General features: G+C 39.4%; 17 protein-coding genes, 1 long non-coding RNA gene and 2 pseudogenes across 25 annotated transcripts; 10 read left to right on the top strand and 10 right to left on the bottom strand.

Moving 5' to 3' along the window:
* Positions 1-6,031: 6,031 nt before the first annotated feature.
* On the top strand, positions 6,032-7,859 carry LOC135709954 (UDP-glycosyltransferase UGT5-like). Its single transcript, XM_065232405.1, has 2 exons — positions 6,032-6,373; positions 6,440-7,859. The coding sequence occupies exons 1-2, from the start codon at positions 6,133-6,135 to the stop codon at positions 7,756-7,758; spliced, it is 1,560 nt and encodes a 519-aa protein (XP_065088477.1). The 5' UTR covers positions 6,032-6,132; the 3' UTR covers positions 7,759-7,859.
* Positions 7,860-24,174: 16,315 nt separating this feature from the next.
* On the bottom strand, positions 24,175-53,839 carry LOC135710216 (thioester-containing protein 1 allele R1-like). The gene is made up of 14 exons (XM_065232741.1): positions 53,673-53,839; positions 42,374-42,548; positions 41,952-42,314; positions 41,561-41,888; positions 41,202-41,497; positions 40,985-41,088; positions 40,662-40,917; positions 40,386-40,598; positions 40,266-40,308; positions 39,774-40,199; positions 26,041-26,337; positions 24,715-25,979; positions 24,499-24,652; positions 24,175-24,442 (listed from the first exon to the last, which is right to left on the bottom strand). The coding sequence occupies exons 1-14, from the start codon at positions 53,744-53,746 to the stop codon at positions 24,354-24,356; spliced, it is 4,083 nt and encodes a 1,360-aa protein (XP_065088813.1). The 5' UTR covers positions 53,747-53,839; the 3' UTR covers positions 24,175-24,353.
* Positions 53,840-63,330: 9,491 nt separating this feature from the next.
* LOC135710228 (thioester-containing protein 1 allele S3-like) lies at positions 63,331-111,037 on the bottom strand. 3 transcript variants are annotated; one of them, XM_065232755.1, is made up of 14 exons: positions 110,642-111,037; positions 87,424-87,607; positions 86,984-87,346; positions 86,591-86,918; positions 86,240-86,532; positions 80,621-80,724; positions 80,030-80,285; positions 79,753-79,965; positions 79,648-79,690; positions 79,145-79,567; positions 78,776-79,069; positions 77,441-78,714; positions 64,078-64,231; positions 63,331-63,995 (listed from the first exon to the last, which is right to left on the bottom strand). In XM_065232755.1, the coding sequence occupies exons 1-14, from the start codon at positions 110,728-110,730 to the stop codon at positions 63,895-63,897; spliced, it is 4,119 nt and encodes a 1,372-aa protein (XP_065088827.1). In that variant the 5' UTR covers positions 110,731-111,037; the 3' UTR covers positions 63,331-63,894. The 3 variants fall into 3 exon arrangements, with proteins under 3 accessions (XP_065088827.1, XP_065088819.1, XP_065088835.1); XM_065232747.1 differs by lacking the exon at positions 110,642-111,037 and adding an exon at positions 101,176-101,373; XM_065232763.1 differs by lacking the exons at positions 63,331-63,995; positions 64,078-64,231; positions 110,642-111,037 and adding exons at positions 77,220-77,302; positions 101,176-101,373 and having other exon boundaries at positions 77,373-78,714.
* Positions 96,702-110,648, bottom strand: LOC135710560 (uncharacterized protein K02A2.6-like). Its single transcript, XM_065233176.1, has 2 exons — positions 108,044-110,648; positions 96,702-98,563 (listed from the first exon to the last, which is right to left on the bottom strand). Exon 2 carries the CDS (start codon positions 97,920-97,922, stop codon positions 96,702-96,704), a length of 1,221 nt encoding a protein of 406 aa, XP_065089248.1. The 5' UTR covers positions 97,923-98,563; positions 108,044-110,648.
* A 16,372-nt stretch (positions 111,038-127,409) lies between the features above and the next one.
* On the bottom strand, positions 127,410-129,405 carry betaggt-I (geranylgeranyl transferase type-1 subunit beta). The gene is made up of 4 exons (XM_065232395.1): positions 128,901-129,405; positions 128,692-128,842; positions 128,317-128,634; positions 127,410-128,245 (listed from the first exon to the last, which is right to left on the bottom strand). Exons 1-4 carry the CDS (start codon positions 129,011-129,013, stop codon positions 127,724-127,726), a joined length of 1,104 nt encoding a protein of 367 aa, XP_065088467.1. The 5' UTR covers positions 129,014-129,405; the 3' UTR covers positions 127,410-127,723.
* An 18,010-nt stretch (positions 129,406-147,415) lies between these two features.
* LOC135710422 (transmembrane protein 65) lies at positions 147,416-768,278 on the top strand. Of its 2 annotated transcripts, XM_065232997.1 has the most exons (7): positions 147,416-148,244; positions 194,934-195,062; positions 238,482-238,523; positions 283,354-283,421; positions 297,151-297,354; positions 297,533-299,272; positions 768,225-768,278. In XM_065232997.1, exons 1-6 carry the CDS (start codon positions 147,803-147,805, stop codon positions 297,692-297,694), a joined length of 1,047 nt encoding a protein of 348 aa, XP_065089069.1. In that variant the 5' UTR covers positions 147,416-147,802; the 3' UTR covers positions 297,695-299,272; positions 768,225-768,278. The 2 variants fall into 2 exon arrangements, with proteins under 2 accessions (XP_065089069.1, XP_065089077.1); XM_065233005.1 differs by lacking the exons at positions 194,934-195,062; positions 768,225-768,278 and having other exon boundaries at positions 297,533-299,109.
* Positions 329,288-332,051, bottom strand: LOC135709934 (protein CNPPD1). The gene is made up of 4 exons (XM_065232384.1): positions 331,853-332,051; positions 331,415-331,705; positions 330,616-330,738; positions 329,288-330,547 (listed from the first exon to the last, which is right to left on the bottom strand). Exons 1-4 carry the CDS (start codon positions 331,895-331,897, stop codon positions 329,696-329,698), a joined length of 1,311 nt encoding a protein of 436 aa, XP_065088456.1. The 5' UTR covers positions 331,898-332,051; the 3' UTR covers positions 329,288-329,695.
* On the top strand, positions 336,695-337,630 carry ClpP (Caseinolytic protease proteolytic subunit). The gene is made up of 2 exons (XM_065233075.1): positions 336,695-336,841; positions 336,897-337,630. The coding sequence occupies exons 1-2, from the start codon at positions 336,800-336,802 to the stop codon at positions 337,530-337,532; spliced, it is 678 nt and encodes a 225-aa protein (XP_065089147.1). The 5' UTR covers positions 336,695-336,799; the 3' UTR covers positions 337,533-337,630.
* On the bottom strand, positions 337,680-338,533 carry LOC135709772 (uncharacterized). The gene is made up of 4 exons (XM_065232159.1): positions 338,525-338,533; positions 338,328-338,435; positions 338,092-338,256; positions 337,680-338,022 (listed from the first exon to the last, which is right to left on the bottom strand). The coding sequence occupies exons 1-4, from the start codon at positions 338,531-338,533 to the stop codon at positions 337,690-337,692; spliced, it is 615 nt and encodes a 204-aa protein (XP_065088231.1). The 3' UTR covers positions 337,680-337,689.
* Positions 346,044-351,575, bottom strand: LOC135709761 (uncharacterized). The gene is made up of 3 exons (XM_065232149.1): positions 351,501-351,575; positions 346,461-346,625; positions 346,044-346,397 (listed from the first exon to the last, which is right to left on the bottom strand). Exons 1-3 carry the CDS (start codon positions 351,573-351,575, stop codon positions 346,065-346,067), a joined length of 573 nt encoding a protein of 190 aa, XP_065088221.1. The 3' UTR covers positions 346,044-346,064.
* Positions 386,705-387,607, top strand: LOC135709751 (transmembrane reductase CYB561D2-like). The gene is made up of 4 exons (XM_065232138.1): positions 386,705-386,887; positions 386,950-387,154; positions 387,252-387,392; positions 387,453-387,607. Exons 1-4 carry the CDS (start codon positions 386,705-386,707, stop codon positions 387,605-387,607), a joined length of 684 nt encoding a protein of 227 aa, XP_065088210.1.
* LOC135709922 (transmembrane reductase CYB561D2-like) lies at positions 405,851-407,084 on the top strand. The gene is made up of 4 exons (XM_065232375.1): positions 405,851-406,033; positions 406,409-406,613; positions 406,727-406,867; positions 406,930-407,084. Exons 1-4 carry the CDS (start codon positions 405,851-405,853, stop codon positions 407,082-407,084), a joined length of 684 nt encoding a protein of 227 aa, XP_065088447.1.
* lft (lowfat) lies at positions 417,514-632,849 on the bottom strand. 2 transcript variants are annotated; one of them, XM_065232949.1, is made up of 5 exons: positions 632,159-632,849; positions 550,859-551,580; positions 420,921-421,084; positions 419,339-419,529; positions 417,514-419,271 (listed from the first exon to the last, which is right to left on the bottom strand). In XM_065232949.1, exons 2-5 carry the CDS (start codon positions 551,274-551,276, stop codon positions 418,905-418,907), a joined length of 1,140 nt encoding a protein of 379 aa, XP_065089021.1. In that variant the 5' UTR covers positions 551,277-551,580; positions 632,159-632,849; the 3' UTR covers positions 417,514-418,904. The 2 variants fall into 2 exon arrangements, with proteins under 2 accessions (XP_065089021.1, XP_065089028.1); XM_065232956.1 differs by lacking the exons at positions 550,859-551,580; positions 632,159-632,849 and adding an exon at positions 434,549-434,916.
* Positions 434,956-464,287, bottom strand: LOC135710549 (uncharacterized). 4 transcript variants are annotated; one of them, XR_010518423.1, is made up of 3 exons: positions 464,242-464,287; positions 435,432-435,628; positions 434,956-435,400 (listed from the first exon to the last, which is right to left on the bottom strand). It is a non-coding gene; the product is annotated as an uncharacterized LOC135710549 (long non-coding RNA). The 4 variants fall into 4 exon arrangements; XR_010518427.1 differs by having other exon boundaries at positions 435,432-435,601; positions 464,242-464,284; XR_010518426.1 differs by having other exon boundaries at positions 464,212-464,254.
* Ir31a (Ionotropic receptor 31a) lies at positions 721,491-723,595 on the bottom strand. Its single transcript, XM_065232126.1, has 9 exons — positions 723,374-723,595; positions 723,165-723,298; positions 722,939-723,109; positions 722,435-722,879; positions 722,320-722,361; positions 722,010-722,177; positions 721,861-721,943; positions 721,655-721,794; positions 721,491-721,582 (listed from the first exon to the last, which is right to left on the bottom strand). The coding sequence occupies exons 1-9, from the start codon at positions 723,593-723,595 to the stop codon at positions 721,491-721,493; spliced, it is 1,497 nt and encodes a 498-aa protein (XP_065088198.1).
* On the top strand, positions 733,220-755,941 carry LOC135709735 (ionotropic receptor 75a-like). The gene is made up of 8 exons (XM_065232117.1): positions 733,220-733,338; positions 740,149-740,319; positions 740,378-740,822; positions 741,190-741,231; positions 755,273-755,440; positions 755,501-755,583; positions 755,639-755,778; positions 755,841-755,941. The coding sequence occupies exons 1-8, from the start codon at positions 733,220-733,222 to the stop codon at positions 755,939-755,941; spliced, it is 1,269 nt and encodes a 422-aa protein (XP_065088189.1).
* Positions 768,279-769,751: 1,473 nt separating the features above from the next.
* LOC135709914 (methionine aminopeptidase 1D, mitochondrial) lies at positions 769,752-771,002 on the top strand. Its single transcript, XM_065232364.1, has 4 exons — positions 769,752-769,865; positions 769,936-770,155; positions 770,213-770,666; positions 770,726-771,002. The coding sequence occupies exons 1-4, from the start codon at positions 769,795-769,797 to the stop codon at positions 770,920-770,922; spliced, it is 942 nt and encodes a 313-aa protein (XP_065088436.1). The 5' UTR covers positions 769,752-769,794; the 3' UTR covers positions 770,923-771,002.
* Positions 771,003-786,076: 15,074 nt separating this feature from the next.
* Positions 786,077-801,385, top strand: Bug22 (cilia- and flagella-associated protein 20). Its single transcript, XM_065233109.1, has 2 exons — positions 786,077-786,474; positions 800,342-801,385. Exons 1-2 carry the CDS (start codon positions 786,199-786,201, stop codon positions 800,666-800,668), a joined length of 603 nt encoding a protein of 200 aa, XP_065089181.1. The 5' UTR covers positions 786,077-786,198; the 3' UTR covers positions 800,669-801,385.
* On the top strand, positions 795,812-796,645 carry LOC135710464 (zinc finger BED domain-containing protein 4-like; annotated as a pseudogene).
* An 11,974-nt stretch (positions 801,386-813,359) lies between the features above and the next one.
* On the top strand, positions 813,360-814,267 carry LOC135709729 (protein quick-to-court-like; annotated as a pseudogene).
* Positions 814,268-847,500: the final 33,233 nt, after the last annotated feature.

The following is an 847,500-nucleotide window of genomic DNA, read 5'->3' as shown; positions in this document are numbered from 1 at the left end:
GAATCAACTTGGCCAAACTTTGCAGCGAAAATTGACGGAGCAATCATGGAACGATGATGCTCAGGGATTCCGCGAATCTCTTGCGTCATTGATAAATCAAAATGAACAGAACTGTCGAAGTCGGAGAAGCAAACACGATAGGGATTATGCTGCGAAGGGCTGACATCCTGTGTTATGTACACGTAGTACAATGACATAAAACGAGTTTGAGGGTTTAGCTCAAGAAGCTTCTCAAAGTTTGCAATCACCAGTGGGTTCATAATTTCACAACGGGTGAGGAGCCTGAGGGATAATTCCGAAAACCGATCAGAGAGTGGCAACATGCCCGCTAACACTTCGAGACTCATCGTATGAGTCGAGTGCATGCATCCTAACGCGATACGAAGACAGCGATACTGGATCCGTTCCAGTTTGATGATGTGAGTTTTAGCCGCCGACTGGAAACAAAAACTACCGTATTCTAAAACCGATAAAATCGTTGTCCGGTACAACGTTAGAAGATCTTGCGGATGGGCTCCCCACCACGTTCCGGTAATTGTTCGGAGAAAATTGATCCTTTGTTGGCATTTCCGCTTCAGATACTCAATGTGGGATCTCCAGGTGCATTTTGAATCGAACCAGACCCCAAGATATTTGAAGGACATAGAATGAGTGATCGGTTTACCCAAAAGTTGAAGCTTTGGTTGTGCTGGGCTATGCTTCCTAGAAAAAACGACCAACTCAGTTTTCTCCGTGGAGAATTCGATACCTAGCTGGATAGCCCAAGTAGACAAATTGTCTAAGGTATCCTGTAAGGGTCCTTGCAGGTCGGCCTCTCTGGGTCCTGTCATAGACACTACTCCGTCATCTGCAAGTTGTCTCAACGTGCAGTTGTCCCTTAGACAATTGTCAATTTCTCTGACGTAGAAATTATACAGCAGGGAGCTTAAACATGAGCCCTGGGGGAGACCCATGTAGCTAAATCGTGAAGCTGTAGAGTTTCCATGAGAAAAGCTCATATGTTTCTCTGACAGCAAATTGTACAAAAAGTTATTAATTAATGGAGAAAGGCCACAAGCGTGGAGTTTGTCTGAAAGGACTTCAACCGATACTGAATCAAAAGCCCCCTTAATATCCAAGAAGACAGAAGCCATTTGCTCTTTATTAGCAAAAGCCAACTGAATTTCAGTGGAAAGCAACGCGAGACAGTCGTTCGTTCCCTTGCCCCTACGGAAACCAAATTGAGTATCTGAGAGTAGGTGGTTCAACTCAACCCATTTGTCCAGGCGAAAAAGGATCATTTTCTCCAACAATTTTCGAATACACGATAACATCGCAATGGGACGATACGAATTGTGATCTGACGCGGGTTTTCCAGGCTTTTTAATGGCTATAACTCTCACCCGCCTCCAATCATCCGGAACAATATTAAGCTCCAGGAACTGACCAAACAAGTTCAACATGCGCCTCTTAGCGACGTCTGGGAGGTTCTTCAACAAGTCGAACTTGATCCTATCAGCCCCCGGAGCCGAATTGCCACACGAAAGGAGCGCGAGTGAGAGCTCCAGCATTGAAAAAGGCTGGCTGATCTCGTCTACCGAATTCGTCGTTTCGCGAGGAATCATCTGTGCCGGCACAGAATCAGGACATACTTTTCGCGCGAACTTGAGAATCCAACTATCGGAGTACTCCTCGCTCTCGTTGTTTGAAGACCGGTTACGCATCCTTCGCGCCGCATTCCAAAGCGTATTCATCGACGTTTCGCGCGATAATCCGTCCACGAATTGCCGCCAGTATCCGCGTTTCTTGGCTTTGATGAGGCTCTTGAGTTCGCGTTCAAGAGCCGAGTACGCTTCGAAATGTACGGGTGTTCCACGTTTCCGGAAAAGCTTAAACGCGTCGGACTTTTTACGATAAACCTCAGTGCATTGCTGGTCCCACCAAGGGGAAGGAGGTTTCCTACGGAAAGACGTTCCTGGAACCGGCCGAGTTTGAGCTTGGAGCGCGCTGTCCAAGATCAGATTGGAGAGGAAGTTATATTCCTCCAACGGTGGAAGCCCTTCTACCGACGTTAGGGCATCTTCTATTACATTCTTGAACTTTGTCCAATCGATATTACGGGTAAGATCGTACGCGACGTTAACGGGTTCCGACGGATTGAACCCACTGGCAACTGGAACTTTGATCGGCAAGTGATCACTACCGTGGGGATCTTGGATCACATTCCACGTGCAATCCAACGATAATGAGTTAGAGCAAAGTGTGAGGTCTAATCTACTTCCATTCGAGGATGGGCCAGCCAAACGTGTTACTTCTCCATTGTTAAGAATTGTCATATTAAAGTTGTCGCAGAGGTCATATATCAAAGTAGAACGGTTGTCATCATGCAGTTCCCCCCAGCCTGTACCGTGGGAATTCAAATCTCCCATAATCAACCGTGGAGCAGGAAGTACCGAACAGATATCTGAAAGTTGTTTGCGATTAACAACGGCTCTAGGAGGAATATAAACAGAAGCAATACAAAGGCTCTTACCTTTAATAATAGCCTGACATGCAACAACTTCAATACCTGGAAATTGTGGAAGATTCACTCTATAGAAGGAATGGCACTTTTTCATCCCCAAAAGTACCCCTCCTCCACGCGAATCCTCACGATCCAGTCGAATAATGTTAAAATCATAAAAAGGAAGATCGATATCTGAAGAGAGCCAAGTTTCACAAACAGCAAATGCATCTCAATCATTATTGTGAATTAAAAACTTAAAAGAATCTAATTTAGGAATGAGACTTCGACAATTCCACTGTAGAACAGTGATCAAATCCCCGACCTCGTTTGGAAAATTATCCATCGAAGGAAATGATTGCTGCAATGAGGGGCCACTTCAATGTCAATTGCTTCAAGAGGGTCTTCACAGAAGGAAGCATTGCCAGAACAATGCTTTTGAGAGGATCAGAAATATTGAGGTACTTGAGAATATCGTCCACAATTTTATCAAATGAGAACAACCCGGATGAAGAAGGGGCTTCTGTTCTTAAAAATGGGCCATCAGGGGTTTTTGATGTCCCCGGGAGAGATGGAAAGTTCTGGTTATAGTCAGTTCTGCGGAAACCAGGAGGAGTTGAAACTTCCTTTTTTCCATCACTCCTTGATTTGGGCAAGCTGATTTGGGGTTCCTTATCTGCAACTTTCCGCGAACGGATGCGTTTTCGTTTCCGTGCAGAACCTTCCGGAAAACTGAAAGAAACTCCCTCCTCAGCCAAGTCAGAGTCAGACTCGTCATCAGACAAAACAGCAAAGGGATTTTTGTCGTTGGTTGATGGTGTGGCTGTTTTTAGCATTGCTGCAAAAGACTGCCTGGAACGCTCCTTAAGAGAGCGTTCTAGTTTCTCCCCGCGTTGTTTGTACGCCGGGCACGATGAGAGACCATGAGGAGTTCCCTTACAGTACACGCATTTTGGTGCAGTGACTGTGCAGGCGCCATCCTCGTGCTTCTCCCCGCATTTAGAACAGCGTGCCTTGCTGCCACAGTGAGAGGCCGTATGTCCCAACTGTTTGCAGTTTTGGCAGTTCATGACCCGAGGAACAAACAAACGCACAGGTAGCCGAAGTTTTCCCAACTCGATGTAGTGAGGAAGGGCTGAACCAGAAAAGGTCACTCGAAACGAGTCTGTGGGGGTAAAGCTCTTTTTACCCTCGCTGAAAGATACTGAGTTCAGCTTCTGGACTTCCAGTATCTCAACCGTGGGAAGCAAGGGGTTTTTGAAACGGCCAACCGCTTGCTTCGCCAAGATCTCGGGGGTCAGACTCGCTTCGGTGACCACACCTTCGATCTCCACATTACGAGCTGGGATGTACACTCTATACTCGAGTGTAAAGAGCTGGGAGGCAGCAATCTCGTTAGCTTGTTTCAGGTTAGAGACGACAACGCGAAGTTTATTGTACCTCACCTTCGAGATTTCGGTCACGGCCGAGAACCGCTTCGTCAGATCATTAGTAATTTGCATTACATTCAAAGGTTTCTTTTTGGGCTGAAAGTAAACAACCCATGGGCCAGTCGAGTCTTCTGGGTAGGCTCGCGATCGGGGGCTTATCTGTCCCTGCCCATTACCAGACTGAGATGACGAACCAGGGATGACATCATCTGATTTCTGGGATGACAGACGTTTTCGACCCTTCTTGCTATCGCGTGGCAAAGTGGTGTCATCTTCCGACAAAACGTCCATTTCGTCTTCCGACAAAATGTCCATTTTGCCGTACTAGTGGGAGCGAAAAACGCTCTACCACTGCAACGATAATCAAAATTACTCGGACACAATACACGAGAAAAAAAAATACAAACACAGAAACACAAACTTAAAATTTAACTGATGGGAGAGAGAAAGAAACAAGAACAAAAACTTATCTGATAATCCTATACTACTACCACCGAGCGTTAACCAGTTCCAACCTGTGCGAACCCGAGCTCCAACCCAGTGCGAAATCGAACTCTTTGCCAATGCGAACCTCAACCCGAGCCAGGTTACAAAAACAAACGTTTACACTGATGTTTGACATCTAACGAGCAGACCCAATCTTGATACCCGATCCAGGTTGGAACTGAATCTAAAACAAATTCGCTATAATCTTGAGCTATACCCCCCTATTCTGCGAGTCACGTGACTCTCTCTCACCGGTGAGGTGACAATAGTCACCTCGTGTGAGGTGACTCTCCATTTGATTTACATGGAGAGTCACCTCACACGAGGTGACAATTGTCACCTCACCGGTGACAGAGAGTCACGTGACTCGCAGAATAAGGGGGATAGTCTCGCTTGAGCGCTCAACGCTCCCTCGTGATTCGCCCGGCTGGTTGCTTTCTTGGAGTGCCAGATTGCGTACCTAATTGTAGAGCTCTACCATAGAGGTAACTCTAAGACCACTGGGTCCCGAAGAAAATCATTATTATTTTTGGCTCACTCAGTACCAAAACAACGGTCCCAAGCAGTCCCAAGCTATTTTACTCACCCCTGCATGTTCTGCATGAATCCACACACCCCTGATGTTATCTGTCAAACTTTCATAGCGAATCAAAACAAACATAGTGTAGTAATAGAATTTCAACTAGAATGTGGTACGCCATAGAAGTACTTGGGACCAATAGGCTACTCAAGCAGTGAATCAATTTAAAATCATTAGTTTCCACCCCCGGCTCTACTAAACACAATTGAATGCTTTTGCTTTTGAACAATGGAATATCTGGAAGTCGATGCAGAAGAGCAGAAACTGTCCAATTTCGTGAATGTTTCTGCAAAACTTGGTTTAATATTTCGCTGAGTTTTAGTCATTTCCCCTAAAACTGTTATTTTACGGTCAATTCAGTACTTACTATTACCGCATTCAGTAGTTTCTCGCAAAAACTACTGAACATCAGTAGTTTTATTGAGAATAGCTGAATGTTCGGTAGTTTTTGAGATTTACTGTTTGAAAACTGTAAAAAAAAAACCGAATAAGGAAACCGTGATTAAGTGTGCAAAATAGCATGAAAAAGTTCAAATGGCATAGACTTTCCTAACTGGCTTTCAAATGCCATACGCCTAAATATTTAAGAAAATAGGATCCCAGTAAAAGGTTTAAATTAGAAAAATTAGTATAACCAAGGTTGTTATTGTAGTTCATTTAGGATAATCCCATAAAAAAAATTGAATTCTCATAAATTTTGCACGAATTTTTTAAAACATGACCACCGACCAACCGCAACCCGTCTATTGAGAAACACTGGATTAGATGCCGTTACTCTGAGAACATTAAGTACGTCACGCGATATTCAGAAAAATAAAATCAACCCCCCATGAATCCCCTGCTATTGACAAACCTTTCTAATCATATGTTTACAATCCTCTCAACAGGTAGCAATCACAACATTAGAAGCAGTTTTGCAATCAAGGGCGCTTTCTGTCAATGATGAACATTAGAGATGACCGGCACATTTCTCTCCATCCAGACATTATCTCTCTCGCTGCTTTATCACCCACTTGAAGCATGATTCTTTTGTTTAATTCCACTATCGGTAGTCAAGCCCAGCTGATAACGCCGCATCATTCACAGTTTGAATTCGTGTGTAGAATTTTTGGGTTCAGTTCTAAGTCGGTCGTTGGAGATAGTAGTCATCCAGCATGCATACAATCCGTTTGCTCATTTCAGTGGCGTTGCTAGTGACGGCGGTGCACAGCTACAAGGTACTCTTTCTGGTTCCATTCACTGGACCTAGCCACTGGTTAATGCTGAAACACTTTATCCGGGAGCTGACGGAACGGGGCAATGAGGTAACGTGCTTGACGAGTTTCAAATTCGGTGAACCACTGGGTAACTATACGGAAGTGCTGATTGATCCGGCCTATCCCATTCGGGAAAAATGTGAGTTCAGAGTTCATTTTGATTCCGAATTCGACATTTTCACCACATCAAATTTCCAACTTTCAGTTCCTCTTTCGACGATATTTGAAACGAAAAGTTACAACAATGACTTCAACAATCTGTTTCTGTACTGGAGGATGGGACTGGAAACGAGTCGTCACGGTTTGGAGAACGATCACGTGCAGGCATTTCTGAAGCGCGATGACTTGCAATTTGACCTGGTAGTGTCCGAGCAATTCTTCCAGGAAAGTTGGCTCATGTTCGCCTACAAGTATAACGCACCGATCGTCACCATCAGTACCTACGGATATTCGGACTTTATGGACCGAGCTATGGGAATTCTGACTCCGTGGTCTTATGTACCGCACATGATACTGGATTACGAAGATCAGATGAACTTTTTCCAGCGGGCCTACAACGTGTTTCTATCTACGCTGGACTATGTCATCCGCGAGTATCACTACCTTCCGGAGCAAAACAAACTGGCGAAAGAGTTCTTCGGTGAGCTCGAACAACAGCGAGGACCGTTACCTTCCGTTCAAGCCTTGGAGAAGTCCATTTCTGTAATTCTCATTAACAGTCATCCAACACTGGCCAAACCACGCCCGTCCATGCCCGGGCTCGTGGACGTCGCTGGTGCCCATATTCGGCCCAACAAGCCTCTTCCGGATGACCTACAACGTTTCATGGATGAAGCCGAACATGGAGTGATCTACTTTTCGCTCGGAGCGTACCTGCAGAGTTCGGAGATGCCTGTCGAGAAGCGGACAAGTTTGCTCAATGTCTTTTCAAAGCTCAAACAACGGGTGGTGTGGAAGTTTGAAACCGACAATCTCAAAAATGTGCCGAAGAACGTCATGATTCGCAAATGGGCTCCACAGAATGACATCCTGGCGCACAAGAACGTAATTCTGTTCATTTCGCACGGCGGTCAATTTGGAACCTTTGAGTCCATGTACAACGGCGTTCCGACTCTTTTCATGCCATTCTTCGGAGACCAACACCGGAATGCACTTAGAGCCGTCCGTAGTGGGTATGCGCGGAAGATACTGTTTGTGGATATAACCGAGGAGCTGCTGTCGAACGAGATTATGGAAATGATCGAAAACCGGAGCTACTTCAAACGGGCCAAAGAGATTGCCACATTGTTCCGGGACACAATAGTGGATCCGATGGGTGAATCGATGTTCTGGATGGACTACGTGGTTCGGCATAAGGGAGCACCACATTTGAAGTCCAATGCGGTTAACCTTTCGATCGTGCAATATTTGCTGCTGGATGTGCTGGGTGTCGTGTTACTTACGGTGGTAATTTTGCTATGTATGGTTAAGGCATGCTGCTGCCGAAAGACCAGGAAAATCAGTGCTAAGCAGAAAAAGCAGTAGATTTTACTGGGAAGATGGCGATGATGGCAATATAAGCAACAGATGGATAAGGAATTGCGTTTTTTTAATATCCACAAAGTAACCAATAAATAACTACAACTGTCGATCAGATCGGTTGTAGTTACGTTTTGATCTGTTGTCCAACCAGGATTATCTGAGATATATATTTTTTAAGAGGCAACTAACCATCACTCGATTTGCTTTTGCTTCTTCTTCTTGTAATCCTAAATCATCACTTTCTAAAAGTATGGTAAAATTCGTTGGTAGCGTGCGTCGCCGTGCCAAAACAGTCAATGAATCGGATATATCAACTGGTATGGTGAGCAAAATCTGCCGTCTCTTTTATTCTTTTACTTTTCAATACAACAGCAAATGTGACGTTACACATGCACGTGTATAAGAATGTCGTAGACAAAACATTCACACTGCCAGACTACGGTGTATGACATTTCGTTTACACCCCTGAGCGGGAAAGCAAATAACATGCTACATGCAATGCTGCCATCTCCCCTGTTTCTGTTTATTTCAATCTTTGATTACCTTTGTAATTGGAACGTTTAAGTTCCAAAAAAGGACCTTTTATTTTTATTCATTAATTTTTTTGATATTTATTCGCCATTAAAAACATCCACTCATCATGCGTTTTTTTAATATCCACAAAGCAACCAATAAATAACTACAACTGTCGATCAGATCGGTTGTAGTTACGTTTTGATCTGTTGTCCAACCAGGATTATCAGATATATATATATTTTAAAGAAAGGAAATCAGGATAGGCATTTTATATTAATAGCGAATTCGTTTATTATTCAGTTCCAAACTGGATCGGGTATCAAGATTGGATCTGCTTGTTTTCTGACAAACGTCAGTTTGCTCGTTTGCTTTTAAACCCCAGCTCAGCTTGAAGTTCGCACTGACAAAAAGTTCGGCAGTGTATTCACCAGCCAAGTAGACTGGGACACCCGTAACAATAAGCTCGGCGCAGTTCCCCTTCATGAGCACACGATGGATGCGACCGACGGGGAACTGCACTGCTCATAAAAGCATACCAGTCTCATCTGGAAAACATCAAGCAAAAGTTCGCGTCATTTTGTGTAAAATATCAAAAGGAATCGAATAGTGCGAGCTTTTTGCAATCTGAAATAATGCGTCGGAAAAAAACTGCTTTTGCAATTTTCCAAAAAGCATCAAAGTAAATTGAACCTTAATAATGTATTATAATGAGTATGTCCCAAGTAACATTTTAAGTTTTATGAAATACTACAAAACTACTAAAAAACAACATTCATAAAACCCTGGTTAAGACTGCTTTGCCATTGATGCATCCACCAAAACCTCATTGATGCTAGAATCTGTCTGTTGGCCCACTCTGGAAAAGGTTCTGAAGGGTACATTTTCGAAGCTCATCAAGATTGATTTACTGCAAAATGGTTGTACGATAAACGCATTGAGACCCTTTTCAAAACCGTATTACAATAAAAGCTATTTGGCAACAATTAAAACCATTATCCGAGCCATTTACCCTAGCTGCTTGCTAAGTTCACTAGAAAAACAACAATCAAGATAAAAAAGATTCATAAATGCCATCCGATGTTATCAAAATAATTCAAATAAAAACTAATCGTATAAAAATCCTGCCGAATTTCAATTTTTTTAAATAGTTCTCATGAAGAGGTCTAGTTTTAGGTGCCATATTAAATTTGATGTGAAATGTACGTGAAAACATCGAAAAACTTGAGTCCGCCCACGGAAAACATCGATTTTACTAATTATTTTACATTTAGAAAAAAAATATATATTCTTCAGATCGATCGTTTAGCTAAGCCGAGATTTTAATTTCTCATGATTTTTGCATTCTAAATATTTTCTCATTGCTAAATTAACTAAAATAAAGTTATATCCAAGGAAATATCGATTGAAATCGAAGATTGTAAAAAACAAACAAAATAATTGTAATATGGCGGAGGCATAAGAGTTGTTTTTCATGGGCCATTTGTTAAAAAGTTATTTTGCTTTCAAGAAATCCTTAACAAATTCATAAGGTTTTGAAATAGCTTTTATGAAGAAAACTTGCAGACTGAATTGTATTTATATAAAGCCATTTTGCTTGATCCTTACCCGTTCAGATTTATGGCAGCATTTATGGCGACAATGTTGCGTACAACATGCTAAACGTCAAAGTTTGTTTATTTTTCGATAGTTGCGCTGTGCGATTCAGCGTTCTTCCAGGCGATTCTCTCCCGATGGCTTGTAAGCACTTACTCAGAAAGTGTTCACAACATTTCACATTTCGCACAGTTGTAATTTTGATCATTCCCGAAAAGATCCCCTTTCATCCGGATGGTTCTGGAAGTGCACCATTAAACGATGCAGGAATGTACGGTTGAATGATTTTTTTCCAAGTGATGACCCTTTCATCGAATAAAATCGCAGCTATGGATCGGAAACTAACTAGTGTCCGCTAACTGACAGTTTCAGTGACTTGCTGTCGGTACTGAGTTATTCCGAACTTCATCTATCCGTAAGGTCTGGAGAAGGCTGGTCTGTTTTCAGACTGTTTTGACATTTTTTATGAATTTGAGGACCACGCTCACTTCACTCTTCTCCACCAGATGCTCAGTCGTTGATGGTACCCGTTCCGCCGGAACTAAATTTTACTGAAATCGACTTTCGACTATTTATTCACTATGAGGATCCATCCTTAAAGTTCAATTTGTAAACAGAGGAGATTTTATGATACACTTTTGAAAGCCTAAAAGGCAACAATATATGCCTTTTACTCTCATTTAAAACCTAATTGTAGAGTTGATAAACGTAAATATGGCAACCATTCTCCACCCCCGGAAGAGACCTAGGATACGGCCAGGGTAGACGCGATTCGCGACGCGACGCGACCAATTCAAAAGAATCTTATTATTTATTATTATTCCTTGCGTGAGTCGCATCGCGTCGCGTCGCGTGTCGCGTCCACCCTGGCCGCGGCCCTACACTGAACCAACGAGAAACGTAAATTTCACCTGAAAATTCAGGTAACTTCCTAAAGATAGTAATACCACAGACAAACAGACATAACACACGCAAGTTGTTCATCGCACAAGCATTTAACGGTCAATTAAAAAGTATCGTAGTTGGTAGTACCGCCACCTGTGGCGCGCATAATTATTTTCCTTGCGTTTGACATTTACACACTACCGCCATCTATTCAGCGTACTACCCACCACAGTGTATTCAACAGATGGCGGTAATGTTTTAGCGACGATGTTTTACAGTGCGACATATTCAATGTGTTATGTCTGTTTGTCTGTGGTAATACAGTACGAATTACTTGCTACACTTAATATTCAATGGCATGCTAATGAATTCAACTGGATTGACTGGTCGAGTTGAAGTGTCATACTGGTGAAAGTTATGTGAAATTCACGTAGGTTTTACGAATGAGATTTCTTTTTAGTGCTCTTTGCTTATTCATAAGTTCAATATGGCGACAATGGCAAATATGTGAACAATCCCTAGATCGTCTACTTGAAGTTTTCTAAGCGTGAGTTTAATATTAATAATTTAATCCTTATTTATTAAATCCTAAATTAAATTGCAGAATGCGGAATCGGATTGATTGAGCTCCTCACAATCTCAATCGATATGATTCAAGATTTATTTCGACAAACGGAAGTCAAATGGAGGTTAAAAAAAAGAAACGTTTGTAATCGAAATTTGAAGATGTCAATACACCAATACTTAATTTCCTGTTTCTACTATTTCATACAGAAAATGATTAATGAAAATGAAAATCTATGAGATAGAGTTGAATTGTAATCTAATAAAAAAATAAATTAAATTTAGGGACTTTATCTGAAATTGAACAACATCGCAAATCAGTGAATTGTGTTTTTTTTTGCTGTTTGAACTAGAATGCATTGTTTATGATAAATTCAATAAAATAATAAACCGAAATTAAAATTAAATCTACCACCTTTGCACTTGAATATTACTATAAAATCCAGTTACATTTACTTTAAAATTCACGTAGCTATAAAGTGAAACCTATGTGTAGATCATCAGAACGTTTGATAAAATTTACATGAAAATCACTTGATTTCTATATGAATCACATGGAACAGATTTTCATTCGCAAAACACGTAATTTTCACCTGAAGAGTACGATGGAAAATATCTACGTACTTTTTCAGGTGAATATTAAGTGAACTTTTATTGCAGTGTATGTATATCGAGCGGGAGAATCAAAGAGAGTGAGAGAGAACGGACGACGACAAACGAGCGCCTCGGTGTAAGGGAGATTTATTGAGGCAGAAGCCGATGAACGATTGTTGCGACTGGTAGTGAATAAAACGGTCTGTTAAAGTTAAAGTGGTTAAACGAGTTTTATTGGCGAGTTCCGAAAGTGTTCCTTCTGGTGAATTCGATTGTTGCCTCCTGGAGGGACTCTACAATTTGGCGCAGCCGAACGGATTAATCAAAGTAAGTAGGATTTAATGAATAAAATGGATGGAGATTTTTTATGTATTTGACATGGTTAAGTTGACACGACACAGTTTCGGACGTAGGGAAGAGCAGCAGCTATTTTGTTGTCGTATGAAAACGGAGTGTATGAGTACTGGGGTTAAGTTGTGTCAATTTTCTTAAATTGAGTGATGGTAGAATTGTTTTTGTCGTTTCAAAGTGCAATTTGAAAAGCCGTGAAGGTATGAAGTGAGTGGGTAAAGGTAAAATGGCAGAATCACTAGTGCATAAGGCGCATACACACACAAATACAAGATGATGCGAGTCCGGTGGTAAACCGTAGCGCACACGAACACAAAAGATGCGAGCCTGGCTGAAGACCGAAGCGCACACCAACACAAAAAGATGCGAGCCCGGCTGAAGACCGAAGCGCACACCAACAAAAAAAGATGCGAGCCCGGCTGAAGACCGAAGCGCACACAAACACAAAAAGATGCGAGCGCGGCTGAAGACCGAAACGGTCAGTATGTGTTGCCTAGTATTGCCCTGATGATGCGAGCCTAGTGGAAGACCGAAGCACACTCTGATGTGGGAAAAAAGATGCCTGATTAGGTGCAGGATGAAGTGTACGTGATGAAGAGCAGACTGTGTGATATCGTGCGGATGGGGAAGACAGAGCAAAACAAAGATTGTTCTACAACATCCTACGCAAATCAGTAGGGAGACGAATTGTGGATATTATCAAGAAGTAAGAAATTTTAGGTAGTTATTTCAGTGTGAAAATTTATTCCAAATCGATCATAGGGTAGAGCGCTACTTCGTCGTAATCGCCCATTTCCGTTCTATCGATCAGAAAACATCAATCATATCAATGATTTCACCGTGCACAAATCAATAATAAGTTTGTTTCGATGCGGTAGTTCATTAGCTATAACATAGATCCTGTTAGAGTGCATTGCATGAATATTTACGTTCATTGTTCTCAAAACAAAAGAAGCGCTCCTAGCAAATCCCCTTTTTCTACGTTTATCCGTAGGACGAAGAAAATCTAATGGCGTTTCAATGCATTAGGACGGAATTGAAACTCGTAGAACGAATTTAGAATCAAGAAGCAGTATTAGATTTTAAACAATATCTAAACAATTTGTGACTCTTTTTCGAATCTAACGGTACGTATGGAAAGGTGCATAAATTTAGAAGTCATCTTTGACAGAAATATTCCATTTTTTGTTTAAACTCGTTCATAAAAGAGAGGCAAAGCGCGGGTTGTGCTTAATGCGACGGAAATTAGATCAAAAACCCTATCATTTGCACTTCACGGAAACAGTACCTTGTAAAACATGATCCATTAATGGGACAACGTTTATGGTTATTTCAGATGGACTTTGACAAGCATTGTTCATTGGAACCATTCAACGATGCCGTTGACGCTTCGGATCTTCGACGAGAATGGGAAGAGTGGCTGAGAGCGTTTGAGCTCTTTCTGGAACTAAAACAAGTAAGCAGTCAACATGAACGACTGGTCCTCATGCTTGCTCGAGGTGGCCGAGGCCTTCAGCGTATTTATTATAACCTGCGGCCAGTGTCCGGTGAGATTCATCCGGAGCCAGCAAAAGTTCCGTTTGCTCCACAAGAAACTCCCGAATACGATAACGCCGTCAAACGTTTGAACAACTTTTTCGTTGGTAAGCGTAATGAGAGAGTCGAGCTCGAAGTCTTTCGTTCGCTGAAGCAATCCCCCGATGAGTCGTTCAATCAATTCATCCTCAAGCTTCGCATGCAGGCCACCCGATGTGACTTCCGGGATCGTGAGGAGAAAGAGATTTTACAGCAAGTAACGATGGGTGCTCGGGATGATAGAGTCAAGGACAAAGGTCTCGAGGACGTTATGGGCCTAGATGAGCTGACGAACTACGCAATCAATAGAGAAATCTTGATGAAGCAAAAAGAGAAAATACATCGGTTCAAGCTTGATCCCGAGGCTCCCAGTGTTTCCGCAGTAAAGCAGATGTGGGATCGAAAACCTCAATCCAAACAAGGATCGTTTGGATCACCGACGTTTAAACGTGAGAAGCCTTGGAATACAGGTAATCGCTCTCGAGTGGAATGTGATCGTTGTGGTTCTTGGAAACATGACAGGGATTCACAAGGTTGTGTTGCCCGAAGTTCACGATGCAACAATTGTGGAGTTAAGGGACATTTCGCCAGAAAATGCACAAGAGGACGGAAGACGCAGTTCAAATCCCGTAGTACCTGGAAACGTGCCGATATCGAAACGAATGCCTTGCGAGAAGGATATTGTAGCGATAAGGAGCCATCACGTCGTCACCCGATGTCGGAAGGATCATTAAAGGTAGAATGATTTCATCTGTTTTCCTTTGTTTTTTGGTCTCTTGTAATGAAAATGTACACCTTTTAATTTGTATTACCTATCCTATTTGCTATCTACTCACATGACTGAATTAATAAACTTATTTTGTGGAATTGAACCGTCTCTCACGACGATGAGGTGAAAAAAAAATTAAACTAAAATGAAATTAAAGCAGGTTTGAAACTTCTTTCTCATTTCCTTAGATAAGCCCGAAAAATGAAGGAAATATTACATGCAAAATCGATCAACATCCAGTCGAATTCTTAATAGATTCAGGGGCAGCTATCAATACCGTCACTGAGCAAGTATGTAACGAACTTGTTAATGCCAATGCGACCCTTTTTAAGAAAAGGTTTCAATGTGACCGCAAATTTCTGGCATATGCAAGCCAAGAGCCATTACGCGTTGTTGCAATATTTGAGGCGTGGATTTCGGTAAATGAATCCAAACCAAAAAATTATGCTGAATTTTTTGTCATCGAGAAGTCTGAAAAATCACTCCTAAGTAGAAGAACGGCGGAGGACCTTAAAGTCTTGAAATTAGGCCTTAAGGTTCAAAACATTGAGTTTAAAAATGAAGCCTTTCCGAAGTTCCCGAATGTTGAAGTAAAATTATCAATCGACAGTCGTATCCCCCCGAGAAAAATTGCGTACTTGAGAATCCCTGTCGCAATGGAAGAGAAGGTAGATGAAAAGATATTGCAAATGTTGCGCAGTGATGTGATAGAACCAGTTGTGGGACCTCCGGAATGGATATCGCCCTTGGTTGTGGTCCCGAAAGGAAAGGATGATATCAGGTTGTGTATCAACATGAAGTATCCCAAATGAAGCGATACAGCGTGAACACTATCCGCTTCCGATGATCGATACTTTCCTAAATAAACTCCGAGGATCAACTGTCTTTTCGAAACTTGACATAACATCTGCATTCCACCATATTGAGTTGCACCCAGAATCTCGCGGAATCACTACCTTTATGACAAGCAGAGGATTAATGAGATTTAAACGATTGATGTTCGGTATCAATTGTGCGCCGGAGATTTTCCAGCGAGTGATGTCAGAGATGTTAGCTGGCATTGAAGGTGTCATAGTTTATATAGATGATGTAGTCGTATCGGGACGAACTAAGGAAGAGCATGACGGACGGCTTCAGGAGGTGTTGAGCGTTCTGAAAGAGAATAATGCAATGTTAAATGAAGCTAAATGTTTGATTGGAGTAGCCGAGCTTGAGATCTTGGGATTTAAAGTAAGCGCAGCAGGAATCAGCCCGTCGGACGAGAAGATCTCCGCTATCCAAAATTTCCGAAAACCGGAAACTAAGGAAGAAGTTCGTAGTTTTCTCGGGCTAATCAACTTTGTCGGCCAATTTATCCCGCATTTGTCGACACGAACTGAGGCGTTGCATCAATTTATCAGAGGTGACGTTGGCATCTTTGGCGAGGATCAACTTTGTCGGCCAATTTATCCCGCATTTGTCGACACGAACTGAGGCGTTGCGTCAATTTATCAGATGTGACGTTGGCATCTTTGGCGAGGATCAGCAGAAGGCTTTTGACGATCTGAGAAATGAGTTATCGAACACGGTCCGCAGATTAGGATTTTTCGATCCGAAGGATCAGACGGAGCTGTACGTAGATGCCTCCCCGGTGGGTCTAGGGGCAGTTCTCACCCAGCGGAGTAATGGAAAGGCACCGAGAATCATAAGTTTTGCTTCAAAAGGTTTAACCAAAACGGAGAGAGTGTACCCACAAACGCAGCGCGAAGCGTTAGCCGTTGTGTGGGCTGTCGAAAAATTCTATCCATATTTGTTTGGTACCCGTTTTACAATATTTACTGACCACAAAACATTGGAATACATCTTTGAAGGAAAGCATCAGCAAGGCAAGCGTGCTTGTTCAAGGGCTGAAGGATGGGCGTTGCGTCTCCAGCCGTACGATTTTTGTGTGAAGCACATTCCAGGATCTACCAACATTTCAGACATCCTTTCGAGATTATGCGAACAATCAGAGCCACCCTTCAACGAAAGCTCTGAGCATTATCTGTGTGCACTAGGAGAGGGTTCAACAGCCATCGGTTTGCAGGAAATTAGAAGCGGAACGAGTCGGGATGAGGTCCTGTGTGCAGTAATAAAGGCAATCCATAGCCAGGACTGGCCATCGGATCTTTTCCGCTACCAAGCTTTTTCAAAAGAATTGGGTATCATTGACGGCATCGTAGTGAGAGACGATAGGATTGTCCTTCCTTCAAACCTACGGAGGAAAGCATTGGCAATAGCTCATCGTGGACACCCAGGAGTAGTCACCATGCGGCGGATTCTTAGGGAAAAAGTGTGGTGGCCGTACATGGACCGATATGTCGCGGACTACATTCAAGAGCAAGCATGGGAAAATTCATTCACTCGCGCGAGCACCACAGAATCAAAATAGCCATCCTCGCCTACAAACAGATTGCCGAACGAGTGTAAATTCTTCCTACCAAGTGACTCTGCAGCTCGACTCAGAACTGACAGCAGTAGAAGGAAATAAGGATAAACTGAAATCAGTCCGCATCGTGCTCTCTTGCCGTGCGGATCTATTTGCTTTTTGCTGAAGGAAGTGTTACTACTACCTAAAGCTACAACAAATTTAAACAGCACTTTTCAGTGCTCAACCTGTAAAAAATTTTCTACCTTGTTCAACTCTTATTCCTCTTCGATCCTTGTTTGGACCCTACCCGAGGTAATCCTTCTTGGATATCGATTTGGAAAATTCCTCTTCGATCCTTCAGATTCTTATAGTAATCTGCTTGGAAGTCGATTTGGATAAAAATTTACTGCCGCCATGGCGCCTAAACGCAAAAGAAAGGGGCAAACTCTTGACCCCCCTTCTGATGAAATTAATTTGAGTAATCAATTTGATTTGCTCACGGATGATGAGAATGATCCATCATCCAAGAAAAATTCTAGTAAACTTTCCCGGCTTAATGCCAAGAAGGAAAAGATTCCCCCTATTGTGATAACCACTACCGATTTCCATGCTCTTCGCATGGAACTTTTGAATTTCGTGAAAGTTAAGTTTTCACTACAAATTGGACGTCGGGGTGAATGCCGTGTATTGGCTGAAACCTTGGACGGATTTAAATGTCTTCTCAAGTATCTTACTGAGAAGAAGCACAAATTTTTTACTTACGACACCAAAACTGAACGTGTGTTCAAGGTTGTCATGAAAGGACTGCCCAGTGGTGAATCCCTGGATCAGATCAAAGATGAACTGGCAAAATTACTTGGAGTTGTGCCACTCCAAGTAATCAAAATGAAAATGAAATCCCGTCCTGGCGATTCACGCAACGGGATTTCTAATGATTTTTATTTAGTTCACTTCAAGTCTAGTGAACTAAACAACCTTAAGGCCTTAGAAAAAGCTAGCCTTATGCTCCATGTCCGAGTGAAGTGGGAACACTTCAGGAAGACTGGAGGAAATTTCCAAAACCTCACCCAGTGCCGTAAGTGCCAGGGATGGGGTCACGGAACTAAAAATTGCTACATGCCAGCTAAATGCATGAATTGTGGTGATTCCTCTCACGCAAAGGACGACTGTCCTGTGAAGGAAGATCCTAAGAAATTTAAATGTTCAAATTGTGGTGAAAACCACAAATCCAATTTTTGGGAATGTAAGACTCGCAAAGCGATCCTACAATCTCGTTCTAACCGTCAGGTAGGAAACGCTCCACGTTTCCGACCAGGTACAAATTCCTCTGCTGTTAACAACGGTCAGCGAGGAACAAATTCTACATTCGTACCCGTAGGTACAAATATCTCCCCTGCTTCAAATGTTTCATCTGTACCTACTCCCCTCGCTGCTAACAATGTTCAGCGAGTTAATGGAGCTACCTATGCTGCTATTGCAGCGGGTAGAAATCAAAATACTAACCAACGTTCTAACGGAAATTTTGACAATTTTGACTTAGGAAGCATTACTGCCCCCAAAATGGAATTTTTACAGAATTCATTAATTGACATGATTTCTGATATGCTTAAATCTAACTCCATGTTTGATGCTATTCAAACTGGAGTAAAATTTGCAAATAATATTGTCATGACTTTAAAATTCAGTAATGGATTTTAAAGCATTAAATATTGTAAATTGGAATGCTCGATCTCTTAAAGATAATGAAGACGAGCTATTTAACTTTTTGAGAGTTCATAACGTGCATATTGCCGTTATAACTGAAACGTTCCTTAAACCTGGCCATAAGGTTAAGAAGGACGCAAATTACTTGATTTATAGAAATGATCGTCTTGATGGACCCTGTGGTGGCGTTGCCATCATTATTCATAAACGAATCAAACATAAAATTCTTTCTTCATTTTAAACCAAAGTTTTTGAAACTTTGGGGGTTTCTGTTGAAACAAAATTTGGACAACTTACGTTTATAGCTGCCTATTTGCCATTCCAATGCGTAGGCCAGCAAAAGAATTTTCTCAAGGGTGACCTCCAGAAACTTACCCGTCATAGGTCTAAATTCTTCATTATTGGTGATTTTAATGCAAAACACCGCTCATGGAATAATGCTCAAAGCAATTCCAATGGTAATATTCTGTTTGATGATTGTTCTGCAGGTTATTACACTATTCAATATCCAAACAGCCCAACATGCTTTTCTTCTGCAAGAAATCCCTCCACTATTGATTTGGTCTTAACTGATTCATGTCAACTTTGTAGCCAATTGGTTACCCATGCTGACTTCGGTTCTGATCACCTTCCAGTAACTTTTGAAATATCCCAAGAAATAATTTCTAATCCCAACAGCTCTACTTTCAATTACCATAGAGCTAATTGGGAGCGGTATCGAACATTTATGGAATATAACTTCGATCCAAACATTCCTTTGCAAACCAAAGATGAAATTAATTATGCTCTTGAATCTCTGACTACTTCTATAGTTGAAGCAAGAGCTGCCTCAGTACCAAAATGCGAGGTTAAATTCGATTCAATTATAATAGACGATGATCTTCAGCTCTTGATCCGTCTTAAAAATGTCCGTAGGAGACAATATCAAAGAACACGCGATCCTGCCATGAAAGTTATCTGGCGGGATTTGCAAAAACAAATTAAAAAGCGACTCTCTGCCCTGAGGAACAAAACTTTTGAAAATAATATTTCTAAATTAGACCCGAGTTCCAAACCCTTTTGGAAACTCACAAAAAATTTGAAAAAACCTCAAAAGCCTATTCCAGCGCTTAAAGAAGGTGGTAAAATTTTGATCACAAATTTGGAAAAAGCTCAGAAACTTGCTAAGCAATTCGAGAGTTCCCATAATTTCAGTTTGGGTCTTACTAGTCCTATTGAGAATCAGGTTGCTCCTGGTTATCTGAATATTTTCTCTCGGGAAAATATTTTTGATGATTCCTGGGGGACTGATGTGGACGAAGTAAGGTCTATAACTAAAAAGTTTCAAAATATGAAAGCTCCAGGTGATGATGGAATTTTCTATATCGTCATCAAAAAACTCCCAGAGAGTACCTTGCCTTTCTTGGTAAAATTATTTAACAGATGTTTCCATTTGGCATACTTTCCTGATAAATGTTGTTCCAATTTTGAAGCTGGATAAAAATCCAGCTGAAGCTTCTAGCTACCGTCCAATAAGTTTGCTTTCTTCAATAAGTAAACTTTTTGAAAAGATAATTTTGAATAGAATGATGCTTCACATCAATACGAACTCAATTTTTGCAGATGAGCAGTTTGGATTTCGCCATGGGCATTCAACTACTCATCAACTCTTAAGAGTTAACAATTTAATTTGTTCAAACAAATCTGAAGGCCACTCAACTGGAGTTGCTCTTCTAGACATAGAAAAAGCATTCGACAGTGTTTGGCATGAAGGTTTGATTGCTAAATTGAAAAAGTTTAATTTTCCACTTTATATTATGAAATTAGTTCAAAATTATTTAACTGACAGAACTCTTCAAGTAAATTATCAAAATTCCAAATCTAATCGACTACCTGTTAGAGCAGGAGTTCCTCAGGGTAGCATTCTTGGGCCTATATTGTATAACATTTTCACTTCGGACCTCCCTGATTTGCCTCAGGGTTGCCACAAATCTTTGTTCGCTGATGACACAGGCATTTCCGCTAAAGGAAGAAGTCTTCGTGTTTTTTGCAGCAGACTGCAGAAAAGTTTAGATATTTTCTCTTCTTATTTACAAAAATGGAAGATTTCTCCCAACGCTTCCAAAACTCAACTTATAATATTTCCACATAAGCCTAGAGCTTCGTTTTTGAAACCTAGTAGTAGTCACATAGTCACTATGAACGGAGTTCCAATTTCCTGGTCAAACCAAGTGAAATATCTTGGATTAATACTTGACCAAAAATTAACTTTTAAAGATCACATTGAGGGCATTCAAGCCAAATGTAACAAATATATAAAATGTTTGTATCCTCTTATAAACAGGAAATCCGTTGCTGTGCCAATATGGTCTAGTTGCTGCACTACTAGGAAAAAAGCACTTCAAAGGATTCAGAACAAAATTCTGAAAATGATTTTGAAGTTGCCTCCCTGGTACAGTACAACCGAAGAATACATAGAATTTCGAATGTTGAGACTTTAGCACAAATGTCCAACAAAATAATTAATAATTTCAGGCAAAAATCGTTGCAATCCTCAATTGCAACGATTAATTCCCTTTATATTATATAAGATTTAGTTTTAGTTTTTAGTTTTAAGATATCAATTGTTATACTGACATGCAGATTAAAAAACCTGTTTAAAATACTGAATTGCCAAGACATGAACAATGTAAAAACACTTAGATATATATCATAACAATTAAGGCTGGTACGTTACTGCAGTAACTGGAGCACCTAGGTTAAAATGAAATGTAATTTATTTTGAATTTGGAACAAATAAAGAGTTAAAAAAAAAGGATAAACTGAAAGGCAGCCGAACAATTTTCTCTAGCGAAGGAGAACCAGATTGAATGCGTAAAATCCGAATGCTAACGATTTAAATAGCCGAGTCAGATAGTTTTTGGCTCACTGATTTAAATCAGTTGAATTGGCCACAGCAGTTTTAAGCTATTTGCGTGACGCTTATGTTTATGTGTTGCTGTATAACAGTTTTCTCGATATTAATAGCGATTTAAATGTGTCAATGTATGTTTAAAGCTAGAAAATAAAAAAGTGATTCTTTCTGCAAAATTCTCATTCAGCTCACTCAGCAGAATGCAATCGTAAAAGGCTCAGCATGGAAAAAATAATAAGAGAGGAGTCATCCACACCACTACACTCAGAATCATTCATGTTACGCTCAGCTGTCTGTTTTGCTCAATTCTGTATTCATCGAAGAAAATAGAAGCAATGCGAATACGAACGAAATCAGTGCGGCTCGCACAAGCTGCTGTTCGTTTCTGATGTTGTATACGTGTGAGTGAGTTGAGAATGCAAAATGGAACGATTTTTCCCATGCTTGTTCAAGAGTGTGCTGGATGCGCAGCAGTTAGCTCACAGGCCCACCGGAACCCATGTTGCGAAAGGAAATGCCAGATCGAGCATGGCAAGAAATTGCAATTGATTTCTTCACGGCCAAAGAGTGTGCAACGTTCCTTGTAACCGTCGACTACTACAGCCGCTTCCTTAAGGTTATTGAGATGAAGGGCACTAACGCAGTTAAGACAATCGATGTCCTTGAAGCCATTTTCCTAGAGCAGACATACCCGAAGACAATTCGAAGCGATAATGGGCCACCTTTTTCCAGCGAAGAGTTCTCTAATTACTGCGCAAGGAAAAATATCCGGCTAATACGTACGATCCCATATTAGCCACAAATGAATGGCCTAGTGGAAAGGCAGAATCAAGGCATTTTGCGAACCTTGCGCATTGCTAAAGCAATTAATGCAGATTGGCGCAAAGCGATCCGGGACTATGTATATGCATACAACACAACATCTCATTCGGTAACGGGTAAAGCACCAATGGAACTGATGACCGGTAGACCGGTTAAAGATCTTCTTCCATCTCTGAGAACCGAGCCATATTGGAGTCGGGATGAAGAAGCTCGGGATTATGACGCGATCAAGAAGATGAAGGGAAAGCTGTACACGGACCATCGAAGACACGCAAAACCGTCAGAGATCGACGTTGGAGATGATGTTATGTTGAAAAATTATGAAACCGGAAAACTCGAATCTAAGTTCAAACTAGACAAGTTTACGGTGGTCAAAAAGAGTGGAAATGATGCGATTGTCACAAACAAAGAAGAAGTTTTGTACAGCCGCCCTGTTTCTCATCTAAAAAAGTGGCCATCGGTGATTGACACTGAACTCGATAAGTTCACTTCAAAAAAATTCCAGTCTAGTGACCATTCGAATACACCAAAGATGGGATCACCTGTAGCGATGAGCGATTCGACCACGGGAACAAAGCACACTGAGGATCCTCCTGAAGCGTCACCAGCGTTGAGGAAAACTCGACACCGAACAAGCGATTGCACGATGAAGTTGAAGAACGTGACATTTTAAGTCATCCAAAGCGCGAGAAGAAGTTGCCGGCACGATATATTAATAATACAGCATAAACAAGCAGTAGAGGAGGAAGCTCGGTTTTTTTTTTATGTTAGGGTAGAAAAGGGATGTAGAGTTGATAAACGTAAATATGGCAACCATTCTCCACCCTCGGAAGAGACCTATGTATATCGAGCGGGAGAATCAAAGAGAGTGAGAGAGAACGGACGACGACAAACGAGCGCCTCGGTGTAAGGGAGATTTATTGAGGCAGAAGCCGATTAACGATTGTTGCGACTGGTAGTGAATAAAACGGTCTGTTAAAGTTAAAGTGGTTAAACGAGTTTTATTGGCGAGTTCCGAAAGTGTTCCTTCTGGTGAATTCGATTGTTGCCTCCTGGAGGGACTCTACACTAATGGTTTTATGATTGCTTTTATAATGATAGAACAGGTTTATAGAGTATTTTATCAAGACATTAATAAAAAATTGCTAATGAAGTTTATGATTGATTTATAGAACAGTTTTATGGTGGGATTGAGAACTACTTTAAATTTAATTTTAAAACAAAACAGTTTTTGACTTCTCTCCAGATTGTAAAAGGTTTTTAAAACAGCGAAAAGGTGAACTACTAAGCAGGAACGGTTTACACTGTGAAATGCTGTATTTAAACTAAATGGATTATTCATTGCCATTATAAACCCATCATAAATCAGAGTGGATGCCAAATGATTGCATAATTGTTACTTGGGATATATAGCTCATTGAAAGCGTAGTTATCATTTGATGGACCACCCACAACTGTTTACATTGGAAATTTGCAAAACATCAGGTCGTATGTACAGTTTTTATGTTACTGCCAAATGTGCTACATACGACGATTGATACCCCTATAGAATTTTGGCATCGTATGTAAACTATGTTTTGATTCGTTGACGCATACGAAAAGTACTTTTTTATGAGAATATAAAACAGAAATGAGGTAGTGGGCCCGTTTGTATCATATGACCTATTCAAAAAGGACTCCAGAATTGAGCGAAGTTTCATGAAATTCTCAGAGGTAAAATCTAAAATTTGTTTATTGTTTTTTTATTTAGTGCTTTCTGTACCGTTTTTCATAAAATACAATGCATCTCAAATCCCTAAAGGATTATCTAGCAAATTCGCAAAAAGACTATGAATGTTCTAGAAAGCAAAACAGACAAAAATCAAAGTGATCGCTTCGCGTAATAAGAGACATTCGACATCATTACACCATTAGGAACACTCTTTGGGGTAGTCAACGGAACACTAGCATAACAATATTTCACAGTCTTCGTCTTCGCAAATGTCACAAAGCTGTAGTACCTTCCCTTCGTACTTTTGGATGGCAAAACGATCTGTAATCGGCCGAGATTGAAACATCAGCTTATAGCTAAATTAAAGCAAAATTTACCATCATGATAGTAGTCATACACCACAACGTACGCCGGCAAATGCAGGGCAACTTTGAACCGACGATAGGCAGCCACTTGGAAGCACTCCTCCTCTGAGCCCAAGCTTTCATAGTAGACAACAACCGAGGTGTCTGAGAAGCGCCGTTCCGTTTTCTGAAATGGGAGAAATTGAACGGACCTGTTCCAGGAAAAAGTAACTCAAATACAAAATATACCTTGACTCCCCCGGTTATGTCCTTTACAGCTTCAACTTCAGCTAACATTCCACTGGGAAAGAATGTCTCCACAAGGGCCATGTTTGACCGATCATAAGCCTCTTTAGGTTTGTATTTCACACATACCTTCAAATGTTGCACGTTATAGGTAGTTGTGTTGAGCAGCTTGACTTCCAGATCGAAACTGGGCTTTGCCACTTGGATATTGTGGTAATATTGATACGCTACTTGGAAATAACCATTTCCAATGCCATCCACTTCAATCTTGAGCTTCCGAATGTGGTTTGGAATGTCCATCTCTTGAATGGTCATTGATTGTGCTTTTTGGATATGGTATGACTTGAGCTCCAGCTGTCCGTGGTATATTCTAACTCGATAATCGTTTCTAGTGCCGGACATTTTCGCTGCAAATTTGGCCAATGCTTTGAGCCCAACAAACGTATCCTGTGTCCCGGCGTAGCCGCCAAGACCGTATCTTTGCCTGTTGAGCCAATGCATTATCGGTGTGGCATCGTAAAACATGTCATTGGCGATGTACGACAGTAGAGCGTATCCAGCCACTTCCACACCAACAGGGTCCCTGTTCCAGTATCGCTCAGTAGCATTGTCTGCGAAAATGGAATTCTCAATAAGCTTGTTGAGAAAATTCATCCGCTTTGAATGCTTAATTAGAGACAATCCATAAGCTGCCAATGACAGATCGTACACATCGTTGATGTTTTCAAAGTTCGTCACTAGGTATTGCGCAGTTTTCTGAACAACTGACTTATACATTTCGGCCACTTCCTCGTTTTCTCCAAATGCAATCAATACATACGATGTGAGAGCGTAGCTGGTCGATTTCAAGCCTCCTTGCATACTCACAGAGAATACCCTGCCCACTTCTGGGAATTGCCCATCTGAACTCTGCTTAGACGCCAGCCATTCGAATGCTTTATTTACAACACCCCTGTCCACGTTGATGTACTTATCGGCTATCTTGAGGGATTTGGCCACAAATGCAGTTAAAAACGTACTGCCGGCAGAAGATTGGCCCCAGATGCTGAATGCACCATCCGATCGTTTGTATCGGAGTTGATTCTGATAGCCACTGCTGAGAAAGTTGATTGCTTTGGATCTGATGTGATCCGCTACAGTACCAGTTTCAGAGAGATAATCCAGCACGACGATGTTCGGTACAAAGTTGATCATATTCTGCTCACCGCATCCACTTGGTTTCCGTATCAATCCGTCTAGGTTTTCAATAGTTTTTCCCAGAATATCGGCTAGAATTGAAAGATAAATAGCTTCTATCCGGATTCAATCCAATCCTGTGAATTAACTTACGATCCAGCGAAAATTTGATCTTAGCAGAGCCTTCGTCGATGGTCCGAGGGATGTCCAAAATAAAGTCAAAGGCGTTTCTTCCAAAATTTTCTGTCAGCTCAATAAATCGGGGTTCGTTTCTATCGGTCCGTTGGCTCTCGGGAGTCACGCGTAACATGTGCTCTAAGGAGTCCGTGTCTAGCGAGCTGTTTGCTTGAAACTTGATAGCAATTTTTCCAAGGACTTTGGCTTTGATCATGAACGAAACGGGCCTTCCATTGTTGTTCGGGACGGTCACAGTTTTCGTCCGTACGTTAGCTGAAAAATAAGGACAATTTTGAAAAGCTAACAGCTATTGATTTCACTGCGATTAAGTGTTATTGCCTAAAATTAAAGGAACTGCAATGATTTTCCCTGAAGATCCCGAAGTACTTGCAACTGCCCTGAAGTTTACAAAACTTCAATTGAAATGTTTTTGGTCATTCTGATGATCATTGAAGCTAGATTTTCTTAATTTCAGTGGAGTTATAACCCTGTAGTAAAAACGAAACGACTTATGCAGTTTCAAGATTTACACAGAAAATTTGTAATTGTTTTCTAAGTTCATGTAACTGCACTTAATTTATCTTACTAATTATAATACTAATTCTTCGAGATCTTTAACCATCAGCGATAGTCTATTACAAAATTCAGGACTTTCCTGGAATTCTCGGAATATCTCTGAAGCTATTGGAACTACCCTTAAGACCTGTGAGATCCATGAAGATCTCAAAACCTAGCTTACCTGAGCTTCTTGGAACTTCTTAAAGCGTTAACAATTTTCCTCAAATTCTCTGAACATCATGTCATGATGTCACTACATGGCGCCAGTGTGCATGTTTAATTGATTCCAAACTTTCCAAAATGATTAAAACTTTTCTGAAGTAATTCCAAGCCTTACCGAATGAATTCAGAACTTGCGGAAGTGATTTTAAACATTTATTAATTGAATCGGTACTTTCCGGAGCAGTTCCGAAGTTAACGGAAGTGATCAGGGATTGATTGATTGATTTATCTTTATTAGGGAGGCTTTCAGCCTGGGGCTGGTTCGCCTCCAAAGTGATCAGGGAATCAAAAATATCTCCAAATGACAAAATGACAAGCAATCAACGAACCGAATGAGAACGCTATGTCAGAAGTGGAAAGTAATAATGATATAATATTCTTCTTTTTTTTCATGACAAGCAGCCCTTGCGACACAGCTCACTCGGGGCGGTAGAAGGAAACGAGCAAATTGTTGGCCAGTTGCTTCACGAAGTAAAGCCGAAGATGATGCACATGTGTTAATGGGATTTTTTTTGTGATGTCTTTTCTCGATTCAGATCAAGCTATGTCCTCATCCGTGTACATTGCAACAAGGCAGGCAAGCAATATAACATTATCCTTCTACCGCTCTGATCGAGCTATGTTACAATGCGAGTTAGTCATGGTAGTCGTAGCAACCGTTTTGTCTGTATCGTTGGTTGCTTTATGTGTTTGGATTCGCAGGAAGTGATTAAGTACTTTTCGAAGTGATTCCGAACTTTTCTGAAACTAGTCAGTACTATCTGAGGTGATTCAAAACTTGTCTTAAATGATTCAGTTCTTTCCGACTTGATTCAGTACTTGCGGAAGTGACAACACGCTTTTTTGAATGATTCAGTTAGTGTTGAATAAATAATGAGTTAGTGTTGAATAAATAATGAGTAGAATCAAGTGAGCGTGAAGCGTGATAGTTCGTATGTAAACAGAATCTCATTGGTTAGAGAATTTTGATAGGTTAGCAGGTATAAATATAAAGCACCTAAGCTCGTTGAAGTCATTCTTGTATGGGATGGTAGAAAGAATTACCATGACCTGATGAATGGTAGATAGAATTACCATGACCTGATGGATGGTAGAAAGAATTACCATGACCTGATGGATGGTAGAAAGAATTACCATGACCTGATGGATGGTAGATAGAATTACCATGACCTGATGGATGGTAGAAAGAATTACCATGACCTGATGAATGGTAGATAGAATTACCATGACCTGATGGATGGTAGAAAGAATTACCATGACCTGATGGATGGTAGAAAGAATTACCATGACCTGATGGATGGTAGATAGAATTACCATGACCTGATGGATGGTAGATAGAATTACCATGACCTGATGGATGGTAGATAGAATTACCATGACCTGATGGATGGTAGAAAGAATTACCATGAACTGATGGATGGTAGATAGAATTACCATGACCCGATGGATGGTAGATAGAATTACTATGACCTGGTAATTCTGTATGGGATGGTAGATGAGAATTTCTATTATCTGATGGATGGCCTGAAGAAATTTAGAAATAGTTGGAATTGCCATAACTTGATGGATGGACTGAGGAAATTTTTAAATAGTTGGAATTGCCATGACCTCATGGATGAAATATCTCTGAGATGGTAGATGAAAGTCCCCCGAGAGGGTAGATAAAATTCCACCAAATATGTGGATATAATGCCCCCCTTCCTCAATTAAGGAGAGTAGAAGAAGGGAAGAATGTAGAAGATAGAGTTAGTGTTGAATAAATAATGAGTAGAATCAAGTGAGCGTGAAGCGTGATAGTTCGTATGTAAACAGAATCTCATTGGTTAGAGAATTTTGATAGGTTAGCAGGTATAAATATGAAGCACCTAAGCTCGTTGAAGTCATGAGCTCGACATTCGCTGCCAGACTGTTGAGCAGTTCAGTCGATTTGAATTCTCTCTAGTTTCGTTCGTTCGTTCGCAAGTCGAATTAGCTCCGCGTTGTGTAGTGACGCTCTCGCTGACCCAGCCATGGGTAAGAAATCGCGCGGTAACGCGAGTGCCGGTTTACCGGGAAAACAGACTCTCCCAGGAGACGGCGCGACCACCGAGCCAGCCCAGAAGAAGCAGAAGAAAACCCCATTGCCCATCCCGACAGGCGTTGCGGACCCGCAGCCGGGGCCTCCCGGAACTAAACGACCCAGACCTGAAGACAGCAGCGCCACCGTATCAGCAGCAAAAAAGCTGCTGAGCAACAATCCGTTCTCCGCCCTGCAGAACGGAGCCCAGCCGCAGTCGGACCCTGAGACGGTGCCGAAAAAAGTTAAGTTGCCACCCTTCTATGTGAAGGGCTTCCCTCCCGGGCTATGGGAGCAGCTGGATTTCTACATTAAGCAGGGCCTTCGCTGCACCATTCAACGGTGCACGGAAGGCTACAAACTGATGGTCCCGGCCGAAAAACACTTCAACGCAGTTCAGGCCCTCTTGGACAGAATGAAGCTGGAGTACTTCTCCCACGACATCGAGGCCACCAAGCCACTGAAAGTGGTGCTGCGCGGGCTCCACGACATGGACACCACCACCTTAATGGACGAGATTAAGGCGAACGGCCTCAAGCCGGTCGAAGTCCACAAGATGACCCGCAGCAAGGCCATCAAGTATCGTGACCAGCTCTACCTGGTCCATCTGGAGAAGAACTCCACAACCGTGAAGGATCTCCAGACGACACGCACACTGTTCCACATCGTAGTGAAGTGGGAGCGGTATAAACCCACCCACCGTGGCGTCACTCAGTGCTCGAACTGCCTATTGTTCGGGCACGGCACCAGGAATTGCCGCATGGCCAGCCGCTGCATCAAATGCGGCAAAAACCACAAGATCGACAACTGCGACAGCATCGAGGAAGCCACTCCCACATGCGCCAACTGCGGTGCCGCCCACAAGGCCACGAGTAAGGCCTGTCCGAAGCGGGCCGAATACGCCGAGATCCGGAAGAAGGCCTCGTCCAACAGCCAGCCCGGTCGCAAGAAGGTTCCAGAAAACAACGCGCAGAACTTTCCTCCGTTATCACCGGTCCAATCACGGCCAATTCCAGTGTTGCCGCCGCTCCCGCTCAACCAACAGTTGGCTGCCGCTGCAGTACCCGGTCAAGCCTCCGGGCCATCGACGGATCCCCCTGCTCCGGGATTGGCCGGTACAACCGGTGAAGCTACAGACGATTCTCCGCTGTCAACGGATGAGATCGTCACACTGTTGGCCCAGGCCATCATCATCAAGCGCACCTGCGCAACAAGAACACAACAGCTCCAAGCTATCATCTCCTTTGTCGCTAATTATGGACCGTGAACCCATAAAGATCACCAACTGGAACGCTCGCTCCGTAGGGGCGAAAAACATTGAGCTTGCAGACTTCCTCCGCAAGCACGACATCGACGTGGGCCTTCTCACCGAGACCTACCTCAAGACCGGTGACAGCTTCTGGCTGCCCGACCACAGCATTGTCCGGCTTGATCGCACCAGCTCCAGGGGGGGCGGTGTCGCGGTCATCATCAAGAAAGGCATCAAGTACTGCACCCTACCCCACTACCGCACTTCCATCATCGAGGCCGTCGGCGTAGAGGTGGAAACATCGACCGGAAACATCCGGTTCATCGCCGCCTACTGTCCCCGGCAATGTACCGTTAGCAATGGTACAGCACAGCAGTTCAAGAACGACCTTGCCATCATAACCCGCACCAATGCCCGCTTCGTAATCGGAGGGGACCTGAACGCCCGGCACGAGGCCTGGCGGAACTACCAGCAGAACCAGAACGGCCGCCTGCTATTCGACCATTCCCAGCATGGTCTCTATTCCGTCTGGTTTCCGGACGAACCAACCTTCACATCACCGACGGGCAACCCATCGACGCTGGACCTGTTCTTGGCAAACACCAGATTAGCCAAGCCGGTTGCCGTCAACGACCTGAGTTCGGACCACCAACCGGTGCTGACCGAGCTGGGCTACAACGTGGCCCCTGCACCGTGCCAGCGGAAGGACTACCATCGAGTCAACTGGGTCCAGTTTCGACGCGTGGTCGACCGCCATATCGACGTCAACCCACCGCTCGACACAGTGGAGGACATCGACCGGGCCCTGGAGGGTCTCCATCAAGCCATATCCGTGGCTGACGAAGAGTGCGTTCGACGAGTTCCTGTGAGGGGTAAGTTTCAAGCAATTGATTCCCACACCAAACTCTTGATTCGGCTCAGAAATGTTCGTAGACGCCAGTTTCAGCGGACTGGGGATCTGCAGTGTAAATGCGAAATGGTCGATCTGAATCGGCAGATCGCTTCCAGAATGGTCTCAATTCGGAACGAGAGTTTCGGGCGGCTCGTTCATAACCTGGACGACCGTTCCAGACCATTCTGGAAGGTTGCCAAGGTGTTGAAGTCTCACCCCAAGCCCATTCCACCACTTAGAGTCAATGACGAACGGCTTATCACCAACGAAGAGAAGGCCAATGCAATTGGGGAGCACATTGCCCAGTCGCATTTGCTTGGCTCTACAATCCCAAGTCCACTCGAGAACCAGGTTGTGCAGTGCGTCCAGACGTTAGATGCCTCCCCTTGTGCCGTCCCTCCAGAAGAACGGATTACAGAGGAACAAATTTGCTCAGCGCTGAAACACAGTACGAACATGAAGGCTCCCGGGTTTGACGGAATATTCAACCTAGAGTTGAAAAATCTCAGCGCGAGGGTGCACTCGCTGCTGGCTGCCATCCTCAACAGATGCTTGGAGCTGCACTACTTTCCAAGCATCTGGAAGGTGGCAAAAATCATCCCGATCCGCAAACCTGGGAAAGACCCTTCACTACCGTCAAGCTACAGACCGATTAGCCTGCTCTCAGCGCTGAGCAAGCTGTTCGAAAAATTGATCCTCAGCCGACTAAACAAGTTTGTGGAGGAACATGACATTCTTCTTCCGGAACAGTTCGGGTTCCGCAAGGGGCATTCCACCAATCATCAGCTAGTGCGGGTGATGAATAACATCCGAAGTAACAAAGCTGTATCCAAGTCCACAGCCATGGCCTTGTTAGACGTCGAAAAGGCGTTTGACAATGTCTGGCACGACGGACTTATATACAAGCTTTGTAACTCCAACTTTCCACCATACCTTGTGAAAATCACCCGTAACTATCTCCAGCAAAGGTCGTTCAGGGTGTCGTTGAATAGTTCCCTTTCGGGACAATTTCCGATCCCAGCAGGTGTTCCGCAAGGGAGTCTGCTGGGACCACTGCTTTACAGCATCTACACGTCGGACATCCCTCCTCTAGGAGACGGTTGCGTGTTCTTTCTGTTTGCAGATGACACCGCGATAGCCGTCAAGGGTAGGATGCCTCGTGAAATTACGAACAAGCTCCAACGATGCCTTGACACCTTTACTGATTATGCCACCACGTGGAAAATCAAAATCAACGCCTCGAAAACCCAAGCGATCATGTTCCTTCACAGACAATCATTAAAACTTAAACCGTCTCCCTCCTGTACCGTAATAATGGATGGTACAAGGGTCGAGTGGTCCACTGATGTTACTTATCTCGGGATGTTGTTCGATGAGAAGCTCCTGTTCCGCTCGCACATAGAGAAAACCCTAGTTAAGTGCTCCGCCTTGGTTAGGTGTTTGTATCCGCTCATTTGCCGCAGATCCCGCCTCTCAAGGCAAAACAAACTGGCTGTCTACAAACAGATCATAGCCCCCGCGATCTTCTATGCCGCCCGGTGTGGGAATCGTGCGCTCAGACCCACAGGAACAAAATCCAGGTTGCACAGAATAGAGTGTTGAGGATGATCCTAGATCGTCCATTCGACACAAGAATAGCAGACCTCCATCAAGAGGCAGAAATTCCCAAAGTAGATTCCAAAATTGATGATATGACAACTAAATTTATTCAAAAATGCAATCTTTCTGAACATGCTTTAATAAGCAATTTGTACATAGTAGGTTAAGTGTATATAGTAGAGTAGGTTAGTTTTAAGCTGTAAATAGTAGTATTAAGTAGTTTCTCTTCAAATTCTAAAAACAAAACAAACCAATCCCACCAAGGTGGTCGACCGTGTACTAAGTCTAGAACTAATTCTGTAAAACAAATTTTGTATTTTGTTTAAGTATGGGCAAAAAATGAAGAAAGCAATTAAATCACTTAGTAAAAATTTATATGGTAATCGTCCAAGTTAAACTAAAATAAAGATCATTTAAACTAAACTAAACTCGTTGAAGTCATTCTTGTAACGAATTTTGGAGATGACGGACCACCACCTGCAGCAGAAACAGCAGCAACAGAAACCTCAGCAGCAGAAACAGCAGCAGCAGCAGCAGCAGCAATAGAAGCAGCCGCACCCGTTGGAGCTGCATCGCTAATTCGTGTTGCCGTGGCGGAGGCTGGAAACCTCGGTCCGGTCACGACACTTTTCAAATTGAATCCAAAATTGCTCAAGTAATTTAGTGCTTTTCGAAGTGATTCCAACTTTTCTGATCTGATTCAGTACTTTCTTAAATGACTTCAAACTTCTAAAAGTTTCAGAATTTTCTGAAGATATTCAGGACTTTCTGAAATGATTCTAAACTTTTATGAAGTGATTCAGTACTTGTAGAAGTGTTTTCGAAAATTTATGAATTTATTAAGTACTTTCCGGAGTAATTCATTAAATTTTATTGAGTAATTCAGTAACTTCCAAAGTCATCCGAACTTGTCTAAAGTTATTCAATTTTTTTCTGAAATAATTCCAAACTCTTCTTAAATGCTTCTGTTTTTTCCAAACTGATACTGGTACTTACGAAAAACTTTTTTTTTTGTAATAATGTAATACTTTTCAAATTGATTCCAAAATTTCAAAAGAAATTCTGCATTTTCCGTAGTGATTCCGAACATTTCTGAAGTGGTTCAGAACCTTCTGAAGTGATTCCAAAATTTTCTCAAGCGATTCATTTCTATTCGAAGTGAATCAATACTTGCGGAGGTGATTTCAAACTCTTCCGTAAATTCTGAAATAATTAAAATAGTTTCCAAAGTGGTTCAGTACTTTCCGAAAAGACTCGGAACATTTTTATAGAGATTCAGTACTTTCCGAAGCGATTCTAAACTTTTCAGAATCGATTCAACACTTTTCGAAGTGATTCAAAATTCTTATGAAGTGAATCGGTGCTTTCCGAAACGATTGAAATCATTTGTAACGTGATTCAGTACTTTATTAAGATATTCAGTTCTTTCTAAAGTGATGCAGTACTTTCTGAAGTAGTTTCGAAGTTTTCCGAAGTAATTCAGTACTTTCCTGCAGTTATTCAGTATTTTCTTATATTATCTCGAACACTTCCTAAGTGATTCAGTACTTTCCGAAGTGATACAGTACTTTCCGAAGTGATTCAGTACTTTCCATAGTGGTTTTGAACATTGTCGAATTGGGTAACGCTAATCTTTTCGAGATGATTCAACTAACATTCGTTCCTTCCTTTCACATTTTTAGGCAGATATTTTTCAAGCATTTGTTTTCTAAAATTTGTAGTACAGTGCTTTCTCGATTTTGTCAGCTCCCGATTTTGTCTACCCCCAATTTTGTCAGCCTGCTGATTTTGCTGAATTCTTTTTGGTTTTGAAGCATGAATTCTCAATCATTTCGCTCCAAGTTACACTTAGTTTTCTTGTCACAACAGTAACGGAGGTAGCCCAAATAAACCTCAATCATTGCGACACTGCACGTGCACAGCTGTTGTGGCAGTCGATAATGGAAACAAAGTGCGACGTTGCAATCCTTTCGGAACCGTATCGAGTCCCTCCCGATAACGGTAATGGTTTCAATACAAATTATGGGCAGATACCCCATTCAAGAAGAAGGTTTCGTGATCGCCTCAATTAACGGAATCTTCATATGCAGTTGCTACGCACCCCCCTGATGGACGATGGAGCAATTCCACGAGATGCTGATGGGCTTACCGAAGAGCTGATCGGACGAAGACCGGTAGTCATCGAAGGAGAGTTCAATGCTTGGGCAGTGGAGTGGAGAAGCAGATGTACAAACGCAAGAGGGCACATTCTGCAGGAAGCTCTGGCGAAGCTGGAAATTAGGCTGTCCAATGAAGGCACCACCAGCACTTTTCGCAGAGATGGCCGAGAATCAACGTCACTTTCTGTAGTCCGCCGCTGATGGTAAACATGAATTGGAGAGAGTGCGAAGGATATACCCATAGTTACCATCAGGCAATCCGATATAACATCTGGCAACGGAATCATGTGGAGGACGTGAACTTGCGACCTTAAGTGGAACGAGGCAATTAGCACCCTCCACGCTAGTTGTCTCAGTGCCAGAAGACGTGTTCAGAGAGCAAAAACAGAAGCAGACAGAGAGGAACGTAGAAGTATGTTCCGAGCGGTCAGGGCCACACATAAACGAGAGATAAAGCAGAGCAAGTCAAACCGTTTCAAGGAGCTGTGTCGAGACGCTGCTGCCAACCTCTGGGACGAGGCACACCATGTCGTGATCAGGGCCCCACAAAGTCACTTTCAATCAAAAATCGTCAATTGGCGATGAAGCTGTCAACCATCACTTTCAATTGACCACTTTGTCAAGCAGTTTTGGCGTGACTTTCTACCAGCGTTTTCACAAAACTGGAGCAACTAATTTCTATTTTTTTATGAAACGCACAAATGTTGGCAACTTTTCTAGGAGGCGAACCAGCCCAAGGCTGAAAGCCTCCCTAATAAAGATAAATAATAATAATACTTTTCTAGAGGTTCTAGAAGAAAAAATCTCAAAATAATGTTTCATTTCAAAGTTCGACTGGTAGTAAACGTCATTTTATCTGCTCGAATGAAGTGGTTAATTGAAAGTCATTCTGTCTTCTCTTCGAGCAGATCCCTGTCAACACCAACAGAACCACTTTCGATCAGTTTTCATGCTGTTTGTTTTGGCTTGACTAGTGTTGATTTCTTCTTTCATTGTCAAATGAACTTACTTTTGCATTGAAATGAAGCTGTTCGATCCAAATTCGCGCAGTTTTTATTACATTTGTTGATTGTTCACTCGGTTCATTTAAGCGTGTGCGCATAGATCTGTGCAATTGATCATATTGTCGAGCAGTTTTGGGACGACCTTCTACCAGCGATTTTAGGGAAATGAAACAATACATTCCAGATTTTTCAAGCATATAACAAATAAGACCCTATTTTCTCGAGGTTCTAGAAGAAAACATATCAAAATATTGTTCCACGTTAAAGTTCGAGTGGTAGGAAACGTCATTTTAAACTGCTCGAATGATGTGATCCATTGCTTGTTAAATTTATTATTGTTGGGTGGTTTGTTTACCCATCAATATGGGTATTTTTTAAATCGGGGTGACGTCTAGAAATCGAAAATTGATATGCGACGCCATTTTTAAATCCAAGATGGCGGCTTCCAGTTTAAGAAAAAGTAGGAAATGCTGTCAAATGCTTATCAATAAAGGTATTTTTGGAATCAGGATGATGCCTAGAGGATGAAAATCGATATCCGACGGCATTTTGAAATCGAAGATGGTTGCTTCCGCTTTACGAAAAAGTGGAAATACAGTCAAATACACATCAATATTGGTATATTTGTATTCGGTATGAAATCTACAGATCGAAAATTGATATGCGACCCCAATTCGAAATATAAGATGGTGGCTTCCGATTTCAGAACAAGTGGGAAATATTGCCAAATACCCAGTCTAGAGGCCGAAAATCGATATCCGACGCCATTTTTAAAACCATATATGGTGGCTTCTTATTTTAGAACAAAATGCGAAATTCTGATGCTGTCCCATCAATATGGATATTTTTGGAATCAAGGTGACGTCTGGAGATTGGAAATCAATATCCGACGCTATTTTGAAATCCATGATGGCTGCTTCCGGTTTAAGAAAGAGTTGTAAATTCTATCAAATACCCATATACACGGTTTTTTAAGAATCAGGGTAACGTCTAGAAGCCGGAAATCGATATCCGACGCCGAAAATTGATGTCACTTTAAATCCAAGAAGGTGGTTTTGGTTCAGAAAAACTGTGAAATACTGTCCAATACCGATCAATGGTTTTTTTTTTTTAATCGGGCTGACATCTAGAAGCCAGAAATAGATGTGTGACGCCATCGCGAAATTCGAGATGGTAGCTTCCAATTTCAGAAGAAGTGCCAAATAGCATACAAATGGCATCATATATCGATTTTCAGCATCTACGCGTGGTCTCCGTTCCGAAAATACCCAGATCTTAGGGTATTTGACACTTTCTGTGAAACGCGATGGCCGCCATATTGGATTTAAAAAAAGGCATCGAATATCGATTTTGGCATCTACACGTTGTCCCCATTCCTAAAATACCCTAATTGTAGGGTATTTGAAACTTTCTGAACCCTGATGGCCGCCATATTGGATTCCAAAGTGGTATCTGATATCGATTTTCGGCATCTACGCGTTGTCCCTGTTCTGAAAATAACCATATTGTAGGGTATTTGACACCTTTTTTGAAACCCTATGGCCGCCATATTAGAGTGCAACATAGCATCGAATATCGATTTTCGGCAGCCACGCGTTGTCTCCGTGCCAAAAATACCCATATCTTATGATATTTGACACGTTTTAGGAAACTTGATGGCCACCATCTGGGAGGCCATCGCCGAAGCGCTGCATAGAATGAGGGTTCCTGACTACCTGTGTAGGATTCTAAGGAGCTACTTCCAGAACCGGGTTCTGGTCTACGAAACAGACATGGGACAGAGATCGGTTAGGATCACGGTGGAAATTCCACAAGGCTCCATCCTTGGTCCAACGCTCTGGAACGGGATGTACAACGACGTGCTTACGCTGAAGCTGTCCAAACGAGTTGAGAACGTTAGCTTTGTGGACGACGTCTTCTTGCGGTAACATGCAAGACGCTGGAATAGATGGAAATGTTGGCCACCGAGGCGATCAACATGATTAGATACTGGATGCATGGAGCGAAGCTGCAGATAGCTCTCAACAAAAGCAAAGAGGTATTGGTCAGTAACTTTAAAGCGGTGCAGCGGACAGAAATCACCGTTGGGGAGCACGCCATAGCCTCGAAGCGCGTGTTGAAATACCTGGGAGTGATGATCGACGACCGCCTGGGTTCTATAGCCACGTCGAATACGCCTGCGAGAAGGCTGCGAAGGCCATTAATACGGTAGCCAGAATCATGCCGAACATCTCGGGACCAAGCAGTAGTAAGAGACGGCTCCTGGTTAGTGTATCTATGATGATACTGAGTTATGAAGGTCCTGTCTGGGTTTCGGCGCTGGAATCCAAGCAGAAATGAAGGATACTGAACAGTACGTACCGGCTCAGCAAACCGTAGGCAAACAGTTTTGTCTTTTCAAAACGTTTGGTGTACCTTTTGTTGTAAGAATAGTAAACACTTATCAGTTAGTCCATTAATAGTGAATAAATAATGGTTAATTTTAAAATCATTTTGATTTGGTTTGCATTCCAATTTAGGAGGCAGATTAAATGTGGATGAAGACAGAATTTTATGTTGTGTTTTTGACGTAGGACTACGTCTGTGATTTCTATATGGGGGTACACTTTGTGAAAACCGAAAATGGAGCATGTGACAAAATTATGAAAGATTTTGAACGTTAATAACTCAGCTGCCAATGCACCATTTTCAATAATTTTATCATCAATCGATCAGAAATATTTCTACGCATCTGTTAAATTTAAAACATTATCATTTTTCAAAGTGTCACTATTGAAAATTGCACGAATGTGCAACTGTTGCTATGATAATTAAAATTATCACCGATTGCCTGCACAAAAAGATATCCCTAACACAGATTTCAAAGTTGAATTACATCCGATCTCACCAAACGGTGTTTGTTCAATCACCGCGTGGTGAGTGGGGGGTGTTCTCCAGTACACAACGAAATGCTGCCTGCAAGCAGTGAGCTGTAGCTACAAAGAGTATAAACAGAGAGAACTCCGCTCAAATTCCTATTCCTACAAAACACAAGCTCCTGCTGCAGTTAACAAATAAGATTTATTAAATAAGACCACGTAGTCCTACGTCACCATTGCATACAACCCCATAGGGCTGTCCCTTGTTGTTTTTTTTTGCAATGCAATTTTGCTCATATGCGCAGCTTCGTACGCAGGTTTGATAAGAGGAGCTCATGTAGATCAAAATTTCAAGGCTCACTAAGTTTTGAAAAAAAAAATCGTTTTTGGAGCTGGCTACTAATGAAGTAGCCATGTTCTGGGACTGTCGGCAAACAGGCTTGCTGAAACTCCTCACTCACTGGAGGTTTTAAAACACTCTTGTCCTGCGAGTTTAGCCAGCCCTTACCTCGAGTGAGTGGTGGCCGGAATATGGAAGAAGTAAACAAAAACTCCTCAAGAGATAGGAAGAGTGAACTTCACCGAGAGGATGATTTGACGTGAGGTGCACTTTTCGAGACTCCGGTGTCTTTTTTGTTCGACGCAAGAAGCTCAGAGTTCACCCAGAGTGAGAGCAAGAGCGTGTGATAGAAAACATGTACATTAATGGCAGCAAACCTCACTCTCATTTTATCCCCCTTCGCTCACAAGCTCTGAAGCTCAGTGGAATCATTTGGCAGTAGGCATTCTTCTCCTCAGAGAAATGCTACGCTCGGATCATTTCAAACTCGCGAGCGAGGCTCTATCAAACCTATCGGCAAATGCAAGCTAGAACGTTTCTTCTTCTGTGCTTTTACAGCACAAAAGGAAAAAAATCACATCGGATGATTGTTATGAAAAAATGTCAACATTTACCAGCACTGGGCCTGCTAGTAAAGCACATACATGCCGATCGCAAAGCCAAACTTGAGACGAAATTTATAGAATTTACCAAATTTACTAAATCAACCAAATAGTTTCCAAAATTTGATTATGATTACGACGAATGCGTACTCAAAGTAAAACAAACTTACGATTGCCTGAAGTGTTTTCAACGAAATCGAAATGTTGATGTCTGTTGTATAAAGTCACATCGGTGGTGACGCTTTGCCCGAGGAAGTTGAAAACTGTCACCTGAATCAGTGCCACCTCACCGCGCTTGATCGAGTACGGTAGATTTGCAATCATGTAGAACGGTTTCCGCACAATGAACTTCTCCGGTTGTTTGACTACCCCGAGCCCCAAGGTGGGACTCAGCGCAAATCCTGAGACGTAGTACGTGGTGATCGTATCCGGAACATATTCAGTTATCTGCATGTGAGTGCTTTTATTCTCCATGGTGTAGTTACCCCACAAGCAGGACTCGTCGAACACAGTGCGTATGTGGATTGCCTCTACCGCAGACTTTCCAATCCCGAGTAGCGATCCGCCAAAGCGATACAATTCATTAGGAGCTTGAACTATTGAAAAAGAGAGAAACAAATTATGACATTTGGTACATCCATCAATGTGTTTTTGCAACTTACTCGAGTCTATCTGAGAAGTAGATCTCAGAAACAATCCCCATTTCTGTAAAGAATCAAAAAATTCCACAATCAAAGTAACTTTCCCACTTCAACTGATGCTAAAACAAAGCTTTCCCTTACATGGAATAAATCGAACTCATCGTCATTCGTGTTTCCGTAAAGTGAGAGTTCCTTCAGCACATCTTCTTCGTTGAAATTGTGACGCTCCTGTCCCACTAGCAGCACACTCTGGTCAATTCCACTGAACGCTACGTACGAGTCACCAGCAGCATACACGTCGATTCGGATGTCTTCCCCTGGAGTGTATTGGTGCTTATCCAATGTGAATTTGAACTACAGAAAATCAACGCAATGATAACATTCTACAATCCCAGTAATGTACCAAGAAAAACCTACATCATTGTTGAAGGTTTCAAACTTCAGTTCACAGTCATCGAAAATCAGGAAATCCTCATTGGTGTAGTACACAATAATCCGAGCCTCCGGTGCCATCTCCGGTAACAGTTTAAGCTTAAACGTGTATTTCCTTTTATTCGCCACTGGCACATTCGACGACGCAACGATTTTTCCACGGGCAACCACGACGTAGGAGAAGTGCGTCATAGTTTTCGTACAGGAGACATCAAATGAAACGACTTTGTTTGCTCGGACCCTACGGTAGATGCACAGTTGAAATTAATCGGAACTGATATCCGAATGACAATCAGAATGTTACCAACCTGTACTTTGGATTCCGGTTAATCTTAATGTACTGCTTGCTTTGAGATTGAACTCCACTTATCCTCTCTTGGCTCGTTTCGTACTCAATGGAGTCGTATGTGGCCTGAAAGGAGATCACCCCGGCTATAGTTCAGACAGTTACTGTTCTTGTGAATAATGTAGAAACTCGACATGTGGTGACAGCTTTGATCATTTATATGAACAGTAGACGCTCACCGTAATTGACAGTTGTAAGGCATTCGGGCGAGGATCTAGAACGACCACTGCCTCTCCATGCTTGTTGAGTGCTGCTTCCATCTCCTGGATGTCGCTGTCTTCAGGTAAATCAAATTCCGCTCTCACTTGAACCGTTCCAGGTTTTCCTTCACTCGGAGGCCGACCAAAGTGGTCTTTCACAACCAACTGCACTGGATATGCAACCCCTGGCCGAAACGCAGCTGATGACGGCACGGCCGTAACTACGTATGGTTTTTGATAAAGCGGAATCGACTGGGTAATGTTCATCGTTCGATCTGTAAGCAATTTTTCACACATTATCGATAACAGTTTTTAATTGATTAAGACAAAAATCGCACTGGAAAAAGCTTCCGTTACAGTAATCTTCGCGGTAACATCTGTACGGGTATCAACTTCACCAATATCAGCTTCATCTCCAAGATTAAATTCAACGATTGTTTGGCCAGTGATTCGAGTAGTGGTGGAAAATTGTGGATCAGGGGATGTTTCATCTATATACAGATCCACTTGGACAGTTCCGTCGACGGGTTCACCAAACGTGTAAGCTGTTTCCACCATTATGGAGATCTTTTTATCTTCCACCAAAAGCACCTTGGAAGGAAAAGCTCGAACGAAAAACTTCGGCAATACAAACTCTTTCAGTTCGATCTGCTTGGTGACTATAACCTGTTACAAGAGTACGTGTTTCAGCTTTAAATCACACATTTCTAAGACAACCAGTCAACTTACATCGTCGGAAGCCTTAACAGTGATTGTCCAGTTTCCCAATACCGGTGAAGAGGCTATTTGCACCGCTGATTCGAATACGCCATTGTACAGTCGAGCAAATGGCCATTTCCTAATAGACGTTTCCTCTGAATCATCCAATGCAATGTTTACCGTTTGTATGCTCTTGACCGGTCTTGTGTCTTCATCAATCACCACTATCCGGAATCGTAACAGCTCGCCGGGTTTGTACACAGGTTTGTCGGTTTGGATCAATACGGACATTGACTTCGGCTCGAAATCCAGCTCAACGCGTTGATATAAGCTTATTCTTTGATCTAAACCTTCCATGGCCAGTGTGTATTGGCCTCGCTCTATGCTCCCCAGCTGCAATGTAAGATAAACTATACGCATTGAAAGTTTGAAAAAAACTTAACGAATCTTACGGCGAAATCGATTGATTGTACTGATCGACGCTGCACTACGATGGGTTTCACCATCTTCAGATCGTCTTCATTTTCTAGCGATAGCTGTACTCGAGCGTGATAGTTCAGGGAATTGCTCAACACTACCGTATAGTTGGTATTCGGTCGTATCTTCTTAGGACCAATTATTGATAACCTGCAATGAGTGAGGTTTGGTAGTGAAATGTGTGGTTAATCTGGTTGATTGTCAGAATTTAAACCGCATGATTTAAATTTATAAGAATATATTGAGCTCTTCTTTTTCGGTTATAATGGAAACTGAAACAAATTGGAATGATTCAATTAAACGTGAGGAAATTTTAGGTGGTGATTATAATGTTTTCATAGATGACCGCGATTCAGTTTTAACTCAAAGAATGTCAGGTGGTGAAGTTCTTATCGCAATATCATCAAATTTTAATTTGAAAGTGAATTGTCTCTTCGAAATCTAAAGAACTTGAGCATGTGTGGGTGAATATAAATATAGCTGGTAAAACGGCAGCCCTAAGAATGCACCTTTGGAATAAATTCTGGAACGGGCAAAAATTGGTCAACTTCAAATTGGTGTATTTCTGTGCTTAAATGCTGTTTTTCGAAGTTGAGTGTATATACAATGGTTGCTATGATGAGTTTTCACCGCTTGCTCTTCAAATTTCAAAATGATGTCCAAGCAAGAGGAGCAGCGTGTCAAAATTTTGCTCGCGCAGCAAGAGAATCCGATGTTCTCACACGCCAAGTTGGCAAAATTGTTGCTGGATGTGGCCAAATCGACCATGACAAACGATTTAAAATTGTTCGGGGACCTTCTGTCCACCACCAGGAAGCCTGGAAGCGGCGGTATTCGTAATCCGGACGTGGCAGCGACGACGAAAAAGGTGGCGGTGAAATATAAGCGGAATCCTAACTTCTCCATCCGGGACGTCGCTGGCAAGCTCAATGTCTCCCATGCTACTGTGCAGCGGGCCAAAAAACGAGCCGGGTTGTCAACTTTTAAGAAGGTGAAGGTGACGAACCGAGATTACACACAAAACACGTCGGCAAAGCAGCGGTCCCGAAAGCTGTATTCGAATCTGCTCACAAAGTTCGACTGTGTCGTCCGTTATAGACGACGAAACTTATGTCAAGGTGGATTTCAAGCAGCTTCCGGGACAGGAGTTTTATACCGCTGAAATTTTCAAAACCATCAAACTATCGAAGTTCCCGGAAAAATATATCTTGTCTAGCAGGCCATATGCATGTGTGGTCTAAAAAGCGGCATTTTCATTACTACGGGAACCATCAATCAAGAGATCTACGTCCAGTAGTGCCTGGAAAAGCGACTGCTACAATTTCTAAAGCAACATGATACAGCTGTGCTGTTCTGGATGGACTTGGCGAGCTGGCACTATGCGAAAAAGGCAATCGAGTGGTAAGATGTGAACAACGTGGTTGTGGTACCCGAAGACCACAACCCTCCCAACAGCCCAGAACACTACCCTATCGAACGGTATTGGGCCTTGGTCAAACAGAATCTCAAAAAAAAATCCATGAATTGGCGTTCGGCGGAGAATAAGGTCGATGAGACCACTGTGCAAAATTTAATGGAAGGGGTTAAGCGGAAGGCACGGCAGCTCGGATTTGGCAAACCAAAAGAATAAACGAACATTTTTTCCTTTAAATATATGAATTGAACTACCAAAAGAAAAATAAGAATTTTTGCACGTTCCAGTCTTTAGATGAAACGACCCATTAATAATTGAAAAATATTCCTTGAGAAACACCCAAATGATCTTTTAAAACGCCGGTGCAAATCCCTAAAAAATCAATATGTTAAGTAAAATTTAACAACACAATTGTGAGTGCAATTTTGAACCCCTTTGGATACGGCTGTGTTTAAAGTTTTCCTAGCAGCATACTTGACACTGAAAAATTGTGGTTACTTGTGTGCAACCCATTCCAGTCACAATCAAGTTGCAGCAACTTATTTCGATGGAAGTGTGCTGTTTGTGTTGCTCTCTGTTTTGTGCGTGCGTTCGCTTTCATAGTTTTCGGCTGCATTTGACGGATTAGCACTGGCACTTTACCTCCCGGATGGTTATACGTGTGTGATTTGGTGGTTTTCTCGCTTTCCGAGAAGTTTTAGAATCGAGAAAGAAAACATGATTCATCATGTTTGCAAGCATCAGAAGATTTGGCGCTATCTGCGTTGTTTGATTTTTTCTCCCGGACCAGAAATTTGTGGCATCGCGAGTGATAATATTAATTTCAGTTGATGATATTGTTTCGCTCGCAACTATTTTTGAAAAAAAAAAGTATTTTTGATCAAGTGTACCAAAAGTGCTTCTAAACGTGATTCGCAGTTGAGTGTGGTGAAATTCGTGCATTCCCGATTGATTTTCAGTGGAAATTCCGTATCAAAAAATTGCTCACCGATTCATTTTTTTTTTTTGCCGTTTGACGACAACAGGTGTGCTTTCGCGAGAGTGACGTTTATTGGATCCGTTTCTTTGCACGAGTGTGTTTTTTTTTTTGGTAACCAGCACACTTACACACCAAGTGTGCATGCGATTTGCATTGCCTCCCGGGAGGCGAGTTAAACACGGTCCGGTTGGAAAATTAGCCGGGGAAAGTGCTGATAATGTGTCCGTCGCGAGTTTTGGTGGTGATTCGGTGGCCGACGTTGCCGTGAATCAGTGAGTTCACGGCTTACAAAAATTCTCGTCAGCTGGTCTTTCACCAGTGTCGGACCTTGTGAGCAAGCTGAAGGATGCCTCGCTGGATACCACTGGACGGGTGGTAGCTGGTGGCCGTGAACGGTTATTGACTAGACGCGAACCTCCTCTTAGGTGACTATGGCCATGCAAGAAAAATTGTTTTCGTTGAAGGAAGTACTACAACAAAGATAATTGCTGTTAGATATTTTTGCCAACAGTGCCAGATAGCAGATATGATGCTCAGGTGGAGGTGCCGGGCATAGGTGTTATATCCTAGACAAATGGTAAGTTACAAATTCGCTATTGTCGTCGTCGTAGTCGCTGTCGTAATCGCCGTTGTAGTCGGCGTAGGCAGTACCGTTAGTATATTTAAAATTAACGATCGGCCGCTGAAACTACATGAATTATCGCGTGTTTCTTTTTTTTTTCATTACATACCAAGTGGAAACTTCATCATATTTTGCCGTGGAGTGTGTGGTTTTGAGATGCTCGAGAACCCTAGAGGGATCACTTTTGCTTAAAGAGCAGAACATCATGGGTTTAATCCCAAGCTCTCCCACAACATTATTAACCACCATCGTTGGGTTCCGAGAGCATAAAGAGCAGTTAATAACCATTAGTTTGAATTGTTTAAACCATGAGTTTCGGAAAGGGTGTATGCGTGAGCTAGTTTGGAAGACATTGTTGGCTGCTTTCAGAGACGATAGTTTTTGTTTAACTGCAGAAGGATATAAATCGTGGCGAGTGTGAATTAATCTCCCCGACTATCGACTGTCGTTGAAGTAGGCCTCAGAACTGGCTAAGTGGCCTCCCAAAGTGCATCAGTGGTTTTATCACATATGCCTGGAGAAAATTGGATCATTCGGGTAAGACGGTTCCTTTTTGTTTGCTTAATTTTATTTTAAACAGGATTGGAATTTAAATTTAGGAGCTCGGCTAGCTTGGTAGCTGCCGCTTTTGCTTACTGAGTAGTAGATCGTGGGTTTATTCCCAAGCTCCTCCAAAAGAAAACATGGACGTGTCACCTGCTTAAGCTAATCCTGATCCATCTCCTACCAAACTATCAAACTTCGCAGCATCTATGGGGGGCATCGTTGAGTCGCTGGCCTCCCGTTAAGTAGATGTTACATCAACAATATCCTTCCTTTCCCCGTGATGGAGAAGATGGGCGTGGCCGGCAATGGTAATTGTCATGCTTTTCCTGTTCTGAACTTTGGAGAACTATTCAGTCCCAAATAGTTTTCCTTAAGCAATCAGAACCAGGGCGTCTCAATATCAGCTTCAATCGACTAAATCGATGCGACGAAGAGACTGCTGGCTTTCTTTTTCTGTTAAAGTCGAACAGCTTCGCAGCATTCTAGAACCTCAGTCTGCGTGCACAAACAAATGTTCAATCGCTTGTCTCTCTTTCTCCCGTCGCTCCATTGGTCTTCCTTTCAAGCTTCGGTGAAACGGATGAGCGAAAGAGCGCTCGACTTTGATAGTTTTCTCTTTCATGAAACACATCAACAGAGGTTTCATGACGTATATGACGGAAAATGAAATTACGTATTTAAAGCATTTCTCACGTGAAAACACTTGAAGATTACATGTAATATGTTTAATTTATCTTCCATCCACACATTTATCTAAAAAAAAAGTAGAAGGGTCTGTGCCTAGGGGGACGAACGGAAGCTTGACGTAGGACCGCTAGTGGACGGAATAAATGTGAAGAGCATTTAGTTCTTTTAATTGAATTGTAGGCGTACCAAATGTGTAGTTTTTTTCAACGAATCAATCAAAATCACTTGCACCCCTGCTTCCAAGTTTGGCTACAAGATAACAACTCTGGAGAGCATTTTGTGTGGTCGTTGGAGGCTTGTGGTTCTGAATATGGACAAACAAGCACAGATAAATTCTTTTACAACTCTTTACTGATGTAAGCTTGATGGCCCTGACCCTGGCCCTGACGACCCAAATTTGAGTTTAGTTCACTCATAATCGCCAAAATTGCAGGAAGTCAGCGATGAGTAAATTTGTCTCATGGTTTGAAAATGAGGAAATTGACGAAAATTTTATTCAGTCTCGGGGTAGTACCAATAGACTGAGTGAATCCAATCTTTACTTTTCTCAAATTCGGGGCTTTTTTTCTGGAAAATCCTGGAAAAACCTGGGAAAACATGAGGCAAATTTACTCATCGCTGAGTTCCTGCAATTTTATTTCTTATATCTGAGATAACTAAACTCAAATTTGGGTCGTTATCATTCGCCGTGCTACCTTGAAATATATCGGCGGTGGTGGTTAGCGTGATCACCTCTCATCCTAACAGGCCTAGGTCCAATCTCAGCCGGCGCCACCGGCATGTTCTAAGGCATAACATCTCTGATCACGCCTTCCTTTGGGAAGTAAAGCCATTGGTCCCCGGTTGAGTTGATGGGTCGATTGGTAGGGTCCAGGTGTGGGAGCTGCCTCCCTGGCTTCGGTAGCATTGGAGCTCAGTACGGAAAACAAATCTTGCGTCTCTTTTCAATAGGTCCTATCTACATTGATCGATTCTCTTCATCGACACTCTCTTTCGTCAATAACTCGGCTTCACAAATGTTTCCTGCCGTCTTCGTCGAATTAGATGATAGATTGTTGCTTCTTCCATCGAAAATATCCAGCCGTAGCGATTCTAAGTTGATCAAGGTTGATCAAAATAATTTGTATCCCTGCTTCCAGTTTGATTACATGAGCATTTTGTGTGGTCGTTGGTTCTGAATATGTACAAACAGGCAGATGAATTCTATTCCCGCTATTTACTGTAATAAGCTTGATGGCCCTGAAAAGAGCCGTTTTGTTGCCAAAGCTGGTGATGATTAAACCTCCGAAACCAAACAGAGTGCGTCTCTGTCACTTCAAAACGTAGATGACATCCATGGCCGCTTACGCTTGGCGTGTTTAGTGTAGGTGACAACATCACGGATCTCATTTTTCAGGAACACCTTCAGCACACCTTGTAAATCAGACCGGAGATACGTCAGACACCGCCACGGCGAGCCAGACGACGGATGGTAGTTATCTCGAAGAATTTGCGTTTGGTTCTGAATATGGCGATGAGTGTGCAAAATATTACGCAATTCCATCCTCCCTATTCGCACACGCCCGAGGATCGGAGGCGAATGCCACTTCGACTTGTTTCGTCTACTTACTACTCTCTGACGACTGTGCTGGGGAAGCAGCATATGCATGTAGGTAATTGGTGGATTTGTTAGTTAATTCGACGCTTTTGGACAATGCTGGATATTTACCAGTTTTTCAATAGTTTCTTGTTGAAAATCAATATTCGGAATCATTTTTATCGATGCGTAGCCATATTTCTGATCGATTGGTGATAAAATTATTGAAATTGGACCAGGGGCAGCTTAGTTATTAACGTTCAAAATCTTTCTTAATTTGTTACATGTTCTATTTTAGGTTTTCACAAAGTGTACCCCCATATAGAAATCAAAGACGTAGTCCTACGTCAAAATTAACGAAAACGGGACGTAACGCATTTTAAACAAATTGAAAGAGCGGCGATAGAGTGTTCGTGAAAGGGGATTGAAAGCCATAATGAGGTTTCGTTTAACTAGAAAATCGACGTTACTTACATTGAAAGCGATCAGCAAAGCAACGACGAGAATATCCACAGCCAGCGTTTCCTTCTAATCGTGCTTCTTTTTCATTATCATTTCTTGCTGATAGTCTAGCTAGGCGTTATAGAAATGAAGCGTTGAATACGTTTGTATGAGAGAAACAAAACTCGAGTTCATTTTAGAGCTTCGAAAATGTAGAGCCCTGATCAGAACATGAACGTTAAAGTTGATACATGACAGTTGCCTTTATGCAATGTACGAATTACTCCGTTACACACGTAACGCACGCAACGCAACGCAACATGGACTAACCAATGCTGAACTTCAAGTATAATCATAATAATCCATCCATAAAAAAAACCAGAACGACTTGAAATATTGAATTTATCGATATCAATTTTTCTTGTAAATAAAAATACTATTTTAATTGCAAAATATCAGTTTTTTAAGTATCCATATAAATATATTTTCATTATTTCGTATTTTAATGTTCTGATATATTTAATTTCTCCATTACATACATTATATAAATAAATACTGGGTTGGGAGTTAGCATCAGGGTATCATTTGACCTGGAACTGGACGATTAGAGTAGTATGACAACCGGAGTCTAGGAGGGAAAAAACACTATCATTTTCTTTATCCTACCGATTCGATTGTGATGGTGTGAATTCTAATCCAACAGTTTCAGGGAGATTGACGCGCCCTTCTTAACAAACCATCCTGTAGGAAGCTTAATAAGTATTGCGAATTGCGTTATTCGATTCGTGGATCGTATCGTTGAAAGGAGATTCTTAAATTCCCGTGGATTTCACGTAACCAGCCCCCGGTTTAGGCCCTTCATATAGCGATATTGTGAATTCAGATCGGTAGCTCAAATTGAACTTGCTATTACAAGACAAGATCTTCGAAGGGATGGTGGCTACCTTCCATACATGCATACATACAATTTAGCTACACAATTCCGGAGAACTTCGAAATTAGGGCGTAATTGCTTTTGTAAACAAACACGTCATTTGCCGATTTCTCTCGAATTAAAGCTCAATCTCAAAAACAGGTTAATTGCTCTATCATTTGGTATAGTTTGTTCGCGAGATTGTGTTTTTATTCGCGAGAAATCAGCGATGGATATGTTTGTATACAAAATCAATTACGCCCAAATCTCATAGTTCTCCGGAATTGTTAAAAGTACCGCTAAATGTCTAAGGAATGAGCATTGAAATTGTACGAATTACCCATAAACATTTTAAAAATGATCCATAAATCGTTCAACAATAAACCAGATACTAACGAAATTAATCCGAAGAAAATCAAGTTTGCGCTCTAAAAAATATAGGAATGGTCCACAAGACATATATTTTTCATGGCTTAGGACATTAATAAACCTTAGGAAAGTATTTTTCATAAGAAGAGCGGAACGATGGGCCAAAGTCTAGAATAAGCTTCTAAAATAAACTTCTAGAATAAGCTTCTTAAAGGGTTACGCTTACCTGCAAACTTTCAAAAAATCGATTTTTTTTTATTGTCCTAATCGAAAGTATATAAAGTCAAGAATATTTCCTTCCTAAAGATCAAGTTGATCCGATGAAAATTGTGAAAGTTATGCGACGTACAAAAATATTCACTTATAGTGGGCTAAACCCAACTTGAAACTTTAAACGCGATTATCTCGGAATCATATTTTCAAAACCGGTGCCAAAAATTTCTCGAAATGTATACATTCGATTCGTCCAATTCGTTTTGATTTCTGTTCAGTACTATTTTGTGCAGTCCACGATCGTTCGGATTTCGTCTATCATTTAATTTCGATTTTTTGCAGCCGATCAAAGACAAATTTTAAGGATCAAAAATCGGCACTTCAACTTTGCAAGGCCGCCATTTTGTCAAAAAAATTTAAAAAAAAAACTGAACGATCAAGGACTAGTTTAACACATGCTTAACGATTTGGCATGTTTTTTTTTTTTATTTCAGATGATTACATCACAAACCGCAGTTGGCACCGCAAAAAGCGTTTTTTAGAACATCGTCCACGGGGAGCAGCCGTGCGGGGCACCAGGACCATGTTTTTACAGCATCGACTGATAAATGTACCATTTAATGTTGAACACATAAACGGCAGAAAACCAATTTTCAATATGTTGCGTCGTTTTCGAGAAAAAAAAATCCAAACTATCGCTTTTTTTCGGTCTTGCAGGTAGGCGTAACCCCTTAAAGATGCTTCTAACGATTCTAAAAGAAGCATCCAGAAGAAGCAACACTTTCGTCGATCTCCAACGAAACAGTATAGGCAAACTTCCCGTTCCCGATGAAAAGATTCTGATGATTGTCAACAATCTCCTGTGTAGTTGAAGATGCTAATTTCAAATAACAGACTAAAGTGGTAATTTTTATACGATAGATGAGGAGGAGATGAAAGGTACAGTAGCAGCTCCTACCCCACCCGTGTCCCCTCGAGATCGTTAAGTCGACGATGACAGGAGCACATACCGTGGTAGGGATAACAATAGCTGCAATTTCCAAACCTACGACTGGATGCCTTCCTTCAAATAACAACTTAAGTGCGGTAAAATCGATAGAACTGTTTCAAACACACCGTTGGTACTTGAGCGGTCGGCGTTCATCTCTTTTTGCCAGTGGCGGCGGTGGGGGGCAGACACCCCTCACCATCCCTCTCCAAAAGGGGAGTTTGGTAAAGAGAGATGATAAAACCGATTTGTACCTTCCTAAAAGTGGTCCTTAGCTCGCTGTCTACTCTCTATATGCAATTTTCACACTGCCGTACTCAAAACGGAACTATCAATTCTATACTTTCATCTCCTCCTCATCTATCGTAAAAAAAATTACCGCTTTAGTCTATTATTTGAAATTAGCATCTTCAACTATGTAAATCGTTGACTTCACGCAGAAGTAATACTAAACATATAGTCAAAAAAAACCTCCTGTGCTTTGATCCGGTAAATGTTGAGTAGCTTCTCTGGTGTTCTCCGTTGAATTCGGTCTGCTGGACACAAGTTCCTTGCAAAACTTTACCAAACCAAGCACTCGAGAAGCTTTTGCAGAAAACAGCGGACGGTGATCGACATCCACTGACTGCAGAACCAACCTTTGCGTCGACATGGAACCTTGACCTATCCTATTTATAAACACTTTGAGAGCTGGGTTGAGAATCCAATCAGACTCGTATTAGCACCAGTGTCAACTTCGCAAGTGATGGACTTCCAAACGTTCGCAAACTTCAGGCCTTTTTCAGCCAGGACACTTCCGCAGAATTAGACAAAATTATCAAAAATCTTCCCGATCTCGTACTCCCCTTCCGATAAAAGAACGCTCTCGCTGGATCCATCCTTCACCTCCTTCACTCTTCGAGATCTTCGATGCTTCGATTTGCTGTTAGCCTTGCCTTAGATGTTCTTTAGGTGTCCACAGAGGTCGTCTTCATTCCACTCGATCCATCCCAAGTAAAAAATTTGATATTATGAGGGTTCTGTAGACCATGATTTAGACTTGTAGAATGCTTTAAACTGCTTGCAGCCATCCCAAGTAAAACTTGTAATGTTACTTGGAATGGCTGCAAGATCCATGACCACCGATCCACCTTGCCCCCCCTGCGAACCTTTTCGTCCCGTTCAAGTAGGATCGTTATCAAGAACCATTTTCATCGGGCTGCCGTCCAATATTCTTACGACGTGCCCAGCCCATGGTAGCTAGACTGATGCAAATTTTGACATTTTCGCTCCACAGTGCTCAAACGGTTCCAAATCGGGTCCTGATTAGTCTCTCAAAATTTGAACTCATTTGATAAGAAACTGACTTGGCACAAACCTTTTGAAGTTTATATGGAAATTACTATACACAGCTAAAAAAAAGTAGTGTAAATTTCCGTTACTATGATGCACATAAATGGAGCGTCATATATCATACAAATTTAGATCACAGATCGTGTAAATTTATGAGACATGTCATGCAATATCCCATATATTGTATGCAACTGTCCACTTTTGTTTGCAAAATTTCTTGCAAGTTGCTAATTTACGTGAAAAGGAAGTTTACATGTATGAATGTTTGCATGCATGGATGTTTACATCGCCAGTAAAATTCAGAATTTTTAGGTGTGTAGGAAATCCAAACTTTTTGTTCATTGTCTTCTTACCTTTTTCCATATTGCACTGTTCAAAAATTCAAAAGCTATAATTATGGAAAATTTTCTCAGCTTCAACTTAGCAGAATATAGTTGTTGAGCCAAACGTCAAATAAAATAGTTATTAATTGTTTAAGAGATTGATAATCTTCTGGCATGATCAAGCAGCTGTTTTGTGAGCAACACTGTATCTTGCAGTGTGACATAGTAGCCATGAATTTTGTGCTCTATTCCAAGCGCCAGAAACACCAATGTTGCCTGCTGAACAGTTGATTGAGCATAATCATAAGACATTAGTGGCTTGATTTATTGATAACTTTTGATGCTTACATTATATTGAAAAGTGGGTTTGCACAAAGTTGTAGCTGAGAAAATTCGCTACGAGCTAAGTTATCATTTTTTAAAGTAGAACGATATGGTAAATTGTTAGATAAATATGAACGAAACATTTGGTTTTCCTATAGTAATTTCCATATAAACATCAAATGGTTTGTGCCAAGTCAGTTTCTTATCGAATGAGTTCAAACTTTGGGAGACTAATCAGGACCCGATTTGGAACCGTTTGAGCATTGTGGAGCGAAAATGTCATAATTTGCATCAGTCTAATGGTAGCCCATGGTAGCTTCTTCCAACAGCTGGTGCAATTTGCGTTTCATCCGCCTCCTTCACATTCCGTCTTCCATGTGCACTCCACAGAAGATGGTAAGTACCCAACACCGTCAGTTCAAAAACATCAATGCGCGTTGGTCCTCCACAAGCAAGTCCATGTCTCGTGGCTATAGAGGAGTACCGGTCTAATCAGCACTTTGTAGACAGTCAACTTCGACATCCTAGAGAAACAAGCATAACCTACCCTTGACTCTTACAAAATGGTATCAATGCACCAAAAACAAGCACAAGAAACCATCTGTCACTCGAAAACCACATCTTGGGTCGCACCACTTCTGAGATCACTTTCGCTAAGCAGCACTTTATATTCCTCACAACCACCACGAGTGAAAGCCTTAGCCAACTGAACGGTGCTCCATCATGCATTATCGTTTTGTTAAGTATGAAACGTTATCTGCTCAAATTCAAAGCTTATTCTTATTGATAGAGTCGATGCACAAAAATGTGCTGATCTTTGCGACATTGTTTGTTTATTTAATTTACAAAACTGTTGCATGTTCCAAAAGGATAGATTTAATGGGAAAAAAAATTGTGACAGTTTGCTTACATTTAGCATTTCAGTTCTTATAGGACATTGGAGTCTAACCAGAATACCATAAATACCTAAAATGCGTTAAATCCAATTTATATTATTTATTAAAAGATACCATACTAATTAACATAAACTTCAAATCAGCACCCCCAAATCAAATGATTCATTCTATGAAAAATCATGTCCATGGCAGGCCCCTTTACCCTGACCTTGCAGCTTGCTCACAAATCCATAGATAATCATGTTGCACAGCTCCACTAGGTATACGGTTCACCGGGGAACCCCGTCTGTGAAATGTACTGAGATAAGCACGCCGATTTCCGTTTGAAAGAAGGTTCGTAATACCGAGGCACTTTCCCAAAGGCGGTAATTCCGGAATTCATAATAGTAAAAAAATGGTTAAACCGGTAGAAGCTTTATAATAATCCTTGAACACACAAATAGCATTAACCGTTTCTTCCAATGGCGTAGTGTGACTGACTGACACCCGGGGCGGGTTATGCGGATGTCACCCCTTATTAATCGAACTATTTTCAATTTTTGCAACACACAGTTATAGAAGAAAACTTGATTTAAAAAAATCTTGCGAGGGGTGAAGGTGGAATCTTTTTCAATATGTCGTGTGACAATTTGCATAAACCAGCATGAAATTTACAAAACCCATACACACCCAATGTCAAAATAGCCAAGTTCGAAATATTATAGCTTTTTATTGTAGCATACACACTTAGAAAAATTTATGTAAATTTAGTCGCTCTCAGACTGACATATACGAGCGTTAATTTTGACCAGTTTATCAAAAAAGGATCCTAATCGACCCAGGTCTTTTGCAATACTACAAAATAGGTTTGTTTGTTGCTAACACCGGTTTTCTCCGCACAGTTATCGAGGATAGCTAAAATATTTTCGATTTGGTTCAAATCAGGGCTATGAAGTGGCCATTCCATGGACTTTATACGACACCCAAGTAACATTTTATGTTTTATGAAATACTATAAAGCAACTATAAAACAACATTCATAAAACGCTGATCAAGGCTATTTTGTCATTAATGCATCCACCATAACCTAATTAAGACTAGAATATGTCTAGTTGGCCCACCCTGGAGAAGGTTCTGAAGGGTGTATTCTCGAAGCTCTTCAAGATTGATTTACTGCAAAAGGTTGTATACGAACGCATTGAGAACCATTTGAAAGCTACAATAAAAGCTATTTAGCAACAATAAAAACCCTTTCCGAGCCATTTCCCCTAGCCGCATGCTGAATCCACTAGGAAAGCATCAATCAAGATAGAAATGGATTTATGAATCCAATCTTATCGAAATAATTAAAATAGAAACTGATGGTATAAAAATCTTATTGAATATCCAAATTTATTACAATAGTTCTCATTAAGTGGCCTAGTTTTAAGTGCCATATTAAATTGTATGTGAAATGTACGTGAAAACATCGAAAAAATTAAGTCCACCCTCGTAAAACGTCGATTTGACCAAGTATTTAACATTGTAAAAAAAATATATTCTTCAGATCGAGCTTGGTCGAGATTTTTTTTATTATTTTCGCATATAAATGTTTGCTCATTGCTAAATTTACCAAAATATAGTTATATCTAAGGAAATATTGATTGAAAATCGAAGATTGTAAAAAACAAGCAAACTTATTGTAACATGGCGGTGGCAAAAAAGTTGATTTTCATGGGTCATTTGTGAAAAAGTTGTTTTGCTTTCAAGAATTCCTTAACAAATTAATAAGGTTTTAAAATGGCTTTTATGAAGAAAACTTGCAGGCTGAATTGTATTTATCTAAAGCCATTTTGCTTGATCCTAACCCGTTCAGATTTATGGCAGCATTTATGGAAGCAAAGTTGCCTGCAAAAAGTTAAACGTCAAAGTTTTTTTATCTTTCGATAGTTGCGCTGTGAGATCCAGGATACTTCCAGGCAGTTTTCTCCCGATGGATTGGGAGCAATTACTCAGATAAATTGCGATACTGTTTCACAACATTTCGCTTTTCGAACAGCTGGAAGCGTAATCGTTCCCGAAAAAGATCCCCTTCTTCTGGATGGTTACAGAAGTGCACCATCCAATGATGCAGAAATGTACGGTTGAATGAAATTTTCGAAGAGTCTTTCGCCGAATAAAATCGCTGCGTTGGATCGGAAACCAGCTGATCTCCGCTAACGAACAGTTTCGGTGGTTTGCTTTCGGTTGTTATTTCGATTGTCATCGCAATCTGGAGAAGGCTGGTATGTTTTTCAACTTTAGACAATGATTTATGAGTTCGAGAGCCCCGCTCACTTTACTCTTCTCCGACAGATGGTCAGTCGTTGGTGGTGTGCTGGTTCTTCTAAAGAAGTAAATTTATCTGAAATTGACTTGATTTTTTCATCCTACTTCGTCTATCCTTTGAGATTTCCTTGTCATAAATTTGGCATTTATTAACTATGAGGAATTATCTTTTAAGCTCAATTTGTAAACAAAGTAACTGGGGAGTTAATGATGCTTTTTAAAAAGGCTAAAAAGCAACAATAAATGCTTTTTTCTCTAATGCAAAACCTAATTGTTTTATGGTTGCTTTTATAATGATAGAACACGTTTATAAAGTATTTTATCATGACATTAATAAACAATTGCTAATAACGTTTATGCTTGAATTACAGAACAGTTTTAAGGAGGGATTGATAACCGTTTTAAATTTATCTTTAAAATAAGGCAGTTTTTGACTTTCTTGGCAGACTATGAAAGGTTTTTGAAACAGCAAAAAGCTGAATTTCTAAGCTGGAATGTTTTACACTTTAAAATGCTATATTTAAACTAAATGGATTGTTCATTGCCGTTATAAAACCATCATAAATCATAGTGGATGCTAAATGGTTACTGAATTGTTACTTGGGCAGTAACGGAAAAAAATACAAGGGACAGCCATATGGGGTTGTACGCAATGGTGACGTAGGAATACGTGGTCTTATATAATAAATCTTATTTGTTAACTGCTGCAGGACCTTGTGTTTTGTGTAGGAATAGGAATTTGAGCGGGGTTTTTTTCTGTTTACACTCTTTAGTATGACGCACTTGACATAGATGGATCACAGCGACTCACGAAGAGCTACTGATTCCGATCAATAGCTGTGCGGCTTCTTCCTCCTTCTATCGATCGTCATGTGGGCTGCAGCTCGCATCTTGCAGGTAGCCTTTAGTTGTGTATTTGAGAACACCACCACTCATCACGTGGTGATTGAATAAACACCGTTTGGTGAGACCGGATAAAATTCAACTTTGAAATCTGTGTTAGGGAAATTGCTTTTCGCAGGCAATCAGTGATAATTTTCAAAGCAACAGTTTCACATTCGTGTAATTTTCAATAGTGACATTTAAAAAAAATTATAAAGTCTTAAATTTTACAGATGTGTAGAAATTTATCTGATCGATTGGAACATCCCAAGTAACATTGTAAGCTTTATAGAGGTTTTATAGTATTCTACAAGTCCAAATCATGGTCTACAGAACCCTCATAAAACCAAAATTGTTGCTTGGGATGTTATTTGGGACAGATTCCCTACAACAACCCACGCCGTGTTCCAAGGTTGGTTGGAGATGTCTGTCCTGTAGCGCCTCGTCACTTTTCCGCCACACTCTTAGACGTCGTTGCTTGTTGAACAGCTCAAACTTTGATTCATCCTACCAGACAACACGTTTCCAGAACTACAGCGGCTTGTTAATGTGATTACGTACTTAATCGGAGTGGTCCGGTTCCAAGTGCTGAACATACCGAAAACAATAGTTTGTCGAGTGCTCTAAACCTACAAGGATCCCTGAGTGTGGAATAGAATCAGCGGACCTACGAAAAAACTGGAAATCGTCTACTGCACAGCAAGGTGTTGATGTGCGTTAAAGCCAACCCCAGTCTTTCGATCCGAGATGTGGCCACAAGGTACAACGCCAACTTTCAAACGGTGCGGAACATCCTTGTCAGGGAAGGATACAAGTCGTACAAAGCCAGTAAACATCCGAACCAGCACATGAACCAGAATTCCGTGGCCAAAAAGCGTGCAAGGCTCTTGTACGACCGTGTTTTGACGAAACACAAGGGCTGCACTTTGATCGATGACGAAATATACGTCCAACTCGGTTTTAAGCAGCTTAACGGTCAAAAGTATTACATAGCGACTGGACGTGGGGATGTACCGCTAAGATTCAAGTTCGTGTTTGAATGAAAACGGAACAATTCGTCACATCCTCGACGATGACATCCCAAGTATCGAAGAATGCCTGAAAAAGTGTGTATTGCCGTTCATCTGCAAGCATAAGGGGCAAAGACATGGTAAGCGTGTTTACCTCTCACCCCATCCCAGAAGGTTGAGTAATGCTGAGCTATTAGGGTGTTCAACACGGATGAGACTGGCGAGCTGTATGTTGTTTGGAACGAAGATGCCGCGCTTGGCATAGATGGCCCACAGCGGCTCACGACGAGCAACTGAATCCAATCAGTATCGGTGCAGCGTCTTCCTCCTCCTTCGGTAAATCGAGGGCTCTTGAGGGCAGCCTTGATAGCTAGCTACTTGCGGTAGCCTTTAGTTGTGTACTGGAGAAAAATGTATGAAATGATGACGACCGGACACCACCACACACGGTGATTGAATAAGCGCCGCTCGGCGAGACCGCATGGAATTCGATTTTGAACTTTGTGTTAGGGAATGCACTTTTTGAGAGCAATCTGTGATAATTTTGAACACAGCTGGGCATTTGTGAATTTTCAATAGTGACCTATTGAAAATTGATAAAGTGTTCATGGTTGCAGATTTGTAGAAAAAATTCCAATTGATTGGCTTTTTTAGAATAAAACTCCATCCACTATTGATAGAGTTATAAGTGGTCAAAACCAGACCACTTTTCGTAACGCGGTCGATTTTGGCTTTTTAAAATTGCACGCCCAATATGTTACTGAAAGACGTAATTCCCATTAGCTTACTCCCTGTCAAAAACCAACTTTTACTATAATTGTACATTAATTCCGAGGAACAGCAGCTCAATTAGATGGCAACATTACAAAGCCAACGAATATTAGAGCTTTGAAAAAAACATAATACATATTGTATTTTTATTTTTTATTATTGATTATTTATAGCGCATTCTGTACCCTTGCCTTTGCGGTATAACTACTGATCAGATGCAGAAGTAGTAGGACGATTCTTTGCTCGACTGTCGAGCTGTTCAGTCCGTATTTTCGCTCGAGTTCTCGATTCGATTTTGTTTCGTTTTGTGCTGTCGCGTTGCGCCATGGAAGTGTCACCACCTTCTCGCGTTCTGGCAAGTTTACTTGAACTTGCAAACACGAAACAAATGGTGCGTAAACGTGCCAATGAGCCAGCAGCGGGCCCTTCAAAGAAGGTGCTAATCCAGGGTTGCTTCCACTCATTTGCTATAAAAATGTGTTTTTCTGGATTATGAAATTATTAGATGATGTAACAATTTGTTGTACTTGTAGTAACAAGAAGAGGGTGTTAATGTTTGTGTTTGACTCATAAAACCTGTCAATTTCGCTTGCATAGCGTCACAATCAGCGATCGTATGATTCGTGAGCGTTCACTCAGAGTGAGCGCTCACGAATCATAAAATCGCCGATTGCGACGCACTGAAAGCAATATTGACAGGTTTTATGTGTCAAACACATACTTAACAACCTTTTCTTGTAGCTTACAAGTACTAATTATCATTATAACATCTATTGATTTCATAATTCTGAAAAACAATTTTTTATAGCAAGTGAGTGGAAGTAACCCTGTGCTAATCAAGCCAAGCGCGTCGCAGGATGACGCCGGAAAACGAGTACTGCAAGCCAACCAGTATGCAGTACTCCCGGAAGAAAATGGCGATGGTGACGCCGTTCCCATTGCAAGACGAGAGCGGATTCCCCCGCTTTTCACGCCGATGAAGAATGTTGCCAAGCTGGGTGCCGAACTGGCAAAACACAAGCTGCTGCCTCGCTTCAAGCTTTGCAGCATCGGTACCAAAATCATGTGCTCCAGCCTGGAGGAGTACAAACAAATAAGAAGTTTCCTGAAGAACAACAACGTGGACTTCTTTACGCATGATCTGCCATCGAGCAAGCCACTGGAGGTGGTTTTGCGTGGATTACCGTCGTTCGAGGCTGCTGCGGTGAAGTCCGAGCTGGAGCGGCTTGGGCTCCAACCTGAGGCCGTGTTCCAGATGAACAGGCGTCCCAACCAAAACACCAGCTTCCGTGATCAGTTGTTCCTGGTGCATTTCACGAAGGGATCCATCAGTCTTGCGGCTCTGAGATCCAAAATCTGGGACCTGTTTCAGGTCATCATCAGTTGGGAGCATTACAAACCCCAACATCGTCATGTAACGCAGTGTATGAACTGCCTCTCATATGGCCATGGCACCAAAAACTGCCACATGAAGACAAACTGCGGCAAGTGTGCTGGAACTCACTCAACTGCGTCCTGTGAGCAAGTCGATGACATCGAGCCAACGTGTGTCAACTGCGGTGGAAACCACCAAGCCTCCAATCGCGGATGTTCCAAGCGAGTGGAGTTCATTAATATCCGTCGGAAGGCCACAATCAACAACCAGCTCGGTCGCCTTCGTAATCATCGTTCACCTCCTGTACTAACGGAAGTCCAGTACCCAGCTCTCCAGCCCCGTCGACATGTTCCGAACCTAGCCCCGCTTCCGCTCAACAACCAACAAGCCAATCCCGCGAGTATCCAAATGATTCCCAACAGTCGGACAGTTCAGCATCGTCTCGCTGTTGCTGCGGCCCAGCCAATTCCAGGTTCATCCACCGCCCCTGGTTTATCATACGCTGGTGCTGTCTCAGGTGAATCTGTCGACGATTCTCCGTTCACCTCGGAGGAACTTGTGACGCTCGTGGCCGAGGTCATCATCATCATGCGTACCTGCAAGACTCGATCTGAACAGCTTCATGCTGCCTTGTAAATCGTCACCAAGTATGGACCGTGAAGCTATAAAAATTGCAAATTGGAACGCTTGCTCACTGACGAACAAGCATAGTGAGCTACTCGATTTCCTCAACACCAAGGAGGTCGACATTGCTATCATCACCGAGACGCATCTGAAGCCCGAACTGAACGTATTCCTTCCCGACTTCCGGCTCGTCAGACTTGATCGCACCTGCTCTGGAGGTGGAGGAGTGGCCATCGCTGCAAGACGGAACATCAGTTGCCGGCTGCTACCAAACTTCCAGCTGAAAACAATTGAAGCCATCGGAGTGGAGGTGAGCACATCACTTGGCCCAATCACCATCATCGCGGCCTACTGCCCCAAGCAAACCAACATCAGGGACGGGTCGTCAGTGGCCCTCCGCAAAGACATCATCAAACTCACCCGGAGGAGCGGGAACTTTATCATCGCTGGCGATCTGAACGCAAAACATCAAGCTTGGGGCAACGGTCGGAGCAATAGAAACGGCATCATCCTCAATGAAGACCTGCAAGAGGGCCACTATACCATCTTGGCCCCGGACTCTCCCAATCGGTTGAGTCGGTCTGGGGTCCATGCGACCATCGACATCTTCGTAAGCAACATGGGACACAACGTCTCGCAACCTGTGGCATTCCAGGAGCTGAGCTCGGACCACTACCCGGTGATGGCCGAAGTTGGATCCTCGGTAAACCGATTCGAAGCTTCCCGGCGCAACTACCATCGAGTCAACTGGGGGCAATATCAACACTGCGTCGACACAACCATCGACTACGATGTCCAACCGGGGACGTCGGAAGATGTTGACCGGTGTCTACAAACCATCGAGGAGGCGATTTCCCGGGCCAGGGAACAACACGTGCCAGTATCCAGACAGGTGAGTAACACTCTGAACCTTGACAGCCCTACCAAAGATCTCATTAGACTCCGTAACACCATTCGTAGGCAGTACCAGCGTACTGGCCTGCCTAACTTGAAGACCAATTGTAATCGATTAACAAAGATCATTCAGGCCAGGATGGTGGATCTCAAAAATAACGATTTTGCTAGTAAGATCCGCTCTCTCCCAGATTGTCCCTTCTGGAAACTTACAAAAATTCTTAAAAACAAGCCTAGGCCCATTCCCTCACTGACCCCACTGGATCGTCCCGGCGACCCAGTGGTTCATCTGATAACTCCTGAAGAGAAGGCTGCGGCGATAGGTCAACACTTCGTCAGCTCCCATAATTTCGGACAAAACATCGTTAGCCCTCATGAATCTGAGGTTGCTGAAAATGCAACCAATCTTCATCAGATTCCTAACATTTTTCCAGATGAATCCGAGATTACGGCTGACGAACTGTTGGCCTATATCAAATCATCTAAAAACATGAAGGCCCCAGGTTTCGACAACATCCTGAATCTGGACTCAAACACTTGAGTTCCAGATTCTACAACCATCAGGCATCGATTTTTAATCAGTGCCTCAGATTTGGCTACTTCCCCTCGTGTTGGAAGTCAGCTAAAGTCATACCCATCCGGAAACCTGGGAAGAATCCGTCCTTTCCTTCAAGTTATCGACCAATCAGCCTACTCTCAGGGTTATCAAAACTATTCGAAGGAGCATTGTATCACCGGCTCAGTGGTGGTACAGTGGTGGAATGGTCCAAAGAGGTCGTGTACCTCGGGCTAACACTAGACAGCAAGCTTCTTTTCAGGGAGCACGTTGACAAAACAAAAACCAAGTGCAACATCTTGATAAGATCGTTGTATCCACTTATCAACACGAAGTAAACCCTGTCCCTGAAAAATAAGCTTGCTGTCTACAAACAAATCATCCTTCCTGTAATCGAGTACGGTATGCCAATCTGGGAGAGTTGCGCAAAATGCCATCACCTTAAACTCCAAAGGATCCAGAACAAGATACTTAGGGTGGTCCTAAACAGTCCCCCGCGGACTAGAAATTCTGAGATCCACTTCCTGGCTGGAATTCAAACATTAGAAGAAAGGAGATTATTCATCCTGGAAAGGTTCAGAGACACCTGTCTGAGATCAAATCATCAGATCATACGTGATCTAGCACGTTAGGTTAAGTTATACTCGTAGTTAGGTAGGTTATCACTTTTTTCAATTCAAATAAAACACATCCACAAAGGGATATTCTGTAAACTAGTTGAAACACGCAAATATTAAATTAGAATATCAAATTAAACAAAGATGAAGAGCCAAGTAGGCTAATCAATTAAAATGATAAATCAATGTACTACCATAATCAACAGAAATAAACATAATTTTACTGCTACGAAGTAGTAGGACGCAGCGGATTTGATGGTGATAGTGTGAATTCTACTCAAACAGTTTCAGTGAGATTGATGGGTCCTTCTTAACAAACCATCCTGTAAGGAAGCTTAGTGCGTATTGCGAATTGCGTTATTTGAGTTGTGGATCGTATCGTTGGAAGGAGACCTGTTGTTTAAACACTGAATAAAGTGGGAGTTTGTTGTTGTGTCTTAAACACTCCCACTTTACTGAAGCTCCTAAACTACGTAGACACTTAAGTAAGGGGGGGGGGTAGAAAAGTGACTACGGTTCACACAAATTTAAAACATCTCAAAATCGGTCTTCCTTATTTGTAAAGTGCCCGTGAGGCAGTGTAGAGGGGGTCTCATTAATGCTGAGCAGGGCGTACCCCAACTGTTACTACGTAGAGTGTTCAACCATCGGATGACATTGAATCTACCTTGGTATATTTAGGAATACTTCACACAAGGAACACACGCAGAAGATATTATGTATATTTTTCTGCTATGCAAACTGAGATTGAAAAAATGAAATCTTCATGTACAAGCTAGGGATCATCATGGATTTAATCTTTTAACGTGAAAGAAATTACATGACTTCATTTCTTAACATTTTATTTCGCATCATATTCTAGGGTGTCGATCCGCATGACAATGTCTCACAGTCTTCGTCTTCGCAAATGTCACACAGCTGCAGTACCTTTCCATCGTACTTCTGAATCGCAAAACGATCTGAAAAAAAGATACACAAGAGAAAAAAAAAATAATAGTGAGTCTTCTTCTGTATTGATACGCAACTGTTCCGTCAATTTACCTCTATGATAGTAATCGTACACAGTGATGTACGATGGCAAATGTAATGCAATTTTGAACCGACGAACAGCAGTTACACGGAAGCACTCGCTGTTTGAGCCCAAATTTTCGTAGTAGACAACAACCGAAGTATCTGCGTATCGCCGTTCGATTTTCTGTAATGAGAGTAATGAAAATTTTATAAGCAGCACCGAACTCAGCTGGTGGCGATATCCGCCAACCATTCATGAAGGACAAACATATTTCTTTGGACGACTTTCCGATTCGTAAATTAACTAAATATTTATTAGGCAAGTATGGAAACGTAACATAAAACGATTAAATGTTTCTTAAACCTTGGAAGAATGCTCAATTACTGCGTCCCGTGTCTTTTTAGGCTGTGAACCATTTGCCGAGTTAAATTTAACTCGTGGTTAAAATTGACATTTCGAAAGTTATTCTGTATGTTCGAAAATCCCTGTGCTGTCGATCGACTGGTTTTCGAAGAGAACTCAGCCACAGTTGTCAAAATTTAACTTCTTGTCTGTCAGAAATAACCACGCTCGGATAGCATGGTTAATCGATAACATTTCCATCTGTCAAATTTTAACCAAAAGTTAAAAATCCATCAAATGGTTCAGAGCCTTAGGCTTTGAACCATTTGCCGAGTTAAATTTAACTCGTGGTTAAAAGTGACATTTCGAAGTTATTTTCTATGTTCGAAAATCCCTGTGCTGTCGCTCGACCGGTTTTCGAGCCACGGTTGTCAAAAATTAACTTCTTGTCTGTCAGAAATAACCATGCTCGGATAGCAGGGTTAATCGATAACTTTCCATCTGTCAAATTTTAACCAAAAGTTAAAATAATCCACCAAATGGTTCAGAGCCTTAGTCAGAGGAGTGAAGCGACGGGCAAGCGTCTAGAATGAGCTTCCAGAGGAAGGTTCTTTACAATTGTGTTTTTTTATAATCTTCTTTGGAAGCTTCTTTTAGAAGCTTGCTCTTCACAATCTTCTTTTAAAAGCTTATTCTAGACGGTTGCCTGACACTCCTTTCCTCTAACTATAAAAACACGGGTAGGACAGTACCGTATGCGTGATAATGTATGCACCAATCCTGAAAGGGATAAAGTGAATACAAAGGTGTATATCGGCATTCTTAGTAAGTATGTACTTCCGTGGATTACAGAGCAATATGTACCGGAGCTGAATATGGTCTTTCAGTTAGACGGGGCACCACCTCGAACCGCACGCAGAATTGGCTGAAGGAACATCTGTCGTTCTGGCCGAAAGATATGTGGCCGCCATCTAGCCCCGATCTTAACCCCTTAGATTATTCAGCGCGTCATGAAGGGTAAGGCCTGTGCCAAACGCTACTCCAGTAAAGCAAGGCTCAGACAAACATTGACCCGCGCCTGGAGAGATATGGATCCGGATTATATTATCCGATCATGAGGAGCATTTTAGAAGTGTGTTGAAGCCGCATTTGTTCAAGGTTTAAGGAGCATTCCATCGTTTTAATATTTGAAAAAAACATTTTTCTATGAATTTTTCGGGTTGGAATTCTTCGGGTTGGTCTCGACTTGATGATTAGACTTGTCACACAAATAAACCAATAAAAAAAATGGTAAAGGCATCGAAAGCTCTCATTAATAGCTGTGGAAGTGCATCTACACTAAGTTGAGAGCACGTAATAAGCTGAAATGCGATATCTATGCAATAAGCTTGAAATGCGAACAAGAAGAAGAAGAAAATGCATATCGTCCCTGCCCTTTGGTTAGTGAGGGTTAGAGTGCGTTCTGACAGGTTGGTCAAGGCAGATTTCATGTGTTAGTAACTGATGACACTGGACATTCACTTTAAAAGGTGCGTTTCATATGTCAACACATGTAGTTCCAAAGAGCCTGAATGAAATGTGGAACGTAACTACAAATTAATACGACAATATTTTAATAAAATAAAACCATCTTGAATAGGATTAGCACTATAGCTTAGTGTATTGTAAAGAGATTAATTAGAACATATGAAAATAAACTAGCGTCATCGTTGACATATCATCAGTAGCGTTTGACCTAAAACTTCAATTCTTACCAATAACAACAATACACAACGAAAGCGGTAAGCAGCGTTGTCAGGTCGTTTTCAAAAAAAAACTGGACCAGGTAAAATATAAAATCAGGAAAAATCTGGAATGCTCCAGAAAATCCTCTTTTTAACATAATGCTATTGAAATCAAAGTGATGTGTGTGTGTAAAAATAGGTCAGTATGATCATCTGGAATTTATTTAGAGTACAAGAATGGCTATAAATTACATGTTTAAATAAATTATATCAAGCAAATAACATGTAAGCATTGCTAAAATCATCCAAAAATTGAAAAGTATTGATACGGTGTGCCCAAAAAGTTCAAATCTCTATTACACAGCATTTCAAAAATTGAGTTAAATGGGTAAAAACAGCAAAAAATATTATTAGAATTGTTTTTTTAACTGCAACTTTTTTAAAACGAATAAGAAGCAAAGAATCAAGGAAATTTGATAAGATGAATTTTTCGAACTAATAGTCGATGTAGTCCTTACTTTTTGATGCAGTACCAGAATTTAAAGATTTTATTAGTTCTAAATAAGTCTAATATTACTCTGAGGTTGATCAGATTTACAGCTTAATTCTTGACATCATACAACACACAACACTCAGCAGGCCAGTAGGCAATTAAAATTAAATTTAAAATTAATCTCCATAGAAACATTAGACAGAATTCCTTTGAAATTATTCTCACGATTCGTATCAGCATACTCCTTAAGTTTCATCATAAGAATTTTCTATGATTACTCTTCCGGATTGTATTTCCTTTATTGACAAAATCTCTATGCAATTGTCATCAGAGTTGACAAGACAATTGACACCGTCTTCAACCAGAGGTTGCACAGACTGAATAGTTAACGCTAGACAACGGACAACACACCACACCCATTAGACCAGTAGGGGAATTTTCAGGTTGCCAAAAAAAATTTTTTTTTTTTTTTTATGAGGCCCGCCAACACACCCCCACACCAAAGAGCTCACACTGAGAGCCCCCTGGTAGTGGACTCCTCGATAATATTTTTTTTAACGTTACAAAAGAAAACATATAGACATATAAATATAACATTACTAATTTTAAAGGTGTGTGATGCAAAATAACAATCATTAACAAGGTTAGGATGTACCCAGTGCAACAAAGTTCCTTTGAAGGGATCCTAACTCTTAAACAATTCAATTAATTAATATATACAATTTAATATTTGCACCGGCTGGAGCGGGAATCGAACCCTCACTTCGTGGCACTCACAATACGCCGGAAGCCAACAAAGATGGATGTAATTCTACTCAGAAGTAGCTTGAAATTCTCCTTTGATTTCACAAGGAATTCACCTCACACTTAACTGTGATCTATTTTCAGAATTACCTTAAAATTCTAATGCCGGTAAGTCGTGCAAGGTGTGGACAACGCTTAGGGTTGCTAGTTCGTGTGAAAAAATATCGTCATGTTGCCAGTTATTTTATTTGGCTTCGCGTGTCTCTCTCTCTCTCTCTCTTTTTTAGGGCTCATGGAATTAAGTTTGCTATTTGTTCTTATGTGAAAATTTATCAGACAACTTTGCTGAAGACCACTTTTTTATTAGACTTCAAAGTAATTAGTTATTAACCTTAATTAATCCACCTATGTTGATATCTGACCCTTCTCTAATAGAAATTCCGACAAAGATGAGGTGATAAATGAATTCTCCTGTGATTTAGGGTATCGCATGTTGGATTTTGACCCTGGGCAGAAAATGGCCACTTGCCCGGAATATGCCTAGATGTGGCCAGTGTGATCCTGGGCACACTGAATTGCTACCAAAGAAATGGTTTTTTAATCCTCATGACATTGGATTACATGTCACATGATAGGTTTTATTCATTTCAGGTCGGTTTTAGTATCACGATTTATACAAACCTGAACAAATTTCGACCATATCTCCGGAACCAGTTGATCGATTCCAAAAATATTCAAAGCATTCTACACTGAATTTCTATTGAGAATGCAAATAATATTTTTCAAAGAACGAAATTAATGATGTTCATCAGAATTAACATAACATAAAACAGTATGTGTGAGTAACCATAAGGTTCATGTGATTTGGAAGTGCAATTTTCAATTATGAGATCACATGAAAGTCATGTGAAATTCACATGGATATTTTCGACCGGTTATGTGATTTATTTTATGAGTGTATGAGATCATAGTACCTTGTCTTACACACATCTTATAAAAACAGTAAGAATGATCGATAGACAGAACCAGAAATTGATGAAAATGCCATTAGACACCACACAGCAAAAAATAAATTTTAATATTACATCCAAGAGGATGCACTTCAATTGCTTTAATCATGTCGAAAATCTCATGTAATTTTTATGGTCACAAAAATAAACAAATGCAGTTAAAGCAGCGTAATGTCAGTTCATGCACTGTATTAATGATAATTTTGACCTTTTTGGCTAGTAATATTACACCATATTTTTGACACGATTGAAGTCCATCCACTTTGATGTGATATCAAAATTAATTTTTTGCTGTGCATGCTAATTGACTAGAGTGATGATGCAAAATTTGAAATTTTCGCTCCACAGTGTTCAAACGGTTTCAAATCGGGTCCTGATTAGCCTCCAAAAGTTTAAACTCATTTAATAAAAAACTGACCTGGCACAAACCATTTGAAGTTTATATGTAAATTACTATGGGAAAACCAAACTTTTTGTTCATTGTCTTCTAGCCTTTTTCCATATTGTACTGTTAACAACTTTGCAGAAAATTGTTTTTCAGATTGATAATCTTATGGAAAGATTAAGCAACTGTATTGAGGACAACACTGTAAACTGCAGTGTAACATAGTACACGGCGAATGAGAACGACTCAAATTTGAGTTTAGTTCACTCATAATCGCCAAAAGTGCAGGCACTCAGCGATGAGTAAAATTTGTCTCATGGTTTCCTGTGGAAAACCTGTGGTGGCGGGGGGGGGACACCCCTCACCATCTCTCTCCAAAGGGGGAGTTTGGTAAAGATAGATGAAAAAACCGATTTGTACCTTCCTTAAAAGTTGTCCTAGCTCGCTATTCTAATATCTATATGCAATCTTCACACTGCCGTACTCTAACGGAACTATCAACTCTATGCTTTCATCTACTCCATCTATCGTATAAAAATTACCACTACAGTCTGTTATTTGAAATAAGCATCTTCAACTATGTAAATCGTTGACTTCACATTGAAGTAATACTAAAACATATAGTCAGTCAAAGTACTATGAAGTCTGCTGGAAAATGAGGAAATTGACGAAAATTTTATTCAGTCTCGGAGTAGTACCAATAGACTGAGTGAATCCAATCTTTACTTTTCTCAAATTCGGGAATTTTTCCCTGGAAAATCCTGGAAAAACCTGGGAAAACATGAGGCAAATTTACTCATCGCTGAGTTCCTGCACTTTTGGCGATTATGAGTGAACTAAACTCAAATTTGAGTCGTTCTCATTCGCCGTGTAGCCATGATTATTGTCCTCTATACTACTCGCCATAAACACCAATAGTGCTCGATAGAAAACACCAAACGCAGCGAACAAGGCACCGGTACCGATGCCCGTGCATAATTTTTTTTTTTTTATTATAGTCACTTTAACACACTTGGGTCATTCGTGACTTGTCCGGGGGTGAGGATTTGAACTCGTAACTTTGGCGTGAGAGGTATGGATGTTAACCACTACGCCGGGGTCGCCCCCCCCCCCGTGCATAATTGTTTGCACCGGTGTATGGATCTTTGGCAAGCACCAAAGCCGAGTGTTTCTGACTTCGGGAAACACCACAGCCGAGTGTTTTCGATTTCGGAAAACACGCTTGCTGCTCGTAGGAATTTTCTTTGGGTGACTTCAAAAAGATTATCGTAGCTCCTATACGCCTTTAGCATCTACTGCCTCGACTAAAGCTGATAGACAAGTGGTCAAAGCAACACTTCCATGATGCCAATGTCGATGGTTCGATTCCTGTCTGTGTCCCTTCCAGTCTTATTTTATTTTCATGAGGTAAATCTATGAAATTCATTTCGATTTCTTTTGGTTAAAAAGCATAACGCAATATTATAAAGCTTATGAGCTCAAGGCATCAACTACCAGGATTATTAGGAATACACAAATCACCCACTTCGGAAGCGCGTGTTGCTGTTGCCGTCCACCCACTGGTATTTCTTGGCTTTATATTAAATAATTTAGCTGATTGATTTAATTTGATTAGAGTCAATATAATAATCATAACTTATCTCCAACCAAACCAAACAGCTCAACTGATTGAATAATAGTAGAGATATATTAGGCGTTTACATAATATGTAATATATTATATGCTGGATCACTATTAGATAATAAATAATATATTATATGCTGGTTAACTAGCTCAACCAACTCAACTAACTAGCACGAATTTCAGAGGCTCCTGAAATCTCATGCTGGTAGATGCTGACGTCCTGTTTACATTATGCTGACTATTTATAAGTACAGCTTTAGTTCACTAGTTCAGCATACCAGCACAGATGTAAACACCCAAATAGCGGTGGGTGAACAGAACTACTCACCGTTCATGTAGGATAGAACAGCCCGAAATGCACCCCGGGCCAAACGCCCGTTTTGATTTTTCATAGCTATTCCACTCTTAATTTTGCCCAAATGCTAGGTAAAGTACTAAACTAGCACTGTAACTTGTCCAATTTATGCATTAAAAACGGGAATGCTATGAAAAATCGCATCGAGCATTTTGGGCTGTTTACCCCTAAATAAAAACACGCTCAAGAAGGATCGCATTCTACCTTCTACTAGCTCCATATCAGCCATGGTAGCAGTTTTGTTGTTGTTGGATATAAGTTATCATTATTAGATTGACTCAAATCGTGCGAAAACAATCAGCTCAATTAGTTAACATAAAGCCAAGAAATACCAGTGGGTGGACGGCAACAGAAACACGCTCTTGCGAAGTGGGTGATTTGCGTATTTTTAATAATCCTTGTAGATGATCCTTTGAGTTCATAATATTCATAAGATTGCGTAATGCTTTTTAGCCAAAAAAGAAATCAAAATGAATTTCATAGATTATCTTTTGAAAATAATGTTGACAGAAAAAACTAGACAGTGACATATCGGAATCGATCCAAGGACATTGGTATTATGAGACCAGTGTTTCGATCACTTGTCTATCAGCTCTAGACGCGTTTAAAAGCTACCTTGTGTAACAAGATAATCTTTCATAAGTCCCCCAAAGAAAATTCCTGCGAGTAGCAAGCGTGTTTTCCGAAATCGAAAACACTCGGCTGCGGTGTTTCCCGAAGTCAGAAACACTCGGCTTTGGTGCTTGCCGAAGATCCATACACCGGTGCAAACAACTATGCACGGGCACCGGTACCAGTGCCTTGTTTGCTGATTTTGGTGTTTTCTATCGATCACTGGTATGGAGCGTACAACTCAATGCTCTTGGTGGTGTGTAAAAAAGGCAGTACGCAGTGTAGTGTTGGGTTTAGACATGCCTGGTTTTGAGATAGCTATGAACCGAAATTATGGTTTCTCCATAGTAGTTCTCATATAAACTTCAAATAGTTTGTGCCAAGTCAGTTTCTCACTAAATGAGTTCAAATTTTGGGAGGCTAATCAGGGCCTAGTTTGGAACCGTTTGAGCACTGTGGAGCAAAAATTTCAAATTTTGAATCAGTCTAATGGCCACCCTATGTCCCTGGAACAGGTTCCGGAGGCCCCTGAGGAAAGTTATGCGGTATATTAAAATTTTCAGAATTTTATGGTCATCTCATTATATACCATGCCAATAAAGATTTTAGCGTCTGATTGTATTGGTGCGATATGTGAGAGCGTTTTTGTGAAGATCCGAGGAAAATACATAACAAATCGCTGTCAAACTCATTTTGACCGATCTAATTTCATACATTTTGTTGGTTAGCCAGAGGAAAATAATAAACAACTTTACACGGTGATGCACCCGCTAGTGTGCGTTCGTTAAACGTCACCAATCTCTATTGACTGGACCAAGGTTTCCAGCCTAGGTCACGGGTCCACAAATCCGCCGCTCAGCTGGTGGTCCGATGTAGGAACCGGACCAAAGTTTCCAGCCTCAGTCACGGTTCCACAAATCTGCTGCTCCCTCTGTTGGTCCGCTAGTGCCATTATCCCTTCTGCTGGTGGTCCTTTGCTGGTCGTCCGCTCTTTCCGCAGTCCGTCATAAGAATGCCGTCAACGAGTTTTTTTTTTGTGACTACTAAAATGTTTGTTTATTTATTTATTGTCTTGTGGTTTACAATTATTGTACATTTTAATTGATTTAGCCCGAAAGCTCTTCATCTTTAGTGATTATGTCTGTAACAAGTTACTGTTTGATTTAAGTTTTACATTGTAAGAGTTTGCATTTTGCTTTTAAGGAATGCATATTTGTTGATTTTAATTAGAAAATTTGATATTCTACCTACTTAACCTAACCTAGCCTAACTTAACGTGCCAGATCCCTAATGATCTGTTGATCGGATCGCATGCAGCGGTAGCAGTTCTCCGTAACGCCAAGGTCTGAAGACCAGCCTGGTGGTGGACCTCAGAATTTCAAGTACGCGGTGGATTGTTGAGGATCATCCTCAGGATCTTGCTCTGGATCCTTTGTAGTTTGAGGTGATGAGAATGTGCGCAACTCTCCCAGATTGTAGACAGCAAGTTTGTTTTTCAGGGATAGGGTGGATCTCCTATTGATTAGCGGGTATAACGACCTTATCAAGATGTTGCATTTTGTTTTTGTTTTGTCAACATGCTCCCTGAAAATCAGTTTGCTGTCGAGTGTTAGTCCGACGTAGACTACCTCTTTGGACCACTTCACCACTGTGCCGTTTAGGCAGATTTTGTTATTCTCAGACGGAACAAGTCTGGGAGATTTTGAGTGTGGAAAAATTATGACCTGGGTCTTCACCACGTTGATACGGATCTTCCAGCTGTTGAAATACTCAGACAGGACATCCAAGCCTCTCTGGAGTTTGGTAGTCAGAGCTCCGATGACCCTACCCTTGTAGACGATGGATGTGTCGTCTGCGAACAGAGACAACGATCCACCATCAGGGAAAGCCGAAATATCGGAGGTGAATAGATTGAACAGGATGTGGATACTACCTTGGGGCAAAATTGATGCAAAATTTGACTTTTTCGCTCAACAGTGCTTAAATGGTTTCAAATCGGGTCCTGATTAGCCTTCCAAAATTACAACTCATTTGGTTAGAAACAGACTTCGCACAAGCCATTTGAAGTTTACATGTAAATTACTATGGGAAATCTCAATTTTTTGTTCATTGCCTTCTAGTCTTTTTCCATATTGAGCTACGAAACAGTTCGATAGCCATTCTTATAAACAATTTTCTCAGCTACAACTTTGCTGAAAATCGTTTCTATGTAAAACGAGACAGGAAAAAGTTATTAATTATTTAAGAGGTTGGTAAACTTATGACATGATCAAGCAGCTGCTCTGTAGGCAACACTGTATTTTGCAGTGTGACATAGTAGCCATGCTTTATGTGTCCTATTCAACGCCCCAGAACAATGTTGCCTGCTGAGCAGTTGATTGAGCATGATCATAAGACATCAGTGCATTGAACCATTGATAACTTTCGATCCTTGCATTTAATCAAAAAGTGGTCTTCAGAAAAGTTGTAGCTGGGAAAATTTTCTACAAGTACAGTTGAAAGTTTTTGAAGCAGACCGATATGGTGAATTATTAGATTGAAATGAACAAAAATCTTGGTTTTACCATAGTAATTCCCACACAAACCTCAAATGGTTTGTGCCATCTCAGTTTCTCACCAAATGGGTTCAAATTTTGAGAGGTTACTCAGGATCCGATTTGGAATCGTTTAAGTATTGTGGAGCGAAAATTTCAAAATTTGCATCACTCTATTGGGGCACACCTGCACCGATGTCAAAGGCATCCAAAGTGATGCCATTCAGAGAGACCTGGAAAGTCCTGTCCGATAGATAATTTTGTATGATTTTGCAGTAGCCAAGTCGTAGGCACTGATTGAAAATCAGTGCCAGATGGTTGTAGAATCTGGAACTCAAGTGCTTGAGCTCCAGATTCAGGATGTTGTCGAAACCTGGGGCCTTCATGTTTTTGGAAGTTTTTATATAAGCCAACAGTTCGTCAGCTGTGATCTCGGATTCCTCGGGAAAGACGTTAGGAATCTGGTGGAGATTAGTTACATTTTCAGCTACCTTAGCTTCGTGAGGGCTGGTGATGTTTTGTCCGAGATTGTGGGAGCTGACGAAATCTCTTCAGGTGTTATCAGGTGAACCACTGAACCGTCGGGACAACTCAGTGGAACCAGCGGTGGAATAGCTCTCGGTTTAGTTTTGAGGACCTTTGTTAGTTTCCAAAACGGTATTGCGCAATCTGGGAGGGAACGGATGTTATTGGAAAAATTCTCATTTCTGAGGTCCACCATTTTGGCTTTGATAAGTTTGGTTAGACGGTTGGAATGCGTCTTCAAGGTAGGCAGTCCAGTTCTCTGGTACTGCCTACGCATGACGCTACGGAGTCTGATTAGGCTTTTAGTATTCTGATCAAGGTTCAGAGAATTACTCGCCCGTCTGGAAGTTGGCACGTGTTGTTCGCGGGCTCGGGATACCGCCTCCTCGACGGCGCACAGAGATCTATCGATGTCATCAGTCGTCTCCAGTAGGGCGCCGAAATCGATGGCTTCGTCGACGACTTGTTGTAACCGATCCCAGCTTACCCGATGGTAATTACGACGAGAAGCATGGAATCGATTAACGGAGGAGCCCACCTCGGCCACCACCGGAAAGTGGTCCGAGCTTAAGTTTTGGTGGGCTACCGGTTGGGAGATGTTTTCCATGTTGCTGACAAAGATATCGATGATGGAGCGTACGCCGAACCAGCTCAGCCGGGTGGGAGCGTCCGGCGCCAGGATGGTGTACTGGGCCACTTGCAGGTCGTCATTTAGAATGGTGCCGTTCTGATTCTGCCTATGGTTGCCCCAAGCTTGATGTTTGGCATTCAGGTCGCCAGCGATGATGAACTTTCCGCGGCATCGTGTTATCTTGATAATATCCCTCCGCAGGTCTGCCACGGATTCATCCCTGGCGATGGCTTGTTTCGGGCAATAGGCTGCAATGATGGTGACGGGGCCGACAGGTGTGGAGACTTCCACTCCCAATGCTTCAATCATTTTCAGCTGAAAACTGGGTAGCAGCCGGCAGCAGATGTTGTTCCTTGTAGCGATGGCCACTCCACCACACCGGTCCAACCTCACGAGCCGGAATCCAGGAAGAAAAACGTTCATCTCCGGTTTCAGGTGAATTTCGGTGATGATGGCGATGTCGATGAGGAAGTTACCGAACTCGATAATTTTGCTCTTGAGCGAGCAAGCGTCCCAGTTTGCGATTTTGATGAGTTCACGGTTAATAACTGAGCATGAAGGTAGCCACATCTTGGAGCTTGTCGGATTTGTTCTTGATGGTGTTGGCAATGTCGTGCATCTTGAGGAAGATGATCATTAGTTCCGCTGCGGTGAACCACGAACCATCGTTGATTTCTGACTGCGGTAGGGGCGGTCTATGCTGACGCCAGATTAGCCCAGGGGCTGTGGGGAGATCCTGCGGCTGTGGAGCAGCAGTCGTCTCTTGAGCTGAGTTTGCAGGGACTCTGGCAGTTTGAACTTGAGCTGTGGTGGCCACCGCAGCAGTAGCAGTGGCACGAGCTGCAGCCAATCGTTGATTGAGTGGCAGCAGTGGCAGCACTTTAATCGGTCGTCGTGATATTAGTTGGAAGTTCTGGTCATTAATTTCTGGCACTTTCTTGCGGCCAAGCTGGTTTCTCGTTGATGCTTTCTTCCGGATATCGTGACTTTCCCACCGTATTTTGCCGTTCGTCACGATTTGAAACATTCTACACTTTGTACGTATGCAGTCCCTCCCGGTCCTTGGCTCTCTGAACGAAAGACTTGGACAGATTCAACTTTATGGCCACACACTTAGAAAAAATCATGTAAACTTAGGTGTTCTGCGACTGACATATACGAGCGTCAATTTTGACATAACATTATGTCATAATAGACGTGAAATTCAGTTCAATCAAACGTACTTTTCTTCGAGTAACGAACTTTTCAGTCTTGGAGCACTTAATTTTACACGACATGTTTGTTTACGTCTCATCCTTTATGTCAAAGATGGATTCCGTCACGCGTAAAATTAGGTAGGGTTAACTACCCCATTTCCGGCCTATTAAGCACAACCCGCACTTAGTATTTCTTAATCTAGCGCATTTTAGCACTAAACGGAATGTTATTATTACTGATGGCTTCCAAATTTATTTACCTTTCCGTATGTACCGTAGGGTTTGATAAAGAGAAACCAATCGTTGAGATATTGTCAAAAGTCTAACACTGCTTCTTGACGCCAAACTCGGCCTACGGATTCTAAACTCGGCCTAACGCATTGAAACGCCATTGAAACGCCAATGAATTCACTTCGTCCTATCGGATGAAGATAAAAATTGATTCGGTCGGAGCGCTTCTTTTGTGTTTGAGAATAATGGGTGCAAACCTTCATATCCTGCGTTCTCATTGACTTCGTTCCGTAGCTTATTAACTAAACTATCGTACCAAACGCATAATTGACTTGTTAATTCTGAAATCATGGATTTATTTGAAGTTTTCTGCTCGATAGGCCCAAGATGGGCGATTAGGCCGAAGTAGTTCCCTACCCTATTTCTAAGTGTGCACATCCCTGACCGATGCACTGGGATCCGCTTAAACGCTTTCACGATACGCTTATGATCCTGATCACTAATAGAACATCCATTCTGACCGCATTTCTCCTTCCGCTCGATGCTCAGAGTTTCGTAGTAACGTTTAATCACACGACTCACCGTTGACTGCACGATTCCGTGTTGTTTTCCGATGTCCCGATGAGAGAGTTGAGGATTTTCCAGGTGCTTGCGCAAAATCAATTCGCGACGTTGCTTTTCGGGTGACGCCATTTTTATCAACTTTCGAAAAACTGACAGCGATTAAAATACAGTGTAGATAATACATTCTAAACTATTTCTACCCAAATTTTCAAGAGAAAATTCCCAATGGGTAATTTTCTACAGCGTTTTTTTCCGTGATGCAATTTGATGTGGGACACCCTTTAGCTAAATCCGTTATAATCTTTGAATTGAATGAATATTAAATTTCCCGGAAAATTCGGGAATCCCGGGAAACGTAAATTATGTTCCCGGGAATCGGGAAATCGTTCGCGGGAATGCAAACACTAGACGCAATGTTCCTACCTTGATTCCTCCGGTTGTGTCCTTTACAGCATCCGCTTCGACTATGAGCCCACTGGGTAAAAATATCTCCACCAGAGCCATATTTGATAGCTGATGAGCCTCCTTCGGTTTGTATTTCACACAGATGTTCAAATGCTGCACGTTGTACGTAGTTGTGTTGAGCATCTCTACTGCCAGTTCAAAGCTGGGCTTTGCCACCTGAATGTTTAGATAATATTGATACGCTATTTGGAAAACACCGTTTCCAATACCATCCACTTCCACGTGCAATTTTCGGATATCACTCGCAATGTCCACCTCTTGGATGGTCATGGCCATTCGATTATCGATGTCGAATTTTTTGAGAATTTTTCTCCTATTGTCGTATAACGTCACTCGATAATCGTTCCTACTGCCTGACATTTTCGCCGCAAATTTTCCTAACGCTTTGAGTCCGACAAATGTATCTTGCGTCCCAGGGAAGCCACCACGACCATATCGCTGCTTGTTAAGCCAACGCATTATCGGAGTGGCATCGAGGAACATGTCATTTTCAATGTAAGATAATAAAGCGTACCCAGCGACTTCGACATTAACAGGTATCCTGTTCCAATATCTTTCGGTAGTATTCTTATCGAAAATTGAATTCTCTATAAGTTTATCGAGAAATTCTTGCCGGTTCGGGTGCTTGATTAGGGACATAGCGTATGTTGCCAGTGACAGATCATACACATCGACCATATTGGCAAGGTTGTCCATTAAGTACTGCGCTGTTTTTTGAGCAACTGCTCGATACCTTGCGTACACTTCTTGATTTTCTCCAAATGCAATCAATACATACGATGTGAGAGCGTAGCTTGTTGTTGTTTTCCACAATCCTCCTTGCATATCGGCATGAAATACGGTCCCCACTTCCGGGAACCGTCCATCGGGACTCTGTTTACTCGCTAGCCACGCAAATGCGCTATTCACGACACTATTGTCTACGTTGATATACTTAGCGGCTATCTTGAGTGATTTGGCCACAAATGCCGTTAAAAATGTACTACCTGCATGTGATTGACCCCAGACGCTAAACGCACCATCCGAACGTTTGTATTTGAGTTGATTCTGATAACCACTGCTGAGGTAGTTGATCGCTTTGGTTTTAACAGCTTCTGCCGCAGTCCTAGTTTCAGATAGATAGTCCAGCACGACGATGTTCGGCACAAAGTGCAACATATTCTGCTCACCGCATCCGGTTGGCAATCGGATCAATTCGTCCAAATTTGCAATAGCTGTCCCCAGAATGTCGGCTAGAATTGAAGGCCATATTTTCAGCAGAGACAACTCAACAAATCAAATGTATAAACTTACGATCCAACGAAAACTTGATTCTAGCTGAACCTTCATCAATCTCTCGAGGTATATTCAAAAGGAAATCAAAGGATTTCTTCGCAAAATTCGTATTTTCGATAAACCGGGGATCGTTTACTTCATATAGGCGACTTTCTGGAGTAACACGTAACATATGTTCAATGGCATCCGAAGCAAGCAAGCTTGTTGCCTCGAACTTGATTGCGATTTGTCCTAGCTGTTTGGCTCTGACCATAAACGATACGGGTTTTCCATTGTTGGTCGGAACGATTACGGCCTTCGATCGACGGTCAGCTACAGAAAAAAAAATATATCATACTTTATAAAGGGAATATGCTTCTGATGAAGAACATCTATGATAATACATACGGTCTTTTGAAGACTGTTCAACGAACTCGATCTCGTCATTCTTGTTGAACAGCGTCACATCAGTCGTTACAGTATTTCCGAGGAAGTTGAAGACGGTTACCTGAATCAAAGCCACCTCACCGCGCTTGATCGAATATGGCAGATTTGCGACCAGATAGAACGGTTGTCTCACCATGAATTCTATTGGTTTCTTGATTACTCCGAGGCCTAAGGTAGGGCTCAGTGCAAATCCTGAAACTTGGTAGGTAGTAATTGAATCCGGAGCATATTCTTTTAGTTCTTTTTCAGCGTGTCTTCCGTTCATGGAAACGTTTATCCACAACCAGGATTCTTGGAACATAGTGCGAATGTGGATCGGATTCCGGATTTGTTTGTTGCTTGATCCGATACCACCAAAACGAATCATATTGCCACGGGCCACAGCTGTTTAAAATGAGATGATTTAATCAATAAGTAGCTCAACTAAAAGTTTCAGCTTTTAATGAATCCATAAGCATACTTACGTGCGTCGACTGTGGCAGTAGATCTCAAAAATAGACCCCTTTTCTGTAAAGAAATAAAACATTATTAAACACATACGCATAATGCTTGCAATCGTCAGTACAAACATGGAACCAATCAAACTCGGAATCATCTGTAGCCCCGTATAGGGCAAGTTCCCTCAGCACATCGTCTCTGTTGAAATCATAGCGATTATTGTCAACCAGCAGCACACTCTGGTCAATCGAACTGAACGCAACGTACGAATCCTTGGCAGCGTATACTCCGATGTATATGTCTTTTCCAGGAGTGTATTCCTCCTCGTCCAGCGTAAATCTAAACTGCAATGAAAAACAGCTGAACCGTAAATTCGGAACTTTAAGCCCATTTTTATCGAAAACTTACATCGTTGTTGAACGCTTCAAATTTCAGTTCGCAGTCATCAAATATCACATACTCCTTGTTGGTGTAGAACACAATGAGCGTGGCCTCCGGCGACATCACCGGCAGCATTTTGATTCTCAATTTGTAGCTCCTTTTATTAATATTTGGCACATGCGATGACGAAACAACGTTTCCTCGTGATTCTACCATGTACGAGAGGTGGTTCATTGTTTCCGTGCAAGAAATATCAAATTCAACAATTTTATTCACTGCAACCCTAAGTAGAAGAGTAAAACATGAGGCATTTGGAATATTTTAAACAGCAAACTAACGAACTACCACAGACAAACAGACATAACACTCACAAGTTGTTCATCGAACAAGCATTTAACGGTCAATTTAAAAATAACGTAGTTGGTAGTACCGCCACCTGTGACGCGTATAGTCAATTCCCTTGCGTTTGACGTTTACACACTACTGCCATCTCTTCAACGTACTGCCCACCACAATGTACTCAACATATGGCGGTAATGTTTTAGCGACGATGTTTTAAAGTGAGAAATATTCAATGCGTTAAGTCTGTTTGTCTGTGCAAATACTATCGCCACTTACTTGTACTTTGGGTTGATATTGACTTTAAGGTACTGCTGGCTCTGGGACTGGTAGCTATGTATAAAGTCAATGTGTGTATCGTACTCTTCGGAGTCATATATAGCCTGTAAGAACACAGTAACAGGTTTCATTATAGGGGATGGTAGGTTAGCAAGATCATTTTCGTTAAACACTGTTCAAGTGTTCACTGGTGATGTAAAGAGGAGAACGAGCCCAAAGCAGTCACACAAAATTAGTCGTAGTTTATCCAACGAGGCTTGCCGACTTGGATAATTACAATGCAGAGTTTTGCAACGAGTTGCATTCAACAATTTTTTGCTGTTCGGGCACTTTTCGACACTGTTTTGAATAACATAATGGCCTACCCAACTAACAACTTTCGCAATGTAAACGCTTCACTCATTTCATGTATACAGCCTCAAGCTGTATTCAAATGTTATACGATATGAGGAAACCTTTTCTCAACCTCTATACAAGCAAATCTGGCGAACTTAGTCAGCTACTTATGGCTGTTGTGACGGTTGGGAAAAGCTTTTATTGCTTATCTATTTACACTTCTATACAGCTTTTATCCAGCTGTTTAGTTGTGTGTGCACTTGAAAGGCGCTTACCCAAGCTTTACTCGATTATCCAATAATCACTACACAGTTTCCTCTTGACGCCAGGTTAAATATTGTTTACGATTTTTTTTTATTTTTGTGTTGGAGGAATTTATCAAGTTTATTTTACTGAGAATCAAATTAATCGAAATTAGTTATAAACACACCACCAAATCATTTACACTGTACCGGAACCAGGAATTGAACTCGAGATGACCGCATTGGCAAACTTTGATACTACACAGCAAAAAAAAGTTGTTGAATATTACATCAAAACTGCTGCAATCAGGTCAATCCATCGGTTGTGTAATATCACATTGTACGATGTACAACGATTTTGGGAACAAAATTACATCCATTGATGTAATATTGTATCTGCCTTTTGCTATTACATCATTATTTCATACATCAGCTTGAATTACGTTGATCGATATTACATTTTTTTTTTTTGCTGTGTACCAGCTTCACTACGCCAACACTTTGAACTGACTGAAATAGATGCCCTTCTACACCAAGATCGCTGAGTAGTGGCTTTAAAATAGTGCACATGAATCACTTTTCTCGAATGGTTAATCCAGAGTAAAAGCTGTAAAACTGCACAAGTCTAAAAATAAACCTAGTTGACTGTAAATTAGCTTCGAAAGTAATGCTGGTGCAGGTTGTTTAGTTGTTGAAAAGGCACTTTTGATGTTTATGTTATTCAGCAAGAGTGGTTGGTTTAGCAGAAGCCACCTAATAAGTAATATATTTGCTTTATTAGCTTTGTTCTGCAGCTAAAAGTTGAAAGTTGATTAATAGTCGCATAGAAGCGTCATTAACGTTTATTGGCTGATATTATTAAGTGCGACTTACAAATTGAATAATGGATGTGAAAAAGTTGAGTAAATGCTCTCCAAAACTATTTTGCTAGCTTCTGCTTGTAGCTGCTTCTGCAGCTTTGCTTCAGCTACTTTACAGCACAACGCTGGGAAAGTTTGCTTATAAAACTGACAATGTTAGTTGGGTATTTCTACTAACGAAAAATACTACTTTTCTGTACCCAGTACCGAACAGTTCTACTTTTCGCAAGGGTCATCAACTCTGCACACTGTGCCGAAACATATCATGGCACACTGATAGCCACGTCATGGCACATGATGACAAGTATTACACAACATATAATTAAAACGGCATCACTGTTTTACATTGACATTTTACTTAAGGTTTACTAATTTGCTTACTTCAAAGAAAGGGGGAAAAGGAAATTTGATTGTCAGTTCCTATTTTATTTTTTCTTCGATTTTGCAGCGAAATGGTCCCCAAAGAGATTGTATAATTGACAGGACTCTCCGTGTCCTTATGCCTTTTGCGGGATGAACCGCTACAGAAAGTCCACACGGGTTTTGAGAGACTTCGAATGAATTTTTGTTTTTGGGGAAGTCCAAACAAATTAGTCACAGTCATCACACCAGGAATAGTAGTCCTGAATACGTGTTACCCTCAGATGCCCATATGATCCAGTAAAAACAAGGTATAAATGTTATGAAAAGTCCACCATACCACCCTGAAAGTAATGGGCAGGCAGAACGGATGGTGCGCCGGGTCAAAGATGTTTTCAAAAAGTTTTTAAGGGATCCTGAATCGAGGAGATTAGACACTGAGGAACAAATTGCATATTTTCTCATCAACTACAGAAATATCTGTTTTGGAACTGACGATAAATTTCCATCGGAGAGGCTTCTCTCCTACAAACTAAAATTTTTATTAGATTTGATCCATCCAAGGAGTAATTTTGAAAATAACTTAACGAAATCAAATGATGAGTATCAAAATAGTAATCCTGTAGTTACAGCATCAGATGTTTTTCATGGAGAGAGCTTTATTCAACCGCCTGTGCAGGCAGTCAACGACGACATTGCAACGCATGAAATTAATGAGAGCATGGTCACCGAAAATAGAGCTCAGAAAAGGAAGAGAGAGGATGATGATTTAATTCCTGTCAGTATAACAACTAACGGAAGAAGTCAACCAAGAAATGAATGAGGAAAAGACCAGCAAGTACGTGGACCTGCATCGCTAAACGAGGAAGCGGTTGAGGCCCTGGAAGTAGAATTGGTGGTGATAGATGTAACGTCCCCGGACGCCCATAAGAACAGTGGAAAGGAAGCAAGCGCTGCTGAGAAACAGCAGCCACCTGTTTTCATGTTCCAAAAAGATGCGTATTACTATTACGAATTCGGGCTAGTGGATTATACCGAGAAGAAGCGGATAAAGGACGAAGAGGAGGCCAAGCGGTGGGCACTGCTGCAATTAAAACAATTTGCAGAAGCAAGGGAGTTGAGGGCACGGTTGAAAGAGGAAACTAAACTGAAGCCGCCCCCAAGGAATAGTATGAACACAGACAAACAGACATACACTGATAGGCAAAATAAAGTGCCCACCCCATCATTTTTGAAATTTCTCTCATTTATTTGGTTCAAATTCAAATAAACACACCGTAGTCTGTTTCGATGTCTTACCTTTATTATTCTTTTAAAGTTACACCTATGGAATACTGAAAATATAAAGTTTTACTTGAAGTAAAAGAAAATCAATTTGGATTGAAAAAGAAAACAGTGACAAAAAAAAGTGCCCACTTCAAAAATCGGTATGTTTTCGATAAGTTTCCATCGGAAAACCCCTCGATTGTTTTTGTTTTGAAAGTTTGACATGTATTGAAGCAAACGGGTGGAACTGGTGCATTTGTACACGTGATCGCATTTGAATCAGTTGAAAAAAATGGAGGACGTAGTGATTTCGAAAGCAATTCCCGTGTGTATCCGAAAATTGGTTGTTCGTGATGTGCAAAACGGTGAATCGCACCGGTCTGTCGCTAGGAAGTACAATATCAGCAAAACAGCGGTCGGGAAAATTCTGCAGAAAATGAAATCGTTCGGATCAGTGGTGGATCGCCCTGGCAGAGGCAGGATGCGCAAAACGGATGCGAGAACGGACACCAAGATCATGCGTGAAGTGAAGAAGAACCCGAAGGTAACTGTCCGCGAGATCCAGGAGGCTCTTCAGCTAACAGTTTCCAGTCGAACTGTTCGTCGCCGTCTCGTAGCACAGGGGTTGAACAGCAAAGTTGCTCGGAAGCGCCCATTTATCAGCAAGGCAAACAAAGTCAAACGGCTTAAGTTTGCTAAGGAGCATGCTGATAAGCCCCTAGAGTTCTGGAAAACGGTTCTCTGGACGGACGAATCAAAATTCGAACTGTTCAACCGGAAGCGACGGGTTCGTGTGTGGTGTAGATCGGGTGAGGAGCTTCAGGAGCGCCACATACAAGGCACGGTGAAGCATGGAGGAGGAAATGTGATGGTCTGGGGGTGCTTTTCGTGGGGTGGAGTGGGAAGCCTGGTGAAAATCGACGGGATAATGACGGCAGATTCCTACATCGACATCCTGCGGGAAAATCTGGAAGTTTCGCTGATCCAGACGGGCCTTGAGGAGAAATTCGTATTCCAGCAGGACAACGATCCGAAGCATACTGCCAAGAAGACTAAGTCTTTCTTCCGGTCATGTCGAATTAAACCACTGGAATGGCCTCCACAAAGCCCGGACCTCAACCCCATCGAGAATTTGTGGGCGATTCTCGATGCCAGGGTTGACAAAACTGGTGTTACCAATAAAAATAACTATTTTGAAGCCCTGGAGCGCGCCTGGGAAGAACTAGATCCACAGCACCTGAAGAATCTAGTGGAGAGCATGCCGAAGCGCCTGCAGCTGGTCCTGAAGGCCAAAGGAGGACACATTAACTATTAGGCTGGTATTCTTTTACTTTATTTTATGTTTTCTGGAGTTAAAATGCAGTGGGCACTTTTTTTTGTCACTGTTCTTTTTTACACCCATTTTGATTTTTTTTTCTTCGAGTCAGTCTCTTCTTTTTATCTGGTATTCTATAAGTGAAACTTAAAAAGAATATAAAGAATAAGATATAAAAAATACTACAGTGTATTTACTTTAATTTGAACCAAATAAATGAGAGAAATTCAAAAAATGATGGGGTGGGCACTTTATTTTGCCTATCAGTGTAACACTCGCAAGATGTTCATCGAACAAGCATTTATCGGTCAATTTAAAAGTATCGTAGTTGGTAGTACCGCCACCTGTGGCGCACATAGTCAATTCCCTTGCGTTTGACGTTTTCACACTACCGCCATCTTTTCAGCGTACTACCCACCACAGTGTACTCAACAGATGACGGTAATGTTTTAGCGACGATGTTTTACAGTGAGAAATACTCAATGTGTTATGTCTGTTTGTCTGTGGTATGAATGTCCGTCCCATAGCGAAAATCGGCAAGCCGAGTAAATCGCCTTTTAAGTTTGCTTCGTACCATTGCTTCTTGTGTGATGGGACAACCAATGTGAAGGCCGGCGCACAATAGATACGTTTTCAGGTTTTTTGACAGTTAATGCAAGGGCTAACAGTCAAAAAACCCGAAAACGTATGCATTGCCTTAACTGTCTTTCCCAACTTTTTCAGAACAAAAGTTGATGAGTTCATCCAGTATTATGAAAATATGGGTAATTAGCTACCATTTGCATTGAAAAACTCAGTTTTGACAAAAACGACATTTTCAGTTCCGTTAATTACATGTTGCGTATTTTAATTACATTAAGTACGGCAAAATTATGTTCAATATTTTCATTACAACATTAAAATGCAAGTACTTTTGATTGAATTTTATCTCTTTACTTTAACTAATATACCTTTTTTATGTATGAATTATTGACCATATGCAAAGTTTCGCGCAAATCGGAGAAGGTCACGTTAGATCGTTTCGTCATTTGGCGTGGATCTGCTCAACTGCCAAAGTATAAGGCAGTGAAGGCCACGCACATTAGATCAGGATCGGACGCGTTGCGGCAAAGTGACAGCTAAATCTATTGTCTAACTGTCAAATTTACGTCAACGCAACGCAAACGGATCTAATGTGGGTGACCCTTGAGTGCGATGCTCTTAATTTTAAATAAAACCTCGTTCAGTAATTATTACTTACGGTTATTTTCAGTAGCTGAGCATTCGAAGGTGCTTCTAGAACGAAGTTAGCTACCCCCTCTTCAAGCTCGACATCCAAATTTTGAAACTCACTGTCGACAGGTAACTCAAACTCTGCTTTCACCTCAATCGTCGATGGTTTATCCATGCTTGGAGGTTTACCAAGGTGGTCTTTCACAACCAACGACACTGGATATGGGACCCCAGGACGGAACGCCGGTGATGACAGCAGAGTGGTTACGGTATATGGCAATCGATAGATAGGAATTTTCTCCGTAATATTTATTGAGCGATCTGAAAATAATTCCAACAATGATCAATTGAGCTTTGCATTGAATGGTAAAATACTCACTAGTAAATGTTTCCATAACTGAAACTTTCGCGGTAATGTATTTGAAATACTCCTCACCATCAACATCTACTTCACTAGCAAGATCGAAATCTAGGGTGGTTTGCCCCGTTATGCTGGCAACTCTGGTAAAGTCCGGTTTGCGTATAGTATCGTCCAAAAAGAGTTCTAGACTGACACTTCCATCAACCGGTTTACCAAATGTGTAAGCCGTTTCCACCGTGATAGACACCTTTTGCTCGGCTGCTAGCAGAACTCTGGAAGGGTAGGCTTTCACGAAGAATTTTGGCAACACATATTCCTTCACGTTTATAATATTGGTAACACTGGTCTGTAATAAAAGAAGGAACGATACAGCTTCGAATCGTAACGCTTTCCAAATCAGGGCATACTTACATCATTCGTAGCCTTCACTGTCAACTTCCATTTTCCCAACGGCGGTGAGGAGGATAACTGTACAGCTGATTCAAACACGCCATTGTACAATCTAGCAAAAGGCCACTTTCTAATGGAAATTCCTTCGAAATCATCCAATGATATAGCAACTGTTTTAATACTCGTCACAGGCCTAGTGTCGGCGTCAACTACCACGACCCGAAATTTCAACATATCTCCCGGGTTGTACACCGGTTTGTCAGTTTGAAGAAAAACGGACATCGTTTTAGGCTCATATTCAAGTTCCACACGCTGCTCGAAACTAAAGCTATTCTCCATGCTCTTAATGATCACCTCGTAGTCACCTTTCGAGATGCTTCCAACCTGTAAAACGTAAGAAGAGAGAAGTAACGATATTAAATCAGTTAACCGGACCTGATGAAAGTCGGACAGAATCTTACATTAAATTCGACTTGTTTAACAGTTCGTCTGCTGAGTGTCAAGGGTTTGTTTGAGCGTAATTCTTTGGGTTCTCCGACTTTCTCGAGAACTGCTTGCAGCCGTACATTCCGGTTGAGAGTGTTGCTTAATACTATCGTGTAGTTACTGTTCGGCCGAATTTTCTTTGGACCGATTATGGACAATCTGTAATGAGCATTGTTATTTGATTCATGAATGTGATTAAACAGTGTGCACAAATAAGGGGTGGTCCAGATACCACGTACCTGACGTTTTGCGACCTAAAAAGTTAAAATGGCTATCATATCGCCAGTTCTCAACGGATATTCATGAAACAAGTTTCAATCCATTTAGGAATTTGTTCTATCTAGGCGGGTGCCACTCACCGACGGACATCGATTGCCATGCATTGACGGCAATCGAATGTGCAGGATGGCAGCTTCCACACCAGCGTAGGATATCGCACCCATTCAACGACACATGGGCCGGGACCAACGGATTTACTTCCCTTCCGAAGGAAGACGTGACCAGAGATGTTTATGCCTCAGAATGAGCTCGGCTGGAATTGAACCTAGACCCATTGGGGTGAGGAAGCAGTCACGCTTTCCACTACGCCACCGGCGCTGGCATTTTATGTATGTGTGAGGGCAAATTTTGATTTCATTTTGAATATATCAAAATGTAGGGGGGTAAGTACCCACTTTTTGTACCCTACCCACTACATTCTTAAATGGGGGGAGAGGTAGCTCATCGATTCTTCCGGTTCGCCTCCTAGCACCGTGCTATAAGGTACCAGGCGATAACCAGGGTAGTTGATCGATAGCTCGATGACGTCATTTCGTTGGCGTCTGCAATGGGAAATTCTCATAGCAGGCGTTGACGATGGGACGTTGTCGAGTTGTTGAATAGCAACTATCGTGGTAACTCACCGATTACCTGTCGATCTGCCAAATTTGGAAAGACGTCTGCATTGAATTGTCTCATATAATAATATTCCGCCCACTATATCACAAGAAATTGCGAGTAGCTGAGTGGAATGGAGATAAGTTAAGCATTGGGTACAGGACCAAGTCTCCCCTGGTTGGTGCCAAAAGATGAGCGCAATAGAATCATCAAGTTGCTTTAAGGCACGGAATGAGACTATTGCATGGCTGGGTAGTCAAAGTCTTCCATTCGTTAGTCATTTCAGGTGGATTAGAACAGGTTTAGGTTTAGGGTGGGCGTTGGCCAGATTTGGATTTTTCAGATGTAATCCTGGATAGGACCCTGTCATTGAACGTCGCGTGAAAGTGGAACTTAATGAAGGCCTAAGTACTTTTTCGTAGTTTTTAGTTTTCGGATTTGAAAGATCGTCGGTTACAGTCCCTCCCCATGGACATGGAGGTTGACGATACTGAAGCAAAGGGTTATGTTTAATTTCTTTATATTTGCAACGATGATGATTTCCTATAGTGACACATATCACCTTCTTAATGCTTCAGTATGCCTCAAACGATTAATTCTTGGTTGTTAATAGAACTTCCTTGATGAAATGAGCTGCTTCATGCAGACTGAGCAATTCTGATTATAGTATCAGATTTGTTCTGTATACGGAGGAACTGGGAGGGCTTATTAGAAACTTCTCACCAATAAAGTAATGATTTTCTAGTAAATTTTGCATTTAATTATATTAATACTTTATTTTTAGCATACGATACAAAAGTGCTCGTTTTTGTGTAAAATAATCAATATTTATTTTGTAATTACGTTTAAAAGTTTTTTTTTGTGATCTGAAAATTTTCCTAGTTTGGTTAGAAGTTTCGAAGCTAACGCATGTCCGCAGGCCTAATAGAAAGATAGGCAGAAAAAGTGATTTTCGGAGTTTTATTCGTTAGGTGTTGTAGTGGAGATTTGTGTTGTTGGATGCAGGAGGAGATTGGAGGGCGGGAGTTTGACGCATAGAGCCTGCCAATTTCGCTTTCAGAATGTCGCAGTCAGCGGTTTTATGATTCGTGAGCGCTCGCGATTCGTAGAACCGTTGATTGTGACTGCAAGTGGATTTGACAGGTGAGTCGGACGTTTGCTTTTTGGCCTATTCTTGTGTCTAACATGTGCAGAGTATCATTATAGGGTCTAATGGTTTTGAGATTCCTGGTTGCATGAAATATATTTGTGAGAATATCTTTTTGAGATTTTAGTAGTCACGTTTTGTTTGTAGTTTATATTTTATTTCTTTCATGTAATTATCGTAAATAATAGTTATTCAATAATAGATAGTTCATCCATATATTCGGACTTTGACGCGAAGCGCTGTGGATTATGAGATGCTTGATGACCCTGGAGGGATCGATTTTGCTTACTGAGCAAAAAATCATGGATTTAATGTCAAGCTCTTCCACAGCACAATAAATCGCCACCATCATTTGTATATTTGATATTGAACATTAATCTTGGAAACTATTTGCATATCAAGCGAAAACGTAGTCCTGTATTGTCGCGAAGCGTTATGGTTCTGAGATGCTCGATGACCCTGGAGGGATCGTTTTTGCTTACTGAGCAGAAAATCATGGGTTTAATCCCAAGCTCTCCGTCATGACTCTTAAAATTCATGATCACTAAACAAAATGAATATGTTCTTTCGATAGCCGGCTATCGATAGATTAAATAAACAACAAATAAACAATACATACTTTTGGTTGCATCGCCAACTTGAGGTGAATCCTAACCGAATACCCTACCCAACCCTCCAACTCCGTAGCACTTATGAGGGTGTCGCTAAGTCGGTGGCCTCTCGTTAAGTAAGTACTACATCAACATTTCCTTCCCTATCCCTAGTTATGGTAAAGATGGGCGTGGCCGGGAATAGCGACAGTCATGCTTCTGTTACTCTTGTTTTGATTGGAACCAATGTTTACTCCCCAGCATTATTCCTGAAAGTAGTCTTACTGAGAATTTCAGAAGAGACGTGAGTGTCGCTAGTATCCAATCTACGAAGTATATCATAACAACGCTAACGCTAACGCTAACCCACTACATTCTTAAATGTAAAAACTAGAACCACAGACAAACAGACTTAACTCTTTGAAAAAGTTTATCTTGATAACATAGTATCTCAAAACATAGGACAATTTTTCAATCTCATAGGCATATTAAGAGATGACGGGGGGGGGGGGGGTCGCCCCCCTCACTCATATTAATGGAAGTATTGAAGCTTTAGTAACTTCGGTGTTTCTGATCTTGTCAAGTTGGAATGTTCAGATGTATTCAAAAACATGTGCACCATTTAATAGGCGTAGATAGATATGGGGGGCTTACTGTATGCTTTCCGGCCCTCACTTATATCAATGAAAGTAAAGATAAAGACTAAAATAACTTCGGAGTTCCCATCTCTCGATTTGTTCGGATGGGTTATTCAAAAACATTTGCTCAATCTCATAAGAGCAGAGCTGTAAGCTCTGTAAAGTGAGTACTCCCATTCTCTTCCCTACTCTTTTGGTGCAATATACAATGTGAGATATATTCACACAAATTTCATTGAATTGTAATGATTATATTTCATTTTAATATATTCTACGATTTCTCAGGGTACTCTTTTCGATGCTGTTTTTATCCCTTGAAGCAAATATTGCTGTTGAACTAGGTCTCGGGTGGATTTCTTGATAAGTCAGAAATTAGCTTCACCCCTCATTCAGCCATATCGTTGACAACCATCAAGAAAGCAACTCGTTGTATCGCATTGAAATAAGCTGTATCATTACTCCACTCGTTCGCCGGTTTTTGCATGAAGCCGGTCGAAATTTCAAAAAGGAATCAGCACTGTTAGAAGCAGGGTTGCTTCCACTCACTTGCTATGAAAAAATGTTTTTCCGAATTATAAAATCGATAGATGCTATTATGATATTTTGTACTTGTAAGTTAAAAGGGGAGGTTAAAAAGTATGTATTTGACACATGAAACCTGTCAATTTTGCTTTCCGAGTGTTACAATCAGCGAATTTATGATTCGTGAGCGTTCAGCGCTCGCGAGTCGTAAAATCGCTGATTGTGACTATCTGAAAGCGAATTTGACAGGTTTTATGTGTCAAATACTAGCCTTTCAACCTCTTCCTGTATCTAAAACGCTGTCCAGACTGGAGAGTTATAACATGTTATAACGGTTGTCAAATAATTGCAACACAGAAACCACCATCAAGATAGCGCTATAACATGTTATAACTCTGTAGTCTGAACGTACTATAACAAGTAGAAAATATAATTACAACATCTAATGATGCCAAAATTCTGAAAATCATTTTTTTTTTATAGCAAGTGAGAGGAAGCAAGCCTGGTTAGAAGTGACGTTTGTCTTGGGAGCCCAACTGAAACTTAGCCCACTTAAAGTTAGCCCAACACGCGGAATCCGACTGTACCTGTGTCTTGGACGAAACTGGTGAAGACAGTTTTCGTTTTCTCTAGTTGTTGGTTCTTGAAGTACGACTACTTCTGTGTTTTCTATATGCAGGTGACCCGAAAGGCAGTTTAATATTTCAAATAAAACTTTTGTAGAGAAATTTAAAATTTTCCAACTGCTAATAATTCATACAACATCTCCTCACTAACAAATGGACGGACAAGTGGATATTAAATATTTACACTACCACAATTTTCGTTTTAAAAACTGCATATGGTAAGCACTCCCCCCCCTCCCCCGCTCTCTAACAACGCTTATGAGATTGAGCAAATGCCTTTGAATAATTCATCCTGAACATACCAAATCGATAAGATAAGAAACTCCGAAGTTATTTCATTTTGAAACTATTGGTATGAGTAAGGGGGATGGGGTATAACCCCCCCCCCCCCCTCTCCAACTACACATTTGAGATAAAGCAATTATTTTTGAATGAATGATTCATCTGAACATACCAAATCGGTAAGATAAGCAACTCCAATATTATTTCAGTTTGGAATCTGACTCCCACTGGTACACCGCCGTACACCACAGAAACAGGGATTTTAACTTTTTTTTAGATACATTCTAGCACCGTACTTCATTTGGAAAAGTTGTTAGGCACTTCCTGGACTATACTTGTACATACTTAGTTCATGCAAAGTTGTGGTCTATAGCGATAAAAATGCAAAAAAGTTGGTTTTCCCATACTAATTTCCATACAAATTTCAAACGCAATGCGGAAAACCGAGTTACAACCAATCGTTCCCAAATTTTGCACAGTTGTTTGGGACTCCAAATGGAACCAAAAAAGGGTTGTTCTCGATTGGTGAGGTAAAGTTTACGTTTTTCCATATAACGATGACCCACTCTAATGTATATGTAGAATGTACATAAACGTCAAAGCGATCCGATGACAGCGCTGTGGAACAATGAAGAGTTACGTCTGTTTGTCTGTGCTAGTAACATTTTCCGAGTAGTACACTTTTGTGACGAAAAGTTATAGCAACTTGTTTGTGACAGAAATAAGTTGTGTAGATGTTTTTATTGACAGTTGTTTCATCAAAAGCCGCTGAAGAAATGGTAGCAATTTTACCTTATTTAGTAACTTAGGTCGAAAAACGTCAGGCTTTCAAGCGATTCTATGAAAATGTGTCTGAGAAAATCTACATTGTAAACCACCCAACAACTTGCAGCTTAATTTCGCGTTCAAACTTAAAACATGCCCAACAAATATTCTTTCTGAAATGATTCGCAACTCTTCAACGAGATGGTACTTGGATTTCTTCCAAAACAGATCAAATCACTTTTCATTTTATTTGCTTAAACTCGTATCTACACAGATAAAAATCCTGAATTTAAATTGTGATGTAAACATTCATTCACGTAGACTTGTATTTCATTTCACGCAACCGAACAACATGCAAACAATGTTGTTTACAAAGATGGGCTTTTGTATACAATATTTGCTACATTGCATGAAATGTGTCAGAACTTTACATGATATATAATGTAAACGTATATGATATGTGACGCTCCATTTATGTGCATCATATTGAACAGAAATTAACACTACTTGTTCGAACTGTGCAGATAACCATAAGTCGTGAACAAACTCTACAAGGAACGATATTAAGTTTCCGTTCACCCACACAGTAAAAATAATTGAAAATTAAAGACGACGTAATTTGTAATGTATCGTAATAAATAGTTACGTAATGCTTAATCTAATACAACTTTCCATTTAAACAAACTTAAATAACAATATTATTAATAATATCTTAAAAATCTGTCCATTATCGTTTAATTTTACAGTTGCAATTTAAATTTCATTCTTACGACACATAATTTTACGCTACACATTAAGTTTTCAGTTATACACGCTATAAATTTACATGCATTCAACGTAAAAATACATCACCGTGCTGTGCTCGGCGTTACCTGAAAAGTATCGCGGCAGCCATTATCATTGATGCGTGTTGAGCGTAAGTGTCAAAAAAATATGAAAAGTGAAAATGCAGTGTATTTTTCTTTTTTTAAATCAGCTGTGTGAGAACATTTCAAGCTTCTCGGAACATATTCGGGTACACCGAAAGATAAAATGTTTGGTCGAAAATAGTGAAGCAGTGTTTAAGTGTTTATAAACCTTTCCGAAAACATCTGAGACAGCGACATTAAGGCTGTGAACCATTTGCCGAGTTAAATTTAACTCGTGGTTAAAAGTGACATTTCGAAAGTTATTTCTTATGTTCGAAAATCCCCGTGCTGTCGATCGACCGGTTTTCGAGCCATGGTCGTCAAAATTTAACTTCTTGTCTGTCAGAAATAACCATGCTCGGATAGCAGGGTTAATCGATAACTTTTCATCTGTCAAATTTTAACCAAAAGTTAAAAAAATTCGCCAAATGGTTCAGAGCCTAAGAAGCAACGCACGCCCCTCTGCGAAAGTGTCCATTTGTTACATTTAATTAAACGGAAATTTACAGGTTTTGTTTGAACTGTGCAGGGAAAAAGTGCCGTGCGCAAAGTTGAGTATTACAAACTACGCACCCAAGCAACACATAAGTTGTATGACAGTTTATATACCCTTTGAATGACTGGTTTTGGTTGTAAAGATATTTCCATGAATATGTGCTACTTGCGCAACAGTATATTGGAAGAGGTGAGTGTTGAGACAACTTGTTACCCTTTGTTGAGGAAGCGTAATTATGAAATTTTATGAAACGTCGTAAGAGGCAAAAAACTGAAGAAGTGTAGGAAAAGAAAAACTATGAAAATGCCGATCTGACCCTTACGGAAGGTGTAGTATGTATGTGTATTAGACTGATGCAAAATTTGAAATATTCGCTCCACAGTGCAGGTCCTGATTAGCCTCCCAAAATTTAAACTCATTTGGTTAGAAACTGACTTGGCACAAACTATTCGAAGTTTATATGGAAATTACTATGATTGAACGATCGCACTTCGGAAACATTGGTGGGTGCCGGAATAGAGGTGATGGCTTGAAGCTTCTCTGGATCCGGACGGATGCCGTTTCGATCGACAATATGCCCCAAATATCTAATTTCGATTTGGATGAAATGGCACTTTTCCAGCTTGACATGGAACCCATTTTCCCCTAGACGTTGTACACACTTAGATTTTTTCGCCGAGATGGGCACCACCGAGCAGCTCGGCATTTTGTTTTGCTGAATCTCAGTGAAAAACTTGCCGATATTCAGCTAACAAACGGGAATTTTGCCGAGATCTCAGCTAACAAACATATTTTTTGCTGAATTTCCAGCAAAATAAAATGCCGAGCGGCTCGGTGGTGCCCATCTCGGCAAAAAAATCTAAGTGTGTAGTAGCTTGTCTAGTGACGCCTTGTGTTCCTCCCAGGTTCTTCCGAAGATGATAGCGTCGTCGAGAAACGACCGAACACCAGGAATGTCGGCTATCATGCTTTCAACCAGTCTTTGGAATGTTCCAGGCGCTGACTTCACCCCTGGAGCGAGCCGGTTGAATTGGAAGAGGCCTCGATGCGTGTTTATGGTGAGGAGCTTCTTCGATTCTTCATCTACTTCCACTTGCAGGTATGCATCGGAAAGGTCGATGATGCTGAATATGGTGCTTTCGTTGAGCTGTGCGAAGATCTCCTCCGGGTAAGTAGAGGATAGTGGTTTGCTTCAAGCGCTTCATTGAGTCCCGTGGAGTAGTCCGCACAGATGCGAACTTTACCATTCGGCTTGCGTACTGCTACAATCGGAGCGGCCCACTCTGAGAAATCGATCGGCGTGATGATTCCCAGAGACTGAAGACGTGTTAATTCTGCATCCACCAGCGGAATCGTGTTGAACGGAACTGGTCACTTCGAACAGAAAACTGGTTTGGCGTTAGGTTTGAGGAATAACTTTACCTTGGTTTTCTTGCAGTGGCCCAGCGAGTCGTCGAAAACCGCCCGATGCTCGGCTTGCAGCTGTGCTCTAGCTTCGGCGAAACATGGTCTAGATACAGCAGAAACTTGATAGCAGAGAGTATCGAACGGAACCGACCACAGGTTGAACATGTCGATCCAATCAATACCCATTACGTTGAGATCTGGTGATGACGTTACGAAACACTGACCACTAGAGTGATGCAAAATTTGAAATTTTCGCTCCACAAACTTAAACGATTCCAAATCGGATCCTGACTAACCTCTCAAAATTTGAACCCATTTGGTGAGAAACTGAGATGGCACAAACCATTTGAAGTTTGTATGGGAATTACTATGGTAAAACCAAGATTTTTGTTCATGTCTATCTAATAATTCACCATATCAGTCTGCTTCAAGAGCTTTCAATTTTACTAGTAGGAAATTTTCCCAGCTACAACTTTGCTGAAGACTACTTTTTGATTAAATGCAAGGATCGAAAGTTATTAATGGTTCAATGCACTGATGTCTTATGATCATGCTCAATCAACTGCTCAGCAGGCAACATTGATGTTTCTGGGGCGTTGAATAGAACACAAAAATTATGGTTACTATGTCACACTGCAAAATACAGTGTTGCCTACAGAGCAGCTGCTTGATCATGTCATAAGTTTACCAATCTCTTAAATAATTAATAACTATTTCCTGTCTCATTTTACAAACAAACGAACTTCAGCAAAGTTGTAGCTGAGAAATTTTCTATAAGAATAGCTATCGAGCTGTTTTGCAGCTCAATATGGAAAAAGACTAGAGGGCAATGAACAAAAAGTTGAGATTTCCCATAGTAATATACATGTAAACTTCAAATGGTTTGTGCGAAGTCTGTTTCTAACCAAATGAGTTGTAACTTTTGGAGCGTGATTAGCCTCCCGATTTGAAACCATTTAAGCACTGTGGAGCTTAAAAGTAAAATTTTGCATCAGTCTACTGACCACGCTTGACCATGTCATTGAGGACTGCTTCACAATGGAATTCTCCGATGAGAGCGAGTGGTCCACCAGATGCGTTGGAGGCTTCGATCGAAGATGGAGTTAGCTTTGATCGTCTCAGTTGCTGCCAAGTTTTCTTGGAAATCACCGTGATATCACTTGCAGAATCCAGTTGTAGCGAAGTCATAACACCATTGATGTTAAGGGCCACATACTTGCGTTTCCGGTTGCTGTTTGCGATGTGCTTCACGAAAATTCCCTTGGCTTGAGATCTGGAACCTGCCTTCTTCTGGAACTGCTTCTTCTCTCGAGGTTGAGTTGAAGAGTCGCTTGAAGACTTCTTGATGCAGCTACAGTAGCCTTCTTTATGACCGATGCGGTTACATACCTTGCAGAGATGATCAGAAAATGGACAGTCACGGACGTAGAGCATCTGACCACACTGCCAGCATGGAGTACGAGGAGTGGACTTGCTTTCCGTTTTCAGTGGACGATGCTGGTTTCCGGGTTTCTTCTCCGAAATGCTATTGACCGAATTCTTCGAACTTGGTGGATGTTCGATCATCGTAGTGTCCGACTTGATGTTGACGAGCCGCTGAAACTCATCGATCAGAGTTTGAATTGTCACCGGAGCATCAGCCGTTTCACCTTCAATCCGGGATAGAAGCCTTGCTCGAATGTTCGCGTAGCGTGGTGCTTTGAGAACACAGACGAAAATCAAGCACTTGAAGTGATCAATCTTCAAATTCTGGAACTCGAACTCTTCACATGCCCTGTTAACTTTTCCGCCATAGGTGATTATGTCGTCGGTCTCGGACTTGAGTAGCTGCATGCACTGGTAGCGTTTGTGGAATACGGAGGTCTGTCTGCCGAAGATCTTTGTGAGTGTCTTGACGGTATCGGCAAACGTGACGTCCTTTGGTAGTTTCGGAAGGATGTAGTTGACGTAGCGACTGTGAGAGGACGTGTCCAACTTCCGGAGCAGAAGCCTAACTTTTGCTGCGTCGTCCAGACTTCGTGCGTTGCTTTCAAACAAATCCGAGTAACGGGCAAACCATTTAACGAATGTGGTGCCGTTCTCCGGATCGAAGCAGAACTCGCTGATGTTCGTCGACAAGGATTCCAAAACTTGCTCTGGGTTCGTTGCTTGTGAAACGGCCAACCGCTGGAGAAGCTGCAAAATTGCTGCTTGGAGTTCTTCGTTTGTCGCCGCCATCCTTCCTCGGTTCGATTCTGGAATTTCTTGAACTTGTGAGCCTCCAGAAAAATCCTCGTCGCCAACTGAAGTGTTCTTCTCAAAGAATAAAGAAAGTTTGAGTGCTTCTAACTATACGTTTATTCGGGTTGACATCTACACTTTGAATCACTAATTTTTCCATCTCGGTCGCAGCTGTGGGTTGCTGCGATTACTTGAATGGAACATCGTGATTACTTGGATGGAACAGTAACATTAGGTCGTTCGCAATGCTGTTGTATTTTATATGGACTGTTTCAATTTGAAACTAGAACAGAAACGCACCTCTCGCAATGCTGAGTTGCAGTTTCATTATTCGAGCACTATTTTGCACCAGATTTGCAACTGCTCGACTATTCTGTTTTATTTCTGAGCGAGTTTGAAACACGAATGGAACTCTGTTTCAAATTTCTTTGGATGTGTTGAAGATGTTTCGAAGAGCTCCACAAAAAAAAACGGAGAACTTCATAGAGAACAGTAAAGTTTATGGAACTTGATGATTACAAACATGTTTTAGAACTGTGCGTTGCGCTGATCGTGTTGCAGTTTTATTTTTGACAGTTTCAAATTATAGAATTGACGAGTAGTTTAAAACAATTTTGAAACTCAGCATTGCGAACGGCCTTAGTACTCAGTACGAAAACAAGATCGACGGTAAAAAAAAAAACTTGATGAACCAATACACGAAAAATCAGTACGTATTGTGAATATTTAAGATGAGTTGATTGTATACAAGTTTAACCCGGGCCCTAATTTAATTACACACAATTAGTGGTTCCTTGAAGGGAGCGTAAGGATTTGAGGTGGGCGGAGCACACATAGTAAACAGCACTAAATCTAATATGACAGCACTGCATGAGATGCCATCCATTCTTCATTTAAATGTTGGTACCAGTGCGTAGATTTATCATTGAAATATTTCTCGCGACATTATTGTTGTTACAAAATTATTGTTGACATCGTCACTGGATGTTGTTTGTTTGTGATCGTCACTGGATGAATTGATCCTCACATAATCCTTCGTAAAAACTCATTTACTCATTTTTCGTCAATGACAAAGATTCGCCTGGTTAAGTGTAATTTCGTGCATTCCGTGTCTTATTATTGTAATCCAGTTAAGGATGTAGATGCTTGTTCACGTTAACGGCTCTTTGGATTTATTTTGCTCAATTAATCACATTTTCGAGTAGTTTTGAGACGACCTTCTACTAACGATTTGAAGAAAATGGAACAACAAATTCCAGATTTTTCCAGCTTAGCATAAATAAGACCCTATTTTCTAGTGGTTCTAAAAGATTAATTCAAAATATTGTTCCACGGCAAAGTTCGAGTGCTAGGAAACGTAATTTTAAACTGCTCGAATTATGTGATGCATTCATATAATTTCGTTACGAACCTAATAACAAAAACTGCACATGTTTGTCACTGAAAATTGACAAATAAATCCTTTATCAATATCGCCGTGTCGAGATTATGCAGCACTGGTTGGTTCTCATTTCAATCCAGAAAGCACTGAATCTTCGAATACACATACTCTGTCTTTATAACAAATCCATCAATCATGATGTTTCACACTCATCCACCAGGATCAGCCCGGCATTTTCAGAGTTTTCCTTTTCCTACGCATCACATGTTTACAAAATTTCTTAAAGTTGCATTTGTACGCGTAACACTACCAAGCACCCACTCACTCCTCCTCATCAAAGTGTAGCAAACTGTAACACTTGTCTTTATTCCCCCCTCCCGCTTTTGCGTTACGTATTTTTTTAACAGACATAAGAGCTATTGGTTTTTTCTTTAGATCGACAAAATGTCCTTTTGCAATTTTTCCTGATAACCACTATAAAATATGACCATTAGGGTGGTTCAAAATATCTATTTTGCTCCACCACCAAGCTCAACCGATGTCAAATCAGGTCCTGATAATTCTCCTAAAAATTTAGCTCATTTGAATGCGAACTCATATTACACTGGCCCTTTAAAAGTTGTATGGAAAAAAAGAGAACTTCTTGTTATCATTGTTCTAGCCCTTCGCTGTAATGAGCTACGGAAAAGTGAGCTAACTGTACGAATGTAAAATTTTCCCAACTGAACTCCCCTTTTTGATGGAACGTCAGGATAATTAGATATTAATTTATTAAGAAGATGATATTTTTCTGACATGCACCATCAACTGCTCAGCAAGCAACAATAGTGTACTTGGCGCAAATCATAGGACAAATAATCCAGACTACTATGTCATAAGTGTAAGATGCATTGTTGCCCTGAGAGCAGTCGATTAATCATATCAGAAAGTTATCGGCTTCGAAATTAATTAATAACTTATTACCTTGAAGTCTAATCAAAAAGTGGTCTAGTAGCTGATAAATTTCCCATAAGAACAAATAGCGAACTTTTCCCATAATACTTCTCATATAAACTTCAAACGACCAGTGCAGTATGGGTTCGCATCCATATGAACTAAAATTTTGAGGAAATTATCGGAACCTGGCTTCGAATCGATTGAGCATGTTGGAGCAAAATCGGTAGTTTGAACCACCCTAATGACCATTGACTGGCCAGTTCCCATAGGAGGTTCGCACACAGTCTTATCTGAAAATGGCCTTGTTTGCGGAGGCCATCGTTTAAATGCCGTTAATGTTCGGTGAAATAATCTCAAATATAGCAATTGTAATTATCATGCGGATTATGATAGTAATTACGTTCTAAACTTTGATTCAATTCCTCCCGAAAACTGATCCACACTGGTTCAACAGTTAATGTACCGTTTCATCTTATCAGTCCATTTAAATAATTATCAGTTAATCGATGTCATATAGTCCAGAATGCTATTCACAGCTTCTTCCTTCCATCAAACAGCTAATGTCTTCGTTTTTAACACATTAAATTGCAACCGGTTCAACGAGAATACCTTAACCTTAATCATTATTTTCAGCCTAAACACGACATTTCATAGACATTGGTTTAATTAATCTTTCAACAGCGAACACCCGGTTTCATTTTCTGAATCACAGCTCTTTGTGTTATTGCAAGTATCATTTCTTCATTCATAATCAATGCGCACTTTTTTTTAAATATTTTCAAAAGCAAAAATCCCATTTCTCTTTCCGCGCACCATCTTCAAGCTCGCTTCTTCAGTTCATATAGCATTATCACCTACTCGGGGATTCTCTGAAGCAGGGAATCCCCGAGCAGTGCATCTTAACGTGGGCCATATCAAAACACACTAACTGACCCTTGACTCTGGGTAAGCTCGATTAGCAATCCACAGCACAGTACGAACTGAAAGATCCACATGCTGCTCCTCGCTGGCTGCATCATCATGCTGCCTTCTTCCGAACGCGCACTCTTTCTTCTTCTTCAAGACACAAACTGACACTGCTGAATCGCTTTCAGGGGGTTTGCTGATTTGCGTCCGCTCTGCGCGATGATCACCACCGAACTGATCGGTCCGTGTTTCTGCGGAAAGCTATTTTATTCTGGAGTCTTATCAACGTTCAGTTTCTTTGCAGATTCTTCCCGTATTTATACACTCTGTGTATTGGCAAGCAAAAATGTATTTCATAAGTCGAACCAGTTAAAAATGCATTTAAAGTGCGACAATGTACATATTACTTTTTTAAACATTTCGACAATTTTGACAGGTTGTTTTAGTTAATGGTCTTTCATTTAGTGAGCGTTTAGCGTACAGCATTCCCTCATAGTTGAACTGATTTTCTGTAATAGCTAGTTTATGGTTGACACTAAACCTAGAAATATCGGTGGGTAGACGGTACCACCCACCACAAATATGGAGAGAATGCTGTATTTGTTCTCCGTAAGGTGCGGAAGACAGAAACTTTCTAGATGGCCAGGATCTCAAGATTTAGCATAAGCAGGAAATACACATGCACACTAGCACCGCGTAGTGAAGAACTTTGCCAAAGACCGTGGCCAAGATCTCAAATATATAGCTTATACACAAATTCACTAGTACACCAACGCCACGTAGTGAATGAAGTTTCTACTAATCTGCCCACCATCCGAAAAGTCTTGTTTACCTTAACAACTTTACCGAAGACAAAAACTTCTATATAGCCAGGATCTCAAGGGGTTACATAGAATATGTAAAATCAACCAAAAAATCGATATTTCAAACATGGTCGGATTTGATTCGTTTTAGAAAACACGTGTTAGAATTAGTATTAGTAAACACGTATTTGCATGAGTAAACACGTGTTGGAACCAATTAAGCCAAATCTCATATTCTAAGTCGACTCCGAGGTCGACTCCATGCAGGGCCCAACAAAGTCGCTTTCAATCGAAAATCGTTAAGCGATGACGAAGCTGTCAACCATCACTTTCAATTGAAAGTCATTCTGTCTTCTCCTCGAGCAGATCCCCTTCAACATCAACAAAACCACTTTCGATCAGTTTTTGACGTAGGACTACGTCTTTGATTTCTATATGGGGGTACACTTTGTGAAAACCGAAAATGGAACATGTAACAAATTAAGAAAGATTTTGAACGTTAATAACTCAGCTGTCCCTGGTTCAATTTCAATAATTTTATCACCAATCGATCAGAAATATGGCTACGCATCGATAACAATGCTTTCGAATGTTGATTTTCAACAAGAAATTATTGAAAAACTGGTAAATGTCCACCATTGTCCAAAAGCGTCGAATTAACTAACAAATCCACCAATTGCCTACATGCATATGCTGCTTCCCCAGCACAGTCGTCAGAGAGTAGTAAGTAGACGAAACAAGTCGAAGTGGCATTCGCCTCCGATCCTCGGGCGCGTGCGAATAGGGAGGATGGAATTGCGTAATATTTTGCACACTCATCGCCATATTCAGAACCAAACGATAATTCTTCGAGATAACCACCATCCGTCGTCTAGCTCGCCGTGGCGGTGTCTGACGTATCTCCGGTCTGATCTACGAGGCGTGCTGAAGGTGTTCCTAAAAAATGAGATCTGTGATGGTGTCACCTACACTAAACACGCCAAGCGTAAGCGGCCATGGATGTCATCTACGTTCTGAAGTGACAGAGACGCACTCTGTTTGGTTTCGGAGGTTGAATCATCACCAACTTTGGCAACAAAACGGCTCTTTTCAGGGCCACCAAACTTATTACAGTAAAGAGTAGGAATAGAATTCATCTGCCTGTTTGTCCATATTCAGAACCAACGACCACACAAAATGCTCATGTAATCAAACTGGAAGCAGGGGTACAAATTATTTTGATCAACCTTGATCAACTTTGAATCGCCACGGCCGGATATTTTCGATGGAAGAAGCAACAATGTAGCATCTTATTCGATGAAGACGACAGGAAACATTTGTGAAGCCGAGTTATTTACGAAAGAGAGTGTCGATGAAGAGAATCGATCAATCTAGATAGGACCTATTGAAAAAAGACGCGAGATTTGTTTTCCGTACTGAGATTGGACCCAGGCCTGCTGGGGTGAGAGGTTATCACTCTAACCACCGGCGCCGATATCTTTCAAGGTGATATCACGGCGAATGAGATCGTCCCAAATTTGAGTTTAGTTATCTCAGAAATAAGAAATAAAGTGCAGGAACTCAGCGATGAGTAAATTTGCCTCATGTTTTCCCAGGTTTTTCCAGGATTTTCCAGGGAAAAATTCCCGAATTTGAGAAAAGTAAAGATTGGATTCACTCAGTCTATTGGTACTACTCCGAGACTGAATATAATTTTCGTCAATTTCCTCATTTTCTGGCAGATTTTTTAGGTTTTCCACAGGAAACCATGAGACAAATTTACTCATCGCTGAGTTCCTGCACTTTTGGCGATTATGAGTTAACTAAACTCAAATTTGGGTCGTTCTCATTCGCCGTGTATGCAAAAGGAAAAGAGCCAGTCTCGCTACTTGATAGCAAACTACTCATAATGGGAGGAGTCTTTGTAGCCTTTATACCACTTGGTTGCACATCATTCTGCTTTAACCTGAAAAGATATAAAAGAGCGCTGCTGTATGGCATTAGCTCAACGACCAGTGGATTCTCTGCTTGATCGTCAAGCAGTTCAGTTCGGTGTTAGCTCGCTCTCTCGAGTTGTTTGAAAAGTTCGTGGCGATAGTGTTCGCGCTCTCTTTCGCGGTTTGTCGTGCGTGTGTGTGTGCCCCGAAATGGGGAAGCATCGGTTGCGAAGCCCGGCGAAGGTCCAGAACCCCGGTGACAGCAAACCTGTCCTACCTCGAACAGGTTTGCTGTTCTCCCCATGGATGGGAATATCCAGCCAGCTGTGTTGGAAAAACGCAGCAAGAAGAGAAAGAAGAATCGAGGCCAGTCCGATGTCACTGCGACGAACGCCAGCGACATCGGTGATTCCGGCGACGCCATCGGCAACGAAAATTCTGCCGGCCCGAGTGCGGCAAAAGTGAAGCTACCTCCATTGGTAGTGAAAAATGCCCATCTTAATGAGCTCATCGCAGATCTAGCGACGCTGGGCGTTAAAGCCGAATACAAGTTGGGCAGAGTCGGCTCCAAGGTGGTGCTCCGTACCAAAGCGGAGTATGACTTGGTCGTCGCCCACCTGAGGACTTCCAAGGTGGAATTCTTCACCCACGACATTCCCGGTGAGAAGCCATTCAAGGTCGTCATTAGGGGCCTACCAAACTTCGACCCGAAATTTATCGAAGCTGAAATCAGAGACCGGTACAAGCTGGCCCCAAGTGCCGTCTATCGGATGACAAGGAAGGACGAAAATGTGAAGGCGTATCCGGATAGTCTTTTCCTGGTACACTTCCAGAAGGGAACGGTGACGCTCAACGCGCTGAAGGCCATCCGCTCCATCAATTCCATCATCGTCCGCTGGGAGCCATACCGTGGCGGCCATCGTGATGTGACTCAGTGCCAACGGTGTCTGAACTTTGGTCACGGCACCCGCAACTGCAACATTAAACCACGCTGTGGCAATTGCGCTCAAGACCACGCCACTTCCGACTGCCCTGCGGATGGAGCCGTGGCGTTAAAATGCGCTAACTGTGGTGGTGCTCACCAAGATTCCGACATACAGTGCTCCAAACGCGAGGACTTCAAACGCATACGAAAACAGGCGGCAACTAACAACCAATCAGGACGCAAGAAGGACAAAGTCCCGGCATTTCGGACGGAGGATTTCCCGCCTCTTCGTGCTCCTCAGCAAAGGCAAGAGAATTCGCGGGTGCATTCCGCTCAAGCAACTTCTGGTGATTCTGCTGGCCAAAGCTCTCCATCCCCCCTGGATTCTGGAGACAACCACCAGCGCAAAACAACAACCCCGATCTGTTCTCAGCGGATGAACTGATGGAAATTTTCGTCAACATGTCCGGTGCTCTTCGTAAGTGCCGCAATAAATCCGAACAGATCCAAGTGCTCGGTAAGTTCATCATCCAGTATGGTGTCTAAACCGCTAACCATCGCTACCTGGAACGCTTGCTCTGTAAAAGCAAAACAGATTGAGCTTGCCGACTTCCTCCGTAAGCACAGCATCGACGTGGGCCTTCTAACCGAGACCCATCTAAAGTCCGGCGACAGCTTCTGGTTGCCTGACAACAACATTATCCGGCTTGATCGCACCAGCTCCATGGGGGGGGGGGGGGGGGGTTGATGATTCCCAGAGACTGAAGACGTGTTAATTCTGCATCCACCAGCGGAATCGTGTTGAACGGAACTGGTCACTTCGAACAGAAAACTGGTTTGGCGTTAGGTTTGAGGAATAACTTTACCTTGGTTTTCTTGCAGTGGCCCAGCGAGTCGTCGAAAACCGCCCGATGCTCGGCTTGCAGCTGTGCTCTAGCTTCGGCGAAACATGGTCTAGATACAGCAGAAACTTGATTGCAGAGAGTATCGAACGGAACCGACCACAGGTTGAACATGTCGATCCAATCAATACCCATTACGTTGAGATCTGGTGATGACGTTACGAAACACTGACCACTAGAGTGATGCAAAATTTGAAATTTTCGCTCCACAAACTTAAACGATTCCAAATCGGATCCTGACTAACCTCTCAAAATTTGAACCCATTTGGTGAGAAACTGAGATGGCACAAACCATTTGAAGTTTGTATGGGAATTACTATGGTAAAACCAAGATTTTTGTTCATGTCTATCTAATAATTCACCATATCAGTCTGCTTCAAGAGCTTTCAATTTTACTAGTAGGAAATTTTCCCAGCTACAACTTTGCTGAAGACTACTTTTTGATTAAATACAAGGATCGAAAGTTATTAATGGTTCAATGCACTGATGTCTTATGATCATGCTCAATCAACTGCTCAGTAGGCAACATTGGTGTTTCTGGGGCGTTGAATAGGACACAAAAATTATGGTTACTATGTCACACTACAAAATACAGTGTTGCCTACAGAGCAGCTGCTTGATCATGTCATAAGTTTACCAATCTCTTAAATAATTAATAACTATTTCCTGTCTCGTTTTACAAACAAACGAACTTCAGCAAAGTTGTAGCTGAGAAAGTTTTCTATAAGAATAGCTATCGAGCTGTTTTGCAGCTCAATATGGAAAAAGACTAGAAGGCAATGAACAAAAAGTTGAGATTTCCCATAGTAATATACATGTAAACTTCAAATGGTTTGTGCGAAGTCTGTTTCTAACCAAATGAATTGTAACCTTTGGAGGCTAATCACGACCCGATTTGAAACCATTTAAGCACTGTGGAGCGAAAAAGTCAAATTTTGCATCAGTCTACTGACCACGCTTGACCATGTCATTGAGGACTGCTTCACAATGGAATTCTCCGATGAGAGCGAGTGGTCCACCAGATGCGTTGGAGGCTTCGATCGAAAATGGAGTTAGCTTTGATCGTCTCAGTTGCTGCCAAGTTTTCTTGGAAATCACCGTGATATCACTTGCAGAATCCAGTTGTAGCGAAGTCATAACACCATTGATGTTAAGGGCCACATACTTGCGTTTCCGGTTGCTGTTTGCGATGTGCTTCACGAAAATTCCCTTGGCTTGAGATCTGGGACCGGCCTTCTTCTGGAACTGCTTCTTCTCTCGAGGTTGAGTTGAAGAGTCGCTTGAAGACTTCTTGATGCAGCTACAGTAGCCTTCTTTATGACCGATGCGGTTACATACCTTGCAGAGATGATCAGAAAATGGACAGTCACGGACGTAGAGCATCTGACCACACTGCCAGCATGGAGTACGAGGAGTGGACTTGCTTTCCGTTTTCAGTGGACGATGCTGGTTTCCGGGTTTCTTCTCCGAAATGCTATTGACCGAATTCTTCGAACTTGGTGGATGTTCGATCATCGTAGTGTCCGACTTGATGTTGACGAGCCGCTGAAACTCATCGATCAGAGTTTGAATTGTCACCGGAGCATCAGCCGTTTCACCTTCAATCCGGGATAGAAGCCTTGCTCGAATGTTCGCGTAGCGTGGTGCTTTGAGAACACAGACGAAAATCAAGCACTTGAAGTGATCAATCTTCAAATTCTGGAACTCGAACTCTTCACATGCCCTGTTGACTTTTCCGCCATAGGTGATTATGTCGTCGGTCTCGGACTTGAGTAGCTGCATGCACTGGTAGCGTTTGTGGAATACGGAGGTCTGTCTGCCGAAGATCTTTGTGAGTGTCTTGATGGTATCGGCAAACGTGACGTCCTTTGGTAGTTTCGGAAGGATGTAGTTGACGTAGCGACTGTGAGAGGACGTGTCCAACTTCCGGAGCAGAAGCCTAACTTTTGCTGCGTCGTCCAGACTTCGTGCGTTGCTTTCAAACAAATCCGAGTAACGGGCAAACCATTTAACGAATGTGGTGCCGTTCTCCGGATCGAAGCAGAACTCGCTGATGTTCGTCGACAAGGATTCCAAAACTTGCTCTGGGTTCGCTGCTTGTGGAACGGCCAACCGCTGGAGAAGCTGCAAAATTCGATTCTGGAATTTCTTGTGAGCCTCCAGAAAAATCCTCGTCGCCAACTGAAGTGTTCTTCTCAAAGAATAAAGAAAGTTTGAGTGCTTCTAACTATACGTTTATTCAGGTTGACATCTACACTTTGAATCACTAATTTTTCCATCTCGGTCGCAGCTGTAGGTTGCTGCGATTACTTGAATGGAACATCGTGATTACTTGGATGGAACAGTAACATTAGTACTCAGTACGAAAACAAGATCGACGGTAAAAAAAACTTGATGAACCAATACACGAAAAATCAGTAGGTATTGTGAATATTTAAGATGAGTTGATTGTATACAAGTTTAACCCGGGCCCTAATTTAATTACACACAATTAGTGGTTCCTTGAAGGGAGCGTAAGGATTTGAGGTGGGCGGAGCACACATAGTAAACAGCACTAAATCTAATATGACAGCACTGCATGAGATGCCATCCATTCTTCATTTAAATGTTGGTACCAGTGCGTAGATTTATCATTGAAATATTTCTCGCGACATTATTGTTGTTACAAAATTATTGTTGACATCGTCACTGGATGTTGTTTGTTTGTGATCGTCACTGGATGAATTGATCCTCACATAATCCTTCGTAAAAACTCATTTACTCATTTTTCGTCAATGACAAAGATTCGCCTGGTTAAGTGTAATTTCGTGCATTCCGTGTCTTATTATTGTAATCCAGTTAAGGATGTAGATGCTTGTTCACGTTAACGGCTCCTTCGATTTATTTTGCTCAATTAATCATATTTTCGAGTAGTTTTGAGACGACCTTCTACTAGCGATTTGAAGAAAATGGAACAACAAATTCCAGATTTTTCCAGCTTAGCATAAACAAGACCCTATTTTCTAGTGGTTCTAAAAGATTAATTCAAAATATTGTTCCACGGCAAAGTTCGAGTGCTAGGAAACGTAATTTTAAACTGCTCGAATTATGTGATGCATTCATATAATTTCGTTACGAACCTAATAACAAAAACTGCACATGTTTGTCACTGAAAATTGACAAATAAATCCTTTATCAATATCGCCGTGTCGAGATTATGCAGCACTGGTTGGTTCTCAGTTCAATCCAGAAAGCACTGAATCTTCGAATACACATACTTTGTCTTTATAACAAATCCATCAATGATGATGTTTCACACTCATCCACCATTTTCAGAGTTTTCCTTTTCCTACGCATCATATGTTTACAAAATTTCTTAAAGTTGCATTTGTACGCGTAACACCACCAAGCACCCACTCACTCCTCCTCATCAAAGTGTTGCAAACTGTAACACTTTTCTATATTCCCCCCTCCCGCTTTTGCGTTACGTATTTTTTTAACAGACATAAGAGCTATTGGTTTTTTCTTTAGATCGACAAAATGTCCTTTTGCAATTTTTCCTGATAACCGCTATAGAAGATGACCATTAGGGTGGTTCAAAATATCTATTTTGCTCCACCACCAAGCTCAATCGATTTCAAATCAGGTCCTGATAATTCTCCTAAAAAATTAGCTCATTTGAATGCGAACTCATACTACACTGGCCCTTTAAAGGTTGTATGGAAAAAGAGAAGTTCTTGTTATCATTGTTCTAGCCCTTCGCTGTAATGAGCTACGGAAAAGTAAGCTAACTGTACTAATGTGAAATTTTCCCAACTACAACTCCCCTTTTTGATGGAACGTCAGGATAATTAGATATTAATTTATTAAGAAGATGATATTTTTCTGACATGCACCATCAACTGCTCAGCAAGCAACATTAGTGTACTTGGCGCAAATCATAGGACAAATAATCCAGACTACTATGTCATAAGTGTAAGATGCATTGTTGCCCTGAGAGCAGTCGATTAATCATATCAGAAAGTTATCGGCTTCGAAATTATTTAATAACTTATTACCTTGAAGTCTAATCAAAAAGTGGTCTAGTAGCTGATACATTCCCCATAAGAAAAAATAGCAAACTTTTCCCATAATACTTCTCAAATAAACTTCAAACGATCAGTTCAGTATGGGTTCGCATCCATATGAACTAAAATTTTGAGGAAATTATCGGAATCTGGCTTCGAATCGATTGAGCATGTTGGAGCAAAATCGGTAGTTTGAACCACCCTAATGACCATTGACTGGCCAATTCCCATAGGAGGTTCGCACACAGTCTTATCTGAAAATGGCCTGAACCTTGTTTGCGGAGGCCATCGTTTAAACGCCGTTAATGTTCGGTGAAATAATCTCAAATATTGCAATTGTAATTATCATGCGGATTATGATAGTAATTACGTTGTAAACTTTGATTCAATTCCTCCCGAAAACTGCTCCACACTGTTTCAACAGTTAATGTACCGTTTCATCTTATCAGTCCATTTAAATAATTATCAGTTAATCGATGTCACATAGTCCAGAATGCTATTCACAGCTTCTTCCTTTCATCAAACAACTAATTTCTTTGTTTTTAACACATTAAATTGCAACCGGTTCAACGAGAATACCTTAACCTTAATCATTATTCTCACGCTAAACACGACATTTCATAGACATTTGTTTAATTAATCTTTCAACAGCGAACACCCGGTTTCATTTTCTGGATCACAGCTCTTTGTGTTATTGCAAGTATCATTTCTTCATTCATAATCAATGCGCACTTTTTTAAATATTTTCAAAAGCAAAAATCCCATTTCTCTTTCCGCGCACCATCTTCAAGCTCGCTTCTTCAGTTCATATAGCATTATCACCTACTCGGGGATTCTCTGAAGCAGGGAATCCCCGAGCAGTGCATCTTAACGTGGGCCATATCAAAACACACTAACTGACCCTTGACTCTGGGTAAGCTCGATTAGCAATCCACAGCACAGTAGGAACGGAAAGATCCACATGCTGCTCCTCGCTGGCGGCATCATCATGCTGCCTTCTTCCGAACGCGCACTCTTTCTTTCTTCTTCAAGACACAAACTGACACTGCTGAATCGCTTTCAGGGGGTTTGCTGATTTACGTCCGCTCTGCGCGATGATCACCACCGAACTGATCGGTCCGAGTTTCTGCGGAAAGCTATTTTATTCTGGAGTCTTATCAACGTTCAGTTTCTTTGCAGATTCTTCCCGTATTTATACACTCTGTGTATTGGCAAGCAAAAATGTATTTCATAAGTCGAACCAGTTAAAAATGCATTTTAAGTGCGACAATGTGCATGTTACTTTTTTATACATTTCGACAATTTTGACAGGTTGTTTTAGTTAACGGACATTCAGGTAATGGTCTTTCGATTAGCGAGCTTTTAGTTTATGGTTGACACTAAACCTAGAAACATCGGTATTATCGACCACAAATATGGAGAGAATGCTGTATTTGTTGTCCGTAAGGTGCCGAAGACAGAAACTTTCTAGATGGCCAGGATCTCAAGATTTAGCATAAACAGGAAATACACATGCACACTAGCACCGCGTAGTGAAGAACTTTGCCGAAGACTGATATTTCATATGTGGCCAAGATCTCAAATATATAGCTTATAAACAAATTCACTAGTACACTAACGCCACGTAGTGAATGAAGTTTCTACTAACCCACCATCCGAAAAGTCTTGTTTACCTGAACAACTTTACCGAAGACAAAAACTTTCTATATAGCCAGGATCTCAAGGGGTCACTTAGAATATGTAAAATAAACCAAAAAATCGATTTTTCAAAAATGGTCAGATTTGATTCGTATTAGAAAACACGTGTTAGAATTAGTATTAGTAAACACGTATTAGCATGAGTAAACACGTGTTGAGGCACGTCATTTTACCGAACGCCATTTCACTGAAAGCCTTTATTTTTCTGAGTTAAGGGGGCAGTTGCCCCCTCTGCCCCCTCTGGCTACATCTATGTGTTGAGGTGAAATGTTGCGGTTTGTAAATAATTGTGGTCTAAAGATGGATTTTCTCGATATCTCAGAACTGGATGGACCAAAATGGCTCAAATTTAGGGTGTAGACTCACAAGATTTATCCCGTGTGCATGACCAAGCCAGATTTTAAAATTTACTTATTTTTAATGACAAAAAATAAAAAACTGAGATTTTTTATATGAAAAAAACATAAAAGTAATTTTATCTTTTGTAAAATCCACTTTTCAAAAATCGGCCTTTGTCAAGCACACGGGACCTGATTAACGAGTCTTCACCTGAAAAATGAGCTGATTTGGTCAACGCAGTGATGAGATATCGTGGGACCCATTTTTTCAAACCACTAACTTCAAATAAAAATATCTTAAAAATTTTGTTACCAACCCTAATAAAAATGTTTTGGTTAATTTATGCTTAACGGCGTGTTCAGGGGATCATCCAAACCATTTGTGGAATAGTTCAATCATTTGGGTTATCGTTCGTTTATGGTAATGGCCCTGAAAACAAATTAAAAAAAATAAGATGTGTTCTTATACCAACCAACGATTTTTTTACCGACTAACTTATATGCATCCCCTTAGTATATGGTTTAAGCAGAAAATACACTAGCGCCGCTAGGTGAGAAAATTATGAACTGCTGTCCATCAACCATAAGGCCTTGATGCACTTAACTACCTTGCAGAAGACAGGAACCTTCTATTTGTCCAGGATCGCGAGATATTCCATGTTGGAACCAATTAAGCCAAATCTCATATTCTACGTCGACTCCATGCAGGGCCCAACAAAGTCGCTTTCAATCGAAAATCGTCAAGCGACGACGAAGCTGTCAACCATCACTTTCAATTGAAAGTCATTCTGTCTTCTCTAGTAGATCCCCTTCAACATCAACAGAACCACTTTCGATCAGTTTTTTTTTTCAGGGAGGCAGCTCCCACACCTGGACCCTACATATCAACCCATCAACTCATGAACCGGGGACCAACGGCTTTACTTCCCTTGGCTTGAACCCAGACCTGCTGGGGTGAGAGGTAATCACGCTTACCACTACACAACCGGCGTCGCTTAGTTTCCATCAGTTTTAATCCTGCTTGCTTTAGCTTGACTCGTGTTCATTCTAAGTTATCATCTTTCATTGTCAAATGAACTTACTTTCGCATTGACGCGAAGTTGTTCGATCCAAATTCGCGCAGTTTTTCCGACTTATGTTGATTGTTCACACGGTTAGTTTAAGCTAACCGTGCGTAAAAATTGATGAAAATCTGGGTATAACTAGTTTGGAGTGAATTGTTTACATGTGCAAAATTTCATAACAATCGATTCAGTGGTTATTGAGATGTCATCGAAACAAGAAGAAAATCGCCGGAGAATTTTGCGCGCCGTCATGGAAAATCCGACTGAGACCATGAGATGGATCGGAAGACAACCCAAGTAACAATCTAAATGCTTGGAAGATTTATTCTTATTTTATCATTGTTTTATCATAGCATCCCTTCCAGCCTGTGGTTGTATTACGGTTTTATGTGCTTGTCATAAAATCAGGCCGTCAAGTCGTCTATAAAACTGTTTTATGACTACTAAATTAAAACTCAGACTTCATAGTTATAACGGTAGCTGTAAGGTGGTTCTGCATCACTACTTATAACTGAAGAAAAAACCAAAACAAAACATACAATTATGTTTTATGGTACACTTTTTATGACCGATATAAAACTTGAAGCAGTCTTAGACCTTCATTAAAGCTTCATTACAACTATCATCTTTATCAGAGGCCTAAGATTCACAGATAAGAAATATACTGCTACAACAAAAAATACTCTGAAATTTTTTGTCATTATAAAAAACAAATCTATTCAGATATATGAAATGAAAACCCCTTCAGTGCTTCTGAACACGATGAAGATGAGACGATCGACAATATGAAACTCCTGGAGGAACTACAGTTATACGATCCCTACATAAGGCACCGTGCGGTGAAGGAGCTCTTAAAAATATTAAACAAGCGGCTTTCCGATACACTTCCGAAAGATCCACGAACCCTTCTTAAAGCAACGCCGACAGTTTCACTAAATCCGTTTGGAGATGGCCAGTATTGACATCACGGCTTTAAACCTTGTATTGAAAAAGCTTTTAGTGGATCCAATAAGCATTTCTTACATCTTGATTACAAGCGAAAATAGGAGGATCGCTTGGAATGTTGACTTTTTGACAGGTGGTCATGGTTTTTGTTTTGTTTTGATTCGCTGTACCTAATAAAACCAGCAAGCTAATTATAGAGCTTAAATATAGCTTAACGCTCTTAATTTGGACTACGAAATACAACCATTAGGTTTATGTTATGCTATAGAATTCCAATCTAGGAGAATATGTTATATTGAGGTATTTTTAAGGAGTAGCAAGTTATAACGAAAAAAAAATGTTGCCGTATGAACAAATTTCACACAGTATGAATAATTACGCTTTAATTGATAGGCAATAAAGCACTTTCATACATCTATGTATAATTAAATAATATGTGACTGGTTATTGCTCAACAGTAGTAACAGTTTTGTACTAAATAGATAATATTTGAATGACTCTTTAATGCATGGTGCTAATGCAGACAAATTAAAAATATCCCTATATTTTAGTATTCATATGGCGCACTAAATTTATGCTCCTATTTGGTATAATAATCACCATAAATATTGCACGGCATACTGTGAAGCATATACAGATTGGTTTAAAATTATAATAAAGTCGTCTTATTTTCAATGTACAATAATATCAGCCATTATTACCAACTGACAAGGATCATGATTTCACATCAAACATCGAAAGAATAAAACCACAATAAAATATTTCTCAATATTAACTATCATCCAAAAACCCCAACTTAAAACCTTCAAAGTTGTCAAAATGTTTTGCGTATCATGTTTTATCAACTTCTTCAGGAGCGATTTATGCGGTTGTAATATAGTTTTATGGTAGTCATTAGAAAGCTGTTAAAACTTTCTGACCTGGAGGAGGTTTTATGTTTTCATTTTTAACAATCACGTCTAAAGTGTGATAAAACTGACATAAATCCTATGCTCCTAAAGTAGTTCGCATATCAAGTTTTAATGACTGCATTAAAACTGGGCCAATTGGCCATGACATGGCTGTATTGCGGTTCTCAGGAGATTCTTAAAGCAATGTGGTCGTCAGTTAAGGTTTTATAATTTGGTTATATCAACTGCTATAAAACTTAAATAAAACAAAAATTGTTGCTTGGGAACTGTTTCTCGGGTGGTAAAATCGTTTAAGGAGCCCCAGACGTCCGAGCGGCGGGCTGGAAGTGGAAGAAAATCGAAGACAGCTGACCCTGTGAAGGCCCGGAAGGTGTTGGATTATTTCAAGCGTAATCCGAACCTTTCGATTCGCGACGCGGCTCTGAAGGCAAAGTGTTCCGCCTGGTTCGTTCAGCAAACCATGAAACGAGCTGGGCTTCGTGTATTCAAGGTCCGGAAGGAACACGGTGGCCAAATCCCGCGCAAGGAAGCTGTATCGAGAGTGGTTATCGAAACCGATGTGTGTGGTTATGGATGACGAAATCTACATCAAGGCAGACGCAAAGCAGATACCGGGGCTGGAGTTCTACGTTGCCAAATCACTGTTTGATGTTCCGGAAGACATAAGGAAGAAGAAAGTGGACAAATTCGCCAAAAAATACTTGCTCTGGCAGGCCATATCCCAAAGCGGTAAACTGAGTAAACCGTACATTACAATGGGTACCATCAACAGCGAAGTTTACCGCCCCGAGTGCCTCCAGAAGCGTCTGTTGCCCTTCCTGCAGTCCCACGGAGGCGAAACATTATTTTGGCCGGACCTGGCATCATGCCATTACGCGCGATCGACGTTGGATTGGTACAGTGACAATAACGTTGTTTTTGTACTAAAAACCGCCAACCCCCAAATTCACCAGTGATTCGTCCGGTGGAAAGATTTTGGGCCATAATGAAGGCCAAAGTTCGAAAATCGTCCAAGATGTTTAAGAACGAGCTAGAGTTGAAGAAAGAATGGATGAAAGTGACCAAAAAGGTCAGCTCCACCATTGCACAAAATGTAATGAAGGGTCTTAAGGGAAAGGTGCGGGCTTTCAGCGATGGAAAGGAAATTGAATAAAGTAATTATGCCAAAACATAATCCATATGTATTAGTTTATTCCCTGAAAGTTTCAAGAAAATCCGACTTAAAACAAATTTTTGGCGAACACTTTTGTCTGGTGCATTTTTTTCGGGTACAGGCCTTAGATCTGTGCACGTGGATGTCAAATTTATCATTGTCGGGTGGCTTGTTTACCCATCAAAATGAGTATTCGGGGTGACCTCTTGAGGCCGGAAACACTAGTTTACAAAACAACATAAAAAGTGTGAACTTTAGTGGTTGACCAACGTTTCTAATGAAAAATCCTACGCTGAATTCAATGCCGTGGTCAGAAAAAATTAAAGTAGAGCCATTTTTGAGATATACAAAAATTTTGATTTTTTGAATTTTGGACAAAAGTACGATTACTAAAATGTCAATATCTTTGGAACTAGTGCACCAATTTTAAATCTTTTTTTATGAAAATGAAGCTAAATTGCTATCGTTCACTAGAATATTATGTCTTAATTAAAAATTTAATTTTGAAGACATTTAAAAATTTACAGCATTTTTTTTAGTTTTCCTGCGAATTTTCCATAAAAATCTTGTTTTAATCAACATTTTTAATGGGATAAAAAGATTCAAAAAATCATTCCATAATTTATTCTTAAAGTCCATTAAAAACTGGAGAAAATGAGCCTTTAATGGATGAAATCGGTTGGAAATTGTCGAAGTTATGAAATTTTTTGTAAAATCATGGAAATTGAATGTTCCAAGATTGGCCGTTGTCCCGCTCCTAGGTTCATGCACCACTTCCAGTAAGCCTTTCTGCGGACGTGTACGCATACGGTGCATTTCACTAACACTACCAGCTGTCACGCAAAATTAAATGGGATATTTTCAACAATATAATTTAAGCTAGTGTTTGTGAGACCGCTCGGCGAGAACCTAACGCAACCAACTCAATTTGACAGCTTTCTTTCTTTAACATTGCTTAACGATGTATACGACAAAACGTGAATTCAAGTGTAAAAATGATCCTCAAAAGTTTTGTTACGCGTGTGGCAACTATATATTTACAAAATCGGTCTACATACAGGCTTTATTTTAAAATTGATCCTGGAGACTTTGACGAACCGTGGATTCCAAAAGTATTATGTAGTTCGTGCAAAACGTGCTTGGCTAGGTGGATGTCAGGCGCAAGGTAAATTGATTTTTTGAATAACTTTCATATAAACAATTTATGTACAGCATGGTAGTGCTTTGTTCTTTCCTGATCGACATTATCTTACTTCATCTATTTTTGATAAGTGTTAATGTCTTACTTACTAACTCACTTATTTGTTATCTGTCAGTCGCTATTTGTCCTTTGACATGCCCACCATATGGTGTCGACCGTTTTGTCATGCAACGGATTGTTATTTCTGCTTGACAAAAGTTAAGCAACAAGGACGTCACAAAACAGTTGAGTATCCACAAGTGGCTTCTATGACAAAACCTGTTCCACATTCAAGTTCGGTCCCGTATCCTGTTTATCCAAAGCGGAAACGAGCGCCCTCTGTTGAATCGACCGTTACAAAAAGTGAGGAGGAATTCAAGGAGGAATGCGAGGAAGACTTCGAGGTGGAATTGGAAGAAACCCAAAACTGTTTACACAATCCAAATTTAATGATTTGGTGCGAGATCTCGACTTATCGAAGGAGAAATCCGAATTGCTGGCATCACGCTTCAAAGAACACAACATGCTGAGCAAGGAGGTCAAAATTTCTTGTCACAGGAATCGTCACAAGAAATTTGACAAATATTATTCTACAAAGGACAAGGCATGTTTTTGAAGAGTTTGGTGAGCCATATGATCCAGCTGAATGGCGTTTATTCATCGATAGCAGCAAGTTGAGCTTGAAAGCCGTTTTACTGCATCAAGGGAATGAGAAACCTTCTATTCCATTAGCTCATGCCGTTAATATGAAGGAAACGTATGAATCAATGGCTCTATTGCTAAATTTGATAAATTACAATTGGAAAATTTGTTCCGATCTTAAAGTGGTTGCCATGTTGACTGGATTGCAACAGGGATACACAAAATATATGTGTTTTTTGTGTAAATGGGACAGTCGGGCTCGTAAGGAACACTACGTCCGAAAAGATTGGCCAAAACGGGATAATTTCACAATTGGTAAAGACAACGTTAAAAATGATCCTCTTGTGGTAAAAGAACGCATAATACTTCCACCACTACATATAAAACTTGGGCTATTCAAAAATTTCGTCAAAGCGTTGCAAAAAGAAGGGCCGGCATTCCAGTACTTGAAATCAGTATTTCCAAATTTATCTGACGCAAAGATAAAGGAAGGTGTATTTGTTGGCCCACAGTCACAGATCAAAAAACTGCTCAATGATTCCGCATTCAATACAGTTTTGACACCAGATGAGGAAGAAGCGTGGAAATCGTTCCAGCGTGTTGTCACAACCTTTTTAGGAAATTTCAGAAGCCCAGATTATGAGGAAGCCGTCGATGAATTGCTCAAAAATTATGAGAAAATAGGTATAAATGAAAAATATTGTGTTTGTTACATATAATTAATTTCAAATCCTTTTATTTCACTGAACACAGGTGTGAATATGTCTTTGAAGATACATTTCCTACATTCTCACATGGATTTTTTCCCGGAAAATCTTGGTGACGAGAGTGATGAGCACGGCGAACGTTTTCACCAACAAATGAAGATGATGGAACGTCGTTACCAAGGGTTTTGGGATGAAGCAATGATGGGTGACTATTGTTGGTTTCTGATTCGAGAAACAAGTTCAAAACATCGAAGACAAAGTCATTCGATTCTCAATCATTTTTAATAAAACCTAAATAAATTTCTTTTGTATCAACTCGGTTTTAAATCCTGATATGCCTTAATCAAATTGATATGTAGAGAAAAGAATCTCCCATGAAAACTTTACATGCGATTTGGATGCTTACAACGACACCTAGAAAAGGAACTCTAAAGCTGTTGTATTTCAGCAACATTTTTAAGTGTTTTACAAAAATCCTCATAACTTCGACAATTTCCAACCGATTTCATCTATTAAAGGCTCATTTTCTTCGGTTTTGAATGGACTTTAAGAATAACTTATGGAATGATTTTTTGAATCTTTTTATCCCAATAAAAAATGTTGATTAAAACAAGATTTTTATGGCAAATTCGCAGGAAAAATAAAAAAAATGCTGTAAATTTTTAAATGACTTCAAAATTTAATTTTTAATTAAGACATAATATTCTAGTGAACGATAGCAAATTTATTTAGCTTCATTTTCATAAAAAAAGATTTAAAATTGATGCCATAGTTTCAAAGATATTGACATTTTAGTAATCGTACTTTTGTCCAAAATTCAAAAAATCAAAATTTTTGTATATCTCAAAAATGGCTCTACTTTAATTTTTTCTGACCACGGCAGTGAATTTAGCGTAGGATTTTGCATTGGAAATGATCATCACCTTACCAAGTTCAAAAATGCTGTAAACTAGTGAAATCGATATCCGACGACATTTTGAAATCCATGATGGCGGCTTCCAATTTCCGAGAAAAGTGGGAAATACTGATGTCAACCCATCAATATGGGTATATTTGGATTTGGGGTGACGTCTAGAGATTGGAAATAGATATTCGACGCCATTCTTAAATCCAAGATGGTGGTATCCAGTTCAAGAAAATGTAGGAAATATTGTCAAATACCCATCAATATGTTTTTTTTTTAGGAATCGGGATGACGTCTAGTGAGTTGAAATCCATGATGGTGGGCCACCATTGGTGGCTTTTAGTTGAAGAAAAAGTGGGAAATTCTATCACTTACCCATGAATACGGTTATTATTTTAGAATCAATGGTGAATATGGCATGTGGAATCAATGAGGGTATTTTCAAAATCCCAGTAACGTCTACAGGCCAGAAACCGATGTTTGACGTTATTTTAAATTCTAAGATGGCGGCTTTGGCTAAAGTGCAAATCAACAAAAAATGTGTGAAGAAACAGTGTCAGTTCCTATTGTAGTCGATGTCGGATTTAGTGCACATTGATCACAGCAAAATAGAACAACATTGATCAACCCTATGTAGTTATGTAAGGAAAATTCTCTCGGCGCCGCCGGGATGTTCTGAGGCATAACATCTCTGATCACGCCTTCCTTCGGATGGGGAGTAAAGCCGTTGGTCCCCGGTTCATGAGTTGATGGGTCGATAGGTAGGGTCCAGGTGTGGGAGCTGCCTTCCTGGCACGTCGGTAGCATTGGTGCTCAGCACGGAAAACAAGATCGACGGAAAAAACAAACCAAAGGAAAAAAAAAGGAAAATTCTGTCAATTCTTACCCATTACATTACATTTAAATAATTATCTCATGCGTAAGTTGAACGGTGGTCTGATTATGCTAACATGAATTATCGTGAGCTGTGTACCATAACGGAAACATTGAAATACTTGAAAAATATAAGATAATATAGTCGAAAATGCCTGACATACATCAATTTGGCGTAGATCTACGTCATACTGTGGTCGTGTCTAGGATACAACCCTTTATTTATTTATTTATTTATTTTACAAAATGACGTATTTAACATTTTTAATAAATCGTAGCATTATAACGTCACTTCTAATCGAAATGACGTCTGAGACAAAGCTGAAGAGAAGAATAATGTTTTTCATGGAAAAATATACATGATGCGAGTTTTCAAAGCCTGTACCGCCCTGTACCATTTCTGCATTCGAAAAGAACACACCAGGAAAGTCGAGAAGTTTTCCAACACCTCCTACGTTAAGGAATCCAAATGAATGAATGTTCAGGGGGCAACAATGACAACAAAAAAGGAACCACAAGCAAAACTGAGGATGAAACATTGAATCCTGATGAAGACGGGGGTTTTTCTGAATTAAGCTTTGTTGATAGCGTCGTGCATCAGCTGGAACGCATCATACAATGCCGTTAACGTAGCGAGAATGGCAAAAGTAAATCACACGCGAATTGAGTTGATAATGGCAAGACTGACACGGTTGATACACTACACTGTACCAGGGAAGATTAAAATGGAGCAAATATTGGAGATTTATATTTAAACTAAAATGCCCCAGCAAATCCCTATCAGGTAACCTTGAACTTTTGATAGCTTAGAGGCATATTGTTACCATAGGTTTGTTGGGCTTACCAGATGGAAGTTTAATATGACAATAGGATAATCAACTAAAAAAGTTATCAACGGTTTGGAAACATGTCTTGGCATTGGTCTTGTTCATTTGAACAACTCTGCAGCTCGGAAGTAATGCCGTTGGTACTAGGGCCATCCGTCAATGGATGGCAATTGATGTTAGTCACTGATTGGCACTAAAGCCCTCTATAGTAAAAGTATGGACGGCTGTCACCATAAAACTGAAAAAAATTGTTGCAATCGAGCAAACCAGTGCATTTTGACGGTTCGACTAGAACTAACTAGTTTTGACAGACGTCCATACTTTTACTTAGAGGACTTTAATTGGCACTAGATTGCGGAACAGAGACCGACGTTAAGTACATGAAAAGAAGAAGAGATAGGTCTTTGGAAGGGGTAAGCGGTGTCGAACCATAAAAGTAAAAGCACAGACAAACAGACATAACTCTTACAATCACATTCATCGCAAATAATATTTTAGTTGGGAATGTGCTTGCATTTGTCATGGTGGCGCAACTGAAGCATTGAGCAAGCCACCACATTTCGAACTTATCAGTGATGCCAGTTCTTTTTCACGTCTAGTGATAAGTGGTCAAGGCACTGGAGACACATACTACATCTGACGAATACAGAAAAAAAAGTTGTTGAATATTACATCAAAACTGCTGCAAATTAGTCATTCCGTTCCTAATATTCGAGAACAAATCATGTTGATGACTGTAATATTCTATCAATTTTTACCAGTTATGGATGTTCAATACTTCACCATGAATATCATTGATTGATACATATTATTTTTTCTTCTGTGTACACATTGAAGTAATGAGCGGTGGTAGAAAGGGCACTAATAAAGCTGGGTTTAGACAGGGCAAGTCAATTGATCAAGTCAGTTGAATTCAACTGACTTTAACGCGAATTGAACGTGTAAACCATGCCTCTAAACTGACTTGATCAATTCACTTGAATAGAAAAAAGTTGAACCAGGCTCAACTTTTCAAACCAATTGAACTCAACTGACTTGATTAATTGACTTGTCCTATCTAAACCCAGCTTAAGTGTTGCATGTGATGCATGATGAAAGTTGGTGCACAGGCAAAAAGAGAGGATGTATATATACACACAGCCATAACCCGGATGGTACAGCCACATCCCACAGGAACAAAACTACCTATTTTTACCAAATACTGAAAACCACTAGGTAGGGGAAATGGCTCTAATGTTAGCCTATGGATCTAAGATTGGGCTCATCGCCATAAATCTGATATTTATCAATTTTATCTAGATGAACGCGTCATTGGGACGGTATTAATGGATATTTTTGGTCGATATTGAAAATTTAGCCGATTGTTAAATTAATACACGAAACAAAAATCATTTTTTTTTTTTAATTTGTTTCACTTATACATTTTTGCCAAAACATCAGCCTTATACATTCCATAAGACAAACCACATAGGTCCTATAAGAATGCATGAAAGGTATGTGTGACTGCATATACATTTCATTTGACACATGATTTTCATTAACTTTTTGCAAGGGGTCTGCTTATTAGTTGACTTGTACATTTTATGAATAATCAGTCATAGAAATTTGCCAAAAGGTATAATGAGATTGCACGGCAATCACGGCTCTTATTCTGAGTATCACTTCTAGAGTAACATTTGAAATGGGTCTATGTCCAAAACGTAAACAAATCGGGTTTTTATACCATTCTTTAGCACTGCTTGATAGCTACTAATCGTGTAGGAAAGTTCCGCATAATCGAGAAAAATCATTAAAAATAACTCGATTTTCGAAAAAAAATTTCGATTCATTAATAGGCCCGCACGCTAAAACGGCCAACCATTCATTTATTTTATTTCATTGATAAGCCTATAGTGACATAGAAGGGCCGATGATTGAAAAATTTCAAACCAAAGCTAGGCCCTACTGCTTGAGGCAGGGCCGATGATTTGTTTTGAATTTATTTGACGTTGCGAAAAGGCTTAGCAAAGAGCCTACACGGTAAGAAAAAAGTACCCAAAATTGAGTTCCTTTCACTCATCACGTGGCTTCCGTGGGGCTAGGTAAAATTAAGTTAAAGAAGAAAACTCAATTTTGAGTAATCCTGGCGTTGACCAAGTTGACAAAAAAATAATAAAACGGAGCAGACTGGAACCGAACCATGGACGTTGAGATTACGCGGCCCGTGTGTTGATCACTCGTCTATCAACGCTTGTGAAAATGAAATGGTTAAAGGCGCATAAAAGCAACCTCAATGAAAATAAACTTATATTTGAGTTCATTTATTATTACTCAATAGTTGAGTAAATTTTAACCAACGCCGCTTTTCTGATTCACTCAACGGCGGACCTCAAATGATAGAACCCAACGTTGAGTTTTTTTTAAACTTAATTTTGAGTATTTTTTCTTACCGTGTACCATTTCTGATGACAAGCACAACGGCTTAACAAAAAGGGCCTATCCATTGAAAGATTCATAAAAAAGGCTTATTAATTTAAGAAATTATATTGTCATCGATTTTCATATAATTTTGAAAGCTTTTCGCATATTTTGGATGTTGTATACTGAGATACAGTTACTATTGTTATTTTGAACAATATAAATGCCTAAAATACTTCAATTTTCTTAAATATGAATTGAATAATGACGGTCAAAATTTAAAATTCATTTTCTGGTTTGTTTACGTTTTGGACATAGGCCTATTTCAAATGTTACTCTAGACTTCCTTATCACCGTGTAGTGAAACCCGCAATAAGGCCCTGTATATTTGCAAGAAAATCAAATTTGCATGAGCATCCAGGTTTCTTTCAGTTTTTATTTTTTGAACAATTATTCCCAAGTAGCATTTTTTTTTGTTTTATTGCACTCTATTAGTGGTTTTTGAGATCAATTTTATAAAACCGTCAATAAAATTAATAGCTCCAGCACAACCTTTTGATAACCGCTATAAGATCGTCTTCCAGCTTAGTGGACCACTCTTGATAAGGTTTATAAAGCATGCTTGAGAATCACAATAAAGCTGTCTTAAAACTTTTGTAAGAAAGCCTTATACTCTACAAAAGGTTCTCATAGCCTCTTTAAGAGTAATATTGTATTCGAGCAGTTTTATTACGCTTTGGAGAAAATCAGTTATAAATCCAATTTAATTTTTATTTGCTTCAAAGCAACCGCCATAAATTAGCTTGTTGTTGTTCTGTTCTGCTGATTTTTTTTTTTCAATATGGAAATCTTTAGCGGTAAAAATAGGTTTGAGTGTTGGTGTCAAGATCACCGTGCAATCAATTTTGTTTCATGGCGACATTAGTGAAAATCTTAAAGAAAATATATGACTTTTTAGAAGTTCCAAAACATATGCGCTTGAAATTTTATCGTATACCTATATTGGTATAATATGAGCGTTAAATAAATGCGCCTCCAAAATAATTTAAGTTAACAAAAAAGATTGTTTCAAAAATCAAATGAATTTGATGGAATCATCTTAATTTTACAGAAAATAGATCTTAATAAATAAATTCATACCAATGCACACGACTGGAAATCATTTCGGATCTCTAATTTAGCCATTATTTTATTGGAATTTCTTGGATTTTATTCCAAGGCTAAAGGCATTTTCATAATGACAATATGGCGACAGAGGATTTGAAAGCAGGCAAGAAAAACACCAAGTGCAATTTCTTAAAATGTCTAATGCTTACATTGCACACTGGGTCAGGAATGCAACATAGCGGAGCAAAATTAATAACTCCGAAACGAAGCATTTCCGCGACTTGGTGTCTCAGGCAAAGTTTCTCAACATAATAAGGACCATCTATTGACATAAACAAATGGTTCAATACTCTTCCGCAAAGATGGCCCCGCAAACTTCTTTTTCTGACGTCTTGGAGACTTGATGTCTTCGGCAAAGTTGTTTTTTTCTTTCTGTTTGGGTTTGGCAGCCCTGATTACACCAATATTTACACGTCAACATGAATTACGTTGATACATATGAGGATTTTTTTTTTCGCTGCGCAGAACTACTTAATTTTGTGTTAAAAACGTAGATACATTTCTAATCTAATTTAACACGCAGAAAAAAAACATAGTTTAACCAAACAAAATTCGTATCATTTTTAACAAAATTTTGAATGCAATATGGATCAATAAAATTGATGGAGTAATTTAACAAAAACATATGTTCATTGAATGGAACATCGGTTTTTATTGATTCGAAAAAATGTTTGCTTGCATCAACTTGAAGCATTATTTAAAGTAATCAACGTGTTTTTTTAACGTTGTCTTGAAACGTATTTTTTATTGTTTCAGAATCATTTTTTTGTATATCGCCAGGTTAGGTTAGCTTATTTTTATTGAAAAATGAACCAATATTTTTCAATTCTGCTTACAAACAAGTTGCTTACTGAGCCACTGTTTATTTATTTATTTATTTATTTATTTATTCATCAATTAGCCTATTGCGTTGCACCATTTGCTGCGTGAATGAGTTGTAGAACGTGTTGTCCTTGAGTGCCTTGATGTGCACCAGGATGTCGATTTGTTATTGTTGGTGGTAATTTTGAAGCGACTCTGCTGCTACCTCGGCTGCCACTGAGCTGCTGATGGTGACGATGCTTCTTCAATATTGAATCTCCGCAACCAGACGTAGGTTGAAGTTGGCTAGATTTTGTTCCTCGAAGTTCGGTGAGACACAGGGGTACTGCATATGCAGTGCCAAAGAACGAATTCGTCGATGATCAACAGTGTAGCCTTATTTTGCCCGATCGCAAGTCAGCGCTGAAATTTGAAATGCAAGTTAATAGATTGCTTGTCGAGAAACTATATAATCGACATAATTTTTAAAACTAAAATTTACTTTTGGAGATCAAAGTTTGAAGGCAGCTTTTCCATAAGGAGGAACTTTTTAACTATAAATAGCAGCGATGTCGATACAGGCTGACAGTTGGAAACATGCACTTAAAAATTATTTAGTTAAAACAATTTTATTTATTTGATTTAAATGAACTTCTGCATTCATTTGAATCTTTTTAGTGAACAAATAGAGATTTCGTATTAAATAATAACAAAATATTTTGTTAATTTACGCCTCAGTGTTTTTTTCTGCGTGAATCTAACACCAACACAGCCAATTCTGGAAAGCCTTCTTGGAAATGGTGGATATACCTCCATCATTTTTCTTGTCTATTTGATATATGTTTCACATCGAAGATGCGTCACACATATCAAAACGGCCAGCCTACTGTGCAACATTTAAGGGGCAAGATGATTCAGAAAACATCGGGCCTGTTTAAATCGAAGATTTAAACACGATGCTTCAGAATCCAATAAATGAATGAAACGTGGACATCTCGTACCGTACGTTCCGATTTTAGTAATTATATGATTGGTTGGTCGTTGGAAGCATCAAAGCTAGAAAGGTTAAGTGATGCTCCGTTTTCTTCTGACGGTTGGGGCATGAGCACTAACTTTTGTCCTAGCCCTTTATGACTTATGGCTATAGCGCCATTACTCGATTTCTGAAAAGAGAAGAGGGAAAAGAAAAGGAGAAGGACAAAGGGAAAAGGATTATGTGAAATCTGTGAACATAAACAATATTTTTGATTTGAAATATACAATTCAGTTCCAACCTGGATCGGGTATCACGATTGGGTCTGCTTGTTTTCTGACAAACGTCAGTTTGCTCGTTTGGTTTTAAAACCTAGCTCAGGTTGAGGTTCACACTGACAAAAAGTTCGGTTTCGCACTGGGTTGGAACTGGTGTTAACCCCGATAATAAACGAATTCGCTATAAGTTTAGCCAATTGAACCTGAAGGCTGCTTGACATGTGTTGATGTAGAAGTCCAAATTGTAGACGAAGCTTGACGAAGTTAAACATGAATTAATTCGGTTTATGGTAGTTGCGCGGAATGTCTTCCGTCGATTTGAGATAAACAAATGTTCGGATGTATGTAGTCGATTTTTGATGTGCTTTGACAAGCCTTTTCGTGGCCAATAGTCAGGTTCAACGCTGCGACTCAACGAATGATGGAACTAATGATAGGACGAATAATTGGACGCCTCGTGGAGGTTCTACTTGGCTACGGAACAGCTTCTCAGCGGCAAATAATAGGGACCTAGAATGAAAAACTAGAAATTGTCTCTTGTGCCTGGTTTTGGCCAGATCAGCAACCGATTATAGATTAAAAAAACTCCACGACAAAAAAAAAACAAACAAATGTCATATTCGATCACAGGCACAGCCTACTCCTTCGTGTTGAAAATGTAGATATGTACAATTAAAAATAAATTTCCAATATAATGCAAAAGCTCGGCAAAAAACCGCATAATATTAGGCGCTTCGCAAAATAATGGCACTTCACGGTACCTCCTCCAGCAAAATGAGTTCTTCCATCAACACAATCAAAGCTCAGCTGCTGTTGCTTATACTAAAATCAATATATTTCTGCATTCCACAGTAGTTGCTTAACATACACTTTACACGATCGTCTTACTTTATTAGTTTATGCTAGTTTGATCCTTACTTTTCCAAATGTTTCACGGCGCAGGTGCGGGCATTCTCCAGTTTGTTATGTAATAGCGCCTAGCCAATAAGTTTGTTTGCTAAATAAATACGGAACTAAAGAGAAAATCACTATCTGGTAACACAGAACATCTAATTTCCGGCGGCATGTTCCCTACGTGGGTGTGCGCGATAGCAAACTGCTTGTCCTTTCCCTATTAGACTTTGCTTATTCAATGTTAACTCTCACGTCGCATTTGCTTCTAATATTCGCTTCCAACTCCCAAACCGAGTGCAATTGTTTCAGTCTTTGAAAGGCGCGCTGCGATATGTTCAAACTTGGTACCACCTCGAGCAGTCCTGGCTCCTGGAGGAAGCTCAGCCCACAAATGCCAAAGTACGTATGAAATGGATCCGTATGCGAACCGGGCCACTTGGAGAACCCACCGACGGCTTTGTCCTGCGTCGATAGGACGTAGTCGCGGTTGTCCTTGTAATTGCTCAGTTCAAAGGCGTTGAGGATCTTGAGAGTCGCTCCAATCCAGAAGGAATAGCACGTGTCCACTGGCTTGTTCGGGCGACCCTGGAAACCGTCCTGCTGCCTGAACATCAACCATCGGATTATTTTCTCCTTTACGTCCGGTGTGATAATATCCAGCTGGCCGCTCAGCTCCAACGCGGCTATTGCACAGAAAGTGGTTCCACCGTGCGATTCCATCTCGTAGTGCTGACTGATGCCATAGTCGTACCGCTAGAAAGGCAGACAGATCCACTCGAATTTTCAACTTTTCTGCTCCCTCACCACAGTCAATCAATACTCACAATACTCTTCTGGATGTACTCTGCCATTTTCCTTTTGTTTACCTTGCCCCAATCGTTCAGCATGGCACAGATGGCTGCCGCGCAGTACACGAACCGCATGTCGTGCTCACTTCCGTCGATCGTGGCACTGAAACTACCATCCTCCCGTTGAACTGCCGCCACACCGTCGACTATTGCTCTCCGGTCCAGTCGCGAGAGGTCGTCTCCCAGAGCCACCAGCACGGCTATACCGGTGTACGTTATGGCCAAATGACCCCACCGGTACGCATCCAAACCGCAGCATTCTGGCGCGTCCACAATGTTCAACGTGCTCGATCCCTGTAGAGAAAATATGCTATACCATATTTGAACACAATCTTGGACAAGTTAACTCACCTGAATTCCACCGCACGGCCTTCCGCCCGGCTTCGGCACGACCTGTAGGTTATAGATCCAATTGATGATGTCTGTTTTGAACGAGTCCGACAGCAGATGCAACGAGTCCAGCACGTCCAGTCCGCTCACGGCGAAGAAAGCAATCGTTACTCTGCCAAAGAACGTTCCAGTAAATAGATGAATCCAACCACACCGTCCATTCCACTCACCTGGTCGAATCGTGCGAGGCCAATCGTGCCGGAAGAATGTTCAGAAATCGCACAAAATACTTGGCGTGCTTTAGGAACAGAATTTCCTCTCCCTCGGTGGCACTGTCCATCATGAGACTTGCTAGCGCACCCAGGATTACCGATTGACTGACGATCTCCGCTCGATCAGAAGATAACAGGTAGCGCTGTACTGATGTGGAAGCTTTGTTTGCTTTTGCCCTATCGTCTGGGATGATGACGATAAGGATTGCTCTGCGACACTCTTTCCAACACTCCTGCCCAGAAGCAGCTAACACCAACCAGCAGCGCACGAATTACAACTTCACAACATGCCTAATTGCACCCATTTGTGGAGCAGAGGAACGATAAACACAGAATTACTGGTATTTGCACAGGTAGTACGTGATAAATGTAGGGTAGTGGATAAGTGATGCGCACCAAAACAGTAAAAATTAACACGAGACGTGATTGATAAAAAAAATTGATTCACTTTTTGTGACGATAGCAGAACGAAGACGAAGACGATACGAGTTTATTTACAAGTTGCAAGCCTGCTGTCAAATATTGACCAAGGGGAAAGCGGATGCTTGGGAGTTAATATATTTTTCCGGAGTGAATCGCGATGAGGGCGTAATTCGATTCATTAATTTTGAAAAAAAAATGGTTTTTTTTTAGAAATACTCAGAGGGAGATCCCGCATAAACGCGAACCATAAATTGACCTTACCTAAAATGGTTAAAAATTGTTTATAATCCCTGCTAAACTTTAACTGAAATGGTTATGGAACTTTACATAAACGTTTAATGATAAAGTTTCAACCTTATGTATTATGGTTTTTTGGAACTGGACCCGAGACTGGACCTTACAAATAATGGGTTGTTAAGAACCATTACCATTCAAAATTCTTGTTTTCTCCATACATTTTCAGAAAGAGAACTATATAAGAACGTTTTTACTTATGATTTGAGAACATTAATTGTAATGGTTATGGTAGTCAGTAAGGTCCATTAATGGTTTTGTATTATCGCTCAACTTTATACCACAGACAGACATACAAATTAGTACCGTTGTACTCCTTTAATCAAGTACCTCAAAACGTACAATTTGTGGTACTAGCTTAAAGCAGTACAACGGTAGTACAACAGTGAACTTTGTATGTCTGTACAAGGTATTACGTGGAATATATCGTGAATTGGTAATCAGTAAATTACAGGCAACCAATTCGCGATATATTCCACATAAAGTTGATCGATGTTACAAAACCATTCGTGGACCTTACTGACTACCATAACCATTACCATTAAAGTTCTAAAACCATAAGTTAAAAGGTTCTAATATAGTTCTCTTTCCGAAAATGTATGGAGAAAACAAGAATTTGAAAGGTAATGGTTCTTAACAACCCATTATTTGTAAGGTCCAGTTCCAAAAAACCATAATACATAAGGTTGAAACTTTATCATTAAACGTTCATGTAATGTTCCATAACCATTTCAGTTAAAGTTTAGCAGGAATTATTAACAATTTTTAACCATTTTAGGTAAGGTCAATTTATGGTTCGCGTTTATGCGGGGAGATAGGCGGAGAAAACAAAATACAATTCAGCATTTCACATGACTCTTCACACATGATCAATTAATCAATAGAGTTAGAATATTGTTTGTGATTCCAAAACTAGTTGAATTTGAGAAGCACACGAAACATAAAGGTGATTGAATTTATGTTCGATTGCAAAATACTCTTAAATTTAATCTAATAAGAATGATAAATAATCGATCAAAATCTAATGGGAATGTTCGATTGGCTCAAATTTTGGCAGTTAATTTGGCTCAAAACATTCTCGCCACCCATCTTATTTTTTTTACGATATTTTTTTTTCGAACCTTAAACTTTCATCTCGATTTTTAAATTAAGATTTACACTAGAATATAAAGCAAAATATTAATTTCACTGTTTGACACTAAACTAACAAATAAACAGCTCCCGGCGCTAAGATGGTGATTTTTACTAATGTAATCGCACAATTATGTCACGCAAATTTGGCCCATTTTCAACCCCCCTCCGCCCTTTGTCACATTTTTTGTATGAACCTTAATTATTTTTTGTACGGCTCGTCACAGTTTTCAAAACCCTCCCCCCTAAATATGTGACATAATTAATGGACGACCCCTTATTTAAAATAATTCCAGTGTACCAATATTGATGAAATTCTGGATTTCGGTTCCATTTTTGATGCAGCTTTTGAATATGCAACCTCGAGAATAAAAGCGAACCGAAATTACGACCGCAGTCTGGAGCACCGGCTCAGAGTAAGACATAAAAAGGACCGCCAGCTATAGGTTCTTTTAAGGGCCACCCACATTAGATTCGTTTGCGTTGCGTTGACATACTTTTGACAGTTAGACAATATTTAGCTGTCACATTACCGCAACGCATCTGATCCGCATCTAATGTGGGTGACCATCAATTAAGACTGCGCTAGGAGATTTTGAGAGGAAATTTCATCTAATCCGTTTGTTTACATCATATTGACAATTTTCAAAACTCTAAATAATGTATATTTTATTGCACATCTTACAAATTTCCATCGGGAGAAGGCATGGCAAATCATTTACATTCATTTCGTACATTCATTTACTTTCATTTGCCTCTAACTTTTTTCATCAACAGAATTCCGTGAAATTATGTATAAAACTTTTGTAGGTTTTAATATTAGCAACAACTTTTGTGAATTACTCAAATCTGTATCTCTTATGTATGATGAACCAGAGCGAACAGAACACACTCTTGTTTTTCAGTGAATGTAAATTAGTATTAACATAGAGGTAACTCTAAGACCACTGGGTCCCGAATAAAATCATTATTATTTTTGGCTCACTCAGTACCAGAACAACGGTCCCAAGCAGTCCCAAGCTATTTCACTCACCCCTGCATGTTCTGCATGAATCCACACACCCCTGATGTTATCTGTCAAACTTTCATAGCGAATCAAAACAAACATAGTGTAGTAATAGAATTTCAACTAGAATAGGGTACGTTAATCGTTTGCTTGGGACCAATAGGCTACTAAAGTGGTGAGCCAATTTAAAATCGTTAGTTTCGTATTGATTGTTGGTATTAATCAGGATATTTGGGAGAATTATGGATCGAGTGTTTCTATACCACTTCAAGCTGGGTGTTTCCTTTTGTTTATGTTTTAGTTGACAGCAGCTTTTCCGCTTCGCATATCAAAATGATGCTGTGATGCGAAAACCTCGACAAAAACTGAGAAAGCTAATGATAGTGGTCTTGCTCACTGAGCAATGTGAGTTACTCGAGGTGCCTCAAAAGCAACTCTGAAATTACTCATGATTAGGAGCTGTCTTGTCCCTTGACCTATGGTTACTTGGGTACTCTCGACATAATTAAAATTTGCTCTTGATGTGGAATATATTGCGAATTGGTTGCCTGTAAATTAAAGATTACCAATTCGCGATATATTCCACGTAAAGTTGACCAATACGTTATCACACAAACGTTCATGTAAAGTTGTGTGTAAAGTTCCATAACTATTTCAGTTAAAATTTAGCAGGGATTATAAACAATGTTTAACCATTTTCGTTAAGAGGAAGAGGTGACAATTGGCTTCTTCCTCTTTTATTTCTATCTCTATCTCTATCTTTATCTATCTCTATCTCTATCTTACGCACATGAAATCGGCCAATCAGGAGTCCCCGTATTGTCACCTCTTCTCTTAGCATTTTCGGAAAGATCAAGTTATGGTTCGCGTTTATGCGGGTGTTTTGATATTGTAAACAAAGTCCACTTTTCTTCGTATATATACGTATACGTATTGGCAAATCATAGTTTGCACTCGTGGAGAATAGAAGAACTATTAGTGTGATGATGGTTTCAAAATTTTACACGGTGAGGTATACGAGTGCAATCTTAAAATGCTTTAATTTGCAAATGGAGCCTTTTTTCGAAGACAACAAATCAAGAAGACTGGCAACTTTGCCAAAATTCAAGCGACAGATACAGTAGCGCTGCACTTGAGTGAAGGTGGAAGCAACGCATAGAAAATGAGCAAATACACAAACACTTCGTCTGAGGATGTAATCTTTGCTATCAAATTCGTTCGAAACATTTACCTTTGAGCGGCAGATGACGTTATTGTACCTGTCTCATAGCGTTCGTATGAGAAAATGGAAGAATTGCCAGTCTTTTTGATTTGTTGTCTTCGATTTTATTTAAATCTGGTTAATGCTACGTTAGTGCACACAAAAAATTATCGTTAGTAAAACTGAAAAAAACCATTGGAAGAATTAAAAGTTTTCGTTGGTTCTTTTTGGTAGAAAGTCTTTAGCTTTCAAAACAAAAGTCAGCTAACTGTCGATTCAAAAGTTGCGCGCATGCTACTTTTAAAAATTGAAACTTTCAAAACAAATTGTAGTTCTGTCAAATGAAAAGCACGATAGTGTTATAATTAAAAGTGGATTATTTTTGTATCGAATCAAATTTTTGTCATGAAATTTTGGTATAGTTAAAATAACATGTTTTGAATCTATATAACATGCATATTTTCAATTTAAATTCAAGCATTTTCAACATTACAATATCAGTTTTTATTTCAAATTATTATAAATATTAATTCAATCAATTCTTTTTTTATGAATTTAAAAAATAACCTCATATATTTATTAATATCCACAAGAATAGACGTATTGTAAAATATAACAAATATATTAATTACGCCCGGTTTCGGTAGACATTATCCATATGCTCTCAGCGAGTATAAAATCGTTTCCATTGTACTGCGATATCACAAAAGTTGGATGGAATCCAGAACCCGGATGGATTTTTCCGCCGATTGTTGATTGAAACCTATTGATGACAACGGTAGATTTCATCGTCTGGAAATAAAATCAAGTTGACTTCACGCAATAATATTGATAGTTAAATACTTACAATTTTAACTGTTGATGCCACCGCGCACGAACTACATATCCGGCAAAACCGGCAATCCGGCAAGAAAGAATATTGCCTTAAATATCTAACGAATTTAATTTCTGCTTCGAGTTTTGTTCCACACAAAGAACATGAATTGCAAATTTTGACGTCAAGGTTAAAATTAGCGGCAAATCTATGTCTAGTGCTGCCAAAAACGTTGCTATGACAAGGTGTTTTTGACAGTTAAACAGTTTTCATTTTGAAAATATGCACTTTTAAAAATGCAAGTTAAAAACGAAAAATACACTTTCAAAACAAACCAAATACTTTTATTTTGAGAATTTTCGTGCTTAAAATTATCAAAGCTGAGAAACTTTTATTTTGAAAATGCATGGTTTTTATTGATACAATTGTTGTTTTTTGTGTGTAGAGCCGCATAACAGACTGAGACAAGTGCAAGATCATTTGGATTAGATGTGATAACTTTTTACCGTGTATGCACGTTACTCCAAATTCGCACAGTCGTATTTTTCCTTATATGAAACTTAATAAAATCAAAACAAACAAAATGATTCTGCGCAAATTTAGAGTAAAAATAAATGAACGCGTGGAGTTTCCCCATTTTTTGGTAATAATTGGAGAAAAAACAATACGTTTCGGTATCAAAATTTGGCTGTAAATAGTTGGCTGGCAGGTCATCGCATAAAAAATCGGAAAATAATGTTTACTTTTTTAATGCAATCGCAAGTGCAATCGTTAATATTTGCTTTGTGAAGCAAGGTGATAATTTTGTTAAAGCTGGCTTTATAATAATAAATAAATTACGTAAATGGTTATAGAAATACTAAAACATGAGTTCAGGAGAACTTAAGAAGACATATCATAATAAACCACGGTAGAATTATTTTAAAAAAATTGACTACCCCCGATCCCCTTACTCATTTTACAGCTGGTATAATCATTTTGACAGATTGATTTCCTTCTATACCACTTGAAATCACTGAAATGGGGTCGATTTTTGATGATATGTTATGTGCGTTTTCATCAAAATTTTAAACACTTTTCTGCATATATACGCCTTTTTAATGCACCACCAACGTAGAGTGCGCCACGCGAGTTCGAGAAGAAACGTCAACCAAACCATTTGTTTAACTATTTTTCACAACGCAAATTAAAGTATTTATTCATTCAACATCTTACCAATTTCTATCGGTAATTGTCTTATTGTACGATTTTCCACAGATCTGAACTGATTTTTACCTTAACTATCCACACACAGGAAATCCGGAAGATCATAACCACTAAGGCACTTTTCTAATTTTCCATTTTTCGCAACAAAAATATTCCTGTACATCAGCAGGATGTTTGCAAAAACGTTACAGAATTTAATTTTTTAACTGTAGATTAAGTTTTGGAGCATCTCAGATAAATCAATTTATCCGGAAAAGTAAAAAAGTGTTCCGCTTCCTATGTCTCACGGCAAACATTTCTGCTCACAACACTCTTTTTGACGTTCTCCTATTCACCACCAGAGGTTGAATCGATCGTTTAGTTCCCATTAAAAAGGCCTATTGTCGCTATAGACTTGAAAACCGAAATGACCAACTCGCGACAATCGATTTTACTCTCGTTATGCACGTTAAACATAACGTCGCATCTAGTGCGCTGTATTCGTCAAATGATACACTATCCAGCTTTCCATGCTCGGTAATGGCGGCCTGTTTGTATGAAAAAATGTATCCTTCACTGTACTATCTGGAGGATCGGATTTTGATCCCTCCCTTTCTCTCTCCCAGGAACAGAAGAAAATGGAACAACATACGCCCTCCAGTTAGTGTCAAAAAGTACAGTATAGGATACATATATTCATACAAACAGGCCGCCATTACCAAGCATGGAAAGCTGGATAGTTCGCACCTAGGGGCAAGACAGCTTTTGATCATGAGTAATGTTTGAGTTAATTTTGAGTAACTTGGAGTAACTCTAGTTGCTCAATATGCGATGCACGGTAACACAGCAAGCTGTTTTTTTGTGATTATTGCCGCGGATACATTTGTTTGACAAACTATGAACATGAGCATTATTTGTATAATAAATTATGAGCACATCCATGCCCGCATAAACGCGAACCATAAATTGACCTTACCTAAAATGGTTAAAAATTGTTTATAATCCCTGCTAAACTTTAACTGAAATGGTTATGGAACTTTACATGAACGATCATTATCGCATCACAAAATGAGGTTGAACAAGTTCAGGCAGAAATAAACAGCTCAGCAAATATTAGAAATCAAAATCATTTGAACAACCAAGAGGGCAGACCAATCTCTTCGAATGCTCTAGATCGCATGACATTTCGTTACGATCCAACGAAAGATTACTCTGCTGTTTCATCAGTGGACATAGGATCTATGACAGTGGTTTGCCAATACTGCAAAGCTCTAAAATATCCAAAGGAAACAAATGGATTTTGTTGCGCAAGTGGAAAAATTAAATTGCCAGTCCTGAATCCACCTCCAGAGCCATTGCACAAATTGTTATCTGGGGCAGATACTGAATCGAAGCATTTCCTTAAAAATATTACGTTGTACAACAATTGCTTCCAGATGACATCATTTGGAGCAACAAATATTGTGAGGGATAATTTCATGCCGACATTCAAGGTGAATTAAAAAAATTAAAACTCAATAATTAAAACAGTACATTTAACCGATTCGGTCAAAATTATTTTTCAAAAAAATAACTCTAACATTAAAATTTTGCGCCTCAAACTGTGTTTACGGAATCACTTAGAAGTTTTTTCCCAAAGCAACAAAATAATTAAATGAAACTGAGCTCTGGAATTTGGAGATACCGAACCAAAAAAAAAAGAATAATCAAGTATTTAAAAAAAAATTTACATACAAAGTTCTATTCAATTTCACTCTAAGCCCCGTGAGATCAAATCGGTTAAAAAAAATTCTATTACAATGTACAACCAATAAATTGACAAAATGATATGATAACCTTGGTAAGAAAAGATTTATTATAATTCAAAATTATAGATTCAAGGCCAAATCTATCATAGAGTTGGTTCATTGTTGCCACAGCCCGATGCAGAACATAAATTTCTTCAAATATATTTTATGGGAAATTCTGGTGAAGAAGTAGATCAGCGATGTGTAAACAATCCATCGGTCAGAAGAGACATTGTGGAGCAACTGCAAAACTTCTTACACCTGAATAATGAACTGGTTAGAATGTTTAAAAATGCACTTGACCGCATGCCAACCGACGACCTCAGAATAGTAATAAGAGCTGATAAAACTCCAGCAGGACAACACGTGAGAAGATATAATGCCCCAACGATCGATGAAGTTGCCGTAGTTGTTGTTGGAGACAATTTGGAGTCACGCGATATTGTGTTACATCTGCGAAATGAACAACTACAGCGAGTGAAGGAGACACATCGATCATATGATGCATTGCAATATCCATTAATATTTTGGCAAGGGGAAGAGGGATACCATTTTTCAATCAAGATGATCAATCCCATAACAGGTAAATCTATTTATTAAATAGTTTGATAGAGATCCAAAGTGTTCAATATCACAAATATAAAACATCTATCTATATATAAAACTTAAAATGAATATACAGGCAATGAAACAACCAAGAAAGTCAGTTGCATGAACTTTTATGCGTACCGGATGATGGTACGAGAAAACGAAGAGAACCATATACTAAAGTATCGTAAACTATTTCACCAATATGCAGTTGACATGTACGTCAAAGTAGAAACAGAGAGATTAACATATATACGTCTGAATCAGAAAAAACTGCGGTCAGAAGAGTACATACATCTACGAGATGCCATCAATATAGATGGAAATGCAAACAATGTTGGCCGGTTAACGATTCTCCCAGCAACTTACGTTGGTAGTCCGCGACATATGCACGAATATGCACAAGATGCAATGACATACGTACGCCACTACGGAAGACCAGATTTATTCATTACGTTCACATGCAATCCACAGTGGACCGAAATAAAACAAAACTTATTTCCTGGTCAATTACCCGTCGACCGACATGACATAACAGCAAGAGTCTTTAAGCAAAAATTAAAATCACTCATCGTTTTTATAGTGAAGCATCATGTATTTGGAGAAACACGCTGTTGGATGTATTCGGTGGAGTGGCAGAAAAGAGGTTTGCCACATGCTCATATTCTCATTTGGTTAATTGATAAAATAAGGTGATCAAATAATTTTGAGAATTCAAATTTTTTCGTTTATCGAAATGATATTTTTTGCTATTCCCAGGCCAAATGAAATAGATGACATAATTTCTGCAGAGATTCCTGATCCATCAATTGATCCCGAATTGTACGATGTAGTCACGAAAAACATGATTCACGGTCCGTGTGGAATTCTCCATGCATGATTGATGGAAAATGTAGCAAACGATACCCCAGAGCTTTAATAGCCGAGACGATCACTGGCGATGACGGATATCCACAGTATCGGCGTAGATCTACCGAGGAAAATGGACAAACAACAACAGTTAAAATAAACCAACAAGAAACAGAGGTACAAAAAACTATTTAAACTGAGTTCTGCAATTTAACAAAAAATTAAATAATTCAAAACAGATTGATAACCGTTGGGTTGTCCCATACTCCCCTCTGCTGTCGAAAACTTTCAAAGCTCACATCAACATTGAGTACTGCAATTCAGTAAAGTCTATAAAGTACATATGCAAGTATGTAACTAAAGGAAGTGACATGGCTGTGTTCGGTGTTGATTCTGATAGATGCAATGATGAAGTCTCGCAATATCAAATGGGTCGTTATGTGAGCACTAATGAAGCAATTTGGCGAATATTTTCTTTCGCAATACACGAGAGGTATCCAACCGTTATTCATTTGGCGGTACATTTAGAAAATGGCCAAAGAGTGTACTTCACAACCGAAAATGCATTGCAACGTGCTGAACGACCACCATCAACAACATTAACCAGCTTCTTCGAAACGTGCCAAAATGATGAATTTGCCCGAACTCTATTGTACGCCGAAATGCCAAAATACTATACTTGGAATCAGTCGACGAAAAAGTTTCAGCGTAGGAAGCAAGGAAAGCGAATATCCAGATATCCGGAAGTTTATTCAACGGATGCATTGGGACGTATTTATACTGTTCATCCCAGCAACGTTGAATGTTTTTATTTGCGTTTGCTGTTAATCAATGTTCGCGGTCCAACATCATTCGAAAATATAAGAACTGTCGATGGTGTGGTGTGTACAACGTATAGAGAAGCATGCCAGCGGATGCATTTGCTAGAAAATGACACACAATGGGAAAACACTCTTAGCGATGCAACAATATCGGCTCACCCACACCAAATTCGAACATTATTTTCAATCATCATTGCAACATGTTTTCCATCAAGACCCATCGATTTGTGGACCAAATACAAAGATGAGATGTCCAATGATATTCTACATAGGATGCGAATTAGAACATCGCAACAAGACTTGCAAATGGACGAAACCATATATAACGAGGCACTGATCTTGATTGAGGACATGTGTTTGAAGATGTCGATCAAACCGTTAGTTCAATTGGGTATGATTGCACCAAATCGTTCAATACATGCAGCAATTAATCAAGAATTAGAACGCGAACAATATTACGATCGTGTAGCTTTGAGTAATGTAGTTCGCATGAATGTCCCTCAGTTGAACCAACAACAAAACTATGTCTATGAAACGCTGATGAAAGTCGTGAAGGAAGAAACCGGTGGTATATATTTTTTAGACGCTCCCGCAGGTATGATTGTTTATATTACATTTTTTTTTAACATTTAACATTAATTAATTCATCGAACAATAATACGAGAACTCTACCCACAGGTACTGGAAAAACATTTTTGATGTCGTTAATCATGGCAACTATCCGCTCTGAAAACCAAATTGTATTGGCACTCGCTTCATCTGGTATTGCTGCAACTTTACTGGAAGGCGGTCGAACGGCACATTCCGCCCTTAAATTACCACTGAATTTGGCAGTCAATGAGCATCCAATGTGCAATATTTCCAGAAATAGTGCAATGGCGAAAGTATTACAGAAGTGTAAGCTTATCATTTGGGATGAATGTACTATGGCTCACAAAAAGTGTTTAGAGGCGTTAAATAGAACGTTACAGGACTTGCGCAACAATGGAAACCTTTTCGGTGGAGCCATGATTTTGTTAGCCGGAGATTTTCGCCAAACCAGTAATACCACGATCGACTGCAGCGGATGAATTAAACGCGTGCTTGAAGTCGTCAAGCATATGGGCACATGTGCAAACATTAAAATTAACTACGAACATGCGGGTTGCTTTGCAGAATGACCGCTCAGCTGAGGTTTTCTCAAAGCAATTGCTAGAAATTGGGAATGGGAGAATCCCTGTAGATGTGACTTCCGGTCAAATTCCATTTCCTGCGGATTTTTGTCATTTTACTGAATCAAAAATAGAACTCATTGACAAGGTATAATATTCATTTACAAATTGGTGGTACATAAATGTTAAAAATGCTTACTTAGTATGTGTGTTAATACTTTAGCAAAAAAAAACGCAATTACTTTATCGCCAGTTCTAAGAAAAACAAATATTTCACAGGTATTCCCGAACATCGTACAGAATCACAAGAATTATGACTGGTTAAGCGAACGAGCGATACTGGCTGCTAAAAATAAGGATGTAGACGAGTTAAACATCATTATTCAAAGTGAAATTGCTGGAGATATACAATCTTACAAATCGGTCGACTCAGTGACGAGTCAAGACGATATCGTCAACTATCCCACCGAATTTTTGAACTCTTTGGACTTGCCCGGATTGCCCCCTCATAATTTGCAAATGAAAGTGGGCACAGTAATCATAATGCTGCGTAATATCAATCCCCCTCGACTATGCAATGGCACCAGGCTGGCAGTTACAAAGCTGATGAACAACGTCATTGAGGCATTAATTTTAAAAGGAAAGTACAAAGGTGAAGTCGTTCTAATTCCGCGCATCCCGATGATTCCTACAGATTTGCCATTTGATTTCAAAAGATTGCAGCTTCCGGTGCGGCTTGCATTCGCCATGACCATCAACAAAGCCCAAGGACAGTCATTGGAAATTTGCGGAATAAATCTAGAATATCCTTGCTTTTCGCATGGCCAACTATACGTAGCATGCTCACGTGCCGGAAAACCATCGGCATTGTATGTATATGCTCCAAACGGCAAAACAAAAAATGTCGTGTATCATAAAGCATTGCAATGAAATTTGCATATAATAGTTATTCCACTGTTGTTAATAATTAAGATTTAGCATTTGAAAAATATAATAGAACTGAAATGAAAACTAAGCCTAACCTCAACAAAATTTATGAAAGGAAAAGTTTGAAAAATTGGAGAAAAAAATGTGATTCAAAACAGTTCAATGTTATTAACAGGCAGTACGAAGTTTGCCGGGTCAGCTAGTTTTATATAAACTTGTGACCCATCTTGTGTACCATCATATGGCTTGATGAAACTTATTCCGCCCGGAAACATGTTTTTTCGGAATTATGAAGTCATTATACGTTATGATGACATTTTGTATTTTTAAGTTACAAGAGGACGTTGCAAAAGGATGAGTGTGACGTATGAAACCTGTGCATTTAGTTTTCAGAGAGTCGCAATCAGCGAATTCATTTTTTTTTACAGGATTCGACTCATGAACCTTGCAATCGTTAAATCTGTGCTTTATCCATTGCTCCATCTGTGCTATTATTAAATCACTTATGGCTGTAAGCTCCAATCGGTATTATCCTCGGATTAAATCCCGATCAAGAATGTCTGGCTGTTTTGATGTCGACATCAGAGTTATTCAACACGATGCTATGCAAACAATTCACAGATCATCCAAACAGGGACGGTATTAAAGGTTAATCCGAGTTGAAGCTTACCGCCATTATTGCGGAATCCCCATCGGGATCCGTATTCGTTTTCCCCATCGGGATCCGTCTACGGAATCCCCATCGGGATACGTATTCGGTTTCCCTATTGGGACCCGTATTCGGTTTTATCATCGGGATCCGTATTCGGTTTCCCCATCGGGATACGTATTCGGTTTTCCCATCGGGATCCGTATTCGGTTTCCCCATCGGGATCCGTATTCGGTTTCCCATCGGGATCCGTCTACGGAATCCCCATCGGGATACGTATTCGGTTTCCCCATCGGGATCCGTATTCAGTTTCCCCATCGGGATCCGTCTACGGAATCCCCATCGGGATACGTATTCGGTTTCCCCATCGGGATCCGTATTCGGTTTCCCCATCGGGATCCGTCTACGGAATCCCCATCGGGATACGTATTCGGTTTCCCCATCGGGATCCGTATTCGGTTTCCCCATCGGGATCCGTATTCGGTTTCCCCATCGGGATCCGTCTACGGAATCCCCATCGGGATACGTATTCGGTTTTCCCATTGGGATCCGTATTCGGTTTCCCCATCGGGATCCGTATTCGGTTTCCCCATCGGGATCCGTCTACGGAATCCCCATCGGGATACGTATTCGATTTTGCCATCGGGATCCGTATTCGGTTTCCCCATCGGGATCCGTATTCGGAATCCCCATCGGGATATGTATTCGGTTTTCCCATCGGGATACGTATTCGGTTTCCCCATCGGGATCCGTATTCGGTTTCCCCATCAGGATACGTATTCGGTTTCCCCATCGGGATCCGTATTCGGTTTTCCCATCGGGATACGTATTCGGTTTCCCCATCGGGATCCGTATTCGGTTTCCCCATCAGGATACGTATTCGGTTTCCCCATCGGGATCCGTATTCGGTTTTCCCATCGGGATTCGTATTCGGTTTCCCCATCTGGATCCGTCTACGGAATCCCCATCGGGATACGTATTCGGTTTCCCTATTGGGACCCGTATTCGGTTTTATCATCGGGATCCGTATTCGGTTTCCCCATCGGGATACGTATTCGGTTTCCCCATCAGGATACGTATTCGGTTTCCCCATCGGGATCCGTCTACGGAATTCCCATCGGGATCCGTATTCGGTTTCCCCATTGGGACCCGTATTCGGTTTTCTTATCGGGATCCGTATTCGGTTTCCCCATCGGGATCCGTATTCGGAATCCCCATCGGGATACGTATTCGGTTTTCTTATCGGGATCCGTATTCGGTTTCCCCATCGTGATCCGTATTCGGAATCCCCATCGGGATACGTATTCGGTTTTCTTATCGGGACCCGTATTCGGTTTTCCCATCGGGATCCGTATTCGGTTACCCCATCGGGATCCGTCTACGGAATTCCCATCGGGATCCGTATTCGGTTTCCCCATTGGGACCCGTATTCGGTTTTCTTATCGGGATCCGTATTCGGTTTTCCCATCGGGATCCGTATTCGGAATCCCCATCGGGATACGTATTCGGTTTCCCCATCGGGATCCGTCTACGGAATCCCCATCGGGATACGTATTCGGTTTCCCTATTGGGATCCGTATTCGGTTTCCCCATCGGGATCCCTTTACGGAATCCCGTCATCAGGATCCGTCTACGGAACCCGTCATCGGGATCCGTCTACGGAACCCGTCATCGGGATCCGTTTACGGAACCCGTCATCGGGCTCCGTCTATGGAATCCGTCATCGGATTTCCATAGGGGTCCACTTCTACTTTATTGTAGCTTTAAGTAAACACACTCACTAACCTGCAAAGAGATCCGGCTGCAAACTCCCCGCCGGGATCCAGCTTCGGACTCCCTGCCGGGATTCGGCTTGGGAGTGGTACACTTTCCTAAAAAAAAACATAATTACATCACTACATTACATTAATAAATTAACATTTACTTACCAGAAAAACATTAAATCGCCACCAAAACTCGCGACGGACACATTATCGGCACCATGGTGTGTATATAAATGGTTATACAGCTTTGTTCACTATATAGGCGAGGAGGTCGCGGGGGGAAAAGTGCGGTTTTAGAGCAAATTGCTTCATTGACCTGATTTATGGTTCTGTAACTGACAGGTTTTCGTTATGCTATCAATAAATTACGAATTACAAAATTACAAACTCGGTCGCTGTCCCATACAAAAATTCAACATAGCTGAATCGTGAATTTGACACATTAGAACACCTATATGTAGTCACCTTGATCAGCACTTTCCCGGGCTAATTCGTCAAAAAACCAAACTTCTGGATCAACAATAGAAAAGGGCCCATCAGCCTTTGTAAACAAATCGTTCTAAAGCCCTTTCCTCAGAAAACGAAGGCCGCCCACGCAAACCAACACCATCATTGGATAGGGGAAAGTTTCCCCTACACGATGATGGTGTTGGTGTGCGTGGGTGGCGTTTGATTTGTCAGTAAAGCGCTTTAGAACTGTTTGTTTACAAATGCTGATGGGCCCTTTTCTATTGTTAATCCAGACTTTTCCCACTGCGAAAAAAACTGTACACGGCTAATGAGATCAACGCAAATTTGAGTACAGTGTACTCAATATCGAAAAAAGTGCAGGATGAGTAAATTTGCCGCATGTTTTCCTGTGGAAAACCTCAAAAATCTGCCCTAAAATTAGGAAAATTGACGAGAATCCAGAGAATCCAATCTTTGCTTTTCTCATATTCGGAAAAATTTTCCTGGAAAAACCTGGAAAACATGAGGGAAATTAATTCAAAACTGAGTTCCTGCACTTTTTGCGATTTATGAGTGAACTAAACTCAAATTTGGGTCGTTCTCATTCGCCGTGTAGTGCTGACTCAGGACAAAACAAAGTTTGCATGCGGCGAGGGACCGAGGGACAACAATTTACATCGTGATGAACTTTGATTCTAATGTAACGTTTGGTTCTGTTGTCATTGGATGTATTCTGATGCTTTATGTCTGCAACAAATTACATCGTGATGAAGTTTGATTCTAATGTAACGTTAGGTTCTGTTGTCATTGGATGTATTCTGATGTCAAATTTTACATCGTCAAGACGTTTGATTCTAATGTAACGTTTGAGGCTAATGTATTTTTATGTACTTGGATGTCACACTGAAGTCTGAATACATTATGGGTACAGCAATACACGTTAAAATTTAATGTATTGAAGATGTCTGCTGATGTTTCCTACATTACAATTTCTATTCGGGCAGGGTAATTCATGATGTAATTCAATTGATTTACTAATGATTTGTAACATGAATATAATAAAATAATAAGAAACTATCACTATGTCACATTATATTTAATCACACTGTATTTAGTTTGTATTTGTTGATGAATGACTACTTTGATCATTGTTGAGTAATTATGAGTTGATCAAATTTACTCGGTGCTAAAATATTAACTCTGAGTACAGCTGGCTTGCCCTTACGTTTTCAGGTTTTTTGACAGTTAGCCCATGCATTACCTGTCAAAAACCCTAAAACGTACCTATTGTGCGCCGGCCTTTAGGTTCGCACTAGATGCGACGTTATCTCTACACGCTAACTTGAAAGTACTCATTAATGAGTAAAAAAAGACCCATTTTGAAGAAAAGTGGCTTAACTCATTAATGATTAAACAATTTTACCCATTAATGAGTATCTGTTACCCATTAATGATTAACAATTACTCATTAATGGGTAACAGATACTCATTAATGGGTAAAAAATTTACTCATTTAATGAGTTAAGCCACTTTTCTTCAAAATGGGTATTTTTCAACCATTAATGGGTACTTTCAAGTTAGCGTGTACACTGTAACATGCAAGTACCCATTAATGGGTATAAAAGTACCCATTATAAGTAAGTATATGAAGCTGTCAAATAATGGGTAATTGAATATTTTTGAAAATGGGTTCTTTTGTACCCATCTTTTTGACCTCTTCGGGGAAGAAAAATGAGTATTATTTTACCCATTATTGGGTGAAAATTATCTTAATCAATAGTGAATATTGTCTAACACAAAGCATATTACGAGGGCTTAAAAATTGATTTTCTATGCCATCTATGCCTAGTAAAATGAGTATTGAAATGTAAGTATTTATTTGAAATATATCTAGGTGGTGTACATTATGAAATTCAGATAAAATTTAATGATTTTTATTGTTAATTTCAGATCCACATGGAAGTGGCCGTGAACAAAGTGTTCCAGGAAGGGATGACATGAAGAAACGTCCGACAAAAGCAACACATTGCACAGCAGACAGTGGATGCCAAGTTATTATTATCGAAATAAATAAAAAACAAGTTATTAATGCTAATGTTTCCGCCATTTCAATGAAATATGCGAAAAATCAAATTAAAATTAATTTCTAAATAGCTCAATTATCGAAAATGTATACTTTTTACCCATTTTCTAAATCTTTTCATTTCTGAAAATGGGTAAAAAATACCCGATGAATTGCCGTACAAGCTCTTTACCCATTATTGGGTAAAGACGTTTTACCCATTTTATGAGTTTACCTAGTTTACTTCGAAATGGGTACTTTTTCACCCATTAATGGGTGCTTGCCAGTCACAGTGTAACGTACACAACAAGAGTGAAATCGATTGGCAAATCAAAGTTGGCGCTCGTGGAGAATAGAAGAACTATAAAAGTGATGATGGTTTCAAAATTTTCCACGGGGAAGTATACGAGTGCAATCTTAAAATGCTTTTATTTTGCAAATGGAACATTTTATTTAAATCTGGTTGCTGCTACAGTGGTAGAAAAGCTCAAATCTATGTGTACAGCTAAAAATCTGAAAAGAAATGAATTTTTCTATATTATTTGTCTATTGAGTAGTCCTTAAGTTTTCTACTAACATAGCACCAACCAGATTTAAATAAAATGTTCCATTTGCAAAATAAAAGCATTTTAAGATTCCACTCGTATACTTCCCCGTGGAAAATTTTGAAACCATCATCACTTTTATAGTTCTTCTATTCTCCACGAGTACCAACTTTGATTTGCCAATTGTCGCGAGTTGGTCATTTCGGTTTTCAAGTCTACACGGTAAGAAAAAATACTCAAAAGTAAGTTTAAAAAAACTCAACGTTAGGTTCTATCATTTGAGGTCCACCGTTGAGTGAATCAGAAAAGCGGCGTTGGTTAAAATTTACTCAACTATTGAGTAATAATAAATGAACTCAAATATAAGTTTATTTTCATTAAGGTTGCTTTTATGCGCCTTTAACCATTTCATTTTCACAAGCGTTGATAGACGAGTGGTCAACACACGGGCCCCGTAATCTCAACGTCCATGGTTCGGTTCCAGTCTGCTCTGTTTTATTATTTTTTTGTCAACTTGGTCAACGCCAGGATTACTCAAAATTGAGTTTTCTTCTTTAACTTAATTTTACCTAGCCCCACGGAAGCCACGTGATGAGTGAAAGGAACTCAATTTTGGGTACTTTTTTCTTACCGTGTAGCGACAATACTTCTTTATGCTATTTGCCACTAGATGGCGCCATGCAAAACAAAAAATCTTTTGGTATAATCATTTTTTTGGTGGGCGTATGTTTTGCGTCAACGCTGATGACGGTCCGATGTTTTGAATGTCATGTTTTTGTCAGAACAACAACAAACAAACAAAAATCCATTCCAACGATTCCAACAGCAAAGCAACTGACTTGGTGCGAGGAAAATCCGAGAGGAAAACTCGAACCCACCGTTTAGTAGTGTTCTTGTTCTCGTGGCGTGGAGTCGGTTCTCTCTTTCCCTTCCGGGCGTCCTGTGTCAGTGTTGTCGTTTTCGGTCCCGAACGGAGCCTTGTGTGTTATCAGCTCTACCTTGCCTAGTGAAGTGATAAGAAAATTCCTGGTGCTGCTGCTGCTGTGGGTTGTGTGTTGAATCGGAGGCCCGAAGAGTGTTTTGCTTGAGCCGAGAGCGACTTTTCCTCCGTCGAAAGGGTTGCGTGTGAGAAGGTTACTTCCGAGAATTCAGTGAAACGAATAGAAGGAAAATTGTGGCCTGGAAATAATTGTGTTTTCTCAAACGGAAGAAAAATGAGTGCCAGTGTTTCTTCATTAACCCGAGTATCCAACTCAGTGCTTCAGCAGTATACGCGATATGCCGCGGGGACTATGGTTCCTGCAGTATCAGCTGGATTGTCCTGTACGGAAAGGGCAAGGGAAGTGTTCCTGTGTGGTTCTGTGCCACCGCAGAGGAGAGGTTTCAGCAGTATGAGCAGTAGCAAAAGTAGCAGCAGCCTGAAGAAGAACACCTGTAGGAACGGTTCGAGCAGGCTTGGCAGTATTAACGGTCACAGGTCCATCCTGCTTTTATCGGTGGGTGTTGATAATAGCCGGGATTACACGCAAGCAGCATCCACACTGACACGCGAACAGCTCCACGACCTGGTGTACCGCCTCAACGAAGACGAAAGGGATTTACTGATGAACACGCTGAAGCAGTTCGAATCCAACAAACAAAAGGCCCAATTTGAAGGTGAAATTTTTGCTATTTTGCTTGCTGCCAATTAGAGATCTTTACACACTGTATCACTTACATACTCTTGTTGTTGGATGCTAGAGATTATGCTATCATCCGAATCTATCTGTAAAATAAGTCTTCCACTCGATTAGAGCAGCACACACAGGCAGTCGGATAAAATGTACCCAGCAGATTATGTTGCGATGTTTCGATTTTCTGGATGGTTTTAATTTTCTGCGACATTGCAAACAGCGTGCAATAAGGGCGGACGTCTATATTGGAACGAAACCGAAACGCGTTGGCTATAAATAGAATCAGCAATTGGCTGCTGCCAATGTTTGGATACGTAGCACATTGGTAATAAGATTTCGTTTGCATTGTTAGCAGCGACTGATGGCGGTGGAACGTAATAGTACGGAAATGTTTACCACCGCAAGCGGATGCGGTTACCATTGATTGCATGTGGCGTCTTCCGAAGGATGCTAATCCGTGAGAAGCTTGCTAGCAGGTGGAATTCACGCTTCGATGACATCATTGTTGCATCATAGGCTTCGTAGTTGAGGAATTCTTCATCGACATATCAAAAGCGCGAAATTGCTTTTGTATGCAATGGTTTTAGCCGTCGAATAATGTAATAACAATGTAACGGCACCATCAGGTAGGGGAATGTTTTCTCTGCCAGCTGGCGTCGCTAGTTTGCAGGACTGAACTGGACTTTGCGAGAAATCGGCGATTGAAATCATTGTTTACAAAAGTAGTTTCGACCTGAAGAAATGGTGGCACCGAATTATTCTATCGTTACCTTGGTGAATTTGCACGTGTGGGTGGTAAACACATACTGAACCTTGCAATTCCAGCCACGATAGTTGTTCCACAATGGATGAGAAAGCATGAATCATCGATCTGATCTCATGGTATGTTTTGCCATGTTGTGATGGAGAAGCAAATATTCGTTTATCCTAGATCAGGAGAATATGCCGGTTACTGCATATGTAGGTATTAAGATTTGTTAAAACTCTTCGCTATCCTCTATCAAAAAATATCGCTGCTATGTTCTCGACCAACTATCAGCTTTTGTTAGCAAAACTTGTAATGCTCTTTTCGAGCAAACCGAACCTCGCCTACGCAAAGCAACCACCCTGTCGGGAAAGGGAGAATTGTTTTGTTGTTCCTCAGAGGGATTTCTAGTTTGAAATTCATTTGTACCGTGCCGATTCAAATTTCGGACACTTAAACTCGAATTTCGGACACTTTTAAAAGTTGATTATCTCGGTCGAATATGATCCACATGTCTTGTAAATTTTAAATTTTTTTGACTAGTGCCCTCCACGATCATCTAACATTATTACTTTGTTTCTAACTGGATGTAATATTTAATTAAAAATGAAAGTGTCCGAAATTTGAATCGTCCGAAATTTGAATCGGAACGGTAATATTCTTCAGAAATCTCTAGGTTTGCCCTTAGAAACTATTCTCCCAGAATTTACCTCAGAATTGTAAGGGAACTTTCTTGAGCATTCCTTCCGAATTCTGCTCAAAATTCCCTTAAAAAGAATCTATTGGAATTCATTTGAAACTCTTCTTTGAATTCCCTTTGAAATTTCTTAAGAATATCCTGGTAAGCTACTCCAAATATATTTGGAAAAATGCTCAAAATTCCCTGTGATTTCAAATATTTGAAAATCTATCGGAAATTATCCCTAACATTTTATGAATTCTATTATAAATTTCCTTGAAACTTGCTTTAAATTACCATATTCAGAATAAGATTCCTTTTAAATTATTACCGAAGTTGGAACTCTCCTCTCAGAATTCTTCTCTTTGGAATCTTTTATTGATCGATTGATTGAATAATCTATCTATATATATAAATGAATTTCTGTCTGTCTGTCTGTCTGACCCTTATAGACTCGGACACTACTGAACCGATCGGCGTGAAAATTTGTATGGAGAGGTTTCTGGGGCCGGGAAAGGTTCTTATGATGGTTTGAGACCCCTCCCCTTTCTGTAAGGGGGCTCCCATACAAATGAATCAGAAATTTCTGCATAACTCGAAAACTAATCAAGCAAATGGAACCAAATTTGGCATGTGGAGGTATAAGGAGATGATAATAGGAGGTAGCCCCTTAGATAAGAGGGGGGATACGTACAATATAGTATGCTTTTTTTTTAATCGCCGCATAAACTCAAGCTAATTGTTTTTAGCTTGGTATCAATATTGTGTTCATATCATTATTAAGTTGGTCGTAGGTTTAATTTACTTAGAATTTCGAATGCCCTTAGAATGCTGAAATTCATTCTCATTTGCTTTCGAATTCCCTGGATTTAGAACAACTTTGGAATTCTGAATTTCGCCTTAAGTTCTACTTAAAATATACTTGAAATACTTCTCAAAATTACCAGGAACTTTTGGTCGAATGCCTTTGGAATTGTCCTCAGAATCCTTTAAGAATCATTTCTCTACAATTCTCCTTAAACCTCATTTGACATTCTCAACTAAATTCTCCAGACAATACTTCAATACTAGTGGTAAAATCCTAAAATATTGTCCAAATCCAAGAGTAAAGAGTTTTGTTATAACAGAGATCCTAAAAATTACGCCGTATTTAAAATTGAAAATTTTTACTATTTTTTAAATCTGTGATTTTTCCAATGTTCCACGTTTTGAGTATTTTTCTAAATCCCATATTTAAAAAAAATCCAGTTCCAAGTGTTTTATAAATCTAAGACCTTACTTTTTTTTATAAATATTTAACAAATTAAAAAACGAAGTCTAACGCTCTTAACAAATCTCAAAGCTTCAGAATTTTTTAGGATTTCTGTCTACAAGATGTTAGAAAGATGTTAAAAAGTGAGCGCTCGTGTGTCGTAAAATCGTTGATTGTGACTATCTGAAAGCTATCTGGTCACTGTTTTCAAGCCAGTCACTAAAAAGTCTCTTTTGTTAAGGCCAAGTCACTAAAGTCACTTTTTCTTGTAATAAGTCACTATTTCAAACTTTTTTAAACGTGAATTTATTTCAAGATTGATCATTCTTCTGAATAGGCCTACATTTTGTTCTATTTTTTGAACAATTCGAAGTTTGTATAGAGTTTTTTTTTTACGTTTGATGGTTTTTCTCAATACCCTGTAGATTGAGAAAAACGATTAAACGTAAAAAAAAAACTCCACTCATTTGGCTTAATAAAGTTCCCTGAGTTTTCCTGGTTTTTCCATAACAGTAGCGGATAGTTTCCACGTTTATAATAAGAATGCTATTAATGAAATGCGTTAAAAATATGTTTTTACGCAAACGTTTTTAAGACATGACAATCAGTTTTAAAGAAACAGCTTTACTATCAAATCCATTAAATGTTGAAGTTAATAAGTCTAAGATCACAAATTATGTAATGTCTTGACCTTTCGTACTAACAAAAATGGGTAAACTTTAATGAAGTTCTATTGCTGTCAGAAAAGCTAGATCTAAAGATCTTTGGGGAATCCCAGAGATCTTAATGGGAAGTTCCCGAAACTTTAGCCCAGACTATTGAATTGGTTTAAACATCTATAAGCGTGAGTTTAGACAAATTCAGGATAGTTCCATGATGTGCTGAAATAAAATCTATAACCCATAAGATGTTCCGAAAGATTAAGTACAGAGACCTTCAGAAAATTAATGAAAACTTCAGAAATATTTTAGGAACTTCAAAGAAATTCAGATAATTCCAGGGAAGTTTAAAGGTGTTTACAAGAATTCCATTTATTTCAAAGCAAACCCGAGATATTAGTTGAGAGTTTTAAGGAAGCTCCGAGAACATCAAGACAGATCAGAGAATTAAAGGGCAGTTCAAAAAAAAAAATCAAGGAAATTGCTGAAACCGGAATTTCCCGAAACTTCGGTTTGCTCAAAGAAAATTTATGGAACGCAATAAAAATTATATGAACATCCGGAAAATGTGAGAGTATTTCAAGAGTGTTATATCATGGAAATTTCAAGATCTACATAAATTTGAAAATTTAGCTAAGTTGATTAGAGAATATCAAAGAAGTTCTATTATTAAAAAAAAGGCGAGAACTATTAGCAAGCACCGATATTTTCAAGAAATCCCAGAGAACTTCTAAGAAATTTAGATATTTTTAGAAAGTTTCATTATATTCAGTCAAGTTCCGAGTACTTCGAGGACGATTGGGTAACATCAGAAAAGCACATTAACTAACGCAAATTTGCAGCGACTTACAAGGATATAAAACTTAAGGAAAATTGTAGAACTTAAAGGCAATTAAATCAATTCCAGTAAAATGGTGGGTTCTTTTGAAAAAAAAAATACTAAGATATTCAGGGCAGACTAGAGAGTTTTAAGTAAATTGAGAAATATTTTGGGCAGTTTTAAAAACATCAGGAAACTCCAAACTATTGAAGAAGTTATGAATTAGTTTCGATGATTTGAACTTCAGACAAATCTTGAGAACTTCAGTGAATATCAAATAACTATATTAATTATTTCGCTGTGGAACCTTAAAGAAGTTCCTGAAATTTCAAAGTAACTTCGAAAACTTCACACAAGTACAGAGATCTTCAGAAACATTTCGAGAACTTCATAAAAGTCTATGGAACTTAAGGGAAGATGCGAAAACTTAAAAACTTTTATGGACTCCCCCCCCCCCTCAAACATGTTTAGTTAAGCTCCAAAAACAAAGGGAATTTCAGGGGAGTTCAGTTCCATTAGTTTCACTAAATTAGCGGGAAAATTCAAGAAGTTCCCAGATTTTCAGAGAACTTTAGAGATGTTAAGAAAATTATTGAGGTTTTCACATTAGTCCAAAAGTTCACGCAAGCTTAAACATTTTTAGAACAGTTCAATTAAATTCATGGAAGTACAAAAAGCTTCATGAGAACTGCAAACACTTTAGAGAAGTTTCGAGAACTTCGAGAAAGATATCGATCTCGCTAATAAAGCTAAAAAAAAAAAAACTTCAATAAAGAACAGATATCTTCAGAGCAGAGATATTCCAGAGCAGGAAACTTACATACATTTTAAAAAAGTTTCGAAAAAATCAGTGATTTGTTAACACTTTAGAGAAGATTCATGATTGACAGGAAAATTGTGGAAACTTTATGAAGTCCGAAAAAGTTTAGATAAGTTAAAAAATATGATGAGGTATTGCGAGCATCAGGCTAGTTTCTCAAACTACAAACGATTAATTAACTTCAGGAATATTTTGGAAAATTTCAATTGGTTCTGAAGACCTCAGAATAGTCCATTCCATATTCAACGGAGATTTCTCGTGAAAATTCACTTGGAGCTTACTATCTTAGGCTTAGGCTTCACATGAAGTCTAAAATTCCTCAAAACTGTTGAACAGATTGCAGTTGATGTTTTTCTCAAAGATTTTTTTCCCAGAACTCCCGTGGAATGAGGTACTTAGAAATTATGATAAAATTCCATGAGCCTTAAAACTGTGCATGGAATTTGACTCCACATTCTTGAAAATTTCTTGAAGTATTATAACTTTTCAGTTCAGAATTTATAAAATTTGTGGGAAATATGCATATTCTAGAACCAAAAAAAAAAAACAAAAACATTTTAAGCCTCTGAATTTAAAAAAATGTATTTGTTACTGAAGATTAATCCATTCTGGATCTATAAAGTTCAATGTGTGAATGAAAATAACTACAGGGCTGTTAGAATAGGCGCGGATATCGCAAATTTCGCTGAGTTCGCGATTTTCGCGGATTTGAACTTTCAGTCGCGAAAATCGCGGAAACATTAAATGATGTCGCGTAAATCGCGAAGGGGCTGATTTGCTGTCACAAAAATTGTGGAATTCTAATGTAACCTTTAACCTTTCCGTCCCGGATTATTTTGCTGTCATCAATTTTGTTGTTCATTTGGTTCTCAATTTTTTACCGGTTCAAACCAAACACCGTGCAAATAATCGAGAAATGATCTCAATTCCATAAGTCACACCGGATTTACATGGAAATTCCCTGGGGTCTGTCCAGGGATGGAAAATCATTTACATTCATTTCGTGCATTCATTTACATTCATTTGCCTCTAACTTTTTTCATCAACAGAATACCGTTAAATAATGTATGCAGCTTTTGTAGCTTTTGATATTAACTACAACTTCTGTTAATAATTAATATGTGAATCTCTTGTGCATGATGAAATAGAGCTGGCAGGACATGTTATTGTTTTTCAGTGAATGCAATTTACATTCACTGAAAAACAATGGTGGATTCTAATCGCTCTGATTCATCATGCATAAGAGATACAGATTTTAATTGTTTACAAAAGATGTAGCTAACATAAAAGTCTACAAAAAATTCAAATAATATTTAACGGAATTTTGTTAATGAAAAAAGTTAGAGGCAAATGAATGTAAATGAATGCACGAAATGAATATAAATGATTTTCCATCCCTGGGTCTGTCCAATGTGACACATTTTCATGGTTTTTTATTTCCAATATGAACATAACATTTTTCGTTATCAAATCATAAACAAATCGTATATATGCGAGTTATTGCCATGTATACCGGATATTCTAGGTTCTCTAAATCGTCCTAGAGTTCAGTTGATTTGTTCTACTATATCAACCAGGACTGCAATAATGACTGTAGTATCGAAATATGTCCAAACAGATTCAAAGTGTCTATATGGATCGTGTCCGACCTATTGCTACGTATACAAGATGTTATAGGTTCTGAAATCATTCTAGAGATCAGATTATTTTTTTACTCTATCAACCAAGACTAATTCAAAATCTGTAGAATCGTAATATGCCCAAACAAATTTGCAGTGGCTATGTGGATCATGCAAACCTATTTCCGTGTATGCCAAATGTTCTAGGATTTCCAAATCGATATTTCGATACTACCAATATTATCCCAGTCTTTGTTGATCTAGTAAAACAGATCATCTGAACTGCAGCACGATTTGGAGAACCTAGATCGTCTGGTATATGTGGCCATAGGCTAGTTCATCTCTTAGGAGCCGTAAGTGAAAAAGTAAGATACTTGAGAAGACGGTTGAATCCGTCCTAGGTTTCAGCAAATACACGGCATTCACCCAGACGGCCAATTTGAAGTGAAAACTTGAATTTAACGAAGTTCAAAAGATCCGTGCGAAGAGCATGGAAATCGTAAGTGGCTATCACAATAGAGGGGACCTTTTTTTTCTTTGCATTAATCCGGGAATGTTTAATAGAATTTTGCCTAAATGGATCATTCTCAACATCCGTGAGCATATCAAATAGATTGATCAAGCGATTGCCCTTTTCTTTTGCGTTTAGGTGCAATGGCGGCAGTCGTTTCTCCAAATCGAATTCCAAGCATATTACTATAAGAATCCGAAGGATCGAAGAGGAATTTTCCAAATTGTTTTCCAAGCAGGATTACCTCGGGTAGGGTTCAAACAAGGATCGAAGAGGAATAAGGTAGAATATTTGCAGGTAAAATTTAGTACTGAAAAGTGCTGTTTAAATGTGTTGTAGCAGTAACACTTCCTTAAGCAAGAGAGCACGATGCAGACTGATTGTAACATTCCCGAATTCCATGAAACTATGCCCGAGAGTTCGCAAGAGACATTGAAACAAATTTGTGCTGATGAGCGTTTTAGTAGAATAATTGTATATCTGTTACGTTGTTTTTCCTTTTAATTCTACTACTATTGTACCACTTTCACTTTCACTATTTACTTTCATTATCAGTTTAAACTATAACAGATACGTGTTTCGTTAACTACTTGCAATCTTCTTCAGTGTCTAGTCATAAAGAGTCCTGACTAGACACTGAAGAAGTTTGCAAGTAGTAAACGAAATACGTATATGTTATAGTTTAAAGTGATAGTGAAAGTGAAAGTGATACAATAGTAGTAGCAGGATGGCCTGCAAACCGGAAAAAGCGGGGAGTCTGGGAAATCACCGGAAATTCTAAAAATAACTGGGTAAAACCGGGAAAAACTGGGAATTCGACGAAAATAACCGGAAAAATCTATAAACCTTAATATATGATCAACAAGTTTATAAAGTTTGTGAATAATAAATTTCAGAAATTACCATGATCTCTCAGTCATGCAGACATCTGGGTTACTTTTCCAAATAGTTTAATATTATCCTATTTAAAATCAATATCCAACATTGTTTTTTCCGTAATTATCTTGGAATCCGGGTTAGAACAATCATGAGATTCTCCTAAAAACTCACCAGAAAATACCCTCAGAACTCTTCTCGTACCTTGGAATTCGCTTTGAAATTCCTTTGAATAACTTTCTATTAGAATTATTTATAAAACTCGCTTGCTAATTTCACTAATCTCCTCATGAGCCTCATGAAGTAACGTAGGAATTCTCCTTGATGTTTTTTTTTTTCACAACTTCAATGGAATTATTTTTACAATTATCTAGGAATTCAATTCAGAAATTTCATTCTTCTCCCCATAAATTCAATGGACATTCTTTCAGAATCATTTTGGTATTCCGGTCAGAACTACATTAGGATGTTTATCAGAATTTTGTAGTTATTCTGCTGAGCATTTCTCTTGGATTAACACTTTAATGTCTTTTAAATTCTCTTAGAAAATCCAAAGGAATTATCCTTCGAATTCTATGACGTTTTTTTTTAATTATTGGAGCCCTGAACCTTCTTCCAATTTGCAAAGCCTTGAAAACTTTACAGGACCGAACTATTTTTTTAAATCTGCGATTTTTCCAATCTTCCACATTTTGAGTATTTTTCTCAATCCCATATTAAAAAACCCAATTCTTTTTGTTTTATAAAGCTAAGACCTTACTGTTTTTTTTTATAAATACTTAACAAATTAAAAAAAAAACGAAGTCTAATGCTTTTAACAGTTATATAATTTAAAAATCAGCTAGGAAACTATCTTCAAAGTGAAGCATTTTAGTCACTTGAATGTGACACCTGGGTCGAACTTATATATAATAAATATAGGTCAAAGGCAAAAACAACTTGATACACGTTAAATTTTAGATTACATACACAAGTGCAGGTACTCAATAAAGCATGGGTTATAATTGATTAGGTAGATTAAAGATTTCAATTATTTATTAAATTAGGCTAATGAGATATCCTAATCATCAAACGAACTTAAATAAGAAAATTTAGACAGCCTAATAACATTAAGTAGATTAACAAAAGAGTTAGGATGCGGGGCGTCCGCTTAGGAAGGCAACTAGCCTTTAAAGCAACTGGCAACTAGCCTTTTCATATATTGTCTGTTTATTTTGATGGTTGCTTTAAAATATCAATTTGGTATATATGTGAAAGGATGAATCAGTGAGAGATGGATTTTCGGTTTCTTTACATTTTGCATCACAAATCTAGTACTATGTGTCATTTCCTCAAAACCCCCCAATAACCGACCTCTACAATCCCTTCCTTTTCCCATGGCGTTCAAGTGGTCCGCATAGACTATTCAGCCATTACCCTTCCTTTATCTTCGGCTTTGGATTGACTTGCCGCTCCCATTGCCCCACCAAACGCTGCAAAATGAAAATTAAATGAAAATACTTCCAGTTCTATTATTGTGTTCTTAACAGCTTGATTAGCTCAGAGAACTAACTAAATGAAAATTTAGGATAATGGTCTTGCTTGGGAGATTTTTTTTGATTGCTTGGAGTAGCACTTTGATGATTGCTTTGACCGCATAGAGTGGCTGTATTAAGTATTCTAGGTCTTCATTGTAAACCTGGTTAGCTCGTAAAATCAGCTTTACAGTAATGTTTTAGTATGGTAATGTTGCTGCTATTGCAATTTAGGTGGAATTAACTTACATAATGTTGGAGATGAAAGCGTTGTTTTACTATTTCCCACCGGAGGAATCCGTCCGTGAATTAGCTTTTGGTTAAGCATATTATCCGAAATAATTTTCTTACGGAGTTGGGTCACCGGGAAAATCCCATGAATTTATTTAACAAATTTGGAAAAATATACCTCGTCCTCTCTCCGAAAACAATAAGATTTCGAGGCCCTTGGACTGTTCTAGATTTTTAGGATAACTACAATCACACTTTGAAGAACTATTAAGAGAATTTTAGAATTTTTTTCCAAAGCAAATTTGAGCAGATTTTAGAATGAATTCTAGCGATAACACCAAGGTATTTCAGATAATATTTTCTAGGTAGCTTTAGGAAAACCTCTAGGAGAGCTTTTACTAGATCTCCCAAGAGTGAAGAGGATTCCAGGATTCTTGAAAAATACCAATGAACGCAAATTTTGAGGGTACAATTCCAACATAATTATACGAAGTGATAAGGATAGTCCGAGTATAATTCCAAGCGCATTTCGAAAAGAATTTCTAAAGAATGTTAATGAGAATTTCATGCAATTTTCAGAAGAATTTAGAGGAGAACTCCGAGATAACTTTGAGCAAAATTTGAAGACAATTCTCGGCGGGAGAATTTCCCCTGCCAGATGGTGGATTACAAGTTTTGCTCACAAAAGCTATTAGGCCCTTTTCAATTGTTGGTCTGAGGTGAATTCTACGGAAAATTTCACGTAAATTGAAAAAAATTGAAGCAAAAGTGAATTCTTAGAAAGAGTTTAAAATTCGAAGAAAGGATGAATTTTGGGATTTTTTGTTTTGAGTTTTCTACAGAGAATTTCTGTACTATTATAAAAACAATTTCGATGGACCGTGTGTCTGGTCTCCTTCCTTGCACTCCCGCAGCATCCACGTGTGTCAAGGCTGGAATCCTCCCCTTTCGATAAATATTCGCAAAAGCCGTATGTTCCAAAGCCACTAGTTTCCTGGAGAAAACGACCCTCGTCATCACCGGTCGTCGTTCCTCCTCAACGAGGCAAACAAGCTCCTTCAAGGGTTCACCCACCAGAACCTCCCCCCAGTGTCCAGGGTCCACTGAGTTGGAGACGAAGCGTGGGACCACTCTCCACCTAAGATCATATGGGCATTAAATAAACCAACCAAAGAAAATCTGAACCCCCACACTGTGGTCCCGTGCTTCAACGAGCTCATCAGAACAACGCTGAATGGATACGAGCTCATTTATACGGATGGTTCAAAAACAGCGAGCGAAGTCGGCTATGGCGTATTCGGCCCCAACCTAGATACCAGCAGAGGCCTTCCTAAGCCTACATCGATCTTCTCGGCTGAGGCAGCTGCCATCTTCTCAGCCGTTACGGAGTCCAGTTTTTCCTAGAAGGCCATCATTACCGATTCGGCCAGTGTGCTGAAGGCCCTTGAGAGTCCGAAGAACCCGTTGGTGCAAGCAATCAGAATGGCTTCCAACAGCAACACCGTATATGTCTGGGTTCCCAGCCACTGCAATATCAGTGGAAACGAGGCTGCAGACAAGCTGGTAGCGATCGGCAGATCGAAAACCCCAGTGTAACCGGAAGTCCCTGCAGTGGATTTAAAAATCTGGATCAAAACGATCATCGGTTCGGCATGGGACAAGGAATGGGCTAATACCCGAGACCCTTTCTTACGCAAAATAAAAGGAGATACGAAATGCTGGTCCGACACCAAAAACTGGAAGGACCAGAGAGTACTGTCCAGATTACGCTGCGGATACACCAGATTCTCACACGATATCGCATCCCGTGATGGATGCCACGAACAATGTATGGGGTGCTCAACCAAAATGTCAGTTGAGCATCTCATAATAGTCTCAATAATAGTCTCAGCATCAGAGACGCACTATCCAATGACCCAGACAGGGCAAGATCACTTCTCGACTTCCTTAAAGACACAGGCTATTATCAATATACGTAGAACCCCGCAACGAACAATGACACGACAACGGACGAACGACGGCACTTGGACAACACCCCGCAGGCTACGGACATTGACTCTCTCTCTCGGAAATTAACCATAACTTCGTTCACCTTCCTTACTGTTAAAACAATCGACACAGAACTCTGAGATACTTAAACTGTGTAACAAACACTATGTAATTTATTTATTTTCTCTATCCGGGACCCCCTCAGGAGCCCCAATCCTTCAAAGAGACAAACCACCTACAGGCTGAAAGTCTCTATAATAAAGCAAAAAAAATCAAGGAATTTCCAGACAGAATTTCAAAGTTATTTTAGAAGAATTCTGGAGAGATCTGTGAACGGAAATTAATCTGAAGGGAAGGCTTGAGAACAATCACATAAAAGTCTTAACGTTTTGAGCTTCATTTTCATACACAAATTGTGAAAACTTCGGTGCTGTCTTAGAAATTATCCATTTAATTTTTGGTCATCGCTTTCAGTTTTGTGCTTAATTAAAACGCTTAAACCGCGATAATTTCTAAAATTCCGGGAGAAAAGCGGGAAAATTGCTAATTGAGGTTTGCTGGTCACCATGAAGATAATTTGGAGATTTGGATGAATTTAAGGGTAGAATGGGTAGAATGCGGAATTTTGTTTTTTTCATGAGTCGACACCCTGACCTGGTTTTTGCTTTAAGTGGAGGTGAGGTTCTAAAACTGACACATACAAGCGTCCTTTTTTTGATTATTGTTTAAATTATTAAATACGCAAAATTTAGCTTCCAAACAATTTTGTGAATAATTCCAATACAATTGAGTGAAGCGCTCCATGTGCACTTTAACGAGAGTTCCGAGAAGAATTCTACGTTGATTGGATGAAGATTTTAGGTCCAATTCTAATAAGAATCCAAAATTAGTTATGAATTTTTGTTTGAAAGAGCTCTGATGAGAATTCCATGGAAATCCCGTGAACTTCAAAGATGATCTCTGCGGATAGTTCTAAAAGAATTCTGGGGTGATTTCTGAGTATACTTCCAAGAGAACTCCAAAGAGTTCAAAAATAGTTTCGGGAAGAATTACAATGGAATCAATTTTTGACGGTTCAATCTCAAAGGAATCCTGAGAAGAGTTTCAAGGGTATTTTGAAATGGATTTTTGTTTTAAGAATTCTGAGGAAATACCATGGAAATTCTGGGGAGAATACGAATTGAACTTCTTGCAGAATTCAGGAGAAAAATTCAAAATCATTATAAGCAGAAATTTATGACATTTCTGAGGTTAACTGCTTGGGAATTCTAAGGAGAATTAAATATAATTTAAAATGGATTTATGTAAGAACCTTCCGGGAATTCCTTGAAGAATTAATTAAAAATCGAAAATAATCTACTTTAGCTAACTGACAAAGAGCAATTTTGGGCCACCGTAATGCTCAGTGTCGATTTGTAGAATACAGAGGAATTTGTGCAATTTAAAAACATTCTTTCACGTTAAGCATTGTCGCCGTCCGAGCATCCAGAAACATCGCAAACCGTCTGACCTGTGTGTGTGTGTTGTCTCCCGCGCAAAATTCGCATCTCTTCTTCAATAAGAGCTATACACCAATCTTTCCCTCTATCTAGAGCTGCTCGTTGTGTAATATCATCTGCAGTGTACAGTGTTGTTGCCTTGGAACAAACCGATGCGATGTTGGTTGCCGCTACACGTGCTACCTACAGTCATCATAAGTCACACACTGACTGTGCGGCACGCTCTTCAACTGCAATCATTACTGTCGTCAACATTTGTTATCTCTGTCTATCTCTCTTTTGTATGTACCTCTTATCTAGTCGTATACTAAAATACCATTTTCGCTAAGCTGCCGCATGTCCTCTTCGATGTTATCAACCGGTAATCCTGCAGCACGTACAATAGGACAATTAAATTGCTGTTATCTTTCAATGTTGGTGTGCCAAAATTCGGACGCACGGAAATCCATTGTTGATCGATATTTCAATTCTTCCCCTTCCTAGCCCTATCTATCGAAATCATCCGCCTTAGCGAGTCTTTGGTACCCTTTCTTCTGATTTATTGCCTAAACTTATTTCTATTACGATGCCATGCAGAAGCTTTTAGCGTGTATCTTTCTTCACCAAATACTAGAACCAGGACAATCACTCTTGATTACCACCAGAACCCGACCTCAGCGCGATATATCCAATTATGTGGTGATTCCGTCCGATTCGATGTTAGCAGCGTAATAAACGAGTTTCCAGCAAATATAATTCCTTTTTTATCTGCGCCCAATGGCGGATTCCAGGCAAAATCGGCATTTGCCTTGTTCGATTTTGAATCTCAGGATATCTGAACCGAAGCACAAGCATCATGCTGTTCGTGTCGCTTTGGGCTGGAAACTAGCACCGAATTCAGCCTTTGACTTCGGAAAAAGTTGTCGGAATTTCTTTGGGCAACAGCATCTACGTGCATACCTAGTGTTACTAAATATTAATGCGATTTTGCCAGGGCTTCCAGTAGTGGCACGGAGAAACGGGGAGAGTCGACAGCTGGTGAGTTTCCGTCGTTGGTGTGGATTTAATGTTTTTCTTTTCCTTTCCTTCATTTGACTGCCCGTGTAGATAAGAGGCTCATTCGTAGGCACCAGTACTAGTGGTTTCTTCCACTTGATGCTGTGCTACGGTAGCTTATGAACGGTAGTAAGTCGTTTGCCTTTCATACTGCTCGAAAGGATCCGGAAACTGGTGCCGGTGCAGATTGCTTCTACTGCGGGAAGTTTTGTTTGTTCAATAAATAATAGAGCGGCTCCGGTAAAATGCGTGAACGATGATGATGATGAAGACACACCCGGATAAATCGTCGATGACTTTAAAGGCTCTCGCTTTGTTTAACAGATTTATACAGCCGGAGATGCTTAACGTCAAATATCAGACTTTAAGTGGTCACTTTATACGATAGATGAGGAGATGAAAGTATAGAGTTGATAGTTCCGTTAGAGTACGTCAGGCACGAATCGCGTTGATCATCTACTTTACCAAACTCCCATGTTGGGGAGGGATGGTAAGGGGTATCTCCCCCGCCAAAAGAGATATTTGACGTTAAGCATCTCCAACTCTGTAAATAGTTAACTTCACGCATGGAGTAATACAAACATGATTACTTAAACATTTATACAGATGAACTGTATAGCACTACCGTAACGTAGGTATTAAAATCGAGCTTTGAGTGGGTTGGTTTATTTCCTTTAAATTTCGTTATAATTGCTTATCTTTTGACAGATACGCGTATTTCGTCTACTACTTGCAGACTTCATCAGTGCCAAGTACTCAACACCACTTGGCACTGATGAAGTCTGCAAGTAGTAGACGAAATACGCGTATCTGTCAAAAGATAAGCAATTATAACGGAATTTAAAGGAAATAAACCAACCCACTCAAAGCTCTTCATAAAGGGATTCCGTTAAGAGGTTCGACAAATTTAAAGGATTATTAAAATCGGATTTCACACGTCCTGCCGTCTGTGATCGATAGCCATCCACACAAGCTATCTCACCTGTATAAAACATTCGCAATCGTTAGATCCCTGCTCGATCTGGCTGACAGTTTGATTACGACATCGTAGAATCAAGTTGAATATGAAAAATCGACCCGGCAAGATGAAATTTACTAATGTCTGTAAGTTCGTTTGTGGACGCGTTTAATATAGGCAAGCATTTTTTTCGAGATGGCTTATCCGATCAATATGGTTGATACGTGCGTGTCGTATAACCCCGTTTTTAGTCAGGGAAGGCTTAATGTTTTGCTGGAGCGTTAATATCTGAAGAAGAAATCGTACGTAATTGTATTGTGTTGATGTCAAGAGTTTTCATACTTTACATTGTATTCCAATAAGACCAGTTGGATTTTGTCCCTGTAAATTTGTGCACGGCCGATGAGATCAACCCAAATTATAGTTCAGTTTATTCCTAATCGCTAAAAGTACAGGAACTCAGCGATGAGTAAATTATCCCCATGTTTTAAAACCTCAATAATCTGCTAGAAAATTAAGAAAATTTTACTCAGTCTAGTAGTAGTACCAGTAGAGCGAGAATATCCAATCGTTACTATTATCATATTCTGGAACTTTTTCCTTGAAAAAGCGCGTAAAAGCTGGAAAATCATGAAGCAAATTGACTGTGCATGACTGCGTTTTGCGATTTATGAGTAAAGTAAAATCAAATTTGGGTTGATCTCGTTAGCCGTGTGCAGTGAGTTTTTTTCACTTTCTGCACACGTTATTTCCAAACAATCCAAATTTAAGTAAGATCTACTCATTTTCATTAGTAGGGCTACCCAATATTGATCAAACAAGCTTGTAATTGACAAGATAACAAATTAACATTAGGATTCAGTGCGATGTTGTTCATTCTTCATTTTGTCAGTCCTAACTTTGTTTACTCAATTGTGGCGGCTATGAGTAGATCCTAGTCATATTTGGGTTGTTTCTAAATAGCGTGCATCCTGCATCTAAACATCTATACATCTAAAGCGGACGTTACATATTTTAATATATTCACAAGGAGGATAGTGTAACTGGCGCTTTAAATCTTGGTCTATACATCACCCTCATTCTTACAATCGCTATTAGAACTGGTACAACGTGAAATACATCTGGAAACTGTCTGATCGATCAGCCCCGTAGCTAATGGGGGTGCCAAACGAACTCATATTTTAAAAAAAATCTTCAATTGGGTTACACTGAGGCAAAAGCTTGTTGAATTAGGATTTTTTGGTACATACGGGATATTTTGATTTCCAAGGTTAGTGTTTTCTTAGCATAATGCGATGATGCTTTATCCGGCCAAAACACGTAGTTTAAACACGTTTGGTTTTGGTACGCTTCTTGGTTGATAACCATACCGCTAGGCTTCTCTCTCCGATATGGCGATACAGAGCATCACTTTCTGTTCAAACTTGTGTTTGAACTTGAATCTTACATTTGGAGATGTTGTACAACTATTATCTGAATAACATCGATCATTTCCAGGAAAGTGAGATTTTGAGAGAGGAAAGTAACTTTGATCAATTAATTTCTTGGGTTTTAACGTTCGAAATTTGTTGATCGGTATATTCTGCAGCTCTTGATTTCTTTCGATAAACTATTCCTATCCTTTTCAACGTGGGGTAGGGGTGCTTTCACTTTATTTTTTTCGGGGCGTGCCGCGGACTTATCGAATCTCCTAAATAAAAAAAAATAAAAAAATAAAGATTGCAGGGCTGGTAGCGAGCCACTTTTTTTCAAGCCAGTCACTAAAAAGTCTCCTATTTAAAGGCCAAGTCACTAAAGTCACTTTTTCTTGTACTCAGTCACTATTTTCAACTTTTTAAGCGTGAATTTATTTCAAGATTGATCCTTCTTTGCTTTGTGGCGTTTAATCGTCTTTCTCTATCTACAAGGTGTCTACTCATTTTAGTAAATATAACTACCTGAGTTTTCCAGGTTTTTCCAGTACTTTAACGGATAAATTTCAGGTTTATAATAAGAAAGCTATTTTTTAAATGCGTTAAAAATGTGCTTTTTTTAGTTGATCAAAAGCAACAGCAATTTACCCAAGCTTTTTTAAGATATGGCAATCAGTTTTAAAGAAACAGATTTACAATCAAATCCATTGAATGTTGAAGTTTAACACTTTCTTAATTTCTCACTTTATAAAGTAAAAAAAAAACTTAAATCTAAAATTTATCAATATCTTGAAGTTTTGTAGTCCATATTCAAGATATTGAAAATTTTGAAAGTGCCATAATCAAGGAGAAAGATAAATGATTTATTTTAAGTTCGTAATTGTAGGAACTTTGGAGAAGTTCTGAGTAATGAAATTAAATGCTGAGAATTTCAGTGAAGCTTCATAAACAAACTGCGGGAATATAAGGGAAGGTAATCCGCTGAAAATTTGGGTAACTTACTGGAAGCTTTAAGAACCTCAAAGCGGTTCTTTTAGCATCCGAAAATTTTCAGGAACTTTTATGAAGTTCCTAGAATGTCAGAGAACTTCACAGGTATCAAGCGAACTTGAGAAATATAGAAAACATGAGGGGTATTGTGTAAATTTTGAAGAAGTTCTAAGTACCTCAGAAAAGCTAGATCCAGCGATCTTCGGGGAATTTCAGATCTTAAGAGCAGTTTCCGTAGCTTTAGTCCAGACTTTTGGAGCAGTTTAAAGATCTTTAATAGTAAATTTAGAAAAATTCGGGATAGTTCCATGATGTGCTGAAAAAAAACGAGAACCCTTAGGATGTTCCGAGAATTTCAGGGAAGTACAGAGACCTTCAGAAAATTTATGAAAACTTCCGAAATATTTCAGGAAGTTCACAGAACTCCAGAGAATTTCAGGGAAATTTGAAAGTTCTTATGGGAATTCCAATATTTCCGAGCAGCGGATCCGATATCTTCAATATAATTGAGAGCTTAAGGGAAGCTTCGAGAACATCAAGACAGATCCGAGAATCAAAAGGCAGTACAAAAAAAAAAAAAAAATCAAGGAAATTGTAGAAACCTTAAAGAAGTCGCGAGACACTCAGGGAATTTCCAGAAACTTCAGCAAAGCTCCGAGAGAATTTCTGGAACGTGATAAAAATAATATGAACATCCGGAAAACGTGAGAGTATTTGAAGCGTGTTATATCATGGGGATTTCAAGAACTTAAAACAAATGCGAAAATTTAGCTTAATTGATTAGAGAACATCAACGAAGTTCCATTAATTAAAAAAAAATGCGTGATCTTCTAGCAAGTAGTGATATCTTCAAGATATTCCAGAGAACTTCTAATAAATTTAGACATTTTTAGATAGTTTCATTATATTCAGTGAAGTTCCGAGTACTTCGAGGACGATCAAATAGCTTCAGAATCATCCCATTGACTTAAGCAAATTTGCAGCGGCTTACAAGAAGTTCCGTGGAATTATGGGGTATTCCAAGAATACTATGATTGATACGAAAACGTCAGAAGCAGCAGGGAATTATGAATATATATCAGAAAATTTGCCGGATTATTAAACAAATTTAGAGAACTTCAGGTAAGCTTAGATAAGATCAGGGAGAATTAATGAGCGTTTATAATGGTTATAATACATAAGGAAAATTGTCGAAACAAATCAAGGCAAATAAAACAGCAAAAGGGTTTATCTTCCATTTAATTCCACTTAATTAATTTTTGTATCCATGACAGATACGTATTTCGACTACAATGTGCAGCCTTCATCAGTGTCATTCCCACTAAAGAACTTATCAAAATCTAACCCCCTTAAGTACTCATTCCCTAGGTAAAAAAGTCAAGATCATAGGTATAAAAATGAAACTACAATGTGTTGAATCGGAACCTACCTAACTAATAAAAACCAAAGATTTAAGTAAGCTAAAGGAGAAAAATCTATACAAATCTCTAATAAGGAAAATCCCCGCTAACAACCCAATTTCATTACTTCATTATGATGACTACCAAGCCTTTGGGGATTTTCCTTATTAGAGATTTGTATAGATTTTTCTCCTTTAGCTTACTTAAATCTTTGGTTTTTATTAGTTAGGTAGGTTCCGATTCAACACATTGTAGTTTCATTTTTATACCTATGATCTTGACTTTTTTACCTAGGGGATGAGTACTTAAGGGGGTTAGATTTTGATAAGTTCTTTAGTGGGAATGACACTGATGAAGGCTGCACATTGTAGTCGAAATACGTATCTGTCATGGATACAAAAATTAATTAAGTGGAATTAAATGGAAGATAAACCCTTTTGCTGTTTTATTTAGCATTCCGCTAACAGCCCAATTTCATTACTTCAAAATCAAGGCAAACCATTTAATTTCAGTAAAGTTGCAGGTTCTTAAAAATATACTTATCAATTCAGTGCAGTCTAGAGAACTTAAGGAAATTCAATAATCGTTTAGGCAGTTTTAATACCCCTACACGCTAAGATCAGTTTACCTAGACGGTACAAAGAGATTACCGAGATTGGCCGTAAATTGCACAAACTCACATATGGGTAAATTTTTTTAACCCAAATATGGGTTCTTGTGAACCATAAATGATTTATTTTTGTGCAAATTTGATTTGAATTTACCCATATTTGGGTTGAAAAATTTACCTATATCTGAGTTCGTGCAGTTTACGCCTGATTTGGGTAAAGTAAACCTACATTTGGGTTATCTGATCTTAGCGTGTAGGAAAGTCTAGACTATTGAAGAAGTTTTAAATTAGTGTCGATAATTTAAGGGAAGTTTCATGAACTTCAAAGAAGTCTTGAGAACTTCAGTGAAAATCACAGAAGAATTTCAGGGGGAGGCCAGTTCCATTAGTTTCAGAAAATTTGTGGGCAATTTAAAGCAGTTCCCAGAAGTTTAATTGAGGTCTTCGCATAAGTTCAGAATTTCACTGAAGCTTCAACATTTTTAGGACGGTTCAATTAAATTCAGCGCGGTACAACAAGTTTCATGAGAACTGCAAAAACCTTAGAGAAGTTTAGAAAATTTCAGAATAGAACAGAAAACCTTAGAGCAGTTCCGTTAACATTAGAGAAGTCACATAAATTTCAAAGAAGTTTAGGGAACTTCAGCGAATTGTTAAACGTTTAGAGGAGATCCATGGTGGTTATAAACATTGAGGAAACTTTAGGAAACCCTATAAAGTTCAGGGAAGTTTAAGAATTTGATGAGAAGTATTGTGATCATCAGGCTAGTTTATCAAACTACAAAAGAACTTCAAGGCAGCTTCATTAACATCAGGAAAAAAATTGGGAACCTTCAAGTAGTTCTGAAGACATAAGAATAGTCCATTCTGATTTGCATTGAAATATTCCTCAACATTTCAATAAAGCTATCCTCCGAATTCAATTTTCTTTTCGTTTCCTCTGAATTACCTTGAAATTCTCCACAATAAGAATCCCTTTGGAAAAATTCTCCGAATATTAATTGAATTCATTTTTGACTCTCACTCCTTCCCTTAGAATTCTACTAACAATAAAAACCTCCTAAGAATTCATTGGAATTTCTCCTCACAAATTCCTTAGATTTATTCTCATAATTTGTTTGGCAAACTCTCCTGAATTTAATTTCAGAATTTCTTTGAACATGTTCTGGAGTTATTCTCAGATATAATTGTAATGCTCCTTTAAGTATTTTCAAAAAGATTCCAAGGACTTCTGCTCCGGATTCGTTTTCTCCCACAAACTTTATAAAATTAACCTCAGAATACCCTTGGAATTTTCCTCTGAAGGAGTTGTGCTCCTGAGTTTTTCTGAAAGATTTTTTTCCCAGAACTTCCTTGGACCTCATTTCAATTAATATAAATAAATTATAATTCAATTTCACAAGCTTTTAAAACTGTGTGCGGAATTTGACTCCAGATTCTTGAAACTTTCTTGAAGCATTATAGCAGTCCAGAATTAGTTTAAATTTAAAATTTCTAGGAACTATGCATGTTCCAAACAAAAAAAAAAGAAACATTTCCAGCCTCTGTTTTTTGTTTATTTATTTGTTACCAAGCCGGAGGCGGTGGGTTCGATTCCCGGTCTGGTCGAGGGAATCTTTCGGCTTAGAAATGTTCTCGACTTCCCTGGGCATAGAATATCATTGTGCTTGCCACACAATATACAAATTCATGCATTGGGATTGGCATCGAAAGCTCTTAATTAATAACTGTGGAAGTGCATTCAGAACACTAAATTGAGAGCACGCAATAAGCTAATATGCACTGAGCAATAAGCTTGAAATGCGAATAAGAAGAAGAAGAAGGATCGATAAAGTTCAAAGTGTGAATGGAAATAACGAGTAAAATTAAATACTTGTATTTTAAAAATCATTCTTTCTTTAAAATATCCTTAATAAGAAAATTATTAAGTTCTCTAGCCTTCCAGGTATTTTAATGAAAAATAAAATTTTCTGATGATTCCCGGTTTTCCAGGTTTTTGCAGTTAGTATACACCCTGATTAATACCGTGGGTTTGGCCATAAACTTTCTAATGAATCTTTCGCTTTAAAGGTTCATATCGTTTATAAGTTTTTATGAGATACTTATTGAATAAGTCTAAAACATCAAACATTTATTTGGTGAGCCATCATAACGACTACTTTTCTTCTCTTAGGTCACTTTTTAGTCACTTTTTTTACAACTATAAGTCACTATTTGGTCATTTATTTGTTCAAAATGGTCACTAAAATCACTATTTTTGACAGCAGTGATCGCTACCAGCCCTGGGTTTGATATATTTCTTCTAAATTCTTGCGTTTGATCATTTAGCAAAGATGATCTCATTTAAAAAAAAAAAAACGTATTCATCCTCCTATGGTAAGATCTAACCCTTCTTACAAACGACGCATTTCGCGCCAAATTTTATTCGGAGCTGGCAGCACCCTCTCAGATTTCAATGAAACTTTCTGGATGTGTGGATCTTGACTAAATAAGCCATTTTGCTTATAATCAGTTTTTTCCAAATTTATCAAGACTACCCTTTGAGAAGGGCCAAACTTCTTTTGCCGATTTTTTTCAAAAAAATATTATGGAAAAATGACAACTCCTACAAAATTGTGTTTTATGGATGACTTTTAAGGAATTGTCCAAATTATCGAAAACAAAATACTAATAAAAATTCCACAAGAGATCTACATTGAAAAAAAAATCGATTTTTAAAATTTGAAGTCGATTTAAAAAAAAATGGCCATATTTGGTTTGGATGAAACTTTGTCTCAAGATAGGTAATTATGTTTACTACAAACCGTTCATGCATCGCACTTTTAAGGAGAAAATAAATTCTAACAAAAACTTTTTCATGTCTGAACTGATTTTTTTTTAATTTGCCATTTTCACACAAAACTAAACCAGTGAATCCTGATGAATGTGGGCGTCTTAGTGGAATACCTGTATAATGAGAGAGAGAAGGATTAGTATTTTCCATTTAATTCCACTACTTTATTTGCTTATCCTTGACAGATACGCGTATTTCGTCTACAATGTGCAGACTTCTTCAGTGTCTTGTACTAATAGTCGAGTATTAGTACAAGACACTGAAGAAGTCTGCACATTGTAGACGAAATACGCGTATCTGTCAAGGATAAGCAAATAAAGTAGTGGAATTAAATGGAACATACTAATCCTTCTCTCTCTCATTATAAACCAGTGAAGCTCAAAATCATCTCAGAATCCAATGAAGCTGAATTTGCGATTCAATTTTGTCTAATCAGCACTTAAGTTCACTTTGATTAATCGAGAATTTCATATGAAAAGGGCTCATAATGCATTTCTCGTCAAATCGTATTCGGAATTGGCAGCACCCTCTCAGAGTTCAATAAAACTATTTGGACATGTAGACCTTGTCAAAAATATCATTCCCTTATTCTGTTGTCTACTACTGAGGCAAAATCTGATAATATGTGAGAGAAAAAATACAAGATTTTTCATATATCATTTATTTGTATATTTTCAATTTTTTAAACCTATATATTTTTGTTGGGTGTGCTTAGAATACCCTGCTCATTAACAAGGCTCTTCGCCTGCCTTACCATGTACGTTGTTGCGTTGAATTCTGCTACGACTTTATTCGCGGATATTGGCAATACTAATAATACTGTTATCTGATCTTTTCTGTCAGCTGTAGGGAAATTGAACTTCTCCTTTAGCTGCCCAAGCCTCTACTTTGCAAATGTCTGCTGTATCTAGTCCAAATATATTTTTTCGCATTGCATGTGTAATTTCTAGAGATTTTTTTGAACGCTAATCCATGCTCCTCATGTTCCTCGATGAAATTTTGAGATAAATTCAACGTTTCCACAAAGCCATTAAACTTCTCAACATTGTATGGGCGTTGCAGATCATCTGCTGATGAAACTGACTCCAATAATGGAACCGATGGTGCCGTATCTTAAGGAAAGAAGAAAATTAAAAAAATTATAATAAGTGCAATTAAGAGGTTTGCAGTTAAAAGTTGATAGAATCATCAGGATGACTGTTGTTACCTAGCTCATCTACGGATTGATGGCCACTCGTTGATGAACCTGGATCATCCCTATGCTGCTGCCCACTAGTTGACGGTTGGATATTTACTTCATTTCCAACCGATTGGCGTTTTTTTTTCATAACTGGACTTCTATTATGAGATATCACGCTAAGGCATAACTTACAAATGCTCATCGTTTCATCAATTTTGTGGTTATATCCCATGGAATGTATTTTTTCTACCATCGTTGACGATATGGCCCGTAACTTATTTCGGTTGCATCTCGCACAACATTTCAATCCTTTGAGCCTTAATTTACTACTTTGGTCCATGATTTCGTCATCAGATTGACTGCTGCTTGTATAAAATCAACCTTAGTTTTATAGTGCTCATAGGTAGAATGAAGTGGTAGGTATACAATGTTAATGGTTTAGGTATAAATAACAGAAGGGCATGTAGAATTATGATGCGGTTGACTTCCCAAATCGTTGTTGATACGAAAGAAGATCTCAATTTAAATTTTATTCATACCTAATTATGAAGAGCTTTGAGTGGGTTGGTTTATTTTCTTTAAATTCCGTTATAATTGCTTATCTTTTGACAGATACTACTGGCAGATTTCGTCAGTGCCAAGTACTCAACACCACTGAAGAATCGATCTTTTGTCTACGAGCTAAAACATGTGGATAAAACGTTGAAAGAGTGCAAGGCGTTTATTGGCAACAATACGAATCAATTGAAAGTTTCAAACCCTATTCTACCTAGGATCAAAGGTTTAGCAAAGATTCACAAACCAGGAAACGAAATGAGGGAGATTATCTCGGCTGAAGGATCCCCCACTCATAAGCTTGCCAAATGGCTAGTAAAGGAATTTCAAAATATGCCTAAACCCTTTTCCACTCGCTCAGTTAACAGCACACAGGAATTCGCAAATCAACTTCAGGCATCAGGAGAGATTCGGGAAGATGAAGTCATGGTTTTATTTGAAGTCACAGCACTTTTTTCGAGTGTACCAGTAAAGGAAGCCATCTTCTGAAGCAACGTGAGGATTCTACTTGGAAAAACAAAGTTCGGTCATATCTCAAGCTTACTCGTCTTTGTATGAAGGAAAATTATTTCATTTTCAGAGAAATTTTTTATAAACAAACTAAAGGCGCTCCTAAGGGCAATCCGCTTTCTCCATTTTTATGTGAATTTTTCATGGCTAACCTAGAAAATACTCTGGAGGATAGGAATTTGTTGCCCAAATGTTGGTATAGGTACGTGGATGACATCTTTAGCATTGTCAAAAGGGAAGATTTATCAAAAAACTTTGGGGCCATAAGCAACGTTCACAAGGACATCAAATTTACTCACGAAGAAGAGAGAGACGGCAAACTCTCAAAACTTCATTCAATTTTGAAATCTATAGGAAACCAACAAACACAAAGAGAGTAATACTAAGCACTTCAAACCATTCCCATCAACAAAAAAATGGCCGCTTTTCACCACATGGTTCACAGGATGCAATCTCTTCCTCAAAGGATATAGCTCACATGTTTGAAATCGCTAGACTTAATGGGTATCAAGAAAAAATAATACGAGCAGTAATCGATAAAAGAACAAGGGATCATTTTAGTCGTATTTCGACAACTCTTACACCAGTAACTGAGGGTTTAAAACAGGTAGCGGTGAATTTCGACAAAAACATTACCAAACCATTGATTTCGAAGTTTAGAAGTTTTGGCCTAGATTTAGTATTCAGCAGCAAGACAAATCAGCTGAAGTCACTGTTAGGATCAACAAAAAATCAATAAATGTCTTAGGGAAAGCCGGAGTCTACAAAATCTCTTGTCCAGATTGCAATAAAATCTACATTGGTCAGAAAAGGACTTTGGAAACAAGGAACACATCTCAGAGGTAAAAAAGACTAACAAAGAGATGGATTAAGGACTTCATTATGAATTGAAATCCAAGGTTACAGAATATATCGTTACAAAGGGGCACAATTTGACAAATGATAACATTAATATCCTGCGGAGTGTAAAGTTTAGAAATATTTAAACATAATCCATCAGCATTGGTTAATAGAGATCAAGGAAACGGATACTCGAGACTCTTTAGCATGCTACCTAAAACCACACATCGTAACATGCATCTACCTGTTGGAGAGTAAATTTAGGTACCTGGTTAGGTAAATTGTGACATTGCAGTGGATACCTGTTGATTTTTAGTACCTATTGATTAGTATTTAACTCGTACACTCAAAATAATTTTCACGTCAATGCTACGTGAAAACATACATAGATTTTTTCCATCGCACTTTTCACGTAAGAGTTACGTGATTCATGCATGGAAGCACTCATTTCAGTGAGCGAGATGGTTACTGGATTATCACGTAGAAGCTACGTGATTCTGTCGATGGAATTTATAATCGTCTCCAATGATTTTAATTTCGTTGTAAATAAAATGTATCATTGATTTCGCATTACAAATGATTCTATAGTATACATTGATTCAAATATATCTTTATTATCAATATATACACAGGGGGAACATACCATTCGAACGGGACAAGTAACGGAAACTTGGTTAAAACCATATGATGTAAGGGAGTTTAACTCGCATTCATGTTCATGGTACTTCTTGCCAGTATACTGAAACTAAAAAACAAACTTTAAAGTTATTCTATACATAATTTGTTTAGTTATCATACTTACAACACGAAATTGTTCCACGCAAATAAATAGGTAACAACATTATCTAGATTTTCACTGGTATGTAAACATGCACATTGCAATACCACCATGTTGTGTACCATTATGAGTGAGTCACTCATTATTTTTTTTTCATATATGAAATGCACATAGAATTTGTGTATGTGCAAATCACGTACGTTTCATTAAAAAATCTACCGACTTCGAAGGAAATTTCCGTTGATGCATATGTGGTATCACGTAGACTCTACTTGTGTCACGTAAAATTGACAGAAGCGGAAATAGAGCGACTCTATGTTATTTTTCACGTAACAATAACGTGTGAATTATTTTGAGTGTAGACAAAAGATGGATTCTTCAGTGGTGTTGAGTACTTGGTACTGATGAAGTCTGCAAGTAGTAGACGAAATACGCGTATCTGTCAAAAGATAAGCAATTATAACGGAATTTAAAGGAAATAAACGAACCCACTCAAAGCTCCTCATAAAGGGATTCCGTTAAGAGGTTCGACAAGGATTCATACCTAATTCTTTAGGGATAATTTTAGCTCAGACTGCTAAGTTGCTATAGAAGTATCGGATTTTGCCTCAGTAGTAGACAATATAATCAATTATATTATTTTCTAATGATATAAGCCCTTTTCATATGGAATTCTCGATTAATCCAAGTGATTAGTTGCTGATTAGAAAAAAAAACACTTTTTTTCTTTAAAGGTACCCATCTCGCGATGTATGGACGGATTGTAGTAAACATAATTACTTATCTTGAGGCAAAGTTTCATTCAAATCAAACATGGCAATTTTTTTAATCGACTTTAAATTTTAAAAATCATTTTTTTTCAGTGTAGGTCTCCAAGGATTTTTTTTTTCGAAAACTTGGACAATTTCCTAAATGTCATCCATACAGCACATGTTTGTAGGAGTTGTCGTTTTTCTATAATATTTTTTTGAAAAAAAAAATCGGCAGAAAAAGTTTGCCCTTCTCAAATGTTAGTCTAGATAAATTTTGGAAAAACTGAGTATGCAAAAGTGCTTATTTAGTCAAAGTTTACACATCCAGAAAATTTCATTGAAATCTTAGAGGGTGTTGCCAGCTTCGATTCGATTTGGCGCGAAATGCGTCAAATAGGGGAAATGGCTCTTATGTCGGCGTATGGATCAAAGATTGGGCCCATCGTTAAAAATCTGCTATTTATCAGTTTTATCTAGATGAACGCGTCATTGGGACTGTACTTATTGATATTTTTGGTCGGTATTAAAAATTTAGTCGTTTGCTGAATTTATGTATTGGCCCAAATTAGGAGCATTTAGGCCGACATTACATCCAATTCCCCTATAAAATTAATTTTGTTTAGAAATTTTCGCATAATTAATGTTGGCCCTATTTAGAAACTGGCTACTTGTATTTGAATTCTCATGTAATTTAAGGTGTCTTATGACGGGTTACCCGGAACATGTCTGGATGTACTCAATGTGGTCCTGGACACTTGATATGACTACTTTTGGAATAAATGTTGAATTCTCGTCTGATTTGAGGTGTAGCATGATGGGTTTGGGTGCAAGTCAGAAACTGGCCACTTCCCCGGATCTACGAAAATGCTTGCCAGATGATTGTTGTGCCGTTGTGAGTCTTGCGTTCAACTGAAATGTTTGAACAACAAAGTGCTGATTAATTATGCATGAGCATTCTGTTTTCCTTTTGAAGCATGTACAAATCTTATAAAATTGCAAATTTGAGGAAAGTAATCTTGAAATATTTAGCAAACAAGAAATCCTTCAAACTACTCTTTATATTGAACGACCAGAAAGCGAATTCAGCAGAGCAGATCCCTTCGTTTCCACCAAAGTGCGAAAAGCAAGAAAACGACGACTACAACGAAAAATTTAATGTATCGCGTTTCGTTTTCATTTCCCGCGTTTTATTTTTCCCAGCCGCTTCGTTTTTAATTTAACTCTTGTCCTTGTCGTCTGCGTTGTAAGTGGGTAGGTCGTCGTCGTCACGAGCTACATCTTATCATCGACACTTTGCCTTGTATTTACTTCTGGCATCATCTTCAACAACTCCCCCTTTACCAGAAACCGGAGTGTCCTCGGGTAGAAGGAAAAGGACACCGGAAAGAGAAAAATCGCAAAAATTTCATCCGCCAATTCCAGAACACAGAACCGTCAGCAAAGCATGGCAGCAGTTTAGTAGGAAACAGAAGTTAAAATAAACAGCAATACTTGGGGCTTCCCAGTAGCGCAGTCGGTAAAGCCGTTGATAATTTGTTCGTGTTGGGACTCGATTACTCGACTTTCTTGGACATAGCGTATCGAAGCTCTCCAGTTGGGGCGCAATTGCCAAGAAGGATGCGATTTTGCTGGTGGTCCGTTAGAGGACAAACTTTTCCCAGCAGGAAAAGCTAATCCAAGAGGAGTAAGATTATAGTCCTAAAGTTCAAGCCGAAGGAGGGCGCTCGGAAAATCAATACGATTCACGGTATCCGTATCGTGAACTTTTGCAGCTTCGATAAAAACAGCAATCATTGTGTATTTTGCTGTTATGATGAGCGGTACCAGCGTGGATGGCGTTTTGCATCCGAGAGAGGATGATAAGAGTTTATAATTTTCGTTCATTGTGTTTTTGGTTGGATTCAAGTGAAAAGGGATCAACAGAAGTTTTCACGGCCGGAGCAACTTTGATCCTTTGTGGGAGGAATTTATCATTATGGTGGTGAACTTTGTGCTTAAATTAAAAGTGGGGATGGAAATAACTTTATGCAGGGGAAGTGGCTCTAAAGATTCGGCCCATCGATAAAAATCTGCTGTTCTTCAATTTTTCTTAGAACAGCTAGTTGTCGAATAATGCTTTCCTTCTAAATTTATGTATGGGTTCAATATTACGGATACTAACCCTATGTTTAGGTTAAAAAACTCTTCAAATTTTAAGTTTACCAAAAATCTTTTTATGGGGGCTAAGTTATGACGGTTGAAAGTTATTCTAAAAGATACTCCTGCTTCAGAGACATCACCAATCTCTTCGTTCTCTACAGGGTGAGAAAAAATGTTTTAGTCATTGTTCACCCAACAGCGCCCAGTTCGTTAAAATTCTGAATGCGGAGCGGTTTGTTGGGAAGTATCCACAAGCAGTCGACGCCATCATCAAATGGCACTACGTAGATGACATGCTGGTGAGCGTAAGCACGGAAAAGAAAGCTGTGCATTTAGCTAACCAAGTCAAGTACGTCCACTCCCAAGGCAGATTCGAGATCCGCAACTGGATAAGTAATTCCCCAGCGGTTCTGAAGTCACTGGGAAAAGATGACGCGAAGGTAAAGAATCTCCCTTAGCTCAGTCGGTAAAGGCGCAGCTACAAAGCAAGACCATGCTGGAGGTGGCTGCGTTCAATTCCCGGTCCGGTCTAGGAATTTTTCGGGTTGGAAAATTTCTCGACTTCCTTGCTTAAGTAACAAATCTAGAGCTGCTTGGCTATATTCCAAATTTATAAAGGCTTTATTGCAGCTGCAACCATTACCTACAGCTTTATGACGGTCATATACAATGCAAGTAATGAAACATTCTTATAGCTATCTACAAAACCCCTATAAAGCTAATTAAAAAACCAACTGATGCTTATGCTATTTTCACTTATGAAAGGTTTTATGATTGCTTTGAAGTATACAAAAAAGTAATATAAATTGCCCTTATAAAACCAAAAAAATAATCCTTTCGTTGCTTTATAAATAAGCGCAATAAAACTAGTTGGCCATGAAACAGTTATTTTAAAACAATTATAAGCATTCAGTTGCGACTTGTCAGAAATGTAAATAGGTGGTTTATTTTTACAACATAGAAAAGAATCAAAACTTTCCGGTACTTCCAAGCGGAGCGCAAAGAAAATCAACAAAATTGTTAGCATGAGCATGAAAACATTTCGTGTATACGTCTCGCTCGCATATACATAGGGTGAGACGGTCGAATCTTGGTCGAAATGGTGACATTCCTTGGGCAAAAAGGTTGAAATCACGCATAACTTTTCATAAAGGTTAATGTACCATTCAAAACTTTTTTAAATGTTTGTAAAATTCATCGGTTGCACCCGTAGAATAGGAATATACATTTGCCCTCAAATAAAAAAATGAATTCAAGCTGAACATTGCATTAGGTTCTAAGCAATATTGACAGATTCGCTTCGTCAACTTTCTCTTTGCATTCCCACGGTCATGTAAAGACATTCCCAGGTATTTTCAGCACATAAATCGATAAAAGAAGCTTTTATCTAGCATCCAATACGACAAACACATCAAGAAACGGTTCTGTGAATAAGTTATCAACGAAAGAGAAAGTCGACGAAGAGAATCGATCAATGTTACTTAGGACCTAATGCAAAGTTCAGCTTGAATTTCTCTTGTAAAAAGAAAATAGTTCTCGTAATACAGTCAGGAATCTTTATTGCCGGATTCCTTATTGCCGGTATCTCTTATTGCCGGATCCTTATTGCCGGGCTATCCGCGAATAAGGATACCCACAGCTTATGGGATTTTCACTAATGGGGGCTGTAGTGGATTATCTCATTTGTTTCAATACATAAAGCTATACTGTCTTCGACAAAGTTGCTGTACTGGGTTAGACCAACAAGCCTGTGCCATTGAATTCAGGTTAAATTGGGAACTACGCCGCTAGAGGCGCTTCACTTTTATGTTACTTATGACGGGCGCTATAATATATGGATCATATTTCCAACATTGAATATTTCGTGATCCTGACCATATAGAAAGTTACTGTCTTCAGCAAAGTTGCTCAGGTGACCAAGTCCTTTCGGATGGTGGCCATATTAGTTCAGAACTCTCTCACTACGCAGCGCTAGTGTGCATGTGCAATTCCTATATAAACTGTATCTCGAGAGCCTGGCCATATAGAAAGTTGCTGTTTTCAGCAAAGTTAGGCAGGTGATCAAGTCCTTTTGGATGGTGGCCATATTAGTTCAGAACTCTCTCACTACGCAGCGCTAGTGTGCAAGTAAATTTCCTGTATAAGCTGTATCTCGAGAACCTGGCCATATAGAAGGCTACTGTCTTCAGCAAAGTTGTTCAGGTGACTAAGTCCTTCTGGATGATCGTCATATTATTTCAGAACTCTCACACTACGCGGCGCTAGTGTACACATGAACTTCCTTAATATGTAATGTCTCCAAAGCTTGTCCATATAAGATGTTGCTGTGTAATGTTAGAACAGGAACCGGATAAGGGATGACGTGTAGAGGCCGGAAATCGATGTCAGATGCCATTTTGGAATCCAAGATGGCGGCCATCGGTTCAAGAAAAACTGTCAAATACCCAACAACATGGGTATTTTCGGATAGGAGATGGCGTGTAGAGACCGGAAATCGATGTCAGATGCCATTTTGTAATCCAAGATGGCGACCATAGGTTCAAGAAAAACTGTCAAATACCCTAAAATATGGATATTTTTGGAAGGAGACGACGTGTAGAGGCCGGAAATAGATGCCAGACGACATTTTGGGATCCAAGATGGTGGCCATCGGATCAAGAAAAACTGTCAAATACTCTACAATATGAGTATTTCCGGGAAGGAAACGACGTGTAGAGGCCGGAAATCGATGCCAGATGCCATTTTGAAATCCAAGATGGCGGCCATCGGTTTTAAGAAAAACTGTCAAATATACTACAATGTGGGAATTTCCGAAAATGGACGACGTGTAAAGGCCAGATATAGATTCCAGACGCTATTTTGGAATCCAATATGGCGGCAACATGTTTTCCATGGTCATTATAGCCGATCGAACTCCAGACGAAACTAGAACCGCACTACCGTTCATACTGGTGACAAATCTCTGATGAGACAACGAAACCTTGCCCCCAAGCTCCTCCCCTGATCCTATCCTTCGACAATGTACCTCTCTTACCTCGAGTAAGCCACGAGTATTCGGCGCAACTCCTACTAGACATAGAATTAAGTGAATGTTGTTACAAACAAAGAACAATGAACTATCGGCTCCGTAAAGCTAACGTGATTGAGCCTTCCAAATATACGAACTAGTTAAAAAAAAACATGTTTTCCATATATAAGGCTTACCAAGAATATTGCGTATAATTTATTGTGTATAGCGTATCACTGAGCAAGATCGCAACATAACGTGGAAAATTCCTCAAAACAATAAAACGCTTTTTATTGTTTTGTTTTTTTCTATCGTAAACTACAGATTTATTCCTGGACCCCTCTACAGTGAATATGGTTGATATTTTCATCCACCACCTGGTGCGCAGAAATCGAGTTAAAACTAAATCAACTATCCGAGGTCGAAAGTTTCTGCACATTGGACAGCAATGTTGAACGGAGTGCAAAAATGCACGATTTGCCAAAGGAAGTCGAGACCCATCTCACGGTGTGAAAGACCGAGAGTGAGTAGAATGCATAAAACATGACAGCGCTGGTTGGTTCTTTGTTATCGAAAGAGAAAATAAAATGTGGAATAAATCTGTAGCTTACGATAGAAAAAACAAAACAAATCAAAGCATTTTATTGTTTTGCGGAATTTTCCACGTTATGTTGCGATCTTGCTCAATGATACGCTATACACAATAAATTATACGCAATATGCTTGGTAAGCCTTATTTATGGAAAACATGTTGCCGCCATATTGGATTCCAAAATAGCGTCTGGAATGTATATCTGACCTTTACACGTCGTTTCTTTTCGGAAATTCCCACATTGTAGGATATTTGACAGTTTTTCTTAAAACCGATGGCCGCCATCTTGGTTTTTAAAATGGCGTCTGGTATCGGTTTCCGGCCTCTACACGTCCGGAAATACCCATATTGTAGGGTATTTGACAGTTTTTCTTGACCCGATGGTAGCCATCTTGGATTCCAAAATGACGTCTGGCATCGATTTCTGGCCTCTACACGTCGTTCCCTCTCTGGAAATACCCGTATTATAGGGTATTTGACAGTTTTTCTTGACCCGATGGCCGCCATCTTGGATTCCAAAATGACGTCTGGCAACGATTTCCGGCCTCTACACGTCTTCCCCTTTCCAAAAATATCCATATTGTACGGTATTTGACAGTTTTTCTTGAACCGATGGCCGCCATCTTGGATTCCAAAATGTCATCTGACATCGATTTCCGGTTCCTGTTCTCACATTGCACAGCAACATCTTATATGGACAAGTTTTGGAGTCATAACATATTAAGGAAGTTCATGTGCACACTAGCGCCGCGTAGTGTGAGAGTTCTGAAATAATATGACCATCATCCGAAAGGACTTAGTCACCTGAACAACTTTGCTCAAAACAGTAACCTTCTATAGGGCCAGGTGCTCGAGATACAGCTTATACAGGAAATTCACTTGCACACTAGCGCTGCGTAGTGAGAGAGTTCTGAACTAATAAGGCCACCATTCAAAAGGACTTGATCACCTGCACAACTTTGCTGAAAACAGCAACTTTCTATATGGCCAGGCTCTCGAGATACAGTTTATATAGGAATTGCACATGCACACTAGCGCTGCGTAGTGAGAGAGTTCTGAACTAATAAGGCCACTATTCAAAAGAACTTGATCACCTGCACAACTTTGCTGAAAACAGCAACTTTCTATATGGCCAGGCTCTCGAGATACAGTTTATATAGGAATTGCACATGCACACTAGCGCTGCGTAGTGAGAGAGTTCTGAACTTATATGGCCACCATCCAAAAGGACTTGATCACCTGCACAACTTTGCTGAAAACAGCAACTTTCTATATGGCCAGGCTCTCGAGATACAGTTTATATAGGAATTTCACATGCACACTAGCGCTGCGTAGTGAGAGAAATCAGAACTAATATGGCCACCATCCGAAAGGATTTGGTCACCTAAACAACTTTGCTGAAGACAGTAACTTTCTATATTGTCAGGATCACGAAATATTCTATGTTGGAAATATGATCCATATATTATAGCGCCCGTCATAAGTAACATAAAAGTGAAGCGCCTCTAGCGGCGTAGTTCCCAATTTAACCTGAATCCAATGGCACAGGCTTGTTGGTCTAACCCAGTACAGCAACTTTGTCGAAGACAGTATAGCTTTATGTATTGAAACAAATGAGATAATCCACTACAGCCCCCATTAGTGAAAATCCCATAAGCTGTGGGTATCCTTATTCGCGGTTCCTTATTCACGCCCCCGTTACCCCGGCAATAAGGATTCCTGACTGTAAAATCATGCATTATGCTTTTCTGTTCTGCTTTCATCCTATGCACACTGGGCCAGGAATGTAACCTAGCGGATCAAAATTAATAACTCCGAAACGAAGCATTTCCGCGACTTGGTGTCTTGGGAAAAATTTCTCGTCATAATAAGGACTATCTATTGACATAAACAAATAGTTCAAAACTCTTCCGCAAAGATGGTGTTACAATCTAACTTCTTTCTCTGACGTTTTGGAAACTTGATGGCTTCCGCAAAGTTGTTTATCTTGACAAAATGAACAGCTCTTTCAAAGACGTAAAATTTCCACTGTCTACTGGTTCCAAGTTATATGGAGTTAAAGAAAAAAATGTCGAAAATATGTTTTTTTTCTGTTTCGGTTTTTTTTTGCTTACAGTTTTATAATGTTATATTTTTCTCTTATGCAAATACATTAAATAAATAGCTTTTGTGAAGAAACATACTGGATTAAGCTTCAAATTTCAAAGACATTGTTGAAAAAAAGAGAAAAAAACACAATTTTTGAACATTAATATCTCCTAAAGCGCAGAAAATCGCAACCTGACATTTTCAGCAAAAAATAAGCAATACTCGATAAACAAAATATCAAAATTTGAGAGAGGTATATTTTGGTGTTTTGTAGATATCTTCATTTTAATGGAACATTATTTTTTTTCTATAACTTTTTTAATAAATTGAAATGGCGTTTTGAAGACTTGACGACTTTGGCAAAATTGTTTATCTTGATAAAATAAACAACTCTTCTTAAGACGTTAAAACTTCACAGCCTACTGTTTTCGAGGTATATTCATTTAAACAATATATTTAAAATTAAAACACTCATATTCACATTTTTTCTGTAATTTCACATAACTCGAAAACAGTAGGCTGTGAAGTTTTAACGTATTTAGAAAAGTTGTTTATTTTATCAAGATAACTAACTTTGACAAAGTCGTGAAGTCTTCGAAACACAAATTCAATGCATTAAAAAAAGCTATTTCTTAAGCTCTCAAATTTGGATATTTTGTTTATCGAGTATTGCTTAATTTTTGCTGAAAATGTCAGGTTGCGATTTTTTGCGCTTTGGGAGATATTAATGTTCAAAAATTGTGTTTTTTTCTCGTTTTTTCAACAATATCTTTGAAATATGAAGCTTAATCCAGTATGTTTCTTCACAAAAGCTATTTATTTAATGTATTTGCATAAGAGAATAATAAAACATTATAAAGCTGTAAGCAAAAAAACCGAAACAGAAAAAAAAACCATATATTTATTCAACATTTTTTTCTTTAACTCCATAAAACTTGGAACCAGTAGACAGTGGAAATTTACGTCTTTGAAATAGCTGTTTATTTTGTCAAGATAAACAACTTTGCCCAAAACATCAAGTCTCCAAAACGTCAGAGAAAGAAGTTAGATTGTGGCACCATCTTTGCGGAAGAGTTTTGAACTATTTGTTTATGTCAATAGATGGTCCTTATTATGACGAGAAATTTTGCCGAAGACACCAAGTCGCGGAAATGCTTCGTTTCGGAGTTATTAATTTTGATCCGCTATGTTGAATTCCTGACCCAGTGTGCAATGTAAGCATTAGACATTTTAAGAAATTGCGCTTGGTGTTTTTCTTGCCTGCTGTCCTCTGTCGCCATATTGTCATTATGAAAATGCCATTAGCCTTGGAATAAAATCCAAGAAATTTCAATAAAATAATGGCTAAATAAGAGATCCGAAATGATTTCCAGTGTGCATTGGTATGAATTTATGTATTGAGATCAATTTTCTGTAAAATTAAGGTAATTCCATCAAATTCATTTGATTTCCGAAACAATCTTTTTTGTTAACTTGAATTATTTTGGAGGCGCATTTATTTAACGCTCATATTATCTCATATACACGATAACATTTCAAGCGCATATGTTTTGGAACTTATAAAAAGTCATATATTTTCTTTAAAATTTTCACTAATGTCGCCATGAAACAAAATTGATGACATGGTGATCTTGACACCAACACTCAAACCTATTTTTACCGCTAAAGATTTCCATTTGGAAAAAAAGTTTCAGCAGAACAGAACAACAACAAGCTAATTTATGGCGGTTGCTTTGAAGCCAATATAAAATTAAATTGGCTTTATAACTGATTTTCACCAAAGCGTAATAAAACTGCTTGGATACAATATTACTCTTATAGAGGCAATGAGAACCTTTTGTAGAGTATGAGGCTTCCTGACAAAAGGTTTTAAGACAGCTTTATTGTGATTCTCAAACATGCTTTATAAACCTTATCAAGAGTGGTCCACTAAGCTGTATGACGATCTTATAGCGGTTATCAAAAGGTTGTGCTGGAGCTATTAATTTTATTGGCGGTTTTATGAAATTGATCTCAATAACCACTAATAGAGTGCAATAAAACAAGAAATGCTACTTGGGTGGGCATAGAAATATGATTGGACTTGCTACACAATTATACCAATGCAAAAATGGTACAGGCATCGAAAGCTCTCAATTAATAACTGTGGAAGTGCATCTAGAACACTAAGTTGAGAGCACGCAATAAGCTAATATGCCATACGCAATAAGCTTGAAATGCGAGGAAGAAGAAGAAGAAGGTAAAGAATCTGGACCTGACGGCAGAAGTGGCAACGGAAAAAGTGCTAGCATTGTAGTGGTGCACTGATAAGGATACGTTCACGTTCAAGGTAGGATGAACTCGCTACGACGAAGCGGTGCTGGAAAGGCAACGACGTCCCACGAAGCGCGAAGTACTGAGGGTGCTCATGTCAATATTCGATCCTCTTGGTTTGATTGACCACTTTCTCATCTATCTGAAGGTCATACTGCAGGAAATATGGCGCTCAGGAGCCCAATGGGATGAGGAGATTAACGACGAATTGTTTTCGAAGTGGCAAACCTGGTTGCGTGTGGTACCTGAAGTCGAAAGCGTACAAATACCTCGATGTTATCACGTTCAGGAGTTCCCCGACCGCGTAACAGAGCTGCACACTTTTGTCGACGCCAGTGAAAATGGGTTCGCTGCCGTTTCGTATCTTCGATTCTCCGACGGCAAAGAGGTGGAATGTACTCTCGTGGCAGCAAAATCCCGAGTCGCTCCTTTGAAATTTCAGTCGATCCCCAGGCTGGCGCTGCAAACCACAAACCATCGCAGAATCCTTGACCATCAGAGTAACACGACGCTGCTGGTGGACCGATTCCCGAGATGTACTGTGTTGGATTAACTCGGACCACCGTAGGCTCACACCGTTCGTTGCGCACCGAGTTAGTGAGCTCCTCGATACTACGGAAGCAACTGAGTGGCGCTGGCCGCTGGGTACCAACGAAGGAAAATGTTGCAGACGACGCCACAAAGTGGCAGGGGCGACCGGACTTGAGTGTTGGTAGCAGGTGGTAGCAGCAAACGAAAGTGAACAAGTCAACGCAAGAAGAACTGCGATCCCATCTAGTCGCACACGTCTTGACAGCGTTGCAGGTGCTATGCGTTACCGATTATTCCAGCTGGAAACGTCTAAGGCTTGTACTCGAAAAAATGCACCATTTTTATCCGTGTGTAACTTTTTTATGCGTGGGTAAAAATTGATGAAAATCTGGGTATAACTAGTTTGGAGTGAATTGTTTACATGTGCAAAATTTCATAACAATCGGTTCAGTGGTTATTGAGATGTCATCGAAACAAGAAGAAAATCGCCGGAGAATTTTGCGCGCCGTCATGGAAAATCCGACTGCGACCATGAGATGGATCGGAAGACAACTGGGAATCACCCATACAACTGTGTCTCGGGTGGTAAAATCCTTTAAGGAGTCCCAGACGACCGAGCGGCCGAGAGTGGTTAACGAAACCGATGTGTGTGGTTATGGATGACGAAATCTACATCAAGGCAGACGCAAAGCAGATACCGGGGCTGGAGTTCTACGTTGCCAAATCACGGTTTGATGTTCCGGAAGACATAAGGAAGAAGAAAGTGGACAAATTCGCCAAAAAATACTTGCTCTGGCAGGCCATATGCCAATGCGGTAAACCGAGTAAACCGTACATCACAATGAGTACCATCAACAGCGAAATTTACCGCACAGAGTGCCTCCAGAAGCGTCTGTTGCCCTTCCTGCGGTCCCACGGAGGCGTGACATTATGTTGGCTGGACCTGGCATCATGCCATTACGCGCGATCGACGTTGGATTGGTACAGAGGCAATAACGTTGTTTTTGTACCAAAAACCGGCAACCCCCCAAATTCACCAGAGATTCGTCCGGTGGAAAGATTTTGGGCCATAATGAAGGCCAAAGTTCGAAAATTGTTCAAGGTGTTTGAGAACGAGCTGGAGTTGAAGAAAGAATGGATGAAAGTGACCAAAAAGGTCGGCTCCACCATTGCACAAAATGGGAAAGGTGCAGGCTTTCAGCGATGGAAAGGAAATTGTATAAAGTTATTATGCCGAAACATAATCCATATGTATTAGTTCATTCCCTGAAAGTTTCAAGAAAATCCGACTTAAAATAAATTTTTGGCGAACACTTTTGTCTGGTGCATTTTTTTCGAGTACAGGCCTTAGTCAACGTAGTCGGACTCCTCTTCCGTTTCCTGACCAACTGTCGCCGTAGGATCATGCATCAATCTAGTCGCACTGGTCCACTGTATATTAAGGAGATACGTGCAGCCGAAGAGAGTGTTATACGCCAAGCCCAACGGAATTCTTTCGCTGAGGAGATTGCTACCATATTTCAAGGAAAGCCGTTACCACGAAGCAGCCCGCTGTTCAAATCGTCTCCGTTTATCGACGATAGCGGGATCTTGCGTATGTGCGGACGGACATCTTGCTGCCGCTTCATCACCGACGAAGCGAAGAACCCGTTAATTTTACCCCGTGACCACCACGTGACCACATTGATCATTACCCACTATCATGTTAAATACCACCACCGCAACCAAGAAACCGTAGTCCACGAGCTGCCAGCGTTGTAAAAACGATCGAGCTGTGCCGAGTTCTCCGATTATGGCTGACCTTCCTGAGGCAAGATTAGCAGCGCATTCTAGACCATTCACCCACGTAGGAAACGACTACTTCGGTCCCATGGAGGTCACTGTTGGCAGAAAGGTTGAAAAACACTTGCATGATCACGCGAGCAATGTACGTACATTGAAGTCGCACACTCTCTCAGTACGGATTCATGCGTAATGGCCATCCGCAATCTGATTGCCCACCGCGGAGTTCCACGCTACATATACTGCGACTGCGGAACCAACTTTGTAGGCACAAACAATGAACTAGGTCGGGTGGTACGAGAGTTCGATCATGAAGCGATCATGAAGGAGTTCGCCAACTCCGAAACTACCGGTTCCTTTAATCCACCGCCCATGGGTGGGAGCTGGGAGCGCCTGATCTGCAGTGTGAAGACCAGCCTCAAGTCTCTAAGCTTGCCTCGACGTCCGTCGGACGAAGTATTGCGCACCGCATTAGCCGAGATCGAGAACACACTGAACTCGAGACCACTTACGCATGTTCCGATCGAAGACAACGCCCCTAATTACATTCTTCTGGGAAGCTCAAACGGAGCCAAACCGCTCACCACACTTGATGACAGCGGCGCCGTAGTGCGTCAGTGTTGGCGTGCTTCGCAAATCATCGCCCAAGTGGAGACGTTGGGTAGCTGAGTACCTACCGGAGATTACGCTTAGGACTAAATGCAGGGCTGTTACAACAGGCGTGGATTTCGCATTTTTTGCGGATTTGTCGCGGATATGAACTTTCAGTCGCGAAAACCGGGGAACCAATGATGTCGCGAAAATCGCAAAGGAACTGATCTGTTGTCATCAATTTTGTTGTTCATTTGGCTCTCATTTTTTTAAAGGTTCAAACCAAACACCCTGCAAATAATCGAGAAATGATCTCAATTCCATATGTCACACCGGATTTACACGGAAATTCCTTGAGGTCTGTCCAATGTGAAACATTTTCCCTTTTTTCAATATGAACATAGCATTTTTCGTTGTTAAATCATAAACGTATATATGTGAGTAATTGCCATGTATACCGGATATTCTAGGTTCTCCAAATCGTCCTGGAGTTCAGTTGATTTATTCTACTATATCAACCAAGACTGCAATAATGTACATATCAAGAGCAAATTTTCATTTTGCCGTAAGTAACATTCGCACCAATCCGAGAAAAATAAAGTTTTGTTTTGATGACCGAAAAGTTATTCCTATTTTCTATTAAACTCGTATAATCTCATAGTGATAGCAGTGTTTAACATATATAGCAGGGTTCTAATCATACAAATGCAATTCGCTAGCTTTCATGTTAAAAAATACTGGTTTTTAAGTCAAAAGCTATTATACATCGTTTGGTGGCCCCTATTGTTACTTAAGTCAAAGTGTATTTACCAGGATATTCGGGAGAATTATCAATTACGTCTCCTCCTTCATCATTTTAGGACCACCGAAATCATCTTAGCAACAAACAGTTCGATTTATTCACTTTAATAATGAGAAAGCGAAACGACGAACGTACACTTTTCACGGGTTTCTCAGCGCTGTTACTTAAGTCAAACGGCATCTCCATAGAAATCGGGTGACTTAAGTAACATCGAAAACTATTTTGATCGGAAGGTGATTACGTCAAAAAGTAATTTGACTGGTAGATAAATTTAAAAATGGGATGTGATCCTATATTCGGACAGAATATAGTGTAATAGCAGGAGCATCGATTGACACTGATAGCTCGACTTTGTTTACCTTTGTTACTTTCGACGTAATGAAAATTTGCTCTTGATATGTAGTATCGATATACAGTGATGTCCCGATTTTGTCAGCCCCATGTTGCATTTAGGGCGGACAAAATCGGGACACTGACAAAATCGGTACATTTTTTGGCAATTTTTTTTTAGCTTTTTCCATTTTATTCAAAGTGTTGTCAGAATGAATTTGGAGTTGTGACAGAACATGGACCCTGGGGGCTGCAGGGTGACCCTCTGAAAATTCCGGATAGTCGTAAAAGAGGTCAATTCATGAAGCCGGTCCTAGAGTTTCACAATATTTTTTTCGATAGCACTTCTTGATGTGTTGTAATAATTAATTTTAAGTGGTGGACATCGAGGGTCAAAGTGTGATCCTCCAAAAGAACCGGAACAACCGTTAAAGTGGTCAATTCATGAGGGTGATCTTAGTTTTTTTTTAATGCGAATGTAGATGCGTTGTAAGAATGATTTTAGAGTCGTCCGGAGGTGAATCAGCCTCAGACTGAAAGCCCCCCATTATAAAAGAAAACCTAACCATTTAGAGTCGTGACCCGAACAAGGATCCTGGGGCCACAGTGTGACCCTTCGGAAGATCTAGAACGACCGTAAAAGTGGCCAATTCATAAAACTGGGATTAGAGCTTCGCAGTTTTTTCGAAAGCAATTATTGATGTATTATCAGAGTGAATTTCAAATTGTGGCTGGGAAATAGACCTTGACGACTACAGTATGTTCTTCCGGGATATTTGGAACGAACGTAGAAATGGTTTGTTCATAAAACCGGTCCGAGAGCTTCACAGAACCCCCCCCCCCTCCCCCGCATATTGCATATTGCATTCATATCTCCGAATTAATTCTGAAAATACATCAACAAGTGCTTTCGAAAAAATCTTGGGCTTTCAGACCAGCTCTACGGTTTTTCCGGATCTCGTGACCTCAAGGGTTCATATTCCAGTCACAATTTCGAATGTTTTCCGGTAACACATCCGAGATCAACCAGTCATCGGCTAAAAATCTCGTAAATAAAGATTTTTTAGAAATCTGGTAACACTTTAAAAGGTGTTTAAAAAACCGTAAAGCACTTGGATCAAATTTGTGGGTTGACCTTTTTACGCTTGATTTGGACCTTAAGGGGAAGCTTACCACCGCCTGCGAAAAAATTACATTTTTTTAAGAAAATGTTTCATCATTTAAATAAATGGGTGAAATACGTAAAAACAGACCTAACGTTTTTATTTTTTTATCTATTTTTTTAAATGATGAAAAAGAAAAAAAAATTTTGTACTTAAGAATCATAGGAAAAAAAAACTGATTTTCTTGGATTTTTGATATCTTTTTCCAATATTTGTAGAAAAATGAAAACGTGCCAAAACAAACATTGTATTTTCGCGGTGGTTAGCTTCGTGCTAAGGAAGAAAACCTTGAGGTCTCAACTTGCCATATTCCTGTTACAACTTGATTGAAATTCATTCTCACAACACATCAACAAGTGATTTTGAAATAAAACCGCGAAGCTCTGAGACCAATTTAATGAATTGACCACTTTTACGGTTGTTTCGGATCTTCCAGAGAGTCACCCTGTGGTGTTCAGAGTTAAAATTCCGAAAATAATTCTCGAACAGTGTCACTATTGAGTCTAGAAATCAATAAAATACCATCACCGAGTGTAGAAAACAGTTCACCTCAAACGAAACTAATTGAATCCGGCAGGCTGACAAAATCGGGTCAAAAAGCTGACAAAATCCGGGGTAGATAAAATCGGAGGTGGACAAAATTGGGGGCTGACAAAATCGGGTCACCACTGTATGTCCAAACGGATTCAAAGTATCTATGTGGATTGTACCCGACGTATTGCTACGTATACAAGATGTTATAGGTTCTGAAATCATTCTGGAGATCAGATTTTTTTTCTTATAGATCACCCAAGACTAATTCAATATCTGCATTTTGTAGTGTCTATGCGGATCATGCCAACCTATTTCCGTGTATGCCAAATTTTCTAGGATTTCAAAATCGATATTTCGATACTACAGATATTATCCTAGTCTTTGTTGATCTAGTAAAACAAATCATCTGAACTGCAGGACGATATGGAGAACCTAGATCATCTGGTGTACGTGGAAATAATTAAACATTATCCATATACACACTATAAATCTGTTTGGACATATTTCGATACTACAGACTTTATCCCAGTCATGGTTGATCTAGTAAGATAAATCATCTGAACTCCAGAACGATTTTGAGAACTTAAAACATCTGGTATACATGATAATAGTCCATGCATGATCCACATAGACACTGTGCATCTGTCTGGAAATATTTCGATACTAAAGACTTTGTCCTAATCTAGGTTGATCTAGTAGATCAAATTAACTGAACTCCAAGACGATGTTAACAACCATATATACAATTCGATTATGATTTGACAACGAAAAGTGCTAGGTTCATATTAGAAATAAATAAAAAAATATCGTGAAATTGTCTCACCATTAGACAGACGTGTGGGAATATTCGTGTAAATACACAACCGCAACGTGACCAACAAGTGTGACTTATAAAACTCTGATAATTTCTCGATTATGTGCAGGGTGTTTGGTTTGAATCGGTTAAAAAAAAAAGAAAACTATAACCAAATTTACTAAATTTAGGACAGCAAAATAAGTCCGAGACGCAAAGGTTAATTTTTAAGAAAATTTGCATTTCAAATGAAAATAATGCTTCATCAAATCTAGGCCGGTATTATTCAATAGAATCTCATAATGTAAAGGTGTTTTGTTATGTTCACTAATTACTCAGAATTTATACTATACATGAATAACTGAAGATGGTACAATGTTATTTAAAAAATCATAGAGTACAAACGATACTCATTTAGCTCAGTCGGTAAAGACGCAGCTACAAAGCAAGTCCAAGCTGGAGGCGACTGAGTTCGATTCCCGCCCGGTCTATTCATTTTTCGGGTTGGAAAATTTCTCTACTTCCTTGCACATAGGATGGTACAGTCATAGAAAGCTCTCAATTAAAATGTGAAAGTACTTCAAAGAACACTAAGTTGAGAGCAGGCAAAAATCTAATATGCTATAAGCAATAAACTTGAAATGCCATGAAGTAGTATACAAATGCTATTTTAGCCAATGAAAACAGTTTTTGTCGCGGATTAGTGTTTGAAGTCGCGGCTTTCTTTTGAGAAATCGCGGATTTCGCGGATCAAATTTAGGAAATCTTGTAACTGCCCTGCAAAAGGTACGCTTCCAGTACGCTACCGGTTAAAATCGGCGACGTAGTCGTCATAGTGGACCCGAACCACCCTCGCAACTGTTGACCCAAAGGAGGTGGGTACCGTAAAACGGGGTATCTTTGATAATGCGGGTAACTTTGATAGTATAATATAAAGATTAAATTTTCTCACTGCGCTTTTTCCAAATTAGAAAAATTGGTTCCATATTGTAGCTTAGGGTATTTCCGTTGATATCGTATATAGTTTTTATATAGTAGGGGAAATGACGGCTTCGGCATGACAGACTATTTTCGGCAACCCAAATTGAAACACTATTTTCACTGGATTTTCTTACGAAAACACTTCGCTGAATGCATGCAAACGATTCTTTATGCTTTCAGCTTCAATTTGACTATATTTTTACCACTGAGAAAAAGCAATCTAGCTAGGTTTTCTTGAAATGCAACACACGCACTACAAATTGTAGCTGATTTCGAGGTGCCGATAATAGAACAGCAGATTTATATGCAGTTCAAATGGAACGGTTGCCGAAGAAAAACTGGTTGCCGACAATACTCGCTCTCACTAGAGAAGATTGAAGCTTTGTAAAAGCGTTTCAAAACAGTTTTTGACTATTCTTTCGACTGAAATTGTTAGAGCAGCTGGCAGCAAAAGATTGTCAACAAACCAATACTGCATATGTGTGCGTTCCATAGAGAAAAAGGCTATAGATAGACGCTGCTTAGGTTGCCGAGAATACGTAAATTCCCCTATGTGTAACATATTTTACAAACATACTAAAAAAAACAACTTTCGTGTTTTCGCCTGTTTGAAAAAGCACTCAAACCATCACTTATGAAATGTATTTCTGATAGAGCCATAACAAATTCAATGTTGTATTCTTATTACTTGTGAGGTTTTCTGATTATATACTCATTCAAAGTTTTATATTTTAAGAACTAAATTTTTTGAGTTTCACCCCTTTTTTTCTACATTCATCGAGCATTATCAAAGTAACTTCAAATCAAAATACTGAAGTTCGGTCAACAAAACTAAAAAAATGGTGTAAATGCTTTAATTTCCGTTGAATATAACTCTTGGATACTCAGTACTTGTTTTAAAAATATAAAATTTGAAAAACATTAATTCCTGTAAAAAATATTTAGAATATACTTTAAAAAACTATCAATGTTACCCCGTTTTACGGTACACGAACGTTCTTCGTAAAATTTAAATGGATGTCTTCATTTGGCTTCCACACATGCCTTTATCCCTTTAGGTATATTGATCGACGATCGATGTTCGTTTTTCTACAGACATCTGCAGATAATTTTCAAATGATTCAAGAATGTTTGTATACTACAAATTGTAGTAAATTTTGAAGCTCAACATACCATATGATTGTACCTCGAACAGTTCGGATTAACATTTTCAACATCCTAGCGATACATACCGCACAATTTTCAATCTTGTAAAACTTGATTACTGCACTACGATATGGGCTTGGCTTCATTGTGGCATTACTCACCAACAGATTCGCACTTTGCACGTTTCTTAACAATGAACCAAGTCCCAAAATGACACATGTGTACTGAATTTATCATCGGACAAATACGAGTGGTACACTGAGACAAAAGAGGTGGGTATTTTTCCCCACCCTGTAGGAAGCTCTCATGTTTTTTTAAATAATTATTTCGTTTGGTAATCTTCTTCAAAGCGAAAGATATAAAACCTTTTTTAATCTAGCTACGGAAACTCTCCACGCTGCTCTGCAAGATCGGAAGAAAGGAAAGACTGTGCTAAACTTTAAACGGTTAGCCCAAATCGACATCAACCAGGTATCAGATTTCCAAATTACCCAATTAGTTAACGTTTCGATCCTTCTTGGTAAACCCTAAATTACACCCCCACCTCCCCCCGCTAATCTCTTTGAAATCTCCTCCACTGCGTCCCACTGCGAATAGGTTGTTCCAACGGCGACGGGCATTTTCAGATACATTACATGTAACATTTAAGGATAGTGTGTAAACTTGCTCTCTTTAAGTTAATGGCATTTGCAATTCTTTCTGACATTTCCTATTTTCTGCTCGCATGATTCCCGCACCAACCTGCACCGTCGTGACACACAAACACACCATACACAACCACCACACCACTACAAATGCTTCATCAACGTTCAGGACAGTTGGCGGCAACAGTGTGGCGAAGTAGATTCGGACGGCCGGCGAAGCTGAAGCCGGTTCTCGGGGACGTTGATCCGACCGGTTCCTACTGTGCGGTACCGGAAGATTGGCTGCAGAAAAAGTTCGGTAGGGAGCGGTCTGTACTTAGTTTTATTAGGTTTTATTAGTTTCCCGTTTGTTGGTTGAGTTTTTGACACGCTCTTCATTTCTGGTGATTGCGATAAGGTTCACGGTGCTGGGTGCTTATTGACGCGTACTAACTTTAGCCTAATTAACCATTTAATTTGTTTTGTGTTGTTTATATGTTAAGCCGATTTTATTCGACCGGAATAATCCAGTAGCATTGACTAACTCGACTTATCATACATTTGCATATATATAAAGCATGATTAATCCGAAAAATGAATCAAAGTGTAGATAGGATTATTAGTATGCAGCCTGCACTGAGCTGTGTGATTGCCGTCAATATCTATCGTTTAATAATCGCACACTTGCTGCTGTCTGGAACATAGGAAATGCAATTACGTCATGACATATGCAGAAAATATCACATCGGTTCCGTATGGAGTTGGCAAACGGTTCGTAAGTTTCAGTATACGTGTGAATGATTTGGCTGTGAATATGGTTATTTTTGGTGATAGAACTGAGTGCAATATTTTTGACGCGCATTTGATGACAACTTCTTCATCCATTCTACCAGTAGGTACGTGACCTAAATATTTCGTACAATTTCATATAGGCAGCCACAGTAACAACAGTAATTATCCTAGCGTATACCACAATTAATCACAATAATTGATGTATCACAGAAGGTCGAAAGAACAAAAGGTCGAAGACATAATGTCGAAAGGTCAAAAAACAAATTGGGATCCTTGCTATATGGGAGGGTTTTGTCTTGGACAAATAGTCAAGAACCTTTGGTTGGTGCACAGAAGTTCCGAATTTTCTATGTGTGCATGTGAATTTCCTGAATATGCTATACAGTAATGACCCGATTTGATCAGCCCCTCCACGTATCATACTTTTATCGTTAAATAATTTCAAATAACCGTAATTCCAAATCTTTCTAATTCATCGCCAATGCTTAAGGAATACTTTGATGCAATAAGACTACTGAAAAATCGCATGAGTTTTTTTTTAAATATTATTTATTTGTCTTCGGCAAATTTGTCCAGTAAGTCTAAGTCTTTTGATTGGTGGACAGAAGTTCGGAATTTTCTCGCTACGTGGTGCTAGTGTGCAAGTGAATTTCCTAAATATGCTATATCTTGAGATCTAATCCATATAGAAGGGAGCTAGTGTTCAAGTGAATTTCCCGAATATGCTATATCTTGGGATCAAGGCCATGTTGAAGGTTATAGTCTTCGGAAAATTTGTTCAGTACGTGAAGGACTTTTAGTTGGTTGACATATGTTCACATTTTTTTCAAAAACGTGGTGCTAGTGTGCAAGTGATTTTCCTGAATGTGCTATATCTTGGGATTCAGGTCATATAAAGGGCGAACACGAAATTATTGCGACACATTCAACAGGGCATAACTTTTTTACCATTGGGTAAAAATCAACCAAATTTTGCACACTTTCTTATTGATGTGTATTGTGTACATGCTGGCAAACTCGAAGTCGTGTTTTTCGATTCAACGAAAATGGAGGTGAACCAACGCGAGTTGAGAGAACAAATTCTTTCCAAACACCTGGAATTTCCTGACCTGTCGCACCGGCAGTTGGGAAAAATGTTGAACATTCACCATGCAACCGTCTCCAGAGTGTTGAAGCGGTTCCAGGAGCGGTTGACGTTGGACCACGGCAAAGGAGCTGGAAGAAAACCGGGACCGGAGAACAAAAAGACGGAGGGAAAGGTGAAGCGGATGATTAAAGCAAATCCCAACGTCTCAAGCCGTGATTTGGCTAAAAAGATCGGCATGTCGCAGAGCTACGTCCAGAATACAAAGAAGAGAGCTGGACTACATACATACTAGGTACAGAACTTCCCAAACCGCGATGAGCGGCAACAATCGACGGCTAAATCTCGGGCACGGAAGCTCTACGAGAAGATGCTGACAAAATATGGCTGCTGTGTGATGGACGACGAAACGTATATAAAAGCCGATTTTAAGCAAATTCCGGGGTTGGAGTTTTTCACCGGCAAGAGCAAGTTCGATGTGGACGACAAATTTAAGAAGAAGAAAATGTCGAAGTTCGCCTCCAAATATCTCATTTGGCAGGCCATCTGCTCTTGCGGACTGAGGAGTGAGCCTTTCGTGACAAAGGGCACAGTAAATGGCGAGATCTACAAATCTGAGTGCCTAGAGAAGCGCCTTTTGCCGTTCTTGCAGCAGCACGACGAAGCTCCGCTATTTTGGCCAGATTTGGCATCATGCCACTATTCTAAAAGTGTCCTGGAGTGGTATGAGGCCAATTCTGTCCATTTTGTTCCAAAGGACATGAATCCGCCAAACTGTCCGGAGCTGCGCCCGGTGGAGCAGTACTGGGCAATAATGAAGCGGGAACTTCGGAAGAGCAAGAACACAGTCAAAGACGAGAAGGACATGTTAAGAAAATGGAAAAAATTGAGAAACTGGTACCGGATGACACTGTAAAGACTTTGATGGAGGGCATCAAGCGAAAATGCGTTCAATTTTACACTCAAGGCTCCATCGATTAACTTTTCTTTTGATTTTTGAAGTAAATATATGTATAAAACTACCCTAAAATTTTGTTTTGATTCTAAACATTATAAGAAAATTGGCATGACATTTTCGGTGTCGCAATAATTTCGTGTTCGCCCTTTAGAAGGTTACAGTCTTGAACAAATGTGTTCAAGATAGTCAAGAACTTTTGGTTCGTGGACAGAAGTTCCTAATTTTCGTGCTACGCGGCGCTAGTGTGTAAGTGAAACTTTTTAATGTGCTATATCTTGGGATCTTTGCCATATAGAAGGTTACAGTCTTCGACAAAGTTGTTCGGTTGGTCAAGGCCTTTTCGATTGGTTGATGGAAGTTATGATTTTATGCACTGTACGGCGAAAGTGTGCAAGTCAATTTCCTGAATATGCTATATCTTAGAATCCAGGCCATATAGAAGATTTCTGTCTTAAACAAATTTGATCAGTAGGTCAAGAACCTTCTATATGCCAAAGATCATCCTGTGGAAGCAAGTGCAGTTCGAAGGTTTCCCAGATGAGATGAGCATTCTCACCAAGAATCTGGAACAACAACCAGATGCAGTAATGGAAACGGTGAAGAAGAGCAGCTGTCTGTACAAATTGACTCCGATTCTGGACAAAGAAGGTGTGCTGCGGTTGGGTGGTAGAATGGAGATGTCCGTCGGACATGCCTTTCGACAAAAGGTGCCCGATCATTCAGAGGCTTACGGACCAAAATTGTTCAGCTACTTTCAAGCTTACGGACCAAAATTGTTCAGCTACGCTTACTATTATCTGGCTGTGATTATGACGTGCTAGTTTTCAAACAGACTTGGCTACGAGAAGACATCGGCAGCGCTGAAATCTCTTCGGATTACACCTTATTCAGATGTGACCGCAGTGAATTGACCAGTCAGTACTCGCGTGGAGGAGGAGTGCTCGTCGCGGTCAAAAACAACATCGTTTGTGAACCTGTCACTTTGCCGAACTGCGACCAACTGGAACAAGTGGCAGTTTGCGTAGGACTGGGGCATTAGAGTGATGCAAAATTTAAAATTTTCGCTCCACAATACTTAAACGATTCCAAATCAGATCCTGACTAACCTCTCAAAATTTGAACCCATTTGGTGAGAAACTGAGATGGCACAAACCATTTGAAGTTTGTATGGGAATTACTATGGTAAAACCTAGATTTTTGTTCATGTCTATCTAATAATTCACCATATCGGTTTGCTTCAAAAACTTTTAACTGTACTTGTAGGAAATTTTTCCAGCTACAACTTTGCTGAAGATCACTTTTTTATTAAATGCAAGAATCGAAAGTTATCAATGGTTCAATGCGCTGATGTCTTATGATCATGCTCAATCAACTGCTCAGCAGGCAACATTGGTGTTTCTGGGCGTTGAATAGGACACAAAAGTCATGGCTACTATGTCACACTGCAAAATACAGTGTTGCCTACAGAGCAGCTGCTGGATCATGTCATAAGTTTACCAATCTCTTAAATAATTAATAACTTTTTCCTGTTTCGTTTTACATAGAAACAATTTTCAGCAAAGTTGTAGCTAAGAAAATTTTCTAAAGAATGGTTATCGAACTGTTTCGCAGCTCAGTATGGAAAAAGACTAGAAGGCAATGAACAAAAAGTTGAGATTTCCCATAGTAATTTACATATAAACTTCAAATGGCTTGTGCGAAGTCTGTTTCTAACCAAATGAGTTGTAACTTTGGGAGACTAATCAGGACCCGATTTGGAACCATTTAAGCACTGTGGAGCGAAAAAGTCAAATTTTGCATCAGTCTACTAGGGCATCGTTCGCTTTACATCGTCACCATTTACCTTCCGCCGAATTCATGCTCCGACTTATATTCAGCTCATGCAAAAGCAGTTCAGCATATGTCAATCCGTTCTTCAGAAGGTGACATTATTCTATCACTGAGTGACTTTAACCTGTCGAATTTGCGCTGGCATTTGGATGGTGATATAAATGGTTACATTCCCTCAAACGTTTCTTCGGAACACGAACAATTCGTCATCGAAAATATGTTTGTTAACGGCTTCCAGCAGATAAACAGTTTCGTCAACATGAACGGTAGACTTCTCGATCTCGTGTTCGTCAACCTACCTGAGCTCTAGACGTCATCGCACACTGTACTCCACTGTTACCCGTTGACAATCATCACGGGCCATTCATTTTACTACTCGACGAGAGCTGCGACGATCTGGCTGCAATGGACGACCAAGACGAGAGTTTCAACTTCGATTTTAAAGCATGCGACTACGATCTCCTAAACAACGCGTTTGCTGGTATCGACTGGGATCTTCTATTGCAGAACAGAACAGTGGACGAAACACTTGCAGTTTTTTTATGAAAAGCTGTACGAAGTTTTTATCGAGCATGTACCTCGGAAAAGGCGACCCATTACCTCAGTTTTCAGCAAACCATGGTGGACTACCGAGCTGAGACATCTCCGGAATAATCTCAGGAAATCACGCAAACGTTTCTTCTTAACAAGGACTGATAGCGACAAAGTTAACCTCCGCGAAGTGGAAACGTCGTACAAGGAACTTCTTTTCTCGTCATATAGAAACTATGTATCGGGAATTGAATCTTGTGTGAAACAAAACCCTGCATCTTTCTGGGATTTTGTTAGGAAACAGAAATCTTCCACCCGGATTCCATGTAGCGTTCATTACGACGGAACTCATGCTTGCACCAACGCTGAAGCTGCTGACCTGTTTGCGACGTTCTTCGAGAGTGAGTTCACTAATGTGTCACCTGTACTTCGACATGACAGCTTTGCCCATATTACTACGCATAACATCACGCTTCCTGTTCTGAGGAAATTCAAAAATCTCTTGAAGATGTAGAAACGAACAAAGGGCCTGGAACAGACGGCATTCCTCCACTATTATTGAAAAAATGTTCGTCCACACTAACATCTCCAATCGCTCGATTGTTCAACCGTTCGCTGCAGGACAGGACTTTTCCAACTGCGTGGAAAACGGCATCGATAGTACCAATCCATAAATCTGGCAGCTGTAATCGCGTGGATAATTATCGTGGGATTTCTAAACTTCGCTGCCTAAGCAAGGTTTTGGAAAAGTAGGTCCACAAGGTCTTGTATAATGCCTCTTCCTTGATTATCTCGGAGAGCCAGCACGGGTTCATGAAACATCGGTCTACAACAACAAATCTGATGTGTTATGTCACCACACTGTCTCGTGAAATTGAACAAAGAAGGCAAGTAGACGCGGTGTATATTGATTTTGCTAAAGCGTTCGATACTGTACCGCACATTCTAGTCACTGGTAAAATGAGGCACAGAGGATTCCCCGATTGGATAACAGAGTGGCTTTTGTCGTACTTATCGAATCGAAATGCTTATGTGGTTGTTAACTCTGCACGATCCCATTCATTCAACATCATGTCTGGTGTACCGCAAGGTAGCGTTCTCGGTCCTCTAATCTTCAACATTTTTATTAACGACCTGTGCATACTACTTTCATCATTCAAACTTTCCTTTGCCGATGATCTCAAAGTGTATCGCATCATTGCCTCGTCTTTAGACTGTGACGCTTTGCAGGAGGATATAAACGTCATGCTTATCTGGAGCGGTGACAACGGCATGCGCGTTAACAGCATGCGCTGTATCGGTCAAACTCACCATCAGTACTATATGGACGCAGAGACACTCGAAAGGGTAAATTCGATCTGCGATCTGGGAGTCACCATTGATTCAAAGCTGAGGTTTAACGATCATGTAGGGATTATATCAGCCAAAGCTTTTTCGGCATTAGGATTCATCCGTCGACACGCTTCTGACTTTACCGATGTATATGCTCTAAAAACACTCTACTGTTCGTTGGTGCGCAGTATCCTGGAGTACGCTGCACCAGTTTGGTCACCGTATTACGTAACACAAGGTTCATAAGATTCGCTCTTCGTCAACTTCCTTGGAACGATCCAGAAAATCTTCCTCCCTATGTCGATCGATGCCAGCTGATTAAACTCGAACCTCTTTCTGCCAGGCGAGTCAACATGCAACGCTTGTATGTCTTTGACCTCATCAAAGGATCCATCGATTGTCCTGCACTTCTCGAACAGATTCCACTGAATGATCCACCCAGACGCTTCCGCCACTCGCCACTCCTAGCGGTTCCTTATAATAGGACAAACTACGGCCATAATAATCCATTCGACTCGTGTCTTCGAGCATTCAATGACGTTAGCGATGAGTTCGATTTGAATTTGTCTAAAAATATGTTTAGTAATAGGATGAAAGATAAGGTTTATGTTTAATTATAAGTTATTCAGCCTGTATGACTAAGTCGAAGATGGTGTAATAAATAAATAAATAAATTATGCCAAGAAAGCACGTGACGACGGAGAAGCTGATCCAGTTCTACCACGAGAAGTACGGACACGCCATTCGAGAGACGATGATGAACGAGCTTCGCCAAAGGTTCTGGATTCCGAACACCCGAGCTGCAATCCGTCAAGTGATGAGCTATTGCGTGTGGTGTAAATTCCATCGCTGTCAGCTGCATGTTCCCAAGATGGCGCCGCTTCCGGTACAGCGCGTCACACCGTATCTGCGACAGTTCAACTCAGTAGGTCCGATAGAAGTGACTTTGGGACGAAGAAAGGAGAAACGATGGGTCGCGGTGTTCACTTGCTTGGCTGTACGAGCGGTACACCTAGAACTGAAGTGGTGCGTAGTCTCTCAACGCAATCCTGCTTGATGGCCATTCGAAGGTTCAGTTGTAAGCGAGGTGTACCATAGGAAAATTTCTCGGACAACGCGACGTGTTTCGTAGGTATTCGTAGGTAGATCAATAGAGACTGTGCGACCAGCGATAATACAGCGTGGCACTTCAATCCGCACATGGGCGGCATATGGAAGCGGATGTTGAGGTCCGTAAGCGCTGGACGATGGGCGAACATTGTCCGACGAGGTTCTGCACACAACACTAGCGGAAGCAGAGGACATGATTAACGCCCGGCCGCTAACGTACGTGCCGCAGGAATCAGCTAAGGAAGTAGCGATTACCCCGAACCATTTCCTTCGTGGGTCGGTGACAAGTGCGGACTTGGTGGTCCATCCAGTGGACATTGCGGAGGCCCTACGAGACACTTACGAGCGTTATCAATACCTGGCGAACCGAATTTGGGAAAGATGGTGCAAGGAATACTTGCCGACAATCAACAGACGGACGAAGTGGTTCGAGTAGCAGAAGCCGCTACAGGTGAACGACCTGGTCTTCATCGTGTATGGAAAAGCTGGACCCGAGAGATCTTGGAAGAGGTACTCCGAGGACTAGACTGAGGCTGAGGAGGTCGGAAAGTAAATCCGGGACTTTCCGGAGGAACTACCGGATGCTACTGGCTGAGGTATGTCAACACCACAGGGCAGCAAACCCAACACAACGGTGTGCGTAGCAGCGGTTGGCGTACTTAATGTTATTGCCGTTTCGTACCGTTGTCAAAAGTGAAGAAAGGGAAGAGAAAAACAAAACCAAAACAAATCAAATAGAATTAACAAATGGATATTGTTAGCAGATTTCAATAGGGTGAATTTATAGAGGAATTTATAGAAAACCTCCAAAAAAGTGTTGAAACGTGAGCAATTTATTTCGGATCATCAAGTTCGTCTATACTGTGCATCTGGTTTCCAGTCGGCTACCTGAAAATAGAAGGAAAAGAAATTATTTCTTTTGCTGATGCTGATTAAATTTGGAACAGGTGTATAGGAAAGCTAGCGACGATTTGAACAGGAGAATTCGTGGTAACTAGAAGGAAGAGATAGAACGAGGAAACGGTTGTGTAGCGCACAAGAGCAGAATTAGACCACTTCTTTTTGAGCTGCCACAAAAAAGAGGCGGCTTCGGTTTGGTATCCGAACACCTACATATAGAAGCGTAGTGAGATAATTCTGAACTTCTTGAGCTTGAGCTTGATTGACCGCCCACGGTTGCTACTCTGTTATTGCCAGATCAGCTGTAATTACACAGAGAACCAATAAACGATGCTTGGGACTAGCGATCATCCTCAATGTGTAAAAACTGGTGATCTTAAATTAGGCAATACCAGCGCCGGCCGCGCCCGAACACAGGTCAAGAAAGGAATGGGAAGGATTGTGTTGACATGACACTCGCTTTGATGGAAGTCGAGAACACCTCTGCACTTCCACGAGGAATCACTGGGATGTTGGATAAGGGGTTGGGTTTGCAGCAGGGTTCGTTTTGGTAAACGATAAGCTGAATTGATGTCCTAACGATCATATAACGCGAAGGAGCTTGGGACTAAACCCACGGTCTTCTGCTCAGTAAGCAAAAACGTTTGCCACTAGGCAGACGAGCACCTTTTTAATCACCGAGTTGCTGTTATTACCATGTAGTCATATTAACAAATAAAACGATTGATGAATCTTGAATGTGGAGATTACGAGATTACGGCCTGAGATTAGACTCATGATGTTCTGCTCAGTAAGCAAAAACGGTTGCTCTAAGGCCACCGAGCCCCTCATATCACATAATACCGTTGCTCAAATTTGTGTATCCATTCAAACCCGGAACCAACGACAACAACAAGTTTCGCAAAATACACGATACACAAGCGATTTTACCATAAATCTCTTTGATATGTAAGGACCTGGGACCGCATTTTTCTGCTCAGTAAGCAGGCCACTGTAACCGACGATCTTTCAAATCCGAAAACTAAAAACTACGAAAAAGTACTTAGGCCTTCATTAAGTTCCACTTTCACGCGACGTTCAATGACAGGGTCCTATCCAGGATTACATCTGAAAAATCCAAATCTGGCCAACGCCCACCCTAAACCTAAACCTGCTCTAATCCACCTGAAATGACTAACGAATGGAAGACTTTGACTACCCAGCCATGCAATAGTCTCATTCCGTGCCTTATGGCAACTTGATGATTCTATTGCGCTCATCTTTTGGCACCACCCAGGGGAGACTTGGTCCTGTACCCAATGCATAACTTATCTCCATTCCACTCAGCTACTCGCAATTTCTTGTGATATAGTGGGCGGAATATTATTATATGAGACAATTCAATGCAGACGTCTTTCTAAATTTGGCAGATCGACAGGTAATCGGTGAGGTACCACGATAGTTGCTATTCAACAACTCGACAACGTCCCATCGTCAACGCCTGCTATGAGAATTTCCTATTGCAGACGCCAGCGAAATGACGTCATCGAGCTATCGATCAACTACCCTGGTTATCGCCTGGTACCTTATAGCACGATGCTAGGAGGCGAACCGGAAGAATCGATGAGCTACCTCTCCCCCCGTAGTGAGATAATTCTGAACTTCTGTTCATAAACAGAAAGTCATTGGGCTACTAAACAATTTTTCCAATTCACATGTACACTAGCGCCGCGTAGTCAGAAAATTCTGGACTTATGTCCACCACCCAAAGGTCTTTGACTTGCTGAACAAATTTCCCTATTGCACTCTATTTATTTATTTGGAGGGAAAAGTCCAGTACCAACAGATAACATGGAATCCTACAAATTCTTAAGGCTAACACGGGAGATATCAAAACCAAAGCAGTACATAAAATTTGTTGAACATCTTGCACATGCTAGTTAACGGCTCATTAGCGCCGTGGTGTGTGCGAGAAGCCGGGATGTTGAAAAAATAATAGGAACGTAAATTTACTCGTCTAATATTGATATTCAACTGCTGCAGAAGTGAGCCGCAATTAATGTCCGATCGTCCGAGATCAGCGATGAAGGTAGCCTTAGAGACGCCACAGCAAACACTAAGTAATTGACATCAAATTACAGCGACTTTCATAACTAGGGAGGTTGGAAGGATCACTCCAGGGTAGCCAACGGAGGGCGAAACGTACACATCTTCAATACGATTCCTGTTGCTTTAAAAAGGAGCCCATACTACGGAACATTACTCTAATGTGGAGCGGACTAGCGAGCAATAGAGTGTATTTAAACAGAAAATGTCCCTAAAGTCCTTGGCGTAACGAAAAATGAAACCAAGTTGAGAAGGGGCCTTAGCGGAAACATAAGCCACATGGCTCGTAAAGGTGAGTTGTGAATTAAGTATGACGCCTAAGACTTTTATGGTAGACTCACGGCTTAATATTTGCTCCTGCAGGCTGTAAGCAACGTTATAATGGCACATTTAGAAGTATTTAATATCATCCTGTTCTTGTCACACCAAACAGCAAAAACATCCAGCTGCTGCTGCAGAAACAATGCATCACTTTGATCTTTCATGACAAAGTAAAGTTTGAAATCGTCAGCATAAGACAGCTTCAGGCAACGGATAGAAAAGTGAACGTCATTCAGATACAATAAAAATATGAACGGTCCCCGGTGACTGCCTTGAAGTACACCAGAATAAACAGCGAACGGTTGAGAAATATGATCTCCTATCTTCACTGACATATGTCGATCGGTGAGGTATGAGCGAAGCCAATCAAGAAGGGTAGTGTTTGGAAATCTGTCAACATGCCATTGAACTACCGTGTGTCAGGTTCGTAGCTGTTCATGAATAGATATTCACAAATGAGTGAAGTGTCAGACACCTTTGCCAAATAAGAGTATTCAGTTTTGTAGCACCAAATGAATAAACGAAACGAAGAACGATGGTTGAATACAAAAAAGATCTCAACAGGTCACCGAATAACGCGTTCAATGATTGTATACATCCTTTGAATTGCACAAATCTTCTCTTCGTATCTACCGCACATCATTGCCGCACAGATAAATACAAAGCAGTGGATGATACATAAGGAATCGCAGTGGCGTCCCGTAATTTCACTTTTTACTTGTGCACCAACTTTCAAAACCAGATTTAATGCCATATTCATACTCGAATCGGTTGAAAAATACACGTAATCTTCTAGTTTACTCGATATCTATACATTGCAAGTAATATTTTCATAATTGTTTATGTTTTGAGAGTTGGTGCACAGGTAGATTGAGGTTAAGGAAACGCCACTGAGGAATCGCAAACGTCATCTCTCTACCGCACCAATTCTGGCAGTAGCAAAGCGCAACTAGGTACATAAGAAACATTCCTTCGTCCTGCGGTACCTTACGAGCGAATAAGGGAAGAAATAATCGAAGAAATTGAACGCGGATAAGTTAGTTAGTATAGATTTATTATTTATTTAGGTCACTAGTTGGGCTACACGCAATGGTCGGTTTAAAATGAATGAAACTAAATTTAAATACAGTCAATAAAACTCTGATAAACTCTGATTTAAAGTTATATGAAGAGATAACTTCCTGGTGTCTTCGGGGAAGTTGTTAATTGTCCTCCTTTTGGAACAATTTGTCTTCCAACGGGACACAGAATGGTCCTCTGTACAATCCGGAACATCCGTAAAAGTGGTAAATTTATGACATTGGAGTTAGAGCTGCGCAGTTTTTACCAGAAGCACTTATTGGTGAGTTTTAAGAAAAAAAAAGTGGGGTTTTGGCCCAAAAATGTACCCTGGAAGGCTAAGGTTGGTCCTGGAAGGCCAAGGCTGGTCCATTGAAAGATCCGGAACATGAGTAAATGTGGTCAATTTATTAAACTGGTCCTAGAGCTCCATGTTTTTTTGCGAACACACTTGTTGATGTATTTTTAGAATTAATTGCAAATTGTGGCCAGAATATGAACCCTGGAGATCACAGACTAGTCCTTCGGAAGATTCGGAACATCCGTAAAAGAAGTAAATTAATTAAACAGGTCCTATAGCTGAATGATTTTTTGCGAATTCTTTTGTGGCCAGATTCCGAACATCCGTAAATGTGGTCAATTCATGAAACTAGTCCTAGAGCACCATGTTTTTTTTTTGCGCAACCACTTGTTGATGTGTTTTCTGATTGAATTTGGCATTAAGGCCAAATTATGCACCCTGGAGGCCACAAACATCCTGGAGGCCGGATTATCCATAAAAATGGTCCATCACGCTTGCGGCAACATATGAAAAATCCGTGAATGGGTGTTTTCGGGAAAGTTTTCATATGTTCTGGACAACTTTGCAGTGAACATTTATTTCCCAGAATGCCAAAGTCTTGAGATGTATCGTGACATATGTATGGAGACAAGCTCTTACGTACACTTGCGCCGTGTAGTGAGTAGGTTCCAAACTTATTGTCCATCATTTGAAATGACTTGGTTAGCTTACCAACTATGTAGAAGACTGTATTTTCTTAGTGAGTCAGGATCTTGTGATAAAGCACATATATATCATATCATATATGCAATAGAGCCGCGTAACGAGAGCATTCGCAACTAACCTGTTCTTCATGTGAAAGGTCTTGTGTTGTATTTTCCATGAAAGTCATGTTCATCAAATATAAATAGCACCTAGTAAATCTCATATATACACTTACGCCGCCTAGTGACTGAACTCTGAACTTATATGTCCACCATCCGAAAGACCTTAGTCACCTGAAAATGTTTGCCGAATACAGTAACATCCTATATTGCCGCTATCACGGGGTATTCCATTTTGGAACCAATTAAATCAAATCCCACATGCTACGCGTATTCCATTTACGCGATTCGCTCGTATAATCGGAATAACTCTAGAACAACGTACTTCGGACACGAGACGAGGCGTTCACTGTTGTGGCGACGGTGCGGCATCATACAACATGCCAAAAGATCATGTGGATGTAATGTGGCATAAGGTGAACCTCGATAAGCTTTTTTACCATGCTAGCAGATGCCACTCAGCCGCCATATCAGAAAATACCTTGACTAACATCATGTTGACGTTCGCCACATGCAATGTTTCAGCATAATGTTTTGACATGCCACATCGCCGCCACAGTAGTGGGTGTCTGACATTAATCGAGGTGCGGAGTGAGAAAATTCTGCTGATGACAGAAACGTTCTATATGGTCATGATACCAAGATATAGCATATTCAGGAAATTCACCTGCACACTAGCGCCGTGTAGTGAGAAAATTATGAACTTGTGGGCACTTACCAAAAGTCCTTGACCCACTGAACAACTTTTCTGAAGATACATGTGGAACCAATTATGTCAAACTCCGCATACTATGTGTTCCAATTATGGGGATTCGATTCACAATGTTCTATTTTACCGCGCTATTGAGGGTATTACTGTAAAAAAAAAATTATGCTATTTTGTTCAAAACAAGTTTCTTGAGGAATGCATGTTGGTTTGACATCGATAGGTAATTTTGAAATAAAATTATAACGGAAAATCTACATGTGTTGTTCAAAGTGCAACAGCGCGAGTGCTCAAAGGTTAAAAAAGTCCAAAGCAAATTCCGAGAAGAATACCAATGAAATCGAATTTTGTGCCCTTAATTCCGAAGCAATTCTGAGAAAAGACTCAAGGGAATTCCAAGAGCATTCCGAAAAACATGTTTTTTATTCTGATGAAAATTCCACATATTTTTTAAAATATTTCATAGCTCCAAGATAATTTGGTTCTGAATTTCAGAATTACACTGAAATTCATGTGAGTTTTAAATAGAATTACGGAAGGCTTCAAAGAACTTCAAAGAATTCTTGAGAGAAACATAAAGAATTCGATAAGAATCTTAAGGTGAATTCCGAGAAATCATAAAATCAGTGCCGCGTGATCTGTGGATTTTCTTAACTAATGAATGATTATTCATTGATTAGTTTATGTCCAATGATTATGATTAATACCTTTCTCACCCCAATGGGTCTTCGTTCAATCCCAGCCGAGGTCGGTGGGATTTTTCTGAGCCATAAAAATCTCTGGTCACGTCTTCCTTCGGAAGGGAAGTAAAGCCGTTGGTCCCGGCCCATGTGTGTTTGAATGGGTGCGTTATCCTACGCAAGTGTGGAAGCTGCCTTCCTGCACATTCGATTGCCGTCAATGGATGGCAATCGATGTCCGTCGGTGATTGGCACTAGATTGCAGAACAGAGACCGACGTTAAATAAAGGAAAGAAGAATCATGTTTGTGCAAACGTCCACTACCTGTGTTCCTACCCTACCAGCTGTGTGTTGTATTGTATTGTACCTATACACTATTAATAAATAGAGTAGTATCTAGAATACCTCCGCCATGGCAGGACGGTCAAGCAAACTGTGTCTTTTATGCATACATCCGTAAACACAACGTAGGAAAAGTTCTGCCCGTGCGGGATCAATTCATTATTCTAAAATCCAAGGTAACCGCTGAACTGGTAGAATAAGATAAGACATGTGCGACCTTAAAATTTTCACTCGAATGCAGCATTTCTTCAATTCAATATTTAACGTCTAGGGAATAATCCAAGTTTTTGATCTCATAAAATGAAATATAGTCTATGAATTTGGATCTGAGACTTCTGAGTTTGAGATGAGAAAGTTTTAGTGTTTGAATTGATTAGATTATTTCTAGAATTATCGAAGATAACTTACCACAGGGAATTATCCAAAAAACTTCCGTATCATCCCATGATGTATTCAGAATTTCTTTTAGGATGCCTGTAAATAATCTAATGATTCTCTATGGTTGGGTGCGGCATTTCTTGCTCATACTTTACTTCGGCACACCCCATAGATTTAATTTTACATCAGTCTTAATTTAATTCGTGGGCAAAGAATTTGATGCATAAATCAGCATTTTTTCTGAGGCATATGACGGAAATGTGTCCCGTATGACGAAGTAGTGCTCAACCCTATTCTCTTGAAATTTCCTTTAGGATTTCAAGAAACTCTTGTTATTCGCAATACAGTTATCTTCGTATTCCCTTTAATTTATCTCCATAATTTTCGCGTGACATTTGAAAAGGGCCTATCAGTTTTTGTAAACTGAATTTCTCGTTTCTTTAAACTAATTCTTATGTCAGAAGGGTCGCTTGCATGTGTCGGTCTCAGGGCACAGAAATTTACATGATTTTTTGGAGTTTGTGCATGTTACTAGAATACATTTCAATATTCTGAGACTTCAAAAACCTTTTCAAATTTTGGACTTCAAAAAATAACCTAAATTATGGAGCATAATTTGACAATTTATTGTAATCTACCTTATTAGATAGTCGACTCTTTATCATTGGTCGAAACCAGTGGCGTCCCGTAATCTCACTTTTTACCTGTGCACTAATTTTCAAAACCAGATTTAATGCCATATTCACACTCGTATCGGTCTTCTAGTTTACTCGATATCCATCCATTGCAAGTAATATTTTGATAATCGTTTATGTTTTGAGAGTTGGTGCACAGGTAGATTGAGGTTAAGGAAACGCCACTGGTCGAAACGTCATCAATTCGAGTCTGGCAGTGATGGAGTTACACTACTCGCTACGGTTTTCATCTTTCAATAAAAACAATGCCTCCAAACCCATCAAACGCCTCGAAGTTAAAAAACATTAAACTATTTGCTTTTCATTAAAACGGTTTCATCAGCTACAAATTTGTACAGGTTGGTAAAGCGCTGCTCTGATGCCTTTAGCCCGTACATGTACCCCCGTACCCATTAAATCAGAACATTCTAAATCGATTGCCTCCATCACGGAAAGGGTAGATACTCTTTCACCCAAGCTGCTCGAAGCTTATCCGAGTCTGATGAGAAGAGGCAGGCTGAAACGACCGGTATACTATGGCAGATGGTGTGCCAGTAATTCTCCAATGTAAAATCAATATTTACACAGTGTACGGGGACCCAGTCCTCGGTGTGTCTATATGTGTGTGTGTGTGTATGTGCACTGTTAAAATCATCATCACACCATCGACTAGGGAACCTATGCAGATATAGACCCTAGAATGCGCTGCCACGCGCGTTATCGTATCCAGGACGAGGAGGATTGTTGTAGAACCGTAAAGAGCATTCAGGCGAGCATCCTTCCTCGTATTACTTCGTCTAAGGAACGTCAATTTCCTCGTTTTCTTTTGCCTGCAGATGAGCGTTAGGAATAAGGGTGTGGTGTGTGGACTCGAGTGTGAGGACTTGAGAAGATAGCCACGGTGTCTCTGAAAGTAAATTTTACTATAAATATATCAGTACCGTTGAAACACCCACCAAACAAAAGCTTAGGTTCGCCCTTTCACATGAGGCTAGTATCGAAATGTTCTATTAGTGTGTTTAGATTTTAGATCAATTTTTATTTATTTATTATTTTTTTTAGTCTAATATAAGTCTTTAGGAAAAACTACTCCCGATAGAACATTTTGAAACTTGTCTTAAATGAAAGAGGAGCACCTAAAATTTCGTGTGGTTGGCGTTTTTTTTTTTATATTCATGATGTTCTGCCAGAGACACCGTGGGCGTATGATGAAGCAATAAAACCCCGTCGTATGCCGAAAGAGCAAGTTCCGTTCCGAGCTACTCTTGGTATTGTTGAAGCTAATGTTGTTGCTGATGTTACATCCGGAGAGGAATGTAACAGGGGAAATTAAAACAGGCTGGCAGTTTGGCACAACACAACATCTATCTACCTGTTGTATTTGTGTACGTGGGGCAAAGTTTCTATTAGCCAGTATGCAATTAGTACGTTTCGCAAAATTTAAGGAAAATCAACAGCCTCCCTGTCCCCTTCCTTTCGTCACGTTTTTCCTATAACTAGTGCATTGCTTGTCACACATTTATAAACCCCGCCGTAGAGCGTGACGTACGTAATGGATGCTCCCTTAGAAATTAGAATTCCCTTTACGAGCGTAAATTGTTGTCGGATTGAATCCCGTACTGCAATACTCGGAGAGGAAATTACAAACAATTTGTTAACCTGATGTACCTAGTTTATGGGTACCGGGTTTGGCTTGCAAATTTGTGCCACAATTTGTACAGGTGCCAAGTCAACGGTTGAAGCCACCCACCCGTGATGGTAATAAAATATTCATTTCTTTCTATCAATCAAGCACCCCTGGGGAACGAAAGCAATACTGCGAACAGGATGGACTACAATTGGATGTCAGCTTATAACAGGTGTGCGAAACGAAATGTGCATAAAAGAGGTCGTTTTTCAATTTAAACAATCATGAATCATAAAATCAACTTCATTCAGGCGTAGAAAGCAAAGGGACACCATCGCGTTTTACAAGGATTTGCGTCCTCCGTTGTGACCGGGTAGGAGGTTTCAAAGGATACGCACGTGGCAAAGTGAAAATGACACGTAAAAACAGGTACATTTTTCATCCAATACTACCGAAAGTGTATCATGCGTAGAGTTGAGAGATTATTGATAAATATGATTAACTTCCGAAATTGAAATATATCCAGCTATTTTGGGCTATGCATTATATACAACTTGATTGAAGGTTATAGGATGCTTCAGGAAAACCCCAGTTTTATTCTTATTTTAGAAAAAAAAAAAATATTTAAAAATTGAAAATATACTTCAAAGATTGATGAAGACTTGGAGGTCACGCAAAATGTGTGAAGTTTGCTCAGATAGTTTACTCTTTAAAAAAAAATGTTGAATTCGATCATCGCCGACGGTTCGGTACTGTTTAGTGATCTTCCTCCGGACTCAATTTGACAATCAACAAACAGTCGGGTTCAAAAGGGTTAGATTTCACACATCTGCGTCAGATCTGAACTGAATCATCAGTTCGTAGGATTTCTATTTCTGTTCACTTCGAAATCCACTCTTCCTGATATCAGTCGCTTCTATTCTATTACATCTTTGCGAATAAACTGGGATACAATCTGATAATCGCAAATGTGTGAAATAGAAGCCTTTTCAACCCGACTGTTTTATGTTTTACAAATATAGCTTAAGGCCGTTCACAATGCTGTTGTATTTTATATGGACTGTTTCAATTTGAAACGAACCCCTCGCACTGCTGAGTTGCAGTTTCATTATTCGAGCACTAATTTGCACCATATTAGCAACTGCTCGACTATTCTGGTTTATTTATGAGCGGGAATGGAACTCTATTTCAAATTTCAATGGATGTTTTGATGGAGCTTCAAATCTGACAGATGGCAGACGGACATGGGAAAACGAGGTGGCGAAACGAAATCTCATTCTGTTATTGTTCGGAGTCGGCAAATTGATCGAGCAAATAAATTTGCTTTACATCGTAGACATCTCTCAAGAAACCAGATGACTCCTAATTTTTCCAAAGGTCTTCAGGAGATTAGAGGCCTCCTCCCCTATTTTGTCAATAAATTATTCTGAAGATCATCTACTGTACAATAATTCAAATCGCGTCTCTTAGATATTCTTTTATGATACCAGGTTGCTCAGAAGCTATTTTAAAGGCCATCAGATAATCAGAGATCTACATTAAATCCTCAGGATATTTCTGAAGGTATCCAACGATTCAAATTGCGTCTCTCAGATCAGTGTTGGGAAAATATCAAAAAATTAAATCTCATCAACGCCCAAGATCACGCTTGATTTTCGTAGACAAAAATCAACAAGCAAACAACTGCGGTTGATTTTGCAAGCTGTGATATCGCAGCTCGGAATATCAAGATAACAGAACTCACCAACTGAAAATCTCACCAAACTGTGGTGAGATTGAGTTTAATGATTTTTGCTTTACACCCGAATGCAACCGAAACTTCCATAACGGCTTGCAGCAGTCCCTTCGCGTCTGCCATCGGTGAAGATTAAAAAGAGATAGCAAACTATGCTTTCTCTTTCTAAAAAAACGATGTGCAATGAAATCATTTTTGTGTCGAGTCAACTCTCAGCTTGATTTTTGCACGTTGTGAATAGTCTCGCTATTTCAAAAGAGTTTGTAAAATCAATATCAAGCATGATATTTTGTGCCAATATCACGCGTGACATTGCGAGCGCATGAGAGCGGAAAAATATCAATTGATTTCTGATTTTGCCAACACTGTCTCAGATATTCTCTTATGATGCCACGTGACTCAGAAATTATTTCAAAGACCTTCATGTTATCAGATCTGATGAGATCAGATCTCCAACAAATTCTTTGAATATTTTTTCAATACTTCTGGATGATCAACTATTATTCTGAAGCTCTTTATCTGTCTCAGAGATTCTCTCATGATACCAGGTGTCTCAGAAATTATTGCAAAGACCTTCGGGTGCTCATAGGTTTTCAAAAACGTCTCAGAATTTTTTCTCAATACTTCAGGATGATCAAATATCAGAGATTCTCTAGGTGTCTCGTGTCTCAGAAAATATTCTAAACCCCTCAGGTGCTCATAGGTCTCCAATAATTTCACATGATATTTTTTCAATACTTCAGGATGATCTAGTTTTATTCTGAAGATATTCAACTGTTCAAACATTGAAATAAAGTCTCTCAGAGTTTCACTCTAAGGTGTCTCAGTAATTATTACAAAGACCTTCAATTGCTCATAGGTCTCCAAACACATCTCTAAATATGTTTTTCAAGACTTCCTGGTTCAGTGACAACCCTGCATGTTTCGACAGCAGAATCGTTTGGAACCTGCTACTGGAACAGGGCTGGCAAATGTCATTTTCAATAAAATATCCCACGCGATATTTACAGAGATACTTCTGTCACTATCATTGGACGATGATAGAGATTTTATTCAAAATCTCATCGAATTTTTCGTCATGACAGAACGTGACAGTGTTGTGACCATCGTAATTAAAGGGTGATACGGTCAAAATTTGGTCAAGGGAAAACGCGTGTAAATCGGTGAAATCGTTTATTTAAAAAAATCAAATTAAATTTCTTTTTCAAGTTCAATTAGTATAAAATTCAGGAAAAATATTCAGTTAGGCTTCCGCTTTTCCAAATCCGAATTGCCGGGCCTTACGCTTGACCCCTGCCATCAGATTTTGTACAGCCAACTTGTCCACCTTCTTCGCCGCAGAAAGCCAGTTTGCCTTGAACTGCTGCTCGCCCTTAGCAGTTTTTTTGGTCTTCTTTAGGTTCCGCTTGACAATAGCCCAGTATTTCTCAATTGGGCGGAGCTCTGGCGTGTTGGGATGGTTCTTGTCCTTGGGAACCACCTGCACGTTGTTGGCGGCGTACCACTCCATGGCCTTTTTACCGTAATGGCAAGATGCCAAATCCGGCCAAAACAGTACGGACAACCGTGTTTCTTCAGGAAAGGCAGCAGACGTTTATTCAAACACTCTTTCACGTAAATTTCTTGGTTGACAGTCCCGGAAGCTATGAAAATGCTGCTTTTCAAGCCACAGGTACAGATGGCTTGCCAAACCAGATATTTCTTTGCGAACTTTGACAGTTTCATGTGCTTGAAAACATCTGCTACCTTTCCCCGTAGCTGTATAAAACTCCTGTCCCGTATGCCGTATAAAACTCCTGTCCCGGAAGCTGCTTGTAGTCGGCTTTGACGTAGGTTTCGTCGTCCATTACCACGCAGTCAAACTTCGTCAGCATCGTCGTGTACAGCCTCCGGGATCGCGCTTTGGCCGTCGTATTTTGTTTATCATCGCGATTTGGAGTCACTACCTTCTTGTAAGTCGATAGTCCGGCTCGTTTTTTGGCTCGATGCACGGTTGTAGACGATACACCCAGCTTATTTGCGGCATCTCGGAGAGAGAGGTTAGGGTTTCGCTTGAAACTACCGGCAACTCTCTTTGTCGTCTCAGCGGCTTCCGGTTTTCGATTTCCCCCCGATCCAGACTTCCTGGCTGTCGACAAACGTTCCCCAAACACTTTAAGTACATTTGTAACGGTTGATTTGGCAACTTTTAGCGATTTTGCCAACTTTGCGTGCGAGTAGCTCGGATTTTCGCGATGCGCGAGCAAAATTTTGATACGCTGCTCTTCTTGCTTGGACGGCATTTTGACAACTGAAGAGTGAATTCCAAATTCAAAATAGGAGCAACATTCTACACACACACCTTCAAAATGAAGGGTGTTCAGGTTTTTTAAATGCAAAATTGAAAGAAATACGTCAAGTTGATATTGACCAAATTTTGACCGTATCACCCTTTAGGTACTAGCTCATTTAATACTATTAAAGTTACTTGTACCAAGGAAATCTTAATAATATATTCACTCTACTGATTACATTCGGTCGTTTGCTTAAATTCATCTAAATCAGTTAGAAATGATTTTTTTTTTATTTTCTTTATTTAGGAGATTTTCAAAGTTAGAAATGTTGATGTCAAAACCGCATAAGAATTATTCTCATGGGTGCTTGATTATTGAAAAATGACATGAAAGCTAATGATAGGTAGTTTCGTCTCGTGATAGTGAGAGGACCTGTTTTCTTATCGTCACATGACGGTCGTGATATTTACCAGCTCTGCACTGGACATTGGCGTAGCTAGAAAATTTATATGGAGGGGGCCTAGGCATGTTGCATTTATTTTATTAAGCTACACTACGGTTAAATAAAAACTCGCGTAGAATGTTATTGAATCAAATTGCGTCAAGGCAACTTTTTGTTGGGTGTGACAATTGACATTGATCCTTACTATTAATTTAATGGTGAAACAATAAACAACGATTGGGACCTCGATTGGGAGAGCCTTAAAAGCTTACTGATTTTGAACAAGCAATGGTCGTTTGTTCATGCTTTTTGTAGTGAAATCACATAGCGTCCGTATGTCATAAAATTAAGCATCTCAAACTTAATAAAATTCTCAGAGTTAGGTAATTCCATGAATTTTGTTATTAGGTTTTTATTTAGGTTTTGAATATTTCATTATCAGTTAAGTCTCAGACATAGGAACCAGAATTAAATTCAAAGAGTTTGTGTTTCAAGGTAAAGTACACAAAATAAATTTCTTAGGACTTTGGAAAATGTTTAAGATATATGATAACTTTCTGAATATTAAAATAAAAATAGTTTTTAGATATGATAATGTTAATATGATATGACAACCCATATGATTTCATGATTTTGCAACGAAAAAAAAATCATATAATATTAAAATTTATAATATAAGCATAAATTCTTCAACTATAAATGTTAATAAAAGCCAACAGAATAAGATCAATTATCATAATTCTAAGACTACGATAAACTTGAGATCCTTACTAGACAGTCATTTCCTTAAAATTCTAGTACATGAATATTAAAAACAAAAGAAATAATAATTTCTATGTTTAACCTAATCAAAAGTTTCATAAAAACTCCACAAAATAAATATCCCTGAAATTTTGTTCAAAATAAATTTTAGGTATTAAAAAAAGGTTTTGATATCATAGGCTTCGACAAGCTTTGAATTTCCTGGACTTCAAAATTCGTAATTCAAGATCTTGCGAAACTTACCTAGATTCTGAAACCTGCAGCATTTTGCGAGGGAAAAATTCTTAAAAATAAGAAATAAAAAAAAATTAAAATGCAAAAATTTCGAAAAATCTAGACATTTAACAAAAAAAAATGAAAAATCAGGGTATAATTTCATTTTATCAGGTTTTTAAGATACCAGATTTCGAATGTCATTAGCATTAGATTCAATTAGCTGGAAAACTTTTGAATACTTCCTGAACAATTTACAGTCTTGAAAGAATATTTTAATGCTTAAACAGTTGGAGATCCTCAGAACATGATCAACCTGAAGTCTTGGAAAAAAAATCCCGAGAACTTTATTAATATCTTCGTCTATATGGAGATCTCTTGAATATTTGAATATTTCCTGCTGTCTGGGAAAAATATCGAAGAATATCCTGTAACTTATACAACGTTTCCTGGACATCTACAAAACTACATTAAGTTTTACAAAATTTCCTCAATTTCTATGAAGTTCACTGAATTTATTCCAAATTCCGTATTTTCTTTACATTTCGCGTAATTCTACGAAGATCTCTGAACATATTTGCACTTCTGGAAAGACACGCATCATCTACAAATATTTTTGAAGTTCCTTGAAATTTAATTTATGTTCCCATAACCTCCAGAAAGTTCATGGAGAATTTTTGAAGTAAAATCTCTGACAAACTGCAACGAAGTTCCCTAAACTGAAGCGAGGATCCCTGAAGTTCTTAGAAGTTTATTGAACTATTTTTAGATCTTCTACAAAATTCCCTGAACTTTTTCAAAATTGCTTCTTCATCGTTTGCTGCAGTTCAACTTTTCTCGTGAAGTTACACGAACGCAATTTCTTTAATTTGTACATAATTTCCACAACTATTCCAAGTCAATGAGGCTTCAAAAAAGAGCCCTGAAATTATATAGAGATTCCCGAAACGACTTTGAAAAAAAATCGTTATTTGAGGTGCAGTTTTATTAATCGCTGTTAAATAGTTACATCGAATTTGACAAGCTTGACAAAATACCGGTGGGTCAAAAATTCTGGGGGGTGCCTGGATAATTCTGGAGGGGGCCTGGCCCCCTTGGCATCCCCATTAGCTAGGTCAGTGACACTGCATTACGTTGTTTTAACCATCTTGTTCCAGGAAACATTCTTGAATCAGTGCTAAAATCACCGCAACAAAGAAAATTTGCGCACGCACACATATGTAGGGGTGAATACCAAACACCTTTTAAAACTGTGCGTTGCGCGAATCGCGTTGCAGTTTCATTTTTTACCGTTTCAAACTTTAGAACTGTCGAGTAGTTTGAAACTATTTTGAAACTCAGCATGTCGAACGGCTTAAGTTGTCGATCAAGAAAAAGTTCTGGAGATAAAAGGATCGAATCGTTGGCGATAATGAATCTTCCAAGAAAAGTCGGAAAAATCTTCTGAAGATAGCCATAAGGAATTTCTGGAGGACAGAAATTTTTTTTAATTTTTTGGGAAATCGGAAAATATTTTCTGGGGAAGGCTTATGAGGGAAGTCCAAAAAAACTACCAGGAAATGTTTGAAGAAATTGGAAGAATCCTCTGGGAAAAGTTGTACAGCCTTAGGGGAAAATTTGATGAACTTTTCGACGAAAAAGGAACAAAATTCTGAGAGGATCCCTAAAAAATCTTCTAGGTCTTAAGAAACTTCCGAAGGTTGGCGCACAAAAATATTCCGGCGCAGGTTGGAAGAAGCTTCCAATGAATGCCAACATATTTAAGTTAAGTGGTTAACACCATTTATTAGATCGTTCTATCGTTGATGAATAACTGCTTTATTTGAATAATTTATTTCTCGATTCCTGGAAAATGCCTTCAGCTATTTCCCGATTCCCGGGTAATCCAAAATGGTCGGGAAATGAAAAAAAAACTAGTTGACGTTGAACAATAAGTAATTCAACACAATATTTGAAATTGAATGCCGATAATCCTACGTGTCTTAAATATTGTTTTCTTTGCAAAATTTACCCACACACAAAAAAGTCCTAACATTTTTCCAAACGTTATTGTTCAACGATTTTTGTCAATTTTTATGTGTCCAAGGTTTTCAATATTTCAAAAGTTTGCATTTTTCATAAGCTTATTAAGACTGTGGTAAATTTTCACTTACATTTGACACTTCGATAATAAATTATAATGTTCAAAAATCCCTCTGTTGTTGATCATCCAATTTTCGAGATGGTTTGTCAAAATTGATTCCTGGTCTGTCAAAAATAAGACTGGTACAAAAGCAGGTTTTCCATCTATCAAATGTAAATGAAAGTTCACCAAATGGAATACAGCCTAAATGAAAATCATAAATATTGAATAACGACGTTTTTTTGTTACCTAAATTTCGAACCCTATTTTGGATTTTTTTTTCAAAATTAATGAAATAAATCTTACTGTGTATATTTTTCGTAAAAAATCTTTATCTTTTCCTTCAACTTTATCTCAGACGTTATTTCGATTGAAAGGGACGTTTTTATGCTACATTTTATATTAGAAAAAAAAAATGATTTTTGATCTATGTTTTCAATATTTTTATTAAAATCAAAACGTAATTATTTTTGTCGGAACTTCTACCTAATTTTACTGCTAAAAAACGGTACTTACCTTAGTGTGAAATGATGTGTCGCATGTCCATGTTCTGGCGGGAAGTAGTCCTTGGAATCGAATTTTGGAATATCCGGATGCTGACCACCGTGGTCACATTATGTCCATGAGGAATCTCTGGTGCTCCATTACACTTGCCTATTAATTTAGCGTAAATTTATGTGCCGCATGCCCAAGATTATTTTACCGAAATCTGTGAAATTTTACAGCTGAACGTTCGCTAAGTAGTTCGGTGATTTTCGGAATCGTATTTTGGATTTCGCCTAGGTGGGATCTCTGATACTCCATCTTTCTCGCCATTAAAAGTTAGCGTAAATTTATGTGTCGCATGCAACTGAACAGGGAGTCAGAAGGAAAAGTGATCCTCGAAAACGGATTTAAGATGATCCGGAAACTGGTCACTGTAGCCAGATTACATCTAGGTGTGTTCTCTGGTATTCCATCGTGCTCTTCTTTGCAAATCAACCTAAAATGATGTGTCACATGTCCTTGTTCGGTCAGAGCGAAAAGTTGTCCTCGAAACCGCGTTTAGGAAGATCCAGATATTGGCCACTGTGGCCAGATTACATCTGGGAGAGTTTTCTGGTACCCCGTCGTACTAGTCTTTGAAAATTAGGGTAAATTGATGTGTCACATGCCCATGTCGGAGCGAAAAGTGGTCCTCGGAACCGGATTTTGGAAGATTCGGATACTGACCACTGTGACCAGATTGTGTCTAGAAGGGATCTCTGATTCCCCATCGCACTCGTCTTTCAGGATTAGCGTAAATTGATGTGTTGCATACCCATTTTCAATCAAAGTGGAAAGTGGTCCTGCACAGTTCGAAAAGCAGTGTAAATTTCTGTTCAATATGATGCACATAAATGTCATATATCATATAAGTTTACATTTTATATCATGTAAAGTTCTGGCTCAGTTCATGCAATGTAGCAAATATTGTATACAAAAGCCCATCTTTGTAAACAACATTGTTTACAAGTTGCTCGGTTGCGTGAAATTAAATTTAAGTTTACATGAATGAATGTTTACATCACAATTAAAATTCAGAATTTTTATCTGTGTAGCATAGAATAAGCGATTGCACAAATCGTGGGGGCTATATAATTGTCAACCAATACATTTTGTAGAAAATATCGTGTGTTGCCGTGAAAAAAACACTTGGCACCAGCGTTTTTTCCCACACATGAAAATCTACAAATCAAGCATCGCATTATACACCTGGCCACATCCATACAATCGCAAGTGATAGGAAGGAAAATTAGTTCAACATCTACTTAAGAAGGTGCAGGGAATACATGCTACCTTCATAGATGCCACGGGAGGGAACATTTGTGTTAGTAGGAAATGGAATATATTTAGGAATCTCTATTCGGCAAAACAAATTTAAATTAATACATAAAGAAAGATCTCACCAAAATTATCTGCTATAAGCCTGTCTTTCCATGTTTTCGAAGCTGTTTCATGCATCATCCTTGCCAATACTCTCCAGCAAGCGTTTTCTTTTCACACCGTAGCATTGAGACCATTCATCACTCTTTCGCCTGCGCTACTGTATTGGAAGCAAACCGCAGGATTCACAACAAAATGCGCAGACCCTTCAGTGTTTGGAGTACTTCTGATCACCAACACCATCATAGAACGATTAGAAAACCCAACACCTCCGACGCAGGCATCTTTCGCTTCACTATGCCACACATTTCTAGTCCGGGAGCACACGTGAAGAAAATAAAACAAGTTTGCAGATAGCGACATCTCTTCTGATTCTTGCAAACACGATGAATCACGTTTCCTTCTCGAATCGAAAACTTCCCAGAAAGCGAGAAAACCACCACAATCACACACGCATAACCGTCCGGGAGGTAGAGTGCCAGCGCTAATCAGCCAAATGCAACCGAAAACAATCAAAACGAACGCACGCACAAAACAGATAGCAAACTTAAAACAGAACCGTATCCGACGGGTTTCGAAACACGAATCTTCGTTCGGGCACCATAACTACTACAGGGTGCGTGACGAATTTTTGCAGTAAATGGCATATTTGAGAAAAAATACACCAGTCAGTTATTCTAGCAATGAATTTTGTGCGATTTATTTTCTTTCGCAACATATGGAAGTTGTAAGTAAATTTATTCAAAAAAATTGCCTTCCCTTTCGACGACTGTAGTTAGACGCTTCCGGAAACTTCAGTATGCACGTTTTAAAATGTTTCGATCCATAGATGTCATCACTGCCTTGATTTTAGCTTTTAGCGACTCAAGTGTGGTGTGAGGGGTTCTATTGGTATCGCGTTGGACGACGCCCTATACAAAATAATCCAACGGATTGATATCGGGACTGCTTGGAGGCCAAATTTCTTCTTCCCAAATTTACGAAATATTTTCCGTAAGCCATTTATGTGCTTTATTAGAAGTATGAGCAGGTGCTCCGTCTTATCACTTTCCCAAGCCTTTTTTAATATTATACACTGTTCTTTCAGACACATTTACCGACCGAATTATTTCTTTCATGCATAAAGGGTGTCCACGATGAAATTGCCACACACAAAATTGATTCGCAAAATTCGAGTTTTCATCCGATTGCCATCAAATTTTCAGGGATTGAGAAATAACTATTAAACTTCATTTTACCATTTTACTCGTATTTTATTTACAGTCCATACGCAAATGCCCGCACCTTGGCCTTAACCCCGGCCATAAGATTCTGCACAACCTGTGAATCAACCGTTTTTTGCATGTAAACCCATACTTTCTTCAGTTCCTCGACTGTCTTCACTACCTTAGGTCGTTTAAGAAGGTGCTGCTTCATAATCGCCCAGTACTTCTCGATGGGGCGGAGCTCCGGAGTGTTGGGAGGGTTGAACATTTTCGGCACGAAATTGACCTTATTGTCCGCATACCACTTCAGCACGTCCTTGGAGTAGTGGCATGAGGCCAGATCCGGCCAGAAGATTGTTGGGACGTTGTGGGCCTTCAGGAGAGGAAGCAGCCGCTTCTGGAGGCACTCTTTTATGTACACCTGTCCGTTCATCGTGTCCTGGGTCACGAAAGGTGCACTTCGCTTCCCGCACGTGCAGATGGCTTGCCAAACGAGGAATTTCTTCGTAAATTTGGACATCTTCTGAGTGCGGACATGCTCTGGAACGCTGAACTTATCCTTGGCCGTGAAAAACAGGTTGCCGGGGATCTGTTTGAAGTCGGCCTTCACATATGTTTCGTCGTCCATGATGCAGCATTCAACTTTCGTCAGCATGTTGAGGTACAACTTCCTGGCACGGGTTTTGGCGGACTTGTTCTGCTTCTCGTCGCGATTAGGGGCCTTTTGTACCTTGAACGTTCGAAGCCCAGCCTTAGTTTTGACCTTCTGGACAAAACTTCGGCTTAGGTGCAGCTTCTTAGCCACATCCCTAACGGAGGCGTTCGGATTTCAGTTGAAGGCCCCAACTACGCGGTTGTGATTTTTGGTGTTGTACGGAATACTTTTTCCTTCACTTCTGGGCTTCCGATCGGTGGTCAACCGTTCCTCGTACCGCTTAATCACTCGCGACACCGTGGAATTCGCGATTCCCAACGTTTTAGCGATGGAACGATGCGAGAGATCCTTATTCTCGTGATGAATGCGCAAGATTTTATCACGCACGAGCTGTTCTTTCGACTCCATTTCCGCGAGTTTTGATCACAGGACTTTAAAACTTGCAGGATGTAAATAATGCACTATGAACTAAATCCACCCAAATTTTCATTAAATTCTACCCAACGGTTAAAAAGTTAGAGCAATTTCATAGTGTGGCAATTTCATCGTGGACACCCTTTACTCCGGCGCGCAACAAATTGACAACGGCTGACAGATTGCTCTCTTGTTTCGACATCTTTACGTTTACTCAACATTGTTTGTTTAAATCTTACACCTAACGGCGCCGGTGGTGTAGTGGTAAGCGTGATTACCTCTCACCCCAGCAGGCCTGGGTTCAATACCAGTCGGCGCCGCCGGGATGTTCTGAGGCATAACATCGCTGATCACGCCTTCCTTCGGATGGGAAGTAAAGCCGTTGGTCCCCGGTTCATGAGTTGATGGGTCGATAGGTAGGGTCCAGGTGTGGGAGCTGCCTTCCTGGCACGTCGGTAGCATTGGTGCTCAGCACGGAAAACAAGATCGACGGAAAAAACAAACCAAAGGAAAAAAAAAAAAATCTTACGCCTAACAGTATAAGCTATCCAGTGCTGCCAAATATATCTAAATCATGATGCACAAGCATGAGAAATTACTATTTGAAATTTACTGCAAAAATTCGTCACGCACCCTGTACACCAAAATCCAAGATAGATTGCACTATTAGAGAACAGTATAGAGCTGTCAGGCAGATGAGATCCCGAAACTCATCAGAGATCATAAAGATGAACCCGAGTTGCCTGTTAGCTTTGGCTATGATATCCGTGTATTGTACAGTACTTGTTTGCTAACTGGGCGATCTATAACTGGGCTGCTTTTTAACTGGGCGTTCGTTAACTGGGCTGTAGCCCAGTTAAAAAGCAGTTATACGTCAAAAATCATCGTACTCATCTTTGAAAATCAGCATAAATTGATGTGTCGCATACCCTTGTTCGGTCAGAGCGAAAAGTTGTCGTCGAAACCGGCGGTCGAAAATCTGAAAGAGATGTTATTTTGTCATTTTAATAAAAAATAATACGACAAGTTTCATTTGTACGCATTTATTTTTGATAAATCATTGTGATCCACCACAAAATATTTACCCCATTTATATCCGGAATAACACCGGAACAAGGTGGCCAATTCCAGTTCTTCTGGGACATATCATGGCATTTACCGATTCATAATCGAATCGGTAAAACCAGTGGCGTTTCCTTAACCTCAATCTACCTGTGCACTAACTCTCAAAACACAAACAATTATCAAAATATTGCTTGCAATGGATAGATATGGAGTAAACTAGAAGATTAAGTGTATTTTTCAACCGATTCGAGAATGAATATGGCATTAAATGTAGTTTTGAAAGTTGGTGCACAGTTTAAAAGTGAGGTTACGGGACGCCACTGGGTAAAACAAACCTGTACACAGTTGGTTTATATGTGTCCAACCGTATTTTTTTTTTGGAAATTACATAAAGTTCAATAAACATAATAAATACATAATCGCCTTTACTAGTTCAGATTCGAATAGGTAAAATGAACCCTTACAAAAAATGGTTTACATGTGTCCAATCATATTTATTTGGGAAATTCCATGAAGGCTATCAGTGTTCGGAAAATCATTCTCAAATCTCATTCATTGAGCCTCACTTTCACGCACTCACACTCACAACGCCAAAAAATCATTCCAGCTTGAAACTAATAAAAACCACTCAAACGTCAATTGACAGCATGCTCATGTATGTTGTGTTAGTTTTTCATCCACTGATGCAAAAACAACAGTAATAACAATGAAAGACGCCAAAATATAAAGCAATTCATTTTTAAACCTGAAAACAATCGGTGATTTTTGCGCACTTGCATATTGCAAAGCAAAACTCATAGGTGAATAAACTCACGCATGAGATTTGAGTTTTGGAGTTTTTCCTGAATACATTTCATATATAATGACCTTCACCGTTTCAGACTTAAATCGGTAAAATAAACCGGTAAATGAAAACTGACTGTATTATTTTTGGAAATTCCATAAAGTTAAATAAGCATAATGAACACATACCATATGGGTCATTCCAGCTCAAGTGGGTACCGAATTTAAACAAGGTTGTGGTCGATGTCACCGATTTGAGCTAAACTTGGCCAAAACGCTTATTTTGGTATTCTGAACAAACGCCTCTTTTGATTTTACTGTAAACTGCCTAGATCCTTCTGGGCTACAACCCTGGATTTTCAAGAGGTTTAAAAAGTTAAACTTTCAGAAGAGATTACTCCACAACCAAATAAGCTTTTCGTGATATTAGAACGTCAATTTAAAGGTTTTTAAATGTTAATTCACATAGGTGTGTATATACATTGTTTTTGTTATAGCTACTACAGTAAACAGACTGATTACTGGCAGGTATCAAAATTGTCAAAAATAACCTATTTTCATCATGGTTGGGATTTTTTTTCCTAATATTTTGGGCTCAAATTATCACCACACTTTGGAAAACTCTTCTACTAGATGTGTTTGCAAGGGCAAAAGATTTGGACAAATAGTTTTTGAAATATGATCAGTTGAGTGAGAGGTTGTTTTGAGCTGTTATGGTGAAAAATAAAAGCTATTATATATATATTTTTTATTTTTCCTTGAATTCCTTCACGTCGATGGCACAATAATATTTTCATATTATTTTTAACATGTTCTGGGCAGGATTCTCAATATGTATATGAAATCATAACTAGCTCATTTATTTACTTCTGTCCATAATTTAATTGTTGTCCTAAACGTGAAAAATACGTTCCTTTGGGATACAGCCAAAACATTGTACTTTATAGAAGTACGATGAAATCAGATAGATTATCACGTACATATATAAAATTTCAGTTGTGGATGACTGCTGCTAAAAATATTAAATAGCATTGATTTCCCACCAGAAAAGCTCAAAACTACCACTCACTCATCTGGTCATATCTCAAAAACTATTTGTCCAAATCATTTGCCCTTGAAAATACATCTAGTGGAAGAGTTTTCCAAAGTGTGGTAAAAATTTGAGCCCAAAATATTGAGAAATAAAAAAATCCCGCCCATGGTGAAAATAGACATTTTTTACAATGTGGATACCTGCCAGTAATCAGCCTGTTCACTGTAGTTACTAAAACTAAAACAAAATTTGAGTACATCTCTAAAGCTCGATTCAAAGTAAATCTGGACGCACGGTTTAATACACCACCGCGCCCCTGGCGGTTGGAACAAAAAACGTTTGACAGGCATTTGTTGATGTTTCATTGACGAAGAAATTGGTGAAAAGTTTTTCTCGATTGATCGACGCATCCCGAAATTACGGATCATGGAACTTGAGAAAAGAAAATTAATTGTGCACAAACATCTAGAGAACCCTTCGTGGTCTGCCTCAAAAATAGCAAAAGTGTTAAAATTTCAAAGTCAACGGTGAGTCTTGTAATCAAACGGTACAAGGATACTGTGAGTGTGGATAGAGCACAGCGCATCTATCATAAAAGTGGCACTAGGGACAAAGAGCTGAGGAGAAAGGTGTTGAGGTACGTGAAAAGCAACCCAGGTGTCTCCATACGTAATTTGGCAAAGAAATACGATTCCTTCTTTTCCACCGTGCGTAACATCCTTTCAAGAGAAGGATATAAGTCTTTTTGTGCCAGTAAACATCCGAATCGCTCCCTGAAACAAAATTTAGTGACCAAAAAGCGAGCACGATTACTATACGAACGAGTTTTGACGAAATTTGATGGCTGTATTTTAATGGATGACGAAACATATGTCAAAATGGATTAAAAACAAATCCCCGGACGAAAATTTTACCTGGCAACTGGTCGTGGGGATGTCCCTTGCAGGTATAAATTTGTTTTTGCTGATAATTTTGCTCGGAAACTAATGATTTGGCACGGAATCTGCAGTTGTGGCCTTAAAACCAAGGTTTTCATCACATCTCACACTGAGTGTCTGGAAAAGTGGATTTTACCCTTCATTCGGCAACACAAGACCAACGTTATATTTTGGCCGGATCTAGCCAGCTGCCACTACTCTAAGGAGGTACTAGAATGGTATGCTGTAAACAATGGTAATTTCGTCACCAAAGAGATTAATCCTCCGAATGGCCCTGCGTTCAGACCGATCGAAAAATATTGGGCAATTGTCAAGCGAAAACTTCGAGGATGCGGTAAAGAAGCGACAAATGCACACCAAATGCGTTTAAAGTGGTATAAGTTCGCCGGTACAGTGTGACCAGCGACTGTGCAGATCATGATTGCATCGATCACAAGTAAAGTGCGACAATTCGTTCGAAACGGTGAAATGTAATAACTTGTTATATATCGTTTGAAAGCTGAACAAACACCCTTTTGTTTGACGTTTTGATCAACCGTGTTTGTTGTTTAATTCTTGAGTTATGATCACTTGAATGCGTCCAAATTTACTTTGAATCGGGCTTTACATTAAAAAAACCTTCAAATTGGCGTTCTAAGATAACGAATAGCTTATTTGGTTGTGGAGTAATCTCTTCTGAAAGATGAAAATCCATGATTGTAGTCGAGAAGGATCTACGTACTTCAGAGCAAAATCAAAAAAAGCGTTTGTTCAGAATGCCAAAATAAGCGTTTTGGCCAAGTTGGGCTCAAATCGGTGACATCGACCACAGGTGGTGTACCCACTTGAGCTGGAATGACCCATATAGAATAGATTTTATGGTCCATAATTGAATTGGTAATATGAACCGGTTCACCAAAATAACGGTTCCTTTATGGGCACAGGAGGGTTGAATTTGTGTTCTTAGTCTTCAAAGTTATCAAGAATTATCCTCACAGTCCTCGGATTGTGAGTTCAAAGTTCAATTGATTTACCTAATAAGCGAGACCAGACTCCAATCATCATAAGCTGATTGAGATGAGTCGTGAGAAGGTGAAAAGGTGAGTCGCATCTTCAGAAAGTTCGGGAAATGCTTTCAATTATCAATTGTAGAAGACATCAAAGAACACCTAGTTCCAGATGACATATTATGGCCCAACCATGATGCCATTCGATTCATTTATTTTTGTCCAGGCATAACTCCTCAAACAACCATCGTTTTTAAGTCCTTATTATCCGCACCCATATCGAAATCGTCCTACCCTGCTCTATACAGCCTATTCTGTTTGTCATATTCTAGTGATTAATATTGGTGGGCGCAAACAATCCGATGATCCGCCCAATTTCGCACGTTTAACCAATTTCTAAAAGGCTGACTCCTTGATAAGGATTAAAATTACAGCCGCGTGCCACCGTCGTCTCATCGCGGTCGGGGTCGATGGCAAAACGATATCACTACATTTCGAACCGAGCTTATACGACTTCGGCGAATGATGTTACGCGCCAAAAGTTTTCCTGTGTTAGAAGAAAAGAGTAAATATATTAAGGTACCATGTTAGATGGCTTTAGACGATATGCCTGTCTAATGTCGTCTGTGTTGTTCCACCTACGACGAGCCCTCTTTGAACCGCAGCAACACGATTTTTGTACGGGAGTGTGATTTATGAGAAGCACGTATAAGGTGAGAGGAGACACATTAGCACGTTTGGCTCGCCTCTTATGTTGGAGCTACTAGGAAGCTATTTCGGTTCTTTGCCGGGTGTCGCTCGTTGCTTTGATGTGGTATTAATTAACGCAAATTATGGCTTAATATACATGACGGTGCGGGTTTGCATGCGAAGAGTAGGACATTTTGATCCTTTAGATAAATGATATGTAGTATAAATATTCATCATTCATTGATCTTGACTCGGTGATAGTTTAATTACCAAACTATATCCCATTTTCAGTACTATATTAAAATTGCTGTTAATACTAATATGCCACACATATTTCCGTTGATGGAAAAATCGTTGTGGATTATGAGCAGAATTGGAAAATTACGTACATCTATGTTTATCTTTCAACCGATGCAGAGCAAAATTTCCACACCAATATCAAACGGCGGCAGCAAACAAACCTCATAAAAAATGCAAATGAATTTTCCTATACCCAGAATATTCCATCGAATCAGCTTTACAGCATGATAAAGTAATTGACCCAGCACTAATACGTGCCTGCTAGTAGAGAGTAGAGTTCAATTTCCGCCATTCCTTGCGTGCGTTTGATGCGGCCTTCCAAATTTCGATCATCATTATTTACCCAAATGCCATAGAACGTGAATAAATAAATAACACCACGATGGCGAACCGCAAATCCGCAATGTTCAACGAGCGCAATTTTCCCGTTTTCATAAACCGTGAAATGTGAGGAAATGTCATAAATTTGCGACCATTCCCAACCGCTTCCACCATGTTTTCATTTTTATTTTTTTTTCAATTGGTTGTCCGTATAAACTTTGAAACACAAACAACTTCTGCCTTCCGGCGGACACATTCTGAGGCAATGAGAATTTCTTGCCTGTCGGTAATTTTGGCTACCGTATCGACTAAATTACCTTTTCCAGTCACGTACCAGTCGTACCATCGTGTAACAAAGTGGGTGTTTTACAAAATTCATCCTTCGGTAGGTCTGGGTAGCCGTCAGTAGATCGATTTCTGAGGTCTCATAAAATGAGTTGATAAAAAAAAACAATGTATCTGTTTCATTTTAAGGATAGAGAGGGAAGTGTCATCGATGACGTTCCGGTAATATAAATTGGATTACCGTTCTTTACCACCGTGTCGATGTTTTGTTTTAAGCACGCAGGCGAATACACTGGGGAACTCTACCGAAATGCCAGCTCTCCATCATTCCTTAGCATGACCTTTGTTTCATTCTTCGTGGAACAGAAAAAAGGCTGCAAAAGTGATTGGCTCTGGGAAGTCCATCCTCCGGATGTATCCATTTTTGGAGAACAAACAACCTGTGAGATTGTTTACGCAGTTATCCCTCCGGACAGAGAAAACTGCTTGGAATTTAATTAGGTTCAAGAACGTAACCGGAAAACAGAAGGGAACATGGTTTTCAATTTTGTTTTCCCTCTTTTTGGATAGCTCAGTTTGTATTAGAATTTCGTAATGATGATTGATGGTGTGTATGGTCATTAGGCGCGTAGGAGCCGTAGAAGTATCAAAAGTACTTTACCGCGGTAGCTACAGAGCTTGCCTAAGCGTCCAATTTCAATGGGTGTGCTATAAAAACGATAAGTAACGTACTTTGGTTAAAGGCTCATTTTTTAAAGAATGCATCTCGATTTTTTGCAAATAAAATGAAATCAGTTGCATTTAAACCGCTCGTAACTAAGTGAATGAGAAACACAGTTTGATTGTAGAATATAACTTTTTTGGTCATATCTCCGGAACCTAATGTCCAATCACGATATTAATTCAATTCATTGAGCCGATGCGATTGGTATATGAAAATCGACAGTCCGGGCTACCTAGGTGTACGAGAAAAACAACAATAGATGCCACGATCACCAATCACCATCGAACAATAGGTTTGGCTCTTAGTTAATTGGATTTTGTTGTGTTTGTAACAGTTGACTAATCCTACACAGCAAAAAATTATTTTTTTATATCACATCAAAGTGGATGCACTTCAATCGTGTAAAAAATATGGTGTAATATTACTTGCCAAAAAGGACACTACATATTATCATAAATTCAGTGCATAAACTGACATTACACTGCTTTCAAATATATTATATTAACAATATGATCCACTCTTTCACTCAGCTGGCGAACCAAATGTTTAGTGATGAAAACACCTCTGTGGCCAAAAAGGCTAGCAATGTATTTTTTAATCGTCACGAGGGGTAAACCAAATGAAAAATTGTTTAATATTTAAAATTAATATATTTCAGCATTTTATTTGTGACATGTCAGACATATTTTAAAGTAACATACACAATGTAATTAATGAAAATAATTTGACTCTTACTTTTGTAATAAGTGCTATATTCGCACCCCCCGATTGTAATTGAATGATTGTTGCTGACCTTTTTAACGCTAGATGGTGCGTGAAGCAATATTTTGCGGGTCACCATTGCAACATTTGGAAAAGGCATGAATGGATCATATTGTTAATATGATATATTTGCTGCTTTTACTGCATTTGTTTATTTTTGTGGCCATAAAAATTACATGAGATTTTCGACATGATTGAAGTGCATCCTCTTGGATGTAATATTAAAATTAATGTTTTGCTGTGTAAGTTCTTTTTCGTGGCTCCTGTAAAATATATTGGTTGATCTCCATACAAACGCCCACGATCGCATATTTGCTACGCTGTGCTTTAGGTGTATTAAGGTTTATACGGATGTTACTATGAAATGGCTTATAGTATTGTATATCGTACACTATCGCTATTGAATGTTCGAGAACTTGGTCCGAAGGGTGTAACATCAGTCTCAACATTCGAAATTCTATTTACTTCAGTAGTACTGTACCAGGGAGGCAACTTTAAAATCATCTTCAGAAGTTTGTTCTGAATCTTTTGAAGTGCTTTTTTCCTGGTAGTGCAACAACTAGACCATATTGGTACAGCGTAATGCATGGCCGGTCTAAAAACTTGTTTAAATATTAGAAGTTTATTCGTCAGACAAAGCTTGTATTTCCTGTTTATAAAAGGAAACAAACATTTTATATAGTTGTTACATTTGGCTTGAATGCCCTCAATGTGATCTTTAAAAGTTAATTTTTGGTCAAGTTCTAATCCAAGATATTTCACTTGGTTTGACCAGGAAATTGGAACTCCGTTCATAGTGACTATGTGACTACTACTAGGTTTCAAAAAGGAAGCTCTAGGCTTATGTGGAAATATTATAAGTTGAGTTTTGGAAGCGTTGGGAGAAATCTTTCATTTTTGTAAATAAGTAGAGAAAATATCTAAACTTTTCTGCAGTCTGCTGCAAATAACACGAAGACTTCTTCCTTTAGCGGAAATGCCTGTGTCATCAGCGAACAAAGATTTGTGGCAACCCAGAGGCAAATCAGGGAGGTCCGAAGTGAAAATGTTATACAACATAGGCCCAAGAATGCTACCCTGAGGAACTCCTGCTCTAACAGGTAGTCGATTAGATTTGGAATTTTGATAATTTACCTGCAGAGTTCTGTCAGTTAAATAATTTTGAACTAATTTCATTATATAAAGTGGAAAATTAAACATTTTCAATTTAGCAATCAAACCTTCTTGCCAAACACTGTCGAATGCTTTTTCTATGTCTAGAAGAGCAACTCCAGTTGAGTGGCCTTCAAATTTGTTTGAACGAATTAAATTGGTAACTCTCAAGAGTTGATGAGTAGTTGAATTCCCATGGCGAAATCCAAACTGCTCATCTGCAAAAATTGAGTTTGTATTGATGTGAAGCATCATTCTATTTAAAATTATTTTTTTTTCAAAAAGTTTACTTATTGAAGAAAGCAAACTTATTGGACGTTAGCTAGAAGCTTCAGCTGGATCTTTATCCGGCTTCAAAATTGGGATAACTTTTGCATTTTTCCATTCTCTGCGAGGATGCTGATTGCGATACATATATCAATATGTAAGCGTAAGTCCATATGCGGGAAAATCGCTATGCCATATATCTCGAGAACGAGCGAAGATATCGTAAAATGGACAACATTTTCGTTCTTCACGGTCACAAAATCACGTATTTACTGAAAAAGTTCATCATTCAACGTGTGATATGTAACTTAATTAGTTTTAATATTCATTGGGCACATTGAAAAACATGTTCCCGAGCGATATTCAAAAATAAGCTCCGCCCTAGTGTAACACGATAAATAGGTGATTTTCTCGGTTAAAGATGACTTGGGCTCAAAAACATCTGATTTCTCCCGGAGACAATATTCCATTTGAATAGCTAAAAGTCCCCGGGCTTGAGCGACCATTTGTCACAGTGGTATTTTGTGCTCGGTGGCATAGCAGCGGCCGATTTTGCATACTAAGCATTAGATATTGGGATCATTCTCAGACTCCTTTTACTATAGAAGTATGTATAAGCTTTATAGGGTTCGTTTTTTTTTCTGGAAGGTAAAAAGCGCTACCGACAGAACCCAATTTTAACAGTATGAGGCAGGCAAATTTTCAGAGGTTTCGAAAAAAGTTCTAAACGCAATATTCTGGCTATTTTACATTGAGATATTTAAAGTTTTCCAACGAAAAGCTACCATAATTCACCTGAAAAGACACGTTGATATTTTCCATCATACTATTCAGGTGAATATTACGTGTTTTGGGGGAGAGATTACATTTAAGTGATTCACTAGTGTCCGATGATCTTCAAATTCGCATCACTTAAAAGTTTAGGGAATTATCAAGTAAATGTTACTGGGTTTTGTAATAAGTGAATTGGTGATAGACCAGATACATATTTCGACTTATTTGAGTCATAAAATGAATAATAGAGCTGCATTCTAGGAAAATTCACTTTTTTTTTCGAATTTTCGAAAATGAATGGCATCCCTTTTTGGGCGAAAGTGGAACAGCAGCGGCAAGGTTTGACAGTTGTCACAAATGACGCCAAGATGTCTAACCAGAGTCAATTTGGTTTTAACTACTTTTCTATCCTACAAGCAGGCTTACTCAGATCAGCGCTGCCATTGTCGTTGAGCTTTCCCTACCATTGCGTTGGGACCTTTACTCTCAATATTAATCGTAAAAAGGTGACTATTGTGACTAAATTTTATGAAATAGTTACTTTAGTGACTTTTTGGTGACTGACTGGAAAAAGTGACCAAGTCACTAAAAAATGACCTGCTACCAGTCATGCATTATTTAAAATTTTGGTTCTAATAGCTTGGTTAACTTGACATCTCGACTAGATAGAAGGGTGCTGTATTCAGTAAAGTTGTTCAGATGAACAAGACCCATTGTATCAGTTCAAGACAGCTCAGTTCAGAACTCGAGTCTCACATCAGGCAGTGCGAGTGACTTCTAACTTGTCAACTAAATAGAAGGCAGGGGCGGGACATCATGGTTGAATATATCAAAATATTTTTTGGAATTCTCATTTTCTTCACTAAGACCTAAAAATAAAAGTATCCGTAGAACAAACATTGTTCAACACCAAAAGCTCTATCTTTTACATATATTAGTTTTTGAAAATACAGTCAACTCTCCATACATCGATATTGAACGATCCATGGAGCTATGGGGAAATCAATAACATGAATAGCTTACAAGACCGTTTGAAGGGACCGGGATTACCATCGACATATAGAAAAAAATAGTCTCATATCGAGACACAGAACATCGAGATATGGAGAGTTGACTGTACTTAAATATTTTCGTTGATATTTAGGATTATTTGATAATACTTTCAATTACATCAAAGCAGGGTTACTTCCACTCACTTCGCTATAAAAAAATGTTTTTCGTAATTATGGAATCATTGGATGCTCTTATGAAAGTTTGTACTTGTCAGAAACAAGAAGAGGTTGAAAACTATGTATTTGACACATAAAACATGTCATTTTCGCTTTCAGTGCGTCACAATCAGCGAATTTATGATTCGTGAGCGTTCACTCAGAGTGACCGCTCACGAATCGTAAAATCGCTGATTGTGACGCACTGAAAGCAATAATGACAGGTGTTATGTGTCAAACACCTAGTTTACAACCTTATCTTGTGACTTACAACTACTAACTATCATTATAATATCTAATGATTTCATAATTCCGAAAAACATTTTTTTATAGCAAGTGAGTGGAAGCAAGCCTGCATCAAAGTTGTCTTTCCCATTGATAGAAGGTTGCTAATTTTGTCAAAGTTATTCAGATGCAATGTCCGGGCCAACAGGCTTATTGGTGTTAGTGAAATGTGCAAATGTGATATGGTTCCAATCTTCCATTGATTTCGATTGCCACCCATCATGCGCATTTTTCATGCATTTTAAAAATAAAACATGATCCTAGGATCCCATAAATTTGTGCAAGAGCAGCCAGGTAATTGGCGTTTATACCGAAATGCTACTCGATATTTTGCCATTTTTCTCCAAACAAGTGGCCGGCAAAATTTTGACACAGAGCTTGAGCTTGATATTCGGCCGAATTCTGTGGTGGCCAAATATTCGGTGCATCACTAGTTGTGAGTTTATACAATTTCTCGAAGAGGGTCGCAATAAACGAAAGATTGAATTGATCAATAAATGTCATTGTTGGTCACTTTTTTTATTGATTTAAAGTCACTATTTGGTCACTATTGTTGTTATTTTAGTCTCAAAAGTCACTACTTTTATATCACATAGAGGAGGACGGGATAAGACGGCTACCCTAAGCTTGATCCAAAATTTAACCAAAACTGTATAAAATTTCTGCGATGAATTTAGTGATTATTGATCTTTAGAGTACTTTCCCTAATAACATTTATGTTTTGAAAATTTCATTTTCATTTGATGATGTTTTATCACGAATCATATATATATGATAGCTCTAGAATGCAGGCCGCCGTCATGCGGAATGTTTGTTTTTGTTGTTTGACTTATTATCAAGCTAGAATGTGTTTTACAACACAAGCTATATTATAGCAAAGAACTCTGCATCATTTCTTTTTTTTCAAGAGTTGATTGTTTCAATAATCTAAAGGGTAGCTGTCTTACCCCGTCGTCTCCTACCTACTACCAGCCCTGATAATGGCACTAGGTTAAGTGAGCCAGTTTTTCACCCTAGTGGTCCTCTAATTGATCCTACCCTTATTTTCTATGTTATTAATTATTTACCAAACGTATTTCGATACCAGGTTAGAGCAAAGATTTTGCCATATAGGGGAATTTACGTATTCTCGTCAATCTAAGCAGCGTCTGCACTTCTACTAGCATTTTCTCAGCGTCACGCACATATATGATGTGTCTGTTTGTTTACATTCATCTGCTGCTTGCTTCTCTATCCATTCCAATCGACAGGATTTTTCAAAACGTTTTGAAAGCGTTTTTACAACGCTCCAAACTTCTCAGGGGAGTGTGACTATTGTCGGCAGTCTCTTTTTCTTCGGCAACCTTCCCATTAGAACTGCGTGTTAACCAGCTGTTCTATTATCGGCAACTCGAAATCAACCTCATTTTGTAGTGCGTATGCTTTATTTGAAGAAAAATGTAGCATTACTGGATTGCTCGATCGTTCAAATATAATCAGATTGAAGTTGAAAGGCTAAACAATCGTTTGGACACATTCAGGGAAGTGCGTTGATGGGAAAACATAGTGAAATTAACGTTTAAATTTTGGTTGCCGAAAACAGTCAATGGGTGCCGAAGCCAACATTTACCCTATGTATGCAAATAAAATAATGGCAAATTATTTTAAATTCAATTTAGGCCCTAGGGCCAAAATCTGGGGCAAGTGGTGAATCAAATTTTTAACTGAGATGTCCACCACACTATAGTTCTTGTCATTCAAAACAACTTTACTGAGGACAGCAATCTTCCATCTTTTCCCCATCCAATAGATCTTATCCATCTGAACAGCTTTGTCTAAGACCGCTACCTTCTATTTAGTCGAAGTCGCAAGATAAAGCAAGCAAGTTGGCACCACCTCGTGAGAGAATTTTTAACTGTTATGTTCGCCATCTTATGCGCTTGAACAACTTTGCCGAAGACAGAAACCTTCTAATTGGTCAAGATGTCATGCTAAGCAAATCATTTGAAAACATATGGCACATTAGTTCCATACGAGTTGTTCTCCCTCTAATAGGCCTTATCCATCGGAACAATTTCACTGAAGACCGCAACATTTCACTCAAAATCGTAGAAAGTGCTCGGGTTAACCTCCTATTTAGAACATCATAAATCGTTTAACCATGAAATTGAGTTTAACCACAAAGTCCGTTCTGCCTTCCAGTATCTATTGTGCTGTTTTGCTATAGAAATTTTATGCATATGCGTCTGTTTTTCCGACTACGATTGTTAAGCTACATGCTTACCAACCATAAGAGCCGAACAATGACTATCAAAACCCCCAGAAGAAAAATATAAGAAGCAAACAATTCGCTTCGTTTCGTGCTTTGTGTTGATGCTGATTATCTTTTACGCCGAATTCCCTAATTATTCCGTGTCCTGTTTTATTGTGAATTAAATTTGCGCTTCCGTTTTCAATGTGGTTGCCCACTGGGGCTTCGTGCTTTCTTGCAGTTATGCTCCGTCTCATGGGTTGCTTCTCGTACTTAGCTGTATGCTGAGAATGGCTACCGTACACTCCGTAGGTATAGACGACAATCACTTATTATTAAATTAGACTAATTGAAGATTGTGTCTTGGTGGTAGCTGTGGCTTTGTTCGCTTTGGTTATTTAAGTTTTTCAAAGTAAGCTGGATAAATCTCACATTAAATTGAAATGCTTTTGTCATCTATGCAGGTAACTATGTTTCAATGCTTCTTTTTTTTTATTGCATGAGTCGATACTAAACTTTACTAACACACGTTCACGTTCGGAAGCTGTCCACGTTTGATTGCATGTTTATTTTTTGTTGTGTACTCTAACAATACTCACTTGGCTGAAAGGTTCAGCTGTGAAAACTCAAAATAAGCAACGTCACTAATTAAGCTTTCATTGTCTTTTCTTTTCCTTTTCCTAATGCGTCTTCCAGCGGAAACAGTTCCAGTTCCAGCGACGAGGGATTTGATGAAATGTGAGTACATACCTTACAGGAAAATAACCAACTGAAAAACGAAACATTACATAACATGTAATATTCTGTGATTTTCTCGAAGGCATTTATCATCCGGTACGCTGGTTCAATTTACCTCGAGTGCTTTTGAAGTGATCTACTTAGATTAAAATTGCATCCATGCTGCGGAGGAAGGAGAGAAAAATGGATGCAATATTTTGTGAGATTAAAATCCATATTCCAGGCCATTCGTCGTCGAGGGTAATGCTTGTACGGAAAGTTTTAAAGCGAACGCTATATAAAAACGCTCACTAATGCATCAGGCTAGGTGAGAGCAGACAGGATAATGCAGTTTTCTAGTTCGCATCGTTTGCATATCTGATGCAATATATATGCAATTTCCTACCACGGCGATGCTTGCCGTGCTAGGTGCTTACCTTCAAACGATGATTGCTCTGATTGTGTACCCAAGTCATCATCCACACTATAAGTATTCATCTTCGATGCAGAGCATGTCGATCCGTGTCAGGATTCCACGGGGAGGAACAGAATCCACGCTTACTCACATAGAACACTTTTATGAGCAATGAAAGAGTTCCATCCCAACGATAATGCTCGTGTGTCAGGACCAGTGACGGAGCAACTAACAGCGAGTGAAGTTCATGGTACTTGTTGTGTTTGTTGTTGAACCTGGCTGAGAGGGTTGTTTCGCATTCCGCACTTGTGTAGGAGTTTACTGCTGTGGGGAAATATGAATGTTTTAGGATCAGAAACAGAAAGCGCGCGGAACTGGTTTGTTTGTGATGTGAAATGGTTTTGCGTAAACGAGGTTTTTGCTTCAATTTTCGCCGAGGTTTATTGTGTTCCAATATGACAAGCGGGGTTGGGAATAGTCTTTCAAATGCCAGTTTTTTCAAGATATTTAAAGATAGCAAAATCGATTCTATGGCTATTTTACCTTTTCATTGTGGAATTTCAGCAGCGGCCAATATGAATCCTTTTTGCTTCCAAAATTCTCGGATGGTGGTTGTGCTGAGTTTTTCTAAATCTTCTTGGGAGGCGCAGGCGGTACACCATTTTGTTCCTTTCTTCCTTTCTTTCTTTTTTGGTTTTTTTTTCGACGGTCAGCTATGTTAACCATCCAGTTTTGTGTACTGTAAAATGGGGTAACATTGATAGTTTTTTAAAGTATATTCTAAATATTTATTGCAGCTTTGAATACTTTTCAAATTTTATATTTTTAAAACAAGTACTGATGATCCAAGAGTTAATTCGTTAGTAAACTGTTGAACAAAAATTAAAGCATTTGCACTATTTTTTTTAGTTTTGTGACCAAACATCAGTATTTTGATTTTGGGTTACTTTGATAATGCTCGATGAATGTAGAAAAAAATGAGTGAAGCTCAAACAATTTAGTTCTTTAAATATGAAACTTTGAATGAGTATATAATCAGAAAACATCATAGGCAATAAGAATACAACATTGAATTTGTTATGCCTATATCAGAAATACATTTCATAAGTGATGGTTTCAGTGCTTTTTCAAACAGGCGAAAAATACGAAAATTGTTTTTTAATATGTTTGTAAAATATGTAATAAAAACTATACACGATATCAACGGAAACACCCTAAGCTACAATATGGAACCAATACTTCTAATTTATAAAAAGCACAGCGAGTAAATTTAATCTTTGTTTTATACTATCAAAGTAACCCGCATTATCAAAGATACCCCGTTTTACGGTACACGAAAAAAGTTGGGATCCCCTTGTTTATTTTGATACGGTAAGGTACTTGTTAAAGAACCTTAACGTTAGCTTAAAACCAGATTGAGCACCCACGGTTGCTACTCTGTTATTGCAAGATCAACTGTAATTACACAGTGAACCAATAGACGATGCTTGGGACCAGCATTCATCCTCAATGTGTATAAACTGGTGATCTCAAACTAGGCAATAACAACGTAGGTCAAGAAATGTCAATATGTTGACGTGACATTCACTTTGATGGAAGCCGAGGAGTCTCTGCACTTCCACGATGAATCACTTCACAGTGGTCCAGAATGCAGATTTAGGTGGAATGATATGTTTTGAGCCTGAAATTGAAACTTTAGACTAAAAGTCTCTTCTACAAAGTTGTTCCTTATAGTTATGCCCTCATTTTTATGACTTTGAATTCTAGGGTGGTTCCTATTATCATTAAAATCAAAAATCTAACTTATTTGTTTGAATAAATTAAGGTATACATTCTTCGGCAAAGTTATAGCTGAGCAACTTTGAAGAAAACAACTTTTTTGTATCTCTTAAATTGGCCGATTTAGAGCTATTTTCTTGAATTGCGTTAGGGTGGTTCTAAAAAAACAGTTGTTTTGCTCTAGTTTTCCTATTCCGAATTTCTCAGCAAAGGTGTCTTCAAATAATTTTTAGATCTTAAGAAGGCGCAAATTTTTGCCCCACAAAGCTTGTCAATATCTTTCGTCGATCAAGAGTTATTGACTTTTTTATACTGAAAATATGCACTATGTTATTATCAATAAAATGAAAAAAAAAATTGAGGTATGTTATTTTCTAAACTCATATAAAATCAATTTGAATTTATTCATGTTTTTTTTTACTATGTTCGGGTATATCTTTTTTATTAGAAGAGATACAGGCAACATATTTCGCTGTAAAACATTCGTCTTAAAGAGTTTTAAAAGTCTCTAGAAGATGACTTTCATGAGAAATTTCAAATTTCACTCTGGACCACTGTGCACTGGGATGGGAGGTAAGAGGGTTGGGATTGCAGCAGGGTTCATTTGGTAAACGATAAGCTGAATTGATGTCCTAACGATCATATAACAGCTTGGGATTGAACCCATGGTCTTCTGTTTAGTAAGCAAAAACGTTTGCCACTAGGCAAACGAGCTCCTTTTCAGTCATCGAGTTGTTGTTATTACCATGTAGCTTGCTTGAGCTTGAGCTTGATTGACCGCCCACGGTTGCTACTCTGTTATTGCCAGATCAGCTGTAATTACACAGAGAACCAATAGACGATGCTTGGGACTAGCAATCATCCTCAATGTGTAAAAACTGGTGATCTTGAATTAGGCAATACCAGCGCCGGCCGCGCCCGAACACAGGTCAAGAAAGGAATGGGAAGGATTGTGTTGACATGACACTCGCTTTGATGGAAGCCGAGAACACCTCTGCACTTCCACGAGGAATCACTGGGATGTTGGATAAGAGGGTTGGGTTTGCAGCAGGGTTCGTTTTGGTAAACGATAAGCTGAATTAATGTCCTAACGATCATATAACGCGAAGGAGCTTGGGACTAAACCCACGGTCTTCTGCTCAGTAAGCAAAAACGTTTGCCACTAGGCAGACGAGCACCTTTTTAATCACCGAGTTGCTGTTATTACCATGTAGTCATATTAACAAATAAAACGATTGACGAATCTTGATTGTGGATGGGCCTGAGATTAGACTCATGATGTTCTGCTCAGTAAGCAAAAACGGTTGCTCTAAGGCCACCGAGCCCCTCATATCACATAATACCGTTGCTCAAATTTTTGTATCCATTCAAACCCGGAACCAACGACAACAACGAGTTTCGCAAAATACACGATACACAAGCGATTTTACTATAAATCTCTTTGATATGTAAGGACCTGGGACCGCGTTTTTCTGCTCAGTAAGCAGGCCACTGTAACCGACGATCTTTCAAATCCGAAAACTAAAAACTACGAAAAAGTACTTAGGCCTTCATTAAGTTCCACATTCACGCGACGTACAATGTTTCAATTTGCTCTTTACGTATTGTTCAGGCTAGGCCCTTTTCAAAATTTACGCGAGAAATACGCACAATCGTCACCTACCTCGCAAAACTGGTTCCAAACGACAACAAAGGCATAAGCAACGATGGATTGTTGAACTTTGCTGGCTCCGGTGGTGTAGTGCACAGCAAAAAAAAATGTAATATCGATCAACGTAATTCAAGCTGATGTATGGAATAATGATGTAGGGTAGATGTACCAGTCATGGCTATACGCTCCTATTATGATGTGTTCCAATCATGGCATATAGGATTTCCATAGGCCATGATTGGAACACACCACAACAGGAACGCACAGCCACAACTGGTACATCTACCCTAATTGTAATTTTGTAATTTATCCGCACACACCCTGGTCGACCACTGTAAACCAATCTGCCGTTCAGCGTTTTCGGTTTTTGTTTCTGGATCTTTAGTTGCCTCTGTGATATACTTACTTGCGGCATACTATTTTGGGAGTGTATATGAGCGTGTACCATGTACGGTAGCTCATCTCTCATCGTGATGGTGGGACATAGCAGACAAATTAGAGAGAAAACAAGGAGGTATTAGTATTAGTTATATGTAAACAAACAAAACAAAAGTTAGATAATGCGGCACTGTAACTACTACTATTTTAGAGGTATGATTCGTCATGTTTAACTCAATGTTTCAATTGAGGCAAACTATCTATCTTACAATTACAAAAGCAAACCTAAACTTACAATTATATGCAAATGCAAAATGAAACTTGACAAATCATCGTCAATTCCCTTATTCCAGGGCAGGGCCTGACGATTTGAATCTAATTTTGATCAGTGAACGGGCACCATATGGTATATTTTCTCACCATGAACCTATCATTTCCAGCCTATCTGAACTATTTAATAAATGGAAGCCATAACATGGGTTACGCTCCCCTTAAGCGGGCCCTCCGCATCCTGTCTCTGTCTTATCTCAAATACAAAATGCCAATGGTATGAATGTATCTATATATAACTTGGAAATGACGTACAATCAAATAAACCCGTAACCCACTCACTTGGTCAGGCTTCAGAATCGTCCAGTGGGCAGTGCACTCTACTCTCCAAGTTCCCTTTTTTTCAAATTTACCACAAATTTGATATTTTACTCATTGAGTGTTGATTAGTCACAATGAAACATTGTGACAGAAGTTGAGGTTACTAGTGTATTAAATAATCTAGGTCCTATTTAGGATTATATCTGAAAAATCCAAATCTGGCCAACGCCCACCCTAAACCTAAACCTGTTCTAATCCACCTGAAATGACTAACGAATGGAAGACTTTGACTACCCAGCCATGCAATAGTCTCATTCCGTGCCTTATGGCAACTTGATGATTCTATTGCGCTCATCTTCTGGCACCACCCAGGGGAGACTTGGTCCTGTACCCAATGCTTAACTTATCTCCATTCCACTCAACTACTCGCAATTTCGTGTGATATAGTGGGCGGAATATTATTATATGAGACAATTCAATGCAGACGTCTTTCCAAATTTGGCAGATCGACAGGTAATCGGTGAGTTACCACGATAGTTGCTAAATATTCAACAACTCGACAACGTCCCATCGTCAACGCATGCTATGAGAATTTCCCATTGCAGACGCCAACGAAATGACGTCATCGAGCTATCGATCAACTACCCTGGTTATCGCCTGGTACCTTATAGCACGATGCTAGGAGGCGAACCGGAAGAATCGATGAGCTACCTCCCCCTGAGTTGTTGTTATTACCATGTAGGCATATTAACAAATAGCGCGATTGACGATCCTTGCCTTGGATGGGCCTGTGATAAGACTCATGATCAGTGTTAGCTAAAATCAAGATCAGAAATTAAAAATCAGTAATCTTTTAAGATCAAGATCACCTAAAATCACAAGCTATCATCACCACGAAAATCAAGCGTGATTTTCGACCAATATCAGCCGTGATTTTCGATTCCCAAAATCAACCAGCATCAATATCAACCAAGATCAAAATCATCGAAAATCATAGGATTAGAAGATATGTGAAATTCTAGAGTTTGGGCAGTTCCGAAATTCAGGTCAACATTCCGGATGAAATTAAAATGGTGGATTTCAACCCTAGATGGCTCCCACAAATCCAAGATGGCTTGCCAAAATCCAATATGGGAAGTGAAAAATTGACATCCGCCGCCATTTTGGAATCCAAGATGGCGGACCAAAATCCAATATGGCGGCCCCCGGACAGGGAATATTCATCTAAGCCCATGCAATATGGATATCACCGGAATGGGATCGATGAGGGGAAGTCTTGAATTCCAAAATGGCGGCGGATGTCAATTTTCTACTTCCACTCATCGAGCCCATTTCGCAGATACCCATATTGCATGGGTTTAAATGCATATTCCTAGTCCGGGGGCCGCCATATTGGATTTTGTTCCGCCATATTGGATTTTGATCCGCTATATTGGATTCCAAAATGGCGGTGGATGTCAATTTTCCACTACCCTTCATCGAGCTCATTCCGTAGATACCCATATTGCATTGGTTAAATGCATATTCCTAGTCCGGGGGCCGCCATATTGGATTTTGGTCCGCCATATTGGATTCCAAAATAGCAGCGGATGTCAATTTTTCGCTTCCCCTCATCGCGCCCATTCCGTAGACCCATTTTGCATGGGTTTAGATGAATATTCCCTGTCCGGGGCGGCCATATTGGATTTTGGTCCGCCATCTTGAATTCCAAAATTGCGGTGGATGTTGGACTGTAATTCCAATCTATTGATTTTCCGTTTGGTTTTTGTGACCGCAAAATCAGCTAAGGTTAAAATCAGCCTTGATTTTCTGCTGTGTGATTTTGCTACTCTCAATATCAGCTAAGATTAAAGCCGCCGTGATTTTATGTTTGTGATTTTGCTGATCTTAAGATCAGCAGTGATTTTCGACCGTTCATGATTTTGGATTTTCTTGATTTTTTCCATCACTGCTCATGATGTTCTGTTCAGTGAACAAAATAGGTCGCTCTAAGTCGCACCGAAACCCTCATATCACATCATACCGTTACCCGAATTGTTGTAACCATTCGAACCCGGTACGGACGACGACGACAGGTTTCGCAAAATACACAATAAACAAGCGATTTCACAACTAACCTCGTTAATTTGAAAAGGCCTAGGCGTTTTTCTGCTCAGAAAACAATCCACTGCAACCGACGATCTTTTAAATCCGAAGACTAAAAACTACGGAAAGCACTTAGGCCTTCATTCTATAACTAGAAAATCTCTTCAAAATCGAGTTATGGAGAGTTGACTGCTTGATTTGTTTTCCGTCGATCTTGTTTTCCGTGCTGAGCACCAATGCTACCGACGTCAGGGAGGCAGCTCCCACACCTAGACCCTACCTATCGACCCATCAACTCATGAACCGGGGGCCAACGGTTTTACTTCCCTTCCGAAGGAAGGCGTGAGCAGAGATGTTATACCCCAAAACATTCCGGCGGCGCCGACTGGGATTGAACCCAGGCCTGCTGGGGTGAGAGGTTATCATGCTTACCACTATATCACCGGCACCGCTGGAGAGTTGACCCCCTGTGGTCGATGTCTTCGATTTGAGCCAAACTTGGCCAAAACGTTTATTTTGGCATTCTGAACAATGCCTTTTTGGATTTTGCTCTAAAGTGCCTAGATCCTTCTGGGCTACAACCCTGCATTTTCAAGATTAAAAAAAAAATTACTTTCAGTACAGATTACTCCTAAACCAATTTGAAGGTTTTTCAATGTTAATTCTTATAAGTGAACCCACATTTTATTTTTGTTATAATAACTACAGTAGACAGGCTGATTACCGGCAGGTATTAAAATTATCAAAAAATAGCCTATTTTCACCATGGATGGAATGGATTTTTTTATTTCTTAATATTTTGGGTCCAATGTGTTTCTAAGGGCAAATTATTTAGACAAATAGTTTTTGAGGTAAGACCAAATGAGTGAGAGGTAGTTTTGAGCTTTTCAGGTGAAAAATCAATGCTATTTAATATATTTTTATTTTTTCTTGAATTCCTTCACGCTGATGGCACAATAATATGTTTATGTTATTTTTCACATGTTCTGGGCTAGATTCTCATTATATGAAATCATAACTACCTCATTTATTTACTTCTGTCCATAATTTAACAACATTTTTTTTTTAATTCTGTACCACTTGAGCTGGAATGACCCATTTGTGAATGTATTTCTCGGTATTTTTGGATTCCCGATTAATTCCCGGGTTTCCCGGTTCAGTGGCCACCATTGATTACTGAAAAATCCTGTTCCACTAGTTAGAAGTAGTCAGGGCTCCGCGTTACGTGAGAAACTCAACTCAGTAAACAATATGTTTTTAAAAAAATCGAAATCGAGAAACGAGTGCTGTGTGAGGAAAAAGAGATGGAAAATGAACCGTGTTCTTGCTTATTCAATTTATTTGATTTTTTGAGATCAACTTATTGGACCCTTCAACCATTTATTTAATTTAAAAGAAGCTTGAAAAATGATCATTGGGGATTGTGTGTTCACAATATTTCTCAAAGCAGGTAGCAATCAACGAAAGATTGGATCCATGTCTTTCATATCTTTTCGATCAATAAATGTCACCATTGGTCACTTTTGTATTGTTTTAAGTCACTATTTGGTTACTATTTTCGTTATTTAGTTACAATAGAACAGGAAATTCAATAAGTAATTATAGGATGAGGCTGGACAGGAATTCGTTGAATGTATTAGTGGGAGTTCGGATTGTTATGCAATTGTCTGTATCTGGTAGGGGGATATTGTAGCTTCTTACTGGTATTAGCTTATTAATCATCAACCCGAGCATCAACCGCAGAAGCTATATGAATTTTCGCGTATCTCTGTTGTTCATTACATACCAAACGAAAACTTAATCATATTTTGTCGTGGAGTGTTGTGGTTTTAAGATGCTCTACGACCCTGGGGGAACCATTTTTGCTTACTGAGCAGAAAATCATGGATTCAATCCCAAGTTCTCCCACAACAGAATAAATCACAATCACCGGGTTTCGAGATCATAAAGCGCCGTAATAACCAAAAGTTGAAATGTTTAAATCGTTATAGCATTGGAACTATTCCTTACCTCTCAATAAACCATAAACTTTAAAATGCAATTAACGAAGTATATTGTAACAACGCTAACGATATGAAAACATCATTATATAATTCTCAAATTTGATTCGAAGCAGAGCAGAACTCACAATAATGAATTTATATATAATTAAATAACTCATTGCAACTTTCAAAATAATTTCCAGCTTACACATTCCATATCATTTTGTAGCATCGTGGCAAACTCAATCCAAAAAATTTCCAACCACCCACTTCATCATCATGGCGATCATGTAGTCTGCATGTGGCGAGTCAGCCATTACCCCTCCTTTACTATTATTGGCCATACTAAAGCATCATAACTCGATTTACAAATTATGTCTGGCTGCAGAGCACTTTAGCTCTCTCATCCTAGATGCTCATATTACGACATTGAAGCACGCTCTTAATATCTGGTCATTTGAACACAGCGACGTAGTGAGAGATTTTATATTTCATGCTATCCTACTTATATCTGAAGGGACCCTTTGAACACATAACTTCAAGGGGATATGGGGAATACGAATTAAAAAAAAACTAGAGCATTTTCATAGACAGTCAATAAGAAATTGTGACAGCTTAAAATATGGAACAACGTCAGGTAAAACAAAACTAAAGCATTTTCATAGAAAGTCAATGAGATATTGTGGCAGCTTAAAACAATGATAGAACTTCAGGTAAAAGTTCAATATATTTCAAGAGGAATTTAACATGATGATGATTGACCGCCCATCGCACATAGGGGTATTTGATCGATCTAATTTCTAGCTGGCCAAAACTTATTTTTGAGTTTTAACTGCTTCAGAAGTCGATTTTATACCCGTATGAGCGATTTAAGTGATGCATTTTCAGAATTAACCCCAATTACTAGTATTTTATGTCGGTGTCTATTTAGACACACGAAAGGATAAATTTGCATAATTTTTTTTCCTTATGGTTGAATTCAATCATTGTTCAGGTGGACTTGCCCTTAAGAATTGGATATATGTATGCGAATGTAGAGCATAGGGTGTCCACAGCTAAATCGCATCATTTAGAAGCACTCGCCAAAAATAAGTCTCTCTACCGATTTTCATGACATTTTCAGGGAAACAGTGAAACAGGGACCATAACCTAGGAACGTCTTTGTTCTGATTTAAAATAGAGGCTCATAGAAACCAAATTTACAAATAAAAGGGGTCCAGTGTAGAGTTTTAACCACTGTGATCACCACAAAAAAAAATGAATTTCAAAGTTCAACAATTCTGATGTTTTTTTAAGTGTGAAATTTTAAAAACAACGCCATGTTCAGAATTGCCAGTCGGAAATTTTGAATTGAATTTTGTAAAACTGTCCTTGCCTCATGCATCCAAAAAGATCTCCAATAACCTCTATACATTCAACTTTCTACAACTCAATGTTCTACAAATGTAAGTCAATGTAGAGTTATAAATGGAGTCAGAAGATCACGGCTTATCTAGATTTAACCCAATCGTTTTATGGTAAGTTTATGGTGCAACTTTTTTTTATACATTCACATATGTTTTAAAGGGTGATACGGTCAAAATTTGGTCAAGGGAAAACGCGTGTAAATCGGTGAAATCGTTTATTTAAAAAATCAAATTAAATTTCTTTTTCAAGTTCAATTAGTATAAAATTCAGGAAAAATATTCAGTTAGGCTTCCGCTTTTCCAAATCCGAATTGCCGGGGCTTACGCTTGACCCCTGCCATCAGATTTTGTACAGCCACCTTGTCCACCTTCTTCGCCGCAGAAAGCCAGTTTGCCTTGAACTGCTGCTCGCCCTTAGCAGTTTTTTTGGTCTTCTTTAGGTTCCGCTTGACAATAGCCCAGTATTTCTCAATTGGGCGGAGCTCTGGCGTGTTGGGAGGGTTCTTGTCCTTGGGAACCACCTGCACGTTGTTGGCGGCGTACCACTCCATGGCCTTTTTACCGTAATGGCAAGATGCCAAATCCGGCCAAAACAGTACGGAACAACCGTGTTTCTTCAGGAAAGGCAGCAGACGTTTATTCAAACACTCTTTCACGTAAATTTCTTGGTTGACAGTCCCGGAAGCTATGAAAATGCTGCTTTTCAAGCCACAGGTACAGATGGCTTGCCAAACCAGATATTTCTTTGCGAACTTTGACAGTTTCATGTGCTTGAAAACATCTGCTACCTTTCCCCTTCCTTTTGCCGTATAAAACTCCTGTCCCAGAAGCTGCTTGTAGTCGGCTTTGACGTAGGTTTCGTCGTCCATTACCACGCAGTCAAACTTCGTCAGCATCGTCGTGTACAGCCTCCGGGATCGCGCTTTGGCCGTCGTATTTTGTTTATCATCGCGAATTGGAGTCACTACCTTCTTGTAAGTCGATAGTCCGGCTCGTTTTTTGGCTCGATGCACGGTTGTAGACGATACACCCAACTTATTTGCGGCATCTCGGAGAGAGAGGTTAGGGTTTCGCTTGAAACTACCGGCAACTCTCTTTGTCGTCTCAGCGGCTTCCGGTTTTCGATTTCCCCCCGATCCAGACTTCCTGGCTGTCGACAAACGTTCCCCAAACACTTTAATTACATTTGTAACGGTTGATTTGGCAACTTTTAGCGATTTTGCCAACTTTGCGTGCGAGTAGCTCGGATTTTCGTGATGCGCGAGCAAAATTTTGATACGCTGCTCTTCTTGCTTGGACGGCATTTTGACAACTGAAGAGTGAATTCCAAAATCAAAATAGGAGCAACATTCTACACACACACACCTTCAAAATGAGGGGTGTTCAGGTTTTTTAAATGCAAAATTGAAAGAAATACGTCAAGTTGATATTGACCAAATTTTGACCGTATCACCCTTTAGTCAAAGATGCGTTAAGGAAGCGAGTTATCCGAAGCATCCTATCCCAAAGCGCACTCATGAAAATCATCCTCTCACCTCATGCGTGCGCTATTCTTCTGTCTCACTGATTTTTTTTTCTGATTTATGTACTTTTTCCATATTATGTCACCACTGATTCAGCGCTGCCTTAACTCGCATTGCAACTCCTGTGAGGTATGAATTTATTGCTAATTTGCAAAAGGCAGTCATATCGTTTTCCAACCAAGCCTCTACAAATTACTAAAACCCAATTGAATCTTGCTAATATGCAATAAAATCAAGCCATTTCTTTCAGCGTGCACCGAAGCTTAAATTCGTACACTGCCGTGATAAGAACAATGCAAACCCAACCATAGCAACACTACAGCTGTATAAATATTCCTGTCGATTTTTCCCGTGGACAAAAGTTTAACTCAATTTTCCCTGGATAGTGAAATTTTTTTCGGGCCGCACGCGCTCAAAAATGCATGACGAAGCATCACTGACACATGGAATCTGTCTGACGGGTTCGTAAGTCAAACAATTCATGGAAATATGTATAACAACAACAACAACAACAACAAAAAGTACGCAATGAAGATAATACCTCATCGGAATGCTACCGCATGGTCGTAACATTATCGAGCATTTTACAAACAGGGAAAATTTCTACATTTTTCCTTCTTTCCTTTCGCTCTGTTCTGGTAGCCGAAAAAAACCTGGAGATTTTTTTTCCAATGATGGAACTTCTAAATATTCATAATTTAATCGTACCTGAGAGGAAGCACAAACGCAAACCCTTTCCTAGTTGGTGGCACTTGACATTCAAACAAATGAGAATGGTAATGGCATCCAATGAATGGCGCGTGAAAGAGAAGGCACCGGTGATGATATTGCTGATGATGACGACTAGGACGATGGGACTTTATTGTGTATATAATGCAATTGAGTTTCAAGCATGCATAACCACTTCGCCCAGTCTCACGCTCTCACTCTGGGAAGTCTGGGAAGGCTCGTGAACGACCACTTGTCGACTCCAAGCGCGGAAGACTTCACACGGTGAAAAATATAAACGGTGCCGCTTAGTGCCTGGAGGGTGGTCTCAGTCTACCGAGTATGGGCGAAACGAACCAACAGGCCATGCATTAATTACGTCACGCTGAATTAAGGGAAAATTTATCCTCCTCCCCCTTTTTGACACAATTTTCCTATACCTAATGCACTGCTTACACCCCCTCCCCTCCCCCCACAAGACCGTGACATAATATATGCATCACCCCACCATAGGAGCCTATTTTGTTTAACTATGCATGAGAATGGCTAACATTGTGGTCCATTCGAGTGTGCTCTTGGTCCGACCTCGTGTGGTAAAAGGGATAGTGTACATACTTTCAATGAGTTTGCTTTTTTTTTTTTGATTCCATCCCTGGGCTGGCTGCTGCTGGTTTTGTTGTAGCTGTCAGCCAAAGGACATCTCGTTGCGAGCTATTCCTGAGTACATATTTATTTAGGTGCCTCCACTTTTTCTCCGTACTCGCTTTGATCGTCCACCTAGTCACGTTCGTGTCAGAAAGTCATAAATGCAGGGGCTGACTGTTGAGAAACATTCATATGGTATGCTAGAGCGAAGTGAAGCTATCCTGGGTCACATTTTTACCCTTGCTTTTAATTACACAGTCTCTTGCTGCGAACTCCTTGGAAGTGACTTGCAAATGTATTGTTTTTCAAATATAATGGTTGGATAATCCCTTCAACGACCATACGAATCGATTCTGGGAATGATGTGTTGCAACAATTTCTGCTACTAGAAGTTGCACACTTGTGAATACAGTTTAATTTGTGTTCAAAAACTGATATTGATACAATGACACTCATTTGCAGGAATCAGAGGAATTATTCGCATAATCGAATGTTTACAAAAGTGCTTTATGAATTTTTGACTATTTATCCGATTAGGAAGGTCCGAGAATTAACCATGAATCGAAACAAACCGGGAAAACTCGGGAATTGCATTCTCAAAATATATACAAAAAAATTCTCGACTTTCTTGGCCATAGAGACATTACAGGCAAAGAAAGCTCTAAATTAAAATGTGGAATTGCTTCAAAGAAAACTAAGTTGAGAACAGGCAAAAAGCTAATATGCTATAAGCAATACCCTTGAAATGCAAATAGGATTTTTAAGCTATGAAAACCCCTCACCATCCCTCTTCAGCAGGGGAGTTTGGTAAAGAGAGATGATCAAACCGATTTGTACCTTCCTAAAAAGTTGTCCTTGCTCGTTAGAGAGTAGAATATACAATTTTCACACTGCCGTACTCTAACGGAACTATCAACTCTATACTTTCATCTCCTCATCTATCTTATAAAAAAAATACCTTTTTAGTCTGTTATTTGAAATTAGCATCTTCAACTATGTAAATCGTTGACTTCACGCAGAAGTAATACAAAACATATAGTCAAAGTACATAACTCTGGATGGTAGCATACCATCAACTACTGTCGTTGGTCGAGCACCTACCCTATCCGTGTCTCCTCGATATCGTCAAGTCGACGATGACAGGAGCACATACAGTGGTAGAGGTAACAATAGCTGTAATTTCCAAACCTACGACTGGATGCCTTCCTTCAGATAACCACTTGAGTGCGGTAAAAATCGATAGAACTGTTTCAAACACATCGTCGGTACATAAGAGAGTCGGCGATCGTATATTTTTGCCAGTGGTGGCGGGGGGAATACCCCTCACCATCCCTCTCCAACGGGGGAGTTTGGTAAAGAGAGATGATCAAACCGATTTGTACCTTCCTAAAAAGTTGTCCTTGCTCGTTTTCTACTCTCTATATACAATTTTCACACTGTCGTACTCTAACGGAACTATCAGCTCTATACTTTCATCTCCTCATCTATCGTATAAAAAAATTACCACTCCGTGTTATTTGAAATAAGCATCTTCAACTATATGAAAACAGTTTTTTATTTGTCGTGGATTAGTATTTGAGTATTAAGTACTCTTTCGAGAAATCTCGGATTTCACGGTTCAAATTTTGAACATCTTGTAACAGCCGTGAACTGCCAACGTGGTATATTGGCAGCCCATTTTCAGAGATTAATTAATTAATTTATCTTTATTAGGGAGGTTTTCAGCCTTGGGCTGGTTCGCCTCCAATACATTTTCAGAGATGAAAAACTTAACTTCACAACTTAAGTTTCCTCTGTCTGGGATTGAGAAACATAAAAAATCATAAAATTTCACGAACTTTGGAGTATCAAACATTTTCAATGTCCTGAGGTGATTTTACCGTCTCGTGTCGTGCAACTTGTTCGTTAAAGTTTTCTCAACCCGGAATCATCATTTATTTTTATAAGTATGAAATCTTAAAATTTGTCAAAAGAGCCACAGAATTTGAAACATTTTACCAAACTTGAATCTTAAATTTCTGTTTCCGGGATCTTGACATATTTTCAATGGCTGATTTGCAAATTTCTAGAAAATAGCTCTTCATAAGAATAAAAGATAGCTCTTAGAATTTAGAAAATTCTATACATTCATCCTTAGAACCATCCCAAGATGTCATCAGAATCATCCAAAGAGTTTTTCATGATATCCCTTATTAATATTATGATTGTCTATGGCATTTGCTTGACATTTTGCCAGCCTTCGTAATTTCGGAAGTCTCCTTTACACAGCAAAAAATAATTTTTAATAATACAGCCAAGAGGATGCACTTCAATCATGTCGAAAATCTCATGTAATGTTTATGGCCACAAAAATAAACAAATGCAGAAAAAGTAGCGTAATGTCAGTTCATGCGCTGTTTAATTAATTAATAAATAATAATGATTAATAATTAACATTAATGTTAGTTTTGTCCAGTTTGGCAAGTAATATTACACCATATTTTCGACACGACTGTAGTGCATCCATTTTGCTGTGATATCAAAATTAATTGTTTTGCTGTGTCGACAATTGTTTTAGTTTTCTCAATAATTCTCGCGAAAATTTGCTTAATGTTCTCTCCTTAATTCGCTCCAAAAAGTTACTTCTTTGGAAATTTAATATTGTTATATTACTATGAATTCCCTCGGAGTTCATCTTGGAAATCGAAACAGAATTTTAATGGAATTCTTGTCAGGAAATTTCCTTAAAATTCAGCACAACATCCCCAAAGCATCCTCCCAAAATTTAATTTAAATTCTCATCAGAAATCCTTTTAATAGGATAGACACATAGATTCTTCTCAAAATTTGTCAAGAATCCTCCTGCAATTCTCTTCTAATTTCCCTTGCAAACTTCATATTTTGAAGCGCAAGTAAGTAATAGTCTATGTATCAAGTAGTTATTTTATTATGCTATTATTGCAGGGTGGCGAAATCATGAAAACTGGAAATAGCCCGGGAGTTTCGATGATAAATCTGGAAATAATATAATTAGATACTGGTGCTTGGAATGTTTTCAAAGCTCCTTGGACTGGATTGGATTTTCAGGATTTGGTCACTTTGAAGAATTAGGATCATTATGAAGAAATTCCAGGGACAACACCAAGGCATTTCAGTATTAGTGACAAGGGAGTTTTGAATAGAACTCCTAGGTAATCGTGAAAAAAAAATACCAAAGTTATTCTTAGAAAAGTAGTTCTGAGTAGAATTTTCAGGTGGTTCTAATGAGAGTTTCACGACGACTGTGAGGAATGGGGCAAATTATAAGCAATATAGTTTATAGTTATAAGTTAATATAAGCTAATAAGTTCTAAGAAAACATTCGAGAGAGTTCTGATGAGCAGGGCGTCACAATATCAGCTTCAATCGTCAACATCGATACGACGAAGAGACTGTTGCGTACTTTTTCTGTTGAAGTCGAACAGTTTCGCAGCATTATAGCAACTCAGTCGTCGGCTACAAACAAATGTTCACTCGTTTGTCTATCTTTCTCCCGTCTCTTCATCGGTCTTTCTTTCAAGCTTCGGTAAAGCAAACGAGAAAAAGTGCGCTCGACTTTGATAGTTTCGTCTTTCATGAAACACATCAACCGAGGTTTCATGAGGTAGGGGAAATTGATGTAATGTCGGCCTAAATATCTCTAATTTGGGCCCATACAAAAATTCAAAAGTTAACTAAATTTTCAATAGTTACCAAAAATATCCATTAGTACCGTCCCAATGACGCGTTCATCTAGATAAAATTGATAAATAGCAGATTTTTAGCGATGGACTCAATCTTAGATCCAAAGGCCAACATTAGAGGCATTTCCCATATATGATGGAAAATCAAAGTAGGGGAATTTACGTATTCTCGGTAACCTAAGCAGCGACCTTCTTTCTATAGCCTTTTTCTACATGGAACGCACACATATGCAGTATTGGTTTGTTTACAATCTTTTGCTGCCAGCTGCTCTAACAATTTCAATCGAAAGAATTGTCAAAAACTGTTTTGAAATGCTTTTACAAAGCTCCAATCTTCTCTAGTGAGAGCGAGTATTGTTGGCAACCAGTTTTTCTTCGGCAACCGTTCCATTTGAACTGCATGTAAATCTGCTGTTCTATTATCGGCAACTCGAAATCAGCTACAATTTGTAGTGCGTGTGTTTCATTTCAAGAAAACCCTGCTAGATTTCTTTTTCTCAGTGGTAAAAATATAGTCAAATGGAAGCTGAAAGCATAAAGAATCGTTTGCATGCATTCAGCGAAGTGTTTTCGTAAGAAAATCCAGTGAAAATAGTGTTTCAATTTGGGTTGCCGAAAACAGTCTGTTATGCCGAAGCCGTCAGTTCCCCTATATATTAAAATCATTTCTCACGTGAAAACACTTTATCTTCCATTCAAATAATTATCTTAAATAAAGTAACGAAAACGAAACATAACGCATATTAAACCAATTCAAATAGCAGTGACAAAGTATCGGTGAAAGGGATTGAAAGCCATAATGAGGTTCCGTTTCACCTCGAAAGTCGACGTTACTTTCATTGAAAGCGGTGAGCAAAGCAATCAACGGCGAGAAAATCCACAGCCATCCTTTCGTCATAAGCGTACTACTTTTTTATTTTAGTTTCGTTCTGATAGTCTAGCTACGCATTGTAGAAATGATGCGTTGAACACTTGAATGAAACAAACAAAACATGAGTTCATTTTAGAGCTTCGAAAATGTAGAGCCCTGCTCATGAGGGTTCATAGAAAATTTCGATGATTACTTTAAGGCTATTGAATTTAGAGAATGGAATTCTAAAGAGCATTCCAAGGAAATTCCGAGAAGAATATTAAATTTAACATCACAATTTACAAGAAATTCTGAGACAATTTTCAATGAATTATACAACCAAAGACATATGGAAATGAATTTCTATTGAATTCTGAATTTCAAGTTAATTTTTAGAACAATTCAGACATTCACTAGAAGATAAATCTGAGCAGATTTTCAAGATATATCAAAGGTGAATTGCATGGGAATTCTAAGGACAATCATTTTTTTAGTGCTTTCTTGGAAGTCTTAGACTTTATGCCAAGAATTTTTTGAAGATCTCTGTAGAGAATTTTGGGACTGTTAGAAAGAATATTACAACAGAATGTCGGAGAAAACCTTATGTTTATTTGAGGGGAGTTCTTAAAGGACCTCTGTAAAGAGGAATGATTCTAAAGCCAAACCTGAAAACATTAGCACATAGAACTCATGTAAAGAGTTCTGAGTGAATTATCGAGGCAGTTAAAACCTAACGAACGTAGATAATACAATCCAGGAAAACTGATTTTTTTTAGATACATTTTATGTCATTTGTGACATGTCTAGGATAAGGTTTGAACTCTTAACCTTCAGCGTGAGAGGCATGGATGCTAATCCCTAACCCAGGAAAAATGTTGTTGTCGTAGTCATGATCCATTTGAAACAGTAACTTCTTTGATTTAAACCTGGAAAATTGCCAAAAATCCAGGAAAAAAATCCTAAAATTGATAATATGAATTTCTTGGTCACCATACTTAAGGTTGAACACAAAAAAATCCGGACACGCAAATCTTGTAGGAGTTTAAAAATGCGTTAATTTTGATAGTTCAATGTAACAGCTATGCATTAGTAGGTGTTATGCTTATTGTAAGACCATTGTTTCAGTCTTCTTACCATATCCCATTGCTCGAATTTTTCTTCGTACACGGCCCATCATCTTTTGCACAAGCTCTGTTCCCACTTGTTTGGCTGCCAAATTCCATTTCCGCTTGAAATCCTATAGGTAAATTGTAGTTCCACCTTTCCTCAATTGGCTTTAGTTCAGGAGTATTGGCCGGGTTCATCTCCTTGAGAACCACTGTGACGCCATTGTCACTGTTTTTTTTTTCCTCGGTTCGGGACATAACACCACTGCGACCAGTAATTTGATCTATTGTAGTATATCCCGTGTCCTTAGTTTAGTGCATGTCGTATTACTCCATCACTATTGAGAAATGATGAAGTATTCGGTTTTGATACAGTTGTTATTCTTGCCTTCATCGCAAGGAATCGATTCTAATAGAAAGGTCCCGCTATTTATACCCTTCGGATTGTTGAAACACCCTAAAAAAGGCGCGCCCCTTTGTCAGTCAAAATTGGATTCCTTAGCAACAAAAATAAGCAATGACACCGATAATGGCCATGCATCAGAACCCTAGTCTTAACCACTTCAAACTAGGGAACAACGAATAGAAGATTAGGAATCACATAGGTGAAGACTAACTAACCCATTTTCCCTTGTTTCAAGATCATCCTCGGTTCAGGCAACCCGAGGACTTATCACTATCAACAAGGACTAAGATGTGTTCCTTTGATTACTGAAAAATCCTGTTCCCCTAGTTTGAAGTAGTCAAGACTAGGAATCGGTGGCAGATGATCTACCCACGTTACGGGGTTGTACCACTGTTTGTTGGAATTTGAGTAGTGACAGCTTGCCAAGTTCGGCCAGAATAGGCAATACACCACAAACTGCTCCAGAAAAAGCAGTAGTCTCTTCCGTAGGCAATCCTCCTGGTAAATTTACTGGTTCATGGTCCCAGAAGTAATGAAAGTTTCGTTTTCCAGCCCACAAATGTAGATTGCTTGCCAGACAAGGAGCTTTTAGGGGAATTTCAACTTCTTTTTGATTTTACATTCATCCGGATTACTCTTCCGGTTAACCGAGGTGTAAAATTCCTGCCCAAGAGTTTGATCGAAAACTGTCAGGAGCGGATAGATCGGGATTTTCGTTTCGAGTGTGCAGGATTGAATCGCAACGTGATTGCTCCAGTGAAGCCATGATGTAAACAAATGAACTTATCCTGACAATTGTTATTGTAGACCTCGCTCTTTTAGAGCATCTATAACACTTGCAATGTTGCTTAAGGCATTTTCACCATATTAAGCTGTTTCCATATAATCGGGAAAACAATGTAAGACAACCGGGAAAACAGGGAATTCAAATTCTTAAATCAAGTGGTCAACCTGGATAAGTGTTCTTTAAAGCTCTTTCACAGATATCAATTGAGAGCAGATGTGGTAACGAAACTTTTTTTTTGTAAATGTCCCTATGAAAACGTATGGGGGGAAAATGTCGTGATGCATAAATGACGCAGCCCTTAAAATGTAAAAAAATTCACTGCACGTTTAACGTTTGTTTACGCTTCATAAAGGGCCAACTTTGGTCCCCTCCCCCTTGTAGCGTATTTTTCTACATGGCTGCCGCCCTAAAATGCTACGCCATTTATTCACCTTTCCATTTCATTTCTATAGGGGAAACGACGGCTTCGGCATGACAGACTATTTTCGACAACCCAAATTGAAACGCTAATTTCACTGGATTTTCTTACGAGAACACTTTAGGCTTTCAGCTTCAATTTGATTATATTTTTACCACTGAGAAAAGGCAATCTAGCAGGGTTTTCTTGTAATGAAACACATGCACTACAAAATGCTGCTGATTTCGAGATGCCGAAAAAAATTAATAGAAGCTCAAATAGAAAGATTGCCGAATAAAAAGATGTTGCCCACAATAGTCGCTCTCACTAGGGATGATTGGAGCTTTGTAGAAGCGTTTCAAAACAGTTTTTGACAATTCTTTCGACTGAAATTGTTAGTGCAGCTAGCAGCAAAAGATTGTAAACCAACCAATACTGCATATTAGACTGATGCAAAATTTGACTTTTTCGCTCCACAGTGCTTAAATGGTTTCAAATCTGGTCCTGATTAGTCTCCCAAAGTTACAACTTATTTGGTTAGAAACAGACTTCGCACAAGCCATTTGAAGTTTACATGTAAATTACTATGGTAAATCTCAACTTGTTGTTCATTGCCTTCTAGTCTTTTTCCATATTGAGCTGCGAAACAGTTCGATAGCCATTCTTATAGAAAATTTTCTCAGCTACAACTTTGCTCAAGATCGTTTCTATCTAAAACGAGACAGGAAAAAGTTATTAATTATTTAAGAGATTGGTAAACTTATGACATGATCAAGCAGCTGCTCTGTAGGCAACACTGTATTTTGCAGTGTGACATAGTAGCCATGATTTTTGTGTCCTATTTAACGCCCCAGAAACACCAATGTTGCCTAGTGAGCAGTTGATTGAACATGATCATAAGACATCAGCGCATTGAACCATTGATAACTTTCGATCCTTGCATTTAATCAAAAAGTGGTCTTGAGCAAAGTTGTAGCTGGGAAAATTTCCTACAAGTAAAAATGACGTGAACAAAAATCTTGCTTTTACCATAGTAATTCCCATACAAACTTCAAATGCTTTGTGCCATCTCAGTTTCTCACCAAATGGGTTAAAATTTTGAGAGGTTAGTCAGGATCCGATTTGGAATCGTTTAAGTATTGTGGAGCGAAAATTTCAAATTTTGCATCACTCTACTGCATATGTGTGCATTCCTTAGAGAAACAGGCTATAGAAAGATGGTTACTGCTTAGTAGACTGATGCAAAATTTGAAATTTTCGCTCCACAGTGCTCAAACGGGTTCAAATTGGGCCCTGATTAGCCTCCTGGAATTTGAACTCATTTAGTGAGAATCTGATTTGGCACAAACCATTTGAAGTTTATATGGGAATTACTATGGAGAAATCATAATTTCGGTTCATATCTATCTCAAAATTCACCTGTTCACTCTACTTTAGAAAATAATAGCTGAGCTTGTTGACAATTTTCTCAGCTACAACTTTGTTAAAAATCACCTTTTGATCAAATGTAAGGACCAACAATTATTAATGATTCAAGTCATTGATGTCTTATGATTATGCTCAATCAACTGTTCAGCAGGCAACATTGGTGTTTATGGCGCGTAGTATAGAGGAAAAAAAATCATGGCTACTATGTCACACTGCAAAATACAGTGTTGCCTACAATTCAGTTGCTTAATCTTGCCATAAGATTATTAATCTCTTAAACAATTAATAACTATTTAATTTGACGTTTGGCTGAAAAACGATTTTCTGCAAAGTTGTAGCTGATAAAAATTCCCATAAGAATAGCAATAGAATTTGTTAACAGTACAATATGTAAAAAGGCTAGAATACAATGAACAAAAAGTTTTGTTTTCCCATAGTAATTTCCATATAAACTTCAAACGGTTTGTGCCAAGTCAGTTTCTCACTAAATGAGTTCAAGTTTTGGAAGGCTAATCAGGGCCCAATTTGGAACCGTTTGAGCACTGTGGAGCGAAAATTTCAAATTTTGCATCAGTCTACTGCTCTGGCACATGACCTTTCCAGACACTTAATATTGCTTCTTTTCCGTATGCTGTAAGCTGTGTAAGCAAAACAAGAAAAAGAAAAAACAAACAACAACTGCCGCTGGATCGAACAGCGTCCAGAATGGATGAAAAAACATGCGACAGCATCTTGAGAGTGATAAAAAGTGTTTGCTGTTTCCATAGTACTGAATGGAAGCAAAAGCAGCTGGCAACGCTGCCTTTAGGGTACACGGAGAAATGAAACAACTCAAAATTAAGTCTTTTGTACTCATCTTGGCACCTAAGTGAAACCAGTCAAAATTGAGTTCTTTGCGAAGAATCCAAATTTGAGTATTTTATAATGTTTTGATTATGGAAAATTCTGTTGAAAGGGGGATTTTGCAGTTGTTTTCACTAGTTGTGATGAGTACTAAAAACAGTTTTATGTTCGACTTTCTTTATCCTTATTACAATTAAATCTACCCATACATTGTCCCTGATGAAACAATAAATCACAAACTACTAGATGCATCGTGTTAAGTTTAGTATCTACCGGTCGACCGGGTAAACATCCATTTTCGCTGGATTCGCCGATTCCAGCTGGTGCACTCGAGGAAAACGTAGCAGACCCTACCTGATTGCTCTGTATTTGTGGAAACCATGAAAAAGAAGAAACAAACAATCATCCTGAAAACTGGATTGAGAAACGAAAATGCCATTACCTTTATTGATCCGCTGCCTTCGGATGCTGGGTGATGGTTATCTCACTGACAGTGGAGTCATCGGTGGCTGGCGGAGGAAATTTCGTCCGCAAAATACGCACCGAGACCTAAGAAGGAATTATGTTTAATTAATGCCATAAATAAATCAATCGCGTATTGTTTAGTACACCCAACCGGGGATGTAAGATTCGCTTACATTTATGTGGGATTCATCATCAGAGGATGTTAGTGGAGACCGCATGAACCGAGGATGCGAATTTTGGAAAATTGGAGACCGAAAATGTGGAGTGTATAAGTGAGTGAAATTAATTATGTCGAAAAAAAAATAGGAATATAGATAGCAAACTAGAAGGGCTCATTTCCTCTAATACTAGACTTGTTATGCTTTTTCTGCTGGATAGATTCGAGGCAAGTGTGTGCGTCGTTCTACAATGTTAGAAATAAAAAGCTTACTGGTGTAGTCGAAAGCGTAGATAGAAAGCGAAATAAAAAAGCCAAAATACCATTACATCGCCTGCAAGCTCAACTTCCAACATTCGCTGCGATGTTCATGAACAGAGGATGATAGGAAATGGAACTAACATTCATTGTAATAAATTTTTGGTTTGCGTGTAGAATCATGTAGAATTTACCTTTTTCCTCTCCATTGTTATTATAAAAAACTGCCCATCTCAATTCAGGCGCACCGTTACTTTGTTTTGGGTCCCCAACGCACACCTTCTCGAAACAGTACACAAACACACTTCAAAAATACAATGTTAATTTCATTGCCTATTTTAATACGATTCCCATCACTTTCCTACCTTATACACTGCTTTACAAGCTTGTTCTATATCCCAACTATCAATTAAACGCGAAAAAATACGCGGCGGCAAGCTCAAAATCGCGAAAACTACGCAAACGAGCAACGTGAAAATACGGAAACGTCAATCGTTTCCCCCCGGCGCCGTACTATCACTTTCCTGTTGTGGTATTCTCAGTGCATTGGCCTGGCAATGCTAGGCTAGTTGTCTCTTTTATTCTCACACTCTTGAACGATGCAAAACGTATGACGTCATAATCATTGTCAAACAACGGTTATAATGGTGGAAGGAGACAAAAAAACACACTACCAGTCCTGTTTTGCTGGTACAGTCTCAGCCAGTGTGCGTGTTTACTTTCAATTGGGCTGATTAACAAGGTTGCTAGCATTATTTCAAATTATTCATAATAAAACATCATTACAAAAATAAATGTGGCATGAGAACTTTGTCAAAATTGCAATAAATATTAATTTCGAAGGTTTATAATACATAATAATGCATTCCTACTGCATACATGATTATATCGAGTAATAAGAGAAATAATGTCTCAATACTAAATTAACTTTTGGCAGCACTGACAGCTGACTAATGTATACAAAAATTGTGTTCAATTTGTGCGTGATTTCTGCGTATCCTGAGCACGGCTTATCAAGCTTTTCAGCCAGAGATAAAAATTCCGAATTTTTCGAAGGCAAAAAAGCAGCTTTAAAACGTAAAAATACAAATTCAGTATGAGAAAGCGTGGCGATTTGTAATTCAAAACCGGAAAGCGATGACGATTTTGAAGAGATCTTGGATTTCCTAACGGTGATTTAGAATCAGATTCAGAACATTCGGTCAATAATGATGATAGTGATTATGAGTTCCATTATAAGCTCATAGATGCAAATGAAGTCCGGAGGCTCGGAATCGACAATCAGACATACTTGGTTCCGGAAGTGTATAGAAGACTTTTAATGCTTGCCCAGGCAGTGAACTGCAGAGCTTCTCACTCGGGTAAATTGAAAATATGGATTTATTTAAGAATATGGAAATGGAAGGAAGCATTTTTGATTGTGATAAAATGACCGAGGAAACTGAAGAAATGATTCAGCACAGACAAACAGACATAACACATTCAATATTTCTCATTGTAAAACATCGTCGCTAAAACATTACTGCCATCTGTTGAGTACACTGTGGTGGGTAGTACGCTGAACAGATGGCGGTAATGTGTAAACGTCAAACGCAAGGAAATTGACTATGCGCGCCACAGGTGGCAGTACTACCAACTGAGATACTTTTAAATTGACTGTTAAATGCTTGTTCGATCAACAACTTGTGAGTGTTATGTCTGTTTGTCTGTGGATTCAGCATGTGCATGATGATGCCAAAAATGAAAAGGATGAAAGTATGTTATAAAAAATTCTCAATTATTGTTTTATTGAAGCTGATTTCCCTGTATAGCAAAATTTTAATTAAGGAAGAAACCATAACGAATGCCGTTTTCCAAAATAGTCTGTTTTCCTAAAAAAATGTTCCTGCCAAAACCCAAAATGAGAAAAAAAAATCAGGAGTGTTGCTCTTCAAAATAAATTTATATTTTTTTTCCTCCATATTGTTCCGAAAGAATAAAGGTTTCACATATTCGTAGGTGGTACAAGTCTTAGACCATTGTTTGGGAATATTGCAACCTCCGTAAACATGCTTATTTCTATTATTTAGGGGCCGTCCATTAATTACGTAAGACTATTTCAGTATTTTTCAACCCCCCTGATTTTTTCCTAACAAATCCGAGAAATAACAAAACAAATCCTAAAAATAAGAAAATCCTAGACTCCCCTCCCCCTATAAACCCTTACATAATAAGTGAACGACCTCTGACATTAATCAGTTTGTTTTGAATCTGAACTTAACGCATGCCATTACATTCTCAGATAATCTTATAGTTAAATTTAAATCTGCGAGATTACAATACCTCCCACCTTTTAGAAAATAAACACGAGTTTAGTATATTTATTAGTATCCTTGCACCATAACCAATACATAAGCTCAAATCGCTAAAGCATACTAATATATACAAAGGGTGAATCCATTTTGATTTCCACCTTAACGTCTTCTATGCATGTTCCCTCAATTCCCAAAAATTACCCGTTCCAGGTTAAACATGCGAACTATTTAGCCATATTTAATGGGTGTGCAATAATGCAAATGAGGCGGGCAACAGTTGGGCTTTGAGGCACATTCCAAATACCGTGACCGCCCCTAATTGTGCGCATTTCAAGCATTCTTTCTGCATTTTACGAACATTACTCATTGTTATCACCACAATATTATTTTTCTTTGAAGCATTCTTGAATAAAATATCTGAATTCACAATACTATTTGCATTTTACAGAAATTAAGTGAACAAAATTTAAAAAAAAAACAATCCAAAACACTGAAAACGTCAAAAAATCAGCTCCGTTAGCTTGAACGGTTGCACCGCGTTCGAAGTGTTTCTTTTAAATTTCGAAGTGAAACCCAGTAAAAGAATTGGAATATTTACCGCAGTTGGTAAGATATATTTGCATTAATCGTATCCTACTCAAAAACTAGCGGTTACATACATATTTTTTGTGCAAAATTACGATTTACTATTGCGCAGAATTAGGCACCATTGTTTTTATTTATGTTCCTAATAATGCGCAGAGTGTTCCAAGATTAATCGTGGCCGGAAGAATGTGCAGTACAACCAAAATCACATGGTTCTAGCCATGGATATGGTCAGAAGAGGATTTTCGGTTCGTCGAGCCGCACAAGTCCATGGAATCCCGGAGAGCACTCTTCGTAAAAAAAATTGCCCTTGGCACTTCGGAAGTAACGCGTCCAGGAAGACCAACCGTTTTAAATAAGCAATAGGAAGACCGCATCATCCAGTGGATAATCGAGATGGCTAGGGCTGGCTTCCCGGTGGATTCCCAACGTCTGAAAACGTCGGTCGCATATTACCTTAAATCCACAGGAAAATCAAGTTTCCATAAAACGCATGCTCCTGGTCGAAAATGGTTAACATTATTTTTGAAACTGCATCCCAACATTTCCCGAAGAATCCCAAGTGCTCTTTCAAAACAGCGGACGTATGTCACTGAAGGTAAAATTAGGAGCTGGTTTGAAGAAGTCGACCGGCATATTGAACAAGCTAGCTTGAAAGATGCCATGAAGCATCCGACCCGAATTTTCAATATGGATGAAACATCAATTCGACATGTGCCCATAAAAGAATCCGTTTTTGCGGAAACCGGTGAAAAGTATGTGCACACCCTCCCCATGGACATGGAGGTTGACGGTACTGAAGCAAAGGGTTATGTTTAATTTCTTTATATTTGCAACGATGATGATTTTCTATAGTGACACATATCACCTTCTTAATGCTTCAGCATGCCTCAAACGATTAATTCTTGGTTGTTAATAGAACTTCCTTTATGAAATCGGCTGCTTCATGCAGACTGAGCAATTCTGATTATAGTATCAGATTTGTTCTGTATACAGAGGAACTGGGAGGGCTTATTAGAAACTTCTCACCAATAAAGTAATGATATTCTAGTTAATTTTGCATATAATGTTATTAATATTTTATTTTATTTAAGCATATTATTTTTGTTACAGTCTATTAGCATTAGCATATGATACAAGAGATTTAATATTACTTGCTCGTTTTTGCGTAAAATAATCAATATTTATTTTACCTTTAAAAGTTTTTTTTTCGTGATTTGAAAAATTTCCCAATTTGGTTAGAAGTTTCGAAGCTAACGCATGTCCACAGGCTTAATAGAAAGATAGACAGAAAAAGTGTATCATGACGAATGGTTGCATACAAGGTTGCTTCCACTCTCTAGCTATAGATGAGTGATTTTCGGATTTTTGAATTCGTTAGATGTTGTAATGGAGATTTGTGTTGTTGGATGCGGGAGGAGATTGGGTGGCGGGTGTTTGACGCATAGAGCCTGTCAATTTCGCTTTCAGAGTGTCGCAGTCAGCGATTTTATGATTCGTGAGCGCTCGCGATTCGTAGAATCGTTGATTGTGACTGCAAGTGGATCTGGCGGGTTTTGTGTGTCGGACGCTTGCTTTTTGGCCTCTTCTTGTGTCTAACATGTGCAGAGTATCATTATAGCGTCTAATTGTTTTGAGATTCTTAGTTGCGTGAAATATATTTGTGAGAATATCTTTTTGAGATTTTAGTTGTCACGTTTTGTTTGTGGTTTATGTTTTATTTCTTTCATGTAATTATATATATAATAGTTATTCAATAATAGATAGTTCATCCATATATTCGTACTTTGACGCGAAGCGCTGTGGATTATGAGATGCTCGATGACCCTGGAGGGATCGATTTTGCTTACTGAGCAGAAAATCATGGACTTAACTCCAAACTCTTCCACAGCACAATAAATCGCCACCATCATTTGTATATTTGATATTGAACATTAACCTCGGAAACTATTTGCATATCAAGCGAAAACGTAGTCCTGTATTGTCGTGAAGCGTTATGGTTCTGAGATGCTCGATGACCCTGGAGGGATCGTTTTTGCTTACTGAGCAGAAAATCATGGGTTTAATCCCAAGCTCTCCGTCATGACTCTTAAAATTCATGATCACTAAACAAAATGAATATGTTCTTTCGATAGCCGGCTATCGAGAGATTAAATAAACAACAAATAAACAATACATACTTTTGGTTGCATCGCCAACTTGAGGTGAATCCTAACCGAATACCCTACCCAACCCTCCAACTCCGTAGCACTTATGAGGGTGTCGCTAAGTCGGTGGCCTCTCGTTAAGTAAGTACTACATCAACATTTCCTTCCCTATCCCTAGTTATGGTAAAGATGGGCGTGGCCGGGAATAGCGGCAGTCATGCTTCTGTTACTCTTGTTTAGATTGGAACCAATGTTTACTCCCCAGCATTATTCCTGAAAGTAGTCTAACTGAGAATTTCAGAAGAGACGTGAGTGTCGCTAGTATCCAATCTACGAAGTACATCATAACAACGCTAACGCTAACGCTAAACCGGCGAAAAGTATGTGCACACTTCGAATGCTAATTCGGAAAAAGAGTGCTACACAGTTCTATATTCTGCTAGCGCGGTAGGTGTACTTGCTCCACCGATGATATTGTTTCCGTACAAACAACATCTTCCAGCAGAAATTGCCCTCAGCGCTCAGCGCCCTCAGGTCCATTGGGAAGAATGCCTCCGGGTGGATGACACAGGAGACATTTTTTGAGTATCTAAAAATGTTTTTCACCCATGGCTACTACGATCAAAGGTTACGTTGCCCGTTATAGTTTTCGTAGACGGTCATAAGTCTCACGTTTCTCTCCAGACCACGGAGCTTTGCCGGGAAAATCGAATCGTATTAATATCTCTTTTTCCCCAAAATCACCGCACGTTCTGCAGCCTCTGGACGTCACATTTTTCAGAGGACTGAAATTAAAATGGAATAAGCGTCTTATTGATTGGCGTACTTATCATGCTGGCGATTCTTTGAAAAGGCATGAATTTGCACCATTATTGAAGCGAGCTGTTTATGATATGGGCAATATATGTACAACGTTGACCAACGGATTCCGGAAGTGTGGTTTTTATCCGTGGAATCCTAATGCAGTAAACTATGCAATGCTGTTAACAAAAGAGAATCAGGAAAAATCAACCTCAGCGGATATGGAAAGCAGTCCAATGGAACCGGCAACCAATTCAAATAGAAATATTGAAGCCGACGAAGCCAATACTTGCATGGATTAGAATCCTACCTTAAGGTTGCACAATTGAAAAGATTTGAGGATAATTACTCAAATGCTTTTTTGTCCGGACCCTTAAGTGATACGAACTTATTTTATGTGTGGCGCGCAATAAAACGAGATGCTTGTGCAAGCCAAATCGAGCATGAACCAGAAGATACATTTCACGGATTTGAAGAGTCGGATATGAATGGTAATGTATGATATATATCAATTATGTTCCAGATGATTCTCGTAATATTGATTCGAGATATGCATCAGTCGAGCAACAGTTCAGCCCGGGTCTTGGAAAATCAATGCAACAGCCGGAAACTATCATGCATGATGCGCCAAGTGATATCTTACAGCAATCCAAAGAGTCTACCGAAGATTCTTTTGAAAGGGCTTTTTTCAAACCGTCGGTGTCAGTTCCACCAACAAAACCAGTGCAGTTATGTGCTCTTCAAATGCTTCATGAATCGCATTCAAATGTTTCTTGAGGAATTCCTACTTTAAAAACATGTTGAAACTCGTGAGCAAAATAACGAAAAGCGCGTGCTTAGCTGAGCAACAATTGGTAAATTATCCTACAAGATAAAAATATAGAGTGCATATGTATCAATCCAATCCTGACAGGCAAAAACACAACTGTATCAACTCAATTTGCTCAACTCCATTAGCTACATTATACTCAATTACGTGCGAAATAATTCAGTAGATGCGATTTCGGTTTTGGGTAATTTCGCAGCTTTTACCTATACCACCACGTTCAGCTTTCTATTAGCAACCATCTTGCAAAACTTCTTTCCAATTTAGCATCGGGGGGAAAAAGTTTTCCCACACGTTTGCTAAACAAGCACTACGTGCACTAGCGTCAGCAACTGCTCCTCGATAGCGAAGAGTGTCGCATATGTTTTACCCGGTATGTAATCATCAGTAACAATCGTCAATGTCAATATGCGAATTCAAACTTCCAACCCAAGCATCCATGTGAAGTATTCGCATATAAAATTCAAGAGTATTCACCCATCCTATGTACGGAAAAACTGAGTGATAATCGAAAATAAACATCACTGTTCTTGGTAGCCGAGATTTTTCTCCCCAACGGTTCTATCGTGGCTTCGTTTCAGCTTCTAATCTGAAGCATGCGAATCCTTGATGCCAAGCACATGCCCTTGGGAGAAGCGAGCAACCACGCAGCAACATGATGGCTACACTAAAAGCAGCTTAGTTTCCCCCACTGCTATACTTCGTGAGTGTGAGCTTTGGGATGAATCTCTTGGCAGCGATGATGAGGGTTTTCGCCAGTAAATAATAGCAGAAGCTTTAACTTTGGGGGATGCAGCGAAATAGTCTTGGTTAAAGGCATAATTTAGATAGGGTATTTTTTCAATGCGGTTCATACAGTAGATAGCCAAATTGTCTTTTCACAGTGGAGCAGTTCCACGCCATCTGACGCCCTCTCCGAATTCCATGAAACTTGGCATAATTGTTGAACCAAGTTTGTGCCGGATTTTGGGCTTTTTTTACCCTCACCTATTTTTTTTTTTTCAAAATGGCATGTTCGATAATTTTCAATAAACCATAGCACGAAAACCGCAGATCTACATAATCAAAATGAAACTTCGTGGTACAGTTGGTAATACCGAGGCACTTTCACAAAACCGGTTTTTTCGGTAATGGAAATTTAAAAAAACGATAAAACTTTTTTTTACGTAGACCTACGTCTTTGTGGACTATCCTGGGGTGTAAATCCAAACATTCTGTGACGAAATAGTGTCAGGTTTTAAACGCTTGTAACTTGGTCATTAATCGATGGATTCAATTCTTTTCACACCTTTTGATTCAAATTTGACGTAAGATTTGTTTGATAAAAAGATAATAGTAATTTAATATTAGTAAACTATTGAAAATTGATAAAACTTTTTGGCTGCAATCAACCAAACACGTGCTTGCTTGGTATGACTATCGAAAAAACAGCCGATTGTGATTGTACGTTTTGTTTCAGTTCGTCTGTGGATATGGTGGTTTTCACATCGTTAGACGCATTACACGGCTGATCTCAACTCAAAATTGAGTAGGATTTCTCTCAAAATAATGGAAAATTTGGTTACTAAGTGAGTGATTCAAATTTTCCTCGATTTTCCTCAAAATTCTGCTTGATTAGGTATAAGCAATTTTTTACGTTTTTTAAGTCTATGAGAATACTAGTACACGGCCAATGAGAGTAACTCAAAATTGAGTCGAATCTGACTCAACAATGCAAAAAACGGTGTTACTCAGTGAATGAGTAAATTTTTCCTCGATTTTCCGGGAAAAACTTCTTCAGGTTGAACATATCTTTTGCCCGGCGGTGAAAATGGGGTCCATCCAATATCCTGCCCTTCCTGGTGTCTTACGGGAATATTTCGGCCACGGTTGCACAAAACACGTGTTTTACATTAAACTCATACTTCACAATAAAACTACTTTATTTAACGCACAACGTATTTACATTTATACATAAAACATTTGATATTGACGCCCAAGTACGGCCCTAGAATCCGTTTCCCATATCAGCCAGATTGCAACTATTTATCTCATTTCCTGCATCTACCCGATCACCCCGTAATCATGAATCCATGACGCCACCGATTGTATCCTTGGATGGGTGGTATTAATGCTACTCCCGAACAATGATTCACGCGTGTTTTTCTACATTCATTGGCTCTAGGATCCAAAATTTAAAAATATGTATTGCTTAAAATGGGTAGATATTGAGACAACTAGAAGATTATGTCCATGTGGATACCGATTCATTTAATCTGGCTTTGAAAGTTAGAGCACTGGTAAGAAGTGAGGTTACGCGTCGCCACTGGAAATTTACAAGATTCTGGAACATAAGAAGCTTTGATGATTCAAAACTAACACCAATATGCGAAATTCCGTATTTCGAAATGTTTAATATTGCCCAACCAGGCTGTCGCTTGGAAGTACAGTATCAGCAAGGCAGCGGTTGGGAACATTCTTTCGAAACTAAAAACGTTCGGATCAGCAATTATCTTCAAAATTCCTTTAAACATTATTGGAAATATTCTGAAAATAAGATTCCAAAACTCTCTTCAGGATCCTCATAGTGTCATTGCGAATTCCTTTAGAAATATCATCAGGTAGGTAGAATTCTCTAGGGGCTCAGGAGCGCAGAATTGTACGCAGAAAGTTTAAATTTTCTGTATGTAAAATAAAGGACTGAAACCATTTGTATACTAGCGACATCTAGTGCTGAAGTTAACCATGCAGGTATTCCATTTTATAAGTAAATCGGGAACTGGCAACTGTGAAAAAAAAACGTGAATTCAAATCTATAAATCGAGTGGCCACCCTGCATATTTGCAGGTTTGCATTGCAAAAATTAACAACTTATTATTTTTTTCCCATAAATATCCGGAATTGCCCGTTTTTTTTTTGTCCATATTCAACCAGTAATTTGGACCGATTACACCGGTTTTAGATAACGGCAAATTCGGTACTCCAAACCCTACTACAGAGATAGGTTCAGGAAAGTGGAAGCTGGTTGGCGACTGTTATGGGCAGCCTCTTACCGCGTTATATAAAGTCTGGTCCACTTAGAATCCACGTGTTTCTCGGGACTGATTTGACGTAAGAAAAATGTAATTTAGTCAAAATTAAGTTGTAGTTGTAGTTTCATTAAAAAAAAAATGCAAAATTGCTTCGACGGCTTTCGGATGAACTCTCGAACTTTGGAAGACTCTTTGGAATTCCCGGCCTCATCGGCCGCACTCTGGACTGGTCAACCTCGGCGGCCATTTATTTTTTCCCAACATCGAGCCATCTGGGTAGCGTCCGGAGTCGTATTTCCAGTTTTCTTTAACTTCCGCTTAAGGTGAAAGTTAATGCTTTTCCGTTGATATTGACTCCACGTCCTTTCGAACCACACCCAAATTCGAAATGCACCATTACCAACAAACATTGCAAATTAGCAAAATGGAAGTATTGACGTTTTGACCATATTCGTTAATCCAATATTGTTGAATAATTATGATAATTCTACTACTAAAATTATAACTTCAATTCCAAGATTCCAAATTCAGAGAAGGCCTGCCAAAGGACAGAGATGTCCTACTAAAGCTCAGGGAAGTCTTACCGAAACTCAGGGAAGTTCTGCCGAAGTTCAGGGAAGGCCTGCCAAAGGATAGGGACGGCCTGCCGAAGTTCAGGGAAGGCCTGCTGAAGTTCAACGAAGTCCTGTTGAAGCTCAGCGAAGTCCTGCCGAAGTTTAGGGAAGGCATACTGAAGTTCAGGAAAGTGCTGCCATTTCCATTCTTGAAAATCAAGGAAGTCCTGCTGAAGTTCAGGGAAGTCCACCTGAAGTTCAGGGAAGTCCTGCCGAAGTTCAGGGTAGTTTTACCGAAGTTCAGGAAAGTGCTGCCATTTCCATTAGTAGAAATCAAGGAAGGCCTGCTGAAGTTCATGGAAGTCCTGTTGAAGCTCAGCGAAGTCGTGCCGAAGTTCAGGGAAGGCCTGCCGACGTTCAGGGAAGTTCTGCCGAAGTTCAGGAAAGTGCTGCCATTTCCATTCTTGGAAATCAAGGAAGTCCTGCTGAAGTTCAGAGAAGTCCTGCTGAAGTTCAGGGAAGTCCTGCTGAAGTTCAGGGAAGTCCTGCCGAAGTTCAGGGTAGTTTTGCCGAAGTTCAGGAAAGTGCTGCCATTTCCATTCTTGGAAATCAAGGAAGGCCTGCTGAAGTTCATGGAAGTCCTGTTGAAGCTCAGCAAAGTCCTGCCGAAGTTCAGGGAAGGCCTGCCGACGTTCAGGGAAGTTCTGCCGAAGTTCAGGAAAGTGCTGACATTTCCATTCTTGGAAATCAAGGAAGTGCTGCTGAAGTTCAGGGAAGTTTTGCCGAAGTTCAGGGTAGTTTTGCCGAAGTTCAGAGAAGTTCTGCCGAATTTCAGGGAATTATCAAGATATATCAGAATTGATGACGGTGATGATGAGATTGAAATTTTCACAGAATACCTTCAAATGCTTGTGAAAATCGAGGATCAATTTGATTTAAACAATATTTAATTTAACAAGGCAAATTGTGCGTGATTTCTAAAATAACTGAAGATATTCTTCAACTTATCTATTTATCTTTAAGAATACCATGATATATAAGAAAACGTGCATCAAATAGACTGAAACTTTCACAGAATATCCTCAAATACTTGTGAAACAACTTGCAGGGTGGCAAGTGAACCAGGAAAACCAGGAAAACCGGGAAAAAGTCGGGAATTTATTTTCACCAGGAAAACCGAGAAAAAACCAGGAATTTCATAAGTCCACCAGGAAATTATCCTGTTTGTATAATTTAAATAGGTTTTAAATTTTATGTATGTCAATTTTTTTTTTATAATCAGGTCAAAACTAACCATTTTGTTCAAGCTAAATCTTTCACACAACTAAACATTGATGAACAAAATTTACACTGAAAATTTAGTAAATATATTTTGTATTTATTTTTAATTTATTTTTTTCCTCGAATCAATTGCATGTATGAATTGTGCTTAGTTGACAGACTTAAGCAGTGCCGACGCGTAACTACTTTGAAGTACCTGTTCAACATGTTCAATAAAAAAGTTCTATTTCTAAAAAACTTCAGATAAGGCCTTCGAACTTCATGCAAGTTCTACAAAATTCGGGAAAGTCTTACAAGTTTCAGGAAAATCCTATGAACTACTGTGATGACCTACGATGGTCAGGAAATCTCTCCGAATCTTCAGAGAAGTTCTACAAATTTCAGAGAAGTCTTACGAACTTCAGGGAAGTCCTTTAACCTTTGGGGAATAACTACGAATTTTACAGAATTTTCTACAGATTTAATGTAACTTCTACGACACTTAGGCATTGCTTAAAACTTAAGGATAATCCTATGACACTTATGGTTTTTTTCCCGAGCTTCAGAGAAGTCTTCAATACTCTTGGGAAGTCCTCTGAACTTAACATAGTTCTCCAATATCAAACCGAGAAGTCGATTGAACTACAGGTAGTCCTGCGAAATTCATGGGAGCTCTCCAAACTTCAGAGAATTTCCAAGAAATTAAGGAAAGACCCACAAGTTTTTGGAAAACCCTTCGATATTTAAAGCCTTATGAACTTCAGAGAAGCTCTTCTAAATGTAGGGTCCTCATATATTCAGTTAAGTCCGTCAAACTTCAGGGAAGTCTCGAGATCTCCGAGAAAGTTCTTCGAACTTGAAGGAAGTCTTACGAACTTCTGAGAATTTCTACGAACTTCGTGGTACTTCTACGATATTTAAGAAATTCCCATGAATTAAAAAAAAACTCCGAACTTCAGGGAAGTCCTAAGATCTTAAAAAAATTCCTTCGAACTTCGGGGAAGTCCCATGAAATTCAGGCAATATAAACTTCAATGAACCCTTCAGGAAAGACCTTAACGCTTCAGGGAGTTTCTACGAACTTAAGGGAGTTTCTATGAACTTCAGCAGTCAGTCTTTTTAATAAAAAGAGTTATTAAACCAGCGTTGTTTATGAAATCTTTTTGAAATCATGTTGTAATCAAAATTCCGTTAAATAAGATCCTTAATCGTTGACAATTTGCGAAAAATTTAAACAAACTGGAAATCCGTAAAATTGTTAGAAGCAAAGGTTTGTTTAAAGAGTCCTCATTCATATAACATTTTGCAATTTCACCTTGAGATGAACTAGCCCGTTGGCTAAATATCTCAATAATAAAGTTAAAATAATCGCAGTTTCAAAAACAGAAATTTTAAGATTTAGGAGCTTATAGATCTCTCAATTTCAGACATTAGATAGGGCTCCGCGCTAGTTCGTCGTATCTCAGCTTTTCTTCGTCAGACACCCCTAAAATCGCTCATTTTACGGGTTATCGCAAATGTTTCAGTGTCAATCGTAATTAATCTTGTAATCAAAGATGTTTTTGTAAAAACATGAGTGAAAACGCTTTGCTATTATAGTTTTAGCACATTGAACGGAAATAGGCGCCATGATACGGCGAAGTAGCGCGGCTCCCCACTAGCTTCTTTACAGCAAACAATCAGATAAAGATTTCACGGGCATTCACAAGAACCTTAATACCTATTTTGGTTTGTGAAATTCCGCAATGCGCGAAGAATGATGGTACAAGGATTCACATATTTTTTTTTTTATTAAAAATTGTTTTGGTTTTTAAAACCAGGAAATTTTTAAATCATTGACCAGGAAAACCAGGAAAAAACCAGGAATTTCAAAATGGAAATCCACTTGCCACCCTGAACTTGTGAAAATTTAGGATCATTTTTTTATAAAAATATTTCCTTTAGTAATGGTAAAGGTGGATGGTTTCTAAAATAGTTCAATTCATCTAATTATATTTAAAAATATCTTGATGTATTAACTCCATCAAATAGGCTGAAACTGTCACAGAGCATCCTCGAATTAGTGGAAACATGGTTTAAGAATACTCTCAACTTAGCATTATTTTACTATTTATTTTCAAGCACTTTCATTAAGTTCTTGCAATAACACATAGATGACATTGTCGAATAATTATTACATCCGTTTTCAATTATCAATTATTTTCACAGAATATTTGAAACACCAAAAGATATCTAACAGTTTTCATCGATTTTCCTGTATGAAATACAGAGTGTACAGGGTCTGGGTAGAGAAAGCCGCTGTAAGATGGTTTCCAGGAAACACCGGGTAGATTGAAGTCACCCAGAACGATTATCTCATCAGTTGGTGTCGCACTCTCCATTATGGTGAAAACGGACCGGCAATGGGTATCGATAAGTTCGTTGTCACGAACCCGGTCAGGTGCAATATACACCGCACATAGGTACAGTGTGCGATCGCTCAGTTCTACGGCCACCCAAACTTGTTTACTCGGCTGTCGACAGAAGCAGACCACTCTCAATGTGTGTCACGCGATCGTCTGTTTACTCGGCAGCAACCATTGTGTGATCCTCCTCATTGTTCTTCATCAGCAGTTCTTTCAGTCGATGCGTCATCGACTTTGCAAAGCAACCGTTTCGTGATGAACGTGTGAGTGCTGACCACGTTTTGCGTCCATTGCTACAATGGAAGCGCTCTGACCCTCGTTGGCGAATTTGCCATACAAGTAAACCACTGGAAGCGGCTCCCGTTCTGGTAGAGGAGGCTTATTGGACAACGGAAGATATAAAGTTTATTGTGTTGTACCTTTTGACTATAGTTTTAAGATGTATTGTATAGTGAACAAGAATCCTCGGCTCTGTAAAGTTAATTCGGTTGAGCCTTATCAAATAAATTAATAATAATAAGGTATATTATCATCGGAGGAAATGCTCCAATTAATACATATTTTAAAACGATCTACGGTAGCCAAATATAACATTTAATACTAAATACTTGTGTAATTGATTAGTTAGTTAGCGATCTCTATGATTGTGATCCTAAAATTAAACTTAGAAAATGGTTTTCAGAAAATTTAAACAATAAATCTATCTAGTAAAAATTGCTACAGATATCAGTTGTTTGTCTTTGCATGGAAGAGTTTTTTCGATCGAGTGTTGCATTATTTAGTAAAAAAATCGATGAAATGAATCATTCTGAACCGATCCACTTTAACCTTAATAATTGCCCAGTACTTTTCGATTGAGCAGAAATGCGGGCACTTGGGTGAATTGATATCATTGTCGATGAAATTCACCTTATTGCAAGGCTGGTAGCGAGTCTTTTTTTAGTGACTTGGTCACTTTTTTCAAGCCAGTCACTAAAGTCACTTTTTCTTGTGATAAGTGACTATTTTAAACTTTTTTTTAAATGAATTTATTTCAAGATTGATCATTCTTCTGTATAGGCCTGCAATTAGAAGTTGACGACGGTATAGAGTTTTGTTCACGTTTAATCGTTCTTCTACAGAGTGTCCAATCATTTGGCTAAATAAAGCTCCTGAGATTTTCAGGTTTTTTATATAACTTTGGCGAATAATTTCCAGGTTTATAATAAGAATGCTATTTATGGAATGCGTTAAAAATATGTTTTTACCGCAAACGGTTTTAAAGAAACAGCTTTACTATCAAATTCATTAAATGTTGAACACTTACTTCATTTTAGTAAGTCTAAGATCACAACATTTTTAATGTCTTGACGTTTCGTACTAACAAAACTGTGGAAACTTTACTGAAGTTCTATTGCTCTCAGAAAAGCAAGATCTAGAGATCTTTGGGGGATTCCAGAGATCTTAAGGGGAAGTCCCCGAAACTTTAGCCCAGACTATTAAATTGGTTTAAAAGTCTATAAGCGTGAGTTTAGACAAATTCAGGCTAGTTCCATGAGGTGCTGAAATAAAACCCATAAGATGTTTCGAAAAATTCAGTACAGAGACTTTCAGAAAATTTATGAGAACTTCTACAATATTTCAGGAACTTCAAAGAGATCCAGAGAATTCCAGGGAAGTTCAAAGGAGTTTACGAAAATTCCATTTATTTTAAAGCAGAACCGAGATCTTCATTAGAGTTGAGAGTTTTAAGGAAGCTCCGAGAACATCAAGACAGATCGGAGAATTAAAGGGTAGTTCAAAAAATTTGAAGGAAATTGCAGAAACCGAAATTTCCGCAAACTTTGGTTTGCTTAGAGAAAATTTCTGGAACGCAATAAAAATTGTATAAACATCCGGAAAATGTGAGAGTATTTCAAAAGTGTTATGTCATGAAAATTTCAAGGTCTAAAAAATCGAAAATTTCCATTTTTTAATTAATGGAAATTTTCGAAATTGGAAATTGGCGAAAACTTTTACCAAACTTCTTCCAGGAAAAATAGTAATTTACGGCAAAGTTCCGCGAGTGTTTATAAACTTTATAAAACAAGGAAAATTGTAGAACTTAAAGGCAATTAAATCAATTCCATTAAAATGGTGAGTTCTTTAAAAAAAAAAAAAACGCTTAGACAGGGCAATCTAGAGAAGTTTAAGGAAGTTGATAAATATTTTGGGAAGTTTTAAAAGCATCAGGACATTCTAGATTATTGAAGAAGTTATGAATTAGTTCCAATAATTTGAACTTCAGACAAATCTTGATACCGTCAGTGAAATTCTAGAGCTATATTAATTATTTCGCTGCGGATGCCTAAAGAAGTTCCTAAAATTTCAGAATAACTTCAAAAACTTCACAGAAGTACAGAGATCTTCAGAAACATTTCGAGAACTTCATAAACGTCTATAAAACTTAAGGAAAAATCCGAGAACTTCAGGAACTTTTATGGACATTTTGGGAGCATCTCAAATAATTTTAGTAAAGCTCCAAAAACAAAGGGAATTTTAGGGGAGTTGAGTTCCATTAGTTTTACTAAATAAGCGAGAATTTCTAGAAGTTCCCAGATTTTCAAAGAACTTTAGAGATGTTAAGAAAATTATTGAGGTTTTCACCTAAGTCCAGAAGTTCACGCAAGCTTAAACATTTTTAGAACAGTTCAATTAAATTCATGGTAGTACAACAAGCTTCATAAGAACTGCAAACACTTTAGAGAAGTTTCAAGAACTTCGAGAAAGATATTGATCTCGCTGAAAAAGCTCTAAACAAAATAAAAACTTCAAGAAAGAACAGATATCCTCAGAGCAGAGATATTCCAGAGCAGGGAAATTACACAAATTTTAAATAAAAGTTGTGAGAAATTCAGTGAATTGCTAACACTTTAGAAAAGATTCACGATCGTTCGGAAAATTGTGGAAACTTTAGGAAGTCCGAAAAGGTTTAGAGCAGTTGAAAAAAAAAATGATGAGAAGTATTGCAAGCATCAGGTTAGATTCTCAAACTACAAAAGAACTTCAAGGCAGTTTAACTAACTTTAAGAATATTTTTGGAACTTTCAAGTAGTTATGAAGACCTCAGAATAGTCCATTCCATATTCAACGGAGATTTCTCATGAAAATTCGCTCGGAGCTTCCTATCTTAGGCTTAGGCTTCACATGAAGTCTAAAATTCCTCAGAACTACCATGAAATCAGATTGCATTTGATGTTTTTCTCATGGATTTTTCCCCAAAATTCCCGTAGAATGAGGTCCTTAGAAATTATAATAAAATTCCATGTGCCTTAAAACTATGCAAGGAATTTGACTCCAGATTCTTGAAAATTTCTTGAAGTATTATATCTTTTCAGTTCAGAATTTATAAAATTTGTGGAAAATATGCATATTCTATAAATCATTTGAACCATCTAAATTTTAAAAATGTATTTGTTACTGAAGATTTATCCATTCTGGACATATAAAGTTCAATGTGCGAATTAAAATAACTAGAAATATTAAATGTTTTTATTTTAAAATACATTCTTCGTAAGAACATTATTTAATCTCCTGAGTAATTATAAGATTCCCTGATACTTCCAGGTATTTTCAGGAAAAATAAAATTCCCTGTGAATTTCCGGTTTTTTTTAGGTTTTTCCAAGCACTAGAAGCTTGAAGGTTTAGTCATAAACTTTCTATTGAATTTCTCGCTTTAAAGGTTCCTACCCTTCATGTTTAAGTGTTTATGAGAATCTAATTTAATAAGTCTTAAACATCAAACATTTATTTGGTATTCCATCAGAACGACTAATTTTCTTCCCTTATGTCACTTTCTAGTCACTTTTTTAGAACTATCACTTACAGCAAGTCACTATTTGGTCACTTATTTCTTCAACATGGTCACTAGAGTGATGCAAAATTTGAAATTTTCGCTCCACAATACTTAAACGATTCCAAATCGGATCCTGACTAACTTCTCAAAATTTGAACCCATTTGGTGAGAAACTGAGATGGCACAAACCATTTGAAGTTTGTATGGGAATTACTATGGTAAAACCAAGATTTTTGTTCATTTCTATCTAAAAATTCACCATATCGGTCTGCTTCAAAAGCTTTCAACTGTACTTGTAGGAAATTTTCCCAGCTACAACTTAGCTCAAGACCGCTTTTTGATTAAATGCAAGGATCGAAAGTTATCAATGGTTCAATGCGCTGATGTCTTATGATCATGCTCAATCAACTGCTCAGCAGGCAACATTGGAGTTTCTGGGGCGTTGAATAGGACACAAAAATCATGGCTACTATGTCACACTGCAAAATACAGTGTTGCCTACAGAGCAGCTGCTTGATCATGTCATAAGTTTACCAATCTCTTAAATAATTAATAACTTTTTCCTGTCTCGTTTTACATAAAAACGATTTTCAGCAAAGTTGTAGCTGAGAAAATTTTCTGTAAGAATTGCTATCGAACTGTTTCGCAGCTCAATATGGAAAAAAAACTAGAGGGCAATGAACAAAAAGTTGAGATTTCCCATAATAATTTCAATGTAAACTTCAAATGGCTCGTGCGAAGCCTGTTTCTAACCAAATGAGTTGTAATTTTGGGAGGCTAATCAGGACCCGATTTGAACCCATTTAAGCACTGTGGAGCGAAAAAGTCAAATTTTGCATCAGTCTAATGGTCACTAAAATCACTATTTTTGACAGCATTGATCGCTACCATCGCTGTTATTGTCGCTGCAGTAGTGGCAGCGTGTCAAATCAGTCCCGAACTTCACTGGACCTTTGTGAGCCTTAATGAAAGGCACTCTTGCTTACATAGCTTCGAGTTCATCGTTTTGTTGGTGATGAAAAGCTTGGTTTTGAGTCCACAGCTGCAAATTCCTTGCCAGGTCATGGGTTTCCGGGGAAAATAAACCTGCCTGAAATCGGCGATTTTCAACTTTTTCGTGATACTTCGAATTTACCACGTCGGGTTTTTGACGTGGGTCTGCATGATCAATTTTCTTTTCTCGTTTTCCGTATAGTACAACTTTTTAAATACTGCACGTATCGAGACGCAACTTTCACCACTGAAACACGTGTACTTTAAAATCAAATCGATTCTAAGTGGACCAGACTTTATATATTTGTTCAAGCATGGAAGCATAAGAATCACAGAGAAACAAAATTTGAACAGAAACCATCCAACATTCCCTACATCTGTTCAAAATTTCGACATCATACCATTATTCTCCACACACACACATGCTACGTTGGCATCCATGTGGAAAGAAGTTTTCATTGATCTTTCGGAGGCCAGAACGAACAAAAAATATGAACTGAGGACAGGAAATCTTCCTCCGCTTGATGGATGGATGGGCATGGCAAATCATTTATAAAGAAAAAAAGGCTGAAAATGCCTTCCAACCCAAATCGACAGAAGGTTGTTCACATCCTCTCTCTCTGATTGATGAGCTCCCAGTCGGGGTCTTAAAGAAAATGTGAGTTTTGTGTCAATTCGAGCTGGAAACCGTCCAAACATACTTCCAACTTTTTCATGAGCGTACCTTTTCATCTTTGGTCGATGATTCATCTCAGTGCCGTTTGAATTAAAATATGTTCATTGAAGGATACCTTTTTTTTAAAGGTGGTGAATCGTTTCCCACTGCTTCATTGTACGTTTATTTACTGTGCTGTCGTGTGACAGCAAAGCGACGTATCCGCCACTATGGCTAATTTTCACTTTTTTTGCATTTTCATATTCATTACATCAATTTAGATCATTGTTCATCGTAGGAAAGTTTGTCCCTTTGTTGAAAAATGCCGATTTGAAATCTTGTTTTTAGGGGTTCAATTAGAGTTATAATTATCGATTGAAATCAAACTGCAACTACGGTGCAAATTATCGATTGAAATCAAACTGCAGCTACGGTGCAAATTGACTTTTTTCTAACGCCAGGACAAAATTCTCCTGAAAAAAAATAGTGTATGGGTGAGTGAGAACCCCGGTGTGTGTAGAACACATTTCATATGAATATAATTTATTCGAACCGTTATCAAAAGAAATTTCAGCATCATCATCATCATCAGCGGCTCCCGAGAAAAAAAAGAAGAAAGATGATTGACTTTCGGTGTGAGTGTACTTTTCAAACTTTCCACCAAACGGATAAAGGGTTGACGGCACCTGTTACAACTTCAGTTTTCTTATTCTCGATTGGAGAATCGGATAACAACGTGCTTTTCAGAGCTTAATCTACCTGAAGGCACACGAAACCCCCTTTTTCTCGTGTTCACCAACTTCGAAGCACAGCACTGCGCACTGATTATGAATCATTACCGAGCTCATTTTTATATCCATGGAAAACTTTTTTTTAATGAGAATGTGTTTCCATCAGCTTGCAATCAGTTGTCGGGATTGGCGGGGGAGCTTGATAGTTGTAAATTTATTCCGCAAGTTATGACATGAAAATTCATCTCACTCGACGTTCCACCCCAAAGGATTTATGAGCTGGGTTGATGTTCGCTGAGAAGCTGGCTTTAACCTGTGATTCATGGATAATTTTACTGCTCTTCTAACCTGTTCCGGATTTTAAAGCAGTTCTGAAATCATTAATCTTGTTGCTTGAGGTTTCACTTCTAATCGTTCTTTTCCGCTCAAGCACCTGAGTGACATTCAGTTCCCTACAATTCTTCAACTTTCGCAACAAAACTCATCAATCACGTAGCAATCGGAATCCTTTCAACAGAACCATTCAAGGCATCTTTCTGATTTCCTGCCCCAATGTAGATGTTTACTCAGAGGATTTCTCTTAAATCAATCATGAAGAAGTAATGCTCTTATCCATCCAACATCTGATAACATGCCACAGAATTCCCATGTGCCTGATCTATCCCAAAAGCTTTGTGTTGTATATCTTGTATACCGAAAGTTCAAATTACTGCCGGCTATGCTCTATGATGGAAGTAGGTGAAATAAAAATAAAACAATCCTGAAAAACGAGCATACCGAATAGCTGGAAGCAGTTCAATCAAAAACGAAGCGCAGACTTTCCATGAATAAAATCAACATTTCAGCATGAAAGGATTGCTGTGAACACTCGGTTATGCATTTGAGAGTGAATTATTTCTCCTTTTTGTTGTCATTTTAAATAAATTCCACCGCACTTTCTGACTCGCACTACGCACTGACGTCTCGTTACCTGAAAACGAAATTTAATTAAAGCACGATGAAATGAATTACCATTTTGGAAAGTTTTCCTCCCTGCTGCTGTGCTGGCATGCGGCGAGGCTATATCGGTTAGCCGGAGAACTGTGTCGTGTTGGCTTAAACACGGACTACAGCAGTTCGAGAACTTCACAGAGTAATTTCGTTTCTTGACAAGTGTTTGCAGAAGTTTGACACCAGTTAATTCATTTTATTTCTTTTGTGTTTTATCTTTCAGTGGGACTTGTGAACGCGCTGCCATTCATTGGTTTCGGATTCCTGGATAATTTCACCATGATTATCGCAGTAAGTAGTATTCTTTTCTATAGCTATTTTTTGAGCACGGATAGATTTTTCTAGGATGATCCATTTTGCTTTTATTTTCCTCGTGCATAGACTTCAAGCCTAGGTTTAAACAACGTCACTCAAATATCCTGGTAATGTGGTAGTTTTTGTTTACCTCCTTTAGCTTTTTCCAGGGCTGTGAAGTCGGAGTCGGAATTGGACGTATTTTTGAGCATAAGGAGTCGGAGTTGGAGTCAAAGTCGAAGAAATAATGTCGACTCCGACTGTTAAGAAAATATAATTTGAAACTAGATCCTCGTGCAACTTTTGATGATTACGTCTTTCGGCAACATAATGGGGGTGCAATTTCAAAAAACCAAAATCGATCGCGTTACGAAAATTGATCAGGTTTCAACCACTTATAACTTTGTCAATAGCGGATGGATTTTAATTCTAAACAAGCCAATCGATTGGAATTTTTTTCTACAAATCTACTTCAATGAACACTTTATTAATTTTCGATAGGTCGTTATTAAAAATTACAATAATGTCCCACTGTTGTAATGGTGATCAATATTATCACCGATTGCCTGCAAAAAGTGCTTTCCCTAACACAGATTTCAAAATCGAATTCCATCCGGTCTCGCCGAACGGTGCTTATTTAACCCGTAAAAGCCCGGGACAAACTTCTTATTTTCAAATATGCATATCTCAGAGATTCCATGGCCGAATAAATTGATTTTTTTTAACATCATTCCGGTGAGTGGTTCAGGCCACTCCCTCTTTGTTATATATTCAAGGATGTGTTGGCAAGGGGGTGTTTTTTCGATCTGGATCATATATGTTACTTATCATTGTGACAACATATTGATGTTTTTCTTGTTACTCGAGAAAATAATAGATAACAATCATAAGAACCCATGTCTACCTTGGAATCGATTCCGGATGTTCCGGATTATGGTTCCATATGGTCAAATTTATTATCTCTAATAACCATATCATGCGACATATCAAATCACACCTACTCGATGAAATATGACCAATGGATCTCAAAATTATAACCATAGAGCCATATGGTGACCGTAGAACTGGTTCCGGATATTCCGGATTATGGTTCCTTAGGATAAAATTTGATATCTCTCATAACCATATCAAGAGACATATCAAAACACATCTACTCGACGAAATATGACCAATGTTACTCATAACGACAAGCATAGAGCAATATTACCACCTTAGAAATAGTTTCAGATATTAATGATTATGGATCCATATGTTTAAATTTGATATTTCTGATAACCATATCAAGTGACATATCAAATCACACCTATTCGACGAAACATGACCAACAGCTCTGAAATGAAAACCATAAAGCCATATGGCCACCGTAGAACCGGTCTCGGGAATTCTGGATTATGGTTCATCAAGGTAAAATTTGATTTATCTGATAACCCTATTAAGCGACATATCAAATCACATATATTCGACGAAATATTAACAATCGGCACTGAAAACCATAGACCCATATGGCCACCGTAAAACAGGTTACATTATTTACGATTGTGGTTCTAAATGGTTAAATTTGTTATTTATGTTAACCATATCAAGCGACATGTCAAATCACATCTACTCAACTAAATATTACCAATAGCTCTAACAAATAATAACCGAGCCTTATTACCACCGTAGAATCGGTTCCAGATATCCCGAATTATGGCTCAACATACTCAAATTCGTTATCTATCATTGCCACATCAAATCACATCTACTCAACGAAATATGGCCAATGGCACTCAAAACAATAATCACAGTGCCGATTAAAAATAAACCGAATAAATATGGCATAATACAGCTAAACTGAATCCGACAGATCCGAAGTCAGAATTTCAGAAACATAAGTTAAGGTGAATAGACGATACACTATGGAGGGGCGGAAACGAAAGCAAGTGCTGGATTAGAAGCAGGCAAGATATCGCAGCAGAGGCAGCAGTCATGGCAGTGGACCTGAGAGAAGAGCCTCAACAAGATCGTCATGCTTGTGATAGGAATTAGATCAGATCAAAGTAAAAACAGTAGCCACCCAGGATGCAAATTTTTCATGTTTTTTGGGGAAAGGGAAGTTGGCGAATATTCACAGTTCATAAAATATGATCATATTTGTATGGATGATTGTTTATGTTCCCCTGCTGGTGGGGTTTAAAAGCTCTCAAAAATGGTCTTGTGGAATGTAGATAGTGCTTAACATCACATCAAGTAGATGATCTAATCGAGTATATAAAACTGACAGTTACTTTAGGTCTGTCCATAAACTACACAGATCGTTTTATATGTAATTTACAACCACATTCCCTCGTGAAGACATTCAATTATATATATTTTAAATGCTTGCCAACCCCTGAATAATGAGCATTGATACCAATGTTCATTTTGAGTAATGATTTTTTATTTGAATTTCCTTCGATTCCCAGTCCTGTTTATGAATTTTTCGGGTTGGAAAAATTGTGGAATACTAAGTTGAGAACTGGCGTAAAGTCCCAGAGGGAACGTAACACAGCCAAACACAAGTGGTGATAAATATTTCGTTGACTAGATATGATTTGATGATGTGGTATGATATGATAATGATTAATCATGAATTTGCAGAATGTAAACCCATTATATGGATCATCAGAAACCTATTGTAAGGTATGAATTAACTCTATTCATGTTTCTACTGCCACCATAAACAAAAATATCCGAACCAGTTTTACGATGGTAATGCATAACGTTTTGAGTGTCATTGGTCATATTTCTTGAAGATGTGATTTGATATTTCACTTGTCATAACCATGAGAGACAATCATTTCCACCATATTTTTTTATTTCTAAAGTGGCTATGAGAGATGCTTTGATCATGTGGAACCATGATCCGGAATATCCGAAACCAGTTCTACGGATGCCATATGGTTCTATGGACGTCGTTTTGAGTGCCGTTGATCATATCTCGTCGAGTAGTTATGATTTGATATGTCACTTGATGAGTGATGGCAAATTTGACCATGTGAAACCGTAATCCGGATAATCATCAGAGATATCAAATTTTATCATATGGAACCATAAGCCGAAATATCCAGAACCGGTTCTACTATGACCATATGGCTCTATGATTGTCGTTTTGAGAGCCATTGGTCATATTTTGTCGAGTAGATGTGATTTGATATGTCGCTTGATATGGTTATGAGTGATGGCAAATTTGACCATGTGAAACCGTAATCCGGAACATCTGTAACTGGTTCTACGATGGCCACACTATGTATGTCGTTTTACATGCCATTTATCATATTTCGTCGAGAAGATGTGATTTGATATGTAGCTTGATATGGATATGAGAGATATCACATTTGACCATGTAAAACCATGATCCGGAATATCTGAAACTGGTTCTACGGTGACCATATGGTTTCATGGTTGTTGTTTTAAGTGTCATTCGCGATATTTTGCCGAGTAGATGTTATTTAATGCCGCTTGATATAGTTATGAGAGAAATCAAATTTGACCATATGGACCCAGAACCAGTTGGTTGTCATTTTGAGTGCCATTGGTCACATTTCATCGAGTATATTTGATATGTCGCATGATATGGTTATGAGAGATAATAAATTTGACCATATGAAACCATAATCCGGAACATCCGGAATCGATTCCAAGGTAGACTTGGGTTCTTATGATTGTTCTCTATTATTTTCTCAAGTTCCAAGAAAAATATCAATATGTTGTTGCAATGAGATTGATATGATAAAGATTGAAAAAAAAAACACCCACGTGCCAACACATCCTTGAATAAATAGCAAAAAAGAGGGGCCTGAGGGGGAGTACCACCCAACAGATGTAAGAACCACTCACCGGAATGATTTAAAAAAAAATTCAATTTATTCGGCCATGGCATATCTGAGATACAAATTTTTGAAAATAAAAAGTTTGTCCCGGGCTTTTACGGGTTAATCATAATGTGTGGTGGTGTCCGATTGGTCGTCATCAGCAGCAACAGCAGTGCTTTGGGCGCGTGGTGTTGAACATTGTTCTCCGGTACACAACGAAAGGCTGCCCGCAAGCAGCGATCTGCAGCCCACATGAGCAGCGTTGACAGTATTCCATACTTATCTGGGTTTTCCAGATTTTCAGTCGTTTTGCCAGATACACTGATGACACATCACGCTTATTTCCAGATTTTTTAAATATGTTCCAGATTTTTCAAGATTTTTTGATTTAACAATATCACTAATATTAATTTACCGATTATTTTTCAACAGTATTTCGATGCCTAATATTAAAAAAAAAATTAATGGGTTGCAGATACAATATGAGCCTAGAGGTTCTAGTGGGATTAAAACCCCTGTAGAACCGTTTCTGTGAGCTCTCATTAAGAATATTGATTAAATGTAGTGTCAAGTGGACCCTACACGATTGCTTTCATTGACAATGATCGTATTGTCAATACATTCTATATTGACGTCAATATATCGAGATTGACAATATTTCTGAATTCACATCATCAATATTATTGTCAATAATTCCCCTTCGCGTCAATATATTGATGCGTGTGGGGTTTGCTTCAGTAACAACCTTGTGATTGAAAACTTCAAAGAAATGCTCGAATTGAGCATCCAATCTAAATTAGTGCGAATCTATCTTAATTATATGTCATCGGATATTAACCTTCCGTGCTATAGTCCCCCTCGTACATGCTTTACCAACTACAGTTCCCCCATTGATCTTTGATCTCTCAATGAAACAGGCTATTCAAAGAGTTCTAGATCAACTTCGACCTATCTCAATTCCCCTTATTTTTTGCTGAAAAATACCAATAAGTCAATTGTAAGATGTAAGTAAGAGATGTATTGGGAACCCGTGATCTTCCCTACATGCAGCCGATCTACGAATTCCTTTGTTTGTCTGATGTTAGAGTTTGATGTGGCCATCCCTCCTTTCCACACATTTTCCAGTCATTGTGTCCCTGTCTTATTATCCTCCAGTTTCTGTGCTACTTTCCCCTGCCCAGCCAGCATTTGATCAACCGTTCGAGAGTAGTATCTGAAGGAGGCTTCAAAAACCTGTTTCCTACCTAGCTCATTCCAATCGAAATTGTTACCCATTAACTTCGAGCCGCCACGAGTAATAGGTACCCAATACTAACCTAGGACTACTGCTGTTTAAAATGTAAATTCAAACTGATTTTTGGCTCCGCAAAGTGTCACACACGACATGAGCCTAGTAAATAAACGAACTAGTTTAAAAAAATGAGTGGCAGAATCATGAAAATTGAGATTTTTTTTTAAATATTTTGGACATAGAAAAAGGAGAAGGAGAAGGAGAATTCAAAGGGCATTTGATCATTCCTAGCAAGGTTACTGATTATCGCACTGAAGCGATGATCGGATTATTTTCCCATCGCGGTAGAAGAACAGCAGCAATGTGTGTGTGCACGATCGCTCATATTGATGAAGCAATTCGTGTTATTTTGTTTCTCCCACCCTTCCCTTCATTCGCTGAGTGAACTCATGCACCCATTGAGCATGGGCCACTCACTGTCAAATTTCCAGCAACACGATCCCATCAATCGTTCTTCGCGAGCGATGCCACTCGTAGAAGAATACACCCAGATTGATCCTCTTCATGAAGAGCATCATTGCTATTATCGTTCATGAACGAGGCTTTATATGGTTGCTTGTGATGACGAGTGTGTTGATTTTGATAGTGGGTGTGATAGTGAGCTAGTGCAAAAGGGAATATTTTTTGTTTCATTTACACAAACATTAATGATAAACATCGTTAGAGAAAAAAAAACGCTCCGTGCGACATCATTAGAGCATATTCAAATATTCTTCGTGAGGATCAAAGCATGAGCATCGCGTTGATGCGAAAAACTATTCGCATCGTCATGAAGACTAAAGCATACGAAGAACGCTCTCCACCGCTCGCGATGCGAACGACGAAAAGCACACAGCCCGAAGGTTTGAGTGGTGCATCGGCACTCACATTGCTCACTCGCCGAGGATTCTTTACGATTTGCTTTTATGTGGGCATCCACATCATTCAAGAGTTTTGCTGAGATACCGATGCTTCGAATACCGTCGCACACGATGAACGAATATAAGAGAAATAAAGCGAATATCGGTAGCCTTGATTCCTAGCATTTTTAGAATTCTTAGTTTCCTTAGAATTCTCAATTACTTTAGAATTCTGAATTACCTTAGATTTTCTGAATTTTATGTTTATTTTGAAAACAGTTGATAGGGAAGTGTGACGTGAATTTCTTATGAATTCAAATAAGCATCCCAAAAATTCTGAGTAGAGTTCCACCGTAACTCATATGATAATTGCATGGAGAAGAGAACTTATAGAAAATTCTTAAGATGAGTTTTAAGGAACGTTGAATTCAAGCAATTGCTGGGAGCTTTTGTAAGAAAATCTGAGAATAATATAATGGGAATGCTGAAGATAATCCATAAGAAAATCATTAAGATAATTTCAATGGAATTCTGACGAAAGTTTGTATGGAATTCTACGATTAATTATTATGAATTGTTGACAAATTTAAAATGAATTCTGAGAAGAGTGTGAACTAAGGAAATAATGAAGAATATTCCAAGGGGATTTCGTAGAGGATAATGGAGACAACATTTAGCGAATCTTGGTAATTATTACCAGTTTGAGGGAATTATGGAATTGAAGAGTCATTTTTTAGAGATTTCAATAGAGAATTTATGTTGTCTGCAGAGAACGCCTAGAATGTTATTAAAAAAATTAGGAGAATATCAAAATTATTGGTAGGGAACTCAGAATAAGTATGATGAAATTCTAAGACGATTCAAAGGGAATACTTGAAAAAAAGGCGTAGATATCCTGTGAAGAGCAAAAATTTCCATAATCTGGGACACAGGTAAACTATAAATTCCAGAAAACGCTTTGCTTTCAACTTCTATTTGAGTTATATAGTCAGGGCTGGCAGCAGGTCATTTTTTAGTGACTTGGTCACTATTTTGAAGCCAGTCACTAAAAAGTCACTTTTTACTCCAAAAAATAAATTGCAAACCTTGGAAACTTTTTGTATTTGTCTGTGATAGATTTTCAAATATCTTTCAAGGATGATTAAGAATTTTAAAAAATCAAAAGTAAATTTAAGAGAATTTTAAAGGATTCTAGGGTTGACACCAAGATATACATCAGAGAAGAATACCAAAGTACAGACTACAAAAGTCTCATGTAAAATTAAGTGCTCTGAGGACCGTTTCTTCATCTCCGCTTAAATTTTAAGCTAGGTTTACCTACAATAGACTGATGCAAAATTTGAAATTTGATTAATCTGATTAGCCTCCGGAAATTTAAACTCATTTTATAAGAAACTGACTTGGCACAAACCATTTGAAGTTTATATGGAAATTACTATTGTAAAACAAAACTTTATGTTCATTGTCTTCTAGCCTATTTACATATTATACTGTTAACAAATTATATTGCTATTCTTATAGGATTTTTTATCAGCTACATCGTTTTTCACCCAAACGTCCAATTAAATACTTATTAATTGTTTAAGAGATTGATAATCTTATGGCAAGATTAAGCAACTGTATTGTGGGCAACACTGTATTCTGCAGTGTGACATAGTAGCCATGATATTTGTCCTCTATTCTACGCGCCATGAACACCAATGTTGCCTGCTGAACAGTTGATTGAGCATAACCATAAGACATTAGTGACTTAAATCATTAATAATTTTTGTTCCTTACATTTGATCGAAAAGTGATCTTTGACAAAGTTGTAGCTGGGAAAATTTTCAACAATCTCAGTTATCATTTTCTAAAATAGCCTGAACTGGTGAATTTTGAGATAGATATGAACTGAAATTATGGTTTCTTCATAGTAATTCCCATATAAACTTTAATTGGTTTGTGCCAAGTCAGTTTCTCACTAAATGAGTTCAAATTTTGGGAGGCTAATCAGGGCACAATTTGGAACCGTTTAAGCACTGTGGAGCGGAAATTTCAAATGTTGCATTAGTCTAACCTACATAGTTAAACTTGGCTTAACACATACGAGCGTCGATTTTGATCATTGTTTAAATTATTAGAGACACACAATTCAGCTCTGGAACAATTTTGGAAATAATTCCAATATAATTTAGAGTGAATTTTAACGAGAGTTCTGAGGATTCTAGGTCCGATTCAAATAAGAATTCAAAATTAGTTCTGGAATTTTGCTTAAGGACCTTAGATGAAAATTCCATGAAAATCCCGTGAACTCCAAAAGTGGGTTCTGCGGATAGTTCTAAAAGAAATCTGGGGTGATTTCTGAAGATATTTCCAAGAGAATTGTTAAGAGTTCGAAATAAATTCCGAATCGAATTTTGAGGGTTCAATCTCAAAGGAATTCTGAGAAGATTTTCAAAGTTATTCTGTATGGATTTTTGTTTTGTGAATTCTGAGGAAATACTATGGGAATTCTAAGTTGAACGCGAATTGAATTTCCAATTGAATACAGGGGAGCAGTCCAAGACTATCCTAACCAGAAATTTATGAAATTTCTGAGGTCAATGGCATGGGAATTCTAAGGAGAATTCAAATAAATTTAAAATGGATTTATGGAAGCAGCCTTCAGGGATGCCTAACGTCAAATATCAGACTTAAAGTGGAGATTTTATACGATGGATGAGAAGATTAAATTATAGAGTTGAGAGTTCCGTTATAGTACGGCAGTGTGAAAATTGTATATACAAAGTAGCAAGCGAGCAAAGGTCAATTTTGAGGAAGGTACGAAACGGATAGTTGCTTACGTCAGATGGCGACTCGAGTGTGAAACGATAGAACTGTTTCCGCACATCAGAGGTACATGAGCAAACCGGCGATCATCCCTTTTGCCAGTGGTGGCAGGGGGAAACACCCCTCACCATCCCTTATTAACGGATGAGCTTGGTAAATGAGATGCTCTACCCGATTCGTACCTTCCTCAAAATTGTCATTTGTTCGCTTTCTACTTTATATATACAAAATTTCACACTGCCGTACTATAACGGAACTATCAACTCTATAATTTAATCGCCTCATCTATTGTATGAAATCTCCACATTAAGTCTGATTTTTGACGTTAAGCATAGTTCGAACTACCAGCATAATCTATTTCCAAGAATTTTGTTGATTGTTCTGCAAAGAATTTCAAGAATGCAATCTTATTTTTTGTAAAAGCTTATTTGCCTCTAAGTTTAATAGAAAGGGAATTATTCTAAAAAAGTTCTTGGGGTCATTCTGAAGAAATTCTGTGAAAAGTTCTTAGCGAATTCAAGTTTAAGATCATAAAAAATGAAAATTACTATTTGCTAGTCATCATGTATAACGTAAGCAAAAGTAAATTATTCAAATCACTTCAAATGCTCTTCACAGGAGATTCCGTTGTGAGATTTGATTAAATTAGAGGAATTTAAGAAATTTGATTTTAAGTTCCATGACATAAAAAAAGTTTATTTCAATATCAAATCGTATTGGAATTTCTAAGTTACCATATAAATGGTTACTTATTTAGTATTTACAAGTCACTATTTCCGTAATTTTAGTCACTAAAGTCACTACTATTATATAGCATACTACCAGCCCTGTATAGTAAGTTTATTCTTTGGCATCGTGGATTAATCATGATTGTGTTGACGAAGTGGTCATGCAGTTAGTGGAGTTACCCGTAGTTTAGGTAAACTGTGTGCCTGTCACGAAGTAAGGATTTGATTTCCACTTCTGCCGGATAAATTTTTCATTAAAATAAAATTGTCTAGTGGTCTACTGTATGTTGTCTATTAAATTGTCATTCTGCGTAATCTCTGGTTAAAGATGTTGTCCAAATTTTAGTATTATTAAGAACTATTCTTATGCGGCATAATATGGTACTAGGATGCATGAAATAGTAAAATTAGTTATAAACTCATTTTTTTTATAAATCCATCCATTCAAACATGCTCGATTAGTTGCTTCTTAATATTTTCAAATAGGTTACAGTTAAAAAAACATTGTAAAAATATTAAGTTTTTTTTTTACATAAGGCATGTGAAAATACTTTTCATAGCTTTTTATGGTTATGGTACATCAATTTGATTTCAATAGCATTATTGACGCTACAGTTGAAAACTGAAATAACCCACTAGCGAAAAAAGGTTTTACTCTCTTTCTAAACGTTATACATAGCGTCGGAAGAAGTGCACTTGAATCGCCCAATGATACGGTATAATGCGCATACTTCCGATACTATGTATAACCGAAGACAACATATCAGGAAGACTGGCAACTCTTCTATTTTCTCAAACGACCGGCATGATACAGGCACAACCGCTCACCTGACGCTCAAAGGTAAATGCTCCGAACGAATGGGATAGTAAAGGTTCCATCCTTAGAAGAAAGGTTTGTGCATTTGCTTATTTTTCTATGCGTTGCTTCCACCTTCGCTCGAGCACAGCGCTACTGTGTCGTCGCTCGGATTCAGGCAATGTTGCCAGTCTTCTTGATATGTTGTCGTCGGTATAACGTATAGATCAAGAGTAAAATCGATTTTCGCTGGTGGGTTATTCCAGTTTTCATCTGTAGCAACAATATTTTAAAATAGGATTTTTATTTGGATGTTTCTGAGTAGTCCCGATTTTTCCAGATTTTATATTCTAACTGGAACAGATTTTCTGAAAACGACCTGGCAACGCTGCACATGAGCGTCCATTCACCGAAGAAGGAGGAAAAAGCCGCACAGCTACTGATCGAATTCAGTTGCTCGTCGTGAGCTGTGCCAAGCGCGTCACCCTTGTTCCAAACAACATACAGCTCGCCAGCTTCATCTGTGTTGAACACCCTAATAGTTCAGCATTACTCAATCTGCCCTTTTCAGGACAACCATAATATTGCTAAAGAGTATTTTCTGAACATTTGTCAAGGTCATCAATTGGATGTCAGTTCCCATAAGTTTAAATCCAACATACCACGAATCTGCTAAAAGTAAGACTTTATCAACTTTCAAAAGGTCACTATTGAAAATTGCACGAATGTGTAACTGTTGCTATGATAATGAAAATTATTACCGATTGCCTGCGAAAAGCGCTTTCCCTAACACAGATTTCAATCACCGCGTGTGTTGAGTGGTGGTGTCCGGTCGTCATCAGCAGCAGCAATAGCAGCAATCCTTTCGGCGCGTTGCATTGTACATTTTTCTCCAGTACACAACGAAAGGCTCTCCGCAAGCAGCTAGCTATATCAAGGCTGCCCTCAAAGAGCCCTCGATTCACCGAAGAAGGAGGAAGAAGCCGCACCGCTACTGATTGGATTCAGTAACTCTTCGTGACTCACTGTGGGCTATCTATGCCAAGCGCGTAACCCTCGTTCCAAACAACATACAGTTCGCCAGCCTCACCTGTGTTGAACACCCTAATAGCTCAGCATTACTCAACCATCACGACAAAACGGTTCTTTTCAGGGCCACCATAAATTATTGTTGTTTAAGAGTTAATTTTCATTGAACGTTCGCTCGCCTTGCTGCCAGTTACATCACCCCCAAAGCTCTTTGATAATGTACCGATCAACCAAATATTTGTGGTCAAATACGTAACAGTATTAAAGTGGTACATAAAACTTCTCGCAATGATCTAATGGAACATGACCTTGTCAAATAACCAGAAACACTTCGAATGAAGGTAAGGTTTTCTCCAGGACGCTAGAAAAAAACCAAAATAATCTCGATATGATTGATCGCGAATGTCTCGCGATTGGAAAATTTTAGCAAGAAATTCCTCCAGTCAATTTTCGGGTTTTTATTATTTATCGAATAAACCAAATATTTCGTGCGTTTTGTGCACGAAAATGCGTAATTTTGTCTTCAGAAAATGAGGCGTTTCCGTGATGGGAAAAGTGGTTTCCCTAACACAGTCGCCGAATATTGATACCGAGCACTTAAAGCTCGATTCAAAGTAAATCTTGACGCATGGTTTAATACACCTGGTGGTTGGAACAAAAAAACGTTGACAGGCATTTGTTGATGTTTCATTGACGAAGAAATTGGTGAAAAGTTTTTCTCGATTGATCGACGCATCCCGACATTACGGATCATGGAACTTGAGAAAACAAAATTAATTGTGCACAAACATCTAGAGAACTCTTCGTGGTCTGCCTCAAAAATAGCAAAAGTGTTAAAATTCCCAAAGTAAACGGTGTGTCATGTAATCAAACGTTACAATGATACTCTGAGTGTGGATAGATATAAGTGGCACTAGGGACAAAGAGCTGAGGAGAAAGGTGTTGAGGTACGTGAAAAGCAACCCAGGTGTCTCCATACGTGATTTGGCAAAGAAATACGATTCCAACTTTTCCAACGTGCGTAGCATCCTTTCAAGAGAAGGATATAAGTCTTTTTGTACCAGTCAACATCCCAATCGCTCCCTGAAACAAAATTTAGTGGCCAAAAGGCGAGCAAAATTACTATACGAACGAGTTTTGACGAAATTTGATGGCTGTATTTTAATGGATGACGAAACATATGTCAAATGGATTATAAACAAATCCCCGGACGAAAATGTTACCTGCAACTGGTCGTGGGGATGTCCCATCCAGGTATAAATTTGTTTTTGCTGATAAGTTTGCTCGGAAACTAATAATTTGGCAAGGAATCTGCAGTTGTGGCCTTAAAACCAAGGTTTTCATCACATTTCACAAAATGACGTCGAAGGTTTACATTAAAGAGTGTCTGAGAAAGCGGATTTTACCCATCATTCGGCAACACAAGACCAACGTTATGTTTTGGCCAAATCTAGCCAGCTGCCACTACTCTAAGGAGGTACTAGAATGGTTTGCTGCAAACAATGTTAATTTCGTCGCCAAAGAGATTAATCCTCCGAATTGCCCTGAGTTCGGACCGATCGAAAAATATTGGGCAATTGTCAAGCGAAAACTTCGAGGATGCGGTAAAGAAGTGACAAATGCACAACAAATGCGTTTAAAGTGGAATAAGTTCGCCGGTACAGTGTCACCAGCGGCTGTGCAGATCATGATGGCATCGATCCCAAGTACAGTGCGACAGTTCGTTCGAAACGGTGAAATGAAATAACTTGCTATGTATAATTTGAAAGCTGAATAAATACCCTTTTGTTTAACGTTTTGATCAACCGTGTATGTTTTTTAATTCTTGAGTTATGATTCTTTGAATGCGTCCAAATTTACTTTGAATCGGGCTATAATCCTACCTCAAATCTACAGTCGTGTCTTAAATACAACCTCTTACTTTTTACAATGGAATGGTACGTGTGGGTTCAATGTAGTAGCACCATGTTCAATTTCAGGATGATGATTCAAGTTTCCTTCCACAATAAGGGAAAATTCGGGCATAATGGACCACTTCTTGAAGTCAGCTTCAAATGGAACCTTCACCATACGATTTTCCACATATTATGGCTATTTTTTAGGAGTGGGATTTTGGAACTATTTTTCCCCACCGTGCAACGGTTGTACATCGGTTACAAAAGTCAGTCAAATGCATAAATTTCAAATTATATTGGTTGTGATGTATATAGGACTTGAAACTTAGTTGACTGCAAATCACACGAATTTGTTACTGAACTTAGTTACAGGTTTAATAAAAAAAAAAGTGCAGACAACCATCGCCATCCACCCCCGTAATCCCCAATATACATTTACTGATTTCGATGCACTCCAGGATTCTCCCATTCATGCCCATTCTGCTTTCTATCTTTTCATGCCCGCAGGGAGACTACATCGAACATACGCTCGGTTTGTTTATGTGCATTTCGACGATGGCCGCAGCCGCCCTGGGAAATACATTCAGCGACGTGATCGGTATCGGGTCCGCTTTCTACGTGGAAAAGCTGGCAGAGATGAGCGGCGTAAGGCCACCGAAGCTGTTGCCGATACAGCTCGAGATGAAATGCAGTCGACGGGCAGCGAATTTGGTAAGCATGCATGCACAGTCACCTGCAGCCCGGAATACAGCGTGTTCCGTTCCCGTTGCTTCGAATGGCCTTTACCGGAGCGAATCACACGGTTGGGTCCCGAACCTAATAAGATTTCGGACTCAACGCGAAAGCGTTCGTTCTTTGTATATTAATTACTCGCATTTCGTTCGTACAGGGACGTGTTTTGGGTATCACCATCGGTTGTCTGCTGGGAATGTGTCCGCTGTACTTCATGAACGAAGAACCGAAGGACGCGGATAAAAAGGGTGACAAGGCTGCACAGAAGACGGATGCTGCTGCTACTGCTGTTGTTGTTGCTGTTGCTGAAGGCAAGTAAATCTACTCATCGTCAGATAGTGCAGCTTGACGGTCGATGCCGCTGGATGGCAAGAATTTTCTCAAGTTTAGTCAATTTTAAGGTAGCGCTAATTATACACACTTTATGGCTTAGTCCAGCGTCGAACGTTTATTTAGGTGTTTATGTTCACTGAACATGAGATGAGAATGTTTTTTTTTAGCGGAAATCGAACCGTGTAAACAATACGTTTGATTCCTTATAAATAGACAAAACGCATAATAGATACAATAGAAAGGCGTAAAACGCGAAAAGTAGGAACACTATGCGAGTTTCAGTGCTGAGTATAACTCTCGTTATTTACTTTCTACGCTAGTCTTTCACGGTAAGCGGAATGCGCGCTTGTATATATTAACTAATGTAACCAGATTCTACTATAAACTATAATATAGCAATATTCGAATTTTTGTTTTAGAATAATGCTCACAAACTTAACGAAGGAATTTAACTTCATCAATCATCGCTTCTCATGCCTGACCATGTTCTTCCAGTTGGATTTGATAGTATTGGTACACACTAAAGCATCATAACTCGATTTACAAATTATGTCTGGCTGCAGAGCGCTTTAGCTCTCTTATCCTAGATGCTCATATTACGACATTGAAGCACGCTCTTAATATCTGGTCATTTTAACACAGCGACGTAGTGAGAGATTTTCTATTTCATGCTATCCTACTTATATCTGAAAGGAGCCTTTGAACACATAATTTCAAGGGGGGTATGGGGAATGCGAAATTAGAGCATTTTCATAGAAAGTCAATAAGATATTGTGGCAGCTTACAACCATGATAGAACTTCAGGTAAAAGTTAAATATATTTCAAGAGGAATTTAACATAATGATGATTGACCAACCCATCGCACATAGGGGTATTTAATCGATCAAGCTTCTAGCTGGCCAAAAATTATTTTTGAGTTTGTAACTTCTTCAGAAGTCGATTTTATACTCGTATGAGAGATTTAAGCGATGCATTTTCAGACTTAACCCCAATTACCAGTATTATATGTCGGTGTCTATTTAGACCACAAAAGGATAAATTTGCATATTTTTTTTCCCTTATGGTTGAATTCAATCATTGATCAGGTGGACTTGCCCTTAAAAATTGAATGTATGTTTGCGAATGTAGAGCACTCGCCAAAAATAAGTCTCCCAACCGATTTTCATGACATTTTCAGGGAATGTAATACTATATTTAAGCTTGCAGGGTGGCAAGTGAACCAGGAACACCAGGAAAACCGGGAAAAAGTCGGGAATTTATTTTCACCCGGAAAAACCGGGAAAAACCTAGGAATTTCATAAGTCCACCAGGAAAATAATCTTGTTTGTATAATTTAAATAGGTTTTAAATTTTATGTATGTCAAAGTTTCTTTTTATAATCAGGTTAAAACTAAACATTTTGTTCAAGCTAAATCTTTCACACAACTAAACATTGATGAACAAAATTTACCCTGAGAATTTAGTAAATATATTTTGTATTTATTTTTAATTTAATTTTCTTCTCTAATCAATTGCATGTATGATTTGTGCTTAACTGATAGCAGACTTAAGCAGTGCCGACGCGTAACTACTAAGAAAGTACCTGTTCAACATGTTGAATAAAAAAGTTCAATTTTAAAAAAACTTCAGATAAGGCCTTCGAACTTCATGCAAGTTCTACAAAATTCGGGAAAGTCTTACAAGTTTCAGGAAAATCCTGTGAACTACTGTGATGACCTACGACGGTCAGGAAATCTCTCCGAACCTTCAGAAAAGTTCTACAAATTTCAGAGAAGTCTTACGAACTTCAGGGAAGTCCTTTAATTTTTGGGGAATAACTACGAATTTTACAGAATTTTCTACAGATTTATTGTAACTTCTACGACATTTAAGCATTACTTAAAACTTAAGGATAATCCTATGACACTTATGGATTTTTATCCGAGCTTCAGAGAAGTCTTCAATACTCTTGGGAAGTCCTCTGAACTTAACATAGTTCTCCAAGCTCAAAAAAGTTCCTAGAACTTCCGAGAAGTCTATTGAACTTCAGGTAGTCCTACGAAATTCATGGGAGCTCTCCAAACTTAAGGGAATTTCCAAGAAATTAAGGAAAGACAAACAAATTTTTGGAAAACCCTTCGATATTTAAAGCCTTATGAACTTCAGGGGAGCTCTTCTAAATTTAGGGTCCTCATATATTCAGTTAAGTCCTTCAAACTTCAGGGAAGTCCTCAGATCTTCGAGAAAGTTCTTCGAACTTGAAGGATGTCTTACGAACTTCTGAGAATTTCTACGAACTTCGTGGTACTTCTACAATATTTAAGAAATTCCTATGAATTTCAAAAAACTCCGAACTTTAGGGAAGTTCTAAGATCTTAAAAAAATTCCTTCAATTTTTGGGGAAGTCCCATGAAATTCAGGCAATACAAACTTCAATAAACCTTTCAGGAAAGACCTTAACGCTTCAGGGAAGTTCTACGAACTTTAGGAAGTTTCTATGAACTTCAGCAGTCAGTCTTTTTAATAATAAGAGTTATTAAACCAGCGTTGTTTATGAAATCTTTTAATCATATGATTTTGAAATCATGTTGTAATCAAAATTCCACTAAATAAGATTCTTAATCGTTGACAATTTGCAGAAAATGTAAACAAACTGGAAATCCGTAAAATTGTTAAAAGCAAAGGTTTGTTTAAAGAGTCCTCATTCAAATCACACTTCGTAGCTCGTTGGCTAAAAATCTCAATAATAAAGTTAAAAAAATCGCAGTTTCAAAAACAGAAATCCCAAGATTTAGGGGCTTATAGATCTCTAAATTTCAGACATTAGATAGGGCTCCGCGCTAGTTCGTCGTATCTCAGCTTTTCTTCGTCAGACACCCCTAAAATCGCTCATTTTACGGGTTATCGCAAATGTTTCAGTGTCAATCGTAATTAATCTTGTAAGCAAAGATGTTTTTGTAAAAACATGAGGGAAAACGCTTTGCTATTACAGTTTTAGTACATAGAACGGAAATAAGCGCCATGATACGACGAAGTAGCGCGAGGCCCTACTAGCTTCTTTACAGCAAACAATCAGATAAAGATTTCACGGGCATTCACAAGAACCTTAATACCTATTTTGGTTTTTGAAATTCCGCATTGTGCGAAGAATGATGGTACAAGTATTCACTTTATTTTTTTTTTATTAAAAATAGTTTTTTTTAAATACATGGTTTTTAAAACCAGGAAATTTTTAAATCATTGACCAGGAAACCCAGGAAAAAACCAGGAATTTCAAAATGGAAATTCACTTGCCACCCTGAACTTGGTTTACGTATCTTTATTGCACTCTATTTCTTCACCACTTTCTTCTTAATTCCACCCATATGGTTTTGTTCAATGGTTGAATCGACATTTTTTGTTTGCTTTCAACCATGATTTCAACATTTCCGGCTCCTTAGTGACAGTATCTTTCCGTCGGCCGCAACTCCGGTGTGTTTGGGGGATTGAGATCCTTCTAATCTAATCTAATATCACACTAACGTAGCCAATACTTTGAAAGCATCATGGAAAAAGACGACTTCATGAATCCGTCATTTTTCATTTCAACGGCCTGGCCGTTGTTGCAGAGAGGATTTCAAGCAGTCAAGGGATGTCAGAAATAAGTAACTGAAACCCCTGCACAACTTGAGATCAAGGAAAAGGAAGAAAGCGTGGACTTCCTGTATCACACGCTTCCAGTTACAATTGAATAGTGTTTGGGAGATTGAGATCCTTCGGAACGAAATTGACCCCATTCGTCTTGTACTACTCCATGACGTCCTTGGAGTAATGACAAGAGGCTAGATCCGGTCAAACAATTGTAGGAACGTTGTATGATTTGAGAGACGGAAGCAGTTGTTGCTTCAGGCATTCATTCATGTAGACTTGGTTGTATTTGTTGCGAACGGCTTTCTTCGTTTTCCGTACGAACAAATCGCCTGCCAAATCATGAATTTCTTGAGGAACTTCGACACTTGCTGTTGTTTCCTGAGAGATTCTGAAGCACTCTGAACTTGTCTTTCGCAGTCACATACTGAGTTCCCGGAATTTGTTTGAAGTCTGCTTTTACGTATGTTTCATCGTCCATGATACTGCAGTGTGCTTTTGTCAACATTCTAGCTGTCCTATTCTGTCGTTCATTGCGGTTTGCTGCTTTCTAAACCTTGGCTTTCTGAACTTTGGCTTTCTGCACGAAACTTTTGGTTAGGTGCAGTTTTTTCGCGACATCCGGAACGGAATAGTCGGGCAGCAACCACTCGCTTGTGATCTTCAACGTAGTACGGAATAGAGTCGGTGTATAATGAGTCACGCCAAGAGTGAAGCCAAGTCTACCTATTGAACTGTCAAACCGGCTACCTATCGTGCAAAGTAAACAAGCATTACGATGCTATGAAAGGTCCACGAAAGGTATTGCAATTAAATATAAAATATAATCGAAGAAATGATCATATACACGTAGTGAGAATTACATTTGTCATGCGATACGTTTTGTAATGATCAGTAATGACAATTTCTACTATTTTTCTTTAAGATAATTCGACAAAATCACTGATATAATGATTTACTAGAGCCGATAATTTTTTTTCTCGCTAGAAGTCATTTGAAGTTGATGCAGATGTCCTCTGTTGTCAAGTTAAAAGAAAGGGAATCTTTAGAAAACCGTGATGCGACTCAACTGATTTTCTCTTGGCGTGACTCATTATACACCGACTCTAGTACGGAACACTTTTTCTTGCTTCCGATCGACAGTTAAACCACAAACGAAGTGACAGACGACTTACTGGCGAAGAAATCCATTTAAATAATGTGGTTCACTGTAATAGAATTTTCTTGGAAGCTTGTGCCATCATCCACCAGATGGGTTAGTTTTTTGTTTTGATTTGAACAAAGTTGATTTTGTGTATAATGATTCTTTGATAGTGTGCAAAGAGTGTGTCATTTTGTCATTTTTTTATGCATTTCAGTTTTGAGTAGAGTGAAAGAGATAGAAACAAAACATTCTATTACATTTGGTGAAAATGCTAGTACAATCCAGTAGTAGTGTTGCCATGTGGTACAATCCAGTAGTAGTGGTGTTGCCATGTGGTATAGTGTAAAATTGCAATAGCGGGTTAGTCACCAAAGTTTTCGAGCCGCTCCGTCTGTCACTTCGTTTGTGGTTAAACTTTCTCCGAAACGTTTTGACACTAGAAACAGTAGATTGTTGGATTCCCAACATCTTTCCGATGGCTCGTTGCGATTATAGTGGTTGTTGAGGTAAGTGTACAACGTTTTCTCGCGCACGCGCTGTTCCTTCGACTCAATTTTCAAAACTTCTAGAAATTTCACAATGAAACTCACAATACACGATGAGGCCAATCACCCATAATTTCATTAAAATTAACCCAAGGGGCAAAACGTCATGGCTTTTTTAAAGTGATGCAATTTAACTGTGGAGACCCTCTATTGCGAAGGAATAGAACCGAGAAAAAGAGCAGCTACACTCGAAAAATTCCACACGTCACCATCATGTGTCTCACACTCCATTTTATGTGTGAATCTTATGCTATGAACCATGCCTGAACACTATGGATGTGAATTGTGACACACTTGGATTCTATGTGCCTCATATGGTGATATCAATAGCTTTGCTCATCATAGTTCAATATTCTACAATATTCTACGTTATCGACGTCTACTTTACCGACTCTAAAAATGAATTGTAAAATATATAAACAAAACTTCCAGAGGTCAGAGCTTTCACATATATTTTTAATGAGTCTGATTTGGGATTCGATCATGGACTGTTGGGGTGTGCTGCTGCCGGAGGCGGGTTGATAGGATATAGTCACAGCTCTTGTTTTCGATGTTTACCTTTCTGAGCAAGCAATTCGCATCGTATTGAAATGCAAAACACTTTAAATCCATCGTTCTACCACTACTGTTCAATAGTGTGATTCAATGTGCACTTGAATAGATAGTGAAAGATTTTCAACATTTCAAAGTTTGAAATACTAGAAATTAACGTGTATAACACATTGAATCAAAGTGAAATACACTTAAAGTAAATGCGATTGTGCATTTAAAAAATCAAGTGTTTAAATAATTTTTTGAGTGGAAGAACAGCAACGGTAAGCGGAGACATCATGCTTCAATGCGAATCCACCCCAATACAAATCAGTTTATAGGCAAATTTAGCATTTACAAATAATGAAATTTTGGCGCTTTAAAAGCGCTGGTTTATATGTATGTCATTTTAGCACCATTTCAGTTTTTGGAGCCAAATTGACCTTGTTGTCGCAGCTTTGCTGTTTGTGATGCGATTTTGTTTATTTCAGCGTTTCATACGTCCCATCCCGCATAAACAATAACCATAAGAAGCGTCTAACCACCAATTCGGGATATCATCCCAACTTTATGAGGTATGGTCGTACCATCTATGATATCGTTAGTGTATGGTGTCCGTTTATTAGGGATGTTGAAGACCTAGAGTTTTCTTCAAATAATGAGCTTAAATGTTGTGCTATATGTTGAAAAAAGCATGCATCAAGAAAAGAAATCTGAGCAGGAGTAATGCGGTGTTAAAGCTCTCTAAATTATTCTGGAGTTTAGATCTTGAAGTTCTACAAGCTCATCAAAGAATTGTACAGTGCCTATCGAGTATCGAAGTCAACATTTCAAGCTGAACATTGCATTAGGTCCCAAGTAACATTGATCGATTCTCTTCGTCTACTTTCTCTTTCGTTAATAACTTGAGCACATAACTGTTTCTTGTTGTGCTTGTCATATTAGACGCTAGATAAAAGCTCCTTTCATCGATCTGTGTGCCGAAAATACCTGAGAATATATTCAGGGTTATTCTGCGTGGCGAATGAAGTGAGGTGACTCGAGTCACTCGTGTCACCCGATTCCAGCTGGCGAGTGAGGTGAGAAAAGTCACTTGGGATGAACCCGGTGAACTCTCACCTTATTTTCACAGTCGTATTTCGGTGACAAAAGTCGTACTGAAGTGACGATTTTATGTGACAAGAGTCGTAACCTCCTCTGCAGTCGACTGGATGGAAAACCTTAGAGTTATGTAGCGATGGTTGCGATTTTCGGTAATTTATTACTTCTAAATTTGTTTCAGTTATTTTTTTTTTGTTTCTTCGGCTTCCTCAATATGGGTATTTTTGCAATCGGAGTGACGTGTAGGGATCGGAAACCCATGTCTGAGGCCATTTTTAAATTCAATATGGCGGCTCCCGGTTGTAGAAAAACTTGAAAATTCTGTCAAATACCACTCAATATGGGTATTTTTAGAATTGGGGTGACGTGTAGGGACCGGAAATCGATGTCTGAGGCCATTTTGAATTCAATCTGGTGGCTTCCGATAGAAGACAAACTTGGAAACACTGTCAAATACACCACAATATGAATATTTTTGGAATCGGCTGACATGTAGGGTCCAGAAATCCATGTCTGATGCTATTTTGAAATTCAAGATGGAAGCTTCCGGTTACAGAAAAATAGAAAAATACAGGCGGGTTTTCCCTCCACACACGTCACTCCAATTCCAAAAATACCCATATTGGACAGAATTTCCAAGTTTTTTGCTAACGGAAAGCCACCATATTGAATTCAAAATGTTGTCAGCCATGCATTTCTGGTCTCTACACATCACCACGATTGCAAAAATACCCACATTGAGGGGTATTTCATAGTATTTTTCAATTTTTCTATAACTAGACGCCACCATCATGAATTTAAAAAAAAGGCATTAGTTTCCTGTCCCTACACGTCACCAAGATTCCTAAAATACTCATAATGTGGTGTATTTGACAATAGCCCAGTTTTATTTAAACGGAAGCCGTTATCTTGGATATCAAAATGGCGCCAGGCATGGATTTCTGGTCGTCACCCCGATTCAGACATCGATCCGTCACGTCAATCCGACTCTAAAAATACAAATATTGTGAGGTATTTGAGAGAATTTACAAGTTTTTCTCTTGCCGTAAGCAGCCATCTTGAATTTCAAAACGGCCTCAGACATCGATGTCCGGTCCCTACACGTCATCAAGACTCCAAAAATACTCATAATGTGGATAATTTGGCAGTAGTTCCCAGCTTTTCTCTAACCGAAAGCTTGCATATGGAATTCAAAATGGTATCAGACATGAGTTTCCAGTCCTTACACTTCACCAAGATTCCAAAAATACACACATTGAGAGGAATTTGACTTAATTTTCAAGTTTTTCTCCAACCGGAATCCGTCATGTTTAATTTCACAATGGCCGCAGACATCGATTTCCGGCCCTTACACGTAACCCCAACTCCAAAAATACCCATATGGTGCGATATTTGAGAAAATTTCTAAGTTTTTCTCTAACCGGTAGCCACCATCTTGAATTTCAAAATGGCTTCAGACATCGATTTCCGGTCCCTACACGTCATCAAGACTCCAAAAATACTCATATTGAGAGGTATTTCACAGAATTTCCAAGTTTTTCTTGCACCGGAAGCCGCCATATTGAATTTCAAAATGGCTTCAGACATCGATTTAGGGTCCGTACACAGAACCCCGTCTCCAAAAATACCAATATGGTGAGGTATTTGGCAGTAATTCCCAGTTTTTCACTAACCGGAAGCCACCATATTGAGTTTCAGAGGGACGTCAGACATGGTTTTCCGGTCCCTGCACGTCACCCGGATTCCAAAAATACCCATATTGAGGGGTACTTGTCCGAATTTCCAAGTTTTTCTTTAACCAGAAGCCGCCATCTTGAATGTCAAAATGCCGTCAGACATCGATTTCCGGTCCTCAAACGTCACCCTGACTCCAAAAATACCCATATTGAGGAGTATTTGACAGAATGTACAAGTTTTTCTCGCACCGGAAGCAGCCATATTGAATTTCAAAAAGGCTTCAGACATCGATTTCCAGTCCCCACACGTCACCAAGATTCCAAAAATACCCATGTTGTTGGTAATTTTGCAGTACTTCCCAGCTTTTCTCTAACCGGAAGCCGCCATATTGAAATAAAAATAACGTCAGGCATTGATTTCCGGTCCCCGTACGTCACCCAGATACCAAAAAATACCCATTTTGTGCGGTATTCGACAAAATTTTCCAAAAACTTTTTAGGAAAAAATCGCAAATAATGTTTTTTACGTCTGTTTCGATTTACGATCCGCCGGTGTGGTTCGTAAATGGAGGAATACACCGGAACCTGGAAACTAATTAAAAAAAAACCACGATTGAAAAAAAAAATCTTCGTCCGCAATCGAAAACAACAAACAGGCAAAACTGAAAGGGCCTAGCACAGGCCGAACATTTTCATTTTTTTTTTCATGACATTTCGGCGAATGAACACCGAGTCACTTTGCAACTCACCTAAGAATGAACCTCTCACCTCACCCGAGTCGACTGTCGGAATAGAGTGAGAAGAGTCATGTGACTGCGAGGTGACAATTGTCGTCTCACCTGATTCGCCACGCAGAATAACCCTCATTTACATGGCCGTGCGAATTCAAAGAGAAAGTTAACGAAGAGAATCGGTTAATGTTACTTAGGATCTAATGCAATGTTCACCTTGATTTGTTCATTTCGCTCGTACGTGACAGCGAAGATTTTCAAAACAAACGTAATTCATCTACACTGGGTTGAAGCGCTACTCCTTGCAATGGTAAATGATAAAAACAGACACTGGTATAGGATAGAGTCGGCGTATATTGAGTCACGCCAAGAGTGAAGTCAAGTCTACTAATTGAAATGTCAAACCGGCTACCTACAGTAGCCAACGGTCAGTTCACTTTTACTTACTTTTGACTAGTTTGTCTCCTTTTCTCCTTGTAATGTTGTCAAAAACGGAGGAGCAAAACCACCCAACAGGGGTAGTAAAGTGTGTGAACTCAACGTTCGGTATTATCATGTACTTTTGGGTACAACTAACTTACTTTTGGATAGACAGCTATTGGAAAATTCAATGTGAATTGCACACAAATAAATGAAAACTACTTTGGCCAGCTTTACCTACTGTTGGGTTCCTGCACTATAGTGTCGAGATGAGTGAAAATAACTTACCGTTGGGTACTTTTTTCTTAACGTGTATCGTGCAAAGCAAACAAACATTACGATGCTATGGAAGGTTCACGAAAGGTATTGCAATAAAATATAAAACATAATCGAAGAAATGATCATAAACACGCAGTGAACATTAAATTATCATGGGATACGTTTGGTTATGATCAGTAATGAGAATTTCCACTATTTTTGTTAAGATAATCTGATTTAATACAGCCGTTTTTTTTTCTCTCTAGAAGTCAATTGAAATTGATATAGAAGTCCTCTGTTTCCAAGTGAAAAGAAAGGAAATCTTTCTAAAACTGTGATGCGAGTTCAACAGTTTTTCTCTTGGCGTAACTAATTATACACCGACTCTAGTACAGGATACCAAATATTGACCGCGACCATTGTTTTGATCTATTGTGGTGTTTCCTCTTTTTATTTATGCCATAACGTAATGGTACGCCACTATTGTTTGAGTAGCCCCGTAACGTGGGTAGATCACCTTTTCGTGGTACGTTACGGGATGTAAAATTTACCACCGATTCCTAGTCCTGACTACTTCAAACTAGGGGAACAGGATTTTTCAGTAATCCAAGGAGCACATCTTAGTCCTTGTTACTTTTTATGCCTTTTTGACAGTGACAAGACTCGGCTTTGTCTACCGAGGATGATCTTGAAACAAGGAAAAAAATGAGTTTGTTGTCTTCATCTATGTGATTCCTAATCTTCTATTCGTTGTTCCCTCGTTTGAAGTGGTTAAGACTATGGTTCTGATGCATGGTCATTATCGGTGTCATACCTTAATTTTGTTGTTAAGGAATCCAATTCTGACTGACAGAGGGGCGCGCCTTTGGAGGGTGTTTCAACACTCCGAAGGGTATAAATAGCGGGACCTTTCAATTAGAGTCAGATCCTTGCGATAAATGCAAGAGTGGCAACTGTAAAAAAATCGAATACTTCATCATTTCTCAATAACGACGCCGGTAGTGTAGTGGTAAGCGTGATTACCTCTCACCCCAACAGGCCTGGGTTCAATCCCAGTCGGCGCCGCCGGGATGTTCTGAGGCATAACATCTCTGATCACGCCTTCCTTCGGATGGGAAGTAAAGCCGTTGGTCCCCGGTTCATGAGTTGATGGGTCGATAGGTAGGGTCCAGGTGTGGGAGCTGCCTTCCTGGCACGTCGGTAGCATTGGTGCTCAGCACGGAAAACAAGATCGACGGAAAAAAAACAAACCAAAGGAAAAAAAAAATCATTTCTCAATAGTGATGGAGTAATACGACATGCACTAAACTAAGCACACGGGATATACTACAATAGATCAATTTACTGGTCGCAGTAGTGTTAGGTTCCGATCAGAGGAAAAAAATTATTTGAGTTAATACCACCAGGCAATTATCCTGGGAATTATCCCAACCAACTAATACATTCCTTATGAAATTTACCACCTGATGGGGAGCAGCAGCCCAGAGTACCCAAGGTCCCATAAAGACCCTTATCAAGATATCTACATCGTTTATGCACCCCATTCACACAACCAATATTCAGAGCTTTCATTATTAAGCTGCAAAAGTGACATTCGTCTTCATGCACTTTAACAATGAGTTTCAGGTGATATTTACAAGGACAATGTCCTGTTATCAAAGGTTGAGTAACCTTTGTGGATGTGGATTGTGACATTCTTCCAGTTGTACTGTTCTGTAGCTGCAAGAATCCTGCCAGCTTTCTTTATGTAGAAAATCAACACTACGTTACTGTCGTGAACAAGTTTCCAATTAGATGCATGTGCCAACATAGACTACAAATCTAAAACTTGTTATCAATTGTTTTTGCTGTCGATTATTTGTTAATATTAAAGCAACGTTCCGAGGCTTCGTGTACCTACGCTATGCATGCCATTTAGATTACACCATAGCGCTGATTCTCAGTATTTAGTTGTACTTACAGCTCCAAATAACTTATCAAACGTTACGCGAAATCGTTAGCAAATGTTCATTATTATATTATACGTTACCACAGTTGCTCCACATGAACCGAAGCTAATTAATTGTTAGAATATAGAACATGGGTCCACCAAAATCGAAATTAGAGAAACATATATATATAAACATTATCAACATTTGTCAACATAGTTGGATAGTTTAAAAATCGATTAAATACATCAACAAACCAAACTCGTAGCAAAGAAACGAATTTCAAATATCGTCCAGCAAGGTTAGTCATTTAGACACACATCTCTTTTTGTAGTTGTAAGTATAGAAAGCGAAATGAAATAACAACTTAGTAGTAACCCGTAGCAATCGTCGATACGTTCCTGGATCCAGCACAATAATGAATGACATACGACACGGTGCGGGTTGACCGACACAAAGCCCACTGAAGACACTTTACACGGATTGTAGTATGTAGGCAGAATCAAAACAATAACCAATTATTCAGCTTCATTACCCCTCTGATGTCCCTTTCACCTTGCCTGCCTTTCCGATGATAAACAGGGATAACATCAAAACTCCCACAACTAGGAAAACGTGAGCTTTCAATTACACCGCTCGTTATTATTTGGATGTTAAGAGTTATTATCACAGGACCTCGAAGAGGGAGATAAAGCGAAATAAAGGACAAACAAAAAACAACATATAACAAGCTGTATCCTTTTCCCATTCCGATCCACACCAGCAACACAAACCATGGTGCACACAACAAATTCTAAACGGAAAACTTCTCCCCATTCTTATAAAGTACCCTGCCTTAAAAAAAGAAAGATAACAAAATTTCCTGATGCTTTCCGACTATCGAGATAAACTTTTATGGGTATATGCAGTCGATGATGGAAGTAGAAATAACAACCACAAATTGAAAAATAATAAAAAATAAAATAAAGAAAAATGAAAATACTAACCCCCAGAGAAATACTCCACTCCCCGGACGTGGTAGGGTTTTTAGATAGTGTGACTCGTCTCTGTGTTTCTATTTTTCAGCAGCAAATGTTTATCACTTCGAATGTTTAGAAACTCGTTGATAGAAATCGAAACATAGCAATTTCCGAGGAACTGCAACAAATTAGCAAAAAAAAAAACTTAAAATACCAAAACCGTAGTTTTTAGGATAAAAACAACAACAACAGCAGCAAGAAGACACCTTTGGAGCAGGTCGAATTAAGAAGCCAGAAACTGAATGCAGCAAATAAAATAATTATAATGTTACTCATAACTCACGGCTCTTCCATGACAAATCAGAATACATACACATAATGAAAGACAAATGTCCGAAAGAAAGGGAATAACCATGATAAAAGAAAAACAACAAATGCAGGAATTTTCTCCTCATCAAATAAGCAAATCAAACAGCAACCAACTGAAAGCAAATAACAAACGTTTACTACATTGGTATTATACCTACTAGCGCATTGTATCGTGTGTTCATTTTGAGGAGACATATTTGAAGAAGGATGTAAACAAATATATTACAGTTGCATTAGTCACTACTGAGAGAAGAAAAAAAAAACATGAACTCAAACATCAAACTATAACGAATCCTTAGTCTTAAGCTGGTAATAAACAGATGGAAACAGGAAAATAAATATGAAATTTAAGAAAATCCTATGTCATAGTGAAAAAGGTCCGAACGAATTTCAAAGGGTTGCATTTTTTATATAGAGAAATATCCTTTGGGAAGTGTGCGTGTGTTAAAAAAAAACATGAATTGAACCTTAAATATTTTTTTCAAATCTATAATGCTTCAAAAAGCGATCCACTCTTGCAGTCGGCTATTGCTGCAGGGCTTTGACTGTTCCACCGAGGTATTTATGTGCGTAGGGCATGTCCTACCTTTGAGATATATTGTTGTAAGGGGCTTGTCATTAACTAAGTAGACAGTTAAAGTTGGCAATTATCCACCGCCCATACAAATTAAAAAATATGTATGGACAATTAACCACTTTATTCGAGCACTTAAAATGACGTTTACTACCACGCGAACTTTGAAATAAAACATTATTTTGAGATATTTTCTTCTAGAACCTCGAGAAAAGTAGCCAACATTTGTGCGTTTCATAAAAAAATATAAATTATTTGGTCCAGTTTTGTGAAATCACTGGTAGAAAGTCACACCAAAACTGCTTGACAAAGTGGTAAATTGTCTACGTAGGGGGCGGGGAGTCAAGAATCACAAAAAACTTTCTACGTATAATGAGAGAGAGAAGGATTAGTAATTTACATTTAATTCCACTACCTTATTTGCTTATCCTTGACAGATACGCGTATTTCGTCTACAATGTGCAGACTTCTTCAGTGTCTTATATTCAGTCGAGTATTAGTACAAGACACTGAAGAAGTCTGCACATTGTAGACGAAATACGCGTATCTGTCAAGGATAAGCAAATAAGGTAGTGGAATTAAATGGAAATTACTAATCCTTCTCTCTCTTTCATTATACAGGTATTCCACTAAGACGCCCACATTCATCAGGATTCTGTCTACGTAGTTAATGAACAACCCCTCAGTGGGATCGGTAAGCAACTGTCCAGTCCCGTCTTTCACCGACATCCTTCACACTTATTTTTTTTTCATGATTTGTTTTCCATCGATCTCGTTTTCCGTACTTAGTACCAATGCTAACGACGCCACCCGAGCAAAGCTGGAGATCATTTTGGTTGACTTAACGGTTAACACAGCAAAAATGAGAGCAAAATTTTACACTTTTGAATCAAACGGAAAACTAATCCTGCTTTCGATAGTAGGCTCTGCCTTTGAACAAGTTTGACGTGCATTTTCTCCGCTGTTTATTTGACGAGTAAAAAATAGGAAAATATATTTCGTTATATTTTTATAACAGTATAAAAAACCAACCATCGGTCACCAACCAGAAGTCGATAACAAAGAGTTAAGAAGGAGCTCCGAAAAATAAACTCCCCCACTGAACCCCCGACGTTCTTTCGTTTTCGACGACGTCACGGAGAAGCGACCCACAAGTAGTAATCCTGGAGACTCCTTTAATCACAGATACAGACATGAAATTACCCAGATTAAAAGAAATCACCATGGATCAAGGTGTATTCAAGGAGAGGCAACATGTTATTTCAGTTGAAAAGTATCATCAGTACGAGGTGGAGGAAGCGGTCAAGGGTGGATATTATTCTGATTCAAGCAAGAAAGATGGACCAGCAGCGTCATGCAATTTCATTCGGTTGACATTGCTCATGGATTCATTTGGTGAGTTCGTTTCAATTAATTAATCCACTTGTGATGATGATCGTCAACAGCGTTGAACAGCCAGAAACAGTTGCCGAATTAGGTTTCCATTTATGAGAGCTTTCCATTTATTTGATTTAATTTCTTGTGGAAGCGCAGAGGACTTCTAGGTTTCCTTCACAGCGAGTGTCATGTCAACACATTCCTTCCCATTCCCTATTTGACCTGCATTCGGACACGGCCGGCGCGGGTATTGCTAAGTATTAGATCTGCTGTTTTTACACATTGCGGATGAATGTTAGTCCCAAACATCATCTGTTGGTTCTTTGTGTAAATGCAGCTGATCTGGCGATAACAGAGCAGCAGGCGTGGGCGGTTAACCATGCTCATGCAAGTAGTCACTTACCCAGTGCTTCCAAATCAGGTTGGCTTGGATTAGAGATAATCGCCATCATTGCCACAGCACGGTGACGCCATTATCGGGGGTGCAGAGTGGATTGACACTATTGAATGACCCCAGGAAGAAGTGATTCTGCTAGCGTACTAATCAAATTCCAGTTCGACATGGTCAAATAATCCTGTATCAAAGGAATTCAGAAGTACATTATTTTGTATGGATCCCTAGGACACATCGGAGTAAATGAAAACGAGGAAACAGTATATTTTGCAGCCTTTGGCAGACTAGCAAGCTGCTACAGCTGGGAGGTCCCTGCCCTGGATCTACATCATTGGCTAATGACCACAATATTAAACTGCTGAGAATGCTTACAGTCAGGAACTCATTTCTTCCGGAGGATTAAGGGAAATACCAGTAGATGGAAAGACCCACCATCAGTCTTGTAAGCGGTCACGGTAGTCGACACATTTTCTGTGATAATCGACTGCTTCTGCCTCCGACACTTGGAAAACAAGCTATCATAGTACAGTACCAAACTCAAATGTCATACGACAGGCTCTGTCATATGACACTGTCGCCGAAGACCGTCACGAATGTATGTAGTTTTTCTCATAATAAGAGCTGCTGATGTTGTCCTTGTGTGAATTCTGAAAATAGCAAGCAATGATGTCCTAGGAATAACATTTCTGATCAGAAATGGTTTAATTTACACCAAATTGAGGAATTAGAACGAAATTACTCTAGAGGCATCCCACTCTAAACTTCATACCTAATATCAGTAAAATATTTGTAAATCCCGCGTAAGTATTCTTAAGTATTTTTAAGTATTTTAAACCATTGCTATTAATTTCCATCGAAGTAACACTTATTTTTTAATGACCGGTTACTAATGCATGTGTTCGTCTTGTATTTATAAAAATGGGAGTGTTAAATATTTTAATTATGAGTATAAATTAGTATTATTTAATTTATATTTTTCAGCGATTCAGGTTGTAAAAATGCTTCAAGGGCTAGTTACAAAGAATGATGTTTTCAGTACAAGTTAAAAGGTGTTTACCGGTCGACTAAACTCAAAGTGTGTATTGGCTCACATATACCCTCTCGGTGCACAAAGATCATGCGATGATGAGTATTGGTATATTCAGATATGAGCATGCATTAGCTGACCGGAGCAAAATTTTCGATGGCATGAGAGAAACAACTAGTACTTTTTTCTCTCTCACTCTCTCTCTACGTCTCGTACCTTCGCAAAATCTCGCCTTGCGCGTGTTACATCGCCCAGGACGGAATTCACCTTATTTCTAAACATGTTGACCTACCTAGCAGTGAATCATCGGACTACGATTTTGTTTTTGCAGTATCGAGGATCTGAAGCCGTGAAAACGTGTTGCTGGCCTGAGCAAATGCAGGAAGAAAAGTTTGTCGATCTACCGGATGTTGAATGGGAATGATCGTGATTCGTTTCTGGCCAGAAGCTTTTGGCTCTTTTGACTAAACTACTATATTGATTATTTTGAAAAATTAATGCAATCATTATATAACATTGAACCCATTGAACACAACGTTTTACTTGTTTAAATTATACGTAGGAAAATAAAGAAAACTAAATCCGTTCATTTAAATTATTCTGACTATGTTGCTTATACTGTGTCCAATGGCCTTTATGGTTTATTATCTACTGTAATAAGCATGTTTTGCGTTTAGAAGGTGGAAATCTAAGAGATCTGCGTTTCCGCAATACGCCCATATTCTCGTTTAAAATACTGTCCGGACGTAAACGAGAATATGGGTGATAGTATGGTCACATGGTTTCGCACATCCAATTATGTTCTTATCAGGCATTGTCATAGTCACACAGCCAAGAACCGAGCGGAAAAAGAACAACACAAAATTCACTATTAGATACAAATACAAATGATGAAACTCGAACGAGTAACAACAAAAGGTTCCAATGCGTATCAAAATTAATACTTTCTGCTACATGGTGAACAGATTACACTGAAAATGGTCCGGAACACCTATAGCTGTTCACGCTCCTAATCAAATGAATGCTAATTGCTTAACAAATTAACCAATATCCAACACCTGACATTGGATAAACAAGCAAATCAAATTGACATAGCAACCAAGCAAATAAACTAACGCTAGATATTTCTTAAGTATTTTAAAGTATTTTGGGTATCTTAGATATCACTAAGATTTTTATATGTATATAAGGAAAAATACAAAGTTTAGAGTGGGATGCCCCTAGAAATTGCTCATGTCATATGATAGTTATTTGATAATTTTCTTTTCGCTCGAATGTTATTCTACCGGTTGTGTTGTGTAAGAGAGACGACGGTAGAGCATGAGTGTACCAATAAAAACAGACTGTCGCGCACGACAACGAAGCGAGTGTAGTAAATAACGTCAACTGTTTCAACCCCTGCCCACCATTGAGGAGGATTGGCGACATAGCCTGATCGCAATGGCATAGACAAGTTCCACATGGCAGTTCCAGAGCTGAGCCAAAAAGTTGAACACGTTTCTTCGGGACCTACTAGTCTTAGAGTTAACTCTATGGTACTATCTTCGGTCCCAAGCTAATCGCATCGATTAGCTTGATACCGAAGATAGTGCATCACCCCTCGAAACATATGAAAATCCACAAACCCCTCATTTTATCTGTCAAACTTCATAGCGAATCAAAACAAACATTGTATAGTACTAGAATTACGACTAGAATGGGGTACGTTAATCGATTTGCTTGGGACCAATAGTGAAGTCCGTGACGCTGTTGTCGTAGTGGTGATAAAAATGTAAACATCTGTCAAACGTGACTGAGATCAGCATTTTCACTTTTTAAAAAGAAAATTTGTCTTGTTTTGTACGTTCTTGGTGATCATAAAGCTTGTCAAATTGTAGGAAAAGTGGCCTTCTTCAAAATGACAAATAACTTCAATGCTTGCAATCAGGAAAATAGTTGATTTTTTGGGATACGTGAACAACATTTCCATGGTTGTTGCAGGATCCAGGGATGCAACAAGTTCGTGCAGAGGAGAAAGGTTGTCACTGTTTACAGATCAGGGACAGAGCGGATATGCTCCCATCATTTTTTTGAAGCAGACTTTGGTGAATATAAGTCCCAAAGTTTGTTGTAATGGGGTAATTTGAGATTAATTTCATGTGGCTGGCAGCGTTGCCAGATTGTTTGAAAGCTTATCGCAAGCAAATTTTTTAACAATCGTGACGACTGGGATTTGAAGGGTATTGCCATAGAGGTAACTCTAAGACTAGAAGGTCCCGAAATAATGTGCTCAACTTTTTGGCTCAGCTCTGGTACTCTCTTCGGTCCCAAGCTAATCGATTCACCCCTCGAAACATAGATAAAACCAATAACCCCTAGTTTTATCTGTCAAACTTTCATAGCGAATCAAAACAAACATTGCGTAGTACTAGAATTTCGACTAGAATGGGATACGTTAATCGTTTGCTTGGGACCAATAGGCTAGTCAAGTAGTGAGCCAATTTAAAATCGTTAGTTTCATATTGATTGTTGGTATTGCTTTGTTGAACGGCTTTCTCAGCCTTAAAACACTCTTTAAATTTTTTATTTAATTTTTAAAATTATCGTTGTCCTCAAATGGTGATCGAAATTGTGACCAAGTACTTTTTTTCAATTAAGTATCATTAAATGAAACCAATATGGAAAATCAGCCATACGACGACTAAACTATTGACAATAACGACAAACAATATTTTCCCTTGAAAAAGGCCACAACCCATGGCCGAAATTTCGAGCATATTACATCATAGTCTCAAAGCAAAATTTTTGCTTTTGAACTATGATCGAAAAAATCCGGAAGAAAACTCCGGGGAATGTTTGAATTAGCTTCTGAACGAAGCTGACAAAACATCCAGAGAAAGACGAAAGAAGCTCCCCTGGGTGAAGATTTCTTAGAAATTTCTAAGAAAAGTTAGAAAAACATCCGGGAAACTTCCAAGACACGAATTGAGAAACTTGTGGCGAAAATTTAAATAAACTATCGGAAAAAATCAGGTGTCACATCCAAAGGAAGCCAGAAAAGTTTCGGAAATCGGAAGTAAATTTTCAAAAGTAGCCATTTCCAGGAAAAGCCAGAATAAGCTCGGAAAAACCTTTCTATAGAAGTCGAACAAAAACCTTTGGCTTATGGCCTAACTTCCAGAAGAAGATGAAAGAAATTTCTGGGAGAATTAATTGAATTTCCTGGAGAAGACGAAAGAAACTTCCTAGTGTAGATTGGAAGAAACATCTGAAGAAAGTCAGAAGCCAGAGCGCTTATGGAACAGTCGAAAGAAACAAGTATGTACATAATTCATAAAACATCCCTGAAGACTCCGCAATTTCCCTCAAGTTTTCGGAAAATTCCTAAAATGCACTTAGGAATATTCCATAATTCCTCGAAATTCCTTCAAAGTTCTTGTAATTTTCCTGAAATTAGAGACTGTGACTACCGGAATATCCCGATTTTTTTTATTTTTTAAAGTTATCGACACTGCCATTAAAAAAGCATAAAACTTCCCATATAATGTTCTCGCAATGTTCTACTGTTCATGTAACTTCCCTTACGTTTCCTAAATTTGCGTGAGCCCCTCAGGTTATTGCTGACGTTTTCGAAAATTGCCTGAGTTTCTCAGAACTCCTTTATAATTTCAGCAATTTCATTGAAATTTATTGATCTGTCCTGATGTTCTCTGAGCTTCACTAAAGTTCATGAAAACCATTAAATTTCCCTAAAGTTCTTTGGACTTGTGAAGATTCCAAAATATTATGATGTTTCCTTAAGTTCACTAGAGATCGCTGGACTTTTATGAAATTTCCGGGTTTTCGAATGGTAGCAGAAGTTTTTAAAACTGTCTGTTATGTACTCAATTTCTCTTGGGGTAGATTCATTGCCCTTACCACAACAGCACAGACGAAAACCTACCTTGTGATCGAGCCACCGACAGCTATGCACTTCACAGCCACCAGCGTATGGATCGAAGAGTCACCGTTGGCTGTACACTAGAGTGATGCAAAATTTGAAATTTTCGCTCCATAGTACTTAAACGATTCCAAATTGGATCCTGATTAACCTCTCAAAATTTGAACCCATTTGGTGAGAAACTGAGATGGCACAAACCATTTGAAGTTTGTATGGGAATTACTATGGTAAAACCAAGATTTTTGTTCATGTCTATCTAATAATTCACCATATCGGTAGGAAATTTTCCCTGCTACAACTTTGCTGAAGACCACTTTTTGATTAAATGCAAGGATCGAAAGTTATTAATGGTTCAATGCACTGATGTCTTATGATCATGCTCAATCAACTGCTCAGCAGGCAACATTGGTGTTTCTGGAGCGTTGAATAGGACACACAAATTATGGCTACTATGTCACACTGCAAAATACAGTGTTGCCTAGAGAGCAGCTGCTTGATCATTAATTAATTAATTTATCTTTATTAGGGAGGCTTTCAGCCTTGGGCTGGTTCGCCTCCATACAGCTGCTTGATCATGTCATAAGTTTACCAATCTCTTAAATAATTAATAACTATTTCCTGTCTCGTTTTACATAGAATCGATCTTCAGCAAAGTTGTAGCTGAGAAAATTTTCTATAAGAATGGCTATCGAGCTGTTTCGCAGCTCAATATGGAAAATAACTAGAAGGCAATGAACAAAAAGTTGAGATTTCCCATAGTAATTAACATGTAAACTTCAAATGGTTTGTGCGAAGTCTGTTTCTAACCAAATGAGTTGTAAATTTTGGAGGTGAATCACGACCCGATTTGAAACCATTTAAGCACTGTGGAGCGAAAAAGTCAAATTTTGCATCAGTCTACTGTACACGCTACAGCCACCAGCGACGGGATGCCTCTCTCGAACGAAGGACCACGACACAACTCGTGATCAAGCCACCGACAGCTGTGCACCTCACAGCCACCAGTAGTGGGACGATGAGCCACTGTCAGCTGTGCACACCACAGCTACCAGCGAAGGGACGATGCACCGTTGGCTGCGCACACCACAGCGGACAGTGTAGGAACGATGGGTCGCCGATAACGCTTCAGCCACCAGTCGTTGAGCTGCCAACAGCTGTAACCACTACAGCCACCAGCGAAGTAAGCCTCTTCTCTCTCGAAGGACCACGGCAACATGCCGAACACAAGGCTCCGATGAGCAGGGAAACAGGAAAGTTCAACTCTTTTAAAAGTGTCCACTAGGTGGAACTTATGGAAGATGAATCGTTCACCACATGCAACCAGTGGATGAACGAACAGGAACTGGACAAAGCACGAATGCTCGGGAAGTCTCCGTTCTCGGACGAAAAGAATGAGACACTGTTCTCAATTCTGCCTTTATTTATTCGCTGCTTCCTCTTCAATGGTTAAATGCAGGATACAGAATGAAACATGATTTTTTTTTTACTTTAAATGTTCTATATTTCTTGAATTTGTGTGGTTTACATGTATAACTTATCAAGTGACACAGATGCGTCTTTTCAACTTTAGTTCCTTTGAAATTTCAATTATTATTAATTACAGTTCCTAGTATGGTAGCCCCCATTAGCCATTAGTTGGAGTTTCGGACGTGACGGCTATACACAAGAATTGATCAAGAATCACCGTAGTTGTTTATTCCACTCATATTTTATGTCTTACATTCTAGTACTTCAGCTACACTTCAAGAGAATGCTTACGCCTAGCTTATCGTACGATTCTCTTTTTCTCTCTACACATGCTCTGTCATACATTCTTACGTGAGCATGAGTGACCGTCGTAGCTTACGTTCTTATGACCTAGTTGTGGGCTTCTGGTGTGGTGGCATGAGGAAATAAGTAAGTTTACTGGTAAGCACATTGTGTGCTTGGAAGTAGGTTTTGGAAACGATGACCAAACATTGTTGTTTAAAGTTAAGCAGAAAGGAATCTATCAGGCCTGTTTTAAGTATGACCACCTTGGTGAGATTGGTTTGTTTTAAATTTGAAAAAGGAGACTACTTATAACTACTATTTACAACTACAACTAACCTACAACTACTATATACACCTAATCTACTACATATATACAAATTGCTTTTCAAAGCATGTTCTGATAAATTACATTTTAGTGCAAATTTAGTCTTTTTTTTTTTCCTTGGATTTGTTTTCCGTCGATCTTGTTTTCCGTGCTGAGCACCAATGCTACCGACGCCAGGAAGGCAGCTCCCACACCTGGACCCTACCTATCGACCCATCAACTCATGAACCGGGGACCCAACGGCTTTACTTCCCTTCCGAAGGAAGGCGTGATTACAGATGTTATGCCTCAGAACATCCCGGCGGCACCGACTGGGATTGAACCCAGGCCTGCTGGGGTGAGAGGTAATCACGCTTACCACTACACCACCGGCGCCGCTAAATTTAGTCTTAATTTCGTTAATTTTTGAATCTATTTTGGCAATGCCTGCCTCTTCATGTAAATTTGTTATTCTAGTGTCGAAAGGACGATCAAGAACCATCCTCAGCACTCTATTCTGAGCGACCTGGATTTTGTTCCTGTGAGTCTGTGCACATGATTCCCACACCGGAGCTGCGTAGAGGATCGCAGGTGCTATGATTTGTTTGTAGACGGCCAGTTTGTTCACCCTTGAGAGGCGGGATCTGCGGCAAATCAGCGGATACAGACACCTAACCAAGGTAGAACACTTGACTACAGTTTTCTCTACATGCGAACGGAAGAGGAGCTTTTCATCGAACAACATCCCGAGATAGGTTACTTCGGCAGACCACTCAACCCTTGTGCCATCCATGATTACAGTACAAGATGGAGCCGGTTTTAGTTTGGGTGATTGCCGATGAAGGAACATGATTGTTTGTGTTTTGGAGGCATTGATTTTGATTTTCCACGTGGTGGCATAATCAGCAAAGGCGTTAAGGCATCGTTGAAGTTTGCTCGTTATTTCGCGAGGCATCCTTCCTTTGACGGCTATTGCGGTATCATCTGCGAACAGGAAAAACCTGGGGGGGACGTGCTGTCAAATCAGCCTACTGATCATTCTTGTATGAAACTGGCTCCAAACGTAAACAATCGCTGTAGGTTTCTTATGGCTTGTTTACCTTTGGAACCAGTTATGCGAGGCATGCGTGGTAGGCGACGATTGTTCGTATTTGACAGCCACCTCCCCCCCTTGCAGAGCTGCCAGGTGGTTTTATAAAAAATCTGTATCCACTCTATTAAAAAATCTGTATTTTCTGTATTGACGATTTTTTTCTTAATTAATCATGTTTTGTTGTTTTACAAATACAGTGCATACAAAATAACCATAAAAAGTGCTTAACCACCTATTCAGGCTATCGTACTAACCATACGGGATATAATTGCGCCATTTGTGATATCGCCCGTACTTATTTATAAGAGTGATATTAAGCCGTTTGAAAATGTATGGAGATTTTAGTTTATATTCATTATCTTCCTGATAAGCAGTTTTAAATGCAAAAAAGTGCACGAGTTCATTACTATTTGATATTTTAAATATAGATGAATACAATTAATTTCATCATTTGTGTGGTAGTTACACCGAAAAGTCGAGAGATGTCGCCCCGCCAGTGCTGGTAAAATCATTTTTGCAGTATGGAGAATATCAGAAAATCCGCAATTTCTTACGAAATACATTTTCAATGCAAGTAAAATGTTTACGAGTACTTGTATTTGTACCATTTTAATGTGCTCGGGCACTTTTCTTGTATTTAACATACATGCTTATATTGGAAATATTCAATTAATACTGTAAATCCCCATACAATCTCAAATCGTTTACTACCAGCTCCACATGCATCCGAAAGCGGTTGGTCCTCTGGTTGTGAATGCTGTCAAAAACACCATAACATGATTAATTGTCGATGGAAATTTGATAGGTTCCCGAGCAGAGGGTGAGAACAAAATGAAAACAAGAATTATGTTGTTTTCATTATTCCTGATAACTCAAATTGATTTCATTTTGATGAAGTTGATGGCTAACAGAACAAAAATGAGAGCTAAAAGATATGCGAAGAACATCAAAATTATAACATATATTGATATTAGTGAGAACTGCTTGATAACTTATTTTGATATAGATTTTTTTTTCTCAAGCATTTTATAAAAATCTGTATAAATCTGTATTGTAATTTAAAAATCTGTGATAAATCTGTATTCTGTATCGGGTCTGTATTAAGATTAAAAAATCTGTATAATACAGATAAATCTGTATAAATGGCAGCGCTGCCCCCTTGGGAAAAACACGCAACCGTCACCGAGGGGAGGAATGTCGGAAGTGTAAATGCTGTAAAGCAAGGGGCCCAGCAGACTGCCTTGCGGGACTCCTGCTGGGATGGAAAACGTGTCTGAAAGACAACCATTCAACGATACCTTAAACGACCTTTTCTGGAGGTAGTTACGGGTGATTTTAACCAGATGTAATGGAAAGTTGAAGTTACAAAGCTTGTACACAAGTCCGTCATGCCAAACATTGTCAAACGCCTTTTCAACGTCTAACAAGGCCATGGCTGTGGACTTGGATACAGCTTTGTTACTTCGGATGTTATTCATCACCCGTACTAGCTGATGATTGGTGGAGTGCCCCTTTCTGAATCCAAACTGTTCCGGAAGGAGAATGTTATTTTTCTCGACAAACTTGAGCAAACGATTGAGAATGAGTTTCTCGAACAATTTGCTCAGCGCTGAAAGGAGGCTGATTGGTCTGTAGCTTGAAGGCAATGTTGGATCCTTACCGGGTTTGCGGATTGGTATGATTTTTGCTACTTTCCAGATACTTGGAAAGTAGTGCAGTTCCAAACATCTGTTGAAGATAGCGGTTAGAAGAGACTACGCTTTCATGCTGAGTCTCTTCAAGATCAAGTTAAATATACCGTCAAACCCGGGAGCCTTCATGTTCTTGGTGCATTTCAGCGCTGAGCAAATTTGTTGTACTGTAATCATATCCGCCGCAGGCACGACACAAGGGGAGACATCTAGGTTTTGAACGCGTTGCGCAACCTGATCATCGAGCGGACTTTGGATAGTCAAGCCAAGCAAATGCGATGAAGCGACATGCTTGCCGATCGCATTTGCTTTCTCCTGTGGGGTAATTAAAAGCCGATCGTCATCATTTTCGGCTTTGAGAGGTGGAACGGGTTTGGGATGATTTTTCAGGACCTTGGCTACCTTCCAGAATGGTCTGGAGCGGTCGTCCAGATTCTGGACAACACGCCCGAAACTTTAATTTCGGAGTGAGTCCATTCTGGAAGCAATCTGTCTGTTCAGAACGGCCACTTCACGTTTTTTGCCCAGATCTCCAGTCCTCTGAAACTGGCGTCTACGAACATTTCTCAACCGAATAAGTAAATGGGTGTGGGAATCAGTAGCAACAAACTTACCCCTCACATGAACTTGTCGAACACACGCCTCGTCAGCCACGGATATGGCCTGTTGGAGTCCTTCCAACGCCCGGTCGATGTCAGCTACAGTGTCGAGCAGTGGATTTTCATCGATGTTGCTGTCCACTATTCGTCCGTACTGCACCCAGTTGACATGGTGGTAGTCTTTACGCAGGCAGCTTCTAGCAGGAACCACGTTGACACCGACTTCAGTCACCACCGGTTGGTGGTCGGAGCTGAGATCGTTGTGCGCCTCCGATTTGGATAGTACGATGTTTGACAGGAAAAAGTCCAGGGTGGACGGATTTCCCGCCGGAGAGATAAAAGTTGGTTCGTCCGGAAACTGCACAGTGTACAGTCCATGTTGTGCGTGGTCGAACAATAGACATCCATTCCGGTTCCGCTGGTAGTTCCGCCAAGCTTCATGGCGGGCGTTCAGGTCGCCCCCAACGATGAATCTGGAGCTAGTACGGGTGATGGCGGTCAGGTCGTTCTTGAATTGAGTTCCTAGTCCATTGTTGGCGGTGCACTGGCGTGGGCAGTAAACAGCGATAAACCGGACGTTTCCAGTTGGTGATTCCACCTCCACACTAACGGCCTCGATGATAGAAGTGCGGACGTGGGGCAGAGTGCAGAACTTGATTCGCTTTCTGACGATGACCGCTACACTACCCCCCCCTGGAGCTGGTGCGATCAAGCCGGATAATGTTGTGGTCAGGCAACCAGAAGCTGTCGCCGGACTTTAGATGGGTCTCGGTTAGAAGGCCCACGTCGATGCTGTGCTTGCGGAGGAAGTCGGCAAGCTCAATCTGTTTTGCTTTTACAGAGCAAGCGTTCCAGGTAGCGATGGTTAGCGGCTTAGACACCATGCTGGATGATGAACTTACCGAGCACTTGGATCTGTTCGGGCTTATTGCGGCACTTACGAAGAGCACCGGACATGTTGACGAAAATTTCCATCAGTTCATCCGCTGAGAACAGATCGGGGTTGTTGTTTTGCGCTGGTGGTTGTCTCCAGAATCCAGGGGGGGGATGGAGAGCTTTGGCCAGCAGAATCACCAGAAGTTGCTTGAGTGGAATGCACCCGCGAATTCTCTTGCCTTTGCTGAGGAGCACGAAGAGGCGGGAAATCCTCCGTCCGAAATGCCGGGACTTTGTCCTTCTTGCGTCCTGGTTGGTTGTTAGTTGCCGCCTGTTTTCGGATGCGTTTGAAGTCCTCGCGTTTGGAGCACTGTCTGTCGGAACCTTGGTGAGCACCACCACAGTTGGCGCATTTTAACGCCACGGCTCCATCCGCAGGGCAGTCGGAAGTGGCGTGGTCTTGAGCGCAATTGCCACAGCGTGGCTTAATGTTGCAGTTGGGGGTGCCGTGACCAAAGTTCAGACACCGTTGGCACTGAGTCACATCACGATGGCCGCCACGGTATGGCTCCCAGCGGACGATGATGGAATTGATGGAGCGGATGGCCTTCAGCGCGTTGAGCGTCACCGTTCCCTTCTGGAAGTGTACCAGGAAAAGGCTATCCGGATACGCCTTCACATTTTCGTCCTTCCTTGTCATCCGATAGACGGCACTTGGGGTCAGCTTGTACCGGTCTCTGATTTCAGCTTCGATAAACTTCGGGTCGAAGTTTGGTAGGCCCCTAATGACGACCTTGAATGGCTTCTCACCGGGAATGTCATGAGTAAAGAATTCCACCTTGGAAGTCCTCAGGTGGGTGACGACTAAGTCATACTCCGCTTTGGTACGGAGCACCACCTTGGTGCCGACTCTGCCCAACTTGTATTCGGCTTTAACGCCCAGCGTCGCTAGATCTGCGATGAGCTCATTAAGATGGGCATTTTTCACTACCAATGGAGGTAGCTTCACTTTTGCCGCACTCGGGCCGGCAGAATTTTCGTTGCCGATGGCGTCGCCGAAATCACCGATGTCGCTGGCGTTCGTCGCAGTGACATCGGACTGGCCTCGATTCTTCTTTCTCTTCTTGCTGGGGAGAACAGCAAACCTGTTCGAGGTAGTCACACCGGAGCTTCCTTCACCGGGGTTCTGGACCTTCGCCGGGCTTCGCGACCGATGCTTCCCCATTTCGGGGCACACACACACGCACGACAAACCGCGAAAGAGAGCGCGAACACTATCGCCACGAACTTTTCAAACAACTCGAGAGAGCGAGCTAACACCGAACTGAACTGCTTGACGATCAAGCAGAGAATGACCTATCTGATGAGATGATCATGAAACATGAATTGCAATGTTGTTTATTTTCATACTCTTTCTTCGGCTGCGTCAGCCAATCAGGATGCGCCATTCGATGACGTCGTTCATTTTCCTACTGGAAGCGTTCATCGCGTACACTTTCTTTAGTTTATCGAAACTAACACAAAAGTCTGGACTTTTCTGAAGTTTCAGAACTTCTTAAATGTTCCTGCAGCTAGTGTGAATTAGCAATAAGAATATGATAGCATCCTCGAAGTTCCGGAAAAATTTCCAAACTGGCGGGAGCAGATGAAAGAATTATTCGAGCGAAGGCTGAAGAAGCTTCCAAGGTAAGGTGGAAGAAAATTTCAGGGAAAGTTGGGTGAAACTTCAGGAAGTTAAAAAATGAATAAAAACTTCCGGAAGTTAAATAATGTTGAAAACATATTTCTCGATTCCCTAGGAATTACCGGAAAGAGCCATCGACTATTTCTCGTTTGATGGGTAGCCAATCAAAAGGAGGAAACGCAAACATTAGTCAAAAGAGTATCAAGCATAAGGCATCTTAAGAGATGATTTTTTATATGAGGTAGGTATTCAAAAAGATACAAGTCTCTCACAAAAAATTTCTCCGAAATTCGAGCGGCGGCATGCAATAATAATTTTGATTATTTAAAAAATCGTTATTTTTTTTCCTTTGATTTGTTTTTTTCCGTCGATCTTGTTTTCCGTGCTGAGCACCAATGCTACCGACGTGCCAGGAAGACAGCTTCCACACCTGGACCCTACCTATCGACCCATCAACTCATGAACCGGGGACCAACGACTTTACTTACCATCCGAAGGAAGGCGTGATCAGATATGTTATGCCTCAGAACATCCCGGCGGCGCCGACTGGGATTGAACCCAGGCCTGCTGGGGTGAGAGGTAGAAAATTGGTTATAAATCGGTATAAAATCTTAAAAATCGGTATTCTGAGGAACTCTGTATATCGGTATCTAGTTCGAAAATCGGTATAAATATCGATAAATCGGTATATCTGGCAACGCTGGTGGCTGCTCCCCGGGATGGGAACTTTGCAGTACAAACCCATTCCCCTTTATTTTTACTTTGCTGCTGATCTACTGGCGCGCCCAAGCACATAATATGCTATGTCTCTAAATCCGCTAGCACCAAGTCCCCAACATAATCCAGTATATTAAGCAGACTGACAAGGACGTCGATTTCTGGATAGGAATCCGCAATCATACAATACATAACCTAAATAATATCGGTGCATCAAAAAACGCATTTTCATTATCTTTCAATGACATTGTAATGAAAATTAACATAACATTACATTATTCGACAAATTTTCTACATGTATCGTCCATAATAATGATCGTATCTCACTATTTTAAACTTTTGCACTTGAGAATTGCACTTCGTAACTTCGACTGCCATTTTCTCAATGCCTACTTTTTCAATATGGTACTGATATTCGATTATAGGTAGTATAGGCAAGCTCGTAGGCAAGTCAAGTAGTGAGCCAATTTTGACGGCTGATGACACCCCAAATTTACAGCGAAGAATGCCTGAAAAAGCGAGTATTGTCGTTCATCCGCAAGCATAGGGGCAGTCATCTTTTGGCTCGATTTGGCCAGCTGCCACTACTCCAAGTTGATTCTGAAGTGGTATACTGCCAACAAGCTCGTTATTGTCTCCAAGCTCCGGATTGCCCGGAATTTCGGCCAATCGAAAAATACTGGGCAATTTCAAAGCAGCGACTTCGACGAAGCGGCGGGGCAGTCAAGGACATCCAGCAAATGCGGGCAAAATGGAAATGCGCTGATTCCGTGTCCGTTTCCACTGTGCGGGCGGTGATGGGCTCCATCAAGAGGAAGGTTCGAGATTTCGTTCAAACTGGAGAAATGTAACCATCTTATGCTGTAACTTAGAAGTTTTAATAAAAAGTACTGTAAAGCAACCATTAATGGACTTTTTAAACTTATTGAATCACGAATTACAGGTCTTTTTGTGCGTACCCATTTACTTTTAGTCAGCCTTCATAGTTGCTTATTTGCCATTACAATTCGTAGGCCAGCAAAATAATTTTCTCAAGGGTGATCTTCAGAAACCAACCAAGGTCTAAATTCAAAATTCTTCATTATTGGTGATTTTAATGCAAAATACCGCTCATGGAATAATGCTCAAAGCAATTCCACTGGTAACATTCTGTTTGATGATTGTTTTGCTGGCAGGTTCAACACAAAATATTCAATATCCAAACAGTCCAACGTGCTTTTCTTCAGCAAAAAATCCCTCAACTATTGATTTGGTCTTAACTGATTCATGTCAACTTTGTAGCCAATTGGTTACTCATGCTGACTTCGGTTCTGATCACCTTCCAGTAACTTTTGAAATATCCCAAGAAATAAGTTCTAATCCCAACAGCTCTACTTTCAATTACCATAGAGCTGATTGCGAGCAAAATCGAACATTAAATGTTATGGAATATAACTTCGATCCAAAAATTTCTTTGCAAACCAATGATGATGTTAATTATGCTCTCCAATCTCTGACTACTTCTATAGTTGAAGCAAGAGCTGCCTCAGTACCAAAATGCGAGGTTAAATTCGATTCAATTATAATAGACGACGATCTTCATCTGTTAATCCGCCTGAAAAATGTCCGTAGGAGACAATATCAAAGAACACGCGATCCTGCCATGATAGTTATCTGGCGGGATTTGCAAAAAAAAACAAATTAAACAGCGATTCTCTGTCCTGAGGAACAAAACTTTTGAAAATGATGTTTCGAATTAGACCCGAGTTCCAAACTGTTTTGGAAGCTCACAAAAAATTTGATAAAACCTCGCAAGCCAATTCAAATCCAGCGCTTAAAGAAGGAGGTAACATTTTGATCACAAATTTGGAAAAAGCTCAGTAACTTGCTAGGCAATTCGAGAATTCCCATAATTTCAGTTTGGTTCTTACTAGTCCTATTGAGAATCAGGTTGCTCGGGATTATCTGAATATTTTCTCTCGGGCAAATATTTTTGATGATTCCTGGGGGACTGATTTTACGAAGTAAGATCTATAACTGAAAAAATACAAACTATGAAAGCTCCAGGTGATGATGGTATTTTCTATATCCTCATCAAAAAACTCCCAGAGAGTACCTTGTCTTTCTTGGTAAAATTATAAATATAAAAATCCAGCTGAAGCTTCTAGCTACCGTCCAATAAGTTTGCTTTATTACTTTATCGATTAACAACGCTGTTTACGACGTACTATTTTTTCGAAAACGATTAATCACTCTAGGTGCAGATTTCGGACATGTCCTTTTCAATGAAGTATTACATCTACAAGAAATGCTGAGAAAATAAATAATTTTATTGATACTTTTTGAATTTTTAAATAAACAATAATTTACGGTGCTGTTAATATTGACAAATTATTCTATGTATTTTAATTTCAAACCAGTTAATACGAAATTGCAAATTAGCTTCAATTCAGAACCATTGGACCTAAATTCGTTGAAGTGGAATTCTTGTTGAAAGGTACTTTTGTTAGCATTTAAATACTTGCGGCCAGAATAAAAAAAAGATTCCGTGCTTGTTTTTTTATCGTTTTCGTTTTAAGCCTACCTACTTTTCGCAGCTTTTTTGTGGGTTAGTAAATTAATTCTTAATGGAGATGTTAATTAAAACATATCATAAAAAGAGTGGATTACAAAAAAAATATGATGGTAAAAAAAAAATGTTAGCTCTTTTTCGACGGACAAATTTTCGAACTTCACAAAAATTTCAAAAAAGAACTAAACATTTCGAAAGTTCGTTTGTAGCTCTCGTAGACACGACTTGCCGGTTGCTGTCCGTGTTCCTTCAGATAACACTGAGGCCTTGTGCCGTAAGTAAAAAGTGGAATGAATTCGCCGTAGGTGCAGTTTCGGTTGTCGGGTTCGGTGCCAATCGAAAGCATGTCAGTCTCGTTTCCATCGTCGTCCTCTTCAGCACTGATGGGCAACGGATAGATGAATCGGAAGTTCTTCCAGCTGATAGTGGGCCCGTAGTTGCGTGCGGTCGGTGCCAATTGCGCCACTGGAAGATGTTGGAAGTCAGCCTTATAGTTTGAAGTTGAACCGTTGAAGTATGCAGCACGGTTGAGCAGTTGAACGCTTTCGATTGCCATTTGCAAGGAGCATTCGCAGTCTAGTAAGAGAGATTGTTCTATCGAGGGATCTGAAACCGGTACCGGGCATCCGCTGGAGCAGTTGTGCTGTTGCTTCGGTGTGGACGGTTTGCTAACACCAGTGGTGGGCAACGCAGTGTCGATGCTTGCAGTAGCGGTGCTCTGTGTGGGCTGGGTGGTGGCGGCGGTCCCACGGAACAAGAGATTTCCAGGTACATTAATGTTGCTAGCTATGAAGAAGGCCCCTGCAATGGTCATAACGCTGGCGGTGTAGCTGAACGCAATTACTGTGCTATAGTTGAGAATCTGCTTTGCCAGTGTCATCGTCGGAAGGAAGTTTATCAACTCGGTGTAGGTTAGCCAACCGCGTGCCAAACCTTGCCGCTTGGCCAGTACCTTCTCTACCGATTTGAGCTTTTCGAAGAACTCGTGGTTCGATACGTACACGCTCCAACCCTATATGTGAATTTGATGGGAGGCATTGTTTGGTTAGGATTATGCGGCAGATTATATAGGATACTTACTATTGCATCAAGAAATTCAAGCTCCAGCTCTTTCATGTGATCAACCGATATATTTCCGGACTCGGCCCAGGCACTTAGATAGATGTCCTCGTCGTAGCCACAGTAGAACTTGGTCGAAACCATCTGAAATTATGAATTACAATTATTCTTCTTCTTCGTGGGGAATCCTCAACTTAATGTTCTTTGAGAACTTGTACAGGAGTGTATTATATCTCTATTCCTGTTTATACTCATCGTCAAGTAGCAGGACTCTTATTGATTTGTGCTCGGGAATATCAAGGTAGTCTCTTCAAGGAACTGAAGCAGTTTCATTCATACATCTTTAAAAAAGAAACGCGCAATCAACAGCCATCAGCAAAAAGAAAATAGATAAATTGAGTCATCGCTTTCCACTCATTAGAGATCAACAAAATTCCGCAGACACTATCGTATATCGTGTGCGCAAAAAGGTATCGAACTGCGAATCAACACCGAACAGCTCGTTCAATTGGATCTTTAGCAGTTTCACTGAAGCGTGAACACAGAGAGTAAGAGTTAATTAATGCGATTAGTGCATCGAACTGATCGCACATCGCGAAAGAAGCTGTGTTGATGCAAAAAGAAAATGTTCAATGATTGCACCAGATAGCAAATAGGTCAAACTATGCTGATAAATGTAGGAGAAGAAAGCGCATTCAAATTCAAAGGGATGTCCCTTGAAGATAACCCTTGGGGATCAATGTTTGAAATAACAAAAAAAAAAAAAAAAGAACAGCACATTGTATTAAAGTCCCCAATCCCGTCCGTCCGTTCCACTTACCATTGACACTATAAATAGTTCCGATGGCGTAATGCGACGGGCGTAAGCAGGATCAACAACATTCAGCCGGTCCAGATAGATCATCGCCAGAATGAGGGAGCAAGGTGTGACCGTCAGATTGCCAACGGTGACAAAGTTCAATCGGCTGAGCGAGTGGCCCCGGTGCGATTCGGAGAAGATGTCCGCCGCATAGTCAGCCAGGGGACGGCTAATCTTCGTGCACTTTACCGTCGGTGATCCATAGTAAAGCGTTTTCTTGATGCGGTTGAGGAATTCCTCATGATCTATCACCTGTTACGAATTGAGAAGACGAAGGAAATATTCTAATTTTAGAACGCAATATTTGCTCCAGATTTTGCAAACAAACATCCATATGGTTTGTTGCTGCAGCTGCTGAGCTGAGGGGGATTGCCATTAAAGGAAATACATTTGACTGACCTTATTGTCGGTGATATTAATAGCTGGTTGCTCGTGTTCAATCATTTTTCACGCCTGTGTCACTGTGCGATCATCACTGGCCGATCACGAGGAAGTGTTTGCACGTATGAAAATCACGATTTCTCCGCGGAAAACAAGTAAAATTTACGAAAAGAAATCACAGAACACGCCACCGAAATCACCAGGCCGTGTTTTTGCGATGTAAAGAAAAATAATGATCGCTTGCTGTCAAAAAGGAAGAAAGAGAACGAGGAAGCAGGAAGAGAGAATACGCGTGGTGAATAAATTAAACATCAGTGGTGAATAATTTGAGCTCCATGCAGGGCTGGGACGATACAACCCTCGCTCATACCCTGCACTGATAAATTGAACTATTCCCATTTTGCTTGAAATTTAATCAATTTGACATTGAATGATTGAGAATTAATCCTTTCTTTCTAAAAAACAAGCATCTGAAATTAATCCAAGTTTAATCATGGTTGATTAGATTGTAGATTATCATTTTTTGAATATATTTTAATCATTTTTGATTCTATTTTAAAAATTTTTGATTGAATTTTAATCTTTTTTTATTATATAGGTATTAGTATTTAAAAAGAATTAAATCTAATACTGGAAAGATTATTTAGATTTTAGTCATGCATGACTACTGCCGAAGTAATCATGGCTCGGACTCAATAAGGTGAAGCGGGAAACTGCATACTTTTTAAGCTTTTTTAATTTAATTTATCTTTGAGTGTGTACACCATTTAAAACGAACGAGTGCGAACAAGAGGGAAACAGTTTAATAGTGGGAAAACAAACCGTGCATTCATCCATGTGTGCTAGATAGAGAAAGACGATTAAACGTCAAAAAGGTCTATAGACCATTTTTGCTAAAAAAAAAGCTGCAGGCAGTAACTGTCAAGGGGCAGACCACTCATGTATTTTCGTTTCATCCAAACGTATTGGGGATACGTATTGGAGCGTATTGATGAATTGAAATGCATCAATGTCATTTTGTGTAATAATTAGTATCTTACGTAATCGCGATTATTTATTTGTAGAATATGCTCTAAACGTGTACTGAACGAAATTTAATCGAAGGTTTCCTCCACGTCCTGAACTATCTCCCAAGCTATTCCATGACGGAGGATTGTTGATCACCTCATTAATTCGACGGCACCACTCATCATCCATGTCAGCTTTCGGTTCCTGCATCCAGAAGAACAACCTATGACTGGAACTCTTGAACTGCAACAAGAAAACCCGCCCAGTCTTGACGTTCTCAATCTTCTCAAGATTCAAGCCTTATACTGCTTATACCCCGTTCACATTACAGCGTATATCACGTGATATACGCTGTCTTGCAATGAGCACTCATACATCTAGTTTTCACTGGAAATCCTATGTATGAGTGATCATTGCAAGACAGCCTATATTACGTGATATAGGCTGTAATGTGAACGGGGTATTATCCGGATGTACCATTTTGTTGCCAAGGTTCATCCTTCCTTCAACCAGATGATGGTTTCCCCTCTGGTTTCCCCCGGAAGTAAACCAAGGGTACTGCTACTACCGAAAATTGGTCCACTCATATCTTCAGTTTTCTCAAACGATTCCTGATAATCGCTTTCTTTCGCAATTTCAAACAAAGAACTCATAACCTCGGATTCCGCAGTGTTTGAACGGGAATTTTCGCTTTTTAATCGTTGCTCAATAATAAAATTAGTAATAGTAATTCTATCTTTGCGATGTTGCGGTTTGCTGTTCTGCCTACTGCACTTTCTTTGTGTGTTGATTCATGTATCGGGTTGCATAGCTTTCGCTTGTGTTTTTTTGGGTTTTCCTTCAAAGAAACAGTTGACGTAAATGGTTCAATGCAGAAGAATAAAATCGGATGCGAATTGTACAAAGTTACAAGCAGTGTTGGGAAAATATCAAAAAATCAAATCTCACCAACGCCCAAGATCACGCTTGATTTTCGTAGACAAAAATCAACAAGCAAACAACTGCGGTTGATTTTGCAAGCTGTGATATCGCAGCTCGGAATATCAAGCTAACAAAACTCACCAACTGCAAATCTTACCAAACTGTGGTGAGATTGAGTTTAATGATTTTTGCTTTAAACCCGAATGCAACCGAAACTTCCATAACGGCTTGCAGTAGTCCCTTCGCATCTGCCATCAGTGAAGATTAAAAAGAGATAGCAAACTATGTTTTCTCTTTCTAAGAAAACGATGTGCAATGGAATCATTTTTGTGTCGAGTCAACTCTCAGCTTGATTTTTGCACTTTGTGAATAGTCTCGCAATATCAAAGGAGCTTGTAAAATAAATATCAAGCATGATATTTTGTTGCAATATCACACGTGATATTGCGAGCCCATGAGAGTGGAAAAATATCAATTGATTTCTGATTTTGCCAACACTGGTTACAAGTATGAGGAATTGTTAGAAAACATTCATATTATTTCCAGGATTATTTCCAAAGTTTGCTCTTATTTTCGATTGGCACCGCCTAGCATGAATATTCAAATTTACGACGTTTTTCTAAAAAAAAAAAATATCCCTACTTATTTCTAAGCAAATTTTTACCTCTCTGTCTGCCTCATTCCGGTAGGTACGGATAGTTCCCCTACGGTTCTGATTATGGTTCATTAGTAGCATAGAGTAAAATCTTTCGTACCAGATTATCAAGTGTACGCACACAAAAAAATGGAACTCCTCGGAAAACGGTTTGTTCGAATCTATCATTTGATCATCATCCTTTTTCTCGGTTTTGGCTGCCACCATGGGCATTCTCTTCCTTGCTAGCGGTTTCGGCGCGCTACGAGGATGACGATTTGCTCTTGTCCGCATCGGTGTTATTTTTGTGGGCATTCTCCAAAGCTTTGATGAACTGTTCCAAATCGCCACTGTTGACTGCTTCCACGGCTTCCGTTTTCAGCTGAAATCGAGGCTGAAATTCCCTAATAAACGAATACCACAAACGAACTGTATCCCGGATGGGTTAACTATCCCATAAATGGTTTGGATGATACCCTGAACACGTCGTTAAGCTCTCTTTATAATTATTTTTATTAGAGTTGCGATACGAACGGTTCCAGCTGTCCCTATTGCAGGGACACGAAGATCAGATGAGCGACTCATCGACCCGAGCAAGCTGCTTAGTCGTCCCATCGGACCAATGCCTGCTAAAATCACCTATGCGGGTGATCCATTCACTTCAAAAACTCGCAGGAAAATCTTGGAGGTTCAAAGCGTATTGGCGTGTATTGAAGTCTCGACTGACGTATTACAAAAGCATTACTGATTTATTGATGCATTGACATATTAGTGGCGTATTTGCCTAAAATAAGATATTTTTGGGAATTAAATTAAAATTGTCTACTGCATTTTAATGCATTTCATGTGTATTGATGTAATATGTGTATTTCATGATGTATTGACAACTTTTCGAGTATTAACAGATTTTTAAGTATTTTTTTTAAGAAAACGTATTTTCGATTCAGCACACCACATACTTTTTTCTCCCTCGCTGTGGGACTCATCGTTTCTTATCGGTTTGAAGTTCTGGTAAGACAAATTTACAGAGTATTGTTAAGTTTGCCCATGGAAAGACGGACAATGGGGAGACGAATTTGATAAGTGCGATCACGTCTCTTCTAAATACGGCCCATCCCAACAAACAATTTTAGCTGCAGCTTAGCTTATACAGGCAAAAATTAGCTGCATAAGGCAAATTTTGGCTGTATAAGCTAATCTGCAGCTAAAATTGTTTGTTGGGATCTCTCCCTCTACATGCTAACTCCAAAGCACCCATTAATAAGTAAAATTTTACCCATCATCAAGAAAAGTGACTTAATCCATGAAATACTGCACATATTCTTCAAAAATAGGTATTTTGTACCCTTCTTGCTTTTGCGAAATGAGTGAAATGCACCTATTTTATCGATTTGTTTTTTTTTGCTTCACCTGCCATTAAACCAATTTATTCCTTTAAGAAACCCTTAACTCTTAAAAAAAAAAACATTATGCTCCTCATGAAAGTGGGCGTCTTAGTGGAATATACCTGTATAAAGAGAGAGTGAAAGATTAATAATTTCCATTTAAGGTAGTGGAATTAAATGGAAATTACTAACCTTTCTCTCTCTCTTTATAACTTTATTCTCTTTATTGTACATAATTATTATCACTATATCACACACATAATCAATAGTATCCACTGGCCATAGGCGACGCCATACACAAACATCCGAAATTTGACAAAAATCGTTTGAGCCCGGGACGGGACATGACAATCGAGCTTCTCACTCTTCTTAATGTTTTTGAAGAATGCCCTTCGGAAAGTTGCGCGTGGTGTTTGAAGGAGTTGACCAATGGTGCCAGGAATGTAAAATATTTTTCTATTTTAAATTTGGATTTTATCCGGAGTTTCTACCGCAGTCTAGCAGCTTGAACATCATTTTTGCTCAACACAATAAAAATAACCATATACAAACAACAATATCCATTGCTTAAAACACGCAGTGCACTCAATTTTTCAACTCTCCTTTCGCAAATATAAACAAATAACAACGCCATTGACGCCAGCCAGATTGATGCGATCCTCTATCCTTTTTATTCCACGATTGCTACTGTCAAATCGACCAATCAGAAACTAGCTCGGATTTGACAGAAAATTGGCTCGAAATCGCTACCCGATTGTCAAGTCCCGTCCCAGGTTTGAGCTAAGTTGGAACAGTCTATATCTTGAACCACTCTAATATTAGCAGCAGCCCTGGGTGCACACAATTTCACCACTCTAGATTTCAGGCGTAAGCCGCGACTGTCAAAAAGTAATTTATGCTGTGGGCATTCAGATTCCGATTGCGAAACATTGTTTACAGTTTTCTATCGGTGTTCCGGGTGAATAACAATCGTTTGCTCTCATTTAATCATTTTTCGTTAGGTCAAAGTTTGCAGTAATGATGCAGTTAAGGTCCATTCTTAAAAATGTTGCGAATGTGGTAAGCTTATTATTTAGACGGAAGAACAAAAAAATCTCACTTGCATACTCCACAGCGAAATCTGCACGCCTCCAGCAGTCGATTACTCAATCTTGTTCCGATCGTGGTAGAGCAGACCGGCCGAGGAGAACGGGCCTATGACATTTTCTCCCGTCTACTCAAGGAACGAATCATTTGCTTGATGGGCCCCATCCATGACGATCTTAGCTCGTTGATTGTAGCTCAGCTGCTTTTCTTGCAGTCGGAAAATGGAACCAAACCAATCCACATGTACATCAACTCTCCCGGAGGTAGTGTGACGGCCGGATTAGCCATCTATGACACCATGCAGTACGTAAAGCCTCCCGTGGCTACGTGGTGCGTTGGTCAAGCATGCTCAATGGGTTCGTTGCTGCTGGCGGCAGGTGCTCCCGGTATGCGTCACTCACTGCCCAACGCCCGGATTATGATCCACCAACCGTCGGGCGGTACCCAGGGACAAGCCACCGATATTCAGATTCAGGCGCAAGAGATTTTAAAGCTGAAAAAGCAACTGACTGAGATTTACGGCAAGCATACGAAAACATCGATGGATGTTCTGTACAGCAAGATGGAACGTGATACGTTCTTCTCGCCGGAAGAAGCACAAACTCTGGGTCTCATCGATACGGTGTTGGAGCATCCACCTTCGTCCACCGAAGGAACGTCGTGAATGGAAAGTGATTGAAAGTGTGGCAATTAATGTTTGACTGTTAGCTTTTTATTGCAATTATGAACGATTCCACAATAAATTCATAGGTCATTACATAACATTTAATCATTATCTCAAATATTCCGGAACTGCTGAATCCTCCAAATGGTTTCTTCTTCTACGGTTTCTTCACCCACCGCATTGAGTTTTGTGTTGAAAGGCAAAATAATTCCTTCTTCGGTTGGGTTTTCGAGTACAGTTTCAAACTAGCCTGCCACCGGTAGCCTTCGAGAGGGAAGTTAGTGAAGAAGGAAAGATCGATGATGGAATTTTCAAACTTGTAGACACCGGGTTTGATCGGACAGCGCAGATCGGGCTCCAAGCTTTTGAAGAAAGAAGCCCAAAGGCCTTTCTCGTCATTGATGTACCGGCAGATGTTGGACAGGTTTATCTTGTTGAAGAGCTCACATGTCTTCATATCCATCGTGCACCGATTCGTTATTATAATAAACTATTGTAGGAAAAAAGGTCAGGTGATTTGATTGCTCGGTCAAGATTTAAAATATTAATATAATAGCACCTCGAGCGGTTCTTGAACCGTTTCCGTAACGCTGAAATTTCCGTAGAATCTAGCAATGTTACTTCCCAGGGTATAATTTAGAGATCCTGGAAATTTCATCACAAATTTCTCTGTGTTGGCATTAGTACATGTTGCCACCTTCTCACCGACAAATTCTTTTACTCGCTAGAAAAAAAAATCAACAGTGTATGGGAGTGTTTGTACGCTTAAAAATTTACATATCAAAATTCACTTACCGCACAGTTGCTGACGTGGCTGTGAAGAATCACCAAGATAACAAAACTGAGCACTATTTCCTTAACTGACCGGTACATTTTGAGAACGACCCACGGTGTGAACCGTTTCTGGTTGACGCAGATTTTTTTATACGATCAAAATGGTTATGTTGAAATTCACAAACCGTAACAGTAATTAAAATATCAAATTATCTAACATCTGCCATTATTAAATGATTTCATGCCACATTTAACATTTTCTCCATTTACTGAATCAGTTGGCTGGTTTCTATGATGCTTATTTCAACTGTGCAAGTGACAAAGTTTAAAAAAATAGATTATGACACAAACCTATACTTTGTCATGTTTTTGTGTGTGGTAGAAAACGCACATGTTAATTCAGTCTTGACTTAGTACTTAAGTGACTTGAAAAATTCAGCATTCCAGAAATTGATTCTTGTTTGGATGGAAAGGGGGATAAGTGCACATTGATTATTCCCCAAGCTATTTTTTAAAACGTGTTTTTAATTATCGCTCCTGCTTATACGAGCAAACACCCTTGGATCCAGGCGATACAGGAACACGCGCCAAACAACACAGACTTTGTGTGGATACCTGGACACTGCGGGTTCCATGGTAACGTAAAAGCGGACCAACTAGCCTACTCAGGTCGTTGCATGGCCAAGTACACACGAATTGTACCTGTTCCGGACCTCAAAAAATGGGTATCAAAAATCACAAACGAAAGTTGGGCACGCGATTGGGAGGCCAGTGAAACCCATGCCATAAGAAAAATTAAAAGAAACATCTCCAGGTGGTCGGACCCACCGTTACATCGAGAGCAGGTCATAGTATCCCGACTCCGAACACATCATACAAACATCTCCCACAACTACAAGGGAGACGGACCATTCCATAGGATTTGTGATCTCACACCAAATTTCTTAAATTGTGTTCGGTACTTTTTTTTGCTGAACTCGTTCTGTAAAATATCATTTTTACCGATATTTATGTAAATTGTAGTATATTACCATCTTTCCGCAATGAAAAATACTGATTTTCTGTAATTTTCAGAAAATCACCGAAAACTGTAAACCAAAATTACTGATCGAAACTGTAAATGGCTTCAATTTTACAATACTGTAAAAAAGTGTGACGAACGTACTGTAAATAGCCTTTTACCAAAACAAACGGTAGTCAAATGCTAGATTCTTGTAAAAATTACCGAACAGATATGTAAAATTCATACTGTCACCTTCGCTGTCAACCTCGAACTTTGCGACCATTAAGAGTTTGAGTGGTCTTTGTTTCTCCAGTGTGAAAAGTAAGTACTTAAGTTTTTTTGCTATAATCTATGTAATCTATGCTATACTGAATTTTATTTTGCATTCAGTTCACGGGTCCTAGGTCAATCATTTCTGTTTACCAGTCACCATGGAATAAGCCGAATGTCAACAACTGCAATGAAAAAAACAACCAATGTGTGTGGAGTTTTTAATCATCGAGGTTTTCAACCAGTAGCTGGTTCATCTCCTGCATCTCCCAGTTTGCCGCCGATAACTTTATTCGCGTCATACATACGTATAAAAATAAATGTTTTTATGAGTCAAATAAACCGTTTGATTTGCTTTTATAACCAAATTTTAAGAAAGAAAAAAAAAACTTTAGCAAAATGGTCGGTTATAAATTTACGGAACGCTATAGCGTGCTATTGTAAACTTTACCAATCATTCAGCTTAATTTACAATGCGGTTCAGTAAATTTTGACAGGTCACGAGCGAAGATAAATTTACTGAATGTACTGTAAAACAACAAAAAATTACCGAACCGTTTACCGAATGTTCTGCTGTTCCGTATTCGGTAAAAAATTACAGTATACAGTAAAAAAATCTTAGTGTGTATGCCGAATTCCACAAACGGTAGATCAAATTATCTGCCACTGTCCGAAATACGAAGCACCAAGAACCCGCTACGACATCCCTGGAAGCATCCGCGACGCTCTCGGTAACGATCCTACCAGAATTACAGCCTTTCTAGCTTTCCTGCGGGAAGCTGGGCTGTTCGATCTAATCTGATCACCTAACTCACCATCACCACCATACCAGATCACACTCGGAACCTGAATCTCACAACTAACCACCCACATCAGCAACTATACAGACCAACGCAACTAAAACGGAATTCTCCAACAAAATGACAGTATTAAGAGAGCCACTAAGCAACTAAGAGACCCCCACCCTTTTTTCGGAGGTTCCCTTCCAGGGCCACCAAATTAAAAACTCCGTAGCTAAAAACTCTGTTTCTGGAGCCCCACGCCCTTTTCGGAAATCCCCTCTGGGATCCAAACTTTGTCTGTGTCCAAACTGAGTTGTTAAGGTAATTTTCCTCTGGAATTCCCCCCCCCCTCCCTTAAAAAGGGGAATCCCCATCTGGGATTCCAAGAGATGAACCAGGCCATGGCTAAAAGTCTCTTTAATAAAGAAAAAAAAATATTACCTCAAAAGTAGGGTTACCATATAAAAAATTTGAAAAGGAAGATATTTCATTTAAGGTTTGGAGACTAAGGAGGACAATGATTCCTTTACTTAACATTAAATAAGGACAATGAGATTTTATCAAACGTTTTAATAATATGTGCGCTATCACAAAATTCATGATTTGCAAAAGTTCAATAGAGATTGTTCATAACTTGTAGTCGTTACCAATTCAATGCATCTTCTCGTTATTATTCTGAAAAATGCATCAAGCTAGCCTTCATATAATTCATTTTTGATACTTGGAAATGATCTAGTCTAGCTGATTTGCATGAATACTACAGCTTTACAGCCTTAAAACTATCCTAATTTTTATCATGTACAAAAATCAGGATACATGTCATCGCTTATAGAAGCCAACATCTAAGCAACCTGTTAATTTTACCATTGATTCAGAGACCGCTGGCGATGCCATAGTGTGAGCCGAGGTGGGAGCGAAGAGGCATGATTTGCGTTCTATCGTTCTATACTAAAGAATTCCTATTATTGATATTATTCCTTACATTCGATTTCACGGTTTGCGTGCCTGTTCGGTCTCAGTATGGCAGCGGCCTAAACAAAATACCTAAAATCCCATAGAACCAGAACGTCAAAATCGAACACATGCTATTTAGATTCAATCTGTGTGCCAGTGTTCCATTTGGTGAATTTTAACTTACACTTGACCGATAGGATATTTTCAAATAAACCTGCTATTGTACCAGACTTATTTCTGGCAAACTAGGAATAAATTTTGATAAACACCTTCTCGAAATTCACAACAACAACAAACAACAGAGAGATTTTCGAATATTATAATTTATTTTCGAAATGTCAAATTTTAGTAAAATAAATTATAATGTTCGAAAATCCCTCTGTTGTTGTCCGGTTTTTGAGAAATTGTTTATCAAAATTGATTCCTGGTTTGTCTGAAATAAGTCTGGTAGAATAGCAGGATTATTTGAAAATTTTCCAACTGTTAAATATAAGTTAAAATTCACCAAAATGAACCGCAGCCTAAATGTAGGGGGTTAACAGCTATAGGCTATAGTATACTCCTAGTCCCACCATCGACATAATTAAACAAATAAGCTCTGCAACCAACGCTCTTTGAAAACAATTTTATGAATATGTTACTGAAAAAAATGCAAGGATTAAAAAGGAGGACATTTTCGGGCAGAAGGGGGATGTAGAAAAATTATTCAAAAAGGAGGACATGTCCTCCTTTAGGATACCATATGGTAACCCTACTCAAAAGGCATTAAATCAAGAGCAAATTTTCATTACGTCGAATGTAACAAAAGTAAACAAAGTCGAGCTATCAGTGTCAATCGATTCTCCTGCTATTACACTATATACTGTCCGAGTATAGGATCAAATGCCATTTCTAAATTTATTTACCAGTCAAATTGCTTTTTGACGTAATCACCTTCCGATCAAAATAGTTTTCGATGTTACTTAAGTCACCCAATTTCTATGGAGATGCCGTTTGACTTAAGTAACAGCGCTGAGAAACCCGTGAAAAGTGTACGTTCGTCGTTTCGCTTTCTCATTATTAAAGTGAATAAATCGAACTGTTTGTTGCTAAGATGATTTCGGTGGTCCTAAAATGATGAATGATCTGCACGTAAGGAGACGTAATTGATAATTCTCCCGAATATCCTGGTAAATACACTTTGACTTAAGTAACAATAGGGGCCACCAAACGACGTATAATAACTTTTGACTCAAAAACCAGTATTTTTTAGCATGAAAGCTAGTGATTTGCATTTGTATGATTAAAACCCTGCTAAATATGTTAAACATTGACTATGAGATTATATGTGTTTACTTGGAAATAGGAATAACTTTTCGGTCATCAAAACAAAACTTTATTTTTCTCGGATTGGTGCGAATGTTACTTACGACATAATGAAAATTTGCTTAATACAGTGTAGCCAGTAATCAAGTTATTTTTTCCAGCGAAGGTGGATATACATTAAGGTGCTCATCCATTCCCAACAACAACTTCATTCAGTGTATAGGAAGAAGTGAATTACATGATTGTTTACATATGATATAAATAGTCGAGAGCAATAAACTCGAGATTCTCGAAAACAAGCCCTTAAAATAGTATTCTGTAAATAAGCGCTAAACGCAATCATCACATTAGAATAATTAATTAACAAGAACAAAGATGAAGAGCCAAAGGCTAGACAATTGACCACTTTATCAAGCAGTTTTGGCGTGACTTTCTACCAGAGATTTCACAAAACTGGACCAACTAATTTCTATTTTTTGTGAAACGCACAAATGTTGGCTACTTTTCTCGAGATTCTAGAAGAAAAAATCTCAAAATAATGTTTTATTTCAAAGTTCGAGTGGTAGTAAATGTCATTCTAACTGCTCGAATGAAGTGGTTAATTGAAATGTAAAACCAAATGTTGAAACTTAAAAAACCAGCAAATAAACGTAAATTTTACTATTAACTCGAGATTCTTAATCTAACAGCTAACAACTGATTAGTAGTGTTTATTTCATAAAGATGTTTTGCTTATCGACGACGTTTTCGGTTGTACCATAGAGGTAACTCTAAGACTAGTAGGTCCCGAAGAGACGTGCTCAACTTTTTGGCTCACCTCTGGTACTATCTTCGCGAGTATCTTCGGTCCCAAGCTAATCGATTCACCCCTCAAAACATAGGAAAATCCACTAAACCCTCATTTTATCTGTCAAAATTTCATAGAGAATCAAAACAAACATTGTGTAGTACTAGAATTTTGACTAGAATGGGTACGTTAATCGATTTGCTTGGGACCAATAGGCTAGTCAAGTAGTGAGCCAATTTAAAATCGTTAGTTTCGAATTGATTATTGCTACAACCCGAGGTACAACCATAGAGGTAACTCTAAGACCACTGGGTCCCGAAGAAAATCATTATTATTTTTGGCTCACTCAGTACCAGAACAACGGTCCCAAGCAGTCCCAAGCTATTTCACTCACCCCTGCATGTTCTGCATGAATCCACACACCCCTGATGTTATCTGTCAAACTTTCATAGCGAATCAAAACAAACATAGTGTAGTAATAGAATTTCAACTAGAATAGGGTACGTTAATCGTTTGCTTGGGACCAATAGGCTACTAAAGTGGTGAGCCAATTTAAAATCGTTAGTTTCGTATTGATTGTTGGTTTTACTTCAACGCTAAAACATTAGCGCCATCTGTTGAGTACACTGTGGTGGGCAGTACGCTGAACAGATGGCGGTGGTGTGTAAACGTCAAACGCAAGGAAATTGTCTATGCGCGCCACACACGGATAGAAATCTCCTTATACCTTTTGGCAAATTTCTATAGCTAATTATTCATAAAATTTATAAGTCAACTAATAAGCAGACGCCTTGCAATAAGTAAATGAAGCCCATGTGTTAAATGAAACGTATAAGCGGTCACACATATCTTTGATGCATTCTTATAGGACCTATGTGGTTTGTCTTATGAAATGTAAGGCTGATGTTTTGGCAAAAATGTATAAGTGAAACACGTGAATAAAATAATTGATTTGCGATTCGTGCAGGTGGTGGTACCAACTAGAGTCGGTGTATAATGAGTCACGCCAAGAGAAAAACAGTTAAACTCGCATCACGGTTTTCGAAAGATTCCCTTTCTTTTAACTTGGCAACAGAGGACTTCTAACTCTACAAATAACTTCTAGCGAAAAAAATAATAGGGGCTGTAGTAAATCATTATATTAGTGATTTTATCAAATTATCTTAACAAAAAATAGTAGAAATTCTCATTACTTATCATTACCAAACGTATCCCATGACAATTGAATGCTCACTGCGTGTTTACTGTCATTTCTTCGATTATATTTTATATTTTTTGCAATACCTTTCGTGGACCTTTCATAGCATCGTAATGTTTGTTTACTTTGCACGATAGGTAGCTGATTCGACAGTTCGATAGGTAGACTTGGCTTCACTCTTAGCGTGACTCATTATACACCGACTCTCGTACCAACAATCAATACGAAACTAACAATTTTAAATTGGCTCACTATTTGACTAGCCTATTGGTCCCAAGCAAACGATTAACGTACCCCATTCTAGTCGAAATTCCAGTACTACACTATGTTTGTTTTGATTCGCTATGAAAGTTTGACAGATAAAATGAGGGGTTAGTGGATTTTTCTATGTTTCGAGGGGCGAATCGATTAGCTTGGGACCGAAGAGAGTACCAGAGCTGAGCCAAAAATTTGAAAACGTTTCTTCGGGACCTTCTTGTCTTATAGTTACCTCTATGGTGGTACTACCAACTACGGTACTTTTTAAATTGACCGTTAAATGCTTGTTCGATGAACAACATGCGAGGGTTATGTCTGTTTGCCTGTGCATGTACCATCAACCGTGTTTGTTGCTAACAAATGTTCAAACATTTGTATCATTTTCCATGCACTTGATCGGAACCTAGCTTTGTTGCAGAGAGAGTTTGTCATGACAATCGTCGAAAGAGATTTTTCTATATTGGGTTGATGCACGCTCTAAGGAGGGAGGGGGGGGGGGAAGGTCTTAGGTTTTGTGACAAGCAATGCATTAGGTATAGGAAAAACGTCACGATAGGGGGGGAGGGGGTAATTTTTTGCTCTATTTAGTGTGACATAATTAATGCATGGGCCCTTATTGCTTACTATTTGTGTTTTGACTCCCTGGCAGAAAGACATATTTTCTCCTGTGGGAGCGGAACCAGATTCAGGCGAAGATTTTCTTTGTGATCGTGCGTCACATGATACTTGATATACTAATATGCATGGTACCGAAGACAACAAATCAAGAAGACTGGCAACTCTTTCATTTTCTCATAGGAACGCTATGAGACAGGTACAATCGCGTCATCTGCCGTTCAAAGGTTAACGCTGCGAACGAATTTGATAGCAAAGATTACATCCTCAGAAGAAGGATTTGTGTATTTGCTCATTTTTCTATGTGTTGCTTCCACCTTCACTCACGCGCAGCGCTATTGTATCTGTCGCTTGGATTCTGTCAAAGTTGCCAGTCTTCTTGATTTGTTGTCTTCGATGGTACCATCATTGTCATTTTAAAAATATAGGAATCTTTGAAGTTCTTTGTTTTTATTGCCATAATCATTGATTCCGCAGCAAATGCCTAGGAGAATATATCAATAAATAAAACATTGGTTCGAACATCTATGTATGTGTAAATCAACTTGATTTGATACCAGCTGGAGCATCTCGATGGATTAAACATTTACGGTTTTTTAACCCATCGCATGGAGCTCTGTGAAGAAAGACAGAACAGTTCCTTTTTCGACTGGTTCTTCGAATAAAGTTTTACGCTAGTTTGCCAGCGGTAGCCCTCGAGAGGAAATGTGACAAAAAAGGAAAGATCGGCGATGGAATTTTCAAACTTATAGACGCCAGGTTTAATCGGACAGCGCAGATCTGGTTCCATACTTTTGAAGAATGAAGCCCAAAGACCTTTATCATCGTTGATGTACCGGCAAACGTTGGGCAAAGTCACTTTGTTGAAGAGCTCGCACGTCTTCATGTCCATCGTGCATCGGTTGGGTATGACGGCCAACTGTGGGCACAAATAGGTTAGAGTTGAGTTGGTCATTACATCGACAGTGATCTTATAAAGTACCTCCAGTGGCTCCTGAATCGTTTCCGTGACGGTGAAATTTCCGTAGAATCTTACAATGTTGCTTGCTGTTGTAATATTAAGAGGTCCAGGAAATTTTATCACATATTGATTGCTGTTGGGCGTAGAGCAGATTGCAGCCTTCTCTTGGACAAACTCTTTGACTCGCTAGAAAATAATAAATGAAGTTCGTTTCATAGCGGATCACCAAGCATCAAGAGCTTAAACAAATAATGATCTGCACGGTCGACCGATTTAAAATTTGAGTCGAATCGGCTCGATTTCGTTAACAGTGGATTTTTTCCCTCTATTCGGGATATAAATTCACTGCTATCAGTTGTTTGATCAATTGTGGTATACCCCATGTCCATAATTTAGTGCATGTTGTATTACTCCATCACTATTCAGAAATTACAAAAGTACTGTCAGAACTGTTTGTATTAATTTAGCACGGATAATGTTTTAGCAGGGACTGCGGGACTGCTTAAAATGACTAAAAAAACATTTTTGTATATTTTTCCCAGATAAACATTATTTTTCGCTACAACCTTGTCTCTGACATCAATTTGATGAGAAGTGCCGTTTCAATGTTGCAAATAATTGAAAAGAAAAAAAAAACAAATCAAAAACACCATTTTGAAAATGGTACATGATCCAAAATAGCTGAATTTTAGCAAAAATTTGAATTATTGCCATAACAAACAATTACGCAAAGTTTCATACAAATCGGAGAAGGTCGAGTTTTTGCGATTAGTTATTTGACGTGGAACATTAATTTTCAAATGAATAAAATGCATTTTATTTCATTGCTGATAAACTGTTACAGTTGACGAGTGTCCAGAACACATTTAAATTTGACTTACTGCACATCTGCTGCTATTGATGAACAGAGAAGCTAAAATTATTACACTGAACACTATTTTCGTGGGCGGTCGGTGCATTTTGGATACTGAATGAATTCTATTTTGATGTTGACTTTTATACGACTTTTGTCAAATAATCGTGAAATGTCACAGTCCGTTGCAATAATTTTGTTATCAATGATCTCTCTTCCGTGGTTATTAATAGACATTATGCCAAATTTAATATGTGCGCTTCACTGTTTGATGCACATCATGCCGTGTAATTAGTTTAATAATTGACATTCAAGGTAATCTACGCCATGTAAATTTGCCATCCGAGTCTTCTGGACATATATTATTTAGGAGGTCTGAAATGCATTAGAAATAGTAAAGAATGTGTAGGATTATCTCATTAATTTAAATATATAAAGCTGTACTGTCTTCGACAAAGTTGTTGACCTGGGCTAGACCAACAAGCTTGCATCATTGGGTATAGCTTTAATTTTGAACTACACCGCTACTTATGACTTATGACGGGTGCTATATTATATGAAATTTGGGTCCAACATAAAAAAATCTCAAGATCATGGTCAGGTCACGGGGTTTTACCTTTAGACACGTGAGTGAAGGTTTCAGGTATAGATCAACCGGATTAATTGGGTGCCTCCAGGGATCAATTGGAACTCCGTCGAGGTCTCTAAGCGGTGGTGGATAGTCCTAAGCACAGCGTTAGATTGTCATTTAGGGTCCTGGTAGGTATTTTGAAGACGCTAGTTGGCTATTGGGGTCTTCGTATTTTAGCATACCTAATTTGGCGATGTTTCATTGCACCTACTAACTTTCCCACAACTTTCCTTACAATGAAGGGACTTTTATTTCGTTTCCTTTTTTCACAAATATCGTTTGCACTTGGGTTCGAGCACTTGGTTTTACCAATAGCTAAAGGCACTTCTAACAGCTTCAACGACTAGAGTGGAAAAGATCAATTTATCTTTGTTGCTCCTGTTGGGACGTTACTAATTCGCGACAGCTCTCGTTTACTCCCGTGGCAATTTAAGTGTGTTTGAGTTGTATGTACTTTTACAGTTTACACATTTTATGCATTCAACAAACAATCATAGAATTTATATTACGAATAGGTTTTTATTAGGAAATTTGGGAAGCTGGGTAACAACGGCCATTTTTCATATGACCATGATCACGAGATAATACACAGCACCTCTCATAAGTAATATTATAGTGCCTCTAGCGGCGTGGTTCCCAATTAAACTTGCTGCCTTAGTATGTATTTTGTTTTCATATTTACTGCATTACAAACGTACACGATAATAAAAAAAAAATACACAAAAATATGCTACTCAAATTTCAGTATATTGCTTAAAGTCTCCCGTTGGGTAAAAGTTGAACCGACAGGTCAATACTTTTTACTGATAGGTTGAGCAAATATTACAATACCTAGCTTAGAATAAAAAAAACTTGTAATTATGCCCTTATGATAATCATGGAGATACCAAAATATTGAAAAAATGAAAGAAATACATAAGTCTAGATTATCTTCGATATTCTCTAAAACACTTGCTTTTTTAGGATATACATACGTGCTTCATATTCATTGCATATTATAATACGTTTTAACGGGTTTTGCTAAGAACCTTTATTTTATATTTTACAAAATAAGCACAAATCCAACACTACCCAACGCTAACTTTATCAACTATAGTTCACGTTGCGTAAAATAAACTTAAAATTGGATGAAAATATTCTCCGGTGTTATTGCAAGCTATGGCGCCATAATTGTTTCGATCTTTTACAAGGCAAGTTGGTGTTTTGCTGTTCTGAGCCCCTGGCTGATTTGGGTAAACCTCCGACCAGCAACATTACAACCGTTTTAGTTGGCAGTATCTTATAAGCACAAACGAAGTGACAGACGGAGCGGCTCGAAAACTTTGATGACTAACCTGCTATTTCAATTTTTCAGTGTACCACATGGCAACACCACTACTACTGGATTGTACCACATGGCAACACTACTACCTTCGGTCCCAAGCTGATCGATTCACCCCTCGAAACATAGGAAAAACCAATAACCCCTCATTTTATCTGTCAAACTTTCATAGCGAATCAAAACAAACATTGCGTAGTACTAGAATTTCGACTAGAATGGGATACGTTAATCGTTTGCTTGGGACCAATAGGCTAGTCAAGTAGTGAGCCAATTTAAAATCGTTAGTTTCGTATTGATTGTTGCTACTACTGGATTGTACTAGCATTTTCACCAAATGTATTAGAATGTTGTGGTTCTATCTCTTTCACTCTACTCAAAACTGAAATGCATAAAAAAAAAAAATGACAAAATGATACACTCTTTGCACACTGTCAAAGAATCATTGTACACAAAATCAACTTTGTTCAAATCAAAACAAAAAAACTAACCCATCTGGTGGATGATGGCACAAGCTTCCAAGAAAATTCTATTACAGTGAACCACATTATTTTAATGGATTTCTTCGCCAGTTAGTCGTCTGTCACTTCATTTGTGTTATAAGTATGATGTTATTTTAATAACATTGATTGATTTTTGGTTATATATTGAACTTCAATCTGCAGCATTGACGGTGACGGATTTCACTTCACTTGCGGCGTTTTTTTTCGGTTTTGGCTGAGGTACAGTCTGATAACCACTTCAGTTGACAACAGTATCTGGTAAAGTCTGGAACGCGTAAAAATTGGTCAACTTCAAATTGGTGTATTTCTGTTGAAAATGCATAAAAAACCTGAAATGCTGTTTTCAAAATGACGTCCAAGCAAGAGGAGCAGCATGTCAAAATTTTGCTCTCGCAGCAAGAGAATCCGACGTTCTCACACGCCAAGTTGGCAAAATTGCTGGATGTGGCCAAATCGACCGTGACAAACGTTTTAAAAGTGTTCGGGCAGCGTCTGTCGACCACCAGGTAGCCTAGAAGTGGCGACAATCGTAATCCGGACGTGGCAGCGACGACGAAGAAGGTGGCGGTGAAATATAAGTGGAATCCTAACCTCTCCATCCGGGGACGTCGCTGGCAAGCTCAATGTCTCCCATACTACTGTGCAGCGGGCCAAAAAACGAGCCGGGTTGTCAACTTTTAAGAAGGTGAAGGTGACGAACCGAGATTACAAACAAAACACGTCGGCAAAGCAGCGGTCCCGAAAGCTGTATTCGAATCTGCTCACAAAGTTCGACTGTGTCGTCATGCACGACGAAACTTATGTGAAGGCGGATTTCAAGCAGGTTCCGGGACAGGAGTTTCATACCGTATCAGGAAAAGGGAAGGTGGCTGAAATTTTCAAAACCATCAAACTATCGAAGTTCTCGAAAAAATATCTCGTCTGGCAGGTCATATGCACGTGTGGTCTACAAAGCGGCATTTTCATTACTACGGGAACCATCAATCAAGAGATCTACGTCCAGGAGTGCCTAGAAAAGTGGCTGCTACCATTTATAAAGCAACATAATAGACCTGTGCTGTTCTGGCCAGACTTGGCGAGCAGCCACTATGGGAAAAAAGGCAATCAAGTGGTACGATGCGAACAACGTGGTTGTGGTACCCACATACTTAGAAATTACTACTTTTGCACGAGACGTAATTCAGCTTTGACGTAAATCATGGAACGTAAACAACCATGACATGTAAAATTAAGTGTCCTGAAACTGAAACATATGCAACTCGACGAAAAGTGCGTTTGATTGTATTGATTTTCTTGTCCTTTCCAACTGATTATTATGTCAAAAGGGAAGCTTGCATGTGTCGGTCTCAGGGAACTGAAATTTGCATGTCTTTCATAGTGTGCAAAGACCACAACCCGCCCAACAGCCCAGAAGTCCGCCCTATCGAACGGTATTGGGCCTTGGTCAAACGGAATCTCAAAAAAACTAATAAATCCATGGAAAACGAGTAGAAGTTTAAATCTAACTGACGTTTGGCGACGAATGTGCAAAATTTAATGGAATGGGTTAAGCGGAAGGCACGGCAGTTCAGATTTGGCAAACCAAAAGAATAAACGAATATTTTTTCATTTAAATATATGAATTGAACTATCAAAAGAAAAATAAGAAAATTTTTGTGATATGAATTTTGACTGAAAGAAACGATTTTTTTTGTCGACCAATGTTTGCGCGTTCCAGTCTTTAATTGCACTTGGATTAAGCTTCCACTTACCTTACGGCAGATTTTCCGGGTTTGGCTGAGCCACCGGCAGACGGTAGTACCATAGCCGTTTTAACCGATGGCAGTATCATTTTTGTATTTTGATTTGGATTGATTTTCAGTGATCAATAAAAATTAGTAAAAAAATGTATTTTTCTTTATTTGATGGTTGAAACAGCTTCTTTTTCCGTTTGGTTATTCTTCATTGTCATAAGATTTTTTTTACAGATTTATATTTATCGTCAATCCTTTAAAAAGTCTTCTATTGTTGCCCCAATCGTGGCTTTATTTGGCTGGATATTCTTCTAATCATTTTCACCTACCAGTAAGTTAATTTTACTTAACGCTGGCTTATTTGGGACTGCTTCAATTTACTTATTAGCTAGTTTCTCCAATTTACCCAAAATTAGGTATATATACTTGATCGCGCACGGGCTGGACCCTATTTACGTTGTGTTTACGGAGAACTATATAAAGTAAAACACGACCGTTGGATTGGCCGTCCTGCCATGGCGGAGGCATACGAACTATAATTTTATTTCTCAAATACAATACAAAAAAGTACACAACAGAAAGAGACACTTGTGACTACTACTGTAGCGACATCTGTGTGAGGATAGATGTACCCCTTGAGCTAGTAGGATAGTTGCGCATGTACTAGACGTTTGCACAAACATACTCCCCCCTCAAAACCAACGGTTTTCCATTGATAAAACGGATATTGATGAGATGAATATTCCGAATACAACACGAAGATGAACGACAAACACGATAACTGCACATGTATCCGGCATACCCACTCGCCTTTTGGAGTGAGCATGTTCCTTGACCAGAACTGTCCTAGTCCATGGTGAGTCAGGAACGTACATGCTCAGCTAGATGGCTGCCTTGAAGGCCACACCATCGTAGCTGGAAGTGGAGCGGCATCCTTGCAGTAGTGTATCGCGTTTTTCACTTCACATATCCAGTGGTTACATGGACTTGAAAGCGTTGCCCGCAGGTGTCACGATTGGTCACGGCACCAAATTATGATCGCGCACGGGCTGGATCCTATTTACGTTGTGTTTACGGAGCACTACATAAAGTAAAACACGACCGTTGGATTGGCCGTCCTGCCATGGCGGCGGCATACGAACTATAATTTTATTTCTCAAATACAATACAAAACAGTACACAACAGAAAGCAGAGCTGCCAGGTGGTTTTATAAAAAATCTGTATCCACTCTATTAAAAAATCTGTATTTTCTGTATTGACGATTTTTTTCTTAATTAATCATGTTTTGTTGTTTTACAAATACAGTGCATACAAAATAACCATAAAAAGTGCTTAACCACCTATTCGGGCTATCGTACTAGCCATACGGGATATAATTGCGCCATTTGTGATATCGTCCGTACTTATTTATAAGAGTGATATGAAGCCGTTTGAAAATGTATGGAGATTTAAGTTTCTATTCATTATCTTCCTGATAAGCAGTTTTAAATGCAAAAAAGTGCACGAGTTCATTACTATTTGATATTTTTAATATAGATGAATACAATTAATTACATCATTTGTGTGGTAGTTACACCGAAAAGTCGAGAGATGTCGCCCCGCCAGTGCTGGTAAAATCATTTTTGCAGTATGGAGAATATCAGAAAATCCGCAATTTCTTACGAAACACATTTTCAATGCAAGTAAAATGTTTACGAGTACTTGTATTTGTACCATTTTAATGTGCTCGGGCACTTTTCTTGTATTTAACATACATGCTTATATTGGAAATATTCAATTAATACTGTAAATCCCCATACAATCTCAAATCGTTTACTACCAGCTCCATCTGCATCCGAAAGCGGTTGGTCCTCTGGTTGTGAATGCTGTCAAAAACACCATAACATGATTAATTGTCGATGGAAATTTGATAGGTTCCCGAGCAGAGGGTGAGAACAAAATGAAAACAAGAATTATGTTGTTTTCATTATTCCTGATAACTCAAATTGATTTCATTTTGATGGAGTTGATGGCTAACAGAACAAAAATGAGAGCTAAAAGATATGCGAAGAATATCAAAATTATAACATGTATTGATATTAGTGAGAACTGCTTGATAACTTATTTTGATATAGTTTTTTCTCAAGCATTTTATAAAAATCTGTATAAATCTGTATTGTAATTTAAAAATCTGTGATAAATCTGTATTCTGTATCGGGTCTGTATTAAGATTAAAAAATCTGTATAATACAGATATATCTGTATAAATGGCAGCGCTGACAGAAAGAGACACTTCTGACTACTACTGTAGCGACATCTGTGTGAGTATAGATGTACCCCTTGAGCTAGTAGGGTAGTTGCGCATGTACTAGACGTTTGCACAAATAATACAATTTACCTTATTGAATGATAGTCCAAGGTTGAGTTAAAAGAGGCAAATTTTTGGTAGTTTTTCATTTCCGTGTGTTGAAGATTGAACTGAAACCACAACCCGAGCAGGAGTAAATAACTAATGGAAACCTAATTGGCAAATCAAAGTTGGCACTCGTGGAGAATAGAAGAACTATGAGAGTGATGATGGTTTCAAAATTTTACACGGTGAGGTATACGAGTGCAATCTTAAAAAGCTTTTATTTTGCAAATGGAACATTTTATTTAAATCTGGTTGATGCTATGTTAGTAGAAAACTTAAGGACTACTCAATAGACAAATAATACAGAAAAATTAATTTCTTTTCAGATTTTTAGGTGTACACATAGATTTGAGCTTTTCTACCACTGTAGCAGCAACCAGATTTAAATAAAATGTTACATTTGCAAAATAAAAGCATTTTAAGATTGCATTCGTATACTTCCCCGTGGAAAATTTTGAAACCATCATCACTGTTATAGTTCTTCTATTCTCCACGAGTGCCAACTTTGATTTGCCAATGCTGATCTGATACCAACATTTGGTGTTGACCAGCATGACATAAGAGGTAAAATACCAAAGAATAATACCAAAAAATTGCATGCAAAATACTTTGTAAATAACAAACATTGATATTTGGATACCAAAAGAATACAAGTGTGGTATTGTTTTGGTATTGCATTATCATAATTTGGTATTGAAATGGTATTGTGAGAATATTTTTTGGTATTATGTTTTGGTATTTTACCTCTTATGTCATGCTCATCCATATAAATTTAAGATATAGAGATATTCGTTCCTGCTCGGGAAGGCTACCATTCATTACAGAATTCATACCATTACATTTATCAAATTGAAGTAGAAAAACCAGTGCTGCATAACCTCGGCAATTCATGCTGATCCCAAGCACCTTTTGATTTAAAATTTGTATGGGGATATTGGTTGAAATGTATGGAGAAATAACATTACTTCACTCTTTCGTGCATAGAACTGATTCAGCAAACTCGATTAAGCTCAGAATTTCAGCACACGTAGTTCAAACTATAAGGAAAAACTATTAGTATTGTGAAGATATTAATTAATGATGTGCATTCTGCTCGTATATTACAGCAAAATATAAGCCGCTTATGCAACGTATCAACTAGATTACCACTAAAAATAAAAGTTCATATATTCCACAGGCCAGCATTCAGGCTTGTGTCTTTTGGTGCAATAACCACCTTTTGAATGTTTCAGCTCTTTTTGACGTTACACGGGCTGGCGCTTTTGGTTCAATGTTCATATGAACATTCAAGCTACATTACTCGGGCATCGTTGCGAAAGCTAACAGGCAACTCGGGTTCATTTTCAAGATCGCTGACGAGTTTCGCGATCCTGCCTGTCTAAAAGCTCTATACTGCTCTCTAGTGCGATCGATCTTGGAATTCAGCTCGGTAGTATGGTGCCCGTATCAAGCAGCTTGGTTAGCGAGGATTGAATCAGTTCAAAGGAAATTTGTTCGGTATGCCTTTCGTCACCTTCCTTGAAATGACCTTGTGAACTTTACACCGTACGAAGATCGTTGTCAACTCCTGGGTTTTGAAACTCTAGAACATAAGCGGACGATTAGTCAGGCCGTGTTCGCAGCGAAAGTACTTATTGGTAATATCGACTCTCCAGGAATCTTGGCTGAATTCGAAATCTACGCACCCGAACGAGTTCTTCGGTCGAGGAGTTTCCTGCATCTTGGACCTCGTGCGGCGAACTACAGCTTGCATGACGAGTTTTACGAGTTTTTCGACTTTAACTGTGCAGCGGAAACCTTTCGTCATTGTATTCAACGCAGACTCCTGAGGAGGACGAGGACCTCTACCTGATTCACGGACAACTCTATGCCATAGGAGGAAAACTTTTTTTTATGCTATAGACTTGATTAATGTTCGTTGTAATTGTATTGTATTATTGTGATTCATGTATTTCGAAAAGATATGGGGTTTTTACGCCTTTTCTAGGCTTTTCCCCATCTGGCTTCATTTAGACGCGTTAAGTCCGATGAAGAAAAACAAATTAAATAAATAAATAAATAAATACGAGATTTGGTTGAAATTTTCATATACAAAATATTCATATACATTCAAAAACGAATATCTCAATAAAACTAACTGGATTCATGCTGCAATCTTCATCAAAGTTGTTACTGATTGATTGAACTACAAGTTTTGAAAACCTGAATCAAATCGATAATAAGGAAGCTTTGTTATGGTCGATACTGTGTAGGAGTGTAATTTTTTCATGTATTTTAACCAAATTCCCCATACAAAATTCAAACTAAAATTGCCAGCTCGTGTTACATCCTAATGAGCTGAAATATTATTTATTAGCTCGTTATTTGTAGAACATTTTTGAGACATTATATCTGTTATGTCAGGCTTGTCAATACAATATTAAGCCTAATTAATAATTTCGTTTGTTAGTTATGCTATTTTCATTCCTAAATTTGGTATTACAAAAAATTCACCTGCTCGGGCACAAAGAAAATGTCTGTAATGTTGGCCAATGGATCTAATTATTCGGCCTATCGATAAAAATCACCTGTGCTTCAATTTCACTTAGAACAATGCGTCATCTGGACAGTACCAATGGATATTTTAGGATGCTATTGTGAATTGCCAAAAAATGCTTTTCTTCGATATTTATATAAGGGCCCAATATTAGGGACACTTAGGCTGACATTAGGGACATTAACCCTATCTATTTCAATATTAGTGCATCGTCTGAGTACTCTAATAGTTCCCATTTAGGGAAGCAAACCATCTCCATTTTGAAAATGATTTAAACCGTTAAATCGATAGCCAGCAGTGCATATATTCAGGTCAAATGATCCAAATATCACCACTCAACTCGCCCCGTCCGGAAAAGGCAAACGAACTCAACCGTACCGCCATTCGTCATGAAGCGTGTAATGACAAATCGGCAACAATAAAAACTGATCACACCAGAAACCATGGCATCTTCCTGCCCATGTCTAAGCCGACATATTTTTCCCTTAATTTTTCATGCGTTGAACTCTATTTCATTTAACCAGAAACGCAACTTTTTGTGTCTTCCGATGTAGCAGCGGGCAAGGCATCATGCATCTTCGGCCAACACACGTGCACATTTTTGACCCCCTTCCTTGCCATTACGAAGGTAGAGGTTCATACGCCTCACTGCGCATTAGTCAGCTTGGGAAAGGGGGCGAAAGGGGACGACAGGAAAATGGCGATTCGGGAGAAAAACGTTTTCTCGCAATTTAAAATTTTAATTTTTATTCTCTGCATTTTGGGTTTCCATTCTGGTACGCATCGCACTGGGACCGCAAAAAAAAAATATACGTTGCAATAATTGAGAAAAGAGGCCAAACTTCACCTCACCGCTTCGTTCGCTTCCTGGCCAAGCATTCCTTCACTCCGGTTTTACTAAAATAAATAAATGTTGTTTAATTACAATTCCTGTCTGAAAACACAGGGTGTGTGAGGGTACATTTTCCAGCCTTCCCCAAAAATTATTGCCCCCCTCGCAGACCCATCCATCCCGAGAAATTTGGTCGTACGGACGAGAGCAAAGACAATTCGAGAGTCCTTTTATTTCCCGAGAGCAATACATCAAACAGTTGACGTGCTGATGAAATAAAAGGCAGACAAAAAAACACAGATAAGACAAAACGAGAGCAATTGTCCAATTGTGTGTGATATTCCATCTCGCAGAAGTGAACGAACGTCTTTTAGTGCTTTTTTAGGAAAATTAACCAGTTGGGGACAGGTGGAGAGGGGGGGCTCCGGAGCACAGCATGGAATGGTCAGGATTCCTTTTAAAACTGTAGGAAATTAAGTGCAACTCGAGTGCAACGGACGCACCATTGTTGCACGGGGTCGGTGAATGATCTGTGGGAAAAGTCATCATTAATATTTCGGCCATTTGTGGTCAACGATGAAGGGGAAAAACTTAGTTCATTACACGCTCTTTGTTAGCACACAATTATGGCAAGATGGTCATCAGTTGTTTTAATTATTAGTAACTAACAGGACATTCTCACTTCTTCATATTTTGATTTCAGCACTCACAACTTCAACTCGGAATGATTACGAACTGAGTTACTAGAAATTGATTACTGAAATATTTGCCAACTGCCATTTGCTCATGTCGTTCATTGCGAAATTGATTATTATCTTAAAAATAATTTCTAAAATAAAAATAGTGTTTTGACCAACATTTCAGTATGTTGATCTTTCAATTATTAATCATTTCTATTGAATATACTTTCTGATGCATACACGGGTGTTGTTGTTGAAACACAAATATTATTGAACTGGACTTGATCCTCAGATTTTTTTTATCGTCGAAAGATGTCGAAAGAGTATACAATTTGACTTATAATTACTTGCTTTAACTTGAAAGCTCAACTAGACAGGCAGGTTGCTGTTTTGACAAAATTGCTACCTTTAGCCAAGTTGATCAGATGCACAAGACCTATTGAATTGCACAGTTTAGTTAAGAGTTCTGTCACCAGGGAAGTAAAGGTGCCTTTGAAATAAAAATTCTTTAAATCGAAATTTAATTAATTTCTTCTTATTATTCATAGTTATTACGTCGCAACTGGAACTTTACTTTTATCTTCAACTTTCATTTCATCTGCTGTTTTGAGACTGCCGTCGTTACTTGTGAAATGGAGATTACACGAATGTAACGTATTGATTTGTACGATTTGTACCTTTCATGACATACATCAGTAAAACGAAGCCGAACAAAGACTTATTAAAATGGTACCACAATGTTTGCAAATTTAAATACAGCGCTATGTCTTGTGTGAACAAGGATCAGTTCAAACTCTCAAAAATATGTTAATATGAAAGAATTTAATTGACGGTAAATTTATTGAATTGCAGCGTTCGTTATTTGATAAAGGCTGACTAAAACTAAAGTGTTGTAAATCAAAAATCTTTGACAGTGGTTTGTTTACACTTCTATAGAGAACAACTCGTGCAAGTTTGATCAAAGTAGTCGATCGAGTTCAGAAATAACGTCAAATGGAACTCTAAAGAAGAAAAAATATTGTGCATAAACACCTGGAAAATCCGACGTAGTCCGGTGCCAAGCTGGCTAAAGTGCTGAAGATGCCGAAAACAACAGTTTGTTGAGTGCTCAAATCCTACAAGAAAACCCTGAGTGTGAAAAGGAATCAGCGGACCTACGAAAAAACTGGAACCAGGGATCGCCAGCAGCAAGGTGTTGAGGTGCGTTAAAGCCAACCCCGGTCTTTCGATCCGAGATTAACCAGAAGGTACAACGCCAACTTTCAAACGATCCGGAACATCCTTGCCAGGGAAGGATACAAGCCGTACAAAGCCAGTAAATATCCGAACCGGCACATGAAGCAGAATTCCGTGGCCAAAAAGCGTGCAAAGCTCGTGTTTCGACGAAACACAAGGGCTGCACTTTGATCGATGACGAAACATACGTCAAACTCGATTATAAGCAGCTTCCCGGTCAAAAATTTTACAACGCGACTGGACGTATGAACAACCGGTGGAAACTAACGATTTTAAATTGGCTTTACTACTTGACTAGCCTATTGGTACCAAGCAAATCAATTAACGTACCCCATTCTAGTCGAAATTCTAGTACTACACTATGTTTGTTTTGATTCGCGATGAAAGTTCGACATATGAAATGAGGGGTTCGTGGATTTTCCCATGTTTTGAGGGGTGCATCGATTAGCTTGGGACCGAAGAGAGTACCATAGCTGAGCCAAAAACTTGAGCACGTTTCTTCGGGACCTTCTGGTCTTAGAGTTACCTCTATGGTATGAATGTGCCGGGAAGATTCAAGTTCGTGTTTGGCGACAAGTTCGTGAATAAGGCCATGATTTGGCAAGCGATTCGCAGTTATGGCCTGAAAACGGAACCATTCGTCACATCCTCGACGATGACATCCCAAGTTTACATCGAAGAATGCCTGAAAAAGCGCGCATTGCCGTTCGTCCGCAAGCATATGGGCAAAGTCATCTTTTGGCCCGATTTGGCCAGCTGGCACTACTCCAAGGTGGTTCTGGAGTGGTATGCTACCAACAAGATCGATTTTGTCCCCAAGCTAATGAATACTCCAAATTGCCCGAAATCTCGACCAATCAAAAAATACTGGGCAATTTCAAAGCAGCGACTTCCACGGAGCGGCGGGGCAGTCAAGGACATACAGCAAATGCGGGCAAAATGAAAGATATGCGCTGATTCCGTGTCCGTTTCCACTGTGCGGGCGCTTATGGGCTCCATCTCGAGGAAGGCTCGAGATTTCTTTCGAACTGGAGAAATGTAACCATCTAATGCTGAAACTGTGAAGTTTTAATAATAATACTGTAAAGCAACCATTAATGTATAATGAGAGAGAGAAGGATTAGTATTTTCCATTTAATTCCACTACTTTATTTGCTTATCCTTGACAGATACGCGTATTTCGTCTACAATGTGCAGACTTCTTCAGTGTCTTGTACTAATACTCGACTGAAGAAAAACATCGCATTTACCGAATATATATTAACACAGGTACATTTTCACTTAGAAACTAGGTAAACTTCTAAGTGAAAATGTACCTGTGTTAATATATATTCGGTAAATGCGATGTTTTTCTTCAGTCGAGTATTAGTACAAGACACTGAAGAAGTCTGCACATTGTAGACGAAATACGCGTATCTGTCAAGGATAAGCAAATAAAGTAGTGGAATTAAATGGAAAATACTAATCCTTCTCTCTCTCATTATACAGGTATTCCACTAAGACGCCCACATTCATCAGGAACCATTAATGTTTTTTTTTCAATTTATTGAATCACGAATTACAGTTTTTGTGTGCGTACCAATTTACTTTTAGTCAGCCTTTAGATTGTTGTTTGAACACAGATAAAAGGCAAACTCATATGTGATTCAGTAGGAACCTGAAAATTGGTTGTACAAGTTTCGAACCTAATTTTGAATGGGATAGGATCTGACTTTTGAAACATGAAAAATAGATTCAATTAAGGATATTGAATGTCCCCTTATTTCAAAACTTTGAATTGAATGTTTGTTTACCTTAGAATAAAATTTTAATCAAAAATTATGATTATATTTATCAAATTATTAAGCAAAAACAACAATCTCGTAGCCTTACGTCAATAATTCGGTTGTGCTTGGGACTCTACGCTTAATTTTTTAAACACTTAAACATCACCGTAGACAGCAAATGTCCAAATATTTAAACAAACGTTCTAGGACTACTTTCCTGCTTCTCTGTGTAACTTCAGATGATCTTACAATAACGGTTCTGTATGTATGTATGTATGTATGTATGTATGTATGTATGTATGTATGTAGAGAAAACCACTCATTGTTGCAGGCACAACCATTAGACAGTGGACTGTCCACCTCGTACGACTTGATCAAGTATAACAACTGATTGTTTTTTTTTTAAATTTAGGTTAGCGACTGAAAGTCAATTTTTATTTGTTATATGCGACAGTTAGAAGATACTGAGAGGTTAGCACATATCATCGGCAAGAGACGTGCGTGTGAGAAAATTAGCGAAAAAATCTAAGGGCACCGGTGGGATCCGAATCCCACCGGTGCCCTTAGATTTTTTCACAAATTTTCTCACACGCACGTCTCTTGCCGATGATATGTGCTAACCTCTCAGTATCTTCTAACTGTCGCATACAACTGATTGTATTTAATTTACCATTGTATAAAGGGCCAAAAACGGAGGGCGAACCTCTAAGCAGAGACACTTACGCTTAGTCCGCGGGATCAAAGATAATCTACTTCCAACAATAAAATCATACAACCCGGTAATGTACAAGCCATCGCACTAGGGGATGTCCCAATGAGTGGAGAAGAAGAGCCCGCCTTCAATTCACGATCTCTTAACGACAGGAAGTTGGCAATTCCACTCTCCCCATCCAAATCACTTCAATCGGGTGCCCTGGTTGGCCCGTCCCAGCATATAACGTGTCATATAATAATGGAATGAATGTTAAGAGACCAATAAAGGAATCCATGACTTCACGGCGATTTCGAAGAGCTCCCATAGATTAGAGGACGATTTATATCTTTCTGCAGTTAAACAAAAACTATCGTCTCTGAAAGACTCTCGATAGAACTATACGATGAAAGCGTGACATCCGAACACGGGGAACCGGCCTCCCAGGAGTCACACTTACACCGCTGGTTACAAAAAAACACAGCCGTTCAAAGAAACGAATCCAATAAACGTCACTTTCGCGAAAGCACACCCGTCGTCATCGAACGGAAAAAAAGGAATCGGTGGGCAATTTTGTGATACGGAATTTCCCCTGAAAATCAACTGGGAATGCACGAACTTCACCCAACTGCAAAACACCTTCAAAAGTACTTTTGGTACACTTTCGATCGAAAACACTTCATTTTTTTTCAAAAACAGTTGCGAACGAACCAACATCATAAACTGAAATTAAAATTATCACTCGCGATGCCACAAATTTCTGGTCCGGGAGAAAAAATCAAACAAAGCAGATAGCGCCAAATCTTCTGATGGTTGCAAACATGATGAATCATGTTTTCATTCTCGATTCTAGAACTTCTCGGAAAGCGAGAAAACCACCAATCACACACGTATAAAGCTGGGCTTAGACAGGGCAAGTCAATTGATCAAGTCAGTTGAATTCAACTGACTTGAACGCGAATTGAACGTGTAAATCATGCCATTCAACTGACTTGATCAACTCATTTGCATTGAAAAAAGTTGAACCAGGCTCATCTTTTCAAGCCAATTGAATTCAACTGAGTTGATTATTTGACTTGCCTAGTCGTGTCCGAAACTCTATTAAATATTTTGTGTTATAACAAGAGGGATATTCCTGATTATTTAAAAAAATTATATAGATTTACCCGCAGCACACCTCAAGAAATCGTGTAAAATTCTCAGAATTACAATGCACGAAACGGTATTTTCGACTATTACGATAATTCGAGTAAATTTAGGTGAAATATTGCATAAATTGTACACAATTTTATTAAAAATGTCGTTGTTTATGTCAAGTTTTGCTCAAACACTCTGCTTTACCAGAAAGAATGACTTCAGAATCAGAAGAGGACTTTGTTCTGACAGGATATTGCCAGCTGTCACTAAAACCGAGTGATTCTCCAGTGCTGTAAATTATCAAAATCAATTGAACATTTTTGATTAAAATGAGAAAAGCAGCTATCCGCTATCAAAGAGGATCTCCTTCGAATGGGTGATATCAGTTGCTTAGTCATTTGACGAAGGCATGGATCATTCTCGTTTGAGAAACGCTTGATATTATTCATTTGAGTGTTCACACTAAAATTTTGTTTCCGTGTTCGGTTATTTTAACCGCAATGAGAACAGCTGAACGTTCGGTAAAACTTTGACCTTCATTTTAAAGGCTATTGAATTTGAAAACATGTTCAACCTTGTTTAAATGATCAAATCTTGTCATTTTAGTGGAGATTTAGTTTCAAAGTAGCTGAAAAGCAATTGAATTGAATTGCATAAATTTTACCGTACAGTTCAGATTTTGGTAAGTAGGTAGGTTTTCAAATTTATAAATTCAAACCAAAATAATCCCACAAAGGGTATCCTGTAAATTAGCGCTAAGCGCAATCATCACATTAGAATAACCAATTAACTAGAACAAAGATGAAGAGCCAAAAGCTAACCAATTGAAATGTTAAATCAAATGTTGAAACATAAAAACCCAGAAAATAAACGTAAATTTTAGTACAGATTTTGGTAAAAATTACCGAAGTCGACGATAATTTCTAAGTGTGTGTAATCTACACGTAAACGGAGCTCTGGTCGACATTCCAGCGTAAAAGCTAAGCCAACCCGGCTCCAAACTGACTTCTACCAAACCCCAACCCGATGTTGACCCGACATAATTGATTGACATCGACCTTAAATTTGTCTTACATTGATCCAACATCGGGTCGAATTGTATGTTTTGCTGGAATCCACTATCGTATATCAAATGATAGTGAGTGGCTAAATTGACAGTGACGATGAGCTTCGAATGAGAAAAGGGCGCTTCAAATTATGGTCATGTGAGAATTCGTTATCACAGAATTGATTGAATGGTTGCATTGGTTCATCTTCAATCGAATGATATGAAAATTATCAGCACTGGATTCTACAGTGATTCCAAGGCAAAAAACGTCAAGCGGAAATTGAAGGCATCTTTACTGCCACTCATCGAATGACCATCCTATAGCGAAAATCAGCAAGCCGAGAAAATCGCATTTTGAGTATGATTCGAGCCATTGCTTTTTATGTGAGGGGCAATCAATTTGGCTGTCTTCCCGGGTAGAAGAAAATATCTCAGTCATGATATCGATTAGCATTGCGTAAGAGGTAGCATGTCATGAAATAATATAAGAAATTTGTTCCCGCGATATCGTTCCAATATCAAATTAAGCAATTACGGTATTAAATCAATAATCAAAATCTTAAGTTAAGTTTTTTGTTTGGTATTCAAATATCAGAATTTGTTTGTATACTGGTATTCGGCATGATACTTTTTGGTATTATTTAATACTAGTTTACCATTTAAGTCATGCTCATCCATATCAACTTTAGATATCAATAGCAAAGATTCTACTCGGGATTACAAACTTTTTCAGAACAAAGTTATTGAGTTCATCCAGCTACTATTTGCATTGAAACACTCAGTTATGACAAAAACGACTATGGGACCGACATGCGAGGAGTGGTTGTTTAACAATTGAATAAACCGATATAGTGGAGGTAAGCATTGGTGTAGCTAGGAAATTTTACTGGAGGGGGTCTAGGAAGGGGCCTGTGGATTTTGTTTTGTTTTGTTAAACTACGGTTAAATAGAAACTCTGTAACTGCCATTCAATCAAAATGCGGTAAGGCTATTTGTTGTTTTATTTTCCTGTTGGAAACATTTCTACTTCATCCATTAATACGACCTATAATGGTGATGCTAACTATTATTCGTATGGTCAAACATTAAATTTAATTGTATTTTTTCATAACAACGCTTCGGGGAGCCTTACAAGCATACTGATTTTGAATAATCAATGATCGTTTGTTTAAGCTTTTTCTAATGAAATTAAAAGAAAATTCCAAGGGGGGCGACACATCTAAATCTCAAGTTTAGATGGTCAACAAATCTCACACTAGCGAATCAATCTTCGAACAATCTTCTTTCATTTGTGGCATCTACTTGCATCGCTCATCAATTTTTTGCAGGAAATCTTCAGAATCGTCATCAATCTTCTTTCTATCTACTCAGCATGCGCACAGCTAGCCACAGCAAAACACAATCTTTTTTGCATCGTAGATAGAGTCGTCCCCCTCGGAAAATTCTAATATTGGATAGTTCACAGGGTTAGATAATTCAATGAATTTTGTAACTAGAGTTTTTTAGATCATCTATATTTAATCAACAATAAAATATCCGACATAGGTACCAACACTTAATGTTAGGGTTTTTAAATTTATAATTTTCAAATTTTCTGACTTCAAGGTAATGTGCACATGGAATAAATACATTTAGGACATAAGAAAAATTCAAAATGTATGTCAATGTACAATTCTTAAATTCTGAAAGTTAAAATAAAAATGGTTTTGAGATTGGGAATCCATATGTTTTCGAGGTTTTGTAACTAAAAAAATAGATATCTCTGATACAGATTGAAAGTATATGTTCTTCGAATTCAAATGTTAATAAAAGATTATTTTAATACTAAGATATAATTGTAGATTCTTCGTAGACTGTAATTTCATAAAAATTATAAAACATTAATTAAGTATTTTAATAAGTATACCATACATATGCCTGAAAAATAATCGATCAAATTTTTTTTAATACAGAAAAATATTAAATAACCAAAAGTTTTGAGCTCAAGGATCAGCTTTGAATCTCCCTGACTTCAAAATAAAATCGTAATTAAAGATCTTGGGATCTAGATTCTGAGGCTTACATCATTTTTGCAGAGGAAAATTCTTCGAGATAAGAGTAACAACAAAATTAAAATTTTAAAATTTAGAACAATCTTGAATCTCAGTTTATAGAATTGAATGTTCATTAATTAATTTGATAAGGCTCAATCGAATTAACTTTACATAGTCGAGGATTCTTGTTCACTACACATAACTTCTCAGAACTATAGTCACACTTTATCTTCCGCTTTCCAAAAACCCTCCTCCATCAGAACGGGAGCCGCTTCCAGTGGTTTCATTGCATGGCAGTATCGCCAACGGGGGGCAGAGTACTTCCATTCCACTTCCACATCCACACTCATCACTAAACGGTTGCTTTCTAAAGTCGACGACGCATCGTCCAAAAGAACTGCTGATGAAGAACATTGAGGAGAACCACACAATGGCTGCTGCCAAGTGAACAGACGAACGCGTGACACATATCGAGAGTGGTCTGCTTCTGTCGACAGCTGAGTGAACACTGAGTTTTATCGAACAATCATGAAAAATCAGATTATAATTTAATTTTCTTTAAATTGTTAAGATTCCTACCGGATTTGAAATGTTTATATTCTAATCCTTTAAATTTGTCGAACCTCTTAACGGAATCCCTTTATGAAGAGCTTTGAGTGGGTTGGTTTATTTCCTTTAAATTCCGTTATAATTGCTTATCTTTTGACAGATACGCGTATTTCGTCTACTACTTGCAGACTTCATCAGTGTCAAGTACTCAAGTGGTGTGGAGTACTTGGCACTCATGAAGTATGCAAGTAGTAGACGAAATACGCGTATCTGTCAAAAGATAAGCAATTATAACGGAATTCAAAAGAAATTAACCAACCCACTCAAAGCTCTTCATATATTCTAATGTTTGATTAAAAAAGAAAATTACAAAGCATTTATCATGATTTTTTTCAATGGTAAGTAAGTCCTACTTTCAAGATCACGGAGTTATTATATCCAAAGAACTTTATTAATATCTTCGTATATCTGGAGATCTTTTGAATATTACCTGCTGTTTGGGAAGGATGCCTGAATATTCTGTAAGCTACAACACCGTTCCCTCAACATCTACAAATCTCCCTTAAGCCTGCCTTAAAATTTCATCCCTCGAAGTTCCCTGAATTGATTCCAAATTCTATATTTTTTCCATCTCATTTAATTCTACGATTACATCTGGAAAGTAAAAATTTTCTTGTTCATCTGGAAAATTCTTTGAAATTTAACGATGTTCCCAAAACTTCCAAGAAGTTCTTCGAGCTTTTGAACTTTTTTGAATCTTTGACAATCTGCAACGAAGTTCCCTAAACTGAAGCGAAAATCCCTGAAGATCTAAGAAGTTTGCTGAACTAGTTTTAGATCATCTACAAAATTCCCTGCACTTATATGAAATTTGATTGGCATTATAGTTTGTTGCACTTCTACGTTTCTCGTTGATTTGTTTCGTTGAAGTTCCACGTGTGGAATTTATTGAATTTGTACATAATTTCCTGAACTATTCCAAGCTCATGAAGCTCCAAAAAGTTATCCTGAAATTATATGAAGAACCCCGAACAATATAAGGATCCCTGAACCTATTTTTTCTTTATTAGAGCGACTTTCAGGCAGTGGCTGTCTGAACTTAAATAATGTTTAACTTTTACGAAGATCCCAAAACTTAAATAGCGTTCTCACTTCTACGCAGTTTTCTGAATTTTTCCAAAGTTCCCTGAGTTTCTATTTTTTTTTCTGGAGCTCTATGAAGTTCCCAGAATTTCAACTAAGTTTTGTTAATGTATACCTGACTTCTGACTGAACTTCAGTTTTATAAAGTTCCCTGTGAGTAAAGAAAAATCCTGAACTCTTGGTCAATTCATAGAGTCTGAAGATGTCTTATTATGCTATTTATTAAATGTAAATATAATATAAATTCTCAATATTGCTTCGTCTAGTCAAGAATATTAAGAAAAGTAGAAATTCATAAATTTAATAAAATTTAAAAGAAACCCTGAAACTGCTTGACAAAATACCGGCATATTGAAGTAATGAAATTGGGTTGTTAGCGGAATGCTTAAATAAAACAGCAAAAAGGTTATCTTCCATTTAATTCCACTTATTTAATTTTAATGACCGATACGTATTTCGACTACAATGTGCAGTTTTCATCAGTGTCATTCCCACTTGTGACACTGATGAAGACTGCACATTGTAGTCGAAATACGTATCTGTCATGGAAACCAAAATTAATTAAGTGGAATGAAATGGAATTATATAAAATACCGGCGTATAAAAACACCCATATTTAAATCCTGGGGGGGTGCTAGATAATTTTGGAGGGGGCTTGACTCCCTTGACACCTCCAGTAGCTACGCCAATGGAGGTAAGTTAGTGCAATGTGTTCCTTTACGGATAAAAATATTTTGTTATTTCCAATTACAAACTGGAGCAGGTTTTTGAATATAAAATTATACGTTTAACAACCAGTAATTCATCAAATTTAAGCTTTACACGTTCATGTATATTAGACTGGCCTACAAAAATAAAAGTTCTAATTTTCCATGGGCCAACCCCTACATTTGTGCCATTGAATTTTGTATGGGGAATTTAGATGAAATACATGAACAAATTACTCTCCTACACTCTATCGATCATAAAAAAAGTTTCCTTATTATCGATTAGATTCAGATTTTCAAAACTTGCAGTTCAATCAATGAGTAACATTTTTGCTGAAGATTGCATCATGAATCCAGTTAGTTTAATAGAGATATTCGCTTTTGAATGTATATGAGCATTTTGAATTTGAAAATTTCAGCCAAATCTCTTTTATGAAAATGAAACCAAAAGCGCCAGCCCGTGTAGCGTCAAAAAGTGCTGAAACGTTGAGAGAGTGGTTGTCGCACCAAAAGACACTAGGCTGTATGGTGGCCTGTGGAAAATATGAAATTTTAGTTTTAGTGGTAATCTAGTTGATACGTTGCAAGCGGCCTGTACTCTGTTACAATAACGAGCAGAATGAACATAATTAATTAATATCTCCATAATACTAACTTGAATCGTGATACTGTCTTCAGCATAGTTGTTCCTTATAGTTTAAGCTACGTGTGCTGAAATTCTGAGCTTTTTTTTCCTTTGTTCGGGACCTAACACTACTGCGAGCAGTAAATTGATCTACTGTAGTATATCCCGTGTCCTTAGTAATTCTGAGCTTAATCGAGTTTGCTGAACCAGTTCTATGCACGAAAAAGTGAAGGAATTTTATTTCTCCATACATTTCAACCAATATCCACATATGAATTTTTAATCAAAAGTGCCAGCTCGTGTTACATCCTAGTATGCTGAAATTTTCAGAGAGTGGTTTTCTCACCTGATGGCACAAATCTAGGGGTTGGCCCGTTGAAAAAAAATGATAAAAATGTGGGCCAGTCTAATGTATGTTGATATCATTGTTCGTTGAAAATTCAATTAATTTCAGTGTATCTTTTCACTGTTATGTCAAAGATGTATGTTTTAAGATCAGACCGTGAATTGAACCGGCGTGTTTTAGACCGGTCACATAACATCATCGGTTTTGATGATGATGATGGTCCCACCTCTTACCCCTACAAAGGTTTGAGCTGGACGATTTATCTTTAAGATAATTAAATATAAACATTTTAACCAGGTTAGCAAACAAAAACGAGCTGGTTACAGTTACAGATATAAATTCCCTCTAGACTTTACAGTTGCTTCACAGCAATATACATAAATGTGAAAAAGCTTAGGCGTCCACCTCTTAGTTCGCCTTTTTGTCCACCTAGAATATTCATAAGTATTACAAGCAATCAAGAGTTAATGAACAATCAACAAAGCATCCTATACACTAGCAACCCCGCAATGATGCTATTATAATTTTCAGCAATGTCAGGAATGCTCACGAACCCCCGACATTCAGCCAGAAAACTTAATACTAACTCAAAGTATCTTCCAAATAAGCTTCAAAGTTGCATTTTTTTTTTATCAAATGTTAAATTCAGTCCTCTATATCCGTAATACGCGCGCGAGGCTCAAACCTTTGTAGACTACTATTTTTTTTTACTACTACTATTAAATCATATATCAAAAATCCATCATCACCATCGTGGCGAACAAAATAGTTTTTGCAGTGCTAGAATAATTATTAAAAAGTCGTTATAACAGCTATCCATACAAAGTAATCCGTTAAAAATAACTTCGTCAAGATACATAATTTGTCAATTCATAAAAAAAAATCACTGGATAACCGTTCAAAAGACAGTTTTAACGTGTGAAATGCAATGTCTCTTAAATTCTGCTAATGTTGTTGAACGTTTAATGTGTCTAGGCATCGAATTGAAAACATTTATTCCTTTAAAAAATAATGAATTCTGTGAAGCACAAGTCAAGAAATGTGGTGTTCTTATTTCATCCGCGTTTCTAGTATTATATCTATGAAAGTCACTTCCTCTTTCAATTCGATCACACAAATATCGAGGCAGCAAACCATTTACTACTTTAAAAATGAACACCATAGTCAAATAAACTATTCTTTGCTTCACTGACAGCCATTTTAAAGCGTCCAGCATCAAAGTTGAGGAAGTGAATCTATTACATCGCAAAATCAAACGCATTATTTTATTCTGCAAACGCTGTAATCTCGATATTTGTGTTTCATTGGCTAGAAATAAAATGGATGGGCAAAAGTCTAGATGAGGAGAGATGATTGATTTGTATAGCTGTATTTTACTGGCAATAGTTAAATCGTTTTTCAGTCGACATAGAATTCCATACTTCTTGGCAATTTTCTTGATGACATTGTCAATGTGAGAGTTGAACTTAAGTTTGTCATCAATAATCACGCCAAGATATTTAATCTCCCGAACGCGATCAATAGCCTCATCATCAATTACCACGGAGACATTATCATTTACTCGGTTCCGCGAAATTACCATGAATTTAGTTTTACTTGTATTTAATTTCAACTGCTTACACTTCAACCATCTACTTAGAGAACGCAAATCTTCATTCAAATGTGAGACGGCAACTTCTAAATCCTTAGCTGCAATGAATAACACAGTATCATCTGCAAAAAGATTAATGTCGCAAAATCGTAAAACGCGTCGCAAATCATTAATATACATAATAAATAAAAGAGGCCCTAATACACTTCCCTGGGGCACTCCAAGGTTATTCCCCACGGGACTGGAAACAGAATCATTAAAAACAGTCCGTTGAGTTCTGTCAGATAAATAGCTTTCAAACCATTTATAAGCAGTACTCGTAATTCCAAAGCGCTTGATTGTACTTAACAGTAAGGGCCTAGAAATTGTTTCAAAAGCGCGTTTCAGATCCAAAAAAAAACAGCAACAGTCGTATCTTTACGCTCCAAGTTGTCTTTCCACTTTGCTAACACCAAATTCAACGCAGTTTCACAGGAATGACCTTCCCGATATCCTGATTGTTCTGGTATCAACAAAGAGTTGCTATTCAAATACTCCAACAGCTGGCCTTTAACAACAAGTTCTAAAATTTTCTCTAATGTGTGCAACATGTTGATGGGACGAAACTCTTCGGCTTTAATCGTTCCAGCAACTTTTTGAATAGGAACCACTAAGGATTCCTTCCAAATTTGTGGCACATGTCCAGTCTGCAAAGATTCATTAATAAGGTCCAGCAAGATGTGGCCAATGACATGAAAGCAATCTTGAATAACTCTAGAATTAACATTATCTACTCCAGCCGATTTTCCTAATGAAAAGCAAATAACTCTAAGTTCATCTAAAGTAATTTGGTGAAAACCTTCAAATCTACAACTACTATTAACTGGCTGTTTTATTTCGTCAGGTTCATCGACCAATTCAATGGATTGATTAATCAATGAAACATTTTCGACAAAATAATCATTAAACATAGATGCAATTACTGGTTCTGACTGTTCTAATGTGCCATTAAAAGTTATGGACCGCGGTTTGCAATTACTAGGTTTTAATAAAGATTTCAAAATTTTCCATAACTCTTTGCTGTTGTTTTGATGCTGATCAATCTTCCTCTGGACATATTCACAACGAGTTTGTTTTATCGATTGTGAATATTTATTACGCGCGATTGTGTACCTATTCCAATGATTATCATTATTTGATCTGCAAAACTTTTTGTACCATTTGTCCCTCTTACGTTTAAGACGCAAAAGTTCCAAATTGTACCAGCTGTTCGAGTTTTTCAAAGAAACAAACTTTTGCTCAACTAATTGATTGGTACACGTTTTCAAAGTGTTAGTTAGAACAGCTGCAGATTCATCTAAATTACCGGCCGCGAATGGAAAATCCACGCTTCTCTCAACAAGATTTGAAACAGCCTGTTTCGAATATTTCCTCCAGCACTTCAATTTGACTAAGTCATCGTTATTATTGATATTATCTAATACATTAATCACTAAGGTCTCATGATCGGTTATTTTCAAATCAGCATCCGGAACTGAACAAATGGAATCAAAATTGGAATAAACGTGATCAATTAAAGTTCTACTGTGCCTGGAAATACGCGTATACTCATCTACCGTTTGTTTTAAATTGAAAAAATCAGCTAAACGCTTCAAATGATTCGAATTATGGTTGTCACGCCAATTAATATTAAAATCACCAGCTAATATATTTAATTTACTTGAATCAAGGAATGTCTCTAGCCAGTTCTCTAAAACATCAACAAAACGCTGGTCACTAGAACTGGGAGAATGATACAAAACACCATAATTACCCATCTTCATGCCACGCACAACTGTAATGCCCAAGAACCAGTTACCATCGATAACTTCGTTGATTCGAAGGTCGAATTGAATTGATTCTTTGACATAAATAGCAACACCGCCAGTGTGTCTAGAATGTGATAAACAAGCAGCAACAATATATCCCGGAATACTATACTGGTCAAAAGCTTCAGTTTCTACAATATGAGTTTCAGCTAATAAAACTAAAAGTGGACGTTTTTCCTCAACAATCTGACGTAATGCTACGTAGTTTGTTGACAACCCCGCAATATTCAAATATAAAAAATCAAATTGATTCACATTCCTGGAACTTGGCTGCTATTTATTGAAACGCAAGCTGCTTTTCTTCTGTTCAAAAAGTCTTTTATAGAGCAAACATTCAGGACTAAATGCGGCATGGTTGACGTCCAAGTTCATTTTACGTTCTTTATTCATTTTCAAACAATTAACACATTTCAATACAGTTGACGTACACTCCGATGTTTTGTGTTGTTGGCTGCACCTAGAGCATCTCTCACAATTTTTGCAATCCATGCTCTTGTGCCCAAATTCTCCACATTTGAAACACCTCAATACATTAATCGCGGGAACTATAGAGCACCGATCAAACCCTACATTTACTTTTTTCGCGCATAACAAACATTTATACGTATCGAAATCGACTTCAATCACAACACTGAACTTGTTGTACGTGAAGCGTGGATTTTCAAACATGTTAACTACTTTTACATCATTTATAGCGATGTCTTCATTTTGACTTTTGAAGACATCGGAGGAATACTGATCGCTCATGCCCACTATTTTCAATCTCGGCACCGAAGTGGGAACAACAGCACTATAGTTTTCACCCAGATTGCTTTCAATACCATTTTTGACATCACTTACATTTGCTCCTGTTGCACACTCAACAATAATGGAGCCATCTTTACCATTTCTAAAATTACTGATTTTGTGTGTTTTTGGATCCAACTGAGTTTTCAAAAACTTACGAGTGTCTTCGCAAGCTTGTTTGGACTCTTTCGGTTTAATCACAATGACCGGACGAGTCTTACGATTATCTTGTTTGTTACTGTTACTGTTATTTTTACTGTTACTGTTACTAACATGTTTACTTTTACTAGCACGACTGTCTCTTTTTACAACATCCGCAAAACTCGCATTTTCTTGAAAAACATCATCATTATCACTATTACTGATTACTAATTTACGTTTTTTGCGTCTGGTATTTTGGTCCGATTCCGACTGAATCGTCCTAGATACACTGCACTGATCATTCATTACCGCTAATTTGTTTTCCGCATCAATTTTAAAAAATGAACTTTTCATATTATCCAATTTCTCACAAATTAAATTTTCAAAACCATTTACATTTCGGCTTATATCTGCCATCCCGCTTTTAACCGCGATGTCTATCTGAGCAGCAATGTGATCTCGTATGCCAGTGATAGAGTCCGAGAGTTGAAAAACTTTCTTCATCTCTTCTTCTATCCTATTGACGCGCGAGATCAGATCATTCTGCTCGCCACAACACTGACCTGATAGACAGTTACCACATTTGAAAACAACATTTGCATTATCTGCTATTAGGCGCGCCGCAGTCTTAGTGAGTGCCGCACAATTGAAGTGGAACATTCCATTGCACGGACCTACACATGTGACTGGGAGCCCACTAATAGTAATAGACTCCTTGCAGACATTACACACATCCATATTACCACGCCAAATTAAACGCGCACACTGTTAGCAGTAGACATATACAGGGGAAGAGAACACAAAATAAAATTTTACCGCCGCAGCTCACTATACAAAATCAATAGCGCGCTGGGGGGAAAATCAAAATTAAATCCAAAACGAGTTGCTAGGCAACCGTTCTCTACTTATCCTGTTAAAAACAACACAACGGGCACGCGTTGGGATGATCCTTTCGCGGCACACGGCACTATTTCACACGAAATTATGTATTTATTTCCACAGCACAACTCAACAAAAACACTACTTTGTTCGCCATATCACGGTAACTTGTAACACGGTAACTTCGGAGATTCAGGTATGCTTATACTGCCAGAGGCAGATCCATGGGCGAATGGAGACACACGGTGCTTTTTTATTGCAAAGTGCGAAACCGCCTGGAATAATCAAATGTAATCTTCCGTCTTTCTAGTTGCGGTACAAATTCACACAGCAAATTCCTATACGTAGAGGTACATACCTCTACCTTCATCGATTAATTTCCACCTTGTCCACCGAAAATTGCTCCGAAATCAATCGTATACACGTGCATACAAAAATTTACACAATCCCCGAATGATGGTCACTTTTATGACATGATCAGAATTATTTATTTTATGTTCCCTTTATCCCTGCACAAAGCTCCCACCATTTGGGCTTTCGAACTCCGAACCGAACGCGACGGTGTGTAGCAGTGCGGTGGTGTGCAGAAGTCAATGCACTTAATTAGCGAAATGCATCATCGAGGACGTCCGTCGCCGGTTATCGGCTGTCGTTGTTTGGTTTTGGAGCTGCGCGGTTACATGAAATAATAAAACCAAATGGCGACATGATACTGATGCCTGCTGGGTTCGTGTGCTGTGATGAATGTGCGAGTTGATACACATCTACCTCGTTCGGCCGCGGAGTACGTACCCGCGTTGTGGGTTTTTATATGACGAAGTGTCCAATTAATTGATTCTAACGACATTTTAAGTATTTTCTCCCTTTGAGCAACGGTTGCTTCCGAAATTGAATCGCGCTGTGTGCACTCTGTCATTGAACTTTTGGTACTTTTTTTCTTACCTTTTTGCTGTAAGAAGTTGTTGATTCGCAGGAATCTTGAATGCAATAAAATGGTTGAATTTCTTTGATGGCAGAGGTGATTTTTTATTACATCACGATTGAAATTTATCTGGCTAGGTTGTTCGAAGTCCAATTAGCTGAACTTCCATAGAGTGGGTGATTTTCGACGCGGGACATTAGGTATTTTGAGTTTCATAAATGTTGCATTTTCTATGGTAATCAATGCGTAAAGTGTGGTCCAGTAGGAATTCGAGTAGTATGAAATCAGCATCTATGGATGGGTTAGACGTAAGACAAATGTTAAGTACGTAAAACGGGGCGAAGTTGATCACTTTTTACCGATACTCCTGAATATGTTTTCAACGATTTGTTTGGTACACAAATACCACAAATACCTTTTGGTACCTCTGCTATAAGCAGTCGATTTATATGTTTCTGCATATGTCTAGTATAAGAACTTAATTGCTTTGTCTTTTGTCTCTCTTTATTATCGTAGTCCACTGGTCACCATAGCCGGTCACACTCCAGACGATTCTAGAACCGGACTTCCATTCATACTGGCGACAACGTTCTGATGAATCAACGAAACCCCAACCCAAGCTCCTCCCCTGATCCTATCCTTCGACAATGTACCCCTCTAACCTCGGGTAAGCCGCGAGTATTCGGCCCAACTCCTACTATACATAGACAAAAGTTAATTTTGTTGCAAACAATGAACAATGAATTATCGGCTCTGTAAAGCCAACGCGATTGAGCCTTCAAAATAAACGAACTAGGAAAAAAAAAACTTTTCTAATGTAGGCATGAATTTTGTTTTGAAATTGTATGGTTGGTTTATTTTTTAGAATTAAAATAAAATAAAACCATGCAAATTATCAATTCAGGAGTGATAATGCATAAGTTAGCATTTATTTCTTGATTTGTATTCGCTGAAGAAGAATCTGGTGCTGGGTTATGAAAATTAATTAATTTAGCTTTATTTAGGAGGCTTTCAGCCTTAGGCTGGTTCGCCTCCGAACGGGGTTATGAAAATCTGTATAGGGAAGATGGCACTAATGTTGGTCTATGGATCTAAGATTGGGCCCATCGCTAAAAATCTGCTATTTATCAATTGTATCTAGATGAACGCGTCATTGGGACGGTACTTATGGATATTTTTGGTTGCTATTGAAAAATTAGTCGATTGCTGAATTTATGTATGGGCCCAAATTAGGGACACTTAGGCCGACATGACATACATTTCCCCTATTTTGTAGAAAAATAGTTCAAAAAAAAATACGAATTTGATACGAAATGGTTCATTCTAACAACTCTGATTTCAAATTCGGATTCAGCGACTCAAAATGAAGTAAAATAAGTAATTTCACCAAAAACAGCACCAGAATGCATCATTTGTTAGAGGAAACGTTTCAAAACTACTATTGTAAACTATCTAATGACATACTAAACGAATCACCTTATAACAATATCATTAAAAAGGCTTGTTGAGAAACGCAAATTGAACGGTGTAATTACCAACTTCACCTCTATCAACAACTTCACCCCGTTTTACGGTAGACAAAATGAAACTTTTTTTTTATTGCAATTCCATAAGAAATAACACACAATTATTCCGATGGGTTTCTGATCAAATTGTAATTTTTCTTTGAAATTCCCGCCAGTTTGCTGCAACATCTGTCCATCTCTGCAGCAACCCGAGTCCCTGCCAATCTTCTTCAACTTCCGCTTGATAATTGTCCAATATTTCTCGATTAGGCGGTAGGCGTAATTGGGGGCAATAATTGGGTGGATTAAATCTTATTGGAAGAAACCACCCTGTTGTCACGGTACCACTGAAGTCAAACTCCACATGCCTTTGTGTGCCTTCAGGAATGGTAGAATGCGTTGTTTAAGGCCCTCTTGAGGATGAAGGGGGATAATGAGGAGCGTTGTCTTTTTCTCCAATATTAAACATTATGAATATGGCAATACTACTGAGTACCAATCCTCCGTACTGAGTACCAATGCTACCGACACCAGAGAGGCAGCTCCCACACCTGGATCCTACCTATCGAAGCATCAACTCATGGACCGGGGACCAACGGCTTTAAAGGGTGTCCCACATCAAATTGCATCACAGAAAAAACGCTGTAGAAAATTACCTAGTTGACCGATCCTTTTCAAACTTTCAGATAATAAAATGTAACCCATTGGTAGGCTTTTGGCATATTTATTTCATTCAACTTCAATACCATAACCGTAAGCTCGCACCTTACGCGTAACTCCATTCATTAGGTTCTGTACAACATCTGGCTGCAGCTTCTTCTGTACGGAACCCCACCTTTTCTTTATGTCTTCCTCAGATTCCTCGGGGGCCTTAGTTCTGATGCGCTGGTGAACAGTTTTCGGGCCCGTGACTTTCCCACCGTATTTTCTGCACTTTGTACGTATGCAGTCCCTCCCGGTCCTTGGCTCTCTGAACGGAAGACTTGGACAGATTCAACTTTTTTGCCACATCCAAGAGCGTAAACAGGTTTAGAGCTAGGGAGGGGCGAAAAATATAGTTTGTATGGAAAATTTGGCCGAATGCCATTTCACCGAACGCCATTTAACCGAACGCCATTTCACCGAAAGCCTTTGTGTTGTTGGGTATTTGCTGGGCAGTTGCCCCCTCCCCCTGCTGCTCTCTGGCTACGCCTATGGCCACATCCCTAAACGCTTTCACGACACGCTTGTGATCCTGATCACTAATAGAACATCCATTCTGACCGCATTTCTCCTTCCGTTCGATGCTCAGAGTTTCGTAGTAACTTTTAATCACTGACACCATTTTTTTCAACTTTCGAAAAACTGACAACGATAAAAATACAGTGTAAACAGTACACTTTAAACTACTTCTACCCAAATTTTGATGAGAAACTACCCAATGGGTCATTTTATACAGGGTTTTTGTTTGTGATGCAATTTGATGTGGGACACCCTTTACTTCCCTTCCGAAAGAAGGCATGATCAGAGATTGTATGCCTAAGAAAATGCCGGCGGTGCCAACTGGGATTGAACCCAGGCCTTTTGCAATGATAGACAATCACGATGACCACTGCACTACCGGCATCGCTGATGGCAAAATTACATTGGAGGAAATTTGATCAAGAATGGAAAGTATTGCTTCAATATACCAATATACCTGCCCCGTAACGTGGGTAAATCACCTTTTCGTGGTACGTTACGGGATGTAAGATCTACCACCGATTCCTAGTCCTGACTACTTCAAACTAGGGGAACAGGGTTTTTCAGTAATCCAAGGAACACATCTTAGTCCTTGTTACTTTTTATGCCTTTTTTTTTCCTTTGGTTTATTTTTTCCGTCGATCTTGTTTTCCGTGCTGAGCACCAATGCTACCGACGTGCCAGGAAGGCAGCTCCCACACCTGGACCCTACCTATCGACCCATCAACTCATGAACCGGGGACCAACGGTTTTACTTCCCATCCGTAGGAAGGCGTGATCAGAGATGATATGCCTCAGAACATCCCGGCGGCGCCGACTGGGATTGAACCCAGGCATGCTGGGATGAGAGGTAATCACGCTTACCACTACACCACCGGCGCCGTTTTTTTTATGCCTTTTTGATAGTGACAAGACTCGGCTTTGTCTACCGAGGATGATCTTGAAACAAGGAAAAACAAGAGTTAGTTGTCTTCATCTATGTGATTCCTAATCTTCTATTCGTTGTTCCCTAGTTTGAAGTGGTTAAGACTAGGGTTCTGATGCATGGTCATTATCGGTGTCATACCTTAATTTTGTTGCTAAGGAATCCAATTTTGACTGACAAAGGGGCGCGCCTTTGGAGGGTGTTTCAACACTCCGAAGCGTATAAATAGCGGGACCTTTCAATTAGAGTCGGATCCTTGCGATAAATGCAAGAGTGGCAACTGTAAAAAAATCGAATACTTCATCATTTCTCAATAGTGATGGAGTAATACGACATGCACTAAACTAAGGACACGGGATATACTACAATTACTGGTCGCAGTAGTGTTAGGTCCCGAACAGAGGAAAAAAAAAATACCTCGAAAGAACCCGTCCTTTTAATTTACTTTCATTTATTTATTTATTTATTTATTTATTTGTCTGCATCAACAGGCTGTGTATAGGCCCAATGATGATTTAAGTAACTTATATAGGTAAATCAAAAAATAAAAACTAAGAATAAAATACATAAATAAAACACACAATCATTCACGGTTAACTGTGCCAGAAAAGAACGATGAGAAGTATCTTCGTAGCAGCTTCCGAGGCATATGGAAATCGAAGATGCCCGAGACTCGATTGAACACTCGTTGCAGCCCACCTATTGCACCGTTCATGCCATAGTTTGTGCGCTGAAGTGGCAATCTCAGCATAACGTTGTTACGTAGCGCACGGGGTTGGACGTTAATGTTGACTTGCCCCAAGATTGCACTGCAATCAATTCTACCTTGTAAAGTGTCCGCAATGAACAGGGCCTTAGAGGTGCCTCTTCTAGTTCCGAGAGGCTCCAGATCAATCAGCTGGCAACGACTTTCATAGCTGGGCAGATGAAATGGGTCTCTCCAAGGCAGCTTCCGCAGAGCGAATCGAAGAAAACGGCGTTGAACGGACTCAACTCTCTCAGCACCATTGTTGTAGTTTGGACTCCAGACCACAGAACAATATTCCAGAATGGATCGCACCAAGGAACAGTACAGTGACTTCAAACAGTAGATATCGGAGAAATTCTTTGCTATCCTGAAGATAAATCCCAATGTCCTAGACGCCTTGTCGACAACGTACGAGATGTGCTGCTTGTACGTAAGTTGAGAATCCAGAATAACACCCAGATCTTTCACATGGTTCACACGGTCGATTACAGTGCCGATAAGTTTGTATTCAAATGTGATTGGTTCTTTCTTCCGAGTAAAAGTGATCACTGAACACTTAGTGGGGTTAACCACCATTCGGTTCAAATTACACCAGCTGGCAAAGGCTTCGAACTGACGTTGAAGGAAGTGACAGTCATCAATCGAGCGGATTCGTAGGTAGATTTTAATATCGTCTGCATACGATAGTCGTGGGCATTCGATGACCAAGTTCACGTCATTGAAGTTGAGTAAGAAAATCAAAGGTCCCAGGTGACTTCCTTGAGGTATTCCTGACGTAGCTAGATAGATATTGGACCGGTTGTCACCAATGGCAACCATCAGTTGCCGATCAGTGAGATATGAACGAAACCATCGCAAGAGGTTGCCGCTGACCCCAAGTCTATGCAACTTGGCAATCGCGATGGCATGGTTTAGCTTATTGAAGGCAGCTGACAAGTCGGTGTATATGACGTCTGTTTGAGTCCTCTCTGCCATGCTTTCCGTAAGATACGATGTCAAACACAGCAGATTTGTGTTTCAAAGATGGAAGAAGCACCCATGAAAAAATTTCTACTAGACATGTCTTCAGATGAAAAAATAATTGTAGGCTGAAAATTTCTCAGCTGAAATTCATTCTATAAGGAAGGTCTTGACTTTTTTCCATGTTATCAAAATTGAAAACTTGAATAGTTTTCCAAGCTGGATATCTTATAATTAGGATCAAGTTCGAGATTCATTCTTTTCGTTTGATGAGATCTTGAAGTTTGAAGAATTCAGAATCGTAGAAATGTTTCGAAACAGAAGATCTGGAAAAAATCTAACCGGCACAGACTATTGAAGATTGTTTCAAAGAGCATTTTCAGTTTAATTTATCACTTTTTATTTTCGGTTTAATTACTTATTCGGCCTAATGACCCGTTTGGCCTAATGACCCATTCGGCCTAATGACCCATTCGGCCTAGTGTTATTCGGCCTAGTGGCCTTAGGTCTAATGTCATTAATCCTAATGGCCCTACACTGCTCCCAAAGCTTTATTTAGGAAGATACAAATGTTGTGGCTTAAACCGTTAATTGGTATCATTATTTTTTAAACGTAAACTCGGTGCTGATGATGTAGAGCATAACAAAAACAGTGAAGATTTCTGCAGTACGATGATGAGAAAAAGGGATACGCCGGATAAAATGAAACTATGCCTACGCATTCCAAGTTCGACTCGGCACGCGTGACTGTGTGAGTTACAAACAAAACTGGCAAAATTAAACGGAAGCTGTTGGGCTCACTCACCAACACACTCACATAAGCAAGCAAAGCAGCAACTGCTTCAAAACGAGCACAAATGAGTGTCGTGATTGTCGGAAATGACCAGATCGGTGATGGATCAACACCGAAGACGACATTCACCAGTTGCTTTTTACTTATTTCGTCAACTTGATGGATGGTTGGTCACAATGGTCACATTGATAGCAATGTACTAAGCGTTACTACCATCAGCTGTTTGACGATCGTGATTGTGATAGGTCGCAACTCTGTTTACTGCATCTAGTTTCAACCTTGAGGATCAACCATAGGCGTAGCCAAATACCCTATAATATGGATAGTATTGGAACCGGGATGCCACGTAGATGTCGAAAATAAATATCCGCCGCCGGTCAAACACTCTACAATATTGGTATTTACGAACTGGGATGAACATGTACAATGTTGGAAATTGATGTCAGCTGCCATTTTGAAATCCATAATATGGGTATTTTTAGAACCGGAATAACGTGTAGAGGTCGAAAATCGAAGTCTGCCAATATTTTTGAATCCAAGATGGCGGCCAATCGCTTAAGAGAAAACTGCCAATAAACTAATCAAAATGGTGGCGAAAATCGATTTTCGACATCTACACGTCGTTCCGGTTAAAAAAATACCCTATTTTAGATACAGTTTGTTTCTAAAGCCAATTGCAGGAATCTTGGATTCCAAAATGACGGAATACATCAATTTTATACATCTGCATGTCATCCCTTTTCTGAAAATACCCAATTGCAAGATATTTGACAGTTTTTCTGCAATCGATGACCACCATCTTGAATTAAAAAATGACGGCGGACATCGATTTTCAATCACTTCGCGTCATCCCCGTCCCGAAAATACCCATTTTATAGATTTTATTTTTATTTTTTTCGTCTTATAGGGTTTTTGTTTATTAATTTATTTGAAAAGGCTCAACCGAATCAACTTTACAGAGCCTCCTCCACCAGAACGGGAGCCGCTTCCAGTGGTTTCAATGTATGGCAGATTCACCAATGGGAGTCAGAGCGCTTCCATTGCAGCAATGGACGCAAAACGTGGTCAGCACTCACACATTCATCACCAAACGGCTGCATTCCAAAGTCGACGACGCATCGACTGAAAGAACTGCTGATGAAGAACAATGAGGAGGACTACACAACAGGCTTGCTTCCACTCACTTACTATAAAAACATGATTTTCTGAATTTTGAAATCATTTGATATTATAATCATATTTTGTATTTGTTAGATACAAGAAGAAGTTGAAAGGCAAGTATTTGTCACATGAAACCTGTTAAATCCACTTTCAGATAGTCACAATCAGCGATTTTACGACTCGCGAGCTCTCACTCTGAGTGAACGCTCAGGAATCATAAAATCGCTTATAGTAACACTCTGGTAGCAAAATTGACAGGTTTTATGAGTCAAACACTTGCCTTTCATCCGCTTCTTGTATCTAACAAGTACAACATACCATTATAACATCGAATGGTTTCAAAATTCAAACAATCATTTTTTTTATAGCAAGTGAGTGGAAGCAACCCTGCCACACAATGGTTGCTGCCGAGTAAACAGACGATCGCGTGACACACATCGAGAGTGGTCTGCTTCTGTCGACAGCCGAGTGAACACTGTCAGTGGTGACAGTTGATGATGATGATTGGAGATTATCGGTTTTTCATACGATCATGATCTGTAACAAATGATAATCGCACTATCGTTTCAGAACTGTCCGTTGGGATTTTCGGGATTATTCTGATCATGACTGTACCCAAAATGAGAATGACATTATCTTTATCTGAATCGTTGATTTCGATTCCCTGGACAATGGTACCAGGTAAACTTCAAAAGCGTTTTTCTCGGCTTGCTGATTTGAGCCATGAGCGGCACACAGAAAAAAAAGTTGATGAATATTACATCCAAACTGCTGAACCATGTCAATCGATCGGTTGTGTAATGTAACGTTGTACGATGTATATCGATTTTGCGAACAAAATTACATCCATTGATGTAATATTGTATCTGCTTTTTGCTATTACATCATTATTTCATACATCAGCTTGAATTACAATGATCGATAATACAATTAATTAATTTATCTTTATTAGGAAGGCTTTCAGCCTGATCGATAAAACATTTGTTTTTGCTGTGCTACATCAATATTTTTTAAATAGTCGATTGTTTCAATAATCTAAAGGGTGGCCATATTTCCCAGGGTGTCCGTTTACCCCGTTTTTCCCTATAGCTATAAACATGTGCAAACATTTCCAAATTATTACGAAATGCGTTTACCAATCTATATACCTATTAGACTGATGCAAAATTTGAAATTTTCGCTCCACAGTGCTCAAACGGTTTCAACTCAGGTCCTGATTAGCCTCCCAAAATTTAAACTCTTTTGGAAAGAAACTGCCTTGGCACAAACTATTCGGAGTTTATATGGAAATTACTGTGGGAAAACCAAACTTTTTGTTCATTGTCTTCTACCCATTTTCCATATTGCTTTTTTCAGTCAAATGTCATATTAAATTGTTATTAATTGTTTAAGAGATTACTAATCTTATGGCATGATCAAGCAGCTGTTCTGTGGGCAACACTGTATTCTGCAGTGTGACATAGTAGCCATGATATTTGTGCTCTATTCTTCGCACCAGAAACACCAATGTTGCCTGCTGAACAGTTGAATGAGCATAATCATAAGACAATTGAATCATTAATAACTTTGGTTCCTTACATTTGATTGAAAAGTGGTTTTGAACAAAGTTGTAGCTAAGAAAATTTGCTACAATCACTTTTTTCATTTTCAAAAGCATACTGATGTGGTGAATTTTTAGATACATATGAACAAAACATAAGTTTTCCCATAGTAATTCCCATATAAACTTGAAATGGTTTGTGCCAAGTCAGTTTCTTACTAAAGTAGTTCAAATTTTGGGAGGTTAACCAGGACCCGATTTGGAACCGTTTAAGCACTGTGGAGCGAAAATTTCAAATTTTTCATGAGTCTAATACCTATTTTAATTAAATTTATTCGATTGTTTGTATTTTCGTACCACTTCCACGTTCGTCGAAAAGAGCACAGATAGGGAAAAAATCTATTTCGGCTTAATTGCCCGTTCCCGGTCTAGCGAGCACAAAACATCAAATATATATATGAATTCGGCATGAACGTGTCAAACAAACGTTTGGTTCGATGCTTCTATTCAATAGCTGCAAGATGAATTGTTGAAGAGCGCAACATAAGATCTCGAAAACAAAAGGCACACTTTAAGCACAGACAAGCAGATATAACACTTGTACGTTGTTCATCAAACAAGCATTTAACGGTAAACTTAAAAGTATCTTAGTTCGTAGTACCGCCACCCGTAGCGCGCCTAGTCAATTTCCTTGCGTTTGACGTTTACACACTACTGCCATCAACAATTTAATTTGTTTTCTGTACTGAGTACCAATGCTTTACTTCCCTTCCGATGGAAGGCGTGATCAGAGATTTTATGCCTCAGAAAATTCCGGCGGCGCCGACTGGGATTGAACTCAGGCCATTTTAGGTGAGGGGCAATGACGCTTACCACTATACCACCGCCTCGAATAACAAAATAGTTCGTTTTATGAACTTCATAACCATAGGGACCACCCTAATTTCACATGCATAAAAATGTCCCGAAGACACCATACACTTCGAACTAACAGTTAAGGCGCAAACATTTTTGTCTTTTTAGTAAACTGCAGCTCCAAATTTCTTGTCAGATCATGAGTGTACGTGCAGATTTATCAGCAAAAATGTACTGCCGGAGATATCTCCTCAGGCACATCGTACTCGGTAGATTTGGCCAATCTACGAAAATCTACGTTTTATGATTTTTAGCGCTGATTTGCGACGCCGATGTCAAAAAAATCCTCAACCGGGGATACACAATAAATTGTGCTTCCTAACTGAACCAAATTTAAAGTTAATAAAAAAAAACTAAGAATCCTGGCGTCTGCAATGCAAATAAGTGATTTTGGGTGTTTTCAATACGGCGTTACACTTATCGAGTTAAGCTTTAGATTCTAAATCGGTCAGCCCACGTGTGCCCAGGCGGGTGTATATGAAATCGCTCCAGTTCATAAATCTCGGCACTTTACTACTATCGACGTTTCTCATTTTATTGACTAGCTTGGATTTACTACTGGCAGTAGATATTCCTCGATAACTCTACGTCACGGATTTCCCATTGCGCAATAAAACGCATCATCTGCAAAATTCGGCTTTCGTAGCGTCTCGACTGCTACCGATGATTGTGGCTAGACATGATAAGCTGTGTACTAGACTGGCCCGAATTTATACGGGAGGATTTTTTTCAACGGGGTGCCCATTTTCTGGAATTCCATTTGATTGTAACACGAGTTGGCGCTTTTGGTTCAAAGTTTAAGTATCATTATACTCGATTTAGCTCAGAATTTCCGGGATTGTAGCTAGCTAGAAACAGCTTTGGTAAAATTGTGTTTGAGTACTATTCACTCATACAGCCAAATGCAAAAATCTAAATAAAACCACAGACAAATCGACATAACTCTGGCAAGTTGCTCATCAAACACGCATTTAGCGGTCAATTTAAATGTTTTTAAGTTGGTAGTACCACCACCTGGGGCGTGCTTAGTCAATTCCCCATCATAGTATACTCGTCAGATGGCGGTAGTGTTTTAGTGACGATGTTTTACAGTGAAAATATTCAATGGACTTTGTCTGTCTGTCTGTCTGTAAACTGTCATGAATCGTGATAGAGTCTTCAGCAAAGTTATTTCTTAATGTTCATCCTAGAAGCTCTGAAGTTCTGAGATAAATCGAGTATAATAAACCATTTCAATCATCCGAAGAGTGAAGGATTGTCATTTTCTCATACATTTTGACCAAATACCCCATATAAACTTTACCCCATATAAACTCGTATTACAACAAAATGAACTGAAACTTTCAGAGAGTGGTTTTCTCACCTGGAGGGTGCCCAGTAGAACATTGGAATTTTCGTATTGAACCAGCCTACTGTGTACTGTATATAATTTTGCGGCGTGTATTCTATGCCAGCTTCAGATCGGTATCGGCATGGTACAACTTCGATAGCGCCAAGTGCAACGATTTTATAAAAAGGATGATCCGAAGGCGAATCGCCAACAGTAAGTAGTTGACTGAATCGCATTCAAAATGGCCGGAACCGACAAACCCGAGCAGAATTCCGTGGAATCGGTTGTGAAATACGTTGAAGCTCTATTCAATACCATAAATCACATGCTCATAGGATACGTTACAATCTATTTATCGTACTTGACCTACCTGAATGGGTTCAAAGGTGTTCTAACATGGCATATGTTTCTTTGTGCAGTTGGTGTATGTTTTAAAGTTGAACCGAAAACTAGTGAATGTGTCAACTAACGAGTTTCAATTCCCAGTACCACTTCTTTATGGCGGAATCGTTCCTGACACTTTACTCGTCCAACTCGTGGACGATGCAGAATGCAATTGATACAAAACGACGCCTACATTGGATGCTGCAGCTCATAGGCTGTATTGCGATTTTTGTCGGTATCGGAATCGAAATCAAAGACAAAGACGATGCGAAGCGTAGCCACTTCAAGTCCGACCATGCGATAACCGGTAAGTGTGAATCAAGTGCTTTAGGAAGTGTGTAGGAAGCACGCCCGATGGGATTATACGATTGGACATTGAATGGGCCTTTTTTGTTTGATTACAGGCTTAGTTTCAATGGTGTTCATATGCTTGTCAATGTTGAACGGATTGGCGTCGCTGTACGCTGTGAAAATCAGACACATTATCAAGCCCGTCTACATCAAGTTGACTCACTATCTATGCGGAATCGTGGCGTTCGTTGTTGGTATGGTTCATCAACTTTCACGGGGGTAACAAATTATGAAAATTCTTTCTGCCCTCTCAGGTATGGTTTCATTGATGCTGGAATATTCTCCGAGGAGGTTGCAAACAGCGGAGAATGCAAACATGCTGACTGTTTTCTCATCGGTTGTTGTTGTGCTGACAGTCATCGGAGCCATGAAGACTATGTACGGTCAACTGAAGGGCGTTTGCCGGTAGCTTGATGAGATGCTAGAAGATGTGTATATAGACTAACTATACGACTAATTAAATTATTAAACTGTTAGAGTAATACTGTATTACCTTGTTCACGCCCAACGATGTATTGTTCGGCTCAGAAATAATACTTGTTCTCTGAAAACTCATCAAGAAATAAGAATTACTATTAATTGAACATGGTATAAGTGGAAAATAAAATAAAAGTATCCCAATAAATCTAACAAGTTTGTTGATTTTTTCCTGGAAATATTTCAAAAATCATTTTTAAAAAACACATTCATATTTATAATAAATGATTTTTCTTTCTTTCTTACAAAAAAAGTGTATACCGAGATGCACCGAAATGTGGAAACTTATCTAATCTAATCTAACACCATCACAGACAGTTCATGAAAGCACTCCATAATTTTTCTTGTCTATTTGATATATGCTGCACATCTGAGATGCGCAAAATGTATCAAAACGGCCAGGCCTACTGTGCAGCATTTAAGGGGCAAGATGATTCAGAAACATCGGGCCTATTTAAATCAAATATTTAAACATGATGCTTCACAATCAAATAAATGGATGAAACGTGGACATCTCGTACCGTACTTTCCGTTATATTGTTATCGATAAATGATTGGTCGTTGGGAGCATCTAGTCTAAAAAGGATAAATGATGCTCCATTTTCCTCTAGTGGTCGGGGGACATGAGCACTAACTCTATGTTATGTTATGATTATAGCGCCATTGCTCGCTTTAGAGAATAATGAAAAAAAAGGAAACGAAGGAAAGAACCCAAGTTGTATCATCCCTTGTATGAAAACTGAGAAAAAGTGAGTCTCTAATCAATTTACAGAAAAAAGTTCGCGTAAACTTACTCGCGAATTTTTCCTTTTGTGAGCTTAATACAACCACGCGAAATTTCTCAACGCTTAACACGAAGAGATGAGAACTAGATTTTAGTTGAGAGAAATAGAACGACAATATATTATATATTAAAAAACATACGTAGGGGAAATGGCTCTAATGTTGGCCTATCGATCTAAGATTGTGCTCATCGCTAAAAATCTGCTATTGCTCAATTTTTGGGACAGTACAAATGGATATTTTTGGTCGCTAATGAAACTTTGGTCGATAGTTGAATTTATGTACAGGACCAAATTAGGGGCATTTAGGCTAACATTACATACATATATCCTACATGCATATGAAAATAAAGAAAAGATCGCATCCAATTTTATAATTTTGTACTCCTACTGTCCTGCTGTTGAATTAAATACTATTCAAAGACTTTTGCAGGCTATTTCCAAACTAGTCAATCTAAGCAGCGTTCGAACTTCTATTAACAATTTCTGAGCGTCATGCTCAAAAAATACATGTTTGTTTGTTTACGTTTATCTACTGCTTCCTATTCTATCCATTCCAATCGACATAATTGTTTAATATAGATTTTAAAAGTTTTTACAACGCTCCAAACCTCTCACGTGAGTGTGACTATTGTCAGAAGTCTATTTTAACTGCGTTTTAACCAGCTGTTCTATTTTCAGCAACTCCAGAGTTAATAATAGAAGAGTTACGCAGAGCGAAGCCTGCAACACTGATGTCGATCAGTGGGATTTTTTTTATTTATTTTGGCAACCTTTGTTTTTGTTTACACATCCGATGACTTCACCAGGGTTGTGAAAGTTTCCTCTAGTTTCGATAACAATACTTCCCACGCAAAAGAGGCAGTTTGTCTACTGCTCGATAGGTAGACGGTTTGACAGTTCGATAGGTAGATTTTGGTTTCAGTCTGCGTAGCTCTTCTATTATCAACTCTGAGCAACTCGAAAGCAGCCTTGATTTGTAGTGCGTATATTTTTATTTGAGGAACTACCTGACATAAAAGTTTGCTCAGTTGAAAAATGCAATCAGATTGAAGCTGAAAGACTAAGGAAATTAACGTTTAAACTTTGGTTCCCGAAAACAGTCAATGGCGGCCGAAGCCATCATTTGCCCTAATTCAGACCCATCATGATCACAAAAAGGGAACTTTCAAGAACAAAAACATTATTGAAGACATCAAACGTCTAAAATCAGAATGTAAAGCACTAGGATAACTCTCTTGCGGAATGAGCCAATTGGCAAATATTTACTAGAAATTGGCCATTCTCACTCGTTCTCAACCTTTGAAAATAGCGCGATTGACATTACTCAACAAATTACAGCACGAAGCAGCTCTTCGAAAGATGTCTAAGATAAAGTTGTAGAAAACTGATGAAAGGTACCAAAACAGGTGAATAAATAAACAGGAACGTACTCACCAAATGAATTTATTTTTTTTATTTATTTATTACTTTGATATCTTCATCCGACAATTTGTTGTCTTAATGAATAATTCTTAGCATCAACATCAATTCATTCTTCTTAGCCTTGAGCGAAATTGAACAGAGTTTTCATTGAAGTCGTCAAATTATAAACATCGTTGAAATTGCGCATGACTGCACGTACTAGCTCGTTACCGTCGTTGTCCTGTCGCCAGCGTGGTAAGCGGAGAAATTCGGTATTCCTGAGTGCATAGCCGGGAATGTTAATGTCGATGAGAGCAAGAAGATTCGGTGCATCAAGTTCGGCGTTCAGTAGTTTCGCTACAAATACAGCTTTCGCGTTCTTCCTCCTTTGTTCCAGCATTTCCAATCCCAGTAGTTGGCATCTATTCTCGTAGGGTGGCAGATTAACCGGGTCATTCCACGGTAAGTTGCGAAGAGCGTATCGCACAAATTTGCGCTGAACGGCCTCTATGCGATCGATCACGGTAATATGAAACGGATCCCATATAATACAGCCTGTCTCGAGAATTGGACGAACAAGACTAACATACAGCGATTTCAATGTGTAAGGATCTTGAAACTCCTTTGTCACCTTTCCAATGAAACCAAGGTGCCGTCGTGCCTTCGCAATAACATCTTCGTGGTGGTTCCTGAACGTGAGACTTGAGTCCAATGTAATTCCAAGATCACGCACTGTCTGCACGCGTGATAGGGTGGTTCCGTCGATGACATATTCATATTGAAGGAAATTTTTCTTGCGGTGGAAGCTAATGACGTGGCATTTAGGTACGCTGAGGGTCATATTGTTGGCACGACACCACAATGCAAACTTGTCCAGTGCCTCCTGGAGTCGCAGACAGTCGTCTTCGTTTTCAACGATCACATAGATTTTTGTATCATCAGCATAAATAAAGTAACATCCATTTTCCAGAAGCACAGTTGCGTCATTGATGTACAGCGAAAATAGCAACGGTCCCAAGTTACTTCCTTGAGGTACACCGGAGGTATTGCAGAACCAGTCAGAAGTTGAAGATCCAATCTTTACTGCAAGAGTCCTGTTGCAGAGATATGATTCGAGCCATTGAACGAAATTGGCAGATGAGCCCATCTTGCGTAGTTTAGCCAGAAGAATGGAGTGGTTGACCCGGTCAAATGCAGCTTTCAAGTCAGTGTATATTGTATCTACTTGCTTTCCCTGCCCAATATTTCGAAGACAGATCGAAGTGAACTCAGTGACGTTTGTGGTTACACTTCTTCCGGGGAAAAACCCATGCTGATTAGTAGATATGTGACTTTTTGTTCTGTTGAACATATAGTTGGAGATGATAATTTCGAGCAATTTTGAGCAAGCACAGAGGGACGTTATTCCACGGTAACAGCTGAGATCAGTTTTGCTACCCTTCTTATGAACAGGAAACATAAAGGACGACTTCCAGTCTGTTGGAAACTTGGCCACGCTCATGGACAGGTTGAAGATGCACAGCAGTGGTTCCAGTAGTTGAACGGAGCATTTTTTTATGACACATGCAGGAATTCCATCAGGGCCAGGATTGTTCGACGACTTCAGTTTTTTGACAGCCTTGATGAAATCTTCTGCTGAAATCTCAAAGGTATCCAGCTCAATCACGTCAGTTGGAGTGAAGTCAAGGGGATCAGCAGCATCCTCATTCACAGGCGAGCCTTCAAAAACGGAACGGAAAAACTCCGCAAAAAGTCCACACTTTTCCGAGCTAGTGTGTGCTACTTTCTGATCTAAGGACATAGAAGTTGGAAGACCAGTTTCCTTTCGCTTTGAATTAACAAAATTCCAGAAACATTTAGGATTTCGCTTGAGGTTCCTTTCGATTCCACTGGCGTATTTGCGGTAGAGTTTGCCATTCAACCTCCTGTATCGCCGACTAGCTGTATGGAAGACTAGTTTGTCTGAAAGAGAACGAGATCTGCGGTAAGTCCTGTGTGTGAGTTTGCAATGCTTTTTCCTTCTTTTCAGTTCCTTGTTTGACCACGGGGGCATCATTGGTGGGCGATGTAGCGGTACACATTGATCTATTGCTTGGCGGACAAAAACGGCAAAAAAGTGAACGGCTGTGTCGATATCCAAACAGCTCCTGACAGGCGACCAATCAACCTCACTCAATAACGTCAACAATCGTAGGAAGTCAGCTTTAGCAAAGTTGTAGGCCTGGTAGTCGAAGTCGTCATTTTCGAAACGCATGGAAAAGCTGTCATTCAAGGTGACTACGAACGGGGGATGGCAAACATCGATAGCAACGAGCGGGTCGTCTACACTGTCAATGGAAAAGGCACCGTCGAGTGTTTCACTGACAAACGATAGGTCCAATATGTTGCCGTGGCGATTAGCAAAGCCATTTATTTGCCGCATATTACTGGAGTTTATACCGTCGGGCAACGCTGCACCTGATCGAGTGATGCACGATTTATTAACGTCAACCGTGAGAAACGCCTCTGCCAAATTGCTCCATTTTAGTCCTGGCACGTTATAGTCACCGAAAACAAAGATTATATCATCCGTGTTCAGTGTAGATGTAACATAGTCCAAGCAGGCAGTGTGACGCTTAACAACTTGCACATCGCTAGATTTGTCCAGGGGTATGTATACGGCACCAACAATTATCTTGCAATTTTCTGCACAAACACTGACCCAGGCATGCTCCATTTGATGCTCATTTACCGGGAAAACCGACGACGGGATGTTTTTTCTAACCGCGACGAGGGCTCCACCGGACCGTTTCTTGTTGCTAGTAAGTGCAGTGCGGTCACCTCGGTATACCACGAAGTTGTCACCAAACAGCATCCGGGACGGAATAACATCGTCGAGCCAAGTTTCGGTCAGAACTACAACGTCGTATGGAGAAGCAGAGACGGCAGTCAAGAAGTCCTCGATTTTGCTACGCAGCCCTCGAACGTTCTGGTAGTAGAACGTCAGCCCGGAACCTCGCTGGGTGTGGCTATTCTGAAACAACATTCCTTTAGTTTTTTGTGAAATAGAACAATACATTAACTTAACTGGACTGGGGGCCCGGTGGCCCCCATTCTCCCCCGGTGGCCCCCATTCTCCCCCGGTGGTCGTACGTCATGTAAGGTGGTTATTGAATGGATGATGATTGCCGGTTTTTTGAATAATCCTCGAAAGTAGCAATGCAGTCTCTTTGAAATCGAGCGGTAATCCAATTTTGAAGGAGATAAACGTTACCCTAGAGAGGTCCTTATCCTTGGGCACCAATTTCACCGCTTTCACAGTGTCGCTCATATTCAAACAGCCTTCCACCACTTTTTGGATATCCTCAACGGACACTTGTGGGTGAAACCCAGAGAGATACAGCCAGAACAGCGATGTGGATTCCTCGGGTAGTAAACGTGGAGCAGTCAGACCGTCGATATTGATATCCGCAGCCCCTTGCTCGGCGAACGTTGCTTCCCCGGTTCGATGTTTCTGATGTTGTTGTTTTCTCTGGTGACTGGCTGCATCTTCCACAATTCCGGCTTTCTCCAAGAACATTTCAATTTTGTTGTTGGTATCTTCCAGTTGACGATCAAACTTTTGAAATCCAGACTTCGAGTTGTTGACATAAGCGGACACGGTGTCGGACAATGACTGGACGTTTCCATTCAGCTCGTGCATCTGCTGTTTGAGGTCATCGATAGCCGTGATACCATCATCGTTGGAGCAAATTTCCTTCAGCGAGCGGTTGTTGACGGTAGTTTTACCAACAGTTACCTCTATGGTTTTACACTCACTGCATATCCAAATGGTGTGTGCCAGAATAGTGTCGTGGGTTTGCCTTGTCAGTCCACAGCAAGCGTAGTGATACATATGCTCACAAAAGCCTGCACACTTCGCAAACTCAATGCCACGAATAGACTTCGAGCACTTTCCGCAGTTTTTCGCCATGATGATTTTGGCAGAGAGGCACAATTATAATGTGATGAATTAACTGGACTAATATACACAATTTAGTTTAAACTTGAGTTTTTTGTGACACGACGGATAGTGGATAGTAGAACAAAAACTTAATATACACTTAATACGGAGATTTACAAACGAAAAACTTAAAAAATATTCAGACGGTAAAAGTTAAAAACAACAGTCCAGCAGTGTTGCCACAAAGCCCGTGGTTTGCCCGTGAGGGAAAAACTTGAAAGGCTGTTGCATCTTCTAATTCTGGTTCAACGTGTCACAATATTCCATCGGATCTTCAAAAAAAAAAAAAAAAAAAAAAAACTGCATAATCATTGGCATAAATTGCCATAAAACAGTTCTGACCGAAAGGATGTACACTTCGAAATACATTTCACTCGATCATTTGCACTCTTTAAGAAATAAAGTCTGTTCCTGTTAGAATTTGGCGGCTTTTTTTTAATTACTTTAGCTCCTCTAGTTGTCGTAGCAAGAAACAATTGACAGCGTTTTGATCCGGAAAGATTGTTTATTTAGTAGTGAAAATTTCACCAGGATTCATAAACTTGTTCAAAAGTTATCGAAGATGGAACGTGACAGACGTGAACAAATTCTGCACACTCACGTGCAAAATCCAGCGTGGTCAGGAGGAATGATTGCAAAGGCTCTCAAATTTTTCAAAATCCGTGCACAAACGTTACCGGGAAGCACTAACGTTGGATAGTGCAAAACAAAATATTACCGAAAACTACGAGCGATGGTCATAAGGGCAGTCCAAAAGAATCCTGGAATCTCCGGTCGTGATTTGGCGAAAAGGTTCAGTGTGGCACACAGTACAGTTCAGCGAATCTGTATGCGAGAAGGTTTCCGGTCGTACCATGCCAGCAAACATCTCAACAGGACGCTGAAACAAAACCTGGTTGCCAAAAACCGCGCAAGGAAGCTGTACGAGCAAGTTTTGAACGGATGTGTTTTGATGGACGATGAAATTTACGTAAAAATGGACTTTGGACAAATCCCGGGCCAACAATGTAGCTTTGCTAAACGTAAAGGGGATGCTCCGGAAAAAATTCAAATTTGTCTTTGCAGATAAATTCGCTCGCAAGTTGATGATTTGGCAAGGCATCTGCAGTTGCGGAAAGAAAACAAAGGTTTTCATCACAGGAGCGACTATGAATGGACAACTTTACAAGGAGGAGTGTCTCCAGAACATAATTTTGCCGTTCATTCACGAAGGTCCCGTAATGTTCTGGCCTGACTTAGCCAGCTGCCATTACAGCTGCGATGTCATAGAATGGTATAAGCAGAATAATGTCGATTTTATTGAGCAATGTATCCATCTACCAAATTGTCCAGATTTTCGTCCGGTCGTATTTTTTTGGGCAATTATCAAGCGTAAATTGAAGAAATGTGACAAAACAATGAAAACACCATCTGAGTTGGAGAAGTGGTGGGAAAGGATAGTAGTTGAGGTTGACAGTACTACTTTGCAAGACATGATGAGAGGTATTCGGCGAAAAGTTTGAAAATTCATTCGAAATGCTAATAAGTAATTTATGTTGTATTTTTTTCCTTAAAGCTTAATAAAAATCATACAAAATGATACCTTTAGCGTTTTTGTAGTTTATTTCCCCTTGGAGAAATGACATATTTTGTGTGCCAAATTCTAAATGGAACAGACTTTATGTTATCTTGAGCTCATCATGGCACAGGCGATGGTGAAATAAATTCCAGAAAAAATGAAAACGAAAGTTTGACACTCGAAGATTTTTTGCGTCCGTACAGAAGCAGAGCCCACTTCGATCCCGCTCGGAATTACGGAAACTTCAAGACCAACAATTGATATGGCCTTAACTCCATTTTGTAAACAAACCTTTTAAGGCAATTTTCTCGCGAACAGAAGTCCGCAAAGGCAAACCAACATAATGAACAGGTAGGGAAAATTCTCCTCTACCCGATTGTGGTTTAGGTTTGCGAATGAAGGTTTCGGTTCGCGAGAAAATGTTGTAAGGCCAGGTTTGTTTACAAAATGGAGTTAAGGCCATTTCAATTGTTGGTCTTGACTTAATCCACAAGCGCGAACACTTTTAAAAGTTGATACACGCAAACCAAAAATCTATTACAATGAATGTTAGTTCCAGTTCCTATCATCCTCTGTTCATGAACATCGCAGCGAATGTTAGAAGTTGACCTTGCAGGCGATGTAATGGTTTTTTGCCTTTTTTATTTCGTGTTCTGTCTGTGCTTTCACCTACACAAGCAAGCATTTGCCTTGATTTTTATGTATAACATGGTAGAACGACGCACACCCTTGCCTCGAATCTCTCCAGCAGAAAAAGCATACGAAGTCGAGTGTGAGAGGAAATGAGCGCTTCTTGTTTGCTTTTAGGCTATCCTTATTCAGAAGCATGGAGAGAGCAGTGGAGAAAGCACAGGTCTGAAAATCGCAACGTTCGTTGTTCGAGTCCAGTCGGCAACCTTTTTCCTATTTTTTTTTCGACATAATTAATTTACCTCACTAATACACTCTACATTTTTCGGTCTCCAATTTTCTTGCATTGGACTGCAGCTAGGTATATCGCATCCCCGGTTCATGCGGTCTCCACTTACATCCTCTGATGATGAATCCCACATAATTGTAAGCTAATCTTACATTCACCGGTTGGGTATAATCGATCTGGCTACCATGCTCAAAATAGCACGTTAATGTTTACATAACCTCATGTCATCGTTCAGAATCATCTCACATGCTTATTATGTTGCAAAGAAGACTCAATAATTAATAGACAATGAAATGACCGGCTTAACGGACCGTCTGGTATTCGGAGCATTACAGTGCATTACTCCCTTACTCGATATTTTCCAAAGAGTGGTCACTCTACACACTTATTTTGCGCCAACTTTTTTCTCAGTGTGCCGCAGCAGTGCCGAGAAGTCATTGAACTGGCTTTTGTTTGCTTGTGAATATTGCCTTGTTTGGCAACCCGGTATTATGACAACTCTTGCTTTTAATTTGTTTTTTGAAACCAGAGATAAGCCGGGAGTATGTACAACATTTTTGTTTCGATATTCGGACCTTGCGGGTGGATTTAGCTAAGACGATCCTGCAACATTCTATGCTGGACGATGAAATGGTTGGTGTGGCAGCGACTACCGTGGATGATATGTCATCGAGTAGTTCCAGTCTAAGGCGAGGCGAGATTGTATTTTCCGACTAACACTTAAACTCCACAGTCAGCTGATCTTTGTCTTCTGTTCATCTAATGAATGGATAGAGCCCAGATAGGAGGAAATGTGGACGGGAATGTGTAATGATTTTGATAACGGATCTGGAGGATTCATGATGCTGGAAGGGATGAGAACTTTGTCGAGGGTTAGGTTTAACACCCTATCTTGGATGAACATTTTTTCCGGTAGTGTTGGGATTGATTGAGGGTTGTTACTATGTTGGTTGGTCGGAATGATTGTATGCAATCCGGTGCGGAATGATATACCTACTTCTTTGGACAGGCATTAGGATGTACGCTGACTGCGTTTTGAGCAATCCAATTCGATTTTGGAGAAAAAGTTCAGTGTTGCTAGTAGGTTTAAAGATCAGAAAAATTGTATCCATGGGTGTCAAACAGAACCAATGACTGTGGCCAGATGTACCCAAGCTTGTTATTGGTACATTGTGCGGAATGACTAACCCCTTGATAATTTCCTTACCTCGATGAAAATCAAAGTCCCTTCCATTATGCAAGCAATGCTCTCTTCCTAGCTCGATATTTCCCTAACTCGATACCTAATTTACTTCATGTGTTTTGATTAATTTTTCCATGTATTTTTCACCTCGCAAATGTAGTTTGCGTTTTTGCGGTCTAGCTGCACAAAAACATCGCCGCCCTATGCCGAAATTTTTCAGGGTGTAGATATCTGGTGCACGTATGTTTACAAAAAAAAAATATGAAAAGCTGTCAATGACTCGCGCTTGTTGGCGCTTATAATTTTGGTTTACAAGCTGGTTCGAAGTAACTGTTTCTGATTTCATATGTGTGCAATTCTGAATGGATACAATGTATATATGATCAAGTATTTTCGATTTGAAGTGTACAAATTGTCAGCATGTAATGATAGAAGGATTAGAAATTTCCTTAGTTTTCGGTTTCAAGCAGCCATGGTCGTTAAAATGGAGGATTTTATAAATCTGTTTAAATTCGTATGTAATCTCTTAGAAACTGAAATCTCTTCGAGTGAATGAAATATTATTTTTTTGCAGCATTATAAAGGTACGAAGGAACCATTCTTGGAAAAGCCGTTCAATATCTGAGCTTTAACGCTAGGAAGGGAAGTAAATTCGTTGGTCCCCGGTCCATGAAAAGATCGACGAAAAACAAATCAAGGAAAAAAAAAGAGCTTAAACGCATCGCCAGAAGTGGTGGAACTAAAACGTGCGTGCCAGCTGTGATTAATTTCCGTGACAAATATAGGTGGTAATCACATCTAATTAGTTACCAATTCCAATAATCGACTTGTTTTTTAAACGAAAACTAACTGGGCGCAGAAATATCCATCGTGGATGTACCATGTTTAGAGAATATCCCAAATATTTAGAAAAGTATCAAAAACTTCAGGGAAGTTCCAAGCAGTCCTAAGATTTGTCATTGTCATTGACAGACTTTAACGGCGCCGGTGGTGTAGTGGTAAGCGTGATTACCTCTCACCCCAGCAGGCCTGGGTTCAACCCCAGTCGGCACCGCCGGGATGTTCTGAGGCATAACATCTCTGATCGCGCCTTCCTTCGGATGGGAAGTAAAGCCGTTGGTCCCCGGTTCATGAGTTGATGGGTCGATAGGTAGGGTCCAGGTGTGTGGGAGCTGCCTTCCTGGCACGTCGGTAGCATTGGTGCTCAGCACAGAAAACAGATCGACGGAAAAAAACAAACCAAGGAAAAAAAAAAGAAATTGACAGACTTTCGCGTGATATTGACAAAATTGTTTTTCACATAGTCACTGATAGACTTGATCTTCAAAAAAACCTTTTGTCAAAATATCATTCATTTTCTCGTCATTGGCAAAGATTCACCTGGTAACAAAAAGTGTAATTTCGTGCATTCTGAGTCACATTATTGTATCCAGGCCGTAGATGATTGTTCACTTGAACGGCTCCATGTAATTGTTTTGCTCAAGTAATTTAGTTTCGTTTCAAATCTAGCTTATTAAAAAATCTGCACATGTTCGTCACTGACAGCATTGTCACTGAAAATTGACGTGGTTTGTCATGACGATGACTGGTAGTTCAAATGAGTGACCAAAGCAGAATTTTGAATATCGCCGTGTATTGTCGAGATTTTGCAGCACTGGTTCCAAGTACTATACTAATATACAGAGCTTTAGGGAAGTTTAAAGATCTTTAGGGGTAAGTTCTGAAAACTTTTGGGCAGAACATTTCGTGAGCTTGATGAAGATTGGACAACTTCGTGAAATTTTTTGGAACTTTGCAAGAACTTTAAGAAAGCTTCGGGTAAGTCTAAAGATTTTTAAAAAAAGGTGAGGTTCTGAGAACTTCAGGAAAATTTTGTAAATATTAGAACCGTTCGATCAATTAAAAAAAATGCAGGAACTTTACAGATGTTCTGGGAATGATGTCCAGAAAAAAAGGAAGTTGGTTGTGCAATCAGGACTGTACGCGCCACGCACTAATTTCCGGACATACGCAGGCTTTCTTGACGGCACTGGTGGCCTCTGGGCCCAAAAGCGTATCTGCGGCACGTTGAAACAAAAAAACGTCACGATGGAATTGAACGAAGGCGTTCGCTTCCCACACACGCGGCGATGGGGTTTTCCTAACCCAGAACTTGATCGTTGCTCGCCCTCTTTTTCACTAAAGATCGGCCGACGCACAAATGGTCAAGTTCTCACCATCAACGGCTAAGTCCCCCGTTAATTTGGGACTTAGTAGAAAAACCTTCTTCGACCACACAACCGAAGTGACAAAGTGTCTTGCTAAAACGGCACTTAGCAAAAACCACACGGCGGACACCGACCTCGGTCAACCAGGAGGAAATCTTTCGGATCACTTTGAAAAAATAGCGTTTCTCGTTGGAACGTCTATATTTCCCGAACTTCTGATGGCAACTAACTCTACGTACATAATGATCGCAGTTTTAAACTGCTTTTGCTTTCTGCTCTGCATGTATGTATGTGTTGAAAGGAAAAAGATCGGGATCGAGTAGTGTAATCGCGATCGGTGTATTTGCATGTTTGCATTGTGTGGTTTGTTCGTAGTTCGTAGGTACTAGTATATAAGAAATTAGATCTGTTTCGTAGTTTGTAAGGTAGACAGCAAATAATGTCTCTAGGTTAAGTTAGATGCAAGAAATTCAATTTACTTCTAGGAACAAATTCTACTTTTAAGCTATTAGATAAGTTTAGGTTTAGATCAGTACCTAACACAGGACAATTGCGGAATCTTTAATGAAGTTCTGAGAATTCAAAAAAAAAAAAAGGAAAACTTTATATAAGTTCCATTAACACCAGAAATTTTGCAGGAACATTCAAGTTGTTCTGAGAATTTGATGTACATTCAAAGAATTCCAAGGAAGTTCCGAGAACTTGAGGATACAGTGTAATCGAGAATTTAGGGAGGTTTAAAGACAGTTCCATAATCTTAACAAAAATTTCGTGAACTTGATGATGATTGGAGAACTTCAATAACATAACATAACATCAAGAATATTTTAGGAACTTTGCAATAATTTCAAGCAAACTACTGGTATGTTTAAAGAACTTTGGAAAGGGTCAGAGTGCTTTGGAATAGTTCTGAGAACTTCAGGAAAATGCTGAAAATTTTAGGGCCGATCGATTAGTCACAAAAAATGCAGGAAATTTATAGATTTTCCGAAAAAAAAATGTCCAGAAAGCTCTAAGGAAGTTAAGTGTGTTATCAGCAAGATCTTTACTAAAGTTCCGATAATTTCAGGAAAATGTTGAAAACTGTATGTTACTTCCATTAACATCAGAAAAATTGCGGGATCCTTCAAAAAGTTCTGAGAATTACATATACATCATACAAATTTTAATAAGGTTCCGGAAACTTCAGGGTACAGTGAACTTTCCATTTCTCGATATTGGAAGACCATCGAGGTAGGGAGAGATTAGCGTTAGCGTTAGCGTTGTTATGATATACTTCGTAGATTGGATACTAGTGACACTCACGTCTCTTCTGAAATTCTCAGTTAGACTACTTTCAGGAATAATGCTGGGGAGTAAACATTGGTTCCAATCTAAATAAGAGTAACAGAAGCATGACTGTCGCTATTCCCGGCCACGCCCATCTTTACCATAACTAGGGATATGGAAGGAAATGTTGATGTAGTACTTACTTAACAAGAGGCCACCGACTAAGCGACACCCTCATAAGTGCTACGGAGTTGGAGGGTTGGGTAGGGTATTCGGTTAGGATTCACCTCAAGTTGGCGATGCGACCAAAAGTATGTATTGTTTATTTGTTGTTTATTTAATCTCTCGATAGCCGGCTGTCGAAAGAACATATTCATTTTGTTTAGTGATCATGGAGTTTAAGAGTCATGACGGAGAGCTTGGGATTAAACCCATGATTTTCTGCTCAGTAAGCAAAAACGATCCCTTCAGGGTCATCGAGCATCTCAGAACCATAACGCTTCGCGTCAATACAGGACTAAGTTTTTGCTTGATATGCAAATAGTTTCCGAGGTTAATGTTCAATATCAAATATTCAAATGATGGTGGCAATATATTGTGCTGTGGAAGAGCTTGGAGTTAAATCCATGATTTTCTGCTCAGTAAGCAAAATCGATCCCTCCATGGTCATCGAGCATCTCATAATCCACAGCGCTTCGCGTCAAAGTACGAATATATGGATGAACTATCTATTATTGAACAACTATTATTTACGATAATTACATGAAATAAATAAAATATAAACTACAAACAAAACGTGACAACTAAAATCTCAAAAAGATATTCTCACAAATATATTTCACGCAACCAGTAACCTCAAAACAATTAGACGCTATAATGATACTCTGCACATGTTAGACACAAGAAGAGGCCAAAAAGCAAGCGTCCGACACACAAAACCCGCCAGATCCACTTGCAGTCACAATCAACGGTTCTACGAATCGCGAGCGCTCATGAATCATAAAACCGCCGACTGCGACAATCTGAAAGCGAAACTGACAGGCTCTATGCGTCAAACACCCGCCACCCAATCTCCTCCCGCATCCAACAACACAAATCTCTATTACAACATCTAACGAATTCAAAACTCCGAAAATCACTCGTCTATCGCTAGTGAGTAGAAGCAACCCTGAATGCAACCATTCTTCATGATACACTTTTTCTGTCTATCTTTCTATTAGGCCTGTGGACATGCGTTAGCTTCGAAACTTCTAACCAAATTGAGAAAATTTTCAGATTACGAAAAAAAAACTTGAAATAAAAACTTTCAATGGTAATTACAAGTAAAATAAATATTGATTATTTTACGCAAAAACGTATCGTATGCTAATGCTAATTGACTGTAACAAAAATAATATGCTTAAATAAAATAAAATATTAATAAAATTATATGCTAAATTTACCAGAAGACCATTAATTTATTGATGAGAAGTTTCTAATAAGCCCTCCCAGTTCCTCTGTATACAGGACAAATCTGATACTATAATCAGAATTGCTCAGTCTGCATAAAGCAGCCGATTTCATCAAGGAAGTTCTATTAACAACCAAGAATTAATCGTTTGAGGCATACTGAAGCATTAAGAAGGTGATATGTGTCACTATAGGAAATCATCATCGTTGCAAATACAAAGAAATTAAACATAACCCTTTGCTTCAGTACCGTCAACCTCCATGTCCATGGGGAGGGATCGAGGTAGGGAGAGATTAGCATTCAGAAACAGCAATTTATTAGCCTGCTTGTACGATTGTTGAAGCACTTCGGGTTCAAAAAGTGTATTTGTTTACCTCGTATCTAGAGCAAAACTCGATCGCTTACTTCAAACGTAAAAAAATCTAGTGAACTAGATTTTGCTGTCCACATATGAAGAGTAATTTGTTGCTGAATATTTTATAGGGACCATCGACATAGAGAACGATCGAGATATATGTAAAGAATTGAATGTACGGGAATATGAAGAGACTGCTCAAATCTTCGAGATAGGGAGAAATATCGATTTATAGAACATCCAGAAATGGAGAATTGACTTGAGTTCTAAGAACTTCACGGACATGCAGAACTACGAGGAAGTTTTTTGATCATTATTAGGTTTCAGGGTATTTCCATAGATTTATTGAAAATTTCAAGGACTGTTTCAATACATTCAGGGAAATTACGGGAACTTTACAGAGGTTGTCTAACCTTCATTTGAGATTGAAGGTATTAACGGAAGTAATGTGGAAGGAAAATTGCGAAAGCTTCCGACGGTTCTGAATGCTTAATATATGATTCGCGAACTTTCTATGAAATTCAGGGAAATAGCGAGAAAAATTCGAAAATTCCAATGATCTTAAATATTTCAGAGAACATCAGAGAGTTTAAGGAAACTTAAGGTACATTTGGGAAAATTTACAGAAGCTAACACAAGAGTAATTTCAGGGCTACTTCTCGAAACATCCTCAGAAGAAAAACAAGAACTTCAGGGAAGTTCCAAGAACTTCAGGAAAGATTAGAGAACATCAGAGTAGTCCACATAGTTTTTTTTTGAACTTTATGAAAAAGATATCAAATACCGAGAATTTCGGTGTTTCATGATCAGACTGTGGGATAATAAGGTAAAATTTGGGAGCTTCTATTACATTTCAGGCACTTCAGGAAACTTCAAAGTGGCTTCATTAGCTTTAAGGAAATTCATGCATATTTAAGAATTTCTAAGAAATTCAAGGAAATTATGAATTCAGAGAAGTTCAAATAATTTGAGGAAAGCTGGAGATACTTTATAGAAATCCCAAGAACCTCGGACAAACTAGGTCCAGAGATCTTTAGACAAGCTCAGATATGTTAAGGGCAGTTTTAATAACTTCAGGAAAGTCCAGAATTTCGAGATGCTTAGATATTTATAATGATCAGTTAATTCTGGAGTGCTCCATGACAATTTCTGCATAAGAATTTATAAAACTTCATATATATTTTAGAAACTTTATAGAAGCCCAGGAAACATCTTTAAGTGAAGAACATCATGAAAATCGCACGAACTTTGGGTGTAGGTTCGAGAACATCAGAGAAGATCAATGGACCTCATTTCAATTCAATTAATGTAATTAGAAACTCAGGGAATTTTGGAAAATTTCAGTCCATAGTGAAGTCCTGTGAAATTCAGAGATGTTTTGAGATTTTTAACAATTTCATGATTTTCAGTGATGTGCCGATTACTTGAATTCTGATCAGAGAACTTCATAGTAGTTACATTAATTCTATAGCAGCTTGTGTAAAGGGCCTATGTGCCAAATATAAACAATGACTTTTAACGTCGATTTATAGCGGATAAGCACTTATTCAGCTAAGCTAACATCAGCATATGATAGAGAAAGTTCCGGAAAATTATGGAAAATTCCAAAAATTTCAGAAATATTCCAAACATTTCAAAAATATAGTCTACTCTAATTTCGTGTGTACTTCCCTTAATTATGGGCGTTCCTCAGAGCGGGAGCATGGATTCAAGGTGGATGGAGGCACACATATGCAAAATCTGTGAGTAATTAGCTTTAAATTTACCGTGACAGCACTGATGCAAAGTTGAAATTTTGTTTTGTTTCCATCGATCTTGTTTTCCGTACTGAGTACCAATGCTACTGACACCAGGGAAGCAGCTCTCACACCTGGATCCTACCTATCGACCCATCAACTCATAGACCGGGGACCAATTCTTTTCACTTACCCTAGGAATTTTCCTCAGAGGTTTTGAGTTAGAACTATCTTAGAATCTTAGAATTCTATCCATAACTACTATTACTATTATTTCTTAGAAATTAAGCTCAGTAATCTCCCCTTAGTATGCTCCCAAAAAAATATGATCTTCTCACAGTTCCTTTGGGACTGATTTCAGATTCAGGTTTCAGTGGAATTGTTATTGCAATTCTCTTGGAATTCTTGTCAGGAGTTCTTGGGATACCTTGTCAGAATTTTCTTGGGATTGTGGTCGGAAATGATTTGGAATTGTCATTTGTGATTGAAGAGCACGCTTATGGTGGTATACTCCAACTGGTATGCTCCAATCGCTATGCTCCAATATCCTCGGATTAAATTCCGATTAAGAATGTCCTAATGCTTTGATGTTGACTTCCGAGTTTATCAACACGACTCTAAGCAAACATTTTGCAGATAATCCATCAGGGACGGCATTAAAAATTAATGCGAGTTGGAGCTTACCACCATTAGTGAGCTATGATGTAGGAGTGGGTTGCCAGATTTCCGGCGATCCCATCATTTGCCAAATTTACATAATCCTTTAATGGACGGATTGATTGGAAAATGTCTTAAGCAATATAATTTCACTTATCACATTTGTATCCATGACAAATACGTTTTTTGACTACATTGTGCAGTGATGTCTGTGATGGATACTAATATAATTAAGAGGAAATAAATTATAATTACTCGCTTTTTCCTCCTACCGGTATTGCACTAATAATCCACCCAAGTAACACAAATTGATAAAATTATCTTGAGTAAACTGCTATACTACCAAATCCAGTCATACAGAGGTTATATGTACTGATATAGAGCAATTATGCTGCTTTAGCAACAACAAACTTCTATCAGATTAATTGCTAAATATATACATAGATATTTTCTAAAAGTATTCCTAGGAACAATTCGCACATGTGGAACCATCACTGTATAAACGATTGAAGCTTGACGTGATAAGCGTATGTATAATCTGTAGCACGTATTGCTTAGCTGCCGTATCGGAAGTAGAAAATCTCAGTAGATTTGGCTGTGTTTATTATTTAATAAATTGAAGTGCCCAAAGGGCTACCTCAACAGTAAACATTCGCATTGAGCTTTGTTCAGGATGGCCAGCGACGCTAGTTCAAAAAGAAGTTCGGTCGAATCGGTTGTGAAATATACGGAAGGTTTGTTTAACACCATCAATCACATGTTGATTGGATATGTTACAATCTACTTATCGTACGTTTGCTACATGAATGGAGCTAACAATTTCCTGACATGGCACCTATTCCTTACGGCAGTTGGGGTATGTTTTTTTTATCTCGAAAATTTATAATTGAGCAGTTCCAAATAAACAAATTTTAGATTTTACCTCTCAGAATTCCGTGAAACTTCGCAAAACTTAGCAAAAGCTAGGGTGATAAACCAAGTTTGTGCTGGAATTCGGTCATTCTTACTTATGTTTAGTTTTAAAGAATGGCGTAATCGATATTTTTCAATAAATCATAGCACGAAAATGGGATAATCTAATCGAAATGACACAAACATGGGACACCTAGTCAACAATTATGAGAAGTTTCATGGAATTCGGATGGGAAAAAATAAAATCGATTCGTCAGTTGGCGTGGAATTGCTCAATTTTGACCAAGCGCATCTAATAGAACAGTTCAAAATATGACAGTACCACTTTTTTATGGCGGAATCATTCCTAACGCTATACTCTGCGAATTCCTGGACGATGGAGAATACACCGGAGATGAAGCGGCGCCTACATTGGATTCTGCAGGTGATCGGTTGTAGTGCGATTTTCGCGGGCACTGCGGTGGAAATTTATTACAAGGAGGACAGGAAACGGGAGCACTTCAAGTCTCCCCATGCGATAACCGGTGAGTGCAGCTATTAAACCTAACTGCTGAAGTAGCAACAATTCCTCGATGTTGGGATCTTTACTGTACTGGCTTATCGGATGGGAATTGTTTTTTTTTCGGTTTGATTGCAGGCTTAGTATCGGTCATTTTTATCCTCTTATCAATGCTGAACGGATGGGCTGCCCTGTACGCGGTGAAAATCAAACACATCATCAAACCCATCTATGTCAAGCTCAGCCATTATCTGTGTGGAATAGTGGCGTTTGTGATAGGTAACGTATAAATGGACTTGGCTGTTTGAAGCTACTTAGTGTTTGTATTTTGCCACTTGCAGGTATGACTTCGCTGGCACTGGAATACACCCCGAGGCGTATGCAATCGAAAGAAAATGTAAACATGCTCATCCTTTTCACCTCGATTGTGTCGGCATTGACCGTGATTGGTGCCGGAAAGACGATGTATGGCCAACTTAAAGGGATGTGTCGCTAGAATAGTGATAATATTGTATTGTGATACCTACTGGATGACTGAATGATAGGAAATGGTCAAGCGGAGAGTTTCCACGGTAATCTGGAAAGTGACGTTAAGATTTTCTTAAAGTTGAAAAGTTGTAATTTGGCCGAAATAAATCACAAGTTTTTCTTTGGTCACTCGATGCTCACACCAGTTGAGAAAGGGGGGAGGGGATAAAAAATTAAAAACAAAAACATTCATATATTTCACACGTTTACATTACTTCTTAGTCTTCGCTTTAGCGTTATACTTCTTTTAAGCCGTGATTATGAGTAACGCTAGGGTTATCAACAAGACATTTCACGCATAAGTTGTTGTATCTTTTCAAGGAAGAACATTGGTAATAATGTAGATGAATAGGATCAAAGCAACTGATTTTTTGTTTTTGATAAATTCCGGGTAAATCATCAAGCGGAATACCACAAACGTAATAGCTCTGAGAACGTTCTGTTTTCGATAGTGTAAAGTGTTAAATCAAAAATTTTAAAAATGAATCTAGAAGCTAATCAAAACAAAGTCTAAGTGATTGTGAAAACAATTTAAACGTAATGAAAAAAGCCATAAGTGAAGTGTTGCAATAAAAAATAAATTATTATTTCCAGAGTCCATCCCGTTGAAATTAAATGAAATGCTATATCAAATCAAGAGTCGTGTTTAATTGGAATTTTTTAAAAAGTAAGAGCTGAAGTAATTTTGAAAAAAAAATTGATGATTAATGTTTAATTTTTAATAGAAATAAAAACGTGAGTTTAGAAACTTCTAACAAGGAAGCGCAACCAGAAAATTGAAACTACGCGAGGTAATTGGTATAACATATTTATTTCGTATTTGGGGTGCTAATCTTCGCTTATCCACGGTCACCATACTTGGTCGCGTCCATTGTTGGGATATTGGCTAAAGGTTTATCGGGCCGATTGTGTGAGCTGCCGACATCCTGATATAGCTAAATCAGCACCTAAGGCTGTTGATCGGACTGGGGCGATCCCCTGGGTCTATTCTTCGCTTCGTGACTGCGTGCCACTAAGAATAAACTCAGAGTGCGTGGTCATCGGAAAGGAAACTTCGGCCTCGCTAGCACCACCCGTTACCACGTGGTTGCCACAATCCACGAGTAGTCTGTCTGGGGAAAATTAGCCACTGCCAGAGCGAATCGCCCAGACTTACGTCCCGGGTAAAACTCAACAACCAGTCCTGATCAGATCCTTGCTCTCCCAGTGTACATCTCCGTCGACCTACGGAAGCCGGGAGTCCCCTTCTTGGTGTTATTAAACGCTGTATTGGCGTTCAAGTCGCCCTTTTGCACTCACCCACATAACATAAATGGAACTCGATCATCAAAAATTGACCCCATTTCAGTGATTTCAAGTGGTATAGTAGGACATCGATCTGTCAAACTGATTATACCAGCTGTAAAATGAGAATGGAGATCAAGGGAGTAGTCAATTCTATTAAAATAATAATAATAACGTGGTTTATGATTCTATGTCTTCTTAGCACTCTTGGACTCATGTATTTGTATTGCCTTATTCATTTACGTTATTTATTTATAATCATAAAGCTATCTTTATGAAATGCATCATCTTGCTTCACACAGCATAACATAAATTAACGTTTGCATGAAAAATTTGGAATTTTTTGCCGATTTTTTAAGCGATGACATGCCCCCTTAAAAATGTAATTTTAAGCTGCCATATGTAAGCTGTTTACAATTCAGTTTTGAAAGCGATACGTATTGTTTTTTTTTTGTAATTATGACCAAAACTGGAGAAACTCCAAGTGAATTCTTGTTTATTTCTTTAAATTTTTTCTATGATAAACTTAGATAACAAATGTATCCATTTTTTCATTAAATAGCTGTGGTGGAATTTCTTCTTCTTGGAATTAAAACGTAAAACAGACATAAATCTCTGGATATTGTGTTTTGAGCTGACCTTGCATCTTTCTATTCGTAAGAATTTTGCAACAAGGACACATGAAATCGAGTGCTTATCGACCTTTCCTGTAACACCCAAGGTTTCAACCCTCTCTATGTTTCTCAATTGCGTACAATTGAATGTTTCTGCTCAAATCCCAACAAAAAGATCTACTGACTGGTTATCTATAATATGCCTGTTTTACAACGCGCTTGACTGACTTCTGACTGACTTGAAGTCACGCGTTAATATTTAAATCCTTTGATAAGCCCCCTGTGCCCTAAAGCTAATCTAAACAAGAATGGCCGCATTACCTTGACAATTTGCCTTTTCGGTCATTCTGTAACTCTTTACTCCTATGGTAAAATGCGAACATCAGTGTGTGCGTGAAACATGCAAGACATTTCCTTAACTTTTCACTCCAGAGAGTTCTCTACCACCGTTAGTATTAGTGAGCAGTTTCACGAATACATGCGTTTTACTGGTTGAAAATATAAATAAAAAACCACTGTCAAGTCGAACACTTTGACAGCTGATTTTGTGGTTGAAAATAATAAACAAATCGATTTTATATGGCTACACTAGCTACGTTGTATTAGCAACAATCAATATAAAACTATCGATTTTAAATTGGCTCACTACTTGACTAGCCTATTGGTCCCAAGCAAATCGATTACGTACCTCACTCTAGTCTAAATTCTAGTACTACACTATGTTTGTTTTGATTCGCTATGAAAGTTTGACAGATTAAATGAGGGGTTATTCGATTTTCCTATGTTTCGAGGGGCGAATCAATTAGCTTGGGACCGAAGATAGTACCAGAGCTGAGCCAGAAAGTTGAGCACGTTTCTTCCGGACCTACTAGTCTTAGAGTTACCTCTATGGTATTAGTGAGATCTTGCGTCGTGAAGTCAAGTGAAAATCCAGGAGGCTGGCAACCCAATATCAATCCTATACGTTTGACAGTAGGCAACATCACGGGCCTTATTTAAATACGGCCCACCTGACGTATACATGTTGCAAAGGAACGGAAAATCGTTTTACAAGCAGTAAGACAAGAGCAGATGATAGTATCAAAAACATGGCCGCCAGTCAGGCCCATGGAAAAATCTCATACAAGATAATACATGAAGAGACGGCGGCTCGCTGGTACTATGGTGGAGTGAAGAGATAAGACAAAATCCGCTAGATTTCAAGCACAGATTGATAGATGGGATTTTATCATAGCACGGAGAACAAATTCGTTAAGTTAAGATAACAATCCTAATAGTTACTTTCACATAGAAAAATATTGTTGTTTGTGGGAAAACTATAGTTATTCCAACATTAATTTGATCGTCAACTCAATCATATCTACCTAATAGATTCAACTGTTCATCTTATACTCAATTCAACTCTAACTTTGATCAATTATAACAACCGTCAAATGTAATTTATTTATATAATTTGGTTTCAAGTGATCATCATAAATCCACATACTTTTAACTTGTGATGCGTAGAGCAGGCGATAAGATAGCTGGCTCTCACGCAGATGAACACGGTTCAAATCAAAGCTGAATGTTCTTGTTCACTTTTTTATGATGATGCAGTTGTGTTTTTGCGATCGATGAAGAAGCAAAACAAACTTCCTTAATATGTCGATAATGAAGAGCAGTTCGTTTAAAAAAACATTGTAAAATTTTGCTTTCCTAACAATAATTTTCTTGAATCAACTAAAGCATAGTTGTATTTTGAAGTTTGACGTTTGTTCATCTACTGAAAAATATAGTTGAGCCAATCGAGGAGCCAACTATGGACTATAGTTGTTGCCCTCTATATATAGTCAAATCAACTATAGTTTCGGGTTATCTCTAAAACAATTGAACAATATAGTTATTTTGACCGGAAAAATAATTGCGTCTGCTATAATTTGTTCTCCGTGAGGAGTAAAGAGTTACAGAGCCACCCTCAACGTCAATGTTTATACGTTATTTCAAAACTACTCAAATTTGGGTGAAATTCTCCCAGATCGGTCACAACTGAACCTACTCAAAAATGGGTAAACTATGTTGAAAGTGACAAGTTGGCAAATGGACGACATTGGTATGGACCCGACCGACGTTGTTCAATTGTTAACCTGTTACTCCCAACATAGTTTACCAATTTTTGATAGGTTCAGTTTTGACTGATTTAACTCAAACTTGCGTAGTTTTCAAATAGCGTATACTGAGCATGTAACCAAATATCTGCTTTTCTTTCATAAGGACCAATGTTACAAACGTAACACTGAATTTTCCACGAATTTCTTGAGAATGAAAACTCGTTCAAGTGAGCTACCACAATGTGCTGTAGGGGAAGTCCCCATAGCTGATAGAATTACTGGGCTACATGATTCTTTCCTTTATTTAACGTCGGTCTCTGTTCCGCAATCTAGTGCCAATCACCGACGGACATCGATTGCCATCTATTGACGGCAATCAAATGTGCAGGAAGACAGCTTCCACACCTGCGTAGGATATAGCACCCATTCAAACACGCATGGGCCGGGACCAACGGCTTTACTTCCCTTCCGAAGGAAGACGTGACCAGAGATTTTTATGCCTCAGAAAAATCCCACCAACCTCGACTGAGATTGAACCCAGACCCATTGGGGTGAGAAAGCAGTCACGTTTACCACTACACCACCGGTGCCGGCTTACTGGGCTACGTGTATTGGCTTTGAATTACAAGATATTTACGAAAGAAACCATTGCTTACGTTTACGACGCCGTCGCCGCTCGTCGATCACGGGTGCTCGACATATCGCCATGTGTGTCCGGACGTTGTGACCGGTCTGGTTGTCGAAATTATCGACGGGCCGTCGCACGATGATGCGAGCCGGTGGATTACCGACTTCGAGGACCATGCGGTGAGTCACATAACATATGTGGAAGTTCTTGAAAAACTGCTAACTAAAAGTTGATCTCTTTTTGTGTTGCCTCAGTGGTGTAACTGGTATAGTCGGACATCGATTTGTCAAAATTAAATTTTCATGATTCGACACTGAGCGTACATGTGGGCCAATGTCGTAAACGTAAGCAATGGTTTCTTTCGTAAATATCTTATAATTCAAAGCCAATCCAGGTAACCCAGCAATTCTATCATCTATGGGGACTTTCCCTATACACATTTTCATTCTCAAGAAATTCGTGGAAAAGTCAGTGTTAACGTTTGTGACATTGGCCCTTATAGAGGTTTTCACGTCTGGTTGTATTGGTAGGATATATGAGAGCGTGTTAGTGAATATCCGAGGAAAATACATAACAAATCGATGTCAAACTCATTTTGACAGATCTACTTTCATACATTTTTTAGGTTAGCCAGAGGAAAATAATAAACAACTTTACACGGCGTTGCTCCCGCTAGTGTGCGTGCGTTAAACGTCACTAATCTCTATAACGAACCTCGCACGTATCAATATATTGACGCGAAGGGGAATTGTTGACAATAATATTGATGATGTGATTACATAAATATTGTCAATACCGATGTATTGACGTCAATATAAAATGTATTGACAATACGGTTATTGTCAATAAAAGCAATCGTGTAGGGTTCACTTATGAAAGAAAAGCAGGTATTTGATTGCACGCTCAGTACACGCTATTTGAAAACTACCCAAGTTTGAGTAAAATAGGTCAAAACTGAACCTATAAAAAAATAGTAAACTATGTTGGGAGTGACAGGTTAACAATTCAACAATGTCAGTCGGGTCCATACCAATGTCGTCCATTTTTCAAATTGTCACTCCCAACATAGTTTACCCATTTTGAGTAGGTTCAGTTGTGACCGATCTGGGAGGATTTCACCCAAATTTGAGTAGCTTTGAAATATTGTATTGTTGAGGGCGGCTCTGTAACTCTTTACTCCTATAATGAAATCCCATCTGTCAATCTGTGCTTGAAATCTAGCGGATTTTGTCTTATCTCTTCACTCCACCATAGTACCAGCGAGCCGCCGTCTCTTCATGCAGTATCTTGTATGGGATTTTTCCAGGGGTCTGACTTACGGCCTAGCTTACGGCCATGTTTTTGATGCTATCATCTGCTCTTGTCTTACTGCTTATAAAACGATTTTCCATTCCTTTTCACCATGTATACGTGAAGCGGGCCGTATTTACATAAGGCCCGTGATGTTTCCTACAGTCAAACGTATAGGATTGATGTGGGATTGCCAGCCTCCTGGATTTTACACTGTAGTGAAAGGTTAAGAAAATGTGGAAAATGTCTAACATGTTTCACGCACAGACTGACGTTCGCTTTTTTCTATAGGAGTAAAGAGTTACAGAATGAACTAAAAGGCGAATTGTCAACGTAATGCGGTCATTCTTGTTTAGACTAGCTTTAGGGCAAAGGGGGCTTATCAAAAGATTTATTAACGCGTGACTTCTAGAGTAACATTTGAAATGGGCCTATGTGCAAAACGTAAACAAACCAGAAAATGAATTTTAAATTTTTCCGCCACTATTCAATTCATATTTAAGAAAATGGAAGTATTTAGGCGTTTATATTGTTCACAATAACAATAGTAACTGTATCTCAATATACAACATCAACAATATGCGAAAAGCTTTCAAAAATATTTGAAAATCGATAACAATTTAATTTCAAAACAAATCATCGGCCCTGCCTCAAGCAGTAGGGCCTAGCTTTGGTTTGAAATTACCCAATCATCGGCCCTTCTACGTCACTAAGCTTATCAATTAAATGAAAAAAAAAGAATGGTTGGCCGTTTTAGCGTGCGGGCCTATTGATGAATCGAACAATTTCGTTGATCGGCCGTTTCGAAAATCGAGTTATTTTTAATGATTTTTCTCGATTATGTGGAACTTTCCTACCCGATTAGTAGCTATCAAGCGGTGCTAAAGAATGGTATCAAAACTCGATTTGTTTACGTTTTGGACATAGTCCCATTTCAAACGTTACTCGAGACTTCAAGTCGGTCAGAAGTCAATCAAGCGCGTTGTAAATCAGTCATATTGTAGATAGCCAGTAGACTGATGCAAAATTTGACTTTTTCGCTCCACAGTGCTTAAATGGTTTCAAATCGGGTCCTGATTAGCCTCCCAAAGTTACAACTCATTTGGTTAGAAACAGACTTCGCACAAGCCATTTGAAGTTTACATGTAAATTACTATGGGAAATCTAAACTTTTTGTTCATTGCCTTCTAGTCTTTTTTCATGTTTAGCTGCGCAACAGTTTCTCAGCTACAACTTTGCTGAAGATCGTTTCTATGTAAAACGAGACAGAAAAAAGTTAATAATTATTTAAGATATTGGTAGACTTATGACATGATCAAGCAGCTGCTCTGTAGGCAACACTGTATTTTGCAGTGTGACATAGTAACCATGATTTTTGTGTCCTATTCAACGCCCCAGAAACACCAATGTTGCCTGCTGAGCAGTTGATTGAGCATGATCATAAGACTTCAGCGCATTGAACAATTGATAACTTTCGATCCTTGCATTTAATCAAAAAGTGGTTTTCAGCAAAATTGTAGCTGTCTTTCTTACAAGTACAGTTGAAAGCTTTTGAAGCAGACCGATATGGTGAATTATTAGATAGAAATGAACAAAAATCTTGGTTTTACCATAGTAATTCCCATACAAACTTCAAATGGTTTGTGCCATCTCAGTTTCTGACCAAATGGGTTCAAATTTTGAGAGGTTAGTCAGAATCCGATTTGGAATCGTTTAAGTATTTTGGAGCGAAAATTTCAAATTTTGCATCACTCTAATAGCCAGTCAGTAGATCTTTGTGTTGGAATTTGAGCAGAAACATTCAATTGTACGCAATTGATAAACATAGAGAGGGTTAAAACCTTGGGTGTTACATGTATCAATAAGCGCTCAATTTAATTTGTCCTTCTTGCAAAATTATTGCGAATGGAAAGATGCAAGATCAGCTCAAAACACATAGTTCAGAGATTTATGTTTGTTTTACGTTTCAATTCCAAGGAGAAGAAATTCCACCACAGCTATTTAATGATAAAACTATTGTGGATACATTTATTATCTAAGTTTATCATAGAGAAAAAAAAATTGAAAAAAATTTCCCACTCAAATTTAAAGAAATAAACAAGTATTCGCTTGGAGTTTCTTCAGTTTTGGTCATGATTACAAAAAAAAGCAATACGTATCGCTTTCAAAACTGAATCATCGCTTAAAAAATCGGCAAAAAATTTCTACTTTTTCATGCAAACGTTAATTTATGCTATGCTGTGTAAAGCAATATGATGCATTTGATAAAAATAGTTTTATAATTATAAATAAATAACGTAAATGATTAAGGCAATACAAAGACATGAGTCCGAAAGTGCTAAGAAGATATAGAATCATAAACCACGTTATTATTATTATTTTAATAGAATTGACTACCCTCTTGATCACCTTTCTCATTTTAAAGCTGGTATAATTAGTTTGATAGATCGATGTCCTACTATAAAGGGTGTCCACGATGAAATTGCCACACACAACATTGATTCGCAAAATTCGAGTTTTCATCCGATTGCCATCAAATTTTCAGGGATTGAGAAATAACTATTAAACTTCATTTTACCATTTTACTCGTATTTTATTTACAGTCCATACGCAAATGCCCGCACCTTGGCCTTAACCCCGGCCATAAGATTCTGCACAACCTGTGAATCAACCGTTTTTTGCATGTAAACCCATACTTTCTTCAGTTCCTCGACTGTCTTCACTACCTTAGGTCGTTTAAGAAGGTGCTGCTTCATAATCGCCCAGTACTTCTCGATGGGGCGGAGCTCCGGAGTGTTGGGAGGGTTGAACATTTTCGGCACGAAATTGACCTTATTGTCCGCATACCACTTCAGCACGTCCTTGGAGTAGTGGCATGAGGCCAAATCCGGCCAGAAGATTGTTGAGACGTTGTGGGCCTTCAGGAGAGGAAGCAGTCGCTTCTGGAGGCACTCTTTTATGTACACCTGTCCGTTCATCATGTCCTGGGTCACGAAAGGTGCACTCCGCTTCCCGCACGTGCAGATGGCTTGCCAAACCAGGAATTTCTTCGAAAATTTGGACATCTTCTGAGTGCGGACATGCTCCGGAACGCTGAACTTATCCTTGGCCGTGAAAAACAGGTTGCCGGGGATCTGTTTTAAGTCGGCCTTCACATATGTTTCGTCGTCCATGATGCAGCATTCAACTTTCGTCAGCATGTTGAGGTACAACTTCCTGGCACGGGTTTTGGCGGACTTGTTCTGCTTCTCGTCGCGATTAGGGGCCTTTTGTACCTTGAACGTTCGAAGCCCAGCCTTAGTTTTGGCCTTCTGGACAAAACTTCGGCTTAGGTGCAGCTTCTTAGCCACATCCCAAACGGAGGCGTTCGGATTTCGGTTGAAGGCCCCAACTACGCGGTTGTGATTTTTGGTGTTGTACGGAATACTTTTTCCTTCACTTCTGGGCTTCCGATCGGTGGTCAACCGTTCCTCGAACCGCCTAATCACTCGCGACACCGTGGAATTCGCAATTCCCAACGTTTTAGCGATGGAACGATGCGAGAGATCCTTGTTCTCGTGATGAATGCGCAAGATTTTATCACGCACGAGCTGTTCTTTCGACTCCATTTCCGCGAGTTTTGATCACAGGACTTTAAAACTTGCAGGATGTAAATAATGCACTATGAACTAAATTCACCCATATTTTCATTAAATTCTACCCAACGGTTAAAAAGTTAGAGCAATTTCATAGTGTGGCAATTTCATCGTGGACACCCTTTACCATATTGATGATCGAGTTCCATATATGCTATGTTGCTGGGTGTACTAAAGGCTCAATGGAGAAGTTTTTTAAATGTGCAAAGAAATGCTCAATGGTGTTTTGGAAGGAGCATTTATTGTAGAAACACTGGAATAAGAGACCAGCGGAGACACTGTTATGATTCCAATCGAATTGTCGAAAGCGGTTCCAATCTGCAATGTTTACAAATGGTTTGCTTCAATTAGGGAGGAGTATTAAAATCGTTTAACAATCTCTCATGAACTCGATCGTCGGTGCATTGGCGAAGTCACTCGCAAGCAGTTACAAATGCAAGTGATGCCAGGATTGCTTTGATGTTTATCTTGTTGCCAAATTCATGTTTTTTTCTCCACTGGTCTCTTATTCCAGTGTTTCTAATTTATTGAGGAAACTTTGAAAGATTGTCGAGCATTCATTGAAGGAAGCTGCAACAAAGGCAATTTGACGTAAATCATGGAACGTGAACAAACATTTAATGTAAAATAAAGTGTTCCTAAACCAAAGCATACGCAAAACGGCGAAAAGTGCGTTTGTTTGAATTGATTTTCTAGTCTTTTGCAACTGACTCTTGTGTCATTAGAACCGCTTGCATGTGTCGGCCTCAGGGAACCACAATTTACATGACTTTTTCGCTGTGTGCAAACAGACACAAAGGGGGAAAATTTGCGTAAATTACGGTGATATAGTGATATGAAAAACAAAAGTTTGAAGCCATTTTATTTAAAACGAAACTATTTATTCACGCTTTTTTCTGCTAAAACTGCATCTTTACACTTTTTTGATAGGCGTTGTTGGCAGGGCGACATATGCTACGGTTTTCCGCCACTTTCTGTTTATTATTTAATGGTAATACATCGTCAGCTTGGTTCGTAGCGTTCCCTCCCCCTGCCAGCATCGTTTCTCGTTTATTATTTTCTGTTATCAATATGATTCGCATTCAGTTATTACCTCTAGCTGTTAAAAGTATTAAAAATGTCGCTTGGTCATCCGCTAAAAATATAAAATATATAAAAATTTAATTTTACGCATACATCACAATTTTCGTCTAAATTTTAAGATTAAATTTGGCCGAAAGGATTCATTTCTGTAGTTACGGTTAAAAAACATTTTCTAGATTAATTACTTTTAGGTGTAAATATTTGCAGCTGTTGCCTTTGCATTTTATTATAAATATAAATTAAAATTTTCGATTTTTCAAAATCACCAATTTTTCTAACTAAATTTTTGCTCCTCAATTAAAATCACATTTTTGTTTGAATAAATAGATTTTTCTCGCATCGAAAAATTCATTTGCCTCCAGGTTGTATGTTCGTTTGCATTTGATCAGCTTGGCTGTGGGATTTGCTCTTTAATGAAATTTTGGAAAAAAAAACAAAAAGAAAAGAAACGATTTTGCACGCTTAAAAGAGTAAAAGGCGAAATTGAACGGTGTTAAGATCGACAATGAACGGATTCTGAATCGTTGTTGGGTGTGTATGTACATTTGTCCGAGTCCGGGTTCTATTGTATTAATGCTGTGTTACTTGCTATGTTAAACTATTGTATTCGTTCTATCAGTATAAGATGGGAATAATTCGTAGGTGCGGTGTTTAATCGTAATTGTAGTGAAACTATCAGTAGCTCTGTGGAAGGTTAAAAGATTAGAATGTAAAAGTAGTCAACTAGTAAACAAAAAATCACCACCACCAAATTAAAAGAAAAAAAAAACTCACACTGTTCACAGAATACCGGCTATGGAATGTTACTCGTAAGTGCTATGATTAGTATGGAGATAAGAATCACATTTACTTGAGCTTATGTTCTGGTTGTCCGTTTATCGATTATAAGTTATTTGCAAATAAAACCTTGCTGCATGATTTGTTCGTCTCTAATATAAAACTATATATCAAACAAAAAACGTAATCATTAATGCATAAAAACAAATCCATTAAATTAATAAGGAATTTTCACACGTTAGGATTCCAAAAAGAAGCAAGTACGAGACCAATGTCAATGCTACACGCGCAGAGTAATCATAACAGGAGATGCACTTCTTGGAATATGAACTTGTTGTTTGTTTTGATGCTACCGATCCTTAAAAACTAGCGCCCATCACAAATCGATGTTCAACTATTGATATTGCTGCCGCCGTTGAGTTGATTGTGAGCCATCTGGAGGATGTCCTTTTTCTCCTTGGGGAATCGCAGCTCTCGTCCAGCCAACCGAGCAGTCTCTAGTTCTCTTTCGGCAATCGCCAGCTCTCTGCTGAGCAGTCCAGGATTTTCGTGTTCCCGTTCGATCCAATCGAGAGCCATTTGCTGACGCATTTCGTCATCCAGCGAGCGGTTCGAGTAATGGGCTACCACCTCCTGTCGGGAGCATTGCCTCTCGCGCATCGCCTTGAGTGACCCGTTCCAGTGCAGCAGCTGGAACACCGTCATCAACTCCTGGAACTCGAGCATCGTTCGACCTTTGTTAGTTTCCAGCATGAATCTGCAAAGGATTACGGTTGGGTTAGTGTTTATTTTCAACGTTTCGGTTGGATTCATTTCAGCCTTACCTAAACGCTCCGATTCCCGTGTCCGGTCCATCTTCCTCTTGGTTTTCGCCTTTGAACGACGCGCGGGCCTCCTGGACTGCCTTTTCGATGAAGTCGTCACTAATCCGACGGGACGGGTGTTCGTTGAAGACGGAATTCATTAAAGCTATCTTGGCGGAACTTCGTCGAGCCTCGGCTTTCGTGGGGCAATTCTGGAATGAGCCAACATTTAAACCATTAGCACGGGGTTTTTATTATTATTTAAAAAAATCAGTATAGCTGGAACACAGAAAAACGAAATCATATGTGCTTTTTCGAGTGATTCATTAAAAAAAATGTTTTAGGTTTCTTATAGGCCACCCTCCAGTTTGATTTATAATCCAAACATATCATCAGTGTAAATAATGGTAAAGATTGATGAAGGCTTAGAGGTCGCGCAAATGGTTTGAAATTTGTATAGGAATGACTATGGCTGCATTTCAAATTTCACTCTAACTTTTGTTCTAGTTGTCCAACTCCTGGTTGTAATTTGTGGTTGCTATAAAAATTTCCAACAAACTTGTTGCAGTCGGTTTGGTAGCAATTCAAGAAAGACAGAAATGTGTAAAAATGATAAGATAGGGTAAATTGATAGGGGAATTTACGTATTCTCGGCAACCTAAGCAGCGACCTTCTTTCTATAGCCTTTTTCTCTAAGGAACGCACACATATGCAGTATTGGTTTGCTTACAATCTTTTGCTGCCAGCTACTCTAACAATTTCAGTCGAAAGAATGGTCAAAAACTGTTTTGAAACGCTTTTACAAAGCTCCAATCTTCTCTAGTGAGAGCGAGTATTGTCGGCAACCAGTTTTTCTTCGGCAGCCATTCCATTTGAACTGCATGAAAATCTGCTGTTCTATTATCGGCAACTCGAAATCAGCTACAATTTGTAGTGCGTGTGTTTCATTTCAAGAAAATCTTGCTAGATTGTTTTTTCTCAGTGGTAAAAATATAGTCAAATTGAAGCTGAAAGCATAAAGAATCGTTTGCATGCATTCAGTGAAGTGTTTTCGTAAGAAAATCCAGTGAAAATAGTGTTTCAATTTGGGTTGCCGAAAATAGTCTGGCATGCCGAAGCCGTCATTTCCCCTAGTTGAATATATACAAGACAACAACAACAATTTTATCATCAACGTGTAGACTACTATAACACAAAAGTAAGTGAAATTCAATAAATTTACCAAAATCTCCATTTCATCTTCAAACTGTTTGTGCGTCCTCTAAACCTTCGTCAAACTTTACCATATTTTGGGTTTATGAATCAAACTGGTGGCTTCTCTTTCATTTAAGGCTAGTGTGAAAACGTTCTATCGACAGTAATTGTTCCAGACAAATTTGGACTAAAATGGGTCCAATTTTTGAAGGACGTGATTTACACTGAAATATATGAAATACATAAAAATTGTTCTTGAACCCTCATATGAAACATGAGAACCAATACCTTCGTTTGGTGGGCGTTTCACCTATACTGATTTGTTTTAACTAAGGTTTCCTTTCACAAACTCCATGATTAGCCATAGGCTTGTGTGTTTTTTTGTAACGCAGTTAAGAGCAGATTATACCTGAAAACTTCCGAAACAGCTACCACCGGGTAGGGTTACGTAGCACACGTAGGGTTGGCTGGTCGAAGGGATGGATTCGTATATCACAAGTGCGCCATTCTTTAGCTCTGCTCCCCGCGCTGCTTTCATCTGCCAGAACTCCTGTAGCGCTTCGACGACATTTACTGTAAATTGATAAAGAAATAAAAATGTTAGTACGTTAAAGTACGACTTAGATTGTATTTTATGTAACATGTCTTAAACTAGCATGACATCTAGCGTGAGCATTATCCAAGTTGCATAGATTCTTAGATCGAAAAAAGTCCGGGATATACGATTCTATGCAGACTAACGTTTTTCAATGGGTACAATTATGGATCACTGGCTGCCCTCAGGTGAGTTGAAGAAATTTATAGTCATATTTTTTTTTTTCAAATTTCATGCATAATTTAGCTAAGTTTGAAATTATGAAAATACAGATTGAACTACAATAACGATCATTTTGACGTTTCAAGATTATTATTAGTTTTGTTTTTAAATAACAGTTCGTTTGTTTGGAAGACTCAATTGCTGAAGCTTTACGGAGCCGTTGCAGTATTATAATAGTTGTCAAGCCGTGTTATAGATGTTAAGGCCATGTTCGCGTTTTTAAGCCTATTATATGCCATTTTCGTGTTTTGAAGCCATTTTGGTAATAGTAGTGTCGGCTAGTGTAGCAATTGTGTGACCATTTTTCGTGTTTTGACTTTTTAAGGGTTATTACAGCGTTTTCAAGAATAGTTTAAGGAACAGGCACGGCAAGGGAGGGCCGTAAGGTAAATATTAAATTGTGTTTTTATGCAAAATGTGGGCCAACATTAAACTTTTAATGTACAGAATGGAAATCGATTTTATCAATTTTTGCTATTGACCACTTTTCACTCAATCTTACTGTATGAAAAATATCGATGACATGTTTTTATGTTAAAAATCCCCGGTGAAAATCGGTGAAGCTGGGAATGAAATACGAAGCGGTAGAGAAAAAGTACAAGGGATTTCAAAAGAAGCAACCAACGGCAACAGGCAACCATTTAGGCATCATCATAGGTAAGTATATGTACATCATCAAAGGTAAGTCACTGTAATTGATTGATTGATTGATTTATCTTCATTAAGGAGGCTTTCAGACTGAGGCTGGTGCGCCTCCAGTCACTGTAATTTTAAAATGATAGCATTTGCAAATAAAAAATATTAATTTAAAACTACATGAACCAATAAATGCTGGGAAGGGCTACCGTGGCACCCAATTGAAGCGATTTGGATGGGGAGAGTGAAAATGTCAACTCCCTGTTGCTAACATTTCGTGGATAAAGGGCGGGCTCTTCTTCCCATTCATTGGGGCATCTTCCTGTTGGATGGCTCTTTTTCAGACCAATTGACTGATCAAGTTGTTGGAAGGAGATTCTTTGCTGTCCCAAGGAGATGAATAGGCGAATTGACGATCAATCCATCCATTCGTTTTTGGTCCTTCATACAGCGATTTGCTGATGTTAATCAGAGGTTATTAAGCTTGATCAAGTTCAATAGTGAGGAGAGCCCACAGCCATCGGACTAGCTTTCGTGCTACAATGAGTGTAGACCACTATCATCATAATCATAATCATTCACGGAAGAACAATTGACACACCTCAACAAGGGGCTAGGATACGCGGTTACAACCAAGCCAGACGTGGAGCAGATCATCATTGACGTAGAAACAGCGATTACCAAAACACTTCCAACATCAACACAGAATACGGTTAGGACTATCACATCGAACATAATCAAGGACGGACAGGAACAAAGTCGCGCCAACGAAAAAGAAATTCGGATTGTAAAGGAGCTAAAAAGTAAAGCAGTATACTACGTGAATGCAGACAAGGGAAACGCGGTCGTTATCATGGACAAGGACGATTACGATAATCAGATGACAACGAAGACTAAGAACGGACCGTATAGACAGCTTCGAGTAGACCCCTTACAGAACATAGTGAAACGCGTGGAGAAAGCACTGAAGGAGTGCAAATCGATATTAAGAGATGGAGCAGGTCGTTTACGGGAACCCAATCCCATTCTACCCAGGATCAAAGGTCTCCCCAAAGTCCACAAACCGGGAAATGAAATGCGAGAGATCGTGTCTGCAGTTGGTTCCTCCACCCACAAGCTAGCGAAGTGGCTAGTCAAAGAGTTCCAGAGTATGCCGAATCAGTTCCAGAGTAAAGCAGTTAGTAACACCCAGGAGTTCGCCCAACAACTACAATCTTCAGGAGACACCAACGAGGACGAGATTATGGTATCTTTCGACGTCACAGCTCTTTTTCCCAGCGTACCGGTCAAGGAAGCGATCAACCATTTGGAGGAATGGCTATTAACACAAAGAGAGGATGCAGCATGGAGAAACAAGGTTCGGACGTATCTTAAGCTGACCCGCCTTTGTATGGAAGAGAACTACCGTGCCGATTCAAATTTCGGACACTTAAACTCGAATTTCGGACACTTTTAAAAGTTGATTATCTCGGTCGAATATGATCCACATGTCTTGTAAATTTTAAATTTTTTTGACTAGTGCCCTCCACGATCATCTAACATTATTACTTTGTTTCTAACTGGATGTAATATTTAATTAAAAATGAAAGTGTCCGAAATTTGAATCGTCCGAAATTTGAATCGGAACGGTATTCAGCGTAGTTAAACGGGAAGCCCTTCCACAAATTTTAGATGAGATCAACAGAATTCACAAGGATATCAAATCCACTCACGAGGTAGAAAAAGACGGGAAACTCGCATTTCTCGATTTCTAGTCATCAGGGAATCGTCATCATCTTCCTCGCTTGAATACGAAATTTACAGGAAACCAACAAGCACCAAAAGAGTTATCCCCTATTCTTCCAACCATTCGTTCCAGCAGAAAATGGCCGCTTTTCACCACATGATTCATCGAATGCAGACTCAACGATACAGGAAAGGTTATGGAATTACAGTACATCTTCGAAACAGCAAGACTCAACGGATACAAGGAGACCACAATCCAGGCAATCATCGATAAAAAAGCGAGAATTCTACAAAGGAGATTATTTACAACCCTCCCCGCAGCACCTGAACCATTGAAACGAGTGTCCGTTCCATTTGATTAAGATATTACTTGTAAGCTAAGACCACAGTTAAAACAATTCGGATTAGATTTAGTTTTCACCAGGAGACATAACCAGTTGAAATCATTGTTAGGATCCACTAAAGACCCAGTTAATGTTTTAGGTAAAGCAGGTGTATATAAAGTAAGCTGTAATCATTGTAACAAAGTATATGTAGGACAAACCAAGAGAACTTTAGCAACTAGATTTTAAGAATATATAGCGGAGGTTAATAAGGCCAAAAAGCAAGAGGAAAAAGGACTAACATATGATTTCAAATCAAAGGTTGCAGAACACATCTTCAGAGAGGACCACCAACTATCGACGGAGGACATCACGATTTTACGAACCGTATCCACACCATGGAAATTGGATGTTGCAGAAAGCCTCGAGATCAACAAACAACGTAATTCAACTTTAACAACAGGGATCAAGGAAACGGACACACATGGCTTTTCAAGTTACTACCTAGGGCACATCAACGAGTAAGTAGCGGAGTACCTGTTCCTACAGGAAATTAAATTTAAGTTTACCTAGTTTCTAAGTGAAAATGTACCTGTGTTAATATATATTGGTAAATGCGATGTTTTTCTTCAGTCGAGTATTAGTACAAGACACTGAAGAAGTCTGCACATTGTAGACGAAATACGCGTATCTATCAAGGATAAGCAAAAAAGGTAGTGGAATTAAAGGAAATTACTAATCCTTCTCTCTCTCATTATAACGAAATGTCATTTACATACAGAATAAAAAGAAGAGGTCCCAAATGAGAGCCTTGGGGGACTCCTGAGGTAAATTGAATTGGGGTCGATTTTTTTTTCGTTGAATTTAGTTTTTTTGCTGGCGGTTAGTTAAATATGATTCAAGCCATTTCAAGAGTCTTGGCTCAATTTATTTTTTTAATTTGAAGAGTACCATTGGTATGTCAATTCGGTCAAAGGCTTGCCAAATTCCGTATAGAGGGCTTCTACGTGGTTTCCATTATCCATAGTATTTCATGATTAGTCTTTAAATCCAAGTAAGTTTGTCGAGGTCAAACTTCCTTAAAAAAGCCGTGTTGCATTCAGTAATTCTATTTTTGGTTTGAAGAAATAATTTTTCATTAACTGTTGCCTCCATAAGCTTTGGAATGCAAGAGATTATGGCTATGCTACGATAATTACGTTAGTCAGATTTCCGGTCAGATTCAAAAATAGGTACCGTAAAACGGGGTATCTTTGATAATGCGGGTAACTTTGATAGTATAATATAAAGATTAAATTTACTAGTTGTGCTTTTTCAAATTTGAAACATTGGTTCCATATTGTAGCTTAGGGTATTTCCTTTGATAACGTATTTAGTTTTATATAGTATGTGCTACATGTTTTACAAACACATTAAAAAACAATTTTCGTGTTTTTCGCGTGTTTGATTTTTTTTTATTACTTGTGAAATGTATTTATGATATAGCCATCACAAATTCAATGTTGTATTCTTATTGCTTATGAAGTTTTCTAATTATGTACTTGAAATGGTTGAAATTTTCACAGTGAGTAGAAAAATGTTCGAAATTATGGTCTACTAAAAATTGGAACAGATTGGCCAAGTGGTTCCGGTTTTATTCCGGGTTTCCGAGAGGCCATCGGGGGGAGAAAAGGTACCAGTCGTCTAGAACAAGGTGGTGCTGAAAATCCACAGCAACAGGCATTTATGGGTAGTGCTGATTAATATTTTAACAAAATCAACCCATAACCTGGTTCTAAATACTGAGCGTCCACCGGAAGGCCTTCCGATGACCCGGATCAACCTTAATCTGGATTATTATGTATTTTTTTTTATCAAAGTAGGCCTTGATTATTCTCTGCAACTATATGAAATGTAGTAAATTAATGATTTTAGATATATAAGCGTTTCAATGGCTTCAAGTGGTCACCAGATGATCCGCCGGAAGATCCGAAACATCCGTAAAATGTAGTGCTACATAAACTCAATCAAAGAAGGCCTTGATTTGTCTCTGCAACAATGTGAAATGGCTCCGAGTTATCACCAGATGGTCCGCTGGTAGATACGGAACATCCGTAAAACTGATTGCTGTGTAAATTTGATCAAAGTAGGCCTTGATTTTCCTCCGCAATTATATGGAATACAGTAAAATTGTGATTTCTGAAATATTAGCTGGTCATTGGCTCCAAATGGTCACCAGATGACCCACCGAAAGATCTGGAACATCCATAAAATTGGTTGCTACGTAAATTTCATCAAAGTATGCCTTGATTTTTCATTGCAACTGTATATAATGAAGTAAAATTATGATTTTTTATATATTAGCTGGTCACTGGCTCCAAGTGCCTCGCCGAAAGATCCGGAACATCCGTAAAATGTATTGCTGCGTAAATTTGATTAAAGTAGGCCTTGATTTTGCTCTGCAACTACGTGAAATGTAGTAAAATGGCGATTTTTGTTATATTAGCTGTTCAATTGTTCCGAGTGGTCACGACATAACCCGCTCGAAGCTCCGGAAAATCTGATAAATTTGATCCAAGTAGGCCTTGATTTTACTCTGCAACTATGTGGAGTGTAGTAAAATGGTGGTTTTAGATACATTAGCTGTTCAATGGCTCTGAGTAGTCACCAGATGGTCCGTGAGAAGATCCGGAACATCCGTAAAATTGATTTATGTGTAAATTTTATCAAAGCAGGCCTTGCTTGTTCCCTGCAACTAAATGGAATGTAGTAAAATGGTGATTTTTTGTATATTCGCTGGTCATTGGCTTCGAGTTATCACCAGGTGGTCCAGAAAATATGGAACATCCGTAAAATTTATTGCTGCGTAAATTTGATCAAAGTAGGCCTTGTAAAATGTAGTTAAACGATGCTATTGATGTTGCTTCTTACAGTCGTTAGTTAACTGCCTCCTGTCAAAGTTTATTCATGAGTAAGTCTTCATCTTAGCTTTCTTCAAATTGAATTCAACATTTCAAAACAGCGAAAACAATTGTGGTAAGTATAGGGTTTAACATATCATCATACACCTGCAATTTATGTTGAAAGTTGTTGAACAACATCGCCGCACGTTTCCAACAAGTTCACGGACTACATCAAAACAAAGTAAACATAACATTTATCTTGCACAATAAAAAGCAGTGGTCAACAACAACTAATGGGAGATTTTAGTGTAATATTAATGAGAAAAAAATCATGATGTGGAAATCTACTTTCTGTGGGGCAAGATTAATGTATTTCATACTTTGTTTTAATGTAATACGTATACTTGTTGGAAACATGCAGGGATGTTGTTCAACAACTTTCAATGAAAACTGAAGATGATCTTTATATTTTGTTATCTTACCAAAAAATGCCTTTTTCTTCAATAGATGGTTTTGAATAGAAGCATGCTTTGGCAACAAGTCCTTCTTAAGTACCATTAAGTTTTGATGAGTTTATTTTATACCTGCATTATAAAAAAAAATACTGGTATTAATATTAAATAAAGAGAAATCCGCTGAAGTGTTTTTGCAAGACAAAGACCATTCCATGCAAATAAGGAAAAAGTATCCAGGTATTTTGTTTTTAAATGATGTTTAAATTTTGTTTGTTCAATTTTAAACAAAATATGCAAAGGACGGGTATACACTACTGCTAAAAAAAAACTCAGGGTACACTGGAAAAATAAACTCATAATTTCATAAATATATTACTTTTGCTTTCCTTTTTGCTCCTTGAGTTAAAAATTGTTTAAATTTGCCTCCTTAAAAACAGCTATATTAAATTGCTTCTTGTAATCGTTACTTGTTTGTTGACTATTATATCTCCAATAAAACCTTTGAGGCCATATTTCACTCAGCAACTTATTTTGCTTATTTCTTCCCGGGACTTTATTTTATGTATACTATCTGGAAGTGGGCAAATATTGTGGTTGAAGGGACTATTTCATGCAAAAGCATGTTTCAAGTAGACTTGTAAACCGGTTATGTCATCGGCAGCGGTGGCGCAGAAACTATTTTCGCCTTGGTAGTACTTGCCACACAACGTGATGCTGCTGGTTTGAATCATTGATAGAATAACCTTAAAAAAGTTTCTTCGTACATACTCCCAACAAACCCCCCGCCGACTGTAAAATGTCAGGAGCGTCAGCACAATACCGAACAGCAGCTTTTAATCCCCTCGGAACTCAAAAATAAGAACGGTTATTTCGTAGATATCCTCCACGGTTCCATGAATACCGAAGAAACCAAAAGAGCTAGCTGCCAGGACACCCAATTTTGTCCTGCCGCTCATCGGAGAAGTGATAATGATCTCCGCCCCCAGAATCAAAGCCTGGAGAGGTTATGTCACCAGCACACTTAACGGAAACCTGACTAATTGAGTGTTGTTTTCAGCACAGTTCTAAGCTATCCCTTACCCCGCCGAATTGGAGAACAATTCCACAACGAGTCCTACAAACATTTTCGAAGGTAGAAATATGAATAATTTTGCTGGGAGAAAATGTTCTAATTATAATTTGTCTTGTAGCTCCCATCGGGATGGGTGAATCTGACAGACACCTAGATGCATTCAAGTCAGAAAAAGGCCTTTATATGAGGTAACCAAACCGATTTAATTTAGTCATAGCTGGAAGCTAATCGCCATGCTTATACAGGGCCATTTCTTTCGTCGTCACGCATGCGTCTCGGTGAACGGACTACAAATCTGGAGTGACAGAGTCAAAGTAATCATACATGGGAGTATTTGCCATTAAGCAGAGGTAGTGGTTAAGTAGCATTGTCATCACGGGCAGCATCCTTCCCGCAGCCAGAGTAATAATCCGCAGCAGTACCGTTGAAATATACTGCTCGGGCAGAAACACCATGAAGCTCAAGTAGTGGTAAAGAAACGGTGGACGGAAAACGGCGAAAGTAAACAGTAAGTTCACTATGCTTTCAAGTACTGTGGTCGTAAGAACACGAAGGTTCGAAGCAGCAGCATCAACACAATGCGAGGTACCTGCTAAACTGGTGTAGTGTGTAACCAGTATCCTGATTGACTGGTTCAGAAGTTATTAGTTAGTAAGTTTTTGAGGTTAAGGCCCAGTTAGGTCCAGGGGGATTGCCACCGTCTATTGAAACCCGTAACCCGTAACTCTCTAAAACTCATCGAGCCGGTACCCCATACACGGAACCCTTGGAGTCTTCATTCCTTGAAGGACGACACCCAACAAACCATCCGCGACCCTATGTCACACACAATAACCGTGAGCCCAGTACCCACGATTCAGACTACGAAATATCCATCATCTTAGGTATAAGTTTGATCATTTATTCCCTCCTCCTCGTATGTACTAGCGAAGCTCTTACCCTCATTTATGTATTTACCTGAATAAACGTAACCCTAGCAGCACACTTGTCGCAAACGGCAACTCCTATGTGATTTATTCCGGTTACAATCAAGTTGCCTCAACCTTTAGAGACGGAAGTGTATTGCTTGGGAAATTATGCAACGTGGGACTAATACACATTACAACCTGATTGTAAAACTCAATTTTGAGACTTGTTTTGGACACGGTATCTCTGTTCGAAACATAATTAACAGTCAGAGTACTAAGGATGCAAAGCGCATGACGATGCTGTGAACAAGCATGGTTCTCAATAACGGGACAGTCATGCAGTGTTGCAACATCGTCATGCATTTAGCTCCCTTGGTCTTCTGACTGATTAAATAAATAGTACCGTAAGACGGAGTGACATTGAAACTAGGAAGTCGCATTGGGCCAAAATTGAAAAATGTTTATTGATGCAAATATCTTGAATATACAGAAAATGATGTCTAGTATATGGTTTTTGAGCTTCTGGAGTAAAGTGTAGATAACATTAACTAGTTGTTTTATTTAATTTGTGCTGTGAAGTAAAGTGTCATAAATAGTAGAAGATTTTTTTAAATGTCCACAGGCAAACAAATGTTTGAAAACACTTTTATGAAAATAGACGAAGGCTACAAGCGATCTTTAACCATACATACGAAGTACATTGGGCTACAAAATGGTGAGTTGACAACCTGGAAGGAGCGGAATACCTAGCCCTGGTCCTCACAAGTTCCTACTTCACGCCTCCTCGAGTCATATGATAACAAAAGACTACCAGCTGAAACATGGACACAGCTGGTTGGCGTAGCCTGGGCAATGTTGCCAGTCCGGCAATAGCAAAGTGAAGAGGTGCGACGCGAACACTGGCGCGGTAACCATAGTACGGTGATAGAGGAAATGCTTCACCAAACCTGAGCGTCTGCTCACCATGGAGGTGCGGCTCAAAACGGCGTCTGTTCTCCATGTTAGGAGCGGCTGATCACCGTCCTAGTGCCAGCGTGGGACTCTAAACAGAGCTGTGCACGATGGTCCCCCGGCGAGACAGGGGGTTGGGGCAGGCCCAACAAGCCGCCCTGGAAAAAAAACAAAGTTGCAAATACCGAAGAAAGAAATACGGATCGGAACAATCGGCACAGACCTACGCGACGAAATAAGGACTACGATTGGAAACTCGGAACATGGAACTGCAAATCGCTCGGCTTCCCGGGTTGCGATAGGTTAATCTATGACGAACTTCAACCACGCAACTTCGAAGTCGTAGCACTGCAGGAACTTTGCTGGACGGGACAAAAGGTATGGAAAAGCGGGCATCGAGCGGCTACTTTCTACCAGAGCTGTGGCACCACCAACGAGCTGGGAACCGGCTTTGTAGTGCTGGGTAAGATGCGCCAACGCGTGATTGGTTGGCAGCCGATCAACGCGAGGATGTGCAAGTTGAGGATTAAGGGCCGTTTCTTCAACTACAGCATCATCAACGTGCACTGCCCACACGAAGGGAGACCCGACGACGAGAAAGAAGCGTTCTATGCGCAGCTGGAGCAGGTGTACGACGGCTGTTCGCAACGGGACGTCAAAATCGTCATCGGCGACATGAACGCTCAGGTAGGACGGGAGGCAATGTATAGACCGGCAATCGGGCCAAACAGCCTGCATGCCGTATCGAACGACAACGGCCAACGATGCGTGAACTTTGCAGCCTCCCGGGGTATGGTAGTTCGAAGTACCTTTTTCCCCCGCAAGGATATCCACAAAGCCACCTGGAGATCACCTGACCAACACACAGAAAACCAAATCGATCACGTTCTAATCGACGGGAAATTCTTCTCCGACATTATCAACGTCCGCACGTACCGCAGTGCGAACATAGATTCGGACCACTACCTAGTTGCAGTATGCATGCGCTCAAAACTCTCGACGGTGCATAACACACGTCGAAGTCGAACGCCACGACCCAACATTGAGCAACTACGGGACACCGGAGTTGCCCAGGACTACGCGCAGCAGCTGGAAGTTGCACTACCCACGGAAGAGCAGCTTGGCGCAGCTTCTCTTGAAGATGGCTGGAGGGACATCCGTTCAGCCATAGGTAGTACTGCTGTAGCGGCACTAGGTACTGCAATCCCGGACCGAAGAAATGACTGGTTTGACGGCGAATGCAAACTGTTAGTAGAGGAGAAGAATGCAGCACGGGCGAGAATGCTGCAACACCGCACGAGATTGAATGTGGAGCGATACAGACAAGCGCGGAACAGACAAAACTCGGTTTTCCGAAGGAAGAAGCGTCAGCAGGAAGATCGAGATCGCGAGGCGATGGAAAATCTGTACCGCGTAAACGACACACGGAAGTTCTACGAGAAGCTAAATAGTTCGCGCAAAGGCTACGTGCCGCAAGCCGATATGTGCAAGGACTTGGACGGTAACCTTCTCACGAACGAGTGTGAGGTGATTGAGAGGTGGAAGCAGTACTATGACGAGCACCTCAACGGTGAAGCAGCAGAAAACGAAGGTGGCACGGCAACAGACCTTGGAGCACGCGCAGAAGACGACAGGCTACCGGCCCCTGATCTTCAAGAAGTTGAGGAGGAGATCGGTCGGCTGAAGAACAACAAAGCAACTGGTGTAGATCAACTACCAAGTGAGCTATTGAAATACGGTGGTGAAGCACTGGCTAGAGCGCTGCACTGGGTAATTGCCAAGATTTGGGAGGAGGAGATATTACCGGAGGAGTGGATGGAAGGTGTCGTATGCCCAATCTACAAAAAGGGCGACAAGTTGGATTGCTGCAACTACCGCGCGATCACACTGCTGAGCGCCGCCTACAAGGTACTCTCCCAAATTCTATGCCGCCGTCTGTCACCATATGCAAGAGAGTTCGTGGGGCAATACCAGGCGGGATTCATGGGTGCCCGCGCTACCACGGACCAAATTTTCGCGATTCGGCAGGTTCTGCAGAAATGCCGCGAATACAACGTGCCCACACATCATTTGTTCATCGATTTCAAATCCGCATACGACACAATCGATCGAGATCAGCTATGGCAGATTATGCACGAGTACGGATTTCCGGATAAACTGACGCGATTGGTCAAGGCGACGATGGATCGAGTGACGTGCGTTGTTCGAGTATCGGGGACACTCTCGAGTCCCTTTGAATCTCGAAGGGGGTTACGGCAGGGTGATGGACTTTCGTGTCTGCTGTTCAACATCGCGTTAGAAGGTGTGATCAGAAGAGCTGGGATAGACACGAGTGGCACGATATTCAGGAAGTCCATCCAGCTCCTTGGTTTCGCCGATGACATTGACATTATGGCACGGAACTTTGAGATGATGGCGGAAACGTACATCAGACTGAAGGCTGAAGCTAGACGGATTGGACTTGCCATCAACGCATCAAAGACAAAATATATGAAAGCAAGAGGTTCTAGGGAAGACAATGTTAGCCTCCCACCCCGAGTTCAGATTGACGGTGACGAAATCGAGGTGGTCGATGAGTTCGTGTATTTGGGCTCACTGGTGACCGCCGAAAATGATACCAGCAGAGAAATTCAAAGACGCATTATGGCAGGGAATCGTGCCTACTTTGGACTCCGGAGGACGCTCCGGTCGAATAAAATTCGCCGCCGCACGAAGTTGACTGTCTACAAGACGCTGATTAGACCGGTGGTCCTTTACGGCCACGAGACCTGGACTATGCTCGTGGAGGACCAACGCGCCCTTGGTGTTTTCGAACGGAAGGTGTTGCGTACCATCTACGGTGGAGTGCAGATGGATGACGGAACGTGGAGGAGGCGAATGAACCACGAATTGCACCAGCTGCTGGGAGAACCATCCATCGTCCACATTGCAAAAATTGGGCGACTACGGTGGGCTGGGCACGTCGTAAGAATGCCGCACGACGACCCAGTGAAAATGGTTCTAGAAAGCGACCCAACAGGAACAAGAAGAAGAGGCGCGCAGCGGGCAAGGTGGATCGACCAAGTAGAAGGCGACCTGCGGACCCTTCGCAGACTACGAGGCTGGCGAACTGTGGCCATGGATCGAGTAGAGTGGAGACGACTTCTTCGGACAGCAGAGGACAACAAGGCCTTAGCCTGATTGGTAAGGTAAGGTACGAAGGACATTGTGATCATAACCAAGTGTACTCCTAATAGCTACGATAAATTTACATATTTTAAGATATGTTAAGATATTTTAATTAAATTTATGTGTTGGCCCAATGTCAGCCGCCATAAGGTTTTACATTGGTCTATTTTTTAATTAATTTTAGTAAAATGAGCTTTCAATTTCAATCAACCATTTCCATGACAGTCGTAGATATATCATTGATGAATATATTCACATGCTTAACATTGTTTTCCTTGCTAAAATGTGAACGTTGTTAGGTAGGGAACGAATTTTTTTGATTTGGATCGCTCCCCCATACATTTTGTCGATTTTCCCCATACAAACTTCAAGCCGTTTGAGCGAGGGGTTCCCGTGAACCAAATGACTTCAAATTTTGGCAGGATGATTCTGACCCCCAAAACTACCATTCCAGAGGGTAGCGTTTGAAATTCCAGACTTTGACTTTTTCCATATAACGCTGAAACACTCTAATATACACTTTAAAACATTAATCTTTTAAACTATAATATATCGCTGAAAATCTCTAATCCAGCAATTAGGGTTCACCTTAAGTTAAGCCACATTCTCCCGTAGTTGCAATATCATAGCCATGCTTCCATAAGAACGTTCAGCACATGTTCAATCCTGTCCGTGAGAAAACACACAGATCAAACGAAACAAAAATTGATGCATCAACTTCGGTGATTAGGGGAAACGGACTTGGATTCCGAGAACTAAACGCAATACAATGACATTCAAAAAGCGAAGATGTTCAAATCGCTACTCCCTTTGCAGCCGAAGGTAAATATTTGTTGATTGTCCGTGAAATTATCGGTTTTCTCAAGGTTCTCAGGCCCCCTGGTTCCACCCCGAGAGAAGGTATCATTCATACTTGATCAGTTATATTTTTCTTTCCATTTGCTTCACACCCCAATTCGGGTACCTACATTCATTCATACTTATTCAAATGCTATGCTAAATTCGGTAGTCATTCATGGCACAAGAGTATACGCTCATTGAGGAAGGGGGGGGGGGGGTAAATCTTCCCAGAAAATAATCGTTCTCATCATATCTCTTACCACCATAGTCTCCATCGTCGTAGAGGGCCGGAATGTGAGGCATCGGCCAGATGGGTTCTTCTGAGTAGACCATCATTTTGGCACCCGTTTGATGTTTCCGACAGATGCGCGCTGGCGAAGGAAGTACTTTAACACTTTCGATAATAGTTCAATCCACGCGATTTTAGCACTACTGCTCTGCTCTGTTCGTCCCACAGAGATCAACACACTCACTAATACCAGCTTTGTCTGTACGTCTTTGTTTGTTGATTTTTTCCGTATACTTCCTGATCTTTTCTCTTCGATTGCTCTCTCTGTGTATTTTTTTTATTATTTTTTTTCTGTGTGCCGTTTTATTTTTTGTTTTGATAATGCTACCACTCAGCCACAGATGACCGACCGTTCGAATCACGTTGAACAAAAAAAAAAAAAAGAGAGCCCGACCCCTAGCAATAGTCCAATCGGAGAGGGCCAATCGGTTCTCAAATTTCACCAAAAAGTTTTCTGTTTCACGTCTGCTGCTATATCGTTGCCGTTTGAGTTTCGTTAATAGCCACAGTCAGTAGGAGTTGTAGCATTAACAGTTGTAGTAGTTGTAGCAGCAGCAACGGCAGCCACAGAGCAGCAGCACCAGGGGTATTGGTAATCCCTTTTCCGCCTTCGCTTTTTCTTCTGTTCCTCCTTCAATGGTTCATTCAGAAGATTAACGCTTTCCGGATAAATCATCACACGAGATGCGAAACGGCTTCTCTTCCCTTCTCATGTGTCACGCTGCTGTTGCTCCACTTGCTTCTTTCTCCTTGGTTCCAACCCAGCAGCAGCAGCAGCAGCGGCAATTCAAGGGGTTCGTTTCTTTGCCGCAACAAGTCTCCACTCACTAACCAACGGCGACGGCGACGGCGACGATGCTAAATCGATGACGATGATCCCCCTAGAGAGACCCAACGCGCACCGAACACTACTGGAAGCTGGTTTCTCCCGGGCTTCCTTTATGGTAATTTTTCTTCTCTAAGGTTCTTAAGGTTTATTTTTTTCTCTGTTGTCGTGTTTGTTCTTTTAGCTTCGCACGGTACACTGAAAGACACACACCGGGGAAAGAAACTAAATTGAAAAATAAAATAATTGGTTGCATGAGAAGTGGATTTTTTTTCGCTTTTTTCTCGTTCTCTCCCCCTCAATATGCGCCTATGTAGGTAGATCTGAAACGATCGCGCGCGCGCTCGTACTGAGGAGAGAGCCCAACACCCGCTTCCAGAGTCGAACTTGAATGTATTCTGGCGTTTTTACGGTTTAATTGATCTCTTTACTCGTCGTCGACCTGTGCTGTGGCCCTAAGGGGGATGAAGAGGATTTGTTGTGTCCCGTCTCTTCACCTCCCTTCTTCTTGGACCTATGCTATGGGTCTCGAGGTGGAGAAGAGGAAGATCGGGATTAAATACAATGCATACGCGCGAGGTGGAAGATATGGTAACAGTCAGAGTTTGAGTGTTCCATTTGTGAGGTTTTTTTTTTCCCCTACGTATTTCCTTAGCGCCGATCATAGCCGGAGATCAATAATGAGGGATGTGGCTGTAAAAAAGTGATGATTTTATTTCTGTTCCTGTGGCTGTGCGGTAATTATTTGCTTTTCTAGGAATTTGCTTTCGGAGGATTGAGTTGGTTGAAGAATGGCTTCCTTCAGCACGGTTGAATTCCAGATAGGAATCAAGCAAATCATATAATTTTTTTATTTGGTGCATTGAAAAAATCATAGAAATCTTGTGCTATATATCATTGTGAACTCCCCGCAAGATTATGCACCCTTCTTGTATTAAACGTCAAACATTTAGTGGAAATGCCGGCTTTGGCAATACCTTTAGTCTGCTATCGTCAGGGAATAAACATAGATCTCTGAAACATGACGCATCCTGATGCAAAAAATGAGCACTCAAAGACTTCTTTTACCTCCTGAAGTATTGACGAAGCCATTATTTACCCTAGGAGACATTTTGACTTTTAGATAACACATTTTTGGTATTAATTCAAATCAGCATAATTTTTATCTATGGGGCCGTTCATAATCCACGTAGACCAAAGTTTGAATCTTTTCAACCCCCTCCCCCTCTCCCTTTCTCTCTCGTAGACTATAGTAAACTTTTCTGATACTCCTCCTCCTTCCCCTTAAAGTATACAAAGACTTTACTAAACACGAAAAAACAATTCAAAATCGTTGTATTGTCTCAGATTATATTGTATTCATCATTCTAAATTATATTCAATATTAATAAATGAATATTAGTTTCCCTGGCTTGTTTGTAGGCACCCTTTAAACTTATATTTAGATCAGCGTTTCGTGAACTTGATGAACACTCTAAGCTACGATTAGTATTTTTTACCGATAAAAATCGTTACTTTTTACTTTAAATAGGCTATTTTTTACTATAAATTAGGTAATTTTTATCGTTAATTATTGGTAATCCATGATAACCGGTAATTTAAGCATGTGCACTTTCTTCGATTATCAGTAATTTTTACCGATATCTAGGTAATCTTTACCAACTTTAAGGTATGTGCATCTTAGCGTAAAGATTGGAGAACTTCATGACAGTTCCAATAAACTTCAAGAACATTTCAGGAACTTTACAGGTACTTCAAGAAAACTTCTGGTAAATTTAAAGGTCTTTGGAAAAGGTCAGAGAGCTTCTGGAAAATTCTGATAACTTTAAGGCAGTTCCATGAAAATTCGAAAAATTGTTTTAACTTTTAGGAAATTCCTAAATCTTCAGGCTAAAATTTTTTAGGATTTAACAAAACGGCAGGAACTTTATAGATGTTACAAGAAAAACACGGAAAACTTATAGATAGTCTGGAGTGCTGAAGAAAACTGCGGATCTTCAATACAGTTCCGAGAATTTCAAGAACATTTTGAAAATTATATGTTAGTTCCACTAACATGGCTTTTGTTTAATTTTATTGCGGAAGCCTCCAAATAGTTCTGAAAAATTCAAGAAAGATAAAAACCATCAGTGTAGCTCTGGGACCTTAAAGAACGTCCAGAACTACGGGGAAGTTTTAAGATCAGAAATTAAGAAGGAATTCAATAAATTCATGTAAATTTCAGGAACTTTACAGGGGTGTCTAAGACATCGTTTTAAAAACCTTACGGGAAGTATCGTGAACTTTGAGGCAGTTCTGAGAATTTCAAAGTAGTTCCATGAATATCAGGAAAATTACGGGAATGTCGCAAACATTGTGAGAGCTTAAGATAAATTTCCAGAGTAGGGGGCGACCCCGGCGTAGTGGTTAGCATCAATACCTCTCACGCCAATGTCACGAGTTCAAATCACACCCCCGGACAAGCCACGAATGACCCAAGAGCGTTAAAGTGACTATAATAAGAAAAAAAAGAAAAAAATCCAGAGCGATATTAAGAAATTTAAAAAATTGGAGCTGAAAAAAATTTGAGAAAAATTCCGAAAACATCATTGAACATCAGAACATCAGATCAATTTAATTGATTCAGGGCTATTCCAAAAACATCGTCATCAGAATATCGTGAAGTTTAGGAAAGTAATTACATTTTTTAGAAACTTTCAAGTAGATCCGAGGATTTTGGCAAAGACTCATGAACATGCTGCAGCATAATAATTTCTTTAAAACTTTCCTCCACTTCAGGGAAGCTTCGAAAACTTCAAGGCGATTTAATCAGATTCAAGAAAACTTCAGGAAATTCTAAGAAATACAGGGAAATTACAAGAACCTCAGACAACCTAGCTCTTCAGATAAGTCCCAATAATTTCAGGACAGCATTTCGGGGAAGTTTAAAGATCTGTAAGGGTTAGTTACAATTAGTTCTGGACTGCTTCATGAAATCCAGGAAATTTTTCTAAAAGCCTTGAAAAAAAACAGGAAATTTCAGGAAGTTCAGACAACATTGGAAAAATTTAGAAAACTTCATACATATTTTAAGAACTCTACAGAAGTATAGAAATGTTCAGGGAAATCTTCAGGTGAAGAACTTCATGACAATTTTACGAACTCCCGCATAGCTTGGAATCTCAGTTCAGTTCAATTAACTTAACTAGAAGTTCAGGGAATTTCTAAAAACTAAAGTTCTGAGATCCTCAGGGAAGTCCACAGAATTTAAGAGAAGTTTTGAAATGTTTAGGCAATTTAATAATTCTCATGGATGTCTAGATTACTTGAGGACGGTCAGAGAAGTTCACAGTAGTTCCATTAATTAGTTGCTGAAACTCCCAGGTAGCGACGCAGGTGGTGTAGTGGTAAACGTGATTATCTCTCACCCCAGCAGGCCCGTCAGCATACAGGCCCATTTGTTTGCTGGACACTACTGGTAAACTGCTTGAGAGGGTCATCCTCAACAGGTTGTTGGCTTACACCGAAGGTGTAGACGGCCTGTCAAGCAGCCAGTATGGGTTCCGTAAGGAAGATCCACGGTGGAAGCCATCCGCGACGTCATCCAGACGGCAGAGGTGGTCCACCGGAAGCGAAGGGGCATTCGTTACTGCGTGGTTCTTCTTCTTCTTCTTCTTCTTCTTTGCATTTCAAGCTTATTGCTTATGGCATATTAGCTTATTGCGTGCTCTCAACTTAGTGTTCTAGATGCACTTCCACAGTTATTAATTGAGAGCTTTCGATGCCTGCTACCATTTTTGCATTAGTATAATTGTGTGGCAAGGCAAGTACAATCATACTCTATGCCCAGGGAGTCGATAAATTTTCCAACCTGAAAGATTCATAGACCGGACCGGGAATCGAACTCAGTCACCTCCAGCATGGTCTTGCTTTGTAGCTGCGCCTTTACCGACTGAGCTAAGGAAGGCCCCCGTTACTGCGTGGTGGTAACCTTAGATGTGAAGAACGTGTTCAACAGCGCGTGCTGGGGGGCGATAGCCCGCTCGCTACACCAGCTCCAAATTCCCGGAGGGCTGTAAAAGATTCTGGAAAACTATTCCAGAATCGTGTGTTGACGTACGACACAGAAGATGGTGAAAAATGCGTAAGAGTCACCGATTGCCACAACGCTCCATCCTGGGCCCGGTGTTATGGAACGTCATGTACGATGGATTGTTGAGGATAAGATTCCTGGTAGGCGTGAAAATTGTAGGTTTTGCCGACGATGTCACGCTGGTAGTCTACGGGGAAACTCTCGAGGAGGTAGAGCTGACAGCGGCCCACTGCGTCAAGATTGTGGAGGAATGGATGAGATCCAGGAAGCTGGAGCTTGCCCATCACAAGACGGAAGTGGTCGTAGTCAACACTCGCATGTCGGTACAGCATGCGACGTTGACAGTCGGCGGAAGCACAATTAGGTCTGTGCGCTCTCTGAAACTCTTGGGGGCTATGCTCGACGATAAGCTCAGCTTCGGCTGCCACGTCGAGTACGCCTGCAAGAGAGCGTCTACGGCTGTGGGGGCATTATCCTGCATGATGTCAAACAGCTCAGCAGTGAATGCCAGTAAGCGCAGGCTCCTCGCTGGGGTCGTAGTATCTTTCCTCAGGTACGGCGGCCCTGCGTGGGCTGCGGTACTGGATATTGACTGTCGCAGGCGGAAATTAGCGAGTACACACAGGTTATGTGCTTGAGGGTGGCCAGTGCATACCGCACCATCTCGAGGGAGTCCGTCTGTGTCATAGCAGGGATGATGCCAATCAGCCTCATCATTAAGGAGGACGTGGTGTGCTATGACACGAGGACCGTTCGAGGGGTGCGCAACAACGCGCGAGCTGTGTCGACCGCGAGATGGCAATCGGAGTGGGAAAACTCCACAAAGGGGAGGTGGACTTACCGCTTGATACCTTCCGTATCATGCTGGGTCAACAGGCGCCACGGGGAAGTAAACTTCTACCTGACACAGTTCCTGTCAGGCCATGGCTGCTTTAGGAGCTACTTGCATAGGTTCGGACATGCAAGTACTCCCATCTGCCGTTGTGTTCGCCTGTCCACACTTCGAGCGAGTATCGAGCGCTATGCTAGCGATATGCGGAGCGGATACCAGTCCGGATAACATCGTCCCTAGGATGTTTGGTACTACCGAGAACTGGAGTGCGGTGGTGACTGCGGTCACCCACATAGTTTCGGAACTACAACGACAGTGGCGTGTCGAGCAGCAGTTGCCTACTGCCCGACTAGATTGATAGAGTATTGCTAGATAAGCGCCATAGCACTATAGCGGCCCCTCCCACGAAGTAATGCCTTCGGGCGGTTCCGGGGAGGTCAAAGGCCAAGCGCACAGGGTAAGGTTTAGTGGGTCGGGAGTGAAATTCTCCCATCCCCACACCCTGAGTTCCTTCTCAGGTGTCTGTGAGCAGATTCCCCCCTGTATAAAAAAATACCCCGGCAGGCCTGGGTTCAATCCCAGTTGGCGCCACCGGGATGTTCTGAGGCATAACATCTCTGATCACGGGAAGTAAAGTCGTTGGTCCCCGGTTCATGAGTTAGACCCGTCAACTATAGGTAGGGTCCAGTTGTGGGAGCTGCCTTCCTGGCGTCGGTAGCATTGGTAGCCTCAGAAAACAAGATCGATAGAAAACAAATCAATGAAAAAAAACCGTTCGAGTCGGGACATGGACAAGAAGGATAAGGCAATTAGCTACGGCCCATACAAATTTTAAAAATTGTGTATGGACAATTGTCTACACAGGAGTAGGGGGTGCATGAATCCCAGAAAACTGTATACGTAGTTAATGAATAGCTCCTAACGTATGCATTAAAAAAATGGACTGATTTTGCTATTTTTCATGCGATTGGTGGTGAATCATAGCAATCCTGTTGTGTATAGAAAAAATGACAGCGTTATCATTTGATTTGCACCAGCCGTGGCAAAAACAGTCAAGCAACTACGCTTGAACAAACTATTGCCAGGTCCACCCAGGAGCGAAGAAGTTGGACATCGTGAGGCACTTTGTGTCCACCGAATATAGCCGATCCGGCTGAAGCTGAAGAGGAAGACCGAGGGCAAGGTTCCGCGCCTTGGGCCGGTAGGTCGGAGCATCCTGCCAAACGGTGAAGAAGTACCTTGACAAGATGGACATTGTAATGTGCAAGCGTCAGTCGAGGCCAGCCGTGTCTCAGCAGCAGACAATCACCCAGAAGGAGCGGTTGAAGGTTTGTGGTGAAAAACATCTTTCCGGCGAAGCGCGATAAACGTTGTACCGAAGACCGCCAACCCTCCCAACGTCCCCCAGCTGCGACCGGTAAAACATTTTTGGGCGAACCTCAGACTGTTGCCTTTTTGGAGTAGCATAAGGTGGATTGCCTATTCTGACTGAACTTGGTAAGCTGCCACTACTCAAATTCCACCAAACAGTGGTACAGCGAAAATGGCGTCACAGTGGTTCCCAAGGAGATGAATCCGGCCAATACTCCGGAACTAAGGCCAATTGAGGAATACTGGTCAATTGTGAAGCACATGCTGAAGAAAAAGGGTGGAACTGAAATTTACCTGAAGGGTTTCAAGTGGAAATGGACTTTGGCAGCCAAACAAGTGGGAACAGAGCTCGTGCAAAAGATCATGGACCGTGTAGGTAGAAAAGTTTGAGCAATGGTCTATGGCAAGAAAAAAGACTGAAACAATGGTCTTACAATAAGCATAACACCTACGCATGTATAGCTGCTATATTGAACTATGAAAAATAAAATTTAAGTTGAATTCGGTAGTCGATACACTCAGAAATTATTATCGTGTTCGGTAATTTTTTACCGAAATCTCATCAGCTGATCGTTTGGTAAATGTTTTATTTTCATGTTTAAGACTATTTTGCTCGTACATGATTTTAAAAACACGTCCAACCTTATCCAAATAATATAGTCTTAAAATAACAGTGGAGATTTGGTTTATAGTTGCTTTACCACAATTAAATTGAGCAGCCTTAATTTTTTCGTACAGTTCAGTTGTTGAGATTAAAAAAATAGGATGTTGGTCAACCTTCTGATAGCTCATCGTCAATATCAATTACAAGCAATACCTCACACTATTGATTGATTTCAACAGTGGAAATGAAGCTCAGCTGAATCGAAAGCAATCTATAGCAAATTTCTCGGGAAATTAAGGAATCACAAGAATTTTGTTGCCGGAAATTTGGCATGCAAGGAAATTATCTTATCTTATCTTATCTTTCTTTATTAAAGAGACTTTCATCCATCGTCAAGGAAATTGTTCCCGGGAATAGAAACCCTATTTAAAAGCGAAAATAACAAAAATACCAGTAGCATGTCAACTGCTAATCAACTGTCTATTACGCCCACGTTCAATTTGAGAAAACTGACCTTACATCACCGGTGCAGTAGGACAAATTAAGATTTCTCCTTCTCATCACCATAAATTCACCATACATTGTTTCATTACGCCGTTAATTTCCGAATAACCCATTGGCAATATGTCAAAGAATTTATTTCCAATCGTAAAGCGAAACTGTAGTCGAAATTGAATTCCCTGCCTCGAAAACGATCGAGCCAGCATCTTCCGACCGCGGAACCTCGCCTGTTGGTCTTTCTTGCTCCGTCTCTGCATTAGCTGGCATTGCAGCGAAGAAATAAAATAAAAACATTAAACGTAATTATTATTATTTAATCAAAATCTGTTTCGGTGACATATACACATGTGCGCATCATGATCGTCGTCCGTGCAGTCAGTGGGATCGTGTGTGTGTGTGTATTTGAATGAGTATTTTCGTTCGTTAGCAGAAGACATGAGGACCGTGCCTTTCAGTTGGTCGTGATACATCAAGGTACCATCAAATGACACTCTCTACATCCTCGTTGCAATCCATGCGCGCAAACTGCAAAGCCTCATCGTTACGTCGTTCGTTTGCGGCAAACCAAGGAGCGAGCTCCTTGCGTCAAAAACGAAAAACAAAAAGTGCACGGTCCTGGGGGCCCTGCAGAGAGTGAGAGATAGAGAGAGAGGAGCGAACCTTCTGCGATTGATCGCGCGGAACAGGTTGCTGTCGTCGATCGTCGTCGTTGTCGGTTGCAGGCCAGCAGAAAAACGCGACATCGACCGCGCGATGATCTGATGAAAATTTAGCCAATATAATGAAAGGCTGAATTTATTATCATGCGCTTTGCTTCCCCGCATCGCGCTGGCCGCCGCTGTGTGTGATGGGAGCCTTTTTTTGTTGGTTTCGGATAATTTTCAAGCTCCCAAAATGTGATCAACCATCTCTCCCGCAGCGGTTCGGTGCGTGTAGTTTGCCGTTATCACTGTATGGGTGATCGTTTTATCGATATGCGGGCTCAAGAAAAAAAAAAACTATAGCAAAAAACAGGTAAACAAGAAACTGTAGCAATGTATAATAAAAATGACAAGATTTTAATCATGCAGCCTCTGGAAATTTGTCGTTCGTCATCAAATTTCTAATCACGGTGCTGCACAGGAAGAGGACTCTGTAGTGGACAAATAGTTAACTGTCTTTTCAGGCTCATTTGAAGTGCCGAGTCAGTTTTCGCATGTGCTGAGAATCGATGAACTGAGGGGCAATTTGATGGAGATTTTTGCCAGTGTAATCGTACTTGTTTCAAATAGTACCAGTGCACCAAAGTTGATGAAATTTTGGATTTCGTATTAGTATGAAATTATTTCAATACCTCTAATGAAACAAATCCACTGAATCTTCTGTGTGTGTGTTTTTTGCAATATTCAGTAGCGTTTTTTTATCCAAATCCAAAGGAACCTAAATCATTATCAATGGAAAATGCCAGGATCACGTAATTTTCTTATTCCGCTTTTACCAAAGTATGTAATCAATTTTTTTTAGGAAGCTGCGATCTGTGTCTTTTATTCAATCTTATTCTTATATTATCTTTTTATTCTAATTAAATGGTGTCCACGATGAAATTGCATTGCACACAATTATTTACCAAAAAATCAGCGTTTTAGGAAACTAAATTTTATTTTATTTCGCTCCTGACCCAAATGTTCGTACTTCTTTTAACACCTTCCATAGCATGTTGCACATCGGCAGTACCGACTTTTGTTTTTGTTTTATTAAATCATGCCCACTCAATCAGAATTTTGAGGTTCGGTATTTTTTTAAACTGATTTTATCCAGTAATCCAATTTTTTGCTGAACGTACAGTTTATAGCCAACACTGTACATAATATCAGTTATTGATAACTGAATTTCAGTAAAAAAGTACTGTTAACAGAAATTTCAATTACTGAGTGACCCAGTTGCTAAAAATTTATTGATATTCATATTAATTTCAGTTAAAACGATCACTGAACAAATTATAATAAATTCAATTTTACTGCGCTCTCATCGAAGCTTATAATAATAGTGCTGAAACAGAACAGTATCATACCAAGTGAACCTGCCTCCCAGATATCGCACAATGGGGCAGAATGGGCAATCTCTTGGACAAAACCTAATTTTTCTTCCTTGGAGTTCCATTTCAACTCGATATTCTACAGAAACTAAGACCATTCATCTTGAGGAGTCAAGCATAAACTTATCAGAAAATGATTATTTTTGCATTATGCTAGACTAGGGAAGTTTGGTTAAAATTATGCGAAATAATTCTAACAACTTTTTAGCGTTCACAATTTAATTTTTTTTTTTTCGAAAATGGAGGATTTAGTGCTTAAAATTTGCATGTTCATATATTTCCAGAATCGCAGATTTATTACTCAAACTACTCGAGAAGACGAGAATATTAAATCAATAGCAAGTTTCAATATTAGAATTGAGAAACAGTTCATCAATAAATGAGATTAGTTTGATTGATAAAATTTAAAAAATAATATCAAAAAATCTATGGGACTATAACTAAGCAAAAGCAAAGTAAGTTGTTGTTATTTCTATAGAATAGCGAAAATCACATTTTGCTATTATATATCATCAAGCTATTTGTTTGTTGTTTAAATTATGCAAATTAATGACACATTAATAACTTATTCTGCTATCAGATTAAAATAAGCTCTTGAATTCATGATACCGGGTAGATTTTGATTCGAACACTAGGCTATTCACTTTTTGTTTTCCTTGATTTGTTTTCCGTCGATCTTGTTTTCCGTCGATCTTGTTTTCCGTACTTAGTACCAATTCTATCAACGTCAGGGAGGCAGCTCCCACATCTGGACCCTACCTATTGACACTACCTATGGATCACCAACGGCTTTGCTTCCCCGATGGAAGGTGTTATCAGAGATGTTATGCCTCAGACAATCCCAACGGTGCCGACTGGGATTGAAACCAGGCCCCTTGGAGTGAGAAGCAGTCACGCTTACCACTACACCACCGGCACCGCTTAGGCTAGATTATTCACTTGAAAAACAAAATTTTCGCTAATTTCAAACGTTACCCACTCTTACTTCTTCAAGGACATAAAGTTTAAGGTCTCAGCAAGTCACAAACCAAATTTCAGCGGCAACCGCTTCGAAATTAATTCACATTTTCGCAAAACATACTTTGGCGTCCAATCCCTGCTCTCCACCTTCTTTTCGGGTTGGTTTGCTTTCGACAGTGTCAGTACTCAACCACCCAGATTTAAGCTACACTCATATGTGCTTCGATGAGGAATGAGCAATATTTATTATAGTTTCCTAAAACCTCCCAAAAATCGATACTTTTGACATTTGTATACGGTTGGATTCTGGCAAATTTCTAAAAATCAATATATTTCATATAGCTATGAAATATTACATACGCTACACGAAACACCGTATAAATAAGGCTTAAGCGGCATGATGTTGAAATTGAGTAAGTTAAACTCATTTTATACTATTTCACTCAGTTTCAAACGATTTGTTCGTGGCACAGAATTGGTTTTATCGGGCACACTTGTGTAGACGTACGCAAAGTTTTAGCCAACGGGGTCACTTTCGTACCCAAGGACATGAACCCCCAACGCACCGGAACTAAGGCCCATCGAAAATTACTGGGCTATTATGAGGCAGGCACTACGGAAGCATCCCAAGGAGGTCAACTCTGAGGAAGACATGCAGAAAAAGTGGGCTTCCGTACAGAAGAAGCTGCAGCCAGATGTTGTACAGAACCTAATGAGTGGAGTTAAGCGTAAGGTACGAGCGTACGGTTATGGTATTGAAGTTGAATGAAATAAATATGCCAAAAGTTTACTAATGGGTTATATTTTATTGTCTGAAAGTTTGAAAAGGATCGGTCAACTAGGTAATTTTCTACAGCGTTTTTTTCCGTGATACAATTTGATGGGAAACACCCTTTAAAGCTGAAAATGTTAGTTGGGTAGATCTAATGGTACCAACATATAGCTCTTATCTATCTGGAAAACTTTGTTAAAGATTTTGTTTTAATAGCGTGGTTCCTCAAATGATATAGCTGATCTAAATCAAACTATAGTGTTCAAGATCAACACAAATGATGTCAAAAAATAGATCTTATATACCTCTACAACTTGATAACATCGTTGGCTTCAAAGTTGTTCACGTAAATAAGGTCTATTTTTGACACCAAACCTCTATGACTTAAATTTTTGGAGTTATGATGTTTTGTCTGATAAGATGCTTCTACCAAAAGATGGAACTGATCTAGATGAAAATTTAATAAAAAAGATCAGTTCTAATGGTATCAAAAGATAGCTTTTATCTATCTGGAAAGCTTTGTTGAAGATTTTGTTTTAGTAGCGTGCTCCCTAAAAAGATATAGCTGATCTAGATACAAATATAGTAATCTAGATCAACACGAGTTATGATCTTACTCTCCTGAATAACTTTGCCGAAGACACCGATCCTCTTTGACTTGCATTTTAGGAGCTATGAGGTTTTATGGACAATTATATGATCTGCCCCACTGTGCGTCGCATGGAGGGGCATTTGGTCAATCTAGCTGTCTAAAAGTATTTCTTATTTTTATTTAAAAAATGTTCAAACATGAAATAAAGTAGTGCTTGTCATAGGACCCCCACATTCATCAGGACCCTGGACTTATTTCTATCTTTTCGCTTCTGCACGTGCGCAGTAACAATTCTTAGGTTACATTTGAACAAAAACACGTGATGAATTCGATGGCTTTTCTAATGCTTCAAAATATCGTGGAATTATCAAGACCCAATCCTCAATATAACTTGGAGACCGCAAAATAATTTTTCATTACCAATACATATTCCGCATGATACAATAGGGTTCTTCGAAGCTTTTTGTGTTCACAAATTTAGTTGATTGTGGCATCTGCATAACAGACGCCATCGAATTCTGTTCATTTCCAGCAGGTCGCATTTGTTGCGCCACTGCTGAGTCAAAATTCCCTAACTGTCGCCAGCCATCGATCCTACAATAAGTGTCAAGGTACTGCATAATCAATTTCCGAGGAAAGGATCTAATTACTAAGCCAATACACTACGTCTGTTTCCAAGCGGCGTTGTCACCATGCGACATGTAACGTGGGAAAGCCACAGCGCGGTTTCTCTCTTGGTCGATATATGTATCAATCGCTGATTGGCTAAGCAAATACATAATGACTTCAAATACCTCCAGTTAAATTTGAACAATAAAATCAACAAGTGAAGTTGAATCATTTAATGAGAGACAAAAGTGACAGATAGCAGGATACTTCACATCATAGTTGCTCGTATATAATACCTCATTGAATCTGAGGAACATCATGATCAGAACTTCAGGGAATGAAACATATTTTGTTAATACTACTTCTTATCTCTCTTGATGTTATGAAGTCGCACGGAGCTTCATGAATTCGTATAATACATCTGAACATCAAGTACCATTTTGTTGAGCCTGTAGAACAGCAAGACCCAATCCTCAGGATAACTTGGAGACTCCAAAATATGTTGTCATTAGTCTATTCGCATAGGAGTATTGAGCGAAAACCCAAAACTTGATAACTTCAGAATGAAAAATAAAACACATCGCTGATGGTTTTACAGGGTGATTCGGAATAACTGTCCCTTTTAAAAATGGTCATAACGATTGAACGCTTGCATGAATTTTTGATATCATTATATTCCAGATATTGTACATATATAACCTTCAACTAAGCATAGTTTATTTCAAATCTCTCTCCCTTTACCTTTATTATCAGCCAAATTTGTCATGAAAATTAACCACAGCTGGCACGCACGCTTTAGTTCCAGCACTTTTTGAGTCCTGGTGATGCGTTTAAGCTCTGATATTGAACGGATTTTCCAAGCATGGTTCCTTTGTACCTCTATAATGATGCAAAAATAAATGTTACATTCTTTCGAAGAGATTTCAGTTTCTAAAAGATAACACACGATTTTTTTACAGATTTATGCCATGCTCCATTTTGACGTCAATGGCTGCTTGAAATCACAAACGAATGAAATTTCCAATTCTACTACCAATACAAGCTGATATTTGTACACACTTAAAACAAAATACTTGAACATATACCCATTTTACCCATTGAGAATTGCATATTTGTGAAATCGGTGACAGTTATTCTGAATCACCCTGTATATGTTGCGTAAAAAATCCTAAATTTTCAAGGAAAAATATAAAAACATATTGCGTCCTCTGTCTACAACAATGAAAATTTCAATACAAAATCTAAAAAAATTAACATCATCAAATTTTTTTCCTAAAAGTTTTTAAATTATTTTTCATTTTTAATTTTGATTTTTGAAATCGGTCCAGTGGTTCAAAAGTATAAATTTTTGAAAAAAGTAATTTTTGGTAGAAATCTAGTTTTTAGTCCATCCTAACATGGTCACCCTAATGACAAATTAAAAAATACGGGTCTAATATTTTGCAATAAGGAATAAAACATTTTTTTTTATGAAATTCCGAGAACCTCTTTATTGTTTTGCTATGGAATGGCTGTGTATATATATATTTTAAACTTCAAAATAGGCTTATCGGTACAATTTAAAAGTTCTTGTAATAATGTTAACATACATCTGATTAAATTCAATCATACAGTATCATCATAATTCAAGGAGGCTCAATATATGGCATCCTTGATACTCTGAGAGTTAATAGGCCAGGCCTGTTAATAAAACAAAAAAAAAATCAGATTTTTAAATAATGTTGTGATCAAATTTGTCCTTAAATAAGATCCTTTTGGTTGTAGGGGAGAACTGTACATAACGCACCCCCGGAGTAGGACGTACTTTTTAATTTTATTTTGAGTTTTTCTTGGAATTTTTAATCCAATTCTAGGATTTATCATGCAGGATTTTGAGTTAAGATGCTATGCTAGAAGTGCTGCTCGATAAGACAGCAAAACAGTTACGTCATCTGGTGCGTTCTGCCCAGGGGGTGCGCTTTATACCATTGTTCCCTAATTATGCTAAATCAGGTAGAGTTTTTTTTACTATTGAATTTTTCTAAAAAATTTAATTGCTTTCCAATTAAATTGATAGAAGTATTAAAAAGTTTCCTTGAAGAGTACTTTCCATTTCATACTTCGCAATTTCAAGCACAAAAATCTTAATCATAAGAGGTTTAAAGATCTTTACATTTTAGATATTATTTTTAGACACTTAATATGTTGGCTGACCGGGAAAAACCTGGAATTTTTAAATGAAAATTCACTTGCCACCCTGATAGTGGTAGAGTGCCGTCTAGCAAATTTAGAGGTGTGGGTTTGATTTTTTCACCATTTCCGAAACATAACCCCTATTCAAGCACGTTTTATTTGCTTGCAGGTACCGTTTCGAAATATTGTATTTTTATCGAAAGAAAACGATTTTATGTGGAAAACTGCCATTGCATACATTCTTATATCAATAAAAATTAAATGTACTTTTGCCTAATTCTCCGTACTCTTAAAACACCAAATTATTCATCCTAAGATATGATCACCTAAATACGATAATCAAAACTTGAATTTCATACTTTTAGGCTAAGTGAATATCTTGCAAAGTATGCCTCCAATAACATCAGACATACAACTCCTTCACCGTTAGCATCTAAGTTGAAATCACCAACACAACCAGTGCATCACAGCAAATCCATACCGTTCAACAATGTGTGAAGATTTTCTTCCATTTCGCATCTACACTCTCTTAATTTATGCTAACCTCCCGCTGATACATATAATTCAATTAGCTCTCTTAGGGCATAGCGCCATTGCCGTCGCCTTGTTCGGTCGGCCACTCCGAGATCTGCTGTGCCCGTAGGGGAAGTCTACGGGTGATACCCCCACGATCTTCCGCGAAAATATAGGCATAAACAATATGAAGCCGCTTCTTTTCGGACCAGTTCTTCGACAAAACTGAAAATCCTACGCACACAATCGTTCATTTCTCATCTAGCCTAGTCTATTTTCAAACCAATCAGGGGAAAAAAGTTTCTTTTTCTGCAGTAAATTTAAGATTTATAGCCTTACATGCTGTCAATAAATACGAAGATTATACACATGGGGCGCACACGGTCGCTCGCTCGCTCACTCACTCGCCCGCTCACTCACTCACTAATGCTTCGATTTGGTCGCGACCGACGATGTCGCTGTGGTGTCAGAGTTGTGCCCATCATCGCAAAGCATACATTGGCACTGGCGAAGAGGTCCACTTTTGCCATAAAATCTAATCTCAATCCAGCTTACTTTCATCAGGCAGTCATCCTGCCCTGCCTGCCTACCTGCCTTCATGCCTCCCACTGCACGCGCTTGACGATCGAGCTAACCAGCAACCGCACTGAAGCTGCAGCTGGATACCAATAAAATTTTCTAGAAAATTTTTGCAAGCTGTTGATGGTAGATCCCCGATTGTGTCTGCGATGTCGCTCCCTCTGTGTGCGCAGACTTGAGCGCTCCGTTGTCCCTTCACTCGCAATTCTTTCGGTCGCCTTCGAATTACTTCAAACGCTCGTGCATGCAGATGCAGCTTGGCACAAATTCTCCCCCCTGAGCGCAAGGCACAATCCTAATGGCAGCCCAGACCGGATGAGCGAAACGAATCATAATCGCATCAAATGAAATTAAAGAGAAGAATAAGGAACGTCAGTTCATTGTCGCCGCACAAGTCTCGTGGCCTTAGCATTACAAAAAAAAAAAGAGGTTCGTCGCTGGTCGTGCGTTGAAGTCACTTGGAAATTATTGCTTGCTAAGCGGCGGCCTCACGGAGATGGTGGTTCTGGAGGAAATAATTTTTCATGATCTTGCCTAGTCGAGACCGAAGTCAAGCACAGGTTTATGATTGCAAAAAAAAAAACACTGAACTTCAAACTAGTTCCATCAAATTCCAAATCTACCTATACAGCAAAGCTGATTTCATGCCACTTATGAGCCCATAAAATCGAGTCCAGTTATTTCCTACGTCTAGCATCCAAAAATTTTCATATCAGCTTTCGAGTGGAAAAATCTTTATGATTTTTTTTTTCACTGGACTTGATTCGCAAACAAAAACTCCGGGCAAGGTGGGAACCGGATTCCTCCAGTATCAGATTCTCTTGGCGACGACTTGAGCAATCACGGTTGACCACGAACATTGTAGTAATCGCAGCAAAATCAAGGACACAACCTTTTTAAGGTTATTTTGGAACTGCAAAGTGATGGAAGACAAATGCTCAGTACAATTTTGGAAATGGTTGCTTTTTTTTAATTATTTGAAAAGTTTGATAGTAAACACGTTCATAAATGTGTAGCACAGTGGGTAATGAAAACTGTTACATTCAATTTAAGACACCAAGTGCTCCAGAAATTTTCGAATCTTAAAAAACCGTTATCGTACCGTTCTGAATCATATTTCGAACACTTTATAATTATATCTTGAAATACCTATACACCTCTATGATATAAATATTAAAAATTTAAAACGCTTGTTCCTTTAGTCAGCCCGTGGTTTAACAAACATTTTGTTTATGTATCACTCCTGAATGATAAAATTGCTGATGAAAATATTTACGCACTTTAATAGTAGGAGCGTTGGTAGTTTTCGTAATTCCGAAAACCTCTGAAACTCGAAAACCTGACGAGAATCTATAAAACAAGTTTTTTTTTAAATCTCAGGAACGATCTGATAAATTGTGGTGTAACTTGGCGAATATAAATTGTCACCCATAAGAATTAAAACATTTAACGCGAAGGTAATCAAAAACAATGCTAATCTATCAAACACATGTGTCTAATATTCCCTTAAGTTCTTTAAAGTTCTCTTCATACTTGATGCATTTTGGCAAATCAAATTAAAAGAAATGGAAACCAATAAATAAACAGAAATAGAATCATAACTTGCTAGACTTTTTGACCAACTCAACTACACAGATAAAAATTCTGAATTTTAATTGTGATGTAAACATTCATTCACGTCGACTTGTATTTCATTTCACGCAACCGAGCAATTTGCAAACAATGTTGTTTACAAAGATGGGCTTTTGTATACAATATTTGCTAAATTTCATGATATGTGTCAGAACATTACATGATATATTATGTAAACGTATATGATTAGACTGGCCCACAAAAATGAAAGTTCTAATTTTCCAAGGGGAAAAGTTCAAGATTTATGCTTCCAGGTGAGAAAACCATTCTCTGAAAGTTTTAGCTCATTTGGTTTGAATTTTGGATAAAATAAACGAAAAAATGAAACTCCTACACTCTATCGATAGTAAGAAAGTTTCCTTAATCTCGAGTTTATTCAGATTTTCAAAATTGTAAGTTCAAACAACGAGTAACAATTTTGCTGAAGACTGCATTATGAATCCGGTTAGTTTCATTGAGATATTCGCTTTTTAATGTTTATGAGAATTTTGTATATGAAAATTTCAACCAAATTCCATATACAAACATTAAACCAAAAGCACCAGTCCTTGTTACGTCAAAAACAGCTGAAACATTCAGAGAGTGGTTATCTCACTTACTGACATGAGTCTGGATGTTGGCCTGTGGAAAATACGAACTTTTATTTTTTTAGTGGTAACGCTCTACTTCATTCGCTGCTTTCTTGTGATTTCGACATGGTGGTATTCACTGAAACCTGGCTTCATACCGATATTACGAATGCTGAACTCGCAAGCAACTACACAATCTACCGCTGTGACTGGAATTCTCGCAGCAGCGCACTGCAACGTGGCGGTGGCGTCTTAATTGCCGTGAAATCTGAGCTGAAGTGTAAGGCTGTGCATCTTGTGGGCGTTGAGAGCCTCGAACAAATTGCTGTTCAGGTCGATTTACAACATCAATCCATCTTCCTGTGTTGCATATATATTCGACCAAACAGTCAGCTTGACATTTACACCAAACATGCTGAGTCTGTACAATAGCTCCTTGGTATGGCGAACCCTCACGATACAACCATAGTTGTGGACGATTACAATCTGCCAAATCTAGCTTGGGACTTCGATCAGGACGTCAGAGGATTTCTGCCTCTCAATGCTTCATCAGAACAGAAACTCGCTGTGGAGTCTATACTGTCTGCTGGATTGAAGCAGATCACCAGTGAACACGAATGGTAATCTTCTTGACCTGGTTCTCGTCAGTGACTCCGATTGCATCGAGCTGTTTGAACCACCCTCTGCAATTATTAAAGTTGATTGTCACCGCAAACCGTTGGTTCTAAAAGTTGACTCCCGTTCGAGAGCTCATTTGCTCCCGTACCCAGCAGCCCGCAGTGAGTATAATTTTGCACAATGTGATTTCGATATTGTTAACACGAGGATTGCCGCCTTGGATTGGGTACAAATACTTGACCAACCCACCATTGATGCCGCCGTCTCCGTATTCTACGACAACATCTATAAAGTAATCCAAGATACTGTTCCAGTGAAGACACGAAAATCTTGTTTGCAATTCCAACAAAGCTTGGTGGAATCCGCAATTGCGTAATCTGCGTAACCGTCTGCGTAAAGCTCAAAAACGTTACTTTCGTTCCCGGACCGCAGCAAACAAGTATACGGTGCTGCTAGTAGAAGCAGAGTATAATAGTTCGCAGGAAGCTCGCTTTCGTGAGTACGTCGACAACCTCCAGAGGGGTTTCAAGGAAAATCCATCGTCGTTCTGGTCTTTTTACAACTCTCGGAAAAGATCAGCTGGTATCCCCGTGGACGTCATCTACGGTAGTAGAAGCTCCACCACCGACACCGCTTCTGCTGACCTTTTCGCTGACTTTTTCCGAAGTGTTTTCGAACCCGATTAAACTCCTCCACCGCAGCAATACATTGATCAGTTACCAAGATACGACATTCACCTGCAGCAGCTCATCTTCAGTCAAGACGCTATTCTCAAAGCCCTTTGCTCAGTCAAGCCATCGAAAGGTCCAGGTCCGGACCGTATTGCACCGTCTTTCGTCACGAACTGTGCAGCATCGTTGGCCACTCCCGTTATGTCTATTTTCAATCGATCGCTTAAGGATGGCGTTTTTCCGGATGCCTGGAAGCTCGCCTCAATTACACCAATCTTCAAGTCCGGTAACATGCACAAAGTGGAAAATTACCGACCTATCTCGATCCTGAACTGCTTGGCCAAAGTTCTCGAAAGTCTTCTGCATGAGAAGTTGTATCCAGCTGTTCAACCCATAATCTCAGAGTTTCAGCATGGATTCATGAAAAAGCGCTCGACAGTCTCTAACTTGATGACTTACACGAACACTCTTATAGGTAGCATCGAGAAGCGTCAGCAAGTAGACTCCGTTTACATCGACTTCTCTAAGGCTTTTGACAAAGTCCCTCACGACCTAGCCATTATGAAACTAAACCACCTTGATCTTTCACCGTGGATCGTTTGTTGGTTGGAAGGCTTTCGTTAAGGTACGTGATTCCAGATCCGAGGTATTCCATATACAATCGGGGGTTCCACAAGGGAGTCACCTAGGACCTCTGTTCTGTTTATTAACGACGTGTGTGATATGCTAAGTTCCTGTTAGTTGCTATATGCGGATGATCTTAAGCTGTACCGTGTGATCAAATCGATCGTGGATTGTTGCGCACTACACGCGGATATAGAGCGATTGTCATCCTGGTGTCAGATGAATGGAATGCAAGCCAATGCTGCCAAAATTTAATGTAAAGTGATTACCCTTACCCGCTCTCACTCTCCGATCATTTTTGATTACTCTATGAATCAATCGCCGCTGGAAAGGGTTAATGCCATTAAGGATCTTGGGCTCATCTTGGACAGCAAACTACGGTTTAACGAGCACATATCCATGACAGTTGCAAAGGCCAACTTCATGCTAGGATTTTTGCGCCGCAATACTGCACAATTCGACGACGCGTACGCCCTGAAAGCGCTGTGCTGCTTTATTGTCCACAGTGTTCTTGAATATGGAGTACAAATTTGGGCTCCATATCATGCTGTTCATGTACTGCGCATTGAGAGAATCCAGAAACAGTTTATAAAGTATGCATTGCGACGTCTGCCATGGAAAAATCCAGATAGCTTACCTCCGTACGAGCATAGATGTGCGCTTATTGGACTGCCGAGTCTTTCTCCAGAGGATGTTCATATTTGAGATGATTAGTAATCATATTGACTGCAGTTGTTTGCTCGGGAACATCAATTTCCACACTCCAGCTCGCCGTCTCCGCAACTATTACTATCTGTTGACTCCCGGAAATCGTACTGCTTACGGTTATAACAATCCTCTCGATAGATGTTGCAGACTGTTTAATGCTGTGTGTGATGTTTTTGATTTTAATATAAGTAGACCAGATTTTAAGAATAGGATTAAGTCACTTTAAACAAGCTGTATGGCTGAAATGTCAAATATGGTGGTTAAATAAAAAATATCTCAGGAACGATCTGATCAATTGTGGTGTAACTTGGCGAACAAAAATTGCCATCCATAAGAATTAAAACGCTTAGTGCGAATGTAAACCAAAACAATTCTAAGCTATCAAACACATATGTCTAGAATTCTCTGAAATTTTTGAAAGTTCTCTTCATACTTGATGCATATTGGAAAAGGAAATTAAAAGAAATGGAAATCAATAAATAAACAGAAAGAGAATCATAACTTGCCTGATTTTTAGACCAAATTAACTACTAATCAGCCATAATCGAAATTTTTAATATGGATAAATGCAGTGTGTTGAAATGTAGATATATTTAGACACTTATTCCTATAAAATTTCACTTGCGAAAGTAGAGTGCAATAGACAGGAACGGAAAGTAATTTACATTCGATTTGTACATTCACTTAAATTAATTTGCCTCTAACTTTTTTCTTCAAACGTATTCCGTAAAATGGTGTATGACGTTTTTGTAGGGTTTAATGCTAACTACAACTTTTGTATGAAATTTATGTCTGCATCTCTAATGCATGACGGACTAGAGCGGGTTGAACTTGATATTGTTTTTCAGTGAATGTAGTTTACATTCACTGAAAAACAATGAAGGGTTCTGTTTGATCTTGTTCTTCGTTCATAAGAGGTACAGATTTGAACTTTTCACAAAATTTGTAGAACATATCAAAACCTTATTTCACAGAATTCTGTTGATGAAAAAAGTTAGAGGCAAATTAATGTAAAGGAATGCACGATTTTCCATGTCTGGCTATATATTTCCGAACTTAATTAATTTTCCTAAAGTTAGCTTAGGTTTCTTGATAGCATATTCCTAAGTCTTTTCAAGGTGCCTTATACTTTTCTGTGGTTTCCTGAGCCTACTTTGAAATTCCCTGAGCTTCAGCTATTTCAACACACAGTTCGAAGGAACAAGCTATTATCTACACACTTAGAAATAACTAATTTTACACGTGACGGAATCCGTCTTTGACATGAAAGATGAAATGTAAACATGTCATGTAATATTAAGTAATCCGAGACTGAAAAATTCGTTTGATTGAGCTATATTTCGCGTCTGTTATGACTGTGTAACTCTCAGAGCACCTAAATTTACATGAACTTTTCTAAATGTGTAGCATCTAATACGACAAACACGACAATAAACGGTTTTGCAGTCAAGCTATTCATGAAAGATAAACTCGATGAAGAGAATCGATTAGTGTTGAAATAGGATGCTTGTTTACCCTTTGAAACCAACACAAATACTGCTCTTGTGTTTTATTCAACGCAATGCTTTTTTTTAACTGCTACGATCCAGAAAACAAAGACCTTATTTAATTTTAACATTTAGTTTGAAGCATATAATCATCATAAAATTCATCCTTTTACCTCAGGTAATGAATAGTTAATCTGATTTGTTCGTATTATGTACGTAATAGTTAATGTACAACATCTGGCAACGCTTGTTCAATAATTCAATGCCGTTCGCAAGCAAAGTAATGGAGTCGATCCAAAAGCAGTTTTTTTCTTTCCATTATATGTCTTCAACAGTGTGAAATAGTGTAGTGGCCCAAAGAGCACAACTATGCATATACAGTGAACATATTTTGCCGAGGAAATTTTGGTGCTACGTTTTTGTGGTGTTCGCGGAAGTGGATTGACAGTGATGAGTGAAGAATACCAAAAGTTGAAACAGAAATATTTTACTGATGGTGGGTAGAACCTTAACTGCTAGAGGAACTTATGAAATAAGCCTATGAGCCAAATGTAAACATTTGCTGTAAAAGCCGATTGCTCATAAATCACAAAACATTCCTTAATTGAGGTAAATAATCCTAAGAATTTAATAAGGCACCACGATTAACGATACTTATAAATTCCATAAGTGCGACTTATGAACGATTTTCGTCATACACGAGGATGTTATAATACGCATTTAGACTTTTTTTTATATTGCCCAATTGTTGACAGACGAGTTGTAAAGTCACGCGCACTGTAATTTCATCGTCCTAGGGTTGATCCCAGACTCCGTTTTATAGTTTTTTAAGCATTACTATTTTTCATCAGGCAAATCAATGAAAATCATATCGATATCTTGTGTACCTTTTACGTTGTTTTCCCTTTTAATTCTACTTATATTTGTATCACTTCCACTTTCAATAATACATTTTCACTATTTACTTTCACTATCACTTTAAACTATGACCGATACGTATTTCGTTTACTACTTGCAAATGACTAGACTATGATGTCTATGACTAGACACTGGAGAAGTTTGCAAGTAGTAAACGAAATACGTAGCTGTTATTGTTTAAAGTAATAGTAAAAGTAAATAGAGAAAGTGAATTAGTGAAATTGAATTAGTGCTAGTAAAAGTGATACAAATGGTGGTAGAATTAAAAGGGAAACGTAAAAAGTATACATTTATTCTACTAAAACGCTCACCAATCAGTTTAGATTCCTTTTTAGATTTTCGTATTTCTGACCTAACCTTTATAATTTTGTTGAAGCTCTCCAAGGTTTCCTTTGAGAGTTCTTCAATAATTCTTTTGGAATCATGCCTCAATTTACTCAGAGCATTTGTTAAGATTTTTAAGAATAATCTTGGGATTCTTATGTAAAACATTCTTGTGATTTAGTAATTCTCCTCAGAAAATTCTTGAAATTCTCTCGACAACTCATTTCGAGTTGTTTTTGCAATCATTCGCTTGAATTTTTCTAGATATTTTTTATAAATTATCTTGGAATATTTTCAGAATTCCATAACAAACCCGTATAAATATCCATGGTATTCTTCTTAGAATTTCCATAGAATTCTGCTCAGAATTCTTCTGTGAACTCCATAGTAATCTTCAAAAATTCACTTGGTATCCTCTTCTAAATTTCCTCTCGGAGACTAATATAATTTTTCCTCAAAACTGTCTTCGTCAAGCTCCTAAAACTACACTCAGATCCAGGTTTTCTATGGTTTCGTATCAGAGTTTCGTCAGAATCATCCTCAGATTTTCCGTGGAAATTTCCTAAAAACTTCTTGGAAATTTTTCACAAAATTTTGTAGAATTTTGCTCAAATTTCTTTTAAGAATAATCCTCACACTCCTTAGAATGTCTGAATCAAAACTAAATTGGAACTTTACTCTTAACTACTACTACTACTCTATAAATTCAATCAATTGGGATGATTTCTTAGATAGATTAAGCATTCTAATCTTCGAAACACAAAATTCTCAAGCTTACAAAACATTACAATAAACTTAAAATTTATTTTGATACTGAATTAGGGGAAAAGAACGCAATTTCGTCATTTATGACGTATTCCAACTTATACCCCGTTCACATTACAGCGAATATCACGTGATATACGCTGTCTTGCACTCATACATCTAGTTTTCACTGGAAATCCTATTTATGAGTGCTCATTGCAAGACAGCCTATATTACGTGATATAGGCTGTAATGTGAATGGGGTATTATCTGCATCAGACTCATGTAAAATGTTGGTGAAATGGAGTTTCATTTAGAAATAAAATCAAATCTTTCTAGAACACTATTTCAGCATCATAGTTTATACAAATGTTTGCCTAGGTTTTGATTGAAATATAAATTATCCGTAATAGAACTGGACACCTTATACTTTATAATTTGTGATTCTCTAGCTTCAGTCAACCGGTCGATGTAAGAATCTTTAATAAGTCTTCACAACACGAACAGTTTCTGTAATGTGGACGTCGGAAGGCTATTAGATAAGTCGATATATTTGGTCTCATGTTGGGCCTAATAAGCACTTTTGCCGCTATTTTTCGAGTAGATTTTTTTTATACAAAAAGGAATGTTTTCAATGCAGATGAGCTAAAACTTTATTTACATTTCCATACGTACCGTAAGATTAGCTAAAGAGAAACAAATTGTTGAGATATTGTTAAAAATCTAACACTGCTTCTTGACCCCAAACTTGGCCCAAATCCCAAACATCACGGATGAAGATAAAAATTGATTCGGTCGGAGTGCTTCTTTTGTATTTGAGCAAAATAGGTGTAAACATTCATATCACGCGTTCTCATTGACTTCGTTCGATAGCGTTTGAACTAAAATATCGTACCAAACGCATAATTGACTTGTTGACTCTGAAACAATGGATTTATTTGATGTTTTCTGTTCGATAGGCCCAAAATGAGTGATTAGACCAAAGTAGTGCTCTACCCTAGATGTGTAAAATTATTATTTGCAAATTTTATATTGATATTACATTCCCACTTAACGGTGCCGGTGGTGTCCCAGTCGGTGCCGCTGGTATGTTCTGAGGTATAACATTAGGATGTTTCATTCTGGAAAAGGATTGATATTTTTGATAGGCCACCCCCTAGTTCAGTTCATAACACAAAAACAAAGATCTGTGCAACGAATCAGCTAAATTGGTCAACATTAAGAGGTCGCGCCAACGATTTCTATTTTTCGAGATTTTCGTCAAATTAGTATGGGAGAAAATGATGACCCACTAAAATCATTCTAACTTTTTTCTTAATGAACCGATTTGCATGAAATTAAAATATGTTATACTTTAAACTATAATAAACAATTTTGTTCAAGTCGATTTGATGCTCCAGAAAACAGAAATTGACTTTCGAAACTTAGGTTGCAGATAAACCTTGATCTGAGCAGAACAGCAGGTATGCTTATAGGGCATATTTCATAGTATGCTTTGCCAGATGTTTTTTTATCTCAATGTTTATAAACATATTGTGCTGTCATCTCTGGATACAATAGTGCTTTGGAGTTGAGAAGTGATACGGAGAAGTGGTTGATCAGTCAGCCCATTACCAGGTTCACCGGTGGAAAACTTTCGAGTAACCGAGAAGTACTGCAGCTCTTTTTTTTTTCATCGCGCACAACCTCGCTCCACGATACGACAATCCTGTTGGAAGGTGGTTCAATCGGCAGAACAAGTTTGGGTCAGAGCTCGTAAGGGAACTAAAGCCGTTGGTCCCTGGTTCATGAGTTGATGGGTCGATAGGTAGGGTCCAGGTGTGGGAGCTGCCTCTCTGGCGTCGGTAGCATTGGTGCTCAGCACGGACAACAAGATCGACGGAAAACAATTCAAGGAAAAAAAAATACATTCCCACCAATGCATTACAAAGTGATTTTGAGTAACTGGCACGGATTTCACATGCATGTAATTCTCAATGAGTAACATGAATATATGTTCAAGTATTTTTGTTTTAAAGTACCGTATAACGGGGTATCTTTGAAATGCAGGTAACTTTGATAGTAGAATATAATGATTAAATTTGTTCTATGCACTTATTCCGAATTTGGTTCTATATTGTAGCTTAGGGCATTTCCGTTGATATTGTACATTGTTTTAATAAAGTGTGTGTTACAAATTTTCTAAACATATTAAAAATACAATTTTCTTATGTTTTGCCTGTTTGAAAAACCACTCAAACCATCACTTATGAAATGAAAATGGAAATGTGTAAAATTTGAAAAACATTTATTGCTGTAAAACATAGTTAGAATATTATTCAAAAAAACTATCAATGTTTGGCTTAAAAACGATACTATTCAAAGTTGTAGCTGCGAAAATTTTCCGTAAGAATAGCTTTTGTACTTTTTAACAGTGCAACGTGGAAAAAGGCTATGACAAATAAATTTAAAATGGTTTGTGCCAAGTAAGTTTGTTGTTTGTTGTAAATGAGTTCAGATTTTAGGAGGCTAATTAAGACTGGTTTTGGAACCGTTTGAGCAGTGTGGAGCGGAAATGTAAAATTTAGCATCAAACTAAATGTACAAATGTCCGCTTGTATTGATAGTAGGTATAAACATTTCATTCGTTTTAGATTTCAAGCAGCTATGGTCGTGAAAATGCAGGATGTTATGAAGAATGAGGAAGCTGAAATCTCTTTCGAGTGAATGAAAGATACATTTTTCACAACATAGTAGAGGTACAAAGGAACGATATTTGGAAAATCTGTTTAATATCAGGGTTTAAACGCATCGCCAGGATTCCAGAAGTGCTGATTGGTTTTCGTGACAAATGTGGGAGGTAATTAAGGCAAAGGGAGAGAGACTAGAATTAAGGTGTACTAATTTGAAGCTCACTAAAACTACTGATATAAAAAAAAATCATGCAAGCGTTCGATCATCATGAACATTTTTTAAGTGACCGTTACTCCGAATCACCCTGGAAGCCTATATTTTAATGAAGGTTTTGTACAGCAACAAAATAACTTTTGAAAAAATTGCTTGTTCACCACAGCATTACAGTTCTGGTATGCATCTTTGTGTATCGGATGTACAAAGTTCAAAGCTAAATTTGTAAGGCAATTTTCTTGAGAAAAAATATTTATTGAATCTTTGTATTGATTTGCTGTTCAAGTTAGTTTGTAAGCAATTCCATAAACTTGAAAGCCCCCAAAGTTTCAATCAAAAGAACTTTGCCAAAGATTTCGCAAACATTCAGAATCATCTGGACGTTGCAAAAATGGATCGAGTCATACACAAAATGTGAGCAGTGCACACGATCGCGAATAAAAAACATGGCATTGGCACACACTCACCGCTCGCTCGCTTGCTGTCGTCGTCGTCTGTTCCGTCGACCGCGATGGCGAGTGTGTGAGTATAATTTTATTTCTCTGCGGCTGCAGATGGTCACTTCATTTTTATTGATACTTTTTCCCCCTGCTTGGCCCTGTTGCGCTGCTTACTGTTGTTGTTGTTGTTGTTGATTTTGTTGCTGCTGCTGTTTTTCTTTTTATTTATTTGCAAGTATTGACATTTTTGCATAAGTGTGTACATCAAGAAAGTTTTCACTACATCTCTTCCGCTCCCTCTCGGGCTCTCTTTGTTCTCAAGCGGGCGCTCGGGTTCCAGTTGAGACCTCTGCTAGCTGTGTAACATCAACAACAACAACAGCAGCAGCAGCAGCAGCAACAGCAGCAGCAGCAGCATCTGAGCATCAGCGGCAGCCGCAACAGACCGAGCGAGATTTACAGCATCCACGGCATAAGTTATGTGCTTTTCACTCTGCATCACACCGTGCGAGTCAGCCCGTGAGCTGCTTTGTGCCTGACTTTGCCCGGATCGGTCGGCTATGGGTTCATCGTTTGTGGTATAAGTGTATGCAGCGAGCGAGGCGAGATTGGTGTGCCTGGTTGCTGTTTTATTTTTTGCACATGTAGGTACAATATACAGTAGGGCCGAAGAAGAGCCTCATATACAAAATGTGTGAGAATGAGTTGAAGGCCCTCGCGCCGAAGTCAGCCAACCAGGGGGGACCAAGGAAAAACAATACGTCATAGAGCGGTGTACTTCGAATGGGTATCTCAATGGTCGCTCCGCAGATCTAAACGGGCTATTTGCTGTGTATAAGTAGGTGCATTTTGCACGGTGCAGATTATCCCAAATTGACCCATTCACAATCGCATTACCGAACAAATTTCAATGTGTGAAAGCTTCTTTGTCTTCAAGGACCCCACACATGGGAGGTTGAACAGAGGTTATATAGAAATGATCGAAAATCGATTATGTGTGTTTTCTGCCACTCTTCACTAATTAGTTTAGTTTCCTCCTCTCGGCTATTGATGATGCTGTCTTTGTTTCTCCTGTTCCGTCACAATGGACTACTTTCGATTCTCCGGAACTATCTTTGCGTCTTCGCGGGGACCGAAATCGAAAACGATGCAACCAATTATTTTACTTTCTAAGTTGGCAAAAAAAAAAACAACACAACACAAATACAGGAAACAACGAAACAAGAAATAAGCAATGCAAAAGAACTTGTTCTGGGCGCAAAGGGAAAAAAGAAAGTCTATCGCGGATTGCTCGCCGTTTTCTTCGGCCGTTGTCTTCTTCGCTTCGACAGGGAGCAGCGGTCCAATGCACAACGAGGACGACGACGACGACGACGGGGTGAACGATATCAGTTGATGTTAATTTGCACATAAATCAAACTGGTCACCTAAGACCGCGATCAATAAAATCACTTTTTCTTATTATTGATTCACTAATTTCGAGAGCCACGGATAGAGAGTCACACTGTGTGGTGGAAAGACAAAAAAAAATATAACCGTCCGCACAAAAACACGAAATGGCCTTACACGTCAATACCCCAGCGATACATTTAAAAGACTAAAGAACCCAACAGGAGAGGCTAAAACAACATGTTCCCTAGGCGAGCGCACACACAGAGCGAGCCAGTGGCCCAGCAGCAGAGGTGCCCAGAGAGCGTGCGCGGATGGATGAACAAACGGGTTGTGGACGGAGCTGCAATGGGTTCTGCGCCTGGTGCCGCCGCGGTCCGTACGGTGGTATGGAGGCTATTATTTTAGGGGATCATTCGCTCGCGCTCTCCCGCGCATGCTGTGGAGACACGGGGAAAACGACGGGCTCTCATTTTGATACCTATACACACATGTAGGAGGGTCCGATCGAGATTGCCCATACCGGAGGCCACTGAGGTGTGTTCGTGCCTAAACTGCTGATATGCTGCTAGTTGGGGTAGATCTTGCATAAAAGTTTTCGATGTTTTACGCTCAATGCGGGGGACAGTATTGGGATCGTCTACTTCCATTCTAACAAGCTCCAATAAGGGGTTTATAATTTCATACATCCTCTATAAATGTAGGGGAGAATGGACACATTTGATCCCCGCAGAGACTCGCAGGGATATATCTCTTGTAAGTTTATAGATAATCAAAAGGCTCCAAAATGATGTAATAATTTCCAAAACTACCATTTTTCTGAATGATTTCTAAAAACGCAATTTGAAAAAATGGGGTAGATCCCTTTTTCATGACATGCAGTTTTTGTAAGACAGGGGCTCAGGGACTGTTAATATGTTTTGTTTTTTTTTTCAAAATCTCTCGAGCTTCTGACGTGATCTGTACGTTTTTATTAAATAAGCAAGGAAACGCAGTTTTAAGAGTTCGGGGATAATTGATCCCCTTTTTATGATACAGTAATGACCCGATTTTGTCAGCCCTCTTTTTGAAACTATTTTCTAATGTTCTACAAAACCCATGCGCTTTTTCAGAGGTTTTTTTTTCCCCTCTGTTCGGGACATAAAACCATTGCGACCAGTAATTTGATCTATTGTAGTATATCCCGTGTCCTTAGTTTAGTGCATGTCTTATTACTCCATCACTATTGAGAAATGATGAAGTATTCGGTTTTGATACAGTTGTCATTCTTGCCTTCATCGCAAGGAATCGATTCTAATTGAAAGGTCCCGATATTTACACCCTTCGGAGTGTTGAAACACCCTCCAAAGGCGCGCTCCTTTTTTCAGCCAAATCGGATTCATTAGCAACAAAATTAAGGAATGACACCGATAATAACCATGCATCAGAACCCTAGTCTTAATCACTTCAAACTAGGGAACAACGAATAGAAGATTAGGAATCACATAGGTGAAGACTAACTAACTCATTTTTACCTCGTTTCAAGATCATCCTCGGTCCAGGCAACTCGAGGACTTATCAATATCAACAAGGCATAAACAGTAACAAGAACTAAGATGTGTTCCTTTGATTACTGAAAAATCATGTTCCCCTAGTTTGAAGTAGTCAAGACTAGGAATGGGTGGTAGATCTTACGTCTCGTAACGTACCACGAAAAAGTGATCTACCCACGCTACGGGGCTTCAGTGGTCTAACTGCAGCAAAGTATACCTTAAACATACATCTTGAAAATGAATGAGAAAGATTAGGTATTACGGTTATGTGAAATTATTGAAAGATAAAAGTTCTGAATGATACTGTGCGGAGGGGCTATCAAAATCGGACCATTACTGTTTTTTTTTCAATACTAATTTTTACACACAACCCGCGAAAATTCTGTGAGAGCTGTGTTGCTGTTTTGTCGCGTTGGTCGGTTTTTCTTTTCGCTTGTTTTTGGTGCTTTGCCTCCTTCCCAAGAAGAGTTTTACCGGGTTTTCTTTTCTTTTCTTGGTTCTGGCGTTCTGCCTTCTGGAGGATGCACGCGAATGAGGTGTTAGGCAAAAATTCAGTGCAAATGAAAAACTTCGCATGTGATTAAAAATGTTGTGTTCGGTTGTAAAAACAACGTAGAATATTTTTTCGATTACCGCGAGTGAACAAACCGGTTTTTTTTCGGAGGCAGAATTTGGTGAGATCCATCTGGTTATAAATCAATCATAAATGCATATTTTCATATATTACTAAATACGCGCCAGATTTCAAAACATCACATTTCGAAATCTGGAAGTGTGTTTGCAGTACCATTATTCATATGATAACGGTAGTGTTTACATGCGGGGCATATTGTATGTGAAAGTACCCTAGGAATGGACGTGAATTATCAGGCATTCTGAAATGGGTTGCTGGATCTGCAGTAGAGCTATCGCTTTCTAACTCCCGGACTAAACTTGCTCTGAATTATTACATCAAGGATTGTTGTAAGCAAACACAACCCGCAAAAATTCTGTGGATTCAGGTATTCTCAAACAGAGTTTTATTCTTTCACACTCATATATCAGGTTTAAGAGTGTGCAATCCTTAGGAGATCAAGCGTCCCCTAGCTGAGTATTCAATTGCAAATCAAACTGAACAAAAAATCAATAGGCACAGCACCAATTTAATAATTATAATTGATTCTACTTATTTACAGCCCTCCTCCATATAACCAAACATAACACATTTATGAATACCAACCCCCCCCCCCTTCCACTGGTATAATGTGGGTTTTTTTTTTCTCAAGCAGGAGAAGGCATAAATGGCATTTATAATTGCCATCATAAAATAAATTTATAAACGCGATCATAAAACAATCAGGATGAGGAGGGACCATCAGGGCACCCAATTGAAGCGATTTGGATGGGGAGAGTGAAGATGGGCGGATAAAGGGCGGGCTCTTCTCCCTATTAATTGGGGCATCTTTCTGTTGGATGGCTCATTTCTGATCAAGTTGTTGGAAGTAGAATCTTAACTGTCCCAAGGAATTGAATATGTGAATTGCCTATCAATCCATCCATTCGTTTTTGGCCCTTTATACAGCAATTTGCTGATGACAATCAGACTTTATTAAGCTTGATCAAGTTCGGCAGCGAGGAGAGCCCACAGTTATCGGACTATAGTTAACGTTCTACAATGATCATCATGGCATCATCCTCATCATCATGGCATCATCCTCATCATCATCCTCATCATCATCATCATCATCATCATCATCATCATCATCATCATCATCATCATCATCATCATCGGAACAACGGACAGCCCATCATGATCAAACAGCAAGCGATACCGACCAAAAACACAATAAGGGTCCTGGGAGTGCTCCTCGATCGGAACCTATCCCTCGAGCCGCACTTCCAACAGGTGAAGAAGGACTGTCGTAGTCGATCCAACCTGATGAAGACCATCTTCCGCCCCCACCGATCCAACAACCGTGAAATCCGCTTCCGAGTAGCCCGAGCCATCATCGACAGTCGCCTATTGTACGGCGTAGAACTAACGTGCCTTGCCGCCAAGAAAGCCGTCCAAATCTTGGAACCGGTCTACAACGGATACGTAAGAACAGTCTCCGGTCTCCTGCCCTCCACCCCGGCCGACGCCGCGTGCGTTGAAGCCGGTATTCTGCCTTTTCGGCTCGTCTACACCGCAGCTACCGCTACCAAAGCCGCTGCCTTCCTCGCTAAAACGTCGGGAAACAGCAGGATCTTTCTCCTCGACGAGGCGAACCGACTCCTCCGCACGGTCGCCGACGTAGATCTCCCTCCAGTGGCCAGGGTCCACTGGCACGGAGACAAAAGTTGGCAATCACATCAGATCAGAATCGACAGCCGAATCAAGGACCGCTTCAGGGTAGGAGACAACTCACTGGCTTTGCGCCGGACAGTCGTCGAAACTCTCGGGGTGCACTATCAAGATCACGAAATCAGGTACACCGATGGCTCGCTCTCCAGCAGCGGAGTGGGAATAGGGGTTTCAGGAGATAGTTTGGTCGTCAGCAATTCACTTGCGGCCCAGTGCTCGGTGTTTTCCGCTGAGGCAGCGGCCGTCTTTCACGCAACCACCCTTCCAGCCAATCGGCCGATCCTCATCGTTACCGACTCACAAAGCGCAATAATGGCCCTAACCGATGAAGCACCAAAGCATCCGTGGATGCAAGGGACGGTAACGCATGCGCCGCACAACACCATATACATGTGGGTACCCGGGCACTGTGGCATCCAGGGGAACGTGATCGCCGACCACCTCGCCGGCTCAGGCCCCATCGAACCCAGGTTCTCTGACAATGTTCCGTTCCCGGACATCAATAAATGGATCAAGTGGACGGTTCGGAGAGCGTGGGACAACGAGTGGAGGAACAATCGAACTCACCAACTACGAAAAATCAAGGCGACCTGGAAGGATCGACCGAGCCTCAAGGAGCAGCAAGTGGTGTCCAGGCTGCGCACCGGGCATAGCAGGGCCGCCCATAATTTCGGAGGAGCACCGTTCCGGAGAACCTGCGAAACCTGCGGAGTGCCAGCCTCCGTAGAACACATCCTCATCAACTGTGTGGAGCTCAAGGACCTTCGGGTTGCCTTCGGTCTGGAGGGAACCAGCATACGAAGTCTGCTTGGCGACGAGTCCCCGGCAGCAGACGCCCTCATCGCCTTCCTGAAGGAGGCGAATCTTTTTTACAACATTTGAGTGTTTTCTCTTTGTGCTTTTGAATTCGTTGGCCCTTTTGGTAGTGTTTTTACAATATTTTATATAATTAAGCTAAATGCCCACTTGCCAAGATTGGGATCCTCCTTTTGAGGTCCCAATTCTTTTTTGTAATTTTTAAAAGAGATGAACTAGCCTTAGACTAAAAATCTCTCTAATAAAGGAAAAAAGAAAAAAAAAATCTTCATCATCATCATCATCATCATCATCATCATCATTATTATGTATTGGAAATTCTCTTGGATCTTTTCTAAGGATTTCTTCAAAATGTTCCCAAGAATTTCCTAAAAATCATCCTAAAACGCAACGCATTTTAGATTTTCATTCTATTATGGTTTTCTATAACACGCTTTAATACCATAGAATTATGAACGGAGCTATTTTGGCATTCTCCTGAAAATGCCCAAAGATATTTTTGTTGCCTTGAATATTTTCTAAAAAGTCTTTTGAAATCAGCTCTGCTCTGAAAGTCTCATCAGAATTTGATTAGTTTGGAATTTCTTTCAGAATTCTCCTAGAATACCTTAAAATTATCCATGAAACTCTTCTCAGAACTCTCAGAATTCTTTTTACTTGAAATGTGCAACAACCATTGACTAGAATCGGTAACGGCGTGAGAAACCGGCAAAGAAAGTTGCTGCTATACATAACACTAAGACCAGAAGGTCCAACGTGCTCAACTTTTTGGCTCAGCTCTGGTACTCTCTTCGGTCCCAAGCTAATCGATGCACCCCTCGAAAATAGGAAAATCCACGAACCCCTCATTTTATCTGTCAAACTTTCATAGCGAATCAAAACAAACATTGTGTAGTACTAGAATTTCGACTAGAATGGGGTATGTTAATCGATTTGCTTGGGACCAATAGGCTAGTCAAGTAGTGAGCCAATTTGAAATCGTTAGTTTCCACCGGTTGCTACGACTCTATTCATTCTTAGATGCAGGAAACATTTCGTTTTGCTGTACGATGATGATGATGATGATGATTGAGACTACCACTCATGTAGCAAGGCGTCTGCACATATGTAGCAATGGGCAATCCAATCTGGACGGCTTGATCAAGTCCCACTGACAAATCATATTCAGCTTGGCGCTGTATGAAGGGCCAAAAACGGAGGGGTGAACCCGTAAGCAGAAATACCCACACGAAACCCACTGGGAAAGAATAAGAATCTCCTTCCAGCAACCAAGAAAACAACGGAACAAGCCCTCGTCCTGAACGATGCCCCATGAGTGTGGAGAAGAGCCCGCCCTCTATCCACGAAATGTTTCGTTTTGCTGTACGAAGCGGAAACGGTGAGTAGATAGATAAGAAATTAATGAAGAATTTTAAGCTTTTCTGCAAGAAGGTGGAGCACGTTACGGGGATTTTTCCTAGATTGATCTAGGATCTTCTGATTGAAAGTAAGATGTGATTTTTTCAGCTTTCTCCTCCTACACGTTAATCCATGCCTCCACCGTACGGTAAATTTTTAACAACAGAACTTTTCGGTAAACGTTTAAAAAAAAGTGAAAAATCCAATAATTAACAAATGTATACCGAGTTTGTACAGCATTAGTTCAGTTTACCCCATTTATTTATAAGAAATAAAATTTGACAGGTTTATTGATTCTTCACGTTTATTCACTATCATTTGAAAATTTTACCGACTTGTTTTGCTGTTCTAAAACCCAATGAAATTCTACCAACTTTGGCGATCTGAATCCGTATATTTACGATCTACAATAAATATTTGAAACTGCATGTTCATTCTTCATTTACATGTTGGTAGTAAGTTCAATCAAGAAAGCACCGAGTCTTCGAATTCATATACGCTGTTTTGACATCAGATTCATCTATCATGATGTTGTCCACACATCCACAAGTGTCTCACAGGCTTTTTCAGGGTTTTCGTTTTCCTACGCAGTTTTATGTCTCTGGTATCACTTACAAAATTTATTAAAAATTACACGTTATTTGTGAACAGACGCTAAAGGGGATCCAAGTCAGCATGTGTTTTCAAAATAATATTATTCATTGCCCTTCAGATTTTTGAACTCCTCTCCACAACAAATTTTTATTTCTTCTATAATTTGTAAATGTTCTATATTCCAAGCAATTCAATGATGTCATTACCAATATAGATTTTTTAGACATCGTACTAGGCCAGCGTTTCTGAATCTATGAGTTGACATTTTAAAGCCAGTTTGGAAAGTCGATGCCATCTTAACTTATTTGGGTGGTGTTTTAGGTTACGGCGGCTACAGTTGCTCTGCAAGACTTCTCGTTACCACAGTCAACCCAGGGAATGTCATTGTTAGCGAGAAGGATCGAGCTGTCAACTGGTTGATCGCAAGTCATGCGCAGAGGCAGAAGAAGTAGTGATAAGAAAAACAACACTTTGAGAGAATTGTAGAATCTGTTTGTAGCTAAATTGATTAGTTATTTCTATTATTGGTGAAATTTATATGAATGTTATTATAATTACATGTGTTATTAACTATTGAGGCACACTGGATTCTCGGAATCGTTAGTCATAATGAATTTGTTGAATAAAATAAAATACTAAATGTAACGTTCCACATCAGATAGAACATTAGCGTCTTTTGCCTATTCATTTATTGGATAGAAATTTTGAGGTTACATTAGCTGTGAGTAAAATACAATTTGTTAATAAAACCTAATTAAAAAAAACCCTCTCAGCTTTTAGCATTTTTGATCACCAAACATATTGGGGCACTTCTAAACGTCTGAATCTTTTTGGAGCAGTTATTTTCTATCACCAAAGCAAGCCACGTTTCGTATCAAACTTCATGATTTTGAAAGACCGTAACATGCGTCCAGGGTTCTAAATTTTTGATGCTCTTAATAAACTCGAGTTTTGTTTCTTTAATACAACGTGCTCAACGCATCATTTCTAGAACACCTAGCTATACTATCAGCACGAAACGAAAATGAAAAGAGAACGCTTAGAACGAAAGGCTGGCTGTGGATTTTTTCGTCGTTGCTTTGCTCTTCGCTTTCAATGAAAGTAATGTCGATTTTTTTTTTTAAACGAAACCTCATTATGGCCTTAAATCATTTTCACCGACACGCTATCACTGCTCTTTCAATTTGTTCAATACCGTCTTTGTTGTTTTTTTTTTATATAAATATGTGGATGGAAGATAAATTAAACATATTACGTGTAATGTCAGGTGTTCTCACGTGAAACCTCTGTTGATGTGTTTCATGAAAGACAAAAATATCAAAGTCGAGCGCTCTTTCAATCGTTTGCTTCATCGAAACTTGAAAGAAAGACCAATGAAATGACGGGAGAAAGAAAGACAATCGAATGAAAAGTTGTTTGTAGACTCTGATAGAGGTTCTAGAATGCTGCAAAGCTTTTCGACTTCAACAAGAAAAGAATATTGGGATTAATGGTCGGGAAAAGTAGCACATGGTCGAGAAAAGTAGCCAAGATTTGAATGTTACATTAAAAATTAGTAATTTGTTGGTCCAGTTTTGAGAAATCGCTGGTAGAAAGCTACGCCACAACTGCTTGACAAAGTGGTCTATTGTGTCGCCCTGCATGTGTCGCATGTTCATATTCTTTCAAAGCGAAAAGTAGCCTTTGGACTCGGATATCTGAACATCTTGATACAATGAACTCTCCCTTAGGCCGTTCGCAATGCTAAGTTTCAAAATTGTTTAAACTACTCGTCAATTCTATAATTTGAAACTGTCAAAAATAAAACTGCACGATCAGTGCAACGCACAGTTCTAAAAGATGTTTGTTATCATCAAGTTCCACAAACTTTACTGTTCTCTATGAAGTTCTCCGTTTTTTGTTTGTGAAGCTTATATTCAGCCGCCATAGTATTCTCACGAATACTTTAGCCAAAATTTAGGTTTTGAACATCCAAATTTTCAGACAATCGTTTTGTTGGCCAGTCATTTGTGAGAAAATGGCCGAATATCAGAAAAAATTCACATGTAAACACCGAATACTATGCCAAATAGCACTATTCGGCGCAGCTCTAATTATGACGCCCTCGCATGTCCATATTATTTCAAAGCGAAAAGTAGCCCTTGGAATCGGATATCTGAACATTTTGATACAGTGAACTCTCCGTTAGTCGTTCTATCCCTAACTCGATGAAAATCCAGACTATTTCGATTACCTATCACATACGTATTTTTAAAATTACCTATCTGAGTTGCTGCAAATTTGCTGAAAATACAAATGTTCTACCTGGTTCTGGTGGACAATTTAAATTTGTAGTAAGTAAATTAAAGTTGAATTCACTTTGATGCATTTTCATAAAAAATCAATCATTTCATCTTGTGGCAACGAACCAGCCCTAGGCTAAAAGTCTCCTTAATAAAGATATTAAAAAATAATTTAATTTTTTTCTCTATTTTACCCAAAATGAGTGAACTTTTTGCAATATGAAATGATACATCGAAAAAATTGCTATAGAATTTTTCGAAAATGCATCATAGTTTATTTGAACCTCAAGGTCTGAGGTCAAGCTTCCAACGGTTTTATTTAAAATTGCCACGTTTAACCGTTAAATAATCACGTGTTGCCTGTCTCAGAATGTGAACCATTTGCCGAGTAAATCCACGAGTTATATAAAAGTGACATTTCGAAAGTTATTCTCTATGGACGAGTGCACTGATGAACTTGAGTTCACTCACTCGAGAAAAAGTGACACAAGCTGCGGGCAATGATTACTAATCATGAACACTAAATATTCATGAATAATGAACATTTAGTGTTCATGATTAGTTAACATTGCCCGCAGCTTGTGTCACTTTTTCTCGAGTGAGTAAACTCAAATCCATCGGTGCACTCGTCCATGTTAGAAAATCCCTGTCCTATCGATCGACCGGTTTTCGTAAAGAACGCAGCCACGGTTGTCAAAATTTAACTTCTTGTCGGTCAAAAATAACAACGCTCGAATAGCAGGGTTAACCAAAAACCTTCCATCTGTTAAATTTTAACCAAAAGCTTAAAAACAAATCCACCAAATGGTTCAGAGCCTCAGAGAGTTTCAAAACATGTTGCTAGACAGCGCTGCCAGTGTTGCCAATATAATGGTAAAAAAGTCAACCATTATAATAATTACATTCAAAGAGAGATTTGAAAAGCCAAGATCCCAAAGACCTCATCCGACATGATACGAGTGACTTTGAGGACGTGGTTAAAATTTTATTTGTCTCAAAACTAATCATACGTCCTATCGAACCATATTGAAAGAAGAACATGTTTAATCACATTTAGTCTCCAGAGCAAAATGGTCACACACGCACATGTTCTGGGTATCCCTCGAGAAGAGACAAGAATTTGATTTTAGCCAAAACTCATGAAATCATTACATAATAGCCGAAAAGAGTTTTGGTACTTCTCAAGAGAATTGAAGTTCAATTTAACTTATAAATATTTCAATCTGAAATGGCACAACCGGGTGATTTATAACATGAATTAAATTAGTACAACTATTTTCAAAATTACACAGATACATGAAAATATATGTTCCAAATATTCCGAAATCTTTACAGAATAAATTCAAATATTTTTGAAACAACTCGAATGGAAATTCAATTTGACATATAAATATTTCAATCTAAAGTGGAAAAGCAGCGTGATTTCTAGAATAAATTAAATAAGTTTAACTATTGATGCTGTATGAAATTTCTCCAATTATTTTCAAAAATAACCTCAAATATAAAATTCCCTACTTGAAATGTTCTGAAATCTTTTTAGAACTAACTCAAATATTGCTGACACAACTCATTAGAATGGAGGTTCAGTTTGACTTAAAAATATTTCAATCTGATATGGCAAGGCAGGGCGAATTCTAATATAAATTAAATTAGCATCACTATTTTCAAAAATATCTCTATGCATGCAAATCTATGCTCCAAAAATGCTGAATTCGGTACAGAATAATTTCAAATTAATTTAAACAACTCATGACAATTGATGTTCAATTTGGCTAATAAATAGTTCTATCTGAAATGGCAAAGCAGGGTGATGTCGTAAATAAATTAAATTAGTCCAATTTATTTCAAAAATACCCTCACACATAAAAGTTCCTACTTCAAATTTGCTAACATCATCTCAGAATACGTTCTTTTAAAACAACTTATGAGAAATGAGGTTCTGTTGGACTTTTAAATATTTCAAAATAAAATTGAAAAGCCACGTGATTTTTTAAATGCATTACATTTAATATAATATTTTGCTCTAAAAAGGCTCAGCTGGGGGATTTTTAAAATAATTTAAATTAGATTGACTATTATCAATTTTCCCAGATCCATGAAAGTTTTTGCCACAAAATTTATGAAATAACATTTCCGAGTAACCTCAAATATTTTTGAAACAATTCATGAAAAAACTTACAAATATTTCAATCTGACATGGCAAACTTGGGTGATTTTTTAAATAAATTAAAAAGCATCAATATTTTTAAAAATGCTCCGGTATATGCCAGCCTGTGTTCCAAATATGCTTACATTTTTTACAGAATAATCAAAAATACTTTCAAATCAACTTCTGCGATTTGAAGTTCAATTTGGTTCATAAATATTTAAACTAAATTGGCCATCCCGTTTGAGCTAAAATCAATTAAATTAGCCTAAATAAAATAAATAAATTCTCAGGGCTCGAAAAAACCAACCTTTTACATCAATTAGAGACGTTCTGGATTGCTGTGATCTCGATTTTATGAGATTAATTTACGTATTTTTAAAAAGCGTTAATTTTTTGTTTCAATTTTTTCATCACTATCCCAACCCAAGTCCCCTCTTGTATCGTTTCAGCTGTGCTTTCAATGCTTCGAGATTCACAGCACATGCCCGCCAAAACAGTGCAGTAACAATCTTTCGTCGAAAGAAGCAGAGGGAAGAAGATTTACCAATATCCTTTTCCCTTTGTCCCCTTCCAATCCTCTAAATAAAGGTATTTATTAATCTCGAGTAAACCACGAGTATTTGACCCCCTAACTAGCTTTAGTTGTAAAAAAAGATGTAATAAATTTGGATAGTCAACAAGATTTTTATACCATCAGTTCCTATTTTAATTATTTTGATAAGCTAGGACTTATAAATCCTTTTTTATCTTGATTGATGCTTTTCTAGTAGATTCAGCATGTGGCTAAGGGAAATGGCTCGGAAAGGGTTTTTATTGTTGCTAAATAGCTTTTAATGTAGCTTTCAAATGGTTCGTCATACAACCTTTTGCAGTAAATCAATCTTGAAGAGCTTTGAGAATACACCCTTCAGAACCTTCTCCAGGATGGACCAACTAGACATATTCTAGTCTTAATGAGATTTTGGTGGATGCATTAATGACAGCCTTCACCAGGGTTTTATGAATTTTGTTTTATAGTTGCTTTGTAGTATTTCATAAAACTTAAAATGTTACTTGGGATGAAAGTCCCTGCACCAAATATGCTGTAATTTGTGCAGAGTATCCTCAAATAATTATGAAACTCATGAGAATTGAGGTTCAATTTAACATCTAAATATTTCAACCTGAAATACCAAAGCTGCGTGCTTTCTAAAATAAATTTGTGCCTTTAGGTGAGAAAACCATTCTCTGGAAGTTTTAGTTCATTTGGTTGTAGGATAAGCTGGCGCTTATAGTTTGAATTTTGTATGGGGAATTTGGATAAAATACATGAAGAAAGGACACTCCTACACTCTATCAATCATAAAAAAGTTTCTTTATTCTAGATTTGATTCAGATTTTCAAAAATTATAGTTCATTTTATGAGTAACAACTTTGCCGAAGATTGCATCATAAATCCAGTTAGTTTTATTGAGGTACTAGCTTTTGAATGTATATTAGCATTTTGTATATGAAAATTTCAACCAAATCAACTTTATGAACACTAAGCCAAAAGTGCCAGCCCGTGAAAAGGTCAAAAAGAGCTGAAACATTCAGAGAGTAGTTATCGCACCTAAAGACACGAGCCTGGATGTTTATCTGTGGAAAATATGAACTTTTATTTTTAGTGGTAATTTAGTTGATACGTTGCAGATACAGGTAGCTCATTGTTGCAGTATACGAGCAGAATGTATATAATTACTTAATATCTCCATAATACTAACTTGAATAGTGATGCTGTCTTGAGCAAAGTTGTTCCTTATAATTTGAACTACATTTGCTGAAATTCTGAGCTTAATCAAGTTTGCTGAACCAGTGCTATGCACGAAAGAGTGAAGGAATATTATTTATCGATACATTTCAATCAATATCCCTATATTAATTTTAAATCAAAAGCGCCAGTTCGTGTTACAGTGGAATGAGCTGAACTTTTCAGACAGTGGTTTGTTCACCTAAAGGCACAAATCTAGGAGTAAGCCCGTTGAAAAGAATGATAAAAAATTTCCCCCATAAAAATGTGGGCCAGTCTAATGGTATATGCTCCATTCTCTCTTCTACTCAGAGAAAATGGCAAAGGATTATCGCAAGGATTTTATCCCATTTTAGGTAATGATTATATATTTTTACACCAACAATTTCTTCACTCACTTCATGTTATTCTTATATTTTATTTTGATGGTAAATGACGACATACGAGAATTTATTCAATAGTATGACTTACGATTGGAGCGAAATGTTGTTCTTTAAGTAGCTTACCTGGAATTAAAGAAAAATAGTGATGTATGATTTTAATTTGAATTGGTAAATATTTATGCAAGTTTGTTTTTTAATCTAAGGTCAAAAAAAGTGGTGGGAATTGTTTGTAAACTGTTAAAATAGACCTTAGATAATGCATAATGCAAAATACTCGCAATTTTTTGCTGTTTCATTTCTTAATGGTCTATGCTTTATCATAATCGTGAATATTCTAAATCGTGTACTTCCACAACTCAAACGATGAAATTAATACCCGTATTCCTTATCTGCTACCAATTCTCCGACATACTCTTTGATTAAACAACACAAAGTAGGTCCACATCCTGGCTGGAATACCTAGTTTTGGCTCAACTTAACTTAGGCTTGAACATTTCTGAAAAAAATATTGCCATGATACTTTGAGCAAGTCACTCGACAACCTTCGGTTCCGTTGCTTACAGTACTCTGTTATTCCTTGTTTGTTCGTTCGAAATGGAGACGGTGTTGCAGAAGACCGAATGTAGTTTCGTTCATCCACAAGACGAGTCTCACTGGCCACGGCTGTATTAGTGCATCGAGTGTCTTTGGTCTTTATTTTTTTTCCAAGACGAAACAAACGAAACCGTAAAACATAGCCCCCGCACCATCATAACGAACGGAGTCCATCTGCTGAGTGATGATGGTTAAGATGAAGAGATTCCTCTCTTTCTCTTGAAGAAACATAGAAAAACAGTTTTTTGCTCCGAGGTATGTTTCTCACTGTTCGGCTTTTACCTGACTTTTAGTGTGTCCCTCTGGGGGCTTGCCTAGGAGACTCGTAGATCACCTTTTTTTTTGCATTTACAGACTAGTCATTTCGCATTCGCGAATTATTAGATTATATTGCAACACTTTAAATGCACTAGTTTAGTCGCTTTGGAGATAAAACTAAGTGATCTGGGTGTATCGTGGACCCTCGGTGGGGGTCCTCCGCTCCGTGGTGGGCGCTGGTATGGAAATTTGTGTTTCTATTTGACACCATACACAATTTTTGCATAGGTCAATGGTCTCCTTTGGCAGTAGGGAGCCGATTCGGTGGTCTTTGACTGAGAGGGTTGAGGAATAATTTGCTTTGACAACAGCGACCAGCCGGTTGGTCACATATTGGACCACAAGTGTGTGTATGCAAGGGGGGTGCAGGAGGGACACCGGTCAGTGTGCAAGCAACACTAGTAGTACCGGTTATATATTCTTCCACCTGATAATACTGGCGGTGTATGCATAAATTGCATCGGCCTATGGAGGTACCAGGAGACGGTGCGGTTCGCTGTGATTGGAATAGAAAAAAAAATGTGTCTGGTAAGTTTCGGTCGAAACAATAAATTAATACCAGGCCAATAAAGTGGTTGGAGAATTGGACCGAATTGTTTTATCAATTAATCTATTTTGTTTTTCATATGTGTAGATTAGATTTGGATTTAATCCGGGACTCCCTTGCGTCTCAGGGGACCCCATAGGTTCTCGTTATTGAGATGGTTGAAAGCTTGATTATAGTCATTGAATACTAAATACAGGAACTCTTTGAATTCGTTGACCTGTTCCAAGGTGATATGGAGCGTTTTTTTTTCCTCTGTTCGGGACATAAAACCACTGCGACCAGTAATTTGATCTATTGTAGTATATCTCGTGTCCTTAGTTTAGTGCATGTCGTATTACTCCATCACTATTGAGAAATGATGAAGTATTCGGTTTTGATACTGTTGTCATTCTTGTTTTCATGGCAAGGAATCGATTCTAATTGAAAGGTCCCGCTATTTATACCCTTCGGAGTGTTGGAACACCCTCCAAAAGCGCGCTCCTTTGTCAATAAAAATTGGATTTCTTAGCAACAAAATTAAGGAATGACACCGATAATAAACATGCATCAAAACCCTAGTCTTCAGGGGGAATCACATAGGTGAAGACTAACTTACTCATTTTTTCCTTATTTCAAGATCATCCTCGGTCAAGGCAACCCGAGGACTTATCACTATCAACAAGGCATAAAAAGTAACAAGGACTAAGATGTGTTCCTTTGATAACTGAAAAATCCTGTTCCCCTAGTTTGAAGTAGACTAGGAATCGGTGGTAGATCTTACATCCCGTAGCGTACCACGAAAAGGTGATCTACCCACGTTACGGGGAGCGTTACAATAGTCCCTTGCTGCCGTCGGAGAGACCCGACGATCTTTTGTTGTATCCGAGTCAGGATTACTATGCACAGAACTTTGAGAACTATACACAGTAACATGATGGCTTACAAATTGACAGTCACATCCCCTTTTATTGTGTGGAGGACATGTCATGAGGACATTGCAGCTGATATACAATCGACCCCGGGAGCCTTGTTGAATTTCATGGTCCGGATAACTGCTTCTATCGTCTGCAATGATGAGCTGATGCGAGGGATACGCTAAACTTTTGCCGGAGAATGCTGAGATGTTGAAGGCTGGTTGCTCGTTGAAACTTGAAGAAGCAACGTTTCATTGCTTCCTCAGAGGTTACGAATTTGTAGACAGCTAGCTTGTTTTTCAGGAACAGGGTGGAGTCTTGGTGATTGTGGATGTGGAAGAATTATGACCTGGGCCTTTACCGCGTTGATACGAATCTTCGAGATGTTGAAATATTCATGCAGTACATTCAAGCTTCTCTTAAGCTTAGTTTAGCTTAGCATAGTTTAAAGACAACATACCACAAGCTGAGAAAGGTAAAATATCGGAGGTAAACAGGATGAACGGGATAGACCTAAGAATATTTGAGGTACACTCGAACCGATGTGAAGACATCCTTTGTGAAAAACAATCTGAAAGGCTCTCCATGACGTTGCTATGAGTAAATTTCGTATGGATAGAAAATGCTCTGAGTCAATTTAATTCAGTCGCTGAGTTGTTCTGGTTGGCCGTGTAGAGCCATGGCAAACAACTATTACCAGTAACGGTCGTTGCTCACAGACAAAACGAAACACTCGCTGCTGGTGATGAAAACCACAACGACAGTGAATATTTCTGAAGTACGATGATGAGATAAAGCGAAACGACAGAAGAACGCATACGCATTTCAAGTTCGACTCGGCAGGCTCGACTGTGTGAGTTACAAACAAAGCTAGTAAAATTAACACTCACATAAGCAAGCGACGCAGTAACTGCTTCAAAACGAGCACAGATGAGTGCCGTGATTGTCGCGCATGACCAGATTGGTGATGGATCACCGCCGAAGACGACATTCACCAGTTGCATTTTACTTCTTCCGTCAACTGGATGGATGGTCATGGAAAGAGCTTCGACAAGCACATTGATTGGAATGAATCAAGCGTTACTACCATCAGCTGTTTGACGATCGTATCGTGATTGTGATAGGTTTCAGTTCTGATATGGACGTTAACCATGTTTGGGAACATTGAGTTTTTTCGGAGAAATTCAAAAATTGTATTGAACAATTCCATTAATTTTAGAGCAGTTGTACAAAAAAAAAACAGTTCGAGATCTTCAGAGAAGATCAGATAATATAAAGCCTGTTTAATTAACTCCACGAACTGAACAAAAAATACAAGAAACTCAGGTAATTTTCCACAGCGTAAGCAAAGTTTTAATATTTCCAAAGAATTCCAGAGAACTTTAAAGAAGTTTAATGATTTTCAAGCAGTTTAATCAAAGATTTTTTTTCCATGATTTTTCCGTCAATCTTGTTTTCCGCGCTGAGTACCAATGCTACCGACGCCAGGGAGGCAGCTCCCACACCTGGACCCAACATATCGACCCATCAACTCATGAACCGGTGACCAACGGCTTTACTTCCCATCCGAAGGAAGGCGTGATCAGAGATGTTATGCCTCAGAACATCCCGGCGGCGCCGACTGGGAGCGAACACGACCTACTGGGGTTAGAGGTAATCACGCTTACCACTACAGCACAGGCGCCGCTATTATTTTCAGAGATATTATGAGTATTTCGAGAAAGATCAGATAACTTCAGATTAGTTCTATTAAAGAACTGCTGAAACTTGCAAGAAAGTCCGAATAATTATGGAGTATTCTATGAATTTCAGGAATAAAACAAACCTTTCTTAAAATTTTCAGAACTTTGTTGGAGCGTTAGAGAAGTACTTCTTGAATATTTTAGGAACTTAAGATACAAACCTAGAACTTCTTGAAAATTTTAGAGCCTCTGTAGGCTTTTACATTTTTTTATACCTTGATGTGTCTTGTATTCACCCCTGGAACCGTTTTTCCGAATTCAAACCGGAAATAACGGAAATCATAGACTAACCGTAAGTTTCATAATATGGCGTTGACATGTACTCAAAACTTCAATCGTGATTTTTTAATCAGATTTTTACAGTCGCACGGTAACGTAACGCAAAATATTTTTAACCGACTCGATTGATTTTTGGAGGAACTTATCGCTATTTGAATTATCGAGTAACCAAACTAGGATCTTTTAAATCAATAAATAATAAATAATTTAAGTCAAAAACTCACACAAATAATTTTTATTTTATTAAAATGGACGCCATTTTGTTAATTTATATCGATCAATAATTTGATTTTAAGCTTCAGGCAGTTCCAATTTCTGCTCCCAACCGGGGGATGTAAGATTTGCTTACAATTATGTGGGATTCATCCTCGCAGGATTTTAGTGGATACCGCTTGAACGGAGGATGAGATATACCGAGCTGCGGTCCAATGCAAGAAAATTGGAGATCGAAAAATGTGAAGTGTATATGTGAGATAAATTGATTTTGACGATATACTGGTGCTGACTGGACTCGAACCAAGAGCGTTGCTATTATCAGACCTATGCTTTCTCCATGCTCCTGAACATGGATAGGCTAAAAACGAAAAAGAAGCGCTCATGAACAGGAATTGGAGAGAATCGAAGCAAGTGCATGCGTCGTTCTACAATGTTATAAATAAAAAGCTTGGTGGTATAGTCGAAAGCGTAAAGAGAACGCGGTATAAAAAAGATAAAAAAAAATCATTGCATCATCTGCACCGCCAACTTATATCATTCTCTGCGGTATTCGCTACGGAGGATGATAGGACATGCAACTAACATTGAATGTAATATTTTTTGGTTTGCATGTATTTCTACGATTTATGGCGTGGTTATGTCAAACAAGTTACTCGTTCCCTAATTTTATTTAGGGTGATGCAAATTTAATTTTTAATTTATTACACCAAAAGGAGCTCCTTCAAAATTTTCAAAATTTGTGGGAAGGCCTAAACATAGTTTACACTATTCAAAATCGCTCTAATCTAATCTATAATCTTATGTAATACAAACGCAGCCAGAACGAGAAAGCATCCTGGAAAATAATTAGGTTAGATAACGCCTAATAATTTTTCTTGTCACATTGTTGTTTGTAGCATGGCGTTGATATAATACATACATCAAAACGGCCAGGCCTACTGCGTTGCATTTGCCGCAGAGATGATTCTGTTAAATGATTCGAGTTTAAATAAATCTATTTAAGCAGTGATTCATTTCAGACATACCGTACCAAACGCTTCAAGTTATGTAAGAGTGAATGAAACAATAATGTGAGATGTAAGGACTGATTTATATAATAAAGTGTAATGGAAAGATCTCACCAACTGCCTCCAATGTTAGCCAAATTCATAATTTATAGATAAAAATGGAATGATCGCATCAAAACTGGTCAACTTTACCGAGCTCAGAAAAACTGATATGGAATATCACAAATGGAGACCTTCTTCGGTCGCTTCTTTCTTTCTTTTTCGTAACTACCACTTGATGGACCATCTGTTAGGGTTGGGGATATCTGAAGCTAGCATAATTTTTCAAACTTTTTCCAGAATTTAACTATAACTAACGGAAATATCAGCACTTTATACTATCGATGAAAAACAAACGCCGAGTGAAAGCACAAACACGTCATTTTTCAAAATAAATAATAAACTCCCAAATTATATAGAATGAAACGGTCTCACCAAAACGGATGGTTTGCATGACTGATCAATCTTCCCAAACTTTTTCATCTCCTCTCGTTTTTTTCTATCAGCCGCTCACTTCCTTGATGATAAGATTCTTTCTACTTCTATTCAAGTCACCGTTCAACTTACTTGGCAACGACCACAATTCCTTTTCTAGCTCAATCTTTCACAGTTCTCACTCTCAACCAGTGCTTTTCCTAATCGATATAACACCAATTACACTATTTTCTTAATTAAAACACACGCGCATAAGATTCACTAGAATACCAATCAGTCGTGCATATACTTATCACACATTTTGAAAAAAAAACTGTTTTGAACATGAAAAATCACTCCGCAGAAAAACAGATTAATTCGTGACAACTCATGAAACCCCAACCGTCCGTGGGCTGAGCCTACTGCGATCGTTTACACGATTCAAAATCACTCTGCGCTTTATCTTAAAACTACGCAACTTCTTTGGATTATTGATTTCTTAATTTATCATTACAAGCGTTGTTTATCCATTACTTTTTTCTAGCCTTGTTATTTATTTTTAACCAACCCCCCGCCCCCCTCGACCTATTTAGTGATGTCGGACTTAAAATGAAAATTTTATTTGTATCCCATAAGGCTGATTGGCCCATAAGGCGCACACATAAAAAATCATTGAGTAACCAGCTCTAAATTTACACTGAACCTGATACAGACAAGCGTAAGCATATCATGACCCTCCCTCCCATAACAACTCTCTTTCTTCTTCACAGTTTTGGTGTTGGGTTTTTTTCCCTCTGTTAGGGACCTAACACCACTGCGACCAGTAATTTGATCTATTGTAGTATAGCCCGTGTCCTTAGTTTAGTGCATGTCATATTACTTCATCACTATTGAGAAATGATTAAAGGCCGGCGCACAATGCATACGTTTTTGGGTTTTTTGACAGATATTGCATGGGCTAACTGTCAAAAAACCTGAAAACGTATCTATTGTGCGCTGGCCTTAAGTATTCGGTTTTGATACAGTTGTCATTCTTGCCTTCATCGCAAGGAATCGATTATTATTGAAAGGTCCCGCTATTTACACCCTTCGGAGTGTTGAAACACCCTCCACAGGTGCGCTCCTTTTATCAGTCAAAATTGGATTCCTTAGCAATAAAATTAAGGAATGACACCGATAATAACCATGTTTCAATACCCTAGTATTAATCACTTCAAACTAGGGAACAACGAATAGAAGATTAGGAATCACATAAGTGAAGACTAACGAACTCATTTTTACCTCATTTCAAGATCATCCTCGGTCCAGGCAACTCGAGGACTTATCAATATATCGGAGACGAGCCAGCCAACGGCTGAAAGTCTCCTTAATAAAGATATATATATATAAAAAAAAAAAAAAAATTATCAATATCAACAAGACATAAAAAGTAACAAGGACTAAGATGTGTTCCTTGGATTACTGAAAAATCCTGTTCCCCTAGTTTGAAGTAGTCAGGACTAGGAATCGTTGGTAGATCTTACATCCCGTAACGTACCATGAAAAGGTGATCTACCCACGTTACGGGGTTGGTTAAAAACCAATGCAGGCCATTCTACACGCAGAGAAACTCCTCGTTTTGCGAACTATGAAATCGGCCCCGATCCCAATTACTGCATATTTTATCGTGATCTCGGCATCTATCATATTCCATCAAGACAAACACAACTTCTATTCTGAAGATGATCTATGTTCTTGATCCCCAGAATATAAATAGTACTAAATGGATTTTAGATTTTTTTTTTGTCAAATTCAATCCCCTTCTTCCCACACCGAGCCGCACTCGCGAACCAGATCGTCAACTTTTCGTCACTTGAATTGCAGCCGCAGCTACATACATTGCACGCGGATATGCTGTCCGCCCCCTGCTGGTTGGAGGAGGAGGTGTAAAACAGGGGAACCCTTTATACAACGTAATTTAACAATATAGGTACCTAGCCTCGGACCCTCGGAATGCCTTCTGGCTTTTATACTGCCGGTTGTGCTGACCGATGCCTCCGTGCGATGGACATTACGTTACAATACCCAATTCTTCCTTGGACCGGACGATACCCATATTCATCCACACCCATCCATCCATCCATCCATCCATCGTAGCCCATTGTCGATCGTTCTGAAAATTGCCCAAAATGAAAAGGAGACAGCGCAATTATTATGATCATTTCAGGTTATATTTTTCCACCCCAATTGCCACCGCGGCCGCCTTCCGATCTCTTTACCCTTATTTTTGTTTTGGGTACAACCTCTGCGAGTGAGGGAGAAGGAGCAAGAATATTATTTTATAAAATTATTACAAGAACGAAGACTGCGGGAAGATGTATAAAAATCGCTTGTTACCGATACTCATATATAATAATGATAACATGCATACTTATACGGGAGATAATAAACTGACGCACAGTGTCAGCAAGTGCAAGAAGACCTGGAATTAAGTGCACTCTCCTCTTGTGCTGCCGTCGTCGCGTCGGTCGGTTGGAACTGAGGTTGAAACTGGTGCCGGTTGGAAGTTGCTCTCGTGCGCCTGCTGCAACACAGCAGCCATCATCAGCCAGGCGATCGAATCGTGAGAGCCACCGCAGCCAGGCGAGGAAAGTTCACTCAATCTGGTCACAGATCTTCCGCCAGCCATACCACCACTCACCGAATGGCCATCGTTGTCCGGAACGAGTTCAAACCATCCCAAACTCCGTGCATGGGTATGGGTATGCTAGGTATGGCTGGGGAGAGCACCTACGGGAGCGGTAGCTAGTCTCGTGTGAGAGTTTCCTGCATATGTGCAGCGGTTTCAGCATCAACGATTGCCAAGCTTCCTGCTTCGAGTGATGGGGTATTAAACTGTGATGATTATATAAAATAAAAGGTATCTACAAAAAAAAATTTGCCCATAAAACGGAGTTTCGGTACAACATTGTACGGAGGCTAGGCTGTGTCGGAATTCCTCCTGGAGATCTTTCCCGGGTCAACGATCGCATCAAAATCCAGTTTGTCTGAGTAAACCACAATCCAGGCCGAGCATTGACGTCACAAGGACATTCGTCGATACGCGGCGGCGGGCAGAGTGATTGCAATCTCGTCGAGTACGACTGTTGCCGGTGCGAATGCGAAGGATTGGTCCGAGTCCAGAAATTACAATTGGAACTTGTAACCAAAACAAAAAGACAAGTGAAACGAACATGGCAGCGCAGCAAAACCACCAAGAATCAGATCTGACCCCGAGGGGGACCAATCATTATGTAGCATTTCATTGACTGATGATATGCTACTTAAGTATAATAAATGTGAAATACACAGTGTTTCACGATTTCCTTATTACGACTGTGCGCTGGCTGCGTGGTCAATCAATAAAATTCATATGATTATCGATATATTGCATTACCCGCACAGTGCGCGGTCGAACCATTTTGGTTGGGAATCTTGGCTGAGAAGTGCATGTTGCATGGATCAGTTTTGACCTGTTGGTTTTGAATAATCCACACGGACTCCACGCCGGAGATGGTGAGTTCGATGCCTGGTTCGGTAAATTAATGTTTGGGGTTGTATCGATTTCCTTGGGACTCTATGGCCGGGGGTGTAAGATTCACTTACAATTATGTGGGATTCATCATCAGAGAATGTCAGTGGAGACCGCATGAACCGAGGATGCAATATACCTAGCAAGAAACATGGAGACCGAAAAATGTGGAGTGTATTAGTGAGTGAAATTAATTATGTCGAAAAAATAGGAAAAAGATTGCCGACTGGACTCGAACCACGAACGTTGCCAATTTCAGACCTGTGCTTTCTCCTCTGCTCTCTCCATGCTTCTGAATATGGATAGTCTAAAAGCAAACACGAAGCGCTCATTTCCTCTCATACTCGACTTCGTATGCTTTTTTTTTCTGCTGGAGAGATTCGAGGCAAGTGTGTTTGTCGTTCTACAATGTTATAAATGAAAAGCTTACTGGTATAGTCGAAAGCGAAATAAAAAAGACAAAAAACCATTACATCGCCTGCAAGGTCAACTAACATTCGTTGCGATGTTCATGAACAGAGGGTGATAGGAAATGGAACTAACATGCATTGTAATAAATTTTTGGTATGCGTGTATTAGTGTCCCAATGACGGAGAAGCAAAAGAATTTTTTTTTCTTTTCTGACGCGTTTAGATATTTAAAAAATAATGAACAATGTGAATTTTTTTTTATCTCATTATAAAAAAAAGACCGAAAGGTCAAGAGTTTAACATTTTGCTATGAAAAAAAAATGTTTGTACGCGTTAATATTAATAATTGGGGAAAAAATACTAGGTAGTAGGGTCCAGGTGTGGGAGCTGCCCAAAACGGAAAACAAGATCGACGGAAAACAAATCAAGGAAAAAAAAAGCATAGAAGTCGCTGGGAATAAAGTCACGTAATTTTTTTAACCGTTATGTTATCGACAGTGTACCCGGGTAACTTTTTAGATTTCAAGTTAAGAAATCATACATATATTTTCACGACAGAAAACCAGAATTCAGTGACATATTAGAATGCGTGGAGAGACAACTTTTCATGAAGAAAGATTTCATACTGCAGTTTGTTTAATTTTGTCCCGTATTAAAATTTGTAGTGCAAATAATCGATAACAAGGTATGTTATCTTGTGCAGGTAGAGACAAGCATCACCATCTCGGTGAACCTCGATGGTACTTTAGTTATTATGGAAGGAGCTGTCAATTATTTTGCTATTTGTTAGAAAGTACAGTTTCAACCCTTTTGATTAAGGTTTATGGTAACACAAAAAATCATTGAGCTTGGTGGGCGTTGGCCAGATTTGGATTTTTCAGATATAATACTAAATAGAACCTAGATTATTTAATACTCTAGTAACCTCAAGTCCGTGCTCTGTCACAATGTGTCATTGTGATTAATCAACAGTCAAAGGGATAAAATATCAAATTTGGGGTGAATTTGAAAGAAAGGGAACTTGGAGTGTAGCCTGGCCAAGTGAGTGGGGTATGGGTTTATTTGATTGAACGTCATTTCCAGTTTATATATTGAAACATTCAAACCATTTTCATTTGGTATTGAGATGGGACAGACATAGGATGCGGAGGGTTCGCTTAGGAGAGCGTAACCTATGTTATGGTTTCCATTTATTAAATAGTTCAGATAGGCTAGAAATGACAGGTTTATAGTGAGAGAATCTACCATAAGACGAATTTCACGCTAACTCGACAAATGGTTGGCAGCACGCTCTCAGATGTCAATGAAACTTTGTAAGTGTATAGGCTTCGCAGCATCAACATCAACTCAGCAAACATCACACAAACAGTAGGACAGAAATGTTTTAATATGGATCCAACAGACAGCAGTAAAGCAGAAGCATTCGACGAAATGGTAATACAACTAAAAAATAAGTTTAATTCATCTCCTGATGATAGAAACGATCAGATAACAGTTTTATCAGTGTTACCGCACTCTTGGTCAACAAATAAAATCGTAGAAGAGTTCAATGAACCGGTATATATTTTTTTTTTCATGTTCGAACTAGAGAGTTTTTTTTTTATCTAGTTCGTTTATTTGTAAGGCTCAATTGCGTTAGCTTTACGGAGCCGATAGTTCATTGTTCTTTGTTTGTAACAAAATTCACTTAATTCTATGTCTAGTAGGAGTTAGGCCGGATACTCGCGGCTTACTCGAGGTTAGAGGGGTACATTGTCGAAGGATAGGAAAAGGGGAGGAGCTTGGGAGTAGGGTATCGTAGCCTCATCAGAGCGTTGTCGCCAGTATGAACGGTAGTGTGGTTCTTGATTCGTCTGGAGTTCGACCGGCTATGTTGACCAGTGGGCGACGATGAGGCTCATCGAGACGGGGGACAAGACAAATAAAAACTAATAAAGAGATACAAAAGACAAACGAATTAAATTCTTATACTAGACATTTGTAGAAACACATAAATCGACTGCATATAGCAGAGATCGCGGGTACCCAACACGTCTCTGATAGGGATATAGGGTTGTATTCCTTGGGCCTCGAGGGTATTCAAAAGTCGCTCTCTGGCGGCGTCATTATCCGTACATTGCCAAACTGCGTGATCGATGTCGTCGTAACCGTTTCCACACCGACATATGTTGCTGTCCACGAGGTTTATTCTATTGAGATGCGCATCTAGCGAGTAGTGGTTGGACATAAGTCTACTCATCACGCGAATAAAGTCAAGACTTAAGCCCAAGCCTTTAAACCACGCTCTCAAAGAAACATTAGGAATAATTGAATGTAACCACCGTCCAAGTACCGGTATATATGGTAAGACAAATGAAAAAAAATAGTCAAAGATCAAGGTATTCTTTGTACCACTAGTGCACGAAGTAGACACGGAATCAGTGAATTAGACAAAAAGACTGTTATAGATTTCTTTGATAGTAATGATATAAGCAGGCCAATGCCTGGAATTAACGATAACGTGTCTGAACTCCGAAATAGCCTAAAAAAACGGGTTCAGAAGCGACTTCTTATGATGTCTCTCAAAGAGGCATATACAATATTTGAAGAAACGTATGCGAGTAGTAAAATTTGCTTCACCTTATTTACAACGTTGAGACCTAAACATTGTAAACTACTTGATAGTAAAGGTACTCATAATATATGTGTGCGCCTAATCCACGAAAATGTAAAATTAATGCTAAATAGTTTAGGAATCGTATCCCAGAAAGAAGTAATGGATAAACTGCTTTGTAATTTTTCTATTAGGACGACAGAGTGTTATTTTCGAGCTTGCAAGAAATGTACCACCAATGAAGAAGTTGCAGATGAACTTGCTGCATTATTAGAAGATGTAATTTTTCAACAGTGGCTAACTACGGATCGTTTGCCACGTAAAGGGTGATACGGTCAAAATTTGGTCAATATAAACTTGACGTATTTCTTTCAATTTTGCATTTAAAAAACCTGAACACCCCTCATTTTGAAGGTGTGTGTGTGTAGAATGTTGCTCCTATTTTGATTTTGGAATTCACTCTTCAGTTGTCAAAATGCCGTCCAAGCAAGAAGAGCAGCGTATCAAAATTTTGCTCGCGCATCGCGAAAATCCGAGCTACTCGCACGCAAAGTTGGCAAAATCGCTAAAAGTTGCCAAATCAACCGTTACAAATGTAATTAAAGTGTTTGGGGAACGTTTGTCGACAGCCAGGAAGTCTGGATCGGGGGGAAATCGAAAACCGGAAGCCGCTGAGACGACAAAGAGAGTTGCCGGTAGTTTCAAGCGAAACCCTAACCTCTCTCTCCGAGATGCCGCAAATAAGCTGGGTGTATCGTCTACAACCGTGCATCGAGCCAAAAAACGAGCCGGACTATCGACTTACAAGAAGGTAGTGACTCCAAATCGCGATGATAAACAAAATACGACAGCCAAAGCGCGATCCCGGAGGCTGTACACGACGATGCTGACGAAGTTTGACTGCGTGGTAAAGGACGACGAAACCTACGTCAAAGCCGACTACAAGCAGCTTCCGGGACAGGAGTTTTATACGGCAAAAGGAAGGGGAAAGGTAGCAGATGTTTTCAAGCACATGAAACTGTCAAAGTTCGCAAAGAAATATCTGGTTTGGCAAGCCATCTGTACCTGTGGCTTGAAAAGCAGCATTTTCATAGCTTCCGGGACTGTCAACCAAGAAATTTACGTGAAAGAGTGTTTGAATAAACGTCTGCTGCCTTTCCTGAAGAAACGCGGTTGTTCCGTACTGTTTTGGCCAGATTTGGCATCTTGCCATTACGGTAAAAAGGCCATGGAGTGGTACGCCGCCAAAAACGTGCAGGTGGTTCCCAAGGACAAGAACCCTCCCAACACGCCAGAGCTCCGCCCAATTGAGAAACACTGGGCTATTGTCAAGCGGAACCTAAAGAAGACCAAAAAAACTGCTAAGGGCGAGCAGCAGTTCAAGGCAAACTGGCTTTCTGCGGCGAAGAAGGTGGACAAGGTGGCTGTACAAAATCTGATGGCAGGGGTCAAGCGTAAGGCCCGGCAATTCGGATTTGGAAAAGCGGAAGCCTAACTGAATATTTTTCCTGAATTTTATACTAATTGAACTTGAAAAAGAAATTTAATTTGATTTTTTAAATAAACGATTTCACCGATTTACACGCGTTTTCCCTTGACCAAATTTTGACCGTATCACCCTTTACTTCGTAGATAAAATTGATAAGTTATTCACTCATGACTTTATTTGTAAAGAACAGTCTTTATTTCTAAGGAACAAAAAAGATACTCGAAAAGAAGATGAATTAATTGTAATTTGCGATTTCTCTGAGAACTATTCATTTATTATTCAGAACGCTGCTCAGGATTACCATTGGAATAACGCTCAGGCAACTATTTACCCTTTTGTGGATTATTATATGAAGGACAGTAAAATAGAAAACGTTAGTTTTATAATAATATCAGAGGTATTGGCCCATGATACAATAGCAGTTCAATTGTTCATTTCAAAACTGATAGAATTCTTGAAAGTATCAATAGATTTCTCCAAAATTACATTTATGTCAGATGGATCAGCTGCTCATTATATGAATAGAAAACTTTTGCAAGTCTATTTAACTTCAAATCAATGCACAAATTGGAAGCAGATTAACACTTCTTTGCAACATCTCATGGCAAAGGTCCCTGTGATTCTATTGGTGGAACTTTAAAATGAATGGCAAAAAGAGCAAGCCTTGCCCAAGAATACGGAAATACCATTACAACCATACGAGACAGCTCTACGACTGGGCAGTTAAACAAACAGAGAAAATCATCACAACATTGAATTTCTGTTATATATCTACTGAGCAATACGAAAAAATGTCAGAAGAACTAGAAGATTTGTTTTACCACGCAAAGACGATATCTGGTACACAAAAATTTCACAGTTTTCAGGCTATTGCCGATAATCAAATTGCAGCTAAAAATATTCCAATTCAACGGAGCATCTAAAAAAATTTACTTTGTTTGAATCTCGGTCCAGGAAGGACCGAGACAATCCGAATGGCCGAATTTCTTGGAATACCAAAACACCTTGGGTGATACGACAAGCAAGCAATCCGTGTGTGTTCTCACTTTTCTGTGTCTGGAAGGTACTGTTAATTGATTTGCTGCTTTATTTGGTTTCCTTGCTTTTTGTTTGCCCATCCGATGTTTGGTTCGATTGTGATGCGGGTACGAAAGCCGTGAATTTCCACAGAAGAGACAGTACAAATTTGTCCGGTTAATTATAAACAGATTGTGAATTATGCATAAGTCCAGAGCATGGTCGGTTGGGGTTTGGGAGGTAGTGGGCATGTTGGAAAGTTATTCCCGAACGGGTGTCGACGATTATGAGGACGGCGGCGGTGAGCGACTGGAGCCGTTTTTGTTTGTTCACGGGCGTGAGATTATGTTTTACATTTTGAACTAACGCGGGAAGACCCTACAGGATGAATGTAAATAGGAAAAAACTGGATGAAGAGTTTCGTTGATTTTTTTTTTGGTAGCGTACAGCGGTTTTCTACTCTTGAATTTGGGGCTCTTTTTGTATTACATTGCAATCTGTATGGTATTGGAAAAATATTTGAGTTAATGTAAAATGGCGTAAAGTCGCTAGAATGTGACAGAGCTGCAACGGAATTCAAACTACACAGCAAAAAGTAATTTTAAAATTACATCCAAAGGATGCACTTCAATCATGCAGAAAATCTCATTTAATTTTTATGACCACAACAATAAACAAATGCAGTAAAAGCAGCGTGAGTTCATGCACTGTATTAATGATACTTTTGTCCTTTTTGGCAAGTAATATCACACCATATTTTTGACACGATTGAAGTGCATCCACTTTGCTGTGATATCAACATTATTTTTTTGCTGTGTTCAACATAAATGAATTGAGATATATGAATTATAACAAATATAATGAGAAAGAGAAGGATTAGTAATTTCCATGAAAAATGTCACGACTTCCCTGGCCATAGGATATGATTGTACTTGCCACACAATTAAACTAATACAAAAATGGTACAGTCATAGAGAGCTCTCAATTAACAACTGTGGAGGGCTATGAAGTTGAGGGCCAGCATAAAGTCTCAGTAGGGCCAAAATATAGCCAAATAAGAATAAGATGTGCTTCTGATAATTAAGAATGTATTTCAAAGCACCGGTGAATTACTGTGTTTTCATTCTTAAAAACCACTTGTACACAAGTCTACATTATTATAAGTAAAACTATTACATTCCTTGTAAATCAAATTTTCTGAGAACGTCAAACGTACTTTTGTTGTACTTGCCATATGGTTTGTGCGTATACATGCGTCACATTAGCTTATATAGAATGGCACAAACGGAGATGAATTGTCAAACTGTACTCGATGTAGGACTTATGAAGTTAGATAATGAATTCCTTTCCCTGTTTATTCAACGACCATCAAGTTCATTAGCAAACAAATCATGGTCCCAATTATTACACCAACATTTCACGCACGCCTCGTTCAGAAAGAGGGAGAGCGACTGTGTACGAAATGGGTTGGTAATAACAGAACTCGCAGACCTCGGGATAGAGATTGTGGGTGTTATATGAATATCAATTCATTTGCATAGCGGTCAATACACCGCGACAGTCGCCTTCAGGCTTCTTTATTCCCGGTGACTGAAGCAACAACAGCAGCTTACGGAATAGAATAACGTCGGGTGACGTGTGGAATGAAAGCTGATTATCGTTCGATGGACGGGAAGTTGCTACAAACTCACTCAAGTGTGCTTCGTATCAATGAAATGTTTGATTTAAATGTGAGCAATTTTAAATTTAAACTTAATCCAAACAATTTGGTCTTTACCAATGGTCCTGTTTCAAACGCCCACCACCACCAAAGCAATTTGCACTGAATGAACTATTCATAACTAACAAGAACAAACTCGTGGATTAATTCACGAAAAAGAAAAGAAAAACTGTAGAAATATTAGTCATACCCCGGCCAAGAACGTCGAAGCTTTTTCGCACATGCTTGTGCAATCAACAGCAGGAGCATTAACAGCTGAACGGGATAGTGAATGTGTGTGTATTGGTGCGACCATAATAAAAGAAATTCCTTCTCTGCACACGGATGTCTGAATCATCAACGGGTTGAGATTTGCATTTTTATGCGGAATGACCATATGGAATGCTCTGGAGGGGCCGGGAGATGGTGGGAAAGAGTACCTAACCTCGCCAGCAGTGCACAACACAGGGCCGAAGCAGACAACAGGCCAAGAGAAAGAGAGCAGCGACCATCGGCAGCAGCAGCAGCAGAGAGAACTGCGAACTGGAATGCATGCGATTTGGAAGAATGTTCATGGCAACTAGAAGAACGCATCATCATCGGATTCGTTCCTACGGTTTGGGACAAGACGGATTTTGAATGAAGATTTCGCATATCGAGCTGCTGATGCTGGGGCTTTGGTTGGTGGTAGTGCTGGCGATGATAGCCCCGAAGAAAGTAGAGCTGAAACGGAGATGAAATAATATCTTCATTCCGAGTTTATTAATGACACGACACAATCCATCGTAAAATATTAATTTAATACCATTAGCAAGTTTTTGAAATGCGAAGGTATAAAAATCATTAAGTAAACATTTTATTCGCGTACGGTAGAGCTAACTTGAGGCAGCAACGGAAGAATAATTATTCTACTACCTCAGCTTAACCTGAATGGGAGCACGACCTTTTTAGCATTACTAATTTGCGAAATAATTCAATAGAATTGATAGCAGTACACACGGAATCTCAAGATCCTCACGGTAGAAAAACAGTTTCATTAAGAGAAGGTTCTCAATAAAAACAATTCAAAAAATTGATTTTTTTGTTAGTGCATTTTTTTAAAGTTAAAAATGTCTACTATATTGTGTTGAAAGGGTTTTTTGATCCGCGCACAAGAAAAGTTTCTTTGTTCGAAGCGGCGTCCTGGTCGATCGAAACTGTTGCCAAAACTTCAAACGCGTTTGAAATCTCTGTTGGCAACACGGGACAGTACTTTCCCGCAGGGATCAATGCGACCAAAGTGACATTCCTTGACAGATAACGACAATGACATGGTAGGGTAGCGATAGAACGAAACAAAAGAGGCAAGAAAGGAACACAAAACAGTACAAGTGAACCAGCTAACACGTTAAAATCTTAAGCACATATTATTCGCAGTGACAATTATACGTTTATTTCTTTCTTTCCACAATAATTGAATGCATCCTAAGAAACAAGGGAAAGATAAAAAAATACTTATTATAGCTACTACCAAGACCTACACACATTTGCTACGGTACGACGGAGAACGTACACGTGGAAGACTTATATTGAAAGTAAACACCCTTGTAAAACATTTAAAACATGAACTATATGATATTAAATTATAGCTTAAAGCCATACCCAACCACAGTACAACGAGTTCGCTGTAGGAAAGTCCGAAACATCCGCTCCCGTAACAAAACTTTAAGAATATACATTCTAACCTCACATCTGTCGTCAGTACGGATCTACATCCACTATCAGGATGAGTAATGCTGGGGATATGACGGAATATATACATTGTCGAGTCTGTAATCAGCCGGATGAAGCGGATAGACGAATGGTCTAGTGCGAAAGTTGTAGGCACTGGTACTATTTCAGATGTGCTGGTGTTGGAGACAGCATTGCCGATGAGAGCAGAATATACTTGTGTACATTCTGTATGACATCGACCGCTGTGTCGGAGTCGGCTTCTACGACGGCTAGTGCACGAGAAGCCAAGTTGAGGCTCGACATGCGACGCTTAGCCGAAGAAAAGGAAGTACGGGCTAGATTATTAGCGGAAAAGGAAAGTCAGGATAAGGATATGCAGGAAAGGGCGATGTGGCTGGAGAAAGAAAGGAGGGATAAAGCCATAATCGATTTGATGGTCTTGGAGAAGGAGTTCATCGATAAAAAGTACCAGCTGTTGCAGGCTCGCTTGGAGGAAGACGACGACGGAAAAAGCGTTAGAAGCCATCACAGTGCCCGTCAGGGAGTGGACAAAGTTCGAGAGTGGATGAATGCGCAGCCGGCAGTGACCCTGAGTTCCAATACAGGGGGAATCGTCACCCCTGGGCTCACGTCTATAGCAATTAGCGTGGTGCAACCGCCATTAATACCCACGCTCCAAACAAGCAGCGGACGTCAACCAGCGACAACCTCTGGAGAAATTTCGTATGGTACCAATTTTGCACCTGCATTCAAGGACCTGATTTCACCGGTGACCATGTCGCAATCCGGTTTGCCAGTGGAAACATTGACAACGTGTCCGAAGAAAGTACCCCCAGCACCATTGTAGCAATCCACCCCGAGACGTTCAGCAGCCAATGTGGTAGGGGCTGCCTCGTCGCTTCCGGCTCAATCACTACCGGCAAGTGTAGTCGGCAATCCAACAAACAATCATTGCACTTCTTGGAACAATCGCGATCCAAATTACGATCAAGCTTTATACCCGCTAAGTCAAATAAGGCTTGGTAACCATCATGTGAACCAACCTTCCAGTTCACTCCCGGTTAGTAGAGATTCCGCTTTCGGATCGTTTAATCCCACATACCCTTCTATACCACCAAGTGGCCTTGCTTATCCCTATGTGCCACCTAGTGGCTCTGCTTACCCCTCTGTGCTGCCAAGTGACCCCGCGTACTCCTACGTGCCGTCAAGTGGCCCTCAACATTTTTACCGGCACTAAGCCGCTCCACGTACCCTTCGTTGTTGACAAGTGTTCCGATAATCCCACAGAGCGGAATCTCACACTCTTCTGCATTACCGTGGCGGGTACAACCTTCCTTCGCAACATTATCCGGGGATAAGCATTTCCAGTTATCAAGCTCCAATCTTATCGGTGTCGCAGCAACCCAGCATCCCGGTTCAGCACCCATTCGGTCCAAATTCCCAACAACTAGCAGCTCGTCATGTGGTGCCCAAAGAGCTTCCATTGTTCTCCGGAAATCCAGCAGAATGACCGCTTTTCTGGAGTAGTGTCGACACGTCCACACAGATGTATGGGTATACTGATGCAGAAAACTTGATGCGGTTACAGCGGAGTCTGAAAGGAGACGCCAGAAAATCCGTTTGCCGAGGTGATGAACACTCTACACTCGCTGTATGGTCGTCCAGATACTATCATCCAAACACTGCTAAACGAAGTATGAGCCACTCCTACGCCGAAGCCGGAGAAGCTGGAAACCCTGATCAATTTTGGACTGGCGGTGAGGAACCTTGTGAGTACGGGGCAGCAGATGCACTTGCCGAACCCAATTCTATTGCAGGAGCTCGTGGAGAAGCTGCCCGCGAATATCAAACTAGATTGGGCCCTCCACAAGCAACGTGTACTGGTTGCGGATCTACGTGCATTCTCAGAAAATATAAACGTGTTGGTCACAGCGGCTAGTAGTGTTACGGCAATCGGTGAATCTAGCTCACAGAAAGCTGATCGGCAAAAAGGAAATATGAAGGCGTTTGTGAACCCCCATTCTACTGAGGTTCCCCCGTCAGAATGGCGGAGTAACGAAGGAACAAGCACAGGAGTTTGTGCGTCGGACATCAAAGTGTATCGGCCGTGTGCAGTCTGCAAAATTTCTGGCCATAAACCGAAGGACTGTGATACGTTTAAGCGAAAAGGTTTATCTGATCGCTGGAAGGTTGCAAATGAAATCAATCTCTGCAAAAGATGCTTGTATCCGCATGAGCGATGGCCGTGCAAGGCTCCAGCGTGTGGCGTAATTGAATGTCAGCAACGTAAACACCGCCTGCTACACCCTGGAGCAGTAGCTGATCATTAACATTTGCATAGTCAGATACTATTTCGCATAGTTCCGGTGTCGTTGCTCGCTAAAGGGAAACCAATCCATACCTTTGCCTTTCTCGATAGCGGTTTCGACTCTACCCTGGTGGAAAACTCCTTTTTTTTACTTTAAATGATCTATATTTCTTGAATTTGTGTGGTTTACATGTATAACTTATCAAGTGACACAGATGCGTCTTTTCAACTTTAATTCCTTTGAAATTTCAAATATTATTAATAACAGTTCCTAGTCCTATTAGGCCTGTTTTAAGAATGACCACCTTGGTGGAAAACTCCATCGCGAAGCAGCTAGAAATAGTGGGACAACCGGCACCGTTATGCATGCAGTGGACGAACGCAGTAAAGCGAATGGAAGAAGCGTCGCAGCGTGTCGAACTTTACATCTCTGCTTCGAATTCAAGAAAGCGCCTTGCTCTGAATGGTGTACACACCGTAAAGTGTCTGGATTTGCCTCGACAATCTCTAAGGTTCGAGGACTTCGAACGAGACTTCCCACACCATCGAGGGCTTCCCGTGAAAAGCTACGACCATGCATCCCCTGGTATTTTTAACGGTCTAGACAATACCAAGATAAAAACAACTCTGAAGCTGAAGGAAGGTAAATCCGATGAGCCAGTAGCAACGAAAACTCGGATTAGTTGGGTGGTATTCGGACGTAACCGAGGTCACAACGAAGGTACATCTCGCCACATTATTCACATGTGTCGCCAACCCTGTGATCAGCTACTTCACGACCTAGTGAAAGATTTTTTTTTCGGGTCGAAGGCGCGGGAGTATCCTCGCCAAACGCTTTGGATTCTGCTGACGACCGACGCGCTCGAGGAATTCTAGAAGCCACTACAGTTCGTACTCCCAGCGGACGGTTCCAGACGGGGCTCTTATGGAAATATGACCAGGTAGAGTTCCCCAACAGCAGGCCGATGGCAGAACGGCGGCTACACTGCCTGGAGAAGCGTTTGCTAAAATCGTCAGAGCTGTATTCTGAGGTCAAGCAGCAGATCGTGGCATATCAAGCGAAAGGCTACGCCCATATAGCAACGGACAAGGAGCTTGCGGAAACGGATCGGAAGCAAGTGTGGTACTCGCCCTTAGGGGTCGTCGTTAACCCGAAGAAGTTGGGAAAGGTGTGAGTAGTTTGGGATGCAGCTTCGACGGTTCAAGGTGTGTCCCTCACTTCCGTTCTTTTAAAAGGTCCGGATCTGCTTACTTCACTCAGTGGAGATATACGGGAGGCGTTCCACCAGATCTTGATTCGACCGGAAGATCGCCCTGCACAGTGGTTCCTGTGGCGGGACGATCCATCGCTACCAATACAGATACTTGTTATGGACATAGCTACATTTAGCTCCTCTTGCTCTCCTTGTTCACTATAGTTTGTTAAAAATTTGAATGCGGATGAACTGGCAGAGGAGTTCCCGAATGCAGCTGAGGCGGTGAAGGAAAACAACTACGTCGACGATTATTTAGACAGCGTTGATACAGTCGACGAAGCGGTACAGTTGGTGGATGAAGTAAGGACGATTCACGCTAAGGGAGGATTCGAGATTTGACATTGGTTGTCGAATTCGAGGAAACGGGAAGCTCTGAGTCTTGTGATGAGCGTCTTCGACCCACTAGAATTGCTGGCTATGGTTCTCGTTCATGGAAAGGTGTTTCTTCAAGATATATGGAGAGCCAGCCCAAGTAACCAAAAGTTCTGATAAAAGGCTATTTATGGCTTAAGCACCTTGGCTGAAGGTGGTCTATAGAATTCTAAGCAGCCTCATTTTTAAGTCGTTATAAGAACTTGAAAGTTCCTGTACCATAATTGAAGAGCATTCTAAGCAGCCTCTGGCGGAACTTGAACGGAACTTTTAGAAAATAAATTAAAAAAGGTTTTTTTGTGATCTACACCAATTCTATATTTAGTTCGCACTTTTATGAAAGTTATTTCTAAAGGCAGGTATTATAATGTGTATTGATTTATCAGCTAGTAGTAGTAATGGAGCTGTTGGAAGAATGAAACCCAGTCCTTCAGCGTGAGAGTCTCAGCACGAAACACTACGTCATCTGAAATATATTAAAGTGAGCTGTTGTCCCGCCTATTGTTGGAGTTTTCTGAGCCAGCTGACTGACTTGAATACAAAACACAACACCTTGATGAATTTAAATTGGTGTTTGCCCGCATGGTATTCCATCACACTTGTGCCGCAGTGGTTAGCAATCGTAGATCACATGTCGAATACACGGGTTCGAATCCAGGAAATTACTTTTTAATTTATTTTTTATTTTTGGATAGAATGTTGCATAAATATAAGAATTATGATTTATTCGGGCCACTGATTATTTCATATTTACGTACATTAAATTTTGTTACTAAAAAGATTTGTGCGGATTGCTTTATGTGGCTTGAAAGTTCTGTCGGAACTTTATTTGAACTTTATGGAACTTGAAAGATCTGTCGGAACTTTATTTGAACTTTATTGAACTTGAAAGTTTTGTCGGAACTTTATTTGAACTTCATGGAACTTGAAAGTTCTGTCGGAACTTTATTTGAACTTTATGGAACTTGAAAGTTCTGTCTGAACTTTATTTGAACTTTATGGAACTTGAAAGTTCTGTCGGAACTTTATTTGAACTTTATGGAACTTGAAAGTTCTGACGGAACTTTATTTGAACTTTATGGAACTTGAAAGTTCTGTCGGAACTTTATTTGAACTTCATGGAACTTGAAAGTTCTGTCGGAACTTTATTTGAACTTTATGGAACTTTGAAGTGTTGAATGCGGAACTTTTGGTTACTTGAGAGTGTAGACTGGGACGAATTCATCCCGGCAGACACGTTCGGTCGTTGGAAAACATGGATCCAGATTTTGCGGCAGCTCAATGAGGTGAAGATCTCCCGTTACTATTTTCCCGGCTACGGGCCTCATGCGTACGATTCTCTGGAGTTGCATATCTTTGTCGACGCTAGCGAAGCAGCTTATGCAGCCTTTGCGTACTTTCGTGTGTTAGACCATGGGATCGTTCGCTGTTGCCTAGTTTCTGCGAAAACGAAAGTTGCCCCTCTCACACCGTTCCCAAGTAACCAAAAGTTCTGATAAAAGGCCATTTGTGGCTTAAGCAGCTTAGTTGGTGATGGTCTTTAGAATTCTAAGCAGCCTCATTTTTAAGTCGTTATAAGAACTTGAAAGTTCCGGTATCATAATTGAAGAGCATTCTAAGCAGCTTCTGGCGGAACTTGAACGGAACTTTTAGAAAATAAATTAAAAAAGGTGTTTGTCCTCTACACCAATTCTATGTTTAGTTCGCACTTTTATGGAAGTTATTTCTAAAGGCAGGTATTAATGTGTATTGATTTATCAGCATTAGTAGTAGAATTGGAGCTGTTTGAAGAATTAAACCCAGTCCTTCTGCGTGAGAGCCCCAGCACGAACCGCTGCGTCATCTGAAATATATTAAAGTGAGCTGTTGTCCCGCCTACTGTTGGAGTTTTCAGTGCCAGCTGACTGACTTGCATACGAAACACAACACCTTGATGAATTTTAGATTGGTATTTGCCCGCATGGTATTCCAACACATTTGTGGCGCAGTGGTTAGCGTTAGTAGATCGCATGCCGAATACACGGGTTCGAATCCAGGAAATTACTTTTTAATTATGTTTTTTATGTTATGTTTATGTATAAGAATTATGATTTCTTCGGGCCACTGATCATTTAATATTTACGTACAATTTTGTTACTAATAAAGACTTGTGCGGATTGCTTCATGTGGCTTGAAAGTTCTGTCGGAACTTTATTTGAACTTTATGGAACTTGAAGGTTTGGTTGGAACTTTATTTGAACTTTACGGAACTTGAAAGTTCTGTCAGAACTTTATTTGAACTTTATGGAACTTGAAAGTTCTGTCGAAACTTTAGTTGAACTTTATGGAACTTGAAGGTTCGGTCGGAACTTTATTTGAACTTTATGGAACTTGAAGGTTCGTTCGGAACTTTATTTGAACTTTATGGAACTTGAAGGTTCGTTCGGAACTTTATTTGAACTTTACGGAACTTGAAAGTTCTGTCGGAACTTTATTTGAACTTTATGGAACTTGAAAAATCTGTCGGAACTTTATTTGAACTTTATCGAACTTGAAAGTTCTGTCTGAACTTTATTTGAACTTTATGTAACTTGAAAGTTCTGTCGGAACTTAATTTGAACTTTATGGAACTTGAAGGTTCTGTCGGAACTTTATTTGAACTTTATGGAACTTGAAAGTTCTGTCGGAACTTTATTTGAACTTTATGGAACTTGAAGGTTCGGTCGGAACTTTATTTGAACTTTACGGAACTTGAAAGTGATTTTAATCGTTGAATGCGGAACTTTTGGTTACTTGGGTTATCTATCCCCCATAACCGTCATTTCTAACCATGCACTGAAAATTCACCGCAAAGTACTCTGGAGCGATTCCACGACAGTTCTGTCTTGGCTAGGATCCGATCCACGGCGCCGTACACAGTTTGTGGCATTTAGAGTCGGTGAAATCCTGGAAACTACGGACATCAAGGACTGGAGATGGGTCCCGACGAAGTGTAACGTTGCAGATGACGCCACAAAGTGGGGTATTGGACCTAATATTGAAGCCAATAGCCGCTGGTTTAAAGGGCCAGGTTTTCTCTATGAGAATGAAGACTACTGGCCCCAACGTGAGCTTCCGTTGGCTGATTCCCCGTTGGAGCTTCGCCCGACGAATTTGCAGATCCTTGTAGGAGTGGAACAAGTGATTGACTTCAAGCGTTTCTCAAAATGGGAACGGTTATTACGAACGATCGCATTAGTCGGCCGATTTTACAAGAATTGCCTTAGCAAAACTAGGAATGAACCGATTTGTTCTGCATCAACGTTAAGTCGCGAGGAGCTGAGGAATGCGGAATTCACTGTTTGGAGACTGGTTCAGCTGGATGCATATCCGGAGGAGTTTACGATGTTGCTGAGAAACCGAAAGAAGCGTCCAGCAAACGATTAAGAAAAGCAGCTGTCTTTATGGAAAATCTCCAGTTATTGGCGAAGGTGGACTGATCCGTATGGAACGACGCATGGGGGAAGCTGATTGCGAACTAAGCGACCTTCCTGCTAGCTGACTGGTATCATCGCACATACAGGCATGCCAATGGATGAACTGTGGTGAACGAGATCGTACAGAAGTATTCCATTTCGGCCTTGAGAGTGCTTGTACGGAACGTAAGCACTCGCTGTAATTGGTGTAGAGTCTAGAAGACGAAACCTCAAACAACACGCATGGGACCCTACCTGCTGTTCGATTAACCCCTTACGTTCGACCGTTCTCTTTCGTTGGGTTGGACTACTTCAGCCCGATTGCGGTGAGGATAGGTCCCAGTAATGCTAAGCGATGGATAGCACTCTTTACGTGTTGGTCAGTTCGTGCGATCCACCTGGAGGTAGCATCGAGTATCTCCACCGAGTCCTGCAAGATGATCATCCGGCGAGCTCAACTAGAAATATATTCTTCGGGACCTTCTAGTCTATGGTTTAACCATAGAGGTAACTCTAAGGCTAGAAGGTCCCGAAGAAACGTGCTCAACTTTTGGCTCAGCTCTGGCACTCTCTTCGGTCCCAAGCTAGTCGATGCACCCCTCGAAACATAGGAAAACCCACGAACCCCTTATTTTATCTGTCAAACTTTCATAGCGAATCAAAACAAACATAGTGTAGTACTAGAATTTCGACTAGAATGGGGTACGTTTATCGATTTGCTTGAGACCAATAGGCTAATCAAGTAGTGAGCCAATTTAAAATCGTTAGTTTCCACCGGTTGGTTAAACTTTCCTCTCCATACCAGTTGATATTTATGAAACATTGACAGTTTTATTGGGATGACATTCATTTCCAACGAATTTTACCAATGCATTTAGAAGATGACGATCGAAGAATATTTCAAAAAGAAGAATTAAACAAATTATCTACCCTTTGTGGAACCTTAACGCCGTTTAAAAGGGAATTTGGGCAAAGTGGACAGTTTTCGAGGTTTTTTGCAAGAAAGGACTGGAGTCTCCTAATGTTTTCATTTCAGACAGGTGCAGTTTAACATTCAATTTTACGCATCACACTAGTTTTCTACACGGTTTCTTCTATTTTAAGCAGTACAGGGGCTATTCTGGTAAAATTGATCATTAATGTTTCCCAGACATTTTTCATCATGAAATGCTTTAAATTACCCGTCAAGATTTGAGGTATTATACTAGGATATCCTCATTGGCGTAACTAATGGGGGTGCCAGGGGGGCCAGGCCCCCTCCAGAATTTTTGGTGTTTGTTTTTGACTCACCGGTATTTTGTCAAGCTTGTTAAGTTCAATGCTACTATTTAACAGTGATTAATAAAATTGGACCACCAACAAAGAATTTTTAAAGTCCATAATGTTGATTACTTTTTTTATATTCTGGACTAGAAGAAACAATGTTGAGAAATTATATTATATCAAATCGATGGCAATAAGACGTCTCCAGGCTCTACAAATTGGCCATGAGCCCAGGATTTTTTCTTTAACTTGTAGAAATTTCGTAAAAGATCGTAGAAATTAAGTAAACTTGGTAGAAATTCTGGGAAATTCATAGACCTTCAGAAAAATTCGTAGAAGAAAGGAACTTGGAAAAGTTCTGAAAACTGCGTAGAAGTAGATAATTCATTTAAATTTGAGGACCTTCGTAGAAGTTAAAGGAAAATTATTTTATTTTAGGGAAGCTCATTACTGATCGGGAACCTCTACATAATTTCATAATTTTTTTTAGCCTCATGGACTTGGAATAGTTGTGGAAATTCAACAGCAAACTTTGTAGGAGATTTTCGAATTTCGTAGCATTTTGAGGAGCTGCGTAAAACTTCATATACACACTTAGATTTTTTTGCCGAGATGGGCACCACCGAGCAGCTCGGCAATCTATTTTGCTGAATCGCAGTGAATTTTGCTGAGATCTCAGTAAAAATAAATGCCGAGCCTGCTCGGTGGTGCCAATCTTGGCAAAAAATCTAAGTGTGTAAGTGTAAGGAATTTTAAAAAAGTTCAGGGAATTTTTTAAGAGATCTAGAAATAGTTTAATAAATTTCTAAGAACTTCAGGGATCTTCGCTTCAGTTTAGGGAACTTCGTTGCAGTTTATCAGAGATCTTACTCCAAAAAAGCTCCATGAACTTAAAAATAAATAAATGCCGAGCCTGCTCGGTGGTGCCAATCTTGGCAAAAAATCTAAGTGTGTAAGTGTAAGGAATTTTAAAAAAGTTCAGGGAATTTTTTAAGAGATCTAGAAATAGTTTAATAAATTTCTAAGAACTTCAGGGATCTTCGCTTCAGTTTAGGGAACTTCGTTGCAGTTTATCAGAGATCTTACTCCAAAAAAGCTCCATGAACTTCCTGGAGGTTTTGGGAATTTTGCTAAACTCTAGGAACTTTCTAGATGTTCAAGAATATTTGTAGATGTCTTAGGTGTCTTTCCAGAAGTGCAAAGATGTTCAGAGATCTTTGAAGAATTTAAAGAAATGGAAAAAAAATATAGAATTTGTAATAACTTCAGGGAACTTCGATGAAGTTGAGGAAATTTTGTAAAACCTAAGTTTTGTAGATGTTCAGGAAGCGTTGCATAAGTTACAGGATATTCTTTCAAACATGCTTCCTAGACATCAGGAAATATTCAAAAGATCTCCATATAGTCACATATATTAGTAAAGTTCACTGGATATTTGGTAGGTTGTAGGTTGATCAGGAAGTATTCAAAAGTTTTCCAGCTAATGGAATCAGAAGAAATCTTGAATGATGAATTTTGATTTTATGGCCAAATTTGTAAAGGGTGATACGGTCAAAATTTGGTCAAGGGAAAACGCGTGTAAATAGGTGAAATCGTTTATTTAAAAAATCAAATTAAATTTCTTTTTCAAGTTCAATTAGTATAAAATTCAGGAAAAATATTCAGTTAGGCTTCCGCTTTTCCAAATCCGAATTGCCGGGCCTTACGCTTGACCCCTGCCATCAGATTTTGTACAGCCACCTTGTCCACCTTCTTCGCCGCAGAAAGCCAGTTTGCCTTGAACTGCTGCTCGCCCTTATCAGTTTTTTGGTCTTCTTTAGGTTCCGCTTGACAATAGCCCAGTATTTCTCAATTGGGCGGAGCTCTGGCGTGTTGGGAGGGTTCTTGTCCTTGGGAACCACCTGCACGTTGTTGGCGGAGTACCACTCCATGACCTTTTTACCGTAATGGCAAGATGCCAAATCCGGCCAAAACAGTACGGAACAACCGTGTTTCTTCAGGAAAGGTAGCAGACGTTTATTCAAACACTCTTTCACGTAAATTTCTTGGTTGACAGTCCCGGAAGCTATGAAAATGCTGCTTTTCAAGCCACAGGTACAGATGGCTTGCCAAACCAGATATTTCTTTGCGAACTTTGACAGTTTCATGTGCTTGAAAACATCTGCTACCTTTCCCCTTCCTTTTGCCGTATAAAACTCCTGTCCCGGAAGCTGCTTGTAGTCGGCTTTGTCCATTACCACGCAGTCAAACTTCGTCAGCATCGTCGTGTACAGCCTCCGGGATCGCGCTTTGGCCGTCGTATTTTGTTAATCATCGCGATTTGGAGTCACTACCTTCTTGTAAGTCGATAGTCCGGCTCGTTTTTTGGCTCGATGCACGGTTGTAGACGATACACCCAGCTTATTTGCGGCATCTCGGAGAGAGAGGTTAGGGTTACGCTTGAAACTACCGGCAACTCTCTTTGTCGTCTCAGCGGCTTCCGGTTTTCGATTTCCCCCCGATCTAGACTTCCTGGCTGTCGGCAAACGTTCCCCAAACATTTTAATTACATTTGTAACGGTTGATTTGGCAACTTTTAGCGATTTTGCCAACTTTGCGTGCGAGTAGCTCGGATTTTCGCAATGCGCGAGCAAAATTTTGATACGCTGCTCTTCTTGCTTGGACGGCATTTTGACAACTGAAGAGAGAATTCCAAAATCAAAATAGGAGCAACATTCTACACACACACACCTTCAAAATGAGGGGTGTTCAGGTTTTTTAAATGCAAAATTGAAAGAAATACGTCAAGTTGATATTGACCAAATTTTGACCGTATCACCCTTTACATTCTCTACAGGGAAGACCCGTGCCTTGGTGTTTTAGCTATATTGTCACAAATTTGCGCTCCAGCAGCTAATCTGGGCGGAAATTTCAATTTCTGCATATACCTAATATGTATAAATTTCTTTCTTTTCGATGAATTGTATGCTCAGAATTCCACTGCAGGATAGTTAGCATGAATCAGCACATAAAAAATTCCGTGCTTTGTGTGTGTATTTTTTGATTAAATTACCTGAAAAAGCTCTTTCCTGTATAATGTACGTGAAAATAATAAATTGATACCAAATGGGTTTAACCACAACTAACTAAATTTCAAATATTAAAAACATCCCAAATTTTGCAAAAATTAGTTAAATTACTATCTAGTAACAAACAGGAACACAATCATGCAAGTTTCGAGTTCAATCCTTTCGATTAGAAATATAGTTAAATCTTGATTTTGTAAGTTAGTTCTAAAATTAAAAAAAAAAATGTTCTGTATAAATGCTTTATTACTGTTTTTCACTTCAAATATCAGAATCATGACATTCAAAATCCGGTATCTTAAAAACCTGATAAAATTCAATTATAACCTGATTATTCACAATTTTTACCACATGTCAAGATTTTCGAAATTGTTGATTCCTAATGTTTTCTTACTTTCTTATCTGGAACAATTTTTCTCTCGAGAAATGCTGTGAGGCTCAGAATCTAGGTAAGTTTTCTAAGATCTTGAATTACGAATTTTGAAGACCAGGAGATTAAAAACGTGTCTAAGCCTGTGATATGAGCATATATCATAGGCTTAGATATGATATGATGATAATATGCTTGACATTTCCCATTATTTTAAATTAATTTCTTGATTAAAATCAACAGCATTGCGTACGCGAACGCAGGTCAAGAAAGGAATGGGTAGGAATGTGTTGACGTGACACTCGCTTTGATGGAAGCCGAGGAGTCCTCTGCACTTCCACGAAGAATCACAGGGATGTTGGGTAAGAGGGTTGGGTTTGCAGCAGGGTTCGTTTTGGTAAACGATAAGCTGAATTGATGTCCTAACGATTGTATAACGCGAAGGAGCTTGGGATTGAACCCACGGTCTTCTGCTCAGTAAGCAAAAACGTTTGCTACTAGGTAAATGAGCTCCTTTTTAATCATCGAGTTGCTGTTATTACCATGTAGTCATATTAACAAATTATTATTATTATTATTATTATTATTTAATTTTATTCATCGGACTATTGTCTACATGAAACAACCTTAAAGCTAAAACAATTCAAGTGTTTCTAATCCGTGCCAAAAAGCGAGATGAAGATTCCCCAAATTCGAATAATTCTTCGACAGCCGTAAACGTACGCATCATAGTTGTTAGTGGTTCGTTGTAACCGAACGCCGTTCGATGGTACCGCGGTTGGAGAAGGGTACCACTTCGTAATGTTCTCGGTGGTACTCGGATATCGAACAGCGAGAGAAGCCTCGAGCAGTCGACCTCACGATTCAATAGCTTGGCAACAAAAACTGCTTGCTGATTTTTCCGTCGGCATTCCAGAGTTCTCAAGCTCAGCAGATTGCAGCGATCAGAATACGGCGGGAGATTTTACGTAATGCTATCCTGATAAACTTGCGCTGAACACTTTCACAGCAATAGAGAGCTTTCAGGCAGTGTGGGTCAATGAAGTCCTTCGATATTTTCGACACAAAACCTAGCTGGCGATTCGCCTTTGTGATCAGAGCAGAGCGGTGGAGGTTGAACGTCAACTTATGGTCCAGTAGAACACCAAGATCGCTGAACTGGTCGGTTCTTTGAAGAACCACACCGTTGATGGCATAGTCAAAAACAATCGGCTGCCTGATGCGGTAATACGACATTACCATACATTTAGGAATGCTGAGGGTAAGCTTATTCCGACGACACCAATCAACGAACAGATCCAATACCGATTGAAGACGAATGCAATCCTCAGCAGTCCGCACCACGAAGTACAGCTTTAGGTCATCGGCATACGCAAGCTTACAGCCATCTCCAAGTAGAAGAAGTGCGTCGTTGATGTACAACACAAACAGCAACGGGCCAAGATTGCTACCCTGTGGTACACCTGACGAGTTCGTGAAATACGAGGAAGTACTGGAATCGAGTTTCACTCGCAGAGACCTGTCAGTCAAGTAGGAGCACAACCACGAAGTCAAACGGTCCGACGCACCGAGTTTGGATAGCTTTGCCAACATAATGTCATGGTTGATCGTATCAAACGCTGCTTTTAGATCAGTGTAGATGACGTCTATTTGTGCCCCATTTTCCAGTTGCTCAAAACATGTCGTGGTAAAATCTAGAAGATTTGTGGTAACCGATCGTCCAGGCATGAAGCCATGTTGGTCACTAGAGATATAGCATTTGGTGTGCTCAAGAATGAAACCACTCACAATTATCTCAAACAGTTTTGATGCTGCAGAGAGATTAGTAATTCCTCTGTAGTTTTTAACGTCACGTTTATCTCCTTTCTTGTGTACCGGAACCATAAATGACTCTTTCCAGATTGCAGGAAATTTCGACTCTACAAAAGATTTGTTGAAGATTCTGCAAAGCGGTTCAACCAGCGCTCCATTGGTACGACAATACACTGCAGAAGGAATGCCATCTGGTCCAGGCGAGAAGGTACATTTCATTTTCTTGGTGGCATTAGTTACCTTTTTTTTTTATCCATTTCGTTTATTTGGAAGGCTCAATCGCGTTAGCTTTACGGAGCCGATAATTCATTGTTCACTGTTTGTAACAAAATTCACTTAATTCTATGTCTAGTAGGAGTTGGGCCGATTACTCGCGGCTTACTCGAGGTTAGAGGGGTACATTGTTGAAGGATAGGATCAGGGGAGGAGCTTGGGGTAGGGTTTCGTTGTCTCATCAGAGCGTTGTCGCCAGTATGAATAGTAGTGCTGTTCTAGCTTCGTCTGGAGTTCGACCGGCTATGGTGACCAGTGGGCGACGATGAGACTCATCGAGACGGGGGGACAAGACAAACAAAAACTAATAAAGAGAGACAAAAGACAAAGGAATTAAATTCTTATACTAGACATTTGAAGAAACACATAAACGGACTGCATATAGCAGACATCGCGAGTTGCCAACAAGTCTCTGATAGGAACATAGGGTTGTCTTCCTTGGGCCTCGAGGGTATTCAAAAGTCGCTCTCTGGCGGCGTCATTATCCGTACATTGCCAAACTGCGTGTTCGATGTCATCGTAACCGTTTCCACACTGACAGATGTTGCTGTCCACGAGGTTTATTCTATTGAGATGAGCATCTAGCGAGTAGTGGTTGGACATAAGTCTACTCATCACCCGAATGAAGTCACGACTTAAGCCCAAGCCTTTAAACCACGCTCTCGAAGAAACATTAGGAATAATTGAATGTAACCACCGTCCAAGATTTCCAGTGTCCCAATCGGTTTGCCAACTCGAAAGGGTACTCTGACGCACTAAATGGTAAAATTCATCGTGTGAAATTTGCCTGTCATATAATTCGCCTTCCTGCGCGCCCACCTTTGCGAGAGAGTCCGCCTTCTCATTGCCTGGGATTGAGCAATGTGAGGGGACCCATACAAAGGTAATCATAAATGATCTTTCGACCAGTACACTCATCTGCTCCCTTACCTTTGAAAGGAAATAAGATGAGTGCCTACCTTGTTTCATCGACCGAATAGCCTCAATCGAACTGAGACTATCCGTGAAGATGAAGTAATGGTCTGTGGGCATATTGGAAATCATCCCCAATGCGAAGTTGATTGCTGCCAGCTCAGCAACAAAAACGGAACAAGGTTCCTGAAGTTTGCGGAAGACGCTAGAGTTTTCATTGAAGACACCGAAGCCAGTGGATCCATTGAGACGGGACCCGTCTGTAAAATATCTTTTCATGCAATTGACTTGTTGGTACTTTTCAGTAAAAATACGTGGGATAATAATAGGTCGAAGTTGATCGGGAATCCCATGAGTTGCTTGTTTCATGGTCAGATCATATTCAATTGAGGAACTGCGATTGGTGAAGTGAACACGGTCCATTAGTTACCATAACGGGCGTTATTTCAAAAGTGTTTATGTCAACAAGGTTTGAAGGCACATCCGAAACAGCCGAGACAAGTTCAGTCGAGGTGATGGATTCTGCGGCAAAAACCGACGAAAAATGAGCAGCAAAAAACTCACATTTCTCCCCGCCTATCGACGATTCAACGTCATTGAAAAAAACGCTTGCAGGCATTGTTGAATTTTTCCTCTTCGAGTTTACATAGCTCCAAAAGCTCTTGGGGTTTCGCCTTAAATTAGTTTGCCCTCGTAAAACGTACGATTTGTAGAGCGAAGAGTTTAGATTACGGTACTCGTTACACGCCAAGTGAAAACTACGCTTATTTGCCAGGGAACGGTATCGCCGAAGTCTACGTTGCGAAGCATTTCTTTTTCGTTTTAGTTTTCGTAGCAAAGCGGTGCTCCACGCAGGAGAAACAGCAGGCCGACGAATCGGTACGTTTGTATCCATCCAATTATTTAGCACAGCACACAACGTTTCAGCCATTTCATCAGCATTCAGTCCATCGAAAAGAAGATCTCAGTCAGTGACGGAAAGGAAGTCCATTAGAACATCGAAATCAATCTTGCTATAGTCTAACGCAAGCTCATCACTCACATTCAGCAGCAGTGCACCGTCATCAACTAGAGATGGTAAGCAGACGACTAGTGGCGGATGATGAAGATCAACTGGCAAGAGTGGTGAAACAGATCTCGAGATTTCCACAGCAAAGTCCGTATGGCAAAAGAACAAATCCAGGATGCGTCCTAAGTGGTTGCGCTCGAGATTTCTCTGATGCAGGTTGTGGAAATCCATGCCATCAATCAAGAATGAGCTAGCAACTGGTAAAGGAACAGAGTTCACAGGTCGAATCTCGCCATCAGCCCAACTCCAGGATATCCCAGGTTGATTGTAGCCACCGCATACCAGCAAGCAATCGCTGTCAGAGTCACTGTTACAAAGCTCTTGGATCGATTCAATATGCCCATTCAAAACGCTGAGATCCTTGCTCTTGTCTGGAGGAACGTAAATTGCACACAGCAATAGTCGCTTGGATCCAATCCTCGTCGATACACACACTTGTTCTATCGTTGCTCCGCTCGTTGCAACGACACTGCTACTGATGAAACGATGATGTACGGCAATTAGAACCCCTCCGAAACGAGATTTGCTGCTGTTTATATGGCTTCGGTCACATCGGTACACATTGTAGTTGCTTCCGAAAAGCTGCGTCGAATTGATAGCCTCGTTAAGCCCCGTCTCGATTAAAATGATGACGTCAAAATTGCACTCCAGGACGTTGCAGTAAAAGTCGTCGATCTTGGTGCGCAGTTCACGTACGTTTTGGTAATAAACCCATAAACGACTAGCGTCACGGGTCGTGTTCTGCAACATGGAAATATTTGGCGCGGGAATATTTGGTGAATGGTACAGATACTCACCTCTGGTGGAAACCCTAGGGTTTCCACCGTCCACAGAATGTTGCAAAGAATGATTATTGATAATGGTGCTAACCCTAGGGTTTCCACCGTCCACATGATAGAGGCTTAAGTATTTGTCAGTGGATTGCCGTTGGATCCAGACTGGTTTTTTGAGTAGTCGGAATAATATCCCATCAGGCCACGTAGAAGCGTCGAGAGCTAGTTCTTTCAGCGATGGATCCAAGCCAACTTTGAAGGAAATGAAAGTCAGCTTCGTCATATCCACTTCCTTGGGAACGAGACGCACGACGTCAGCAGGTGTTGTTAGATCCAAGCAGCGAGAAGTAATTTTTTGAATGTCCTCAGCAGTTATTAACGGGTGTAATCCGGACAGGTAGAGCCAGAACTTTGGAGGGGAAATCGGTGGTGTTAGACACGGTACAGACAAGTCACTGAGATCAATTGCATTGGTACCACGCACAGAAGAAGTGCCAATCGGTCCACCTTCATTACCACGACGACGTTTAACACCAAGTCTGGGCCAGGCATTTCCCTTCCTTGATCGATTCGATGGTCGCTCAGCAGGAATATCCATGGAAATGCACTTGTCAACTTTATCACTCAGCGATTCCACCAAGTTGAACAGTTGTTGAACCTGAGCCGGTAAGCCATCAGGTGACGGAGTCGTGTCGTGTGTGAGCTCATCAGTAAAATACTGTTTCACACTTCTGCCATTCATTTTATCCCGGTAATTTGAACAAACGAATACAGCCTTGCCTTGCGAGAATAGGTCTTTGCTCGCACGACTGAGGTTGAAACCACAACATTGCATGCTGATGTGGAGAAATTTTTCTGATCGATTGGTGATAAAATTATTGAAATTGGTCCAGGAGCAGCTGAGTTATTAACGTTCAAAATCTTTCATAATTTCGTTACATGTTCCATTTTCAGTTTTCACAATATAGAATATCACCCACACAGTCCTACGTCAAAAAATTGTGCATCTTGAACATTTTCCTACGCCCTAAATGTATTAAATTTATTCTGTGTGCACTTTACCTTAAAACAGCCAGAATTTTATAAAATTATAAAATTTAAATTCCTACAATTTAATTTCGGTTCCTATGTCTGAGATTTGACTGATGGTGATATGTTCAAAATCAAAAAAAAATCTAGTTACAAAATTCATGAAATTACCTAACCCTGAGAATTTTCTTAAGGTTGAGATGCTTACATTTACAAGATCCTGACTGTGATTTTATTACAAAAACATGAACAAACGATCATTGCTTGCTCAAAATTAGTAAGCGTTTAAGGATCTCCCAATCGAGGTCTCAACCGTTGTTATGGAATAAATATAATCAAAATTAATTGTTTCACCTTTTAAATAATAGTAACCCTCAATGTCATATTATTGGTCACAGAAAAAAAAGTACCCAAAAATAAGTTACCTTGGACGCAATTTGAGAGAGTTTTTAATAAACCGTAGTTTTGCAAAATTTAAAAAGTGCAGCAGGCCCCCCTTCGGCCCCCTCTAGATAAATTGTCTAGCTACACCAATGGATATCCTCAAACAAAAATTTGGTGAAAAGCGGCAAAACAGGTCAGTTTCCGTCATCTGTTTTCGGTGAAACTATCACCAATCGATTTGGCGTAGCGAATAGCTTGTTTTAAAGGACATCAGACAGCGGTTAAACTAAGTTCCGCTTTTTGGATCGATTTTCCCACTGTGCAACGGTTATGAATTATTTTCACACTCATCACGAGGTCAAGCTTAATTGTAAATCTTATCAATAAAAAAGAATGTTTAATTTTTCTCCGAGAATAGGAATAACTAAAGAAATTTAATATTGGACGACGTAATGACAGCTGTGCCACACATTTTCATTAAAAATTACATTGGACCTTTCGAGCTATAAGCTCTCAAATCCCACAGAAGGGACCGAGGATACTGTACAAACCATATCGGTATCTCCAGCAACAATCGTCCATAGCAATGCAATGCCTGAGAATCGCAGTGCTGCGAGCATACATAAGTTGAGGCTTCAACAATATTTCCCACAACTGTAATCACCATGCGTTGTCCAGTGACAACCAGAACACAAGCTGATTTCCCGTTCACTGCTGCCGTCATGTAGGCCACATGATTTGCTCAAACATCATCAAAACCAACCTCAACAACCTATGACGACAGCAGCAGCAGCAGTTACAATTTGGGCAGATTCTCTCCATCGTTGCAGTTCGTTGCATTTCCAAAATCTTGATTGGAATGAATAACGGGACACGCAAAGATAACTCACTATTTTTTCCCTGGCTCCTTCCGCAGAGCTCTTTCCTCCCTTCGAAAATTATCCTCGATAGCCCACGAATCGCACAGAAGAGTTGAGGGTTTATCAAGACAGCTCCGTAAGAATATGTTTTATTTTTCGTTGTTGCATCGCTGGCTGCTGCTGTTGCCGGATAACAGCACAGATGTGTGCACACAGTCAACTCTCTAGAACTCGATATGGAAGGGAAAAACGACTTACAGTCATGGAAAATACCTTGATCGGTTAGTCTTAGAAGCCCTGAAAATCATTTGCTTACTAGGAATCTTTTGATTTAGCAAATATCGGGTTTGGGAAAGTTGACTGTACATCTGAAGAAGACACATTTTGGCAGCGACCCCTCTGTTGTGTACCATAGGAAGATTGGGTCAACCAAATGTGGGTAAGAGCAGAAAAAGTGTAATAATTTCGACGTACACATGATATAAACATACGGAGAAATATTATTTATTACAAGCTCTTATGATCTTATGAATATGCGAAAGTCAATTCCTGATCAGGAAATTCGCGCGCTTCGCCTTCAAAAGTGACGAGTGTGACTGGTGACGACGGGTGGTGGTGGGGTAAAATAATTGGACAGCGTGTGCAGGGCCCGCCATGGGGAAAGATGAGCAGCGCAGCCCGGACAAAGCACAAGAAGCCAAGATAGGGGCAATAATAAGAAACCGATTGAGCAAGAAAGTAACGCATCTGCATAATAAGAATAAATGAATATGATTACGTAAAGTATTTCGGCGTGTAGTGAATAAAATCACTTCTGTCATCTGTCGCTTTATGGCCCCGAGGCCAAGGAAAGCAAGCAACAGAAGTGGAATCGAAAAAGAGACAGTGGCCCGCTCGTAAAGAGATTGCCGAATCTGGAAAGTGAAAATTGTTTATGATGCTGTAAGCTGGAGAAATTATTCGACGGTTTATTGTAAAGATGCACAAACCGCGTGTGTTTGTTGCGGGGATCAAGAAGTGATTTTCGATTGGAGGATGTTGGTTGTTTTTTTTTTTGGCTCGGTTTGTCACTCTGTGCTCTGCCGTTGTTCAATATGCACGCCGTAGGCTATCAAGGGCCATCATGTGGATGCTAAATGGAGACACGCGGTTTCTGTAATGTCCGAAAATTACCAGATGTACCTGTAGTAGATAGAGTTAGTGTTGAATAATTAATGAGTAGAATCGAATGAGCGTGAAGCGTGATAGTTCGTATGTAAACGGAATCTCATTGGTTAGAGTATTTTGATAGGTTAGCAGGTATAAATATGAGGTACCTAAGCTCGTTGAAGTCATGAGTACATTCGCTGCCAGACTGTTGAGCAGTTCAGTCGATTTGAATTCTCTCTAGTTTCGTTCGTTCGTTCGCAAGTCGAATTAGCTCCGCGTTGTATAGTGACGCTCTCGCTGACCCAGCCATGGGTAAGAAATCGCGCGGTAACGCGAGTGCCGGCTTACCGGGAAAACAGACTCTCCCAGGAGACGGCGCGACCACCGAGCCAGCTCAGAAGAAGCAGAAGAAAACCCCATTGCCCGTCCCGACAGGCGTTGCGGACCCGCAGCCGGGGCCTCCCGGAACTAAACGACCCAGACCTGAAGACATCAGCGCCACCGCATCGGCAGCAAAAAAGCTGCTGAGCAACAATCCGTTCTCCGCCCTGCAGAACGGAGCCCAGCCGCAGTCGGACCCTGAGACGGTGCCTAAAAAAGTTAAGTTGCCACCCTTCTATGTGAAGGGCTTCCCTCCCGGGCTATGGGAGCAGCTGGATTTCTACATTAAGCAGGGCCTTCGCTGCACCATTCAACGGTGCACGGAAGGCTACAAACTGATGGTCTCGGCCGAAAATCACTACAACGCAGTCCAGGCCCTCTTGGACAGGATGAAGCTGGAGTACTTCTCCCACGACGTCGAGGCCACCAAGCCGCTGAAAGTGGTGCTGCGCGGGCTCCACGACATGGACACCACCACCTTAATGGACGAGATTAAGGCGAACGGCCTCAAGCCGGTCGAAATCCACAAGATGACCCGCAGCAAGGCCATCAAGTATCGTGACCAGCTCTACTTGGTCCATCTGCAGAAGAACTCCACAACCGTGAAGGATCTCCATACGACACGCACACTGTTCCACATCGTAGTGAAGTGGGAGCGGTATAAGCCAACCCACCGTGGCGTCACTCAGTGCTCGAACTGCCTATTGTTCGGGCACGGCACCAGGAACTGCCGCATGGCCAGCCGCTGCATCAAATGCGGCAAAAACCACAAGATCGACGACTGCGACAGCATCGAGGAAGCCGCTCCCACATGCGCCAACTGCGGTGCTGCCCACAAGGCCACGAGTAAGGCCTGTCCGAAGCGGGCCGAATACGCCGAGATCCGGAAGAAGGCCTCGTCCAACAACCAGCCCGGTCGCAAGAAGGTCCCGGAAAACAACGCGCAGAACTTTCCTCCGTTATCACCGGTCCAACCACGGCCAATTCCAGTGTTGGCGCCGCTCCCGCTCAACCAACAGTTGGCTGCTGCCCAGTCGGCTGCCGCTGCAGTACCCAGTCAAGCTTCCGGCCCATCGACGGATCCCCCTGCTCCGGGATTGGCCGGTACAACCGGTGAAGCTACAGACGATTCTCCGCTGTCAACGGATGAGATCGTCACACTGTTGGCCCAGGCCATCATCATCAAGCGCACCTGCGCAACAAGAACACAACAGCTCCAAGCTATCATCTCCTTCGTCGCTAATTATGGACCGTGAACCCATAAAGATCGCCAACTGGAACGCTCGCTCCGTAGGGGCGAAAAACATTGAGCTTGCAGACTTCCTCCGCAAGCACGACATCGACGTGGGCCTTCTCACCGAGACCCACCTCAAGACCGGTGACAGCTTCTGGCTGCCCGACCACAGCATTGTCCGGCTTGATCGCACCAGCTCCAGGGGGGGCGGTGTCGCGGTCATCATCAAGAAAGGCATCAAGTACTGCACCCTACCCCACTACCGCACTTCCATCATCGAGGCCGTCGGCGTTGAGGTGGAAACATCGACCGGAAACGTCCGGTTCATCGTTGTCTACTGCCCCCGGCAATGTACCGTTAGCAATGGTACAGCACAGCAGTTCAAGAACGACCTTGCCATCATAACCCACACCAATGCCCGCTTTGTAATCGGAGGGGACCTGAACGCCCGGCACGAGGCCTGGCGGAACTACCAGCAGAACCAAAACGGCCGCCTGCTATTCGACCATTCCCAGCATGGTCTCTATTTCGTCTGGTTTCCGGACGAACCAACCTTCACATCACCGGCGGGCAACCCATCGACGCTGGACCTGTTCTTGGCAAACACCAGATTAGCCAAGCCGGTTGCCGTCAACGACCTGAGTTCGGACCACCAACCGGTGCTGACCGAGCTGGGCTACAACGTGGCCCCTGCACCGTGCCAGCGGAAGGACTACCATCGAGTCAACTGGGTCCAGTTTCGACGCGTGGTCGACCGCCACATCGACGACAACCCACCACTCGACACAGTGGAGGACATCGACCGGGCTCTGGAGGGTCTCCATCAAGCCATATCCGTGGCTGACGAAGAGTGCGTTCGACGAGTTCCTGTGAGGGGTAAGTTTCAAGCAATTGATTCCCACACCAAACTCTTGATTCGGCTCAGAAATGTTCGTAGACGCCAGTTTCAGCGGACTGGGGATCTGCAGCGTAAATACGAAATGGTCGATCTGAATCGGCAGATCGCTTCCAGAATGGTCTCAATCCGGAACGAGAGTTTCGGGCGGCTCGTTCAGAACCTGGACGACCGTTCCAGACCATTCTGGAAGGTTGCCAAGGTGCTGAAGTCTCACCCCAAGCCCATTCCACCACTTAGAGTCAATGACGAACGGCTTATCACCAACGAAGAGAAGGCCAATGCAATTGGGGAGCACATTGCCCAATCGCATTTGCTTGGCTCTACAATCCCAAGTCCACTCGAGAACCAGGTTGTGCAGTGCGTCCAGACGTTAGATACCTCCCCTTGTGCCGTCCCTCCAGAAGAACGGATTACAGAGGAACAAATTTGCTCAGCGCTGAAATATAGTAAAAACATGAAGGCTCCCGGGTTTGACGGAATATTCAACCTAGCGTTGAAAAATCTCAGCCCGAGGGTCCACTCGCTGCTGGCTGCCATCCTCAACAGATGCTTGGAGCTGCACTACTTTCCAAGCATCTGGAAGGTGGCAAAAATCATCCCGATCCGCAAACCTGGGAAAGACCCTTCACTACCGTCAAGCTACAGACCGATTAGCCTGCTCTCAGCGCTGAGCAAGCTGTTCGAAAAATTGATCCTCAACCGACTAAACAAGTTTGTGGAGGAACATGACATTCTTCTTCCGGAACAGTTCGGGTTCCGCAAGGGGCATTCCACCAATCATCAGCTAGTGCGGGTGATGAATAACATCCGAAGTAACAAAGCTGTATCCAAGTCCACAGCCATGGCCTTGTTAGACGTCGAAAAGGCGTTTGACAATGTCTGGCACGACGGACTTATATACAAGCTTTGTAACTCCAACTTTCCACCATACCTTGTGAAAATCACCCGTAACTATCTCCAGCAAAGGTCGTTCAGGGTGTCGTTGAATAGTTCCCTTTCGGGACAATTTCCGATCCCAGCAGGTGTTCCGCAAGGGAGTCTGCTGGGACCACTGCTTTACAGCATCTACACGTCGGACATCCCTCCTCTAGGAGACGGTTGCGTGTTCTTTCTGTTCGCAGATGACACCGCGATAGCCGTCAAGGGTAGGATGCCTCGTGAAATTACGAACAAGCTGCAACGATGCCTTGACACCTTTACTGATTATGCCACCTCGTGGAAAATCAAAATCAACGCCTCGAAAACCCAAGCGATCATGTTCCTTCACAGACAATCACCAAAACTTAAACCGTCTCCCTCCTGTACCGTAATAATGGATGGTACAAGGGTCGAGTGGTCCACTGATGTTACTTATCTCGGGATGTTGTTCGATGAGAAGCTCCTGTTCCGCTCGCACATAGAGAAAACCCTAGTTAAGTGCTCCGCCTTGGTTAGGTGTTTGTATCCGCTCATTTGCCGCAGATCCCGCCTCTCAAGGCAAAACAAACTGGCTGTTTACAAACAGATCATAGCCCCCGCGATCTTCTATGCCGCCTCGGTGTGGGAATCGTGCGCTCAGACCCACAGGAACAAAATCCAGGTTGCACAGAATAGAGTGTTGAGGATGATCCTAGATCGTCCATTCGACACAAGAATAGCAGACCTCCATCAAGAGGCAGAAATTCCCAAAGTAGATTCCAAAATTGATGATATGACAACTAAATTTATTCAAAAATGCAATCTTTCTGAACATGCTTTAATAAGCAATTTGTACATAGTAGGTTAAGTGTATATAGTAGAGTAGGTTAGTTTTAAGCTGTAAATAGTAGTATTAAGTAGTTTCTCTTCAAATTCTAAAAACAAAACAAACCAATCCCACCAAGGTGGTCGACCGTGTACTAAGTCTAGGACTAATCCTGTAAAACAAATTTTAAATTTTGCCCATACCTAAAGATGAAGAAAGCAATTAAATCACTTAGTAAAAATTTATATGGTAATCGTCCAAGTTAAACTAAAATAAAGATCATTTAAAAACAAACTCGTTGAAGTCATTCTTGTGACGAATTTTGATGGAGCAGCAGCAGTAGCAGCAGGAACTGCGGCAGAGCAGTCAAGGAGAGAGCAGCCGACAACATCGTGGATTCGTGTAGCCGTGACCGAGGCTGGAAACCTCGGTCCGGTCACGACACCAACGATATAGTTTAGCCCAATAAGTTAAGTGATTCTTGTGACGAATTTTGATGGAGCAGCAGCAGTAGCAGCAGGAACTGCGGCAGAGCAGTCAAGGAGAGAGCAGCCGACAACATCGTGGATTCGTGTAGCCGTGACCGAGGCTGGAAACCTCGGTCCGGTCACGACAATGGCGCAGCCGGTAGCAGAATATAGTGTAAAAGTGAGTATGGTGAAATGGAAAAAAAAAATACACCGAGAAAATTTTTGGAGTATTATTGCCATGACCTGATGGATGGTAAATAAGAATTACCATGACCTGATGGATGGTAAATAAGAATTACCATGACCTGATGGATGGTAAATAAGAATTACCATGACCTGATGGATGGTTAATAAGAATTACCATGACCTGATGGATGGTTAATAAGAATTACCATGACCTGATGGATGGTAAATAAAATTAACCATGACCTGATGGATGGTTAATAAAAATTACCATGACCTGATGGATGGTAAATAAGAATTACCATGACCTGATGGATGGTTATTAAGAATTACCATGACCTGAAGGATGGTAAATAAGAATTACCATGACTTGATGGATGGTAAATAAGAATTAATATGACATAATAGATGGAAAAGTACACTGAAGACATTTGGCAAAATAATTACCATGACCTGATGGATGGTATTTTGTATGCTAAAAAATAGTGAGAATTGTAGAATTCTTGAAAATTTTCGGAGTGAGAGGTCTCCGAGGCAAAATGTGAGAAGACTCCAAGGCAAAATAGATGGCATAAGTGAGGTCTTCTAAAAAAAAAAAAAAAACAATATTTTGAAAATTACCGGAGCGAGAGATTTCCGAGGTTGAACATAAACAGCAGAAGCGAGAGGTCTTCTAGCCAAAGTGATAATACAGGAGATCTTGATTCTCAGTAATAAGATGCACCCATGATGAGTACAGAGATTGAAAATTAATGAAGATGGAGATGTATAAAAAGAATGTAAATTTATCGAAGATTGATTCGCTAGCTTGAGATATTTTGACAAGCTTTGAATGAGATTTAAATGCATTACACTTTCTGGTTGATAATGGTGTTGAAGATAATGGCAACGTTGAAGATGATGGTTTGTAAAATTTTAAAGTAGATGGCAATAGCAATGTAGGAGCTGATAACCGTATTGGAGTTGATTATTATAGAATTTTGTTGGCATTTTTTAAAGTGGATTTAATTGTGGGGATTGATATCGATGATAATGTAAAAGCTACTGAAGAAGGTGGCAAGTTTGAAGATAATTATGCCCTGATGGATGAAATTTCTCTGAGAGGGTAGTTGAAAGTCCCCCCGAGAGAGTAGATGAAATTTCCCCGAATGGGTGGATATAATGCCCCCCTTGCTCAATTAAGGAGAGTAGAAGAGGGGAAGAATGTAGTAGATAGAGTTAGTGTTGAATAATTAATGAGTAGAATCGAATGAGCGTGAAGCGTGATAGTTCGTATGTAAACGGAATCTCATTGGTTAGAGTATTTTGATAGGTTAGCAGGTATAAATATGAGGTACCTAAGCTCGTTGAAGTCATTCTTGTGACGAATTTTGATGGAGCAGCAGCAGTAGCAGCAGGAACTGCGGCAGAGCAGTCAAGGAGAGAGCAGCCGACAACATCGTGGATTCGTGTAGCCGTGACCGAGGCTGGAAACCTCGGTCCGGTCACGACACCAACGATATAGTTTAGCCCAATAAGTTAAGTGATTCTTGTGACGAATTTTGATGGAGCAGCAGCAGTAGCAGCAGGAACTGCGGCAGAGCAGTCAAGGAGAGAGCAGCCGACAACATCGTGGATTCGTGTAGCCGTGACCGAGGCTGGAAACCTCGGTCCGGTCACGACAGTACCGAGGAACAATGGGGACATTCACACCCGTAATTAGTGCTGAAGAATGGTGCAATTTGAACACGAATTCCAAATTTTAAATGGTTAATGCAAATTCACTTGAAGGAAATGGAAGTTTGAATCGTGATTTTTAAACCAGAACTTAGGTTCTTCTTTATCTGGATTTGACGGTTCTTACACGAGCTTTAGTCTGCTCTCAACTCAGTGTGCTTTGAAGCATCTTCTCAGGTTGTATATTGTAAGCAGGCATGGACAATCGTTTACATTAATTTGCGTCTAACTATTTTCATGAACATAATTCCGTAAAATGATTCATGACATTTTTATAGGTTTTAATGTTACCTACAACTTTTGGAAATAACTAAAATCTGTTCTCTTATGCATGGTGAACCAGTGCGGACAAAACCCAACCATTGTTTTTCAATTAATGTAAATTACATTCACTGAAAAACAATAACAAGTTCTGCCCACTCTAGTTCGTCATGCATAATAGATACAGATTTGAGATGTCGACAAACACTGTAACTAATATCAAAAACTGCAAAAGCTTCATTCATCATTTAACGGAATTCTGTCGATGAAAAAAGTTAGAGACAAATGAATGTTATTGAATGCACGGAATTAACACGTTATTGAATAGTTGAGCGAATGTCCAAGACCGGACCGGGAATCGAACCCACTGCCTCCGGTCTGGTTAGTACTGATAAGGCTATATGAGACCGTAGAGGCACAGGTATTCCATATGTATTCAAACAAAGTGTATTCTTCGGTAATTGTTATCGTATTTGACATAAATTGAGGACAATCGTTTAATTTTTTTTAAAGTTCCTCAGCACAGTTGCATCAAAATTACCGCGGCCTTATATCGGAAGGTGTAATCGGTCCCGAACAATTAGTCACCGCAATACCCTTTCCTCGTCACATTATTTTCAATGAATTTCTCAATTTGGATCGCAATCACCTTCAACTATATCGCAGTTGCTCGTTGCTGGAACTGGAAGGTTCTCTTCAATGCATGTTAGCAGTTCCCACATAAACCCTGCGCGCACACACACACAAACAGAGGGTACACAGTGGACCAAGTTTACAGGAAAAAAAAAAAACTGAATCACTTCATGATTGAGCCCCGTTGCGGCCTATATGGTCATCATGCATGCTATTGAAACATTTACCTACATCGTGTGTTTCGTTTTCATCGCAATTTATATACACTACCGAGACATATGTATACATTTTCAATTACTATATGTAACATAAGGACGTTTCCACATGTATATTTATGGATTTTTATCGTCCTCTGCTTCGCCTCTACCTGCCTTGCTGCTTGCATCAAGAAGGGACCCGGGCATTATAGCCAACAGCCTTCAACGACGGTCGGCCGAGGCTTGCCTTGGGCTTGGGAAGCCTCACTGGGGCCGTCGTCGTCGTCGTCGTGGTATTATGTTTTTGCGATGCAGAGATGCAATAAAAATTTGTAGTGACATAAAAGATGATCAAAGGTAAGAAACTGATAATTTATCTGGCGCAGTAGTTTATACCATTACGGTACGCGACGTGTAACCAAGTGCCCAGAGTGGAGTTGAGTTGCCTTGTAACTGGAGAAACCGAGAACCTTTTTTTTTCCTCCTCCCAACCTGCGATCGCTGTGCACACGTAAGTCACTGCCGCCCATTTCCCGCACACAAAGGATCATCGAAATAAACTTTAAATATTTTGCTATCATGAATCAGTTTTTCCAATTTATCCCTGTAGGGCACCGCGGCGAGTATGGCTGGGAGTAAGAAGAATCCTGTCCGCTTTTAGTTTCTCACCGTTAATCATGACGGCAGCATCGTGGGATCTACTGCCCGGGTCGATTCGAGCTCAGCGACTCGCATGTCAGAATGACATACCAGATAGGAATCATCGTTACCTGATTGCACATGTCTGTCAACGGGTGAGCTTCCTCACTTGCTTGCTGCACAGTATTTTGGTGGGGTGATACGGGGGCGAAGAAGTGAGAGGATTGTACCAGACACCAAGCGTAGAAAGGGTCATTATTGTAGTGCGATGTATTAATAGTGCCAATAATAATTAAATCTGCAAGCTGCCTTGCGATCTGCGAAAATTACACCTGAGCACGCAATCGTAAGGGAAATGGTTTGAGCGGTTAAGCGATTTGTAATAGTTTGAGAAATAGGTTTCTGATTCTGGAAGGGCAGAAACAAATTACCGTGTGGCTTCTGGAAACGATCGAGGGAAACGAGATTATTTACTGCGATAAAGGTAAGATGCAGAAGAAGTGGAGAAATTTGAGCTATCTGTAATATACGTATTATTAAGTGCACACAAACATGGCGTCAAAGGTATTACATCTTTAAGCATATGAAATTCATAATGTATAGATGATCGATTCTATTCATCGGTTTTTTTCTTAGCATTACTACAGTTAAGTGATCCAATTTCTCGATGTTTTTTTATGCGTTATAATACTGTAATGGCAAGCAAAAACAACAGCAATTGCACCGAGAAATGCTAATTCAGCCAAGTTTTTAACAAAAGAGAGAATCAATCATTGAAGTTAGGCCCTTATGAATACAAAAATACAAGCATTTTAAGTCCAACATCTCGATGCACTTTCCTAAATTGCAGAGTCTTGGAAATTTTCCCAAGATTCAGAATATCAATGAAAATGGATTTTCCAATTCTTAAATCTTGGGAAAACATTGTTCAATCTCCCGTTTTTTTTCCAGCTTTAGAATCTTGATATTTTTTCATCCAAGCTAGTTTGGGATTTTGAAAAGATGGGCTAGTCTGGGGTCTCAAAAATGTCTGCAAGTTTTCCATATCCTTCTCCTTTTCCTCCAAGAATCGTTAAAGTTTTTCAAATTTTTTGATATTTCGAAAACTTCGAGATCGAAGAAGGCAGTGCTTCGAAAAAGACGTGTTTTTTTAAGCTGCGTTGTTTTCGTTCTTGTGAAACAAGATTGATACCCAAACAACACGCAAAACATAGCCAATTTTTTATTTTTTTTTATTAAAGTTGCTCAGAAATTCCTTATACAATAAAACATTTTGATACAAAACTCTTTATAGTTATGACCTCTCAAATCATGCATCAAACGGGAGGGCTAAACATGTTACACTCAAGTTGGTATGATGTTATATGTTACGTGATATTATATGAAACATTTGAGGAACAAATATAACTTGTGTTGTATGTGTTGTTTGAAAGTTCTATAAGACATTATGCTTCTTGAACCTTTGGTGCAACAGGCTGTGAATAATATGTGTTTTGTATCTATTGAGCAACTATTTCGAGATGTTACTAAAAATTCGAGGAACCAAGAGGTGTTGAAGAATCTATTTGCAATTTTGTTATAATTAAGCTTTTGAAACTCTAAGTTTTCAAACTTTGTTTTGCAACCAACCGGATCAAGTTGTTACAGTAAATGTTTGTTGCAATAATCTACCATGGCTCACATATATCAGGTCACTCTGATGTTGTAAAACACTTTTGTGCTACATTGGCAAATGCGGAGAAATCGTAATGCATAAGAAATTGATCTAACAAATTTCAATGGTGAGGTAAACCATGACGAAGACGATAGGATTATGGACGGCGGAGAACGTTGATAACTAACTAACGATGGTGACTATGCGAACTAAGTCATCGATGTGAATCGAAAGCCACGAAAGAAAAGTCGAAATTAATTAAAGCCCCATAAATTAAGAATCTTTTCAATCGTCTCAAACAGCAAACAACAACAGTTTAAAGAACGGTGAAAAGCCTGACGTGTTGTTGGCACTAAATGGCGGGAAAATTTCTATAACTAGTGGCTCCTTATACCTAAACCAGATGGCTACTGACGGAGGAGCTACACCGATGTCGCTACCACTGGATGCCACATTACTACTGACTAGTGACGTTCAAATCACTGACATACACAACTAATTCTATGATTGTTCAACCTACGCATTTGCTACTTATTTTCAACATATCTGGGACATGGCTACCATCGATAAAACGTAATGGTGCAAATATGTTGACAAATCGTTGCGGTGTTGTTGCAGTTTAATAAGAACCATTAATGTTGGTATCCACTTATCTGCAACGTAAAAAATACTTGTTGTAAGCTTTTCATGATGTCTTGAAAAATAACTACATAATTGTAACGTACTATTTAACGTTTTTGCAAAAGTTCAGTGACTTGGATTATATCTGAATGAAACGTACACTACCGGCCATATGTATGATGCTATAATGAGGAATGTTCACAAGTATTCCAAACATTAAAACATTAAATCGATTCACAATTTTGCACTTGGTAATGCTATGTGAGAGCGTTTTTATTTGTTAGTTTAGTAAAATTTCGATAGAAGGCTTCGCATTATAATCACAAGCAATTTTTTGAAGATGAGTGAGTGATGACTTGATGATGATGAAATGAAGTATTACGGTTTGTATTATCAACGTACTGAAACCCCTTTGATTCTCCATTCTTACCATCGTAATTTGTGCGATTGAATCTACGGTAATTAGGGCAACTGTAGAATTTAACGCAAAAAAAGAATCTAGTTTTAATCAGTCTGGTCCCTAACTGTGCCACCTTTTGGATTCACACTTCTAGAGCTGGTGTCACTCCTACTGATGAAAAACAATAAATTTAGTCTTTGTAAAGTCACTATTTTCGATTAGCCAGAGCCTTATAAACTGGAAGATTGAATCCTTAGGGTTGGATGTTAGAAATCTAATTGTCTTAATTTTTTATATTACCAACATCATGTGATTATTCATAAATGATGTATGGGAATAGGTGGAGGGTGGGAGTCTGTACATTTCTTGCAGTTTTTTACAACTTTAAACAAATCTTCAGAGAGTCTTGCAAGGGAGATAATGCTGATGATGGTACAGCACGCAACAACCACCCTACTGCCTTCTCTCTGAGATGATCAAGTTGGTCATGACGAGAGGAGCAACACAATAGTTGGGTAAAGAAGAATTGCATTATAACACACCATCGACTGGAAATGCTCTCGCAACGTGGGGCTTTAGATAGTGATGAAAACGTCGCTAGAACTATTCCACAGCCGCAGTCAGTTTATGAGCAAAAGAGGGACGCACATTTTTTGCCTGTGGACTTGGAGACATACTTCAAGTCCCCGCGTACATCGTACGGGTTAGGCAAAAATGTGCGTCGATCTTTAAAAACTGTCGCATTAATGGCCCTTCGCTCATTTTCAACTTCTATTCAATTTTCATACTGCCGTACTCTAACGGAACTATCCACCTACCCTTTTCTAAAGATCATTCTCTAGCTAATAAATCATCACACTAAAGCTTCATGTTAGCATTTCCAACCAACTCTAAAAACTAATAATTGACCGACAGCAAACGAAGACGAAATCAGAAGGCATTGATGTCAAAGTCAAATAGGTCAGATACTTCATTGAATTTATGAATCATGGCTTGTTGGTTGTTGGTTGAATGTACTTCTTCATGTAACATTGAATGTACTTCTTCATGTAACATGGCTCTCGGGCGGAGTGTTCGGGCAGGAGCATACAGATTAATTTTGACCAGTAACTCAGGAACATCAAATTCTGCGAGCAAGACTTTAGCAACGAAGACGACCTGCGATATATTTCGTCGCTCAGCAAGAGTATCCAAACCCAGTAAACGACAGCGGTCAGCATACGGTGGTAAATTCAGCGGGTCACTCCAAGGAAGATAGCGCAGTGCGTATCTGACGAATTTGCGTTGAACAGCTTCGAATCGTCCACTCCGTACTGCTTGGTAGGGATTCCAGACAACACACGTGAATTCCAGTAGTGAGCGTACCAATGAACAGTAAAGGGCTTTAAAACACAGAGGATCTCTAAATTCCTTAGAGATCTTCAACATGAATCCAAGCTGGCGATATGCTTTGTCAATCGTGGTTCAGAAGTGGCGAGTGTATGTGAGCTTTTCATCCTACAAGACACCGAGGTCTTGAACGTGATCGACACGTTGAACTGTATTCCCAGCAACGTTATAATCAAACAGTCCTAGTTCGACGGAAACTAATTACGCAGCACTTTGAGACGCACAGGACCATAAAATTACGTTCACACCAATCATTAAAGATTTCAAGAAGGTTTTGTAGTTCTAAACAGTCAGCATAGCCTCGAACGACTAGGTAAATCTTCAAGTCATCGGCAAAAAACAATTTACCTCCACGTAGTAGAATAAACGTTACATCGTTCACAAATAAAGAGAAGAGCAGTAATCCCAAAGTGCTACCCTGTGGAACTCCTGATCTGTTCGAGAAACAGTACGATGAGGAGTTTCCAATGCATAGAGTAACTTCACGTTGCACGAGGTACGGTCTAAACCAGCTGCAGAAGAAAACAGAACATCCATTTTTTTTTCAAGCTTTGATAGCAGAACGTCGTGCATAACTCTATCAAACGCAGCTTTAAGATCAGTGTAGATGGCATCCACTTGAAGTTTCTTGCATATATTTTCCATACAGAACGAAGTAAAGCTGACGAGATTTGTTTCCACGGAGCGGCCAGGAAAGAAGCCATTTTGACCTGTACTTATGTAATGCTTGCAGGAAGCAAACAATCTCTCATTTACCAGCGACTCAAACAACTTACACAGAAAAACAAAACTACCACACCGCTTGGGTTTTTTAAACTCAGATTTGAGTTATTTGACCTCTGTCCGTTTCATTTCCTCTCGCTATTGTTGTCAAAAATAGAACGAAAGATTCGACTCAACCGTCTAGTTCCGTACAAGAAGCCAAAATTGAGTAATATGCGATATGCCCAAATTTGAGTTAATTGAACTTAATTTTGGGTAGAAAAAATTGAAAATAACTTAGCGATGGGTAATTTTTTTTTGCCGTGCTTAAATGCAAACTACTTTGAGCCGGTTTACTCAAATTTGGCTTATCGTACGGAACATGGGAGATGAGTGAAAAGAACTTAATTTTGGGTTGTTTTGAATTTCTGTGTAGATTCAACCCCAAGCGAGGTAATCCCACGGTAGTTTTCCACATTGCGTTTATCTCCTTTCTTGAAAACTGAGAATATAGTACACGGTATTACAAAACTACCCAAATTTGAGTAGAATCCACCCAAAAATGGGTAAACTGTGTTGGGAGTGACTAGTTGACAAAAGAACAACATTGACATGAATCCGTTCGTCGTTGGTCATTTGTCAACTAGGCGCTCCCAACAAAGTTTACCCATTTTTGGGTAGGTTCAGTTTTGCCGATCTTGGTGGATTCTACCCAAATTTGGGTAGTTTTGAAATAGCGTGTAGAGCGTTTCCATAGTGCGGGAAATTTCTGCTGACAAAGTGACAGGTTGAAAGTGCACCCCACACAACAATTTTTATTAAAAATAATCGTATTGTCAATACATTCTATATTGACGTGAATACATCGATATTGAAAAAAATTATGTATTCACATCATCAATATTATTGTCAATACTTGTAAGAATTGACAATAATTCATACCGTGTGGGGTTCGCTGAAGAGCAAGGACAACGGAGCAGCTAATGACACCAGATGGAATAACACTCGGACCTGGTGAAAATGATGATTTGGTTTTACTCATCACAGAGAGAAGCATTTGTACATCTACGGCAAAAACATCCATGTTTGTGACGTCGGTTGGTACATCACGGACGGCTCGCTCATTTTCTGCTTGCGATGGGGAGTCATTCGAGAAGACGCGCAAGAAGTGCCTAGCAAATAGGTTGAATTTGTCCTCAGTTGTCAACGCTACGTCATTGCCGAGAAGCATTTTTGACGGCAGCCCTGTTTCCTTCCTCTTCGTATTCACAAACGACCAGAATCCCTTGGGGTGGCTTTGTTGAGTACGAATTACATACCTCTTGTAAAGAAGCTTACTGTAATGGCGATAACCATTGCTAGTAATTGAAAAATTTCATTTGGTAAGGGTACATCCTCGATGACTGAGAGCGCGGAGAGCTCTAGCTCACACTCGTTTCAGGTTGCGGAGAGTAGCGTTAGACCAAGGCGGTTTACTTGGAGGTAGGCACTTCGGTACTGAAGCACAATTATAGTCGCGCAAAAGGCATTTATAGCGAGCGACTGCTGTATCGATATCAAGGTCATTAAACACGTTCCAGTCGATCCGGGACAAGGAACGCCTCAGCAAACGGAAATCGGTCTTCCAAAACTTGAGCGAGTGGCAGTCAAGGTTTCATCAAAACGAATTTGAGATCCGTTCGCGATAGATATATCCAAAGCGGGGTGGAAATTGTCAAGAGGAACGATGATGTCAGGCGCTTCAGCGACGACACCGTCCAAGAAGTGCACTTTCGCTTACAGAAACCAATTCAAGAAAACGAGATTGGAAATTGGGAACAAGGTTTATCTGGCTCAGTCCATGAAAAGCCGTGCCGTCTACAAGTAAGCGGCTGGCAGGAGTAGTTGAAGATGCAATCGGATCTGGAAACGCATAACCCTGGCCTGAGGGCGACCAGATAAGCCCAGGCTGATTAAAATCACCAGGCAGAGGAAGCACATCCGTTATTTCAGTCAAGGACGATGCAAATTCTGTAGCATCCAGATGAAGCTGCAGTCATGTCGACGTTCAGCGGGAAATATACACCGCTCCAATGAGGATGTTCCGCGAAGTGGGGCTGACCTTAACCCAAACCGCTTCAATTGTAGTAAATAGTTCGTCGGCGATCACGCAGGAGGCGAATGCGTTGGAAACAGCGATGAGGACACCACCACCGCGAGTACGAATGCTGTTGGATGAATTACGGTCTAATCTGTAGACAGTAAAAGAGTCACCAAACAGTTGCACTGAATTGATCCTTCCATCGAGCCAAGTTTCCGTGAATACACAAACGTCCCCGTCAAGCGCAGCCAGATAAGCATTGTTCAATATAGTCATGAGCCCCCTGGTGTTGTGATAGTAGACTCGTAAACCGCTGGAGAGTTCGGTGTGAGAGGTGTCAATGGTAACTTGTCCAGGATCCGAATGAGAGAACGGTGAACTATCAGGTAGCGAAAGATCACCTGGCGTAGAAAGGCTCGAAGTGGTGGCCATAAGCGAAGATGAACTGAAACCAAGCGGCGGATCAACAGTTGAATTCACATGGACGAGTTCATACTTGCCGTAAACGAGTGGTTGGAAGACCCCTTCACCAGGCCCGCACACAGGGTCGGGACGGCTGCTGGTCGCTGGCGGGGGGCTCGGGGGCTTCCATGATGCCAACGGCAGTGCGTCCCAGTAAACAAACAGAAGTTGATTCATCATAATGGTGTACGTCGTCAATCTTCGGCAGGACTAGATCAGATGATCTGGATGCTTTCGGTGATTTTTCTGTGGAGCGTCTTGACTTCTGGTATGGTGGGGCTGGTATACTGTTAATGTCATTTTCAGACCACAATTGACGAGGAGCAGACATATACAATGGCACTCTGGAAACCAAGAATTTTTCAGACAGAGCAGTTGTTCCTTGCTAATTGTTCTTGCCTACGGTTGGAGTTTGGAAGATTATTAAAAGCTTAACAAACGTCGACTGTCTTCTTGAATCAGAACCAGAAGTTTGATCTAATAACAAACTGAGTCAGTGTAATTTACGCATTCATTTACGTTTTAATTCGACTGTTTTCAATTGAATTGATAAACTACTTTATTACAATCTCCTTTATGTAAGGTCTAGGCCAACAGGCAGATTGCAGGTGTTAGAAGCAAAAATATTGTAAACATTGCTGAACATACTGCAAACAGATGTTTTCTAGCTATATTATTAGATTTCATTGCACTGCTTTACAATATTGCTGTATAAAGGTGAATACAATCAGCAAAACAGATCTTATACCACTTCATGTTTTAATTGCATGCTTTGTAAACGACATATTATATTCATTTTTCCACAACGCTGGTTTAGTCTAACAACAAGACGAAATCAGTAGAGTAAGGGTGACCGTTTCTGATTTAGTTTAATAAATAACCCAGCATCCTATCCTTGATAATCGGTCTCTTGTTAAACAACGATAAATGATTCAATGATTCCCACTGGACCTTGGGACAATCTGGAGTGCTGATAGGTATTCAGTTTTAAGCATGATTTTATTGAAGATTGAGCTGCCCATATGATGTATTCTAGGATAGCGCGGATGGCGAGGCAAGTGGCTGGTGATCGGAAGGTACATGGTTCGAAACCCATGCAACGGACATGTATATGTATAAAATAAATTTTTCAGTATCTGTGTGGTGCGTGTTTCATCATAAATAATGAAAAAAATCACTAAAGAAAAGACAACTCTGTTTGTCGTTTCTACCTTTCTTTATTTTCGGGTTAATTTTCCTGCAGGTGAATGTTTAATTAATGTATAATAGTGTCTAATTTAAACGTTACTTCACATGATAATCAAGCGTATACATAATCTCTGTTTAAGGAAGCAAATATGTCCAATAAATGCTGAATAATAAATCATTTGATCGAATAAGCTCTGTTACAGCTCATGGAAGTCAAATAAAAGCTTCTCAAAATTCCCTAACGAAAACCATGTTGTGGTTGAATAAATTCTCCAGATTTGTGTGAACAAAGCCTGATCAAAAGTTATTATTAAAAATTGTACAAGTATTTTTATGCATGCAGTTGAACAAAAATTGCCAAGAAACCGTTTCTTCAATAGGCGATTGTTTGTTGGGGCGTTCTTGACATGGGCTTTGGAGCTCCGGTAGCGCTATTACCTTTTGACTCCCGGATTTAAGCTTCTTGCACCATGTGGAAAAAGTAGACATTGAGAAAATGGCAGTCGAAGTTATGAAGTGCAATTCCCATGTATATATTTGATAAATAATAGTAAATTAATTGATATTTTTTCAAGTTAAAACCAATAGCAATGAACCTTGCATGTTTTGTTATATCAGCGAAAAAATGGCAATAACAGACCTTTACTTGAACTATGGGCGATTGAATTTCAGGATGGGACGGAGCGCTTTACCTAGGTCTGGTCCGCACAAGTTCCTACCTCTCACCTCCCCGTGGTGTAGCCTGGGCAATGTTGTCCTTCCGACAATAGTAAATCAAGTGAGTGGGTGCGACGCGAATACTGGCGCGTTAACCATAGCACGGCGATAGAGGACATGCTTCGTCAATCCACAGGAGTGCCAACCGGCATATTAGGATCAACGCCTGTAAGATCCTAACAATGGCAAACTGGACACGGCAAAGAATAATGGACATGACACGGCACAATGGATTGGATACCACTCTACAGGGCTGACAGTTATGAGTTCCTCCTGGTTTTCCCAAATATGAGTAAATTTCGTATGGAAATAATATGCTCTGTGCGTCTTTTTTCGGGAAAAGACAATTTAGTTTTCAACAACTTTATATCAGACATCATTTCGATACAAAAATTATGCGGGAATCAAAATGCCTGAACTTCAGCGCAAACTTGATTCATTGCCCGTGAAATATTGTGCAAAGTAACGTGGCATTTGGATTTGCTCACATTACAAAATCTGTATGCTTGTTAAGCAAGTCTGTAATAGCATCTTACATTTCCCAATAATTACCTGGATTTCATTGCATCATCAAATTTTGAAGATCATTATTCAGCATTAATAAAAAAAACTGGGTGGTTAAATCTAAAATCAACTATTTATCGCATTGAGTCCCCTTACAGGTGCCTCTGGTGAAGTGGCCAGAATCTGACTTGAATCAAAATTCATAGTCGTAAAGTTCGATACATGAAATGCACTTGTAAACGGTAGCTGGATCCATCAGGTTTTCATTGTTTGGATTGATGATATCCAATAATCCGGCTGATTTGTAATCAAAAGTGCTGTATTGAGTAAGTTGAATAATTTTAGTTCTCTCGGTTTCTCTACACATAATAAGAAATACACTTGAATCAATTGGCTGTCTTACACCAGCCTCCCCTGATGTCACGTGTGAGGGCCATTTGGCTCACCAAAGTGTGTCGAAGCTCATTTGTCGTGTATTCAAACATCCATAAGTATGTGTGAGTGAGTATGTTTCATCTACTTTGTTTTTGCCTCGCATTAAATTTCAATTTCAAAGTGAAACTATAAATATCAGTTTTATTGGGCATGTCGCGATAAAAAAATAGCAAAAACTAGTACAAGAAGCTCGTAAATTTCCATACCTAGCACCCTTTGCAGCATCGATGGATGGAAGTAGTGCGGATGATGGGGGCACCCGAGATGTTGATCGCGCAAAATGACTAAGTTTTTCGCAGTCACTCCTCCTCTAAGCCGTTGACGTTATTGAAATTGGTAGGTCGATAATTATTTGTAATTGCTCCCCTGGCTGGGGCCCGGTTGCGACCTGGAAAGGTTTGACAAGTCATGCAATGATTATGTAAAGTAATAGCTACACACTCGCTAACAAGAGTGTGTCTAGTTTTCGGTTAACCGGTAGGCAGACACCTTGCGTGGAGCCCAAGCGGTTAATGCCTTTTTGGATGGAGTGCTAAAAACTAGCAATTTTTAACGATCGTTCACTATTTTCAGCGGAGTGACATAAACAGGAACTCGTTAGGTAATCAGCCCAATCGCCTTCGAATCTGCTCCGCAGGATGTCTTACGTTTTATTTTTGTAAACTTTTCGGAATGGGTAGAATGGTAAGAAGGCAGTAAAATTAGCGTGAATGCAAAATTTCTGATTCAATCAATCTTTATGTGTACGGTTGTTTGAGCACAGAAGCGGTTGGATCAATAACTGTCACGGAAGAGCGATAATATCAATGCTTTGACAGCGAAACATGGTCGATTGAGGTTTACTCACCTTCCAAAAATGGACCTTCAAATACACTTGATTAGGAATTCTTTATGGGAAAGCTTCGCGATCTTTGGAATCGTAAGAAGTGTGCTGAAAAGATTTGATTTTAATGAACGTTTTGACGAAAGCTAGTTTTTTTTAATGGTACAATGCTTTGAATTACCATTTCGTACGTTAGAGATCGCTATTTTATTGAGAGATTGCATGGCTCCGACATATAAGAACAATGGAGCCATATTGCCATTTATATTTCACAGCAAAAAAATAATTTTGATATCACGTCAAAGTGGATGCACTACAATCATGTCGAAAATATGGTGTAATATTACTTGCTAAAAAGGACAAAATTATCATTAATACAATGCATGAACTGACATTACGCTGCTTTTACTGCATTTGTTTATTTATGTGGTCATAAAAATTACATGAAATTTTCGACATGATTGTAGTGCATCCACTTTGATGTGATATCAAAATTATTTTTTTGCTGTGTTGTTTAAGAAAAACAGATTTCATCAGCAATCGCTGTACCGAATCGACTGACACCAACTGCCCAGTAAAAAGCTATAATTGAATAATACATTTCCGACGTCCACCTCCTAATGACAGGAGAATGCCCCTTAATTACATCTTCATCTTCCAATCAGCCAGATATTAAAACATTTATCTCGCCCCAGCCGACTACCAGCCAGCCAACCAGAGAGAGCGCGCGGACGGTAGGCAAACAAACTGCAATCTCCTGAAGAAGCAATTTCTGCGTCCTCGGACACGAACTGAGCTTTACCGAATCGTACTTACCTACATACTGGACCGGGGATGCCTCCGAGCGCAACTCTTCGAATGCACACCGCTTGTCCATAGTGTGTTTTTATGGCACACTACACTTCGCTCCATCATGGGCATGAAGGTGGAGGTGGTTTACTTTTTTCCCTGCTCATTTCTGGGGGGCGTCTGCTATTAACTCCCGCGCACGTGCTTGACTCAGTTCGGTCTGCCCAGCAGTGGCAACGCTCAGTCCAACTACCTACCGAGTTTTTGCCGATCTCGTCCGGGAGTTCCTTGTGTGCATCGAGGGACGGATCCTAACTGCAAGGCAAACGTGATTGTAGCGCAACAAACTGTGGCGCGCGAGCTTATTGGGAAATGGCTTTCGCAAAGATCCTCTCCCGGGATCATTCACCCACCCCCCTCCCATCCTGCGGTGGACCCGAAAGCGAGGGCAGAGGGCGGCGTAATTGGACTGCACGAATGCAAGCATGAAACGTTTCCACCGGGGGGATTTGAGGTTTCGTTTTGTTTGAACAGCACCGGTTTCTGGCCTGAAGACGGTCACGAGGCGCGGGAGATGTTTGCGTTTATTGACCGTTTAGGTGGTCAAATTAGGCAATTTACAGTCAATTTAGACGCCGCCACCGGTGCTGCACTGAGTTTGGTCGGATTCTCCCGGTTTCGGAAACGAGATAATAACGTGAAAACGATTTTGACCTTGCAGCGGTTCTTATCCGCTTTCTGCGGGGCTTCCAGAGCCTTGTTGCACGTTTGTGAGATGGCGTGCCGGCCATATGCATTCGCATGACGACGGTATTGAAAGATCAGTTATGATGAATTGCCGCTCCTTGGTGGTGGATTACGGTGGTAAATAAATGGGTTTGCTGATTGGGTGCTGGGAGTCGTTGCAGATGAAGGTTTGATTTACAATTTGAACAAGGAGCCATCGTTTGAACGTGATTAGTGCAGCTGTTTGCAAGGGATCGTTTTTCTTATACTGAAATATTAGTGATATTTTTCGATCTTATGTTAGTGTCCAGATTCAATGAGTTTTGCAGATTTAATTTAGTATAGATTATGATGGATCCTGAAACTAATACAATTTGACACCATTTTGCTCTTAAAAACGTGAAAAATGGCAAATAACAAAACTTTCTCTAGGACCACGGTTTGGAAGGTGGCAGAGTAGTTAGCATCCAGGATCTCTCAAAATTAGTTTATTGGATCCGTTTCTTTGCACGGGTATGTTTTTTTTTGTAACAAGCGTAAGTGTGCCTGCGATTTGCATTGAGTGTCGGAGATTGTGAGTAAGCTGAAGGTTGCCTCGCTGGATACGCCCAAGACTGGACGGGCGGTAGCTGGTGGCCGTGAACAGTTCCTGGGGAAAGCACTAGATGCGACCCTCCTCCCAGATGACCATGGCAATGCAGGAAGCATTACAACAAAGGTAATTGCTATTAGATATTTTTGAAAACAGTGGAGGTGCCGGGAAAAGGTGTTGTATCCTAGACAAATGGTAAGTTACAAATTCGCTGTTGTCGTTGTCGTAGGCGCCGTCGTTGTCGTTGTCGTAATACGAAGGTGATTAGGCAGTACCGTTAGTATATTTAAAATTTACCATCAACCGCTGAAATTTTTTTCTTTATTAGAGAGATTTTTAGCCATAGGCTAGTTCATCTCTAATCGCTGAAAATATGAATTATCGCGTATTTCTGTTACCAGGTATTAAACAATCGTCACGTCGGTCATAGCTTGTTATGATTGCCTGAACCATGCGTAAAGAGAAAATCGAAATATTGAACGTCGCGTGAAAGTGGATCAATAATGGCCTAAGTACTCTTTCGTAGCTTTTAGTTTTAGGATTTCAAAGATCGTCGGTTGCAGTGGCTTGCTTACTGAGCAGAAAAACGCGGTCCCATGTCCTTTGATATTAAAAATGTATGGTAAGATCGCTTGTTTATCGTGTATTTTGTAAAACTTATCGTTGTTGTCGGTGCCGGGTTTGAATAGTTATAAAAACTTGAGTAACGCTATAATGTGATATGAGGGGCTCGGTGGCCTTAGAGCAACCGGTTTTGCTTACTGAGCAGAACATCATGAGTCTAATCTCAAGCCCATCCACATTCAAAATTCGTCAATAGTTTTATTTGTTAACATGACTACATGGTAATAACAGCAACTCGATGATTAAAAAGGCGCTTACTGAGCAGAAGACCGTGGGTTCAATCCCAAGCTCCTTCGCGTTATATGATTGTTAGGACATCAATTCAGTTTATCGTTTACCAAAACGAACCCTGCTGCAAACCCTACCCTCTTATCCAACATCTCAGTGATTCCTCGTGGAAGTGCAGAGGTGTTCTCGGCTTCCATCAAAGCGACTGTCACGTCAACACATTCCTACGCCTTCCTTTCTTGAACTGTGTTCGGGCGCGGCCGGCGCTGGTATTGCCTAGTTTGAGATCACCAGTTTTTACACATTGAGGATGATTGCTAGTCCCAAGCATCGTCTATTGGTTATCTGTGTAATTACAGCTGGTCTGGCAATAACAGAGTAGCAACCGTGGGCGGTCAATCATGCTCATGGTCATGCAGTACAGTACTACCTTTTTTTTCGTTATTGTGGAGATTTTTAGCCGCAGGCTGTTTCATCTCCCGTTTAATGGTAATAGGGAGAGGGCGTTCGAAAGGTCCAGTGAGGCCCCCTTCTAGACAATTGAGTTATTAATAGTTACAGTAGTTAGCCCATGGCAAATTACATATTATAGCATTTCCAACCTACTCTATTATGAAAATGTTAAACAAAATCGTAGTCCGTTAAACGTTCGAAAAAGTTCTGTTTTGCTTTAGTGTTATCATATTTTTGTTTAATAAGACTAACAATATGATATTCACTGTAACAAAATGGACTACATCTGGTTGGCCCCAAGTAACAATTTAGGTTTTATGAGGGTGCTGTAGATCATAACTAAGATGATGTTCATAAACTACGTAGCAAATTGGGGGGGTTACAAAAGTCTACGGTCCATACAAATTTAAAAAAATGTATGGACGATTGTCTACGTCGACGGGGGAGGGGGAAAACTGGCGATGTTACTTGGGATGGCAACAAATAAAAATAAAAATAAATAGTCAGCAGAAACAACCGCCCCTAGGCCACAAAGCCATACATTTTTCAACAAACCACTGCAACCGTCTACGATAATGATGCTGATGATGTTCCCACCGCTTATCCCTACAAAGGTTTGAGCTGGACGATTTATCTCTAAGATAATTAAATATAACATTCAACCAGATAAGCAAACAAAAACGAACTGGTTACAGATACAGCTACAAATTCCCTCAAAACTTTACAGTTGCTTCACAGCGATATAAATGTGAAAAAGCTTATAAGCGTTCACCTCTTTGATCACCTTTTTGACCACCTCAAATAGTCACAAGCATTCCCAGCGATCAATTCTAGATAGAGCTGGAATTAGGGCGTATCAGCTTTGGTAAAAAATGACTTCTCTCGATGATTTCTCGAAAGTCATGGCCCTCCCAGGCAAATCAACCTCACGATCGAGTAGGGGAAGACTTCCCCTACCCGATGGTGCTGTTTGTTTGTGTAGGCGTGCCTTGAATTCCTAGAAATCAACGAGGGATGTTATTGCTTTCAAAACGTGTTACACCCTAATTCCGGCCTTGTCTAGAATTGTTCATGAATATTCAACAAAGCATTCTAATACACTAGCAACCCTGCAATCTGATGCTATCTTAATTTTCAGCAACGTCAGGAATGCTCACGAACCCTCGACATTCAGCCAAAAAAAACTTACTAATAATGCAAGGCATGTCTAAATAAGCTTCAATGTTCCATTTTTTTGCTTACCAAGTATTAAATTCAGTCCTCTAAATTAATAATACGCGCGCTAGATTCAAACTTTTGTGGACTACTCAAATTGCGTTTTTATAACTTCTACTTTTAAATCAAATATTAAAAATCTATCATCACCATCTTGGCGAACAAAATAGTTTTTGCAGTGCTACAATAATTATTGAAAAAAGTCGTTATGACAGTTATCCATAAAAAGAATCCGTTACAAACTTCTTCAACATACACAACTTGTCAATTCATAAATAAAATCACTAGATAACTGTTCAAAAGACACCTTTAACGTGTGTAATGCGATTGATCTTTTATTCTGTAACTGTAGTTGCACGTCTAATGTGTCTAGGTTTAGAATTGAAAACATTTGTTCCTTTAAAATACAATGAATTTTGTGAAGCAAAGGTCAATAAATGTAGTGTTCTTATTTTATCCGCGTTTCTAGTATTAGATCTATGAAAGTTACTTCCACTTTCAATTCGATCACACAAATATCGAGGCAGCAAATCGTTAACTAAGTTAAAAATTTACACCATAGTCAAATATACAATTCTTTGTTTCACCGACAACCATTTTCAAGCGTCTATCATTAAAGTTGAGGAAGTGAATATATGACATCTCATATTTCAATCGATATAGAATCCCATACTTCTTGGAAATTTTCTTGATGACATTGTCAATGTGAGAGTTGAGCTTAAGTTTGTCAATAGTCATGCCAAGTTATTTAATCTCCCGAACGTGATCGTCCAAATCCTTACCTGCAATGTATAACACAGTAACATCTGCACAAAGATTAATGTCGCAAAATCGTACAACACGTCGCAAGTCATTAATATGCATAATAAATAAAAGGGACCCTAATACACTTCCCTGGGGCACTCACGGTATTCATTGGTATTCATTATTTTATTTAATGTTTTGTTTCAAACTTTTTGACTAAAATCGAAAGATGTCGGCAGAAGTCGGAAGAAATTTCTGGGAAATATTTGAATTAGTCTCTTAAACGTACACACAAAAATTCCAGAGGAAGAATAAAGAAGATCTCGAGGAGGAAGTTTTAAGGAAGTTCTCAAAGATGTCGAAAAAACATCGGATGGTGATCTTCCAAGACAAATATTGAGAAACTTCTTGTAACACTTTTTACAAACTTTCGGAAAAAATCCAGAAGCCAGAAAAGTTTGGAAATCTGAAGCCAATCTCGGAGGAGCCATTTCCAGAGGATGTTAGGAGAAGCTCGGAAAAACCTTACAATAAGTCGGAAAAAAAACCTACGCAGAGTGACTTATAGAGAATCTTCTAGAGGAAGACGAAAGAAACTTCTGGGAGAACTTGATATATACATCCGGTAGTACTTTAATTGAACTTCCTGGAGAAGACGGAAAAAACTTCCAGGAGACACTCAAATGCTCTATTGATCCAGCAATTTTCCTGATATTCATGAAACATCCCTGGAAATCCCAATCTCTGAAGTTTTTGGAACATTCTTGGATTGCACTTCGGAGTGTCCCATACTTCTTTGGAACTCCTTGAAAGTTATTAGCAATTTTCCTAAAGTTAATGAGGCTGTTTTGAAGTTCTCTGTTCATTCTCGAAGTACTCGAACTTCCCTGATTATTATGGAATTACTGGAAAATCTCTTATCTTCTTCAAAAGTCCTTGGATTTTCTTTAGCGCTTTCATTTTTTTTAAATTAAGGAACATTAGCATTAAAGTTCTCTGACCTTCCCGATTTGTTATTTTTTTTAAAGTTCTCAAAACTTCCGATAAAAAACACAGAGCTTCCCTCAAAATGTTCATGCAACTTCCCTTACGTTTCCAAAATTTTCATGAACCTCTGGGAACTTAACTGAAGTTTTCGGAAATTTCCTGAGTTTCTCGGAACTCATTTAGAGGTTCCGAAATTCCCAGGTATTTATATGTCCTGGTGTCCTGGTGATTTCCTGAGATGCCCGGGTTCTCGGATTTGAACAGAAGTAAATGAAACGATCTATAATTTATCGGAACCCATCCAAAAGTCTGAACTATTCTGAAGTTTAAGAACTTCTGAAAAGTTCCTGAAGTTTTCTTGAAACTAATGGAATCGCAATAAAACTCTGGAAGCATTTCTGAAGTTCCAGGGAATTTGAAAAAAACTGACGGGAGGAGACCGGAAAACCTTTCGAGCGAAACCAAAAGAAGCTTCCAAAGGAGCTTTCTGGAAGGAATCGGAAAATAACTTAAGGTGGACGGAAAATTCTAGGAAAAGTCGCAAGAAACTTCAAAGGGAAGATTAAAGAAATTTCAGGAAGTTTCAATAGTAACGTTTTTATGGACCTATTTTTCCACTGAATAAAAGTATTTCCCGATTTCCAGAAATTTCTGGGATGAGCCATCAGCTGTTTCTCGACTCATTTTTTTTAAAGCATGCTCAAAAATTTCAATTTTCAAAACGATAAAAGTCACTCACAATAGTTTCTTCTGACAAATCAGTGCGGGCAGGCAGTAATCATTTTGATTTTTCATAAAACATCGGTATAAATCCGTATTAAAACTCAAAAATCGGTATTCTGAGAAACCTTATCTGTATATCTTCTTCTTCTTTTCCGCATTTCAAGCTTATTGCATATCGCATATTAGCTTATTGCGTGCTCTCAACTTAGTGTTCTAGATGCACTTCCACAGTTATTAATTGAGAGCTTTCGATGCCTGTACCATTTTTGCATTGGTATAATTGTGTGGCAAGTCCAATCATACTTCTATGCTCAGGGAAGTCGAGAAATTTTCCAACCCGAAAAATTCCTAGACCGGACCGGGAATTGAACCCAGCCACCTCCAGCCTGGTTTTGATTTGTAGCTGCGCCTTTACCGACTGAGCTAAGGGAGGCCCCTATCTATATATCGGTATTAAGTTTGAAAATTGGTAAAAATAAAGTTGATGCATATATTATGTCACGCTCTAAGGGGAGAGGGGGGGGGGGGAGTCTAAGATTTTGTGACAAGCAATGCATTAGATATAAGAAAAATGTCACGATAGGGGGGAGGTGGTTGCTCGATTTAGTGTGACATAATTAATGCATGGGCCCATACCGATAAATCGGTATATCTGCCAACGCATTTTCAGACTGAATCATTAAAAACAGTTTGTTGAGTCCATTCAGTACTCGTAATTCCAAACCACTAAAGGCCTAGAAATTGTTTTAAAACGCTATTTGGACCCGAAAAACAGCAACAATCGTATCTTTACGCTCCAAGTTATCTTTACTATCGTTCAAGCGTGGAGCTATAAATCTCTTTAAATAAAATGATGACTCCGAAACCTGTTAACAGTGTTTTTGAGCCCAGATGGAGCATTCGTCATAATTTACCCAAACTACAATTTTAGTGTGTGGTGTTTTTGCCGAGCTTCAGCAAAAAAAAGAAAATAAAAAGAAACGCCTTGAGCAGTCTGGGATTGATCCCACTATCTTTTGCTCAGTAAACAAAAACGGTCGCCACTGGAATACCGGACTTCTTACATTACAACATTTCAACCATGTTCGCTGCACGTTCAATAGCTAAATGTATGTTATATAAAACAATAAGACGTCTCGTAGAATCATCATATAATCCTTAATAGACATAAATCATAGGATTTGTATCTATGGTCTAAAGCAGTGGCGTACTCCATTACAATACTGACAAGATTTTGAAAGGATAATTCATAAGGAAAATTTGAAAGGCATTTGCTAATTTTTAGCATTTTTTAAGTACCTGGCAATATTGAGTTGCAGCAGTCTGAATTTCTTAAGAATCACCCTAGAATATCAGAATTTTAAGGTTGCAAATAGTTTACAGTGAAGTGTGAGGCAACCCAGGTAACAATTTGATGCTTAACAAGTGTTGTTGAATCGATTTTAATTCAGCCTTAGTTTGAATAATTGTTGCACCTTTGTTAACCTTTGTTCAGCTTTTAAACATCTAAATCTGGTTATTTTAATCAGTATAAAGCTAACAACATCTGGATGAAGACAGTGTCAGTTGTCTTTTAAAAACTCTGATGACAATTGCATGGAGATATTGTGAAGGATGGAAATAGAATTTGGAAGAGAAATCAAAGAAAGTTCTTATGATGATACGAATCGTGAGAAAAATTTCAATGGAATTCTGTTCAATGTTTCTATGGAGATTCATTTTTATAAAATTTTAAGAAATTTGATCGGAATTATGCCAAAAGAACATTTGGAAATTTCTGGGAGACTTTCAATGCCATTCTGGCAAAGAATTTGACTACTTAGCAAATACTGAAAAGGATTTCAAAAACAATTCTGACCTTACCTACAAAGCAGCTCAAAGGGAATTATCGAATAAGTCTGGGAATAGTGTGACGGTCATTTTGAAGAGTGTGCCAAGGAAATTATTAAGAATATTCTAATGGCCAATAACAAAATTATGCCAATTCTTGGAAAATATTGCTAGTTTGAGGGAGTTGTGGAATCGGAGAGTGATTTATAAGAGATAACAAGAGAACTCTTAGAATGTTACTGAAAACGTTTGGATATTATCAAGATTATTTTTGAGGAATCCAGAAAATAAGTATGATGGAATTCTAGGATGATTCAAATGGAACTCTGAAAAGAGGACAAAGATATCCTGTAAGAGTTTCATGTAAATTCAGATTTACAAAAACTTTCATTATCTGGGAGCCAGGAAATATATAAATTCCGCTTTCAGACTTTCATTTTAGTTATATAATAAAAATATTCGTAATGGTAATGCAAACAGTAGAGTTACCTGTAGTTTAGGAAAACTGTGTGTGAATACCACGATGTTAGGCTTTGATTTCAACTTCAGCCTGGTGAATTTTACTTTTAAAAAAAATTGCCTATAGCCTACTATGATTTCAGGAAATACATTGTTAGTTTGATTATCCTCAGGGTAATATTATTTACAACTAAATAGTTATATTACAATCTTGAAGACAAATTAAAGATCAAAAAGTAAGGACTATATCGACTATTAGTTTAAAAAAATCCATCCCACCAAAGTTGCTTGAGTCTTTACTTTTCATTCTTTTTTTAAGTTACAGTTTAAAAAGCAATTCTAAAAATATTTTCTGCAGTATTTTACCAACGATTTAACTCAATTTTTTAAATGCTGCATAATGGATATTCAAACTTTTTGGGCTCACTGTGTCAATACTTTTCTTTACTTTTGGACGATTTAAGCAATGCTAACAAGTTATTTGTTTTGTATAATTTATTTAAACATGTTATTCATAAACATTAGATGCTCATCTCAATAGAATGAACCTCGTAGACAGCAACATCTGTCGGTGTGGAAACGGTTACGATGACATCGATCACGCAGTTTGGCAATGTACGGATAATGACGCCACCAGAGAGCGACTTTTGAATACCCTTGAGGCCCAAGGAAGAAAACCCTATGTTCCTATCAGAGACGTGTTGGGAACTCGCGATATCTGCTATATGCAGTCGGTTTATGTGTTTCTTCAAATGTCTAGTATAATAATTTAATTCCTTTGTCTTTTGTCTCTCTTTAATAGTTTTTGTTTGTCTTGTCCCCAGAGATGCCAGATCTACGGAAATCTCCGTAGATCTACGGATTTGACAATTTTTTGCGGAAATACGGATCCGTAGGTAAAATCTACGGAGTTCGGTACAGTTTCTACGGATTGTTTTATTCAGTGTACGTCAGTTTACTACACTCAAAAAATTCTACGCGTCATCATCATGTGTCTCACACTTAATTTTGCGCTTATTGTGAAACACATCCATTTCATGTGTGAATCTTATGCTATGAATCATGTCTGAACACTATGGATCTGAATTGTGACACACTTGGATTCTATGTGCCTCATATGGTGATATCAATAGCTTTGCACATCATAGTTCAATATTCTACAATATTCTACTTTATTGACTTCCACTTTGCCGACTCTAAAAATGAATCGATAAATATACAATAAACAAAACTGCCAGAGGCCAGAGCTTTCACATATCATCTTAATGGGTCTGATTTGGGATTCGATGATGGACTGTTGGGGTGTGCTGCTGCCGGAGTCTTCGTGCCTCGGTTGTTCTCATATATGAGGCGGGTTGATAGGATAAAGTCACAAGTCTTGCACAAGAGTAAGCAATTCAAAATCGCAGTAGTGAATTTGAACAGTAGTGTGATTCAATGTGCAATGCACTTGAACAGATAGTGAAAGATTTTCAACATTTCAAAGTTTAAAACACTAGAAATTAACGTTACTTACACATTGAACCAAGGTGAAATGCACTTAAAGTAAATGTGATTGTGCATTTAAAAAACTCAAGTGTTTAAACGCTTCGATCAAACATGTGGAATTTATTGAGTGTAGTTTCCTCCCTTCAGAATCCAATTTTACGATCTAGAGTATAATCTGGTTCTGAAGAGAAAGAAGCATAAAGTAAAATACACCCCTGCAACTTGTCAACCAATTTCTTGCTCGCTTTCGAACGCAATGAAAATAGAAACGTGCTACAAGACCCAATTAGCGAGCTGTACCTGTAGTTGCTTAATTTAATTCTGCCGATTGTCGATAAAACTAACAAGGTTTTTCAAGCAGAAAAGCCAGAAATCATATTCATGCACTCTACTTTGAAACGAAAAGTAAACCAAATCTTGGACTATTTCGTAATACCTTAAGTTTTGCTTGCTGATTCTAATCCGAAAGAGCTTAGATTTGAAAACAACGATTTCAAACTATTGGGTGAAATATATTTTGGCGTTAAAGTATCAGTCCTCATCAACTCCGTTAAATACGACAGGAAAAGAATTACAGAATTTCAAAACCGGTGTTTATGCTTAAATGTGGAGCTGGTTAAGCAAATGCTTATACGATTGCAATTGGATAACGTGGTATTCAGGAATCTAAACCTCTTGGAGCCGAAAAAACTGAAGCAATCCACTAGTTTGGGCTATCTACTCGGTCATTTCAACAACGTAATTGACAAAGAAGACTGGCAGCAAGTCGATAATGAGTTCAGTGAGATGCAAGTTTTCGACTATAAAGACATCGGCGTTACGGATGAAGACAACCCAAATAACAATTTTGATTTTATAAGGGTTCTGGGGACCATGATTTAGATTTGTGGCATGCTTTAAAACCTCGATGAAACTTGAGATTTTCAGCCTTAATAAAGACAACCAACCGACAACCAACCAAGTGGGTCATCATTTTCTCCAATACTAATTTGATGAAAATCCCGAATAGAATTGAAATCTTTGGCGCGACCTCTTAACGTTGACCAATTCAGCTGATTCTTTGCACAGATGTTTGTTTTGTGTTATGAACTGAACTAGGGGGTGGTCTATCAAAAATATCAATCTTTTTTCCAGAATGAAACACCTAAGTGTGCACGTGTTAGTAAGAGTGGTTCCGAAAAATCGAAATTTGAAACCATTTTTAAAAAAGTTCTTTCATCGATTTATCATTTAACGTAAAATATCACCTATCAGAAGTTCGAAACTGTAGAAATCCGTAGATTTGAATAAGACTACGGAATTACAAAGAAAAAAATCTGGCATCTCTGTTGTCTCCCCGTCTCGATGAGTCTCATCGTCGCCCACTGGTCACCATAGCCGGTCGAACTCCAGACGAAACTAGAACCGCACTACCATTCATACTGGCGACAACGCTCTGATGAGACAACGAAACCTTACCTACAAACTCCTAACCTGATTCTATCATTCGACAATGTACCTCTTTAACCTCGAGTTAACCGCGAGTATTCGACCCAACTCCTACTAGACATAGAACTAAGTGAATTTTGTTACAAACAAAGAACAATGAACTATCGGCTAAAGCTAACGCGATTGAGCCTTCCAAATAAACGAACTAGTTAAAAAAAATCATAAACATTCTGGTTCTTTCAATAAATTCCAGATTTCAATAGCATTATGTTTAAAACAGGATTTTTCGGAGCCTTCCAGTTTTTTCAGATTTTATATTTTAACTGGTCCAGATTTTTATGAAAATGACCTGGCAACGCTGGATGCAATTCATGTGAGGCATACCCGCTTTGATGGTATTCGAAACTAGAAGGCCGTCACTACACAATAACCATCACTATATGTTAATTGTCACGATATTGCACAACCCTGAACCAAAGTTTTTGACGAGTTAATGTATTTTTTTTTAAATCCGGTACATTTCAATTATCAAAGTCAAATCTCGCAAAAGGAGCAAGGTCATGTTAAAAAAGCTCTAAATTAACAATTGTTAATATATAACGCTATGTTTATGGTAGGCGGTACGATCGCGTTGAATCGTATTATACAAAAAATACATACATTGTATTCGAGATTCAGAATCAAGCACATGTTTGACATAAAATTAGATTTTAGATTCAATGATGTTCAGAGATTTTTATCACCTTCTCTCTTGAGCCGTCAACCGCTCCATAACACTCAATGACTTGATACCTTGTTTCAAAGCAATTGACGGTTTTGAGGCAGCCCACCCGACAAATAAGGATGTTATGCACCTGAAAGCCTCCTCAAGAATGAAGGCACAGCGCAAATACAATATCATCAAGAAACGATCAACCGAAAGGCCTCCTCCCTCTCCCCTATTTCATTCAACCATCTAACCAGAATTGCGCGGTAACGAGCTGCGAGTTGCATCAGCATCAAATTTGCTTCGTCGAAAAACCAATCTAAATTAATTAAGAAAAACGTTGCCTGTGCAAACACGGAACCACTCCCTGATGAATTTGGCGTCATTCCTCAAAGTACATTTTTAAATGCCAAACATAGAAAGTGTAGCTTTGATGTGCGGTGTGCATCAGGCAAGAAGAAAACAAAACATGTCAGTGCACTTTTGAGGGCAAGCAACCGTGCTGCTGTCCTTTGGGGTAAACATGGCGAATGGAAAACAAATTGACGCAAAACTCGCCATATCTGTGTGGTGCCAATTTTTCCACAGTTGTGCCAACGGGTGGTGCTTGGTGATCCTGGCGCAGATCCGCTGGAACAACGATCGGCGTGAAGCGCCCTTTTTCCCATCGCTCGCTTGTTCGATATGACAGGGTGATTGATTGCTAAGCTTTTGGAAATAATGACTTGTCGAATTGATGGACTTTCACGTGCTGTAACGGGGTGATGTGATTTTTGACGGTTGCGAGTGCAAAGTGCAAAAACAAAATCCGGGGTGTTATCCTCCGTGTCGATGGAGTCAATATATTGACGGGATCTACTCGGTACCCGTTGGGTAGAATGGGCTGGTAGGTAGTTACACTTTATGAATTGAATTTCTCTAAAAATTCTATAGATGGCCTAGTTAGTTCACGCTGAGACACGGCCTTGACAAACCGGAAATGATCCTGTAAAGACAATTTTACGCTTTGGAAATTTTCTCGCCTTCCCTGGGCATAGAGTATCATTGTGATTGACACACATAATTCAAATTCATGCGTAGAAAGTTGCCAAGCGCTTCAAAAAACACTGAGTTGGGAGCAGCTAGGATGAAGAAGATTTCTCGTGTCACTTTTCAATAGGTCCTATCTTTGGATTTCCACGGCCGTTTTAAGATATTTTTGGATATTTTCGACCCACAGATCGATGGAAGAAGCAACAAACCAGCATCTAATACGATAAAGACGACTGGAAACGTTGTTATAACCGTGTTAATTACGAAAGAGAGAGTCGAAGAAGAGAATTAGTCAATAGAGGTAGATTGGTCTATTTGAAAAAGTAACGCGAGATTTGTTCTTTTCACATCAATGTTCAATCCAGTCGCATCAATTCTGAGAATCAAAACTTTTAACAAAAATGGAGAGTACGGAATTAAAATGACTTAGAAGATGTTCTTGCAACAGTCTAGCACATGCAGTTTATATTTTAAGTACTACAATAAACCCATCAATTGTTCCTGAAAATTGTCTTCAAGGAATGCGCAATCTGACATCACTTTGACACACCAGTGCCCCGTCGATGCAGTTTCGCTGCAGTTCAGTAGAACGGGCGTGCGCCACAAGGAACGGCCCCGTCGTCACTGCACTTGTGTCCGAGATTGCACTCAACTTCCCTTCATGTTGTCCACACTTCTCCCCTCTGGTTAATGAACGGCGGCTGTAGCAGTGCGGTCATGTAAGATGATTCAGCTACAATCATTTTTTAGGTTTTTTAGCCAGAAAATGATGTATTGTGTGATTTGAAAAGATTTATTTTCAATGTAATTTCTTTGGGGGGCTTGCTCGCTTGATGCGGTCGGACATGCTGCCCTGGGATGATAGTGGGGGGAGGGAGAGAGAGGGGTCCCAAAATGACCGTCCCGTGTGTATGCACCATCGCACCACCGGAGCTGAAAAATGCGCATATTTCTCCGGAACCACAAGCCCATCACATATAGCAAGATGAAAGCAGGTGAAGTGTATTCATTTGTTGGAAGATAATGGATTTCGGAGAAAATTAAATGGAATTGAATCCCGAAATGCACTGCCCCAAATTTCCATGTCAAAATGAGTGATGATCGACAGAAATGATTCGCCTTTTCAAAGAGGAGCCATGCCCATTGACGAAAAAAAGGGACGAAACCGATGGACCGATGGATCCCGAATGGGGTTGGTTCTTTATCCTTTTTTTTTCGCTGCGTTGTTGTTCGGGGGGGAATACAAAAGGGCTCCGGTCGATGACCGTAATTAACCCAAAAATCAAGATGATTGTGCGAAACGTCAGCCGCAGTGTAAAAATGAGCTGGGCCTGATGAAAAGAGCAGAAATTGAAGGGGCACTTACCTCTACCATATCCTTGGGTGTGTTTGGCGAAACTATTTACAACGGCATCAACTGCCTCCTTTAGGACCTGCTTTGCCCGTGCATCCGGTGCAGAGGGCGCTGCCGGTGCCTGCGATTTCCCATTCGGGACCAGAAGCTTCTGTGGCACACTGACGTTTGTCATATGAATAACACTGTTCGGGCTGTTCACCTGACTCGAAGGGTTTTGGTTCTTGTTCTTGCTGTCGAGGTTATTGTTATTGATCGTGGTAGTTGCTGAAGCGTTGATATGGTTATTGTTGTTGTTGTTGTTGATGTTGATGTTGTTGGCAATTGCGGTTTTGCCGCTAGTGCCGTTGATGTGGCTCGATTGTTTGATTGCGGTTGCTGTTTTTGCGGTTACTGCTGACTTTACTAGATCACTCTGAACCTGGTTCATTCTTGTTGCGGTGGCCCTTGGAGGTGACTCGTTTGCTGCATAACACGATGCACAGTGTCGGGCAGGGGTACCAACTGGTGTGCGTCTTATTATTATGCATGAGATCCTTGGCTGTCCACCATACGTTGTTCGATCTGTTCATTATTATTTGGGATGGGTTGCCTGGTTGGCCGAAAACACTCTACATATCCATTTCTATCACACTATTCAGGTACACTACTTTAATACTAATCTCTATAAGGTTGCACGGATGTGACATTATCACAGATTGGTTTCTCATCGATGCCGCCTTCGTCCATCCATTCTGTAAGGAGGTAGAGAGAAATAAGAAAATTAGGTTTATGTGAAGAAATTTTCAGAATTTTTTATGATTTTATGATTAATTTTTCCATTCCAACCATGAAGCATTATGAGTGTTTTTTTTCTTTGATTTATTTTCTGTCGATCTTGTTTTCCGTGCTGAGCACCAATGCTACCGACGCCAGGAAAGCATCTCCCACACCAGCTGGACCCTACCTATCGACCCATCAACTCATGAACCGGGGACCAACGGCTTTACTTCCCGTGATCAGAGATGTTATGCCTCAGAACATCCCGACGGCGCCGACTGGGATTGAACCCAGGCCTGCTGGGGTGAGAGGTAATCACGCTTACCACTACACCACCGGCACCGCTTATGACTATTTTTTGTTAAATTTAATAATATTTAAATAATTAGCTAGCATTTAATAATTCAAATCAAATGAACTGAAAGTCAAAGTTCTCAAACGGCTTCAAATCAGGCCCTGATCAGCCTCTCAAAATTTAAACTCATTAGGAATGAAACTGACTTGGAACAATCCATTTGAAGTTTACGCGTTAATTACTATGGGAAAACCAAACTGTTTGTTCATTATCTTCTAGCCTTTTCCATATTGCTTGATGAAACGTTCTACAGCTATTCTTATTGGACATTTTCTCAGATACACCTTGCGCTAATATCGTTTTGCAGCTAATCGTCTAATGCAATAGTTATTAATTATTTAAGAGATCGATAATCTTATGACATGATCAAGCAGTTGTTTTGTGGGCAACACTGCATTGTGCTGTATGAAATAGTAGCCATGACTTTTGTGCTCTATTCCACGTGCTAGATACACCAATGTTGCCATCTGAGCGGTTGATTGAGCATAATCATAAAGACACCAGCGACTTAAATCCTTAAAAACATTTAATCGAAAAGTGATTTTCCGCAAAGTTGTAGCGGTCAAAATGTTCTACATGCACAGCAGGGTGGGCCAAGTTTGTATTGTGGATCACAACCCCCTGTTTCCTGTTGTTTATTGAGATCCCCAACAACGCACAGTGGGCGAAAATTGACAAAACCGCGACTAAATTGAATATCTCGGTGCCAAACGGTTTCAGTCAACATGTTATACATATTTTCAAAGGATTTGATAATATATATAGCATGTTGTGATTTTTTCAATGTTGTTCAGAATCAAGAGATCAAAGCGTATTTAATATGAAACTATATTTTGGGGTATAGTGGCCATATTCTGGTTATCCGGATAATCTGGATTGACCGATAAAGTGACCACAATATAAAAATTGTCCTAGATCCTTTGCGGTTTATCCATATTGTTCAGAATCACGAGATCAAAGCGTTTTAACTTGGAATATGTATTTTGATAATCAAAGCGAATTTAATAAAGAATTTAAATTTTGGGGTAAAGTGGTCATATCCTCCATTGGTTCTCCATATTAAATTCACTTTGATCTCATGATTCTGAACTAATAAAGAAACAATCGCAAGGTTATATGATTTTTTTTATGTTGCCACTTTATTGGTTAATCCAGATTATCCAGGGAACCAGGATATGGCCACTTTACCCCAACATTTAAATTCTTTATTAAATTCGCTTTGATCTCATCATTCTAAAAAAACATAGAAAAATTCTCAAGGCAATTTTTATAACGTGGCCACTTTATCGGTCAATCCTGATTATCCGGTGAACCAGGATAATGCCACTATATACTAAAATATGTATTACTAGTTAAATACGCTTTGATCTCTAGATTCTGTACAATATAGAATAAACCGCATTGTTCTAGGACAATTTATATAATGTGATCACTTTATCGGTCGTTCCGGATCCTCCTTTAGGCTAATAGAGTTTCCCTGAGGGCGTATATGGTGTCTTCACACTATATATACTTATAACTTTCAATTTCCATTAATAGACGTTAAGTAAAGTGTAAAATTATGTCGATAGATAGTGGCATTTCCTACTTTACCGGGAACTCGGGTTGATCCCGGCCCTCTATCTCAGTACGCAAATGTTTCCGACCAATGAAACCACCACCAATCGATTCAGCAGAGTTTTTCCTTTGATAATATGAAACCGTTTGGCAGGCGAGATATTCAATTTAGTCGCGGTTTTGTCAATTTTTGCCCACGAACGGTGTCAAATTTGCCTGAATTTAAAGCCCGATTCAAAGTAAATTTGGACGCATTCAAATGATCATAACTCAAGAATTAAACAACAAACACGGTTGATGAAAACGTCAAACAAAAGGGTATCAGCTTTCAAACAATATATAACAAGTTATTATATTTCACCGTTTCGAACGAACTGTCACACTTTACTTGTGATCGATACCATCATGATCTGCACAGTCGCTGGTGACACTGTACCGGCGAACTTATTCCACTTTAAACGCATTTGTCACTTTTTTACCGCAACCGCGAAGTTTTCGCTTGACAATTGCCTAATATTTTTTGATCGGTCTGAACTCAGGGCAATTCGGAGGATTAATCTCTTCGGCAACAAAATTAACATTGTTTGCAGCATACCATTCTAGTACCTCCTTAGAGTAGTGGCAGCTGGCTAGATCCGACCAAAACATAACGTTGGTCTTGTGTTGCCGAATGAAGGGTAAAATCCGCTTTTTCAGACACTCTTTAGTGTAAACCTTAGATGTCATTGTGTGAGATGTGATGAAAACCTTGGTTTTAAGGCCACAACTGCAGATTCCTTGCCAAATCATTAGTTTCCGAGCAAACTTATCAGCAAAAACAAGTTTTTGTACCTAGAAGGGACATCGCCCGGGGATTTGTTTATAATCCATTTTGACATATGTTTCGTCATCAATTTCTTCAAAACTCGTTCGTATAGTAATTGTGCTCGCTTTTTGGCCACTAAATTTTGTTTCAGGGAGCGATTCGGATGTCTACTGGCATAGACTTATATCATAGAGGTAACTCTAAGACTAGAAGATCACGAAGAAACGTGCTCAACTTTTTGGCTCAGCTCTGGTACTGTCTTCGGTCCCAAGCTAAACGATTCACCCCTCGAAACATAGGAAAATCCACTAACCCCTCATTTTATCTGTCAAACTTGCATAGCGAATCAAAACAAACATTGTGTAGTACTAGAATTTCGACTTGAATGGGGTACGTTAATCGTTTGCTTGGGACCAATAGGCTAGTCAAGTAGTGAGCCAATTTAAAATCGTTAGTTTCGTATTGATTGTTGCTTATATCCGTCTCTTGAAAGGATGTTACGCACGGTGGAATAGTTGGAATTTTATTTCTTTGCCAAACCACGTATGGATACACCTGGGGTGCTCTATCCACACTCAGAGTATTCTTGTAACGTTTGATTACAAGACTCACTGTTGACTTTGGAAATTTTAACACTTTTGCTATTTTTGAGGCAGACCACGAAGGGTTAGATGTTTGTGCACAATTAATTTTCTTTTCTCAAGTTCCATGATCCGTAATTTTGGGATGCGTCGATAAATCGAGAAAAACTTTTCACCAATTTCTACGTCAATAAAACACCAACAAATGCCTGTCAAACGTTTTTTGTTCCAACCACCAGGGGCGTGGTGGTGTTTTAAACCGTGCGTCCTGATTTACTTTGAATCGAGCTCAAGTTCGAGCTCGAGTACAATTAAAAATGAGAATGATTCTGGACTCCCTAAAAATGCGTGGCATGTTTATTTTCGCTAGGGTGCTGTCAGTTCAATCGAAGAAGGCGTCGAAACAGCAAGCATTCCGCGAGCGTGTTGTACAGTTTTACGAAACACATGGTCATCGTGGAAAAAAAGTTTACGGTAGTTTACGTTCGATACGAAAACGTGTCCGTGAGTACAGTTTACCGGATCCTGGCATCCCTGAGCGTGGAGCGGAAGGCCGGTAGCGGCCGTCCGGCGAAGATAATGACGAAGAAGAAGAAGAAGGAAGCGTTGAAAAAGCTGTTCGACAACAAGGACGGAACGAGTTTGCGTGATGCCGGCCGAAAATATCACTGCTCCCATACCTTGATTCACCGAACCCTTAAGATGGAGGGCATCATCTGTCGGAAGAAGACTCGGTCCCTCGAGTACACGGACGAGGCGATAGCGACCGTGAAATCGCAGTGCCTGTGGATGACGAAGAACTACCGCGGGACGTCGTTCGTGCTGGACGACGAAAGTTACTTTCCGCCCCAGTGCCGTCCCATTGAGGATTTTTTCGGCTCCCTCAGTGCCCTAGTGCACAAAAATAATTGGCGGGCCAAGGATACGAAACAGTTGACCACGATGATCCGGAATTGTATCCGGAAGATGGATATCAGTGCCGTCCAGTGCTCTTGTGAGAGCATCGCGACTAAGTTGCGTCGTACGGCTGACCAGGGCCCCTTCTCCAATATTCATTGACGTTTTTTTTTTGGAATTAACATTATGTTTTTAATAAAAAAAATACTGAATTCGTTGATTTTTTTACTACCTATAGGACTGAAAAAAATCTCATTTTTCATTGAACACCATTATTACGCCACGCATACCTACAGGCGTAAATATTAGCCTATAGATAGGGTTGTCAGTACTGGACCCTTTTTGCGAGAACCGCTATTTCGGAACTGAGAGGTTCAGTACCGGTAATACCGGTAAGTTACCTAATTGTTTTCCATTTATTTTCTTAAAAGCCCTTGGTACGGTAATTAGAATAATAATTTATTTAGAGAAGTCCATCTTGGTGTACTCTCGCGCTTAAGATCATTTCTTTAAATTTGTTTCTCAAAGGAGTCACGAATAGCCTTAAAAATGATCAAGCGACTATGACAATGAAACCATTTATTTGTACAATCTCCTAAATATCCTTTTATTCTGATTATTTTATTTCAAAACATGCGAAGCAAATTCAACGCATCGTCTCTCATATCAGAATAAATACTAGTCACGAAATATCCAGATACAGAAAAGTACAAATAGAGGATGTTCGTGTAGTTCTCATAAAGTTCTACACCAGAAGATTTTCCCTGAAAATCTATGGACTTCTCTTCGTGTTTGTCAGAATTTTGCGTCAGCACTTGGAACATCCTCAACTCTCTCATCGGGACATCGGAGTACAACTCGGAATCGTGCAGTCAACGGTGAGTCATGTGATTAAACGTTACTACGAAACTCTGAGCATCGAACGGAAGGAGAAATGCGGTCAGAATGGATGTTCTAGTAGTGATCAGGATCACAAGCGTTTAAGGGGAATCCCAATGCTTCGGTCAGGGATGTGGCCAAAAAGTTTAAAAAATACGGTGGGAAAGTCACGGGCCCGGAAACTGTACGCCAAGATGCTGACGAAGCCCCATTGTCTCATCACGAATGATGAGACTTACGTCAAGGCGGACTTCCGGCAACTTCCGGGGCTACTGTTTTTCACCGCCCAGCACAAGTTTGATGTTCCGGAGGAAGTAAGGAAGCAGAAACTTTCAAAGTTTTCCAAAAAACACATGATTTGATAAGCGATCTGCTCATGTGGCAAACGGAGTGCGCCGTTCGTGACTACCGGGACTGTAAACAGGGAGATCTACCTCAAGGAGTGTCTACAGAAGCGTCTGCTTCCTCTGTTGAAGCAACACGAGGGCCCTACGATCTTCTGGCCGGATCTAGCTTCGTGCCACTATTCAAATGTTGTCCTGGAGTGGTACGAAGCCAACGGGGTCACTTTCGTGCCCAAGGACATTAACCCCCAACGCAGCGGAACTAAGGCCAATCGAAAAAAAGCAGACTATTATTAAGCAGGCAGTGTTGGGAAAGTATCAAAAGGTCAAATCTCACCAATGAGAATAATCTCATTTGAGTATCGTAAACAAAAATAAACAAGCAGACAATATCGGATGATATTAAAAGCTGTGATACGGTTGCTTTGGTATCATGCTAACAAAACTCCCAAGCTACAATTCTCACCAAACTGTGGTGAGTTTGAGCTTCAAGATTTTTGATGTACACCCGAACACGAACCGAAACTTCCATCACTGCTGGTAGCAGTAACTTCGTGTCTGTCATCTGTGAAGAGTACGATGTGCTACAGAATCATTGTGGTGGTAAGTCAACTCGTAGCTACAATTTTACATGTTCTGAATTGTCTTGCAATATCAAAGGAGCTTGTTAAATCAATATCATGCTTGATATTTTATTCCAGTATCTCGCGTGATATTGGGAGCCTTTGAGAGGGAAACAAAATCATTTGAGTGAGGATTATGCCATCATTGGAAGCAGGCACTACGGAAGCATCCCAAGGAGGTTTAATCTGAGGAAGACATAAAGAAAAAGTGGCTTTCCGTACAGAAGAAGCTGCAGCCAGATGTTGTACAGAACCTAATAAGTAGAGTTAAGCGTAAGGTGCGAGCGTACGGTTATGGTATTGAAGTTGAGCGCGAGTAATACGTACCGCGTAAATCGAATTCACGTAAATGGAGTACAAGTACACAGTTCGAAAAAGTAGTGTAAGTAGCGGTTCAATATGATGCACATAAATGGAGCGTCACATATCATATACGTTTACATTATATATCTTGTAAAGTTCTGACACATTTCATACAATGTAGCAAATATTGTATACAAAAGCTTATCTTTGTAAACAACATTGTTTGCAAGTTGCTCGGTTGCGTGAAATGAAATACAAGTCTACGTGATTGAATGTTTAGATCACAATTAAAATTCAGAATTTTTATCTGTGCAGCATATGGGATTTGGCCTAATAGGGACCAACATGGAATATCTCGCGAAGGTTACTGTGTTGGGTAAAGTTGTTCAGTGGGTCAAGACTTAAAGGTTGTTGGACAGAAGTTCTGAATTTTCGCACTACGTGGCGCTAGTGTGCATGAATTAATGATTCCCTAGTTTTTGTGATATCTTGAAATCCTTCTCATCTATGAAGTTACTTTCTGCGATGAAGTTGTTCAGTGGATCAAGACCTTATTTTTGGTGGCAGAAGTTCGGAATTTTCTAAGAACGCGGCTATAGTGTACATGAATTTGTGATATCCTTGTTTGTGTGATATCTTGAAACTCTTGTCATCTAGGAAGTTGTTTTTTTCGGCGAAGTTGTTCAGTGGATCAAAACCTTATCGTTGGTGGACACAAGTTTGGAATTTTCTCACTACGTGGCACTAGTGTGCATAAATTTGTGATACCATTGTTTGTGTGATATCTTGGTCCTCTGAACAACTTTGCCGAAGACAGCAACTTCCTAGAAGGCAAGAATTTCAATAAATCACATTAATAAGGAAATCACAAATTCAAGCACACTAGCGCCGCGTAGTGAGACAATTCCAAGCTTCTGTCCACCAATCATTAGGTCTTGATCTAATGAACAACTTCACCAAAAGCAGAAACTGTCTAGATGGCAAGGATTTCAAGATATCACATAAACAATGAAATCACAAATTCAAGCATACTAGCGCCGCGTAGTGAGAAAATTCCGAACTTCTGTTCTCCAACCATTAAGTTTTGATCCACCAACTTCAACAAAGGCAGCAACTTTCCATATGGAAAGGATTTCAAGATATAACACAAATTAGGGGCTGTTTATAAAATACGTAGAAACTTTAGGGGGGGGGGATATCCAAGGCCCATACAATTTAAAAAAAATTGTATGGACAATTGTCTACGCAGGGGAGGGGGTGTCAAGAATCCAAAAAAAACTGTCTACGTAGTTAATGTACAGCCCCTTAGGAGATCATAAATTCAAGCACACCAGCACCGTGTACTGAGAAAATTTGTAACTTCTGTCCACCAACCGTTAGGTCTTGATTCTTTGAACAATTTTGCCCAAGACAGCAACTTTTTAGATGGTAAGGATTTACTAAGGAATCTACAAAAACTAAGGAATCTACAAAAACTAAGGAATCACTAATTCAAGCACACTAACGCTGCGTAGTGAGAGAATTCCGAACTTCTGTCCATCAATCATTAGGTTTTAATCTCCTGAACAACTTTACCCAAGACAGTAGCCTTCTATATGTCCAGGATCGCTAGATATTCCATGTTGGTCCCAATTAGGTCAAATCCCATATGCTACGTGTACTCCATTTACGCGATTCCCTCGCGTAAACGGAATCATTCAAGGCCAACGTAAATGGATTTGGTGTAGACCGAGATGCGTTCTTTGGGGGAGGGGGGAGTGAATGCCAAAAGCTTACTAATGGGTTAAATTTTATTGTCTGAAAGTTTGAAAAGGATCAGTCAACGCGGTAATTTTCTACAGCGTTTTTTCCGTGATGCAATTTGATGTGGGTCACCTTTTAAGGCAAACGAATCTTAGAATCTTGAAAACCTTGAATGTGTTACAATCTAACATTATTCGAAGTCTGGAATCTTGCAAAACAGTTTAAGATTGCGCACTAAACAATTAAATTAATTGATTGAGACTTAACATTATTAAGAATTCTGATTCGTGAAAAATATCTCATGTGCCAAAATTATTAGGATGTTGGGCAATTTGCTTTGGGGGTTTTGAAATTAGTAATTTGAGAATGTTGAATATTTTTCAAGAAAAAATGAAATTGAGAATCCAAAAATCAAATGAACCATTTAAAACCTCTATAGAAACCAGCCGCTATATTTTAAATCAATTACGAAAGGTTTGCCTATTTTATGGTTTGCCAAGGGATCACCAAACCCTCATTGCGACGCTGGATGAGATCATAGACAATTTTATCAAATCCATCAAATATTTGAGTATTTAAGCAACAGACTTTTACGATAAAAGATTAACGCCTTCGAATAGATGCTTGAATGTTTGGCTGACATGGGACGCCCCAATATGTAACCGTTTTCCACTGTGCAATGTGATGCAAGCTTCTCTTTCAATGATGACAATAATTTATAAAACAGAGCACTCAGCAGCTTTCTATATATTAAGACAAAGGACCGTACATACATACAAAAATATATATAATCAATTTTAAAATACTTTTACTCTACCCTCTTTTTGCTCCGTTGTTTCTATACCTCTCGCAAATTGGAGCCCTCTCTCCACCTTTGCACCGAAAACGACCACCCCCTGATCCATCGTTGACTCTCTACAATTCATGGGAAAACATTGCATTATTGTGTGAACAACACAACCATATCCAGCCGCCGAAGTTCAAGAACCTCGGGACCACGAAAATTTTTGATTTGCGACAAAGTACGGAGTGCATATTTTTCCGTCCATCGTTCCGTTTTTAGGCTCGTACCAATACCGCGAGAGATGTCTGACGACGACGACGCGAGCCAGCGAGATTGTTTATTCCGTGCCGAGCGAGGCTTCCTCCCGTAGAAGAGCCCAAGAGGATGCACTGCACAAACTTGATTGAAACGGCGACAATAGGGTTGTCCCGTTGATAAATGTTTTTCAGTTTTGTGAAAAGTAGACCAGCCGTGATCTTCCTCGGGTAGCTGACCTTATCCTTTCTGCAGAATTGGGGCTTTTTTTTTTGTGGGCAATGATCAGCTTCAAAGAAGTGCCTCGCTATGTTCGCGTTGCTTCTGCTGTTGCTGATGGGATCCCACGAATGACGAACGAGAACAGAGCGCAACGTTGCTCGCGGTTGCAACTGCATGTAGGTATCTTTTTTCTTCGCTCTCTTTGCTTCTGTTTCTGCTTTACGGCGTGCTGTTGATGTTAAATCAAAAAAATTTGGCGACACTCTAATCGTTGTATGAAAAATGTGACAACGGGTAACAGAAAAGCAATCAAATAAATTTCTCCGTCCGTCCGTCTCGTGCTGTCGCGTTGTGTGCGTTCGCGGTGCATTTTCAGGTCAGACGGAGGAAGCAGTCTGCACGTAGATTGGGATCTCTGAGGGGGTTGAAAGAACTTTGGGAGAAACTGGTGGGGGGAGGGGGGTGGTTGAATCGCTCATACATTGACCTTATATAATTCTTGGAATATGCATGTTGCGATAATTTCTTGTAGACTGTAAGCTTAACTGTGTACTGAGTATCATTAGTAGCAAGTTACTCTAGATCTTTTATTCATTTGACAAATATGCATCCAACACCGCTTGATATTGAATTCAACACAGCCGAGTCACGTATTTAGAACAAGACGAATTTGTATGTAACTTAGAATTAAAAGCACATGATGCTAATTCGTGTAACATGGAACAGAAGGATAAGTCATAGGGAGGGGCGTTGGCGTAGGAGTAAGAAGATCTATACGCAATCCATTCAAGTTTATGCAAGTCTACTCAAGGTTTTCAACGCTTCCTTAAAGCCATAAGTGACTAGAGCTAAGTCGAACCGTTGTGGTTCATAATTTTGGAAACAAAATCAGCACTTGCGTTTTCCTGATGAACAAATTGCATCGACCGAACTACCCCACCTCGCCCAGGTGTATCGTGGTAGTTGACCACTTAAAATTGCTACGGGGATTAAGCAAACGCCAAACCGTACCGTGATTTTCTTCGACTTTGACTTCTTTGGCAAGGCGCAAGGCAAAACAGATGATGATATTACAATTATTTCAATTAAGAGCTCCTTCGCAACCGTCGTCGGCTGGTCGGCCAGCCGGTCGGTGAGTGGTTTGCCAAGCAATCAATGCCGCCTGATCCGTGCTACGAAGCTCCATAATCCCGAACTGTCGGATGGCTTCAAGATCGTGACTTTCTTCTCAGGCTGGCTTAGGTAATCTGCTGGTAATCTAGATTTATTCTCTTTCGACACTCGGGTGCGGCTAATATCTTGTAACACACCACAGCGCGAGTGAGTACATTTCAGTCCTTCCGCCAACCCGTTCAACTACCCTACACTACTGGATCTTGCCCACATACTAGTAGTGATGCGTCCGTCGCGTCCGTCCAAAGTGGAGCAAATAAGGTGCTGTGGCGTGTGTTTAGCTGCGCACATGTTGGAAGCCACACCGACACTTTTTCGAGAAAACTATAGAGCAGCTTTACATTCATTGGCTCTTTTTGCTCATTAAAAAATATGATCGAGATTGTCTCATTAAGACTTCATTAGGTTGATGGGATGTCGATTTCTGAGCAGCAAGAGCTCAAGAGGTGTGCGGTGGCGCTGGGCAAGGCCACAGAGGAAACCCCAGTGGAGCGTGTTACATCCATGCACACATGACAAACACAGTGCGAACATGGGAACGAGAGTGTGGGCAAATGCGATGAGTTGCTGACGGGGCCTTGACTTCAAAACCGCACCTGAAGAAGATGGTCGTCGTCGTCGTCGTCGTCGTCACCGTCATCGCATCCATCCCAAACCGGAGGTCTCTGGACAACGGACATGATGGTTTGTCTGCACGCATGCACACGTTAGTGGGGGATTCACAGTGGAGAAGCTAGGGGAAGGTTGGTCATGTTACTGATGATATTTAAACACTAAGAATTGTTGAAAATCCAATCATTCCTTCATTTTGCTGATAATGCTAAATATATTAGATTAAAGCTAATTTAATTTTTCAAATAGTTGTCAATCATCTGTGCGAACTGTTTTGGATGAACATCATTTCAGTTCAGAAATGTCTCACGATGGCGCTAGTGAGCAAATAAATACCTCATGACCAGTTCTTCATCCTTCTTCCCTTCAGAAAGTTCAGTAAGTCCTTTCTAATGATTGAGGATGCATAGTAAATCAAGTCCAGAATGTTTTTTATTTGCCAGGGAGGCGGATCCCCCATTTTTACCCTACCTATCGATCCATCAACTCATGGATCGAGGACCAACGGTTTAGCTTCGAAGGAAGGCGTGATCAGAGATTTTATGCCTCGGAAAATCCTAACGGCGCTGGTTGGGATTGAACCCAGGCCATTTAGAGAGAGAGAGAGAGGCTGTCACGCTTACCACTTCACCACCACTGTGTCCAGAAAGTTGCGTAATTGTACAACTTTATGTAATACTGCAGCGGGTTACGTGAGCCATTTTGATTGGTAATTTTTTAACATAAATTGAAAATCAAGCTTCAAATATGGTATAACATCTCTGATCACGCCTTCCTTCGCAAGGGAAGTAAAGCCGTTGGTCCCCGGTTCATGAGTTGATAGGTCGATAGGTAGGGTCCAGGTGTGGGAGCTGCCTTCCTAGCGTCGGTAGCATTGGTGCTCAGCACGGAAAACAAGATCGATGGAAAACAAATCAAGGAAAAAAACAAAAAGCTTCAAATATCTTGATTTATTGCATGAGCAGTGTTAGAGAATTTTGTTTTCATGGCCAATATACCCCTTCCTAAATCTAAATCGACACGCTTTTAATCGTCAATGTAGGTACCGTAGAACGTGACGAATTTGAACCTAAATATCAATCATATGTTTTGAATACGAACCTTCTAAACCAGTATTGGGGTAGAATTGATCATCCAGGTTTTTATGCAATGCAATATTCAGAAGTTAGCATTTATATGTACTTGATTTGTGTTCGCTGAAAAAGAATCTAGCGTTAAAATTTCTATAAAAGTTGTGGTTAGCTGCAAAAACTCCTTTTATCGAAGGCGAACCAGCCCCAGGCTGAAAGCCTCCCTAATAAAGATAAATTAATTAATTAATCCTTTTATCGCCGCACACGGTAAAACTTTGCCACATCAAATCCAAATGCTCTTGCACTTGACTCAGTCTGTCATGCGGCACTACGAATCGAAGTGATTTATCATTGATTTTCAAGTGATTTGCGTTTTGAAACAAAGTGATTTGTCGTTGAAAAATATGTACTGTATAACACTTTCAAATCAAAATGATTATCATTTGAATTGGCACCACTGTGTTCAACCATTGCATTTGATTAATTTTGCTTTTGGAAGCAAATGTCAAAAACGCACATGCCAAACATAACTCGCGAAGATGGCAACTCAACAACAAATTAATTAAGAGCAAGAAAGTGATAATTCTTCATTTTCACCCGAAATAATTTGCATTCTAGAGCGCGAGTCTTAAGAAATTGTTGCTGTATTCAATAATAGTGTATGATTCAGATAAGTGCTATTAAAAAACATTGTCAAACTTATCAAATTGATTGCTCAATGTTATTTCCACTACAAGCCTTGTAATGTTGTTCAATATCACTTGGAAACATGTGATCTGGGTAGTAATATGATGCATGTTCTATGGTCATATTCTGAATAACATATAACAAGGCTTGCAGTATGAACAAGGAAATATATTTATTTAAATCCATATTCAGCAACCATGAAATGCAAGGATTAATTAGTTAAATTTAAAGTGATAGATTTTAAATTTCAGTATGCTTGACATTTCGACTTCAAAGCACGGCACATCAACAACGATGTACAATACAATCTAAAATGAAGTGATTTTTTGTTGATTTCATCGTGCTTCGATTTGATCTATTCCAAGGGATTTGCACATCGATTTGCAATGTTTGGCAAGTAGTGCAAATTCAACAGCAAATTACTTCACATGAATATGATGTTTTGTTACCGTGCAGAATAGGTAAAAAGGCGCCTAAATGTAGGCAATTAATATCAGTTTTTCACATAAAATAATGTTTCGATGTCGAGTCGATGATTTTCACAAAATCCGATTCTAATTTCGGATTCAGAGATTCTAAATTAAGTAAAATAAGTTATTTCTCCGGAAACAGTAAGCGGAAGAAATGCTGATTTTGATCGGATTTTGAAAATTGAGGATTTTGAGTTAAAAGTTGCATATTTGATCACTTCCAAAAAATTGTAAACATAGAGCTACTGGTTAGGGAAAACGTTTTAAAAGTATACCTTATAAATCTTATTTTTTAAAAGACAGATCAAATTATTTCATAACAATATGCAGTTGGTAAGGGTGATGCCAATTGGCATCGATTTTAGAAGCTGTCAGTTTAAATCCCGCAGCAAAGCATCAATGCATTATGAGTGATATAAATTGGATTGATCAGAAAATAGATGAAATTTGACATTAAATATTAGTAGATTAAACAATCAAATCATCTTAATGATGGCGGAATGTTGCAAGATATTTTATTTTATTTTATTTTATTTTTATTTAATACATCCATCTGACAATAAGTCTTAATGAACCAGAAGCCATAACAAATACTAAATGTATCTGGAGTTAATAATACGTCTCTGGAATTGAGCAGCAGGTTCCCCAAACTCGAACAACTCTTCAACTGTAGAAAACGTGCGAATCATACTCGTAACAGGTTCATGTTGTCCGAAAGAAGAGCGGTGTGAGTCTTGACGCAATATATCCTATAGGAACGTTGAGCGTAGAAATCTGCTTGGCGCACGAAAGTTCAAGCAAGAGAGTAAGTGGGTAGAGTCAATTTCACCACTTAATAACTTCGCGACGAATGTTGCCTGTTGAATTTGTCGCCGTCGTTGTAACGTGTCCATGCTTAGCAAGCGACATCTCTCAGCATACGGAGGTAAGTTTAGTGGATCTCTCCAAGGAAGTTGTCTTAATGCTCGACGAATGAATGTTTTTTGGATACGTTCTATTCTGATGTTCCAGGAAAGTTGGTAGGGAGTCCAAACAACAGATGCAGTCTCGATAATCGGACGAACGAGTGAACAGTACAGTGCTTTTAAACAGTACGGATCCAAAAAATCTCTTGAGATTCTTGATATAAAACCAAGCTGACGATTAGCCTTAGTGATTACCATTGAACGGTGTAAGTCAAACGTAAGTTTAGGGTCCAGCATTACACCTAGGTCGCTTACTTGTTCTACTCTTTCTAGTACAAATCCATCAATTGAGTAATCGAATACGATTGGCGTTCTTGTGCGATTAAATGTCATGACCACACATTTTGATATACTGACGGAAAGCTTGTTTAAGCGGCACCAATCAACAAATTGGTCTAACATTGCTTGGAGCTGACGGCAATCCTCGACATTCTTGACAACAATGTATAGTTTGAGATCATCGGCGTATATGAGCACACAACCACTCGGCAAGAGGAGCGTCACATCGTTGAAGAAGATTGTGAACAGCAATGGTCCTAAATTGCTGCCCTGGGGAACACCGGAGGTTGCAGCAAATGGTGATGAAATGCACGAACCCAGCTTGACACGAAGTGTTCTGTTGGAAAGATATGATTTCAGCCAATCAACCAAACCATCCGAAAATCCCAGGCGAGACATTTTTCGAAGAAGAATACCATGATCGATGCAATCGAATGCCGCTTTCAGATCGGTATAAACGGTATCTACTTGAGCCCTATTTTCCAAGTGATTTATACATGTTGGAATGTCTCCATATTTCGGGGAAAACTCCTTGGTGCAACGAAGCGGTAAAGATGCGAGCTAGGGGATCAGCTAAAACAGCAACACAGCGGCAAAAAATGATTGCAGGTACACCATCAGGACCCGGTGAAACAGATTTCTTCAACTTCCTAACAGCTTTAACGACATACATATTGCTAACCACAAATGTACGCAAATCGATGAGACCCTCAGGAACATTGCAAGCCGCTCTTTCTACTTCATCTGCGTTGGCGGCTGAATCCGAAAAAAACAGAACTGAAGTGGCGGGAAAATAGATCACACGATTCGAGCATAGAAGTAGACTCCAAATCGCCAAGAAATACGGATGAAGGAATATTCGACGATTTTCGCTTGGAGTTCACAAACTTCCAGAAGCTCTTGGGATTTCTACGTAAATTGGTCTGGACACGCAAGACATATGACTTGTATAGGGTTGAATTAAGCTTACTATAGGCGTTGCAAGCGCGATGAAAGTTGCGTTTCGTTTCAGAAGTTCGATGTCGGCGAAGTTTACGCTGCCAGGAATTTTTATCGCGTTTCAAAAGCCGCAGGAGAGGAGAACTCCAAGCAGGAGATATAGGAGGTTTTCGTCTTGGAGTGTTATCGGTGAGCCAATTGCAAATTATGTTGCAAAATTGTGCTGCCATATCGTTGACGTCATTTGTTGCCAGAATACTGCTCCAATCACAGCTCATCAGGAACTCGTTGAGCATGACGAAGTCGATTTTTGAGTAGTCGAGCGTATGTTCACCAGCATCAAGGGATTCCACACGGTCAACACAATGGGATTGAGTTGGTAAGGAGAATAAAATCGGTGGATGATGCAAATCAATAGCCAGCAATGGGGACACCGCTTCGTTAACTACAATGTTGCAATCGGAATCACAGAAAACCAAATCTAGGATGCGCCCCAGGTGATTGCGAATAGAGTTGTATTGCCGGATATTCAGGAAGCTCGTTCCATCCATCAGAGCAGCACTGGCAGCAGACGTCGTGGAAGGATCGAGGTTTAAGATTCCATCATCAAGACAATCCCATGCTATGTGTGGTTGATTGTAGTCACCACAAGCAAGCAAAAGGTCACCATCTGGAGTTGCATCACGTAATTCACGAAGAGTAGCTAAATGGGCATCGATAACACCTACGTCCCGACTACGATCTTTTAGTTCAATTATTCAATCGGTTCTTGCTCTGGTGATTTCAAAAGTGCCTAAAATGGAATCAACGTCTCCTGTACGCTCGAACACAAGGGGTAAATACCTGTGTTCCATCCCAGGAGATCGGACAACCAAGGAGTGTACATTAACTTTCTTAGCTCTGTCACTCCCAACGATTTATATAGCCTATTTTCAAATCCTGCATACGGAGCGGTTGGTACGGTATGTCCCCGCTCTTTGTTACCTGTGGATTAAATGTTAACCACTGTCTATACTTATTAAGTAGACATGGTAAACATTCACTTCCACAAAAATTAACTAAACGCTACACAGTAGGCCTGGCCGCTTTATTGTTTGTTTCACATCCTTGATGTGCAGCAGGCATTAATAATGATAAGAAAAATGATAGATGTATCATTTTCCAGGATTCTTTCAAGTACTGGCTGTGTATGTGTAGACTAGACTAGACTAGACTAGAAATGGAATCAACGTCTCCTGATGTTTTTGAAATTTCTCAACGAGCGAGTCCACAATGCTGTCCAGAAATGGAAGAAATACTCTGCTTCGGTAGTACTCCTCACACGATGCTGGTGTCAAATTTTGAAACTCTTTTTGGCGTCTGACTGCTCTCGGCAAATTAATATCGACTTCAAGGCGACCACATAACTGCAGCACCTTCTGGAAAATCGAAGCGAAATTCTCCTGTGCTTTATCCCGCAACAACTCAAGCGATATCCTGGTACTTTCCGCAGAATCGACAGCAACCTTCAGATCCAAGTTTTCGGTTTGGAGATACGTACTTAATGGAATCGTAATTTCAAAAACGAAGCCAACAACAAAAAGATTAACAATGAAATCGATCTTTTCAATTGAGCTCAAAAGAAGTTTGGCGTTTGTGGAAGTTGTTCTATCTGACCAGGATTTAATGTCTTCCAAAGCCTCAACGACAGGTTCAAACAGTTCAATGAACGCTTGGAGTGAATCGTGTCTCTGAATCCAGCGAGTAGGACACATTCGCTTCAGTTTTTGTGCACTTGGCATGTTCTCAATTTTTTCAATACACTTTATCAGAACATCCATTCGTTTTGGCGAGTTAAAAAAAAAAGGGTTGTGTCCTAGACACGACCGCAATATGACGTAGAACCACGCAAAATTGATGTTTGCCATGCATGACTATTATACAAGAATCCCAAAAAAACTGTCTACGCAGTTAATGAACAGCCCTTAATTGTGGTTTGCTTAAAATTTATTGCCCGGAAAAAAGTGATCGTCAAAGTCCATGTCTTTTTCGGGTTGTTGTTGAGGGGGGTGGAGAGGTTGTTATTAAGGGGGGAGAGGTTATTGTTAAGGGGGGGAGGGGGTTTTACATACATAATTTTCCAAGTCTCATTCCTCATTGTGGTGGTCATGGTCACGCCGTGATCCACCTTTAGCCGCTGATTTGGTCCTGCTTGCTGTAGGACCTAGTGCCACGCTGTCCGAGTCAGAGTCAGGAAAGCAGCGCTGTTTTATATCTTTTCAAGCAGAATGATGTGCAACCAAGTGGTATTCGTTTATGATGACTGGGTTTGGGGAAAACGTTTAGTTCATGAAAACAGTGATAACATTTTCATTTGCGCATTTTCAAAAGTTTTTTGATTAAAAATTGGACAAGTGTTAACTTCAGCAGATTTGTTAAGTAATATTCTATCGATTGGTGTATTTGGATTTTAATTACATCTATAAATGACAAAGTTACAAGAGTTCAAAAGCTAACACTATTTCACTACACATATTTTTTTATTTGTACCCCAGTATAGTCGACAAAGACGTAGTTCTACGTCAAAATTGTATGTTGATGCTACTGTGCCCATGCAGCTCTGGATCGACGGTAGTGAACAGCCTTCGGAAATTGAAAGGTTTAGGGAATGATAGCAGCAGTGCACATAAAGTGCTTTTGGGATTGTTTCCGCGGATGATTGCCTGTGTACCCAACCAGTTCGAAATTTACACCAGGCTTCCAAGCATTGGTCAGTATCAGTAAGAAAGAGTGAGAGCGGGAGAGATCAGCATAAATCAAATGAATGGTCTGCATTTAAAGACATGGCAATGTAAATCTAGCCTTATCGGTAATGCTTTCTGCTCATGCCTCATCGGTCATGCTGTCTACTGTCTAATGGAAAACTCACTTTCATGCTCAAAACGTGTGTTATTTTTAACACATTATGAAGACTAAGAATAATTTGTCGGGATCAAGAAAAGTTTTTACTTTTCTCAAAGCTCTGGGGGGGGGGGTTGAACCCTAACCCCCTTCCCCCTGGCTGCGACACTGGCCGGTTTTATTTTTACAACATAGGAAGGAATCAAAACTTTCCGGTACTTCCAAGCGGAGCGCAAAATTGTTAGCATGAGCCCGTTTACAGAGCGAATTGCCTCACTATCTTCTGACCATTATTTCATTTTTGCGGATAGTCTTAGCTCATTGGAGGCTATTCGTTCAATGAGGCCGATGAAGCAATCCTTCTATTTCCAGCCTGAAATACGATCTAAAATGAGTGCTTTATCTAACTGTTCCAATACTATCACCTTAGTTTGGATCCCTTCTCATTGCTCAATTCCGGGTAATGAGAAAGCGGACTCGTTGGCTAAGGTAGGCCCTTCATCCTCCTGTTTATCAATTGTTATCCCTAGCCTCGAGCAAGCCGCGAGTAATCGGCCCCGCTCTACTAATTTTAGTTTTAAGTAATATTGTTAAACAAAAGCTGAATTTCGGCTTCACAATACTACTGAAAATAAGCCTGGTCAAATAAACGAAAAATGCTTCCTAGCGCCCTCTTTGAAAAGATTCAGCTATCTGAAAAACTTTGTCGAAGTCAGCAACTTGCCACACACTTAGAAAAAATCATGTAAATTTAGGTGCTCTGAGACTGACATATACGAGCGTCAATTTTGACATAAAATTGAGTCATAACAGACACAAAATTCAACTCAATCAAACGTACTTTCGATCGAGTAACGGACTTTTCAGTCTCGGAGCACTTAATTTTACATGACGTATTTGATTACGTCTGATCATTTATGTCAAAGATGGATTCCGTCACGTGTAAAATTAGTTATTTCTAAGTGTGCAGATAGTCAGGACCTCGTGATTTAGTACACTTTGAAATTTCACATGCACATGATCTCGAGTTAAAGTACACTAAAATTTCACATGTACACCAATGCTACATAGTGGCATAATTCTGAACAAATCTATTCACGAATCAAATGGTTTTGGCTGTCTGAACAACTTTTTCTAAAACAGCAACTATCCAGCTGGGGCTGGGGCCTCCCTTAGCTCAGTCGGTAACGGCGCAGCTACAAAGCAAGACTATGCTGGAGGTAGCTGGGTTCAATTCCCGGTCCGGTCTAGGAATTTTTCGGGTTGGAAGTATGATTGGACTTGCCACACAATTATACCAATGCAAAAATGGTACAGGCATCGAAAGCTCTCAATTAATAACTGTGGAAGTGCATCTAGAACACTAAGTTGAGAGCACGCAATAAGCTAATATGCGATATGCAATAAGCTTGATATGCGAAGAAGAAGAAGAAGAAGAAGAAGAGAACTATCCAGCTGGTCAGGATCATGAGATATAGCATATACTGGAAATGCACATGCATATACCAGCACTGCATGGGCAAAGTTCTGAGCTAATATTATTAAGTATGTAATTTAAATACAACCGTCACCCCTTGTATTAAGCTACTTGTTTGATTTACATACCTTTATCTTAAATACCATGTTATGTATGGGACAATGGAAACGATAATAAAACTATCTTCACTTCTTTTAGTGTGTTCAAGACAAACACAGGTTCTTTTATAATTGTCTGCTTTCTAAAGAGCCATCGCGAATCTATATACCGTTTCCTCACGAACGACAATAGCGTAACTCTTTAAATATGTCCACCATTCGAAAGGTCTTGTTTATCTTAACAACACAGCAAAAAAATAATTTTGATATCACGTCAAAGTGGATGCACTACAATCATGTCAAAAATATGGTGTAATATTACTTGCTTAAAAGGACAACATTATCATTAATACAATGCATGAACTGACATTACGCTGCTTTTACTGCATTTGTTTATTTATGTGGTCATAAACATTACATGAAATTTTCGACATGATTGTAGTGCATCCACTTTGATGTGATATCAAAATATTTTTTTTGCTGTGAACTTTGCCACAGCCAGTAATTTGTAGATGATCGAAATTTCGAGATATATTACACTGTGATTATATCATATCAGTTTTTTTTTTGGTTGCTGTGCACGATGTGTAACAAAAATGATAATTCATAATCCCAGTTTACCAGTGTTTTTATTGTCACAAAAGATTCGAAGATACTATGTTTTTTGGTTCCCTGATTATAACACTAGCGCTGTATGATGAGTTATTTTTTAGCTTAGCTTCCCATTGTCGTAAAGAAATTTTCTGGTAGGTATTAGTGTATTAAACAATATTGACGGCGAAATACAATTTGGGGAAAGGGGAGGAATGTTAGTCCGATATTTACTTAAGAGAGATGCAGAGAACTCTACGACCCATCATAAGTGTCACGGGAAGGGTGGATTTTTGTTAGTAGGAATGGCAATCGTTATATCAAGCATTTAATAAATAGAAGCTGTAAGTAGTTTATCTGTCCGTTGTTGCTGTCCATTACCTAAACATATTAGGGTTAACTACCCCATTTCCGGTCTATTAAGCTCAACCCGCACTTGGTCTTTCTTAATCGAGCGCAGTTTAGCACCAATCGGAATGCTATTATTACTGATGGCTTCCAAATTTATTTACCTTTCCGTACGTTAGATTTGATAAAGAGAAACCAATCGTTGAGATATTGTCAAAAGTGTAACACTGCTTCTTGACGCTAAACTCGGCCTACGGATTCTAAACTCGGCCTAACGCATTGAAACGCCAATGAATTCACTTCGGCCTATCGGATGAAGATACAAATTGATTTAGTCGGAGCGCTTCTTTTGTTTTTGGGAACTATGGGTGCAAACCTTCATATCACGCGTTCTCATTGACTTCGTTCCGTAGCTTATTAACTAAAGAATCGTACCAATCGCATAATTGACTTGCTAACTCTGAAATCATGGATTTATTTGAAGTTTTCTGCTCGATAGGCCCAAAATGGGCGATTAGGCCGAAGTAGTTCTCTACCCTATTCAAAACAGTCTTCAGATTTTGGAATTAAGAAACGTTATCAGCTCGATCCTGTGGCTCCTTTGCGCCTGAAAATGTTTGTTGATCCCAAGGGGTGGTCACTCTACACACTTATTTTGTGCCAACATTTTTCTCAGTGTAGCTCAGTGTGCCGCAGCTGTACAGGCAGTGCCAAGAAGACATTGAACTGACTTTTATTTGCTTGTGAATAATGTCTTGTTTGGCAACCCGGTATTTTAACAGCTCTTGTATTTGTTTTGTTTTTCAATGTTTTCAAAAACGACACGGACTCCAGTTGAGACTACGACGAGCTCCGTTGCTACACGATCCTTCCATCTTCGGCGGAGGGCCGACCCCGTACAACGAACGTTAATCATTAGTCAACCAGCCCTTCTGGGAGTCGGCGGAGGAAACGGATTTGCACCGATTTTTTTTACCGCCCGAGTATCATCCGTCGGAAAACTGGAAACCAACACCGGCCGGACCACACGTCGGACTGACGAAGGGCCCGACCCAATGACCCGAAACGGACCAGCCAACTTCATTCAACCGGCACAGCAGCCATCGCAGTCGAACCAGTCGAACGCAGCATCCAGCACTTGAACAACATTGAATTAATGGAAATGAAGGTAGCAAAATTCAAATTGCATTTTCCAAGCAGAACTACTTTTCAGAGTCCACCAACCCGTATACTCTGCCGGACAATTCTATCATCTTCAAGGTGTACAGTACCTCCAAGAACAATCGCTTCCATTCCCGATCAAGCTTCTCCACTTCTTCAATACCCCACCCGGTATGTCCGAGGATCTGCTTCTGACTGCATTCACCACCAAGGACTGCCACCCGTCGCAAGTGCGAATGTTCCCGCTGAAATCGGAACGTTCCTCCTTCGGATTGATCGAGTTCCCGAGTGAAGCCCTGGCGGTGAGCGCCATCACAGCGCGATGGATCACAAAGGCACAAAATTCCCGTTCTTTATGAATCTGTGCTTTTTCTCCTCCAAGTCTATAAACGGTGCGTTGAGCAACGAGAACATCGAAAACACGTAAGCTTGGAAAGAGCGAAAGCTTCTTTTTCTGAGAAAAGAAAGAAAGGATTTGCCTTTTTCTGTGTAGTTAATGTTCTGATTCGTAATTATAATTTCTTATTGTGTTAGTTGGAAGTGCAAAAAGGCAGGAGAGTAAAAATAATTTGTTGAACTATTTGAGATTTTGACAAGACGGTCCTCCAACATTATATGTTGGACGATGGAATGGTTGGTGTAGCAGCCACCGCCATAGATGTATTCGAGCAGTTCGAATGGTCGGATGGTATAGTTTTTGTTTGGTTGTTGACTTTCCGATTAAAACTCAAGCACCGTTTGTCATGACCGACCCAAGATTTCCAGCGTCGGCCACGACTACACGAATTAGCGATGCAGCTCCCACGGCTGCGGCTGCTTCTAATGCTGCTGCTGCTTTAGTTGCTGCTGCTGCTGTTCCTTCTGCTGGTCCGTCTCCTCTAAAATTCGTCAGAAAACACGGACCAGCAGCAGCATTGGAAGCAGCCGCAGCCGTGGGACCTGCATCGCTAGTTCGTGTAGACATGGCCTGAAACGTCGGTCAGGTCAAGATACCGCTGTCAGCTGTTCTTCGTCTAGGAAGAAATGTGGACGCGACTGCCGTCACGGGTGTAAAGATTGTGAGAATACATGGTGAGACTTGGTTGAGATTCACGGTTGTGTTTTGAAAATAATCTGATTATATTGCGGCAACATCAATAACAAATTTTGACACATGCAAACTGCGCAGGCGCAGAAAAATTTCAGTGTTGCCAGTAACTTTAAAGATCATAAATAATTGTAACCATAGGTGCCAAACAGCTCCAATGACTGCACCCGGGTGTGCCCAAGTTTAATTTTGGCACACTGTGTACAGTCACCAACCCCTTGGTAGATCCTAAACATATGCACAATTCATTCTGATCGATAGGAGGTTCTCATGTATAAGAGGTTATTAATATTATGTGGAATCGTAGATTAGAATGATGATTTGCCCTTGGCCTAAATCCCACTGTCTGGCAGTGGCATTATGGATTAAATCTGCCTGCAATCATTTCTTATGCAAGAAGCTTGAACCCGGGAGTTAGAAGGTGATAGCTCTACCGCAGCTACAATAGCTCATTTCAAGAACGCAAGCATTCCGAATCTATTTTCACACATGATAAGCCCCACTCCAATACATTATCGATGCAAATATACACCATTGATAATGTACTGAAACTTTCAATCAAGCAGTAGTACAATACTTGATTGACGCTGTGCGGTATACAGTCATGAGCTTAAGAAAGTGTGAAATGAGCTGTATTAATGATTTGGTAGAAATGTATACGGAACTTAAGTCGACGTACACTGTATGTCGATTTGAGCAATGTAGGCTATGCTTCGTATATTTGAAAACCCAGAACTTGTGGCTTTTCATTCCCAGGAGCTCCAAGAGGTAAGTAATAATTTAGCTGCAAGCTTCAGCGTTGGGGGATTCCCCTTTGAACCAGGTGGAAATTCACATTGGCGATCCTGCCAGGTCGTTTTTAATTAAAAAGGTTTAATATTTTATTTTTTATTCTTCAACATTTAGGAACGTTCAGATATAAAAAAGAAAGGGAATCCCCCAGGAAAACGTATGTGAGGCAAGTAGTTTGAGGTAACGTACCACCAAGGCTTCGTTGTAAAGCAAGATGGTATGCTCTGAAAGAGCATAAAGTAGCCCTAGGCTACCGGAACAATGACAGCGAGACGGGATGTCCGCCTTTGAAATACCGGCAGCGAGACAGGATGTCTGCTTTTAAAATGCCGATGGCGAGACGGGATGTCCGCAAAGTTGAATTTCATGAAGAGTCGTCATGGAAAATGCGAAACAAATATCCGCAAAAATGAAATATCGTAATAGCGAGACGGGATGTCCGCAAAAGACAATTAGCGAAGAGGCTCAAGTTGGCTATAGCGAGACGAGATGTCCGCAAGAAAAAATCAAAGTTAGAATGACCAAGACTTTAAGCGAGACGGGACGTCCGCAAAAGTAACATTATCCTATCACGTGAATAGCGAAGCGGGGTGTCCGCACGCGAGTTATTATTATTTAAAAAAAAAATCAATTGTGAAGTTACTTTCATTTCATCTGACGGTGGTTATTTCACGGAAAGCATTCTGCGTGGGAAACATTGCGGCTTGGGCTTGCTAGTTCATTGACCGGCGCTTCAACAAGCATTCGCTGGGACAACATGAAGCCTTCCCCAGTGGACATCTGGCCAACAAATTGTGGGAAGTACATAGACAATTTTGAGATTGCAGTAACGCTTAGCAACGCAAACAATCCCGTTCAAAGATCGCAATTACTATTCTTTTCCATTGGAAATGAACTGCAGGGTATCGTGAGAGCCGCGAAGTTGAGACCCGATCTGACCAACGTAAATTGCTACCAAGTATTCGTGTCAAATATTAAAAATTATTTTCAATCAATGACAGGCAGGAAAAAACTGAACCCGCTATGGCTTTCCATGCCCAATTAATGGGAAAAGTCAGGTTGTGTAGTTATAGCCCAACCGATCAGGATTGGTTTGTGCGGACACAGCTTTTGAAGGGACTAAAGAATAAGGACCTCGCTAAAACAGCTAGAACGTTCGGATATGACATCAACTTTATCGTGCAAGCAGCAACCCGTGATGAAGCTTTCGAAGCGGAAGTAGGCGAAGCAGAAGAACAGAAAGTGTACGCAATCAATCGGGGAAACTTTCAGTCTACACGTGTCGAAGCTAACAGGAAACGCACAGGACCAGACATCTGGAACAACAGGGCGTTGACGAAGCGATCTCGGAGCAATCCTCAACACGTACCTCGACGCTCACGATGCAATCGCTGCAACCGATTCCGACACAACAACTACCCTTGTCCAGCCCTCGAAGAGCAATGCAATTCGTGCGGTGAACGCTGAAATTTTGCCACAAGAAACGTATTAATCGAGTCCAAGTGAAGAGGAATGATTCACCCGATCCAGACACTCACACAGATGATGAGCAGGTACTGAATAATTAAAACTATAAGTCAGTGTTTATAAGAAATTTTGAAATATTTTTTTTTTGCTCAGTGTAGAGGGGAGATGTGCGGTATACAGTCATGAGCTTAAGAAAGTGTGAAATGAGCTGTATTAATGATTCGGTAGAAATGTATACGGAACTGAAGTCGACGTACACTGTATGTCGAGTTAAGCAATGTAGGCTATGCTTCGTATATTTGAAACCCCCGAACTCGTGGCTTTTCATTCCCAGGAGCTCCAAGAGGTAAGTAATAATTTATCTGCAAGGGGGATTCCCCTTTGAATCAGGTGGAAATTCACAGACGCGTATTTAGTAAGTTTTGAAATGATCGTTTATAATTAGATGGATATTTCCTATCGAGGAGAAAGAACACCCAAGTAACAATACAAGCTGAACATTAAGAACAGAAGCTGATTATTGGTTGATTTAAGGTGTATAAAGCTGATTATCATCAGTTTGAATATATAGTTGATTAGTAGTGCATGAAGCGAATTGTACACCCATAATCCAACCTCAATAGGTTGATCCAAAGATTGAACAAGCCTTATTTAAGCTTAACACATCTCCACAAATCAGCAATGCGTTACACATATTTTGATTGCTTGATTTGTTACATGTCGTCAGTGTATGTGTCACTCGTTGCATGTCCGGCATTTTAGTTCTACTAAATTCACTGCCTACCTTCTAATTACAGGCAGTGACAGCAGTAGAGACAAGGAAAAGCAGACTTTTAGGAATAGCTCCAGGTAGAAGTGGTCTGCAAGGACGTCGGAAATATTAACATTTGTACTTCTGTGTTTTGACTGTTCACCATTTTATATTGCACTGAATTTTCAGACCGCATTCCACAAAAATATTACTCAATTATGGCACTTAAATAGCATCCAAATGACAAAATAAAATAAATAAATCGCGTGCTTGTGTCCACATTGTGTTAAGTGCACTTGAAAATGAGAGGAATGTTTAACTGTCACCAGTTGTTACTTATAATTCTGCATTGCTGTATAATACTCTTCCGGGTGCTGTTATTCAACTCAAATTTGACATGATTCAACTTAATGATCATACCTTTTACCACACATATGCCTAAATGGTCCAGTAGGTATGGTTAACGCCTATGAATCAGCAACTGCCGGTTCGAATCCCGAAATGAGAAGATAATTTTTAGACTTATATTAACAATATAAATATGTTAATCCAATTAATCAGCAACAAGTTAAAGCAGTTCCATAAAAATGCATAATATATGAAGCAGTCTTCCATTATTATTTTTGAAATAAAATTAGAAGGCTGAACAAGGGTTGGAAAAGACTGTTATTTAATGCCTTTAAAAGCTTATATTGTATATTACTGTTAAGCTTTTGACTGATTAAAATCACCAGATTTAGATGTTCAAAAGCTGGACAAAGGTTAATGTGGTCTATGTACAGCAATTATTCAATCTAAGGCTGAATTGAAGTCGATTAATCAACACTTGTTAAGCATCAAATTGTTACCTGGGCAGTCGGCACCACATGCAACGGATAAGAATTTGAAATGCACTTTTCAACATCACTTCTGTACTTTCAAAATAATACTTTTAAAAAATGAAATTGTAAATTTATAACATTTTCACAAGAACGAAAACGACGCAGCAAAACAAAAACACGTCATTTTCGCAGCGCGGCCTACTTCGATCTCACTGTAATGACCTCAAACAATATAGATCTTAAAATAGAACATAAGTTACCGATTGTATCAATTATATTTAGTTTGTTCTTTCTGGAGTGCATGAAAATTCCTACTGATCCTAAATCACTGTTTATGCACCCCCCGAGCAGAACCTCTGACTGTGCCAACGCACGTAACAAACAACAAATCCGATCACTCTCTGCCACACAGGAATCACCCGCAGACATATTTTCACACCGAGAACGTTGAACTGCAAATATTTTCATGACTTTGAGCTAAATACCACTTGACGCCCGAGTGGTGCTATCCGTTACGGTTCGCAGTGCGACTCCACCGACTGTGGAGCTGGTTGGGTTTCTCTCTGTACCGTGGCATGTCGTCATCATTGGCACCGATGGGCCTATGCACTGTCCAGCTTAAGTAGTTCATCCGCTCTGCCGTCCATCCCGTCCTGCCGTCGACCACACGCCATCGACAATCTTATAATAAGCAATGCTTTGAATACGCCAAACCAGTAGATGAATTAAAAAGAAATCAATCCTCTTCGTACAGCTTAGATCATCAATTATGATGACCTACGGTAAGATTTCTTTCTCCAGAGAATATTTCCCATAAACGTTCCAAAGTTTTCCCATAATTCAATTGTTGGCTTACACGGGTGTCCGGACAAATTTACACCTCTGAAAAATTGAAACTGACATTATTGAGGCAGAACCGGTGATGGTGCATGTAACTGTCTGCTCTTCACTCCTGTTTTGATTAAGTGGACCTGACAGCTAGACACTGCCGTTGTCTGGATATTATTATTATTATGTTTCCACAACTGCGTGCATTCCTAGTGCCACGGGGAAGTTGATAAATGCGATTTTAAATGGAAAATTATAGTAGCATGCATAGAGGCATGTACGTAAGTGTCGCGGGTAGCTAGCTCCGGTAAAACAAATGATCACATGTCTGGCAAGGCGAGCACTAGTAGAGCAGTAGCGTTGAATAGGTCCAGTCTGAATTGGATTATGTTTCCGTTTGGCTATTGTCACCTTTAGATATACGTGTCGGGAAGCTGTGTGTGTGTGTGAGTCTCTTCAAGGCAGATTGGTTTACCTATTCTGTTCCGAGCGGAGGAAGTGAACGATGATTGCGGTTTGCAGTGTTCCACACCTTGAAGGGTTTCCCACTGATAGGACGAATTGATTGTGGCATTGAACTACCGATACCGACGACGATGACGAGATTCATTCAAAGATCACTGAACCATCGGCAGTTCAGAACATTCTCCGCAATTTCGGAACGTTCAAAATAATTCACATCCAAAGCAACCCAGCCTCATGGTCACATCACATCACTGAGCGCTATTAACTCAATTTTGGCTGCCCATGTTCATCTCTTGTTTATTATAATTGTTATTGTTTCGTATGCAAGGCATGAAGGCCACCGTTCTTGGGGCCATTGCTTTCACTTTGTTTTTCATCAAAGATTCTTGCCACGGCCATCGTCTCCCTCTAACACAATGCACCGTTATCAAGCTAGCAGGATGGCAGTTCGTCATCTTTCGCCTGTGCCTGTGGGAAGTTTTTTGATTTATGAAAATTAAGAAGCAAATTTTGCATATCAAACATGTGAGGTTTGATGCATTCCCGGAACTTAATTCGATGAAAATAACTTTAAGGACTTCCAAATGTTATGAAGAAACCAGAAAGTGTTTCCTAATTTCAATTGGGCTATTCATTCATAACATTCGAATAATAGCCGCGGGTAGATTGCTACCAATACAGTTACATCAAAAGACTTCATCAAACAGGCTACGAACCCCGGTTTGATGCTTTGCAGTTTATTCCCTGAAATGTACTGTACAGCTAAGCTATGCCATTGTTCGCTTCGTTATCATTCTGTCATTTATGTTGCTCTTTTATTAAGAATTTAAAATTGGAAGACACTGATGCACCGGCACGGTCATCTCGCAACCAAAACTGCTGTTAGATCATAAATTAATATTTATGTGTGGCTTCATCCCGCACCACCGGGTGGCTTTACGGTATCTCTGTGCGCGCTCACTCTGGGTCCCACGTCGCAACTCCGGCTGCCCCAGTATTCCTCACTACGTGTACCTATAGCTGTTGTTGTTTGTGGCGATCCAGATCTCATCTCAACTCTCGAGCACCAACCAGTCGGCCTGCGCCATGGGTGAAAACGAAATCAGTTTAAATAGGTCAGTTTTTTGGCAACGGGTAAGTTCACTGTCCGGTTAGCCTCACCTCGCTGCCTGGTCATCGTAGAACATTCTACTCTTTTGTTTTTTCGGCGACTGACTGTATATTAACCCCCCCACTGACGAGCCCGTTTTTCATGGCGGAAAAGTTCATTTTTTCTCGCTCGCTCACGCCAACATTTACCGTAAGAATAATCGTTGAAATGTGATTACTCCACAGTATTCATTGTGCTCTTTGGCTTCCCGTATCCAGCAGCTCTTGTGGAGTTGGATTATTACTTGTGTGTATACAAGTAACAAAGATCCATCACCCCGCGCCGTGTTCGGATTTGGCTGAGCCCCGGTGAAGTTTCGGTTTGAGCGCGCATAAATGCAACCGCTTAAGTGCATTTAAATCCATCTGACGGTCGGTTGATTTATTTATAGACGTCCCCCATAGGCTCAGAGGGTAGGTACAGACACTGCACTACTACCGATCGCTGCAAGATGAACCACTCGCCGAAGAATTGCCCCGTCACGATGCAACAATGTTGTGCAATCAGAGTATTTTCCCAACCGAACGGAGGGCGCCCGTTTGATATTTTAACAAACTGCAATATCGGATTTAGCGTTGTTTCCCGATGGGGGACGGGAGAGCTTGCTTCTAGCAACGAATGCTGCGGGATGAGATTGATTTATACGTGGCGGCTAACGTTATGATGGATTTAACACGTTTCACACAGTCGACAGTGATGTTGAGCAACGCACTGATGCTTCTGACAGAACAATTCTTTGCTAATTGAATAAAATTCGTACTTATACAGGGGGATTTAGAAGGCAATCCAGATGATATGAGTTTGTCCCGTGATTGTTTGGCTACGGCGTTTTCTGGAAGGTGCTCTGGATTTTTGCTGACTTTCCTAGTAAAGTCTCAAGACTTACAAAACTTTAAAGATCGCTGAACTAACTTCCGACTCCACTGGTCTTAGGTTGTAGACTTTTTGAGCCGTAAGTTGTAATTATCAAGGAAGCCCTACAGACTTTCCAGAAATTTTATAAAGACTTGTCCGATGAACCTTGATTGCTTGCACTTGATGTCCTTGATGATCAGTTAAGTGATTACAAGAGTCAAAATAGGTCGCAATTTACTTGCTAGGTAACACTAGACCAATCCAGGCAAAATTGAAATTCATACTCGATCCCTATTTACATGAAACTTTGCATAAATGTCAATGAGACAAAGTTGTAAGAAGAAATAATTTCTTTTCTGAAGAAATATACATGGCTAATGTAGGGGAGGACAGTACATAACGCACCCCTGGGGTGAGACGCACTTTTTCATTTTATTTTGAGTTTTTCTAGGAATTTTTAATCCAATTCTAGGATTTATCGTGCAGGGTTTTGAGTTCAGATGCTATGCTATAAGTGCTGCTTGATAAGACAACAAAAAAGTTACGTAAAAGCCATGAAAAACACAAATGAAAGTCAGCTGGTGCGTTCTGCCCAGGGGGTGCGTTGTATACCATCCTCCCCTATATCAAGTGATGTTAAGAAAAACACTTCAAGGGACTGTCCTATGGGGTTGTACGCAATGGTGACGTAGGACTACGTGCTCTTATATAATAAATCTTATTTGTTAACTGCAGCAGGAGCTTGTGTTTTGAGTAGGAATAGGAATTTGAGCGGGGTACTTTCTGTTTATACTCTTTAGTATGACGCGCTTTATATAGATGGCCCACAGCGACTCACCAAGAGCTACTGATTCCGATCAATAGCTGTGTGGCTTGTTCCTTATTCTATGGATGGTTATGTGGGCTGAAGCTCGCTGCTTGCAGGCAGCCTTTCGTTGTGTACTGGAGAACACCACCACTCACCACGCGGTGATTGAATAAACACCGTTTGGTGAGACCGGTTGGAATTCAACTTTGAAATCGGTGTTAGGAAAATTGCTTTTCGCAGGCAATTGATGATTATTTTAACTATCATAGCAACAGTTGCACATCCGTGCAAATTTCAGTAGTGAAATTTTGAAAAATGATAAAGTCTTAATTTTAACAGATTTGTAGAAAAAATCCTATCGATTGGCGTATTAAGAATTAAAATCCATCATCTCTGGATAAAAATCAGACCACATTCATGCCGCGACCGACTTTGGTTTTTGAAATTGCACCCCCAATGTTGCCTTAAAGTACATGGTATGTTTGATTTAAACATATCTAGATAGAGCTGGAATTAGGCGTAACAGCTTTTGTAAACAATGACTTCTCTCGATGATTTTTAGGAATTCAAGACACGCCCACGCAAACCAACATTACCGTCCGGTAGAGGAAGTCTTACCCTACCTGATGATGATGTTGATTTGCGTGGGCGAGTTTTGACTTTAAAGACATCATCGAAAGAAGTCATTATTTACAAAAGCTGTTACGCCCTAATTCCAGTTCTATCTTGATGTGGGAACTGACATCCGATTGATGACCTTGACAAATGTCCAATGGCGGTCCTGAAAAGGACCGTTTTGTCGTGATGGTTGAGTAATGCTGAGCTATTAGGGTGTTAAACACAGATGAGGCTGGTGAGCTGTATGTTGTTTGGAATGAGGGTGACGCGCTTGGCATAGATGACCCACAGTGACTCACGAAGAGTTACTGATTCCGATCAATAGCGGTGCGGTGTTCAATGGATGCTCATGCTCACAGAGGACAGTGCAGTGCAAAACATTGTCTGGTACCACTATATATGCATTTAGATTAACATTCGAAGTCCCTTCCTTTTTACATATTCTGCACAATACATCCAAAGTCCCTCCCTTTTTACATATTCTGCACAGGATACCTTGTGCAAAATATGTTAAAAAGGAGGGACTTCGGATGTTGATCGAAATGCATATATAGAGGAACCAGAATTTTTTTTGCAGTGTTAGGTATTCTGTTTTGTAGTCTGTGAAAAGGAAATCACAAATCGAGTGTCATTAAAAGACATGGCATGTCGAGATATTGATATCGTGAGAGTGATTTTCTCTCTAAAATTTGAATTGTTTGGCTCTCTTGGGCGGGTTAAATGTATGGGAAACAGAGCCACAAACCATCAAAACGACTCTTTTCATGGCTACCACAATTTTCAAAGAAAGTGTTAGTTTGGAATATTTTCCAACACAAGAATAAATACACATGAACTGAAAAAAGAATCTTATTAGTTTTAAACAGAAAATAGACACTGAGCAATTATTACACTTCGGAAGAAATTCACGGATGTCATAATAATATCGGGAATTTTAAATAACGTTCGTTCAAAAAAGTTAACATAAAGCTCGATTCAAAGTAAATCTGGACGCACGGTTTAATACACCACTGCGCCCCTGGTGGTTGGAACAAAAAACATTTGACAGGCATTTGTTGATGTTTCATTGAAAAAGAAATTGGTGAAAAGTTTTTCTCGATTGATCGACGCATCCCGAAATGGAACTTGAGAAAAGAAAATTAATTGTGTACAAACATCTAGAGAACCCTTCGTGGTCTGCCTCAAAAATAGAAAAAGTGTTAAAATTCCCAAAGTCAACGGTGAGTCTTGAAATCAAACGTTACAAGGATACTCTGATTGTAGATAGAGCACAGCGCATCTATCATAAAAGTGATACTAGGGACAAAGAGCTGAGGAAAGAGGTGTTGAGGTACGTGAAAAGCAACCCAGGTGTCTCCATACGTGATTTGGCAAAGAAATACGATTCCAACTTTTCCACCGTGCGTACCATCCTTCCAAAAGATGGATTTAAGTCTTTTTGTGCCAGTAAACATCCGAATCGCTCGCTGAAACAAAATTTAGTGGCCAAAAAGTGAGCACGATTACTATACGAACGAGTTTTGACGAAATTTGATGGCTATATTTTAATGGATGAAGAAACATATATCAAAATGGATTATAAACAAATCCCCGGACGAAAATTTTACCTGGCAACTGGTCGTGGGGATGTCCCTTCCATATAAATATTTGTTTTTGCTGATAAGTTTGCTCGGAAACTAATGATTTGGCAAGGAATCTGCAGTTGTGCTCTTAAAACCAAGGTTTTCATCACATCTCACACAATGACGTCGAAGGTTTACATTAAAGAGTGTCTGAAAAAGCGGATTTTACCCTGCATTTTGCAACACAAGACCAACGTTATGTTTTGGCCGGATCTAGATTTGGCTGCAACTACTCTTAGGAGGTACTAGAATGGTATGCTGCAAACAATGTTAATTTCGTCGCCAAAGAGATTAATCCTCCGAATTGCCCTGAGTTTAGACCGATCGAAAAATATTGAGCAATTGTCAAGCGAAAACTTCGAGGATGTGACAAATGCACAACAAATGCGTTTAAAGTGAAATAATTTCACCGGTACAGTGTCACCAGAGACTGTGCAGATCATAATGGCATCGATCACAAGTAAAGTGCGACAGTTCGTTCGAAACGGTGAAATGTAACAACTTGTTATAAATAGTTTGAAAGCTGAATACATACCCTTTTGTTTGACGTTTTGATCAACCGTGTATGTTGTTTAATTCTTGAGTTATGATAACTTGATGCGTCCAAATTTACTTTGAATCGGGCTTTATGTGAGCGTAGTCCTACGTCAACTGTTTGTACAACCAAATTGGGCTCTCCCTTGTAGTTTTTTGAAAAAATTTCATTTAAATGCCAATGAAAATTGCAAGCTTCTGTGAAAAAAAAACTCAAGTTGAACACTTAACAATTAATACAAATAATAGAACAGCCACTTTAGGTTGATTGATTTATTTCTTTATTATAGAGACTTAAAGCCAGCCAGCCACTTTAGAATTTTTTTTTAAACATTTTGTTTAAACGTAAGTATGCGAAATTTTGCACAGTTAACCATTAATTAAACTTTTAAAATCGTTTTCTGTGAAAAATTTACAAAATAAAATGAATAAATTTTCAAAATTTTACCAAAGGTTGTTGTACTATGCTTTTTGTTTATTTTTGTACAACTTTAAAATTGCACAGCATATAGCATTTTTCATAAGATTTTTTATAAAAAAATATACATAAAATATTTTGTTATTTAAATTTTAAACACATTTTGTTCATTTTTTTTACCCAACATTACTTGAAATGTTAACCGTACATATTTTTCCTTAAAAGAGATTATTTCTTCAGATAACTTTGTCAAAGACGTCATTTCGATTGGAATTGAAGATTTCGAGTTATGATTTGTTGGAAAATATCGAATAAGCCATTTTGAAAGCGACATCGTCAGATAGTCAAATGTATGTTTTTACAACTGGAGCTCATTTTTCTACACTTCTTACTAAAATTCTAATCGAATCAGTTCGACGAGATTGGAGCATGCCTTTAGTGTATATAATAGCGCTCAAAAGTAATTGAATTTTCTTATCTTCTATGACAGTTTTGTTGATATAACATGGAGAAAATATTTTGGAAACTATCGATTAGTATCAAGAAATAGATTTCGTACTTTTATATATATTTTTTTTTAATTTGCTCTCACATCAGGACCCTACCTATCCTCCCATCAACTTGTGGACCAAGGCGTGATAAGAGATTTTATGCTTTAGAAAATCCCGACGGTGCCGACTGGGATTGAACCCAGGTCTTCTGGGGTGAAAGGCAGCCACGCTTACTACTACACCACCGGTGTCGCTAGATTTCGTACTACTTCATCATTTTCATAAATAAATATCTTATTCTTCTTCGCATTTCAAGCTTATTTCTTATTACATATTAGCTTATTACGTGTTTTCAACTTAGTGTTCTATATGCACATACACAGTTATTAATTGAGAGCTTTCGATGCCTGTACCAATTTTGCATTAATATAATTGTGTGGCAAGTACAGTCATATATTCCATACGCCGAGGGAAGCCGAAAAGTTTTCCAACCCGAAAAATTCCTAAACCGGACCGGGAATTGAACCCATCCACCTCTAGCATGGTCTTTCTTTGTAGCTGTCCCTTTAACGACTGAGCTAAGAGAAGCTCCACATAAATAAATATGGATTATGAATTTGTCAGAATTTCACGTGCCGTTTGCCTGCTACAATTATCAAGAGGGGGCATTTTTTTCTGGGAGTACATCTCATAACACTCCTGTAAGTTCTCTAACAACTCTCGTCAGCATTCCCTAAGCATTTACCGAAAAATTCTACTGATAGTCTCCTTGGAATGCGAAAGGGTGAACACGAAATTATTGCAACAAATTTAATTTAATCTTTTAAATTGGTCGAACCTCTGAACGGAATACCTTTTCTGAAGAGCCTTGAGTGTGCTGGTTTATTTTCAACACGGTATTATATAATTGCTTATCTTTTGACAGATAGGCGTATTTCGTTTACTACTTCCAGACTTCATCTGTGCCAAGTACTCAACACCAACACCAACACCAACACCAGGGTGTTGAGTACTTGGTACTGATGAAGTTTGCAAGTTAGTAGACGAAATACGCGTCTGTCAAAAGATCAGCAATTATAACCTCTGTACATTTGATTTGCTCTCAAATTTCACGGATTTATCAGATAAAACTCATATTTGTAGGGTGATTTTACACATGTGTTTAGCTCAGTATAGATATATTGGATCAAAATCCTTTACCTTCTCCTTGGTCTTACTGAGTTCCCACTTCATCATGGTCCAATAGGTTTCGATTGGGCGTAGTTCTGGACAGTTCGGTTGATTCATGTCCTTGGAGACAAAATGCACCGACTTAGCCTCATACCATTCCAGCACGCTTTTAGAATAGTGACATGAAGCTAAGTCCGGCCAAAACAATGGGTTTTCACTGTGCTGACTTTTTTTCCATATGTGCAGATAGCCTGCCAAGTAAGGTATTTTGTTGCAAATTTCGAGATTTTCTTTTTCTTGAAATGATCTCTTGGAACTTTTCTTTTCTGGTGTAAAACTCCTGTCCTGGTATTTGTTGGAAGTCAGATTTGACGTATGTTTCATAATCAATCACACTGCAACTGTATCTGCTCAACATTTCCGTGTAGAGCTTCCTTGCGTGGGTTTTGGCAACAGTTTGCAGGCGTTAATCGCGGTTTGGGAAGTTTAGAACCTTGGATGAATGTAATCCAGCTCTTTCCTTGACCTTCTGCACGTAACCTTGTTGAAACACCGACCTTTTTGGCTACATCACGTGTTGAAATGTTGGGATTTCGGGTAAAATTACACTGCACCTTTCCCTACGCCTTCCTAAAAGCTGCTTCCGGTTTCCTTTCCTTCCAAAGTCAACCGGTCCTTGAACTTGTTTATAACTTTTGATACGGTTGAATTATTGATATGCAGTATTTTTCCTAAGGCATGACAGCTCCGAATGTTCCATGTGAGTGTACAAAAATTGTTCACGCGTCTTCACTTTACTCACTTCCATCTTAGCCGCATCGAAACAGACAATAACGTAATTTACAGGATGTACACAGTATCCTTCAAATAGAAACTATGCCAAGTTTGGCTAATTTCAGCCTACTAGGAATAAAGATACAGCCAGTTGTAAGTGTTCCAATAATTTCGTGCTCACCTTTTATCCGAAGTACTTTGATATTCGCCTTAGCAAGGAATGAAAATCACCGCCTCTAATCAAGACAGTGTAATTTTTATTTTTGATACACTCTTGATCAGTACTAACCAAAGAATCACAATGGACAAACGTGTAAACGATAATACGATTACCATTGTTGTTACATATCATGGTCAAATCCATTATCATTGGAAAAGTTTACCGGGTAGCAAATGCCTTTCGGATGGAAATATACGTTGAAAATACATTCCCTATGCGGCGCTAGCGTTTATTTCATTTGACAGTATGTGTTATATTTCGTGATCCTGACCTGATGGGAAGGTGCTGTCTGCAAAAAAGTTGTTCGGATATCCTAAACCTTTCGAATGGTGCTTCGTTCTTGGTTATTTCAGAATGTGGTGCTAGTCTTCTTCTTTGGGTTTATTATGTCTCCACTGGGACTTTATATCGCTTCACAGTGGGGCAATGTATAGCACAGTGGGTGTATATAAATATAATCTACTCAAATTAGGACAACAAAGGACACATTTATGCAGAGGTATTAATGTAGACCTAGTTGGACAATTCAATATGAATAGCACACCGGGGATTAGCAAATCTGTTTGTGAACCCTTATTAGAATATGTATAATTTGAAAAAGATATTCAAATGAGTTTTTTTTTAAATGCCCGCTGGATTCTATTGTTCTATGCCAATTGAAATATCTAACTAGGTATACACTAACCACTTTCATAAACAAATTTTGCTCTTGTTTGTTCTTATTTAAGCTGTTGACATTTTCATCCTCCACTATTTTGAAACATTTTTATATTTGATCAGAAATGTATGATACATTTCAAAACATGTGAGATGTGGATGGGTTCTATCATTACGACAATGTACTGTACATGAGGCTTTTAACTAGCACTTGCACAGATTCCCAAACCAAAAAATTCCTAGTCTGGACCGGAAATCGAACCCATAGCTGCATATTTACCGACTAAGGGCGGTCTCCGTAAAATTCATTTCCCATGCACACTACCTCCGCATAGTGGCTGATTTCTGAACTTATCTACTCACTAATTGCAACTTCCTAAACAACTTTTGCCTAAACAGCGTTTACCCAGCTGGTCAGGATCCAAGGGGTAATCAACTCTCCACACCGCAATATACACCGATTTTTTTTTAGCGGAGCCAAAACTGTGCCAATCGCTGTGCCGAATCGTGCCAATCAAGTATCCCATGAGTTTGGCAACCCTGAAGTTTCAAATACTTTTTTGACTGTGCAAGAAAACGAAGCGTGATGAATTGATGTATCCAGCCTAAAATCACTGCTGCAGCATGAAAATCCAGCATGCTTGGGTCATCTCCAAGAACAAACAAGTGAATGCTAGACTTTTTACGACTGCCTATCTAATAAATTGTCTAAGAATGCACAATAAGGTATCATAATATTTATTGAAAGAAACCTGACTACTTAAACAATGTGAGCGACCGGTCATTCCGTAGATCGTTCATTCGGGGAGGAAGGTGCCTAATTTGTATAACGCTATGCATCTGGCCACTCTGTGGCATTGACTCATGTAAACCATGATTACCGATATTGTCGCTACCAGAACTACAAAGCAAGGTTGCAGACCTGATTATTGCTGCTGCTGGTGATGATCTCGGCATTGATTACCCCTTGTCAGGATCTCAAGATTTAGCATATACTAGAAGTTCACATGCAGACTATCGCCGAATGACGGCAGAATTCTGAACTAATCTGAACACCATTCGTAATGCTTTGATTATCTGAACAACTTTGCCGCAGACGACAACTTTCTAGATGGTCGGGATATTGAGATTTATTACATAATGATTGTTTTAATATCAGTGGGTTATCGTTTTTGTAGATGATCATGATGTGTAACAAAAATGATAATTCATGATCTCATTTGCTCATTTTGCATTGATTTCGATTAATAGTGTGATCGCACACGATCAGGACTCTTTCCTATGTTGTGATTTGATGAATAAAAGACGATAATGATTTCGACCGTCCTTCCCAAACAACCAGAAGTCGTATAACAATGTACAGACAGAATCGTAAATTGCTACAGGTCAAAATCGCATATAAGAATGGCATACCTCGCATTATGTTTAAGTTAAATCGTATAGAATGAAAATTTCTGACTTATATGCGATGGCTCATTTTTCCGTCGTATTGTATCACAAATTGAATCGGATTACATCGTAAGACTTTTAAAAATAAATTTGTTATTACAGATTAAATCGTATATGCTGTTAAAACAACTTGTTTAAAATTAAACGAAAATATGCACGTATATGGCCTCCACTTTTGTTCGTATAAGCCATTTCTTTGCATTGTATACGACTTGTTTGTTTGTATATATGTTTGTATATCACGAAAACAACTTTGAATATACGTGCATTCTGGTTGTCTGGGATGCAAGAGGCAGATGATATTGTATTCGTATTTCAGAGACAGCACATTACAGAGAAACAGTAAGAACAAGTGGTGGTATCTATCGATTGTTAAGGTTGATATAATCTACTTAGGGTCAAGGTGGTAAATGTCGCTTGCACGAACATAGTGTTTTTATCGTCACAAACCATCGGAAGATACGAGTTTATTTTTCACTGCTCCTTTAATTCTAGCTACTGGCCAAAAAACTTGTCGAAACGCTTCAGTAACGCTTCGGTAATCATTTCTTAATGTGTATATAATAAACACATTTAGAAATTATAACCGACTTCGGTAATTTCCACCGAACTTTCAACTGCTGAAAAATCAGGCATTTTAATTCATTTAATTAAACAGGAATACTTCACCACAATGGCAAGACTCGATTATTCAAATAAGACTGACAGTGTTTTTAAATTAAAATTTAGAGAAACAGCTTTTGAATGAGGGTCAAAGTTTTACCGAACGTTCAGCTGTTGAAAGTTCGGTAAAACTTTACCGAAGTCGATAATAAATTCTAAGTGTGCAGTTATGATGATTTGAGGTCAAACAGAGGCTGGATCTCTTTCTGAAGAAGTTTTTTCTCGAAAATTTGTTCATTGAAAAGTGATTTTTTTAAATGATGAAGTGTTGAGAACAGTGTACACTACAAATAGAAAAGAAATAAAAAAATAAAACAATAATAAATGGGGGACTGGGGGAATATTGAAAAATGTCTATATGAATATTTTAAACTAAATTTTGCACCCAAAACCATGTTTGCTTCTGTTTTTAACTTAAACTTAAGATATCTGTTCCTTATTCCCTACAACATTGTCTTGGACCTTTAGCCGAGAATTTATATAAAAATACATTCATAACAATTATTTCAAAATATGTTTTTTTTTCTCTTAACTAATAATTTTTATAAAAATATTTTTCCAGTGCATTTCTACTAATAAATGGTAAAAAGTATAATTATTAAGTATCATTTTGACTTTAACTATTTGTTTGTATTACTTCTGCGTGAAGTTAACGATTTACATAGTTGACGATGCTAATTTAAAATAACATACTTAAGTGGTAATTTTTAAACGATACATGAAGAGATGAAAGTATAAAGTTGATAGTTCCGTTAGAGTACGGCAGTGTGAAAATTGTATATTGAGAGTAGAAAACAAGCAAGAACAACTTTTAGAAAGGTACAAATCGGTTTGATCATCTCTCTTTACCAAACTCCCTGTTGGAGAGGAATGGTGGGGGTATCCCTCCGCCACCACCGGCAAAAAGAGATGATCACCGACTTGCTCATGTACCAACGGTGTGTTTGAAACAGTTCAATCGATTGTACCGCACTCAAGTTGTTATCTGAACCTCTTTGGTCTGTTATTCGAAATTAGCATCTTCAACATTTTGACCTTTAGCGGCATCTCAATACAGAAAATTGTTAACGTGATTCAAGATATAGAAAATTTACCTTTTTTTTTAAATAAGGGCAAACCTCGTCCTCTAAATAAAAGGCCCTCCTGTACACTGCAATAGTTAAAAATGAATTTTAGTTATTTTCGAAAATCGACTTTTGGCCAGCTAAGAAATACCCCTCTGTGCGTCGTCAACATCGAGCTTATCGAGTTCATCAGAAATTAAACTTTCCTAAGAATTCCTGTAATGCTCTTCACATGTAGTTTCCGTTTGAGTTCTTATCAGAATCCACTTAGAGTTCTTGTGATGATGCATTCGAAGTTTTTGTCAGAACACTCAATTCTGAGGCTACATTAAGTAACCAAGACGAAACGTCTTTTCCATACGCTGCGTTCATACGAAAAAAGTTTCGTTTCAACTTCTCCAATGAAGCTCTATTCACGATTTTTTTTCGATCTCAATTTGTGAACTAATTTAGTGCTTACCTTATTTTTAAAAATCAGATTAATCAAAGAAAAATAAGTTTCTATTGAAATTTCTGCATCCTTAATGAGGACACAATCAAAAAATAGAAATCTCATAAAAACATAAATGAGTCTATTCCCATGGAATTCTCGATAAATTTTCTTTGCATTACATATCAGCATTTTATTGGAGTTACTCCGAGATATTTTTTTCTCAATTGTAGAAAATGAGCAATATTCTAGTGGAAAGCAGCAATAGAATATTAAAAAGTTGCAATAGAAACTATTTTTTTTTCATCGGCAAAACTGTAGGAGAGCTGAAAGAACACAAGCTGAGAGTCGGCATATAGTTCCAGTGGTAATAATAACTGACGTAATAAGCCAAAGAAGAAGCATATTCACTCACACATTTTTCATTCATTTACCTCACACTCACTCTTTTCTCAATAAAATACCCACCACTCACACGCCCATCCTTCATTTTCGTTCGACCTAAGAACATTAGAAGCGTTACTCAATCCTATGACGCTAAAAAGTGTCATGCAACCTACTTCAATCAATCTACGAAAAATTTATTTGATTTCTCGTATCTAAATCCACATAATAAAAAAAACTTCCTTGAATCTTAGATAGAATAGTCTCCCACGAAAAAAAAAAACTGTTTTGCTATAATGCTACATGGTGTAGTGGTAAGCGTGATTACCTCTGTGGTAAGCGTGATTACCTCTCATCCCAGCAGGCCTGGGTTCAATCCCAGTCGGCGCCGCCGGGATGTTCTGAGGCATAACATCTCTGATCACGCCTTCCTTCGGAAGGGAAGTAAAGCCGTTGGTCCCCGGTTCATGAGGTGATGGGTCGATAGGTAGGGTCCAAGTGTGGGAGCTGCCTTCCTGGCGTCGGTAGCATTGGTGCTCAGCACGGAAAACAAGATCGACGGAAAACAAATCAAGGAAAAAAAAACTATATGCAAAACAGTCAATCAGAGCGTAGAGTGAAACGGGGCAAGAGTACGCAGGCGGCAAAAGTACGCACTGGTTCGAAAGGCAGGTAAACGAAATGATGGACCAAGTAGAAATGAAGCCTCTACTGAATACAAGCTTAATAGAAAAATATTGTGTATTTTGAATAAGCCACCTAAAGGTTATCACCAGAAGTATGTATTTTTTTGATTTTTGCTTTTTGATTTAAAATTATAATTTTTTTGGAAGCGGTATTGTGATATCATGTATGTAGATTATAACCTAAGTTTGCCAGTATTATGATTGATCTATATGATAAGTATTTTATGGTATGTATCAGCAGACGATATAGGAAAGACGTAAGTTATGGGAGATCCTTTTTGTTATTGGCTTAGAGTGGTCGTTTCGAATTTGAAAATTGATTTCTATCATCAATCTGTTTTTTACCTTTAATTAGTAGAATTTAGTGCAATAGTATTACCTTTATATATCAATTACATCAGATTTGTTTGTTAATTTCCACCACTAAAAAATCATTAACTTTCAACACTGCCATGATTTTTCGAATAGCCATTTACAAGGGATTGTGGCCAAATAGTCAAGGAATCGGCTCATGGTTATACACAAACATTTGATGTTACGGTAAAAAAGATACTTAAATTGTAAAACTGAGTGCGTACTCTTGCCCCACTTTACTCTAACGTTTTTCATACCCTGTCTTTTTCTTGTCCTGCCCGAGCCCATGTTTCTGGTAATCAAGGAGCGTAGAAACGCATTCGTCAGTACATAATTAATTCTGTCATTCGAGCATTTTAAAATTACGTTTCCTACCACTCGAACTCTGAAACAGTATTTTAGGATTTTTTGTCTTCTAGAACCTCGAGAAAACAGCTATCCCCAACAAATCTTCAATTTTTAATTAAATTTCCATAAAATCTCTGGTAGAAGGATGTCCCAAAACTGCTCGACTATTCGATTCATTGTGATATGTGTGTGTTCTTTGTCTAGTGTATATCACCCTGCAAATGTTTAAAACGATTCTCACGACCGTCAACAAGAGGAGTTAGAACTAGAGTTCGATGTCGTTGATCTTATACTCCGTAACGCGCCACTTCGAGATGATCTTACAGCATTACAAACACACTTTATCATACCTAATTTACTCATATAAATCTTATGGAAAGTTACTGCACCTTTTCAAAAACATAAAAAATAAGCTGGAACATTTAACAAAAATAGATTTACCGATAGCTAGTTGAACATCAATCTGTCGTAAGAAAATGTGCTCACACACTGTTATTTCACCAGAAACCAACAAGCACAACACCTGCTAGCTGATTTACTCCAACCCGCTTTGGAACACACTCACATAAATATTCGACCATTATTGCTTTATCCCGGCCTCTTCGATTCATTCATTCTTTTGCTTCCGGCGCTTCTAAATCAGGCTACCTAATACCTACACACGTACAGCACGCTCCGTGCGGTGGAACGGGGAGCATCTCTTAGTGCTTGCTTTTTCGTGCACATCTCAACACTTTAGATCTTGAGATGCCCTTCGGCACCTCCTCTACCTTTAGCCCATGAGTCATTTTCTGGAGCTTCATAGATCTCGGTTTTGCTTTTCCTTCCAGTCCAGCTTCCACCGAAGGCAGGATTGAAGAACCAAGGAGAGAAGGCGCCTCTCCACAAATATCAAGCGCTTTGTTCATGATAATCTTCGACATTTCAGTCGAACTGCGCCGCTAAGCCAACATGTATATATATGCTGCAACATCAGCAATAACAACAACAACCACATCAGACACTATTGGCTGGGGCGGCTTGAACAAACAACAACATCGACCGGGCACTAATTTTCAGAAGTGTATTACCATAATGAAGCACTTGGGAATATTTCGATTATTTCCCCTTCTCCTCACGCTGCACTGGAATAGATGTGATTTATGGGCATGTCCGGGTTCCGGGCAAGAAGCGCCCCGGCTCCACTCCACGGATGAGGATACAAAAAAAAACGAAATAATTATGCAACATTTGTCTCTCATGACTTTTACGATTAATTAAGATTAAATGAAGAGATAGGATTAAATATATATTTTTGCGCTCCTTCCTCTGCATGATTTAGTTCTTTTCGGTTGCTCTCCCCGCTGGGTGTACGGTGTGTAGTTTTTCCTTGTTTGAGGTTGTTTTTGTTACCGTGTGCTTAGTTAGTTTGAACTTTGCGGAGCATGCTGAGTGCCTGATGGTTGTGTACCTCTCTTCCACCGTAGCGTGCCCCCTCCTTCCCGTCTGTCGGTAGTGTCATGAGCATCTTCCCTCTCCATCATATGAGGTTAATCCAACAGCAACAGCAGCAAGCACAAAAACCTAGTCTTCCAATGTGCGCAGTGGGAAAATCTGATGTGAATGTAATTGATTGATCACTAGATGAAGAGGATTTGGCTAATTTCCAGGTGTGCAGAGTTTTATGGCAATCATCATGAAAACCAACTGGTGGAAGTGGTTTTTACCACACTACGCCTTATGACTTTGCCGATGCGCGCTCGGTTCAAAGTTTTCCGCTCACCGGCTGACCCGGCGACGGCTGTTGTTAATGCGGGAACGGATGTGATGTCGAAACATCACTTTTCGGGAACATCATCGTTTGATTGGAGCGTGTGCGGATGTATGAATGTGCATTCGTGTGCGTTGACAAGAAGCGTTTGATGAAGAAACCGCTGGCATCGTTGTTGAAACAAAGGGGAATACATTGTTCGTGATAAATTGATGTTTGCAGATATTATGTTGAACGTTTAATCGGTCAAGCGCCCACTCGGATAAACTCCCACTCGGACAAACGTCCACTCGGACAGACCTCAATCGGACCAGCGTCCATTATGTCAACCGTATTTATGCTAAACATCCATTCGGTCTAACGCCCATACGCCAAACGTACGTATGGCAAACGGGATATCGTCTTCTAGGACTAGGACAGTGCATTTAAAATTTGTATTTCAAGTGCCAGTAGCTTATACACGAAAACCAAATCACACGAACATCAATCGTAAGTGTGGATGCTGCATAATTTCTTACAACTAATGTAATGTCAGTGCTTACAATGGACTGTTGTAGTGTACATGCAAGTTTTTTTTTTCCAGAATTATTATTTTGTGTATAAAACCTTAACGAGATCATTCTTCAGTCGCAATGTGTATTGGGAAACAAATTTTGTTCAAAAATTTGGCTCACAATAAAATTATAAAATTATTTATAACATTTTCCGACTATTAAAGACTGGAACGCGCAAAAATTGGTCGAAAAAAATCGTTTCTTTCTGTCAAAATTCATATCACAAAAATCTTATTTTTCTTTTGGTAGTTCAATTCATATATTTAAAGGAAAACATGTTCGTTTATTCTTTTGGTTTACCAAATCCGAACTGCCATGCCCTCCGCCTAGCCCCTTCAATTAAATTTTGCGCAGTGGTCTCATCGACCTTATTCGCCGCCGAACGCTAGTAATATTTAAACTGCTGCTCGTTTTCCATGGATTTATTAGTTTTTTTTTTTAGATTCCTTTTGACAATGGCCCAATGCCGTTCGATTGGGCGGAGTTCTAGGCTGTTGGGAGGGTTGTGGTCTTTGGGTACCACAACCACGTTGTTCGCATCGTACCACTCGATTGCCTTTTTTCCCATAGTGCTTTTGCTTTAAGAATGGTAGCAGCCGCTTTTCCAGGTACTCTTGGACGTATATCTCTTGATTGATTGTTCCCGTAGTAATGAAAATGCCGCTTTTTAGAGTACACTTGCATATGGCCTGCCCTACGAGATATTTTTTTCGGGAATTTCGATAGTTTGATGGTTTTGAAAATTTCAGGCACCTTCCCTTTTCCTGATGCGGTATAAAACTCCTATCCCGGAAGCTGCTTGAAATCCGCCTTCACATAAGTTTCGTTGTCCATGACGATACAGTCGAACTTTGTGAGCAGATTCGTATACAGCTTTCGGAACCGCTGCTTTGCTGACGTGTTTTGTTTGTAATCTCGGTTCGACACCTTCACCTCTTAAATGTTGACAACCCTGCTCGTTTCTTGGCCCGCTGCACAGTAGTATGGGAGACATTGAGTTTGCCAGCGACGTCTCGGATGGAGTGGCAAGGATTCCGCTTATATTTCACCGCCACCTTCTTCGTCGTCGCTGCCACGTCCGGACTACGATTGCCGCCGCTGCCAGGCTTCCTAGCGGTCGACAGACGCTCCCCGAACACTTTTAAACCATTTGTCACTTGGCAAGCTTGCCCACATCCAGAAATTTTGCCAACTTGGCGTGTGAGAACGTCGGATTCTCTTGCTGCGCGAGCAATATTTGGACACGCTGCTCCTCTTGCTTGGACGTCATTTTTAAAACTGGAGAGCAAACGGTGAATACTCATCATAGCAACTTTTTTTATGCATTTTTAACAGAAATACACCAATTTGAAGTTGGCCAATTTTTGTGCGTTCCAGGCTGTACATTGCAGAATCTGTTCATGCATGAAACATTGCAAATTATGCAAACCTGTTATAGAATCTAACGTTTCTCGGTTGGGTGTATATTTTGAATAATTTGAGATTATTTCCAAAGATATATTAATGAGGATATCAATGAGATTGTGATGAAAATTGCACAATTACATAGTGTTACACGCCAAAAAAAATCTTTTTATGTGACCTTTTGTAGGTTATAAGTCTAGTCGAGAACACTATAGAATCACATTTGAAATTGTTGACACACCCTCAAAATTTAAAGTTATTGTTAAAAGCCTATTTTGATTAATTTAACCACCATCTTTGACATTTTAGCCATACAGACTGTTGAAACTGACTGAATCCTATTCTTAAAAACTGGTCTACTTATATTAAAATCAAAAACATCACACACATCATTAAACAGTCTGCAACATCTATCGAGAGAATTGTTATAACCGTAAGCAGTACGATTTCCGGGAGTCAACAGATAAATAGTAATAGTTGCGGAGACGGCGAGCTGGAATGTGGAAATTGATATTCCCGAGCAAACAACAGCAGTCAATATGATTACTAATCATGTCAAATATGAATATCCTCTGGAGAAAGACTCGGCGATTTGTTAGTGTTTGCAGTCCAATAAGCGCACATCTATGCTCGTACGGAGGTAAGCTATCTGGATTTGTCCATGGCAGACGTCGTAATGCAAACTTTATAAACTGTTTCTGGATTCTCTCGATGCGCAATAAATGAACAGCGTGATATGGAGCCCAAATTTGTACTCCATATTCAAGAACACTGCGGACCATAGAGCAGCACTGCGCTTTCAGGGCGTACACATAGTCGAATTGTGCAGTTTCGCATCGCTCTTTATCAGCTTGTAGTGCGCAACAATCCACGATCGTAAGTGACTCAATAATTTTTCATCCGATTTTAGATTTTTTTATACGGTTTTGGAAATAAATAGTCAGAGCCTGGGCCGTTAGAAACACCATGAAGGGGCCTGGATTTTTTTTATTGGAGGGCCCCCTATAGTTTGATATTAGTTTTCGGATTCTAGCACACATGAAATGAAAATTTACTTGCGTCAATCCTTTTTCGATTCAATTTCTTTTATTTTGACCCACATTTAAACTGAATTAACGAAATCTGTTTATAAATCTTCATACTTGCGAATTTGTTAATAGAGGTGTTGATATCATTATTCATACATATTTCCTACTCAATATACTTGATCAGTAACCTATTTAGTCTGGTTTATATCATCCCTCAATTTATGTTTTACTCATTTTAATCTAGGTAGCCTTTAAATCAAACTTTATTTTGAAAAAATAGTAATTGTAGCTTCTTATTTACATGAATTTATATTGTCATTTAAATATCCTGAGGATTACTTCTAGCTTTAATATGTTGGCTTTATCACAGTCTTGTTGCTCATGATTTAAACCTATATAATTCAGTAAAACCTTGATCTAAAGGGTGATACGGTCAAAATTTGGTCAATATCAACTTGACGTATTTCTTTCAATTTTGCATTTAAAAAACCTGAACACCCCTCATTTTGAAGGTGTGTGTGTGTAGAATGTTGCTCCTATTTTGATTTTGGAATTCACTCTTCAGTTGTCAAAATGCCGTCCAAGCAAGAAGAGCAGCGTATCAAAATTTTGCTCGCGCATCGCGAAAATCCGAGCTACTCGCACGCAAAGTTGGCAAAATCGCTAAAAGTTGCCAAATCAACCGTTACAAATGTAATTAAAGTGTTTGGGGAACGTTTGTCGACAGCCAGGAAGTCTGGATCGGGGGGAAATCGAAAACCGAAAGCCGCTGAGACGACAAAGAGAGTTGCCGGTAGTTTCAAGCGAAACCCTAACCTCTCTCTCCGAGATGCCGCAAATAAACTGGGTGTATCGTCTACAACCGTGCATCGAGCCAAAAAACGAGCCGGACTATCGACTTACAAGAAGGTAGTGACTCCAAATCCCGATGATAAACAAAATACGACGGCCAAAGCGCGATCCCGGAGGCTGTACACGACGATGCTGACGAAGTTTGACTGCGTGGTAATGGACGACGAAACCTACGTCAAAGCCGACTACAAGCAGCTTCCGGGACAGGAGTTTTATACGGCAAAAGGAAGGGGAAAGGTAGCAGATGTTTTCAAGCACATGAAACTGTCAAAGTTCGCAAAGAAATATCTGGTTTGGCAAGCCATCTGTACCTGTGGCTTGAAAAGCAGCATTTTCATAGCTTCCGGGACTGTCAACCAAGAAATTTACGTGAAAGAGTGTTTGAATAAACGTCTGCTGCCTTTCCTGAAGAAACACGGTTGTTCCGTACTGTTTTGGCCGGATTTGGCATCTTGCCATTACGGTAAAAAGGCCATGGAGTGGTACGCCGCCAACAACGTGCAGGTGGTTCCCAAGGACAAGAACCCTCCCAACACGCCAAAGCTCCGCCCAATTGAGAAATACTGGGCTATTGTCAAGCGGAACCTAAAGAAGACCAAAAAAACTGCTAAGGGCGAGCAGCAGTTCAAGGCAAACTGGCTTTCTACGGCGAAGAAGGTGGACAAGGTGGCTTTACAAAATCTGATGGCAGGGGTCAAGCGTAAGGCCCGGCAATTCGGATTTGGAAAAGCGGAAGCCTAACAGAATATTTTTCCTGAATTTTATACTAATTGAACTTGAAGAAGAACATTCAAAGTGTTTTTTATGTTACTTCGTACGCGAAGTTAACGATTTTCAGAGTTGGTTGGAAATGCTAACATGAAGCTTTAGTGTGATGATTTATTAGCTAGAGAATGATCTTTAGAAGAGAGTAGGTGGATAGTTCCGTTAGAGTACGGCAGTATGAAAATTGAATAGAAGTTGAAAATGAGCGAAGGGCCATTAAAGCGACAGTTTTACAAGATAGACGCACATTTTTGCCTAGCCCGTACGATGTACGCGGGGACTTGAAGTATGTCTCCAAGTCCACAGGCAAAAATGTGCGTCCCTCTTGTTGCTCATAAACTGACTGCGGCTGTGGAATAGTTCTAGCGACGTTTTTCATCACTACCTAAAGCCCCACGTCGCGAGAGCATTTCCAGTCGATGGTGTGTTATAATGCAGTTCTTCTTTACCCAACTATTGTGTTGCTCCTCTCGTCATGACCAACGTGATCATCTCAGAGAGAAAGCAGTAGGGTGGTTGTTGCGTGCTGTACCATCATCAGCATTGTTGACGGCTACTCCCGCCTTGAGTTGTTACATTCAAAGTGTTTTTTATGTTACTTACATGTTAGCATTTCCAACCAACCCTTGAAGAAGAAATTTAATTTGATTTTTTTAATAAACGATTTCACCGATTTACACGCGTTTTCCCTTGACCAAATTTTGACCGTATCACCCTTTAATCTAATCTAATACAAACGCAGCCAGTACGAGAAAGCATCCTGGAAAATGATTAGGTTAGATAAGAGCTAATCATTTTTTGTTGTCAACATTGATGTTTGCAGCATATCTCCGGAGTGATTTGAGAATTGGGCGTAATTGTATTTGTAAACAAACAGGTCAATCGCCAATTCAAGGTGAATTAAAGCTCAATTTTATAAACAAGCTATACCAAATGAAAGAGGAATCATACCTCTACCTCATAGTGTTATTAGTTTTCAAAATTGAGCTTTTATTCGCGATAAATCGGTGATTGACGTGTTTGTTTACAAATACAATTACGCCCAAATCTCAAATCACTCCGGATCTGACATATGACACAAACATCAATACGGCCAGGCTTACTGCATTGCATTTGCCGCAAAGATGATTCTGTGAAATTATTCGAGTTTAAATAAATATATTTAATCAGCGATGCATTTCATGAATCCTCAGGAGTTGAAGGGTGCGTAGACATACCGTACCAAACGCTCCGAGTTAGATTAAGAGTGTATGTAACAGTAATATGTGATGTAATGAATGGTATATAAAATATAGTATAATAGAAGGATCTCACCAAATGCCTCCAATGTTAACCGAATTCCCTATTTCCATTTGACCTTTGTTAGTTGCAAGTTTCTGGCATTTGAAACAGTCTGTCCTTCCTCGACAACATGATCGCGCCAAACTATGGGGCGATGAGGGTTCGGTGGCTTTAGGAACGAGTTGTGGGATATTCCAGAGACGTAGAGGTAGACTCTCGATGTACGTGCACTCGCTGAGATTTAAATGGATGGTCTTCCGTTCAGTCCGCATCGTGCTCTCTTGCCGTGCGGATCTATTTGCTTTTTGCTGAAGGAAGTGTTACTACTACCTAAAGCTACAACAAATTTAAACAGCACTTTTCAGTGCTCAACCTGTAAAATTTCTACCTATTTCAACTTTATTCCTCTTCGATCCTTGTTTGGACCCTACCCCTAATCCTTCTTGGATATCGATTTGGAAAATTCCTCTTCGATCCTTCAGATTCTTATAGTAATCTGCTTGGAACTCGATTTGGATAAAAATTTACTGCCGCCATGGCGCCTAAACGCAAAAGAAAGGGGCAAACTCTTGACCCCCCTTCTGAAGAAATTAATTTGAGTAATCAATTTGATTTGCTCACGGATGATGAGAATGATCCATCATCCAAGAAAAATTCTAGTAAACTTTCCCGGCTTAATGCCTAGAAGGAAAAGATTCCCCCTATTGTGATAACCACTTCCGATTTCCATGCTCTTCGCATGGAACTTTTGAACTTCGTGAAAGTTAAGTTTTCTCTACAAATTGGACGTCGGGGTGAATGCCGTGTATTGGCTGAAACCTTGGACGGATTTAAATGTCTTCTCAAGTATCTTACTGAGAAGCAGCACAAATTTTTTACTTACGACACCAAAACTGAACGTGAGTTCAAGGTTGTCATGAAAGGACTGTCCAGTGGTGAATCCCTGGATCAGATCAAAGATGAACTGGCAAAATTACTTGGAGTTGTGCCACTCGAAGTAATCAAAATGAAAATGAAATCCCGTCCTGGCGATTCGCGCAACGGGATTTCTAATGATTTTTATTTAGTTCACTTCAAGTCTAGTGAACTAAACAACCTTAAGGCCTTAGAAAAAGCTAGCCTTATGCTCCATGTCCGAGTGAAGTGGGAACACTTCAGGAAGACTGGAGGAAATTTCCAAAACCTCACTCAGTGCCGTAAGTGCCAGGGATGGGGTCACGGAACTAAAAATTGCTACATGCCAGCTAAATGCATGAATTGTGGTGATTCCTCTCACGCAAAGGTCGTGTCCTGTGAAAGAAGATCCTAAGAAATTTAAATGTTCAAAACCACAAATCCAATTTTTGGGAATGTAAGACTCGCAAAGCGATCCTACAATCTCGTTCTAACCGACAGGTAAGAAACGCTCCACGTTTCCGAACAGGTACAAATTCCTCTGCTGTTAACAACGGTCAGCGAGGAACAAATTCTACATTCGTACCCGTAGGTACAAATATCACCCCTGCTTCAAATTTTTCATCTGTACCTACTCCCCTCGCTGCTAACAATGTTCAGCGAGTTAATGGAGCTACCTATGCTGCTATTGCAGCGGGTAGAAATCAAAATACTAACCAAAGTAACTAACGGAATTTTTGACAATTTTGACTTAGGAAGCATTACTGCCCCTAAAATGGAATTTTTTACAGAAATCATTAATTGACATGATTTCTGATATGCTTAAATCTAACTCCATGTTTGATGCTATTCAAACTGGAGTAAAATTTGCAAATAATATTGTCATGACTTTAAAATTCAGTAATGGATTTTAAAGCATTAAATATTGTAAATTGGAATGCTCGATCTCTTAAAGATAATGAAGACGAGCTATTTAACTTTTTGAGAGTTCATAACGTGCATATTGCCGTTATAACTGAAACGTTCCTTATACCTGACCATAAGGTTAAGAAGGACTCAAATTATTTAATTTATAGAAATGATCGTCTTGATGGACCCTGTGGTGGCGTTGCCATCATTGTTCATAGACGAATAAAACATAAAATTCTTTCTTCATTTGAAACCAAAGTTTTTGAAACTTTGGGAGTTTCTGTTGAAACAAAATTTGGACAACTTACGTTTATAGCTGCCTATTTGCCATTCCAATGCGTAGGCCAGCAAAAGAATTTTCTCAAGGGTGACCTCCAGAAACTTACCCGTCATAGGTCTAAATTCTTCATTATTGGTGATTTTAATGCAAAACACCGCTCATGGAATAATGCTCAAAGCAATTCCAATGGTAATATTCTGTTTGATGATTGTTCTGCAGGTTATTACACTATACAATATCCAAACAGCCCAACATGCTTTTCTTCTGCGAGAAATCCCTCAACTATTGATTTGGTCTTAACTGATTCATGTCAACTTTGTAGCCAATTGGTTACCCATGCTGACTTCGGTTCTGATCACCTTCCAGTAACTTTTGAAATATCCCAAGAAATAATTTGTAATCCCAACAGCTCTACTTTCAATTACCATAGAGCTAATTGGGAGCAATATCGAACATTTATGGAATATAACTTCGATCCAAACATTCCTTTGCAAACCAAAGATGAAATTAATTATGCTCTTGAATCTCTGACTACTTCTATAGTTGCAGCAAGAGCTGCCTCAGTACCAAAATGCGAGGTTAAATTCGATTCAATTATAATAGACGACGATCTTCAGCTCTTGATCCGTCTTAAAAATGTCCGTAGGAGACAATATCAAAGAACACGCGATCCTGCCATGAAGGTTATCTGGCGGGATTTGCAAAAACAAATTAAAAAGCGATTCTCTGCCCTAAGGAACAAAACTTTTGAAAATAATATTTCTAAATTAGACCCGAGTTCCAAACCCTTTTGGAAACTCACAAAAATTTTGAAAAAACCTCAAAAGCCTATTCCAGCGCTTAAAGAAGGTGGTAAAATTTTGATCACAAATTTGGAAAAAGCTCAGAAACTTGCTAAGCAATTCGAGAGTTCCCATAATTTCAGTTTGGGTCTTACTAGTCCTATTGAGAATCAGGTTGCTCGGGATTTTCTGAATATTTTCTCTCGGGAAAATATTTTTGATGATTCCTGGGGGACTGATTTGGACGAAGTAAGGTCTATAACTAAAAAGTTTCAAAATATGAAAGCACCAGGTGATGATGGAATTTTCTATATCCTCATCAAAAAACTCCCAGAGAGTACCTTGTCTTTCTTGGTAAAATTATTTAACAGATGTTTCCATTTGGCATACTTTCCTGATAAATGGAAAAATGCAAAAGTTGTTCCAATTTTGAAGCCGGATAAAAATCCAGCTGAAGCTTCTAGCTACCGTCCAATAAGTTTGCTTTCTTCAATAAGTAAACTTTTTGAAAAGATAATTTTGAATAGAATGATGCTTCACATCAATACGAACTCAATTTTTGCAGATGAGCAGTTTGGATTTCGCCATGGGCATTCAACTACTCATCAACTCTTAAGAGTTACCAATTTAATTCGTTCAAACAAATCGGAAGGCTACTCAACTGGAGTTGCTCTTCTAGACATAGAAAAAGCATTCGACAGTGTTTGGCATGAAGGTTTGATTGCTAAATTGAAAAAGTTTAATTTTCCACTTTATATTATGAAATTAGTTCAAAATTATTCAACTGACAGAACTCTGCAGGTAAATTATCAAAATTCCAAATCTAATCGACTACCTGTTAGAGCAGGAGTTCCTCAGGGTAGCATTCTTGGGCCTATATTGTATAACATTTTCACTTCGGACCTCCCTGATTTGCCTCAGGGTTGCCACAAATCTTTGTTCGCTGATGACACAGGCATTTCCGCTAAAGGAAGAAGTCTTCGTGTTATTTGCAGCAGACTGCAGAAAAGTTTAGATATTTTCTCTTCTTATTTACAAAAATGGAAGATTTCTCCCAACGCTTCCAAAACTCAACTTATAATATTTCCACATAAGCCTAGAGCTTTGTTTTTGAAACCTAGTAGTAGTCACATAGTCACCATGAACGGAGTTCCAATTTCCTGGTCAAACCAAGTGAAATATCTTGGATTAATACATGACCAAAAATTAACTTTTAAAGATCACATTGAGGGCATTCAAGCCAAATGTAACAAATATATCAAATGTTTGTATCCTCTTATAAACAGGAAATACAAACTTTGCCAGACGAATAAACTTCTAATATTTAAACAAGTTTTTAGACCGGCCATGCTTTACGCTGTGCCAATATGGTCTTGTTGTTTCACTACCAGGAAAAAAGCACTTCAAAGGATTGAGAACAAAGTTCTGAAAATGATTTTGAAGTTTCCTCTCTGGTACAGTACTACCGAGGTACATAGAATTTCGAATGTTGAGACTTTAGCACAAATGTCCAACAAAATAATTAATAATTTCAGGCAAAAATCGTTGCAATCCTCAATTGCAACGATTAATGCCCTTTATACTTAAATAAGATTTAGTTTTAGTTTTTAGTTTTAAGATATCAATTGTTATACTGACATGCAGGATAAAAAACCAGTTTAAAATACTGAATTGCCAAGACATGAACAATGTAAAAATACTTAGATATATATCATAACAATTAAGGCTGGTACGTTACTGCAGTAACTGGAGCACCTAGGTTAAAAAAAAATGAAATGTAATTTATTTTGAATTTGGAACAAATAAAGAGTTAAAAAAAAAAGATGGTCTTCCGTTGCTGTTGATTGGCTATTTGCGGCAAGAATTGAGCTGCTCGTGAAAAATAACATCTTGAAGTTCGGTTTTGGTGGCGAACCAGAACCGGACAATCGCATCCAGGCATGGCAGTTGTTGACCGGATCAGCACTCAAGTATAAATACAACATCGAACTACGCCATTTCATTTAAACAGAATCACAGGTCATCCCTGGAACTTCGAATCGCATGTGCTCCAATTACACAAACTAGGGCCTAGTGTCCCTAATTTGGGCCCATACATAAATTTAGCAATCGACTTAATTTTCAATAGCAACCAAAAATATTCACTAGTAACGTCCAAATAACGCGTTCATCTACATAAAATTGATAAATAGCAGATTTTTAGCGATAAGCCCAATCTTAGATCCATAGGCCAACATTAGAGAAATTTCCCCTATTACACATAAATTACGAATTTCCATTTTTTCAAAATTTTAAACATGACATAATTCGAAGCGATGTGGTTGCTCCAATATCATTGATTGTTTAGCTTTCATATAATCGTATCTCGATGACCTCAAATCAGCAATCCAAATACTCGCCAAAAATTGCCAATCAATCAAACAGCCTCAATTTATCGGCTTTCGCCCGATTTCAACCGATCTCCTCGCCAGAAAAATTGCTATCAAAGCCATCATAATAACCGGGCGGCTCCACTTCCGATTTCCATCACTGTACTGTATATGCATTAGACTAATGTGTTTTAAATTGAAAAGTGGTTAAATTGTTGGCAATTTTCATTATTTGCACTATCTATCATCGGTTCAATCGACCCGGTACTTATTATTTTTTTATTTTGTTTTCGTGCAAGTATTGTTTTACATTCGATTGGGGGCTCGGAAGCGAGCACCGCGATCGCCCGATCTGGATGAGAGGCCAACAGAGGATGGAACACAAGGCGATGCTTTAAATTGCGGCTGCAATTAGAGTCATCAGCCCCAAAAATTGCACACATGTATGAGTCTTCCATATTTTGCGTATCTACATCAGCACACACGAGCGCCAGCTCCAATTGTTTCACCTGTAGTAATGAACGATAATGAGGGTTTAACATTTACTTTTTCATACTGCCCCCCCCCCCCCCCTCTCTTACTCTCGAACCCGACCAATTTGTCCATTTGTATGAGTTTCACCAAGAGCTAGTAGAGCTTTTCCCCACTCATTAGCAATTGAATCCGCCATTCGCCCCGGCACCCTGCTACGCAAAATCGAAAACAATTGCGAATCCATTTACCCCGACGAAAATCGTTTAATTTGACAATTTACAAATCGGACAGCCAGCAGCAACTCACAAAAAAAAGCTCTTGCAACACATGTGTACATGATGACCGAAATCACGAACGTGGAATCAAACAATTCGACAAGATGCGAGATCAGTGCGCTCAGTCGATGTCGAATTCAGTACGCACACAGTTTCCAAATTTGGCAAAGAACGAATCAAGTTAATCGCATCCTACTCAGCCCACTGAGTAGGTCTGTCCCTGCCCTGCTGTATTTTGGATGGTGTTTACTCCTTCGAAACAAGAATGTCTAAGCGCTCGAATCAAGAAAGTACAGTAGGAAGATCGATTTGAATGACACGATTGAGAGAAGTTGTTCAGTGAATGTGTGGTTTTCGGTGGTTGAACAAATATCGTAGGTGCTGAAAGGTTGCTTCAAGCGAAAATCATGTGTAGCTTAAATCCGGTTATTAGTGTCGACTGAAATTTTGATGATTATTCTGAATAACTATCGATTTAAATAGCACGTCTCTTTCCCTCGTAGTTTTGTGTTCAAAATTGATAATGTTGAATTTGACGAACACTGTAAATCGTCTTTCAATCATCGTCATCATACTGACAGGAAGCAGCATGCATAAATCAACTATCTTCACTTGAATGCATTATTCAGTCAACAACAACTTGTGGCGTTACGGAAAATTTGTTTCCCATCAGCCTAGGTGCAGCGGCTGAATAAATTATCAGTTCAAACATTTCCAACCGCACTGCCTTTCTTTGCCTGTGCGCGTTTATCCGCCTTCAATAATCGAATAACATATTCATACGGTGAAGTTGTCCACACGGACAATAATCTATCAATCAAAGACAATCTTTCCCCCCGCTCTTTGGCAGTTCTATTGTAGGCTTCTCGGATTTCCAGAACCGATTCGATTTAAAGCGATTACACACTTGTGTACAGACGTCGGTCCGTCGGTCAGTCAGGGACTTCACTCATTGATATTGGCACCGAGGTCTGTTTACTTAGTGTATTCCCTTAGTGTGGCGTCTACTCGGTGTGTCCATCATAGCAAATATGGACTTGGTCAAGTATGTTTATGGGTATACAGACAAATAGGGTTACGGGACATAATTTAGACCTATCGTTGATACTCAGGATTGATGAAATTTGTCATATTTTGCATCGTCAAGACGCCACGCCATGAACTTACACAAATCTAAGCTTAAGCTAAAGGCCCACAATAGGAGTTCATTCCAAATTTACACGTTGTACCCTATATTGTGTAGTTTCGGATGGTCGATTCAAGTTGATTCGAAATGATGGAAGATATGAAAAAACCACATGACTGATGGAAAACTCCCATCCTAGTCCACAGGAGAAGAATTTAGTTATGATCGATCCATGCTTTCGTGTACATTGAGGTTGAGTTTTACGCGGTGTCCCCACAGAAACAGAAACTGACGCGAAATGGTTTAAGACCAGTTCCAGGTCAAATAGGATAAAAAAAAGTGAAAACTGATTAGCACAAAGCTTAGCACAATAATGTGTTGTGGGCAATCATTCACATTTTTACAAAACATCGGCCATTTCCGATCTTGTATTTTTTTTTCAAAATGGCGTCTGACAATTTCCAATTCAATGAAGCACTAAAACATAACTTTTGATCTAAATGACGCCTGAGATTTTTTTAGTAGTTTTGATTATATTTCAAAAAAGGGTTAAAAACTGAATTATTTCTAAAAATATATTTTTAATATTTATGATTTCCTTTTAAAATAAAGCTCATGAAAAACGCAATCTTTACAACCACGGACACTTGAAAATTTACAAAAAATTTACATAATCAACTTTCAATCATGTTGTTGAACTTCTGGTTAACAAGCTGTTTTATGTAATTTTTGACAATATGACGATTTAAAATGTGTCAAGTATTGTTTCCTGTGTAGAAATTACATAAAAAAGAGCATCACCAAAAAGTTCAAATATTTGACCGAAAGTTCTTGTCTACAGTTTTTGTCAATTTTCAACTGTACATGGTTTTAAAGATTCCAAAAATTTGCAGTTTGTATAATCTTTTTAAGAAAAAATAAATTTACAAAAAATATACTTTTTGAGGCATTTGAGTTTGTGACACTTCTTGTGAATTTTAACTGAAAAAAATAAAAAATCAATACCATGTTTATTTTTCCCAGAAAGATTTTATTTTTCTCAACAACTTAGTCTCAAACATCATTTAGATCAGAAGGGACCTTTTCGTGCAAAAAAAATTTTTGAAAAATCACAAAGACGCCATTTTGAAAAAAAAAATACAAAATGCAAAATGGCCGTTTTTTGCAAAAATGTGAATGATTGCCGGTAACACAAAATAATGCAAAGTTTAATGCAAATCGTAAAAGGTCGAGTTTTTATGATTCGTCAACGATTTTTCAAGAACGATATATCATAACAACCTTATTTCCCAATCTGAAGGGCATAACACAATTATAACACAATTATATTAATGGTTGATATTTATATCAACATGTGTTATATTTGATATATTAGTGAAAAATGTTATGTGCGAAGTTTTTCATCATATCAGACTTATAACAAAATCAGTTATAATTGCTATCAATACATAAAATATGTATTAATGATTTCAAAATATAACTTTACCCACTATTTTCTGTTTCTAAGTGACGATAATAAAAGGCATATGCGTATAAATAATATGAAATAATAATATTTTCGAATGATTGTCAAAGATTGATTAGTTCATAAACGGCTTATATCGCGAATTTCTTCAGTAATAACCGCTGTCTTGTATTCAGCTATATCTTTGGAGTATCAAAAAAAAAAAACTTCTGTGACCTGCTGCTGCCGTTCTGCGCATAACAGTCCCATGTTTTAAAAGTTGCTTCTGAGAAAATCACGAATAATGTTTTGAATCATTTCTGCTCATTGGAAGAAATATACGATCGAAGTAGGTCGCGCTAGAAAGTTGAAACGTTTTTAATTTTGCTGCTGATTTTCATTTGGTGATTTTCATGGATAAACAAACTTTCGACTGATCAATTGTTCAAAATCTCATCGACGGGATTGGATAGATCAGACCATGGCAGATGATAAGTGAAAAAGAAAAAGAAAAAAGGAAGATCCTGGAGCGGTGTTTGTTGGGAGCTGTCTTAGCTGATGGGCAAAGAAGATCCTAAGATCACGATGGTGTGAATCCAGCAGGCTTATAGTGATACCGAGAGATGCCGGACTGTTGCATTTGATGCATCTCTTTCCGAGGGCTGGCAACGAGTAGCGGTTTTCCTTAATCAAGATCCAAGAAACTTTTCTGAACTGTATTCGGGAGCTTCAAGGATTATTCGGGTGAGATCCTTCCTTTTTATTTATTTAGTTCGTACACCCACCAACTGGGGGATGTAAGATTCGCTTACAATTATGTGGGAATTCATCATCAGAGGATGTTAGTGGAGACCGCATGATCCGAGGATCCGATATACCTAGCTGCGGTCCAATGCAAGAAAATTGGAGACCGAAAATGTGAAGTGTATTAGCAACAATCAATACGAAACTAACGATTTTAAATTGGCTCACTACTTGACTAGTCTATTGGTCCCTAGCAAATCGACTAACGTATCCCATTATAGTATAAATTCCAGTACTACACTATGTTTGTTTTGATTCGCTATGAAAGTTTGACAGATAAAATGAGGGGTTAATGGATTTTCCTATGTTTCGAGGGGTGAATCGATTAGCTTGGGACCGAAGATAGTACCAGAGCTGAGCCAAAAAGTTGAGCTCTTTTCTTCGGGACCTTCTGGTCTTAGAGTTACCTCTATGGTATTAGTGAGTGAAATGAATTATGTCGAAAAAAAAACTGGTTGCCGACTGGACTCGAACCCCGAACGTTGCGATTATCAGACATGTGCTTTCTCTACTGCTCTCTCCATGCTTCTAAATATGGATTGCCTAAAAACAAAAACACAAAGGGCTCATTTCCTCTCATACTCGACTTCGTATGCTTTTTCTGCTGGAGAGAATCGAGGCAAGTGTGTGCGACCTTCTACCAAGTTATACATAAAAAGCATACTGACGAAATAAATTAGCCAGTTAATAATAGTTGTAGATTTGAAGGTTTTCACCCAATTACATTAGATGAACTTATAGTTATTTGTTTTTCAGTAGGAAAATCAGTTGAAGTAGATAATGTTAATGCTAGAGTTATTCAAGATTGATTTCATGCCATTGGCCACATCGTAGATAGAACACGAAATAAAAAAGACAAAAAACCATTACATCGCCTGTAAGGTCAACTTCTAACATTCGCTGCGATGTTCGTGAACAGAGGATGATAGGAAGTGGAACTAACATTCATTGTAATAAATTTTTGGTTTGCGTGTAACATTATGTTCCATATAAATTTCACAAATTGAGGAACTCGGCTAGCTTAGTGGCTGCTGTGTTTGCTTACTGTGCATAAGATCGTGGGTTTATTATCAAATTCCTCAAAAAAAAAAACAATCATACGCTTTTGGTTGTATCGCCTGGTTGAGGCGTATCCTAACCTAATACCGTACCCAATACTCCAACTCCGTAGTACTTATGAGGGTGTCACTGATTTGGTGGCCTCTCGGTAAATATAGGCACACAAAAGGAAAAGTTCGCGAGTCATTGTGAGTTTTAGCGAACTGTTCCTGTACGTTTTTTTTTTTCAGTTTCAGAACTAGGGTTCCTTCCTCCTTTTCCTTTATCCTACGGCCTTTTATTGTATTTTTTCTTTTCAGAAAGCGAGTAATGGCGATATAACCATAAGCCATATATGGTTAAGACAAGAGCTAGCGCTCATGACCCAACCACTCGAGGAAAATGGAGCATCAATTAACTTTTTTAGATTAAATGCTCCCAACGACCAATCATTTATAGTAACGGAACGTACGGTACGTGATGTCCACGTTTCATCCATTTATTGGATTATGAAGCATCGTGTGATTTGAACAGGCCCGATGTTTCTGAATCATCTTGCCCCTTAAATGCTGCACAGTAGGCCTGGCCGTTTTGATATATATTGCGCATTTCTGATGTACAAAATATACCAAATAGACAAGAAAAAGGATGGAGGTATGTTTATCATTTTCCAGGATGCTTTCATGAACTGGCTGTGTTGGTGTTAGATTAGATTAGATTAGATTTCTGCTCATTGGAAGAAATATACGTTAGAATAAGTTAGCGCATTGTTCACATTTCAACAGAATCAATATCTGGTTGGAAATGCTAACATGAAGCTTTAGTGTGATGATTTATTAGCTAGAGAATGATCTTGAGAAGAGGGTAGGTGGATAGTTCCGTTAGAGTACGGCAGTATGAAAATTGAATAGAAGTTGATAATGAGCGAAGGGCCATTAATGCGACAGTTTTTTTTGAAGATAGACGCACATCTTTTGCCTAACCCGTACGATGTACGCAGAGACTTGAAGTATGTCTCCAAGTCTACAGGCAAAAAATGTGCGTCCCTCTTTTGCTCATAAACTGACTGCGGCTGTGGAATAGTTCTAGCGACGTTTTCATCACGGCCTAAAACCCCACGTTGCGAGAGCATTTCCAGTCGATGGTGTGTTAAAATGCAATTCTTTTTTACCCAACTATTGTGTGAGGAGCCAACGTGATCATCTAAGAGAGAAAGCAGTAGGGTGGTTGTTGCGACCACGATGAACTATCCAAAATAGATTGGCTGCTTACTACTTCTGAACCAGATGAGGAATGAAATTCCATCACCATAGGAATCTCATGATTTGATGGAAGATCCTCTAACAATCTACGTGGAAGACCACGAACGGCGCAACCAAGCATCAGGCTCAACTGCCACATAACACAGTTAAACTTGTTCCACTTGAGCCGGAACATGTGAAACATGTGCGATGTAGCCTTAATTTTTCATTCATTCATTCAGAATTACTAAAACAACCAATTTTTCTCTCAGATCAGTTGTTGTAGCTTCACATTTATCGGGGAGACAAACCAGATGCTGCAAAATCTTTAGCTAATGAAGCACCAAACTTTATGATGCAAATTCTGGCATAAAAAATCCATGAAAATGACTCGTTTTTAATTAAAATGACCTATCGTTGATGAGTTCCGAAAATAATAAGCTCTATTTGCAATTAATTATTTTAACTTAGATTTGAAAAATGACATTACCATCGCCAGAAATATGGCATATGTTGTTATAGATGTATATTTTCGAACACGATAGATTATATCTAATTTTGTAATAATTTTGTTATAATCATATCAACGTCTGTTATAATTTTGTTACCGCTAGACGAATTTTTGTTATGATTTTTGTTATTTTAACAACTAACCAGCCAACGTTTATAACACTTTCCGTTACAATTTTTGTTTTTAAATAAATAACTCCAGTTGTTATAATTTTGTTATGCCCTTCTGATCGGGATCACATAATTTCCATTTCGCGCTATACCCGACCAAAGCTTTAGATCAAATTGATCATAATTTTCTGTTGTGATGAAACTTCTTTTTTTTTTAGAACGGGCACGACGTGTTGAGTTCTAAACAGTTTGGAGAAGACTTCCAGTTAACGAGAAACATTTATTTAATTTAATCTTTAATAAGGGAATTTTTGAAGTGATAATTCGTCATTGAAAATAAAGTTCGATTTCGTATAGGGCCACCCTCCAGTTTCATTCATAACCCCAAAATATGAGACTGTGCAAAAAAAAATGGTAAAGATTGAAGAAGGTTTAGAAGTCACGCAAATTGTTTGACATTTGTATGGGAATTGCTATGGATTCATTTTAAATTTCACTTATTTCGCTCTAACTCTGGTTCTAGTTGCTTAAATGCTTTAAAAAAATAATATGTAGTTGCTATGACAATAGTTAATTCTTGTCTAACTCTGAATTCTTTGGTGCAAGCAATGGAAATATTCACCTTATTTGACAAAACCCAGGTAATTATGATGTTTGGTTATTGATTTGAATTTGAATGAAGAAAAGAGACCTACTGCTGTCATGATTACCTGAGATTTGTCAAATGATTTAAATATTTCCACCGATTGCATCGAAGAATTCATTCTGATATCAGATCTAAATTTCAGTTTCTCAAGTCGGTAACCTTTATAGATGCTGAACTGAATTCTATTCTTCGCTATGCCGTATTAACGATAGGGCGATGGTATGCTAAAGCCAGGGCCCCCAATTTGGAGGGGGCCTCCAGCACAGAGACACCACAGTTCGAAAAAGTAGTGTAAATTTCTGTTCAATATGATGCACATACAGTGTATCTCAAAATTGAGCGTATAGGTGTCCTTAAATTTTAGAAGAAAAAAACAGAAGCCCAATTTACAGAGATACGTTTCTGAACTTTTGGTTGCTGATGATTCAGTTTATCAACTATTGGTACACACCAAAAAATTCTGAATTTTACTGGCGATGTAAACATCCATGCATGCAAACATTCTACATGTAACAGCTTGCAAGAAATGTTTCAAACAAAAGTGGACAGTTGTATACAATATATGGAATTTTGCATGACATGTCGCATAAATTTACACGCTCTATGATCTAAACTTGTATGATATATGACGCTCCATTTATGTGCATCGTAGTAACGGAAATTTACACTACTTTTTTTAGCTGTGCAGTATTGGGCTTATTTGGTTTCGTTTATTAAATTTAAGAGCTCTTTGAGAAAACCGATTTTTTCTTGAAATACCTTAATATATAAGAATAAAATGAACGAAAGTTCTTGAAATTTTGCTAGTTTTTAGTTATTAGTTAAGTACTCACATGTCGCACACTACACAGTTCGAAAAAAAATTGTGTAAATTTCTGTTCAATACGATGCACATGGAATGAAATGGAACGTCATTTAAGTTTATATTATAAGTCGTGTAATGTTATGAGACATTTCATGAAATGATGCAATTATTGTATACAAATGCCCATATTTGCATACTACATTGCTTACAAGTTGCTCGTTTGCGTGAATTGAAATACAACTTTACGTGAATGTATCTTTACATCACAATTAAAATTCCGATTTAATTCCACTTAATTAATGTTGGTATCCATGACAGATACGTATTTCGACTACAATGTGCAGTCTTCATCAGTGTCATTCCCACTAACCTTTTTTTTGCTGTTTTATTTAAGCATTCCGCTAACAACCCAAATTCATTACTTCAATAAAATTCCGAATTTTTTGCTGTGTAATGTCAGATTACAGAAGATTATTTGGGCAGTTAGGCTGGTAGCGTGGCCAAAATCTCTAGAGCCGTGGGCATATTATCTACAGCTCTACGGTCTTGGACAAAGTTGTTCGGTTTACAAAGCACCATCTTTTTAAGGTTTCTGCTTAGTTCTTGTCCCCACCGCCTAGAATGCACTCGATTTAATCTTTTTAATAGAGCGTTCTAGAGTGAAGATTTCGGTGGTATTTAAAATGCATTTCATAATATTGTGAACGCCGCCCAAGACATAAAGATTTACACATTTAACCTATGATTTACAAAAAGCAGGACTACGAAAAAAAAGGGTTAAATGTGTTTTCACCATTTTTTTTATGTATATAGGATTGCGACACTTTTAGGTTGAGATAAGATGGAGCAACCGAACAAAGAATCCACCAGAGCATTTCGCACTATATTGATAATTCGTTTCTAGCAGTTCTTGAATCACGAACCACTCACTCTGGTGAAGATTGTGATCTGCATTGAATTTTTTTCTGTAACGTTTACGTTTGGTGAATTTTTGAAATAAGTGTGTGTTTTTTTCCAATGCACTATGACCAGAAAATTATCTCGTTTGTTTTTAGTAAGCCAGACCTGGAAACCAGTTCGTTGTAGAAACGAATAATTGACAAATGAACTGATCCCAAGTAGTATCGCAAATTTTATCTAAGGTTTTAAAGCATTATATAAGTCCAAATCATGGGAAACAAGGCTGTGATAAAACCAAATTTTCTATTTGGGAAATTGGTTTTCCCAAATGTGGAAATAATCCAAAGGAAATTTATTTCAATGGTGATCACCAACTGCTCAAGGTCAAGATAGATTAAAATGAGTGAGAAATGCCTTGAGGGATGCTATAAATCAGACTAAATTCAGTGAGTTGGTTGGAAATGCTATACTTATATCAGCATGAAGCTTTAGTGTGATAATTTAACAACTAGAGAAAGTTCTGAAGAAGATAGGATGATATTTCCTCTGAGTACGGCAGTGTGCGAAAGGTCATTAATGCGATAGTCCTAGTCAATTAGATAAGGGGTTAGGCCAGTGTAGAAGCCGAAAAAAGGGTCAATTCCGCGATTTGTTTTTTTCGGCGAACAAAAAAAACTCTTAAAGAATGCGGTTTTCAGCATTTTATTGAAAATATTTTAGATAACATTTTCCCAAATCTTGTTTTTTTTTTATTTGCAGCGAGGTGGCGCTGCAGTCTAAGTGATGGCATCCCCGGCGTGAAGTGATTTACGGGTGGAAACGATTTGCAGCTGGAGCTAGTCCTATAACAAAATGGATAAAAGTTCCATAATCTACAATGTTTAAACTAGTGAAGTACCGGGCCGATATTGATTTTCGACAAAATGGCAAGCGTTTGAAAAAAAAAAAGTGGTTTGATTTTAAGGCAAAAATATCAAAAAGGTTAGAGCGCTACTTCGTCGTTATCGTCCATTTCCGTTCTATCAAGCAGAAAATAACAGTATAATCAATGACTTCACCGTGCACAACTCAGTAATACGTTTGTACTGATGCGTTAGTTCACAAGCTTCATCACAAAGCCTATTAGAGCGTATTGTGTGAATATTTACACTCATTGTTCTCAAAACCAAAGAAGCGCACCTAACAAACTCGCTTTTTCTACCTTCATCCGTAGAACGAAGAGAATCCAATGGCGTTTCAATGCGTTTGGACGGAATTGAAACTCGTAGGACGAATTTGCAGTTTTGGATTTTTTAAAATATCTCAACAAGGTGTGGCTTTTTATCAAATTCAACGATACTTATGGAAAGGGGAATAAGTTAAATGTAGAAGTCATCTTTGATAGACACATTTAATTTTTTGTTTAAACTCGTTCATGAAAGAGAGGTAAAGCGTGGGTTGTGCTTAGTAGGACGGAAATTAAATCAAAAACCCTATTATCGTTAGTTACAAAAAAAAAATTAGAGATAAAGATAAAAAACTCAGATACTTCACTAGAAAAAAAAGTATATAGAACAAGCTACAAAATAATCAAGTCGATTAATCTATTAGAAATATGACTTTTGTGCCCCGCTCGACATGGTTTCGAGAAAAACGCGGTTAAAGATAAATTTCATGCTGGAAGCGCGCAGGTCGTTTTCTAGTCTCCGCCCCAAAGTAATGCGAAAGAAAGTGTGCCACTGTGGCCTAACCCCTCAAGTGATTTCCATAAAGATTTTTCTCAGAGATGGCGCTGTTTCCTTGGTAAACATCGTTAAAAATCAGCATCAGAGAAGAGATAAAATTATTTTTTTTCCAATAATTTCAAGCAGTAATCAAGAATTCACATGGTCAAGTGTATAGAAATAGTAAATATCTTCCTTATTTGGAGCTTTTACTTTAAAATTTATTTAAAAGCAATAAAATAGTTCATTCCCATACACTTTAATTTTAACCTTACTACCAAGCTGGTAAGCTACTTTGTATCTCACACAATTCTCTCTCTCTCATGCGCTCAATCTCTCAACATGCCATGTATTATGATGACATACGATCTGTGATTTCCCCCTAGACACTATTTTTTGTGCCGAGTATGCTAAAAAGGACAGACTTCAGATGTTAATCTAAATGTATATATATAGAAGTACCAGATATGATGAGCGTTGTTAGGAACTCTATTTTGTAGTCTGTGAAAAAGAATGCTAGGAATGTTGACTGCACTGTCCTCTATGACAACTAACGGAAATCAGTGTATGCGTAATTTCCAACATAGTCAGTACAAACAACAGTAGTGACATCTGGAGGCTAATAAGCGCAGAAACCATTTCCACCGGCTCATTGGTTACTGATCATGAATATTGAGTTCGATGTGTTGGTGAAAATTGATATCAACACTTCTTTTAGCCAATTTGCAAGTATGAGGAGTCGTAAACAGATTTAGTTTTTTTCAGTTTAAATGTTTTTTTTTTCCCTTTATTAAGCAGATTTTCAACATTAAGCTGTCTCATCCTTAAGTTTGTATTTGTGTTAAAATAAAAGATGGTTAGAAAAATAAATTTAAACGTAAAAGGATTGTCGCAAGTACCTATTTTTATTTCATATGTGTTAAAATTTTATAATTGATACCAAATGATAGGGGGCATGGCAATTCAAAACAGACGAGGGGCCCCAAGGATGGCCAAGACGGCCCTGATTCATCGTAATATTCTGCTATCAGGACTTGATCTTGTTGATTACCGAGATCAATATTTAACGATCACATATGTTTCCTTCAATTACTCGCCATATAAACACAACTCGGTTCCAAACATGATGAGCGCTCGGTTATCACATCGGTTTTTACAATTCACTCAGTTGCTGCCTGTTTTAGCTCAGTTGGTAAAGGTGCAGCTATAAAACAAATCTTGAGGCGGCTGGAGTCTGGTCTAGTATTCTTTATAAATGGGAAAATTTCTCGACTGCCCTGAGCATAGAACGCAATGCCAACTAAGCTTAGAAAGCTCTCAACTAACAACTCTAAGAGGCCGCCAATATACGACGTGAACAACTTAGGGGGGAGGAAGTAAATAGGATCGTGTTCTAGTTTTTGTTTGGCAACTATCGGTTTTGTTTTCGACAATTTGGTCTAGTTAGATGGCAGGCCTAAGGAACTTTAAAAAAGAGTCCGAAGGTGACACATCGCGGATCCAATGGATTTGTTTGAGAATCAATGAGGCTTCAAAGTCAGGCTTAAAGTGTCTTAGGGACAATCCTGAAAATGTATAGATGAGTAAAACATTATTCTGTTAGGACCGGTGAACTTCTTGTGTTCTCTGAAGAGCTTCAAAAGTGAGATTCAAGATTTCAACTACAAGACTACAAGAAAAGCCGCTTTTTCCACTATTATGAATTTTCATTATTGGACTAACTAGGGGAATGACTACTACAGGGATGTGTATGGTAAATTTTATAAGTGGGTTCGCAGAAGATCGGAATTCGTTTCAGAAGACTTCAAACCGTATTGAGTGTGAGTTTCAGGGTAGGTCGGGATGTCTTTTGAAGCATGTTAAAGAGGGTTTCGACGAAATATCCTGCGAGTTTGAAAGATACAATTGTTTCAAGACGGCCCTGTAAAACTTTGATGAGTACGCTGACTTCAAAAGTAGATGTTGACCCTTTATAAATTTTCATTATGTTTCTATAGAATATATGGAGCTCAACTGGTCATAAAGACATTTCCAGAGAACTGAACATATATTGATTACTTTTTCAAATTGACATATCTGCTTTTAAAAACACTTCATTTAATCGTCAATTCGGCATAACTGGTAGATCGCCCACGCATACTACCACCACTATCTGGCAGGAGAAAATCTAATGGTAGTGTTAGCATGCGTGGGCACACAAAATGGACGATCAAATACATTGTTTACAAAAGCCGATACGTCTCTTTGAAAAAGTAATCGAGATCTATTATTTTCATTGTTGTTTTTAATTTAGTTGTTTTAGCCATTTTGATTTGTCCCCTGGATCCTTTTGATTGGTTCCTTATTATATGATATCATATATACTAGTTTGACTCATAAATTGGATTATCTTTGCCTTTAGTTCGCTAGACTTGATCTTTATGTTTACCTGATGAAATCTGGAATTGTAGAAATCTATAATACGCTTTGTTTACACTAAAATCCATTAACGGTTACTTTGTTATGTGTAGAAGTCTTTTGGGATAATATCTGGGTAATTTTTCTTGAACTTGTTGACGGTATTCTATCTTGCCTCAAAACATTAATCCTTTTAAAGTACTGATATTAACAACATAAAATTGATAATGTTTCAATCAGCATAAAATTTTCTGTTAATAGAGTGGTTGTAGATTTGAAACTGAGTTGATCTATTTTTGCCATGACTACGCTACCTGTTCATTTAATACCACCTGTTGATTTTTTCAACCAGTTCCCCAAGCAATTTTTTTAAGTTGATTATTTCAACAAACATACAAAGGGCCTTGCCCCGGGTGGCCGTCTTACCTCATCCTGCCTCTCTATCCAGAAGGTAAACCTAAGTCCATATATACTTTGTGACAGTAGTCAAGATACGTACACGGCAAAATCATTGCTAAAATATCCAGAATGCATTCCTTCGTGTTTCGATTGGGTATGTGCTCCGTGGAGCTGCCTGTTTCCGATCAGTACCGAGCAATCAACTGAATAAATATAGATCTCTTAGAAGGTCTATCCTTGCCTTGCTTCAACAACAGACGGTGGCAGCTTTTGTGTTTATTGTACTTTGATTGAATCTCCTGACAGTTTGGTCAGTACTGGTGGGTTCGTTCTCCCTGAACATAGAGTACTATTGTTATAATATACGAATGTCAAAATAGTGCAGGCTAGCAATAACAATAAACAACTGTGGAGTTGAGGGCAGGTGCAATGCTCCAGTTGAGACGTATCAGCCAAGAAGGAGAACAACGAGAGTTTGCTTGAACGGCAATAAGTCATCTGGCATTCATGCGAAGCAACATGAATTTATCATTTTGATGTGAATACGTTATGGAAACAAACGCTTAACCGATCCTTCAGAAAGTTGCTTCATGGGTGTTTTAACTATTTTCAATATTGAAAACAAGCCTAGTGACATCTTGTTTGCATTGCTATTGTTATACCAGCCAATAAATCATGTTTCTATTAACACCCTTGCCCAACACATTCTCTTTTGTAGTCCGATCAAGGATGCAACGCCGAACCCATAGCGCACCTGTAAATATTGGTTTCGCATATCACCCCTCGAGCAATCATCATAAATCACCAACTCCGATGGAAATCCGACAGGCGGCGATTTCGAACAACTAGGACAGCGTTTCCCGATAATTGAATTTCAAGTGCTGTTATGTGCGCACGGCCAAGTTCACCCTCCCCACTGTTCAGTCCCGGTATGATCTCATAATAAAAAAGAGCATATACATACAAAGCAAACAAAAACAAAAAAGAAGAAGAAAAAATGAGCACGGCAAAACAAAACCAAAAAAATAACAACAATAAAAGAAACAATATATCTGCATCAACGGCAACGGCAGCAGCAGCAGCACCAGTCAGTGGCCCGTTGGTACAGTTCTGCCAGAGGGCAGTCATCCACCACCGGTCTCCAAGTGGCTATAAAGTATAGAAATGAACATTGCGGTGGTTTTTGTTTCCACTCTGGCCACCACCCGCTAGGCGAAGAGTCTATAAGTATCTCCTACCCGAGTTGCAGAGGGAGCGGGAAAAGGGGCCACGCACCTATGAACCTTATAGCGCATTTCCCTCCGGTTCATTATATCCCATCGTCGGTCGATCGGTGGGGCCTGCCACGGGTGGAAGACGACGACCACGACGGTACCTGATTCACCACCCGACGACCTCTGATGCTGGCTGCTCCGCGACCAACCAATGCAATGCCCGATGGGTACAGGAGAACAACAACGACGATCAACGATAAATCGTACTTTAAAGTGGGAAAAAGTGACTTCATCAGTAGTGAGTGGTGTGATTGCTTTTTTGTTTGCGCAAATCGAAGCAACGCGACCGCGGTTGTTGGCGGCGTTGGTGGCATGGCGGTCGGTGGTGGAAGCCTGCAGTTTATGCTACCTATTCACATGGGCTGGAATTGGTGAAGGCACTACTGTGTGGACGTGATTTGGAAAACGATGATTCAACAGGATGGCCGTGGAATTCTCCACTTTTCATAGTGTGCATTCTTTTGCATTTATTGGCATGCCGTTCGCCGTCGACCAACCGGATTGTCAGCTGACCGGTCAGCTGGTGGAACTGTACTCTGATGCTGCACGGTGAAATTGCAATGGTAACAGTACGTTTCAACTACTGTTGGTAGCCTCAAAGTAAATCTCGATCAAATTTGTCAGACTATATTGAAGTCATTAGCATTTGAAAGAATGAATACAGTTCAAAGCATAAAATAAGCAGATTTTCAATTCAGGACTGGTGCTAAAAGCTAAAACCGGTCCGATCTTACGGACCTGAATGCAGTCATCATTTCTAGGTGGGACGTAATAGCCATAGAGATGAAGATAATACTGATCAATCCTACTCTAGTTCATTAAGGGCAATACTTCTTTAAACAATTAAGGGGGTTAGAAGGAAAGCGGTGCAAGTGACAAACACGAAAAAAAAAAGAAAATTGCTGTTACTGATACTTTGAACAGCATTAAAAAAAAACCGCCGTTCATATTAGGGCTTGACAGTAAATTGCGTAGACCCGGATAGAGGTAAATAACAAAGCTAGATGAAAACAATATCTACTTTTACTATTGCAATTTTATTATGTGATTGGTAAATTGTGTGCTATATCATGTTAAAAGCTTATTCTGCCATCAGAGCATAATTTGCAATTGTTATGATTTTTTGAAAACTAAAATAAATATTCAAAAATAACATAAAAGTAACAAATTGTATCAGGATAGCAAAACAAGTTAATAATTTGCTGTTGATTTAATTTATCGAACAATAAATCAATAGCTCTATGAGATATGACAGCAAGCTTTGGTATTATTTTGCTATGAAAACCCACCCGGAACTTCTCCCGGGATTAGCTGACAGCTTACTTTATAGAATTTACAAAGAATACCAACATTTACGTAAACAATTAAAGTCACATACTAAATAATGACATTGCGTTCGCTTGCCCATAATAAAAAGAAATATATTTGAACAGTTTGAAAATCTCCTTTTGTGTAAAGTTCACGCGATACAAGATCTTATTTTCGTTTTTGAAAAGTAAACCATGACAACCGAAGAAACAGTTAATCTTTTTTCCACTTACTTTCAACAAGAAGATTTAGCTGAATGGTCACCACACGAGATAGTCACGCAAATAACCTGGGTTAAAGACTCTTTGAATCCGAACTGTAGCTTTTTTTAGTTTGTATATTTCTGTAATAGTTCAATTTGATATTAGTTTGTTATTTTGATGCTCAAAAACTCCTTTATTCATAAGATATGCTAATAGCTTACTTTGCTTTTACTCAGTTACTAGCCCATAGGTTTTCTGATATTATTTGTGATATTTTATCGATCAAACCAATAGCAAAAAGAGTTCTTTAGATTTTCGATTAATATAAAAATTTGCTATTGGTTAGATATTTTAGTCAACTCGGGTATTGACAATTGTGGATTGTTCATATTACTTGATAGTGTATCCGTCTCTGATAGTCACTTGCACCCCATTCCCTCTGAACCCCTCGCTAATAATTTCTTCTTGAGTAAAACAGCTTGGCATAACAAAGTTCAAAGCATTTTTTTTTTTTAATGACAATGCTTTAGTTGAAAACAACTTAAAACATTCCATAGGCTACAACTTATTTTTTACGAAATCAGTTGCAAATGAATTTCAGGTATGGAAATTCCATAATTCTTCGCCACTTCTTGAATATTCCTGCAATTAATTAATTATACTGATCTGAAGTTCTCTGATCTCTCTCAAAATACTCGCTACACATGGTTGAACTTCTCTAAAGTTCTCTGGACTTCTCTCAAGATCTCAGAATTTTGCTGATTTCTTCGAAAATTGCCTGAGTTTCTCAAAAATTCTATAAGGTTCCTATTATTAGATATTCCCTAATTCTCTAGTAAAACCTTGACGTTCTTGATAATACCCTGAAATTAATGGAACTATCCTAAAAATCTTTAAATTTCCCTGAAATTCTCAGGACGTCTATAAAGTTTCCAAAATATGTCTGCAGTAGAGTGTGGCTTACTTTTCAAATGTTCATGAAATCTAAAATTCGAACTTTTTAAATACAAAAAATCCAAACATTCAGGCATACTTTGTTCTAAAAATATTTAGTACACATAATTATCATCATATTTGTACCAAAAGATTCGAATTAGGTAAAAAAGTAGCAAAGTTACATCCTTAAACGTGAGATTTTCATCAACATATGTTTTAAACTCAACCATGTCAGAATGTTACTTTAGAGGCATGTTTTATTGGAAAAGTTTTTAGTACACATAATTACTTTTGAAAAAGTTCCAACACATTTAAATTTGTTTAAAAAATACAAAGTTGCGGCCTTATACGTGATTTTTTTTATCAAGATTCTGTATACAAAAAACGTGATGTCAAACATATCAATGCCCAAATGATGTTTCAGAGGCATACTTCATTAAAGAAGTTTTAGTACACATAATTATTTTTAAATTGGTACCACACTATTTGAATTTGCTTAAAAAGTGGCAAAGTTATAACAGGTTGAATATTACTTTTTTCTTTAAATTAATAAAAATTAAAAGAAATCCAACGTCAAATTGCATTGCAGTTATGAAGAAAATAGTGCAATGAAATCAAAAAATTGTTGAAAACTGGTAGAGTTCCGATGATGTTTGTAAAATTAATTTCTTATAGGTCAAAAACCCACCTTCAAAACGATTGCGCCACCTCTAAATCAAAATATATTTGCTTCATACTCGTGGACATCTCTTTCCAAGCTATTTTGAACCAGAAAAACGAAAGAATTTTAGGTATCACGATCATTTGGATAATTAGCAGTACCCTAGTTGGCTTCAGTGAATTTTCCGGAACTTTTTAAGTTATTCCAAAAATTTTCTGAAGTTCATGGTGCTATCCGGAATGTATCGTATCAAATCTTTATGGATCTTTAAACTTCTCCGAATGTATTTCCTGGAGTTATTGGGACTGCTCTTAATATCTCTAAGCTTCTCTGTAAATCTAATGATTAGCTACCCAGAGGTTCTTGGATACATTTTCCTAAAGTTTTCTAAAAATATCGAAGCTTCCCTGAAGTGTCTGAAATTTTCCAGAAGCTCTATTCCATAAACATGAAACTTCCCCGAAATGTTCGGTATTTCCTTTCATTCCTCAGAGCTTCTTTAAAGTTTTTACAATGTTTGTGGACACCCTGACGTTCTCTAACCATTACGTTCTTGGAAGTTCTCACTACTCATCTGATGGTGTTCTTGAAATTGCTACCATAAAAATCTCTAAATTTCCCGACGTTTTCTGCAGTCTAGTGCATTTCTCGGAACTTATGAGAAGTTTTTGAAATTTTGATGAATTTCATTAAACATTTCTGATGTTCTCTGGACAATCTATAATTTGTCAAACTTCTTAAAGTTTCTTGCTGAAATCTGTGGAATTGCCCTAAAGATCTCAAAATTAAACTGGAATTCTCTCAACATCTCTGAAGTTCCCACAATTTTCTTGATAACCATAGCACAGCCCTGAAGTTTTCAGAACTGCCTGAAGCTACGTCAACTTTTAATCAAATTTATTTTGAAGACTCCATCACGATAGCTTTACGGAGCCATACGAAACGAGCAATAAATTACGCACGATCGAGGTTATACCATCGGGTAGCAAACGGGAATCAATAACAATGAAAATTAATGTTAAACAATATTTTTCAGCTGGAATGATTTCACCAAATTAAACCATGATCGATTTTCTCTAGCCAAATTTAAAGCTGCTCGCTTATTACGTATGATTAGCTTTTCTTCCATATTATTTTCATATTTGGCCATTAACTACGATCAGCCATGAACCATACTTAAGCACTGCATGATCAAACGTGTTTGTTGTATATATTATTATAAGAACACATCACACTCGCGGAAATAAAATCCTGACACTTCACATCAACCAAACAATAAATCACAAGCGATCGAGGCCATACCACGAAAAAAAAAGTAATGTGAGAGCAATACACAAAGCATTTGCAACAAACTAAATCAATTATATTAAATTATCGCGCTTAGAGCTTGGACACAATAGGTCCAGACCAGTGCTGCAAAATCTCGAGCGTACACGGCGATATTGATGAAACAGCTTTGATTGCTCAATAGTGCGACCTCCCTTAGCTCAGTCGGTAAAGGCACAGCTACAAAGCAAGACCATACTGGAGGTGGCTGGGTTTGATTTTTGGGCCGGTCTAGGAATTTTTCAGGTTGGAAAATTTCTCGAATTCCCTGGGCATAGAGTATGATTGTACTTGCCACACAATTATTCTAATGCAAAAATGGTACAGGCATCGAAAGCTCTCAATTAAAAATTATGGAAGTGCATCTAGAACCAGACATGGAAAATCATTTGCATTCATTTCGTGCATCAATTTACATTCATTTGCCTCTAACTTTTTTCTTCAACAGAATTCCGCAAAATGATGTATGAAATTTTGTAGGCTTTGTTATTAGCTACAACTTGTGTTAACAAGTCAAATCCGTATCTCTTATGCATGACGAACCAGAGCGAACAGAAGCCACTACTGTTTTTCAGTGAATGTATTTTACATTCACTGAAAAACAGTAACAAGTTCTGCCCACTCTAGTTCGTGATGCATTAGAGATACAGATTTGAGTTATGAACAAAAGTTGTAGCTAATAACAAAACCTACAAAACCTCTATACATCATTTTGCAGAATACTGTTAGACTAGAACACTAAGTTGAGAGCACGCAATAAGCTAATATGCCATACGCAATAAGCTAGAAATGCGAGGAAGTAGAAAGAAGAAAATTGCTGATTCGAGGTAAAAGTCATCTTCAAGGGAAACCATGCCAATTGCCAGTGGCAATCCTGTCAGTGACGAATATGTGTAATTTTTGTTATTTTCTAGATTTGTAATGAAATTAAAACAATTCCATGGAGCCGTTAAAATGAACAAACATCTACATCTTTAACTGCCAGAATGACAATCATGTGACCCAGAATGCATGTAATTATCGTTCTTGTTACCAAGTGAATCCTTGTCATTGTCGAAAACATTATTGAGATTTAGACGAAGGCTTTTTTTTTAGAATAATTTTTCCAGTGACAATGTCAAACATAATGATGTCAATATCGCGTGACATCCTTCAAACTCCTAGCACTGGTCCAGACAAGTACACAATAACGCAACCGAAAAACTAATCAACCGAATCCAGCTGAAAAAAGACGCCACGGAAGAACAAAGAAGCACGTCATCTCTCTTTACAGAAACCCACATCTCTCCTATACAGTTTTAGCCTAAATTTGTTAAACTGGAAAACCAAAAACAGGGCGTCACAATATCACCTTCAATTGACAAAATCTATGCGACGAAGAGACTGCTCGAACAGCTTCGTAGCATTCTAGAAACACATACAAACAAATTTCCAATCGGTTGTCTTTCTTTCTCCCGTCGCTTCAGTGGTCTTTCTTTCAAGCTTCGATGAAGTGGACGAATTAGAGAGCGCTCGAATTGGATACTTTCGTCTTTCATGAAACACATTAACAGAGTTTTCATGACGTTTATGATGGAAAATAAAAATATATATATATATGTAAAGCATTTCTTACGTGAAAACACTATTAATATATCTTCCATCCACATATTTATCTTAAAAAAAGTAGCGAAAAGGGGACATAAAGCATATTAAACAAATTGAAAGAGCAGTGACCGATCGTCGGTGAAAGGGATTGAAAGCTATAATGAAGTTTCGTTTCAACTCAAAAATCGACGTTACTTTCATTGAAAGCGGTGAGAAAAGCAACGACGAGGAAATCCACAGCCAGCCTTCCGTTCTAAACGTGCTTCTTTTCCATTTTCGTCTTGTAGTCTAGCGAGGTGTTATAGAAATGATGCGTTGAACACGTTGTATGATACACAAAACACATACAGTTCATTATAGAGCTTCGAAAATGTAGAGCTTTTGCCAGAACATCGTATAGATAGTGTCCATTTTTTTTTACCCGGCCTGACCCAGAAATCCACCGGTATAACTCTGGTCATAGTGACAAAACAATCATTCCACTGACTTAGCAAAGGGGAAAGGATTTAGGGCTTCAAACAGTCAACTCTTCCTTACTCGATTTATCTTTAACCCGATATCCAACTTATTTGGAAATCCAGAATTCTTCAACCACTTCGGCAATACAAATTTCCAAAATGTACCTCCTACAACTCGATATCTTCCCTAACTCAATGTTTCTTCAATATTAAGTACGTAAGAGTTGACTTTGCTAAATTTGAGTAAATTTTAGTACCTGTTGCAATGGTCTATGTCTTTTTTTACGCAATTATTTTACAGGGTGGTCCAAAATAACTGTCACCGATTGCACAAATATACAATTCTCAATTGGGAAAATGAGTATTTGTTCAAGCACTTTTCATTTAAAGTCTGTACAAATATCAGCTTGTTTTCATATTAGGATTTGAAATTTCATTCGTTTTCGAATTCAAGCAGCCATGAACGTGGAAATAAAGCATACCATAAATCTATATAAATTCGTGTGTTATCTTTTAGAAACTGAAATCTCTTCGAAAGAATGAAACTTTTATTTTTCGCATCATTATAGAGGTAAAAAGGGACCATGCATGGAAAGTCCGTTCTATAACAGAGCTTAGACGCATCGCCAGAACTACAAAAGTGCTGGAACTAAAACGTGCGTTTCCAGCTGTGGTTCATTTTCGTGACAAATGTAACTGGTAATTGAAGGTAAAGGGAGAGAGATATTTGAATTAAAGTATGGTAACTAGAAGGTTATATGTGTAGTATACCTGGAATATACTAATATCAAAAAAATCATGCAAGCGTTCAATGGTTATGACCATTTTTAAAAGTGACTGTTATTCCGAATCACCCTGTATATTAAAAATATCGAAATAGGAATGGTTTATTCAAGATTTTTCGATGAAAAATGTATACAGTAGTCTTCCTTCAGAAGCTTCTACTATCATCAGAGACGTGTTGGGAACTCGCGATATCTGCTATATGCAGTCGGTGTATGTGTTTCTTGAAATGTCTAGTATAAGAATTTAATTCCTTTGTCTTTTGTCTCTCTTTAAAAGTTTTTGTTTGTCTTGTCCCCCCGTCTCGATGAGTCTCATCGTCGCCCACTGGTCACCATAGCCGGTCAAACTCCAGACGAAACCAAAACCGCACTATCGTTCATACTGGCGACAACGCTCTGATGAGACTACGAAACCTTACCCCAAAGCTCCTCAGCTAATATTATCCTTCGACAATGTACCACTCTAACCTCGGGTAAGCCGCGAGTATTCGGTCCAACTCCTACTAGACATAGAATTAAGTGAATTTTATTACAAACAAAGAACAATGAACTATCGGCTCCGTAAAGCTAACGTGATTGAGCCTTCCAAATAAACGAGCTAGTTAAAAAAATCTAAAATATACTGATATCAAAAAAAATCATTCAAGCGTTCAATCATTATGACCATTTTTAAAAGTGACAGTTATTCCGAATCACCCTGTATATGAAAAATATCGGAATAGAAATGGTTTGTTCAAGATTCTTCGATGAAAAATGTCTACAGTAGTCTTGCTTCAGAAGCTTCTACTAACTCCTTTCTGGAGTTTCTGCCCATTTCATTTTAAAGATGTTCAGACTTGCCCAGAAGCTTCCCCTGAAAGTGCCTTCCGACAACTAACGGAAGTTATTTTATGATTTTTCCAAGAAGGTTCTATCACAGTTAATTTTTTTTATTGGATTGAATTCTCAAATTGATTAATATACAGTGCTCAGTTGATACTTATATTTTTAAATTACCATTCGAGTTTCAAAACTGTGTTTAAGCAACTCATGCTCATAAGAATCATTGGATTTACCAAACATGTTTTCAACATTTATTACACACAGGAAAGGTTCTAATCCTAAAGATAACCCATATGTTTTTTGAAAAAATTGGGGTCGTTTAATTCGACCGGTATGTCGAAGCTTTTAAATTTTTAAATGTGTTTATTTTTAAACTTTTCTCAAAGATGATCTAAATCTGCTACGATTTCAATCTTCTTTGAATAAGTCTTAGACAAGATTGGTACTTTGATGTTGTTTTGTCGATTGGTAAATCTTATCTTCATTTTCAAACGAGATACAAATTTTGTTTAGTTACTTACTTACTTAAATATCTTGCTACTTAACGTAATTGAGGTAAGAAGTTGAACATAATTGAAAAATTGCGTTGTTTTTTCATTCCGACTACGAGTATTGCAAGTAAACCCATTAGTTTTCTGAAAAAATCCAAACTATATAAAGGAAATTTTTACAACAACTTTTCAATAAGGCATGACTTAATTTAGACTTTTTAATTTATTTTTTTTTTATTTTCTTAAATCTAATCTGTTTAGTAAAAGGCGTAGATAAAATTTTAAAAGCATTGTTACACAAAAATATCGTTCCAATAAGTAAACAAAAACTTACCAAAGACACTTTGTTTTATCTTTGGGCAAATCTTTGGTTCAATTCAAATCAAATGGCAAAGGTCTCATTGAACTTTTCATAATAGAATAGCTTTTTTCATACAGTGTAGGGTAAGCGAGCCAGTTATGGCAGATCAAGCTAGTTTATTCGGCTTTGTCACATCGTCGCTAAACTTGATTCCAAAATGCACCCTACATTAATTCCGCACTCCGGCAGCCAGCTGAAAGCACCATTCATTTTCCACCTCACCTTTCGACAAAGGAATGCTCCGACTGCCCCAGTGAACCACAATTTGCCCTGCTATCAATTTCCTCCTCTACAAAACAAACCGATAAAAAACGCATCTGTCCCGAGAGTACCGCCTGGCCAAGGGTAAGTATAGTGCAGCAGCCCACACGCACCCTCAATTCCGGACCCGCCAACTGGCTGGGCATATGCATAGGGAATGAACGGTCAGTAAACACGAATCAACAAAAGAGCAAGATCCCTTAGGGCAGTCGGTCCGCGGGTTCTGCGAGTGTGCACAACCGCGAAAAAAAATCATTTTTAATAATGCAAACTGTAACAGTAAATTTAAAAATCACATTTGTCACTCTCCCGGTCCCGGGCGTTTGGCTTACTTTCTTTGCTCACTCTGGTGCTGCGTTGATTCCTCCGCCGGATGGGGGCCAAGTTCGACTTCCCTTTCGTGGGCTGCTGCTGTAGCTACCAAAGCTGAAGGGACTCTTGAGTTATGATTGTTGTTCGCCGGGGTGAAATTCGGTAAAAAATGTTGCCCCACTGATTGGATGCAAATTGTCGCTGCACGCTTGCACTTTAATTTCTCAACGTTCTACTTTTGATTTTTTTTTTTTCGTATGCACACAGTAATTTTTTGGGCGGTTCGGGCTTTCTTCACCACCACGCAAGAACACTTTCACACTGGCCACCAGGCGGCATAAAACACTGCTCACTTCACGTTGCCACTTGAATTCTCGGAAAATCACAGTAAAATGGGTGTACTTCTTGTGTGCCTTCACTACTCAATTCAATATCTCACTGGAAAAAGGCATGCTTCAACAAAAATCGATTTTTCATTCACCACCGCCGCACATCGCACGCTTGCCGAAGCTACAATAGAGTGTATCATTCGCCTTATCTGCTCGCGGCTCTCGTGTACGGAAAACGAAAAGAAGCTATCTTCTTTATTCTGCTATTCATATAAATCTACATTTCCGGCAGTATCAATTTCTCACGTTCGCGCAGACGAAATAAAACGCGAGCAAACAACCGGAGTTCGGTAGTGCGGAATTGAGCTTAGAGCCGAGTAGTTTTTTTTTTCTATGAGGGGAGGCCAGAAGCAGCAGACGCTCCCACCACACGGGGTGCTACGAGACTTCGAAGGCGCAAGATGACAAACTGTTCAACTGACGACTTCAGCTTTCAGACGTCTCGAAGGGGTCTCGTTGGAGTTTTGTGTGTGCACGCGCGCGCAATGGCAATTGACGACGACGGCGACCCGAAATGGTGTGAGCACTCTTCTAAAAGGTCTTCCAAAACAGCTGCAGCATTCACAGCGCTTGTCCCACTAAAGAAAAGCACCACAAAGCATTCAACACCGTCAGCGAGATTCGTAGCTACTACGGAGGTAGGTCTTCTGTTTTGCGAATTCGGACCCCGAACGTCTCGTAATGCTAATTTATATTTTGTTTTCATTAAAACCGACCGTATCTGTTCGAATATTAAGTACGACTGACTTAAGTAGTTGATTTAAACTTAAGTTACCGGAGCAATTTTATATACAAATATCTTTGAAACGAAGGAAGGAGGAAGAAAAGGAAAAAAAGCTGAATTATACTTTATTTCTCTCCCAGGCCGGAGCCTCCAGTAGCCCAGTACGCTCCGGGTTGGGGTCTCATCGGGTTCTCTTTCTCCACGGCTTGTGGTGGTGGCCACAGTGTTACTCTTGTTTGAGAGAGTGAGCGAACCACCGATGACGATCGGATGATGGTTACCTGTGGACACGAACATCACCCGAGTGGGGGTACAAGTCAGAGTCCAGTCGTGCCAGTCAGTGGATCGTTCGTTGTTGAATGGTGAGAACAAACAACAACGGTGTCCACGATCAGCGATCGAAAGGGGGATCGCAAAACATGCCGGAATATACCGCGCACTCAGCCAGTGCTCAGTGGCTCTGCATGATGGGCATGGACGGGCCAGTGCGGGCTCATTAAGACTCTAAAACCGTGCGGCTTCTCTCGCGTGATGCTGCCCTGTTCCAGCATGTTTTGGCATATAACTTTGCCAGCTAGGGTGGTATGCAGGAAGTAGTAAACTTGAGCAATGATTCGATTGTGAACATTTTAATCTTGGGGAATTAAAACTCACAGTAAATCTGGGATTACGACGACCTATTTCCGTGTTCAGAATTTTGTTCGACGAGTAGAGTACGAATTTTGATTTTGAAAGATACGAATGAAACATGGCTCATTTAATAAATTAAATAAATGTTTTCGGTTATTGTCGCGATCCCAGTGGATCGAATAATAAGTTTTATCGCGTAGGTGTTTTACATTAACAACAAAAATGCAAAGGTAGGTTGACCATACTTCGAAAAAACGCTATTGTCCCGTTCAATACGGTACGAACGGGACAGTACCGTTTTTTTTCGACCTTTTGGGGCTTTCAAAGTTTAATTTTTATCCCCGGACAAGTCACGATTGACCTTCAAAGTGTTTAATGATGATATGATGATGATAATATGGAAGTACCACTCACTGTAGATAACTGCCAGTAGCTGTGGACTAACCTCGCTGTTTGACTTGATCAAGTTTAATAACCTCTAGTTGTACTCATCCTGCCATTGTATGAAGGGTCATACACGGTTTGGGTGAATCCGTGGGCATCTTCGACCACGTGCATACACATCTCTTTCCAACAAGAGGATCATACAACCGGTAAAAAACAGGCCATCCAACAGGAGGACGCTCCAATGAGTGGGGAGAAGAGCCCGCCCTCTATTCACGAAATGTTAAAACAGGGCATTTCCACTCTTCCCATCAATTTCGCTTCAATCGGGTGCCCTGGTAGATCCGTACCAAGCATATAATGTTTCATATAATAATGGAATGACAGTTAAGAGAAAAATAAAGGAAAGATCTCACGCGATATGTTGCATAGGAATCCATGACATCACGATGATTTCAAAGAGCTCCCATAGATATTGACCTTAACAAGATTATAACTCTGGGGAGAATTTGATGTGATTGTTGAGGGCGTGTGGTTCTGAATATGGACAAACAGACACAGATAAATTATATTCCAACTCTTTACTGTAATAAGTTTGTTGGCCCTGAAACGGGCCGTTTCGTTGCCAAAGTTGGTGATGATTTAACCTCCGAAACCATACAGAGTGCGTCTGTCGCTTCAAAGTGAAGACGACATCCATGGCCACTTACGCTTGGCGTGTTCAGTGTAGGTGACAGCATCACGGAACACCTTCAGCACACCTCGTGTTGTCTCGTAGATCAGACCGGAGATACGTTTGACACCGCCACGGCGAGCCATACGACAGATGGCGGTTATCACGAAGAACCTTGCGATGACGCTTGGCGCCTCCTTTACCTTTTCCTCCTTTGCCACGACCAGTCATTGTTGCTTGTTGGGTAGAAGAGTGGACTACCTAATCTGTCACCATCACTGCTGCTATTTATGCTTCTGCTGCCTGTTCACCACGCCGTCCGAAGCGAAAATGAGTTGAGGCTTTTAAATGATCTTTATTTCTTGTATTTGTGTGGTTTACATTACTTATCAAGTGACACAGGTGCGTCTTTTCAACTTTAGTTCTTTTGAAATTTAAATTATTATTAATTACAGTTCCTTGCCCTATCAGGTCTGTTTTAAGAATGACCACCTTGGTGGGATTGGTTTGTTTATATGAGTTGAGGCTAGACATCAGCGCTGTTTTATATCTTTTCAGGTTAAAGCAGAATGATGTGCAACCAAGTGGTACTCGATTATGACGACTGGGTTTGGGAAGAACGTTTATTTCATGAAAACAGTGATACAATTATCACTTTTAATTTGCACATTGAGCAATGCTTGACATTGCCACTTTTACAATAGTTTCTTGTTGAAAATCATCAGTCGGAAGCATTGCTATAGATGCATAGGAATATGTCTGATCGATTGGTGATAAAATTATTGAAATTGTTCCAGGGGCAGCTGAGTTATTAATGTTCAAAATCTTTCATAATTTTGTTTCATGTTCCATTTTTGGTTTTCACCAAGTGTACCCCCAGTATAGAAATAAAAGACGTAGTCCTACGTCAAAATGGAAGTTGTCACTTCAAAAATATGCGATGGACTTATGATATCTTCGGGTATTATGTCTATTATGCTATTTTTACTTTGGAATACAAAGCTGTAAAGCCAAGAGATATTCAGAAGATCTGGTCACTAAATATACTTAATCAGTATCATATCAAGCGGCGCATATGGTGTAATGTGATTGCCTCTCACCCCAGCAGGCCTGGATTCAATCCCATTCGGCGCCGCCGGGATGTTCTGAGGCATAACATCTCTGATCATGACTTCCTTCGGAAGGGAAGTAAAGCCGTTGGTCCCCGGTTCATGAGCTGATGGGTCGATAGGTAGAGTCCAGGTGTGGGAGCTGCCTCCCTGGCGTCGGTAGCATTGGTGCTCAGCACGAAAAAAAACAAGATCGACGGAAAACAAATCAAGGAAAAAAAGTATCATATCAATCAAGATTTGTTTCTTAGTTCTGTACTACAATACTTGGGGACGACGGGAGAAGACGACCATATTATTAAAACAATAAACTCTTTACAAAAATAAATGAGTTCTATAGTATAGTTGATATTTCAAAACTCAGGTGAAACGTCAAAATGAGCAAGATAACCAAACATTGTGTACGGCAACTCCCGTAACTTATTATTCTGTGTTTAGGGAATTTAATCTTTTAAAGCTATTACATAATTTATGCCGTAGAAGTGATGTTATTATTATTAAACCGCTAGTCTATTCGATGTAGCTATAGAATAAAATAAAAACAAATCTTCAGATGGTAAGGTTTTGCAGAAACAGTAACAGGTTGGCTTACATCGGGGTATGACGTTCACTTTTGGATGGGATGTGCTACATTTCAAGGACGGGGCTGAATGCAGTTAATAACTATATCTCCTTCTGAAATATATCAGACATTTTCAAAAACATTTGTAGATCTGCAATCAGAATGAATTCTGAATACGGAGGCCCCGGGGCATCTGGAATATCCATAAAAGTGGTAAATTCATGAAACTAGGTTCTGGCGCTTAGCGAAGTTTCTGTTTCCGGCAATATTGGTAAGATGATCAAGGCCTTCCAAATGGTGATGGTGAACAGGTACACACTAAGAAATACCTTATCTTACACGTGACGGAATCCATCTTTGACATAAAGGATGAGACGTAAACAAACATGTCATGTAAAATTAAGTGCTCCGAAACTGAAAAGTTCGATAGTACGTTTGATTGAGCTGAATTTTGCGTCTATTATGATTCAATTTTATGTCAAAATTGACGCTCGTATATGTCAGTCTCAGAGCACTTAAATTTACATCAATATTTTCAAACGTGTAAAGTTGGACTTATCTTACAACGTGTAAATGTTTTTTGCTCATATCTCTGCCATTTTACGACCAATTTTCGATCTTTATAGGTCATTTGAAAAGTATTGTATTTAGCTCGTAGGTAGCTAGTTTAATACATATATTTTACAACTTTTGTGATGTGGTGTGAATGGAACCCACCATCAGTGCAAGGATTATCAATGTCTGCATATACTTTACCCGTTGTAAAGTTCTACCTGATGGTTTCTTGCAGCAGGGTGAATCAGCTTCATTGAAGGCCTTTGGAAGACAAATCGACCAGATGGCCATTTGTAATCACGTGTCAATGGACTGGCATATCCACGAACCCTCTTTCAGTCAACAAGTCATTTGATTCTCTTAGGCTGCCCCAACCAAGTATATAATATAATGTTTTATAATATATGCTTTACAGTAATGTTCCATCCTCTGCATCCAATTTATTTAAACTCTCTTTTATTGATAAAATTAATTTTTATTGTTTTGTACGGATGCTTTAAGATCTTGTTTTCTCATGGAATTCGTATTATTTTAGAAAAGATTATTGAAGCGGGGTTGAAAAAAAGGGTTATTTATGCATTAAAACAACTTATTTCAATGTATTTACCTGTACAAACGAACTTACCTTTTGATGACGACAACTTATCGTACATCGTGCGCCTAATAATGACAAATTAATGTTCATATGTTCCAGTAATTTAACGCACCAAGTAACAGTCAATGAAACGACTTTAACTTCGTTCATAGATACTCATTTCCAAAGTGTAGGCCACAGCGCTGATGTCCTTATCTTCCAACAACAGATATTTTGCGAAACTTTAGTTTAGCAGATCGAACATGTTGACTATTCCTTTCTGAAGACGTAGAACTTCTACCTTGTCCTGCATCAGTTCAAATTATGGTTTGGATTCTGGTTCGATTTGATTTCGCGAGTGGAACAATGAACAGTCCAGGAGACACAGGGCTAGCCCCAAGCCAGCCGAATCACAATTCAATTAAAATTGGTAAATAAACAGCGGAGAAACATATGCAGCAAAAATTCAAACGTCAGTTTAAGCGCGGCCTACTATGATTGTTAAGTATGTTTTGTTTGGATTTACAAAATGTTTGAACCCATGCGCCATCAAAACCATAATTTGCATCACCACAAAAATACTTTTCAACTATATTCAACTGGAACAAACTCACCAAATCATTACACCCGAGAACGCATTCCCGATGCTTCAACGCACATTTTTCTCTAGCCATTTTTAAACAATTCATCCTCCAGCGATTCCAACCACAAAAAAACTATGTTTCACTTTTCTTTTTCAAGTTTTTATCTGTGCACATCGCAAAAACCTAACAATAGTTCAGCGCGGTCGAGTCACACCGGCAACAAAGGGAAGAGAGAGCACACCAGGCACCTAGGCAAAAGGGGGGAAAACATCAGCACAAACCATTCCAAATCATATTATCGCGCCCGGGACACAAAACTATTCAAAACTGATATAGTTTACAACTTTTGTGTGCTAAAACTTTTTTTAAGTTACAAAATGTTCCAAAATTCACTCTAACTATTCATAACTGATTTTCTGGATCGGCATAATTTTGAAATAAAAGTGGAAGTAGAACCCTTACTCTATACCTATCGAGATACGTTTGTAAAAGTTTGGTTGAAAATTTTACGAATATGCTTCAAATCAAAAAAATAGTTATTCAAGTCATTGATCAAAAGTGTTGGGTCACCCAACAGTATGGTTTGTTGCTGTTGTAAAATCAGTGTGGAGAAGTGGAGAAGCTACACAAAAAACTTAGGGTTTTTGATCTAATTTCCCTCCTACTAAGCACAGCCCACACTTTATTTCTCTGTATTGAACGGTTTTTCTTTACAATAAATGGAATGTTTCTACCAAAGATGACTACTAAATTTATTCCCCTTTCCATAAGAATCATTGAATTTGATAATGAGCAACACATTGTTGAGCGAGTTTGCTGGGAGCGCTTCTTTTTGAGTGAAAATATTCACACAATACGCTCTAATAGGCTTTGTGTTGTGGCTTGTGAACTAACGCATCGGTACAAACGTATTACTGATTTGTGCACGGTGAAATCATTGATTATATTGATGTTTTCTGCTCGAAAGAACGGAAATGGACGATTACGACAAAGTAGCACTCTAACTTATTAACAAAAATTTACTATATTTGACCAGTTCTTGATCAACGATTTATGTCAATTTGTCTGTGGTTTTAAATACTCCAAAAGTTTTGCTTTTTTATGAGCTTTTCTTAAAAAAAAAGAATATAAATAAAATAATAGGCGAAAGGGCTCTAATGTTCTAAGATTGGGCCCATCGCTTAAAATCTGATATTTATCATTTTAACTAGATGAAGGCGTCATTGGGACGGTACAAATTGAAAATTTTGGTCGCTATTGAAAATTTAGTCGATTGTTGAATTTATCTATGAGCCCAAAACAGGGGCATTTAGGCTGACATTACATCCATTTCCCCTATTTTTTTTAAATATTTTGTTTTTTTTTTAAATTAACTAACAAAAAAATCAGGCATATTTTTTTTTCCAGAAAGACTTCAGTTTTTTCTACAACCTTGCCTCAGACGTCGATTCGATCAGAAGTGACGTTTTGGTGCTACAATTTATTGAAAAATGTCAAATACGCCATGTTTAAAAGATTTACAAGATCCAAAATTGCCGAGCTTTTTTTTTAATATGTGGACTCTTGCCCATAACACACATTGATTGATTTATCTTTATTAAGGAGACTCCCATAACACACAATTAGTCATTGAACTAGTATAATTCCTTAAAAGGTCCCTGGAAAAGAGCTAAAAAAAAGTTTATACTCAAAACAGTCATTTTTCCCCGGGATGTATCTGACCCCATTTTACACAACTAAATCGCTAATCGTTATTCAAAAAGTGTATATAGAAGGTTTAATGCTTCATCATGCTCATGTTGGCCCATACGAGTATGATATGGATCATCAGAAGTGCTAACTGCCTTAGAAACCAGCAAATGTGGCTTTTTTTCAACGAATTACTAGAACTCTAGTCGACCATTAATCCAAGACACTGAAGTAGTCTGCACATTGTAGACGAAATACGCGTATCTTCCAAGTAAAAGCAAAGAAGGTAGTGGAATTAAATGGAAATTACTAATAGATCTATTTCCCTTGAAGCAGGTTTTTCACTAAGACGCCCACATGCATCAGGATTCAACAAGCTTGTTATTAGATTAGATATTTTGCTTTCCCTAGCTCATATTGGCTCATTTAAACTCTGAGTGCTGTGTTGGGCAGAGCGGTTGCATGTCTCACGGGTCTTGAGTGTAATAATTTGATGAAATTAGTGTTTCACATACTTTTTGTTCTGGAGTGATAGGAGTGTATGGCTGTGTAATTGTGAACCACTGATCGCAATTTAACAATTTGATGTTCAGTGTGCGATAATTAAATGTGATTGAATAAGTAGTCCCAAATATTTTGTTCTCTTGTTGCTGATGTTACTCTCGCGTTTTTTTTCTTTGCTATCCGGTATAATCTCGACCGTGCTGATTTTTTGTTCAGCTTTTGCGATGACCAACGTCTCACGTTCACAGAGTGTGATGCAAAAGAATGTGCTCCAAAAACAGAATAGACCTTGCAGTGATTGAGCATGGCTGATCGAAGTGAATGATCAGGATTTGAGATGAAAGCACCAGCCAAGCAAAAATGAAAATTAAGGGACAATGGTTCAAAACGCATCCACTGAACAGAACGCACCAGCTGAAATGATGTAAGGAAGAACAGCCCATAATACACCCCTGGGGTTGCCCACTTATAGAAGAACAACGATAACTTTTCCTCATATGCATTTTCCGGGTAACGGATTGTGTTTGTTTTCAACTGGAGGTCTTACAAATAATTCCTGATCATAAAATCAAATTTGAGCTACTGACACAGTTGTCATAATCATCGACTTTTAAGCTTTTAATAGCATTTATCGCAAAAAACTGGAACGAATTCACTTTTCGTATAATTTTTTAAATGTTTTACTTCATGAATCACAGCTTAACACTCTATGTCGTTCGTCTTGCCCCAATGTTGTGTTGTATATTGCACCATGAATCTGGCGTTTAGCCCCGCTATCGTTTTTGAACCGATTTATAAATTACCTTGAAAATCATGAAAAATCATTGTTTTGTTGTTCAAAATCACTCGATCTTCGTACACCATTACTTGCTCTTTCATTTTAGCTTCCATACGCCAGCAATAGACGATTATGCTTAAACGGTGCGTTTTGCACCATCCTACCCTATTTGAACGCGATCAGTTCGAGTTCTGATGAAGAGATTTAGATTTGCTATCAAGCTGAAGAAACTTCCATGCAGTGCATGATAAAGAACTTGAGCAGGCTTTGCTAGAATGTAAAATGATCACTGGATCATATAGGGTTTTTGATCTAATTTCCGTCCTACTAAGCACAACCCGCGCTTTACCTCTCTTTTCTGAACGAGTTTAAACAAAAAATGGAATATTTCTGTCAAAGATGACATGCAAATTTATTCATCTTTCCATACGTACCGTTGGATTTGATAAAGAGTCACAAATTGTTGAGATATTGTCTAACATCTAACACTGTTTCTTGATTCTAAATTCGTTCTACGAGTTTCAATTCCGTCCTAACGCATTGAAACGCCATTAGATTTTTTTCGTCCTACGGATAAACGCAGAAAAAGGGGATTCGCTAGGAGCGCCTCTTTTGTTTTGAGAACAATGAGCGTAAATATTCATACAATGCCCTCTAACAGGATTTATGTTGTAGCTAATGAACTAACGCATCGGAACAAACCTATTATTGATTTGTGCACGGTGAAATCATTGATATTATTGATCTTTTCTGATCGATAGAACGGAAATGGGCGATTATGACGAAGTAGCGCTCTACCCTAGGTATGAACCAATGTGTTGCTATTGCTCGTTTCGCTGTTGTTGTTTTTCTTTCGAGACTACTCCCAATCTCTTTCCAATTTGTTTGTGTTCGTGACCCCGCTTGTCAATGAAGTAGCTTGGTTGTTTGCTGATGTTGTGTTCATTGAGGGTGCCTCTACTGCTGAGTTTACTGGAGCTGGTGTATGTTTCCTGAGTTAAAGTTCTCCATATTGATGGTTTTTAAATTGAGTGAATACCCTCGCCATTTTAGAAGCACCAATGTTGCTGGAACACCCAGCGAGCTGAAGTCGTTCGTTACTTGATTTCCCGTGGGGACATTCCGCAGTGATATGCTCCGGTCTGCCACATTGGAAAATTCAAATTAACGGCTAGGACCGGTATCGAGGTATCATCATCATCTGTGCCAGTAGGTCCTGACCATCAGAATTACCTTTCCAAAATTCGACATGAGCTTATGGATCTCCTGATCGTCAAGCTCTAGTGGAAGCCTGAACAGACGAATATGTCGAATAATGGTATTTGTCACACTGTCTAAAGGGGGACGGAAGGAGTGTAACATTATGTGACACTAGCACTGTGCAAAAAAGTAGCCAGCAGAATGTAAACAGCATGAGACTTCAGGAGCAACTGAAATTCGTGCTACTTGGCTAGTACACTAGCGCTATCAAATACGCACAGATGTAAACACCCCATTATGGCCACTTTGATGACACGTCCCAGCCACTGGCAATCGACGACAACTGAAAATGAAAGCTGCAGCTTCATGTGATCCAAGTTCACGATTTCAGGATCTAAAAGCACACGTATCGGTTCAAGGGTCATTAAATAATGATTTTATTTCGTGTTTTCTGTAGCGTTACGAACAGGCGTGCACTAAGTTCATGGATTTGGGATTTTTTTGTAAGGTATCCTGAACACCCATGTTTATTCTTCTGTCTATTCCAATCAATTATTTCCATTTCGCTCACATGCCATAGCAGCACTCCCAAGTAACAATTCTGCAATCATTTGGCACTCTGATTTATGATGGTTTTATAATGGCAATGAATAATCCATTTAGTTTAAATACAGCATTTCGCAGTATAACACGTTCCTGCTTAGTAGTTCACCTTTTCGCTGTTTTAAAAACCTTTTACAGTCTGTCGAGAAGTCAAAAACTGTCTTGTTTTAAAATTAAATTTAAAGTTGTTCTCAATCCCACCATAAAACTGTTCTATAAATCAATCATAAACTTCATTAGCAATTTTTTATTAATGTCTTGATAAAATACTCTATAAACCTGTTCTATCATTATAAAAGCAATCATAAAACCATTAAGTTGCAAATGGCATATATTGTTGCCTTTTAGGCTTTTATAAGTGTATCATAAAATGTCCTCTGTTTACAAATTGAATTTGAAGGATGGATCCTCACAGTGAATAAAAACCAAATTTATGACAAGGATATATCGAAGGATAAACGAAGTTGGAAGAAAAATTCAAGCGATGCTAACGACCGAAGGGAGGTCGATTTTAGAACCAGCACGTCCGGCGGAATGGGTACAATCAACGACTGAGCATCTGGTGGAGAAGAGAGAAGTGAGCGTGGTCCTCACATTCATAAAACATTGTCAAAACAGCCTGAAAACAGACCAGCCTTCTCCAGACCTTGCGAATAGATGAAGATCGGAATAACTTGTGTCAGTACCGACAGCAAACCACTGAAACTGTCAGTTAGCGGACACTAGTTGGTTTCCGATCCATAGCTGCGATTTTATTCGGTGAAAGGGTCATCACTTGGAAAAAAAATAATTCAACTGTACATTTATGCATCGTTTGATGGTGCACTTCCAGAACCATCCGGAAGAAGGGGATCCTTTCGGGAATTATCGAGGTTACAGATGTGCGAAATGCGAAATGTTGTGAACACTTTCTTAGTAACTGCTTCCAAGCCATCGGGAGATAATCTCCTGGAAGAACGCTGAATCTAACAGCGCAACTATCGAAAGATAAACAAACTTTGACGTTTATCTTTTGCAGGCAACTTTGCCTCCATAAATGCTGCCATAAATCTGAACGGGTTAAGATCAAGCAAAATGGCTTTAGATAAATACAATTCAGCCTGCAAGTTTTCTTCATAAAAGCCATTTTAAAACCTTATTAATTTGTTAAGGAATTCTTGAAAGCAAAACAACTTTTTCACAAATGACCCATGAAAATCAACTTTTATGCCACCGGCATGTTACAATTAGTTTGGTTGTTTTTTACAATCTTCGATTTTATATCTATATTTTCTTGGATATAACTATATTTTGGTAAATTTAGCAATGAGCAAACATTTAAATGCGAAAATCATAAAAAAATAATCTCGGCCTAGCTCGATCTGAAAAATAATTTATTTTATTCAATGTAAAATAATTAGTCAAATCGACGTTTTACGAGAGCGGACCTATTTTTTTCGATGTTTTCATGTACACTTCACATGACATTTAATAAGGCACTCAAAACTAGGCCACATAATGAGAACTATTGTAATAAATTTGGATATTCAACACAATTTTTATACCATCAGTTTTGACAAGATCGGATTCATAAATCCTTTTCTATCTCGATTGATGCTTTCCTAGTAGATTTAGTAAGCGGCTAGGGGAAATGGCTCGGAAAGGGTTTTTATTGTTGCTAAATAGCTTTTGTTGTAGTTTTCAAATGGTTCTCAATGCGTTCGTCATACAACCTTTTGCAGTAAATCAATCTTGAAGAGCTTCGAGAATACACCCTTCAGAACCTTCTTCAGGGTGGGCCAACTAGACATATTCTAGTCTTAATGAGGTTTTGGTGGATGCATTAATGACAAGATAGCCTTGACCAGGGTTTTATGAATGTTGTTTTATAGTTGCTTTGTAGTATTTCATAAAACTTAAAATGTTACTTGGGCTGCCAAGTCTTTTTTGAAATAAAATGCATCTGAATGAGTGCCGTTCCTCCTGGGAAGAAAAGTAAATCATATCCAATTATTGTGCGGCTAGAATCGGCTGGAGGAAAATATGTGCGGAATGATGGTTATTCATATCGGTTTATCGGTGGTTACAATGGAATATTATTCGGGCCTGCCTGCCTTATGCAGAATGTACATGTTGGACGAGTCTTGGGTCATTTTCTGCCATTTATGTATCCAGTAAATGCACAAAAGTGGTGCAATTTGAGTTCATAACGTATGAATCTGCACCATTGGGCACCAATCAGGGTTAGATTTGGAGAGTTTGTTCCAGTTGAAAATCATTCTTTTAAATTTATTATCATTGTTGTTGGGTTCCACTTGTTACCCGGGAGGAAAACCTCGATCGGGTGTGATCTATTCTAGATAAACATTTCAGGGGATCCTGTCTATGTTATTCGATTTTCTTCATCAAGTTTTCTCTTTTGATAACCACGGCAAAGCAGACAGATTTTGTGCTATTGTTTCCACACAGTTTGATAAAGGTGGATCTTATCTAGCGTCCAACACGTCGAACACAGCAAGAGGTGATTTTGCTGTGAGGTTGTTGGTGGAGGAGAGAGTCGATGAAGAGGGTCTATCGGTGCAGATGAGACCTTTAGAGGTGTTCATCTAGTGTTGTTCAGTTGTTACGGTTAGCTACGTGCAGTGATGGCATAATCATCACTCAAATGATTTTTTTTTTCGCTCTCAAGGGCTCCCAATATCACGCGAGATACTGGAATAAAATATCAAGCATGATATTGATTTAACAAGCTCCTTTGATATTGCGAGACAATTCAGAACATGTAAAATTGTAGCTACGAGTTGACTTACCACCACAATGATTCCGTAGAACATCGTTTTCTTATAAAGAGAAAGCATAGCTTGCTATCTCTCTTTACTCTTCACAGATGACAGACACGAAGTTACTGCTACCAGCAGTGATGGAAGTTTCGGTTCGTGTTCGGGTGTACATCAAAAATCTTGAAGCTCAAACTCACCACAGTTTGGTGAGAATTGTAGCTGGTGAGTTTTCTTAGCATGATATCAGAGCAACCGTATCACAGCTTTTAATTTCATCCAATATTGTCTGCTTGTTGATTTTTGTTTACGATACTCAAATGAGATTATTCTCATTGGTGAGATTTGACCTTTTGATATTTTCCCAACACTGGCTACGTGTGATGAGTTTAGGTTTTGCTCATTTTGAAATATAATTTAATTTGTGATGAATTTAGCATTAGCTCATTTTGAATTATACTTCGGAGTTCCAGAAACCGTAAAAAGAGGTTGAATAATTCTAGCGTTCAGAATCATAAGAGCCTCCCAAGTAACACAAATTCACAACACACTGTTTAATTATGATGAGTAAACTGCTACCCAGACAACCAGAATGCACGTATATTCAAAGTTGTTTTCGAGATATACAAACATATATACAAACAAACAAGTCGTATAGAATGCAAATAAATGGCTTATACGTACAAAAGTGGAGGCCATATACGTGCATATTTTCATTTAATTTTAAACGAGTTGATTTAACATCATATGCGATTTGATCTGTAATAACAAATCCATTTTGAAAAGTCTTACGATGTAATCCGATTAAATTTGTGATACAGTACGACGGAAAAATGAGTCATCGCATATAAGTCGGAAATTTGCATTCTATACTATTTAACTTTAACATAATGCGAGGTATGCCATTCTAATATGCGATTTTGACTTAAACTGTAGCAATTTACGATACTGTCTGTACATTGTTATACGACTTCTGGTTGTCTGGGTATGCGCGATGTTAGAAAAGTACTTTGATAATCCTTTTGTCTTGAATTTGTGTTCATCGTAAGCTGCTTTTGTTGTGAACGAAAATTTCAGCAAGAACTTGTGTTAAATTTTTGTAAACAATTTTGGCCTTTGTCATTAGAAGTAACAGAAATGTTTGTTCAATTGTCTGCCCATTTTTAATTGTAAATGAGATCAAGAAAGTTGTGAATAATTTTGCTTGAAACTGTAATATAATGTAAAATGTATAATGTAAAATAAAGTGCTCAATTTTATAAGAAGCTGTGGCCAATTTATTTTGCAAATGTGATAAATTTTGTGTCAAGAAACTAAAACCAATATAAGTAAAATTCTGGCATTGTAGTTTGATATTTTTTTAAACCAATCTCATTAACAGTTGAGGCCAATTTTTGAGAAGAAATCATGATCAATTAAATTTATAATTGTGAACGGTGCTTATAAAATCTTTGTCCATTTTCGTTGCAATTGGTCAAAAGCTGATATCAAGCCGTTAAAAGCTGTGAAAATTTTCGCTTGAAATATTCTCTTACAAATTGATACCATTAGATTGGGTGGGTTGATGACCAAATTCGTTGGAAAATGTGGTTTGAAAGTTTTGACAGATTTTGTTATAAGTTGGGTCAAATACATGTACAAATGTTATAGATTTTGATAGAAATGTCATGTTTTGCATTAGAAGTTTTAAAAACTCGTTCGAAACTGTGATGAATATCGATTTAATATGTACCTTAAAACAGAAGGAATTGAACGGATTAGTGATACACTCAATGATTTACTTCACCCCGTTTTACGGTATCCCTTTTCTATGCAAAATTTGTTATGCAGTTCCATTAGAAGTGGTGAATGATTAAGATAAACATTTAGAGATTATTTTACAACAAAGTTATTTGAAGTTGTGACTTTTTTTTTATTGATGTTGTGTGCAATTTATTTTAAAATTAGCATCCATACGCCATAATTGGAACACACCATAATAGGAAAGTATAGCCATGACTGGCACACCTACCATATGGGACTCTGTTTCTCTTTTCGTATTAATCAAGGGATGTTTTAACGATGGATCGACGGGAGACTTCAATGGTTTGAGCGACGAACCCTGAAAAGTTTACTTTAAGTCGATTTCTATAGACTCAATATTCCCAGCTTTTAAACTAACTAAACTGATGAAAATTTCAAATATTGATTTTCATGGCATTTGACACCACCCTACCGCACCACATCGGCGGAGCAACACTGATTCAGTGCCACTCGTTGCTGCGGCGAAGTGCGGAAATTTATTTTCTTGTGGAATTTTCATTCCTTTCCGAGTTGGCTCAGTTCCAGTTGCTTTGCGGTTGGTGGAACGGTGCTGCCACTGCAGCTATTACTCACTACTGTGTGCTCTCGGTGAGCGAGCACAACGGAGAGCGAGTGGGTTATTGCGAAATAACCATCTTGTGCGAGATCAAAAACCTCACCTCGGAGAATCATGTTCGGCATGCAATGATAATGATGGACTGCAGTGTGGATTGTTCGGTTTGGCGATGATGATGACGATGATAATGATGATGATGAGAGGAAAGTGATCGACATGGAGTCAACATGAGACTCATCATCGGGGTTTGATGCTCATAATCATAAAGCTTGCAGCGCACGACACAGCGATCGGATGCGAGTGTTGTTGATATGTATGACGAGTTGAAAGATGGAAAGGGGTTGGGTTGGAAACATCCCAGTAAGTGCAAATTTGATGGGAAAAACGCGGAGAAAAACAGTGAGAGAGGGAGAGAATCATAAAAGAGAGCAAACATGCATACATGCGTATTTCGATGCCAACATTTCATTAGGGCGAAACTGTTTTTGTGAACAATGACTTCAACCGCCGATGTATCGCCAATAAAAGCGAACTAATCATGCCAGCTGGTAGCAGAAACATTTCTTTACTAGTTGGTATAGTGCGAGCTTTAATTCGCGACAAATCGACGGGTAAATCAAAACCAGTTTTGCCCTTTTGAAATGTTAGTGAAGATTTGCTTCTTGATGGTGAGAAAAGCTAAGACCGTCACTTCTTTCAGCGGTAATGTGCCATTCAGAAGAGTGGATGGCGTTGCTGCTGTTGCCGTTACTAGACTTGATGGGATAGGCGAAGAAGGTGGGTAATTAATTGGGTCAGATTCAACTGCGCGTTGGGCTGATTTATTGGAAGAGCTTGGGAGCCAATGAAGCACCATGGTTTTGATGGTGGCACGGAGGGAATTTTTGTTTGCATATTTGTAGCTCGATAGGCAAGAATATTCCACAGTTGCCTTGCTCTTTAAACTTATGGTTAACTCTAAATCAAATTATAAAACATTCCTAAAGTATAACTATCTTCAAAATGAGTTGAAACCAGTCAGCGTTTCAATTAGTGACAAATTGTTCTACGCCAGATTGTTAGAAATCTTTAAGTCGAGTGGTAGGTTATTTAAGATTAATCGAGATTTGTGTCAGGATGATAGTATACCACGCGTTATATCTTAGTTATCCTGAATCGGATACAGGAGAAGTTCGACGTGATTCTCCAGTGGCAGCAGACAGGATTCCGTGCTGGAAGATCTTGAGTGTACACTATTGTCACGCTCCACATCATCCTGTAGCAAGTCAACGAACTCCAAGAGTCCATGTATTTGGTATTCCTTGACAACGAAAATGATTTCGACCGACTCAATCACGTCACGAAAATTTATGGGACGTCCTGAGACGCAAAGGAGTCCCGGATAAAATCGACAACCTCATCGAAGCGCAGTACGAGGCTTTCACATGTAGAGTCCTGCATAGCCTTGTCCAACCCCATCTGGATAGTCCGGGTGAGGCAAGGATGTATACTATCACCGCTTCTGTTCCTCATCGTAATCGATGAGATCATGGTAGGTGCAATTGAACGTGTACCGAACCTCATGAAGCACCTCAACGACTTCGATTTGGCTGGTGATATTGCGCACAGCGGCGCTATGATATGCAAGGTAAGCTATCGACGGATGTCAACACGGACAAAGTATTTAAATATTTGTGATCAACTTAATGATGCGATTTCTTTGGCACTGTCTGAGTATCACATAAAAACTTAAAATGAAATTGAATCATGTCCAAGAAACTTCTTCAATTACGTCAAAACTAAAATGAAATCATGCAGCTTTCCATCAAAAATGACATTGGATAAAAAGGAAAGTAATAATTCTGATGATATGTGTAATCTTTTTGCTACTTTATTTTCAAGAAACATACACGAAATTTTCAGATAATGATAAGATAATATTTTCCTTATTTTCTTATTTTCCTGACTCATACTTGTCATTCTCCTCTGTGAGAGACAAGAGCTAACATTTTAATCTTCTCGCTCTGTTTGTTCTAGAAAGAGCACTACATGCAGCATATTATTCACTACACCCTTACTGTGTGTGTAGTTTTTGGAAAGAACTGCGCGGTGAGATTAGATCACTCTACACTGTTGGGAACTAGTGAGCGACATAAGAGCTCAAAAACACTCTGCAGTGAACTCACAGAAGCTCACTCCACAGAATACTGGAGTGGGAGAACTGGTTGGTCCTCTGGATTTAGAGAAAGTGCAATTGTGAATGATTTGAAGCTCCGTTTCAATGTTCCATTCGATATTGGATTGTTCAAACCTTGTAGTTGTTACAATTCAATTCATCTTCTCGTTATACTTCTGTCAAATGCATCAAACTAGCCTTCATAATTCATTTTTGATACTTGGAAATGATCTACACAGAAAAAAAAGTTGTTGAATATTACATCCAAACAGCTGCACAGAGATCATTCCGCCGGTTATGTAATATTACGTTGTACAATGTACATCGATTTTGAGAACAAAATTACATCCATTGATGTAATATTGTATCTGCTTTTTGCTATTACATCATTATTTCATACATCAGCTTGATTTACGTTGATCGATATTACATTTTTTTTGCTGTGTAGTCTAGCTGATTGAAGCCAACAGGGAACATCTAAGCAACCTGTTAATTTTACCATTGATTCAGCATAGGACTCCAAAGCAAGGGCCACCCAAATTAGATCCGTTTGCGTTGCGTTGACGTAAATTTTACAGTTAGACAATAGATTTAACTATCACTTTGCCGCAACGCGTCCGATTCGGATTTAATGTGCGTGAGCCAAGGCCGCTGCAATAGTGGGAGCGAAGAGGCGCGCTTAGCGTTCTATACAAAAGAATTCCTATTAGGGTTAACTATCCCATTTCCGGCCTATTAAGCACAACCCGCACTTAGCCTTTCTTAATCTAGTGTAGTTTAGCATCAAATGGAATGTTATTATTTCTGATGGCTTCCAAATTTATTTACCTTTCCGTACGTACCTTAATATTTGATAAAGAGAAACAAATTGTTGAGATATTGTTAAAAGTCTAACACTGCTTCTTGACGCCTAACACGGCCTACGGATTTTAAACTCGGCCTAACGCATTGAAACGCAATTGAAACGCCAATGAATTCACTTCGGCCTATTGGATGAAGATGAAGATTGATTCGGTCGGAGCGCTTCATTTGTGTTTGAGAATGTTGGATGCAAACATTCATATCACGCGTTCTTATTGACTGCGTTCGGTAGCATTTGAACTAAAGTATCGTACTAAATGCATAATTTCCCTGTTAACGCCATCGCCATTAAATCATGGATTTATTTGATGTTTTCTGCTTGATAGACCCAAAATGGGCGCTTAGGCCCAAATAGTTCTCTACCCTATTGATATTATTCATAACATTCGATTTCTCGATTCGCGTGCCTCTTCGCTCTCAGTATGGTAGCGTCCTAAACAAATCAAGCGTAACTATTCAAATCGACGTATATGCTTTTGTAAACAATCTCTTCAATCGACGATTTGTCTTAACTGCTAACTCACCCACGCAAACAAACACCATTATCAAGTAGAGGAAACTTTCGCCTACTAGCTGGTGTTGTTAGTTTCTGTGAGTGAGTTTTCAGCTGCCAAAAATCGTCGATTGAAGAGATTGTTTACATAATCAGATACGTCGACTTGAAAAGTTATGCTTAAAATACCTAAACTCCCATAGAACCAGTACGTCAAAATCGAACAAATCTTGGATTCAATCTGTGTGGCAGTGTTCCATTTGGTGAATTTTAACTTAAATTTTACAGATAGAAAATTTTCAAATAAACTTTCTATTGTACCAGAATTATTTTTGACATACAAAGAATCAATTTTGACAAACACCTTGAAAATCACACGATCGACAACAGACAGATTTTTGAACATTATACTTTATTTTCGAAATGTCAAATTTAAGTAAAAATTCAGTAAAAGTTATGAATTTTTACTGACACTTCGAAAATAAATTATGATGCTCGAACACCCTTATGTGGAGGATCGTCCGATTTGATACGCAATTATTCAACCTTTGATGTGAATTTCACTAATAAACACGAAGAGCATTTCTTATAGCAACACTTGCCATAACAAAATGGGCATAGTTCATTTTAGTAAACAAACTAACACTTCTTCCTACTGTGTCACCTTTGTATTACCCGCCTAGCTATCAGGCATGTTTAAAGAATGACCTGGGATGGGGATTGGTTTGTGTCTCATATGTAGTAGATCCATTTTATGCTTAATATGCTTGTAGCAAAATCAAGACCAACAATTGAAATGGCCTTAACTCCATTTTGTAAACAAACCTTGTTAGCCCATTTTCTCGCGAACCGAAGTCCGGAAAGGCAAACCAACATAATGAACAGGTAGGGACACTTCTCCTCTACCCGATTGTGGTTTAGGTTTGCGAATAAAGGTTTCGGTACGTGAGAAAATGGCCTTAGAAGGTTTGTTTACAAAATGGAGTTAAGGCCATTTCAATTGTTGGTCTTGAAATACTCGGCAAAATAATGCTTCAACAGCGCTCAAACCTATGCTCTGGAGAGTGGGCTCGGCAGTGAAGCTTCTCGAGAGGTAAACCCTCGAGAGCTTTTAGATGAGTGAACTCTAGAGCACATTAAATTCATTTCTTTAGAGAGAGTGATTTTAGTTTTCACCACAGAAGTTCTCAATAAGCACTCTCTCACAGCTCGTCGTGTTCTCACCGTAAACGTGGTGATTTGCTCGCATGAGTTGCAATGCATACATCCTCTGAGGAGGCAAAATATACGTACGCTAGAGCCGTATTTGGGTGAAATGACATCACTGTCCTGACTTTTCAACTACTGTTGGTGCTAATAACATTTGCGTTCATGATATTTGGAATGGCCTAAGAGATGTGGACGCCACTACAGGTTCAGGACCACATGGAATCCCACATTCACGTTTTGATGATAGCAAAGAGAGATAATTTATTTAATAAGGCTGTCCACGAGACAGTTGCGATCAGCAGACTTTTTTTTTACCAAGAGCTTTTGACAGATCACAGTAGAACTGGCAGTTTATTCTCATATGAATTTCTGCTTTTTTATGCTTACATTCAGCATCATTAACACCAGATCACTAACACACTCTAGATTTCTGAGAAACGTCTCTTGGATCACCTTATTATGTAGGTGTGATTTTTTTCCCGAACATCTTGTGTGGATGTTGTGGTTCAAAATGAATTCATTCAATCCTTGTTGAATGGAACTGTTCAAAGTGTGGGCAGAGAAGATTCACGGAAATCGTCATGTCAAATATTGTCGCGTTTTGGCACACGTTAAACGGAAACTTAATGTGGAGGAGCAAGTGTCCGTTGGAATAAAAAAATATTGCTAAAAATGTATCCAGGCTTTATTCGCACTTTGAAAAACGTTGGAGAAGCTGTAAAAGGTCCATGGAAGTTTTCAATACACAATATGAAACTTGACTGAAGGCAAACGCATTAGTAATTCCAAATATTGAACCGAGAGGTAGGTCAAAGACAGCATTTCAAGATTTAAATACTCAAAACAAGCGCCGAAGAGTTGCACCTCAAAGAAGCATTGGCTGCTGAAATGAAGGCGCAAAGTGAGGGGATGCGGCTAAACTTCTCAACGAAATCATGCAATCCACACCGAAGCGGGCGTCAAAAATTCGAAAATCCTGGATCACTCATAACACAAATCAACCATCGGAAACAATGTTAGAAGATGAAGGACTTTCGTTTTTCACTAAAGCCCATTTCTTAAAGCGTCAATGGTCACTTCTAAGGAGTCAAGCTAAATAGTTCAATACAGGAGCGTTGTATTCCTGATGTGATAAGTATAACTGAAACGCGATCTGAGGTGAGGCTCCATACCGCAAAGCGTTTGATGAGTTGTATGGATGATAAACCTGATTCAATTGCATTGTAGCTAATTTCAAAACGGTTCTTCAGATTATTCCTACTACAAACGAAATTTTAAAAATGAAAACGCAGATGACAGTTCAATATTCTTATCATCATTAGTTCCTCTCCAACTTCGAGATAAAAATAGAAGATTTTCTGACTTAACCTGAAACCTTCATCTACCAGAATCTGTCGGCCAATTAATATTCAGTTTTCAAAGGAAACCACAGCTTTAAACTATCCGAGAGAAAGAAAACATTGAATTGCAGATCAGAAACCTGAATCCTACTCAAGAAGGATCATATTCTCTTCATCACACATTGGTCTGCACTATGATAGATGGAAAGGTGTGTGGAGCTTTATATGGAAACAGCAATCAAAAATGTTACAAAGGGGAAATGGATGTAATGTCGGCCTAAATGCCCTTAATTTGGGCACTACACTACAAAGCAACTATATAACAACATTCATAAAACCCTGGTCAAGGCTATTTTGTCGTTTATGCATAAACCAAAACCTCATTAAGACTAGAATATGGCTAGTAGGCTGGGACACGGATATATGAAAAAAAAATCTCCTTCCAGTATGATTTCCGGGGTCTTTCTAGGTCCTAGAATAACTGTATAAAATTTCAGGTCGGTGGAACTATATTTTAGCGCCAGTGGTTATAATTTTACATAGGATTTTCTATGGGAAAACTTACTTTTTCAAATAAAAATCTGATGAGGTCACCCATTATCCTTTAAAAATAAAACAACCCAATTTTCCCTAGGGAATTTTACAAGGAAACTTTTCATAGAAAACTGCAAAATGATCCGAAGCTTGTGGAAAAAGTTATTTAGCCATTACTGATTGCTAACCAAATGAACTGCTCATTATTCTTTTTTTCTAGCAGCACTTCCAGCTGCCGCCTGCTGCTGTCTGCGCAAGGCAATCACGTTGTGTGGGGGTTTACTCAGCATAGAGGAAAGCCGATATCATGCGCAAAGAAACTTCGATTTTGATGAATCTTTACACAGGTTTCCGGTAAAGTACAACAATTATGTTTCACGGGGGTCATTTGGAAACAAGCGTGATTTTTCACAAGGGTGTATTTGCTTTGACACACAATTTATTCAAACTTTATCAGTCGATGTGCTGCTGCTCAGACTTCAATATTTCATCGGCTTCAGTTTTCGGTGGTACTCCACAACTTGCAGTAGGTATTCATGTTGTTCGGGATTTTTGGCTACCGAGTTGTTGAGGACGGAAACAAGCTTTACGGCCCTTTCCGCGACATCATTCACAACCCCAAGAGCTTTAACTTGCTGCTGCGCTGTTAAGTAGAAAAGAACCGCCGTCTCTTTCAATAATTTTAAAGCACTTTTTTTTGTTCAAAATCGAAACAATGTTTATGAAAATATGTCACTCTCTGATTGAAAATTTTTCAGCTGAATCAAAGCTTTGATCCTGATGTACCTTTGGTAGTACACTGGGATGGCAAGATTCTGCCTGACATCAACGGAAAGCAGGGGTGTCTAAACTTCTTTCGGTACCTTCCCTATCAAGTGGAACGGCCGATGCTGAATCAGCTGCGATAATGGAGACAATCAACGAGTGGGGTCTGCAGGAAAGAAGAGTTGGAATGATCTTTGATACAACTAGTGTTAACTGTGGCGTAAAACATGGTATTACAACCCGTTTTCCAGTTCTACTGAAAAGAAACTTGCTACCATTGGCATGCCGCCATCACATTGCCGAAATTGTATTCAAACACGTTCTACAACACGAAATATATGGCGATAAGTCGAAGTCGAACAATCTCGATTCTGTCAATGAATTCAAAAAAGAATTCAACCAAAATCGGAGCAACCGAAAATTCCGGACCGTTATGGATGATCCGGAGCTGAGGACCTTAACTGAACCATGGAGAGACGGAATCATCACGTTTTATAACGACCAGCTGTTGATTAAACAACATTGTCTAGTTGGCCCACCCTGGAGAAGGTTCTGAAGGGTGTATTCTCGAAGCTCTTCAAGATTGATTTACTGCAAAAGGTTGTATGACGAACGCATTGAGAACCATTTGAAAGCTACAATAAAAGCTATTTAGCAACAATAAAAACCCTTTCCGGGCCATTTCCCCAAGCCGCATGCTGAATCCACTAGGAAAGCATCAATCAAGATAGAAAAGGATTTATGAATCCGACCTTATCAAAATAATTAAAATAGAAACTGGTGGTATAATAATCTTGTTGAATATCCAAATTTATTACAATAGTTCTCATTAAGTGGCCTAGTTTTAAGTGCCATATTAAATTTTACGTGAAATTTATGTGAAAACATCTAAAAAAAAATAAGTCCACCCTCGTAAAACGTCGATTTGACTAATTATTTAACATTGAAAAAAAAACTATTCTTCAGATCGAGCTTGGCCGAGATTTTTTTTTTATTATTTTCGCATTTAAATGTTTGCTTATTGCTAAACTTACCAAAACATAGTTATATCTAAGGAAATATTGATTGAAAATCGAAGATTGTTAAAAAGCAAGCAAACTAATTACAACATGGCGGTGGCATAAAAGTTGATTTTCATGGGTCATTTGCGAAAAAGTTGTTTTGCTTTCAAGAATTCCTTAACAAATTAATAAGGTTTTAAAATGGCTTCCAGGCTGAACTGTATTTATCTAAAGCCATTTTGCTTGATCTTAACCCGTTCAGATTTATGGCAGCATTTATGGAGGCAAAGTTGCCTGCAAAAAGTTAAACGTCAAAGTTTGTTTATCTTTCGATAGTTGCGCTGTGAGATCCAGGATTCTTTCAGGCGGTTTTCTCCTGATGGATTAAGAGCAGTTACTCCGATAGTTTGCGATACTGTTTTACAACATTTCGCATTTCGAACAGCTGGAAGCGCAACCGTTCCCGAAAATGATCCCCTTCTTCCGGATGGTTACGATAGTTAAGTGTTGATTATTTCACCGAATAAAATCGCTGCATGGATCGGAAACCAGCTAATCTCCGCTAATTAACAGTTTCAGTGGTTTGCTGTCGGTTGTTATTTCGATTATCATCTATTCGCAAGATCTGTAGAAGGCTGATATGTTTTTAAACATTCGACAATGTTTATGAATTCGAGGGCCACGCTCACTTTACTCTTCTCCGCCAGATGATCAGTCGTTGATGATGTGCTGGTTCTTCTAAAGAAGTAAATTTTGCTGAAATTGACTTGAATTTTTCATCCTCCTTCGTCTATCCTTCGAGATTTTCTTGTCATAAATTTGGCATTTATTAACTATGAGGAACCATATTTTAAGCTCACTTTGTAAACAGAGTAATTGGTGCGTTAATGATGCACTTTAAAAAGCCTAAAAAGCAACAATAAATGCTTTTTGCCCTAATGCAAAACCTAATGGTTAAAAGTTTTATGGTTGCTTTTATAATGATAGAACACGTTTATAAAGTATTTTATAAAGACATTAATAAACAATTGCTAATGACGTTTATGCTTGAGTTACAGAACAATTTTAAGAAGGGATTGATAGCTGTTGTAAATTTATTTTTAAAACAAGACAGTTTTTGACTTTCTTGCCAGACTATTAAAGGTTATTAGAACAGCAAAAAGCTGAATTACTAAGCAGGAATGTTTTACACTTTGAAATGCTATCTTTAAACTAAATGGATTGTTCATTAATCAGAGTGGATGTCAAATGGTTGCTGAATTGTTTCTTGGGTATCCATTAGTACCGTTTCAATGACGCATTCATCTAAATGGAATTGATAAATAGCAGATTTTTAGCAATGGGTCCAATATTATATCCATAGGCCAACATTAGAGCCATTTACCCCATGTGAAGCATCTCCAAAGCAGTTTCATAATATCAATTAAATGATTGCCAGACCCACTAACATTTCAGCTCTAGAGCTTGGAATATCACCATTACACGCACATATCAGGTTAGTATTATAATACAAATGAACAAAGAACTGCTGTTCTCATTTTCTTCCAATTCTTTCTATTTTGGGTCCACCTCAAAGCACTAGATGAAAAAAATACTATTATTAAATATGTTTCTATTAATGAAATTTTGTTCCACAAGACGTTTCTTCAAGTTTTGGGATTTCAATAGAACCAAAATAGATGGTATGGTTAAAACGTGAAGTAAATGTAATATAATATTTTAAAGATTTATGGAATGCATCCTCCACATCGCATACCGAATGGATTCAAAAGTATGGCAAGTGAGAAAACCATGTGATAAACAAAAAGTTGCAAAGAGAAAACGGATTCTTCAGGAGCAGTTTAAGAAGCAAATGGGACTGTTGATCGATGTACCGAAACATGGGTAAGGAACAACCAATTATGGCAACACTGCCAGCATTTTTTTCGCAAATCCTGCGTTGACGGCTTCCATTGCTTGAATTCAAGTAGATTTAGTTGAGAACTTTGCTACCATTTCGATAGTCTTGGTCAGTGGTCAAGCAATAAACGTGGAGGCGTTCAACTTGTTTTGTAAGAACACTGCCAATTTGTATGTCAAACATTATGGTTGGTACTACATGTCCTCCTCGGTTCATTGAGTACTGATACTTCTTCTTCTTATTCTTCTTCTTCGCATTTCAAGCTTATTGCATATCGCATATTAGCTTATTGTGTGCTCTCAACTTAGTGTTCTAGATGCACTTCCACAGTTATTAATTGAGAGCTTTCGATGCCTGTACCATTTTTGCATTGGTATAATTGTGTGGCAAGTGCAATCATACTTCTATTATGCCCAGGGAAGTCGAGACATTTTCCAACCCGAAAAATTCCTAGACCGAACCGGGAATAGAACCCAGCCACCTCCAGCATGGTCTTGCTTTGTAGCTGTGCCTTTACCGGCTGAGATAAGGGAGGCCCACTGAGTACTGATACATGGAGCCGAAATCATAAGAGAAGCTATGCTACCTACTGGATCATTATCGGAGTGTCGTAATAAAGATATTCGACGTTATCGTGAACATCGATCTCGTAAAATAAATAAATCAGTTTTTCCTCTTCATTTTCTTAAAAGGATTGCTATAAATACTGCTATTTTCAAATGACTACTTGCAACCTCAGACCCATTGATTTCATTGATGCGAAAACCTGACTATAAGATTAAAAGTAAATTGACCAGATCGGCCAAAAAATTGATTTGGAATCCAGATTATCAATTTTCTTGTGATGATTCAGAAGACAGAAGCGATTTTAATTATAACCGATTGATACATTTATCTACAGAAAAGATGAAAGTTAGTTCTACTACACTTGTTTTTAACGGCTTATGTTCAATAGATGGTTTTACTTTTTGAAGCATAATTTTTTTTTTGTAATTATTTCACCTCTTTCCATAGAGCTACAGTGTGGACGCGATTGTGGCAACAAATCGAACTTTTTCAGTATCCTCTGTATTTCAAAATCAAATACTCATTTCCAGATTTGACAGAATGTTTATGTAATTGTAGTTCTTAGGACAAGACCAGATAGTCAGGTAGAAATAATTAAAAAAAGAAAATATCCCATATAAGCATACTCAAAATACCAAAATTCAGTATATACAATTGATGAACAAACTCATTGATTACAATTCAATAGCGTTAGCGTTAGCGTTGTTATGATATACTTCGTAGATTGGATACTAGCGACACTCACGTCTCTTCTGAAATTCTCAGCTAGACTACTTTCAGGAATAATGCTGGGGAGTAAACATTGGTTCCAATCTAAACAAGAGTAACAGAAGCATGACCGTCGCTATTCCCGGCCACGCCCATCTTTACCATAACTAGGGATAGGGAAGGAAATGTTGATGTAGTACTTACTTAACGAGAGGCCACCGACTTAGCGACACCCTCATAAGTGCTACGGAGTTGGAGGGTTGGGTAGGGTATTCGGTTAGGATTCACCTCAAGTTGGCGATGCAACCAAAAGTATGCATTGTTTATTCGTTGTTTATTTAATCGCTCGATAGCCGGCTATCGAAAGAACATATTCATTTTGTTTAGTGATCATGAATTTTAAGAGTCATGACGGAGAGCTTGGGATTAAACCCATGATTTTCTGTCAGTAAGTAAAAACGATCCCTCCAGGGTCATCGAGCATCTCAGAACCGTAACGCTTCGCGAAGATACAGGACTACGTTCTCGCTTGATATGCAAATAGTTTCCGAGGTTATTGTTCGATTTCAAATATACAATTGACGGTGGCGATTTATTGTGCTGTGGAAGAGCTTGGGGTTAAATCCATGATTTTCTGCTCAGTAAGCAAAACCGATCCCTCCAGGGTCAACGAGCATCTCATAATCCACAGCGCTTCGCGTTAAAGTACGAATATAAGGATGAACTATCTATTATTGAATAACTATTATTTACGATAATTACATGAAAGAAATAAAATATAAACTAGGTAGGTAAGAAATAAAATATAAACAAACAAAACGTGACTACAAAACTCTCAAAAAGATATTCTCACCAATATATCAGACCCTATAATGATACTCTGCACATGTTAGACACAAGAAGAGGCCAAAAACAAGCGTACGACTCACAAAACCCGCCAAATTCACTTGCAGTCACAATCAACGATTCTACGAATCGCGAGCGCTCACGAATCATAAAACCGCTGACTGCGACACTCTGAAAGCGAAATTGACAGGCTCTATGCATCAAACACCCGCCCTCCAATCTCCACCCGCATCCAACAGCATAAATCTCCATTACAACATCTAACGAATTCAAAACTCCGAAAATCACTCATCTATAGCAAGTGAGTGGAAGCAACCCTGCATGCAACCATTCTTCATGATATACTTTTTCTGCCTATTTTTCTATTAGGCCTGTGGACATGCGTTAGCTTCGAAACTTCTAACCAAACTGGAAAAAATTTCAGATCACAAAAAAAAATTTAAGGTTATTACAAAATAAATATTGATTATTTTACGAAAAAACGAGTATTCTTGTATTGTATGCTAATGCTAATTGACTGTAACAAAAATAATATGCTTAAATAAAATATTTTTTTTTTTTTTTGACGTAGGACTACGTCTTTGATTTCTATATGGGGGTACACTTTGTGAAAACCGAAAATGGAACATGTAACAAATTAAGAAAGATTTTGAACGTTAATAACTCAGCTGCCCCTGGTACAATTTCAATAATTTTATCACCAATCGATCAGAAATATGGCTACACATCGATAACAATGCTTCCGAATGTTGATTTTCAACAAGAAATTATTGAAAAACTGGTAAATGTACAGCATTGTCCAAAAGCGTCGAATTAACTAACAAATCCACCAATTACCTACATGCATATGCTGCTTCCCCAGCACAGTCGTCAGAGAGTAGTAAGTAGACGAAACAAGTCGAAGTGGCATTCGCCTACGACCCTCGGGCGCGTGCGAATAGGGAGGATGGAATTGCGTAATATTTTGCACACTCATCGCCATACTCAGAACCACACGCTCCCAACGACCACACCACTATGTGGTGTTGTTCGGTCGTCGAAGTTAGTAGCAGCAGTAGCAGTGCTTTCGGCGTGTTCTGGCGTTGAAAATTGTTCTCCAGTAACAACGAGCTGCAGAGCCCACATAAGCAACCATCAAAGGAGGAAGAAGCTGCACCGCTATGCTATGGATCGGAATCAGTAGCTCTTCGTGAGTCGCAGCGGGTCGGTCATCTATGCCAAGCGTGTCACCCTCGCTCCAAAGACATACAGCACGACAGCCTCATCCGTATTGAACACCCAGCTCAGAATTACTTAACCATCACTACAAAACGGTCCTTTTCAGGGCCACCAAAAATTTGTTAGAGAGTATTATTTGGACACTGGTGAAGGTCATCAGTTCCCGCAAGGAGCTAGCTATCAAAGTCTCCATATAAGGTGTGGAATTGTAGGCCCGAATGTATTGGTGAGATTAATCATCGTCCGACCATTTTCCAGAACACGCTGGTAGGAAGTGTTAAAAATGCATATAGAATTTGAGAGAAGTGGGAATAATTCACTTTCACTCCACAGTGCTTAAATGGTTTCAAATCGGGTCTAGATTAGCCTCCCAAAGTTACAACTCATTTGGTTAGAAACAGACTTCGCACAAGCCATTTGAAGTTGACATGTAAATTACTATGGGAAATCTCAAATTTTTGTTCATTGGCTTCTAGTCTTTTTCCATATTAAGCTGCGAAACAGTTCGATAGCTATTCTTATAGAAAATTTTCTCAGCTACAACTTTGACGAAGATCATTTCTATGTAAAACGAGACAGGAAAAATAATTATTTAAGAGATTGGTAAACTTATGACATGATCAAGCAGCTGCTCTGTAGGCAACACTGTATTTTGCCTTGGACATATTAGCCATGATTGTTGTGTCCTATTTAACGCCCCAGAAACACCAATGTTGCCTGCTGAGCAGTTGATTGAGCATCATCATAAGACATCAGCGCATTGAACCATTGATAACTTTCAATCCTTGCATTTAATCAAAAAGTGTAGCTGGGAAAATTTCCTACAAGTACAGTTGTTTGCTTTTGCAAACCGGGAAAATTTCCTACAAGTACAGTTGTTTACTTTTGCAGACCGATATGGTGAATTATTAGATAGACATGAACAAAAATCTTGGTTTTACCATAGTAATTCCCATACAAACTTCAAATGGTTTGTGCCATCTCAGTTTCTCACCAAATGGGTTCAAATTTTGAGAGGTAAGTCAGGATCCGATTTGGAATCGTTTAAGTATTGTGGAGCGAAAATTTCAAATTTTGCATCACTCTAGTGTATATTTAGTCCCCAGAAAGCCAATAAAATCAAATTTGTGAGAAAATTAGCTCTCACGAGTTCAAACTCTCACGAGTTCAAACTCTCGAAGTCCCTCCTTTTTTACATATTCTGCACAAACGATACTTTCCGCCCCGCCTCATTCATATAATTCGGAAGGGAATTCTGTGAGGGGTGAATTGAATACACTTCAATACCAAAATGCACAAAACTTAAAAAATCATAAATAACAAAAAATTCAAAATACACTTTTTAAAGGCGGGTAGATGAATCGAAATACTCAAGTTGACAGTCCTTTGGATTCTCTTCATTAACTTTCTCTTTGAAATAAATACTACAAATTTGATACGCTTACAGTCTAGTCTAGTCTAGTCTAGTCTAGTCTACACATACACAGCCAGTACTTGAAAGAATCCTGGAAAATTATAGATATACATCTATCATTTTTCTTGTCATTATTAATCTACAAATTTGATACGCTTACAAATAAAAAAACGGAAAGGGTTAATATAATTGATGATTGATCAATTAAAAGAACTAAATGTTCACATTTGTTCCATCCACTAGCGGTCCTACGTCAAGCATCCGTTCGTGCCCCTAGGCACAGACCCTTCTACTTTTTTTTTTTAGAGTTGAATAATTGCAGTCTTAATAGGCTAGCATCTCGGTTGGGCTCTCCATGCGATACACAATACTAACAGACGACTTGAGCTATGGTGCTCACTAGGTCACTGCAGCTTTTAGGCTCGTATTGTGATCAACTGTGTTTAGATTACGACCATATATATATGTGATAAATCATGTAAATGTAAATGGAATACAGTAATGTCTCGATTTTGCCAGCCCCTTTTTTGAAAAATGTTTTCCAATGTTCTACAAAACCCATGCTCTTTTTCAGTAATCTTCTTGTACCTATGGCACCATAGTATACTTTAAATATCCCTCTTAACGAATGCCGAATGAGAAAAATTTAGATTTATGATTATGTGATATTATTGAAAGAAAAATGTCTGAAGCGTGGAGGGGCTGACAAAATCGGGTCATTACTGTATTTAAAATAAATAAATTCATTCTTACCTTTTTATGGTTGTTTGATTATTAATTGTAATTATTACCTACTAAGAGTTGGCTCCTTTACAATACTGTGTTGAATTTACCTATTATTCGTCAGCTCTATCGATTTGCGTTCCTGCGTGGTTTGTGTGATAGAACCACGCTCAGCATATTATCCTGTAGTACGGCTTAGGCATGCACCATGCAAGTAACTCATCTCTCGTCAAAATGATGGGATATGGGGTGATGGTGAAGGGATATAGAAAACGAATAAAAGAACAGAGAGAAAGGTATTAGTATTGGTTACATAAACCCCCCCCTCCCCACACACACACACACACAACGAAAAAGAAACATAGATGCACCGACAAACAGAAATAACACATTTACGCTTAACAGATGGCGCTAGTCTGCAGACGTCAAACGCAAGGGAACCAACCGTGCGCGCCACAGGTGGCGGCACCACCAACCAAAAACACTCAAATTGACCGTCAAATGCGTATTCGATGAACAACCTGCGAGTGTTGTGTATGTTTGTCTGTGATAGATGGGTTATTAGGAAAGTACAACTACATTATAACTATTAGTGCAATGGATGAACGTTAGGGGTCATGTTAGTGTTAGAGTTTTGTTAGTATTGACCCGTATTCAGCCCTGTCGGCCCCTCGAACACTAGTCACAGGCAGTTGTTGTTAGGACATGCGACACTATCACTGCTACTATGTTAGAGGTATGACCCGTCAAGTTTCGAAGTGCAAAAAAACTGTTAGAACTTTTTTATAAATTAGCTTTACACTCAAAGCAAACTATTTACCTTAGCATTACAAAAGCGAATTTAAAATTACTATTTTATTTTATGCTAATATTAAAATCATGATAAAACTACAATTTACGGCTCCGTGAAATCAACTCGCATGAACCTTTCAAATCAATGAACTGGAGAAAAACTACAATTTTAACAAATCGCATTAAAAAAAATCATTGCGACACTTGACAAATCATCCTTGGACAAGAGAATTGATTACAATTCAATATAAGCATTTTTTACATAGTTGAAAAATTTACCATGAGTAAGTAGCACACATTGGTTTATAACTTGTACTAAATATTTCGAAACGAGATTTGATTAGGTACCTCTCGGTACCCAACACTGAAAGTTTCAGGAGTACTATTTTATAAGGTAATCTTCAAAATACAACTAGTTTTAGATCCCGCCAAGGCCCGCCCACCCTCTTTTCGAGACGTTGCATATGACGTCACAAAAACGCTTTATGGGTTGTATATCACATTGATGTCAATAAAAAGCATTGGTGTATTGAGCAAAGTTGTGTATTTTAATGATGCCAACAATTTATTAGAAGATTATAAATTGATCAAATTTGAAAAAAAGCAATAGTTAACTAAAAAAAACAATATTAAGGTAGTCTTAAAACAAAATCAATTATAGCTCTTTAGACCTAAGATGTGCAAATTTGGTGTCTTTAGCCAATGTTCATAAAATCAACTGTTCTGCAACTTTGTACAAGACATGGATCAATTATCACGTAGCTGGAAAAGGAAGAATTTGGATGTGTAATACTAGCTTAAAGGTGTGTATTTCAAAAGATGCTTAATATTATTTTGAGCAACTTGATCGATTGATTTATCTTTATTAGGGAGGCTTTCAGCCTGGGGCTGGTTCGCCTCCATTTGAGCAACTTCTCCCAAGACGCCTAGTTTCTAAAATGTTGAAAAAGGGTAGAAAACATTTTTGACCGTTTTTATTCAGATTTGTGCCGCTGTGCGGCGCCAACTGGGATTGAACCTGGCCTGCTGGGGTGAGAGGTAATCACGCTTACCACTACACCACCGGTGCCGCTATTTTAATATTAGATGACAAGTTTTTAAGAATAAAATTTACTATTTTTAAATATTTAATTATTACAGCTTATAAGCGACACTTTATGACTTCTGTGACATTCGTGTCGTCAAACACATCGTATGGAATACAAAACAGCATATACAAAGCCAATCAAATTCTCCAAGTCATCCTACAGAGTTGACATTGAAGTTCTACAAACTCAATGAGGTTTTCCTCAATGTACCGATAAATTAACGAATTCTGAGAGCTAGGTTCCAGCTTGGATCCACCCAAAGATGGAAGAGCGAATCCCTAAACTTAATAAAATCGCAGTTAAACGTAATGTTGAATTCTCCATGGAATCTTAAAAATAATATAATCATCGATGTTTACCTTAAATTCAGATAAGGTACAGCAGGGCAAGTTGAAATGCAGGGGGAAGTTGAAATCGATGAGAATACTCACTGTATATATTTTAAATCCAGTAGTTTGAGCTAGCGCTCAAAACAACTCGACAGTAATCACAGTGAATATTCACTCCCTGTGACTGTGATTCTTAATCTTTGAAATATTGCATTAATTTCAATCAAATGAACAATAGCATATACGATACATTGTTCTTCGCATGAGTCATTCACTATGGCATTAGTTCCTCATCGCTTCGAATTATTCCCATTAGCTACATGAAATATCCAGCTCATTTTTATGTTTCTTCTTCTTCTTCATTCCACTATTTAACGTTGGTATCTGCTCCGCAATCGATTACCAGAGAGGTGACTTTCCCACCTGGTAGGTATCGCACCCATCAACACATGGGCCGGGACCAACGGCTTTACTTACCTTCCGCCGAGAGTTTTTTTTCGCTACAGAAGAAATAACCATCATCTTTGTGCACCACCAGATCAGGTGCATGAAGACAACCCAACACGAAGGTGAAGAAAGCCGTAACAAGTTCAGCCTGCCTGCATTTTCCCTCCGCATTACACCGTGAGATTTTAATTATGACCAAAAAACACGAATGTGACAAGTTTGAAGCAGGAAAAAGTAAACACAAATAAACGTCTAATTGCAGCTTGGTTCCGCCCGGTTGTTATTGGACATAACATGCTCGAATACATGTGCAAAAATGGTCACTACAACCACCATCAAGCAGTGAGCTACAAAGTCAAGCAGTTCCGGTGACGATCGACGGCCGACGACGCCAGAGCCAAGTAGTGAGAGATGGCTTTAATCACAATGATGATACCCAGAGGAAGGCACCGCAATCAGTGATCTTGTCGGTTGGTTTGCCTTTTCTCACACAGCTGCGTTTTACGCCAGTTTTCCAGGAGCAGATTCAAGTTTGCGAACAACCCAAGCAGCCGAAGAGAGTCTCTGCAGCATTTAGCACTGGCATCCATCGAACCATCAACAGCTGTCGTATCCGTGGTACTGATATCGTTAATTATCTTGAATTTTAATTTATTCAAATATGCTATTATTATGTGCCCCTGATGGAGAGTGATAAACTTTTCTTCTCTGGCTGCTGTGCGGCAACAACGACAACAACAACAACAACACCAACAACAGCATGTCACTTCCTTCATGTTTATGTGTATGCACGCGGACATGCTATGAAAATCGGGTTGTGTTGTGCCGTTTGCATTTTTTTTTCGGGATCGATGGACGATGATGTCGACGGCCATCACGGTGCAGGTCGTGTTCAGTGGTCAGTGTCGTACTTCATTTAAATATAAATTGATATAAATCGTTCAAACGCTATATGTAGGATCACATAATTGCTGTTTTAGCGAGATGCACTCGGGACGGGTTGTTGTAGCGCTTGCTGTACGTACTTTCGATCGTATGTACAATAACCTGATGGACAGCTCTGTCTAATGTTGGAGGTTTTTAACGGAACCGATGAAATGAGATCGAGACTGGCAACTCTGTGGGTATGCGCGTGTGAAATAATCGACAGGAGTTTTGAGGTTAAACGTGGTGACTAGTTGTAGTTAGGAGATGTATTGAAAAATTTATGAGATTTTTGGAGTGCTTCGCGCTTGACTCCAAATAATCTGGAAAGAGAAAAACACACTACTTTGCATATCATTGCTGGCTATTAAAATACAAAGTTTGAAATACACAAATCAATCAGACACCCTTCGTCCAATGCTTAATAGATCTGTCTAACCTTTATATCTTCCCCATCCTGGCTATTCCGGACGCATTATTGAAAGACTACTTATACGATGAGTTGGACTCCTCAAAAGGCTTATTACGACGAATTTGTTTTGGTAGTGTATGTGACCCCAGCTCAGAGGTGTTGAAGTTATAATATTCGTGGAATATCGGCCAATGATTCCGGAACGATGATCACCGGTGACAATGTTAAACCAATGCTTCTTCGTAAACCACTCCCACGTTACCATGAGATGACAGCGTACGTGGCAAAGCAATCAGAAGCAAGGTGTTTTAACGACTATTGAGCAACCGAAGGAACCATTATGTTCGCTGCTCGCAATCAATCAACGATAAGCAATTCATTGTTGATCGATTCTCATTGTTTATCGATTCTCTTCATCGATTTTCTCTTTTGCGAATAACCCGACTGCAAATGAGTTTCCCATTCAGTGTGTTGTTTCAGGCGCAAGTTAACATCATCTTCTGTCGAACTGTTCTGCGAGCTTAGCGAGAAATTTGTTTATGTTGCCGTGGTAAACCAAAGAGAATGTCGATGAAGAGAATCCATCAACGAGGATAGGCCCTTTTCAAATGTTACGCGATAATTCAGGTGTTTTGGTTCATTTCACGAAAAACCTTGGAATGTTAATCCTAGCTTCTAATGGTGCAGTTGTTGCAAAAGATTCACTTTAAAACAAAATATTTGTATTTAAACATGCAACCCTCCAGTATTATGCATTTCCCTAAAATATGAGCCTGTACAAAAAATGGTAATGATTGATGAAGGTTAAGCGGTCGCAAAAATGGTTTGAAGTTTGTATGAATGATGAAAATGAACTCAGCCTCCCATCCGATCCGTTTTTGATCGGTAGCTCAATAATACTAGCCCTGGGCTCTGTTGACGTCAGAAAAGTCCAAGCATCAAAGGAGGCACGATGTAGTCGATAAATTCTGTGAACAAATTCGTGATCAACCTGCGAAAAGCTTAAACAAATCTCCGCCCAAGTAACATTGCAGGTTTTATCACGGTTTTATAGCATTCCACAAATCTAAATCATGGCCTACAGAACCCTCATAAAACCAAAATTGTTACTTGGGCGAACTGCCTGACCACACTCCTGTGGAAGTAATATAACACCCTGGGTTAAACGTTGTTCAATACCAACAAGATCAAGGTGTGTGTAGTGTACGTTGTACCATAAAGCGTCGTGGAAACACCGTCACCAACACACCACAGCTTGTTCTCACATTCTGTGGATAGATTTTACCAAAGTACGTCTATTTTGGTGTGCTTCGGATTAATTTACGGTAATATTATCAATCCCCAATGTTTTGAACCGCTGTGCAAACTTCGGCCACACAAAAAAAAGAACTGCATAATATCATAAAACATTTTATTAGCCAAAATTTATGGAGGACACCCTGCTTGCAAACACCTCCAGCAAAGAATAAGCAGTAAGATAACAGTGCAATATGTCATAAAAAACGACACGAATGTCACAGAAGTGATAAAGCCTCACTAATAAATAATAATAATAATAATAATAATAATAATAATAATAATATTTTTTTTTTGTATTTATTTAAGATATTTTACATCCATAGATGCATTCATGTCTGTTTCAGTTTAGTGTAATGATGTGTGGGTGTGAGTGTTAGTGTTTATGGTTAATTGCACTTGGCTTTGTTTCGTCTCCTTCTGGTTCATCGTTGATCATAACATTGCATCTCTTTTACTTCTTCTTCTCAATGAATTTCACTTTTACTTCTTCTACCTTTTCTTCATCTTCTTTCTGCATCATCTTCGTGTTTGTTCGTAGCCTTCGTCCGTTTCTTGTTATTTTGTTGACGGGTCTCCTTCATCTTGCTGAATTGGCTGCGTCATCTTCTTATATCTTCTTCACTTCTTATCATTTGTTGCTTAATGGTATTCTTCTTCATTCACGTTTGATCTATCTTCTTCTTTCTTCTCACCATACTTCAAATTATTTTCTTTACTTCTTCATCATCTTCTTTCTTCATCCTTCTTTAATTCCATTGCTTTGATTTCCTCTTCCACGTCTTCACGATTTCTCCAGATTTCCATCGGTGTCGTCTTCTTCATTTTGCTATTCTCCGCTTTATCTTCTTGATCTTCTTCGTATATTTCCACTTAATCTTGCGTTCCGCCTTTACTTCATCATAATTTTTCTTTTGATCTTCTTCTTCTTCTTCTTTTTCTTCCATTCGCTATCCGCTTTGTATTCTTGATGACCTTCACTTTCTTTACTTGATCTTCATCCAGTTACATGTTTGCCTTCATCATATTCTTCCTTCCTTCCTTGCTCAGTTAACTGTTTCATCTTCTTGTCTCTACATCGGGTTTCGGCTCCTCCATCTTCTTCACATTCTTCCTTCCTTCCTTGCTTCATTAACTGCTTCACCTTCTTGCCGCTACACTGGGCTTTGGCTGCTCCATCTTCTTCACATTTTTCTTTCCTTACTTTCCCTTTATATGCTTAACCTTCATTGCCACTACACCGGGTTTCGTCTGTTCCTTCTTCTTTTCTCTACATCCTTCAAATTTTTCGGTACAGTCCAGTTTGCCGTAGAAAATTCAGCATATTTGTGGTTTGCTCCTCAGAGTTTCCTAGCGCATCTCGTAAGCTTGTTGTGTCAATGTTGTTCTCTTGTCGTTGCCTTTCATAGTTTTTGCACTGCAAAATCACGTGTCGCACGTCTAAAACCGATCCACAACAACTCGGCAGGGCTTCTTTCTTCAGTAAGAACGTATGGGTTAGCCGCGTGTGACCAATTCTCAGTCGTGTAAGCATACTACTTGATACTTGATGGGCTACGAATCGCCAGGTTGATTCAACGCCGAACGAAGTACTCTTCTCCATTGGACTCGGTCCTGAGCCAATCGCTTCCAGTCGCCATGAACGTTTAGCGACCTGATGTCCTCCTCAACTGCAAATAGCCAACGTGTCCGAGGTCTACCCCGGAGTCGACGACCTCTACCGGGTTCTCTGCTGAATATAATATTTGCTTGTCGTTCTTCCGGCATCCGCACTACATGCCCAGCCCACCGTAGTCTGCCGTGTTTTATAAGCTTCACTATATCCGTACCGTTATACACTTGGTACAACTCGTGATTCATGCGACGCCACCAGATGCCATTCTCCTGTTTACCGCCGAGTATTGTTCGCAGCACCTTACGCTCGAAGACACCAAATGCTCTCCGGTCAGACTCTTTTAACGTCCACGATTCGTGGCCGTAGAGGGCTACCGGAAGTATCAGCGTCTTATACAGAGCGAATTTCGTTTTCGTTTGCAGGCTACGGGACTTCAGCTGGCTACGTAATCCGTAAAAGGCCCTGTTTGCAGCTGCAATACGTCTCTTCACCTCGCGGGTAACATCATTATCGCATGTCACTAGTGTTCCAAGATACACAAATTCTTCCACTACCTCAAATTGTTCACCATCTAACAACACTACACTACCAACACCACTATTGCTCCCACGCTGTCTACCGGCTACCATGTACTTCGTTTTGGTAGAACTTATCGTGAGCCCAATCCTCGCCGTCTCCCTCTTAAAAGGCACAAACGCCTCTTCCACTGCTCTACGGTCAATTCCGATGATATCGATGTCGTCCGCAAAGGCAAGGAGCATGTACGATCGTGTGATGATGGTACCGTTCCTCTGCACACCAGCTCTCCTAATCGCTCCTTCAAGAGCAATGTTGAACAGTAAGTTTGAAAGTGCATCACCCTGCTTCAATCCATCTAAGGTCACGAACGAGGTCGAAATCTCATCTGCAACCCTTACACTTGATTTCGATCCATCTAGCGTTGCGCGAATCAGTCTAATTAGTTTCGCCGGAAAACCATGTTCTAGCATAATCTGCCAAAGCTCATTTCTCTTCACTGAATCGTATGCTGCTTTGAAATCAATAAACAGATGGTGAGTCTGCAAGTTGTACTCCCGGAATTTATCAAGGATTTGACGCAGGGTAAACATTTGATCCGTCGTTGATCGGCCCTCACGAAAACCAGCCTGGTATTCACCGACGAAGGACTCCTCAAGCGTTCTCAATCTGTTAAACAGAACGCGTGACAGTATTTTGTACGCCGAATTCAGAAGAGTTATTCCTTGATAATTGGCGCACTCGAGTCTGGGCCCTTTTTTGAATAATGGGCAAATGAGGCCATCCAACCAGCTAGCAGGCAGTTCTTCGTCCTCCCATATCTTCGTTAGAATACGGTGGATTGCTTGATGCAGCTGCTCACTTCCGTGTTTGAAAAGTTCGGCCGGGAGCTCGTCCTTCCCAGCAGCCTTATTGTTTTTCAGCTCACGTATTGCCTTTTTAACCTCGTCTAGCGTTGGAGGCTCCACAGCTTGATCGTCGTCTGCGATGTTTACTCTGTTCCTCGATACTCCCTCACTCTCTCCATTCAACAATGTCTCAAAATGTTCTTTCCACCTGTCAGCCACCATTGTTTTATCTGTCAGCAAATTCCCCTCAAGGTCATTGCACATGGCGGGAGATGGCGCTGTTTTACTCCGCACACCATTGACAGTCGCGTAGAACCTTCGCATATCGTTCTGTTCCATACTTTCTTGCGCCTCAGCAATCACGCGTTCTTCGTATTACCTTTTCTTTCTGCGGTGGGTTCGTTTCTCAGCTGCCCTTGCTACCTTGTACCGCTCTCTGTTCAGCCGGGTACCAGACACTAACATCCGGCTTCTGGCAACGTTCTTCTCATCCGTCAACCTCTGGCACTCCTCATCAAACCAGCCATTACGTGGTCGTCTTTGAGCTGTACCTATCACTTCTTGTGCTGTTGTGTTCACCGCTCCGTGGATTGTGTTCCACAGATTGTTGAGGTCCTCGTTCACGTTGATTTCGCTAATCCGCTCATCAAGCTTCTGGCGGTACTCTGCAGCAACACCTTCTACTGACAAGCGATGGATATTGAAACGCATCGATCTCCGATTCGTTGAATTCGTAACGGTCGATAGACGCGCCCGAATTTTGCAGACAACAAGATAATGATCTGAGTCAATGTTAGGCCCCCTAAAAGTCCTTACATCAATGACATCTGAGAAGTGCCGGCCATCCACCAACATGTGATCGATCTGGGTGCAAGTTTCGCCATTTGGGTGTCTCCAGGTGTGCTTTCGGATATTCTTGCGTGCAAAGTAGGTGCTACTGATGGCCATACCTCTAGCAGCGGCGATGTTTATCAGTTTCAGGCCGTTATCATTGGTTACTGTATGTAGGCTCTCTGTACCAATGATTGGACGAAAGAAATCTTCCCTCCCGACCTGCGCATTTGCATCTCCGATTACAATCTTCACGTCGTGTTTTGGGCACTCATCATAAGTTTTATCGAGACTGTCATAAAAAAAAAAAACGCGTCCTTCACGTCATCGGATTTATCGTTGGTTGGCGCATAGATGTTGATCAGGCTGTAGTTGAAGAATTTGCCCCGAATCCTTAATACACAGATGCGGTCGCTTACCGGTCTCCACCGCATAACACGCTTCATCTGATTCCCGATCACTATGAACCCTACTCCATGTTCTGCCCTATCGCCACCGCTGTGATAGATATGATACTTGAAGGAAGTGTTGGCGATGGGATCCACCGCCCGGAATTCACGTTCTCCGGATCTAGGCCACCGTACTTCCTGAATAGCAGCTACGCTCACATTCACTTGTAAGCATACGCTGGTCGAAAGTGCTTCCCCGTTCCGTCCACTTGTGCGTGTCGTCTTTGACTTCTCTCAGTTTAAAGTCTCTGGACGCGAACCATTGGTTGTTCCATCGTTGTCGAATGTTTTGCATCACCATTCTCAGCGTATCGTCGCCTGGGATTGGTACATCAATGGGAGGTTGTGTTCTCGCTATATTAGCTAACCGATCAGCTTCGTTGTTTCCGTGGATGCCGGCGTGTCCAGGTATCCAGCAGAAACGGACGGATTTGTTTCGTGATATTTGCTCCACTTCCTGAATCCACGGGTGCTTAGATGTTCCAGCTTCTAAGGCCTAGAGACAACTTGCAGAGTCCGTAAGAATGACTAATTCATTCGAAATATTCGGGATGGAAACAGCCATCTTATTGGCGTACGCCTCCGCAGAAAAAAAACGCTACATTCCTTCGGGAGGCTGGACTTTTCCGCTAAACCATTGTTATGGAATGCGCCACCTACAGTGTTGTCGTGTTTGGATCCATCGGTGTAGACGACGGTTGATCGGTGGAAGCGGGTCGACAGTAGTTGTTGCACTACCGGGCGGACTTTCTCTGGCGGATCGCCGGCTCGTACACATTTTTTAACGTCCCACAGGATTGAAGGTTTTCGTGTGTGCCACGGACGATCGGTCTGCCGTACAAGTTGACCGACAGAGGGGAGCGCTGAGTTTGTCAGCTCATTGAGGCGATCCGATGCTCGTCGAATGAGAGGGAGGCTGTTGTTGTTCTGATTCTTTGCTAGTATCCGAATTGCAATTCACGCGATGGATTGTGCTGCTAGCAGTTCGAACGGTAAGGTGCCCGCTTCAGCCATGATCGATTGTATCGGGCTAGTGACGAAGGCTCCGGAAGCAAACCGTACCATTTTATGGTAGGCTGGAGCGAGATTCTGTAGCGTTACTGGTCCTCCTCGGCTAACTATTCCAATACCGTACATCAGTTTCGCGGTTACTAGGGCCGATCCCACCTGCAGTAGCGATTTTCGATCGCCACGTGGAAGTTTGGCACCGATCATCTGAAGGATTCGTAACCGAGGTTCGCACGCTTTCTTCACCATTTGACAGTAAGGTTTGAAACTCAGAGTTCGGTCAAGGGTTACACCCAGGACTCTCAAACGGTTTGTCTTCGGGATGGATACTCGGTCTATCACGATGTTACGTTCAGGTTCTCTACGTGCATTCGGACTGCAATAAAAGGTGTACGACTTTGACGCTGATATTCTGAATCCAACGCTTTTCGTCCACTTGTCGACAGCTTTGACGGCGGCTTGTAGTTTGCGATGTAGTCCTTCACTTTTTGCCCCTCGTACGACGAGGAGAATGTCGTCCGCGTACAGAAGAGTGTCGACTCCTCTCGGTATTACCCGGAAGATAGACTGCATTGCGACGAGAAACAGCGTCACGGATAGAACGGAACCCTGTGGTACTCCATTTTCCAGCTGGTGTTTGCGAGACATATGTCCTCCTACGGACACCTGGAATGTCCTTTCCGAAAGGAAGCTTTGCAGCATGTTCATCATCCGCCCACGTAATCGCCATGATTTTAGTGTCCGCAGAACTCCGTGTCGCCAGGTAGTATCGTATGCCTTCGACAGGTCCAAGGAAGCTATCAGGCAATGTTCATCTTGGGTTGGCAGCGATCTTTCCAACTCGGCAAAATAGGTATCAGTACCGCGGCCTGTACGAAAGGCGTGCTGACGTTTGTCAAGACATCCATTCGAACAGCTTCGCCATGCAACTGGTGAGCGATATTGGACGGAAGGCATCAGGTCCGAAGTCGTTGCAGTGCGGTTTTGGAATGGGTACGACGACAGCATTCCGCCAGCTAACGGGAAACACACCCTCGTCCCAGATTCTGTTAAGAAGCTCAAGAAGCGTCATTTTCACGGACAGTGATAAACGTTGGAGTAACGGATACCCAATTAAGTCAGGACCTGTCGAAGCACCTCGCCCTTTGTCGAGGGCCCACAGAAGTTCATTAAGCGTGATATCGATGTTGTATACATCATCGATCGGTGTCGGTGTTTGATTCATGGATTCTCGTTCGGCTGCTGTCTTAACCATCTGGAAAGATGAAGAGTAGCTAGAGGTTGCTGATCTTCCACTATAGCATTTTGCTAATTCCTCCGCTACTTCTTCGGGCTTGTCCGTGAAACCATCTGCTCGCTTGAGCACTACGGTCCGTTGTTGTCAATTACTTTGCAGAGTGTTGACCGTTCTCCACAAATCGGTGGTTGAGCTAGTTGGTGAAATTTTCGCTACGAATTAATCCCACGAATTCGTTTTGGCTTGGTTGATAGCCTGTCGTGCCACTGCTCTGGCTAATAATAATAATAATAATAATAATAAAAAATAAAATAACATCGATTACGCAGAGTATTGGGAACCCGTGATCTTCCCTACATGCATGCGATCTATGAGTTCCTTTGTTTGTCTGATGATAGAGTTTGATGTGACCATCCCCTTCTTTCCAAACAATTTCGAGCCATTGTGTCCCAGTCTTATTATCCTCCTGTTTCTGTACTACTTGCCCCTGCCCAGCCAGGATTTCGTCAACCGTCCGAGAGTAGTATCTGAAGGAGGCTTAGAAACCTTAGGTAGGGAACAGGCTCCTTCGAATCGAAATTGTTGAGCATGAGCATGAGCATGAGCATGAGCATGATTGACCACCTACGGTTGCTACTCTGTTATTGCCAGACCAGCTGTAATTACACAGAGAACCAATAGACGGTGCTTGGGACTAGCAATCATCCTCAATGTGTAAAAAATGGTGATCTCAATTTAGGCAATACCAGCGCCGGCTGCGCTCGAACACAGGTCAAGAAAGGAAGGGGTAGGAATGTGTTGACGTGACAGTCGCTCTGATGGAAGCTGAGAGCACCTCTGCACTTCTACGAGGAATCACTGGGATATTGGGTAATAGGGTTGGGTTTGCAGCAGCGTTCGATAAGCTGAATTGATGTCCTAACAATCATATAACGCGAAGAAGCTTGGGATTGAACGCACGGTCTTCTGCTCAGTAAGCAAAAACGTTTTCCACTAGGCAGATGAGCTCCTTTTTAATCATCGAGTTGCTGTTATTACCATGTAGTCATGTTAACAAATAAAACGATTGACGAATCTTGAATGTTGATGGGCTTGAGATTAGACTCAAGATGTTCTGCTCATTAAGCAAAACCGGTTGCTCTAAGGCCACCGAGCCCCTAATATCAAATTATAGCGTTACTCAAGTTTTTATAACTATTCAAACCCGGCACTGACGACAACGAAAAGTTTTACAAAATACACGATAAACAAGCGATCTTGCCATACATTTTAAATATGAAAGGATCTGGGGCCGCGTTTTTCTGTTCAGTAAGCAAGCCACTGCAACCAACGATCTTTGAATTCCTAAAGCTAAAAGCTACAAAAGAGTACTTAGGCCTTTACGCATGGTTAAACAAGCTATTCAAATGAAATTACGTTCTCGAATTTAACTTGGCATGTAATGGACAACAGAAATACGCGATAATTCATATTTTCAGCGGTTAGTGGTTAATTTTAAATATACTAACGGTACTGCCTACGACTACGACGGCGATTACGACAGCGACAACGACGGTGCCTACGGCAACGACAACAGCGAATTTTTAACTTACCATTTGTCTAGTATAAACACCTTTGCCCGGCACCTCTACTGGTTCTTCATGTCCGCTATCTGTCACTGTTTGCAAAATATCTAATAGCAATTACCTTTGTTGTAATACATCCTGTATTGCCATTGTCATCTGGGAGGAGGGTCGCATCTAGTGCTTTCCCCAGGAACCGTTCACGGCCACCAGCTACCACCCGTCCAGTCTTGAGCGTATCCAGCGAGACATCCTTCAGCTTACTCACAATCTCCGACACTCCAATGCAAATCGCAGGCACACTTACGCTAGTTACAAAAAAAACCCCGTGCAAAGAAACGGATCCAATAAACGTCACTCTCGCGAAAGCACACCCGTCGTTGTTGAACAGCAAAAAAAAGGAATCGGTGCGCAATTTTGTGATACGGATTTCGACAATCAACCGGGAATGCACGAATTTCACCACACCCTACTGCGAAACACGTTCAGAAGCACTTTTGGTACACTTAATTTTTTTTTCAAAAATAATTGGGAGTGAACCAACATCATCACCGCGTAAATAAACTAAAATTAAAATTATCACTCGCGATGCCACAAATTTCTGGACCTGGAGAAAAAATCAAACAACGCAGATAGCGTCAAATCTTCTGTTGCTTCTCTCCTTCCAATCGAAATTGTTATCCATTAACCTCGAGCCCACCACGAGTAATTGGTATCCAATACTGACCTAGATTACTGCTGTTTAAAATGTAAATTTAAAAATTACTGATTTATGGCTCCGCAAAGTGTCTTACATGACTGAGCCTAGAAAATAAACGAACTAGTTAAAAAAATCATTTCCTATATGGAATGTGTAAAAATAGAACCAATTAAAAAATAATAATAATAACAATAAATTCTTATAAAAACGGCTTGCTTGATTGCTATGATGGTTTCAAGAATATTGTGCATAGTTATGATGCAGTTCTCGAAAAAAACATACACTGTTAAAAAATGTGCCTTAAATATAAAAAACGCTAAATTTTCAAAAAAATCATAACTTTTTTGTTTATGATTTTATTATTACCAAATTTTGCAAGTAAGCAGCAATATGAACGTTACAGCCATTTTTTTTTCTGAAATTAAATTTTGAGATGTTAAATTTTAAATAACTAATTTCATATTATTTTTTTTCGTCAAGATCAACAAAAATTAAGATTGAATACGCTTTTTACCCTTCTTACAAAGAAGGGTATAGATATCACTTGAAAAACCGACTATCGATCCGAGGCCCGGAGGGCCGAGTGTCATATACCATTCGACTCAGCTCGACGAGATCGGAACATGTCTGTGTGTGTGTGTGTGTGTACGTGTGTATGTGTGTATGTGTGTGTGTATGTAACGAAATAAATGCGCTCACGTTTCTCAGCAACTGCTCAACCGATTTGGACAAACTCGGTGCCAAATGATAGGTCTTGGGGTCCCATTAAACGTTTTTGAACGGTTTTGGAATCGGTGAACCGGTTCCGGAGATATGGCCGGAATAAGATCCGGTGAATATGGGCCTTCACGCTGGATTTATCGGAAAACGTATCAAAACCATCATGCGACGCATCAAATTACTACAGAATTCAAAAATAAGATCAATGCAAGTCGTGTAAAGTGTTCCAGACCACATTGGACACACTTGGACATGTTCCGGGTACCCCGGAGAAGTTGCTTGAATTTGAATTGAATTAAAACCCATGAAATCACATTAAAATACGATGATAAGGTGATTGGTAGCCTCACCAAATAGACTACACCCGGATATATTCCGGGTACCCCCAGGCAGTGGCGTAGCGTCACTGCACTGTGGTCCAGGAAGCAAAATTAGGTGGAATAAATTAATAACTCGAAAAATATTAGAGGTAGCGTATTGACGTCTTCTAAACATTTTCTTGTGAGCTTTATTCGCGTTGGTTGCAAAAGTGTCCTAAACGCCAAATTCTACCAGCAACGTAATTTGGCCTCTAACTTTTTTATTTCAATAGATAGAGAAACTAAATATTGTACAAAGTTGTGAATAATAAAAAATTAGAAAACTTTTTTGAACATCGTTTTTGTTTATCTCTTCTATATTTGGAGATATAAGCCATTTAAAAAAACAAAAGCCAAAAATCAGTTTTTCTTTCATATTTTTTTTAAATATCACTTTTTCGGCCTACTATGTTCAGAACGATTATAGTTAATTTTAAAATACATATTTGTTCCAAAGACACTATACCAGTACAAGTCTCCTGTCAAAAGTTATCGTCAGTTTTGTAGTCTTTAAGCTCAAATTTTCAAGCGTAATATTTCAAAATGGCGCAAGTACAACCGATAGTGATATATATCACTTTAAAAAGCATATCAAGAAGTACAGTCCGCATCGTGCTCTCTTGCCGTGCGGATCTATTTGCTTTTTGCTGAAGGAAGTGTTACTACTACCTAAAGCTACAACAAATTTAAACAGCACTTTTCAGTGCTCAACCTGTAAAAATTTTCTACCTTGTTCAACTCTTATTCCTCTTCGATCCTTGTTTGGACCCTACCCGAGGTAATCCCTCTTGGATATCGATTTGGAAAATTCCTCTTCGATCCTTCAGATTCTTATAGTAATCTGCTTGGAAGTCGATTTGGATAAAAATTTACTGCCGCATGGCGCCTAAACGCAAAAGAAAGGGGCAAACTCTTGACCCCCCTTCTGATGAAATTAATTTGAGTAATCAATTTGATTTGCTCACGGATGATGAGAATGATCCATCATCCAAGAAAAATTCTAGTAAACTTTCCCGGCTTAATGCCAAGAAGGAAAAGATTCCCCCTATTGTGATAACCACTACCGATTTCCATGCTCTTCGCATAGAACTTTTGAATTTCGTGAAAGTTAAGTTTTCACTACAAATTGGACGTCGGGGTGAATGCCGTGTATTGGCTGAAACCTTGGACGGATTTAAATGTCTTCTCAAGTATCTTACTGAGAAGAAGCACAAATTTTTTACTTACGACACCAAAACTGAACGTGTGTTCAAGGTTGTCATGAAAGGACTGCCCAGTGGTGAATCCCTGGATCAGATCAAAGATGAACTGGCAAAATTACTTGGAGTTGTGCCACTCCAAGTAATCAAAATAAAAATGAAATCCCGTCCTGGCGATTCACGCAACGGGATTTCTAATGATTTTTATTTAGTTCACTTCAAGTCTAGTGAACTAAACAACCTTAAGGCCTTAGAAAAAGCTAGCCTTATGCTCCATGTCCGAGTGAAGTGGGAACACTTCAGGAAGACTGGAGGAAATTTCCAAAACCTCACCCAGTGCCGTAAGTGCCAGGGATGGGGTCACGGAACTAAAAATTGCTACATGCCAGCTAAATGCATGAATTGTGGTGATTCCTCTCACGCAAAGGACGACTGTCCTGTGAAGGAAGATCCTAAGAAATTTAAATGTTCAAATTGTGGTGAAAACCACAAATCCAATTTTTGGGAATGTAAGACTCGCAAAGCGATCCTACAATCTCGTTCTAACCGTCAGGTAGGAAACGCTCCACGTTTCCGACCAGGTACAAATTCCTCTGCTGTTAACAACGGTCAGCGAGGAACAAATTCTACATTCGTACCCGTAGGTACAAATATCACCCCTGCTTCAAATTTTTCATCTGTACCTACTCCCCTCGCTGCTAACAATGTTCAGCGAGTTAATGGAGCTACCTATGCTGCTATTGCAGCGGGTAGAAATCAAAATACTAACCAACGTTCTAACGGATATTTTGACAATTTTGACTTAGGAAGCATTACTGCCCCCAAAATGGAATTTTTACAGAAATCATTAATTGACATGATTTCTGATATGCTTAAATCTAACTCCATGTTTGATGCTATTCAAACTGGAGTAAAATTTGCAAATAATATTGTCATGACTTTAAAATTCAGTAATGGATTTTAAAGCATTAAATATTGTAAATTGGAATGCTCGATCTCTTAAAGATAATGAAGACGAGCTATTTAACTTTTTGCGAGTTCATAACGTGCATATTGCCGTTATAACTGAAACGTTCCTTAAACCTGACCATAAGGTTAAGAAGGACGAAAATTACTTGATTTATAGAAATGATCGTCTTGATGGACCCTGTGGTGGCGTTGCCATCATTATTCATAGGCGAATCAAACATAAAATTCTTTCTTCATTTGAAACCAAAGTTTTTGAAACTTTGGGAGTTTCTGTTGAAACAAAATTTGGACAACTTACGTTTATAGCTGCCTATTTGCCATTCCAATGCGTAGGCCAGCAAAAGAATTTTCTCAAGGGTGACCTCCAGAAACTTACCCGTCATAGGTCTAAATTCTTCATTATTGGTGATTTTAATGCAAAACACCGCTCATGGAATAATGCTCAAAGCAATTCCAATGGTAATATTCTGTTTGATGATTGTTCTGCAGGTTATTACACTATTCAATATCCAAACAGCCCAACATGCTTTTCTTCTGCAAGAAATCCCTCCACTATTGATTTGGTCTTAACTGATTCATGTCAACTTTGTAGCCAATTGGTTACCCATGCTGACTTCGGTTCTGATCACCTTCCAGTAACTTTTGAAATATCCCAAGAAATAATTTGTAATCCCAACAGCTCTACTTTCAATTACCATAGAGCTGATTGGGAGCAGTATCGAACATTTATGGAATATAACTTCGATCCAAACATTCCTTTGCAAACCAAAGATGAAATAAATTATGCTCTTGAATCTCTGACTACTTCTATAGTTGAAGCAAGAGCTGCCTCAGTACCAAAATGCGAGGTTAAATTCGATTCAATTATAATAGACGATGATCTTCAGCTCTTGATCCGTCTTAAAAATGTCCGTAGGAGACAATATCAAAGAACACGCGATCCTGCCATGAAGGTTATCTGGCGGGATTTGCAAAAACAAATTAAAAAGCGATTCTCTGCCCTGAGGAACAAAACTTTTGAAAATAATATTTCTAAATTAGACCCGAGTTCCAAACCCTTTTGGAAACTCACAAAAATTTTGAAAAAACCTCAAAAGCCTATTCCAGCGCTTAAAGAAGGTGGTAAAATTTTGATCACAAATTTGGAAAAAGCTCAGAAACTTGCTAAGCAATTCGAGAGTTCCCATAATTTCAGTTTGGGTCTTACTAGTCCTATTGAGAATCAGGTTGCTCGGGATTATCTGAATATTTTCTCTCGGGAAAATATTTTTGATGATTCCTGGGGGACTGATTTGGACGAAGTAAGGTCTATAACTAAAAAGTTTCAAAATATGAAAGCTCCAGGTGATGATGGAATTTTCTATATCCTCATCAAAAAACTCCCAGAGAGTACCTTGTCTTTCTTGGTAAAATTATTTAACAGATGTTTCCATTTGGCATACTTTCCTGATAAATGGAAAAATGCAAAAGTTGTTCCAATTTTGAAGCCGGATAAAAATCCAGCTGAAGCTTCTAGCTACCGTCCAATAAGTTTGCTTTCTTCAATAAGTAAACTTTTTGAAAAAATAATTTTGAATAGAATGATGCTTCACATCAATACGAACTCAATTTTTGCAGATGAGCAGTTTGGATTTCGCCATGGGCATTCAACTACTCATCAACTCTTGAGAGTTACCAATTTAATTCGTTCAAACAAATCTGAAGGCCACTCAACTGGAGTTGCTCTTCTAGACATAGAAAAAGCATTCGACAGTGTTTGGCATGAAGGTTTGATTGCTAAATTGAAAAAGTTTAATTTTCCACTTTACATTATGAAATTAGTTCAAAATTATTTAACTGACAGAACTCTGCAGGTAAATTATCAAAATTCCAAATCTAATCGACTACCTGTTAGAGCAGGAGTTCCTCAGGGTAGCATTCTTGGGCCTATATTGTATAACATTTTCACTTCGGACCTCCCTGATTTGCCTCAGGGTTGCCACAAATCTTTGTTCGCTGATGACACAGGCATTTCCGCTAAAGGAAGAAGTCTTCGTGTTATTTGCAGCAGACTGCAGAAAAGTTTAGATATTTTCTCTTCTTATTTACAAAAATGGAAGATTTCTCCCAACGCTTCCAAAACTCAACTTATAATATTTCCACATAAGCCTAGAGCTTCGTTTTTGAAACCTAGTAGTAGTCACATAGTCACTATGAACGGAGTTCCAATTTCCTGGTCAAACCAAGTGAAATATCTTGGATTAATACTTGACCAAAAATTAACTTTTAAAGATCACATTGAGGGCATTCAAGCCAAATGTAACAAATATATAAAATGTTTGTATCCTCTTATAAACAGGAAATCCAAACTTTGCCTGACGAATAAACTTCTAATATTTAAACAAGTTTTTAGACCGGCCATGCTTTACGCTGTGCCAATATGGTCTAGTTGCTGCACTACCAGGAAAAAAGCACTTCAAAGGATTCAGAACAAAATTCTGAAAATGATTTTGAAGTTGCCTCCCTGGTACAGTACAACCGAAGTACATAGAATTTCGAATGTTGAGACTTTAGCACAAATGTCCAACAAAATAATTAATAATTTCAGGCAAAAATCGTTGCAATCCTCAATTGCAACGATTAATTCCCTTTATACTTAGATAAGATTTAGTTTTAGTTTTTAGTTTTAAGATATCAATTGTTATACTGACATGCAGGTTAAAAAACCTGTTTAAAATACTGAATTGCCAAGACATGAACAATGTAAAAACACTTAGATATATATCATAACAATTAAGGCTGGTACGTTACTGCAGTAACTGGAGCACCTAGGTTAAAATGAAATGTAATTTATTTTGAAATTGGAACAAATAAAGAGTTAAAAAAAAAAAAAAAAAAGAAGTACATTTTAGCAACTTTTGGTGAAGGTAATTTTTGATTTTTTTAAATAAATGCACTTTGAAAATAGGGGTTTTATTCCATAAATCTTCATTGTTCGGACTTCTTTCGAGTATCAAAGAACCAGATCGATGATACACTATTTTGTGAATACATTTATATAATATATAGCATATAATCTTCAAAATAGCATAAGAAATGGAACCCAAGCAAGACTGCTAATGCCCTTAACATAAACAAGAATATTATTTATAGGTATGCGTATTTCATACACAAACAGACGAATTTGAAAATTTTAATCAATCATTCACTGCGGTATGAGTTAAAGCAAGAGTTGATTTTTGAGACGCTGAATTGTTCATTTCAAAACGTTGCAAAATGAGAAAAGGTATTTTTTTTTCAAGTGCTTTCATTATATTAACTCAGATTTTATTTATCAGCGATTCGTTTGGCCGATCTTACCCTTCTTCTCATGAACGGAGATAAGGTAAAAGATTTATTGGAATTTGTAAAGAAAAAGTTTTCTGGAGAAGAGCTGGACGTAAGTTTGGTGCAAAGGAAGCTTACCCTGGTGATGCTGAAGTTTCAGAAACTTTGGCGAGCAGCTGGAAGGAAACGTGAACGATTTTTGAAGATCAATGACGCTTGGCTTGGAGGAGAATTTATTGTCGATGTCCTTTCGCCCTCAAAATCATTCGTTGGTCGTCCTTCTAAGCCGTTCAAAGATGCACACAGAAAATCAAAGAAAAGCAGGGTTCAATCTCTTCTTAATCAATTTTCGGCAGAAGAAATTTCGTTTGCTGCAGAAACATCTGTAGCCTCCGCAGGGTTTCGTAAAGCCGGCAAATTGATAGGAAAAATAGCACAAAACCCCGAGACGGCAATCGAGCTACAGCGTTCAGCAGATCGATCAAAACACGGATTCGAAGCTCTTACAGCAGAGGAAGCTCTTGCATTCTTATGCAAAAACGAGTTTTCAAAGGCTCAGTACATGAACATCCGGCAGATGAATATAAGCAAGGGCGTGGACATGTACCCAGCTTATAACAAATTGGTTGAAGCTAAGAAACTATGCTTCCTTCAGGTATGTTAAACATAGAGTCAATAATATTGAATAATACCTATATAATGATATATTAGGTCTCTCTATCCATTCATCTGTTGCTGAAGTGCCTTTACAGGAACTTGTGGAGTACACAACGAAACGGCTTTTTGCAAGCGTAATGAGCAGAGCGACGTCCCAAAAGGTGGTACCATACGACGATTATACACTTATCTACAAATGGGGTTGTGATGGGAGCAGCAACCATGCTAGATATAAACAATGTTTTTTCGAGGAGGACGAGGATGAAGAGTTACAGGAATACAGCGATTCCCATATATTCGCGTTTTCATTAGTTCCTTTAAGGTTAACTGGACATCGTGAAGCAGAAGAAACCCAAGAAATTGTTTGGAATAATGATCTGCCATCGTCAATTTCGCTTTGCAGACCGATAAAATTGATAATTGCAAAAGAGTCAACCGAGTTGACAAAACGAGAGGTTTCGCTTATGAATACGCAAATACAAAATTTGATGAATGTGGAAGTAATGTTGGAGAACCGATCTGTTTGTGTAAAACCCCAAATGATGTTCACAATGCTGGATACAAAAGTCGTAAATGATTTAACCGGAACGAACTCTCAATCATGCTACATTTGTGGAAGGTCTGGAAAATGTTTGAACGATTCCAGAAGCGATCCAGATTCTGATGATCCAGCCAAGTACAAATTCGGGTTTTCTCCTCTGCATGCATATATTAGAACGATGGAAATGGTTCTGAAAGTGTCGTATAGACTGGCCCTTGATAAACCTACATGGCGTGTAAGCAAGGCAAATGAAGCGGTGAAAGCTAGAGAAATCGAAATTCGAAGCAAGATACGTGCGGAATTAGGTACGTATGGTTAGCAATTTGCAACATTATATTTTTGTTTTTGAAGATATAAGATTTTACCAGATTTTGTCCTTTTTAACAGGATTACGCATCAGTGAGCCTATGCCTGGTGGCGGAAATTCTAATGACGGAAATACCGCCCGGAAGTTTTTCCGTGAATGGAAAGCTGCAGCAAAAATTACCGGTCTCAATGAAAATCTGTTGGAGCGATTTCATATTCTGCTTACTGTAATTAACTGTAAGTCGAAGATTAATTATAATTCTTTTGAAATTTATGCTGAAGAGACTGGAGCTTTATACCAGAAATTATACGGTTGGTATGCATTGTCTCCAACAGTGCACAAATTGCTAGTCCATGGGGCTGGCATTATTAAATACACGGTACTTCCGATTGGAATGTGCAGCGAAGAGGTTCAGGAGACGAGGAATAAATGCATCCGGAGATATCGCGAGCTCCACTCCCGAAAATTCAACAGAACGGTTAATATTACGGATGTATTCAACGGATTGCTTTTATCATCAGATCCTGTGATTTCATTAAGCAATAGAGCATATTTGTCTTTGAACAATCCTGCACTACCAGATAAAGCCAAGCAGTAAATTTTTGAAAACTAGCTTTATTTTTTATGTATTTTTTGTTTTTGGTTTAGTCAGTAGCATATAACTAGTTGTAAATATAAATATTTACTGTAAATCATCCATCTGGTTCTTTAATACACTCAGGTCTTTTTTACACGGGGGATACGGTCCGTGTAAAAAAAACCGTGTAAAAAAAAACCTACGAGATTTTGATTTTTCGCATGCTTAAATGTTTTTAAAAAATCGGATTTTGATGCCATTTGTAATTAAAGCATGATATGGTCCATATAGACATATTTTAAAATTTTTAAAAACGTACCGTGTAAATCGTGGAAAACCGTGTAAAAAAAACCGTGTAAAAAAAACCGCGTAAAAAAAACTGTGTAAAAAAAGACTTCAGTGTACTCGAAAGAAGTCCGAACAATGTAGATTTATGGAATAAAAACCCCTATTTTCAAAGTGCATTTATTTAAAAAAATCAAAAATTACCTTCACCAAAAGTTGCTAAAATGTACTTCTTGATATGCTTTTTAAAGTGATATGTATCACTATCGGTTGTACTTGCGCCATTTTGAAATATTACGCTTGAAAATTTGAGCTAAAAGACTACAAAACTGACGATAACTTTTGACAGGAGACTTGTACTGGTATAGTGTCTTTGGAGCAAATATGTATTTTAAAATTAACTATAATCGTTCTGAACATAGTAGGCCAAAAAAGTGATATTTAAATAAAATATGACAGAAAATCTGATTTTCGGCTTTTGTTTTTTTAAATGGCTTATATCTCCAAATATAAAAGAGATAGACAAAAACGATGTTGAAGAAAGTTTTCTAGTTTTTTATAATTCACAACTTTGTAGAACATTTAATTTCTCTATCTATTGAAATAAAAAAGTTAGAGGCCAAATTACGTTGCTGGTAGAATTTGGCGTTTAGGACACTTTTGCAACCAACGCGAATAAAGCTCACAAGAAAATGTTTAGAAGACGTCAAACGCTATCTCTAATATTTTTCGAGTTATTAATTTATTCCACCTAATTTTGCTTCCTGGACCACTGTGCACTGGATGACACGGGGGTGGGGGGCTTGGTCACTGATAATGACAATAAAATAAATAAACTTGAATAAGTAAGAAGGGTCTAATCACACCATAGGTGGATAAATTCGGGTTTTTTTGTTGAAATCGACTTGAAATTGATTGCAGCATAATTTTGTCTAACCCCGCCTAAAACGGGTATTGCTAAATTATACAATAAAAAGATAATATATTGTTCTCAAACTACATAACGTGATGTAGCTTCACAGCAAAAAAATAATTTTAATATCACATTAAAGTGGATGCACTTCAATCGTGTCAAAAATGTGGTGTAATATTACTTGCCAAGAAGGACAAAATTATCATTTATACAGTGCATTAACTGACATTACGCTGCTTTAACTTCATTTGTTTATTGTTGTGGCCATAACATTTACATTAGCTTTTCGACATGATTGAAGTGCATCAAAATATTCCCGATGACTCACTGTTCCTGCTGTCTCAGTACTGACTACTGTTCCCTAATTTTTTTCAAAAATGAAGAAAATTGTTCTCGTAGAACGACTCATGAGAGAAAGCGTGTGGACAATTTTGGGATTTTTTTGATTAATTTATTAATCATACGAATTGTCCATAATGAACCGTTCGTCTTTATGCTCAACGTTTCTGTACCTTCCAATGGGCACCCGTTCTCATTGAAAATAATTTATATGACGTTAAATATCAATGCTATACTATAAAACCAAACGGTTCATTCCATTCAACGGCATTTTCTAAAAAATAATTTAATTAAACTGAACCGGAAGAGCATCAAACTATACAGCTTGCTAGCTCATAGATGTTGCTACTCTTGTCCCTAACTTTGAAATCAACTAGCTGAAAACCCACATGTTACCGTTGACTCCATTAATGTTCCAATGGGACGAAATTAGCAGTTGTAGCTGCTGATTTGCACCTTTGTTAAACACTCTACATCTGTCAACCCCAAATTATCATCAAGATATTTTTTATCTTCCCACAAATATCCCCCTTTTAGAGCCACGTGGCCTTTGTTTATCGGCTGGATTCGATGTCATTTACCCCACCACCGCCACCGTCACCAGCTGGTCTACCTTATCGGAAGTTTCGTTGTTTATAATGACACCTTTACGGTTACAAAAGACCTTAACATGATCCGTCACTAGTCACTGAACCTGCTGCCACAAGCTGCAAGTACCACCCGGAGACGGTGGCAATTGCTCTTGATATCGACCAACCTACACTGACTAGCAACATCAACAGAGCAAGGCTTGACAACTTTTACTCTTCGGACACCACATGTACTGTGAATGGTTCTGCGTGTAACAAGTGCACAGCACACTGAATCTAGGGACCACTAAGTAGTCGGTATTGCGGGCTGGCAGTTGCGGTCAAAATAATAAAATTATAATTTTTATTAAGCGTCTTTTGTTTTCCCGCATACTGGTTTTTCCTTTGTTGTTATTTTATAGACTGGCTTCTCTCGCGTCTAGAATGAAGTTCTGTCTGCCCTCTGCGGCGCTCAGAAGCATGGGAATATTTTCTTCACATCGCATGCACGGTGGCAGCGTTGCAAGGTTGATGGTTCGAAGACAGTTTTTTTCAGTTTTGATTGGAATTTGCTTAATGTGGATACTAGCCTCAAAATTGGCATCACTTCCTCAATGTGAAAAGCAGTATTTTCACGGTTGCCTTGGCAGTGGGGCCGTAAAACGATGAGGTGTGGTGTGCGCAAATTGCTGTGCGAATGAGATCTAGACGCATCTGTATTTCAGTTATGGGAGAGTGACTTTTCTCCAAGAATCATAAAAAAAATATTATTGTGCTGAAGACAGACCCATTGTTTGCTAGTTAAGTCTTCGGTCTCGTGGCGCTGGAATTCCAGAACGTGCGTGTACAACCTTCGCACATTGAAATAGCACAAGTGCCACACTAATAGAGTCTCGCAGCAGAAATGCAGAGTTGCTAATAATATGAAAGTATGTTGAGCATTTTAGACATCTGTGCTACTGACTTTCATTTAATCTCGGAAAAGATTGATGGAATTAAAAAAAGAACAATTGGATCCTTAAGCCAAGCATTTATCACAATCTTCAGACCAACTCATCTCTGCCAGACGGTAATAGAACTGGATATGCAAATACATGTCTTATAATTGCATTGCACTTCCGAAGCATGACTGACCATGGGAACATTCCGGTGAATAAGAGAAAGAAAAAACGGTGCTTGAGCAGTATTACCATGGATTTGATGATATCGACGGGAGACTGCTTTTAGTCTTAACTCCTAGCGATGTACATTAACATAATAAAAATGTTAAATTATGATATGAGCACATTGTAGAGGGAGGTAGACGGGCAATCTACATAAATTAAGCTCAATTTTCTCCCACTTGATTCAAGCGCAGAAGCGGAGCGTCATTAAATTGACGTTGTAACCTTGGAAAGATGACTGGTTTAATTTTTTCATCAAGCTCAATTTCCGGAATGCTGTTCTCTCATACTGGGATTATTCATGTTCTTCCAAATTGGCATACTTCCTCTGGAACCTGTCTTCGTTCTACGGCTTGACATGAAAAATCTACTCACTGTTCATGTTCAAAAGCTAGTCAAAATCACTGCAATTATCGACCATGGCCTCATAAATTATGCAAATTTATCGACTAGATATGAAGAACCCCCTGCTTCCATTCTCCTCCTTCCCATGACCATCAACACGATTGCATATTAAAAGCAACCTTATCGCAAAAAAAAAGTGCAAAAAGAAAGCTGATTACGCATATAGTCATAACGCAGCGAGGCAAAAAGAAATGGCATACCGCTGCCTGCTACACGCCATCAGACAGCGATTATGATCTTGGAGTATGCGCGCGAACAAAATGGAGTTCCCTAGTTTGCCATATCCATAAAACATCCCAGCATCCGTCTACAGAACTAGCAGCAGCAGCAGCAGCAGCAGCAGCAGCGGAGATGGGGGCACAGCTGGGAGTAATTTGCTTACGCGCACTGGAAAAAGCCTTCTCCTATCAATCTCTCTAAACTCTTAACGATGAATGTTCAATTTATCATTGTAATCAATCATTTTATGAAGCCTTAAACGTTATCATTTTACATTGAGGCAGCGCGATAAACGGAACGGACGAGAAATAGACCCATAGATGCTACTACTACCCTGGCCTGGGCATCAATAATAACAACAGCAGCATAACTATTAGTCTCCTGTTTGTGAGGAAGCGCCTTGGTCTGCACCATCCATCGTTGTGCCACTGCCAGTCCAGGATAGAGTATGATATTAAACGCTGTGTAGCTTATTTTTTATCATAAATTATAATTGTGACAATAAATGAAGAATTACTCTAGGCTTCTGGTGCCGGACTGGGGAAGAGTACAGGCAACGGCAGCCGGTGCTAGTGCGATGATGTACGTACCTCACTCTACCAACTCAGAGCAGGTCGCATATACATCAAAAAGGCATCATTCTTGGATGACGTGCGATGGATGGGACACGAGACGGTTGACCAACAAAGCTCATGCGCCACCGCACTATGATTACACCTCATGATGGGGCTGCTGCCTGGGCAGGGTCCAAGTTGGGGAACAGCTCTTCGAACAAGAAGGTTGTGAAGTGCTGTCTTATCTTCCCGCGACATAGAGCATGGGTTTTCAAAACGTGCTCCGCAGAGTACTTGGTGTTCTGCCAACTTCTACTAGTGCTCTTTGGAGCTTCTATGTTACGTGAAGTGGAAAAGTTGCTACCAACTATAAATTCAAGATTGCGACTCAGATTCAATTCAGGACGTTTTTCACTTTTGTTTATAAAACAGTACTTTCTTAGGTAAGCTTTCGAATGCAAATAGAAAAAAACATGTTGTTTGCTTTGGGCTTATTTAAAAACAACATCAAGTCTAATTGTCCCATGTTGACATTTTACGCATAGCTGTCCCTCAAAGAGTTTTTTACGAATCGATTTGAGTGCACGAATGATTGAAACAGGGTTTATATGATAAAAAGAAACTCAATGAGTCATTTCGGGAAGTAGAAGCTTCATTTTATGATGAAAAATAGAAGTAGAGCTTTATTTTATGATGCAAAACATGAAGAGAAACGAGAATTCATATTAAAACACCAGATTATAGTTCAGATTTCAAACTGTGCATTATTAGAATAATAATAATCAGATAAGAAGCAGTGTAATGATCTTAAAATAAACCAAAGACAAAATAACATGATTTAAAATTGAATTGTAAGTAGCAACGATGTATACACATCTTCCAATAATTGGCTTGATTAAAAAAGTACGTATCATTGTCTAAAACAACTCGAAGCAACGCAGTTAACAATGATGGCACTTTCTGTCACTTGATGTGTTCATTCATCTAGTTGATAGCAGCTACCAAATTTTGTAGTTAAAATAAGGTTCCTGTTGACTGATTCAGAATATCCGTTGTCGTATAGTCCTTTCGTAAATTTAGCCGTTAGAGTGTTCTCAATATACTACCGTGGATGCATTTGGTTGAATTTAATGAAATCCTTACTGTGTATGTTAACTTTTCCAAAGTCTTTCTTAAAATCATCGGAGTACACAGAGCATTCATCTTTTTTTTCTCAAGATGCCCATACTTATAGGCTTGTAGCAAACGACGATTGCAGTAATGTCAACTCACTTATTGTTGGTTTCAGTTAATGATGCAAGCCTATGCAAACTATTCACTTTCAAAACTTCGCGGAGAACTCAAGCAGGCTCATGTAAACACAACCATAATCACAAGAGTAAAGACGTCAAACTAATATGCGTAGAATTTCCTACTTCATATCAAATTTCTCGGCATAACAGTCCCACTGAATTGTTTTCCTATAAAAATAGGCTTGATTAATTCAATTGAAGGTAATTTCTGTAGTTTTCACTAAAACAAATTGATTCGGTTGAAATATGAACAATGCACTATCTTATTTAAACTTATATTTCTTTCAATGAGCAGAAATGGTTCGGAACATTATTCGCGATTTTCTCAGATGTTACTTTTAGAACATGGGACAGATATGCATAGAACGGCAGTGTACTTTGGGGTCAATTTGTCCATCTGAACAACTTTACCGAAGACGGAAACCTTCTATCTAGTTCATATGTTAATTTATGGCAATTAATGTCACAATAGCACCATTTGAAGAGATAACTTCCTGATGTAAAGCAGATAGTTAGCCATCTTTTGGAACGAGTTATATAGTTTCCGGGAGGATACAAGTCTAGTCCTGTGGAAGATCCGGAACATCCGTAAAAGTCGTTAATTCATGAAACTGAACATCCTAGAGCTCCGCGGTTTTTTTTTCGCAACCACTTATAAATTGATATGAATAATAACTCAATAAGACGATAATGGCTTATTGGTTAAAATTTAATGCGATGAATTAAAACTTTTTTTTTTTTATATTAATTTATTTGTACAGGCTCAATCGAATAAACTTTACAGAGCCGAGTTATCATTTGCGTTATACATGAATAATGTCTTAAATCTAGAGTTAAAGGAATTGAACCGATTACTCGCGGTCGTCTCGAGGTTAGTGGAGATTTACAATTTTTTGGATGGGGAAAGGGAGAAGGAGGTTTGAAATATGATTTATTATACAAATATTTAATTAATCCTAAAACATGAACTTATTTCTATTCATCTTGAAAACAAACATTAAAAAAAACTACACGCACAATACAGAAACTAAACACAAGGTTAATCAAACTTACAATCTAAGGTTAGTATTCTTAAAGTAAACATATATGAGTTTCATAAACTCCAGATCACGTCTAGCCAAAATATCCCGAACTGGAACATTCGGTTGTCTACCTCGAGCCCGAAGGGAATCGCACAGCTCAGATCTGACTCCACGATGCTCAGCACAAGACCAAAGGATATGATCGGCGTCTTGGTAACCTTGTCCACATTCACAGAGATTGCTGTCTCCCAGCCCAACACGGAACAAGTGAGCGTTTAACGAATAGTGATTGGACATGAGGCGAGACATCAGACGAATGAAGTCTCGACCCACATCCAACCCCTTGAACCAAGGACTCTTCGACACCTTAGGGATGATCGAGAATAGCCATCGTCCCAAACTTCCTTCACTCCATTTATTTTGCCAGCTGGCGAGCGACTGTTGACGATAAATGAAGAAAAATTCATTGTAGGCGATTTGTCGATCGTAAATATCGCCTTGCATAGCGCCCACCTTAGCAAGTGAGTCCGCCTTCTCATTGCCCGGAATCGAGCAATGAGATGGGACCCATGCAAAGGTGATGACAAAAGATCTTAAAGATAAAGCACTCAGAAGCTCTCGTATTTTCATGAGAAAATACGAGGAGTGCTTTACCGGCCTCATGGATCGAATAGCCTTGACAGAACTGAGACTATCCGTAAAAATAAAATAGTGATCTGGTGCAAGTGAGGCGATCGTTTCTAGCGTATAGTGTATTGCCGCCAGTTCAGCAACATATACGGAACAAAGAGCTTGAAGCATTCGAGAGGCGCTATGAAATTCGTTAAAAATACCAAAACCAGCGGACGACTCTATTAGTGATCCATATGTGAAGAACGATCTTGCGGAATCAACTTGGCCAAACTTTGCAGCGAAAATTGACGGAACAATCATGGAACGATGATGTTCTGGGATTCCACGAATCTCCCGCGTCATAGATAAATCAAAACTAACTGAATTGCCGAAGTCGGAGAAGCATACACGATGGGGATTATGCTGTGAAGGGCTGACATCCTGAGTTATGTACACGGAGTACAATGACATATAACGAGTTTGAGGGCTTAGCTCAAGAAGCTTCTCAAAGTTTTCGATTACCAGTGGGTTCATAACTTCACAACGGGTGAGGAGCCTGAGGGACAATTCCGAAAACCGATCCGATAGTGGCAATATGCCCGCCAACACTTCGAGACTCATCGTATGAGTCGAGTGCATGCATCCTAACGCGATACGAAGACAACGATACTGGATACGTTCCAGTTTGATGATGTGAGTTTTAGCCGCCGACTGGAAGCAAAAACTACCGTACTCTAAAACCGATAAAATCGTTGTCCGGTACAACGTTAGAAGATCTTGCGGATGAGCTCCCCACCACGTTCCGGTAATTGTTCGGAGAAAATTGATCCTTTGTTGGCATTTTCGTCTCAGATACTCAATGTGGGATCTCCAGGTGCATTTGGAATCGAACCAGACCCCAAGATATTTGAAAGACATGGAATGAGTGATCGGCTTACCCAAAAGTTGAAGCTTCGGTTGTGCTGGGCTATGCTTCCTAGAAAAAACGACCAACTCAGTTTTCTCCGTGGAGAATTCGATACCTAGCTGGATAGCCCAAGTAGACAAATTGTCTAAGGTATCCTGTAAGGGTCCTTGCAGGTTGACCCCTGTGGGCCCTGTCATAGACACTACGCCATCATCTGCAAGTTGTCTCAACGTGCAGTTGTCACTTAGACAATTGTCAATTTCTCTGACATAGAAATTGTACAAAAGGGGGCTTAAACATGAGCCCTGGGGGAGACCCATGTAACTAAATCGAGAAGCTGTAGAGTTTCCATGAGAAAAGCTCATATGTTTCTCTGACAGCAAATTGTACAAAAAGTTATTAATTAATGGGGAAAGGCCACAAGCGTGGAGTTTGTCTGAAAGGACTTCAACCGATACTGAATCAAAAGCCCCCTTAATATCCAAGAACACAGAAGCCATTTGCTCTTTTTTAGCAAAAGCCAACTGAATTTCTGTGGAAAGCAACGCGAGACAGTCGTTCGTTCCCTTACCCCTACGGAAACCAAATTGAGTATCTGAGAGTAGGTGGTTCGTCTCAACCCATTTGTCGAGGCGAAAAAGGATCATTTTCTCCAACAATTTTCGAATGCACGATAACATCGCGATGGGACGATACGAGTTGTGATCTGACGCGGGTTTTCCAGGCTTTTTAATGGCTATAACTCTCACTCGCCTCCAATCATCTGGAACAATATTGAACTCCAGGAACTGACAAAACAAGTTCAACATGCGCCTCTTAGCGACGTCTGGGAGGTTCTTCAACAAGTCGAACTTGATCCTATCAGCCCCCGGAGCCGAATTGCGACACGAAAGGAGCGCGAGTGAGAGCTCCAGCATTGAAAAAGGCTGGCTGATCTCGTCTACCGAATTCGTCGTTTCGCGAGGAATCATCTGTGCCGGCACGGAATCAGGACATACTTTTCGCGCAAACTTGAGAATCCACCGATCCGAGTACTCCTCGCTCTCGTTGTTTGAAGACCGGTTACGCATCCTTCGCGCCGTGTTCCAAAGCGTATTCATCGACGTTTCGCGCGATAAACCGTCCACGAATTGCCGCCAGTATCCGCGTTTCTTGGCTTTGATAAGGCTCTTGAGTTCGTGTTCAAGAGTCGAGTACGCTTCGAAATACTCGGGTGTTCCGCGTTTCCGGAAAAGCTTAAACGCGTCGGACTTTTTACGATAAACCTCAGTGCATTGCTGGTCCCACCAAGGGGTAGGAGGTTTCCTACGCAAAGACGTTCCTGGAACCGGCCGAGTTTGAGCTCGAAGCGCGCTGTCCAAGATCAGATTGGAGAGGAAGTTATATTCCTCCAACGGTGGAAGCTCTTCTACCGACGACACGGCTTCATCTATCGCGGTCTTGAACGTTGTCCAATCGATATTACGGGTGAGGTCGTACGCGACGTTAACGGATTCCGACGAATTGAACCCACTGGCAATCGAAATGCCGATCGGCAAGTGATCACTACCGTGGGGATCCTGGATCACATTCCACGTGCAATCCAACGATAATGAATTAGAGCAAAGTGTGAGGTCTAATCTACTTCCATTTGAGGATGGACCAGCCAAACGTGTTACTTCTCCATTGTTAAGAATTGTCATATTGAAGTTATCACAGAGGTCATATATCAAAGTAGAACGGTTGTCATCATACAGTTCCCCCCAGCCTGTACCGTGGGAATTAAAATCTCCCATAATCAACCGTGGAGTAGGAAGAACTGAACAGATATCTGAAAGTTGTTTTTGACTAATCGAAACTCGGGGAGGAATATACACAGAAGCAATACAAAGGCTCTTGCCTTTAACAAAAGCCTGACATGCGACAACTTCAATACCTGGAAATTGTGGAAGATTCACTCTATAGAAGGAATGGCACTTTTTGATCCCCAAAAGTACTCCTCCTCCACGCGAATCCTCACGATCCAGTCGAATAATGTTAAAATCATGAAAAGGAAGATCGATATCTGAAGAGAGCCAAGTTTCACACAGAACAAATGCATCACAATCATTATTGTGAACCAAAAACTTAAACGATTCTATCTTAGGAATAAGACTTCGACAATTCCACTGTAGAACAGTGATCAAATCCCCGACCTCGTTTGGAAAATTATCCATCGAAGGAGATGATTGCTGCAAGGAGGGGCCACTTTAATGTCAACTGCTTCAAGAGGGTTTTCACAGTAGGAAGCATTGCCAGAACAATGCTTTTCAGAGGATCAGAAATATCGAGGTAATTGAGGATACTGTCCACAATGTTATCAAATGAGAACAACCCAGATGAAGAAGGGGCTTGTGTTCTGAAAATCGGGGCATCGGGGGTTTTGGATGTCCCCGGGAGAGGTGGAAAATCCTGGGTATAATCAGTTCTGCGGAATCCAGGAGGAGTAGAAGTCTCCTTTTTTCCACCACTCCTTGATTTGGGCAAGCTGATTTGGGGTTCTTGATCTGCAACTTTCCGCGAACGGATGCGTTTTCGTTTCCGGGCAGAACCTTCCGGAAAACTGAAAGAAACTCCCTCCTCAGCCAAGTCAGAGCCAGACTCGTCATCTGACAAAAGAGCGAAGGGATTTGTTTCGTTGGTCGATGGCTTGGCTGTCTTAAGCATTTCTGCAAAAGACCGCCTGGAACGTTCTTTAAGAGAGCGCTCTAGTTTTTCCCCGCGTTGTTTGTACACCGGACACGACGAGAGACCATGAGGAGGAGATCCTTTGCAGTACACGCATTTTGGTGCCGTGACTGTGCAGGCGCCATCCTCGTGCTTCTCCCCGCATTTGGAACAGCGTGCCTTGCTGCCACAGTGGGACGCCGTATGTCCCAACTGCTTACAGTTTTGGCAGTTCATGACCCGGGGAACGAACAAGCGCACAGGTAGTCGAAGTTTTCCCAGCTCGATATACTGAGGAAGGGCTGAACCAGAAAAGGTCACGCGAAACGAGTCTGTGGGGGTAAAACTCTTTTTGCCCTCGCTGACAGATACTGAGCCCAGTTTTTGGACATCCAGTATCTTCACCGGGGGGAGCAAGGGGTTCTTGAAACGGCCAACCGCCTGCTTCTCCAAGATCTCGGGGGTCAGACTCGCTTCGGTGACCACACCTTCGATCTCCACATCACGAGCTGGGATGTAAACTCTATACTCGAGCGTAAAGAGCTTGGAGACAGCAATCTCGTTAGCCTGCTTCAGGTTAGAAACGACAACACGAAGTTTATTATGCCTAACCTTCGTGATTTCGGTCACGGCCGAGTATCGCTTCGTCAGATCAGTGGAAATTTGCATCAAGTTCAAAGGTTTGTTTTTGGGCTGAAAGTAGACAACCCATGGCCCAGTCGAGTCATCTGGATAGGCTCGCGATCGGGGGCTTTTCTGAGACGAACCATGAATGATAGGACGTTTTCGTCTTTTCTTGCCATCGAGTGGCAAACTGGTGTCATCTTCCGACAAAATGTCCATATCGTCTTCTGACGAGACGTCCATTTTGCCGTACTAGTGGGAGCGGTAAACGCTCTACCACTGAAACGATGCTTAAAACCACACAGACACAATAAACAGAAAAAAAGCTACAAACACAGAAACACAAAATTAAATTTAACTGATGGTGAGAGAAAGAAACAGGAAAAAAAAAACTTATCTGCTATACTACTACCACCGAGTGATTACACAGCAGCAGCGGAGCGACGCGCAGCGTGGGTGACCTTCGATGCGCGTGTGCGGGCGATCTTTGTAGTGGTGTGCTTGTATAAGGCTCGGCACTCAGCTGGACACACGATGATGGATGACCGGTATAAATGCGGAGGCAGATGCTAACACTCGATGACGATGATCTGTGTGCAGGTATGCGTGATCACGCACCGATGGCAAAATGGTTGGCGAATTGGCAATCGCAAAAACAATTTTCCTTCCGATGATGCCGAAAACACACTTTCTTCTCAGAAAAAAAACTCACTTTCAGATAATTGTTTAGCCGGGTACTATGCCAGTAATCACTAAGCGAGAAAAAACTGATAATTTAAACCAACCGAATACCGAGAAAACTTCCGAAATACCGGAGCGCGAAACAAGTCGACTGTACTTCTTGCTAGGTCGCAGTGGGATGATGAATTAAAACTATAAACATTGAAGATAGTCTCTCGTTAACTTGTAACTCCTAAGTAAGAAATCCAAGAAATAATTACCATTAGCATTAGCATCGAACAAGTTGCACAATACCGTAGGTGGTACGAATTCAAAACTATTAAGAGCAAGACGGATATCTATTACTGGACAGATAGTAAGTAGGAAGTAATTACTATCTCCCAGATAAAGACATATCCCTTTCCAACAGTTAAGGATTGTCCTGGCCACGTCCTTGCAACTGGCAGGGATAGGAAAAGTATGTTAGTCCAACATTTACTTAAGAGAGATGCAGAGAACTCTACGACCTCTCATAAATGTCTCGGGAATTTAGGAATTATGGTAGCAGGAAAGGTACACGCTATTTCAAAACTACCCAAATTTGGCTAGAATTCACCCAGATCTGTCAAAACTTAACCTACCCAAAAATGGGTAAACTGTGTTAGCAGTTACAAGTTGACAAATGAACAACATCGACATGAATCTGATCGACATTGTTAATTTGTCAACTTGTCACTCTCAACATAGTTTACCCATTTTTGGGTGGGTTCAGTTTTGACAGATATGGGTGGATTCTACCCGAATTTGGGTAGTTTTGAAATAGCGTGTAAGCCATAGGATACACCCAGTTAGTGTTGCTGGCAAATGTAGATTTTTTTTTAAATAAATGGTGCAATTGCTGTCCAAAGCGTCTGCTGAAATAAAATGAAGATATAACATGGTGAACCGATCACCATCGTTGTCACATCCGTAGCTGATTAATAGGAAGGAATTATGTTGTGTTTTTTTTTATTATTCATGCAGATGAAAACCCGCGGGAGTGAAAATAATTTAACTACCCCTTCTCCCGTAGGCACAAAACCTCTATGTCTTTTCAACTTGAATCAAAATCAATTATCCAAGAAATCCAAGGAATAATATTCAAAAATTTCGTTAAAAGTGCCTTGAAGCTATTATATAGGGGAAATGGATGTAATGTCGGCCTAAATGCCCCTAATTTGGGCCCATACATAAATTCAGCAATCGACTAAATTTTCAATAGCGACCAAAAATATCCATTAGTGCCGTCCCAATGGCACGTTCATACAGATAAAATTGATAAATAACAGATTTTTAGCGATGGGCCCAATCTTGGATCCATAGGCCAACATGAGAACCATTTCCCCTACCTAAATACCATGATTTCTATCCATAATAATAAGTAGAAAACTTTTGTCTATGAGCGGTTCTAAAAAAAAAACAGAGTGCTGAGATTAGTTTTCTTGAACACTCCTCTTTAACGCATGTTCCGGATATTCCGGAGGACCATCCAATGGATCCTGGGGTCCATTTTCCAGTCACAACTCCGAGTTCATTTTGATGAGACGTCTATTATCTTCCAGGGGAACATTCATGGTCTCCAGGGTCTATTTTCCGATCATAACTCCAAATTCATAATTATAAGACGTCTATGAGAGTTCTCGAAAAATACGGAGTTCTTGGATCAGTTTCATCAATGCACTATTTTACAGATGTTTCGAATCTTTCGGAGGACTGCACAATGGTCCCAAAGCCGTATTTAGGAAGACAAATATGTTTGCGCCCAAACCGTCAGTTTTAGGTTTATAGTGTCTTCTGGAGAGTTTCTTCATGTTATTGAAATTAGGGTGGTCCACAAAATTGGTGATTTGAAAATACAAACTGTTTTTATTATTTGATATAGACCAATGTTTATAACAATCCATTTGAAGCAACTTTTCCCAAGACACCAAATTTCTATCTTTTATGGCCCATGAGTTATGATTATTTTAAACTTTAGAGGCGCCGGTAGTGTAGTGGTAAGCGTGCCTGGGCTCTATCCCAGTCGGCGCCATCGGGATGTTGTGAGGCATAACATCTCTGATCACGCCTTCCTTCTGAAGGGAAGTAAAGCCGTTGGTCCCCGGTTCATTAGTTGATGGGTCGATAGGTAGGGTCCAGGTGTGGGAGCTGCTTCCCTGGCGTTGATAGCATTGGTGCTCAGCTCGGAAAACAAGATCGACGAAAAAATATTTTAAACAAGCAGGTTTGGATGGCCCTTTCAAAAACGGATTTCTTTGAATATCTTTTCATAAGTTCATTTCTCGTAAAAACGTTGTTTTATACACATTTAGAACTTATGAGGAAGCATATTTTTGCTAGAACAACCAGGTTGCTATCTTTTTTTTATAAGACAATTAATGGAGACTATCTTCGAAAAAATGGTTCTAGTAAAGTGCCAATCATTCTACATGGAGCATTTTTTTTTTTTGTGAAAAACTGTGAGAGTGGTTTTTGTTGAAAGTGTTTAATTTAATTTAAAAAAAAAGGTTCATGTTTTTTGCAAAAACTAGCCATATCTTTTCAAATAGAGGAGATATCATCCTAGGGGCAAGACGGCTGTACTCAGAGTTAATATTTTCACAGCGAGCAAATTTGAGTAACTCATATTTACTCAAAAGTGATCAAAGTAGTCTCACATTCGTCAAAAAATTAAAAATTAAATCAATATAAACATACATTGTCTGTCAGAGTATTAGGGTTATCTTATCTGTACTTTATTTTTTTGTATTCTTGCATCAAATACTCATTAATCCGTGTGTTCTTCTTTTCAGTATGAATTACTCTTATATGCGTGGTCTCTTCTATCGTGGGCAATAAAGTTGACAAATCAGGAGAAGATATTTCCGATATGATCCGGAGAAATGAACCCGTTATTTGATGTGCTTTATTACGAATTGCCAAGAGTGTGTTCTTTCGATGGTTAATTTAGCATTCTATTAGCAGTTTTGGCATTGACTCTTATAATGATCATACATTGGAAAATGCTGATTAGACCTATTTTTAGTTATAAATCTGTTCAAGATTTGACCAATCAAGAAAAATCGGTGAAGATTAAGAGTCTAAACCGCTTCAAATGTATGATTTTATTTCAGCATCTTATATAAATAAGTTAACATGAGTTGCGAATTCTAGTTTGAATTGTTCTGATAGAGCAGTAAATTTTTATATTTGACTAGACAATGATCTTTCCAATAATCTCGGTTTAAACTTTGTGAAAACTGTAACTCCTCAATGATTGTTTCTCTCCAAAGTCGCAAGTGAAACACGATGCAAAGGAAGAGAAAAACTACCATCAAAAACTTCAGTTTTCATTCGTGAGCAATACAGTCCTGGAATCATAAAGCGGTAGTCTTTGACGCCTCTGCCAAAATGTGCATCATCAATACGCTAAATTATGTCAGCTCCATATTCACTTGAAAATCCCATTATTATCATCGTAATGATAAGCATACAAAGATTTTGCAGGCTGCAACACGGATTTTGTGGATGGCAATCCGGTATGTGATGTTGTTAAATGATGAACGTAGATATTCCTCGTCAAACGTCTTTGTTTGACAATCGTGGAACGCAGTCAAAACTAACAGGTTGCTATGTCACCGTGCATTGAATATTGAGCAACTCGAGTTACTCAGAGTTACTCAAAATTTACTCCAATATTACTCATTATCAAAAGCTGTCTCATCCCTAGATATCATCTTAGTTGCATCAGCAAAAATATGCGTCATAAAAAGTTCTATAAGTATCTAGAACCAAGTTTTTACGATAAATAAACGTATAAAAATATATTTAAAGAGAGCTGATTTTCTAGGGGCCACCCTAACCTGCTCGTTTCAAATAATCATAACTCATGATCCATAAGAGATAAAAATTTGATGTCTTCAGCAAAGTTGCTTCAAATTGACTGTTCTACAACTTTTTTAAACACTGCATTGTTTTATCTCAAGTAATAAAAAAGTTTGTATTTTCAATTCGCCAATTTTATGGACCACCCTAATTTCACTAACATAAAAAGAATGGCCAAAAAATATGACGAAACTTTTCCCGAGACAGCATATACCTCAAAGTGATGGTTTGGGCGCTAATGTTTTTGTCTTCCTAAATATGGCTTTGGGATCATTGAGCACAGATCCCTAGGGTAAATTTTCTGGTCATAACGCCTGATAAGATGCCAATGATTGGTTTCGAAAAAAAGCGGACCTCTAACCTCAGTTTCAAGAACTAAACAATTTTATGGATGTTCTGGATCTTTCGGTGGACCATCCCGTGGTCATCTGGGTCTATATTCTGGTCACAACTTGGAATTACTTCTGATAAGACGTCTATGAATGGTTTCGAAAAATACGCGGAGTTTTAGGATCAGCTTCATGCATTGACCACTTTTACGGATGTTCCGGATCTTCTAGTAGACCATCCCGTAGTCCCCAGTGTCCGAATCCATTCTGATGAGGTATTTATGAGTTGGTACAAAAAAAAACGTGGAGCACGAGGATCAGTTTAATGAAGTGACCACTTTTACGGACTTTCCGAATCTTCTAGATGACCATCTCGTAGTCCACAGCGTTCATATTCCGATCACAACCGTGGATTCATTCTGATAAGACGTTTATGAGTGGTTTTGAAAAAAAAATAAGAAACTCTAGGATCAGTTTCATGAAGTGATCACTTTTACGCTCACGATCACTTGTGCCTGGAATATGAACCCTGGGAACCACGGGGAACCATCCCGTGATTCCCAGGGTTCATATTCCAGGCACAATTTCGAATTAATTCTGCTAAGACGTCTATAATAGGTTTAGAGCAAACCACGGAGCTCTAGGATCAGATTCATGCATTGACCACTTTTACGGATGTTCCAGATCTTTTGGTTGACCATTACGTGGTCCCAGGATCCATATTATAATCACAAATCCGAATTCATTCTGATAAAACGTTAGTGAATGGTTTTGAAAAAAAAAAACCATGGGGCTCTAGTATCAATTTCATTAATTGACCACTTTTTCGGATGTTCCGAATCCACCGGTAAACCATCCCATGGTCCTAAGGCTAGTTAGTTAGTTATATTTATTATGTTGACTTTCAGCCGAACGCTGGTTCGTCTCCGGCGGTCCTAAGATCAGCTTCATGAATTGAATACATTTACGGATGTTCCGAATCTTCCGGTGGTCCATCCCGTAGTCTTCATTGTACAATTTCCGGTCATAACATTGAATTCGAATCCCGTAGCCCCCAGTGTCCATATTCCGGTCACAAGCCCGAATCCATTCTGATAAGGTATTTATGAGATGGTACAAAAAAACGTGGAGCACGAGGATCAGTTTACTGAAGTGACCACTTTTACGGACTTTCCGAATCTTCTACATGACCATCCCGTAGTCTACGGCGTTCATATTCCGATCACAACCTTGTATTCATTCTGGTAAGATGTTTATCAGTGGTTTCGAAAAAAAAAACACAAGAAACTCCAGGATCAGTTTCATGAATTGACCACTTTTACGGATGTTTTGGATCTACCGGTGAACCATCCCGTGGTTCCCAGGGTTCATATTCCAGTCACAATTTCGAATTCACTCTGATAAGACGTCCAAGAGTGGTTTTGAAAAAACCACGGAGCTCTAGGATCAGTTTCATGAATTTACCACTTTTACGGATGACCGGGATGGTCTCGTAGTCCTAAGCGTCCATATTCCGGTCACAACTCCAAATTCATTAAGATAAAACGTCTATGAGTGGTTTCCAAATATTCGCGGAGCTATAGGATCAATTTCATGAATTGACCACTTCTGCGGATATTCCAGATCCTGTAGTCTCCAGAGTCCAAATTCCAGTCGAAGCACCGAATTATTGTAATAAGACGTCTCTGTACGGTTTTGAAAAAATCACGGAGCTCTAGGATCAGTATCATGAATTGACCACTTTTTTGGATGTTCCGGGTCTCCGGAGGACGATACTTTTGACTTTCTGTGCAAAATTGTTCCAAAAGGATGTCATCTATCTTGTTAATAACTTTTCACCAGGAAGTCATCTCCTCAAATTACCCTACAATAAGTGTTTTTTCCCAATTAGCTCTAATCCCATATACTAAGTGTATTCGTTAATGCCAGTGCCTATAGTGCGGTCCCTATTAACCGTACTATAGGAATCTTGACTGTACTATATCGTTACCACGGTGCAATGTCGATTTCTCCTCCGTTTCTATTTGAACAGATTTGTTCGAAACTTTGACCAAAATTTGCTCGTGAGCACTAGTTCAGAGAAAATAGACAAAAATTGAAAACTTTTATTTTTTACAAAAACGTTTCTATAAAAAAATGAAGGCCTTACGAAAGAAAGATTTTAGAATAAAAAATAAAAATTTAAGCGCTAGAGGGTTAAATTTAACTAACATTATGTCCAACGAGATACCCAAAATATGATAGAGTTGAGCACCTCACGTATTGTTTCAGTGAATTTTTAACAAGGAATGAAAACAATACGTATCCTTCTCAACAAGGTAACTGCACAGCAAAAAATAAATTTTAATGTTACATCCAATAGGATGCACTTTAACCATGTCGCAAATCTCATGTAATTTTTAGCCACAACAATAAACAAATACAGTAAAAGCAGCGTAATGTCAGTTCATGCACTGCATTAATGATAATTTTGTTCTTTTAATATTTTTGCTGTGTATGCTATTCGTATAAAGTTGAACATGCTAAGTTTCAAATAACAGACTTAGAGTGATCATTTTATACGATAGATGAACGAGATGAAAGTATAGAGTTGATAGTTCCGTTAGAGTACGGTAGTGTGAAAATTTTATATAGAGTGTAGGAAGCGAGCAAGGACAACTTTGAGGAAGGTACGAATCGGATTGATCATCTCTCTTTACCAAACTCCCCAGTTGGAGACGGATGGTGAGACGGGGATGTCGTATAAAATGACCACTCTAATGGCGGTAAGCTCCAACTCGGATTAACATTTAATCTCTTCCCTTTTTGGATGATCTGTAAAATGTTTGCTTAGAGTCATGGTGATTACATCTGATGTCGACATCAAAGCAGTCGAACATTCTTGATCGAGATTTATTCCGAGGATAATACCGGTTAGACTTTACCACCTTATAAATCTGTTATTTGAAACTTAGCATCTTCAACACTTAGAATTACTAATTTTACACGTGATGGAATCCATATTTGACATAAAAGATGAGACGTAAGCAAACATGTCATGTTATGTTAAGTGCTCCGAAACTGAAAAGTACGTTTGATTAAGCTATATTTCGTGTCTATTATGACTCCAGTGTTGGAAAAATATCAAAAAATCAAAACTCACCAATGCCCAAGATCACGCTTGATTTTCGTAAACAAAAATCAACAAACAAACAAGTGTGGTTGATTTTACAAGCTGTGATATCGAAGCGCGAAATATCAAGCTAACAAAACTCACCAGCTGTAAATATCAACAAACTGTGGTGAGATTGAGTTTTATGATTTTTCCTTTACACCCGAATGCAACCGAAACTTCCATAACGGCTGGCAGCAGTCGCTTCGTGTCTGCCATCGGTGAAGAGTAAAAAGAGATAGCAAACCATACTTTCTCTTTCTAAGAAAACGATGTGCAATGGAATCATTTTTGTGTCGAGTCAACTCTCAGCTTGATTTTTCCACGTTGTGAATAGTCTTGCAATATCAAAGGAGTTTGTTAAATCAACATGATATTTTGTTCCAATATCACGCGTCATATTGAGAGCGCATGAGAGCGGAAAAATATTATTTGATTGATGATTTTTCCAACGCTGTATGACTCAAATTTATGTCAAAATTGACGCTCGTATATGTCACTCTCAGAACACCTAAATTTACATGATTTTTTCTAAGTGTGTATGTAAAATCGTTAACTTCACGCAGAAGTAATACAAACAAAATAGTTAAAGTACCTATGTATTGGTATGTTGTCAATTGCTTATCAACAGAATACACCTATTCTCACCACACCCCTACAACCCTGCATTCGCTACCTCCTCTGGGACACGCATTCGACCCGATTAAGACGGCGTCTACGTTCGCATTCTACTCGATACGAGACATTGATGAAGCAAAGATCAAGTCAATGTGCAATAATAATGCTCATGGGCCGCCAGTATTTTTTTTTATCTCGCTTGCATCCCATCTGCTCCCATGTGAGTAAGTACTCAGTAGTCCAGTGTGACGATCGATGGCGGTGTGAGGTGCAACGACGACTACCTAATGCGCACGCAATTGCTCAACCATCGAGCTACTCTTCATAAGCCCCGTCCGTTCCGGCGATACCTCCTTAGACCGGGTGCTCCACAATATAATGCGGCGCGGGGTGGAAACGATACGAAAATAATATTGATTCCTCGCCGCATCTCTCGCGCAGTCCTTCGGTCGGCTCGCGATCGCAATGGTTAGGTGGGAATGATCACCAGCGACGAGGATTTTTATCATTATGCGAAGAAAAAAGAAAGAAACTTAGGCTATAAAATATAATAACTTTGGCTACGGCTTTGTACCATTTGTGCTTTAACACTGATCAAATTAATTGATTATGAATAACCATGGAGCGGAGATAAACGACCGGGCGTTCGAGAATTGATGTCCACCACTCTGGCGATGCGCCCAACCGATGATGGTGGGGGAGCTGTCGTTGTCGTCGTCGTCGTCGGTCGTCCGGGATTCAGGAGAAACGAGTGGATCCCATAGTGGGGCAGCTGCTGCTGGCCGTGTGTGCTCCTTTTTGTTCATCTGTTTGCGTATTATGGTAACATTATTAGAAGGAGGTTAAGGAACGCATAAACGGGGGATCCCGTTTTGCTATTAAACGCAGCACCTCGGGAGTTGAAAGATAGTAAACCTACCACGCTAAACTATCGCTCAACTGCGGACAGGGTGATTTGAATAAATTAGTTACTAGATATTTGCAGTTTTGTTCTCGAACAGTGATTGCAGCGTCTTGATAGCAATTTAGTGTCACCTTCAGTGGCTTCATGTGGGTTCAAGTCCTGAGTGAGAACTGAACGATAGCCTTCCGTTCTGGTTTAGATTCCCACCAATCGATAGCATTGAGTTTCGTTTTCGTGGGGCAGATTTTGAACGTTGAGTTAGCGACGCTCACGTGATTGTAATAACATATGCCAGTTCTGGAGAATTATGGGATTCGTAAAAAACGGTTTTTTTATTTCTTGCCATGATTGACAGGTTGAGCTTGACTCAGTTTGTACAAGCAATCAAATTAACGTGAAGTAGGTCGCTAAAGCAACGAAATTTACCAAAACTGTGCTTATGTATCTTATTCTCGGGTATAATATTAAATTTAAGATTTGCTGCTCTCAACTGTGCTGCCTATGATCGCATATCGGTCCCATATGGATTTTCGTCAATTTTAATATAACAACGCTATCCACTATCAATTGGCATCTACTTTCATATTACGTGATAAAAATACGGGCTTTGATCATGAAAAATGTCAAAACAACATCCAGTCAGTTTGTCTTATTAAGTAAATCCTGAAATTCAATCGACTAGAGGTCAAGTTACAGTTCTGCTTTTTGGACCGCCATATTTTTCGCTGATTTAATAAAACATGCTATTGCTATTGTAACTGATTTCAACTTGAAAAAACAAAATTCAATTAATTTACTATGATTTTTCAAACATTTACATGCACACTTAGATTTTTTGCCGAGATGGGCACCACCGAGCAGCTCGGCATTTTATTTTGCTGAAAATTCAGCAAAAAATATGTTTGTAAGCTGAGATCTCGGCAAAATTCCCGTTTGTTAGCTGAATCTCGGCAAGTTTTTCACTGAGAACCAGCAAAATAAAATGCCGAGCTGCTCGGTGGTGCCCATCTCGGCGAAAAAATCTAAGTGTGTGGGAATTGCACTTCGTAACTTCAACTACCATTTTCTCAACGCCTACTTTTTCCATATGGGACTGATATGGTATTATAGGCAGTGTGATATGTGAATACTTTCGCAGTTATTGATTGGAGACTTGTATCGAGGTTTACTAAAAGGCTATAATATCATTTGAAAACAAAAACACATTTTCGATCTAAGGACCGATAGGTTAAGAGTGACTCTTTTCAACGATATCGGACAAAAAATCAGTGTTATACGTTCGTGTGTAACTCATTTATTTTTTCAGCGATGCCTGAACCGATTTTATTGAAACAAGTTTACAAGTATGTGTATGTGTTTAGCTCCTATAGATTCATGAATTTGATCTCAATCGGACATTTAGTTCCGAAGATATAAACAAAAACGTAAAATTTAGATGCCCCCGAGAAAGTGGTCAGACTCTGAAATGTGACACATTTAATCACATGAGAATGCTAAAACAACATCATTGGCGGTCCGTATAAGTGCTCAGAACAATATTGGTCACATGCAAACGTGTTCCTGGGACCCTCGGGGTGATCAGAATTTGAAATGAGTTTAATCCCAACTTGTGAAACATCAAATCAAAAAACAAAAATAATGCTGAAGCCAAGTTTGATTTCCAAGACCACATTGAGCACATAGCATAGCATAGTATAGCATAAACCAGGTTGCACTATTTCGTAGTTGGGGCCTCCCTTAGCTCAGTCGGTAAAGGCGCAGCTACAAAGCAAGACCATGCTGGAGGTTGCTGGGTTCGATTCCCGGTCCGGTCTAGGAATTTTTCGGGTTGGAAAATTGCGATATGCAATAAGCTTGAAATGCGAAGAAGAAGAAGAAGACGAGCTCCAAACTGTTGTTAAGGAGGAGACCCACCTTCATCCGTTGCTGTTAGATAGTAATTTGTGGGTAACCACTACCTCTTACCTAGATACAGGATGAGTCTCCCTCCAACAGACTAGAGCTGTCCTGGCCACGTCCTGGTGGGGATGGGAGAGGAATGTTAGTCCGACACTTACTTAAGAGAGATGCAGAGAACTCTACAACCCCTCATAAGTGTCACGGGAAGGGTGGAATTTCGTTAGTAGGGAGGGAAAGCCATAGGATACGCGTTGCCGGCAATTAAATAAAGCATTTAATATATAAAACCTGTTAATCATTTGTCCGTTTACCGTTGTTGCTGCCAATTACCTACACCTATTATTCGAAACAGTTTTCAGATTTCGGAATTGCGAAACGTTAACTCCTCGATCCTGTTGCTCCTTTGGTCTAAAAATTCGATTGTTCCTAAACATATGCAAAATCTACTCTGATTTAACGGGTTTCTTTTTATTTTTGAATGGTGAAAGGAAAAAGCCCGCCGGAGTGAAAAAAATCCTGATGTTTCTTCTCCCGTAGGCACAAAACCTTCACGTCTTTCCAAGACCACATTGAGCACACCTGACATATTCTAGTTGCCTTCGTGGATGCGGCCAGCATTTGACATGAGTCAAAAGCCATAATTCGACATTCATATGCGTGACACCCGTAGATATTCTGGATACCTTCGAGGACCCGTGCCAGAATCTGACATGAAGCAAAAACCATCATTTAAGAAGGCAAAACTTGATCATTTTCATCTTAGCGCCATTTAATGAGTATATTTTGTCATAGTTCTGAAGGCATTCTATTTTTAAATATTTTTGCGGAAGGAAGCAACACCCTATAGGGTTGGATCTCGTGATATAAACATACCTTACCTTAGCAATCAGACTAAGTCTTTGTAGTCCTCTGCTGTCCAAAGAAGTCGTCTCCAGTCCACTCGATCTGTGGCCATTTTTTTTTTCCTCTGTTCGGGACCTAACACTACTGCGACCAGTAAATTGATCTATTGTAGTATATCCCGTGTCCTTAGTTTAGTGCATGTTGTATTACTCCATCACTATAGAGAAATGATGAAGTATTCGATTTTTTTTACAGTTGCCACTCTTGCATTTATCGTAAGGATCCGACTCTAATTGAAAGGTCCCGCTATTTACACCCTTTGGAGTGTTGAAACACCCTCCAAAGGCGCGTCCCTTTGTCAGTCAAAATTGGATTCCTCAGCAACAAAATCAAGGAATGACACCAATAATGACCATGCATCAGAACCCTAGTCTTAACCACTTCAAACTAGAGAACAACGAATAGAAGATTAGGAATCACATAGATGAAGACTGACTAACTAATTTTTTCCTTGTTTCAAAATCATCCTCGGTGGGCAAAGCCGAGTCTTGTCACAATCAACAAGTCATAAAAAGTAACAAGGACTAAGATGTGTTCCTTGGATTTCTGAAAAATCCTGTTCCCCTAGTTTGAAGTAGTCAGGACTAGGAATCGATGGTAGATCTTACATCCCGTAACGTACCACAAAAAGGTGATTTACCCACGTTACGGGGCCTCCATGGCCATACTTCGCCAGCCTCGTAGTCTTCGTAGGGTCCGCAGGTCGCCTTCTACTTGGTCGATCCACCTTGCCCGCTGCTCGCCTCTATGTCTTGTTTCTATTGGGTTGCTTTCAAGAAACATTTTCACTGGGTCGTCATCTGGCATTCTAACGACGTGCCCAGCCCACCGTAGTCGCCCAATTTTTGAAATGTGGACGATGGATGCTTCTCCCAGCAGCTGGTGCAATTCGTGGTTCATTCGCCTCCTCCACGTTCCGTCATCCATCTGCACTTCACCGTAGATGGTACGCAACACCTTCCATTGGTCCTCCACGAGCATAGTCCAGGTCTCGTGGCCGTAGAGGACCACCGGTCTAATCAGCGTCTTGTAGACAGTCAACTTCGTGCGGCGGCGAATTCTATTCGACCGGAGCGTCCTCCGGAGTCCAAAGTAGGCACAATTCCCTGCTATAATGCGTCTTTGAATTTCTCTGCTGGTATCATTTTCGGCGGTCACCAGTGAGCCCAAATACACGAACTCATCGACCAGCTCGATTTCGTCACCGTCAATCTGAACTCGGGGTTGGAGGCTAACATTGTCTTCCCTAGAACCTCTTCCCTTCATGTATTTTGTCTTCGATGCGTTGATGGCAAGTCCCATCCGCCTAGCTTCAGCCTTCAGTCTGATGTTCGTTTCCGCCATCGTCTCAAAGTTCCGTGCCATAATGTCAATGTCATCGGCGAAGCCAAGAAGCTGGATGGACTTCCTGAAGATCGTGCCACTCGTGTATACCCCAGCTCTTCTGAGCACACCTTCTAACGCGATGTTGAATAGCAGACACGAAAGTTCATCACCTTGCCGTAAACCCCTCCGAGATTCAAAGGGACTCGAGAGTGTCCCCGATACTCGAACAACGCACATCACTCGATCCATCGTCGCTTTGACCAATCGCGTCGGTTTATCCGGAAATCCGTACTCGTGCATAATCTGCCATAGCTGATCTCGATCGATTGTGTCGTATGCGGATTTGAAATCGATGAACAAATGATGTTTGGGCACGTTGTATTCGCGGCATTCCTGCAGAACCTTCCGAATCGCAAAAATTTGGTCCGTGGTAGCGCGGGCACCCATGAATCCCGCCTGGTATTGCCCCACGAACTCTCTTGCAAATGGTGACAGGCGGCGGCATAGAATTTGGGAGAGTACCTTGTAGGCGGCGCTCAGCAGTGTGATCGCGCGGTAGTTGCAGCAATCCAACTTGTAGCCCTCTTTGTAGATTGGGTATACGACACCTTCCATCCACTCCCCCGGTAATATCTCCTCATCCCAGATCTCGGCAATTACCCAGTGTAGCGCTCTAGCCAGTGCTTCACCACCGTATTTTAATAACTTTCTTGGTAGTTGATCTACACTAGTTGCTTTGTTGTTTTTCAGCCGACCGATCTCCTCCTCAAGTTCTTGAAGATCAGGGGCCTGTCGTCTTCTGCACGTGCTCCAAGGTCTGTTGCCGTGCCACTTTCGTTTTCTGCTGCATCACCGTTGAGGTGCTCGTCATAGTACTGCTTCCACTTCTCACCTCGTGAAATAAACATCTCTAACATAAAAACATGCCCCTCCTTTGAGTGATCCGTGTCTCTAAAAAAGGATAACTTAAACAGAAATTCCACAAAAACTATTCTAGAAATCATTTGAAATTTCAGAAATCCATTGAAATTTCGACAAGATACGGCAATTTGAATTTGGGGTCAAATTGACCCCAGGGTACAGACAACGTAAAAATATTTGTTTAAGATTTTCTGGGCGGCTGGTCACTTTTGATTTGACCTTGAGGTCAGATTCCAGCCGACTTTTTTTTTTTTGATTTCTTTGTTGAGGCTCCACCACCATGAACCTCTCTGCTGTTATGTCCTGCCGGGTTCCAATCCAGCGCTTGCTTACAGATTTCGTTTCCATCTCTTGATAGTGTGTGGCCATCCTACACCTCCACCTACGTTCTCAAATTTCTGTTGATATCGGTTACTGATGACACCGACGATGGAGCTCAGCATTCTAGATCCAGTTGTGAGGCCATCAGACACGAATTTTATACCGCAGGTATCGGTTGATGAAGACCTGCAGCTTTTGAGTGGTCTCTGCTGATACACACTACGTCTCGCTGACGTATAACAAGACAGATTTCACGTTTGAATTGAAAATTTGAATGTTGGTACGTTGGCTTATCTGGTTAGATCTCCATACATTTCGTAAACTCGCAAATGCAGCCTTAGGCTTCTAAATTGATTGATGAGCATTTTTTTTTTCCTTTAAATTCTACTACTATTCACTATGTATTTACTTTCACTTCTTCTGTGTCTAGTAATAGCCATTTTGATTCGTGTACCTATGTCGCTCTTGGTACCGCCGTCTGACGCTATCTAGCTGCCAACGCCAAGATATTGGAAACTTTTGAATTCCTCCACTGCTTGCCTCGCTTTACGGTAGCCCACTACGGAAGGGTTGTCCGTGTTGACGATTTGGTCTTGTTGACGCTGATGGTGAGACCCGCCACAGAGGAGCATTCGGCAATCAGAGCGCCGTTGTGCTAATAGCTTAACATCATCTCGTCGATTACGATGAGGAACAGTAGCGACCCACTACCCGGACAAGGCTCCGTTATGCAGAACTCTACATGTGAAAGCCTCGTACTGGGCTTCGCTGAGTTTGACGATTTTATCAGGGACTTCTTTCCATCTCAGGACGTCTGACAGATTTTCGTGGTTGAGTCGGTCGAAAGATTTGTCGTAGTCAATGAATACCAGAAAGAGGGACTCTTGGAATTCATTAATCTGCTCCAAGATTATTCGGAGCGTGACAATATGGTCCACACAAGATCTTGCCTGCTGCCACCGGAGAGTCACGTTGATCTTCTCTTGTATCCGATTCAGTATAACTTTGCACAGAACTTTGAGACCAACACACAGTAACATGACGCCTCGCCAGTAGTCATTAACAGTCAGATACTCCATACTAGAGGCCCTCACTAAGATACCCTGCATCGAGTCAGCTGGAAAAGTCGTGGTGTCCTAGATATTATAGAATAGTTGACCGACCCCAGAGCCTTGTTTGATTCCATACTTTGGATAGCTGCTTCAATCTATTGCAGGGATACGGCCTCGAAGTTAACGTGAGTTTGTGCTTTACCCTTGGCGGATCATGCCGAGATGTTTGATGGCTGTTTTTTTTTTTGTTTTCCTTGATTTGTTTTCCTTCTATCTTGTTTTCCATACTAAGTACCAATGCTACCAACGCCAGAAAGGCTGCTCCCACACTTGGACCCTACTTCCCAGAGTGATCAGAGATTTTATGCCTCAGCCAAAGGCGACGGCGCCGACTGGGATTGAGCTCAGGTCCTTTATGAGAGGTAATCACGCTTACCACACCGACGCCGCTATGTTGATGACCGGTTGGACGTCGAAACTTGAAGAAGTTTTTCGATGTGCTCAAACCAACGTTTCAAATGGTCAGTGGGGTCGGTAAGTAACTGTCCAGTCGCGTCTTTCACTAGCATATTCGGATTCATCCTTGCTTTACTTAGGTAAGATATCGTAGAGGAGGTGGATATTGCCAGTTGTTGCAGCTTTCTCCCTTTCATCAGCCAGAGAGTCTACCCACGCTCGCTTGTCCTGCCTGCAAGAGACGTATTTCGCACCAAATCGTACTACACATCTAGTATTTCAGAACTCCGGTGGAATCACAAAAAAAATAGTAAATTGCATCGACAAATAAAAAAGTTACAGCCTTTCAAAGTAGCCTGGGGGCAAAAAGACCCCAAGATACAGACCAAGGGTGAAACGTTTCACAGAATTATGCGGAAAAGTTTACCAACGAGTTTTATAAAAAGTTTACCTTTTCAAAATTGAAACCCAAAATCGTTGTTGATACTTGTTGAAACATTCACAAGCTCCTCTCGGGAGTCAATAAGCATTCGTAAAGGGTGTCCACGATGAAATTGCCACACTATGAAATTGCTCTAACTTTTTAACCGTTGGGTAGAATTTAATGAAAATTTGGGTGGATTTAGTTCATAGTGCATTATTTACATCCTGCAAGTTTTAAAGTCCTGTGATCAAAACTCGCGGAAATGGAGTCGAAAGAACAGCTCGTGCGTGATAAAATCTTGCGCATTCATCACGAGAACAAGGATCTCTCGCATCGTTCCATCGCTAAAACGTTGGGAATCGCGAATTCCACGGTGTCGCGAGTGATTAAGCGGTTCGAGGAACGGTTGACCACCGATCGGAAGCCCAGAAGTGAAGGAAAAAGTATTCCGTACAACACCAAAAATCACAACCGTGTAGTTGGGGCCTTCAACCGAAATCCGAACGCCTCCGTTAGGGATGTGGCTAAGAAGCTGCACCTAAGCCGAAGTTTTGTCCAGAAGGCCAAAACTATGGCTGGGCTTCGAACGTTCAAGGTACAAAAGGCCCCTAATCGCGACGAGAAGCAGAACAAGTCCGCCAAAACCCGTGCCAGGAAGTTGTACCTCAACATGCTGACGAAAGTTGAATGCTGCATCATGGACGACGAAACATATGTGAAGGCCGACTTCAAACAGATCCCCGGCAACCTGTTTTTCACGGCCAAGGATAAGTTCAGCGTTCCGGAGCATGTCCGCACTCAGAAGATGTCCAAATTTGCGAAGAAATTCCTGGTTTGGCAAGCCATCTGCACGTGCGGGAAGCGGAGTGCACCTTTCGTGACCCAGGACACGATGAACGGACAGGTGTACATAAAAGAGTGCCTCCAGAAGCGGCTGCTTCCTCTCCTGAAGGCCCACAACGTCCCAACAATCTTCTGGCCGGATTTGGCCTCATGCCACTACTCCAAGGACGTGCTGAAGTGGTATGCGGACAATAAGGTCAATTTCGTGCCGAAAATGTTCAACCCTCCCAACACACCGGAGCTCCGCCCCATCGAGAAGTACTGGGCGATTATGAAGCAGCACCTTCTTAAACGACCTAAGGTAGTGAAGTCAGTCGAGGAACTGAAGAAAGTATGGGTTTACATGCAAAAAACGGTTGATTCACAGGTTGTGCAGAATCTTATGGCCGGGGTTAAGGCCAAGGTGCGGGCATTTGCGTATGGACTGTAAATAAAATACGAGTAAAATGGTAAAATGAAGTTTAATAGTTATTTCTCAATCCCTGAAAATTTGATGGCAATCGGATGAAAACTCGAATTTTGCGAATCAATTTTGTGTGTGGCAATTTCATCGTGGACACCCTTTAATAGCGGGTAGTGCAGGATATTGAATATGAAAATTGTTTATAGAAATGTTATAGCCAGGTAAAGGAAAGAGAGTTGATGTTTATCCATATTAAATCTCCATCATACCAAAAATTAATTTTTTCCTTGTTTTACGAGCTGAGCACCAATGCTACCGACGCCAGGGAGGCAGCACCCACACCTGGATCCTACCTATCGACCCATCAACTTATGAACCCGGGACCAACGGCTTTACTTCCCTTCCAAAGGAAGGCGTGATCAGAGATGTTATGCCTCAGAACATCCCGGCGGCGCCGACTGGGATTGAACTTACCATTGCCGCTGCCGCTGCCAAAAGTTCATGATTTTTTTGCAATTTCTGTTAAACCAGTAATTTGACTGATCGGACAACAGGCAGTTTGTTTTTAGATGGAGTTTATGATGTCTATTGATTTTGTCCATTTAATAAGCAAAAGAGATGAAAATTTATCACGTGTCCAAAGTAGCCCCTCTGTGAACATTTCCGACTGCCTATATGCCGAACATTTTCTACAATCATGTTGTTGGATGTTCAGATATTTCTCATAACACACCATAAAGGTTTTCCTATTAGATGTATGAAGGGTGGAACGGTCAAAAATTGGTCAAATATAATAAAGTGCACACTGATAATGTTTCTTTTTGAAGTTCAACGGCTACAAAAAACAGGAATATTATTGTATTAGGCTTCTGACTTTCCAAATTCGAACTGCTGGGCTTTACGTTTCACACCGTCCATCAGATTTTTTACCACTGTTGTCCCAAGTAACAATTTCCAGTTGAAGAAACGTTTTCGTTTTGATTTTGTTCAGCTGCGTGTTGAATAATAATTGCACAATCTGTTCACCATAACTTTTATAAAACCCTTGTTTACACTGGTTTGGAGAACCTATACAACTGCAACACAAAGGTGTTGTCTACACTGAAAATGTATTTTCGTTATTTCTCTGAAAACCGTTTCGTAAAAATGAATATCGTACATACAACACATCTTTGGTAAATGGTATGAAACATTCGTTTTTCCTGTCATCTGGCGCAATGTCAATATTACGCCTTATTCGTATAATATACAAATACATCTTCGTACAATCAAACCAACAACCGCGCTTATTGTCTCCTATAGTGCTGATTGTGTGTTGGAGATGGGATATTTTTTTTAGAAATATTGTCGGTTTGACCAATACATGCAAGCTACCACAATAAATCATCGCGGTGGTTTTATGTTAGAGAAAAAAAATACATGCAAGCAGCAGAAAAAGCAAGAAAAATCGAAGTACCGCTCCATGAGTGCTTCTTATTTGCCTTTATTATTCTGATAGCACAGATAGAGCGATGGATAAAGTACAGATCTAATGATCGCAAGGTTCATGAGTCGAGTCCGGTCTTAGGCCTAATTTTATTTTTTTTTTTTGTCATTTATTCCTTCCAATGATGAAGTTATTTTTACCCATCCTCACTAACACACTCCTCATTTTTCGGTTTCCACAACCAACACTTGTGGCCCGCTGGTTGGGTGTAGCGATAGCGAGTGTGGCAGTGCTAACGAAACTAGCTTCATACAATTTACAAATCCATTTTGTTGCAGAAAACAACGAATAAATTCGTAGAACAAACGAGCGATTTCGTTGTATAAACGAAATTTTATTTTCAGTGTAACGTATTCAGTAAAACGTTTACCCAAAATCAATTTCTTGTTGAAGAAACGCTTCCATTGTGTTTTTATTCAACTGCATGCTGAATAATAACTGTACAATTTGTTTATTACAACTTCTGTAAAACTCTTGTTTACACTGGTTTGGAGAACCTGTTCAACTACAGCATTATATGTATACGCGGTATAGGAGTAGAAGCAACTTTTATACAACGTTTATAGATACATATTTAAACTCAAGCTTTATTATTTTGGTGAAAGCTCTTATACAACGTTTGTAGACACTTCTTGACAGCTGCTTTGAAATTTAGTAGAGATTGAACCTGAGAGGCGTTTGTTACACTCTTTTATGACTCCTAAATAATCACTATACAGCAAGCGGTGAAAGGCGTTTATAGCACTTTTTAATGACTCCTTAATAACCGTTGTGTAAGTACTCACAATCAGGGTTACTTCCACTCACTTGCTATAAAAAAATGTTTTTCGGAATTATGAAATCATGATATAGTATAATACTGATTAGTACTAATAAGTTACAAGAAGAGGTCATGAAGTATATGTTTGACACATAAAGTCTGTCAATATTGCTTTCAGTGCGTCACAATCAGCGATTTTACGACTCGTGAGCGCTCACTCTGAGTGAACGCTCACGAATCATAAGATCGCTAATTGTGACGCTCTCAAAGCGAAATTGACAGGTTTTATGTGTCAAACACATACTTTACTACCTCTTCTTGTTACTTACAAGTACAACATGGCATTATTGCATCTAATGATTGCATAATTACGAATAATATTTTTTTATAGCAAGTGAGTGGAAGCAACCCTGCACAATATTCACAGATTAAAATTGGTTTAACAATTGTCGTGGTACGCCAAAATAATTTCTTGTACAGTTTTTATTAATTTAATTTATTTGTGCACATTGAAAAAATATGTAATTATGCCATAATTCACATTCTGTGATCATGGAGGAGGTAGTAACAAGCATCTGTTTAATCTTTGATTTTGATATTCTTTCAATTAATCTCTCTAATCATTAATTAAGAGAATTTATCTAGAAATGTTAGCGTTGATTATATGATATATGTCTTAAATTAATGTTTGCATTTATTAATAACACCTATATATAATTTACCTCTACTCCACCGAGGGTTTCTCGAAGCAAGATTCGAACTCATGATCCCGGATTGCCAGCCGCTTCTGTTTCCATCTGCTCTATTCTTGAATACATATTTTGATCATATGAGAGAAGTATATAAAGCTCATCTTGAGTGACTTCTCTTGCAGTCGAATAATCATTGCCTTATGGTCATATAAACGTGCCTATCACTTGTGCTATTTTTAGCAACAATATTGTGGTTGGTGGTTGGTCGAACGTAAACAATCATTTAAGAGTGCTTCAAGCAGCTTTTGAAGCTTTTAACCAAATGGAAATACAACTACATTCTTGTACAACTCTGGAAGCTATTATTCAATGTTTGATCAACTCAGGTGTTTTATAAGAGCTTCCAATGGTTTGTTTTGATGCGTTTATTTCATGTTCTATATAGCTCTTGTCAATCAGTTTAACAAAGGTGCTATAAAAGTTATCGTAGGTCTTATAAAGCATATAGTTAAACCGAACGTAAACAATCATTTAAGAGTGCTCCAACAGCTTTTAAAACTTTTAATCAAATGGCAATACAACCATAGAGGTAACTCTAAGACCACTGGGTCCCGAAGAAAATCATTATTATTTTTGGCTCACTCAGTACCAGAACAACGGTCCCAAGCAGTCCCAAGCTATTTCACTCACCCCTGCATGTTCTGCATGAATCCACACACCCCTGATGTTATCTGTCAAACTTTCATAGCGAATCAAAACAAACATAATGTAGTAATAGAATTTCAACTAGAATAGGGTACGTTAATCGTTTGCTTGGGACCAATAGGCTACTAAAGTGGTGAGCCAATTTAAAATCGTTAGTTTCGTATTGATTGTTGATACAACTACATTCTTGTTCAACTGTGGAAGCTATTATTCAACGTTTGATCAACTCAGGTGTTTTATAAGAGCTCTCAATTGTTTGTTGGGGTATCAACCATATTTGATGATGACTGCCAATTTACTTTGAACTGTTTCTCATTTTCAACTTTTTTCTGAGTTTTCATGAAGTTTTGCCTAACGATTGCCCAATATTTTTTATTGGGAGCAGCTCCGGCGATTTTGAAGGGTTTTTGTCCTTGGGTACAAATTGAACGTTGTTGTTGGTATACCATTCCTGAGCCATTTTCCCGTAGTGACAGGAAGCGAAGTCTGACCAATGCAGCACGGAATAACTGTGTTTCTTCAAAAAAGGCAACAGGCGTTTTGCTAACATTCATTTACATAATTATCTTGGTAAACAGTGCCAGTTGTCACGGAAATTCCACTTTTCAGCCCACATGTGCAAATCGCCTGCCAAATCAAGTAATTTTTCGGGAACTTTAACCACTTTTTCTGCTTAAACTTATCTTTAACCTGTCCGGTAGTCGTGTAAAACTCTTCACCTGGGAGCTGCTTGAAATCCTCCTTCACATACTATATGTTTCATCGTCCATTATGTCGCAATCAAACTTGGTCAACAGTGTCGTGTTCAACTTACGTGCTAAGTGTCGCTTTAACCTTGTATGTTGACAGTCCGGCTCGTTTCTTGGTTCTTTGCGCTGTTGTGTGTGTGATATTCCCAGCTTCTTCCCGCCATCTCTGAAGGTGACCGCTTGAAAACGCCGGTCACTTTTCCACCGGTCGCTGCGGCATCCTGTTATCGGTTTCCTTCTGATCAAGGTTTCCTAGCAGTCATCAGACATTCCTCAAACACTTTTATAACGTTTGTCACTGTCGATTTGGTCAATTTCAGCGATTTTGCCGAGTCTGCGTAAAAAAATTGGGATTTTGATTATGCGCGAGCATAATTTTGATACGCTGTTCCCCTTGCTTCGACGCCATTTTGAAAACTAAATAGTAAATGGCAATAACAAACTAGAGGCAACATTCCGTACACACACACCTACAAAATGAGGGGTGTTCAAGTGTTTTAACGACTTTTTGCACGATTAAAAAATATACACCAAATTTTAGGCGACCAATATTTGAGCGTTCCACCCTTTACCACATTCTATTATTATCTACTTTATTTGTTTCATACAAGCTTGTTAAAGTTCACTTACATAAAAAAGAAACCCCGTCCGATGGTATTCAATAGTGTTAATACAGTTCTTATAAGAGAATATCTACAACTAGTTTGTTGGGGGCACATATTTGAGATCAACTATTGCCATTCTGCAAAGTGTTAATTGACTTCAATTGATGAAATTCATGGACTCCCGTTTGAGCACCGAATTATACCACAGCCGTTCGATGAAAAGCAAAATCAGCGATACTCCGAATCCAACTGAAAATGTAAACCGGAAAAATGAAAGTTATAAAACTTCCCCAAAGGCCATGTCCACTGCAGCAGTCCTACCACCCAGCACGGAAAATGCCATTTTAACACTGTACAACTCCACCGGATGTATCCGACTGCCAACCTGGCAAATAGGTTTCTCCGGTCTGTGAATCTTAAGGGTACGCTTAATAAGCCCAACCTCCTGAGCTCGCATCAATCTGGAAAATGTGATTAAACATTATTCGGTTTTCTTATCTGATCCTTCACGGTAATCATTTCCTCACGTGGTTTTGAACAGCTCCGTGTACATGCTTCTTTTTGGCAGTATCATCCCCAACAATTTCAAATCCGAAAACAGACTGACGCCCTTTAAATGCGGAAAAAATATAGGATAAACCAACTGTCAACGACCGTCTGATATATCTTTAATTACCGTGCGTAGCTCGCAAATTTCGTATGCATCAAACTGGTTGGCAATGTCTTGAAACGCCTCGGTCATTTCGCAATGGAACGCGTAGCCACCGTGTTTGAGATATGGCACGGCCGTCAGTACATCCGTGAAGACCGGTATCGTCTGTTTACCCTCACGAGATGGTTGCACCTGTGCCGTTGCAGATCGATATGTTTCACGTCAAGTTGTACATTTGATGGCGCGTTTGCCAGAAGTCGGTGTTGATGGGCGGGGAAAAGTGAGAAAACATATTCAAATTGTGTTTTAATGAGATGCAAAGTGAAAGTGTTACCTTTTTTCTGTACATCTCACGAATAGATGGGTCCTTAGTCTCCTGCAAGAAAACGTTGCGTTAGTGTCTGATTTATGACCTATCAACATCATACAGATGCAAACATGTAACTTACCGTAAACAAGACCTTATGATAACCAATATCCAGAAACGAAAGCTTTAGAGGACTATCCGTGATTTCTTTGATAGTTTGTGGACCTTTTCCAGGTGAACTGAGCAGACTACCGACCACAGATGAGGTGTAGTAATTGTAGAGGAGCAGTGTTAGGAAAAGCAATGAAAATATGATGATTCTTATTGACACCCGATTCGACACTTGGTTGGAGACACCCTGCTGAGCAACGGTTGCAATGATGTCGACAGCGTAAGTTATAAATGAACTGTTTGGCTCATATCTTTTCAATCTCGTAATTATCAAAGATGCAAGCTTCAGAACAAGCAAGACTGCAATTATCGTGACAGCTGATACCATCCAAACCATGTTATCAAACGGCGTGAAAAAACTTCCTGTACCCGATGAATCTCGCAACAGCGGTGTCATACGATACAAAAATCCAGCCCTTAAATAAAATATATTCAGAAATGGGACATTCACACTCCACACATTTGACTAGATTACGAAAATTCCCAGCTGTGATGAATAAAATCAAATTCGGCATGCCGATTAAGTCGTTGGAAAACGCCGGTCGTTGCAACATCTGCTTCGTTCCGAGACAAAATTCCAAGCAAACCCAACCGGTAGCCTGATTTCAGGCGTCCAGCCCAACCTCTAGCGATGCGATATTTGATTCTGAAATCCGTACAAAATTATTAATCCTGAGATTGGGTGCTCTAGAAATACGTACGTGAAATTGTGATATTCACGCAACATACTCAACAACGCATAATGGTACTTGATGAAAAAAACGACACCCTGCTCTCTTCCGGGAGCCGATAATATTCCGTCAACATCGTCGGAGGTAAGGTTATCACGGTCAATCTGAAACCATAGTTTTCTTAGTAGTTTCACTCGCATCTTAATTTAGTATAAACTTCGATCATTTTTTTTTCAAACCACTGTGACGCCCCGCAGACGAAGTCCATTGAAATTCCTTCTCGAATTGAACCGGCTGAACTCGGGAATGATAACCGTGCCTTCATACTTATTCCACTCAGCAAATTTTAGCTGGTAAACATCCTTACACAAATGCTTTCCAGGTGCATATATATCCAGCAAATCGTATGACGTTCCCATACTATCCGCAGCGGGTGCTATCGCTGTAACGTCCGAGTTCATTTGAATTCCATTCAAGTCCCAAATTAGCTTTTCCAACTTTACCGATGAATTATCGTTGGCTATGAACAGCCAGTTGAAGGTCGTATTAAAATATTGATACTCTGAAAACTTCAAACAATCCAACTATGAATTTACCAACTAACAATGATTGATCTGATTTGAACTAACTTTTTGCAAAGCTAAGGGCGCTGATTCGCAGCCATAGTCAAGCACACACGACGTTCGAGCGTATATTGACGGCGGTAAAATATCAGGCGGATGTATGGAATCACTGTTTTCCATGTCCACTATCTTCACAAGCACCTTAATATTGCTTAAAGTGGTGAACATTTTGGGGGCTGAAAGTTTAAGAAACGGTTTCAAAACAACTACCAGCGTAGATCTATGTCACACGAACTTACACTCTGATGGATGACACAGGAAAAATACCACATTTTTTGACTGTTTTAACTTGAGAAAATCTCTGACCAAGTCCACGTTTAAGGACGCAGCACAGCGAGCCACCGAAAGAACGATTAGCACGAACAAGAAATTCATTGTGTATGGTGGGTAATGCAGTGCTTTGCTTTTTACCATAGTTTTTAAAGAATAGTTCTCCGGAAAATTTCACTCTAAATAATTAAGGTGGAGGTTGAGAACGATAGCAAAGTATTTCCAACTAGATGTCAAATATAATTGGTTCAGTAGAAAATTATCAATGGTACTTTACTAAATTCAAGGATAATCAATGTGATTAAATCACTTAGTAGTGAATACATTATCAAACGTGGATTTATCGTTGGGCTTTTTTCTTCTCTTTCTTGTCGTCTTGGAACCTATATGGCCGGAACAAATCTCAAGTTTTTCTTTTGTCACCCCCCCCTCCCCTTCAAAATTTTGGAATATCATAAAGGGGGAAATAAAAAAAATTTCAGTTTATATTTATTTTTCGAGTATCGCTATTTCATTTGGGTATGGATACTCGCTTTGCTAGATCTTATTATGTTGTAGAATATCACCTTGTTCTTTAACAGAATTTTTACATAAATTTGAACTAGACCGGTACGGCATGCCAGGTCTTTGAAATCGAATCAGCCGGTTTCAGTTGTTGAAAACGGATTTTATCGAACTCATTCCTAATCTTTTTTGGCAACTCACTAGGTAAGCCGTCTTCAATCTGATCTTGTTAGTTGCGCACATCTTCGTTTTGTTCCAGTCGGATCACTACCAAGAACCATTCTCATTGGGTCGTTATCCGACATTGTTACGATGGGCCCAGCCCACCATAGTCGCCATATTTTTGCATTCGGTCTAAATTTCTTAACATACAAACCTGCTGCAATGACATTAAATTATTCAATTCTTTTCTACAGTGATTCAACCATTTCCGAGCTAAATTCAATCTTTTCAAAATTGGTTTAATTTTTTTTAGAAGTGAGACCAAATCAGAAACGATTAAGGAAATTCCTAACTGAGGTGCCACTTTTCAAAGTAGATTCAAAACTGAGTCTGAACTTTTCTGCTGAAATGAGTTCAAACTTTCGAATAAGTCATCATCATTTTTCCAACTAAGTCTAAACTTTTCTGCTATGTTATTCAATCCTTTTTAAAGTTTTCAAAGCTTTTCTGAAGTGATTAAACAAATCCTGAATCCAATCTTTAAAGAATTGGTTTCGCATTTTCTGAAGTGTGGCAACATTAGCTGATTTTATCCCTTTCCTAAATGAATCATAGGTTTCCTGCATTGACTCAACTTTTTCCGAACTGTTCTCAACTGCTTTGGCATTTGGCAAAGACACAATCTTGTTTAGGTCTTTTAGTTTTCTAACACTTTTTGAGCTTAAATTTTCCAAATACAGTAACATCTTTTCTGAAGTGGTAGGGAGTCCAAACTTTTATGTTGAGTGATTGAATTTTATTTAATGTTAGTCTGAACTTTCCTGAAATGATTTAACTGACTTTTAGCGTAGATTCCGCTCCTTTAGACCCCTTCCTCGTTCTTGTGAGATTCACATCCTTTGAAAATTAGGCTGAGAAATGGAAGAATGGACCTTCGTATGTTCATACCGGATACTAGATTTTTTTAAGCAAGCACAATTGTTGAGAATACTGGGTTTACATTCACAAAAGTACTATTTTTATAGAAATTTGGGTTTCTTGATCAGCTAAGATGAATGTTGGCTCTGTCCTTTGAAAAACATGGAAGTTTGAATGGAAGTTGCTGAATACCGGAAGAACGAACCTGGTTAATATTCACAAAAGAAGCTATTTTCATAAAAAATGATTTTTCTGTTTTGTCGAACTGAGTTTTGGCTCCTATCTTTGAAAAAATAGACTTGTATTTTATAGAATAGAAGTTGCTGAAACCATACGTGAGGGTTGAATTTCTTCAATTTTTGAGAATATCGAGTTTAAATTCCCAAAGGTACGTATTTTCATAAAAACTTTGGTTTTCTGTTCTGCCAAGTTGAATAGACTTGGATTTTATAGAATGGATCTTGCTGAATCCATACGTGATGATACATTTTTTGAAGCATGCACTTTTTTTTTAGAAAACTAGGTTTGAATTCTCAAAAGTACTCATTTTTATAGAAATTTGGGTTTCTTGTTCAGCCAAGTTGAATTTCAGCTCCTTCGTTTGAATATTACACTTGGATTTTGTTGAATAGACCTACCTGAATCCAAACGTCTATTTAGATTTTTTTGAAGCAAGCACAATTGTTGAGAAAACTGAGTTATATTTCGATAGGGAGGAACTATCATAAACAGAACGTTTTTTATAAGAACTGTTACGTTTGTGGTATTCCGCTTGATGGTTTATCCGGAATTTATCAAAATCAGTTGCTCCTATTTATCTACATTATTACCAATGTTCTTGCTTGAAAGGATACAAAAACTTATGCGCGAAATGTCTTGTTGATAACCCGAGTGTTACATATAATAAAGTCAACATTTGTGGCATTAGTGTAAAAAATCACGGCTTCAAAGAAGTATAATGCTAATGCGAAGGCTAAGAAAAAAGGTTAGCGTTTGAAATACATGGTTTAGATGTAATGTAAAACGAATTTAAAATGTTTTTTTTTTTTGGTTTATTTTTTATTCCTCCCCCCCCCCTTGACTGGTGCGAGCATCGAGTGACAAAAGAAAAACTTGTGATTTGTTCCGGCCTAACTTGTATAGTTCAGAATCATAAGGGCCTAACTGCGATGATCGATTCTCTTCATAGATTTTTTCTCTTTTGCTAATAGCTCGGTTCGATTAGCATTGTTCGGTGTGTATGATGTTTCTTTTGCCAGCTAATACAATCTTTTACCACACTGTATTGAAAACGTTTCGGAAAATTGATTTAAATAACTAGTAGTAACGCAAAGAGAAAATCGATGAAGAGAATCGATCATCGCAGTTAGGTGCTTATGATTCTGAACACTAGATTCAATAACAGAATAAAGCGTATTTCTGAAAATAGCGAGTTTGATTCTTTGTTTGAGACTATGCAGAAATTGTTTTGTATGGTCATTTTTAAGAAGTGTATCGAAATGTATCGATTGGATTGAAATGTTTCGTGCAACAAATACGTATTAAATTGTACGTACGTTTTTTGAGACATTTGAACAACATTCTGGAGGAACTTGTTCCACGTAGACGAAGTAGATCTTATTCGTTCAAGCATCCACTGTGGAAATCTAAGTTACAGCATCTCCGTAACGTTGTGCGTAAAGCTAGAAAACGCTATTTTAGAGCTCGGAATGCTGAGAACCGGATCAATCTACATTCACTCGAAACAGATTACAGCGATTGCCGGACTGCTGCATACCGTAGCTACATCGGACGAATTGAGCTGATCGCGAAGCAAGACCCGTCATCCTTTTGGTCGTTTATACGTAGCCGTAAGCAATCCAATCGTATTCCTGCCGAGATGATTTTGAAGAATTCCTCTGCTGATTCAACACATTAGCTAGCTAATCTTTTAGCCGAATTCTTCGAGAATGTGCACAGTACAACATCGCCGACATTCTCTCCTGACAGTGTTAGGACCTACCATGCATGGATGCCACCTCTAGTTGTCAGCTATAAGTTGTCAGTTGCATAAGTTAGACGTTTCGAAAGGGCCTGGCACTGTCAACATACCGCCATTGTTTTTAAGAGAATGTGCTGGTTCACTGCTGATGCCGCTAACGATTATTCTTAACAAGTCACTCAGTGAAAGTACTTTTCCCGAAGCGTGGAAGTTAGCCTCAATCACCCCGATCTTCAAAGCTGGTAACAATCATGCTGTTGAAAATTACAGAGGTGTTTCGATTTTATGCGGTCTAGCTAAAGTGTTCGAACAATTGGTTCACAAAGCTCTGTATGTCGCCTCCACACCGCTGATATCGGACTTTCAACATGGATTTGTTAAGAAGCGATCTACGACGACGAACCTGATGTCCTACGTACACTTCCTCTCTTCAAAAATCTAGAATCGGCACCAAGTTGATGCCATAAACTTAGATTTCTTGTTAGAGATGAACTAGACTTCGGCTAAAAATCTCTTAAATAAAGAATTTAAAAAAAAAAACAACTAAGATTTCTCGAAGGCGTTTCACAAGGTTCCGGCTGAAATCGAGCCTACTGATTTACGCTGACGATCTGAAAATATACAAAGTGATATCACCGCATCTCGACTACTGTGCTCTTCAGGCCGATGTTGACGAGCTTCTGCTATGGTGCTGTGAGAATAGAATGTAACTTAACAGCAAAAACTGCAAAGTCATTTCGTTTTCTCGCCGACAATCCCGAACAGAGTTTGAATACTCCATCAGCTCAGCGGCTATAGAACGTGTTTAAGCAATACGCGACCTAGGGGTCACTCTGGACAGTAAACTCCGGTTCAACTAGCATGTCAGCATAACTACCGCAAAGGCTTTTGCGGCCCTGGGATTTATTCGTCGCAATACAAGTGGCTTCACCGATATATATGCTCTCAAGGCACTGTACTGTTCAATTGTTTGCAGCATCATGGAATATGCTGTTAGTGTATGGTGTAGGGTTTCCAATTCTTTATTATGGTAGATTAACTGAGAGGTTCATAATCTACGAATACACTTTGTATTAGAGTTGTGCACTGGCTTGCACTCGCGGTTCGACTCCCTTCTCTAGCCATCTCCTCTCTCCAGGGCTGCCAGTAACACCGTCCATCTTATTGTCTGTCGCAAGGTATGTATGTTAGAAAAGAAATAAAGTATATTTAATACAAGGTAAGTATTCAATGAAGAACCATACATATGGTCGCCTTATCATGCATAGCAGATCATCAGAATGGAAAGGGTTCAACGTAGCTTTATACGGTATGCTCTTCGACAACTTCTGTGGAATGATCCAGTAAATCTTCCTGACTATACAAGCCGTTGCAGCCTTATAAACATGGAAACTCTAGCTCACAGACGCACTAAACTTCAGAGGTTATTTGTATCTTGTCAAGGGTAACCTGGATTGCCCTTCACTGCTGCAGAATATTAACTTTTATGCACCTTCTCGACGGCTTCATGAACGAGAATTATTTTTAGTCAGGTATAACAACCCTATTAATAATTGTGTTAGGGCGTTTAACAATGTTAGTGCTGTCTTTGATTTTAATTTGTCGAAGTTTGTATTCAAAAGTAGAATTAGGAACTTAGGTGCGGCTTGGGAAATACCTTTATCTATTATAGTCAAGGGGGTGAACAAAGTCCTTGAGCGCTAATTTTTGCAATGTTTCAGTGCATCGATTTGCCAACATTGAGTGCACTTGAGCACACAATTTTGGCCTATGAATGATCTGAAACTTGCCACAAATGAACGTTCAAGGACTTTGTTTGGGTTCGCAACGAAAGGCTGAAAAGGCGACATTAGGGTTGGCCACAACTATATGGAAAAACGCAAAATTGAGCTCATCAAGCGAGAACAACCCTTATTCCATTTGAGGTCCCAAACAATTGTGCAAAATTTAGGGACAATGGGTTGTAATCCGGTTTTCCACATTGCGTTTGAAATTTGTATGGAAATTAGTATGGGAAAACCCACTTTTTGGCATTTTGATCCCTAAAGACCACAATTTATCTTGAACTATGCAACTAAACAAGTACGAATATATTTCAGGAAGTGCCTAACAACTTTGCCGAAAGATGTACGGTGCAAGAATGCCTCTAAAAATTTATAGTTGTTCAAATATTCTTGGTTTGAATTAAATGCCACAAATATGTTTTTCTGCCAACACTGCCGATGTACCAATGGAAGTCAGATTCCAATCTGAAATAACTTCGAAGTTTCTTATAATGGTATGTGCAGATGAATTGAAACTTTACTTTTATTGATATAAGTGATTAGGTGGACTGGATACAGTAAGCCTCCCCCCTAACAATGCTTATTAGATTGAGCAACTAATGTTGGATAACACATCTGAACATCCCAACTTGACAAGATGAGAAACACCGAAGTTATTGTACTTTGATGATTTACTTCCAATTATATTAGTGAGGGGGCGGGGGTAGAGACACCCCTTGTCTTTGAATAATTCATCTGAACATACCAAATCGATAAGATAAGTTGGGGGCGACCCCGGCGTAGTGGTTAACATCCATACCTCTCACGCCAAAGTCACGAGTTCAAATCTCACCCCCGGACAAGTCACGAATGACCCAAGAGTGTTAAAGTGACTATAACAAAAAAAAAAAAAAAAAAAAGATAAGATAAAAACTTCAAAGTTATTTCAGTTTGAAACTTTACTTCCAATGAGATGGGAGATGGTATAGTAAGCCCTTCTCCCCTCTCCAACTTCGCATATGAGATAGAGCAATTGGGCAAAGGTTTTAGACACTTCCTGGACCATACTTTTTCATGATTATTTGCATGGTTCAAGTAAAATTGTGGTCCTTAGGAATGAAAATGCAAAAAAGTAGTTTTCCCATACTAATTTTCATACAAATTCCATACGGCAATGCAGAATGCACATTTTGCACAGGTTTTTGGTACCCCAAATGGAAGTAAAAAAATATTGTTCTGAAAAAATAATCCTGATGACCCACCCTGCTATATAGGGGAAATGGCTCTAATGTTGGCCTATGGATCTAAGATTGGGCCCATCGCTAAAAATCTGCTATTTATCAATTTTATCTAGATGAACGCGTCATTGGGACGGTACTAATGGATATTTTTGGTCGATATTGAAAATTTAGCGGATTGCTGAATTTATGTATGGGCCCAAATTAGAGGCATTTAGGCCGACATAACCTCCATTTCCCCTATGTATATATATATATCAAAATGTCTTTGACAATATATATGTATCTCAACTAACTTTTGAGTAAATCAAATTTTGACGGAATTGAGTCCCTGTAAGTATCGTGCGGCTTAAGATTTGATTAGGAGAAATATGCGTGCAGGCTTCTGGAATTAACTTCTCGCCGCAAGATCTCACTAATACAACCTTGCTAGTGAAGCCGGGTAAAATCGATTTGTTTATTATTTTCAACCACGAAATCAGCTGTCAAAGTGTTCGACTTGACAGCGGTTTGTTTTCTATTTTCAACCAGTAAAATGCATGTATTAGTGAAACTGCTCACTAATAGTAACGGTGGTAGAGAACTCTATACGCGCTCTCGGGCAGTTCTACAGTGAGCATGCATAAGGGCGTATACGCGATGATCGATTCTCTTCATCGATTTTCTCTATGCATTGCTACAGCTAAGCGAAAACATTTTCTAGAATTTGTTCAATGCAGAGTTGTGGCTATCAAAAGCATTAGCAAATGCACCGAGAAACGTTAAATCTAGCGAGTTATTAACAAAAGAGAAAATCTACGAAGAAAATTGATCATCGCCTCTACGCCCTTTTGCATGCTGTCTGTCGAGTTATATATAGATTTGATGAATACCGTAAAACGGGGTAACATTGATAGTTTTTTGTCAGCATATTCTACATATTTTTACAGCAATGAAGGTTTTCAAATTTTATTTTTTTAAAACAAGTACTGAGTTTACAAGAGTAAATTCGTAAGTAATATGTTTAGCGGAAATTATTGCATTTGTACTTTACTTTACTTGTTACTTACTCACCAAACATATTTTTTTTTGCTTTGGGATCACTTTGATAATGCTCGATGAATGTAGGAGAAAATGCGTGAACCTGAAACAATTTATTTCACGAAATATGAATCTTTGAATGGGTATAAAATCAGAGAACATCATAAGCAATATCAAGATTGAATTTGTAATGGCTATATCGGAAATACATTTCATAAAAGATGGTTTGAGTGCTTTTTCAAACAAGTGAAAAACAAGAAAAGGTTTGGAAAATATTCAACACAAACTGTATACAATATCAACGAAAATACCCTAAGCTACAATATGAAACCAATGTTTCAAATTCGGAATAAGTGCAGAGAGTAAATTAAATCATTATATTCTTCTATCAAAGTTACCCGCATCATCAAAGATACCCCGTTTTACGGTACGTTCCAATTGAAAAATGTTCTAAAAAATGTGTTTTCATTGTTATTGATTCCCGTTTCTACCCGATGAGATGGCCTCAATCGCGTGCGGTCTGTTGTTCGGTTTGTACGGTTGGGTCCGTGCGATAAGTTAAGATTTTGCTCATGATCAATAATTTGTTTTGAGGAAGAAAATAAATGTCACGGTCGCAATCGGGCATGCAGGCTTGGCGCTTGACCTTATGCATACGCGTACGCCCTTAAATGATCATGGAGGCCGTAGTGGAAGACTGACGGTAGTCACAGCGGGTCGTGTTTAGTTGTTTTCGAACAGAAGCTTACTTAAGTGTCCGTGAGATTTTACGGCGAGGGGCAATTGCGAAAAGGACACACTGGCTGGTGCAAATATGTAGTCCAATATAAAGTGTGCAATGGTTTAAGTAACGTGATTTTTTAGAACCATCGTCAGTATCGTAGCCGGACCGAGGTTTCCAGCGTCAGCCACAGCTACACGAATTGATGGTGCAGCTCTCCCACGGCTGCGGCTGGTTCCAATGCTGCTGTTGCTGTTTCTTCTGCTTCCGTCTCCTCCAAAATGCGTTACAATAATGCCGTCAACGAGTAGTAGTAAAGTAGTAAAATTACTTTTATTTCCCCTTGATTATGTTTTTACATTGTTCGCATATTCCAATTGATTAGCCTGAAGGGCTCTTCATCTTTGCTTAATTTGTTAATCTAATTTACGTGTTTACGGTTACAGGATACCCCTTTGGGGTGCGTTTTTCTTGAATTTAAAAAAGAATTTGATATCCTACTTAGATACTAATAAGTTAACCTAATTAGCAAGATCGCGAATGATCTGGTGATTTGATCTCAGGCAGGCGTCTCTGAACCTTCCGAGGCTGAGCGTACTCCGCTGCTCTAGAGTCTGAAGACCAGTCAGGCGGTGGATTTCAGAATTTCGAGTCCGCGGGGGACTGTTTAGGATCATCCTAAGGATCTTGTTCTGGATCCTTCGGAGTTTAAGGTGATGGCACTTAGCACAGCTCTCCCAGATTTGCATTCTGCACTCAATGGCGGGGAGGATGATTTGCTTGTAGATGGCAAGCTTGTTTTCAAGGGAAACTGTGAACTTTCATGTGGAAAAGTGGGTAGAGCGACCTAATCAAGATGTTGCACTTGGCGGATGTTTTGTCCACATGGGAACGGAACAGCTACTTGCTATCAAGGGTGAGACCAAGGTAGACGACTTCGCTCGACCATTCAATGGGAGTATTATCAAGATGGACTTTCAAGTTATCAGGCGGAACAAGCCGAGGTGAATTGGAATGCGGAAATTGTATGGTCTGTGTTTTAGCTGCATTGATACTAATCTACCATCTTTTGAAATAGTCGAACGGAACATCCAGGTCTGATTGAAGATTTCTCGCCAGAGCACAGATCACTCGACCCTTGTAGATGATGGCATCACCACCCGGAAGAGGAGGAACATCTGACGTGAAGATGTTGAAGAGGATAGGAGGAAGGAGGCTACTCTGGGGAACCCCAGCATCAACGTTGAACGTATCAGAAGGTGAATTGTCAAGAAGATCTGAAATGATCTGCCTGACAAGTAGCTTTTGATGATCTTAACAAGGAAGATCGGGAAATTGTATCAATGCAGCTTGTACACTAAGCCATCATGCCAGACATTGTCGAACGCCTTCTCAACGTTCAACAATGCCATGGCAAATGTATTGAGAAGAGACTTGTTCCACTTGATGATGTTAGTAACCCTTGCGAGTTGATGGATGGTAGAGTAGCCTTTACTAAACCCGAATTGCTCTTTGAGAACGATGTTATTATCATTTGAAAACACCAGCAGACGGCTGAGTATCAACTTTTCGAATAGCTTCGAGATGGATGACAAGAGGCTGGTCGGGAGATAGCTTTTGGCACTGGTAGGGTCTTTGTCGGGTTTGTGGATGTTTTTAGAGCCACCCTAACTGAATTCAAGAAAATAGCTCTAAATCGGCCAATTTAAGAGATACAAAAAAGTTGTTTTCTACAAAGTTGCTTGAAATTAGCTTAGCTATAAATTTGCCGAAGAATGTATACCTTAATTTATTCGAACAAATAAGTTAGATTTTTGATTTTAATGATAATACGAACCACCCTAGAATTCATTGTTATAAAAATGAGGGCCTAACTATAAGAAAGAACTTTGTAGAAGAGACTTTTAGTCTAAAGTTTCAATTTCAGCCTCAAAACATATCATTCCACCTAAATCTGCATTCTGGACCACTGTGCACTGTTTGGTGGAATTTGAGTAGTGGCCACTTCTAGATAGAGCTGGAATTAGGGCCTAACAGCTTTTGTAAACAATGACTTCTCTTGATGATTTCTAGAAATTTAAGGCTCGCCCACGCAAACCAACATCCTCATCGGGTAGGGAAAGACTTCTCCTATCCGATGGTTATGTTGGTCTGCGTGGACATGCCTTGAATTCCTAGAAATCAGCGATAGAAGTCATTGTTTACAAAAGCTGTTACGCCCTAATTCCTGCTCTATCTAGACTTGTCAAGTAAGGCCAACATAAGCAATACACCTCATGCTGCTTCAGAAAAGGCAGTTGTCTCTTCCGTAGGCACTCCGCCTGGTAAATTAGCTGGTTCATAGTCCCAGGAGTAACGAAAGTTTCGCTTTCCAGCCCATAACTTCAGATTGCTTGCCAGACAAGGAACTTTTTGGGGAATTTCAACTTCTTTTTGATTTTACATTCATTCGGGGCACTCTTCCGGTACACCGAGATATAACATTCCTGCCCAGGATTTCGATAAATTCAAAAGTTTTGCTTACTCTCGAGTGGTTAGAGCTATTTTCGTTTTGAGCCGGCTCCGGTGAAGCCATGATGTAAGCAAACGAACTTATGCTGACAACCAATGCCTACTGTGATTCTATACAATGAAATTTTGAAAAAAATTACTCAAAAAATGCCTTAATGGTAGTGTTTTTAATGTACCCGGATTTTTTTTTTTTTGTGTTCAACCTTTAGACATACAAAAAAATTGGGATTGAAAGTGTGTCCGTTTTATAAAGTGAACAGTCATTAAGTCCTTAAGGTGAGGGTGCTTATATGACAAGTATGTGGGAATCCAGCTCTATGACAGCACTGATTATGAACCCTTCATTCTTATATTTAACGTCGGTCTCTGTTCCGCAATCTAGTGCCAATCACCGACGGACATCGATTAACATCCATTGACGACATTTGAATGTGCAGGAAGGCAGCTTCCACACCTGCGTAGGATATTGCACCCATTCAACACACATGGGGGTCGGGACCGAAGGAAGACGTGATCAGCGATTTGTATGCCTCAGAAAAATCCCACTGACCTCGGCTGGGATTGAAACCAGACCCATTACGGTGAGAGAGCAGTCACGCTCACCACTACACCACCGGCGCCGGCTCAATTATGAACCCTTCAACAGTCCTTTACGTGACATCACCACATTATTTTCAAACTAACGCTACACCACAGAACAGAAGGAGAAGTGCAAACAAATCGGTGAATCAAAAAGTGTTCGTTTTTCTGCTCAACAAGCGATGTGTTGTGGTAGCGTTCCACACGGGCTTTCTATGTGCACTCACACTATCATAGCATGCTGCCTATCTTAACTGCAGGCAGAAGATGCCTTCTACCGCTAGGTGCGCTAGTGTTCGCAAATGACAAGTGGAGCCACTTTCTGATCCAAAGTTCCACTCCTGTGGCTACACCCAAGTGCCATCTCTTAGTGCTCAAGGCAATAAGGGTTCCTTCATTTCCAGGGGCACCTGGTGATCTGATTAGGTTCAAAAGTAGCAAATTAAGCATGAGAAATTATGTCAAGTACAGTTTATTGGTTTATGGAAGCAAAATCATTTAGAATTAGTTTTTTTTTTCTTTTTTTGGTTTTTGTTTTTGTTTTCTTTATTAACTGACATAACCCCAAGGCTGCAAAATGCTTGTCGATGCATGTTGACATGGCTGGTTCTCAGGAATGCAATGACCAATCGTTGTGATTCAGCCATCACTCAAAAGGTATGGTATGGTATGGCTTCTTTCGTTTAGAATAGGTAGAAAACCAATTGGACCTGTGGTTGGCCAGCCGGAACGGAAAAACCCGGAAAAGTCCCAAGCAAAATGAGCGTCGATTCATGCTGACATGACTGGTTTTCGGCAATGTGGTTACCACATCTTAATATTGAGCCACTACTTGAAAGGTATGACTATCTACTTTCAACCGGAACAGACAAGGAATCGATTGGAGTGGCTCTGTGGAAATTCGGATTCACCGGGAAAATGGTCAATTCCTGAAAGTAGTCCTAGAGATCCGTGAATTTTTCTAACTTGCATATAATCACTAGCATAGAGGAAATCCGACATCTACATATCGATTCTACTACCGAGTGGCCAGAATACGGTTCTCTGGATATCCGGAATCACCGGGAAAATAGTAAATTCTGTAAAGTAGACCTGGAGATCCATGCTTTTTTAGAAAATGTGAAGAACCCTTAGTTGAGAAGATATATCTCAGTGCCATATTGATTTGGTCCCACGGTGGATATTGAACGTCCTTCAGGATACCCGGATTCACCGGGAAAACGGTCAATTCCTGAAAGTAGACCTTGAGAAACGCGATTTTTTTTTCTAAATTTCATACAATCATGAGCATAGAGGAAATATACCTTCACCAAATCGAGTCTGCAACCAAGTGGCCACAAAACGGTCTTCTGGATATTCGGAGTTACCGGAAAAACAGTAAACTCTTCAATGTATACATAGAGATCCGCGTTTTTTTCTAGATTTGCGTACAATTATGAGCATAGAAGAAATATGTCATCATCATATCGATTCTGCTACTGGGTGGCCAGAAAGCGGTCCTCTGGATATCCAGAATCATCAGAAAAACAATCAATTCTTAAAAGTAGACCTAGAGACCCACGAATTTTTTTCTCCAAATTGCATACAAGCATGAGTATAGAGGAAACATGCCACAAATCACTACATCGATTCTGCTATCGGGTAGCCAGAAAACGGTCCTCTGGATATCCAGAATTACTGGAATCAAGGTCAATTCCTGAAAGTAGACCTAGAGATTCGTGAAAATGTAAAGAACCCTAAGTTAAGAAAAGATATTTCAGCCCATATTGATTCGATCCCCCGGTGGCCACACAACGCCCGTCTATGTATGGCTATCCGGATTCACCGGGAAATTGGTTATTTCCTAAAAGGGTTGATGCATATATTATGTCACGCTCTAAGGGGGGAGGGGGGTCTAAGATTTTGTGACAAGTAATGCATTAGGTATAAGAAAAACGTCACGATAGGGGGGAGGGGGTAATTTTTTGCTCGATTTAGCCTGTCATAATTAATGCGTGGGCCCAAAGTAGTCACAGCGATCCACGATTTTTTTTTTCTAAATTACATACAATCATGAGCTCAGAGGAAATATGCCATCACCATATCTATGCTCCAAAATGGTGAGTTGACAATCTGGAAGGAACGGAATACCTAGCCGTGGTCCTCACAAGTTCCTACTTCACGCCTCCTCGAGTCATATGATAACAAAAGACTACCAGCTGAAACATGGACACAGCTGGGTGGCGTAGCCTGGGCAATGTTGCCAGTCCGGCAATAGCAAAGTGAAGAGGTGCGACGCGAACACTGGCGCGGTAACCATAGAACGGTGATAGAGGAAATGCTTCACCAAACCCGAGCGTCTGTTCACCATGGAGGTGCGGCTCAAAACGGCGTCTGTTCTCAATGTTAGGAGTGGCTGATCACCGTCCTAGTGCCAGCGTGGGACTCTAAACAGAGCTGTGCACGATGGTCCCCCGGCGAGACAGGGGGTTGGGGCAGGCCCAACAAGCCGCCCTGGAAAAAAAAAACAAAGTTGCAAATACCGAAGAAAGAAATACGGATCGGAACAATCGGCACAGACCTACGCGACGAAATAAGGACTACGATTGGAAATTTGGAACATGGAACTGCAAATCGCTCGGCTTCCCGGGTTGCGATAGATTATCGCAGACTACGAGGCTGGTGAACTGTGGCCATGGATCGAGTAGAGTGGAGACGACTTCTTCGGACAGCAGAGGACAACAAGGCCTTAACCTGATTGGTAAGGTAAGTATATCTATGCTGCTCCCGAGTAACCAGAAAACGGTCCTCTGAACATTCGAAGGTCAATTTCTTGAGGTAGACCTAGAGATTATTGATTTTTTTTTTAATTTGAAGAACCCTCAGTTGAGAAGAGATATCTCAGCTCTATATTAGTTGAATCCTTCGGTGGCCATAAAACGTCCTTCTGGATATCCGTATTCACTGGGAAACTATTTATTTCCCTAGCTAGACCCACACCGTTTGAAAAATTCATGGAAATCTCTGCGAGATATAGCGCACATAAAATTAACGCTAGATTTGGCATAAATTTACGCAATATTTCGCATAAATTAGCAATATTGTATGCATGCTTGCAAACGATTTCGCTGCTTATGCCAAGTAGCTCAAAATTAAACGAAAGGAGATTTTGCGCGATAGTTAACATTCAGAATTTTTTCTGTGCAGAGATCCGCGATTTTTTCTAAATTGCATGCAATCTTGAGTATAGAGGAAATAAGCCATCACCCTATCGATGCTGTTTCAGGGTGGCCTGAAGACGATCCTCAGGATATCTGGATACATCGCGACAACTAAAATCAAAGAAAGGAAGAGCGCACACTGGCTGGTTCATATTTAACGTTTAGTTCATTGAGAAGATTGGCTATCTTCTCTCATTATTCCAGAATGTTCATTCGATGAACATTCAATTCGGGAATTTAACGCTGTCAGGCCTTAAGAAACGTAAAACCTTTGACCATACATTGGTAATTGGCCCGACAATCAACGCAAATCAAAAATGACCTTCACAATCTGGGTGAAATCAAATTGAAAGTTGCCTTCAACTGCAATTTTTACTAATTTACCTGTCACTTTGTTTCGAAAGATCTAGAATCGGAAATTGGTTTTCAATTGTTAATAAGTTCCACCGAAACATCAATCATGATTCAAATCAGTGGCTTTATAAGTTGCGAGCAATCATGTCGAAGGCTCTGCTGCATGATGTTGCTCATACATTTGTTTCTGGTGCTTTCGCCGCTGCTTCTCAGTGCAAATGCCATCAACACGAACTTCATAGCCGATTTCATCAAGTTGAAGCAATCGAAAAGTGTCGTCTTTTTCCTGTGCGATGTTTTGGAGTGTTAGTTGAGTGCAGTTTTCACAAAGTTTAATTTACAAACGTAATCCCATTTTTTCAGCATGCAGAATACACCGATCAATGAAAGATGGTAATATTTCAATGAGATTCATAAACATCGACGAGAGTGAGGGTTTGATGGCACCGGAAGTGCTACCGCAGGACCATCACGCGCGAACGGCATGCATTTTCGATTACAGTTGCAGTGGTTCATTGGACGTGCTGCAGAAAGTTTGTGAAATTGGCAGTACTATGAAAAATTGTTAATAACAACTTGATACATCAGTTTTCAGATCACCGTTACTTCAACTCAACGTACAGTTGGTTATTTTTAAATCACAATGATTCATCAGTGGATGTGAACGCAATTCTTTGGCAGTTGAAATCTATTCAGATGAATTCCGATGTGACAAATGCAAAGGAAGTGGGTGGAAGCAATGACACAATGTATGAATTGGAAGATGTGTATGCCAGAGGAAGACATTTGTGCAAAGATATTTTTCAGATCAATTACGGAAAGTGGGATAGGAATGAAGGATTGGTAACTGATTTCGGCTATAATAGATACTATACGAGACGAAATTTTGATGGAATTGAACTGCGTGGCACAACTGTGGTAAGCGATGATAAAAAATTTAAAGTAGGTATATGATCAAAATGATTTATGTTTTAATAGATTGATCGTGATAACGTTGCTGTGAATGATGTAGATAGAATTCTATCGGAGCCAGGAAGCGAACCCGGAATTGTGGTATTCGTCAAGTATCATTATGCTTTGCTGAGTTTTTTGCGTAATTATCACAACTTCTCGTAAGTTTCTTATGAGTCATTTGATTCAAACTCAAAGAAAATGATGCCATTATTGCAGCATCAAATACCGCGTAGCGCGAGGTTGGTCAGGTCGTCTCAAAAATGGGTACCGCCTTGGAATGCTCGGCATACTTAGCCGTAATGAAGCGGACGTTGCAGCATCTGGCATATTTCAGAGAATCAATCGCCATGCTGAGTTCGATATTATTCATCAGAGTTGGGAATTTAAGTCGGTCATAATGATTTGTTTGTTATCTGCAGATGATATCAATCATTTTTCGTTTCAGATCAGGATTCATCTACCGCATAACGCCGCAATTGGCCAGCGTATCTGGAGCAGGAAACTTCTTTACGCCATTCCGTAGCAGCGTTTGGGTGGCATCATCAGTTACAACAGTACTGATAGTGATCGTCCTGAAACTAGTTGGTCTCATAGTTTTCAAGACGTACAAACATGAATTGAATCTTTCCTGGGCGGCTTACATTGTCGACGTCGTTGGGACCATCTCGCAGCAAGGCATACCAAGTCGAATTTCTCCAAGGCTATCGATTAAAATTGCCCTTTCTTCATTGCTGATGATGAATCTGGTAATGTACAATTATTACACTTCTGCGGTTGTGGGAGGTCTGCTCAGCTCTCCCGGTAGGGGACCGGAGACGGTCCGGGAGATCATCGATAGTGCGTTGGTTCTATCGTTCCGGGATATCGGCTATCATAAGATATTGTTTCGAGTAAGTACAATATTAACGTGTCAAACAAATTTCAAATCCTAATTTTAATTTTGAAATTTTCTAAAATTTGGTTGACCCTAGATTTAGATATTTGTATGTATTCGAGGATTATAAGTTGACTTAATATCCATATTAAATTGAAATTCCAAGATATCGAAAAGATTTCTCGAGGATCTTTAAAACTGAATTAAATCCAGGATGTTGAATTTTGTTCTTAATGGAAGATCTAGAAAACAAATTTTATCACCTTAATTTTCGCAAATAGCTACAAAATTTTCACTGTAAACATTCTTCTTAAAAACCTAGTCTAGACCCATATTACACTGAATATAGATGTGTGAATACTAAATGTCTTCTGCATTCACAGGAAACAACAGTTCCCATCATCCGAGAGTTATTCGAGAAAAAGGTAGGTGTCATGTTTCCATAGGATGAATGTTAACTTATTAACATCCAAGGTGTTTTACAATTGAGAAACATCAATGAGGTTAGTAAGCAAAGTTTCATTAAACGCAGGGAATTTCCAAAAACTTCAGCAAAGCTCCGAGAGAATTTCTGGAACGCAATAAAAATTATATGAATATCCGGAAATGTGATAGTATTTTAATGGTGTTATGTCATGGAAATTTCAAGAACTTTAAAAAATTTATAAAAAAAAAAGCTTTTTTGATTGGATAAGCAATTAAATCCTTTAAATCTATTTGTCATAAACAAATTAATCATCAATATGTCATGAAATCATTAATCAAAATATATGCGAGAACTTTTAGCTAGCACCGATATCTTCATGAAAATCCAGAGAGTTTCTAAGTAACTAACTTAAGGAAATTTACAGTGACTTACAATTAGTTCCGTTGAATTATGGGATATCCTGAGAATTCTATTATTGAGCCGAAAACTTCAAAAGCGTCAGGAAATTATGAATATATAAATATCAGAAAATCTACCGGAACATAAATAAAATTTAGAGAACTTCATGTTAGCATAGAAAACTTTAGGGATGTCCAGATAAGTTCAGGGAAAATTAGTGATTTAAGGCAAAGTTCCGTGAGCGTTCATAAAGTTTATAAAACTTAAGAAAAATTGTGAAAACTTCAAGGCTAATCTATACATTTCAGGAACATTGTGGATTCTCATAACAAATACTGAGAGATTTAGGGCAGTCTAGAGAACTTTAACCTTTCATTACTTGCGTCAACTTTTGTAACACGACTACGCGCATGTTGTACTTTGTACAACAGTGTGAGTTTTCCATTGCCATTTTGCTGCCGAATGGGTACCTATTCCTCAGAAAACTTTTTATTTATAATACGTTTATTAAAGGGTGATACGGTCAAAATTTGGTTAAGGGAAAACGCGTGTAAATCGGTGAAATCATTTATTTAAAAAATCAAATTAAATTTCTTTTTCAAGTTCAATTAGTATAAAATTCAGGAAAAATATTCAGTTAGGCTTCCGCTTTTCCAAATCCGAATTGCCGGGCCTTACGCTTGACCCCTGCCATCAGATTTTGTACAGCCACCTTGTCCACCTTCTTCGCCGCAGAAAGCCAGTTTGCCTTGAACTGCTGCTCGCCCTTAGCAGTTTTTTTGGTGTTCTTTAGGTTCCGCTTGACAATAGCCCAGTATTTCTCAATTGGCCGGAGCTCTGGCGTGTTGGGAGGGTTTTTGTCCTTGGGAACCACCTGCACGTTGTTGGCGGCGTACCACTCCATGGCCTTTTTACCGTAATGGCAAGATGCCAAATCCGGCCAAAACAGTACGGAACAACCGTGTTTCTTCAGGAAAGGCAGCAGACGTTTATTCAAACACTCTTTCACGTAAATTTCTTGGTTGACAGTCCCGGAAGCTATGAAAATGCTGCTTTTCAAGCCACAGGTACAGATGGCTTGCCAAACCAGATATTTCTTTGCGAACTTTGACAGTTTCATGTGCTTGAAAACATCTGCTTCGTTTCCCCTTCCTTTTGCCGTATAAAACTCCTGTCCCGGAAGCTGCTTGTAGTCGGCTTTGACGTAGGTTTCGTCGTCCATTACCACGCAGTCAAACTTCGTCAGCATCGTCGTGTACAGCCTCCGGGATCGCGCTTTGGCCGTCGTATTTTGTTTATCATCGCGATTTGGAGTCACTACCTTCTTGTAAGTCGATAGTCCGGCTCGTTTTTTGGCTCGATGCACGGTTGTAGACGATACACCCAGCTTATTTGCGGCATTTCGGAGAAAAAGGTTAGGGTTTCGCTTGAAACTACCGGCAACTCTCTTTGTCGTCTCAGCGGCTTCCGGTTTTCGATTTCCCCCCGATCCAGACTTCCTGGCTGTCGACAAACGTTCCCCAAACACTTTAATTACATTTGTAACGGTTGATTTGGCAACTTTTAGCGATTTTGCCAACTTTGCGTGCGAGTAGCTCGGATTTTCGCGATGCGCGAGCAAAATTTTGATACGCTGCTCTTCTTGCTTGGACGGCATTTTGACAACTGAAGAGTGAATTCCAAAATCAAAATAGGAGCAACATTCTACACACACACACCTTCAAAATGAGGGGTGTTCAGGTTTTTTAAATGCAAAATTGAAAGAAATACGTCAAGTTGATATTGACCAAATTTTGACCGTATCACCCTTTATACGGAGCCGATATTCAGTGTTTGGATTACAAACTTACTTAAAACTAACGTTAGTAAAGCAGGGGTCGATAACTCGCGGCTATCTCGAGGTTAGGGGTAACAGGGAAGGGATTGAGAACACAGGGTTTGAAGAGCAATGTGCTCTTGATCTTGAACTAAGTGACATAATGACGAAAAAGACAAACATGGAGGTACACCGATGGACAGCTAACAACTTGGGAGAACACAAGATGCCACTAACACTGGCACTAAGATCGATCCGTTTTAATAACACATAAATTAAATTTAAATAGTCGAGATCTCGGCTCGCCAAGATGTCTCTAACGGGCCGCAAATGTTTTTTTTTTCTCGGTCCCTGAGGGATGCGGATAACTCGGATTTAGCAACACAATGGAGAGTGCATGACCAAACCACGTGGTTGATCTCGTGATAAGCATACATTCGGAAGAAATGCGAGTCTAACGAGTAGTGGTTGGACATGAGCCTTAACATGACACGTATAAAGTCACGGCTCATGTCCAATCCTTTGAACCACGGCTTGTTCGATACCTGTGGGAGAATAGAATGTAACCATATTCTCAGATCACTCTCATTCCATTTTTGTTGCTAGTTGGTGAGGAGTCCTCATGATTTCGTATCGTTCGTTGTTGGTGATGCGCTATACTCGGTCCCATTTGCGTTTTTGTCAAAACTGAATTTTTCAATGGAAGTGGTAGCAAGTAGCTCATAGTTTAATTATACTCGATGAACTCAAGAAATTTGTTCTGAAATAGTTTAGAAAAATGGGCAAGTAGGTTTTCCCTTTACATAAGAATCCATGGTGCGAAGCAAACTTAAAACGCGTTCCTAATTGAGTCCGTCATTTCTCTCGACAGGAACAGGGTCCGTTCGGATACGGATGTGTTGGCCATTTTCGAAATGTTGAAAATTATGAATAACTGAGTGAAGCAAAATGTCTAGATCAACCATAGAAAAGGGCCCATCAGCATTTGTAAACAAATCGTTCTAAAGCCCTTTCCTAACACAGCAAAGGCCGCCTACGCAAACCAACACCATCATCGGATAAGGAAAAGTTTCCCCTACATGATATGGCGTTGGTTTGCGTGGGTAGCCTTCGCTTAGTGAGGAAAGGTCTTTAGAACGGTTTGTTTACAAATACTGAAGGGCCCTTTTCTATTGTTTTGTTCTTTAGTGCTCTGGTGCTAATTTTACCACTCATCATTCTCGTCTACGATTATGTTTGGTACATGTTGTGCCGCGCTGCGTTAACTAAAGAAAGTTTTCTAAATAAGAGGCTGTTCATAAACTACGTAGACAGTTTAGAGCCCCCCCCCCCTGGTAATTATCCACGGCACATACAAATTATAAAAAAATTGTATGGACAAATTGTCTACGCAGGGGGAGGGGGGTCAAGAATCCCAAAAAACTGTCTACGTAGTTAATGAACAGCCCCTAACGTTATAGTGAAGCAAATTGTCTTCGCCGGGGAAAATAAGAACAAAACAATTAACTTGTAATTGATCTTTGCGGAACAAAAAACTATGGTTTAAAGGCAATTATATTTGCCGCATTAATGTTACATGGTGAAAATCGCTGTTGCATTAATTCGCATTGACGGCATTGGCTCTTCATAGTGTGATAGTTCCTTAGGTGCTGTTCATAAACTACGTAGACAGGTTGGAGGGGGGGGGGGGTTGGCAATTGTCCACGGTCCATACAAATTTTAAAATTTTAGGGGGGTCAGGAATCCCAAAAAACTGTATACGTAGCTAATGAACAGCCCCTTTGAGATTTTTAATTTGAGCGACAGAGTACGGAACAGCCCGCCATGCTTCATGCACAGAATGTCAGTTGTTTGTGGGGTTTTCCCATAGGAGTAAAGAGGTACAGTATCGCCGGAAAGGTCAATCAGAAAAGGAACAAAAAAAAAATTAGTTACAGGTAGACTGCGATAATGGAAACAAAGAAAAAGAAGAAGCACGGTATTCTGTCTGGCACCGGACCCTGGCTCGGAGCCGCACGGAGCGCACCGAAAAACCATAGCACGGCACCAAGCCGAATAAAACGGCTCCGCGTTCAGGTTTCTTGTTCGTATCGGTGGCGAGCCGACAAGAGGTACCGAAACCGAGTGCGTGTTAGCTTTGAACGGGGAGCAATATTATTGCACGGCTCGCCGTGCCGGTGGGTGTTTTTCCAAGTCTGGTGAGGACTTGCTTCATCGGCCTCATTGAATGAACCTCAGAAAACTTGTTTTGAACTAAACAAACTAAACTTTAATTACAGTAAACCCCCAAAAATGCGGATAACAGGGAACATTTAAGCGGAAACCATGTGAACGGTTTCGATACTACGTGGGATTTGACTTAATTGGTTACAACATGGAATATCTCGAGATCCATACCAGATAGAAAATTACTGTCTTGGGCAAACTTGTTCAAAAGATCATTACCTTTTCGTTGGTGGTAATTCAGAGTTTTATCACTACGTAGTGCTAGTATATATGTGAAATTCTCGCCCTGACCAGATAGAAAGTTACTGACTTCGACAAAGTTGTTCAGGAGGTCAATGCTTTTTTGTTGGTGGACAGTAGTTCAGAGTTTTCTCACTCTTTGTGTTTGTTGGTTTCCTTTAGATTTCGAAATTGAACGAAGACGTTTCCCTGATGATGAGAAGATCTAAGAAGGGGAGTTTGCCGTCTCTCTCTTTTTCGTGAGTAAATTTGATGTCCTTGTGAACGTTGCTTATGGCCTCCAAGGTTTTTGATAAATCTTCCCTTTTGACAATGCTAAAGATGTCATCCACGTACCTATACCAACATTTTGGCAACAAATTCCTATCCTCCAGAGTATTTTCTAGGTTAGCCATGAACAATTCACATGAAAATGGAGATAACGGATTACCCATAGGAAAGCCTTTAGTTTGTTTCTAAAAATTTCCTCTGAAAATGAAATAATGTTCCTCCATACAAAGACCAGTAAGCTTGAGATATGACCGAACTTTGTTTTTCCAAGTAGAATCCTCACGTTGCTTCAGAAGCCAGTCCTCTAAAAGGCTGATGGCTGCCTTTACTGGTACACTCGGAAAAAGTGCTGTGACATCAAATGAAACCATGACTTCGTCTTCCCGAATCTCTCCTGATGCCTGAAGTTGATTTACGAATTCCTGTGTGTTGTAAACTGAGCGAATGGCAAAGGGTTTAGGCATATTTTGAAATTCCTTTACTAGCCATTTGGCAAGCTTATAAGTGGGAGATCCTTCAGCCGAGATAATCTCCCTCATTTCGTTTCCTGGTTTGTGAATCTTTGGTAAACAAAAGATTCAATAAATGTCTTAGGAAAAGCCGGAGTCTACTAAATCTTTTGTCCAGATTGCATTAAAATCTACATTGGTCAGACGTAAAGGACTTTGGAAACAAGGTTTAAGGAAAAGATCGCAGGCTAACAAAGAGATGGATAAAGGACTTCATTATGAATTTAAATCCAAACTTGCAGAGCATATCGTTACAAAGGGGCACAATTTGACAAATGATAACATTAATATCCTGCGGACTGTATCTTCGCCTTGGAAATTAGACGTAGCTGAAAGTTTAAAAATATTTAAACATAATCCATCAACATTGATTAAGATCAAGGAAACGGTTACTCGAGACTCTTTAGCATGCTACCTAAAACAACACATCGTAGCATGCATCAACCTGTTGGAGACTGCATTTAGGTACCTGGTTAGGTAAATTTTGACATGGCAGTTGATACCTGCTGATTTTTAGAACCTATTGATTAGTATATAACTTGTAGATAAAAGATGGATTCTTCAGCGGTGTTGAGTACTTGGCACTGATGAAGTCTGCAAGTAGTAGACGAACTACGCGTATCGGTCAAAAGATAAGCAATTATAACGGAATTTAAAGGAAATAAATCAACCCACTCAAAGGGATTCCGTTAAGAGGTTCGACATATTTAAAGGATTGTTCCGAAAGTCAAGATCTTTTCGTTGGTGAATAGTAGTTCAGAATTTTTTCACTACGCAGCGCTGGTATACATGTACAATTCTCAAAAATGATATAGCTCGATATCCTGAACAGGTAGAACTTTACTGTCTTCGACAAAGTTGTTCAGGACGTCAAAGCCTATTGCTTGGTGAACAATAGTTAGCTCAGAATTTTCATACTACGCGAAATTCTTGCATGTATAATATCTCGAGATCCTAACCAGATAGAACGTTTTGTTTTAGATAGGATAGGATAGGGATAGTTGTTTTGGAGATCATAACCTTTGCACTACTGGAGTTTAGAATTTTCTCACTACGCAGTGCTAGAATACATATAAAATTATCGCATGTGATATATCTAGAGATTCTGATCAAATAGAAAGTTACTGTCTTGGGCAAAATTGTTCAGGAGATCAAAGCCTATTACTTGGTGCATAGTTAGTTTAGAGTTTTTTCACTACGTGGCGCTAGGATAAACGTGAGATTCTCACATATAAAATATTTCAAGAAACTGATCAGATAGAATGTTACCACAGACAAACAGACGTAACTCTTTGAATAACTTTTTCTTGAAATCATTGTACCTCAAAAAAGCTCGAGCTTCTCGTGGAAAACAAGCTTGCTTGCTAACAATGTTTCATTGAATATATAGAAATGTCAAAGTGATCCAATGCCAGTGCGATAATGCAGAATGAAGTGCTACGTCTGTTTGTCTGTGATGTTACTGTCTTCGGCAAAATTGTTCAGGGGGTTAAGACCTTTTGGCTAGTAATTTAGTTATGTTAGTTTCATGAAACATCGAAACATAGTGGATCGTTTCTTATCCTTTCACTCCACTGCACACGCGTCGAAACGGTACAGTCAATTCGGGTCTACGAAGCTGCTGTTACTTTTTACTCCTATGGGGAAATCCCATAAGTAAACGTCATTGAATGCGTGAATCATGACAGCATTTCTACCGAAAAATCTCGTAAACAAATGGTAATCTTTGACTGAAACTGCCATGTCCGTAATGCTTCGTAGACGTGAATCCTACTGTCAAAACAAACTAGCAAACCATGGTGTACTATATACAGGTGAAATATTTCGTTAATTACATTTGTATGGTGACGTCATTTCTATCTTTTTCGTTTCGTTTTGACGCTAAACATCTTTACGCTAGTAATACAAACAAAATAGCTAGTAATACAAACAATCATACGTCATTGGTGGAAAGGTACAGTAGCAGCACCTCCCTTACCAGTGTCTCCTCGAGATCGTTAAGTCAACAGGAGCACATATAGTGGTAGAGGCAACAATAGCTACAATTTCCAAACCTACGACTAGATGTATCCCTTCAGATAACGACTTAAGTGCGGTACAATCGATAGAACTGTTTCCACCCATCGTAGGTAAGGTTAACTACCCTATTTCCAGCCTATTAAGCACAACCCGCACTTAGTCTTTCTTAATCTAGCACAGTTTAGCACCGAACGGAATGTTATTATTACTGATGGCTTCCAAATTTATTTACCTTTCCGTACGTACCGTAAGATTTGGTAAAGAGGAACCAATCGTTCAGATATTGTAAAAAGTCTAACACTGCTTCTTGACGCCAAACTCGGCCTACGGATTCTAAACTCGGCTTAAGGCATTGAAACGCCATTGAAACGCCAATGAATTCGCTTCGGCCTATCGGATGAAGATAAAAATTGATTCGTTCGGAGCGCTTTTTTTTTTGGAATTAATGGGTGCAAGCATTCATATTACGCGTTCTCATTAACTTCGTACGAATGCTTAAAGGGTGATACGGTCAAAATTTGGTCAATATCAACTTGACGTATTTCTTTCAATTTTGCATTTAAAAAACCTGAACACCCCTCATTTTGAAGGTGTGTGTGTGTAGAATGTTGCTCCTATTTTGATTTTGGAATTCACTCTTCAGTTGTCAAAATGCCGTCCAAGCAAGAAGAGCAGCGTATCAAAATTTTGCTCGCGCATCTCGAAAATCCGAGCTACTCGCACGCAAAGTTGGCAAAATCGCTAAAAGTTGCCAAATCAACCGTTACAAATGTAATTAAAGTGTTTGGGGAACGTTTGTCGACAGCCAGGAAGTCTGGTTCGGGGGGAAATCGAAAACCGGAAGCCGCTGAGACGACAAAGAGAGTTGCCGGTAGTTTCAAGCGAAACCCTAACCTCTCTCTCCGAGATGCCGCAAATAAGCTGGGTGTATCGTCTACAACCGTGCATCGAGCCAAAAAAACGAGCCGGACTATCGACTTACAAGAAGGTAGTGACTCCAAATCGCGATGATAAACAAAATACGACGGCAAAAGCGCGATCCCGGAGGCTGTACACGACGATGCTGACGAAGTTTGACTGCGTGGTAATGGACGACGAAACCTACGTCAAAGCCGACTACAAGCAGCTTCCGGGACAGGAGTTTTATACGGCAAAAGGAAGGGGAAAGGTAGCAGATGTTTTCAACCACATGAAACTGTCAAAGTTCGCAAAGAAATATCTGGTTTGGCAAGCCATCTGTACCTGTGGCTTGAAAAGCAGCATTTTCATAGCTTCCGGGACTGTCAACCAAGAAATTTACGTGAAAGAGTGTGTGAATAAACGTCTGCTGCCTTTCCTGAAGAAACACGGTTGTTCCGTACTGTTTTGGCCGGATTTGGCATCTTGCCATTACGGTAAAAAGGCCATGGAGTGGTACGCCACCAACAACGTGCAGGTGGTTCCCAAGGACAAGAACCCTCCCAACACGCCAGAGCTCCGCCCAATTGAGAAATACTGGGCTATTGTCAAGCGGAACCTAAAGAAGACCAAAAAACCTGCTAAGGGCGAGCAGCAGTTCAAGGCAAACTGGCTTTCTGCGGCGAAGAAGGTGGACAAGGTGGCTGTACAAAATCTGATGGCAGGGGTCAAGCGTAAGGCCCGGCAATTCGGATTTGGAAAAGCGGAAGCCTAACTGAATATTTTTCCTGAATTTTATACTAATTGAACTTGAAAAAGAAATTTAATTTGATTTTTTAAATAAACGATTTCACCGATTTACACGCGTTTTCCCTTGACCAAATTTTGACCGTATCACCCTTTATTAACTAAAGTTTCGTACCAAACGCATAATTGACTTGTTAACTTTGAAATCATGGATTTATTTGACAAATCTTTGTTCGCTGATGACACAGGCATTTCCGCTAAAGGAAGAAGTCTTCGTGTTATTTGCAGCAGACTTCAGAAAAGTTTAGATATTTTCTCTTCTTATTTACAAAAATGGAAGATTTCTCCCAACGCTTCCAAAACTCAACTTATAATATTTCCACATAAGCCTAGAGCTTCGTTTTTGAAACCTAGTAGTAGTCACATAGTCACTATGAACGGAGTTCCAATTTCCTGGTCAAACCAAGTGAAATATCTTGGATTAATACTTGACCAAAAATTAACTTTTAAAGATCACATTGAGGGCATTCAAGCCAAATGTAACAAATATATTAAATGTTTGTATCCTCTTATAAACAGGAAATCCAAACTTTGCCTGACGAATAAACTTCTAATATTTAAACAAGTTTTTAGACCGGCCATGCTTTACGCTGTACCAATATGGTCTAGTTGCTGCACTACCAGGAAAAAAGCACTTCAAAGGATTCAGAACAAAATTCTGAAAATGATTTTGAAGTTGCCTCCCTGGTACAGTACAACCGAAGTACATAGAATTTCGAATGTTGAGACTTTAGCACAAATGTCCAACAAAATAATTAATAATTTCAGGCAAAAATCGTTGCAATCCTCAATTGCAACGATTAATTCCCTTTATACTTAGATAAGATTTAGTTTTAGTTTTTAGTTTTAAGATATCAATTGTTATACTGACATGCAGGTTAAAAAACCTGTTTAAAATACTGAATTGCCAAGACATGAACAATGTAAAAACACTTAGATATATATCATAACAATTAAGGCTGGTACGTTACTGCAGTAACTGGAGCACCTAGGTTAAAATGAAATGTAATTTATTTTGAATTTGGAACAAATAAAGAGTTAAAAAAAAAAAAAATAAAAAAAAAAAAAAAAAAAAAAAAAAAAAAAAAAAAATGGATTTATTTGAAGTTTTTTGCTCGATAGGCCCAAAATGGGCGATTAGGCCGAAGTAGTTATCTACCCTACATGAGCAAATCGATGATCATCTCTTTTTGCGAGTGGTGGGGGGGGGGGTGGACACCCCTCACCATCCCTCTCCAACTGGGGAGTTTGGTAAAGAGAGATGATTCGTACCTTCCTCAAAGTTGTTCTTGCTCGCTTTCTACTCTCTCTATTTACAATTTTCACACTGCCGTACTCTAGTGGAACTATCAATACTAAACTTTCATCTCCTCATCTATCGTATAAAATAACTACTTTAAGTCTGTTATTTGACGATTTTTTTTGATTGGAAGGGGAGGTAAAACCACTGCGTCCATTATTTGAACTTTTGTGGTAACCCTATTTGCTGTTTGTATCATGCAAACCGACCACTATTTAACGAGTGGACAGCTAATTGCCTGGACACATCTTTTCCCAGTCCGGTATAATATGGTTTATAAAACCAACTACCCTTCCAGGATGCACCAAAACTGCAGAGCGGATGTTCCGAGGTTTCACGTTCCAAATTGCAGAAACGACAGATATCACTCTGAACCCGACCAATGTTCTTCATGTGATATCTACTAGAACAGTGCCCAGTTACTAGGCCAGTGTATATACTAAGAGCTCTTTTATTAAGCTCTAAGAGCTTGTTGGTGTATGTTATATTAGGAGTTATAAATCTTTTCGACTAGTTGCATTTTGTGACAGTCATCCAATTGGCTATCACCCTTTGCTCTTCCCACCATTTGAGTTCCATTTTTACCGTACAGTATGATATTCCACACTATGGTTCTGGGCCAAAAAACTGTGAATTGGAACCTAACTTTGCTTGGTCGTCTGCCTTTTCATTCCCTTCAATGCCACAGTGTCCTGGTACCCAATATAAATTTACTGAGTTCCGTTGGCACAGTTGCCGAAGCGAGAGAATACATTCCCAGACGATCTTTGATGTACATTTGTAAGCACTCAGTGCTTTCAGCGCTGCTTGACTATCAGAAAAAAATATAAATATTTGCACATCTGTATTTCACCCTCAGACAAACATGTACACATTCAAGTATAACTGCAATTTCCGCATGAAACACTGTTGGAAAATGCCCCATCGTAACTGAAATATTTGTCCCGGGGCAAAAAATTCCTGCACCTGTTCGTATTCCAATTGTTGAGCCATCTGTGAAAAATATGATTGAGCCTTGACCACCAGTTTCCCAATCCGAACGTGCCGTTTCACATACGTTGAAGGGAATTTCATAGTTGTCCTCTGGTTTCATCCAGTCTCCATTCATACTCATCACTGGTCCTCTTTGGAAGTATTGTAAGACGCTTAGATGACCAACAAGATCCCCTGGAATGACTTTTTTTTTTAGATTGAGCCTTAGAGCACTTGTTTCCGCTTCCTGTTACACATGTTACACATGCAAGGGCAGCAGATTGAAGATTTTTTCTAATGCTTTTTAAGGGGTGCTACGCACCGCACCCGTTATTGCAATGCATGCTGGACGTTGAAGTTTTGCTAGTTTCCTCTGTGCAGTGGCCTCTTTTGATTTTGGCCACCACACTAACGAAGCATACGCTACTTTCGGACGGATTATTGATGTGTAAATCCACATTGTCATTTTTGGTTTCAAACCCCACTTTCTTCCAATAGTTTTGAAGCATGCCCACAGGGCACTGGTTGCTTTGTTATTCACAAAATCAAGCTGAGCATTCCAATTCAACTTGGCGTCCAAAATAACTCCTAGGTATTTGACCTGTTCACTAAGATGGATCTGCTCTCCTCCAAGATTGAATTCTTTTAGGTTCATCTTCCTCTTTCTAGTAAAAGGGATGATTACGACTTTTGATGGATTGAAACTTAGGCCCTCTTTAATGAACCAAAACTGGGTAAACTTTAAGGCCTCTGGCATTCATTCAGAAGTGATAACGTCAGACTTTCCTCTTACTATAATGTCAATTTGTTTTAGCCATCGTAGTTAGCTGCTTCGAAAATCGATTGCAATTCTGTGTTGAACTGTTGAACAGTGATAATTATAATTAGAAATAATGACTCTTATCATTGTGGAATGGCGTATCTCAAAATAGTCACATCATACGGTACTTAAAATTATGAAATACTATTAATTATATTATAATTAATTAGGTACGAAATTATTGGAGGATCATTTATCATCATCCGAATATAATTCATTGACGGAATCATGGAACGTACTCAAGTCATGGCTCGTAATCAAATTATCTTCTTCTTTATCAGATAGATGACCAGTTCCCAACACCATAAAAGTCCAACACATTGGGGAAGTTCCACGAAAACAGCATATATGGTTATCTACAACTTAAATTAAAAGGTTATAAATAATTAAGAATGAAATATGTGAAATTCGTAGGAAAATAAATACATTTCTTCTATCTAAAATTCATAATTTTTTAATTTAAATTATTTTTCCGTCGAAAAAACACAGAAAATATAACCATAGAGGTAACTCTAAGACCAGAAGGTCCCGAAGAAACGAGCTCAACTTTTTTGCTCAGCTCTGGTACTATCTTCGGACCCAAGCTAATCCATTCAACCCTCAAAACATAGGAAAATCCTCTAACCCCTCATTTTATCTTTCAAACTTTCATAGCGAATCAAAACAAACATAGTGTAGTACTGGATTTTATACTATAATGGGGTACGTTAGTCGATTTGCTTGGGACCAATAGGCTAGCCAAGTAGTAAGCCAATTTAAAATCGTTTGTTTCCACCGGTTGATATAACTTACTTGCCAGTACGATGGCAATAAAGTTTTAACTGTCTTGTCAGTTAAATACTGTTAAAATAATGATCGCATTTACTGGAGTTTCCAGTTAGAATTACCGTTATCGTTACTGAACGAACCGTTGTTTTGACAATTCGTGTTTACTTTTTTTACGGAAAATTCGGACTTTAACTGGGTGATCCGCAATTCTGAATCCAAGTAAAATTTTACTGACTTTATTAATCTATTGTAAGTGTGTAGTCTGAATCCAGTTGACGCTTACAATCTTCAATGTATATCGTTAATTTCACGAATGAAGTAATGGAAACAAAATAGCTAAAATTATTTTCTATTTATTTTTTCCCTTGTAAAACCTTTTGAGTACCACGGTTCAAGAATGAACAAAATAATTGTCTTCTCAGTTAAATTACAGCAAAATAAACGAACAAATGTACTGTGCTTTCCAGTTAACGGCTTTACTTCCCGTGGAAGGCGTAATCAGAGATGTTACGCCTCAGAACATCCCGGCGGCGCCGACTGGGATTGAACCCATGCCTGCTGGGGTGAGAGGTAATCACGCTTACCACTACACCACCGGCGCCGCTAAGGTAGTACAGGTTATCCACAACTTTTCGATCCACCTCATGTTTGTTGATGTACCATTAACTAGTCAGTACTTATGTAAACTTCTCCGTGTGCTCATTATTCTCGTCCATATGTGTTCTTGAGAATTCAACTCAACTTTTCTTGAACAATTTTGTCTGATTTCTTATTTGCACTGCAGCTCATGTAACATGTTATAATAATTATCGACATGAAACGTGTCATCAAAATAGCTTTATCCCATTCTATAGGTCACGAGTTCAAATCTCATCTCCGGAAATGGGGCCAGTAATTATTTAAAAAACCTGCTCAGAAACTTCATCAGAAATAATATATTCCATTTTGCATTGCGTGAAATAAATCTAACATCATCATCACCCGTCATACATATAGGTAAAACCATCACGCGAAGACAAGCAGATCTTACCGGTCTACGCGGATGTGATTACAGCCGTCCGGTACCTCAAACACGGAGGATATGCATTTCACTGCGAAATGACCGAGGCATTCCAGGACATTGCCAATCAGTTCGATGCAAATGAAGTTTGTGAGCTGCGAACGGTAATTTGTCGATCCTGATTCCCTGATTCCGTATAATCAGTTCCAGTCAATTTTTGACAGGCCAAAGGACTTTTCAACGATATGCGATTGATGAGCTTTGTGCTTCCGAAACGGAGTATGTACACGGAGATGTTCAGGATTACGTATGTCGGTGATATTAAGTATTGAACTCTACAAATTAACAGTTCTTGATTTCAGTATGATGCGTGTCCAGGAGGTGGGATTGATCAAACGAACTCTGAAGATTCACAAAATTGAAAAACCGATATGCCAATCGGGCGGACGCGTTCATCCGGTAGAGTTCTTTGGCGTTTCAACGGCATTCGGTGTTCTCTGCGGTAGGCACTGGTTGCTCAACATCTTATACATTTTTTTTAAATCGGGTTATCAATATTTGCAGTTGGCACGATAGTGGCAGCGGTTCTTCTGATCGCAGAAAGGCTAAGCACCAGAAGCCCCAGGAAAGTCATTTTCCTGCATACAACCATAGAAAATGCATAAAATGTTCTCACTAATGATTGAATATCGTCTTTGACCATAAATATATTCAAGATAACGACAATCAGCAAAAAAAAACAAAGTTCATCTATCGGGTGCTACGGTAGCATCACTAATGAGCTCAGCGCTTAGAACTTTTACTCATTTAGCGAGTTCTGCAGCGTGGTGTGGTGACTCAACCTCCAACCGCTCAGCCATGCTTTTTTAGAGAGCTGTTTGTGGAAAGAACCGTTGCTCCTCTAGTAGCACTCGAGTCATGCGGGCTGCGTGGACAGAATCAATAACAGCCGATCCTAAACTACACGCTTTATGATTATGTTTTACTTATATACTTCAGTAATTTTATTGCGTATTATTATTACTGTTACAAGACTACGCTTAACCCCCTTCTGAGTTTACTCCAGCAGGGCCACAAATTAGTCTATTATGGCTCCTCGGGGGAACCTGATCGACATATGGGACACTGGTGTCGTCGCCTCCGTGTTCATTCTCGTCGCCGACAGCTGACCACGCGTGGACCTACTCACCTGTCTTGTTGTTTTGCGCGGAAATGTTTTGTAAGCAACCATCAGAAGCAGCAGCCGGTAGAAAATGAGATCATGCGGCTGCTGTTTGGTGTAACTTCCATCAGGAGGGAGGACTCAGTCTTGCGCACTAATTATTGGTTTTAGAGGCCTAGGCATTGGAGCACCGTCCGTCGTAGCTGTTTTGCTCATCATCGGGTTATTGCATGTTTAATGAGAAAAAGAAAAACCTCCACACCAAATGGGAGCTATAGGCCCATTATAAGGTAGGTAGCTATAGCTACACTAAAGGCTTGGCCGGAATCCTAGACTTGATGAGCGCCATTGGCTCTCCAGGATGGAACTACCGTACGTGGCCAGTCCTCTCGGGGATGGGGGAACTGTTTTACGGCCAACAGCTCAATCCATGCTAGGAGGAACCGTTACGCTTCGGCGATATTATTGTTTTTTAATTATTTGAGTCTGTATTTCACAGCTGCGTTGTGTGCGCGCCTCTCGAACGTGGGCATAATTTTAGAGAGCAAAATATTATTTGTTGATTCGATAAAGATGATAGTTTTACGATGGACCACGAATGGACGGAGTTTTTGCGGCAGGTTTTGACGTCGTTGGATGCACTGAAAGTAAAGCCCTCTCGTAAAAGTATGGATGACTTTCACCACTGAACTGAAAAAAAAGTTTGTTCCGATCGATCAAACCAGTGCATTTTGGAACAACTTTTGACAGAGGTCCATACTTTTACTTAGAGGGCTTTAACTAAAAGTAGGTTAGAAATGGTTATGATTTTTAACGAGCTTCGTAGGTTTGTTCTCTAGATATGCGATTTGCCAATTACACCTGAAAATGAGGAAAAGATAGCAATATTTTTTAAGTTTATGCACCATAACCCAAATGGGTGTTCGTTATGTTCACGGAAGCAAAATTATACCCAAACTTGAGTTGTTTTCACTCATCTCCGGAGCTCAGCCCAATAGTATTTCATTCGAACAGGAGTAAGTGTTTCGTTATGGGCTAGCATGGACGTCAATACCAGAGGTGGGTACCTTTTAGACTATATTTCTAACAATGATATAAGCATATGTAACAGAGGAGATACTTCAACCTTTATAAATGCAATTAAAAGTTCTTGATTTGACTTAAAAATTTTAAAATTGGCATGTGTCAGACGAAATATCTTTGCCTGATCACAAGCAAATAATATTTGAATATGAGGCTGGTCAACAGCTCACACAAACATTTAGAGATCCTAGGAAAACAGACTGGGAGCTATGTAATTCAGTGCTAGTAGTAGGAAGAGCCACGATAGTAATTAGCTCAAACACTTGTGAAGAACTTGAGAATAGTTTTAAATAACTTTCAAGTTTGATCTAACATGCTTTTCATGAGAGTTGCATCGAAAAGGAATGCTCTACAAATAGGGATGTACCTTGGTAGAACAACAGGCTACAGAGGCTTTACAACAGGGCTAAACAAACACAACAGTGGGAACAATATAAGGAATCACTTATAATCAGGAAATATGGAGATCAAAGAGGATACACTGGAGGCATACATGTGAGAACATTGAAAATACTCCAGCAACTGCTAGGTTGCAGAAAATACTCGCTAAAGATCATTCCACTTTGAAAAAAGAGGATGACTCTTTTACTACTTCTACAAATGAAACGTTAGAGTTGGTGATGAGAACGCATTTTCCTTGTTCTATTATTAATTCAAACGAATACCAAAACGCAACGCCAACAGCTATTGGTATCGATGAAACCAGGACGGATATTCATGAAATATTGAATGAAATGACTGAGTTAGACAGAACTAGAGCTGATGCTTGCACTTTGTCCAACAAAATCTTTAATGAAAGACAAGTTGAATGTGCGATTGTCTCCTGTGAACCTTTCAAGCCACCAGGTAGGGATGGAATCCCGAGCATAGGATTATACCAAATTGATAACAAGTTCTGATACCCGGTTTTCTAGATTTGATAAATGAACATGTTATCATTGTGGTTGAATAAACAGCCAACATAACAAACATTATAACATAATAATATTCCTTGGATATCACAAAAATAACTGATTAAGTTATCATTGAAAACATCTTGATCCTGCACACTTAGAAATAGCTAATTTTACTCGTGACGGAATCCATCTTTGACATAAAGGATGAGACGTAAACAAACATGTCATGTAAAATTAAGTGCTCCGAGACTGAAAAGTTCAAAAGTACGTTTGATTGAGCTGAATTTCGCGTCTATTATGACTCAATTTTGTGTCAAAATTGACGCTCGTATATGTCAGTCTCAGAGCACCTAAATTTACATGATTTTTTCTAAGTGTGTGTGATCCATGCCAATTTTTTCAACAAATTTCAAATTATTTTATTGATTTGGTATTGAAACCTTACCATGCGGACAATATTTGAAGTTTTGATGAACCTTGCATCATTTCATATAGTTTCATGATAACAACTCTAGACCAAAAATTGAAATAGGCGGAACAACCAAACGGTAACAATGGCTTTAAAAGCAAATTTCTCGAAAATCTAAATACATCCACGCAATCTAACACAAGCATCTGAAAGAGGACACTTCCTTTATCGAATGGCTTTGTTAATTTGCGTGGGTGTATTCTGAATCTCGAGAAATTTGCGTATTAGAGCGGGGCTTATCATGTGTGAAAATAGCTTCGGAATACTTGCGTTCTTGAAATGAGCTATTGTAGCAGCGGTAGAGCTGTCGCCTTCTAACTCCCGGGTTCAAGCTTCTTTGCATTCATAAGAAATGATTGCGGGCAGATTTCATCCATAATACCACTGCCAGACAGTGAGAGTTAGTCCAAGGGCGAATCTTTATTCTAATCTACGATTCCACATACTATTAATAACTTTTTACACATCAGAATGAATTGTGCATATGTTTAGGATCAACAAATATTTTCAGGCGCAAAGGAGCTACAGGATCGAGCTGATAACGTTTCTTAATTCCAAAATCTGAAGACTGTTTTGAATAATATGTTTAGGTAATGGGCAGCAACAACGGACTACTTACAGCTTCTATTTATTAAATGCTTGATGTAACGATTGCCAGCAACGCCGCCTGGGCGAATCCTATGGCTTACCCTCCATACTAACAAAAATCCACCCTTCCCGTGACACTTATGAGAGGTCGTAGAGTTCTCTGCATCTCTTTTAAGTAAGTGTCGGACTAACATTCCTCCCCTTTCCCCACCAGATGCAAGGACGTGGCCAGGACAGCTCTGGTCTGTTGAAGGGAGACACATCCTTTATCTAAGAGGTAGTAAAGCAACGGATGAAGGTGGGTCTCCTTCTCAACAACAGTTTGGAGCTCGTACCACCTACGACATTGTGCAACCTGGTTTATGCTATGCTATGCTATGCTACAATCTTCTCAAAAATTGAATAACCCAAGGCTTCGAAATAATTGGCTTCGCAGATGATATAGTCATAATTGTATGTGGCAAATATGGCAAATTGCCTTAAACATTTTTTTTTTCCCTTTGGTTTGTTTTTTCCGTCGATCTTGTTTTCCGTGCTGAGCACCAATGCTACCGACGTGCCAGGAAGGCAGCTCCCACACCTAGACCCTACCTATCGACCCATCACTCATGAACCGGGGACCAACGGCTTTACTTCCCATCCGAAGGAAGGCGTGATCAGAGATGTTATGCCTCAGAACATCCCGGCGGCGCCGACTGGGATTGAACCCAGGCCTGCTGGGGTGAGAGGTAATCACGCTTACCACTACACCACCGGCGCCGTTATAAATCGAAGTCGTTGAGATGCTCCATGGTGATAGGCTGCCAAAGCAGCCCACGGTTCGGTACACGGTCAATTGCACCTACCGTGATCTCGTCGATTACGATGAGAAACAATAGCGGTGATAGTATACATCCTTGTCTCACACCAGCGACTACCCGGATAGGGTCGGACAAGGCTCCGTTATGCAGAACTCTGCACGTGAAACCCTCATACTGCGCTTCGATGAGGTTGACGATTTTATCCGGGACTCCCTTGCGTCTCAGGGCGCCCACAGATTATCGTGATTGACATGGTCGAAAGCTTTTTCGTAGTCAATGAATACCAAATAAAGGGACTCTTGGAATTCATTTACCTGCTCCAGGATGATGAGTGTGACAATATGGTCCACACAAGATCTTCCGGCACGGAATCCTGCCTGCTGCCGTCGGAGAGTCGCGTCGATCTTCTCCTGTATCCGATTCAGGATAACTTTGCACAGAACTTTGAGAACAATACACAGTAACATGATGCCTCGCCAATTGTCGCACACAGTCAGATCCCCTTCACTAAGATGCCCTGCATCCAGTCGGCCGGAAAAGTCGCGGTGTCCCAGATATTACAGAATAGTTGATGCAACATTTGTGCGGAATTGACGCGAGTGATGCGCCACACCCTAGGCGGATCATGCCGAGATGTTGATGGCTGGTTGGCCTTCGAAACTTGAAGAAGTTGTTCGAAGTGCTCAAACCAGCGTTTCAGCTGGTCAGTGGGGTTGGTAAGCAATTGTCCAGTCGTGTCCTTCACTGGCATCCTCGGGTTCATCCTTGCTCCACTCAGGCGTCGTGAGATATCGTAGAGGAGGCGTATATCGCCAGTGTTTGCGGCTTTCTCCCTTTCGTCGGCCAGGGAGTTCACCCACACTCGCTTGTCCCGTCTGCAAGAGCGCTTGACTTCCTTCTCTAGAGCCGAGTACCGTTGACGGGCTTCGTTCTTGGCTCCTCTGGTTCTCGCCCGCTTTATCGCGGTTTTTGCTTCTCTACGCTCCTCAATCTTCCGCCAGGTTCATCTGTGATCCACTCTTTCCTCTGGGTGCGCAGCTCACCCAAGTTATTCTCGCTTGTTTCTATAAAGGCATTCTTGATGGCCGTCCATTGTTCTTCTACGCTGCCACCTTCTGGAACGTCCGCAGCTCGAGTCTCAAGTTCTTCAACAAAAAACCTTTTTACCGCTGGATCTTCAAGTCGGCGTGTGTTGAACCGCCGCCCGAGTCTCTCCTCCCGTCGCTGGATCCGCGCCATGCGTAGGCGGATTTCACCGATTAGAAGGTGATGGTCAGACGCGATGTCGGCGCTGCGTTTATTCCGTCTTCCTTTTCGGCTGATGCAGATGTGGTCGATCTGATTTTCGGTATGTCCATCACGGGAAACCCACGTGACTTTGTGCACTGGCCGATGCGGGAAGAGCGAGCCCCTGATCACCATGTCGTTATTGCCACAAAATTCTGCAAACAGCTCACGGTTCACGCTCATTTCGCCGAGACCATGGCGTCCCATGACACACTCATAGTCCGTGTTGTCGGAGCTGATCTTCGCATTGAAGTCGCCAGTGTAGATCTTGATGTCACCCTTTGGAACCTTATCCACGACGGCATTCAGTTGACTGTAAAAATTCTCCTTGTCCTGTAGCTCGGCAGTATCGGTTGGCGCATAACATTGGATTATGGTAAGGTTTCGAACCCGTGCTCTAAATCTGGCAACGATTATCCTCTCATTAACAGGCTCCCACTTGATGAGCGCAGCACTTGCCTGGACGCTAAGTAGGAGACCAACACCTCGAATACCAGAGTATAGTAGTACCAATGGCCAACGAACTTCAGTCAGTCCCAGGATTTCTAGCTTCATGCATCGCGCCTCGTTGGCGAGTTGTGCCAGTTTACCCTGCTGGGCTAACGTCAATACATTCCATGATCCAATTCGTGTCCGTTGTTTTGCGCTAAAAGTCGTTGCCGTTAAATCAGTTCGATGTCCTTCTCTATTGGTTTCTATAACAATTGTAAAGGTTTCAGAGACAGTAGGTGGTTGGCCTAAGGTCTCCTATCCGCCGTGATGGGGCTGCAATCTTAGGTGTGGCTTCCGGGGAAGTGCATTTCTTATTCAGCCGCTGGATGCCAGTCAGACGCTGTTTAAGCCGCACCTCCATGGTGGACAGACGCTCGGGTTGGCGAAGCATTTCCTCTATCACTGTGCCATGGTTACCGCGCCAGTGTTCGCGTAGTTAGTTAACATAATTGTAATATGCATTTAGAGCAGGCAATAAACATATGCAAAACAACATTCGGTAAACAGTGGGGTCTGAAACCGAAAATTATCCATTGGATAATTTGCTAAAACCAGTTCAACAGCAATATTTGCTTCAGGTGATCGAACAGCATAGAAAAGAGTACCCTAAGACATCGTAGATATATATTAAACTGAAATATAATCATTTCCATCCTATGACATTTGTGTGAAAACGTCTGACATTGTATCAAAAGTATAGGGAAAGGAGAAGGGTACTCACTTTAAAACTGCTCCTATGAGATTTAGCAAATGTTTTTGAATAACCCATCCAAACATACCAACTCGAAAAACACCGAAACTATATGAATCTGAAACTTTACTTTCATTTAAGTATAATATAAGTGAGGAAGGGACACAGTAAGTTCCCTCCCCCTATCTAACTACTATTTGATTGAGCAAATATTTTTGTATAAAACATCTAATTACATTGAAAAAAAAAATACTTGGTAATTTTAAACTATCAACTGGAACCGAGACTGGAACAGGTTTTAAATATAAAACTACATGTTTAATTATGTAAAATTTAATAACTAAATGCTTAAATTTACACTTTCATGTAAATTTCTATCGTTGTTCGTTGATATTTAACTTAATTTCAATTGAACTTTCGACTTCCATGTTAAACCACACATGCATGTCAAATGTCATGGATCCAAAAAAAAACCTTGCACTGAAAAAATGATCATGATGACCCGGCTGAAAGTTTCGATAATAAAGAAAACCAAACTAAACTAGAGAGTAAGTCACTTTTGCTCAGTTATATGGAGAAATTTTTAAAAGCGTTGGTCACTCAGCGCATAACCCTAATAAAAATGTTATGGTTAATTTGCTTAACGACGTGTTCTGGGTATCATCCAAACCATTTGTGGAATAGTTCAATCATTTGGGTTATCGTTCGTTTATGGTAATTTTTTATTAGGGAAGTAACCTACACGTAACGAAAATTAATTATTTTATTCATGTGTTTCACTTATACATTTTTGTCAAAACATCAACTTTATTACCTTCCATAAGATAAACCACATATGTAGGTCCTATAGGAATGCATAAACGATATGTGTGACCATTTATACATTTCATTTGACACATGATCTTCATTAATTTTTTGCAAGGCATCTGCTTATTAGTTGACGTATGCATTTTATGAATAATCCTCAATATAAATTTGCCAATTAGTATATGGGGATTTCTATCCGTGTACACACCTATTTTTATTCGCTGGAAACCAGAAAAAAATTACCGGCAATTGCAACCCATCCAGTAAAATATGTTTGCTGAACGGCCATCAAATTGATCCAGTGCTAATTTGACAGTATCTACCTGAAAACCAGTTGATTTTCCAGTAAAATAGAGTGACAAACACTTTGTGGGAAGAACAGTAATTTCCGTTTGTTTTATTTTAAAGAAAATTGAAATCTCATTTTTGATCATAATACACTGTTTAATATATAGAGTTCTCCAGATGCACAAAAGTGTGTGTGAGACCGCGCGCTACCTTTTTAAGTATTAGTTATATCGCGATACCTGTTTGGTTCCAAGGTTGCAAAGACTCATTTCAGCTAAAACAATGTTTTTCTAAATTATGAAATAATTAGATGCCATGATCAAATTTTGAATTGGTAGGATACAAGAAGAGGTTGCAAAGAATGTGTTTGACATATTAAACCTGTTTATTTCACTTCATGAGAGTCACAATCAGCGATTTTTCACAAACTCACTCACTCACTCACTCACTCACTCAGCGATCAGCAAATCGCTGATTGTGACTCATAGAAAGCAAAATTTACAGGTTTTATGTTTCCAACGCATACTTTGTAACCTCTTCTTGTAACATGCCATCATACCATCTTTTGGTTTTATTATTCCGAAAAACATTATTTTAGCTGAAATGAGTCTTTGCAACCTTGTTTGGTTCTTCTTCTTTTTGATTATTATATATGGATGTTGGATTTTAGCGTTCGTGAGATTGCGCTTGGAGATCTCTATAACAAGCTCAGTTGTTCAATAAGTGCCCAGTTTGTTCCAAACGTTCGCAGGTTTACTGCGCGTTTAATCGCGTCGTCAGTTGTGTCGGTCGCATCGTGTGATGGGGAAAACAGTGCTCCTGGAGCAGACTCAGAGACAAAGAGGAGAACAGTTGTGAGGGTAGCTCGGTACCGAGATGGGAAATGACAGGTGGGCAGGAACTCACAGTCTCTCAGTGTTGGTGAGTTCTTTGCCGTTAATGTTCACGAAAAGTTCACTATTTTGCTATACAGAAATTCAAAACAAAAATTTTATCTGCGAATTTGGACAGTTTTTGACCTGTTTCATACTACCGGAAGGTGTATGCTGGTCACAAATGCCGTGCCAAACTGATTTCCTACTCAATTAATCAATCTTTGATGTGAAATTCGCTAATAAACACGAGGAGCATTTCTTATAGCAAACATGCCATAACAAAATGGGCATGGTTCATTTAAGTAAACAAACTAACACTTCTTCCGACTGTGGCACCTCTCTTACTCGCCTGGGCTCGGTACCTATTTCGAATAGGTACGCTACTCTTCCCACCGATGTTGGTAATGTCCCAAAAGCAGTCACGAGCTGAAGATGACGAAGAAAAGGAAGAAGGAAACCAGGGTCAGTCCGATGGTACCAGTGGACGTGACAACGCCAGCGACATCGGTGATTTCGATGATGCCGTCGATCACGAGAATTCTGCCGGCCCGAGTGCGGCAAAAGTGAAGCTTCCTCCACTGGTGGTGAAGAAAGCAAAGTGCCACCGAAAACGCTGATTGGCGATTTCGCATCGCTGGGTGTCGCAGCCGAATAAATAAATTCAGCAGGATCGGCACCAAGGTGATGCTCCGTACAAAAGCGAAGTATTAAATGGCCGTCAATTACCTGAAGGATTACAAGGCGGAATACTTCACGCATTACATCCCTGGTGAAAAGTTCTTCAAGGTGGTAGCCAGAGGCCTACCAAACTTTGACCCCAAGGTGATCGAAGACGAAATCAAGGACCAGTACAAGCTGGCCCCAATCGCTGTTTTCCAGATGACGAGGAGAGACCTACCCGGATTGTCTTTTCCTGGTTCACTTCCACAAGGGGACGGTGACGCTCAATGCACTGCAAGCCATCCGCTCGATTTATTCCGTCATTGTACGCTGGGAGCCATACCGTGGTGGCCATCGTGACGTAACGCAGTGCCAAAGATGCCTCAACTTTGGACACGGTACCCGCAACTGTAACATGAAGCCACGCTGCAGCAACTGCGCTCATGAACACGCTACTTCCAACTGCCCTGCGGAAGGAGCCAGGAAGGAGAAAGAAAAAGGCTCCAGCTTTCAGAACGGAGGATTTCCCGCCTCTTCGTGATCCTCATCAAAGACACATGAATTCGCGGGTGCAACCCGCCTCCCCTCAAGAAGCTTCCGGTGATTTTGCTGGACAAAGTTCCCCACACCCAGTTACTTATTCGCTTGAGAAATGTGCGTAGACGCCAGTTTCAGAGGACTGGAGATCTGAACAAAAAACGTAGATGGCCGATTTGAATAGACAGATTACTTCCAGAATGAACTCACTCCCAAATGAAAGTTTCAGGCGTGTTGTCCAGACAGATGACGACCAATCCAGACCATTCTGAAAGGTAGCCAAGGTCTTGAAAACTCATCCCAAGCCCGTTCCACCTCTCAGAGACGAATATGATGACGATCGGCTCTTAATTACCCCACAGAAGAAAGCACATGCGATCGGCGAGCATGTCGCTTCATCGCATTTGCTTGGCTCGACTATCCAAGGTCCGCTCGAAGATCCGGTTGTGCAATGCGTACAAAACCTAGATGCCTCCCCTTGTGTCGTGCCTCCGGTGGATAAGATTACAGTATAACAGATTTGCTCAGCGCTTAAATGCAGCAAAAACATGAAGGCTCCCGGGTTTGATGGCATATTCAACTTAATCTTGAAGAGGCTCAGCATGAAAGTGCAGTCTCTTTTGACCACTATCTTCAATAGATGCTTGGAGCTACTACTTTCCAAAATCATACCAATCCACAAACCCGGTAAGAACCCAACGTTGTTTTCAAGCTACACAACATTTTTCTTCCGGAACAGTTCGCGTTCAGGAAGGGGCACTCCACCAATCACCAGCTAGTACGGGTGATGAATAACATCCGAAGTAACAAAGCTGTATCCAAGTCCACAGCCATGACATTGTTAGACGTTGAGAAAGCGTTTGACAATGACTGGCACGATGGGCTTGTATATAAGCTTTGTAACTTTAACTTTCCTGTACATCTTGTTAACACCACCCTGGAGGTTGTCTTTCAGACACGTTTTCAATCACAGCAGGTGTTCCGCAAGGCAGTCTGCTGGGCCCTTTGCTATACAGAATCTACACTTCCGACATTCCTCTCCTCGGAGACGGTTGCGTGTTTTTCCTGTTCGCAGATGAAACCGCAATAGCCGTCAAAGGAAGGATGCCTCGCGAAATAACGAACAAACTTCAACGATGGCTTAACGTCTTTGCTGATTACCTGGAAAATTAAAATCAATGCCTGCAAAAGTCAAGCAATCACGTTCCTACACTGGCAATTGCCCAAGCTAATACCGGCTCCATCTTGTACTGTAATCATGGATGGCACAAGGGTTGAGTCAACAATCAATACGAAACTAACGATTTAATATTGGCTTACTACTTGACTAGCCTATTGGTCCCAAGCAAATCGATTAACGTACCCCATTCTAGTCGAAATTCTAGTACCACACTATGTTTGTTTTGATTCGCTATGAAAGTTTGACAGATAAAATGGCTCGTGGATTTTCATATGTTTCGAGGGGTACATCTATTAGCTTGGGACCGAAGATAGTACCAGAGCTGAGCCAAAAAGTTGAGCACGTTTCTTCGGGACTTTCTTGTTTTAGAATTACCTCTATGGTTGACAAGGGGTAGCTAGGTTTCGAGCTAGGGAGGGGCGAAAAAAAAAATAACTATGGAAAATTTGGCCGAATGCCATTTCACCGAACGCCATTTCCCCGAAAGCCTTTGTGTTGCTGAGTTTGAGGGGGGGGGGATGTTGTTCGATGAAAAGTTCTTTTTCCGTTCGCATGTAGAGAAAACTGTAGTCAAAGTGCTCTGCCTTGGTTAGGTTTCTGTATCCGTTGATTTGCCGCAGATCCCGCCTTTCGAAGGTGAAAATAATGGCTTTCTACAAACAAATCATAGCACCTGCGATACTCTACGCAGCTTTGGTGTGGGAATCATGTACAAAGACTCATAAGAACAACATCCAGGTCGCTCAGAATAGAGTGCTGAGAATGGTCCTTGATCGTCCCTTTGACACAAGAATTTCTGATCTTCACCTAGAGGCAAACATTCCAAAATTGATGATGACATTAAGGCTAGGTTTGTGCAGAAATGCAACACATCAGAACATGCTTTGATAATAGTTTTGTAGGGGAAATGACTCTAATGTTGGCCTATGGATCTAAGATTGGGCCCATCGCTAAAAATCTGCAATTTTATCTAGATGAACGCGTTATTGGGACGTTACGAATGGATATTTTTGGATGCTATTGAAAATTTAGTCGATTGCTGAGTTTATGTATGGGCCCAAATTAGGGACACTTAGGCCGACATTACATACATTTCCCCTATATGGTAGGTTAGGTGTATATAGTAGTTTTAGTTGTACATAGTATCCTGATGAATGTGGGCGTCTTAGTGGAATACCTGTATAATGAGAGAGAGAAGGATTAGTATTTTCCATTTAATTCCACTACTTTATTTGCTTATCCTTGACAGATACGCGTATTTCGTCTACAATGTGCAGACTTCTTCAGTGTCTTGTACTAATACTCGACTTACGAGTCGAGTATTAGTACAAGACACTGAAGAAGTCTGCACATTGTAGACGAAATACGCGTATCTGTCAAGGATAAGCAAATAAAGTAGTGGAATTAAATGGAAAATACTAATCCTTCTCTCTCTCATTGTACATAGTAGTTATAAGTAGTCTTCTTTTTCCAATTTAAAACAAACCAATCAAAAGGTGGTCATTCTCTAAAACAGGCCTGTAGGACTAGAAACTTTAAATAATAATTAAACATTTCAATTGAACTAAAGCTGAAATGATGCATCTGTGTCACTTACCACCAGAGTGGCCAGATTATTTTTTTTCACTATCGGTAGCTTCTCAAAACTTATCGGTAGTTATCGGTAGGTCGACTTAAGAAGGCTTTCCCGATACTTGAAAATTTTGTGAGCGGGGGGGGGGGATGACTCTGTGCTCCAGAACAATACACTGTCCTTCAGTTGTTCTGCTTTAAACGTGTTGAAATCAATTTTTCTATTCATAATCTAAAAATCTGTGATTCTCGGTAGAAAAAGTGAAAAATCGGTAGTTTTGAACCTTTCGTCTGTGAAACGGTAGGCACTCCGAAAATCGGTAGAATTACCGATAAATCGGTAGGTCTGGCCACCCTGCTTACCACCCAAATTAAAAAGATTAACATAATTTAAAGTCAAAAAAAGACAAAATACTATAGTGCTGAAATTGATTGCCGAAAAATGAATACAGTTTCAGGTGCAGTTCTAAAAACTATTGATGGATTACCGTTGAAATGGCGCCTTAATAGGCTGTACAGATCAAAATAGAAGCTTTTAAACTAAGTCAATTGACTAAGGTTTTTTAAACATACTGCATGATTTCTCCTATAATTATGATTTTCTCGTGATATCGATTTGGCCTGCACATACAAATCTGCAGAGGCAGACGACAAAACCAAGCTTGATATTGACATTACACTCATTTAACTTGAACAATCAGCTAAATAATTCTGATTACTAGTTTTATAACAAAAAAATGTTCTGATTGATACGGTTCAGCTATTCATTTTGTTGGAAGTTGAATTCAAAATTCGGTGAGTGCTTTTAAAAGTTTATCTATACGAATGAGTAAAAGCGACTCACTCTCTGAGGTAAGTTCGTTTTCAGTGTAGCATTCAACTGCCGGAAAGTCTTGCTTGTTGCCTACCAGCCGAGCAATTTATATGATTGATCAAAAATTCGAGCAGTTATCAGAAGCTCGAGTCGCGCGCTCTTCCTCACTACTGGTAAACAAAAATCAGCTGTTCGGCCTCGTAAAACAAAACTCAGTTTTCGCTGTTTTCGTAACCGATAACCGAAATGTTTATCTAATAAGTGAAATAAGTTAGTATTTATGTTTTGAAGTACAGGTAGTGCGTTTTCAATCAAGCATGAAAATATTAAAAACGTGTTGCGATGCGTGGCGCCTCGGAGGACAACGAAACTTCTTCGGACGCAGGAAGTATGTTTTCAATCAAAATTTGATCAATCTTTGTTAAACGTTGTCAGACTAACAGCAATGTTTCGTTCAGATATGATTTAGGAAAGTGTAACATAGTTGAACCCGGAAAGGTTACTCCGGAACGACCGATTCCCAAGCATATCGCCAAACCGGATTACTATTTTGTGCGGAATTCGCCCAGCTCGGGCGATGGACCTTCAGAAATCAAAACCGAAACCCAGATCCAGGGGATGCGTGATAGCTGCAAACTTGCTGCCAATATACTTAAGAAGACATGTGCTTTTGCTACGGTTTGTAGTTTTGAAATTTTCTTGATTTTAATGTTATAACACTACATTATTTTACAGGAAGGAGTGTCCACCGAGGACATCGACGAATTCGTTCACAATGAAGTGATCCAGGCGAATGCCTATCCGTCCCCTTTGCGGTACTTGGGGTTTCCCAAGTCGGTGTGCACCTCGGTCAATAACGTTGCCTGCCACGGAATTCCCGATGATCGGAAGCTAATGGATGGGGACATCATCAATGTTGATATAACGGTGTTCTTTAACGGCTTCCATGGCGATTGCTCGCGGACAGTGTTGGTAGGAAATGTGGATGAACGTGGTCGTTACCTGGTTCAGTCTACGGAGGAATGCCTCGCAGAATCGATTCTCTGCTGTGGTCCCGGGCAACCGTTGTACGTAATCGGGAAATCGATCGCTAGATTTGCCAAATGGAAGAAATTGAACATTATGCCGGCTTTCCTGGGGCACGGAATCGGGAGTTATTTTCATGGGCCTCCGGATATTTACCATTTCGGTATGAATGAATATCTAATATGTGGATATTTCAGAACGATAACGATCCAAATTTTGCAGATAACGACTATCCAGGATTGATGCGTCCAGGCATGACGTTCACCATCGAGCCGATCCTTACTCTGGGTGTAATGGAAGCGGAAATTCTGGAGGATGATTGGACTGCCGTGTCAGCGGACAATGCCAGAAGTGCGCAGTTTGAGCACACCATCCTAATCACGGACAATGGCAGTGAGGTGCTGACAGTTCCCGATTAATGTTGCTCTCGTTTGATAGTCGGGTTCGCTTGTAGCTAGATTCGTAAGACATAAATTGTGGATACGTTATCGATAGTTTAATATATCTATTTTTAATTGGCCTTTCACCATCATTTTTAGTTTCTTTCTCATTTATGGCGAGCTACGGGATGTAATTTATTAAGTTTGTTTTAGTTTCAACCTGGATCACGGATGAAATTGGCTCTGCTTGTTTTCTGACAAACGTCAGGTCAGTTTCAGAGTTGGCATGAAATGCTATACAGCCAACAGTTGACTTTCAGTTCAGACAGTTACTTTCGCTCGTTGAACTAAACCCATAGGCATTGGCGTAGCCAGGCATGGAAAATCATTTACATTCATTTCATGCAATCATTTACATTCATTTGCCTCTAACTTTTTCATCAACAGCAATCCGCAAAATGATGTTTAGAGCTTTAGTAGCTTTTGTTATTAGCTACAACTTTTGCCCGTAACTCAAATGTGTATCTCTTGTGCATCACGAATTAGAGCGGGCAGAACTTGTTACTGTTTTTCAGTGAATGTAAAATACATTCACTGAAAAACAGTAGTGGCTTCTGTTCGCTCTGGTTCGTCATACATAAGAGATACGGATTTAAGTTGTTGACAAAAGTTGTAGTTAATAATAAAACCTACAAAAGCTCCATACCTCATTTTGCGGAATTCTGTTGATGAAAAAAGTTAGGGGCAAATTAATGCACGAAATGAATGCAAATGATTTTCCATGCCTGGGCGTAGCTAATGGTGGTGCCTAGGGTACCTTGCCCCCACCAGAACGATCTGGGTGCCCTTCAGATTTTTTTTTGAAGATTTTTATAATTTATATTGTTGGTATTAGAATCTTTAAAAAAAAATCGATGTAGAGAATCGGTCTTAGCAGATAGGACCAATGTTCTTCTGATAGTGGATATCGTTATCTCAAAATGACCGAAAATCCATATTGAACTGATATGTGATTACTTCCTTATTGTGCAATTTATTGTAAAGATCTGTTACCTAGTCTGTTACAGTATATGACTTAAACCGAGTTTAGACGAGGCACGTGAGTTGAATTCAACTCACCCCGATTTGGTAGTCACCGTTCAATTAATCACTTCATTCGAGCACTTAAAATGACGTTTACTACCACTCAAACTTTGAAATAAAACATTATTTTGAGATTTTTTCTTCTAGGACCTCGAGATAAGTAGCCAACATTTGTGCGTTTCATAAAAAAATAGAAATTAGTTGGTCCAGTTTTGTAAAATCGCTGGTAGAAAGTCACGCTAAAACTGCTTGACAAAGTGGTCAATTTGACCACTTTGTCAAGCAGTTTTGGCGTGATTTTCTACCAGCGATTTCACAAAACTGGACCAACTAATTTCTATGTTTTTATGAAACGCACAAATGTTGGCTACTTAACTCGCGGTTCTAGAAGAAATAGTCTCGAAATAATGTTTTATAACAAAGTTCGAGTGATAGTAAACGTCATTTTAACTATGTAGCCGTCACTGGTCGATCTCGAATAAGTATGCGGCTTAAGCGCCACTCCGATAAAGGAGACCGCATACCATGTTGAGTTTGCCCGGATGAGACTGCCTCAAGGGCGAGTCCAAGTGTAATCTTCCTAAAAAGAAGAGATCGAGCCAGCTTCACTACCACCGAAATTGATCGGGTAGAAAACCTTATTGCTAAAACAGCATAATCTCTCACACCCCGAAATATTTCCCCGAAGCTCACGGTAAGAGATCACACAAACCTAAGCGACGTTACACGTCAAGCTTTCCTCATCGGTAGTTCCACTTATTTCCGCCAGAGGTGCAGCTTCAACAAAAGAGGTACGCCACATACAAGTCAAATTCCGACCACGCGGAAGACAACATAATTACCCGGACCCGAAACAACGTGAAGACACTTTCTTCCTTTCATTCAAAAGTTTTAATATGACTGATCAACAACATTACATTCAATTCAAATCAAACATTTATTTTATAACGGAAAACGGTAAGTTGAGGTTTATTGTAAACTCATGCTTTTCAGAACTTTGGATTGCTTGTATTTTCCTACTCCTCTTTCTTCTATTCCTCTACCTATACTTGTGTGCGTGCGGTTCTTCTATCTACCTATCATATTGTGCTGTGCTCTTGTGTTTTTCTTCTCGGTTAATCTCGACGACGACGATGCAGCAAGCGGGGAACGGCAAAGCTTGGCACCCGGGTGTCTCACATTAAAGGGTTGGGTGGGCATCCATATATTACGAAACGTGTGCACGTTGTCCTGCCGACACCCAACCTCACAAATATTGGACTTATCCAAATCTTAGCAATTCATGCTCTTCGACCTTATGGTCGGCAAAAAAGGTCCTCCGTGGCGCCCTCGCCGGACGCCACACTCAACAAAGAAACAATTGGAACGGACTCACCAGTTGATGATGCTGCTGTTGACTGCTGCGCTGCTGTTACGGGCGGCGACGGTGCTACTTAGCGTTCGACCGTTGGTGATTAAATGGCCAACGATTTCCACGTGGTTGGACGGATGGTAATTCTACCACAGGTTGCGCTTGACAACCACCAAACCCCGACAAGCGATGTGGATGCGGATCGCTTTCCACCGGCCAAGGTGACGGTTGCCGGAATCTTTCGCCCCGGGGATGCAGATGATGGCGTTGGAAGAGGATGTAGCCGTCGGCTGTTGAAAATACCATTAAGCACATTGCACAGATTTTCTTTACCGAGCAGCACATTACCTGGTCTAGCTTGTTTTTTGCACACACAAAGTCTAGCCTATGACGCACACTACTTTTAGATTGATAGCTATAACTAAACAGTCAACGAGGAGAAATTAGAATTCAAGAATAAAGTAAAACCACGTTGCTTTAACTCACTATACAAAACTATCAAATAACGCGAACAAAAAAGGACACACTTCCACTGTTATCTGCGGTTCGGACGAAAGTGAGGCGAAACCGTGACCCTCAGATTAGGGAAGGTGACCTCGGCCGAACTTAACGGAAGTTCGATTTTCCCGCGAACTTCTTCGAACTAGATCGGCAATGCGAGAGATCATTCCGATCGCTGGTCCTTCGTTCAATGTCGGGTGTAGCCACAACTCTCTCTTTTCCCAACTTTCCCGAAGATTTCACTGGACTCGGCCTTGGGAGAAATTGCACAAGGTCGTGTGGCTTTACTCACGAGATATTCTATTTTTATAGTAAATCGACCAGTGTCGTTTCGCTACTGGCGTAGTTTTTGGCGTATAGATTAGATCCATTTCATCCTACTTTAATTATAGCTAATTTGATATTTACAACAATGAGTGACTGGCTGTTTTAATATTTGCAACATGGAGTGACTGACTGATTTAATATTTACAACACGGAGTGACTGACTGATTTAATATTTACAACATGGAGTGACCGTTACATCACTCCCTACTGGATTACGAAAATTTAGTTGAATTGATTCAACTAAATTTTCGTACCGGATTTCTTAGATAAATGTTTTAAATTGAAAGCTAGCTCAACTATTGAAGTATTAACCGTTCGTGGTCATATGTGGTCATCGTCAATCCGAAGGTCGACTCATCCTCTATTTAGTCCTCACAATCCATCACAGACCGTGGCACGTACTGACCGTCAGCGTTTCTCAACTCAGGTCTCCATTATGCTAAAACTTCCATCTATGAATTTGGATATTTGGAATCTGGTCTAAATAACTTTACAACGGAAAACAGTTCTGATTGCTGACTTAATTCGGATTGTTTAGTGCTTCCCTTTATCCCCACAACATCATAATATGCTTTCCTCCGAGTTCGTTCCAAACTCAGTGAAAACATCCCCAAATCAAAAATTATCCTTAACACAAGCTCATTCAGCGTTGATCCCTACCCCAATCATTACGTTGAGCACCGAAATCTCGACTGAATTCACCGCAAAAACTGTTAAGCAAAAACTGGCCCAACCCGGAGCTTCCCTCCAGGCAAATTGTCCATTTCTTACAAAACGCAAATTCCCCAAACTCTTAATTGAATTTCCACATCAGATTTATTATCTGATCAACGGAAATTTAACAAAGACTCCAACCGATAACGCGTAACGCCTACGCTTCACACTTGACTTCACACCCAAGCACTAAACGCACCTCTTGCCATCACGCAATCGAACTGTCAGAGCAAAACTGAACCTCAATCAAAACGAAGTGAAAAAAATGTGCTGCTGTAGCTGTCGGTAATTTTATTGTTTCGGGGAAAAAAAAACTGAATTTCATGTCGGAAATTACTTCAAAACTACGATGTTGCTGATCTGCTGGTTTTCATCGCAATTGGATTACGGGGAGAGTATTCTACTGCTGATTCTAATTGCAAGATTTAATGTACTTTGTGTTTACTTCACAGGAGCTGCGACGTGGGATACTATTGCAACAACAAAAGGACTACTTCGGATTACTGTTCACTACCAATGCTATGGATTTGGATGCTATTACACGAAATTGGCCAATAAATTATCTGAATCTGATGTTAAATGGACAAACTGAATGAAACTGCTCTATCTACCAATTCTGAGGAACAAGAACCATGGATGGGATTGCGCAGGCTTGTTACCGTGAAAAAAATGTGAACTGGTGCCCGGATGATTGACACACAGACAGCGACACGAAAAAGGACTCAATACTGACGATGGAAGCGCAACTTAAAACGAAAACCTACATCTACTATGTACAACAAGCAAAAAGGACGACTGAAGCAAATCAACCGACACCAAACAAAATGATTTATATTACAAAAATGGATATGTACAACACTGGTGTCAACTAGAAACTACAACTAACCCTAGAAGTAAGTGCTAATATAGAATTAATGTAGGATAACTAACAACTAATATTCAAATTCATTCAGATTAGGTAGGTTTTATTTACTGCTTATGTGGTTCTCTTCTTCTCTTTGTTGCGTCGTCAGAATGCTCTAAGCTGTCGTTAATGGTCAGCTGAGATACTGTTGTTTCATTCATTACTGCATTATATCCGAGCCCATTCATAAAGTTCGTCACCAGTAGATATTCATTTTTTGTGGGACGGCTCAACTCTTTGCTTGAGGAGCACTTTCTGAACGGCTGGTTATGTTTTTGTGCTAGCTCGAGGCTGCTTTGTCCACTCATTGAGAATTCATAGCTTGACGAGGACTCATCTCGATAAACGAGGAATTGATAAAGTTTCTGCAAATTACTTGATTTTGGTGCATTCTAGATGCTTAGTTGCCTTTTAAAAAGGTATCATAGCTGAACCAACTGCATCCACTCAACTCGTTTCCAAGAAGTGAGATTTGATGCCATAAATGTTTTTTCGAGTATCCATAGGATACATCGTTACCTTGAAGAGGCTGCATAGCTTAAAGACAAATAAATTAGGAGGCGGGCAACCTGAGCTTTTTTAGGTATCGACAATTAAATACCCCGAGCCTTTTGCCCACTTCGTCCTCTAAATCATAACAGTGATCTCCTACTACTCTCTTGACAACCGCAGGGACGTACTTAGGGGCCAATTTCGCGCAATAACCTTTCCCCTTGTCCGAGAGTTCTGTGTTTTTCTTCAAAACTTTTTCTCCCACGGTAAACTTTGGACAATCCGTATTGGCTCTCAGATTGTAATATCTGGAATGCTTTTCAAAGGCTTTTTTAATGTTTTCTCTAATTTCCGAAAACAGTTTCTCTCTATCCGGGTCGCGTAGTATCTGGACTCCATCCGCCGTGTCTCTCAGATGCCGATACTCTCTGCCATCTGAGACCATGTTCCGGCCGAACATGACAAAATAAGGTGTGTATCGGGTAGCCTCGTGGACTGAATTTCTTATGGCGTTGGCAATGGTTTGAATATTGTTCGCCCACTCCTTGTGGTTGTTCTTAATAGTCGCCCGAATGGCTGTTGTAAGGACACGGTTAACTCTTTCTGCGTCGTTTATTTGAGGATGGTAATTGGGAGTGCGCCAATGAGTAACATTGTAGCGCTTCAGCAGTTCCTGAAAGGATTTCCCCACGAATTGAGTCCCATTGTCCGTAAGAACAACTTCAGGGACGCCAAATAATTGGAACACCATGTTCTCTACGAACGGTACTAAAGACTCCGCTGTTGCCTGTCTAAATGGTTGGATGAGCACAAATTTGCTAAAAACGTCCGTGATTACGAGCAGACACGTATTCCTGCTCTTCCCTGACACAGTTTATTCTACGGGAATCTAAACACACTCTCAGTTTCCCGTTCGCTTTGCGAACCGGAACTAGAGGGTTTGCCCATTCGCTAGAGCATTCCTCGATAGCGTCCAATTCTTTATATCGCTCTATCTCACGATCCATCTCGGCTTGGATTGCAGGCGAACATCGATATACCGGTTGTCTCCGAGGTTTTGCTTCCTCTCTGAGTGTGATCTCATGTTCTATTAACATCGTGCGGCCCAAACGACCATCCGACGTGCACGGAAATAGTTTGACCACATTCGCCAATTCTCGTCTCTCATCTTCTGTCAAATCGTGTTCCGTTTCGATAGTATCGGGGGTGATTTTTGACGGCTCTGGAAGATCTATTCCCGGAATGTCCAGTGATTCGTCTGGTGCTGGTTTCTCCATAGCTGGCAGCGTCTCTATGGGCTGGATGTAAAAATGAAACAGTTCGGTTGGAAGTTCTTCCGATGCACTTATTTCTGTTATTTCCTCCAGTCCAGTCACGCCTTGCATCATCGGCTTAATCTGGAACGCTTTCCAGAAATTTATTCCTAGAATTATATTCCTAGTTATTTCGGGTACTACCACGACCGATATAACCCTGGTGATTCCTCGAAAGGTTACTGGAAGATTTGCATAACCGCTGCAGGAATATTGGGTCTGATCAGCTGTGCATACGCGTATTGGAGAAGGCAAAACTTCCAGTCCGTTCTGCTCAATAAGTTTACTAGAGTTCATTACGCTAATACTGGCACCTGAATCCAGTAAAGCTTCCATTTCCGTCTCGAAAACTCTGACCTTAACGTGTGGACAACGGTTAGTTTGAATACGAATTTCTTGTAAGCTTTCGAAAGGGTCTATGTAAGTTTGAGAAGCTGTTAAGGGAACGTCATTAAAATCTGGAATGCTTGTGTTCCCAACCTCGCACCCCGGACTCAGTTTCCCGACTCGCCTGCCTGGTTTTGTCGGTTTCGCCTCGGATGGTTGTCGCAGGTTGTTGAAATTTTCCCGGGATAGCCGCAAATGTAGCAAAAGGTTGTTTTTTGCTCTCTGCAATCCCTCCAAAAGTGTCCATGTTGACGGCAATTCCAGCAGAGGGGTTGTCTCGTTTCGTCTTGACGATCATCCCTCCTTGGCTTGACCTCTCGTTCCGGTTCTCTGCCTTGAGTTTGGTTTCTTGATGGCTTCTTCCCCACTACGTTGATTTCCTCTTCCTCCGAATCTTCCTCCTGTTCCTCGATGTTGTGAATCGTGTGTTTTGGTCCTACCGGATGTAGTGATGGGTCGTTAGCGTCGATTCGGTAGTTAAGTTGTATCAATTGTTCTAGGTTCTCCACTGCGAAACATGCCAGTTTCGAACGATAATGTTGTCGCATATTCTCCCATATGATTTCGAATTTCCTGTGGCACGAGAGACGTTTCGTTAGAAGTTTATTCAACCGCTCTATTTCCGTAACGAATGCTACGAATGTTTCTCCTTTCTGCTGTTTCCGATCATAGATTCTTTGTCGGTTACCCTGATCCTGATTAGGGTTTCCAAATCTGAATCTAATCCGGGTTTCAAAGATCTCCCACGTCCATGAGGGTTGGTAATACGTAAAAAACCAATTTGAAGCCTCCCCTCTTAACAACAAGTGAATGTTACTCAACACATGCTCGCTAGGTATGCTGTTCATGCTCGCCAAAACTTTCACCTTGAAGATAAAATCTTCTAAGGATGGTGACCTTGCATCTCCTGAGAAAGAGAGATTCCACTTCTCTATCTTTCTATCGTGATGGGTCCTATCATCTCTATAACCTCTTCGATTCAGTTGTGGGACCTCCCATCCAACACCCCCATCTTCCCCGCTACTGTACGTATACTCTTCCGGGACGAACCCGTTTTCTCTGAAATCGCTCTGGTTATCTGACCCTTGATTTCCTGTCCTTCCGTGTCCCGTATTACGTTGTCCCTGTTGGTGTGCATTACCGTGTGTCGGCTGTTGCCACGCTAACCTTGGCTGTCTGTTCCCGGGCATCCCCCTTGGAGGTTGATTTTGGGGTGTGTTTGCGATTGACCCTGGTGGCACCCAATTTCCTAACCGCTGAGTCTGAGGCTGAGTATTTGGTATCCAATTTTGTTGTGAGCTTAAACACAATTTCAAGATGTTTAACTGCGATTCTAACTCTGCGATCCTCGATTTCAGCTGATCCTCCTCTGTATCCTTTTTACCTTGTTTTTTAATTGCTCCCCCGTTTTTCTTGACCTTGTTTTTCTTGTTTCCCGTCGGTACCGAGAAACCAACTTTTTTCTTTTTCTGGTTTTTGGAAACTGTTGGTTGACTTTCCTCATCTGTGTTTTTGGATCCTTCTGAATCAGTTTCCTTCGTAGAGTCTATTTGTTCCGTATCTGCTGGTAATAACGGGCTCAATGCATTCTGAACTATCAACAGGTCCGAGATGTTCCCTAATAGATCTTGTTTCATCTTAAGAGATTCATCGTCCCTCGTATTACTCCGCTCCACCCTGAGATAATAATGTTTCAATCGAGATATTAGTCTCATATCTGAACCCTTTGCCAATTCTGTCCTTATTCCGTTTACCCGTGAAGAAACTAAATCATACTCTTCCTCAATTGTGTAAGGAGACCGGTATTCTCGTTTCTCCTTAGCGTCTTTGTAAAGCAGTCTCCTAAGTAGTCTCTGTTTAATTCCCAACTCTTGCTCTAGATCTTCCTCATAATTTCTTAATTTAAGCTCATAATTCACCTCTTCCTCCCGTAAGTGCTCGGCATACGGAAATCGAGAACCCATTTTGAATTCAATTAATTTTCCTTACTAAATTAAACTAAGATAAACTATATTATATTTAAGCTAGAATTTAAACTAAAAAAATATACAACTCAAATATAGCAGCAATTCATTAAACTTTACTTGACCTAATACTCCAAATATCCGAAATCCGAAAAAAAATTATCCTAAAAAAAATCCACAAACTCCAGTACTCCACAAAAACTTGAACATAACAACATTTCACATTAACCCAAAAATCAACACAAATACTCTATAAAGCTAACTGTAGGTTCGAACTTGCAGTTGTGCGCCAATTTGTAGCCGTCACTGGTCGATCTCGAATAAGTATGCGGCTTAAGCGCCACTCCGATAAAGGAGACCGCATACCATGTTGAGTTTGCCCGGATGAGACTGCCTCAAGGGCGAGTCCAAGTGTAATCTTCCTAAAAAGAAGAGATCGAGCCAGCTTCACTACCACCGAAATTGATCGGGTAGAAAACCTTATTGCTAAAACAGCATAATCTCTCACACCCCGAAATATTTCCCCGAAGCTCACGGTAAGAGATCACACAAACCTAAGCGACGTTACACGTCAAGCTTTCCTCATCGGTAGTTCCACTTATTTCCGCCAGAGGTGCAGCTTCAACAAAAGAGGTACGCCACATACAAGTCAAATTCCGACCACGCGGAAGACAACATAATTACCCGGACCCGAAACAACGTGAAGACACTTTCTTCCTTTCATTCAAAAGTTTTAATATGACTGATCAACAACATTACATTCAATTCAAATCAAACATTTATTTTATAACGGAAAACGGTAAGTTGAGGTTTATTGTAAACTCATGCTTTTCAGAACTTTGGATTGCTTGTATTTTCCTACTCCTCTTTCTTCTATTCCTCTACCTATACTTGTGTGCGTGCGGTTCTTCTATCTACCTATCATATTGTGCTGTGCTCTTGTGTTTTTCTTCTCGGTTAATCTCGACGACGACGATGCAGCAAGCGGGGAACGGCAAAGCTTGGCACCCGGGTGTCTCACATTAAAGGGTTGGGTGGGCATCCATATATTACGAAACGTGTGCACGTTGTCCTGCCGACACCCAACCTCACAAATATTGGACTTATCCAAATCTTAGCAATTCATGCTCTTCGACCTTATGGTCGGCAAAAAAGGTCCTCCGTGGCGCCCTCGCCGGACGCCACACTCAACAAAGAAACAATTGGAACGGACTCACCAGTTGATGATGCTGCTGTTGACTGCTGCGCTGCTGTTACGGGCGGCGACGGTGCTACTTAGCGTTCGACCGTTGGTGATTAAATGGCCAACGATTTCCACGTGGTTGGACGGATGGTAATTCTACCACAGGTTGCGCTTGACAACCACCAAACCCCGACAAGCGATGTGGATGCGGATCGCTTTCCACCGGCCAAGGTGACGGTTGCCGGAATCTTTCGCCCCGGGGATGCAGATGATGGCGTTGGAAGAGGATGTAGCCGTCGGCTGTTGAAAATACCATTAAGCACATTGCACAGATTTTCTTTACCGAGCAGCACATTACCTGGTCTAGCTTGTTTTTTGCACACACAAAGTCTAGCCTATGACGCACACTACTTTTAGATTGATAGCTATAACTAAACAGTCAACGAGGAGAAATTAGAATTCAAGAATAAAGTAAAACCACGTTGCTTTAACTCACTATACAAAACTATCAAATAACGCGAACAAAAAAGGACACACTTCCACTGTTATCTGCGGTTCGGACGAAAGTGAGGCGAAACCGTGACCCTCAGATTAGGGAAGGTGACCTCGGCCGAACTTAACGGAAGTTCGATTTTCCCGCGAACTTCTTCGAACTAGATCGGCAATGCGAGAGATCATTCCGATCGCTGGTCCTTCGTTCAATGTCGGGTGTAGCCACAACTCTCTCTTTTCCCAACTTTCCCGAAGATTTCACTGGACTCGGCCTTGGGAGAAATTGCACAAGGTCGTGTGGCTTTACTCACGAGATATTCTATTTTTATAGTAAATCGACCAGTGTCGTTTCGCTACTGGCGTAGTTTTTGGCGTATAGATTAGATCCATTTCATCCTACTTTAATTATAGCTAATTTGATATTTACAACAATGAGTGACTGGCTGTTTTAATATTTGCAACATGGAGTGACTGACTGATTTAATATTTACAACACGGAGTGACTGACTGATTTAATATTTACAACATGGAGTGACCGTTACAACTACTCGAATGAAGTGGTTAATTGACTTGAAATTGAATAGACCAAGAACGACATTCACCCATATTCTTGTTTTCGTTCGAACCGTATTTACCATACAAAAAAACTTTTTTTTTTGTATGGAAAATACGGTTCGAACGAAAACGAGAATATGGGTGATTGACCAGCTGTCTGCACGTTCAAGCGAGTTGAACGCTAAATTGAATCATAAAAACCGAAATTTAAGCCAGATTTAGACGGTTCAGTGATTCACTTTGTCATGCAGTTTTGGCTTGATTTTCTACCAGAAACTTCACAAAACTTGGTCCAGCGCTTTTCGACATTTGGTTAAACGGTACTCAAATTTGAGACCTACCTAGTTGCACTACTTTTTATCAAGGTGACTTATAGTACGTTCAGACTACAGAGTTATAACATATTATAGCGCTATCTTGATGGTGGTTTCTGTGTTGCAATTAGTTGACAACCGTTAAAACATGTTATAACTCTCCAGTCTGGACAGCGTTTTATGCCTTGTTCAGACTACAGATTTATAACATGTTATAGCGCTATCTTGATGGTGGTTTATGTGTTGAAATTATTTGACAACCGTTATAACATGTTATAACTCTCCAGTCTGGACAGCGTTTTATTCTATATATAGACGTTCTAATGTGTCAAATTCATGATTCAGTCATGTTGGATTTTTGTATGGGACAGCGACCGAATTTGTTTACAATTTGCTCTAAAACCGCACTTTTCCCCCCGTGACCTCCTCGCCTATATAGTGACAAAGCTGTATCACCATGTACATATACCCATAATGCTTTTTATGTTCGCTTCCAAGTGACGTGCACCTTGAACGTTGAATCAACTTGAACTAAACCGTGTATGTTGACACGGTAACCGTAAAATACCCAATAATGACTACAAACGACTCGATATTGACTACAAAGTATGCATTTTCGAGGGATACTGGGACTACCCGCCCAGTGGCAGGCGCATATGCAACATGTTATACATTGACAGCGGGTCCAGCACAGCAAAATAAATTATTAGAGCCCGGGACATGCTATCTACTGTCAAACGCTGCTGCTGGACGCTGGTATAGGCCTTGTCACTGGCCTGGGGACTACCCATTAAATGAGTAAAAACATTACCCGTTTATGAGTATTTGTTACTCACAAATGAATAATTACTACTTATATTTGTAGTTGTAATTACTCATTTAATGGGTAGTCCCAGTTTCCCTCAAAAATGCTTACTTTGTAGTCATCATTGGGTATTTTGCGGTTACCGTGTATACACTAATAAAATTCTAAACTTAATGTTTATTTTGTCTGTGCACATAATTTTTATAAGATATTCAAAACATTATGTTTATACGTGTTAACATAATTTTCATAATAAACCCCTTACCTACTGTAAGCTAGCCCATATCACGTATATGCGTGACAAATTTTATTTATATGTATGCTGCCATAAAAATTATGGTTTGAATCTCATAGATGAAGGTTATGTGTTTTCACACATAATGTTTATGTGCTTCAATTCAGTGCACACTATTGCACAAATCGTGCTAAATCATCTCCATCTTCCAACAAAACTTGAGCATTCTCAAAGGTAAATAATAATTTATCTCATTTATCTTTAACTATTTACCATAAAACTATTATTTTCGATTGTTTTCAGCGAAACAAAATTCACATAAACATTAGCCAACAGCCGTGATGAGCTCGGAGAAGCTTTAAAATCAGAGGAAACCTAAATCTTCCGTCGGATACAAATGACGTGGCAAACGTGAGTTAGTGCAATATATATTATTTGTATGAAATTATTTTTTTTGTGAGTTCTACACAGGGATTCTTCCTGCTGGACGTGCAGGAGGAGGACGTGTAGGAGGAAGACTTGCAGGAGAAGGACGTGTAGGAGGAAGACTTGCAGGAGGATGACGTGCAGGAGGAGGAAGTGCAGGAGGACGACGCGCAGGAAGAGGACGTAGAGACTAAAGGCGGCGATGTATACGCTAGACCCTCCGAGGCACCTTCGACCTCACCTTCGACATACATCGGAGGACTCAAACCAAAAACGCCTTCACGCGGGAATATACAATCCACTGACGTCAGTGACGGTGTAAAATCTTCAGGAAAATAAATAATTTACCAGAGTCTGTATTGTTATTATTTTATTTATATTTTTAGCACATAAAATATATGAAATTGACACGTAAGCGTTATTATTTGTACCATGACTTTCATTTGAATTAGACACATAATCTTTATGTTCTACCGAGAAATAAATGTTATAAACGTCACACATAAATTCTATTTACCAAAGCAAATTAAATTCATTTCTTATATGCCATTGAATGTATTGGTGGGAAACCAAATAGTTTATATGTTCTTCAAACATATTTTTTATTTGTGAAGTCTAATTGCAAAAAACTATGTGGTTTCACACATAAAAGGTATATGGAAATTCACCTCGGTGTACTGTGATGGTATGCTTAAATACACCCTTAAAAATAATACTGAGCTCGGTTTAATTTTCTACCGAACCACTTCGGATAGCAACGATAATCCGAATGATTCCTTTTAAAATATTATTTCAGGCGTATTTTGTCGAGTCAACTCCGAATATCAGTTAAAATAGGATACATTTGACATATAGAAATGATGGCTGAATCGAAAAGAACGGTAAAGTAGCAATATCTACGAGTTCAGAATCGAGAAAGCTGAACTGATCATTCGCAAAACATGCTTAAACGTCCAATTTTAACCGAAGAAAGGGGTAAACATTAATTCTTTTATCACCGAGGCAGTCTGGTGTGAGAAGCATGAGCATGACGTGCGAGAAATTTTTAGTTTTCCTCGATTAAGACAGAATGTCTGGCGAAATTAAATAACTCATGCATATATAGGATAATAACAAATAAACTAGTCATCCATACAAACAAAACTAGGTTTATTACTAGAAATATTTGGAATGACATTCGTGTGCTGCCAGAAAGAACCAAATTCCGTAATTGCAAAAGGTGAATCGATATGTTTGACAGCGGTCGGTAATACTTGAGTAGACCGACGTAAGGTTATTCCTGCTTGAATTTATTTTTTGTCAACCGAGTTTTTTTTTTTGATAAGTTTGACAGATTGTGGGAAAAGAACATTTAACGAAAGCTCAGTAGTTCATTCTTTAATCGAACAGACTACTGAGCATTTCACAGAAAAAAAAAACTAGGTTATTATTTTCTATGTGTGTAAGCAGTGTTCGGAAAATCATTCTCAAAGCTCATTCATTGAGCCTCCTTGCAAGAATGAACTCACGTGCGAATGCGGCAAACAAAATTCACGCTTGAGATTCTCATGCATATTCACGCACTCACACTCACAACGCCGAAAAATCATTCCAGCTTTTTAAACTCATAAAAACCACTCAAACGTCAATTGATAGCATGCAATCTAAAAATGATATTAAATTGTTGGCCGGTATCTTTTTCGGTTGTGCAGATATAATACGCATATAGGGGAAATGTATGTCATGTCGGCCTAAGTGTCCCTAATTTGGGCCCATACATAAATTCAGCAATCGACTAAATTTTCAAAAGCAATTAAAAATATCCATTAGTACCGTCCCAATGACGCGTTCATCTAGATACAATTGATAAATAGCAGATTTTTTAGCGATGGGCCCAATATTAGATCCATAGGCTAACATTAGAGCCATTTCCCCTAGGTGAAGAGATCAAAAAAAATAGGATGGTTACGGCCGTACAACTTTTCTCGGGTGCTACTCGAAAAAAGTTCGTTCGATTATTGACAGCGCCTAAATGTATGCACCAGAAAAACATTATACTAAGCGTACCTTTCCGATAATATGCATCCTACCGAAATCGAACTGTCAAGTCGTTGGAAACGAGTATGTAAACAAAACACCACAAACTGTTTGACGTTTTCGGGGTAAGAGGTTGTTTGGATAAATCCGCAGCGAAAAAAAAGACGGTGTCCTTTCGGAAGTAAATCCACAGAAAAATCTCAGTTCAAAGTTAAAATCCTCAGTGAAAAGTGCAGTGCTGGTAGTGGAAAACATGTTCAAAAACACCTTCCAGTCGGGGTTTCTCTCGATTCTGTACAGTATAGGTAGCAAACCGTTGCAGATCTGGGACAAGAAGGTTCGCAATGGTCACATAAAACGTATCACCGATCAGGATATTCAGTCGCTGGTGCTGGAAATCATCGGAACCAACGTGAGCACAACCTACATCACCTGCCCGGCGGATCCGAAGAAAACACTCGGCATAAAGTTGCCGTTTTTGGTGATGATCATCAAGAACCTGAAGAAATATTTCACATTCGAAGTGCAGGTAAGTGGAAGCCAAGCGCCGGCACATAACCTTGATGGGATGGGAAAATCTTCCCGCTAAGGCCCCTCATATGCGTCAATAACATTAGAGTTCAAAATACCATTAAACGTTGAAAGGGATAGGACGTGAACCATGCACAAGGATAGCGAAAATCGATTGCTGGTAGGAGAGGGCATTGTACTTTGCCGTTATAGAGCCTTCTGCATATGGAACTGTTGAAGGTATACATGAGTCACGGAAATTGTCACCAGCCGGTTGCTAAAACAAAATCATCAACCGTCGTCGTCGTTGGTTGTACTTGTGGTATCGTATGTAGAAGCCGAATGCAAAACTCAAATGTGTGTAAAACCGTGACCGGAATTCTGGAAACACATTTTCATGAACACATCAAAGTTTTTTTTGCCAGCTTGGAACTCTCTACAACTCGATATTCAAGGGATTATTATTATTATTTAACTTTATTAGGGAGGCTTTCAGCCTTGGGCTGGTTCGCCTCCAGATATTCAAGGGACCATCGAGACATAGAATAACAATCCCATACAAAATTGCTATCACAGTGAAAATGAAATCAATTTTTACTATGGTTCTATAACTCGATATCGTAGGTGTTTCTTGCGTGTTTTTTTTTTGTAGAATTTTGTATCCATTTACTTCGGCCGTCCTTTGTGGATACGATCTTTGTCTTCTGCAAACTTCCGAATTGAATTTTATTGGTTGTGCTGTGAGTTCAGTATGCTAAGTGTCTGATATAGGTAGTGTTTCTTTCGATGGGAAAATATCGTCTGCAAAGCGCACCCACGCACGAGGGAAAAGTTTTCTAATTCAGCATCTACCTCAAAGTCACTCATGAAGACGTTCGCCCAAAGGGGTGAAAGTTTGCTACTACTAGCCACCAGCTACGCCAAATCGACGATCAAATGCACTGCCCACAAAAGCCGACACGTCCCTTTGAAAAAGTTATCGAGATTTCTACTAATTAATGAATTATTGACAATTACCTCTCATGATCCTTGGCTACACTATGATTTTAAGTTACCGTAAAACGGGGTAACATTGATAGTTTTTTAAAGTATATTCTAAATATTTTTACAGCAATGAATGTTTTTTAAATTTTATATTTTTAAAACAAGTACTGAGGATCCAAGAGTTCATTCGTCAGTAATATGTTTAACGGAAATTTAAATATTTGCACTATTTTTTTAGTGTTGCGACCGAACTTTAGTATTTTGATTTGGGGTTACTTTGATAATGCTCGATGAATGTAGAAGAAAATGAGTGAAACTCAAACAATTTAGTTCTTTAAATATGAAACTTTGAATGAGTATACAATCAGGAAACATCATAAGCAATAAGAATACAACATTGAATTTTTGATGGGTCTATGGGAAATACACGAAAATTGTTTTTTGATATTTTTGAAAAATATGTAACACATACTATATAAAAGCCATACACGATATCAACGGAAATACCCTAAGCTACAAAATAGAACCAATGTTTCCAATTTAGAAAAAGCACAGCGAGTAAACTTAATCTTTACATTGTTCTATCAAAGTTACCCGCATTATCAAAGATACCCCGTTTTACGGTACCACTTTTTGATTATTTATCAAATACCTCTCCGAGTATATAACACCCCGATGCCTTGTTGGTTTCTGGTCTCATTTGGATTGGTCCTGAATTTGTTTGATATCCTGTTCCAAGTAATTCTATTCCTTCTCCTTAGTCCATTAAAATCACGTTATTTTTTTGAGTCCCCGCTCCATATGATTCGCCATTTATAAAGATAATGGATTAAAATGGAGTAAAGCATACATAAAGGTAGATTAGTATTAGTTGTACTTGATCCAAACAATAGAAAGAAGCATAGATAAATTAGTAGGAAAATAAAACTAATATATAACTAAAAGTGCAATGGATGAGTGTTAGTTCCGGGATCATTTTAGTGTTAAGAGTTATGTTAGTTTTGATCCGTATTCAGCTCTGGTCATCTCTCTCTGATGATGAATCCCACATAATTGTAAGCGAATCTTACATCCACCGGTTGGGTGTACCACCAATTTGAAAGTTCATCTCCAGAAGCATCCGCAGAAGGACAAAACGCTACGGTCCAAGTGTCAGGATTAGGAACAAGATTTGGCTCAACCTCCTACTCCCAGTACAAGCTTCGCATCTGCAGAACCATCCACAATAGATCGAATGTTTAAGGTGATTCCTTGTAGAGTCCACAAATGGCCGCCGCTTAGGCTATAAATGCACTTCCACCTCGAATTTTCAATTACACAAATCTCGGAAATTAGAGCCCCATTTCACCTGAAATTGCTACTGCATGTATGCTGCAGCGCAGCAAACTTGGAGTAATAGTTTAATTGTAATACGTGTCGTAGAAGCTGATATTTGTGCACTTAAAGTTTTGAAGTGGTAGCGAGAATAAGGATCTCACAACGAATCACCTTAAATAAACGCAACTTTGGACAGGATTTTATGTTATTTTTTTGTTTTAAAATCAATCTGAGGTTAAAAATTCACTCGTTTATAAATATTGACCATGGGTAAAGCGAATTTGGAATTATTCTATGGAGTGATGAAGTAATGAAATTGGGTTGTTAGCGGAATGCTAAATAAAACAGCAAAAACCCGAATTTATCCACCTATCAGACCCTTCTTACTTATTCAAGTTTATTTATTTTATTGTCATTATCAGTGACCAAGCCCCCCACCCCCGTGTCATTCAGTGACGCTACGCCACTGCCTGGGGGTACCCGGAATATATCCGGGTGTAGTCTATTTGGTGAGGCTACCAATCACCTTATCATCGTATTTTAATGTGATTTAATGGGTTTTAATTCAATTCATATTCAAGCAACTTCCCCGGGGTACCCGGAACATGTCCAAGTGTGTCCAATGTGGTCTGGAACACTTAACACGACTTGCATTGATCTTATTTTTGAATTCTGTAGTAATTTGATGTGTCGCATGATGGTTTTAATACGTTTTCCGTTAAATCCAGCGTGAAGGCCCATATTCACCGGATCTTATTCCGGCCATATCTCCGGAACCGGTTCACCGATTCCAAAACCGTTCAATAGCGTTCAATGGGACCCCAAGACCTATCATTTGGCGCCGAGTTCGCCCAAATCGGTTGAGCGGTTGCTGAGAAACGTGAGCGCATTCATTTCGTTACATACACACACACATACACACATACACACGTACACACACACACACACAGACATGTTCCGATCTCGTCGAGCTGAGTCGAATGGTATATGATGGTTTTGATACGTTTTCCGTTAAATCCAGCGTGAAGGTCCATATTCACCGGATCTTATTCCGGCCATATCTCCGGAACCGGTTCACCGATTCTAAAACCGTTCAATAGCGTTCAATGGGACCCCAAGACCTATCATTTGGCGCCGAGTTTGTCCAAATCGGTTGAGCGGTTGCTGAGAAACGTGAGCGCATTCATTTCGTTACATACACACACATACACACATACACACGTACACACACACACACACAGACATGTTCCGATCTCGTCGAGCTGAGTCGAATGGTATATGATGGTTTTGATACGTTTTCCGTTAAATCCAGCGTGAAGGTTCATATTCACCGGATCTTATTCCGGCCATATCTCCGGAACCGGTTCACCGATTCCAAAACCGTTCAATAGCGTTCAATGGGACCCCAAGACCTATCATTTGGCGCCGAGTTTGTCCAAATCGGTTGAGCGGTTGCTGAGAAACGTGAGCGCATTCATTTCGTTACATACACACACATACACACATACACACGTACACACACACACACAGACATGTTCCGATCTCGTCGAGCTGAGTCGAATGGTATATGACACTCGGATCGATAGTCGGTTTTTCAAGTGATATCTATACCCTTCTTTGTAAGAAGGGTAAAAAGGTTATCTTCCATTTAATTCCACTTAATTTTAGTATCCATGACCAGGGCTTCTGTCTGTCCTTTTTTTCATGAGCAGTCAACATAACCATTCATTCAATTTCAAGCTGTCCTTTGTGTGCGGTACTTCGTATACCATCCGTTGCTCCACGCTACTTTTCGCATTCATAATTCCAAATGCACAGCGTAACGAATAGGTAGAAAAATCAGTATTTGCTCCCTCTCGTAAAAAATCCTCTCTCGTTTAGTCACTCTGTTTCGTTTTGATTTTTTTCCACATTTTCATTTCGGTCAAGTTCCCTTTGTCGTTTGCTGTAGTGAATGAATGCAAAAAAAAATCAGTTCTACGGCAGTCACCTCTACCGCAGGTAGTGTTTGCAAACTTTTTTTTTACCCTTCTTACAAAGAAGGGTATAGATATCACTTGAAAAACCGACTATCGATCCGAGGCCCGGAGGGCCGAGTGTCATATACCATTCGACTCAGCTCGACGAGATCGGAACATGTCTGTGTGTGTGTGTACGTGTGTATGTGTGTATGTGTGTGTGTATGTAACGAAATGAGTGCGCTCACGTTTCTCAGCAACCGCTCAACCGATTTGGACAAACTCGGCGCCAAATGATAGGTCTTGGGGTCCCAAGTTTTGGAATCGGTGAACTGGTTCCGGAGATATGGCCGGAATAAGATCCGGTGAATATGGGTATTCACGGTGGATTTAACGGAAAACGTATCAAACCCATCATATACCATTCGACTCAGCTCGACGAGATCGGAACATGTCTGTGTGTGTGTGTGTGTGTGTGTGTGTGTGTGTGTGTGTGTGCGCGTGTGTGTGTGTGTGTGTGTGTGTGTGTGTGTGTGTGTGTGTGTGTGTGTGTGTGTGTGTGTGTGTGTGTGTGTGTGTGTACGTGTGTATGTGCATATGTGTGTATGTGTGTGTGTATGTAACGAAATGAATGCGCTCACGTTTCTCAGCAATCGCTCAACCGATTTGGACAAACTCGGCGCCAAATGATAGGTCTTGGGGTCCCATTGAACGGTTTTGGAATCGGTGGACCGGTTCCGGAGATATGGCCGGAATAAGATCCGGTGAATATGGGCCTTCACGCTGGATTTAACGGAAAACGTATTAAAACCATCATGCGACACATCAAATTACTACAGAATTCAAAAATAAGATCAATGCAAGTCGTGTTAAGTGTTCCAGACCACATTGGACACACTTGGACATGTTCCGGGTACCCCGGGGAAGTTGCTTGAATATGAATTGATAAGGTGATTGGTAGCCTCACCAAATAGACTACACCCGGATATATTCCGGGTACCCCCAGGCAGTGGCGTAGCGTCACTGGATGACACGGGGGTGGGGGGCTTGGTCACTGATAATGACAATAAAATAAATAAACTTGAATAAGTAAGAAGGGTCTGTTCACACCATAGATGGATAAATTCGGGTTTTTTTTCCTTTGGTTTGTTTTTTCCTTTGATCTTGTTTTCCGTGCTGAGCACCAATGCTACCGACGTGCCAGGAAGGCAGCTCCCACACCTGGACCCTACACCTATCGACCCATCAACTCATGAACCGGGGACCAACGGCTTTACTTCCCATCCGAAGGAAGGCGTGATCAGAGATGTTATGCCTCAGAACATCCCGGCGGCGCCGACTGGGATTGAACCCAGGCCTGCTGGGGTGAGAGGTAATTACGCTTACCACTACACCACCGGCGCCGTTATTTGCAAACTTAGCAGTGTGGTTTTTAATAAGAAACTGGTTGAAATTGGAAAGAAAATCGCAGGCAAGAGGAAGTTTCGTGATTTGGCGAAGGATTTCGTTGTGCAAAATTACGTGGGTGTGTGGTGTAGGTTGAGTGGTGATGAAAGTTGTAAATATTTCCAGAAGAATTTTGATGCGGGAAATTTTGTGCGTAATTTTCGCAGTACACATTTCGCGTAGGCCAAGGAAAGAGTTTTTTTTAAGGAGGGTGAGGAAGTGGAAGCAAAATCGAAGAAAATGAAAAAAAAACGTCCGTGGCTATTAATGAACAAATCATTGTCGATTCGTGCGTGAAGCTTGTGGCTGTGAGGAATATGCCTTTGTCTTCGATTGACTGGCCCAAAATGCGTGCGATTCTTGACGCGCTAGCTAGTGCGTTAGGTACCAGTTTTTCATCGGGGAAAACCAAGAAATACATTAACATCGATGCTGATAGAATTCAGAGATGAGAGGAAAGTTAATTTCACTGAAGATCGACTCTGCATCGCGACATGCTCGTCATATTTTGGGGATTAACGTGCAATTTGAGAATGAAGACCAAATCGTCATAAGAACCCTTGGTAAGAAATATATTGGATGGTGTTGTGCTAGTGGTCACCACTATTTCATCGCTGTTTTTCCTGTCTCCGCTGTTTTCCAATTGATTGAAGGAAAGCGCAGAAAAAGCGGTGAGCAGATAGTATCACTCTTAATTATAAATATAAGGTGCGGTTCCATTGCAGCATACCTCACTTCAGCTTTTTTAATTAAACTTGTGATGCGTATAACAGAAATTTTTCCAATATTCCGAAGTAGTGCTTCACCCTACAACCTTGTTTCTAAGATCATTCGTTCTCAAGCTATGTACTCTTATAGCATGTGATGTTCTGAAAACCTCGAAAAGTTGAACTGAAATTCGCTGAGATAAACTCTATTTTTTCCTTCCATCTAATATAAACTCTACCCAAGGGCAACATTTTATTAAATTTTGATACTCTGATACCCTTTAGCCCACTCGCAAAGGAAATAAACGTAACATTTCACTAACCACCCTTTATTAGCACAAACCTGTAAGATAATAAAGAAATGACCCCAGTTCGAATTCTTTACCGTTTTTTCCCTCAAATTCGATACATTTTTTACGCTAGAGATTGCTGGTTTGCCTAAACAACAGACAGAAAATGTTCATAAATTATATTTAGCAAATCCACGACTAACCATACAAGGGTGTTTAAAAATATAGATTTTGCTCTACCCTGCTCAATTGATTACAATTTTTGAGTATTCTCCAGAAATTTGAACCCATTTGGTTGCGATCTCATACTGCTCTTTAATTTTTATAAGGAAATTATTACGAGAAAATTTGAGAAAGTTCTATCAAAAAGTAGTCTCCAAATTTTACATAAGAAAAGATAGTAGGCATACCCGTATATCATTTTGGAAAAAGGCTAAAACGAAGAAAATAAATCAAAATCTTTTTTTTTTCCTTGTAATTGCCATATAAACCTCGAAGAGCTATTGTAGTATGAAATTACAAACCAGTCAGGTCAAACTCAAACGCAAAAGAATAATCTGGACGGACCTGCTTTGGTGGAGGTGGAGCAAAATCTGCAAAATCATTGCAGGGGTTTCTTTCCAAACACTTCTATGGCCACTAGAGGCCCTACGGGAACCTGCGCCGGAATGGCCGTTCCGGGGAGAAACCTTAAACTGGTCCTCAAGTAAGCTGAAATTGTTTCTTGAAGGAGATTCTACTTTGATATCGATTCCTTCAAAATTCTAGCAAAAGGCAAGAAAATGCTTAGTTCTGAAACAATCCGGATTTCTTAGAACCAGACTATTCCAAATGGACATTGTTGGCAATGTCCAGAAAGAACACAAATTTCTGAATCCTATGGTGCCAAAAGATTCAAAATCGGTCAAATTTGGCCGTAATAGCAACCAGAGACTTTAAATATTAAAAATTAGATCGATTTGTTTGAAAACAGCCGAGTTATAGCGGTGAATATAAAATATTTCCTACCGCGTCTATCGAGAGACTCGTACAGCATAGCTCACCATTGGAAAAGAGAAATGAAAACAAAATACGCAGCATACTCCCGGTCATTCTGCAGCTTCAACTTTCAACATGCACGATAAGCGGGAGAATGAATGAATTGAAAAATCGGCTTCCACCGAGCTGCTGCAGCAAACAGCACACAAGCAATCGACAAAAGGCAGAACGACTGCGCCATTTTGCCAGTCAAACCAACGTGCTTGCTTTGCACATTGAATGCAGAAAACGTACGCGATCACGCAGTCACAGTCGATATGCGATCCCCTTTCAAGCCCTGTCCATGACATATACGTATTTCGACTACAAAGTGTCATTCCCACTAAAGAACTTATCAAAAAAAATTACCTAGGGAATGAGTACTTAAGGGGGTTAGATTTTGATAAGTTCTTTAGTGGGAATGATACTGATGAAGACTGCACATTGTAGTCGAAATACGTATTTGTCATGGATACCAAAATTAAGTGGAATTAAATGGAAGATAACCTTTTTTGCTGTTTTATTCTATGGAGGTTTTCAGTCAAACTCCGTTCAAAAGCTTCCGCAGAAACTAGATAACTGGTTCTGAGTCATATATATAGTATTCCATAGAAGTTCCAAGAAGTTTGTAGAGCTTCCGAATAGACCGTAGAACTTCCTAGAAGTCTGTAGAACTTTTGAGAAGTTCGTAGAACTTAAAAAGTCAGTATAATATCTGAAAGGACCGTAGATCTTCCAAGAACTCAGTAGAATATCCGAGAAGTCGTGTTGTGTATTGTATGGTTTGTTGTAGTAGTTTGACAGATTATTTTCTGATTCCAACCATTTTTCCCACTATGCCAGGTTTTTCGGTATGCATGACTATATAAGATGATAGGGATGAAACTGGCCTCCAAAATATATTATACGCTGTTGTTCAGGGGGATAAAAGGGGTGATCGTGTAAATGGATGATTTGCTTGTTCATGGTACTACAGAGGAAGAACACGACTCTACGTTGAAGCGAGCGTTGAAGCCTATCTTACAAATATTCTTGTCTAATAAGTCTTGGATCGCTTTTTCGAGCTCGAAATGGTAGTATACTATCTCAATATATATGACTCAGCCGTTATCAAATAATATATATTTTAGCACGATTATTAAGCTCATGTTATTTTATTAATAATGGGAAATTAATTCTAACATTCAAGATAATGGACCGAAAACCAGAGAAATTAACGAAACGATCGCATTCATGATCATGATTGTGAAAGATTATGAATGAACGGCACAATAGTGCATACATTTCAACTTGCTTTGAGGAAGCTCTTAAACATTGGGCAATTCCCAAATAACACGTGGGCATGATTGTTACAGACCATGCGTCTAATATGTTAAAATCTGTTGCGGATACATTCTCTGAGGATAAATATATTGGCTGTGTAGCCCATGCAATTAATCTCGTTGCGAAAAAAATCCATTGAAACTACAAACACTCTATCAGAACTTATAGATAAAGTAAAGAAGGTAGTTGCCTTTTTTCGGAGATCAACAATCGCAACAGATAAACTGCACAAGCTACAGATTGAAGATGATGCTAAAAGAACACCTCTGAAAATTACTTCATTTGTGCCTACCAGATGGAACTCGGAGTTTATCATGGTTAAACGGTTTCTAGAGCTGTACAACTTCATACAGACCAAGATCGCTTCTCAGAAATGGTTAAATTGGAGGGAAAAAGAAATCTGAAGGAAGTCTTCTGGCTACTACAGCCCCTTAATAAAGTAACTGAAGATTTGAGCGGTCAAGATTATGCGACAATAAGTCGGGTGCTGCCTATCATAAACTGCCTGAACAATTGCATCACTGCTATGAAGCCAGTATCATCGATTGGAAGAAACCTCCAAGCATCCTTGTTAAGAGAAATCCAATACCGATTTGAAAGCTACCGAGCCTCGCCTCTTTATGGACCAAGTATGTTTCTGGATCCTCGATTGTTAATTTGTTAATTTCAAGAGTGCTGATGAACGCAACACTGCTACGGAAATAATCATCCACATGGTCCTACCTCAAGTTGAAGGATCTGATGAAGAAGATTTTGTTGGCGAGGAGCCGCCGAGGAAGATCCCTACCGATAATGGGGTATGGAGTTACCACGAAGGCATGGTTCAACGTTACAACAACCGAAGGGTAACAATGCGAACGCCAGACTCCATTCGCAAGGAAATTGACATGTACATGAGGAGTGGAATCGAATCAATGACGTGTGATATTTTTCGGTACTGGGAGCAGCAGCAGAGCAGATTTCTATTTTTATACCAGGTGGCACTGAAGCTTTTTCCAAGGATTGCAACCTCGGTGCCATCAGAGAGTTTGTTTTCAAAAACAGGGCGAATTTTGAGTGAGTCTCGAAGTAGTCTCGATCCTGAAAGAGTTAATCAAATAATTTTTCTCCATAATGTTGATGCTTCTGGTTTAAAAAATGCAAAATAAACGCCGGAAAGCAACAGAGTTCTTTTAAAGTGTATTTTTTAATTATTATCGGATATTGGACCCGATATCGATAATCAAAATCCGATATTGAACCGATATCGATATTTTCAATGACCGATATCGATATTATCGATAATAACGACTTCGTCACAGCACTAGAAGAATACTGTTTCCTAACGCAACGCAATGTTTCAATGAAGGTGTCTTTCAATAAATCACTCAATCATTTTTAATTTTTGAAAATTGGCTCTTAAGGGTTTAGTTGACGCATCATACCTTACCGAAAGCTTAAGCACAACAATCCTAATTCTTATTTCAAACCTATCAACATATTTAACATACCTCTCCTAAAACTTCACTTATTCGTAAGTGCCTGATTGAAGATATGACTGCTATTGACATTGCCTGTAATTAGCAAATATACTAAATAGAAAGATTTATTATACAACTCTACAGGCTAGTTGCCTCCCAAAGCGGACCCCCCGCGTCCTATCTCTTATGTTAATTAACTTTCTGAATTATCTAATTGAAGTTCATCCCTCCCCTTGGCTAGTTTTTTAACCTGGACGTTGGTGGGCGGGCCTAATCTTATGCTTCATAGTGGAGCGTTGGAGACGGTTGGTTTAGGTCCGGTATAGTTGGCTCATGCCGTGACAGAATAGCGTCATGAGCATGCGATGAGGATTACTGAGCTTCCCCTCTCTGATGAACCATTGCATATGAGAACCAAAGTTCTAGCCTGAAGTGATAGTATCACACTTGTTACTCCTTTAGTTGAAAGCCGCGTTGTAGTACGCTTACGTATAGGCACTGACGGTGGGTGCGATACTGGCGGGTTTTGCCGCAAATCACTCTTATTTTATTTATTTTTACGCAGATAGATTTATTTGGGCTTGCAAGGGAATTATACTATTGAAATATTTCAGAAAGTGCCCAACGGTGCTCCTTATATTTGCGCGACAAGCTTTCATTGTTGTTTTCATTGAAGTATTACTCAGGAAACAATGTTAAACACCATTTTTGTACATGGTATTGTAACTAATCTTATATGTGCTCCATTTTGATTTGGGATAAGTGTTTGAACTATGGCTCGGGATTTCCACTGTGGCGTGCTTCTATTGTGACATACTCATACGAATTTTTGTGGTGCGACATAGTGGAAGCGTGTGAGCATAGTTGGAGCATATACCCTATGTAATTTAAAAATCAGCTAGGAAACTAACTTCAAAATGAAGCATTTTAGTCACATGAAGGTGTCACCCGGGACGAACTAATATATATTAAATATAGGTCAAAGTCAAAAACAACTTGAAACACGTTAAATTTTAGATTACATTCACAAGTGCAGGTACTTAATAAAGCATGGTAGGTAGATAAAAGATTTCAATAATTTATTAAATTAGACTAGAGATATCATAATCATCAAACGAACTTAAATAAGAAAATTTAGACAGCCTAGTAGCATTAAGTGGATTAACAGAAGAGCTAGGATGCGGAGGGTCCGCTTAGGGAGGCAACTAGCCTTTAAAGCAACTGGCAATTAGCCTTTTCATGTATTGTCTGTTTATTTTGATTATTGCTTTAAAATATCAATTTGGTATATATGTGTAAAGATGAATCAGTGGGAGATGGATTTTCGGTTTCTTTACATTTAGCATCACTATGTGTCATTTCCTCAAAACCTCCCAATAACCGGCCTCTTCAATCCCTTCCTTTTCCCATGGCGTTCAAGTCGTCTGCATAAGAGATGAACTAGCCTATGGCTAAAAATCTCTATAATAAAGGTTAAAAAAAAAAAAGTGGTCCGCATAGACTATTCAGCCATTACCCGTCCTTGATCCTCGGCTTTGGATTGACTTGCGCTCCCATTGCCCCACCAAACGCTGCAAAATGAAAAATGAATTATCTAATTGAAGTTCCTTTGATGATTATTTAGTCTTATTTAATAAATAACTGAAATCTCTCATCTACCAACACAATCATAACCCATGCATTTAAACTAAAATTTAACGTGTTTCAAGTACTTCTGACTTGGCATATATTAATTATATCTTTGTTCGTCCCAGGTGACTTGCTTCATTTGAAGTTAGTTTCCAAGCTAACTTTAAATTGTATATTGTATAGGGTAATTGGAACACGCTCTCACGTTTCCACTATGTCGCACCACAAAAATACATATGGGTACAATACAATACAATAGAACCACACCACAGTGGAAATCCCGAGTCATAGTTCAAACACTTATTCCAAATCAAAATGAAGCATTAGATCTTTGGTTCTCTCATCCAGTGGTTTATCAGAGAGGGGAAGTTTAGTAATCCCCATTGCCTGCCCATGGCGCCATCCTACGCGGCATGAGCCAGCCATAAACCTACCGTCTCCAACACTCCACTAAAAAGCATGAGATTTAGCCCGCCCACCAGCAAAAAGGTGCAAAAACTAGTCAAGGGGAGGGTCATTATTTGACATTTTCCTCAGTGTAACTATAACATTTCTCAATACGGGTAAACAAAATGAACTGCATCAATTTTTACCGAACCCCATAGGTACCTTTGCATGCTTAGGTAGAAAATTCAACTTAATATAAATATGTTTGTAAATGAACATTTGTACATTCCGGTCTGTGATATTACCATGGCTCATAATTTAATAAACCTAACGAAACCAGTGCCTCACCGGTTCTCAGTTGCCAGTGAGAGTCTTGAACAAATCAATAACTATAAGAAACTGACATTGGAAGTAACATTCCATAAATTGTTTGAAGATGTGGAAGATCCCAAAGAACAAGTCTTCGTGGAGTGTATAGCTCGTTTCGATGCTTTCAGAGAGCTACTTTATTATATTCATTCATGTAAGTACTCATCTTTAAAATCAGGGCTACGAAATCGGGCCGGAGTCGAAGGCATTTTGATTATTCTACCGGTAAGAACACCATTAATTATAACTCCAAACTTGTATGATTCTGGAAAATGCCTCTTACTCCTGCTCCCGACACATATGTATTGAAATCGTTTATAGATAACTTATATTCGTGATTGCATTTTTGCAGGTTTACAAGTGCAACCAACCGATCAACTACAGATTGACTATCTCTCCAGAAGACCTACGAAACGCTGCAGTACGGGACTTGTTCAAGCCAATATGCTAACCCGTACCGTACTAGTTCAGTGTGTCAATGAAATTCAAAGTTCGTCCAAACTTTTTCGCGGATGTCAATTTAGAATTACCGTTTACCATTTATACAAAAGACCACCGTTTCAAGCGGTACGTTCCTCAAATGTGTTAGGTATTAAGAGAAGAATGAAATCTTTTGATAAGCTTTCACGTTCCTAAGTATTGTACTATGTAGCAATATTCTAATAAATAATTGGTAATTATATGATACGAAAATGAAAATGCGTTTCCCTTGATCCAGTTCTTTACCCTCTGTCATTGCACCATTTTTTCTCGCATTTCGCAGTATTGACTTGTTTTCTGCGTTGCCGGGATAACCCACGCCATTCCTGGTTTGCAAAAAAAAGCAAACTTTAAAACAGACATTGCCCCTATTCTGTCTGTCTGCGCTTATCGACACCTCTCCTTGGGCCACATTCCTACCGTCGTCGCCATATTGTGCTGTTTACTTTTACTGCAACCTCAATCGTAACACCGTTTCCTTATTTTCATTTTCTGCTTTTCACTGTTTCTTCCTGCCAGGTCCTGGACGATAAAAACGTAAGACGGCGTTTTCGGGCCAGCAATTACCAATCGACTACTCGAGTAAAGCCATTCATCTGTACCATGCCTATGCGATTGGATGAAGGATGGAATCAGATTCAGTTCAACTTGTCCGATTTCACACGTCGTGCCTACGGGACAAACTACGTAGAAACTCTGCGGGTTCAAATCCACGCTAACTGCAGGATTCGGCGAGTGTACTTCTCCGACCGGCTCTACTCCGAGGATGAACTGCCGGCCGAATTCAAACTCTTCCTGCCCATTCAGAAACCCCAATCCAAAGCCATTGCCCAACAAGCATGCTAACAAGACTCTGAGAATGCTTGAAAGAAGCAGAGGAGAAGACAAGACTTTTTTTACCAAAAAGGAAAGCAAAACTCATCACCCATATATTTATGATAACTAGGTTTTCACTGCACTCCAAAATATTTGTTTCCCCCAATTTGCACTTGCTTTTATAATACATCTCTTTCGCCCAGTCCAAAATATCAAATCCGAGTAACCGAAATAATCAAAGTGTCCTTACCACTCCGAAATATACAACATACAGTCCAGTAGAGCAAACAACAGTACATCGTAATCAATAACCCAGCAGCAGCAGCAACAACAACAGTAGCGAAGTGAGAGTATTCGGGACCTGGGCAGTCCGTGCACAAATAATACATAATTGAAGTTGCCATTTTCTTTCGAGTGAGTAAACCGTTCTTATTCATTCACCGATAAAACCACACGCTATGCATCGACACCTCCTGGTGGGTGTTGTTGTGCCCCGCCAGCATATAGATTTTGTACATTCGATTCAAAACCGGTAAAACGATGGTCGATCATGCGTTGAAGTGTTCAGCTATAACTTTTTTTCATTCTATGCTTGGTTTGAGATATCAATACATCGTGTTTTGGATGCTAATTACGAAACGTTGAACCGGGATTGAGAAATAAACAAATGCAGTTGAAATGTGTTTTATAGGCTGATGTGATGGATGAAAAAATAAATGTTGTAAATAGGCGTAATCAATTAAGAAAGGAGAATGTATTTTTTTTTTGAAAGAATTACCGAGCGTATATTAGTTTCTGTTACCATGAGATTAGCCTTGTATTGTTGGATTTCAGATTTTTCTTCTTCATTGGCACCATGTAACGTAAGGATGCATATCAAGAAGACTGACATCTCTCCTGTTTTCTCATACGACCGCTATGAAACAGGCACAATCGTGTCATCTGCCGCTCAAAGCTAAAGGCCTGAACAAATTTGATAGCGATGATTTCAACTCCAGCCGGCGCCGGTGGTGTAGTGGTAAGCGTGATTGCTTTTCTCACCCCAATGGCATAAAAATCTCTGGTCACGTCTTCCTTCGGAAGGGAAGTTAAGCCGTTGGTCCCGGCCCATGTGTGTTGAATGGGTGCGATATCCTACGCAGGTGTGGAAGCTGCCTTCCTGCACATTCGATTGCCGTCAATGGATGGCAACCGATGTCCGTCGGTGTTTGGCACTAGATTGCGGAACAGAAACCGACGTTAAATAAAGGAAAGAAGAAAAGATTTCAACTCCAGTTTGCGATCCGTTGCTTCAACCTTCAGGGTGGCCACTGAATTTTCTCTTTGAAATTCCTGCAGTTTTCCCGATTTTTTGGGTATAAATACCAATTATTTCCCGGTTACAAAAATTACTAGGTACAATTTCTTCTGGTCGACATTTGTAAAAAATCATCTTCGGTTGCAACGCTACATCTCGAGTAACATTTGAAATGAGCCTATGTCCAAAACGTTAACAAATCGGGTTTTGATACCATTCTTTAACACTGCTTGATAGCTACTAATCGTGTAGGAAAGTTCCGCATAATCGAGAAAAATCATTAAATATAACTCGATATTCGAAACGGCCGATCAACGAAATTTTTCGATTCATTAATAGGACCGCACGCTAAAACGGCCAACCATTCATTTATTTCATTTCATTGATAAGCCTAGTGACGTAGAAGGGCCGATGATTGAAAAATTTCAAACCAAAGCTAGGCCCTACTACTTGAGGCAGGGCCGATGATTTGTTTTGAATTTATTTGACGTTGTGAAAAGGCTTAGCAAAGGGCCTACCATTTATGATGACAAGCACAACGGCTTTACAAAAAGGGCCTATCCATTGAAAGATCACAAAAAAGGCTTATTAATTTATGAAATTATATTGTTATCGATTTTCATATACACCCCTATTCTGTATTTCGTTTCGAACGAAATTCTCATACAAAAAAATATTTTTTTGTATGAGAATTTCGTTCGAAACGAAATACAGAATAGGGGTGATAATTTTGAAAGCTTTTCGCATATTTTGGATGTTGTATACTGAGATACAGTTACTATTGTTATTGCGAACAATATAAATGCCTAAAATACTTCAATCTTCTTAAATATGAATTGAATAATGGCGGTCAACATTTAAAATTCATTTTCTGGTTTGTTTACGTTTTGGACATAGGCCCATTTCAAATGTTACTCTAGACATGATCTATTTTTTGCAGAAGGTGAAAGGGGACGTCAATAATTGCTGGAAAATCTAAAGCAGTGTTTTCGTTCAAAACCAAAACGTTTATAGAGACGACCGCAATTTTCAATGGTCTGGAAAAAAAATCGGGAGGTGGAGTATTAATAGCGATTTCGACCAAATTGAATTCAGAAATTATTATGGCTACTAAATATAAAGAATTCGAACATGTATGGGTAAAAGCGCAGGTAGCAGACGAAACACATGTCTTTGCTTCGGTATACTTTCCTCCAAACAATGCTCATAAGGACACGTATGATAAGTTTTTTGGAAAAGCGGAAGAAATTTTGTCTAGTTTACCCCCTGAAGTAAAAGTTCATATATATGGGGACTTTAACCAACGCAATGTTGACTTTATTTCTGATATGGACAATGAAAGCATCTTACTTCCAGTCGTTGGGGAAAATGAAACACTCCATTTCATTTTTGAAAAAATTGCAAATTTAGGACTCTATCAAATTAACCATGTGAAAAATCAACAAAATTGTTATTTAGACCTTTTATAAACAAATACTTATGAAGATTTCTGAATCGTTAAGTCCCATATGGAGAAATGAAATGTTTCACACAGCAATAGAGTATTCTCTATTCGTTCACATAAATGAAAGAACCAACGACTGCGAATTTGATGAAATCTTTGATTACAATTCAGCAAATTATGATAACATTAGAAATAGATTGAACATTGTCGATTGGCAAGCAATATTAAGAACTGCAGGAAATGTTGAATGTGCAGTTGACGTATTCTACAATGTGTTGCTTGAAATAATTCTTGAAGAAGTGCCAACTAAAAGAAGAAGACGTCAGAGTCATGCAAAACATCCAGTTTGGTACAACAGAGAACTGAAAAATTTAAAAAATCGAAAGCAAAAAGCGCACAAATTTTATAAAAAATATAATAGTGAAGAAACTTTGGCATACTATTTAGACATTTGCGATCAGTTAAATTTGGCCGTGAATATGGCATTTGAGGAGTATAATTTAAAAACTGAACTTGAAATAAAATCTTGTCCTAGAAACTTCTTCAATTATGTGAAAACCAAATTAAAATCTGATAATTTTCCCTCAAAGATGCATTTGGACGATACGATAGGTGAGAACTCGGATGATATATGCAATTTGTTTGCAAATTTCTTCCAAGAAATATATACTACGTTTTCAGAAGAGGACCGTGACCGTGAATATTTTGAATCATATCCAGAATTTTCAAGTGACATCAGCGTAAGTCAAATCAAGGTTCATGATATCTTAAAGGGTTTAAACAATTTAGATGCATCTAAAGGTCCTGGCCCTGACGGTGTTCCGCCAGTTTTTATGAAAACTTTAGCAATTGAACTTACTGCTCCATTATTTTGTATTTTCAATATGTCACTGGAATCCGGAAACTTCCCCAAAATATGGAAAAATTCGTTTTTAGTGCCTATCTTTAAATCGGGTAAAAAATCCGACATACGTAATTATCGTGGTATAGCTATTATCTCTTGCATTTCGAAACTTTTCGAGGCGATTGTAAATGAAAAACTCTTTCTTCAAATTAAAAACAGAATAACTACTATGCAACATGGCTTCTTTAAAGGCCGTTCAACAACTACGAATTTGCTCGAATTAATTAATTATTCCTTGAATGCAATGGATAACGGAAACCATGTAGAAGTGTTGTATACAGATTTCAGCAAAGCGTTTTATCGAATTGACATACCCATGCTTCTTTTTAAACTTCAAAAAATGGGAATTCATTACGCACTCCTCAAGTGGCTTGAATCATATTTAACTGACCGTCATCAAATAGTAAAATACAAAGGAAAGATATCAAATCCCGTTGATGTCACTTCAGGAGTTCCTCAAGGCTCCCATTTAGGACCACTTTTATTTATTCTATTCGTCAATGACATATCTTTCATTATTAAGAAATTGAAAGTTTTAATATATGCTGACGACATTAAACTTTTTTTGGAAATAAAAGATGCCAAAGACATCATCACATTCAAAGAGGAAATTCAAATATTCCATACTTGGTGTCAAAAAAGCCTGCTACAATTAAATATAAAAAAATGTAACTCCATTACCATTAGTAGAAAACAAAAGCTACCCGATATAACAGTCACTTTAGGAAACCAGATCGTAGAAAAATGTGATAGAGTCAGGGATCTAGGTGTTATTTTGGACTCAAAACTTACTTTCACCGATCATTATAACACAATTATTAACAGAGCTAACAACATGCTTGGTTTCATAAAACGTTTCTGCTATAACTTTCACGATCCGTATACGATAAAAACATTGTACATTGCTTATGTAAGATCGATATTAGAATATTGCAGCATAGTTTGGTCACCTTTTTCAATCACACACGAAGAAAGAATAGAGTCCGTTCAAAAGCAGTTTCTATTGTATGCACTCCGCAAGTTAGGTTGGACTGTATTTCCTCTGCCATCATACACAGCTCGGTGTATGCTCATAAATATCCAAACATTAAAAGAACGTCGTGAATTTGCTATGATTTCTTTCGTAAACGATATCGTATCACATCGAATTGATTCAATAGAACTATTGTCATCCTTAAATTTATATACACCATCTAGGCATTTACGAAACAGAAATATATTTGCTACAAATCGTCATCGTACGAATTATGCCAAATTTGGACCCTTGAACCAAATGATGGATACATATAATAAGCACTGCGATAACATTGACTTTACAATGACAAAAACTAAATTAAAGCAATATTTTAATTCGTCGCATAACGTCAACTAGAAGTAATGTTTTAACTTTTTCTTAAGACATATTATAAAAAATATAAACAAAGACAAAATTGTAAAAATAGCACTGAAGACAACAATTGTAAAACGGTCTACACTGATTGACGACAAATAAATAAATAAATAACAGCCCTTTCATCTTAAAGCTGAAAGTACATTAAATACGTAACTATTCAAATCGACGTATCTGCTTTTGTAAACAATCACTTTAACAGACGATTTGCCTTAACTGCAAACTCACCCACGCAAACAAATACCTTCATCGGCTAGGGGAATTTTTCTCCTACTAGCTGGTATTGTTGGTTTCTGTGAAGCGAACCCCACACGTATCAATATATTGACGCGAAGGGGAATTATTGACAATAATTGATGATGTGATGACATAAATATTGTCAATACCGATGTATTGACGTCAATATAGAATGTATTGACAATACGGTTATTGTCAATAAAAGCAATCGTGTAGGGTCCACTTGAGTGAGCTAGCAGTTGCCACAAATTATCGATTGAAGTGATTGTTTACAAAAGCAGATACGTCGGTTTGAATAGTTACGGTTGATTCAACCAACCAGACAATTTTTTGGTTGAAATTTTCAACTAACCCGACAATTTAGTGCTGGTGGTTCTGGCAAACTCACAGAATTGCCTTCTGAATGGAACGAATACGGAAATTATGTACAGTAAATACAGTTGAACTTTCAGTCGCGAAAATCGCGGAAACATTAAATGATATCGCGAAAATCACGAACTGATGTGCTATCATAAAAATTGCAGAATTCGTTAGATTGGCGCGAATTGTTTATGATATTTGTTAGGAAAAATTACCACGATCAGAGACGTGATGTGATGTCCTCAGCATGCACTTACTATTCTCCTGAAATTCTCATGGAATTACTACTCATTAATTCTTTGAAATGCTCCCATTAATTTCTTAATATCTTTTAAATTTTCTAAAAAAAAACTATCTCCGTAATATGCTTGGAATGCAGAATTCCTTAGAATTTTTTCTCAAAATTTTGTTAGAACTATCCTTGGAATTCAGGATTCAATTTTCTCGAAATTTTCGTTGGAATCACCTTAAACATTTCTTCGAAACGCTTTTAAAACTTACTGGTCTTTTTTTACACGGTTTTTCGCGATTTACACGGTACGTTTTTAACGATTTCTCGACAACGATACAACCTATCAACTTGATTCCAATCACACTATCCGTTTCAAGCTACTTTAATACTTAAAAAAAAAAACATTTTTTTGGTGCAAATGCAGAAATTTTTAAAATATGTCTATAATTGTCATGCTATAATTACAAATGGCATCAGGTTTTTTTTTACACGGCACATAACCTCCGTGCAATAGAAGACCTTTTATTCGCCATGGGCATTCAACTACTCATCAACTCTTAAGAGTTACCAATTTAATTCGTTCAAACAAATCTGAAGGCCACTCAACTGGAGTTGCTCTTCTAGACATAGAAAAAGCATTCGACAGTGTTTGGCATGAAGGTTTGATTGCTAAATTGAAAAAGTTTAATTTTCCACTTTATATTATGAAATTAGTTCAAAATTATTTAACTGACAGAACTCTTCAAGTAAATTATCAAAATTCCAAATCTAATCGACTACCAGTTAGAGTTCCTCAGGGTAGCATTCTTGGGCCTATATTATATAACATTTTCACTTCGGACCTCCCTGATTTGCCTCAGGGTTGCCACAAATCTTTGTTCGCTGATGACACAGGCATTTCCGCTAAAGGAAGAAGTCTTCGTGTTATTTGCAGCAGACTGCAGAAAAGTTTAGATATTTTCTCTTCTTATTAACAAAAATGGAAGATTTCTCCCAACGCTTCCAAAACTCAACTTATAATATTTCCACATAAGCCCAGAGCTTCCTTTTTGAAACCTAGTAGTAGTCACATAGTCACTATGAACGGAGTTCCAATTTCCTGGTCAAACCAAGTGAAATATCTGGGATTAATACTTGACCAAAATTTTGAAGATCACATTGAGGGCATTCAAGCCAAATGTAACAAATATATAAAATGTTTGTATCCTCTTATAAACAGGAAATCCAAACTTTGCCTGACGAATAAACTTCTAATATTTAAACAAGTTTTTAGACCGGCCATGCTTTACGCTGTGCCAATATGGTCTTGTTGTTGCACTACCAGGAAAAAAGCACTTCAAAGGATTCAGAACAAAATTCTGAAGATGATTTTGAAGTTGCCTCCCTGGTACAGTACTACCGAAGTACATAGAATTTCGAATGTTGAGACAAATGTCCAACAAAATAATTAATAATTTCAGGCAAAAATCGTTACAATCCTCAATTGCAACGATTAATTCCCTTTATACTTAGATAAGATTTAGTTTTAGTTTTAAGCTATCAATTGTTATACTGATATGCAGGTTTTAAAAACCTGTTTAAAATACTGAATTGCCAAGACAGGAACAATGTAAAAACACTTAGATATATATCATAACAATTAAGGCTGGTAAGTTACTGTAGTAACTGGAGCACCTAGGTTAAAAATGAAATGTAATTTATTTTGAATTTTGAACAAATAAAGAGTTAAAAAAAATAGAAGACCTTTCCTAAGAAGAATTATTTTCAATATATTTTTAATAAAATAAAAACCTAAAATTAAATTTATAGCATCCTATTTTTGATTGGGATTTGGATGTTAATCATTTTCAAGATAAATTACATTTCAAATAAAAATGCATAAATGTTTTAAAATAAAGTTTCAGAAAAGCTATGCGGCTTTTATTAATAAGAATTTCACAATGTGTTTTATTATGTTCACTAAACAGTCAGAATTTATTCTACCAAGAACATGAATAACTGAAAATGATACATTGTACTGAAAAAGATACATTGGGTACAAGCGATACTCCCTTAGCTCAGTCGGAAAAGGCGCAGCTACGAACGAGGGGGACGACTCTATCTACGATGCAGGAAATATTGTGTTTTGCTGTGGCTAGCTGCGCGTACGCTGAGTAGATAGAAAGAAGATTTATCTCGATTTTGAAGATTTCCTGCAAAAAGATGATGCGCGATGCAAGTAGATGCGAGAAATGAAAGAAGATTTTTCGAAGATTTATTCGCTAGTGTGAGATTTTTTGAGCATCTAGAATTGAGATTTAGATGTGTCGCCCCCCCTCGGCTACGAAGCAAGTCTATGCTGTAGGCGGCTAGGTTCGATTCCCGTCCGGTACATTAATTTTTCGGGATGGAAAATTTCTCGACTTCCTTCGGTATAGGATTTAACAGGCATAAAAAGCTCTCAATTAAAATGTGGAAGCGCTTCAAAAAAACTAAGTTGAGAGCAAGCAAACAGCTAATAACAATAGTTTTTTATCTGTCGTGGATTAGTATTTGAAGTCGCGAATTTCGCGGATCAAATTTTGAAGATCTTCTAACAGCCCTGTAAATAATGAGACAATTTGAAAGAGGCCGGGGCTAATCCAAAATTTAGTCCCTATGGTAACTGAAAAAAAGCTCTTTGTCCTTTCAACCTTTTATCGGTCAATCGATTGTCCTTGGACCTGTTGTCATATAGACTTTTGCCATTTCGACCTTTTGTCCTTAAAACCAGAAATTAGAGAATCATATTGATAAGTGGTTTTAAATTTAGGATTATTTATTAATCATTTTGGTTAATCAAAGAAATAATTGCTTCCGATCGAATGCACTCTTTCCCCTTCGGAATGTGTTTATTAAGTCCTAAAAAAACTTTTTTTTTTAGATTCTCAGATCAACTGAACCTTCAGAATACCGGTGACAACAATCTGTAAATTCGTCATTCGACCGGTTCGCAACGCGATTGTTACTGAAGATATTCCAATCGATCTTACCCGCAGATCCTGATCAGTCCTGAAGCAACATGATCCTAAATAAGATCATAAGTGGTGGCAGTCTACGAAGAATAACGAAAAAGCTAGCAACAGCTGTCCGGCCGGATCATCTGTTGAGAACTGGGTGTCACCCCCACCCCTATATGAAACAAGCTCGCGTTCTCTTTTAGAAACATGCCAAATGCAGCACCAAGCTGAATCCTATGGCAGATGGAGTAATTTTTGTCTGCGGCTGCAACATACTAAATACCGACTGCATCACCAACTTAAGGTTTAATTCCAAAAAAGTGCCTAGACTTATTGGATGAATGAAAATAATTTTACTCAGCCAATTTTTGTATATCTGACAAACATATCATCAGAATTAAAATCGGAATTAACTTTATAGATTAAAGCAAACCTGAGAAAAATCAAACATGCTTTAGAGACGGCGTTACCGTTTTTAGCGAGAGAGGACTTCAGGTGGTGCTAGTGAGGGTGACTAGGAGCCGAAGGTATATCATCACCACTACTGCTATTGGTAACGGGAGATATACTAAAGGGTGTCCACGATAAAATTGCCACACTATGAAATTGCTCTAACTTTTTAACCGTTGGGTAGAATTTAATGAAAATTTGGGTGGATTTAGTTCATAGTGCATTATTTACATCCTGTAAGTTTTAAAGTCCTGTGATCAAAACTCGCGGAAATGGAGTCGAAAGAACAACTCGTGCGTGATAAAATCTTGCGCATTCATCACGAGAACAAGGATCTCTCGCATCGTTCCATCGCTAAAACGTTGGGAATCGCGAATTCTACGGTGTCGCGAGTGATTAAGCGGTTCGAGGAACGGTTGACTACCGATCGGAAGCCCAGAAGTGAAGGAAAAAGTATTCCGTACAACACCAAAAATCACAACCGCGTAGTTGGGGCCTTCAACCGAAATCCGAACGCCTCCGTTAGGGATGTGGCTAAGAAGCTGCACCTAAGCCGAAGTTTTGTCCAGAAGGCCAAAACTAAGACTGGGCTTCGAACGTTCAAGGTACAAAAGACCCCTAATCGCGACGAGAAGCAGAACAAGTCCGCCAAAACCCGTGCCAGGAAGTTGTACCTCAACATGCTGACGAAAGTTGAATGCTGCATCATGGACGACGAAACATATGTGAAGGCCGACTTCAAACAGATCCCCGGCAACCTGTTTTTCACGGCCAAGGATAAGTTCAGCGTTCCGGAGCATGTCCGCACTCAGAAGATGTCCAAATTTGCGAAGAAATTCCTGGTTTGGCAAGCCATCTGCACGTGCGGGAAGCGGAGTGCACCTTTCGTGACCCAGGACACGATGAACGGACAGGTGTACATAAAAGAGTGCCTCCAGAAGCGGCTGCTTCCTCTCCTGAAGGCCCACAACGTCCCAACAATCTTCTGGCCGGATTTGGCCTCATGCCACTACTCCAAGGACGTGCTGAAGTGGTATGCGGACAATAAGGTCAATTTCGTGCCGAAAATGTTCAACCCTCCCAACACTCCGGAGCTCCGCCCCATCGAGAAGTACTGGGCGATTATGAAGCAGCACCTTCTTAAACGACCTAAGGTAGTGAAGACAGTCGAGGAACTGAAGAAAGTATGGGTTTACATGCAAAAAACGGTTGATTCACAGGTTGTGCAGAATCTTATGGCCGGGGTTAAGGCCAAGGTGCGGGCATTTGCGTATGGAATGTAAATAAAATACGAGTAAAATGGTAAAATGAAGTTTAATAGTTATTTCTCAATCCCTGAAAATTTGAAGGCAATCGGATGAAAACTCGAATTTTGCGAATCAATTTTGTGTGTGGCAATTTCATCGTGGACACCCTTTATTGATTCCGGAACTACTGCTATAACTTATCGTCACTACCGTCGTCGTGCTCATAACTATCATTGTTATCGGCCACGGTATTATCAAAGAGGTAACTCTAAGACCAGAAGGTCCCGAAGAAACGAGCTCAACTTTTTGGCTCAGCTCTGGTACTATCTTCGGTCCCAAGCTAATCGATGCACCCCTCGAAACATTGGAAAATCCACGAACCCCTCATTTTATCTGTCAAACTTTCATAGCGAATCAAAACAAACATTGTGTAGTACTGGAATTTATACTAGAATGGGATACGTTAATCGATTTGCTTGGGACGAATAGGCTAGTCAAGTAGTGAGCCAATTTAAAATCGTTAGTTTCGAATTGATTGTTGGTATGATGGCCTCGTCGAATTTGGGCTACTGGTCATTGAGGGTTCCTTTTGTTGTTGTTGATGACATTTGTGACAGATTTGGTAGCGTTCCAACAGTTCCGATATTTGCCACTGAACTGTACTTCAGTCTTTAGCTTCAGCTGGTTATTGCGGATTTCACACCTGATTAGACTCCTGCGCTAAAAATAAGTACACAGTAATATTTTCGCACTGGTCATAAAAGTTAAATGTGGAGCTTCTTAATGCTTTCTGGAGCTTAAATTCAACAGTGTAGCTGTTATGGCTTTCAAATAAGTCGATTTTTAAATTTTCTGGCTAGTGCGAAAATATTACTGAGCAATTATTTTTTGCACAGGAGTCTAATTTGGTGCAAAATGCGCAATATAATCCTCTTTTACTAATAACACCGACAAACAGACATGACACTTAAACTTAACTCTTAATCGAGAATCCATAACGGCCGATTCAAATGTGCATTATAACACACCATCGACTGGAAATGCTCTCGCAACGTGGGGCTTTAGGTAGTGATGAAAACGTCGCTAGAACTATTCCACAGCCGCAGTCAGTTTATGAGCAAAAAGAGGGACGCACATTTTTGCCTGTGGACTTGGAGACATACTTCAAGTCCCCGCGTACATCGTACGGGTTAGGCAAAAATGTGCGTCTATCTTCAAAAACTGTCGCATTAATGGCCCTTCGCTCATTTTCAACTTCTATTCAATTTTCATACTGCCGTACTCTAACGGAACTATCCACCTACCCTCTTCTAAAGATCATTCTCTAGCTAATAAATCATCACACTAAAGCTTCATGTTAGCATTTCCAACCAACTCTGAAAATCGTTAACTTCGCGTATGAAGTAACATAAAAACACTTTGAATGTGAATAAACTGATTATGAATTTTGGAAATCAAAATGACATTTCTCGCTGGCATAACTGGACTTCATATGTCACTAATGTTAGTTTTGACGTTGAACTTAACGTGTACCACACGCGGATTCCGGTGTGGGGGGCGCACGACAATACTATTAATTTTAAACCTTTTTATTTACTTTACATCATTTCTGCATTCGCCCTATTCATATAACACCTCTGAAACTTGTGAGTTTGGCAGAACCACCAGCACCAAACTATCGGGGTACACTGGCAATATACTGGAGTTGTCAAGTTGCCCCCGGGTTGGAAATAGATTAGCCACGAACCAACTCATAAATTTTGTACGCGTGTTCGTGGCTAGGATAAATATTTTCCGCGAACACATGTCAGTTGTCAGTTTTTTGTTTCGATCAGAAATTTGTATGATCATTCATGTCGGTTTGTCGGTGCTAATAATTTCGGTAGTATGATATGGATAGTAATTACGTAGGTCATGAGTCATGACTCATGAATTTTCATACACATTTCCTGAGAGTTGGTGAAAGGTCATTTGGATTCGAGCTGCTGCACGGGTAAGTTGAACATTTATTAGCTGCGTCGTGGGTAATTTGCCCATAGTTAATATCGACGGATTTTCACATATCTGGCGATCCTGCCAGGAGACGAAACTGGAATCTTGGAGACCCTTGATAGGCAATAAAGGACAAATCACCACTTGCAAGGAAATTTGAAATTTTGAACGCCGTTCTGAGATACGAGTGATGACGGATTTGCAAAAAAAACATCTCCTCGTGGTGGCACAGCCACAGGATAAGTACGCGATCTACACGGCCGTTCTGAGAAAACGAGTGAGGACGGATATGCAAAAAAATCGTCTCCTCGCAGTGGCAAGGCCACAGAAATCGAACACGACCATCCATACGTGGCCCGCAAGGGCACCACGTTCAGTGGCCGTAAGATGAAATACGTAGTACATTGCTCGAGCCATGCCGGACAGACGGGTGAGGACTACCTTACCCCGACCCAGCGGGCTCAGCGCCAGATCAGACGACAGAAGAAGCTGCTCTCGCAGGCTCGCAGAGACCTGGAGCAGCGTGATACTGAAATTCTAAGACTTACCAAAGAGGTTGTTGAGCTGCGGCTCTTCAAGACATCGCTCAGTTCCCCGAAGGAACGTTCAAACTCCAGGGGCGCCGTAACGGTGCGGGAGCACACCATCAACGTTGCAAACACGTCCAGCTCTCAGGGCATTTCACCGATTGTGGATCAAACGGACGAGTGTCGCAAAGCCAATCCCCGGCATCATCTGCACAATCCTGTCATCCACCAGGTGCAGTTCATGGACAAGATGCCCACCTTGGAAATGCAGGGCTCGTTTGCCGATTCGGGACATTTCGAGGACATTACGACGTCGTCGTTCCATTCCAAGGATTCGTATGCATACACGCAGGATCGTGCTTGCGGAAGCGACAATGACATTGATGCCGAGAAGCAGTGGCTTGTCTAGATGTACGAAGTTCGCATTGAGGAGCTAGTTAAACAGCCACAGGCAGACGAACAGCAGAATCGCCTTTCCAACAATGATCGCGTTGAGGCTTTGCTGCACAAATTGTCCGAGTTGAACAGCAGATACTGCGATCTGGTTCCAGACTACTGTGAAAATCACTAGTCGATTTTTTTTTATTAACATTATGCCAATAGAAAGGTGGGTGGCACCATGATGTTAGTAACATTAAAACTGACAGCATTCAGTTATTCAATATCATTAATTATTATTCAAAAACATAACTTGTATAGCTTTTATACCGAAGGAGAGCGAAGATAATATATATTATGAGATAAATAATAACCATGTAGGTCATGACTTTTCATACACTTTTCCTGACAGTTAGTGAAAGGTCATTTGGATTCACTGCTGCACGGGTAAGTTGAACATTTAGAAGCTGTGTCGTGGGTGATTTTCCCATAATTAATAAATGCGGATTTTTACAGGTAGTTCAACATTCAGTTGATTTACAACAAGAAAGATGAAATTAGAATTGACCACTTTGTCAAGCAGTTTTGGCGTGACTTTCTACCAGCGATTTCACAAAACTGGACCTACTAATGTCTATTTTTTTCATGAAACGCACAAATGTTGGCTACTTTTCTCGAGGTTCCAGAAGAAAAAATCTCAAAATAATGTTTTATTTCTAAGTTCGAGTGGTAGTAAACGTCATTTTAACTGCTCGAATGAAGTGGTTAATTAGGTTTTAGATTAGATTCTGACTGAAGACCACTTCCAGAAATGAACAACTGGGTTAACCATATAACGGTAATAGTGTTGGCACGAGATTTGGTGGTGCTGTTGCTGCGAAAATGATCATGCCATGGCTGTTTCACTGCTAGCAATTTCCTACATTCCTAGAAACTTCTTAAGACAGGTCGTGATTGTGTTTCTCGTTTTTTCCTGTTGGTTGATTCAGTAGATCAATAGACACGTTCAGTTGGTTCGTTGCGAAAAGGATGGAATAAGAATAAGCTAGTGTCTCACTTCCTATGAAAGCCAAACCTTTTACATTGTAAACTGTGAACCATCAGCAAACCTGTCAACACGAACAATCACGAAAGTTATTATAAATTCAGGGTTCCCAAACTTATGCGATATTGACACGTTGATTGGCACACTTCGGTATGATCGGCACAGTGCTTGGCACAGCTTTCGGCTCAGCTAAAACGCTCGGCACAGACTAAGGTGTGCAGAGTTGAATACCCCTTGTTTATTCATTAATGATTGTAAGTATAGATTTATTAATAAATTATAGATTTACAAATTTGAATACTAGATAATTTAATCATTCATTGGGAGCCTTCAATCATTAAGGGGAATTTTACGTAATAAACAGATTGACCAAAAAGAGAAAAATACGAAAAAAGAAAAAAATAAACATAATTTACTCATCCACGCCATCTTTCATAACATTATATAGATATTTATGCAACAAGTTGCCAAAAGAAGATTTTTTCAGCACGAGTCGTTTATCCAACGAGCCATGCCGAATGATTTTACGAATTGCATACAACATTTTTGACACTCAAAAGAGTGTTGAAAAGTAACACTGTAATTTTAGTTAGGAAAAGTAGGCCATTATGTTATTCAAAACAGCGTTTAAACTTATTTTGCACTGAGTGAAAAAAAAACTTTAATTCAATCATGAAAAAGGTGGGGTGAGTGAGGGAGTTAGCGTTACCGAATGTTCGGGGGAGTTATGTCAAGTGTTACTTACTGTGACAAAGGCTATTCGCGGAAACTGCAACCGCAAGTGAAGTCGATACGAGTTCTGCTTGCATGTAATGTATCAGCGTCGTTGAACCGGATAATCTCCGTTTTTCCATCGACGTAAGACTTTGAATTGGACAGAAATTTCCGAAGCTGTTAGCAACGTTTACTCGTGCTTGGAATTGCTTACATGCGTGACGATGTTTCCCGTTGGTCAGACTAGGCAACAGCAAAACACTCGAGGACTCATGCTGAAACGCTTGATGGACGAAATGAAGTTACCGTGCGATAATTTTGTCCAAAATTCTTTACAGTGTTCATATGATGAGGCAATCTGCGCGATCTGCATGAAGTAAGTCGGTTCTTGTTCTTTGTTTAAATAGATTTCAAGCTATGGTATGTTCTGTTTTTAGGTTGACTACAAACCTCTTATTTGTTTGTCCATCCATACCGTGGTTCAGTTTGAATGCACATTTAGGGTGCGATTATGTTTTTAGTCTCTTTCTAACCCAAATTTTACCTAATTAAATTCAAAGCAAAACATCCCATCATTCATTTTTACTCAACAATAGGTTAATAAGTCCATACCATTCATATTTCACATGCAAATGCTTTTATTCAGCTTTCAATTTCTGTTGTCCAACATTGTCAGTTCTCGGTGGATTCTATTGGTCAAAATCGCTCTTGCAATTCAAGAGAATTAATAAAACCGCCTCAGCTCGGTAGTTACCAGTAGCACACCGATCTGCCACATTTAAACCAACAATCTTCACGCGATCCTTTGCCATGAAACCCATTCTTCAAAGTCAACACCCGAAGGAAGTTTGCGTGTGCGTTGTAGATCGAATTCATAACGTCATATCATGTTACGCACAGGGATCACGAATCGTCACGCCATCGCAAATGGATTTTAAATATACCTACTAACTATTCCAACAAAACAAGCAAAACTAGGTCATACATTGCTATATTGCCGCATTGCTCGAGCATACAATTGATTTTGAATCGGGCTACAGGGAAACACAGAAACGGTAAAAGGGGGCTTCGAGATATTTATCACAAATAAGAATAGCGATCATGTTATGAAACGAAGTCTCGCGTTTTGTTTTGATCATTTTCTCCGCATGCTCGATCTCGAACAGAACGCAAGAGTACCTGCCCTGATGCCACTGCTGGAAGATGAAATTAACAATCGGAAAGCGATGTAGGAAGGAAATGCAGACCGATCACTGTCAGTCATCACTTTCCTTTGGTTTGCAATCGCGGAGTACATACTTGTACTGCTCTGGAACAACCTTGCTTTGAACCAGCTCACCTACATTCGATCCGGAATGGTACAGCACAAAGTTTCCTTTTACGGCTAATTGGAAGTGGAAGTTGATCACTGGTGGGTCTTCGAGATTCTGTAGACAGTCGGAAGCTTTTTCCAGGAAGATCTATTTCAAACAACAAGGTGGAGTTTGGTGAACCACCTCATTATGGATGAAAAAAAAAATCAACTCGTATCATTTCTCTATAACACTTAATTTAATCTACACAAACCGACCTTTTCGCATACACCCCTTCACCTAGTCCCAGTTCCGATTGTTCGCGTTTTCAAAAGTTTCCTTTTTATCTTTTTTAAGACCATAAAATAAGCCGAAATTAAATCCTCCTGACCTCGAAAGGTTGTTGCATTCATCGAAACTAGTTCATCTACTGACCTGGAAACTTAGAATCTTAATTTTAACTGTAGCTAATTTGCCTACCCCAAGAGCGATCGCGGAAATAGCAACACCTATGAGCTATTAAGCTTGAAATCCATACCGATTCCCGCAACAGGTGGGCTCTCACCGCATTCGGCTCGCATTTTCATCCATTCATTCATCCACCAAACAAACATATACGAGCATGTACCGATCCGATTCGATAACGGCCTTCCCGCGAGATTCAGAGTCGGGCGGTTGAAAGTGTTTTGGCTTGGCTCGTTCTTCCAGAATTACAAACCCGCGATAATGATGGTTCCATTCAATTGAATGCAATTTGCAAATATACAGTTGTAATTTCGTATACCAATTGAATTTGGTGCTCTGGCTGATACCGTACCGCCCCAAAATATACGACCGACCGACCGACTCACTCGGTGAGGCCTTCATACCCATATTCATATATCGGTATCGATTTTCCGCACGCCCGAACTCGATCGACCGTAACCGGGCCAAGTTTTGTCCGTTTAAATGGAATGCTCCATTCGGGTGGAAGAGACTTCGAGGTTCAAAATCCGCTAGCCGCACGGTAGCTTCCGCGGATGAGGGGGGAAGCTTGTTATTGTTTGCCGTACCGAAGATCTGGGTGTTAATTTGGGAATGTGCATAACAGTTAAATTAATTTTCCGACAGCCTACCCACGTCACAGATCCGGCCCGAAAATTGATCTGTTGCAGATCGGTGTTATCGTGCATATATAGATCCACATTCTTGGAACATTTCTCCTGTTTGCGATATTGGAAATTAATTGTGTGTTACCCTCTTTTTATTTTCTATTCTGCATAATTTCTTTCGAAAGGCCACGACAATATGAAAAATTAATGGCATTTTTTATTTTCATCTAGATCAGTTTTGATAGCAGTTTTCGTAAAAAATATTCGTAACAAATTTCATACACCTTGTGGATGATTGCTAGTCCCAAGCATCAGGATTTTACAGTAATCAAAGGATCACATTTTAGTCCTTGTTACTTTTTATAACTTGATAATAGTGACAAGACTCGGGTAGGGACCATTTCTATATTGTATATTTCAATTCAAAAATATTGTTTATGTTCATAGATTTCACATTATTCTTTTCCTTTTGTCCTTCTCCTCTTTCTTTCCCTCTTCTCTTTTCAGAAAGCGAGTAATGGCGCTATAGCCATAAGTCATAAAAGGCTAGGACAAGAGTTAGTGCTCCTGCCCCAACCGTCAGAAGAAAATGGAGCATCACTTAACCTTTCTAGCTTTGATGCCTCCAACGACCAACCAATCATATAATTACCAAAATCGGAACGTACGGTACGATTTGTCCACGTTTCATCCATTTATTGGATTCTGAAGCATCGTGTTGAAATTTTCGATTTAAACAGGCCCGATGTTTTCTGAATCATCTTGCCCCTTATATGCTGCACAGTAGGCCTGGCCATTTTGATATGTGTGACGCATGTAAACGATGTAGGTATATATATTATTTGCCAGGATGCTTTCAAGAACTGGCTGTGTTGGTGTTAGATTAGATTAGATTAGATTAGATAGCAATTTACATACATTTTAACCAAACTTCGCTAGCTGAAACTAGAGCTTATGAGATAGACCTGTGCGCCACCGCCGCCGTAAGCACCTTTTCACACGCCGCTTCCGCCGACAATTACGTTTTTTGGTACGCCGCCGTGATAATGTTTTATACACCGACGATATAAATGTTTTTATTGCGCTAATAAATGTTGGAGGACGTGTTTGTCGCCAACCACTGCACCAAATCGGTCACATTTTGAACGATATTTGGAAACGGTTCAGAGGCTTGCTTGAGCCAAAGCAAATCATGCCAAGCCCTCGGCCAAGCCTAAAGTAACATAATAATTTTAAAATAATATATTTCATTGGCGGTCATACAAAGTACCCAGTGGCTTTAATCGTAAATGTTCCGAGAACCTAAAGGGAAAAGGCCAAATTATGTCACTATACCTATCATGTGACACATGGCCAGTTGAAAACAAAATCACAGGCAGCCTCATTGAGTGCAAAGAAATAACCAAATTTATATGATCTGGATGCTCCTGGGGAAGTGTTAAAAATCAGTCTCAAACCTTAGCAGATTTTTTTTTCTTGATTTGTTTTCCATCGACCTTTTTTTCCGTGCTGAGCACCAATGCTACCGACGCCAGGGAGGCAGCTCCCACACCTGGACCCTAGCTAACCCATTAACTCATGAACAGGAGACCAACCCAACCGGCTTTACTTCCCTACCGAAGGAAGGTGTGATTAGAGATGTTATGCCTCAGAAACATCCCGGTGGCGCCGACTGGGATTGAACCCAGGCCTGCTGGGGTGAGAGGTAATCACGCTTACCACTACACCACCGGCGCCGTTTGGTAACTTCTATACAACTTATATCAGTCATAAACAAGTTGCTACAACTTATTGTGATGGATATGTGCTACTCGGATAGCACCCCTTAGAACACCTCAAATCAAATGCGAATTCAAAATAAAAGATCAATGGTAGTAATATGATGTGCCCAGGATCATATTGGACACCACTGGACATGGTCAAATTTCCCCAAGGAAGAGTCAAGAGCAGACTTTCTCAATCTATGGGTCTCTGGCTACCCTCAGGTGAGTCGCAACTGTGTCATATATATTTTTTAACTTCATACAACATGTATTTGTTGTGATTCATATTGTTTGCGAATCATCTCCTTCTGTAAGGCATCAAGCGAATCAAAAGGCCTTTCAAAAAACAGGTGAAATCGTCCACGCTTCATATTTGTACGTGTACACTGTATTGTAAATGGTTAATGAAATTCAGTTGTATTGTTATTTTTGGATGATTGAATTTATACGTAAGTTATTTGATTGTCCTAAACTATATAAGAGAAGCAATTGTATATATGTTATCAAGTAGACCTCCGAGCAAGGCAATTAAATCGTACTAATTTTAGACCTGTGCGCCGATCAAAAAAAATTCGGCGGCGGCGTGATATGTTATTTTCTGTCGGCGGCGGCGGCGTGGCGGCGTCACGCCGTTTGCTTTCGGCGGCGGCGGCGTGGCGGCGTGGGTCGGCGTGAGTTTATTTTTAATGATTTAGAAAAAAAACTTTTCAAGCCAATCGCATATGTACAAAAAAAATTTCAGATATCTCAAAATCATTAAAACGTAGGTCACTCATAGTGTGAATAAATTTTGCGACACTTTCCCGCGGAAAACTTCTTGAATATGGGGAAAATTTAAGAAAATTGTACACAGATTAGAAGTTCACTAGTGGAAAGACTAAAACCATATTCAGTTTTCCTCATATCCGAGAAGATTTCCTCTGAAAAGCTTCGGAAAATTGACTCATTCTATGAGTGACCTATGTTTTCGCAAATTTGAGTATCCGGTACTCAAATATGAGTAACTCTTACTTAATTTCGAGTCATTCTCAATTTTGAGATATTCTCAACGTATGTCAAGTGCTTATTATTTAAAGTTGCAGGGGGTGGAGTCGTATGGCAAAGTGTTACAACCCTTTTATTAAGTATAAGAAAAGGTAGAGGTGGATAGTACACTCAGGTCTTTTTTTACACGGGGGATACGTACCGTGTAAAAAAAAACCGTGTAAAAAAAACCTACGAGATTTTGATTTTTCACATGCTTAAATGTTTTTAAAAAAAACGGATTTTGATGCCATTTTTAATCATAGCATGCTATGATCCATACAGGCATATTTTAAAAATTTCTGTATTTACACCAAAAATTGTGAATTTTTTTTAAGTATGTCATTCGATTACCTATAGCTTGAAACGGATAATGTGATTGAAATCAAGTCGATAGGTTGTATCGTTGTCGAGAAATCGTTAAAAACGTACCGTGTAAATCGCGAAAAACCGTGTAAAAATAACCGTGTTAAAAAGACTTTAGTTTATTGAAAAGCAATCTGTTGCATTTCGTAACAATTTAATGGACCCTATGATTTTTTTTTTCATTTATTGAGCATTACACGTTATTAATATGTTGATAGCAATAAATGATGTGCTTTTATTACTATGATTCATATTTGAATGTACGCGCATTGTAGTCATAAAACTTTTTGTTTATGTATTTGAAGATGATGTCTTTCGGATATACGTAGAATTCCGCACAACTTGGCCTGTAAGAGATTAAAAAAAAAGTCAAATTTCAGCGTGTTGTTTATAATATAGATACTATAGATTCCATAGATAAGCGGAGGCAAAGTATAATGTAGCCAAACGAACTGTCAGTTAGTGTAGCCAAACGAGAATGACGTCATCACGGTGTTGTTTGAGGGAGAAGTATTGTTATATTATGAGCACAAAACGCTTTCCACACTCCACATTCAATTTATTTCGCGGACAGCGGAAGAATGAAAGATAAAGCAAACCATTCCTCGGTTCATTGTTGCAAAGATTTACTTTGCACTTCATTTTGAACTTTCGCGCACGAAACACAACAAAACTGCACAACAAAGAGCTCTATGATGGCATGAACTTTTTTTACTTATGCCAGTAAGATCATTTATTTTTCATGGTTGCCAAAACAACTTTTTGTGCCTCCACTTATCTATGGAATCTATAGTATCTATAGTTGATAATAGTTCCTTATTCACCTTTATGTAAATCCGTTCCTCGTCAGTAAGCCAGTGTTTATTGCAAAAATCTATTTTGACAAATGCTGTACCCAGCACAATTCTGTCCCAAAAAGTTGCAGCAACTTGTTTATAACTGAAATAAGTCGTATATAAATTTCCAAGACCAATTTATAACAAGGGTGCAGCTAGGGTAATTGTTGTGAATTAAGATTGTTGATTGCGGATTTCGGAATTTACGCGGTTTTTTACGAGGATTTCGGAATTTACGCGGTTACTTTCGATTCAGTTGCTCCTTCATCCCAGCTTCATATGTGTTATGATAAGCAAGTCCTCATTTTTTTCACTGATACAAACTTCAATCTCAGATCGCAAGAGCATGGCAATGTAAACTGTTGCATTCTTTTCAACAGCCAACAGGGTTACTATAATCTTTTAACCAAAACGAAATTTTACTACAATATGTTCACTACCACCATGTCACCATGTTTCAGAAACAGACTAGAATAAAATCACATTGGAACTAAAATGAAACTTGTCACATTAGACGTTCGCTTCGTGATCGACTTTTAACTGGCACGTTTTTAACTTGTCCGCTAACTGAGACAATGTTTCAATTAAAGTACATTTTCTGCCAAAATGATGCAATTTCAAAATGTCATGATTAACTGGAAGAACACTAATGCTTTTTAAATGCATTGATATTAGTGAATTCCGTTCCCTAGGTGAAAATCTAACATTATTTTCTCAGCTATCGTCTAGTGTATCAGTAAACAAACATCTGATCTTCAATGCACTGGTTGGATATTGATTTTCAAACCCTATATGGTCACCAGTCAGTCAGATGGAATTTGTTAGTAGGCTTAGTTGCTCGAGACATAGCACCAATAGTTTACAATAATTATTATAGTTTCAGAACGACTTTAAAAAAAAACTCACTTTAAACGGCATATGAGATCGTGTTTATTAAGACGGTTCAATAAAGCATTCACGCCAGCTCTATTCAGTTCGAGACTTATCATCATCTTAAGTAATTAATGCCAACATGTTACGCTGACTGTTTTAAATGTTGGGGCTTATTTAGATTCACCGTCAAATTGAACATTGATATTCGTTTCACATAAACTCGCAAGTTGATCATCTAGCTCCTCCTCTATAATAGATAACGGGTGTTGCTCATCCATATCAAGCCATTCTCCAGATTCTTCGATATCGGTTAATATTTGACTGATTATTTTTTTCCATTTCGAGGTTTTTTTCCTCTCGCAGTATCAATCGACAGAAAATTCAAAGGTATTTTATTTAAATTCAAATTCGACATCGTGAATGTTGTCGTGAATGGGAAACAAAACATCAAAAATAAAATGCGTAACTGAGACGAGACCGATGTGCCGGATCTATGGGTGAGGCAGTAGGAAACTTTAGTCGACTGTTTCATTCATCCAGGGTTCTCGTCGGATCTATAGAAAGAAAGAGTCGGCTATTTTCCTTCTGTCTCACCAATAGATCTCGCCATTCTTGCTCATCGAGACGAAACCAGTGAACTGAGATATTTGATGTTTGATCAGCGCACCAAAACACTATCTCGAACAAGTACGAGCAGGAGGACAAAATAATGATTTATCCAAGGGGTAGGTCACTCCACACACCAATCTTGGGTCATCTTTTTTTAGTGTGCCGCAGTTGTGCCGATTGTGACGGTCATAGAGCAAGCTGTGATTTTTTGTGAAATACTTATCCCGGCAACCCGTTATTTCTGACACCTGAAATGTTTTGGTTTGAAATGGCAAGGATAAATCGGTATAGCGGCATTTCGGATTTAAATCTATTAGTGAACCAAGAAGTGAACTGCTGGTCTGAGTTCCTCAGGTATATCTCATTAGAGGATGTTCCTGAATATACAACCAAACAGCACGTAATGTTTTGAACAACTTGAGTGACCAGCAGTTCTTTCATTTTATTTACAACAATCAAATGCCTACGAGATTGTGCCAAAGGTGTGCCGATGGATGTGCTCAAGTTGTGCCGAATCTAATTATGGCACAATGTGCTGAGTGACTTACCCCTTGGATTCATCCCTGGGTGCTAGATAGAGGAAGTGCGAACAAACGTCAAACAACTAAATGACGCTAAATCGCTGTCTCATACAGGCTTGTTAGAGGTTACTCAAACATGAGTCAGACGTATTCATTTTCATAACCTCTTTTTTAACGTCAAAGCATGAGTAGTTGGGATTTTTGAATATAACATTGACGCAACAATATTTAAATAAATAAATAAAGGTGAATCTCAATTTTGAGTTTTCAGCCCAGTTGTTGATTTAAAAAAGAAACAAAATGGAATTGTGAGCATGCCTGAAAAATCTTATTACAGCTAAACCACTACTTTCAAAATTATGCTACTATGAGTAATAATATTTTTTTATGTAAGATGCAAGAAGAGAAGGTAAAGTTTGTGTAGGACACATAAAACCTGTCAATTTTACATTCTTCTTCTTCTTCTTCTTCTTCTTCGCATTTCAAGCTTATTGCATATCGCTATTAGCTTATTGCGTGCCCTCAACTTAGTGTTCTTGATGCACTTCCACAGTTATTAATTGAGAGCTTTCGATGCCTGTACCATTTTTGCATTGATATGATTGTGTGGCAAGTCTAATCATACTTTTATGCCCAGGGAAGTCGATAAATTTTCCAACCCGAAAAATTCCTAGACCGGACCGGGAATCGAACCCAGCCACCTCCAGCATGGTCTTGCTTTGTAGCTGCGCCTTTACCGACTGAGCTAAGGGAGGCTCCAATTTTACATTCAGATGGTTACAATTAGCTATTTTAGCTGTATTGAAATATTTCAATGAGTGAGTACTCTTCGTTATAACTAATAGCTAATTGCGACACTCTGGAAGTGAAATTGACAGGTTTCTTGTCACATACACAAACTTTACCTCCTCTTCTTGTATCTTACATATAAAAATTATTATTAGAATATATCATATCTTCATAATTCATAAAAGTAGCATTTTAGCTGTGATGAAATTTTTCAGTCCTAAAAATTACGAAGTTTGCCGTCGTAGAAGAAAATTCGAAAATTTCGAAAGAAATCATTCGAAAATAGTACAAATTGCAGCCGGCGTGGTAATTGTGTGAATTGTAATTGTTTTGCAGTCTGTTTTATTTAAAATAAAATGCTTGATTCAAATGCTTTTTAGTTTATAGTTTATTAATCCTAAAGAAAAAAAAATAAAAGAAACGAAATATTTGCTTATTTTCGCCGTTTTACTCAAAGTTTAGTTCTGACTATGTTATTAAATTTTGAGTAGATTCAATTTCAATTAAATTCAGTGGTTTTTCACTCAATTTTTAGTAGCCATGAACGAGCGTTCTAATTTCAACGCGTTCAAGATGCATTTTACCGAAAAGGTATTGCGGATTTTTCATCGGCGTGACATAAATTTATTCGGCGGCGTGAACGATTTTGCTGCGGCGGCGCGCCGGCTCAATTTCATCGGCGGCGGCGTATGAAAATCGTCGGCGGCGGCGGCGTGGCGCGGCGGCGCACAGGTCTAACTAATTTACAGTGTAAAATGTGTTTAATCTGATGCCCTGAGACGTCCAATATCTAAATCTGCTGATCTCCACAAGACACAACGTAGGGCCGCATCCTGAACATTACATTATTTGATTTTGTAATTATGAAGAGATAATCCAAATTGCGTTTCAAAATGTTTAGGGATTTTCAATGTCATTTGATACTGATGAAGACTGCACATTGTAGTCGAAATACGTATCTGTCATGGATACCAAAATTTATTAAGTGGAATTAAATGGAAGATAACCTTTTTTTGCTGTTTTATTTAAACATTCCGCATTTAAGCATAGTCGAAAAAATATCAGAGTGTAATAAATCACACTTGTTGGTCACGTCGGATTAACGGTTCCAGATTTACACGGAAATTCCTTGGGGTCTGTCCAATGGTCATGTGAGACATTTTCATGATTTGTTTTTTAATTCTAATATGGACATATGATTTTTCGTTATCAAATCATAAACGAATCGTATATATGTGACTAATGTACAACGGATATTCTAGGTTCTCTAAATTGTCCTGGAGTTCAGTTGGTTTGTTCTACTAGATCAACCAAGACTAGAATAATGTCTGTGGTATAAAAATATGTCCAAACGGATTCATAGTGACTATGCAGATCGTGCACGACCTATTTCCAAGTATTCCAGATGTTATAGGTTCTCCAAATTGTCCATCTGATATACATGGCAATAGGTCATGCATAGTCGCTGCGAATCTGTTTGGAAGTATTTCGATTCTACAGACGATTTGGAGAACCTAGAATTTCCGATATGCATGGTAATAAGTCATGCATGCGTTAGCGTTGTTATGATATACTTCGTAGATTGGATACTAGCGACACTCTTCTGAAATTCTCAGTAAGACTACTTTCAGGAATAATGCTGGGGAGTAAACATTGGTTCCAATCTAAACAGGAGTAACAGAAGCATGACTGTCGCTATTCCCGGCCACGCCCATCTTTACCATAACTAGGGATAGGGAAGGAAATGTTGATGTAGTACTTACTTAACGAGAGGCCACCGACTTAGCGACACCCTCATAAGTGCTACGGAGTTGGAGGGGGTTAGCGTAGGGTATTCGTTTAGGATTCACCTCAAGTTGGCGATGCTACCGAAAGTATATATTGTTTATTTGTTGTTTATTTAATCTCTCGTTTATCGAAAGAACATATTCATTTTGTTTAGTGATCATGAATTTTAAGAGTCATGGCGGAGAGCTTGGGATTAAAACTATGGTTTTCTGATCAGTAAGCAAAATCGATCCCTCCAGGGTCATCGAGCATCTCACAATCCACAGCGCTTCGCGTCAAAGTACGAATATATGGATGAACTATCTATTATTGAATAACTATTATTTGAGATATTTGTATGAAAGAAATAAAATATAAACTACAAACAAAACCGTGACTACTAAAATCTCAAAAAGATATTCTCACAAATATATTTCACGCAACCAGGAATCTCAAAACCATTATACGTTATAATGATACTCTGCACATGTTAGACACAAGAAGAGGCCAAAAAGCAAGCGTCCGACACACAAATCCCGCCAGATCCACTTGCAGTCACAATCAACGATTCTACGAATCGCGAGCGCTCACGAATCATAAAACCGCTGACTCCTCCCGTATCCAACAACACAAATCTCCATTACAACATCTAATGAATTCAAAACTCCGAAAATCATTCATCTATAGCAAGTGAGTGGAAGTAACCCTGCATACAACCATTCTTCATGATACACTTTTTCTGCCTATCTTTCTATTAGGCCTGTGGACATGCGTTAGCTTGGAAACTTCTAATAAATATTGATTATTTTACGCAAAAACGAGCAAGTAATATTAAATCTCTTGTATCGTATGCTAATGCTAATTGACTGTAACAAAAATAACATGCTTAAATGATAAAAAATAAAATAAAGGGTGATACGGTCAAAATTTGGTCAAGGGAAAACGCGTGTAAATCGGTGAAATCGTTTATTTAAAAAATCAAATTAAATTTCCTTTTCAAGTTCAATTAGTATAAAATTCAGGAAAAATATTCAGTTAGGCTTCCGCTTTTCCAAATCCGAATTGCCGGGCCTTACGCTTGACCCCTGCCATCAGATTTTGTACAGCCACCTTGTCCACCTTCTTTGCCGCAGAAAGCCAGTTTGCCTTGAACTGCTGCTCGCCCTTAGCAGTTTTTTTGGTCTTCTTTAGGTTCCGCTTGACAATAGCCCAGTATTTCTCAATTGGGCGGAGCTCTGGCGTGTTGGGAGGGTTCTTGTCCTTGGGAACCACCTGCACGTTGTTGGCGGCGTACCACTCCATGGCCTTTTTACCGTAATGGCAAGATGCCAAATCCGGCCAAAACAGTACGGAACAACCGTGTTTCTTCAGGAAAGGCAGCAGACGTTTATTCAAACACTCTTTCACGTAAATTTCTTGGTTGACAGTCCCGGAAGCTATGAAAATGCTGCTTTTCCAAACCAGATATTTCTTTGCGAACTTTGACAGTTTCATGTGCTTGAAAACATCTGCTACCTTTCCCCCTTCCTTTTGCCGTATAAAACTCCTGTCCCGGAAGCTGCTTGTAGTCGGCTTTGACGTAGGTTTCGTCGTCCATTACCACGCAGTCAAACTTCGTCAGCATCGTCGTGTACAGCCTCCGGGATCGCGCTTTGGCCGTCGTATTTTGTTTATCATCGCGATTTGGAGTCACTACCTTCTTGTAAGTCGATAGTCCGGCTCGTTTTTTGGCTCGATGCACGGTTGTAGACGATACACCCAGCTTATTTGCGGCATCTCGGAGAGAGAGGTTAGGGTTTCGCTTGAAACTACCGGCAACTCTCTTTGTCGTCTCAGCGGCTTCCGGTTTTCGATTTCCCCCCGATCCAGACTTCCTGGCTGTCGACAAACGTTCCCCAAACACTTTAATTACATTTGTAACGGTTGATTTGGCAACTTTTAGCGATTTTGCCAACTTTGCGTGCGAGTAGCTCGGATTTTCGCGATGCGCGAGCAAAATTTTGATACGCTGCTCTTCTTGCTTGGACGGCATTTTGACAACTAAAGAGTGAATTCCAAAATCAAAATACGAGCAACATTCTACACACACACACCTTCAAAATGAGGGGTGTTCAGGTTTTGTAAATGCAAAATTGAAAGAAATACGTCAAGTTGATATTGACCAAATTTTGACCGTATCACCCTTTAGACTGATGCAAAATTTGAAATTTTCGCTCCACAGTGCTCAATCGGTTTTAAATCGGGTCCTGATTAACTTCCCAAAATTTAAGCTCATTTGGTTAGAAACTGATTTGGCACAAACCATTTGAAGTTTAAATTGAGATTACTATGGGAAAACGAAACTTTGTGTTCATTGCCTTTTAGCCTTTTTCCATATTGCACTGTCAAAAAGTTCTATAGATATTCTTATGGGAAATTTTCTCAGCTACAACTTTACAAAAGATCGTTTTCCAGCTAAACTTCAAATTTAATATTTATTAATTGTTTAAGAGATTGATGATCTTATGGCATGATCAAGCAGCTGTTTTGTGGGCACTGTATTGTGCAGTGTAACATAGTAGCCATGATTTTTGTGCTCTACAGAAACCCCAATGTTGCCTGCTGAACAGTTCATTGAGCATTGAACAAAGTTGTAGCTGGACAGAACATTCAGTTTTCCCATACTAATTTCCATATAAACTTCGTAAGGTTTGTGCCAAGTCAGTTTCTTAATAAACTAGCTAAAATTTTGGGAGGCTAATCAGTACAATTTGGAAACGTTTGAGCACCGTGAAGCAAAATTATCAAATTTTTTATCAGTCTAATAGTCACTGTGAATCTGTTTAGAAGTATTTCGATTCTACAGACATTGTCCCAGCCTTGGTTGATCTAGTTGATTAAATTTTCTGAATTCCAGGACCATTTGGAGAACCTAGAATTTCCGATATGCATGGTAATCCTCCTAAATAAAGCAAAAAAAAAAAAAAAAAAAAATATGCATGGTAATAAGTCATGCATGATCCACAAAGTCACATATATATACCGACGCCAGGAAGGCAGCTCCCACACCTGTACCCTACCTATCGACCCATTAGCTCATAGACCACCAGCTTTGCTTCTCTACTTTTATGCCTCAGAAAATCCCGGCTGGGATTGAACCGAGGCCTTTTGGGGTGAGAGGCAATCACGCTTACCACTACACCACCGGCGCCACTAAATGATACATCGTTATTTAATTTTTTTCAAACGGTACAAAAAGTACAAACGATACTCAATTAGCTCAGTCGGTAAACGGGTAAAGGCGCAGCTACGAAACAAGTTCATGCTGGAGGCGGCTGGATTCGACTCCTGTTGGATGGTCTGTGTTTGACTGTTTCTATGATCCTGTTGTTGGAGGGAGATTCTCGTTTATCCCGTGGATGCACGTGGGCGATGTTGCCCACGGATTCACACAAACCATTTTTGGCCCGTCATACAACGGCAGGATGAGTACAATTAGAGTTTATTAAACTTGATCAAGTCGAACAACGAGGATAGTCCAGTGACAGTTGTATTGCTACAGGGAGTGCTGGTTTCATATCATCATATCATCGTCATAGAAAACTTGAAGTGACAGTGCATATCAGCCATCATGACGGCCATTTTTGAATCACCTTAAAGCCACTTTAGTAAAACCGCTGCGGCAAAAATGGGTTCTAAGCAGCCGCCGCTGATGAAGTGGTGGAAAAATTCTGGCCCAAATTTCAGAAAAATCTGTTCAGTCTAAATCTCATTCCGATGGAATTTTTTTCTTGAAGTTTGGAGCACTTTCACAATGATATAATGTTATTATCGAAAATCATAGAACATATTTTGCTAACATAACTCCACAGATTGATTTAGTAAGTGATTTATTCTAAATGTTCATGGAAATGGTAGATAGACAGTGTGGCATATTATTTGTAAAAAAAAAGTTTTTGTTTAACCACAGCTCTTTAAATTTACCCGCGGGCTTGGGTAGGAGAAGGCTTAGACTGAAATTGTACTAAATGAAGTGAGTATAGGTTTCACCAAATAGGGGAATTTACGTATTCTCGTCAATCTAAGCAGCGTCCGAACTTCTATTAGCGATTTCTCAGCGTCACACACATACGTGACAGGTTTGTTTGTTGACATTTATCTGCTGCTTGCTGTTCTACCAATTTCAATCGACAGAATTGATCAAAACGGGTTGAACATGTTTTTACAACGCTCCAAACTTCTCAGGTGAGTGTGACTATTGTCGGCAGTCTCTTTTTCTTCGGCACCCTTTCCATTTGAACTGCGTGTTAACCAGCTGTTCTATTATCGGCAACTCGAAATCAGCCGTATTTTGTAGTGTGTATGTTTAATTTAAAGAAAAATATGGCATAACAGGATTGCACAGTCGTAAAAATGTAATCAGATTGAAGCTGAAAAGGTAAGGAATCGGCTTAATACATTCAGCGAAGAGTTTTGATGGGAAAATACAGTGAAATTAACGTTTCAATTTCGGTTGCCGAAAATAGTCAATGGGTGCCGAAGCCATAATTTACCCTATATCATATTAACAATATGATCCATTCATGCCTTTTCCAAATATTGCAATGGCGACCCGCAAAATATTGCTTCACGCACCATCTAGCGTTGAAAAAGGTCAGCAACAATCATTCAATTACAATCGAGGGGTGCGAATACATATAGCACTTATTACAAATTAAGAGTCACATTATTTTCATTAATTACATGGTGTATATTACTTTAAAATTTGTTTCACATGTCACTGTTGTCATCAAATAAAATAATATGCTGAAATACATTCATTTGAAATATTAAACAAATGTTCATTTGGTTTACCCCTCGTGACGATAAACAAATACATTGGTAGCCTTTTTGGCCACAGAGGTGCTTTCATCGCTAAAAATTTGGTTCGCCAGATAAGCGAAAGAGTGATATAATCTATTTGGTTTAACCTTCCTAGTGATGCCCATGGAAACGTCGTCTGTAAGATCTGGACCATCCGTAAAATGATCAATCCATAAAACTGATCCAAGAGTTCCACGGTTTTTTTTCGAAAACACGTGGAACTGTGATAAAAGAAAGAATGATGCAATTGATTATGCTCTGAATCATCCGAATGACGGTTCCTAACCATCCTGGTCCAAGTTTATGTCTTCTTATTCTTATTCGCATTTCAAGCTTATTACTTAGTGCATATTAGCTTATTGCGTGCTCTCAACTAAGTGTTATTAATTGATAGCCTTCGATGCCAATACCAATGCATGAATTCGTATATTGTGTAGCAAACACAATGATACTTTATGCCCAGGGAAGTCGAGAAAATTTTCAACCCGAAAGATTCCTTCGACCGGGAATTGAAACCGCAGTCTCCGGCTTGGTAATACCATGCCTTTAATGACTAGGCTATGAGGCCCCTCCATGTTTATGTCACCACCCTCAAATTATTTCTTATATCACGTTCCACGTGTTTTTGCAAAACCTGCAGAGCTCTAGGATCAGTTTCATGCATGAACAACTTTTACGGATGTTTATGATCTTCCGGATGATGGTCCCATGGCCAACCGCGTCTATGTTTATGTCATGACCCCAATTTCTTTCTTATATCACAGCTCCACGTTTTTTTTCGGAAAAAAAAAAACTGTTAGGATCAGTTTCATGGATCTTCCGGAGGACGGTCTCATGGCCATATTGATGTCACGACCCCAAAATCATTCTTATATCACAGTTCCTAACGCTTCAAAAAAAAAAAAAAAAGCTGCGGAGCTCTAGGATCAGTTTCATGGATGGACCACTTTTACGGGTGTTTCGGATTTTGCAAAGGACGACCCAGACAACCAGAAGTCGTATAACAATGTACAGACAGTATCGTAAATAACCACCGTTTATGTCACTTTCGCATATAAGTATGACATACTTCGCATTATGTTTAAGTTAAATCGTATATAATGCCAATTTTCGACTTCTATGCGATGAATCATTTCTCCATCGTACTGTATTACAAATAAAATCGGATTAAATCGTAAGTAATTGATATCAACTCGTTAAAAGAAATTAAAATTTACACGTATATGGCCTCCACTTTTGTAGGTATTTTTTTGCATTCTATACGATGACCGTATTCTACCTAATTATAGATCTTAAGCTACTTGCAAAACCCATAAACATACTTTAAAAAAGTGTAAAGACTCTTTTCGCTTTTTAAAAAAGTAGACAACCCTATTTTCAATCTTTTGACGATCAAAATAATCTACAGACCCTAGGAATTCTGTAATTCAATTTTAGAAACTCATCAAGAAATGACTAAGCTAAGCCATTACAAATTTGCTGTTACACGCTTTTCGACGATGAGAATTGAACATTGCAATTCCCAAGTAACCATAGGCACGTTATTTCGCCTTTTTGGCTATATTCGGGCCTCGTCAGAAATTTCAAACACTAGTATAGCCGTTGTTCAGATGTATATAGCCAAAGAGGTGAAATAACGTGCCTACGGTTATTTGGGTTAGGCTCTGATGAACGCTCACTGTTGATTTTTCCTAATGCATTAGGAAGATTAAATAACCGAATGCCCTATTCCAATGTGTCAAAAACATGGTTGATCTTTGCTCTCCTACAATGCTGCACCCAAGGCACTCTGCTTAACGATGAGTAGAATGTCCTATACACATGGAGAATCATGTACCGTTCTTCTTTTTAGATTGGTCATTGCATTATTTTAGATTGGGCAGCTAAGGCAGTTTCTTGTTCATGTTGAATTGTATTATAGTGTTATTTGTAAAGGTAAATCCACTGAAAAACATACGTAATTCTTTGAATAAGTTTTTCTTGAAAATATTGTACCTAAAAAATAAGACCTCAGTAACGAATCCTCTTGAGCTTCTCGCGGAAAACAAGCTGGCTCGCTTTGTCACAACTCACAACCAAGGTATACAGAATATATTGAAACATCAAAGTGATCCGATGCCAGCGCAGCGGTGAGTAGTTCGTGGAAATGATAATATTCAAATCAGTCGTTTAATGCGTGAGCCATGATCCAGAATGAAGATGTACGCCTGTTTATCTGTGGCAAATCCATGTTTGAACCATATTATGTACGACGATCTAAACGGTATTTTCTTTAATTTTACTATTATTCTTATTCTTATTATTATTATTATTATTATTATTATTATTATTATTCTTTTTTTTTTTCTCCTTCTTCTAGGCTTTCTATCGCGAGCGTATTGTCGGCTCTCAACTTAGTTTCCTAAATGCACTTCCACAGTTATTAATGGAGAGTTTTTACCAACACCAATGCATGATTTTGTACAGGGTTGCTTCTACTCACTTGCTATAAAAAAATATTTTTTGGAGTTATGCAATCATTCGATTGTCATAAAACCTGTCAATTTCGCTTTCAGAGCGTCACAATAAGCGATCTTATGATTCGTGAGCGTTCACTCAGAGTGAGCGCTCTCCGTAAAATCGCTGATTGTGACGCACTGAAAGTAATATTGACAGATTTTATGTGTCAAACATATACTTCATGACCTTTTCTTGTAACTTACAAGTACTAATTAGCATTATACTATTTCATGATTTCATAATTCCGAAAAACATTTTTTATAGCAAGTGAGTGGAAGTAACCCTGAATTTTGTATACTGTATGGCAAGTACAATGATACTGGCACGTCAAGAAAATTTCCAACCCGAAAGATTTCCTCGACCGGACCGGGAATCGAACATGCGTCTTCTCAACAAACATTGAATCACAGACAGACAGACAGACGTAGCTGTTTCAACTCAATCATCGTACACGCATTAAACGTTCAATTTAAATATTATTCGAATCCCCCACCACAGCGCTAGCATCGGATCACTTTGACGTTTCTATACATTCTATTGCACAGTTTTTTGAGACTTGGCCAGTAAGTCTTTTTCCGCGAATAGCTCGCGAGTTGTCGTTAATATTCCATACCGTTGACAATTATTTTCCAATCCCCCTCCCTTATAAACTGCACACGTTGTTTGTTGACAGCCTCTTATAAGGTTGAGGATCACGGCTCAATGTTTACTGGGATAGAAATTGTTTTGTTAGGATTTCATTGTAAAGCGTTAAACCTTGCATACATCCTATAAATCCCAACTCATCAACCCGCAACCAATGACACACATTCAGAAACTAGCCAGCGAGTTCTCTTCAGATCTACCTACCTCTCCGAAGCACTGCATTGCGGTTCAATTGTGCCTATCTCAATGCGAGCACATAAAGCAAACTAGGTTTTCAAATAAATTTGAATCCACCCAACTGTTATCACTGGAGCATAACAATCGAAAAAAAAAGAGCGATAGAAACGAAAACCGGGCCGCCGTCTAATGGTTGGGTATCATTTCCCGCATTCGAACCCGCGTCCAGAAAATGAGGAGATCCGCGTCCGGGAAATGAGAGTAAAACGAAATCTCCGCTCACTCACTCCACATCCACCTGCCAGCCGCCGCCGCACGCTCATCCGTGTCGACATGTAAAGGCCTAACTGCATTCGTTTATTAATGTAAAACTAAACTGTTTGCGGCTATAACCGTTTTTTCATATTAACAAATTTAATTGAAATTTCGCTTGCACTTGTTTGCTTCATTTTTTCCCTTTTCCAGTCCGAGAATCACCCCACAGTTGAGACGGGCGGAAGAATTGGTGCGCAGTGTGGGCATGCCATAAGAGATAGGAAGAAAATGAGCCAAACATAGGAATTCAGCATGAGATTTCCCATCCAACCGAAAAAAAAAGTCGGATTCATTTGCTCAGTTCCGTAAATCGCGTATGTTTATCGGTGTGTGTTTATTGCCTATCGATTTGGGTGAGGTGATTCGCTAATGAGGGATTTTTGATTATTATGGGTGCAGGTTCCTAATATCTAGAGTCGATGTATAAGAGTCACGCAAAGAGTTAAGCCAAATCTACCTAACGAACTGCCAAACCGACTGCATATTGTGCACAAGTCCACAATAATCTCATCTACGAACGACAGTATACGGATTTAGAGTAAAGTGTTCTCACTGAAACAAAATCCATTGGCAAAAATACTATATTGCTGGTTTAAATTAATTACCCTCAACAATAGATTTTTGCAGAAAACATTTTCATTTAATTTTACTATTATTTCTATCAATATTACTATGCCCTTTGAGCAAACATAGTAGTTTTGCCAGAATCATAGTAAATTTGATAGCATTCACAGTCAACTATAATCTGAATTCATAGTAGATTTAAGGGGGGAGTACACTTTGATTTTTCAAAAAAAAAATGCATTTTTTTTGGCTTAAAATGTTTCTTGGGATGTATACTTTAATTAAGAAAAGACTCCAAGTCCGCCAGAATATTTCTTACCGCTTTACGAAGCGATTTACTAAAACATGTACCGGCGCGCTGAGAGAGCAATTTTATCTTTAAACGCGTTTATCTCGAAACAGGGTTTTTCAAACTGGCGTGGGAAATAACTCTAACCAGTTATCATCAAATTTGGATATCGCCTAGGTTTTCTTGTTCAGAATTAAATTCTGCTTAGAAATACGTATCCACATTTTCGATTTTGTCAAAAATGGATTTTTAATCCACGATTTTGTAAGCATTTTTAGGGTGAAAAAATGGACTTTTTTTCCTAAGGCCACAACTTTTGAAAAAAATTAATTTAAAAAAAATCGGAATACGTATTTCTAACCCAAATTTCATTACTAATCAGGATTTTTGTTCAATTTATGTTCCAGGATCACATGGAAAGGAGTATTTTCCCACGCCGTTTTCCGACTTCCGCGCGACCTGGTGCACCGGCCACGGGGAGACGCCAATCGAGTTCAAAAAAATACAAATTGTAGTTCGAAGGATGACTAATAAATGGGTTATAACATATTTGCCCTCCCTGAGTGTTTTAATGCTTAAAAAAATTAACGAAAATGTCTTACTTTTTGGACGTTGAAAGTGTACTACCCCCTTAATGGTAATAAGCGTGGTTATATTGAGGAATAAATGTTTTCTGCAAAATAGTATTCCTAACTATGGTCCTTGTTTCAATGTAAGTAAAAGTTTGGACGTCTGTCAAAAGTTGTTGCAATCGAACCGTCAAAACGCACTGTTTTGCTCGATTGGAACAACTTTGTTCAGTTTTATGGTGACAGTCCGATGTCAATCATGCAAGGTCTTGAACAACAGGCAGATTGCTGGTGTTTCAAGCAAAAAGGTTGTGAACATTGATGAACAAGCGAATGACGACGTCACGGCAGCACAACATTCCATACTGCGAACGGCAGACATGACGTCACATAAAACAGCTGTATTGATTGGGCCGGACCATATGATTGACATCGGTGACAGTCGTCCATACTTTTACTAGAGTGCTTTATGTCGGTTTTCGTTTTTGCGGTGTAGCTACACCGGTGCTACACCGCCGAACACCGAACATTTTTAGGGTGTAGCTATCGATTGAACATTTGTTTACAAACAAATGATGATGAGCTGTCAATGACTCGCGCTTATTGCTGCTTACACTACACCGGTGTAGTGTAATAAAAACGAAAACGACATTAGATTAGAGCTGGGTACTGCGGACTCACTCAATGTGCTTGTCACTTGGGAGCCAGTGTGCACTGTCAAACGAGAGCCAAACATTCAGAAGCAACAAATGCAGTTACTGTTCTTATCTATCGTCAAGCATTGTAATGTCATAAAAATGATCCATACTTTTTCATAACACATTCTTAATTTTAAGTTCAAAGGCAAAAACCAACTGGCTCAGTGATGAAAGTATAAAAACCAGCATATGACTCAGCTGAGTTGTCAAATGCAATAAAACATTATATGGCGAAACATGAATGTAAGCAAACTTTGATGGAGTCATGGGGGCTCGAGCAGATCTGGCTCATAGCTTTTGGCGGGAATCAACTGAGAAAAAGCAAAACAGCTTTAAACTTGAACAAAATTTCAAGCAGTTTTCCATTGGCTTGCAAAATAAAATCGATCGAATCCGCAGTACCCAGGTTTAGAGTTGGTTCCAGCACTCTCACTGCTACATGGGAACTGCTGGATGAAATTGTCGAAACAATTGACAGTCGGAAATATTCGGATTCGTTATTCCTCGAAGGAGGCGTTCGATACTAGGGGAAACGCTCCTATAGTTGCGGTACGTCAGAAGCGTTAGGTTCCTATAGTTGTGTACGGAGTCTCCATACACAACTATAGGAACCTAACGCTTCTAACGTACCGCAACTATATGAGCCTTTACCCTATAAGTCAAACTGGAGAGCTATGGTATAAGAGGAAATGCGTGTGTGCTTCTAAACAGCTACCTAGCTAACGATCAGCAATTTGTGTTTGCCAACGATGGGAAAAGGGAGCTAGGGCATTTGCTATTTCTGGTGTTCATCAACGATTTATCTCGCTTAAATAGTCACGGATGGTTCCAGTTCTTTACTGACGATACAGTGTTAGTGTATAGCCACAGACAAACATACATAACACTCGAAAGTAGTCCATCGAACAAGCAATTAACGGACAATTTAAAAGTATCGTAGTTGGTAGTACCACCACCTGTGGCGTACATAGTCAATTCCCTTGCGTTTGGCGTTTACACACTACCGCCATCCGTTCAGCGTAGTGCCCAATACAGTGTACTCAACAGATGGCGACGATGTTTTACAGTGAGAAATATTCAATGAGTTATGTCTGTTTTTCTGTGGTACAGCTCTTCTGATGCCAGTTTAATTGAACATTGCATTCAGCTAGATCTACGGCTTCTGCAGAAGTTTTTCAGATCAGTTCCAGAGCTTTTGATCGTTCAAGTTGATTCTGTTGAAATTTGTAAAGTAGACCACTTCAAATATCTGAGTCTCACTTTAGACAGAGCAACATATTTATTTATTTATTTATTTATTATTGTTATAGTCCATCTGACTTGATAGTCTCAATGAAACACTTAAATCTAAATGTAGTCACTCATTAAAAATTCAAAATTGGCCAACAGCAAACGATGACGAAACATCGAGGCATTGATGTCAAAGTCAAATAGGTCAGAAGTTTCGTTGAATTGATGAATCATGGCGACAAAGGAACTGTTTGCAGCATAGTTGGTTGCATGTACTACTTCATGTAGCAAGGTTCTCGGACGGAGTGTTTGGGCAGGAGCATACAGATTAATTTTGGCCAGTAACTCAGGAACATCATATTCTGCGAGTAAAACTTTTGCAACGAAGACGACCTGCGATATGTTTCGTCGCTTAGCAAGAGTATCCAAACCCAGTAAACGAAAGCGGTCAGCATACGGTGGTAAATTCAGCGGGTCACTCCATGGAAGATAGCGCAGTGCGTATCTGACGAATTTGCGTTGAACAGCTTCGAATCGTCCACTCCATACAGCTTGGTAGGGATTCCAGACAACACACGCGAATTCCAGTAGTGAGCGTACCAATGAACAGTAAAGGGTTTTAAAACACAGAGGATCACGAAATTCCTTAGATATCTTGAACATGAATCCAAGCTGTCGATTAGCTTTGTCGATCGTGGTTGAGAAGTGGCGAGTGTATGTGAGCTTTTCATCCAACATGACACCGAGGTCTTTAACGTGATCGACACGTTGAACTGCAGTTCCAGCAACGTTATAATCAAACAAAATGGCAGTCCTAGTTCGACGGAAACTAATTACGCAACACTTTGAGACGCACAGGACCATAAAATTACGTTCACACCAATCATTAAAGATTTCAAGAAGGTTTTGTAGTTCTAAACAGTCGGCATAGCCTCGAACAACTAGATAAATCTTCAAGTCATCGGCAAAAAACAATTTACTTCCTCGTAGTAGAATAAACGTTACATCGTTCACAAATAAAGAAAAGAGCATTGGTCCCAAAGTGCTACCCTGTGGAACTCCTGAACTGTTCGAGAAACAGTACGATGAGTAGTTTCCAATGCATACAGTAACTTCACGTTGCACGAGGTACGATCTAAGCCAGCTGCAGAAGGAAACAGAACATCCAATTTTTTCAAGCTTTGCTAGCAGAACGTCGTGCACAACTCTATCAAACGCAGCTTTAAGATCAGTGTAGATGGCATCCACTTGAAGTTTCTTGCATACATTTTCCATACAGAACGACGTAAAGCTGACGAGATTAGTTTCCACGGAGCGGCCAGGAAAGAAACCATGTTGACATGTACTTATGTAATGCAGGAAGCAAACAATCTCTCATTTATCAGCGACTCAAACACCTTAGATTCAACCCCAAGCGAGGTAATCCCACGGTAGTTTTCCACATTGCGTTTGTCTCCTTTCTTGAAAACAGGGAACATAGTAGACCGTTTCCATAGTGCGGGAAATTTCTGATGACGAAGTGACAGGTTGAAGAGCTAGGACAACGGAGCAGCTAAGATATCGAAGCATTTGTTTAGGACTGCAGATGGAATAACACTCGGACCTGGTGAAAATGATGATTTGGTTTTACTCATCACAGAGAGAACCATTTGTACATCTACGGCAAAAACATCCATGTTTACGACGTCGGTTGGCACATCACGGACGGCTCGCTCAATTTCTGCTTGCGATGGGGAGTCATTCGAGAAGACGCTTAAGAAGTGCCTAGCAAATAGGCTGCATTTGTCCTCAGTTGTCAATGCTACGTCATTGCTGAGAAACATTTTTGACGGCAGTCCAGTTTCCTTCCTCTTAGTATTCACAAACGACCAGAATCCCTTGGGGTGGCATTGCAGATTATGTTGAGTACGAATTACATAGGGTAGAGAACTAGTTCGGCCTAATCGCCCGTTTTGGGCCTATCGAGCAGAAAACTTCAAATAAATCCATTATTTCAGAGTTAACAAGTCAATTATGCGTTGGGCACGATACTTTAGTTAATAAGCTAGAGAACGAAGTCAATGAGAACGCGTGATATGAAGGTTTGCACGCATTATTTCCAAAAACAAAAGAAGCGCTCCGACCGAATCAATTTTTATCTTCATCCGATACGCCGAAGTGAATTCATTTGCGTTTCAATGGCGTTTCAATGCGCTAGGCCGAGTTTAGAATCCGTAGGCCGAGTTTGGCGTCAAGAAGCAGTGTTAGACTTTTGACAATATCTCAACGATTGGTTTATCTTTATCAAATCTTACGGTACATACGGAAAGGTAAATAAATTTGGAAGCCATCATTAATAATAACATTCCGTTTTGTGCTAAACTACGCTAGATAAAGAAGGACTAAGTGCGGGTTGTGCTTAATAGGCCGAAAATGGGGTAGTTAACCCTACCTCTTGTAAAGAAGCTTGTTGTAGTGGCGATAATCATTGCTGGCAATTGAAAAATTTCGCTTGGTAAGGGTACATCGTCGATGAGTGAGAGCACGGAGAGCTCTAGATCGCACTCGTTTCAGGTTGCGGAGAGTAGCGTTAGACCAAGGCGGTTTTCTTGGAGGTTGGCACTTCGGTACTGAAGCACAAACACAGTCGCGCAAAAGGCTATTATAGCGAGCGGCTGCTGTATCGATATCAAGGTCATTCATATTCAGGATCATATTGAAAAATCTCTGGTCACGTCTTCCTTTGGAAGGGAAGTAAAGCCGTTGGTCCATATGTGTTGAATGGGTGCGATATCCTACGCAGGTGTAAAAGCTGCATTCCTGCACATTCGATTGCTGTCCGTCGATGATTGGCACTAGATTGCGGAACAGAGACCGACGTTAAATAAAGGAAAGAAGCCGAATCGAGGACTTTATATGTTACATACATTAACACACATGCGCAATATTGTAACAAATCCAGTCTTCCATCACAGCATGAGAATCACAATGAACCTCTCCGAAAGATCAAGTACAAATTACGACAATATTCAATTGATCCGACCACATACAGAACTTGGCAAAAAACGCTTTGCAGTCAACAGTAATCAAACAACAGCAATCGATCGATCTGTTTAAGGCAAACCTCAAAGGACATCTTAAGCTTAATATCTTGCGCTATTTATTTTGACACCAATGCAAGTCTGGTAGCAAGCCAGCTCTCGGTAAACTGATTCGACGCCCTCAGAGGCCCAAATCTGCCCTTCAGTTTGGTAGAACATCAGCTCTCTCTCAGGTAACTTAGAATCGTATTTAACAGGCCAAAGTTGCCAGAGATACTGCGCCCCTAATTGTTTGTTCAACAGATGATTCCAGACCCACAATATCTGCTTCCCACCGACTTTGCTAGCTTGGCATCCTACGTTTCCGACGTTAGCTGATTCGACACCTCCAGCAGCTTTCATCTACCCTCAAGTTTGGTAGAACACCAGCTCCCTATCAGGTAACTTATAGCGAATTTGTTTATTATCCAGGTTGGAGATTATTGTTAGTGCGAACCTCAACCCGAGCCAGATTACAACAATAAACGTTTACACTGACGTTTGACAGACAGCAAGCCGACATTCCCGATCCAGGTTGGAACTGAATCAAAAAAAAAAATTCGCTATTAGACTGGTATATGTCTGACCGAAGTGATGTCAGTTATACTGCACTCCTTAATTTTGTTTGTTCAACAAATGGCTCCAGATCCGCTTCACAACGACATCACTATCATGATATCCTACGCCTTCAACGTCTGGCTGATTCAGCGTTCCGTTCACTAACTACTGTTCACCTTCAACTGTACACCGACAATCGTCCTTCGATAACAACTCAACTGCTGTAAAAATATTACAATTACTTTCATAACCTCACCTCCTTTAAAGAGTGCACACTCACTGGAGGTGTGTATGCGTAATATTAAAATACATATCAAACTAAATAAACATTATGATGCTGTAATGCTCAGTAGGGTGCTTTATTGCGTTGCGTTGCCTTGCGTTGCGTTTGTAACGGAGTAATTCGTAGGTTGCATACTGGCAACTGACATGTATCTACTTTAACTTTGCGTAAGGAAAACTATTTGGGAATGAATCGCTCTCCAATCAGAATTCAGAACAGGAAAAGCATGACACTTACCATTACCGGCCACGCCCATCTTCTCCGTTACGGGAGGATATTGTTGATGTAACATCTACTTAACGGATGGCCAGCGATTCACCGACGCCTCCATAGATGCTACGGGGTTGGATAGTTGGGTACACACTTAGAAAAAATCATGTAAATTTAGGTGCTCTGAGAGTGACATATGCAAGCGTCAATTTTGACATTAATTTTGAGTTATAACAGACGCGAAATATAGCTTAATCAAACGTACTTCGAGCAACGAACTTTTCAGTCTCGTAGCCTTTAATACCACGTTCACATTACAGCCTATATCACGTAATATAGGCTGTCTTGGAATGAGCACTCATACATAGGATTTCCAGTGAAAACTAGATGAATGAGTGCTCATTGCAAGACAGCGTATATCACGTGATATACGCTGTAATGTGAACGGGGTATAATATTACATTACATATTTGTTCACGTCTCATCTTTTATATCAAAAATGGATTCCGTCACGTGTTAAATTAGTTTTTTTCTAAGTATGTAGGAGATGGGTCAAGATTCGCTTAAGCAGGCGATGCGACCATAGTAGGTAATTGTTTTTTTTGTGAGGAGCTTACCCACGATCTTCTACTCAGTAAGCAAAAGTGGTAGCGGTCAAGCTAGCCGAGCTCCTCAATTTTAATTTCAATCCTATTTAAAATAATATGTAAACAAACAAAAAGGAAAGGTCTCTCCCGAATAATCGAATTTACTCCTATATATGGCTGTAATATCTATTATTGAATAACTATTTTTAACGATAATTGCAGGAAAACCTGACATAAAATATTGACTGCAGACAACACGTGACTACACCCCCGTAACATTGAAAGTTTTATTGAGGTTTTAAAGCATTCTACAAGTCTCAATCAAGGTCTCAACAAGATATTCTCACAAAAGTATTTCACGAAGCTATTCTTCAGGATACACTTTTTTTCTACCTATATTTCTATAAGGCCTATGTGGACATGCGTTAGCTTCGAAACTTCCAACCAAACTGGAAAATCTGGAACCAAAGACTTAAAATGTTTCAAAATCAACTGAATGCTAATAAATGAAAAAAAGATTATTTTACGCGAAACGACTATTGAAGCTGTTGTATCAATTGCTAATTGACTTTAACAAAAATAATATGCAATAATAAAATAAAATTTTAATAAAATGTTTTGTAAAATTATTACTAGAAGATTGGAGTTTATTGGTGAGAAGTTTCTAGCTGATTAATATTCATTCAAAACTTCACAGCACGGAATGAAGCTTTTTAGATTTTAATTTATATGCATACCATGCTTGCTGTTGACACAATTTACTCCTTACGTGCATTCATTGCAGAGACCTAAATCACTATTCTTTTTGCTCAGTAGGGTGCTTCATTTTGAAAAAGTGTTAAATATCTTATATTCCATCCTCAAGATGTATTCATAACCCCAAAATATGAGTTATTGCAAAAAATCATAAAGATCTATTAAGTTTTAAAGGCCGCACAAATGGTTTGAAGCATGAATATTTTATCGAATTACTATTGAGAAATTATTGAATTTCACTAACATCGGTCTATCTTTGGTTCTAGTTGTTGAAAAAATGTGATGTTGTGATGAAATTGCTGTTATAATCTGGTACATACTCAATTTTTTCGAATATTTATCGTTTTGAATTGCTGCCATACTGACCGTAATAAAAACAGCCTTGTTGGCCATTGTCATAGTAACCAAATTTTTTCAGTATTTGAACAACTATAACCAAACTTAGAGGAATATAAGTGAACCTAAAAATGCTACCATAGTTCATACATAATTCAAACCATTTGCGCGACCTCTACATATTCATCAATCTTTACCATGATATGCAGAGACTCATATTTTGGAGTTATGAATCAAACTGTAGGATGGTCTATAAAAAATCGAAAACTTTTTTTCAAAATGAAAACCTAATGATCACCGAAATGTATTGCTATACAATAAATATTATGTACATATGACTATGTGATCGTAAAAATACCGTTAGCCCAGAATTTTCATACGATACGCATGACAATGATTATTAATGTGGTTATGAATTATTTTGGGGTCTGATTATATAGAATCCATCTTAATATTGTAATTTATTATGTCATTTATGAAATAGTTCTAAAATTGTGCTGTGGGCTCTTCCATGTTTTCTCTTTGCGCGACTCTTTATGCACCAACTCTACAAATACCTACCGCGCGCGTGTGTGTTTCGGTTGAATCAGTTTGTTTGGGTCTTTACTCCGGGATTTTAAAGAAGTGCAAAGTAGATTGTGGAGTATAGGCAATCTGTTAATTAGCCAGCTGAATGGTGCTGCTGACCGTATTGATGCGGATTAATTTGCCTAGCCACCAGCGGCAGCAGCAACGGGTACTTGGGAAAAAGGTTCGAAGGAATGAATGAATGAACTTGAATTTGGGGGAAATTTGATAGTCATTGCGAATCGATTGCGTGCGAGGTTAAAGCAGCAGAATAGAAATTGGAAGGGCGGAAAATATGAGAAAATATACGTATGAGTTGAATTTCCAATTACGTAAAATGCGATAAAAGGGAACCGTTTACCGTGAAATACTGATTTTGGCGGAGCTAATTTTAAGGTCAATACGCTTTCTGTCTGAATCAAATTCCAACGAACGGTATGATAACTATGGTGTTTGCTTAAATGAGCAGAAATCTTATTAGTTCAACTCGAAGGTTATCTTGGATGCATTCTTCTTTACAGTATTATACATTTCGCACTCCATCGAACAGGGCAACTGTAAATTGATACATGGCGTTATTGGCTTTGGAAGTAAGTTTCCAGCTTTTATATTTTATAATATGCTTTATTTCGTTGTTTTTCCTCTTAATTCTACTACTATTGAATCACTTTCGCTTTCCCTAATAGTAAACTTTCACTAATTACTTTCACTATCACTATCAACATCATTAGATTTCAATAGATTTCTCTATCGATTGCTTATTGTGGAAATATAAGAAATTTGTATTGGAAAATGTATATTAATGTATATGTACAGTGTGTCGCAAAATTGAGCGTACACCCTAATGGATTTTGTATTGAAACATTGTAAATAGATATATTTTTTTAAATCTTGGCTGGTGGTTAAGCAGATATTTATTGATTTTTCGCTATAGTTTTGGACTTTATTGGAAGAACCTGTATGAAGTTAGATTTATTTAAGTAAAACGTTAGATTTTCAATTTTTTACCTGGTTGACGAATTTAAAAAAAATTAGTGGAATATTAATGATCTCTATTGTGACTAAAAAGTGAGCAAATTTTCCAAAAGTTTAGTTCATTTCCTTTAAAGATATTGAGGTTGTTACTGCCTAGCCAGAAGGGCTAGTCTAAAGGTTCCCCTAACCTCTGGTCTAGCCACGGAGGTCGTCTGGGGTGGGCTACATCCGCCTCTTTTTACTGGCTAGCTCGAGCTTGAGGCCTTTCACTCTCAGGGTCGGCTTTTGTCATGGAATCGCTATCCAAGAGTCCAATCTTTCATTGATTAAACGACACACACATTCACTTTAATCCTTTTTATTTCTTAACTAACACTTGCAGTGGGTTGGGTGTGTAATGGTTGGCCGGCCGGCTGCTGAGGGGACACGTGGTCGCGGGCGAGTGGTCGGGGGGGACCGTGATGATACTGGGCGCCGTCGTCTAGTTGGGTGCGCTCAGGGAACCAGTCAGTGTGATTGACCGTGGTTCGGGCTACGGCCAGGGTTACCGTCGGGCGTGGCTCACACAGGGAAACAGCACGCGATGTCGGGATGAGCGTCGTCGGCTTAACCTCAAAACTCGAGGGCCGGCTGGGATTGTCGAGATTTGGTCCACAAGGGGGTAACACTGGGAGCTAGCGTTGGTCTTCACGTCCTGATTGGCGACAACACACAAGCCGATAAACTTCAGGATACGCGCGGTACAGACTAACCCCTTTGGTTCCGTGGGTGTCTGGGGAAAAACAGCCACAATCACTCACGAGGTTCTAGCTTCGTCTACTTAATGTTGCACGATGATCCGTTCACTTCCGGGGTACTTTGGAAAAAGCCTCGATTGTTGCTCCAGTCCCAGTAGCTAGCCCTTCATTTCTTCTTCTCCTTTTTCTGTTCCTTTCTTTCTATTCGTCCTATATCCACCCGCGACAATCCAATAACCGTCCCCTGCAGCAATTTTAACGTATTGTTGTGTGTACACGCAAACCAAAAATCTATTACAATGAATGTTAGTTCCGTTTCCTATCATCCTCTATTCATGAACATCGCAACGAATGTTAGAAATTGACCATGCAGGCGATGTAATGGTTTTTTGTCTTTTTTTATTTCGTGTTCCATCTACGATTTCGACTATACCAGTAAGCTTGTAGAACGACGCACATTATAGAACATTGTAGAACGACGCACACACTTGTCTCGAATCTCTCCAGCAGAAAAAGCATACGAAGTCGAGCATGCGAGAAAATGAGCACTTCATGGAGAGAGCAGTGGAGAAAGCATGGAGAGAGCAGTGGAGAAAGCACAGGTCTGATAGTCACAACGTCCGTGGTTCGAGTCCAGTCGGCAACCTTTTTTCTATTTTTTTCGACATAATTAATTTCACTCACTAATACACTCCACATTTTTCGGTCTCCAATTTTCTTACATCGGACCGCAGCTAGGTATATCGCATCCTCGGTTCATGCGGTCTCCACTTACAACCTCTGATGATGAATCCCACATAATTGTAAGCGAATCTTACATCCACCGGTTGGGTGTACTAAA

Source organism: Ochlerotatus camptorhynchus, unplaced genomic scaffold (genome assembly GCF_037179485.1).
Source record: "Ochlerotatus camptorhynchus isolate MF236.1 unplaced genomic scaffold, CSIRO-AGI_Acam_v1.1 ptg000036l, whole genome shotgun sequence".
NCBI lineage: Eukaryota > Metazoa > Arthropoda > Insecta > Diptera > Culicidae > Ochlerotatus > Ochlerotatus camptorhynchus.
The sequence above is the reverse complement of the archived record's forward strand: the minus strand, read 5'-3'. Positions and strand labels throughout refer to the sequence as shown.

Excerpts from the sequence above, each read along its gene's own strand:
- LOC135709954 (XM_065232405.1), top strand. The coding sequence starts at position 6,133 with ATGCATACAATCCGTTTGCTCATTTCAGTGGCGTTGCTAGTGACGGCG. Across the intron at positions 6,374-6,439 it reads CTATCCCATTCGGGAAAAAT|TTCCTCTTTCGACGATATTT; the intron begins GTGAGTTCAGAG and ends TCCAACTTTCAG.
- LOC135710216 (XM_065232741.1), bottom strand. The coding sequence starts at position 53,746 with ATGTGGTTTTCGAGTGACAGATGGTTTCTTGTGCTTGTTTTTGGTGCA. Across the intron at positions 40,599-40,661 it reads TTGAAACCTTCAACAATGAT|TTCAAATTCACATTGGATAA; the intron begins GTAGGTTTTTCT and ends GATTTTCTGTAG. Across the intron at positions 40,200-40,265 it reads TACTTCTCAGATAGACTCGA|TTCAAGCTCCTAATGAATTG; the intron begins GTAAGTTGCAAA and ends CTTTTTCAATAG.
- LOC135710560 (XM_065233176.1), bottom strand. The coding sequence starts at position 97,922 with ATGGCGGCGACAAACGAAGAACTCCAAGCAGCAATTTTGCAGCTTCTC.
- LOC135710228 (XM_065232755.1), bottom strand. The coding sequence starts at position 110,730 with ATGATGATGCCGCCAGCGAGGAGCAGCATGTGGATCTTTCCGTTCCTA. Across the intron at positions 87,347-87,423 it reads TTAAACAAGTCGAATTTAAT|GTTGGAAGCATCTCGAAAGG; the intron begins GTAAGATTCTGT and ends TACGTTTTACAG. Across the intron at positions 79,691-79,752 it reads CCGAGTTTGATTGGTTCCAT|AAAAGGGGTCTATTTTTGAG; the intron begins GTTTGTACTGAC and ends ATTTCTTTACAG.
- betaggt-I (XM_065232395.1), bottom strand. The coding sequence starts at position 129,013 with ATGATGGACAGTGCCACCGAGGGAGAGGAAATTCTGTTCCTAAAGCAC. Across the intron at positions 128,843-128,900 it reads GCCTCGCACGATTCGACCAG|AGTAACGATTGCTTTCTTCG; the intron begins GTGAGTGGAATG and ends GTTCTTTGGCAG. Across the intron at positions 128,635-128,691 it reads GGCCGTGCGGTGGAATTCAG|GGATCGAGCACGTTGAACAT; the intron begins GTGAGTTAACTT and ends TTTTCTCTACAG.
- LOC135710422 (XM_065232997.1), top strand. The coding sequence starts at position 147,803 with ATGAGTGCCAGTGTTTCTTCATTAACCCGAGTATCCAACTCAGTGCTT. Across the intron at positions 148,245-194,933 it reads ACAAAAGGCCCAATTTGAAG|GACAGTTGGCGGCAACAGTG; the intron begins GTGAAATTTTTG and ends ATCAACGTTCAG. Across the intron at positions 195,063-238,481 it reads TTGGCTGCAGAAAAAGTTCG|CGGAAACAGTTCCAGTTCCA; the intron begins GTAGGGAGCGGT and ends TGCGTCTTCCAG.
- LOC135709934 (XM_065232384.1), bottom strand. The coding sequence starts at position 331,897 with ATGATTGAACACGAGCAACCAGCTATTAATATCACCGACAATAAG. Across the intron at positions 331,706-331,852 it reads TTAATATCACCGACAATAAG|GTGATAGATCATGAGGAATT; the intron begins GTCAGTCAAATG and ends AATTCGTAACAG. Across the intron at positions 330,548-330,615 it reads TTGAATTTCTTGATGCAATA|GGTTGGAGCGTGTACGTATC; the intron begins GTAAGTATCCTA and ends ATTCACATATAG.
- ClpP (XM_065233075.1), top strand. The coding sequence starts at position 336,800 with ATGATGCAGTTAAGGTCCATTCTTAAAAATGTTGCGAATGTG. Across the intron at positions 336,842-336,896 it reads TTAAAAATGTTGCGAATGTG|CGAAATCTGCACGCCTCCAG; the intron begins GTAAGCTTATTA and ends CATACTCCACAG.
- LOC135709772 (XM_065232159.1), bottom strand. Across the intron at positions 338,257-338,327 it reads GCCACGTCAGCAACTGTGCG|CGAGTAAAAGAATTTGTCGG; the intron begins GTAAGTGAATTT and ends TTTTTTTTCTAG. Across the intron at positions 338,023-338,091 it reads CGGTTCAAGAACCGCTCGAG|TTTATTATAATAACGAATCG; the intron begins GTGCTATTATAT and ends TTCCTACAATAG.
- LOC135709761 (XM_065232149.1), bottom strand. The coding sequence starts at position 351,575 with ATGATACTGCCATCGGTTAAAACGGCTATGGTACTACCGTCTGCCGGT. Across the intron at positions 346,626-351,500 it reads CCAAACCCGGAAAATCTGCC|CGAGTCAAAGAGTTTGTCCA; the intron begins GTAAGGTAAGTG and ends ATTATTTTCTAG. Across the intron at positions 346,398-346,460 it reads CGATTCAGGAGCCACTGGAG|TTGGCCGTCATACCCAACCG; the intron begins GTACTTTATAAG and ends TTGTGCCCACAG.
- LOC135709751 (XM_065232138.1), top strand. The coding sequence starts at position 386,705 with ATGGCCGGAACCGACAAACCCGAGCAGAATTCCGTGGAATCGGTTGTG. Across the intron at positions 386,888-386,949 it reads TGTTTCTTTGTGCAGTTGGT|TACCACTTCTTTATGGCGGA; the intron begins GTATGTTTTAAA and ends TTCAATTCCCAG. Across the intron at positions 387,393-387,452 it reads AATCGTGGCGTTCGTTGTTG|GTATGGTTTCATTGATGCTG; the intron begins GTATGGTTCATC and ends CTGCCCTCTCAG.
- LOC135709922 (XM_065232375.1), top strand. The coding sequence starts at position 405,851 with ATGGCCAGCGACGCTAGTTCAAAAAGAAGTTCGGTCGAATCGGTTGTG. Across the intron at positions 406,034-406,408 it reads TATTCCTTACGGCAGTTGGG|TACCACTTTTTTATGGCGGA; the intron begins GTATGTTTTTTT and ends AAAATATGACAG. Across the intron at positions 406,868-406,929 it reads AATAGTGGCGTTTGTGATAG|GTATGACTTCGCTGGCACTG; the intron begins GTAACGTATAAA and ends TGCCACTTGCAG.
- lft (XM_065232949.1), bottom strand. The coding sequence starts at position 551,276 with ATGAACCAGGTTCAGAGTGATCTAGTAAAGTCAGCAGTAACCGCAAAA. Across the intron at positions 419,530-420,920 it reads GCTGTTTCGGAAGTTTTCAG|AATTGCCCCACGAAAGCCGA; the intron begins GTATAATCTGCT and ends GGCTCATTCCAG. Across the intron at positions 419,272-419,338 it reads ACGGGAATCGGAGCGTTTAG|ATTCATGCTGGAAACTAACA; the intron begins GTAAGGCTGAAA and ends AATCCTTTGCAG.
- Ir31a (XM_065232126.1), bottom strand. The coding sequence starts at position 723,595 with ATGAACTCGGACGTTACAGCGATAGCACCCGCTGCGGATAGTATGGGA. Across the intron at positions 721,944-722,009 it reads AAATTTGCGAGCTACGCACG|GGCGTCAGTCTGTTTTCGGA; the intron begins GTAATTAAAGAT and ends CCGCATTTAAAG. Across the intron at positions 721,795-721,860 it reads ACGGAGCTGTTCAAAACCAC|ATTGATGCGAGCTCAGGAGG; the intron begins GTGAGGAAATGA and ends CACATTTTCCAG.
- LOC135709735 (XM_065232117.1), top strand. The coding sequence starts at position 733,220 with ATGGGAACGGAACAGCTACTTGCTATCAAGGGTGAGACCAAGGTAGAC. Across the intron at positions 733,339-740,148 it reads ATCAGGCGGAACAAGCCGAG|CATCAAATACCGCGTAGCGC; the intron begins GTGAATTGGAAT and ends CCATTATTGCAG. Across the intron at positions 755,584-755,638 it reads ACGGAGATGTTCAGGATTAC|TATGATGCGTGTCCAGGAGG; the intron begins GTATGTCGGTGA and ends TCTTGATTTCAG.
- LOC135709914 (XM_065232364.1), top strand. The coding sequence starts at position 769,795 with ATGAAAATATTAAAAACGTGTTGCGATGCGTGGCGCCTCGGAGGACAA. Across the intron at positions 770,156-770,212 it reads AGACATGTGCTTTTGCTACG|GAAGGAGTGTCCACCGAGGA; the intron begins GTTTGTAGTTTT and ends ATTATTTTACAG. Across the intron at positions 770,667-770,725 it reads TCCGGATATTTACCATTTCG|ATAACGACTATCCAGGATTG; the intron begins GTATGAATGAAT and ends CAAATTTTGCAG.
- Bug22 (XM_065233109.1), top strand. The coding sequence starts at position 786,199 with ATGTTCAAAAACACCTTCCAGTCGGGGTTTCTCTCGATTCTGTACAGT. Across the intron at positions 786,475-800,341 it reads ATTTCACATTCGAAGTGCAG|GTCCTGGACGATAAAAACGT; the intron begins GTAAGTGGAAGC and ends TCTTCCTGCCAG.